General features: G+C 34.9%; 58 protein-coding genes and 8 long non-coding RNA genes across 93 annotated transcripts; 15 read left to right on the forward strand and 51 right to left on the reverse strand.

The window, feature by feature from the left end:
- Window positions 1-19,489: 19,489 nt before the first annotated feature.
- LOC135842711 (uncharacterized) lies at window positions 19,490-22,170 on the reverse strand. Its single transcript, XM_065360301.1, has 2 exons — window positions 21,943-22,170; window positions 19,490-21,827 (listed from the first exon to the last, which is right to left on the reverse strand). Exon 2 carries the CDS (start codon window positions 21,766-21,768, stop codon window positions 20,638-20,640), a length of 1,131 nt encoding a protein of 376 aa, XP_065216373.1. The 5' UTR covers window positions 21,769-21,827; window positions 21,943-22,170; the 3' UTR covers window positions 19,490-20,637.
- Window positions 22,171-29,876: 7,706 nt separating this feature from the next.
- Window positions 29,877-32,584, reverse strand: LOC135834533 (uncharacterized). The gene is made up of 2 exons (XM_065348463.1): window positions 32,358-32,584; window positions 29,877-32,248 (listed from the first exon to the last, which is right to left on the reverse strand). The coding sequence occupies exon 2, from the start codon at window positions 32,188-32,190 to the stop codon at window positions 30,124-30,126; it is 2,067 nt and encodes a 688-aa protein (XP_065204535.1). The 5' UTR covers window positions 32,191-32,248; window positions 32,358-32,584; the 3' UTR covers window positions 29,877-30,123.
- A 13,399-nt stretch (window positions 32,585-45,983) lies between these two features.
- LOC135842719 (uncharacterized) lies at window positions 45,984-47,419 on the forward strand. Its single transcript, XM_065360313.1, has 2 exons — window positions 45,984-46,258; window positions 46,861-47,419. Exons 1-2 carry the CDS (start codon window positions 46,205-46,207, stop codon window positions 47,332-47,334), a joined length of 528 nt encoding a protein of 175 aa, XP_065216385.1. The 5' UTR covers window positions 45,984-46,204; the 3' UTR covers window positions 47,335-47,419.
- Window positions 47,420-54,201: 6,782 nt separating this feature from the next.
- On the forward strand, window positions 54,202-62,958 carry LOC135834588 (uncharacterized). Its single transcript, XR_010556707.1, has 2 exons — window positions 54,202-55,538; window positions 61,684-62,958. It is a non-coding gene; the product is annotated as an uncharacterized LOC135834588 (long non-coding RNA).
- LOC135834577 (uncharacterized) lies at window positions 62,708-65,048 on the reverse strand. 2 transcript variants are annotated; one of them, XR_010556706.1, is made up of 5 exons: window positions 63,981-65,048; window positions 63,699-63,863; window positions 63,265-63,462; window positions 62,962-63,168; window positions 62,708-62,762 (listed from the first exon to the last, which is right to left on the reverse strand). It is a non-coding gene; the product is annotated as an uncharacterized LOC135834577 (long non-coding RNA). The 2 variants fall into 2 exon arrangements; XR_010556703.1 differs by having other exon boundaries at window positions 63,699-65,045.
- A 47,738-nt stretch (window positions 65,049-112,786) lies between these two features.
- Window positions 112,787-237,526, reverse strand: LOC135834932 (uncharacterized). Its single transcript, XR_010556796.1, has 3 exons — window positions 237,218-237,526; window positions 236,700-236,776; window positions 112,787-113,251 (listed from the first exon to the last, which is right to left on the reverse strand). It is a non-coding gene; the product is annotated as an uncharacterized LOC135834932 (long non-coding RNA).
- On the forward strand, window positions 120,513-124,162 carry LOC135834675 (uncharacterized). Its single transcript, XM_065348622.1, has 4 exons — window positions 120,513-120,647; window positions 120,728-121,247; window positions 121,328-121,534; window positions 121,700-124,162. The coding sequence occupies exons 1-4, from the start codon at window positions 120,645-120,647 to the stop codon at window positions 123,472-123,474; spliced, it is 2,505 nt and encodes an 834-aa protein (XP_065204694.1). The 5' UTR covers window positions 120,513-120,644; the 3' UTR covers window positions 123,475-124,162.
- LOC135834717 (sialin-like) lies at window positions 167,266-169,752 on the forward strand. Its single transcript, XM_065348679.1, has 9 exons — window positions 167,266-167,554; window positions 167,645-167,790; window positions 167,874-168,158; window positions 168,224-168,311; window positions 168,394-168,614; window positions 168,709-168,855; window positions 168,962-169,094; window positions 169,183-169,424; window positions 169,497-169,752. Exons 1-9 carry the CDS (start codon window positions 167,440-167,442, stop codon window positions 169,638-169,640), a joined length of 1,521 nt encoding a protein of 506 aa, XP_065204751.1. The 5' UTR covers window positions 167,266-167,439; the 3' UTR covers window positions 169,641-169,752.
- LOC135834779 (uncharacterized) lies at window positions 172,770-236,145 on the forward strand. The gene is made up of 4 exons (XM_065348750.1): window positions 172,770-173,114; window positions 177,331-177,437; window positions 219,326-219,496; window positions 235,786-236,145. Exons 1-4 carry the CDS (start codon window positions 173,104-173,106, stop codon window positions 235,905-235,907), a joined length of 411 nt encoding a protein of 136 aa, XP_065204822.1. The 5' UTR covers window positions 172,770-173,103; the 3' UTR covers window positions 235,908-236,145.
- A 666-nt stretch (window positions 237,527-238,192) lies between the features above and the next one.
- Window positions 238,193-239,294, reverse strand: RpL38 (ribosomal protein L38). The gene is made up of 5 exons (XM_065348861.1): window positions 239,145-239,294; window positions 238,857-238,880; window positions 238,615-238,675; window positions 238,404-238,526; window positions 238,193-238,318 (listed from the first exon to the last, which is right to left on the reverse strand). The coding sequence occupies exons 2-5, from the start codon at window positions 238,857-238,859 to the stop codon at window positions 238,269-238,271; spliced, it is 237 nt and encodes a 78-aa protein (XP_065204933.1). The 5' UTR covers window positions 238,860-238,880; window positions 239,145-239,294; the 3' UTR covers window positions 238,193-238,268.
- A 283-nt stretch (window positions 239,295-239,577) lies between these two features.
- LOC135834939 (retinoblastoma-like protein 2) lies at window positions 239,578-243,355 on the forward strand. The gene is made up of 3 exons (XM_065348938.1): window positions 239,578-239,748; window positions 239,867-240,890; window positions 241,030-243,355. The coding sequence occupies exons 2-3, from the start codon at window positions 240,137-240,139 to the stop codon at window positions 242,988-242,990; spliced, it is 2,715 nt and encodes a 904-aa protein (XP_065205010.1). The 5' UTR covers window positions 239,578-239,748; window positions 239,867-240,136; the 3' UTR covers window positions 242,991-243,355.
- A 5,699-nt stretch (window positions 243,356-249,054) lies between these two features.
- On the reverse strand, window positions 249,055-251,548 carry LOC135834982 (apyrase). The gene is made up of 5 exons (XM_065348999.1): window positions 251,307-251,548; window positions 250,677-251,248; window positions 250,395-250,598; window positions 250,160-250,317; window positions 249,055-250,084 (listed from the first exon to the last, which is right to left on the reverse strand). The coding sequence occupies exons 1-5, from the start codon at window positions 251,360-251,362 to the stop codon at window positions 249,872-249,874; spliced, it is 1,203 nt and encodes a 400-aa protein (XP_065205071.1). The 5' UTR covers window positions 251,363-251,548; the 3' UTR covers window positions 249,055-249,871.
- A 230-nt stretch (window positions 251,549-251,778) lies between these two features.
- On the forward strand, window positions 251,779-258,050 carry LOC135834971 (uncharacterized). Its single transcript, XM_065348987.1, has 10 exons — window positions 251,779-252,090; window positions 252,159-252,330; window positions 252,400-252,624; window positions 252,705-252,810; window positions 252,897-253,094; window positions 253,179-253,395; window positions 253,491-253,622; window positions 256,970-257,191; window positions 257,274-257,420; window positions 257,497-258,050. Exons 1-10 carry the CDS (start codon window positions 251,958-251,960, stop codon window positions 257,916-257,918), a joined length of 1,974 nt encoding a protein of 657 aa, XP_065205059.1. The 5' UTR covers window positions 251,779-251,957; the 3' UTR covers window positions 257,919-258,050.
- Window positions 258,051-258,315: 265 nt separating this feature from the next.
- SMC5 (structural maintenance of chromosomes 5) lies at window positions 258,316-266,300 on the reverse strand. Its single transcript, XM_065348974.1, has 4 exons — window positions 265,746-266,300; window positions 263,233-265,659; window positions 262,795-263,140; window positions 258,316-258,466 (listed from the first exon to the last, which is right to left on the reverse strand). Coding segments are annotated over exons 1-4 (3,225 nt in total). The 5' UTR covers window positions 266,197-266,300; the 3' UTR covers window positions 258,316-258,465.
- Window positions 266,301-266,773: 473 nt separating this feature from the next.
- Window positions 266,774-274,899, forward strand: Madm (MLF1-adaptor molecule). Of its 5 annotated transcripts, XM_065349023.1 has the most exons (12): window positions 266,781-267,049; window positions 267,146-267,200; window positions 267,269-267,398; window positions 267,853-268,077; window positions 268,149-268,279; window positions 268,362-268,456; window positions 268,542-268,625; window positions 268,711-269,040; window positions 273,380-273,551; window positions 273,631-273,871; window positions 273,955-274,074; window positions 274,153-274,899. In XM_065349023.1, exons 2-12 carry the CDS (start codon window positions 267,196-267,198, stop codon window positions 274,357-274,359), a joined length of 1,740 nt encoding a protein of 579 aa, XP_065205095.1. In that variant the 5' UTR covers window positions 266,781-267,049; window positions 267,146-267,195; the 3' UTR covers window positions 274,360-274,899. The 5 variants fall into 5 exon arrangements, with proteins under 5 accessions (XP_065205102.1, XP_065205095.1, XP_065205087.1 ...); XM_065349030.1 differs by lacking the exon at window positions 267,146-267,200 and having other exon boundaries at window positions 266,774-266,929; window positions 267,241-267,398; XM_065349015.1 differs by having other exon boundaries at window positions 266,781-267,200.
- On the reverse strand, window positions 274,882-281,483 carry sni (SDR family oxidoreductase sniffer). The gene is made up of 5 exons (XM_065349076.1): window positions 281,350-281,483; window positions 279,246-279,297; window positions 275,437-275,627; window positions 275,226-275,351; window positions 274,882-275,139 (listed from the first exon to the last, which is right to left on the reverse strand). Exons 1-5 carry the CDS (start codon window positions 281,470-281,472, stop codon window positions 274,915-274,917), a joined length of 717 nt encoding a protein of 238 aa, XP_065205148.1. The 5' UTR covers window positions 281,473-281,483; the 3' UTR covers window positions 274,882-274,914.
- On the forward strand, window positions 280,970-292,382 carry Trxr1 (Thioredoxin reductase 1). 2 transcript variants are annotated; one of them, XM_065349060.1, is made up of 9 exons: window positions 280,970-281,137; window positions 281,926-282,146; window positions 282,227-282,354; window positions 282,505-282,734; window positions 283,010-283,227; window positions 283,309-283,506; window positions 290,718-290,906; window positions 291,008-291,177; window positions 292,056-292,382. In XM_065349060.1, the coding sequence occupies exons 1-9, from the start codon at window positions 280,987-280,989 to the stop codon at window positions 292,183-292,185; spliced, it is 1,635 nt and encodes a 544-aa protein (XP_065205132.1). In that variant the 5' UTR covers window positions 280,970-280,986; the 3' UTR covers window positions 292,186-292,382. The 2 variants fall into 2 exon arrangements, with proteins under 2 accessions (XP_065205132.1, XP_065205139.1); XM_065349067.1 differs by lacking the exon at window positions 280,970-281,137 and adding an exon at window positions 281,710-281,851.
- On the reverse strand, window positions 291,053-292,002 carry LOC135835035 (uncharacterized). Its single transcript, XR_010556813.1, has 2 exons — window positions 291,690-292,002; window positions 291,053-291,248 (listed from the first exon to the last, which is right to left on the reverse strand). It is a non-coding gene; the product is annotated as an uncharacterized LOC135835035 (long non-coding RNA).
- Window positions 292,383-295,588: 3,206 nt separating the features above from the next.
- Window positions 295,589-300,695, reverse strand: LOC135835042 (sialin-like). The gene is made up of 9 exons (XM_065349095.1): window positions 300,412-300,695; window positions 300,189-300,331; window positions 299,808-300,092; window positions 299,590-299,677; window positions 299,281-299,501; window positions 296,508-296,654; window positions 296,278-296,410; window positions 295,932-296,173; window positions 295,589-295,800 (listed from the first exon to the last, which is right to left on the reverse strand). Exons 1-9 carry the CDS (start codon window positions 300,491-300,493, stop codon window positions 295,666-295,668), a joined length of 1,476 nt encoding a protein of 491 aa, XP_065205167.1. The 5' UTR covers window positions 300,494-300,695; the 3' UTR covers window positions 295,589-295,665.
- A 6,773-nt stretch (window positions 300,696-307,468) lies between these two features.
- Window positions 307,469-314,869, reverse strand: LOC135835099 (sialin-like). 2 transcript variants are annotated; one of them, XM_065349200.1, is made up of 9 exons: window positions 314,250-314,869; window positions 314,025-314,170; window positions 312,882-313,166; window positions 312,596-312,683; window positions 308,712-308,929; window positions 308,414-308,560; window positions 308,222-308,309; window positions 307,818-308,059; window positions 307,469-307,719 (listed from the first exon to the last, which is right to left on the reverse strand). In XM_065349200.1, exons 1-9 carry the CDS (start codon window positions 314,341-314,343, stop codon window positions 307,585-307,587), a joined length of 1,443 nt encoding a protein of 480 aa, XP_065205272.1. In that variant the 5' UTR covers window positions 314,344-314,869; the 3' UTR covers window positions 307,469-307,584. The 2 variants fall into 2 exon arrangements, with proteins under 2 accessions (XP_065205272.1, XP_065205265.1); XM_065349193.1 differs by having other exon boundaries at window positions 308,177-308,309.
- Window positions 314,870-315,012: 143 nt separating this feature from the next.
- Window positions 315,013-316,332, reverse strand: BCL7-like (chromatin remodeling complex subunit BCL7B-like protein). 2 transcript variants are annotated; one of them, XM_065349212.1, is made up of 4 exons: window positions 316,076-316,332; window positions 315,803-315,872; window positions 315,569-315,725; window positions 315,013-315,462 (listed from the first exon to the last, which is right to left on the reverse strand). In XM_065349212.1, exons 1-4 carry the CDS (start codon window positions 316,165-316,167, stop codon window positions 315,344-315,346), a joined length of 438 nt encoding a protein of 145 aa, XP_065205284.1. In that variant the 5' UTR covers window positions 316,168-316,332; the 3' UTR covers window positions 315,013-315,343. The 2 variants fall into 2 exon arrangements, with proteins under 2 accessions (XP_065205284.1, XP_065205292.1); XM_065349220.1 differs by having other exon boundaries at window positions 315,653-315,725; window positions 316,076-316,328.
- A 1,386-nt stretch (window positions 316,333-317,718) lies between these two features.
- Window positions 317,719-325,466, forward strand: LOC135835118 (uncharacterized). 3 transcript variants are annotated; one of them, XM_065349236.1, is made up of 5 exons: window positions 317,719-318,160; window positions 318,476-318,558; window positions 318,756-318,922; window positions 319,007-321,642; window positions 322,043-325,466. In XM_065349236.1, the coding sequence occupies exons 3-5, from the start codon at window positions 318,766-318,768 to the stop codon at window positions 324,683-324,685; spliced, it is 5,436 nt and encodes a 1,811-aa protein (XP_065205308.1). In that variant the 5' UTR covers window positions 317,719-318,160; window positions 318,476-318,558; window positions 318,756-318,765; the 3' UTR covers window positions 324,686-325,466. The 3 variants fall into 3 exon arrangements, with proteins under 3 accessions (XP_065205308.1, XP_065205326.1, XP_065205318.1); XM_065349254.1 differs by lacking the exon at window positions 317,719-318,160 and adding an exon at window positions 318,179-318,323; XM_065349246.1 differs by lacking the exon at window positions 317,719-318,160 and adding an exon at window positions 318,197-318,401.
- Window positions 325,467-329,239: 3,773 nt separating this feature from the next.
- LOC135835131 (RNA binding protein fox-1 homolog 2-like) lies at window positions 329,240-362,078 on the forward strand. Of its 2 annotated transcripts, XM_065349267.1 has the most exons (13): window positions 329,243-329,427; window positions 329,569-329,731; window positions 329,987-330,451; window positions 330,523-330,777; window positions 330,850-330,903; window positions 337,128-337,220; window positions 344,601-344,736; window positions 347,309-347,329; window positions 350,436-350,766; window positions 353,595-353,649; window positions 353,749-353,942; window positions 355,077-355,152; window positions 358,349-362,078. In XM_065349267.1, exons 3-13 carry the CDS (start codon window positions 330,047-330,049, stop codon window positions 358,391-358,393), a joined length of 1,665 nt encoding a protein of 554 aa, XP_065205339.1. In that variant the 5' UTR covers window positions 329,243-329,427; window positions 329,569-329,731; window positions 329,987-330,046; the 3' UTR covers window positions 358,394-362,078. The 2 variants fall into 2 exon arrangements, with proteins under 2 accessions (XP_065205346.1, XP_065205339.1); XM_065349274.1 differs by lacking the exon at window positions 337,128-337,220 and having other exon boundaries at window positions 329,240-329,427.
- LOC135835144 (NAD-dependent protein deacylase-like) lies at window positions 361,819-365,239 on the reverse strand. Of its 2 annotated transcripts, none has more exons than XM_065349294.1 (6): window positions 365,113-365,239; window positions 364,792-365,023; window positions 364,520-364,719; window positions 364,299-364,441; window positions 364,051-364,222; window positions 361,819-363,950 (listed from the first exon to the last, which is right to left on the reverse strand). In XM_065349294.1, the coding sequence occupies exons 1-6, from the start codon at window positions 365,208-365,210 to the stop codon at window positions 363,884-363,886; spliced, it is 912 nt and encodes a 303-aa protein (XP_065205366.1). In that variant the 5' UTR covers window positions 365,211-365,239; the 3' UTR covers window positions 361,819-363,883. The 2 variants fall into 2 exon arrangements, with proteins under 2 accessions (XP_065205366.1, XP_065205358.1); XM_065349286.1 differs by having other exon boundaries at window positions 364,299-364,450.
- A 4,097-nt stretch (window positions 365,240-369,336) lies between these two features.
- On the reverse strand, window positions 369,337-371,011 carry LOC135835830 (NAD-dependent protein deacylase sirtuin-5, mitochondrial-like). Its single transcript, XM_065350268.1, has 6 exons — window positions 370,832-371,011; window positions 370,519-370,750; window positions 370,231-370,445; window positions 370,023-370,147; window positions 369,782-369,932; window positions 369,337-369,628 (listed from the first exon to the last, which is right to left on the reverse strand). The coding sequence occupies exons 1-6, from the start codon at window positions 370,921-370,923 to the stop codon at window positions 369,535-369,537; spliced, it is 909 nt and encodes a 302-aa protein (XP_065206340.1). The 5' UTR covers window positions 370,924-371,011; the 3' UTR covers window positions 369,337-369,534.
- Window positions 371,012-371,207: 196 nt separating this feature from the next.
- On the reverse strand, window positions 371,208-376,308 carry LOC135835872 (NAD-dependent protein deacylase-like). Its single transcript, XM_065350338.1, has 6 exons — window positions 376,120-376,308; window positions 375,802-376,033; window positions 375,481-375,695; window positions 375,266-375,399; window positions 375,024-375,174; window positions 371,208-371,566 (listed from the first exon to the last, which is right to left on the reverse strand). Exons 1-6 carry the CDS (start codon window positions 376,212-376,214, stop codon window positions 371,380-371,382), a joined length of 1,014 nt encoding a protein of 337 aa, XP_065206410.1. The 5' UTR covers window positions 376,215-376,308; the 3' UTR covers window positions 371,208-371,379.
- LOC135835893 (uncharacterized) lies at window positions 371,283-552,261 on the forward strand. Of its 4 annotated transcripts, XM_065350391.1 has the most exons (9): window positions 375,607-375,731; window positions 376,458-376,631; window positions 376,723-376,886; window positions 377,018-377,223; window positions 377,392-377,491; window positions 474,258-474,330; window positions 497,718-497,788; window positions 512,713-512,782; window positions 552,195-552,261. In XM_065350391.1, the coding sequence occupies exons 1-4, from the start codon at window positions 375,687-375,689 to the stop codon at window positions 377,019-377,021; spliced, it is 387 nt and encodes a 128-aa protein (XP_065206463.1). In that variant the 5' UTR covers window positions 375,607-375,686; the 3' UTR covers window positions 377,022-377,223; window positions 377,392-377,491; window positions 474,258-474,330; window positions 497,718-497,788; window positions 512,713-512,782; window positions 552,195-552,261. The 4 variants fall into 4 exon arrangements, 3 of the variants coding, with proteins under 3 accessions (XP_065206472.1, XP_065206463.1, XP_065206454.1); XR_010556969.1 differs by lacking the exons at window positions 375,607-375,731; window positions 474,258-474,330; window positions 497,718-497,788; window positions 512,713-512,782; window positions 552,195-552,261 and adding exons at window positions 371,283-371,423; window positions 371,493-371,600 and having other exon boundaries at window positions 376,462-376,631; window positions 377,392-380,523; XM_065350400.1 differs by lacking the exons at window positions 375,607-375,731; window positions 474,258-474,330; window positions 497,718-497,788; window positions 512,713-512,782; window positions 552,195-552,261 and adding exons at window positions 371,392-371,423; window positions 371,493-371,600 and having other exon boundaries at window positions 377,392-380,523.
- On the reverse strand, window positions 397,860-404,700 carry LOC135835532 (glucose dehydrogenase [FAD, quinone]-like). The gene is made up of 4 exons (XM_065349799.1): window positions 404,338-404,700; window positions 403,768-404,009; window positions 403,432-403,665; window positions 397,860-399,439 (listed from the first exon to the last, which is right to left on the reverse strand). Exons 1-4 carry the CDS (start codon window positions 404,412-404,414, stop codon window positions 398,079-398,081), a joined length of 1,914 nt encoding a protein of 637 aa, XP_065205871.1. The 5' UTR covers window positions 404,415-404,700; the 3' UTR covers window positions 397,860-398,078.
- LOC135835168 (uncharacterized) lies at window positions 410,128-417,784 on the forward strand. 4 transcript variants are annotated; one of them, XR_010556833.1, is made up of 6 exons: window positions 410,128-411,071; window positions 416,489-416,621; window positions 416,693-416,845; window positions 416,927-417,104; window positions 417,180-417,392; window positions 417,459-417,783. It is a non-coding gene; the product is annotated as an uncharacterized LOC135835168 (long non-coding RNA). The 4 variants fall into 4 exon arrangements; XR_010556834.1 differs by having other exon boundaries at window positions 417,188-417,392; XR_010556832.1 differs by having other exon boundaries at window positions 415,511-416,621; window positions 416,927-417,392; window positions 417,459-417,784.
- LOC135835188 (glucose dehydrogenase [FAD, quinone]-like) lies at window positions 429,603-433,641 on the reverse strand. Its single transcript, XM_065349351.1, has 4 exons — window positions 433,256-433,641; window positions 431,698-431,936; window positions 431,384-431,617; window positions 429,603-431,250 (listed from the first exon to the last, which is right to left on the reverse strand). The coding sequence occupies exons 1-4, from the start codon at window positions 433,339-433,341 to the stop codon at window positions 429,863-429,865; spliced, it is 1,947 nt and encodes a 648-aa protein (XP_065205423.1). The 5' UTR covers window positions 433,342-433,641; the 3' UTR covers window positions 429,603-429,862.
- On the reverse strand, window positions 435,459-444,924 carry LOC135835196 (glucose dehydrogenase [FAD, quinone]-like). The gene is made up of 4 exons (XM_065349361.1): window positions 444,604-444,924; window positions 440,824-441,062; window positions 440,514-440,747; window positions 435,459-440,383 (listed from the first exon to the last, which is right to left on the reverse strand). Exons 1-4 carry the CDS (start codon window positions 444,678-444,680, stop codon window positions 438,996-438,998), a joined length of 1,938 nt encoding a protein of 645 aa, XP_065205433.1. The 5' UTR covers window positions 444,681-444,924; the 3' UTR covers window positions 435,459-438,995.
- On the reverse strand, window positions 449,952-453,988 carry LOC135835239 (glucose dehydrogenase [FAD, quinone]-like). The gene is made up of 4 exons (XM_065349410.1): window positions 453,605-453,988; window positions 452,047-452,285; window positions 451,733-451,966; window positions 449,952-451,599 (listed from the first exon to the last, which is right to left on the reverse strand). The coding sequence occupies exons 1-4, from the start codon at window positions 453,688-453,690 to the stop codon at window positions 450,212-450,214; spliced, it is 1,947 nt and encodes a 648-aa protein (XP_065205482.1). The 5' UTR covers window positions 453,691-453,988; the 3' UTR covers window positions 449,952-450,211.
- On the reverse strand, window positions 458,941-466,243 carry LOC135835223 (glucose dehydrogenase [FAD, quinone]-like). Of its 2 annotated transcripts, none has more exons than XM_065349395.1 (5): window positions 466,103-466,243; window positions 464,757-464,920; window positions 461,173-461,411; window positions 460,863-461,096; window positions 458,941-460,732 (listed from the first exon to the last, which is right to left on the reverse strand). In XM_065349395.1, the coding sequence occupies exons 2-5, from the start codon at window positions 464,846-464,848 to the stop codon at window positions 459,345-459,347; spliced, it is 1,953 nt and encodes a 650-aa protein (XP_065205467.1). In that variant the 5' UTR covers window positions 464,849-464,920; window positions 466,103-466,243; the 3' UTR covers window positions 458,941-459,344. The 2 variants fall into 2 exon arrangements, with proteins under 2 accessions (XP_065205467.1, XP_065205471.1); XM_065349399.1 differs by lacking the exon at window positions 466,103-466,243 and adding an exon at window positions 465,921-466,075.
- LOC135835248 (uncharacterized) lies at window positions 469,264-472,910 on the reverse strand. Its single transcript, XM_065349422.1, has 9 exons — window positions 472,679-472,910; window positions 472,507-472,576; window positions 471,519-471,645; window positions 471,325-471,452; window positions 470,694-470,899; window positions 470,119-470,250; window positions 469,843-470,020; window positions 469,669-469,761; window positions 469,264-469,582 (listed from the first exon to the last, which is right to left on the reverse strand). The coding sequence occupies exons 1-9, from the start codon at window positions 472,765-472,767 to the stop codon at window positions 469,403-469,405; spliced, it is 1,203 nt and encodes a 400-aa protein (XP_065205494.1). The 5' UTR covers window positions 472,768-472,910; the 3' UTR covers window positions 469,264-469,402.
- Window positions 474,324-483,493, reverse strand: LOC135835561 (maltase 2-like). Its single transcript, XM_065349886.1, has 10 exons — window positions 483,253-483,493; window positions 482,983-483,162; window positions 480,620-480,780; window positions 480,418-480,543; window positions 480,071-480,315; window positions 479,782-479,977; window positions 479,451-479,694; window positions 479,138-479,333; window positions 474,598-474,741; window positions 474,324-474,515 (listed from the first exon to the last, which is right to left on the reverse strand). Exons 1-10 carry the CDS (start codon window positions 483,410-483,412, stop codon window positions 474,419-474,421), a joined length of 1,749 nt encoding a protein of 582 aa, XP_065205958.1. The 5' UTR covers window positions 483,413-483,493; the 3' UTR covers window positions 474,324-474,418.
- LOC135835271 (uncharacterized) lies at window positions 484,030-488,300 on the reverse strand. Its single transcript, XM_065349457.1, has 9 exons — window positions 488,052-488,300; window positions 487,832-487,931; window positions 487,625-487,751; window positions 487,431-487,552; window positions 485,283-485,488; window positions 484,912-485,043; window positions 484,639-484,810; window positions 484,436-484,528; window positions 484,030-484,354 (listed from the first exon to the last, which is right to left on the reverse strand). The coding sequence occupies exons 1-9, from the start codon at window positions 488,141-488,143 to the stop codon at window positions 484,184-484,186; spliced, it is 1,215 nt and encodes a 404-aa protein (XP_065205529.1). The 5' UTR covers window positions 488,144-488,300; the 3' UTR covers window positions 484,030-484,183.
- LOC135835750 (cathepsin E-like) lies at window positions 489,306-495,789 on the reverse strand. Its single transcript, XM_065350166.1, has 9 exons — window positions 495,615-495,789; window positions 495,391-495,499; window positions 495,175-495,295; window positions 494,953-495,074; window positions 491,116-491,309; window positions 490,534-490,668; window positions 490,312-490,462; window positions 490,143-490,232; window positions 489,306-489,791 (listed from the first exon to the last, which is right to left on the reverse strand). The coding sequence occupies exons 1-9, from the start codon at window positions 495,695-495,697 to the stop codon at window positions 489,642-489,644; spliced, it is 1,155 nt and encodes a 384-aa protein (XP_065206238.1). The 5' UTR covers window positions 495,698-495,789; the 3' UTR covers window positions 489,306-489,641.
- LOC135835758 (gastricsin-like) lies at window positions 497,901-501,354 on the reverse strand. Of its 3 annotated transcripts, none has more exons than XM_065350179.1 (9): window positions 501,158-501,354; window positions 500,959-501,052; window positions 500,726-500,846; window positions 500,536-500,660; window positions 500,231-500,421; window positions 500,007-500,153; window positions 499,741-499,891; window positions 499,568-499,660; window positions 497,901-499,477 (listed from the first exon to the last, which is right to left on the reverse strand). In XM_065350179.1, the coding sequence occupies exons 1-9, from the start codon at window positions 501,238-501,240 to the stop codon at window positions 499,328-499,330; spliced, it is 1,155 nt and encodes a 384-aa protein (XP_065206251.1). In that variant the 5' UTR covers window positions 501,241-501,354; the 3' UTR covers window positions 497,901-499,327. The 3 variants fall into 3 exon arrangements, with proteins under 3 accessions (XP_065206251.1, XP_065206257.1, XP_065206266.1); XM_065350185.1 differs by having other exon boundaries at window positions 500,959-501,062; XM_065350194.1 differs by lacking the exon at window positions 500,959-501,052.
- Window positions 502,919-507,351, forward strand: LOC135835913 (uncharacterized). Its single transcript, XM_065350417.1, has 4 exons — window positions 502,919-503,054; window positions 505,802-505,951; window positions 506,016-506,141; window positions 506,223-507,351. Exons 1-4 carry the CDS (start codon window positions 503,003-503,005, stop codon window positions 506,276-506,278), a joined length of 384 nt encoding a protein of 127 aa, XP_065206489.1. The 5' UTR covers window positions 502,919-503,002; the 3' UTR covers window positions 506,279-507,351.
- Window positions 508,196-511,536, reverse strand: LOC135835709 (uncharacterized). Its single transcript, XM_065350107.1, has 9 exons — window positions 511,253-511,536; window positions 510,826-510,946; window positions 510,595-510,721; window positions 510,382-510,509; window positions 510,024-510,214; window positions 509,188-509,316; window positions 508,966-509,119; window positions 508,796-508,897; window positions 508,196-508,706 (listed from the first exon to the last, which is right to left on the reverse strand). The coding sequence occupies exons 1-9, from the start codon at window positions 511,333-511,335 to the stop codon at window positions 508,560-508,562; spliced, it is 1,182 nt and encodes a 393-aa protein (XP_065206179.1). The 5' UTR covers window positions 511,336-511,536; the 3' UTR covers window positions 508,196-508,559.
- On the reverse strand, window positions 514,611-518,252 carry LOC135835647 (pepsin-2B-like). The gene is made up of 9 exons (XM_065350009.1): window positions 517,915-518,252; window positions 517,665-517,791; window positions 517,452-517,578; window positions 517,243-517,370; window positions 515,852-516,042; window positions 515,600-515,722; window positions 515,367-515,520; window positions 515,197-515,298; window positions 514,611-515,108 (listed from the first exon to the last, which is right to left on the reverse strand). Exons 1-9 carry the CDS (start codon window positions 518,013-518,015, stop codon window positions 514,962-514,964), a joined length of 1,200 nt encoding a protein of 399 aa, XP_065206081.1. The 5' UTR covers window positions 518,016-518,252; the 3' UTR covers window positions 514,611-514,961.
- On the reverse strand, window positions 520,077-525,380 carry LOC135835685 (cathepsin D-like). The gene is made up of 9 exons (XM_065350070.1): window positions 525,159-525,380; window positions 524,775-524,889; window positions 524,540-524,660; window positions 524,327-524,457; window positions 521,094-521,284; window positions 520,847-520,990; window positions 520,614-520,767; window positions 520,447-520,545; window positions 520,077-520,372 (listed from the first exon to the last, which is right to left on the reverse strand). The coding sequence occupies exons 1-9, from the start codon at window positions 525,248-525,250 to the stop codon at window positions 520,229-520,231; spliced, it is 1,191 nt and encodes a 396-aa protein (XP_065206142.1). The 5' UTR covers window positions 525,251-525,380; the 3' UTR covers window positions 520,077-520,228.
- Window positions 544,108-551,741, reverse strand: LOC135835671 (uncharacterized). The gene is made up of 9 exons (XM_065350046.1): window positions 551,586-551,741; window positions 546,475-546,592; window positions 546,114-546,368; window positions 545,384-545,574; window positions 545,161-545,292; window positions 544,920-545,076; window positions 544,755-544,853; window positions 544,531-544,666; window positions 544,108-544,423 (listed from the first exon to the last, which is right to left on the reverse strand). The coding sequence occupies exons 1-9, from the start codon at window positions 551,681-551,683 to the stop codon at window positions 544,416-544,418; spliced, it is 1,194 nt and encodes a 397-aa protein (XP_065206118.1). The 5' UTR covers window positions 551,684-551,741; the 3' UTR covers window positions 544,108-544,415.
- Window positions 552,262-555,399: 3,138 nt separating the features above from the next.
- Window positions 555,400-563,477, reverse strand: LOC135835820 (uncharacterized). Its single transcript, XM_065350256.1, has 9 exons — window positions 563,181-563,477; window positions 562,976-563,087; window positions 562,780-562,900; window positions 562,561-562,697; window positions 556,406-556,596; window positions 556,151-556,294; window positions 555,918-556,071; window positions 555,751-555,849; window positions 555,400-555,663 (listed from the first exon to the last, which is right to left on the reverse strand). The coding sequence occupies exons 3-9, from the start codon at window positions 562,853-562,855 to the stop codon at window positions 555,526-555,528; spliced, it is 939 nt and encodes a 312-aa protein (XP_065206328.1). The 5' UTR covers window positions 562,856-562,900; window positions 562,976-563,087; window positions 563,181-563,477; the 3' UTR covers window positions 555,400-555,525.
- Window positions 563,478-566,277: 2,800 nt separating this feature from the next.
- LOC135835631 (lysosomal aspartic protease-like) lies at window positions 566,278-572,976 on the reverse strand. Its single transcript, XM_065349987.1, has 9 exons — window positions 572,722-572,976; window positions 571,200-571,317; window positions 570,964-571,084; window positions 570,751-570,881; window positions 569,727-569,917; window positions 569,464-569,607; window positions 569,232-569,385; window positions 569,065-569,163; window positions 566,278-566,555 (listed from the first exon to the last, which is right to left on the reverse strand). Exons 1-9 carry the CDS (start codon window positions 572,823-572,825, stop codon window positions 566,418-566,420), a joined length of 1,200 nt encoding a protein of 399 aa, XP_065206059.1. The 5' UTR covers window positions 572,826-572,976; the 3' UTR covers window positions 566,278-566,417.
- Window positions 572,977-578,017: 5,041 nt separating this feature from the next.
- LOC135835676 (uncharacterized) lies at window positions 578,018-585,037 on the reverse strand. Its single transcript, XM_065350058.1, has 8 exons — window positions 584,843-585,037; window positions 581,810-581,927; window positions 581,590-581,713; window positions 581,400-581,524; window positions 579,066-579,256; window positions 578,839-578,970; window positions 578,503-578,758; window positions 578,018-578,418 (listed from the first exon to the last, which is right to left on the reverse strand). The coding sequence occupies exons 1-8, from the start codon at window positions 584,941-584,943 to the stop codon at window positions 578,275-578,277; spliced, it is 1,191 nt and encodes a 396-aa protein (XP_065206130.1). The 5' UTR covers window positions 584,944-585,037; the 3' UTR covers window positions 578,018-578,274.
- Window positions 585,038-585,396: 359 nt separating this feature from the next.
- Window positions 585,397-760,075, forward strand: LOC135835928 (uncharacterized). Its single transcript, XR_010556975.1, has 4 exons — window positions 585,397-585,537; window positions 624,843-624,924; window positions 755,485-755,563; window positions 760,001-760,075. It is a non-coding gene; the product is annotated as an uncharacterized LOC135835928 (long non-coding RNA).
- On the reverse strand, window positions 588,858-592,811 carry LOC135835742 (uncharacterized). The gene is made up of 9 exons (XM_065350154.1): window positions 592,614-592,811; window positions 592,358-592,466; window positions 592,142-592,265; window positions 591,934-592,055; window positions 590,031-590,221; window positions 589,781-589,912; window positions 589,555-589,696; window positions 589,227-589,319; window positions 588,858-589,152 (listed from the first exon to the last, which is right to left on the reverse strand). Exons 1-9 carry the CDS (start codon window positions 592,694-592,696, stop codon window positions 588,994-588,996), a joined length of 1,155 nt encoding a protein of 384 aa, XP_065206226.1. The 5' UTR covers window positions 592,697-592,811; the 3' UTR covers window positions 588,858-588,993.
- On the reverse strand, window positions 597,416-603,285 carry LOC135835734 (uncharacterized). Its single transcript, XM_065350141.1, has 9 exons — window positions 603,057-603,285; window positions 602,825-602,933; window positions 602,593-602,722; window positions 602,386-602,507; window positions 598,588-598,778; window positions 598,317-598,448; window positions 598,087-598,228; window positions 597,793-597,885; window positions 597,416-597,710 (listed from the first exon to the last, which is right to left on the reverse strand). Exons 1-9 carry the CDS (start codon window positions 603,137-603,139, stop codon window positions 597,552-597,554), a joined length of 1,161 nt encoding a protein of 386 aa, XP_065206213.1. The 5' UTR covers window positions 603,140-603,285; the 3' UTR covers window positions 597,416-597,551.
- On the reverse strand, window positions 606,432-614,189 carry LOC135835718 (uncharacterized). Its single transcript, XM_065350119.1, has 9 exons — window positions 614,001-614,189; window positions 613,780-613,915; window positions 607,987-608,116; window positions 607,796-607,914; window positions 607,525-607,709; window positions 607,307-607,429; window positions 607,058-607,223; window positions 606,878-606,970; window positions 606,432-606,778 (listed from the first exon to the last, which is right to left on the reverse strand). The coding sequence occupies exons 1-9, from the start codon at window positions 614,084-614,086 to the stop codon at window positions 606,635-606,637; spliced, it is 1,182 nt and encodes a 393-aa protein (XP_065206191.1). The 5' UTR covers window positions 614,087-614,189; the 3' UTR covers window positions 606,432-606,634.
- On the reverse strand, window positions 614,961-624,325 carry LOC135835728 (pepsin-2B-like). The gene is made up of 9 exons (XM_065350127.1): window positions 624,149-624,325; window positions 622,941-623,022; window positions 622,599-622,734; window positions 622,378-622,505; window positions 622,113-622,297; window positions 615,835-615,966; window positions 615,557-615,722; window positions 615,357-615,449; window positions 614,961-615,258 (listed from the first exon to the last, which is right to left on the reverse strand). The coding sequence occupies exons 1-9, from the start codon at window positions 624,217-624,219 to the stop codon at window positions 615,076-615,078; spliced, it is 1,176 nt and encodes a 391-aa protein (XP_065206199.1). The 5' UTR covers window positions 624,220-624,325; the 3' UTR covers window positions 614,961-615,075.
- On the reverse strand, window positions 630,941-639,957 carry LOC135835539 (uncharacterized). 6 transcript variants are annotated; one of them, XM_065349824.1, is made up of 4 exons: window positions 639,741-639,957; window positions 639,583-639,657; window positions 637,174-639,496; window positions 630,941-637,060 (listed from the first exon to the last, which is right to left on the reverse strand). In XM_065349824.1, the coding sequence occupies exon 4, from the start codon at window positions 636,516-636,518 to the stop codon at window positions 634,725-634,727; it is 1,794 nt and encodes a 597-aa protein (XP_065205896.1). In that variant the 5' UTR covers window positions 636,519-637,060; window positions 637,174-639,496; window positions 639,583-639,657; window positions 639,741-639,957; the 3' UTR covers window positions 630,941-634,724. The 6 variants fall into 6 exon arrangements, with proteins under 6 accessions (XP_065205896.1, XP_065205936.1, XP_065205885.1 ...); XM_065349864.1 differs by lacking the exon at window positions 639,583-639,657 and having other exon boundaries at window positions 637,174-637,246; XM_065349813.1 differs by having other exon boundaries at window positions 630,941-639,496.
- Window positions 655,856-659,139, reverse strand: LOC135835577 (lysosomal aspartic protease-like). The gene is made up of 9 exons (XM_065349912.1): window positions 658,306-659,139; window positions 658,071-658,194; window positions 657,840-657,963; window positions 657,620-657,744; window positions 657,084-657,271; window positions 656,850-656,972; window positions 656,602-656,758; window positions 656,395-656,487; window positions 655,856-656,304 (listed from the first exon to the last, which is right to left on the reverse strand). Exons 1-9 carry the CDS (start codon window positions 658,539-658,541, stop codon window positions 656,143-656,145), a joined length of 1,332 nt encoding a protein of 443 aa, XP_065205984.1. The 5' UTR covers window positions 658,542-659,139; the 3' UTR covers window positions 655,856-656,142.
- On the reverse strand, window positions 662,622-671,168 carry LOC135835553 (uncharacterized). Its single transcript, XM_065349876.1, has 2 exons — window positions 670,931-671,168; window positions 662,622-665,906 (listed from the first exon to the last, which is right to left on the reverse strand). Exons 1-2 carry the CDS (start codon window positions 671,038-671,040, stop codon window positions 664,229-664,231), a joined length of 1,788 nt encoding a protein of 595 aa, XP_065205948.1. The 5' UTR covers window positions 671,041-671,168; the 3' UTR covers window positions 662,622-664,228.
- LOC135835788 (aspartic protease 4-like) lies at window positions 672,816-679,407 on the reverse strand. The gene is made up of 9 exons (XM_065350215.1): window positions 679,265-679,407; window positions 678,497-678,524; window positions 678,033-678,156; window positions 677,753-677,892; window positions 676,954-677,138; window positions 676,715-676,831; window positions 676,478-676,625; window positions 674,168-674,260; window positions 672,816-674,078 (listed from the first exon to the last, which is right to left on the reverse strand). Exons 1-9 carry the CDS (start codon window positions 679,345-679,347, stop codon window positions 673,890-673,892), a joined length of 1,107 nt encoding a protein of 368 aa, XP_065206287.1. The 5' UTR covers window positions 679,348-679,407; the 3' UTR covers window positions 672,816-673,889.
- Window positions 682,431-695,737, reverse strand: LOC135835798 (aspartic protease 4-like). Of its 2 annotated transcripts, none has more exons than XM_065350233.1 (9): window positions 695,589-695,737; window positions 685,975-686,005; window positions 685,513-685,636; window positions 685,236-685,366; window positions 684,468-684,652; window positions 684,229-684,345; window positions 683,992-684,139; window positions 683,585-683,680; window positions 682,431-683,495 (listed from the first exon to the last, which is right to left on the reverse strand). In XM_065350233.1, exons 1-9 carry the CDS (start codon window positions 695,669-695,671, stop codon window positions 683,319-683,321), a joined length of 1,092 nt encoding a protein of 363 aa, XP_065206305.1. In that variant the 5' UTR covers window positions 695,672-695,737; the 3' UTR covers window positions 682,431-683,318. The 2 variants fall into 2 exon arrangements, with proteins under 2 accessions (XP_065206305.1, XP_065206299.1); XM_065350227.1 differs by lacking the exon at window positions 695,589-695,737 and adding an exon at window positions 686,755-686,889.
- On the reverse strand, window positions 700,171-704,538 carry LOC135835777 (renin-like). The gene is made up of 9 exons (XM_065350204.1): window positions 704,369-704,538; window positions 704,213-704,258; window positions 703,279-703,405; window positions 703,000-703,127; window positions 702,318-702,502; window positions 702,083-702,199; window positions 701,858-702,005; window positions 701,450-701,545; window positions 700,171-701,360 (listed from the first exon to the last, which is right to left on the reverse strand). Exons 1-9 carry the CDS (start codon window positions 704,449-704,451, stop codon window positions 701,172-701,174), a joined length of 1,119 nt encoding a protein of 372 aa, XP_065206276.1. The 5' UTR covers window positions 704,452-704,538; the 3' UTR covers window positions 700,171-701,171.
- On the reverse strand, window positions 705,599-718,627 carry LOC135835701 (lysosomal aspartic protease-like). The gene is made up of 9 exons (XM_065350094.1): window positions 718,470-718,627; window positions 718,325-718,364; window positions 716,286-716,409; window positions 716,003-716,139; window positions 715,671-715,858; window positions 715,391-715,516; window positions 715,167-715,314; window positions 706,305-706,397; window positions 705,599-706,222 (listed from the first exon to the last, which is right to left on the reverse strand). The coding sequence occupies exons 1-9, from the start codon at window positions 718,577-718,579 to the stop codon at window positions 706,004-706,006; spliced, it is 1,185 nt and encodes a 394-aa protein (XP_065206166.1). The 5' UTR covers window positions 718,580-718,627; the 3' UTR covers window positions 705,599-706,003.
- LOC135835657 (cathepsin E-B-like) lies at window positions 719,716-727,156 on the reverse strand. The gene is made up of 9 exons (XM_065350020.1): window positions 726,994-727,156; window positions 726,761-726,893; window positions 721,984-722,107; window positions 721,702-721,826; window positions 721,097-721,284; window positions 720,792-720,920; window positions 720,549-720,699; window positions 720,155-720,247; window positions 719,716-720,065 (listed from the first exon to the last, which is right to left on the reverse strand). Exons 1-9 carry the CDS (start codon window positions 727,074-727,076, stop codon window positions 719,895-719,897), a joined length of 1,197 nt encoding a protein of 398 aa, XP_065206092.1. The 5' UTR covers window positions 727,077-727,156; the 3' UTR covers window positions 719,716-719,894.
- LOC135835664 (lysosomal aspartic protease-like) lies at window positions 736,792-745,005 on the reverse strand. The gene is made up of 9 exons (XM_065350033.1): window positions 744,884-745,005; window positions 744,664-744,787; window positions 739,948-740,071; window positions 739,677-739,804; window positions 739,116-739,303; window positions 738,839-738,970; window positions 738,607-738,754; window positions 737,536-737,628; window positions 736,792-737,439 (listed from the first exon to the last, which is right to left on the reverse strand). The coding sequence occupies exons 1-9, from the start codon at window positions 744,964-744,966 to the stop codon at window positions 737,263-737,265; spliced, it is 1,197 nt and encodes a 398-aa protein (XP_065206105.1). The 5' UTR covers window positions 744,967-745,005; the 3' UTR covers window positions 736,792-737,262.
- LOC135835693 (uncharacterized) lies at window positions 747,269-753,205 on the reverse strand. Its single transcript, XM_065350083.1, has 9 exons — window positions 753,048-753,205; window positions 752,830-752,953; window positions 752,161-752,284; window positions 751,884-752,014; window positions 748,714-748,901; window positions 748,426-748,551; window positions 748,183-748,330; window positions 747,753-747,845; window positions 747,269-747,659 (listed from the first exon to the last, which is right to left on the reverse strand). The coding sequence occupies exons 1-9, from the start codon at window positions 753,128-753,130 to the stop codon at window positions 747,486-747,488; spliced, it is 1,191 nt and encodes a 396-aa protein (XP_065206155.1). The 5' UTR covers window positions 753,131-753,205; the 3' UTR covers window positions 747,269-747,485.
- Window positions 755,865-760,259, reverse strand: LOC135835919 (uncharacterized). Its single transcript, XR_010556972.1, has 6 exons — window positions 760,033-760,259; window positions 759,689-759,880; window positions 756,791-756,919; window positions 756,522-756,678; window positions 756,318-756,416; window positions 755,865-756,233 (listed from the first exon to the last, which is right to left on the reverse strand). It is a non-coding gene; the product is annotated as an uncharacterized LOC135835919 (long non-coding RNA).
- Window positions 760,260-762,319: 2,060 nt separating this feature from the next.
- LOC135835921 (uncharacterized) lies at window positions 762,320-762,993 on the reverse strand. The gene is made up of 3 exons (XR_010556973.1): window positions 762,857-762,993; window positions 762,646-762,769; window positions 762,320-762,452 (listed from the first exon to the last, which is right to left on the reverse strand). It is a non-coding gene; the product is annotated as an uncharacterized LOC135835921 (long non-coding RNA).
- Window positions 762,994-763,992: 999 nt separating this feature from the next.
- LOC135835621 (uncharacterized) lies at window positions 763,993-768,547 on the reverse strand. The gene is made up of 9 exons (XM_065349975.1): window positions 768,399-768,547; window positions 768,174-768,303; window positions 767,597-767,720; window positions 767,321-767,451; window positions 766,240-766,442; window positions 765,075-765,203; window positions 764,808-764,958; window positions 764,345-764,437; window positions 763,993-764,253 (listed from the first exon to the last, which is right to left on the reverse strand). Exons 1-9 carry the CDS (start codon window positions 768,479-768,481, stop codon window positions 764,089-764,091), a joined length of 1,209 nt encoding a protein of 402 aa, XP_065206047.1. The 5' UTR covers window positions 768,482-768,547; the 3' UTR covers window positions 763,993-764,088.
- A 3,602-nt stretch (window positions 768,548-772,149) lies between these two features.
- LOC135835310 (uncharacterized) lies at window positions 772,150-777,106 on the reverse strand. The gene is made up of 9 exons (XM_065349501.1): window positions 776,949-777,106; window positions 776,737-776,866; window positions 775,907-776,030; window positions 775,631-775,761; window positions 773,564-773,751; window positions 773,254-773,385; window positions 773,006-773,156; window positions 772,572-772,664; window positions 772,150-772,484 (listed from the first exon to the last, which is right to left on the reverse strand). The coding sequence occupies exons 1-9, from the start codon at window positions 777,029-777,031 to the stop codon at window positions 772,311-772,313; spliced, it is 1,206 nt and encodes a 401-aa protein (XP_065205573.1). The 5' UTR covers window positions 777,032-777,106; the 3' UTR covers window positions 772,150-772,310.
- Window positions 777,107-781,057: 3,951 nt separating this feature from the next.
- On the reverse strand, window positions 781,058-785,185 carry LOC135835315 (lysosomal aspartic protease-like). Its single transcript, XM_065349510.1, has 9 exons — window positions 785,033-785,185; window positions 784,818-784,947; window positions 784,529-784,652; window positions 784,297-784,421; window positions 783,891-784,075; window positions 783,503-783,628; window positions 783,219-783,387; window positions 782,999-783,091; window positions 781,058-781,546 (listed from the first exon to the last, which is right to left on the reverse strand). The coding sequence occupies exons 1-9, from the start codon at window positions 785,113-785,115 to the stop codon at window positions 781,370-781,372; spliced, it is 1,212 nt and encodes a 403-aa protein (XP_065205582.1). The 5' UTR covers window positions 785,116-785,185; the 3' UTR covers window positions 781,058-781,369.
- Between the last annotated feature and the right edge of the window lie 190,902 nt (window positions 785,186-976,087).

Raw genomic sequence — 976,087 nt, forward strand, 5'->3', positions numbered from 1 at the left:
CCGTGGCATATGAGAGAACTTGCGAGATCCGGCAAAAGGATCTCAGGATCTCGCAATGCCCGATTTTATATAAAACGGATCTCGTAATGTATGGTTTTTACATGTATGCATTTAATCCGGGTTCACAACGCAATAAAGTGAGTACCTATAACCTACATTACATAGCTATCTTACGTATCAGCCTGCCTATTTCTTAAATTAATCCGTACTTAAAGTTAGTTTTAGTCTCCAAGATGGAATAGATATTCTACAGACTTAAAGGATACTGATGTACATTAATTTGTTGTTCAATTTTTGCAGATCACAAATCCTTGTAAGAATTCAAGCTGTAAAGGTCTATGTTTACTCCGACCATTGTTTTCTAAAAAAGCATTGGATTTTACTTGCTTGTGTAATAATGTGACATCTTCAAGCAGAAAACAGTGGTGTTATAATCCTTTTACTCACGTTGAAATCGATTCTGAAGAATACATTCGACCTTCCCCACCTGAAAAAAAATGCAAAGAAGATTCTGAGGATGAAATTCAACCTTCCCAACCTGAAGGAAGATTCAAAAAAGATTCCAAGGATGAAATTCAACCTTCCCAATCAGAAGGATGCTTCACATGGTTAAACCTGATCTCATTAGTTATAATTTGTGGTTTTCTGATTATCCTAACGAGTGTTTCGATTTACTTCATTTTTCGAAGAAGCCGGTTGTGTAGGAATAATGGAGATGATCCAAGATTGTTCATGTCCTTAACAGAATGTGAGGTTGCAAGATTATAGGCAGATGTACAAATAAAGAATTACTTACCTAAGACATTTCTTGTAAAATAATATTAAAAATATGCCATAAGTACTTCATCGGTTGTTCCTTTATTCACTTTTTATTAATCATAGGTACAGTACTTTTTCAACAACTGAGATAGTTATTGAGATATTGAGTGAAAAATAAAATCGAGTGAAAATAAATGGATCATTAGATGGGTCATTCTGCGTAAAGTGAGAATATCGTGTCCAGGTGGGATAGCTCCAAAACTGTAAGGGCAACAATAATTGTTTGGGGGTCTATGATTAGGGGACGTTGTCCCCTACATTTTAGTACAGATTGGACAGGTGGGGGGAGGGGGGTCATTTTCCCATTCCAATCAAGAATATAGCTGAAATGTCCATCGTCGTGTGTGTCCCAGGTCATGTTTCAGTTGCTTTGTTATCAGTTTATGGACCACTGATTTGAAGTTCAACTTAACCCGCCGCCCTCAACATGGTGACAATTGTCACAAACCGGTTTCTCCATGCGTTCGCTCCGCAGGAACGAGTGATAGGGTAGTAACGACTCCTGGTACATATGTGTGTATGTTCTGTCGTTCATTTGCCGTGTTCAGAAGGTTGCCTACTTTTTTATTTTAAGGGGCAGAAATTTTTGAACAATTTTTGTACAGACCAGAAGCTCGAAATTTTTTGCCCCTTAAATTAAAAGGATAGGCAAATTGCTGTGCACAAGCAAGTTGGACATGGACACACAATTGTCAGTGAGGAGTCAAAATGATTCCACCTAATTTTAACTTGAAAAAAATAAAATATCAGTAAATGTGGAAAATACGATTTTTTTTCATAAATGTTTGCCCCTTAAAATAAAAAAGTAGGCAAAATGCCCAACATGAGAAATTAATGGTGCAACCTTTACGCACCCCCTCTAGATACCACATAAGTTAAATATTCACTTAATGAATCTTTCATTTTTTTTGAGGTTCTTCAGTGTGAGTAAAACCAATTAAGAGAACTGTCACATGATTTTTATTTTAATTTGTCCATCGTCATGCTCGATTTTGTTTTGGCCATGGGTGTATTTAATACGCATTTTTGAAGTTCTAATATGGCAATCCTGATTACCTTTCAGCATAGCTACATGATCCAGGTATTTTTTAATGTCATTGGGAGAGGCAGTGTTGTCATAACAAAATTTTTTTTTCATTACATTATATCGTTTCGTTTCAGATTTGTGAAATTTTTCGTTACATTATTTTTCCGTTATTTTGTTGCACAGATAATTCCGTTAAGTTATGTTTTTCGTTTAACGTTATTACATCATTTTGTTTTTCCATTATTTTGTTATTTCGTTTCGTTTTTTGTTATAGCACAAAAATGCCCAAATTCGGGGTTTCTCTGAAAAAAAAACTGAAAAAAGTACAAGGTTGGTCAGTATACCTAAAGTGTACCTTCATTTCTCAGTAACTTTATGCAATTTCATTCCAACTTTTAAGCACTTTTCTCTATTTTTGCAACATTTTTTTAATAGGTGAACTGTTAAGTCAATTGAGCCACTTTATGCAGTTATTTTTATGAAATTTTTCCAATTGTCAGTACTTCTATTTTTTAGGATGTCTAACAAAATTATTGAAAAATGACAAAATAAGACTTTAGTACGACTTTCAAGTTTCAGCAGGTCATCTATCGAGCACTTATGGAATTTTTGGGGGGGGGGGGCAGTGGTGTCGAAATTTACGTTCAAATTCTTAACCAAACATTTGCAAAAAATGTGAAATTTTATTCGATACATGTGTATTTTTCTGCTCATAAATTTTTACATCAATTTCATTTTCAAGTACAGTATTTTTCAATTTTCAAACTAACTTTTTCAATTTTTTATTAAGGCTATTCTCTACCCCAGTGAAAACGTTCGAAATATGAAGCCGATTTGTTCGTTATTTTCATCGTTCGTTCATAAGATTGCATGTAATCGAGTGAACGAATTTAGTCGTACTTATGTCCCGCGACCCGCTCCCATCTAAACTTCAGACGGGGATTTCTCCGTGAATTTTCAAAATTCTTTCAATTTTTTTTCACCAATGCTAATAATTTATCATTAAAAGCGAGGGTATGTAGCCATATTTTCCAATTAAGCTTTTCCAATGGAGATCTGAGCATCAATAATACCTCCATTCAATTCCCAATGACGGCCACAAAATGACATAAATCAAAAATATCTCGACATACCCTCGCTTTTGAATGTTTTCTGAGTAAAATAAACCAAACCCCACGAAAATCCGTCCAGTAGTTTTCGCACAATCCCCGGCCAAAGTTCGTAGTTTTCATCAAAAATCGCTACTGATAACAAGGGTAGAGAATAGCCTTAATTAATCATTTTTTTTATCATTTTTCCCAAAAAATTGAAGAAAAAAGTGAAAAAAAAACGGAAAAAAACGGATTTTTTTCGTTTTCCATTTCGTTATAGCATTAAGATTTTTTGTAACATTATAATTTCGTTACGGTTTCTTCTGAAACAAATTTCGTTTTCGTTTATCGTTACGTTATTATAACGGAAAAAATTCCGGTTTTTTCTGTTTTTTCGTTACGTTATGAATAACGTTATGACAACACTGGGGAGAGGGACTCATGCCACAACAATAAATTTCTCTAAAACCAGAAATTCCGAACCTAAATGTCCTTCGTCATGTGTAATTTTTAACCCTTCTTCCTCAATTAGAAAATTTTGATAACTTACACCAAAAGTGTATTCAAGTATACCAAGTTGAATAAGCTATCAACTCTTGAAAAAAAAATTAATCCCCTCCCTTAATTACTGAAAAAGAGAAATTTTGTCCATAGGCATAGCCAAAGTTTTTTGTCCATCGTCGTGTTTCTGCTTTTTAAATAAGCAATTAGGCACAACAAAAGACCGATTGACACGACAGACATTTTTGACATTGACAGTCATCCATGACATTGATTGCTTGTTTTATCCGCAATCACAGGCTCTGGTTGTGTCAAACATGTACATCGTCGTGTCAAGCATGTCCATCGTCCGTTGTCGTGTAAAAAAAGTGCCCCCTCGCCACTAATAGTGGGGCTCCTGCTCAGGAAACATGCTCAGTGATCTCCACCAACCCAACATCAACAATTTTGGCCAAAAAAATTTCCAAAAAATAATTTTAAAATTTGAAAAATTTTAGATTCAATTTTCTCAGTTTACGCGGAATGACCCAGATTTGTTTTTTTTTTCACCAGGATTTTGACAGATTTAAAATCCACCAGAACCTAGAATCTGAATTCTTCTGCTAGGGTAGTACTCGTAGCTTTTGTAAATGGATTTAGGATTTTACCAAGTTTAAAAGTTTGTGTAAATAGTGTTTTAAAAAGACTAAAAGAGATTTTAAAAACGTCCGTAAACCAGATTTTTGTTCATTTCATTCAAATCAATCGTATTTCTGAAATTCTGAATCCTTACACCAATTAAATTTGTCAATTCGCATAAATAATAATTCTCTTTACGTGGCACCAGATAGCGTTGCTGTCGAAGCGTTGAAAAACTGAAAACTTAAGCGATTTTAATAGGGTTCTCCGGGTGGGGGAACCCTAAAAATATGTACAATTTTTAAACTGATTAAATCGAAAACAAATTAGAAAAAGAGAATTGAATCAAAAACTGAAAAAAATTTTAAAAATGAAATTAATTTAAAATTTGATTGCTTTTGGTAAAATTTGCATGAAACTAAAACATGATTTGTGTAAAGGATTAATTTCCTAATTCTAGGGGCTGTTTTTTTTCAGTGTAAACTCTATTTCGCTGGAAATCAATTCGGAATTCCCCAAATCTATACACTAATAACCTACCTATAAACGTATCCTATCTACCCATCTGTAACGATAATATCCACCCCTATCTTTAATACTCTCCCGGGACACCTGACGAAATTCGCAGCTTACAACTTTTTAGATATATCAAATACCCTTCAGTCGACGTCCAAGTCATATGAGATTGGCTGTCGACTATCTATGGTCGTAATCCCGCGAGCATTTATCACCCGACCGATGACACCTCGTACGTGCTATTTTGCGAACCTTTACACCGTTAAATAAGTGCACAAGGCGGCATTTATGGCCAAAGAAAAGGAGAAGGAGGAGGAGGAAAAAAGACACGAAGAAAAATGAAAAAGAAAGAACTCGTTATACAACGACGTCGCTGTCGACGACGTTATTCTGGAAATTTTAATTCAAAACTCAGCAACGTAGCAACAGTTGTTTTTATTACACAGTTTACCCCCGCCCAGGTGAGCTTTCAGTACCAAACTATACATTAAGATGAAACCAGGTTGACCGACCGGAGATGTAAAGGTGGGGAAAAGGGATTCGCGTTTTCATTATTCTCGTCTCGTTTCACTAAACGTAGGTACCTATTTTTTAATTAAGAAATTTTATCATCGTTCGGGGTACTTAGGTAAATGCTCGCATACGGCGAAATGACCTAACTCTGTGTGCTTCTTTTTCTGTGTTTGACACCTCTAGTATGTTGCAGATTTTTTTTTTTCGTATTGTACGTACTCATCTAGGATATCATAGGTTGGATTTTATGCAAGACATTCGAGATGCAGATTGGTAGACTTTTGATATCTTACTTTGGTTGACTTTTTTCCCCTACTGAATCGAAATCGAATCGGAATGAAAAAGATTTCAAAAATTGAGACATTGGGACATCTGTTTCGCGAATGATTTCAGAGGTTTTCCCCCCTTTATTTGTTTAGTTCATAAATCATAATTTTAGACATATTGGTAGGTACGTGATTCAACGATCGCGAGATTCAACAACCCACAAACACGATTTCAAGAGCACGATACCTATGTTGCAACTGTTCAAATTTTAGCTACATATAAGTAGGTATGCACGTTTCAGTGACGTATTTTTTTTACCATCTAACCCAATCGATGAGTAATTTTTTCGAACGTCTTCATTATTCTTCACCTAACCCGAATACTCGTCATTTAACCAAAAAATTCAACATGATATTATACTCCTTCGTATTGCACATAATAATGGTAAGAAAAACCACTACCACATGTTCGACAGTTGCGAGTACGTAGGCGACATATAAATCAATGATACCTATACGAATAGGTACCTATGATTCAATTTCAGACGTCGACGCTACGTCTTCGTAAACTACTCGAGCTAGTGTAAGCTCATTTGAAAAACACACGTTCCCCAGGTAGAAAATTTCGCTTAAGAAGTCGCAATTAATAATGTTACCTACTTCTTAATAGTCTGGTGCTTCAGTCAGTTTCGGTACGCCTTGAAATTGAAAATATAACGTAGTCGTAGGTTGTTGTACAGGCGACGAAAGTACTCGTAGTAAAATGCAGATCAATTTTTCTTTGGCGTTATTGTTGTGTTCACTGTGCCAGGTATGTTTTTGAACTAGAAAATTTCCACTTGAATTTACTGTGTTGTGGTGCTGAACAAATGGCAAGTGTTTGTACGTGTATTTTTCGTATCGAGAAATTTCACGTAGGTTGTGACTTTCAGCTGAGTGTGAAATTTGAAATAGAGCTATAGGTACTGTAATTTTGACGAAGTCTAATCCTTTAAACCTATGCAAATTATTCGAGAGTACCAGGTGCTAACTGCTAAAGTTTCTTCGTTTTTATTATCTGTAGTTACCTATTCGATTTTACTCGGGATCACCTGAAATATTTCATAAACAAATGAATAGGGAGGGGAGGGAGGGAGGGAGGGGAGGGAGGGAGGGAGGTAGGGAGGGAGAAATATCTAGGTGACCTTGAAATTCTGAATTCTTCTACTCCCACTGATCAGGATGGATTCAAGATCAATAATTTAAAATCCCGAAGCATGAACTCTTAGGGTGAATGGTGAAATTTTTATTAAACTATAAGGTCTAGGAGGAGGGGTATCAAGGGGTTAATTCAAAATAATAATCTAGCTCAGCAACTCAAAATTAGCAGTGATCATTTTGCCACTTCACTTTGAACGTTTCTTCATTCAAATTTCTATCAAAATTAAGGACCCATGTACTCCTTATAGGTAGGTACTAGGTACCTACTGAGATGGCATTCTAACTTGTTTTTTGAGCCAAAATCACAAATAAAATCTTTCTGTATGTAGTCAAAATTATTAAGAAGTGGTACCTTTTCGGTGCAAAAATCTGCTTTATTTAAAAATTTAAAAAAAAAACAGGTTTCTAATTAAAATTAGGTACTTAGGTACCTAAAAATGTATCAACTTGAATATTTACCTACTTTTACTTGTAATGTCAAAAAAATGCAACAAATTTTCTTTTTTTGTAAAAATTGTAAAAAAGATGCGCTTTTTGTCAAAATTTCCAAAAAAAATTGGGTTTTAAATCTTTGCCAAAAATCTTGGTTTTCAATCAAAATTGCCAAAAACCGGGTTTTTAAATAAAAATGGCCAAAAGAATCTGGTTTTTTGATAAAAGTGGTCTAAAAACCTGTCTTTTGGCATTTTAATCACTTCTAATCAAAATTTCCAAAAAAAACTGGCGTTTCAATCATTTCAATCAAAATTGCCAGAAAACTTGATTTTCTAATCAATGTTTCCAAACACCGGGTTTTTAATCAAAATTGCCAAAAAAAACTGGTTTTTTAATCAAAGTGGTCTAAAAACCTGTCTTTTCAATCATTTTTAATTAAAATTGCCAAAAATCTGTTTTTTAAATCATTTTACTAAATTAAAACTGTGTTTTTTTTTTTCTAAAATCAGAATTGCCCAAAAAACCTGATTCTTTGATATGCATAGCGGTCTAAAAACTTGCCTTTTTAATCACTTCCAATCAAAATTTCCAAAAAAAAACTGGCGTTTCAATCATTTCAATCAAAATTGCCAGAAAACTTGATTTTCTAATCAAGGTACTTCCAAACACCGGGTTTTTAATCAACATTTCCAAAAAAACTGGTTTTTCAATCAAAGTGGTCTAAAAACCTGGCTTTTAATCATTTTTAATTAAAATTGCCAAAAATCTGTTTTTTAAATCATTTTACTAAATTAAAACTGCCAAAAAAACTGTTTTTTAAAAATCAGAATTGCCAAAAAAAACTGATTTTTTGATAACATGCAGCGGTCTAAAAACTAGCCTTTTTAATCACTTCCAATCAAAATTTCCAAAAAAAAACTTCCTTTTCAATCATAGGTAATTGCTATAAAAAACCTGGTTATTCCATCAACATCGCCTAAAAACTAGATTTTTAATCAAAGTTGCCAAAACACCGAATTTTTAATCAAAACTGCGGAAAAATCCAGTTTTTCAATCAGAGTGGTCTAAAAACTTGGCTTCTTAATCATTTCAAATTAAAATTGCCAAAAAGACTGGCTTTTTAATCATTTTCAATCCAAATTGCCAACAAAAACTGGTTTTTCAATCAAAATTGCCAAAAAAAAACTTGGTTAAATAAAATTTGCCAAAAAAACTGGTTTTTGATAAAAGTGGTCCAAAAGCTGGCTTTCCAATTACTTCCAATCAAAATTTCCAAAAAAAACTGGTTTTTAATTATTTCCATCAAAATTGCTAAGAAACCGGGTTTATTCAATCAAAATTGCCAGAAAACTTGATTTTTTAATTAAAGTTGCTAAAACACTGGGTTTTTAATCAAAATTGCCAAAAAAAACTGGGTTTTTTAATCAAAATTGCCAAAAAATACAGTTTTTCAATCAAAGTGGTCTAAAACCCTGGCTTTTTCATCATCTCCAATGAACATTTCTAAAAAAAAGGCTGGCTTTTTGATAATTTTTGATTAAAATTGTCTACAAAAACTAGTTTTTCACCAAAATTGCCAAAATTCCTGTTTTTTAATCATTTTAAATCAAAACTGCCAAAAAACTTGGTTTTTCAATCAATATTGCCAAAAAAATGGTGTTTTAAATCAAAATTGCCACAAAAAGTCCCGTTTTGTTTTTTTTTTTTTTTTGCCAAAATTGTGTATGCAAACTTTTGTTTAGTCGAAATTTTTCCAGAAAGTCTTGCCTTTTTTGTCACAAAAAAGTTGTTTTTCTAAATCAAAATTGCAAAAAGAAAAACAGTTTTGTGTGCGAAATACCAAAAAAATCTTGCTTTTCAAGCAGAATTGTGAAAAATCAATCTGACGCGTATTTTTTTTTATACATCAAGCTAATAAGCCACAATTTTTTCCTCAGAATGGCCAAAAGTGAATCTACCTTTTTTTTGACCAAAATTTCAAAAATACCCACTTCTTTTTTTTGTTATAATTCGCATAAACGTGTCACTTGTTTGTCGAAATTGAAAAAAATCAATTTGTACTTCTTTAGGAAAATTGCAAAGAAGATGAGTTTTTGTCAAAATCGCCTGATGTGAGTTTTCTTTCGTCGTCACTAAAATTGTAAAGAAATTCTCACTTTTGGAAATCAAAATTAAACGTTGCGCATATTACCTATAGGTACGAAAAATGAAGATTTCATCGTGAAAGTTCAGGTCTCACCTTTTGAATCTTTCAAATTTTAATACATATAAGAGGTTTGAACCTTTTATCGATAATCTTTAAAATTTCGCACAATAATTTGCATTAAATTCAACCAATCTTGCAAATTTTAATACATATAAGAGGTTTGAACCTTTTATCGATAATCTTTAAAATTTCGCACAATAATTTGCATTAAATTCAACCAATCTTGCAATGTGACTTTTTAAATTTGTCAACTAAAAAATCACAGCTTCTACCCTCCTCTCCCCCTCCTTTGAATATTCAAATTAATCACGACATCATCTCCAACTCAAGTACACACACTTGCGAAAATATGGATTAAGCAAGGCTAATTGAGGCTACTAAAACACTTCTTTCAAACAAGTCCTCTTATTTCTCTTTCAACACAGGTTTTTCCAGCAGCAATCGACACGCAACTCAACGACGTTGATAACCCCTCAAAAGGATCATCCAGGAACATATTCAAAAGATGCTGCGATATGCTACGCTTAAGCGGTGAAAAAAGTATGTTCAAGGATCTCGTCTACAAAACTGGTACCGATTACAAACCACCTTCGAAGAGCTACGGTCAGCGTCGTCGTTGCTGTCACGGCCGGCACCATGGTCCTCCACCTTCCGGAACTACTACACAGCCCAGCGACACGACTCAAATAGGTGTCGCAGTGGCTGCCTACGACTTAGGTAGAGCCCAAGGTGAAAATGGCTCATCTGTTCCTGCTCCCAGTTTCGAGGCTGCTGGGTCTGAGAATAACGTTAGTTTGGGAGGTGTTGATTACAGTGGGGCCACTTTTAGCGCTGCTGCTCCTGTAGATGTTTCTGGAGTAGCAGGTGGTGGTGCAGGTGGAGATTGTGGAGGTTGTGCCTGTCCAGCGGACGATGCTATCGCGAATTGTCTTGTTGGGACGTTGAAATTTTGTTGTTGTGATGTTTTATGTTGTTGTTGCAAGATCTGCGAGAGTTGCGACGGTAATTGCATCCCGTGAAGTGAGGAGATTAAGAATAAAAAGTTGCATAAGATGGAGTTTAGCATTTATTGTGTATTTTTTATGTTCATTTAGAAATTGTTTTTCATTTTTTCAATCAATTGTAGGCATTTGACGAGCGAAATAAAGAAAAGGATTTCCTTTTTATTTCACTGATACTACGAGTATGTAAACCATAATTTTATGAGACCTAAACATCTTGGTACATGATTCAACGGTCCATATTAGGTATGCCATCATGTTTGGAAAGCCGAAATTCATTCTGTAAATTAATTCCAATGCGCTATAAAATCGACTTCAGGTGAATTTCAATAGTAATACATCGTACCTATGAACGTTTCTATTTCATGCACAAGCAAAGTCTGCTGGTATCACACGATGAAACGAAAAAAAAATGTTTCACCACGCATTCGATGAGTAATTTTTTTTGAACAGGTGTACCTAGCTGCTTCTCCTACAATCTATTCCCTTGTTCCCTCGATGTGTGCAAAACGAAAGTAATTTTCAAACCCATAAAATCTACGTTTAGGTAAACACAAGTGAAGAAAAATCGCACATTACAAGTCGTAAGTATGATTCAATTCACGTATATCGTCTACGTCTTTACGTCTACCTACCGCTGGATCGTAATTTAGATGTCTTGTTAACAGCACGAATGTTGGTTCAAAAAAATCAAAATCAAGGTGCGAAAATTCGCTCGAGAAGTAATCTCGTGTAATGTTCTTTCATTGAGTACCTCAAGTGTTAATAACCCAGTCGTAAGATTTTGTAATTAACGTAATTTGTAGATTATTTTGTCTTACGATACTCGACGTTTCGACGAAAATGGGTAAAATACAGCTGGGTCTTATATTAGTGATATTATTATGGTGCCAAATGTACGAGTATCAGGTAGGTTTGCAATTCAGTACCTATTCATTACTGTAGGTCTATTAATAAGTATTTTCATTGAAGGCCAATGCACTCGATGACAGGTGTTTGTGGTAATCACGTGTATTTTTCGTTGAGAGGCTGATTTTTCAGCAAAATTTGTGTGGGATACTGAAAAAATTCTCGTCAAACACTCGCCTTTTACCTACAGTGGAATAGATCACAAATAAATAGCAGAAATCAACAGAAAATTAGCTGAGGTGTTTTTTGAACAGGCCTATTTAGAACTCATGAATTGACCAGAACTAAAGAAGAGAAATTCCAAAATGATCATTTTTGATTTGTTATTGAGATTTTTGGTACTCAACGTTGCATTTATACTCGCCTTAAGAATTGAAATAGGTAAATGTTGAACTTCAAAATGTTCCATTTTCCAGTTTTGTAACTAATTTTCAACTTGGAAAATAAAGAGACGATTTTTGAAAAAATTTCGACTTTAATTTTTTAGGTTTTCAACTCATTTTTGATATTTTTTTCGAACACTTATTTCTTTTCACAGAAAAACGTTGAAAATATTCAAGTAATATTGCCTAATTGAAATTTTTGACATTGGTATTTATTAATATTACAATCTTAGTGAACCAATCTGCCATATACATAACATGTTATATTACATCACTAGGGCATGAGGCTTTTGACATTCAAGATGCCTAACCATCATACTAGTACCTACCAGTTGAATTGCCTGTGGGTTGATGTGCCTATGAAGTCATTTCTCATGCTTTGTTGCATATTCTCTAACAACTTCATCCACCCACTTTATCTCAAGATCTTTATGTAGTGCTCCATTTGTTTGAAACCATCTTGCACCTGTAATTCTACAGAGAATTTTGTTTTGAACAGTTTGGATAATTTTTCAATTTTATGGTTTAGCACATCCACATAACTGCATCCCATATGTCCATACTGGTTTAATTATCATTTGATAAATTAGCCTTTTACTCTCAATCTTCATTTTTGAATGACATCCAATCAACCAGTACATTCGGCAGAGTTTCAGGTTCATTTGATCAAGTCTTCTTCTGGCCAATATGATGCCTCCAGGCAGGCCCGGACCCACCACCGAGTTACTGAGAAAATCTCGGTGGGCCGCAATATATTTGGGCTGATGAGGTAAAAACTGGGCCGCTTAAAAAATTTCTGAATGAATTTTTATGCTCAGTGTCCTGCACTTTAAAAAGGGGGAGAAAAAATTTGGCTGATAAATTGAAGAGTCCAAAATCAGGGGGCTGAAATGGGATATCTCGGTAGACCACGTGTTCTATGGGTCTGGCCCTGCCTCCAGGTAAGACTAGAGTCAAGATGAATACCAGATACATTAAAAGCTCGTTATAATGCTTTCGGATATAACGCTGATTTCGTTATAACGCTGATTTCTTCCAGTCCCTTGACATCCCCATTTAAACCAATGTAAAATTAATCATGATATAACCAAATACTATCACCTAACAATACTGGCAACTCCATCAAAAAATGATGTTTTATCCTCCTAGCGGTCTGGCAAGTAACTAAATTTTACACAAGCATCTGATTTGCTGATTTGAATCTCACGGACCCGCGAGATTCAAACCAGTTATGAACCAACCAATCAGTGCATTTTTGATACGAGTTAGTATTTGTCCAGGCTGTTCAGATCGCGCTTTTGCTGCGACAAAAACGCTCAATGTAAGTATTTCAAATGGAGTTGCCAGTATTGTTAGTTGATAGTACTTGATATAACGCTCATAAGTGATTATAAATCGCGTTTTAACGCTCTAAAATTTAGGAAAAATCACATTTTTTTAATAATTTTAACAAGAAAAACCCAATTTTTTGCGAGAAAAAGCTTACTCATGTGTAAAAAATTATCACTTTCTGAAAATTTTGGCCGCAGCAACAGTTTTTTTTTTGTAATTTTTGTAGTTTTGATTTTTAAAAAAGCAAAAAAAACTTTTATGGCAAAATGTTGCCAAAAAATCATTTTCCACTTCCTTTATGATGTTTTTTTCGCTTTAAAATGAGAATTTGCTGTATAACGCTTATCAGCGTTAAAATGAGACTTTCGGTTATAACGCGCTTCGGCTTATAACGCTCTTTTTCTCTGGTCCCTTGAAGAGCGGTATAATGAGCTTTTACTGTATTTAGTATGGCTGGCAGCTGGAATTTCACTCTGTTTAATGTAAGAGTGAACTGAGTATTGAACATCACATTTTCTCTTGGCAAATGTAAATGTAACATGAGTTGACTGCTCATTTAGCTTGATTTTCCATTGTTCTGCCCATCTTGAGATTCCATAAAGGGCTTTTTGTAGATTCTCTGTTGCTTGGGCTTGGCATGAATGAACTGATGAAATTGTAGTGTCATCAGCAAACGTTGCAGTTTCAGTTTCTTCTGTTGTTGGTATATCAGCTGTGTAGATTAAAATACAAGATTGGTCCCAGAACACTACCCTGAGGCACTCCAGCATTAATTGAATGTTGAGTAGATATGACATCTCTGTGGAACACCCTGAATGCTTTTCCTGTGATATATGCAGGATTTCAGTAGACAAACATAATTTCCTGGTAGGATTTCAGCAAGTTGTGATTGGAGACCTTTGTGCCACACTTGGTCACATGCTTGTGCTAGGTATGTCAAGAAATCCTGCAGAACAGTACAGTGGAACCTCGATAACTCGAAATCCAAGGGAAATGGTCATTCATTCGGCTTATAGAGGTTTTTCTAGATAATCAGTTTCGAGTTATGTAGGTAAGATTTTGAGAGTGTTCGAGTTATACAGGTCTTACAAAATGAATGAATTGAGAGATGTGTAAGTGCATAAATGATAGAAGTACAAATTAAAATATTCGAGTTATAGAGGTAAACACCCAACAATGTACGACTTATAGAGGCTTTCTCGCTATTTTCAGCAAAATTTTAGCTTCGAGTTACAACTGGTTTGTGTAGTCAATTTCGACTTATCCGAGTAAAGTTGACATTGAGTGTTACTGAGATTTCAAGGGGAATGGAGGTTGGTTCAGCTGATAGAGGTTTATGAGTTGAAGAGTTTCAAGTTATTGAGGTTCCACTGTATTTCTTTTCCTCAAATGCGTTTTCAATGATGGCTGCAACCCTGTGGACCTGATCTATCATTGTGTGTTGATTACAAAACCCAAACTGATGATCTGGTATTTTGGCTATAGGTTTGAGGCATTTTAGAAGTAACTTTTCATATAATTTTGATATTGCAGGCAATATTGAAATTGGTCTATATGATTCCACTTTTTCTTCAGGCTTGTCTGGTTTTTTCAGCATGATGATTTTTGCAATTTTGAAGCACTGTGGCAAATACTCTAGGTGAAAGCATGCATTGAATATGCATGTTAGCATCACAATACCTTTTCTTGATAACTCCTTTAGTATTCTTGGTGAGATTTGATCAACACCTGCAGATTTCTTTGGATTAAAATTTCTTTCAATTTCTTTGGCAACTTCTATTGGAGTAACTGGTTTTATCAAGAGATTTGGCTTTAAACCTTCTGTTAGTGCTGTGGTGGATGGAATGTTGTGTAGTTGGAATGTTCAATACAGATGTTCTGCAATACAAAGCGCTCCGCTTTTTCTTCATCTTGGCGTATCCACTGGTTGAACTCGGTTCTGGACCACAAGACATTTTAAATGCTTTGTAGCTTTCCACAAGGAGTACCTATTCTTTATCGGCATTTGAGCTTAATTCTTCTAAACACCGACAAAAGTTGCTTTGATTGAATTCCTCTAGCATTTGACTCAGCTTATTGCTGATTTGATTGAAACTATGAGGGGAAAGTTCTAAAATGATCCGTTTTATGCAAGAATACCTACTGAAGCACCACCCCCCTCATCCCTAAAAATGGAAAATATTCAGTTTTTCAGATTGGCATCAACCGACGAGGCTAAGTTAAATTTTTTGAGTAGCCAGAGCCACTGGCCTTTTTTTTGTAGTTTTGCTTTTAATGATAATGATTCCTGGAATGGCACCGTTGTATCAAAAAATACGAGTTCCACAGTTTTAAAAATTTTCTGATTTCGTTTTATCGTTTATCCCTTTCAACATATTATGTATTTTGACAATTTTCGTAAAAATTATTTTTCAAAAATAACTTTCAGGTGTCATTCTAGGTATATTAATTTGACTATTTTTGGTCGTTTTTGGATTTCAGTCGATATATGTAGGTATGTATTTCTCTCGTGATTAAACCAGAGTTTGACAGTATTGACGATTTTTTTACGTAATGCTAGCTTTGATGTGGCTCATAGTTTTCAATTTTCTGAAATTATCAGCAAACCTGAAAATCCAACTATCCACAAGTCACACAATTTTTACGTTTTGTTTGAAATTTGAAGGCTCATGGTACAGACCAATAAGGAACATCGATCAAAAAAGGAAGCAAAAATTCGAAATCAGCACCCCAGAAAACCCAACAAACCGTACTCACTTGAATTTATCAACTTTTTCAAAACTTGGAGGACTCGTTTAGCGTCTCAAGAGGCTCCTTATCAAAAAAATAAGTTGAAATTTGAAACCAACATTTCTAAAAACCCAACAAATCATAGGTCAAACGAATTTTCATTTTTTTTGTTTTTTTTTAAAACAGGAGGCTCATTGGTACGGTTTTATTGTATGGTTTCGAGAGAGAGGAGAGGGGGGGGGTCAAATCACAAAAGTAAGTTGAAATTCGAAACCAGCTCATCTTGACACTCAACAAACCATAGGATACAAGAATTTTTCAATTTTTTTTTCAAATTAGGAAGCCTCGCTAAAAAAATCCCCAGTAAAATCGTAAGCCATCGGTCAAAAATGAATATCTAAGTACATAGAAGTAGAAATAATGTATAATTTTTACATTTCTGGTTCCGCAAACACCTGTCACTAGTGCAATTTCAACCTCAAAATCGATTCCATATCATCTCAACTGGTAATTTACAGTACATATTTTTACTTTTTGCAACCGTAGGCATTCCCTGCCAACAAGGACTCTCCGAAAGAAAAATCCTCGCTCGCAGCAGGTCTGAAAAAATTGGGCGAAAAACTGCGTTTAACCGGCGACAACAGTATTTTCAAGAAAAAACCCAGCACCGATGGTAAAGATAAACCTTCGAAAGGAGGATCTGATCAACGAAACGATAACCTGAAACCGAAACCGATTCCGACAGCTTCTTCGAACGATGCAAATTCTGAAAAAGTGGAATCGTACAAGCCTCCGATCGCTTCTCAAGTCGCTCCTGCCCCTTCCAGTATTACGACCGGTGTTCCTTCGGGAAACACATACAGGCCACCGATCCCGTCATCAGGTGGTGGATACCCTACTTCTGGGTCAAAGACCCAATCGTATCAGCCTCCAGTTCCTAATGGTCAATCTGGTTATACCAGTTCAGGCAATACTAGCAGTACTGTAGTTTTAGCCGACGTGGCTGCTCTCGATATGGCTCACGAAGCAACCAACCCTGGTTCACCTTTTCCCTATCTAGACGTTCCAGATGTAGATGTATCTGCCGGCGGTGGCGGAATTACTGCATCGGTGGATTTGCCAGGAATTTCTCTGGGGTTGGATGGAGGTGGTGGTGGGGGTGGTGGTTGTGGGGGTGGTGGTGACGTTACAGATTGCGGTTGCGGCGAAGCACTGGTGAACTGTGCACTGTGCTGTGGGTAGTGCTGTGGGTGGATGCTTGTGGGAAGGAGTGAAAGCTATTTGTGATCCTTCAAATTGGACATGTTGTTGTTGTCAGTAAGTTTCATAGTGATGAAAAATTATTACGGAAATGAATAAAAGTGGCTTGACGAGGAATTTTGATGGGTTAAATAAATAAGTACCTACTTGAAAGATTGTACTTCAATTTATGAATTACCTAATATATGTACCTATCTTGCATTAATCATAAACATTTGACTTACTTACTTATATTAAAATTATTTCAGTGCTCTTGCAACAAAAGTGGACCCTCGCCTGAAACATGAAAACAAAATAACCACTTAATTAGTGGATTAGAAATGGAATATTACTTTACAAAAATTTTCAAAATATACGAGGGGTGTTCAGTAGGGTGTTTATACATGATGGAAACCTTTTTTTCCCCCACCCAACCTATAAAGTTCTCCCCCCCCCCAACTCCACCCATTCGTAAAATAAGAATCTTTTACGAACGAATTGATTCACTTTTCGTAAATCATTTGTATAGAAATTGATCTGTTTTCAAGCGAAGCAAATCGAATCGAATCATTCACGAACGATTGTTGATTGAACAAATCGACTGATTTTCAAGTGGATCATTCGTGAATCGTGATCGTGAACGGAATTATTAATTTTTAGTGAATCATACGCGAAAGAGTTGAATAATTGTTGATGAATCGTTCGCGAACGAATTGCATAATTTTTTTGGCGAATCAATCATTCGCGAACGGATTGATTCGTACAACTAACTCGTTCGCGAACAATCAACAAATTGATTAATTAATTTAATTTTGGGTGAACCATTCACGAATGAATTGAATAATTTTTAGCGAATCGTTCGCGAACGAATTGAATCATTTTTGGTGAATCATTCACGAACGAATTGATTCATTGAAGTAATTTTGAGTGAATCGTTCGCGAACGAACTGAATCTTTTCTAGCGAATCATTTGCGAACGAATTGATTCATTCATGTAATTTTAGGTGAATCATTCGCGAACGAATTAATTCGTGTAATTGACTCGTTCGAGAACGAAATGATTCATACGAATTGATTCATTGAATTAAATCATCCGTAAAATCTTTTTGTGATAAAGTTAATACATAAAAACTGAACCAAATAAAATAAAATAGAAGTTGATTGATTGATTGATTGATTTTCAGGTGAATCAATAATCATTCACGAACGAATTGAATCATTATCAGTAATTCATTCGCGAACGAATTAAATCATTTTCAGTGAATCATTCGCGAACGAATTGATTCATTGAAGTAATTTTGGGTGAATCATTCGCGAACGAATTGAATCATTTCTAGCGAATCATTTGCGAACAAATTGAATCATTTTTGACGAATCATTCGCGACCGAATTGAATAATTTTTGGTGAATTATTCGCGAACGAATTAATTCATTGAATTAAATCATCCGTAAAATCTTTTTGTGATAAAGTAATACATAAAAGCTGAACCAAATAAAATGAAAGTTGATTGATTGATTGATTTTTAAGTGAATCATTCGCGAACGAATTGAATCATAATTCATTCGCGATCGCGAACGGATTCAACTAATTTTTAGTGAATTGTTCGCGAACGAATTGATTCTTTCAAAATGACTTGTTCGCGAATAAATCAAATCAACTGATTTAATAAACTTTAAGTGAATCATTCACGGACGAATTGATTCGTGTAAGTGACTCCTTCAGCGAGTTCGTGAACGAATTGGTTCAAAGGGTCGAACAAATTTTGATCAAACTTGGCATTTCTCATTTCACAACATACACATAAGCTATCAGCCTGACATTTCACCATCATTATCATGTTTCAAAAGTTCAAAGCCTGAAAGTTTATCGAGCAACAAAATTTATTTTTGCATTTTTTCATTATTGATAGGCAAGTACTGAGGTACCTATGAAAACGACTGAAACAATTTTGATGAAACTTGAAATCTGACAAGTCCACACTGTTCATATGTATAATCGACATCATCATTATACAATCCAAAATTTTACTGAATCGCAAACAAAATGAGGTATGTCGGAATCCTTGTGGGGTCACTCGGCACACAAAATTCTTAGAATTGCTCAGGAAGGGTTGAAGAGAGTTTTCAATTTCAGTTTCATCCTTGAATTTTATTCTTATTGATTTCAAATATCAGTTTCAGTTTAAAATTATGTATATTTTCAGTTTCCGATCTTGTTTTTCCGTTTTTCGGTCTTCCAGTTTTATTTTCAGACTTTTCTGATTTCATTTTTAGAGTTTTTTTTTTTAAAACCAATTTCATTTTTTGCTCGGAATTTTATTTTTATGGTCTCATAGTTAGTTTAATTTTATATCTTCGATTTTAATTCCTGGATTTTCAGTTTCACTTCCATTTTTCAACGTTTAATCCATTACACAAAATTCTATAGCCTATTTCGTTTTCGATTTTATTTTTTATATAATTTATCATCAGTTTTTGAATTCAGCTTCAGTTTTTTAAATTTTATTTCATCCGCTTTCAATTTCCTTTTCAGAATTTTCAGTTCAATTTTCATTTTTTAATTTCATTTTTCGTATATCAACCTCACGAATAGGTAATTTACAACATTTTCCAGCACGATGTGGCGCTACTGGATTTTCTGGAAAATTGAGTCGTCCAATTTACTACCACTTACCTACTCTATAAATAAACATGATAAATTCATCAATACGTTTATTAGGTAAGAACACTCAAGTGATACAATCGATTATCACTATTATCAGGTAGGTACCTACTTCTCAATAGGTATAATTAATATTAGGTTATCTACTCACAATTCATAAAAATATCATCAATGTATGTAGATGTACAATGTGCATAGTAAGAATAAAAACAAACGATATTAATTATTCAACAAAGCTGAATACTTAAGAATATAGTAAGTTCAGATTCGAAGAATTAGACCACAATTAGGCATACTCCATTCTTCTACGTTTTCTAGGAGCGAACGACGCCGTTTCACCATAAAATAGTTTTAAAAACTTGTCGATTTCTTCTTCGTCATTGTTAAAATACCACATTAAAAAATTATCTAGCCTCAGAGGAAATTCAGGTTTGAAATCATTGGTATCATCAACTTCTCTCGGCTCTTTTCTACGATGTTCTGGTAACAACTTACGAGAAATATCCTCAACTGATATTGATTGCTTGAATCTGATAATTTCGCCTTCGCTACCCAGCAACCAAATGAGAAATCCTTGCACATAAACACTATCTGTGTAAAAACATTTACCACTAATTAAATGATCTTTGAAACACTCAAATAAGCGTTTTTTCAGAAGCACTACTACTACTTGTTCATCTGAAAAAAAACTATCGACGAACTCCATCACGGGGCCAAAATTTCCCCCTCGAATACATACGAGTACACAGTTTTGGGTTGTAAGTGATGATGCGAGTTGGTTTCTAAATTCAACGCCAAGATCAGCAGCATCTTGAAAAGCATCGTTGACGAACTCATTCAGCAATTTATGGTTACTGATTACGTTTGTTGTCAGTACAGAATTTTGATCGACATAATTAGACCTCAATAATCGCTGTTTCAACTCGTTTCGTTTTTGCAAATCCGGGCAGCAAACGGACAAAAAGTCATTCAATTCTTTAAACGAGCCTGATTTCAGCAACGGGACGCAGTACTCGGCTATATTTTCATACCTCGCCATCGTGGCTTTATTAAATAACGCAATTTCGTTAACTGTTTGTAAGCACAATTTCATCAATTCGATGAAATCACGGTTATCTGCACCACACCAACGGATAAAATTACGCCAATGTTCTCGCCAAAATGTGTTTCTCTCTTCCACAGTAGCATCCTATAATAGAACGAAGAGAAATTTCACTTGTTTACGCTGGAATGGGTGCCCCGGACTGCTAGGATATGGACTGTTTGATAGTATATTTTGGATCGCCGATCGTTTCAAATGCTGTGGAGCACTTTTCCATATCTTGCTGAACAAATACCGTTTATTATAACTATAAAATTCTGCGCCCATGTAACACTCGCACCGAAACGATTTGTCGACATAACTGATGAAAAGACTACTACTGATTCTATTTTGAATGTACATCCAAGTTCGTAAAGCGGTACGTAGCTCTGAAGCGTCTCCAAAATACAACAGGAATCCCAAAAAAACAGCACCTTTTGCATTCAGAAACATCTCAAGATTGTGTTTGTTTAGTTTCTGTAATATAAATCTACAAAATATTAGCGACCAGGTAACATACCTTTCTATAACTATTTGTGCCTGTTTATCAAAGGGTATACGATCCCAAAAATACTTCACAAACGAATCGTTAACCGATTGTGATTTGCATTTATAAAGCATCGCCTCGTCTATAGATACATTTCGTGGATTGGGTACCTTGTCTAGTTCGTTTCTAAGAAAGCAAATCCAGTAGAACAATTGTGGAAAATGATCAAAATCGATACTACTCCAATCCATATTCGAGCTGACAGATGGCCAAATCCGTTTGATATCGTCTTCGAAGCAGTACAAACAAGCGATCTTGAATTTCTCATCTTCATCGAATTGATCGCACAATATCATCCGTTTGGCTGTGCGCGCATAGTGAATGGTGCCATTCCAGTCCCATGAAAAATCATGGAAACGGATCAAAATGTTTTTTAGACTACCATAATCACAGCTGGTGAATATATTCTCACGATGATAATTCAGCCATCGCAGGATTGACACTCTAAATATTTCGACGTACTCCTCCAGGTAATCGTAAATCGCAGATGGCAAATTGGGAATCACGTTTCTCAATCGAATGTCGTTTTCTTTCAAATTCAACTTCACATTTAATTTTCGACGTTCCTTTTCTATATGTGGGCAGATTTCTTTACGCCATAATTGCACAGCAACTACGATGGATGAGATTTCTTTCAAAGTGACAGGGCTGGGATATACCAGATCGTACACATTGGATTCGGTTTCATTCATGATGTAGGTATTCTTGAGTTGATCTATGGGTAGGTATTGATTCAATCCTGGCGATAAATCTGAAATGTAATAAAATGTTCAAAAAGTGACATTAAAGATTTGAGATTTTAATCAACTAATTGCTAGCACCAAAAATAATGATGTTGAACTTAATTCATATATGTACATACATACCATTCTAAATTCTAATTATTGATAACAATAACAAAATGAACCAAGAGAAACACTATTAATCATTGTACTGCTTCCAAGTTCCAGTTATAGACAGGGGCCTAAAATTATTAAAACATGTAGAATTTTTGCGTACTTAATCCATTTTTCATGAGAAAAATTCACATTTATAGTATCCTTCTTTTAAAATATAGATAATATGCAGAAAACAATATCATCTCTTATCAACAGATCAACGCCTAAGAACGAATAACTAAGAATAGGTACATAACGACCTGGATAAACAAAAGAAACTGGTTCAGGGTCTGCGCTACACACGAGGCTTGGGACAAGACACTCCACTACACTCTACAGGGTGTTCCAGGAATCGTCTGCCACAATTCAACACTGTACATTCGTATCCCAAGTACTCGAGCCTCGAGATAAGGAAAGGACTGGTTGCCTATCTTGTGAATTGAAGGAGCCACGCGCTCCTCAAAATTAAAAATTTACTAATTTTGAAAAATTCATCAAAAAAAAGGAAATGAATAAATCATAATCATAATCATTTTTTAAGTAAATGATGCCCATAATCCATAGTACTCGAGTAGAGAACAAACAATATTATTATGACAGATTGCTCATCTTCAAAATTGAGGGGGGGCAAACTTGATTCAAAATTTCCAAATTTGTCAACTTTCGTGTCCTAGATTTTGAAAATTTTGAATTTTCAAATTGTGTTTGCCCCTTCAATTTTGAAGATAGGCAATTTGTCATAATAACTTTTTTTGTTCGTCCATTCAAATACTACGAGTTGGTAGGGTCATTTGGATAATCCAAACATTTTCTCATTTTTGGGGAATTTTTCAAAAATGGTGTAACTTCTTCGATTCACAGATGGTAAGAAAATGTTTGCATCATTGAAAAATGACTTCAGTTGTGGAGGGAGAAATATTCGGAAAAACCCAAAAACTACCATAAAACAAAAAATTAAATTTTTCATTTTGAAGTTTTTGATTTTTCACCAAGAATTCAAAAATGAAGATTTTTGAATCTTGATTTCTTGAAGATAAGAAAATATAGACTAATTCAAATCCTCTTTGGCCATCTGGATATCGGATTCATGCACTCTTGTTCTGGTGGAATAATTGGTGATGGAAATATAAGATATCTCTCGCGATTCTATGCTAACTCATCAAGATCTCAGGATCGGACGAATCGCGGATGTAAAATGGGTTCCCTCCCCAATGTTTACATTTTTATAATACGTGGGGTTAAAGCTGGAGTTATTTGAAGATTGAGCTAAGTCAAGATGGAACTTACGACGGAATGATATATTGTTGGTAAAGTTGGAAATATTCATTGAATTCTCAAAGTCACAAAAGTTGAATAAAAGTCCAAGACAAATTCACATTTAGGACATTTATTCTTATACTTAAGGGATAAAACAAAGACAAATAAAAAGGATCGCAACCCTGGGGAATTCTGGGAATACTTAAACTAGGAGTAACAAAAAGGAAAATAAATATTAAAAAAAGAAAAAAGAAAGGAAGACACCCTGAGCGATGCGTCTGAACTTAAAACTAAAATGCACGTCCTGAGCGATACATCATTTTCAAACAAAAAAGAAAATAAAGAAAGACAATGTGAGCCAAGGTCTTGAAACTTAAGATTAAAGTTGGAATGTGAACCAAAGCAACTTGTGATTAAAACCTATCTCTAGTTTTTCAAAGAGTGATCCGAGACAGCTGAAGATACACTAATTGACCCATTGGGACTTAACTTGAGAAACAAAGTCATCGCAGATGAAGACTAAGTCTGAGGCTGCAGACGCCAAAATTCATCAAAGTCCAATAAATCATGAACTGAAGGAAGCTAAAGCTGGAAACAGTAGGAACTACAGTTGGAAATATTGAGCTAAAGATGGATTTATTGGTCTCTTCTGGCTAATGGGCTCCAGCCCATTAGCGGAGATGGAAGTAAAGTTGGAACTATACTTGGCGGCGTCGATGTCTGCAGTCCTACCTGAATTGTCTCGGATCAGCTGTTTTATAACTGCGCTTTTACGAGAAATCGGGCAGGGAAAGGCAACATAGTCAGTGGCGCATGCGCTCAATGCTTCTAGCGGCGCTAACATTCGCGGCTGGCGCTAGATTACGTCATATTCGATTATACTCGGCAATATTTGTGTTGAATTGGTTTTCTATTGGCTGTTATCGCGAGAGTGGTGGACAGCTTGGCACCACCACCTAAAAAACGATGATGTAATCGAGTATAATCGGCTGTATTCGATAATTGCTTGATTATCATTGGACGTAAGCGCCACCACCACTGAATAGGAAGTTCAGATTGTCGCGGCTTGGTCACTGACGTCATAATTGGTCACTAAAATGATCGAAAATCTGTCGCATAGGGGGTAGAAAAATATACAGCTGCTATAGCGAATGAGAATTTTCCTCCCAGTTAAGAGAATGGAAAATTTTCTCCCATTAAGGTGACTGAACTTTTCATAAATAAATTTCTCCCAGTGTAGGTGACGGATAAAAATATTTTTCTCCCACATAGGTGGCAGAACTGCGTGTATTTTTCTCCCACTACACAGTAACCCAAAAGTGCCTATCTTCGAAAATTAAAATTGAAGGCGCAAACACAATTTGAAAATTTCAATTCGAAGCATTCCAAATTTGGAAATTTTGAATCAAGTTTGCCCCTTCAATTTTTAAGATAGCCAATCTGTCATAAATGTCATAATAATAGATATTTTTTGTTCTCTACTCGAATAATTTATGGATTATGGGCATCGTTTGAATGATTCAAACATTTCCGTATATTTAATGAATCTTTAAAAATCAGTAAGTTTCTATTTTGCGTAGCACGTGGTGCCCTCAATTCACAAGATAGGCAACCAGTTCTGATAACGTTTTTTGTTCGTCTCTTCCTCTCTTCCAGTAATATCTACACTTCTACAGTTGAATTTTGGCAGACGATTCCCGGAACAAAAGTAAGTTAAAATTCGAAATTAGCTGATAGCTGTTACATAATATAAAATCCTAACAAATCAAAGGTCAACGAAATTCTCTATATTTTATTTTGAAATTTGAGCTTGTGGCGTTATTGTGTGGTCGGGGGGGGGGTCATATACCTTAAAAAGATACCTCGAAATACTCGAGTAATTTTGAAGGTTTTCTTCCCAATTTGCATTTCCCCAGCTTTTTCTAAAAATTGAATGGAAAAAATGATACCTACATTCCGCTTCTGAAAATCTCATTTCACCCTAGACTCTCAAAACAGACCACCGGCGAGGGATCGCGGAGGCCATTTTCCAATTTAACAACTTCTCGCTAAAAGGTTCCTTTTTACCTATGTATGTGTTCGTTGAAAATTTTGAGTAATCTTGATTTCAACGTCTTTTGAAGCTCAAACTGCAATTACTCAAAATTTTCATCGAACACATACATGTTTTAATACACGAGAATGTGCGAAATTTCATCCTCTTCACAATGGTTTTTTTTCCGAAGCTCTAACTATGTATCACCGTTTTCGAGTATTCAAAGTTCAAAGTTTGATCTTAGTTGATCCCTTTTACGTTTTAGCGTGCCGCGGTCTTCAACTGGGATGTAGTGTTACCACTTTTGGGATGTAGTGTTACTATTTTAGACCATATAGCCAAGAAAAAAAGGTGCTTTTTAACCATATGCGATGTTTTCATTGATGATGAATTGATGCAGTTTTCAAGTGAATGATTCGTGAACGAATTAATTCAATTTCTGTAAAAATTTTCTATACCTACTTATATGTAGGAATTGATCTGTTTTCAAGCGAATCGAATCATTCACAAACGATTGGTGATTGAACAAATTGATTGATTTCTAGGTGAATCATTCGCGAACGGATAATTAATGTTTAGTGAATCATTCATGAACGAATTGATTAATTGTTGATGAATCATTCGCGAACGAGTTGAATAATTTTCGGAGATTTGTTCGCGAACGAATTGATTCGTATAGGTGACTCGTTCGCGAACGAATCGATTCATTAATTAATTTTTAGTGAATCGTTCACGAACGAATTGAATCATTTTTGGTGGATCATTCGCGACCAAATTGATTTGTATACATGAATCTGATATAGTGAGATATGGCCTGAATACATTAGGTAGGTATTCGTACAATGACTTCTATACAGAGCTAGAAGCGTACGTAACGTGGGGACTATTAAGACTTCCGTTCATGCACCAAGTACGTACCATCTCGGTACTTGGTGTATGAGACGATCTTCACTTAGCGCGGATATCTCGAGCTCGTCGGTGCTAGGTCAGAAAACGTATCTTCGCAGACGTGTAGGGTGGCCAGGTACCCCCTGGCCCCCTCTTCCCTGATTTCACCCACTTTATCAAGTGGTTAACATGTGCAATTTAACGTAATTTGTTTGTTTTAAATAAATTATGGTACTTATTGGGTACCTATCGATCTTCCGCGGCATCGATAGTACTTCTCGTCGAAAGGGTACTTCTAGTAATCCATTCTTGCCGAAGAGCCTAGTTTTAGTGAGCTCCCCCAGAAAGAGGCAAGAAAAGCGTACAGTGTATGGGTAAGTGATCTATCATCATTTACACCAATCTTGGTACCATCAATTCGATGTAAATACTCGTGGATAATTGCAACAAGCAGTTTATTCACGAGTATTCTAGATATAGGGAATATTATGATTTCTGTGTGATACCCTTTTATTAATCACCATCGACTACGACAATATATTTTGATTTCATCAACTAAAATATTGTACCCTAATTCAGTAACGCGTGTCGTCTATTTCAGGCTGCGGCCTTTAATAAAAATATAAAATAACCTATATTATTTTATATGATAATCCACCTCTAACATGTCCTATCTTATTTTAATAAATCATATTGACACGAATGTGTTAAGTATCTTTATTTTCAATAGATAGGGACATAAGTTGCATATGGTTATTAGCATAACTTCTCGCTCTCCGACTCAATCATCTAACCAGGTACTAGGGAAATGTTCACTACCTATGTAGTGACATTTAACTTATTCTCTCAGGCAATAATTCTATTAATTTCTCCTTACCCAGTTATGCTAGAATTAACTATATCAAATCGTTCGCGAAAAAATTGACATTTTCTATCTCATTTAATATTTAATTTAATCAATCATAGCTAGGTGAATCATTCACAAACGAATTGAATAATTGTCAGTGAATCATTCGCGAACGAATCGATTTGTATAAGTGACTCGTTCACAAAAAAATCGATTCATACTATCCTATCATACTTCAATCCATCAATTCAAGGCGAATCATTCACAAACGAATTGGATAATTCATTCGCGAACGATTGAAAGAATTTATTCGTATAAGTAACTCGTTCGCGAACGATTAATCAGTTTTGATTGAACCATTCACGAATGAATTGAATATGAATAACTTTAGCGAATCATTCACGAACGAATTTAAATAGTTTATTCACAAACGAATTGAATTATTTTTAGTGACTCATTTGCAAACAAATTGAATATTGATTCGTAAGTATAAGTTACTCGCTCGGGAACAGGGGTGCTAACCGTAACCGCAAAAAACCGAAAACCCAAACCCAAACCCAAACAAGATCCATAATTTTAGCCATTTTCAAACCCAAACTGAAAACAAAAACCGAAATTTCATAGGTTTTTTAAAAACCGTAAAAAACCAGAACAAAAATGATGAAGCAGCGTGAGTGAAACCGAAACCTAAACCGATATAATTTATTTCGGTTTTTTTCGGTTTTCAGTTTGGGTTTTTTTCGGTTTTTTAAGGTTTTCTGTTGGGTTTTTTTCGGTTTTTTTCGGTTTTTAAATTTTTTTGGGGAGATTTTTTCTAATTTTTGACCTTTGAGACTCGAAAGTCGAAATCCAGGGAAATTGATAAATATAATGAACTGAACCTAACAAATTGGGTCCTTGGTTGTTGCTGTTTGGGTTGCGAAGAAATTTTTTTTAAAAATATGTGAAACCCAAAAAAACCGAAAACCGAAACCAAAACCGGAATTTTTGTGAGTAAAACCGAAACCCAAACTGGAACCGAAATTTTGAATTTCAAAACCGAAACCGAAATCAAAACCGAAAAATGTCAACAAAAAAATTGGAGTGAAACCGTAACCTTAATTAAAATAATTAAGGTTAGCACCCCTGCTCGGGAATGAATCGATTCATTCAATCAATTTTGAGTGAATCATTCGCGAACGAATTGATTTAAAATTTTAATTTTAATTCATCCGGAATGGTTGAACCCATTTCGATCGCAAAAGTTCAAAGCTTTCAAGCTTATCGAGCGACAAAATTCAATTTGACTAAACTTTGATATTTTCATAAGAAATAGACCATTGAATTTTCAAAAATATGTCAAACCAAAAAAATAAAATTCAGCGCAAGAAAATTTCACAGATAAGAGTATTTTAGTACCCTCTTTGGATTCTCTTTTTATTTGTTGGGTTTAAAAATTCTGGAGCCGGTTAGAATATTTCTCACGACAATAAGTCAGTATTTTAACTTCAACTTTTGAGTTTTCGACTTTATTCACAGATTACTAAATTTTCAGACATTCAGAGTATTTAATTCAATTTCTACATCGTATCTAGGTACAGGTAGGTAGGTACTAGGTACCGGCCTACAAACATAACGATTTTAATTTCGGGGGGTTTTGAATGATTGGGTAGGTACATTTTCTGAGTTTTCGATTTCGATTTCAGCTTTGAATTTCATTTATATGCAGTATGTACTTACATATTCCAATTGAGGAGTCGGCCTGCAAAGTGACCTAACTGCAGAAAAATGATTTTTGAGATAGCAACGCTATCTGAAAGTTTAGGACATGCCCTACAAAAGGAATATATCACCTTCATCGAGTTTCACTCGTAACACCCCTTTTCCTCCCCTTGAAAATGATAAAATTAAAAGCATGGCCTGCAAAGTAACCTTATTTTTACGATTTTCCGAAAATGTGTTTCATAGGGTACTGTATGTTGAAATCAAAATTAATTTTAACCCCTTCTGAAGAAATTCAAAAATTTTGGAGACATCAAAAATCGCACTGGAGGCTCCAGAGTGATTCAAAATGGTAAAATCGTAAGTTAAGAATAAGCCACAACTCCAGTTTTAGCTACCCAGCTTCCTGTACATAAAAAAATCTTGAATGAATGAATAAATCTTTGCTTTCATAAAAAATAACATACGTAAAGAAAAACCGGAGAAAATTGCGTACATATCACTAAAAAACTAAAAAAAAACGTATGTGCGGCCTGCAAAGTGACCTAACTGCACCATTTTTCATTTTTGTTGCACCCTGTAGCGAACCCGTGTTCATATTTTTCAGAAACGAAAAGGTGATTAAGTTGAGTGAGGGTTGACCCTTTCGATTCCCGAAAAGAGATTTCGAAAATGTGACTTCATTTCCCTAGGGTACGTTTTTCTCATTTATCTCGAAATCAATTTTTTGCAGTTAGGTCACTTTGCAGGCCGACTCCTCAATTTCATTTCATGTTTTCGATTCGATGCTCAGAATTTTCAATCTCAGTTTCAGTTTAAAATCCTTTTTTCTGTTTTTGATTTTAATTCCTGGTTTCTCAGTTCCATTTCCAGAGTTTCCCGTTTTACTTCCATTTTTCAATTTTATTTTCAATTTTTGATCCAATTCACAAAATTCTCTATTTCATTTTCAATTTTTGAATTCATCATCAGTTTTTGAGTTCGGTTTCAGTTTTTTAAATTTTATTTCACGGGTTTTCAATTTACTTTTCAAAGTTTTCAGTTCAATTTTAATTTTTTAATTTCATTTTTCGTAATAATTCCGCGCATAATTCATAACGTTTTTTCGCGATGTAGCGCAAATGGATTTTCTAGAAAGATGAGTGGTCCAATTTACTACCTCTTACTCTATTAAGTAAATGAACGAGGTAAATTCGTCAATATACGTTTATTAGGTAAGAACATTAAGTCATATATACAATCGATTATTAGGTACCTATACTTCTCAATAGGTAATTAATCAATATCTATCCACAATTCATATTTCATAATATCACCAATGTAGGTAGTAAGAATGAAAGCACAAAACCGGTACCTAAACGATACTCTGTACATATTGATTATACTATTTAACAAGCTGAATAATTTAGAATAACTTCACATTCGAAAACTCAGACCACAGCTACTCTATTCTTCTACGTTTTCTAGGAGCGAACGACGCCATTTCATCATCAAATTCCATTCTGCGATGCTTTTTAGGAGCGAACGACACCATTTCATCATAAAATGGTATCAAAAACTTGTCAATTTCTTGTTCGTCTTTGTTAAAATACCACATTAAAAAATTATCTAGGTTCTTGAAATCATTATCATAAACTACTTCTCTCGGCCAACTCCGCTCTGCTGGCAACAACTTGCGAGAAATATCCTCAACTAATCTGTCAACTTCACGTTCGCTACCCAACAACCAAATAAGAAATCCTTGCACATCAACACCATCCTTGTAGAAACAATTACCATTAATCAGATGCCCCTTGAAACATTCAAATAAGTGTTTTTTCAGAAGCACCACTGCTAGTTCATCTACAAAAAAACTATCAACGAACTCCATCAGGGCGTCTAGATCGGACCAGCGAATACATTCGAATAAACAGTTTTGGGTTATAGGTGACAATGTGAATTGGTTTCTAAATAATTCAACTCCGAAATCACCAGCATCTTGAAAAGCATCGCTGACAAACTTACTCAACAATTCTTGTTTTCTGAGTACTTCTACTGTCAGTACAGAATTATTGTCGACATACATCCACAATAATCGCTGTTTCAATTCGCTTTTTTTTCGCACATCGGGACAGCAAACAGATAAAAAGACATCCAATTCTTCAAAAGATCCTCGTTTCAGCAACGGTACGCAGTACTCGGCGATATTTTCGTACGTCGCCATCGTAGTTTTATTGAATAACGCAATTTCGTTATCTGTTTGTAAGCACAATTTCATCAATTCGATCAAATCACGGTTATCTGCACCACACCAACGGATAAAATTACGCCAATTTTCCCGCCAAAATGTGTTCCTCTCTTCAACAGTAGCATCCTGTAATAGAATGATGAAAAATTTCACTGGTCTATGCTCAGAACGGGTCCACGGCCTAAGAAGATATAATGAATTCTTCGATAGAACATTTTCGACCGCCGATCGTTTCAAATGCTGTGGAGCACTTTTCCATATCTCGCGGAACAAATACCCTCTATTAAATGCATAAAATCCGAGGCCGGCTTCATACTGAAACGATTTGTTGACGTAACTAATAAAATGACTACTACTGATTTCATTTTGAATGTACTTCCAAGTTCGCAAAGCAGTACATAGCTCTAAAGCATCTCCAAATTTGAACAGAAACCACATAAATTCAGTACCTAGCACACTCAAAAACCTCTCAAGATTGTGTTTGTTTAATTTATGTAATATAAATCTACAGAATATTTGCGACCAAATAGCATACCTTTTCCTAACCAGAACTGCCAGATTATCAGAGTCAGAGGGTATACGATCCCAAAAATACTTCAGAAATGAATGGTTAATCGATTCTGATCCGCAGTTAAAAAGCGTCGCCGCGTCCGTAGACATATAACATGGTTTGGGTACCTTGTCTAGGTTGTTTCTAAGAAAGCAAATCCAGTAGAACAATTGCGGAAATTTCCGCATTGGATCAAAACGATCAAAAGCAACTCTACTCAATCTGAAATCCATATTCCACCTGACAGTTGGCCAAATTCGTTTGATATCGTCTTCGAAGCAGTACACACAAGCGATCTTGAATTTCTCCTCTTTAGTGAATCGATCGCATAACATCATACGTTTGGCTGTGCGCGTATAATGAATGGTACCATTCCAGTCCCATGAAAAATCATGGAAACGGCTCAAAAATGTGCTCTTCGGACTACCATCACATCCAGTAAATATATTATCGTGGTGATATGTCAGCCATTGCGCGATTGACTTTCCGAATGTGTCGACATATTCCTCAAGGAAATTATAAGTCGAAGATGGCAAATCGGGAATAACATTTTTCAATCTAATGTTACTTTTTTTCAAATCCAACTCCAAATTCTGTAAACACTCACTCTCTATATGTGCGCTGATTTCTTCACTCCATAATTCCACAGCGAGTACTATAGATGAGATTTCTTTCAGGGTGACAGGGCTAGGATATATCAGGTCGTATACATTAGACTCGGTTTCATTCATGATGTATTCTTGATTTGATCTATGCGTAGGTATGATGGATTCAATCCTGGTGTGAAATCTAAAATGCAATAAAATGTTCAAAATTATATTACAGATTTTAATCAAGTATTGCTACACCAAAAATACGTAATGACTTTGAATTTAACTCATAAATAATACCTACGTACCTTTCTAATGATTGATAACCAACTGAACCGGCAAAATCACTTTATGTTAATGTAGGTAAGCTGCTTTCAGTAATAGAGAGAGACAAACTTGAAATTATTAAAAAATGATGACTTTCTCAAGCATCTACGCGTACCTACTTAATCCATTTTTCATGAGAAAAATTCACATTTGTACTGTAAAATAAAATCGAGTAACTTGAGACAACGTGCAACTTGCAACAACGACAACGTGCAACTTGGGTTGGGTTGGGATGCTTGGGACAGTTTGTTTTTACCTAGTTTGAGTGGGGGTAGAACTGGTAAAATGTTAGCTAGCGCTTGCTGTGGAAAAAATTTGAACATGTTCTGCATGGTTAAATGACCATGTTTTTAAGCAGAGCTGGGACGACTCTTTGATTTTATTTAGGAGTCCGCGACTCATTAGCGGGACTCCTGGATTTTAGGAGTCAGCGACTCTAAAAAGCGACTCCGTAAATGAAGGAGTCTGAGAGGAGTCCGACTCTTTAAGCTGCGACTCTTTTCTTGGTTCGATAAATTTATTAAGTTATAAATCTGTAACATTCCCATAGTGCTAGAGTGACTTTTTCGATTTTTGATGAATTTTCAAAAATCAAATTTTGACCAAAGTGTGGGGAAAAAATCAAAATGTTACCAAATTAACCTAGAAAGCTGAAATTTGAGATATACCCTATTTTTGACCTGCCAAATCGATTGAAAACTGTTTCAAACCGTTTTTAACAGTTCTGGAGACTCCAGAAGATTTTTAAAACTCGAAATTTCCACAAAATTTCGTGAAATGGAGTTGGTAAGCCGAAATTCATTCTGCAAACTAATTTCACTTCTCTACGAAGTCGACTGCTGGTGAATTTGAAGTCGTTTTGGAGTCTCCAGCGATTTTTTGAAAATTATTGGAGGCTCCAGTAGATTTTTGAAACTTGAAAGGCTATAGGTGGATAAGTATGGCGAATTTGCCCCCGAGAGCTTCAGGGTTGATATTTGCATGGAAGCTGGGTACCCTTGAGCACCTTCCGTCACGAAAGTTTCAGACCCCCAGACCCCCTCGTTTTTGAGAGACCCCCCCTTTTATGAAATTACAATAGAAATTTTTTTCTCAGCCCCATGTGAACAGATTTTTTCAATTTTTTGGTATGTTGTAAACATCCATAAGAGGTATCCTCACAAAAATTTTCACCCCCTCCCCCCATATTTACCCCCCAAAATGACGTTTTTTAGCTTTTCGTTTTAGCAATGATCATGATTCTGCACAAAAATGGGAATAGCATTTTTAAGTGTGTTTTTGAACCCTACAAAATATTTTTTTTTTTCAAAAAAAATTTTTTGGTGGGTCGTGGTCAAAAATTGAAAAAACTTACAGAGGGGGTAAAAATGGATTCTGGTGTAAATTCTGGTAAACGAGGTGTCGTTTCCACATGAATCGAACCCCCCGAACACGAATATGACGTCCAATTTTATGCTGCCCTCATCCACACCTCTCCAGTGCCTCTGCCCCCACCTCAATTTTTACAATTTTAAAAGTTGAGCTATTCTCGTAATATTGGTGTCGTTTTCAGATGAATCAAACACCCCGAACACGATATTTTCGTAATGTTGGTGTCGTTTCCATATGAATCGAACACCCCGAACACGAATACGAAGTCCAATTGTGCTCTGCTCTTATCCATCCTCTTCCAGGCTAAAGCCAGTTCGTCAATGTTTACTATTTAAAACGCATAAAACTATTTTTATAATGTTTGTGTCGTTTTGGCACGAATGGAAACCTCAAAACTTGAATGTTAAAGTTTGAACCTTGCGATGTCATTTTTTTACTTCTTTTTAGCGATTTTTGTATGTCGTTGAGTTTTCAACCTTCGCGAAACATAGTTTTAAAAGTAATAACAACCCAAGTAATTATTGGTAGAAGATTGGTCGGAGTTTGCAAAAACATTTATTGTTTAGATGGGGGCAGAGGCACTGGAGGGGTGTGGATGAGGGTAGCATAAAATGGAACTTCATATTCGTGTTCGGGGTATTCGAGTCATATGAAAACGACACCATTATTATGAAAATAGCTCAATTTTCAATATAATTAAGTGTGGTGGGGCAAAGGAACTGGAAGGGTATGGATGACAGTAGAGCACAATTGAACTTCGTATTCGTGTTCGTGGTGTTCGATTCATATGAAACGACACTAATATTACGAAAATGACTCAACTTTTAATACAGTAAAAATTGAGGTGGGGGCAGAGGCACTGGAGGTGTGTGGTTGAGGGTAGCATAAAATAGGACGTCATATTCGTGTTCGGAGGGATCGATTCATATGGAAACGACACCAACATTACGAAAATATCTCAATTTTTAATATAGTAAAAATTAAGATGGGGGCAGAGGCGCCGGAGGGCTGTGGAAGAGGGTAGCATAAAATTGGACGTCATATTCGTGTTTGGGGGGTTCGATTCATCTGAAAACGACACCAATATTATGAGAATAGCTCAACTTTTAAAATTGTAAAAATTGAGGTGGGGGCAGAGGCACTGGAGGGGTGTGGATGAGGGTAGCATAAAATTGGACGTCAGATTCGTGTTCGGGGGGTTCGATTCATGTGGAAACGACACCTCGTTTACCAAAAACAATAATTTACACCATGAATCCATTTTTACCCCCTGTGTAAGTTTTTTTAATTTTTGACCACCACCCACCAAAAAATTTTTTTGAAAAAAATATATATTTTTTAGGGTTCAAAAACACACTTAAAAATGCTATTCCCATTTTTGTGCAGAATCATGATCATTGCTAAAACGGGCAAACAAAGCTAAAAAACGTGATTCTGGGGGGTAAATATGGGGAGGGGGGTGAAAATTTTTGTGAGGATACCTCTTATGGATGTTTAAAACATACCAAAAAATTGAAAAAATCTGTTCACATGGGGCTGAGAAAAAAATTTCTATTGTAATTTCATAAAAGAGGGGTCTCTCAAAAACGAGGGGGTCTGGGGGTCTGAAACTTTCGTGACGGAAGGTGCTCAAGGGTACCCACCTTCCATGCAAATATCAACCCTGAAGCTCTCGGGGGCAAATTCGCCATACTTATCCACCTATAGCCTTTCCTCAAAATTTCATCAAATGGAGATGGAAAGCTAAAATTAACTCTGCACTTCAATTTTAACACCCTCTGAAGACGATTTACGCTGGGTTCAAGTTATTTCGGAGCCTGCAGCGACTTTTTGAAAATTACTGGAGCCTCCTCCGGACCGGATTTTTGAAATTTGAAATTTTCACATTTTATCAAATGGGGTAAGCAAGCTGAAATTTACTCTGCAAACTAATTTAAATACAATGAAGTCGACTGCACAGTGGTTTCAAGTGGGTTTGAAGCTTCCAGCTACTTGAGCTACTTTTTAAAAATTTCAATTCTCCTAAACACGCCATGAAACGTTTCAAAAAGTCACTGGAGGCTCCAGAATGACTTGAACCCACCTGAAGTCGTCTACAGAAGGTGTTAAAATTGGAGTGCAGAGTTAATTTTAGCTTTCCATCTCCATTTGATAAAATGTTGGGGAAATTTAAAGTTTCAAAAATCTACTGGAGGCTCCAGTAATTTTCAAAAAATCGCTGGAGACTTCAAAACGACTTCAAATTCACTTGCAGTCGACTTAGTAATGAATTGAAATTAGTTTGCGGAATGAATTTTTGCTTTTCATCTCCATTTCTGATATGTAGTGAAATTTTGTGGGAATTTCAATTTTTTTGAATCTGCTGGAGGCTCCAGAACTGCTCAAAACGGGTTAAGACAGTTTTCAATCGATTTGGCAGGTCAAAAATAGAGTATATCCCAAATTTAAGCTTTCTAGGTTGATTTGGTAAAATTTTGATTTTTTCCCCACACTTTGGTCAAAATTTGATTTTTGAACATTCGCCAAAAATCGAAAAAGTCACTTTAGCACTTGAAATTTTGACAGGTGATAAATTTTTGCCTGTTTTGTCCTGGTGGATGGGCAGGGGGTGCAATTTCTCCTTATGCTGGCCCCTGCGACTGAAATCTCGCACTTTTTTTACTCATAAGTGCCGTATGATATCACGGTCTAATAATTTTTGTGATTATTTTGGGAGTCGCAAGAGACTCTTCAAAAAAAAAGAGTTAGACTCCTCAAAATTGCGACTCATTTAATTAAAGAGTTTCAAAAGAGTCCGACTCCGAGTCGCCCCAGCTCTGTTTTTAAGGAAGGAAATCCAGGTGCTCCCCAAAACTGATTTCACAATTCGAAAGGGTATTGAATTTTAAACTTTTCAAGTATTTTGAAATTTTCAAAATCTAAAAGTTGAACTTTCAAATTGAAAGTTCAAATTTCAAAATGGCGCTGTAAGTGGGAGCTACCATTTAAAATTCTGAAAAAATTTCCATAGATGTACTTTTTGGTGCGTTTTCGAAATATTCACGTTTCGAGATGGGATCTCTTAATGGAGAGGGAGCACCCCCACCCCCAATTTGGGGCAAAACTTTCGAAAAAACATCTGGGGCGTGTGATATATCGATTTGTATGTTTTTGGTAACGCTGAATACGAATATGACGTTGGATATTTGATTGGACCCATCCACGGCCCCCAGCACCTCCCCAAATGGGGTAAAAGTTCAAAATATGTTTTTTTTTCATGCGACACATCTAATTGTATGTTTTTGGTGACGCTGAACACGAATATGACCTCAGATTTTTGATTCCACCCATCCACGGGCCCCAGTACCTCCCCAATGGGGGTAACCTGAAAAAAAATGCTTTCAAACGTGTGACATATGGCCTTAGTTTTTCAAATTGACCTCGCCCATAGCTCCCAGAACCTCCCTCAATTGGTAAAAGTCCAAAAAAATTGTTGGAGGCCGTGGATGGGGTCCAACTAGAGATGTGCAGCCTGAAAAGTGAAAAGTGAAAAGTACTTTTCTTTCAATGAAAAGTTGAAAAGAAAAGTTCCTACTTTTCACTTTACTTTTCAGTTTTTACTAAAAAAAAAAAAAGCGAGTGACCAATCAATTTACTCATCAGAGATCACTGACCTCATTGATGAAGTCAAATATCAAGTTTCACTCTCTCCACTCCTCCAGCTTCGCAATTCAGCACCCATTTTTGATATTTTTCACTACATTTTTTTCAAAACTGAAAAACCCAAAAATGTTGGAGGCGCTAGAAAGGCTCAAAACTACCACTATTTGATTATTTAGACGGAAAAAAATGATTTTGTTTTTTTGTGTGTTTTGGATAGGCAAAAAATACATCATTTTGAAACTCTTGCAGAGAGCTTTAAAATGAGACTCGCGCAATTTACTTTTGACACTTTTCACAACTTTTCACACTTTCCAATGAACTTTTCACTTTTCATTTCACCAAAATTACTTTTCTGAAAAGTGCACATCTCTAGGTCCAGTTTCAAAAATCTGCTGGAGGCTTCAGGAATTTTCAAAAAGTCGCTGGAGGATCCAAAACGACTTGAAATTCACCTGCAGTACTTCGTAGCGTATTGAAATTAGTTTTTGGAATAAATTTTAGCTTTACAACTCCAATTTGATGAAATTTTGTGGGAATTTCGAGTTTCAAAAATCTGCGGGAGGCTCCAGAACTGCTCAAAACGGGTCGAAACCGTTTCCAATCGATTTGGCATGTCGAAAATGGGGTATATTCCAAATTTCAGCTTTCTTGGTCAATTTGGTAAAATTTTGATTTTTGGCCTAAAATCGATTTTCAAAAATTCACCAAAAATCGAAAAACCCACTTTAGCACTTGAAATTTTGACAGGTGATAAATTTTTGCATGATCTTTCGATCTACCTTTGTAAAGTTCGAAAAAGTTCGTGCAAGTCCAATGTTAAAACGCAAAATCTGCGATTTCGGCTGACCTGTCAATCAAAATGGCCGCCATTTTGTAAGTAAGGCCAACTTTTTTTTAGGCAAGTTTGCTTTAAAATGTTCCTTAGGATGTCCCCTTTAAGAAAAAAGTTGTCCCGGAGGATCGGCGGGGGGGGGGGGGTGCAATTACTCCTATTGTCATATGCCGGACTACTTAGTGCGTTTTGGAAACACATGCTTCAATTTGATTTTCATATTTTCAATTTTTTAATTTCATTTTTCGTAACAATTCCACACATAATCAACAACATTTTCTCGTGAATCGTGATACAGCACTACCGGATTTTCTAGAATGATGAGTCCATGATGAATTCGCCAATAAGGTACGTTTATTAGTTAAGAACATTACAGCTAGTGATACAATCGATTATTATTACAGGTATAGGTACCTACTTCTTAATGTGTAATCAATCACTATCTATCCACAATAATTCATAATAATATTACCAAATGTACTCGTGGTAAGAATAAAAACACACAACAGGTAAACGATAATTATTCAACAAGCTCAATAAGACAGTACCTATAATAATACCTATACGTATAAATTCAGAGTCGAAGAATTAGACCACAGCTACTGCATTCTTCTACGTTTTCTAGGAGCGGACGACGCCATTTCACCATAAAATACTTTTAAAAACTTACCAATTTCTTCTTCGTCTTTGTTAAAATACCACATTAAAAAATTATTCAGCCTTTTAGGGAATTCAGGTTTGAAACCATTAGTATCATCAACTTCTCTCGACTCTGTTCTCCGTTGTGCTGGTAACAACTTACGAGAAATATCCTCAACTGATATCGATTGCTTGAATCTGATAATTTCGCCTTCGCTACCCAACAACCAATTAAGAAATTCTTGCACATCAACGCTGTCCTCGTAAAAACAATTACTATTAATCAGATGATCTTTGAAACACTCAAATAAGCGTTTTTTCAGAAGCACCACTACTTGTTCATCTGAAAAAAAACTATCGACGAACTCCATCACGGGACCTAAGTCGCATCCGCGAATACATTCGAGTAAACAGTTTTGGGTTATAGGTGATGATGCGATTTGGTTTCTAAATTCATCCCCAAGATCAGCAGCATCTTGAAAAGCATCGTTGACGAACTCATTCAGCAATTTATTGTTACTGATTACGTTTGTTGTCAGTACAGAATTTTGATCGACATAATTAGATCTCAACAATCGCTGTTTCAACTCGTTTCTTCTTCGCACATCCGGGCAGCAAACGGACAAAAAGTCATTCAATTCTTTAAACGAGCCTGATTTCAGCAATGGGACGCAGTACTCAGCGATATTTTCATATCTCGCCATCGTGGTTTTATTCAATAACGCAATTTCGTTTTCTGTTTGTAAGCACAATTTCATCAGTTTCAGCAAATCACTGTTATCTGCGCCACACCAACGGATAAAATTACGCCAATGTTCTCGCCAAAATGTGTTTCTCTCTTCCACGGTAGCATCCTCTAATACAGTGATGAGAACTCTCACTTGTTTACGCCCCTCAGACAAACCCGGACGGCGAAGATATGAATTGTTCGATAGAACATTTTCAACCGCCAATCGTTTCAAATGCTGTGGTACTTTTCCATATCTCACTGAACAAATACGGTACATTAAAATAAGCATAAAATTCTTTGCCCAGGTTAGCCTCGTATTGAAGTGATTTGTTGACATAACTGATGAAATGACTACTACTGATTCCATTTTGAATGTACATCCACGTTCGGAAAGCAGTACGTAGCGCTGAAGCATCTCCAAAATACAACAGAAACCCAACAAAATCAGCACCTTTCGCACTCAGAAACATCTCAAGATGGTGTTTGCTTAGTTTATGTAATATAAACCTACAGAATGAGTCGGACCAAGCTGAATACTGTTCTATAACTATTTGTATCTGTTTATCAGAGGGTATACGATCCATCGATCTTGATTCGCAGTTATAAAGCATCGCCTCCCGTGAGGCCTTTTACGCTGATAGGTACGCTGACGTAACAAACGCCTAAAAAACGCCATAAAAACCATGGTAAAATTGTGGTATAATAGTCGTATACACGGCAATTTTACGTTCGCTCAAAATACTGCGATATTGCGAGTAGTATTTTTGACGTAAATTTGCACTTTTTACTATTTTGCGAGTACGTCAACTTTACGCCAAAGTTGCGAGGAGTAATTTTGATGTAAATGTGTCGTACCTACATCATCATTTTTACTCTTGAAAAATGCTTTCATTAGGATGTAGTATTTTCAACGTAAACTTATGGTACATACGGCATGGTTTTGTAAGACGTATTAACGTCGAATTTGGAGACGTAATTTTGACAAGAAATTGCTGTAAATACTACATCATCAATTAGCCTAAAATACATCGAATTCGCGCGTAGTATTTTTGTGATATTTTTATGGTTGATACGTCATGAACTGAACTCTGAAAAAACGTCTGATTTTGCATGAGGTATTTTTGACGTAAATTTGGAATTTTTACTACATCGTAAGTACGTCAATTACACGTCAAAGTTGTGAGGAGTAATATTAGCGTTTTTCAAGAGTAAAAATTATGATTTAGTTACCACACATTTACGTCAAAATTACTCGTCGCAACTTTGGCGTATAATTGACGTACTCGCAATGCAGTAAAAATTGCAAATTTACCACAAAAATACTATTATGTGCAAATTCGACGTATTTTAGGCTGATTAACGATGTCACATTTACTGCAATTTTTTGTCAGAATCACCCTGACAAATTTGACCTTACTACGTCTCAAAAACCATGGCGTACATACCACAATTTTACGTTGAAAAAACTATATCTTAATGAAAGCGTTTTTCAAGAGTAAAAGTTATGATTTAGTTACCACACATGTACGTCAAAATTACTTGTCGCAACTTTGGCGTATAATTGACGTACTCGCAATGCAGTAAAAATTGCAAATTTACCACAAAAATACTATGAGTAAATTCGACGTATTTTAGTCAGATTAACAATGTCACATTTACTGCAATTTTTTGACAGAATTACCCTGACAAATTTGACGTTACTACGTCTCAAAAACCATGGCATACATACCACAATTTTACATTGACAAAAACTACATCTAATGAAAGCGTTTTTCAAGAGTAAAACTGCCGTATTTTCGACGTAAATTCGCATCACAGGTATGTCAATTATACGCCAAAGTTGTGACGAGTAGTATTGACATAAATGTGTGGTAACTAAATCATAGTTTTTACTCTTGGAAAATGCTTTCATTAAGATGTAGTTTTTGCAACGTTAAATTGTGGTACATACGCCATGGTTGGTGAGACGTAGTAACATCGAATTTGCCAGGGTAATTCTGACAAAAAATTGCAGTAAATATGACATTGTCAATCAGCCTAAAATACGTCAAATTTACGCATATGGTATTTTTGTCGTAAATTTGCAGTTTGTACTACAGTAAATTTTGAAAATCGTTTGCCCTCGCTTCGCTCGGGCCAATTTGATTTGTTTTACACTTCACAATTCCAAGAAACTATTGATAAAATTTATGTAACTTAAATACCTTCTTTTTTCACCCAGCTTGGGAATTTTCAGTCGAATAAGTTGAGAATTTTCAGTCAAATTAGTTGAAAATCTTAGGGGTTTTGCCCCCCCCCCCCAACCAGAAAAGTCACTTCGCTACGTCCCTGGCCTTAAATAAGCACTAAATCACTGCATACTGACGTTTCAAAAACATCAACTTTTGTGAATGGTGATTTTGTCGTTTGAGCATATGATGTTTCCATCATAGGATCGTAGTTGAGTGCATGGTATTCATATACCTATTCTTACATGAGTACAAGTTTAGTGTCCAAATAATAATATCCAGGTGATGGCTGCATGCACAAGATTATGGTATACTAAACCAAAGGTCCTGGGTTCGATTCCCAGCCAAGGCAAGAAATTTTCGTAAGTATTTAAATTTAGAAAATTATATAAATGTGAATTTAATATCTGGTCAGCTATCTTTGAGTGGCTTATAACTGGCGTTGAAACGACAAGTGTACACTGGTTTATACGACAAAATATACAATGGCTTATGCGACAGTTATATGATCATTCTACAGTATTGGAGATCCCTTATCAAATTACGTATGTATGACGTTTCATTGGCTCATACACCAGCATACAATGATTTATGCTGAAATATACAGTAATATGGGCAAAATTTTGATGGTTTTCTGCGTGCAATGACGCTTAATTTACGTCAAAAATACGTCAATGATACGCTTGGTTTACCACAATTATACGTCAGCGTATTATCACCCATCAATTTCGCTTTTGCACGCTGAAAATATGTGGGTGAATACGTTAGTTGAACGCCCAACTTACGCTGTCGCAAAACTGTGGCTTATAAGCTTAATATTCAAGAGTAAATCTGCAGTAAAAACGTCAAAAAAACCATTGAAATTTTGCCGATGTTACTATGAAATTTCAATGGTTTTTTTGTCGTTTTTACTGCAGATTTACTCTTGAATATTAAGCTTATAAACCACTGTTTTGCGACAGCGTAAGTTGGGCGTTCAACTAACGTATTCACCCACATATTTTCAGCGTGCAAAAGCGAAATTGATGGGCGATAATACGCTGACGTATAATTGTGGTAAACCAAACGCATCATTGACGTATTATTGACGTAAATTAAGCGTTGGTGCCTCACGGGCTCGTCCACAGATACATTACGTGGATACCGATGGGGTACATTGTATAGTTTATTTCTAAGGAAGCAAATCCAGTAGAACAACTGTGGAAATTGATAAAAAGAAACACGAGCCAAATCCATCTTTCGCCTGACAGATGGCCAAATCCGTTTGATGTCGTCTTCGAAGCAGTACAAACAAGCGATCTTGAATTTCTCATCTTGAGTGAGTCGATCGCATGACATCATACGTTTGGCTGTGCGCGGATATTGAATGTTGCCATTCCAGTCCCATGAAAAATCATGGAAACGGCTCAAAATGTTTTTCGAACTAAAATCACAGCCAGTGAATATATTCTCGCGATGATAATTCAGCCATCGCAGTATTGACACTCTGAATATATCGACGAATTCTTCCAGGAAATCGTAAATCGCAGATGGCAAATTGGGAATTACATTTCTCAATCGAATGTTATTTGCTTTCAAATCCCACTTCAATTTTTGTAAACGCTCACTTTCCTTATGTGCGCAGATTTCTTCACGCCATAATTCCACAGCAACTACTATAGATGAGATTTCTTTCAGGGTGACAGGGCTGGGATATATCAGGTCGTATACATTGGATTCGGTTTCATTCATGATGTAGGTATTCTTGATTTGATCTATGAGTAGGTATGGATTCAATCGCTGTGAGAAATCTAAAATTTAATAAAATGTTCAAAATGTTATTACAGATTTTAATCAGGTTTGGTATTGCAACACCAAAAATAATAATGACGTTGTACGAGTAGGTACTCCATTAATAATAAGTATACATATCTAATACGTACCATTCTATTGATTGATAACAAAACGAACCGACGGAATCACTTTATGGTTAATGAATGCACTGGTTTCAGTAATAGATCAGGACGTACTCCAGGACGTAAAATTATTAAAAAAATTTTACAAGCATCTACTTTTTTAATCCAATTTTCATGAGAAAAATAATTTATTGATCATTAGATCATTCAACTAGATAATGCCCAAAACATCTCTTATCAACAGCAAGACGTAGGTACACATAGCAACCTGGATAAAAAAACTGGTTCACCGTTCGTGGCTGGTTGCAGTTTTAGGTTGCAGTATGGTACTAGGCTGCACCTTGCACACACCGCACACGTCGTGAAGGACACAGGTCTAGGCCGTCTAGGGTAGGTCTAGAGTCTCTGTATGGTTATAGTGAAGCAGAGCAGAGCAGAGCACTAAAAATTGAAATTTTTACTTTTTTTACCTCTAATCCTTTGATTTGGTCCATTCCATTTTCGTCAGAAATACTGTTGAATGGAAATTTTTCCCTTTATCAAAAAAATTAAAAAATTAATACATATTATTTTTTATTTTATTTTTCAAATTTTAATCCTAAATTTTCTCCATCTTCATCAGAAAACCACTATTTTAATGTTTTCGATTTGGCCCTCCCCACACTTCCACGATGACAAAATGGAATTTGGTCCTTCCTTCACTCCCTCATGCAGTTTCCAAAAATAATTTGATTCATTGAGATATTAATTTCATAGTTTTAAGTTACTCAACTTGATTTTTCAAGTTTTATTCCACCTGGATGGGTTGAACTAACCAAAACTATTGCTTGGGTGACCAAGGTATTGATTTCAGTGGGTAATTGATCGCTTTCCAACTCATTCCAAGTAAATTATCAATTGCCATAGTGAAAATGAAACATATCAAACAAGTAAGGAAATCGGAAGGCGAAACGAAAGGGTATTCCCGCATAAGATAGGTGAAATGCCCCTGTCCTCGAATTTTTGATTTTTTGATTGAACATTGTTGGGTACCTCTAAAATAATTGTAGACCCAAAAATTTCCCCCACCCCACGCCTTGTCCACAAAGACGAAAATACACTGTTTTCGGGGAAAAAATCGCACTTCAACGAGTTTTGAATAAAAAATTTTGATTTTACCATCGACCTTTTATAAAAGGTCGATGGATTTTACCCAAAATATGTACAGGAAGCATGGGTCTATCCGTGTAGGAAAATTCCACTTATGTAGAAAATCGTACTCGAATTAATCGTACATGATTGTTGAACAAAAAAATATCAACTTTTATTTTATCAAAAAATAATAAAAATAAATAGTAAGTTCGTTGAACTTACGAGAAAAGCAAAGTACGCTCGCGATACATGAACTTTGTAAGTTACCTACATGATGACAAAATACAAACGAATGACTAGAATAATTTTTAAAACGTAAAATAACAAGTTCCTTTCAATAAATTCAAAACAACAAATAACCATTTATATTTCCGAAACTACACCAATAACGTAGCCAGTAATTTTTACTTAATTATATTTTTTATTTTTTTTATTAAAAACAAATCTAAATTTTGATAGGAAAATTAAAAACGAGTTTTTCATTTTTCCAACAATCCACATGAATTTTTTCGAAATTTTTCGCCCCCCCCGGGTGAGGGAGAGATATTGACAAAAGAAAATTTGAAACCACCGTATCTCCGAACCTAATTCTTGTGCCCAAATTTTTTTTTTTCTGAAAGAATTAGGTTCGGAGATATGGCGGTTTCAAATTTTCTTTTGTCAATATCGTGGGGTGGGGGGAAAGTTTTTGGGTCCACAATTTTTTTTTAGAGGCACCCAACAATGTTCAATCAAAAATCCGAGGACAGGGGTGTTTCACCTATCTTATCCGGGAATACCCTTTCTTCAGGTTGATCAAATGTTTTCATCTTCAAAGAAAATTAGAATAAATATTTTCAAATTAGGTACAGCAGCCTTTCATGAATAGTTTTCTAGTTACTTACTCGTTAGTTTGGTTGAAAATTGCAACGGAGGCAATTCATTTTTCGTTAATTATTTCAGAACTCACATTTCATAATTTTCCACAAACAATGTGTCATGTCAGCTGTTTTTTTGCCACTGCAAATTTTTAATTTATGGCGAAATTGAATATGTAGTTCGTTTGGTAGCATTTGTCTCGCCTAGGTATTATACATAAAAGACGTGCAGTTACAATTTCATGAGGACAGATGGCGAAAGCATATGCTTCATTTGGATAGGTAGTCTATGTCGTTAGGAAATTTTTTTTTTAATTTTAGGTACCCAGAGGATACTTGAAAATTACTGTACATTTGTGTTGGTATTCGTAGGTAACAAACGTACAGTGAATGAAACATATTGATACTTATACGCATAGGTATTAGGTACCTACTAATCTTGAAGTTGAAAAAATTACCATTTGCGAGTTGAATGATAAGTAACTACGGTAATTGTGCAAATAATGAAGTATGTGGTTTTAGCAGTTTTGATAATATTGTTGCTATCAACGAGTCAGGTAACTCAAAAAGAAATTCATTACATAACACATAAATTTTGAAGAAAAAAATTAAAAATAAATGGATAAGTCGTCATTTTTGTTTCAAGAACTCTCTCATATTTTTTAGATACCTACATCCTTACTTAGGTAATTTACCAAAAGTTATCACTAAAAAACCTATCAGTTGGAAAAAAATTAGAATTAATTTTTTCGTTTCCAACAATCATTAATACAGTACCTATCTTTTAAAATGATTTGAAATTTCTGGGTGTAAAGAAAGCTTTTAAACTGCATATTCTTATTAATGAGCTAATTTCATTAACTTATTTTGAAAAATTCCTCAAAAATTAATGCATCAATTTCAATAGTTCTGGCTTTGGTTCTTGTTAAATACGTCTTTCAGATTTACGACCTGAGCTTCCTCTCCACCCTTTTGTAATTTTCCAAGCATTTTTTAGCAACCGAAATTTCAGCAACCCAAATTGATTTTTCGATTGTTGGTAAATTTTTGAAAATTCAAACTCAATCATTTTCGCCAATTTATGCTTTTCTCAAAAAAAAAATAAATAAATAAACTCATAAAAGTAGGCTATCAATGTAATGTTACAATCTGATTGCAGGCACCTCCACCACCCGAAAGTGCCTTTGAAGATTCCAATTCTTCATTGGTACCATGCTCTGCGGAAGAATCCCGCGATACAAGTGCTGGATTAAACTACTTCACCAATTTATATCAGAAAAGTATACAGCTTTTATTCGTAAGCCCCGAAGAAACCAACTCAATAGCTCCTAGAGATGTATCCTCTGATGCTGCAGATGACAAGAAGAAATCTCCATCGAAAATATATTCTTTTGCTCTAGACGTAGCTTGCATCACTGGGGTTGTACTTCAAGAAGCCGGTTCAGCTTTCGGAGGACTTTTTAAAGGAATCTTTGGAGCTGTAGCTATAGCTTGCGAACACAAATATTACGATATTAAACGTGCATGGGGGGAAAAAACAACCAACGAGGAAAGCTCCAAAAACCAACAGAATGCAGAATTGGTTCATAGCTATAACTATAAACTCGGACCGAAGAAGTCTAGTCCGAACTAATCGAGCACACCACAGGAGATGAGAGTTTGAAATTTATACTTGGAGAACATTGAATACTTCATATCTGTACACTAGAATTTCTGCCCATGCCTACTGTATATATGTGCATTGAGTAAATATGTATTTCATTTGTATTTTTTTCATTTATCTAGTCCACTTGCAAAACAAAAGAAAACAAAAAACACAAAAAGATAAAACTTAATCTACCTACTTTTGGCAATACTCGAAGTAGGTATCTAATGGCATCGTCGTCAAGTGTCCAATTCAATTTCGCAGGATTAATTCCCCCTGATAATCTGAACTCAAATAAGTAAGTGCTTATCATTCTGAACATTGCCGCATTCACACAGGTCATTGTTAATCAAATACCATCTTCAAAGATTGTGCCTGGATCATGTTACTCCGCTCCTCAATCTGTCCAGTGTTTTCCATAACCCTTAAAATATTTTGAAATATTCCCTGCTTGGTAAGGCCTCCTGTCTATCTCTACCCTCAGCATCTGAATTCCATATGCGACATCTTTCAACGCTGGGGGTATCTTTCAGCTTTTTAACTGTTTTCATGAAACTATGCCTTGATCTGAGTCAAGCTTCTGTTAATTCTTCGTATGCATCTCAACTACTAATCAGTCATCCCAACATGGGTCGATCGTGCACCCTACACCCAGGTTAAGTCGACCTTTTTCAGGACCTTTGACCAGGACGTCACCCTGAAGGATTATGCCTATAGATTTACATAGATGGTCAGTCAGTGCCAAAGGAGGTTATTTTGGCTCAAATGATTAAGAACCTGCACATAGATGTGATCACTATTCAAGAAATCTCATTTGTATTGTTATAAGGACGATTGGAATTATTGATATAGGGGAATAAGGTTGACATTCCCTTATAAGGTGGTTAAGTTGAGAAATATTTCCTTAGTGGTGAATATTTGCTTTGTCCTGACTAGCTCAAATTGCGGACACTGGGATAACTCCAACTCTCCATATACATCATACTAGAGAGTGTAAAACTAGGGGAAGGACGCCAAATATGGAATGGGGTAAGTTTGAAAGGCTCTGTAGCGCAAACTATTGGCTCAATTTCATTGAAATAAAGTTCCACATCTAGTTTCTACCCCTGAAATTTCACCCCGTTACCTTCATCCCTCTTTTTGCAATTATTTTTTTTCTAAAAAAAGTCAAAATTTTAATTTTTTTTTTTGCTCCAAATATGGAATGGCAAGGTAACCAAATATGGAATGGTGTTGTTTTTATTTGAAAAAAATGACAAAAATTAATAAAAAAGTATTAAATTTGCAATACTAAGTTTATGAGAATGTACTTCATTGATAGCTTTCTCCATATTTTTTTATATATATTGTTTCCATTTTTAAAATGAAGAAAGAACTGTTTTATCAAGTGATAAAATAATATTGTGGCGTAGGTACCTTGATCATATACGTTCGTATATTTGATACCTACTAGTTGCTCTATAAAAAGCTATCAACAAATGCACAAATGTAATCGTACTAGATTATTACTTACCCCGGCTATGGGATTTGATGTACACGCGAAACACAATAAATTATCATACTCAAGTTGTCAAGTTCGTGTAAACGAAAGTATTATTGTCAGAAATGACACAACTAGAGCTGTGCGCCGCCGAATAAACGCCGCCACTGAGTATTTTTGTCCTGAAAAGCCGCCGCTGAGAAACGTCAGGCGTGAGCCCAACGCCACCGCCGCCGCCGCCGCCAAAAGAATTGTCGGCGGCGAACATAAAATTTACTGCCAAAAGTGCCAAATTGGCATTTTAAATTTAGTTTACAAATTCAAAATTTTCAAAATCTTTTGCCCTCGCTTCGCTCGGGCATATGGTTATCTTTTCTTTCCTCCCAGTTTGTGTTTCAAGTGTAGAAAAATTGACTTCTTATAAGAAATCCATTCACTCTCAAAACCCCGTGGAGGAGGGGGGTTACCCGATAAAACGCCGCCGCCGGTCATTTTCAGCTTTGTGGCGCGCCGAGCACGCCGCTCGCCGCCTATGAAATCGGTGCTCAACGCCGCTGCCGAAGGATTTTTTATCGGCGCACAGCACTAGACACAACACTTAAACCGACTCGGAGTAATTGAAAGGGTTCAATACAAAGATTACTCGGGGGGAATTACGTTAACACTACTTAATTAAACTAAATTATGAATATACAAGAACACTTTAAACCGAGGGCTGGAACTCTCAAGAATTAAGGACATATTAAACTTGGCACAACGAAGACTCGCGAATTTGAACTACGAGCTGGTCCAGTTGCCAAAGAAGCTGGAGGCTTATTTGGCACCTTGACCACTCAATGTTACCAACCACATCACCGAACAGTGCTGGAAGGGTTAATTTACCTATTTTACACATATGTGTTACCATTAAGGCATATCAGTCTAACACAAGTCATTCCATATTTGGCGACCTATTTTGGGTCTCTGTTTTTTGTAATTTTTTTGATAATCACGAAATTTGGTCTTAAATTCACAAAATTAAGTTTACAAGGGCATACATCATCAATAAATTTCTCCATATTCGTTTCCTCATATTGTTTCTGTTTCTAAAATGAAGAAAAAACACTTTTATCAAGTCATTCCATATTAAGAGACCTATTTTTTTCTTTATTTTTCGTGACATTTTTGATTATCACCAAAGTTGGTCAATGATATCATGAAATCTAATAACATAGCATGAAACTACATCACTTTCCGCACATTTTAATATTTTCCCCCCAATTTTACCTTGAAACCACTTCGAGAAATTTTAAAATGAAGTAAAACTCAACTTTTTGTTAAAAATGTGCATTTTTCATTCTTTTCATCAGAACTTTTTATCCTATGGAGATAACGAGCTGATTTTTGGTAACTGGGTGTTTTTTTTGATGCTCTACAAGTTAAAATCATCACCGATATGCTGCACTAGTTACCAGCCGAGAAAAATGGCCATTCTATATTAGGAACCCATTCCATATTTGGCATTTTGGCGTCCTTCACCTAGAAATAAACCGTACTCGTAAGGTGTACTGAATATGTTTAATCGTCGTAATACACAGTATTTATAAAGCAAGCATCTTTGGGCAATCACACAAATATGTGATTCCTAGGTTAAGCAGAATTAAACTAACACAAATAGATTAAATGGGAAAATAACATATTGATGTTAATCACTGGGGTCACTAATTGCAACACATTGCAATTAACTAATGGGCTATGCATATTTACTACTTACTGACACTGCCACTGTCCTGATGTCTCTCCATTGCACTCCCTAATACTAGAGGCAGTCGACATGTTGAAAGAGTTGTTCGCAATATTTAACAGAAATGATTATTAAGCATCGTTTACCAGAGATATTTAAATTACGTTAATGCGTTATTTAACAGAATTTCAGTGTTATTTATTTAGAATTCACGAGTTATTTACGAGTTATTAAAATGGATTATTATCAATACCGCGAATATCGAGAATAAAACCAATGTTATGTACCAATAATAGATATTTTAAATAGCTATTGTCATGGTTAATTACCACGCTAAAAGTGGTACAAATAATATCAAGAAAGACACAGGCAAGATGCCTGTGCATTTATATATCTGATATGCCAAAAGAGTTTAACACACCAACTGGGTGACTTAGCTCCAGAGAGCTCGAGATTCCGATGCTAAGTAGAGATCTTGGTTTTCGCGATGTACCTGGTAGCTACCAGCGAGACATCGCGTCTATAGAAACGCCCACTTTACCATACTTCCAGTATATAAGGGTTGTTCTTTTAGAAGAAGGAGAACGGATGAACGGATCGCGTTTTTCTCCTCATAGGGATGATTATCATCATTTCCCCTACTGTGATAAATACAAGAATAACTGCTAGGCAGTTGGGCCACACTTGTACCTTACAGTATTACATACATAACATCACCACCATTGTGACTACTACCTCTCAACAGGGTACTTATTGCAAAAATTGGGTAGGTACTTGGGCTAACATCGATTATGTTGGTGTTGCATCTATTGCATTGATTATGTATCTCATGGAAATTTTCAAGCTTCCTCTAGTAGTTTCTCACTTGCTCACTATGTAGTGACATCTACACAAGCACCTTGGAGCTAGTTGGGTTGTTTAGAGACCCTTAGCTCCTCAGAGTTGACTTCTATAGATGCTCACAGGGATGTTAATTCAAAATGAAACGGCAATTTTTTTCCTCTGGACACGAAACAAGACACAAAACGAAACGAATCAAAAAAATGACACGAAACGCAACGTTATAACAAAACAAATCATTTTGAACGTTTTTCTGTTTCCTCAATTTTCAGCTTTTCATGGCAAGTTTTTCCTCGATTCCAGTTCTTAAACATGTTCCAGAAACTAGAAAATGATAACTGGCGATTTTTTCATTCACAGACGATGGAACATCTTCGAGATACGAGAGAGAGAGTCTCCCAAACTCATATTTTTTTCAAACCAGTACCTACCCATGCTGGGTTTTCGTGAAAGTAATTTTTGAAAATGATGATGAAATTCAATTGTTCATCGTGTCAGCATCACCTCAAACAATTCGTAATGAGAAGTTATGATTGTATTTTACGAGAACAGATGGCATAAGCAGATGTTCCACTCGTACTCGTATCTCTGAAAAATTATAAAATGCGACTAGAATCTTCGACAACTACTGCAGTGTAGATAAACTTGTTTCGGTACTAAAAAGTAACATTGGTACTTTGTACAGTGAATGATACTTTGGTGCCTTGAAAGTGAAGAAAATTACTGTTTCAAGTCGTACAATAATTAAACCTAAGAATGAGGCTTTTTCTTTCGTTAATTTTAACGTGTTTGCCATTTTTGACGATTCAGGTAGGTAAATCGATCAATCATTTTACATACCTACCTGTACGTCTACACATTTTTAATCACTTGTAACTATCGAGAGATGTAAATCGATAAAACATGCAAAAATAAATCACCAGTGAAAATTTGATATCTGAAGAGCTTTTATCGACTTTTGGTGTATTTTTGAAAATCAAAGGGCCACAAATTCAAAAAGCAAGGCATTCATTACATAATTAACACATAAATATTGAAAGAAAAATCAAAAATAAATGGATAATACGTCATCCTTGTTTCAAGAACTCTCTCATTTTTAGATACCAACATCCTCACTCAATTAACCAAAAGTTATCACTAAAAAACCTATCAGTGGGGAAAAAATTAGAATTGATTTTTTTGCTTCCAACGTATTTTTGGTAAATTTTTGAAAATTCAAACTCGTCTATTTTTGCCGATTTATGCTTTTCGCAAAAAAAAAAAAAAAATCATAATAGGAGGCCATCAATTAATGTTGCAATCTGATTGCAGGCACCTCCATCACCCGAAAGTGCCTTTGAAGATTCCAATTCTTCATTGGTACTATGCTCTGTGGAAGAATCGCACGATACAAGTGCTGGATTAAACTACTTCACCCATTTATTCCAGAAAGGCGCACAGTTTTTATTCGGAAGCAACGAAGAAACCAACTCAATAGCTCCTAGAGATGTATCCTCTGCTGCTGCAGATGGCAAGAAGAAATCTTCATGGAAAATATGTTCTATCGCTCAAGACGTAGCTTGCGTCACTGGGATTATATGTCAACAAGCAGGCTCAGCTTTCGGAGGACTTTTTAAAGGAATCATCGGAGCTGTAGGTACAGCTTGCGAGCATATGCATGGGGGAAAAAAAGAACCAACGAGGAAAGCTCCAAAACCCAACAGAATACAAAATCTGTTCAAAGCTTCAAATCCAATCTGAAGAAGTCGAGTTCAAAGTAATCGAGCACACAGTAGATGAGCGTTATAGACACTGGACCTGCGGAATAAGACAACCAACTGCAGGCCGAGGGGAATGGAAACGGTAAAGAAAAGTTGTGTAACACCAATTTATCCCGCTGGGTGCTCTTTGCAGCGCTGCAAAGAGCACCCAGCGGGATAAATTGGCGTTACACAGGATATTTTGCCAAGATGGCTGCCAGTTGGTTGTTTTATGCGCAGGTCCAGTGTCTATAATGAGCGTTTAAAATTTATACTCGGAGAACATTGAATACTTCATACCTGTACACTAGAATTTCTGCTCATGCCTACTGTATGTGCACTAAATAAATATCTCATTCGTATTTTTTTTCCTTTATGTGGTCAACTTGCAAAACAAACACAAAAAGATAAAAATAGTTATCCTACTGTGACATGGGGGGGTGACTAGTACTTTTAGAAAGTGCAGTCTTTGACCAAATGCACATAGGTGAATACAGGAGACCTATATTCGTAGCTCTGACTAACGAGATCAGAAAGAACTTGTATCGCGATGCGACTCGAAATAAATAAATAAATCACCGGAGGTGCGCACTTGTAATAAATTGTATTTACGAGTAAAGTACAATTTAATTACTAAAACAAAGAGACGATGAAATGTACATGGCACTAGGCCTAAAACGATTTCCCTAGCACAAGATAAATAATAACTATACGCGAGTACGGCTATACTTAAACTGTTGGCTCTGCCTAAGTTGCAATGTCGGAAGTGGTCCTTGGACCAAGTCCAATAGATGTCTCTGCCTTATGGAACTTTCCACGGAACTTTCCATTGGCAGTGATACCACTTCCTCCGGAGCACAACTTCCCATTAGGTGGAAGCTGCGGGCGCATCCCCTCCCGGTACATTGCCCCGCTTCCATGAACAGCGTGGACAGAGGAGATGCTGGTGCATTGAAGCCCATTCGGACCCTCGGACGACGGACGGGAGGGCCCCTTGCCCCGCTTCCATGAACCCGCAGCTTCTCAGTTGACATCTGCTTGTACCAGGAAAACTGAATCCGGCTGAGGCCACGTACCAGAAGACTTCTACCTTTTTCGAACGCTTAAATTAAACTAAAGTGTACAAAAATATTTTTAAACATCAAAAAATACACATTAGTCAATAAACAATTCACAAAATTTACAAAAAATCTCGAAAAAGGCAAATAGTACAAAATTTCTAAGTGCTAAATTCAAACGAAACACAACAAATCAAATTACACCGTAAATACGGTAATTTACGGTACCGGGTTCCAGTAGCGCTGCTTACGTCACAAAGCCAAAAACTTGCAACACGTAAAAATCCACCGCCGCTGATAACGCTTGTTTGTCAACACGAGAGGAGGAAGACATCTACTTTTCTTCACAAAAAGGTAACTCTTGTGATGACACATGTAGGCAAAATATACGTAAAGTTAAAATCTGTTAAAAAAACGTAATATCGGCTGGCGCCACACAGCCTCACAGCCATAAAAATATGACGCGTGTCGAACGTTGGTAAACCACTGACCACCCTTCCGAGTTGCTAATGTGCAACAAACGGTTCGTAATTGCAGTATTGCACATTACGAACCGTAAGCAATTTAAGTCAAAATGTCTAAGCAATTTAAGTCAAAATGTCTTTTAGCCAACCCTTTACATGATGATTTTTCCCTACAAATACTCTGGTGAGTCCAGGGTTTGGGATGATTCGGTTTTCTATCTTGTAGACGAAAGTCTTAAGTTTAGCTTCGGTTTAAGCTTATTGTTTCTGTATATACTTGTGTTAAATTCGTGAAATAAAGTGAAAGTATTAATTATTCAGTTTGTCGACTATTTAATTGAAAAGGTCCATAAGACCCATTACAATTTGGCGCCCAACGAAAAAGAGCTTTGAAAGCTTTCGCGAATCAATTGAATTTTCGTGATTTTAAATTAAAAATCGTTTTTCTCAAAACGTAATTGAATACTTGATTTTTTTTGGCAAATTATTTGAATTTTCGTGATTTTTAGTAAAGTTTCAATTGAATTTTTCTTCTCATATCTACCGAATTCGAATTCGTGAATTTTTTTTTCCTGTCATAAACGTAATTGAATACTGGAATTTTTTTTTAAATCAAAGTTGTGAATTTTTTATCGGAGATTTTTTTGGTGAATCTCAACGAATTTTTACGAATTTTAACGAATTTTTGTGAAGTTTCTTGTGTCCGAATCTGTAAAATCAAAAAACGTGAATTTTTTTAATCAAATTTCAACGAATTTTCCCGAATTTCAACGAATTTTCCTGAAGTTTTTCGTGTCCGAATCTGTGAAGAAGTTCTTCTTGAAGGTCAACAGACGATTACTTCCTGGAAAGTGGTTTTCAAGTCAATTTTTCAATTCAATTTTCAAGGTAATTTCTCATCCTATATTATATTTTCATTTTATCTTCTCAGAATAATTGCTTTTTTTTTGGTGCTTTTTTGTGCTTTTTTTTTCCAATTTAAAAATATGTGTGCTTATTTCATATAATGAACGCTATTATTAAGTTTTTTAGAAATCTTTTTTTAAAATCAAACAAAAACAAAAACGCTCCTTCAAAATTAATTTTTGAAAATTCAGATACTGAACTGTACTTTTACGAATACAAGAGAAATCATAACACAAAACCGAACAAAATACCAAAAAAGACAACTAAAACTATTGACGTTGAATTACAGATAACAAAAAGACAAACTTTACCAAAAACTGAAAATTCTGACGACATTTATTGGTATCAGCCAAATTTGCAATTCAGATTTGATGAAACAGATCTAAATTGAATTTTTTCTGTTTCTCTCCTTTATTTTTCATGAGTGGTGGCAATTCCACAATTTTCAACCCCGAATCAGAAAAATCACCAAATAGTGCTCCATCCTCTGAAGAAAACGTATTAAATACTTCCGAATCCGACTCTGACAAATCAAAATTTGAATCCCCTGATTCGAAAGAAAATTCCCCAACCCAAGAACAAAACCAAGAAAAATCTACTCCAACTAGTCCATTATCAGTTCCCCAATCCATCAGTTGGATCTATTGTCTATCAGTAGCAGAAGCAGAATATTTGATAAAAAAATTAAATTTGACTTTTCCAAAAAAATTGACTCTAGATTCTTTTCGAAATTGTATTAAAACATTTATTAGTGAATCTGAAAAAAACAATAAGACAGCTAGGTATATTCACGCTAGTCTTGTAAAAAGACAAAACAGTTGTTATACTAGTAAAAGAGTTCAAACCGAAAATATGACAACGCAAAAAGAAAAAATTTATGATCCCGAAAAATTTTCTGGTCTCAATAATGACCTATATAAATTTATTGACAGCTTTGAATTATGCTCCAAAGCAAATAATTGGAGCGACGAGCATCAAGCTAAAGTACTTCCAATGTACCTTTCGGAATTGGCATTGGAAGTCTTTAGAAATATTCCCAATCAAAAAACAAAATATTCCGAATTAAAAACACAATTTTTAGAGGCCTTCAATGAAAAAGCTCAGAAAGAAGCTAATGAAAATATCTTAATGACCAGATTTCAAAATGATAATGAAAAATTACTACAATATTTTACTGACATTTTGAATCTCTGTAACAGTGTCAACCCTAATATGGAAGAATCAGTTAAATGTAAACACATTTTAAAAGGTTTACAATCTGACATTCATAAAGCAATTTCACTTTTGGATAATTCAACTGTCGAAAAAATTAGGGCAAACTTACAAAAGTACGAATGCACGGAAAATCTTTTAAATTATAGGAAAAATCAGGATAAGGAATCAAGGCTTAAAAAAGTAGAAAATGAGCTATTTATGCTCAAAAATTCGAATGTCGATAGTTTATGTGATTCAATAAATAACCTCAATATAAAACATGAAAATAATTATGCTACGATAGCCAAGTTTACTCCTCAACAGAATCCCACCCCCCCAAATAGGTTCCCCTTTCGCCCAGTACCTTTTTATCCTCAACGTTTTCGACCTCAACCATTTCGTCCCTTCTTTTTTGGACCACAACCTTTTCAACGTCAACCTTATCGTCCCCCACCACCTCCTCCTCGCCCATTTATGTTTCCACCTCCCCCATTTCCTCGCATCAATTTTCAAAGAAGTCAAATTGGATTTCATCCATTTAGACAAATATCTCCTGGTCCAAATCAACCTTTTCGTTTTGGGTCATATGGACCTAGACCTTATCAAAACCCAAATCAATCATATCAACTAAATCAACCACAATCAAGACCACAACGAAGAGATTTTTGTAGCCTATGCAAAAAAGTAGGCCATATCCGAGAAAAATGCAGATTAAATGACAAAAAAAAACGCCAATAATTTTTGGTCAAGATACCTCATCACAAATTTTATATTTTTTCTTGAACGAATTTCAAAAAACTGATTTCATTTTTAATCTAAATAGATATTCCGATTTAAAATATTTCAGTGATGAGGAAATATCTTCTTTTGGCTCAAATTTTTCAAAAACCAAAACAAACTGTATTCAAAAAAATCCATTTACAATAAAAAATTTTGAAATCAAAATTATTTTCAATAATAAAATATATACAGCTATAATTGATACAGGTAGTAATGTATCACTGATGTCAAATAAAATTTTAAAAGACTTCAAAAATTTATCTCCTTCTGATCTAGAAGTCTCAACAGCAGATAGTTCTTCCCTACCTATTATAGGTAAAATGAATATTTCAGTTCAAATTGAAAATATAAAATTTTCTCTTACAGTATACGTTGCTGAAAATTTGAATGCAGATTTTATTTTAGGTATCAGTTTTTTCATTGAAAATTCAGCCATAATTAACTTCAGTAAAAATACGTTTTCGTTAGGAAATTATCCAAATAAATTGATTTTGCCAATGGATCATAAATGGCTCTCGTTGATAAATAAACAAACACCCGTCATGTTGTTGCATAATAAACTTATCGCTACTGCAGATATCGCGATTGCTGGGAAACAAACTCGTACATTTACAATAACAATAACCCCAACACAACTGACTCGAGGTATTTTTATGCACACTAACATTTTTGTCAACAGAACAGGCACAAAGCTTGTAAACTATGAAATGTACGATAATACGTTGACAATGAACTTGAGAAATTTTACTCATTCTCTACAAACTATCCGAAGAAATCAAAATATTGGCACATTTACGCAAACTTTACCTGAAAATAATGTCAATGACATAGTTCAAATTAACCAAATTGATACAAATAATATGTCTAGATTATTCGATTCTGAAAAAAATGAATTACAAATTTCTCCAGATTTAAATAATGATCAGAGACAGGCTGTCCTCTCCCTTTTAAAAAAATTATTTGCACTTATTTTCGACTGACCCAACCAACATTGAAAGAGCAAATATCCCAGAATATGTCCTACAGGTCAAAGACAATACACCTGTTGTGTCAAGGGGATATAAATTATCTCCAATTGAAAGGCGCGAAATTAATAGGCAGATAAAATTAATGCTCAAACATGGCATTCTAGAGAGATCAACTTCACATTATTGTTCCCCTGCTTTTTTATTACGAAAACCAGATGGCTCATATCGTTTCCTTTGTAATTTTCAAAAAATTAATCAAAAATTGTATCCAGACCATAATTCAGTCCCTCGAATCGAAAATATTATCATGGCCTTGGAAGGATCAAAATATTTTTGTCTACTTGACTGTAATGCAGGTTTCCATCAGATACCACTTGCTAAAAAGAGCAGATATTTAACAGCAATAATTGTAGATAATCAATTATATCAATTTACTCGTTTACCTCAAGGTTTAATGCTTTCACCTGCAGCTTTTAGTAAAGCTATAAATTCTGAATTTCATGACCTCTTATATGAAATATTAGTTGCATACATGGATGACTTGTGTGTTTTTGGCAGTTCTTTTCAAATAGATTTAAAAAATTTAAAAGAAACTTTAAATAGACTAGATCGTTTAAAATTGAGATTAAAAACATCAAAATGCAAATTTTTCTTCAAAGAAGTGAACCTTTTAGGTCATAAAATTAATGGAACTTTGATCCAACCAATTGAAAAAAATATTGAAAGTATCCGAAAAATTAAACAACCAACCACAGTCACTGAATTGAGACAATTTTTAGGAATGTGTTCTCATTATCGAAAATTTATTAGAAATTTTTCAAGTATTACAAGTTGCCTATCTGATCTTACTAAAGGCAACCCAGCTAAAAAAGACAAAATTATTTGGAAAGATGAACATGAAAAAGCATTTCAATTTCTCAAAAAAGCTCTAATTAATGATCCAATTTTAGCAATTTATAATGAATCTAGAGAAACGATAGTAGAAACAGACGCTTCAAATATAGCCATTGGAGGGGTCATCTCTCAAAAAAATGAACTTGATGGAAAAATCCATCCTATTGCCTATTTCAGCAGAAAACTTCAACCACGACAGAAAAAATTGTGCACTTATGACCTGGAATTAACAGCTTTAGTTGAAACAATTTTGTACTTTCGAGAATATTTATTTGGTAAACATTTTTTCGTTTTTACTGATCATGCCCCCCTAATTCATTACAGAAAAATGAAGGAACCCAATTCTCGTATGGCGAGACTAATTTTAAAACTTTCAGAATTTGATTTTGAAATAAAACACAAACCTGGTAAAAATAATGTTGTCCCAGATTTTTTAAGCAGAATTGAAATTAACACAATTTCAACCAACCAAAATTTTGTGGCTGAGCAAATGAAAGACAATTTTTGTAAAAATTTAATTTCTTTATTGAAAAATGAAACAATTGAAATTCCATCATCTGAATTGAATAAATTCAAAAAAATTAGTCGTAGATATATTTTAAGTCCTGAAGGAATTCTCCAACTTAAACATCCCAAACAAAATCTTATCATAATACCATCCCATTTAATTAATGAAATAATTGCCTCGTATCATGACAAAGCTATAGGCGGAGGACATTTTGGAATTCGAAAAACTATTGAAAAATTGCAAAATAAATTTCACTGGCAAAATTTAACCAAAGATGTTGAAAAATTTATAAAATCATGTCATGAATGCCAGCTGAGAAAATTGAAACCAGGACCAAAACCTGGACTTTTAAAACCAATCAAAGTGTTAGAATGTGATTTATTAAGCCATATTGAAATTGATTTTGTTGGTCCCCTTCCCACAAGTGATGGAAAATCTTACATTTTAGTAGGAACGTGTAAGTCCACAAAAATGGCTTTCGCTAAACCAACAGGATCAGCAAACGCTTCAGCAGTTATTGACTTTATTTATGACCTAATTTGTCAATTTGGATGTCCACTTAAAATCACCTGTGACAATGGTAAACATTTTCATAATAAAGAATTTATGGAATTTTGCTCCAAAATTGGAATAAAATTAATTTTTAGTTCCACTTATTCCCCAACTACTCAAGGAGCAGTTGAAAAATTGAACCATTCGTTATGTAAAACCCTAGCATACTATGTAAACGATGAAAAATCAAATTGGTCAAAACTGGTCAAATTTATTGTTTTTACATACAATATCACGCCTATATCAAATTTTCATAAATTATCTCCATACTTCCTAGTGTATGGGAGACATCCCAATTTACCCATAGATAATAAATTATCCATTAATTCATCATCTATGAAAGGAAGACTGGAAGAAATTGAACAATTGGATAAAATTAGAAAAAAGGTACCATCTTTAATTGAGCAAAATCAGCTGATTAATAAGAAAAATTATGACAAAAAGCATAAGGAATTGATTTTTAAGGTAGGCGAAACAGCACTTTTACAAAATCCTATTAAAGGAAAATTCATTCCTACTTATCTAGGACCAGTTAAAATTCTACATAAATTTTCTCCATTAAATTATGAAGTTGAGTATGAAACTAAGAAAAAAATAAAACGTGAGATTGTACATGTCAGACGATTAGAAAAATATCAAAAACGAAAATAGGGGAAATATTGAGAATTCTCAAAAATTTCGTGATCAATCTGTGCAGTTTTCCACTGGGCCCAGGAAGACGTTTCCTTAAAAAAGAAACACAGTGTAGGTATCACATTTTTCCAAACATCCAATCAAAACTGAGCAGAATGAAAATTTACAAAAAAATATATCTGACCAATAATGCGATTTTTATCAATTTTCTGACCAATAATTTGTCACTGACAAATGTAATTATTTTTCTATGGCGATAATCACTTCTATTTTCAACACTGACCACTTCAGAAATTTCTTAGCAGAGAACGTACATAACTTGACAAAAAAATTACGTAAAACATTCCAACAGCAAGCTTGAAAAAAAAATCTTGCTTTGATTTTATAGTACTGTTACATGCTACGTGATTTTAACCAATATAACCTCGCAGCTATCCTTATCTCTCGCTCTTTCTCTCTCTTCACTGTTTACTAACCTTCAGTGAACATATGCACGTGATTTTCTATCTTTAACTTCACCCACTAACCAACTAACACCAAGGTGTAACAATATGAACGATTCGTCAATATTTTACTCTCCTCTCTTTCTATCCTTCAGATGATTCCTTACAATGAACCTGAACCGTTAAGTCAAGCCACCAAAGCTCAAATAATGAGACTGGTCAATCATTACGTACATAGAGAAAAACAGACCATTATTTTCTACGATGACCATGATACATGGGATCTTGCGCACCCAGACGTTGCAGGGTACCATGTACCCTTCTTTAATGTGACCTGGGATGAAATTGACGATGTTCAAAGGACAATGAACAAACTTTTCTATTATTTAGGCATTGAAGCCTATGTATTTTTCATAACTGTGCCAAATAAAATTTTCGTTTTCGATGTAATAATTTCAAACGAACGAATTCTGCCCGAATTATTATTGAAACCTGGGCAATGAAACCAAAAATGGAAAAATGAAAAATTCTACTTTTTTTGCTATGTTATTTTTTCAATATTTTTATGCTAGTTTTTTATTATATCAAGCATGTACATAGGTAGCTTTTAATTATAAGTAGGGCAACCCAAAATATGCTCTCATTCAAGGTAAAGTACCTATTGAATAGGAATTATATTCGATTTTTCTTTGGAATGAAACATTTCCAAAATATTCATATACCCTACTTGAAAATTTGAATACAAATGGGTATCGTTTTCACTCGTTTTGATGAGCACAATTCATAATCATTAATTTTAAATTCGTCATTCCATCAATCAGCAAATCATAATCATCAAAAAACGACTGTGAACATGACATTTGCGATCTTCCGATCCTAAAACTGCTCAAAATATTCAATAAATTGTGAAATATGACGATTTTCAGCAGAAAATATTCAGAAATCTTTAAATTGAGCTCATTACAAAAAAAAAAAAACATTCAAAAAATATATTGGGTTGTCCCCATGAATAACAAACAGTAGTTTTTCTTATTGTATAATTTATTCTATAAAAATACGTATAAAAAACAAAAAAAAAACAATTAGTTTAAATACATACATATCTAATAACTGTACAAAAATTAATATTTTACCTTTTTTTTTACAGGTTAATTAAAATTACTTTTCACAATTTTTTTTTCTCACTCTTTCTTCGGACTTGCTTGATATCAACTCAAACGTTTGAACGGTGCCTCTGAAAATTACAAAAACAAATACCTCAATAAAAATAAAACAAAACAAAAAAATTGTGATTGAAAAAATAAATAAATCAAATAAACAAATAAAAGAACCTTTTTTGGAAAAAACAAATGACAAAAAAAAAACCATAAAAACTTCGAAAACAAAATTCTAAATTTAAAAAAAAAAAAAAAAAAAAAAAGGAAAATAAATACCAATGGTGACGTTTCCAGTGATCTCGTAGGTAACCATAAGTAACATTCATCATAGGATGGCCCAAATCTAATGATATTTCTTTTGAGATCCACATAGTTTTGATAAGTAAAGGGAAATAATATCTTAAACTGCGGATGGACCTGAATTACATTAATATTCACCATACCTCCTTCGAACCGAACTTTTATTGTTTCCATTAAGTCCTTCTGAAAATACAAAAAAAAATGTTACAAAAAAGTGTCAAAAATATGATTTTTTTTTTTAGACAAAAAAATGATGAAATTTTTTTTTTCCCAACTTACATGAATAGACCAAAAGTGGCTATTATAAAACCAGCACCGTGTAGACATACATGGGCTGTTAAAGCCTAATTCGTAATCAACACACATGGCCCTAGGGTCATTATGTGTTAAGAATCCCTTCGTAACACCATCAGCTTTCAAGTATGAATGTCGTAGTGGAAATCTGAATTGATCAACAGTTCTATTTAACCTAGGAGCCTGAAAACATTTCGAAATAAAATTTAATAAATAAAATAAATAAATGAAAAAAAATAATGATAAATAAATAAAGCTAATCAAAACACAGAAAAATCCACAAATTTTGACTCCTTGCCAGAAATAAGTTAAATTTTGAGCTTGAAATTTTCAAAAAAAAAAATGTAAAAAAAAATAATAATAGTATGCCAATTTAAAAATTTTAATTACTTTTTGAAAATTCTATAATTTTTTTTTACCTCAACAAAATGATTTCCAGTTGCTTGTGGTTCAACAATTTGAGGCTCTGGTACAACATTTACATTCGATGGTCCTGCTTGGGGCTCCATCTGAGTCTCCATCTGGGGCTCCACTGTGGAATTTCTTGGTGTTTCCAACTCAAGGATCATAGCATTTAAACTTGTCTACAAACAAAACCAAAGTTATCAAAACTCAAAAATCAAAAAAAAAAAAAAAAAAAAAAACACAGACATCATGTGAATTATTCTTTCAAAAATTTAATAAAAAAACAAAAAACATACCTCATTTGGTGGTCCAGCATTTGTCACCTCCTGGATAACGTCTACAGGCTGAAATTCCTCACTGTCAAAATTGATTTCATCTAAACCTAGAAAAATTGAGAAATTCTATAATTTTTTATCAAACACAAATAGCCTAAAATCATGATCCAAATTTATTCCCCCCCTAAAATTTTTTGAAAAAAAAATATACACCAATTTAATGATAAAAATAGAATCAAAAATTCACTTACCAGCAAGAAAGTCATTGTTCTGAGAATCCATTGTAACTCAAATTAATTAAAAAGGAATAAAATAAGAAAATAAAATAAAAAAATATATCAACTTTTCACAAAAATTTTACACACAAAACTGATAAAAATCAAGATTTTTTTTTTTCTGGTTCACAATACACCTTTGAACACCTCAAACAAGCAAGCATAAGAAGTACGTACTGGACATTGACAAACCTCCAGATATGGAAACAAATCTTATCTTTTAGCAAAATTCCATATTTTTTCTACCTTCTCCAGTTATCCAGTTACTTTGTTTTGGAAAAACCTCACGCACCAATAATACATACAAGGTGTAGGCAAATACTTCGTTATCTTTCTCTGGCATAGCATGGAAACACAACATCTTGGTAAAATTACTTATACATGGTAGAACAAATTAATTAATTCAATTTTTTTTCAGATGGTACAAATTTTTGAAATCTCAAATATTGCAAAAAAAAGTGTGACAGCATTCGTTGACATTTTTATACATGACAGAAACACATTTCCAATTGTATATTGCGGAAGTAGATTCCGCTGGGATGAGTCGAAAGTAACCATAGCGCCTATTGGCCCAATTCGGATTTCAGTGAATGATCCGATCAAAACCGTCATGAAATTAATTAAAAAGATGCTGTCAATTCTAGACTACAATGTATACGTTTATTACGATGAATTGCCATACGCTTTAAATATGTATGACATAATAATTTCTAGAACAGAGATCAACATAAACGATTTGAGAGCTGATTAATTTTTTTTTGATATCTCCAAATTTTTTTTTCAAGTCTTTGAAATATTAACTTTTTTTTCAATTTTTTGTATGTAAGTTTTTTTTAACCCCCCCCCCCCACATATAACTTAATGATATTTTGAAAATCTCCCCCCTCAGGATGCTGACCTTTTTGTAAATACCCCCCCCCCCACATTTTTGTTCTTTCCAATTATTTTTATTTTCTTTCCAAACTTTTGTTTTTGAATTTTTTTTGCTGCTTAAAAACTTTTTAATATTCTTTACTTAACAATTTTTTTTTCTGTCTTTTCTTTCAATTTCCAGAATGTTGACATTTTTGGTATTCTACTCTCTTTTCAAAATTTCTTCTACTGAAAACCTATTCACTGAAATTATTCCTGGATCCTTTATATCTGAAATTGAAAATATAGTTGTCTATGAAAAATCCATTCCCTATAAATTTATCTTAAATTATACTTTTCCGAATAGTAATCCTACTAATTCTTCCTATGAATATCCTCCCAATACCAATTGTGAAATGAAAGATGAATGCACCTATACTCATGATTTCTACAAAGCACTGACAAGATTGGACTCCTTCATTGATAATCAACTTCAACAAACTCGTTTTGATGCAAAAATATTAAATGAACATTCAAGAAGAAAAAGATCATTTCTACTAGGAAAACTTTATGGTAATTTCCTAGAATTTTGTTGTGATGTAGTCACTAAAGATGATCTCTACCCATTATTTGTCAACCAGCAAGAATTAACAGCCAATTATAAAAATTTAAAAGAAGCCTTAATTGAAACACATGCAGATATTTTCAATATTTCCACAGAACTTAAATCATTCTCTAAACTAATTCATGCAAATATTGAAATGATAACTCAAACAATAGACACACTCTCTACCACTTTGGAAAAATTTGCAGACCTTTTTGCAGCAGATAGATCCACATATCCAGTACTAATATCAATTCTAGAGAAAACATTCTATAATTCGTTTTTCTCATCCATTATTGAACATTGTAAAGAGCACAAGCTTCCATCATCAATTATCTCTCCAGAAAGCTTGAAATATTACATTGAAGTTTTGAAAACCAATATTGAAAAATTTAATTACACCATAGCCATACCTACTTCAGAAATTTTGGAATACTATACCAGAAGTATCACACATTGTCAAATTTCAGAACAGCAGATTTTATTAGAAATTCGAGTGCCTTTGAAAAAAATTAATTCAGACTGGAAATTATTCAAATATACTCCAATCTACTTCAGAAATAAAGAAGAGCTCTGTATTCTGAACACTGAGCAAATGCTAATTGCTTTTGATTCTGGAAAACAAATCATCAGAGAAATTACAGGAACAGCATTAAAAAAATGTGATCTTTCAAGACAGTTATGTTTTTTGGACTACTTTGATTCCACCTATGAATCACCAGAATGTGCAAAATCATTAATCCTTGGAAAACAACTTCAAGAATTAAATACAGTGTGCAATTTTAAATGTGAGCACATGCATTCAAAAACAATAATTAGAAAAATTCAAGAAAATATTTACATCATTTCCAATCCTCAAAAATTTCTTTTCCTTCACAACTCTTCAAAATCAGATACTATTCCTTTAGAGATAAATTATAATCAATCTGGTGCAATAAAAATTCAACTCCCTTGTGATTTTGAATTACTTTTAAAAACTGATGAGGAAACCCAAATTCTGATCCCACAAGGATTTCCTTGCATAAAAACTTCTGAAAATATCTTACATCTAAACAGACTGCTTCCCTTGCAATGGACTAAATTAGATAATAGCAAAATAGATTTTCACCCCTTTAGTCCCTTAAAATTTAAAAATATTACAAAAATTGTTAATGAAAATTGGAAGGAACAAACCCCCTCTTTTAATATTAAAGAAAACCCCCAAATATTTGAAAACAAATTAAGAGATATAATTTTAAATGATATTCAGACTCCCTTGTATGGAGGACATACTATTAGCAGTATTATTTTTACAATATGGTTAATTGTTTTAAGTGTATTAGTTTTAAAAAAATATTGTTAAAATAATTTTACTTATCTTTTTAGAAAAAATTTTACGTATAAATAACAAAAAAAAAAAAGGAGAAAAAAATGCATAAAACAAAAAAACAATGAAAAAAAAAAAAAGAAAAAAAAAGGAGAAAAAAAAAAGAAAAAAAAATGAAAAAAAAAAAAAAAAAAGAAAAAAAAGAGAATAAATAGATTAATAAATATATGAAATTTGAATTAAGATTGATCTGAGTGTCTCTAGTCATTATTTTAAGTATTTTCATGTGTATTTTTTTTTAAATACTCATTTTTTGAAAAAAAAATCTCTACTCATAATACCTCATATTTACATTCCATTTGATATTTTTTATAATTAGATTTTTCATAATTAGATTTTTTATATTTAGATTTTTTATGTTTAGATTTCTCATACTTCGATTTATTATAATTTGATTTTTATAATACTATTTTTCATAATACCATTTTTTATAATAACATTTTCTATGTGTAATACTTATACTAACCAAAAAAAAAAAAATATTTTTGTTTTTTAGATGTATACCTCTAGTACTTGTATATTATAAATTTAGAGAAAAAACAAAAAGCAAACAGACTCTGGACTCATAATCAAGTATCTTGTCCCATTTTTAATTTTTTTTTGGGAAAATATATTTATTTATTAATTTTTTTTGGGTAAAACACAAAATTGAAAAAATGATAATAAACCGAATGGAAACTTTCTAAAATTGAAAATTAAACCCCCCCCCCCTTGTCCCCTTTCACAATCTATTCCATAGTCAAATTTTTTTTCAAGTGTGGCAAATTTTGGGAAATTAAATTTCTATTTGAATTTTGGGAAAAGTGTGGTCACTTTTTTGGGAGAAAGGAAATATTGTGATGACACATGTAGGCAAAATATACGTAAAGTTAAAATCTGTTAAAAAAACGTAATATCGGCTGGCGCCACACAGCCTCACAGCCATAAAAATATGACGCGTGTCGAACGTTGGTAAACCACTGACCACCCTTCCGAGTTGCTAATGTGCAACAAACGGTTCGTAATTGCAGTATTGCACATTACGAACCGTAAGCAATTTAAGTCAAAATGTCTAAGCAATTTAAGTCAAAATGTCTTTTAGCCAACCCTTTACATGATGATTTTTCCCTACAAATACTCTGGTGAGTCCAGGGTTTGGGATGATTCGGTTTTCTATCTTGTAGACGAAAGTCTTAAGTTTAGCTTCGGTTTAAGCTTATTGTTTCTGTATATACTTGTGTTAAATTCGTGAAATAAAGTGAAAGTATTAATTATTCAGTTTGTCGACTATTTAATTGAAAAGGTCCATAAGACCCATTACACTCTTTTAATTAGTACTCGTTCCTAATTACTGCTGGAAGATGTGTAAGCTAATCGGAAACTGTTCTTTTCTCTGTTGCAGGTTATCCAAACAAAATCGGCGAAGAAATGACCGAGTACCGAACGTTCGAAGACAGCTACTTTCATCTCACCGGAACCGAACATGTAAGTATTCAAATCTAATTAATTTCGTGATTAATTAGTGACCGGAGATGAAACAATCTCTTCTTTGACGTTCACTGATGCTTCTTTTTCATATTTCAGGTCCAGAAAACATCTACCCAGTACCTGTTCAACTTGATTATTTCAACACACATACACGTAAGTCAAAAATTCTAAGCTATATACAAAATAAATTAACAAATACCAAGTGCAACTTTAGATAATTTAATTAGTAATTATCTACAACTTCGAATACAACCTAAACAAGACAGTCAATATCTATTTCTTCGTTCGTAATGCTGTCTCCTCCTTTCGGCTGCCGTTTTCCCAAGTAATTCTATAACCATCTCATAATGCTGCTGTTCATAGAGAAAAGGAATTCTTGATTCTTCCTCTTTTGGAGGGCAACGTCGAATTATCCTTTCCACTTCATAGGCATAGTTGAAACTTCCATAAAATTCTCTGTCTGCTCGTTCTTTCAGAAAATTATTAAACTGTATCTTTTCAATATTACAGGTATCGTAGAAAGCAACCGGTAACATGATCAAATAACGCACTCCCATCCGATGCAGAAACCGAAGAAAAGATGAAAATCGTTCGATCGTCAATTCGTGGGACTTATAGCTCGTATCGAAAGTACCCAGCACCAGGATAACGTGAGATGGAAGTACCGGCAAATCCTGTAAGTTTTCTTTCATCATCTTGATAGACATCCTTGATCCATTTAACAGTGATGTCTTGAGCTTCTGTACTCGCAATTTATCCTTGTAAATTGTATCTTTTATTAATCCATAGACGACGCCGTCGCCCAGCAGCGCATAACCGTTCAAAAAATACCAATTCTCGTCGACACCGTGCATTGAGAAGCACTGAAGCGGTATATACTGGCGTTGGAAATCGAATCGGTCAACAATTGCATCCGAGAGGCCAAAATTTTGCGGCATCTTTTCTCTAGTAATCTTCTGCCTGTACTCGTGTGTACCAATGGGAAAATAAGCTCGTGTATTAGCCGCTAGCACCGTTGGAACCGTCACAATATACTCTGCCGGAGGAACCGGATATGGCAACGCATCGTAGGTCCTCAGCTCCCATGGAGTCCTTCTCGATGGCTCAACTATGGGCTGTCGAACCGGAACCTGACGCCTCTCCTCCTCCTGACGTGACCGCTCTTGAGGATGAGGACGAAAACACTGATTAAGCGACAAACCAGTTCTCTGACCATTCGACGATTGGTGCCGAAAATCCGAAGAGGCCACCGACGCCGCACTTGAAGAACTCGACGACATCACAGGTACGTTGACTCTACGAATTGCAGTTTCCTCTACCTTCTTCTTTTCTTCAAATTTTGAACTTTCTTTTAGGTCACGTTGCTGCTTTTTTGGATCGATGATCACTGATTTCAGAGCGTCGGAGATTTGGGTCATCGGAGATGGCTCTTTTTTAACCATACTCGGTCCTGGATCCGAAACCTTCTTTTTTGAAATCCTCGGCAGTTCTGACAGCTTCGTTAAAACGACTGTGGCAACTTTAACGACTTTCTCTTTGACCTTCTCCGGTAGCTGCTTCTGCTTGGCTGCGAGCCTTTTTATTGGCTTTTTCGGTGTCACTTTCTTTTTCGATGGCACCTTAGTTGACTCTACTTTGGGCTCCGCTCGACGACGACGAGTCTTGATAACCTTATCGATCGGAATAGCATTCGAAGCAGATGACCGTTCTTCCTTTATAGGTGAGTTTTTCGATTTACTCTGCCTCGATTTTTCAAACTTTACACTATCATCACCATTTTTCTTCTTTTTTAGGATTGATTTTGGTGGTGACTTGGTACCAGGCGCGAACTCGACTCTTTTCCGATCACACGGCACCAAAGAGACTGCCACCTGGTCAAACAGTTTAAGGTCAGGCAAAGGTTTTCTTTTCCAGTCGTCGGAGTTCATCTCATCATCTGACGACACCGAAATTACTTCCATCTCCATATCCAGTTCCTTGGAAGCTTCAGTTAAATCAATGGAGAGGTCTTTCAAACCTTGACTGACCTTGGCCACTCGTTCACTTGTCAAGTTGGCATCTACCTCGATCCTGCAGGTGCGGTATTCTTTGATAAATAGAACATGCTTGCAACCCTCAACAAAACACGTCGCTGGGTCCATCTTACGATTGATGTTTTCAAAGCATAATTTATGATAATAATGTTCGCAGGAGAGGGTGTAGATTACTGGCTGCTGGTCTTCACCATACAAATCCCTGGAGCATACCGGACATTTTTCGCTATTGGAATTCACCGTGATCGTGAGAGAAGACATCTTCCTACCTAAATAAGCGAATCAAAAAGCAGACCAAACCAACTGGCTGTAGTGACTTTTCCAAATTCTATCGTAAGTCTAAATTCTTCACTATCTACACATCTTATTATGAATTTAAAACTACTTACGTATTTATACAGCTACTAATTAATATAATTTTAATTACAGGAGCCAAATCTCAAGGAAGAAATAAATTCAACACGAAAATTCGCGCAAAAGTACACCAAAAAATTTTACTCTACTAGCTAAATGAACAGCAAAGTACTCTAACAGCATTAGAACAACGAATGAACCAGCTCACAGATTGAAAACGCAAAAAGCTGCTAATGATGGTGAGTGGAAAAACCTAATCTCCAAATATCTGATAACTAGGTAACTAGGCTATTGTTAAAGATAAGGAATATGCATGTTGCATGTACAAAGTAATACTCGTTGCACTTGGATTTGGGAAAGATAGAAAAAAATATCATTACGTTCTTATCAATAAAAGTAGAATAAGTTAAAACTAGGTCTAAAAACCAGCTAAAATTAGCCTGTACTGCTCGTAACTCGGCCTTGAACGTATATTCGGCCTTGAAATTGCCTACTCTGTTGCGTCCAGATTATCTTCTTGGTCCAAGCTTTGGTCCAATTTATCTTCATCATAGCAGTAAAAAACCTGAACAAAGTGGGCTCTTTCATCCTTGTTGAGTGATTCTAATTGAATAAAGTTGACTGATTTTTTTCTCTTCTTTTTATTCCTGGCATTTTCTACACCATCAGCCGCATTTTTTGGAATTTCTTGAGCTTTTTTTCGGGAATTTGATCGTAGTTGTAGCTTCCTATCAAAAATCTCTTGCGCATCAGCTCTTCTTTTTTTATAGTTGCGCCTACCTGGAATTGATCTTTCCAGACATTCTTCCAGTTTTTGTTCTTCTTCCAGTGAGAGATTTTTTCTGAGTCGCTTTTTTATCTTTCTGAATTCCTCTTCTTCCTGAGGTAGGTTTCGAGTTGACCTTTTTTCAGCACTAACTTCTTGGCGAATTTTTTCAAGGCTTTTTTCCGGTTGTTTTCGATTTTGGCGAGGTACATACTCTGGATCGGTGGGATCGTCGACCTCTTCCTCATCTACCTCTTCTTCCTCCTCAAATTCCTCAGAATTTTGGATTTTTTTCTGCTGTGAATAATCCTTGATTTTTTGAACAAGATCTCTCTTGTCAAATTTGGATTTTTGTTTGAGGTCATTTTTCAGTTCTTCAAGTTGATTTTTGTTCAAATAAGAAGTCATCTGCCTAGTGTTAACAATTTGTTCATCTGTGGGGTCAGCTACATTTTTGACCATGTAACAATTGCTACCTACGTGTTGTTCCACAGTGTAGGGACCATATCGCTTCTGAAACAGCTTTTTAGATAGGCCCTTTTCATACGATGAAAGTCTGTGTGAAGTCAGCATTACCAATTCACCATTTTCATAAATAGTGGGGGGTCCGTGAAGCTTATTGAATGCAACTTCGTTGTTGATTCGTTGCTGCATTCGCTTCTCGCGTATAAAATTAATTAACGCTTGCTGATCAGACATATTTTCAATGTTGTCATCTACCATTTCTTGAGTATAAACAGCTTTTCTCGCTAACTTATCAGCAACAAAATTGTTGTGATCATAACGACGAGCACGAACGTGTTTGAGTTCAAATTCCTCAAATTTTTTTGAAAGTTCAATGACCTCTTGGAAAACCTTCTTGTGGTGGACAGGTTTCTTATTCGAATTCTTCCAATTATTTTCAATCCAACGTTTTGAATTATGATTCACAGCTGTAACGAGGTAGTTTGAGTCAGAGAAAACTTTGAGCTTCTTTATCTCATTTTTCAGAGCAATCTTCATAGCTCTAATCAGGGCAATGATTTCAGCCAAGTTGTTGGAATTTTGGTAGGCTTCGTGCACAACTCTTTCAGATACATTGAACTCAGCACTGGGTGTCCAACTGATTCCGATACCCGCGATTGCTTCTTCTGTACCATTTAAGGAACAGGCACCATCTACTGCTACCCATACAAATCCTTTTTTATCGACAATGAGTTTTTTAGGGTCCATTTTTAATTTCTCGGCCTCTTCTGAAGTAATTGAAGGAACATTATTGGCTCTCTGCTCCTCTCTGAGTTTTCGCAATTCGAATTTGGCATTTATGCCATGCATAGGTGCTGGTAAATCAGTTAAGATGTCATCTGCTATTTTCCAGACCTCGTTGGGTTTTACTCCAAATTCAGTAGGCGTGTTGTTGATTTCATTCTCTACCTGTTTGGCATATTTATGCCACCCATGATGAGTGTAGTCGCATTCTACCGCATTTTGATTGATTTTGACTCTGAGCCTGTCACCAATCATTCTCATTGTCCTCTCCACTAAACTGGATTGTGGATTGTATTTTGTAGTATGGCCAATTTTGATATCGAATGATCGCAGTAAATGATTCCAAGCTTCGCTGACGAATTGGGTACCATTGTCAGTTATGACTTTGCGCACTTTGTGACCAAATTTCTTGATTTCTTCAAGTACCTGTTTCATTGCTTTGACGACTTCTTCTTTAGTAGCTACTACCAGAGGTTTCATCCAAACCTTAGATGTGAACACGCACTTGACTACCAACATGTACTTAGGATCTTTGGCTTTATTGGCAATCGAACCAATCAAATCTGCCGATAAAACATCTGCCACGCCATAGGACTCTATTTGAGCATATTCCAACTTCTTCTTTTGCCCAAAATTCTTGTTATGACGACAATCGAGACATTCGCTTGTGGCAGTTCTGGCAGCTTTAGGAACAGCAGGTGAATAATACATACGTTTAAAGATGGCATCTACCTTGGCAGCACCAACATGTCCGTACTCTTCGTGAATGTACATAATGGTATCTTTGAATAATTCATCTGGAATATATGGCACCAGCGATCCATCTTCACGAATTCGATAAAGTACTTCAATGTTGTCTTCTTCTTGTACCATAGTGTACTTTCTTTCAAGCACTCTTTTGGCTTTTCTTTGCCTGGCATTCATTATCGTTTCCTCTGCCTGTAATCTTTTGATAATCTTGATACAATTTTCATCTCTGCCTTGGTAAATATCCAATCTTTTGAGACAATCGACCAGCTGTTCTTTTACCAAGTCTTTGTAATTTTCACCAGGTGGCACCATTCTTGTCCAATTTGTTTCGTACAGAGTTAATTCTGGCGCTTGCAGGTCCCACCATTTGCCTTTCTTCTTGTTAAGATCATATACCAAATCATGGCAGTTGAAATGAGTGATCCATGCCGCAGCTTTTCTATGAATTTGTGCTAAGGTGTTAAAACGGTGCACAACTGACAGCAAATCTTTACGAAGATGGATTTTGTGACCAAAAATCCAAATTTCCAGCTTCTTTAAGGCGTTGGCTACCACATACATTTCCTTTTCGATAATGGTATAGTTCTTCTGGTGTGGTTTGAAAGTATTACTGACGAACGTCACAACTTGATCGTGGCCATCTTCCCCTTTTTGGTATAATACTGCATTCATCGCATCCATTGTGACTTTTGTTTCCAAATAAAAGTCTTGCCCCTCGACAGGGGTCATTAATTTAAAATCTTTCCGGTACTGTTTCTCCAGCTCTTCCAGTGCTGCTTGCTGATCTTCTCCCCATTTGAAGTTTTCTTTACGAATCACATCATAGAGAGGTTTAGCAATTTGTTGATAATCAGCAATAAAGCGCTTGTAGTAACCAATAATTCCCAGAAATGCCATAACTTCCTTTTCGTTCTTAAGTTGAAAACTACCTTTTTTTGAAGTGTGAGCTTTTTTGAATTCGTCTAATTTTTCAATTTTCTTACTTTGCTTCTTGAGTACACCAGGTTCGATTGTGAATCCAAGATGAGGTGTAGATTTCTTGAAAAATCTTGATTTTCGAGGATTGAGCTTCAGGCCATTATCTCTAAGAATCTCTAACACTTCTACCAGTAATACCATCATTTCTTCGAACGTCATCGCTTTCAAAAGTATATCATCAACATACTTGGTTATGCCTTTCTTGGTTTTGATGAGTTTGTTGATAAGTGCCACAAATAGAGCAGTAGAAACTTTTAAGCCATATGGCACTCTGATGAACTGCAGGACTTCTCCATCTACAATGAAAGCACAGTACTTTCTGAATGCTTCATGTAAGACCATCTGCCAGAAACTAGCAACGAAATCCAAACAACAATGCATCTTGGCTCTACCATCAGTTGTAACAATGCGATCCAACAGCCCAGTCTCATTGTAGTCATTTTCCAAGATCTGGTTCAATTCCATTGGATTTAGGCATAACCTCACCTCGCCATTCTTCTTTATATTGACTACTATGGCATTTATGTAAGGTGATTTAGATGGCTCTACTATTTTTTTCGCTAACATCACTCTGACTGCTTCTCTCACGAGTGGCATCTGCTTGTTAGATGGTGTATACTTTGGTCCATGGAATTTCTTGATATTCTTAGGATCCTTGAATGTCAGTTTCATCTTAGGTCCAGTATACTTCCCAGGATACTTGCTAAATACACAAGCAAACTCCTGTAATACTTCAAAAGCTTTCAAAGATTGCTTTTTTGTGATAATGCCTTCAGCTACAGCTTGTTTCAAATCCTCTGCCAAAGTCTCCAAGAATATTTTAGGTCCATCGTCGAAATCTTCAGGCTCCATGCCATCATATTCATCAGCTAAACTTGCTTTATTTGAAATATGAGCAATTTCTTCCTCTGAACCTTCTACTATTCTCATCTGCCTTATTGTCAGCTTTTTACGATATTCTTCTTGATTCATAAATTCGAGGACTTCTACCTGGCTGTCTTTTGTTGGTTGACAAGTAGCTCTTTTATTCTCCACATCAGGGTACATTTTCAGCGTTTCCATTGTGTTGGTGCCAATGATAAACACCTGATTACAACCTTGTAGAACATAAAAAGGTATCATCAGCTCATGATTTCCAAAATTAATTTTTGGCACTATGGCATAATAGAGTGTTTCAACCTTGGCATCGTCTGCCAAGTGACATATTAGTGGCTTTTTCAATCTAATGTATTCCACACTGTCATAGTGATCTCTGAGCAAGATGTTGGCTGTTTCTTCTGAGATAATATTTGGCGTCGCTCCTGTGTTAAGCTGTGCCGGATAGGTGACGTCATCTATCTTCAATGGAATTACACACGAGAATGTTTTCTTCTTACCTCCAAGGAGTTGATTGCTGACACTCTCTTGAATTTGATCTTCTCTTAGGGCAGGTTTAGGTGTTGACTGATTCGCCCTGACTGCATTCAACAAATTCTCATTAGTCGGTTGTGCACCCAGTGAACTTTCAGGCTGTTGTTCTGCCCCTGTCAGCTGATTAACGTGTACTTCAGTCGACTCTACTTCTATTGATGATTCTTCAGCTTGTTTCTGGTTCTTTTCTGCCCCAGGAGGAACAGGAATTCCAATTTTGTACCAGGAGAATTTAAGGGAAGATCTTTCGTAATTACGAATAATTTCGGAAAATACCAAAAATCATGGTTTTTGGTTTTTGAAATGTGGATCTATGAAAATATGGAAACGTAGATTAGACTAATCCATATTAACTTTGTTGTCTGGATATCTTTTTAAGCGCTGGGTTGGTTAATTATAGATGTGGTTAATTATAAGTTGATATCTCTCGCGATCTGGTTGTTAGCTCAGGGAATCTTTAGGGTCGTGATAGATCGCGGACGATTATAGGGGTTCCCTCCTGGAACATAATTCAGTTATGACGAATCATAACAGTTTAAATTTAACGTGAGGACGTATAAGACGAATCTATTATACATTCGAGCGCAAATCCCTTCGGAATATAAGATGAGGCGTGAATTTATTTTCTGGAACAGCTATAAGATGAAAGGTTAAATCGATTCTTTGATCGATATGTTGATTTTGATGTCGAAAATGGGACTTTTCGACGATATTTATTAGATGACATATTATTAGATGACAATACTTCGGCGATTCAATGGTCTATATGCATGGGACCATTACATTGACTCGACTTATACACTGGAACTATTATAGAGCGAAATAAATCGAGAACACACAAATAACTTCGTAACACGTTTATATTGGATTGAAACGCATCGCAATACCAATAATCAGTCTCCATTTAAGGGATGAAAATTGAAGGTTATTTGACTATTATTCCGAGGAAAAAATAGATTTTAGGATACTTAGGTCAATAACGCGAGGGTACTTATCAGAATAAACCTAGGACTGTTGGATATGCGGGTTGCTTAGGTCAATAAAGGATTCACGGGTTGCTTAGGTCAATAAACTTAGGTCAATAACACGAGGATGCTTAGGTCAATAAGGAAATAATAAGGAACACTTAGGATACAAAACGGAAATAATAAATCGATCTCCACGATAAACTTACAGAAGGCGATCCGAGGTCGATGAGCAATCTCCAACTGTCCACTAAGGGACGCGAAATACGTAATTATTCAATTACGGACTCTCTCTAGTTCTGGGGGTTATTTCGCTGGTCCATATGAGATGATTATAAGATGAAAGGTCGCCAAGTTGACCTAGACTGGAAACATTACTAGTCCAGAAGTAAAAATATTTCTAAGTCAAAAAAGGCGATACTTAGAAAAATACGGCATCGAAACGAACTTAGAAAGAACGGCCACTGGGTTGGGAGCGAGTCCCAAGCCCATCAACGAACATCGATCTCATACTTAACACAGGAACCGAACCAGAACTTGCACTTTACCGAACAGTACGAGCAGAAAAAGAAGAGTGCCGAGAGAGTTGTTGCTCGGATCGCTTCTTATAAAATTGTGATTTTTAGGAAAAAGAGAGGGTAAGTTGTGCGCGCGCCATGGATTATGATTGGCTAAGCGTTACCCCCGGAAGTATTAAGGAACGAATAGGATGTCGAGAATATGACGTAATATTTAGTCGATTGCATCATCTCGGAAGTAATATTTCCGGAAGTTGCGTCATATTTGAGAATAAATAGGTAAAATCGATTAGGTAGGTATACGGGGCAGCAGGTAGGGTCGATCTATAGATGAGTGGTCATTAAAGTCGCATGATTTCAGTGATGGGAAAATTCGACGTCAATCAAATGAGAAAAATGCTAAGTATTTTTCTCCCATTTATTAGTTGATGGATTGTGTCGTAATATTTCTCCCACTTAGGTGGGACGAAATCGGTGTAATTACACACGATGTAGGTCGATTTTTTCTCCCAGTATAGACGCAAGAAAAATGATATTTTTCTCCCAGTATAAGATGGTATAAAATGTTTTCTCCCAGTATAGACGGCTGGTTTCTAACAGCTTTCTGTCACTATAAGTGGGAGAAATCGATTAGTTTTCTCCCAGTATAGATGACATAAATGTGATCATTTTCTCCCATTACAAATGCCCCGATTTATGGTGACATATGAGTGTAGAAAATATGGTATCGTAAATCCAATCAAATAACAGCGGGAAAATGTCCAGGTCGGTTTGGGTATCAATGTCTATACTGGATTGATAATTATAAGTTGAAATTGATTATTTATAAGTTGAATTCGGTTGTTTTATAAGATGAAATGTCGAATATAAATGACCATAATGACCCGATGTATGACCCCCTGCCCCGATTTTCGTACCAGGATTTTAGGAACGAAGAGTGACCTTTAACGTGAAATGCCGAAGGATGATGAATATATCGGATGTCAATAACCTTCGTACATAGTAAGTTAATAATATTTTACAATCTTAATTCTAAGTTCTTCGAGTGTATAAAAATGAAATTCTTGACTGTATGATTAAAATACCAAAAAATCAAAAGAGAGAATTGAAAAGACAAAATGAAAATTCTTCTCTGTGTAATGACATTTATTTCAGAGGTTTTATTCTTTTCTTAGTAGTTTTTTTTTTTTTTTTTTTTTTTTTTAACTTTGGGTGGGGTCAGAGACTCCCATATATACTGAATCGTAATCTCCATCGGTTAAGTCGTATGACTTTAAAATGAGTGTCGATAATGAGTCTGTAAAGTCGGAAGTATAATAATCCAATTTCTTTCGGTGTCGAGTGAGTCCAACGACGATATGAGGTAAGCTTTCAAATATAGCGGCTTTGTCCTTGATGAATCGAACAACAATGATATGACCATTTTGTTTTCCCTGGAACTCATGTATTGTATTGGTCGGGAGTCCGTGTTTTGCCAGAAATGCTTTTTCTTGTTGGGTAAAGGTCAGGTAATGTGCCTCTTTGACGTGTGGAAGCTGTTCAATGCTTACGTATTGATGGAGTTTCATTTCCCGCCGAACTGTCGAAGTAGTGAACATTCCATGTTTGTAGAGATGACACAATAGAAATGATGAAGTTGTAGTACATCGATATGAGGTCGATAGGTATTCAGTTTCGTTTATAAGTGCATCTGGAATGGAGCTATGAAATATCGCTGGTATGGGAGATCGATTGATATAGGGAATTTGGTGTGTATCCCCAATCATGATGACAATCCTGGCTGAACTTTTGCAAATCGCGTACACAATCTGACCAAAGTGTAGCATTGATGCCTCGTCGATAAATAGCCGTTTATAGATGTTTTTGTCGGTGCCCATTAGGTATGAGTCGATAGTACGGAAGCGGTATTTTAACCAGGCGGTATCGATGGGTACTCCAAATTGTACACAGTATCGGGAACGGAAATCTATTGCCGCTTCTCGTGTTGGGAACAACACCAAATCCAAGCTCAGGTAATGGAGATTATTCAGGATATAAGTAGTTTTTCCGCAACCAGGTACTCCTTGAACCATTTTGAAGTATGGTATATGATGGAAATCTAATACGAAACTTTTACAGGTGAAATATAATTCGTAGTCGCTTAATACTTGAGTTTCCTTGGTCACAATGACTATCTGTGAATTCGGTCGAAATGAATCTTCATGGATTTGGTCGAACGGGATCAGGTTTATTCCATCATGTACGTATTTATGGTCATAGCTATTAGGTGGTATAATAAATTTTCGAGTATTTGTGTCGTAAATTCCGATATTGATGCTTGAACATATCTCGGGGATCGATGACGACAACTCTGGGTTTTTGACTATTGATGAATGTATTATTCCAGCTTTCCAGATTGCAATGGCAGAATTTTGATGCCAAATGTATAGTTGTTCATTAGCAGCAGCAATCAATAAATTATTCGCAATCGTATGATATGAGATGAAGTTCATGATCGAAACAGAATTCAAACACAACGGATAGAAATAAATTATAATACTGTTTTGAATTATAAGGTGAAAACTAAAATCAGACTTATTTAAATAAAATAATAATAATAAAAATAAAATAATTCTTTATCGATGGTCTGATTGGATGCGACCGATGTGACGTTGTCGGTAGATAGAAGAAGAAGAATTGTCGATGTAGAGGCTGATTATTAATCCGTTATTCGTGTTTTTGTTTTCTTGTTTCAGGACCGCGTAGTTATGAGATGTTTACAGTATGACTGCTGAAATACGAATGGCCGATGATATAACGGGAAGTATACATTATTAGTTGTGAATTTCCAATTGCTTGTCGATACGTGATACTTTGTGAATTAATATCTTCTTTCTCTTTTTGCAGGTCGGTCTGATGATGAATAAGACAATCGTTTAGCCGGTGTTCGGGCTGGAGTTCGTCGACTATTCCGAGAAGATGATGTTGAAGCTGGAGTTCGATGTCGATGTTCATATGTTCTTCGCGTTGGAGCTGAATTACGCTGTCGTTTTACCATCAAGTTTGAAGCTAATCGTGTAATTAACCCCAATGCCGTTTCTAATACAATATTTAATGGGTGTTTCGGTGTTTTCACAGAAGTGTCATCCGGATTATATCTGTCAAGGATTTCTTCTACTTCTTCGACATAAGTTATTTCTCCGGAGTTGCTCAATGTCGGAAGATTATTCTGGAGGAAATCGCGGAACATTCGGCATCGTTCATAATGCTCTGGAATCGTCGACGGTGGCAGAATCACAATATTCTTTACCTTGGAATCGAGAAGATATTTGACCAGTCGTATTGTTTCAATTTTCATCATTGATACGGGAGTTGTGGTCGTAAGATCAATATCTCCAATGGATAATAGGACACAGGTAGGAAACTTAACGACGTACTTCTTGAGATTTTCTAATATCGTTGCAGCCGTGTGTGTTCGTCCAAGGAATAAGTTTTGCCTTTTTCTGTTATCTAGAGACAATACCGAGTTTGCTAAGTCGTAGCATATTCCGTCGCCGATTACCATATACTGCTGGAAGAAAAATGTCAGCTCTCTTAATTTATCAACATCTTTGGTCTGGTAAAATGTCGCAGTCATCATATATTCCATTTCCTGAACATCTTTCAAGTCTCTGGATAGGATATCTGGTACAGTTCGATCGATATAAGTTGGTAAGTACTGCAATAAATCGTGATAGTCTCTAAAACCCAGAATCGCATTATTTACAGGTCCACAGTGTGAACTAAATGGACTATTGGTCCCTAAACCTAACTAATAGTAAGTCGCAGAGCGACGAAACACGAAAATATTCACAAAACACGAAAAATAAAGCTTAAGTCTTATAGGTATACAAAAATTCACGAACAAAAAATTATTAGATGTCTTCTTTTTGGACCTCTCGTCGATGTTATTGTGGATTCCGGTTAGGATCGAAATCTAGTCGAGGATTCAATTATAAGATGGATCGACACTTACAGGCAGCTTTCGATGTGCCAAGGTCGATTTATTTGATGGACGAGAGGTCGATGGTCGTGGAGTTTGACTAGATAGGTCGATTTGAAAGATCGCTGGTCGATTAATTTTCATCTTCGTCGAAGTTGATCTGGTCTTCATCTTCGTCGGGGTCGATTTCAGGTTGGGGTAGCGGTTGACCATGGAGAAACGGAGCAAGGAACTGAATAACGTCGTAATTAATGAAGGGATGGACGAACAAATTTCCCGGGCGATCGGTGCGGTACGGTTCCATGCGGTCGATGACTGGTTCAAGTTCATGGATATAGCGAATGAGGCGGGTGTTCAGTTCGGTTACCGGTCCTCGTCGTAGCCATTGTCGATAATTCAATCGTCTAGTCAATTCCTCTCTGGCGGTTCGTCGAGGGGCGATTGGCGTCGGTAGGATGAAAATCTGTCGTGTATTAGGGCCGAGGAGTCGTCGCAGGACGTCGATGGTGTGTCCTCGAATGGATGTTTCCGTCTCATCTGGTTTCATGATATTGTGACCGCCAAAAGACACCAAGAGGAATTCCGGAATGTGAGTAATATGAGTGACGAAATTATATAAGCATCTTTGATCGGATAAGAATGCACCGCCGACTTCGCTACTATCCCATTTTCCTTTTAAATAAGTATCGTGTCGTAGTGGCTCACCGGCGACACTGTGGGCGACTCCGTCGCCGATGACCATCCAGTTATTGATGAATAAACAAAAAATTTCCTCGTCCGTTTTCTTCGAGATTGCCTTAAAAATTGACACGTAGTCAATTTGCCGATCAAATTCGTAGTACCGAGCTTCTTCGCGGTTGAGGGGGGTCGTAAAAAAGAAACCTCGTCGATGTAAGATGTCGGTGTTATTGGTCATGCGGTTGGGGAAGACTCCGTATTGATACAGGTGACCTTCGAATGCCTCGTAGCGCGGAATTGGTCGAATGTCGGTGATTCTCTCCATTGGGTAGTCGTCGTCGATGCGGAAATTTCGTAGATTCCATCCTCTCCACATATGGTCATTTCCGATCACCGCTACTCGGTCGTTCGCTCGTGCGACCACTGCAGGATGGATGTTTCCGATGTCTTCAACGTGATCAACCGGGTGTATTTGGAGAGGTTCTCCGGCGGCTTCTCCGTTTTCGGCGTTTTCTTCATTTGCACCGATTTCTCCGATACCCTCGTCAATTGGTTCATCGGCAGCGACGTTTTCATTATCCACATTTTCGATCTCGGTGGCTGGTTGATTATGCGGTTCATTGGCAGGTGGTTGATTCGATTCTTCTACAGCAGGATTTTGGTCGACTTGATGTACCGGCGCGTGGCTCACTACGTTGGAGATAACTAATTGTGGATTATTATCGCCGTTAATCGGGACTTCCACTACGTCGTCGTCGGACATCGGTTCTTCGCCTATAATCATTACGTCTGAGTCGGTACTTTCCGCGTCATCGAATTGGCCGTTATCGTCGTTGTTCTGATCGATGTTTTCCTGATGACTATTTTCGATTGCCATCCTAGCCGCGTCGTTTTCTCGGTTAATTCCACCAATCCGCCGCAAGTCCTCTCGGTTGAGTACGACCGGTTGTTGTTCCGCTGAGTGATTATGGTGACGTCGGGATGTTCCTCGTCTCGCCACCTGGTACGGTCTTTCAGCGTTGGCATTTGCAAACTGGCGATCGTTGACGTTGACTAAAGGTAATACTACCGCAAAACCGTTTCCAATGTCGACATTAATTTGTCGATTTAAACGAGGGTCTCGTCGTGATGTTATCGGAGCGGCTTCTCCCAAATTCGGTTCGACAAGGACTGGAACCGCTGCTGGAGGATCGTCATTTAATCTCCAATTTGGCTCGGGTACGTGTCGTTGGGAGATTGGTCCCTGTAATCTTCGTGCCATTTCCCGCAATCGCTCGTTAACCCGTTCGTCGACCTGTCGTTCTTCATGCAACATGCGTATAAGATGGTTAGCGATATAAGTTGGAAAATTAATGTATTTATTATTAGTTGTTACGAGTGTCTTACCCATTTCTCCGTTGAGTTCGTCGATAGTACGGCGGGCAGTATCTATATCTTCCTCCAGGCGACGGTTTGCTCCACGGATTTGGTTCATAGCGATGTTTTCTTCGGTTAACCGGGCTATCTCTCTTTGAGCGTTGTCGAGTTGCGTCCTTCGCAGATCATGGTCGTTAAGTCGGGTCGATAAAGTTTCGAGTTCGGTTTGAAGGTCGGTGATTCTCTGCTGATACGTTGAAATATCTTGATCCATTGCCGCGTTCTCGGCTCGGGCGTTGGTGATAATATCGTTGAGGTTAGCGATCTGTTGGTCGCGTCTTGTCTGTTCTTCAGTGATATGCTCTACATGAGCTTCCAAGACTCGTATCCGTTGTTGGTACTCATGGTTGTTGTCATTACCAGCAGGGAGATTGATTACACCGAAACGGAAACTTAATGGATGTTGTTCAGAATACGTAAGTCGAGCATTACAATCGCGATGTTGGCAGTAGATCTCGGGTTCGACAATGTTCCCGCGGAAGTCAGTATTTTGGGTTAAACCCCTCAGACAGCCAAGATGATAAACATGATCGCAGTTTGGATTTTTCACGACGACGTGGTCTGGCGTAAAAGTGAAGCCGCATAATTGGCAAACTGCCCGAATCTCCTGCCGTGGATTGTCGATCTCCATGATACTATCAACATATAAGATGGCACTATGGTTAGAATTAGAAGATATAGAATTGTTTTGATTAATAGAGATATTATGGGGATTTATGAGTTGCCACCTCTCGTCTGGACCGCCTTCAATTAGCGAACAATGAGTTTGTTCGTCAGTGTCGGAGATTCCGTCGAAGTTGTGCGTATTGGAATGGAAACTGATCGTATCTTCGATCATTTGTCGCTGAGCGACGGCGATATCGTCTAAATAGGTTTGAACAGGATAAATGGGTCGATTATTGTTGATATTAGGTGATTGATTTGATAGTTCCAAACTATCGGACGGAAAATTATTAGCTGTAGTCATACCGATATCGTCGGTATGAGTTGAGTTATTAGTTGGTTCAATATGAACGGTCGATTGAGTAGATGATTCCGCTGAATCGGAGGGAAATAGTCGATTTCTAACTGCGATGATGTCCTCGATAGATGATTTCTCACTTGTCAAAATGTCGGCTTCAGTTCGGAGACGTATATTCTTTTCGTATTCTTGAATGATCACTTCACAAGTTTTTCGATGTCGCTTCTCTATTTCGTAGAGTTCTTTGATGGCGTCTCGACATAACAGCGAAAAATCAATCAATTCGTTAGGCATCTTGAATGGATGATCTGTGAAGAAATCTACGTTATCGTTACCAGTATCTGAATTGTCATTTATATAATTATTAGATGATATCGGTATAGGTTGTTTAAGGGGAATATTTTCGATTCCGTGTTCTTCAATTTTGTCAACTGTAGCTTGTATCTGTGATCGATATACGTCTCGAATCTTGTTTACTACATTATAACGTTCGTCGTTCATGTTACTAAAACTATTCTTTGCTTCTTGACAAAACCGTATCATATATGAATTGCGTTTGATTGTCGGGTTTTTGTCGTAGTATTCATCTATATTGTTCATTAATCGATCGTAGGTCATTAATCCATCGAGAAATTTCTTTCGATTGGTCGTACGTATGGTATAAAATAGCGAATCAGCCTCTCTATATGCGTCAAGTAATTCTTCCTTGATTTTATGCTCCTTTCGCTTTTGTTTATTTTCCTCATATCTTACAGCGGTATCTTCTCGTATGAAATTCCATTTGCATCTAGATTTTTCCATCTTTCGTAGTACTATGTGGCAGATGAATGTGAAGTCGATAAAATCATAAGGTGTCATGTTCCTGACGTCGATCAAAAGTCTTTTTTCAGGATTTCTGTATTTGATTGGATTGTCGATCGGCGTATCGAGTAAATTGGCTGATTTTAGAGCGAGTAGTTTCGGTAGAATATTGGAATCGTATACCACTAGTGCGTTTTCGAACAATCGTCGATATTTGGTATATGCTTCATCAATTATAGTCATCATTCTTTTTGTATCTTTCTTGAGGTTTAATCCGCAATGATCACTGAAACTAGGATCTTTCGTGGATATAATACTGACGTCTAAATCTTCGTATATTTTTTCCAATTTATCGATTACGGTCATCCATTCATAGTGGAATTGTTCGAAAGTCGATTTCATCTTGATATAATCAGCACTCGCGTTCGTTGCCGCTTCGATCAGTTTTTCTTTTGATAACATATTCGATGGCGATATTAGCTCTTCGGTTGGCTTTCGCATTGATTCGAATTCCTTTACTGCTTTCTTTCCGATACATTTCGATGCTTTTTCATTACCTTCGAGTTTCCGTTCAAAGTTCTCCCAAATTCCTTCGCAGAATTCATTTCGTCGAGCTATAGCTTCATTGAAAATACTTGTTGCATTATTGCATATGGATTCGAGCGGTTCGAAGTTCTTCTTGATCTGATTACAAAATTCATCTCGTCGATCGACTGTTTCCTTGAAGTCGTTGATAGTATCATTACAGATGGATTTGAGTGAATATGTCGTTTTGGAAAGATCGACTACTGGTAATTCGTGGTATGAACTGGGTTCCATCACAACTTCGCCTGGGTCTGATGAAACTTCAGAAATTGATCGATATCGTTTCTGTCCGCGTGGAATATTGGTCGATTGATCGGTATTATGAGATGAATCATTAGTCGATTGAGTCGACGTAATTGGAATTGAATCATTTGTTGAGGCTTCGATGAGGGCTCGTTCATAAGGCTCGAAAAATCGGTTTACTCGTTCGTCGATTTTCTCTCGTCGTAATTCAGATTCTGACTTTGAATTTTCTTCATTGATGGTTTTTTCTTTTGAATTATTGGCTGACTTAGGCGAGTTGATATGATGGTAATTTATGTCCCATACTGTTCCAGTTTGACGATGATGCTCTTCGATGGTTTCAAATATTTCATTCCACAAATGTTTATGTCCAGGATAAAAAGCGATGTCGATTTCACAACCAAAAACCGGGCAATTGATCCATCTTCTTCGTGATGATCTTGGGATTCGAAATGGGTCTTCCTTTCGTGGCTCTGGATCAACCGTCGGTCGTTGTTTGCGTTCGGCTCGAAGTTTTCTCATCATTATGTTGTGCTTTTCCATCATTGACATAGGAGCTCCCTGTCGTCGATCGTCTTCCGTTCGTTTCTCGTAAGCAGTCCACGCTCGTTTGTATTCTAGGTGTTGGTCCTGGGTCATGACGATGAATTCAGCATATCTCATGTGGTATCTTGGACAGCAATGATCATCGTCTTCGCACTCCGGAAATGGGCATGTTGTAGGAACGGGAGTTTTCTTCTCAGCCAGTCGTCGTTTTGCTAATATTTTGAGTTGATCCATTAGGCGGGAGCGTCGGCTTTCTTCTCGCTGTTCTTTTTCGTGTGTGTACATTTTCGGATTTCGAATTTCATGATGTTCGTAGAATTGGTCGATGTCGTATTCTCGATCCCAGCCTAATTGCTTCCATCGATACATTAAATTATCGTAGGTATGTTCGCTGGGCATACATCCTTCGTCGAGATTGAAATCAACTGAATTCGGCGATACTGGTCGGTCTCGTGGCGGTTTGTCGATGTCGTTGGGTCCATATAGCGCTAATTCTTGATTATAAATCTTCGCAAAGTTACCTCGAGTTAAATCTCCGGATCTATCGAGCTTTTGGAAAACTCTATCGTGGATGAATTTCGTTGGAAAGTTCCAGGAACCGTGTTCCAGAATATCATCGGTGACTGGCGAATTGGGTCGGCTTAACACTTTTCTATTGTCGGTTTGATATTTCAAGTTGTAATCGCGTCGATAATCCTCATAACTATAGCTTGTATCGAGACCGGCATGAAATAATTCATTTAGAATTCCATCATATTGATGAATAGTCGGTATATTTCGTTCGGTCTTCGGAAAATCCATGATCTTCTCGTATTCAGAGATTTCGTCGGTTGAATCCTTCTTCTTTCCGTAGTATCGTCGACAATAATCATAACAGTATCGATCAAAGGAATATGGTCGATGATGTCCAGCGTCGTCGAGTCGTTGTTTGATTTCTTTGTAATGATCAGCATTTGGTTTTCCATACGAGTTTTCAGAAAAGGTAACTGAGTTATCAGATGAGCTATCGGTGTCGGATTCTGGATCTTTCGCTGATTGATGAATACCGATGTCTTCGCATGATGATGAGCACGAGGATACAAGCGTGTATTCAGACGAGAGTGGCAGACGAGGTGATTTGGGGCGTTTATCGGTCATAATGGGTAAATATGGTAAGCTACTTAATGCAGTTTGATATGGCAATCGTTTATACGAATAAACAATACCATTAATCATGCAAAATTATAAGATGAAATAGTATAAGATGAATATTTACCAAAATTATTCCGGATATTTTCGCCGACGAATGACAAAAATTAACGCCTCGTATTACGAAAAATTCGTTCAACTTAGAAAATTTCACAAACGTCTGATCGCCAAACTATTAGATGTGAAAAACACGTCGTTAATACAGGAAAATTATTATTATTAGCTGATACTAGCGAACGATATTTATTACCTCATTAATTGGCTATGAGATGACGAAAAAACTTCTTTACACAGCTGGAGGCGGTCTGATAGGCACTTTTCGACGTAAACGCAGATACTCAAATAAGACCTCGACTGAATGGTTAATCTAAATCGTTGGATCAATCTTGACGAACTATAAGACAGATTTGTCGATTATTTATCTAGTATTATCACTGAATTAAAATATGGAACAGAGCGTCGATGGAGATTATACGACTCTAAAAAAAAAATATCTACAGCAAATTATAAGGTGTTTTCTTCGATCATTTTCTATCGAAACACAGGGTGTTTCATAAATGTCGTAACATAGTCGTAATAAAATCTCCACCGAACCACAGCATGCTTTGTGTAAAATCACCGAAAATTCACTTTTGGTTGATATAAAAATAATCACTCGTAAATATGAATAATTATTCGTTGCATTACTTACTCAGATCGAACCGCTGAAGTCGACAAAAACCAAAAATCTTGAAAATTGACACCAATTAAAGATGGCGTAAGGACGCACAAAACGTAGGCTAACGAACAAAACTTTCGAATTAGAATAATTGACTTATTAGATGAAATGCAGTCGTCGTAAAATATAAGTTGAAAACCGATTGACTCACCTTTGACAATAAACCACAATTAATTCAAATAACGCAAAATTAAATCCAAATATGGACGCATAAAAATTCGAAAGAAGGCAAACGTAGTATACACTTTAAAAGGCACATTAATAATGAGCGCTGAGTGCTGGTGGTGTAATCGGTTCGATCGACAAAATCTGCGCAGTCAGTTCCAGGAATCGATAAGGAGCTCGTCTTTGTATGAGTTGGCATATGGGCGGGCGGGGGTGAAATGTGTTTCCCCTCTCCGCGCGGGTGCGTTTCGAATTCGGTTTCTCTGTCAGCAGCGTTGATGGTAGTTCGATTGAGTAAATAACAACAACTTTTTCAGAGTGAAATCTTTATTTTCAAATACGCAATGGAAATAATTACACGATTAAGATCTTCCTTAATGGGTAAGTCAATTGGTAATAAGAATTGGTCGATGAAGATATAGGTCGGTGTGACAGGATGATGCTGCGATTTATTTCTTCTATTTGTTTCAGGTTATCAGTTGTATCGGTCTGGTGAAAAATCTTGAGTATGGCGAACGAGTCGGTAGGCTAATTCAGCGTGGATCAACGGATGACAATAGTAATTTCCTTTCGAATCTCGATAACAAGGATCTGCCTTGTCCATTACTTCACAAAAAGTATGTCCATATTCAATCGTAGTAGGGCTTATTCGAGGTAATTCGTACTGTAGGAAATTTCGGTATCTTTTATGTAGTGCTCTGTCTGGAATTATCGGCGAGTTGATATTAGGAAGTATAAGGATCTCTTCGGCTCCTTCGGTAATTAAATACGATATTAATTCCTTGGTATTGTAACAAGCTCGTTGAAATGATTCCTTCAATAAATCATGACTTCCTTCTGTAATGATGATCTTCGGTGGAATAACGATCTTGTGTCGGCGTAGATTGAACAATAATTGTTTAGCTGAGAGATTGTTTCCGGATATTTTCGATAAATCCCAAGCTTTTCTGAGTCGAGCGTCGGTATTAAATATTTCGCGTATTACTCCATGAGCTACTCCGTCTCCGATTATCCACCATCCGTTGATGAATGCATGTACGATGTTGGTTCCATCATAACGAGAGATCGATCGATATCGACTGATAAATAGGTGTTGATGGACGAAATGGTAATAATCTGGCATATTGATCGGCAGCATTGGACCCCATCGACACCCATCCTCTCTCAGTTTATCTTCGAGGTTCTCAAAATTAATCGGTAAAATAACGTCCTGATAGGTACCATCAAATCGACGTATTCGCACTAAATTTTGCTCTTCATCGACAATTCGTGCATCGTGAACTTCCGGTAAATCCATATTAGGTGCAATTCGGTGAAACATCGTTGTTATTAAGTGAACGAATTTCGGTAAGTGCTTCTATGTACACTAGACGGGGCTCCCAATCAGTGAAATTCGTTGAAAAATTGTGAAATTCTTATAAGTTGAAAATGAAATTATAAGTTGAAAATTAAAATCTTCTAATTACAAATCGGTAATTAAATAATAAAATCTGGTAGAAAAATAAAAAGTCGTATTCTTTCCGGTTGATATTGTCTAAGTTGAACTTTCGAACTCAGTGATTGTTGTATTATTAGGTGTTGTCGAAGGAGATGTCTGGTCAGAAGTAGCTTCAAAAAACGATTGAACTCCTTTTGCAATATCCTTTGAATAGTCCCGGTGAATAGACTCTTCGGTAGTGGGGAGGACTGAACCCCAATCTGGCAGCGCAGAAAAAATGTATGTAAAACGCATCCTTTGTTCACGATTCAACAGGTTTAGTATAATAAAATTGACGCTTTTATATTTCTTCTTCGGAATATTCGTTGTATCCTCCGGTAAATCTGTATTTTCGTTATAATCGATTCTTTTGGTACGTTTTCGCATCCTCATTCGATTTTCGGCTTCCTTCCTTAGGTTTTCTCTCTCTGGCTGATCTGGGATTACTCGTGTTAGGACGATATTGAATTGTTTGCATCCTTCTGGAGTTGGATCCTTTCGAAACTTCTTCCGTATATGGTCGAATTCTTCCAGCTTCTCTCCTTCGTTCATCTCATCAAACGTACGTGCATTTTTCTTCTTAGGCGTTTCAATTTCTTTGATGTATTTTTCCAGGAGGTCCTTGTGTTCAGCAAATTGATATATCCGCTTACGCAAAGATCTATCGTCAAATTTAGATCGTAATTTTGGCTCTTTGCGTAAAATCTTCAGGTGGTAGAGATTTAAATAAGTCGATATTTGGCGAACGTTGATGAGGCGCCTATCATCTTTGTCTCCAATTTTCTGCACTTCGTAACAATTTCTACCGACGTGTGATACGACCACAAATGGCCCATAACGTTTCGGATACAATTTCGTTGATGTTCCTTTATCGCTTGATGATTGTGCATGATTAGTTATCATAACTAATTCTCCTGGTTGAAATATACGTGGATCGCCGTATCGTTTGTTATGTCTTTGCTCATTGGTTTGATGTTTTATTTCTTTTCGTTCTTTTATTAGTCGAATAAGTGCCTGGTGATTAGTCAGCGAGTCGATTCGAGTAATATCTAATTCTTCGGTGTATACAGCTTTCCTTGCCAATGCGTCAGCAGTAAAATTTCCAAAGTCGGTCTGTCGGGCATATACGTGTACTAGTTGGAATTCCTCGAATTGGTTTTTTAGATTAAGTATTTCTTCGAAAATATCCTTATGGTGTACAGGTTTATTAGCTGAATTTTTCCATTTGTTTTCAGACCATTTGACGAAGGTGTCGTTGACAGCTGAGGTGAGATAATACGAATCCGAAATTACCCGCAGTTTTCTGACGTCGTTGAACAGCATGATCTTCATAGCGGTGAGTAGCGCCATTGCTTCGGCGAGATTATTGGTCAACGAGTAATTAGAATTCGTGATTCTTTGTGATATGTTCTTTTTTCCTTCAGGATGCCAGCATATACCGATTCCTGCTATCGCCTTCGGTGATCCATTATCAGCGCAAGCTCCGTCGATTGAAATCCATGCGAATCCGTCTGATGCAATTAAAACGTCATTTGGAATGTCTAATTTGTTGATGAATAACTCGTCGCTGGTAATTGACGGTGGATTTCGTTTGTCTTTTTGTTCTTGAAGTCGTTTGAGATGATATTTGGCATTAATCGTGTATTTTTCCGCAGGAAGTTAGTTGTCGAAATCGTCTATGCCCCAGGCTTCGTTTGGAGGAATGTCGACGTCATTAGGCGTGTTGTTGATTTCAGCTTCGATTTCAGCAATAAATGCACTCCATCCGTGATGGGAATAAGCTCCATCTGAACAGGTATTCATTTTGATTCTCAATCGCTGACCAATATCTCTCATCGCCCTTTCGACTAAATTCGACTGTGGGTTATAAGCTGTAGAATGGCTGAGTTTAATTTTGTATTTCCTCATTAGGTCCTTCCACAGGGTATTCGTGAATTGAGTCGCATTGTCGGTTACGATTCTGGCTATTTTCAATCCTTTTTGTTCTATATGGTTGATGACGGGTTCCATCGCTTCGACTACTGTTTCTTGTTTTATGTCTAGCAGTGTACGAATCCATGTTTTTCCAGTCAGGACGTCCTTTGAAACAAGTAGGTATCTCGGCTGGTCCGAATAATTGGCAATTGGTCCCAGTATATCGACAGAAACGACATTTCCTAATCAGTGTGAAATAATCCGGGCATATTCGATTGGTTTCTTCTCGGAATAAATCTTATTCGCTTTGCAGTGTAAACACTCTCCAGTTATGAATCGAATATAATATTTCGCATTTGCTGAATAATATAGACGTCGAAAAATCGCCTCGAGTTTATTAGCACCGACGTGTCCGTATATTTCGTGTAGGAATAGGATTAAGTCCCTGAATAATTTGTCTGGAATTACAGGTACTCTGACGTCATCTGGGTATTGATACATTAATATTTCTCTTCCTTGGAAGTTGTCGATCGAAAATTTCTTCGCTAAATTGCTCTTGATCGTTCGTCCGGTGATCGTTAATTCATTATTAGGTGTTTTTAGTCGACGAATGATGTTTGAGCATTTCATATCTCGACATTGTATCTGGTCTAATCTCTGTAAATATTCGTGTAGCTGTCGCTTGATGCGTGTTGGTAAGTCGTCATCATTTTTTGTAAAGTTTGCCCAGCTCATCGAATTTAGCGTCAATTCAGGTGCCTGTACTCCAAACCATTTCTTATGTCGTTTTCGAAGATCGTAGATAAGGTCGTAACAGTTGAATAATGTTATCCATCCAGCTGCCTTTCTGTGTATTTCGGCGATCGTTTCAAATTTATTTACAACCGATAACAAGTCGCTGCGTACATGTATCGTTCTTCCGTGTACCCATAGCTGAAGTTTTTTAAGACTCTTCGCGAGATTGTACATTTCTCTCTCAACTAAGGTGTATTTCTTCTGATGCGGTTTGAAACTATGGCTGGTGTACATAATTATTTCATCGTTGTTTTCGTAATTCTGATACAATACCGCATTCATGGCATCCGTCGAGGTATAGGTGTATAAATATAGGTCGATATGGTGTCGTGGTGAAACTAGTGAAAAATCTCTCGTGTATTCACTGATCAATAATTCGACTGCTTCATCTTGTCTAGGACCCCATTCGAAAGGTACATTCTCGCAGGTCAGTTCATATAGCGGTGCGACAATTTGTTGGTATGATGGAATAAAACGGCGGTATAATCCGGTAAGTCCGATGAGTTCCAATATTTGGATTCGATCTTTTAATTGGAATTTTCCTTTCTTCGTGTGTTTCGCAATATAGTTGTTGAATTTTTCGATTTTACATGATTGCTTCGAAATTGTGTGAGGACCAAGGTCGAATCCAAGATGTTCAGTTTTATTCTTGAAAAACATGGTCTTTTTGGCGTTCAATCGCAAATTGTGTTTGCGTAAAATCGTCAATACGATGATAATTAATTCCAACATTCTTTCAAAAGTTGCCGCCCGTAACAGCAGATCGTCGACGTATTTGGTAATTCCTGGAATATCTGGTATGATCTCATTGATCATGTTGACGAAATAGGCCGATGAAATCTTCAGTCCATACGGTAATCGAATAAATTGGAAGACTCGTCCGTCAACCTGGAAGGCACAATATTTTCTCGAGGTTTCCGCCAAAACTAGCTGCCAGAATCCAGCTACAAAATCCAAACTGCTGAATAAAATCGCATCTGGCTCGTCGGTGATAATTCGATCCAAAAGTCCCGCTTCGTTATAGTTATTATCGAGTATTGGATTGAGATCAGCCACTGGGTTTAAGCAAACTCGTATTTCTCCCGATTTCTTGACGTTTACGACGATCGGATTGATATAGGTGCTATTAGATGGTTCTATGACATTGGTCGCTAGCATTACTTGGAGTTCTTTTCTTAGATCGTCAATAAGTTTTCTTGAAGGATTGTATTTTGCCCCTCGAAACTTTATTTCTTTTTCAGGAATGTTGAATAGTAATTTCACCTTGCCTCCGGTGTACTTTCCTGGAAATTTTGAGAAAACGTCTTGAAATACCCATAGTTTTTCGTAGGCCTCTTGTGCCTGTTCTTTGGTAATCCTTTTTCCGGTGACGGCATCGTCTAAATCTTCTTTTAATCGTTGAATGAAAATTTCCGGTCCGTCGTCGTAGACTCCTTCGGGTAGTTTATTGTAATTTATCCAGGTATTGGTCTGTCTTAATATATCGTCCATTTCGTCGGCGTATTCATTTTTCATATGTGCATACGATAATACCAGTCGATCCTTATATTGTTCCGGTTTCATGAATTCCAATATTTCCACTTCTGCATCCTTACTCGGTTGACACATAGCAAAATTCTCTGTCATTCGTAGGTCAATACCCAAATATCGCATCGATTGTGTTCCGATTAAAAATGTTTGGTTGCAATCTTCCAGGACATAAAACGGGATCTTCAAGGCATGTTTTCCGAAATGGAGAGTCGGTACGATGACGTAATTTGCTGTCCGAGCTTCGATGTTATTTGCCAGTACACATACGGCTGGGTGTTCGAGTTCAATATAGTCGACGTCATCAGAATGTTTCTCAATTATAAGAAATGCTGTTTCTTCGGATATCACGTTCGGAATTGCCCCAGAGTCGAGTTGGGTTGGATATTGAGTATTACCAAGTCGTAATGGAACGACGCAGGTGAATGACTCCAATTCCGGCTGGAATAGCTGTGATTTTATGTTGATGTCTGCTTCTGACTCTTTCGTTGGTATTTTAGGGAGCGTCGAGATGTCGATTTTATCTTCCGAATCTATGGTCGATACGGCAATTCTATTTACAATTCCAATAGTGTTGATGGTCATTGGTTGATGAGAACTGTCAATATGGTCGTCGAGTGACTCAGGATCGTCAGACGAAATTTCTTCAATGGCAATATATTCGGTTTCGGATTCATATGTGTATTCGTTATTTTCGATCGGTGGTATTAATTTTATTAGCTGATCACGAGACGTCTGATTTAGTTCTTTCATATATTGCAGCGCAGTTTCCTTATCTGGAGATGACAACACATCGTGGATCATCCTTAAAGAATTGACTGGTATTCGATGAATTTGTCCATGGGGAATCGACACGTATGCATCGAGTTCCTTTTCCATAATCTCCGGTATACTGATGACATCTCGTTTAACAATAATTCGATGTTCTGGACCACAATATACGTATAATAAGTCACCAATTAAATCTCTCACATATGTAGTAAATGTGGGAGTACCTGTTGGATCGTTCATGTCAAAGCAGTCCATATTAGGTAATATCATATCGTCGGTATCCCTTGCAATTATTAGTTGATGGTTGTTTTCGAAATTTGTATCGTAATACAGGAGTTTCAATGCAGCATCGATCAGTAGTCGGACCTGATATTTATCGCAAATCGTCTTGAAGATGCACAAAAATTCATACCAGCGATTAATAGTGATTGTTGATGCTGACGGAATTTTCGGTATTGTGGCCGGAAATAGGACGAGTATGTCATCGAAATTTTTACTGGCAATTGTACCAAGTATTTTATCGAGTAGTTTTTCCACAAATTTCGCGCTCATATATTCGTTGTTTAATTCGAAATGAGCCAACGAGATTAACGCGTTTCTCTTGGTAGAATCGACGTTTTCGATATTTTCAGCGATATCTCGGAGAGTCAGTCCACAGTTGAGGTATATTGGGTAATCGTCGTCAATATCGGTGAAAATGTTTTTGATGAAATATGCCAAATCGTCGCCAATGAATTCGTAATCGTCGAGCGGGGTCTTTCTTACAACATTATTATACTCCACTGTATCTATATTTACAGAGAGGTTCCCTCCGCATTCGCAGAGGGGTTCATCAAGTTTTTTGAAGCCTCGGTAGGTTGAATTCGATATTCCTCTCCGTGTCTATTCTGCAATTCGTCGAACATTCTTGCTGCTTCTTCGAAACTGGTCGTTGAAGGATCGAAAGTTATTGTGTTGACGGTTGGTTTAGTTGCAGGTCGTGTATTGCGGGTAGTATCTTGAGTTACGTTCTCCTTAGATATATTGTTCGAATTGGATGCCCCGGTGGACTGAGTATTTGGGTTACGAATTGGCCGCGCATTATGAGATGGATTTTCGAATCGTCCGGTGATTGGATTCCTTGCCCAGTTCGACATCATCGGTGGATCTTTAACTTGGAATGGATTATCGGCGTATTCTTCATGACGTGTTAGGTCCAATAATTTCTTCTCAAATAACGCTCGGTTTTCCTTGATCTCTGTTGTAAAATGATATTTTAGGCTATTCGGCAGTTTCATGAGAATTCCGTTGACTATGGTGTCATCTGGAAGATCAGTATCGCATAAAATCTGGAACCATTTTAACAATTCTAATCCAAGTTGAATTGACGATCGGTTGTCGATATTTAGGTTGAGGAAATGGTTATAGGCGTTGGCTTGTTGAACTCCATCCCAGACTCGTCGAATGAATGCATCTCTGTAGGCGTAATATCCTTCATCGAAATTGGCTGAATTCTTCCAGGTTAATCCAATATCGCTTTGAATTATTTGTTCAAGCTGTAGGCAAAATTCGTATTCGCTGGCCTGATGCATTTCCATATATCGTTCGAATTTCTGGAGAAAATTCATGACTTCGTATTTGTTGCTGTTGTTATAACAAATTCCATAATCCATTAAGTGTTTCGGTTTCACTTGACTTTGGGTATTGGCAAATCGAATATTGTATCGAAGTCTTCTTTGACGAAAGGTCCTTTGCGGCGCAATTGGCGGTTGCATGTCAGGCATCATTCTTGGGTTTTCGTGTCGAATTGTCGGTGGTGGTATATTCATCGTATTAGATGGTCGAAAGTGTCCATTATTTCTCGGTATTACTGGCTCTTCGTATGTATTTTCCGGATGTCGGGTTGGATTATTCACCATATTTCCATTTCTGCGTTCATGTTCCCGTAGTCGAATGTCATCCAAACAGGTAATGATTTGGTTCATAGTATCCCGGAGACTTCTTTGTTCCATGATGATCATAGCGTCGTTGCGGTTTAATGATTTTAACATATTCGCATTTGCTGAAAATTTTGCGGTAACTTTTCCAAAATTTTCTCGCAGATTATTGGTGATTGATTCATGGTCTTTAAGTCGGTCTTCCTGGAATGATTGACAGAAATCACGGAAATCAGCGCGGGTCACAGTGAGTCCGGATTCAGTCCCTCTGATCCTTTCTTGGATGTTGTGAAACCTCATATCTGTCGCATTTTTCTCCGCTTTCATCCATTTGATCACTCCAGCTGTGTGGTCGAGTCTCGGTGAGAAATCATCCATTGGAAGAATGTATTCGACGGTTGATGGATTCGGAAACTCCGCTTCGTGATTGAGTGGATCGAAACAGTAATTTCGTCTTGGTCTTGGCTCATTTGGCAAATCTGATATCTCCTGGCTACCTGAATTTCCATTATTCGACGAACTTCTCGTATCGTTGGAGTTGGTTCTGAATCGTCATAAATGTGGCGGTGGAAGTGGTACATCGAAAGTTGGAGATGTTTCGTAGATATTGTTCCAATATTCAACTTCGGGTACTCCGCGTTCAAATTCGTAATTTCTCGGCGGTAAGGCTTGTCCTTCGGCCGTCTGCTCTCTTCTTAATTGATATTCGTGATAATTGGCAGCATTTTCGATTTGCGGGTCCATTACATGTCTTGGAAGTGGCTGGAAATCGTTCATCCTTCTGGCTGGTAAGCGAACTCGTCCATTCTCGGCTGGACTGCGCATATTAGCTGTCTGGTTGGTCGATGGTCCATTATGTTGATACGTATTTGGAAACATTTTTCAAAATCGTCGATGTACCAGAAAATACCAAATTATCGTCAGCTTTAGGATTATTAATGTAACTAAACAGCTTTTTTCGAATGATAAATTGTAATTTTCCACAGGTTGTTGCAGGGAGTCGTAATAATCCTCTAATAACTGGAAAATGTAATCGAGATAGAAATAAAGCGTCAAATTGAAAAATATCAGTTGACAAAATAGCAATGAATTTGTCCAGAGGAAAATCCACATACAATTATAAGTTGTGAATTATCGATGTTTCCTTGGGAAGAGGTAATCTATCTCAAATATCGTCCGTTATAAGTTGGAGCATAAGCTGAGTAATAATACGAGCCTTATTTTACAGATGCGAAATGACCAGTTCGATTATAAGGTGAATAATCAAGTTGTCCGAAGGAGCGCAAGAAATATAATGAAATCTATAAATGGAACGCTTCAGATTTTCGTCGAAATGTGTTGAAAATAGTGGCTGGGACAGTGTGCGCGGAGGGGAGGGTATTGATGCGCGAGCACATAACCTTCAATCCGGTCGTAGCAGCGGTGTTGCGGTATGGTGGGGGGAGGTGTAACGGGTGTTCGTGTCGTTGACGCTGGTGACTCATACCCCTCTCCACCCGCTGCTTTATCCATCACAATGAATCTTGTCGAAGTGTGAAAGTTCGTCGAATCGTGAAAATTTGTCAAATCGTGAAATATTGGTTTATCTTTGTCGATCAACTTAGAAAATTTTCGCTCAAAAAAATACTAGATCGTGTTTATAAGTTGAAAGAATACGAGTTTTCCATGTAACAAATTCTCATTCGTGCTAATCGTACAGATCGAACGGTGTATTTATAAGATGATCGAGCTGATTTATGTCTCTCCCAATTCGGCAAAATGGATATAAGCTGCCCCAAAATCGAGTATTTTCAAGGAATCGGCGAAAAAATCTCCTCTTGGGTGGACAATTCGGTTTTGAGTGAGTACTAATTTCGATAGATGCGTTTAGATACATCAAATATGGGACTCATATCAGTGAAATTAGTTTAAATTGAATTCTGTTTGATTCGTGTTATAAGTTGAACAGAATTATCGTTTTCTTTTCCACGTTCGAAAACATTCGGTAGTCGTTTCGTCAAAATTAAACGTTCTGGATTCGTATTTTTCGGCTACAGAATTTTGAATATTCGTAGTTTCATCAGTTGAAGCATCGATGTATACGGTCGACGTGATTAAATACAAATATTGTTGTTTCGGTTTTGAACGTTATTCATCTATTCTGATTTGCAAATTGGTATTGGTATTGGGATAGTTTATCAGGTCGTATTTCCGAAATATTCGTATAAGTTGAAAATAAACTATCAGTATTCCGTGTAGTGTTGATCTTCACAAATCGTGGTGGTTATTACATGAATCCTTTCGTGTTTATCGCTGAAATATGGAATATTTTTCCATGCGCGGTGTTAAAAAAAATACATGTGACTCGATCCAAATTTTCCCAATTATTTCGTATTCGTGTATATCAACGTAGTCGCGTACTTACGTCAATAGGTCGAAACTGAAATATATTAATTGGTACTAATGAGGAGAATCGATTATGTTTTTATGAAGAGATGTATCGATGGAAGCTAATGATATGCGTAGATTTTCTCCACAATGGCCATAGGAAAGAAATCTGTAAAATATGATTGCTTTTTCGATCTTCTCCACACCTAATACGTATCTTAGTGTAATAGGATTTTTTAGTATTCGATCACTCCTAACACAGAGATCGACTACTCGTGTTCTCATCATATAAAGTTCTTCGTGCTCCACTTGACTTTCACCCGATATCGTCGAAGTAAATTCATAAGCAAATAATATATCGATGAATAAATGAATTTTCTCGAGTTGTAATTTATTTTGAGGGTCGTAATCATCATCCCACGAACGTTCTGCTACGTAATTCATGATGTTATGAGCTGAATATGTGTGGTTCGAGATCTCCATGATAAGGCAATTAACGTCGTTTATAAGATGATTGAAAATTTCGGGAGCCGTTCTAGGAATGATCGCGTTGAAGAAATATTCTCATCTTGATCGTGAATTTAGTTGGAACTATTCACGGATATCGGCTTGGATTAAATTCAGAAATATTCGTACAGAATTAAAGATGTAATTATCAGGAATAATTATAAGTTGAATTATCCGTTATCTCCGAACGTTCTGAATTTCGTTATTAATGATCGATTTTAATTAAAGTCGCAATTAACCGAACTAATGATCGAATAAATTAGTCGTTATAATCGATCTTCCAAGCGCCAGCTTTCATTATAAGATGTATCGTGATTTTTTCATTATAAGATGCTATAAGATGAAAACAAATCCTCATGCCCCATTGATATCTTATCAAATATGGGGTCCTGGGCCCAAATGTGGTTCATAGGTTCGAGCAAATCGAGCCCCACGTTGGGCGCCAAAATTTCTGTACCAGGAGAATTTAAGGGAAGATCTTTCGTAATTACGAATAATTTCGGAAAATACCAAAAATCATGGTTTTTGGTTTTTGAAATGTGGATCTATGAAAATATGGAAACGTAGATTAGACTAATCCATATTAACTTTGTTGTCTGGATATCTTTTTAAGCGCTGGGTTGGTTAATTATAGATGTGGTTAATTATAAGTTGATATCTCTCGCGATCTGGTTGTTAGCTCAGGGAATCTTTAGGGTCGTGATAGATCGCGGACGATTATAGGGGTTCCCTCCTGGAACATAATTCAGTTATGACGAATCATAACAGTTTAAATTTAACGTGAGGACGTATAAGACGAATCTATTATACATTCGAGCGCAAATCCCTTCGGAATATAAGATGAGGCGTGAATTTATTTTCTGGAACAGCTATAAGATGAAAGGTTAAATCGATTCTTTGATCGATATGTTGATTTTGATGTCGAAAATGGGACTTCTCGACGATATTTATTAGATGACATATTATTAGATGACAATACTTCGGCGATTCAATGGTCTATATGCATGGGACCATTACATTGACTCGACTTATACACTGGAACTATTATAGAGCGAAATAAATCGAGAACACACAAATAACTTCGTAACACGTTTATATTGGATTGAAACGCATCGCAATACCAATAATCAGTCTCCATTTAAGGGATGAAAATTGAAGGTTATTTGACTATTATTCCGAGGAAAAAATAGATTTTAGGATACTTAGGTCAATAACGCGAGGGTACTTATCAGAATAAACCTAGGACTGTTGGATACGCGGGTTGCTTAGGTCAATAAAGGATTCACGGGTTGCTTAGGTCAATAAACTTAGGTCAATAACACGAGGATGCTTAGGTCAATAAGGAAATAATAAGGAACACTTAGGATACAAAACGGAAATAATAAATCGATCTCCACGATAAACTTACAGAAGGCGATCCGAGGTCGATGAGCAATCTCCAACTGTCCACTAAGGGACGCGAAATACGTAATTATTCAATTACGGACTCTCTCTAGTTCTGGGGGTTATTTCGCTGGTCCATATGAGATGATTATAAGATGAAAGGTCGCCAAGTTGACCTAGACTGGAAACATTACTAGTCCAGAAGTAAAAATATTTCTAAGTCAAAAAAGGCGATACTTAGAAAAATACGGCATCGAAACGAACTTAGAAAGAACGGCCACTGGGTTGGGAGCGAGTCCCAAGCCCATCAACGAACATCGATCTCATACTTAACACAGGAACCGAACCAGAACTTGCACTTTACCGAACAGTACGAGCAGAAAAAGAAGAGTGCCGAGAGAGTTGTTGCTCGGATCGCTTCTTATAAAATTGTGATTTTTAGGAAAAAGAGAGGGTAAGTTGTGCGCGCGCCATGGATTATGATTGGCTAAGCGTTACCCCCGGAAGTATTAAGGAACGAATAGGATGTCGAGAATATGACGTAATATTTAGTCGATTGCATCATCTCGGAAGTAATATTTCCGGAAGTTGCGTCATATTTGAGAATAAATAGGTAAAATCGATTAGGTAGGTATACGGGGCAGCAGGTAGGGTCGATCTATAGATGAGTGGTCATTAAAGTCGCATGATTTCAGTGATGGGAAAATTCGACGTCAATCAAATGAGAAAAATGCTAAGTATTTTTCTCCCATTTATTAGTTGATGGATTGTGTCGTAATATTTCTCCCACTTAGGTGGGACGAAATCGGTGTAATTACACACGATGTAGGTCGATTTTTTCTCCCAGTATAGACGCAAGAAAAATGATATTTTTCTCCCAGTATAAGATGGTATAAAATGTTTTCTCCCAGTATAGACGGCTGGTTTCTAACAGCTTTCTGTCACTATAAGTGGGAGAAATCGATTAGTTTTCTCCCAGTATAGATGACATAAATGTGATCATTTTCTCCCATTACAATTTTATCGAGTAGTTTTTGGAGAGCTTTTGGTTTCATAAATTTTTTAAGATTAGCTACCTTTTTCAAAATTTCATCGACTTCCTTGTTGACACTACCTGTTAGATCTTTCTTGGTTTTTTCAATCAATGACTTGGTGTTGGTGACCTCTACCTGAACGCCATCTTCAATCACAATTTGTTCAGTTGCTTCTTCTTCAACTGAATATTCACTGGTCTTCTGCTGTCTTGGAATTTTGTAATAATCATGGTTGTACATTTTATCCAATTCATTCAAAAACTCAGTTTTGCGACTAAAGCTCGGAAAATATCTGCCATTCTTCTTATTCTGATGGAATTTATGCTGAATAGGAATCATGTTGAAATCCTTATCAACTCGAAATTGCCGCATTTCATGATTTCTGTAATCTCTTTTAAGATCCAAAAACACAGCTGCTGGCGTCCACCAAAATGAAACGATGTCATCTTCCAGTGTTTGCAAAGCTCTTCTGTATGCATAATACGTGTCCATTTGCACTGGTTTTCTACCTGGGGTTTTGGGCTTTATGACCGGAAATAATAAAATTATTCTAGTAAACCCTTTTTCCTTCAGGAGCTCGATAATTTCCGCTGCTATTCTCTTCAGGATTCTTGAGTCTAGACCACCATAATTGATTTCATATTGGCCCAACGAAAGAATGGCCTTTTTTCGTGTAAAGTTGGTAACACTGATTATTTTGTGCAAATCAGAGACACTGATCTGTTCCTTGAGGTAAGGATGCGTTATATCAGGTTTTCTTCTTGTAACAATATTTGCTAAAAAATAAGCTAAGGAATCGCCGATGATATCGAATTCTTCGAATGGTAGCTCTTGAAAAGCTTCCACTTGTGCTAAGTTGCACGCGTCAACTACTTGTTTCCCGACGGCTGATTGATTGAATCATCCGAAGCTTCTGAGCGTGCTGGAGATTGCACTTCCTCAGTTTCAATATCAGAAGCTGACTCTTCCTCCCCTGTTGCAATATTGACTTTGTAAGTCTTTTCAGGCTTTTTGAACTTCTTTTCACCTTTGTTGTCTTTCTGGGAATTTTTGGAGTCATCTACCTTGGTATACTGCTTCGATTTCTCATAATTCGGTTTTTTATACTCGCCAGTTGTGCGCCTACCTTCGTTGTTGGCTGCACTGTTTCGTGATTCGGATGCCCCAGACTGCCTGTCTTTCTGATAATTTGAACGTTTATCATTATATTTATCACGATACTCATTTTGTTGCAACCTTCGAGATTGTTGCTGTTGAACTTGCTGAGTAGGTGTCGGAGTTTGAGGGAATTCTTCAATTTTTGTCATATTGTTGAGTCTCCTCTCGAATACATCAATGTTTTGAAGCTCTACCTCCGTGAATCTAGGTCTCAAACTTGTTGATAATTTACCATAGATTCTCATAATGATTTCATCTTCCGGAGTACTGGTTGTTTTGAATATTTTTAACCACATGAGAAGCTCCGCTGCCTGGGTCGTTGAACTCTTCCTGTCAACAGCCAATGCTTGGAAGCAATTCCTTGCTTCTGTCTGCTTCTGCGGACTCCATGCACAGTTTAGGAAATCTTGTCTGAGTTTGTAATAATCAGTTGCACTTTCTTGCAATTCTTTCCAAGCTGCCATGTGTACCAGTTTAGTTTCATCAATAAGTGCTGTGAAAGTATCACAATATTGACTCTCAGATACTCCATATTGATCCATACGACGTTCAAACTTCTGAATATACTGATAAGGTTGATATTTATTATGACTAGTATATTCAACTCGAAATTCGCGCAATCTGTCCAAACGAATCACCATCTGCGAGTTGCCAAATCTGATATTGCGCTTCATTCTGCGCTCAGGCGGTACCCCTTCATCTGGGTCGACGCCGCCACCGCTACCGCCGCCGCTACTGCCGCCGCCGCCGCTGTTGCTGCGTCTATCGCCGCTGTCTCTTCGATCGTCGCGCCAATCGTTGTTACGTTGATCATTGTTACGTTGATCGTTGTTACGTTGATCGTTGCGTCGGTCATCGCGTTGATCATTATATTGATCATTTCTTCGGTCATGGCTATCACGTCTATCGCGATTATTATCGTTATCAGATCGATATTCTCGGCTGTCATCGCGTCGATCACGGTTATTCTGATTATTGTAGCCACTACCTTGTTGATCATCATTGCGTCCGCCGCCGCTGTAGCTATTGCGTCTACCTTGATTGTTGTAATCGCCGCCACCGCAGCTGTTGCGCCTACCTTGATCATTAAAACGGTCGTTGCTACCTTGGTTGTTGCGCCAGTCGTTGTTGTTGTTGCGACTGTTGCTGTTGCCACCTTGACTATCACGCCTGTGATCATTTCGCGGTGAGTCTCTTCTTTGAGGTGAGCCACGCCTTTGGTCATTATTACGATTATAATTATTACAATAATTGTTGTTGTTATTATTGTAATTGCCCCTGTCACTTGACGACTGGGAATTAGGTCTATTTTGGTGCGGAGGTGACCTCCTTCTGCTTCTAGAACGACTTCGTGAACGTCTACCTTGATTTCCAGGGTTGCCACTTTCATTGTTGTGCACAACTGGTGTATCTTCTGAGTAGTATTCATGAAAGAAGTCTTCTACCTTGCCGTCGAGGTCGTTGAACTTGGTTTTAAGCTCACTGGTTTCCTCCTCCGTCTGCTTTTGAGCATCGTGCATAAGTTCACTCATAGCTAAATTTCTTTCTTTCAGCTTGTTGATTTGAACTGCACATATTTTTAAATTATGATCGTAAGTCTGTTTGTAAGCTTCAAACATTTCGAGTATTTCATTTTTCTGAGCTTGTAGCACTTCTTCGAATTCTTTTCTTAATTTTTGTTTTGCTACGGTTGCTTGAGCTCTTAATTCCAAATAAATTTTACCCAAATCGTTTCTTGTTCGAGTAAGGGCCATTTCGATACTCAATGATCTATCGCTAGCTGTTTTACCATTTGCATCATGGTTATCCATTCGAGTATACACCCAATTCCTGAATGCAGTCTCTTCCTCCACTGAGAATTCTGTTGGATACAGGACTTCTGGCTTAGGTGTAGTTTGCCATGGAAAAACTTTAGCAGGATTTATAGGCTTGAAATCACATACATCGTTCATTTTCGAATCAGAAATTTTTTTGATGTGTTTTATGGTGGTATTGAGCCTATTTTCCACTTCCGAGTCAATTTCCTCATTTTCTTCCTTTGCTTGCTGAGTAGGCTGTTGCTGCTCTTGTTGAGCACCCGAAAAACTTGCTACACTAAGTGTAGGTTTAGGGTTGCCATCTACCTCCTCAGTTCCAAATTTGAGAAATGACAAATCACCATTTTCCAATGCTCGTCTGTATTCTTCGTCAGTGAATTGCGATGCTGGCACTCTAGCTTCTTTACGTTGTTGTTCGATATTTAATTTCATTTTTTGTAACGTGGTGTTCTTTTTTATTTCAGCTTTCTTCGGAGTTTTCGGAGCAACTTTTATACCGCACTGTTCACGTCGACGCTCGTCAGCTATCTTCGCAGCATCCCTGTTCGATCTTCGAGGATTTTCAACGTACTCGTCGTCATCTACCTGGTCAGTATCTGATAATCGATTTTCAGTTGAAAAATTTGTAACTAAATTTTTATTTTCATTTTCAGAATTGTTCCTGCTTCGATTGGTGAAAGCACACATACGGAGGTCATTCTGCAACTTGTCAAGTCCGGTATTGGAGAATCTACGATCGCCAGATGCCATCTTCGAAAATCTCCGTCGAAATAAGTCAGGTAATAATTTCAGGAAAAAACAGAAAACGTCTACCAGTACTCTAGGTACTAACCAGCTTTCGTGTTTTTCACAGGTAAGCGTGTCGTAGTTGGTTTGACACTTCGACCTTGAACCTTGGTTACAGGCAGGTCCAACTGTGCTCGGATTTTCCAAACTGATTCTTGCACAGTTTTGCACAGATTTTCAAAATTACGCGATTTTGATGATTTTTTCGCGAATTACGCACTTTTACACGATTTACGATTATTTTAACGAATGCGTACCTTTGAAATAAGTCACCAAGTTGACTTTTTTTGACACGTTGGGGTCTCCAAGTTGACCACGTTGTAGGCTGGAATTCGATGAAATTCGCCGATTTTTTGACAGATGAAACTCCCTTTTTCGAGATTTTTCTTCTTTTCTCAGCTTCAGATGATTTTCCAACCGGAAGTCTGAACTTAGCGATTTTTTCGCCGATTTCTTCACGATGAAATGAAGAGTCTACCGAATTTTTTTCGGAAAGTTGAATATACCTGCACTTCTGCAGCTCAAAATAATTCCCTGGGATCGATATCCGCGTTTGGGCGCCAAATGTGACATGTGGGGGTGACTAGTACTTTTAGAAAGTGCAGTCTTTGACCAAATGCACATAGGTGAATACAGGAGACCTATATTCGTAGCTCTGACTAACGAGATCAGAAAGAACTTGTATCGCGATGCGACTCGAAATAAATAAATAAATCACCGGAGGTGCGCACTTGTAATAAATTGTATTTACGAGTAAAGTACAATTTAATTACTAAAACAAAGAGACGATGAAATGTACATGGCACTAGGCCTAAAACGATTTCCCTAGCACAAGATAAATAATAACTATACGCGAGTACGGCTATACTTAAACTGTTGGCTCTGCCTAAGTTGCAATGTCGGAAGTGGTCCTTGGACCAAGTCCAATAGATGTCTCTGCCTTATGGAACTTTCCACAGAACTTTCCATTGGCAGTGATACCACTTCCTCCGGAGCACAACTTCCCATTAGGTGGAAGCTGCGGGCGCATCCCCTCCCGGTACACTACTTTTGCCAATACTTGAGGTAGGTACCTATCTAATCTCATCGTCGTCAAGTGTCCCATTCAATTTCGCAGGATCAATTTCCCCTGATAATTCAAACTCAAATAAGTAAGTAAGTGCTTATCAGTCTGAACATCTTTCGGTTCTTTAACTGTTTTCATAAAACTATGCCTTGATCTGAGTCAAATTTCTGTTAATTCTTCATATCCATCTCAACTACTAGTCAATCATCCCAACACTGGTCGAGCGTGAACACTATAACTGGGTTAAATCACCATTTAACCAGGACATCCCCCTTAAGGATTATGCCCATAAATAAGTATAGATGGTGTCTCAAGGCCCATGTAAGTGATCTTGGCTCAAATGACCAAGAATCTGAACATATGTAGATGTGATCACCATTCAAGAAATCTCATTTGTGTATTACACGTACCTACCTTACCAACTGCAAATCAGTAAAAATAATGGCATAGGATACATTAAGAAAAAAAAAAAAATGTCAGATGGCTACTGAAGATACGGCTTGTAAATGCACTGGTTTTCTCAGTTTTTCTCCAAGTGTCAGAAACATGGACAGTATGCAAGGAGATAGAAGAAAAATTGATGCACTTGAGATTATAGAAATATGTAATACAAGCCGAAATGATTTAAAATATGCATTCCATAATAAAATATACAAAAACGACATGATACATTTTATACCATAAGTAAAGTTAAAAGAAAAACGACAGAATGAATAAACGGTTTAGTAAAAAGTTACAAAGTCACATTCAGGTATTGTTAGCTTTCATTAACAAAATATACAACCGGTTCAGTTCGACGAATTACAGTAAATCACAGATAAAATAAAATTACTATTCAATAACAAGTTTTTAAATTTTATTTTCAATAAGGGTAAGGAGCCCCAAAACCGACCACTTTTAGTAAAACCGCTACTGATCGAAGACAATTTCACTTCAAAACATGGGAAATGGCTTAAAAGATAGGTTGAACCTTCCCCTAACCCATATCAAAATCTTGGCGTAAACGAATAATTCTTAATATTTTTTTTTTTGAATTTTTTCCCGCAAGATCTCAAAAATTATTTTTCAAATTTTGGTACCCTAATCCCAATCACCTCCCTGTGGTAGAGGAACACACTTATATCATTGTTCAACAGGCAGCGCTGATAACAGATGAGATATAAAGGGTTGTCGGGATTAGGCACTGGTCAGTTTTGGGTGTCCTTACCCTTGGAGATGTGAAATTGGAGGATAATGCTTTGGGTCCCATGGGTGGTAAAGAATAGTAATGTGCCCATCCTGGGGAAGTCAATGTCCATAAGAGGCTGTCTTTGGCAGTACTCAGCCAAATCCTTAAATACCTACATCAAGTCCATGGACTTTTTAGATATGGACTGTTAGTGGCCCATAAGCCTAACATATAGCCATTGTCTTGAACATAAGTAATAAGTGTTGTGGTTTGCAATATGTGCATGCACCAGCTCTGTCATGATGGTATACCTTCATCATATGGTTACACAGAGGTACATAATAATGTCATCTGGTACAATGTCAATCCTGTAATCATTTTTCAGATTTGGGCATGTGCAGAAGCCAAACCTCGGCCAACTAATGAACTATTTTCAAAACTATTGGCTTATGGTAGCAGTCCATATCTAAAAAGTCAATGATTGATTCGAGTCTCTTGCAATTAAAATTGAGGATAATTGAATAATTCAGTTGATGGAATGAAATGTGCTGGGACAGAACATTCGTATCTTCTTGAATGCAAATTTTATCACTTATTAGAATAGAAAAGAATATTTCATTTGGTTAATAGAAATGGCTAGAGTCTGTGCAATGAATTGGGTGGCTGAGCATAAGCAATCGCTTAAGCAGCAACTTTGGCAGCTGACTTTAGGCCCTAGTTGATTTTGGCTTACGAAATTGCTCATGCATACCCGCCTAACTAAATTACACAGATTTCAATCTTTAAAAGTGAGAAAAAAATCACAAATTTCAGCAAAATTCAACAAAAATTGGATGAAAAAGTTTTGAAAACATGTTTAAATCGCATAAAAACCACAAAATAAAGATTTGACATTTGCAAGAATTGGCAAAAGACGATGAAATTTTAGTAAAATTCTGTAAAAATTAAACAAAGAAGTGTTCAAAACATATTAAAAGACTGAACGTAACTACAAAAACGGAATAATCGTTTCAAGATCAACTTGAAAAAATATCAAAAAGTGATGAAATTTCAACAAAATTTGGATTTGTATGTTTCTTCATCCTTCCACTCTTTAGAATACTCGAGGTTTTTAGAATCAAATATATACGTGGTCCCAGCTAAGGGCAAATGTGATAGTCCCTATTCATTCAAGGCAAGGATGGAGGAAGTAAGAGGGTGCAGATGCTCTTCCATAAGATGAACAGATTCCATCTGAAAGGTCAATGGATGCAGCTTCCCAGGGTGTGTTGGAAGTGCCCAAAACGGAGACACATGGAGTCCAACTAATTAGTATTGAGCTGATTACAAATGTTAATACCTGATCACCCTATTGACAAAATGATGCTTAAAAGCATGCATAACAATGCGTGATTTTGGACTGGTGTAAAAGCGTGCATTATCGCGTTAAAAATGTGCATTATTGCATGCTAAACCAGGGGTGCTAACCTTAATTATTTTAATTACAATTACACTTTCACTCCAATTTTAATTTTTCCTTGAAATTTTTCAGTTTTCGGTTTGGATTTGGTTTTGAAATTCAAAATTTCAGTTTTTGGTTTCAATTTTGATCTTACTTACAAAAATTTTGGTTTCAGTTTCGGTTTTCGGTTTTTTTTTTGATTTTACATAATTTTTTTTTTTTAAATATCTTCAATTAGAAATTTCTCAATCTCAGGAAACAAAGTATAGTATTTTCATAATAATTCTAAAAAAGTATATATTTTTCAAGAACAATAATTATATTATTTTTTTAATACATAAATTTGTAATCAAAAGTCAAAAAAGTGAAAAAATTGCAAAAAATGAATGGCAAAAAAATATACCTAATAAAAAAAAAACTGAAGAAAACCCAAACCAAAATAAATTATATCGGTTTAGGTTTCAGTTTCACTCATGCTGCTTCATTATGCTTGTTATGATTTTTTATGGTTTTTAAAAAACCTATGAAATTTTGGTTTTTGTTTTCAGTTAGGGTTTGAAAATGGCTAAAATTATGGATCTTGTTCGGGTTTCAGTTATGGTTTTCGGTTTTTTTGCAGTTACGGTTGGCACCCCTGTGCTAAACAGAAGCAATCTAGCAACCAAGTGTTTTCTAAAATGCAACCAGTGAGTAAAAATTTTTCCAAGTCCAAAAATTGATAACATTCATGCAAAAATAACCTCTAGTCTGATAAGCTTCGAAGTGGTCGAGTGGGTTAAGTGGCTGCACAACTCGATAACCAGGAATCAATCCCCGCACATGGAAATTTTTCAATTTTTTTTCATTTTTTTGAAAAAATTATCTATTGAGATTGAGCATGTCTTGAAATTCACAATTAATTGGTAGATAGTATTACCTGTGAGTTATGAGCAATTTTTCTGCTAAAATTTCCGCACTTTTTGTACATACCTACTTTTAGTTTACTTTTAAGCATGCTATTCACTGGCTGAGTAGCATGCGATTTTTTGAAAAAGTCCAAATTCACGCATGCGTGCGATATGCAAAAAAGCATGCATTTCAGCATGTTGCACGTACAATTTTTGTCAATAGGGCAGATCTAATTGTCACTTTAAAGGCAACGGTGTGTAAGTACCTATGTCCATTTTAAAAAATCGTCTTTGTGCATTACTGATAAGACCAGAGAATGCCCTGAAATGGAAAATTTGCATCTGTGCACAAAGCTAACAGATGTTCAATCAGAACTCAATGAACCCTTCCGAGCATATCCGAACCTTATCAGCGATGCATAAAATCATACCAACTTTTTTAAATGGACATAAACGCCACTACTTTTAAGGTGACGCAACATAGAAAACCTGACCCGATCTGATCAGATCCAATTCAAATCAAAGGTGATTAGGCAATTCGTGATATGGCCGGATCTAATAAGATCGAAGTTTTGATCGAATTGGTTAAATGAAAGTAAGAAGTAAGCACCAAAAAAAAAATATATGAGAATGTATTTCTTAATTTCCACTGAAAAATTGCCAGCTCAGGCGGCATATGCGCTACACACGATTTATTTCACTAATTTGACGATGTGTTCGTCAAAATTGCGCATTACGTTGCAAAAAAAGTTAAACCTACCTCGTTGACGCAGGTTGCGTCTAGATTCGGATTCTATATCACTTTTGTGACAGGTGCCTCTTCCAAAAAAAAATGAACAGAAAACAATGAAAACGTTGAATATTGGAAATATGCAGGTAACCAACTTATTTGCGTTTGATAAGTTAATGACTTTAAAAAAAAATAATAATACGTAATAACATTCAATTTTTAAGCATGTCTACTCTCAATTTTTTTTGTAAATTTTCACGTAAATGAGACTTGTACTTGGAAAATTTACCTTCGACAGCAACACATGTATTTGAAAATTATTGTACCACCATTAGGCTACCTGTAAATGAGATAAAGGGAACAGATGATGAAGCAATGTCTACTCTCAATTTTTTTTGTAAATTTTCACGTAAACAAGTTTGAAAATTTTGTATCACCATTATCTGTAAATGAGATAAAGGCAACAGATGAGAACAGCAAAGTGTTCATTTGTTTGATTTGTGTTATTGCTATGATGAATTATCACACTGAAAGTATGCAATGAGTTTTGGATTGGGAGTAGAGTAGATAAATTTTAAATTGAACAGTAAAAACTCGAGTTTGAAATTTTTTGCTCAAGATGAGACGTGTTTTTGTGTTATTCGTGTTGTGCTCAATTCTTCAGGTACAGTTGCAAGTTGCATATCTACTTGCTTGAGATTGTTTCATATAGCTCTGAAGTTGCCTAAATATTACACCAGGCTTGTCTTGATATTAAAATTTTGCTTTCTCAATTTCTCATGTTCTCACTTCTTGAAATAGTTGGGATTTAAGGGAGAGGAAGGACATATTCCCTATATAGTTATTTTCCCTTCGCCCTTCGGTTAGAAAAAAAACAGGTGTTTCATTCCTGGAACATCCCAAAATTGAAACAAGATAAAACTAAGAAATGAAGCATAAAAATTGACTTCAACAATGTTTTTGAGATAACTTCTTTTTTTTTAATTTTTCTCCTTAGATACCTGAAACAAAAGATGTCAACACTGAGAATCTCAATCAAGCGTTGATAGAGTGTACCGATGATGATTCCGAAAAAAGCACAGGTCTGAGTTGGTTTTACCAAAAAAGTCGCAACTTGTTGGTGGGAAATTCACGCTGCCAATGTTGCTGTACCAGACAATTAGATGGAAAAACCACAAGAGATATTTCCAACGAGAATAGTCAAGATGAAACGACAGCATGCAATAAATGTCTCAGCCGCTCCAAAGATGTGGGGAAATGTTTCGCTTTAGCTGGGTGTAAATGTATCAGCATACCATTTTAGAGTATAGCAGCATTTGGTAAAGTTATCGCGGCGTTGATTTGGAAAGCAGGTGTAACATTACAAAATGCAAAGGACAGTTGTTTTGGAAAATGCTGTGGGAAGGATCCTTGAACTTCTTTGTTCCCTTTAATTTCATTTACGCTATTTTATGAAAACGTTGACGATTATAATTATTATACATATGTTTGTATTTTACAATGACCCTGTCTTTATTACCTATATGTACCTATTATAATATTTTTTTGTTTCTTTATTTTGATCATTTATTGTTTTATTCCACTCAGTAAACTGCTGTGTATCAATAAAATTCAGAATCCCATTACCTGAATAGTGTGTCTAGTTGGTGTGAAAATGGAGATGAATCTGGCATGATTCCACATGAATATGGGTGATTGATCTGTAACAAGCAATAAACAAATCATAATGATCAATATGACAGAATACAATGTAACAGAATATAAAATCATCTCAGAACATTAACAACAATAACCTCAAACCAAAGGAGAAGTCGAGTTCAAACTCCAAGAGCTCACAGGAGACGAGATTTGTACTTTGTATTATCAACACCCTATTCATTGTCAACTGAAATGTTGGTTCAGTGCTTCAGTACTTGGAAAATCTCAGTGGGGCGCCATATTTTTATTTTTTTTAATGTATTTTCATTTTTCAACAAAGTACCATGTTATTTTGTTTTAAATATATATGTGACATGGAATGGTGAAAGGGACCTGAGCCGTAAAAAAATTGTTTTTCACTTTTTGACCGATTCTTATAGGAAATTTAACGCTCTTTTCAATGACGCAAACCGCAAGTTTCCATCTTCTTAATTTTTTGTACAAATCGCATTTTAAGTAGGTACCTACAGTTGTTTGAAACTTATTCAAAACTGTAGCAAAATCACGAAATTACATCGTTTTTCAAAACCTCCCTGCAACAATACCACTAACAATTTTGAAAAAAATAATTATAGTGGGTGAAAGCCCTATCCTTCTAGAAAATTTTGATGTGTTTGAAACAACAAAGAACATTTTCCTAAAGCTCACAAAAGCTCATAAAAGATCACTGAAAAAAACAATGAGAAAATTTTCAGTCTTTTAGTTTTCCGCATTTACCGGACGAACCGTACGTCCTAGTGAAAATCTGATGAGAGTGATCTCAAAGAGAATTCAATTCTCTACAATTTCGTTTACGTGAAATTTTCGTAGGATGCTCGATTTCAAAACTGGACGCCTTTGAAGTTTTGCAGAAACTGAAAGATCAGATCTTTCAGTTTCTGCAAAACTTCAAAGGCGTCCAGTTTTGAAATCGAGCATCCTACGAAAATTTCACGTAAACGAAATTGTAGAGAATTGAATTCTCTTTGAGATCACTCTCATCAGATTTTCACTAGGACGTACGGTTCGTCCGGTAAATGCGGAAAACTAAAAGACTGAAAATTTTCTCATTGTTTTTTTCAGTGATCTTTTATGAGCTTTTGTGAGCTTTAGGAAAATGTTCTTTGTTGTTTCAAACACATCAAAATTTTCTAGAAGGATAGGGCTTTCACCCACTATAATTATTTTTTTCAAAATTGTTAGTGGTATTGTTGCAGGGAGGTTTTGAAAAACGATGTAGTAAAAATAAACATTACAGTTTTACCTTTGATTCGTGACGTAAAAAGTTGCTATAAGCGGGAAAGGGTATTCCCGGTTAAGATAGGTGAAATGGCCCTAATCCCAGATTTGGAAAATCATAATGGATTATTGTTGGGTACCTCCAATAAAAATTTTCGAGCGGAATTTCCGCCCCCCAACCCACCCCCCTTGGTCAGTATAGCCAAAAAACGCGTTTTTTGCGCGAAAAATTCGGTATCCATGAGTGGTGGGGATAAAATTCTGGTACCACGCGGAATGTGTAGGGAAAGCCTGGGCCTTTCAACACGATTTTTTTCAAAAAATTTTATCGTAGTGGTGGGGGTAAAATTGACAAAAGAAAACTTTGAAGCGCCACAGCTCCGAACTGAAGGGTGCTACACAAAAACTGTTTTCGCCAAAATGTGTCTTTTTACAAATACTTTCTTCCTACTAATCCATGAAATTGAAATTTTGTCTGCAAAAGGCTCATATTTGCAAAAAAACCAGAAAAATACGCGTTTTTCGCGTTTTTTTGCAAAATTATGCGAAATATGCGAAAAATGTATAGAACAAAAAATGTTGAGCGTCGAATTTCACCCTAGAAAACGTGTTCATAAGGTTGTCAAAACGCTCATCTACTGAAGTTAGCTTAGATTGTAATCATGAGCTCGGTGAATAAAAAAAAAAAAAAAAACCAAAAATATTCAAATTGAGGAAAGAGCGATTCAGTTATAATTTGCACAGTCTTCTCATTTCAAACTTGTTTCTACAATGTTTGGTCAAAAAAATCCGTAAAAATGAAAATATCGCAAGTCAAACTTACAAAAAGTTACCAAGAATGGGCAAATTACCCAAAAATTGTTCAGAAATCTAACTCAAAATCAGTATTTGCAGAAAATACGAGTACAAATTTCGATCTTACCAAAATTCCAAAACTTTGAAAAAAATCCAAAAATTGTACTAAAAGGTCATCTAAAATGGATTGGTTCAAAATCAAATTGATGTCCTAAAATCAAGGGGTAACTATTACAAACCATAAAAAAATTGACAAACTTAATCCAGGCTTGATAATGAGAGGAAAACAAATTGACCCATCATGAGGGACAAATCGTTTGAAAAATCAATTTTTTAGCATTTTTGAAGATCCTTTACCCATACTACATACCTATCCTGAAAAAAAATATACGTTGTGTATCTTACCCATGAATTGATGTGATAAACATAGGTACCTATCATTTTATTTACAAGTATAAATTGAATATTTTTTTTGGGTCAGAATTTTTCTATTTTAAAGAGAACTAGAAAAAATGAATAGAAAAGTAAAACAAGAAAAGAAATATAAAATTACAAAATATTGATTTTAAAAATGGAAAAAGGTTTTTTTTTACAACACCTAGGCATGTAATTTACCTATTTATTTTGAACTAACTAGAAAAAAATTAAATTTTGACAATGGTTTGGCAAAAAACAGGATTTTTTTAGGATAATTTTGGGAAAATCAAGAATTCTTGCCAATTTAGGCAACAAGATTTTTTGAACATTTCGGCAAAAAGCAGGAGTTTTCTTTTGGCAATTTTTACAAAAGTTGGGAGTTTTTTTTTTAATAATTTTGACAAAAAAGGAACTTATTTACGATTCTGACGCAAACGAGATTTTTTTGATTGAAATTTTGGCTACTAACAAAGTTTTTTGGTCATTTCTGCAAAAATATTAGAACTTTCTTAATAACGTCAAAAAAGGTATATTTTTTTTTTTTTAACAATTTTGGCAAAAAACGGAACTTTTTTTGGAAATTTTGACAAAAGTTGGGATTTTTTATGTAATTGTTTTTACAATTTTGGCGAAAATGAGACTTTTTTTACAATTATTCTGGTGATAAGATTTTTTGAACATTTTGGCATAAAACATGTACTTTCTTGACAATTTTTACAAAAAGTCACGATTTTTTGATAATTATGACAAAAAATTGGAATTTTGAAATTTTGCACAACAACAGGTCTTTTTGTTCATTTTTTACAAAAAATATTAGGATTTTTTGATAACGTCATTCAGAAGAAAACGTATTTTTCAACAATTATGACCAAAAACAGTGCTTTTTTGATAATGTTGATAAAAGTTAGGATTTTTTTATTTCACCAAAAAGTGACTTTTTTGATAATTTTGACAAAAGTAGGAATTTTTGAAAAGTTAGCAGTAGCGATTTTTCGCCCCATACTATGTAGCGACATGACCAACGTGACATGCTGCAAAGATCTGATATGTGTGCGCGCGCTTAGCTCAGTAGATGAGCGTTTTGACAACCTTATGAACACGTTTTCTAGGGTGAAATTCGACGCTCAACATTTTTTGTTCTATACATTTTTCGCATATTTCGCATAATTTTGCAAAAAAACGCGAAAAACGCGTATTTTTCTGGTTTTTTTGCAAATATGAGCCTTTTGCAGACAAAATTTCAATTTCATGGATTAGTAGGAAAAAAGTATTTGTAAAAAGACACATTTTGGCGAAAACAGTTTTTGTGTAGCACCCTTCAGTTCGGAGCTGTGGCGCTTCAAAGTTTTCTTTTGTCAATTTTACCCCCACCACTACGATAAAAATTTTTGAAAAAAATCTTGTTGAAAGGCCCAGGCTTTCCCTACACATTCCGCGTGGTACCAGAATTTTATCCCCACCACTCATGGATACCGAATTTTTCGCGCAAAAAACGCGTTTTTTGGCTATACTGACCAAGGGGGGTGGGTTGGGGGGCGGAAATTCCGCTCGAAAATTTTTATTGGAGGTACCCAACAATAATCCATCATGATTTTCCAAATCTGGGATTAGGGCCATTTCACCTATCTTAACCGGGAATACCCTTTGAATGATTCAGCTGATGTAGTATCCTTCAAAAAGGCAACACTGCATGTGGAAGTGAACCACCAGACCTTAGCGAATCAGAATACAGAATAATTTGACAATACCGTTGCTATGGAAACGCATAAATGCTACTTTATGCGTCACAAACTTTAAACGCGATTATCTCGAAAACAGGTTTTTACGGATCAGGTCCCTTTCACCATTCCACGCCACATATATAAATATTTGTACCAACCTGCCCAAATTCACCACCCCACCGCCCACCAAGATTTTCTAGGTACCTCAACACTTGAGCCCGACACTGCTCGAGTTTAATACATTTTCAATTTCTTTCAAAGTTGTATTCAAGTTTTCAAAATTGAGCATGCAAGAGACTACATTTCTGCAGTGACAATATTGAACGTTTGTAGACACCTACCATCTGAGGAGCATTCTCAGGAATAAACTTCCATTTGATATTGTTTTAGAGCAGGAAGGCACCAAATTTGTTGTTCCTTCTTGAATTTTCTCTTAATGAGATTTAAATTTTTTAACCCTTTTGTACTTTCGTGTCTTGAAGAAAGAAAACATTTCATTTCATATTGAGCAATTTTTGGATATAAGACATATTCTATGATTGCAATTGATTGAGAAGATGCGCTTCAGCATAGAAATCAAGGTCTCAGATCCAGATTTTCATCTCAAGATTCGCCTGTGTAATCTCTTTGTTCCAATCATCGATCCTTATGTTATCAAAAATTCATTAAAAACAAAAAAAATCCACTTCTGTTGCTCAAAATTTGGTTCTTTTCAACGCGAGTCGAATTTCAGTTCCTTTGGAGTTCCATTTCTTAAACATGTTCCAGAAACTAGAAAATGAGAACTGGCGATTTTTTCATTCACAGACGAGGGAACATCTTCGAGATACGAGAGAGAAGTCTCCCAACATCATATTTTTTTCAAACAAGTACCTACGCATGCTGGGTTTTTTCGCGAACATACTTTTTGAAAATGATGATGAAATTCAATTGTTCATCTGTCAGCATCACCTCAAACAATTCGTAATGAGAAGTTATGATATTTTACGAGAACAGATGGCATAAGCAGATGTTCCACTCCTACTCGTATCTCTGAAAAATTATAAAATGCGACTAGAATCTTCGAAAACTGCTGCAGTGTAGATAAACTTGTTTCGGTACTAAAAAGTAACACAGGTACTTTGTACAGTGAATGATACTTTGGTGCTTTGAAACTGAAGAAAATTATTGTTTCAAGTCGAACGATAATTATAAACCTAAGAATGAGACTTTTTCTTTCGTTAATTTTGACGTGTTTGCTATTTTCGACGATTCAGGTAGGTGAATTGATCAATCATAATACATACATATCTAATTATCTATACACATTTTTCATCATATTTTGTAAATCCAGAACTGTAAAGTGTAAATCGATACAGCATGCAAAAATAAATCACTAGTGAAAATTTCATACTTATCTGAAGAGCTTTTATCGACTTTTGGTGAATTTTGGAAAATCAAATTTGGGCCAGAAATGCAAAAAGCATTAAATCTTACCAAATTGATCTAGAAGCTGATTGAAAATCCCTACCAAAAATAAAAAGATTCAGAAACTGAAAATGGGATGTTTTTGTGGTGGGTGGGAGGGAGGGAGAAGGGAAATGCTGAAACGTAACAAATGTACCAAAAGCGTTCTAATCAAGCTTTTACATGATTTCCACTCCAGGCTCCTCGACCTCCAGAGTTGCAGCCAAAGCGCACCATCTTTGTGACTGAATCTGCGGACGCAGGAACTGAAAAACCTGGAATTTATAATGCGTTTCGTCGCTTCTGTAAATGTATCGGAAACGCGTTATGGGGAGATGAAGGAATTTTCCACCATTTTTACTACAGTACGGGAGTAAAATCACCAAAACCGCCAGGAAGTTCTTGTTTGATGTGTTTGTGTTGCTGTTGCTGCCCAAGTGAAAGGACACGAGAGCAATTGACTGCTCCGAGCAGTGATCCGTGTTCAGGGATCTTGCGGGGGATCATGTGTGCTCAGTTGTGCGATAGTTGCTCTAGCGGAAGTGGTGGTGGGGGTGGTGGTGGTGGGGGTGGTGGTGGTGGGGGTGGTGGAGATTGTAGTGGTGCCACTTGCACGTGTTAGAGTACGTCTCATTGTTGTTATCACTATACAAGATCTGTAATTATTTTAATTACACCCATCAATATATTCGTATTTCAATAAACTGAGGCACAAAATGTATAAATCCTCCAAAAAAACTCTTCAAAAAAGAATTACACCCCGCCCTCTCCACGATTCCTAATGAACCTACTCCATGAACAAAAATTAAAAATTTCAGTAAGAAAATGTTATGATATCATGGTGGAATCCGCCCCTAAGAAAAACAACCTACCACTTCACCATTTATTGTATAAGACAATCTATGAAACAGCTAATGAGCCAAAAATTTGGGGGCTGACAAATCTTCCACACTCCAGAGTCAAGTTAGATTACTAAACTTATTTGAGGGATCTGTCCGCCCAAATTTTTGGCTCATTAGCTGTTTCATAGATTGTCTTATACAATAAATGGTGAAGTGGTAGGTTGTTTTTCTTAGGGGCGGATTCCACCATGATATCATAACATTTTCTTACTGAAATTTTTAATTTTTGTTCATGGAGTAGGTTCATTAGGAATCGTGGAGAGGGCGGGGTGTAATTCTTTTTTGAAGAGTTTTTTTGGAGGATATCAGTACTTTTTTTTCTATATTATTGTGATGAAGTGTTCAATCTAATAAATGAAAATAGCATTGGTGGCAGGAGCATGCAGAGAGTGGACAGATTACTGGACATTTGTCATTAAACTGACTGGAATAAAAACAGTGGGTTTTCAAGGGTGATGGGGGAAGGGGTTGACCAAAAATTCGCCGATCAGTAAAAAAAGACTTTCAATTTTGTCAAATAAAATGACAAATAGCGAATATAAATTTCTAGAATGAAATGAGAGATGAAATGACAAGTTTACCAATAATTGAAGAGTGATATTCCAAAACTCGCTTTGTCCATTTTTGGCGAAGTGCGTTTTTTTGCGCCATCTGGTGGATGACATAGTAACTCACGATCCTACATCATTTACCTACCGAAATAAGATGTGAAACACGCCGAAAACGTCATTTCCCCAAAAACTCAAAAAAAAAATGTTCTTCCATAACTGGCTTTATCCAGTAAAAATTTTAAAATTTCATACTCGTGGTTTAATAGTTTCTTATAACCGTCACTCAGATAAATTGAAAAAAATAGTAATGTTCTGTTCGTTGTTTTTCGAGCATTGAAGAACACAATGGTAAGTTCACTCATTTATACACTTTACAATAATTACAGTTTGTTCATAATGAAAGTAACGTAAAATTTTTCATTTCACAGCCGAAGCCGAAACGTAAAGATTCTTCAGATTATGATCCCGCTACCGACTCTAGTTCATCATCCGACTCTGATACATCAGATACATCATCTAATACTGATCAGGAATCGGATTCAGGGATTGGGACTAAGAATTCCAGTACAACTACAAATGCCAGCATCAATATAAGTACAATTTCGAGAACAGATTCGTGTTCAAATTTGAGTACAACGAGTTCCAGTAAAAGTATAATTTCGAGAACCGGTTCGAGTTTGAATTTGAGTACTCCGAGTTTGAGTAAAAGTATAATTTCGAGAACAGATTCGAGTTCAAATTTGAGTACAACGAGTTCGAGTAATACCAGTACTGCAACGGAAACAAGTAGAGGTTCTAGAGTTCGAGAGAATCGCGATAGCTGGTTGAAAAACATTAAACGTAACATCAGAAACAGCAAAGATTCCCGAGTAGGACCGCACATTGCGTGTGACCATGTAGACTTGACTTGGTGTGAGGCAGACAAACTCACAACTGCAGATATCGATGGTACGTATTTTTCAGAATGGTGTAACATACTAATTATCTTTCTACGTATTTATTAATTACTCAAAATTATTGTGAAACAGCATTTCATGCAAGTTTGTACGAAAATGTCACGTATGGAGATCAGAATAAATTCATAACACCGTATTTAGTAACTTGTCCCGGAGTTCGTCAACGTACTGAGAGTGAAACACCAAGAAAGAAAATTGTGACTCAATATCTGGTTAGGACATTGGATTGCAAAGTACTTGTTGTTTGTGCTAAAACTTTTCGTTCGATTACAGGCTTAAGTAAGTTTCACTGTTTCCATTAGCATACCTACTTTAATCCAAGGCTGTTTGCAACGAAACTGAAAATTTTCGTTTCATTTTGTTTTGTTTCCTTTCCGCAGCCTTGATTTAATCTAGAAAAATGAAATTGATAGTAATTTACCCTTGTTATTTGGTTTTCTGCAGCACGCGGACGTTTAAACGGCGTATCTAAGCATTTTTTTACGACTGGAAACAGCAAACCAGAACAGCGAGGAGGAAGCAGAATCACACCGCAACAGATAGAGATAACAGAATCGATCGTTGAATTCATCAAAAAGTTCAAAGTTGAAGAAAGCCATTACGGTCGCGGTAAATCAGCAAGAGAATATTTACCTCCGGAATTGAACGTCTCGATTATGTTTAATATGTGGCTAAACGAACGTAATGCCTGTGATTTACCAATTGCATCGCTCAAGAAATTCACCAAAGTTTTTAAAAAACGTTTTAATTTAGCGTTTCTATCCCCAAAAGTTGGCGTTTGCTCTCATTGCGAGCAGTTGAAAGGTAAACTCAAGTCGAATATCAATGTGGAAGAAAACAGGGCTCTGTTGGATCTCCATAAAGCTCAAGCGAAGCAGTTTTATGATATTTTGCGCGAATCTGCCGCGGAAGATTCTACTCTAACCATTACCTTTGATATGCAACAAGTGCAGCCACTTCCGAAGACAAATATTGGAGAAGCATATTATTCTCGCCAACTAGGACTGTATAACTTGACGTTCGTAATTCACACATCAAATGAAACTCCGTTATCAAACGTTCATATTTACACTTGGACAGATACAGACAGCGGCAAAGGAAGTAACGAGGTTGTTTCTGCTTTTGATCACTTTTTCGAAAAAATTATTCATCCAAGAATCGCTAATGGTCGTTATAATAAAATCCAACTCTTCTCCGACTGTTGTCCTGCTCAGAACAAAAATACAACGATGCTTGGCTATCTAATGAGAAAAATCGAAGATCCTGTCATGAAAAAAATTGCAAAAGTCGAGTACATCTTTCCGATCCGCGGACACTCGTATCTTCCGGCAGACCGTGTATTCGCTCGAATTGAAAAAAAATTACGTAAGATTGCAGTCTTGAAATCTCCTTCAGATTACCATTCAGTTTTTGAAGAACATGGGAAATACCATGTATTTGGTGATGATTGGCGAGTATACGATTATAAAACACTGGCTGAAACATCCCTGAAGTCAACCGCTCAGTTACAGATGCAACAAAATCGAAGGTGGCTATTTTGTCGTCGTAAACCTGGAGTTATACAAGTCAGCAACTCTTATACAGAACCTTACAAAGAGTTCTCCATGTTGAAACCTGCGATAACCAAACTGTTTCCTCGTAAACCAGAACTTGTAACCAACCCAAAAGGAATTTCCACGAGTAAACGAGATGATGTTCGAAAACTTATCGCTCTGATGGATTTGTCAGAAATGGAAAAGCAGTATTACGAAACCGAATTGAGCAAACCATGTTCTACGAAGAAAGATGTTTTGAAGCGTGCAAAAGAAAAGCCGGCAAAATCCAGAACTTCAACAAAACGTAAAATCGATTCTGATGATGATAATTTGCGAGAAAATATTCCAAAACCGAGGAGGGGAAGGCCGAAAAAAAATGTCGTAGTTGAAAACGTAATGAGTGAACCATCAACATCAGCTGAAATTGAAAAACCGAAACGAGGAAGGCCCAAGAAAGATGCTACTGTTGAAATCGTAAACAGTGGATCGTCAAAAGAAGATTTAATTGAAAAACCAAAACGAGGAAGGCCAAAGAAAGATGCTCCTGTTGAAATCGTAAATAGTGGATTGTCAAACGAAGATTTAATTGAAAAACCAAAACGAGGAAGGCCAAAGAAAGTCGATGAGCAGCCGAAACAAGATGAATTAGACAAGCCAAAACGAGGAAGGCCGAAAAAATTGTGATTTTTCGTAATTTTCGTTGTACTAGGTACCTGAAACTTTTTTTTCATATTTTTTTTATTCTTATAATTTCTAATTTTCGTTGTAATATTGTAATTTTTTGCAAAATGTAGTTCAATTTTGTATGTGTTACTCTCAAATCAAAACTAGGAAGGCCAAAAATTGTTATTTTTCTTAATTTTCGTTGTACTAAGTACTTCTTTGTGAAAGTTATTTTTCCATATTTTTTTTTATTCTTATAATTTCTAATTTTCGTTGTACTATTGTAATTTTTTGCAAAATGTAGTTCGATTTTGTATGTGTTACTTGTTAATCAAAACTAGGAATGCCAAAAAATTGTGATTTCTAAGATAATTTTTGTTTTACTTCTTGTTCGCGAAATTCATTTTTAATTTTTTTAATAATTTTCTCATAATTTCTAATTTTTATCCTACTATTGTAATTTTTTGCAAAATGCAGTTTGATTTTGTAATTTGTATGTGTTACTCGTTAATCAAAACTAGAAAAGCCAAAAAATTGTGATTTTTAAGATAAGATAATTTTTGTTTTACTTCTTGTTTGCGAAATTCATTTTTAATTTTTTTAATAATTTTCTCATAATTTCTCATTTTTATCCTACTATTGTAATTTTTTGCAAAATGCAGTTTGATTTTGTAATTTGTACCTATGTGTTACTCGCATATTTATTAAAAAGTTCCAAAACAGACTTTGTGCAGTATTATTCGTCATGATAAAGCTTAAAAACGGACTTTTGTAAATTATACATCGTGAAAATGACGTGTTCCAAAACGCGCTTTATCCAGGTACTCCTGTTTGCAGCTATGTTTCACACCGAATACGTATGGTAAAAAATTTTTTTATGAAGGGGTTCCTTCCAGAGAATGGTGTACTAGAGAAGTACACCATCGCTGATTTCTCACATTCAACACGTTAGAAGGGGAAATGTTTTTAGTCCCTCCTGAAAAGTTGCAAAAATGGACAAAGCGAGTTTTGGAATATCACTCTTCAATTGATAAAAATACCTATTAAAAAATTATTATTTTCCTTTTTGAATTTTTTGAAGTTTCAAAATGGAATTTTTTAGTTTAGGAAAAGGATAGAAAAAATAACTGAGTGATGCGAGTGAAAAAACGTTCAAAAATTCAAGAGGTGAAAAACAATGTGTTTTTCAGGTTCCATTTTTTGGCTTCAAAATTTTGGAATTTAAATGTCAACTTTTTAAAAATTTAAATTTTGAAAATGAGAACCAAACAAACCTGAACAAAGTAAAGCAAAACGTCATTTCAAGAAGTAAAAAAAAACATGTTTTTTCAGGTGAAAAAGTGTATCTTGTTTGTTTTAAATAAATTTGCATAATGAAATTTTTTCCATGTTTACTTTTTTAAAAAAAACAAGGGCAAAAGAAAATTTGTACTTTAGGAAGTGAAAAACGTTTTTTTACAATGTATTTTTAAAAATTGAACATGTTAAATAAAAATCATATTGAAAAAAATCAGCTTACAAAATTAAAAATTAAAAAAAAATTTTGATTCTGATGGGGTTCGAACCGGAGTCTACTGCGTGGCGAGCGGAAGCTTAAATCATTCAGCCACTAGGCTGCTCAACGTTTTAGCGCATTTCAACTGCATACAACGCCGGGCGAGCGGAAGCTTAAATCATTCAGCCACTAGGCTGCTCAACGTTTTAGCGCATTTCAACTGCATACAACGCCGCCAACACGTGTTGTGCTTTAAATTTAACGGACATTTTGATATTGAACGTGTATGTGCAATAATAATAATTATTGCACATAAATTAAAGCTCACATTAATTTGAAAATATTAAAAGGCACTTCTACGATGTTCAAAGTATATTTGAACAAAATTTCAACGTAATTCGTGCCGTATTCGAAGCTGTAGCTTTGTCTAAAGAATCAATAATGGCGAATATTAGTATTACAAATTAACTGTTTCTTTAGACAAAGCTACAGCCTCGAATAGGGCACAAATCACGCTGAAATTTTGTTCAAATGTACTTTGAACATCGTAGATGTGCCTTTTGATGTACATACATCTATCCCAGCTTTGGTTTGATTGTACTTTGGATAAATATACTGCTCGTTTTTTCAACATTTGTCATTTTTCAGCATCTTTAGACTCCACTCAAGCTTGATGTAATTGGGCTACAAAGCTCAATTTTTGCATGAACATCAAGTTTGTGGTGGAGAAGTGCCTTTTGATATTTTGGGTTAATTTTGAGAATTTTTGGGGCCCAAAAAGGGGGGGTGCAGGGTCAATTTTGAAAAAATTTACAATTTTTTTACCTTAGTCAGTAATGGTTGACAAATCAAAGCTATATTCCAAATTTCATCAAAATTGGTTCGGCCAATCCTTCAAACTTTGAGTAAGTGTTGAACAAGAATTTCGCCAAAATGACAAAAAACTGGGTATTTGGAACTTCGCGAATTTTTATCGTACAAAAATTATTCTTATATATTCTGAAAGGTATTTGAAAAATAAGAATAAAATTATCTATGCGTTTTTTGAATAAACGCATAGTTTTTGAGAAAATTGCGTTTGAAACTCGGGGAAATTGCATTACGAAATAGTTACAGAATATAACTCCGTCTGGCGTTGCGCCGCCTACGGTTGAACGCGTTTCATTACGCGCTTGAAACCGTGGGAGGGCGGGGTGGCAACGCTACCGCGTCGCCTGATATTCTTGTAAATTTAAACTAAAATTCCAACTTGAAAAATCTGGAGTTCTGTGACCAGTAATGTTGCAGTAGCCTCGATAAGAGTTTGATAAACATGAGCAGAATATTTTATAGCGACCGGATTCTCGATTTGGGACATGTGTTCGATTTCTCGAGTCTCCCTTTTCTAATTTTAATGAATGTGAAGGACTGGTGGACACCGAGGGGCCACACACGAAAAATAATTGGGTATTCGGAATCAGCGACTTCGAATTATTGAGAATCGATCATATACCATAATTGCTACGTAGGTAAAGTACTAATGTTCTAAGAAATTTGTGCGAAAATAACAAAGAAACAATTCACTGCAAGTTGAACGTTAATTTTTGAAAATCCTTCAATTAAGTCGCGAATTCTAAATGATTCTCAAAATGTCACAAAATCCACCTAGGTATAGGAAATAGCCAATTACGCTTGGCTGTATCTATTCATTTTTTCCACAGGGCTATTACATAGATTTCTTCAAGAATTTGTTTTTTTATGACGAAAAAATTGAGAAAAATAATTTTTCATCAAAAACATTCGATTCAAGTTTAAATTTTCAATTTTGGCTAAAAAAATTCTAATTATGAACCTTTTGATCTGGCCCTTCCAGAGCGATCTGGAATTTCTGCAGTTTAAAAACTCGCTGAAGGGTACATTTAATAGTCAATTTTAGCTTAAAATCATACAAAAAAAAAAGATTTTAACAAGGCAACCTTTTGAAATGGCTCTTCTAGAGAGATCTGTAATTTCTGGAGAAATTTAAGAATTCACTGGAGGCTCCATCAGATTATCAATTTTGGCTCAAAATCTTTCGGGAAAAAATTCTAACAAGGAAACCTTAATCTGGCCCTTCTAGAGCGATCTGGAATTTCTGGAGAAATTTAAGAATTCACTGGAGGCTCCATCAAATTTTCAATTTCGGATCATAAATCTTTCAAAAAAAATATTATAACCAGGAAACTTTTTGAACTGGCCCTTCCAGAGAGATCTGGAATTTCTGGAGAAATTTAAGAATTCACTGGAGGTTCTATTAAATTTTCAATAATTGGCTCAAAATCTTTGGGGAAAAATATTTTAACAAGGAAAATGTTTGAAATGGCCCTTCCAGAATGATCTGGAATTTTTGAAGTAATTTAAAAATTTTCTGGAGGCTCCAGTATGTTTTCAATTTTAGCTCAAAACCTTTCGAAAAAAATATCTAACAATGAACCTTTTGAACTGGCCTTTCCAGAACGATCTGGAATTGCTGGAGAAATTTAAGAACTCGCTGGAGAAAATAACTTCTGCTGGAGGCTCCAGATCGTCTCGAAAGTGGTCGCAATCGATTCGGGAGGTCGATTTTCATATTTAAACAAAATTTCTGATTTATATTTCGATGGTTTATCATTTTTATGAAAACCTTGTCAGTAAATAGGCCATTTCAGCCATTTTCAAAAATTTGCCAAAATTCAAAAAATGTGATCTGTCACGAGAAAACCAGGTTAGTGTCCAAAACGTAAATTTTACAGGACGGGCATTTGAAGGTTTGAATCTTTGTGTTCGGCGATCTATGATTCGTAGGTCCGTGAAACATGGACCACTTTTGACCACAAGGGGTGCCAACATAACCTGACATTTTTTTTCAAAATCAGGGTTGCCAAAGGCCAATAATCGAAATTTCCCCAAATCGATTTTTTCGTTTTTTAAAAATTTTGCGCCAAAAATTTCGCGAAAACTACTAAGAATTAATAATTAATATAAAATAAAGTTATTTATTGAGTTTTTCAATGTTTTCAAAAATTTTGTTCAAGGTGAAAAGAGTTGATTTTTCCAGCTTAAGCCTCATTCAAATTTTAATAAAATGGCACTAATTCTCCAAATGTGGGCCGATTGCCCCAAAAATTTGCATATTGACTCCTCAAAACATACTTTTTAAGAAAATCACAAAAAAAAAATTTTTCAAACTTTTTTTGTAGTTGCTCTATTTTTTTAACCTTGAATTTAGGGTCAAAAGAATCGTTCGCGAACGTTTTAACCACCACAGGCGGATTCTGCACGCTGAGTACTACCAATATCCATAAAAAAAACCAAATCGATTTTTTGGACACTAACCTGGTTTTCTCGTGACAGATCACAAATGGACTTTGGCTTTTGATATTTTGGTTTCAGGGGTTTTAATACGTGTTCCTTTCGATTCAGTTGATATTTTTTTTACATCAGGAAGATTTCTTATCAATTCATTGGCATTTTGTGTGACAAAAAACACGTTTTCAACTGAGTTTATGATGATGAAGCAGCAAACATGGCTCGAAAAATTCTGGAAAATTTATCAGTGGTAGAAAACATATTGAAGAAAGCAAAAATGATTTTGTTAGCCTTTTTCCAAAATTTGGACCACCCTCGCAGGGGTTCAAACTTTTCATTGGTGATTTTAAAATCGTCATAAACGTAAAAAAAAAGTGGAAAAAATTCGAGGTCATTGCCCCACAGTGACTCAACCTTTCTATCAAATTTCAACTCAATCAGTTTGATAATAACAGCCTGAAATAGGTAACGTAATACTCACGAAAAAAAAAAATTGGAAGGTATCATCCTTTAAGCTGCGGATGAGAAACTACTTCTGATCATTGTTTAAAGTACTATAAACAAGAAAATGGCTCAACAATATTATAATTATCCAACTCGAATCGTTAAATCATGCTTAAGATAGGATCCATTGTTGTTCTTTATCCTCACGTGTCTCATCACTGAAAAAAAAAAATTCGTATTTAACTCTCTTTTATTACCTATCGTAAAATTGTTCAAATTTTTCGCAAAGTTTAAAAGTTTGCCAGGCAATGTACTTACTCGGTTTATATGAACAGACTACATACTTAGTCGTACCTACCTATACATTCGTCTTGAAAGTGCAGGTGGCCAGACCAGACATTATTTTTACTTGCATTGTATTAAAACATTTCTGCTGGCGTGTTACATTCGACACAGTGCGGTTGGACTTGTAACTGGCGGTTTTTTTTTTGTTTTTTTTTTCAAAACGAATAGATAAGACAGAGTTACTGAGTCCCAAGAATCACACGATAAATACAGAAATGATGCGCATTATGTGGATGTATCTGTGTTTATTAATTTCGACGTGCCAGGTAAACAAAAATATTTACATTGTTATAATTTTATGAATTTTATGAATTTTTTCGTGTGCCTTTGAGCCACTTGTTTCTCTTTTCCGTCACTGACGAAGACAAAAATGACACTTTTATTTGCTTACTTAAAAGACGCCTTTGAGCGCACAGCCTTTCTTTTATTACCTTTAATTAGTAGCCTTCTCTCTTTTTTCGACCCTGTTAGTGTTGCTGTCGTTGTTGTAGCATTTTATTATCATTCTCAGTGGTAAATTGTTCACTGATTTGCTCACTCAACCTTTGCTGTTGCAGTGATTATGCCAACTACTTTCAGCACACTTTGTAATTGCCTGCCTTTTAATTTCTCTTTTTTGGACTTTCTTTTTTGCGTCACCTCAAAAACGCCTGTAGCCATCGCTGCAGACTAGGGAGGGGCAGGTGGTATCCCTCAGTGGATACAGATAGGACAGGGGAGCAGAGGGGGGTTTTAGTTAGGCATTCCACTCTCATTCCTTTTTCCTCTTCCTTTTCCATACTCTCCCCCGATGGCTTGGCTCATTGAGCGAGACTATGGGGGGCATATGTGAGGAGCAGGAATGCCTTAACCGCGTATCGTGGGTATTCTTATACCCACTATATTCGCGGGTATTAACGTATCCTTTCGTTATAGTACATAATATTTTCATGTATTGTTCTACCATGGTGTGTGTGTGTGTGTGAGTCTTGACGTCAGTCAAGGACTTTTCCGAATTCGCATAGGGCTCGTCTCTAGGCGATTCGCGCTCGATTCTCACTTGATCTTTTACGTCTGGCCAGGGTAGAACTTCTCGTCACCAAAACGATTGTTCATATTGTTCAATGGGTTACACAGTATCCTTCTTGCAATTTATTCTAAGTATTACCCGCTTGTTCGGTGTGAATTTGAATGTATATTTAAACGTAATGTAAATCGTGAGATACATCGTCTCGTTATATCGTTTTTATGGTATTTATGGATCACGTCCCATAATCCGGAACTTGGGGCTGTGATCTCGTGTCAAAATGTATTCCTCAGACTTAACAGAATTATCGATCGGACCTATTATTGGTGAGTCCACAGGAGAGATAATTTAACGCGAATAGTTCTGGGTAAGTAATGCAAAAAGCTTACTCGTGGAGTCTGGCACTCCGCTGCGGTTAACTCCTTTTATTAATTAATCATAGTTAATATTACGACTAACCAATAGTGAGTAGACATAATTTTATCGTGTCTATGTTCATCCCTATATTATTACCTTAATTGACAACTAAGTATCTACGTGTTGTCAAATGTTGCTTATTTAGCTGCATAATCGAATATTTGTTCATTCGATATGTATTTCTATGTAAATCTTCTTGTAGCTACTATGATTTACGTATTTTCCGTGTATAGATGTACAAAACGAATATAGGCTATCTGTACATATTCTTTCGAGTTTTATTTAATGGCGTATAAAGCTCAACTTTTATGAAATGTAGTGGGTCGCTAATAGAAAGAGCCTGCCTCCAGAGCTAGTTAGGTATCAGGTAATTATTCCCCTCCAAGGGAATAATTATTTGATTCCCTTTTTATGAGCTGCTAGACAAAACTTCTTACCGTCAAAAGTAATTAGTTACTTTCTACCATTGCCCTCTATTACAATCCCCACTATTACATTTTATTGGCGTCCAACTTTGGGGGCTTACTCTTCGATGTACGTAATTATGGTGCACGAAAATTATCGGATATTTTCTGACTGATATAGAAGACCTCGAGTGACGGCATCTATGGGTCAGAAAACCTCTATGTTTCGCATCATCATATTTACGGAAATTGGAGATAGGTCTCAAAAACGAATTCACTAATAATTCCTTTTCTTCAAATTTTTTCGTAAAATTTGAAATTGCCTAAGTTCGGGGATTTATTCTTAAACTCATGTAATATAGTGCACGAAAATTATCGGATATTTTCTGGTTGATATAGAAGACCTCTATTGATGGTATCTATGGGTCAGAAAACCTCTATGTTTCGAATCATCATATTTACGTGAGTCCAAAGATGAATCAAAAACACGAATTTGCCTAATTTTCAATGAATTCTTTCTTATTTCTAAAAATTGGAGTCGTTCATAAGCTCTGTTCTATTCGCTACTCCGAGTAGCTCTGTGTACTCTCGTGATTTTCTCCGGAACCGATAAAAGAGTAGAGAGAGTAGGGGAAATGAGTCTTCGAAAAGAACACAAATCCAAGAACACCTTGTAAAACAACTAAATTTCAACAAAAAAAAGAAAATAAACACTCGTAAAACGGAATGTCGGAATACTGATTCAACTGATTGTAAAAAAAAAAAAATGTCGCCTTAAAAAATCTGCTCTTTTTACTCTACTCCTTCTGCACTTCCTTTTCAGCAGGTGTAGAAAAACCTGCTCTAGAGCAGCTCTTTTGACTCTACTCCTTGCGAAAAGAACGATTAGACGGATTACTCCGAGTAAAAATGTGCCAATAGAACACAGTATTGCTGCTCGAAGCTACTCGGAGTTGCTCGGAGCAGCGAATAGAACAGAGCTATAAATACCAAAAAGCTACCTATAAGCACTATTTATGACGAACTTTTGAATTTTTCGTCGAATTTGAGATTTCTTCCTCAAATTTCGACACCCATAAATTATATCTTTATAATCCCATCTTCTTATTGAACGGAAAAAGCTAAGAACAAAGCATAGTTCAAATCTAAATTTATGCTTTTCATTTAATTTTAGTTAGATCTTCGAGTGTAGAATGACTCGGTGGAATATACTCTTTTTCTCAATATCATGCTCTTCTCACTTCTCAGATTTCTTCGGAAAATGAAAAGTGAGAAACTCTCGTGAAAAATTGTTGCTATCGAATTAACGATGTGTGAAACAATCACGATTCAAGTTGTGTCCAATTGAGATAAGACCCTATCTGTGAGCAAGGCCTTGAGTCTGACGAGTATCACAGTGGGGTGGTCATCTCTAAACACAGGAGAATCGTGAGGATATATACCACTTCAAATTTGAGAAACAGCAAAAATTCACTGGATTACGAAAACTGGAATAAATTGAGTGTTTTTATCGAGGCATTTATATTCGAAAACGAGTCATGGTAAGTTCTTTTTCTCTCTTCAAACAGAGAAAATTAACTGCAAAAATTGACTCATGTCTCCTCTTCCTAGTCATATTAGAGTTAGGTTACCTATGTAAAATTAAGCTTTTTTCAAAAATAGATACCAAATACTTCAAGACGGAATTTTATTCATTTTCAAAGTCACGAAATATTTTGAATCTATATCTTGAGATTATCATGGCCAACAATTTTTTGATTAAAGAAAAATTCTTGCTGGGTAATTTCACGAAAATTTAATCTGTTAAAATTAAGAAAATTCACCAAATATCAAATGGCTTGAACTTTCGTAACTGAGGAACGGAAGTTCAACTCGTTTTATAATTGGAGAATAATTATTTTGAAGATCATTTTGGTTTCATAAAAAATGATACTCTCAAAATAATTCGCTATAGAATTAGATATAATGACCATACCCACAGAGTAAAAGAATCTCGTAATTCGAAAAATGAGATTTCTAAATACTTGGTGATAACTTTGAATTCGCCCTGAGGATCATTTTAGTTTCGTAAAAAATGATACTATCAGGGGAATTCTAAGTAGAAATGTACCTAAAAACGCTTTATTTCTAAGTATCAAAATTAAGGTTTCTCATTTTTGGATTTTTGCAAATAATCGGAAAGTTCAAAAATGATGAAACACCAAAACCAGGCATTGTTCAAAAATCTGTTTCGAATACTTTGAGACGAATTTGAACAATACCAAATCATGTTCCTTATACCACAAATTAAGTATAATCTTCTCTCTTCTGAAACGCATTTTGTATCAAAATCCAAACCTCAAAATTCTAAAAATGAAAATTTTTTCGTATCTCCGTAATATTTGGCAGAGATTTACGAAAAACGAGATGGTTTAGGCTAGAAAAGACCACGTTTTCGATCGTTTTTTCGTCCTCATAGACGACACAGACGATCTTAGAGGTGACTTTAAGCCTAAAATTTTCAAGGATAGACACGACGCCATCTTTCCACACGAGTCTGGAAATGTCATCCTGACCATCTAGAATATTCTCTAGGCTCTTCCATCAAAGAGAGCCGGCAATATGATGCAATTTTTTACGATTTCTCTTCACTTGAAGTAAGAAGAGAGACACACTATTTTTAGACTAGATGTGGCTTGACAATTTTTCGTCCCATATGCTTTAGTATAATAAAAAATAGTAATTAAGCTCCAAAACCATGTACTTGACACTGGTACTAGTTTTTCAAGGTCCGGTCAGTAATTAATGCTTGCGGTAAAAATCAAAGCAAGCATAGAGATCTCCGCTTTTCTGGAAATTACAGGCGGTGAAACTGACCAATCTCAAAGAAAAACCATTACCTATGTCAACCACATATACGTTGAGTGTAATAAAATTATTCTTCTTCTCTCTTGTTTCGTTCAGACGAAACCATGATTCCTAATCTCGTAATAATACACTCAGCGCCATACCACCGCTTACCCCTACCTTCCACCCATTATATTCTTTTGTTCCATGCCGAAAAAATTGTACTAATTGATTTTGTCAAAGCATAGGTAAAGATGTCAAACAGCATGCCGCCAGGAGATGCTATAGTTCTCTAGGTAAAAATGACATAAAACTGCTAATAATTTTACGAGCAGGTACACGAAGATGAGAACAGCCGCCGACCTAGCAAGGCCATGCAAATCGCGAACTTTTCATGGTCAAGTTCATCGTTAAAATCTGGCCCACTGACACAGTCACGATGCCGACATCGTCCTGCATTGAACTGGTGACATAAAATCGTACTAGTTAGTCAAGGACATCTGTACCATCGTTTCGATTCCTTGGTCAAGTTCAGCTTCCAATTCGATACGAAAATCATTCTGTGCTTTGATCTTGAGCTCTTCGGATCTCTTCAGTCTTCTCTCTCTCGACTCGAGTATATGAATACTCCTCCGGCATTCAACACTAGAAGTAGGGTAAGTCAGTCGCAAATTTTACCAGCTTTGAACTTTGATAAATTGCTTCAAAGTCTCCCTTGCAATAATCCTCTCGCGAATATGGATAAAACTACTAAAATTATCGATTCAGATACTTCATCTTTTAGTGATCATTCTCGTATCATAGATAAAGAAAATTCATCCGATGATGAAAATGCTTTTATTTTTGTAACCGATGAAGGCGTTGATACTCAAATCGTTACTCTGCCTTTTGATTACGATAAATTACGTGATACTACCAATGACGAAGTCTATAGAATTTTTCGAAAAACTTGGAAGTGGAACGAAAATATCCACAAGGAAGTTCGTAAAAATCACGCCAAGCTTAAAGAAGAAATTTCGAAAAACGCGACTACGATTTCGGAAAATAAAGATGACGTCGACAATTTGAAAAAGAAAATTTCGGATATTAAAACCTCGAATGACGCGAATCATCAAACCTCTACAATGCGTTATACCGAATTAATCTCGAAATTTAATGATACGCAAATTACAATTGACGACGCGCATGAAAAAATCTTTGAAAATAAAATGGATATAAAATCGATTTCGGATTCGATAAATAAAATCGAAAATGATAATACGATTCGTGACGAAGGAAGCAGTAATCTAGTAAACGAAGTTAACGTGTTAAAACGAGCTATTCGTCATCCGATCACAGCATCTGCGAAAGCTAAATCTTTGGCTATCGATGCAGGATCTATAAAGAATGCAGGAATCGCATTTGCTGATGAGCAATTGCATTTTCCTCACGAATTCCTTCAAGAATTCGATGACTATTTTGCTGAAACGAAAGCTCTCGAAAAACATAAAATTTTCGCGTTTAAAGGTGTCATCACCACAAAAGATCGTAAAGCTTTTTTGGAAACGGTTCGCAATGTTAATAATTATCGCGAATTGAAGCAGAAATTCCTTGATTTCTATTGGGATCGTCGTGCTCAAAACGAAGCCATGAAATTTTGCCGATATGACTTTGTCATTTCTGAAAATGTCAAAGACATGGCGAATCAAATGACTCGTTGGGCTAGATCACTAAAACATCATCGTCATGGCAATGACGAAGAAATCATAGAAATTCTGCTCGGAAAAGCACCTGAGCAATATCAGTGGATGTTGTCCGATGACAATCAAACGTTGGACCAATTTATTTCGAAACTTAATAAATTATCTCGTATGCAACGTGATCCGGATAATGAAGTTCCGATTGTTTTTCGTAGAAATCAAAAACGCCTCGACGACTATACTGCTAAAGCTCCTTCGAAACCGTGATATACTTCCACGCAAGCACTGGACAATAATCAGTTGCAGTCTTTACTCGAAACCATTGCTAAAAAACTTAAACCTACCGCGACAAATTCGAATTACAATCGTGGTACCTATCAGAATAACAATGCTACGTCAAATTCGAGTTATAATCGCGGTAATTATCAAAATGCTAGTAATAATTCACAATCCGCAAATAAGAATCAGAGTACGTACTCACAAAAAGATAAATCTGATTCAAAATCTATATCTCAAAATCCTATTCAAACATCTAAGAATACGTCAAATTCTACTCCAACTACGTATGCGAAGCCTTTTGACGTCGATAAAGGTGGCAATCTCGTAATGAAACGCTTTACTCCAAAAACACCATCCGCCAGCATTCCCCTTCCTGTCAAAACTATTCAAGTCGACGAAGAGGATGATGACGACGTGATTATTCAAACTTCTCACGAAGATTCCACCGATTTAACTGCTGTTTGCAATATGCTCAATACTCTTTTTGAAAATTCTGACGATATTGATTCCCAACAGATCATAGCCGCGGTTCAAATGCTTACGACGAAAGTCACAGACTCTATTACCGAAGATGAATCGTCTTCGGGAAACGAGAGTCACTAGGCAGCCGAGGGGCACCTCCTAGTGTCACGAACGCCCCTATTGAACCCCCATTAGACAGATACATATGGATAGGCGATGGAATCTCTCACTTTATGGCTCGCGGTGAAGTGGCCTTTGCAACGCAACTTCCTCGTTACCTACGCGATCAAATAGCTCTTGAAGAATTGCAATATCAAATTTCCATCTCGAAATTCCCGAAAAACGCAGATTTTATACTTTCTGCCGCCCAGCTAGAGCTGAATTATTCGAAGAAACCTTATCGCATAATAGAACGACAACTTCGCGCAGTCATAGTTACTCTACTTGAAAAAGAGCCAAACAGCATAATTTTACTTTTCCCATTAATCAAACCAAGAACTCCAGGTGATCCTGAGGTGCGCCTACATCGCTATATTGATTTCAAAAACATCTTTTTAAGAATCGCTACTCACGATAGAATCATGTTATGGCGCAACCCGTCGATGAAATTTCTAGAAACAGAACGAGCACAAAATCATAATAAACCATTCATGAGACCAAGAATTGGCCCAAAAACCGAATTAATTCCTCTTGTGCATAAATTTCATTACATCCCTGGACTCAAACGTTATTTTCCTTCCATCACAGAATATCGAGATGTTCGTAATTCATTAATTTCATCCATTCGTACACTTGATAGGCTGAATGAAGAAAATTTAAAGCTACAGAATGTTGACATAAATCCGGAATTGAGCATTGAATCTTCCAAAAATGAAAAATTAAAAGACGATTTGCAAGCAACAAAAATAATAATTCCATCTGTTTTTATTGCAAAGGAAACTCAAACCGACGATACTTCGTTAGATAATACGCCTCTAGATTGTGATTTTGGCAACCTGTTGCTTACTAGAATAAACGATCATCAATATCAGCCAAAATCCACTATCTTGAAAGCTCACAAGTTTGAAAAAAGACACGAAATCGGCTACATTGACGCGATTGACAATATACCGATCGATTTAGAGGAACCGGATCCGTCGACAGCCTACCAACTAGTCTCAGAAAATACCAATGACCCTGCCTGCGTTATTCCCGTTATAATAGGTGCTCGCAAAGTTGCATTGCAACTGGATTCAGGGGCACTTCCGAACGTTCTAACCCGACAAATGATCAAAACCTTTCTAGAAGAAGCGCCTAGTTGGATAAAATTTATAAAAATCACGAAGAATATTCAACTGAAATTAGCTGACAACTCGCTAATTCGTGCGGCGACTCACATTGTCGAAGTACAAATGATTTTAGGTACACAGGAAATTAAAGTTCCTTTTTACATACTTGACGCACCAGGTCAAACGTTTATCATGGGTCGTGTATCCATGGACTATCTGAAAATATCACAGAACGTGCATAACCGAATGGCAAAATGTCAACCTCCATTTTGCGATAAATTTTATATTCCCTTTATGCACCCTGAAGAATTTCAAAATGCTCTGACTGTTTTCTCTCTCGTATTGAATATAGAAGAAGATGAACAACTTTACAATGACATTTCTGACGATATGTCAGAAACCACATACAGTGCTGAAGAACAAGAAATTTTTGAAGAACGTCGATTCGCACGCAGCACTTTTATTCAAAATTTACGAAACGACTTACGAGAAACAGCAGAAAATGGGTTAATTACACCTGAACAAGCGAATGCAGGATTCGATCGTCTGAGTATATTCGAAGACATTTTTGACTTAAACCCAGGTAGATATACAGGCGAACGCGTAAACTTCAATTTTGAAGGAGAAGAACACCTTCAACCTTGGAGAGGTGAAAAATTTCGTCCGAGTAAAAAACTTCTACCAGCATTACGAAAAGCCATAAATAAAATGCTCGCGCTCGGTATTATTCGATACTCACATTCGTGCTATATAAATACACTAGCTCCTGTAGTCAAAAAGAATGGTGATATTCGCCTGTGTCTTGACGCAGATGAGCTCAATAAATACTTAATTAATGTCCTAACCGAACCGAATACTATTGCAAGCATGTTGTATGACAATGCTGGTGACAAGTTCTTTTGTACACTTGACTTTACTGCTGGCTTTTGGCAACTCGTTCTCTCATTGGAATCGAGAAAATTTACTGCCTTCCAAGTTGAGGGTCAAGTGTATGAATTTACTAGATTACCATATGGTCTCAAAATCTCATCAGGAGAATTTGTCCATATGATTAATCAAGTCATCCCGAATGAAGACCGTATTACCAAATACGTAGATGACGTAAAAATTTCTGGTACAACTTTCGAAGAAACTCTTGCCCGTTTAGAGAAAGTTTTCACTCTCATCAGAAATCATGGTTTAAAATTAAATCCTACAAAAACGCAATTTTTTAAGAATCGTGCTGATCACCTTGGTTTCATTATCTCGAGCCAAGGAGTAGGCGAACAAAGTGAAAAGATTAAAAAATTAGATGAGTTTGAGAAGAAACACACGAAACGTGGTAAATTTTCGATTAATAATAAGAATGACATTTTAGCTTTAATTGGTAATACTGGACTTTATCGTGACTTTATTCCCGAGTATTCGCAAATCGTTAATCCTATTTACCATCTTACTAAAGGTGATGTTCCTGTAGAATGGACCGAAGTCCAACAGAAGGCTTTCGAAAAATTGAAATCTGAATTTCGAAAAGATTTCAAACTTCAACAAGCTCCCAAAACTGGAGACTTGTATCTCGATACGAAACTATCTGATTATGCAATGAATGGAGTTCTATTTTACATGGAAGGTGACGAAAAACGGATAATTTTGTTCGTATCCATAGCCTTCAAAGAACACCAAACGAACTTTACTCTTTTCGATCGAGAAACAATGTGCCTCGTAAAATGCGTACAAAAGCTTCAAATGTGGCTCCATGGACGTCGCATTCACGTTAGATCTAATCTTTTACCTATAATTAATCGCTTTCGAGAAATTGCGCAAACACATCGAAAAGCTGCGCATTGGATCACTGTCTTAAATTGCTACGACCTGATTTATGACATGACCCACTCAAATAATGCTTTATATCGAATTAAAGCTCCTGAACTCGAGATTAGCTATCTTGGCCATCTTAGAACAGAAGCTACAGAGCAAATGGAACAAGATTCCTCGTCCGATTCAGATAATATTTCGTCTGAAAAAGAGGAAATCGAGTTCGAAACCGCTATTGAACCTTACGAGTTGAAATTTTTGACAGAAAACATACCTACACTTCATCAGAATCTCAGGAATATTTCGTCATTTCAAAAAGACGACGAGATGTGTAAACGCCTCGTAGAAATTCTTGAAGAACGTGTTCCACCGAACAATAAGAAGCAACGTGACATTCAAAAAATAAAGCTCACGAAATTTCAAATAATCAAGAATGCTATAAGGCTTTTGACGTATTGCGGGTTGCATATTGGTTTGCCTGAACTTTATCGGTTTGGTGGGCATTCTTATCAGTGAGTATCAAAATTTCATATTTTGAGCAATTTTCACAAGGTGTTTTTGAAATTTAGAGCTTTTATTTAGTTTTTCCTTCAATTTTAAACACTGTTAAATCCTGTGATGGAAAAAGATCCGCTCTTTGTCGAGGTTCAAAGACGTTTTGTCAAGTTCTTTAAAACTCGACGAAGAGAGGATCTTTTTCCATTACAGGGTTTAACAGTGCTTAAAATTGAAGAAAAAACTAAATAAAAGCTATACATTTCAAAAACACCTTGCGAAAATTGCTCAAAATATGAAATTTTGATACTCACTGATAAGAATGCCCACCAAACCGATAAAGTTCAGGCAAACCGATATGCAACCCGCAATACGTCAAAAGCCTTATAGGTGAAAAAATCCTATATAGAAAGCTCGAAAATGGTTCAAAAGTACCTTGCCTACCCAACGTTTTATTTTTCGATACGGTTGATTATCTCCATTGTGCATATGGACACATAGGAGCAGCAAAACTTGACGTAGTTTTTCGACGCATTTACTATCACAACAACTCGCTCGCATACATCCGCGATATTTGTAACATGTGTATCGTTTGTAAAGTAAATAAAAATTACGCGACGCACAAAACGCTTGAATATGCACAAATCGAAGCATATTCTCTTGCTGATGTCTTATCTGTCGACCTATTTGGGCCTTTACCAGCGCTCAAAAATGACCCTAAGTATCTTTTAGTCGTAAAAGATGTCTTTACCAACCGTACATGGCTTCGAACCCTCTTTAATATTAAGAAGAGGTCAGTTTGTCAACAAATGCAAACTGTAATTCTCGATATCGAAAGCCATAAAGTCAAAATTAAAAAGGTCATCACAGATAATGGCACTCAATTTATTTCGAACGCTTGGCATGACCTACTCGATTCGTTTCAAATTCAAATCGCTCATACAAACGCCTACAATCCTCAATCCTCATCAGTTGAACGGACGATGAGATGTATAGGCGATAAACTTCGAGTCAAAATAAATAAAACTTACGATCCATTTCGTTCGCATCGCGATTGGCAAGATCTTATAATCGAAATTGAGAACGAGCTCAATAATTCTCCAACATCATTTGGTTTTAAGCCTAATGAGGCCTGGGGCATTGCAGATACTATCAGTTTGCAGCTCCCTCATGAAAGCTCAAAGTTCAATTTTGAGAAGGAACTTACTAAAATCCAAGAGAAAATGTCACAACGCGATCTACCATCGGTTACCTCTGCAAGATGCCTGGAAGAGAAATTAAATCCAGACATTGACCTCGTAATTGACACCGATGGTTACGCTCGAGTCACCGCCGATGGTGCTTGTTCCAAAAATGGAGATGCGAACGCAATTGCGGGTATAGGTATTTGCTTTGCACCGGACTCAGTTTTGAATATTTCAGAACGCATCACCCATGATAAATATCCAAGTTCTAATAATCTCGCCGAATTGATTGCGATTCGAGTTGCTCTTGAGATACTTCGAGCAAACGAGATTAAGAAAGTTAAACTGCTTAGCGACTCGAATTACGCGATTTAAGCTTTGACCAATACCTGCTCATTCTGGCAAACTAATAATTGGAAAAACTCGCGTAATAAACCTGTACATCACGAAGATCTATTTAAAGAAATTCTAAAGCTATGTAAAGAATTCGACAAAGTTGAATTTATTCATGTATTCGCAAGGAAACATGAATTCACGAATATCATTGCGGATTCTTTAGCCAAAAAAGCGGTTTATACTATTGAACATACTGAAACAAGAATTAATGAAATGACTCCTCGCCAAGTAATTGAAACTTTCATCCGCGAAAAACGTAGACTCAAAAGGATCGAAGACGAATATGCCTTCAATAAATGTCATCCTGATCCTACCTTTTTCAAACAAGGCGACTGGGTACTTATGGCGAATCACCGCCAATCTTCCTATGCAAAACGTACTTCTGGAAAATTATACCAGAAAAAGACAGGACCCTTCATTGTGGTTCAACGAAACGGCCACAATTGCTATCTTTTGAAACCCACCAATGACTCAGACATCGATCGCGTCGCCAACATTCGCCAACTTACATTATTCATCACGAAAGAAAACCTTGAGAAACTCAAAACAGAATCGTGTCTAAAATCCAGTCTTGATCTCAGATCACTTGAGCAACGAATCAAAAAATTCCTCACCGACTACCAAAATGAAGAATACGAAGAAGAGAGTGAGGAAGAAGTACAGGACTCAGATTCCGATTATGATAACCCTCCAGAAATCGTTATTAGTAGAAAAGATTTCAAACGTGCATCGCAAGTTGTACTGAAAGAAGTCGTCGAAACAGCTCGTGATCGACGCAGTAATGTTCGAAACGAGCGTGAAAAACAAGTCACCTTAGACAAACGACTTCCAGGAGGATCTACTTTATACCAACCCTCAGCCTCAACTTCGAGTGGGGCATCCGAATCACCTCAAACCCTTCCAAAGAGAAGAGGAAGACCTAGAAAAAATCAATCAGAATTAGAATCTCAAAATTCTCAAAACAGCCTTGACCTTGATCCAGACAATCCTACTGAAACTGGCGATTCAATAAATTCACAAAATACACCCGAATTTGATTCCCAAAATTCTACATTGTCTCAGAATTCAATGCTTGATTCTGGATACATCGATTCTCAACCGGATTCTCAACAGCTTATTGTCATAAAACGTACAACTCGATCGCAAGCAAAGCGCTCTACTTCTTTACCTTCGGGAACACGTGCAGAGCGAATTACGACGAGGCAAATGCGTTCAGGCCCTGATAAAGGAAAGAAACAGCTCGAGTTAAAATTTATAAACTACGTTTCTGACGACGACCAAGAACCTTATGCAAGATTTTATGACATGGCTCCCGATGAAAAATCGGACGACGAGGACTACACCCCTTGATAAATAAGCAAAAGTACTTGGATACCAATTTCGAATACATATGTCTCGTATTCAAGTACTTCTTATTTTTTTTTCCCATCAAAAATAGATAATCAGATTATTCAGATGTTCCATTCATATGCCCTACATTTAAATGAGTTAACTTGCTGTTAACACTATATACCTCACAGCTACCTACATCTACGAATTAACTTGCGAAATACCTCTCTCTTGTTCACTATACGAATGACCTATGCTGAAATAGGCCATATAATGATTATCTACTTCAAATATAATTCAAGTCGTTTCCCAATGCTGAACAAATTGCGGTGGTATTTTTTCACATTTTTTCTGTATCGGAAAAAATCACCTAACTTGTAATACTTGCGAGCTATGCTTATTCAAATAAAAATACCATCTCACTCGTGTAATATTTAGCACGATAAAGCGAGGTTACACCCTTGCCATATGTTACGAAGAAATTCATCGCGTCTACACAAAACAAACCACATAGGTAAACAACCCCTATGTAAACAGTAGCTATAATCACCCGACGCGACGACTTTTACGACTTTGAACCCGTTGCTACGATTACGAAGACAGAGACGCTGCGCGGTCTTTTTTCAAACACCTTCTGCCGCCTGTACCTGTCCATTCATCAACGAAAATACTACGCGACGGTAAGTACTGTGTATGTACACTGTATGTCGCGTAATGCCTTGGTAATATTTAGCCGAGATGACATGTAAATGTTCTACTGATATATTTTACAAGCTATGTACTTTATTCTTCCATCCCTCAATCCATCAAATAATCACTTCTTCACTCGATTAGCTCTCTGCTAAAATATTATCCAGCAGATACCTGATTCAATCTTTATCCCTTTTCGTATTTCAAATCTCCATACATCATAATACTAGTTATGCACGAAGATGTTTTGCTATGAAAGCTACCTTCCTAAGTATACATACTCGTTTATACTTTGTGCTTTACCAAAACAACTTTGTACTTCCAAAACCAGATCTTGTTGCCTACGTGAGATCGTATTCATCGTATGTATTGGTATTTCATTGTTTTCACGCGATGTTTATTAACCAATACAACAACAAATCTCGTCAATCCTCTGGTAATTCATTAGCCAAGAGAACCTTGAGCGACGAAACTACGACTTACGCACACATACGCATCGCGGTCTCCTATTACAAAGTTGTTAATCACTACTTCGCGCTTCAGCTAACCTTTTTGCCCAAAATCCACGAATGTAAACACATTCGACACGCTCGTAAAAAAGCGCTGATACAAGCATAAGCCTACCTCGCGATACCTTCAACGAGCGATTTATATAACATTTGTCAACTACGCGAATGAAAATAATACGATGAATTAACAATTCGCCCACGTATTATGCAGTTTTTGGTACCATTCATGAATGCAATCTCTTCCACGATACCTCTACGACATTTCACATGCAATTTTTCTGCAAATTAATCATTTTTTCGATTAATTTACCTCGTCGAGATGGTAACATCCAGACGAACGTTGCCAGTTCTCTAAAATTCCATATTTTAGAAGGAGGCGGCGTAGCTATTAAAACTCAAAAACATATTTCTCTCTCACTCGCACACTTATTTCTCTCTTTCTTCTCATAAAAAGTCACGACGATTTTTTCGAAATACCCCTTCGTTCCTCTTCACTAAAGCACACCAGCGTCCGTTTTCGACATTGGTCGCTTGAAATTTTTATATGTGCTAAAGGTGGGGACATTTTTTCGATCCTCTATATTTCTTCGTCTGAAAAATTAAGACGAAGCAATTCCAATCGTCACCCACAGCTTATTATGTGCGACGACGAGTTCCAGTAAAGAGGTATCTGGTAAGCATTCAACGCCTTTTTTACCCGAATATCGCGAATAATATACTCATTGCTTAATATATGTACTTTCGATACTTGAGTGTGACTTTTATTACGTACGTAATTTAACACACTACCAAATTGCAAATTTTCTCTCGTAAACCGCGTAAATGATGTCGATCTCCTATCGTGAAATTCTTTGTGAAGCCTGTGATAGGTCCCTGGCTCTGCCAGGCATCGATCCTCCTCCGATAGGCGACTTCCTAGTGATCACCATATGCCATCATCTTTTTCATCATTCATATTTGATTGCGTATTATCGTAATTCTCGTCAAATTGACGAAAACGAGAATCGTATTTTCCAATGTCCGGCAGAAGACTGCCATCGTCCCTTGAATTCGAATGGATATTACCGTGTCAATCATCGTACTCGATTATTCCGAGTACAAACCGTTATCGACGCTCATATTTCACAATTATCGAGCCAGATAACAGCCCAACACGATTATCTTACCCGTTTGGAGAATACCTTTGTTCGTGAAAATGCAATCTTGAGAAATCAAGCAGAGCATTTTCAACGAGAGTATACGACGCTCTTCGCTCGATATAACTCAGTAATGGAACCCCACCACGGGAACCATTTATCCACCTTTCGACCTCCGATTCAAAGCTCGACATGTTCGAGTTCGCAACCCAGGATGCCTGCACCTTTTCCGCAGCCACCTTATAATCCCTCGATTCCTTCTACTTCGGGCATAACCTCAAACACGTCCTATTTGAGCATGCGCCCACCTGCTTACGAGCATCCACCTCCTTATTCAAGGATACCCCCTAATGCCGAATATTTTCCAAATCAACCCCGAATGAACCGCGTACCTACTTCAATGGTACCCCCGATTATTCGACCTGAGCCACCTAGAACTCCGGTTCCAGCTATGGTTTCAATTCGTAATGTACCCCCGACACCCTCTTCTCATTCGGCTTCCGTTATTATTTCAAACCCTCCAGTTTCAGTACCTGCTCCAGCTCCTACTCAGACTGGAAGTACACCGAAAAGACCACATAGTGCAATTTCTACTGACGATTCTTCGGTGAAGATTTCTCCTCCACCACCTCCACCATCAGTAGCTCAAAATCAGCCGAGTACTTCTACCTATCCGAATCCTACTCCACCGGCAAAACGCCCGCGAGGACGTCCGCCTAAGAGAAGGACTTTTGCGAATAAAAGTGCTCATCATCGTCGTTATCTCCGACGATTCGGTACTAATGTGCATGAATTACATCCTTATTACCCGATTGACTCGTATCCTCATTACTTTACAGCGGTAGGATACGAGCTTGACGTCGATACCTATATCATAGCCTACTTCGCGTACAACATCCTCTTGATGGGGGACGGACACGCTGAAGGACTGGCTCGATACTTAAGTAACAGTCGCGTATATGAGAGCCGTTTAGACACGGACTTATATAGACGAGACTTATACTTGGCTGAACTCCTCCAATATATTATGACCTTTGAACATTTACCTAGACGAATTATGTTGTCGATAGGCAATTTTGACGTCTATAAAGGTACCACTTACGAAGTCTTTTATCGAGATTTCAAGCTCTTGATGGAACTTTTTAAGAATCTAGGTGTTCGAGAAGTCATTCTTTTACCTCTCATTCCCCAACCCTCGAACCATCGCACTCCATATGTGGTAATTTCCGAAATTCTGTCCCTTAATTGGGCTGGTGTTTTAGAAGGCACCATTACCCGAATTCCTGAAGATTTCATGACTATACACGAACAACGTAGTGGATGTAATGAATTAGGCCCCTTCTTCCCCACTCATTACTACCATGAGACAGCTCGTCTCATACGACGTCGTTTTATTCCCCCTATTGTTCGTAGGGCCCAGGCTAACATCGATTCCGACTCCGAAGATGACAATCCTCCTCCTCTTGCTGTCGCTCCTATTACACCTCCTCAATCAACTCGCTCAAATAACTCGAATAATAATGATAATAATGTTAATAAGAATTCTTCTGAGCTACAGAGACTCCTAGAAGCACAGCCGTCAACGTCACGAGCAGCCCTAATGGCTGATAAACGTCCAGAGAAAACAGCCGATGATTATCGTCATGTGGGTAAAATCGGAAAAATCAGACGTAACTCACAAGAACCCATGACGATCGACGTAGAAGATCCTGAGGCGAGAGCAGAGCTATTTCGTACCATCATGCACAAAGCTCTGCATAAGGAGCAAACTACACCAGGCACTGTGCCTACGCTCAACGAAATGTCACAACGTCAGGTTCGAAGTTTAAACTTATTTACAATTAACATTTCTCAACCCTCCACCTCTAGAAACGCAGCTACAACACGTTCTGCGACATGGCGAGAGGATGTTTCCGATGAAGAGGCAGCACAGGATGCGATCACTGAGGCAATCGAAGTCCTCACGAATACGACCATTCATGACCCTACACCTCCGGAAAATGAGGAGTAATGTATAGAAGTATCGCCGAAAGGCAAAACATTCGTTCAATTTCGCTTAGCTTGTAACTTGTATATAGTTGTACATTTGCGTGTATTTTGTTTAATCATTTCTATTTCAGGAATCATTAATTTTTTTTTGCTATTTTTGCATGATTTCCTTATTTTTAGGTTATTTTTTACTTTTTTCTAATGCTCTTTTTGTTTGCTGTACGTGAAATAGCTACACCATACGCGACGATATAATATGTCCAGCGCTTAACGATTCGAACGGTACTCTGTAGAGAGTGATAATATTGACGACGATTCGAAATAACACCATCGTTCACCTGCTGCATTGTTATTTTTTCTTTGCACTTCTTGATTTTATTTCATATACTGTATATGCGTGTATGTATGTTCTTTTTCTGTTTTCCACAGCATTTCTTAAATTTTAAGTTAGAATAGCCTATGCTTACGGTTAAAACGTATGCCCATTAAAAGTTGTTAACTCCAAAGCCACTAGTAAATAAGCTAAATTTCAAACATTGTGAAAACTTTGGCTCAAAAACTTAGATTTAGTCCAAATTTCTTGCCACCAGGGTGACGTAAAGCTTCTTGATCATGTACATATATTTTTAAGTGCTTTTTAAAATTCTTTCTTTTTCTATTAATCCCCTTCAAATCGTCACACCTGATACAGGTTATTATTTTTTTTTACGTAAAATAGTCCCAGTAAAGCAAGATGACGTTAAAACAAATTTATAAGTTCATAAAAAAGACTCCGGATTTTGGAAAATCGTCATACTTGTAATTGAGAAATTCTCATAAAAAACAAAAAATCAAAAATTAGACATATATTCAAATCATCGAACAAGCGAGAAATTTTATTAACCGAAAATCTACCAAAGGCCAAAGATTACTTACTTGCATAACTACGATTCGACATTGAATTCGTCGAATTCTTCTCAGCTACAGAGATTAGATTCCTTTTTGACTGCTTCGTTACTGATATCTTTACGATATTGGTTGGATTTTTTCGCGGTACTTTTCACTTGTTTTTTGACTTCAAATGATTCGGTACTTTTGCAGTTGGTATCAGTTTTCTGCTGATGCGGCTGTAAAATCTTTCGCCCACTTCTTCAATGGTCAGCGAATCTAGCAAGTCGTCCAAAACGCACAAACTGGATTTGGCTTTCCCTTCTTGTCGAATTTGGCTCTTTAACTGTCAATAAATTTGCAGGTCATGCAATATGAATAAGCGCTCTTTTGCTGTTCATTGCTGAACGTTTTCTCCGCGAAAAAATTTCATAATCTTTTCTTATACTTCTTTTTCCTTTCTGCGACCAAAATTTCAATATATTTCATTACATGGACAGAAGATGTACTTCAAAAATTCTTCGTCTTTTTTCGCGAATTTGCCACCCGGCACTGATTTTTCCAGTTCAGATAAAAGGCGCAGATAAAGGTTAAGAAACACTTTTTCAGTTCTTCGTCATTCATTTCTAGGAATCTAAATGACATTTTTTCATAATTACCCGTCGTTGTGATCAATCAAAATATTCTTCGATCTCAGACGGAGATTTCGATGATGATTTCATTTCATCATCAATTACCACAATTCTCAAATTTCGTTGTCTTCATCATATTCATCACGATGAAGTGTTATGCAACTGATGCAAATCAGTCATCAGTCATGCATTTGGCGCATTTATGACCCCTTATGAGAATCATTAATATTCTTTCATTTAACCGAGAAACGTTTTCTTCTTCTTCAATAATAAATGAATAAAAAAAAAAAATATTGACAAAAGAATAAAATACGAGTTAGAATTTTCAATATGATCGAATAATCGAAAAGAAAAAATTGAATTTACGTTTTAAATACTTGACAACTGTTGAAAAATATTAGGAATTTGGAATGGATTTGCGTTTCTGATTTCTCTTAATTTTCGAAAAATATCCTTCTTCGTCAATTAAATCAAATAGGTTCTTCTATTTTTGGAAATATGACGAATGAATAAAAATCTACATCCCTTAAATAACGCGAGGATATTCGAACCTTTTTAGAATTTTTGTGCATATTGGTTCGTTTAAATTTTTCGAAAAAAGATTAAAGTTAAAGTTGTCAAGAATTCGTAAACTCGACAAAATAAAATATAGTAATTGCATAAAAATTGAAAATTTTAACGTAAAATTAAAAGAAAAATTAACTTTCTCTGCATTTTCTGAGAAGGAAGCTCATGCTTAGATGGAAACAAATTTGGCTAATTCCAGATGGAGCTTTGCGAAAATGTAGACATTATTATTAAAAAATGAAAAGAAGAAGAAAATCCTTTTCTCTTAAATACTTTTAAAAATCAAACACACACTAAAGATTGCTTACTTTGCTCGTATACATGATACAAAGGCGCTCCAGTCACGTTCGAAATATTTACGTAACATTTTCATTCTGCGAATTTCTTCACAGTTCTTTCCTCTTTTTCCATGTGTCTTCGTAAATTCATTCCGTCCTTTTGACCGTTTTCTCAACTCGGTTCTAACTCAAATGTTAGATTAGTGTATTCTGCTACACGTGCTTAGGAATCCACATAAAATTTACTTGAATTCTGGATTCATTATCGCTTTCATTTTATTATTCAGATCGTTCTGATTGCGACGCAATTTTTGTTGTAATTCGCTTACTATGCACCATTGCATTCCTTTAAATATTCCTTTTTTAGTTTTTCTTTGATTAACGTAATTGATTACTGCAGTCATGCTAAAAATTTTTGAAGAAGCTGATGTAACGGATGCTTCGAGATGAACTCGCAAAAGTCAGGCATAAATCGCTTGTACCTTTTTGCTGTGCCAGATCACATCCCAAGTATTCCTTCATTGTGTTTACTTTCTGTTTGGATGTTGATTTCGATGCTGGTTCACGTTTAATGTTGCTATCGTTTTCTTCTAGGCAACCTTTATCTTTATTTGACCCTTTAATTCACTGCAGTATTCAAAAATATTTACATTGTTATAATTTTATGAATTTTATGAATTTTTTTGTGTGCCTTTGAGCCACTTGTTTCTCTTTTCCGTCACTGATGAAGACAAAAATGACACTTTTATTTGCTTACTTAAAAGACGCCTTTGAGCGCACAGCCTTTCTTTTATTACCTTTAATTAGTAGCCTTCTCTCTTTTTTCGACCCTGTTAGTGTTGCTGTCGTTGTTGTAGCATTTTATTATCATTCTCAGTGGTAAATTGTTCACTGATTTGCTCACTCAACCTTTGCTGTTGCAGTGATTATGCCAACTACTTTCAGCACACTTTGTAATTGCCTGCCTTTTAATTTCTCTTTTTTGGACTTTCTTTTTTGCGTCACCTCAAAAACGCCTGTAGCCATCGCTGCAGACTAGGGAGGGGCAGGTGGTATCCCTCAGTGGATACAGATAGGACAGGGGAGCAGAGGGGGGTTTTAGTTAGGCATTCCACTCTCATTCCTTTTTCCTCTTCCTTTTCCATACTCTCCCCCGATGGCTTGGCTCATTGAGCGAGACTATGGGGGGCATATGTGAGGAGCAGGAATGCCTTAACCGCGTATCGTGGGTATTCTTATACCCACTATATTCGCGGGTATTAACGTATCCTTTCGTTATAGTACATAATATTTTCATGTATTGTTCTACCATGGTGTGTGTGTGTGTGTGAGTCTTGACGTCAGTCAAGGACTTTTCCGAATTCGCATAGGGCTCGTCTCTAGGCGATTCGCGCTCGATTCTCACTTGATCTTTTACGTCTGGCCAGGGTAGAACTTCTCGTCACCAAAACGATTGTTCATATCGTTCAATGGGTTACACAGTATCCTTCTTGCAATTTATTCTAAGTATTACCCGCTTGTTCGGTGTGAATTTGAATGTATATTTAAACGTAATGTAAATCGTGAGATACATCGTCTCGTTATATCGTTTTTATGGTATTTATGGATCACGTCCCATAATCCGGAACTTGGGGCTGTGATCTCGTGTCAAAATGTATTCCTCAGACTTAACAGAATTATCGATCGGACCTATTATTGGTGAGTCCACAGGAGAGATAATTTAACGCGAATAGTTCTGGGTAAGTAATGCAAAAAGCTTACTCGTGGAGTCTGGCACTCCGCTGCGGTTAACTCCTTTTATTAATTAATCATAGTTAATATTACGACTAACCAATAGTGAGTAGACATAATTTTATCGTGTCTATGTTCATCCCTATATTATTACCTTAATTGACAACTAAGTATCTACGTGTTGTCAAATGTTGCTTATTTAGCTGCATAATCGAATATTTGTTCATTCGATATGTATTTCTATGTAAATCTTCTTGTAGCTACTATGATTTACGTATTTTCCGTGTATAGATGTACAAAACGAATATAGGCTATCTGTACATATTCTTTCGAGTTTTATTTAATGGCGTATAAAGCTCAACTTTTATGAAATGTAGTGGGTCGCTAATAGAAAGAGCCTGCCTCCAGAGCTAGTTAGGTATCAGGTAATTATTCCCCTCCAAGGGAATAATTATTTGATTCCCTTTTTATGAGCTGCTAGACAAAACTTCTTACCGTCAAAAGTAATTAGTTACTTTCTACCATTGCCCTCTATTACAATCCCCACTATTACATATGTATTAACCAAAAATAAAGAAATGTTCCTGCACGAAACGGTTTTTTCAAGTGTTTCATTTTTCGAGAAAGTCGATGCCGACAAGCTTTAAAATTTTTTTTTTTACGAATTGTCGGTAAAATTTAATTCTTTACCTGGCGGTAGGTATAGGTATTTAATAAAAACCTGGTTCACCTACTCTATGAAAACTCATAATAACTCTTTTCATAAAAGCACATGATTTTAATGAGAACATTTGTCAGACACAAAGTTTCGTTTGCGCGTTTCAAAAATTGAGAAATGTGGTGCGAATTTTTGAAAATATGTATTTGTTTTAGCTCTCGTAGGTAACTTACGTAAGCTACGATACATTGGTGCTTTGAAATAAGAAAAAATATTTTTTCAAATCGAATGATAGGTAGTTGAGCATTATGATTATGAGACCTAATCTTTTAGTAGCAGTCGTATTAGTATTTTTGTCATTTTTGACGAGTCAGGTAAATCAATGAATCATTACTAACGATAAGGTGCAGATTTGTATAGAACTGGTATATCTACGTACGCTATAAACCCTGATTGCAGGCTTCTCCAATACCAAGCAATGATCTTTCGAATGTCAATTGTACCTCGTGCATCGAATCATCCAAATGCAAAAGTGAAGAAACTCGCGAAAAAAGTGTTGGAATAGGATTGAACTACGTAGCACATTTATACCAGAAAGGTAGAGAATTTTTATTCGGGAAACCACGTTGTCATTGCTGTTGTTCGGACACAACAACAACCGAGTCAATAGGAGTCAGAGATATTTCCACCGAAAACGACAAGCGGTCTTTATGTAAAACAGGTTCCAAAATAATCAGAAATGTGAAGAGGGGTGGTATTGGTACGGCTGCTGTTTGTTGGGTGGTAGGTGAAGGATTTGGTAAAGTGGTCAAAGATTTCGTTCTAGGATTCATCGGGGTAGTAGGGTCAGCCTGTGAGCGAGGGTATTACAACTGTCAAGATGTGATAGAGAAAATCAATAAAAAGAAAAATTCAAAAACCACTGAAGAGAGGTAGGTGAAAATAAAATTACTCGTACCTATATACCTACTTCGAAAGACATCGAATACCTATTTTATACATTTGTTAAAGAATTGAATTTTTGAACAATGTAGGTAAATCTTATACCTATTTAATGAAATGTTTATTACGTTACGTAAAACTACTTTTTAAATCATTCCTGAATTGAACTTTTTTTCTTTTAAAATAAAAAAAAGTACCTAAAGCATAGTATCATCTCTGATTTTTTTTGGTCAGGAATTTGGGAAGAAAATTCTAAAAATATTCTAAAAAATCGAAGCAAAGTATTCCAATTGTATTCTGTGTACACCAGGATCTTGTGATTGCGTGTTGAGAGGGAGGGATGAATGTAGTACCAACTGAAATTTTGGAAAATTATGTGGTAGGCTCTTTGGTGAACCTCAGAGGGTAATTTTAACCTCACGAGACTCAATCGAAATGATTCATAATGTGCATCAAATTTTTTTAAAAATAGGTAATTCGAAGATTTTTCCGACAAAAAAATTCAAGTGAATAATCTGCAAGCAGTAGGTAAGTTGGGACCTATGATGAATTAGAGGGAAAGAGGGAGGGGCTTGAAGTTTAGTTGTCGCATACTTTTTCAGCTGCAAGGTTTTTATTTCACACTTACACCATAAACATAACTGAAGTAGATATTTATTCCATCTCCTTTTTCACTGGATTTGATTTAACGGTGGTTCAGTCGTTCGCGAATGATTTGCGGATTCTGTGCGAATCGTTCGCGAACGAATTGAGTCCGATTTTTGACAACGGGATTAAAACTGCCCAGTTTTGCCATCATCTATACCTCATTTCATTTTTTCAGTGATTCATTCGTTCGCGAACGATTCGTCTCCTTCGAGCAAATCGTTCGCGAACGAAACATTTGCGTTTTTTTTCAACAGATTCGAGAATGTTCCATTTTCTCTTGCCATGCTTCATATTCAGCCGTTCTCGAATGATTCGTCGTTTCTGAGAGAATCGTTCGCGAACGAATCAACTCCAATTTTCATCGATCAACTCCTAATATCAAGTTTTATGGCATAAACTTTTGACTGATTCAATCTATAGATGATTTTTCAGTGATCAATTCATTCGTTCGCGAACGATTTGTCTCCTTTGAGCAAATCGTTCGCGAACGAACCCTGCACAATTTTAATTAATAGATTTGAAAAAGTTCCATTTTCTCTTGCCACGCATTACGCGAGTCAATTACCAATTTCTGAAAGAATCGTTCGCGAACGAATCAACTCCAATTTTTATCGATCAGCTCCTAGTATCAAGTTTTATGGCATAATCATTCGTCTGATTCAATCTCCAGATGATTTTTTAGTGATCAATTCATTCGTTCGCGAACGATTTGTCTCCTTTGAGCAAATCGTTCGCGAACGAATCATTTGCAATTTTTATTGATGAATTTGAAACTGTTCTATTTTCTTTCTCTTAGCATCTTGCCATAATTATACATTCTGCAGCCATTCTCGAATGATTTATCGTTTCTGAGAGAATCGTTCGCGAACGAATCAACTCCAATTTTCATCTATCAACTCCTGATGTCAATTTTTATGTCATACTTAAACTTTCATCTGATTCAATTTCTAGGTGATTTTTCTGTGATTCATTCGTTCACGAACAATTTTTCACCTTTGAGGAAATCGTTCGCAATTTTTACTGCCACTGAAAGATTCAGAAAAATTTTTTGTCTGTACTTGTAGGTGTAGGTATCATGTGAGCCGATTCCTAGATAATTCAGTCGTTCTCAAATGATTCATCGTTTCTGATAAAATCGTTCACGAACGAATCAATTCCAATTTTCATCGATCAGCTTCCAATATCAAGTTTCATGCCATAATCGTTCATTTGATTCAGTTTCTAGGTGATTTTTTCAGTGATTCATTCGTTCGCGAACGATTTTTCAATTCCGAACAAATCATTCGCGAACGAAACACGCACAATTTTAATTAATAGATTTGAAAAAGTTCCGTTTTCTCTTGCCACGCATTAAGCGAGTCAATTTCCAGTTCCTGAGAGAATCGTTCGCGAACGAATCAATTCCAATTTTTATCGATCAACTCCCAATGCCACGTTTCATGGCATAATCATTCATCTGATTCAATTCCTTGGTGATTTTTTAGTGATTCGTTCGTTTGACGAACAATTTTTCTTTTTTGAGAAAATCGTTCGCGAACGAATCGTTTGAAATTTTTATCGATTCTGATAGATTTAGAAATGTTTTGTTTTATCTGGTCGTGTGTATCTTAATGAGCGGATTTCCATGTGATTCGGTCGTTCTCGAATGATTCATCCTTTCTGAGCGAATCATTCGCAAACGAAACAACTCCATTTTCATCGATAATTTAATTTACGAATGCCAAGTCTTATCATATAATCTTTAATCTGGCTTGGTGATTCATTCGTTCGCGATCAATTTTTCGCTCATGATTAAAACGTTCGCAAACAAATCATCTATGATTGTCAATAATTAATTTGAAAATGCCACGATTCGGAATGAAAACAACGAAAAATTTTATGAAAAGCTCGAAAATAATATAAAATAGTGATCAAATTTTTCTAAAATTAATAGTGAGCGAATCAATAAACTGAACTGACAATTAACAGTAGGTAATCGAAATACATATGTCTTTGTCAAATATACCTTACCTATTTATTTCATTTTTTTTTGTCTATTTTTGCTACATTTCAATAGAACTGGCTTCTTTAGGTACTTATAATTACTTATGGCAGCACTAGATAAGATTTTTTAGCATTAAATCTTCGACATGTGTTTCAAAATCTATTTAAAATGGAAAGAAAAAAACTTCGTTTCCGTTACCACCAACAACTGAGCTAGAAATACCTGATCAGTACTTTCAATTATCCAACAAACACGATGAAAATAGAACCCCACATGTTTGAAATAGAACCAAACAGCGACGAAAATACGAAAATTTCAATTCACTAGGTAGGTGTTTGCTTTGTCGTTGTTCTTGAAACTTGAGTTCATAAAACGTGAGACAAAGCAGACTACATATTCAAGTACACAGATGAAACGCATGCTGGTGACATTCTTACTGATTTCGACTTATCAGGTAAAATAACTTTTTTTTATGCACAGTGTCTTCTGTCTTTCATAAAAAATACACAAGAATATATGAGAAATCCACTCTACAATTTAATTGCAGGCCTTTCCAACCCCCAACGATGGCAATCCAGACACCAATCTCCCTCAAATTGAGTGCACTGAAGAAGCAAGTCGTGAAAAAAATAATGGATCTAATTACATGTGGAATATTTACCAGAAAGGCGTGACTCTCTTATTTGGAAAACCACGTTGCGAATGTAGTTGTCCGAACGAAACCAACTCAATAGCTGCCAGAGATATACCCGACAGTAAATCAAAACTATTTTCATGCAAACTATGTTCCAAAGCTGTTGGAATGGCGAAAACATGCGCCATACGTACAGCTTGCACTTGTACTGAAGTTGGCAAAGGATTAGGTAGAGTGTTCGCAGATTTTTTTCTAGGAGGTGTAGGAATATTGGTAACATCTTGTGAGTATAGATATCACCAATTTCGTCGCAAATTGGGAATAAAGGAGAAGCCACGAAAGTATAAATATCCACCTGATGACGGACCTCTTCACGAATACTGAACTGGTCGAATCGTCCTTGTGTGACAAAATGTATCTTTAGCCCATACACGTAATAAAATATTTTCACAATAAATAATTTAATTCATTAAACACAAAAATGTATTCTTTCGATGTCAAAAGTCAATGTTTGAGAATTCTAAAGAAATTTTCAAAAAAATTCGGGTCGAAAGTGGAGATGAAAAGTTTACTCATCTGAGCCAAAATGCTTGAACCCCCCTCCCCTTCTGGACAGCAGTTTTAAGACGTTTTGAGCACTTCCGGAGTCTCTAGAAGATGTTTCAAGGACAGAGACTTCTTTTGCAGTTTAAAATAACTATTTTGTTTTCTTGGAATATCTCTTGGGACTTCAGGTTGATTTCAGAATTAAAAAACATTGATGAGGAGAGTTAGATGTAAAGACGACTATACACCTGCATGGTTATAATTGAATCTTTTGAAAATTGCCTCAAAATACGACCCTGGACCCTACGAAAAAAAAGCTTTTGAATTCGCTTTCCGATTTAGAGTTCAAATTTTTTTACAAAAAACTTCGACTTGAAACAATTCTACCTCTTCCCAGCGTTCAAGTTTATTTTTAGCGAATGTTCTCCATACCATTGTCAACATTTATGATGAATTACCAACGAGCTAACGATGCATGCACGTCACATCATCAACATGCACATTATGTACACTTGGAACAAATGGTGGAAACGTATGCAGAGTTTTTAAAAATGGAAATAACTTGGTACTTAATGGTGAAAATTTTATTTTAGAATGTACACATATGCAATTGGTAGTTGGTACTGTGCATGAAAATAGTCACTGAAATGGCAATTCGACAAATGTGTAGTGTTCTGATGACAATCGTGGTATTTTTACCATGTCAGGTAAAATTTCACATTACCTATTGTTATTGAATATTAAGAATAGTGGTAAGTGAGTCAAATTTAGTTCGATTTCAAAAATATTCTTTGGTGGTTTCATAGGCAGCTCCATCGCCCAAAGAAAAATTAAAGAAATGTCCAACGATCTCTGATGTAGCCACCGACGTATCAAGCGTAGTAAAAGAATCTGGACAATGGATGTGGCGTAAGGTTAAAAAATGGTACAATTCGTGCGAAGATTTTTTTGTAGGAGAAGATGGATTTTTCACCACGTTTTACTACAGCACAGGCGACCAAAATAAACCACCAAAAGCTGAAAATCCTGCGCGTAAATGCTGTGTTTGTCGTTGCAAACATCATCCACATCAGCAAAATGCTGATGCGTCTCACCCATCTGGTCGTTCAACACAAACGGGCGATAAACCCGCAGGGACTACGCCAGATACACGAAATTCTGCGGGTAAAGCTTGTGGCATTTCCGTAGTAGGATGCGCCTGTGTCAATAACATTGGATATTCTGATTCGGCCAAAGGATTAGACTCAGCATCGTCTAAAAATAATTGTAACTGTAGTGAATCGTGCAAGGCTGCTGGTAACGCTTGTGAAAAAGTAACTGTGAAATGTCTTAGGGCAACAGCTTTAGGCTGTATAGGAGTATTGGAAAAAGGTGAGAGATTGGTCAGAGACTGTTGGGAAGATTTTGATGGTGAAGAATGTGCCAAATGCTGCCTGAAATGGTACTGTAGAATTGGTTGTTGTTGTTGTATATGTGAGTTGTTTACCGCTACTGGTGGTTCAGGTGGTAGCGGTACTGTTGCTGGAGGAGGAGGTACTCAATGCCCAGGTGGCTGTTACTAGCTAGACTGATGTGCACTTTAACCTGCAATAAATTTCACTTGTGGAAGAGATACGTGGTAGCTCTAGTAATGTATTGATTTGATAATGGTTCATAAATATACACATTTCATCCTGTTTGCCCAAGTAGGTATATTTCTGACCCAATTTTATGCTGACCTGTACACAACTGAGGAAACATTCGAGGCAGACTTGAAGGTTTCCACAGTGAAACCAGTCATCTTGTAAAAAATGAGAAGCTGGTTGTGTACCTTCGATGTAAGAGCCCATATCGTTCATTCCAAATTCCACAAAAAATGATTTAAAATTTTCTATTTGAAGGCCATGCGAGTTCCAAAAATTGATTTTACATTTTAGTAATTTGGAGGCCATGATAGCTCCAAAAATTAAACCGAAATTTTTCAAATTTTCATATTGCAGAGGTCGTGCAAAATTCAAAATTTAATTTGCTTGTCCTTATCTGCCCGTCGATCTTCAAACACACCCTTCAGAAAAAGTTCATTTTTAATCACGAAGTAGAAATAGTTTCGGTTTCAAAACCTAGGCAAAGTTGCAGAAATTTTGGGAAATGGATTTTTGATGGTTTTGAAACAGATGTGAATCCTGAAAAATAATTTCCCGGCTGCGCATGACACTGTTTAAAACTAGTGGTGGTGAAAGACACTGTTTGAAACAAGTGGTAGTGACATACACTCTTTAAAACCAGTAGTAGTGACAGACACTGCTTGAAACTAGTGTTTGTGACAGACACTTAATTTAAACCAGTGTCTGTGTAACAGAAATTGCTCAAAACCAGTGGTAGTGACAGACATGGTTTAAAACCAGTGGTAGTGACAGACACGGTTTAAAACCAGTGGTAGTGACAGACACTGTTTAAAACCAATGGTAGTGACAGACACTGTTTAAAACCAGTGGTAGTGACAGACACTGATTAAAACCAGTGGTAGTGACAGACACTGTTTGAAACCAGTGGTAGTGACTGACACTGTTTAAAACCAGTGTTTGTGACAGACACTGTTTGAAACCAGTGGTAGTGACAGAAACTGATTAAAAGAGATGGTGGTGACAGACACTGTTTAAAAGCAATGGTAGTGACAGACACTGTTTAAAACCAGTTGTAGTGACGGACACTGATTAAAACCAGTGGCAGTGACAGACACTGATTAAAACCAGTGGCAGTGACAGACACTGTTTGAAACCAGTGGTAGTGATAAACACTGTTTAAAACCAATGGTAGTGACAAACACGGTTTAAAACCAGTGGTAGAGACAGGTGCTGTTTGAAACCAGTGGTAGAGACAGACACTGTTTGAAACCAGTGGTACTGAGGGACACTGTTTGAAACCAGTAGTAGTGACAGACACTGCTTGAAACTAGTGTTTGTGACAGACACTTAATTTAAACCAGTGTCTGTTTGTGACAGAAATTGCTCAAAACCAGTGGTAGTGACAGACACTGTTTAAAACCAGTGTTTGTGACAGACACTGTTTGAAACCAGTGGTAGTGACAGAAACTGATTAAAAGAGATGGTGGTGACAGACACTGTTTAAAAGCAATGGTAGTGACAGACACTGTTTAAAACCAGTTGTAGTGACGGACACTGATTAAAACCAGTGGCAGTGACAGACACTGATTAAAACCAGTGGCAGTGACAGACACTGTTTGAAACCAGTGGTAGTGATAAACACTGTTTAAAACCAATGGTAGTGACAAACACGGTTTAAAACCAGTGGTAGAGACAGGTGCTGTTTGAAACCAGTGGTAGAGACAGACACTGTTTGAAACCAGTGGTACTGAGGGACACTGTTTGAAACCAGTAGTAGTGACAGACACTGCTTGAAACTAGTGTTTGTGACAGACACTTAATTTAAACCAGTGTCTGTTTGTGACAGAAATTGCTCAAAACCAGTGGTAGTGACAGACACTGTTTAAAACCAATGGTAGTGACAGACACTGTTTAAAACCAGTTGTAGTGACGGACACTGATTAAAACCAGTGGCTGTGACAGACACTGTTTGAAACCAGTGGTAGTGATAAACACTGTTTAAAACCAATGGTATTGACAAACACGGTTTAAAACCAGTGGTAGAGACAGGTACTGTTTGAAACCAGTGGTAGTGACAGACACTGTTTAAAACCAATGGTAGTGACAGACACTGTTTGAAACCAGTGGTACTGAGGGACACTGTTTGAAACCAGTAGTAGTGACAGACACTGCTTGAAACTAGTGTTTGTGACAGACACTTAATTTAAACCAGTGTCTGTTTGTGACAGAAATTGCTCAAAACCAGTGGTAGTGACAGACAAGGTTTAAAACCAGTGGTAGTGACAGACACTGATTGAAACCAGTGGTAGTGACAGACACTGTTTAAAACCAATGGTAGTGACAGACACTGTTCAAAACCAGTTGTAGTGACAGACACTGATTAAAACCAGTGGTAGTGACAGACACTGTTTGAAACCAGTGGTAGTGACAAACACTGTTTGAAAACAATGGTAGTGAGAGACACTGTTCAAAACCAAGACATTGTTTGAAACCAGTGGTAGTGGTAGACACTGTTTAAAACCAGTGTTTGTGACAGACACATTTTGAAACCAGTGGTAGTGACAGACACTGTTTAAAACCTGTGGTAGTGACATACACTGGTTAACACCAGTGGTAGTGACAGACACTGTTTGAAACCAGTGGTAGTGACATACTCTGGTTAACACCAGTGGTAGTGACAGACACTGTTTGAAACCAATGTTGTCCGTCTGTCCGTTTGTCCATTTGTCTGTCTGTCTGTCTGTCTGTCTGTCTGTCTGTCTGTCTGTCTGTCTGTCTGTCTGTCTGTATGTATGCCAGGCTGGCTTATTCAGGTCGTTGAGTCATCTGTCTGACCTTTAAAAGTCACCTGTCTGTATATCTAGATTCTTAAGGTCACTGACCCGTCTGTCAGGCTTCACAAGGTAGTCTGTGCGCCTGTCTGGCTTCTTAAAGTCATTGAGCCGTCTGTCAGTATGGCTTCTTAAGTTCATCAGTCTGCATATTTGGCTTATTGGGGACCAATGACCCACATTTGTGAACATCCAAGGTCATCTGTCTCACTGTTGGGTGTCTTGAGGTCTTTGACCCTACTGTCTGGCCTTCCAAGGCCATCTTTCTGCATGTTTTCGCCTCTTGAGGTCACATGACTCTGCTGTATAGCTTCCCAAGGTCGTCTACCTGAACCCGTGGTTAGTTAACCCAAAATGACCATTTTCTGGGCTCCAGGGGTTCCCAAAGTTGTGAATAAAAAAAGAATTTTAGGAACCACTGAGTATTATTTTCAAAAACTTTTTCAGCGTAAAATATCCGTTTGAACCCGATAAACGTTACGCGTGGTGATTTTCTCATTTTCAACCCTCGAGGGCAAAAATGGGAGGGTTATTTTTCGAAAATTTTTGGAACCACCATTTTGAACCTACCCCTTCGTACCCCGCTAAAAAGCTTTTTACAGTTTATTAGTATCTGAATGATCTCCATCCTACCAAATTTTGAGCTCAATAAAATTTTCCGCTGGTACTAAAAAATCTAATTTTCCAATTTTTCGTAATTTCGATAAGTTTGGGAACCCCTGGAAAACTAGGAACCTGCGATTTGCGCCAAACGTAACGTTTTGAGGTACATACCTACATATATATTCGATTATCTAGATAAAAAATTTAATCAAGCTCCACCTATATTCGTAATTTTGTACTCTTTTTTTAGAGCCCCCCCCCCCACACACACACTTTAGGTACCCCTAAAAAAGGTGTTTATGCATATTTTTTCAAATAAATTGAAGAATTCGCATTTGAAACACACTAGCAAGAGCTCGATCCTATAACTTTCAAAATTGAGCTATTTTGGGTCAAATTCCTAGATTTTACGTACTCTTCGAAAAAACGTTAAAATCACGTTTTCACAATTTCAACAAAATGAAGTCTCGGCTTTTGATGTATTTCGAGCAAAAATTAGAAAACTGTACTTTACAATGTGAATTTTTTAATGCCTTTTTGAATCTGCCACTCTGTATTTTTATGAATACTACTGCACATGATTTCAAAATTACTGCAAACGATTCAACCCAAAGATAACTCTAAATAAATTAAAAAATTAAGTCACTTCTTAATTAGCTACTCTACGAGAACATTTCGCAAAAACTCGAATTAGGTACCAAATTCGACCACAACTCGCACCATATTCGACGAATTCATCCAATTACCTATCTCAACTTCGTACGAAAAAAAAGTCTCACCTCCTGGACCACAGCCAACGTTGGTAAAATCCGTATTTAAACTTGTAAGCTTTAATCTCAGTTAGAAGTTTGTCATTTGAAATTTAGCCATGGTCTGCCATTCACGAGACACCGGAGAAGGGTGGCTAAAAATTAGATGAAAAAAGTTTTCGCATTAAAATTTCAAATCTGTGGAAATCCCTTAAATCAGTCGGAAAATAAGACAGGGCAGGGCAGGGCAGGTTGAAAGAGATGTAAGTAAGAAAGAAAAAAAGGCGAATTCATCGGCGTTTTAATGCCGATTCACACCGAGCTTATAGTAGGTGTTTTTTAAATTCTCGCGTAATTTGTCAACGTGAGCTGACGCTTGCAAAAACTTACAAAATATGTTGAAAATCTTCTCCGGTTTTATTCTTATCGTCGTCGTCGTCGGCATTTCCACTCGAATAACTTTCCATCTAATATTTCGCACGAGCGAGCGGAGAATACGTGATAATTTTTTCAACCGTTTCTTTTCACCTGTCACTTCAAAAAGCTCGAAAAAATCAGCAAAGATTTAACGTTTTAGTAGCGCTGCTGTGTAGATAGGTAGGTATCTACTCGTATCTCGATGACATGGCAGGATGAACCTACTACTCGCGCACACACTCTGCTGCTGCGAGGACAGAACAAAGGTTGAAAATTAATTACCATTTGATGCGGGTTGACCACGTTAAAATGTGTACGCGTTTATGACAAGGCCTTTTATCGTCTGCTTGGAAAATCCTTTAGAGTCGTCGGATCGAATGTACCTTTTTTCTGCAGCTGTCCTGTCTCCTTCGTCGACACGAACGAATGGAGAACGCGAACGAAACGCAACCTCGGTAATACAAAAAGGGCATAAAAGAGAGCAACAGAAAAACACAATGGTAGACATGGCGTTCGATAATTGCTTTATCCTCGATACCATCTCGAAGGTGTATTTTTCCTCACCCCAGCTGCGAATATTTTACGGCTCCATTGAAAATACATTTGGGCCAGTGCGATGCTTTTTTTCCCACCCATTCTTCTGTAGCTGAAATATCGATACCTATACTTCGCTTTTCGTGGAAAATTACCACATGGTGATGCTATTTCGTTACATTTAGTCTCCCATATACTTGTACATAAGAAAACATGAGAGGGAGCAGGGGAGGGAAAAGGAAAAGATTCCAAAAATCGAGTAAATTTTTCGCGGTTTTCCGCACACCGGAAATTACTTTTTTGCGCCCAGTCTCCCTAGAGAAAAGAATGAAAAAAATTCCACCTACGTCGAATACTTTCCCTACCTTTGAGACTCTTACAATTAAGGGGGAAGAAAAAAGAGAACATCGTGTACCTATTGTGCTATTGTTACAAACCAATACCTTCGACGACGACGTTCGGTATTGAGATTTTCCGAATCGCGTATCACACACAACACCGAATTCAATTTCCCACCTTTGTGAAAATAAATAACCCTCAATTAACATGCCGCGCCGCTCCTCACCTGTACCATCTGCGGTGTAAGTTTTCTTGTTTGCAACAATATGAAATTTTCTTCAACTTTAATAACAATAAGTCGAGCAAGGTGGAGGAGGAGGAGGAGGAGGAGGAGGGGAGCAATTGGCCAAAAGCACACGTCGGGAGCAAAGATGCGACCCGACACAATACGTGCCTTATAATGCTTTTCCCATTTTACACCCTCCTCGCCTCATTCGTTGCTAGGTTACATTCGACTATTTACCTATATACGAGTATATGGCGCTGGAGCTACAGCATACAATACTCTATCGTAGGTACTCGTATGTATTTTCTTATACATTTCTCTCCCTTTAGCATTGAAATAATTTATAAAGTTAGGCGAGATTACTCGATAACGAAATAGCTCCGGTGGTTTTTGTATACCTACTTCTTGTATATTCTTCCTCAAATTATATGTATAGGTACTTGTGCTAGGTGCCCTTGTATGTATTACGTGTAAGTTATACGTATCCGCAGAAACCAATATGGGAGAAACGTCGTGTACAAATATGTCGCAGTTCCAGTAACTTTACCCGAACCCTACGGAGAATTTGTCGATTTCGAGGTTATACCTGGTTATTTACGCGTTTCTTGAAGAGTGGCTTTGCTGAACTGGGTACCTAATTACTTACTTTATTGCTACATAGCTCTGTTTTAAATAATGATCATATAAGTTGTCGAATAGGAAATGTGGGAGGGTTCCAGAGGGGGACTTGTATGAAACGCTGGATGGCCACGAAGCTAATCCTTGAACAAAAAAATTACCAATTTTCCTGACAAGGGAGCCCCTCGATCAGTCGATCGATTTGGTGTCAAGCACACCCCCTTCGGCTAAAATTACTGCTGCTCAAGTACATACCTATGGTGGGGAGAGATGACAATTTTTTCAATTCACAGATGACATGATAAAAAACTAATGGCAGATGTTGGGCAGATTCGTTTCATGACCGGAATCTCAGATCCGGCCGAACAGGGTATCAGTCGTTCTGGTATCGAGCACTCACGGATATCGATGTGCTTCATAAGACCTGGAAATTCTAATTCTTTCACTAATAATTTGAGTTCAATTTGACTATGAAAGTTTTATTTATATCTAATTTGAATTTAAAGTGATTTATTCGTTCACGAACGATTTTCTCTCCTAAACAAATCATTCGCGAACGAATCAACCGCAATTTTCATATGTAGATTATTGAATGTTTCGCTTCGTCTGGTTGTGTTTGATTTGAATTCCAAGTGATTCAGACGTTCTCGACTGATTTATTGATTCCGAGCAAATCGTTCGCGAACGACTTGAGCTCAGTTTTTCATGATGATATTGAAAATTAAAATTGTAACTGTTTCATCGCGTCATTTGCAGTTTGAAGTGATTCATTCGTTCGCGAACGATTTTTTTCTTCTGAACGATAAATCGTTCGCGAACGAATTATTCACAATTTTCACAGTAGGTTAAAAAGTATTTCGCTTTGTCTTATCGTGTGTGATTTCATTTCCAAGTGATTCAGACGTTCTCGACTGATTTGGTGATTCCGAGCAAATCGTTCGCGAACGACTTGAGCTCGGTTTTTGATGATGATATTGAAAATTAAAATTGTAACTGTTTCATCTCGTCATTTGAAGTTTGAAGTGATTCATTCGTTCACGAACGATTTTTTTCTTCTGAACAAATCGTTCGCGAACGAATTATTCACAATTTTCACAGTAGGTTAAAAAGTATTTCGCTTTGTTTTGTCGGGTTTGGTTTGATTTTCAAGTGATTCAGAGACGTTCTCGACTGATTTAGCGATTCCGAGCTAATCGTTCGCGAACGACTTGAGCTCAGTTTGTGATGATTATATTAAAATTGTAACTGTTTCATCGCGTCATTTTTATAAAATTTGAAGTTTGAAGTGATTCATTCGTTCGCGAACTATTTTTTTCTTCCGCACAAATCGTTTTGCGAACGAATTATTCACAATTTTCATTGGTGGATTAAAGAATGTTTTGCTATGTCTTGTCTTGTCTGATTTCATTTCCAAATGATTTAGTCGTTCTCAACTGATCTATTGATTCTGAGAAAATCGTTCGCGAACGATTTGTTCGGAAGAAAAAAATCATTCACGAACGAATTATTCACAAATTTCTCAGCAGGTTAAAGAATGTTTCACTTTGTCTTGTCGTGTGTGATTTTGATTTTCAAGTGAATTCAATCGTTCTTGAGTAATTCTTTGCTTTTGAAAAAATCGTTCGCGAACGACTTGATCCTAGTTTTTGATAATGAAATTAAAACTATCTAGGTAATAATGATTGGCCTATAGTTAGTGACTTTTTCACATGCCTCTTTTTTAGGAACAGGAATGACTTTTAACCATTTCCATCCAATTGGGAATTTATTCTTCTTGAGTATCAGATTAAATACATATAAAGGTAAGGGGTATAATCAAGAATTCTCCCACACCCTTGTAGACATAAGAGTGTGTACATCATCTAGCCCCAGTGTGCACTTAGCCTTCAGCTTTGAGACAGCAAACTTGACCTCTTTTTCACTAACCTGTCTGATGAATATTGTGGAACTTACACCTGAGAGGGTTGAGATACTCATTGTGTTATCACTATTGGTTTAATCATATTTTGCATTAAACTGACTGGAACAAAAACTCTGCAAATGAATTAGCAGTATCATCCCCTTGTCTCTCTGTCCCATACATATCATACATTCTATCACCAGGGTCATTTTTAGCTAATCTCTGTCCACTCATTTCTCTCCAAAAATTCATAAAAATATAGAGTGGCAGATTCAAAGAAAAAAAACATAAAAAAATCACTGCGTAGGGTCGTTTTTAGCTAATCTATTTGCATTCAGTTCTCTCCAAAAATTCATAAAAACACGGAGTGGAAGATTCAAAAAGGCATTTTTTTAAAAAACTACTCTGTAAAGTACAGTTTTCTAATTTGTGCTCAAAATACAGATCAACTCCATTTTATAGAGAAAAAAAAAACTTTTATAATGGCAGAAAATTATATGCTCTTCAAACAGTTTTATCCTTCAATTTTTTCCTACCTTTGCTCAAAGAATTTAAAGTAAGTACGAGTACAAAGAAGCATTAAGCACTAGAAAAAAATGAATGGGAATTTTTACGCTCCTCTATGGAATGAAAGTAAATTGTATGTAGATAAAACAAACGTTCATTTTCAAATTGTCATTCTATTTGCAGCATTTTTCATACCTAGGTAATAGGTATTATGCAATATTCATTTTTTACAATTTCAATTTTTTTTTAGAAGACCAAGATTGAGTCAATTGCATGAAGAATCACTTCTTGAATATTCACCATACTGCATCTGTGCATTGCTTTGGCAAAATGAAATTTGTAGGTAAATAACACATGTTGGATAAAAATTGAAATGGCTTAAGAAAATCCCTATTATATCTTACTATACCTACGTATATGTACTTTAAAAATGTTATCTTCTATTGACTTGAGTAGGTACATAAGATAGATTGGGCTAATAATTATCAACACAGCTAATCAAGGCTTATACATGTTAGCAGCCTTGGGTATTTATAGGCAAATAATTATCAAGAGTGCATGTGAATGAAGCTTAAGGTACAGGTACCAACCTTGCCGTAGGTACTTAAAATTTGCACAGTACATACATAAGTACGCATTGTATGTACTTCATTATTGGCAATATCGGTACCTAACAAAGATCATCTCTGAGAACTTGAAGAAAGGAATTTTCTTGCCCATGTTATTCGAAGAAAATAATCAGTTCATCGAGATGAAATCTGCTGAGCAAAAGGTTGTGGACAGTACAGTAGGAGCTGAAAATGGGTTGAATGAAACAAAGCGTCCGAATCCAGGTAAGGAAATGCAAACTGACCTGTTGTAATTACCTGTTTTTGAAAAACTTTATCACGGGATTAACTTTCAAAATACTTAATTTATTTTAGGGATCGGTAAACGGCATTTGCAGAGTTTATTATTAGCATTATGCGTCTTTTGCGGGTATCTTCAAAGAGTAAATCTATCGGTAACTATCGTGGCTATGACAAAGTTTAAAAATGCAGTCGATGAAAAACAAATCCATGGATTTCCTGTAAGATATCATTAAATGCGACGAGAAGAAATTGGCGAATGCGATACCTAAACCAAGAATTAAATACCGAATTCATATTCCAGACTTACGATTGGGGTAATGACATACGCAGTTATCTGCACGCTGCTTTTTTCCTCGGTTACTTTGTCATGAATCTCCCTGCAGCTTGGCTGGGGGTACATTTCAATTTGAAGATGCTTCTGATGGTGACATTCTTGATAAATGGCGTGTTGTCCTGTTGTACTCCATTTTTAATCAATTTCACATACACTGGAACTAATGACATCTTACTACAAATCAAGTCATGGGCTGGAATTGGAAACTGGAGAGCTTTGGTTGTGCTTCGAGCTATACAAGGAATCCTTCAAGTCGGTGCTAATATTTGTTTTGCATATTGTTTGAACACCACACACATTCAAATTCTTCTTCGCAGGCATTTATGCTACCAACAATTCACGCCATTAGCGCCAAATGGGCTCCTCCAAATGAACGTGGTCGTTTAGTAGGATTCATAATGGGTGGTAGGTTAACTTTTTTAGGTGAAAAACCGCTTGTTGATGCTGATGAGAATTTTATGTATCAACGATCTGTGTTCCAATTCAGGTATACCTTTTGGAACAATGGTCACTTTAGCAGGTTCTGGTCTCTTGGCGGGTAATTCGTACCTGGGTTGGCCTTCGGTATTCTATGTTAGTGGTGCTTTCGGGTTAATATGGTCACTGTTCTGGGCATGGTTTGGTTCAAGTAGTCCAGCAACACATTCGACCATTTCATCTCAAGAGTATAATTATATTACCAGTGAATTACCGATTGACAAAACTAAGGTAAGTACGATTAGATCAGGCGTTTTTAATCCGATAATCATCATTATATTATTTTAATGCTTGATTGTTCTATTACATACTTATTAAATTATAGAAGAAAGTACCCTGGTTTGAGATTCTAACAAGTCTTCACGTTTGGGCCATTATTGTTGCCCATACCACACACAACTGGGGCTTCTGGTTACTCTTATCTGAAATGCCAACATTTTTACACGTGGTTTCAGGCTTCAACATTAAATCAGTGAGTGTTTGATCATGCAAGTCATGAAATAGATTTTATTATGGTGTAGTACGTACTTATAACGAGATTCAAATTAAAAAATAATGCATTTGTCTATTTCTCATAGGATGGGTTACTCTCTTCCACACCTTATGCAACCATGTGGTTATTACAATTTCCTGTAATGTGGATCGCTGATGGACTAAATAAAAAAGGTATTACATCGATAACAGCTTCAAGAAAAATTTGGACATCCATTGGTACCTACTTTCAATATACCTATTCACTGCATTTTCATTCAACACCTAACCATTATCACTGTGAATTCTAAGTACTCTCATGAAACAGGTCAATGGGGAGGAGCTATCGGTTTAATAGCACTAGGATACCTGAATAACAATACAGCAGCAGCTGTGGCTTTTTACATAGCTGTCATAGGCATTGGATGCTGCTGCAATGTCGGCTTCCATTTAAATCATATGGATTTAACACCAAACTACAGCGGTATTCTGATGGGATTATCTAACGCTTTTGCAGCTACCGGAGGCCTCGGAGCTCCTCTACTTTTTAGCTATTTTGTGCACGATGTTGTAAGATCTGCTGTCTCGTTTTCATTACCACACATTCTATCTCAATGATACTATCTACTGGTTTTCTTTTAGTCTTCAGTTGGCGAATGGCGGATTGTTTTTTATCTCGGAGCAGGCATTTTATTTTTTGGTAATTTATTCTTCGTGATATTCGCATCTAGCAAAACTCAGCAGTGGAATAATAAGTATACTTGCACACCCAGCCATGAATCTTGAATCTTAGATAAGTACATACACGAACACGAGTAGCTTTAATATTGCGAGTTGATTATACTTGGATTTTTTTTTAGTAAAATAATGCTGAATAAAAAAGATTTCAAGTGGATAATTTTCAATTTCAATGCATTCGAAAGAACTCGAAAAGTTCATCAATTTTCTGAAGTGAATACCTACTGAAGTAATATTTTGAGACCCCCTCCCCTAAAATAACTTGAGTAACCAGACCATAACCGAAAAATGTAAACAAAAAAACAGATGTTCCGATTTTTAATTTTGAAAAGTTAACCTATTTTGCGACGTTTTAGTTTAAAACAGCGACCCTTTTTGGCAATTTTTGCCAACAAAGTTGGAATTTTTTCAATTTCTGGTAAAGAAGTAAATTTTTATCAACAAGAGGGGCCTTGACTATTTCAGCAAAAGAAATGACTTTCCACCAATTCTGGGGGGTGGGGGGGGGGTGAGACCATAGACAATATTTGAAAAATTGTGATTATTTGGGATTTTTTGCTGCGATAATTTTTGCAACTTGCAAGAGGCCAGACTTTGATATTCAACAATTTTAGCAAAAATCAGTAGGTACCTTGTAACAGAGTGTGCGAAAAGTCACTTGAAAATGCGTCAGGAAAATAGCCATTACAAACCACACGACTATTTATTAATTATTAAACATAAGCAATTGTCAGGTAAATTAAAACCGTCATCAAAAGAATATGCAAATTATCTAAATTGATATCGTAAACCAATCAATCAATTGAGGTTGTCAGGTCCGGAGTTCTGGCTTGGCTAGAACTTGGATGGATGATAAGCGATCTGTAATAAAAAATAATTGCTTTTGAGTACACACACGTACTGCTCATAGATCATGCGAGGCTTGTAAATAACTTGTAGATAACTCATAAATATCTCAATCTCAATCATTTCTAAAAGACCTCCGTCTCAGGCCATGCAGTCTCAGCCACAGCCAACTGTGGGGATGCTTCGGACCCGAGTACCAATAATTTAACCTGTGGTTCACCCATCAGTGTCATTATAATGGAATGATCTTCAATGGCCAACTAGCAGCATCATTCAGCGACACCCTAGGCACCAACACAGATTTATCTGAGAGACCACATCATCGTCTGTATGGCTCATCACACATAATGCATAGTGGTACCTCTTTGAGTCCCCTGCAGGGTCCTGACTCACTGACAAGATGTACAATGCGCGTATCAAATGGTAACCACTGTACTGATCACAATCACTATCTCAATTAGAATCACATCTAGGAACATTGTATGTGCAATGCACCACGATATCATTCAACAACTAAAGCAAGGCATATTCTAACAAGTATTCATGTATCAGTGTACTCAGTAAGATAACTTACGTATTCGTGTAATACTTGGTATCGTATTCGTAATCATCAATACAGCAATGGAGCAGGTATCTCTTAGGCAACCAAGGAAAATAGCAGCAATGAGCACAACACTTTACTTCAACACAGTCTTGTAACCAACATGACAATTGACGATACGAAAAGTAGAAATTGTCATTAAACAAAATCATTTAGGAAAGAAAACATGAAAAGTACATGAACAAATAGACATTTTATAAATTGCGCGAATTCGCGTACATAAATAATTATAAGAAAAAATTAAAGAACATTGACGTACAATGAATTGGAAAGGAATGAGAAACGCGAGCAATTTTAGCGAGTACATAAACAAAAATCAAAAAACCGAGCGCGGCCAAATATTATTGAAAACGTTCACGAACGCCTCGAAGAATTGGAAAATTTATCGGATAAATTTGGAATCACAATTTTGGCAGTTGCAGTCTTATAACAACATGAGATCTCTGTGCTCAGCCCAACTCTTTGCTGGTATATTTGTACTCAATAGTGAGAGAACCCTTGTCCCCCATCGCCCATGGTCGCTAAGATAACCCCTCATAATAAACGCTACTCAATGCAGCTGCCAATAAGGCGTATTGGTGCATCATAAAAATCTATTATGCGTATCTGTGTATCGTAAAAATGTATAGCAAACACACAGCCACTAATTGCTCTGCGAGCCGACACTCCAGGAGGTATTGGAAATGCCAAACGCACCAAGACAACGAAAATAGCGTGAGAAACACACAAAATATACTCATTACAAAAATGACTTCTTACAACCTACTTTTTGAAAATACCGAAACTTTTGGGTAATTTTTGAAAAAAAGTAAAATTTTTAGCAATTTTGCTAAAAAGTGAGAATGCTTATCAAAAAACAAGATTTTGATGATTTCAGCAAAAAGTAGAACTTTTTGGTATTAGGTTAAGTAATAATTAACGATAAAAAAAAAAATAATTTTTCAAAATTTTTGTGGAATAAACCAGCCTTTTTGCAACGTTCCGTTTTGATAAAAAAAAAAAAAAAAAAAAAAAACAGGAGACTTTTGGGTTAAGTATTCTATTATTTGAACCTTCAGCAAGGCACAAACTAATTTAATTTTAATCATCGAATGAAATTTTTCATCAGTTCGGCAACATTAATTTGCCTTTCTTTCTACTCTTCCAGCCAACTCATGGCTCGCCACGAGGAAAAACAAATCAACAGCCATAGGCAGCTTATTACTTATACACACAAGAAAGCTTTCTCTTCTAATGAAAGCGAATTGGAAAAACTTGTTGCTATCAGAATAAACAGAAATTAAATAATCCGAAGGGATTCGAACACCGAAACCATCCCAATGAAAGTCAGGACAGCGGTCGAACAGGTGATAAATAAAATAAAAAGTGTAAACGTATACGGCAGGTATCGGGTATCGAATACGATAGGAATTTTCTCGGGATTTAATACCATTCGTAGGTCTAGGTAGGTGTATAACTGTATATCTATAGCACACTTCGTCGATGGTTTATGGATTTGGATACCTAGTGTATTTCTATGTACTTGTACCTACATGTATACGAGGAATTATACGACTACGAGACTACGACGACGACTACGACGATAGTAGAGCATGTGTAAAACGCGTAAAACGATGGCATGTGAGGAAGAGAGAGTACGAATACGAAAAACGAGAGACTTAAAAATACACGCCACGCCAACGTCAGGCTGCGGCATCGCATTCGGCAAAGCAGGCAAACATGCCACGTCCGTGTAATGTACGTAATACCATCGTGGGGAAGGTTTTTGCCGTCGTCGTCGACGGTCCAAATCCACAGGTAGTATGGTTGGAGGCTGCGAAGTGCGAATTCTCGTTGCCGTGTTCACGTTTACGAGTAAAAGCAGCCGAGCCAAGCAGTTGTCTCGTGAAAATGAACGTGATCGTTTTTCCGACGAATTTCAGCCGTACAAAGTGTTCCATTTATGTGTCGTGAATCGTGAATGACGTAGGCTAATATGACGGAGGTGATTGGCGTTTCAAGGAGGGGGTTTTAATTACAAGGTACCTACTCTGGTGCTGTGTGTCGTGAGCGGATTTTTTATATATGGGATACAGGTAGGCTTACTTATGATGTGTGTATTTTTTTTTTTTACTAAATGTGTAGGGATTTTTATTGGCACCTAGGAGGTAATTATGGGTGTTTCCCAGGTAGAATATTTGAGATGAGGTTAGGGGATTTTTTTTTTGACTTGATTTTAGTTGATTTTATTCCAAAGTTATTAAAATTTACAAATTACATTATGACTTTTTTTTTCGTTTTATGACTTGATTTATATTTTGATTGTTTACTTCCTGAGTACCTTATGATAAAATCAAAGTAACGATTGAAGCAAAAATTGACGTTATTCAGATTTTTGGCATCCAATTCCTGATTTACCCATTTTTGCAATACAGGTCCCTCTCTGACCAGTGCTGAGTTACCTTGCCCAGCAAAAATTGAAAAAAATATTCTGCAAGGTGATTCTCGAATTTTTTTCGATGACGTGAAAATTAATTAAACCTAGCTGAAAGACTTGGTTTCCATTTTGAGTGATTTTCAAAATTTTCAACCCAAAAATTCTCCATTTCAATCAAGGGTGTAAGTAGCAGCTAATTAAGGTAGTCGAATTCGGCCCCTGGAAACTTTTCAAACAAAATTTAGCTCAAAAGGTCGACCAGAATGAGAAAAAAATGTTGACAAAAATATTGGACGATGAGGCTGAAATGTGGTCTTTATATAAGTCAATTTTTTCATTCTTTGCCAAATTGAGAAAAAAAAGTCCATGTTCTGTGGAATGTGTTCTTAGTGAGAAAGGAAACTTAAGCATAATTTTTTCGAATATTTTTCAGTGATTTTTCGGTTTAACTTTGATATAGGTGATTTTTATAAAATTTTTCACACCGAACTAGAAAAATGATGAAAAAATTCGATCACGTCAGAATTTTTTATATTTGAATTGACGATTTTATTATTTCTGAAATTGTATCAATTTTTGGTGATTTTAAACTGATTTCTATGATTATGTATTTTCGATTTATTATCATGCTATGGGTGATTTTTTTCACAATTTCATATTTTCATCTCGATACTCGATCAATTTTTCGTATTTTTTCATAATTTTTATTCATAACTGAGCATTTTTGCGATATTTTGATCAATTTTCAGTCAATTTAAACTATTTTTACGATATTTCAATTTTTTAAGGAATCTTTTTGCAAAATTTTGCCTAAAATTATGGTAATTTTTCACCAATTTATGGTATCTTTCAGTAGGTAACTGAGAGACCAATTCAACTATAATTTTTATAATACATTCAGCACTTTTGACAAATTATCATTTTATTATCATTTTATAGTTTTTAGAAAACTGAGTTTGATCTTTTTTCCGATTTAAGCGAGAAAAAAAAGGTCACCAACATTGAAAATTTTACAAGTTGGTAGGCATCTAAATTTTTTCGATTTTGATTACTTTTTGCCAATGTTGTACTTTTTGGAAACTTTCATTTCTTTGAACTATTTCAAAATGAATTATGCCCATTGAGTGAAAAAAATTGCAGTTGTGGGTAGTTCTGAAACTTCATTACAAAATAACACCTTGAAAATTTCAAAAATCCATAAGTTAGCGAAAAACCACAAAAAAAATCGAAAAAAATTACATAAATTTAGGTTTCACTCCCCACTAGGAAAAAATACGAACTTTTCATTTCTGTTTGATATACTTAGATTGAAAAAATTGACTATCCATAAAAAAAATACATCTTGCCCTCCCATTCTCAAAATAATAACGCTGGGAGTCCAAAATTTTTATTTTCTCATCCTGGGCGACCTTTTGAGCCCAGTTTTGTTTGAAAACCCACTAGATATCGATTCGACCACCTTAATCTGCTATAGTTACATATACTCGTACTTGGGATGGGTCATTTCTCAAATTTTTATTGAAATTTGATACAACTTGGCAAAAAATTGTAGCCAAAGTGACCTCAAAAAGACGTGGGAAAAATCAAAAATTTTCAGGTTCGTGTTCAGTCTCTCTCCTCTTTTCCATTCGAGCCCAAAGTTGGAAAAATTTGAAACTTTCCTGAAAATCTTGTGTCAAAAAATAGAGAATTTTCAATTTCTATTCAAGTTCATGTGATTTATTGGAGTCAATTTTGTTCAATTCTAATTTTACCAATTCAAAGAAGACAAGACAAGACATTTATTTTTAAAGTGCTTACAACACAATAATATTTTGGTTTAAAAGCACTTATACTATTTTTTGAAAAAATTAAACTAGATATGGAGTAAATTATCATTTTTGAGTAACTTAATTATATTATTAAAATTTAATTTATTATCAATGAATTTGTTTAAATCATCTTTTAGATTTTGAAGGTTTAAAAAGGGGCAAACAATCAAGTGGTTGTTATCAAAAATTACGTTACAATTACAACATAGAGGGGGATTAATTTTTTTCAAAATATAATTATGAGTTAATCTAGTGTGACCAATTAAAAGTCTAGTAATTTTTGTTTGAGATCGACGATTAATACTTTTAATTTTCTTGAAGTTTCTGGGTTTGTGTGTGATGGATCTTAGCCAATTTGTTTGAGGAGTATCATTCCATTCTTGAGACCATAAAATTTTTATATTGTTCTTCACTGATGATTTAAAGTCTGATAACGGAATATGAATTAAGTACAAAATTATCAAATTTTCGAAAGCTTGAAAGGGAACTTCTAGAGAGGTCTACTTCCGATTTGAATGGGATCGAAATTTTCGAAAAGAGCAAGATCTGAAACCCTCGTAACCAAAATTTCAGTTGCCCAAATCTATTTTTCGATTTTTGGCGAATTTTTGAAAATTCAAAATCAACTGCATATTTTTGGCCAATTATTTTGTGTGTTTAGTTATCCAATAAAAATGATGTAAATTCTAGTCCTAAAACTAATGTCTACTTTCAAGAACTGAATTTCGTGATTTCTGGCCATTCTGGAGCCTCCAGCTCGATTTTCGTTTCCTCCAGAATTCTTCAAAAAGGTCGAAAATAAGCTAAAACTCGATTTTTAGCTGCCAAATTTATTTCCACGCCTTCTGGAGAAATTTAAAAACTTTGGAAAAATTCAAAATCGCACTGGAGGCTCCAGAATGACCAGAAATGGTGAAATTCAGTTCGAGTAAATTGAAATAAGTTTCAGGACTGATTTTCATCATTTTTATTGGATAACTAAACATTTAAAAAAAATACACAATAATTCTCCAAAAATCGATTTGAGCAGCTGAAATTTTGGTAACGGGGGTTCAGGTCATGCTCTTTCCAAAAATCGTGATCCAGTTCAAATCGAAGGCGGACATCTTGAGAGGTTCCCTCATAATATTTCAACTTCTGAACTTTACAGAAATAAACGTTGAGCTTTTTTATTGGCCTAAAAGCAATGATATTCTAGTATTAAAGACATCGAGAGACCACCTAAACTTGATTACACATTTTTTTTTTTTTTTTGAAAATCGAAATACGTATTTGAAAATGTTTTGTATTTTTCAAACGTTGACCTCAAAACGAGAAACTTGGCCTGAAAATTTGAAAGTTTTCCTGCATTTTATTGAAGTCATTTGGCCATATATGATTTTTTACTAAGCTTTCATCAAAGTAGGTATCAAAAAAAAAGTTGAAACCCAATCGACCCTCGACTCCTTTCATGAGAATACTCACAAAAGTAATTTTTTGAATAAATTAAAAATTAAAAATTGTGAATTCTGAGTCCGACGAGTGATCAGTTACAGTTAATACTGAATGATTATTACAATTTTTAAAATGAACATCCCACAAGCAGGAGTAACAGAAACCAGATTTTAAACTTATCTAATAAATTTTCATATTTTTGAAACGACCATTTTTTTCCTTTTGAAAAATTATAGTAACTGAAATTTGGACTGCAGCTGTTTTGAACATTACTTACCTTTCAAAATAAATGCAATTCTTCTTTAAATCGAAACCAAGCATTTGAAATAGTTCATTGAATCAGGAAGAGAGGAGGTCGATTAAAAAGTCAAAAAAAAATCAAAGAACCTTTCGCATATTCGTGATTATCGAAGTGGAATTGTCTTCCTCCTTCCTTCCCCCTTGAACTTCATTTTGAAGACACGAATTTCACCTCTTCATACAAATCGATCATTTTGAGCTCAATTCTGGGCATTTTTTTTTTGCTCAACTTCGATCATTTTTTCCACATATACATTTTGCTAATAAAAATCCTCAAAATTCTGTTCCATTTCGTTTTACAAACTAATCGTGGTTTTTTTTCTTGTTCAGAAATGTTACCAACAGCAGCAGCATTAAACATGGCTACGGATTCACGAACACATTCGGCATGTCGAAAAAGCTCGTATTCGTGGTGATTTTCATCGCAGCCGAATTAGGTAACGTACTTACTCGTAATTTCACTTTAAAAATCCCTCCCAACTCGAACATCTGCACCATTTAATATACTCGAATAGGTAGCGGTACTCGTAGTTAGAGAAGCTTTTGAAATCCGTATACGAGCGAGAGAGCGACGACGTTTCGTCGACCTTTATAGAATGACACGACAAGCCTTATAAACGCAGGTACCTACGAGTACTTTCAGTTTTCACCACTCACTTAAAGGTACTGTACTACTTACCTAAACTGGAAAAGAGCTATACGTAAACGTACCTATCTATTTTTCTGTAATATCGCATCGCTCGTAGGGTACTGATTTGTAATCTGGTTCTAAGAAAAGGATTACAAATCGGGAGAAAGATTGTTGGAGAATTATAAAAGTGTACCTACCTTTACCTATATAACATTCTGACTATGAATACGGAAGGGTATTAATGAGAAAAGCGTAGTTACTTTGTTGATTGCCTCTAGAACGTATTTAATATTACGTTTTGATTATTAATTGCGCGAGCTTCGTATATTAACGCTACGGTACAAGTTCGCCGAAAAGCCCTACGTAGGTAAAGGTTGTAAGCGTAGCGTAGGTAAGCTGTGTGTTATGCTGAGATTAGCTCTTTTTTTGAACGAGCCGTTTACGGAGGTTGTGATGATGAAGATATGATTGATCGGATTATCTACACGGTTTAATGGGTTTGAAAAGCAGTTGTCACGTGGAATAAGGGTGACTGGTAAGGGCTCTGTTTACGTAGATTTTAGGGGTTTATAGCTGAAATTAACAGGGTATATACCTAGTTTGTAAGTCCTTCTGTATAGAATTTGCTCGAAATTTTTTGAACTGGACAAAACTAGACCAAAAGAGCATGCAAAAATTTATCCCCAGCTGACATTTCAAGTGCTAAAGTGTATTTTTCGATTTTTGGTGAATTTTTGAAAATCAAATTTATGCCAAAAATGAGAAAAAAATCGAAATTTTATCAAACTGATATAATGTAGATAGCTGAACTTTAGGGTATACCCTATTTTCGATCTGTCAAATCGATAGGGAACAGTTTCGAACAGTTTGAAGCAGTTCTGGAGCCTCCAGCAGCAATTTCGAGCTTAAAAATCTGATGGAGGCTACAAAAAATTCCAAAAAGTCGCTGCAGGCTCCAAAATTACTTTTGAACCCACCAGCAGTTGACTTAATAGCGTGTCCAAGTTGGGGTTCAGCGTGAATTTCGGATTTCCAAATCCATTGGGTGAAATTTTGTGGAAATTTCCAGTTTCAAAAACCTGCTGGAGGCTCCGGAACTGCTCAAAACGGTTTGAAACTGTTTCCAATCGATTTGGCATGTTGAAAATAGGATATAGGGTAAATGTGCCTAAGTTTGCGCGCTTCCTAAGATTGCGCAGTAACGATTTCTCAGAACCAGTGAGAGTTACAACATTTAATACTGCCTTTACTTGAAAGAAGAATCAAAATGACCATACTTCACGATTTTTGGTGATGGTAGCACCAAGTGTTGCAAATTGACAAGCAAAAAACTTTTTTCTCAAATTTTTTTATAATTTTTCCAATAAAAGCGACACGCCACAATTTTTATAGAAATGGCTGTAGAAATCTAAATAAGCTATTTTTAGATTCGTCATTGTCTGGGGATTATAACAAGCACATATTTCAAGTATTTTCTGCTTTAATTAAGTTTCAATTTTTCAATTTTTTAATAAAGCACCCCTGTGCCTAAGATTGCGATTTTCAGTTTTTGTTACTTTTCTAGACTAATAATGATACTTTTCGAAATTTTCATTAAGAATTCAATTTATTTGAATGAAATGACACCTTCTATATGTGTATCGAGTTTACTCCTTGTCAAAAGCTAGGGAGAAATGGGTGTAATGCTGTAAATACCAGATATGAGCGCATTTCCAGTGTGATTCACTCAGAAGTTTCAAATGCACGTTCACGTGTGACATTTTGTTTGCTTTCATCATTAATTAAACAATATTGACGAATTTCTATGTTTTTCACTGGTGCACAATCTTGGGAAGGTGAATGCGCAATCTTAGGAAGGCATATTCCTAAGTTTGCGCATTTGACTTTTTTTGGTTTTTGGTCAAAATATCAAAAACTAAATCGATTAAAAATTTCATTTCTGGGGCAAATCATAGCCAAATGTTTGAAGAACCTTCTGTACAAATTTCAATATTCTAGCTCCTTTTCATAAAAAGTAGTGACTGTTTGAAAATTAGGTGCGCAAACTTAGGCACATTTACCCTATACCAAATTTCAGCTTTCTTGGTCAATTTGGTAAAATTTTGATTTTTTCCCCTCATTTTTGGCCTAAATTTGTTTTTCAAGAATTTACCCAAAATCAAAAATTACATTTCAGCACTCAGAATTTTGAGTTTGACTGCTAATGAATTTTTGCATACCCTTTCAATCTATGCTTTGTCCAATTCAAAAAATATTGTGCGAGTCTTCTGTGGGAAAGTAAAATCTGCGATTTTGGCTGACCTGCCAGACTTTTTTTTTCGGCTCACCATAGTAACGCACCTTGTTTTATTTTCAATCGTTAACTATGGATCATTGCCACTCTTCTTATTTACAACTTAACTTTAACAACATAAATGTAACAATCTTCTTCATAATTTAACACTACTAAAAAGTAACTTTTCTGTCCGGTAGTTGGCAGCTTGGTTTCCTCTTCGTCCACTCTGCTGCCTGCATCCTCTTCGCTGGTATTTGGTATTTGACATGTCCAGTGGTGTTGTCATGTTCGGTGTTTCTGCAAGCTCTGCTTCCTCTTTGTCCGCTTTGCTGCTTGATGTCTTCTTCAGATTCGGTGTTGTTGACTGCTACTACCTTGGCTTTGTTGGGGGTATTTCCAACCTTTCCCTCCCTGGAGTGCCCTCCACGCTCTCACACTCTCGAGGGCCTCACTAGAATTGGGGACTAAACAGCCTAAGCTGTGAAGGAAACCAACAAAGTGCTATATAACAACCAATAAGGAACAATCCAGTTGCTTATTAACGTTTATTATATAAAGCACAAATGGTCAGACAGTCATACGTCTGACACAATACAATAGCAAGTATTGTTCTGCTGAGTGTTCCTTTACAGACAGATAGTGGCCAGAGTTAAAACTGCTACGTCAAGAGATATAAAAGAACTGCACAGAGGCAGGAGCTTTCGGCAGGGTCTACCTCTGGATGGAACGAATCCACCAGAGGGCGCTAATCTAGTTAGCTTACCCCCAGCCTGGGCATAATTACCCAACTAGGTAGGTAACCAGGAGTCCCTAGTCCCCACTACAGCTTCCTATGCATCCGCTTCGCTGTAAGGTTCTTCTTCGCTGGTTCAATGATTTGCAAGTCAGGGGTAGCATGCCTGGCCCACACACCTGTAGACACTATGTGTAATTGATAGGCTAGATCTCACTACTAGCTGGCTCCTACTGCATTTGGATGCTTGATCATGCAGCATCGCTTACGCTTTGCTGGTGTGGTGTCAATCGAAATAGCCCGCCTTTTTGTTACAAAGGTGAACTAGGTGAACTTTTTTATGGCAAAGTTGGCTTTGAGCAGCGATGCCCAAAGTTACCAATGCTCTTTCAAACACAACCAACAGCAAATTAAGAGCCGACTTTTAGTTAAAAGTTACCAGAAATTGGGACTTGATTCAAAGACTCGTAATAACGCTAAAATAACAATGAAAAAAATTAACTTACTTATGGTCATTCTATCTTAATCTTTATGAAAAGAAATTAAACTCACCTGAAACAGAAAAATGACAAAATGATCACTTTGCTAATTAAATGAACTGACTCAATTGACGTACATTTCATAACAGAAAATATGTATAATATTCCACTGGACAAAATTCAAAATGTTTTGTGTTTTAAAAAAAGAATAATATTTCAATTTTTTATACAGAAAAAAAATAGATTGTATTGCATCGAATACACTCAAAATGATTTGTAATTTTTTGAGCGGGAAGGGGGACTCGCACTACAATCAAAAATGTCCCCATTAAAAAATTCTCCGCTCCCCCCCCCGATCTATGCATTTCTTATCAGTTATCAATGTGGACATTCTTCAAGAGGCTTGGTAATCTTTCAACGGGTAGCAGAAGGGGGATGGGGCGCTAACATTCAAAAATCAATTCATAACTTGGCTAAAAAAAATTTTAAAAATATGATCCAGGGAAAAAAGGTGATTCGGCTCCCGAAAAGTTTTTGAATGCACTGATGGATTCTGAAAACAGTTCGACCAAGACTCCAAAATCAAAACTCGAGTCTTTAAAGCACAGGAGCAGGGCTGTTAAATTACCATAATTTATTCGCTGGTAAAATACAGCAGTAAAATATGGTATTTTACGGTATTTATGGTATTTTACCAATTTGGATATGAAGAGTTATTCTTATTTGTAGTTTGACTTCGAAGTTCTGAACTTCTGACCTGTTTCTGAAGTAAATTTTCATCTGTTTTAGGTGTTATTAGAGATTATAGGAAATTTTCCATGGACATTTTTTGGAAATTTATGGGGAAAATTTTTGGTAACTAAATTTATGAAAGAAAGATGGAAAAAAGGTGTTCAGTTTGGCTTTTTGGTAAATTATGGTAAAATATGGTAAAAACTTTTGGTAAAATATGGTAAAATACCGCCGTAATTTACCAACATAAATTACCTTACAGCCCTGCACAGGAGTGAAGGGAGGGTTGAATCCCGATATTTTCTTCTCGTTTTGATAGTTCACTCTCAAAACTGAAATTCAATCCTTCAAAGAAGGAATTGGAGTCGAAAATTTTGAGAAATGCAGTATGAGTGTTGCGAATTAGCTCATCTGGAGAGCCCAATATTACAATTTCGAGGTCAAACGGTTTTCAGAATCAGAATCAGCGCTCTCCAGAGCCCTAAATTTGATACTAGTGTCATTTTGTTCAACATTTTGACAAATTTTTTTCACTCACCTCTTTTTTAGTGGTCAATTTCTTGAAAACACTCAGAAAATTGGGAACTGTGATACAGATGACCTTGAGAGGACATACTTTGGGGACGCCACATGGCTATATTTCTTCCAAAATTTCTATCTAAAACAGGGAGCATTACAAATTTCCACTTTTTTTTCATTTCTTGAAGCACAAATTTTTTCAGAATAGTTATAATTTTTATACAAATTAGGGCGGTTTTCATTCATATATAGGTACTTGCAAACAGTTTTTTTCTTTTCTGGCATTTTTTTTTTTTTTTCATCTCACCTTCTGAAGTCATTTTCAGAGGGCAAAGAACCCCCAAAAATTTTAGACTCACTTGAGTGAAAATTAATTTATGCTGCAAACCCTTGATTCCGTCACCCTTCGAAAAAATGTACCTATAAAAAAATAATCACAGAAAATTCTCAATGTCCGTGTCAGAATTTTTCTTAATAAGAATAACAGTTTTTCAGAATAAAAGCATCAACCGGTCCTCCAAGCAATGTTGGCTCAAAATGTTGGAAAAATAAAATCAAGTAATTAAAAAATTTCAATTTATGGCTCACAAAACTTTCTAAATAGGTAATTCCATTTTAAAGAAAAATTAAAAATATAAGTTAAGGTGAAAGTTTTTTCAAAAAATGTTTCAATTTCTGAGTTAAAATCAGTCTAAAACATTCCTTTTTCAAAAACGTATCTCTAGCCCTCTAAACAATGCTGATCCTCCAATTCGCGAAGCCCCAGAATTTTAAAAAAGTCAGAAGCACGTGAAATTAACGAAAAATAGGGTTAGTTGAAGCATAGAGGCAATTTTGAAACAAAATGAATATTTTTGGAAAATTTTGTTCATTTCTTTCCTTGATTTCTGTTTTTTTTCTGGTTTTTTTTTTTTGCAACTTTGTAGAACTCTACACAAAGAGGCCAAAACTATTAAAAAAAAAAAAACTGAAAAAATATGTTCACGAATAACATAACTCCCCCCCCCCAAAAAAAGAAAAATTTGAATGAAAAACAAACACGTTCCACTCTTCAAAAATTGATATACTATGGTAATGCTTGAATATGAAATTTCCAAGAAAATGCAACATCCTTTTCAAGTTTTAGTGTTGATAATTTTTTAAATCTCAGTGTCAGGAAAAAAGTTGTCAAATCGTAAGTAATAGGTACGATCCCTATTCCCTTTTCTTGATCATTTTTCAAATGATTTTTTTTCAAAAATCTGTTCGTGGCTTTTTTGATGGCAACAACCTTGGGCAAAAGTTCATTTGATCGAATTTTGCTCACTTTTCGATGTAGTGCTCTTCATGGTCAGAATTTCCTTCCAAGTTTTTCCAACGAGTCTGGTCTTTAAAACAGGCAATTCACTCAAAAATCTCAAGTTTGATGCCCCCCCCCCCCCACCACCGGTACAACACTTTGATGATGTCTACTAAAAAAGTTCTGAAAAAATTGTACATGTGGGGAAAAAATCACTCCGACGAAAAATGTAATGAAAATTTTCATACTTGGTACGGTGAATGGACAAAATCCTCGACGATGTTTCGTTTGCTCATTTTCGGCATTTTCAACCTTCCCTCCTTCCCTCAACTCGTTCATCATCTTTCATTGTGGGAAAAAAATCAATCTTTAATTTATATACCGAAATAGCTACGCAAAAAAATATTTCATTTCCATTTCGAAAGGATTTCAAATCACGCTGGTAATATGTATGTTCACATCTACCCTGCTAACCCTTCGTTATAATACAGATGGAAAGAAGAACTCGTATTTTAAACATAGAATTTACATTTCTTACATTTACATCGGTGGTAGTTCGTAGTTCGTACTTTGTACGTATCTTTCTAAATATAATAATATTTTCTATCTCTCGTATATAAATTCATTTCATAACCGACAGGTCTGTTTCGGACATGAATACGAAAAAGATACATCAACTGAAGACAATTTTCACCATCTCGAGGGGTTGTTTTTGTTTTTTTTTTTTTTTTCGTGAATTTCAAAAACGTCGCTACCTAATATTTATTTGTTAATGCGTCAATTTTAATCAAATTACGTATCCTTCGTACCATATTAAATATTGTACAAGAAAACGAGTCGAAGAAGAAAAAAAAGGCGCCATAGCACGGGACACAAAAACGCGATATCGGTGTGAACTTGGTTGGTTAGTTCGTTCATTTATTAATGGATAAAATATACTTTCGATATATCTTAATAAAAACTCGTCGTCGAAAAGTACACGATAATAATTCTTCGGTTGGAATTCCGCGCACATTTATCGATCGTCTAGAGAAGCAGATACCTAAGTATAAGTATTCCTCATGTTGAAAAAAAAAATAATAATAAAAGCGGAGGAAAATTAACCTGACTGGTTTGCGCAATTTTCTGGTCACCTTGTGGCGTATGAAGGGATGGTAAGGCAGGGTAAGGCAAGGCAGATTTTATGACGAAGAGTTACACTACACATATCAAAATGAAAAGAAGAAAAATTTCCATGTTATATTCGAGTTACACGAGGATAAGGCCGATAAAAAATGGAACGTTGGTTCGGTATCCGGATGGTTTTTATTTATGGACGAATCGAGCTTCGAGCCGTATAGAAAAGAGCGCCAAAATTCGGTGAGAAAAATGCCGATTGTGTAAAATTCCGCTCTACCGCGCCGCCTTTCGCGGAGTTATTTTATTGAGCGTGAAATTTGACGCGAATAACGAATACCTACCTCATCGCCTTATTAATTGTGATTAATCGTATGTGTACGTGAAAAGCTTTATACTTCCTAAAGAGCTGCTTCTGAAAAGGTACACAGTATACGAGTACACAGGATCCATTAACGTTTAACACACGTCTGTATGGGATTTTATAAGGGTGAAAGGGTAGGGTGCAGGGAGCAGAGGAGGCTGTAGAAATTAATGTAGAAGATTGATAAGTTTTTATACGATATGATCGAAAGAAGAAAAACAATGGATTCTTAATTAAGATAGTTTTTTTTATGGGTTTTAATTGGGGAAGTAGAAGGAAGAGAAAAATACTTTTAAAAAAATCCAAATCTTCTATCTATGTCGAGGGACTCACAAAAACAAAAACTTGTTGAAACTGTCCAGAATCCATTTCAACAAATAATTCTCAAAACACACGCCTATTTCTCGTACCTACACACGTGTAGATGGAAATATTCTCAACAGAGTCCTTAACATCGATACTTTATTGGGACCATCTCCAACACCTCGAGAGAATCGTTCTGTTCATACTTTATTCAAAGACATATATCGATAGTATTTCCACCAGGCAAAGCCACGACGAGCCCAAATGAAAGGGTTACTAGGCAGGGCACATCTTTAAACTACGACCATAACGTCTTCGTCGAGGTTTTCGAAGCAATCTATACTCGTAGGTATACTTATTCCAGCAACATGTTGGTATTTTTTTTTTATTTTTTAGGCTGGGTTGATTTTAGTAATTCAACGAAGTGAAATACCTGTTTGTAATCTGGCTCGAGGCAATATTTAATCCATCGAGCTTTCTGCTCTCGAATATACGGTTTGAATTATTTAATACGATGTAAAACTGACCATAGGTATAAGGGCAGCTTGATTTATACTACTCGAAGAACCATATCGAAAAGTTATTTCGGGAGAGTTGTGAAAAATTTCAAGGTTTGTTTATTTTAGGCTGATTTATTTATTTACCTACGTTTTTTTTAGAGTGCGTAGCACACTATTGGTCTCGGTATAGGATTTGTTATTCCTTTAATGGACAGAATATGAGAATCATTCCGGCGGAGGGAATAGATCAGTTTTTATTTAATTTTGAAGTGCAGATAATTGCTGAGTTATTGCAATTTTAGTTCATTAAAAAAGGGGGCATTGGATCAAGGTAAGGAATTTCTACCAGTCGTGTAACTCAAAAAGATAAGATAGGTAGAGGTACCTTTGGGTTGTAAATTTTGAAATAGATAAATGAAAAAAAGATGAAGATTTAGAAATTACATTCTGACATCTCACAGCAGGTGGTTGAAAAATACATCACATATAGTTTGTTGCTGATGACAAATTTAAAATTAGTCAAGATAAGGATTTAGAAATGTTCCAAAATCACACATAAGGGTGGTTTGGTAAAGCATTATCTTCCAATTTTTTGGTTACCTTGAACAAGATTGAAATTTTGCCTGCCAGGGTTTGAGAAAAAACTGCTCTTGACTTTTCTTGGAGGAATGGCTCGGTTTATCGATCTGCTTACTCTCAGGAATTTATTGATCTAAAGTTCTGTGTCGACTTCTCCTTCATGAGATAACTCGCATCCGAGATATTTAAAGCTTCTAACTTGTTCCACTGGCAGTCCATTTACAACAATTATACTGCGTATTGGCTCTTTCCCCTCAAAGGCCATCATCTTTGTTTTTGACCACAAGATTCTCATTCTGTATTTATCTGCTACTTCCTGGAGGTTGAGCATTGCTCTCTGCAAGTCATCTTCATTGTCAGCAAAGATCACCTGATCATCAGCAAATAACAGGGTATTGACATGGGGTCATTGATGTCTAGCCCTTTTGGCTTGGTTTTCAGCCATTCTTTAATCATGTCGTCGAAGTAGATGTTGAACAGGCTACATGACATTGGGCATCCCTGTCTTACTCCTCTTCCTATCTTCTTTGCTTCCAATTGGCTCTGGCTGTTGGAGAGACCAAAATTGTTTAAATAAATAAATAAACATGTTTGGGGATCTTACTCTTATTACATTATCCATGTACAGTCGGCCCCGCTTATTATGGTCGCATTTGTCCGAGGCAAATTGATTTTATTAAGCGGGTGATTTTATAAAGCGAACCTTTGAAAAAACACAATTTTCACATAAAAAAATTTACTACGACTTCACAATGTACATGCATACTAAAAAGATGGATTAAAATTACGATATAGGTACTCCCGAATTCGCGATTTAGGTACATAACATATCTATTTTTCAAATGTTTAGACCTTTTTCCCTTTATCATCACTTGAGAGAAAGTTGTTAGAAATCAAAATTTAAAAATAAGAGAATAATAAGTAAAAAATTCTAAAATTTTTGATTTAAAGTATGAAAAAACAAGCCATTTTCCCAAAAATACCTCAATATTTTCACAAAATGATTCTGCTAAGCGGGGAGTTTGATTACATTAAACGAGTGATTTTCTGTGTAATTAAGTACAAAAAATCGGGACCAAGCCATTTGATTACATTAAACGGGTGATTTTATTGAGCGGATCCATAATAAGCGGGGCCGACTGTATAATATATTTCTTCAATTGCTTAAGCGTACTATTAGTTTGTTCACTTTGATTTTCCTCAGGATTTCAAACTTCTTCCTTCATACTCTCCAGATCAACAAAGCACATGTGGGTTTCTAGGTTATATTCTCATCTCTTCTCCATCAGCAGCTTTGTTGCATATGCCCCACCTATACACGATCTTCCCTTTTGAAATCCATTTTGAAAACGTTGCATCAATTTTTTGTCATTTTCAAGCATTTTCATGACATTTTTAGAAATTTTCAGCCAATTTTCGTATACCTAATTTAGTTCAATTTTGCAGGTACTTCACCAATTTATAATTAATTAATAGGGCAGAAGAGCATATTCTTTGGCATATTTTTTTCTGTGCTATTAGGTAGGGAATATCCAACACATCTTTGCGAATCAAGAGATTTTGAGTCGAATAATGTTATTTTACATATTTTAGCATATTTCGACTATAAATGCGTGTTTTAGCATATTTTTACCTGTTTTAGCGCTTATTTCTCCCTATTCAATCATTTTTCAGAGGTTTTCCCTAATTTTAGCAAATATTTTCAAAGATATTTAAAATTTCACTTCTTCGTAATTTGGATGAATTTTTGTAATTTTCTTTTTTGGAACACAAATTTGTATTTTTTGTAATTTTTTGAACGCACATTTTTTTGAATGGAAAACGTCAACACTGTATAACAAACTGTCTCCAGATATTAGATTCATCACTTTATCAAATTATTAATGTTACCATTGAATTCACTTTGTTTTTACCTGTAAAATGAGACTCATATTGTGTGGGGAATGATGGGAATATTTTGGCATATTTTGACTTTTTAGGGAATTTTTTTGCATATTTTTGACAAAAATAGAGCATAAAATATGCGCATATTTTCTGTTTTTTAGAGCATATATTCTTCTGCCCTATTAATTAATGACCATGCTAATTTTGATGTAGGTAAATGTCGTTCCATCCACATCAGTCACTTTTGGGTACCACATGTCGATGTAATTGTCGACCAATGTTGATCGACATTCATGTCGACAATTGGTCCTAGGGACAAAATTTGTATCGACATGTGGGATCCAAATGTGCCTGATGTGGATGGATCCACATTTGCATTGACATGTTTGTCAATACCCTGCTACAAAAAAGTTGAAAAATTAATTTCAAAAATGATCTTCTTAAAGGTGGCCATTGCTCATGCTGAAAGCAGCATCAACATGGAGGCCAATACATTTTCATGTCAACAACATGTCGATGTTAATGCCGATTTGAAATTTGACATCAACAAATACATCCACAATTACAACGTCATTTTCAAAATTTGAGAAATCTTTGAAGATTTGGTCGAGGTTGGTGTTGATGTATTTGTGGACCATCAACTTTCACATTGACATATCATTGACAACTTCAAACTATGAAAAAATGAATAATTTTGGAAGTACAGTGGAACCGTGATAACTCGAAACTCTTTAACTCAAAAACCTCTATTAGCAGAACCAACCCCCATTCCCCTTGAAATCTCCATAACACTCAATGTTAACTTTACTCGGGATAAGTCGAAATTGACTACACAAACCAGTCGTAACTCGAAGCCAAAATTTTGCCAAAAATGGCGAGAAAGCCTCTATAAGTCATACGTTGTCAGGCATTTACCTCTATAACTCGATTATTTTCAATTCATACTTTCATCTTTTATGCACTTACTTATCTCAGTTGTAACTGGAAGCTAAATTTTTGCAAAAAAAATACTGAGAAAGCCTCCATAAGTCGTACGTTGTCTGGTGTTTACCTCTATAACTTGAATATTTCAATTCATACTTCTATCTTTTATGCACTTACATATCTCTAAATTCATTCATTTTGTAAGACCTCTATAACTCGAACACTCTCAAAATCTTACCAGCATAACTCAAAACTGATTATCTCGAAAACCTCTATAAGCTGAATGAATGACCATTCTCCTTGGATTTCGAGTTATTGAGGTTCCACTGTACCATCAAAAATTTGTTCTTTTCTTCAAACAAGATGATATTTTAAAATGTTTACTGACCCTATTGACAAAATTATGCTTAAAAGCATGCGTAACAATACGTGATTTTGGACTGGTGTAAAAGCGTGCATTATCGCGTTAAAAATGTGCATTTTTGCATGCTAAACAGAAGCAATCTAGCAACCAAGTACTTATTTTCTAAAATGCAACCAGTGAGTATAAATTTTTCCAAGTCCAAAAATTGATAACATTTATCCAAAAATAACCTCCAGTCTGGTAAGCTGCGAGGTGGCCGAGTGAGTAAAGCGGCAGCACAACGCAGTAACTGGAGATCAATCCCCGCATGCGGAAATTTTTCAATTTTTTTTTTTCATTTTTTTGAAAAAATCTATTGAGAATGCTTTAAAATTCACAATTAATCAGTAGATAGTATTGCCTGTGAGTTATGAGCAATTTTTCTGCTAAAATTTCCGCACTTTTTGTACATACTTTTAGTTTACTTTTAAGCATGCTATTCATTGGCTGAATAGCATGCAATTTTTTGACAAATTCCAAATTCACACATGTGTGTGATATGCAAAAAAGCATGCATTTCAGCATGTTGTACGCACAATTTTTGTCAATAGGGGAACTTGTAAATGCTAGAACAAAATTTTGATTCTGAAAAATTGGTCGACGTAGTTGTGGATGTAAATTTCAAGCATCAAATTTTACATCAACATGTCGACATCACATGTCGAGATATCAGAAAAAATGAGAAAATTTCAAAAATGTTAACTAACCTGGCTTATTTTAAGTACAGACAGAAAATTCCTACTAAATAACTAATTGAAGTAATTGATCACTTTTCTATCATTATATTGGAAAAAAAACAAAGTCGATGCAAATGTCAACGTCGACAATAATTATTATTGTTGTGCAGGAAGCAATAAAACTTGCTTCTAAAAAGATGCAAACGTTCTGTTCCCACACAATTCAGCTCTATTAAGCGAATGTCTATCAACTGATAACACATTGAGCAGGACCTATTGTAATATTACTTGAAAATAAAATATTTTTTTTTTTAAATTGACTTTTTAAGTTAATTGGAATTTCCTATTAAAATGGGTTAAAATCTGAACAGAAAATCAAAATTTTCCATTAAAACTTTTTTTAAGCACATTTAAAGAGATTTTGAGCTCAAACTTAAATTGTGATTTTGTTTTTGTTTTTTTGAACAAAAACGTTACACTATACCTTAGGACCAATTAAAAAGGGGTTACCGTTTTGCAAAAAATTCAAATATTTCAACGAAAATGTTTTTTGAGTATTTCAAGAAAGATCTTCAGTTCAAAATTGCCGTGTAATTTTTGGTGGTTTTGAAGAAGTGATCTCAAAAAGGCTCAAAATATCGGTAGAAAATCTATCAAAACGTTTTTTTGATCACTTTCGAAGAATTGTGAGCCCAAAACTGGATTATGATTTTTGGGATTTTTATGATCAGTCACTCATCCACTTCACTCCACAATCCACATTATTAAAAATACAGCTCTGAAATTTGTGCCTAAAAAATAAACTCTCCGTAGTGTAAGTACGTATTTCCTTCATACATAACATAAAATTCGCCATGCAACCCTTCCAGTCCCAATCCAGTCTCTCTACCCCCCCCCCCACCTCTCTCGATATTCATAAAAATAGTACTCGTATAAACCACGATGAGATAATCCCGGACAAAATCTGCTGTGGTGAAAAAAAAATGAAAATCATTACAAGGGTCGTTACACATGAATTATATTTATTACACGCGCGAAAATAAACTACATTTATTCCATCTCGGTCGTTTATCCGCTTCACCGAATTTGCGGTGCGATGCGACCACTATACTAGCAAGCGCAAAAAAAAATGAAAACTTAATTAAAAATTCAGCGAAAATAATCCTTTGTTATTGAAAATACCACGCAATTAGGGGTATGCGCGTTGACAAAACCGTACACTACTCGATTCGGCGGATACAGAAAAACAGAGATAGAGGATTACTTACTCGAGGTGTAAGCTTTGTTATCAGAATTTAATAATTGTTTCGAATTAAGCTGCCAAGTATTCGGCGAGAAAGTTGCAGTTCTAATTCGGGCGATAATTATTATTCTTTTGTCGGCGCCATTAAGAATTTAAACTTTTCTATGTTTTTCGAGTGCTAGGTTCGAAAGTACCTATATAAAGGATTTGCATTTATGATTGCGAAAAGAGTTCTTATTTTAGGAGGAAGTACGGATTGTGATTTTGCTCGCTCCTTATCGCAACTAAAGCTGAAGCTGTGCAGGTTGAAAGGAAGTGGGTTTTTGTTTCGACTAAATCAGGTTTCCGGAGCTGGGTGAGAAAAAAATTGCCAATTACGTAGACGACTTGCAGAAACAATGGTGCTGGTTTGAATGGCGTTCGAATGTGTAAAAGGGTACGATACGATGGTTGTTTAGCAGTGACGTAGATTGACGTATTTGATATATACGTGTCGTGTACTCCCAGTTTCCCATTTTGGGAATTTCAATTCTAAGAATACCTACCTATATTCGCCATTGTTTAGATTTATGCCGCATACACGTACATACTTAGATAGGTAAGGTAAACTCTCGATTATTTGACATTCGAGATATAAAATCGTGATGTAAGATGGATCGATAGAAAAGACCTGTGACCTTTCTGAAGTCTACTACGTAATCCGAGTTGTATTAGTTTTGGCTCTGCAAGGAAATACGTACTAGTTGGTAATTGAACCAGTGGTTGATTTATTACCCCACGAAGCCGTCTAATTGTCGAATAGTTGAAGCAAAACGAAAAAATATGTTTCGCTGTATGACTCCTCGAAATACTCGCCAACATTATAGTTACCTAAGGTGCAGTACTCCGGCGAGGAAAACTTTCCGACCTCGTCTCATTAACGACTTCCCTTTTTCAACGACCGCGATGCTAGAAAATGTTTTCGAAATACGTAAAAGATAAGAAAATTTGGCGCTTTTTTTCACTCTCTCTCTCTCTCGTGATGATTTTGCAAAGCAATATGGTTTTGGTGTGTCGTCGATTCGTTCAAAAGTGTAGCCAATAATTTATCATATTAACGTATTCAAAATGGTTGTCCTATTCGAGGACACGAGTCAAATGGTTCAGAGTGATTATGAAAATGTAAACATGCTAGCCTGTGTTAGCTTTTCGCAGATACGGAAATATGCTAATTTAAAACCATCCACCCGATTATACGCGGATAAAACGATAGACATTAAAACTTGGAAATGAGTACCTCGTACCATAGTACCTACGAAACATATCGTCGTACTACTATTAATGTCCGCAACAAATGTACATATGCATATTTATTCGCGAGTACACGAGCTTTGGCATGGGATTATCTAAGGTGGTGAAACACCAATGGCATGAAATCTCGCAAGTGGTTCGATTAAATGAATTACTACCGTACAAATGGGAAATCTGCGATGAGATAGGATGAAGTTTGAAGCTATGAAAAAAAAATGATAAAAAAGAGGTACCAGGAAAATATTGTTAAAAAGGGTATTTTTAAACTCGTGTTTTTCCATTCTGTTGGTTCTTTTGTTACCAGGGTGTCTGACGGTACTACTTATTAAAAATTGCTGATCCAATTACAAAATGTGGTGGTGGGAGGGGGGGTGGTGGCAACATTTTTAGGAAGTCTTGCTTTTTTGTCAAAATTGCAAAAATTGTGAAAAATCCTACTTATTTTGACAAAAAATGTAAAAATGAACTCATTTTCTGTCAAAATTGTCAAAAAAAATTTCATTTATAGACAATTGGCATGACACAGAGTTGAAATTCACATTGACATGTGGGATCCAAAAGTGATGGATGTGGATGCGTTGACAATTACACCAAAATTAGCATGGACATTGTTGTATGGGTTATTTTGCAAAAACAGTACAATTTTACACATCACTGATGAAGTTGGGATGTGCTTGGAAGGGTTTGTTGAGTCCTGATTGAACACTGGTGTTTTTTTTTTTTTAAGGGTTTATTTTTGAATATTATGTACATCTTATAATTACTTATGCCTGCTGTGAGGGGGCGGGGCCTAAGCCCGCCCCTTCCACAGGAATAATACCAGTACAATCTTAAGTTTAAGGGGAGGGTGATGTAAATTCTAATACTAAATGACAAACTTAATACTAAAATTTAGCTAAGTATAAAAACTACATATGTACAACTTAAACTAAGCCAAGATTGAGGGTGTTTCAATTTTGCTTAAAACTAGGAGGGGGAGGGGACGGTTCGGCCACCCAGTGGTCCTGGAGCCGCGGTGAGTGGGGGCCCAGTTTTGGTTGGGACTGCGGACCCCCCCCCCCCCAGAACCAGGCCAAAGGCCCGGAGCTTCTAGGCAGTATCCCAGAATTGCTCCCACCACTTCTGGTTAGATTCATACATCTTTCATGGTTCACTTTTACTGCACCCAGATACAAATTTTCCATTTCAGACCATCTGAGAGTTTTATCAGTGACACATAAAGACAATTTTTTTTTGGACATTGATGGAATTGCCTTTAAGGTAATGATTGCATCTATAGAGGTCAACACTGCTAGTAAGCAGGCAGGAAACTACTAGTGAAAGCTCGAAAATAAATTTCCATGAGATAAAATGTGATAGAGGCAACACCAACACATAAAGGATGTTAGCCCAAATACCCAATTTGGCATAAGGGTACACGGTACACGTTCATTTGTATGTGATACCACCTCGAGCGGTGACAACTCTATGTGTTTTTATTTGTAAACAATTTAAATACCGGGCATCGAGAATGTAAAGAGTGCAGTGTAAATTCTATGAACTTCCATTAAAGTACATGTGTAACCAGCTAATAACTATGTACAGTGACATTGTGAAACAGATTAAACTTTAACAAAGTCAAAAAGAGGAAAGTTGAGGCCAAAAATGGCTGATTATTTGAAATGTTGTGCTCAAGGGTCTTGACTGCAACATATCAAAAAATCAGCCAATTTGGGACATTTCTACGTTTCCAAATTGTACTAAGTATCATGAATTTCTTATCCATATTTTTTTGGACTTTGTGCGTTTTGGAAACGTACGCTTCATATGTGAGGGCGCATACGGAAAGGGACCTTACAACCAAAAGTAGAATTTCACAAGAGGAGGGTTCAAAGTTTTGCGTTATTTCCCTTGTTTTAAGGTACGATTACATATGGCTATTTCAACTTCGAAGGTCCTATACATTATCACACATTCACACACCCCCTGCAACGACCTGTACTGGCCAAATTAGGCACTACAAAGTTGATAAAGTGAGCAATTCTGTTGATATTATCAAGAATTTTAGGGTATTAGTTTTGATAAAAATAGTTTGCTGCTGATTGTGGCAGTGTTTTTTGGTTCGACTTATGTTTTTTATATAGTTTCACATTAAAGTTAGTTATATATTGTTAAAAAATACATTTCGTAAGTCTATACCAGTGACTAGGTGTATGTACCTTGCCGAAAGTCTTCGATTCGAGTTCCGCTATCGGAAAATTTTTTAATGATTTTTTCCACTCATGTCTTATTGAAGTCACGAGCTTTTGTAAAATTTTCATTTTTACGCGTTTTTACACCTTTTTTCAAATTTTTTGCGTCATTTTTCAACTTTTATGAATGATGTATGCATGCTTCGCTTAAAAGTAAAAAAAAATCGATGAAATAATAAAAATTGGGGCCTATGGAGGGTTCTGCTCGATTTTTAAAGAGTCCCTACAAAAATTTGGCGAAGAAATGAAAAATTGATATTTTGGTCATAAGGTCCCTTTCCGTATGCGCCCTCACATATCGCACCTCGGGAGTAATAAGGTCACATCTCAAAGAAGTGAAATTTTACAGGAGAGTGATTTTCTTTTTTTTAAAAACTTGATTCATTATTTTTATCAACTTATACTCAATTGTGAGGAATGAATAGCACCTCATTTTAAAGATCTGGTATCCTACTTTCATTTAGCATAAGAACACATTGAAAAATACAATCTTGAAGAGGAAATATTTCAATGTTTGAAAAAAGTTTTGAGTTATAACCTTTCATTAAAGTTGATGTGGAGGTGAAAGGAAGCGTCCAAAAAAAATTTCACGATATCAAAGTTGTACAGAATTAAATTTCCAATCGACAAAATGTTGTTAGTTTTTTTCTAGAGTGCTTAGTTTTTGAGTTTTTCTCAAAAAACTAAAATTTCATAATATGTGCAAATTCATTTTTCTGAAAAGTGATCAATTTAAAAAATTTTTCCATTTGGTACAAACCAATACAAAATGCACTCCTTGTGACTATTTCTAACTAACAAACATTCAAAACAATCAAAACTATTTGTTAACACTTTGTATGTATGTACAAAATTTGCTCAAAAAAGGTGGAGTTTTTTGAGATGTGACCTTATAACTCCAAACAACTTGCAATGTTGTTGAGATTTTGAGTTAGGCCATTTGCGTTTTTCACAAGATCTAGATAATGTACCCAACTCAAAGTGTAATTTTTGGATGAGGGGGGTCATACAAACCCCAAAAATGCAAAAACATCAAAATCAATTTTTTTTGAGATGTGACCTTATTACTCCCGAGGTGCGATATATTTCCATCTATATTAGCTGGTTTCAAGGGTATCTGATTGTTTCTTTCAGGGTCTTACAGGGAGAGTTAGCCGGTGAGTTTGTTGTTAACAGCTCCGATCATTTCGATGGCTTGGTATGTATAAATACCACGTAAGTTCAGAATCCTAAATTTTTCAGGAGAGCAAAAAAAATGTTTAAAACATTTATATCTTGTTATTTGCAGTTTTAGATTGCATTATTATATTTTAGAGGTCTTAATAGTATGGCCTGATGATATTTTATAGGTTGATCAAATATAATTAGTTGGTTAAAGCGCTTTGAAAGGACATACGAGGTTTCTAGAGATGGCATACAAGATTTTCATCGTACTTACGTACAACTTACATATTTTTTAACAAGGACTTACGAGGTTTTCAAATTTGCAATTGATGAAATTCTTGTACTTACCTTGTATGACAGACTTACATGTTTTTTAATGTTGGATTTTTGCCGATTAGAGCGCTAGGATGCGTTTTAGACTTACGAGGTTTTTAAATTCGGATTCCTCATTTTTTCTTACTAATGAAACCACAAAAAAAGCATTTTCAAAAAAAACTGGACTTACAAGGTTTTTATACCAAGCCATCGATTTCCTCCCTCAAATCATTCTTCCTTGGATTTTCCCCATGTACCATTAGCATGAAAATACCATTTTCTTGTATTTTAGGAGCTAAATACTTCAACTTTCTATTTTTGATGTCTTCAACTATGATTTTCCACTCCTCTCCTATTCTTGCTAATACTTCCTTGTTGGTAATGAAGTCCTTCCATGAGCTCCATAGTAGCCTTCGATAACACTAGATCTTGAAAGCGGATACTTTCTTCTCACATTCTGCACCCATGGTTCATGTTTCGCAGGAATACTTCAGAACTGTCCATATGGAGCATCTCATAATTCTCTTCCTCAGGTGTATACTCATCATTCAATTTCCCAGCACATTGGCTAGGTTGTTGAAAGCGCTTTTTGCCATTCCAATCCATGACTTAATTTCTTTATGATGTCTACCATCGTTGTTTATCAGCGCTCCAAAGTATCTGAATTGGTTTACATTTTCAATTTCTTGTGTTCCAATGTTGATTTTGACCTCTTTATCATCTCCTTTTGTAAATCTCATCACCTTGGTCTTGCCTGTGTTTATTTTCATTCCATATTTTAACCCTGCTCTGTTAATTTGGTCGATCATCTTCTGCATCTGCACTTCTGTCCCAGCAAGGGTCACTTTGTCATCTGCGTAACTTATTTTGTTTAATCTCTTGCCATTGATCCTGAATCCCATTTGTTCGATTCGCGTTTCTCTCATTATTTCGTAAACACATTGAACAGCCTGGGTGAGAGGGGGCATCCTTGCCTCACTCCTCTCTTTATACCACATCCGTTCTCTTGAGTACTCCGCTCCAATCTTGATGTTTGCAGTTGCACTCTGCTCCCAGTACAGGTTCTTGATTATTCGCAGGTCTTTGTCATCAATATTGTATTTCTTCAGGATCCCCAACATCTTCTCGTGGTTGACACGATCGAATGCGTTCTCATAATTGACGAAGCAAACAATGATTTCCCTAATTGCATCCAGTGCTCTTTGAATGATCACTTTCAGCAGGGCGATTGCATCTCTCGTCCCTTTTTAGTTTTTTTCGCTACAAAGCCATATTGTGTTTCACTTGGATTTTCATCTATGGTATCTTCTTTTCAATTCTGGCATTTACTCATATGATGGAGAATAGTAGCTTCAGTGCATGGCTCATTAATGCAATGATTCTATATTGTATATTCAGAGCATTTTTGCCAGTTGTTCTTTTTTGGTATTGGTACAAAATTTACAGCTTTGAAGTCCTTAGGCAGCATACCTTCATCTTATATTTTGTTTATTATCTTCAGCAGCTCCTTTTCATACTGTGGTATTATGTTTAATCAAGTCTACTGGTATGAGATTTTCCCCCACTACTTTGTGGTTTCTGGCTCTCTTCACTGTGTTCCTCAGCTCCCACATTTCAATTTGTGGTGCCTCCTCTGTGGATGAAACTTCCATTTGAGCCGGACATGTGTCATTTCCATACAATTCTTGTATGTAGCTGATCCAGACCTCTTCAGCTTCTTGATTGTTAACACAGTACTTTCTGTCTTTTCCTTGTACGTATATATGCTATTCCATTTCTCCTTTTCTTGTGGACAGCCATCATCTGCTTCACTTTGGTATGCATTTCTCTAGAATTGTGGCTTTTCTCCAGATCTTCTATTTCTTGGCACTTCTCCTCAAACCACTTGTTTTTGGCCATTCTGCACATTCCCATGATCTCATTAGTCCAAGATAAAACAATAAGACCATTTATGAAATGGGGTTCTAGTTGCACGCTAAAGTGAAGGTAGAACTTCCAGCAAAAAAGAGAGAGAGCTACCTCAATGTAAAATCTGTCAGCAAGTTGGTCATACCAAAACATACTAGGTATGCAAGGAAACCCAGATGTGTCAAGTATGGATCAGACCATGAAACAAAGCAATATAAGGAGAAGAAGACCCGTCCACGTGTGCTAACGCATTTTGATCAGTTAAATTGCAATTTTTCACAAATTAAGAATATCACTCTCAATTTAGGGCCCATGGTGAAAAAACATTTCCCTAAAAATACTTGAATTTTCTGCAAAACTCTTGACCACTTTGATATTTTGAAAATGGGTGTTTTTAGACTCCAGTAGGTTTTTGCAACTAGGAAAATCCAAAATATTCTTTTCTTGCATTTTAGATCGACCCCCTATCTACATAATGTAGGTACCTACAAAAAGGAAACCAAATTTTTCGCGCTGCAAAAATTTCATCCAAAATAATTCTGAGAACTATTTCACCTTCGAAAAACCTCCTCCATCGCCTTCTTCTTTTGTCACAACTGAGATACGATAAATTAGGAACTCGGTACCCGGCTGAAAATTTAATCATAATAGGTGCGAAAGCCTAAAAAAATTACAAATGTGCGAAGCGTACCAACGTTTCGGCGAATCAGTTCATTTATTATTTACAAATGCTTTTAGAAAAGAGGTGACGTATTAAATTTTTTCTCAACCGTTCGAAATACTGGCAAAGAAAACGAAAACACGGTTTTTCCACTACTCGGGCCAATATTGTTTCCAAACTTTCATATTTTTTCAATTCGTATACTTACCAAAACCGCAGCGTACAATATTTAGGTTGGAGGAAGGGGTGTTTTTGATTTTGTATAAACGATGTCGACATTACCGAACCGGAGATAAATCTTTGGAAGTAGTTTTTCGACGTGTAACTGGAAATAATTTCTTAAGAGTTTCTACTCATTGAAAAAAAAACAAGCGGTATTGATAATCGATTTTTTTTAGTATGAAAACGTACCTAAATTGAAAATTAACCTATTTCGTCTCATTTATAAATTGTAATCAGACTCTCCCCCCCCCCCAAAAAAACTAGACAGCTAGGTAGGTAACACATTGTCTACAAGTCACATTTAAATAACCCTACAATTGTTCATTTTTACACCTTGGTACTTGAAATTGGATGAGAGCACGACTTTAAAATTCGACTACGCGAAGGCAATTCGTTGTGAATTTTGTATCAGGTGCCCCACTGCGCAACTAGGGTCAGCTAAAGTGAACCATTCATGAGAAATATACTTGTAAAGGCAATCTGCATGATTACAGAACACCCTGTATTTGAATTGAAAATTCAATGTAACCAATAACACAACCCTATAAATACCCATAAACTATAGAATCACACACTAATAAAAGCAAATCCGTAATCTTCGTCGCCTCGGTGGACTCGAGCAACGACAAAAACACCTTTTTATACAGTCTCAGTCACCTTGGTTTCGGTACGAGACTTGGAATTTCAGACTTAATCAGTTCTCAGCACCGAAGTCTTCGGGGTAGAGGGAATCGAAGAAAGATCTCCGAGTATAAAGTTGGCTTTCGCAAATCGAACAATTTTAATTAATTTCCGTATTTGCGAGAACTCGCCGTGAACAGATAGGCTTCGGAAAACACCGATAAGCTTTCGGGAAGCGAGAGAAAGTTGCGAATTACGATATCGAGTTTAAAAACGGAAATGGAAAACGGGTCCGACAGACTGGGGTAGGATTAACAACGTTATAATTTGCCCTAGCGTGACTTTTACTCTACTCGTCGAGCAACCGAAGCTTCGATATTTAAAGAGTGTTCGGCGTTTCACGCGGTGATAAAAAAGGTAAGCTAGAAAGGTGATGAGGAAAAAAATACCCTAAGAGATAGTTTATGGGATGGCGATGAGAAGAAGAACGTAGCTCGGTTTAATTCTTCTTGGCCTTTTTTTTTCATCATCTACCCACGTTGGTAATTTTTTTAAATTTTGAATAAACATTAAAGCGTAGAGAATTGGGCTACATTATGAAAATAAGATACCCTCTTTTCTCTTCCACCGAATGCACGTAGGTAGGTATTTCGGCTACTAACGAATATTTTATAATTTTCGCTTCGAATATATAGGTATAGGTAGTAGGTACGCCGCATAATCGAAATTGTAAACATAATATAGCAGGGGTGTTCCTTTTTTAAGTGAATTAATGGCTACGGTTTTCCAAACATAGGACCTATTTCTCGCGGCAGTTTTCAGTTTTCATTGCATGTTTACGAGTATATTATAATTATTCGAAAATAATTATTTGGGTCATGGGAGGTAAAAATGAAGTTACCTGAGTAGATAGATTCGCAAATGTGAAAATTGTTGCTTTTTTTAGCTATAGATTTGTGATAAATAATGTGCAGTTGTTTAGTAAAATGTCCCCAAAAAGTCGTGAAATTATTTATCAATTCGTGTTTCAGCCGGAAAATTACCAGAAATTGAACTTTTTGCACTCATAGTCTCCGATTTAGATGAAACCAAGCTAGATCGAAAGAACATGGTCTAAAATTCCAGCAACCAAAATTTCATGAGCTGAAGTTCATTTTTGACCCTTCCAGAATAATTTGAAGATTCTGAAAAAAATTGAAAAATCGCTGGAGGCTCCAGAACGGCCCAAAGCCGGTAGTGGTTGATGTGTGAAGGTTTAATTTAAGGAATTATTCTCATTATAGTCCACTCAGCTCAAAAAATTTAAAAATTGACCAAAATAGTTTTTTTTTAATTTTTAAAAATTCACCAAAAATGAACTTCATCGTTTGAAATTTTGATGGGTAGGGGGGAGGGGGTGTTGGGATAAGCTATTTCGATCTAGCTTGGTTTCGTTCAAATCGAAAAATATAAGTTCAAAATGCCTCTTTAGAAAGTTTCCAATCGTTTTAGCAGCAATTTTTTTGAAACTGGAGGAGAGATAGATTATCAGATTTTAATCACCCACTGGTTTCACATTTCCCATAAATTCCCTTTGAATTTTCCCTGAACAGATTCGCATCAAGTTCGAGCATTTTCGAGATATGACTCTCCGAAGTTTGGCAGTTTCTCGAAGATTCACGAATGTGTGATAATTAGATACGAACGCTCCCTACCTCGACCTCACCTAACATGTAGATAATGTTAATAGAATTGCATACTCAGTTTGCCGTAAATACGACGTATTATTTTACGACTCATTCCATGTCAATTCTGACAGGATTCGGGTTCAGGTATTTACTCTGAGTTTGCTCAAAATTTTTTTGTACTCGTAGGTTCTTTAATACATTAAGGAAGATGGAAAATCGCCAACATTGGCACCTCAACCCCCTTTGGAATGGATGGGACGGGGTGCGTTTTTTTTTTTTCAGCAATTAAAATTCTCGTCATAACGTCCAAGTTTGGAGATTGATTGCTCGACACTACTGCAACTTGGAGAAAATATATTTTCGGTGTTTTTGAAGTAATTTGAGAGAAATTTCGAAAACATTTTCCAGAAATTTCCGAATTTGGAAAATTGTGCTTTTTTGAAAGTTGAATTTACACAATTTTGTCAAATTTCGCTTTTCGGAGCTGCAATTAACGTAATTTTGAACGCATTTCACGATATTCGCAAATTATGAACTTTTTGCAATGGGATTTTGAAAACCATGGTGGGTAGGCAGCACCAAAATTTCGGTCAAAATGTAGAAAATTGTCAAATATCGTGTGACGTGTCGTTTCAGACGTTTTCGAAAGTGCTGAGCACGAATATCGGCTTATTTTTTTAATTCCACCCCTCCAAACCCCTCCATTAGTCCTCTAAATTTTCCGAAGGTTGAAAAAATCTGGCTAACTTATGGTTTATTGTAGGTTTTTGGAGGCGTTGAATACGAATACCGACTCATTTTTCTGATTAGATTCATCCAACGCCCTCTTACTCCCTTTTCCCCTCCCCCTCAAATACACAGGTTCTTAGGTATTTAGCGGTATAGGTCAATAATTCCATAAGTAGGTACGTTGCATTCTTCAACATTTTAAGCACCATCTGAATGGTAAACAAAACTACGAATCAGAGGCTCAATTTTTTTGAAATTTTTTGAACAAATATGAGCACTAATATGTACTTACATAATAGTTTAAATCGCAGCTCGGGTCAAAAAAAGGTTATCAAAACGAAATTTGTTCATTTTTCATCAATTTTGTCGTGTAAGAGGGAGGGCAAGGAGAACAGAGGGAACCCCGATTTTTGAAAAGAGTAGTATTTGAACCTTCCATAACCAAAATTTTAGCCGTCCCAATTTATTTTTTAATTTTTGACGATTTTTGGAAACTCAAAATTGTCTAATAAAATTCACTCTTGACCTTGATCAGCACTTACTCCTCTTTGAACCCCCTGTCATTTTGAAAACTGATCTAAATTAGTTCGCCAAAAAATTCCCAAGGCCTCGGATATCTTTTCATCCCAACAAAAAGAATTTTCTCACGTACTTACTCGCATTTCCAATGCTGAAATATTGCAAGGTTCGTCGCATCAAAGACTACAAAAAATACGGCGTTGCATTATTCAAAGTACTATAAAGCATTATAAGTCGAAAGAATATTAGGTAGGTAGTAGGTACACATATCTTGCAGATACGAGAGCTATAACAAAATCCACCAGAGCTACTCATATACTTCAACATATCCCAACTAAGCTTCCATTCACGCAGCTAAATCATACCAGAGGTACGTACAAGAATTATTGCCCAAACCAAAACAAGGCGATGTAAAAGTCGCTCGTTTTTCATTCGTAGCTTTATTCTTCTCCTCCTGCGTGACTTTTGCAAGATATTCGAACGACATCGCAAAAGAACCTTTGTACATGAAGAAAAAATAAAAATCATATATGTATAAACTTCCTCACCCCTTCTTCTACCTTTTCTACACCTGCTCGCCGGGTTAAGGTAACCTCATTTTACGTCGTTACAAAAGTGAAAATTTGGTATTCCAGTGTTCTTGAAAAGGGATGGCAAGTAAAAGACGAGGAAAAGGTGTAACATTACGCGTATTGTAAGACGACGTAGTAGGTAAGGTACCTACTGTAGGTAGCTATACGCGTTATGCGCCAAGATAAAAGAAAGCTTTAAAAGATTAAAGCCTTAACGCTCTAATGGTTTAGACTTGGCACCAATGAAATATATATTAGTTCAACGAATTGGCAGCGTTAGCTTGCCTCAAAAACCGTCTGCCAATTTGCAGATAGTTTTTAAGGGTCGAAGTGGCAAAAAAATCAACCTACGTTCACGTATACTCTAATAGAATTCGCCTAAACGAGTTAATTACCGCAAACAAAAGAACTTATGTTGAATGTATTATTTCGATTAAATAGGTATTTGTCTAAAAAGAGAAAGGACTGTCGATTATGCTGAAAGGGTTCTCGAGTGGTTTCTTCTTCACGCTTATCCGGAGTAAAAGTTAGTCATGGATTGACTGCTGGGTTGAGTTCCTTGAAGAGACGGAGTAAAATTAAAACGATTTGGAAGAAGTTATTAAATCGAATTTAAATGATCGCGTATAATTTCATTTGGAAAAATGGGAAATTTAATTTATTGAAAAATGAGTTGGGCTTTTATCTTTCCGTTAGAAGAATTTTGAGTTTTTAAGAACCAGGCAGCATTTTTATCCCGACTCAACACAAATCAATCATGTATTTACGGCGAACAGAGTAGGCAACTTATTTCACACCGTTTTTTAAAATATTCGGAATTTTTTATTCGGATCGATTAATCTTTCCTCTAAATTTGGTATTTCTTGGTTTTCGGGTCCAGGAAGTCAGAGCGATGCTAACATTTCCAAAATAACGAAATACTGATTTTCGAAATTTTCAGGCTATGTAACCTCCCCTCTTCACAACTCCAAATAAGTATAATACTCCGACATATGACAACAGGAATAATTCCACCGCAAGCCCCCCCCCCATCGTTCCTCTCGGGAAACATTTTTTTTAGAGGGGATATCATAAGGAGCATTTTAAAGCCGACTTTCCAAAAAAAAAGTTAGCCTTACTAATAAAATGGCGGCCATATTGATTAATGGAACATCCGAAATCGAAGATTTTGCTTTCCAATACATTACTCGCTCGAAATTTTTTGCGCTGAACAAAATTAGATTGAAAGAGTACGCAAAAATTCATCACCAGCCAAAATTTCAAGAGCTGAAGTGCATTTTTCGATTTTTGGTGAATTTTTAAAAACCAAATTTAGGCCAAAAATGAGGAAAAAATCGAAATTTTATCAAATCGATCTAAAAAGTTTCAAATCGTTTTGAGTAGTTCTGGAGCCTCCAGCAAATGATTGAAACTCGAAATTTTCACAATATTTCATCAAATGAAGTTGAAAATCCGAAATTCATATCGCAAAATAATATTCTGTGGAAATTTCAACTTTCAAAAATGTACTGGAGGCTCCAGTAGTTTCCAAAAAGTCGCCGGAGGCTTCAAAACTACTGGAAATTCACTTACATTCGACTTCAGAGCGTATTGAAAGGAGTTTGCAGAGTGAATTTTGGCTTTATGAGTCCATTTGATGAAATTTTATGGATATTCTAAGTTTCAAAAATCTACTGGAGGCTCCAAAAATTTTTAAAGAAGTCGCTGCAAGCTGCGAAAAAACTTGAACCTACCAGAAGTCGACTTAATAACGTGTTCAGGTTGAATTGCTGTGTGAATTTCGGATTTCCAACTTCGTTTTTGATGAAATTTTGTGGAAATTTCATGTTTCAAGAATCTGCTGGAGGGTCCAGAACAGAGATGGAACGATTACCGATTATAATCGATTATAGTCGATTATAATAGGTCCGATTAAATGACCGGGACATCGTCGATTAATCGGATCTTTTATTTCAGGCTTTTTGATTGGTCAATGGTACCGAACGCCCCGCATGACGTCATGTTTTTTGGCTGATTTAATCTAATTTAATCGGCCGATTATTTTGGCGATTATGCTCCGATTATTTTGAGAAAAATAATCGATGTAGCATCGATTATAATCGATTCCATCTCTGGTCCAGAACTGCTCAAAACGGTTTGAAATTGTTTCCAATCGATTTGGCAGGTCGAAAACAGAGTACACAATCTCAAGTTTTAGCTGTCCAGGTAAATTTGGTTAAATTTTGATATTCTTCTCATTTCAGTCTTTTTTTGATTTTCAAAAATTCATCATTAAAGTAGAAAAAAAATGGGTACTAATTTGTTTGATTTTTTAATTTTTTTCAACTTTGGAGATCTTTATGTAGATTATCAACATTATTGGAGAGTGGTGGGCTGAGGGAAGGTATTTGTACAACAGACATCAATTTTTCATATTTTTCAACTTCACGAGTTTTGTGCAAGGGGATCCCTGTGGCCACGTTTGGCACTTTAATGCCACAATTTGGCTTTGCGTCAAAGTGAGACTGAGACGCAATGCCAATTTTCAGTGCCAGTGTCACAGTGTCAGAGTGCCAGTGTCAGTGCCACTGGCACCAAGAATTAATACATTGCGTCAAAGTGAGACTGGGACGCAAGTGTCAATTATCAGTGCCAGTGCCAGTACCAGTGCCAGTGTGGAAAAATTTGAAAAGAGCGCGCGATTTCGATCTCTTTGCATCATATCCAATCATCGTATCAATATCATTTGGAGAATCAAGGGAAAGTTTTTCTTGAAAATGTGATTATTCAGAAAAATCCTGTCTGATGAATCGAAAATTTTCAAAAAATTTCCACAAACATCAATTTTTATAAGTATTTTTATCATTTTTTTCCAAATTTGGGGAGCTCTATACAAGAGAGCGAACTTCATTTTAGGGGTCCAACGAAGGGTTTTTCTTGAAAAAAATGGCTTATTTAGAACAATTTCTAATGTGGAAATGAGATACATACTTTCAAATATTTTTCTCTTATTTTGAATTCTTATTTACTTATTCTGATTTTTTCTAATTTTTCAACTTTGTAGGACTCTTCTCTAGAGGGTTAGTATCGTTTGAAAGGCGAAGGAAAGTTTTTCCTTGAAAAGGGGATTGCTTAGAAAAGTTCTGAATCAAAAACCGAGAATTTCGATAAATTAATTTTTTTTTAATTGATTGGATGGGGGGGTTATAGACACCACTAACTGCAGATAGGGAAAAATAAAAAATAGGGAATTATTTTCTCACCCGAGGTGACAACTTGGGTGGAGGGGGGTGTAAAATAAGGTCCACCCTACTTTTGTATAAGTATACTAAGTATACTCGTATTCACGGCAAACTGAGTAGGCAACTTATTTCACATAATTTTTAAAATCGGTGATTTTCGTTCGGATGGATTCAACACGTACTTTTCCTTTCAATTTAACTTCCCCTTCCTTTCAACCACAAATATAAAGAATTCTTGAAAATGAACGATTCAACTGAAGGGACGATAAAAGAACTTACAAATTAAAAACCAACTTAACCTCATTCCCAAATCTTCGTATCATAAACACCCGATAAAAATTGGCGAATTAATTGATACAATTCGCCATTAATAAGTTTCGATTTTAAATTATTACATCGCTGTAAGCAAAATAATCACTTTGCCCAACTCGTAATAATTAAAAGACCAAAAGAACAATCACCCTAATTCCTTCAAATAGCCGAAATATCGACTCAATTGAAAAACTAAAAGTTGTATATTACCCTCTAACAGCCTTTAACGTAATCCGCGGAAGTAATTCGAAAAAGTGGACAATTCGAGCGAAAGAAAAATTAAAAATTAATAAAACTCAAACGCTTTTGCCAAAGTATTTCGCCAATTCCAAGAACAAGAAGAGGTGTAAAGAATGTCAATTTCGAAAAAAAAAAAAGTTCGACTCTAAGTTGATTTGAGAACTGTAAGAGAAGAGAAAAAAGTTTCAAGCGTTCGTTGTTCATCGTTCGCCAATGAAACGACGACGACGAGTAGATGTTTATAACGAAGCGTTATTTTACTTTTATTACTTTTTGTTTCTGGTCGAAGGAGACACACCGGTGTGGCAGAAAGAGGCAAATAGAGGAGGCGAGGAGCAGCAGGAAAGTAAAGAACGAATGAAAAATAACGAGTAAAGTTATCATCGTGTGGCATTTTTGCGAAGTTTTAAATGGCTTTATTAACGTTACCAAACGTTTGTGAGCTCGACACACAGGACGAGACGAGTCGAGTCGAGCTTAATGGAAAATAAATACAGAGTGTAAAATATTGTAATCTTTCGATGCGATAGAGTACGTAATTCACTCGACTACCAAAGCTGTAAACCTTTCCGTCGTAGTCGTCGTCAGCGTCAATTTCACGGACGTTTAAAGGTGAGCGAAAAATTACCCTTTACGTTTTACGAGCCACGTCGACTGACGACTGACGACGTATTACAGCATTAGGAACATTTCTATGTACACATTTCGAATAGGAAAGTAAACCAAACCAGAATGAGATAAGAAAATGAATTACTCGCTAAAGCACAGAACTAAGGAGGGAAAAGGGTCATCTCCGATAACACTATTTCGCGTGTCTCTCTCTGCGGTCTCATCTATCACAAATGTTTTATCAACGCGTATTTTAAAATTATTCGCCACCAAAAGTGGCGCTATGTAAGTTGAATTTAGATTTTTTTCCACCAGCCAAGGTTTCCGTTCTACTACCTATATGGTCTTGGTTCACTTCGTATAATATTTTCATACGATACGAGCCGAGTATGCGGTAATATAAATGGAAAAGAGAACTCTCAAGAGTGAGAATTTTTTCGAATGCGAAATGGTTTATCGATGATGATTGATGTGACGTGTCGGATTCGCCCTTTGTCACACCGAAATACCGTAAGAGCTCAGGGCTGCTTATTTCATTCTTTTTCCTATAAAAAATGCACATATATTGCTTAAATGAAGTTGATCTTTGTTTCGAATAAATGAAGATTCGTAAAGGTGGCTGCATAGGTACTTTAAAAGTTCCCTTAAAAACTCTAATCCCCCAAGTGGTCACCTCGGGTGAGAAAATAATTTTTTATTATTCTCCTGTCTGCAAACAAAACAGGTTCCGGTAGCCCCCCCCCCCCCTGAAAAAAATTTCAAAGTTTCAATTGATCAAAATTCTTTGCTTTTATGTCAGAATTTTCCACAGCAATTTCCTTTTCAAGAAAAAAATAACCCACAGCCCTTCAAACCAAGTTGTTCTTCTAGAAAGGACACTCCCCCAAAGTTGAAAAAATTCAAATAAATAAGAATGCATAAATCAAAATCAGGGAATTTTTTAGGAAATATCTCATTTCCACATTAGAACTGTTCTACATATAGTCAGGTCTCAATTGCATATCCGGTCGCTATTCGTGCTAAAAGCAATTTTATGATTGATTCTTGTTCTACACACTAAAGCGAATAAATTTAGCTTGTATGCCTATTTTTCCCACTCCCCCTTTTCCGAGGGTCCACCCCCCCCCCCAACATTTGAAATTCGTGTATCTCCTAATCTATGGGTTGTACAAAAAAAATTATAGAACAAAAATTGTTCCTTGACATCAGATCTTTAATTTGAGTTCATCAAAATTTGTTTTGGAGCAACCCTTCCCCCTCAAATTTTGTAAATACCCCTCCAGAAAACATCAATATATTACGTTTTTCACATTTTTAATGAAAAGTTTCAAAATTGAAGAAAAATCTGTAATAACTAACAAAAATTGTTCAGAATTGAATTTCTTTTCCAACTACATAATTATATTACGACCATTTCCACCCGGCCCCGCCACCATGGTGAACCCACCTGCCCCGGTTACAAATACCAGACAACAAAGGGAAAAATCCAAAGCAAGTTATTTTGGGTTGAAATTTGCTCGGTAGGTGGGTCTGGGTAGTGGGTACCATCGAGAGACTTACGCGTGGAAAGTTTTGGACCCCCAGACCCCTCCCTTTTTGAGAAACCTCCCCTTTACTGAAATCACAGTAAAAATAATAAAATGAGAATTTTGAGAAAAGTAACCAGGTTCGCAGGTTCGCAACTTGCGAACTTGAAATTACTGTTGCTGTGCTCGCATGTTCGTAACTTGGACTTGTAAAAATTTTTTGGACTTGCAACAATTTTTACTTGCCAATTTGCAAACCTGTGAGCGCTTCATATACTGGTTCGCAGGTTTGCAACTTGCGAACCTACGAATACTACCATGCTTTGTTCTCAGGTTCGTAACTTGCGAACTTAAAATTACACTGTTGCTGTGTTCGCATTATCGTACTTTGGACTTGTGAAAATTTGCGCTCGCCGATTTGCAAACATGCGAACGCTTCGTAATTGGTTCGCAGGTTTGCAAGTTACGAACCTGCGAACAAGGTATGGTAGTATTCGTATGTTCACAAGTTGCAAAACTGCGAACCAGTATATGAAGCGTTTGCAAGTTCGCAAATTGGCCAGTAAAAATTTTTACTGCGTAACTTGGTGCCAATTTGCGAACCTGCAAACGCTTCATATACTTGGTTCGCAGGTTCGCAACTTGCGAACCTACGAATACTACCATACCTTGTTCGCAGGTTCGTAGCTTACGAACTTGAAATTACACCGGTGTTGTGTTCGCATTATCGTACTTTGGTACTAGTAAAAATTTTCATTCGCCAATTTGCAAATCTGCGAGCGCTTCATATACTGGTTCGCAGGTTTGCAACTTGCGAATCTACGAATACTACCATGCCTTGTTCTCAGGTTCGTAACTTGCGAACTTAAAATTACTTTGCGCTCGCCGATTTGCAAACATGCGAACGCTTCGTAATTGGTTCGCAGGTTTGCAAGTTACGAACCTGCGAACAAGGTATGGTAGTATTCGTATGTTCACAAGTTGCAAAACTGCGAACCAGTATATGAAGCGTTTGCAAGTTCGCAAATTGGCCAGTAAAAATTTTTACTGCGTAACTTGGTGCCAATTTGCGAACCTGCAAACGCTTCATATACCTACTTGGTTCGCAGGTTCGCAACTTGCGAACCTACGAATACTACCATACCTTGTTCGCAGGTTCGTAACTTGCAAACCTGCGAACCAATTACGAAGCGTTCGCATGTTTGCAAATCGGCGAGCGCAAAGTAATTTTAAGTTCGCAAGTTACGAACCTGAGAACAAGGCATGGTAGTATTCGTAGATTCGCAAGTTGCAAACCTGCGAACCAGTATATGAAGCGCTCGCAGATTTGCAAATTGGCGAATGAAAATTTTTACTAGTACCAAAGTACGATAATGCGAACACAACACCGGTGTAATTTCAAGTTCGTAAGCTACGAACCTGCGAACAAGGTATGGTAGTATTCGTAGGTTCGCAAGTTGCGAACCTGCGAACCAAGTATATGAAGCGTTTGCAGGTTCGCAAATTGGCACCAAGTTACGCAGTAAAAATTTTTACTGGCCAATTTGCGAACTTGCAAACGCTTCATATACTGGTTCGCAGTTTTGCAACTTGTGAACATACGAATACTACCATACCTTGTTCGCAGGTTCGTAACTTGCAAACCTGCGAACCAATTACGAAGCGTTCGCATGTTTGCAAATCGGCGAGCGCAAAGTAATTTTAAGTTCGCAAGTTACGAACCTGAGAACAAGGCATGGTAGTATTCGTAGATTCGCAAGTTGCAAACCTGCGAACCAGTATATGAAGCGCTCGCAGATTTGCAAATTGGCGAATGAAAATTTTTACTAGTACCAAAGTACGATAATGCGAACACAACACCGGTGTAATTTCAAGTACAAAAAGTAGGCCATGAGATTCTTGTTGCCAAGTGGCTGTGAGGAAATGTCCTCTGAGGTGAGTAAAAAATAATTTTCAAAGGAGATTGACCTCATAAGTCATTAGTGTTCTCTTCCTTCAACTCAGTGCATCATATTTTTACTCAATGCTCCCATTTAAAAAACAATTTTGCGTCTCTCAGAGGTGATTTCCTCAAAATTTGAGTGGAGGTTTTTGAGTCCTCCTCAAAAATGGAATGGGTGTTGATTCTCAGGTAAAAACCAACTGACAAGGGAGGTGCCCCAGGTGACATGCACCGATTTTAATGATTCTTGCACCATTGGATAGAGGACATCGAACATAGTCTACCACAAAATTTTCAGCTGCTGAAGTTGATATTTCGATTTTTCAGAGCAAATTTTCGATTTTCACATAGCAAATTGTGAAAATAGAAAAATCGCCCTGGAGGGCTCAAATATCAACTTCAGCAGCTGAAAATTTCACCGTGGGCTAGTCTAATCATATGTATTGAAATGCCCAATTAATGAGGGAGGTTTCGGTATGCGACCTCTGCCGACTATTTTTGGCCAATTTTTCAAAATTGCAATGTGAAAATCAAAAAATCTCCCTGGAGGGCTCAAATATTAACTTCAGCAGCTGAAAATGTCACGGTGGGCTAGTCTCATCATATGTATTGAAATGCCCAAATAATATGGGAGGTTTCGGTATGCGACCTCCACCGACTATTTTTGGCCAATTTTTCCAAATTGCTATGTGAAAATCGAAAATTTGCTCTGAAAAATCGAAATATCAACTTCAGCAGCTGAAAATTTTGTGGTAGACTATGTTCGATGTCCTCTACCCAATGGTGCAAGAATCATTTAAATCAGTGCATGTCACCTGGGGCACCTCCCTTGTGAGAATGAAGTAAAGGTCCCTAGAAATCAAATCTGGGGTGCAGAAATAGTGAGGAGACACTAAGATGTCTTGGGGAGGTGACCATTCCTCCAAGAAGTAATTTGCAAAACTCATTTTCACGACGTCGTACCAAAAGTTACGTTCGAAAAATACACACAAAAAAAAATGGAACAACCTACGGCTTTGAAACTTCAAACATTACTTAAGGAAGGTCCAGGCTACTGGACAATGTGTTCGCGAACACTCCAGTGTTGCGTCTTCCCCCTCTCAGGAGGGCTTCCTAGAACTTGATTGCCACACCTCGTACAAACGATAGGTATCAAAGCATAACTCCTCCCACTTACATATTATCAAATTTTGGGGTTTGTGCGCAGACTTTAGCGCAGACTAAGTGTGAAAACGATCGGGTTGTGCTCGCTATATGCTACTATCTGTACCCAAATCAACTCAATACATCCACTAGCGGGTTTAGCTGGTATTTTAACCAGATACCAATAAGCGGGTAGTGCAACCGTTTTCAGCTCTGATAGGTATGGAACTATACTTTTTTTGACTTGTTTATTAATATTACAATCTTAAGATACCTACTTCTTAAATAAGTGATACATTTAACTTTAATTTTATTCAGTAACATGTCCAGATTTGTTTCAGTGAACCACTCTGCTATATATATATATATATATATATATATATATATATAGCCTATACATAACATGTTATATTACATCACTAGGTCATAAGGCTTTTGACATTTAAGACACCTAACCATCATACTAGTATCTGCTAGTTGAAAAGCTTCTGGGTTGATGTGCCCATGAAGTCGTTTCTCATGCTTTGTTGCATATTCTCTTAGGACTTCATCCACCCACTTTATCTTAAGATCTTTAAGTAGTGCTTCGTTGGTCTGAAACCATCTTGCACCCGTGATTGTTCAGAGAGTTTTGTTTTGAACTGTTTGGATGATTTTTTGATTTGATGGTTTCGCACATCCCCATAACTGTATCCCATATGTCCATACTGGTTTAATTATCATTTGATAAATTAGCCTTTTACTCTCAATCTTCATTTTTGAATGATCTAGTACATTTGGCGGAGTTTCAGGTTGATTTGTATTTTCTTCTGGTCAAAAATTTGTGAAAATGTTCAATTTCTGAGCAGAGTAGGTACTTGAAAGTGACCTCCTTGAACTTAAGAACATGTCAGGTACTAGGTAATGACAAAAAAAAAAAAACAACAACAACAAAACAAAAGGAAACTTTAAAAACTTTAAAATATCCGATTCCAAAGATTACCGAAACTATTTAAAAATACATTTTATGTCCCATAGAAAAATAACCCTGACAATAACCATTATGAATTTATTCTTCGCCATCAACTTCTTGCTTTACCATCCAGAAAGTATAGTATCAATAAATGACGTCACGTTTATTCGGACGTCTACGACTATAAAAACACACACCTCACGTACAAATTTGACGCCGCTCATAAAACGAATCGGGTCGATGTGAAATGTACGTACATCTACGTACATACTATAAAAATACTCATCTTTGGCATTTGAACATGGTATGTGTAGGTTCTTAATACAAAATAAATATCCTAAGTAGGTATGGAAAGCCGTAATACGTACATATATAGCAAAATAGTGGAAAACTTTTCGCCCAAGCCTGAACCGAAATACAGCTTTAGGCATCGTTTACGCGATATTAACAACTTCGAACGGACGTTGAGTTTATTTAACGAGGCAAGAACGTAGACGTACGTACGAGTTTTCGAATTAGAAATGTGAGAAAAAATATGGGAGAAATTAAATAGCACGAGCATTCGGACATTGTTTACCTTTTGGGCGAGAGAAGTTCCATACCCTAGAGAAGTTAATTTCGGACCTTAGAGCCGTAGAACGTGTACTATTGGCTACGTTAATCAAAAAGTTTAGCACCACGATGACAATAAAAATCAACTTTTGTACTCGTTAATGGAATTATAGCGACCAAAACGTGATACGTCATTATAGGAAAGTACCAACGCCGATTAAATTACAATACATTCAAGCGTCGTCGATTCAATCGACAATTGAGTTTTTTCCCACCATGAAATGAGATACCTATGAGTTTGAAAAGTTGGCAGAAAGTTCCATCCAGTACATAATGTGCTTCTCAGCTTTCAACGAACGATGTTAGCTTTACTTGCGTGTGGTTTTTGTTACAAAACCACAATTCAACCAACTTTTTTTTTAAGCGTTTCTTGTACGACGTAAACAATGTAAAAGTACGCCTTTTACATTCATTTTAATAACCCGAATGAAAAATTTTACGGCGCAATGGTGTCCTTTTCGCCAAGTTGTAAAAATATTGACTCCGGTAGTCTTGGGGAAAAAATTACATGTTTGTCGCTGGTGAAAGCGAAGGCGAAGGCGAAGCATTTTATGATCGAATTTAAGAGCTCGACGGTTTAGGTACCTACTTTTACTCGTGTATATGTGATTTGCTTTCGGCGAATTTTAAGGTGTGATTTGAACGTGAATGAATTTATGGTGGAAGAGGGGAGGGAGCGGAGGGAGGAGAATTGAAAGTAATTCAAATTCATATCAATTTTTTACTACGTAGCAGTTTGTACTGAATGACTTTCTTCGAAGCAGTTTCATGCTGATGGATTTGTTTCATTTCGTTATTATTCGGAATTCTCGAAATAAGGACCACTGAATGATAAAAGTAACATTGGAATCGGATTTTGGATACTATAGAACATATAAATCGATATGTCACACGACTACATTTACTTCATTTTTAAAAATGACCTTGAACCATACAAAACAATAAAAAGAAGTACAAAATTATTCATAGTTGAGAAAAACAATCTAAACCTAATCCAAACAAAATAAATCAGTCAAAAACAACAAGAAACATAAAATGCACCTTAAAAGCACTTTGAAACGATGAAAAAAAAAGTAAAAAACTTGAAAAAAATCAACAAAACATTGGCAGATTGCATAAATTATGATTTCTCATTAACTTGATAACGCTTTTACGTCATTGAAAATACATTTTAAGAAAAAATAACGCTAGATTTGTATCCAGCTGGTCAAAATACCCCGATTACCATGCTTTTAACAATTACTTCAATCAAACTCCGAATTCAGTTTTTCCCCTTGATTTTTCAATTTTTTCACACTTCCTAAAAATGAGTGAAAAAATATGAATACCAAAATTTCTTGAAGGCTTAGTATGGGATTAAAAGTGGTCTTGAATTTTAAATCTACTTTTAAAAATGATCTTGAACATAGAACACTAAACAAAAAGTACAAAATTATTCACAAAAATAAAATTTTTCAAAATTTAATCGAACAAAATGAATTAATCAAAGACAACAATAAATAAACAATAACTGCACTTCAAAAACACTTCAAAACAGAAAAAAAAAACATGGAAAAAATTCAATAAAACAACCTTCAAAATTTTACTACTCATCTCACAAACACATTACATGATCTGGAATACAACAAAAAGAATATCCCCCCCCCCACCGAGATCCTCTGGGCCAACTTTTTTTTGAAGAGGATATCCTAAGGAATATTCTAGAGCAAACTTGCTAAAAAAGGGTAGGTTTTTTTCTACATATTTTTGGGGAATTTTTTTAAACTACATAATTTTGACCTTCCAAATCAATTGGATATGGTTTTGAACTGCTTGGGGCAGTTCTGGAGCCTCCAGCAGATGAATGGCTAAAAACCAGGCCAAAAGCCCAAAAGGCCTAGACATCAATGACACCCACGCCAATACCCTGCTATTTGCTGATGATCAGGTGGTCTTAGCTGACAACAAAGATGACTTGCAGAGAGCGATGTACAATCTTCAGAAAGTAGCAGATAAATATGGAATGAAAATCTCATTGTCAAAAACAAAGGTAATGGCCTTTGAGGGAAAAGAGCCAATACGCGGTAAAATTGTTGTAAACATCAACATTTTAGTTTAACCAAGACGGCTACGCTACTCATACGCAAAATAACTCCACTGGTTTTGTTACCAACTCCAAGTAATAAACAAAAATGTTGATAGTTGTAAATGGACTAGGTACCAGTAGAACACGCCAGAAGCTTTAAGTATCTATCTCTAGTCACTAGTGCAAACTATCTTATGAAGGAGAGGTCGACTCACAACTTATGATCAACAAATTCCTGCGAGTAAGCGGGGCAATAAACCGAGCCATTCCCGTGCAAAAAGTCAAAGCCGAAACTCAAATAAGAATCTACAATATGCTAGCAAGACCAATTCTGCTATCATCATCAAGTTGTATCTATAACTGCTTGAGGTGGTATTGCAATTGCGTACAAATCAATGCGCACCCTTATGCCAAATTGGGTATTTAGGCTAACATCGTTTATGTTGGTGTTGCCTCTATCATGTTGATGACGTATCTCGTGGAAATTTATTTTCAAGCTTCCACTAGTAGTTTCCCACTTGCTTACTAGTGACATCTACACAAGCACCTTGGAGCTAGCCTGGTAGTTTAGAGACCCTGAGCTCCTCAGTGTTGACCTCTATAGATGCTCGAACCAGTTTCAGCTTTTTGATTCTTCTAACAGATGGTGTGCATGATCTGTTAGCTCGGCTAATAACTGGTAGTCCCCCAGTACTTGGCGTGTAATGTTGATAATTGCACGTACAATTTTTAATTACACTCACCAGCTTGCCTCTGTAGCTGGGTTTGAACCAGGTACCTCATGAATGGGGGTCTGCGTCTCTAACTACTATGCCACCGAGGGACTCTCAACAATGAGAAAGGATATAAAAAGCAGAGTTACTGTAGCGGAAATGAGATTTGTGTGAGCCATGGCAAGATATACCAGATGTGATAGGAAAACGCAGGGCTGTATACTGTTGAACATGAACAGTATTGATATCAGGTATTGGTATTTCGGTATTTTTCAATACAGATGTTATTTTGGTATTGGTATTTCGGTATTTTGTGGATTTTTTTTCAGTATCTGGTATTGGTATTGGTATTGTACCAATATAATACAAAAGTGTGTTTTTAGGCCAAAATTGACCATATCGCCTACCACGGTTCAATACTTAAGGAAATGAAGGATGAAAATTCAATACAAAATAATAAAGAAATCAAAAACTTCCAAATTTTTTTAATTTTTTTGGGACTTACAATTTTTTTTATTTACAAACACCTCAATTTTGGAGTTACATTACAAGTTTTTCCATATGAAAATTCAAAATCGGTACCAAAATAATACCATTGAAAATTATTTCTGTATTGGTATTTTGGTATTAATACCGTTTCAACAAGTTTATTGGTATTTTGTAAATTGGTACTTCATCTGTCTGCTAATTGGTATTGGTAAAACGGTATTTGTAAATTTTTTTAAAATTTGTCGGTATTCCTGGCATTGGTATTTTGCTACTTTTATTGGTATACAGCCCTAGGAAAAGGAATGAAGACATTCTAAACAAGTAAGGAGCAGAGCTAATCATGGGATGGGTGAAAGATTACAGAAAGATGGTGAAAACATGTTGATAGAATGCCTGACAAACGGTCCCCTCCAAAAGTCAAAGCATACACTCCAACTGGCAGGAGGAGCAGAGGAAGACAAAAGAAAAAACTTGATGACACATTGGCAAGCAATTATTCTACGGTTTCTCTGACGGGCTGAACAGCTCACTGGGTCGAAGTTCAATGATGATGATGACCAAAATTCACACTGCACTCCCAACTTAAACACATTAACAACTAGACTGCTGGATGGGTTCAAGTCATTTTGGAGCCTCCAGCAACTTTTTGAAATTAATTTCATAGTTTGGCGGAAGAGTAATTTTACAAAATTTCAAAGAAGTATGAAATCAATGAACAAAAATATATTTCAAACCGGAATACACCGATTTTGAAAGAAATTACTGGTACTTTATCAGCCATGAAGTCTCAAAAAGTAGATATTGCCTATTAGACGCTTCAAAACGACTTGAAATCTACCTGCAGTTGATTTTAACTCCATTTGATGGACTTTTGTGGAAATTTCAAGTTTCAAAAATCTGCTGGAGGCTCCAGAACTGCTCAAAATGGTTTGAAACCGCGTCCAATCGACTTGGCATAGGTAAAAAAGAGGAAATTTCTCAAATTTAAGCTTTTCAGTTTTCAGGCCAACTTGGTAAAATTTTAATTTTTATCTCATTTTTGGGCAAAATTTTATTTTTGAAAATGCACTTCAGTACTTGAAATTTTAGCTGATGATAAACTTTTGCATGCTTTTTCAGTCTAGCATTATCCAGTTAAAAAAATTGTGTGGGAGTCCTAAAGCAAATACTGCAATTTCGTCTGAACTGTCAATCAAAATGACCGCCATTTTGTTAGTACAGCCAACTTTTTGAAAGTAAGTTGGCTTTGAGCAGCGATGCTCAACAGTACCCAACACTCTTGACTTTAAAATGCTCCTTGTCCTTAGGATGTTTTTTTTTATTACGTTTCAATTTACGTTTTCAAAATTAGGACCATTAAATATTGAAAATAACATCAAAATCGGATTTGGTACACGTCAAAACATCTAAATCGATATGTCACACAACCACATTTGCTTCACTTTTAAAAATGACCTTGAACCGAACAAAACTATAAAAGAAAGTAGAAAATTATTCATAATCACGAAAATTTTTCTAAAATTCATCTCAACAAAACAAATCAATCAAAAACAACTAGAAACACAAACTGCACTTCAAAAACACTTTGAAACAGTAAAAAAAGTTTGAAAAAATACGACAAAACGACTTTTAAAATTTTAATAGGTACCAATCTAACAAACACACTGTATACGTGCAAGTTTCAAATTCACACCACTTCCACAACTTCCCCCATCCCAAACCAGCTTCAGAAAAAAAAGAATTTATACTCGAAATTGCATCTCACAAATATGTCAGTTGCAGAAAAAATACTGATTCAATAAACGATAGAAGCAAAAAAAACTTCCCTTATGAAATGCTAATAACGCTTTGTAGGTGTTTATGAAAAATGTTCGACGAAGAGTTTTCTTTTGCTTTTCGCGCTAAAAAATAACCCTATCACGGTATTCTTTTAAAACAATATTTCTTTCGGTTGATTTCAGGTTTGCTGAATGCCAACACCAATCATAGCGACTCGATAACGGAAAGCACCCTGTATAATTTTTCCGAATTTAGCACGACGGCCGAAATCAGACGAAATAGATTATATCGCGAATGGCGTCGAGGCGATCCCAGCGTTCATAAGAGTATGTGGAATAGCAAAGCACCCTTAGGTGAGTAATAACATATATCGATAGAAGAATATACTCGGTCGTTGCACTAAAAGGAAGAGAAAATAAGCCCGGAGATATTAGTATACCCACTCGCATATTTATTCGGGGTAATAAGAAAGTGATTTCATTAAATATTAACATCTCACAAAGAAGCTGCAAGTCTGCGTATACGGAGTGGGAGTAGGTATATGTCTAAGGATGCTGAAGATGTGTGTTTAACCTTTGGGCTGTATATTTTGAAACGACGCTGGCTGCAGTGATGGTTGCGGGGGTGGAGGCGGATCCATTATGGTAATTTCAGAAGGCCTGTTATGGTACTTTGTGAACTCTACTTGCATAAAATCTCGATTAAAATTGATCGGAGGATGCGAGAAAAGTTTCCTTAATGATGGGTATTCCGTATGATGTTTTGTAGCCAATGTACATACTCGTACCTACCTAGTCGACTCGTACATCGATTATTTTCATTTTGCAACGTTTAGTTCGAGGAAATACGAGGGCCGTTGGGAGAGATCTGGATGGAGGAGAATGGTGGGGAAAAATAAATGGATAGTGGACAAATTAATAGCTCCGTTCAGAGTGACTCGTATAATTACTTATTGTAAATTAGGTGTTTTTTTTTTCTTCAACAACGAACAACTTGACAGATACAGACAATAAAATTGCGAAGGATAAATAAATTTAAAAGTCGTTTGTATTTCTAACTTTTTTGATGACTTTTAGTCTTCTCGTTATTAAATTAGCTGTTGTTTTAGAAACAAACGGCGAAATAAGATTTCTGAGAAGGAATAGGTTACTGGTCGATATTTACATTAATGTTTTTTTTTTTGCACCCTTGGTCTTGGTTCATCGCTCTTTTCTCGTTAAAATATGACCGAGAAAGGAAAATGAAGGAAAATATAGGCAGGTATAGCGACACACTTGGTGCACAATTCCTTGAAAGAGTCAACCATCAATCTCAAAATATGAGTTCAGATTCATTTTTTTTTTTTTTTTTAAGTTATTGCAGTTTATGTTATCATTTCAGGGGGCAGGGGGGAGGGTCGAGAAAAAAGAGTCGAAAGATTCTGACCCAAATCCTGCAGAGACCTTTACATTGAGTTGAGACCATTGCAGGAGGAACTTTTCAAGGTGTCTGGCTCTGATTTGAACGAGACCACAGAGCTCCAAAAGAGGGAGGTACAATTCACAATTTTCAAAAAAATTCTATTTGAGTATCGAAATTTGGATGTTTAAGAGCACAGAGCTCATTTTTGATGACAATTCAACATCAAACTCTAAAAAATAGACTTCAAAATAGGGGTACAAAATTAACAATTTTCAAAAAAAACGTAGTTAATTTTAGAAAAAACAGACTTTTCTTTACAATTTTAGCAACCGAGCAGGGCTTTCTTTACAATTTTCATCGAAACATAGCTTTGTAAAAATTTTGAAAAGAATAAAGGTCAAAAAAACCGGACTTTTCTGACAATCTTGCCACAAAATGACTTGATTGACAATTTTGGAAAAAAAACAAGACTTTCTTACAATATTTTTGTTTAGAAATTTTGACCAAAAAAAAACAGGAATTTTCTGACAATCTTGGGGAAAAAATGACCTTGTAGATAATTTTGTAAAAGAACACGATTTATGATAATTTTGAAAAAAATAAACTTTTATGAAGATTTTAGCAAAAAAAAAACACATTTTAAAAAAAAATAATGTTATAGCATAACACAGGACTGTTTTTACCATTTTGGTGAAAAAACAGATCTTTTTCGAGCATTTAGGCAAAAAAAGACAGACTTTTTTTGAAAATTTTAGCAAATAAAACAATACACTTTCAGAAATTTTGATAGTGTTGACAAAAAACAAGGGTTTTTGAAAATTTGACAGAAGCAGGACTTTTTCGACTACCGACTTGTACGAAATTTTCTAAAGTGTACATAGGTGGATCGAAAGATTAAGGGAAAAATGCATCACTTGTCAAAATTTCAAGTGCTAAAGTGCCTTTCTCGATTCAAATTTAGGCCAAAAATGAAGGAAAAAATCAAAATTTTACCAAATTGACCAAGAAAGCTGAAATTTGGGATATATCCTATTTTCGACATGCCAACTCGATTGAAAACTGTTTCAAGCCGTTTTGAGCAGTTCTAGAGCCTCCAGCAGATTTTTGAAAATTGAAATTTCCACAAAATTTTATTAAAATGTAGTTGTAATGTCGAAATTCACTCTGAAAACTAATTCCAATACACTATGAAGTCGACTGCAAGAAGATTTCAAGTCGTTTTGGAGTCTCCAGTGACTTTTTGAAAATTTATGGTGCCTCCAGTAGATTTTTGAACTCGAAATTTCCCAAAATTTTATCAAATGGAGGTGGAACGCCGAAATTCATTCTGCAAACTAATTTCAATACGCTACGAAGTCGACTGCTGGTGGGTTTAAGGTCGTTTTGGAGCCTCCAGCGACTTTTTAAAAGGTTGTATGGCGTTTTTTGGGAAATTGAAATTTCCAAAACGTAGCTGGAAGTTTTAAAACAATTCGAAACTACCATGCAGTCGACTTCATATCGTCTTGAAGTTAGTTTACGAAGTACATTTCAGCTTGCTAACTCCATTTGATAAAATGTTGTGGGAATTTTCAAGTTTCTAAAATCTGGTGAAGACTTCAGTCATTTTCGAAAAGTCGCTGGAGGCTCCCCTCCAAAACGACTTGAAATCCACCTGCAGTTGACTTCGTAGCGTATTGAAATTAGTTTGCAGAATGAATTTCGACTTTCCATCTTCATTTGATGAAATTTTGGGAAAATTCAATTTTCAAAGATCTGCTGGAGGCTCCAGAATTGCTTAAAACTGTTTAAAATAGTTTTCAATCGATTTGACATGTCGAAAATAGGATGTATCCCAAATTTCACCTTTTTTGGTCAATTTGGTAAAATTTTGATTTTTTCCCTCATTTTTGTCCAAATACAAATTTGATTTTCAAAAATTCACCAAAAATCGAAAAAAGCACTTTGGCACTTGAAATTTTGACAGGTGATAAATTTTTGCCTGATCTGTCGACCTACCTTCGTACGTTTTAAAAAATTTCGTGTAAGTCCTATGTTGGAACGCAAGGGTTGCTTTTTTTGAGGACAAGGGCTAAAAATGTTCCTATGGACTCCTCCTGTAAGAAAAAAGAGGTTCCAGAGGATCAACGGGGGGGGGGATCTTTAATCTAAATTTTTAACCATAACCTTGACCAAATTTTTTTCATTCGGTTAACAAGCCTGGCCAAAACACCCACAGAAACATTCCCCAGCAAAAAAGAAGGAATTTCGCAAGATTTCAAATTATTTTTTGTAATAGGTATTTTTCATGTTTTTTTTTTATCTTCTTTTCTCTATATTTACCTACCCATAATGATTTTGAATTTTACTTTTTTACTCAGTTCAAAATTTTTCTGCGATTTCAAATACATTTTTTCATTGTGTGTTTTTTTTTTTAGCTAATTTTGGATTTAAATGAAATTTTAGCGTTGAATTCTATTTGCAGGCAGCTAATTGATTTTTCGGAGTTCATTACAACAAATGAAATTCTTCGCATTTTGAAATATTTTTTACCAGCAGTGATCTATCGAATGAATCTTGGGTGGCGATTTTTTATTTCATTTCTGATAAATTGTTTTGTAGCGATTTTTAATGATTTTTTTTTCAATGCAACACACACTGTTACAGCTGCACCTGGCTTAGCTGTCTATAGTTACCTATATTTCATTTTCAGAGACTAAACGCCTAAAAAAATTGCAATAGAACAATTCAAATTTTTTGTAACTATGGACATGGAGGCATCGTTTTTAACAATAATTTTGAGTTATCACACATTTTTGTTTCCAACTTCCTTTCCAAAATTTGTTCAAATCACATCTGACTAATTAGCTGAAAAAATCCTGGAGGGGGATTTGGGGTAAAAACTTGAGAAAATCAGGCGAAAAAAAATTGGAGAAATTTCAGTCTTACTTCCCCACTCCACGACACATCACTTCAGTCACGCATCTACTTCCTTCTGCTATTTTGAGTGTTGCTAATCTCGACACCGTCCTTAAATTATTCTCATCGATATAATCATTAATCAACTTAGCACCTTTACCCTTTCATACCTCTGCCCTGTACCCATCTCATTAGAAATTCTCGAAGGTAAATCGCACCATACATCTTCAGACAGCAGGTACGTTAGGTTAGAATTATCATAGACGTAAAGGTAAACCTATCATCGAATACAGCTCGTTAAAATCGACAAAATACGACTACATAGCAGCTGAGCTGACTCACGTTCGCGTAACTAGGTACACGATCATGAATCTTAATCTACCCAACGGGCTGCGTTTCTCAAAGGACATCTGGTCCTCGGCTGGCGCTTACGCCGAGGTATTCGCATGAAATATCGACTTTTCCACAGATCCGGCTTTAGCAGAGGTACACCTTTGAACACTTTTCCAGCAACCGAAACCCATATTTCAACTAAACAAATAAAGATGAATATCGGCCCCCTCGTACGCCATCGCTATATCGCCTTCCATCCGTATGATGCCTATATTAAAGAGCTCTTACAAATGTAATTTATCTTTTAAACTTTGTCTATTCGTTTATACGTATTACGTACGCTACGCATTGTAGAGCCTACAATTTTGAACGTTCATTCGTATATGTAGGTATAAATTTGCTAGTTTGAATTTTGCATGTTGCACGAGTAGATAGGTATAGAGGTACGTAAAGTAAAGGAAATACGCCAGTTATCAACGGTGAAAAATTCAATTACCTCGATATTGTGTTGTATTTTATCCAGTTAAACGTACCTAGTCGTACGTGTACAAATATGTATACAGTATTCGGATCGTTTAACCCTAGCACAATAAAAGGGTTAGGTACTTTTTATACGCCGCTTGTTCCATTTCGCCACCGGAACGAGGCTATATCTACGGGCGACGTCGAGTTGTGAAAAATCGAAAATTTACATTTGTAATTTACCGCGATTTATAAGAAAAAAATATCTTTTCAACGTTACTTTTTTTTTCAATTTTTTCCTCCATCAATTTGATTAATAAGTACGACTACGTATACCTACGTATATACATATGAAGAGTGATATTCCAAAACTCGCTTTGTCCATTTTTATCAAAGTTGGGTTTTCAGTGGTACCTGGTAGATGAAGTATTAACTCACATTCCTACATCATCAACCTACCAAAATGAGGTGTTAAACTCACCTAAATAGCCAATTCACTAAAAATTTAAAAAAAAAATAATGTTCCAAAACGCGCTTTGTCCATTTTTATTGAAATTTTTTTCAGCAGTATTTAGTGGATGAAATGTATACCTACACTCCTACATCATATATCCACCCAAATAAAGTGCTAAACTCGCCTAAAAAGCCAATTTACCCGTTTAAAGGGATCCTGTTTTTCCTCTCTCCTGAAAAGTTGTGAAAATGGACAAAGCGAGTTTTGGAATATCACTCTTCATATGTAGTTTGATGCAAACGAAGCTGTATGACGTACATGTAGATTTTCTTGCTTTTGCAAAACGAAACGAGTTGACTTCGTTATCGCCGTCGTCGTCGCGTATGTAAAAATACATTTATATGTGTACATATGTACAGGGTGTGCTGTAAAGCTCTACGAAGCCTGCCTTTTAAATAGAGGTTATGCAACATTAGCTACGTCGACGGGAAGATTTCACGATTGGTGCACGTTTGAAGGCAATATTCGTATTGTTTTTTCGTCGAATTATACGTACATAGAACGTGATTTCGATTTCATCAAACAAATAGGGGAATATTTTGTTTAAATTGAATGAATAGGTAACAATATTCGCATCAACAACCGAACAATTTTTTCAACCGACAAGAAAGAAATTTCTTTTGCTATAATAAGCTTAAAAAAAATTTCAAAAATGTTATGCCTCGCTTTGCGTTTTGAAGTAATTTTCAATGAATTAATTTGCATTTTTTAAAACAATAATTATGTACAAAATAATATGTAGCTTCGTTCAAAAAGTATGATAATCATTTAAAAACACTCAAAACAAGTTGACGAATTCTAAAAACGAAAAATTCAGATGGTAAAGATATTGTTAACTTTCGCCCACCCCCTCCCACCACGGAAAAAATATTGGAAAATTGACATTTTCGAAAACCACTCGAGGCAAATTCTTTAAAAATGAAAAATAAACGCAAATGTAATGAAAAATTATAAATGCTGAAATTCAAAATTCAAAGTAGTCCTGAAAAAATCAGATTCGCAATAAAAAATTGAAAATTTGGAAAATTAATAGTTCGGGATTTTTAAAATCGGGATAAAAACATTTGGGAAAGTGGTCATTCGGGATTTTGGGTTCGGGATTTGGGTTTCAGGAAAATGGATTCGGGAAATATCCCATTTGGGAAATGTCCGTTTGGGAATTCGGATTCAGGATTTTGGCAGGTAACTCATTTGGTAAGTGGAGCCACTTTTTTTTAGAGGACAAGGGCTAAAAATGTTCCTTAAGACGCCTCCTCTAAGAAAAAAGTTGTCCCGGAGGATCGACCGAGGGGGTGCAATAGATCCTTATGTGGACTCCCCGACTATTGAGGTTATTCATTTCCTAAAATTACAGTTAAGGATCAGGTTATAGTTATTTATTGGTGATCATGTTTTATATGTACATTGACACTGAAAGTTAAGCTTTAATAATAAGAAAATTGCTGTTAGATGTGTTTTTTTTTTTTGGCAGATTTTGTAGAAATTTTGTTTGTGAATACAGGACCTGTCCTTCAACATACTCTCCTCACAACTTTATTTCTTTACAGAAAAAAAAAAAAACAATTTGGAAATGGAAGTGGTACATTTTGGGTACATTATTTTCGCTCCCATGAACAGTTAGGCCCATGTTGCTAGTAACTTTTTTGCTCGTTGTAGTGACAGATTATACATTTTAAAAAAACACCAACACTAAAAAAAACTTCAATAAAAACGTAAAATTTTGGAGCAGGGGCACAAAAATTCCACTCTCAGACCTTATGGCACCAAATATGTAGGATGTAATTTTGGATTTATAAACAGTAGACATATTATGTCACTGTGTACAAAAAAGGATCTTCTGAAAACTGTGAGAACTACAGACCAAACTGACCAAACTCTGAATCTCTCTGATAAGTCACGCCAGCAAAGTACTATGGAAGATTGTATATGACAGGTTATACTCAGTCATGCACAGTCAAATCCCTCCAGAACAAGCATGCGAGGAAGAGGAACTAGGGAGCAGATCCTCAACCTCAGATTGCTGATTGAGAAAGTACAATAATATGTACAATGTGTGTACTGTGCTGTGTTTTGTAGATACAGGAAAGTGTTTGACTGCGTACAATGGCAAAAACTGTGGAGAATTCTACTTGAGATGGGCGCCCCAATACATCTGGTGTGGCTGATAAAACAACTGTATGAGGGGAGCATGGCAAATGTTTGAATTGACATAGAAACAATGTTGGAGAAATTCCACCCAGAGACCCAGAGAGAGGAGTACGACAGGGCTGCAATGCTGCATTCTGTCCCCACTCCTGTTTAATCTATGTGGAGAATATATAATTCATGAGAATCTACAGCACAGCTACTTGTATCAGAAAGCACCAATGATGATGGCTCAGGCAAATGGCAGGGAGGAGTGTCGATCCCAGGTGTATGAATGTCAAACCTCCATTGTGCTAATGACACAACCCTCATTGCCTCAAGTGTCAGAAATATCAGAAATATGACAGCTTTTCTGAAATACCTTTTTTTTACCTTTTTTTTTTTTTTTTTTTTTTTTTTTATTGGGTGAATATTGGGATACAGTTGTGCACACCCTCACCGCCTCAACATGCCACAAGGCTTTTATGAGGGGATTTTATGAGGGGTTTCTGAAATACCTGGAAGAGGTCAGTGCAAAATATGGCCTACTGATGAATAAAGCAAAGACAAAGATTATGATTGTGAATCAGCCTGAGAACAACTCGCCTGAATTCCAGGAAATTGAGGGAATTGAAGTGGTGAACCAATTTGTATACCTGGGATCCATTGTGGAGAACAACCCATACAACAGTTGTCGACGTCGACATTTACATCCACTACGTTTTTTTTTTTCAACATGATGATGGAAAAGTGACCAATAAGTTATTTAATAGGAATCTTCTGTCCGTAAAGAAGCCAGGTTAATGAAAATTTTTGAAATTTTCTCATTATTTCTGATACCTCGACATGCGATGTCGACATGTTGATGTAAAATTTGATGCTCAAAATTTACATCCATAACTATGTTGACCAATTTTTCAGAATTAAAATTTCTGCTTCAGTGTTTAAAAGCTCAGTAAACATTTGAAAAGATGATCTTTGTTTGAAGGAAGAAAAATTTTTTAATGGCCTTGATAAAATTATTCACTTTTCCATAGTTTGGAGGTTGTTGATGTTATGTCGCTGTGAAAGTCAATCGTTCACAAATACATCGACACTAACATCAACCAAATTTTCAAAGATTTCTCAAATGTGAAAAATTAAGTTGATATTGTGGATGTATTTGTTGATGTTGAATTTCACATCAACATTAACATCGACATGTCATCGACATGAAAATGTATTAGTTTAGCACTCTTAGATAACCTATTGCACCTTTCAGTATAAAGAGTTTAATGTTCAACTAGGTATACTGAATATGGACTTTCTGTCTGTACTTCTCAGAGGTGGCCTCCGCGTCGATGCTGCTTTCGCTTTCAGCATAAGCAATGGCCACCTAAATGTGTAAGAGAAAATTGGAAAAAAATTTCTATTTTGAAACTAAAATTCGACAATTTTGTGTAGCTGGAGGTCGATGTAAATTTCGATGCCAATGTAGATCCATCCACATCCGTCACATTTGGACTCCACATGTCGATGTAAATTCTGACCCTGTGTCAAGCCAATTGTCAACATAAATGCTGATCAACATTGGTCGACAATTACATCAACAATTGGCTCGACACAGAGTCGAAATTCACATCGACATGTGGCATCCAAAAGTGACGGTCTGACGGATGTGGATGGGTCGACATTCACATTGAAATTAGCATGGTCATTGTTGTATGGGAAAGGAGGCAGTGAAGCTGAGATAAGACACAGAGCGCAAACACAAATCACGAGAACCGCCATGTCTCACCCTCTCGCCTAAAGAAGATTTGGTCAGATGCAGAGGTGAGCAAGACACTAAAGATAAGATAAGGCTTGTAAATGCTCTTGTTCTCTCAGTGTTTCTCTATGTGTCAGAATCCTGGACAGTATGCGAGAGAGACAGAAGAAAAATTGATTCATGCTCGAGATGTGGTGTTGGAGAAGAATGCTCCGGATCCCATGGATGGCGAGAAAAGGACCAACGTTTCCGTCCTGAGGGAAATTGGTGTCCAGGAAAGGCTGTTGACAGTAGTTCTCAGCAGAATCCTCAAATACTCTGGGCTTGTCACAAGGGCTGATGCGATTGAGTCCCTGTTCATATCCAACGCAAGGTGGAGGGAACAAGAGGGCGTGGATGCTCCTCCACGAGATGAACAGACTCTATTTGTAAGGTCGTTGGGCTCAGCTTCCTAGCATGCGTCAGGAACGCCCCAAAGAGGGACTGTTGGGGGGAGCTGGTGTATCGGGTCACGGAAACTGCGATCTGTGCATCATAATCACGATACCCCCGGAGGGGTGATACTGCACCAAGAAGGAAACACCAAGAAGGAAAAAAGTTGAAATGCCTAGGAAAAAAACTCAAATTTTTTGTCAATTTTAGGTTTTCTTCCTCCAATAAGGGACCCTTAATATAAAAAGGGCCCGATTTGAAAAAAAAAATCAGTTTTCTACTTATCTTTAGAGGGCAAATGAAAATTTGTACAACTTTTTCGCCTTCGCCTTTATTTATGTAGGCTATGCCTAGGTAATAAAAAAGACGACCATATTCGTTCGTTCGCAAATGAATCATACGTAAAATTACGCTGTGTAGGTAATTTTAATTCACTCATTCTTGAATGATGTTCAAACACGTGTTGACATCTTCAAAACCCTCGGCGTACCTTTTCTCTCGAATTAACTTCGTTTCACCGCAAAACTACACAATTTACCAACTACTCGTACCTATATACGTACGTGCAATTCAACACGTGAATCGTGATACAATAATTCATGCATTTCCCAAGATCATTACCCATATTATTTGAGTACCTACCCAGTACACAGTTCACAGTCTGCACACACCATTGGGGTAATTTTTCATACAAAAAGTTAGCTAGCTACTTCATTCGTACGTAATTCGGTGCCGTTGAAAGACCTGCGGGACTGAGAGTTACTGTACGCGACAATTCCCTCGACCATTTCTTCTCGTCTTCGGTGCACTTTTACATCTACTAATTCGCTAATACGACGGCACACGAGGACAATAACTCGTCGTCGTACTTATTTGCTATACTACTTATTATTTCGAGTACTTTTTCCATTATTGCTACCTAATAAAATCTTTCTTCTGTATACTGTCCCTGCATATCGTTGTGCCAGTTGTTCCATCTTTGCAACTTTGTATGGACAGTTTTATGGGTTTGAATAAGTACATTCGAAATGCGCAATTCGTTTGAATTATTTATGTATCTAGTATCTGTATCTACTTATCATGCGTGAGTGTGTGTGTGTGGTTTGAAACGTGTGCTGAAGTTCTCGTGTATTTTTCATTTTATTTAAGTAATTGAAGTTGTAAATGTAGGTATGAGTTCTATGGCTTGTATTGGACGTGTGTAGGAGTGAAATTTTTCACGTGTCTTGATGGCTGGAAATTAATGAAATAATTACTAATTTTACAAATTTTGGATCTTTCAACTGCTCTCCCCTCTCTTTTAATGTAATGTGGGTTCCAAATGTCTACTCAGTTTTCAGATTAAAATTATGGAAAAACAGAATGAAATTCAGTCTCCGAAGCATACCTAATTATTATTATCATTTTGCGAGTCAACAAAACCCTAAGGCATATTTTTAAAAACCACGAATATCCATTTTAAACAATTATCGAAATTTTATCTTTTATTTACCATTTCTTCTACCCCTCCGCCATTTCAATATCAATACAGATGACTCTCGAGCAGTTTTTTCCCCTATTTAGAAAAATATATCGCGAAAGTCTCATAACAGGGGGTTGAAGAAAGGGGGAAAAAATTTAAAAACCAAGTAAAATAACATAAAAATAACACGATGCGGTGGTAACGTAAACAAAAAAATAATCCCATAGAAATCTTTTTCCATGTAGTTGACAGAGTCGTTGTGAGAATAGAGAAAAAAGAGGCAAAGGGGGGAGAAAGGACGACGGACGCCGCACTATGGTCCGAGTAAACATTCCATGGCGTATTATTTTCCATTTTTTTTCCTCTTTTTTATTTTTAGCTGGCATAGACCTCTTATATTCGGTAGTAGGCTACAAATTATTTATCACGTTGTACTCGTGTTTTCATTCTTAGTGGTTTTCCCGTTTCCTTTGCGTTTTGAAAATCTGGCAAAAATGAATTTAACCTTCGAGTAAGGCTCTCGCCTCTCTCTCTCGATTTCGCAAATTACGTATAGCTGGATTAATTTAAACGCTAGCCGGGGTTTTTCGGTCTCATCCGCTCCGGGAACTAGAATGTAATACGATACGAAAGAGTTGCAAATATATGTAATCTGGTGAAAAAAGTGCTAAAGGGGAAAAAAACTCGGGTCAAATTGAATTATTGTTTAATCAAAGTAACGAACGATTACGTCGTTGTCGTCTGGCGAAAAAAAATACCAGCGGTGCACCGATCATAATTATAATTTATTGTACGAGAATATACGAGTAGATATATCTCTTCTGTATGTAATGCAAAAGCATGTCTTTGATGCTGGTTGAACTTTGTATTTATAAGAAGAAGAATTAATTATTCGTAGATTTAAGCTCATTTGTACCTAATCTCGCTTAAGGGGGAGGTGATGGGTCGGGTGAGCTCGGGCCCACATGCTGACTCACCTGGAAATTTTTGGCCAAGTTTGCTGAAAAGTGTATGTATGTACCTAAATTTGTAGTGATAATTTCATGTTTTCAATAAACTTTTGAAAGTTAATTTTCGAAAAATTTTTGACTTCGTTTCGCTCTCGAGCAAGAATGTGAATTCTGCTGAAATTTTGAGATGCTTGGCTTTGTATGTTCATGTTCTGCACAAGAAAATATACTTTCCTACCTACTAAAAATAATTATATGTAGTTTGATAATAAAAAAATCGCTCATGAACGTGTTCTTTCTGACAGATTTCGTTGAAATTTTGTGTATAGGTAAACACAATACATTGCTTACTTTTTGGCTAAGTTGATTATTTTAGGCGAAATTGTTCATTTTTGAAAACAATATTGCTCATATATTAGTTAATTTTTTGAAATAATATCTAATTGCTCACTTTGGGGGAAAATTGCTCATTTTTTTGATTAAATTTCATCTCCTTTGGCCAAATGGAAAAAATTGGTCATTTCACAACAAATTGTTAATTTTGGAGAAAAGAAAAGATCGCTTATTTCGTGGCAGAATTTCACATTTCTGGCAACATTGCTCATTTGTTGGCCTGTTTAGCATGATCATCAATTGAGAGATTGTTCTGCTTTTTTTTTCATTAAGGTAAAAAAAAATTGCTCGTTTTTGGGCAAATTTTTCATTTTGGCCAAATTTCTCATTTTTGGTTTATTTGCTCATTTTGGGAAAAATTGCACATTTTTTTTGGTTGAATTGCTGTTTTTTTAAACTAGGTAAATTTCATCTGTTTTGGCCAAATTGTTTTTTTTTTTTTTTGAAAAAATTGATCATTTTTGACCAAATTGTTTATTTTGAAGAAAAGAAAAGATCGCTTATTTTGTGGCAGAATTTCACATTTCTGGCAACATTGCTCATTCTTGGCCTTCTTAACATGCTCATTAATTGAGAAATTGTTCAGCATTTATTTCATTTTTTTTTAAAAATGCACGCGTTTTGGAAAATTTTTCATTTTTGGCAAAATTTTTCATTTTTGGCGAAATTTTTCATTTTTGGATAAATTTTTCATTTTTGGATAAATTTTTCATTGTTGGAAAAACTTCTCATTTTTGGTTTATTTGCTCATTTTGGGAAAAATTGCACATTTTTTTGATTAAATTTTATCTGCTTTGGCCAAATTGCTTATTTTTGAAAAAATTGGTCATTTCCTCATTTCTCACCAAATTGTTAATTTTGGAGAAAAGAAAAGATCGCATATTTCGTGGCAGAATTTCACATTTCTGGCCAAATTGCTCATTTTTCAGCCTGTTTAACATGATCATCAATTGAGAAATTGTTCAGCATTTTTTTTTCTTTTAGGTAAAAAAAAAATTGCTCGTTTTTGGGCAAATTTTTCATTTTTGGCTAATTTTTTAATTTTCGGCCAAATTTCTCATTTTTGGTTTAATTTGCTCATTTTGGGAAAAATTGCACGTTTTTTTGGTTGAATTGCTCTTTTTTTTAACTAGGTAAATTTCATCTGTTTTGACCAAATTGCTTTTTTTGAAAAAATTGATCATTTTTGACCAAATTGTTCATTTTGAAAAAAGGAAAAGATCGCTTGTTTTTTGGCAGAACTTCACAATATTTCTGGCAAAATTGCTCATTTTTAGGCCTCTTTAACATGCTCATTAATTGAAAAATTGTTCAACATTTTTTTCATTAAAAAAAAAAATTCTCGTGTTTTGAAAAAATTTTTATTTTTGGTTTATTTGCTCATTTTGGGAAAAATTACACATTTTTTTTGGTTGAATTGCTCTTTTTTTAAACTACATAGGTAAATTTCATCTGTTTTGGCCAAATTTGCTTTTTTTTTGAAAAAATTGATCATTTCTGACCAAATTGTTCATTTTGAAGAAAAGAAAAGATCGCTTATTTTGTGGCAGAACTTCACATTTCTGGCAACATTGCTCATTTTTAGGCCTCTTTAACATGCTCATTAATTGAAAAATCTTTCAGCATTTTTTTCATTAAAAAAAAAAATTCTCACGTTTTGGAAAAGTTTTTGTTTTTGCCTAAATTTTTCATTGTTGGAAAAATTTCTCATTTTTGGTTCATTTGCTCATTTTGGGAAAAATTGCACATTTTTTTGGTTGAATTTCTCTTTTTTTAAACTAGGTAAATTTCATCTGTTTTGGCCAAATTGTTGTTTTTTTTAATTGATCATTTTTGACTAAATTGTTCATTTTGAAGAAAGGAAAAGATCGCTTATTTTGTGGCAGAAATTCACATTTTTGGCTAAATTGCTCATTTTTTGAATTGCTGAGGAGTGAGGTGACATGCTCATTAATTGAGAAATTTTTCATTTTTTGAAGCAATTTTTTCATTTTAAAGAAAAATTGCTCTTTTTTGGCTAAATTTCTCATTTGTGGAAAAATTTCTCATTTTGATGAGAAAAGATTTCCAAACTGCTCATTTTTGACCAAATTGTTCACTTTGAAGAAAAAAAAGAAGATCGCTTATTTCGTGTCAGAATTTTACATTTTTGGCAACATTGCTCATTATTTGACCTGCTTAACATGCTCTTTAATTGAGAAATTGTTCAGCATTTTTTGAGGCTATATTTTTTCATTTTAAGAAAAATTTGCTCATTTTTAGTAAAATAACTGCTCTTTTTTTACCCAACTACTGCACATTTTTGGAGAAATTGCTCATTTCTAAGTCTGCTCAACTGCACATTTCAGGAAAAATTTTCGTTTTTTGGCCAAAATGGTCATTTCAATTTTTGAAAGTCTTGCTCTCGCATCGTTCGGACACGTTTTCTTTTTTTTCAAAATTTAAAATTTCTTTTTTAAAAAAAACACAAAAAATTCTTTTAATCAAATTTTAAACTTTTTAAAGCCAAAAAATAAACTCCTCGCGTGTAAAAACATCGTTTTTACGCTTCCCGAAGTGCAAATTTTCAAAAGATTTTGCCCTCGCTTCGTTTAGACTAATTTGGTTTTCATTTTAAAGCAAAAAAAATTCACATTTGAGACCTCCAAAAATCCAAAAAGGAAAATTGAAAATGTTTATAAACCATACCTAACCTATTACCCATATCAATCGGAAAAATTGACACTTTTTAAAGTTTTCCCCCATATCAGTCGGAAAATTTTCAGTCGACCCCTCCCCCATCCCTCTCCTTCAAAAAAACTATTACTTTCACTTTTCATCCCTAGAGGTTTGAGCCAAATAATATACCTACTTAGACCCCTCCTTCCATCTCTTTGGGTTTTCATCAGAATGCACCTTTTTTTTCTTTTTTGAAATTATTGAATCTTACCTACTTATTCGAGCCCCTGCAAAAATCAAAATCTTTCTGCGCCAAACCTCCCCCCTCCCCGCCACCTCCATCACCAAAATATACAAAAAAATTACCCAGTAAGCTCACGTGCAATTTTCTTTATCCCTGCGTTTATTATAATTTGAAAAAATCCACCGCATATTATGCCTGCCTGGTTGCCATCCATTTGTACCTATACCAACGTTACTACGAGTACATAACTCGTCATTACAATTAATATTTCATAAATGGAATATGCGTCTTGAGTCTTAAGAGGCCTATGGAACGGATGCTATTGCTATACTATATAGGAAGAGCATAGTAATGTATTCATGACGTCTTATCTTCTATACAAAACAAAAAATTCCATGAATAAATTTCGCTAACCTTATTGTTGATGACTGCTAACTCGAGGGATTTAAGCTGAGTTCCTGGACGGATTTTGAGAGTATTTTTCAAAGTATCGTGAAATATATAGGTAGCTGGTGTTTTAGCGGTAGTGAATTCTATAATGTTACCAGATTGCCTTGTTTTCAAACATAAGTTATAAGATCAAAGAAGGTATTCCAACTGGTACAGAAATGTCTAAAGTGGACTGAGCTAGATCGAAAAATCATGTAAAAATATATCACCAGGTTAAATTTCAGAAGCTGGAGTGAATACTTTTTTCACGAACCGCAATTCTGCTTTCTGGGTCAATCAATTTGAATTAGATTTTTATTCTTAAAAAATTTATCAAAAATCGAAAAATGGACTTGACTCTTGAAACTTTGGCTGGTGATATTTTTTTATACTCTTTCAGTTTACATTTTATCCAGTTCGAACATTTTTGTAAAAAAAAAAAAAAAAAAAAAAAAAACAGAAGACCACTATAAAGTTGAGCCTCTGATCGCAAGTTTTGACATTTTCCCCCCTACAATTTCATAATTTTTTGGTAATTTTTGAATAGTTTTAAAGTTATTTTAATTATTTTTCGTTTTGTTTTTTTTTCTTGCAGGAAAAGCACAGCTGTACATAATTTTGGCACTGCTGATAGGATTCTGCACGGTTGTGATCGGATGCTGGTTATCAGATAATTGTTGGTCTCCTGAACCCGAGCACGTGGTCATGATTGCATAAAAATGATTACCTAATTTTTAATAATTATTTACCCACATTTACCATTTTTTTTTTGTAAATAATTAAAAACCCCTACCGATTTACCTACCTATTTATGAAAATGTTGAATGCTACGTAGTTGATGATTTGTTAAGTATTTTGTTGATTATTCAATTATTTATATACCTATAATATTTTGTAGTTTAACTATGCAGTGTATAGCTTGTGTATAATACAAATACATATACACCCCTGGAGATTTATTTTGTTTCATTTCATTCTTTCATCCCTCGTAGGTAAATAAAAAATCTCTGTGAGATATTTAAAAAAAAAAAAAAAAAAAAAAAAAAATGTTTCAAAACGTTGAAATTTTACAGATTGCAATTCAAGATGAAAAATGAAGACAAAAGACAACCAAAAATGAAAAATACATTTTGAGGTCAGCGATTTCGAATGAAACAAGACAAAAACATTTCGTTCGATTTTTTAAAACTTGAAAAAACTCATCTGGGTTCAATTTTTTGCAAGCTCTAGCTGTCTCGGTAGGAGCTGTTGAAGGTTATTTTTTCGTTCATCTATTGCCCAATTTCATTTTTCAGATTTTCAAGTAGGTAGGTCTACAGTTTCCATCGAGATTATTCACCACGAATACAGTTTACTTTCATGGTCTTAATTCTGATTCCATTACCCTTTAACAGGAAATTATCTGCATTCTTGGAGTCAACATTACATAAAATTGGTCAACAGCGACTCAGTAATCAGAAATAATCGACTAATGGTGAAAATAAAATAAATTCAGTTCATTCAACTCACCCTTTTTACTTTCCATGATAGATGGAAGCTGCAGGGTCCTTCTCAACAGTTTATGACGAAGATTAGGCATTGATGAGCTGAAAAATAAATCAAGAAGATTAATTTTTGAGAAATCATTAACTAGGTACCTATTCCTAAAAACTGGGTAAAGCTACAATAACATGTAAGTATGATTTGAAATTGACGGACATGAACTTCAAAAACAGAAAACTGTACAAAACCGTATATTTAGGTAAGTATTTGACAAAATTCCAAATTCAGTTAGAAAGATTTTCAATAAATCAATCGTTGATTAACAGACTTGTATTGGTCTATGAGAGACAATATAATAATTGAAAGAATTCTGTTCCCATTCAGCTAATTTGTCCGGTAACCGGTGAAAAAAATACATAACACTGGAATCCATTATTGAATTGTACTTCTACATTCGTACATTATTTTAGTATTCCCATTTTCATTAGAATTCCTAGATTACAGGTTATTATTAAGTATAATTAAATTAACTCTTTTCTACGTACTTCAGTTCAGCAATGTTTTCAATTGATCTTTCTTCGACTTCTTGATGGAACTCAATGCAACCGGTTCAACCCTAGCAAGTGAGTGTATTTCGATCACCGGACTAAGAAAAGAAGATTATAAATATACCTAATATTAATTGACCACAACATCTTACAATTCTGACGAGACCGAATTAAAAATTAGAATCATTACGAGAACAGAACACAAGACACATCTGCAAACATGATCAACTATATCAACAGTAACGAATATAACAATGAACAATCAAAATGGCCATCGATTGAACGCTCCATAATATGAGTCATCAATAAGCGATAACCAGCGACAGAAACTCACCCCATTTCCATTGTTCAGTTCAAAATTCGAAGATAAGAAAAGATTAGGAATCGAATGTTCAAAATTCAAATCACCATACACTTTCTTCGAAGAACGTAACCTTAAAAGCTTGACCAAAGACCAAAGAGCGTTCATCAGATTTTTCAACCCTTCACTTTAGCAACGAATGCACCATTTTGATACAGCTCAATAGCTGTGTATATATTTTATTGTTACTGATCATTCGAGTCATTTTATTCCCATTCAACTTCACATCTTTGTATGAAAATGGACCTCAGAACGCCAATTGACTTAGAGTAATTCATTACGATGATACGATGGCATTTGAAATTACGAAATAGAGCATCTAGTTCGCAGCTTCGCACTCTTCTTTCATACGATACATTTCCGAGAGATCAAAATTTGTATCACTTGAACAGATTTCAATAATGCTAAAGCTCAATATTCAACAATTCCGAACAGATAAAATTCAACTTCATATTCCAAGAAAACGAGTCTCAACTCCCAAAGATACAAAAACCAAACCAAATTACGAGTACACTTCTAACCCTACAGAAATATTCATCCAAGAACACAGTAATTTAAAATAAATAATAATACGAACACCGTAATTAAAAAACAAATTTAATAAACGTAGACAAGTTTTTGAATGCATTTATTAAAAAAACACCGTCTTACATCTATAAACAAGTCCTTTAAAGTTGAAATACGAATTTATGGTGTGGTTTTCGATTTTCTGCATTTAATCTCTTTGACTTGTAAACCTACGGAACACAATTTACATCAAAAACACATTCTAACAAGTGCAAATACCATAGTTGAGTTAACATTCAGCCAAATTGTACTCACCAGGAGGTAAAGATTGCTTTAATTTTTCGGCTTTCTCCTTATCGGTGATAACTAAGGTGTACAAGAATCGAGAACAGCGGACCTTGAATTTCACATTCGTGGGGTTTTTCTTTATTTTAACGGCTGTAATTACAAAACAACGTTAATTAAATATGCGACAGATGTAAATACTATTACGTAAACCATACTCGAAAGTCGAATAATAACTTACATTTCGCGTCTTTCCTTCTGGCTTTGATAAGGAATTCTTTAATTTCTTTAATTTCTCTAGGCTGTAAACGAAACAAAAACGTACGATTAGAATAAATCAAGCTCAGTGTTTTCGTCTTGGTTCACGTCAAATTGATAGAAAAAGGAATGACAAAACATGATGAAATTCAATTCGACGGACAGAACGATAACACGCTATATTCAAGCTATCACTATTTTGACAGATAGTAAAGATCAACTTACCATATTTTAGCCGAGTCCTTACACCTGAAACAGACCAACGAACAGAAATTAGTCGTAATATGTTCAAAAAATACGTAAAACAGAATAAATTCGATGAGAAAATTAATATTTAACGAGTGCTTATGTGGATTACAGCCGAGAAACACATGGGTACCTTACGCCGATCAATCGGCGACATGTACTCCAAATATACACATTATTGTGAGAGTGTAGCACCACATAAGAATAAAATAGAAGCTCGGGAATAACTACCGAATGTATCTACTAATTATAATTAATTAATCTTACCTTAAATTCGTAAAAAATCCGAAGAATTCGTACAAAAATTGACGGAAAGTGTTGTAGATGTTGAAAATGCCATCAATCCATTATTTTGGAAATTTGTTGGATTGCGGAGTTCGACGATTTTGATTATTTTTTTCTGACGTCATCGATCATATGTTTTGATAAGGTATCGCAGTAAAAATACCTCGTGTGAAATTCTGAGGAAAATTTTTATTTTTTTTACGGTTTATAAATCACGTAGACAATAATTTCGTGTAAAAATGTCAAATTTACGTTCAATTTATTGTATTGAATTTATTTCAGAATCATAATTAATTTTTCTTTACTCGATGAATGAAAAAATTGCAAAACAAAACTCAATTTTGCGTTTTTCTCAGACGTCAATCGAACAAAACAAGCATCACAATATCGCGATACTCGTTCGAAAAAATTTTTTTCCTGCTAAAAAATTTGCGAGAGCAAAGTGCTTTGTGTTTGTTGAAAAAAAGCGGTCTTCGAGATTATAAAATGTTATTATTCGATAATTTGTGCATAATTTCTTCCAAAAATGAACAATAATCAATCCTCCAGCGTTGAGAAATTACTAGACTTCGATTGGAACATCAAGGTAAGTTCATCAGTAATTTACCTATCGATATTCTAACTACATAGTAATCAAATCTTCTCTAGCTAAGTATAGTCCTTTCATTGTTTCTATTCTCTAATCTTCGTCGTTATTTTTACAGCAAGTTATCGGTAGCAGTTCGTGCAGATCGATCGAAGACACCTTGACTCAAATCACTTTCCATACAATCGCCCAATCAGCTTCATCTGACACCATTGAGAAGAAGAATACGACGATTGAATTCGACAAAAACGAATTGAAAAACCTGATTACAACTCTTCAGAGCATGAAACAGAATTAACCAGCTTTGGTACGTTGTTGAACGTTATACCATTACTACTATAATCAGTACAGTACGTTGTAATCTGTATAAAAAACAAACCCACCCAAAATGGTTCTATCGGAAACCGAAGAGATCTACAAAAAACACCAACAACTATGCGCCGATTTGAACTTAGACAAAGAGTCGAACAACATATCGTGGAATAGTTACGTAGCCACGAAACGTAACTATACATTGGAAGGTAACCAGTTACACTGGCTCGCTTGTTCTATTTACGTCGCTTGCAGAAAATCATCGGTACCTGCTATCGGCCGTACGAATACGCTGATCGAAGGTAATCTCGTTAGTCTTACAAGACTCCTTCGTATCTGCGACTTGACGCTGATCCAATTCATCGAGAAATGTCGCAAGTGGGCGAACATGGGCGGACTTTCGGCCGATTTCCGAAGCAAGATTAACTGCTTGGAGAGAAAATTCGCCGTATCTGCTTTGGTGTTCAAGAAATTCCGGTCTATATTTTACGATATGTTTAACCAAGAACAGTCGACTGATCCGGATAAAATGAAAGTGGCCAAGAAGGGTAAAGGTATTACGTGCACGACGACTAGACTGATGGAGTTTGCTTGGACTCTGTACCTTGTGGTGAAGTCGGAATATCCGGATATTAGCGAAGATTTAGTTAATTCGTTCCATCTTTTGTTGGCTTGCTGCGATATGATTTACGCGAACGCTATTTCTTCAGATAGAAGGGATATATTGAACGAAAAATTCATCGGGTTACCTGAACACTCGTTCGATGAAGATTACGATCCTCCCGTCGAACCTATTTGCATTATAGACGAGCTGTGTAAAATACACGAAGGTAAATATAGATAAAATATTTAGAAATCATCGACTGGTTTCGGGTGTATTTTGTCGATGAGAATTCGTCCATTTTTGTTTACTTATAGTGGAGATACTTTCAGCTGGAGATTGTTTCTAATTTATTATTCGTTTCGCAGGGATTGTTATCGACGCCAAAGGTGTACGCGAGTATAACTGGAAGCCGCAGATTCGCAAGCTATTCGAACGAGGTGTTTTGAAAGGAGATTCGTCCAATTTCACCGAGATCTTTCATCCTGACGTCTTCGACCTGAACTACCGTTCGGTGAACAAGTGTTACGAACAATATGTTCTGAGCGTAGGTGATTTCGACGAACGAGTCATGGTTCTAGACCAAGCCGACGAATCCAGCGAACATCCAGCCATCAAAGGGGAATCTGCCGCCAGTGGAGGTACCGATGAGAAATTCGACAGCGACAGGGCTTCGATAATTTACCCCAACACGCTCACTCCTCTGACCGGACGCCAGTATTTGAAGAATCGAGACAGCTTGGCCAACGTGGCCGGTAATACACCGATGATCAACGCTAGCGAGAACGTGATACGATTGCAGACTATTCTGAATAGTCGAAGAACACCTCTGAGTCAATCTCTACGCGATGTAGGTAAACTGAGCGAACAGACCGTCGTTGAAATAGAAACCGAGATCAAGAGATGTGTGGCCGAAATGCGCGAATTGATTATTCAGTATGGCGATTCCAGAAGCACCGATTTTATTCGAAGACGAGTCGACATGGCGGAGAAATTCTTCTTCAAATTGCTAGACGATATCGCTCAAGAAGAGATCAAGATGAATAAACCAGATATAGGTAAATCTCTCAAACAAGACTTGTTCCTTCGTTCGTTGTTCGGTTGCGCTATGGAAGTAGTCGTGTTCGCTCATACTTCATCGAACGATTTTTCTTGGATCTTGGAGGCGTTACATCTAGAAGCCTACCATTATTACAAAATAATCGAGCTCGTGGTCCGAACCGAAATACAATTATCTCGCGATATGGTCAAACATTTGAACATGGTCGAAGAGAAGATCCTGGAAACGATGTCGTGGGAAAGCAGCAGTCCATTGTGGACCGTCATCGACGAATCAAATCTGCCCATTCCTGCTTGCGAAGAGGTCTGCCTGCCTCATCAATTGAGCTCGTTCGAGGCAGCTCAGCAACGTAACAGTTACTCGATCCAGACGGTGAAATCGGGCAAACTGGGCGAATTCAAATCGGTCTCTAGAACTAGCGAAGGTATTGGCAAAAATGGCGTATTATCGAAACCCAAACGAGGCGGATCGTTGGGACTGTTCTTTAGAAAATTCTACCATCTTGCTTCGGTCCGAATGCAAGACCTTTGCGAAAAGCTCAACATAAACGATAAAGAGGTGCGGCTTAAAATATGGACGTGTTTCGAATACGTCATCAAGAACCATATAAGCTTGATGAAGAACCGCCACCTCGATCAGATCCTAATGTGTACCTTGTACGTGGTCTGCAAAGTGTTAGATATGAATCTGACGTTTCACGAGATCATGAAATGTTACCGTAGTCAGCCGCAGGCGGTGAGCAGTATTTACCGGAACGTATTAGTAGATGTGCCTTCGTCGTCGTCGTCGACCACCAACGACTCATCTACAGATAATCCAACCCCCCAAGACACATCTCCCGGACGAGGCGACCTGATTAAATTCTACAACAAGGTGTACGTCAAAGTAACTCAAAGCTTCGCGTGGAAATTATCTACGAAATCGAACCAAAAAGGAGATATCAATTTAACTCCTATACCGATGGGTAAATCGTCCAAGACCAACTCGCCCTACAGAAGGGTATCGGATAAACATCCCATATTTATAAGGTGTTTAGATAACACCGAACAAATCCCCCCTTCTCCGATAAAACCGCTTAGTTACTATTTCAGTCGCAGTCCGGCTAAAGATTTGCACGCCATAAATAACATGATGTCGTTGGGCTTGGGATCGGTTAAACGAAATTTAAACAGAGAGGATGACGATGAAGTGCCTCAAATTAAACGATTTGTTCCTCGAAACGGGTCTGCGAAATTACAAGATCTCATAGAAGATCGCAATAAGTTCTAGATTTAATCGCGTATGTATTTTGTATCGTTTAAGTATAATATGAATTTTTATACTTACTTTTTTTTCGTGGTTCTCGCAGTTACGTTTATTTTTATTTGTTTTTTTTTCTCTCTCTCTATCTCTCTATCTGTCTTCGAAATTGTTTCCTTTTTGCTAATTATTATTTTAGTTTGTAGTGGTTATAGAGTTATCCTATGTTCGTATTTTATCGTGTTTTATGAATTGTGTTTTTTTTTCTCTTTTTTTCTTTCTTGATAAGTACCTCCTCTCCTATCATTGATAGAATTTGTAGTATTTTTGTGCAAGACTTGTAAATACTTATTGTGTGTTGTCCGAATATATTTTTGGATTTTTCCGCCATTTTATTCGTGTACGAGAATTCTGCTTATTGTTTTGGATAAAAGCGCGTCTGGAAATGGTCGTTTTTTCGAAGGAATTCGCATTTATTGAAAAAAAAATGCTCGAGTTTTGAAGAAATGAAATTGGGCTCGTATTTTGGTAGGATGATCACTTTTTTGAGAAAAAAATCCTCATTTTTAGCAAAACTGCTGTTCCTGGAAAAAGGTGCTCGTTTTTTTTTTCTAAAAAAAGCGCTTTTTGGCAAAAAAAATTATTATATTTTGAAAAAATACAACTTTTTGCCAAAAATTCTCTTTTATGGAGAAAACTGGACTAATATTTGTAAGGAAAAACAACTTATTGGTAGGGAAATCTTTTTTTCTTTTTTTTTTTTTTTTGAAAAATTGACAGTTTTTCTCACATTATTCATTTTTTTTTTTGTTGAAAAAATACCATGTTTTTCAAGCCAAAAAAATTGTTACGTTGCATAACTCAGTTTTAGGCAATTAACCTACGTTCATTTTTAGAGAAGTTATTTTTTGGTATAGATGATCATCCCATGGAAACTATAGGTAAATATGCTCACATCTTTGGAAAAATTTCTCATCAAAAATGTTCATTATTCATTGATATAAGAAAATAAAAATTAATACAGTTTTTTAAACAAAAAAAATCTCATTTGTGTAAAATATGACACTAAAAAATGCTAATTTTTTTCGGCAACTTTTTTGGTAAAGAACTGAAAATGATTGGTCCTATTTTCCAAAATAATAAAATTCATGATTTGGAAAAAATAATGTGCCCATTTTGTCAAAAAAAATTAGAAATTTTTTCAAAGCGAAAATGTTCAATGTTTTTGAAAAAAGTGCTCATTTTTGATTTTTTTGAAAGAAATATGCTTGCTGTTTTTATTTATTACAATGCTCGTTTTTGGCAAATTTGCTCATTTTGGGAAAAAATTGCTTATTTTTTGGCCAACTTAGGTACTACTCATTTTTGATCAGACCGTTAATCATTTTTGGGCAAATTGTTCATTTTTAAAAACATACAGCTCATTTTGAGGAAATTGCTCATTTTTTAAAATAATTATTCACTTTGGGAAAAAATTGATCGTTTTTTGGCTCTATATTGATCATTTTTGGTCGAATTTCAAATTTCTTGAAGAATTGATTATTTTTTGAATAAATTGTTTTACCCTAATTTGCTAATTTTTGATGAACTTCCTCGTTTTTGACAAATTTGCTCATTTTGGGAGAAAATTTCTCATTTTTTGGCTAAATTAGGTACCTACTTGTTTTTGGTCAGATCGCTGATCATTTCTGGGCAAATTGTTCATTCTTGAAAACATTGCTTATTTTTTAAAATAATTATTCACTTTGGAACAAAATTGATCATTTTTTGGCTCAATCGATCATTCTTGGTCAAATTCTAAATTTTTTTGAAAAAAGTGATCATTTTATGGCTAAAATGACTCTTTTCTGGCTAAATTGATCCATTTTACCCAAATTGCTCATTTTTGAAAAACTTCCTCGTTTTTGACAAATTTGCTCATTTTGGGAGTAATTTTTCTCATTTTTTGGCTAAATTACCTAGGTACTTACTCATTATTGATCAAACCATTAATCATTTTTGGGCAAATTGTTCATTTTTGAAAACATTGCTTATTTCGAGAAAATTGCTCATTTTTTAAATAATTATTCACTTTGAGAAAAAATTGATCGTTTTTTGGCTCAATCGATCATTTTTGGTCAAATTCCAAATTTTGTTGAAAAATTGATCATTTTTTGGCTAAATTGATCCATTTCACCCAAATTTGCTAATTTTTGAAAAACTTCCTCGTTTTTGACTTCGCTCATTTTGGAAGAAAATTTCTCAGCTTTTGGCAAAATTAGGTAGGTACCTACTTACTCATTTTTGACCAGATTCATTAATTATTTTTGGGCAAATTGTTCATTTTTGTAAACATTGCTCATTTTTTAAAATAATTATTCGCTTTGGAAAAAAATTGATTATTTTCTGGATAAATTGATCCATTTTACTCAAATTGCTAATTTTTGAAAAACTTCTTCGTTTTTGACAAATTTGCTCATTTTGGGAGAAAATTTCTCATTTTTTGGCAAAATTAGGTGCTTAACTCAATCTTTATCAGGTAATTAATCATTTTTGGGCAAATTGTTCGTTTTTGAAAATATTGCTTATTTTGAGAAAATTGCTCATTTTTAAAATAATTATTCACTTTGGAAAATAATTGATCTTTTTTTGACTAAATCGATCATTTTTTGGCCAAATGTCTCATTTTTGGAAAATTTGCACATTTTTTTGCTAAATTGTTAATTTTTTGGCTAAGTTGTTTATCCCTTTTGAATATGTACCCACATTGGTTTTTTTTTTGGTAAATTGCTCATTTTTTGACTTTAGTGCTAATTTTTGGGCAAAGTGTTCATTTTTGTGCTAAATTGCTAATTTTTTGAGAAATTCATTATCCAAATTGCTTATTTTGTAAAAAGTTACTCATTTTGAGGGAAAACTGCTCATTCTTTGACTTTATTGATAATTTTTGGGCAAATTGTTCATTTTTGGAAAAAATTGCTCATTTTTTTTGCTAAATTAAAATTGATCATCCAAATTCTAAAATGCTTATTTAAAAAATTGCTCATACAGGAAAAATTGCTCATTTTTCGCTAATTTTTGGGCAAATTCCTCATTTTTAACATAATTATTCACTTTGGAAAAATAGTAGTGATCGTTTTTTGACTCAATCGATCATTTTTTGGCCAAATTCCTCCTCATTTTTGGAAAATTTGGACATTTTTTTGCTAAATTGTTAATTTTTTGTCTAAATTTATTTATCCCTTTTACCCACGTTGATTTTTTTTTTTAAATTGCTCATTTTTTGACTTCAGTGCTAATTTTTGGGCAAATTATTGTTCTTTTTTGGAAAGAATTGCTCATTTTTGTGCTAATTGCTAATTTATCGACGATAGATTTATCATCCAAATTGCTTATTTTTAAAAAAGTTGCTCATTTTGAAGGAAAACTGCTCATTTTGTTGACTTTATTGATAAATTTTGGGCAAATTGTTAATTTTTGGAATAAATTGCTCATTTTTTGAAAGTTTTCCCGAAATTTATACACATATTAGTCCGGCATATGACAATAGGAGTAATTGCACCCCCCCCCCCCCCCGCCGATCCTCCGGGACAACATTTTTCTTAAAGGGGACATCCTAAGGAACATTTTAATGCGAAGTTGCCAAAAAAAAAGTTGGCCTTACTTACAAAATGGCGGCCATTTTGATTGACAGGTCAGCCGAAATCGCAGATTTTGCGTTTTAACATAGGACTTGCACAAACTTTTTCAAACTTTACAAAGGTAGATCGAAAGATCATGCAAAAATTTATCACCTGTCCAAATTTCAAGTGCTAAAGTGCGTTTTTCGATTTTTGGTGAATTTTTGAAAATCGAATTCAGGCCAAAAATGAGGGGGGGAAATCAAAATTTTACCAAATTGACCAAGAAAGCTGAAATTTGGGATATAGCCTATTTTCGACATGCCAAATCGATTGGAAACGGTTTCAACCCGTTTTGAGAAGTTCTGGAGCCTCCAGCAGATTTTTGAAACTCGAAATTCCCACAAAATTCCATCAAATTGGAGTTGTAAAGCTAAAATTCATTCTAAAAACTAGTTTCAATACGCTACGAAGTACTGCAGGTGAATTTCAAGTTGTTTTGGAGCATCCGGCGACTTTTTACCAGCAGATTTTTGAAACTTTAAATTTTCACAAAATGTTATCAAATAGAGATGGAAAGCTGACATTTACTCTATACTCCAATTTTAACACCCTCTGAAAACGACTTCTGGTGGATTTCAAGTCATTTTAGAGCCTTCAACGACTTTTTTGAGAATTACTGGAGCCTCCAGTAGATTTTTGAAACTTGAAATTTCCCCAAAATGTTATTAAACCAAGATGGAGAGTCGAAATTCATTCTGCACACTAATTTCAATATGCTACAAAGTTGACTGCTGGTGAATTTCAAGTCTTTTTGGAGCCTCCAGCCACTTTTTGAAAGGTTGTATGACGTTTTTTTGGAAAATTGAAATTTCCTAAAAGTAGCTGGAAGCTTCAAAACCATTTGAAACCACCATGTAGTCTGCGAAGTAAATTTCAGCTTGCAAACTCCATTTGATAAATTAATGTTGGGGAAATTTCAAGTTTCAAAAATCTACTGGAGGCTCCAGTAATTTTCAAAAAAGTCGCTGGAGGCCCTAAAATGACTTGAACCCACCTGAAATCGTCTTCAGAGGGTGTTAAAATTGAAGTGTGGAATAAATTTCAGCTTTCCATCTCCATTTGATGAAATTTTGTGAAAATTTAAAGTTCCAAAAATCTGCTAGAGGCTCCAGTAATTTTCAAAAAAAGTCGCTGGTGGCAGTGGTGGCCCTAAAATTACTTGAACCCACCTAAAGTCGTCTTCCGAGGGTGTTAAAATTGGAGTGTAGAGTAAATTTCAGCTTTCCATCTCCATTTGATAAAATTTTGTGAAAATTTAAAAGATTCAAAAATCTGATGGAGGTTTCAGGGATTTTCAAAAAGTCGCTGGAGCCTCCAAAACGACTTGAAATTCACCTGCAGTACTTCGTAGCGTATTGAAACTAGTTTTTAGAATGAATTTTAGCTTTACAACTCCAATTTGATGGAATTTTGTGGGAATTTCGAGTTTCAAAAATCTGCTGGAGGCTCCAGAACTTCTCAAAACGGGTTGAAACCGTTTCCAATCGATTTGGCATGTCGAAAATAGGCTATATCCCAAATTTCAGCTTTCTTGGTCAATTTGGTAAAATTTTGATTTCCCCCCCTCATTTTTGGGCTGAATTCGATTTTCAAAAATTCACCAAAAATCGAAAAACGCACTTTAGCACTTGAAATTTGGACAGGTGATAAATTTTTGCATGATCTTTCGATCTACCTTTGTAAAGTTTGAAAAAGTTTGTGCAAGTCCTATGTAACGCAAAATCTGCGATTTCGGCTGACCTGTCAATCAAAATGGCCGCCATTTTGTAAGTAAGGCCAACCTTTTTTTTGGCAACTTCGCATTAAAATGTTCCTTAGGATGTCCCCTTTAAGAAAAATGTTGTCCCGGAGGATCGGCGGGGGGGGGGGGGCGCAATTATTCCTATTGTCATATGCCGGACTATTATTTTTCGCCTAAATTGCTCATTTTGGTCAGAACTGCTCATTTTTGACAAAATTATTGCTCTTTTTTGGTGAAATTGCTTGTTTTTGGCGAAATCACTCAACTTTGACATATTGCTCATTTTTAACTCAATTGCTTAAATTTTGGGCAAAATTGCTCATTTTTTTGACAAAATCGCTCTTTTTTTTTGGCAAAGTTGCTCTTATTTTCAGTGCAATATACCTCGTTTTTGCAACAAAAAAAAGTTCATCAAGAAGTGTGCCTAGTTCCGCAGGTGCTTTCGCAATATTTTTTATGGAATTTTCCAAAAACTTGAAATTCCGAATTTTTTTCAAAACTAGAGAAGGCCTAACGATTCGAGAAATCTAAAATGCAGGTCAGCAAAAATTCATCCTTTCATTCATTCATAACTCATCAAATTTTAATTCTTTTCACTAGTTTTTGAATTTTTGAAAATCAAAAAATAAAACTCGATCCCCTAATTTTTGTACGTTGAAGTGTTACAAAAAAAAAAAAAAAAAAGGCGAACTGAGATGTTAACAAATTTATTTTCACGAAACAACAAAAAAATAACAAACTTAGGGATAATTTCAGACCAATTAGCTATAAACGAAAAGGAGATAAATAATCGATAGAAACACGTAGGTATAAAAAATACGCAATAAATTACAAAAATTAATCACGATGATTGTTGGTAATGATAACAATAATTCACACCTGTTCCTTTCATTTTCAATTCAACTTACCAACATTTCCGTTCATCAATTCATCATAAATCTTGCTATTTGTAACAAAAAAAAATCTCTAGGAGATTTCAAACAGATGAAAACAATTTTTTGAAATTCTGGGGGTAATTTCTCCAAATTTCATCACTGGGTTTACGAACAATTTTTCATCTTCGTAAGCGGTTTTGAAGCGAAAAATCAATCCTTGCACAAAAGCCTTCTCTTTGGTAATATCAAAATCAAGCATCATTCATTACGCAATAAAATACTCGTACCTCTCTTGAGAAAAGATCACTACAGAATGCATACCTAGTCCATTCGTTCATAATTCAACCATCAACAGTAAAAAAAAAATAAAGACACATCTCAGCATCGATCGAGCATAACCCTAAATCCTTCAAGGACCAACATAAGTACGTTTCTTCAACTTTCACAATATTATTAGGTTCAACCGATGAAATATGAAGTGAAATTCGACCAAAAACGTTTCACGTTTCGTAAATAATATTTTCAAGATGTAATCAGCACTGCGAACAGTACGACGATAAAGGTATTGGACGGAAGAACGGTATCGAGATGACGGTCTCAAAAGGTACGTATCCGGTGAAAATACTAGATGAATTAGACGAACTCCAGTCCCTCGTATTTCAAATCAGCTATTTTCTTATCCGGTAGAAGTATTTCACCGTCAATGGTAAACACCGTAATGTACGTGGCACACGTACCATTATATTCTTCAGATTTTAAAGCAGCTATAACATAATCGTTGGTAACTGGAAGGAATTTGAACGTTGAGAATCCTCTCGTAGGATTCAAGATGCCGATATTTTTAACCTAGAGACGAAAAAATAATATGAAAATAGAGTAAAATTGCAGATATGAACGTTGAACGAGAATTGGAACACTTACACTTATTCTATCGAAATTTTCATCAGCTATTAGTAGAATATTGGTCCCTTTGTATTCGTCAGCTGTCTCTTCGTACGGTGATTGGGAACTTCGACGAGGTAAAAAGAACCATTTCTTATGAATATCACTCCAGACACCGGATTCGTGGATCATGTAACCTATTTCCAAAGCATAAGTAGGGTTAATTTTTTTTTACTAATACGTTTATAGAAAAGAGAGCGTATTTTATTTATACCTGGGAAATCAATATCGACGGTTTGTCTTAATTTTCTATAGTTATTATTCCAATCAATATGTTTGACTTGGCCATCGGAAGTAATCGTTTTAATCCACATTGGATTATGGTTAACGTAATCACCTTTCGGAGTAGTCCATTCTTTACCCATGCTGCCGACATGTAGTTTATTATTCTTCACCGTAGCCCATTCGGACTTGAAACCTAGAAAAAAGAGAACGTCCAACGATTACCCAACAATAAAAACACACCCTTAATGTGAATTTATCGATTTCTGAATACCTTTGGCAGATTTTCCATTTCCATCCATCAGTATAACCCAAGGTATAACACCATCGTCTATGACTTGGTAAACGATACCGGTTCTATCATCGAACGTCAGCAATTTCCCATCAAAAACAACCAATTCTGATAACTCCATTCCTCGGCCACCAGCACCGTACGAAGACTGGAGCGTAGTAGGATTCTTATCCCAATAAACTGATACCGTTTTACGATCCGAATCCCATATTAGATTACCTTTGAGGTAATAACTAATCCACGAGTATTGATTTTTCTCGACTTTAGAACGAGTATCCAAATCGGTAACTATTCCAATTCGGTACTCTAGACCGTTGACTACTATTTTAGGATGGGTCAGTGGGTAAGTGTAATTATAATCCGAAGATTTACGTTGTTGGTATTCTTTTAAATACGTCATGTTTCCGTTGTATTCGCTGTAGGCGTAGAACAGGACGAATAATCCCAAGATGGTGATAAAGGTAACGAATTTGACTTGAAATCGTAACGTTCCATTGGACATACGATATGTCGGCGATGAATTCAAAGCTTGTCTCCAATCTCGTAACGACATCCTGTAAAATAACTCGATTAGAATTGGAAATTTGGCGAGAAAAATTCGGCTTTTCTTACCTAAAGTTGAATACGTTCTTACACCCATATACTTTCTTGTTGTACCTGCTCTTCATATTGATATGGTTTTAAAACTACGAGGTGCGGCATTTTTACAAGAGTTCGGGATGAATTATGACCTCACATAACTGACTAATTATCTATCTTAAGTTTACAATAAGATTAAACGTTTAGCAAACGTGTAATTAAGAAATTTTCTAAGGATTTCCCATCATTTGGAGATTATTTTTATCACTATCTGCGAATTTTTGGCGAATCTTGCTATTTTCACAACTAACGAACGAATGAACGAACGAGATTGGTGATTCGTTCTCGTTCGTTCAAAATTCACGGACGTTTGAGAGTCAAAAACGGTGAAAGAACGAGAATGCGCATTCTCAAATTGAAAACGAGTAGGTTAAATAAGTAGGTAACGAGAAATTTGCGTTTCGCGCATGCGCACTGGTTTGTTTTTCTGTGGTTTGCGATTTTGACGCTCTATCATTTTGTTATTGAATCTTTTTGTAAAATTTAAAATGGAAAAAATGACGTGTGATGGAATTTGTGTTTGTTTCGAACGTTCGTCGTATTATTAAAACCGCCAAATAATTCGAATTTATAAATTTTTCAAAAATATCTATCGCCGGAACCGTCGAATAAATCGGATGGAAGATGCCCGTCGATATAATTATATCGGTAACGGGCGTTAAATACACCAACGGAGACGGATATTATTTCCGTTTATCGCAAAAACTCCATAACAAATTGTACTTGAACTGTCAAGTAAGAAGTTGCCGAGTCAGAGGTACGATTTTTTGAATATTTTTTCACCTGAAATGTATCTGTATCGACTCATCTTCGTTTAAATTACAGGAAATGTTTGCGCCAATTTCACTAAAAATGACAGGATCAAGTACAAAGGAACCCATAACCATCCACCGGATCATTTCGAAGCTGAATTTTGCGAATTGGAAAGACGTATTTTGGAAAGAAGTGCTAACGAAGTCGTCCCTCTGAGGAGAATATTTCTCGAAGAAACGACTGGGTAAATATTACCTCAAACTTGCAATTCGATTCTCCATCGGTATTAATAATAATATTGCTGTTGTTTCAGAGCATCCCCTCGAGCAGTGACTCGATTAAATTATCCTAGTTTTTTAAGACGTATGCAGAGAAGAAGGCAGTTCACTAAACGAAAAATACCCAAGTCTTTGGCTGATTTCTCTAAATTGATGCAATCGCCGGATTTTTCCGAATTTTCTAACATCAATGGTCAACCTTTTTTCATCGATGCGATCGGAAATCATTCTATTTTGTATTTATCGCCGATTATGAGAGAGTATGTTGTATTTTTGCTGATTTTTCAAGTCGATTTGATCCTATACTTGGAGTTTAACTATTGATTTCCTTATTCTGCAGATTATTGAGTTCGGATGATCAGACATTTTCTATTTACCAGTTCAAAAAATTCGTTTGCCAGACTCTGAAGCAGATACTCATCGTGGTGAAAATTATTAGCAATGTGGTAAGTAGGCTAACAGGTGTTGAAAATACCTAGATCATTCGGTTTTATTTTTCAACTTTTAATTTCGAGAATTTAATTGTTTTTAGGCGTACCCTATTGCTTACGTTGGCATGCAATTGAAATCAAAAACAGCCTACAGCGAAGTTTTCCAAAAAATCCACGAAGAAGAACCTCTGTGGAACCCTACCACTTTATACACCGGTACCGATGAAGGTCTAGTGTCTGCTATACAAGATGTTTTTCCTAATTGCGACATCGTCAATTGTTGGTTCCATTTCGCTCAGGTAATTTTTTTTAGACGATTTTCTTTTCACAACTTTGGATCTAACATTATTTAATGAGTCGTCAATTTTTTGTATTCATTTTAGGAAATGAGAAAGGAGATGAGAAATTTAGACTTGATTAACCTGCTTCACGCCGAGTTACCGTTTTACTCTTGTATTCAAATGATACAAGTTTTACCTTTGTTACCCCCTGAGAAGCTTATAGATGGATTGGATGCTGTGAAAGATAGGCTGGCTCCGTATATGGGTGTTCCAGGAGTGGTACCGTTGCTAGAATATATTCAAAATTGTTGGTTCAGTGGTAAGCTTCGTCGTGTAAAATATGCTCTTCGGAGTTCGATAGCTTTATTGTGACGATACGAGGGATTAATTGAATTATTCTTGGTCTTTTTATAGGACCTATAGCTGAGCAGGTTTCCCTCGACAGTGATCCGAGCCGGTCCAACATCGAATTGAAGCTGCTCAATAAACAATTGATGCATTCTATTCGTGGTAACACTCGTCAAGATGCTATCTGGTCTTTCACGAGTACGTATCCAAATCGTGTCTTCCTCACAGGAAGAGTTCTTCAACACAGGCTCCTATTTGAACGAAACTAAGCTAGATGGAAAGAGTATGCCCTATAAAACCCTTGTAACCAAAATTTTAGATGCTAAGATTCATTTTTTGGGTTATTTTTGAAAATTTAAAAATATTCAAGAGCAATTTTTAAACTTTTTTAACAAATTGACAAAACAACAATTTTTACTCGTAAAAATTTTCAATTTGAAAAAAAATACCAATTTTAGCAAAAAGTTGGACCTTTTTTTGGATCTTTGACGAAAAGCAGGGCATTTAAGCAAGTTTTGCAAATTTAATTCTGAAGTAAAAAGCCATTAACTTATAAAGAATGCATGATTTTTTAAAATTTTGGCAAAGCAATTTTTGCACAAAAATAGTTTTTTGGCAAAAACATCTTTTTTGGGATTTTTGCTTAAAAAACAACAATTTTGGCAAAATAGAACTTTTTTTTTCAACTTTGACAAAAAAACCTGGTTTTTTAGCTCTTCACTAATTTTTATGCAAATCTTTAAAAAATCAAATTATTTAGTAGATATTTTTTTGCAGTTTTAGCAAAGTTTTAGCAAAAAATTGATTTTTTTGCATTTTTGATAAAATTGGACATTTTAGCGATTTCTTTAAAAAAAAATCATGTCATGTTGAAGAAAAAAACGAAAAATTCCAGGAAATACAATTTTGGCACAAAAATGTTTTTTTTGACAATTTTGACAAAAGACAAAACTTTTGAAACTTTTGCAAAAAACAGAACCTATTTACAATTTTATAGCAGAATAGGACTTTCTGACAAAAAATGCTAATTATTACTAATTTTCAAAAACATAAAAAATTGTTTTCAATTTTTTCTACAAAAAAAAAATATTTATTCAATTTTTAAAAAACAAAGAAACAGAAAATTTTGAAAAAAGCTTTTTTTTCAATTTTGAGAATTGCAATTTTGCCACAAAATAATTTTTTTGGCAATTTTGACAAAAAACAAAACTTTTTTGAAACTTTTACAAAAAACTTGATATTTACTTTTTAGTAATTTTTTATGTAAATTTGTAAAAACATCAAAATTTTTTCAATTCGAAAAAAAAAGTATTTTTTGCAACTTTAGCAAAAATTTGAACCTCATTTTTGACAAGTAGTTGGATGTTTCAGCAATTTTTAAACTAAAAAAGGTTTTATTCAATTTAAAAAAAAAATTATAGAAATAATTTATGTTTTTTTCAAAAAGAAATTCTGTAAATTGCAATTTTGGCACAAAAATGCTGTTTTGAAAATTTTGACGAAAAACTAAACTTTCTTGTAACTTTTGCAAAAAACAGAACCTATTTACAATTTTATGGCAGATTAGGACTTTCTGACAAAAAAATCTAGTTATAACTAATTTTAAAAAACATGAAAAAAATTTTCAATTTAAAGAAAATGATTTTTTTTGCAATTTTAGCAGAAATTTAAATCTTTTTGGCATCTGTGGCAGAAATTGGACATCTTAGCAATTTCTACAAAAAAAAACAACAAAGAAACAGAAAATTTTGAAAAAAGCTAATTTTTTTAATTTTAAGAATTGCAATTTTGCAACAAAAATTTATTTTTTTTTGCAATTTTGACAAAAAACAAAACTTTTTGGAACTTCTGCAAAAAAAATTCTTTTTTTGTAATTTTTATGCAAATTTGTGAAAACATTAAAATTCTTTCAATTTAAAAAAAGAGTATTTTTTTGCAATTTGAGCAAAAATTTGAACCTCATGTTTGACAAAAAGTAGGACATTTCAGCAATTCCTACACTATAAAAGTCTTTATTTAATTCTGAGAAAACAAAACATTTTTTTTTCAATTTTGAAAATTGCAATTCTGGCTCAGAAATGCAGTTTTGATAATTTTGACAAAAAACAGAACTCATTTTAAAACGTTTGCAAAAAACAACTTTTTTACAATTTTGCAAAATAAGACTATGCCAAAAAAACAGGTTTTTATGAAATTTAAAACAGAGCTTTTTTCAAGCAAAAATGGATTATTTTTAACAATTTTGGCAAAAAATGGAACCGTTTTTACAACTCTAATAAAAAATAAGACCTTTTGCTAAAAATGGACGAAAATTTTCGTTTTTTATCAAGTCTCCTCTCTTCTTTTGCAAGAAATTGCCAAAAAGTATTTTGCTTGTAATGCTTAAAAAGTCCTGGTGTTTGACAAAATTGTAAATCTTGTTTTTTGGACAAAATTGTAAAAAATTCTCGTTTTTTCAAAAATTAGCAGAACTAAAAATTTCAAAAAGTCTTGCTTTTTGAAGTAAATTCTCGATTTGAAGCAAAATATTGTTAATGTAATTTTCATTTCCAAAAATTATCTCAAAATTTCGTTTTCTTGCAAGAAATTGCCAATAACAAAAAGTATTACATTTTGCCAATAGGTAATTTGTAAAACGTTCTGTTTTTTCTTAAAATGAACAAAGTTTTGCTTTTTGCAAAAAATTGTCAGAAATTCTCGGTTTTTAGCAACATTTTTAGTCGTTTGCAAAAAATTCTAAGAAATTTCACTTTTTTCGAAAATTGTCCAAAAAATTTGACCTTTTTTGCCAAAAATAACCAAAATCTCGCTTTTTTCCAAAAATTGTTTTTTTTTGTTGTAAAATGAAATTGCAAAAAATCTCAATTGGTTGCCAAAATTTTAATTCTCCATCAGTATATTGTAGTTGGTTTTTTTGATTTTTTTTCAAAATGTGCATTGCAATGTTTTATTTTCTTTTTGTTACTTTTCTGTTTACTTTTTCGATATTTTTTTAGCTAAAATTACTTTTTTTTTTTAATTGAGTAAAGGTCTTATTTTTCATGAAATACACAAATAAGTAAGTAAGTCAAAAATTCACTGTTGAACTCACACCCCTGTAATTTGCCGGTGACCCCCCCCCCCCCAATCAAAAAACTGTCGAGGGGGTGCCCAATAAGCTTCCACCAACGTTTTTTCTAGCCATTCCAGAATGATTGAAAATTTCTGGAAATAATCAAAAAATCGCTGGAGGTTCCAGAATGACCCAAAGGTTTGATGTGGAAGCCAAAAGAAATTATTCACATTGGTTCACTTTGCTCAAAAAAATTTCCTTTCGTGAAAAAACTTGAAAATCCCCTTGGAGCAATTTTTTTGAATTTTCAAAATTTTCAAAAAATCCAAAAATAAATTCCAGCCTCTGAAATTTTGGTTACGAGGGTTTTAAAACGCGCTCTTTCGATCTATAGCTTGGTTTCATTCAAATCTGCGACTGCCTGTTCGGAAAGTTTTCTTTTTCCGTTCATTTATTTGCCTTTTTCATTTTGCTAACTCGTTTTAATTTACAGGAAGTTTGATAATCATCGAGAAAAAATACTCGGACGCATTTATGGAACTGCAGCAACGTGGAGCACCTCCCAAATGGACCGGTAACTGCTCGTTTAAAAATCACGAGAAAAAAATACGTAATTCTGTGGCACGATACAGTACCAATAAATACGCTTTCGATAAATACCTCGAAGAAATCACTCGTACAACGATGACTGCTGCTTTGGATTTCAACGACGATGGTACATATTTTCAAAATATCTGATATATTTCTGTTTTAATAAAAATAAAATACTCATTAATTTAAAATTTTGTACTTTTCAGGTGATATCGAATTCGCCGACGATAATTCGGATCAGTACGAAATGCATGATATCGAATACGACGAAGACGATCCGCAAGCTTATGATCTCGATTACGGCGATAATTCAGAAGTGAAATCGGAATACGTTCATAATGACGATTCTATCGGTACATTTCATCTCCTTCTCTATCCTATGAACTTCATCTGGCCTTCGCAATTGCTAATACTCCTTTTTTATTACAGATTTCGACGACTTCATTGTCGAAGAAGTAGAAGAACAAGAGTACTCGGAAACTGAAAGCGTCGAAGAATCATTGGAACCCGATTTATCGCCAGACTTCGTACAATGTGAATCAATCGAGAACGTTATAAAAGAAGAAAAACCTGATGAAAAAACCAACGAGCCAATCTCCAAACCGAAAGTATTACTGGTATTCAGTTCAGATACTTCGGCTCCAGTAGAAATCGAAGATACAGAATCAGAACCTCCTCTGCATTGTTGTCTCACCTGTAAGAAAAAAGTCTACACTCACGCGTGCCAACCTTGCGGTCACATGTGTTTATGCGAGTCCTGTGGTAGTCATTTTGTAAATAAAAAATGCCCCGTATGTAGCAAGACCACGATGTGGGTCCAACGGATATTTTTATCGCATCCTTTGAAATGAACCAACTCGATATTCCTCCCCCTTGTGTTTTTTTTTCGAAGTTTCGCAACACTGCTGTTTTCAATTTTTAAGTTATTGAATAATTATATTATGAAATGTTTTTTTGTAAATACATTTGTCTTGTTAAAGAAATGTTTTCTTTGAATTTTTTTGTTTTTTGTATCATTTTTGAATCTCGCATCGTGAAAAATCAATCTGAAATTCGGTAAATCTTAGAAAATGATTACGAAATTTTGTGTAAAAAATATATCTACATACGACTAGATCTCCAAGTTCATCATGAAATGAAAATCGATCTTGCTTCGGGAAATTTTCCACCAAATGTTCTCATGGACTTGAATAATTTTTCTAAACCAGATTCGTATTGTAAAAAAATAAAAAATACTGAAAGAAAGAATTCTAAAAATAGGTAGGTTTACTTCTACGAATAAAAAACATAATGAACAACGTCCAATATTAAAAATGAAAGAATACGAAAACAAAACTAAATTTAAAACAAACAAAAATATCAATACACTTCGAATCTACTTCGGTGCATAACTCAGCATCTGCAACAAAAAAAAATTCAAACCGATAAATAAATCGAATGAAGTACATGTATAACTTAAAAACTATTGTCATTTAGGATCTCATTGAAAAATGTTTAAATTTTTGGTATCGGTGTGAAATTCGAGCCCACTTTGATATGTCACAATCTGTAAGTTTGTAAACAAAATTGCAAGGTAAGTTTTTTTGGGGGGGGGAGGGGGAGGGAGGAGCTAAAACAAAGGAGTGCGATTTGAACTCTGTCGCGCTTTTTTGGTTTCCACGCGAAATTCTATTCTGCTTTAAAGGGGGTCATAAGGGTCTCTTGAAAAAAATTTTCAAAATTTGTGCGGAGGGCTATAAAAAATAGAGAGATGTAACATGAAAACTAAAGCTATCTTTGGCCTCAGCATTGAATTCTATCCCACTTGACTACCTCACATCTCCCCTGGCTCTGTTCTTCTTCTCCTGCTCCTCCCCCCCCCCCCCCCCCATTCGAAAGAAAACATGCAATTGGATATTTTGAGAGGCCAAAATCGAGCTCGCACTCATTTTTTCCAACTAAAAAAAAAACAAAATTAGCCAAAAAGGAAAAGTTACAAAACTTGAGCAAAACATATTTTACTGGCAAAAAATGATATACTATTTCCAAATTTTTATCAGAAAAAAGAGACTATTTCGCAATTTTTGACTTGATAATGAAAACTTTTCGCAATTTCAGTAAAATGCAGAGCTTTTCTGGCATTTTTTGGCAAACTTGGCGACATTTTCAAGCTATTTTTGGAACAAAATAAGACTTTTTGAGATTTTTTGGCAGAAACCAAAAATTTATTTTTGGCAAAATAGTGAAACTTTTAAACAACTTGTTGCGAAAAGTAAGACTCTTTAACCATTTTTGACATTTTCAAGACAAAAAGCAAATTTAAGTGAAAAACAATAATTTTTAACAAGATATTGAGGCTTGGCATTTTTGGAAAACAATTAAAATTTTTGGAGATTCTTCGCAAACAACCAACAATTTTTAGCGATTTTTTGACGAAGTGAAATTTGTTGGAAAATTGTTGTAACAACAAAGTGAGACTTTTTTTTCTTGGCAATTATTGACATTTTTAGATGTGAAAGCAAGATTTTTCAAATATTTGATAGAAAGTGAGAATTTTATTCAATTTTTGTCAAAAAGAAATTTTTTTTGGAAATTACTGACAAAAAAGTGATATTTTTTACAATTTTTGTCGAATAAGTGAGACTTTGACTTTTTGGAGGGAGGGAGGGAGGGGGAGGGGGTATTCGCACTTGACAGCAAAGTAGTCGCCATCTAGCGGTCGAAACAGAACTACAACGAAACTAGGATATAATTTTTCGTTACATGTATTCTTATGGGAGATTTGCGATTTTCAAAAATTAATTAAAAATCGTGTAATTATCGTAGGAGTGTAATTTTTACTTCAAATGAATGTTTAATTCTTCTACTTTTTGAGAAAATTTATTACAATCTCTTAAACATGGTTTTTCTTGCAAAAAAATTGCACCGCATTTACAACGTATTTGCATTGTTTATTGTATCCTGAAATGCTGAAAAACATAGGAAGTGCAAAGCAATTTTTTCACAAGAAAAACAATGTTTAAGAAATTGTAATAAATTTTCTCAAAAAGTAGAAGAATTAAACATTCATTTGAAGTAAAAATTACACTCCTACAATAATTACACGATTTTTAATTAATTTTTGAAAATCGCAAATCTCCCATAAGAATACATGTAATGAAAAATGTTATCCTAGTTTCATTGCTCGTAGCAGCGCGTAGCAGCGCTATCTATTGGGACTGTCAACTGCGAATTGACAGAAAACGAGATTTTGATAATTTTAGAAGAAAAAAAAAACAAGATTTTCCGACGTAATTTATGGCAACAAAGCAAAATTTTTAAGCTATTTTTGGCAACACAGCAATACTTGATTTTGGGAAAAGAAGTGAGACATTTGTAATTTTATAACGAGCGACTATTTTCAGTATTTTTTTGGCAAGAAATAACACTTTATAGCAATTCTTAGCAAAAAATGAGGCTTTCGAAAATTTTTGACATTTTAATATTTTTTTTTGGGGGGGGGGGGGGAGAGGACGGAAACAGACGGCGCAGACCAAACTCAAAAATTGTTACTATTTCTCATCTCCTCGCAAAATTCTACCCCATTTTAACAGGCCACACTCCCAAAATCCCAAAAAAAGCATACAAGTCAGATTGAAAGGAGAGAGTTACATAACTCAGGGAGAAAGCAGGAATTGAAACAAGAAAATTGGCTGCATTTTTGGATTCAGCGTAAAATTCAGACCCTCTTTAATGACTTACACTTCACACAGCTAGTTTCTAGATACATAGTCAAGTTTTGAAGGCGCCAAAACAGTGGGAGAGGGATTAATATGAAAACTTTCATCATTTTTGGCCTCAGCGTGAAATTCCAGCCAATTTAGTTGAGTCACACGACTAGTTCCCAGAAAACACCATAATGTAAATTTGGTGGCGAGATGAGGGGGGAGGGTCAATATAAGGTCAATCAAGGAAGTCAAAACGGAAGGGAGGGGGTGCAACATGAAAAATGTCACCTTTATCGGCCTCAGCGTGAAATTCTATCCTTTTTTGATGGGTCACACGACTAGTTTCCAGACAACACCATAAAGTCAACTGGTGTAGAGGTCAAAATGGAGGGGAGGGGTACAATATAAAAACTGACGCTTTTTTTGGCCTCAGTGTGAAATTCTAACCTATTTTGATAGGTCACACGGATAATTTCGAAATAAAATCACAAAACTCAATTTGGCAGGTGGATGAGATGGGTAGAGCTACAGCAGGGGGAGGAGGGAGTACAACAGGAAAACTGTTTTCACTTTTGGTCAGAGCATGAAATTCTGACCTTTTTTGATGAGTCACACGACTAGTTTCCAGAAAATACTATATTATAAGGTCAATGAGGGGGGGTCAAGGTCAAAATGGAGGGGAGGGGTGCAATATGAAAACTGCCACTATTTTCGGTCTCAGCATGAAATTCCAGTCCACTTTGATGGGTAACACGAGTAGTTTCCAGAAAATACCAAGTAAGGTCAATAGGTGTAGAGGTCAAAATGGAGGGGAGGGGTGCAATATAAAAACTGACGCCTTTTTTGGCCTCAGCGTGAAATTCTAACCTATTTTGATAGGTCACACGGATAATTTTGAAAAAAATCACAAAACTCAATTTGGCAGATGGATTCGAAAGGTAGAGCTAAAACGGGGGGAGGGGGTGCAACATGAAAACTGTTTTTACTTTTGGCCTCAGCATGAAATTCCAGCTTTTTTTGATGGGTCACGCGACTAGTTTCCAGAAAATACCAAGTAAGGTCGATGGGGGTTAAGGTCAAAATGGTGGGGAGGGGTGCAACATGAAAACTGTCACTATTTTTCGGCCTAAACCTCAACATGAAATTCCAGTCTACTTTATTGATGGGTCACGCGACTAGTTTCCAGAAAATACCAAGTAAGGTCGATGGGGGTTAAGGTTAAAATGGTGGGGAGGGGTGCAACATGAAAACTGTCGCCTTTTTCGACGTCAGCGTGAAATTCTACCCCATTTCGATACGTCACAAGGATGATTTCGAAACAAATCACAAAATTCATTTGGGCAGGGAAATAAGGGCAGAGCTAAAACAGGGAGAGGGGGTGCAACAGGAAAACTGTTTTCACTTTTGAACTCAGCATGAAATTCTGGCCTTTTTTGATGGGTCACGCGACTAGTTTCCAGAAAATACCAAGTAAGGTCGATGGGGGTTAAGGTCAAAATGGTGGGGAGGGGTGCAACATGAAAACTGTCGATATTTTCGGTCTCAACATGAAATTCCAGTCCACTTTGATGGGTCACACGAATAGTTTTCAAAAAATACCAAGTAAGATCCATTGGGGGGGGGGGGGGGGGTTAAGGTTAAATTGTTAAAACGGAGTGGAGGGGTGCAATTTGAAAACTGTCGCCTTTTATGGCCTCAGCGTGAACTTATAGCCCACTTTAATGGGTCGCAAGGCTAATTTACCCCAAAAAAATCACGAAATATAATTTCGAATATGATGGGGGGGGGGGGTGGGAGTCAAAAACACGTGTAGTATGCCAAGTTTTTTTCAATCTCAAAAAAAGTTCGATAAAAAGAATTACATATCTACATCAGACAGCAGAATTTCGGCCTCGAAATCTTACAATATTATTCGTAATTGTAATTCGATCACGATAACTGGGGATAATCATTTTAATGGAAGCTGAACCAGAATTTTTCAATTTAGAATACGAGGCAGACGGTGAAATTTGACTGATCAATGTAGTAAAATCAAACTCACCAATACGCTTGACTGGACGTAGACGGTTGCGGTGAATGGGACCTCTTCTGAGTGCTTCTTTGCGAAGACATCTGAGACCTTTGAGACATCTGCGACATTTGAGACATTTGTGACATCTGAGACATTTGTTCAGACGAGGACGTTTCATCGCCACCGTATCTAACAGGTAACTGAGAATGAGGAATGCTTCCAACGCCGTTGAATGGACAAAGAATTTGCATCGAAGGTGTAAACTGCAGATTCGGTAATAATTTCGGCGTTAATAGGAAATATTGCGTATTACACTGGTCTTCGGTAGCTTGAGTGAGCAAATTGAATATTCTTCTTTCGTTATCCGCATCCATACCTGTGTAAAATAAATTCGAAAATTAGTCAAATTCTGAATTGAGACGTTTCAGATCAGATGTACATAAATAAAAAGCCAGAACGTATACGAACCTTGATTAATTTCATCGATGCATCGAAAAGGTACCGAAGTAAGTTCTTGTAAAGAGAGCAAATAGATAGCGACAGAAACAGCTCGTTCACCTCCGCTCTGGGTTTGAGCGTTTAAAATCTGAAGACTGGCTTCTTCGCGAAACTTGACTCGAATATGGATACCGTATTTATTATAATCTTCTCCCGTTTCGCCTCGATCGAACGATACTTCTCCGGCGCATTTCATGTTGGCGAAGAACTTGCTGAAGTTCTCGTTTATCGTTGAAGTCAACCGTTCGACTTCTTCGATCCATTTACCTTTAACTTCTTCGATATGCTGGAAGTAGTTACGAAGGTTTTCTTCCTTTTTATCGATTTTCTTCTGGAGTTGATCAGCTTCCTTAGTGTATCTACGATACTCGACGAATGTCTGCATACCTTTATTCGAACCGGTCAAGCAATTTATCCTAGCTTGTAGTTTATTTATCAGACGATACAATACGATCACGTTCGAGTCGAGTCGTTGGAAGTATTTCTTTTTCGCGAACTGATTAGTAGCCGGATCGACGCCTCGAGTCGCTTGTAAAGCCCACTGATGAACGATTTCGGCGAACTTGAGCATTTTTCTTTTCTTTAACTCGAGAGCACGTAGAGATTTCGCTTCTTGTTTGATAGCCGATACGAAATCATTAGTGACTTGCAGACTTTTATAATATACACGTTCTTGCTGCTCTTTTTCGAGTTTTTCGATCTGCAGTCGACTGTATCCTTCGATTAGCTTGTTGAAAACGGCGCCAACTTCGATAAACTGGTTGCAAACTTGAGTCAGCGTTAGTTTAATGGTTAAATTACATTTATTACGAATCACATTTATGTCGTCGGTGTTACGCTCTAAACGTTGAAGATCTCGCATTTTCGCCTTCAGTTGTTCTTTGAACTGACTTTGCGCTCTTTGTCGTTCTTTCAATTTTTGGCACTCGTCTTTTAATTTGTTCGAATCGGCGTCGCCTTCGTCGACGTTGCGTTTCAATTCATCGTACGCGGCTCGAATACGTTCTAAATCTCTCTGCACGGCTTCTCTTTGACGGTTCAGGTCTTCGGTATCGGTACGATTGGTGTTCGCTTTGAGCAATCTGGCTTCGACGATTTCCGCACTGCTCTGTATAGGTAGTCTGGTTATCGAAGCTATTTGAGTAGAGATTCTCAATCTGTCGGTGAAAAATAATCGGATATCGTTGGGTATTTGGTCGCTGACTTGATACGTGTGGTTATTACCGACAGGAATATTATGCAGATTGTAGACATTGGCTAAATATATCAGAACAGGATCAGGTCCGGTGATGAAATCGAAAACGTACGAATGGAAACCGTACTGTTTGAGTTGTTCCATCGAATACCTCGATCGAATATCTTCCAGAGACATATTCGGAGCAGTGACGACGTTTATTTTGAAATTCTGCCTTTCCGCGAGTTCTACCAACAGCGTATTAGTATCTTGACTATTTTCGCACAGAAAAGCTGCCAGATCGCGATTACCAATGCTCATTTCGACGTACTTGGCATTCGCCACATCTTTCACGTTCAAATCCAAAAAAATAGGACCGTAAACGCGTCCGCTAAACCGCTGGCGATTCTGACTGATCCATTTCAGAGCTTTACACGAATCCGGATACGTACATTCGAGCATAGTCATCTTGTAATCGCTAACGCTGTTCAGTCGATTCAGACGATTCTGTAGAGCGTTCAGTTCTTCGATTTTACGTCTTTCCTGGTAATCGAACTGGTTCTTCTTTTCGAATAATCTGCGAGTTTTCTCTTCTTGATCGGTTATTCGAACTTGCATTTGTTCGATACGATGGGTAAGCTCGTCTACGTCGCAGATCTGTTCCTTGATCCGGTCGATAGTGTGTTTCAACTTTTGCACATCCGACTGATGCGAATTGATTCGTTTCTTATCGCGAACATATTGCGCTTTGATTTCGGCTATTTTATCGGTATTCCTGGCGATTTCGTTTTGTTTAGTTCTAATTTGAACTATCAACTGGTGCAATTCGTTGCTGATTTGAACAATTTCAGCATCTTGATCGCGCACGTCGCGACGTAAACTTAGCATACTTGTTCGGCACTTTCGTAACATGGTGACCATATTGTGACATATTTCCTTCTTATCATTCAAAGCTTGCTCGATTCGCTGTGATGTTTCTTTCAAATGATAATAAAACGTCCAACGTCGACGTTGCTGTAATAGTTTCAAGCTCTCGATCAGGAATTCTTTCTCTTTGATGATGCGAGCTTCGACAGCTAATTCGTCTTTTTTTCTAATCGCTACGGCTAGTTCTTGCCTCAATCCGTCGAGTTTCTTTTTAACCGTAGCCTCCTTCGATTTACTATCTTTCAACTCGGCCAGCCAATCTGCTAGGTTTTTGTTACCAACAGTCTTTATAGTACCTGCGAAAAACACAAAAAAATGAGATAACCAGTGAAAAAACATCTCTATAAATAATAATCATCGTACAAACATCAACAATGCGTACCTTCGAGTCTTTCGTGATGATTCATTTTAGCGAATTCTTCGAGTTTCTCTTGAGGTAGAATTTGACACAGATTGTTGATTTGAATGTTGTACTTTCGCATCAGCTTTTGAATCTTTTCGACTGGGATATCGCGTCCGTTGAGTATAAATCGAGAATTGTTCTTCACGCTATATTTGCGAACAATGATGTCGTTTCCATCGGGATGGTAGAGCTCGATTTCGATCATGGCGTTGGTGCAGCCAATTTTAACATATTTCTTGAGTTCGGTGGCTCGTCCGACGACGGCTGGATTGCCTCCTAGGCCGAGGATTATGGCGCATATCAGGGTTGATTTTCCGCTACCGTTAGCACCGATGATCAAGTTCAATTTTTCGCAGGGACGTATCTCTACCTCGTCGTAGGTGAGAACGTTGACGCACTTGATACGTACTATTTGACCTACACTGTACATTTTAACCGATTATTTAAACATTAACTCACCATTATTTTGTATAAAATTTCGTCAGGAAATTAGAAGGAATAGACGTACTTGCTCGAAATGAACTTTTAGCGCCATTTTCTGATGAAAATACTCTGGAAGATTTTTCAACATGTTCGGTGAAAACTCATCTAGCGGTGTGGAAATTTCGTGAGGGTTCCGATGCAAAATTCTTCATCAAATCAGCTCTGAAATAGAATTTGAAACGAGACACGGAGCATATTACCGGTTAAGTAATTAATATTACGAGAATAAATTAATTTAAACGTTGATTAATTCTCGAAATTGATTGAAAGTAATGGAAATGAAATTTGTACACACACAGCAACACATTTCCGGTCGCCGGAATGACTTAAAGTGTGTTTTTCCAGATCGAGATGTTCGTTTTTTGGCTTTATGAATTTCGTTTTTCGGCAGTACTGCGTTCTGATTGGCTAATTTTAATTTCAACCAATCACGTGATCGTGAATTAGAAAAATCATCGTAATTACGTACGTAATTACCGTTTTATTTACGAAAAAAACACCTTTCCCCCCTTCTACGATTATTTTTATCTTTTTTGCGCATGTAAACAAAAACCGAACGAGGTGTAATCATTTTTTTCTGAATTTTTAACTCATCGTTAATTAAAAATGTCATTAATTAATGTACTATTATCGTCAGTGTACGTACGGTGATCGAAATTAAAGGATAAATAATTCATTATGTAAGTGAAGTTATCGAGTATCCGTCAGGATAAGTTGTTTTTCTAAGACGTTGATAACAATCTAGAGGTTAATCTATAGTCTCTGCCATACCCCTATAATCCCAGTGCTATATCCTACGAGTAAGATTTTTCAAAGGAACCATAATCTAAACGCGAAATTATACCACCCATATGTACCATTTATTATACTAACTGGTTTGTTTATGACCGCTTTAGTATTGAAACATGTACAACGGTGTATTGTAGAAATTGGCAGCGGAGCGAAAATGAGGTAAGTATACGAGATAGATTGATTCACATTTTCTTTTTAGTTTGTCGTAATTTCCCATTTTACTTGAGTATGGTCGATTGTAAGAATACCATCGATCATGAATTGAACAGTTCAAAAGAGGTTGTCGATGATTCGGAAGATGAGAGCGAAATTGTGGAAGAAAGCCCTTGTGGTAGATGGCTAAAACGTCGCGAAGAGGTAAGCAAACTTCAATTAAATTGAGTTTAATAATGGTAAATGTACCTAAATGCACCGAAGGTCGTCTTATCGAAATGGTATTTTGTTAGTATTTTCTTTATGAATTTAAAAAACCGAATGTTCTTTTTCTCTAAACTTTTTTGTATTGTACTATTGATAAGCGGTGTGTGATATCCATGTAGTATTGAGTGAGAGAAATGTATCTTATTTTGTAATTCGATTTGTTTCAATTGATCTTATTTTTTGTTGTAAATTTTTTATAAGAATCCTTTGTAATAGCTTAATAAGATTGTAATGAAATTGATTGATTTTTTTTTTTATGTGAAATGTCTAATGTGTTACATTCTATTGGCCTAATTCTCGTATGTAAATTTGATTTCTCTGTGAAAAATGTGACTTGTACGTTGTCTTACATTTCTAGTACTTGATCTAACCCCATTTTGATTGGTTTCAGGTGGACCAACGCGATGTACCGGGTATCGACAACGCGTTCCTGGCTATGGACACCGAAGAGGGCGTCGAAGTAGTCTGGAACGAAGTGCAATTCTCCGAAAGAAAGAACTTCAAAGCTCAAGAAGACAAGATTAGATTAGTTTTCGAAAATCTTACCAAGTTAACCCATCCAAATATTGTTAAATTTCATCGTTATTGGACTGATACGCATAATGATCAACCACGAGTAAGTTGAGCCATTCGATTCCCTCGTCTGAGTGATATTAACACGTGAAACTTACCGGAGAATTATTTCAGGTGATATTTATTACGGAGTATATGTCATCGGGTTGTTTGAAACAGTTTTTAAAACGTACTAAAAGAAATGTTAAAAAGTTACCGCTACATTCGTGGAGACGATGGTGTCGTCAGATACTTTCAGCTTTGAGGTATTCGATACGATACGATACAAGTGGAACCTTTTTTTGTGAGAAATACTAATTAAATTATATTTATGTGTGTGTCTTTTAGTTACTTGCATTCGTGTAATCCGCCAATTGTGCACGGGTATTTGACTTGTGATACTATATTTATTCAACATAACGGTCTAGTGAAAATAGGATCAGGTATTTGACTCACAATCAGAAATTATTCCAACAATATGGAGAAATAACTTCAATTTACTCATAACGATTAATGATTTATTCGCAGTGGCTCCTGATACTATACACCATCACGTTAAAACTTGCCGAGATAAGATCAAAAACGTACATTTTATAGCTCCTGAATACGGAGGTACTGGAAATATAAAATATTTGTTTCGGATTAACTGGTAGTGTACAGATTGACTCGAGCAAGGATGTGTGTTTTATTGTTTCAGTTGGCTCAGGAGGTGGTATAGGCCCTCCTATCGATATATATTCCTTTGGTATGTGCGCTTTGGAGATGGCTGCGCTTGAAATTCACGGATATCAGACTGATTCGAGTGGAAATGAGTTAAGTTGCGGTGCTGTGACCGAAGAAAACATCGATAAGACTATAGAGTCGCTGGAAGAGGACTCTTTGAAGGATTTTATACGAAAATGCTTATCGTACGATCCGGCTGTTCGACCGACAGCACGTCAATTATTGTTCCATCCGCTTCTGTTCGAAGTTCATTCGCTCAAATTGCTGGCTGCCCATGCGTTGGTACAGCATTCGCCTCCTACTGGTGAGAATGGTTCATGAGCATATTTTTTGGAGAATTTTGAGCCCAAAATTAGGTTGTGATTTTTAGGATTTTTTAAAAATGGTCATGTGACCTGTCAAAAATTTAAATATTTCGTCAAAAATGTTTTTTGAGCATTTTTTGAAAAATTTTGAGCCCAAAATTAGGTCGTGATTTTTGGGTGTGTTTTCAGCCTTTTTAAGAATTTTGAGCCAAAATTGGGTCATGATTTTTGGTATTTTTGAAAAAAAGAATCCCCACTTTACCAAACAAAATGGGTTTAAATTTCGACAGAAAATCAGAATTTTTCATCAAAACTTTTTTGAGCTTTTTCGAATTTTTGAAGAATTTGAAACCCTAACTTATGATTATGATTTTCGGTTTTTGTGAATCAGGTGCCAGGTGACCAACAAAAATGGGTTAAAATGTCTACAGAAAATCAAAATTTTCCCGTGAAACGTTTTTTAAGCCCATTTTAGGAATTTTGAGCACAAAATCAAAAAAAATTTTCAAAACTTTTTTGAGGTTTTTGGAACTTTTGAAGAATTTAAAACCCTAACTTATGATTTTCGGTTTTTGTGAATTAGGTGCCAGGTGGCCAATATAAATGGGTTAAAATGTCTACAGAAAATCAAAATTTTCCAGGGAAACGTTTTGTAAGCACATTTTAGGAATTTTGAGCACAAAATTAAGGAATGATTTTCAGTATTTTTGAAAAAAGTCCCATACTGCGTATCAAAATAGGTTCAAATTTTTGGCAGGAAATCGAAAATTTCTATCAAATTTTTTAAAAACAATTTTTTCCTCAAAATTGAGTCATGATTTTTAGTATTTTCGGAACAGGTGTCAGAAGACTAATCAGAAATGGGTTCATATTTCCAAAAATAAATCAGAAATCTGAAATCTCTACAAAAACTTTTTCAAAAAAATTTTGAGCCCGAAATTGGGTCATTATTTTTGGTACTTTCAGAACAGGTGTCAGGCAGCCAATCAAAAAGGGGTACAAATTTCCAAAAATGAATCAGGAATAAGAAATTTCTACAAAAAAAAATTTCAAAGAATTTGAAGCCTATAATTGGGTTATGATTTTTGGTGCTTTTCAAAAAAAAAATCACGCAACGGATCAAAATGAGTTCAAATTTTGCCAGAAATTCAAAAATTTTTATCGAAAATTTTTGAGGAATTTTGGGCCCGAAATTTGGTCATAATTTCTGTTTTTCTTTTTTTTTTCTGGAAAAGTGTTAAAATTTTATTAAAAATTGAATACTTATTTCAACAACAACAAAAATTTTTAAGATTTTTTTGGAAAATCCCGAGTCTAAAATTAGATTCCGATTTTTGGGATTATTGAAAAAGTTGCATGCGACATATAAAAATAAGTTGAAATTTCATGAGAAACTCAATTATTTTAAAGAAAATGGTTTTCGAACATTTTCGAAGAAATGTTGCCCCAAAAAATGGGTTATGAATTTCAGGATTTTCACACAACTTATCAAAATTGTATTAAAATTTTGCAAAAAAATTCAAATGTTTCCACTTTTGAAAAATTTTGAGTTCAAAATTAGGCTCTGATGCTCAAATTTTTGGGATTGTTGAAAAACTAGCATGTGACCTATCAAAACTTATTAGGTAAAATTTCATGAAAAAATAAAATTTCGCCAAATATGTTTTTTGTGAAAATTTTTTAGAGAATTTTAAGCTTAAAATTTCGTAATGGATTATGAGATTGTTAAAACATGAGTATAAATTTCACGAAAAAATGCTCTCAGTTCGACGTGAAATTTTCTGAGCATTTTTATTTTGTTGAAAATTTTGAGCTCATTTAATTTGGCTTTGATTTTTAAGATTTTTGGAAAAGTGTCATGCGACTTATCAAAATGAATTAAAATTTCACGAAACAGTACAATATTTCAACGAAAATGTCTTTTGAGCGTTCCTTGGAAAATTTTGAGCCCAAAATTAGGTCTTGATTTTTCGGATTTTCGAAGAATAGTCAAATAATGACGTATCAAAAAAATCAAAAATTCAAATATTTCCACGAAAATGTTTTTTGAGCATTTCTTGAAAAATTTTGAACTCGAAATTAGGTGATGATTTTTGGGATCCTTGAAAAGTGTCATGCAATTTCTATTAAAATAGATCAAAGTTTTACTAGAAAGTTTAATATTTCAACGAAAATGTGTTTTCAGCATTTTTAAGAATTTTGAGCCTAAACTTGGGTCATGATTTTTGGTATTTTTGAAAAAAGTGCCATTCGGCCTGTCAAGATGGGTTCAAATTTTAGCAGGAATTCAAAAATTTCTATCAAATTTTTGGGAAAATGTTTTGATACATACCAAAATTGGATCATGATTTTTGGAACAAGTATCGGGCGACAAATTAAACATATTGGTTCAAATTTCCAAAAATGAATCAGAAATCTGAAATTTTTACAAAAACTTTTCAAACGAATTTTGAGCCCGTTTCGTCATTATTTTTGGTTGAAGAATTTCGAGCCCAAAATTCGGTAATGATTTCTGTTTTTTAGGGGGGGGGGGGGAGGGGGTATACATGTAGTTCATGAAATTTCATAAAAAAATTAATATTTCAGCAACAAAAATTTTTGAGATTTTTTTTGTAAAATCCTGAGTCTAAAATTAGACTCTGATTTTTGAGACTGTTGAAAAAGTGACATGCGACGTATAAAAATAAGTTGAAATTTCATGAGAAACTCAATTATTTCAAAGAAAATGATTTTCGAACATTTTTGAAGAAAAGTTGCCCCATAAAAATGGGTTATGAATTTCAATTAAATTTAAAATTCAAAAATATTTCAATTTTTGAAAAATGTCAAGTCCAAAATTAGGCTCTGATGCTCGAATTTTTGGGATTGTTGAAGAACTGGCATTGTGACCTATCAAAATTTGTTAGGTAAAATTTCGTGAAAAAATAAAATTTCGCCGAAAATATTTTTTGTGAAATTTTTTTTGGAGAATTTTAAGCTCAAAATTTCGTAATGGATTGTGGAATTGTTTTTAAAAAAATGAGTCCAAATTTCACAAAAAAATCAAATATTTCAAAAAAAAATGAAATGAAAATGGGTCTGATCAGTCTCATGAATTTCACGAATTTTGAAAAGGGAGTCATGAGACCCGACTTATTAAAATCGGTTAAAATTTCACAAAAAATTTAAATATTGAAAATCTTTGTTTTGAGAATCAATTTTGAGCTCTCTGATTAAGCCATTTTTGAAAAAATACTTATTGACTTCGAAAAGAGTCACGAATTTCAGAATTTTTGGAAAAGTTGTCAAAACGAGTTGAAAAAATTTGCAAAAAGCTCACATTTTTGTCATAAAATTTTCTGAGAAATTTTTTTTTGAGAATTTTTGATCTCATAATTTGACTTTGATTTTTAAGATTTTTGGAAAAGTGTCACGTGACTTATCAAAGTGAATTAAAATTTCATGAAACATTACAATATTTCAACGAAAATGTCTTTTGAGCATTTCTTGAAAAATTTTGAGCCCGAAATTCGAATTTGATTTTTGAGATTTTCAGAAAAGTCTCGTTCAACTTGAGCAAACTCAAAGATTTCCACGAAAATATTTTTTGAACATTTTCGAAAAAATATTGATTTTGAAAATGAGTCATGAATTTTACGATTTTTGAAAAACGTGTCTTGCGATATTTCAACCTATCAAAACGGAGCATTTTCGCGAAAAACTCAAATTTCAACTGAAATGTTTTTTTGAAATTTTTTAAGTGAAAGGTTTCGACTTTTGGGTATTTTGAAAAAAGTGTCACGCAATCTTTCAAAATGGATGAATATTTCACAAAAAGTTGACGTGTTTCGACAAAAATGTTTTTTTTGGCATTTTTGAAAAATTTCCAAGTCTAGCCAAATGGATTATAATTTTTGAAATTTTCCAAAAAATTCTGTGCAATCGATCAAATAAGTTGAAAAATCAAACCGAATTTTTTGGACCCCAAAAATACCAGCCAAATTCAATTTCCAGAGCACTTTTTCCCAATCGGACTTCTGACAATGTTGCTAAAACAAATTAAAAAATTCTTCAAAAAAATCAACGCTAAAATATTTTTACATTCGAACTCGATTCGATGTACTCGTAATTCAATACGCACCAGGGCCTTTTCACAGTTTTCACTCGTACTTTCGTCAACGCTACCAAGTCCACCTAATTTATTTACCCTTCCCACCCGTACCCATTCGCTCGTAATACGCGATATTTGGCACCTCTACGGTTTCTTTTAACCTTGCCTATATGTTCAATATTATTGTATTCGAATGCGATAGCGATTGAATGACTCATTCGACATGTGATTTTTTTTATTTTTCGTAGCGAATCTTTCGGAAATAATTACCGAACGAATGCAGAAATGGTGTTCAGATTCTGATAACGTGTTAGCTGTGATGATACACGATGAGGAGACCAACGGTACTCCGAACACAATCGTCTCTATTGCCGAATTACCAGTGCCTGAGAAATTGGAGAAATTCGTCGAAGATGTCAAGTGAGTAATTTTATCAACTACGATGACTAAATCACGATGAGTCGAATCCTACATACTTACGTTCAACTCGATGTTACAGAAATGGAGTATATCCTTTGACAGCTCACGATACCGGTGGTAATAATCCGATACCTGTGGCTACCTCTTCGACTCCAGATTCGCGTACCCTGTCACCAGAACGTATCAGCCATAAAAACCCTACCACCGAAACCCAGAATGCAAATAGTCCTTCTACTTCGCCAGACAGAGAGACTAGAAAAGTAATCAATATGATGTGTAACGTCAAACCTAAAGAAACAAATGGAGAGACTGAGTTTTCTGTAAGAGTTGATTTTTTTCATACTGTTTTTTTTTCTCTCTTTCGTAGATTTAAAATATTAATTCGATGTATTTTTACGTTTAGATGACTATTTTACTCCGAATGGAGGATAAAATGAATCGACAATTGACTTGTACTTTGTCTGAAATCGATACTGCGGATACCTTGGTACAGGAACTTATTTATTACGGATTTATCAACGAAGTACGTAGAATCAAACAATGTAAAAACTCGAATACCAACCTTTTTTTTTGATTAATAAAATGAATTATTTTTCCGCAGACTGATAAAGACAGAGTATCGTTATTAATAGAAGAAACCCTCAAAGGGTATGCTTCGACTGGAGACCGAGACGAAACCGAAGAAGAACTCGAGTTAGAACGAGTAACGTCTTTGACAGCTCCATCGTCATCATCGAGTACTCCTTCTTCGGTAGCATCGTCTTCAATCCTGGTCTCAGAAAGTGCTACAGTTACATCAATCGGTTAAGCTCGATAGCTTGTTGAGAGTGTTTTGTATTACGGATGTCTTCCTGTGTGCTCTTCGTTAAAGATGAAAATTATCTAGTCAGAAGATTTATAATACGCTGTTATTTCCAATCGCTTTGAAATCATGTGTGTCTTTCTCTCTTCTCAAAAACACGTTATTATTACCTTTTTTTTAATGAAACAAATATTCTTATAAACGATAATGTATTACTCAGCCATCAGTGATGATATTTTTTTTTAAATAGACGTTCGTTTTCCTTTTATATATGTATTGCTCAGGGTGTGAGAATGTATTATCGATGTAAAGTGATCGTCTTATATACCTAATATATTGATATATTTATTTATATTACGAATAAATATTTTTTTTATTCATTTTCCCTTTTGATATACAAACGTATATAACATAGAAATGTTACTTTTATAATATTGTACGGCTGTTATGGTTGATTTTTTTTTCTTTTTTTTAACAGTTGAGTCTTTCATTGCTTTAATTTTAATGCTACCTACGTGAATAAACGGATTTTTTAATGAAAGAGTATTTATTCGTTTATCTCTACCAAGGTAATTCTTTTCCGTCGTAGCTGTAAAAAGAGCCACTCTTATCGGGAGTTAGTGTTTCGATGAACTTGATTATATCTGGAACGGCTTCGTCGACGCTGAGAGGAGCTTGTGGACCACCCATGCTGGTTTTTAACCATCCTGGATGTAAACTGACGACGATGATGTTGTTGTCTTTGAGATCACAGCTCATTGATTTGGTGGCTGCGTTTAAAGCTGCCTGTTAGTAAAATGGGTAGATTATAGAATGATGAACTAAAAAGGGTAGGTAGGTATAAATGAAGTTGAAATGGGTATAAGTATTACTTTGCTAGTTCTGTAAGGGTAGAATCCTCCGGTGGTGTTTTGTTGTATTGAGGCCATTATTGAAGATACATTGATGATGATTCCTCCTGCTAACGAGTCGCTTTTTTTGATCAGTGGGGCGATAGCCTGATAAAAAAAATTGAAATATTTTGTAACAACTAATGAAATGACTGAAAAATAATACATGATGATGGTGATGGATTCGGGTTACCTTTGATACGAGTATTGGAGCTATTGTGTTGACTTTGAGGTTTTCTTCGAGATCTGATCGTTTTACCATACCAAGCCTGCAGTATTTGGAAGATACGCCGGCATTGTTTATTAAAACGTTCAACCCATCTGATCCAATATGAGATTTCACTTCTGATGCTAGGTTTTTTATATCTGTATCGTTTGTTGTATCTGAAAATTTAGTTAAAATACTTAAAGTGTTTGAATATCTACAAATCTTATGAAAACAGCTGATTTTGATTATAGGTAATTTGATGAAATGTACTCGAATAGGATCAATTGATTCAGATACTTATTACTGATTCAAAGTTCATTAAATTTGATATAATTTTTTACAATTTGTTCTATTCACTACCAATGGAATCTTTTGAACTCACACTCTCCAATTTGAACAAAACCGAGCTAAATCGAAAGAGGATGTCCTAAAACCCCCTCAACCCAAATTTCAGAAGCTAAAGATATTTTTTGGATTTTTAGCGAATTTTTCAAAAATTACCTACCTAAAAAGTAACTTCAAAAAAAAAAAAAAAAAAAGTTTCGAGAGTGATTTTAAATTTTAAAACTTTTTCATGAAGTAGATATAAATTCTTTCGTACAAAAAACCAATACTTTATGAAAAATTGCTTCAACTCAACTCTCACACAGCAACCAACAACTTCAACTTTTAGGCCATTTTGAAACCTCTCCAGAGATTTTAAAATTTTCTCCAGAAATTTCAAATAGCTCTGGAAAGGTCAAGTCAAAAATGAATTTTGGGACTTATAACTTTGGTACGTTGGTGCATTTTGATCATTCTCTAGACCGTCTTAGACAATTGATGCGAAATTCTAGGGGAATGTGCGCTCAAAAGTGAATTTTTGACCAATTTGTAAATTCCATAATAAGTGAAAAAAAATCAAATTTTCGAAGAAAGTGTCTATGTATTGAGAACAGTCGAGAGGGTGCCCAGCCGAATAACACAGACCAAACTTAGTTAATTTCTGTCCTCTGTTCCTTCCGGAGTGATTTGAAATTTTTGGAGAAATTTAAAAATTCGCTGGAGGCTCCAAAAAAGTCAAAATAAGATTGTTTTCAAGACAAGCGATATTTTACCTACACCAGACGTTATCTTGGCTAAAAACTCGCTCCTTATACACCTTTTTTGAAAATTTAATTGTTTCAAACTTTTTCTGGAATTTTCAAAATTTGTCAAAAATTTGCTTTTGATCTCACGTTTGGCTGGAATTTCACTGTAACCTACTGAAACGATCGAAAGGTACCCAATACGCATCGACCAAAGTTACAGATGCTAAATGTTCATTTTTGACCTTTTTTGAGCGATTTAAGAAGCCGCTGGAGGCTCCAGAATGATCCAAAACTGATATTATGTAGATGCGTTAAAACTTAAGCGTCATTTTTTTGAATTTTCAAAAATTAACCAAAAATCCAAAAAAAAAACAACTTGGTAGGTACCTACCTGAATTTTGACCTTTCGTAAGCGATTTAAGAAGCCGCTGGAGGCTCCAGAATGGTCCAAAACTGATATGTAGGCGCGTTAAAATTTATGCATCATTTTTTTAAACTTTTAAAAATTCACCAAAATATTCAAAAAATCAACTTGGTAGGTACCTACTTGAAATTTGTGGCGTGTAGGGGAAGAGGGTACAGCAGGCCAATCGAGGGCCCAATGGACATGGAAAGTTCTTACCCAAGAAGAAGGGGAAGAGGGTACAGCAGCCCAATACGAGGTCCAACAGGCTAAAAAAAAAAGGAAGGGGAAGGAGTACAACAGCCCAATCGAGGATTCTTGCATTTCATAATTTCCCTTTTTTTAATCATGAGCCCAATGGAATAAAATTTTGAAGGAATGTGCAGACACCTTGAGAGGCTAGACAGGTAGGTCAGTGACCTTGAGAGAACAACAGGCGGACAGAAGACCTTCAGTAGCCAGACAGACGGATCAATGACTAAGAGGCCAGATATGCAGACAGACGACTTTGGAAAGTTATACTGACGGGTCAATGGCCTTGAGAAGCCAGACGCATGGGCCAATGATCTAAAGAGGCCAGACATGCAGATAGACGACCTTGAAAAGCCAGCCTGACAGGTCAATGACTTTAAGAGGTCAGATCGACAAACGACCTTGCGAAGCCACCTTTAAGCGGTCAGACAGACAGACATCCAAACGACCTTGACAAGTCAGACAGACAGGTCAACGACCTTAAAAAATCGACAGATGCGCCAATGACTTTCAAAAAGTCAGACAATATACGACCTTGGGAAGCCAGACAGGCGGGTCAACAACCTTGAGACACCAGACAGATCGGTCAATCACCTTAAGAGGCCAGACAGGCAAATAGACGACCTTGAAAAGCCAGACCGACGGGTCATTGACCTTAAGAGGCCATATCGACAGATTGATGACCTTGAGAAGTCACCTTTAAGCGGACAGGCAGACAGCCAGACAACCTTGACAAGTCAGACAGACAGGTCAACGACCTTAAAAAATCGACAGATGCGCCAATGACTCTCAAAAAGTCAGACAATATACGACCTTGGGAAGCCAGACAGGCGGGTCAACAACCTTGAGACACCAGACAGATCGGTCAATCATCTTAAGAGGCCAGACATGTAAATAGACAACCGTGAAAAGCCAGACAGATGGGTCACTGACCTTAAGATGCCAGATCGACATATTGATGACCTTGAGAAGTCACCTTTAAGCGGTCAGATAGACAGACAGACAGACAGACAGCCAGACAGACAGCCGGACGACCTTGACAAGTCAGACAGACAGTTCAACGACATTAAAAAATCGACAGATACACCAATGACTTTTAAAAAGTCAGACAATATACGTCCTTGGGAAGCCAGACAGATGGGTCAGCAGCCTTAAGACACCAGACAGATCGGCCAATCACCTCAAGAGGCCAAACATGCAAATAGACGACCATGAAAAGCCAGACAGACGGGTCGATGACCTTAAGAGGACATATCAACAGTAATGACCAAGAGAAGTCAGATAGAAGAGTCAATGACCTTGAGAAGCCACCTTTGAGCGGTCAGACAGACAAACGACCTTGACAAGTTGGACAAATAGGCCAACGACCTTAAAAAGATCGACATATACATCAATGACCTTTAAAAAGTCTGACAGTATACGACCTTGGGAAGACAGACAGATGGGTCAACAACCTTGAGACTCCAGACAGATAGGTCAATGACCTTAAGATGCCATACATGCAGTTAGACTACCTTGAGAAGTCATACCGATGGATCAATGACCTTAAGGATGCTGCCTTGAGAGACTAGACAGGTAGGCCAGTGAACTCGAGAAGCCCTAAAAGAAGACAGACGGCCTTGAGAAGCCGGACAGACAGGTCAGTGACCTAAATAGGGCAGACGAGCAGACAGACAGGCGACCTTGGGAAGCTGGGCAGGTAGGTCAGTGACCTCAAGAGTCCAGACACGTGGGTCAATGACCATAAGAGGCTATACAAGAAGACAGACAGACAGACGACCTTGGGAAGACAGACCGATGTGAGGGGGCTGCTCTAACGTCCGGAATGCGTGCTCTAACTTGCTCTATAACGATGCTATATCCCTTCAATTGGGCCCCCTCTCCCTAAAAGTGGCAGATAGGGCGAAATCTACATATCTGAAATTTTTGCTCAAACCCCAGGACACTAGGTACCTACTTAAGTATACCTATTTCGTACTCGAATTTCATCAAAAAATATAATCGAATAGTTTTATGAATAATTTTAGAATTCCTATCTCAAGTCATCGTTATGTAATGAGCTTTCTTACCTGCTTTGAGAATTTTAACGTTAGAATGTTTATTTGAGATCTCTTGTAGTTCCTGTGGCACAAACAAAAGTACAATTGAATTAATACGAGCTATAATAATATAATGTTAATTAAACAATACAATAGAAAATTGCAAAAAAGAAATGTCAAAGAATCACACGAAAAATGTAAATTTGATCCTCAGGCTTGTCAAACCTCAACTTTGAGCTCAACTTGCGTGCTCAATGCCTAAAGATTAATAGGCTCAATTTTTTTGAACTGTTATTAACAGAGCTCATCAAAGGAATGCAATACTGCTACTGCTCATCCTATCAAATTGATAAAATTGTAAAAACAGGGAATGTGTCAGCCTCAATTCGAGTTTTAGTTTTGGAAGTATATTCTGATTTTCGACTACCTACATAAAACTGAGTACTAGTCCTATCTTCGATACCCTCTTTCAATGCTATCATTTTTAATAATAATTCTCCTTCGATCACCATAAGGTAAACATCGTAGGTATAGCTAAAAACTGAAAACCTAATAATTTAATTTATCTTCACACAAACTATTCGTAAAAAGTTTTTACATTTGTACGAAAAACAACCTATCAAGATTGGGAACCTGTTCCATTAAATATACACCTATCTGCTAGGAAATGACCTAATGGCACGTTTTCGATCTTCTCGATAAACATTATTTTATTATTAGAAGTATCACTGGACCGTAATAAGCAAAACAGATAATTCGTATAAGATACTCGTTGCAATAAAAGCATCGTGAATTTATCGGGGAAAAAACTCAACAACAAATTTATCCTCAATATTCCTCATTCATCTAAACCCAAACGCCCACACCTAAACACACGAGATAAATTCGCAAGCAATTGAAGATTAACTGATGATTGTATAAAAAGATGCACCAACTCATGTACATTACCTAGTTCAAGTAATTCAATGTCAACTTGTTCATTACAATCATATGATAAAAATCGCTCTCAGCAGTTTCGAATTTCTGTTTTCTGTTTTACCGTTCGACGACAAGAGTCGACCAACCAAATACAATTACATTATTGCATAACATCGTCGGTGAAAGCAAGAAAATAATTCTAAACGTTCGTTCGTATTTATATCGAAAATAGGTAGGTAGGTATATCAACTCGACTCATATCAGAATTCTTAATACTCATGAAATTCTAAATTTTCGCTAGAATTAAGCTACAGTTAGCCCAACTGAAGTAATGTTAAGGAAATAATTACAGTTTATGAGACATGAGCTTGATAAATAATTCATAATAGGTAATTTGATGTGTGCGTGAACTTGATGTGTACGAGTAGTACGTACTTGGGCAAAATTTCAAATTGTCATCGATAATATTCTAGCTGTTATAATATTTAATACCGGGTATTTGTTTTGTATAACAAAACAGTATCCACGAATAATAATTTTAGTCTTTGAAAGTTTCATAAACGTGGTGCAATTTCGTAAAAATATTCGTGAAAGGTTTGATTTTGAAAAAACCCTATTGGGAAAGATAAAGGAATCGAATAATTATTCTAGAAAAAAAATAGACTCGTGTAATTTCATCAAGCGATGACAACTTAATCGAAGAATAAATATTAATTATTCGTCATCGCTAATTTAATTAAAATTTTCCATTTTTTCGAACTATTTCTTGGAAAAATTTACCAAATAGGTTACGGCGAGATGGGAAAGTAGGTAAATTGGCAACAGTGTAGCCTCATGAGTAATCAAAGTTTAGATGAGTTTTGACGACGAAAGCAGTGCCGGTAGCTTTTGTAATCCTTCTTGTTTCAAGCTGAAATTCTTGCTGTTTGATCGTAAAACTTTGCAGAATAAGTCCAGTATCGAAAGTCATTCAACAATGGCACCCACAGTACCAGCTGGAGATGGTAAATATGCTTTTATTTTGCGGTTTTTAATTTCTCTCGTCATTTCCTCTCCTTCGACGTGTAATTCAATATACTAAACATTGTGTTAGAAAAATACACCTCGAACGATTCGCGAATGCAATTTACACGCCTAATGTTAACGTAATCTTTGTATTTTTCTAGTCGTCTAAACGATTTATTCGCTAAAGCAAACCGTACGATTAAATAATTACTTGGGCTTGATCCGGATTTCGACATGTGGCGAAAATAAATTTCAAGTCGCGATTCTCCGATAAGTATTTCACTAGTCCGAAACCGATTCCTCGATTGCAACCGGTGATTAATACCGAATTCATCGTGATACTTCTATTTAATTAAATAACTCACACCGAAGTTCGATTTTTCACTAATTAGAAAGAAAGTTCGGTTCACGATCTGGAAACTTGCAACTTTTGGTGACCCCTTTCTCTTTCTTTTGTTTACCTGATTGGCTATTCGATAACAGTGATAAGGTTACCGCAAGTTTCAAATTGCGAGATTTTTAGTTTTATTGCAGGGTTTTTTTTTCTAAAAAAATGTATTTTATTTAGCTTATGTTTTTCTTCGTTACGTTTGCGATGTACGTATTGTATAATAAGTGTACCTTCGTACACCATTTCTCTAAAAAGTTACCTTCGAGGTTCGGTTCTTTCGTATTCAACTCGAACACTATACGATTGATAAGTATTGCTAAATGTAAGTGATAATAACGTAGACGAATAGTGTTATCTGTACGTTGATTAATTACCCTACTTTGTGTGTATTTTCAGCTGATAAATACGACTACGATTTAGTAGTAATTGGAGGTGGTTCCGGTGGATTAGCTTGTGCCAAAGAAGCCGCCGCTCATGGCAAAAAAGTCATCTGTTACGATTACGTCACTCCGAGCCCTTTGGGTACCACTTGGGGTCTAGGAGGTACCTGCGTAAATGTCGGATGTATACCTAAAAAATTAATGCACCAGGCTGCCTTATTGGGTGAAGCTGTGAAAGTACGTATTTGAATTCAAGGACTTTTGAATATTAATACGAATATCGATACGACTAAACCTAACCTAACGTTTCATTTCAGCACGCCGAAGCTTTCGGTTGGCAAATTGATTCATCCAATATTAAAATCGATTGGGGCAAGCTCGTTCAAGCTGTTCAAGATCATATTAAATCGGTCAACTGGACTACGAAAGTTTCGCTTAAAGAAAAGTACGTCGAGTCGAACGAGTGTACAATAAATTTAACTGTGATTTCATCGCGACGAAACGTTATCTGTTAACATTCGTGTTGTTCATTGATAAGAGCACGAATTCGTCATGCGAATATAATACTGATGATTGTTGTTTTTCAATATTGCAGTAAAGTGAAGTACGAGAATGCTCAAGCTAAGTTTAAAGATGAACATACGATCGTGGCTAGAAAAAAGAATGGGTCCGAGAGCACGGTTACTGCTGAAAATATAGTTATTGCTGTCGGAGGTAGACCTATTTACCCAGAATTCCCCGGTGCTATCGAATATTGTATTACTAGCGATGATATCTTCTCGCTGCAAACACCTCCTGGTAAAACCATGGTCATCGGTGCTGGATGTATCCTTTTCAACGAATACGGATTCGAAATGCATTGTATTGATTATGGAAAGTCACACACACGTATTGGTATTGGTTTCGAAATGTTTTGAATTTTGATTTTATTGACAAACGAACCGAATTGTTTACTTAGCATTTCGTACTTTGTAACCCGATCAAGGCTATTGGTATTTTTTTTCCCTGGGTAAAACGAAGTTTTCGCAATTCGTAGTTATTTTTAAATTTCTACTTTTACGATCGAAAGTACTCGTATTTCCTTAACGAATATCGTATAGATATCGGTTTAGAATGCGGAGGCTTTCTACAAAGCTTAGGCTACGACGCGACAGTAATGGTGAGATCGGTAGCCCTGCGAGGATTCGATCAACAAATGGCTAACTTGGTAGTCGACGAGATGAAAGAGAAAAATATTAAATTCCTATTCAAATGCATTCCGGTATCGGTGACGAAATTACCCAGTGGTAAATTACTGGTGCGATGGAGGCATTTAGATGTAAGTCGACGACGATTCTTTATGAGAGTGAAATGATGAAACTGAGGAGAATATTGGGTAATTTATGTGGATGAATTTCAGTTGGAAGAAAACGACGTCGAAGCTTTCAAAGAAGAAGAATACGATACTGTGTTAATAGCTACCGGAAGACAAGCGCTGACTGCTGAATTGGGCTTGAAAGAAGCCGGAGTGCATTTTAATCCGCGAAATCATAAGATATTCTCCGAAAACGAGCAAACCAACGTTCCGAATATCTACGCTGTCGGTGATGTTTTGGAGGTATATTTTGATGTTTCGAGGTTATGGAGTCATTTCGTTTCGATTCGATTGGAAAATGCCAGTTTTGTTTTCGATTTTGTTTTTTTTTTACAAATCGACGACATTAGTTCGTCGTAAGCTGTTTAAGGGAGGGAAGGGGGTGTTCTTTTTTTCTTCAGGAGGTGGAACTCCGTCTCTGTGATAGGTACTTGGCTTTTTAAACTAATTTCACCGTTCGAAAGCGCATTAGAATCTGGTGCACAAAATTTTCACCCCCCCCCCCCTCCACCCAGTGACCCTTCCATTCGGGCTAATGCCTCAAAAAAATGACCAACTCTGACGATATTTCAAATCGTACGTATTTGAAGGTGTTAAACAGAGATTTGATTTCGTTATTTTCAAATTCGATTCCTTCAACCTCTAATTCGTATATTGAAGGATACCAAATGAAGGTTCTTCAGCATATGTTAGAGTCATGCTGATCTTATTTTTGATCTTTTTTTGCTTTTATGTCCTGCTATCCTTTTGTAGTGTATTTTTTCACACAAAAGCCTAAAAGCTTTGTCTTTTACTATTTTTTTTTCACACTTTGAAATTTTCACCAATTCTTTCTTTAGAAATAGGATCATTTTAGCCTAGAAATTTTTTAATCTGCGAAAGTTTTGACTAATCTACTCTTTGGAAATTTAAATATGTATCTGACAAATTGGTATTATTCTAAAAATCTTGTTTTTCCCTACTTTTTCATGCTGTCTTGCTTGATTGTCAGCTTGTAAATTTTTCAATCATTAAAATTTTTATTCATTAAAAAAATTTTCTCGAATGGTGAAAAATTGAAGGAAAAGAATCAAAAATCCCCCCCCCAAGAAAAATTTCAATTATATTTTATTTTTCTATGGAACTATGAAACTTTAAAAATAAATTTTTTGATCTGAAAAAATTGAGGGGTTCCATGGAAAAGGGGCCTTAGTCATTTAGAATTTTGAATGTATTAAATTTTTTAAAAAATAATTTCACCATATTCAGTGAAATTTTCAAGTCCATTTGAACTTGTAAAAATCAGTGAAAAAGAATTGCTCAAGGCCCTTTTTCCATGAAGCCCCCCAATTCCTACCCGCTCCCCCACTCCTCAAAAATTAGAATATTTGAAAAATGTCTTTCTTGAAATCCTACTTTTTTCTATTTTCTTTTTTTTTTTTAGTCTGTTTTGTAAATTTATTTTACCCTTGTATTTTCCATTTTTCAATTAGAATTGAGGAGCTTGGAATCAAAACTCACTTTTGCCACCAAAAATCGATATGCGTTTTTTTGCGGATTCTGATACTTCTTCAATTTCTCTATCACCCTACAGAATCCATTTTTCCGAATTCGGCCCCAGTTCTTCACAATTTCGTGTTAAAAAGTGCCCTTGGAGTCAAAACTCACTTTTGCCAGTGGCAAAAGTGAGTTTTGACTCCAAGCTATAAAAAAAAACTGTATTTTGAAGGTCGCATGGAAGTCTACAAAGCCAAAATAATTCAGTTGCAACTTCGGAAGCATTTTCTGATAGTGAAAATACCGAAAATGGTAGTTTTGAATTTGGAAGTGATGCAACTGAGGAGGTAAAAAATTGGATGTAGTATTGAGCGCTCAAAACTTTTAAAGCTCTCTGGAGGCGGAACAAAATACTCTACAGAAAAATGAGGTCGAAGAAAATTGTAGAAAATTAAATTTCCAATCGACATAATGTCGTTAGTTTTTTTCTAGAGTGCTTAGTTTTTGATATATTTGCAAAAGAAAGTATAATTTTTGGAAAAATTCAGCGCTCAAAACTTTTAAAGCTGTCTGGAGACTGAACGAAGCATTCTACGGAAAAATCAAATCGAGGAGAATTGTAGAGAATTAAATTTCCAATCGACATAATGTCGTTAGTTTTTTTCTAGGAGGCTTATTTTTCGATATATTCGCAAAAGAAAGTAAAATTACCCCACCTTGGAATCAAAACTCACTTTTGCCAAACTTGATAGCCATACTGCAACGATATGGCAACTTGAAAAAAAAAATTTTCTCATGGAATCCTATTTAGTAGTCTTACTCAAGAGTTTGACACACTTTGCGGCGTTTTTTTCATCAACGCACTAGGCGAAATCAGTTATTGTCGATTTTCTCAAAACTTTGTCCGATGGCAAAAGTGAGTTTTGATTCCAAGCTCCTCAATTTTCTATTCATCTTCTTTATTCAGAATTTTGATTTTTTAAAACACTTCTCATAATTATGATGAAATCGAAAGAAAAAAAAACAAAAAAATTTAGCCCCCCTGCCCTCTTTCCTAAGAAATTGAAATTCCCCCAAAAATTGAAATATGTATTTCCAGATGTTCTGTTGTTTCATCTTTTGAGTAAAAAAGAAATACCCTCTTTTCCAAAAAAGTAAATTCTTGTATTTTTTAATTTTTCAACCAAACTTTGTAATCTTCCATTTCACTTACCTACTCTTTGCTTTCGTAATTTGAGTTTTTTTGTTTATTTTTTTCTTCGATTATGTGGGATGTTGAACTAAAACGACCGGAAAAATTTCAACCCTCCCTCTAGCCCCCCCCCCCCATGAAGTACATACTTGGAAAAACACATTCCATTTTATTCTCTCTTTTCGGAATTTTGATTTTTTTGTTTTATTTTTTTCTTCGATTATGTAGAATTTTGAACAAAAATGTTTTAACCTCTCCCTCTTTCCTTCCCACCCTCCCACTTTTACGTCTTAGTTCTCAATTTTTCAACCAAACTTGATGATCTTCTGTTTATTATTCTCTCTTTTCGTTTTTTTGTTTCATTTTCTCTTTAATTATATAGAATAATGTTGGACGAGAATGATCGAAATCTGTTTTGATCTCCCCGTACTTCCCTCTAAAAATTTAAATATCTACAAAGTCGCGATTTTCTATTTTTTTTTTTTTTTTTTTTCAATCAAATTGTAATTTTTTTATTTGGAATCCTGTTTTTTTTAAATGTTGGACGAAAATGATCCAATTTTTTTTGATCTCCCCCCCCTTCCCTCCCCCTAAAAATTTTAATATCTAAAAAGTCATGATTTTCTTCTTTTTCAATCAAACTGTAATTTTTTTATTTGAAATTCTGTTTTTTGTTTATTTTTTCTTTGATGATGTAGACTATTGAACGAAAATGATCAAAAAAATGTTGGTTCCCCCTTTCCTATAGCAATAGTTGAAGTACCTATCTAAAAAAGACGCGCACACTGGACCGGCCTAATAAAATATGCGCGCATGTCAATTTTTTGAGAAATAATGACCCACAACATTAAAAATATGACCTTCTCTTATGTAATTTTTCACGATAAATTCGATTTTGGTATCAATTTTACCCCTAACCCCACTGGGGGGGGGGTGGTACTCGCTCAAAATTTTTGAAATTTTCAAAAAAATGATCATACATATCGATATGAAGGTTTTCGAAGACGTAGAATTCGAATTTCACACTATTTTTATGCTCCTAGGTTCAGGGTTCAAGGGGTGGGGGGTGGGGGTGTTGAAATTTGAAAATTTTCAAAAAAATGATCATACATATCAAAATGTAGGTTTTCGAAGGCGTAGAATTCGAATTTGACACTATTTTTACGCTCCAAGGTTCAGGGTTCGAGGGGTGGGGGTGGGGGTGTCAAAATTTGAAAATTTTCAAAAAAATGATCATACATATCGATATGTAGGTTTTCGAAGGTGTAGAATTCGAATTTCACACTATTTTTACGCTCCGAGGATCAGGGTTCGAGAAGTGGGGGTGGGGGGTCAAAATTTGAAAATTTTCAAAAAAATGATCATATTTCTTGCAATTAACTACATACCTATTTCAGACAATACTATTGAAAATTCAAAGCTGATAATAGTGAATTGTAATTTATAATTTCTTCTAATTTTCAGCTGTTTAAATTTTTCGTTTCTTTAACCAGGTTTTCTTAATTTTTTTGATGGCCTAAATTTAAAATGAGATTTTAGCTATTTTCCTCAAAAATTCATACAAGTAGTGAAGTACTTAAGTATACTATATGTGCATTTTCAGCAAATAACTAGGCACCTACCTACTTAAGATACCTAATAATATTGAAAACTCAAAGTCAATATCATGAATTTTAATATTAATTTTTCATCAGTTTTTTTGGATGACCTAGTTTCAAATGCGATTTTTTTTTAAATTCTAAAATCATTTCCATTTTTTAAACATTATTTCGAATAGTTACATTTATATCATTTTTAATTTCAATGTTCTTTCAAGTTTTTTAGTCCTCTCCTATTCATTTACTTCGGTACCTAATATTTTTCATGATAAAAAATCAAAAAGGAAACAATCAAATGTTTCATCCAAATAAAAAATTTGCATATTTTTATTGAGTCTCATGGAAATATCAAGGGTTAGGGTGAATTTTCCAAAAAAAAAAGTCAGCGGATTTTGACCAAATTCAGCAGAGACCTTCATTTTGAATTGAAAGCCACTCAGAAAACATTTTGGCTCCAGAGGTGCTCCCTGGAAGACAGAAATTGGCCGGAAGGATTTTCGAAAAATTCGTGGTTTTTTCCCTCCTATCGCTACCCAACATGTTTTTGAACTTTCAAGGTTCTACGGAGCAGTTAAAAATTTGCAAATCTATTGCATGTTTTTATAAATTCGTGTTTTGAAATTTTGTTCTTCAATATTTCGCACCAATTAAGCCAAAACATTAAAATGTATCATCATTTCTGAAACTGGGGAGATATTTTGAAACGCAATTGTACCAAATGATTCAGGGACGTAAAAAACCATATATTTTGATACCAAACACAACTTTTTTGCGAATTTTGGATTTCGACCCCCTCTCCCCTGATCCACCTTTGGGTAATTTCACAAAAATTATGTCGGAAATGAATTCAGGAAGGTAAAAAACATATTTTGATACCAAACACGACTTTTTTGCGAATTTTAATTTTCGACCCCCTCTCCCCTGGTCCACCTTTAGGAAATTTCACAAAAATGATGCCAAAAATGGATTCATCGCATTCGAAACACCCTAGATTACACGTTTTAGATTTTGGGACACGTATTCAAACACGAAAATTAGATACCAAACTGTTCCAAATTCTGCAACTTGCAGATAAACCAAAGAAAACCACCCAACAATATAGGTACTACCTCAAGTATACCTAACTAGTCGTACAATATCATAAAAAACTTTAAAAAGTTTTAAAGCACGAAAAAATGACCTAAAGATACACAAAAGATTCCATAAAGTTCGATTTCAGTGAAAATTCGCAAATTTTACACGTTTAAACTTGAAAAAAACGACAATAAATCAAAAATCCGCAAGTTTCCGCAGCTACAACTACCATAACCTTAAAAAACACATTCAAATTAATAGATTTTCACGAAAAATTTTTTGATCCACCTTGATTCGAACAAGTAATAGTACAACAAACAGGTAAAAACAGCTTAAAAGTACCTCTTCCTTTGCTGTCAGTTTTCTTAAAAACAGTATCACATTCGAAAATCGTATTCAAACAAATGAAAAAAGTACACTTTTCACTTCATAATCACGTTTTTTCCATAAATTTTCACGCGTTTTTACCCGCTAATTAAGAGCAAGCAATTACCTGCATAAGTGTCAACGTGCTGGGTGGCGCGACGCGCGCAACGATTGGTAGCGTTAGGGGAGGGACGGGGCATATGGAAATTTTGTTTTGAGTGTTGTCGGATTCGGGGAAGCATGTACCTTCTACAGAACCAAAAAAAAAACATATTTATTTGGTATTTTTTTTTGGGTCCATGCGCGCACTTTTCATTAGGCCGGTCCAGTGTGAGACGTCTTGGTCTTCTATTTTCAACTAATTTCGGTAATTTTCCATTTATTCTCATTTTTTTCTCGAATTTTTCTTTTTTTGTTTCATTTTTCTTCGGTTACGTGAAATATTGAACGAAAACGATAAAAAAATTACCCCCCCCCCCCCCCCGCAAAACAGAAATATGTTTTAAAATGTTGTTTTTTTTTCAATTTTTTTAATGATGAAAATATATGAAATATTTTTTTCATCAACTTAAATTTTTGAACATTTTGTTTTGGGTGGCCAATGAATTAAATTGAAAAAAAAACGAAAACGAAAATATAAAAAGAATGTGCTATTGAAAGTCTCGCTAGACAACTTGAGTACCTATTTTCAAATTTTAACCCTCATGAAGAAAAAAATAAGGTCATATGTTCAGTATTTTTAGATAAAAAAATGTTACTTGATATAAATCGCATGATTTTGACATTTTTTCTTTAAATTTGGCGCCAAATTGAGGCGAAGGGGATGCTTCCTTTGATTGAGAGTTCCCATTTGGATAATTTTATGTTTCAAATTTGAACTGAAAAAATTATGGATCGCACTTGTGGTGCCATTTTATAATTTTTGAGCTTTCCTTTGAAAACTTCAGCTCTCAACTTTTGGAAATTTTGATGAATGTTTTGTGAGTTGGAAGTTGTAGCTCCAAGATATTGCGTATATAAAATGAGAAAAGTTTTCCTCCCCTCCCCCTCTCAAACCTTTCAGCGACTGAGGACAAACTCAACTAAACTATACTAAAACAGACCTAGTGATTTTCTCAGTTGTAATCGCTTCAGAAATAAAGCTGACAATCAAAGATCCACCATGATTGAAAATCGATCAATCGATCCTAGAAATTGATTCATTTCTGATTTTCGATTTCATATGATCGGTCATGGTGAAAATAAAAAATTAATCTTTGCATAAAAAATAACCCCCCTCCCCTCCAACACCACTATTAAAAATAGATCACGATCAAAAATCGATTGCTCCATCATTAAAAATTGCAAATGAATTAATTTTTGATTGGGAGGTCTACTTTTGAGATGAAGATTGATTTTTTATTTTGAACATGACCGATCATATGAGATCGAAAATCACAAATGAATCGAATTCTGGAGTTTGATTAATTAATTCTGATCAATTTGTGATCAGAAAGCCTATTTTTGCAGCTAAATTCATTTTTTTCTCTTCAAACATAGTCAAGATTGAGGTTTTATTAATCATTTTTCCGTCGTGATCGATTTTTAATAGAGTGATCGAGCGTAAAATTTGTAAAAAAAAATTTCGAACGAAATCGAAATACATGATTTTGAAATCTTGGTCGAATTTAAAATGGAATTATTACCTTCTCGATTTATTTTTGTTTCCTCAATTTACTCGCATTTTAATATTTTGATATATTTTTCAGGGTAAACCGGAACTCACTCCTGTAGCCATCCAGGCTGGAAAATTATTAGCGGCTAGATTGTATAACAATGAAAAAACCATGATGGATTACGATAACGTAGCTACTACAGTATTCACACCTTTAGAATATGGTTGTGTCGGTCTCAGTGAAGAAACCGCCATCAAACGCTTCGGCGAAGAGAATATTGAAGTAAGTTATTCACTTTTGAGCAAAAATTTAAATTCTCAAAAAAAAACTGAGTTCGATGTCGTATGATATATTAATTAATTTTGTGTTCTTTTTTTCCCCAGGTTTATCATACGTATTACAAGCCAACGGAATTTTTCGTGCCTCAGAAACCAGTGACTAATTGTTACATGAAAGTTATTTGTATGCGGGAATTACCACGTATCATTCTTGGTATGCATTTTGTTGGGCCCAGTGCCGGAGAAGTAATTCAAGGATATGCGGCTGCCATCAAGTGAGTAAATAAATAAGAAATGAGCTGAGTATAGTCATCGTAATTTGAAACTTCAGATTTGATCCCAGCAGCTGGAATAAGATCGTTTCTTCATTAACCCCTTCAACTATTTAAATTTAAATATTCTCGCATTCATTCTTTGGCAAATTTCATCAATGTCAACCGAATTAAAATTAACAATGAATGGAGATAAAATATTCGCATTCACGTTATTCGAGAATGATTGATTAAAGACACACGATAGCATTACTCGAAATGCATTTTAAAATTAAAAATCATCGCACTCGAACACCCAGCTATCGATTTCGTGTCAGTTTAATCCCTGATCTGGAGTGATGAAATACTCGACAATTCACACCCTAGATTAGAATAAATTATATTCGAGTGCTCGAGGTGGCGTGAGTTCGAGTTGCATAGCTTCATTATCGAAATGATTTGGCTAATTATATACTATAGGTATTTCAAGTGGTTGAGGTGTGGAATAGGGATAAAATAAATTTCGGAATACGTACCTAGGTTTGTGATATTTCGCGGAAATGTCTAATTTTTTTTTTGAAGTATTGTTGTTTTCTCGGTAATTGCGATGTTTAAAAAGAAACAACGTTTAGTACACGCGGAAACAAATCAACATCGTTATGTTTTCGAATTTCTTGCTATCTTGTCTGTTGAAAAGGTAATAAAAAAATTATGAAATTATTTTACGACTAGCTTTGGAGTATTTGAAGCTTTCAAATCTCTTGTGTACTAGAATACGTACGTCTACGTATTATGAATGGTAATATAACTGAGAACTTTCGATTTACGCAGAGTTTAATTCTACGTCAAAGTTCGATTTTCCATGAAGCACGTTGTAAGGGATGAATTTTTTTACTTTCTAGGGCCGGTATCACGTACGATAAATTAGAAAGCACCGTCGGTATACATCCTACCGTCTCGGAAGAATTTACCAGGCTCTCGATCACCAAGAGATCAGGACTGGATCCCCATCCGAAGGCGTGCTGCAGTTAATACCCCAGTGAACTGGTTCCAGCCGGGGTTTCTGTCTTTATTCGATACACTCATCAATACGTAATGGCGAGAGCAGTAACCAATCCACATATACGCACACCACGAACAACTTTTTACTATACATGTGTTGTTACGAACCGTGATGATTATATTTTATACGGTATTAATTTTTAAATAAATGAATTTATGAAAGAATATTTCGGTTTTGGGTTTGTTAATGAAGAGGTTGATTGATTGATAGGTGTGTCTTTTGCGAGGGTCGTGTGGATTTTGTTTTATTATATTACCGTCGTCGTCTACTGTCGTGCGTCAGAAGTTTTCGAGTTTTATGGCCCTGTAAATTTTCAGAAACTTGTACGAATTTATTCGAAGAAAATAATAAGTAGTTGATAACGAAATTTAAGTAGGTGGGCTGGGTACCTGAGTCATTTATTTGAGGGGATCTTGTTTTCAAAATGTATATTGTGAAAAAGTCCCAATTTCAGTCGAGTTTTCAAAAAAGTCGAGATTTTTTATCAGAAATTTTAAAGAGCCCTGGATTTTTGTCAGAGTTGAGAAAGTCCTGACTTTTTTTCAGGATCTGAAAACAGTCGTGATTTTTGTCAGAAAGAACAAAACTCGATTTTTTAGACAGAGTTCGAAAAAGGTCCTGACGTTTGTCAGAAATACTTGGCCAAAAATTGACCACAATCTTGATTCTAGCCGAGAAACAATTTTTATCAAAAACTTTGGAAAATTTTGCTTTTTAAGCAAGAGATTGCAAAAAGTCCCTATTTTTTGCCAAAATTTTAAAAAGTTCCGAGTTTTTGTCAGAAATTTTAAAAAGTTCCTATGTTTTTCATGATTTCAAAAAAAATCATAATTTTTGTTAGAAATTTGAAAATGTCCCAATTTTGTAGCCAAAATTGGAGAAAAGTCCTCATTCCTTTTATAGAAATTTAAAAAAAGTCTCCGGTCTCGATTCTGAAATCTACCTGATTTTTTTCAAAAGTTTGAAAAAATAGGCTAATCTAGGTTAATATTAATCAAAGTTTGAAAAAATAACTGATTTTTTTCAGGATGTTAATGAATAAGTCACAATTTTTATCAGAAATTTGAAAAAGCTACGATTTTTCAGACAACTTTGGAAAATATCCTAATAAATTCCTAATTTTTTTCAGTAATTCAAAAATTCTTGATTTTCCAACCGTTGTGATTTTTGTCAGAATTTTTTCTACAAGGTCTCAATTTTATTTTTGGTCAAGATTTCAAAAAAAAAATTAATTTTTTCCAAAAATTTACAAAAATTCCAATTTTTTTCAGAAATTTGAAAAATTTTTGGTTTGGTTTTTTGGTAAGAAATTCAAAATATGTCGTTCTGTTTTTTAAATATTGGAACAGTAACAGCCTATTTTAACTGTCTGATGTAAATCCCCTCCTCAAAGAATCTATTAAGTAATTTTTGTGTCTCAAAAAATTCTATTTTATGCAATTTTTGTGGCCAAAATGCTGTTTTATGCAGTTTTTGTGACCTGGAAAATGCAATTTTATGCAGTTTTTGTGACTAAAAAATTCATTTTGTGACCAACAAATGTAATTTTACCCAATTTTTTGTGACCAAAAATGCAAGTTTTGTGACCAAAAAAATGCACTTTGAAGCAATTTTAGTGACTAAAAAATTCAAGTGGATGACATTTTTGTGACCATAAATGCAAATTTTGTGACCAAAAAATACAATTTGATGCAATTGTTATGACCAATAACCTGCAATCTTATGGAATTTTTTTCAATTATTGAAAAAAATTCCATAAGATTGCATTTCTTTTGGTCACAAAAATTGCATTTTAGGGTCACAATCTTACAAAAATTCCATATTCTGGTCACAAAATTTCATAAAATTAGGGTCACAATCTTACAAAAATTGCATATTCTGGTCACAAATTTTCATAAAATTCAATTTTTTGAAATTTTGTGACCAGAATATGCAATTTTTGTGACCAAAAAAAATGCAATTTGATGCAATTTTTATGACCAATAAAATGCAATCTTATGGAATTTTTTTGAATTCTTGTGACCAGAAAATGCAATTTTATGCAATCAGAAAATACAATTTTATGCGCTCAAAAAATGTTAATATTCAGCTGCAATTTTTATGACCAAAAAATGCAATTTGATGCAATTTTTGTGACCAAAAAATAAAACTGTGCAATTTTTGTGAGATTGTGACCAAAAATGCAATTTCTGTGATTAATAAAATGCAATCTAATGGAATTTTTGAGAAAAAATTCAATTTTATGCGATTTTGTGACCAAAAAAATGTAATCCCATGCAATTTTTGTGAGATTGTGACCAAAACTGCAATTTTTATTTTTTATGATTGATTTAATGCAATTTAAATGACATTCTTGTGACCAAAAAATACAATTTTATGAAATTTTGTGACCAGAATATGCAATTTTTGGTGACCAGAAAAATGCAGTTTTGTGCAATTTTTGTAAGATTGTGACCAAAAATGCAACTTTTGTGACTAATAAAATGCAATTTGATGAATTTTTGAGGAATATTTTATGCCACTTTTTGACCAAAAAAATGTAATCTCATGCAATTTTTGTGAGATTGTGGCCAAAAATGCAATTTTGATGATTAATAAATTGATTTCATGACATCCTTGTGACCAAAAAATACAATTTTATGGAATTTTGTGACCAGAATATGCAATTTTTGTGGCCAGAAAAATGCAATTTTGTGCAATTTGATGACCAAAAAAATGCAATTTTATGCAATTTGATGACCAAAAAAATGCAATTTTATGCAATTTTTGTGATCAACAAAATGCAGTCTTATGCAATTTTTTGAATTCTAGTAACCAAAAAATGCAATTTTATGCGATCAAAAAATTCAATTTTCTGTTGCAATTTTTGTGACCAAGAAATGAAACTTTGTGCAATTTTTGTGAGATTGTGACCAAAAATGCAATTTTTGTGATTAATAAAATGCAATCTGATGAAATTTTTAAGAAAAAATTCAATTTTATGCAATTTTGTGAACGAAAAAAATGCAATTTCATGCATTTTTTGAGAGATTGTGACCAAAAATGCAATTTTTATGATCAAAAAATGCAATTTGAGGCAATATTCTTGTACGACCAATAAAATGCAATCTTATGGAATTTTTCAACCAAAAAAAATGCAATTTTATGCAATAAGTTTGTTTTTAAAGACTTTACCAGAGATACCACTACTTAAAAGAATCACCCCCCAAAAAATCTTAGAAATAGCCCTCTCTCGAGAAAATGAAAACCTCATGAAGGGAGAGGACCTGAATGTAAATCACAAAGCAGGCCAAATTTACAAACTCGAAACACCAGACCAAATAAATCTGAAAAAGCACTAGCAAGTATAGGTAATAGTAACTTGATACAGAATTTGACTAAAAATGAGAATTTTTATTCAATACGAAATAAGATACAAAATGAACACAGCAATACTTAAACTAAAAGATTCATGTTTGGATATTTGTGTATTTATTATTCCACGATTGAGTCTTGCCGGAGGCAAATATCGCGAAGAATAAATTGCCAAAGAATAAAATACCTGCTCCGATGTAAAAGACAATTCGCCATTCGCTGACTGAGCTCTAAAAGTACACAGAAGTATGTACATAAAGGTATTATTATTTAAAACAGAATGAGAATTTAGCTAAAGCTATAGCCTAAGTTAGTTTAATCATCAAATTGTTCAGCTCAAAGAAGAGAAAATAGAACTTACAACATCCTCTACAAAAATGCTGACAATAAGTGGAGCTCCGAAACCACCTGTGGCTCCGAAGGCGTTAGATAAGCCCATCAGGATACCAGCGTAGTTTGAAGTTAGATCCATATGATTGACGTTGAAGCCTACATTACAGCAGCATCCAATTCCAACAGAAACTACGTAAAGAGCTACAGCTGCAGTTGTGTTGCTGTCCAAGTATCCTAAAGCTACTAAACTGATTGCTCCTCCCCATTGACCTGTTGCAAATAGTTCAGAAGTATAGGATTTTTAAAATGATTGAATATGTTCCTAATTGAAATTTTAACATGGATGCGAATGCGAATAGTAGATAGGTACCTACCTATGGAAGTCCAAATTTTTCTCGAAGCTGTTATCGATGTAACGCCTCTTTTATTCAGTCTGTCTGCGATCCACATGACGGGGAATTGTAATAACCACATGGTTACGTAAGGCATAGAAGAGAGTAATCCATCCTGTGAGTGATAAAATGTTGAAATTATTAATGTTGAAATGCCAAAATACCTACTTGGAAGTTCATTAATTTGATCAATTAGATAGGTAGGTACTCACTGATTTTATGTTGAAGCCGGAAACTGCGTGTAAGAAGGTTGGCATTTCGGATAAAAGTAACCAAAAGCCCCAATTGTGAGCGGTATGGGCGACAATGATGGCCCACACGTGGACACTTGTCAGAATATTGAACCATGGGACTTTTTTCTGTAAGTTTTCAGTTCAATTAACAATCGAGGATTTATTTGATGTTGAAAACTAACTATGTAGGTAGCTAGGTACCTACCTAAACCCTTCAATTTTGGTAGGTAGATATTCAGGCTGAAAAAGGTCTACCTATCAAAATTATTAAAATTTTGCAAGAATTTTAAATATCTCGAGAAAAATGTTCTTTGGGCATTTTTTGAAGAATTTTGATCGCAAAATTAGACCATACAATGCGACCAATCAAAACGGATTAAAAGGCTAGAAAGTGAAATATTTCGAAAAAATGTTTTTTTTTTTTACTCTGAGCATTTCTTGGAAATTTTGAGCTCAAAATTTGGTCATGAGTTTGACATTATTGAGGAAAGTATACATAATGCAACCAATCCAAATGAGTTAAAATTTTGACAGAAAATCAAAAATTTCGATCAGAATTATTTCGAGCAGTTTTTGAGGATTTTTAGCTCAAAGTGGAGTCAATTTTCCAAGTAGGTACCTAGCTTTGAAAACAATCATGATTTCATCAAAACTGATTAAAATTACTGAAAAAAGGAAATACTTTGACCAAAATGTTTTTTGAGCACTTTTTGAAAAATTCCGAGTTCAAAATTATGATTTTAATTTTTTGCATTGTTGTGTAAAAGTGGCATGCGATCTATCCAAATGAGTTCAAATTTCACGAGAATCTCAAATATTTCAACGAAATGTTTTTTTTTTGAACACTTCTGAAGAATTTTGGATTTTCCAGGTTTTTGAAAAAAATGGCCATGCAACCTTCCAAAATGGATTGAAATTTTGCAAGAAACTGAAATATTTCAACGAATATGTTTTTTGGTCATTTTTGAAGGATTTCAAGTCCAAAATTGGATCCCAATTCCATGGAATTTTGAAAAAAGTGACAAGCGACTAACAAAAGGTTACAATTTCAGTAGGAGATCCAAAAATTCCCATCGAAACTTTTTTTGATCACTTTTTGTAAAATTTTGAGACTAAATAGGTACCTATGTGTCAATTTTTCAGATGATTTTGAAAAACTGACCTCGCAGCACGCAAAAATGATTAAAAATTTTTTGAGAAATTTATAATGTTGAAACGAAAATATTTTTTTGAGAATTATTGAAGAATTTTCAGTCCCAAATTGGAGCACGATTTTCAGGATTCTTGAAAAAGCATCTTGCAACTCATCAAAATGAGTTGAAATTTCACGAGAAACCCGAAAATTTCAACTAAAATGTTTTCTGCGCATTTTTCGAAAAGATTTTGAGCTCAAAATTGGGTCATGATTTTTGGAGTTTTTGATAAAGGTGTCCTGCAACTTTTGAAAATGGGTTAAAATTTTGGTGGGAAATGAAAAATTTCTACATCAAAACTTTTTGAAACACTTTTGGAGAATTGTGAGAGAATTTCAACAAAAACATTTTTGAGCATATTTTGAAAAATTTCGAGCCCAAAATTAGATTTTGACTTTTTTGATTTTTCAAAAAGTGTCCTTCGACCTGTCAAAATGGGTAGGTAGAAATTACTTAAGAAACTCAAATATTAACTAAGATGTTTTTTGAGAATTTTTGAAGAATTTTGAGTTTGAAATCGAGTCATGTTTTTGAGGATTTCTGAAAAAAGGTGTCAGGCGACCTGTCAAAATGAGTGGGAATTTCGGCACAAAAACACAAATTTCTGTCGAAAATGTTTTTGGTTAATCTTGATTGAAGAATTTTGAGATCAAACTTGGGTCATGATTTTTTCAAAGAAGCTAAAAAAATAATTTCTGATTGATTTTTTCAGAAATCCTGAGAATTATGACCCATCTTACAAAAAAGAATCTAATGAAAAGTTTTGTTGTTCTGCTGAGCATTCAACTCATTCAACACCAAAAAATTAGGACCCAATTCAGGGCTCAAAATACTCTAAATAATTCTCAAAAAACTTCGTAAAAGTACTCAATTAATGTCTTGCAAAATTTCAACTCATTCTGATAGATTCTCATGACACTTTTTCAGGAGAATCAAAAATCATGCCCCCATTTTGGTCTTAAAAAATAGTTTTGCTTCAATATTTCAAGTTCTCGCGAAATTTCAACCCATTTTGATGAGTTGCAAGGTCATTTTTTTTCAGAAATATCTGGAAAATTGACTCAAATTTAGACTCAAAATTCTGCAAAAGGCTTAAAAATAGTTTAGGTGGAAATTTTTGATTTTCTCTTGAAATTTTAACCCATTTTTATTACTGACATGACACCCTCTCTCAAAAATCCCCAAATTACGATTAAATTTCCACCTCAAAATTTTTCAAAAGTGCTCAAAAAGCATTTCTGTTGAGATATTTGAATTTTTCGTGAAATTTTAACCTATTTTGATAGGTCACAAAGGTACCTTTAAATAATTCCTTCACAGTTCATTTTTGCTGCAAAGTGAAGGAGTGCACGACTTATTCGACCGCGCCCTATTGATTTGTAAAAAAAATCAGACCTGGGGCATTTCGAAAATTGACGATTTTTAGACTCCACCTCTTACCCCTTCCCTTCTCTTCCCTTCCCTTCTCCTTCATTGTTCGTTGTTTTGTCTTGAATTTATGATTAATTAAAACTAGGTGGGTAGGTAGGTACCTACTAAAAACATGTTAATAACATTACCTCTGTTTTTTCCGGCGGCAGTTTACTGGTAATGTAATTATACTCTTCAGATGAAATAGCCGAATGCGTTGCCGGACTACTGGAACCAAACCATGCCCAAAACAGTGACCATATAAGCCCAGAAGCTCCACTAACGTAGAATACCGAAGGCCACCCCAAATATGGATTACTAGCCAAGAGTCCAGAACCAGCCAATGTGACCATTGTTCCAAATGGAATACCTGTCTTGGACACAGGTCACGGGTAAGATTCACATAACCCTTATATGTAATGTTGTGAGAAAGAAAATTTACTTAAAAATCAACCTACCACTCAAGATGAATCCTACTAATCGACTACGTTCGTTGGGAGGAGCCCATTTAGCACTTATGGCGTGAATTGTCGGAAACATGAATGCCTGCAGGAATCATAAATTTTTAAATCTAAAAATTTTTTTTGAACACCATTTTTTGAAAAAATGGATTCTAAAATGTGTATTTTTCAACATCTGAATCCAATACATTTTATTATTTTAATTTGGTACTAACTTGAAGTATTCCTTGTACAGCTCGAAGCACGATCAAAGCTCTCCAGTTTCCAATCCCAGCCCAAGACTTGAATTGTAACAACATTTCATTCGATCCAGTGTAATGGAAATTAATCAGAAGTGGAGTAAGACAAGATAGAACTCCATTCACCACGAATGTTACCAAAAGTAGCCTTTTCACGTTGAAATGCACCCCCAAACAAGCCGCAGGAAAATTCATAACGAAGTAACCGAGGAAAAAAGCAGCATGCAAATAACTGCAGATATCATTATCCCATTCGTAAGTCTACAGAAAAATTCGAATTTTAATTAGGTATTCCAGATAAAAAATTCATTCGTTTAAATTCTCGTAACAAAATGGAATAGGTAATTTCTTTCTTACAGGAAATCCACGAATTTGTTTCTCTTCTGTATCTTTGAACTTGGTCATAGCTACGATGGTAACAGACAGATTTACTCTTTGAAGATATCCGCAAAAGACACATAAAAATAACAGTAAACTCTGCAAATGTCGTATACCAAGACCTGAAAATTCAAAATGAAGAAAAAGTTTTAATAATTTATCCATATCGATGAATTTTTATTTTTTTAATCGATGAACCTACCTGGATTTGGAAAATTTTTTTCATTCGATCCATTCTCGATTTCATTCGCACTGCTGGCAACTTTTGGCACGACGTACTTCATGATGGCGATCAATTGGAAGAATTAGGTGATTACAAGTTACTGCTACCTATATTTTATACCCTATATATACTTTTTCACTCGTTATTATTTTCGTCAAAATTAACGATGACTGAAGAAGAAAATTTCTCGTAGGTAGTCTTTAATCTTTATTATACTGTATTAACGACAAAATGTCAATAATACAGTACGGAGCAGCGGTATATATTTGTATCATACCCACCCTGCCTCTCACGTTCTCTTATATTAAACAGATATCGACATAATCCAATCTTTTTATTATATTTTAACCACCGATAAAAGATAATGTTTTTTTGAAGTATATTTTAAGATAATGAGAATAATTTTTTTTTGTAAGCTATTATCGATGTTTATCTAACACGTATTGGTAATTTGATTGTATAGTGTGAAGCAATGCGCTCGTCTGGCGAATGTCTGCAAAGTGATTGGCCATGCGTTTACTAAGTAACATATCTGAATTAAGCTGATTTTGGCTTTTAATCTGTCTGCCTGATAATGTAATAAATTCGAGCTGAAATGAACACCTATAACCTAGACGATGACATAATGTTAATTTTTGGAAATTTTTCATCCTTTTGTTTGTTTATGGGTAGGTGGATATTTCGATGGAAGATTCCGAGCTCTTTTTGTGGAAAGTTTTAAAATGAGAGAAGAGCTTTCGTCGTGGAGAGAATTTTCTGGGTAACTTTCAGTTGGGTTATTTGATGAATTTATTTTCATTATAGAAATTGTCATTCATTTGGAACGAGGTACTCGATGTGAAATTTTTAAATGTCAAAATGTCATGTTAGTTGGTAGGTATGTGTAATGTAGATGATCACGGTACCTACCTATTTTTAAATTTCAAAATTTTACATCGATGTCGATTATGTCGTGTTATTTAATATTCTTTATCTACGTATTTTATTTATAACACCACAATGTGTCTTTCATCAGGTGGGTATTTTGGTGACCATAATTAAAATTCACAAAATTCATAGTACATAGGTAGGTACATGTATAGGTGTGTAAATTTACCCACTTGAATCTTGATGAATTATTGAAGTTATTGTAACCTTCAAAGATGCTTGAATCGAGAGTTTAATTCCTTTAATCAGTATCTCACTGGTCATAATTTTTAAACTACTTACTTTCAGCTTATCAATAAGTTGAATGTGAATAAAGCAGCAGTATCATTTTGCACGAAAAACTATTGGATCTCGATTAGATCTGCAGAGCATTTTATGGATGCATTAATCTGACCAGAAGTTCAAATAGGATTGGATCTGTTCAGTCCTAATCAGATCCCGTGGGAAGGAGACATTTTTTGTTGTTGTTTTAATTGTGCCCATTCCCCACGAGGGGGTGCGGGACCCGGTGCATATCTAAATAGACCTGATTGGTCAGATCTCAAAGGGTCCCTTTCTCCCCCTCTTGAAGTCATCACTTATCAGTATTAAAGAATTTTTCATGAAATGTCTGGAAATTAATGTATACCTGAAAATGAATTTCAGAGAAACAAGATCTTTGGATGCCGAATGCAAAATAATTGGATATGATCAGGTCTGATCAGATGTGGTGAAAAATAACCAGATTTGCCCCATTGGATCTGATCAGGTCTTACAAGATCTAATCAGATCAAAACGTTGATCTGACCAGGTCTGATTAGATCAGCTCATGTCTGATGAGTTCAACTTGGATCCAAAAAGTATGCGGATCTGATTAGCTCTGACCAGATCTGTAGCTCAAGATCTAATCAGATCTCACTATTTTGAATCATGATCAGGTCTGAATAGATCTAATCTGATCAAAACTTTGATCTGGCCCGTTCTGATTAGATTAGCTCATGTCTGATGAGTTCAACTTGGATCCAAAAAGAATGCGGATCTGATTAGCTCTGATCAGATCTGAAACTTTAATATGTAGGTACATATCTTATCAGTCTCACTATTTTGAATCATAATCAGGTCTGAGGGGAATGGGGACAATTTTTTAAAAAATTCATGATTGCACAAATGCACAATTGCACAAACAGTTAAACATGCAATTGCACACACATGCGATCGCACAAACACACGATTGCACAAATGCATGATTGCTCAACTGCACAATTGCACTAATGCATGATTGCGTCGATTGTGCAAAAGCACGATTAGGTGAAAGCATGATTGCACAAACACACAATTGCACGACTGCACGCTCACATAAATGCATGATTGCTCAAACGCAAAATTGCACAAACGCATGATTGCAGAAACACCCGATTGCACAAACCCATGATTGCACAAAGACACCATTGCACAAAGCCACAAACACACGATGCACAAGCACAAACACATGATTGCACAATTGCAAAATCATGTGATTTGCACAAATGAATGATTGCACAAACACACAATTTCACAATTGCACAAACTCAAGATTGCACAAAATTTTACATAACCAAGGGGAAGGCAAGGGTTTGAGATTTTACAGAACGAAGGGGGAGGCAAGGGTTTCAGCTTTTACATAACCAAAGGGGAGGCAAGGGATTGATATTTTACATAACCAAGGGGGAGGCAAGGGTTTGAGATTTTTTTGTTGAGTCAGTCTAATAAGGGTTGAACAATTTCACATGACCAAGGGGGAGTCAAAGGTTTGAGATACATAACCAAGGGGGAGGCAAGTGCTTGAGATTCTACATAACCAAGGGGGAAGCAAAGGTTTGAGATTTTACATAACCAAGGGGGAAGATTGGGTTTGAGATTTAACTTAACCAAGGGGGAAGCAAAGGTTTGAGATTTTACAAAACCAAGGGGGATGCAAGGGTTTGAGCTTATACATAACGAAGGGGGAAGCAAGGGTTCAAGATCTTACATATTCAAGGGGGAGGCAAGGGTTTGAGATTTTTTTGTTGAGTTGTTCTAATGAGGGTTGAAAAATTTCACATGACCGAGGGAGAGGCAAAGGTTTGAGATTTTTCTGATGAGTCGTTCTATTGAGGGTTGAAACATTTTACATAAGCAAAGGGGAGGCAAGGGTTTGACGTTTCACATAACCATGGGAGAAGATTTGGTTAGAGATTTTTTTGTTGAGTCGTTCTATCAAGAGTTGAAACATTTTACATAACCAAGAGGGAAGATTGGGTTTGAGATTTAACTTAATCAAGGGGGATGCAAGGGTTTGAGCTTATACATAACGAAGGGTGAAGCAAGGGTTTGAGATTTTTCTGTTGAGTCGTTCTAATGTGGTTTGAAAAATTTTACATAACCAAGGGGGAGGGAAGGGTTTTAGATTTCACATAACCAAGGGGGAAGATTGGGTTTGAGATTTTACATAACAAAGGGGGAGGCAAGGGTTTGAGATTTTACAGAACGAAGGTGGAGGCAAGGGTTTCAGCTTTTACATAACCAAAGGGGAGGCAAGGGCTTGAGATTCTACATAACCAAGTGGGAAGTAAAGGTTTGAGATTTTACATAACGAAGGGGGAAGATTGGGTTTGAGATTTAACTTAACCAAGGGGGAGGCAAGGGTTTGAGATTTTTCTGTTGAGTCGTTCTAATGAGGGTTGAAAATATTCACATGACCAAGGGGGAGGGAAGGCTTTTAGATTTCACATAACCAAGGGGGAAGATTGGGTTTGAGATTTTACATAACTAAGAGGGAGTCAAGGGTTTGATATTCCACATAACCAAGGGGGATGCAAGGGTTTGAGATTCTACATAACCAAGGGGGAGGCAAGCGTTTGAGATTTTACATAACCAAGGGGGAGGCAAGGGTTTGAGATTTTACAGAACGAAGGTGGAGGCAAGGGTTTCAGCTTTTACATAACCAAAGGGGAGGCAAGGGATTGATATTTTACATAACCAAAGGGGAGGCAAGGGTTTGAGATCTTACATTACCAGAGGGGAGGCAAGGGCTTGAGATTCTACATAACTAGAGTGCGGATTTTTATTTTTTGCATATTTTGATATGTACGAGATAATTGCGCATATCGCATTGATCTTTGTGATTTGGAACATTTTGAGTAAAATGAGCCCAATTTGATTGTGCATATTTTGCATATTTTGGCTGTAAATGCATAAAACGTCATAATTCTAGCATTAAATGTGCATAAAACGACATATTTTGGCCATTTTCAGCATATTTCAAAAATTTTGACCAAAATTTTCATTTTTTACGTTTTTGTTAAAATTAAAATGACTGCCAAAACAAAACAAAAATAAAAATAAAAATTTTTTACAACTGATTTTGTGATTTTTCGATTTATGACGATTTTCAACACATGCTGTTTGTATTTTTTTCCCCTTTTTTTGTGTGTTTTATAGAATTTAATTGGAAAATAACAAAAAATGAGTCCTACCATTGTACTCAGATTGAAAAATGCTTTCCAACAACACCCATCTCAATTGTGCATATTTTGCATTTTTCAGCATTTAAATGCATAAAAATGACATATTTCAGGCTTTTACAATGCATAAATTATGTGCATAATTTGAGATTTTTCGTGCATAAAAATCCGCACTCTATACATAACCAAGGGGGAAGTAAAGGTTTGAGATTTTACATAACGAAGGGGGAAGATTGGGTTTGAGATTTAACTTAACCAAGGGGGAGGTAAGGGTTTGAGATTTTTCTGTTGAGTCTTTCTAATGAGGGTTGAAAAATTTCACATGACCAAGGGGGAGGGAAGGGTTTTAGATTTCACATAACCAAGGGGGAAGATTGGGTTTGAGATTTTACATAACTAAGAGGGAGTCAAGGGTTTGATATTCCACATAACCAAGGGGGATGCAAGGGTTTGAGATTTTACGTAACGAAGGGGGAGGCAAGGGTTGAAAAATTTTACATAACCAAGGGGGTGGGAAGGGTTTTAGATTTCACATAACCAAGGGGGAAGATAGGGTTTGAGATTTAACATAACAAAGGGGGAGGCAAGGGTTTGAGATTTTACATAACCAAGGGGGAGGCAAGGGTTTGAGATTTTTTTTTGAGTCGTTCTATTGAGGGTTGAAAAATTTTACATGACCCAGGGGGAGGCGAGGGTTCGAGATTTATTTGTGGAGTTGTTCTATTGTGGGTTAATACATTTTACATAACCAAGGGGGAGGCAAGGGTTTTAGATTTCAAATAATCAGGGGGGAAGATTGGGTTTGAGATTTTACATAACTAAGAGGGAGTCAAGGGTTTGATATTCCACATAACCAAGGGGGATGCAAGGGTTTGAGATTCTGCATAACCAAGGGGGAGGCAAGCGTTTGAGATTTTATTTTACACAAACACATGATAGCACAAATGCACGATTGTACAACTGCACAAACACATGACTGCACAAACCCACATTTGCACAAACTCACAATTGTAGAAGTGCATGACTGCACAAATGCAGGACTGCACAAATGCACAACCGCACAAACCCACTATTGCACAAATGCACGATTGCACAAACACACAAATGCCAGTGTTGCAAGAGTGTAGTAGGAGTAAGGAGTGCCAGTAGTGAGTTTTTTTGAGGAGTATATGCTTGGAGTAAGAGCAATCTATGCTGTAATATGGAGTCACACTCCTATGATGGAGTACTCCCACTGTTTAAAAAATGAGTATGAGTGGAGTTGGAGTGTTGCCAAATCAAAACTCCTTAGTTCTTACTCCTCCTTTTTTCCTAATTTTGTGACTAATTACATCAAAATGTTGCTGTTACTCGCATATTTTTAATTCTTTTATTTGTTTGTTTTACTGTTTTTCTCATTTGTTATCGCCAATGATATTATTTTATCAATTATTGATATACTTTTACCATCTTACACCTTTAATTCATGGATATAATCAATCACTCAATTCAATATCTGCAGAGTCAAAATTCCTGAAAAATAATGAGAGTAAGGACTAAGGAGTGGAGTAGGAGTGAAGTAAGAGTGTTGACAGTTCCTTTGGAGTGAGTAAGGAGTGAGTATAATGAGTAAATTCCAAAACTAAGAGTGGAGAGTGGAGTTTGGAGTATGATGAAAATGCCTGGAGTAAAAAGCACTCCTCCAGAGTGCTGAAACCAGCACTCTTGCAACACGGGTTTTGTGTAATCTTGAGTTTGTGCAATTGTGTGTTTGTGCAATCATGCATTTGTGCAATTGTGTGCTTGTGCAATCATGTGTTTGTGCAATCATGCATTTGTGCAATTGCACGTTTGAGGAATCATGCATTTGTGCAAGCGTGCATTTGTGTAATCATGTGTTTGTGCTTGTGCAATAGTGTGTTTGTGCTTATTGTGCAATAGTGTGTTTGTGCACGTGCTTGGTTGTGCTTGTGCAATCGTGTGTTTTTGTGCAACCATGGACTTGTGCAAACTGCAATCATGCGTTTGTGCGAGCATGCATTTGTGCAATTGTGGGTTTGTGTGATTGTGCAATTGTGTGTTTGTGCAATCATGCTTGTGCACCCGTGCATTTGTGCAATCGTGCTTTTGCGCAATCGACGCAATCATGCATTTGTGTGATTAATGCATTTGTGCAATCGTCTTACTTCATGGATATAATCAACCACTCAATATCTTCAAGTCATAATTCCTGAAAAATAATGACAGCAAGTGAAACAATTGGCCCCGGCCCCCAAGGCAGTTTTTTCAAAAAATTGTAAACTTCATTTTACTCATAACAAAAAAAAAATGCAAATTTTATTTTGAAAAGAAAATGCAACATAGGTGCATTTTTGTAGAAAAAAAATGTAAAAACTGCATTTTAAGGGGGAAATGGGAAGTTCTTTGTTCTTTGTGAAACACCTGGATTGGATTCCAAACGGATGTTTTGAGGTTTTGAGGGATGGAATTAGATGCTTGCACCTATCCTATCACAGTAGGTATCTCAAAACCTTGATACATATTGGATATCCATCTGTTTTCGAATAGGTACCTACCTACTTTTTGCTTACCCACCCAGTTGGTGTTCTAAACGCTGCACAAGCTATTGAAATTGTGTAGGTATATGTTTTTGATTGTGATAGAGAATGTGTCACAAAATAAAATAAATTTTATTTTAAAATTCACACAAATAGGTACCTACCTACCTAGGTAACAAGAAAAACCCTAGCATATAATAAATATGTACAGATATAAAAATATCAATTCAGCATCTAGTATCCTTATGCTTATTATTCCAGGATTGGGTTTCACCAGAACCAAAAAGTACAAAGAACAAGTTGCCAAGGAAGAGGATACCTGCTCCTGCATAAAAAACTGTACGCCATTGACTTACTGAAGTCTATGAAAACAAACCAAAAAAATTAAGATTGAGTATCGAGATCCTTTCATTTCAAAATTATTATAATAAAACGATATGCATTTGTATGATGAGCTTACAATATCCTGCACTAAAACGCTGACCATAAGTGGAGCCCCAAAACCACCCGTGGCTGCGATACCATTCGACAGACCCATAGCGATACCGGCGTAGTTCGATGTTAAATCCATATGGTTGACGTTGAAGCCTACATTACAGCAGCATCCAATACCAACAGAAACAATGTATAAACTTACAGCAGCTAGTGTGTTATTATCTAAATGCCCAAGTACCAAAAGACCAGCTGCTGATCCCCAAAGACCTAAATGGGATCGGATTTGAATTAACTGATGAGATATGAAATGTAAATATGTAATAAGAAGAATAAGATTCAAGTATTGGTATTAGGAGGTACATGATAGTAGTAAGTACTACGAACCAATAGAAGTCCATATCTTTCGCGAGATTGTTAATGATGTTATACCTCGTTTATTTAGTGTATCAGCTACCCACATGACGGGGAATTGTAATAACCACATGGTTACGTAAGGTGTGGAAGAAAGTAATCCGTCCTGTAAATGCGAGATTTAGATTAAAATACATATTACGAATATGTAGGTACCTACCTACAATCATCTTGTAATGGATTTAGATATTCGCAAAAGAGCTTACTTACTGATTTTATATTGAAGCCTGAAACTGCATGTAAAAAGGTTGGCATTTCGGATAAAAGTAACCAGAATCCCCAATTGTGGGTTGTATGAGCGATAACAATGGCCCAGACGGGAAGACTCGTGAACAGATCAATCCATGGTACTTTTTTCTGTAAAGGAATTGTGAGAAATTTTATAGTTGAATGATAAATCATTTCATTTAACATTAGTTAGGTAGTTAGATAGGTAGGTATAGGTATGAGCCAAAGTGAAGCTGCATGACATAACTGAGTCTATGCTGTAATGTTGAGGGCTACTTACTTCAGATTTCGGTGGTAATTCACTACAAATGTAATTATATTCTTCGGATGAAATAGTTGGATGCGCTGAAGGGCTACTGAAACCAAACCATCCCCAGAACAGAGCCCATAATATGCTACAAACACCACTAATATAGAATACCGAAGGCCAACCCAAGTTGGCATTACTGGTCAACTCTCCAGAACCTGCCAATGCGACCATTGTGCCAAATGGTATACCTGATAAAGATTGTTAGGTTGTAGTCCAAAATAATTGCCCCCCCCCCATCCTCTGGGACAACTTTTTTCTTAAAAGGGACATTCTAAGGAGCATTCTGAAGTAAACTTGCCACAGAAAGATGGCTTTACTAGCAAAATGGCAGCCATTTTGATTGACGGGTCAGTCGAAATCGTAGATTTTCCTTTTCAACATGGGACTCGCACGACATTTTTTAAACTGGACGAAGCTAGATCGAAAGAGCATGTAAAAATTAATCATCAGCCAAAATTTCAATTTTCAAGTGTCAAAGCACATTTTTCGATTTTGGGCAAATTTTTGAAAATCAGGCCAATGAGAAAAAAAATCAAAATCTTACCAAATTGACCTAAAAAGCTGAAATTTGGGATATACTCTATTTTCGACTTGCAAACTCGATTGGAAATGGTTTCAAACCATTTTGAGGAGTTCTGGAGGTTCCAGTAGATTTTTGAAAATTGAAATTTCTTCAAAATTTCATCAAATGAGAATATAAATCCGAAATTCACGCTGCACTCCCACTAAAACACGTTATCAAGTCTACTCCAGGTAAGTTTAAGAATTTTGGAGCCTCCAGTGACTTTTTGAAAATTTTTGAAGCCTCCAGCAGAATTTTGAAATTTGAAATTTCCAAAAATTACATCAAATTGAGTTAGAAAGCTAAAATTCTCTCTTCAAACTAATTTCAATGCGCTATGAAGTCAACTGCAGATGGGTTCGAGCAGTTCTGGAGCCTCCAGCAGATTTTTGAAACTAGAAGTTTCCTCAAAATTTCATCAAATGAAGTTGGAAATCCGAAATTCACGCTGCACTCCGACTAAAACACGTTATTAAGTCAACTCCAGATGGGATTAAGAATTTTGGAGCCTCCAGCAGAATTTTGAAATTTGAAATTTCCAAAAATTACATCAAATTCAGTTAGAAAGCCAAAATTCTTTCTTCAAACTAATTTCAATACGCTGTGAAGTCAACTGCAGGTGGTTTCGAGCTGTTCTGGAGCCTCCAGCAGATTTTTGAAACTAGAAGTTTCCTCAAAATTTCATCAAATGAAGTTGGAAATCCGAAATTCACGCTGCACTCCCACTAAAACACGTTATCAAGTCTACTCCAGGTAAGTTTAAGAATTTTGGAGCCTCCAGTGACTTTTTGAAAATTTTTGAAGCCTCCAGCAGAATTTTGAAATTTGAAATTTCCAAAAATTACATCAAATTGAGTTAGAAAGCTAAAATTCTCTCTTCAAACTAATTTCAATGCGCTATGAAGTCAACTGCAGATGGGTTCGAGCAGTTCTGGAGCCTCCAGCAGATTTTTGAAACTAGAAGTTTCCTCAAAATTTCATCAAATGAAGTTGGAAATCCGAAATTCACGCTGCACTCCGACTAAAACACGTTATTAAGTCAACTCCAGGTGGGATTAAGAATTTTGGAGCCTCCAGTGACTTTTTGACAATTTTTGGAGCCTCCAGCAGAATTTTGAAATTTGAAATTTCCAAAAATTACATCAAATTGAGTTAGAAAGCTAAAATTCTTTCTTCAAACTAATTTCAATACGCTGTGAAGTCAACTGCAGGTGGTTTCGAGCTGTTCTGGAGCCTCCAGCAGATTTTTGAAACTTGAAGAAATTTCCATCAAATGGATGTAGGTAAATCCGAAATTCAAGCTGCACTCTGACTAAAACACGTTATTAAGTCAGCTCCAGGCGAGTTTAAGAATTTTGGCGCCTCCAGCAGAATTTTGAAATTTGAAATTCTCAATAATTTCATCGAATGGAGTTCGAAAGCCAAAATTTATTCTTCAAACCAATTTCAATACGCTATGAAGTTAACTGCAGGTGGTTTCGAGCTGTTCTGGAGCCTCCAGCAGGATTTTTTGAAACTTGACATTTTCTTAAAATTTCATCAAATGAAGTTGTAATTCCGTAATTCAAGCTGCACTCCGACTAAAACCCGTTATTAAGTCAGCTGCAGGTGAGTTTAAAAATTTTGGAGCCTCCAGCGGAATTTTGAAATTTGAAATTTCTAAAAATTACACCAAATGGAGTTAGAAAGTCATAATTTACTCTTCAAACTGATTTCAATACGCTACAAAGTCAATTGCAGGTGTTTTCGAGTAGTTCTGGAGCCTCCAGCAGATTTTTGAAACTTGACATTTCCACAAAATTTCATCAAATGAAGTTGGAAATCGGAAATTTACAAGTCAACTCCAGGTGAATTTAAGAATTTTGGAGCCTCCAGTGATTTTTTGAAAATTTTTGGAGCCTCCAGCAGAATTTTGAAACTTAAAATATTCAAAAATTTCATGAAATTGACTTGGAAAGTCAAAATTTACTCTTCAAAAACTAATTTCAATACGTTATGAAATTACTGCAGGTGGTTTCGAGCCATTCTGGAGCCTCCAGCAGATTTTAAAAAATTGAAAATTCCACAAAATTTCACCAAATGGAGTTCGAAAGTTGAAATTTACTCTTAAAACTAATTTCAATTTGCTATGAAGTCAACTGCAAGTGGTTTTAAATGGTTCTGGAGCCTTCAGCAGATTTTTGAAACTTGAATTTTCACAAAATTTCATCAAATAGAGGTGTAATAGCGAAATTCACTCTGAAAACTAATTCCAACCTGCCATGAAGTCAACTTCAGGAAGATTTTAAGTCGTTTTGGAGCCTCCAGCGGCTTTTTGGAAATTACTGGAGCCTCCAGTTGATTTTTCAAACTTGAAATTTCTACAAAATTTCATCAAAAAATGGAGTTGGAAAGCCGAAATGATTTACTCTGCACAGTACGTGCTGAAGTTATAATTCCGACAGATTTTGCGACATTTTAAAAAGCTGCTGGAGGCTCCAAAATAGATTGAAGCTGCCTGCAATCCATCTCGGGATTTATGTCAAAAATAAGATGCATAGAAATTATTTTACAGAGTGACTTTTGGATATCCCACTTAATTTGATGAAATTTTGTGGAAATTTCAAGTTTCAAAAATCCGCTGGAGGCTCCAGAACTATTCAAAACCACCTGCGGTTGACTTCATAGCGTATTGAAATTTGTTTGAAGAGTGAATTTTTGGGTTATTAACTCGATTTGATGAAATTTTGTGGAAATTTCAAGTTTCAAAAATCTGCTGGAGGCTCCAGTACTGCTCAAAACGGGTTGAAACCGGTTTCAATCGATTTGGCTGGTCGAAAAAAGGATATATTTCAAATTTCAGCTTTCTAGATCATTTTGGTAAGATTTTGATTTTTTTTCTCACTTTTGGCTTAAATTTGATTTTCAAAAATTCACCAAAAATCGAAAAATGCATTTTAGCACTTGAAATTTGGGCTGGTGATAAATTTTTGCCTGCTTTCTCGATCTAGCTCCATCCAGTCTCAAAAAATTTCGGGCGAGTCCAATGTTGGGAAGCAAAATCTGCGATTTCGAATGACCTTTCAATCAAAATAACCAAAGCCAACTTTTTTTTGAAGAAGTTGGCTTTAAAATATTCCTTAGAATGTCCTCTTTTAGAAAAAAAATGTCCCAGAGGATCGGGAGGGGGGGTGCAATAATTCCTATTCTTATTTGCTGAACTACATAAGTATATGTATTGTTGAACACATTGAATAAGTAACTCGCTCAACGTAAAAATGAAGCTGTTTGATCTCATCAGAATTCAACTCACCGGTCATGATGAATCCTACCAATCGACCTCGTTCATTGGGAGGAGCCCATTGGGCAATTATGGCGTGAATTGTCGGTATCATAAACGCCTGCCAAATGAAAACTTGATATTATTATAAGTTCAACGCTGGGCTTTTTTTATGGGAATATAGGAGAAAATATCAAAAATATTGGAAAATTGCCTTAAAAACTGTAGAACAATAATAAAAGGTTGCTTCCTCCCCCCCCCCCCCCACAAAAGCGATGGTTCAGTTTCTTATATCAAAAAATCATCTATGCTATTTTACTTGAATCATTCCTTGCATGGTTCGAAGCACAGCAAAAACTCTCCAATTTCCCTCGCCGAGAATTTCTTTTATTTGTAACAAAAATTCATTTGTTCCATTGTAATCCATGTTGATCAGAATTGGAGTCATACAGTCCAACATTCCATTTACAATGGTTGAAATCAACAGTAACATTTTCAAGTTGAAATACACTCCTAAGCAAGCTGCAGGAAAGTTCATAACAAGGTAACCAAGAAAGAAGGACGCGTGTAGCCAACCTTGCACATCTTCATCCCAGTAATATGCCTAAAAAAATGAACAGGTTTTAGATTACCTATTTAATCATTCCTAAAATTTTACAGTCCAAATGGTAAAAAGAGAAATCCAATTTAACAGGTACTTGAACCTCAAAAATTACAATTGACTTTTTGTAGATACGAATCAAAAATCTCGAAAAATGAGGAAAGTTCTTTTGGAACAGGCCCAAAAAATGAGTTAACATTTTTCGTTTTTAACCCATTTTGACTGGTCGAATTACACATTTAAAAAATAAAAAACAAAAATCATTACACAATTTTAGACTTAAAATGCTTCAAGTGCCCAAAAAACATTTTTGTCAAAATTTTTAACCCATTTTGACAGGTCGCATAACACCTTTACAAAAATTCTAAAAATCATGGTCTGATTTTGGAGTCAAACTTTTACAAAAATGCTCAAAAAACATTTTCGTCGAAATATTTGCGTTTCTCGCGAAATTTTAACTCATTTTGATAGGTCGCAAGGCCATTTAAAAATAATTGTATAAAAGTTAATTTTTTATTTAAAATTGGGGGGGGGGGTCACGACTTCTAAATTCGACTGTGTCCCTCAGCAAAAGCCGTTTTCCATGAATTTTGGTGAAAAAATTTCTGGGTTGAAGTTATTTATTTGGAAATTTATTTAAAAAATTTCAGGCTGGTAATTTATTTGAAAATTTGTGATTTTGATCCCCCCCCCCTTCTTCTGCACCTTCAAAAATCCGAAATATTTGTTTGTTGACATTTTAGACTCATATCTACTGAAACCCAATTGAATTTTTGGGTCTCAGAAGTACCAGCCAACTCAACACTTTTCGCCAGTTGGACTGCAGACTAAAATAAATCCGAGCTTTGCAATTTTTCTTACAGGAAATCCATAATCTTGTTTCGACTCGGTTGGTTCTTCAGGTTTGGTCATAGCAAGGATTGTCACTGATAAGTTGACCCTTATGAGATATCCACAGAAAACGCATAATGCTAATAATAAACTTTGCAAATGTCGCACACCGATACCTTAGAATAGTAATTGAAAAAAAAAATTTTAAAAATGTTTTCTCAATAGCTAAGGTGAAGAAAGAGGTGCAAAATTTACCTGGATTTTTAACCTTCGTTTCGTTTAACCCACTCTTGCTCGTTTCAGTTTCATCATAGGTGATTATTTGCATCACATCGTATTTTTTCTTCATGATGATCACAAGTGTCACAAAACCAAATGTCTAGGTGTAGGTATACCTGAACCTGCTTACGCTTAGCTTCGCATAGTTATAATTGTTTTAAAATTTATACGTTTTGCTTCTGTAATTATTCTCACCAAAGTGGACGATGACAGAAAAAAAATCGTCTTCATTGTAATAATTATAGAGACGAAAAGCATATCCAATTCGATTCTCTTCAGGTATTTAGCGATATCAATTCTTTCACTTAATGATCCTTTTGTTCGGAGGAAGGTCGGTTTTAAAAATAAATCTCAGAAGGGAATGAAACACTATTTCTGGTTTGTTTTGAGCATATTTATCACACTTTTTTACGTCACGTTAGAAGAGACAATCAAAGTGAAATGGGTATGAAAATAAAATAACGTTAGCTTTTCAACATTTTACGTAGAAAATTTATGAAGGCGGGAAAGATATTGTTATCATTATCCAAAATTTAGAAATAAAATCCTCGAATTTATTGCCACGTTATAATAATGATAATTTCTAGAAATGCGACAGAATTATTTTTTTTCCTTTCATATAGTGGAATTATTTGAAATCATATTTCAATATAGATAATAAAAAAATAATCTTAACGAATAACGAATCACCGACGAATTTCGATCGATAATAAAATACATAAAACTTCGAACAACGAAATTCTCATTTGATAAAAATAATTGTAATTTTAAATTCACGGAATCAATACAAATAAAAATAACATAAATTACACAATGGAATCAAGAATGATATTCAAATCGATCAAATAAATAATAAAAAAAAAAATACTTATGCGAAATCAATATTCGTCGATGTACACGTGATCTCCACTCACCGCATATAAACAGAATTAAATAAAGAGAAAAAAAAATTGGGGGGAAAAAATAAATAGCATTCAAACATTCAAAAAGCAAAAAAACTCAATCATTTCAAGTGACTAGTAACAAGAATGGAAATGTCGAAATCCGCTGTTAACATTCGTCCGAATCGATCACTCTGTTCGAGGCTTTTTTGACGGAATTGGTTCGCCTTCTTGAGAATTCGAATCTTCTGAAAATTCCAAAGGGTTTTCCGTAAACTCAGATATTTCAGCGCCATTTGCCGGAAATCCTGTTTTGAAAAAAAAAAAAAAAGTACAATTAGATGACTGAATTTTGTACAATTTCAAGCGACTAATTAAAACTACAGCGTGAATCATTCTGTATTAGTTTCTAACGCGAATTTATATCGTCCGTGTTACTATCTTCGGAATGATCTTTTTTCAACAAATTATTTTCCTTATCAGAATAATTTTCTCTACCTCCGGCTATAGTGGATGAATTGTGATGGTGATGATGGTGGTGGTGATGATGATGGTCTTTATTTTTCTTTTTCTGCGAACAATTTCAAATTACAGAGTAAGATTGAAAATTTTCAATTTGAGATTTAGTTATTTTTTGAGATGTATTACTTGTTCCATTGTTGGTACCCATTTAAAAATTCTCATCGTTGTGTCTCCTATTGTAACCCATTTCTTCTCCCTGTTGAATAACATCAATATTTTAGTATACTGTAGTGATAATTTGTTCGAAAATTATCAAACGAAATCGGTTTCAGAATTTTTCCAGGGTTGGTGGCTTGAAAATTGAACATTTTCAGCAGTTGTGATTGAAAAATTAGTAATTTTCGTACGTATTTAAGCATACTATCATAATAAATCGTATATTAAAATGAAAAAACTAACCATGATCGAACTTTATCAATATTTTGCATTCCCCTTTTTCCATCATCTTTGGCTCGACTTCTAGTTTCTGCACGAAATGAGCGCGACATCATTTTCTATTTGGATAACACGTTGAGCAGAGGTTTTTTCAATGATGGCGCATTGATCTGAGTTTAATAATTATCGAAATACATAATAAAATTATTAAAAATTTAAATTTAAAAACTCAGAAAATCATGAAAGTTAACGTTTTCAAACTCTGAGATGGTCTATACTCACCACGTTCATGGAACATAACAATGAAGTATCAGTGCAGATTCGTTCTTTTTTGCTAGTTGCGAGCGCGTACGCGTACATGTATACGCGCGCGTGGGGGGGTAGTTTTCGTCGCTGTTTGCCAGCTTGTATACCGAACGAAAACGCTATCCGGCAAGCAGCGTCGATGGCTGAGTGGTGAAAGAAATGGATAACAGCGCGGAAGGTCTAGAGATCGATCCCCGCCAGATCCTGAAAATTTTTTTAAATTTTTTTTCGATTCAAATTTTTTTCAAATTGATTATTGAACGATCATGTGAATTTATTTTATTTTTTCCTTCGCTTTCGTCACGAATACTGTTTTTTTGGATAGTGCGCGCATTAGGCGAGGCGAAGCCGAGCCGTTTAAAATTTATATTTCACTCGATGAGCATTACTCCCCTTGGTGAGTTCAGACGGAGGCTGGACATTTACCGTGTATGTAGCACTTGCGGTTGTTTATAAAAAAACTGTACTCACCGAGGCCGAAGGCCGAGGGAAGTTAACAGACATAGCATGAACAACAAAGCGACCCGCGCAACCGAGGCGAAGCCGAGGTGAGCGGACACAACGCCCCCCAACACTGAAGTGAAAACAGCTATTTTACCAAAATACAAAAATTGCAATGAAAAAATTTTAAATCGAAATAAAATACGCGAAAGGATGCTCGTAAAGCAGTGCCGTATGAGTGTTGAGTGATGGATCAGATCAGATCGGAAATCGAACATATGATTCAGTCAGTCGTTCACTTGTGTTCCATGAACGTGGTGAGTATAGACCATCTCCAAACGTCTTCATATTGTTTACTTTTTTTTTGTTTCCGGGTAACAATGTTGTTACAAATGAGAACGAAAAAGTAACACTGATAATGATAAAAATACGATCACCTCCTTTTTTAATTGATTAACGAATTAATTTGCATATTTATGTCAATTTTAATACTGTTCTAGAATTTTAAAAATAATTTAACAAAGCTATATTCATTTTAAAAAATGATTTTAATAATTTAATTTTCGTTTTTCTGGTAATTTTGCGACGAAAACAGGGTTGTGGTAATTTTGATTTGGAGCAAGGTTTCAAAATGACTGGTGGGTTGAATATTTTCGAAATATTGGTAGTTTTGAAAAAATGTCGTGTGTACAAAAATTCATTCCAAATTTTTAAAATTATAAAAAATGTTTAAATTCCACAAGTTTTGATTAAAAAAGGATAAATTTGATAAGCTTCATTACTTGAAATTGAATTTTTGCATATTTGATCTCATTATTCGACTCATTGACTGAAAAAATACGAAATTAAAAAGGTGTTCAAAAAATGGTCGTCCATTTCCGTTGAACACACCTTGCTGATAAAACTACAATGGCGGATGCAACGGAATAAAAAAGAAACGTAATTTTTTAGCGAAATGCGTGCATTTTTCGAATAATTTTCAAAATTTGAGCTAAATTTGCAATTTGATCACGAAATGAGATGAAAAATTCGATACTTTGCACGCAGGAATCATCTATAATCATTCCCAAACCGTTGGAAGTTTCTATGAAAATAATCAGCTGGGTCACTTCCTTTTGCTAGCCCGTTTTATCGGTGTAATTTATCCCGTACATTGCATGATATTCCATTAAAATATTTATTATTTCCTTCGCTAACTAATATATCACGTAACGTCGACGAAAACTCGATGAAAATCAAAGTTTTGATGGAAAAATTGTAATTAGTTGATACGGTTTTGTTTGTCATGAAAATTAACTTATTGACGCCATTTTTATCCATCAAGGTGGGGAATTTGAAATAAAGAAGAAATTATAATGAATGGTGAGTTATTTTCGCTAAATATGCATCTTTAAAGTACCTACATCTGTATGAGAAATCGTACTAAATATCAGCTTCGTAAGTCAACTCTTACGAGAGCTACGAATATGTGTAGTTCGTGAGTTGTAAATTTTCATTGTTTATCGAACTATGCCCAGAGTTACGCGTACGTTAACTAGCTTAAAATATTCAGTTTAGTCGTACTAGAGTTATTTTAGTGTAATTTAACGTGCTATCTGAAAAAGTAATCGTTTAAAGCTACCATATTTCGTTGATTCTGTAGAAAATATTTGACGGTTATGTTTATTTTGTTTACAGTTGTACGAAGCAGTAACAACTTTTCATCAAATACTCATATCGCTTGATTAATCGTCGAGGAATGTAGAATTATACAATTCCAGGTAAATTTACGTATTCGAATCACTTTTACGATGGCTAATTCAAATTTGTGTAGTTGATTATGTGTTGAATCGAGAGTACTTCGATGTAAACGAAGAGTCGGACTAGATTGCCGCGTAAATTAGCTTTTATCAAATCGTTACGATTATGATGTTTTAGTAAACTGTCGCAGTGATTAATACGTTGATTGTTTTTGTAGATTTGTAAAGATGTTAGCGAATGCGAAAAGAAATGAAGAAGATGAAATGCTCGACAATGAGATGGCTACATCGCAAAATGGATCTAGCCAAGTTGACATGAACAATGAAACGGATTGTAAATCGTTGAAACTCGATATTACGTCAGCAATAAATGAAAACGTATTCGGTAAGTGTTATTTATCGCTTGTGCTAGAAACGAATACACGAGTAATAATCATTCTAAAATCGGATCATTCGTTGATTTGTGCAGATGTGAAAGATGTTTCGTACGATGTACGTAGAGTGAACGGTGATTCGGATCCGAATGATTGGTTATCAACGTCATCGTCGTCGTCGTCGTCTTCGTCATCAGACTCGGAATCCGATCATAATGTAATCGATCACATTAAAACACCACCACCTCCGCATCATCAATCCGAGCCGCAGCGACGTTTATCTAACGAATCTAGTCATTTCGACGACGTAGAAAGTCCGAAAGATACGAACGGTTCGTTGAATGGTTCGATGACTCGTGTACCTGTGACTAAAGCTCCGTTTACGAAAAAAGTACGCCCTCTGAAGATCTGCTTCGGTGTGAAGAACTCGGTAAACGGGTTAAAAGTGAAGAATTCCAAACTATCGAACGATTCCGGCTCCAAAGTGCATTATATTGAACGACCACCTCAAGCTAGCGACGAAAGCGACGATGGTAATTTAAGCGAACCGGAGCCGGAACCTGAACCAGAGTACGCTCAGTATTTAGGACTAAAACCGTCGGTGAAGTTCAAATGTTCTCGCTGTGGTGTGAAGAATTTCGCTTCGATGGCTTTGCTGAACGAGCATATGGCCAGCTGCGACGGTCAAACGCCTCTAACCGTGTCGACGGCGGTACCTTCGTCGTCGATGATGAACGGAGGCGGCGACGAGATGTCGACTAATTTAAGAATAACGCGTAAAGTATACCTGTGTTCGTCGTGTGGCACGTATTATCAAAGCTACGATTTATTTATCCATATGCGCGAGAAACATCAAAAGCAAATATGTCTAGTTTGTTTCAATATGTTCGCCAAATCGCAGCAGCTTTGTGATCATCTCATCTCGGCGCATAATCTTAAACTGGGCGAGTACACGAATGTTTTGCAGATACGTAACGCGTACAAAGGCTCGTTTTATATTACATGCTGCACTTGTAACCGATTATTCTCCGAAGACGAACCGTTCGATCAACATATCTGCGAACCGAATGTGGTCGCTCCGTTGATGCCTCCGGCCGCTCCGGTAGTCCGCGAGAATGCCAGTGTTACCACCCGTGATAATATTACCGATAGTAAGTTACCGTACAAGAGCCACACTCCGCTCAGAGTACCTCCTACGTCGAATTATGATTTGTCACCTCGTCTTTCTTCACCGGAATCTGTATCGTCGCCGACTCGGTCACCAGATCCAACAGTCAATCTACCCCAGGAACACGAACAAATCGCAGACGATACTGTGCCTTCCGAGCCTGATCGCGAGATGCACGAAGAACCTGCTCAGTCACCTATGCAAGTTGCACAATCTACTTCACCGGTTCAGCGACCAGATTATTTCGTACCTGATGAACCTGCTTCGCACGTTGAACCAGAACTGAGACCTGATTCAGAACCGGAGCAAGATTCGGAACCACTTCTAAACGATACAATCACTCCTACACCGTATGAAAACAGCGCTGATCCCGAATACTGCGAACCAGTAGCGCCGGAAACGTATCCGGAAGAACCCGAAGCAGCTGAACGTGTCGATGCCATCGAAGAAGCTGCCCAGTCGAAGACTACCTTATCAGATGACGATTCGCTCAACGCGTCGTCACCGAATCGTCTCGCTGATCTAGACGAGCCTGCGGTTGCCGATACTGTAGATCCTGCCACAGCTGCTGGAGCTCCAGAAGAGGAAAAAATTGCTCAACCATTACCGATGGCGTTAATGTTAGACGAAGCGATAGCTTCTTTAGACGTTGAAACGCTGATGAAAGAATGCATCCGAACGTCTTGTACGACTTGCGCGTATTGTTACAACGCTACGTTAATCTCAGTCAATGCCCAACAACTGGGTACGCATTTATTAACCGAGCACCGCTATAAACCTACTAAGAACGAAGACGATAGCGAACAAGTCGAACAAAAGATCCGATCCAGCTTACCGGATCTACAAGACGTCTTTCTCAGCGCATCTTCGTCCAGTCTGTTCGACGGCACGTTTTCCTGTTTCCAGTGCTCGTTCACCGGCTCATTGCTCAAAGAACTAGGCGCCCATAATCGCAAAGCTCACCAAATGACTATTTTTCTATGCTGTATATGTAAATGTAGCTTCATCTATTACAGCGAAATACTGTGCCACGAGTGCCCCGGCGAGTATTCCTACGACGTGCATTCGCTAAAGTACAGATGTTGTTTTTGTCCTCGTAATCATCTCCCTTCTGCGTTTCGTCTCATGATTCATCTTCGTAAACATCATAAATCGTGTAATTTCTGCCTGCAGCAGTACAACGACCAGTACGAATTATTTGCTCATATGACCAAACAACATAAAATGCCTCATCTTTGCTACAAGTGTAATATAGCTTATCGCAGTCGAAACGATATCAATAAACATTTATTCTGGAAACATGGAACCGAAAGCGTCCTGTGCCAGAGATGCCTGCAGAAGAAATGGCCCCACACGTATCATTTTTGTATGCCTGGTACGACGTATACTTGCGACGAATGTAGTCGTGTGTTCTCCAAAGCTGTAGCGTTGACTGTTCATAGAAGAGCTCACAATGGAGAGTTTCCGTTCGCTTGCGAAACTTGCGATCAGAGGTTTATATCGAAGAAATTGGTCAATGCTCATCGTCGATTTGCTCATCCTGAACTGTGTAAACCTGAAGAGGTATTTTTCATTTTTTTCCATCTATGAATAGATTAATAGAGATGTTGAGGGCATCGATGGGTTGGAAAAATCCGAATTCTTCTAGATTAAATTCAGAATTTGGAAAATATTTGCTTCAAAATTTAATTTTTTTTAGAGATTTGTATCATTTTGCCCAAAATTGAGCTCAGAATCCAAGATTAGCTCCATTTTACGATTTGGAAGGTTTAAAAATACGTATTTCGATGCTTAGCTCTTCAGCTGGCGATTTTTGAAACGAATTTAATGATATTCAAATGCCAAAAATGTTGAATTTTTCGTACATTTCCCAACCTTTGAATCTATTTTTAAATTATTCCATAATCTACGATTAATTTCCAAGTATTCTAACCGAATTGAATTTTTTCTGTCCACTTTCTAGCTCCTAGATCCCTCGACGACGCATCCGGACGCGATCGAGCCATCGAAACCGGACGAAAACAGCGACGGAGGCGGCCTCGACACCAGCGCAGCTGCAGAGCGACAATCAGACGACGCGACGAATGGTAAAAAACGTCGAAAAAAGAAACGCTCGAAGAAAGAAGAAAAGCTGAACGAGAAACCTCTTCTGGATGAACTACCTCCGCTAAATCTATCATCCGAGAGCGACGACGAATCAGGCGCCGATGAAGAATCGCCTCCCAAGTCAGCGGTGGTAACAGCTGCATCTACACCTAAACCAGATCCACCTTTATCGCCTCAGCCAACGGTAGAGAACGAGGAGGCGCAGTCACAACCTCAGTCAGAACCTGCGTTGCCTCCGGTGGCCGAAACCGAACCAGTCAACGAAGCTGTGGAAGAGAAAGCTGCCGAAGAGTCCGATATTCCTAAAGAGGCTGAACTTCCAGTCGTCACAGATCCGGTGGCAGATCCGGTCGTCGAAGCTGCTCCTGTATTACCGCCCGAACCTGCTAAATCACCATCGCCATCGAAAGAACAGCTAGATAAAGAATTGCTGGAGAAAACGTTGAATTGCGTTCTGATCGAGCATTCGTATTGTATACCAGAATCTATTTTCCATTCAGCCAACGTCGATTTGAACAACTCTGTAGACGACGACTCGACAACGACGGCGAAACATCATCGACACGAAGGCTCCGTCACGCCGGAACGCTCCCAGCACCGACACGACGATTCGGCCAAAACGGCGGACGACTCGTGCTGTAAATCAGCCTCATCCGCCGTCAATACGCCTCGTAAACGTAAACACGCTGCTAAAAATAAAACCTCTTCGGCCGAATCCGCCTCCAGCAGCTCGTCCAGTGACTCGGATTCATCCAGCAGCTCGTGCGGTTCGAATTGCAGCTGTAACCGTAGCAATAGCGGTTGCTCTTCGAGCTCCTCAGCTGCTTCTGACTGCTCAACGACCCCAGAAAAGAAGAAACCTAAGAAAAGCAAACGAGAACGAGACGAAGAAGAAGAGAAACGAACGCAGCAGCAAAGAGAACAGATGTTTTTGCTGGATGCGCGCGAATCTGATCTAGATACCGAGATCTCATCGGCCGGCGAGGAGTTCTACGAAGAAAGACCGTGCTACGTGCCTCCTCCACCGCCTCCTTCAGCCACGCCTCCGGTGCAACAGCAGCAGCAAACCGATACGAAAATGGATCACGTGGACGAATCGATCGAACAGGTAGTCTACCAATACGATAACCAGCAATCGCCTGCATCTAAGAAGACATCGACCAAGAGTCGTAGTAAAGATAAGAAGAAGAAAAAGAAACGAATCAAGCTCAGTCTAGCCGGCCGAATACCGCCGAATTGCGCTCCACTTCGAACGCTTCAGCAGCAGCAACATCATCATCAACACCATCATCGTGGTGTGGCTACTTCGCCTCAATCAGTTCCTAATAACGAATTCACCAATCCGGAGTTATTAAGGCAGATGGCAGCATCCCAACGACCGCCTCAATTAGCCCAGCAATACCATCAGTATCATCCGTACTCGGAGGAGAAACCTCTAAGGCAGATTATGTCGGCCGGTGGAGTCGTCTCGGCTTACAACAGCGTCAACTCTTCGTTAGCTGAAAACTGCGTCTCGAATTCAGACGGTGGACTACTTTCCGGCGGTGGCAGCACCGGAGGGATGGCCGACGACTCGAATTCGCGTCTATCGAAACGAAAACGCGTCAAGAATAAATTCTACGGTTACAGTACCGACGACGAAGCCGGTAGAGACTCCTCGGCCCCGAAAAGCGTACCGAAGAAACGTGTACTAACCAAGAAACCCAGCCAGACGGGTAAAAGCCGACAACCATTCATCGGTATCCGAGCCAAGCTAACACCTATGAATAAACGTCTCTCCATTTCACTTCCTTTTACTCCGGTTCAATACCAGGTACCGGAAACGCCGCCGGTATCTTCCGTCAACAATTACAGATCACCTCAGACCCAGGCTTCGGCGGCTCTTTCGTCGTCAGTTTCATCGGATACTTATAATCCATACCGGAACCGATACTCGAGCAGCGAAGATAGCGATTCGGACGAGAAAAGGCATACGTTAGTTATAAATTTACCCAACCCGATGAAGAAAAAGAATCGTTCACGTGTGAATAACTCGTCACCATATAACCAACCTCCGCCAGCTCCGTCGCCGTCGCCTCCTCCGGCCAACTACTCGGATGACTCGATGTCTTCGAACAGTTACGTATCATCACCGCCTCATCAACATCAACCCCAGCCCGAAATACGTGTACCATCTCAATACAACGCAGCGGCCGCCCAACAGGCCGCAGCTGCCGCAGCGATGCGTCAGCAGCAGCTGTACAGAGCGAAATTAGCGTCGACCAGTGGCGCGATGGGTGTAGCCGCCTCTACCAATTCGCCGCTGAAAAATAGCGAAAAACTGTATTGCTATTGCCAATGCCCGTACGACGAGGTATCCGAGATGATCGGCTGCGATGCGCCGAATTGTAAAATCGAATGGTTCCATTTCGAATGCGTCGGTATCATGGTGCCGCCGAAAGGTAAGTGGTACTGTCCGAGTTGTCGACGTAATCGCGAAAACGTATCGAAATTTGTGTGAGAATACGAAAGAGAAAAAGTTCCATCTTGGATCGTTTTTTGTATTTTCGTGTGTGAAAAGGTCTCTCGAGTTAAACTATTAACGTGTGTAGCTATCGAAACGGAAAAATATTCGTAATCGTTTGAACGAAATTATTATATCGATTGTTTTCGTTGTTATTGTTATTTCTTTTTTCCAATGTACCTATTTAAGTAATTTATTTCGGCGGGTTTTTCTCCTCCTTTTATACATTTTGTTTTTACGAGGGTTTTACTTCAAAACGTAATTACTTTTTTCAACGTTGTTTATTACTCTTCTTACTTTACAGTATTGAAATCTGTGCATTTATCAGTACAAGAAAATATACGATTTCTCGATGATTTATTCATATTTTTTTTTTCGTTGCAATTTTTATTTATCCGTAACGCTGACTCTAGATCGTCGTTCCTTGTTCTACATATGTACTTTCACGATTGTGGCAATAAGTAATCATTTATTTGTTTGATTTTTCTTTTTTCTCAGAAGAAATTAATAACGTTGTATTGTTTAATTCGAGTAGAGTTTAACGTCGAGGGTTTTAGCATCCTGTGACTTTTGATGGTAAAAATGAGATTGTGTTTGTTTTTCTTTTTCTTTTCTCTTTTTTTCCCCCTTTTTTTTATATGTAGTTGGTAATTTATATAAATTATTTATATAGTGTATTGTTTAGTACCTGTTTCTAAAAAAATGACTGTTCCTGAATGTTCGAAAAGTTTAGTGATTTTCAAATTAATTGTACAAAATATGTAATTTTGTTTGTTTTTTTTCCTCTCTCTATCTCTCTCTCCAGTTCGTGTAAAATGTATATTGAATAATATATTTTTTATTGTGTAAGAAATTTCGTGTAAATATTGTAAATATCCATGTATAATTTTGAACAGTACTAAATATAATTGAAATTTAAATCGAATCGAAGGTTTTTTTAATGATAGAATTTAGAAATGCAGGGCTCGTGCTTCTTTTTTCTTTCTTTATTAATTTTCAAAAATTAGTTTCGTTCTTGTTCCAAGGTTGTGATCTTTTTGCGAAAAATTCCAAAAATGCTTCATATTTTACTATGGCAAAGACTGCTTATTACTAAACTTTCCCAAAAACTTTAGCTATTTAACAATTCATGGTAACCTGAAATCGCCAAAAGTTACAAGGAAGTGTCGTTCTTTTAACTATATATAAAAAAAAAGCCTCACTTCTTGTGAGAAATTGCAATTTGCCAATACTTCCCCAAGATTGATGACTAAATTTGTTTTGCAATTTTTGCAAAAATAACAAAACCTTATGGCGATTTTGAGGAAAAAGAACCAGTCATCTTGAAAATTCTGACAGTAAATAGATCTTATGATTCAACAAAAGTAGGTTTTTTCTCAATTTTGGAAAAAAATTTACATTTCTTTGGTAATTTTGATGAAAAATTTTGAGCTGACAAAAAGCAAAGCTATCTGAACATTTTGACCAAAACAAAGATTTTCTTGAAAAAAAAAAATTTTCTGTAGAAAAAACAAGAAATTTTGGAAATTTTGATCGAATAAGAAAACAGTTTTTTTTTTTTACTATAAGATGATTTTTTCAGTTTTTATTGGAAAGTAGGCTTTTTGGAATTGAAAAATGTAAGATTTTTTGGGTACCTAATGTTGATCAGTTGATGAAAAATTCTGAGCTAATAAAAGGTACGACTTTCTGAATATTTTGATCAAAATGAATTTTTTCTGCAAAAAAAGGGATTTTCTGTGAAGAAAAAACAAAAAATTATTCCAAAAAAAAACTTTTTGGAAATTTCGAATTTTGATTGAATAAAAAAAAAAGTTTTTTTTACTCAAGATGATTTTTTTCAGTTTTTATTGAAAAGTAGGCTTCTTAGAATAGTAAGACTTTCTGAATATTTTGACCAAAAAAAGTTGTTTCTTGAAAAAAAAAATATATATATTTTCTGTAAGTAAAAAAAAAAAAACAAGAAATTTTGGCGAAAAACGAGATTTACGGAAATTTTGATTGAATAAGAAAACAGTTTTTTTTCTTACTAAAAGATGATTTTTTCAGTTTTTATTGAAAAGTAGGCTTTTTGGAACTTAAAAAAATTAAGATTTTGTGGATAATATTGATCAGTTGATGAAAAATTCTGAGCTAACAAAAAGTAAGACTTTCTGAACATTTTGATCAAAATAAATTTTTTCTGCAAAAAAAGGGATTTTCTGTGAAGAAAAAACAAAAAATTATTCCAAAAAAAACTTTGGAAATTTCAAATTTTGATTAAATAAAAAAAAAAACATTTTTTTTTTACTCAAGATGATTTTTTTTCAGTTTTTGTTGAAAAGTAGGCTTCTTAGAATAGTAAGTAAGACTTTCTGAATATTTTGACCAAAAAAAGTTGTTTCTTGAAAAAAAAAAATTTCTGTAAAAAAAAACAAGAAATTTTGGCAAAAAACGAAGGTTTTTTTGGAAATTTTGATCGAATAATTTTACTAGAAGATGTTTTTTTTCAGTTTTTATACTTTTTATTGAAAAGTAGGGTTTTTGGAATTGAAAAAACTTGAGATTTTTTGGATAATGTTGATCAGTTGATGAAAAATTCTGAGCTAACAAAAAATAGCATTTTCTGAACATTTTGATCAAAGTAAATTTTTTCTGCAAAAAAAGGGATTTTCTGTAAAAAAAAAAAAAAAAAAAAACAGAAATAATTCCAAAAAAATACTTTTTACTTTTAGTTCTTGGAAATGAAGGAAATTTAGAATTTTGTTGATTAAATTATAAAAATCAGGTTTTTTTTTATTCAAGATGATCTTTTTTTCAGTTTTTGTTGAAAAGCAGGCTTCTTAAAATTTAGTAAGATTTTTTGGGAAATGTTGATGAAAAATTTTGAGCTTGACAAAAACCAAGACTTTCTGAATATTTTGACCAAAAAAAATTCTCCAAAAAAAAGGATTTTCTGTGAAAAAAATAAGAAATTTTGCCTAAGAAACAACTTTTTGGAAATTTTGAATTTTTATTAAATAAAATTCACTCAAGATGATTTTTTTCAGTTATTATTGAAAAGAGTAGGCTTTTTAAGTTTTTAAAGTTTTAGAAAAAAAGTATGATTTTTTGGTCATTTTGATGAACACTTTTTTTTTGCAATACTAGACAAAAAAATGCAAAACTTTTTGGAAATTTTGACCAAAACTGTATTTTTTCTAACAATTTTGTTGGAAAATACGACTTTTTAGCAATTTTGGTGGAAAAGAACCAATCATTTTAATAATTCTGGCAACAGATAGATTTTTAAAAATTAAATTTTGATTCGAAAATAGTAGAATTCTTTGTAATTTTGGCAAGAATATATGATTTTATTGGTATTTTTGATGAAGAAGTATTTTTTGGCAATGTCAAGTTGACGAAAACAAAAAAACAAGACTTTCTGAACATTTTGACCAAGAAAAGGCGGGGTTTCTGCAAAAAAACAAATTTTTTTTTGATATAGATAATTTTGGTCAAGTAACAAAAAAAGGCCTTTTGTTTTTTGACAGAAGATTAATTTTTTTTACAGGCTTTTTGGCAATTTTGAGAAGAAGGAATTTTTTATTTTCAAGTCTCTGTATTTCAATTCCAAAATTTCGACATTTTAGTTTTAGTTACAGTTTTCCAGAATCCAGACCCGTTTTTTCTTTTAAAAAATTGTAAAAAGGCTCATTTTTTTCAAAAATTGAAAAATTGTCCAAAACTCTAGAAGTCTTGCTTTTTAGTTTTTTTTTGTCAAATTATGAAAATGTTGTCAAAATTGTCAAAGTTTCGCTTTATTTTGTCCAAAATTGCAAAACTTGTCATTTTGTTGCCAAAATTTGCCAAAAAGTCTCGCTTTCTCAATTCTCATCAAATAGTTTCTAATCAAATTTCAGCTTTCTAAATTTGAAAACCAGAACAATTCAATTCTGTAATGTTGAAGTTTTGTTTTCTGTTTGCTCTGGTGGTTTTTTCTGAATGTTTTGCTCACATTTTGTCACTTTTTGGTACTTTTTCAAGCTTTTTTCATTAGTTTTTTATTTGCTCATCAAAATTCAAAGTTAGTTGTATTTTGGACAAAATTGAGCTCGAAGCTACGAGTGCGAGTCCTGGAGTTGTGTTCTGATTTTGTAATATGGCTGGCGATATATGTAGTGATATGAGGGATCACGGATCAGGGATCTAGATTGATGGAAGAAAACTTTGAGATTAGCGATTTCGGAATTGAAAAAGAAAGTGGGAAGCTAGGAAGTAGGAACTAGGAACCTTGCTTGAGAAATTTGAATCATGGAGTAATAACTATTAACTAATAATAATAATTCGTCGAAAAAAAAACCAATCGAGTGGTAGAAATAATTGAAATTAATTCATAAATCAAACAAAATTAAATTAAATTAAAAATTAAAAAGAACAAGAACAAGGTAACAACAACTAAAGAACATCCGTGAGTAAATTTTAAACCAATCAGAGACATCGAACTGAATTCGCCACCTTGACGAACGATTCACACGACGAACGAAAACGCTCCAACAACGCCCCAAGTGGAATTAACTGCGCATTATTTATGAATGAAAAGAGTTCAACCAATTAAACACAAACTAAGATGGCGTTTTTTGTGTTGTAGTTTTAAAAACAATTTACAATATTGTGCATTTATTATTCGAGAACGCTTCACATTCTTTCGTACGTAATTAATTAATGTTCGACATTCTTTTCGTGTAGTTTTTCATTCCCTTCGATCGTAGATTTCATAGGTAAGTTGATTCTGTATTCTTCATTGTGTTTCGATTCGTACGTGAAAAAAAAACACAAGAGAAAGCTGGAAGTGTCGTAAAAAAGGCGCTTATTTTTAGCTGATGCATATTGTAATATTCGTTTGGTTATTTTTTTCATAGCATATGCATACATGCGGCGTAATTAGAAGTATATAAATGCGTTTATGTTGCACATCGGTGATCTTATTAGAGGAGCGGATTTTATTATAACGTATACTGTGACAGCATCAAACTGTGGGGTACAGGAGCTTTCTTCCTCCCGTCTCAGGGAGTTTATTATCCTGTAAGTATTCACGTTCGTGATGTAAATATTATTACTGTGTGTTTAGAATTTCAACTCGTGGTTTGACTAGATAAATATGTGTTTATTGTGCACATTGCACATGTTGTGTTGTTTATATGTCAGATTGGTGGCAGTTGTATTATGACTCGTGATGATTGTATACCTCGTGTTGATTACATAAGAATACATTCCAGTATCACATTAGTCGAACTCGTTAGTAAAATACACGTTTTGTTTTTTTTTCTATGTTCACAGCAAGTCGTTCAAACTGGTGTTTTGAATTCTCCGTATGGAGGAGCGACAGCAACAGCTGCTATGTCACCGACTGTACCCGCTTGCGCTTTCGCATCGTTGTCGAACGGTATTAATAATTCGGCAGCGGCTCAAATGCTGATGACATCAAATGGACAAGTATTCCCATCGCTGGCGAGCGGATTCGCCGCTGCCGATAACGTATCTAATTTCAAAGCTGCTATTACCAACGAACAAAATTGCGCGAATAACCTGATGATCAACACGAGTCCGACGTTGATGAAAGACGAATTACAAGCTTTTCAAATGACACCTCTAGTATCCTTAGCTCCTACGCAAACTTCTTCCGTTCTGGTCAACGGTACTGCTAAAATCACATCCAACGACGATAGTACTAATCTTGTATTGAAAAGTGATCAAAATAACGATACCACGACTACCGAAAATACGACTGTATCGTCTCCTGAGGTAAAGAACGTCGATTTTGTGTACTTGTAGAGTTTCGAGTATGGATTAACAATGGTTTTTTTGTATTTTAGACGAAGAAAGACGAAGATAGTCCATCGCCGGACTTACAAAAGACAAACGAATCCGATAAACAGGCTAGCTCGAGTAACAATAGCGTTAATGGAATCTCATCACCTTCTCCTTCACTACCTCCGTGGTCATCTACCACTCAAACTAAATCCGAAGACAGTGATAGTTCCAGCAACGATAACAGTAGACCTAAAAGACTGTACATATCGAATATACCATTTCGTTATAGAGATCCTGATCTCAGGAATATGTGTAGCGTATGTATTATTTACCTTATCTTATCACTAAACACACACCGAAAGGTTATTAATTTTTATTTCGTGTTGCAGTCTTTTGGACCTATTCTAGATGTGGAAATCATATTCAACATGAGAGGGTCGAAGGTAAGCTTTTGGCATTATCTATTTTTACGTTTCTTTGTTATCGTACCAATGAGTTATTTTGAGGCGTTTATTGGCAGCTATAGTTTCCGACGCATTGGTTTCATATTTCGATTTATTTTTCTCTTTTTATTATTTTTTTTGTGACCTTTTCGTGGCGTACTTGTGTAGTCAAATTAGTAAGTAAAGAATGGAAAAAAAAAATATCAAATCGAAGCGTTCCCAATTTCTAAATTTTTTTGATTTCGTGTTTGGATCGTCTGGAATAATTTGTGAAGGAAACGAGACTGATTAGATCAGGGTTACCAACGTATTAGTGAAATGTGTGATTTTCGAGGTGAGATAGAAGAATGTGAACTTTGATCTGGCGACGACCTCTTTCTATAAAATCTCGATAGTCGAGTGAAAGTATCAAATGTTATCGATTACATTGGTAAATATTTCCAGTTTTCGAGTATTTTTTTCAAACTAATCGATTCATCTACGTCTATTTATTTAACGCATTCAATGAAAGTACTGTTCGTTAGCAACGTGATAAAACTACGTTGAACGTTGTTCGTCAATTAGTAATTAACCTCGTCGTCGTACGAATAGTTCATTCACATACAGAAGTGCTAACAGAAGCTGATTTTCTAGCCTTCGGATTATTTGAAATTTTCACGCCGAGTTATCGCTTCGAAAACGCGATAAATTTTATCATCGGTGGACTGGCGAGCAGTAGTGAGCCATGTGTGAGACTGTGGATCAGATACGGTCGACGTATAATGATAATCATAAAAGCAAACTCAGCCAGAACCTACGTTTTGATGTTTTTCAATTTAAAATAACGAGATAGTGTTCCTAATTCCCTCTGTACTGATATTTGGTATATTTTTCGTTCCTAATGAGATTATTTTTTAATGAAATTGCTGGCGTGAGGAAGATACGGATAATTTGTAAAAAGTTACAAAGTATTTTTGGTGTGTAAATTGTACATATTTTTGTAGATTAATCGAGATGTGTGGTTATTTGGAGAGATTTCAGGTGGTCTGAGATGTTGATCGGGTTAGATCATTGTTCGTAATTTTTTCTCCAATATTTATACCTTCGAAGACTGATAGTTTGAAAGGAGAAAGCTGCTTTGGAGCTATGATCAGAATCGAGATAAAATTTGGATATTTGAATGATGATGATGAAAGAAGTGACTTCGAGAAAAATGAAAAATTTGCTATTCGAGTGATTTCCAAATTATTTTGCGAGCCCCTCAAAAAAATCACAAATTATTCCAGATCTCCCCGAACCGAATACATCTATCTAGACCTCCACATATACTTCAAATTAGGGATTAATTTGTCATGTACATACGTGCACGTGTGTGTTGTTCATTGTTTTACCTTTAGCGACAACTATATACTATTTCACGTAGTGCATTGAATATATTATATAATATATTTTACTATAAATATTTTTTTTTCGAAATTAATCTTTCATCGCTTCGTTTTTTTTTCTTAAACGTAAAAAAAAGTACTGGATTGTTTGGTAGCTTTTTAGTATAACTAATTTAGGATTTACGCTTTTCTCTCCCCTGGCCATGGCCTGTTCCTTTTTACCTCGAATGTAATTTTTACAATCGAAATCGTTTTTCTAAAATGAACGGGAAAAAAATTTAGTCGGACGCGTCTCGATTCTCGAGCGCGTGTCCAAGTCGTAAAAAAAGTTATTTGGGATCGAAAGACGAAAGGAATTTTGCATAGTCGGATGGCGTGCCAATGAGTTTGAATTTTTTTTTTTAGTAGACTCCCTTCTCTGTTCTCTCGCCCGATCGTATTCCGCTGCGCGTATTTGTGTATGTGGTGCGAATTGATTATGCTCTATAGAGCGATTATTTACCGCTACGAGTTGTGCTGAATTATTAGACTACTACTGGGTGATTCGTAAAGAGCTCTGTTGACGAGTTATTGCTGCCGTGATTCGGATTGATGATGTGGTTTTCGGTTTTTACTCGTATTGGAGTTGAGAACGAAAAATTGAGGAAAAATTTGAATAAAATACGCTTAAGACCACGTCTCCTTTCTTAAGCATTTTCTTCAAAATTCTGGGGCATGAAAAAGGGCTTCCAAAATTTAGATTGAAATTCCAAAAAATTCTCAACGTTTAGTATAACATTTCGATTGTGACTAATTTTGAAGGTGAGAGTTCTAATATTTGTGACCTCTGCTCTCACCCCTCCGCCCTCATCTTCCAGTTTTCTTAAACGTGACCGAAAAAATTGAAAATTACGAGTGACGAATCATTTGTTGGGTTTCCAAGAGAGCGAAGTTCGAATATTCGAGTATTATCTGGATACAATCCCTCAGTGCTCTTCCACACACACGCACACACCCCTCCCTCCCCGAATTCGAAAAATACCTTTTTAATACCTATCATCTCTGCTGTCTACTGAAGAAAATTTTCAAACAAAAATCGTACATTTTTGTTGAAAAAAAATTAGTAATTGTTTGCAAAAAAAAAAAAAGAAATGTTGACTTATTAAAAAAATGGGATTTTTTGGCAAAATATTTTTTTCAGTTTTTACAAAGAAAGTAAGTTTTTTTTTGCAAATTTTAGATTAAAACTAAAATTTCTGGTAATCTTGATATAAAATTTTTTTTTGCAATTTTGACAAAGAAGCAAGATTTTTTGGAAATCTTCATTTAAAAAAAGTGTTTATTTTTTCCATGTTTTCACGATGAGTTTTACATAAAGTTTAGTTGGTACCTATAAAGGTGCTTACTGCTTATTACTTAATTAGCGGCGAACAATGTTCTTGGTGACCCTGCATTTATGTAGTGTTTCGCAGTTTTGTTACAAAACACGACTTTTTGGCAATTTAGAGAAAAAAGAACCAGTCCTTCAGATAACCTTGATTACAAACAGATTTTTCTTGGAAATTTTGATTTAAAAAAGGTAGGGTTTTCTGCAATTTTGGCAAATGGCAAGTTTTCCTAGGAATTTGACCAAAAAAAAGAGCTTCTGCAATTCTGGAAAAAACTAAGAGAAACTTTTGTTTCTTCGCTCGATTTGAGAAATTGTACATCAAAAGGATGTCAAAACGAGGGTTTTCCATTTGGGGAAATGTTTCGGAGGACTTTCTGGAAACTCGAAATTGTCATTTTTTTCAGGGATGGAAAAACAAAAGAAAAGTTTCATTTTTTAAATTTCAATTTTCAATTTTTTTAGTTTTCAGTTTTAGTTTTGTCATTCTCAGAAAATAGATAAAAATAAACAAAGAGACACAATTTTTCAATTTTGATTTTGCAATCATTTTTTAGCGATTGAAAAAATTTCGATTTGAGCCCTCCCCCCCTCCAATTTGTAAAATTATTGAAAGATGAATTTGTGTTTTTGTCAGAACTTTTCTAAATCGAATCTCATCCAAGCGATTGAAAGTTGTCTGGAATTTAAAAATAGGAATACTGACGTCGAGTTCAGTTCTTCCCCCCCCCCCAAATTGGAAAAAATCCACCCTCTTTCAGAAAAATGTGGTCTCTATTGACAAATTTTTTGAACTGAAATGGAACATTGAGATATTGCGAACATTTTCAATTGTTAAGAAAATTTTGATCTAACACCCCCCCATTCGCTCCACCCTCCATCAAAGTCCAAAAATTGCATAGGTACACATTAAGCCTTTGGATCTAAGTTATTTGTAATTTTTAAACAAATTGTGCAAAATCAAACCTCGTTTAAGAGAATGAAAATTTGAAAAAAATTGAAAAACAAAGAATGCATGCATGCATACCTCTGGTTTATCCCAACCTCCGTTTCTGGAGGGTCCACTCCTCTCCCTCCCTCCCTCCCTCCCTCCCTCCCTCCCTCCCTCATTTCGAAAGAAATTTCCATCTCTATTGAAGAATTTTTCAAACAGAAAATATGCAAAGAAGTCTTGCGAATAATTTTAGCCATTAACCCTTCTTCTCCACCGATTTCAAAAATTGAATACACAGAAAGCTTTTAAGCTTATTTTTTTGTGATTTTCTTCAACATTTTGTGAAATCAAGCCTCATTTGAGAGGATAAAATTTGTTCAAAACTGAAAAAATATCTTAGTAATTCTAGTTTACCCCCCCCCCCCCCCTTCCAAAAGATTCGCCCCTCACTCATCTTCAAACATTTCTATCACAATATCTGTGGCCTTGATTGAAAAATTGCTTAAACCAAAATTGCACATTGAGATTTTGCTATCATTTTCATTATAGGAAAATTCTAATTTGACCCCCCCCCCCCTAAAAAAAAATCAAAAATTAATCTCGCTGATGAAAACTTTTAAATTCAGTTTCTTGTGATTCAAAATTACGTCAAATCAAACGTCATTGAAATTGAACCTAATTCAATACGTGAAAAAAACTGTTTTAAATTTGAAAAGAACACAACTATCTGAAATTCATCCCCCCCTCCACCTTCCACCTCTTTCATGAGGGGATTTTTTAAAATCAATTTATCAAAGTATTCCGTTGATACTCAGAAAATATTTCTATCCAACTGATTTGAAATTTTCGACTCGTCGTCCTCTCCCTCCCCCCTCCCCATCCCCATATGACAAAAATTCAGATTCATCATTGAATTCAATCGAATTTTTTGTGTTTTAATCATAAAGTCGAGATTGTTGATTTTGTTGGCATTCTAAATGATAGGAATGCTGTATTTTAATGGACCGAACAATCAGCTTCAGTTATTTTTTGAGCATTTTAATGAACTTTGGAGATTTTAAACGCTCTCAAAAGAAATATCAGAAGTTGGATTTAATTATCGAAGTGCTTGTTTGCTTTCAATTCCTAATCCCTTGTGCAAAGGAAGAGAGGGGAGGGTTCGACTCGTTCAGAAGGCTCAAATAGATTTTCGAGCTTCTCCAATTTTTGAAATGTCGAACACCATAAAAATTTCCGACCACAATTCATCAGGTTTATTATTTCTTTATTTGCTTTAGAGAATAACTTTTTGAGAAAGACGAAAAATTTGCCTTTTTGCTGTCGTCAAATATCAAAAGAATTTCAGATCTTTTTTCAATTTTTTAAAGTCGACTTTTAAAACTTGAGACGGCGCAGTAATAAATGTTTTTTCGATTTTTTCTGTGTCTTGGTTCATCAAAAATTGATTACTTTTTTTTTTAATTTTTATAATTTTTTTTTCAAAATGAATCAATTTTCTGAACGCGAAAAATGGAATTCAATTAGGCTTTTTGTAAAATTGTAGGAGGAAGGGGGTCAGATCAATTTTTGTTGTATGTATATAATCAAAATATATGTATTATGCTAGTCATTCGAGTACAACTTCAGCCACAAACATTTCTTGTGGGAGGGGGAGGAGGAGGATGAGTTTTTTTTGGATGAGGCTGATGAACCCTCTGGAAATGAGAGTGAACTCTACTTTTTTCTTGATTCTGAACGATTCTTATTCTTTCAATTACTTAGGGTTCGATTTCGCGTAGTTTCAAAGAATGGTACAGTAAAACTAATTCTGAAGGGCTGGTGTCGAATTTTTGGAATTGGAGCAAAAAAGGTCTTGAATCAAAATTTTCCTGATAACCTGAAATGTTCGTATGGTTTCAATGCACAACTCTTGTTTGATAAGTTTTTCAACGAAAGCCACCGATGCAAAAAGACAATTTCTTTTGATGATTGGAGGGGGAGGGTGAACCTAGAAAAAGAAAAATTACACTTCAGACTAAAACCATGAGCTAGAAGCTAGGGAGAATGCTAAAAAAAAAAAAGAGGTCTGCTCCACTCATCATAGCGTGAATATGAAAGCACGTTTTATTATGTATGCCTGATATCTCTACGAATCACCCTGTAGTCTCTAGAGTATCCTTGTAATGGTCGCTTAGTACATATATGTAATTGAATGTAAGTATAGCTACGCGGAACACGATCAACGAGAGAGAAAAATCAGAAAGGGTCTCATTAAACTCGTATTATACGAATAGAATATCTACGTACTCGTATTTAATAATTATTATTGTATCGGTTGATAAAACGACTATCGCTAACTGCAGGTATAGGCCCTGTTTGTGTCTATCCAGCATCTCGCGTTAGCTGACCCTTTGATAGAGAAAAACAACTGAAAATTAACCGCGATGCAATTTTTATAGGGACGATTTAATTAGTACACAACTAGCAGCCTATTATAGTACCTATTTTTGTTTCTTTTTTTGTTATTATTACATTTAAGAAAACTTTGCGCATGTTTTTTTTTTGTCTATGTTGCATGCAGGGATTTGGTTTTGTAACATTTGCAAATAGCGCAGACGCTGATGCCGCACGCGAAAAACTACACGGATCAATGGTTGAGGGAAGAAAAATAGAGGTGTGCATGTTCGCCTTATTCTCGTTTTTTTAATTTTTTTTTTATACATCATTAAAACAAGATAACCGTTGCGATAATTTTCACTCGTTTATTAAGAATACTACATACCTACTCTTGATAGTAATTTAGTCCATACTTGATAATTGATTTTATTTTCGAGCGTTCTCTCGCGGACTCTCTCTCTCTATTTCTCTCTCGCTCTCTGTTTCTCACTCTTATATCTATTTTCTATCTTTTGTCTTTGTTTTTCTCTCTTTTTTTTCTCGCTCTACTTTTTTTTTCAATTTTTTATTTTGTCTTCAATTTAACAGTAACAATAGTAACAACAACGATAATAACACGAATCACTATATATAATACATAATATCAGCGCTATATTATCCTCTTTTTTTTTTTTTTTTTTTTTTTTTTTTTTTAATGACCATGGTCGCTGAGTTTACACAGTGGTGTTATGTACCTACCTAGACCTATGTAGTATTAATAGGTGAATTGTTGGCTCGAGTATACACGACGTGTAGTATGTGGCGTTTTTCCCTTCTGGTCTCGGTAAGGTTGATGGGAGGGGAGGGGAGAGGAGGTTCGTAGTAGTGGGTTAAATAAAACGTTCAGAGGTTAGTCGAATTTTCTGCGATAGGAAGAAATTGCCAATGACGTGGTCAAGTCTCGAAAATGCGAATGCAACAGGGTGTCGGGTGATTTGTCAAAATCTGGCTAAAATTGCCTCGAAAAAGGGCTTAGAAATTGTAATCACTCGTGGGAGGGAAAGAAATGCTGAGAATGAACGTTTTTGAGTAATTTTGACGAAATTTCGACCTGTTTTTTTACGAATTCAGAGAGTACTTTGATTCTGTGATCAAAAGCTTCAATTTTATCTTATATTTTGATGTTCGTATTTTTTTTTTTTTTGGGTCAGTTGAGTAAAAATGAGGGGACGAGATTCCTGTCCTTTTTTGGAATTTTTTTTCTTCTGCATTCAGAAAATTCGACTATTCTCGTCAGTCAACGTTACCATCCCCTTTGTAATTTTTCAAAGACCCAAAAACACAGCACATAATAAATATCAAATTCTAATCAAAAAGTACCTACCCACTCGATACAATAAATATAGCACATTTTTAAACACAAGTAGAGTATTGAACATGATACAATACGCTGTAGTTGGCACTTGATTTGAGTTTTCAATAGTTTTTTTTTTTTTTACATTACCTATTATTTTTTTAATATTTTTGGTTTACAAGTACATACTACAATTTTTTTTTTGGATATGCCAATGCAAAATACATTATTACACGTTAGAACTTATCGTAATACGAATATACGAGTATATTTTTTTTTTACCTGTTGATATTGTTGTTAGTTTTTATTATTATTTTTTTTTACTGGGTGCTGGATTGTTTTTTTTTTACCTGTAGAATGACAGAAATGATAACTAAGTTTATAATTATTAATGCCTACATTATATAACATGTTGTTTGCTTTCGATTGTGTACGATATAAGCAATTTTGTTTCTATAATTTTTTTTTTCATTATTTTTATTTTCACGAAGTACTTACTTACTCATTTTCTTTGTTATGTTTATTATTTTTTTTTTTATCTTCACACTTTTTATTTTTCGTTCGTTTCACACACCGCAACAATGTTCGGATATTGTATCTAATAACGCTACATTGACATTGGCTTTCGTAGGGTGATTTGTGATACATTTGATATTGCGCTCGATGTTTGATACCTACATGTGTACCTATTTTTTTTTTAATGCTAGCTTTAAGGTGTTTTCGTAGTAATTAACCCGCGCAAATTGTTGGTTTTATTGTATGTACTTAGCTACTTACTTACGATCACCTTACTATAGATATGTAAGATTTCATAGAGGTAGATGATTTAGGAGGGAATGAAGGGGGGAGGGGTCGAGTGGAAAATAATTTCGAGAACGTGTTTATCGAGCTGTCTATGGCAATATGAAATGGTTTAGGTGTATAAATCATTGATAGGGTGGAGTATTTTTCCATCCCCTTCCCCCTTTTGATGTGATAGGGTGTCAATGAACGAGAATGAATGTGTCAAAAATTTGAAAATGAGCGATTTTTCACACTTTTTCTATTTTTTGAAACCCAGATTTGGGTTTAAAGATTTGAAAACCAACCTGCGAGCCTCGAAAGATTGAAGAAAATCGAATAAATTGAGAAAAAAAAGTGTGATTTAAATACATAATTCGCGTGTTTTTGGAACTAGGTACCTGTATCTATTTTCTAGCATTTTGAAGCATCGGGGGGGGGGGGGTGTTGGAAATTTTCTGCAAGTTTACTTGAGCTCATCTGTTCATCTTTTTGGGACCTCTGCGTCTTTAAAATGGCGAATTCAAATTCAAAAACGAAAATAAAATTGAAATTTCGGAAAGCTCTGAATTAAGCTCTCAACGTGGAAGCTAAACTTTGCACTGTGATTATGAAAAAGTTGAAGGGTACGTTTTAAAGTGTCGAAAAAATCACAACAAAGACAAGTTTTTATTTTATTTTCAAAATTTTTTTTTTTAAATTGATATTTCAACATCCCATGGGAAGTACAAGGGCTGGCCTGCAAGTGCCGATAGACAGTTATTTATTTTTTAAAAATGTGGTGAAATATTGATTGTTGAATATTATAAAGGCGCTGAGAGTTCACATTTTGGTCAATTTTTACGATGTGGCTCCTCCGGGTTCTCGGACATTCCCCCAGTTTAATGATTCGGCAAAATTGGGCCCGGGGGGAGGGGGGTAATTTGGCAAGGGAATTTTACTCTTGTGCCAAAATTGCAAAAATTCCTTTTTTAAAAAAATTAGAATTGCCAAAAAAAACCTGTTTGTTGTCGGATTTATCAGAATGATTGGTTCTTTTTTATCATAATTAATTACCGAAAAATCTTGTTCATTTTGGACAAAATTGTTGAAAATTATTTTTTGGTCAACATTTTTGAAGAGTTTTACTTTGTTTGTCAAAATTGCAGGAAAATTGTTTTTAGAATTGAAATTACCAAAAATTGTTATTTTTTTGTTAGAATTACGAAAAATCTTACTTTTTTTGTAAAAAAATGTAAAAATGACCTATGTTTCTTCAAAATTTAGAATCATCAAAATAACTGGTTCTTTTTTTGAATCAAAATTACTAAAAAATCTTGTTTTTTGGCGAAAATTGCTAAAAAAATTTTTAGTTGTCATTTTTGGAAAGTTCCGTTTTTTGAAATTGAAATTACCTAAAAATACGATTTTTTGTTAAAATTATTACGAAAAATTCTACTTACTTGAAAAAAAAAATGAAAATTTCCTATGTTTTGTAAGAATTGTCAAATCTCAAAATAGTTAAAAAGCTCATCCTCCTGCTAAAAAATTGGGATTTTCTTGCCATAATTTGCCATAAAGTCTTGAGTACTTCATGTTCGCCCAAAAGTGGAAAAAAACACGCATTCCTTTATCAGAATTGCAGGAAAACTTATTAGAAATGGTCGTTTGAGGAATTCAATTAGGGAAATTTGATTCGAGAACTACATTTATTCAGTTGTGAAAAAAAACTGTAAGTAATGGAAAAAATTTTCATTTGAAATGATGACATTTGAAAATGATGAATTCGGAGGATTATCACAGAATCCTCTTCTGACACCCCCTTCTCCCTTCCTTGATTGATAATGATATGCAGTTTTCAAGAGTACTGAGTTTTCGATATCCAAATTTTTTGGAACACAACCTCTCAAGGCCTCTCTAACCCCCCCCCCTCCCACTCTTCAATTTTAGAAAGTCACGAAGATATTGTGCGACCTGTCGATTCTCTCAAATTCGAAATTTCGAAGTTCGAATATTTATCCATTTTTCAAATTTGATTGCTGGGTACCCTTTGAGTGTTCAATTTTTTTCAATCTTATATGGAGCTGAGAAAAACACTGAAGGATCTAATCAAAAAAATGAATGGATGTTTGGATTCAGTTGTATCAGATTATTTGAAATGGGAGGGTTGGGGCAAAAATAATGGCAGTTATTTTAATCTGGGGTTATTTGGAGCAATTATGAGAAAGTAGGAAATTTTTGAAAAAGTTCTTTTCATTTTTCATTGGGTGGGGGGGGGGCTGAGAAACAATTTTTTTCGGAAAGGATGCCAATAAAATTGGAAATTGCTTGAAAAGTGATCGTAGATTTTTGTTTTATTCTTTTGATATTTCCTATTTTTTGTTTTTTGAAGTTGGGAGGGGGGTTGCTAGGTGGCAACAATTTTTTCTGTACCTAAAAGACCCCCCCCCTCCCCAAATTGTAGACAGGAAATTATTTTCTTGTACAATTTTTCAACTTTGGAGAGTGGGAGCTTGGAAAAGCAAAAATTTGAGATTGAGGACCACTTTCCGTCCTTTTCATCCAGTTTCACAATCATTCCTCGTTCTTTCTCAGTTCCTTAGCTTGCTAACAGCTTCTTAATACTGTTTCTAATTCGAACTGGTTGTTAATTGCTGAATTAATGAGGTAGATATTTCTTTCCCCCTCTGACCGACCCATAAAAAATGATCTAAGTGCTCTCGTTCGTATCAGTGTAAATCTGTGCCATTGCCATTAGTGAATGCATTCTCTTTTTCATTTTTTTTCTTCCAATTTTTTGGTTTGTTTGTGATGTGGCTTTGACGAATTTGCTCCCCCTCCCCCCCTCTTAATAGAGACAGTAGAATTTTCTGCCTGAATTGTAAACTTATCGAAATTCATGGAATGATGTTTTGCTCTGATGATATGATTTTGAAAACTTGCGCGCGCTTGCAAAATGTGTTTTTTGGGCACGAATTTTTTTCTTGAGAGAATTTTTTCATTTTTATGTTAACTGTGTATAAAATCACGTTTAGAAATTTGTTTTCCTAGTCATATACTCGTACGTATTTACATAGTTGCTGTATACATACTTGATATTTTTGTCTATATACTCGATATACTGCATATTATTCGTTTGTGGCATGTGGAACTCAACAATTCACTATTACAAGATTAACTTGTATATGTATGTACTTATGCGTGTGCGTGTGTGTTTGTGGTTTTTTTTTCATTGATGATTTTTTTTTTCTCTCAATACGTTATGAAGTGATACATAATTTACCGCGAGCTTTACCGCAATACTGATTTTGTGATGTGGTATTTGTTTATTCTTCGTTCGCTATTCTTAGCTATGTTTTTCTTAACCATTTTTCAAAGTAGTGTTCATTGGATTTTTTAGATGATTGATATACATAAATTCATATTTTACTTATTATAATCTTACGAATAATAATTTTTACCAAAGAGACACTACACAAATTCATGCTATTTAAGGTGTTTGATATGTAATACTTTTTAATAACGCGGATTGTGTATGGTGAAGTAGCCTATACTTTTTTTTTTTTTTACTTAGAGCAATGCATAATATCATAGTTTTTTTTTCTCTTACTCTTCGTAAGGACGCAATATGTATTTTGAAACGCACGCAGCGTCCGGGCTACTCTACGTCACTTAATGACGCTTGTTTTGTGTTTTTTTTTCTACCCTCCTCATATTGTAAATTACGTATATACTTACTTTTTTCTCTCCAAATTTCATATTGTATGGTTGGCACCTACGTACGTATGTGTAAAAAAAAATTTTGAAAAAAAAAATCGACCGAGGTAGAGGTTAAATTTACTATTATATTCGTGAATTATTTGTTATTTTTTAGCCGACGCGAACGTAGAGACATCGAAAAACAAGCTGATGTGTGGATTCTTCTCATTAGCTAGCGTGGAACGACGATCGAGCATTTTTTTGGACTTGTGTTGTGATTACTGATTACTATTCTATATGGGCGACGATTTTAATTTAGGTAGATTTTTGTTGAATCGACCCGATTTAGCGATAAGAAATTTTCGAATTATGGTAGGATATAAGTTTTTAGATTCTAAGTGAGGAAATATCGCGAGCTATATAAGAACGACTTTAGGTATTTGTACTGTTGTTGTTATTGTTGTTGTTGTTGCGTTTTTTTTCTTACGATTTCTGTAGGAGTCAGGTGGTCGAAGATGTTTCATTTGCTAGTGTTGATTTTGGCTGGATATGAAAAGTTTTGATTTGAAAATACGGTACGTTCAAAGCGTTGCGATGAAACATCTTCAACTACGGGTTTCCTTCTATTAGAAAAATTATCGAAGTTTAAATTTAGAATTAAGTTTTTATTATTTTTAATTTCTTTCCCTAATTTCGAAATAATATTCAAGACGAGTAAGTAACACCAAAATCATAGAGATATTATCGCGACGTATTTTTGAACGACGCAGAAGAAGTGAAATAAGTGGGATCTTTTGGTAATGCTCGACATGGGTTTGTATTTTCAATTTCGAAGCTCAAATCCTCGTTTGTGAGCCTCAAAAGGCTGGGAAAATTATTGTTTGTCTTGAAAGCCACTATTGAAGTCCTCTGACACGAGTTCAGAAGGAGAAAACATGTCATGTGCGCGCGCAGAACGCCAAGACGTCTATGTCTTGCGCACGCGCGATGATGAAACGTTGGTTTCGCGCAAGTGTGTGACTGCTATGTCTTGCGCATGCGCGATGATACAACGTTGAGTTCTGCGCAGGCGCGTGACTGCTGCGTTTAAGTTTTGCGCAGGCGTATGATTGCGCATGTGCAGTGGAAACTTTGATTCTCGAAGAGAAAAAGTCTAAGCATTCGAAATTTTTTATTTTGTTCGCCTTCGTTTATTGCGAAGTTTTCTGCGTCGTTCACTTTATAGTATTAGCTAAAATTAGTGAGTTATTTAATTGATAGAATATAATATGAAAGAACGAGCATTGAGCTTTTGAAAAAAATGTGTTTGTAATTATGATTGGGTGGGGGTCTAAATTATGTCTGGGCAAAATTTGATCGATGAATCTCAGTCACATCATTTCTTTTGAGCTCGTTCATTCGAATGGTATTTTTTGATGATGGGGTTGATGTCTTATTTTTTAGCTTGAGAATTAGTTTTGAATTTTTTCTCTGCATATTTGGTGGTGAAAATGGGAGGGGGAGAGGGGTCGTTTGCCATCTAGGCTAAACTTATCTGAAATAAAACTTACTGGTTTTGGGGGGGGGGGGAGGACAAAAAGGTTCACGTGAATTACTCTTCTGATTTTTATACAAGTGAAATAATTTCAAAATTCAAATCAAATGTCTCTTTGATGAAAAAGAATTGCTGTTGCAATGATTTTTTTCCTGTTTTTAATTTTAAACTGGTTTAATTTATCGTATTTCGACTAAAAGCTGATAAAATAGGCAATTAGTGCAAAAAATACCTTCGAATGATAGTTAAGTATTTTTTTAAATAGATAGTAATCGATTATGCACCTTCTAAGAACCATTTAAATTAAACTCTTGCCTTTGAATTGCCTATAGGTTAATAATGCCACCGCTCGTATACAAAGTAAGAAATTCAACCAACAAAATCAAAATGGTCAAGTGAGCACGTCTCCGTCGATTATTACACCTCAGATAGTCACTTCTGTACCTACCTCGTCAGTTTCACCGAATGGTAAGCGAAAATTGTTTTAATTCGTGTTTGGATAATAGTCTGGCTCATGGCGATAGAGATAATTGCACCCCCTCCCTCGTCCATCCTCTGGGACATCCTGAGGAACATTTTAAAACCAACTTGCCCAAAAAAAGTTGGCCTTACTAATAAAATGGCGGCCATTTTGATTGACAGGTCAGCCAAAATTGTAGATATTGCATTTTGTGAAAATTTCAAGTTTCAAAAATCTACTGGAGGCTTAACAATTTTCAAAAAGTCGCTGGAGACTCCAAAATGACTGTAACCCACCAGCAGTCGACTGTTTTAAGTTGATGTGTTGCGTGCATTTCGGATTTCCAACTTCATTTGATGAAGTTTTGTGTGAATTTAGAGTTAAGAAAATCTGTTGGAGGCTCCAGAGCTGCTCAAAACGATTTGAGACCGTTTTCAATCGATTTGGCTGGTCGAAAATGGGGTGTATCCAAAATTTTAGCTTTCTAGATCAATTTGATAAAATTTTGATTTAAATTTAATTTTCAAAAATTCATCAAAAATCAAAAAACATCTTGCGCAGTTCGCAAGATCAACCGACTTTGCTCTAAATAACCCCTAGCAATTTACCAACATTTACCTCAGTAATTTACCAAACATTACCTCAAAATTTACCAATTTACCAAAATTTACAGAACTACCAAAATTTACCAATTTACCCAAATTTACCCAAATTTACCAATTTACCCAAATTTACCGATTTACCCAAATTTACCAAAATTTACCAATTTACCCAAATTTACCAAAATTTACCAATTTACCAAAAATAACCCCCAGCAATTTACCAACATTTACCACAGTAATTTACCAGACATTACCTCATAATTTACCAATTTACCGGAATTTACCAATTTGCCGAAATTTACCAATTTACCGAAATTTACCAATTTACCAAAATTTACGGAACTACCAAAATTTACTTATTTACCAAAATTTACCAAAATTTACCAATTTACCAAAATTTATCAATTTACCAAAATTTATCAATTACCAAAATTTACCAATTTACCAAAAATTACCAATTTACCAAAAATAACCCCTGCAATTTACCAACATTTACCTCAGTAATTTACCAGACATTACCCATTAATTTACCAACATTTACCTCATTAATTTACCAGACATTACCCCACTAATTTACCAATTTTTTATTACCCAAGTAATTTACTTCCAAAGGTTGACACAAATTCAACAAAATAAATTACCCCACTAATTTAACAATACTAAAAATTACCACAGCAATTTACTAAAATTTACCAATTTACCAAAAATTACCCCAGTAATTTACCAAAATTTTCTACCAGCTTTATTGAAAAACTGAAAATTACCCCAGCAATTTACGAAAATTTACCAATTGGAATACAAACTTATCAAAAATTACGCCATTAATTTACCAAAACAAAAATTACCCAAGCAATTTACCAAAATTTTCGACCAACCTTAATTATTACGAGTAATTCACCAAAAATAACTAATCATTTTATTTACTAAAAATTACTATTAATTCACCAAAAAAAAAAATTATCAAAAGTTACTGGCTATTATTACCAAAAACTTAATGTTTTTTTGTTAAAACAAAAATTACACTAGAAATTTTTGAAAAATTTTGATTTTTCGTGGCAAAAAAATTTTGGAGGAATAAAATTAACAAAAAATAACAAAAAAATTGACAAAAAAATTTCACCTCTTGACTCGCGCGGGATTCGAACACCCGACCTCCGGCGCACCAATCCGCTACCTACACACCCTAACCACCCCGTCTGTTTGTTGGGGGTGAGCCGTTTGCGAGATATAAGGGTTTACACAAATTTTAGCTTATCCATAACGTTGAAACACACTTAAACGTTCATATCTCGTAAACGGCTGAATCGATTTCGACCAAATTAAAAATTTCTCTAGTTCAGTATCAAAGCAATATTTTGCCATCATCAGTTTCGACTTAAAGTTCGGAGCTTTTGAGTTCAGCGTGACACAAATTTATACATAAATTGATATACCTATATATAAATAAATAAATAAATATAAATATATATATATAAACTTATCTCGTTTGGCGCCATAGGTCTTATCGTGATCAGCACACTTCAATTCGTCAAGAAAACCCACCCCCATCCAAATCCTCAACCATCATGACAAATACAATACCTCACTTTTCCGTTTCACGGCAAAGTCGGTAAAAAATGCACTAATTTTGACTGGTGATAAATTTTTGCATACTCTTTCGATCTAGCTTTGTCCAGTTCTGAAAGTTTCATGCGAGTCCAATGTTGAAAAGCAAAATCTGAGATTTAAGCTGACCTGTCAATCAAAATGGCCGCCATTTTGTCAGTGAGGCCAACTTTTTTTTCAGCAATTTTGCTTAAAAATATTTCTCAGGTTGTTCCCTTTGAGAAAAAATTTCGTCTCAGGTGATCGCCCCGGGGGGAGGGGGGGGGTGTTGCAAATTATTCCTATTGTCATATGCCAGACAACAAAATGCTATGTGTATTGTGTTCCAATTTAACCTAAATTCGTTTTTTCTCTTTTTTGTTTTGTTTTGTAGTGTGTATCCAATGGCCAGATGGTAAGTACCGATTCAAAGATGGTATATTTTTCAAAATTTATCGGTGTTTTTCAAAAGTGATCGATCGACTGGATGAGTTCTAAGTAAATTCACTCCGTTGCTTGCCGGGAGAGAAATTGATTTTTTGGAATCTTATTTTACGAGTAATGATTTGATGTGAGAATTTCAACTCTTTTCGATAGATCACTTTTGCAGCACCTTCTTTTCGTACTATAAAATTTGGATTAGTTTTTTTTTTTTTTTGGATTCGTAATGAGCATAGGTATACAAATTAGAGTGTATTCGAAGTACGCATTTTTTTTTTATATCTGCATGTTGTTGATTTTAATGTGTGGTGATCGGGCTTTATGAAATCGTTACCTACGTATTTTTTCCCTAATCGTTACAATTTTACGATCATTAATTTTTTTATATTTTTTTTTTCTTTAAATGTGTGTTTTTTTTATTACTCGGTATTATCATTCTTTTTTTTCACATATCATCGTCGCTTGTTTTCTGTCGCTAATAGTTATAAAAATAACAGTTCCGTTGAGTCGTTTTTTTTATTATCACGATACCTGCACCGCAATTTTAGATTGGGTTTGTTTTATTTTTCGTGTGGAAATTATCGAGGGTTTGTGGGCAATTGAATAGCTTCTGTCGAGTTGAAAAATATTTTGAATGCTAAAAATGTGTTGTTTTTTGTACGTTACTCGGTTACTTTCGAAAAAAGACTGCGGTTGGGAAGAGGGGGGGGGTTGATCTGAGATTATTTTGAAAATATTTTTGTTTGTTCGTAATGTTTTTTTTCGAAAAAAAAATTATTGGTTGGTGATCGCGCATTACTATACTTCGTGCTCCCATTTGGTTGAAATTTGAACGATAATAGCCAACTCCAACAGATTGAATCGTTCGCGAACGATTCATTTTTGAAATATTTCGTAAAGGAGCATGGCGAATTCCATTATGATTTTAAAGGAAATCCGAAATCATTTCGTTCTTTGGAACAAAAGTCAGTAATTTTTTAGACCATAGGTTCGTTCGCGAACGACGTGATTTTGTTCATATTTTTTGATAACAATTTCCGTACATTTTCATTTTAATCGTGCCCTTGAAAACGATTTTCTTTCATGAATGCGTTTAGTGGTGTTTCAACTCTCAGAGATTTATTCGTTCGCGAACGATTTTTTCCTTTTTCCAGAAAAGAATGATTTCAATTTTTTCAGTTTGTGTATTCCTGAAAATAGATTTCATTCATGTTCAACTCTGAACGATTCACTTCGTTCACAACTGATTCAATCCTTTGCGCGATTCGTTCGCGAATGATTTGTATTTTTTTCAAAGTCTTTGCTTTTCCCCTACTTCTCAAATATGAATTTTCAGTCATGTATGATTTCAACGAACGGAATTTTTAGTTCGCGAACGATTCGCTCATAAGAGTACATGTTCGTTCGCGAACTATTTGCTTGTGAAAAATATTTCGTTCACGAATGATTTCAAATTTTTCCTAGTAGTTTTACGTATCTTTCTAGGTCCCGTTCGTTTTTGAAAAATAGATTCAGTCATGTCATGTTCAACTTTGAACGATTCATTTCGTTCGCGAATGATTCAATCGTTTGCGTGATTTGTTTACGAATGATTTTCATCGTTTTCAAGTTTTCTATTTTTTTCGTACTCTTTGAATATGATTTTCAGTTATAATTCGATTTCAACGAATCGTATGGGTCGCGAACGATTTGCTCAAAGAGTAAAAGTTCGTTCGCGAATGATTTTGAAAATTTTCCTAGTTCAAAATTTATTTCCGTTTCTCGAAGGCGAAGAATTTAATGATATTGTCCTAATGAATCTTTCGTTCGTGAACGATTTGCTCGTGAAGGAAAGTTCGTTCGCGAATGATTCGCCCACATGAGTGAGTCAGTTGTCAAAGAAGTTCAATTTTTTTCGAATGGGATTTTTTTTGTCTTTTTCGAGTATGAATCCAATCATGTCCCTGATGTTCTAATTTAAATTTGAACGAATCATTCAGTTCGCGAACGATTTGCTCGTATGAGTTGATTCGTTCGCGAACGATTTCAATTTTTTTCAAGTCGAATATGTTTTCCTCCTGCTAGAATGGATTTCAGTAATTTCTAAAATGAATGATTAGTTCGCGAATGATTCGCTCGCATGAATGAATTCGTTCGCGAACGACGTCGACCGTTCTGTTTTTTGATGATTATGTATCTATTTTACTAGTTTCTCTAAATTGGGTTTTAGTGATTCTCAACGTTCGCGAACGATTCGCTTGTCAAAATTTCACGAACGTGCTCGGAATCGTCGTTCGGTTGGTTTGATGATTCTTTTGAGAAATAAAATTATCAAAATGATGAGGGAGGCTTTGTTCATGCAACAGGTTTTTTGATGAGACGAATGTTGAGTTTACGTATATAAATTCAGTAGCGTAATTGGGTCTTGGGTGTATTAATATTATTATTGTTCTTTGCGAAGCGTTTCACACTTTTTTTCTTTTAAAAAAACGTACTATTTGATTGTTGATTGTAAATACAAAAGCAAAAGCGATCACACGACTTTTTTGTTGTTGTTTGGAATGCGTCGAATTAGAAAGAAGAAAAAAAACGTGCATGTTACGTATCTGCGGCCCGTGTTGGTTTTCGCTTGTTGTAATTTTTCAATCAGGTATTCTAATCGTATTTAACGTGTGATGGGAATACAGCGCAGTTGAAGTCTTCTTCGGTAGAATTTTCTCGGTTTGCATTATGATTGGCTGAAAGTGGCGGTAATTCTCTTAGATAAAGAAAGTAGTAACGGCAATTTACTTAACGTAGGTTTTAGGTATACGGGGACTCTTTACTCATAGTGGCGTAGAGCATGGATAGATCAACTCTTTTATGTTCGTTTCGTCATCGAAATGAAAATTCGGGTTGAAAATATTCACTAGAAGGGCGAATAGTGATTAGGATTATGGAAAAATCAATTCAATTACGTGTTAGGGGGTTTCCTCCATTGTTTTTTTTTTTTTTTCTATAATGATGATTTTTTTTGACAATGTGTTTATACGTGTGTACCAATATGTTTTTGGCGACATGTGCGTGTGATTTTTTTTTTTGAAACAATCTGTTTTATATAGCGGCTACTGCTCTGCGTGGGGTTGCGATTCAACGTGCCGCGGTGGCGGCGAGCCGTGCCAAGATGATAGCTGCGGCGGCAGTAGCGGCGGCCGGTCAAGCTGGACCGAATCATCATCTGAGTGCCGCGGCGGCAGCCTCTCCGGCGGCGGTCGCAGCGTCCGCTACATCACCACCTGGTGCGGCGGCTGTCGCGATGGCCGCCAATAACGCGGCGGCGGCGGCATCCGCCTCGGCTGCGGCCGCATACGCTCGACAGTCTGCGGCGGCAGCGGTATTCGTGTCATCGCCTCAGTCATCCTTTACAACGGCGCCGGCGTCATATTCGACTACGTAAGTATCCAAAACAGTGTTCCGGTACAAGATGATGATGAAGAATCATTGCAAAAAACAAAAAAAAAACAAACGAATCAACATGTCCTACCCTTTTGCCCCATATTTATTTTTTATCAAGTCGTATTGTCTGGGGAACGATCTAAAGGGGGAGGGGGTGACGCGTAAAGAAGGGTGGGAAAACGCGATCGTGTTAGGGATTTTAATAATTAATGCATTACTTATGGTGGGAAGGATCATATAATAATGATGAATGATGATGCTGCTTGATGTATTTTTTTGAACGCTGCTTTTTTATTCTTTTTTCTCACCACAGTCTTGTAGTTTACTAACATGTTGCTATATACTATACTATATAATTAACCATTTTATTTATTTTACGAAAACTTTTTTTTTTTTTTCGATCTTATACTTTTTGTGGTAGGCACACACGTGATGTCTTGTGTATATACATATCGGTGCGCGCATTTTTTTTTATTGTACGGTAACCGTCTGTAGCAGCATGTAAAAGCCTCAGGTATTATGTTGTGGTTTGGTTGGAAAGCAATATTCGCGATTTTTTGTACTTTCTGTTTTTTTTCTCAGTCTTTTTTTCCAAAGTGGCTCCGGAGATCGATGATCATGGGTGTTTTTTTTTTTTTTTTTTTTTTTTTTTTTTGTTACAATTTCATATCTTTCTCTAAACTGATTGATTTTTCTTCAAATTTGAACGTATTAGGTTATGGGGTGGGGTGTGGGTGGTCTCAGATGGGTCCAATTGAAAAACTGAGCTCATATTCGTGTTCAGCACATCCAAAAACATGTCATTCGATATGTCACAGGCCTATTTGTTTTTGACATTTTTACCAGATTGGGTGTTGAGGGGGGGGGGTCACTAGGAACCCTCACTTTTCTTAAAAATCTCCAAAAGTAACGAATTTCTCAATTTTTTCGAAGTTCGAAGGCTGATTGTGGGGCTCAGAGGGTTCGTATCCTGAAACTGAGTCGAAATTCGTAATCAGCACCTCTGAAAACCCAACAAACCATAGGTCACACGAATTTTTCGATTTTTTCAAATTTTGGGGCATGTCATGGGCCCTGAGGGGTCTTAAATCGAAAAAGTGAGTTAAAATTTGAAATCACTGCCATCAAAAACGTAACAAAGGATATGTCTCATGATTTTCATTTTTTTCAATTCCGACCACCAAATAGAAGGAGGAGGGGGGGGGGTCACAGTGCACTAGATTGACATTTGGAGGGAAATGGGTCCTAAAAAAAACAGCCGTTATACTTTCAGTTTTTTTTCATGCATTTTAAAAATAATTTCAAACAGTCGAGCCTCCGAAAAGAGAAGGAATGATAATAAAACCAAAATTGGGTCCTTCCAGGGCCTCAGAAGGTGACTTGGGGCTCAAAATTAAAAAAAATTCAATGTGGTTATCGAATTTCAGGGTTTTGAAGACGCTGATTCTGAAATTAGTTTTACCTCGAAATTAAAGTTGATCCTCCACGAACCTCTAGAACAAGCTTGGTCATGGATTTTTTTGAGAGGGGGGAGGGGCGAGAGGGTTCTAATAAAAATTTACCGACTGATATGGGGAGAAAAGAATACCAATTTTGCTGAATGATATCATCTTGAAAATTTTCATTTTCTGTTTTGGATTTTTGGAGGTCCCAAATATGAATTTTAAAATTTTAAAATATGAAAGTAATTGGCCCGAGCGAAGCAAGGTCGAATGTTTTTGAAAATTTGATTTCGAGAGACCTAAAAACGGATACTTTTTTTTTTAGAAAGTTGTTTTCTTTCATCACAGGCACTTGCTTGGCCCTTCAGAAAGTGCGGGCCTGGGACAGACTGCCACTTTTTCCCTCTCTCTCGACGATCCTGTTCCCTTGTCCCAAAGAGCTTCAGAAGGTACCTTGGGCTCAAAATTTTGAAAAATTGGTTCTGATTCTGGACGATGTTTGACTCTGAATCCTTGATTGGGCCTCTTTGGAGAGGAATTTAAGGTCCAAAATTGAGAAATAAAATATACGAGTGTTGAAATTTAAGTTTTCAGAGACGCTGATTTTTATTTTGAAATCCGTTGGACCCTAAAATCCAAATTGTTTTCATTTTTTTGAAATTTTAAGCCCAAGTCTGCCTTTCTGAAGCTGTTTGAGCCTTCTTGACTTCCCCTCTTGAAAGAGGCTGAAATCCAAAAGGGCGTTCTTTTGGTGTTAGAATGTTTGAACAGTTATGGAAGGATTATTCGCTCATCGATCTCGTCCAGCTGCTATTTGGGGAAAAAGGAGTCAACCTTTCCATTTACTTACGATTTGGTTTGATCGTGGCGTCACACGGTGAAGAAATTTACGCAAAATTTTCACTTTTTAATCATTTTATAATTATTCTATCACCTGTAATAATTATGCATGGGGTGTATCGCGACGCTTTATTATTTTCATGGAATAGCGTAGTACGTACATAAAACGTTATGCGGTATAATTTGACAAAACCGTTGAATTTTTTCTCAAATTTTGTGGTACGCAGCAACATTGGCAGCGCTCAATCAGCAGCAGCGCACAAGTATACTGTATTTTTTTTGATAAATTATCTGCTGTTGAAGCGAGGACTTGCGAAAGACTATAATAATGCAAAAATAATTCGTAAAGAATTGAAGTGCTGTCAACACGAGTCCTCTCTTCAGCCGTTTCTATAAGCAGAACGTGTATGCGATTGAAAATTTTCTCACCGTACACGTGTCTGATTAATTTATACAAAAATAATGATATTTCGTTTTAATTTATTTCGTAAAATTTGTCAAAGTATTCAATAATGTAACGATATTGTTTTTTGTTTTGCTTAGTGGAATGTATTACGATCCGTTCTTAGCGGCTGCGGACAATTCGTACAAGTTACAGGTGAGCTATTTGTACTAGTGTAAATATTACCTACGAACGAAATGACCTGTTTGAAAAAAAATTTCAAAAAAATTAACGCGATCGTGTGATTCTCTACAGATGGCAGCAGCTACGAATCCTTTATTGAAAATGACTCAGGCGAACGGAGCGATAAACGCGGTTGCGAATAACCCTCAACAGGTATCGTTTGCGGCGGCGGCAGCGGCGGCTGCGGCTAGAGCGTACAATATGGCGGCGGTTACCGGGCAAAATGTTCTACCTTCACCGGCTGCGTCTTATGGACTTCCTGCAGGGTAGGATTTTTTTACTATTGTGTGTGCTGCTTACATGTGCAAGGTGATGGGTTATTGTTTATTTGCGGCTGATTGCTCGAATGCGTATGGTTTCGTTCGCGATTCGTTCACTGACCGAAGTGGATGTGACTTTCGTTCGAATGCCTTTGGAAGTATCGAGCTCCGGATTTTTGTATGCATGATGTCGAATTTATGGAGTTTCGGTCGCGAACGATTTAGTGACCGATTCATCCGATTCGTTCGCGAACGACTTTGGAGCGATTTCGGTCATATTTTGAAAATTATTCATGCATGGTTACATTTATGAACAATCTATGAACGAGACGTGATTCTCTAGCTCACTGAGTCGTATTGATGTGAAACGCAGATTTTTTTTTTGATTCGTGATGTCGAATTTATAGCGTTTCGGTCGTGAAAGATTCACTGACCGATTCGTTCGCGAACGACTTTGGAGCGATTTTAGTCATATTTTAAAATTTATTCATGCATGCTACATTTATGTAAGACAATCTATAATGGAGACGTGATTCTGAACTGAAGCTCATACGAATCGTTCGTGAACGATCGTATAGGCATAGCTCGTTGGTGATGTGCCAATCACTCGGACTTTTTTCGCGACTGATTCGATATTACGAGTTGAATAATTTGCGAACTGTATAAATCATCGTGTAGACGTTTCCATTAGGTATGTGTCAACGTGTACTTATTCTATCCTATTCTATGGTCTAAAAACGATCGCAATTCTCGCTATGTGGTTAAAATAGACGAACGTAAATTCCTTCTTATACCGCGATATAGTCCTACGTCCTACCGAGACCGACTACACGACTGTATAGGCCTCTCCGATTGATTAATTCATCCGGTGGCTGGGGAATTGATGTCTGTAATCGTGATACGCGTCGAGCTTTTCCTCTCTCCCCTCCCTCCTGTCCCCATACTCCCATTCGCCACGACGACGTACGAGTAATTCGACGCAATTAAGCATAATTATCATTTCGTTGGCCTGCCATGTATAAGCATATTAAGAATATGCAATGCATGGTACGGCACAAAGCACACTACTTATGGATTAATACTCTACCACGACAATGGGATGGCAATTTACTCATACTATGCGTTACGCGTATTTTACAGTTACACGGCGGCGACTTCGGCAGATCCTTATCTTGCCGCTGCTGCGGCGGCTGCGGTGGGACCCATTACGTACGGGGTAAGTTGTCCAGTTGATGTCCTGCCCTGATTACGGAGGATATGGAATAAAAGCTTTGTCCTGGATTGGGTAGTTTGCACGTTCCTTTTTTTCATGAATCGAAACTGAACCAAGTTTAACGAATGTGTAAGATCAGATGGATGCTTTTTCAATCCTTTGAAAGTACGCCAGGAGTAGCTGAATTGTTTCGAATACGAAATCGGCTCGAAAATCCCCCTTCCCCACTCTCCAGGAATGATATGTCTCCAAGTTTTTGGGGCAGAAATTAATTTGCACGAAATTCTGATGGAAGTTAATCCACACGTTGGAAAATTTGGAACTTCTGGACGATTTTGCTATTCACTTTGGTGAGAAATTTTTTCAGAATTTCATGACTTCCAGTTGCTGAATTGATTATTTTCGCTGAAAAATGAAAATTTTGATTCTAAAGTTGATTATTCATGATGAGGAAAACGACAGGGCTCGTAATCAGTAAATTTTCAAGTTGCTAAGTTACTTGTATAAATTTTTTCAAAAGTTTTGGTTACCAAAGTTACTTTTTTGATACAAATTTCCCAATATTTAATTTTGAAATCGGCGCTTTTTGCCCCCTGCCCCCCCCCACCTCAAAAAAAGGCAAAAAAGTCTCGCTATTTTACCAAAAAATTAGATAAGTCTCTCATTTTCAACAAAAATTGCAAAGAAATGTTATCATTTTCTTGTCAATTACTTCAAAACAGTGCTGATTTTTCATAAATTTTCAGCGAGCTTTCTTTTCTTCAAAAATTGACAACAATTTTCGTTTTTGCAAAAAAACTTCCTTACTTTTGCTTTTTGTCAAAAATTGTAGTTTTTTAGTAATTAGAAAGTCTCGCTTTACTACCAATTTTTTACTTAAAAAATCAAAGAAAGCCTCACTTTCGAAAAAAAATTGCAAATAATTTAATTTGATTGCCAGTGATTCCAAAAATCGCTAATTTTTGCAGAAATTGTCAAATTTTTGTTTTTTAAATAATTGCTTTTTAGCAAAATTGTGAAAGATTTTTACTTTTTTTCAAAAATTATTCAAAAGCTTCGCGTTTTCTAAATAAGTAATGTTACTTTTTTACCAAAAATTATGCAAAAATCTTACTTTCTTTGCCAGAATTTCCGAAAATTCTCATTTCGTTGACTAAAATTGGCTTGAAAGTTTCAAAATATGTTTTTCGCCTTTAAATATGGAAAACCTAAATTTCATTTTGCCATGTTCTGTTTTTTTTTTATGACTGGTTTTTTGGATACTTTTTGGTTCCTTTTACTAAAGTTACTTTTTTTTTTTTTTTTTTTGAAAAAACCGAATGTAAGTACTTTAATTGTTTTTGAGGTACAATACTCTAGGAAACTGACTGATTGAGGCGGGGTGGATGCTCCTAAATCATGCGAATGACTCGTTTTGATGGATTTAAAATTCACAAGAAATTCTAATGTCGTCACGAACATAGTTTTTGGAGGATTTTAATGTGTTTTGAATCCCAAAATTGGGTTGTAATTTTGGAATTTTTGAAAAAGGGTCGTTTAGTTTATCGAATGACCTGGAACTTTGCAAAAATATAATTTGAATATTTGAACGAAAATGTCTTTTGAGAATTTTTGAAGAATTTTGAGCTCAAATTGGATCAAGATTTTTGGAATTTTGTCAAAGCGACCCGTGACTTATCAAAATGGGTTAAAATTTTGCGAGAAATTAAAAATTTTTACCAAAGTGGTTTTTGGTTTTCGGGCAATTTCGAAGAATTTTTAGCCTCAAATTTTGGGATAGTATTTGAATTGGGTTTAAAATTTCTAATGTACTTTTTTGAGCATTTCTCAAGAATTTTGAGGCCTAAATTGAGACAGTTTTTTGGGTAATTATGATAATTTCTAAAACTCAACCAGAAAAAGGTTCTAAATTTCAACCTGCTTTAGTTTGTTGCTTGATACTTTTTCAAAAATGCCTAAAATACGAAGTGATCCGAATTTGGCTCAAAAATTTTTCAAAATTTCTCAAAAAAAGATTTTTGTCGAAATATTTGAATTTTTATCCATTTTGATCGGTTATGTATGACTTTATTAAAATCACAAAAATCATGACCTGACCCATCAAAAGCTCAAAACAAATATTTGTCGAAATATTTGAATTTCTTGCAAAATTTTAAACCGTTTTGATAAGTCGCATGACACTTTTTTCAAAAATGCCAGAACCATTACCCAGTTTTGGGCTTTAAATTCTTCTATGTATTTTGAATACAAAAAAAATTGTCGTAGTATTCGAATTTCTTGGCAAATTTTAAACCATTTTGATGTCGCATGACACTTTTTTCGAAAATGCCAAAACCATTACCCAATTTTGGGGTTTAAATTCTTCAACTTTAAGATCAAAATTCTGCATCTGCAACGAGTTTTCAAAAAAAATTGTTAAAATATTCGAGTTTATAGCAAAATTTCAAATCATTTTGATGAGTCGCATGACACTTTTTCAAAAATGCCAAAAACATGACCCATTTTTGGGCTTGAAGTTCTTCAAAATTGCTCAAAAAAGATTTCTATCGAAGTATTAATTTTTGTCACGAATTTTTGAGCTATTTTGATGGAGGATTTTCCAAATTTTGGAGCCTTCCTCCCCCACGTGTTCTCAAGAGTGTTATACATCCCCTAACACGATTGTAGTATTTATCACAATTTTTTGATCGCCAAATTTTTCAAGCAGAGGAAGCTCGTTGTCTTTAAAAATTTTGGAGAATATCACCTCCTTTCAAAATATTATCCTCCGAAGTTCCCTTTTGGTGTATTTTTTGGTTTTTGAATTTTGAGTCAAAGAAGTTGATATAATTCGCATTAGTTGATATTTGAACGGTCTAGAAAACTCAAAAATTCAATGTAAAAAACCGAGAAAAATCATTTCTCTGGAGAACTGAACGCTCCGAATCAATTTGTGAAACTTTGTGTTTGTCGCGGTCTTAGGCCTTTTGTCCTAAAAAAAAAATAACGAAAACAGGAAGTTCATTTCAATTCATTCGCGTGTTCCTTTTTATGTATCATTGAACAATATGGTTCAGTTTCGATTTTCAAGATGAAGTGCAAACAAACCACTCCTCGACATTTCTTAGCTTCCTCCCTCCCCCCATCCCACTTCCCTTAAACGTATTAAGCAAACGAACAAGTGTTAATCTGACATCTCCATCTGGGATTTATTTTTCAGGGAGCTATATACAGAGGAGGATATAACAGATTTAGCCCATACTGAGAAGTTCTCATCGTTTCGTGTTTGATGGTTTGGCATGATACACAAAATACAAATATAATATATAGGAGAAGAGCATTTTCAACGGGTGCATCGACAATGAAAATACCCGGAGATGACTGAAGATTATTTTTTAGTTTTTAATTTACCTGCGGCAGCTGCTACATAAGAGTAGTACTTGATAATATGGTTTCACCTTTTCCCTGCCTATGTGTTTTTCGTACAATTTTTCTCTCTCTATTACGTTTAGAATTTACTTGAAGTTTTTTTTTTTTTAATTTTAACGTGTATTATTTTTAGGCATTCTGCAGTGTTTTCTTTTTCCTTCTCATGTTCTGTTCTCATCTTTCCTTTTGTGGGTTTTTTCATGATGGATGTTGTATTATGATTGTGTGATGATGATTATGGAGTATGTGCTGCGTGTGCCTGGATATGTGAGCCCAGTTCCCCTTATACGAGTTGTCATTTTTTTCTTTTAGTCTACGCTATGTTACCGTGTGTTTTTAATTAATATGTTTTATTCTTCCATAGAGAGTCTATCGTGTCTCTCGTCCTATCGTCATTCAATTGGTATGTGTGTTCTTTTGATTTTTATTACGTGCTCACTAGATTTTTTTTAAAATTTTGGTTCCCTTGTTTTCCTATCCGAGTTTGTCAAATTGTCGAGTATTTTTTTTTTTTTTCGAAATGAACCATTTTCGCTTTTTTTCTACATTTTTTCTTTTTTTTATAAGTTTTAATTTATTTTAACTTATTCAGTCGATTCGAAATCTGTGTACATATCAGATCGCAATATCAACCTTTTTTTTTACTTTCACCTGAAAGTACAGATCTACCCACCACTAAATCGTTGAATTTTACCGAAAATAACGATATATATTTTTTTTTTTGAATGACGATGAAGTGTTCTGCTTGAAAGTTATCATCGGAGTGAGCTGATTTTGGGAAAAACTTTCGATTTATTTTGTAGCGTTTTATTTTTTTTTATATCTTAATATTCTCTTCTTTTATATTTAGAATCTCGATATCATATTTAGCTTATTTTTTTTTTACATTACTTCTACTTAGTTCCTGACTTGAAAAAGAAAGCAATTATGCCTGTTTCTTTTCTTTTAGACGAAGCTTTATATGGTGGGTTTTTCGAAAGTGTCGTAATTACGTATCCATGACCTTGTTTTTCGTCTGGCTGCCTTTTTCACTTTTTTTTCACGTAGTATCGATTTCCAGTCATATTTTTTTTCCTCATTCCAATTTAGTAGCATTCCGCAGTCAGTGACCCCCTCACACTCTCTAAAAAAAGCTATTGCTTTGTTTTCTTCTTCATCTGTCAACCTATTATTTCTTTGTGTGTATGTCTCCGAGTAATATACAGAGCACCTTTGCATTCCATTTTTATGTGGTTTCCCATTTTCAGTCTTGACCCTTTGCACGTGATGTTTTACCCGATCAAGGTATACACGTTTTTTTTTTACGTCATACCTATTTGAATCGAAAATCTGTCATAGCCACTGATGAATTTGGTCAGTTACGTCAATATCTGTAGATGAAAGTGGTGAGCTTTGGTTTAGATGGATGAAATATGTGTTTTGGTATTGACAGATACGTTGCCTAGTCATCAACTAATTTTTATCATTGTCTGTGGCAAATTTACCTTATTTATTTTTGGGAACAAGTTTTTTTTCTTTTTTTTTTCAAGTGCGCAGTTTTTAGAAGTTAATGATATGGTTTTATTGGATTTTTATCAAGCCCTCATATATTCTCCCCTCCTCCTCATTTTATTGTATCTTGATATTGTTTATTACGGAGTCATATCGAATGTGTTATCATGGCATATATATTATTTAACTACATATAATGTTATTATTATATGTATTCGACGAATTGACATTTTTAAATTTTTTATATACTCCTGAGATATTAGGCTGTGCAGTGTTTTACTTTTTTTTTCTTTTTTCCCATTTTATTACGTATTTAAATGTATAATGTATGTTTAAATGATTTTTTTTTCTCTCTAATTTTTAATCGATGCTTCAATACTTACGTATGCGTGTGTGTTGTCTGCTGAAGGTGTTGAAAAAGATTCGAGGGCTTTTGGTTCTTTTTTTTAAACTCTATTTCGCTCCTTTGATAGGAGATCTGTATCGTACAAATTTTACTCTATCGATAAGGTGTATTAAGCTTTTTATTCCTCGTTTGAACGCAGATCTGAGCTTTGTGATTGGTGTGTTTTGTTTTCGGTTCGAAAATATCTTCCCCCTTTTGCCCCCCCCCATTTTTTCCCCGTTTATGTGTATTTTACGAATACTTTATTATTATTATTTTTTTCTTTCGAAAACGTAAGCTGTGAATGACATAATATTGTATAGGTAACTAACGAGTTAAATTTTGGCTCTCTGTTCGAATCTCTGTTTTTATTTTTTATTATTTCGAAGAAATCTAAAAAGACGTTTATTTTTTCGTTGGAATTTTAATACTTACGCACAAATTGATCTGCGATCGTATAATCTGAAGCTCAAAAAGTATACAATGTATGCGGCCTTTAAAAGACATAATTATTGTTAAGAGATTTTATCATTATTTTAATAGTATTTTTTTCTACGTGGTTGGAAAAGATGGAATGTGTTGTGTTTGATGATGGGCATAGTGATGTATTTTGTCTATATACAGAGAAACGTAGGGGTTATTTTGAGTGATACGTGCAGGTTGAATAGTCTATATTATTATGTATTAGCTAGAGTGGAAAAAATACCGCAATATAGTCATTGTAAATGTTGAAACATAGGTCGATTAGATCTTTCGTCTGATTACCCGTGTCTCGTACAACTGTATACATTACATACCATACCAACTATGATAACTGCATTCATATCAAGTATGTGGTTTTATATTTATAATAAATTAGTTATTATCGTTACTATTTTATGTATTTGTTTTTATCTTTCCCTTTTACATATATTTTTCCCCCTTTTTTTTTTCGTTCTGTCAACAAATTTTAACCGCGAGGGTTTTCCTTTGTAATTTTTTTTTATTTTTTGAATTTTAAACCTCCGTTGGAGATGTTGTGGTAGAGCACACTCTTATGTATACACAATTTATCTGGTATGACGAATTGAGGTTCGTCATCGTTACAAGAACAATCTGTTTTATTTTTTTACATATCTTTTATTATATAATGATTATATCGTACGTATTGTATTTGAATGGTTATTTATTTTAGTGGATTTTTGATTATTATACTATTACGATTAAAGTTTATTATGTATTAGGTTTTAATAGAAATGACATTTTATTTACTTTTATTAAACGAGTAAAAGTCGAATGCTCTCTTCCGTAATTTCTAAGTTTTTCCAATGAAAATTTTTTAATGTGTTTTTTTGTTTTTCTTTATTTTTTTTCTCTCTCTATATTATTTTGTCTTATATCCTGTATTTTTATTTTATTCTTTTTTTTTTCTTTTGTTTTTTATCTTCTCCTTTTACTGTTTACTTTCCCTTATTATATCTATCTGTCTGTTTCGATGTATCTCTTCTCCTTCTTTATCTCACTGTCTCATTTTAAAGTTATTATAAATTACGTTTCGAATATTTCGTCAATTTTCTTTTATTTATTATTATCATTTTTTTTTAATTTTTATTTTCATACCGCATTTTGTGTTGTTCTATTTTAAAATATATACCTTTTTATGGTGCGATGTTTTTGTTGTTTTGGGGGGTGTTGAATGGGTGGGGGTTTTTACGAAGATTTATATAGGTGGGGATGTTGATAGTTTTGCATGAAGTAATATAGATCTATATTACTTTAGTTTTGCATGTTTTTGTGTGCTTAGTTGTTTTTTTGGGAGGGGGAGTGCTATTGGGAATTATTATTTAATCAATTTTATTTTATTTTAGGTCTTTCTCTTGCTTCTTGTTTTACTCATTTTTTTGAAACAGTCCTCCCTCCTCCTCCCAGAAACCCACATGGTCTTGAAGCCCCCTTGACCGAAAATTTCAGCTGCACAAATTGATTTTTAGATTTTCCTGAAAATTGATGCTTTTCATTTTTTAAATTTATAAAAACTTTGTGTGAAAGAAAATGATGAAAAAGAAATTTTTGAAGGTGATATTGACTCTGTCAAATCAAATTCTCGCCTTTCCCCAGCGCGATTTTCTGTTTTCAGGGATTTTTGAATTTTTTTCAGAACTTATTTTGGATGTGTTTAATAAGGTCAATTCACTACTGGGGAGATTTTCAGGCTGACACCACGAGTGATTTTTTTAATCGGACTTATTTTGGTACGTTTTAAAGAATTCTAAAAAAATTGAAAATTTTCTATTAGAAAAGAAAGTCTTTTTCGAAATAGGCCCCCGTACCCGAATTTTCACCGTTGCGAGCCATTCTGTAGCCTCCAATGCAATTTACGATTTTTTGAAGGGTTTCGAATTTCTCCAAAGGAGATGGAAATTTACAAGGTTAGCTAAAAATTGAGTTCTAGCATTTTATCTTGTCCTGTTTAACGAACTCATACTTATTTGAGGTGATTTTCAAGCGGACACATCTGACGTGTTGATTTTCACGACTTCTGGAGAAAATCAAAAATCAAGCTGGGGGCTCCAGAATGTCTGAAAATTATGGAAATTTGATTTGAAGAAGTCGATAGATATGAACTTCTGAACTGATTTTCATAATTTTTACTAAAGAATTGAGTACAAAGTTCTTTTGTAGCAAAATGGCTGAAAATTTTTGTTTTTTTTTTTTGGTAAGAAATTTCATAAAGTCAAATTTTTTTCAATGACAAAAAAAATCGTTTTTTGGCCTAAAAACTCTACTTCTTGCTAAAATTATCAAAGTATTGTGTTTTGAAAAAAATCTCATTATTCACCCAGCCTGCTAAAAAGTCTCTTTTTTGTTCAATAATTACTCAAAAGTCGCTCCTTTTTGCTCAAAAGTACTATTTTTTGGTCAATTATTCAGTGTTGCTTCTTCTTAAAAAGAAATTTAAAAGCTCTTGCTTCTTTAAAAATTGACCAAAATTTTTACTTTTAGCAAGATGACTAAAAGTGGTCATTTTTTGTAAAAATTCCAAAACAATCCCACTTTTTAAAAATGTTGTCCAAAATCTCACATTTTGAAGAAGTGTAATTTCATCAATTATAGCAAAAAATTCCTGCTCTTCGCTAAAATGGTCAAATATTTCAACCTTTTTCTTCAGGTGCACATTTTTATTCCATTTTGTCAATTTTGGTACTATTTTATGAATTTTTGATATTTTCAATGGCCAGTATGGTATTTCTTGTGAAAGTGTTAGTCATATTTTCTTAATTGAAAAAACTTGAAGATTTAATGTTTGATGTACTTAGTGTTATTAAGAAAAGAATCTTGAAAAACAGCTTTTTCAATGGTTAAATTGTTTTAGGTGTAATTTTTCGAGTGGATTTGAAAATTCACAATTTTTGAAACAATAGATTATTCATTTGCCCAATTTTTTATCATTTTGCCTGCGTTTCTGATCAATCATTCATCTTTAGATAACTCGAACGCCGGAGGAACCGATTTTTCGCAGAAGTCTTGAAATTTGAACCTAAAAAAACGTCGAATTGAATAATTTGATTGGGATTTGAGAGAACAGAGAAGTCTCAGTTCAAGTTGAATGAGATTTCTGCAATAATGTCTCGACGTACATGAATGAAGGAGCGAATTCGTCGTTCATCATCAAATGATGATCTTGTGGAGGACCAAATTCAGCTGTTGGGATTTGTTTCTGGGACATAGTATCGAAAAAAGTACGAATTGGTGGTGATAGTGAAGAAACTCCCATAGTTATGTAGAAGTCTACATTGTCGATGACTCGTTCTGTGAATCATACCATTGGTTATTGCCACGTGTTCAGCTGATTGAAATATGCTTACATTGCATTTTAAATGTTTACCATATGTATCCCATACGTTTTCATGCTGAGGATCTCCATGCCACCAAACATAGGGTCTCAGGATACCTCCACATTTGGGTTTCTTACAATGTGGCAACGTATCCTTGGAGGATTCTTCATATTTTTCTGGCTCACCTCTCGAACTTGGGTTGCTAATTACTTAAAGTTTGTTTAAATGGGTACAATAATGAGCAATTTGTGTTTGGGGTAAGATGGCATACCATTTTGTGATCGGATTATCATAATTGGATGTTATCTCAGAACACCTCAGACATCTTGTTTTGAAAATAGATCCTTTTAGTTCGATGACATCCTGTACTCCGGCTTTTTGCAGTAGTTCATCTGTCTGCAAAGTGGCCACAGTGAAATTCAATCCTCTGTCGAGGTATTTCTTTTGAACATTTGCTATAGCTTTGTGAACCTACGGGATGTTTTAGCAAATCAATGTGGTGTAATTTTGAAGTAATGGAGTTGAAGTATTTTACCTAAAGACCTTTTTTGGTTGGGTATTCAAAGTGCAATTCCTTCTGTGCTGGTACAATTCCCAGAATGTGGAAGGGTTTTCCATGAAATCCATTTCAGTTTGTAAATCAATGCCTGCGTATTGTCTCCAGTCATCAGATGGGTAGCATTCGAAGTATCCACTTTTGTGCGTGAGACCTTCTCCTATCAGGACCACTGTATTCTTGGATTTTGATAGCAAAGTCTGGAAATCTGATAGTTTGCTGTGCAAAATTAAGAACTTGTTTGTAAAAACAAAGAGAATACCATTTTTAACAACTGTTTTGTTAGGTTTCTTATCAGAATGGATTACTTTTGGATGTCGATGTCTTTTGAATGGGTTTGTGAAGTGGTTTTTGAAGGAAAAAAGCTCAAATATGCCAAAGTTGAGAGATATTTGTATAAGAACATGATTAAGATGTATTGAAAGATGTGTGACTGATGTTTAAACTGAATTTTGATCCATTCGTAGTATGTTTGATGATAAAATTGATTAGGTATTAGCTAATCTTGATAATTATCTGCTATCTCATCTTTTTTCTGATGTTCCTCTCATTTAAATTCATGAAATTATAGTTCAATTTCGTTGATTTTAGACATCAAACAACCATTTTGTACGCGTTTTCATGTGAAAAGTGTGTCAAATCATGTTTAAGTAATCCAACACCTCAAATAAACTATGTACACGCATAAAAAAAACCAAAATATCATTTCGTTTTTTTGCTTTACAACAAATATTTGCAGTGTTATGCTCATTAGCATTGAAACCCAACTTTCATGTATAGCATGCTTTGACTTATAATGCTCTTTTTAGTCCAGTCATTAAAGACATTTTTACAGGAAAAATTATTATCAAACAGATCTTTCGCAAATATTGTTCACAGAGGTCCCCTCAACAACATACTAAAAGTCCTGGCCCGTACGGGGTCCGGAACCCCCTCAAAGGGGGGTGGAACCTCCCCTAAAATCAGTTTTTCGCCATTTTCTCCCCCGCATTGCATTTTAGCGAAAAATGTGTAATAAATAAAAGAATCTACGTCAAATTTCCGATCTAATGATGTATCAACTTTCCTTGTATGTTCAAGGGGGGCGGAACTGCAACCATTTAAATGAGGGGGGTTTTCTGAAAAATAGATAAAGGCTATAGGCGCCTAAGAGGGGTGAAATGGTCCCCGAAAACGTTCGAATTGATATTAGTATGGAAGGTAGGTACCATTGAGAAACTTCCGCGTAGAAAGTTTCAGATCCACACCCCCTCCTCTTTTTGGGGAACCCCCCTTTTCTGAAACTTCAATAACATTTTTCTCAGCCCCATTTCAACCGATTTTGAAAATTTTTCAGTATGTTATGTATATCCTTAGTAGGTATCCCCACAAAAATTTTCAACCCCCTCCCCTCATATTTACCCCTCAAAATAGTGTTTCTCAACTTATTTTATGCTTTTTAACAATAAAAAAAATTGAGAGGGCCAAATGCCCTGGAGAGGGCTAGATGAGTCCAGCAAAAAATCTGACGTCATATTCGTGCTCAGCGGTATCGAATCATAAGAAAACGACACCCTATTCATTAATAATTAGTTATTTTCCCCAATATTCCCATTTCACCCCCAACCCTCTCTAAGACTCATTTTTACATCATTTTGAGGGGTAAATGTGAGGGGAGGGTGTTGAAAATTTTTGTGGGGATACCTACTAAGGATATACATAACATACTGAAAAATTTTCAAAATCGGTTGAAATGGGGCTGAGAAAAATGTTATTGAAGTTTCAGAAAAGGGGGGTTCCCCAAAAAGAGGAGGGGGTGTGGATCTGAAACTTTCTACGCGGAAGTTTCTCAATGGTACCTACCTTCCATACTAATATCAATTCGAACGTTTTCGGGGACCATTTCACCCCTCTTAGGCGCCTATAGCCTTTATCTATTTTTCAGAAAACCCCCCTCATTTAAATGGTTGCAGTTCCGCCCCCCTTGAACATACAAGGAAAGTTGATACATCATTAGATCGGAAATTTGACGTAGATTCTTTTATTTATTACACATTTTTCGCTAAAATGCAATGCGGGGGAGAAAATGGCGAAAAACTGATTTTAGGGGAGGTTCCACCCCCCTTTGAGGGGGTTCCGGACCCCGTACGGGCCAGGACTTTTAGTATGTTGTTGAGGGGACCTCTGTGAACAATATTTGCGAAAGATCTGTTTGATAATAATTTTTCCCGTAGATGGGACATAATTGGTCTTTAATGACTGGACTATTTTTCTGGCCCCTTGAAAAGATGTGTTATTGAGCTTTCAAGTAAGGTATGACAAAAAATTTGCGTTATAATGCATAAATTATGATGATGAACTATCAGATGGGTAATTTATTTAGGCGTCTATATCTTATAAAGGGGTTTGTTAAAAAAATTCATATCATAAAGTAGGTCATAGCAGTTCAAAACAGTGATCCAATGAGCTGCCTTTCTATGAGTTTGAGCTATCTCACAAAAATTATTGATGCGGTTGGTTGAAGGTTTCATCTTACATGTACTTGGTGTCCATGTTGCCACATTTGAAGTTTCCGAACACACTTCACCAAACACATGATTTCGCAATCAAAAAGGGTAAAATTCTTCTGATGGTCTTTGAATTCTTACGAATGAAACCATATCTGGTGTATGAAGCAGAAATTTGGAACCATCAGTAAAGCATAAATTTGTATTCTATGTAGTTTTTTTTTTTTGGTAAACTCCGCGGACGCACTAGGAGCGGAGGGTTTAATTTATTTATAAAGAAAAAACAATCTTAATCCTAGGGTTACTAATATTAGCTATTCTATAATATAATCTATACCTTCACCCCAAGATTAAGACGAGGGACAGGAAGGGGAATGGGGGGGGGGGAGAGTGAGACGGATCGTCCACCCTGACCCAAGCCCCTAGGCGGTTGCCTAAGGTTCGATCTCTGCCAAGTTCCAGGAGTCGTTACTCACGCGTACCTGTCTGACAGAAGACCGGGCCCCCGGCCCATCTCTGGGGGAAGTTTGAAGGAGGAGTGATTTCGCCTAGGGGTGGTCCCAACAAGTTGGGGCCCCTAGTTAAAAGACCGAGAGTACATTGGGATATTTGTGGTGCAGTCAGCGCACTTGCTACTGGCTTCTCGCCGACCACCCACATTAGAGATTGTTATGTTTTTCTATACTATTCTAAGGCTACTATTATACATTTTACATATCTTGATCCAGGACTGTCTTCAAAATCTAGACTTCTGGATGTTTGGATAACTTCATTTTATTTTTGAGTATAATTATTAGTTTGGGGATTAAGAAAGAATATATAAAAAATGAAAAAATGAAAATTATTATAGTTATTTACATTAAAGTTGATACGAGTTCCAAATACGTAGCAAGTTGAAAGTCGATTTGTACAGGTTTAGGTGAGCAAGGAGGGTGGGTTATAGATTTTTGAATAATATTTTTCATTTTTGGATAGACTGTGTATAAATGGACTAGTATTTAAAATCTGCGTTTTTGAATCCGACTTTTTGGGTGCAGGGCGCAGAATCCAGGAATCCAGGAAACCTGCGCATGCACCAATTTACCTGAGTTGGTTGTGTTACAAATGATTGTTGACCATGTAGCGTTACTCTTGAAAAGTATTTATCAATCTCTGCTGCTGTTTCTACCAGCCTCTGACCAATCAGGTTGCTGTAAACATTACTTTTGGCGCATGCGCAGAAAGTTTCTCAGATTCTGAGTCCAAAAAAATCTGCTTCAACTTTGACCGATTTTTCAGTGTTATAATATCAGTCTACTTATATACAGTCTATAGATTTTTGAGATCAATATTTGGAAGTTTTTCAATGTTGAGATGAACTCAGCAATCAGATTTTCAGTTTGTTGAAAATTATGTAGGTAAGCTGTACATTGAGATGAGTTTTTGGAAGGAATACAATGGATTAGCTGAAGCTGATGTAATGATTTATTTGTTACGAGTGATTTTCTGAATTTTTGGGGTAGTACTGCAGCTTCACAGTAGATACTGTCAAGGGGTGAGGAGTAAAGATCTCCAATGCATTTGCACAGTTTTCAAGATATTGGCTGTTCTATTTGATATTTTTGTAAAGCACGGGTTTCCATAGTCAAATTTTGTTGCATAATTATGAGGGATTTATGTAGATGGAGTAATTATTTACAAGAAGGATTATATGTATTTAGGATTTTCAATTGTTTTTAGTAAATTGATACGTTTGATGAGTTCTGCTCTTACATTGAGAAAGTAAGGGGTCCAAGTTGGTTTTTTATCAATAGTAAGTCTCAGAAATTGACTAGGTAGAAGATTTAAACTCCAAGGAGGGACTTTTGAATTTTAAAATAGATTGTGGGTTAATTTGGTTTTTCTGGTAAAGATTATGCAATGTGTTTAATAGATTCTTTAAAGCTTAAACCATTTGATTCAGGGTTTCTTGCATCATTTCTATGATGAGATTGATGATTCAAAATCTTGAAGAGCCATTAGGTAGTCCCAGAAAATTGCTTGAAACTCTTGAGAAAAAAAATTGACAAGAATGTACAAAAGTTTATTAATTAAATTTCAGTCATCGAAGTGAGGAATGCATTTCAAATCAGTCGCAATTTTTCAAAATATCTGAGAATTACACCCTGTACCAAAAAGTTGACTAAAATTCAGTATCCTGGGGCTCCTGGGTGCAGCCGAGCTGGGTTTTAATCTCGAATTCGAATGACTTTGGCTCTAGACGAGTTAGTCGTAAATGATAAGCTCTCCAATGAGGGATCTGTTCCAATATGCTGTTATATCTTCTACAGTAACTGCCAAAGGTCCAGTGAACACAAACCTGAAACAAAAACATATTTGAAATTTGTCATCAAAATGTATATCTTCCTCTGTAATCATTTTCTTCGAGCTTGGGTAATGAAAAGAGTTATAAAAATTTCTCAAGTCCAGTGGTCTGAATTCAAAAAAAAAAAAATCAATTGATAAAACTTACGTGAAATCTTGCGAATTTGGTGTCGTTTTTGCATTGAATTCAGCACAAGGGATCTTCCTTTTTCGAATAATTGGGAAGTAACTCTTGGATGGGAATATGGTCGGGGTAACACCCAGTTCGATGTATAGATCAGCCTGTTGAGCTAGTTCTTCTGCAGAAATGAGATAAAATGGTTTTTAGTGAGCCCATAGACTACAAGATTTCATGAAAATTTGATCATGTGGCTATGAATTCTATTTACCTATTTGTTTATCGATGGTTTCGTTCATCTTTTCATCATACCATATCGTATCCGGTCTCATTAACCCATCGCAGCGTGGACAATGCGGTAATGCATCTTTAGGATTTTTCCCCGTTGTAATCCTCCTATAGTAAATGAAACATCAATTGTGTACCTATCCCTAAACTATTGTGTGAAAATTCTAATCATATGGAGTAAATCAGCTTACTTCTCTGCGACAATTTCATCCCAAGTAGTCGTCGAACGATTCTCTTTGGCGAATCCGCATTTCACGCATTTAGTCCTGAACCTCGATCCGAACATCTCGATGACATTCTTAGTATGAGCTCGTTGATGTAAATCGTCATCATTATGGGTAGCCACATTGAACACTTTGCCAGCCCTCAGATACCTTTTTTGCAACCTGGTTACTGCTTTGTGACCCTAAATTATCCAAAAACATTGAGAATTTTATCCTGGAGGCTGGAATTTCAAATTGCTGGATTTGTTCACTTACCTCGTGAGGATCCGACCATAAAGCCACCTCTTGCAAGTACCCGTAGAATTGCCACGCTATTTCAGGATTTTTATCGAACGTCTTGTGTGTACAGATATCTTTGACAAAACGACGTCTGAATTTTTGATCGGCTGCACGATACGTGACACCTCCTGTTTCCATAGTCATCCCATGACCCGATATCACCAACAGGTTCTTGGATTTCTCCAATAAATCTTTGAATTTATTTACGCTGAAGAATGAATTCACAATGAGACAGATCTGGTTTTAGAATTTGTCACTGTAAATGGTTTTGGACTTATTAGGTGCTTACCTTTCTTCAGTGTATGGTTGATTGCCTCCTAGAACCGACGAACCACTGCAGATGAGAAGGATCCAGATGGAATAATGGTGCACAGATGTCATATTTGGTTTGGTAAAATCATTCGCGAATGAATTCCAACGTAGGTGAGTTAGAATATTGCATAAAATACCTTGAAATAGCTATTAGAAGTAATCAGTTTTTTTTTATCTTGATTAGAATTTTATTTATCGGTGCGAATTATTTTCATTAATCGATACACTAGAGTATGATCAATCGATTTTTTGTGTATCGTGATCGATCAATCGCATTACTTGATATCGTTTCTTATGCTTTTGTAATGGTGTAAGAAGTATCAACTTGCGTACATACAAACAAACTAAGGGTGTGAAGACGTAGTATTTATTGATTAAAATGATAAGTATACTATGTATTGTGATAACCATTAAAGCGATTTTGGAATTGGATTCGACGGCTGGGATGTTATCTTTGGACTTGGATTTCGAATCGCTGACTTGTTTTGACCATTTTTGAACCATGATACTGGTTGTAATCCGCGATCATTCAGTCGAAATGTTGGTTTCCATGTCATCGAGCCAGTCAGGTTCGTCGTGTTTATAATCATCCTTATCGTCTTTATAATTGATAATCATATCGTCGATGTTTTCCATAGGAGTGGTCGTTGTTGGCGCAACATGCTGTAAGAATTTTGGCACTGTTTCGTTCAGTGGTCCTATAAAGCTATACCTGGAAGCGTAAGGAGAACATTTGTATTATTATGGTGAGTTGAAATTTTTTATTAATGTTAATCGTAGTTAATTTATGAATGGGATGAGACTGTTACAAATCGAATTGTTTTTAGAATTCTGAGATGATTTTCTCATTCTTTGTACCTTAAGAGTAATTTTTACTATTTTTTTTTTAAATTTATATTTTATTTCACAATTAAGGTTTCTAAAATGTTCATCTCACTCAAATTTTTAAGTTTCAAGATTGGAAAATTGTATTTTCCAAGCCCAAGTGATCCGAGAAGGTTGCATCTTTGGGAACAATAAGGGTCTGAAGGAGGGGCAAATTTTGAAAATTTTCAATTGATTATTTGATGATTCAAATTTTAGCTATGAGCCGAAGCTACTTTATGTTGATCGAAATTAGAGGAAAATTTGGCAAAAGTTGCAATGATTATAAAAATTAATTCAATATTTTCAAAATGCATGAAAATTTATCTAAATTGGGCAAAAGTGTTGATATAATTTTGTCAAAATATCTTTCCAGTTCTTAAAAATTACTATACATTGAAAAAAGAAAACAGTACAATTGCAAACTTCGCAAAAATTGCTCAAAAATCTGTTGATAAAACACTATGAAAATTCTTGGAAAGTTCTGAAATTTGTAACGTGCTCGAATATCGAACGAATTTGTAGAAAATAACAATAGGTACATTTACTCAATGTGTATCATCTTGACTGATTGCAATTTTACGAAAATTTCATAAGGTGCCACAAAAAAAGTATAAAATTTGTATTACGAGTAATTCATAAAACTGATTGAAATATTCATGAAATAATTTTGACAACTTCAAACCTGGAAAAGTCAGGGAATTTGGTCGGTCTGGAAAAGTCAGGGAATTTTGTAATTTTCACGCAAAATCCCTGGAATTTTGAAAAAACGATCAATTGCAAATTTTGGATAAGGACCTGCGATGAAAGAAAAACGTTATTTTTTACTTCTCAAAAGACACATTTCCAAAAGCTTTTGCCCTCGCTTCGCTCAGGTTTATTTTTTTTTCTTTTTCGACGGCAACATGAACATTTCTAGATATTAAAAATCAAGTTTTGAAACTAAAAAATGAACTCCTCAGAAAAAAACATCGTTTTTAATTATGCATCTCGAAATACAAATTTTCAAGAGCTTTCGCCCTTGCTTGGGCCTGCTTCCTTCGAAAAAAACATTCAAATTCTAAAATTTTAAAAGCCCAAAAAAACTACTTGTCCTTACATGAAAAAACGTTGTTTTTATGCCTCTCGAAATGAAAATTTTCAGAAGCTTTCGCTCGAGCCTGTTTCCTTTTTTTTCCAAAGTAACTTCTTTCAAAAAAACATCATTCCAATATTGAAATTTAAAAAACCAAAAAATCAACTCTGCATTAAAAAAACCTCGTTTTTAGGCATCTTGAAATGAAAATTATCATAAGTTCTAACCCTCGCTTCGCTCGGGCCAATTTGTTTCTCATTTTAAAATGAACAAAATTTCATATTTTCAACCCTCTAAAAATCCGAAAAATTTTTACAAGTCATATGAATATTGTAGGTATAAATTGGCCAAAATTGATGCATGTTTTATTTATTTATTTTTAATTTAAAAAGTTGAAAATCGAAGTTTTGCTGTTTTTTATATCCGAAAAAAATCCAGTTTGAAGAGAAGCTTATGAAATAAAATTACACCCCCCCCCCAATTCCTCTTTGATTGAAATGTGGGGTAAGCATGAAAAAAAATTGTCTGGAAAAATGGAAAAATTGGTCTGGAAAACCTGGAAAAGTCAGGGAAAATCATTTCCAGAAATGAGTGGACACCCTGCGAAAGTTGCATAAAACAACAGAAAACATGTTAAAATGACATTAACACGAGGTAAAATGATGAAACATTGATGAAATACCTCAAAATTTGAACAAAATTTCTTGAAAATCGCATAGAATATGAATTATTGCATCAATAAAAATTGATCAAATACCATTAAATTAGATTAAAATATGGCGAGAATTACGTGACAGATCGTAAAAATTATGAGATGGGCATGGGAATGACTGAAAATAATTGCCAAAAATTAGCCAAGTCTCAATAATATTGAAGTGAACATGGCAACAATTCTTGAAGAAACATTTCAAAGTTGAGTTGCAAAAATCAAAAATTAAATCGCCCATTGAAGAGAACCGTTTCTAAAAGTAAACAAATGTTATTTTTCAAAAAAATTTTAGTTACTCAAGTTGAGTGTTTTTTTTTTTCAAAAAAAGTTTTCAAAATCCAATTTTTCAATTTTCTCAGATCTCGTCCCTAGTTTGTGAGGTTTACATGAAAAAACGTCGTTTTTTGCCAAAAATTGACGAAACATTTCGTTTTTTTTTTTTAGCAAAATTATTTTCTAAAAATCACTCTGACCCCCCCCCCCTCTCCACTCCCTCTCCCAAAAACCAGCAAAAACGTCAAAGTTGAGCTTTTTTTCAAAAATTATCAAAACGTCTTGCTTTTTACAAAAAAGTTGCAAAATACCCCAAAAATGTTTTTTTTTAAATATTTGCCAAAAGTCTTGTTTTCTGCTGCAATAATTATCAAAGTTTTGTTTTTAGCAAAAATTCTCGATTTCTTGTCAAAAATTTCCTAGAAGAATCACTTTTTGCCAATAATTCCTCAAAAGCCCTGCTTTTTGGAAATGCATTTTGCAAGCGTAAGTACTGTAAAAAAATTTCACTTTTGAGCGAAATTGCCAAAAATTGTCAAGTAACCCTGCCTTTGCTGAAATTATTGTCGAAGTCTTGTTTTCTGGCAAAAGTAGGAAGAAGTCTCGTCTTTTGCGTAAATTAGCATGAAGTTCAAGTTTTTGCCAAAAGTTGGTAAAAGTTGTGTTTTTTTGCAAAAAATTCCAAAAAAGTGTCCTTTTCCAAAAATTTGTACTAATGGGTTGCTTTTTACCAGAAATAACTTAGAACTCTCTTTTTCCTGAAATTGTCAAATATGTTTTGTTTTTTGCCGGAAACAGAGAAATTCTCACTTTGTTGCATCAAATTGCGAAAAAATCTCGAGTTTTTTATTCAAAACGTCACAAAATCAATCGTTTTGGCAAAAATTTCGAAAAAGTATCGTTTTTTGGCATTAATTGCCAAATAGTCCTGTTTTTTGCCAAAGTCATGCAGATTTCTATCGAGATCCATTTTTAAAAATTTTAATTGAAAACAAAAAGTTGAAATGTTTTTGATTCAAGGAAATTGAACTGTGATTGGATTTCATTCTCATATCAACTCTCAGTGCTCCCTCCCCCTCACCAGAGTTATATTTTAAAAAAAATATGTACCAAGCTTATTGACTTTTTATTTTTTGAAAGAAAAACTGAGATAATGCAACTTTCTCCAGTAATGTTGGAATTGATGTGAGGAATCATTATGGGATGCTCGAATCAATGTGAATAGTGTTCTTATCAATTATTACTTACGTGTATGTAAACGATCTTTCTGACTCGACAGGATTGAATTCGATGCAAGGAATGTCTTCATCTTCGAATTGTGGCTGATAAGCCCTGGCATAACCTCTGTCAGTTGGGCTCCCAATTACTATAAACAGGTCTGCTTCGTTGACCACACGCACTGCGGATATTTTTCATTTGAACAAGAGCTTGTATTATTGATCACATTGTAAAAAATGAACATGTAATTTTTTGAGAGTGAAAATACAAACCGAGATTTTTGTAAGTTATTTTATCCAACGAAGAATGATACCAAACCATATCTGGGCCTAGTAAAGAATGACATCCGCGTCGTTTACAGTGTGGCAGATCTTCTCTAGATATGACGTGAGGTAATCCAGCGTTCCTACAAAATCATATTCTTCAGTAATGCAAATTCAAAATGGAGAAACAACACCACATCGTGAGCAAACTACCTAGTACCTACTGGTATCCTTTCAATGCCTCGCAAATGGGATCATCTCTGTTATACTCTTTTTCACCGCATCGTATACATTTCGTTCTAAAAATACAGCCGTTCAAATCGATCACATTCTGCATACCAGCTTGTCTATGCAGATCGTCTTCGCATTGGGTGACCACAGTTAGCTGTCGACTTTCCTCCCTGAAACGTTGTTGTAAAGCTGCCAAAGTATGATGAACCTATATTTGTATGATTGTAATCATACAGAACAAAAGGTGCAAACGATAATTTAGTTTAAATGTTCTTCGAATCGATAGTTGCTAGTCGAATGATTATACCTAACACCTGATTTGGTTCAAATGGTAAAGCCAACGATCTGAGGTAGCTGTAGAATTCCCATACTTTGTCCGGTGTACGTTCGAAGGCATCGGAAGTAGCCAAATCTGAAGATATCGTGTCCCTCCACATGTAACTGTCGTCTCTGTAGTTGGGATATTTCAACTCTGGTATGATGGCTGGTCCGGTCAGAACGAGGATGTGTTTAGCATTCGATATGAGGTTTTTGACGTCGTCGATGCTACAGTTTGGAGGGGAAAAACAAGATTTTTTGGTGTAGGTGAATTTTGATGGTACCAGTAGAAAGAGAGAAAGAGGGTTGATTACCTGGATTGATTGTAACAGTGAATTTGTACCATCGATATTAAAATGATGTATAAAAAAATAATGCCTTGAAATGTGATTCCATTGGGGATTATCATTTCGAAAAAAAAAACAGTTTTACAAAATGGTTGTAGAAAATTTCCAACTTGAAGATGGTTACGCGGAAGTGCCCGATGAACTAGCGTTTGAAACGAATCGAAATTTTATCATCGTTTCACGTTTCAATCGTTTTGATAAGCAAATCTCTCTATGGATGTAGATAATTATATTTGATGTGATAATGAACTCGGAATTCTGATTTACTCAGTATTAGTTTATTCTTTTTCTTGTGTTTTTGATAGGAAGAAGTTGCTGGAGTTGCTTTGGAGAGCATTAGATACGGGTATAGGATGATGTGGTGCCCAATTTATCTCAATCTGTACCAACTCCAACGTGGAACCAATTTGAAGATTGTTCTTGGAAAAGAGAAAACGATTGATTATCACCTGATTGAAGTAATTCTACAATATTACGAGGTAAATTATCATCTCAGTTTTTTTGGGACTGATGAAAAAATGTATTAGCTGTAACAAGTAACCTAATTGTTTTTGCTTTTATTGTGGATAGGAAGAGAAATTAGCTTGTATAGTTTTGACGAGTAATGTGACATATTGTCCAATTTTCAATTCCTATGAACTCCAACGTGAAACAAATTCAAGATCGCCCTCGGAGAGTCAGAATGGAGAAAACGATTGGCTATTGCCAAACTTAAGTCATTTAACGTTCACAAGGTAAATATCATCGCTATTTTACATGATGTATGTATTGTATGTGTATGGAAAGTCTTTTAATATGATGAAAAAATGTATTAGCTGTTTGTGAGTAACTACTAACTAGATTGTTATTTTTCTGATGATTTTAGATAGGAAGAGAAATTCGCTTGTATGGTTTTGGCAAACAGTGTACCATATTGTCCAATTCTTAGTTCCTATGAACTCCGGACGTGAAACAAATTTGAAGATCTATCTCATGATGGAGAAAATAATTGGTTTTTACAAGTATTATCAACAAAGTGGTGTACCCAACTAAAGTCATTTTTCTGGATTGAAGTCATTCTTTGTTTATGAGGTAAATACGATCATAGCTTTGTATAATTCATGCATGTGAGGATGAGGAGGTTTTTTTTTGCATAACAATGAAAAAATGTATTACTTTGACAAACTCTGCATTGGTACATTGTAATAAGTACTTGTCTCATCTCATGTTCATATCTTTCCATTTTTGTTTGCTTCTTAGATCTTACTTTGGTTGTAATTGTTGAGAGGAATATCTACATACTCACCTACCCTGCACTGTAAGAAATCCTGAGAATTTTCAATTTGAAGTTGCATAAAAGGTAGGAATGGAGCAGAAAGACTTCTACATCCAGGTTGTTTTTAAATTAGGTACTGGAGGGTTAAGAATGTAATTTATAAGACTGTCACTAGTTTTTAAGCCAAGTGTTGAGATATGGGAGATTGGTAATTTAAAATGAATACACAATACGCTTACACAGTCTAAAACAACACTTCTGGTGTGCTAATCATCTGCCAGTTGAAGAAAATTACAGCCTGAATAAGTACTCAAATTATTGTTTAATCCAATGCCAACCCATATTTAAAATGAATTTGATTGAATTTTTTGTTGATGTATTGAACATAAATCAATATGATACTTGATAATTGGTCAAAGGCTAATAGCATAAGTTGAAAATTTAGCAGAATTGCTTTGTAATGAGGGAGGCAGGATTTTAATGCTATTGCAGATGTCCTTGTAATGTAGTGGACTACTTACTTCTTGGAATCAATATGGAGTTGATTTTATCATAATAGTCCAATAATTTTGTCGTATAGTTCTTCAATTTCACTGAATTGGTCTGGTAGTAATGGCAAGACCATTAATTGTTTGGCAATGTTTTTAGCCAAGAGATACTCTCTTATTATATATGTAAGGCCCAAACTTCTTGCTTGTTTTTTCCACTGCCTAAGTAATTAATGAAAATAATACATACAAATATACATAAACCAGCAGCGCTGCTGATGACAATGTGGAAAAACTGCATTAATTACACACATTGACTCTGTATCATAATCTAAGATTGAGCAAGCTGTCAAATGTCAGGCCCAAATAGCAGACAGTATTGCTGAAATTCAGCTGATTCCATTAATTGAAAGTTTAGGCTGTTTATAGTCTCTTCTGAGCATTTCTGGCGAAAATCCAGGCACGTTGTTTTTTCAGTACAGAAATATTGTGGATTTCATCCTAGGTGTTCCAGGAAGGTCCTCAATATCCATTCATAGTTTTGTTTGTCTCATTTTGAGATTAGGACATATAAGATTGGGATAAACTAAAAATTCTGAATTAACAACAATCTAACTCAAATTATTCTTAGAAAACAAAAAAAAAGCAATAGAAAAAATTATTTTACAGCTAAAATGATTTATTATACTCACGCATTGTCAATGTACACAGTTCCTTCTCCATCAGATAGTAATACACTGCAACTTTCATTTCTGTAAAAACAACTAGTATTAGTATACAGTAGTTGCCGCTTAATGTGATCGGGTTGGGACGGAGTGGTTGCTATTCTATTAACCGAATCATTCCAATAAACGAAAAATTAAAAAAAGATGATTTATTGAACTTGTATACTGTACTACAATAATGGTACCTAAAAACGTACAAAAAGTGGAAATTTTTTGGTGAAAAGCAAGAATGACAATTTTAGCAAAAAACAGAACTTAATTGGCAAAAAAATGGTACTTTTTGATAATTTCTGAAAAATACGCAAGGCTTTTGATAATTTTTGGAAAAAGTGAAATTCTTTAGCAATTGCGAGAATTTATTCAAAAAGCAAAAATGTGGCAATTTTGGGAACTATTGGCAAAGAAATGACACTTTTTCATAACTGTTTTCAAAAAATGAGAATTTTTTTGCAATTTTTGGCGATTTTAAATTTAAAAAAGAGCTAAAAAGATGGACTTCTTGACAATTTTTGGCAAAATGCAAGATCTTTGAATAATTTCACCAAAAAACAAGAGGTTTTTGCAATCTTTGTTGAAAATGGGAGATTTTTTTTCAATTATTTGGTTAAAAAACGAGACTTTTTGTTTGTTTGTTTTCTTTTTTGACAAAAAATATTTCTATTTCATTGATTTTTCCTACTTTTTGAAAAATTTTCCATTCCATTAACCGAATTTATTCACCTTTGATTACCACATAAAGCGAAATTCTTTCAATGTAAAAAGATACAACCGTTCCGTCCCAACGACTTCCCATTCTATTAAGCGAATTATTCTAATAACCGCAATGATAATAAGCGGCAACTACTGTATTTTCAAACTATCTAGTTAGGCCTATCAGAAATCATATTTTACAGCTAAAATGATTTACACTCTTAAGTAAAAATGTGATGCAAGGGAAGAAGGAACATGATACATATAATATATCAAATCAAATCAAATGACTTAATCATATATTTAAAGAAATGAATCGAAGACATAATACTTTCAAGATGAATGATTTCTATTAACAAGTAATTTATATAGAGACTATATTATGCATTCAACACAACAAGCACAATGAGTACATAATAAACTAAAAAGTAAAACATAATAAGTAGAAGCAGTGTTACCACCACTTGACTACTTGAAAGTATAATGGAGTATTATATACATCTTAACACTTGTAAAACTTCTTCTCTGTGAAGTAATTTTTTTTAATGCAATGGTAAACTTTAAACAACTTTCCCAGGCTTGAGAAGTGAGTTTTTCAAACTTTTTTTTACATTTTATAGTAGTATATGGGGCGCTATAGCACACGCCAGAGCCATAGTGTTTTTTCCCACATGCTGTTGCGGAGATTGCAAAGTGTTTGGACCCATATACCACTACTGCATTTTTTTAAAATTAAAAATTTTTTTAAATGTTTTTTTTTGAAAAAACACGACACACATTTACTTGGGAAAAAATTTATTTGAATAAAAAAAAGTACAAAAAAATTAATTTTATAAATTTTGAAAAAGTTTTAAAAAATTGACAAAAATGTCATTCAAATAATTTCTTTTGAATGTTATCGCTTCTGCGACACAATGGTGTACTTGGTTGCCTCTGAGCCCACAGTGTCTTTGGTGGAACAGGGGTCGAAGTTGCAAAGGATATGCTTCAAAAAACAAATGAAAAAAACCAATGGTATACTTCGTTGTCTAGGAGTCCATGGTGTCTTTGGTGGAACAGGGGTCGAAGTTGCAAAGGATATGCTTTGAAAAACAAACAAAAAAACACAAGAAAATTAATTGTTCAAAAAAAAAATGAACTGAGGGGATTGCAAAAATTAAAAAAAAAATCAACTTACTCTCCGAAATTTCTGCTCATGTTGTTCAGCCTTACAGATATCTTGTGGACCCCAAATTGGATTTGGGTTGCGTGAGATTGATATAGCAGCGCCAAAAGCGCCACAATCACAACAAAAATAGTGAAAATTTCAAATTGTCCCAAACAAAATTTGGAAATTGGGTACTTGTGATAACACACTGAAAATTGAAATATTTAATCATTAGGTACCTCTCCAATGTTCCTAGATTGTTTTCCATTTCATCGTTAGTTATTATTTCCAAGGTTTCCTCATATTTTTATTGAAGCAGGTAGGTGCTTCATCAATGATATCAATGATGTGGTTCTTCAAGAAGGCCATCTGTTCAATAAATCTCCATGGCTTAAATTTTTTGGCTCTAGACCCGCTAGTCTCATATTTTACTGCTCTTTTTAGGGCATTTTTATAACCTTGCTGAAGATTCCTCAACTTATATTAATCGGACCTGGTACATGAGCATTTGAGATAAAGCAGTGCAAATGCTAGGACTGACTGGGATTTTCTTCAGAATTTTTAGCGCTTTAGCAATTATCATACTTTGAATCTTTATTAAAATATGCATTTATCTGACATAAATTCTAAAACAAAAATTTACACAATACATTTAAAATCGAAATAAAGTATACAAGTAATCAAAAGTAGAAACAGAGGAATGTTGTAAAATTAAAATAACTACAATGAGATAAATTCTAAAACAAAAACTTACATGAGTAACTATTAAAAACATAAAAAATATAGATTGAGATAATTTTAAAACAAAAATTTACACAAGACTAATCATCAGAGGGTGCATGAGTATTTCATGTTTATTTGTTACATTTTTATGTGTGAGGCCCAAACTTCTTGCTTGTTTTTCCCCTATCAAAGTAATTAATGAAAATAATACATACAAATTATATTTACATGTAGGCAAATTAAAACAGAATGCTAAGCTTAGCAAAAAAACATACTGGAGAGTAATGAAACTAGTAGCCCTGCTGATGACAATGTGGTAAACCTGCACTAATCACACACATTGACCCATCTTAAAATCTGAGATGAAATATTGTGGATTCCATCTCAGGAAGTGTTCTAGGATGGTTCTCAATATCCACTCATAGTTTTGTTAGTCTTTTTTTGACATTTTTTCTTATTCCACATGTAAATCAGGAAAAATATCAAGATAGACTACTAAGAAATCTACAATTCTTACACATTTTCTACACCAGGTGTACACCAAATCTAAAACAACATGGATAATGTGTACACCTAGTCTACACTTATATACCTAGCTGTTCTAGCATTGTTTCTCATCCCTGGATTCGATTCAGGGAGAATCACTGAATTCTGTAAATTAAATGCATCTCTAAAGGGATACCTATAGTCCGTTCCAAATAAGAAATGCAAACTTTTTTAAGGAGCAAAACATAGGGTATACATGAACAAGCAAGGTTGAGCGCTATGCTAAACCAACAAAATTGATAACCGGTTTGCTTTTCATTGCTGCATTAAGTGGTTTACCTCCCCGTCAGTTCCCTGAAACATCACACCTCTTAGTGTATTGTGTGATTTCAGTTTGTGTTGCTTATTTGGAGCAAACTATAAATATCTACATAAGTTTTAAAACTGTTCAACCACATACAGAATTCCATTTATAAGGTCAACTTTACTGGAGTGACTTTACCCTATGAAAATGATCTAAATTCTGAAAAATATTACTATTACTATTATTCATAGTCAATGAGGATTCAATGAATAAAATAACAAACTATTGAAAGCCACGTGCTTTGCATTACTTACATTAGCTACACTTACAACAAATTACAATTTTCTATAAATAGGGCTGAGCTGCCAGGTTAAAACAAGACAGCATTTGAACAAAAAATTATTTGTAGATCAATATTAGTGTGAAATTTATGGAATATAAAATATACTTGAAAATGGGTTTATTTACCAGTAAGTATTTAAATTAAGGTATTTCCATTCATCAATAGATTTTACTACCAAGCAATGAGGACATTTCACCTCTAAGACTCCTTTTCCACAACACTTGTATTGAGCCATGCTATCAGGACTGGCTCCTAAAAATGGGTTTTCTATGCGGGGTTATATGTGTCCACAGATGTGGAAATGCCTGAATGTGTCATGGGCATTTGGAGATGCATGTTCGATTTGCCGGATGCGCGAGCACGTGAGGCAAGGCTGTTCTACAATACGTATATTCGCATATACACACGATGACAAGTATATTAGAACTAACTTACAGCTAGAAGGATCAATGTGTCATGTATCTCCACATATGAGGATAGGCGAGCAACGGTACAAGGAGTGTGGAGACTACGATGGCAAGAAGCAGGGCGAGGTGCAAATGTTAAAGGCAGGATAATAGGACAATGACGAGAACTAGTTTCAGGAGAAGGAAGCAGGAATGTCAGCAGAGGCGCGGGTATGTGATGACCATCAGTATGGTCGCTGCAAGTATGTGCGCTGGGTCGATAAGGAGATTGTAGTGTTTGAGTAGATCAATACCTATTATCAGCTGATCTACGTCAGCGAGAATGAAATTCCACCTAAGTGGTCTTTGTAACCCCACATTCAATGTGAGTGTATGTTGACCATACGTTCGAATTACCAAATCAGTTGCCGTGTACAGAAGTGTATCTGTTTGGGGCAAATTCTTCGGGGCCGGATAAACAGAGATTATTACACTGGAGTCAATAAAGAACGAGGTATGCATGTATCGATCAAATACGAGAAGGCGGCCTAAATTCAGTTATCCTTCTCCTTGCTTTAAGGTGAGCCAGGATTGCTGGGTCCAACTTGCTGATCACACACTTTAAAGGGACCCAGTAAGTGGAGGGTTTCCTCCACAGTCCAAACTTTCTTATCATAGTGTCTAGCTTGAGATCCTTCTTCATTTTTAAATTGGCCAATTGGCCATGCAAGGGTGGAGGTCCAGATAGTGCACCTGATTGTGTACTAGTTGATGGAATTTCTACAACAAATAAAATTATCATGCTAAATGATCATCTGCAGTCTGCACTAATACTTTTATAAATTGGTCAAATTTTTGATTTTTGAATACTTACTTATCTGAAGTTCATCTGCCTCATTCCATACACAGGGATAATATGTAATTTTCTGAGCTGTTGAAAAATGAAAGCTCACACAAATTTGAAAAAAAAAAAGCTGGCAGAAATATACATAAAAAGTAAATTATGTGTTATACTCTACTTACTTTCTTTGTTTTGTACTAGGACATCTCTGTCTTTATCAAAAATAAACTCCCCATTTCCATCTAAAATGGGTGTATAGTTAGGTTATGGCTCGCCATTTCAACTTGAGTTGAAATAAATTTATAAAACTCAACACAATAAAAAAAATTAGAAAAATTCAACTTAAACCACTAACTAGCAGCAAACAAATAAATTTAAACACTAATAATAGTTCATATCATTGATTAAAATATCAAATAACTCACAATAGACCTGGAAAACAGCAAAAAAAAAGGTATAAGAAATGTAAATCACACATGTGGTTTTGTCAGTTTTGTGTGATAATAATCATGAAGTTACAGAAGTTGCCAAATACCATTTGGGCACCCTATCTGCAGTTTTCTACAACCTACAGTTTCTTGGTTACAGTTTTCTGTAACCCTGAAGTTATAGTGAGTAGCCTAAAAACAACTAAATACTGAAAATTGAAATTATAGGATGGTGAAAGTTGAAATAAAGATGAACAAATAATTGCAAAAATTTGTTCTACATATATTCAAGTAGGGTAATAAAGATACATCAACATGTAAAATTTAATAAAATTAATGACTTATTGGAACAAACAGAGAGAACATTATGAAAGGTGTGAGTATACTTTGGTAATACCTTTTTCAGCTCTTGTAGATGATCAAATTTTTTTTCTTAATCAGCTTGGGCCTCAGAAAAAGATTTGGTGATGGTGTGTTGTTGAATTTAAATGATAAATTCAGCAAAGTTCATATAGATTGCATAGTCTTTATGTCAGCCCAATTATCTGGATGACTCAGTTTGATAAATATTTTTCAGTTGGCACTATACTTCAATGCGCTGAGATCAGGTTCACCAACTAGTGAGTAAGGTTGGTGGATTTCTCAATGCCAGATTTGATTTTCAATTGCACTGTGAACAGAATCACATTCCATTTGTGTATGCCTATCTACTTCAGGTCTGTTATGTGACCAGAAACGAAAGAATTATGCAATTCCTAGGACTGGTTTGTGTAAAAACTTATTGCAGAAACAAGATATCTGTGGATTTATGTCACAGATATGTTTGGAGCATTGCTCAAATCACTGTCTGGAGTTTTCCATTTTAACTTTGAAATAATTTTAAAGCATAGGGATCAAAACCACTTATGCATTCAATTTTTTTCACATATCTTGCCTGGATGTCAGGCTCCAACAACTTAGCATAATTACTCAACATATTTTGATTTCTTTCAAGGTTCAAAGTTCAAATTCGAAATTTTATACTCAATTTAACTTGTGTTTGTATGGACTGATAACAAACTTGACCTTCACCAAAGCAAAGCAGACAGTATGCAAGCTTGCCAAATGATTTGTAATTGCCTAATGCAGTATTTAAATAACCTGATATTAAAAAAACATATGCAGTTTTACATAAATAGTGTGATGTGACATATGATATAAAAATAAGAAACATACCACTTCATTCATACATATTTTGAGATGGTGTTGAGGGGACTTGCTAAACACCTATGAGAGTAAAAAGCTCAAATGTACTTTTTAATGTAGAAGTTCCAATCAAACAGATTTAAACTTACTATTATTGTACTAACACTAGAGTTCATGTATGTTCATTCTCATCTGATTAGTTCAATGAAGTTTTCATCAGTGGTAGACACATTGTATTATTTGTAGGTAGTCCATCGCCTTATGCCTTGTGTTTTATAACTGTCTTTTCTAGGAAATTCAAATCTAAATGGATCATTGCTGGCCATTTCCTAGGCTGAGTGGCAGATCTAGATAGTGTGTATTTGGACCTTTATTTCATCTACCTCACTTTCATTGCTTTCCTCTGTTTCTCACTGTCATTGGCTAAAACATGAGTATTCATTTCTTTGCCTACATATAATATGTCAAGTATTTTCCTTGTGTGGTAGGTATAGCTTTAGAAAAATGTGGTGAATTTCCCTGGAAGGATTGGTGAGATTCTAAACAAAGAGAGTAACTAAGAAAAATTGAGCATGAGGTGAGTATGTAGGTGTGGACATAGGATAGGAAAGAATACAAGACAGGGATGGGATCAATAGGTAGGTAGGAAAAAGGTAACTTACTATTTTTTTAATAAAATAATAACAAATACGAAATGCATAAATATTCATTTTGAATGAAAACATGATTTTATGTATTTCATAAACTTTACAATTGAACATTAGTCAAAATTGAAAGCATTATAAAATTACCTGAAGATTATGAGATATTATTGAATCAAGCATAATTACTAAATGGAAATTCATTGAATTTTATTTATTTGTAAATTGTAGAAATGTTCACTTACTCTGGAGAGATTCGAGAGAACAACATAGTGATCATTAATTACTACCCACATCAGCTCTATAACCTGACCAGATACTACAAAGTTGTAAGAATCCAAACCCTTGTAACATCTGAACTCTGTTTTGGTGTAGAAACTTCTGGTGTGAACAAAATATTTTATAATAATACCACCTTTCCCCACTTTTGGGATATTATTTTCATTCTCATTCTCCACTGTTTTCCATTTTATTTTCATTTTCGTATAATTCCGAAGGTAGTATAGATCTTGTATCTCTTGAGCACACCTGGCTCCAACATCCTCGCATAATTACTCAAAATTTTTGGAAACATCTGCAATAAAGTAGAATCACAATTCACAATTACACAATAATAAATTTATTATTAAAAATTGGTTAATGAAGCGAAATATAAACTGATGAAATAAAGAGATAACAGTCTGAAATCCGCGCTCTCGCGATGCCCTACCAAAGGCAGGGGCCAGTGTGATACCACCTGCAACACCCGATTTTGTAAATGCCCTATCACAAACCATTTTTAGTTCATAGGAGTGCCACCAGATGGTGTTGAGTAACGAGTGAGGCAACTTTCAAAGTCACCTTGTTGTTTCAAAGCCACCCCAGAATACGGTACTAAAGAAGTACATCTTTATAAAAAAAAATCTACCACTACTAAGAAAACAAATTCATACTATATACTGTATACTACTACTAACTATATATTACTCCTCATTCAAAGTTAGGAACTATGTTTTCCAAATAAAAAACTAGACTATACAACTTAACCTGTGTGCCAACTCAAATGTACTATAAAGGTGAGAAAAAAGGCTGATACAATATGCATTGGCATTGCAAACAGCTGACTAAAGGTAGGGAACTAGGTAGGTTGTTGGCATGCAGCCGGACTAAAAACTAGAGGAAACACCTAGTACTAATAATATCTACCTCAGAAGCAACATCTGATTGATGCCGCCAAGATGCACCCTAGAGATGTTGGCGAGCAACATACTGCATTAATGGGGATTGATTTTGTGTCAATTCACCAGCTTTATGTTCAACTCTGCTTTTGTGGTCATTCCAATACTAGATAAAATTTTTATAAAATCAGTTTTTCACATTGAAATGGTAATGGTAACAATGTATTCACCATCTGTATTGTACCTTACCTTCATTATTCATTTTTCTCTTGCCTTGGGTAGCCCTAGAGAATTCAACTTTGCAGTGACAACATCCCACAATTTCAGCTGATCAGCATAGGTGAATTTGCTGTGGCCTTCAACTTTTTTGGTCGCAATTTTGGGATGATCAGTAACATATGGTGATAGATAATCTTATTGGATGCCACTAACTTTTACTCCTTGTTTATTTCTATAAATATAATAATCAAAGATGTAATACAAATCACAAGTTGAAAATTGTGGTGGAATTACTTTCCATCACATGCATTTAGATGAATTGAGAATGTACTTACTGACTTGTCATTCAATCAAGTAGATAATAATAAATGAAATGAAAATATTAATCATAATTTCTATAAGAGACATAATTCAACCATTATAAGATGATTAGGTTGATCATATTATTGGATTATATTTTATTCTATGAATTCTTAGCTTAATTATCTAGATATTGAATAAGTAAAATATTGTTGAACCATTGAATTAGTCACATTTCAACCTTGTATTCTTCTATGAGCTATTTACTTAGCTATTTTGATATACTCCAGTTGAAAACTAGTGGATTGCTAGCTGCTATGCCTAGGTAGCATACTTCACGCTTGAGGGTTCAAGCTTCCACAATTGTGTCGAAATCTTACTCAAATAAAAATCAAAAAATTGTGAAATCATAAGTAAAAAAGTTCAGTTGATCTCAAAGTCACTCTATTAGTGTGAAATATCACACTTCAAAAAATTACTTACTTCTTGAAAGTTTCATGTATGTACCAATATATCGTCACATTGTAGTTGCGGTAGATCTCTCACTTCTATGGTTACCTTGAGCTAGAAACTATCCCTTTTTTTTTACCATCAGTTGATGTTGTGTGCCAATTGACTCCAATATAGCTGCTCTAGCTTCATTTCTCATCTTTGGATTTGATTCAGGGATAATCACTGGATTCTGTAAATTAAATGCATCCCTAAAGGGATACCTAAATACACAAGTTTTAAAACTGTCCAACCACATACAGAATTCCATTTATAAGGTCAACTTTACTAGAGTGATCTTTACCCTATGAAAATGATCTAAATTCTGAAAAATATTACTATTACTATTACTCATGGTCAATGAGGATTCAATGAATAAAATAACAAAATATTGGAAGCCATGTGCTTTGCATTACTTACATTAGCTACACTTATATACAACAAATTACGATTTTCTATAACTAGGGCTAAGCTGCCATATTAAAACAAGACTGAGAATTTAAACTAAAAATGACTTGTAGATCAATATTATTGTGAAATTTATGGAATACAAAATATACTTAAAAATTTTGAAAATGAGTTTATTTACCAGTATTTAAATCTAGGTATTTCCATTCATCAATAGATTTTACTACTAAGCAATGAGGACATTTCCCCTCTAAGACTCGTTTTTCCACAACACTTGTATTGAACTATGCTATCAGGACTGGCACCTGAAAGTGGATTTTCTACACTTATGTAGAATCCACTTGGAATAACAGCAACATGTTTATGGTGTTTTTTTCTGCATTGAATGTATTTAGCAATTGCTTTTTTTTCATAATTACACCCATATACTTGAGAGTGATGAAACTAGCAGCCCTGCTGATGACAATGAGGAAAAACTGCATTAATTGCACACATAGACTCTGTCTCAAAATCTTAAATAAAATATTGTAGACTCCATCCTGGGTGTTCTAGGAATGTCTGCAGTAGTGTTATTGTCTGCAGTTGAAGATAAGCAGGGTTTTCACTAGCTCGTAATACAAGCTACAAGCTGCTTTTTTTACAAGCCTGCTTGTGGCTTGTAGTTCTATCTGTGTACACACTGCTTGTTGCTTGTAAATGGATTAACACTGATAAGAGTGATAATTACTTGGGAAAGTATTGTAATTTGTGGCTCAAGAATCATGGCAAAACGATTATTACTTCAATTAAGCATTTGTCGTTTGAAATGTGAACTGTACAAGAAAATTCAAACACTTAAGAAAAATCAACGTCGTAAAAAGAAACGGATATGGACACGGAAGTGGATTTTGCGTCGAGATGAACTTGGTATGTCAAATGCTTTGATGAAAGAATTGGCGGTGGAAGAACCTGAAGATTTCAGAAACGTAATTCGAATGACAGAAGCGCAATTTGATGAACTCCTGTCATTAGTAACACCTTCTATCCAACGTAAGGATACTAAACTACGAGCAGCTATCCCAGCAAGACAAACTTGAAATTGCATTACATTATTTAGCCAGTGGAGAATCATTTCAATTTCTTTCAAAAGCTTTCCGAGTACCCGTCACTAGTATCAGTCTTTTCCTACCAGAAGTGTTATCATCAATCTCTAATCTTCATATTTGAAAGTAAACATTTAGCAGTAGAAGTTTTGTTTGAGTGTTAAGATATTATTTTATATCATGTATTTCAAATTTCAGGCACCTATAACTGTTGATGAGTGGAAATTGGTAGCAAAATGATTCAAAACACAGTGGAACTTTCCAGCATGTTGTGGGGCTATAGATGGCAAACACATATTGATCAAACGACCACCAAAAAGTGGATCGCAATTCTTCAATTATAAGGGCACCTATAGCATCATTCTCCTAGCATTAGTTGATGCTGATTATTGTTTTCTGTACATAAATGTTGGCGCAAATGGGCGTGCAGGTGATGCGGGTGTTTTCCGCGATTCGTTGTTATGTACTGGGTTAGAAAATGGTACACTGGGCATACCGCAAGATCACGTTATTGTTGGCGATGATGCTTTCCCTCTGAAAACTCATCTCATGAAACCATACCCTCACAACTCAACTGCGATCAAGAAAAAAGTATTCAATTATCGTCTCTCAACAGCTCGCAACAATGTAGAAAACGCATTTGGCATTTTAGCATCTCGTTTCCGAGTATTTTTGAAACCAATTGAGGTGAAACCTAGCACAGTTGATCTTGTAATTTGGGCTGCATGTACTCTACATAACTGGTTGCGACGGACGAGTGGAAAAAATTACCTACCTCCTTCAGCAGTTGACAGAGAGAATCTTGAAACAGGTGAAATTACTCCTGGTTTCTGGCGTACTATGACAGGGGGTTTACCTTCGGTTTCAAATTTGGGTAGCAATAATTTTAGGAAAGATGCGGAGTGTGTCAGAGAAAGTTATGCTAACTGCTTCATAGATGCAGATTCAGTTCCATGGCAATGGGCACGTGTAGGTTTATCTGAACCACCAGCTGTAGATGATATATTAGCTGGGCGATTAGAAGAGGAAGACGTTGATGGTGACTTACAAGAATATTGAAATACCAAATTACAAACTTCTTGTGTGGTACTTGCGATGCATATGTATTTATTTAATTTACAGATGTATGTACTTACACCTTTCAAAGTCCGAAACATATAACTTGTGTGGTACTTAGATGCTTATTTATTTTATTTATTGTACAGATGTTTGTACTTTTGAAGTCACAAGTATTTATTGATCACATGTACCTACTTTTAACCTATGCATTTTTATTTAATTTATTTACAGATGTACTTTCAATGTTTCGAAGTTCAGAGTATTTATTTATTCATAGGTATTTATTTATTTATTCACGGATGTGCTTTCAAAGTCCAATCCGTTTGTTTATTAATTTACAACTTTAATTGCCATGTTCAGTAGACAAGTATTTCAAATACAGCACATTTATGAATTCATTACTCTGTTCAAAATTAATATTTTATTACACAAACTTTTTTTTGCACAGACAGAAAAACCAGTAGAAGTACTTATAAAACTCTAAACAGTATCCAACTGTGAAATGCTACACAGTAAAACTTAAATGTATCAAAATTCAACTAATAATAATATAAAAATAATAATGTTGAAAATAGAGATCATAGACAGAAAAACAATATGAAATACACTGCAATATCCAAGTAGAACATTAAAAAAGTAACAGTTTGAAAATGCAATTATTTAACAACTATAAGCCTACAACAGACAAATTTCAAATTATTTACAAATTTTCTGAAATATTCTTCATTCCAGCACTACTTAACTAGCACTAGCAGAAATACTTATAAAATACTAATGGACAGAAAAGTATCAAAATTCAACTAACTCCCATTCTCAGTCATCGTCATGATGAACGAAGTGGGATCAGCAGCAGCTAAATTCTGAATCCTGTGATCTTCGATTAAGTTTGAGATTTCTTTACGGAGCACTGCCTGCTGCAATGCACTGAATTTTTTAAGCGATGCTGCAACATACTCCCCATACGCATCATTTTCGTCTGCTGCTTCCAATTTCTCCTGCATCTCTTTCAGTTTTTTCACCTGGTTATCTATATCGATTTCTTCTTCTGATTTTTTTTTCCTGTTTGTTCTCTGTATGTGTACAGTTTGTTGTGTACCTGAAGGTCCTGAAGTCGGAGTATCAGACTCTGTTGTTAAACCGGAATCATTCTACAGTGAACAACAATATTGATTGATAATTGTTAAATTTATATGTATATAGGTATGCATATTCAGTTAGGTATTCATTGAAACTCACCAAGTTACAGGACATAGTTCTGGTGATGCAGTGCTCTAGTAAGTAATCAGCAGTCTTAAACCACTGCAACTTTGGAGTATACACTGAAGTAGCAGAGCTGCCTGTGCTCTTACTTTTTTCAACTTTCTGTACCTCATTTTTAAATACATCCATCAGAGATTTAATTTTTTTCTTAAGTATTATTTCATCCGGCAGCTGTTCATCTGTCAACATAAGAACTATTAACACCAAACATAAACCTGGAGAGATATGTAATAATCAAATGATACTTACTTGGACAAACGGTTGCATTTACTTCCTTCAGCAGCTCCTCTAGCTTTGTCATCTTTATCAATCTCGAATTTGAGTATTCATTTGAGGATGTATTCCACAATATCTCGTATTTCTGGTACACCTCAAAAAACAGACTGACCTGTTCCGCAGTCCACTTCGGAAGCGGAACCTTCACTACTTTCAATTTATTCATTTTATCTGCCATAATTTATTATTTGTTAGTTGAAATAAATAAAATTCTTTGAGATTGAAACACATTCACTGGAATTTGATTGGAATTAGGAAAAAAATGTACTCAAAACAATTCACTGATAACACTAACATCACAATCTGCTTGCAACTTGCAAGTGTTTACATTTGCTTTTTATTAGCTTGTTACAAGCAGCTTGTAAAAAAAAGCAGCTTGTGCAAGCCACAAGTAGAAATACATCCTACTTCTTTTTACAAGCTGCTTGTAAAAAGCAGCTTGTAACTTTCTCCTGTTTACATTGGCTTTTAGGTATGTGGCTTGTGAAAAAAGCAGCTTGTGGCTTGTAAATACAAGCTAGTGAAAACGGCCCTATAGGCCTGAATGTGTCACAGGCATTTAAATACATCATCATAATCATTGAGAGTGAGAGAGAAAAATGTGAGGCTGTTCTAGGAAACATTTGTCAGATGAGATTCCATGTCCAAGGAATGTGAGAGTTGACCAAAAACTGATTTCATTGCATTAATTGTAATGACAAATTTTTGCAATCGCTCCAGGACAATACAAAGATGCCAGATATGTTCCTCTTCCGATGTGCTAGCAATTAGCACATTGTCAAGGTATGAGTAGAAAAATTGTAGGCCTCTCAGGACCTAGCTAATAAAATGTTGAAATGTCTGAGGTGCATTACATAGGCCAAATGGCATACTCAGAAATTCAAAAAGGCCAAACGGTGTGCTGATAGCTGTTTTTTGGACATCCTCTTTGGCTACCAAAATTTGGTAAAATGTGCAAATGAGTTCTAGTCGAATGAAGATTTTGGCATTTGCCAACAAAAGTGTGAAGTCATGTATGTGAGGAATCAGATATGAGTCTGGTATGGTTTTCGAGTTGAGTATACAATCATTGCCAGTCATTTAATGAGTATGATCAGATTTTTTGACTGGGTGGAGAGGGCTAGCCCAAGGGCTGGAAGATGGGCAGCAGATGCCAAGTTGCATAAGCAGCTCAAATTCCTTTTTAGCCTGAGCTAGGAGATGATGTGCCAATCTCTGAGGTCGACACAAAACAGGTGGACCATTAGTTTCAATATGATTTTTTGTGCTGTGATTTACTGGAGGAAGTGTGATCAATTCAGCTGGGTTTGTTAGAGACAAAAATTCATGTAGTAATTTGGAGTATTTGTCTGAAGTAGGAGGAATTGATGATATACTGTAAGTGGGTATATTTTCAGAGCAACAACAAATTTTGATGCCAGTTACACCATCATTAAGTTTATGGTGTACTGGATCAATCAGAAGGTTATAATGCTTCAGTAGATTGGTGCCTTTGATAGGACAATCTACTTCCGCTAAGATAAAGTTCCATGTGAGTGGTCTTCGTAACCCCAGATTGAGAGTGAGGGTACATTGACCGAAAGTGCAAATAACTGAATCATTTGCCATGTAAAGTAGTGTTTCCAATTGTGGCAAATTTTTTGGTGCTGGATAGACTGAGATAATTGTGCTGGAGTCTATTAAAAATGAAATTCTGGAATTCCGATCAAAGACTAGTAGGTGGCCTAAGTCAAATTCTTCAGGTGCATGGAAGGGTTGAGTTGGGCTTGGATGTAGATAAACTTCAGAGGTTCATCTTTGTTGCTGTTGATTTCAAAAATTGCCTTGAGCTGATGAAACCAACTGGCTAGGTCTTTTCTGGAGAATGGAGAAGGCAAAATAGACTTTTTTCCCCCCATAGATCTTCACAAGCTCTAAAAAAGCACACAAATAAATTGAAATTTAATGAACTTATTTGAATTTAGAATATTTCTGAAGATGAGAAGAACAACTTACTTTACAATAACTTCAAGCTCGTCCATTCTCATCCTATTCCTTCCAGTCTGTTTGTTGTGGTCTGTTACTCTCTTGTATGCCCTTTCAAGAATACAAACTTTATTTGCGACCTGCTTAGTCGTAACACTGTATCCTTCTCCTTGCTTTGAGGTGAGCAAGGATTTTACTCCTTCCCTCATAGCCTTTTTAGATTTAAATTTTTTGGTGGGTCCAACATGCTGATCACACACATTAAAGTGATCCAGTAAGTGTTGGGTTTCCTTCACAGTCCAAACTTTCTTATCATAGTGTCTAGCTTGAGATCCTTCTTCGTTTTCAAATTGGCCATGCAAGGGTGGAGGTCCAGATAGTGCACCTAATTGTATACCAGTTGATGGAATTTCTACAACAGAATGAAATTATCATGCTAAGTAATCATCTGCAGTCTGCACTAATACTTTTATGTGTATGCTTATTGACTTCAGGTCTGTTATGTGACCAGAAACCAAAAAATTATACAACTCCGAGGACTAGTTTGTGTAAAAACTTTTTGCAGAAACAAAATATCTGTGAATTTATGCCATACATATGTTTGGAGCATTGCTTAAATCACTGTCTGGAGTTTTCCATTTCAACTTTGAAACAATTTCCAAAGCATAAGGATCAAAACCACTTATGCATTCAATTTTTTTAATATATCTTGCCTGGATGTCAGGCTCCAACAACTTGGCATAATTACCCAACATATTTTAATTTCTTTCAAGGTTCAAACTCAAGTTTGTATGGACTGATAACAAACTTAACCTCCACTAAACCAAAGCAGACAGTCTGCAAGCTTACTAAGTGATTTGTAAATGCCTAATGCAGTATTCAAATAACCTGATATTAAAAAACACACATGCAATTTTACATAAATAGTGTGATGTGCCATGATATAAAAATTAGAATAGTTTAAACATACCACTTTCATTCATACATAATTTGAGATGATGTTGAGGGAACTTGCTGAACACCTTTTTTTTAAAAAAAAAAATTTGACCGCAATCCCAAAGGGTACAGTTAGTTTATTGGCATTTGGGACACAAACTTATTTCACCGGAAGGTCTTAAATAAGCCTACATCTTAATTGCAATACCAATAACAGAAGACAATAATAAGAATTAAAAAAAGTAATTATACATAACAATTATTCTGAGATTTCTACAATTGAGGATGGGTGAGCCTGGCTCATTCTTGTTCCCATAGTTTGGCAACATGCAAGTAAAAAGCTCAAATATACTTTTTAATGTAGAAGTTCCAATCAAACAGATTTAAACTTACTATTATTGTACTAACACTAGAGTTGGTATATGACATTCTCATCTGATAAGTTCAATGAAGTTATCATCTGTGGTAGACACATTGTATTATTTGTAGGTAGTCCATCGCCTTATGCCTTGTGTTTTATAACTGTCTTTTCTAGGAAATTCAAATCTAAATGGATCATTGCTGGCCATTTCCTAGGCTGAGTGGCAGATCTAGATAGTGTGTATTTGGACCTTTATTTCATCTACCTCACCTTCATTACTTTCCTCTGTTTCTCACAGTCATTGGCTAAAACATGAGTATTCATTTCTTTGCCTACATATAATATGTCAAGTATTTTCCTTGTGTGGTAGGAGAAAAATGTGGTGAATTTCCCTGGAAGGATTAGTGAGATTCTAAACAAAGAGAGTAACTAAGAAAAATTGAGCATGAGGTGAGTGTTTAGGTGTGGACATGGGATAGGAAAGAATACAAGACAGGGATGGGTTCATTGGTAGGTAGGTAGGTAGGTAGGAAAAAGGTAACTTACTATTTTTTGAATAAAATATAAGATAACTTACATGAAATGTTCATTTTAAATAAAAAAATTATTTTATTTCATAAACTTATAATTGAACAACGTTAGTCAGAATTGAAAGCAGTATAACATGAAAACATGATGCAAATCTTAAAAAACAATTAAACCTTATAAGCTATAAAAAACAAGTAAGAAAATGGTCAGAATTTTAACCGTGAAGGAAAAGGAGACTTGTCTTTAGCACCACGTGCTTTTAAAATGAAAAAAATATTAGAAATTAAAACGGAAAAAATAGATTTAAATTTGTAACTAAACACCACAAATTAAATCTAATCATAATTTCTATGAGAGATGTAGTTTAACTATCATTAGATGAGTAAATTGATGATTTTGGATTATATTTTATTCTATGGATTCTTACCTGAATTATCTAAATTGAAAAATTGAATATTGTTGTACCATTAGGCATTAAATTAGCTATATTTCTTGTATTCTTTTACAAGCCATTTACATTAGCTATTTCGAAATACTCTAGTTGAAAATTAGTGAATTTCTAGCTGCCTGCCATGATGAGGTAGCATACTTCACAAAATTGATGGTTCAAGCTGCCATAATTGTAAGAAACATCGCGTGGTGAGGTATTAAGAGTGTCTTACTAATGCACATAATATGCAACTCTACATACCTAGACCTACCCTATGTCATACTTGACGCTTCTATTATTATAATTTCCATTCTTTGCTACCTAAATAAGTGAAAATTTTGCCACCAGATTGAAGTATATTTTTTATTTTCAGATTTTGATTTTTTGGGTTTCTCAATTAGGTTTTGAGTTTATTTTCAGAGATTTTGATTTCATTTTCACTTGATTTTTTTACCCAATATCCCACTAACTATCTCAGTTGGCACTTTTTATGAAAAATTTTTGTCAAGAAACTTAAAAAAATACTTATTGCCTATGCTATTTAAAGTATAGATACATCTTATTCCTGCGAGGTCTCATTTTCCAACACCATTAATGGCGTATCTTCAAGATCTTGATTTTTCCTGTAAAATGACTTTTTTGAACAATGGCTAGTTTTATGTATTTGTACTAGATCTAGCCATTCCTAAAAAGGACAAATTTTCACTAAAAAATTACAAAAATTTTTTTAAAATGATTTACTATTTTTAATGATGTACCTATACTTATCCTATACTGAAGTAAATTTTGCAACATGAAAGATTAGTCGTTGTGAACGTTAATAGATGGAAATATTTATTACAAATGGAATTAATTCATAAGTAATTCTGACAGAGTAAAAATATTTATTTCATAATCTGCGTTTATGTAGGTAATCTTGCTTATGGTGACAAAGTGAATATGTGTAATGTAAAGTTTATTAATTCATCTATTAAGGGAACCTACTCTTATTTTATCCACTGAATGTTGAAAAAAAAAAATTCATTTTAAGTGATTGGTAAAATTGACTACACATAAGACAGATATTTAAAGTAAATAATTAATAGTTTTTAATTATTCTAAGCCTGTTTCACAAAATAAACTTTCATAAAAATGTACATGAAATTTTTTGATTTTGTTGTTGCAAAGTACCTATTACAGAGCAGGATTATGCATTCGAAGCGAGATTTTCCTCCATTTTGTGCTCCAATTATTGAAACTTCAATTTGGTTGCTGGAATAGCACTAATGGAAGTTTTTTTTCAGAATTTGTGCTAAATCAGTTTTTTACTGGAAGACGAGATTTTTAAATTTCGAAACTTGAAAAGACGTGTGATATGAATATGTTGGGAAAACTTTGTTTCCATGGGATCAATTTGAAGGGTACATTATGTGCTCAAAAGCCCTTTCCTGATTTTGGAACGTGAGAGATTTGTATTTGGAATTGTTTCACAAATCCCATCATGAAATGTTCAAATTACAGCTCTGAAATTTGGATAGCTTTTAAAAACTAAGCTTTTGATTTTTCGAACTTCTGAAATGGTTTAACAAATATTTTAGAATCATTTGTGAATGAACTTTCAGAGAAAATAGTTTTATTGATCCAATTTACTAACATAATGAAATTTTTTACAAACTTACTCAATACTTAATCTAAAAAACATGAGTCATTTTCTCATTTCTTTTTAATACTGCGAGATTAAATTCATCAAACCGAAAGATTTTCTATTGCTTTGGTTTGCTACGATGGATATCCCATTTTTGGTTTTCTTTATGGAAAAATCGCCTCAAACTGGCCTATTTTGGGGCGGGGCCAGGATTCAAGATCATATCAGCGGCCTTTTCAGCAATCATTAAAACAGGAGCAATGGTGTTGCAATTGATAGGTGTTGGCATAATGGATGCGTCAGCAACTCTCAGGCCTTGTATACCTTTCACCCTGAGTTGAGGATCTACCACCGTACTGTTATCATTCAACGGACCCATTTTACAACTTCCAGCGTGATGGTTTTCACCCAACGTATTCATTCTGGTTTGGCATCTCCAATATTCGGAAGGATTTTTAGTGAAATTTGTGCATAAAGATTCATCAGGAGCACCGAATCCCAGGTAATAGTCTTTAAACGCGGTCGTGTTGAGGATCTGTTGAAGTTTTAAAATTCCTTCGACCGTAGCCTCCTCGTCTTTCTTATCACATAAGTAATTAGCATAGATTTTCGGGTAATCGAAGGGATTGTTCGAACTGAGTTCTATTTTTCCTCGGCAGTCGGTAATAAGGTAAATGGATCTCATCCCAGCCACGGTTTGATTTTCCCATTTCTTATAGAATTTATGGCATTCATCCGGAGAGCAGTAAGGATCGAGGAAGAATTGAATATCAGGGATATTGGGTTTAGCTTTGGAGGAACTCCAGAATCCGCTGACTTGTGTCAGACCTGTGCTGGAAAACGGTCCGGTTTGATTGGTCAAGTATAACTTGAGCGAATCAGGGTTGAAGTAGTTTTCTTGTATGTTTTTAAATCGAGCTGTGCCTTCGACGCCGACATGATGGTGTACATTTTTACCCACTGGTAGGTCTTTGATGACGGGTATTTTCAGTTTCTCCAAGTGCTCTTTGGGTCCTATCCCAGATAACATGAGTAATTGAGCGGACCCGATAGTTCCACCGGATAAAATGATCTCTCGATTGGCCAACGCTTTATGAGTTTTGTTGAATTTATCCACAAATTCGACGGCTACGGCTCGATCTTTGTCGAATATGATTTTCGTCGCGTAAGACTCGATGAAAACTCGCAAATTTTGACGTTTTAGAATCGGTCGTAAATACATTCGGTTCGGGCTGGCACGTACGCCGTTGTCGACCATTACAGATGCGGCGGCGAATCCGGTCTGATTTTTACCGCTCAGATCGGTGATTCCGAATCCGGCCTGTTTGGCTGCTTCCAACATGATTGTGGCTATTTTTGGTATATGGGGGAAGTTGCCAACGGGCATTGGGCCATCGAAACCGTGATATTCGGGGTCGATTTTATCCTTCGATTGGGTATTTCTTTCGGATAGTTTGAAATATTTCAAGACTTCGGTGAAATTCCATCCGACGTTTCCCTGCTTCGACCACGAGTTGTAGATTTCTGGGCTGCCTCTGGTGTACATCATACCTGTGAAAATTAATACCAAAATGAAATAAAGTAATCGAATTGGTACTAAAATGGATTTTCTGGAGGGGAGGGGAGAGGGGGAGGTCAATTAGACAAATTTTATGACACTTTCTGCAGTTTTGACAAATCATTATTCAATTTTTAAAATTTTCGATTAATTCTTGGTATTTTTCAATAATCTAAGCAGTTGCAAAATTTAACCCAAATCAGACAGTTTCTCAAATTTTGATCGTTGTTTGATGGCCCATCAATTTTTGATGATTTTGAGTGATTTTCACAATAAATTTTACAATTTTTGTGATACTTTATTTGCGAATATTCATTTTTGCTCTTTATTATACGTCGAGATCGTCAGAATTTTTACTTTAACATTCGATCGTTATTACATATAAATTTGTTGATTGATCATATAATTTTATAACTAACTAATCCATTTTAATTTTTCTTTGTTTCAGGTGAGTACAAATTTCCTTCTAAAAATGATAGAATACGAACTCGCGTATGAGAATAAGTGAGTAATTTTATAATCTTTATGAGAAAAGTTACGTAAGTCACTTCTACACTTGTGACCTTTTAATTTCAATGGCAAATAGAAAAAAAAAATTCTAAAATCATGGAATTTGAAAATCTGCTGAAATAATTGTCTTTTAGGTTTGAATCGAGGTGATCTGATTTTCCGAATACGCATTTGGAAACAGTATAGATCAAATTTTTGAGTTCACAAACGATTTTGATTTTTAATGAATTTTTTGAAAAATCAAACTTGGGTCAAAAATGAAAAAAAAAATCAAAATTTCATCAAATAGACCAAGAGAGCTGAAATTTGGTGTGTGTCCTGTTTTCGACCCTCCAAATCGATTGGAAACGGTTTCGAAGCATTTTGAGTGGTAGTTCTTGGAGCACCTTAGCAGATTTTTAAAAATTTTAATTTTCATAACATTTTACCCAATTGAGTTGTTGAAGTAGAATTTACTTAGTACCACATTTTTAATATGCTGGGTCGATTGAAGGTGGTTTCATGCTGTTCTGCACGAAAAAAAAATTAATAAAAACTCCTATTTCAGTACAGTAACTGGACCCATTCAAAAATAATAGTGATTTTTACTCAGCCAAAAAATACATTTTATCTAGAATTAGGTAAAAATGTATTACTCTCATAGTAAAATTTACTATTCTCATAGTAAAAATCACATTATTTTTGAATGGGATTCGGTTACTGTATGAAATAGTAAAAATTATCCATACTTTTTTTTCCCGTGTGGAGCCTTCGGGTGTATTTTGGAAATTTAAGATGTTCTAAAAAGTGGTCTGAAAACCGTCCAAATTAACTGTAGCGTCATTTTTTTTTCAACATGCAGAGTATCCAACAGGTAGTGAAAGTAGTGAAAAAGTAGTGATTTCAAAAATGGGTAGTAAAAAAATGAAAAAATTCAAACGCGTAACAAAAACCTTCAAATTATTGAAAAATTTGATTGAAATTAAGAAATAATTTGTGCACAAATTTTCTTTCAATTTCAACTTGTTAGACTCCTTGAAACTTTTTAAAATTTCTAGTTATGAAAGTTGCTCTTTAAAAAAAGTTGTTCGAAAGTTTAAATCGTTCAAATCTTGCTTTCCATCAAAAATTGCAAAACGTTTCGCCGAATGTCAAATAATTATGCTAGAAAGTCTCGTTTCTCACTAAAAAATTCAAAAATTGTTTTTTTTGGCGAATTTTTATGAAATGCTCACCTTTTTTTTTTACCAAAAACTGTCTATAAATCTCGTTTTTTTGGTTTTCTTTTTACAAAAAATTGAAAGAGTTCCTTTTTTGAATAGAATTTGCCAACAAGTATCACTTGTTTGTCAACAATTTGTTGAAAAGTTTTGCTGTTTGGCCAAAAATTAGGAAAATTTTCCTTTGTTTCAGAATTGCTAAAAAGTTTTGCTTTTTTTAAATTTAAAATTACGAAATATTTTCATTTTTTTCATAAATTGCCGAGGTCCCACTTTTTTTCTGAAAGTGTTTCTTGTCAAAAAATTTAAAAATTGCTTTTTTGGCGAAATTTTTTGAAAATTCTCACTTTTTTACCACAAATTGTCTGAAAATCTCGTTTTTTTTTTTATAGAAAATTGAAACAGTAGGTACCTATTGCTTTTTTGAATGAAATTTGCTAACAACCTTTTGCAAAAATTTTCATTATCTCGCGTTCAACCCTAAATAACAAAAAGTTCTGTCGTTCAAGTCTCGCTTTTTTCGTTGTTTTGCGAAAAATCACAAAAAGTTTGTTTTTTTCTCTCTAAAATTGCCAAAAATTCTGAAATAGTCTCAGTTTTTGGGGAAAATTATTGTAAAAAAGTATGTAGCCCTATCACTTTTTCGACAATAATTGACCAAAGACAAAAAATTTCACTTTTTACTAATTGCCAGACCCAGATATGTAGTTCCGATAATTCGGTTGAAAAGTTGTTGGGGGGGGGGGGGATTTTCCCACAGTGAAATAATTAATGTTCCGCACACGCTTTACAAATTTTTTAGTTGCTTCTTTTTTGGTCAGCAAAGTTGCATTTTTTTTTTTTTTTTTTAATCAATTGAGTCCGAAAAATCTGTTGGAAGTTCTATAAACATGCATGAAAATGGAGTAGAAATCAATTGAATGGTGTAAAAATGAAATATTGCTTAAAATTTCATACTTAAATGTTGTTTTGTGCATAAAATTTGTTAATTTGGGATTAAGAATTGTTGAAAACAGTGAAAAAAGCGATCAAACATAACAAAAGTAGGCTGAAATTTTCCTGAAAATGCTTCAAAATCGAAGAGATTTGGTCAAAGCCAAGAAAGGGAGTGAAAAAAATCAAAATTTTGTTGAAATTGGCGCCACATTTTTTGAAAATTGTTCGAAATACCAAAATAATTTCTTGAAAAATCATGTAACTTAAACATTTCTTAAAATGTAATTTAAATCATGTGAAATTGTGTAAAAAATTTTAAAAATTGCCCAAAAATGCTTTGAAATATTTGAAAAAAGTTCTCACTCTAATAAATTATTTCAAGTTGTAAAATTTACCAAGTAGGTAAAACTATGAAAGTAGTGTTGAGATATTTCGAAAAATTAGATAGCTGGAAAACATTATCAAATCTGATAAAAGTCGTCAAAATTAAATAAAAAACATGGCAAAAGTCGCTTAAAATACGAAATGAATGTGTAAATTAACACGAAAATACATTTATTCAACTACCTAGTGAAATAGAGTGATTTTCGACGATTTTTAAATTATGTACTTCTCTCGCTCTGCTCGGGAAATAAACCTCAAAACTCGTCAAAAATCACTTTATTTTACTAGTAGAATAAAATACCATTAAGTAGTATTAAAATTGTTGAAATATCGCATTAGTTGATTTAAAAAATTGATAAATAGAATTTCAAAAAATGTAAATTAGAACAGTAATTTTTACTTTGTTGAGCTATCGTTCGAACAATTTTTTCGAATCTGTTTCTGACAGGTTTGCAAACTTTCAAACCATTTGTTTATAAATTTAATGTTTTAATATTATGTATTTTGAACATTTTGTAATAGTTTTTTTTTGCAGCTTTTATTGCATTTTTGGAAACAGCTTGTTCTAAAACCTCCGTTACTAAAATTTTTGCTGACCACAAATATTTTTTAATTTTTGGGCAATGTTTGAAAATTAGATATTGATTTTTTATTTGAACCTGTCAAAATGTTGAGATGTTTTTTGAAATTACATTTTTTTGTGCAGTTGGGGAAAATCTTTTCCTAACAATAAAAAAAAACACAGGCAAAATACAAATGAAAAATTCTTCACCTTTAAAAATTAAAAAATATGGCTAAATTTTGATTTTTAATCAACGAGAAATGCACATCTGCCTTCAGTGGATTTTCTTCACATTTAATGAGAATGTCGTTACAACATTAAATTGAGGATTTTTTGGAATGTTGAAGGGGATGAGGGGGGGTTAAATTATTAGAATTCGCCATAATATGCATACCTGACATGCAGAAAGTGCCGCAGACCATTTTACCACGAGGCCAGTCGCAGACTCCCTTTGTTTTTAGGCACGCATTCGCCTCAGGTTGGGTTTGATACTTCCAATCTACCGAAGTATTGACCGCAGAATTAGAGAAATAAGGCACAGATGCCCCGACAGGTTCTTCCGGACCGGCTTCTAGTAGTAAAACTTTGTATTTGTCAACACTGCTCAGTCTGTTCGCTAAAACTGGACCTACAAATACATGGAGAATAATTGAAAAGTTCAAACGACTGGTTCTTCAGTGTTCACCTGTTCATGTATGGGGTTTGTATGAGCTGATCTTTTCCATCTTACCTGCGACACCTGCACCGACGATTATGAAATCGTATTTATTGTCTTCGAATACTTTCTCATCCGATGCCTTCATGCTGCGTACTCGACGACATGGGTCTGCTATTTTGCAATTATTTCTCATCTCATTGTCGACGGTTTTCAAGTAATCTTTATCCTCTTTGCTCAATTTGTTAGTGGATGAGCATTGACGTGCATCTAGTATCGTTGGTGTGTCATCGAAAGTACATCCGGAGCAACTGTCGCTGTAATCGTATCGAAATTAGCGTGATTAATTATGATTATGTAGAGAAGTGAGACATCTCCCTTTTTCTGTTAAAAATTCACTGCATACTTTTTTTCAGGGGAAGAGGGCGAAAATAAATGGAAATAGATAATTATTTTTTGATAACAGTATAAATGTATATTAATAATGTTGAAAAAAATATGAGAACCACTCAAGTTTAACGAAATAATTAATATTCGCGATATAAAATAGTTGTTTAGTTAGTTGATTTGAATGAGTCGAAATTAGCTTTAAACTTTTCTTCACCATTTTATTTGAAATTAAAAAAAAAATTATTCGATACTTACGGTGGGTTGTCTAAAGCGTGACCCCGATGACACAGATGAATGTAACAGATAAAAAGAACGCATCCTAAAAACTTCATCGCTTGGAAATTTTTGAAACGCGAGTTGCGAAAAAATACGAAATTCAATTAGGTACAAAACGTCTGAATAATTGAAACAATTTTCCGAGAATCAAATCACCGCATAAATCAGTCACTTCACATATTTTTCAACGATGAAAACCGCGATTCTATTACTCCAGGTTGACGAATCTGAATCATAAATTTTTCTAGAACGACAGAGAAATCAAAAAATGTATCACAAACAGATTTCGTACATTACTGGTAAATTGTGGTTTTCAAACCAGCTTTATATGGTTTAGCCAAAGGATTATCTATACCTCTGTGAGATAATTTTATGTATAATTTGTATTTGATCAGATCCGTTTCATTTTCCGGGAGATGGGGGATTTGAAAAATAATCTGTTTTTTGGTGGAAATGAGAATTTTTTGAACGATAACGTTTTGAAGCTGTGGTTGTGATATAATTGCTATATTGGGATCGCAATTTACTGATGACGAATTTTTGTTATCGAATTCGTAGAGAAAATGAATTAGTTCGGTATGATTTCTTTTTTACGAAAAGACAACTTGAAAGGCGCCGATTTTTCCTAGACAGAAATTCATTGAGTTAGTATAATTAGTTTGTGCAGTTTATCTGGCATTTTTTCCCGCTAGGTTTAGTTAAATAGATACACGTTGCAAACATATTTTTAATTGGGTTTTTAAGGAAAATGAGTGAGTTTGCTCGTAAATTACTTACGGTGTTTTTTTTCTCGTATATGCATCATCAGTTGGGAATATTGGTTATGGGAAATTTCGAGGGCCGATTTTAAATAAAGCTGTTGGGAATCGTTAGTTTCGAGAATAATAGGATTCTTTGAAGCATTATTTGATGACTCGACGTTTGACTCATGTGAAATTGATTACGTTTAAGCGAGAGTATTGCTCTTTCGATTGGTGACTAATTCTCTTACTACTCCCTCGACTTTTTTTTTTTGCTAAAAGTGATGATCCGATGAACCAATAACTGGTCCAAAAAAATACCTATAATGAAAAATTGACGCCAAGACATCAACTTCAGTTCAAAAGGAACATCAACAAGGCTCAATGAAAAAAGCAAATTATCAAACGAGTCTTGAAATGAAAAAATGCCTTCGGTCTTCTCGTTCCTTTTTTTTTTTTTTTTTTTTAACTGCATTTTATTTAAAAAGAGTATTTCCGAGTAAGATAGGTGAAATGCCCCTATCCTCGGATTTTTGACATTTTTATTGAACATTATCGGGTACCTCTAAAAAAATTTTAGACCCAAAAAATCCCCCCCCCCCTCACTTCCCTTGCCCACATTGACGAGAAAACTTGATATCACCCAAAGCGTTACTTTCGGTTATGTGTAGTTCTGAAAAACAACTTCCTGAAACTCGCATTTTGGGCCCATGAGCACCCCCTCCCCTGATATTGGGGCAAAAGGAGATTGGAAATTTGGGTATCGTTATCATATGAATTGAACCCCCTGAACACAAACACGAAGTTAGTTCACAAACTCAATTTTAGTGACCCTTAGAGATGTCCAAAATACCCATATTGCCAAACCTCTATTGTCCCAAAAGTGAGGGAGGAGGTGCCCAATGCCCATGGACCCAAAATTGGGATTTCAAGAAGTTGTTTCGATTTTGGCTGCTTTTAGAGACCTACATGCAAAATTTTAGAACTACGTAACCTGACGTAGCGTTTTTTTCACATTTTTGTAAGTTTTATTTTGAGTTTTTAAAGATGACTCACCTGAAGGAAAAATTTGAAACAATCTTCAAAAATAGTACTCATCTAAACGTATTTTTAGATTGAGAAAAATTTTTGGTCGGGAATATGGTTTGAAAACATGGCGGTTTCAAAATTTCATTGATCAATGTCTCCCATTGGCGGGGGGAGGGGGAAGGAGGAGGAGGAGACAAAAATATGTATTTGAAAAAATTCACGTTACGAAACTTAGATATGTCTCTTTCTATATATTTTAGGTGTTATCAAAATTTTTCATTCAAAACCCATTAAAATATGATTTTTTTCCTTTAAAAAAAACTTTTATTGTAAGCAAGGGAGGTGGGGAGTCATTTTTTTGTGTCCAACATTTTTTTGAGATACCCAACAATGTTCAATCGAAATTTCAGAAATCCCAGGATAGGGTCATTTCATTGATCTTTAAATCATCTGAGCTTTTTCTTCAGCGAACATTATTACGAGATCAATTCCTACTTTTCTATCTCAATTAGTCAAAAAGATGAATTTTTGAATCCGTTATAAGGTACCTAGACCTACTCCGAAATAGATAAAAGTACAAAAATACATATTCAGTCAAAATTACTGCTAAAGTGAATTTTTGAAAATCTTGAGTCAAAATTATGGAAAAACCAAAATTTTACTTGATGGGTATATAGAACCTAAATTATTGGTTTGTACCTTATTTTTGAGCCCCCTTCCCCAAATCGATTTGAAACGATTTCGAACAGTTTTAAGAAATGTTAAAGCTTCTGAGCAGAATTTTGAACGTAAAAATTTCTACAAATTTTCATCCAATAAAGTTGAAAAGTCGAAACTTCCCTTAGATTCTGTTCCTCTTATTTCAATATGCTGAGTCGATTGAAAAACACTTGAACTTGATTACTTTGCAGGCCCAAACAGGCCGACAGATGACCTTGGGAAGCCACATTGACTGGTCCATGACCTTTTGAGGCCATGACCTTGGAAGACTAGACAGACAGGTCAATGACCATAAAAGTCCAGACACACGAGTCACTGACCTTAGGAGGTCAGACAAACAGGCCACCTTGAGCAATCAGGCATACGGGTCAATGACCTAAAGAGGCTAGACAGACGACCTTGGGAAGCTAATCTATGCAGTAGGATGGATCGGAAAAAATTCAGGATTGAAGTATGTTGAGGATTTTGAGTTGAAATGACCCCCAAAAAATTTCAGCGTCCCACGGGCCCCTGCGGAGGAACGCACCCCCCTCCAAAGTCGGGTCATTTTGGGAAAACTGCTGTGTTCTGAATTTGAAAGCACCAGTCTCAATTTTTTTCCGAAAACTGGTAACACTGAAAAAGTGCAATTTATTTGAGATAACGAATGGAATGGCGTAATTGATTTTTGAATTAATCCCCCCCCCCCCTGCTTGAAAATTCGCTAATTGGCACCTTTTTTGCTATTTAAATTGTGAAAATACGTCCAATTCAGATTTCGAACTCGATTTTATGACTGATTATTATTTTTTACATCGAAACAAGTAAATTTGACATTGATAAAAATACTTATCAAGTATTTTGTTAGTTTAAAAATTCAAAAAAGTGATATCCATAGGTGCCGAATTTGAATTTTTTTCTTCCATCAACTTTCTTTCGGTTCCCGTTCGATTTTTTTTTAAAATTGATCGATTATATTATAGGAAAATTATTCATTTGATGCCAAACATGAATACAATTTTTCATGAGAATTGTGGTTAAATGTAAACTTTTTTCTAGTTACCTATCAGTGTGATATTGTAATCAACGTAATCATAGTGGAATAAATTATTCACCTGATACGAATTTTATAGGAAGTAGATAAGACATCGTTTTTCTCGCCGATAAAAAACTATCAGCTCGCTTCTCTTCCTGTATTCGCTTTGTAGTCTTCCTGTTACGTATCGTTTGAAATATTTTCATTTTTTTTATCTCTAAAAAAAAAAAATCGTGTCACTGAAATCATTTTTTGTTTACGTAAATCGGTCATCAGTACCATCACTCATCAGTTAAGAATTTCCGATTTTGTGAAAGCAAGTAGCTGGGAACTCTTTTAGTTGACATTTAGAGAGTTGGAGTGGTAGAAAAATACAACATTGTGTTCAAAAATATATAGGGTTGATATAGTTAATTCTGGCATAACTATGGGAGAGAATATTATTAGAAATATTACTGAGGGGAGAAGGCTAAATATTACTACGTAAGTAGTTAATATTTCCCTATACCTGGCTAGTCTATGGGTGTCGGAGAGCTCAGAAATCATGCAGAAATACTATATGCATTTATGATCCGATGTAATAATAATAACACCAAAACGATACAACGTGTCTAATTGATTTATTATTATAATTCGATCATGTTAGGTGAATCAAGATATAAAAGAATTTACATAATTTTACATCATTAATATGGACACCGGTCCATATTATGCGTCTCGCGCTAATGAATTAAGATATAATACGCTAAAGTATTATTGTAATCGAAGGTGATGAATTATGCAGGGATGACAATAAACCCTAATTTTGCATACTTACGAAGAAAGAGATTACTTCTCAATACTCGTAAGTATGGGAAAAATTACCTTATTAAATAAATGATGAGGTTACTCACCAAGGTCCACATAATGTCCGCTTCTACTGTCTCTTTCAAGGTGGCTCACTCATACTAGGCCAGGCGACAGCAATGTATTACACGAGGTACCTATTCTACTAGCAGTAGGAGTGATGCCCGGGAAGATCTACTCCATACCCAATAATATCGCGATCGGATAGTTAACTTACTCGAATCACGACTTAATTTCATTTTAACCACTATATGTAGTGGGCAATGCCTGGATAAATAGGGGATAGGTACCCTTACGGGATACCTTACCTGCCTGTCACATCTACTAAGTTTCATATCTGAGGAAATGCGCGTTACGACGAAGCACCGGCGAGCTCGAGATACCTATGCTAAGTAATTTTGGTGCGTTCGCGATGCATTATATACGCATCGCGATCGATGCGTTGCTCGATGCGTTGCCTACGTCACGACCTTTGCGGAGTTAACACGTTCCCACCACTTACGTTCACGCTACCTAGTTATGCTTCGAATAACTACCTACGTAGTTGTGCTTCTAATAACTACTTACGTAGTTGGGCCATATCTCACCATATCATATGCCCCCCGTGGGGTTAACTCAATTGAGTAACAATCGAGGAAAGTCACGGTTATGACTTAAAAAAGCTATGGGAGATAGGCCTCAACTTCCCCCCTCTTCCCCTCCTATCCAGAAGCTAGACTGATGAGGCTATAGCTCACCCCTGCCCCCCGTTACTTGCTGCGATTGCAGACTATTTTGAGTTGACAAGAGAGGTCGAAAGATGGGTGGGGGCAGGCATTGTGGGAACAAGGGTCACCATATGATTCCTGCACCCCTCGATTACTTGATGTCAGTGAGCAAATTCGAAAATTTAGAACACAAACGAGCAATCGATCCAGGGGATACATTGGAAAGGTCAGTGACCCTAAACATATCCACTAGAGAGAGTAGTAGAGGTGGTGTGTTAACGTGTTGTTGTGGGGTGTATTTAGAATTTAAAGTTCAAAAAAATTTTGTTGAAGACACCTAAAGTGTAGAATACTGTGACAGAATCTAACTATTTGTATTGTTTTTTACAACTTCAAAATGGGGTCAGTCAAAAGAGGAGCTTACTTAGCACGGTATCTCCTATTTTAAGTACATGAGTACAGCAGGTAGGTGCATCGGTAAGTACATATGAAACTGATGTGTAGGTCATTTTTTGAAAATTGTAATGAATTTTTTGTATGTTTTTTCTTTTTGTTGCAGGTTTTTTGGTTTTTCAGAAATCCGGGATCTTTTATTGTTAGACTATGCGTTTCAATTTTAGTATAATTTTTTATAGGAAGCTTCCTGCAACCTTATTAATTCATGTTTCTTTTATGTGTGTTTCAGATTCGAAGAATTCCAGAAATTGTTGAAAATGGTGAAAGTCGAAAAAGAAAATGATACCAAGGGTCAGTGCTCATCGATATCATAAAAGGTAAGAGAATGGAAAATTTTTCATTATCCCTACTTTGATGCCAAAATTGTAGCTGTCTGTATTTTATACTATTTTCTCCTAATTGTATTTTGGTTTATAAACAGCAGACTGACCAAAGGTTGTTGACCTATTCACAAAGTGGCCTGCACGAAGGAGACGAAATCAACGGACAGTTGGACCAGTGTGCCTCCTCACCATTATTGAAAGGTAATTAGATAGTTTCGTACTGAGATAATTAATATTACTAAATACAACTAAATAAATAATTAGGTACTTTAGAGTAGAATTAGTATGGAGAGAGGAAAAGAAAAGAAAGATAGAGATAAAAATAATATGTAAGATTTAGATTGATTTGAAGGAGAGAGGTTGTTAACGGTTCTCAAAAAAAAAGAGAAAAAAAAATATTGAGGTACATAGTTCAATTATTGAGAAAGAGAGAAAGAAAGATAGAGAAAGAATAATAATCATTCGAAAAAGAGAAAAGAAGTGAAAATAAAGAAGGGTCAAGAGACATTATATGAGAGAAAGATGAAGAAAGCGAGAAGTATTTATGCTAGGTTTACATTGTTGCCTATCTTATATTTATAAGGTACAATTGACACGTCAGTTTTTCATATAGAGTAGTTTTGCAGCTTATAGTTTAATATTAGTATTTATATTTTAAAATAGATAGGAATATGTTGATCGTCCGCATATAATTGATTCAAATACTTTATTGCTTTTATGTTTCACGCTGGAGGAAATACATGGTTCATTGTGTCAATTTTCATCGGAGGAGGTAGATGGATCATTGTGCTACGTCTCACTGGAGTCAGTTCAGTCGCATGTAGCATTGCAGTCAATTGGTCAAAATGTCATGGCGCTATGGGAGTGAAAACATAAGGTAAGTTTTGTATATTTTAACATATTACATACTTGTCTTTTTTGGGGTATATAATTTTGGAAAGAGAAAATTATTCAAAAAAAAAAAAAATCTAATTTTGTTTGTTTTGGATGCTAAATGTATGAAGAGAAAAGTAAACTTTTGAGATTTCGATGCAAAATCAAACTTGATCAAACTATAAAATTCGCTAGAGAGATTGATTTTTTGGGGTAAATTGGTTAGGACGTATCGAAAGATTTTAGTAATTATTGGAGCTTTATTACTTGTTTTTCCGATGAGTGGCTTTTAGTCTCTAGAGACTAAAACCATTACCGTTTTTCTGGACTGGCATATTTCTTGTTTTGGCTGTAATTTGTATCTAAAAAGAAAAGACTTGATTATCTTGCAGTATAGCGATGGTATAATTGTAGTCAAAAAACACAAGTACAAAACAAAACGTAATATTTCAAAAAATAATAAAGATCAATAAATTAGCCGATATCTGTAAGGTAAATACGTTGATATTTAAAGGGACAATCAATATATCGCTAAACGTCTATAAATAAATAAATTATAACACTAATTATCCTACAAAATTCACGATTATCGTCATAAGTACAAAATTAAATAATTGAGAAAAAATAACAGGGGTACAAAATACTAAATTTTTGTACAAAATAACTTAGTTATTTTAAAGTAAATTGTTCCTAATGGTTTCTAGATACGAGAGAATAATCAAACAATGTCTTTTTCGAAAATAAATTAAAGATGATACGAAAATTAAAAAAAATAATACGGATAGGGTATTAAATTCCATCATAAATGACATAGGGAGTATATTGTGAAAGCACGAAAGGGAAACATAAAATGAAGGGTTCGTTTTCGTCGATTTTCATAAGTTATCATTTTTTCGCTGGTAGCCAGCGTCTTCAGGATATTCGTCATCGGATTTTTCGCTTTCTGAACCATATTCTACCGCTGTTTCAGCATAAAATTGCGCGTATCGTTCTTCATCTTCCTCTTTTACTGCTTCATCGAGAAATCGATCGTTATTGGATTCTGTATCGACGTTTTCGCATTTTATAAATGCAATGTCTTCGAAGTATGGGAAGGGATTTGTGGTATCGCTGGGTGAATGTTGGTTCGTATGTGAAGTCGAAGGTGTTTCTGGCTGTAGAGCTGGGAATTCGGCTTTGTGCGATGGTGACGTTATCGCTAACTTTGCAATCTTCGCTTGAACTTGTTTTTCTTCAGATTTTCGCTTATCAGCCAGTTTTTTCTCTGTAAGCTGTAGATGCGCTATTTGATTTGAAAATTTTGCAGCGTTTCTTCGTTTAATTTTGTCAGACGTAGACGTAGAACTACGTTCTGTATTTTTAGGTTCGAAATTATCCGTCGTATCCATATCCTCGATCGATGAAGTCGCAGACTTAGAGCTTGAATTATTGATTGTCGCTTCGGAGTGTTCGGAATCGTTCGTCGATGTAGAACTTTGTTCGGTAATCATCTGTTCACTCGTCTCTGTTGTGACCGTAGACGTAGAACTCGGTTTTGGATTATTTTCGACAGATTCTGACGATGATGGAATTGGGGAAGTATTGTTCGGCGTTTCAGTAGTTTCTTCGGTTGCAGATCCATGTTGAAATTTAGAATTCAATACTTGATCTTTATCGGACAATGTTTGCGATGACGAAACCGTAGACGTAGAACTCGTTTCGTTGGTTTTTTCTTCGTTAGGCGATGGGGGTTGGGATTGTGAATTGCGGAATTCTTCTACTATCGCTTGAATCGTCTGCTCTTGGGTTTCCATTGGCGTATCTTTCACCTTCTTTTTTAATTCGGGAATAAAACGGTTCTTTAGGGTTCCAAATATTGGGGTATATTCTGAATTATCGTAGTAAGGTCCCATCTCATCGAAGTGGGCTTGACGTGAGTGTAGCTCGGAGAAATGATCGTCTATTCGGATCACAAGACCATTAAAATTTTCTATCCAATGACGATCAAGAGCAGCACGGATACGGTGGAAAGTTGCTCGATCAAACGACGGGTGGGGGATGAGAGGGACGATGATTGCTTCTCGCACCTTCAATTTGTTCAAGACGCTTCCTAATAATCGTAGGGTCTCCTTGAATTCCTCCTCCGGCGTTCTCTGTAAAATATTAGCGTGACCGATGCTTATCATTATACGTCTTGGTAGGATTGTCCAAGAATCTAAGTATTCCATCAGGTCCTCGAGCAACAGGTCCCTTCGGTATAGGTCGCGATCCAGTATACCAGCGAACGGTCGATTAATTTCTAGAATTCTGGCTAGCGCTTCAACATGCCCATCTCCGACCATCAGTATATCAAAAGTGAAGTATACGCTTCGGTAAATTTTTGGCTCGTGCTCGTATCCCGCTGCGGTGAAATACTTGGGGTAGGAATTAAGGGGGTAAAAGGGCTGGATTTCATTGGAGCTGGTATGCCATCTCAGCCAATATCTACGGTGGTGACTCGCTTTGTTGGCGCTCGTACCCTTAAGCTGTTCAAGCGGTAGAGATCGTTCTTCGGCTTGAGTGTGTTTTAAGATTGAAGGTCCTTTTTTGGGAAATCTCGGTTCACTTGATGACCGGTGTACGTGTGGTTGGTTGTACGTAGCTGAGTTGTTCGTGGTCATAGCACCTGAGCGACGATGGTTTATATGATTTCGTAGATCGAACGTAGGGTTGCCGGTATGTTGGTTCCTAAACGATATCGTTCTAGAACGATTATCGATATCCGTGATGATCGGAGCTGGTGGAAAAATGCTTGATTGGACCATAAATGGTCTTCCATCTGTAGTATATTCAACGTGGAACGTAGAGGCCGTGCGTATCGGGAAGTACGTTGGATTTCGCGGTGCCGGAAAATAGTTACCATTTACAGGTACGAAGTCGTTTGTTAGGTTGGAACGGGGTTTGTATAGTGTCGCTGGGTTTCGCTCTTGATAAGGTTCAGCCACGTCACCTCGATGCTGTAGCACTAATTTATATCGTGCCTTAATTTCTTTATTTTCGACCGCTAACAATGCCATGCGATGTTTGAAAATCGCCATCTCGTCTTCTCGCTTGCGTGTCTCGTAGTCTTCGAGTTTAGGATTCGAGGATGAGGAAGGGCTTCTTCTTACTTGGGCCACATCGCTCATGGACAACTTCTTAACGCAGCAGGGATGTGCGCAGGGAGTCACTGTTTGATTTCGCTTATTTCTTTCCGTTCTCCCTCTCATCATAGCTGCTAGGCAGCGGTGATGATAGAGGTGCTGGCATTGCGAAATGTAAGTCGTGTTTTCTTCATTAAACGGTACTACTGTCAAATGACAGTAGTCACATCTTTCTGCAGCCATAGTGCCGGAAAAAACCTGTATTTGTCGGAAAATGAAAAAGAAAGGAAAATGAAATTTAAACGTGATGTACTCTAGAGTATCTATTTTACATCATTAATATGGTAATTTTTATGTAATGGGGAAATCTCTGAAGTGTTCATACCTCTTTTTGTCGCTATATTACGCCGGTAATTTTCGTAGAGTTACATTCAATATTATAAAATCGTACACCATTCAAGTCTTCTAAATTCGAAAGGAACACTCTTTTAGAACGGTTATCAGTGAATGTGTTTTGAAAAATTTTGAAATGAGATTTTGTTTATGTTTTTTGGTTTGGTAGGATTGTGCAGTATAGCCAATCCGTGCGCGCGTGTGTCCTATGAACCGTAACCGTAACGTAACAAGTTGCTCATGCAACAAGTATCTGTGCATCAACAGCTGATTAGTTTTGGTTGGAAAAATGCCGAATTCGAATTTTTTACATTAATCATGGCCGAAAGTATTATTTTTGCTGTTTGTAGTGTTGTTACTTTTTTATTTTTGTGTAGCCGAATGAATGATTGTGTACGAACTTTAATAATATTACGCAGAGATGTTACAGTATACTTGTGTTTTGTATGTGTTAACGAAATAATACTAGGAGTCAGTGATAATCTCGTCTATATTTTCAAGTATCACGAGTGAAAGATACACAAACGTAACAACAATAGAAAAAATGTCATGTGTAAGTAAAGTATTATCACATATTGTAACATGCCTAAATTAAATCACAATCGAATAAGGGTATTCTTTTACGTAACTAAATTTACACAGTCGTTCTGTATACCATTTTTGTTATTCATTTCTTATGCTCTATGGCTACATACAAAAAAATTTACAAAACTAAAACAAAATGCAAGAAACAAAAAAAAATTATAAGAAAAGGTATGGCTTAGTTCTATAACATGAACACAGAATGTATGGTTGAATCGATATACAGCGTCAAGTTCGTAATACGAGATAAAATACAGGAAGTCATATGATGCGTGTGATGAGTTTTTTACTTCGACACTTTCGATTCTCATTCTTTTCGAAACTGGTAGCTTTCATTGTTATTGTGCCGGATTTTCTGCTTCGACAGGTGGTTCGTACGGCCTTACGTTTGCTGCCGCAGCCGGAGGCATCCCCAGCGAGATTAGGAACGAGATTATGTGCTGGCGCTCCTGCCAGGTAGCATATAAAACGCCATCATTGACGGTATGGATACGGTAATACCTTATGCGTAAGACGTGCTCGTCTCGTGCAAGACGCTGTACCGCGATGCCTGCAAACGTCAGGAGTGGAGGAGTGTCGTTATTCAAACCGGCGGCTACCATTTCCGGGTCCTCAAGTAAAGGTTCTTGATGTTGGATTACCTGGACGTTGTTATGCGCCAGGTTAAGGAGCAAATCCGCGGCTTGGTGCACATCCATGATCATCCCGTTTTCTCCAATGTCGCCTTCCATATCTTGTGCTAAGTTGTTCTGGTCGTTCGGTAGGAAATTCGGTGGTAGAGGATCGAGTGGCGGCATTCTGGTTGTGTGTGGTGTAATCGAGTACTTGCAGGCAAATTTTTCGTATCACGTTAACCGCACTTGTCGCGAATGTTTATTACAAAGAAAATGATCCGCACTCTATATCGCGAATGTATATGTTAACGAAAAAATCCGCAGTCTATATTGCGAATTTGACTAAGGTCGGTTCTAGTACCGGTGTTATGAACTCGAATTGAAAATAAGAAAAAATTAACGCAAAAAAATGGCAAATTATAAGCGAGGCTTTCTAACACGGATTGGTTTATACCAATGTACAACTGCTACTGAGCTGAGTTTAGACAAAGTCGGCCACAAAATCACGACAAAGTCGAGACAAGAAGTCGCTTGATAAAAAAGAAAAAAAAATAAAATATCAAAAGATAGGTCCTTATCGCGAATTTCCTAGAATCGTATCCGTTCGGCTGGAGACGATCAAACGGGGGTGACGTAATTTTGGTACAATAATATTTTATTGCTTTGTTCGATGTTTTAACGATCGCCAAATTACTGCCTAGTTAACAATGTGTAATTTTTTGAATGTGCAGGTGTTCGATTTTTGGGGAAGAAAAATGCTTGTCGAAGATTTATGGTCATCCATCAAACAGTGGTCAAGTTTTCAGTGATGATCTTGGCGACATAGATCGCAACATTTTCGACGTGGGATCAACCAGTTTTTTCGTGAGTAGATTTTTGAGTATTATTTTTATCATGGATTATGAATATTTTAATTGATTTTTTCAATCCTACAGGGTGTCCAGAAATTATGGTTACAATCGATAAGGAGGAGAAAAAGAAATTCGGCTGATATAAAGAGCGGTCATCATTCTAGAATTTTGAGTTCGTGGGATAGGTTCGGAATGATTGGTACGAATGTATTCGTGGTTGCCGAAAAACAGTGATAGGTGGGTTGTAATTTTTGTTAACATTATATGATTATTTCTATTTTATTTCGATCATTTTTGTTATCTCTTTACTTATTTCAGGTACGATGTTGAAAGTCGACTCGCGAAAGGAATGACCTAAATCAATCGTACTTTCAAGATTTATTTGAGGCTACGGGAGCTTCCCATTATCCTAGAATTTTGGGAAAGTGAAATGGAATTGACGACTAGGAATGTGTTTTGTAACCATCATCGAAGGAAATTCTTGAATAACAAACAAGTGAGCTATAAATTTGGATTTTACGTGTGAATACTATTCCTATCTATTTTTCGAATGGTGTGTAATTTTGTACAGGTTTTCAGAATTTGAAATTTCGACGATATTTTGGGAAGCTGTGTTGATTTGAAATTCCTTATCTTATGGTCATCAACGTACTGCAAATTTTGGCGAAAACGTGTGATGTTGAACCGGATCTAGATCCTAATTTGTAGATTCATTCATCGTGTACAAGGAATAAAATACTTCAGCGATGTATTTTATCGTTCCTGAATGCTACTTCTAATACAGGTAAGAAGTATTCAAATGATTTTTAAGTAAATTTTTTGTGTACTAAAATTCTTTGGTACTTCTTAGATTTTTTGAAAAAATATATGATCGTTTTGAGTGCACAAAAGGAGCGACGTGGGACCGAAGAATTTAGCGACCGGATTCATGCTTCAATATTGGGTGAGAGTTGATTGATTTATTTATTTAGACGCTGTTAATTTGGGTTATGATCGAGAAGAATTTTTTGAAGAAATGTGGACACGGATAATGAGTATTCGAATCGAAGAAAATGAAGATTTCAAATTTCACGACGTGGTACAGCTTGGGGTAATGGTGACGGGTAACAAACGAAGGCTACATGTGTTTTTGAAGTATCCAGCGTTTATTATCCGTAGCTGTTATTTCCTCACACGTTCGCCAAATATGGGTCTTACTTTATTTTCTTGTTTCTCATAATTTTAATTTAATAAATTAATTTTATTATGGGGTAGTGGTTATGAGTAAGGAGTATTGGCTACCTATGATGAAAGAGTATCCAGTACTCCTTATCCGTAGCTAATATTCCTTCAGGATCTTCCAAGTATGGTATGTGGATTTTGCTTAGCCGAAAATCAAAAACTTCCGAAGATTTGTCGTGCTATTTCTCTGACTTGCGGTCATTCTAGCGGATATCGTCCAGCGGTAAAGAATGACGTACACTTATGTTTACGTGTGTACAGCATTCTTTACTGTTTGTCGCTATTTTGCGCAATCAATGATCAGAAAAGTTATGAAATGCTTTCGTCTAGGTATTAGTTGGGGGTATTGGAGGTAAGAAAATGGTAGTTGCGTATTTTAAAAGCAACTCGCATTTTCTTCCCTTTAATAAATCTTCAAGGGAACCAAAGTACCAACGGGATCACGAATTTTTAGAAAATTGATTATCGCGACAGGTGGCAAAGAAGGAGAAGATCCAGTTTTATGTCGATAAACTGCCGCTGTTCCTCCCCTACCAATTTTGTGAACTAATAAAGATGGAATTATGGGAAAGAACAACGAAATGACCTATAGCTTGTTTGAAGCAACGAGGGACAAAGATGATCCACTGAGTCAGTGGGTGCTCTCTGTCCTTCGTAGTTTTGGATAAATATACTACTTGTATTTCATCGTTAACAGGAATGATTTGAGAAAAATGAAGTTTTTCTGACCTGAATATTGCGGCGAGAAAAGAAGGTGAAATTCTTATAATTTTGTGCAATCCTAATTATTAAGCTCTGTAATCACTACCGTAAGGTGTCGTATTTTTATCTATTTTCTTAGATTATTTTAGGCAAATTAGTTTTATTATGAAATGATCGGGGGTGTTTGTGTAAGAAAACGGTAGCCACGTGTTTTACGAAGTCGCTACTGATTTCTTATTCAACGCACACTCCTGATTAATATCAACGATTATTCTGCCATTTTTACTATGGGGCCTTTGAGGGTGTTTGCTGAAGGAAAGTGGCGGTCGCGAGTTTGTGAGTCGCCACCACTTTCTTATTTAGCAAATACTCCTAAGAAATGTCAACTATTTTGAGATTTTTGCGTGGAAAGAAGAAAGAAGAAAATTGAAATTTTCAACAGGATAATTAATTTTGTTTTACGTGAAATGAATTATGGTAATGATTTAAGCTTGAATTAGGTTGTGATCTTTGAATAATTTGTATTAATTTTGTCATGATATCTAATGAAGGTGGGGAGGATTTTTTCATAACAATATTGGTCAATATATCCCCTCATGTGGTTTTCGAATAGGGTATTTGGGACAAATGCTATGGTAATTTTTTGTAAAATAGTAATGCACATAAGAGGCGATTTGAATCTAAGCGGATTTTAATTTACGTAGGATTGAGCTGAATGAAATGGATTCCTTAGAGACATTTCATGCAGTAAAAGAAAAATTTACCACCAATGAGTCGTAGAACTTATTGGGTGCATTTTGAATTAGTTTATGAGGGAGAATGAAGCATATGGTTGCAGGGTATGGTTACATTATTATCGCATTCCTTGTAATTTTTGGGACTAATTTTGTCACTTGTTGAGTAATAATTAAGTCAGAAAAGAACCACGTATTTTTTATCCTTAACGGAGATGCGAGAGCCGTATGAAGAGGGTCTATATTTTTACCTATGCAGGTAAATAATCGTATAGGAATGGGTTATTATAACAACACAGGTATAAAAAGGTGAACGACCGACCGCGGTGTAGTGTGTCAAGGTGAGCGTGGAAGTGTTTGTTTGTACCGCGTAATAAAGCGAGGTATGAACGGTTTCTTTTTACTGTATCTTTTTATACAGGGAATGATGGGGGTATAACGATACGTGAATTCTATAATTATTATGATTCTAAAGGATATAATTATTAACTAAAATTAGTACCCAACACCTAAGTTTCATTAACTACTACTTGTCATCCTGGGGTCGTATTATTGGTTGCTGGAGTGGAGCCTTTTTCTGGTGTTTTTCTTATCTTTTGTGTACGGTCCACTCTCTGCCTCCATTTTCAAAATTTCTAATGCGTCCGCGAGTTGATGTAACTGTTCTAGGGTGCCTAGGGTAGTACTGACGGGAGGAGTAGTGGGAGGGGTGTCAAAAACTGAAGCTCGTGCCCCTGAATATCGCATGGTCGATTGTTTTCTGAAAAAATAATTCTTGCGACGTATCGCACGTTGTTCGTGTGCTATTTTGCAATTATTAATTTTATTTCTCATAAAAGTATCTAGTAAGTAATTAGGTACTTTAGTATATGAATTATAGCGATAGGGGAAAGTTTTGAACTCATAAATTTTACTATTATTGACCGATTTTTTCGTACAATTAGGCTCGATATCGATATTTTCAAATGAGGATGGTAGATCTAGTTCCCATATCCCTTCTTGAAAATTTTTTATAGTGAAAAATTCTTGGTCTGTTTCCATACTTTGTATCCTTTCAAAAATATTTAGTTCGGCTTCCTCAACTGTTGCTATGGTTTCATTCAAGTTTTCGATCTGTAAGTTGGTTTTAGCTGAACATAGAGTTGGCTTAAACATCCCTTCTGTGGAAATAAAGCAAATTTCCATGGGATGTTCGGGATCAAAATTACAAATTAATTTTCTTTCATGCAAATTGAGCGATATTTTCCAATAATCCATAGAGAGTCTACCCAAAATAAATACTTTTTCCGCGGAATCGATTATATAAAATGGGATATTTATTTCTCGATTTCCCAACATCAATCGTATTTCTATGCAATGCTTTGCTATCGCGATTGTCTTGCTATCAGCCAAAGTCAAGGAGATTTGTTGTTTCAATTCTATGTAAGAAAGATCTTTGGGTGCGTAAGTTGTGAGGATATCGATTACTGGTTGAGAAATTATGCTGAGGATTGCCCCAGTGTCCAATTGTAGGGATATAAACTTTGGGCCAACTGCCACTCCTACTATGCACGCTGGGTCTATTGTGGCTGGACGTAAGAGCTGTGCCATGGTAGATTCCTTAAGATTTTCAGGATCTTGTAAGTGGCGGAAGGGTTTAGGAGGTGAAGCAGGGGGTATTGGGGTTTTTGAACGTTTTTCTCGCCTTCTTTTTCGTTTGCGAGCACTCCTTGATGTAGTGGGTTCTTCAATTTGTTCCTCAATATTCCCTGCCATTAATGAACTGAGGGTGTTATCCATGGTTAGTTCTGCTGTGGTTAATGGGTCGAGTTGGATGTTTTGATAAATTTGTGGTGGAGAAGGTGTTTCTGAAGCCAGTGACATGAGTGGTGGAATTTGAGCCGTGATGAGTTCAACTTCCGGTGTGATCGACTCGGGATTTGAAGTTGATACCATCATGGGTGGTGGGGGTTTATCTCCAAGCTCGATTTCTGGTTCCTTATCCCCAGGGTGAATATAGGGTGCTGTCTTTGGTTCAAATAATCGTTTCGTATCTCCTTCTATATTCCTATCTTGATGATCAGTCTTGAACAAGGCAGCTTTTTCAATTCGTTTGAGTTCAGCTTCGATTAATTTTTCGGTTTCCTTATATTGCGAAATTGATGGAAAAAATCTTCGTAAAATTGGGACGAAATGGAATCTCTGACGTACGGGCAGAATTTCTCCATGGGGTCCTATTTTTGGTCTAAGAAACTGTTTTCCACCACGGCTAATAAGCTCAGTTTCTAGAAACTGCATAGATGGGCTCTGTACAAATTTAATTCTAGGATCAGCTGTAGCGCGGGTAAACATTTCCTTAAAGTCAATGTACCTAGAAATTTTGACTAACGGCTCTGATGATATGCGAGGTTTGAGCAGTGGGAATAGCAAAATAATACTTTCTGCTTTCTTTTGAAAAAGTAGATCGAGTACGTCAATTAATTGATCTTCAATGATTTTGTACGGTTTTCGAGAATAATTAAATTCAATTTGGCAAGCCGAGAGTATTATTTTTGAATTTTGAGGAATATCGAGTTGAGATATCCTGTTATGCAATTCCTCTAGAGTGATCTGGTCTCTGAGGTGCTCGGGTAAATGTGTCACTAAGACATTCTCGCCTCGCATCATATAATGCGCTAATCCATCGCCTATCCAGACATATTTTGAAAAAATATCCTCAATTGGGGCTGATTCTTCACTAGGAGCTGCCCCTGGAGCATCTAGTGTGACTCGTTTCCCGAAAGCGTGGATTCATCGTCGTCAGAGTCTTGCATAATTTCGGTGGTCATTAAATTCAAAGCAGCAGTTGTAGCTTGAGATTCTAATTCCTGAGGTGATTCCTGAATTTGAGCAATTGTTTTCTCGATTGTTTCCTCATCGATTAATTGACCAGCCATAGGTTTCGGTGACTCAATTTTTATCTTAATTTCGTCTTTAATCACGGGAATTTCAAAAATTTTGTTTTTGTCAAGTTGAGTTTCTTGAATTTCCATTTTTTCATCGATTGAATCAGCTTTATTTTCTTTCTTTAAGGGAATTTCCTGCATTTCAATATTTTCACTAGCTGATTCAGTTGAGGGAATTTGTGAATCCAAATTATTATTGAAAGTCAAAAAGGTTTGGGTTGCTACATTTTTGAACGATTCACCAAATGGTGGAAGTTTTTCCGAATTTTCCACTTTTTCTGCGCATTTGGCTAATTTTTCCTCAAAAGATAGGGTCTCATTTTTGGCTTTTGAGTCCAAATAGCGACTTATTCTCTCGTCGAGAGTTTCAATGGGTATATCCGGGTGCAAAATTTCTTGAAAACTTTGAGATTGATCTTTCACTTCGACATATTTGTCCAAATTTTCATCAAATTTATCAGTTTTTTCGTCATTAGCGTCAAATCTTTCCAATTTAGGTGGCTTTTCATCAGAAGGCTTGTCAATTTCTTTCTTATCCAAGTCATATATCGAAAAAGGTTCAGATTCATCAAACATTTTCCCTATTTCCTCCTCAGTTTCTTTTTCCAAAACTGTGTTTTTCATGTGATCTATTTCTGCCTCAGTTTTGTTCTCTAAAACTACAACTTTTGCAGGTCCTAAATTTGGATCATATTGAGGCGATTTTGGGGTCAATATTTCGATCCTAGGTTCAAAAATAGATGTTGGGGGTTCCGATTCAGGTTTTTTAGTCGGTTCCATCGCGAAAAATAATGTTTTGGGTAACGAATTGCTTTCGAAATCCAAAAAAAAACTTGTGCAATATTACCTTAAGTAAGCAGAAGTTCGCTGGATTCTCGAACAGATGAGTTGAGTAGGTAGCTGGATGCGTGAAGGAAGAAATCAAATAGGTAGCCGAGTACTTGAAAGAAGAGCTCCGCACACGTTGATACTTGTAACACGAATGATTTTTGTGTGTAATGTGGCGGAGCTTTTATTTGTCTAAGGTTCCGGCCAAAATGCACTATGATTTTTGAAAATCTTTCCCACACTCTAAGATGTGAAAAAGATGACATATTTATGGGCTTGGGTACAATGTAAATAAATATAGGATACCTATGTAATAATAGTTCCTAGACTAGATTACTCTATATATTCTTATATTAATTATGTACATATGCATATAATAAATTGATTCTCTCTTAGCATCTCCGAGTATTTTAATTTGGAAAAAAGAGGCTATTGAGGTGATAAAAGTGTCTTTGTATTCTAGAATACTCATGACAGTTTTATCACCACGATAAAAAGGTAAACGAATTCTTATCTTGACGTTTTTATCACCTGTATAAAAGCGGCAAGATAATAGGTGATAATTTTCGTTACCTATATGATTATTTGACAGTTTTATAGCCCTAATTATTTTACTTTACTTAAGGCTAATACCTTTTGGCGCGAGCCTTTAATATGATTAGCATATTAAAGGTATTTTTACGTGTGATTTTTAAATGGGTTTGTTAAAAAAAAACATTGAACATATTAGGTGACATTTATTGCTTCTCATTTTCGGATTAGTTTATGTTTATTTATTTTGAGAAAAATACGGTAGCTGAATATTTTATTGGACATTAGTGTCATCCAAAAAGGTGCATTTTTGTTAATTGGAGGTTGGTTGCTTTTGATTAAATCGTTTTTATAGGCATAAACAAAGCATATACTCGCGTGTATAAAAAGACTGATTTTTAATAGAAATCTACAGATCATAAAAATGTCAAAATATTTTTTCAATTATTCAGAACGAAATCTTTGAGTGACAGTTTTATTATTTCGAAATCTCATAAATTTACTCTGTCTACTTAATACACACATTATGCGCCTAAGCAGTATAGCTTATTAGTGCATAATGTGTATGTTTTTAAATAGACAGAATTATTTATTGATTTCTTATGCTCGGAATAATTTTCCCATGGAAGACAAAGATTTTTATAACTTGGTTCTCACGGACCATCTCTTTGTTCATTGCAAAGGCAAAAAGGTCTTTGGAATGTGACTAAGGAAAGTGTTTCGAAACGAAAACGAGAGTGTTGGTATATGAAATAATCTGATAGTTTGGAGTTTTACTATTTTTTCGAGAAGAAATCTATGTAACAAAGAACTTTATAGGGGTAGATTTTGGTTTAGAAAGATTTAGAAAAGAATGTGAAATTTGGTTTTTTCAGATCTGTTGGGGATTTTTAGATTCTTTTCTGGTCCACTGTGTAATTTTACCAGCAAATACTCCGAGCATAAGTTTCATATTTTTTCATTTACGACACTTAAAACCTCAAAATATTGTCTGGCATTTTTCCAGTACACAGGAAACGAATTCGTGAGACATAGAATTGTGTATAAGGATCCTATGTAGTGTATGAAATACTTTTTGGGATTTTCAAAATGAGAATTTTGAAATATTTGATCGGAAGTTTTATATGGTTTGTTTTCCCTTCACTGGACACATCCTAGAATGTGTTTCAGTGAGTAGAAGAAACCATGATTTTTGGAAAATATAATTATACTTGTGCTGACCTATTTTTCACTTAGTGAATATTACGGCATTTTTACTATAACCTGGGCTCTGTTGCACTCCAGATTGACACTTTTTCTTATTCAAAATAATCAAACTCATTACGTAGTCTGAAAAATACAGAAAAATGTGTCGTCTGTATAAGCACAGGTAGAGTCCGGATTTCCATATTTTCGAGTATTAAAACTCCTAAAATATGTGATAGTCTAGTCATTTTGCAATTCGTAGGTGATGAATTGATTCAACTTTCAATGCCATTTTATTCACTTAGCAAATTGTCGGTCAATACATTGAAACCATTTGCCCCCTGAACCCCTGAATTTCTTCAAAGGAACAATGGACAAATTAGTTCATTTTATATTTCCAAAAGACTGAATTGAGAAATTGAATTTTTCTATTGTTCTAACTATCCTGCATACGAATCCGGAGTTATTCGAAACGAAATCATTATTTCAGAATTTTTATGGAAAAATGAGGGTTATTTTAGAAATTTTTAATTAGGGAATTTTGTCCAAAATTCAGTAAATTTGAATAGTTATGATTTTATAGTCATTCTTTGACTCCTATCCTGTACCTTTGCAAAGGCTTTTTGGCATGTATAGTTATCATATACGAGACTATAGAACACCAAAATTCCAGCTGATATATTCTAGCAGACAAAGAATGGCGTGTTTTTAGTATCCGAAAACGTAATTTTTATTTAGTTAATTTGCATAAAACGGACTTAGAATTGTTTTTTATTTTAGATCAAAACTGTTTGAGACATTTTAAGTTTCCTATTATTACATTTTTGAGTATTTTTAGCTTATTAAATGTGATTTATTTTGGTTTAGAAACGGATTTTTTAGTTTTCAAAAAGTTAAGAATTTTGTCAAAAAATTGGTTTATATTTATTGAATCTGAATTTTCTGTTAGAAATTTCACGGATGTGCTGGGACGTATGAATTTAGCACTTGCATATCTTTGAATTTTGGTAAATTTTATTTTCAGAAAATGGTTTTCGGAAATACGTTGGGACATATGCAGGAATTTTAGAATTTTGCATATTTCCGAATTTATGGAAAAGGAGTATTTTTTCTGTTTTGAGAGTATAGCAGAGTATCTGAAATTCGAAGATACGTGGCATGTATGACTTTTTCCAAAAGAGGTTCAATCCACGTCAGGCGCCAGACTACATGAATAGTCAATTTAGACAGGCCACCTATCTTGGAAGATCGTATTTAAGATTTTGCATATTTTCAAAAATCAAAAAAAAAAAATCTTGTTAGGAATGTTAGAGATTTACATTGGATTTAGGATTGTTTCGAATCATGTATTTTGAAATACATTGAAACATCTGAGACTTTTGAGACCTTTGCCAGCCTTTGCGCTATGAACAAAGAACCTAACAAAAAGATACATTTTGAGACTATTTTATGATTTAGAGCATAAAATAGACTATTTTTGTTCATTTTTACAGTTTTCAGACATGTATTTAGTGAGATTTTTAACACGAAATAGTTCGATTAAATCATTTTCAAAGTTATCTTCGGATCTAATTTTGACTATTTTTACATGAATTTTGCTCAAAAGTTGATTTTAGATGGATTTTATTAATTTTTTAGTTAAAAAGACTGCATAATTTTTTGCCCCTTTTCTGACCTTTGCGACCTTTTAGAAGCAAACACTATGATTTTTGAGTGATTTCCGAGTTAAATAATTTGTCTATTTTCTGCAGTAAATGGGACATACGATTTTGGTAAAAAGAAATTTGTTATACTCGGAAATTTTTTAGAAGAAGTTGTTAAGAAAATTTTCATGCAATATTAGTATGTTAGTAAAAAAAAAAAAAATCGCGAATTAGTATACTTTAACTCGTCATTATTTTTAATTTTAGAGGCAATTTAGATATCTTTTGAGTCAGATGAATTGCATACTTTGCCATTTCGTGGTGTTTTTACGAAAAATCATGAATGCAACTATCTCAGTCAAAAGAAGGTTATTTGCAATTTTTCAAAAAAGAAGTAGAAATTTATCTATCTCCTACAGAACTATCATTTGAGTACGGCTCGCTATGTTCTAATATTTGAATTTGTCACCATATTTAGTTTAAAAAAAAAATTTGAAAAAATTTGAAAATTTTGAAATTAATTATTTTAAATTTATGGATTTTTTACGAGTATTTTAGCGAGTTTACTGAAGGTATTAGATTAATTTTTTCACTTGAATTGTGCTCTTGAAGAGAGCTTTTTGGAATTCAAGTTTCGGAAAAATTGAAAAAATTGAAAATTTTGAAAATTTTGAAAAAATTTAAAATTTTAAGGGTGGGTTTTTTAGTAAGTCGGACTGAAAATTTTGCAATTTTCAGGAGAATTACGCGGAAGGTGGGCGCCAAAATGATATAGTTAATTCTGGCATAACTATGGGAGAGAATATTATTAGAAATATTACTGAGGGGAGAAGGCTAAATATTACTACGTAAGTAGTTAATATTTCCCTATACCTGGCTAGTCTATGGGTGTCGGAGAGCTCAGAAATCATGCAGAAATACTATATGCATTTATGATCCGATGTAATAATAATAACACCAAAACGATACAACGTGTCTAATTGATTTATTATTATAATTCGATCATGTTAGGTGAATCAAGATATAAAAGAATTTACATAATTTTACATCATTAATATGGACACCGGTCCATATTATGCGTCTCGCGCTAATGAATTAAGATATAATACGCTAAAGTATTATTGTAATCGAAGGTGATGAATTATGCAGGGATGACAATAAACCCTAATTTTGCATACTTACGAAGAAAGAGATTACTTCTCAATACTCGTAAGTATGGGAAAAATTACCTTATTAAATAAATGATGAGGTTACTCACCAAGGTCCACATAATGTCCGCTTCTACTGTCTCTTTCAAGGTGGCTCACTCATACTAGGCCAGGCGACAGCAATGTATTACACGAGGTACCTATTCTACTAGCAGTAGGAGTGATGCCCGGGAAGATCTACTCCATACCCAATAATATCGCGATCGGATAGTTAACTTACTCGAATCACGACTTAATTTCATTTTAACCACTATATGTAGTGGGCAATGCCTGGATAAATAGGGGATAGGTACCCTTACGGGATACCTTACCTGCCTGTCACATCTACTAAGTTTCATATCTGAGGAAATGCGCGTTACGACGAAGCACCGGCGAGCTCGAGATACCTATGCTAAGTAATTTTGGTGCGTTCGCGATGCATTATATACGCATCGCGATCGATGCGTTGCTCGATGCGTTGCCTACGTCACGACCTTTGCGGAGTTAACACGTTCCCACCACTTACGTTCACGCTACCTAGTTATGCTTCGAATAACTACCTACGTAGTTGTGCTTCTAATAACTACTTACGTAGTTGGGCCATATCTCACCATATCAGGGTTACGATACAATGTAAGAATTTTCAATTTCCAATAGTTGTATTTTATATAGCCTGAAATTGAGTCGTGACTTTCAAGAATTTTTTTCATTTTTTAAGAGGTGTCATGTGACCTGTCAAAATGGGGTAAAATTTCGTCAGAAATCCAAGTATTTCGACGAAAATATTTTTCAAGCATTTTTGAAAAATTTTGAGCCCAAAATTGAGTCATGATTTACAGTTTTTTTGAAGAGGTGTCATGCGACCTATCAAAATAGGTTAAAATTTCACGAAAAATTCAAATATTTTGAAGAAAATGTATTTGGAGCTTTTTCGAAGTACATGAGTGTATTTTGAGCCCAAAATTGAGTCATGATTTACAGTATTTTCGAAGAGGTGTCATGCGACCTATCAAAATAGGCTAAAATTTCGCGAAAAATTCAAATACTTTGACGAAAATGCATTTCGAGTTTTTTCAAAGTATTTTTAGCTCAAAATTGAGTGTTGATTTTCATCAATTTTTTATTTTTGAAGAGGTGTCATGCGACCCATCAAAATGAGTTAAAATTTCGTCAGGAATCCAAATATTTAGACGAAAATATTTTTCAAGCATTTTTGAAAAATGTTGAGCCTAAAATTGAGTCATGATTTACGGTATTTTGTAAGAAGTGTCATGCGACCTATCAAGACAAAACACGTTAAAATCTCGCGAAAAATACAAAAATTTAGACGAAAACGTTTTTCAAACAGTTGTGAAGAATTTTGAGTTTATGATTAGGCGATACTTACTGTTGATTTTTGAGAATTTTGAACAGGGGTCATGCGACCTATCAAAGTGGGTTAAAATTTCGCGAGAAATCCGAATATTTCGATGAAAATATTTTTTGAGCATTTTCGAAGTATTTTCAGCCCACAATTGCGTGTTGATTTTCGGAATTTTCGATAAATGTCATGCGACTTATCAAAATGGGTTAAAATTTCGCGAGAAATACAAACATTTTGACGAAAATGTTTTTCAAATATTTGTGAAGAAGTTTGAGTCTATGACTGTGTGCTGATGATTCTCGAGATTTTTGAAGAGGTGTCATGCGACTTATCAAAACGGGTTAAAATTTCACGAGAAATTCAAATATTTCAACGAAAATGTTTTTCGAGTATTTCTGAAGAATTTTTGCCCCAAAATTGGCTTACTGGTATTGGAATTTTTGTGAAAGTTTCATACACCGCCCCATCAAAATGGCCAGAACGACTCCCATAATTATGATGAAAATGAAATGAATCCACTCGATATAATTTTATTGATTTACTGCCGATAAAGACTTATCAGCGCTTATCATTTCCTTTCTATTCACTTTACAGTCTTCCTGTCAGATATCGATAAAAATATTTCAATTATTTATCTAGGTACTGTAGAACTGTCATCAGGGACATTAAAATCATCTTTATTTTCAAAAAATTATTCATCTGATCGAAATTTTTGATTTAATAAAAATATTAAAACAATTTTTCATGATATTTTCTAGATTTTACTAAACAATTTGTAATTTCTACTTGAGCGTACAACGTTCTCAATTTAATCATTTTATTAAATTCCCTAAAAATTGACATATGTATTTGGCGAGGGTTAGCGATATGTCTTCTGCCTTCTGAAATGTCAGCTTGCAGATTTTATTCCAAAATGGGGGAGGGGTGGAGGGAGCGTTAAGGTTCATCCGAAATGGGTCTGCCATCATCCGAATCGTTCCATTGATCTTTGATCATCTGAGCACCTTTTTCTCCGAACATTATCACAGGTCCTACGGTATTACAGTTAATAGGTGTTGGCATAATTGACGCATCTACCACTCTAAGATTAGGTATACCGAGTACTCGAAGTTGGGGATCAACGACGGTGGTACTGTCATCAGGCGAGCCCATTTTACAACTTCCGGCGTGATGATTTTCACCCAAAGTATTGGTTTGTATTTGACATCTCCAGTAATCGTCCGAATCTTTGGGGTACGATTCACAAGAAGACTCATTCGATGCATCGTATTCGATGTAATACTTCGAAAAAGCTTTAGATTTCATGATCTGTTGCATTTTTCGTATTCCTTCTATAATCGCGTTTTCGTCATCTTCATCGCATAGATAATTGGCGTCGATGATCGGTTTATCGAAAGGGTTCTTTGATCGTAGTCTAATCGTTCCTCGACATTTAGTAATAAGGTAAATTACTCTCAGACCCAACACGGTGGGATTATTCGGTTCGCTGGTGTATCTTCTGCACTTGAAGCTATCCGCATGAGCGTCCAAAAAGAATTGTATATCTGGGATATCCTCCGCAGCTTTGGAAGTACCGAAGAAACCGGTTACTTGAGTCAAACCGGTGCTGGAAAACGGACCCCTGAGCTCGTTCAAGTACTCATCGAGTGCTCTGTAGTTGAATTCGGATTCTTTCAAGCCTTTCAATGTGGATGTAGTTTCGATACCGACGTGATGATGTACATTGAGCCCTACAGGTAAATCTTTCACTACTGGTATGCCTAATTGTTGCAAATGTTTCTTGGGTCCTATACCGGATAACATTAGGAGTTGTGGAGATCCGATTACTCCTCCGGATAGCACGACTTCTTTTTTAGCGAATACTTTTCGAGTTCGGTTGAACTTATCCAGGTATTCGATCCCTATAGCTCGATTATTTTTTATAATGATTTTCGTGGCGAAAGATTCGATGAAAATTTTGAGGTTTTCACGATGCAGAACTGGTCGTAAATACGCTCTGCTTGGACTATCACGTACACCGTTGTCTACCATTACTGATGAAGCGCTGAATCCGGTTTGATTCTTGCCACTGAGATCGTGTACGTCGAATCCGACCTCTTGAGCTGCCTCCAGCATGAGTTGGGCTACTTTTGGGAGATATGGGAAATTTCCAACGTGCATTGGGCCATCGAAACCGTGATATTCGGGGTCGATTTTATCCTGCGATTGGGTATTGTTTTCAGCTCTTTTGTGGTATTCTAGGATATCATCGTAGCTCCATCCGGTGTTTCCTTGCTGTGCCCAGCTGTCGTATATTTGTCGACTGCCTCTGGTGTACATGAGACCTGTGCATGGGAGAATTCGGGTTGATTAAAATACACGGTGAAAATGTCAATCGAAGTGTATAAAAATGTAATTACATATGTGATTTGAGAAATTAAGTGATATGATAAGAAATATGTACTTAGTTCAATGTACCTGTCATGCAAGCAGTGCCGCATATCATTTTACCCCGAGGCCATTTGCAAATTCCGCCAGTTTTTAGGCAAGCTTTTTTCTGTGGCACTGTTTCGAATTTCCAGTCAACCGATGTGTCTAGTGCAGAATTAGAGAAGTATGGCACAGAAGGACCTAGAGGCTCTTCAGGACCTGCCTCCAGGAGTAGGACTTTATGATTTGGGTTTTCGCTCAGTCTTCCTGCTAGAATTGAACCTGGAAATGGGAAATCGAGTTGAGTAAAAGGTCGTATCGGGTTAGATTATGTGATCGTAAGTGTTTTACTTATTTTGTACCTGAGACGCCTGCTCCGACTATTATGAAATCGAAACTTTCATCGGTGGTTTTGGTTTCGTGTGGTGATTTGATAGGGCTATGAACTCGACGACATGGATCTGATATAAAGCAGTTAGTTTTCAGGCCGTATTCGATGATGCGTAGTAAACGTTCATCTTTTTCGTTCAGATTTGACGAGCATTGGTTGACATCGGGCAGTGTGGATGTGTCTTTGAATGAGCAATCGTAGCAATTCTCGCTAGAAAAAGATAAATAATAGTGTGAGTTTGATTTTTCTTAGATATGCAAAGATTAGAATTATGAGATTTCAATTGTGTGGAGAATCAGTTGATGGGATTTCTTCCTAGCTTACTGTTGAGGGTGCTCGAAATGATTTTCTTTAGTTTATGGAAAACTCTTGAAAATTGGTGATCTGATTTCCTTTCTTGGTATATTGGGGGGGGGGGGTGATTTATGACTATATTCAAGATATTTCTGAAGCTCCTTCGGCGAAATTTTCACTTTTTTGAATTTCTTGAATTTTTAGTGGGGTATAGTTTGGTTGAAGATTTATTTCAGCAACTGATTAAGAGAACAATTTTGAAGAAAATTGGCCCAAAACGTTCAAAATTCGTGAAAATCGTTGTCAAAGATTGCGTGGATGACTTGAAAGATACTGGATCTGATGGAAGAACGAAGAAAAGAAAACAGACCAAATAGTGAACAGCTGAACACACAGCATTAAATAACGAGATCATGGGAATGTGCAGAATGGCCAAAAATGAATGGTATGAGGAGAAGTGCTGAGAAACAGAAGAACTGGAGAAAAGGCACAACTCTAGGGAAATGCATACCAAAGTGAAGCAGATGATGGCCGCCCACAAAAAAAAGAGACGTGGAATAGCATATATGCGAAGAAAAGATGAAAAGTATTGTGTTAACAATCAAAAAACAGAAGTGGTCTGGATCACTCAGCTACATACAAGAACTGTATGGAGATGACACACGTCCAGCTCAAATAGAATTTTCATCCACAGAGAATGCACCACAAATTGAAATGTGGGAGCTGAGTGAGGAATGTGGTGAAGAGAGCCAAAAACCACACAGCAGTGGGAGAAGATCTCATCCCAGTAGACTTAATTGAACATCTAATACCGAAGTACGAAAAGGAGCTGTTGAAGATAATAAATGAAATATACAATAAAGGTACACTGCCTAAGGACTTCGAAGAGGTAAATTTTGTACCAATACCAAAGAAGAACAACTCGCAAAAATGCTCCGAATATAGAACCATCACATTAATGAGCCACACACTGAAGCTACTACTCACCATCATAAATGCCAGAATTGAAAAGAAGAAGATAGATGAAAATCTCAGCAAAACACAATATGGCTTTATAGTGAAAAAAGGGATGAGAGATGGAATTATCCTGCTGAAAGTGATCATTCAAAGAGCACTGAATGCAAACAGGTCAGGGAAATCATTGCTTGCTTTGTCAATGGAATATGAAATTATTGTCAATTTCGAGCGTTCAAAATATTTCGCTAATTTAAAAAAAAAAGAAAGAATTTTCTTACTTGACAGCGTTATTTTGGCTGGAAACTTGTTGCAGATGGCATACTTTGATGAAAAAGATTAAAAATAACGCGCAGAACGACTTCATTTTCAAACAATTTTGATTTTTTGAAAACACTCGAACACAGAATAATGTTTTGAATCAGCTATACTTAACGCACATTCTGATTCTTACTGTTTCTGATTTTTTCACGTTTGAAGTATTTATAGGTGATGCGTAGCGGTAGTTAAGTTATCAATTTCCTATAAATAATTTTTATAGAAGCGATGCTTCTTTATCATTTGTACATGAATATGATCAGTATCCTGTATAATTCTAGGCAATTCCGTGTAATTTTTCGAAATGAATAATTATGTATCTTAAGTCATCAGCATCCTGTGTGCGTGAAGTGTCCCTCATTTGTATAATAGTGTAGATATTTTAAATTCCATCGACGTTTCACTGTGGAATTTGCAACATGATTTATCATCCTGTAGGTACAGTTTCTATTTTAATACATTTAGAACAGTATTCTATTCGTAAATTTGATGAAAATTTGTTCTCCAACACTTGACTTAATCAGTCGGAATGATGTTTTTGTTGCATCTTACATTATTAGTGTGCTACGCACACTATTGGTTTCGCTTTGAGAAATTGAAATTTCAATTTCAATGAATGTTCTCTTAAGCTATCCAACCGTTTTTTGTACCTATTGGACACCATTTGAGAATCATTAAGGCGGAGGGAATAGATTAATTTTCATTCAATTCGGATGGGTAATTGCTGAGTAATTGCAATTTTAGTTCATCATTTTAATGCATTAAATCCTAAAAAAGGGGAAAGGGGACTTGTAGAACACCTGCCGCTCATTGTACCCTGCTATACCCCCACTCTATTCCATCACCAGCTGTGTTTCATTGTACCCTGTTACACCCCCAGTCTGTTAGCTGTAAATTCCAAGTGGGAGTGGTTTGGTGGGGCGTTTACCAAACAAATATATTATTTTAATGCCCTAACCCTCGTAGTGAATTCGTGGCTGAGTGGTTAGGACATGTAGGTAGGAATAGGAAATTTAGGGACCCAGGTTCGAATCCCCGTGAGGTAAGTAGGTAGGTGACGGATTTTTCGTAGGATAATTGGATAGGTAAATGCTTTGGAGTTACCTATGTATGTAGTACATGATAATGGGGCAAAAATAATGCTGAAATTGAGTCATGAATTATGATATCACTTGCTAACTAAAAATTCATTTCATTAATTTTTTGTCTACCTATAACCATAAGTATAGTAAGAATTACCTTGACATGAATAATTTTTAACTTTTTGTAAGGTACAGGTATGGCCCAACAGCGTAAGGGGAAATTGCTAGAAGTTTCTCTATACCGGGAAACTACTAGAAGGTTCTCCATACCAGTTCTAATGTATTCTTCTCGAAAGAGGAGAAATAAGATCCACCTCTTTATGGTCAAGGTCTACGTGTTAACTCCCACGATGATCCGGGCGAGCGCCTCGACGGATCATCGGATGAGAAAGAAAGATGAGTTCGTTCAAGTCTTCCGAAGTGGTAACATCTTCTTAAGAGCCTTCTCGCGTCGTCATTATGCACAGGACCAGAGGTCCAGTGTGGTGTCGCCAGTTGTGGAATCTCCATCTTAATAGACAAGTTCTTATTATTCGCGATGATAGGATCTAGTCAAGTGACATTCAATCCATATAATTTAGGTTGTGCCGTACATTCTTCCCCCGTTGTAACCCCCTTGAGGGTTGATATAATTGTTATTAACTTGTCCCCCGTTATGTCGTTGCTGGGACAAGCTATTTTCGACTCGCGGTTAATGATTCCGGACATTACACCGCGTGATCCGGTAAAAGTGCAGAGTAGGATATGTACACACCAATAAGGCCTAGTATTTGTGAGCCGTTCAGTAGGGGCAATACCACCTATAGTAAAAGGCCTGAGCGCTGAATCGTTATCACCTTCTGACGTCACACCTTAAGGGGACTCGATTGTGTTTACCATTTGAATTTTAACGTATGATTAAATGGCGAATTCGTACGTATGATTAAATGGCGAATTCGTGAAATTGAGTAAAACTTTCGTTGAAAAAGTTATTAAAATGATGACTAATTAATTAAATTCGTTCTAAAATGTGGTACAGTGATGAAATATTGTTGTTTTCATCTACTGGTGGTGTTGGATTATCATTTATTTTTGTACAAAAGTGAATTTTTCGCGATCTGTTTGTGTTGTGACTGTTGTGTGATTTGGATGTGTAGATATCTTGTGAAGTGAATAAAAATGAAAACTGATGTGTACTAGTGCCTGTGTTTTACTTGAATAACGTTGCAGTGAAATGAATAGTGCACCATAAAATCTTCAATGAGTTTTAAACCTGCATAGTGAATACAAGAATACAACCATCCAACTACAATGGATATCTGATCAAGAAACCATCAAAATCTCAAACCAATTTGCTGAAAGTGTTCGAATCATCAATTTTATCACTCAAGTTGGTCAGCAAAATCAGAGAAATTGTTTTTATCGATCATATCACTGCTGAAGAAACTAAACAGTTATCTGTCCTGTGGTTTTTTACCTGTAGTTGAAAATGGAAATGGAATACACACATTGGAATTAGAGTTGATATCATTTTAATTTAGTGGGATTTGGACAAATTCGACAATTATTCATTATATTTCACCAGTGAGTTTTGTAATATCTTCCAAAAGGTATAATTTTGTCATGTGTATGCATAACTTTCATCTTTAATGTTGAAAAACAGTGTTGTTTATCACCTCATTTTTTCATTTTGTTCATTTAAATCATTCCTTAGTGATCTTAAATTAATTATTAAATATCAGAATGTGATTTAAAACGCAAAATAAAATGTTCTTGGGATTTATTTCGTTCTAGTGCATTAATATTGCATTCATTTCTATAGTGTTATCGGAGTATGTACTCCCCAATAGTGATGACGTCACAAAGCAGCGCTCAGGCCTTTTACTATAGGTGGTATTGGTAGGGGTGTGAAAGTGTGCAGTGTTTTGCCGTAATTATCGTAAGATAATTGCTGCCCATTCTTTTCTGGGTTTTATGACGTGATCGTCATAAAATCATGTGCAGTAAGCCTAACCAGCTTACACAGACGCAAGGAATGATTTATCGCTCCTTCAATAGGGTAAGTATATAAATATTCTTACGCACCAGGCCTACGCCTCTTTAGTGACATAATGTAGCTATTTCTCTAACACTAGCGTATAATAAATTGCCTAGTTGTACATTGTACGTTAAATAGCACCTAATAACCTTAACTCTCGGAGTATAAATTTGTATAATATGTAGAAATCAGAATAAACAGAATGTACATAATTATTATTCTAGAGGTGTTCTTTATTTAAACCTCTCCTTTTTAATGATGTATAGTCAATTAGGATTCATAGACACTCATTCTCTCGAGCTAGCAACGACCAGGGAAAATCTCCTTTCCCTGGGAGTAATTTTAAACATATTCCCACGAACAAATTAGTCTATCCTATGCTAAAACGATGTATTTCACTATTACATTATTTAGCAATGGCTCCTAATGTCCCTATAACATTTTTACTTATAATTTAAAAATTACTTCAAAATGAGTAATTAAACTAATTTTTGTACAATTGAAACATGTAATTTTTATTATCATGATTTAGTAAAAATTATTAAAACAAAATGATTTTTACTATTGGTACCTATAGCAAAATTTATTAAAATGATAATTCTTACCATACGATTACAGTAAAAATTATTGAATGGGATCTGTTAAATTTTTTTGTAAAAATTACCCATATTTTTTTCATGTAATTTAGAGGCAATGCAAATTCTTAACATATTTTATAAGATTTAATTCTTAATTTAGAATAAAAAGCAAGTTCTGAAAATTGGTTTGAAAATTTATAAATTTGAAGACAATGGAAATTCTAAAAAAAATAATATGAAATTTTGTATTTAGAGACGCTGAGAATTCCAAAAATTGATTAAAAGTTCTGTAAGTTGCAGATAATGTGAACTTGAAAATTATATGAAATCAGTATTGTAATATTTATGAAGAAGATGAGAATTCTGAAAAATTGGAGGCAATGTGAATTCCAAAAATTGAGTAAACGTTTTACAATTTGTGGACAACATGAACTTGAAAATTGAATTTGAAATTTTTTAATTTAAAGACGATAAGAATTCTGAAAAATTATTCAAAATTGACTATTTAGAGGCAATGTGAATTCTAAAAATTGATTGCAAATTTCCTAACTCAGCAGCAATGCAAAATTCTGAAAATTTATTGAAAACTTGATGAAATTGTAGCGATGGGGAATTAGGGAAATTGATTTGAAATTTTGTAAATTTTAAAACAATGCCAACTATGAAAAACAACTAGAAATTTTTTAATTTAGAAGCAATACAAGCTTATAAATTATTCTGAAATACCTACTTGTATTGTAATTTGGAAAATATGAAAACACTGAAAAACAATTATTATTTTGAAGCAGTGAGAGTTTCAAAAATTCTCATCACTGTGACATGGTTGATTCACTTATGCACTACCTAGATGTAATAACGGTTATACTTGGACTTGAATTTTTTTCCAACATTTGTGAAGAATTTTGAGTCTATGATTAGGTGATACTGATGATGTTCGAGATTTTGAAAGGGTGTCATGCGACCTATCAAAATGAGTTAAAATTTCGCGAGAAATTTAAGTATGTTTTCAGTCCAAAATTGTGTGCTGATTTTGGGAATTTTTTAAAATGGGTTAAATTTTGCGAGAAATACAAAAACTTGGACGAAAATGTTTTTCAAACATTTTTGAAGAATTTTGAGTCTATGATGAGGCGATACTTACTGTTGATTTTTGAGATTTCTGAAGAGGTGGCATGCGACCTATCAAAGTGGGTTAAAATTTCGTGAAAAATTCAAATATTTTGACGAAAATGTTTTTTGAACATTTACGAAGCGTTTTCAGTCCAAAATTGTGTGTTGATTTTGGGAATTATTTAAAATGGGTTAAATTTTGCGAGAAGTACAAAAATTTGGACTTGAATTTTTTTCCAACATTTGTGAAGAATTTTGAATCTATGATCAGGTGATACTGATGATGTTCGAGATTTTTGAAAAGGTGTCATGCAACCTATCAAAATGGGTTAAAATTTCCCGAGAAATTCAAATATTTCAACGAAAATGTTGTTCGAGTATTTCTGAAGAATTTTTACCCCAAAATTTGCTTACTATATTATCGGGATTATTGTGAAAGTTTCACATAACCCATCAAAATGGGTACAGCCTGATTCCCATAATTATGATAAAAATAAAATAAATCCACTCGATATGATTTTATAAATTTACTGTCGATAAAAACTCATCAGCGCTTATCATTTCCTTTCTATTCACTTCACAGTCTTCCTGTCAGATATTGATGAACATTTTTCAATTTTTTATCTACTGAAAAATTGTCATCAAGAGCATTAAATTAAAGTCATCTTTATTTTCAAAAAATGATTCATCTGATCGAAATTTCTGATTAAATAAAATATTGAAATAATATGTTTCGTGATATTTTCTAGATTTTTCTAAACAATGTGTAATTTCTACATAATTGTGCAAATTTCTCAATTCAATCATTATTGAATTCCTTGAAAATTGACATACTGGCGAGGATTGACGATATGTCTTCTGCATTCTGAAATGTCAGCTTGCAGATTTCATTCAAAAATTGGGGCAAGAGGGCGTGTTACAGTTCATCAGAAATAGGTCTGCCATTATCCGAATCGTTCCATTGATCTTTGATCATCTGAGCTCCTTTTTCTCCGAACATTATTACAGGTCCTATGGTATTACAGTTGATAGGTGTTGGCATAATTGACGCATCTACCACTCTAAGATTAGGTATACCGAGTACTCGAAGTTGAGGATCAACGACGGTGGTACTGTCATCAGGCGAGCCCATTTTACAACTTCCGGCGTGATGATTTTCACCCAAAGTATTGGTTTGTATTTGACATCTCCAATAATCGTCCGAATCTTTGGGGTACGATTCACAAGAAGACTCATTCGATGCACCGTATCCGATGTAATACTTCGAAAAAGCCTTAGATTTCATGATCTGTTGCATTTTTCGTATTCCTTCTATAATCGCGTTTTCGTCATCTTCATCGCATAGATAATTAGCGTCGATGATCGGTTTATCGAAAGGGTTCTTTGATCGTAGTCTAATCGTTCCTCGACATTTAGTAATAAGGTAAATTACTCTCAGACCCAACACGGTGGGATTATTCGGTTCGCTGGTGTATCTTCTGCACTTGAATCTATCCCCATGAGCGTCCAAAAAGAATTGTATATCTGGGATATCCTCAGAAGCTTTGGAAGTGCCGAAGAAACCGGTTACTTGAGTCAAACCGGTGCTGGAAAAAGGGCCCTTCAGTTCGTTCAAGTACTCCTCGAGTGCTCTGTAGTTGAATTCGGATTCCTGCAAGTCTTTCAATGTGGATGTAGTTTCGATACCGACGTGATGATGTACATTGAGCCCTACTGGTAAATCTTTCACTACTGGTATGCCCAATTTTCGCAAATTTTCCTTGGGTCCTATACCGGATAACATGAGCAGTTGTGGAGATCCGATTACTCCTCCGGATAGTACGACTTCTTTTTTAGCAAATACTTTTCGAGTTCGGTTGAACTTATCCAGGTATTCGATCCCTATAGCTCGATTATTTTTTATAATTATTTTGGTGGCAAACGATTCGATGAAAATTTTGAGATTTTCGCGATGCAGAACTGGTCGTAAATACGCTCTGCTTGGACTATCACGTACACCGTTGTCTACCATTACTGATGAGGCGCCGAATCCAGTTTGATTCTTGCCACTGAGATCGTGTACGTCGAATCCGACCTCTTGAGCTGCCTCCAGCATGAGTTGGGCTACTTTGGGAAGATAGGGGAAATTTCCAATATGCATTGGGCCATCGAAACCGTGATATTCGGGATCGATCTTATCCTTCGATTGGGTGTTGTTTTCAGCTCTTTTGTGGTATTCTAGGATATCATCGTAGCCCCATCCGGTGTTTCCTTGCTGTGCCCAGCTGTCGTATATTTGTCGACTGCCTCTGGTGTACATGAGACCTGCGTATGAAGGAATTCGGGTTCATTAAAATACACGATGAGAATGTCGATTGAAGTGCATAAAAATGTAATTAGGTTTGTGATTTGAGAAATTGAAGTGATATGATAAGAAATATGTAGTTCAAAGTACCTGTCATACAAGCAGTACCGCATATCATTTTACCCCGAGGCCATTTGCAAATTCCGCCGGTTTTTAAGCAAGCTTTTTTCTGAGGCACTGTTTCGAATTTCCAATCAACCGATGTGTCTAGTGCAGAATTAGAGAAGTATGGCACAGAAGGACCTAATGGCTCTTCAGGACCTGCCTCCAGGAGTAGGACTTTATGATTTGGGTTTTCGCTCAGTCTTCCTGCTAGAATTAAACCTGGAAATGGGAAATCGAGTTGAGTAAAAGGTCGTATTGACTTAGATTGATAGACTCGTGGTGTTTTATTCTGTACCTGACACTCCTGCTCCGACTATTATGAAGTCGAAACTTTCATCGGTGATTTTGGTTTCGTGTGGTGATTCGAAGGGGCTGTGAACTCGACGGCATGGATCTGATATAAAGCAGTTAGTTTTCAGGCCGTATTCGATGATGCGTAGTAAACGTTCATCTTTTTCGTTCAGACTCGATGAGCATTGGTTGACATCGGGCAGTGTGGATGTGTCCTTGAATGAGCAATCGTAACAGTTCTCGCTGGAAAAAATTATTATAGTGTGAGTTTGATTTATCTAAGATATGCAGAGATTAGAATGAGATTTTTATTGTATAATGGAATCAGTTGATTGGATTTCTTGCTAGCTCAAGCTCACTGTTAACCGTGTTCAAAATATTTTCTATAATTTTCGGCGAAATTATTCGACAAAAAGAAGAGCTACTTGATTGTAGTTGCATATCTAATTATTTAAAATATACAATGTATTAAGGTCAAATATCATCTTCTTCACCATGTGGGAAAATGGTACAAGAAGTGCGCTTTGGTCTTAATGAAAAACCATTCAATTCTGTAAAAATGATGAAAATACAATATTAATTTTTGACAATTTTTCACCCCACTTTTCCTTAGGGGTAAATAGTCTGGCATATGACAATAGGAGTAATTGCACCCCCCTCCCCCGCCGATCCTCCGGGACAACTTTTTTCTTAAAGGGGACATCCTAAGGAACATTTTGAAGCAAACTTGCCCAAAAAAAATTTGGCCTTACTTACAAAATGGCGGTCATTTTGATTGACAGGTCAGCCGAAATCGCAGATTTTGCGTTTCAACATAGGACTTGCACGAAATTTTTCAAATTTTACAAAGTTAGATCGAAAGATCATGCAAAAATTCATCACCTATCAAAATTTCAAGTGCTAAAGTGCGTTCTTCGACTTTTGGTGAATTTTTAAAAATCGAATTTAGGCCAAAAATGAGGGAAAAAATCAAAATTTTACCAAATTGACCGAGAAAGCTGAAATTTGGGATATACCCTATTTTCGACATGCCAAATCGATTGGAAACGGTTTCAACCCATTTTGAGCAGTTCTGGAGCCTCCAGCAGATTTTTGAAACTCTAAATTCCCACAAAATTCCATAAAATTGGAGTTGTAAAGCTGAAATTTATTCTAACAACTAATTTCAATACGCTACGAAGTACTGAAAATGAATTTCGAGTCGTTTTGGAGCCTCCAACGACTTTTTGAAAATTTCTGAAGCCTCCAGCAGATTTTTGAAACTTTAAATTTTCACAAAATTTCATCAAATGGAGATGGAAAGCTTAAATTTACTCTACACTCCAATTTTAACACCCTCTGAAGACGACTTCAGGTGGGTTCAAGTCATTTTAGAGCCTCCAGCGACTTTTTTGAAAATTACTGGAGCCTCCAGTGGATTTTTGAAATTGAAATTTCCCCAACATTAATTTATCTGATGGAGTTGGCAAGCTGAAATTTACTTCGCGGACTACATGGTGGTTTCAAATGGTTTTGAAGCTTCCAGCAATTTCAATTTTCCAAAAAAACGCCATGCAACCTTTCAAAAAGTCGCTGGACGCTCCAAAACGACTTGAAATCCGCCAGCAGTCAACTTCGTAAAGTATTGAAATTAGTTTGCAGAATGAATTTCGACTCTCCATCTCAGTTTGATGAAATTTTGGTAAATTTCAATTTTCAAAAATCTACTGGAGGCTCCAGTAATTTTCAAAAAAGTCGCTGGGGGCTCTAAAATGACTTGAACCCACCGGAAGTCGTCTTCAGAGGGTGTTAAAATTGGAGTGTAGAGTAAATTTCAGCTTTCCATCTCCATTTGATGAAATTTTCAAGTTTCAAAAATCTGCTAGAGGCTTCAGGAATTTTCAAAAAGGCGCTGGAGGCTCCAAAACGACTCGAAATTCACCTGCAGTACTTCGTAGCGTATTGAAATTAGTTGTTGGAGGCTCCAGAACTGCTCAAAACGGGTTGAAACCGTTTCCAATCGATTTGGCATGTCGAAAATAGGGTATATCCAAAATTTCAGCTTTCTTGGTCAATTTGGTAAAATTTTGATTTTTTCCCTCATTTTTGGCCTAAACTCGATTTTCAAAAATTCACCAAAAATCGAAAAACGCACTTAAGCACTTGAAATTTTGACAGGTGATGAATTTTTGCATGATCTTTCGATCTACCTTTGTAAAATTTGAAAAATTTCGTGCAAGTCCTATGTTGAAACGCAAAATCTGCGATTTCGGCTGACCTGTTAATCAAAATGACCACCATTTTGTGAGTGAGGCCAAATTTTTTTTTGGGTAAGTTTGCTTTAAAATGTTCCTTAGGATGTCTCCTTTCAGAAAAAAGTTGTCCCGGAGGATCGGCGAGGGGGGGAGGTGCAATTACTCCTATTGTCATATGTCATACTAAAAGAATTGGATGGTTGCAATGGGTCCCAAACTCACAATACATGCATCAAACTTGAAAAATGTTTGGACCACCTCCTCCGGAGAACGAGAATTTTAAATTTTGAACACATACGGGGACATTTCTCGGGTTGGGGGGGGCGGCTCAAAAAATTTTTTGGGATGGTTTTACATCCATACTAACATTTTGGGTGAGTTTCGTGAAAATTGACGGATTTCACCATCTTATCCTGAAAGGCTCTTTCTTGGAATTTAAGTACAGTTTGATTGAAAATTTACTCTAGCAACTGATAAAGAAAAGAATTTTGAAGTAAATGGGGACAACATTTTCTAAAATTCGTGAAAATCGTTGTCAAAGGTTACGGAAGTTATCTGTACTTTTTCACTCAAAATGTTTCATCTTATTTTTCATTGTAATATGTATTTCCATTTTTGAGCCCTTCAATTGAAAGAAATTACAGGCAGTTCATGAATTTTGTATTTTGGAAACATTTCCCAGTCATTTTTGACCAAAATTTTGGAGCTCTTCTTTTTCTCCCTCCCCTTTCCATGATTTTGTCACGGATAGTTGTTTATGGTCTAAAATATCATATAAATTGTATGCTTCCAGGATTTTCTTTTCAAATTTGTCTAAATAAATAATAATAGATAATAATAATTCTTTCTCCAAAATGAGGCAAGCTTTTTAAAATTGAGGTTTCAAGAAGAGCTCAACTTTGAATTTTTTGAAATTTTTGGAAAATGTTTTTGAACCTGTTCTCAAATAGGTACCTACTTTTAAAACGTACAAAACAGATTTTTTCTAAATTGCAGCAGTTTACAGCAATGAGGATTCCAAAGTTGGGCATTTTATGACCAACAATTTCAACGCTTTTCCTTATTTCCTCGTTTCCTGATGCGAAGACTGTACTAAGAGAGGTTAATTTTGAAGTAGGTTGATGTAACATTTCAGGATTCGTGGAAATTGTTAGTGGATGAGCATTGACGTGCATCTAGTATCGTTGGTGTGTCATCGAAAGTACATCCGGAGCAACTGTCGCTGTAATCGTATCGAAATTAGCGTGATTAATTATGATTATGTAGAGAAGTGAGACATCTCCCTTTTTCTGTTAAAAATTCACTGCATACTTTTTTTCAGGGGAAGAGGGCGAAAATAAATGGAAATAGATAATTATTTTTTGATAACAGTATAAATGTATATTAATAATGTTGAAAAAAATATGAGAACCACTCAAGTTTAACGAAATAATTAATATTCGCGATATAAAATAGTTGTTTAGTTAGTTGATTTGAATGAGTCGAAATTAGCTTTAAACTTTTCTTCACCATTTTATTTGAAATTAAAAAAAAAATTATTCGATACTTACGGTGGGTTGTCTAAAGCGTGACCCCGATGACACAGATGAATGTAACAGATAAAAAGAACGCATCCTAAAAACTTCATCGCTTGGAAATTTTTGAAACGCGAGTTGCGAAAAAATACGAAATTCAATTAGGTACAAAACGTCTGAATAATTGAAACAATTTTCCGAGAATCAAATCACCGCATAAATCAGTCACTTCACATATTTTTCAACGATGAAAACCGCGATTCTATTACTCCAGGTTGACGAATCTGAATCATAAATTTTTCTAGAACGACAGAGAAATCAAAAAATGTATCACAAACAGATTTCGTACATTACTGGTAAATTGTGGTTTTCAAACCAGCTTTATATGGTTTAGCCAAAGGATTATCTATACCTCTGTGAGATAATTTTATGTATAATTTGTATTTGATCAGATCCGTTTCATTTTCCGGGAGATGGGGGATTTGAAAAATAATCTGTTTTTTGGTGGAAATGAGAATTTTTTGAACGATAACGTTTTGAAGCTGTGGTTGTGATATAATTGCTATATTGGGATCGCAATTTACTGATGACGAATTTTTGTTATCGAATTCGTAGAGAAAATGAATTAGTTCGGTATGATTTCTTTTTTACGAAAAGACAACTTGAAAGGCGCCGATTTTTCCTAGACAGAAATTCATTGAGTTAGTATAATTAGTTTGTGCAGTTTATCTGGCATTTTTTCCCGCTAGGTTTAGTTAAATAGATACACGTTGCAAACATATTTTTAATTGGGTTTTTAAGGAAAATGAGTGAGTTTGCTCGTAAATTACTTACGGTGTTTTTTTTCTCGTATATGCATCATCAGTTGGGAATATTGGTTATGGGAAATTTCGAGGGCCGATTTTAAATAAAGCTGTTGGGAATCGTTAGTTTCGAGAATAATAGGATTCTTTGAAGCATTATTTGATGACTCGACGTTTGACTCATGTGAAATTGATTACGTTTAAGCGAGAGTATTGCTCTTTCGATTGGTGACTAATTCTCTTACTACTCCCTCGACTTTTTTTTTTTGCTAAAAGTGATGATCCGATGAACCAATAACTGGTCCAAAAAAATACCTATAATGAAAAATTGACGCCAAGACATCAACTTCAGTTCAAAAGGAACATCAACAAGGCTCAATGAAAAAAGCAAATTATCAAACGAGTCTTGAAATGAAAAAATGCCTTCGGTCTTCTCGTTCCTTTTTTTTTTTTTTTTTTTTTAACTGCATTTTATTTAAAAAGAGTATTTCCGAGTAAGATAGGTGAAATGCCCCTATCCTCGGATTTTTGACATTTTTATTGAACATTATCGGGTACCTCTAAAAAAATTTTAGACCCAAAAAATCCCCCCCCCCCCTCACTTCCCTTGCCCACATTGACGAGAAAACTTGATATCACCCAAAGCGTTACTTTCGGTTATGTGTAGTTCTGAAAAACAACTTCCTGAAACTCGCATTTTGGGCCCATGAGCACCCCCTCCCCTGATATTGGGGCAAAAGGAGATTGGAAATTTGGGTATCGTTATCATATGAATTGAACCCCCTGAACACAAACACGAAGTTAGTTCACAAACTCAATTTTAGTGACCCTTAGAGATGTCCAAAATACCCATATTGCCAAACCTCTATTGTCCCAAAAGTGAGGGAGGAGGTGCCCAATGCCCATGGACCCAAAATTGGGATTTCAAGAAGTTGTTTCGATTTTGGCTGCTTTTAGAGACCTACATGCAAAATTTTAGAACTACGTAACCTGACGTAGCGTTTTTTTCACATTTTTGTAAGTTTTATTTTGAGTTTTTAAAGATGACTCACCTGAAGGAAAAATTTGAAACAATCTTCAAAAATAGTACTCATCTAAACGTATTTTTAGATTGAGAAAAATTTTTGGTCGGGAATATGGTTTGAAAACATGGCGGTTTCAAAATTTCATTGATCAATGTCTCCCATTGGCGGGGGGAGGGGGAAGGAGGAGGAGGAGACAAAAATATGTATTTGAAAAAATTCACGTTACGAAACTTAGATATGTCTCTTTCTATATATTTTAGGTGTTATCAAAATTTTTCATTCAAAACCCATTAAAATATGATTTTTTTCCTTTAAAAAAAACTTTTATTGTAAGCAAGGGAGGTGGGGAGTCATTTTTTTGTGTCCAACATTTTTTTGAGATACCCAACAATGTTCAATCGAAATTTCAGAAATCCCAGGATAGGGTCATTTCATTGATCTTTAAATCATCTGAGCTTTTTCTTCAGCGAACATTATTACGAGATCAATTCCTACTTTTCTATCTCAATTAGTCAAAAAGATGAATTTTTGAATCCGTTATAAGGTACCTAGACCTACTCCGAAATAGATAAAAGTACAAAAATACATATTCAGTCAAAATTACTGCTAAAGTGAATTTTTGAAAATCTTGAGTCAAAATTATGGAAAAACCAAAATTTTACTTGATGGGTATATAGAACCTAAATTATTGGTTTGTACCTTATTTTTGAGCCCCCTTCCCCAAATCGATTTGAAACGATTTCGAACAGTTTTAAGAAATGTTAAAGCTTCTGAGCAGAATTTTGAACGTAAAAATTTCTACAAATTTTCATCCAATAAAGTTGAAAAGTCGAAACTTCCCTTAGATTCTGTTCCTCTTATTTCAATATGCTGAGTCGATTGAAAAACACTTGAACTTGATTACTTTGCAGGCCCAAACAGGCCGACAGATGACCTTGGGAAGCCACATTGACTGGTCCATGACCTTTTGAGGCCATGACCTTGGAAGACTAGACAGACAGGTCAATGACCATAAAAGTCCAGACACACGAGTCACTGACCTTAGGAGGTCAGACAAACAGGCCACCTTGAGCAATCAGGCATACGGGTCAATGACCTAAAGAGGCTAGACAGACGACCTTGGGAAGCTAATCTATGCAGTAGGATGGATCGGAAAAAATTCAGGATTGAAGTATGTTGAGGATTTTGAGTTGAAATGACCCCCAAAAAATTTCAGCGTCCCACGGGCCCCTGCGGAGGAACGCACCCCCCTCCAAAGTCGGGTCATTTTGGGAAAACTGCTGTGTTCTGAATTTGAAAGCACCAGTCTCAATTTTTTTCCGAAAACTGGTAACACTGAAAAAGTGCAATTTATTTGAGATAACGAATGGAATGGCGTAATTGATTTTTGAATTAATCCCCCCCCCCCCCTGCTTGAAAATTCGCTAATTGGCACCTTTTTTGCTATTTAAATTGTGAAAATACGTCCAATTCAGATTTCGAACTCGATTTTATGACTGATTATTATTTTTTACATCGAAACAAGTAAATTTGACATTGATAAAAATACTTATCAAGTATTTTGTTAGTTTAAAAATTCAAAAAAGTGATATCCATAGGTGCCGAATTTGAATTTTTTTCTTCCATCAACTTTCTTTCGGTTCCCGTTCGATTTTTTTTTAAAATTGATCGATTATATTATAGGAAAATTATTCATTTGATGCCAAACATGAATACAATTTTTCATGAGAATTGTGGTTAAATGTAAACTTTTTTCTAGTTACCTATCAGTGTGATATTGTAATCAACGTAATCATAGTGGAATAAATTATTCACCTGATACGAATTTTATAGGAAGTAGATAAGACATCGTTTTTCTCGCCGATAAAAAACTATCAGCTCGCTTCTCTTCCTGTATTCGCTTTGTAGTCTTCCTGTTACGTATCGTTTGAAATATTTTCATTTTTTTTATCTCTAAAAAAAAAAAAATCGTGTCACTGAAATCATTTTTTGTTTACGTAAATCGGTCATCAGTACCATCACTCATCAGTTAAGAATTTCCGATTTTGTGAAAGCAAGTAGCTGGGAACTCTTTTAGTTGACATTTAGAGAGTTGGAGTGGTAGAAAAATACAACATTGTGTTCAAAAATATATAGGGTTACGATACAATGTAAGAATTTTCAATTTCCAATAGTTGTATTTTATATAGCCTGAAATTGAGTCGTGACTTTCAAGAATTTTTTTCATTTTTTAAGAGGTGTCATGTGACCTGTCAAAATGGGGTAAAATTTCGTCAGAAATCCAAGTATTTCGACGAAAATATTTTTCAAGCATTTTTGAAAAATTTTGAGCCCAAAATTGAGTCATGATTTACAGTTTTTTTGAAGAGGTGTCATGCGACCTATCAAAATAGGTTAAAATTTCACGAAAAATTCAAATATTTTGAAGAAAATGTATTTGGAGCTTTTTCGAAGTACATGAGTGTATTTTGAGCCCAAAATTGAGTCATGATTTACAGTATTTTCGAAGAGGTGTCATGCGACCTATCAAAATAGGCTAAAATTTCGCGAAAAATTCAAATACTTTGACGAAAATGCATTTCGAGTTTTTTCAAAGTATTTTTAGCTCAAAATTGAGTGTTGATTTTCATCAATTTTTTATTTTTGAAGAGGTGTCATGCGACCCATCAAAATGAGTTAAAATTTCGTCAGGAATCCAAATATTTAGACGAAAATATTTTTCAAGCATTTTTGAAAAATGTTGAGCCTAAAATTGAGTCATGATTTACGGTATTTTGTAAGAAGTGTCATGCGACCTATCAAGACAAAACACGTTAAAATCTCGCGAAAAATACAAAAATTTAGACGAAAACGTTTTTCAAACAGTTGTGAAGAATTTTGAGTTTATGATTAGGCGATACTTACTGTTGATTTTTGAGAATTTTGAACAGGGGTCATGCGACCTATCAAAGTGGGTTAAAATTTCGCGAGAAATCCGAATATTTCGATGAAAATATTTTTTGAGCATTTTCGAAGTATTTTCAGCCCACAATTGCGTGTTGATTTTCGGAATTTTCGATAAATGTCATGCGACTTATCAAAATGGGTTAAAATTTCGCGAGAAATACAAACATTTTGACGAAAATGTTTTTCAAATATTTGTGAAGAAGTTTGAGTCTATGACTGTGTGCTGATGATTCTCGAGATTTTTGAAGAGGTGTCATGCGACTTATCAAAACGGGTTAAAATTTCACGAGAAATTCAAATATTTCAACGAAAATGTTTTTCGAGTATTTCTGAAGAATTTTTGCCCCAAAATTGGCTTACTGGTATTGGAATTTTTGTGAAAGTTTCATACACCGCCCCATCAAAATGGCCAGAACGACTCCCATAATTATGATGAAAATGAAATGAATCCACTCGATATAATTTTATTGATTTACTGCCGATAAAGACTTATCAGCGCTTATCATTTCCTTTCTATTCACTTTACAGTCTTCCTGTCAGATATCGATAAAAATATTTCAATTATTTATCTAGGTACTGTAGAACTGTCATCAGGGACATTAAAATCATCTTTATTTTCAAAAAATTATTCATCTGATCGAAATTTTTGATTTAATAAAAATATTAAAACAATTTTTCATGATATTTTCTAGATTTTACTAAACAATTTGTAATTTCTACTTGAGCGTACAACGTTCTCAATTTAATCATTTTATTAAATTCCCTAAAAATTGACATATGTATTTGGCGAGGGTTAGCGATATGTCTTCTGCCTTCTGAAATGTCAGCTTGCAGATTTTATTCCAAAATGGGGGAGGGGTGGAGGGAGCGTTAAGGTTCATCCGAAATGGGTCTGCCATCATCCGAATCGTTCCATTGATCTTTGATCATCTGAGCACCTTTTTCTCCGAACATTATCACAGGTCCTACGGTATTACAGTTAATAGGTGTTGGCATAATTGACGCATCTACCACTCTAAGATTAGGTATACCGAGTACTCGAAGTTGGGGATCAACGACGGTGGTACTGTCATCAGGCGAGCCCATTTTACAACTTCCGGCGTGATGATTTTCACCCAAAGTATTGGTTTGTATTTGACATCTCCAGTAATCGTCCGAATCTTTGGGGTACGATTCACAAGAAGACTCATTCGATGCATCGTATTCGATGTAATACTTCGAAAAAGCTTTAGATTTCATGATCTGTTGCATTTTTCGTATTCCTTCTATAATCGCGTTTTCGTCATCTTCATCGCATAGATAATTGGCGTCGATGATCGGTTTATCGAAAGGGTTCTTTGATCGTAGTCTAATCGTTCCTCGACATTTAGTAATAAGGTAAATTACTCTCAGACCCAACACGGTGGGATTATTCGGTTCGCTGGTGTATCTTCTGCACTTGAAGCTATCCGCATGAGCGTCCAAAAAGAATTGTATATCTGGGATATCCTCCGCAGCTTTGGAAGTACCGAAGAAACCGGTTACTTGAGTCAAACCGGTGCTGGAAAACGGACCCCTGAGCTCGTTCAAGTACTCATCGAGTGCTCTGTAGTTGAATTCGGATTCTTTCAAGCCTTTCAATGTGGATGTAGTTTCGATACCGACGTGATGATGTACATTGAGCCCTACAGGTAAATCTTTCACTACTGGTATGCCTAATTGTTGCAAATGTTTCTTGGGTCCTATACCGGATAACATTAGGAGTTGTGGAGATCCGATTACTCCTCCGGATAGCACGACTTCTTTTTTAGCGAATACTTTTCGAGTTCGGTTGAACTTATCCAGGTATTCGATCCCTATAGCTCGATTATTTTTTATAATGATTTTCGTGGCGAAAGATTCGATGAAAATTTTGAGGTTTTCACGATGCAGAACTGGTCGTAAATACGCTCTGCTTGGACTATCACGTACACCGTTGTCTACCATTACTGATGAAGCGCTGAATCCGGTTTGATTCTTGCCACTGAGATCGTGTACGTCGAATCCGACCTCTTGAGCTGCCTCCAGCATGAGTTGGGCTACTTTTGGGAGATATGGGAAATTTCCAACGTGCATTGGGCCATCGAAACCGTGATATTCGGGGTCGATTTTATCCTGCGATTGGGTATTGTTTTCAGCTCTTTTGTGGTATTCTAGGATATCATCGTAGCTCCATCCGGTGTTTCCTTGCTGTGCCCAGCTGTCGTATATTTGTCGACTGCCTCTGGTGTACATGAGACCTGTGCATGGGAGAATTCGGGTTGATTAAAATACACGGTGAAAATGTCAATCGAAGTGTATAAAAATGTAATTACATATGTGATTTGAGAAATTAAGTGATATGATAAGAAATATGTACTTAGTTCAATGTACCTGTCATGCAAGCAGTGCCGCATATCATTTTACCCCGAGGCCATTTGCAAATTCCGCCAGTTTTTAGGCAAGCTTTTTTCTGTGGCACTGTTTCGAATTTCCAGTCAACCGATGTGTCTAGTGCAGAATTAGAGAAGTATGGCACAGAAGGACCTAGAGGCTCTTCAGGACCTGCCTCCAGGAGTAGGACTTTATGATTTGGGTTTTCGCTCAGTCTTCCTGCTAGAATTGAACCTGGAAATGGGAAATCGAGTTGAGTAAAAGGTCGTATCGGGTTAGATTATGTGATCGTAAGTGTTTTACTTATTTTGTACCTGAGACGCCTGCTCCGACTATTATGAAATCGAAACTTTCATCGGTGGTTTTGGTTTCGTGTGGTGATTTGATAGGGCTATGAACTCGACGACATGGATCTGATATAAAGCAGTTAGTTTTCAGGCCGTATTCGATGATGCGTAGTAAACGTTCATCTTTTTCGTTCAGATTTGACGAGCATTGGTTGACATCGGGCAGTGTGGATGTGTCTTTGAATGAGCAATCGTAGCAATTCTCGCTAGAAAAAGATAAATAATAGTGTGAGTTTGATTTTTCTTAGATATGCAAAGATTAGAATTATGAGATTTCAATTGTGTGGAGAATCAGTTGATGGGATTTCTTCCTAGCTTACTGTTGAGGGTGCTCGAAATGATTTTCTTTAGTTTATGGAAAACTCTTGAAAATTGGTGATCTGATTTCCTTTCTTGGTATATTGGGGGGGGGGGGTGATTTATGACTATATTCAAGATATTTCTGAAGCTCCTTCGGCGAAATTTTCACTTTTTTGAATTTCTTGAATTTTTAGTGGGGTATAGTTTGGTTGAAGATTTATTTCAGCAACTGATTAAGAGAACAATTTTGAAGAAAATTGGCCCAAAACGTTCAAAATTCGTGAAAATCGTTGTCAAAGATTGCGTGGATGACTTGAAAGATACTGGATCTGATGGAAGAACGAAGAAAAGAAAACAGACCAAATAGTGAACAGCTGAACACACAGCATTAAATAACGAGATCATGGGAATGTGCAGAATGGCCAAAAATGAATGGTATGAGGAGAAGTGCTGAGAAACAGAAGAACTGGAGAAAAGGCACAACTCTAGGGAAATGCATACCAAAGTGAAGCAGATGATGGCCGCCCACAAAAAAAAGAGACGTGGAATAGCATATATGCGAAGAAAAGATGAAAAGTATTGTGTTAACAATCAAAAAACAGAAGTGGTCTGGATCACTCAGCTACATACAAGAACTGTATGGAGATGACACACGTCCAGCTCAAATAGAATTTTCATCCACAGAGAATGCACCACAAATTGAAATGTGGGAGCTGAGTGAGGAATGTGGTGAAGAGAGCCAAAAACCACACAGCAGTGGGAGAAGATCTCATCCCAGTAGACTTAATTGAACATCTAATACCGAAGTACGAAAAGGAGCTGTTGAAGATAATAAATGAAATATACAATAAAGGTACACTGCCTAAGGACTTCGAAGAGGTAAATTTTGTACCAATACCAAAGAAGAACAACTCGCAAAAATGCTCCGAATATAGAACCATCACATTAATGAGCCACACACTGAAGCTACTACTCACCATCATAAATGCCAGAATTGAAAAGAAGAAGATAGATGAAAATCTCAGCAAAACACAATATGGCTTTATAGTGAAAAAAGGGATGAGAGATGGAATTATCCTGCTGAAAGTGATCATTCAAAGAGCACTGAATGCAAACAGGTCAGGGAAATCATTGCTTGCTTTGTCAATGGAATATGAAATTATTGTCAATTTCGAGCGTTCAAAATATTTCGCTAATTTAAAAAAAAAAGAAAGAATTTTCTTACTTGACAGCGTTATTTTGGCTGGAAACTTGTTGCAGATGGCATACTTTGATGAAAAAGATTAAAAATAACGCGCAGAACGACTTCATTTTCAAACAATTTTGATTTTTTGAAAACACTCGAACACAGAATAATGTTTTGAATCAGCTATACTTAACGCACATTCTGATTCTTACTGTTTCTGATTTTTTCACGTTTGAAGTATTTATAGGTGATGCGTAGCGGTAGTTAAGTTATCAATTTCCTATAAATAATTTTTATAGAAGCGATGCTTCTTTATCATTTGTACATGAATATGATCAGTATCCTGTATAATTCTAGGCAATTCCGTGTAATTTTTCGAAATGAATAATTATGTATCTTAAGTCATCAGCATCCTGTGTGCGTGAAGTGTCCCTCATTTGTATAATAGTGTAGATATTTTAAATTCCATCGACGTTTCACTGTGGAATTTGCAACATGATTTATCATCCTGTAGGTACAGTTTCTATTTTAATACATTTAGAACAGTATTCTATTCGTAAATTTGATGAAAATTTGTTCTCCAACACTTGACTTAATCAGTCGGAATGATGTTTTTGTTGCATCTTACATTATTAGTGTGCTACGCACACTATTGGTTTCGCTTTGAGAAATTGAAATTTCAATTTCAATGAATGTTCTCTTAAGCTATCCAACCGTTTTTTGTACCTATTGGACACCATTTGAGAATCATTAAGGCGGAGGGAATAGATTAATTTTCATTCAATTCGGATGGGTAATTGCTGAGTAATTGCAATTTTAGTTCATCATTTTAATGCATTAAATCCTAAAAAAGGGGAAAGGGGACTTGTAGAACACCTGCCGCTCATTGTACCCTGCTATACCCCCACTCTATTCCATCACCAGCTGTGTTTCATTGTACCCTGTTACACCCCCAGTCTGTTAGCTGTAAATTCCAAGTGGGAGTGGTTTGGTGGGGCGTTTACCAAACAAATATATTATTTTAATGCCCTAACCCTCGTAGTGAATTCGTGGCTGAGTGGTTAGGACATGTAGGTAGGAATAGGAAATTTAGGGACCCAGGTTCGAATCCCCGTGAGGTAAGTAGGTAGGTGACGGATTTTTCGTAGGATAATTGGATAGGTAAATGCTTTGGAGTTACCTATGTATGTAGTACATGATAATGGGGCAAAAATAATGCTGAAATTGAGTCATGAATTATGATATCACTTGCTAACTAAAAATTCATTTCATTAATTTTTTGTCTACCTATAACCATAAGTATAGTAAGAATTACCTTGACATGAATAATTTTTAACTTTTTGTAAGGTACAGGTATGGCCCAACAGCGTAAGGGGAAATTGCTAGAAGTTTCTCTATACCGGGAAACTACTAGAAGGTTCTCCATACCAGTTCTAATGTATTCTTCTCGAAAGAGGAGAAATAAGATCCACCTCTTTATGGTCAAGGTCTACGTGTTAACTCCCACGATGATCCGGGCGAGCGCCTCGACGGATCATCGGATGAGAAAGAAAGATGAGTTCGTTCAAGTCTTCCGAAGTGGTAACATCTTCTTAAGAGCCTTCTCGCGTCGTCATTATGCACAGGACCAGAGGTCCAGTGTGGTGTCGCCAGTTGTGGAATCTCCATCTTAATAGACAAGTTCTTATTATTCGCGATGATAGGATCTAGTCAAGTGACATTCAATCCATATAATTTAGGTTGTGCCGTACATTCTTCCCCCGTTGTAACCCCCTTGAGGGTTGATATAATTGTTATTAACTTGTCCCCCGTTATGTCGTTGCTGGGACAAGCTATTTTCGACTCGCGGTTAATGATTCCGGACATTACACCGCGTGATCCGGTAAAAGTGCAGAGTAGGATATGTACACACCAATAAGGCCTAGTATTTGTGAGCCGTTCAGTAGGGGCAATACCACCTATAGTAAAAGGCCTGAGCGCTGAATCGTTATCACCTTCTGACGTCACACCTTAAGGGGACTCGATTGTGTTTACCATTTGAATTTTAACGTATGATTAAATGGCGAATTCGTACGTATGATTAAATGGCGAATTCGTGAAATTGAGTAAAACTTTCGTTGAAAAAGTTATTAAAATGATGACTAATTAATTAAATTCGTTCTAAAATGTGGTACAGTGATGAAATATTGTTGTTTTCATCTACTGGTGGTGTTGGATTATCATTTATTTTTGTACAAAAGTGAATTTTTCGCGATCTGTTTGTGTTGTGACTGTTGTGTGATTTGGATGTGTAGATATCTTGTGAAGTGAATAAAAATGAAAACTGATGTGTACTAGTGCCTGTGTTTTACTTGAATAACGTTGCAGTGAAATGAATAGTGCACCATAAAATCTTCAATGAGTTTTAAACCTGCATAGTGAATACAAGAATACAACCATCCAACTACAATGGATATCTGATCAAGAAACCATCAAAATCTCAAACCAATTTGCTGAAAGTGTTCGAATCATCAATTTTATCACTCAAGTTGGTCAGCAAAATCAGAGAAATTGTTTTTATCGATCATATCACTGCTGAAGAAACTAAACAGTTATCTGTCCTGTGGTTTTTTACCTGTAGTTGAAAATGGAAATGGAATACACACATTGGAATTAGAGTTGATATCATTTTAATTTAGTGGGATTTGGACAAATTCGACAATTATTCATTATATTTCACCAGTGAGTTTTGTAATATCTTCCAAAAGGTATAATTTTGTCATGTGTATGCATAACTTTCATCTTTAATGTTGAAAAACAGTGTTGTTTATCACCTCATTTTTTCATTTTGTTCATTTAAATCATTCCTTAGTGATCTTAAATTAATTATTAAATATCAGAATGTGATTTAAAACGCAAAATAAAATGTTCTTGGGATTTATTTCGTTCTAGTGCATTAATATTGCATTCATTTCTATAGTGTTATCGGAGTATGTACTCCCCAATAGTGATGACGTCACAAAGCAGCGCTCAGGCCTTTTACTATAGGTGGTATTGGTAGGGGTGTGAAAGTGTGCAGTGTTTTGCCGTAATTATCGTAAGATAATTGCTGCCCATTCTTTTCTGGGTTTTATGACGTGATCGTCATAAAATCATGTGCAGTAAGCCTAACCAGCTTACACAGACGCAAGGAATGATTTATCGCTCCTTCAATAGGGTAAGTATATAAATATTCTTACGCACCAGGCCTACGCCTCTTTAGTGACATAATGTAGCTATTTCTCTAACACTAGCGTATAATAAATTGCCTAGTTGTACATTGTACGTTAAATAGCACCTAATAACCTTAACTCTCGGAGTATAAATTTGTATAATATGTAGAAATCAGAATAAACAGAATGTACATAATTATTATTCTAGAGGTGTTCTTTATTTAAACCTCTCCTTTTTAATGATGTATAGTCAATTAGGATTCATAGACACTCATTCTCTCGAGCTAGCAACGACCAGGGAAAATCTCCTTTCCCTGGGAGTAATTTTAAACATATTCCCACGAACAAATTAGTCTATCCTATGCTAAAACGATGTATTTCACTATTACATTATTTAGCAATGGCTCCTAATGTCCCTATAACATTTTTACTTATAATTTAAAAATTACTTCAAAATGAGTAATTAAACTAATTTTTGTACAATTGAAACATGTAATTTTTATTATCATGATTTAGTAAAAATTATTAAAACAAAATGATTTTTACTATTGGTACCTATAGCAAAATTTATTAAAATGATAATTCTTACCATACGATTACAGTAAAAATTATTGAATGGGATCTGTTAAATTTTTTTGTAAAAATTACCCATATTTTTTTCATGTAATTTAGAGGCAATGCAAATTCTTAACATATTTTATAAGATTTAATTCTTAATTTAGAATAAAAAGCAAGTTCTGAAAATTGGTTTGAAAATTTATAAATTTGAAGACAATGGAAATTCTAAAAAAAATAATATGAAATTTTGTATTTAGAGACGCTGAGAATTCCAAAAATTGATTAAAAGTTCTGTAAGTTGCAGATAATGTGAACTTGAAAATTATATGAAATCAGTATTGTAATATTTATGAAGAAGATGAGAATTCTGAAAAATTGGAGGCAATGTGAATTCCAAAAATTGAGTAAACGTTTTACAATTTGTGGACAACATGAACTTGAAAATTGAATTTGAAATTTTTTAATTTAAAGACGATAAGAATTCTGAAAAATTATTCAAAATTGACTATTTAGAGGCAATGTGAATTCTAAAAATTGATTGCAAATTTCCTAACTCAGCAGCAATGCAAAATTCTGAAAATTTATTGAAAACTTGATGAAATTGTAGCGATGGGGAATTAGGGAAATTGATTTGAAATTTTGTAAATTTTAAAACAATGCCAACTATGAAAAACAACTAGAAATTTTTTAATTTAGAAGCAATACAAGCTTATAAATTATTCTGAAATACCTACTTGTATTGTAATTTGGAAAATATGAAAACACTGAAAAACAATTATTATTTTGAAGCAGTGAGAGTTTCAAAAATTCTCATCACTGTGACATGGTTGATTCACTTATGCACTACCTAGATGTAATAACGGTTATACTTGGACTTGAATTTTTTTCCAACATTTGTGAAGAATTTTGAGTCTATGATTAGGTGATACTGATGATGTTCGAGATTTTGAAAGGGTGTCATGCGACCTATCAAAATGAGTTAAAATTTCGCGAGAAATTTAAGTATGTTTTCAGTCCAAAATTGTGTGCTGATTTTGGGAATTTTTTAAAATGGGTTAAATTTTGCGAGAAATACAAAAACTTGGACGAAAATGTTTTTCAAACATTTTTGAAGAATTTTGAGTCTATGATGAGGCGATACTTACTGTTGATTTTTGAGATTTCTGAAGAGGTGGCATGCGACCTATCAAAGTGGGTTAAAATTTCGTGAAAAATTCAAATATTTTGACGAAAATGTTTTTTGAACATTTACGAAGCGTTTTCAGTCCAAAATTGTGTGTTGATTTTGGGAATTATTTAAAATGGGTTAAATTTTGCGAGAAGTACAAAAATTTGGACTTGAATTTTTTTCCAACATTTGTGAAGAATTTTGAATCTATGATCAGGTGATACTGATGATGTTCGAGATTTTTGAAAAGGTGTCATGCAACCTATCAAAATGGGTTAAAATTTCCCGAGAAATTCAAATATTTCAACAAAAATGTTGTTCGAGTATTTCTGAAGAATTTTTACCCCAAAATTTGCTTACTATATTATCGGGATTATTGTGAAAGTTTCACATAACCCATCAAAATGGGTACAGCCTGATTCCCATAATTATGATAAAAATAAAATAAATCCACTCGATATGATTTTATAAATTTACTGTCGATAAAAACTCATCAGCGCTTATCATTTCCTTTCTATTCACTTCACAGTCTTCCTGTCAGATATTGATGAACATTTTTCAATTTTTTATCTACTGAAAAATTGTCATCAAGAGCATTAAATTAAAGTCATCTTTATTTTCAAAAAATGATTCATCTGATCGAAATTTCTGATTAAATAAAATATTGAAATAATATGTTTCGTGATATTTTCTAGATTTTTCTAAACAATGTGTAATTTCTACATAATTGTGCAAATTTCTCAATTCAATCATTATTGAATTCCTTGAAAATTGACATACTGGCGAGGATTGACGATATGTCTTCTGCATTCTGAAATGTCAGCTTGCAGATTTCATTCAAAAATTGGGGCAAGAGGGCGTGTTACAGTTCATCAGAAATAGGTCTGCCATTATCCGAATCGTTCCATTGATCTTTGATCATCTGAGCTCCTTTTTCTCCGAACATTATTACAGGTCCTATGGTATTACAGTTGATAGGTGTTGGCATAATTGACGCATCTACCACTCTAAGATTAGGTATACCGAGTACTCGAAGTTGAGGATCAACGACGGTGGTACTGTCATCAGGCGAGCCCATTTTACAACTTCCGGCGTGATGATTTTCACCCAAAGTATTGGTTTGTATTTGACATCTCCAATAATCGTCCGAATCTTTGGGGTACGATTCACAAGAAGACTCATTCGATGCACCGTATCCGATGTAATACTTCGAAAAAGCCTTAGATTTCATGATCTGTTGCATTTTTCGTATTCCTTCTATAATCGCGTTTTCGTCATCTTCATCGCATAGATAATTAGCGTCGATGATCGGTTTATCGAAAGGGTTCTTTGATCGTAGTCTAATCGTTCCTCGACATTTAGTAATAAGGTAAATTACTCTCAGACCCAACACGGTGGGATTATTCGGTTCGCTGGTGTATCTTCTGCACTTGAATCTATCCGCATGAGCGTCCAAAAAGAATTGTATATCTGGGATATCCTCAGAAGCTTTGGAAGTGCCGAAGAAACCGGTTACTTGAGTCAAACCGGTGCTGGAAAAAGGGCCCTTCAGTTCGTTCAAGTACTCCTCGAGTGCTCTGTAGTTGAATTCGGATTCCTGCAAGTCTTTCAATGTGGATGTAGTTTCGATACCGACGTGATGATGTACATTGAGCCCTACTGGTAAATCTTTCACTACTGGTATGCCCAATTTTCGCAAATTTTCCTTGGGTCCTATACCGGATAACATGAGCAGTTGTGGAGATCCGATTACTCCTCCGGATAGTACGACTTCTTTTTTAGCAAATACTTTTCGAGTTCGGTTGAACTTATCCAGGTATTCGATCCCTATAGCTCGATTATTTTTTATAATTATTTTGGTGGCAAACGATTCGATGAAAATTTTGAGATTTTCGCGATGCAGAACTGGTCGTAAATACGCTCTGCTTGGACTATCACGTACACCGTTGTCTACCATTACTGATGAGGCGCCGAATCCAGTTTGATTCTTGCCACTGAGATCGTGTACGTCGAATCCGACCTCTTGAGCTGCCTCCAGCATGAGTTGGGCTACTTTGGGAAGATAGGGGAAATTTCCAATATGCATTGGGCCATCGAAACCGTGATATTCGGGATCGATCTTATCCTTCGATTGGGTGTTGTTTTCAGCTCTTTTGTGGTATTCTAGGATATCATCGTAGCCCCATCCGGTGTTTCCTTGCTGTGCCCAGCTGTCGTATATTTGTCGACTGCCTCTGGTGTACATGAGACCTGCGTATGAAGGAATTCGGGTTCATTAAAATACACGATGAGAATGTCGATTGAAGTGCATAAAAATGTAATTAGGTTTGTGATTTGAGAAATTGAAGTGATATGATAAGAAATATGTAGTTCAAAGTACCTGTCATACAAGCAGTACCGCATATCATTTTACCCCGAGGCCATTTGCAAATTCCGCCGGTTTTTAAGCAAGCTTTTTTCTGAGGCACTGTTTCGAATTTCCAATCAACCGATGTGTCTAGTGCAGAATTAGAGAAGTATGGCACAGAAGGACCTAATGGCTCTTCAGGACCTGCCTCCAGGAGTAGGACTTTATGATTTGGGTTTTCGCTCAGTCTTCCTGCTAGAATTAAACCTGGAAATGGGAAATCGAGTTGAGTAAAAGGTCGTATTGACTTAGATTGATAGACTCGTGGTGTTTTATTCTGTACCTGACACTCCTGCTCCGACTATTATGAAGTCGAAACTTTCATCGGTGATTTTGGTTTCGTGTGGTGATTCGAAGGGGCTGTGAACTCGACGGCATGGATCTGATATAAAGCAGTTAGTTTTCAGGCCGTATTCGATGATGCGTAGTAAACGTTCATCTTTTTCGTTCAGACTCGATGAGCATTGGTTGACATCGGGCAGTGTGGATGTGTCCTTGAATGAGCAATCGTAACAGTTCTCGCTGGAAAAAATTATTATAGTGTGAGTTTGATTTATCTAAGATATGCAGAGATTAGAATGAGATTTTTATTGTATAATGGAATCAGTTGATTGGATTTCTTGCTAGCTCAAGCTCACTGTTAACCGTGTTCAAAATATTTTCTATAATTTTCGGCGAAATTATTCGACAAAAAGAAGAGCTACTTGATTGTAGTTGCATATCTAATTATTTAAAATATACAATGTATTAAGGTCAAATATCATCTTCTTCACCATGTGGGAAAATGGTACAAGAAGTGCGCTTTGGTCTTAATGAAAAACCATTCAATTCTGTAAAAATGATGAAAATACAATATTAATTTTTGACAATTTTTCACCCCACTTTTCCTTAGGGGTAAATAGTCTGGCATATGACAATAGGAGTAATTGCACCCCCCTCCCCCGCCGATCCTCCGGGACAACTTTTTTCTTAAAGGGGACATCCTAAGGAACATTTTGAAGCAAACTTGCCCAAAAAAAATTTGGCCTTACTTACAAAATGGCGGTCATTTTGATTGACAGGTCAGCCGAAATCGCAGATTTTGCGTTTCAACATAGGACTTGCACGAAATTTTTCAAATTTTACAAAGTTAGATCGAAAGATCATGCAAAAATTCATCACCTATCAAAATTTCAAGTGCTAAAGTGCGTTCTTCGACTTTTGGTGAATTTTTAAAAATCGAATTCAGGCCAAAAATGAGGGAAAAAATCAAAATTTTACCAAATTGACCGAGAAAGCTGAAATTTGGGATATACCCTATTTTCGACATGCCAAATCGATTGGAAACGGTTTCAACCCATTTTGAGCAGTTCTGGAGCCTCCAGCAGATTTTTGAAACTCTAAATTCCCACAAAATTCCATAAAATTGGAGTTGTAAAGCTGAAATTTATTCTAACAACTAATTTCAATACGCTACGAAGTACTGAAAATGAATTTCGAGTCGTTTTGGAGCCTCCAACGACTTTTTGAAAATTTCTGAAGCCTCCAGCAGATTTTTGAAACTTTAAATTTTCACAAAATTTCATCAAATGGAGATGGAAAGCTTAAATTTACTCTACACTCCAATTTTAACACCCTCTGAAGACGACTTCAGGTGGGTTCAAGTCATTTTAGAGCCTCCAGCGACTTTTTTGAAAATTACTGGAGCCTCCAGTGGATTTTTGAAATTGAAATTTCCCCAACATTAATTTATCTGATGGAGTTGGCAAGCTGAAATTTACTTCGCGGACTACATGGTGGTTTCAAATGGTTTTGAAGCTTCCAGCAATTTCAATTTTCCAAAAAAACGCCATGCAACCTTTCAAAAAGTCGCTGGACGCTCCAAAACGACTTGAAATCCGCCAGCAGTCAACTTCGTAAAGTATTGAAATTAGTTTGCAGAATGAATTTCGACTCTCCATCTCAGTTTGATGAAATTTTGGTAAATTTCAATTTTCAAAAATCTACTGGAGGCTCCAGTAATTTTCAAAAAAGTCGCTGGGGGCTCTAAAATGACTTGAACCCACCGGAAGTCGTCTTCAGAGGGTGTTAAAATTGGAGTGTAGAGTAAATTTCAGCTTTCCATCTCCATTTGATGAAATTTTCAAGTTTCAAAAATCTGCTAGAGGCTTCAGGAATTTTCAAAAAGGCGCTGGAGGCTCCAAAACGACTCGAAATTCACCTGCAGTACTTCGTAGCGTATTGAAATTAGTTGTTGGAGGCTCCAGAACTGCTCAAAACGGGTTGAAACCGTTTCCAATCGATTTGGCATGTCGAAAATAGGGTATATCCAAAATTTCAGCTTTCTTGGTCAATTTGGTAAAATTTTGATTTTTTCCCTCATTTTTGGCCTAAACTCGATTTTCAAAAATTCACCAAAAATCGAAAAACGCACTTAAGCACTTGAAATTTTGACAGGTGATGAATTTTTGCATGATCTTTCGATCTACCTTTGTAAAATTTGAAAAATTTCGTGCAAGTCCTATGTTGAAACGCAAAATCTGCGATTTCGGCTGACCTGTTAATCAAAATGACCACCATTTTGTGAGTGAGGCCAAATTTTTTTTTGGGTAAGTTTGCTTTAAAATGTTCCTTAGGATGTCTCCTTTCAGAAAAAAGTTGTCCCGGAGGATCGGCGAGGGGGGGAGGTGCAATTACTCCTATTGTCATATGTCATACTAAAAGAATTGGATGGTTGCAATGGGTCCCAAACTCACAATACATGCATCAAACTTGAAAAATGTTTGGACCACCTCCTCCGGAGAACGAGAATTTTAAATTTTGAACACATACGGGGACATTTCTCGGGTTGGGGGGGGGCGGCTCAAAAAATTTTTTGGGATGGTTTTACATCCATACTAACATTTTGGGTGAGTTTCGTGAAAATTGACGGATTTCACCATCTTATCCTGAAAGGCTCTTTCTTGGAATTTAAGTACAGTTTGATTGAAAATTTACTCTAGCAACTGATAAAGAAAAGAATTTTGAAGTAAATGGGGACAACATTTTCTAAAATTCGTGAAAATCGTTGTCAAAGGTTACGGAAGTTATCTGTACTTTTTCACTCAAAATGTTTCATCTTATTTTTCATTGTAATATGTATTTCCATTTTTGAGCCCTTCAATTGAAAGAAATTACAGGCAGTTCATGAATTTTGTATTTTGGAAACATTTCCCAGTCATTTTTGACCAAAATTTTGGAGCTCTTCTTTTTCTCCCTCCCCTTTCCATGATTTTGTCACGGATAGTTGTTTATGGTCTAAAATATCATATAAATTGTATGCTTCCAGGATTTTCTTTTCAAATTTGTCTAAATAAATAATAATAGATAATAATAATTCTTTCTCCAAAATGAGGCAAGCTTTTTAAAATTGAGGTTTCAAGAAGAGCTCAACTTTGAATTTTTTGAAATTTTTGGAAAATGTTTTTGAACCTGTTCTCAAATAGGTACCTACTTTTAAAACGTACAAAACAGATTTTTTCTAAATTGCAGCAGTTTACAGCAATGAGGATTCCAAAGTTGGGCATTTTATGACCAACAATTTCAACGCTTTTCCTTATTTCCTCGTTTCCTGATGCGAAGACTGTACTAAGAGAGGTTAATTTTGAAGTAGGTTGATGTAACATTTCAGGATTCGTGGAAATCCTTGTCTAAGGGTGCAAAAGTTATCTGCATTTTTTCACTCGAGAGTTTTTTTTCATTCTCATATCCATTTTCGAGTCCTTCATTTGAAAGAAATCAAAGGTATTCATGAATTTCGAATTTCGAAAAACACATTCCTCACCAATAATCAAAACATTTTGATTAGATTAGTTTATTGGAAATGGAAAAATATTTTATATTACTCACGTGGGTGCGTTATTTTCCTCTTCTGAAGCAAGGCAATAATGAAATGTTGTACTGATGATTGTCAATGACAGAATACAGCTGAGTAGCTGCATTTTGTCAACAAGTAGCACAGTCACAATAAACAAAAAATAATGAATTGATAACGCACGAAATGATAGATTAATCTGAAATATTTAATTGAAAAAAAAAAATTTAATTTAGAACATGTGAAATACGAAATTGCAATCGATTTTATACATTTGCTTGATACACGCTACGAAACTGTAGAATATCTTCTGTCGTTCGATAACGACGCGAAACTCATTGATATTACGCGACTGTTTCTTTTCATCTCAGTGAGACGAAAAAGCGTTCTTTTGGTCTCACTGAGATGAAAAGAACGCACGAATGCATCAAGTACGAGTACGTCGAGTACGAAAACGAACGTTATCAGTTTCATCGAGAAACGGAGAGACTCAGACTCGAAATTTGTCTAAATAATCTAAATATAACACCCATTATGATTAATTAGTGTGTTATTCGTGATAATTATTCTTTTCCGTGTTCTTTTTGCTTTATTTGAAATTACTTTAAACTTATTTTAATAGCTAATTGTATGTAGGCCTATCATGGGTGAAACGAAGACTTCGGATGTTGAATTAAAAAAATTTGTCTAAATAATCTAAATATAACACCCATTATGATTAATTACCTAGTGTGTTGTTCGTGATTATTATTCTTTTCCGTGCTCTTTTTGCTTTATTTGAAATTACTTCAAACTTATTTTATGCGGTGATCGAGTTCATTTGAATTTGATTTAACCAATTCATTGTTTGTGAAGATCGATAGCCAATATGTATCATGGGTGAAACGAAGACTTCGGATGTTGAATTGAAAATTTCTCCAACATACATAATTCTTTCAAGAATAAGACGTAGGCAAGAATTGTTTTGTATTGTGATATTGATAAAGATTGTATAATGTATAACTATACAAAAACTCGAATAAGGTAAGTCTAAGTACGTACATTAGTTCGCCTTGAACTGAAGAAAGCTTCATAAAATGAAAGGATATAAGTAATCTAGCTGTCATCCTTATTTTATTTTATTTCAAATTGATCTCCGCAGCCGAAGTTTTCGTTTCATCATGATACAAATACTTAGTTACTTATACCTACATACTTACTTCAGAAATACGGCGAAAAAAACACCAAAAAGATTACAATTATCTTGAACAACACATCAAATCAATCAGTCAAAGTTCTGTCTGTTCAATATTACTTTTAATAATTCCTAATTTCGTATGAAAATATGAATTTCAACGTTTATATTCTACTTTCGTAGCGTATATCAAGAAAAATATCTTACAATGTAGGAGGCGAGTGTGAACACCCTTCGCAGAACTTTTTTTTTCAGGAATTGCGAACTTTAAGCAGAACCGAACGATAAGTACATATTTTTTGTTTGTAGCGGTATTCGACTTGATTCTCATCACACATCGTATCACCTGAGTTTTAATTTGATAACGTATATTTTCGACTTCCTTATCTGCTCGCAATTGCACCTTTACGAATAATTAACTCGCCGCAAAATCGTCGAAGTTGATGCCATGACCTTATATGAAAACGAAGTGTTATCGATGATCGGTTCATACATAATTACATATTAGGTCTTTTTCCGATATTATACGACGAGTAATTATTACGAAAAATGAAGTTTATCGCGATTTTAAAATGTGCATCAGCGTGAACATGGTTTTGTTACAAGAAAAGGAAACAAAATTATGCGGAATTGGAATGAGAAATCGTACAGTAATTAATGACTCAAGTATAACGAACGTGAGAAAATTTCTATTTAAAATCAAAGTTGGGCGTGATTCGAATCGTGGTTTGATCTGAATCATAATTTGAATCGAAATGTGATTTTTTGATTGGTGATTCGAATCATTTTTTCAGTCATAACGCGTGATTCAAATCATGTTTGTTTTCACTGCAGCTTATGATTCTGCATGAAATTATGAATATCTAGCAAGGCCTTCGAGAAGGGGAAGGGGCAAAGGGGCCTAAAAAAGTGTTTCAAATTCTAAAATTTCAGAAGCCAAAAAATAAACTCGTATCAAGGAAAAACATAGTTTTTAGTTTTCTCAAAATACAAAGGCTATAGGTGGATAAGTATGGTGAATTTGCCCCCGAGAGCTTCAGGGTTGATATTTGAATGGAAGGTTGGTACCCTTGAGCACCTTCCGTCACGAAAGTTTCAGACCCCCAGACCCCCCCCCGTTTTTGAGAAACCCCCCCTTTTCTAAAATTACAATAAAAAAATTTTTCTCAGCCCCATGTGAACCGATTTTTTTAATTTTTTGGTATGTTGCAAACATTCATAAGAGGCATCCCCACAAAAAATGTCAACCCCCTCCCCCCGTATTTTCCCCTCAAAATGGCGTTTTTTAGTTTTGTTTGCCCGTTTTAGCAATGATCATGATTCGGCACAAAAATGCGAATAGCATTTTTAAATGTATTTTTGACTCCTACAAAACATATATTTTTTTCAAAAAAAATTTTTTGGTGGGCCGTGGTCAAAAATTGAAAAAATCAACAGAGGGGGTTAAAAATGGATTCTGGTGTAAATCATTGTTTTTGGTAAACAAGGTGTCGTTTCCATATGAATCGAACCCCCCGAACACGAATATGACGCCCAATCTTATGCTACCCTCATCCACACCCCTCCAGCGCCTCTGCCCCCTTCTCAATTTTTACTATATCAAAAGTTCAGCTATTTTAGTAGTATTGGTGTTGTTTCCAAATGAATCGAACCCCTCGAACACGAATATGACGTCCAATTTTTTGCAACCCTCATCCACACCCCTCCCCAGTGCGTCTGCCCCCAACTCAATTTTCACTATATTGAAAGTTGAGCTGTTTTCGTAATGTTGGTATTGTTTCCATATGAGTCGAACACCCCGAACACGAATATGAGGTCAAATTTAGCTCTACTCTCATCCATCGCCTTTCAGGCTGCAGCCAGCTCGACAATTTTTATTATTTGAAATGCTAAACCTATTTTCATAATGCTGGGTGTCATTTTGGCACGAATGGAAACCTCGAAACTTGAATGTTAAAGTTTGAACCTTGCGATGGTCATTGTTTTACGAGTTTTCAACCTTCGCGAAACATACTTTTAAAAGTAATAACAACCCGAGTAATTATTTGTAGAAGATGATCAGAGTTGGTGAAAACATTTATGGTTTAGGCGGGGGCGGCATAAAATTGGACTTCATATTCGTATTCGGGGTGTTAGATTCATATGGAAACGACACCAACATTTTGAAAATATCTGAACTTTCAATATATAGTGAAAATTGAGTTGGGGCAGAGGCACTCGAGGGGTGTGGATGAGAGTAGCATAAAATTGGACGTCATATTCGTGTTTGGAGTGTTCGACTCATATGGAACCAATACCAACATTACGAAAATATCTGAACTTTCAATATAGTGAAAATTGAGTTGGGGGCAGACGCACTGGGGAGGGGTGTGGATGAGGGTAGCAAAAAATTGGAATTCATGTTCGTGTTCGGAGGGTTCGATCCATATGGAAACAATACCAATATCACGAAAATAGCTCAACTTTTAATACTCGTATAGTAAAAATTGAGAAGGGGGCAGAGGCGCTGGAGGGGTGTGGATGAGAGTAGCATAAGATTGGGCGTCATATTCGTGTTCGGGGGGTTCGATTCATATGGAAACGACACCTTGTTTACCAAAAACAATGATTTACACCAGAATCCATTTTTAACCCCCTCTGTTGGTTTTTTCAATTTTTTGACCAAGGCCCACCAAAAAACTTTTTTTGAAAAAAATATATGTTTTGTAGGAGTCAAAAATACATTTTAAAATGCTATTCGCATTTTTGTGCCGAATCATGATCATTGCTAAAACGGGCAAACAAAACTAAAAAACGCCATTTTGAGGGGAAAATATGGGGGGAGGGGGTTGACATTTTTTGTGGGGATGCCTCTTATGAATGTTTGCAACATACCAAAAAATTAAAAAAATCGGTTCACATGGGGCTGAGAAAAAAATTGTTATTGTAATTTTAGAAAAGGGGGGGTTTCTCAAAAACGGGGGGGGGGTCTGAAACTTTCGTGACGGAAGGTGCTCAAGGGTACCAACCTTCCATGCAAATATCAACCCTGAAGCTCTCGGGGGCAAATTCACCATACTTATCCACCTATAGCCTTTTCAAAAGTTCTTGGCCTCGCTTCACTCCAGCCTGTCCTATTTTTTTTTTTTTTTTTCAAAATCAACTTCCTAAAAAAACATTATTTTTAGGCCTTTCGAGATAAAATTTTCAAAAACTTTCGCCCTTTCTTCGCTCGGGCCAAGTTGTTTCTTGTTTTAAAATGAAAAAATTCACTTCGGGGCTCTAAAAATTCAAAACATGAAATGAAAATTTTCATGAGTCATACGAATATGATATTAATTGAGCAGTAATCAGGTTTGAAGTGAAAATAAATGAATTGTAAACTGAACTTGATTGTAAAATTTTAATAATGCGATTTAAAATCGCTCGCTTAAACAAAGACATCAAACTGCTTAGTCTGTCAATGATTTATGAATAATGATTTGTATTTATCTATTAATAATATTATGATAAAATAATTCAGAAAACTCAGTTTTTGATACTTTCAGCAAATCCAATTCTGCCTTTTTTCAGATCAAACACGCTGTAAAATTTTCGTAGGAAAACGTTTCCTATAAACCAAAATTTACCCTTTTCTTTATTCTGGTTTGGATTTGGCGCATCTCCGAAACCAACTATGCAAATCATTTCATGGTTTTGTTGTTTACTCTGTAAAAATAAAATCGATCAAATTCGGTCCTTGTTAAAATGTACATACCTACCTACTCAAATCAAAATTCCAAGTAAACTGATACCTTTATGATGTAATCATTTCCGGTGAGTGTGAAATTGTGATCACCAAGAGTAAAAGTGACATTAGGCAATTTATCAATGTTTCCGCAATCAACCTGCGAACAAGAGTGCAGTATGAAAAATACCGTTGATTAGTTTTTCTGAAAAACAAATTGTACTTCAAGAATCTGCCTTACCGTTTTTATTTCGCCGTTTCTTCCCTTAGACGAAGAGTTCGCGTTTATAACTTTGTAAATCTCTCTCATGTATCTTTTTGGGCCCAAAATGAACGGTTTACTAGTATCGATTAGAGCGCCATGTTGAATCGATGGATCCAATACTGCGTTGCGTCCGTTTTCAAAATTCATTGTGATGCTGTTTCAAAATATAAGGACAGAAAACGTTGTAACTTATATTATGTATTGAGTATATACGAGTGAGTAGGTATATCGAATAAGTGAAATAACAATTACGTTTTTATTTGAAGTTCCCAGATGATTGCGGTTGGAAATTGTGACGTATTGACGTACTTTAATTCACCTCTGAACTTGGTCTTGTCTATCCCACATAACATTAATTCGCCTGCGTTGGTATCCGATATGTTGCTATTTTTAACAGTAATCAAAATATCAATTAGGTACTATTCTAACAGTTGACCCTGTTTTCGTGTTGTGTCATTGCTGGAGCCACCCCCCCCCCCGCTTACTAACTTAGCAGACTGAAAATTGACATTCATCTCTTCAAAATGTACCCTGGCGTAGATGGGTATTTCAAGTTTAACTTTTCAGTGGATTTTTGCTCATTTTCATGGGTGTTTTTTAATGCAGGCGAGCCTCGAGGGGATGAATAGTTCCTCAAACGAAATTGGGGGCTTTCCAAACGAAACGAGAATCGATCATATAGTTGAACTACATTAGGGAAATAAAAGCAAGCCTCATAGGTCTTAGAGTGAGCCACCAGAATAAAGCTACCGCGATGAAAAAGTGCGAAGAATGTAAGGTTTACTCTACACATATTTGGAGTATAATTCATCTGTATTTTTACCTACCTGTTTAAATAGAATGAAAATTTAATATCTCCATTTGGATGTGGCGTTGCTGCGTTACAAAGCTGTGATATGATGTTGGACTGATTAAATTTTGGGCCCCAATAAGGCTGTAATCCAAAAACACCATCGAATGGCTTAGCCTCGAACTCTCGAGTTACATCTGTCGCTTCGATAAATTCTTGATTTGCAACGTTAAGACCTGCCACCTGTCGTAAAACACCAAATATATGTAATTATATTTTTTTACTTGATTTTTGACCAAGTATTGGACGTAGAGATGTTGCTGATTTTATCTACAATAGGTACGTACCTATTTATATATTTAATAGTGTAGTAGGAAAAAGCACACGTAATATTTATAAACAGATATAATACTATGTACTATATTAAGCACGCACCTACAAGTGCTAACAGCAAAGTGGCGCCCCACTTGGGCGCCACTTGTAATAAGGAAAAACCAACTTGTTAGATTATCACTGTATTCAATCAAAAATCATTATCTATACAAGTAGGTGCATGCCTAACATAGTACCTATATCGGTTTTTAAATATTACGTGTGCTTATTCCTTCCCACTACAATAGCTATAATGCAGTATAATGAAAAAATTTCACAGGATTCGTATTACTTACAGAAACTGTATCATTTGATGTAAATCCATTCACCCATCCTTCTATATGTGCCAGTTTATTATGACTGAAACTCTCCGAGCTTCCAAGATACGTTTTTGAATTACGATGGTCGTAGTGGTGATGACCCTCTGCAACAAAAAGGTACATATAATCCATCTGATTTTCTTTCAATGAGAGAAAAAAAATTTACGTACGTTTGGGACAAGGTTCTGAAATGTTGCAAAAAGCTGAGGGCACCCATAACCAAGATGATCTTGTATCAAAAACCACTTGGAATGGTTGAGGTGGGGTTCCGATTGAAATGGCACCGTAATAAGCCAACTGAAAAAAAAAAAAAATGCAGTGAATGTGAAGTTTTCTGATGAGTGCAGGCAGGGTTTATTTTATTCCTTGAAAAAATGTAGATTTGGAAACCTTGTACTTACTTACTCCTCATGACATTTTCAGAATTTGTACAATGCAAGTAATTTTTTATGAAAGCGTTTCTATGTTTTTTTTTGTGAGGTCGCTAAAATGTAGGTACGTAGTTACTGATGAGTTTTTTTTTTTTAAATATATGTTTTATGCCCCGGAGGGGGGAGATCAATATTACTTTAGATTTTTCCACATTACTCAAGAAGAAAACATTTTGGTAGGTACCTACTTAAAACATTGTTTTTATACCAATTTTTTTTTGAATTTTCATTTTTTTTTTGTTCATTTATTATTACCTATGTACTTGATAGAAAAATTTTAAAAAAGTCAAATTTCACAAAATAATGAAAAATTGTCAACTTACGAGGGAACCTCTCGAATTAGCACTCTCCAATTTGAACGAAACCGAGCTATATCGAAAGAACAAATTTCAAAACTCATTTGACCAAAATTTCAGATTCTAAAGTTCATTTTTGGACCTCTGGGAAATGTTGAAAATTCAAAAAAATTCAAAAAAGTTGTTTTCGAAGGCAATTTTTCAACTTCCCGAATGTTCAAGTACTTTAAAAATAATGGAAAGGAGGGCCACAATTTTTGTTTGATTGTTTTTTTTTTTCAATTTCTACATCAACATCGCCAAAGAGAAAAAAATCAAAGAAAAATTGCAAAGGTTGATCGAAAAATAGGAAACAAGGCAACCTTTATTTTTGAAATAAAATTAGGTACCGATATTTTGATTTTTTATGTTTCATGTTATGCAATACTCACGTTAGCGCTGCGCTTGAGATGTATTATGTGTTTGTTCTGGGTATGGTATGATTTCAACTCTCCCATAGTCCTGTTGAAAATAAAACATACTTAATGAATAGCAGATACACTTGGTAGGTACTTCGAACAACTTGATGGAGTTTTTTTAAAAATGAGTAATCAATTTTCTTACCTTATACCGTTTTGCGGAGTTGGAAGTTGTCTCGTGTGGCACATACTTATATACAATAAGAGCAATGGACCCAACAATAAGAACTTCATGATCACTGATCAGTTAGTTGATTTTTACGTATGTGAATTAAAAAGCTCTTAACGTTCAGATGTATGTAAATGACGATTTTTCACGAAAAAATGTCGACACAACTTATTTCGGTATCAGATATTTTATACTGCTATTTTTTTGGTATACCGTACGTTATTTATAGTGAATTTAATTTCGATTATTCCATATTATTTCGTTGTGAGCGGATATTAATTTCCTCGTTACTCATCCATTTTCAGTTTTTGTGTGCTGAATTATAACGAATCGTTGTGAAAAATTCTCAATTTTTAAATCGATATCAGAATATATGGTTCTGATTTTTTCATGTGTGTACTTCTTTTTGGGTAAATATGAGCATATTTCATGGAAAATATGGATGTTTTTAATCTATTTGACCGACGAACGGAAATTACATAGTTTACTGGTTATCCAGCATCCACAATCATTCGTCTCCGTTTTGAAAATTTTTGCTATGATGGCTTGTTATCTGAGCAGGTACCTACATTACATTTAAAATATTTTTTTTCTGATTCAACGCGGTAGCTACGTAGCTGTGATTTTCCTCTTTTATCAACATCCGAAATTCCACGGATGGCACTGTACTGTTGATGAGAATTTTTCTTTGAACTAATCTACATATCTGTAGGTTCGTTTAAAATTACAATTTTCGAAAACTCGTTGACAACTAAACTGAATTAATCTGGAAATTCTATTACTAAACGTCGTCCTACTCACAACGTCACTCCTAACTTTTAATGTAAAATGGTCATCAGTTTTTTCGAAAAATACTTATTTCCTTTTGAAATATTGGTATGTGGGTTTTCTTTGAATAAGTACCTAATTGTAATTTATATATTCGCTGGGGTTACCAGTAAATTTTTAGGTAGGTAATCCGATTACTGTGCGTCTACTAGTAACGTCTCATCACTCCTAATTTTCAATGTAACTTTATGACATAATTTTCAGGAACTCGAAACGAATTCTCCATAATGAAATAAAAATCACGTTTACAGAAAAAACGGCCGTCGCAGTTTTCGCAATAATAAATGCAGTGTTTTTTTTTTGTAAACGTGATTTTTATTTCATTATAATGCAAAGCACTAAAAGTGATAACTTCCTCCATACACGAATTCTCCAATTTTCAAAGGCTTGAAAAATTATTCCTCCACACAAAATCATCATTTTTGGGAAAATGAGAAATTTGGATAAAATAAGAGTCAGTTTTCAGAGAAACAGTTTGCTATTGAAAAAATTACATGTGTTTGATTCTAGCAACTAACTATACAAATGTAAGATTGAAGCAGTTGGCATTGATTCTGATCGTTTTTAATTCTGCTTGACCATCAACCATTAACTTATCTATTGAAGTTCAGATATTTTAGAATACGTATTTCATTAATTTCTCAATTAATATTTCACTGTTCTTTAAAGTTGTAAATTTTATTCTTTTTCACTAATTATGAAGTTTTTTTTCTTTATTTGATTTCAGTAGATACACGGAGCATACAACGTTCCTCAGCCAAATACTGCATGGAAAGAGTTACTGATGCTGGCACGTTTTGGTAAGTTTTTTCAAAGTTTAAGTACATCTTGAATTTATTCCGATAAGTTTTTATTTATTCTTGGGTCAATTGGTTGCGTTCTGAACATCTAAGGTTTGGAATGAACTCTGGAGGTTAGAACGATAGCGGATAATGGCCTCATTGAGAAAATACTCGGAAACTTGGGTATACTTTGAATTTGATCTCTGTAAATATTGCAAAATAAGAGCAAGTTTTAAATACGCATGCATTGAAACGTTCGTCTTAAAAACTATAACTCTAACGTACCCTTTTACATAGCCTGCATTGACACTAGCTGTAACCACTTGTAAAGTTGATGGCAAGTTGCTGATGACGTCGTGTAAATTGATCAATTCGATTTCACTGCCCAAATTCAAAACCGTTATGTATGTTTCGTGGCGGCGATACGATCTATAAAAATTGTCAGAGAAGTATAGTGAAGTGATTTTGTAAAGTGTTCTGGCAATGTGGTTGGTGGAATCCGGTGCATTGATTAGGTCACATATCCGGGTACCCATTAGGGTGAATTGTGAAAAAAAACGAAGGATTTTGACCAAATTTAGCGGAGACCTTGATTTTGAGACGAAAGTTTCTCAAAAAAATTTTCAACTCAGGGGGTGCTTCCGGGGAGGGGAATAGGGGGTCCTCAAAGGAGGAATTTTTGAAAAAATCGTGGTTTTTCCGTTGTAACCTCTACTCAACCTGTTTTTGGAAAAATTATACCCAGTTTCAAAATCTAGTTTTTGAGATTTTGCATTAATCTAGGCCATTTCCATCAAAATCCGGGACTATTTTTATGGTTCAACTGAGCGGTTGAAAATGTGCAAATCGCTCATTTTTGGCTAATTTTGTTCTTTGGAAATTTTTTCCATCCCAATTATTTCGCATTAATTATAGTTCGCCATATGACTATAGGAATAATTGCACCTCCCCCCCTCCCAGATCCTCAGGGACAACTTTCTTCTGGGAGGGTACATTCTGATGAACTGAGAAACAGTTTGCAACAAATTTTTCAAAAAAAAACGTCGGCCTTACTAACAAAATGTCGGCCATTTTAACTAACAAATCAGTCGAAATCGCAGATTTTGCTTTCCCACATAGCACTCACACGAATTTTTTTGAACTGGGCCAAGATAGATCGAAAGAGCATGCGAAAATTTATCACCAGACAAAATTTCAAGTGCTAAAGTGTATTTTTTGATTTTTGGTGAATTTTTGAAAATCAAATTAAGGCCAAAAATGAGGAAAAAAACATCAAAATTTCATCAAATTTACCTAGAAAACTGAAATTTGCGAAATATCCTATTTTCGACCTGCCAAATGAATTGGAAACGATTTCAAACCATTCTGAGCAGCTCTGTGGCCTCCAGCAGATCTTATAAAGTTGAAATTTTACAACAGTACATCAAAAAAATGTATCTCGAAAGTATATTAGAAAAATTACTGATTAAAAGAATGCTTCCTTTGGTAGGTGAAAATCTACTCCTCCACCAGTTTGGATTCAGGAAAAGACATTAGACCATTGATCACGTTCATCGGGTAGTTACCATTGTCCAAAACGCGTTGGAGGAGAAAAAGTTTTGCTCGGCTGTGTTTTTGGATGTTGTAAAGGCATTTGATACAGTCTGGCACCAAGGACTGATTTACAAGTTATCAAAAATTCTTCCAGGCAACCTCTGTCGACTGATTGAGTCATACTTGTAGGAGAGACAATTTAAGTCATGAAGAGGCCTTGTCACAATTTGATGAGATCCAGGTGGGAGTACCACAAGGTAGTGTACTTTGCCCCCTCCTATACCGGCTATATACTCAAGATCTCCCTACTGATGATACTACAGTGGAGTCTTGATAACTCGAAGCTGAAGGGAGAAGGAGTTGACTTTGAGTTATCGGAGTTTGAGTTATAGAGGTTAATTTTTGGTATACTTATTTTGAGTTAGCAAAGTTTTGAATTAGATGAGTGTCAGATGAATATGTATTCTTACAATGGCTAGGTACCTATCACAAACCTGCGTGAATAGACCGAAAAAATTAAAGTATGGAATGAGATTGTAGGTACATTAGTTACCATTGAAGATAACCAATATGTGAATGTGAAAGAGTTTTGTATCAATGAGATTCAAATTTACAAGTGTTTTCAACCAGAAATTCGAGTTATAGAGGCAAAACGTTGGCAACGCGTTCAGGGCTGTAAGGTAATTTATGTTGCTAAATTACGGCGGTATTTTACCATATTTTACGGTATTTTACCAAAAGTTTATTACCGTATTTTACCATAATTTACCAAAAAGCCAAATTAACACCTTTTTTCCATTCTTTCCTTCATAAATTTCCAAATTTCCATGGAAATTTATGATTTGAAAATTACCAAAAACTTTCCCCATAAATTTCCAAAAAATGTCCATGGAAAATTTTCTATAATCTTAAATAACACCTAAGACAGATGAAAATTTACTTCAGAGGCAGGTCAAAAGTTCAGAACTTTGAAGTCAAACTACAAAAAATAACTTCATATCCAAATTAGTAAAATACCATAAATACGGCAAGAGAATAAATGAAATAAGTTACGCAGACGACAAAGTGATCCTTGCTGAAACAAAGATGCAGATGCAGAAAATGATCGACCAAATCAACAGTGCTGGATTAAATAATGGAATGAAAATAAATGCAGGCAAGACCAAGGTGATGAGATTTACCAAAGGAGACTTCAAGGAGGTCAAAATCAACATTGGAACTCAAGAAATTGAAAATGTAAATCAATTCAGATACCTTGGAGCGCTGATAAATAATGATGGTAGAGATCATAAAGAAATTAAATCACAGATTGGAATGGCAAAAAGCGCCTTCAACAACCTAGCCAATGTGCTGGGAAATCGAACAATGAGTCTGGCTCTGAGGAAGAGAATTATGCGATGCTACGTATGGACCGTTCTGAAGTATTCCTGTGAAACATGGACTATATATACTTATATATGAGTGCAGAATGCGAGAAGAAAATATCTGCTTTTGAGATGTGGTGCTATCGAAGGCTACTACAGATCTCATGGAAGGACTTCATTACCAACCAGGAAGTATTAGCAAGAATAGGAGAGGAGCGGAAAGTCATAGTAGAAGATATAAAGAATAGAAAGCTAAAGTATCTAGCTCATAAAATATGAGAAAACGGTATTTTCATGCTAGCAGTACAGGGGAAAATTCGAGGAAGAACTACAGGAGGGAGGAAACGATCGGAGATGTTAACAACAAACTCACCGGCCAACTCTCCCTGTAAGACCCTGAAAGAAACTATCAGATATGCTAGAAACTGGCTGATATAGATGGAAGTATACGCTATCTCCTGTAAAGGAGTGCGACTACAACAACAACAACCGTAAAATACCGTATTTTACCGCCGTATTTTACCAGCGAATAAATTACCGTAATTTAACAGCCCTGAACACGTTTGATTTAAAGAGGTTTTTTCTTGTCTTTTTCAAAAATTTTACTTTGAGTTATCAGAGTTTTTGGACTTTTTATTTCGAGTTAAAGAAGTGAATTTTACATCAAGTCTTATGGAGAGTTGAAGGGAAACAGACTTTGCTTCAAGTTTTCAGAGTTTTCGAGTTTGAACAGAGTTTGAGTTATCGAGACTCCACTGTACTACCACAGCAACATTTGCAGATGACATCGCAGTCTTGGCTGTGAGCAGAGACCAGAACAGAACAGTGCCAACAGCGTGCTACAAAAGTCACTAGAAAAAATTTACAATTGGACAAGAAAGTGGAGGATTGCCCTGAATCATCAAAAGTCAAGGCATGTGCTCTTCACTCTTTGTCATGCCAACTGTTCTATGAGGGTTTATCTTGCAGATGAGCCAATACCACAGGCTGACTCTGCTAAATACCTGGGAATGCACTTGAACTCCAGATTATCATGGAACATCTATGTGAAAATGAAGTCCAATCAGATGAAGAAAAAAGTGCGGCAACTATATTAGCTAATTGGAAGGCACTTGGAACTGGACCTGAGCTGCAAAATCCTAGTCTACAAGCAGATTATCCGACTTATCTGGACATATAGCTTGGTGCTATGGGGCTATGCATAAAGGTCTAATGGCCAGGTGATACAGAGAAGGCGAAATGTCATACTGAGAATGATTGTGAATGCATGCAGATTCTCACATAATGACGATATCCATGCAGATTTGAGTATTCCATATGTCGATGAGGTATGCGAATGTTATGCGGATGCCCATGAGAAGCGCCTACCCAGCCATATCAACACTGAAGCAATCCAGCTGCTGCACCCTCATGGCCTTCGGAGGCTTTGCGGAAGCAAGCCTTTGGATTATAGTTAGAACTACTTGTATTAGGGATCCAGTCAATGGGCTGTGACAGTTCATCAAAATATGGATCTATAAAGCCGAAACTCGCTCTGCAAACTAATTTCAATACGCTATGAAACGGATTGTAGGTGGATTTCATCAAAACACGAAATTACAATTCACCCGAAAATATGTAAGGGATTTGCAAATTTTCAGCCTCTCAGTATAGAATCCTAAAAGAGGTTTTGGATTTTGATGTCAGTGACCTAGATTGACGCAGAATTTCAAACACCTATTATCATTCAAAACTGGGTAATTTTTTCCAAAATAGGTTGAGTGGAGTCTAAAGCCAAAAAAAATCATGATTTTATGGACCCATACCGCACTCTCATGGGCGTCGCTGGAACTGAAAATATTCTTGAGCGACTTTCAACACTCAAAACGAAGGTCTTCAGTAATAAATTTGGTCGAAATTCTCTGAAATTTTTTCCATATCTACTTTACCTAGTAAACGCGTAGACCCAATCAGAAACAACGTATGATTCGAAATGTCCAATTTTCATGGTTTTTCTTTTTCTAATCTGCGACAATGCTTTGAATATATTATATCTGCTGACTTGTTGGGATTTTTGTTTTTCAACGTTGACTTGCCAATAATTCGGGTGCACTGGGAGCCACGGTTTGTACTTTGATGTGAACCCTGAAAGTGCAGGAATTTGGCTGATTTAGAATGACGAAGCTCTTCTCTCCATTTTTCGAGGAAGGTATTTGAGTATATAAAAATTGATCAAAATTGAGTGTACACTACTATTTTTACCCGAATTCATCGTATCGTCCCATTGCATCGGCAATCGTTCACCATCCCTGCTCCTAGCTTTGGGCGTAGCATCATGATTCGGATCTTTCCTTTGGTCAGGTCGAACGTAACCGTTGGTCATACCGATTTCTTGCCCATAGTAAACGCATGCTATACCAGGCAGCGTCATTATTGTGATGGTTACAATATCCATGTACTCTTCGCATAATCTGCTACCGATTCTCAAATCATCGTGATTTTCTGTCTGTTTATTTGAAGCTATATTTAACTACGAACTGCATAATTACCAGTAAAATGTATTATAATACAGTTTCTTATACGTAGAACTCACCACCCAATTTGGAGTTGCATCTTTCGGCATGTTTTTCAACCATTCTAATATACGATCGTTGTATATGGTAGCATTCGCGAAATCGTACAGAGTGGCGAATTTAAAATTGAAAGGAAAGTGCGTTATGCCATAATCGTCTGTGCCGTAATAAGCCATCGTGTGATTCAGATTTGTGTACGCTTCGGGTGCCAAAATCCTGTAAAAATGAACATTTTCAACTTTTTAAAATATTTTTTCCAAGAAAAGCTTAGTAGAGTGAAACAAACCCATGAACTAAATGACTTTTTACCTTTCAAGTTGTTGTCCTTTCCTCATAGTGTATTGATCCATAAAATCTCTGAGTTCATGTATAAATTCGTAAGTTTCCCACAAGTCAGCCGTATATGGGTGTTTCAAGTCGTTGTATATGGTAGTTTTCGTTTTGTGTGGATCTACAAATGGTTCATCCCTGAAATATATATCTTCGATATAATGTCTCGTGGCATCCAGTCGGAAACCAGCCACGCCTAAGTCCAACCAAAATTTCATGATTTTCTGAAATAATTACATCATTTGAAAGGATTTTTTTTTAAGGGAGGGGGAGGATTATGGATCATTATATGCTCTTTTGTCTCTCTCGATGTGCTCTACTTATACCTTTATTTCCTTTTTCAATTCGGCATCACGTAAATTGAAATCAGGTTGTTTAATGGCGAACTGATGTAGATAAAATTGGCCTCTTTTCTCATTCCATTCCCAAGCACAGTCATCAAATAAACTCAACTGTGTGATTTAAAAGGAAAGGAATTAGCAATATACATGATATGTGCATATATGAGATGAGATACCGAGCACGTACCCAGTTATTTGGCGGAATGGGCTGTCCCTTTGAATCATATCCTTTAGGATCGAGCCATACGTAGAAATTTGTATATGGATATATTCTATCGACGGATTTTCCAAACCAAGGATGTTCGTCACTGCTGTGGTTGATGACAAGGTCGGTCATCAGTTTTAAGCCTAAGTACAAATTATCCGTAATACTTACTCATTTTTTAAAAAATTTGTTAGTTTTTTTTTTTTTTTTTTTTAAATACTCACAAGGGAAACTCTTGAGGTGTCCGCCTCCGATTTGAACGGGACCGCGATTTTTGGAAAGAGCATGTTCTAAAACCTCTGAATCCAAATTTTCTGATGCCCAAGTTCATTTTTCGATTTTTGGCGAATTTTTGAAAATCCAAAATTGACTATTTTGATTATTTATGCTTTTTTTAAAAAAAAAGTACGTACTTGATCAGTAAAAAAGTTCAAAATAAATCCTAAAACTGATATTACCCCCCCCCCTCATCCAAATTTCGCCATTTTCAGCAATTCTGGAGCCTCCAGCGCTATTTTACGATTTCTACATAAGTTTGAATTTGCTCCAGAAGGCGTGAATATGAAGTTGGGCAGCTAAAAATCGAGTTGTGTGTTATACTCGATCTGTTTAACAAGTTTATCCACATTTGAGTCGGTTTTGGGAGGGACACCTCAAGAGTGGTTTTTTGACCAGTTTTGAAAATAGATGGTCAAAAAACCACTCTTGAGGTGTCCCTCCCAAAACCGACTCAAATGCGTGGATAAACTTGTTGAACACATCGAGTACAACACACAACTCGATTTTTAACTACCCAATTTCATTCATACTCACGCCTTCTGGAGAAATTTAAAAATCGCGCTGGAGGCTCCAGCATGACTGGAAATGGCGAATTTCAAAAATGTCCTCATAACCGGTAAAATTTTGATTTTTTTTATTTCTCTGATTATGAAAAAAGCTGGTCAAAAAACCACTCTTGAGGTGTCCCTCTCAAAATCGACTCTAATGTGGATAAACTTGTTAAACAGATCGATTATAACACACAACTCGATTTTTAGCTGCCCAACTTCATATTCACGCCTTCTGGAGCAAATTAAAAATTCTGGAGAAATTTAAAAATCGCGCTGGAGGCTCCAGATCGGTGGAAAATGGCGGAATTCAGTTTCGGGAGGTTAGTTATGGAAAAAATACAGCGATTTGCGCAAATTTCAAAAATTTCCTCGCAAACGGGAATTTTTTGATTTTTTTGGATTATTAATTTGAAAAAAACTGGTCAAAAAACCACTCTTGAGGTGTTCCTCCCAAAATCGACTCTAATGTGGATAAACTTGTTAAACAGATCGATTTTAAAACACAACTCGATTTTTAGCTGCCCAACTTCATATTCACGCCTTCTGGAGAAATTTAAAAATCGCGCTGGAGGCTCCAGATCGGTGGGAAATGGCAGAACTCGGACTCAAAGGGGTTGTTTTGCACGAAATACAGCGATTGGCGCAAATTTCAAAAATTTCCTCAGAACCGGTAAAATTTTGATTTTTTTGGATTTCTTATTATGAAAAGGCTGGTCAAAAAACCACTCTTGAGGTGTTCCTCCCAAAATCGACTGAAATGTGGATAAACTCGTTAAACAGATCGAGTATAACACACAACTCGATTTTTAGCTGCCCAATTTCATATTAATGCCTTCTGGAGCAAATTCAAAATTCTGGAGTTTAAAAATCGCGCTGGAGGCTCCAGAATGGCGGGAAATGGCGGAATTTGGTCTCGGGAGGTTAGTTGTGGACGAAATACAGCGATTCGCGCAAATTTCAAAAATTTCCTCGCAAACGGGTAACTTTTGATTTTTTTGGATTTTTTATTTGAAAAAAACTGGTCAAAAAACCATTCTTGAGGTGTTCCTCTCAAAATCGACTCAAATGTGGATAAATTTGTTAAACAGATCAAGTATAACACACAACTCAATTTTTATCTGCCCAACTTCATATTCACGCCTTCTGGGGCAAATTCAAAATTCTGGAGAAATTGTAAAATAGCGATGGAGGCTCCAGATTGGCTGGAAATAGCGAAATTTGGATTTAGGGGGTTGATATCAGTTTTAGGATTTATTTTGAACATTTTTACTGATCAAGTACGTACTTTTTTAAAAAAAGCATAAATCACCAAAATAGTCAATTTTGGATTTTCAAAAATTCGCCAAAAATCGAAAAATGAACTTGGGCAGCTGAAAATTTGTATTTGGGGGTTTTAGAACATGCTCTTTCCAAAAATCGCGGTCCCGTTCAAATCGGAGGCGGACACTTCAAGAGGTTCCCTTGTCAGAGAAATGACTTATTATGCTGAATAGACTAATTAGTTTCAGTGCTCACCTCGACGTTTCATCTCGCTCATTAATTCGTTAAAATCTTCCATTGTTCCGAATAATGGATCAATTTCAGTAAAGTTAGATACATCATATCCAGCATCTATCATCGGCGAGAGAAAAAATGGTGTCAAATAAAGCGTTTCGACTCCCAAATCGACGAAGTGATCGAGTTTGTTCGTAATTCCTGAAAAAATAATATTTAAACGTTACGAAATAATTCACCAAAAAATAATGGAGAAATCGCTGTTTTGTACCTCTATCTGCATTACCATACCTTTAATATCGCCCATACCATCTCCATTGCTATCTTTGAACGACTGTACGTAAATTTGGTATATAATTGTGTGTTTCCACCAATCAGTATTCAATGAGAAACTATTACCGGCGGTAATCAGTAATGAAATTGTTAGCAGTTTGGAACGAACGATGAACATTTTTGGCTTTTCTTTTCACACTTGGCACTGAAATTGAAACTGAGTATTGATGACTTTATGCGACTTGAAGCGATCGTTGAATCGATTTAATGCAAGTGAATGCTTTCATCAAATTGTTTATATAATTGATTAGTCACTTGCATAGTGGATATTAGAAATATTAACTAGAGATAAAATAAAAGATAACATTCGGATTCATTTAATCCGATCGAATATCCACGTTTGAGTATCTGGATCACGTCATTTACCGCTTAGTACGACCATTCTTTGTCTGCATGATTTTATTGGTGTTATATATAACGTTGATAATTATCTGAATAAGTATTTACGAGGTTGTAAATAGTTTGAGGATTTACTTCGAGTATTATTCTTGGTACAAACAAATTATTTATAGATTGAATGATGAACCACTTCTCTACCGAAAAGTCACGTTTTCGTTATTAATACCTTTCGTATAATCCACGAGCAGTCGTTTTAGATGCATATTTTGTACAAAAAATTTGCAACCAAGCTCGAGATTCACACCAGGAGTCTCTGGAGGTCCAGTATAGGTAGAGATTTAATTAGGTTCGTGCTCAAGTAATGAGAATGACCAATTGCAACGTAAAGCCATAGAATATAATCGATAGTAACTATATTTTTTTATTTTCACACAAAAAACATTCAAAAGGTTTTCACAAAACGATGTTATATTTACATGACTCGAATCTCTACTGTTTCTACCATGATCAATGTTTCAAGGGTCTATTATGAATAATCACCGGAGTGAACTCAGTTTTGAATACTTTCAGCAAATCCAATTCTGCCTTCTTTCACGTCAAACACAGTGTAAAATTTCCTTTGGAAAACGTTTCCTAAATACCACAACACGTTTTTTTCACCAAGTGATCTTGGTGATTCTCCAAATCCAACGGTGCATACAACTTCGTTATTTTCTTTACTCTGTGAATAAATCAAACTGGTCGTGTTAGTTTTCTGTCAACGTATGAACTTTCATGCGTAAAAATTCCGATTGCAAGTTACCTTGATGATGTAATCATTTCCTGTTAGTGTGTAATCTTGGTCTCCAATTTTGAAGGTCACTTCGGGCAGTTTATCAATGGTTCCGCAATCAACCTGAAAACAAATTTATTTAGTATGCCCATTTTACGTATTATGAAAACAAGAACTACGAGCTGGTTGATTTGTTCTCCTGAAAAACGACCAAAAGAAGACGTTCACCTTACCTGTTTTCTTTCAACATTTATTCCCGGTGAAGAAGCTTTTATAGCGTTGTAAATTTCATCGATGCATTCCTTTGGTCCCAAAATGAAAGGATTGCCTGTGTCGACAAAAGCGGCTTGTTTAACGGATGGATTTAATGCTGTGTTGTTCCCGTCGCGAGAATTCAAAGACGCCCTGTTTCCAAATACGACACGAAAGGTGTAAGAAATATGTAGGAAAACTAATTCAGGCATAACTACGAGATAGTATGGAATATTTTGCCGAATGGTAGGTACTTTTGAATGTGAATCATCCAGTCTTTGATTAGTTGAAAACTTATCGCTTTGACATATTTTATTTCACCTCGATACTTGGTATTGTCTTCTCCACATAATGTCAATTCACCTTCATTGGTGTCTTCTGTTACTCTGTTTCAAACATGACAATAAAAATAATTAATTCACTTAAGTACTTTCATACATGGTTGATTGGTTGTAAACACATCGGTGTTTTATGGTACAATTATCTTTTTCTTTCCTTCCATCTGCATAGTGCTCGTTTTAAAGTTCAAAAATACCTTTATTATCATTTTTGAAAGTAGTAGGATACCTATCTGTACAGTCTACATAGTATAGCTCTGAGGCGAGTTACCGAGATTACGACTCACTTCTTGAAGTAAAACGAAAATTTAACGTCTCCATTTCCTTGTGGTGTTGTTGCATTACAAAGCCGATGTAGGATGCTGTGCTCATAAATTTCGGAGTCAATGGGTGGTTTTAATCCAAATAAACCATCGAATGGCTTGTCTCTGAAATCCTGAGTTACTTGTGTAGCTTCGATAAATTGTTGATTTTTAAATGTAAGATCTGCTACCTGCAATATGTAAAATTATCAACAATTATTACGGTTATTATTATTTTTTTAGCTTCAGGGCCTGAGGAGTGGTAGATTTATGCTATCAGTGGGTATTATTATAATTATTGCAATTTCAAAGAAATTAAAAAAATATATCGAGTATTATCATCTCTGGTGAGTGGTGATTGCACATTTTCAGATGGGAAAAAAGCATTTCTTTTGGTTTTGATTTTGAGTCATTCCATGTCAAATCAGCCAAAATTTGCGCAAAAGGCCATCGATTTTTTAAAAATATTTTTCATATCGGTAGAGGTCATAAAACGATGAGAAATGGCGCAAACCGAAGGTCCCTGAGATTTTTGAGAGGAGGGGGTGGCAGGAGAGGAATTTGAAAATTTTCAAAATTACTGGTCAAATAATAATAAATGTCAGCCAAAAAAATACATTTTACCTAAAATTAGGTAACATTTATTACTCTCATAGTAAAATTTAGCAATCTCATATAGTATAAATCACTCAACGTGTGGTTCAATTCGTGATGAAAGTAAAAATCACTTTTCTGTATGGTATTTTTTTTCACAAAACTCAATGTAATTTTTACTATTGGCATAGTAAAATTTATCAAAACGGGATAATTTTTACTATTCAATTACAGTAAAAATTATTGTAATTGAACAGTGAGAAATACTGAAAAGGGAACCTCTTGAGGTGTCACACTCCGATTTGAACGGGACTGCGGTTTTTGGAAAGAGTATAGTTTAAAACCCCCAAAACCAAATTTTCAGCTGCCCAAGTTCATTTTTCAAATTTTGGCGAATTTTTGAAAATTCAAAATTGACTGTTTTTGGCGATTTATGCTTTCATTTAAAAGTACGTACTTGATCAGTAAAAGTGGTCAAAATTTGTACCAAAACTAATATTAATTACCCAAATTCAAATTTCACAATTTCCAGCCATTCTGGAGCCTCCAGCGCGATTCTTCAATTTCTCCAGAATTTTGAATTTGAAACTGAGCAGCTAAAAATCGAGTTGTGTATTACACTCGACCTGTTTAACGAGTTTATCCACATTTGAGCCGATTTTGAGAGTGACACCTCAAGAGTGGTTTTTTGAGGTGTCACTCTCGCTCCAAATTTTTAATTTTGAAGAAAAAACCTGTTCAAAAAGCCACTTTTGTGGTGTCACTCTCGGCTCAAATGTGGATAAACTCGTTAAACAGGTCGAGTATAATACACAACTCGATTTTTAGCTGCCCAACTTCATATTCACGCCTTCTGGAGAAAATTCAAAATTCTGGAGAAATTGAAAAATCGCGCTGGAGGCTCCAGAATGGCTGGAAATTGTGAAATTTGGGTTTGGGTAATTAATAGGTATTAGTTTTGGGACTATTTTTGACCATTTTTACTGATCAAGTACGTAGTTTTAAAAAAGACATAAATCGCCAAAAACAGTCAATTTTGAATTTTCAAAAATTCTCCAAAAATCTAAAAATGAACTTGGGCAGCTGAAAGTTTGGTTTTGGGGGTTTTAGACTATGCTCTTTCCAAAAATCGCAGTCCCGTTCAAATTGGAGTGGGACACCTAAAGAGGTTCCCTTGTGAGCTTTGAAACAAATTTTACACATATTTTTGAATGGGATCCGGTTGCTATGCTGAAATATTAAAAATTACCCATTCTTACTTTTTCTTTTCGTATGTCAAATGAAAATTTTAAAATGACTCTGGCTTTTCAAAATTTGTTTCTCATTTTATTTTACATTCCAAGAGGGGGCTGGGGGGCCTATTTGTTCATGATGCCAAAATCAGTGTTGCTACTTTTGGTGACGTATAAAAATCAGTTTAAAAACTTGCAATTGAAACAAAGGTGTGAAATCATGAAAGCACTTCAAATTTTATCCGTCAATTTGTCACGATGTCCAAAGGGTTAACATACGAGGAAAATATCATAAAAGTTCACTTACGTTAACTGTATCAGTTGACGTATATCCAGTTTCCCATCCACTTTTATCATCATTTTCAATAACATTTTTCGAGCTACCGTCGTATGTTTTTGAAATGCCGTGGTTATAATAATTATGAAACACTAAAAAAGAGAAAAAAAATGTGAATTTTATTTATTTTTTGGTAGATATATTGAAAGAAATTTTGTGCATACTGTTGGAATTAGCGGTCGAGGTATTGCAAACAATTGAGGGTATCCATAACTTGGTTGAAACTGTGTCAAAAACCACTCTGAACTCTTGAGGTGGGCTTCCGATTGAAATCGAACCGTAATAAGGCGACTGGAAAGCGTTTTGAAGAAAAATCAGATTCAGATATTCGTAATAATAATTGTTTTTTTCTCTCGATATGCAACACTTACGTTATTGCTTTGCGTGAGGTGTATTTTTGGGTTTCCTATTCCTTGTTGTAATTTTAAGTCTGCCATAGCTGTAGTCAATTTTTCCTGAGCCAAGGGCATCCTTATTATACGCAAAAAAAAACATTATGATTATTGGGTATATACTATATAGGTATAGTACCTATTTCATCGACTTTTTTAATACCTACCTATCTACGTACAAAAAATCCAATTTTCTTACCTCGAACCATTTTGCGGATTAGGAAGTTTTCTGGCATGATACACATTCAAGAATGATGATACGAGTAATAATAACGACCAAAAGAACTTCATTTTTTTTTTAGTCGTAGAATTCTTATAGTTGTAAACTAAAAAACACTATGAGGTTTGAAAAAGTTACGTTTTCGATGATTAATTTTTTACCCATACACGATTTAATACCGACACATAAATATGATTATTTCAGTACCAGATAATACTGATGTTTTTTTCAGTCATTTGGTGTTATTTATAGTAAACTATGTTGCGTTTATTATATTTTCATTTCCCCGTGAACGGATACGAATATCCTTTCTACTCATTTAGTTTTAATTATTTATGTGCATCATTTTGATAAAATTTCTGAAAAATTCGTTAATTTTCATACTGAGATCGAGATCTACGCCATGGTATTTCCATACGAATATACATATTTTCGAATAAATGCGACCGTTGATCTCGAAAAATAATACATTTTTTTGATTAAATGTTGAAAAAAAACGGAAATTTGTTTCCTTGTTGTATCCATCATCGATTATTTGTCACGGATTTAGAGGATTATCTGCATCCTGTAGGGTGCTTATCTGTTGATTTTATTTCATAGAAACACATGATGTGAATTTCCACTTTAACCTCTGCAATTCCATTTTCATAATGAAAAATTCTGTGCATTGTTGATTCATTTTGAAAGAATCTTCTTGCTCTTATTTTCCATTATTGAAATGGAGGGGGAGGGGGTTGAAACGGCGTTCTCGTTTCTGGATTTTCAAACGGGCTCTTTCTAATAATCGCTGACAGTTTTTCTAACCTGGTAATATCGGTGCTTTATAGAACGGAAATTCATTTCTTCCTTTTTTTCGTTGATGCATTGTCTCATTTTTTATTTTTTTAAAACATCGTTTATAATGCGTTCATTTGTATTTTTTGTTTTATTTTATTTTTTATTTTTTGTATAATTTAGATTGAAATTAAAAAATACTTTGTGTACAAATTTTCTTTCAATTTAAATTTGTTTGAAAATTCTCCTTTGAAAAATTGGACTACGTTAATTTTTTTGTATGCGAGGAGGGAGGGTGAGGGGATTGAGTGAAAAGCTTTCTCAAAATTTGGTTGAAAAAAAGGTAGGTAGGCAGTGAAAAAGTAGTGATTTTTTCAAGAAAAAAAATTTTTGGAAGTTTTTTCGCGAAAGATGAAAATAATTATAAGAAAAAGAAATAACCATATCGATTAAAAATTTTAATTTAATTCGCAGGTAAATGAATCAAATGAACTAATTTACAGAAGAAACATTAAACTAAATTATGAAAGAAAATCTCATTTTAAAATATATGTGTAGGTTATACTTAGGTATTATAGGTATACGTAGGTACAGTCAACTTATGCAAAAAATACAAGTAAAAATGGAAATAATTTATGAATTTTCAATTCTAATTGATTGTTAACAAGAGAATTACAGTGTTTAACTCTAACAACCAGTCATAAATACACATTAAGATTTCACTTTTAAAACTAACTCACCTAAACAAATTGAGCGATACCTTCTCTTATATTAACCGAAGCAAATTGAAACCATTTAATTATGTTTGCTTTTGGCGAAACCGATTCGGCGGTTTTGAATGTCAAATACAGAGTAGTACTTTCTGAGGAAGGCATCACCCAAGAGCCATTCAATTTCGTCGTTATTCCATTTGTATATACCTTTTTCGCAGTCTCCTTCTCCATGCTACATCACAGACATAATAACAAATGAGTTTAGCTTTATGAAAAATTGAAGCCAGGGGAAAAAATATTACTAAGGGGAAATTATTGAGTCAAATTAGGTATTTTTGTATAAAGGTATGATCTGACCAAATTAAATCTAGCGAATGTCCACCGCTCACTGTGTAGATCTGATCATATTTATTCATATATGATTGAATTCTTTCAAAAAAATGGGTCCAAAAACGAAAGAAAACGTCTGCTTTTGCATATGTATTTTATTTTAAATGTTTATTCGGGGGGGGGAGCACCCTTTCGCCCTCCACCCTTTGCTAGGTCACTACTTAATCTTGACCCCTTGGACTGAAATACTTACCTGTATCATGTAATCTTGTCCTGTAAGTATGTAATCTTCGCTACCAATCTTGAATGTTATGTTTGGTAATTTGCGGAAGTCGCATTTATCCTACAAACAAGCGCTTCTTATCAGTAAAGTTGTACATTCTAAGAAAATTGAGAAGACAAGAAGTTCACCATTTTCTTACTTCTTGTTCTTGATTGTCATTTAGTAAAGGTATGCGATCTACGATTTCCTCTGGCCCGTAAATATACGGGGATCCAGTGTCGACTACAGCTCTATAGGGTACACTTACATGGAATGATTTAGGGTATGGTCCAGGAAAATCCACTGAAACACTGTCAAAGAAATTCGGCGATTGAATAATAATAATATAAAGCAGAGGTATGAGAAATAGGTTCCTATGTACTTTTGTATTGGAATTGTCCAAGAGTGGTGTAGCCCATCATTCGCGATTTCATCAACATACTTCAAGCTACCTTCGTACTTGGATTCGTCTGTTCCACATAACATTAATTCGCCACCATTCTCATCTGACACGTTGCTGAAAGTTTAGAATGATTAAATTTTGAAAGCATTTGAAGAGTGATATTCCAAAACTCGCTTTGTCCATTTTTATCAAAGTTGGGTTTTCAGTGGTACCTGGTAGATGAAGTATTAACTCACATTCCTACATCATCAACCTACCAAAATGAGGTGTTAAACTCACCTAAATAGCCAATTCACTAAAAATTTAAAAAAAAAATAATGTTCCAAAACGCGCTTTGTCCATTTTTATTGAAATTTTTTTCAGCAGTATTTAGTGGATGAAATGTATACCTACACTAAATTCGCCTAAAAAGCCAATTTACCCGTTTAAAGGGAAACTGTTTTTCCTCTCTCCTGAAAAGTTGTGAAAATGGACAAAGCGAGTTTTGGAATATCACTCTTCATTTTATCAATATGATGTTACGTACTACGTTAAACGAGTTGCATTAAAATCCAGACATACTTGCTCAAATAAAACGAAAATTCAGCGCTGTTTTCTTTACTATTAGTTTGATTGCAAAATTTCGATATTATGGTGATGGAATCCCGTACACGGTAATTTAATCCCATAACGCCACTAAATGGAACCGCTGCAATTTTCTCACTCATGGATGTGGATTCGAGAAATCGTTGATTTTCCACGCTGACACCATCTATCTGCAATAAAAAATTTAATAATGAAATAGCATGCGCAAATATGGAGAGCTACTCTGTGTATCTTATCTACTAGAATGACCCTTAACTACTTACATGACTAAAAAAAATTGAGATTTCTTCTGCTACCAACCCTCAAAGTAGTGACTTCTGGTGAGCGCTATTGATAATTATGTTTTTTGAATAATTTTGTTTTTGAAATTTAATTATTTAATGTAGAATATTTCATATTTCTTTTTTCTGTTACATTTTAAAATTTGATATAGTTGGAAACGGATAAATTACTTAAGGGAGAGAAGGAAATGTTTGATTTTGTACTCAGTGAAGATAAGAATTATTCCTTACGAGGGGAATAATTGCCTATTGCCAGCTAGCTCAGAAGGCTGTAACCTATCTATTCAACCATACACATTCAATGTTTATAGTCATAAATAAAAACGCTGTTTTACTTATACTATATATTTACACTATTTACAAATCGTCATAAACATACATCGTGTGCAATTATGTTTTCACATAGCATTTGAATGGATGATATTTGGAGACTTAAATGACTTAACTCTACCTATAGTGAGAAAGCCTGCAGAGAGATATGTAATTTTACGAGTATTACTACTTCATCCATGCCACTCGCAGGTGGAATAGGATGTGCAAATTATATACCTATTGGGTACTTGATAATATAACTAGGTATTCATCTAATTAAGATCGTAGCACTACACATTTTAGTCAGACGTACTACGACGAAAAACTTATAATTAAATAGTATACACATTTTATTACTTACAGAACACTATATGCTTTTTTCCATCTCTATCGTTGGCCTCCCCAATACTAAAGGCATCGATGGAACTTGACTAAACGAGATAGCACGTAAGAATTTGCATAATCCGAATATGCCGTGGAACATAACGAACTACCAAAAAAGATACTATTTATTGATCACGGGATCGATCAATATAATAAAACAAATTGAATTACCTCGCTAGAAGAGAGTGCAAATAACCATCACTCGATCATGGCCTCCCCTGGGGGCGCATCCACGATCCGTTATATTAACAGGCGACAAGAAACCAGCTAACACGTATTTGCCGAAACCAAGTGAGGATTTTTCTCAAGAAATCTCTAATATAAAGACGTACATAGCAGCAAAATCCCAACCCCTAAAGAGTGGTGGTATATGCGCAATGCGTGAGAATTGCTATGTACAAGTACAGAGCTAATCAATAATTTTCTTAAACCCTATCTTCGATCATAAATGTCATCACAACGCGAGCCGCGAGATCATTAATTAATTGACCTGTCACAAGGGGTGGATGCCGCCACATACGTTGCTAAAATGGAAATCTCATAAATCTGTCATTCTATCGTCCTTGTCGCGAACACTTTAATAAGGAGGGTTTGGACAACGACCTGACGTCATGTACGTAATGTACAGAAGAATGCGAGATTTTTACATTTCTTAATAATTTCACACGTTCCCAATATTTTCAATATAAGGGGTTAGTAAAATATGCACTACCTTCGGCAGTGGGGCCAATCTGCCCTATATGTCAAATTACGTTTCCAATTTTGAATGACATTTTTACTCTGCGATGAACGATGTTTTAATGTTTTTACGATGATAACAGGACTACGTCCAGGGGGGGGGGGCAGGGAAGCTCAGCCTGTTCACCATTGCTGAAAATTTGACAAATGAGTTGGGAAAAATTGTAATGTTTTGATAGATTACGGAACTGGTTAGTAATTTTTAAATAGGTAATACGTATTATATGTAGCTAAAAAATTTCAATCTAAATTGGAATATTTTGTATCGAACTAGTTAAAGTTGCACGATTTATACTCGACAAATCGGCTAAGAGATAACTTTTTTTGGAACTTGAATTACGCAATTTTCAAGGCTTCTGCCCCGGCCCCGCTTCGATCAAGTCTGCTAAATATAGTTGTCTAATTTAGAATTTTTGCATTGAGAACATACCAGCTGTTTTGACTTTTGAAAATGTCAAAGGCAGAAAAATTGACCTATTCTTATAATAAAAGTACATAATAGGTACATAATTCATTTCTTTTTCTTGATGAGTGAAATTTTCAAAAACTTCAGCCCTCGCGCCTCGCTTTGTTTGGGTCTTTTTGTTTTTTTCTTTTACAAAATATGTATCCATAAAAATATTTAAACCAATAAACTCCTCTTATAAAAAACATTTTTTCCCTTCAAAATACAAATTTTTCGAAGCTTTTGCCCCAAAAATTTATTAAAATTCTAAACCCCCCTCCCAAATACTTTTTGATTGAAAACGTTGTCTTAAACACTGTTTTTTCACTCCTCAAAATAATAAGTTTCGAAGGTTTTAGCCCTCGCATCGATCAAGCTTGTTAATTCTTTCTTTTTGAAAATTGAAATTTCTAAAAAAAAAACATCTGAATATGCAATAAATGCAACGAACATTTTTAGACATTTATTCCATGAAAGTTCGAACAATAATAACGGATAACGAATTCGAAAACTGACAAATCCGAAGAAAAAATATCAACAAACTGTTGAAAATAACATAGCCGCGTATATCCGAAAACGTACATAAACAGAGGCGTAATTACGCCGTAATGACGCGATCTACACGCGACGCAAATTTTGCTTATTTTTATTTGATGCAAAATACTCGTTTACAACATCTTTCAAGCTTCCGAAAATTCAAAAAAGAAAAATGAGAAATTTTTGAAAGTGGAAAAAAATGACTTTTTATCACATATTTCACTTAAAATTCCACAAAATCGACAATCTCTCTCCCCCTCCCCCCTTTTACTCATCCCAAAAATGATCTCGAGTAGTTTTGTTAGTCAACTGGGAGGGGACAGTTGGGAAGTTCATGATACTTAGTTGGAAATTTCTGATCCTCTGTCCCCTCCTCCTCTAATGAGGTAGCATTCACCGCGACTACTCCGAGTGATGAGTAGGAGCTATTGAACTTTAAATAAACCAGATTAAATTTAATCTAGTCATTATTTTTCAGGTAAATTTTTTTTAAAAATTTAACTTGCGCTAATAATCATTTTTGAAAAAATTCTATTAAAAGGACCATTAAATCATTACCGGGGGGGGGGGGGGGGAGAAGGGGCTCGTGCGGCGTTATAATTCATAGCAAGTATGAAAGTGAACAATATCAAAATACAGTAATGACCAAAAACATCTAATTTTAGGATTTCCTACATGAAATACCTACAATAAATTTCAGCTATTTTAGGGGGCCAGCTTGATTTTCAAGGGAGGGGGCTATTATCGTCATGAAGGTTTATTTTACTCAAAAGAGACTTTTTACAGTTGATAGAACTTGAAATTTTAAAATTTTAAAAATTTTACAGCGAATTTGTATTTTTAAAAATTTTTGAAAATTGAGGGGCCCACCGCAGCCCGAGGCCGAGTTTTACGAAAATGGAAAAAATGATGAATAATTAATTATTTTCTCATCAGAGGTCACCATTTTGGGGGTGGGGGGATCCCAACTTCAAAAATAAGAGCTACCCTAATAATGTAATTGGAGAATATGATGCCATGAACGGAAAATCTTCTAAAGCGATACGTTTAATTTTTTTGGAATGAGTCTTGCTGTACAGTGTCTCTATGGATGATCATAATTATGTTTGTACTTACTGAAATGGTTTCACGACCCCAATATCCTGACACATATCCAATACCGTACCGAATGTAATCAAGTCTATCGTTCTGCTCTTGGTACGATTTCGAAGAGTTATGATCGTATCGAATACGGTTTTCTGTAATGTGATCAAACAAACAGGTTTTAGATGATTGCAGAAATACTGTTTTACGTACAATAGCTATAGGTATCATTGATGCGACTTATGTAGGCCTTACTGGGACATACTGGATCATTACACAGTGTAGAGAGTACCCATAGACTAACCGATCCTGTATCAAAAAGAACGTCCATCTGTACAGGTGGCGTTCCAACTGAAATAGGTCCGTAATACCACATCTGAAAATATTTTGCTCGTTAATTTTTACACACGTTCTAAGTGTTGTGGACATCGAAGGAAAGATATCAAGTTTCTCTCGGTTGGTTTTACTCACATTTCCGCTGTTTTCAAGAGGAATCGATTTGTTGTTTTTTTGATTTGGATTGAAAATTGAAGCGAAACTGAATGTTTCTTTCTTTGGAAACATTCTTTTCAATGGTATCCTTAAAAACATCCAAATATTATTGATTCTTATTGCTCAAAGAATCCAATGAATGAATATAAACGCCTAGTGCCTAATTTACTTTTTAAAATTTTTTTACAATAACAGTGGCTTACCTAAGTCCATTTTTCGGATCAGAAACATGTCTCGTATGATACGATTGTATGAAAAATATCAACAAAAAATACGATAACTTCATTTCGAATCGATTAGAAATAGGTAACTGACAATATTTAATTGTTCAAGTTTTAAAAACCGAATGGGAAACGATAGTACCACTGATAATTTTTGGATAGTTTGGCCCATATTTATATGCAGAAATTGGTACGTTTCTCCCATTTTTTCGAAATTAGCGGATGTACCGTTTCCTTTTCGTTATTTTTCGCAACCCAATCGATTTTCAGCTATATCTGAGCATATCCCGGGTCCAAAATTTTCCGGAAATCCGGTTTGTCCGTACTCCGGACCATGAGAAATTACCTGCATCCTGCTGCAACTGATGTCCTATTTTCGTATTGATGCTTTATTCTGCTCGTTGATGTACGTATTATTATCAATATTTTCAGGTTATAATTCGTGATTTTTGTGTTGAAATATGAGATCACCATCCTGTTTAATGTTATTTTATTTTTTTGATAAATGATTGCTAGACGGATGTGTAGATATGATTTTGAAGTTTCCTGTTATGATCACTGATTAGTTGACAGGCTACAGGAATAACATAACGTAACCAACTGTTTCATTATCGCTTTCATTTCCTTTTGCGGTTTCAGAATTTGCGTCGTTAATAGATTAGTGCCTTTTCGATTGAAATTGAATAGAGATGTCAAATTTTCTAGAATAATCTGGTTGTTGTACAAATGTGAGTATGGAATGGGGTTGGGGGGGAGGGTGCTTCTCGGTACGACTTAAGTTATTTTTATTAGAATGGCTGGAGAAATTTCTGACATGAAACCTGACAATATTCAGAGCGTTTAAGCTGCTATAGGTACCTAGTAAAAATTCGAATGCAAAATCTTGAAAGACTCTGTTTAAAGATCAATTTTGCAGATGAGAAATTTGAAGAAAAATAATAATTCCTGGTCACTTTTTTCCTACCTTAGGATCGATTGCATGCATTTCTCCCCCTCCCTCCCAGGAAAAGATCGACGGATTTTGACCAAATTTAGCATAGACTTTCATTCTGAGTTGAAAAATAGTCGGAAAAAAACTTCAACTTCGGAGATGCCCTTAAAGGGGAGATATGAAGCTATCAAAAAAGAGGGGAATTTTCGAAAAAATGGTGACTTTTTCACTCCTGTTGCCCAACCTAATTTTTAAAAAATGTTCCGGTCCCAAATGATGAAAGTATTTTTTGATATTCTGCGAAAATCCAGTACCACTTTTTGGGTTCTACTGACTTAGCAATTGAAAATTTTCAAATCGTTCATTTTTGGATAAATTTGTGTCTTGATGATTTTTCTTGGCAAATATTTCGTATTAATTGTGCCAAAATATTGAAAGGTATTCCTGAAACAAACTGAGGAAATGTTTTCTTAGAACATTTAGAATTAACATCTAAATGTTCTAAGAATGTTTTGAAACGCAGCGGTGCCAATTTTTCAGTCATGATTGCCAATTTCAAAAAATCAAGGAAAGTAGCCGAAAACTTATCTTTTTTTTTGACAAATGAGCAGCTTTCAACTCAAAATAAAGGGCTTTGCTGAATTTGATCGACATTTGCCGACCTTTTTTTTTTTTGGAGATCAACCTTAATTTATCTGTAAGGTACCTACCCAACATGAAAACTCATATTTTTTGTTGAAAAACGTACTTACCTTCTCAGATACCTACATATTTTTTAGATGCAAATTTTCAGTGAAATGTGAGAATTACCTTAATTTATCTGTAAGGTACCTACCCAACATGAAAACTCATATTTTTTGTTGAAAAACGTACTTACCTTCTCAGATACCTACATATTTTTTAGATGCAAATTTTCAGTGAAATGTGAGAATTAAATGAAAAAAATCGGAAACAATTTTTTAAATTCTTTGAAGAAGGAAGATAATGAACAACGGAAAGTTGAGCATTTCTATTGGTTAATTCGTATGCAGTTCTTGGAAACTCTTCTCCAATTAGAGGATTTTTTTCCAAATTTTATGAAAGTATTTTTTTACTGTTTTCAGACTTAAGAATATTCTCTCTTTAATTATGAGTTTTTTTTTGCTTTATTTCAGTACACGAAGCTTACATCAACGTTAATCAGTAGAATATTGCACCGAAAGAGTTCGTGATGCTCGCATATTTGGTAAGTTTTTACTAATTAAACGAATTAAAGAATGTACGAGTAAATTCGCCTGAATGAATTGAATTATTTTCTCATCGATTCGCAGTTGAATGTTTACATAGTTACGACGAGGTGAAGTATGGAAATAATTTTTATTAACGTGATCACGTCATTTCAACGTTCAAAACGACAAAATAGATCACATGAAGCTTGAAAATATGCACATACGATACAACGCTTACTGAAAATTACAATCGAGATATTGGTAAAAATTGGTAACAAGCTTATGACTTATGATGAGGGTGGGTCGTGAAAAAAACAAACAGGAAGATCTTGACCAAATTCAACGGAAACCTTTATTTTGAATCGAAAGTCACCCCGATAAATTCTTAGCTTCCGAGACGCTCCTGGAAGAAAGATGTGGGTTCTCAAACAGAGGAATTTTTGAGAAAATTGTGGCTTTTTTCTCTCCAGCCCTGTTTTGTAAAAAATGGTCTAGTTCCAGAAGACATAATTTGAGATTCCTGTATCGACTTCAGCTATCTCTAATCAAAATCCAAGACCACTTTTAGGGTTCGATTATTTTCGAGGGAAATCGTGTTTTGAAGATTTTTTCTTCTCAAATATTATTGCGCCAAAATTTCGTGGGATATCATTTCTGAATCTGGAGAAATATTTTGGAACACAACTGTGCTAATTTTTCTGAAGCAAGAAAACCACGATTTTTTCGAAAATGCTTCGGTGGTGAAATTTTTCTTTATAAGGAAACTATCCTAACCTAACCCAAAATTTCATTTTTCGATTTTTGGCAAATTTTTGAAAATTTTAGTCAACATTTTTTTCTTTCTTTTTTTTTATTCAAAAATGAGAAAAAAATCAAAATTTTATGAAATTGACGTACAGAGCTGAAATTTGATTTGTGCTCCATGTTTGACCTCTCAAGTCGATTGGTGATGATTTCAAATCGTTCTGGAGCCTCCTACGGATTTTCTGATTCTCCAGGTTTTGAAAATACGCTTCAAGTTGGGTAAAAAATGAACTTGATCGTCAATGAATTTGGATTTTTACCATCTTAGTGACCGATTTGATCGATTTACATGCATATTTTCAAAATAGGTATGTATTTTTCTCCAGCATTAATTTTGAAATGAAATTTCTAAATCCGCTGGAGGCTCCAGAGTAGTTCGAAACCTTCACCAATCGACTCGGTAGGTCAAAAATAGGATTATCGTTAAATTTCTGCTTTCTACGTCAATTTGATAAAATTTTGATTTTTTTCAAATTTCTTACTCTTTGAATTTCCAAAAATTCGCCTAAAATCGAAAAAATGAATTTCAGCACCTGAAATATTGGCTGGTGGTGTATTTTGAGGTTCTCTTTCCATAGACTTCTGTTTGGTACAAAAATTTTTGTTAGTACCTATGTAACTTTCATCTCAAATTAAAAGTCTCCACTGAATTTGATCAACACCCTTTCGACATTTTTTTACGATACTTTTTAATTCTAATGGAGCATAAAATTATGCAGGTATTGCTTGAACTGAAAGCAGGTTGAAAATATTTAATTGTGTATGCTTTCGGCGAACCCAACTCGGTGATTTTCCGCGTCAAACACAGAATAATACTTCCTGAGGAAAACGTCTCCCAAAATCCATTCAAACTGAGGTGTTTCAATGTGAGCCAAACCAATCACGCAGTGTCCCACTTCAAGCTACGTCAAAGGCATAAAATGTTTTAAAAAGTTATCAAGAAAAGTTATGCCAGGTAGGAGGGGGGGGGGGGCGTGGAAAAATGGACAAACCTGTATTAAGTAATCTTTCCCTGTAAGTACGTAATCTTCGCTGCCAATCTTGAACGTTATGTTTGGAAATTTGTGGAAATCTTCGCATTTAACCTTTAAACAAATATTTTTATCAGTATCGCTGTGCACATATATCCTAAAAAAGTTGTGATCTGTTGGGTTCAATTTATAACCTTTTTGCCTGGGGGTATTATAGCTTTGCGTATGGGATCAATGTACTGCCTTGGTCCATAAATATGGGATACTCCGGTATCAACTAAAGCTCTGATAGGTATACGTGAAGGTAATTTTGTGTGACGTTTGTCAGCATAATTGATAGAAATACTGTTCAAAAAAAAAAAAAAACAGATTGAAGTGATTAGAATGGAAAATAATCACAAAGATGTATGAAATGGGTTGCACGAATATTGGGTACTGGGTACTTGTTAAGTATACCTACTTTTGTACTGGAATTATCCATGAGAGTTGTTGCTTAGTTCTACTTCCTTTTTCGACGACTTCATTGACATAATTCAATTGACCTCGGTATTTGGATTCATCTGTCCCGCATAGAATCAATTCACCTCCATTTTTACCCGACACATTACTGAAAGTTTTAAGAAATGAAAATATTAAACCGTTTATCTCGTTGTAGTAAAGAAATGTGATAAAATTCTAGCATACTGGGTAAAGTAAAACGAAAATTGACTGCTTTTGATTTCACTTTGTTGGCAAAATTTTGATATTACGTTTATGGAATCCCTATACGGTTTGTAACCTAATCCCATTATACCATCATATGGATGCTTTGTGTCTACCGCCGATACGTTCGTGGCTTCGAGGAAACGTTGATTAGCAATCTTGACACCGTTTATCTGGAAAAAGAAAAATTCAACGAGGCCTCCAATGAAGTGTGATAGACTTCGAAAAAATATGATATTTTGATCCCTCTCTAGAGGTCTAATTAAGAAGTAGGTAGGTCTGCTTACTGTGATCGTATCGTGTGACCAAAATCCTTTCGTCCATCCTTTTCCATACAGGATTGTATGAGTTTTTCGTGATTTTTGCTTTTGATACGTTTTTGAGGAGGTATGGTTATATCGAGTGTTGTTGACTATTATAAAAATGACACATCAATATTGGGTCATTAGAGGAATGTGGTGATTTGAAAAATTTTACCAGGGCAGGTTGGACTGTTACAAAGTGCTGAAAGAACCCATAGGTAAGGCGATCCTGTATCAAAGTCAACTTTCATCTTCACAGGTGGAATTCCGATTGAAATAGTTGCGTAATAGATCATCTGAAATTTATAATAATTCTTTTTAATTTATTTTCACATTCGATCAAATTCATCGAGGACATAATTATGATGAGATTTTTTCGCTTGTCTGCCTTGTTTATACAAAACTCACATTTCTGTTGTTTTCAAGCGGAATTATGGAGTTTTTGTTTACTGTGTGTGAGCTTAGGATTTCCATTGTTGGAGGAATTCTTGTCAACGGTATCCTTGAAAACACTCAGCGTGAATCATACGAGTATTATTTGTCAAGGTTGGTTGAAATATGCCTACTTGATCTCGTTTTCAAAATTTTTATAATAATTCTGGCTTACCTGATGGCCCTTCCAAGTGCTGAAACATGTTTTGTGTGATACGTCTGAATGAAAAATATTAATAAAAAACACGTCAATTTCATTTCAGAGTTTATTCACTTCCGGAAAATCCAATTAGAAAATATGATTTTACTTGTATTTATATTAACATTCGCGTACTTTTTTTGTATCATGCTTCTGTGTGACTGATATTTACTAAGTAGATGTATTTTATTTATTTAAAATTTTTTTAAATTATTTGGCTTTATTTATACAGAAATTCGTCTATATTTCTTTCGTATCTCTTATAATAGCCGGATGAATTGTTTCCTTTTTCGATAACTAACTCGAACGACGTGTTTTAATACTATTTTCTGTTTCCATGATTATCAAATAATCCCCTTTTTAAAAAGAAATTGTCCCAGTTTTCCACGTTAATGGTACCTTTGTGTGGAGCTCCCTTTCTCGAAAGTCATGAAAAAAATCAAGAAAAGGGGAGTGAATCTGAATCGATAAAATATTATGAAAATTTCCCATTGTTGTGTGGGAATTTTTTAAAATATTCAAGTAAGCCATCTTTCCAGATGAAGAAATTTCCCTCAGTTCCTCAAACAATATTCTAGGTATGTTTGGGGAGGGGGGTGTATGTTGCGGCTGGGTGATGTAACTAGAAAGTTCTGGCGAGTGTTTGGATAGCATAATAACTGAATTCTTGAAAAGTCCTCGCATTTCTGAAGACCGCCCTTCGCGATGATCTCTGAATGCCGAATCATGACGTGCCAAATAAAAGGTTACATCTACATATATCAGCTGTTCTGCTGCTATACGATTCATAAAATATTTGTTGATTTCTTTTCTGAGGGGGGAGAGAATTAATAAACCGTGGGTATTATTTGGAAAATGTTTCTGGAGATCTAAGAGCTTCAAAAAATGGGTAATTTTTTTCCATGTTCTATTTCAATATTTTTTTAATTTTTAAAATTTATTTTTTTTCTTTTCTTTATTTTTTTTCAATTTTTAATTCATTTTTTTATCAATTTTTAATTTTTTTTTCTTTTATTTAAAATAATTTAAAAAAAATTGTTTTTGCATTTTTTTATTTTATTTTATTTTTCATGAGTCATTCAGAAATTATATTAGGTAATTTTGAAGTGGTTAGATGAGCGATTTTGATTACGTAATCCTCATGGTTTATATGTACTGGGGTTATAACCTTTCCGATAATTACCCATCCATACAGTACCAGATCACGAGATAACCTTACGACTCCCCACCACCGCACAAAACTTCTCCACTGTAGCACTCTGTATCATCTGCAGCAAAAGTATACAATCAGATTCCACAGAGTGTAAAAAACCAGCCTACTGCTAAAAAATTTTAAAATCCCCTCAAAGAATGGCTGAATGTCGTTTTATATTGCTGCCACATATATCTCAAAATAAATAAAGAAATTGAAATTGAATTTTAATATTACGAGTAAAATACGATATTCCTCGTAGAATAAAACTGATTAATATCGAAATAATATAAATACAAAAATGTAATATTTATTTCTAGAATCCTTGAAAACTTTCAGATTGTGCCAATAAAAAAAAGATAGGTATCATAAAATGTCTAAATAAATACACAATCATAGCAATATACCTACACCTAGTACCTACCAACATGTTTTACTTTTTCATAATGTGATAAGAAATAATTACATGATTTGAGTTGGAGATTAAGTCAACTCAACCTATGATAGAGCTTTGAGTTAATTTCAGAAATACTTTTCTCCATCCGTTCATCTATAACAGATGTAGGTATACGTGTTAATACATACAATAGCTACATAATTATATTTTGTGTCAGTGTTAAATTTTTACAATGGTTTCAAAAACCCAAATTATTTTACACACGTTATTGGCTGTTTACTTTAGTAAGTATCGATAATATAATTATATCAACATCTTATACTAGTGCAGCAGAATAATTACACTCTGAGGTCAGCCAAATTGCTACAAAAAGTCTACTTCATCATTTATTAAAATTCTGCTCTGTTCCGCACCCCAAGTAACTTTTTTCAGGGTATCTAACAGGTAGTGCAAGTAGTGAAAGTAGTGAAAAAGTAGTGAATTTTGTTAAGAAGGTAGTGAAAAAATGAAAAAATTCACATTCGTTCCTTTTTCTCGATCTTTATTCCGTAGAAAAGAGCTCATTTGTCGACTTTTTCAGAGCTTGAATTGCACATTTTTGAGAGCTTTTTCCCTCGCTTCGCTCGGGCTATTTACTCTTTTTCCCCGTGCAAAACTATTGTTCAAATTCAAGAAATGTTCAAAGCTTGAATCAGAAAAATAAACTCCTCCCTGCATGAAGAAATTTTTTTTTCACTTCTCAAAACATCAATTTTTGAAAACTTCTGCCTTCGCTTCGCTCGGGCTCGTTTGCTTTTTTTTCAATTTTAAATTTTTCAAAAAAAAAATCATTTGAATTTCAAAATTTTGAAGCAAAATAATAAACTTCTTATAATTAACCAATTCATCACACTAAAAATCATCGTTTTTTGTACCTCCCTCTCGAAATTAAAAATTTGGTTTGTTTTTTATTCGCCCAATTTCATTACATGAGCAAGAATTGAACCTTTAACGTGAAAAAAATTGAAATGATAAAATTATTTATTTTCGACATCCGCTTGCTTGAAAAAAATCTTGGGATGTTGAAGACATTGGAAAACTAAAAGCGAAAAGTTCTAATGCAGGGTGTCTAACACTCCTATTTATCCTATATATCCTATAAAAGTCCTTTTATTTGCCTATGACACCTTTTTGTCCTTTTAGTGTCCTATTTTTCAACAATTTTATCCAAAAGTCCTATTTTTTTCCAATATGACTTTTTCAAATTTTCAATATTTCCCACTTTCTTTCCGGAATTTTGAACTTGTAGAAAAGAGCTGATTTGTCGGCTTTTGTAGAACTTGAATCACACATTTTTGAGAGCTTCTGCCCTCGCTTCGCTCGGGCTATTTACTTTTACTTTTCCCAATATGTGAATTATTGTTCAAATTCAAGAAATGTTCAAAGTTTGAATCAGAAAGATAAACTCCTCCTTCTTTACCAAATTACCGATTTCTTTTTACTTCTCAGCAAAACATGAATTTTTGAAAACTTTTATCCTTGCTTCACTCGGGTTTGTTTGCTTTTCTTTTATTTTTGTTGAATTGGGGTGTTGAATCATCATTTTTAAATTTTAAGATTTTGTAGCAAAATATAGGTAACTTATCACTCAAAAAAACATCGTTTTTATACCTCTCAAAATACTGAATTTCTAAAGCTTTTGCCCTCGCTTCGCTCGGGCCCGTTAGCTTTACATTTTCAAAAAAAATCATAATTCAAATTTTAAAATTTTGAAGCAAAACATTCGAAAAATTTGTGCTTTTTTCCAAATTTTCCATTAATTTTTTTACATTTTTTAAAAATTTGTTAGTTTGAAACAAGTTTTTTATTCACCAAATTTCATTACATTGACAAGAACCTAAATATGTACATCAAAAATTGTAATGATAAAATTACCTTTTCGACGTACGCTTGCTTGAAAATAATCTTGGGATGTTTGAAGGCATTGGATAAGCGAAAAATTTGAATGTAAAGTTTTGCCTCGCCCACTGCATGCCTCCCCCTCTTGAAAAATACCAAGTGTTCAAAAACTGTCCTGTTAAAAGTCCCGCTAAAATTCCTGTCGCTAAAAACTTGAATAAAAATTTTGACCCCCCCCCCCCCCAATACATTACAAAATTCCACAGTAATGCTGGAAAAATGACCTGCTGAAAGTCCTGCTAAAAGTCCTATAAAAGTCCTATTTTTTCATTTTGGAATTTTGTTAGACACCCTGTAATGTAAAATTTTGCCTCCCCCTGCTCCTTTTTTTAAAATAAAATCTCTAGTGTTTAAAAATGTCCTGCTAAAGTCCTGATTTTGTATTTTGAAATTTTGTTTGACACCTTGTCTTATAACGAATGTAATAAGCTCGTTTATTTGTATTGTTTTTTTCAATAATTTTGATTGAAATTACAAATTTTCTTCCAGTTTCAATTTTTAAAAAAATTTCCATGTGCAAAATTTGACTTTGTAAATTTTGTGTGTGTGTGTGTGGGGGGGGGGGGTGGTCGAGTGGATGGCATTCTGAAAATTCGGTTGAAAAAAGTAGTGAAAAAGTAGTGATTTTTAAAAAGAAAAATCCGTTAGATACCCTGTTTTTTGACGCCTCGCCCCTTTCAAAATCAGTTTTTTCCATTTTAACAGGCTATGGTTCGATTTTACTGAAGAAATCGTAAAACAATAAAAAAACACACCATTCTGTCGGAAATTTCATGACGAATAACTTTAATTTGTTGTGAATTATGATGGTTTCTTCTGTAAAGTGGGACCCTGGCATGACCTGTTGAATTCAAATAACTGATTTTGATAGACGGAGGCGAGATAACAAAAAAATTACCTATGGGGGGGGTACAGAGCGGAATTTTAAGAACTGATACAGGAGACTTTCTATTATACAAATAAGACAACAAAAAAAACTTCTGTAGCGATTTTATTCCAGGTAAGGGTACTTTTTTACCTATTTCTACTGCACTACATAAGTACATAAAGAGTTTGCAAAATGTCAAGCTCATTCCATAAAGCTGTTTCACAGTTGATGAAGTTAATTGTAAACGAATAACGCAGTCCCCATACCAGCATATTGCAAAACAGAACTGGGCAATTTTAAATAGAAACGAGCCTATTTCAGAGAAACCTGATGTAATTGAAAAAATCAAAGAAATACTCGATTTCATATTTAAAAGTAAGCATTGTTTTTTTAATTTATTATCTTGGTTTACTTACCTAAATTAACCCTGTGATTTTAGAACAAAATAGGGTATACGAAGAACGGGAAAAAGAATGGGAAAAAAGATACGAAGAAATAAGGAAAAAATACGAAAAACTGGTGAAAGAAAACGAAGAATTGGAGAAAGAAATATTCGGAAGTAAAAGTAAGCATCCATTAAAGAGGCTACTCGTATCTGGCGATTTTTAACACCATCCGTCACTCATCAGTACTTTTATGTTTTTAGGTTCGGGAAATGATTCAAGTTTGCCTGTGCAAGTGTACAACAACACCATACCATAGCAGTTGAATTGCAGTGACGATGTGCCAATGCCAATGATGAAGAAAAAATTAAAACGTAGAGGTCTATGTACAACGATGCCGGTGGTGATTTTCGTGTACGAAACATAGATGGCTTGGGCCCCATAATCGGAAATTTTTATTGTCAATTTTTTTCATCAAGTCGAGGGTTTAAGTTGGGGACCCATCATTTACCTCGAGGACTTACGAATTTGCGTACCTGCTTATCTGCTGAAATCCATTGTTTTCGAGGTCGTAGAATTCGAATCTGGAGTTATTTTTTTGTAGAGGTGGGAGGTGAGGCGTGGGGAGGGGAAAATTTCAAATTTCGCTTGATCATGAAAGAAACCTCCCGATCTTGTGGTCTCTCAAGCTATTTTAATCTTCTTCTATTGAGCCTTTCCCAAGTTGGAAAAAACTTTTAAAAATGGAATAAGTAGATTAAAGTCAAAGATTTTTTTGTTGAAGTTTTCACATTTCTGTTCAAAATTCGTCTGGATGCGAGGATTTTAAAAAAAATATCTTCCTTGCCCTGCCCTGCCTTCCCCCTCCTCAAAAAAAAAATAATATCAGTTTATTTGTACGGAGTCCAACAGCATTTTTTTTGAAGGGAAATCATTGGATTTTCAAAATTTTCATGGTATTGAATACCCAGTAAAATGGTTGAATTTTCGATGACCTTGAAATGCTTTACTAAAAATGATATTTTTCATGATGGATCTTAGAACGACCTCGAAACTCAATTTCCAAAATAATTTTTTTTTTCGAATAAAAATCCCATCCTAATAATTGATTTACTTTTTAATACTGGCGTTAGCAGGGCCAGTCACTCAATCAGAGCTCGTATGTATTTGTTTGGAAAACAAACGAACGTGGAAAAACGAAAAGATGTGAGGTTATGTGAGGACAAATTGTACGTAGCTGTCTAAAAAAATGTAAACAATTTATTTAGGTTAAATATTGGACTATTTTTGTTATTACGATTCAATTACGAACCGTTGATTATAGTATTACATAATTATGTGTTATCTATGTGTATGTACTTATTCGTTCTCATATGACAGACGTTCTAGTGAAAACCAACCGTGTACGAATTATTTAATTTTATGACAAAAATCCATGACGCAGAATAATTTCACATTCACTCTCATACTACGTTTGTTAATACGCGTACGCGTCAACACAGAATTTATTTTCGTTTTCCGCAATAAGCCTGGTCAACTTTTGCTGTACATATAAGGCTTCAGATCGGCTCGATTATGGTGGCAATCGATTCGTGAATTGAATTTAGCACTTGGGAGAATTATTTTTTAGCAATTTGTTGTAAAATCGACGATTTTGGATTTTTTTTAAAATCCGAGATTTTGTAAAAGAATAAAATTTTTACTTCGTCTGCTAGGATTTGCGATTTACCAGCCCTCATCAATTCGGTGGGTTGAACTTATGACATGATTGAATTTTCAGTTGCCGAAGTTGACTGCAAACCTCTTCTGAAACGATTCGAAATAGTTGGAGAAAAGTCAACTTTTGATGGATGCTCCAGATCGGTCCAAATATAGTGAAAATCGATTCGAGGGATCGATATATTATGTATTTTTTTTTTTTTTTTTTGTGGAAAATTAATACTCCAGTAGGCTATTTTTGTAATTTTCCAAAATTCGTCAAAAATCGAAAAATCAACTTCGGCTGCTGTAAATTTGGTTCTGAAATCTGGGTGACGTGCTGTTTCAGTGAGCTATGTATTATTAGACTGAGTTTAATCCATCTCGGAACACCTTGTATTATCTCGATCAACAGGCTGTGCATTTGATTCTTCCTCTTCCGATTTTGTTTCTTTATATTTTACCTGTTGCTGTTCAATTTATGGAATTTCCAGGTTTTATTGTATGTAAGTTTTGTAATGCGAAATAACGATTGCAGTCTAGGAAAATTCGTTTAATTATTAGTATTCAATTAAAATAATAGTACAGACAATCTCTTGGTGAGAAAAAACTGACAAAAGAAAGATCAAGGATATGGTTTTCAGATAATAATGACCACCACATCAATGGTATAAAATATAAATATACCTAACTTAATACATAGACCTATTATGAAGTCTTAAAATACCTTACACTTGATTATTCATTAGAAAATTTGGTGCAGTATTTTCTTTACCATTACTTATCCATCTAAATACACGATTCAGAATTTACTGTATCACTCTTCTCAAAAATTGAAAATGAGAAACTTACTTGTGGAGCTCAGAAAGAGCTCATCAACTGAAGCAATTGAAAACATTCATTCAATTGTGTATGCTTTCGGCGAAACCTATTCGGTGATTTTTCATGTCGAATACAGAGTAGTATTTGCGAAGAAAAACACCTCCCAAAACCCATTCAGATGTAGATGGAGTATTCGTTTCATCTAAACCGACTATGACGTTGTCATGCTGCGAAATACATAACAGAAGTTATTAAATTAATCATTCATGTAGGTAGGTATTTCAAGAATTTGTGATGGAAAAAAATCTTCACTTACGTCTATTATAATATAATCTTGTCCTGTAAGGACATAATCTTCTCCACCAATCGTGAATGTTATGTTTGGCAGTTTGTGTAAGTTTGCTCTCGGGTCTTGTATCTGTAAACAAGCATTTTTCCATGAAAAAATCGTTAGTGAGGACTCCAATTCTAGACTCGTTATCTAACCGTTGAGAGGATTGACTCAATAGATCTTTTAATTGCAGTAACGTGTTCCTCTGGCCCATGAATAAATGATGATCCGGTAGCAACTAGAGCTGTATTACTCGTGGCGATTATTTCAGTATATCTTTTGTCGGTGTAATCACTCGTAATTGAAACTCTGTTCAAATGAGAATGAAAAATTTGAAGAATCGTATGAAATACTTGTATAGGTAGATAGATACCAACTTTTCTACAGGTATTGTCCATGAGATACCTAAGGAGCTTTTTTCCACTTCATTCACGTATTTCAGTTTTTCCTGGTACTTGTACTTGGATCTATCTGTACCGCATAATATTATCTCGCCACCATTGTTCCTAAAAGTATAGAATGATGGAATTATGAAAGCATTTTCCCAACGTAAGTACAATGATGCATTGATGTGGTATAATATGTATTGTCATGAAAGAAGCAAGCTTGTAATAAATGGAAAAATCATCGAACAGGTCAATAATTTCAAATACCTGGGAAACACGATATCATACCAGGGAGAAGTAGATGTTGATGGAAAGATTACAAAGTTCCTGAGAGTCACCGGACTGATAAACAGGACCCTGAGAAGCAGTAAGGTGCGGAAAGAAACAAGATTGAAGGTGTACAATACTCTCACAATACTGATGACATGACTTATGGAAGCGAGGTATGGGCGCTGAAGAAATCAGATGAAAGAAGAATAACGGCAGCGGAGATGAAATTCATGAGGAGAACGGGGGGGGGGGGTGACTCTCAGAGACAGAGTCCCATCTGAGAAGATAACAGTAGATCTCGGAGTGAAGCCAGTCATGAAGAGGATAAAAAAATACCGATAGAAAAGGTTGGAGAAATCATATCAAGAGGATTGAGGAAACAAGATCGCCAAAACAGATCCTCCAATACACACCAATGGGGAAAAGATGCAGAGGGAGACCAAGGAGGAAACTCACAGATACCTCAAACTCATCCTCGGCAAGTTCCACACCATAGCAGACAGGCCAACAGACTTACCGGTTATAAGGAAATTACGACGATGAAATTCTGAACGTACTTGGTTAAATAAAATGAAAATACAGTGTCGTTGACTCCTAGTTGTTCACAATATTTTGATATTATGTTGATTGAATCCCTCTCTCGTTTGTAATTTAATCCCATGATCCCATCGTATGCTCTGTTCGCGATTTGCTCAGACATGTCTGTGGGTTCAAGAAATCGTTGATTATTCACTTTGTAGCCATTTATCTGCAATAAAAAGTTGAATGAGTAGGATAAAAATTGAAAAGTTTTTGGGTATTTTTCTCGATTTTTAATTGGCAACGATTGCTAAAAAAATAGGTAAAATTCCTGTAGACACCTTGTGGAGGGGAAAAGGAGTGATCCTGCACCCTCATGTAAATGTAAGCACTTACTGAAATCGTATCACGAGACCAAAATCCGTTTACAGATCCTGAACCATACCATAAGGTAGATGATTCGTCCTCTTTCTCATATTTTTGGTACGTTTCTGAGGAGCGGTGATCATATCGAGTACGATTTTCTGTAATGAGATTGCACATTTATAGGTTTTGGGCGATCGTATAAAAAATAATGTTCCGCATTAGTAATCACATCTTTGATCTTACGAGTACTTGGGCATGCCGGACTATCACAACGAGTTGAATGAACCCACAACGAAGACGATCCTGTATCAAACTGAACATTCATCTGCACAGGTGGCGTTCCAATTGAAATAGCTCCGTAATATTCAATCTGAAAAATAATTTCAAGTTTTTGAATTTTTACTCACCGCGGTTTATTTTGCTGGTGAAGGATTTTTCAAATTTTCCTCGCGTAGTAGTGTTTGATATACCTACTTTATTTTTATAGTACGAGTATTTGAGCGGAATTTTAAATCTGTTTTGGGGTTGGTATAATGTGCATATGTATGGCGCGAAGATCCAACCTATTTTTGGATTAATTCCTGCCAATGGGACACTGGAAAAGGAGAGAATTTGAATTACTTATATATCAATTGGTGAGAAGCCGGGACGCGATGTAGCGAAAAAATAGAGAGCGGGATCACCGAACTCCTAAAAACAATTGCGAACTCCCAAAAACAATTTATGGCTGGAGGTTGTCTGATCAGAAAAATGAAATCACAATATTTACATAATATATCACTGCAACACTTTCAAAAATGCACAAATCGATGTATTGTGTGACTTTTTTTTTTAGCATCAACCTCAATAGAGGGTGCATGAAAGGGGTCCAATAAAAAAAAAATTGATAACGCTGGCTTACCCATTAATTTCCAGACCACAAAAATGATATCCTGCGTGGTACTTTATGAAAAATATAGCCAGTAAATATAATAACTTCATCATCGCGATTAATTTTTTGAAATGCGTCAGACACTCGGAGATACAAATGTATACTGACTACCTTGATTTATTAATCCACTTTTTAAAACCGTCTACATAAAGGTACTGCGGAGCTCGTGTCTTCGCGTCGCGATTCTGTTACTTTTAAGATCAAACCTTTTCTTAGGTATCCATTGTCCTTTCTGTTTTCTTCGTATCTGCTCTCCAGTGGTCCTGTTCTGCCTTCGTTTCTCTTTCTCTTCTCCTTCACTTACGACGTACAAAAATAGCGGTACATTGTACATTTTAACCTTTTTGAGAAATCTTAAGACGAAACGATCTATTTTATCAATGATCTAAATGCGAAGCCATGGCCGTTTAATACTGTGTATAGGCGACAGTGCAGTTTATTCGTAAAACAAGCATACCTATTAAGTGAGAAAATGAAAATGACATGAGGTTGGACGAGGACAAATGAAAAAAAATAAACAATTCATTTGCGTTAGATTGAACGACTATTGCGAATTCGCGATTACGATTGGATCTAGAATTTTTTTTACTATTCACTAGTTGAGTACCTTAGAGTCAAACCCAGAATTCTCCAAATTTTTGAAAAATGAGGTTATGATCGTTTTGGGTACAGTTAGTCGGTATGCATCGATTGCCATTCTCCGTTTTTATCAATCTGACATAATGACGCAGTCAGCGAGGTCCAAAGTACCGGGCCCGAGTCCAATTCCGAAAAGAGTCCAAAATTTTCAAAAATGAGATTATGGTTGTTTTGGGTACAGTTAGTAGGTACGCATCAATTGCCATTCTACATTTTACCCCATTCGATGCCATGATGGTGAGGGGGTCCAAAGTCCCGGGTTCGAGTCAAACTTTGAAAAAAATACTTCAAAAAAATTTTTTTTTTATTCCAGTCGACTGTAAACAACCTTGAGATACTTTCAACAGACTTGAATCTAGAATTATCCCTCATTTTATTATGTATTTTTGACATTTTTTTGATTTTTTTACAGACTTGGAGTCAAAACCAGAATTCTCCAAAGTGGTATCGTGAATTACTGCTATGGAAAGACTTGAAAAAAATTTTTTTTTCGTCAATTCGATTGTTACCCAAAGCACTATTTATAGACGAGATTAGAAACCTGCTACTACTGATACCAACCTTCTAGCAGTTTTTTGTGTTTTTCTCAAAATGACGAAAAGTGGAGAATTCTGGGTTTGACTCTAAAGTACTCAGTTGTTGTACCTACTTATTAGTAATATGTAACTAATAACTAGTCCTTCTACTTACTAATTCATTGAAAAATCCAGATGTTTTTAAATTGTATTAATTTTTCAGTTTTACTATTCTTGACTAATTTTGAGGCTTATCTATTATTTGCATTGTTTCAGAACATGGAGCTCACGAAGTCAATTAGTGAAATTCTGCGATGAAAAAGTCATTTGCACTGGTATAATGTCGGTAAGTTATTTGCGTTGTATTAATGATATTTTTATTATGTTTGTAGATTCTCTGTTGATTAATTGAACCATGGGTCATTCCATGTCAATTCGACCAAAAAAATGTGATTTTGAAAGTTATGTCTTTAGATTTAGCTCAATTTTTTAAAAAAAATATGTACTCATCCCAATAAGTCAGAAACCCGCGATGAGTTTGATCCCAGCCCCCTCAGGGGGCGGGTAGGGGGCTTTCATTATTTTTACATTGTCTCGAGGTACTCAACTTCTGCGGCGCATTCCTCCAAATCTATGATAGTTTGATCCAAACTGATTTCACAGTTCGAGAAGGCTTTGCATTTTGAATTTTCTAAGAATTTTGAAAATTTCAAAAGTAGTAATCTGGAGCATGTGATACATCGAATTGTATGTTTTCGGTGACGCTGAATACGAATATTACGTCAGATTTTTGATTGGTCCCCATCCACGGCCCCCAACAACTTATTTGAACCCTTTGGGGGAGTTTCTGGGAGCCACGGGTGAGGTCAATTTGAAAAACTAAGGGGTCATTCCACGTCAATTGGACCAAGAAGTGGTAGGGGGGTTCGGCGATTTTTTTGAAATTTTCCCTGTGGAAAGACCTTCCGAAGGGATGACCAATGGCGCAAATCGCAGCCCTCTAGCCCATTTTTAAAGGCAGCCAGGGGGTGTCAAAGTTTTCAGTGAACCTAAAATATCGTCCATTTCAGCAGTGGATTACTCGATAACCGCGATACCTACCAAAATGGAACATTTTCCCATAGTTAGGGGTTTTGAAAGGCTTTTTGGTGATATGTATCATAAAAATCAGTGTTGCCACTTTTTTTCGTAGAAAAAATTAGCTCAAAAAGTTTCGAAACGTAGTTTTTATATCGTCCAGACTCTCAAAAATTCTGAAAAAAAAAATATTATGGACAACTTTTCATGCTGAACAACATATTAAAAAGTGGGGATGGTAACATGTTGCAAAGTTGATTTTAAAAAATTCAAAGTTTGCGAAAAAAAATGCGATTTTTCGATTTAAAACATGAAAAAAGGTTTTGATAGGTGAAGTTGACCTATTTGACCCCTCTTTTTACGTATCTGTTGAAAAAATTGAAAAACCCGTTCACTCAATGAAATGAACTCCTCACAAAAAAAAATCAAAATTGGAAAAGATTCAAAAAATGAACGAATTTTTATTTTTTTGTTGTGAGTGTAATTTTTATCAGCTGTTTCATGAAATACGTCAGAAAGAGGTCAAAATAAGACAACTGAATAAATTTAAACTTTTTTTGATGTTTGAAACTGAAAATTGAATTTTTTTGAATTTTGATTTTTTTGTGAGGAGTTCATTTCAACGAGTGAAAGAATTTTTTCAACTTTTTCAACAGATAAGTAAAAATAGGGATCAAATGGGTCAACTTCACCTATCAAAACTTTTTTTCATGTTTTAAATCAAAAAAATCACATTTTTTCGCAAACTTTAAATTTTTTGAAATCAATTTTGCAACATGTTAACATCTCAACTTTTTAATAAGTAAGTATGTTGTTCAGCATAAAAAGTTGTCCATAATATATTTTTTTCAGAATTTTTGAGAGTCGGAACGATATGAAAACTACGTTTCGAAACTTTTTGAGCTAATTTTTTCTACGAAAAAAAGTGGAAAGACTGATTTTTATATCACCAAAAAGCCTTGGGAAAGTGTTCCATTTTGGGCTGTGCATTTGATTCTACCTCTTCCGATTTTGTTTCTTTGGAATATTTTATGTGTTGCTGTCCAATTTATGGAATTTCCAGGTTTTATTGTAGGTTTTGTAATGAGAAATAACGATTGCAATCTAGGAAAATTCATTTAATTATTAGTATTCAATTAAAATAATAGTACAGACCATCTCTTGGTAGGAAAAAACCGACAAAAAGGAATATCAAGGATATGGTTTTCAGAACGACCATCACATCAATGGTATACAAGATAAATATACCTATATACTTAATATGTACATAGACCTTACACTTGATTAATCATTAGAAAATTTGGTGCAGTATTTTCTTTACCACGACTTATCCATCTAAATACACGATTCAGAATTTACTGTATTACTCTTCTCAAAAATTGAAAATGAGAAACTTACTTGTGGAGCTCAGAAAGAACTCATCAACTGAAGCAATTGGAAACATTCATTCAATTGTGTATGCTTTCGGCGAAACCTATTCGGTGATTTTTCATGTCGAATACAGAGTAGTATTTGCGAAGAAAAACAGCTCCCAAAACCCATTCAGATGTAGATGGAGTATTCGTTTCATCTAAACCAACTATGACGTCGTCATGCTGCAAAATACATTACAGAAGTTATCAATTAATCATATATGTAGGTAGATATTTCAAGAATTTATGATGGAAAAAACTCTTCACTTACATCTATTATAATATAATCTTGTCCTGTGAGGACATAATCTTCTCCACCAATTGTGAATGTTATGTTTGGCAGTTTGTGTAAGTTTGCTCTCGGGTCTGGTATCTGTAAACAAGTACTTTTCTATGAGAAAATCATTAGTGAGGACTTCGATTCTAGACTCGTTATCTAACCATTGAGAGGATTGATTCTATAGATCTTTTGATTGCATTAACGTGTTCTTCTGGTCCATGAATAAACGATGATCCAGTAGCAACTAAAGCTGTATTATTCGTGGCGATTATTTCAGTATATCTTTTGTCAGCGTAATCACTTGTAATTGAAACTCTGCTCAAATGAGAATGAAAAATTTTAAAAATAGTATGAAATATTTTCTGTAAGTTATATTAGGCAGAGAGATACCGACTTTTCTACGGGTATTGTCCATGAGAGGCTTGTGGAGCTTTTTTCCACTTCATTCACATATTTTAGTTTTCTGCGGTACCTGTATACATATGAACCGCATAACAGTAACTCGCCACCATTGTTCCTATACAATCATATAAACGTTTAGAATGATGGAATCATACATAAATGTACACATAATCATTTTTCCATCTTAAGTATGTACAACGTTGTGGTGTAATAATTATGTATTGTCATGAAATTCTGAACATACTTGGTTAAATAAAATGAAAATGTGGTGTCGTTGACTCCTCGTTGTTCACAATATTTTGATATTATGTTGATGGAATCCGTTTGTGGTTTGTAATTTAATCCTATGATCCCATCGTATGCTCTGCTCACGATTGGCCCAGACATGTCCGTGGGTTCAAGAAATCGTTCATTATTCATTTTATAGCCTCGTATCTGCAGTAAAAATTTGAACGAGAATGACAAAAATACCATCTTGCATATTTTTCTTGATTTTTTTGAAATTAGCAATGAATAGTCCTAATATTCTTTGCAGAAATGACCAAAAAACTTTGTTAGTAGCTAAAATTTCGAAAATTCTCGCTTTTGCCAAAATTACTATCCTAAGAAATCCTGGTTATGTTTTTTGCCTGAATTGTCTGCAACGTTCTGTTTTTCCCTAAATTGTTAAAAAAATCCCATTCATGTTAAAATTGTAGAGAAGTTCATTTTTTGTCAAAATTATAAAAAAAAACTCCCAACTGTTGTAAAAATTGTCAGAAAAAACTCCTGCTTTTATTTGCCAAAATGTTCAAAAAATCCTGTTGCAAAAAAATGGCAAAAATTTTTGCTTTTGCCAAAATTAACCTGAAAAAGTCCTTTTTTAAATCATTGTCAATTTATTTTGTATTTATCACAAAAAAAAACAAACAATTTTTTGCTAAAATAAGTTAATAAATTATTGTAAAAAAAAACTTTGCTTTTAACCAAAATTTTCAAATCTCTTGCTTTTTGTCAAAATTCTCAGCAAGTTCTGTTTTTGACGAAATATTGTTCGCAAAGACTTTTTTTTGACAAGTTCTTCAGAAAATTTTGTTTTATGCCAAAATGGTCAATAAAATCATGTTGTTAGTCGAAATGGTCTGAATGTACAGCTTTGGCAAAAATTGTCAAAAAGTCTCAACGTTTGTAAAAATTTCTCTAAAAAGTGCTACTCTTTCCATTTTTAAAATCAATCTTCGTAATTTTATATTTTTCCTCTCGATTTTCTTTTCTATTCATTTTTTCTAGTTCTCTTTAAAAATTGAAAAATTCTGACGCGATAAAAATGTACAATTTTATTGTAAATAAAAATGGTACGTCTTGTTTATCACATCTATAAGATAAGATACATACATAACGTACACTTTTTTCAGAATATTTGGTCTGGGTGTAAGGACCTTCAAAAATGCTAAAAAAATTGATTTTTCAAAAGATTTTTGGCTCTTGATGGGTCAATTTTGTTCAACATTTTTGTTCCTCTCCCTGTCAGGCTGTCAAGCCAAATTTGGATCAAGTTAGCCAATTTTTTTATGGTTTGTAATTTCCAATTCCTGTCGACACCCTGTGGGGGGCCGAGGGGGTTTGATCCACTCTCACGTAAATGTAAGTACTTACTGAAATCGTATCACGAGACCAAAATCCGTCAACAGATCCTGAACCATACCATAAGGTAGACGATTCGTCCTCTTTTTCATATTTTTGGTACGTTTCTGAGGAGTGGTGATCATATCGAGTACGATTTTCTGTAATGAGATTGCGCATTTATACGTTTTAGGCGATCGTATAAAAAATAATGTTTCGCATCATCACATCTTTGATCTTACGAGTACTAGGACATGCCGGACTATCACAACGAGTTGAATGAACCCACAACGAAGACGATCCCGTATCAAACTGAACATTCATCTGCGTTGGTGGCGTTCCAATTGAAATAGCTCCATAATATTCAATCTGAAAAATAATTTCGAGTTCGTAAATTTTTATTCACTACGATGGATTTTTCGAAGTTCCCTCGCGTCGTGCTTTTATGTACCTACTTTATTTTTGTAGTACGAGTATTTGAGCGGAATTATAAATCTGGACGATCCATTGAAAAATGCGCATAAGGATTTCGAATAGGTCCAATCTTGTGTTGTTGGAGGAAATCTTATCAATGGGAAAATACTGGAAAACGTGAGAAACGCACAAATCGATGTATTGTGAGACTTTTTTTTAAAAAAAACAAAAACTTCAATGGAGGGTGCTTGAAAGGGGTCCAGTAAAAAACAATTGATAACGATGGCTTACCCAAAATACTCTAATTCCGGAGTACAAGTAAGATGTACTGCGTGGTACGTCTTTATGTAAAATATAACCAATATAGCCGGTAAATATAATAACTTCATCATCGATTAATTTTTTGAAATCCGTCAGACACTCGGAGATACAAATGTATACTGCTATGTTCGACTATCTTGATTTGTTAATCCACTTTTTAAAACGGTCTTACATAAAGGTACGAGTACTGCGGAGCTCTGCCTTCGCGTCGCGATTCTGGTACTTTTAAGATCAAACCTTTACTTAGGTATAGGTACCCATTGTCCTTTCTGCTTTCTTCTTACCTGCTCTCCAGTGGTCCTGTTCTTCCTTCGTTTCTCTTTCTCTTCTCCTCCTCTCACGACGTACAAAAATAGCGGTACATATTGTACATTATAACCTTTTTAAGAAACGATAAAACGAAACGATGTATTTTTTCAATGATCTAAATGAGAAGCCAAGGTACACAGTGGGCCAGGGGAGCGAAAAACGCGCGCATGACCTGTTTTAATGATATAATGAGATTCTCCAAGTCCAAGAATCACCATTTCAAGGTACATATTTTTCATCGCAGAATTCAAATTTTTAGTCATTTTTTTCCATAACCCACTGAAGAAGGGGTAGTACACGCAGTTTGTGAAAAAATTGAAAATTTCGAGTGAGGTGTCAAAATCTTGAGGTTTTGAGCTGAAAAATTCAAAAATGTCCTTTTTTCATTTCGACCCACAGGGAAGGGGATAGTACTAGGAGATTTTGAAAAAAATCGAAAATTTCAAGTAAGGTGTCGAAATCTTGAGGTTTTGACCAGAAAAATTCAAAAATGAAGTTCTTTTTTCATTTCGACCTGCAGGGGAGGGGGTAGTACTCATAGATTTCGAAAAAAGTGAAAATTTCAAGTGTGGTGTCGAATTCTTGAGGTTTTGAGCTGAGAAACTCAAAAATGAAGTTCTTTTTTCATTTCGACCTGCAGGGGAGGGGGTAGTACTAGGAGATTTTGAAAAAATCGAAAATTTCAAGTAAGGTGTCGAAATCTTGAGGTTTTGACCTGAAAAATTCAAAAATGAAGTTCTTTTTTCATTTCGACCTGCAGGGGAGGGGGTAGTACTCATAGATTTCGAAAAAATTGAAAATTTCAAGTGTGGTGTCGAATTCTTGAGGTTTTGAGCTGAGAAACTCAAAAATGAAGTCCTTATTCCATTTTGAGCCACAAGATAGGGGTGCCATGTAAGAGATTTTGAAAAAAATTGAAAAATTTCAAGTGAGGTGTCAAAATCTTGGTTTTTTTGAGATAAAAAACTAAAAAATAGAACAATTTTCTGATTTTGACCCATAGAGAGCAGTACCGGGAATTGAGAATTTTGAGAAAAATTTATAAAATTTCCGAGTAGCGTATCAAAATTTAGATTTTTTGGTTAGAAAAACTCTAAAATACAGATATTTTTTCATTTTGATCCATTATGAGCAGGAGGTATTGAATGAAAATTTTTTATTAGGTTGTCACAATCTATGTTATTTGACTGAAAAATAGAATAGAATATTAATACCTATAAACATAGTACACATAAGTTGGTATGTACTCTCCTCCAGTTTTTAAATTTTAAACTCGTTGAGTTTCTTGGGATTTTGTCCAAATTTTGAATCTGCACAGAGTAGAGAAAGTTTTCGTAATTAATTTTTTCAAGATTTGGAGCTCAAACCCTTTTCAGAATTATTCAAGTGTTGAAGTTTTTTCAAAAACATCACTACGAAGAAAAAATGTCATCAAAATAATTTTCATTTGAATTGTTCAACTTCCAAGTTCGTTTGTAATTGGGTTTTAAAATTCGAAAAGCTTGAAACAGAAATTCCGTGCTGGTGAAAAATGGAAAATTAAAAAATAAACAGAAGTCCTGCTTTGCTTACAAAATATCTCAATTTTGCATTTCGGGAGCCATGGGTGAGGTCAATTTGAAAAACTGAGGCTTTATTCGTGTTCAGCGATATCGAAAACGTAGTATTTCATGTGTCACATGAATGAAACCATTTTTTTTTAGGTTACCACCATTGGGGAGGTGCCGGGGACCGAGGAAAATTTCGTTTATTCTTTGATATTGGTTCATAATGCGAAGTACCTTACTATTGCAGTATAGAAAATCTCATTCAGTTATTCATTATCCTCTCGAGCACTCATGGTTTATTGTGATGAGACAAATCAAGGATATGGTTTTCAGAACGACCACATCAATCTACAAAATCTTACAGATACTAAATATAAAAATACCTAATACATAAACCTATATCACAAAGTCTAATAATACCTTAAACCCTAAATTTCGGCGAATCCTATTCGGTGAAAGTACGTGTCGAATACAGTGTAGTACTTGCGAAGAAAAACTGCTCCCAAAACCCATTCAGATGGAGATGGAGTATTCGTTTTAGATAAACCGATTGTGACGTCGGCGTCGTCATACTGCAAGTTATAAATTAATCATGTAGGTAGGTAAATATTTCAAGAATTTATGATGGAAAAAACTCTTCACTTACTTCAGTTATATAATCTTGTGCTGTGAGTACATAATCTTCGCCGCCCATTGTGAATGTTATGTTTGGAAGTTGGTGTAAGTTTGATCTCGGGTCTTGCATCTGTAAACAAGCACTTTTCTGTGAGAAAATTATTATTAAGGACTGCAATTCTAGACTCGTTATCTAACCGTTGAGAGGATTGACTCTATAGATCTTTTAATTGCAGTAACGTGTTCCTCTGGCCCATGAATAAATGATGATCCGGTAGCAACTAAAGCTGTATTATTCGTGGCGATTATTTCAGTGTATCTTTTGTCGCCGTAACCACTCGTAATTGAAACTCTGTTCAAATAAGAATGAAAGATTTTAAGAATCGTACGAAATACTTCATGTAAGTTATATTGGGCAGATAGATACGGACTTTTCTACGGGTATTGTCCATGAGAGGCCTGTGGAACTTTTTACTTCGTTCACATATTTCATTTTTCCCTCGAGCTGGTAGTTGTAGTCATATTTATCTGAACCGCATAACCATAACTCGCCACCATTCTCATCTGACTCGTTTCTAAAAGTTTAGAATGATGGAATTATACATAAATAATCATTTTTCCGTCTTAAGTACGATGATTGTTGTGGTATAATGTATTGTTATGAAATTCTGTACATACTTGGTTAAATAAAAAGAAAATCCATTGCCGTGCATTTCTTGTTCTTCGCAATATTTTGACAAAATGTTGAATGAATCCCTCTCTGGGTTGTAATTTAATCCCATGATCCCATCGTATGCTCCGTTCGAGATTTGCTCAGACATGTCCGTGGGTTCAAGAAAGCGTTGATTATTCACTTTGTAGCCATTCATCTGCAACAATAAAAAGTTGAATGAGATGGACAATAATTGACAAGTTTTTGGGTATTTTTCTCAATTTTTTTGAAATTGGCAAAAATTACTAATAAATTGGCACTGCTGCGTTCGAAATTTTCTCCCCAGTTTCAAGAATTACCTACATCTTTCATTTTTCTGGCATACTTAATTAGTGCAAAATATTAATTTGTCGAGATGAAATTTTCAAAATACAAATTTATTCAAAAATAAGTGATTTGCGAATTCGAATTTTCAATCGCTCAGTAGAATATTGTAGGTAAGTGGTCTCGGATTTTGACGAAAATGGCATTGATCGATGCAGAATCACAAATATGTACTTTCATTTGCAACTGGGTCATTTCTCCCTAAACAAATTGGGTAAAAATTAGAGCGAAAAAACCTGCATTTTTTCGAAAACGACCTTCTTGTAGGGCCCATATTTCTTCTCCAGAAGCACCTCTGGTGCTAAAAAAGTTTTGAGTGGCTTTCAACTTATAACATGAAGGTCTCTGCCGGATTTGATCAAAACCTGACAACTTTTTTATGCGGTAGGGTGTCTACACTCTACAGGTAGTAAAAGTAGTGAAAAAATATTGAGCGTTTTCGCAATTACCCTGGAACAAAATCGATTTGGGGTAGTCACAAACACAAAATTTTTTCATTTTTGTAGTCATCCTACATACATTTTTTTTTGCCCTAAACAACTTAAAAATCGGTCGACATTACAAAAAAAAAAAGAAAGAAAGAAAGAAAGAAACCTTTACAGTTCACGATTATTTTTAAAAATCAGATCATTTGTAGAGGTCATCAAACGACGCGATGACGAATGATGCAAACCGGACATGTTTTCTATTTTTTGTGGCTCAGCTATGGGGCTTCAAATTCTCCAAAATGGCCTAAAATGGAAAAGGACGAGTATCGATAAGACCATTTTTTGGCCCCAGACAGTTATCGACTGAACCACTCTTAAACTGTTGTAATAAATGCCCCAAATACGAATCCGTGGTTAGTTGACCCAAAATGACCATTTTTTGGGGTCCAGGGGTCCCCAAAGTTGCGAATAAAAAATAATTTTAGGAACCACTGAGTATTATTTTCAAAAACTTTTTTAGCATAAAATGTCTTGTTTGAACTCCATAAACGTTATGCGAGGAGATTTTTTTTATTTTCGCCCCTTGGGGGCAGAAATGGAAGGGTTTCAAATTTTTGAAAATTTTGGAATCACCATTTTGGACCTACCCCTTCGAACCCCGCTAAAAAGCTTTTTAAAGTTTATTAGGATCTTAAAGACCTCTATCCTACCAAGTTTTGAGCTCAATAAAAATTTTCGCTGGTACTCAAAAATCCAATTTTCCAATTTTTCGTAATTTCGATATTTTGGGAACCCCTGGAAAACTAGAAACCTGCAATTTGCGCCAAACGTAACGTTTTGAAGTATATATTCAATAACCTGGATGAAAAAGTTATTAAGCTCCCTGTATATTTGTAATTTTGAACACTTTTTTTAGAGCCCCCCAATTTGGGCACCCCTTAAAAAAGCAAATATGCATATTTTTTCAAATAAATTGAAGAATTTACATTTGAAACACACTAGCAAGAGCTCGATAATTTTTCACTAGATTTTACCAGTAATTTTCAAAATTGAGCTATTTTGGGCCAAATTCTGAGATTTTACTTCGCTGAAAACATGAAAACGTGATTTTAACGTTTTTTCGAAGAGTAAAATCTCAGAATTTGACCCAAAATAGCTCAATTTCGAAAAAATCTAGTGAAAAATTTTCGAGCTCTTGCTAGTGTGTTCCAAATGTGAATTCTTCATTTTATTTGAAAAAATATGCATAATCGCCTTTTTTAGGGGTGTCTAAAGTGGGAGGCTCCAAAAAAAGGGTTCAAAATTACGAACATACACAGAGCTTAATTAAACTTTTTCACCTAGGTAATTGAATATATGCCTCAAAACGTTACGTTTGGCGCAAATCGCAGGTTTCTAGCTATCCAGGGGTTCCCAAAAAATCCAAATTACAAAAAATTGGAAATTTGGATTTTTGAGTACCAGCGCAAAATTCTATTAAGCTCAAAATTTGGTAGGATGGAGGTCTTCCAGATACTAATAAACTGTAAAACGCTTTTTAGCGGGGTTCAAAGGGGTAGGTTCTAAATGGTGGTTCCAAAATTTTTCAATTATTAAAACTCCCCCAATTTCTGCCCTCGAGGGTCGAAAATGGAAAAATTGCCTCGTATAATATTTGACGGGTTCAAACAGGTATTTTACGTTGAAAAAGTTTTTGAAAATAATACTCAGTGGTTCCAAAAATTATTTTTTTATTCAGCATGGATTCGTATTTGGGGAATTTATTACAACAATTCAAGAGTGGTTCAGTCGATAACTGTATGGGGCCAAAAAATGGCCTTATCGATACTCCTCCTTTCAGTTGCAAATTGCTCCGGTTGTACGTGGTATAGAATTTTGAACTTTTTTAAAAATATAGTACTTCAAGAGGGTAACTGACAAATGGTGTCAAAATCAGTGTTGCCACTTTCACAAAACTAAAAAAATATAACCACGATGTCCACGAGTTGGAATTCTAAAAAATTCTAAGTTTTAGTCCTTTTTATGTAGAATAACGGATCAAGAAATCGGACAGACATTTTTTTTCATTTTTGAGAAAAAAAATTACAATTTTGGTACTTCTTACAAAAATATGTATACCTGTACCATCAGAAACCCGAATAATATTTTTTTTACATTTGTTGAGATATTTTACCAGTGTTCAGACGTAAACAAACATGTGAAAAAATCCCCCTCCCCCCTCAATTCGAATCGATTTTAAATTGATGAAAATTTATACTCCAATGTATAAAATTGAAAATCCCAAAATGGAAAAATTGATGGGTGGGGGCTACAAATATTTTGAAAGATGGTGATTTTTTTCCAAAGGTGATGAAAAAGGTGGTGATTTTCAGCCAAAAAATTCCTGTAGGCATCCTGTTGAGGGGGGGGGATGATCTATCCTCATGTACATAAATGTAAGTACTTACTGAAATCGTATCACGAGACCAAATTCCGTTTACAGATCCTGAACCATACCATAAGGTAGACGATTCGTTCTCTTTTTCATATTTTTGGTACGTTTCTGAGGAGTTGTGATCATAATATCGAGTACGATTTTCTGTAATGAAATTGCGCATTTATAGGTTTTTTCTAGACGATTGTACATATAAAAAATAATGTTTCGCATCATCACAGCTTACTTGGGCATGCCGGACTATCACAAAGAGTTGAATGCACCCACAACGAAGACGATCCTGTATCAAACTGAACATTCATCTGCACTGGTGGCGTTCCAATTGAAATAGCTCCGTAATATGCATTCTGAAAAATAATTTCGAGCTTGTAATTTTTATGCGCTGCGATTTATTTTGCGGGTGGAGGATTTTTCAAATTTCCCCCGCGTCGTCGTGCTTTTATGTATGTACCTAGACCTACTTCATTTTTGTTGTATTTGAGAGGAATTTTGAATTTGTCTGGACTAATGTAATATCTGCAACGGATTTCCGGGGCGGGTAACGGGCCTTTTATTGGAAAAAGTGTCCATGGGATCCTGGAAAAATAAAGAATTTGAATTACTTATCTATGAATTGGTGAGAAGCAGAGTCACGAGGTCACGATGTAGCGTGAAAATACAGAGCGGGATCATCGAACTCCCAAAAACTTGATGACTATAAAAGTTGTCTGATCAGAAAAATGAGATTCTACTCGTATTATATGTATCACTTCAACACTTTTGAAAACTTTTTTTTTAGCATCAACTTCAGTAGAGGGTGTTTGAAAGGGGTTCAGTAATAAAAAAAATTGATAACGCTGGCTTACATAATTTCTGGATTACAAATAAAATATTGTCTTGCGTGGTACGTCTTTATGAAAAATATAGCCAATATAGCCAGTAAATGTAATAACTTCATGATCGAATTATTTTTTGCAATCCGTCAAACACTCTAAGATACAAAATGTATACTGATTATCTTGATTTGTTAATTCACTTTTCAAACTGTCGTACATAACGGTACTGCGGAGCTCGTGCCTTCGCGTCGCGATTCCGTTACTTTTGAGAATCAAGCCTTTACTTTGGAACCTACCCGTTGTCCTTTCTGCTTTCTTCAAACCTGTTTTCCAGTGGTCCTGTTCTGCCTTCGTTTCTTTGTCTCTTCTCCTCCTCTCACGACGTACAGAAATAGCGGTACATTGTACATTATAACCTTTTTAAGAAACGATAAAACGAAACGATCTATTTTTTCAATGATCTAAATGAGAAGCCCTCTAGCACTTTAATACTGTTTAGTGTTTATAGGCGACAGTGCAGTTTGTTCGTAAAACAAGCATGCCTACCTAACAAGGGAACCTCTTGAGGTGTCCGCCTCCGATTTGAACGGAAGCGCGATTTTTGGAAAGATCATGTTCTAAACCCCCAAATCCAAATTTTCAGCAGCCCAAGTTCATTTTTCGATTTTTGGCGAATTTTTGAAAATCCAAAATTGACTATTTCGGTTATTTATGCTTTTTTTAAAAAAAAGTACGTACTTGATCATTAAAAATGTTCAAAATAAGTCCCACAACTGATATTAACCACCTAAATCCAAATTTCGCCATTTCCAGTCATTCTGGAGCCTCCAGCGCTATTTTCAATTTCTCCAGAATTATCTATTAATTTGGTTCAGAAGGCGTGAATATGAAATTGGGCAGCTAAAAATCGAGTTGTGTGCTATACTCGATCTGTTTAACAAGTTTATCCTCATTTGAGTCGGTTTTGTGAGGGACACTTCAAGAGTGGTTTTTCGACCAGTTTTTTTCAAATAAAAAATCCAAAAAAATCAAAAGTTTCCCGTTTGCGAGGAAATTTTTGAAATTTGCGCGAATCGCAGTATTTTTGTCATGAACGAACCCCACGAGTGCGAATCTCGCCAATTCCAGCCATTCCGGAGCCTCCAGAACCATTTTTTAATTTCTCCAGCATTTTTAATTTGCTCCAGAAGGCGTTAATATGATGTTGGGCAGCTAAAAATCGAGTTGTGTGTTGTACTCGACCTGTTTAACGAATTTATTCACATTTGCGCCGATTCTGGAGGGGTCACCTCAAGAGTGGTTTTTTGACCAACATTTTTTTCAAAATAAAAATATCTAAACATCAAAAATTTTCTCACAAACAGGAAATTTTAGGAATTTGCGCGAATCGCTGTATTTCGTCATTAATTAAGACCACGGGGGTGAATCTCCCCATTTCCAGTCTTTCTGGAGTCCCTGGAGAAATTGAAAAATTGCGCTGGAGGCTCCAGAATTGCTGGAAATGGCGACATTCGCCCTCGTGGGGTTAGTTCATGACAAAATACTGCGATTCGCACAAATTTTGAAAATTTTCTCGTAAACGGGAAATTTTTGGTTTTTGTATGTATATTTTTATTTTGAAAAAAAGCTGGTCAAAAAACCACTCTTGAGGTCTCCTCCAGAATCGGCTGAAATGTGGATAAATTCGTTAAACAGGTCGAGTATGACACACAACTCGATTTTCAGCTGCCCAGCAACTTCATATTCACGTCTTCTGGAGCAAATTTAAAATTCTGGAAAAATTGAAAAATCGCGCTGGAAACTCCAGAATGGCTGGAAATGTGCGAAATTTGGATTTGGGGGGTTAATATCAGTTTTGGGACTTATTTTGAACATTTTTACTAATCAAATACGTACTTTTCAAAATAGAGCATAAATCACCAAAATAGTCAATTTTGGATTTTCAAAAATTCGCCAAAAATCGAAAAATGAACTTGGGCAGCTGAAAATTTGGTTTTGAGGATTTTAGAACATGCTCTTTCCAAAAATCCTGGTTACGTTCAAATTAGAGACGGACACCTCAGGAGGTTCCCTTGTAAGTGAGAAAATGAGAATGACATGAGGCTTGATACTGGCACCGAAACGAAAATTCCAAAAAGTGTGCAACCGGAAAGATATAAAATTTTTGTGTATAGTCAAATGTAGAGCTTTCCTCGATCCCGAAACCACCATTACATTTTTGAGATCGACTTGCAAAACTGGTTCAGGAGTGCTCAAAGTTATGAAAATTGCCTATTTTTTTCCTACCTATTTGTGCTTATAAGTCTTCACAGAAGATAGATAGGGAAACGATTCTGAGCTTAAAACACTCGTAAAGGACCACTCTTTAAATAGCTACTCATAAAAAATCTCGCTCATCCAGTGATTCTTCACCCTTCAGTGGTTCCCAAAGTGGAAATTTTCAAATTTCTTTTTTTCAAGTCGCGCAATCAATCGAGTATTTACTCGGAGGGTAATTTCGTAGCTGGAAAATGATCTAAGTAAAAAAGTTTGAGCATTTCATGAGAATTTTAAATATATGTCAGTTTTTACCCTAGCATTGATATGGATTGAGATGAGAGGGATTGAAGGAAAAAAACATGGTTTTACACAATCACAAAAAATTTCTAATTTCGTTTTATACAAGCTTATATTGTTTATTATTAGGGCTAGGATTGTTATGATAATGCTTTTTTTTTGTAGCAACACCCTATACGGCATAAATATATTTTCTTTGCGTTTCATTCCATTCTGAGACGAATGGTGAAAGTTGATAGTGCTTTTTTTTTGCTTTTTTTGGGTGTAAATGCTTCAAAATGCTTATTTTGGGCCAAAAAGGCGGTTTGGCTTTTATGGGGCTTTTTTCATAATTAGCGCCTTTTTTGGTCAAAAAATTGGTAAAATTGAAGAAATGAGTTCCAAAAATACAAAAATTTATCAACTTTTTGCACATTTTTGAAAAAAACATAATTGTTGAAAAAAAAGATCAGTTCAAAAAAACAAGGGAGGAAAAACTGAAAAATAACAGATTCAGTTTTCATTTTTAAATTTTTATTTTATTTTGTTTTTTTTATTAAATTTTTAGTTTCAGTTTTTTTCATTTTTTTTTCATTTTCTTCTTCTCGTTCATTTTGGTTCAATTTGTACATATATTTAAGGGAGGTATCTTGCTGGGTTTGAAAAAACCTTCTTTTTGATACGTAACATGGTAGGATTTGATAGCGCTTTTTTTTCTTTTTTCTTACATTTTTATTGCTTTTTTATAGCGCTTAAAACTTGTTTGATAGCGCTTAAAAATCCTAGCCCTATTTATTATACTTAATATTTCGTAATTTCTTTCCCCTGTGAGTGATTTCGTCACTTTCATCCCCTAAATTCAGTGAAACATGAAACTTTTTAAATTGAAAAAAAAGCTAAAAATTGAAATCAGCACCAATTATTTTTTTTCTCACTTTGACCAAAATTCAGATCCTTTGAACCCCTACCCCCTCCTCACCAATTACGATTTTTTATCATCTGTATTGCACTTCTTCGTAATTTATGTGTTCATCAGGTCAAAATACCCTCATTATTACACTCTTCGTGACCATTTCGATCAAACTGTCCAGATTGAATGTTTTACTTGAATTTTTTCCAACGCCTGCTAAAATGAATGAAAAATATGAATTTTTGAAATCTGAGCGAAATGATCGTAAAAAGTGTATCTAGTAATCGGTGTATTTTGACCTGCTCATCACGAATCCGACGCGACGTTAGTTTTTTGCGAAAAGAATTTTAAAAAGTGGTATCGAATTTTGAATTCAACAGGTTTGGGATGTTCAGAAACTCAAATCGCAACTTTTGATAGAGGCGACCGAGAGATTACACAAGTTGTACTACTTATCCAAAAAATGCAAAAACCACCATACCTACCTTTCAAACTGGAGTACACAGATTTTTTTTTAAAATAACGGATACTTTACCGGCCATCAAGGTCGTTAACGAGCACCAATCTTGAGCACGCGTGCTTATGATTATTTGAACAAGTTTTATGGTTTTTTTTTTTTGGAAAATTGAAATTTTCAAAAAATAGCTTTAGGCTTGTGACGGTAGGGGATGCGCCCGCAGCTTCCACCTAAAGGGAAGATGTGTTCCTGCGGAGTGGCTGCACTGCTTAAGTAGTGCACTCTGTCGGTTTAGTTCGAGTATAGCCACTCCGCCATTAGAGACGTTACAAACGTTAAGTATTTTTTCACTGGTGTTCCGGTACGGATGCATTTCAGAGCTTCCACTTGCAATCGTCATTGCAAGTGTCTTTTTATAATGATTAGTGTGTCTTTTTTGTATTTAATCGATTCGGTTTTATATCAGAGATATGTACAAATAAAGCATAACACTTCATTTGCGGTCCATGATCATTTATGCGGTGTTTCGTCACCTTTGCTGTTCGATGTACTTTCGTAAGGTCATCAGTAGAGTTTGGGTTCCCTGGGCTTAACTATATGCTGAATAGCACTGGGCTTTCCCTCTGTAAACCAAGGAGAGTCCCAGCTATCACATATTTGGCGCCCTAAACGTGGTAAACTGTACCCAGGGCTTTTCAGTGCACTTTTTGTGTCACAAAATAGGGCAAAGTCACGAGGTATCGCGACCTCTAGCCTAACCTCTAGCCTAACCGCTATTACTGCTCTCGAGAGAGGCAAACTGTACCTAGTACAGGCGGAATCGCGTATTCCAACCAGAGTTTTTTACTTATCAGAGTTTTTACAAACCCCAGAATTCCGGTCAAATTTGGTCAACCAGGCGACTACGGCGAAAATTGGTCAACCAGGCGACCACATTGTTTCAATCAGTCAACTAGGCGACTGCAACGTTCGTTAAAAAGGTACGTGAGAGTTTATTTCTCGAAAGAATCGCGAAAAAGTGCCGAAAAATCGCGTTATTAGAGCTTTCGTTCCAAGTTCGACAAGCTTTGGTTTGGAAAAACCCGAGCACAGTTGAACAAGCTCGTACCAAAGTTCAAGGTCAAGCGTTGAAAGCTCGTTGCAAGCTTGTACCACGTTACGTACCCAACAGAGACAATACAAAGCTTCGACATGCCGATGCGGTTACCGGAATATTTATCAGAGGAATTTTTGGATCACTTACCTGATCGAATGCGACGATTATTTGAGATGACGGCTGATCGAAATTCTCCGAATCCTGGAATTGACAATGCACGTAGATCCAGCTTTCCATTGGTCAGTCAGGATGCACGTGTTACCGAATTGAGACCTGAAATAAATAACAGAGATTACGATAGCGATGGTTTCCAAAATCAGAGTAATACAAACCATGAAAGCTGTAAAAATCAAAATACTCACAATCAGCAGTTACGACGTTCGAGTAGAAATGCTGCAAAAAATGCTGATATTCAACGCCGGAATCAATTGGGAATTCAAGCCACGCCGAAAATCAAGCCTAAAATGAAGGATCGAAAATTATTGCGCAGATTGCACGAGAATATTTTAGATCAGAGAAGAGAATGGCGCAGTGCTGAAATAAAAATTGATTCGATCGAGTATCAAGAAGCACTCGAAGAAGGCGATTTATTTTTCCTGAATAATGATCAAGATGAGATCGACGCAAGCGGTGCTGATGAAGCGAAAGCTGGAAACGGTGCACAACTGTCAGGTGAAGAAATCCCTGAGGCGTCGATTTTACGATATGAACCTGATTATGAACTTGAAGGTGAACTTTCCCGGTCGGATAAGTACATGAAAAATATAGCAGAGTCCAAAATGGCTCAAATTTGCAATTTTGATCCGGTAAATTTTGATAAAAAAATTGAAATAAAAATTGAAAAAAGGCCAGAAGAATTGTTTCCGAAAACTTTAACAGAGGAGGAACTAATTTTCCATAAATGGGCCTATTCATCTGCTGATAATCACGATAGCAATGATAAAATTATCGCTCAACGAGTCATTGATTCTGAGAAAGCCATCTCAAAAACCAGAGAGGATGTAGGTAACTTATATCTTGAGTTGCGTGCTCAAATGGCGATTATGAAATCAGAGTTGAAAAGAGAAAATGATAAAAAAATCGAAGATTTGAAATCAGAGATGAAATCAATTTTTAAAGCTTACAAAGAAACCACCGATAGAGTACTCACATCTCACGTCCTTATCATGAATAAAATGAAGGAAAGAAATATGTACCAAGGTGGCTTATTATACCAGATGCAGTTACAACATGTTGAGTTTATTGAAAATATGGAAGAAGAACGTGCTGCTTATTTTGAATGGAAAGAACACGTGGATGGATTTATCGAAAATCTCCATGAACCGGATGAACCACCCTACCAGCCCCCTGTTGTGCCACCAGTTGTGCACAACGTGAATAGTAATATCGTTGGTAACACTGCCAGTCGCAGCGGTGCAAATACCAGTAAAGGAGCGGGTCTCTTCCGAGGAAGGAGGGACTCAAATGATCGATCCAGATCCCCCACCCCCTCCAGGGGCAACTCGAATTTGAACAATAATAACTTCGATAACAACAGACATCGCACTCCGAGTAACGGTAACCGAAATAGATCGTCATCGAGAGATTCTAGATCCCGTAGATCGCGTTCGCGAAGTAACACACCGCGACGCGACAGCCGAGGTAGCAGCGATCGACGCGAAAGCAGAGACAGCCGCGATAGGCGAGACGGCAACGGCAGCAGTAATCACAGTGATCGTCGTGATCGACGCGACAGCTACAACAGTCGCGATCGCGATAACAGAGATGATCGAAATAATCGTAGTGGCGATGATAGAAGAAGTAGCGATTATAATAACAACAGTAATCGCAATTACAATGCCAATAACAACAATGGCAACAGAGATGATCGAAACAGTCGACGCAACGATGATCGAGAGCCTGAAATTGATCCAAGATGGCTTCAGGCTGAGCGTGAGCAGCAAAACCACCCCCCAGAGCGTAGGCTGAATTATCGAATCCAGTTTGGCGGTACCAATACCAGCATTAGGCCTGATAGATTGCGCGAATTTGGTGTCAGTTATTCAGAGGAAAATAAGTACCAAGTTTACAACTTCATTCACCGCTTTGAGAGACGTATGCAGCCATATCAGGTATCTCAAAGTCAATATTGCGATGCTCTGATGGTGCTTATCGATGATAAGCTGATACATATGGCACCCTGGAAAGATCTTCAGGAAAACAGCACTGATTATTATCAACTCAGAAAGGATTTCATTGATTGCGCTTGGAGTCCACAGAGGCAGAATGAGGCAAGAAATCACTTCAGGAATATGTCAGTGTGCAAAACGTCATCCACCACTCAGTGCTCTGAGTTAATGATTTGGTTGAAAGTTCTGAAAACCACCAACTCGCCATTCGAAGACATAATAATGATGATTTATTACAAGCTAACATCCAGTCTCAGACCTCGCTTTACTGAGATTGAACTTCAAGATATCAACATTTTTGAGAAAAGGCTGAACGCGATGACTCGAGTGGAGGAGTTTGCTCAGAGACCAGCTGAACCTGAAAGACCTACTCAGGCTCGAAACACTCAACAGAGATCTGAAAATCGTCGAGCTAGTTTTGGTGGCAATGATAGGCGCTCTAATTCGTACAATTCTCGCAACAACAACAGTGAGAGCAAAAATGAGCGCACAACTGATCAGCAGAAAAAATCGTATGACAAGTATAGAAACCAGTCCAAATCAGAGACGATGAAAAATGGTCAGAAAGAGAAGAAAGATGAGCCTAGGTATAAAAAGCCTAACAAAGAAAACGCTCATCAAGTGAATTCAGTCACTGGAAAAGAAGAAACCCAATCAGAGACTGAAGTTTCAGACGAACAGACCCCCCCTACATCACCAGAGGGGTCCATCGATTCAACAGGTATGCCGTCGGGAAACGAGTAGCTGACGCGTGCAATTTAGCACAAGTGGAGAATTTCCATGAGCTACCGCAGGATGAATTTGAGTTAATTGGAGACTCACTCGCTGTATTTTTAGCGAATGTAATACCACGACGAAGGCCTGAAATTTCTCAGCCCTACCTTAAGGAACAACTCAACATCAGTGACCTGTTAAAAGCTGCCAAAGCTGCCAACTTTACGAAGAAAAAAGCTATTGTATCGTTGGCTCAATACGAGCTGAACTACTCTGACATGAGTTCACAAGCTATGAAGAATTATGCGTCGCAGATATTAGAGATGTTAAAAAAGAAAGGCTTCACGAAGATTATTTTATTGTTTCCACTGGTTAAGCCAAAAGTTGCTGCAAGTAATCCAGTTTCGCTGGACAGATACTTTGCATATAGAAGAGCGCTGGAGTCACTTGAAGATGATATTGTGTCGTTTTGGTGGACACCTGCTGCGGTATTTTTGGACTTAAAAAGAGACCAACAAAATCAAGCTATGCGTCAGTTCAGAGTGGATGAACATTACAACATGATACCAGTGATGCACAAATTCCATTTAAGCAAGAAAAATGGTAGATATTATCCAAGATTTGCACGCAAAACAGAGTTGATTCAGGAAATGGATAAAATGTACAACTATGATTGGCATAAGAAGACACCTCCTGAAATCATCACTGATCAAGATGGCGCTGAAACTCAGGAGAGTAGAGAAGTTATAACAGAAGAAGATGGATTGCAATACGAAATTATCAGAAAAAAGACCCTGATAGAGAAGAAAAAAGCAGAGAATCCTAAAAATATTGAAAAAGAAGTCGCTGATGCTGTTAAAAAAATAGAGAAGCTCAAAAAATTCATCAAACCTCAGACACTCCACAAGCTACTCAACAAGATAGGAATCCCCTCTCCTCCCGGTGAGGAACGAAACTTATCAGAGGCGCTAGAAACACCTGTAGGCCCTGCTGGGGCATCAGAGACGATTAAAATCAATGTTAATCACGTGAATGGGGCAACGCATAACCCCGAAGACGCGCAGGGTGCGCAACCGACTCTCGAAAGTTCGTTGAACTCGCTCAGAACACCTGTTACGCCGAAACCACCGCTGCGCAGAGAAGAAATTGAAGCTCGAGTCAGAGAGCAGATTCTCAGAGAAAAAGATAAATTCGATACATGTGTAGTGCCACTAACTGTAAATGGCACCGCCTATTCGGCTCAACTCGACACAGGTGCCACTCCCAACGTAGTATCAGAGGAAACAGCCAACATCCTACTCAGAGACCACTATGACAATGTTGAATACATCATGCTGAAAAGACCTATAGTGTGTAACTTGGCAGATGATTCAAAAGTAGAGTCATATCGTTATGTCATTGTGCTGAAGCTCAAATTTGGAGATTGCGAGCTCAAAATTCCATTTTACATCTTGAAAGGATGCAACCAAATATTCATCATTGGCACAAAAACCATGAAAGTGCTTGGAATAAAACCAGATGTGGAAAACCAACAAGCCACCTGCTGCCCTCCAGGAGAGGAGAAAACAGAGACGTTGAAATTTATGTCAGAGCAGGAGTACAGAGAAAAAATTACACTCAGGCGAATCAGAGTAAAGAAAAAGAATGTTGAGCAAATTGATCGCATCTCGAAAAAAGCCAACACTGCTGATAAGTACCAGGCAGAAGAGCCTGAGGATGTTGATGATGGACCAGAGATATTTTTGGAAACACTGCGAGCAGATTTGGAGCAAGCTGTTAATGAAGAAACCATTACGAAGAAACAGGCTAAAAAAGCTTTTGACATACTTAAAGAGTTTGCTTGTATATTCAGCAAGTACCCAGGAAAATGGGTAGGACCACCTATGAAGCTGAGATTTAAAGATCCTAAAAACATCAAGAGATTTCATGGTCCTAAGTACACTCCTTCGAATAAGCAGATGCCACTTGTGAGAGAAGCTCTCAGAGTGATGGTTGCAAAAAAGATTGTCGAACCTTCCAGTTCACCATACATCAATGCATTGGTTGTCAATATTAAGAAAAATGGCGACGTGAGATTATGCCTCAATCCAATGGAATTAAATCCAATACTCGAAAATGATTACAATGAGGCTGGGTTGCTTGATAGAATTATAACGACAGATGGACGTGCCAAAATTTACTGCTGCTTGGATTTTGTGGCAGGATTTTGGCAGATGGTGTTACATGAAGCATGTAGGAAGTATTGTGCTTTCATTGTTGACGGGGAAGTCCACCAATTTATCAGAGTGCCATATGGATTGAAGGTATCATCTGCATTGTTTGTGAAAATGATGAACACAATTATGCCAGCAAAAAAAGGCAGGACTAAGTACGTGGACGATGTGCTACTTAAAGCTGCAACCTTCGAAGAGATGATGGAACTACTTGTTGACACACTCAAGATTATCAGAGACAATGGACTTAGGCTTAATCCAAGGAAGTCAAAGTTTTTCAAGAGTAAGATGAACCATCTGGGATTCCAGCTCCAGCCTGGCAGAATATTGAAGCAGAATAAAAAACTCGAAAAGCTTGATCAATTCAAAGCCAAGCACACCAATAAGAAAGGTGAATTCAAACTCAAAAATGAAAAAGATGTTATGGCATTTTTGGGCATTGTTGGATTTTATAAGCGCTTCATAGCCGATTACCAGCAGTTAGCAGTGCCACTTTATGAAGTCACACGAAAAGAAAACTTCAAGTGGGGAGAAGAGCAGCAGAATGCATTAGAGAAGTTGGAAACTGAGTACCGGAAGAAGTTTGAGCTGGCATCTCCGATCGAGGGGCAAGATTTTCATCTTGAGACCAGTTTTACACATGATGCCATGAATGCGGTAGTTTACCAGAAAGGAGAAGATGGCACTGATCATGTGATCTTATTTGTGAGCAATACATTCAAAGACCATCAGAAGAAGTATACCATAATAGAGAAAGAAATGTACTCGTTGGCGAATGCATTAAAAAAACTCGAAATGTGGCTTCATGGTTACAAAGTGCATATCAGAAAGGATATCATGTCAATTGTGCACAGATTTAATACTTTGGCTCAAATACACCGCAAAGCAGCAGCATGGATTACCCATTTTGGAAATGCAGGCACCGGAGCTGACCCTATATGAGACGAACTGGACCAGAATGGTGCCACTTGGCGTTGTTTACAAAGACCTAGTAAAAGAACAGTTGGTAGACTGTCTGAAGAGGCTGGACTTGTACCAAAACAGAGATGAAAATTGGTCCAAGGTCATACGAAGACTTCAAGCTGAAGAACTGGACATGACTTCAAAGCAGAGAAAAGCGAAGAGACAGCTTGAGAAAAAATATGTCATTTTGGAAGAAGAAGAAGGTGTCAGAGTACTTCATCGAATCAGAGAAGATGGCTCAAAAGTGCCATGTATGCCAGATGAGCTGTACAAAGATACCATAATGTACCTACATGAGGAATACGGCCATGTAGGAGTTGCCAAAATCGATGCTATTTTTCGACGCATGTACTATTCGCCAAATGTACCAAAATCTGCCAAATTGGCCACAAGCGAATGCCTCGATTGTAAACATAACAAGAACTTTGGGCAGAAAAAGAAGCTAGAGTATGCTCAAATTGAAGCTTATGGCATAGCAGATGTACTATCAGCTGACTTAATTGGACAAATTGCTAACAAGGCCAGTGATCCAAAATACATGTTAGTTGTGAAATGTGTATTCACTGCCAAAGTTTGGCTAAAAACCCTGATTGTGGCTACCAAAGAAGAGGTTTCTAAAGCGATGAAAGAAATCCTCGAAGAAATCAAGAAACTGGGGCACAAAGTGCGTAAAGTCATTACTGATAATGGTACTCAATTCGTGAGCGATGCTTGGAATGACCTACTCAAATCCTACGGTGTGAAAGTTGGTCACACTACCAAATATAATCCACAATCAAGCTTAGTGGAAAGAACAATGAGAATAATTGGCGATAGACTGAGAGTCAAGATAAATCAGTCAGCAGAGAACTTCGACTACACTCACCATGGCTGGCATAAATATGCCAAGCAAGTTGAAAATGAGATCAACAATACGCCAACGGAGTTTGGAGTGAAGCCAAATGAAGCTTGGGGAATCAGAGATGATTTAGCTCAGGATTTGCCAGTGCCAAGTGTTGGCATAAATGCCAAATTCGAGTTGAGAAAGTTACGAGAAGAGCAACGTGCCAACAATGTTCCATCAATAACATCAGAAGAAGCTCTAAAAATAAAAATGGACCCCAAAAAGCTCATTGTTGATAAGAAAGGATTTGTATGGGTAGCAGTAGACGGTGCCTGTTCTCAAAATGGCACTGATGAAGCAATCGCGGGTATTGGAATCAGTTGGACACCCAGTGGAGATTTCAATATTTCCGAACGAGTCGTGCACCCTGATTATAAAAATTCCAACAATTTGGCTGAAATCATTGCGTTGATCAAAGCGATGGAAATTGCCTTAAAAAATGAAGTAGAGAAGCTCAAAGTATTTTCCGATTCCAACTACTTGGTCACAGCTGTCAACCATAACTCGAAAAGATGGATTGAAAATAACTGGAAAAATTCGAACAAAAAACCAGTTCATCATAAAGCAGCTTTCCAGCAGGTCATTGAACTGTCTAAAAAATTCAAGGAGTTCGAGTTAAGACATGTCAGAGCGAGAAAATATGACCATAATAATTTCGTAGCAGACAAGCTGGCCAGAAAAGCAGTCTATACTCAAGAAGTCATTGATGAAAATATTGACAATATGACTGACCAGCAGGCGTTGGTGAATTTTATTCGTGAGAAAAGAATGCAACAGAGAATCAACAACGAAGTCGCATTCAACAAGCTACATGGGCCCCCCACTATTTTTGAAAATGGTGAATTGGTCATGTTAACATCACACCGCCTGTCATCTTATGAAAAAGGCCTGTCTAAAAAGCTATTTCAAAAACGCTATGGTCCTTATACAGTAGAACAGCACGTTGGCAGCAATTGTTACATGGTCAAAAATGTGGCTGACCCTACTGACGAGCAAATTGTCAACACTCGCCAAATGACGTCATATCTTAACAAAAGCCAGCTGGAAGAGTTGAAAAATGATTTAAAGCAGAGATCCAAATTCGATAACAGAGACTTGGTGGAAAAAATCAGAGATTATTCAAAGCAGAAAACCATCGAGCAAACAGAGAAGTTGGAAGAGGAAAGCGAGGACGAGGAGGAGGTCGACGACCCCAAGGATCCAGAGTATTTGCCCAGAGGTTCGCGAAAACAACCTGAAAAAACCCTGGAAAAAATTCGCCAAACTTGCCAATCAGAGATGCCTAAAAAAGAGATTTCAAAGCATGATGCAGCGTTCCGAGAAATAAAGAAGAGATTACGCAGAAAGCTCCCCCCCTCCGAAGAGCGAAAGCTCGAAGATTGCCTCGAACAAACATTTCCTGATAAGAAAATGTACAAGGAGAAGAGAGAGGCGGCGCGGGAGAGGTACGAAACGCGTTCTAAAGCTAAGCAGGTAACTACTAATCTCGAAAGCTCGAACTTGCATACTCAAAATGCACCGGATGATCTTGGAAATCAGAGAAATAGAAAACGTAAAAAGACCTTGAATTTTATTCAGCTAGAGATGCTTGATGATTTCGAGAGAGCATATTTTGTTCAAGCTTTCAATTGTTATCGTTTCAACGACGAAGTAAGCGAGCATTGAGGCTTTGAAAACTTTCAAGGCCAACTACTTTTATGTAGACCAGTGTAATTATATTCTAACATCCGAGTGCAACGTTAGAGATAAGATTGTAAATTAGATAACCGTAGCTACGTAAAAGTTTATCTCTAAAAACGCCATTTTGTGCAAACTTATCTATTGCCAGAACTTTCGATGCACAACAGTTGGAACTTTCATTCGTTAACTTGAAAGCATAGTGAATAGATCGATTCATATTACTGTATTGCGTTTAGCTTCTAATTAGTGGTACAATTTTTTTTTAAGTTCCTGAATGTTTTCGTTTTAATAAGTTTTAAATCAGAGAAAACGAAAAATGTTGGTTATTTTTTTATATTGTTGATTTATTTATGAAAAATTGCACTCGGAGCAAATTTTTTATGGTTAATTTATGACTAATTTATTTTTAGTGTAATTTTAGACTAATTTTGATCGTAACAATTACTTAGTTGACTTAGTTTTAGAATTATTTTATTTATCAAACAGAGAAGCTGAAAGCCGTGTGAGTGAGTTCCGGAAATCAGAGAAACTTGAAACTTTGTTCGATAGAAGATCAAAACAGGCGAGAGAAGTTTTTTGGTTGCAGAAAAATCAGAGAAAATGCGACTCGAAAATGCGCAAAAAGTCAGTTCCGGCCAGCTGTCTGGGAAAATAGCATCGTCCCAGCTGTCAGTGGAATAACGTAAACATTCCCAGCTGTGTGTGAACATAGCGACATGTGGCTAGCTGTCTGGGACAGTAACGCGACTCCAATAAGAAACTACACGAGAGCAGAGTTCGCGAAAACGATTTAGTCAACGGAGAACTTACTGTAGTAGAGATGAAATAAAGCAGTTTCCAGCTCCAGTATCGTCCAACTTCCAACTTGGCGAAAATATCAGCTTGCTGATAACAGAGAAAAATGAAAATTTGTTCGAGTATGAAAAAGAAGCAAACTCAACACAAATCAATGTACCTGTTATTATTCTCGAGTACTGGAGTTTCATACTGGAATCTTCAACCATCGCTGATAGTTTCATTCGTCGTGGGATTTTCAATCATGCGGATTTCGGTTTATATTTGAAATTTATGTGTATTTTCTCTGCTATTTATGTAAATATTTATGGTTTGTGAATTTATGTTGCACTTAGCGACTAAGATGTGAATGTAATTAATTTATTTTTCAAAAATGTTCGCATCTAAGGTAATTTTAAGTCGCCAGTGCAGTGAAAAATAGCAGAGACGTTTTAAAATCAGCGGATGGAGGCTGAGATGAGATTCCGAAGGACCCAACAGTTCAACATCTGGAAGCTGCGGGTTCATATGAAGCGGGGCAGATGGGCCCTCCCGTCCGTTGTCCGTTGGCCAGTTTTTGGCTTCAATGTTCCAGCATCTCCGATGTCCACGCTGTTCAATGGAAGCGGGGCATATGTGACGGTAGGGGATGCGCCCGCAGCTTCCACCTAAAGGGAAGATGTGTTCCTGCGGAGTGGCTGCACTGCTTAAGTAGTGCACTCTGTCGGTTTAGTTCGAGTATAGCCACTCCGCCATTAGAGACGTTACAAACGTTAAGTATTTTTTCACTGGTGTTCCGGTACGGATGCATTTCAGAGCTTCCACTTGCAATCGTCATTGCAAGTGTCTTTTTATAATGATTAGTGTGTCTTTTTTGTATTTAATCGATTCGGTTTTATATCAGAGATATGTACAAATAAAGCATAACACTTCATTTGCGGTCCATGATCATTTATGCGGTGTTTCGTCACCTTTGCTGTTCGATGTACTTTCGTAAGGTCATCAGTAGAGTTTGGGTTCCCTGGGCTTAACTATATGCTGAATAGCACTGGGCTTTCCCTCTGTAAACCAAGGAGAGTCCCAGCTATCACAGGCTCCAAAATAACTTGAACCCATCTGAAGTCGTCTTCAGAGGGTGTTAAAATTGGAATGTAAAGTAAATTTCAGCTTTCCATCTACATTTGATAAAATTTTGTGGAAATTTAAAGCTTCAAAAATCTTCTGAAGGGTCCAGGTATTTTCAAAAAGTCGCTGGAGGCTCCAAAATGACTTTAAATGAGGAGCTGAGAATCAAAACTCACATTTGCCAAAAAAAAAAATACCATTTTATGGCAGATTTGGATATACCGTTTTACACTCTATAATGTGACATATTCAGTTTTTTTGGATCAAAGTCATTTTGGTGTGAAATTCACCTTCAAAACCAAGGGTTAGAATCAAAACTCACATTTGCCATTGGCAAATGTGAGTTTTGATGAAAACTTAGTTTTGTTTGCAAAATTCCATAGGGAAAAGTTTGATAACAAGCTGAATTTTGGTACACGGGGGTTTTTTGATACGCTGAACACGAATTTGGGGTGTCCAGGTGAATCCGGTGTACGCTTCCCCCTTTTTTGTGGACCTTAAGCCCCCAAATTTGTTTTTTTGCGTTTAAGTCCGAAAATATGCAATTTTATGCAAGATTTATGTTTTTTGGGTCGCAGAATACGAATTTGACAATATTTTTTTTGTAGGGGTGGGGGATGAGGGGGTTAGGGGGACGAGAAACTCAAAATTTGACTATAATGATGTGTGATATGTCGAAATGTATGTTTTTGAGGGTGTAGATCACGAATTTGACAATATTTTTTTTCGTAGGGGTCAATGGTGGGGGCTGAGGGGTGAAAATGTTTAAAAATTCAAAATTTGACTATAATGATGTGTGACATGTCGAAATGTATGTTTTCGTGGTTGTAGATCACGAATTTGACAATATTTTTTTCGTAAGGGTTGATGGTGGGGGATGAAGGGGGTGAAAAATTCAAAATTTGACCATAATGATGTGTGATATGTCGAAATGTATGTTTTTGAGGGTGTAGATCACGAATTTGACAATATTTTTTTCGTAGGGGTGAATTGTGGGGGATGAAGGGGGTGAAAACGGTGAAAAATTCAAAATTTGACCATAATGATGTGTGATATGTCAAAATGTATGTATTTGAAGGTGTAGAAAAGGTGAAGGGTGGGGGATGGAGAATTTTCTATTGGAGAGCCGTCAAAGTCCCTGGAAGAAAAAATTTGTAACATTTAAACAAAATTCACCATGATTTTTCACTATAATTGACTGTTGTCGTCGCCGGGGCATTCGGGGGCAAAAATGGCAAATGACATCTTGAAATACACTATCTGAAGTACTAGCCCCTGGGATTTCCCGTGCATCTACGTGCAAAAATTTGTTCTATTCCTATTTATGTAGGAGAATAGGCAAAACACGGAGTTTTAACGTAAATTAAACCTCTATAATGACTTTATAACAAACTAAAATCGAGTAAATTGATGAAAATTACTCATTTTCAGTTGAATTATTCATACTTGGTACATTTCGACATATTACACATCATTATAGTCAAATTTTGAATTGTTCACCGTTTTCACCCCCTTCATCCCCCACAATTCACCCCTACGAAAAAAATATTGTCAAATTCGTGATCTACACGCTCAAAAACATACATTTCGACATATCACACATCATTATGGTCAAATTTTGAATTTTTCACCCCCTTCATCCCCCACCATCAACCCTTACGAAAAAAATATTGTCAAATTCGTGATCTACAACCACGAAAACATACATTTCGACATATCACACATCATTATAGTCAAATTTTGAGTTTCTCGTCCCCCTAACCCCCTCATCCCCCACCCCTACAAAAAAAATATTGTCAAATTCGTATTCTGCGACCCAAAAAACATAAATCTTGCATAAAATTGCATATTTTCGGACTTAAACGCAAAAAAACAAATTTGGGGGCTTAAGGTCCACAAAAAAGGGGGAAGCGTACACCGGATTCACCTGGACACCCCAAATTCGTGTTCAGCGTATCAAAAAACCCCCGTGTACCAAAATTCAGCTTGTTATCAAACTTTTCCCTATCGTCGTAATTAAAACAGTGAAAAAAAATTTGATTGCAAATCTTGTAGTCAAAACTCACATTTGCCATTCTTTGTCTGGATATTAAAGCAGAAGGGAGCTAGGTGAAAATCAGTCAACACAGGGAATCGTGTTCTAGTAGCGCTATCTAATGATTCATTTTGGTATTATAAGTTTTTTCAACTGGCAACACTACTAACTCAGTTTTTCGCGTTTTTCTCAAAATCGTTTATGGTGGCAAATGTGAGTTTTGATTCTCAGCTCCTCAAATCCACCTGCAGTCGACTCCGTAGCGTATTGAAATTGGTTTGCAGGTTGAATTTCGTCTTTCTTACTCCATTGAAGTTTCAAAAATCTGCTGGAGGTTCCAGAACTACTCTCAACGGTTTGAAACAGTTTCCAATCGATTTGGCAGGTCGAAAATAAGCAGAAAAAAGTTCATATTCGGGTTCAGCTAGCGACCTCAAAAACATATACCATCCGATATATCACACAACTTTTTCGTGATTTTTCGAAATTTTGGCCCTGTTTGGAGCATAGCGGGACATTGAAGGGTTGGATCAAAAAAATAAGTTCATATTCGTACTCAGCGACCTCGAAAACATAATTATTATGTTTTCGAGATGTTTTCGAGGTCGCTGAGTAAGAATATGAACGTATTTTTTGAGCCCAACCCCGCAAAGTTCATACCTGCCCCAAGAAAGGGTCAAAATTTTGAAAAATTTTGAAAAGTTGTGTGATATATCGAATGGTATGTTTCCGAGATTTTATTTTGAAATATTTGACCAATTTATGAGTATTTCAAGCCTAAAAAAACATGAAAATTTTAATTAATTTGAAGATTTTTCGTTCTGTATTATCAAAAACTAAGTTTTTTTTTTCAAGTGATTTCTTGATTAGTAGGTAAACGATGAGTGTCTTTTACCAGGTCTTGAGACTTTTATTTTATTTTATTTTTTTTCGGAAAGGAGATGGAGTCTTATAAAGAAATTATGTCTTCCTAAAAAAATAATTGCAGTGGCAGAGTACCTTGGCAAAATTGAAAAATATACTTAATTTTTGATGGTTATACATCTCATTTCGATGAAATTCAACAAAATGGTGTTATTCTACGTGAAAAGAACTGAAACTGAGAATTTTTTCAGAATTTTTACTCGCCGAGATCATGGTTATATTTAAATTATAAGTTTTTTTAAATCATTTTTTTTTAGGTTTTTAAATGTGACAACACTGATTTTAACATCATTCGTCGATTACCTTTTCAAAGTATATACTACAATTTGAAAAAAGTTCAAAATTTTACACCACGTACAACCGGAGCAATTTGCAACTAAAATTTTCCATTTTTGGCCATTTTGGAGACTATTGCAGTCTAGAAAAATTCGTTTAAATATTCATTATCGAACTACAAAAATAAATGATTTCTCTTTCAACATCGAACTTTAAAGTACTCATAGTTTATTGTGATGAGACAAAACAAGGATATGGTACATCAATGTACAAAATATTACAGATAAATACTTAATAAAAAGGTACCTACATAAACCTATATTACATTACAAAGTCTAAAAATACCTTAAGCTATAGTTCTTACACTCTAAATTTATTCATTACAAAATTTTGTACAATACATATTTTCTTTACTACTATTTACCCATCTAAATACATAAATAAAGATGATTCAAGATATATTGTAGGCTACTTTTGGAAGAAACTTTTCAACGAAGCGATTGAGCTGAATTATCTCAAAAACGAGTTCAAAAATTAAGTACCTATAAAAACGATGTAGATGAAAATTAGAAACTTGCTTGTGAAGCTTCAAAGTACATATCTTATCAACTAAAGCGATTAGAAATTATTCATTCAATTGTGTACGTACCTATGCTTTTGGCGAATCCTACTCGGTGATTTTGTACATCGAAAACCGAATAGAATTTTCGCAGGAAAACGTTTCCTAACACCCATTCTAGTGAATATGGAGTACCAGTGTCATTGAAACCGATTACGTGGCTGTCCTGCATAATGCATAATAGAAGTTACATATAAATTAATCAAGTAGATTTTTCGAGAGAAATTCATGATGGAAAAAATCTTTGTACTTACTCCTATTAGATAGTCTTGACTTGTAAGTACGTAATCTTCGCCAGCAATCGTGAAAGTTACGTTTGGCAATAGGTGTACTTTTTCTTTCGAGTATCCTATCTGTAAACGAGCACTGTTATTAGAAAATCATTAATAAAGGCTTCTATTCTAGACTAGTTATCTTACCATTGTGAGGACTGAATTTAAAGATCGTTCCATTGCGAGAAAGTATCCCCTTGGCGCATGAATTAACGAACTTCCTGTGTCAACTATAGCAACAATATTCGTGGCGATTACTTCGAAGGATAGGAAGCCGTCGGCGTAATCAGTCGTTATTGAAACTCTGAATAACAAATGGGGATGAAACATTATAAGAATTGTACATATGACATACTGTATGTAAGGTTATTATTACATAGATACTTACTGCTCAATAGGTATGGTCCAGGAGTGGTCTAAGGAACTCTCCACTTCGTTTACGAATTTCAGTTCTCCTTGGTACTTGGATCTATCTGAACCGCATAACATCAACTCGCCACCATTTTTATCGAACATGTTCCTATAAGTTTAGAATGATGGTATTAAGAAAAGCGTTTTTCCATCTTGAGTACAATTTTGTATAATATGTGTTCATGAAATTCTTAACGTACTTGTTGAAATAGAATGAGAATGTAGTGTCGTTGATTCCTTTTATTTCACAAACTTTTGATACTATGTTGATTGAATCCATTTTTGGTTTGTAATTTAATCCCACGATCCCATCGTATGGCATATGCAGAACTGGCCCATATCCGGAATGCAGCTCGAGGAATCTTTGATTATTCACTTGGACGCCTCCTATCTGCAGAAAAAAGTTAAATGAGAATGACAACAATTTTTTCGAAATTGGCAGAAATTAGTTTAGAATAGGCCCCATTATTACGTTCCAAAATTTCTCCCCGGTTTCAAGAATGATATCTATCTTTAAATATTCTGGAATACTCAATGCAAAATATTAATTAGCGAAGATGAATTTATCAAAAAAAATAAGCGATTTGCGAATTTAAAATTTTCAATCGCTCAGTATAGAACGGATTTTGATGATGGAAATAGCATAAATCGATGCAGAATCACAAATACTTTCATATACATAGGACTGGTTCATTTTTTCCTTAACAGATTGGGTAAAAATTAGAGCAAAAAAAACTAATTTTTTTCGAAAATGACCTCTCTTTGAGGGCCCATATCTATCCTCCAGGAGCACCTCTAATGCTAAAAAAGTTTTTTGAGTTACTTTCAACTCATAATGAAGATCTCTGCTGGATTTGGTCAAAACCGACAACTTTTTTTGGAGGTGATGGGTGATCCACCTACATGTAAAATACATAATTAAGTCTTTACCGAAATTGTATCCCGAGCCCAATATCCATGTACTGCTGCTCCTGAACCATACAAGATAATAAATGATATATCCATTTTTTCATATGGTTGGTACGTTGTTGAGATCCTGTGATCGTATACAGTACGATTTTCTGTTGGGCAGTATGAACTAATACAAAGAGGTGAACGGACCCATTGGTAAGCCGATCCTGTATCAAACTGAACTTTCATCTTAAGAGGTGGCGTTCCAATTGAAATATCTCCATAATATCCAAACTGAAAAATAATTTAAAGATTGTAATAATGTTTTATCGCTGCGATTTACTTATCTTAGAGGCGAAGGATTTTTCAAATTTCCCTCGCGAAGTTTGTTTTTGCGTACTTCATATTGGCTGTAACCGTCGAGAGGAATTGTGATTTTGTTCATTCCATTGCTTGATCTGTATTCGAATGTTGAGTTAATTTCTTCTTTCGTTAGAGGAATTCTTGTTAGCGGGATCCTAGATAATATGAAAATTTGAATTATTTATCTGTGTATTAATTGTATTAAGTAATTGCTGGGAAGCAGAGACGAGATGTCGCGAAAAAATGAAGAGGGGGATCATCGAACTCATCCCAAAAACTCGATGATGGCTAGAAGTGGAAGTTTGGAAGTTGTTTGATCAGAAAAATGAGATCATGCGTATTTTGTATGAATATATATATATATTTTTTTAGCATCAAACACAATTCTTAATCCAGCATGATTCCTTAAACTCATTGATTTCTATACAAAACCTATTTTCTGATCACCCTGTTATACAAAATATCCATAAAAGTCTGTTTAAGCTACAAAATTCCTACTTTACCCAAATCCAAATTTCACCACTGGTACGTTTTCGAGGTCGCCGAGTGCGAATATGAACTTATTTTTTGGGTCCCACCCCCCAATGTCTCTATGTGCCCCAAAATGGGGGTGAAAATTTTGAAAATATCGTGAAAAGTCGAGTGATATATCGACTTGTATGTTTTCGAAGTCGCTGAGTACGAATCTGGCCTTATTTTGTGGGCCCAACCCCTCACAGCTTCCAACTGCCTCAAAAAAGGCCGAAATTTTGAAAAAATGTAAAAAGTCGAGTGGCATATTGAATGGTATGTTTTCGAAATCGCTGAGTACGAATATGAACTTATTTTTTACGATAATGTTTAAAAAAATCATCAAAAAATCAAGTATTACAAAACTCCTCAAAGCCCCTCTGTGCCCCAAAATGAGGGTCAAAATTTTGAAAAATTGTGAAAAGTCGAGTGATTTATCGACTTGTATGTTTTTGAGACACTGAACTGGAATATGCACTTTTTTTCTGCTGTACTTACGATTCCTCAAAATCCCCTTACGCCCCCTAAATAGGATAAAATTTCGAAAAGTCGTCAAAAAACGTGTAATACGTTGAATAGTATGTTTTCAAGATCGCTGAATATGACTATGGACTCATTTTTATCATTTCACTCATTTTACTATTCAAACGTCCTACTAACGCTCCAAAATTATCTTCAATGTCTTTAGTAGGTAAGATGTCAATCTTCTTGCCTATTTCAGTGTTTTCATTTTGATTGTTTTCCTGTAAAGTTTTTGATTTCATTTATTATGTGCTACCAATCGAAAACAAAAAAATTAAATAATTTTTTTTTGATGGAAGAAAACATCGAAAATTTATAGTTCGTAGTTCGTGTTTTTTAAATCGATATATCACTCGACTTTTCACAATTTTTCAAAATTTTGACCCTCATTTTGGGGCACAGAGGGGCTTTGAGGGGTTGCAGGTGAAAAGTAAGTTCATATTCGTACTCAGCGATTTTGAAAACATACCATTCAATATGCCACTCGACTTTTTACATTTTTTTAAAATTTTGGCCTTTTTTTGGGGCAGTTGGAAGCTGTGAGGGGTTGGGCCCATTAAATAAGGCCAGATTCGTACTCAGCGACTTCGAAAACATACAAGTCGATATATATCACTCGACTTTTCACGATATTTTCAAAATTTTCACCCCCATTTTGGGGCACAGAGAAACATTGGGAGGTGGGACCCAAAAAATAAGTTCATATTCGCACTCGGCGACCTCGAAAACGTACCATTCGATATATCGCTCGACTTTTCACGATTTTTCAAAATTTTGACCCCCATTGTGGGGCACGGAGGGGTTTTGAGGGGCTTTGAGGAGTTGTATGCAAAAAATAAGTTCATATTCGTATTCAGCGACCTCGAAAACATACTATTCGGTATATCGCACGTCCAGATTTGTTTTTCAAATATACGTATGATTTAGTAGTGTGTTACTTGAAAAATCAAGCAACCCTCACGAACCCCCGAGGAGGGTTGAAGATAAACCAATGGTAATTTGATTTGTAGTTGGGTGAGTAGACTTTGTAAAAAAAATTTGAGCGAAAACGAATGATTTTAAGTGGTAATTTTGATCAATTTATTGGACTGACCTTTTTTGAAACACCTACTCTTTCCATCCCTTTTTTTGGACACCCCCCTTGAGCAATGGGTATCGAGCGTAGTATCAAATTGTCGAGAAATTGAAGGGGAACATTTTTCGTCATGGTAGTTTTTCTCAAATACCTAATATTTACGGAGTAAAACGCAAAAAACGTGAATCGGAACCGGTTTCAGCCCCCTAAAAAATTTTCCTCCAGGTGTAGGAGAGTCGGTTTTTTTGGTGGTTCAGAGGGTCCATCCGAACACATTCCCGAAGAAAAAATTTATGTGCCAATTTTTTCCTTTTTAAAACCCCTATTTGCCCGCTCTACCTGTTTAACGAGTTTATCCACATTAGGTCGAGTATAATACACATATCGATTTTTAGCTGTCCAACTTCGTATTCACGCCTTCTGGAGCAAGTTCAAAATTCTGATTGAAATTGAAAATCGCGCTGGAGGCTCCAGAATGGCTGGAAATGGTGAAATTTGGATTTGTGTAATTAATGTTAGTTTTGGGACTTATTTTGACCATTTTTACTGATCAAGTACGTACTTTTTAAAAAAAAGCATAAATCGCCAAAAACAGTCAATTTTGAATTTTCAAACATTCGCCAAAAATCGAAAAATGAACTTAGGCAGCTGAAAATTTGGTTTTGGGGGTTTTAGACTATGCTCTTTTCAAAAATCGCGGTCCCGTTCAAATCGGAGTGTGACATCTCAAAAGGTTCCCTTTGTCAGACTAGATTTTTTTTGAAAATTTGAAAAAACCTAAATTTGATCTACGCTACCTAGAGGGCTGAAATTTCGCACAGCTGCTCTTGAGGATCTGAGCAGACGACTTGATTTTTTTCGATCTCAAAATTCAAATTTTACCCTTCCATCGGTGGTACTTAAAATTTGGACCCCTCCTTCCACCAGGAGTCGACTAGGGGTTTGAAATTGAACAGGGCTAAATACTCGTATGAATGAAAAATGAGCTCTGGAGAACAATTTTGAACTCCATGGTACCCATGATAGGGAGTCCCATGGGTATCAGGGAGGTCAGAATTGTTCTTCGAGTCTCGTATTTCTTATTCACATGATCTATGAAGTCAATGTCGTACATAAATTACAAATATTCCCAATTTCGAAATTTGGTAGCATTTAACGTTTTACCCCTCCCACAGTGATGCTATGAGCATGCGCGGGGAAAAAAGCTAGGTCGTATTAACGAATAGGTACACTAATAAATTTTCGAAATTTTGGGGCAATAAGCCCACCTCCTTCTGTTTCATGTTCGTCTCGACTATTTCGTATCCGAAATACATGTATCTACAATCCGAGAAGGTGTTTATTTAAATTCAGTCAAAAAAATCCTCGAATCTGGAAAATTTTCATAATTAAAAAAAATTGGGGCACATGAAGCCCATTCTTCTAAAAAAAAGGGGTCCCACGGGGTCAGAATTATTCTTCAGGGCTCGTATCTCTTAATCATATGGTCTAAGAAGTCAACGTGATGACAAAACTTACTGAAATCTCAAAAAAAAAAGATTTTCAAAATTTTGGGGCATTTATAACCCCTTTTCTCCTCCCGCTCATTAGTCTTTCTCGAGTTCTTCGTATCCCAAGTACAATTATTTGAGTATTTACTTCGATTTTTAAGTCAGAAAAATTCTCATATTCGGCAAACTTTCATAATTAAACAAAACTTTGGACACATGATACCCCTTCTCCCCAGGAGCCACTTTGAGTAGAAATTTTTCTGCGATGTTCACCTTCACCCCAGGCGGTTTTTCCAGTATTATGATGAAAAAAGACGACGATACCAAAATTTACTCGTAATCAAATTTTTCCCCGTTTTAACCTCAATTCTAGGGGCTTAGTTTCCCTCCTCCCACTCATTTTTTCCGTATCCAAAATGCATCGTAATGATGCAAGTACACATACTATACATGGGATTCTCAAGTAAACATAACATTTTGTTTCGAATTATAATTCTGAAAAAATACACCGTGTTTTTCTACATACCTACGTTAATTTCCATTGAAGAAACGGGGGCCTTTGGACCCGGGTCAAAATTAAATTTTGGAGCTGAAATTTTTAGGATCTTATTTTTTGGAGATAAATCTAGCTACTAGGGAGCGATGAAATTCGAAAAAAATTAATCGGGCGTATAATTTAGGACCATTGGGTGGCCGGGGGGGGGGGGGGGGGGGTTATCTTATTTTCTCTTTTTCGATCTGCCTGTCCGTCTCAAGATGTCTCTGATATAATGAAGATTCGCTTACATTTTTCAGGTCACAAAAATCTTTGAATTCAGCAAATATTCATTACATCTTGGAAAAGTTTTAGGACTGGACCACTTACTTGACACCCCCCCCCCCCCCCGTCCCTCCGCCACCTAACACGAAAGTTGGAGTTTTATGATCAGATCAAAAAACCCCCACTAAGAAAGATATCTCTAGGTACAGAATGCATGGCAACGGAACGAGTACAATTTCATGAATATTGTAGCTGGGCTTTTAAAAAGAAAACAGTCTTTTTGGATTTAGAATAATACTGAATAAAAGAAAACGACTGGTTTTTAATACCATGAGTCTTTGTGTTAATTTCCATTAGAAAAAGGGGAGCTTGGGGCACGGGTTAGGTAAATCCATGTTTTGAGTTACAATTTTAACAAATGAACCATTTTAGGAGTTGAAAGCGATTAAATTAGAATAAAAAAATAGAAAAATCGGACAAGTAAGTACATAGGTAATTGAGTATACGTATAAAAGAGGTAACCTAATCCTAATAAAATATGGTGAAAAGCCCTATTTTCAGAAAGGGAGGGGTTAGAGGGTTACGGGTGGCAGCACAAACCAGCGCAAACGAAACACAATAGATTAGATATGTACATCCATTGTTCTCTTTTCAAACTTTCGTCTAACGCCTTTTTTAAAATTCATGTCTACCCCTCCCCCCACAAATAACTCTTCGATACCACAACAAGGGGAGCAGCACAAACCAGCACAAATGAATTGCATCAAGAAAAATTAATAACGCTGACTCACCTGATGCCATTTTCCGGAGGAGAAACCTGTCTAGCGTGGTACGTCTCTATCGAAAATATACACAGTAAAGAAGAGTATGTTACGAGTAACTTCATCATCGCGATTAATTTTTTACACTCAGTCAAACAGTTTGAGACACAAATGTATACTGACTATGTTGATTCGTTAATTCACTTTTAAAAACTCTCGCATATATAACGGGATTATAAATGAAAATGATAGTGCAATTTGTTTGTAAAACAAGCGTAATACGTGCATAGATACCTACAGGTGACCTACGTGAAAAAATGAAAATGACGCGAGGTTGGACGAAAACAAATGGAAAAAAATAAACAACCTTTTTTGGTTAAATTGGGCGATTATCGCGTATTTACGATAACGATTGGATCTCGAATTTTTTATACTATTCAGCCTTGCCATACCTGTCTATGTACTTAGTAGGTAATAAGGTACAGTTATTGAAGCATCCTCAACTTTGATTTTGATCGCCTTCAATTCTGCTTGCCCATCTGCTTACTAATTCATAAAAAATCCAGATGTTCATTAATTTTTCAGTTGTATACTATTGTTGATTAATTTTGAGACTTATCTATTTGAATTTTGTTTCAGAACATAGAGCCCACAAAGTCAATAATTAGTGAAATTCTGCGATGAAAAAGCCATTGATGCTGGTATACGTGTGTCGGTAAGTTATTTGCGTATATTAATGATATTTTTATTATTGTTATAGATTCTCAGCTGTTGATTAATTGAATTCTAATCATCGAGTTACAAAATATCAACGAGCTGAATTGATACTTTCTTTGTGGAGGAAAATTTACGGCCATGTTTGGAACAAATTTTAATCTTTTGATACATCTATTTCTTTTGGAAAGAGCAGCGCATTCCTGAGTAAAATGGTGAAATTCTCCTGTCTTCGGATTTTTGAAATTTTGATGAAACTTTGTTGGGTAGGCACCTTTAAAAAAATGTTGAAGTCAAAAACATTTGAAAAATGAATCAGACGTGCGTTATATCGAGTTATAAAAAGAACTTGATATTATGTTTTCGAGGTCGCTGAATACGAATATGAACTTATTTTCTTGGTCAGCCCCTCAAAGCCTCTTTGTGCCCCAAAAAGGGGCTAAAAATGTTGAAAAATCGTGAAAAGTCGAGTGAGCGTTCAAACTTTCTGAATATCGATTCCGATAAAACGTGATAATTCCTCTATCTCTCCCCTTCTCCCTTCAAGAGTAACTCCAATCAGCGTTTTTGAGACGAAATTTTCTGGATTGTTTCTAAAATAATGGCGTAAATCTGTAGAGAATTCTTTGACCTTGTTGGGGGACAAAAAATTCGACCGGGGATGGATATGCTGATATCTTGGGATGCTGAAAATAGAAACTTTTCCATCGGCCTCCTGCACAATCACAAGTTATGCAAACCTAAACGCAATTTTCGCAGATTTTTTGAGGTTTTTCCGTTTTAGATGGTGTTGTATTCGGAGGGGACAATTTTTGCGTTCCAACATATGACTTGCACGAAATTTTCTAAACCTTACAAAGTTAGATCGAGAGAGCAGACAAAAATTGATGATCTGACAAAATTTTAAATACTTACGTGTCTTTTTTGATTTTTGGTGAATTTCTGAAAATCAAATTTGGGCCAAAAATGAGGGGAAAAAACCTAAATCTCACCAAATTGACTTGAAAAGCTGAAATTTGGGATCTCTCATATTTTCGACCTGCCAAATCGATTGGAAACTGTTTCGGACCGTTTAGCGTTGTTCTGGAACCTCCAGCAGGTTTTTGAAACCTGAAATTCCCACAAAATTTCATCTAATGGAGTTGGAAAGCCGAAATTCATTCTGCAAACTAATTTCAATACGCTATGAAGTCGACTGCAGATGGATTTCAAGTCATTTTGCGATGAAGCCTCCAGCGACTTTATGAAAATTCCTAGAGGCTCCAGCAGATTTTTGAAACTTGAAATTCCTACAAAATGTCATCAAAGGGAGATGAAAAGCGAAACTTTACTCTGCACTCCAATTTTAAATCTCTCTGAAGACGACTTTAGGTGGGTTCAAGTCATTTTGGGGCCTCCAGCGACTTTTTGAAAATTCCTAGAGTCTCCAGGAGATTTTTGAAACTTGAAAATCCAACAAAACTTTATCAAAGGAGTTGGAAGGCTGAAATTCACTATTCACAGCACGTGCTAGAATTTATTCGGACAGATTTTGTGGCATTTTTTAAAAAACTGAAGTTTCAAAAAAGGCGTGTGGGAGGCTCCAAAATGGATTGAAACTGCGTGCAATCCACAACGGAATAATGCTAAGGGTGTCAACTGAATCGCATCCTTCTTCCTCAAATGGAGGTGAAAGGGTGAACTTTTTAAATTTTCAATTATTATTATTAAGTGTGAAATCGATGTACAAAAATATATTTTGAACTAGAATATGGAACCCTGTCTTAAGACGGCGCACTTTTTTTCCGGAAGCTTGATACTTGTAATCTTTCCAACCAAAATGGGCAAAAATTTGATGGAAATCACTCAGACTATCTACTACTTATGTACCTACCACCAAAATCTTATGCCATTTGGTTTTAAACGCTTGTCTTAATCGCAAGAATTGTAAATAAGGTCAAATGCGCCGTCTCGTCTTAGGAATGGGAAGGTGTTAAAATTGGAATGCATTGTAAATTTTGGTTTTCTAAATCCATTTTGAGTTTCAAAAATCTGCTGGAGACTCCAGGAATTTTCACAAAGTCGCTGGAGGCTCCAAAATGACTTGAACTCACCTGAAGTCGTCTTCAGAAAGGGTCATTCCACCTCAATCCCCACGTTTGTCAATGTTTTCTCACCAAAAAGGGGTGAGATGTTCTTTGGAATTAATGCTTTCACTTATTCATTACATCTAATGAAACTATATCATTCAGTTCCAAGATTGACCCAATTGGGTTTTTTGCTTCTTCAGTTTTGGAGGATAACTAAATAAATAAGTCTTATCATTTCCGAAGTGGCTTCAAGGGGCTGGGGAGGGGAGGTTAACTGTGAGTAAAAGTGATATCTTATTCAGGAAATTAAAAGCATTTTTTCATAACGTCTCAGGATTTGCGTGGGCCTTTAAGGAGAAAAATAGCCCAAAGGGTCATTCAATGTCAACTCAAGCAAAAAAATGCGATTTTGAAAGTCAGTCTTTCGATTCCGCTCAAATTTTTTTTTACAATATCTACCCACTCAATATGTAAAAAAACCCGCAATCAGTTTGGTCCCAGCCCCCCTCCTAAGGGGTGGGTGAGGGGCTTCCATTAATTTTCACGTTGTCTCGAGGTACTCAACTTCAGCAGCGCATTCCTCCAATGCTATGATACTTTGATCAAAACTGATATCACAGTTGAAAAAAAGACATTTCATTCTTTACTTTTTAAGCATTTTAAAATTTTCAGAAGTTGAAAGTTGAACTTTCAAATTTCAAAATGGCGCTGTAAGTGGGAGCTACCCTTTGAAATTCTGAAAAAATTTCCAAAGATGTACCTACTGATGCTTTTTTGAAACATTTAATTTTCGAGATGGGATCTCTTAATTTAATTTGGGGGGCACCCTCTCCCCCAAATTTGGATGAAACTTTCAAAAAAAGATCTGGGGCATGTGATATATTGAATTGTATGTTTTTGGAGACGTTGAATACGAATATGACATCCAATTTTTGATTGGACCCCATCCACGGCCCCCAGCACCTCCCCAAACGGGGTGAAAGTTCAAAAAAGTGTTTTGTTCGTGCGACACATAGCATATATAGTACGTTTTTGGTGACGCTGAACACGAATATGGCGGAATGGTTTATTGTGATGAGAAAAATCAAGTATACCACATCAATGTACAAAATATTATAAAAAACTAAATATTAAAATACCTAATACATAAACCTATATTATTACGAAATCTAAAAATACCTTACACCCTAAATTTCGGCGAATCCTATTCGGTGACCGTACATGTCGAATTCAGTGTAGTACTTGCGAAGAAAAACAGCTCCCAAAACCCATTCAGATGAAGATGGAGTATTGGTTTTAGCTAAACCGATTGTGACGTTGTCATACTGCGTAATATGTAAATAACAGAAGTTATAAATTAATCATGTACATAGGTAAATATTTCAAGAATTTATGTTGGAATCTTCACTTACTTCTGTTATATAATCTTGTCCTGTAAGTACATAATCTTCGCCACCCATTGTGAATGTTATGTTTGGCAGTTTGTGTAAGTTTGCTCTCAGGTCTGGTATCTGTAAACAAGTACTTTTCTATGAGAAAATCATTAATAAGGACTCCGATTCTAGACTCGTTATCTAACCGTTGAGAGGATTGACTGTATAGATCTTTTAATCGCATTAACTTGTTCCTCTGGCCCATGAATAAACGATGATCCTGTAGCAACTAAAGCTGTATTATTCGTGGCGATTATTTCAGTGGATCTTTTGTCGTCGTAACCACTCGTAATTGAAACTCTGTTCAAATGAGAATAAAAATTGAAAAATTTTAAGAATCGTATGAAATACATACTTTATGTAAGAGATAGATACCGACTTTTCTACGCGTATTGTCCATGAAAGGCCTGTGGAACTTTCTACTTCTTGCACATATTTCATTTTCCCCTGGTACTGGTACATGTTGTCGAATTTATCTGAACCGCATAACCATAACTCGCCACCATTCTCATCCGACTCGTTCCTAAAAGTTCAGAATCATGGAATTATAGAGCTACATAAATAATCATTTTTCCATCTTAGTTAGGATGATTGTTGTGGAATAATATGTATTGTCATGAAATTCTGAACATACTTGGTTAAATAAAAACGAAATCTCTTGTCGCGCATTCCTCGTTCTTCGCAATATTTTAACATAATGTTGATTGAATCGCTCTCTGGTTTGTAATTTAATCCCATGATCCCATCGTATGCTCTGTTCGCGATTTGCTCAGACATGTTCGTGGGTTGAAGAAATCGTTGATTATTCACTTTGTAGCCATTTATCTGCAGTAAAAAGTTGAATGAGAAGGACACAAATTGAAAAGTTACTGGATGTTTTTCTCACTTTTTTCGAAATTGGCAAAAATTTCTAATAAATTGGCACCGCCGCGTTCGAAAATTTCTTTCCAATTTCAAGAATTATATCTTTCATTTTTCTGGCATTATTAGTGCAAAATATTAATTATTCAAGATGAAATTTTTTAAAACACAGATCCATTCAAAAATAAGTAATTTGCGAATTCGTATTTTTAATCGCTCAGTAGAATATTGTAAGGGGTCTCGGATTTTGACGAAAATGGCATACATCAATGCAGAATTACAAATACTTTCGTTTGGAACTTGGTCATTTCTCCTTAAACAAATTTGGTGAAAATTGGAGCGAAAAAACCTAAATTTTTTTGAAAATGACTCCTCTTTTAGGGTCGATATTTTTAAAGATCAGATCATGTGTCGGTAGACGTCTCAAACGATGACGAATGATGCAAACCGGACATTTTTTCTATTTTTTTTTTGGTCGAGCTATGGGGCTTCAAAGTTCTCCAAAATGGCCGAAAATGGGAAAGGCTATAGGTGGATAAGTATGGTGAATTTGCCCCCGAGAGCTTCAGGGTTGATATTTGCATGGAAGGTTGGTACCCTTGAGCACCTACCGTCACGAAAGTTTCAGACCCCCAGACCCCCCCCGTTTTTGAGAACCCCCCCCCCCCCACCTTTTCTAAAATTACAATAAAAAATTTTTTCTCAGCCCCGTGAGAACCGATTTTTTTAATTTTTTGGTATGTTGTAAACATCCATAAGAGGCATCCCCACAAAAAATTTCAACCCCCTCCCCTCATATTTTCCCCTCAAAATGGCGTTTTTTAGTTTTGTTTGCCCGTTTTAGCAATGATCATGATTCGGCACAAAAATGCGAATAGCATTTTTAAATGTGTTTTTGAACCCTACAAAACATATATTTTTTTTCAAAAAAAATTTTTTGGTGGGTCGTGGTCAAAAATTGAAAAAACCAACAGAGGGGGTTAAAAATGGATTCTGGTGTAAATCATTGTTTTTGGTAAACAAGGTGTCGTTTCCATATGAATCGAACCCCCCGAACACGAATATGACGCCCAATCTTATGCTACCCTCATCCACACCCCTCCAGTGCCTTAGCCCCCACCTCAATTCCTACTATATTAAATATTGAGCTATTTTCATAATGTTGGTGTCGGTTCTATATGAGTCGAACACCCCGAACACGAATATGAAGTCCAATTTAGCTCTACTCTCATCCATCGCCTTTCAGGCTACAGCCAGCTCGACAATTTTTATTATTTGAAATGCTAAACCTATTTTCATAATGCTGGGTGTCATTTTGGCACGAATGGAAACCTCAAAACTTGAATGTTAAAGTTTGAACCTTGCGATGGTCATTGTGTTACGAGTTTTCAACCTTCGCGAAACATACTTTTAAAAGTAATAACAACCCGAGTAATTATTTGTAGAAGATTGATCAGAGTTGGTGAAAACATTTATGGTTTAGGTGGGGGCGGAGGCACTGTATAGGGTTGTGGTTGAGGTTAGCATAAAATTGGACTTCATATTCGTATTCGGGGTGTTAGATTCATATGGAAACGACACCAACATTTTGAAAATATCTGAACTTTCAATATATAGTGAAAATTGAGTTGGGGCAGAGACACTCGAGGGGTGTGGATGAGAGTAGCATAAAATTGGACGTCATATTCGTGTTCGGAGTGTTCGACTCATATGGAACCAATACCAACATTACGAAAATATCTGAAATTTCAATAAAGTGAAAATTGAGTTGGGAGCAGACGCACTGGGGAGGGGTGTGGATGAGGGTAGCAAAAAATTGGAATTCATATTCGTGTTCGGAGGGTTCGATTCATATGGAAACGACACCAATATTACGAAAATAGCTCAACTTTTGATTGTAGTAAAAATTGAGAAGGGGACAGAGGCGCGGGAGGGGTGTGGATGAGGGTAGCATAAGATTGGGCGTCATATTCGTGTTCGGGGGGTTCGATTCATATGGAAACGACACCTTGTTTACCAAAAACAATGATTTACACCAGAATCCATTTTTAACCCCCTCTGTTGGTTTTTTCAATTTTTGACCACGGCCCACCAAAAATTTTTTTTTGAAAAAAATATATGTTTTGTAGGAGTCAAAAATACATTTTAAAATGCTATTCGCATTTTTGTGCCGAATCATGATCATTGCTAAAACGGGCAAACAAAACTAAAAAACGCCATTTTGAAGGGAAACTATGGGGGGAGGGGGTTGAAATTTTTTGTGGGGATGCCTCTTATAGATGTTTACAACATACCAAAAAATTGAAAAAATCGGTTCACATGGGACTGAGAAAAAAATGTTTATTGTAATTTTAGAAAAGGGGGGGTTTCTCAAAAACGGGGGGGTCTGGGGGTCTGAAACTTTCGTGACGGAAGGTGCTCAAGGGTACCAACCTTCCATGCAAATATCAACCCTGAAGCTCTCGGGGGCAAAGACACCATACTTATCCACCTATAGCCTTTTTTTGAAAATGACTCCTCTTTTATGGTCGATATCTATCTCTTCTTCAAGAGCACCTCTCAACATGTAATGAAGGCCTCTGCGGATTTGGTCAAAATCTGACAACTTTTTTTGTACTGCAGGGTGTCTACAGGTTGTGAAAGTAGTGATTTTCAGCAATTTTGCTTAAAAGGTAGTAAAAAATCAAAAGAAGCGGAAAATCCGATTTTCCACACATAAAAAACATAAAAATCACTGCTAAAAATTTCTTTTATTTGGGCCGTTGAGTGCGTTTTTGCAATTACCTCGGAACAAAATCGATTTGGGGTAGTCACGGATAAATATATTTTTTTTTTGCCCTAAACAGTTTGAAAATGGGTCGAAATTTAAAAAAAAAAAAAATAAAGTAGGAAAGGGACCTTCACAGTCACACGAGGGTTATTTCATGCCAGATCGGCGGATTTTTTGCAGGATGGGTCATCGATTATTTTTAAAGATCAGATCATGTGTCGGTAGACGTCATCAAACGATGACGAATGATGCAAACCGGACATTTTTTTCTATTTTTTTTTTGATCGAGCTATGGGTCTTCAAAGTTCTCCAAAATGGCCGAAAATGGGAAATTTCAGTTGCAAATTGCTGCGGTTGTACGTGATATACTTAGAATTTTGAACTTTTTTCAAATTGTGATGCATTGAGAGGGGTATCGACAAACCTTGTCAAAAATCAAAATCAGTGTTGCCACTTTCAAAAAACTTAAAAAAAATCGATTTAAAAACATTTAAATAATAACCACAACGTCCACGAGTTGAAATTCTGAAAAATGCTCAGTTTTAGTCCTTTTTATGTAGAATAACGTATCAAAAAATTGAGCAGACATTTTTTTTTATTTCATTTTCGAAGAAAAAAATTAGAATTTTGGCACTTATTGCAGGGATGCTACACGGTTACTTTTTAAGTAACCAAGTTACTAAAGTTACTAATAGTAACTTTTGATTACTTTTTAAAAATTTTGGTTACTAAAAGTTACTTTTTCCGTGTTTTTTCACAAATATCCTTTTTTTCTTCAAAATTTTACCTAGAACTCTTTTTCTTTTCATAAAAAATGATGTTGTTTTACCTCTCAGGAATTGTGAATTTTCGAAAGCTTTTGCCCTCGCTTCGCTCGGGCTTTTCTTCATATTTCTATAAATATACACATAATAATTTCCTGAAAAATTAAAAATTTTGAAGCCAAGAAAATCAACTTTTTACTTACATCATCAGGAATGACGTTGTTCAGGGTGTCTACAGCACGAAAAAAGTACGAATTTACCAAAAAAGCACGAATTTGGAAAATGACCCAAAAAAGTACGAAAAAACGCCAAAAATGTACGAAATTTACGAAATTTGTACGAAATTTTGAAAGGATTCCATTGTTAATTTTCCGACAAAGTCACCAATATATCCTCAGAATTCTTATTTTTTCAAAAATTTTTTCCCTCGCTTCGCTCGGGCCAATTTGGTGCCTTTTCCCCGCAAACAATTTCAAAAACCATTGATAAAATTTAAAAAAATTGAGATGAAAAAAAAAATGTTTCTTAAATTAAAATTGATATTGTTCTACTTTTCGAACTACATTTTTCTAAAGCTTTTGCCATCGCTTCGCTTGGGATTCTTTTCTTTTTCAAAATTGAAATTCTTGAAAAAAATATATCAACTTAGTATTCAATTTTTATAGTTTCAAAATGAAGAAATAAAATTCTCGCATATTTCTCAAAATACATTTTTTCAATAGTTTTCACTTTCACTGGGGCCTGTTCTCTGACTTTTTAAACAAAATCAAAATTCACATCCTAAAAAATCTTTCCAATTCGAAAATTTTAAAAACCAAAAAACGAACTCTTTGCATTATAAAACATTGTTTTTTATAGCTCTTTCAAAATACGAATTTTTCAAAGTTTTTGCCCTCGCTTCGCTCGGGCCTTTAATCTTTCTTTTTTCGGGTATTTTGAAATCAAATTTTCAAAAACTTTCGCCCTTGCTTCGCTCGGGCAATTTTTTTTCTTCTTTTCAAATTGGAAAAAAAATCACATTTGAGCCCCCAAAAATTCAAAACAGAAAGTGAAAATTTTTGTAAGTCTTATGATTATGAGTGACATCAATCAGCAAAATGGGTATTTTTTCCCTATTTCTGTTGACCAATTTTCAATTAAACCCCCTCCCCCTCTCAAAAGACCTCTATGGGCAAATTATATTATTCGTTCCGGTCTCGTATTGGCTCTTGACGGCCCAGACCTGCTCAGCACGTTCAAATTTTGATTTTTGTGGCCGAAATGACATGACACACCCCCTCCCCTCCATGTAGATTCAAAGTATGACTATTAATAATATATTGTACGAAAAAAATACGAAAAAGGTACGAAATTTTGTTTTTTAGATTTAGTAGACACCCTGTTGTTTTACGTCTCATATCATCAATTTTCGCAGCTTTCGCCCTCGCTTCGCTCGGGCTTTTACTCATATTTTACAAATGACAAATGGGTACCTAGGTATATGTAACTTTCTGAAAACTTTTAAAATTTGAAGCTTTTGAAGCCACGAAAATCAACTTCTTGCATAAAAAATGAGGTTGTTTTATGTTTCGAATCATACATTTTTCGCAGCTTTCGCCCTCGCTTCGCTCGGGCAGATATGAATTCTACTGCTGCAATTTTCAAACATTTCCTAAAATGGAAAAATCAACTCGACTAATTCCAAAAACATAATCTCATCAATATCTGACCAATTATTTGAAAAATCTTGTTGTTGGGTGGGGGGGTGTGGTGGTAGAGTAAAAGTTGGGAAAATCTAGCGTGAAAAGTTGGGAGAATTTCAGTCTCCCCCCCCCTCCAACACATCGCTTCATCACACCTCTGAAAATAAAATGCAGTAGTTTTGTATGGATCAGAGTTTTTCGGTCACCTCACCTATATTTTTTGCATTGAAAATTTTTTTGGTCACTTTTTGGTTACTTTTTGGTTACTTTTTCCAGCTTTTTTGGTTACTAAAGTTACTTTTTTTGAGAAAAATTTGAGTAGCATCCCTGTTATTGCGAAAACATGTACCTGTACCATCAGAAACCTAAAAAATATTCTTTTTGCATTTCTGAGATATTTCACCAGTGTGCAGACGTAAACAACATGTGGAAAAAATCCTCCTCCCCCCCTCTTTTGAATCAATTTCAAATTGATGAAAACTTATACTGCAATGTAAAGAATTGCAAATCCCAAGCTTGAAAAAAAAAGAAAAAAATGAAGAAATTGATTGGTGGGGGGTACAAAAATATTTGGAAAGGTGTTGATTTTTTTTCTGAAAGGTGATGAAAAAGTAGTAAAAAAGTGGCGATTTTCAGCCAAAAAGTTCCTGTAGACCCCCTGGTGGGGGGGGGGGTGTGATCCATCCTCATGTAAATGAAAGTATGTACTTACTGAAATCGTATCACGAGACCAAAATCCGTTTACAGATCCTGGACCTGGACCATACCATAAGGTAGACGATTCGTTCTCTTTTTCATATTTTTGGTACGTTTCTGAGGAGTTGTGATCGTAATATCGAGTACGATTTTCTGTAATGAGATTACACATTGTAGGTTTTAGACGATCGTACTTATAAAAAATAATATATTGTTTCTCATCATCACAGCTTACTTGGGCATGCCGGACTATCACAAAGATTTGAATGCACCCACAACGAAGACGATCCTGTATCAAACTGAACATTCATCTGCACAGGTGGCGTTCCAATTGAAATAGCTCCATAATATCCAGTCTGAAAAATAAATCCGAGCTTGTGAATTTTTGTACGTTGCGATTCCCCGCGTCGTGCTTTTATGTAGGTACCTACTTCGTTTTTGTGGTATTTGAGAGGAATTCTATATATGTTTGATCCATTTAATTTTCTGCATCCGACAGTCAGAAATTTTGTCCATTTTTTTTCAGAACGTATATATTTGATACTGGAAAAAGTGAGAATTTGAATTACTTATCTATCAATTGGAGAGAAGCAGGGCCGCGATGTAGCGAAAAAATAGAGAGCGGGATCACTCAACTCTCAAAAACTTGATGGCTAGAAGTTGTTTGATCAGAAGAATGAAATCATATTTATGTCACTGCAACGCTTTCGAAAACGCACAAATCGATGTATTGTGTGCCTTTTTTTTTTAAAAGCAACAATAACTTCATCATCGATTAATTCTTTGCAATTCGTCGAACACTCGAAGATACAAATGTATACTGACTACGTATGTTGATTTGTTAATTCACTTTTCAAACTGTCCTGCATAAAGAGCTCGTGAATTCGCGTCGCGATTCCGTTACTTTTGAGAACCAAACCTTTACTACTTAGGTACGCATTGTCCTTACTGCTTTCTTCGAACCTGCTCTCCATTGTTCCTATTCTTCATTCGGTTCTCTTTCTCTTCTCCTCCTCTCATGACATACAGAAATAGCGGTACATTGTACGGTAATTATAACCTTTTAAAGAAACGTTAAAACGAAACGATGTATTTTTTTTAATGTTCTAAAATATGAGAAACCACGACACTGTCAGGCATCTCAATTGATCTTTTTTATAAGTAACTTGTCCTTTTTTGCAATCATGGTCTTTAAAAGCCCTTTTTTCTCAGAAAGTCCTTTTCAGGTCATTATTTTTATGATTTTCCCTCGTCTTGAAAAAAATTATATTGTACCTATAAAAAAGAGAAAAAATTGCGTAAAAGTTGGGGAAAAATGCAGTAAAACAGTGATTTTTTTTATTCCATCAATTTTTTTCTATTTTCATAATCTTTATCAGAATTGATAGTGAAAATTTGAAAATATATTTTCAACGTTGAATCTGAACCCTTTCTTTTTATACAAATTAGACGGATGAATTTTCAAAAACTTTCGCCCTCGCTTCGCACGTGCATCATTTATTTATTTATTTTTTTAGGTATTTGAAGTACTTTCTTGAAATATGAGATGTTATGACTTGACTTTCAGAATTATCAAAGATGGTCAAAAAAGTGATTTTTCTTGTAAAAATAACGTCGTTTTACATCTCGAATCCCACCCCACGTTTTTCAAAGCTTCTGCCTCGCTTCGCTCCGGTCAATTTTATTCTATATTCTAGAATTAAAATTTCTGAAAAATTATTGTTCCAATTTGAAAAAATGTCACAGCTGAGAAAAATGATTTTTTTATATTAAAAGTGATCTTACAAGGGAAGCCCCCCACATGAGAATCTCCGATTTGAATGAAACTTGGACTGTTGGAAAGAGGACCTCAAAAAACACCCATCCCCCAATTTTCAGCTGCTCGAGTTGATTTTTCGATTTTTGGCGAATTTTTGAAGTTTTGTGTACACAGGAAAAGCTGTTTAACTCACAAAATGGGAAAAAAATACAAATATCCATCTCTCCCGCGTATAAACTTCCGGAGCTCAAATTTGGGCCAAAGGTAGTCTTTTAGATACCCGATCGACTCATACCATCACTGGCCGGATCCGGCCTTCCGGTCAGAAAAGAACAGAATTTTTTACTTTTTTTCTCATATTTTCGGCGAATTCGAAAAATGGCCGTTTCTCCCCACTACATGAATTTGAGCAGCTAAAATTTTGGCCGAAGGGTTTATGCTTGATACCTAATCGATTAATACTGCCGTCGGCCGGATCTGGAATCATCATCAGAAATCATATTTTTTGTCCATCTGGTTTTTTATGCCTGTCATTGAAAAAATTGAAAAACCTGTTAAAGCAGCTCATCAAATGCACGTGCAGTGCTCAAATTTTGGTCAAACGGTCTGTGCTAGATATACCAAATCGACCCATACTACCATTTTCTGGATCCGGCCTTCCAGGCAGAAAACAGAATTTTTTACTTTTTTTATCATATTTTCGGTGAATTTGAAAAATCAACTTGAGCAGCTGAAAATTGGGGGATGGGTGTTTTTTGAGGTCCTCTTTCCAACAGTCCAATTTTCATTCAAATCGGAGATTATCATGTGGAGGGCTTCCCTTGTAAGTTTTTTTGTTTTTTTTTCCGAAACAAGCTTATCAAATTTGTGAAAAAACGCTCTGGTCCACCCTGCACACACCTTTCTTGATTTCATTTTGTGAAAGCTCAACCATCAATATGTTCATCCAAAAATGGAGCATTGGTCCCTGTATTTTATCCCCACTTTTGTCAATGTTTGCTCCTCGAAAAGGGGTGAGGAGTTCTTTGCAATTATGCTTTCACTTATTCATTACATCTAATGAAACTACGAGTATATCATTCAGTTCCAAGATTAACCCAATTGGGTTTTTTGCTTCTTCGGTTTTGGAGGATAATTAAATAAATAAGTCTTATCATTTCCGAAATGGCTTCAAGGGGCTGGGGGGTGAACTGTGAGTAAAAGTGATACCTGTGATTATCTTATTCAGGAAATTGAAAGCATTTGTTCATAACGTCTCAGGATTTGCGTGGGCCTTTAAGGAGAAAAATAGCCCAAAGGGTCGTTCAATGTCAACTCAAGCAAAAAAATGCGATTTTAAAAGTTATGTCTTTCGATTCCGCTCAAATTTTTTTTTACAATATCTACCCACTCAATATGTAAAAAACCCGCAATCAGTTTGGTCCCAGCCCCCCTCCTAAGGGGTGGGTGAGGGGCTTCCATTAATTTTCACGTTGTCTCGAAGTACTCAACTTCAGCAGCGCATTCCTGCAAAGCTATCATACTTTGATCAAAACTGATATCACAGTTGAAAAAAAGTCATTTCATTCTGAACTTTTTAAGCATTTTAAAATTTTCATAAGTTGAAAGTTGAACTTTCAAATTTTAAAATGGCGCTGTAAGTGGGAGCTACCCTTTGAAATTCTGAAAAAATTTCCAAAGATGTACCTTTTGATGCTTTTTCGAAACATTTAATTTTCGAGATGGGATCTCTTAATTGGGTAAGGGAGAACCGGAGCACCCTCTCCCCCAAATTTGGATGAAACTTTCAAAAAAAGATCTGAGGCATGTGATATATTGAATTGTATGTTTTTGGTGACACTGAACACGAATATGACGTCAGATGTTTGATAGGGCGCTATCCACAGCTTCCAGCACCTCCCCAAATAGGGTAACAGTTAAAAAAAAAATTTGGTCGTGTGACACATAAAATAGTATGTTTTTGGTGACACTGAACACGATTATGACGGCATGGTTTATTGTGATGAGACAAATCAAGAATACCACAACAATGTACAAAATATTACAGATACTAAATATTAAAATACCTAATACATAAACCTATATTATTACGAAGTCTAAAAATACCGTACACCCTAAATTTCGAGGAATCCTATTTGGTGATTGTGCATGTCGAATTCAGTGTAGTACTTGCGAAGAAAAACAGCTCCCAAAACCCATTCAGATGGAGATGGAGTATTCGTTTTAGCTAAACCGATTGTGACGTCGTCATACTGCATAATACATAACAGAAGTTATAAATTAATCAATAATAATGTAAGGTGCACCGGGGGAAGTCAGAATTTGGGGTAAGTTAGAAAAACTGCTCTAGCTCTTAGAGGCTTATATCTCCCGAAGCGCTACCCAGGGGTAACTTGAGGGTACTACCCCTACTTCATCAAAGAATAAAAATTTTCGCGACCCAGTTTCATTTTACAGGCTTTTGATTGGATCTTTTTTAGTTGCTGTTTTGAATTTGATTTCAAATTGTAACCAGTATTTTTCAAACTGCTTTTTACCTCAGAAGAAATGATCAGTAAAAGTGATACATATTATAGGTGAAAGTATTCCTAAAACAATAATGTAAAACCCCAAGTATTCAATTTTATTTAATTTTCAATCATTCAGTATTCCTAAAACAGTAATGTAAAACCCCAAGTATACCACTTATACCAAAAAGAACCAAAACCCTCATGCCAATTTTGCAGAAACGAACCCATAGCACATACTTTTCAACTGTCCCCAACTGAAAAAAAAACAGACTTACACTACAGATAAAAGAAAACCCACCTACTATCCCTGACGAACCCTCAGAAATACAAAAATTCATCTCCCTAGTAGAAAACATCGGCCTCACAAACCAAATCTAGCCCCCCCCCCTTACGGGTGTAATAATCTTGTAATTATAAACACCCCAAAAAAAAAAAATTTAATTATCAATCATTCATTATTTATATCGCTTGTTCTGACTTACTTACCCCCTAAATTAGTGCTATGGGGTAAGTCAGAAAAGTGAACATTGATAATCATGATTCGACTTCATCGATGTGTAATATGTAGAATGATATGTTTTCGAGGTCTTAGAATCTGAATCTAGAGTTTTTTTTTGTACGAGTGGAGGGTGAGGCGTGGGGAGAGGTGAATTACAAATTTTTCGTACATTATTGTGTAATATGTCAAATAATATGTTTTCGAGGTCGTAGAGTCCGAATGTGGAGTTATTATTTTTTTGTAGAAGTGGGGGATGAGGCGCGGGGAGAGGGAAAATTACAAAATTTTCCTACATTATTGTGTAATAATGTTGATTGATATGTTTTCGAAGTCGCAGAATCCGAATTCAGAGTCATTTTTTTGTACGAGTGGAGGGTGAGGCGTGGGGAGAGGGAATATTTCAAATTTTCCCTACATTATTGTGTAATATGTTGAATAATATGTTCTCGAGGTCGTAGAATTTGAATCCGGAGTCATTTTTTGTAGTGAAGGTGGAAGGTGAGTCGTAGGTTCGTATGGGTGGGGATTTCAAATTTTGCTTATATTATTATGGTGTAATACGTCGATTGGTGTTTTTGAGGTTGTAGAGTTTGAATCTGGAGTTCGTTTTTTGGTAGAATGAGGAAAGTAAAAAATTCCAAATTTGGTTTTTATTTATCTCAATGTTTTCTTATACCACTGATGTTCAATGTTGACAGTTTTTTATATAAAATCAGAATTCAGATTACAAGTACATTTTGTACTCTACAATGAATTGTCAGATGAATTGTTTTTCTGAAGTTACCACAAAGACAGCCAAAATGCCACTATGGAGGAATTAATAGGCAGGAGGGGGAGATTTCCACAACTCGCCATTTTCATACACATCCGTGTTTTCGAGCGGAAGGTATTTCAAATAATCATTAGTTAGCTCATTTCATTACTGCTCCACTTCCACGGGGCACAGTGGGCCACAACCCCTCCTCCCTAAATGGTGATACTTAAATAGCACTCGACCCTAAAAACTAGCTCAAGAATCAAGATTCGAATTCTGCGACCTTGAAAACATATCAATCGACATATTGCACATTAATATAGGCAAAATTTGAAATTTCCTCTCTCTCCCCTTGACTCACTTCCCACCCCTACAAAAAAAATAACTCCAGATTCGAATTCTACGACCTCGAGAACATATTATTCAACATATTACACAATAATGTAGGAAAAATTTGAAATTTTCCCACTCCCCACGCCTCACCTCCCTCTCCTACAAAAAAAATTACTCCAGATTTGAATTCTACGACCTCGAAAATAATATATTTCGACATATTACACAATAATGTAGGAAAAATTTGAAATTTTCCCACTCCCCACGCCTCACCTCCCACTCCTACAAAAAAATAACTCCAGATTCGGATTCTACGACCTCGAAAACATATTATTCGACATACTGCACATCGATGAGGGTCGAATCCTAATATCACCAATCAATTTTGTAGATATTCTGACTTACCCCAAAGCGAAGTAAGTCAGAACAAGTTACATTTTATTCCATTGTACGAAAGCTACTGTGACAATCGCGCTCAAATTTTTACAATAGGTAAAGAACCCTTATGGGAACCTACATAACAAATTTGAGCCATATTGGTTCATTAGGTAGTAAGAGAGTAACAGCTGATCAAAGTTGAAATAGCGAAAAACCGTTCTGACTTCCCCCGGGGCACCTTAGGTAAATATTTCAAGAATTTATGATGGAAAAAACTCTTCACTTACTTCTGTTATATAATCTTGTCCTGTGAGTACAAAATCGTCGCCACCCATCGTGAATGTTATGTTTGGCAGTTTGTGTAAGTTTGCTCTCGGGTCTTGTATCTGTAAACAAGTACTTTTCTATGAGAAAATCATTAATGAGGATTCCGATTCTAGACTCGTTATCTAACCGTTGAGAGGATTGACTGTATAGATCTTTTAATCGCATTAACTTGTTCCTCTGGCCCATGAATAAACGATGATCCTGTAGCAACTAGAGCTGTATTATTCGTGGCGATTATTTCAGTGGATCTTTTGCCGGCGTAATCACTCGTAATTGAAACTCTATTCAAATGAGAATGATAAATTTGAAGAATTGTATGAAATACTTTATGTAAGCTATATTAGGTGATAGATACCGACTTTTCTACGGGTATTGTCCATGAGAGGCCTTTGGAACTTTTTACTTCGTTCACAAACTTCATTTCTCCCTGGTTGTGGAACCAGTGATGGTATTTATCTGAACCGCATAACCATAACTCGCCACCATTTTCATCCGACTCGTTCCTAAAAGTTTAGAATGGTGGAATTATATATATACATAAATAATCATTTTTCCATCTTAAGTACGATGCTTGTTGTGGTACCTATAATATGTATGTATTGTCATGGAATTCTGAACCTACTTGGTTAAATAAAAAGAAAATCTACTGTTGAGCATTCCTCGTTCTTCGCAATATTTTGATATAATATTGAATGAATCCCTCTCTGAGTTGTAATTTAATCCCATGATCCCATCGTATGCTCTGTTCGCGATTTGCTCAGACATGTTCGTGGATTGAAGAAATCGTTGATTATTCACTTTGTAGCCATTTATCTGCAATAAAAATTTGAATGAGTAGGATAAAAATTAAGAAGTTTTTGGGTATTTTTCTCAATTTTTTTGAAATTGGCAAAAGTTATCTACCTTACTAGATAATAAATCGGTACCGCTGCGTTCGAAAATTATAATTGGTACAAAATATCAATTAGCCAAGATGAAATTTTCAAATCACGAATTTATTCAAATTTTTTTCATTTTTGCAATTACCCAAGGTAAATATTCTTTAGCCCTGAACAGTTTGAAAATGGGTCGAAATTACAAAAAAAAAAAAAAAAAAACCCTCACAGTTCACAGTCGCATGAGGTCAAAAAACTGAATTTTTTTTTTTGAAAAACTTATAGGTAATTTAAATATTTAAACACGATGTCCACGAGTTGAAATTCTGTAAAATTCTCAGTTTTAGCCCTTTTTATGTAGAATAACGTATCAAAAAATTGAAAAAAAATTTTTTCATTTCCGAGAAAAAAAATAACAATTTTGGCACTTATTGCAGACGTATGTATGTACTTGTACCATCAGAAACCTAAAAAATGATTTTTTTTGCATTTTTGAGATATTTTACCAGTGTGTAGACATAGAGGAACATGTGAAAAAAATCCCCCTCCCCCATTTTGAATCCATTTGATGAAAACATTTATACTCCAATGTAAAAAACTGCAAATCCCGAACTTGAAGAAAAAAATGAAGAAATCAATGGGTGGGGAGTTCAAATATTTTGAAAGGTGGTGATTTTTTCCCCAAAAGGTACTGAAAAAGTAGTAAAATAGTTGACACCCTGTAGAGAGGGGGGTGAGGTGATGCATCCTCATGTAAATGTAAGTACTTACTGAAATCGTATCACGAGACCAAAATCCGCTTACAGATCCTGAACCATACCATAAGGTAGACGATTCGTTCTCTTTTTCATATTTTTGGTACGTTTCTGAGGAGTTGTGATCATAATATCGAGTACGATTTTCTGTAATGAGATTGCGCATTTATAGGGTTTAGACGATCGTACAATATATAAAAAAATAATGTTTCGCATCATCACAGCTTACTTGGGCATGCCGGACTATCACAAAGAGTTGAATGGACCCACAACGAAGACGATCCTGTATCAAACTTAACATTCATCTGCACTGGTGGCGTTCCAATTGAAATAGCGCCGTAATATCCATTCTGAAAAATAATTCCGAGCTTGTGAATTTTTATTCGCTGCGATTTACATATTTTGCAGGTGGAGGACTTTTTCAAATTTTCACCGCGTTGCGCCGTGCTTTTATGTAATACCTACTTCATTTTTGTAGTATTTGAGAGGAATTTTATGTATTTTTGTTCCATTAATTAAATGTCTGCATCTGACGGTCGGGTTGGGTATCTGTTTTTGTTTTGGATAAATTCTCCATCGATAACTGGAAAAAGTGAGGATTGGAATTACTTATCTATCAATTGGTGAGAAGCAGTGTTGCGACGATCGATGTAGCGTAAAAATAAAGAGCGAGATCACCGAACTCCCAAAAACTTGATTAAGGTAGAGTGGGGTAATTGCAAAAACGGGGTAATTGCAAAATTGTCACCTCATGCTAAAAAATATCAATTTTCTGGTTGTGCCAACTAGGGGGTGTCGAAGCAACAACCTTTACCGACATATTCACTTGGTCACAACTCGCCGGGTTCAACTTGTCGCTCCGTAGCAAACACTTTCATCAATGCATGTTAAAATCACTCATAAGTAAAGTGAGAGGTGTTTTTTAAAAAAATGCAAGTGAAATAGAAAAAACTGGCGATTTATCTGGAATTTTCACGATTTAGGGTCATGAAGGATTAAAGTTTAAGGTAAGATATCGGAATTTGAAATTTTTTTTTTATTTTGGCCGTAAATTGCGTTTTTGCAATCACCCCAGAAAAAATCGACTCGGGGTAATTGCAAAAACGATTTTTTTTTTTCATTTTTGCACTTACCACAAATATTTTTTTGCCCTAAATAACTTGAAAATGGTTCAAAATTACAAAAAAAAAAATAAACTTCCACGGTCACATGATGAGTTACACGTTAGAGAAGTGATTAACAGTTTTACTGAATTTCAAAATTACTGCTCCTATTTAACGTTTTACTAATATATTTGACGAAAAATGTACTTCTATGACAAGTTTTTTACATAAAAAACATCAGAAATGATCAATAGTTGATTTTTTGTTAATTTTAGCGAGTTTTATAAAAAATAATTTTTCAACATTTTTTCACTCCCCTGAAAATTTTTTTGGGAAGTGGAAAAGTTATCGAATTTTTCACCGAATCAAGACCACGAATACATCAAAAGTTAGCAAATGACACGTACAATACAGTCAGTGTGTTGAAAATGCAAAAAAATAAAAAAAATAAAAAAAAAATATTTTCCATTTTTGCATTTACCCTAACATGGGGTAAATGCAAAAGTCCATTTTCAAATTTTCAAATTGCAATTTTCCCCACGATTTGTAGACCAAATTGTACCAAAATTTTACCATTGATAGAGAACCCCCTGAAGTACATACATATATGTGGTACAAATTTCAGCTTCATCCGTGCAATAGTCTTCTCACAGCGCCCTCTCAAAGTGTCACTAATCAAAAAGTGCTTTGCAATTACCCCACTCTACCTTACTATAAAAGTTTTCTGATCAGAAAAACTAAATCATACTCGTATAATATCACTTCAACACTTTCGAAAACGCACAAACCGATGTATTGTGTGACTTTTTTTTTTTAGCATCAACTTCAATAGAGTGCTTGAAAGGGGTCCAGTAAAAAAAAAAAAATTGATAACGCTGGCTTACCCAATATATTCCGTAGTACAAATAATACTCGTTTTAAGTTCTGCGTCGTACGTCTTTATGAAAAATATAGCCAATATAACCAGTAAATATAATAGCTTCATCATCGATTAATTTTTTGAAATTCGTCAGACACTTGGAGATACAAATGTACTCGTACTTATACTGACTATCTTGATTTTTAAATTCAGTTTTCAAACTGTCGTACATAACGGTGCTGCGGGGCTCGTGCGTTCGCGTTGCGATTCCGTTACTTTTGCGAATCAAGCCTTTACTTGTCCTTCCAGTGTTCCTGTTCTTCCTTCGTTTCTCTTTCTCTTCTCCTCCTCTCACGACGTACAAAAATAGCGGTACATTGTACATTATATTATAACCTTTTCAAGAAACGATCAAACGAAACGATGTATTTTTTCAATGATCTAAATGAGAAACCACGGTACTTTAAGCGACGGTGGAATTTGGTTGTAAAACAGGCATACACAGTTAACCCTTAAAAGCACGCTCCTAGGAAAAAGTTGTGAAAATTTTTTTTTTGTGATAAACTGTGTTCCATGAGTCTAAGGAACACCAAAAAACCCCCAAAAAAATTTTCGAGCCCATAGGGCAGATTTTATGGAATGTACACTATAGTGTACACTGCGCACGATGCTGAAACTTACTATTGAAGAGTTGTGTACACTAAAGTGTACATTGCGAACGTTGGTATGCGCTATTCAGTTCACAAAAACCTGTTTATTTCATATTTTTCTCCTGAAATACGTACGTACGGCATGTGGTATGGTATATGAGTACATATAAAGTGAAGTTGGTGGCGCGACGAAATGATCAATTAGGGGGGGGGGGGTCTGAAATTTTGTCAACTTTCTAGTTTCATCAAACACCCCTCCCCCTACCACACCCCTCCACAGATTTTTCCAGCCGATTGGTCAGGTGTGGTTTTAATAAATTTTTTAAGGAAAGTTGGAAGTTAATTTTTATACTCGTATTGTATTCTTGAAAATTTTTGAAAATTTGCACAGTAGAATGAATATTTGTTGTCGCTTCTCTCGGTCAAAAACTGTGAAAAATTTATTAGGTACTCGAAGTACAAAATAACATCATTGAATGCAAATTTGATTTTCATGGCTTCAAATTTTTAGTTTACAGGAAATTATAACATTAAAAAAAATAAGAATAAGACCCGAGCCAGACAACGGCAAAAGCTCTCAAAAATTCACGATTCTTCAGTTTTTAGGACAGCATTTCATGTTTTCAAAAAGAACCAATTTTGGTGAAAATTGAAAATTGTTTACGAATTTTAGATGAAAAATAGGACCTTTTTTTTAGTATTTTAGAAAAAGTTAGAAACTATGGCAGTTTTGAATGGAATGAAGAGACTTTATTTTGGGAAATTTCAGTAAAACAATATTATTTTTGATATTGTGAGAAGTCAATTTTTCTACTGTTGAACCTTGGTCTGCGAATCAAATTTATAATTCAAAAAGTAAAAACTCAGGGTTTTTGAAAATTATTCTTTGATTTTTCCAACTTACACAAATTTTTCCCAACTTTTTCTAATTCACTCAATTACTGCTCCCCCTCTTTGGCAGGCCTCTGATAATTTCATCTTCTAATTCATCCGAAGACAAATTTTCTATGTTGGATTCTCATGGTAAAATAAATGCCAAATCCCATTTTCTTTTCAAATTTTTGAGCTAAAGCAGTTCTTGGGATTTCCTAAGTTCTACTCTACTTGACACTACTCACTATCAGAATATCAAAATACAACTCGTAAATAATCTAGATTGGTTCTCTTCAAAAATACGCAGTCTATAGCTATCAAATGTCCTATGAGTAGATACTGACCGCGTCATTTTTTTCCAAATGGGATAAAAATAACTGTTTCTTTAAGAATTCGGCTCTCTACTCATTCTATTCCAAACATGGGGTAATAAAATTGGTTTTATTGTTCACAAATACTAGCGCCAGAGTCGTAGACGAACGTGACAAATACAATGTACAACAGATTTCAAGGATACCATCGTGCGCGGTGTACACTATAATGCACATTCAATTCCGGTTGTAATATACTCTGTCATTCGCAACGTACACTATAGTGTACATCAACTTTCAGCTTCAATTATGAAAAGCTGGAGTGATCAAATAAAAAGTTGACTTCTTCCTAGTAAATAGGAGACCTTTCTTTAATAAATCCACACTTTGAAAAATTTCAGAAGTTTTTCTCATTTTGTCAGATTATAATTTAAAAATGTCTATTTTGATGCAATAGAAAAAACTGAAACACACAAACTTTGAACTTGCATAAAAAGTTTATATTTCAAAAAAATGGTTTGAAATTTCAATTCTAGGCGTGGAAAGGTTTGTAATAATTATTAGTGAAATGAAAATTCGAAACCGGCCCATAGAAAAAATTACAAAAATTCCCAAAGTGTGTGTACACTATAGTGTACGTTGCGACGTTTAGGGTTAAGTAGTCTACTATCTATTCACGAGGCAAAAAGTTTTCACTTACCGGGATTTTGTTGGTGAAAAAAAGTTTATTTGGCATTACGTCAGTACCGCTTCATCATTTACGAGAATGTCAACATTTTTTTTTTGAATTGCACGGGGGTATTTTTTGATCTAGTTGGGGGACAAAAAATTTGACCGAGAATGGATAAGCTGGTATCTTGGGATGCTGAGAATAGAAAATTTTCTATCGGCGTCCTGCGCAATCAAAAGTTATTCAAACCTAACCGCAATTTTCGCAGATTTGTTGAGGTTTTTCCGTTCTTGATGGTGTTGCATACTCAGAGGGAATAATTTTTGTGTTCCAACATATGACTTGCACGAAATTTTTTAAGCCTTACAAAGGTAGATAGAAAGAGCAGGCAAAAATTGATGATCTGACAAAATTTTAAGTGCTTAAGTGTCTTTTTCGATTTTTGGCGAATTTCTGAAAATCAAATTTGGGCCAAAAATGAGAGAAAAAATCAAGATCTTACCAAATTGACTTGAAAAACTGAAATTTGGGACGTACCATCGTTTTGACCTGCCAAATCGATTGGAAACTGTTTCGGACCGTTTAGAGTTGTTCTGGAACCTCTAGCAGATTTTTGAAACCTTAAAATTCCCACAAAATTTCATCAATGGAGTTAGTCCGGCATATGACAATAGGAATACTCGCACCCCCCCCCCCCGCCGATCCTCCGGGACAACTTTTTTCTTAATGGGGACATCCTAAGGAACATTTTAAAGCAAACTTGCCCAAAAAAAAGTTGGCTTCACTTACAAAATGGCGGCCATTTTGATTGACAGGTCAGCCGAAATAGCAGATTTTGCGTTTCAACATAGGACTTGCACGAAATTTTTCAAACCTTACAAAAGTAGATCGAAAGATCATGCAAAAATCTATCACCTGTCAAAATTTCAAGTGCTAAAGTGCGTTTTTTGATTTTTGGTGAATTTTTGAAAATCCAATTTAGGCTAAAAATGAGGGAAAAATTCAAAATTTTACCAAATTGACCAAGTAAGCTGAAAGTTGGGATATACCCTATTTTCGACATGCCAAATCGATTGGAAACGATTTCAACCAGTTTTGAGCAGTTCTGGAGCCTCCAGCAGATTTTTGAAACTCGAAATTCCCACAAAATTCCATCAAATTGGAGTTGTAAAGCTGAAATTTATTCTAAAAACTAATTTAAATACGCTACGAAGTACTGCAGGTGAATTTCAAGTCGTTTTGGAGCCTCCAGCGATTTTTCGAAAATTCCTGAAGCCTCCAGCAGATTTTTGAAACTTTGAATTTTTACAAAATTTCATCAAATGGAGATGGAAATATGAAATTTACTCTGCATTTCCAATTTTGAACCCTCTGAAGACTTCAGGTGGGTTCAAGTCATTTTAGAGCCTCCGGCGACTTTTTTGAAAATTGCCGGAGCCTTCAGTAGATTTTTGAAACTTGAAATTCCCGCAACATTAATTTATCAAATGGAGTTAACAAGCTGAAATTTACTTCGCAGACTACATGGTGGTTTCAAATAGTTTTGAAGCTTCCAGCTACTTTTAGGAAATTTCAATTTTCCAAAAAAACGCCATACAACCTTTCAAAAAGTAGCTGAAGGCTCCAAAACGACTCCACCAGCAGTCCACTTCGTAGCGTATTGAGCTTAGTTTGCAGAATAAATTTCGACTATCCATCTCAGTTTGATGAAATTTTGAGGAAATTTCAAGTTTCAAAAATCTACTGGAGGCTCCAGTAATTTTCAAAAAAGTCGTTGGAGGCTCTAAAATGACTTGAACCCACCTGACGTCGTCTTCAGAGGGTGTTAAAATTGGAGTGTAGAGTAAATTTCAGTTTTCCTTCTCCATTTGATGAAATTTTGCGAAAATTCGAAGTTTCAAACTCCTGCTGGATGCTTCAGGAATTTTCAAAAAGTCGCTGGAGGCTCTAAAACGACTTGAAATTCACCTACAGTACATTGTTTTTTTCATTTTTCATCAACATGGGTATAAATATGGACCCCTAAATTTTTTTCCATCTAATATAGAATACCGAGAAAAGAAGACAAGTCCAAAGCATCGAAAAACATCTTTAAATAAATTTTTGTACAATTTTCTGAAATTTTTATTCATTTTTTGAGGGGGTCCATGTTTGTACCCGAGTCCATATTTGTACCATTTTATGTCACTTTTCTAAATTTCAAATTTCTCCGTGAGTTTTCAACAAAAAAATTTTTTTACACAATTGTACTAGAGTCTTTGGCCTTTTGAATGGTATATTCGAATAAAAATTTTGATAATTTTTTCTATTCTTTGAAGCCAAAAAGCTAGCTGGGGTCCATATTTGTACCTTCTCCTCTATAAAACCGATTTAAAAAAATTGAAAGTTTGCGAAAAAATGTGATTTTTTTAATTTAAAACATGAAAAAAGTTTTGATTGGTGAAGTTGACCCTTTTGACCCCTATTTTTATGTATCCGTTGAACAAGTTGAGAAAACTTTTCACTCGATAAAATATAAACTCATCACAAAATTATCAAAATTCGAAAAAATTCAAAAAATAAACCTATTTCTATTTATTTTTTGCTATGAGTGTGATTTTTATCAACTTTTTCAATGAAATACTTCAGAAAGAGGTCAAAATAAGACAACCGAATAAATTTAAACTTTTTTTGATGTTTGGAATTGAAAATTGAATGTTTTCGAATTTTGATTTTTTTTGTGATGAGTTTTCTCAACTTTTTCAACGGAGGTTCATAATGCGAAGTACCTTACTATTGTACTCTAGAAAAATTCGTTTAAATAATTATCAAAATAAATGATCAAGTACTCATGGTTTATTGTGATGAGACAAAACAAGGATATGGTTTTCAGAACGACTACCACACCAATGTATAAAAGATTACAAATAAATAATATGTATCTAATATGTACATTAACCTATAAATTACAAAGTCTAAAAATACCTTACATCCTAAATTATTCACTAGAATCGATTCAAGATTTATTGTGTACTATTAGAAGATACTTTTCAACGAAGTGATTGACAACTGAAGCGATTGGAAAATATATTCATTCAAGTCTGCACGCTTTTGGCTAATCCTATTCGACGTCTCTCCATATCGAACACCGAATAGTAGTTCCGGAGAAAAACTTCTCCTAAAACCCATTCATCGGAAAATGGCGTATCCGTTTCAGTTATACCGAGCATGACCGTGTGCTGCATAATACATAATAGAAGTTTACCTATAAATTAATCGAGTAGATTTCTAAAGAAATTATGATGGCAAAAATCTTCACTTACCCCTAATCGTACCATATAATCTGGTCCTGTGATTACATAATCTTCGCCGCCAATCCTAAACGTTACGTTTGGCAGCCTGTGCAGGTTTGAGAGAAAGTCGTCGATCGAGAAGAATGGCTCCAATTGTCTGAAAAATGCATTGAAGTGGTCTTTTTTCCCATGAACCGACGACGTACCGGTGTCAACAATGGCTGCAATATTCGCGGCGATGATTTCTGTGGATTTTTTACCGCCGTAATCACTCGTAACTGAAATTCTGATCAAATAGGAATGAAAAACGTTAATGATCGTATACAATGCTACATATATATGCAAGGTTATTACATGAATACCTACTTCTCAATCGGTATGGTCCATGAGTGGCCGAGGGAACTTTCCACTTCACTTATATAATTTAGTTTTCCTTGGTACTTGGATCTATCTGAACCGCATAGCATTAACTCGCCACCTTTCATTTCCGTAACATTCCTAAAAGTTTAAAATGATGGAAATGTTCCATCTTAAGTACAATGATTGTTGTGGTAGGTATAATAATTATGTATTGTGTGAAATTCTGAACATACTTGGTTAAATAAAATGAGAATGTACTGTCGTTCATTCCTTTTAGTTCACAAAATTTTGATATTATGTTGACAGAATCCCTTTCTGGTTTGTAATTTAATCCCATGAACCCATCGTTTGTTCTACTCCCGATTTTCTCTTCCATGGAGTAGGCTGAGAGGAAGCTTTGATTTTTCACTTGGACGCCTTCTATCTGCAGAAAAAAGTTGAATGAGAATTGAGAATGACGAAAATAAAGTTTTGGGATATTTTTCTCAATTTTTTGGAATTGGCAAAAATTAAGAATGATATCTATCAATACTCTGGCATAATTAATGCAAAATATTAATTAGTGAAGATGAAATTTTCAAAACACAGAAGTCGTCAATCGATGACGAATGACCCAAACCGGACATTTTTCCGATTTTTTTTGGCAAAGCCGCCGTGGGGCTACAAAGTTCTCCAAAATGGCCGAAAATGGAAAATTTCAGTTGCAAATTGCACCGGTTGCATGTGGTATCGAATTTTGAACTTTTTTTCAAATTGTAGTATGTAGTACTTTGAGAGGGTAATCGACGAATGATGTCAAAATCAGTGTTTCCAATTTAAAAAACCTAAAGAACTCGATTTAAAAACTTATAATTTAAATATAACCAAGATGTCCAAGAGTAAAAATTCTGAAAAAATTCTCAGTTTTAGCCCTTTTCATGTAGAATGACACATCAAAAAATTGGACTGGCAGTTTTTTTCATTTTGGAGAAAAAAAAATTACAAGCTTGTCACTTATTGAAAAAATGCTATCAGAAACCTAAAAAACGAAAATTTTTACATTTGTGAGATATTTCACCAATGTGTAAAAGAACATTTGAAAAGATTTCCCTCCCTCGCAATTTGTCAACGAATTGACGAGAAATGCCATTTTTCGTGCTATAATTTTAAGAGTGAAACATATTGAAAAAATGTTACCGCTGTTTTAAACAAAAGCAGAAACCTAAAAAATGAATATTTTTGCATTTTAAAAATATTACACTAATTTGTGGATGGGCATGTGAAAAATCCCCCCTTCCCCTAATTTGTCAGTGAATTTACGAGAAATACAATTTTCCTGGCTATTTAAACAAATGAAAAGAACACCATTTTCATAAATCTCTTTATTAAGGGTGAAACCGGGTCAAGTGGAACGATTTTCACTGGACCCCTGCTTCAACTTTGAGACCCCCTTAAATATTTTGTTGTGTAGTCCCATCTTTTGGTTACAAAATGACTCCTCATTTTTCAAAGGTCCAGAAACTTGAGCTCCAGTGCAAGCTTTCTACAGTGAAAAATAATGTAGACAGGAAGATCCGAAATTAGCATTTTGAGGCAATTTTTTAAATTACAAATGTTCATGTCAAGAGATAACTATTGAACCATGGAGAGGCAGTAGCCTTGTCAACGGAAATTTCAGCATGAAAATTCATAATCAATTCGTTGACAAATTGCGAGGGAGGGAAATTTTTCCGAATGTTCGTCTACATTGCATATTGGTAAAATATCTCACAAATGCAAAAATTTTCGTTTTTTAGGTTTCTGATAGTATTTTTGCAATAAGTGCCAAGCTTGTAATTTTTTTTTCTCAAAAGTGGAAAAAAATGCCAGTCCAATTTTTTGATGTGTCATTCTACATAAAAAGGGCTAAAACTGAGAATTTTTTCAGAATTTTTACTCTTGGACATCTTGGTTATATTTAAATTATAAGTTTTTAAATCGAGTTCTTTAGGTTTTCTAAATTGGCAACACTGATTTTGACATCATTCGTCGATTACCCTCTCAAAGTACATACTACTACAATTTGAAAAAAAGTTCAAAATTCGATACCACGTACAACCGGAGCAATTAGCAACTGAAATTTTCTATTTTCGGCCATTTTGGAAAACTTTAGAGCCCCACAGCTTCGTCAAAAAAAATCGGAAAATGTCTGGATTGCGTCATTCGTCATCGTTTGATGACTTCTTAGCATGATTTGATTTTGAAACAAATCGAAGACCCCTCTTGTAAAAATTCGCCGATTTGGCGTGGAATGGGCCAGCAGAAATCGATGCAGAATCGCAAATACAATACTATCATTTAGAACTGGTTCATTTTTCCCTTAAAAAATCGGGTAAAAATTAGAGCGAAAAAACCTAAATTTTTTTGAAAATGACCCTTCTTACAAGGCTTATATCTCTCCTCCAGGAGCGTACCTCTGATGCTGAAAAAAAGTTTTTTGAGTAACTTTCAACTCATAATGAAGATTTCTGCTGGAATTGGTCAAAACCCGAAAACTTTTTATGGAGGGGATAAGTGATCCACCCATACGTAAAATGTGTTGTACTTACTGTAATTATGTCACTAGACCAAGACCCGATTAGCGTTCCTAAAGGACCCGTGATAATGGATTCAGCAGATTCTCCATACTTTTGGAACGTTTTTGAGGAAAAACGATCATATCGATTATGCTTTTCTGTAATTAAATTGCGTTAGTTGATAGTACGTATAAAAATAATGTTTTGCATAATCACAGCTTACGTGGATGACATTCCGCATGATTACAAAGACTTGAATGGACCCATAGGTGATGCCATCCTGTACCAAACATAATTTTCATCTTCTGAGGTGGCGTTCCAATTGAAATATTTCCATAATATCCAAGCTGAAAAATAATTTAAAGATTGTAAATTTTTTATCGCTGCGATTTATTTTAGAGGCGAAGGATTTTTCAAATTTTCCTCGCGATGTTTGTTCTTACTTCAGATCTGTAGCTACTGAGCGGAATGTGGATTTCGGTTAATCCATTGCTCGATCTGAATGCGACTGTTGAGTTCACTTCTTCTTCTTTCGTTGGAGAAATTCTTGTCAGCGGGATCCTAGATAATATGAAAATTTGAATTATTCATCTATGTACTATTTGCTGAGAAGCATGAGACGAGTTGTCGCGAAAAAATAAAGAGGGGGATCATCGAACTCACAGAAACTCGATGGCTAGAAGTAGAAGTTGGCCGATCAAAAATATGAGATCATATGATTCAGCCGCCCTAGTTCATTTTTCGATTTTTGGCGAATTTTTGAAAATTCAAAATTGACTGTTTTTGGCGATTTGTGCCTTTTAAAAAAAAGTACGTACTTGATCAATAAAAATGGTCAAAATAAGTCCCAAAACTAATATTAATTACCCAAATCCAAATTTCACAAATTCCAGCCATTCGGGAGCCTCCAGCACGATTTTTCAATTTCTCCAGAATTTTGAATTTGCTCCAGAAGGCGTGAATATGAAGTTGGACAGCTAAAAATCGAGTTGTACGTAGGTATGTTACACTCGACCTGTTTAACGAGTTTATCCACGTTTGAGCCGATTTTGAGAGTGACACCTCAAAAGTGGTTTTTTGAGGTGTCACTCTCGCTCCAAAACGGCTAGAAATGGTAGAATTTGCGCTTCGGGGGTTAGTTCTTGAAGAAATACAGCGATTCGCGCAAATTTTAAAAATTTTCTCACAAACGATTATCTGTTGATTTTTTAGGTTTTTCAAATTTTGAAAAAAGCTGGTCAAAAAACCACTCTTGAGGTGTCACTCCCAAAATCGGCTCAAATGTAGATTAACTCGTTAAACAGGTCGAGTATAATACACAACTCGATTTTTTGCTGCCCAACTGCATATTCACGCCTTCTGGAGCAGATTCAAAATTCTGGAGAAATTGAAAAATCGTGCTGGAGGCTCCAGAATGGGTGGAAATTGTGAAATTTGGATTAGGGGGATTAGTTTTGGAAAAAATACAGCGATTCGCGCAAAAATCAAAAAAATTTTCACAAACGGTCATCTTTTGATTTTTTAATTTTGAAAATAGCTGGTCAAAAATCACTCTTGAGGTGTGACTCCTAAAATCGGCTCAAATGTAGATAAACTTCTTATACATGTCGAGTATAATACACAACTCGATTTCTAGCTGCCCAACTGCGTATTCACACCTTCTGTAGCAAATTCAAAATTCTGGAGAAATTGAAAAATCGTGCTGGAGGCTCCAGAATGGCTGGAAATTGTGAAATTTGGATTTGGGGGGTTAGTTTTGGACAAAATACAGCGATTCGCGTGAATTTCGAAAATTTCCACACAAACGGGAAACTTTGGATTTTTTGGATTTTTTAATTTTAAAAAAAGCTGGTCAAAAAGCAACTTTTGAGGTGTCACTCTCAAAATCGGCTCAAATTTAGATAAACTCGTTAAACAGGTCGAGTATAATACACAACTCGATTTTTAGATGCCCAACTGCATATTCACGCCTTCTGGAGCAAATTCAAAATTCTGGAGAAATTGAAAAATCGCGCTGGAGGCTCCAGAATGGTTGGAAATTGTGAAATTTGGATTTGGGTAATTAATATTAGTTTTGGGACTTATTTTGATCATTTTTATTGATCAAGTACGTATTTTTTTTTTAAAAAAAGCATAAATCGCCAAAAACAGTCAATTTTGAATTTTCAAAAATTCGCCAAAAATCGAAAAATGAACTTAGGCAGCTGAAAATTGGGTTTTGGGGGTTTTAAACTATGCTCTTTCCAAAAAACGCGGTCTCGTTCAAATCGGACTGTGACACCTCAAGAGGTTCCCTTGTCTGACTAGATTTTTTTGAAAATTTGAAAAAACCTAAATTTGATCTACGTCTTTTAGAGGGGTGAAATTTCGCACAGCTGTGCTTGAGGATCTGAACTGACGACTTGATTTTTTTTCGACCTAAAAATTCAAATTTTACCCCTCCATCACTTCGACTTTCAAGTCAGAAAAATTCTCAAATTTGCAAAACTTTCATAATTAAAAAAAACTTGGGATACATGACACCCCCTCCCCCCAGGAGCCACTTTGAGTAGAAATTTTTCTGCGATGTTCACCTTCACCCCAGGCGGTTTTTCCAGTATTATGATGAAAAAAGACGACGATACCGAAATTCACTCATGATCAAATTTTTCCCGTTTTGACTCAATTTTTGGGGCTTAGTTTCCCTCCTCCCCCTCATTTCTTGCGCATCCAAAATGCATCGTAATTAAGCAAGTACACATACTAATATACTATACATACATGGAATTTACAAGTAGAAAATTTTTTTCGAATTACTGATAATTCTGAAAAAAATGCACCGTGTTTCACTACGTATCTATAGTATACAGCTACAAGCAAAAAAAGTTCATCAGGCTCTCATTCGGCCCCAATTACTCCTAGGAAGCTAATTTTTTTTTAATAGAAAGCCCTCGTCGAGTACTTGATTGGATAAAAAGTAAACCACAGATTTGGAAAAGAAATGAATACCTCATTTTCGAAAAGAGACGAGAGATAATTTTTCCTCTACGTATATGAACGAAACTCATTTTTTAAAGGAATTTCTCAGCTCTGCTAACTGAAATGAACCATTTTAGGTGTTAAAAGCGATTAAATTCGAAAAAAAAAACAGAAAAATCGGGCAAGTAAGTACCTACATAGGTACAATTAGGTATACATATAAAAGAGGCAACCTACATATAATCTTAATAAATTAATGGTGAAAAGCCCTATTTTAGAGAGGTGAGGGGTTAGAGGGTTACTAATGACAGCACAAACCAGCATCAAACGAAGCACAATAGATAGGCTACATCCATTTTTCTCTTTTCCGCAACTTTCGTCTAACGCCTTTTTTAAAATTTATGTCTACGCCCCCACACACAAATAACCCCTCGATACCACAGGAAGGGGAGCAGCACAAACGTATAGCACAAACGAATTGCATCAAAAAAAAAAAAAAAATAATAACGCTGACTCACCTGATGCCATTTTCTTCCGGAGCAGTAACATGCCTAGCGTGGTACGTCTCTATCAAAAATATACACTGTAAAGACGCGTATGTTACGAGTAACTTCATCATCGCGATTAATTTTTTACACTAACGTAAGTCAAACAGTATAAGACACAAATGTATACTGACTATGTTGATTCGTTAATTCACTTTTAAAAACTCTCGTATATATAACGGGATTATAAATGAAAATGATAGTGCAATTTGTTTGTAAAACAAGCGTAATACGTGCATAGATACCTAGGTACCTACGTGAAAAAATGAAAATGACGTGAGGTTGGACGAAAACAAATGGAAAAAAATAAACAATCTATTTGGGTTAAATTAGACGATTATCGCGTATTTACGATAACGATTTTGGATCTCGAATTTTTCATACTATTCAAGTATTCAGCCTTGACATACCTATCTACGTATTAGTAGGTAATAAGGTGCAGTTATTGAAGCATCTTCAACTTTGATTTTGATCGCCTTCAATTCTACTTACCCATCTCCTTACTAATTCATTAAAAAATCCAGATGTGTATTAATTTTTCTGTTTTACTATTCTTGACTTATTTTGAGACTTATCTATTTGAATTTTGTTTCAGAACATGGAGCCCACAAAGTCAATAAGTGAAATTCTGCGATGAAAAAGCCATTGATGCTGGAATACGTGTGTCGGTAAGTTATTTGCGTATATTAATGATATTTTCATTATTTTTGTTGATTCTCAACCGTTGATTAATTCAATTCTAAGCATCGAGTTAGACCATATCAACGAGCTGAATTGATACTTTCTTTGAGGAGGAAAATTTACCCCCATTTTTTGAACAAATTATACTCGTTTGACACATCATTCTATTTATTGTGGAAAGGCAGCGCATTCCTGAGTAAAATAGGTGAAATTTCCCTGTCTTCGAATTTTTTAAATTTTGATGAAAAAAAAATGTTGAAGTCAAAAACATTTGAAAAATGAATCTGGAAATTCGATATATCGAATAGTATGTTTTCGAGGTCGCTGAATACGAATATGAACTTGTTTTCGGGTTCCAGCCCCACAAAGCCCCTCTGTGCCCCCAAAAAAGGGGTCAAAGTTTTGAAAAATCGTGAAAAGTCGAGTTATACATCGAATGGTATGTTTATGAGGTCGCTGAGTACAAATATGAACTTATTTTTTGAGTCTAATTCCTCAATGTCCTTCTATGCCTCAAAAAATGGGCCAAAATTTTAAAAAATGGTGAAAATAAGTCGACTGATGTATCAAATGGTATGTTTTCGATTTCGAGGTCGCTGATTACGAATATGAATGTATGTTTTGGGACCAACCCCGCGAAGCTCATAACTGCCCCAAAGAAGGGCCAAAATTTTGAAAAATTGTGAAAAGTTGTGTGATATATCAAGTGGTATGTTTTCGAGATTTTATTTTGAAATATTTGACCAATTCATGACTATTTCAAGCAAAAAAAAAACATTACTAATAGGTAATTATGTAATTAACTTTTTGGAAATTTCAATTGATTCGAAGTTTTTTCGTTCTTTATTATGAAAGACTAAGTTTTTTTTTCAAGTGATTTCTTGATTAGTAGATAGGTAAATGATAAGTATCTTTTACCAGGTCTTGAGACTATTTTTTTTTTTTTTTTCGGAAAGGAGATGGAATCTTATAAAGAAATTATGTATCCTTAAAAAAATAATTCCAGTGGCGCAGTATCTTGGCAAAATTTAAAAATATAATCGTTTTGATGATTGTACATCTTATTTCGATGAAATTCGACAAAATGGTAAAAATCCTACCTCTCCCCTTCCCCCTTCAAAAGTAACTCCAATCAGCGTTTTTGAGATGAAATTTTCAGAATTTTCTCTAAAATAATGGTGTAAATCTTTAGAGAAAAAGATCACACTGCATTTTGTCGTCAACTTTTTTGGAGAAAAGAACCATTGTGCTTTGGATTCTGAACGTTTTTGTTCAGCGATCTTGAAAACATACTAGGGTTTTCGATGTAGGTACATATTATATTACACGATTTTCGGCGACTTTTCAAAATGTTATCCTATTTGGAGGGCGTATGGGGGCTTTGAGCGATCGTAAGCAGAAAAAAGTTCATATTCGGGTTCAGCTAGCGATCTTAAAAACATACCATTAGGTATATCACTCAATTTTTTCGTGATTTTTCGAAATTTTGGCCCTCTTTTTGGGGCACAGCAGGGCATTGAGAGGTTGGATCCAAAAAATAAGTTTATATTCGTACTCAGCGACCTCAAAAACATACCATTCGATATATCACTCGACTTTTCACGATTTTTCAAAATTTTGAACCCCTTTTTGGGGCACAGAGGGGATTTGAGAGGCTGGACCCAGAAAATAAGTTCATATTCGTACTCAGCGACCTCAAAAACATACCATTCGATATATCACTCGACTTTTCACGATTTTTCAAAATTTTGAACTCCTTTTTGGGGCACAGAGGGGATTTGAGGGGCTGGACCCAGAAAATAAGTTCATATTCGTATTCAGTGACCTCGAAAACATACTACATATCGCACGTCCAGATTCGCTTTTCAAATACACAATTCAGTTGTGTGTTACTTGAAAAATCAGGCACACCCTTCCCCCTTCCCCCTCCCCCATCAACCCCTGGGAAGGATTTAGCTTAAAGGAAATGTGTTATGATTTATGACAATCAAAATTTCTTTCGAATCATCCCAATAAAAATACAAAACGCAAGTGAAGCAGTTTACTTTCGAAAATCTAATATTTATTTTATAATCCAACAAGGGAGCCACTTGAGGTGTCACTCTACGATTTGAACGGGACCGCGATTTTTGGAAAGAGCATAGTCTAAAACCCACAAAACCAAATTTTCAGCTGTCCAAGTTCATTTTTTGATTTTTGGCGAAATTTTGAAAATTCAAAATTGACTGTTTTTGGCGATTTATGTTTTTTTTTAAAAGTACGTACTTGATCAGTAAAAATGGTTAAAATAAGTCCCAAAATTAATATTAATTACCCAAATCCAAATTTTACCATTTCCAGCTATTCTGGAGCCTCAAGCGCGATTTTTCAATTTCTCCAGAATTTTGAATTTGCTCCAGAAGGCGTGAATATGCAGTTGGGCAGCTAAAAATCGAGTTGTGTATTATACTCGACCTATTTAACGAGTTAAAATCTACATTTGAGCCAATTTCGAGAGTGACACCTTAAAAGTGGTTTTTTGACCAGCTTCTTTCAAAATTGAAAAATCCAAAAAATCAAATGTTTCCTGTTTGCTTGGAAGTTTTTGAAATTCGCGCGAATCGCTGTATTTTGTCCAGAACTAACTCCCCAAATCCAAATTTCACGATTTCCAGGCGTTCTGGAGCCTCCAGCGCGATTTTTCAATTTCTCCAGAATTTTGAATTTGCTCCAGAAGGAGTGAATATGAAGTTAGGGAGCTAAAAATCGAGTTGTGCATTATATTCGACCTATATTTAACGTCTTTATCCACATTTGAACCGATTTTGAGAGTGACACCTCAAGAGTGGTTTTTTGACCAGCTTTTTTCAAAATTAAAAATCCAAAAAATCAAGTTTACTCCCAAAATCGTCTCAAATGTGTGTAAACTCGTTAAACAGGTCGAGTATAATACACAACTCGATTTTTAGCTTCCCAACTTCATATTCACGCCTTCTGGAGCAAATTCAAAATTCTGGAGAAATTGAAAATCGCGCTGGAGGCTCCAGAATGGCTGGAAATGGTGAAATTTGGATTTGGGCGAGTAATATTGGTTTTAGGATTCATTTCGACATTTTTACTGATCAAGTACGTACTTTTTAAAAAAAGCATAAATTGCCAAAAACAATCAATTTCGAATTTTCAAACGTTCGCCAAAAATCACGGTCCCGTTCAAATCGGAGTGTGACACCTGAAGAGGTTCCCTTGTAAGCAATAGAAATAAATAGAGGAAACTTGAAACACGTTATCACGTTCTTGTTCATTATTAAAGAAAATGAATGCTAGAATGTTTGATATGCCATTGAAAATTATTTTATTTACTTAATAAAGCTGACTCATTATCCCTAGTTAGAATAATGCGAGTCCAAAAATCTTATTCTTAAATAACCACGTGGGATTGAAAATGGTAAAATGATTTCAAAACTTCAATTATGAATACTTTCTGCGAATCCAATTTGTTGTTTTTCCAAGTCGAATACAGTGTAGTACTTCCTGAGAAAAACATCTCCCAAAATCCAGTCAGTAGGAGAACCGTTTTGACGTTTCTTAGGCAGTAAAGCAACGATACAGCCTCCGTCAGGAAACTATTTAACATAGAGAACAAATCGATTGAATTTTCTTTAAATTATTTGATATACTAGGAAAAATCTTGACGTACTTTTATTGTGTAGTCCTTTCCTGTAATTATGTAATCAACTTTATCAATAACCAATGTTATGTTCGGAAACTTGGGGATGTTTTCGCAATCAACCTAAAAATAATAGGTAAGTAAAGTTAAGGAAGAGTGTAATTAATGCTGAAAATCAGTAGCTTCATCGATTCCACTGATTTTTCTATAGATCATTCGTAAAACTCAAACGTAAATTAAAATTCATTTAATAGAAAATTTCAAATCGTTCCCTGTGATGGATTGACTCAAACTTCCTAAAGAAAAAATGAAGGTGTTATAGGTAATTTTATGTATTATTGTGGATTTTTTATCTAACCTGCAGGTTATTAGCATTTACAGCTGTATATATGGCGGAGATATGATCTGGTGGCCCTAGAATGGCTGCTGTACCCGTATCAACTAGAGCTGTGGTGAATGATCCTTCTGTAGAACGGTTTCCAGCGTATCTGATCGAAAATCTATTCAAAAAAAAAAAAAATGAAGCAATAAAAATTGAAAATTTCAAAACAAGATACATCATGTATCAGTACATAGATGATTACTCTGTTATGAAAATCGTCCATGATTTTCCGTAAAACTCTCCAAAATCGGAAGTGTACTTCAATTCGCCTTTAAACTTTGACTGATCCACGCCACATAACGTCAACTCGCCTCCATTTGTATCTAATGCGTTGCTGTAGGAGGTAAGTACGGTTAGTATCAGAAAAATAAAATTACACGAGTATTTTTCAATTACATTCGAAAGTTATGATGAAGTTTGTGAGTTATAAATATGGTAAAATTCAGCCATACTTGGTCAAATAGAACGAAAATTTACTATCTTTGATTCCACTTTGTTTGCAAAATTTTGATATTATGTTTTCTGATGTATTTTTGGCGTCGTAACTTAATCCCATAAGACCGTCGTATGGCTTATTCGCGTCCGTGGCGGCCATGTTTGTGGCTTCAATGAATCGTTGGTCTTTAATGGTTACATCATCTATCTGCAGTGAAAAAAAATAGTTAGAAGGGAGAGGTGAATGCCTAAGCTGAACCTACCTTTCTGCTTACACAATTTCTCCCCAAATTTCCTTGCTTTTTCCAATTCACACAATTTTGCTCAAAAATTTCACAACTTTTTGCCTACAGTTGTTTGTATTGGGTGGGAGGGAGGGAGGGGGGAGGGGTGAACCACCTCCTTCCGCTGTCTGGAAAATTTTTGAACCGAACGCAGCTAAATAGAAAATGCGTGAAAAAATAAATCACCTGGAAAAATTTCAATTGCTGACCTATATTTTTCGATTTTTGGGGAATTTTTGAAAATCAAATTCGGTACGGGCCAAAAATGGGAAAATATCAGAATTTTGCCAAATTACCAGAATACGTCTAAAACCCCCAAAACCAAATTTTCAGCAGCCCAAGTTCATTTTTCGATTTTTGGCGAAATTTTGAAAACTCAAAATTGACTGTTTTTGGCGATTTATGTTTTTTTTTAAAAGTACGAACTTGATCAATAAAAATGGTCAAAATAAGTCCCAAAACTAATATTAATTATCCAAATCCAAATTTCACCATTTCCAGCCATTCTGGAGCCTCCAGCGCGATTTTTCAATTTCTCCAGAATTTTGAATTTGCTCCAGAAGGCGTGAATATGAAGTTGGGCAGCTAAAAATCGAGTTGTGTGTTATACTCGACCTGTTTAACGAGTTAATCTACATTTGAGCCAATTTCGAGAGTGACACTTCAAGAGTGGTTTTTTGACCAGTTTTTTTCAAAATTAAAAAATCAAAAAAATCAAAAGTTTCCCGTTTGTGTGGAAATTTTCAAAATTCACGCGAATTGCTGTATTTTGTCCAAAACTAACTCCCCAAACCCAAATTTTACAATTTCCAGCCATTCTGGAGCCTCCAGCAATTTCTCCAGAATTTTGAATTTGCTCCAGAAGGTGTGAATATGAAGTTGGGCAGCTAAAAATCGAGTTGTGTATTGTACTCGAAATAAAAAAATCCAAAAAATCGAAAGATCCAAAAAATCGAAAGATAACCGTTCGTGAGGAAATATTTGATATTTGTGAGAAATCGTTGTATTTCTTCAAGAACTAACCCCCGGAGCATAAATTTTACCATTTCCAGCCGTTTTGGAGCGAGAGTGGCACCTCAAAAAACTACTCTTGAGGTGTCACTCTCAAAATCGGCTCAAATGTGGATTAACTCGTTAAACAGGTCGAGTATAATACACAACTCGATTTTTGGCTGCCCAACTTCATATTCACGCCTACGGGAGCAAATTAAAAATTTTGGGGAAATTGAAAAATCGCGCTGGAGGCTCCAGAATGGCTGGAAATGGTGAAATTTGGATTTGGGTAATTAATATTTATTTGGGGACTTATTTTAATCACTTTTACTGATCAAGTACGTACTTTTTTAAAAAAAGCATAAATCGCCAAAAACCGTCAATTTTGAATTTTCAAAAATTCGCTAAAAATCGAAAAATGAACTTGGGCAGCTGAAAATTTGGTTTTGGGGGTTCTGGACTATTCTCTTTCCATCAAGCTTCGGTAGTACCTGGGAGATTCCAAATTTTCAAAAAGAGTCGTAAAAACTGTCCAAATTGAATTCAGCTCAAATAAACGTGAGATTGCGATGTTTTTTGGTAATTCGCTTAATCAATTTGACAGCATTTTTCTAAAACCGGTTTCTTACGAGTAGGTACTTACTGAAATTGTATCACGTGACCAAATTCCATATGTCCATCCGGATACGTATGTGAGATTTTGAGGTGTTGCTTTTTGTTCCTGGTACGTTTTTGAATTGGTGTGGTCATATCGAGCATGGTCTCCTGGTATATTGAAAAAAAAACAGCTGACTGAGTCTGCTTTATGGCGGAAAATGCCAGTGATAAATTCTGATGAAAAGTTCACTTACCCACTGGACAGCTTGGAGTGTTGCATAATTTTGAAAGTACCCATAGATAAGAAGATCCTGTATCAAAATCGATATTCATCTGCACCGGCGGTGTACCAAAGGAAACTGGTCCGTAATATAGCACCTGTAGCATAATATTTAGTCCACGAATTCTTGATCATGTTAACGAGAGATTTTAAGTATAGCATGTCCAATTTTTGTTTTTTAAATCCTTACATTATCAGAGTTTTCGAGAGGAATTCCAGATTGAATGTTTGTTTCGTACGATTCCAACAACGCTGACTTCAGTGTTTCCACTGTCGGAGGTATTCTTGTTAGCGGTATCCTGGAAAACACATTGTTACCCATAAATTACTGTTTTATTACGCTGGTGAGTAGCCTGAGTACTTGCTATATTCTTGAGAACACTTATGATCTACAATCTAAATACAGGGTACTTTATGAAATGTTCGTGATAAAAACGTAAGCTTACCTGATGCCGTTTCCTGGAGTTGGAGCATGTCGTGTATGATATGCCCTGATGAAAAATATCACTAGAAAGTACGATAACTTCATTTCGAATCGAACAATTTTTCACCTTTTTTTAAAATTACAATTACAGTGATGTGAAAAAAATTATGGTTTTGTTTGATTTCCACGTCTAAAACTATAGTTATCTTTTTTTCAAAATATGCAGCTCTTTTATAGAGATTACTGAAAATTGAAGCTGCGTAGTTTTCTCATTGTTTTAAATCAGCGGATATGCAATTTCCTTTTACTCGATATTAATTTATTCGTCGCAATAAGTTTTTCAGAAATGATCATTCATAGGTATCCGGTCACTGGCTGCGATTAACGTTAATCTGCATCCTGTAGCATTTTATTTACAGGAAAAACAACAGGATTATAGTTTCCCGCTTCTATGGCTATCTTCAGTTTATGACGTAGAAGCAGTATAAGTAATCACTAATCAGTAGTTGCAAACAGGATGCTTGTGATTTTCGCATCCTGCGGGATGTTATTTCATTTTTTTTAAAAATTATCTAAATACGATTGTCAATTATACGAGTACATGACGTAGCAGCATCCTCACGAGATTTCCTTTTTCGATTCGAGCCATTGTGTGTGAGATAACCGAGGTTTTTGCGTTTGGGATTGGGTACCTATTTTTTTATGTAGATCTGGATAGATCTGGCCTTGATGAAGATGATGAAGATTGTGCAAATATGCTTCTTTAATTGTTTTTGGGGAAGGGACATTTTAAATTACTTCTTTCCAAAATATACTGGTTTTAGATTTTCTGATCCATTCTAACGGAAGTTGAAGTGCTCAGATGTGGTCACCTACCCTGAAGTGGCCACGTGATGTTCAACTGAAAAAATTAAATTAAGATCCAAGTAGGGATTTTCATGAGTTTGAAAATTTGCAAGGGAAGGTTCAATAATACAATTCGGCGGAATTTTTGCACGAGGGGTCTTCGATTTTTTTTCAAAATCAGATCATGTTTAGAGGTTATCAAACGATGACCTATGACGCAAACCGGACATTTTTTCGATTTTTTTTTGTCCGAACTGTGGGGCTTCAAAGTTCTCCGAAATGACCGAAAATGGAAAATTTCAGTTGCAAATAGCTCCGGTTTTACGTGGTATAGAATTTTGAGCTTTTTTTTTCAAATTTTTGTAGTACTTTGAGAGGGTAATCGAAGAATAGGGTTAAAAAGTACTTTTTTTTTCTTGGCTATATGGTCTAAAATGGTAACACTACATTCCAAAAGTGGTAACACTTCTGTGCTCTTAGGTGTTTACATCTCAAAACAGGACTTTTCTTATCACTCAAGAACTTCGGCGATTATTTCACTTTATTTCATAGTTTTAACAAATATTTCATTTACATGATAGCAAGAATGCAAAACAACTCACCACAGGTAAATTTAGTTCTATTTAATGTGAAATTAGTGGAAATATAGCATCGAATAAGAAAGTCCTGTTTTGAAAATGTAAACGTGCCGCGGTCTTCAACTGGAATGTAGTGTTACCACTTTAGACTATATAGCCAAGAAAAAAAAAGTACTTTTTAACCCTATGATGTCAAAATCAGTGTTGCCAATTTAAAAAACCCAAAGAACTCGATTTAAAAACTTATAATTTAAATATAACCAAGATGTCCGCGAGTAAAAATTCTGAAAAAATTCTCAGTTTTAGCCCTTTTCATGTAGAATGACACATCAAAAAATTGGACTGGCATTTTTTTCATTTTCGAGAAAAAAAATTACAAGCTTGGCACTTATTGCAAAAATACATGCTATCAGAAACCTAAAAAACGAAAATTTTGGAATTTGTGAGATATTTTACCAATATGCAATGTAGACGAACATTTTAAAAAAATTTCCCTTGCTCGCAATTTGTCAACAACGTGCTATAATTTTAAGAGTGAAACATATTGAAAAAATTTTATTGCTGTTTTGAGCAGAAATCTAAAAAATGAATATTTTTGCATTCTTGAAATATTTCACCAATATGTAGACGGAAATGTGAAAAATCCCTCCTTCCCCTAATTTGTCAGTGACATTTTTTTAAATCGCGTGTCAAGAGAAAACTATTGAACTGATATGAGTCCAATTTTGTACACTGATGTAAATTAGCGTGTTATTTCAGAATATAGTGCCTTTTTTTGAAAAAAAATCATTTTTGACCTCCTTTTTCTTAATTTGAAAATCTCTTTCCCCCTTAAAACCCTTTCCAAGTAAAAATGTTTCGTTGTACCATAGAAAAGGGTCATTTACATCTTATTTGCTATTACTGTGCAAAATCTCAAGCAAATTGGTTCATGTGGAGAGACTGTAGCCTTGTCAACGGAAATTTTAGCATGAAAATTCATTGTCAATTTGTTGGCAAATTGCAGGAGTGAGAATTTTTTTCAAATGTTCGTCTACACATTGGTAAAATATCTCAAAAATGCAAAAATTTCCATTTTTTAGATTTCTGATGGCATTTTTGCAATACCTAGTGCTAAACTTGTAATTTTTTTTCTCATAAAATTGAAAAAAAATGCCAGTCTGATATGAGGAAATATGCCTCAATTGCCTTAGCAGTTGAATGATGAATTAATATGTATAACCCTATGTACTGAAAGTATGGTAACATAGAAAACTATTTATAGATCCGTGGCTTGTAGCTCGAAGGCTTGTGCATCAAATCTCTAACCAGCAACTTTACTTGGTTTTGGCTACTTGCGATGGCTGGTTCTTTGTCAACTTACTTTCCTGTCTTAGCCCACTTTCCTAAGCGAATAATTTGTGCTGACAACGTGATTTCTATTCAAATTATAGACACTGGACCTGCGGAATAAGACAACCAACTGCAGGCCGAGGGGAACTGAAACGGTAAAGAAAAATTGAGTAAATGCCAATTTATCCCCCTGGGTGCTCTTGGCTGCGCTGTACTTCAATCTGTAGGCAACGGGGAAAAGGGACGGTAGTGATATTTTGTGTAGTGTCAATTTCTCCCGCTGTATGCTCTTGGCTGTGCTCTATTTTGCATGTAATTTATTCAAGAATTCGACAACAGCACAGCCTAGAGCACCCAGCGGGATAAATTGGCGTTACTCAGGATATTTTGCCAAGATGGCTGCCAGTTGGTTGTCTTATACGCAGGTTCAGTGTCTATAATTTAAATTAAGTCTATTATGGTACAATGGGCACTTTACTGATCTTCCGTGGCATGGATGGTACTTATCGACGAAAAGAAGCTTCGTGTAAGACATTTCTGTGAAAGTGTCTGGAATTAGTGACACCTGCTAAAGAGGCAGAAAATGCATACAGTGTCATTAGTAAGTAATTACTCTCTATTTCTATTAATGTAACATTACTTCAACACTAATTGATAATTAATAAGCTTATACTTAACATTATTATTAAGATTATTCTAGTTAGTAATGCGAGTTGTATGGTGCAATCCAGAGCTTGTATCCATTATAAAATAATCTCATAACTATTTTATATTAACTAACCCTAAAAGTGTATTTTTTCTAGTTGTTCTTTAATACTAATAAATCACAATCATAATTAATACTATTTGTCGAATGTGTGTATTTATTTGGTATTTTCAAATAGGTAACTTTAAGAGTAGGGTAGATGGTATTCATTGAACCTCTTCACTAATCTAAGCTGTCGAGGACGAGGTAATTATTCCTTCCCTAAGGAATAGTTATTGGCTTAACCACCATAAATAGGAATTAAGATAATTTCCCTCAATCCCAGTAATTATCAGTCTCACTCCATCAAGTCCAATTTTTTTATTTGTTATTCTGCATAAAAAGGACTAAAACTGGGAATTTTTTCTGAATTTTTACTCAAGGGCGTCGTGGTTATGAACACTACCTTACTATGTGTGTCGTACGACATTGCTCCATTTTTATAACCATCTAAATTTCTTTCGAATGATCCCAAATGAAAATACAGAACGTAATTGCAGCAAAATGGTTTACTTTTGAAAATCATTAACCATATAAATTCATTATCTAACGTAAGCAGTAGAAATACAGGGTCATCCAAAAAAGACTTTACCATTTCAAACGCGCGTATATAAGACAACAGTACATTTTTGCGCTGATCTCTCGGCAGCACTGAATTCTTTGATGAATTACATTTTTAAAACACTCCCCACAATGTCAGTTTGGTAAAAACGTTCGACTGCCAGAACGATTTTTGTGAAAAAGTACATTTTTACGGAAAAACTCATTTTTATCATATCACAACTTTTGAAAATCAAAAGCTTGGGTACTGGGCAAGAAATTTTTATGAAAAAGTTCAACTGTCCGCATGGATAGAAGCCAGAGAGACCCAAAATAAACACCCTCTCCATAAAATTCAACAAAAAATGAATTTTGGTGACGTGCTTGACAATCAGTTCAGTGCGGTAAAGTTGGACTGAAAAAAAACTCGTGCACAACTTGCACGATTTGAAACTTGTAATGAAACAAGAGGAATATCGGTGATGTTCTGCGCAGCACAGCATTCTATGAAGAAATTCATTTCCAAAACACTCCCCAGTCTACTACATATCACAGATATTCCTTTGTTTTCTCACAAATTTCAAATCGTGCAAGTTGTGCACGAGTTTTTTTTTCAGTCCGACTTTACCGCCCTGAACTGATTATCGAGCACGTTACCAAAATTCATTTTTTGTTTAATTTTATGGAGAGGGTGTTTATTTTGGGTCTCTCTGGAAGGAAACTTGAAACACATTATCACGTTCTTGTTCATTTAAAGAAAAATAGAAAATGAATGCTAGAATGTTTGATGTGCCATTAAAAATTATTTTATTTACTTAATAAAGCCAACTTATACCTATAGTTAATATAATGTTTACCCCAAAAATATTATTTTTAAATAACCACGTGAGATTGAAAATAATAAAGTGATTTCAAAAATTCAAATATGAATGCTTTCGGCGAATCCAATTTTTTGGTTTTTCATGTCGAATACAGTGTAGTACTTTCTGAGAAAAACATCTCCCAAAATCCAGTCAGTAGGAGAACCGGTTTGACGTTTCTGAGGCAGCAAAGCAATGAGGCAGGTTCCGTTAGCAAACTATTCAACATAGAGAACAAATCGATTGAGTTTTCTTAAAATTATTTGATACTACCCTGCATAGGTGAAAATCTTGACGTACTTTTATTGTGTAGTCCTTTCCTGTAATTATATACTCAGTGGTATCAATAACCAATGTTATGTTTGGAAACTTGGGGATGTTTTCGCAATCAACCTATAAACAATAGGTAAGTAAAGTTATGGAAGGGTTTTAATTAATGCTGAAAATCAGTAGCTTCATCGATTTCACTAATTTTTCTAGATTATTCGTAAATAAGCTCAAACATAAATTAAAATTCATTTGATTGAAAATTTCAAATGGTTCTCTATGATGGATGTGTTATGTAATTTGATTATTGTGGATTTCTAATCTAACCTGCAGGTTAACAGCATTTACAGCTGTATATATGGCGGAGATTTGATTTGGTGGCCCTAGAATGGCTGCTGTACCCGTATCAATTTGAGCTGTGGTGACTGATCCTTCTGTGGTACGGTTGTCAGCGTATCTGATCGAAAATCTATTAAAAAAAAAAAAAAAAAAATGAAGCGATAAAAACGAAAAATTTCAAAACAAGATCCATCACGTATCAGTACATAAATGATTACTTTCTGAAATAAATCGTCCATGCTTTTCCGTTATACTCCACGTACTCGAGAACGTACTTCAATTCGCCTTTAAACTTTGTCTGATCCACGCCACATAACGTCAACTCGCCTCCATTTGTATCTAATGCGTTGCTGTAGGTATTAGGTAGGTATGGTTAGTACTTATTAGAAAAATTAAAATTACACGAGTATTTTCCAATTATGTACATTCGAAGTTGTGATAAAGTTTGTGAGTTATAAATTTAAAATAAATGATAAAATTCAGCCATACTTGGTCAAATAGAAGGAAAATTTACTCTCTTTCTTTCCGTTTAGTTTGCACAATTTTGATATGATGTTTTCTGATTGATTGTTGGAGTGGTAACCTAATCCCATAATACCGTCGTATGGCTTCTTCGCGTCCGCGGCGGCCATGTTTGTGGCTTCAAGGAATCGTTGGTCTTGAATCATTAGTTGATCTATCTGCAGTGAAAAAATCAGTTAGAAGGGAGGGATGAGTGTCTAAGCTAAGCCTAGCATCCGAAAAGTGAAGATAGTATAGTTTCAGTGGCGCGGCCAAGTGATGTGTCGTGGAGAGGGGGAGAGGGGACTGAAATTTTTCAGGTTTTTTCACTTAATTTCCACAATTTTTACCCTAACCCCTTCTCACCGGTATTTTTTATGCTAATTAGCCAGCTAAAAAAATTGAATTTTTATATTGCAAGGTTGGTAGTTGGTACGAAGCGTACGTTGAAGCTTCAGAGAATTTACAATTTGCGAGGCACAAAAAATCATTTTTTAATACGATAAGTTTCAACTCCAAAATTCTGTGCTTTTGAAATTTTTGAATGAAATTTCGCACCTTTTTTCGTTGTTTTGCACTTTTTTGCTCCGGTACCATCCCATTAGGTGTTGATTCGGTTATGTTTCTTAAATTTCTGAAATTGATTTTTCATTCTTGAAAATTTTTGAGAAATTTCACAGTAGAATCAAAATCTGCCCGAGCAAAGCGAGAGCAAAACCGGTTTCTTACGAGTTAGTCCGGCATATGACAATAGGAGTAATCGCACCCCCCCCCCCGCCGATCCTCCGGGACAACTTTTTTCTTGAAGGGGACATCCTAAGGAACATTTTAAAGCAAACTTGCTGAAAAAAAATTTGGCCTTACTTACAAAATGGCGGCCATTTTGATTGACAGGTCAGCCGAAATCGCAGATTTCGCGTTTTAACATAGGACTTTGTAGTGGAAAGAAAACGAACACACGAAATGTTTTCAAAGTTTTTATTATATTTTGAAACACGAAATACGAAATTTATTCGCGGGTTACACTTTACCAAACTTGCGCGTCTTATACTTAATTGCGAATGCAGGTAAGGTTAGGTTAGGTTAACTTAACCTTTGCACGTTCAGACAAACCAAAGATCTCCAATGGTACTAGGTATCCACTGGGAGGATCAATGAGATCCCTATAAGACTAAACCAAAGATCTCCAATGGTACTAGGTATCCACTGGGAGGATCAATGAGATCCCTATTCGACAAACCAAAGATCTCAGATGGTACTAAGTATCCACACTGAGGATCAATGAGATCCCTATAAGGCTAACCAAAGATCTCAAATGGTACCGAAGCAGCCACTATGAGAATCAATGAAGTGCGGCCTACACATAAGTGAAGTTCTACACCTATGTTAAGGTAGGCCTCCCTAGCTCTTCTAGCTAAAGAAGATTAGACTTCAATAGCCCGAAGAGAACTGATTTTACCAGCAAATTGGCTGAGTTTATATACTCTGAAAAAGGTGGGTGCACTAGCTTCTCAGCTGATGAGGAATCTATCTCAGCTGTTTGAGAATTGGTATCAGCTGATTAAGATGTGTCTCAGCTGATTAAGTTCATCATAAAAATGTATGGTTAAATAAGACCTATCAGCTGACTGAGTATGCTCCTTGAAGGTCAAATGAAACAGCTGACTAATCATATTGAAATTAGTTATAATAGACTTCCCATAGGATCGCTAAGTAGATTAAATATCTGACAGTTTGTTTATTTTGATAAATCAGCTGATTGTTATGATGAATAGTTTCATTACATGTCCTATAGGATCGCTAATGGTATTTAAAGTCAAACAGCTGATTGTTTGAAAAATAGATTAGGTAGAATTTATACCTATAGGATCGCTAAAGTATTTATTTGGTTTTCTTCCACTACAGACTTGCACGAACTTTTTCAAACTTTATAAAAATAGATCGAAAGCTCATGCAAAAATTTATCACCTCTCAAAATTTCAAGTGCTAAAGTGCGTTTTTCGATTTTTGGTGAATTTTTGAAAATCAACTTTAGGCCAAAAATGAAGGAAAAAATCAAAATTTTACCAAATTGACCGAGAAAGCTGAAATTTGGGATGTACCCTATTTTCGACATGCTAAATCGATTGGAAACGGTTTCAACCCGTTTTGAGCAGTTCTGGAGCCTCCAGCAGGTTTTTGAAACTCGAAATTCCCACAAAATTCCACCAAATTGGAGTTGTAAAGCTGAAATTTACTCTAAAAACTAATTTCAATACGCTACGAAGTAATGCAGATGAATTTCAAGTCGTTTTGGAGCCTCCAGCGACTTTTTGAAAATTCCTGAAACCTCCAGCAGGTTTTTGAAACTTTAAATTTTCACAAAATTTCATCTAATGGAGATGGAAAGCTGAAATTTACTCTACACTCCAATTTTAACACCCTCTGAAAACGACTTTAGGTGTGTTTCAAGTCATTTTAGAGCCTCCAACGACTTTTTTGAAAATTACTGAAGCCGCCAGTAGATTTTTGAAACTTGAAATTTCCCCAAAATTTCATCAAACTAAGATGGAAAGTCGAAATTCATTCTGCAAACTAATTTCAATACGCTACGAAGTTGACTGCTGGTGAATTTCAAGTCGTTTTGGAGCCTCCAGCAACTTTTTGAAAGGTTGTATGATGTGTTTTTGGAAAATTGAAATTTCCTAAAAGTAGCTGGAAGCTTCAAAACTACGTATTTGAAACCACCACGTAGTCTGCGAAGTAAATTTCAGCTTGCCAACTCCATTTGATAAATTAATGTTGGGGAAGTTTCAAGTTTCAAAAATCTACTGGAGGCTCCACTCCAGTAATTTTCAAAAAAGTCGCTGGAGGCCCTAAAATGACTTGAAACCACCTGAAGTCGTCTTCAAGAGGGTGTTAAAATTGGAGTGTAGAGTAAATTTCAGCTTTACATCTCAATTGATGAAATTTTGTGAAAATCTAAAGTTACAAAAATCTGCTGGAGGCTCCAGTAATTTTCAAAAAAGTCGTTGGAGGCTCTAAAATGACTTGAACCCACCTGAAGTCGTTTTCAGAGGGTGTTAAAATTGGTATGTAGAATAAATTTCAGCTTTCCATCTCCATTAGATGAAATTTTGTGAAAATTTAAAGTTTCAAAAATCTGCTGGAGGTTTCAGGAATTTTCAAAAAGTCGCTGGAGGCTCCAAAACGACTTGAAATTCACCTGCAGTACTTTGTAGCGTATTGAAATTAGTTTTTAGAGTAAATTTCAGCTTTACAACTCCAATTTGGTGGAATTTTGTGGGAATTTCGAGTTTCAAAAACCTGCTGGAGGCTCCAGAACTGCTCAAAACGGGTTGAAACCGTTTCCAATCGATTTAGCAAGTCGAAAATAGGGTATATCCCAAATTTCAGCTTTCTCGGTCAATTTGCTAAAATTTTGATTTTTTTCTTTCATTTTTGGCCTAAATTTGATTTTCAAAAATTCACCAAAAATCGAAAAACGCACTTTAGCACTTGAAATTTAGACAGGTGATAAATTTTTGCATGAGCTTTCGATCTACCATTATAAAGTTTGAAAAAGTTCGTGCAAGTCCTATGTTAAAACGCAAAATCTGCGATTTCGGCTGACCTGTCAATCAAAATGGCCGCCATTTTGTAAGTAGGGCCAACTTTTTTTTTTAGCAAGTTTGCTTTAAAATGTTCCTTAGGATGTCCCCTTTAAGAAAAAAGTTGTCCCGGAGGATCGCCGGGGGGGGGGGGGTGCAATTACTCCTATTGTCATATGCCGGGCTAAGTACTTACTGTAATTGTATCACGTGACCAAAATCCATATGCCCATCCGGATACGTATGTGATATTTTGTGGTGTTGCTTCTTGTTCTCGGTACGTTTTTGAATTGGTGTGGTCATATCGAGCATGGTCTCCTGTAATTGAAAAAAAAAAACAGTTGACTGAGTCTGGTTTATGGCGAAACATGCCAATGACAAATTCTGATGGTATTTTACTTACCCACGGGACAGGTTGAAGTGTTGCATAATTTTGAAAGTACCCATAGATACGAGAAAGAAGATCCTGTATCAAAATTGATATTCATCTGCACCGGCGGTGTACCAAAGGAAACGGGTCCGTAATATAGCACCTGTAGTATAATACGTATTTAGTCCACGAATTCTTGATCATGTTAACGAGAGATTTCAAGTACAGTATATCCATTTTTTGTTTTTTATTCGTAAATCCTTACGTTATCAAAATTTTCAAGAGGAATTCCATATTGAATGTTTGTTTCGTACGATTCCAACAATGCTGACTTCAGTGTTTCCGCTGTCGGAGGTATTCTTGTTAGCGGTATCCTGGAAAACATAAATGATTTTTATCTATATAAGTTACTGTTTTATTCCAGTGATGAGTGGAAAAAACATGATCTATATAAATACAGTGCTTTTTGAAATGTTTATGGTATAAAGTCAGCTTACCTGATGCCGTTTCCTGGAGTTGGAGCATGTCGTGTATGATACGCCTTGATGAAAAATATCAATAGAAAGTAGGATAACTTCATTTCGAATCGAACAATTTTTCACTTTTTGTAAAAAATGACAATGGATGAGGATGTGAAAAAAATTATACTTTGGTTAGATTTCCTCGTCTAAAACTATACTTATCTTTTTTTGAAAATATGCAGCTCTTTTATACCTAGATTACAGAAAATGAAAGCAATGTATTATTCTCATTGTTTTAAATCAGCGGATATATAATTTCCTTTCACTCGATATTAATTTATTCGACGCAATACGTATTTCAGAAATGATCGTGTAGGTATCCGGTCAGTGGCTGCGATTGACGTTAATCTGCATCCTGTAGCCTTGTATTTACAGGAAAAACAACAGGATTATGGTTTCCCGCTTCTATGACTATTCTCATTTTACGTCGTAGAAGCATTGCAATGCTATTTTATTTATTTTTTAAAATTATCTGAATACGATTATTTAACGTAGCAGCATCCTCACGAAATTTCCTTTTTCGATTTGGGTCATTCTGTGTAGGATAACCAAGGTTTTTGCGTTTGGGATTGGGTATTTACTTATTTTTTGTGTAGATCTGGATAGATCTGGCCTTGATGAAATGCTTCTTTTGGGGAAGGGAAATTTTTAATTTTTTTTTCTCCAAAATACTGGTTTTAGATTTTCTGATCCATTTTAATGGAAGTTAAAGTGCTCTAATGTGGTCACCTACCCTGAAGTGGCCACTTTGATGTTCAACTGAAAAAATTAAATTAAGATCCAAGCAGGGATGTTTATACTGCGCTCATCAAAAATAGAACTTGCAAATCCGGTCTCCGAAAGTGAGACTAAAATGAAACTGAAAATGAAACTAATTTTTGGCAACAAATTGGAAACTGTTTCAAAACATTTTTTTCTGGAGTTCTAGATACAGACTACCTTGTGAGGTTCAGACAGAACGACATTGGAAAGCCACACTAATATGGCAATGACCTCAAGAGGACAGACAGACAGACAGACGACCTTGAAAATGTATGCTGACAGATCAGTGACCTGAAGAGGTCGGTCAGATGGGTCACTGACCTTAGTTAGTGACTTGAAGAGGTCAATCAGACAGGTCAATGGCTTTTGAAAGGCTAAACAGGCAGATAGATGACCTTGGGAAGCCAGACAAACATTCAGACAACCTCGATAAGCCAGAAAGGTAGGCAGACGACTATGAGAAGCTTAGGCCAGCGGCCTTGAAAAGCCATTCCAAAGTGGCAATGACTTTCAAGAGGCCACATAGGCCGGCAGACGGCTTTGGGTGAGATGCCGACAGGTCAATGGCCTCAAGAGGCCAGACTGGTGGATATACGACCTTGGGAAGCTACACCGGTAGGTCAGTGACCTTTAGAGTACGAACACAAAGGTCAATGACCTAAGACGGCACCACACATGTGCCTTTGGGGAAACACACAAACGGGTCAGTGACCATAAAATGTCAGACGACCTTGAGTGGCATAGCCATTTGTCTTTGCTGAGAAGCCAAACAGACGGGTCAATGACCTTGAGAACTTTGGGATGTTATATAGACAGAGAACATGTTCTTGAGAGGCCAGGCACACGAGTCAATGACCTTGAGCGATTGAAGAGGCAGGTTAGTGACTTTAAAAGGCCAACCATACAAGTCAATGGCTTTGAAAGGCTAAAGAGGCAGATAGATGACCTTTGGAAGCCAGAAAGACACTCAGAAAACCCAGATAAACCAGACAAGTAGGCAGACGACTACGAGAGGCTGAGGTCAGTCACCTTGAAAAGCCAATCCAAAGGGACAATGACTTTAAGAGGCCATATAGACCGGCAGACGGCTTTGTATGTGACCTACTGGCAGGTCAATGACCTTAAGATGCTACATAGGTGGATATACGACCTTGGGAAGTTAGACAGGTAGGTCAGTGACCTTGAAAGTACAAACGCACGGGTCAATGACCTGAGTTGGCCAGACAGACGACTTTGAGGAAACACACAGTCGGGTCAATGACCTTAAAGTGTCAGACGACCTTGAGTGGTGTAACAATTTTGTCTTCGCTAAGCGGGTCAATGACCTTGAGAAGCAGACACGCAGATAGACAACTTTGAGATGCCATACCGACGGAGAGTATGTTCTTGAGAGGCTAGGCACACGGGTCAATGACCTTAAGAGGCCAGACAGGCAGACAGAGAGGCGGCCACAACAAATGTACAGGCGCCCAAAGATGTGGAAAAATCAAAATTTCACCCAATGAATCTAGGAATTCTAAATTTGGTTTGCACCTTATTTTTTAACTCCCTCCCCCTCCAAAAACCCGATTTGAACGGTTTTGAAAAATTTTGAGAGAATTGAAACCTAGAAGCAGAACTTTGAACTTTGAACTTTGACATTCATACAAAAAGTTTACCTCATGATCTTGGAAAGTTGAAATTTTCATTATAATATTCTCTTACTCTAATTTCAACATATTGAGTCGATTGAATAGGGCTCGAATTCAGTTACGTTCTAGGACCAAACCTTAAGATGTCAGAGGGCCTTGAGAGGCATTGCAGGGTATCCAACGGTCATAACAAGTCATGTGAAAAAGTTATGAATTTACCTCGAAACACACTTGAAAATTTTTTTAAAAGTCCATAAAATGAAAAAAAATTGAAAAATTTGTTTAAAAAATCAAATAAAAATAAAAAAACCTGAAATATGTTATTTTTGATGCTGTAAAGAATGGCAACCCTGTTCGACAAGTAAATAGGCTATAAAAAGCTCATGAAAAAAACATGATTTTTTGTCTGATTTTTCAACAGTCTTCAATCTTCATAGTTATTTCTCCATGTTGAGAGGCCACACAGACGGGTCAATGACCTTGAGCAGGCAGACAGAAGACCATGAGAGGTTAACTCAGGCAAGTCAGTGACCTTAATAGACCAGACAGGCAGAGAGACGACTACGACAAATGGTTTGTAATCGTTGATTCCATAAAAATGTATCCATCCTGCATTTTTTTCAACTTTTAAAAATATTTGTACAGCTCTGAAATTTGGCAAGCATTTGATCTTTTTTCATTTTTCTGGAATTTGCGAATCGGTCACAAATTCACGTTTGAAGGGTATATTCAATAATCACCGATCAGAGTTATAGGTGCTAAAGTTCATTTTTGGCTTTTCCAGAGCGATTTAAAATTTTTGGAGAATATTATGAAATCGCTGGAGGCTTCAGAATTACCGAAAACTACTAGTCGTTGATGTGTGAGAGTTGATTTATTAAGGAATTAATCATATGGGTTCACTTTGCTCAAAAAAATGAGGGAGAGAAGCTTGAAGTTGAGATGAATAAAATACATATAAAGTAAAATCATTTATTACAAATTACTGAACAACTCAAAAGTTCACCGTTGAGGTAAACATTTTTAATTGTTATGATTACTGGTACCCTAATCAAGTAGGTACCTATAATACTGTACAAAAATGTAACGGTTGCTTGATAATGCACGTGGTCTCCATATTCAAGTAAATGAAAACGATTTAAATCGATAGAATGCGCAACTTCACTCTTCGTGTATACTTTCAGCCAATCCAATTCTATGTTGGGCCATATCGAATTCGGCGTAAAACTTTCTGAAGAAAATGTCTCCCAATGTCCATTCTTGATCTCCGGAGAAATCAAATCCCACAATGCAAATGCCAGCGAGCTAAATAAACGTGTAAAACAAGACGTTGGTAAATTACAAGTTGTTATATCTAAGTTATCTTGGCTAAATTCGGGTGATCCTCAAAACGTTATCTCGTACCTTTATAATGTAATCTTTTCCCGAAAGTGTGAACTCTTCGCCGTCAAAATTGAACGATATTTCTGGAAGATCGTCGACACCTTTGCAATCAACCTGTAAAAACGAATACATATTTCCAGTAGTAGATACCTTCCTAGAAAATGGAGAAAGGATGAATAAAAACTATGTAGAGTATCCGACCTCTCTCATGTAACTAAATTGTTTCGATGGTTTAGAATTCAGCAGTACATAAATGAAGTTAATGGCCCTGCTTGGCCCCAGGATGAATGATGTGCCAGTATCCATCAAAGCGGCCGATTTCGGAGATACTTCTGTAATATGTTTGCGTCCAATTGGTGTCGTGACCCTGGTAAAATAGATCGTGGGGGTTAAAAATATGTACATACAGTATCGGTGTGAATTTTTTAATCTGGTTGTTGGCAAACTTACTTCTGAAGTGGGATCCTCCACGCACCTGGCTTGGTTTCGTAAACGTAGTGCAATTTACCTTTGAACTTGGATTTATCTTTACCACATAATGTTAATTCTCCAGCTGTAGGGCTCGTTAAATTGCTATAATTTGAGGGAAGAATATGTATAATCAAGAAAGTTAAATACGTTGAGATTTTGCTGTGATGCGAGTCAAGTGCAATTGCATTCAAACTTACGGAGTGAAATAGAAGGAAAATTTATTATCGTCTTTTATTTGTTTGCAAAGTTTCGGAACAAACATATTGGGACTTGTGTAGTTGTAACCTAGTCCCAGGATACCGTCGTATGCAATTTGCTTATCCGCTTCTGATATGGCGGTGGCTTCGACAAAAATTTGCTTCGCTACAGGAATTTTACCAAGCTGAAATCAAGTACGAAAAAATAAGTAGGTACACTGAAAAGTTATACTTTATATGCTTAATTGAAGCAAATTGCACTTTGACTTACTGTAACGGTCTCATATGCCCATTTTCCATAGGTCCATCCGATTACATAGGTGAGGTTTATAGATTTTTCGGTTTTTTCATACGTCTTGGACTTTTTATGGTCGTATTTTGTGTGATTTACTGTAATGAAATGATGAAAGTTTAATGTGAAGATGTTCAGTAAGCTTGTTTTATTTTGTTGCGATCACCAACCTTTTTTATTGACGCAGGCTGAAGTACTGCATTTTTCCGTCATAACCCATAGTATAGGTGATCCGGTGTCGAAAAGTACGTTCAGTTTTTTAGGCGGAGTTCCGATAGATATAGGGCCATAGTATACGAGCTGTTGAGAGAATATTTTCATTAAATTTATGATTAGTGCATAAATGGTGGGAAGTTGAGCGGAAAATCATTTCCAGGGTGTCTTAACAGTCCTGCAAGTCCTGCAGTTATCCTGCGTTTCATCAATTTCATCAAAAAGCTCTGTTTTTTTCAGACTCTGAATTTTTAATTAATTTCCCCTTTTTGTGGAATTTTTAAAAGTGATCGAAAAAATTTCTAACTTATAAAAATATTTAGTCTTTAGTAGATGAAAAAATTCAAAAATTTTCAAATTAAAAAAATTTCTCTTACTCTCTCCTTTGTTGTAAGTTATTTTTGAAAAACAGGAAAGAGTTTGAAAATTTAATGGGGCCTACGAGGTTGCTGAAGTCGCTAAAATTGCGAAAAAGTCTACATTTTTACCAGAAATCGTCTAAAATTCGCTGAAAAAGTGCAACATTTCAGTATCATCCAAAAACACGAAAATTTTGCGTTGAAACTTCTCATGTTGAAAATTATTATTTTGGTACCTCTCATGATGTAAACTTTCAAAAGCTTTTATCTTCGCTTCGCTCGGGTAAAATTGGAAAAATATCCCAGGGTATCTAACAGGTAGTACAAGTAGTGTAGGTAGTGAAAAAGTAGTGAATTTTGTTGAAAAGGCAGTGAAAAAATGAAAAAATTCAAATTTTCTCGATCTTATTCCGTAGAAATGAGCTCGTTTGTCGACTTTCTTAGAGCTTGAATTACACATTTTTGAGAGCTTTTGCCCTCGCTTCGCTCGGGCTGTTTACTCTTTTTCCCTGTGAGAAACTATTGTTCAAATTCAAGAAATGTTCAAAGTTTGAATCAGAAAAATCAACTCTCCCTGCATAAAGAAATGAAAGCGTCTGCCCTCGCTTCGTTTGGGCTCGTTCGCTTTTTTTTTGTTTTTTACATATATGTACCTCCCTCTCGAAATTAAAAATTTGATTTGTTGAAAGAAGTTTTTTATTCGCCCAATTTCATTAAGTACATGAGCAAGAACCTTTAACGTGAAAAAAAAACAAAAATTGAAGTGATGAAGTATATTTTCGACATCCATGCACTTGCTTGAAAAAAATCTTGGGATGTTGAAGACATTGGAAAACTAAAAGCGAAAAATTCTAATGTAAAATTTTGCCTCTCCCCGGCTTCTTTTTTTTATAAAATCCCTAGTGTTTAAAAAATGTCCTGCCAAAGTCCTGATTTTTTATTTTGAAATTTTGTGTGACAATTTGTCTTATAACGAATGTAATAAGCTCGTTTATTTGAGGAGCTGAGAATCAAAACTCACATTTGCCACCATAAACGATTTTGAGAAAAACGCGAAAAACTGAGTTAGTAGTGTTGCCAGTTGAAAAAACTTATAATACCAAAATGAATCATTAGATAGCGCTACTAGCACACGATTCCGGGTGTTGGCTGATTTTCACCTAGCTCCCTTCTGCTTTAATATCCAGACAAAGAATGGCAAATGTGAGTTTTGACTCCAAGATTTGCAATCAAATTTTTTTTCACTGTTTTAATTACGGCGATAGGGAAAAGTTTGATAACAAGCTGAATTTTGGTACTCGGGGGTTTTTTGATACGCTGAACACGAATTTGGAGTGTCCAGGTAAATCCGGTGTACGCTTCCCCCTTTTTTGTGGACCTTAAGCCCCCAAATTTGTTTTTTTGCGTTCAAGTCCGAAAATATGCAATTTTATGCAAAATGTATGTTTTTTGGGTCGCAGAATACGAATTTGACAATATTTTTTTTGTAGGGGTGGGGGATGAGGGGGTGAGGGGGTGAGGGGGGCGAGAAATTCAAAATTTGACTCTAATGATGTGTGATATGTCGAAATGTATGTTTTTGAGGGTGTAGATCACGAATTTGACAATATTTTTTTCGTAGGGGTCAATGGTGGGGGCTGAAGGGTGAAAATGGATGAAAATTCAAAATTTAACTATGATGATGTGTGATATGTCGAAATGTATGTTTTCGAGGTTGTAGATCGCGAATTTGACAATATTTTTTTCGTAAGGGTTAATGGTGGGGGATGAAGAGGGTGAAAAATACAAAATTTGACCATAATGATGTGTGATATGTCGAAATGTATGTTTTTGAAGGTGTAGATCACGAATTTGACAATATTTTTTTCGTAGGGGTGAATTGTGGGGGATGAAGGGGGTGAAAACGGTGAAAAATTCAAAGTTTGATCATAATGATGTGTGATATGTCCAAATATATGTTATCGAGGTTGTAGATCACGAATTTGACAATATTTTTCTCGTAGGGGTTAATGGTGGGGGATGAAGGGGGTGAAAAATTCAAAATTTGACCATAATGATGTGTGATATGTCAAAATGTATGTTTTTGAAGGTGTAGAAAAGGTGAAGGGTGGGGGATGGAGAATTTTCTATTGGAGAGCCCGAGTAAATTGATGAAAATTACTCACTTTCAGTTGAATTATTCATACTTGGTACATTTCGACATATCACACATCATTAAAGTCAAATTTTGAATTGTTCACCGTTTTCACCCCCTTCATCCCCCACAATTCACCCCTACGAAAAAAATATTGTCAAATTTGTGATCTACACCTTCAAAAACATACATTTCGACATATCACACATCATTATGGTCAAATTTTGTATTTTTCACCCCCTTCATCCCCCACCATTAACCCTTACGAAAAAAATATTGTCAAATTCGTGATCTACAACCTCGAAAACATACATTTCGACATATCACACATCATTATAGTCAAATTTTGAATTTTTAACCATTTTCACCCCTCAGCCCCCACCATTGCCCCCCACGAAAAAAATATTGTCAAATTCGTGATCTACACCCTCAAAAACATACATTTCGACATATCACACATCATTATAGTCAAATTTTGAATTTCTCGCCCCCCTCACCCCCTCACCCCCTCATCCCCCACCCCTACAAAAAAAATATTGTCAAATTCGTATTCTGCGACCCAAAAAACATAAATTTTGCATAAAATTGCATATTTTCGGACTTAAACGCATAAAAACAAATTTGGGGGCTTAAGGTCCACAAAAAAGGGGGAAGCGTACACCGGATTCACCTGGACACCCCAAATTCGTGTTCAGCGTATCAAAAAACCCCCGTGTACCAAAATTCAGCTTGTTATCAAACTTTTCCCTATGGAATTTTGCAAACAAAACTAAGTTTTCATCAAAACTCACATTTGCCAAGTGAGTTTTGATTCTAACCCTTGGTTTTGAAAGTGAATTTCACACCAAAATGACTTTGATCCAAAAAAACCGAATATGTCACATTATAGAGTGTAAAACGGTATATCCAAATCTGCCATAAAACGGTATTTTTTTTTTTTGGAAAATGTGAGTTTTGATTCTCAGCTCCTCATTTGTATTGTTTTTTGCAATAATTTTCATAAAAATTACAAATTTTCTTCCAGTTTCAATTTTTTTTTTAAATTTTCATGTGAAAAATTTGACTTTGTTAATTTTTGTTTGTGTGGGGGGGGGGGGGAGTCGAGAGTGGATGGCATTCTGAAAATTTGTTTGAAAAAAGGTAGTGAAAAAGTAGTGATTTTTTCAAAAAAAAAATCCGTTAGATACCCTGTATCCGATAATTTTAGCCTTTCGCTTCACTCGGCAATAAAATGTTGTTTTTTCTTTTTTAATTTAATTTTCAATGATTAAAAACTGAAAAAGAGCTCGAAAAAACATAAAAAAATGATCAAAAAACATGCAAATTGTTGATTTCAGATTACGAATTCTGACGAATAATTGCCTTGTAAATTCAATTGACACCTTCTCCTCCCTCCCACCCTCCCTCCCTCACTCCCTCCCTCCCCCTACCGAAGTCGTAGGGTGATTGAAAAATGACCTGCCAAAAGTCTTGTTAAAGTCCTGCTTTTTCATTTTAAAATTTTCTTAGACACCTTCTATTTTTATTTTTTTCAACATTTCATTTTATATTTTTCTGCATGTACATATGTACTGTATATATAGGTAGGTACATCTTAACTGAAGAGGTTTCAACAAAATCCGTTCAAATTTGATGTTTAGGCTCGGTTTGGTGTACAAATTAAGGGGTTTGAGTGGGGATGACCTTGGGTCAAAAATAGCAATCTGGTTGGGGAGAAAACAGTTGTTTTCGTGTTTTTTGACCTTGAAAAATATTGTCTCACACCCCCCATCTTTTCAAATTGACCCAGGAAATTTAAATTTGGCAAGTTATTGGAGGGGGGGGGGGGGGTAACTTGAATGTGCCTTTGGAAGTCTCGACTTTTCAACCTTTCCTTACTCCTCTTCAAAGCTGCAAAAAAGTGCATTTTTTATAGGTTTTTTTGATTTTGTGTCATCGGAGCCTCCCCAAATTTAGAATTTACAGGAAGTGTACATTTTTTGATTAAACTGGCAGAAAGTAAGTGTGAACCAAAATTTTAGTTGCCCAAGTTAATGTCTAAACGTTCTGGAGATGTTCGAAATTTCTGGAGAAAACATGATTGTGCACTGGAGGCTCCAGAATGTGAAGAATTCGTAAAAAACGAATTAGGGAGGTTCAATTCATGTAAGCTACGAGTTCTAACTGAAATGTCCGATTTTCGACTGGATTACGTCGCAATAAAATCAACTTTTGGGCAACTAAACTTTTATTTTATTTTCATCTTTTATCTTTTCAACAGTGCAGTTGGGAAAAAGTTTTAAAAAATTGAATTCAACTGCCCAACTGGCATTTTTGTGTCCCATAAAATTCAGTTAGAATTTCAGGGAACTCAAGTTGATGAAAATGGCCGGAACATTATGGTGCAGTTGAAGTCAAAAGTTTAGGTCCTCTTTAATTTTGAGTAAAATGAATTTCTGTTGGAATTATTTTTAAATGAACTTGCGACCTATCAAAATAGGTTAAAATTTTACAAATAATTCAAATATTTCGGCAAAAATGTTTTTAAAAAATTTCAAAAAAAGTTTTGAACTGAAAATTTGCTTATGATTTTTAGCATTTTTGAAAAAAAAAGTCATACAAGGTATCAAAATGAGTAAAAATTTTGCAGAACATTGAGATAGTTTGACAAAAATGATTCTTTAGCATTTTTGAAAAATTATAAGGCCCAAAATTGAGTCACGATTTTTTGGTGCAATTTTTTTCAAAAAATTCGAATATTTCAACGTGAATGTTTCTTGAGTATTTTTATGTATCTTAAGCTCTGAAACTCGCTCACGATTTTCTGATTTTTTGATAAAGGTGTTACGCAACGTATCGAGATGAGTTAAAATTCTGCGAAAAGTTCGAATATTTCTAAGGGCATGTTTTTGAGAAGTTTTAAAGAATTTTAAGCCCAAAAATGAGTCAATTTTTCCAGCTAGTAAATGTACCTACAATAATATCCAAAAAACAGCCAAATTTCAAGTTGCAATTTTTCAAACGCGCTTACTCAAGAAGTATGGCTGTAAAGGTTTCGATGGTGCTGAGTTCGAGTATTCAATCGTTTTTAATTTGAGGTAGCCAAGTTTCTAACATCTATTTTTTTTTCGCATTTGACCCCTCAGCTGTCCCAATTTTGAAAGAAAGTAAAAATACTGAGAAGGATTAAATCCGAAAATAAAATCCACGTTAGAACTGAATTTAAACTTAGAAGCAACGAAGATGAAAAAAATCAATAAATTCTTGGCAATACTCACGTTCAGGCGATTTCGAAGAGGAATTTCTGGTTCTTTAGATTTTTTTTTGAGTGTTTTTTGCTGTCGTTGTACGTTCAATTCCCATGCAAAATCATTCAGCATTTCTGGCGTTAGAGGATTTCTTGATATTGGTATCCTTCGAAATGAATATTAAAATTATTGTCGAATTCAATCGTTCGAAATATTTCGCTGATTTAAAAAAAAAAGAAGATTTTTCTTACTTGATAGCATTTGTTTGGCTGGAAACTTGTTCCAGATGGCATACTTTGATGAAAAATATTAAAAATAACGCGCAGAACGACTTCATTTTTAAACAGTTATGATTTTTTGAAAGTACTCGAACACGGAATAATGTTTTGAATCAGCTAACGCGTATTCTGATTCTTACTGTATCTGATTTTTTTCAGGTTTGAAGTACCTATTTATATAGGATGCGTGTACTATGTGGTTATCAATTTCCTATTAATAATTTTTATAGAAGTGATGCTTCTTTATCATTTGTATGAATATGATCAGCATCCTGTATAATTCTAGGCAATTCTGTGTAATTTTTCGAAATGAATAACTCTGTATCTTAAGTCATCAGCATCCTGTGTGCTTGAAATGTCCCCCATTTGTTATTTTTTTTCGCAGAAAATTGTGTAGATATTTTAAATTCCATCGACGTAAAAAATATTTCCGTTAGGATGATTCCTCACTGTGGAATTTACAACATTTATGATCATACTGTAGGCACAGTTTCTATTTTGATATACCTACACTGAGAGAACTGTTTAGTAGAAGTTACTGTAAAATTTAGTAAAGAGGCCCTCTGGTAATCCTTTTTGTAGAATTTACTACATTTTGTAGTACATAATACTAAGAAATGCAGTAGAAAAAGTACATTTTACTACGTTTCTTAGTAGTTTGTACTAAGAAATGTAGTAAATACTACAAAAAAGTGACCAGAGGTCCTCTTTACTAAACTTTTCAGTAATTTTTACTGAAGTGATTTTTCTCAGTGTACTTGGAACAGTATTCTATTGGTTTTGATGAAAATTTGTTCTCCAACACCTTGACTTCTTCAGTTGAGAAGAGAAAATCATTCAGTCGTAATGATGTTTTTTTTTTTGCATCTTACGTTACTTTTCTGTGATTAAAATGGTACACCTTGTGGTATTTCTATTAAGGAAGAAAAACGCTTGAAGTTTCGATTCCGTATATTTTTTCATAAAGTATCTTATTATAGTAGTTTAAAGATAGGATTAATTTGTGTTGACTGGGATGATATTTTACATTATACTCGTATTTTACATTTTACGGTACCACTATAATTTTTTGTATGCTTTTAGCTAATCCGATTTGTTTATTTTTCGCGTCGAATATAGTGTAATACTTCCTGATGAAAACAGATCCGAAAACCCAATCCGAAACATCGTTTTTGGGCAGTATTTTGATACCGAGTATGCAGGCTTTCGGATCTTTTTTAGCGTCCAGTGGCTACACAAATCGAATGGTTTATTCGTAGATACTTTCTTATATTGTAATTATTTTTTAAAAAAGAACGATTTGAAAAGAACCAAAATAATATGCCTTACCTCTATGACGAAATCCGGTGCCCAGAGTGGATAATCAATACCACCTATTCTGAATGTAAAACCTGACAATTCGTGAATTTTTTCGCAATCAACCTACGAATGAGGTAACAGGTTGAGACATGGATTTAACGAAGAGAAAATATTCATTTTTTTTCTCTCATCAGAAAATACACATGTGGGATGTGTGTGTATGAATTTACCTTTCGTAAACCAGTCGCTTCATCGTATTCACTCTTTGTGTCCGCGAAGATTGTCCGAACTAAACCTTCTGGTCCAGCAATGTAAGGCTCGGCAGTAACAAATAAAGCTTTAGTATTCTCTCGCCTTTCTTTAACATAACTGTTTTGATCACCATACCATAGAACCCTTTTTGAATAAAGATGCAAATGCGATTAAGATAAAAAAAAAACTGTTTGATTAACTTCGTGTTTTTTATGTAGTATAAACACGTGTTTCTAATCGATATGAGAATACTTACGTTTCGACTTTAATTCTCCAAAACCATCCATCGTCAACGGGAATGTACCGTGGATTACCCTCGAATTTGGCTCTATCTTCCCCGCATAACGCCACTTCGCCTTTGCCATGTCTTTCTACTGGGCTCTTATTCCTTTGAAAGAAATAGCAAAAAATTCGGTATAGATGGTACATATTTTTTCACATTTTCAGCTTTTTTTGTACTCAAAGTCTACATGGTTTTTCAACTGGCATCATAGAAAGTTCACTATTGTAAATATTATGATGATGCATGTTTTTTGGATTTTTTTTTTCAAAAGGTAAGGTCCCCGGTAAGAGAGGCAGAATGAGCCTGTTCCAGATTTGGAAAATTATAATGAATTATTGTTGGGTACCTTCAAAAAAAATGTTGAGTGGAATTTTAGAGCGTGAAAATTTTAATTATTTTTGCTGATCGGATTTTGAAACCGGTTTATTAATTCGCAGCCAGTTATCGAAAATTATCCAAAAATTTTAGATACAGAAAAAAGCTTGAACAAAGGTTATAGAATCACCTAAAAATTGAAGATAGGAAAAAAGCTTGAAACAAAAGTTATAGAGCGTGAAAAATTACACAATTCTGTCTATAATCACATTTTGAAACCGGTTCATTGGTTCGCATTCAGCAACCAGTTTTTGACAATCACCTAAAAATTGAAGATAGGAAAAAAGCTTGAAACAAAAGTTGTAGAGCGTGAAAAATTGGACCGTTTTCGCTGATCTGATTTTGAAACCGGTTCATTTTGTTGCAACCAGTTATCAAAAATAACCTAAAAATTGAAAATTGAGAAAAAATCTTGTAACAAAGTTGTAGGGCGTGAAAAATTACACAATTCTGTCTATAATCACATTTTGAAACCGGTTCATTGGTTCGCATTTAGCAACCAGTTTTTGACAATCACCTAAAAATTGAAGATGGAGAAAAAAACTTGAAACTGAAGTTGTTGAGCGTGGAAAATTGAACCACTTTTGATGATGGGAGTTTGAAAATGGCTGATTAATTTGGAACCAGGTATTTTTCGATGGCTTGCTGAGAATTAATGAACTGGTTTCAAAATCTGATTAGCGAAAATGGTTCAATTTTTCACACTCTACAACTCATGTTTCAAATTTTTTTAGTTTTTTATCTATCCTCAATTTTTAGGTGATTGTCAAAAACTGATTGCTAAATGCGAACCAATGAACCGGTTTCAAAATGTTGTAAGACAGAATGTGTACTTTTTCACGTTCTACACAACTATTTGTTTCAAGCTTTTTTCGCTATCTTCAATTTTTGGTGAATGTCAAAAACTGGTTGCTAAATGCGAACCAATGAACCAGTTTCAAAACGTGATCATAGACAGATTTGTGTAATAATTTTTCACGCCCTACAACTTTTGTTTCAAGCTTTTTTCATTATCTATAATTTTTGGATAATTTTTGATAACTGGCTGCAAATTAATAAACTGGTTTCAAAATCTGAACAGCAAAAATAATTCAATTTTTCACCCTCTACAACTTCTGTTTCAAGTTTTTTCCCCTATCTCCAATTTTTAGATGATTGTCTTTGTCAAAAACTGGTTGCTGAATGCGAACCAATGAACCGGTTTCAAAATGTGATTCCCAGGATTGTGTTATTTTTCATGCTATAACTTTTGTTTCAAACTTTTTTCACTACATATCTACAATTCTTGGATAATTTTCAATAACTGGCTGCGAATTAACAATGGTTTCAAAATCCGATCAGCAAAAATAATTCAATTTTTCACGCTTTACAACTTTTGTTTCAATCTTTTTTCGCTATCTTCAATTTTTAGATGATTGCCAAAAACTGGTGGCTGAATATGGACCAATGAACTGGTTTCAAAATGTGGTTAAACAGAATTGTGTAATTTTTCACACTCTACAACTTTTGTTTAAAGCTTTTTTTCTATCTACAATTTTTGAGTATTTTTTGTAAATTGGTTGCAAATTAGTGAACTGGTTCCAAAAAATTCATACCAAGTTTTTATTGCCGTAATGTGTAGAATACATTACGCCAATAATAACCAGTTTGAATTTGTTGACCAACCCGGTTTTTGAATTTGTAGATACCCTGTGTATGGGCCTGAAATTTTCAAGGTCACAAATCTTTATTTTTCTCAATTCCTGCTTTTGCTTGCAAAATAAAAATGATACTTATGTTCATCACATCTATAGATGAAATACACAACGTAAGTATACTTTTTTTCAGAATATTTAGTAGGGGTTAAGGACCTTCAAAAATGCTAAAAAATTAATTTTTCAAACGATTTGTCCCTCTTGATAGATCAGTTTTGGTCGAAAAATTTTTTCCTCTCGATGTCAAGCCAAATTTGGATTAAGTTGGCCAATTTTTTGATGGTTTGTAATTTCCAATGAAAAATATAAATTGTATAATTTATCATTCAGCTATTTTTGAAATCACTTTTTTCATTCATTTCACCGGATTTTGAACCTATCCATGATCTAGAACGAATAAGGTTACTAAATGACTTTTTAGTATCTACAATTTTGGAATTTTTTTCATAGCTTTTGAATTTTATAGTAAAGCTGGGTCCAGACGGTCCAATATATTTGACAAATCTGATTTGTCAAATATTTCGATCAAATCTGTATTTGATGATTTGAACGCCTGTCAGAGCATCCACAAGTTCAAATCTCTGAATGACGAGACTTCCAATCGTCTGCTGTGATAACGTGATAAGAGAGTGATATAGCTGCAATTTTGAGTGATTTTCTTAATTTCCCATTCAAATTGCTATTGTGATTGTTTTTTATTTTTCCCAATGAATAATAAACTTTAATGATGTTAGGGATCTTTCTAATGTAATTTAAACACTCGACAGTTATGGGAATCAACTGAATCAAGAAATGCGTGAGGAAAGTTGTCTGACAAAAGTTGAATTATTTCAGTATTAATTCTCAATTATTTCTCATTCAAAAAAGAAGAAGGTACGTAAGCTATTCTGGAAAACGATTGTACTCATAAAATGATATAATTCTAATCTCAAACCACACTTCAACTGATTTTCTCATCAAATGTTGAAAAATTATCAAGTAATGATGTTCCGAGCCGGTGCAGTTTGACTCATTTGTTGGAAATATTGGATGGTTTTCAGAATGAACTTGAAAATCATCAATGAAGTTAATTGGTTTTCAAATCACTTCAAATTTATTTGATGAGTAATCAGTGTGTCCACACGTTCCAATATATTTGGCAAATCTAGAGATTTGTCAAACATATTGGATTGTGTGGACTATAGACACTGGACCTGCGTATAAGACAAACAACTGCAGGCCGAGGGGAATGGAAACAGTAAAGAAGAGTTGTGTAACGCCAATTTATCTCGCTGGGTGCTCTTTGCAGCGTTGTAGTCGATTTTGCAGGCAACAGGGAAAAGGGAGGGTTGTGTAGTCCGCAAGCAACTCCTAACTGCGCGCGCAGTCAGGAGTTCCTTGCGGACTACACAACCCTCCCTTTTCCCTGTTGCCTGCAAAATCGACTACAACGCTGCAAAGAGCACCCAGCAGGATGAATTGGTGTTACACAGGATATTTTGTCAAGATGGCTGCCAGTTGGTTGTCTTATACGCAGGTGCAGTGTCTATAGTGTGGACGAAGCTCAAGATTTGATGAACACCATTTGTACACGCACAACAATTGTTGACATCGATATTTGCATCGACCTTTTTTTTCCCATGAATATAATGATAGAATAGTGATCAATCAGTTATTTAGTAGGAATTTTCTGTCTGTAAATAAGCCAAGTTGGTAAACATTTTTGAAATTTTCTCATTATTTCTGATTTTGTTTTAGTTTTAGCATTTAATAAAGTTCAGTAAACATTTTAAAATATCATCTTGTTTGACTCATCATCAACGTCATAGTTGCAAGCGACTAGTGTGCCCCCAACAACGACCACCACTCCTCTCTGTCTTGAGCTAGTGTGGCCGCATTCGCAACTGAGCCAGCTATTTTCCAGACCGTATCGGTCCACCTTGTTGGAGATCTTCCTCTCCCTCGTGTTCCGCGGACCTTGCCAAAAAGAATTTCCTTTTCAATGTTTTCCAGTCCTCTTCTGGCTATGTGTCCAAAATAACTCATTATCCTGGTCTCACATATTTTATTCAGCCTGGTTGGTTCTTGCAGTTGTTCCACAATTGACGCATTTGTTCGGTGCGTAGTGTATGGTATCCTCAGCATCCTGCGCCATACCCACATTTCAAAAGCATCAATTCTTCTTCAATCATCTTGCTTCAATGTCCAGGTCTCCGCTCCATATAAGAAAACTGGGAAAACTAGCGTCCTGATTAGTCTCTTCCTTGTTTTTATGGAGATTTTCCGGTTGGTGGTGACTTTTCTCAACCGAGATATCGCTGCTTTCCCAAGAGCAATTCTTCTTCTAATTTCCTTGGTTGATCCTCCATCAGCATCTACCAGTGAACCCAAGTAAATAAATGAGTTCACTTTTTCGAATTCGTTCAAGGCTTCAGATTCTGGTAGGTGTCCAGCTCTATCAACTACCATGACCTTGGTTTTCCCCACATTTATGAGGAGTCCCATGTCTTCACTAACCATCCTGACTCGCTTGGTCAGTTCTGCCAGTTCCTCTTCACTTGCGGCTATTAAGGTGGTATCATCAGCGTAGCGGAGATTGGAGATTCTTCTTCCTCCTATCTTGATGCCACCTTCCCAATTCTCCAAGGCTTTCCTCATGATGTACTCGCCGTAGATGTTGAACAACAGAGGCAAGAGTATGCAGCCCTGCCTTACTCATCGTTCTGACTGAAACGTGTTTGACTCTTCTCCGCCTACTCTCACCATCATCTCGTTCTAGTCATACAGCGATTTGATCAGCTCAATTAGGTGCTCTGGAACTCCCATCTTGTGTAGTATCTCATATAGCTATATCCAGTTGACACAGTCAAAGGCCTTTGCATAATCAATGAAGCATAGTACCGCAGGGATGTTGAATTCGCGGAACTTTTCGATTATTTGTCTGATGTTCAAGATCTGCTCTCTTGTGCCTCTTCCAGGCATAAATCCTGCTTGTTCAGGTGGAATCTGCCTATGTAAGTATGCCTTGACTCTGTTGTTGATTATTCGGAGCATCACTTTACTGGCATGTGGAATTAGGGCTATTGTGCGATAGTTGGCACAATTTTTTGTATCCCCTTTCTTGTGTAGTGGGATTAACACTGATTTGCACCAATCTTCTGGCCATTCTCTTTTGTGCCATATGTTGTTGCATATCTTCCAGATCACCTTCTCTGCTTTCTTACCCATGGACTGTAGTATCTCAGCCTCAATACCATCACATCCAGGCGCTTTACGTTTTCTCAACGCCTTGATGGCATCTCTCACTTCGTCAAGTAAGATTTCTGGCTCTTCTACACTATCTACTACAATTCCTGGTACTTCATTGTTGTTTGGGTTCTGTGGTTCACTCTGATATAGCTTGCTACAATACAATCTCCAGTTCTCTAAAATCTTTTTAGAGTCCCATGCAACTGTACCATCCTCGGCTGTGATTTCACGTGACTGTGGTTTAAAATCTCTTAAAGACAAACAAATTTTTGATGGCATTTACAAAATTATTCATTTTTTCATAGTTTGGAGTTGTCAATGATATGTCGATGTGAAAGTTGATGATCCACAAATACATCAACACCAACCTCAACTAAATTTTCAATGATTTCTCAAACTTTGAAAATTACGTTGATATTGTGGATGTATTTGTTGATGTCTTTCACATTGACATGTTGTCGACATGAAAATGTATTAGTTCAGTACTCTTAGATAAAGTATTGTACCTCTTCAATATAAGGAGGTTATCTTCAACTTCTTATCTTGTTCAGACCTTCCGTCTCTGTAGTTCTCGAAGGTGGCCTCTGCATCGATGCTGCTTTCAGCATGAGCACTAGCCACCTTTTGAGAAAATCATTTTTGGAAGAAATTTTTCAATTTTTGAAATTGATTTTTCAACTTTTTCAGAGCAGGGTATTGACAAACATGTCGATCCATCCACACCCAGCACATTTGGATCCCACATGTCGATGCAAATTTTGGCCCTATATTGTCGGCTATGTCGCACCAATTGTCGACATGAATGTCTATCAACATTGGTCGACATTTTGGATCGAGTTAGCCAATAATAATCCATTATAATTTTCTAAATCTGGGAACCGGGCCATTTCGCCTACCTTACCTGGGAATAGCCTTTTCTGGCTGGTTCAGAGTTATCATGTGACTTGTACTTACCTTTCTAAATAAAAGGAGACTTTTTTATCATTTGAAAATTCGCAAAGTCTGTTTATAAAACTGTCACTTGCTTTCTGGGGGTCGTATCCAAATCCCATTACACCGTCGAATACTTCTTTTTTATAATTCTCGGATACTTCCCTAGCTTCGAGAAACAGGATCTGTTTAAGCGTGACATCGCCTACCTGCGTAAAATTTTTATGCATCGGGTAAGACTTGTCAATAAATGAACTGGAAGTGATCGCAAAATAGTTATGTGATTTACAAAAACATCATCCATCGTCCAAAATCCGGCCGCCCACTCGCCCCGTACATGCACTTCATTATCGATAGACTTAATTCCTGGAATCTTGGTAGTTATTGATCTATAATTATAATACCGATTATGAGTTTCTGTAAAAGAAAAAAAAACGCCATTTTGAAATTTTCTCAGCATTTTAATGCTGATTGTAAGGTGAAGATGTCCATGTAGGTCCATGTACCTACTTTGTTCGCAGATTGGATCAGCACATTTCGAGGAAAGTACCCAAAATGCGCCTGTGCCTGTATCGAAAAGTATTTTAAAGGTTTGATGCGATCCGTCAAGCGAAGTTCCGATTGAAACGTTACCATAATACGTCATCTGTAAAACACAATAAGTATTAACGATTGTGTAGTTTTTTAATTAATTTTTTACGCCGAATACTAAAAATTACTGTCGAAGTACTTGTTCAATGACGTTTCATTGTATGTGGCATGTTTATCGAAATTATTTATCAGGAATTTCTTTATTCGTGTATTTTGTAGTCTATTCGTATTTTCGAGAAAAAAAATTGACAATTTACTCACCCTGTTGTCGCTTTCTAGAGGAATTTTATTGAGGACTGCTTGCCTTTTGACTCGTTGAAAGTGTCCGCTCGACAAGGGTGACCTTGAAAATAATCACAATTATACGGTATAGATACCAGATGGCTCCGTTCCTCAGTTTGAGTGCCTCTACCATTGTGGGGGAGGGGGTCATAGGGGGTTCAAATTTCCATCAAACATAGGGTAAAATATGTTGTGGTAGTGTTCAAATTTTTTCAAAATTGTAAGGGAAAAAGGTCGCCAAAATTTGTTTTTTGGGGCATATCTCAGTCTTTATGGAACCAAGTTGGGTTTTAAACATGTTTTGAGGTCGAAAAACAATTTCAAAATGAATATGCCCCCCTCCTCAAATTTGAAGACTCTTAAAATCTAAAGTGAGGGCATTGTATGTTGTTTTTTTTTCAAAATTTTGTGTAAGGGGTCCAAAAATTGGTTTTATGGGGCACATCTCGACCACCTCTAGCTCTCGAATTCGGGGCCCTCAAAATTGAAATTGGTCCTTCGCCACGTTGTTGATGCGAAGTTATTTTAGTTTTTATAAATTTTAGGGGGGGGGGGTCGGAGCATATCTCGGCCCTTCTTGAAGCACATCGGTTCAAATTTTGGTTTCAAGGTTAAACGATAAACGCAATTTAGAAAATAGGTACCTGATATTTTTTTCAAAAAAAAAAATGTACGTTGATTTTAGGGCCCAGGCCCTTAAAATGAAATTGGTTCTTCGCTGCATTTTTTCAGTAAAGTATTCGTGAGAAAAATCAATATTCCAACCATATTAAAGTACGTCGGAGTTGTATTTTAGTTTTTTCAGAATTTTGGAGGAGGGGTCCAAAAATTGCAAAAAAGCTGTGAACCCAAATTTCTTTAAATTGTGGATTTGAGCTTAAAATGCAATTTAGAAAACGATTTTTATCCAAAAAAATTTACGGTAATTTTAGGACCCTTTTCCCCATACTTGATAAAAAAAAAGAGAATTGGCCCCTCGCTGTATTTTTTCTGTGAAGTAGGTACTTTGTGAGATATTACGATTAAAAAAAAAAAAACAAACAGCTTTGAAACTTTGATAGAGGTCGAATGAAAATTCGTACGACTCTTTTGTCTTTACTTTAGTGGCTACGTACAATAATGAATTTAATTTGATCCAAGCTTCTGTAGAAGTTTAAATTAAAAATCTGGCAATACTGTTTTCTTACCTTGGAAGAGCAGAAACGCATATTGTCTGATAGACACTTATAAAAAGCACCAGGGAACCGAATAGCTTCATATTTCAGTTCGGTATCTTTTCTTTGAAATACAACGCAAGTGTACGCAGGTATATGTACTGTGCAAGTATACTAAGTAGCTGAATAGGAATAGGCGACGATCCCGAAAATATTAATTGGTATTTGAATTGCGAAATATAATGAAAAAATTAATTGCAATTCAGGTAGGTTATAATTTTTTTCTCATTTTGCTAATTGTAATGTATTTATAGCGTCCTTCGCTCTTTTCGAATTAATCGTATACTAAATCGAAATCCATCTTCGGCCAAAATAATAGGTACCGTTTTGTAATTCGTGAATTTTAATTAGCATCTGCATTGATTATTTTTTTGGGAGGGAGGGAGGGAGGGGGGTGCCAGTGCAGATTTTTTTGGGCGTTGTGTTGAGGAATTCTCTCACAGTCCCATCTGAATTATGTAAATGTTTTTCAAAAATATGATTCGTTGAAAAATGCTTAATAATGATTTGTCTGCAATGCCCGGTTGAATATTATCAACTTCCATCTCCTTCCTCAATAATCAATTATGAGAACTATGTACCTATACCGTAGAAATTTATGAGAAAACATTTTTCACTTGTACTTTTCAGTGATTTAATAATTTGGAAATTTTTGGCTTTGTTTCAGAATCTGTTGTTCTTGAATAACGTTGAAAGACGAATGTGCGAATGAATGAAGAGTTTCCAACGATGACATCATGTACTGTGGGGTAAGTTATTTAAGATTATTTTCAAATGAGGATTTGTATCGGTTGAAAGATTCTCGAATTTTATTTCTTTTCGAGAAATGTTTTTCAAGTGTGTTCTTTCTTAATGAATGTACTTGACTTGATAATTTCTTTTCGAATTTGATATCTTTTTACACACACACCTCTCCCCACCCATTCTTCGCTACCCCCTCCCCTCGCCCCAAGCCAAAATTTTAAGTGTTGAAGTTCATTTTTGAAGCTAAAGAAAATCTATAAGATACTCGTATTAAAATAATTAGAAATCCACCTGATTGAGGTAGGTCTAGGTACATTACTGAAATCTGATACAAATTCATTTTTCAACTGCCCAGAGTTGATTGAAAATGGCACTCGAGTCTAGCAGATTTTTAAAAAAAAATTAAATTTCTATGAAATATCCAATAATTATTGTGACGCATTACATACTGTTGACGTGATTTTGATCTGATAGATATTAATTATTTCCTCGGTACTTGAAAATATTTTTCTATAATCACGCTTCGTTCACTGAAAACTGCTATGTATCAACATCCTTTTTTAGAATTTATCTACTTGTGATGATTATAACGCTTCTACAAAGAGTATTATTATTTTAAATTATTTGAGTCATTTTTTTTCAAAATTAAACTCGATTTTTTCGATGTTTTTTTATTTGATTTTTGTTTTGTTTTTTGCTTCAAGTGGCCCCAACGTTTAAGTCATTAGAAATTGAAACTTACCTAAAATGTGAGTGGGGATGTGAAACCATCCCAATAATTTTGTTGGGTAGACCCTCCCTCCCCCCATCCAGGACTCGAGAAATGTGCTCATACGTGCTCAAAATTGAAAATTTCCGTTCTCATGAGGGGGTGCGGCAGCCCAAAAATTTTGAAACTTTCGCAGAGAATCAGTCACTGGGTAGATGCATGTGTGAAATTTTTTTCAAAAAAAAATGTTCATATCAAGGGGTGTGAGGCGAGAGGAGGGGAGGGGGTTTAAAATGTTGCAAATTCGTAAAAAAAAAACGAGGAGGGCACCCTCTGCGAAATTTTTTCAGAAATTTAGTCACACCCCAAGGTATAACGTATTTTTTGTGGTGCTCAAAAATCGGTGCAACATGCAGTAGGGGAGGAATCAAAGAGAAGGGTGGTCAGCCCACCAATTTTTCAAAATTTTCTTACCTGTACGTTTTTGGGATTATTTTCATATAAGTATGTACTTCAACCCCGCCAGAAAATTTTTTGAAAAATCAGAGGTTCTGCTCAGAAAGGATGAAAAATTTGAATTTTTCTTATTATATTTTTAGTATGATGAGTATTTCTGAAATTTTTCTGTTTACTTAGTTTTCATATTCTTAAAATTTCTGAAAGAAGCATTTTCGCGAGGGCAAAAGTTTTTTTGAAAAGTTCTGATTTGAAAGTAGATCAACTTCAGTTTTTCTGGTCTCAACTTTTTGAAAATTTTATGAATGGTTTCTTGAAATTTTCAGGGTGAAGGAGACAACCAAATTGGCCCGAGCAAAGCCAGGGCAAAAGCTTTTCAAAATTTGTATTTTCAAGAAGAAAAAAACATAAAAAGTTGAATTTTCCACCACTGTTATTTTTAGGGTTCGAACAAAAATACATTCCAAGTACAAAATTGTTAAATAATGAATATTGAACAAAAGTGTTTATCATTGTAAAAATCACTCAGATCATGATTGCCAGACAGGTCTCTATCATGTTGATCACTCAGATATTGTTTACCAGGTAGGTCATTCTCATTACAACACAAATGATTACCAGGCAGAAACATTAGTTGCGTTGTGATGTAGTGCATGGACTATGTACTACAGCTGAAAACAGTTATGCTACCCGCTAACTGGTATCTGGTTAAAATACCGGCTAAACCTGCTAGTGGTTGTATTGGGTTGATTCGGATATAGATAGTAACGTATAGCGAGTACAAAGTACAACCCAAATGTTTTCGCACTTGGTCTGCGCACACACCTCAAAATTTGATAATGTGTAAGTGGGAGGAGTTATGCTTCGACACCTGTCGTTCGTATGTGTGATTGACGTTTGACATGATTGATGACAATGATGATGTCATGCTGGTACACCGGCTACGCATTCAACGCGCTGCTAGTTATATCGTGAACTGGTGCGACATTTTTTCAACTTGCTACCCGCTACTAGCAAGAAGCAAGAATTTATGATTCGGGTACAGTAGTTACCCGCTGTCAGTGAGTACCGTTTTCAGCTCTACTATGTACATTGTATACTAGTAGAAAAAGCACTGTTTTACTACTCATAGATAACTTGTGTAGCCAGATGGTACATAACCCAAATGCTAACTAAGATATTCTAAATCGAATCTAACCATATACTGTAAATGTTTTGCGTACAATACAGATCATATGAAACAACTCAGGTGTTTTTGTTAGCCAAAGTCTTCCCTCTTGATGCTTGGCGGATTTACCTTGCTCAGACGCTCAGAGGGTTCTAGGTAGGAAATAGAGCTGTACCACTCAGCTATTAGGCTAGTACTGTACTGGGAGAATTTAAGGGAATAATCCATCGTAATTACGAAATATAATTTCGAAGATTGCCAAAAATCACAGATTTATGGTTATTGAAATTTGGATTAATGAAAATATGGAAACGTAGATTAGACTAATCCATATTAACTTTGTGGTCTGGATATCTTTTTATGCACTGGGTTTAGATGTGATTAATTATAAGGTGATATCTCTCGCGATCTGGTTGTTAGCTCAGGGAATCTTCAGGGTCGTGATAGATCGCGGACGAAATTAGGGGTTCCCTCCTGGAACAAAATTCAGTTATGATATTCCATAACAGTTTAATTTTAACGCGGGGATCGCATACTTATGAACTCACTGGTGTTTGGGCACGACATCCCGATGATTTATAAGGTGAGGCAGACCTATTAGTTGAAACGGTTATAAGATGAATGGTGGATCGATCAATGATCGATAGGTCGAAATGGAGTCGAAAATCAGAGTTTTCGACTGGAATACTTACGAGTCAGCATATTATAAGATGAAAATACTTCGGCGATTCAATGATCAAAATAGAATTTTGACCATTATGTAGACTCGACTTATACACTGGAACTAATATCGATCGGAAATAAATTGAGAATTGAGAACACACAAATAACTTCGTAGCACACGTTTATATCCATGACTATTATTTCGAGGAAAGAATAGATTTAAGAAAACTTAGGTCAATAACACGAGGGTACTTATCAGAATAAACCTAGGACTGTTGGATACACGGGTTGCTTAGGTCAATAAAGGATTCACGGGTTACTTATCAGAATAAAACTTAGGTCAATAAACTCGAGGATACTTAGGTCAATAAGGAAATAATAAGGAACGAAAAGGATACGAAACAGGAAATAATAAGTCGAACTCCATGGTAAACTTACAGAAGGCGATCCGAGAACGATGAGAAATCTCCAACTGTCCCCTAGGGGATGCGAAATAAGGAATACGTAATTACATAATTACGATCCCGAGTGGGTTCTGGGGGTCATTTCGCTGGTCCATATGAGATGATTATAAGATGAAAGGTCGACAAATTGACATAGACTGGAAACATAACTTAGTCCAGCATTTGAAAATATTTCTAAGTCCAAAAGGCGACACTTAGAAAAATCAGGCATCGAAATGAACTGGAACAGAACAGCCACTGGGTTGCGAGCAAGTCCCAAGCCCATAAACGAACGTCAATCTCGTACTTAACACAGGAACCACACCAGAACACCAACAAACGATCACCAGTGTTATTAGAACATCACCGGGCCGCTGTTGAATAATCACTGACGAACGAGATGTTGTTCGGATTGCTTCTCTAGAAATTATGATTTTTTAGGGAAAAGAGAGGGTAAGTTGTGCGCGCGCCATGAATTATGATTGGCTAAGCGTTACCCCCGGAAGTATTAAGGAACGAATAGGAAGTCGAGAATATGACGTAATATTTAGTCGATTGCATCATACACGGAAGTAATATTTCCGGAAGTTGCGTCATATTCGATAATAAATAGGTAAGACCGATTAGGTAGGTATGCTGGGCGACAGGTAGGGTCGATGTACATACGAGTGGTCATTAAAGTCGCTCGATTTCAGTGATTGAAAAAATTCTCATCAATCCAATGAGAAAAATACCAAGTATTTTTCTCCCATTTATAAGCTGACGGATCGATTGTAATGTTTCTCCCACTTAGGTGGTATAAAATCACGGTAATTACGTATAATTCAGGTCAATTTTTTCTCCCAGTATAGACGCAAGAAAAATGATATTTTTCTCCCAGTATAAGATGGCACAAAATGTTTTCTCCCAGTATAGATGACTGGTTTCTAACAGCTTTCTGTCACTATACGTGGGAGAAATTGGTTAGTTTTCTCCCAGTATAGGCGACATAAATGTGATTATTTTCTCCCGTTACAGTACACATTAGTACTGTACATGTTTTTTTTTTTTTTTTTTTTTTTTGTTAAACCCCGGTCGCACTAGGCGCCGAGGGTTTATTTTTATTTAAAAAGAAAAACAATCTTAATCTTAAGGTTACTAATATTAACTACTATTAATTATCCTAGGTTATAGTTATACCTTCACCCCAAGATTAAGATGAGGGACGGGAAGGGGAATGGGGGGGAGAGTGAGACGGATCGTCCACCCTGACCCAAACCCCTAGGCAGTTGCCTAGGGCTCAATCTCTGCCAAGCTCCAGGAGTCGTTATTCACGCGTACCTGTCTGACAGCAGACCGGGCCCCCGACCCGTCTCTGGGGGAAGTTTGAAAGGGGAATGATTTCGCCTAGGGGTGATCCCAACAAGTTGGGGCCCCTAGTTATAAGGCCGTGAGTACATTGGGATATTTGTGGGGCGGTCAGCGCACTTGCTGCTTGCTTCTCACCGACCGCCCACAATAAAGATTGTTAAATTTTCTATACTAAATTAGAGTTATTATATACAATATTACATATCTTGATCCAGGACTGTCTTGAATCTCGACTTCCGGATGTTTGGATACTTTTTGTATTTGGGTAATGGAATTTTGGGGATTTATAAAAAGAAAGTTATTGTAAAATAATAAAAAGGTAAAAATGCATAAAAGGTACAATATTTACAGTTATTTACTAAATCTTTACGTTACGTATTTTTGTTTTTTGTTTATAGGGCCATATCTATACAAACTAAATTACATCTGAAACCCTAATTACAAACATTTACATGACACATATATATAAGGTGGAGGGTGTCTATTTATAATTTATCGGCACCAACCACCTCTGACAAATTTAAATATATAAAGTGAAACTGAAAAATAAAATAAGAACTGAAAAAATAAAAAAAAAAACATAAAAGTAAAAGGTATATAGGTATATATATATTTACATCTTAAATCTAGAGACTAATTTGGGATTCGTTTCATCGCTTGGTACTGGCTACACTATCTTCGCGATTGGGTGCAGACTCTGACTGTGATATGGGATTTCTTGAAGAACTCAATAATTGAGTGTCTTACCAGATCCCAGTTCAGCTTATCTCGTCCGCACCCCAACCTGGGTATAGCCAGTTTTCTAATATCCAGTTCTTCACATTTTACTACTAAATTTTTGAGAGTAATTAAGAAATCTCTCTCTGTTGGTTTATGTTTGTAGAGTTCTTTTGTAACCATATATAGTATGTAATTTTCGACTTTATTACCATTGATTTTGCCTGTCTTTTTGATTTCAACTATTTCCCAGACCGATGCCCCCTTGCCCTTTAGATCGTCTTTTGAGCCAAATTTACGAGTAATCTGTTTTGCGACGCCTGCGGACATTTCGAAATCCGCACTGACACAATGTGCCAGCGCGTATTCAGGGAAACATCTTAGAAGGTCTTCTTCTATTTCCTCCAGAGTGAAGACTCCGTTGGAGGTCGTTACTAACTCCCCCCAGCTTCCCCTCTGGAGTTTCTCGTTCAGGTCCTTTTCTTTCCTATCTAGCAAGATCTTGACTTCGGCTGGAGTTGACGGGGCAGCTTCCATGTACTCCTTGTACGGGAGAAGGGTGGCCACGGCCGCCGGTCCAGCTGGTCTAAAAAACCTCTCTTTAACTGCCCTAAGGACTAGGTATTGCATTGGTTCGAAAAGCTTGTGGTGATAGAAGAGTAGAGTGAAAGGGTGTCCTAACTGCCCACTAACTAGTAGCTGCTCCAGGGCCCTATCCACTATCCTACTGGCATCGTTTTGATGGTCAATATCGTCAAAATATTTTCCTAATATTGATTGGGGGCTAATAGGGTTGTCAGTTTTGGTTGGTTTTCTAGCGTGGTCATAGGTGTTTTTGACTGTTGATATCCTATGGAAGATGTCCTCCAGCGTTTCGGTGTTTTCGTGCGGTCCTTGAGGCGTGTATATTTTTCCGGCAACCAGCTCCCTTGAGCCCCCGGCCTCCAGTGGATTTTCTCTGACCACCGGTCGCAAAGCATCATGCCTTTCGGCACTTATCAACACGGCGGTCGTCATGGCGCCATTGGATTCCGGGTTGGTATCTCGGTCATATTCAGAGGCCCAAGCTGCATCTTCGTATGTGCTTGATATAAGGGGGATAGGAATTAATGATATAAGGGAAATTGGTAATAACCCCTAAATCGGTGGGTAAACCCAGTTATATTCCCTAAGTGGGGAACATTGGCGCAGTGTCCTGGCTAGCTCTAATTGAGGACATGAGATAAATTCCAATCCGCCTTGTATCGTATATAGAAAGTGAGTAAAATACTAGAAATAAGTCAAACTCGTATTTTACACTGAATATGTCTAATTCGAGGTATTTTACATCACAAGGTGAAAATCATGGCAATCACACATTCATGTGATTCCAGAGAAAATATACATAAAGTAGCACAATAGTTATAAGGGTTCGAATCATAAAATAATCATGCTAGTTCTAAGGGATTTTATGCATATTTGGTTACTTACTGACACTGTTACCAGTTATATCGTCTCTCCGTTCACAATTATACGCGACGATATGTAAAGAGTTATTCGCGATGTTATTCCGGTTACGTTAAAGAGTTATATAAAAAAGTTAAAGAGTTATTGGCACTATTTTTTAGAGTTATTCGAGTCATTATGTAGTGTAATTTAAACCGTTTAAGAGAGTTAATAAAAGTAATATTCATTCTACCGCCATATAAGCTACTTTGGTATAAAAGAATACACTGTAAATTTCCACGCTTATAAGTGGTACAATCAGAAATAGAAAGACACAGACATAGGCCTGTGCGTTTATTATTTGATCATGACGATGAGATCGACACATCACTTGGACGTAGCACCAGAGAGCTCGAGATTCCGACGCTAAGTAAGGAGCTTGGATTTCGCGAGATGCTTGGTTGATGCCAGCATCTCTCGCGAACATAGCAGTCCCCACTACCCTATAAATAAGGGAGGATCTAACGGATAGGGTTGTAGACGAGGTGTAAAGGGGTAACTGGCTATCCTAACATGCGCGATGCGCAACCGATTACCAATATATGACGTCATGTTTTTATAATGATCGTCTGTGTGTGTGTGTGTGTGTGCACATATGCATACGATCATATAGCAGTTAACACGTAATCGAAGGGATTCGGCTCAGCCATCCCTATAGGAAGACAGCTCATAGTACACCCTATGGTGGTACATATGGAAATAACTGCTAGGCAGTTGGGCCACGCTTGTCCCTGACATATGCCCCTTCGTACTTTGCTCCTGATGAGCAGCTAAGGAAGTGAAGAACGGATCATGAAAAAAGGATGCTGCGTGGTCCAACTCCCTGCACCCCTCCTATCCTATCTGATCTAATGATAAGCATCCTACCACTGCCCCTCCGTACTTTGCTGCATTAAGCTGCAGACTAATTTGGAGTAAAGGAATTTTATACCAAAAAAAAAATTGCCAAATGTGGGTCGGAGGCGTGAAATTTAAATGGTGAAGTGATTACGACATTTGAGTTCATGAACATTCATTAACCCAACGTGCACAACTTATAAGCTGGAACACTGTTGAGCAACCAATGCCCAAGAAGGATCAAATGGAATAATCAAAACACGACAGGATCGAAAAGATAGACTTTGGAGGTAATATGCAAAAGATGGAACTTGCTTAGTTTTTTGAGAGAAAAATTTTAAAAGTTGGAAAAATTTGGAAAAATTGAAGAAGGGTATTTTGAAAAAGAAAATTGATGATGCTCTTATAATGGGTGAATCGTGCGAAGCTCTTTACCTAGGTGTAATTAATCACTTTAGGTCAGTGTTCGCACTGCAAACTGGGTAAGTCATGTAGTGATGTGTGATCTTTAAACTATTGTTCTTTTTGTGTTTTTTAGAAAATTTAGGGTTCCTGAAGAATGAAGAAAATTGATGGTATGTTTTACGTTACAATTTTAGTATAGTTATTGCTTTTGTTTGAATTTTGTTACTAATCGAAAATTATTTTGCTTTTTTGTTTCAGATGTGAAGATAAAAGAAGAATGAAAAAAATGAAAAATGATCGCGGAAAAAATGAAAATTTTGAAGATGTTTTGCAGGTGAGAGAAAAAAAATTTTACGTTAAGTGTGCTATTGAGCGAATATTTGAGTGAGCGATGTCAACGAGAGAGACAACTTAAGTACACAATATTTGTAAATAAGTAGATGTACAACTTAAGAAATAAAATCATTGATTTAAATTAGGTTTTGAGATTTGAATAAGTAGCATTTTGTAAGCACATGCTTGTAGATGCTTTTTTTTTTTTTTTTTTTTAAAAATGTAGAAAATTCACAAAAAAAATCAAAAAAAAAAAATGATAAAATTTTTTTTTTAAAAGGTTTGTGAAGATTTTGGGGAAAATCGTTACAAATTTTATCACGGTTGTTTGAATGGATTGGGAAAGTTTTGGATCAAAAAAAATTAGAAAATATCAAAAAAATTATAAAATAAAGTGGTATGTAAATAAAACACTTAATTTTTATGAAATTATTTGATAGTTTGTACATCTTACATACGGTGCAGTGTCAGTAGTAAAAAAAAATTAAAAAAAGGTGTTTTTCTATGACATATCTATACATTTATGTAGATATACAATCAGTGCATTTTTTATGCTTATGTAGTAGTTTTGTATAAAAATAATTGAAGAATCGATGTTGAATATTAATTTTTTATTTGTTTCAGGATGCAGATTTGGAGATTGAATCGTATGAGTCATAACGTTGAGCCTGCTGCGGTCGTGTTACAAGCATGTACTTGTATGAATAATTGGTTTTGATCTGCGAAAATACTCAAGGTTAGTACATTGTATTATTTCTATTTTAGTTTATCGTAGATTAATTTAGAATTAGATTTAGAATTTTGACTGAGACGTATCTGTCTCTGTTGAAAGCTGTAAGAACAATTATTCTTAAAGTTTGTCAAAATGCTAAAAATTTGAAAAGGAAAAATTCCAAAAAATATTCAAAATTTTGCTTTTGCATATACAAAAGGTTCTATTGAAAAATTCAAAATGTGTTCGATAAGCTGGTGAGGTGATAAAATGAAATAATGGAATCCGGTTCCTTCTAATACTGCTTTGCTGTTTATTAAAAAACAAAATACATTTATTATTAACAAAAAGGTCCTGTATAAAGGAAAAAATATTAACACAAACATCAATTCTTTGGCTAAAAAATTAATTCAACTAAAAATATAATTCGTTACAAACGAAAATGAAATTATAAAAGATAAAAAATTGTCCTAATTAGACATTAAAATACACTAAATTAGAAAAAATTCGATACGATACAACTTGTTTTAGTCGAGGGATTTTTGCTTTTCAGCGTCATCGTCGGGTTTTTTATTTTCATCGATATCAACATGGGGGGTCTCAGGTGGATTTTCGATCAAATCGAGAACGTGACTGGCAGCTTCCTCGAATTCATCGCCTTCGTTGATCGACTCCAGCCATGTTGATGCTGTGCTGGGTTCGGAGATGTTTTCATCTGTTTGAGAAGTATCGGACGCATCTTGCGTCTGCTGCTTTGGCTGTTCGGAAGAAGCTTTGCCAGGTGAATTTACCGATAAGTTGGACACGTCTGGGATGGTGGGTGACGGTTGAGGTGTCGAGCAGGTTGGTCGAGGATTTTTCGCCATGTTCTTCTTGCAAAGTTGATCGAAGACCTCTGTTTGAAGATAAATGTCGTTGACATCTCCCTTGTTGACAGAATCGACGAAAGCTTCGATATCAGCTGTATGCTGTTGTAGTCGCTGATTTTCTTCTCGCTCTATTTCAGCTTCTTTTTGCTGCTGCGATTGGCGGTTTTTGATGAATTCCTCGCGCTTTTTCTCTTCTTCGTTGGTTTTGATTGATTTTACCACGGTGATGATGGCGTTGCCAACTTGCTGCGACGAAAAGATGTGAGTCGGGGTTGTGGTGATTGAGGAATTGCCTGCAGTTGTATTTGTGGCATCGTTGGTAGAAGTGGAGGCTGGCTCTTCTTCTCGCATTCGTTCGGCTCCTGCAACCTGGGCATTTTGTTCTTGGTTTGTGGCGTTCTCTGCGGCTTGTGCTGCGGCCTGCGCTGCACGAAGGACAGAGGGACGAGGTTGCAGTGGTGGAATAAACCGTTCGTGAATTCGATTCGCTATTTCTTGGTAATCGTCGATGTCGTAATACGGTCCGGATTCGTCATAATAGGCATGACCAGTGTGCATGTCTTCGAATAGGTTTGCGATATTCGTCATTGTTATATTGAACTCCGCTTCCCAGTTGGTGTCTAAGGCCCTCGTGATATTTTCATGCGTATGCAGGTAATTTGATCGAGGGGGCAGGGGCAGGAGTGGTACGAGGATTATTTCAGTGACTCCAAGATTTTGAAGAGTCGTTGTCAGCTGGCTGAGTAGATTCTTGAATTCTTGGAATCCTGTTCCTCTACGAACATCATAATTCCCGATGGATAACATGACTCTTTTCGGGAAACCTTCTTCTTTGTCGAATTCACCGAGGTAGGCAACCAGATCTTCCAGAAGCAGGTCTCTTCTATACATATCGTTGTCGAGATATTTTTTGTATTTTTTGTCTTTTCCCAAGAATCGAACCAAGGAAGCCATGTGTCCGTCGCCCATTAATAGGATGTTGTACGCAAACCAAGCGCCGACGTATTTATCTTCACCCATTTGGTATCTGGCCGCTGTAAAATCGCAAGGGTAGGAATTCATCGGGTAGTAGGGTTTCAATTCGGTGGACTCGGTACCCCAACGCTTGCGGTAGCGGTTGTGGTAGTTTCCTTTGTTTCCCGGCGTCCCCTTGATCTGTTTCGGTTGTGGTTGCGGTGATTTATTTGACTTTGACTTCTTTTTTGACCGGCGGGGGGCGGGTGGCTGTTGGGTATTGTCGGTGCTGTCTGTGGATGGACTTTCTCTCCCTCGTTTGCTGCCTGCGTTGTCGCTTGAACAGTCGCGACTTGATGATTCTCGGCGAGGCTGCGGTTGCGGGGGGGGGGTGGTCGAAATTGAGTTGACATTCCAGCGGGACCGGATGTTTCGAAAGGTGGCTGGTCTCTGTCGAAATGGAAACTGTGTCGAATCGGCATTTGGATGGTATTCCATCTAGATGGATGCTGGATTGGAGCCATGCCAGGTGGACAGAATTTTTTGAAGAAATCGGACGGGGTTAGTCGATCGATTCGTTGGTTCAACAGACGGTTGTATTTTTTGGTTGTCCTTGCGGTTTCGTCTACAGCGTTGAATAATCGAGTTTTTAGGCTGTTTATTTCTTCATCCATTGACACGATTCTCGCCTCCAGTTGTCGGTTCATATCATTTATGATGTCGAATTCGGTTTGGTCGACTTGGGGTCGAATTTGTCGTTCAGGCGGGGGCGGCGCTGGTTGCATTGGTTCGTACGTATTATATGCAAAATCGATTTTCGAAAAATCGCTAGCCGCTAGGGAACGAGTACAGCCCGGATGCGAACAACGGTCCATTCGAGGGTTTCGGTGCGGAGCTGCCTGAATGAATTTACTGACACATTGTTGGTGGTAGACATGGTGACAAACCGATATATGGAGCTGGTTGAATTGTGTGAATGGGAACAATGGTTCGCCACATTTTGCACAAATCGTCTTATATCGACTCATCTTGTCTTCTTTCTGAAACATTTTGGTTAGCACACACAAAAAACACACACAAAAATACACACGACAAAATTAGTGAAATATTCTAAAAAAAAATTTTGGATTTTACTTTTTGGATCTTTTCTTACTCGTCTTGAATTAAAGCTGATATTTCCTCGAATTCTCGTTACCTAATATCACCTGGATATTATACGTATTAAACTGTAAACAGAAATCAGAGAGAATTACCATCTTTTATTAGTGTGATTTCAAAAAGAATTATTTTTCTCGGAAAATTGACCTTCCTTTTGTTATGCCAAAGTGGGGGTAAGGAGGGTATGGGGGGAAGGGAAAAAAGTGAGAAAGTTGGAGAAAATCATTTTTGTTAGTTGTTTCATTTTGCCAAAAGAGTACAACTATGTATTATTGGCAACGTTGCAATTGAGTGCTTGTTGACGTTGCTAATTTTGTGTAGTTTTGAATCAAAAGTACAAAATTTTGAGTTTTTTTTTTTTTTTTTGGTTTATTTTTAGGGACAATTTTTGACATAGTTGATAATTTTAGTTATTTATTTGTATGTGTATTTTGCAGTCTTTTTTATGTATAACTAATTTTTTGTGGTATTTTTATTTTGTTTCAGAAATGATTTTTGACAGATTTTTGGTTTCGATGGAGTTTTGACAGAGTTCCAAAAAATGTGTATCAAAAGTATCCTTTTGTTAGTTATCCTAGTTATTTAGTTATTAGTTAGTTATTTCTTTATTTTTCCTATTTTTAGAGAAAATAAATGTTAGTTATTAGTTTGTTAATTAATTAATCAAGTTTCCTTAATTAATTAATTTTAGTTATTTTGTTTCTGTTTTTAGCAGCTGGAAATTCTAAGCTAAGTATTGATTTTCCTCATATTTTACTCCGAACTCAGAGTTATTTCTTTTCTCATTTGCTTTTTCTATCTGTTCACAGGTTGCATTCGTTCGAACTTTCATTCTTAATTACTCATTTTTGCTTCAATTCAATCTATTTTGAGTTCTATTTTTTGTGATTATTTTGTAGTGATCGAGGCTGTCACTTTTGAATTCAAACAGATCGATGATATTGGCATTGAGCAGTTTTGGTTTATTCATACTTGAAGATTTTTCCTCATTTCTCCTTCCTTTCGTTTTTAATTTTGATTTTTTATGCCAAAAATAAAGAAGTAAATTGAATTTTGAGTCATGAATGGTTTTGTTGAGTTTTGAGTTGGTGAAATAAAAACAGATGGTTGAGAAAAAAAAATTAATGATATAATTAGAAGTCTTTTCACCGGAACACAAGAAAATTTTCACGTTTGTTGTGATGCAAGAGATATAGAAGTATAGTAAAAAAAAATCACTCTGAATATTTTTCCAACGACACCATCGTCAAGAAGAATATCAAAAAATGTATGAAAAGTAAAAAAAAACTAACTATAGTACACGCGGCGCAATGGATTGAATTTTTTAAAAAAAATTATACGTCACAAAGAACATTTTCAAATTTGACACCGTCATATTTGATACAATTACATCGCGGCGAGTACAATCGTTGAATTATCTAACGGGAATTTTGAACAAAAATAATAGAAAAAAATAAAAAAAAATGTTTGTTTTGTCGGAGTGCACTTAACATCGATCAAATTTTGATATTTATTATTGAGAATTTAGCCAAAGTGCCCAGAATAAGCCGATTGGATCGATGTAAGTTTTTTGAGCAGAATCGGTTTTTAAGTATTTCGTTTCTAGATCACTAGGCCAAGAATTAAAAAAAAATTTGACTGAAAACTGAAAAAGATGGAGAAATTAGGTGATCGAATTGTTTTATTTTCAGTCAGTCGTTTTGTGATCTAGAAATTTTATTTGAATCAAAGTAAAAAAAATAGAAAAAAAAATTACTTTTGAAGAAGGTTGCTACGATCGTAGAGTAGCTTCCTTCGTTTAAGATCTACGTGAGGTCACCAACCATCACGTAGATCGCTTTAATCAATTTCCTCACTCAGTGACACGCCCGTTCGTGTATGAGTATATTTTGATGAGAAGAAAAAAATTTTTACGTTTGGGAAATACCTCCCAGCCAGTTACTCAGGAGTGACACCGTCATTCACTGAGTTTGTAGCTTTTCAGTTTTTGCTGAAAAGCTACCTGACTGGGAAGTGGATCCCAAAGGTAAATTTAACAATCTACATACAATGAGTTTGAAAAAGAAAAAAAAAATGAATACTTCAAAGCTTAAGGTTAAATGATACGCGAACGAAGAACAAGGAAATAATAAGCGAAAATGTAGCTATAGAATCGAAGAGAGGAGAAGCATAATACTCGACGATCTCTTTTTCATCCTCTCATCACTGGAGTTTTTTTTTTGTCTAACGTCGAGGTATGAGCACTGACTCGATACCGTGGGTTTTGAAAATTACTCTTCGCGAATTACTTGAACGTTCTGAGATTATTTTTGATTTACCTAGTTACAAAAACAGATATAGATATGATTATAGGCTGATGATTATTTATTCACTCCTTCTTTTCAGCTTTCCACTTTTCACTCACTTTCAAAATCTTTCTCGAACTCGTACTTCGTTGACAACCTCTCGATTACATCCTTTGGTATTATTTCCATTTTTTCTAAGAAACAAGTAAAACATTCCTTGAAATGTCTGAGATTTTTTTGTTAACCTAAATTACCTATAATGGATTGAGTGATGTACTTGTACTTATGGAAAAAACGTTTGCAGTAGATCTCCTGGTCGACTTTCGCTTGAGCTTTCGATATTAGAGACATTTTTACTGGTTTTCTTAATAATTCCGATTAAAATAATACTCAAAACATTCAGTTTATCGTAAGAAATTTGTAAAAATCATGGAACAATTCGCAAGTGATGAAATTATGAAGTGTGTTTTGATAAAAAAGTTTTATCAGTTTTGTTTTTGCGAAACTGGTTCTATTGGGGGTGCGCGAAGTTCAAGCTTTTGATTGGCCGTGATCGTTTCGGATCAGTGACGTTGCACTGCCGGAAATGCATTTTTTGCAAAAAATTTTATTTTTTAATTTTTTCAATTTTGAGTTTTCGAAAAATGATTTTTGGGTTTTTCTAGGGTCACTAAATGATTGGGGATGATCGAAAGAATTATTTCACGCGACTTTATAATTTTTTGGGGTGTTCATTTTAGATTATTTCGAAGAAATCTTCTAAAAAATGAACACCTTAGGGGCTTATTTCTAAATCAAATTTTGGAAATGGATTTTTATGACGAAAAAAGTGTTTGAAAGATTTTGATTACTTAATTTGGAATTTTTAACGTTACCAAATAATTGTTTCATCGACAGAGTTGAATTTTGACATGACCAAAGTGGTTTTTAGTTTGATTTTTGAGCAAATGATCTGGAAATGGGCTGATTTAGAATTTTGAAAAATGGATTTCTGTCATTTAAATTTTGGAAATAGATATTTACGATGAAAGCAATTGTTTTTATTTTTTAAGAACTGAATTTTGGGAGTTTGAAAGTTGCCAAATAGTTTTCTCTTCGAAGGATCTTAGTATTGAGCCGAAAAATGAATTTTGAGTTGATTTTTGAGAAAATGTTTCGAAGAGAAGTAATTTTTAAAAAATGAAAAGTTTAGAATTGAGATTTGAAATCACTTTTTGAATCATTCTGCTTTGGTTTTGTCCGTTTCTTACGAGTAGGTTGTATTTTGAGTATTCTATTTTGGATTTAGATGAGTTTGAGGGTAGTATGCATTTGCATACTAACTCTCACCTGATTGAAAAAATGAATTTTTCAAGCAGAACCTACGTGACAAATAAACTCAGACGGAAAAATGCATCGAAGCTAATCTAATTATCATTGCTGAAAATATTTCCTCGCAAGGTTTTTGAACTTTTAACCTATAATTGAGAGGTGAATGCCTTTTTTCTACGCTCGTATCCAGTTCTCTCTACCTCATTCAGCTGAAAGGTCAATGTACATATGTGTGTACACTAACTACCGTATGAAAAGAGGGTGAACGTTTCATTCATAAAAACTAGTTTTATGAATGAACCTTGAATTCCAGCTGCTTGTTATGTGTTCTTGTTAGGTGGTCTGTTTAGTTATAGTTAGGGTAGGTCGACGTTGTTGTTACGAGTATTCGTTTTGAAAAAGGCTGAATATTTTCTTAGAAATGGTTCGTTGAGCATTTTTAAACTGAATGGTTGTCACTAATGCAATGAAATCTCAATGTTCGGCTATTTGGAATGATGCCATTTAGTTAGAACCTGAGTTCACTGCATTAATGTTTTGCAACCATTCTACTTTTATGTTTTTTGAGAAAAAAAAAATTCAGCATGAGTTTGACTTCATGTAGTGTTAGATCGGATGGGTGATTGAAACTATTGAATTCTCTGATTATTATGAACTCGTAGCAACTGGATCTCAGTGATTCAAAACAAGGGTGGAATTTTTTAGTGATTTCAAATTTTTACTTTTTTGAAAAGGGGTACCAGTGTTGGGATCAAGGCATATGTAAAGTGAAATTTAGAATTTTTCAACACTGGTATGATGTTTTCTAATTTATATAGTACCAGTGTTGAGGTTAGGGCATATGTGAGGCGAAATTTTTTGAATTTTGCAACACTGGTATAGAGAATTTTGGATTCGGAAGAGAGAAGGGGGGGAGACTAAAAGAAAGAAAAAGGGTACCAGTATTGAAATTAGGACATTTGCAAGGTGAATTTTGGGTATTCAATACTGGTATTGATTTTTAGGTTTTGGAAGAGGGTTGATACTAACATTGCATTAACTTAGGGCATATGGTGGTAAAATTTTGGTTTTTGCAATGTCAGTATTGAGGGAAAAAAAAATTTTGGTCAGGATTTTCATGAAATTTTTGGATATTGGGGGAATTTTTATTCAAAAAAAAAGAAAGTGGTACTATCAATGTTGTAATTTTTAGGGCATATGTGATTTGGATTTTTTCAACATTGATAGTTTATTTAAAAAAATTGATTCCTTAAGATTTTGGGGATTTTTCCAAAAAAAATTTGGTTTTTATTTCAGTAAAAATTTTGGTTTTTAATTCCAGTAGCTCCGAAGACAAGTGACATGTATGACTTTTTCTCGAAAAGGTTTTTGTAACCCACGTCAGGCGCCAGACGAAGTGCATCGTCAATTTGGACATGTAACGTGTCTTTTGAGCCTTATATATAAAAAAAAATTTTTGAAATTTTTCCAAAGAGATTATGTTTTTGAAAAATGAATTTTGGGTTTTTTCAAAAAGAAATTCCTTTCTCAGTTTTGTGTTTTTTGTGGGATTTTTGATTTCACAACATTGAGTTTGGACTTTTATTTTGAAATTTTTGTTTTTGAATTTTTTATCCAAAAGAAGAAATTTGAAAAAAGGTATCAGTGTTATGATTTTTAGGACATACGTAACTGAAGTTTGGGTTTTTATCATACTGGTATATCAGTGTTGCTGGTTTTTAGGGCATATGTAAGGCAAAATTTGGGTTTTGCAACACTGATTTAGTAAAAAAAAATTTTCAAATCATGGGATCACATGAATTTTGATTTTTGGATTTTTATACAAATAAATTTTGGATGATTTGGGACATAATCAGGTGTTTAGGGAAGAATTTTTCCGGATAAGATTTTTTGGAAAACATGGAAATAAATTTTGATTTGGAATACATTTTTTGCCGAAAATGTGTCGTAGCAGTTGTTGATTTTTTGGGACATGTGTAGATTGAAAAAGTTTTTTAATTACGACACCTGTTTTTTGAAATTTTGTAGAAAAAAAAAATTTGTTATTTTTGAAAGATGTCATGAATCTATGAGGCATATGCGTGCTACGAGTGGTCTATTGGGCTATGGGTTTGGATTATGGATTTGTTCTACATTTGTGAGGCATTGCCAGGTTTGAGTGCAATAGTTTTTTATTTTTTTGATATTTTAGTGAATTTTTTCAAACTATTGAACAGAGATTTTCTAGTTTTTTAATAAAATAATACTCGATTTTGTTGGTTAAGGATACTTTTGAACACTTGGATACATCTCTTTTTTTTTTTTTTTGTTATTTTTTAGATTTTATGTTTTTTATGGGTTTTTTATCGTACCGATTTTTTTAACGAGAAAAAAAAATAAAAATAGAGGAATAAGTCTAGATTAATTTTAGGGTTCTAAAAAATACCAAATTAGTGCTAGAACATAATACTGTCGAAAAGCTTGTATACGTAATTAATTTATGAAGTAAAAAAAAAATTAATCTCACCTGTAAATGTATCCATTTAAGAATCGATTGTTTATCGATTTCTTGGAATTCTCTGTCTCCTAAACCTACAAAATTTACATATTATCTAATTTTGGGTAGTTTTGAAAATTAAGCATCTTGCTTAATTTTTACCCAGAGTAAACAGGGAATACACAAAGTGCCCCATTTAGGCCTTCTTTAACAAGGAAGTCTGATCTGTTGGGATGATTGAGGTATGGATCACGCAATTGACGTGCCATTTTGTCCGCAAATTCTTTATCCTTCATCATTTCTTCCACTATTTTATCTGCTATGTAATTTGGGCGTGTATAGCGATATTCCAATCTCTCAAAACTATAAATTTTTCCATCAAACATGGGCTTTGTTCTATGTAGGGGTTCTTCGAGTGGAATAGGGTATTCCCATCTTGGGTCAAAATCTAGAGGGGTCTCAGGAGGGTCTTGCCCCATTTCCTCAATTAATGAGTAAGCTGGGTTTCCTATATCTTTTGAAGTTTTTTGAGGCTCCAGGGTGTTTATGTATCCTACAGTTGCAATTTTGGCATCAGAAGGGGGGTTGAAATAAATGAAAAATGGTCTATAGTATTCGGATTCGTGAGTTAGGAGTCTCTCAGGAAAGTCTATCTTCATTCTGTAGTATTCCATGGTTAGCCTACCCAGAATGAAGGTACTTTCACTGGATTTTATTATGTAAAATGGGATTCTAAAGAATTCAGTGCCTAGGTACATTTGAACTTCGAGGCACTGTTCAGAGGTAATTTTGGTTTCATTGTCAGCCAAACGGAGTTGAATTTTTTCGGATAGAGTAAATAATTGGATGTTATTGGGGGCTACCTGTTGCAAAATTTCAACTGTGGGTACCGAAATTATATTGGGTAAGGCTCCTGTATCAAGTTGGAGTGTGACGAAGCTGTTCCCTATAATTACTGTAATCATACACCCTGGGTCCTTGGTATGTTTATTTATCATTTGATAATAGGTAGACTTTTCTACATCCTTGAGATCGATTGTTCTAATTTTTTCCCATTCTGGAGATTTCACGATTTTGGAATTTTTGTTTTTTCTCAGTTTTCTTTTTTGACTTTTTGAATATTTTTTCTCTAATTCTTTTTGAAATTCTGGATCAGCGAGTAGCTCAGGGGCTCTATAAAGATCGTCTTGTTCTCGTTTTTTCTTTTTTGACAAGACTGGTGGTTTTATTACTTCCTCCACTATGAATCCTTTGTTCTCAATACTCTCTATTTGTCTCTCCTGCAAGCCCCAAGCTATTTCAACTTTCTCTACTTTTTCTTGGTTTATTAATTTTGGATTTTTATTTTGAGAAATTTGAAAGAGGTCTAATTCAGGCTCAGGATAGCCTGGGTCTATGTAGGGAGCTATACGATGATCATAAATTTGTTTTAGTTCTCCATTTATCTTTTTACGTTCACTATATACGCATGTTTTTTGATATTGTTCTTCTACGTATATAATTCCTGTAGCGATTAAATCCTGAATGAATTCAAATTCTTCAATTTTGGGAAAATATCGACGTAATGTGTATACGTAGTGGAATTTATCTTCAATTGGGATTAACTCATTTTTTCCTCCTAACATTGGCCTAACGTATGGTTTTTTGTTTCGAGAAATAATTTCAGTTTCCAAAAATGTTAGCGATGGGCTTCGCCATAGAATGACCCTGGGATCCAAACTCACTCTGGTGAACATGTCTTTGAAACTTAAATATCTGTCAATTTTGACATCTGAATCTCTCGCGGTTCTGGGTTTTAGGAGGGGAAAGAGTAAAATTACCATTTCAGCATCTTTCTGGAATAGTAAGTTTACCACATCTCTTAGCTGATCTTCAATAATTTTATATGGCTTTTTCGAAAAGTTAAGTTCCATTTGAGCGGCCGAAAGAATAAATTTTGATTTAGGTGGAAAATTTGCCGAAAGTATTTTACCATATAATTCTTCGAGAGAAATTTGATCTCTTAAGTATTCAGGTAAATTTTTATTTAATCGAACTTTACCGCGAGCCAAGAAATATGCTAAACTATCGCCAACAAGGATATATTTTTTCAAAATTGAATCTGGGTTTGGGGCTACATCCTCACTAGTAGATGCCCCATGGTCACCTAGTGATTTAGAGTTTTCCGAATTATTTTCACCATCAGAATTTTCCAAAACTTCGGTAGTCATTAGATAGAAAGCTGCATTTGCTGTTTTTTTTTCTAGGCTATAGGGAGGTTTTTCCATTAATTCTTGTAAAGTTTTTGACCCAACCACCGCATCAATCGGCGATTTTTGCTCGAGTTCTATTTTTGTGAGATAAGTCTCTTTTTTATCGGTTTTTTCCTCGTCAATATAGGTGCCAGATTTTTCATCAAAAATTATGGTTTTTTCCTCGCTATCGAATTTTACAGATTTCTTTTTTGGTTTTTTATGTGATTTTTCAATTATCGGAATACCCTTATCATCGAAAGTGATAGTTGTGTCTGCATAATTGACCATGTTTTTTATGATTTTATCGATTTTCTTATGGGCAATACTGCATTCACAACTATAAAACGAATCATCGGACGATTGAGAATTTTGCGAAAATAAAGAATTTTGAGAGGATTGCGAATTAGAAGACTGAGAGTTTGAAGGTTGAGAATTTTGAGAATTAGAAGACTGAGAATTTTGATAGCTACTTTCAAGTTTACGCATTTCATCGTAATCCTGAGAGTTCAAATTCTTATCTGGTGAGATTTCATAGTCCGAAATATTTGATGTACGTCTAGGGGTTTGAGAATTTAAGGAACCATTTTCATGATTTTGCACATCCTCGTAATTTTGAGAGTTGGGTAAGATTCTACTATCAAAAATATACGGTGATTGCCTCGGGGGTTGAGAATTCTGGGAATTATTTTCAGAATTACGCATGTCGTCGTAATTCTGAGAGTTATCACTGGTGGACATCTTATAAATTAATTCACAAAGGGGATTAATATAAGCACGATGGGTATTCTTAGGTTCCATAAACTGATCTATTATGGTCAGAGAATATTTGTTGCAATTGTAAGTCAGTACCTTGTAATGAATATTAAAGGTGAGTACTCCAGCTGCTGCTTTCTTGATGTCTCGAAACCAGTTGCATTCCACTAGACAAATCTTCGAAGTATGAGAATCTATCTGTATAAACAGGGTTAATATATCTATCGTAAAAAGATCCTAATTGGGGTGGGATGCTGGTATGTGCCAACTCCTCCTCCAAAAGGGGTGGTTATGGTGGGAGATTTTGTCGTGTGTCGGCAATTATTTTCTCACGCATATAATCGTAAGAAAAAGGAGACAAATGTCTAGACCAACATCAATTAAATTTAAAAAAAAAATAATCTAAAAAAAAAATACGCTAAGTGGTTTTTAATTGAATTAAATATAAAGGGGTGAGAAATCTATTGTTCTCTTATGTACACGTATGTGTATATCTTCCCTGGTGGTGGCGGGGTGTTGGGGGGGTGTATACTAGGAACGCGGGGTATGTATTTGCATCATTGTTGTGTGCAAAAACATCGTCTCTAACCTGTATCTATTTATTTTTATTTATCGAGAAGAAAGGCCGAAAAAAGAGAGAAAGAAAATAGATTTAAATGTAAAAAAAAATAATTTTGATAGAGGGATTAAATTTTAAGTGGTTTGTTATTGTGGTGGTATCTTTATTCATGTATATGTGTCTGTGCACTTACACACACACACAAATAGATCGCCTATTTTTTATTCCATTGTATAATTAAAAGGTTCTCGAAGATGCACCACTTAACTACCTGTCAAAATTGATTTGCATACAAAAGAAAGGTGAAATTGGCTGGCTGGCGCCAATCCTTTTATCGTTGTCTAGGTCAGGGTTTGATTGACAGATTAAAAGTAAATCAAAAAAAAATACTGTCTGTGAATTTTATATTGTGTATGTGTGTGTAATATAATTTAATTCAAATCTCTCCGATTCGAGAAGAATAGACACCATAACACACACACACACACACATATAAGGTTTTTTATAGACCTATCTAACTGGAATTTAGAGATGGTAAGATTTGGAATGGTTTTAATTTTACGACTCGAAATGTATAGAAAGTGAAATTTAGATGTAATGGGATTTATTTTTTAAGAAAGGAAAAAAGGTGTACTGTGGTGTCCCTGTATTCTTACGAGTTTTAAAATGTTCTGTAAAATAAAACATCTTGTTTTATTCACATGACTTGATGTATTCGCGAGTTAAAATACACCACAGTATTTTTGGGTATTGAGGGAATTTCCAAAAAGTATGAATTTTGAAAAAGGGGTAGAATTTTGAATGGCTATAGTGTACTCATTTTCCCAAGACAGATGTGTGTTTTTTAGATAATTTAATGGAAAAATATCGTGAATAAGGTCCTTTGAGTCTTATTTCTTAACTTTATTTCTCCAAAAAATCTGATTTTTAAACACACAGTCACGAAAAAATGGTACACTATATTTTGGTTAAATACATACAAATTTAGAGGGTTTTGTGATGCGTTTTTCTTTTCAGGATTTAGGTTGCTAGTACGAAATTGATTATTCAGTGAATTAGGTGGTTTTCATTCTGTAATTCATTTCGAACTGAATTCCAGAGTGAATCTATCTATCTATTTAGTAGATTTCCCACTATTAAAATTTCTAATCTCAGGCACGGTTAGGCAGAAAATTTTACTTTGCTTTTCAATTCTTCTGAACTTTATCTAATTAAGACCCACACCACCTTAGAAGAAATGCATCGTGGTTCCTAGGTTGGGAAGTTTTTAGTGACCTGTAATTTTTGACATCGAAATAATTAGGCAGTATTTTCACTCATTAATTTCGCTTCTACGCTCCTGATAACCACACATACGCCGAGAGGTGTTGGTTATCACACATACGCCGAGAGGTGTTTGGAGAATGGAAACAAATTTCAGAGTGAGTTTTCTATCTAATTAGTCACTTCTCGGAATATGTCCGAGAATAATTGAAGTGTTATTCATGATAAATTACGAATCACTTAACTGGGGATTATTTGCCCCACAACCCCTGACACATATCAGAGGATGTGTTTTGGCAAATAATGTAATGGGTTTAGAGAAGATCAATCAGACTGAAATTTCTAATCTCAGGCTCGGTTAGGCATAGAATTTCACCAATGATTTTTTCCTCTCTATTTATTTATCACCTTGTGTCTTTAAAACATATCGTTCACCTCGCCCACATTTATTTTTTATGTGGTACCTGAAAGTCACACAAGGTAGAATTTTAACTCGTTTTTCTCCATAAAAAGATCACGTGAGATGAGAATTGATGAAATTTCAGTTCCTCAACTTAACCACACATACGCCGAGAGGTGTCGGTTACCACACATACGCTGAGAGGTGTTGGTGTTGATAAAACTGAAACTCACCACCCCTCACGCACGCAACTATTCCACGGAGATCGCGAATTTTTTCCAAAAAGTATGAATCCCAAACCCTTACATAATTCATGTCAGTGAGATGAAAAATATGCTCGGCGCTAACTATTGCAATGGGGATCAAATTTAGACTAAAATTTTGAAAGAGTGAAGAGTGACGATTTCTAACTTTTATTTTTGGGCTTAAAATTTCTCAAGATCAGTTTTGATTAATTTTAAGTGTTTTTTATGTAGTCACTTACACCTTCATATTCTCATACTTATGTGTTATATCTGATCCGAAAAATGCACAAATAGGAATCACATCTTTCAACCAGGTATACGAAACCTTTGAGAAAGTTCGAGCTTCCCTTGTGTTATATTTTTCAGACTTCAACATAACCATATGAGTTTTCTGAAAACATAAGTGAATATTTTTTCCGAAAGAAAATGAGATCACTCTTCTTGAAATTTTTATTTTCCCTAACTTGCCACTTATACATCATGTATAAGTTGCTTAAGGAGAACACTTTCCTGACTTAATCGAAATTATTGCCTACCCTCATTGGACATGTCCTATTGGGTATTCATAATTTTTATACAAAGAGAAAAAAAAATCTCGGAAAGAAAAATTTCATGAAATGCTTTCTAAGAAATTTTTGGAATTTTTCAAACAAGAAAAAAAATTCAAATTTAGTCTAGATGTTTTTCTCGGAATTTTTAAATAGAAAATATTAATTTTGAACGGATTTTTATCGAAATATTTTTGTCTTAAAAAAATTGAACTAAGAAATTTTTTGGAAATATTTATTTTTTAGAAAGAGGCTTTTATCAAAATATTTTTTATCTAGGATTTCGGAAATGTGCCCCTATTCGAATGATTGTAGGATTGGTACTTAGAAAAAATCTAACTTTTCAACATAGCCATACTTTCCTCAAGAGGTGTTGGTGTGTTGATGGAACTGACTTTCCTGGCCTAGGCTCAAGATTTCCAACTCAGTTCCCTAAAATTAGACTTAACCAAGCCAATCTTACGTGTGTCATTTTATAGGGGTTAAAATTCTGATTCCAAAAAAAAATTAATTTGGTTCCTTCAATTCGCGAATTTTTGTTCACGAATTGTTGGATTTTTGTTTGTTTATTTCTATGAGACCTCTGTGTGAAGTGAACTTTGAAAAAATTTTGATTTTTAACTAAAGGTCACCATTTGTTTTAATTAAGATTTCCTGGTGTTCGTATGCAATTTGTCAATTTTTTCGTTGAGGAAAAAATCAATGACTCTCAGGATAATAAATTACTCACATTATGAGATAGACCATTACTTCAGATCAGCCAGGGAGAGTGCCCTGTTTCTCTATGAGTAAAATGATTTTCCTGAGAGGCAATCTTATTGCAGACTATACCAAAAAAAAATTCAATTAAAATTACTTAACTTGGATTGTTACTTAAGCATAAATTTCCGTGAATATAAATTATCCACATTAAGAGATAGATCATTACTTCAGATCAGCCAGGGAGAGTGCCCTGTTTCTCTGTTGGATAAAATGATTTTCACGAAAATTTATGAAAAGCAGCAATTTTTAGTTAAAATATTTTTTGGTTGACTTTAGCTAATTTTGCTGAGACTGAATTTTCAAGCCTTTAGTGAAGTTTGAAAACGATGTCAAGTAGGCGGACAGGCCACCATACCTGATAGTCCTCTCGCTATCTGAGACTTTTCAATTCAGTTCATTTTAGGCCAAAATAAATTATTTCACATTCACGAATTTCTCACAGAAATGCACAAATTTTCAAAAAAGATGGAATTTATAAAAGTTTAAATTTAGACCAGAAATTTTAATTTTGAACTTAGGATTCTTTAAGACGATTTTAGGTTAATTTTAGAGATTAACATTAGATAAAGAAATTTAGATTTTTAGAAAAATTAATTTTGAGGTATAAAAAGGTTTTTAGACACGAAATATTTTTATTTAGACGAAGATGAAAATTTAGATTTCACAAAAAAAAATTAATTTAGAGGTGTTAGAAAGATTTCTCTGAAACTTTTCTCGAGTGTTTGAAAATAATTTTGTTCCCAAATTTGTGAGTTTGTTATTCACGAATTGTGGGATTTTAAGTTGTTCATCTTTTCTGACACATAGTGCAAAATTGGGCTTGGGGAATTCCAGTCTTTTCAGGCTAAATTTCACCAATCCGCATTCACGTAAATATATGCCAAAGAAGATGTTCAACTTTTCCAAAAAAATTTTAATTTTAAGTCACGAAATATTTTCCTTTAAAGTAGGCGAGAACAAAAAATGAGATTTCAAAAAAATTTGAGGTATGAAAAAGATTTTTCTGATATTTTTCTCGAGCACTTAGAAGAATTTTGTTCCCTAATTCATGAGTTTGTTATTCATGAATTATGGGGTTTTTCACTTGTTCATTTTTCATGAAATGTAGGGTGAAATTGGACTTGGAGAATTCCAACCTTTTCAGGCTCGAATTCACCATTCCGCATTCGCGTAAATATATTCCACAAAAAATGCCCAAATTTTTCCAAAACTTGTCTCGAAAAAAATTTTTCATCGAAATATTTTAAAATACCTAAATGGGTCATGGGTAGTTGCACTTTTTTATGCACTTAAGCATATGCTTAAGTGATAAAAAATCGCGTTTGGGCGCCAATATTATGATATAAGGGGGATAGGAATTAATGATATAAGGGAAATTGGTAATAACCCCTAAATCGGTGGGTAAACCCAGTTATATTCCCTAAGTGGGGAACATTGGCGCAGTGTCCTGGCTAGCTCTAATTGAGGACATGAGATAAATTCCAATCCGCCTTGTATCGTATATAGAAAGTGAGTAAAATACTAGAAATAAGTCAAACTCGTATTTTACACTGAATATGTCTAATTCGAGGTATTTTACATCACAAGGTGAAAATCATGGCAATCACACATTCATGTGATTCCAGAGAAAATATACATAAAGTAGCACAATAGTTATAAGGGTTCGAATCATAAAATAATCATGCTAGTTCTAAGGGATTTTATGCATATTTGGTTACTTACTGACACTGTTACCAGTTATATCGTCTCTCCGTTCACAATTATACGCGACGATATGTAAAGAGTTATTCGCGATGTTATTCCGGTTACGTTAAAGAGTTATATAAAAAAGTTAAAGAGTTATTGGCACTATTTTTTAGAGTTATTCGAGTCATTATGTAGTGTAATTTAAACCGTTTAAGAGAGTTAATAAAAGTAATATTCATTCTACCGCCATATAAGCTACTTTGGTATAAAAGAATACACTGTAAATTTCCACGCTTATAAGTGGTACAATCAGAAATAGAAAGACACAGACATAGGCCTGTGCGTTTATTATTTGATCATGACGATGAGATCGACACATCACTTGGACGTAGCACCAGAGAGCTCGAGATTCCGACGCTAAGTAAGGAGCTTGGATTTCGCGAGATGCTTGGTTGATGCCAGCATCTCTCGCGAACATAGCAGTCCCCACTACCCTATAAATAAGGGAGGATCTAACGGATAGGGTTGTAGACGAGGTGTAAAGGGGTAACTGGCTATCCTAACATGCGCGATGCGCAACCGATTACCAATATATGACGTCATGTTTTTATAATGATCGTCTGTGTGTGTGTGTGTGTGTGCACATATGCATACGATCATATAGCAGTTAACACGTAATCGAAGGGATTCGGCTCAGCCATCCCTATAGGAAGACAGCTCATAGTACACCCTATGGTGGTACATATGGAAATAACTGCTAGGCAGTTGGGCCACGCTTGTCCCTGACATGCTCTGGATTCCATCTTCCGTTAGGGTCAGGTTTCCAACGTTCGGGGTATGTTGTGTGGATTTGATGATTGTTTGTTGTGGGGTTGCTTCTCTGCTGTCAGTGATTCCTTGGTCCACTGTGGTACTTTGCTGCTCTACTTTCTTTTTTGTCAGCCTTAGCGCCCTCAAGGTGCTTGAGGCGCATTGAGACAAACTTGGTTCATTGGATCTGGTTTCTTGGCTATCGTTTTTGGTTATTGGTTGTTGATTTGTTGGTGTCGCTGGGAATAGTTGATAGTTTGGTAATGGTCCGCTTGGTATAAGGTATTTCCTATTTGCGTCGCTGGAGTTGATAAAATTTACCAGCGGATTCACGTAGTTGAAACCTATCGGGGTTGGTTTGTATGTATTTTGGGATGTTGTAACATTTATACTTGTTTCGTTGGTTTTGGTAGGGTTTATGGGGGGGTTTATTGTGGGCGCCGGGTTTTGCACTGGGGTCCCTGTACTCCAGGGGCCCCTGTATTCTTGGAAGGTTTGATTGAGAATTTCGGGAGACGATTCGGATGACTGGAACGACGATGTGCTGCTTTGCAGATCTTCCTTTCGAAAGCGCAGTCTCCTTGCGGGCTTAGGAGTTATGGTGATTTCATTGTTTGTGTTGTTTAGCCATTCAGGTCGAAGGTTACTTTGTTCTTCTTGTTCTTCTGCCACCTCCTCGACGGACTCTTCTTGTTCCTCGATTTCTGTTTCAGGTTCAGCGACAGATACCCCTTCTTTCCACCTCAGTTCCTCCCTGAGTCGGAACAATTCGGCGGTGAACTGGGATATCTGCTTCATGTTTTCTTCTTCGGTGTTATAGATTTCGATATCGTAATTTCTTCTTATTCTGGTTACTTGGTTGTTTTTACACTTTTCACCAAGGTGTATAAACGTCTGCTCTCTGCCACAGTGACAGCATTTCTCCTTGATGACGAAGAACCTTTTGAGATACGAGGAAAAGAATCCGTGCTCCGTGAGAGCTTGAGTGGTGTAGAAGTTTATGTTAAGGTTGGACTCGAGTCGTTTTTGAATGTTCGGAATCCACTTATGGGTCACCCGTCCAGTCTTTTCTTCGTCCCAGCGCCTCTGCCAGATTTCCGTGATTACTTCATCCAGCTTGGCGCTTAGTTGTTTTTTAGTTAAGACATCGCCATGGTAGTTGTAAATGTTCTTATTGTTGTCTGTGGGATGCTTGTATATCAGTGATACTATGCCGTACAAATTCGTGAGTGCGGCATGAGGTCTCACTTCAATATCTAGAGTTCTTTTGATCGCAGTTTTCTTTATGGCCAGATCAAGTGGCGGCAGCCCGGCCAAAACCGAAGCTGCCGCTCCTGACACTGTAGAATATGCTGATATGATCTTCAGACAATACAGTCTTTGGACCTTTATGAGTAGATCCTGGTTTTTCTTCAGGGTAAGGCCGGAATGATGGGCAGCAGCCCCATAGTAGAACAAGGAATTGATCAGGCCCATCGACATTATCCTACGAGCTTCATAGCCATAGCCGAAGGTTCTGCCGAATAGTCTATTTATGACGTTTATTGCTTTCATCGCTTTGCTATGCATCGCTGCATAGTGGGCTACGAAGTTTAGCTTTATATCGAATACTATGCCGAGGTACTTCATCTCATTTAACGGCCTCACTACCTGATTGTTAACCAGGATCTCGATGTTTGGTACGTTTTTTCTTGTGAACACTGTAAGTTGGGTTTTTGCTTCGTTCAGCTTTAGCCCGAGGGTTTCAAGCTTCCCGATCAGCTGCTTTATGGCTTTGTTCATAACTTCCTTCAGATATTGGGTGTTTTGGCTTCTAAACACAAACAACAAGTCGTCCGCAAAGGCTATTGCCTTCGCGGCTCTGTATTGGTATTTCAGAATCGTGTTATACACGCATATCCAGAAAAGGGGCCCCAGGACGGAGCCTTGAGGACACCCTTTGGTGGCTGTAGTGCTGTATTTATTGTTGTTGTAGGTGTAGCTGATTTCCCTGTCTACCAGGTAGTCAGCTACAATTCTTATTAAATCACCGTTCACTCCTAGTGTTGCCAACGATTCGATGATGATGTTGTGAGGGATGGAGTCGAAGGCAGCCGATACGTCAAAGCTGACTGCTGCGACGTATTCGCCTTTCTCCCATCCCTTCTCGATTTCCGTTATCATGTCAAGCAAAGCATGGTCGGTCGATAAACCCGACCTGAAACCGTACTGATTGGGAGTTAGAAGTTTGTTTGTTTCCAGGAATGAGGAGATTCTTCTGTGTATGTTAGCCCACTGTAGATACACTTGCCACTACCTACAGTGACTTCATCTTAGACATCATTGTAACAATCACTCAGATTATGATAACCACACAGGTCTCCATCATGTTGATCACTAAGATCTTGTTTACCTTGTACCTATAGGTCATTACCACACAAATCATTACCATGGAGATCATGTTGGTCACTCAGGCCATTTTTATTGGTGAACAAACGATTTAAACTGCGAGTTCACAAAATTAGCATAAAACCCTTGAGGTGCAAGGTAATGACCAGCTCTAGCACAAGTAGCTACAATTTTATCATGAATGCCATGGATTAGGCAGGATACCGCATACTTGCATTCAATTCTGCGCTTGCAAATTAGTTGTAACTTACCGAAATAATCGGGTTTTGACAAGACAACTGTCACGCTCTAGGAAATAGTAGTCAAAAATGCCAGAACTAACAAAAGGTCCTGTTATTATCAGCAATTTTGACAATATTATACATTCCCATGTATATGCCCGGGACCTTTCATCAGGCAATCAGAAACAAGGCGACACTAGCGTGGCGCACCTCTGTCAAGTTGCTATGTTGATCTCAAGTTTTATTATCTAATTTCTTATACAATTCAACATATTTTGAAGGTGAGTGGCAAAATCTTTGGTGTCTGGGAACATGGCTATTAATTCGAGTTTCCATACTTTCCATGATAAATCATATGATGGAAGAGTAGCATACCAGTCCTTAGCATAACTATCTAACTTTGTTGAAAAACGTATGTATTTCTTCTCACACTCAGACTAATCATATTATACTGCTGCCAACTCCTTGAGTTTATACTCAATAGTCAATATATAACCATTTAATGGAACTAACACCAACTTTACCTGGTTTTAATTTGGGAAGACAATTCGCACCCAACAGAGCACCGCATCTTCCTTTACATTGACAACGATGGGACTTACAATCAGTCAAAGCACAAGATGAGCAAGTAGGTAGTTGAACTACAGGTTGAACATGACAAACTCGAACTCGAATAGCGCCTTCTACTGCGTTTTCTCAGGGCTTATATCCCACTTCTGAATTGTTAAATAATAAATATTGAACGAAAGTATTTTATATTTCAATTTATACCTACGTAACAAAATTATGAATAACAAGTAACAACAACTCAAACCAAGCTAAACGAGGGCAAAAGCTCTTGAAAAAAAATGAACATTTTGAGGAAATTACGAATTTTCAAAATAATGGAGGGGGGTATACCTTGGTCAATTTGAATCCAAAGAAGAAATGGCACAAAAAAGAACAAAAATCGCGAAGCGTTGATCGAGTTTATTTTCTTGATAATGGCAAGCAAAGAAGTGTATGTCTAAATTCTAGTTCGTTCTAATTATGTATACTTTCGGCTAATCCTATTCTGCGTTTATTCAAATCGTACACGGTGTAGTACTTCCTGAGGAAAACGTCTCCTAAAATCCATTGTTTCTGTGATGCAACATTGGATGCAAATCCAACTATGCAGTGCAGTTTTCCATCATTTGCAGTTATCTGTAGAAATACGTTTGATTAAGTTTTTATTTTCTCTCATTTGACTGGTATAAATTTGTGGTGATTGAATTTTGATCACATGAGACTTACTTTAAGGATATAATCCCTTCCCGCGAGTGTGTAATCTTGTGCTTGAATCCTGAATGTGATGTTTGGTAATTTATGAATGGTTTCACAGTTGACCTATTCAAAGCAAATGATGGTGATATTTTTGAGAAAATACTATTATGTCTACAAGTAGCTGAATTATTATTTTTTTTTTTTAATGAAAAAGGTATTTTAAAAAGTTATTTGAACCTCCATGTCTCCTTCAAGTGCGGTGCTGTTTAACGCTTTATAGATAGCTTTGACGTATTTTCCTGGTCCTATAACGAATGACGAGCCTGTATCGAAGAATCCCGAACCGTCGGTTGCTAATTCCTGAACACGTTCGTTTCCATACCGTAAGGAAATTCTATTCAAAAATAGGTTAGTACACGATTTAGATGAGAAATAATCCAACAAAAAATATTATAGAATGAAGATTTCAGGTCGGAAGAGATTACTTTTTCATTACAACTGCCCAACTTCCTGAAAGATATTCGCTAGCGTAATTCAATTCACCCCGATACTTGGTCTTGTCTTCGTCACATAACATTAATTCACCACCGTTGGTGTTCTTCGGATCGCTAAATTTTTTAACACAGATACATTTTTTGATTGAATTGAATGATGTGTAATTACGAATAAATCACAAAAATGTGTCGCTTGTAATGTATTAAAATGAACAACGAACGTACTTGGTCAAGTAGACTGAAAATTTACTGACTACGTAATTAAGTTGTTTGCAGATTTGCGTTACAATGTGGTTTGATACTGTGTTTTTGTAACGTAATCCCATGATACCGTCGTATGGTTCACCTACGAATCCATCTGCTTCTTGCATAGCTTCCAAAAATTGTCGATTTTTGATCTGGACGTTATCTATCTGCAATGAGAATTATAGTCTAAAAAGAAGTTGACTGCAAACTGCAATATTTTAAAAAATATTGAATTCGTTATCTTGAATCTACACAAGAAAAGGGAGAAAATTAATATTGAATTTTCCCCAATTTTCATCCATATGAATTTGAAAAATAAAATTTGAGGAGACGAAAATGTGACAAAAAAGGAGAGGAGAGTGCAACTACATTTCAAAACTTTTGTATCCCCTCTGCGTTTCTTTTGCACCTGTATAATGGAAAACTGATTTGGAAAAGGGAGTATGAAATTAAAGAAACATTGGTGAAAAGATTGGCCCTTATAAAGTTAAAATTTTCCAAGATGCTATGCTTACTGTAAGTGTATCGGTTGACCGAACCCCACTCATCCAACCAGTTCCATATTTGATTTTTTCCTCAGATTTGCATTCTTTGCATTGACGTGTTTTTGAGGTGGTACGATTATAAAGACGACGACCCGCTGTAACCGTGATGTTTTATTTTTAAAAATTTTTCATCGTGATGCAGAATAATTCAAGTTACTATTAAGTAATGAAAGAGATATTCTTCGCTTACGATCTAGGCAAGCTTGGCTTTTACAAAGAGTTGAAGGTACCCATAGATCATACGATCCTGTGTCAAAAACAACGTTGAAGTTCTGTGGTGGAGTTCCAATTGAAATAGGTCCATAATAAGATAACTGTAAAAAATGTAGTTTATTAGTTATTAATTCAAAGGTAATGTTTTCTCATTTATGAAATTATAATATGAACTACTTAATGAATTGTCAGTATACTCAGTACTCACAAGTTTGTTGTCTCGAAGAGGGATCTCTACATCTTGGTTCAATTGTTGAGTGTAAAAAGATCTTGATTTCGCCTTGGCTGATTTTAGTCGATCCACGGTCAATGGATTTCTTGTCAAGGGTATCCTGTCAATATACGAATTGGTACGTACGTAAGTAGGCCATTATGGGGGCAATTGAGACTGCTTGGAATTGACTTATTAAAATAATAAGAAATTTGGTGTACGAGTATCTTACCTTATACCACTTTGAGTGATGGAAGCACATTTAGCATGGTACGCGTATATGAAAAATAAGAATAAAAAACACGATACCTTCATTTTTTTTGAAAATGAAAACACACCCGTTGAAAATTTCAAATAAAGAACAATTTTGAAGTTCTTCAGCATGAAAAATGAAATCCACGCCTGTTTCTGTGAACTCGAGATGAAAATTTGAACGTTTATCGACAAATTCATCGGATTATATTTCATTCAAAGCGGATGTCGAAGCTTGCGATTATTTCCAAAATGACGATTAGTTGATTTAAAACTGCCATCAAAATCCTTTGTTGAGATTCTATCGAGGGATTATCTTGATATTTGTTGATAATCACTTCCTGAAAAATTATTATAATCTTTCATTTAATTTTCGCATACCATATTTATGTACGTTTTTTTATCTTCAACCTTATCTTTGTCATAAGCGTTTCCTGAAAAACAGCTCGTCCTGTAGGAAATGCCTTTGTGCGATAAGATATAAAATCGAGAGTGAAATAGGATGTACCTATCATTTTCCGGGATGTGATTATCAAACAGAGGAAAAATTCCAATAACCTGATTTTCAAAGCATGATACCTATTTGGTGATATTTTTGTGGAAAATTTTCGAAAGATTTCTGCTTTGAGGACACCACGTATTTTGTTTTGATACACGACAGCATTTTTCTGTAGTAACATAAAACACAAAACTTTTATATTGGGCTCAGCTTTTTTAAAGGAATACTCTAAAATTCCAAAATGTTTTATTGGGAGCTGCAAATCCAAAAATTTTCCTCTTTTTTTTTGATCATATTCAAACTATTAAAGGCGATTTGATAGTTACTTTTGACACGAGTGAGAAATAATGTATTTTTGGGGGGGAGGGGGGGTCTGAATTTTTTAAAAGAAGTGTCCCGAAATCTAAAATACGCGCGATTGAAGTCTGTTAGAACCTGCTTTTGATATGAGCCAATAAAAGTGCATTTTTTTCCATTTTATAATTTTTTTTTTTGCTGAAAATTTGAGCCTTCAAAATATTATTTTTCTCTCAAAGTTCCTCCAAGGGACATTTAAAAACAGCTGAAAAAATTAAAGAATTGAGGTGGGATGGAATTTGACAAAAGAAGAATTTTGTAAAAAACTGAACTTTTGTTTTGCAAACTTTGAAACAGAAAGCAGACTTTTTAAGCAGGCAGGACAAAAATCAGTGCTTTTTGGACGTTTTGGCAAAAAAATCATTTTATTAGCAATTTTGGTAAAAATTACGACCATTTGACTATTTTATCGAAAAACTACTTCCTGGAAATTACATACAATTTTTCGCCAACTCGCCAAAAATTAACACTCTCTGATAATTTTGATGAAAAAAAACGTTAATTTTTTGACAATTTTAGCAAAAACAGGATTTTTTAAGCAATTTTGGCAAGAACAGGACGGTTTGAGGTTTTTAGCAAAAAATTAGTCCCTTTTAAAAAGACCAACAATGGGTATTTCTTGAAAATTGTGCCAATAATGGACACTCCTTGATTATTTTGCCAAAAAATGACGCTTTTTGACATTTTCCCCTCTAAAATTGACTTTTTTGAATCAAACAAAGTTTTCTTTAGCAAAAAAAAAAAAAAAAAAAAAAAACCAGAACCTTATAAGCAATGGCAAAAAATAGGCTTTTGTTTGGCGATTTTGGAACAAATAAGGTGAAAATCAATTCTCTCTGATTGATTGGACTTTGGAGGGGGTACAACAAATGATGGACTTACAACTTGGACTTGACTGTCTTCGAGAAATTGCAATGTTGCCAATTGTAAAATACCAATATCGCTTCGTTTCACATTTTTTCCTAAATTTTTTAGATTCGGGTGGATTTTAATTATCAGACAGTTTGAAAATTGAGGATTTCTTCGAAGAAATTATGGAGACAAAGAATGAATTCTGCCTCAAAACACAGCATTTCATTGTTTTTTTTTTCAATTTAATAAATGTGGTCCAAAGCTGAAATTTGGAAGAATCGTTAAAATTTTAAGCAACTACGGGATGGTTCAAGTTTAAATTTGAAAGTTTTCATTTTGCTTGAATTGAAATTATTTGTGAGCTAAAGTGGCAAAATTTCCGTTGGCTCGATTCCTTGGGAGTACCTACTTCGTTGAAGCCGCTGAATTCGAATATTTTATTCATTTTCAATTTAGGACCCCCCCCCCTCCCTAACACTATTTCTGTTCCCTCCCAGTTTTCTCATTTTATATAATAAAGTATGAAATATTGAAAAATAGTGAGTGAGATGTTGATTCCAGCGGAGTTGAGGAAGATGATGAGTGCTCGTTTGAGATTTAGGACGAAATGTCTGAAAATTCAATTTAATTTCGGAGTCATCTCCCAAAGTTAGTAGAAATTAGTGACGTTTTATTGAACTTTTTCCTGAAGTTACTTTTTTTTGAAAAAAATTGAGCGCGAGCACTCATGGAAAAAATTAATTTTGACTGCTGAGAAATTTGTTTTAACAGGGTAGGTGTCTTACAGGTAGTGAAAGTAGTGGAAAAGTAGTGAGTTCAGTCAAAAAGGCTGTGAAAAAATTAGAAAAATTCACTGATGCGTTCATTTGTATTGTTTTTTTTTCATTGTGCTGATTGAAATTGAAAAATACTTAATGCAGGAACAAATTTTCTTCTAATTTCAATTTTTTTGAAAATTTTCCTGGGAAAAATTTGATTTTGTTGATTTTTTTGTGTGTGAGGGGGTTGAGTGGAGATCTTTCTGAAAATTTGGTTGAAAAAAGGATTGATTTTTTCAACAACAAAAAAAAATCCGTTACTGGTTCTAGGTGTACCACAATCAACTTGGTAATTCTCAATTTTTTTTGGGGGGGAGGGTCATTTTGATTTATGACACTTTCTGCAGTTTTGACAAATCATCATTCTACTCGTATTTTGAGAATTTCCGATTAATTCTTGATATTTTTCAATAAAATCTAAGCAGTCGGTGCAAAATTTTACCGAAATGAGACATTTTCTCAAATTTTTGTCGTTTTCCGATGGTTCATCAATTTTTAATATTTTTTACAATCGATTTTACAATTTTTATGATACTTACTACATTTGTGAATATTAATTTCTGGCTCTTTTTTGAACGTTCAGATCGCCAGAATTAATTTTTACTTTGGCCGTCGACCATTATCATTTCATAATATCTGTTGATTGATCAATAATTTTATAACTAACTAATCCACCTTAATTTTTCTTTGTTTCAGGTGAGTACAAATTTCCTTCGAAAAATGATAAAATATGAACTCGCGTATGCGTAAGTAATTTTATAACCCTTATGAGAAAAGTTACGTTAGTCACTTTTACACCTGTGACCTTTTATTTAATGGTAAATCGAAAAAAAAAAATCTAAAATTACGGAATTTGAAAATCAGCTGAAATAATTGTCCATCAGGTTTGAATCGAGATGATCTGATTTTCCGAGTACGAATTTGGAAGCAATAGATCAAATTTTTGAGTTCGCAAACGATTTTGATTTTTAATGAATTTTTGAAAAATCAAACTTGGGTCTAAAATGAAAAAAAAAGTCAAAATCTTACCAAATAGACCAAGAAAGCCGAAATTTGGTATGTGCCCTGTTTTCAACTTTCCAAATCGATTGGAAACGGGTTGAACAATTTTTAGTGGTAGTTCTGGAGCACCCTTACAGATTTTTGAAAATTGAAATTTCCAAAACATTTTACACAATTGATTTGTTGAAATGAAATTTATTTGGTACCCCATTTTTAATATGCTGAGTCGATTGGAAGTGGTTTCAGGCTGTTCTGGAGCCTTTGGGTGTGTTTTGAAAATTTCAGATTTTCTGAAAAATGGTCTGAAAGCCGTCCAAATTAGCTTTAGCGTCATTTTTTTTCAAAATACAGATGAAAAAGTAGTGGTTTTAAAAATGGGTAGTGAGTCAAAAAACTTTCAAATTATTGAAAAAATTGATTGAAATAAAAAAATACTTATCATACAAATTTTCATCCAATTTGAATGGTTTTGGAAATTTTTATGTGAAAAATTGATTTTGGTTTTGTGTGTGTGTGTGTGTGTGTGTGTGTGTGGAGGGGGGGGGAGTCGAGTGGAGAGCTTTCTAAAAATTTGTTTGAAGAGTTAGGTAGTGAAAAAAGTATTGATTTTTTATTAAAAAAAATTATGTTAGATACCATGTATGGTATGGGAGACATGATCTTTTATGTCAAAACAGCCGGATTCGAATGGACGAGTTTGTAAAAATTCTTTTTCAAGTACTTTAAATAATAATTATCTAATTCATTTGACAAAAAAAACTTACAAAATAAAGATGAATAATTTAATAAAAATTCTTAAAATGTAACTGTGTATGCTTAAAATAATGTGCAGGGTGATCAGAACACGCATGTATTGGTACCTAATAATAGTGCAAAAAAGCACAAAATAAGTCGAAAGTTTACGACATCGACACATCTTTCAAAAAGAAAGATCGGTTTCAAATTTTCTTTGGTCAATATCCCCCCCCCCTGGAAGGCCAAAAATTTTTGAAAAAATTCACGTGGTGAGACTCGTGTTTCTTCTATAATATACCTATTATTTTGAGTAGTATCAAGTTTTTTTATTCAAAGCTGGGGTGGGGTAAACTTTTTTTGGGTCCAACATTTTTGGAGGTATCCAACAATGCCCCTAATTATTTTCGGATGCAGCGGTGCTGCTCATGTCAGCGTTCGATACAAACGTCGAAAGAGTAAAGCTTACAAATTTATTATCTCTATGAAGTTGTAATAAACCTTTAGCAGTTTTTCTTTTGAAAGTGACTCCGAAAAATATGTAAATACCTTGCGACATGTTGAAAACATTGAATAAGAGGCTGATAATTTCGCTGCTCGTGACAGTAACGAAAAATCCTAAAGTCCACGTTAGACCTATTAGCAATCCTAACCTGATGCACAATAGGAATTCACTTCGTGTATTCGGATTAACAGTGTTACGTTGAGTTAGATAAATCATATACCGTAAACTGGGGTAACATTGAAGGATTTTTCAGTATTTTTTATGTTTAGAGGTATGAATGGCGGAGGTAGGGGAAATGTGTGTGGTGCTTTTGATAAAGCTATGTCAGCACTACGTTTTGGCGGTTACAGAAGTTGCCTACCTTTTTCCTGTCAAGCGCAAGAGCCAAAAGAAGTGCCCTTCAAAGTTACCCAGCGTTTGGGGTAACTTTGAAGACCCCTTGAAATGTGCTTCAATCAAGGTCAAAAATTATCAAAAACATGAGTATTCACTTTTTGGTCACTTTATACGCGTCAAGTACTTACAAAATGATCCATATTCACAATTGAATTTATGAAAGAGTGCTCCAAAATGATAATTTGGAATTTTTCTAGTTTTCAGGCGTTTTTCATGCATTTTGGCCAATTTGATCCAATTTTATGATTTTTTAATGATTTTAGAGCTGTTTTTCAAGTTTTCACATCGTTTTTAACAAGTTTACAAGCATTTTCATGCATTTTCGTCCAATTTTACCAAAATTTCATGATTTTTTTATAGACTTCAAAGTTACCCCAGTTTGAATATTATTTTTTTACTCCTCAGGGAACAACTTTCGCACATGAACAAATGCGCTAATTTATAGTCGGGAGATGTACCAACACATCTATAATGTCACTTGACTCGTTCTTTGAATATTCAAAATTCCAGACACCAAGCTTTTCATGTTAATTAAAATTGATAAAAACAGCACTTTTTTTCGCTTGCTTTTTCACTGGTGTTGGAACCACTAGTTGAAAATGATAAAATAGGAAAAATAATCGCCAAAGTGTACTCTATCCATTCCCGGTGTCAGAATTGTTCCATACTTCATAGTTCCACCGCCATGGAGCATAATATGATGAAAAACCGCACCCTTCAATGTTACCCCGCGATTTCAATGTTACCCCAGTTTACGGTAAGCTGTATGCGCGAAGAAACAAATATTTATGAAAAATATCGTCGTCGCTGGTATGAAAAAAAAATAAATGAAAGGCATTTTTTGCGCGATGAAGCATTGGTCAAATTTACCATAGGCTGGTTTAAGGTCGCAACTTACAACGTTGCTGGGAGCAAATTCTACGTAAACAGCGGGTCCAACTACGCATAAGGGTAAGGTCCAAGCAAGTATCGAGTAAATGAGAAAGGTTATTCGATGATTTCCAGCTGATGTGCGAGATTGGGAGGTCGCTCTGTATAAAGTGAACCAAACATCGTAAGACATTATCAGCATCCAAGCGAAACAGCTTAAAAAACTGTAATGCGTTAGGATAGCGAGTGTTTCGCATGATGGTAGCCAGGGTCCGATATCGTACGATAAAAAAGCCGCTAATAAGGCTACGCAAAAGGAGGCCAAGTTTTTACCCGATAAATTTCGCAATTCGGGTAATTGCCAGAATGCCAGCAAGTGGAGAACGACGCAGACGATGGATATTTTGATGAGTATTTCGGTGATTAGATCGTTTATGTAGTCCATGATGCGTTGATACCGAGTCTTTGGAATTTGTCGACCGCAAACGTATATTGTAGTATTGTTTAAGGCTGCCCATTCGTACTCGGGAAATTCCCAATCGTATTCTTTAACGAAAACGGTCTCGTTATTCACGTAATAGAATTCCTGGTTTGTTAGATGGTAAAATTTATTGATGTAGCAGAATGGTTTCTTTGATTTTTGCAGAAAGTAGCATTCTTCTGTTGAAGTCTCTTCAGGTGTGTGGTCTTGTTTCTTGCAAATCAGGTTTTGAGCTGGGGTGTCCACTGGAAAATCATCGCAATGAGGAACTTTTGGTACAGATGAATCCGTTATGAGGATTTCAGTCACATTTTCGTCGGATATTTTTGTAGTTTGAGAACAGCCTTTTAATTCGTTCGACTTTATGTCGTTGCATTCAGCACATTCCGAATTTTTGTAAACTGTGTCGCCGATATAAACATATGAAGAATACCCTTCGCATATGGTACCATTTGCACACGATCGAATCACATCTGGCACGCAATACCGAAGAGAAGTTATTCTAGATGGTAATTTTGCTTGTAAATTGCATCGATAGAATGATTCTTTCACTTGTGAACTCCAAATCATCTCTCCTGTTTCGTTGAAACTTAGATTATCGAGTATATCTTTAACATCGATGGATCTATCGTCGCTATTGAGTGAGGTGGAAGAAACATTAATGAACTCATATGTGAAACCAACGTTCCAAAAATCATATTTGGTTTCTTCGTGGCAAATAGCGCAAAACACATTACCGTACGTGACTCCATTTGATGTGCTGGTTACTGGTAGTTTAAGGAGAATGTCGTAGGACAGAGTTACAGGATTTTGAGCCAAGCAGTTCTCTTTGATAGACGTGACGTTCCATTCTTTGGGGCATGATTGAATCATGTAGACATCTCCATCGAACGGAGTCTTGGTGCAGAGAAATTGTACCCCTATGTCATCTTCGGTTCGATTTGTGTCACGACAGCAATCTTTGTAGTAATGGCATTTGTCATCGCACATGCAATTTCTCGTTCTTAAATCTTGAAGCGTTGGTGGGATTTCTTTTATAACATCGCATGTATCCTTTAGCTGACATATTCTGTAAAAATAATAAAAACAAACTTGTTGGATTATAATTTTAGGTTAATAAACAGGGGGGGGATTGGATTTTGAATTTTCAAAATATGGGAGGGTGTGATACCCTCTATCCCTCCTTAAAACTGTCTCTGAGCCTATGTATCTATACAGATTGAATCCATGAGGAATCGTGAAATATTTTTAAAAAGTTGATAGCAACCAATAACTACCGACCACGTTATATCGAGTCATGTTCATTTGGGGGAATAGTTATAAGTTTCAGCACAATGATGATTTTTACATTTTATAACCTGGAACCGGTTCTAATTGATCACATAAAGTCAAACTTGGGGAATGGGGTTCTTTTGGGAGCTAGAGTTGACCCCTGTAGTTGGGAGGTCCAAAGTTGAAAATTACAGAAAGGTCTTTTTTTTGGAGAAGCATAATTTGGCCCCAAATTGATGAGAAGGGCCCAAATTCATACCATGGTGAATACCGCCATTGTGAACAGCATACCCAAATTTCAGATTCCTAGGTCATCCCCACCCCATTTAACCATTTCTCGCCAAATATTGGTTTTACATCCCACCTCCAATTTTTTTACATTAAATCGTTCCATAGGCATCTCTAAGCCACATAAGTTTGTTACAGATTTTTTCTTCAACTCACACTCAATAGTCAAGATATTGAGGTGGGAACACGTATGTATATCCCAGCCGTGGACTTTGAACATTTGTCCCGGGACAGCATATGTCCCATCAGTGTTTAAAATTTGCAAAAGTTGCTGGGACAAGTGGGACAATACCAAGTTATCACGATAAATAAGTATTCACGATGAAAAAGAGGATTGCACGATAAAAAAGTGTATTTCACAATAAAAAAATGTATTGCACGATTTCTTAAAAAACGAACGAGAAATTAGGTGGTATCCACGTACATATGATAGCAAAAACAATAAAAAATAAACAATTTCCACGAGAAGTTTTTGACAGAATGAACGATAATTAATAAGTGCCCTTTTGACAAAATTGATCAAAAAATCGCCTAGTCGCTAACGACTAGCCACTTTTTTGTATCAACTAACGATTTATAGGCTAACAACTAAAGATTTTTTGCATAAATCTTTAGTGGTTAGGATGAATAGCGATTTTTGGTGTCATTTGTCGTCAGTCGTCCAAGCAACTGCAGATTTTTACAGTCATTTGTTGTGAGTTGTTTACACCACAAACGACTGATCTGAAAATCTCCAGTTGAAAGTAATTCACTAGGCAACGACTAGCAACTTAACCCTAGCAACTGACGATTTTTTTTATGTAATCTTTGTGTGAGACTGACACGTCATCAGCCTCATATGCACTTCTTTTCCCCTCGGCCCACTATGAGTATTTTTTTGAATTTTTAACGGATTTCGATTTCCGTTGTCCGTTCTCATTGTTAGTATGTGATGTGAATGTTACTCGGGCACACGGCATGTTTAGTTGTTTATCTGTAGTTTGTGTGGTTATAAGAAATTGTTTTCTTTTAAAATGTGTATTTGTATTCCAATATGATCGAAATATGTGCGTCGTTTTTTTCTATAGCCAAATTAGATATTTTTCAATAATATAGTATTGTATTTCAGTGCTTATTCATTCGATTTATGTGTCGTACGTAGTACCTAATTATGTGATGTGTGGGAATGACATATCTCATCAATAAACATGGTGATATACTCGTATATGAGTAGCAGACGCAAATATCGAGGAAATTCAGTGACATAGCCCACGAGAGGACATAGGGAGGTGATCACCTTTTTCTCAAGCTCAAAGTAGATGAAAATTATGTGATCCAACAGGTACAAAAATAGGCATCTTAAACTTTCTGAACGTTTTTTTAACTTTTTTTTGCTCTTATTTTGCTTCAGCTGTGATTATATCTTCCATTTTCATAAAATAATCGTGTAGATGATGACGAATTTTTAGCAAATTACGAGTATTTTACATTTTATTTTATTACCAAAAGAGCTTGTTTTCTCCTTCCCTTGAAAAATCGGGGCTATGTCACTGAGCATGTATGTGGTGTTCTTTGTTACAAATATCGCTCGAAATGCTACGTGGACTTTATTGAAATCGTGTTTGTGGTGTGTGTTATACGATTTTGAAATAATTGCTAGATGATCGTCAGGCAGTCGTTAGCAACTATTTGGGATAAAATCGGCCGACCAAAATTGTGGTGAGTCGTTAGCAACTGACGAGTCTGCAGTCGGTAGTTACCTAGCAACTAGCAACTCTCAGCTAATCGCTAGTTGCTAGTTAACTACCGACTGCAGACTCGTCAGTTGCTAACGACTCACCACAATTTTGGTCGGCCGATTTTATCTCAAATAGTTGCTAGCGACTGCCTGACGATTTTTTCTAGCGATTCTGAAAAATTTTGTCAACAGGGTGCTGTCCACGATAAATAAGGATAAATGAACGATAAATAAGTGATGCCCACGATAAATAAGGATAAATGAACGACAAAAAGTATAAGATTTTTGCGAGTCAATAAAAAATGAAATGTTCTAGTAGGTACCTATTTCAATAAAGCTTTACGAGATAACGCCGGACGACCTCGTTCATGTTTTTGACCCAATGGGATGGATTTTTCTGCCAAGGGAGAATTGAAAGTTGGTAATTTTCACCTGAGCCTAATACTTTTTCTCGAAATGTCCCGATTCTCCTCTAATTGAACTTGAAAAAAATCACAGATTTTTAATGAAATTACAAAAAATTCTATTTTTTTACCTATTCGATGGCATCTGCACCCCCCTTCTGGGCCCCATTTGGGGTTCGAACCAAAATAACGTCAAAAATGAATTCAGGAGCCCAAAAAACGTACATATCAATACCCTGCCACTCAACTCTTCCAAAATGTTTACTCCTTTGCACCCTCCTCCAGGGGCCCTCATTTGACGTTCGAACCAAAATAATGACAAAAATGAATTCAGCGCCTCACAATACTGGTGTATCAAAAAGATTGACATCCAAATTTGAATTCATTTCTGAAATATGATTTTTGACACCCTAAAAAATGAATCTGTCCTACTGTGTGTCAGCGTTTTCTTTTGTCAATGGAAAATATCGTGATAATCAATGAAAAATATCGTGTTTATCAATCTTATTCTATCTATTTTCAAATTATTATAAATTTGTTGCCTGGCACAATCACTCCCTGTGCTTGAAAAAAAAATTTAATTACTACCAACATAGTTGCTCAGATTTCACATTTTTACTGAAAACATGTTTTTGCGGAAAAAATAATTCACAGTGTTGCTATAACACTAGCAAAAAAATTGCGAGTGGTCTCAATCGATTCCTGACACTTCATTCTGCAGCTGTGATTCCATCTGTGGATAAAAAGTGTCCCTGAAGTTCCCTGCAGATTTATTCAAAGTTGCTAGGACATATGCTGTCCCAGCTGGCGTGAAAAGGTTAAGGTGGAAAAACTTGATTTTGGCCCTATTTTTGGCTCCACCCACTCTTAAAATTTACCTTAGGAGCCCCAATGTCCAACATACAATGGGATGGTGCTACTTGAGTGCCTTTTGCAGGTTTCAACCTTCTAACTCATAGATTTTTTTTTGACGTTTAGGAAAGCCTACAGCCTCCCCAAATTGACCTAGAGGGTCCCAATTTTCACAGTACATTAGTAGAATGTGCCCGAAGTGCCTTTTGCAGGTTTGAACCTTATTTGACCCCTCTCCAGGGTGAGAAAAGTGGATTTTTCAGCTATTTTCAAGTTTTTTTAAAGACTTTTAGAACACTTTGTAGCTCCTCCAAATTGACCTAGAGAGCCAAAATTTTCACAGTACATTGGGAGGATATGTAGATGTACCCAAAGTGCCTTTTGCAGGTTTCAACCTTCCAAACATATTTGACTTCTTTTCAGAGTCAAAAAAGTGGATTTCCTGCCAAATTTTGGTACAAAATGGGGCTATTTGCGGTAGGCCAGACATTTATTTGGGTATTTATGAATATATTGGCACGACAGAAAAAGTGTTTTGAGAGACAGGGCATTCGAATGACAAAATAGGGTATTTCAATGATTGTTCAGCACGACAATTTAGGGAGTACGAACAACTCGATTTTCATTATTGTATGACGACAAAAGAAATGTAATCCAAGTCCAAATAAAATTTTGACCGCCAAAAAAGAATATTGCCCGTAAAAATGAATGATTCCCCACCAAAAAAAATTTTTCCAGAAAATAACTTAGCAAGAAAAAACTTTTATTAATTGCTTTCCAAAAAAATTTGATTTTTTGCAAAAATTGCCAAAAATTATGAAAAAGTTCTGTTTTTTATTGTTGCTAAAATTGTGATAAACTTTTGTTTTGGGTCAAAATTTTCAAACAATTTCAAAAAGTCTTTCTTTTTTCCAGAATTACTAAATACATTTTTCTTTTTACAAAACTGCCAAAAATCCTGGTTTTTTTTTCAAAAAAAAGTTTTCTATTTTTCAAAAAATTGTTCTAGCCCTACTTTTTTTTGCCAAAATCTATCAAAAAATCGTACTTTTCGTTAAACTGACTAAAAGCGTGTTTAAAAACTCACTGGTGAAATTTTTAATCTTCCCATCTCCTCCTGTTGTCCTAATAAGCACTCTTACTTGTGTTGTAGACGAACTGTTTTCTTTTGACGTGTTATTTATCAATTTTAGTTTGTGTAATTCGTGTTTTTGATGTCGTCCATTATTTCATTTCTTTGACGTGCACAATTCGTCGTTAAACGAATTATATAAACGTGCATTAAATTATTTTGTCGGGCAATATCATATATCGACATCGCCGTTCAAATTCATTAACTGTCGTTCAAAAACTTTTTTCGTTGTGAGATGATTCTTTTCCCCTGCAAATCTTTTTTTCGTCGTGAAAACGCCTATTTCTGTCGTGTCAATAAATCACACCCATTTATTTGAAATTGAACAACGTCTCATGAATTATATTCTAGTGCACTTTGAACAGATCGATAATTGCACTTAGGTATTTATTTATGAAACTTATGTATGTAGTGATGTAATTACTTACTCCTGTTTGTACTTTTGAATGAGCTCGGTATTAGTGGCGGGAACATTGGAGGATTCTCCTGCGGTAACTGAGGAAATAAATAGGAAGAAAATCGCGTAGGTCCAATACATACTCGTCAGTTATAAAAAAAAAGAATAGGTACTAGAAAATCCTATTACTTCATTTTCGATCAATGATTACTTTCTATTTCGAAGTATAAAATACACAAACGACTGAAAAAATATAAACGGATAATCCGATTTACATGCTGTATTAAAATTATGTTATCGATGAATTTGCGTATCTTTTTGATGAAAGTTATTTATGTATTTCAACGTCCGGTTGATGATTATTTCTCTGTGTTGGAATTTTAATTGACGTCGTATTGCATATCTAGCTGTTGAAATTTTCTGATTAATGTAAATACAGAAAGTTCCGCTTATCTATTATGTTCACGGTTAATACAGAGAAATTCGCTTAATGAAGTTGAAATTGGTTGGACCGGTACTTTAGATCATTTTGCGCGAAAACGGGCATTAAGTATACTCGGTTTAATAGAGTCGACTTTTCTTTGCAAGTTGAAGTAAACCCGTAAAAAATTTCAAATGTTTTGCTATCATTTCCAAAAAATATTCAAACAGTCTCACTTTTTCGCTAAAATTGTTATTAGGTGGAACTTTATTACCAAAAATTACTAAAAATTAACGTTTTTCTTTTTGCAAAAAATTCCAAAAAAATCTCATAATTTTTTTTACCAAAAATTGATTGAGAATTTTGTTTATTTTTGTCAAAAATTATCAAAAAAAACTTCTCTTTGCTAAAATGGTCAAAATTTCGCTTTTTGGCCAAAAATTGCCAAAAATCCTGCTATATAACCAAAAAGTTGCGAAATTATCTCACTACTGTGACAGTACCAGAGTACCTACTTACCAAATGTCTTTTTTTTTTAATTTTACAAATGGCAAAAACAGGATTTTTTGAGCAATCTTGAGAAGAATAGGACTTTTTGACAATTTTGACGAAAATGAGCCCCTTCTGACAATTTTACCGGAAATTGGCACTTTTTGACAATTTTGACAAAAATGAACACTTTTAATAATCGAGTCTGGAATGTGCACTTCTCGACTATTTTGCCAAAAATGAACGCTTTTTGGCATTTCCTCCTCGAAAGTTGACATTTTTTGACTTGGGTAAATTTGGCAAAAAAAAAAAAATAACGAAACCTATAATCAAATTTGGCAAAAATAGTACTGTTGTTTGACAATTTTGAAACAAAACGAGGACCTTTTAAACACGAAAATCAATTTTCGCATATTTGGGGAGGGAGGGGGTTCAAAAAATTATGGAATTAGCGTGCCTCCAAAAATGAAGTGGCCAAATAATCCCCCTACCATTCGAATTATTATCGTGCAAACCACATTTTTTATCGTTCAATTATTATATTTTTCTAAAATAATCATCAGAGTATCCGTCCTTATCATTTAAGTGAGGGGAGAAGTTGGCATTAATTTTTCAAATATTTCTATTATGTATTTGAAAAAATTTTAAATGACGTATGATTTGTAGATATTTCATTAGATTTTTAACGATATGCAACTCTTCAGTATAGAGAGGCCCTTCTTCCACAACACCATCGACTTGATGTGACATGTCGATTATTTATTACTAATTTGAAAGTGTCGAATTCGAATATTTTATTCATCTTCGATTTACGACCTCCCTCCCTTCTTCCATCTGTTTCTTCCTAGGTGTCACATTTTACAAAATGTGCGGAATGTTGCTTTACATGAAAATAGTGAGTGATAAGTACGACATGTTGGTTTTAAGGCATGAGTGACGTGCTCTTTTGAGTCAAAATTTCAGCCAAATCAGAGTGGACGGGTTTGTAATAATTCTTTTGCAAGCATTTGAAAAAAGTATCAAATTTATTTGACAAAAAAAAAGCTTACAGGATAAAGATGAATAATTGAATAAAAAAAATGAAAATATTTAAAATGTAGCTAGGTATGTATGCTTAATATGTAAATAATAATTAAAAAAGTAAAACAAATTATGTATGAATTTGATGTTGATTTCACACTACTTATTAATGCTCTTTGAGTCATGTGATGTTTAATCAGTGTTGAGTAGAGCGGTCCTTATTTTTCAAACATGATATTTTCATCGGGGTACCCCCCTAAAATATTCATTTGGATGAAATAAAAATACCCTGAATGTTTCAAAATGTAAAAATAATTTTAACCCGTGCCTCAAAGCGATTGAAGGTGCACAGTATCGTGAGTACGTCGACGTGGAATAAATCCGATGCAAAGCGGAAACTATAACTTTGCCAGTCTTCAATACTTACTAGACCTACTAATGAATATCAGGCATCAATGTTCAATCAATTCAAGCTCGTAAAATTTATGGAAAACTTCAATATTTTGATAAAATGATCAACGTAGGCAAAAAATATCAATAAATGTGGAATCGCATGCTTCTTATTCGAATAAGAAAGCGCTCGTCGTTTTTTTTTTTGTTAGTATGGTCGAATATTTCTTTCTGAAATTTTACACTGCCTGCAACAAACTAGGTACATTCTTGGACGATTTAAAAGACTAGGTACATTGCGTGTTCTCCTCAATTCCCCCCCCCCCTTCACAGGCCATTCTTTTTCTGTTAATGCTGAGTACTAAGAAATGAGCAGAAATACAGCTATATGTACCTTTCCCCTTTGGACACGTAAAATAACGTGTCTATTTACAACTGCAGCAGTAACAAATTGGTAGCTCCTTCTATTCTAATGGGCAATGCTGTGGAAAATGTATCAAAGTTTCCCGAGTTGCGTCGAAACGTATTACACCGTGTGGCCTTGGGAGAGAACATAGACACGCTGATGGTGTTACGCAACCTTAATCGCTTAGAGACGTGAGTTTGGGACTTCATTATTTTATCGGAAAGAATATTTTTAGGGGGTCCCTCCCATAAAAACGTTGATTTTTTAAAAAAGATGAACAATAATGGCCGCCCTATGCATGCTTTCGGCAAATCCAATCGCGTGGCTATCCAGGTCAAAAACGGAGTAATACTTCCGGAGGAAAACATTTCCTAAATACCATGACGTGTCATCGTCGACGATATTTTCGATAATACCCATCATGCATTCTGCTGTAGAATAATCGTTTTCAACCTGTAGAAGATACAGAATCATTACAAATTCCTTACGTTTTATATAAAATATCAATACTTATTGAATAAATATTCTCACATTAGGCCTACCTTAAACGTGTAATCTTCTCCTTCAAGTGTGTATTTTTTTCCACCGATTTCGAATGTGACACTGGGAAACTTCGGGATATCTTTGCAATCGACCTGTGCGCATAAACAGCATAGTTTTAATAGGGTTTCATAGGGTGGTTCAAATATAACCCGGAATTTTTTCATAAAAAATTTTGCTATCCACCTACAGAGCTACAATTTTGTACAGTTATTCTTGGTAGTCTCTCTCATATGGTGTGTGCATTTGCCACCTCTTTGGGAGCTTTGTAATTTTTTTTTTGCAAAAAGTTCGCGGCGTTTCAAGTGGCCATTTGGGCAAAAATGATTTTTCTCAATTATTACCTTTGAAGTAATGTTTACTCAGTGCCTCTATCGATGGTCCAATTTAATAATTATCAACAAGGAGTCGAATCTAGACTATAAGGAAGGTGTTCTGGTGTTTCTCATCCAAATTCGTTCAATTTTTCAGTCATAAGCCGAGCTGTATGCGCCCTGGCACTGTTTTGCAGCAATTTCACACAAAGAATCGTGATTTCTCGTCGTTTTGATCAGTGTGGGAGGATTTTATTGTGCTTCTTAGAAGGCTACTATATTACAGTGAGTTCATAGTTGGTTTTTAAGGCAGAAAATCACATGAGATTACCCCCTTATGTCCCAACACACTGTATACACCACCTTCCCAGCTGATGCCCTGACCATTTCTTCAATGGCGCTCCCTTCATCGTCACTTTTCCGCTATTTCCGAAAATGGAACACCATTCATACGCTTGGTTCTCATAAAGGCACTCAAAATGATGCTAGTTTGATTCGTACACGATTGATTTATACGATGACCACATGAGAAAGTGTAGTTTTTACATCCACGAACTATTCGCGTAATTTTCAATAACTTTCCGCGGATTTTACGTGATTTTTGACCAAAAAACCAAAAATGATGCGTTGCGCAACGAAAATTAGATCGTCATTTTTGCTCATGGCTAAAAATACACTAAAAAGTGAGATTTTGCGGTTTCAGCTGTTCTTTACGTTTCATAACACTCCAGTCTATCATCCAGTGCAGCAACTTTTTCCAAACTCAATTTCTCACATGTCTGTGGGAAACTTCCGGGTTATATTTGAACCACCCTTGTAAAAAGACAGCGAGTCCAGAAGAAAAAAATGTTGAAGAATACGACTTTTTTTTTATTTTTATGGTTTTGGATTTTCATCAAGTTCCAAAAAAAGTGCATATTTAACCTATTCTGAATAGGGTAAATGTGCCTAAGTTTGCGCGCTTCCTAAGATTGCGCAGTAACGATTTCTCAGAACCAGTGAGAGTTACAACATTGATACCGCCTTTACTTGAAAGAAGAATCAAAATGACCATACTTCACGTTATTTGGTGATGGTAGCACCAAGTGTCGCGAAATGACAAGCGAAAAACTTTTTTTTCAATTTTTTTTATAACTTTTCCAATAAAAGTCGCACGTGACAATTTTTATGGAAATGGCAGTAGAAATCTAAATAAGCTATTTTTAGATTCTTCATTGTCTCGGGATTATAAAAAGCACATATTTCAAGTACTTTCTGCTTTAATTAGGTTTCAATTTTTCAATTTTTTAAAAAAACACCCCTGTGCCTAAGATTGCGATTTTTATTTTTTGCTACTTTTCTAAGACTAATAATGATACTTTTCAAAATTATCATTAAGAATCCAATTTATTTGAATGAAATGACACCTTATACACGTATATCGAGTTTACTCCTTGTCAAAAGCTAGGGAGAAATGGGGGTAATGCTGGAAATACCAGATATGAGCGCATTTCCAGTGTGGTTCACTCAAAAGTTTCAAATGCACGTTCGTGTGAGACATTTTGTTTGCTTTCATCATTAATTAAACAATATTGACGAATTTCTATGTTTTTCACTGGTGCACAATCTTGAGAAGGTGAATGCGCAATCTTAGGAAGGCATTTGCCTAAGTTTGCGCATTTGACTTTTTTTGGTTTTTGGTCAAAATATCAAAAACTAAATCGATTAAAAATTTTATTTCTGGGGCAAATCATAGCCAAATGTTTGAGGAACCTTCTGTACAAATTTCAATATTCTAGCTGCTTTTCATAAAAAGTAGTGACTGTTTGAAAATTAGGTGCGCAAACTTAGGCACATTTACCCTAAGCCTAATGTCATGCGGTCCTGTCTCGCATCTCTTTTTCTCCATATTCGATTTCTTTCAGTTATTATGCCTCATTGAAGTAGGTAAGGATGAAGAATTTTATGTGTATTTGACGTATTGAATTAGGGTTAACGTAGGTAATTATTTGCAATTACTTTTGTAGTTCTCATGTCAGCGTTTGTAACGTTATATATTGCCTTGATACTTTTTAATGGTCCACTGATGAAATGAGCGCTGCTGTCAACTCTGGCTGTCGTCTCTGAATCCACATTGGTATGATTTGGGCCAAGTTGAAATGAAACGCTATAGGTATGTAAAAGAGAGTACAGTACCTATTGTAGTTTTGAAGTTGTATTAACGAATACTTTTGATCGGCACTATGAGTTACCTACTTTTCAATTGAAATGCACCATCTACCGAATGGTTGAGTTTCATTCACGTAATTCAAAGGACCCCGAAACTTTGATTCGTCTACACCACATAACGTTAATTCACCACCATCAGTATTCCTAATTTTAAAATTAACAAATCAGACATTTTTAAACTGTCTATGGCAGCTTCATTTTCAGCTGTTATTGATTTCAGGTGTGCTATTGTGATATACTCGTACCTATTATTTGTAATTATTTACCTATTAAAATAGAATGAAAATTTATTCTCTCGATTAATCGTCCGGCAAAGTTGTGTGATGATGTTATCGGATGGTCTGGAGTACTCATATCCTAATCCAAAAACACTTTGGCATGCATCTAATTCGAACCGTGTGTTGTTAATGACTTCGAGAAATTCTGTGTTGTTGAGTTCAACTCCGGCAAACTGTAATGTGGTCGTAATTTTTATTTTTGAATAGATAACACTACGCAACTCGTACATATTTTTGTTCGGATGGAAAATAGGCCTAATCGATACTTTGGAACTTAGAAAAAAAAACAGGATGGGATTTTTCAATTTGAGTCGTTTTTTTGGTCAGGAGAGGTGATCAGAGTTGCAAAAATGATCGTTTTTGTTCTACTTCAAGAGTCTGTAGCGACATCAGTATTATTTTTTTTAAAAAAACCAAGGCATTTTCGGATTTACGTACTTTTTTAAGCCTTTGGAGGTACTCTAGGTTGCAGGGTTTGCAAACTGAATTGCTTTGATGAGCGTGAGCGAGGAATTTCCATCAATAATTGTTTGCTAATCGTTTAATTGTGATTTAATGCAAAATGGAAACACGAACAGTTGAAAATTTTGCAAAATAGCAAAATTAGGATCAGTATTTATATCTGAGATGAGTACATATTGAAAAAATCAATATGAAACAGCTCGTGAATTCATGATTGTTTTGGGGTCGGTATTAGTCTAACTCACATCGATCTAAGTACGTAGTTTGGGTTACCTGTCTCAGAACATGCAGAGCAAATTCTACTATATCATGTGCTTTGACTTACTTTTATTGTATCACTTGAACAAAATCCAGCTACCTCTGTAAAGCCAGGAAAGCCACCATATTCAATTTTTTTTTGACAATTAGGCTTTGGTGGTTGTTTGTATGTTGTTGACTTCTCGTGGTCATACAGGTTAAGGCCATCTGTTGAAGAAATGGCAAAATTTCAATCATTTTTTCATCCACCGTGTACTACAGTTTTGCAAAATTGCTGCAGTGTTGCATCGAAAAATACGAGAAAGGAAGCAGTATTCATCGACTTTTTCAAGATCATTTTTTCTTACCTTTTTGGCATACCAAATCCTGGCAGCTTTTCGAGAGTACCCATAGTTGGGAGGATCCTGTATGAAAATGCGTTTTAAACTCTCGAGGTGGCGTTCCAATTGAGAAAGAACCGTAATACCCATCCTGAAAAGTAAATATAACTTGAGAATCTATTTCATGTGTGCTGATGTGATCAGTCAGCAGAAAATCTATAATGCACTAGGTGTTGCCGGAATCGTGTGTCAAAATTGGCGCGGCGGCGAATTAACGGCGGGCGCCGACTATAAGATTTTTCCGAATAAGCATAAGCCCATAGTTTTGGTCTTAAAAAAAGCGAAAATTTGGTAGCAGAGGTTTTTGAAGGCACCACTTTCATCTGTGATCACTATTTGACGCAAAAATATAAAAACATAAAAGGGACTTCAATTCGAGGGAACCGCTTTTTTTAATCGTTCTATGTATTTTCCTATGGATAATTACTCACCGATTCCGACGTCCTTGTCAATGGTATCCTGAAAAAATCGTGGAAAACTGTGTAGTTTTGCGGTTTTCACGAAAACCAAGCTTTTATAAATAATTGAATCGGTGAGGACAGAAAGGGATCAAGTCACAATTTCGGAATTTTTTTTTCACTGATATGTGGGTTTTGAAATACGGCGGATTGACTGATGTCAGATTTCCGCAAAACTGCAGGGAAAGTGGCGTTTGGGTGCAGAAAAGATCCGGATTCGTATTGATGACTTTTTTGTTAAATTTTTTGAATTCCTCGAAAAATTACCTACATTCTCGAGAAGATCATTTTTTAAAATTTAAGTTCATCTCTGTACTGAAAAAAGACGAAAAAATTAACATCTCCGCCAGAAAGTTTTATACCTTGAGGGGTTTATTGTAAATTTAAACGAGATAGCAGTCTAAGTGATGTACTTAGATGTAGAATCAAGCCCCATTCGTGCCCGAGCAATTTCAAGAGAAATTTTGGCGATTGAGTGCAGAAAGGATCCAAGTCCCATTTGTTTAGGCATCAACAGCGCCGGCGCACGTGAATATTTTTTTTTTCGAAACTGTGCTAAAAATTGTGTCTTGGGGTCGTCTTTTAATGACCTTAAGCACGTTTACCAAAAATTTTTGACTTTCGAACAAATCAGTTTTTTGTTATTCCTGAAAAATGCGAAAATGTGACTTAGCCGTCCCCTTTCCGTTCCCACCGATTCAATTATAATAAATTTATACTTGAAAAATTGATTTCATTTACCGTAGACTACTTCCAGAAGTAGATACATTTCTTGCCTGATATAGTTGTGAAAAAACGAACACTAGAAAATACTGTAACTTCATTTTCGACTAATGATTAGTTTTTATCTTGAACTATAAAATACACGAACGACTGAAAAAATACGAATTGGTTCAAATTTTCCTGGGGTACTTTATTTATATCGACTCTCTAATCTTTTTTTAAAAATCAGATGGAAAATAATCAGCTTCGTTTCCTCGTTTCGGAAAAGTTCATGGTGTGCATATTCACGATAATACGATTTACATCCTGTATGAAAATTAAATTATCGATGCATTTGTGAATCATATCGGTGAAAGTTACCACTGTTTCAATGTCCGGTTGATGATTATTCCTCGCGTTGAAATTTTCAGCGACATCGTATCAGTATTCACCTGTTGAAATTTTATGATTAATGCAAATTGTACGTACATATTTTTACTTCGATGTTCAAAAAATATCTACGCTTAGGCCGCACAGAAATCCTGTTTTGAATGTTTTAACTGGATACTGGCAAAATATGACTGGAGGTTTTAAAACTGTTTAAAACCACCTCCAGTGGACTTCGCATGTTGACATCAGGGTATATGAACTATGAAGTTTTCATCTTGACATCTTGATTGGGTGTAATTTTGTGGAATTTTCAAGTTTCAAAAATTCTGCCGGAGGATCGAGAACTACTCAGAAAGGTTCGAATCCGTTTCCAATGTGTTCGGAGGTTAATAAAAGGTTACATACCAAATTTTAGCTTTCTATGTCAATTCGGATGAATTTTGAATTTTTTTTGCATTTTTGATCTGAATTTGATTTTTTTAATTTCATCTACTTGAAACGAACTACAAAATTTCATATTTTTTTGGTCTACTTACTTAATTCCTAAAATTTCGTGAAAACTATAATTTTCAAAAATTTTCTGCATTCTCCAAAACGATGCAAATTTGCTCGAGCGTGTGTTTTTTTTATTTATGATGTTACAAGATGTAATATCCATTTCCTATTTCACGGAGATGAGCTCTTCGCAAAGTACAGTTAGTATCCTGTTACGTATTATTTTCTAGCGATATGATTATTTTATAATTACCGTTTTCTCGCTATACAGGATGCTCTACCTCAATCATTCATCCAACGTTAGATGCGCATTTGCGAATATGGATCTCGCGAACCATGACTAGCAATGTTTTTTTATCATTTTTCTGAAATAAACTTTTCCGAAATGTAACTGAAAGTTCATCTTTGGTAACATTTTTTATTATTTATTATTTATTTATTCATTTTTTTTTGAGAAGAGAAATGATGATAATTTCCTCGCTGTTCGGTATACCTACGCTAAATCATTTATGAGATAAACACTTCCTGAATGCGAATTCCAATTTTACGAACATCCCGTAACTGGTACTCGTTTGACGTTTGAGGTGATATCCGAAATGAAATAATAACAGTTTCCTTGTTAAGCAGGATGCCCTACATCAATAGTGTAGGTAACTAGGTATGTAAAATCGGATGGATCGCGAAAGAAAAAAAATGGTGGAGGATTTTGGAAAATCCAGCGAAGACCTTCATTTTGAATTGAAAGTCACTCGGAAAATTTTTTGGCTCCGGAAGTGTCCCTGAAAGAAAGATGAGGGTCCTCGGAGCATTTTTTAACAAAATTCGTGGTTTTTTCGCTCTAGTCTCATACACAAGCTGTGAATGGCTTTTCTTAATTTTTAAGACTTGGCTCGAAAATTTTTTTGCCAGTGATGGTTCACACGTGTGTTTAGTTAGATTCCATTTTGTTCATTTTTTTTTTTTTTTTTTTTTGATAATTTAAGTAAGTATTGTAGAGGATTCTAAAGCTAAAAAAATCAAATTTTCTTGCATGTGGAATACATGAGTGGAATGTGAAATAGTCAGCTCATAATCTTGAAAATTCTCAGCTTAGGAATCGAAAATTTAAAAAAATGCAATGGAAAATATATTTTCATTCTGAGATAAGTAGTAGGATTTATTCGCAGTTGAGTCGATTTCCAGACGGACGCGTCTGGTGGGTTTTTTTGACATGACTTTTTAGAGGAATAAAATGTAAAAAAATTGAGCTCGTCGAAGGAAAATTTTTGAAATTTATACTAACGGCTGTGACTTAGTTACAGTCTGACCCCCCACCACCTCCAGAATTTTAAAATTTCTCCAGAAAGCGCGAAAATCAATTTGGACAGCTAAACATCAATTCGTAGCTTATTCTCAAACTGCTTACAGAATTTATCTACATTTAAATTGATTTAGAGGCTGACATTTCGCGTAAGTTTTGTTTTGCTAGCGAACTAATTATTTTAAGGGGTGCTTCGATTTCGCTCATTTTTTCTTACGAATTCCCCTCGATGGTCTAGTAAAATAATCATAATTATTTCCAATTCCCATCCTTATCATCGAAGGGAAGGGAGGGGTTGTCATTGATATTCTAAACATTTTTACGATTCGAAAAAACTCAAAATGACGCGTGACGCGTCATTTGTTCAGTTTTCAACGATGCCGGCTTCGAACGTTCGTTTATTTTTTGGTACAACTCCTCAACATTAACCCCCCCCCCTCCCCTCCGCCTAAGCAATTCTGAAAACGAACGAGATATAGAAAAGGTGACCAAAGCTTGATGTTATATGTTGGTTTATTACTAATTTGAAGTCACCAATTCGAATTTTTTGCACATTTTCGACTTACGATCTTCCTCCCTCCCTTTCTTCTGTTCCCATCGAGTTTTCAGTTTTCACATTTCACAAAATGCACGAAATATTGCACGATATAAAAATAGTGAGTGATGTGACATATCAATTCCAAGTTCCAATTGAGTAGAGGGAGATGAGTGCTCGTTTGAGACGGAAGATGGAGTATCTGGAAAATTCAAGTGTTTTTAGAATCATCTATCAAAATTGGTACAACTTGGTCACGTTTTATGAATTTTTTTTTCTGAAGTAACTTTTTTTTTGGAAAAAATTGAGTACGAGCCGTAATCGTGAAATTAATTTTGACTGCTCAGAAATTTGTTTTGAGGCATGAGTGACGTGCTCTTTTAAGTCAAATTTCAGCCAAATTTGAGTGGACGGGTTTGTAATAATTCTTTTGCAAGTATTTGAAAAAAGTATGCAATTTATTTGACAAAAAAAAAACTTACAGAATAAAGATTAATAATTGAATAATAAAAAATAAAAATGCTTAAAATGTAGATGTGTATGCGTATTAATGTAAACGATAATGTAAAAAGTGAAACAAATTAGTATGTACGACTTTGATGTTGATTTTACACTACTGATTATGCTCTTTTTGAGTAATGTGATATTTAATCAGTGTTGAGCACAGCGGTCGTTATTTTTCAAACATTATTGTTTCATCGGAGTACCCCCTTGAAATATTAATTCGGATGAAATAAAAATACCCTGAATGTTTCAAAATGTAAAAATAATTTTAACCCGCGCCTCAATGCGATTGAAGGTGCATAATATCATGAGTGCGTCGACGTGGAATAAATCCGATGCAACGTGGAAACTACTTTGCCAGTCTTCAAAACCTAGACCTTCTCACGAATATAAGGCATCAATGTTCAATCAATTCAAGCTCGTAAAATTTATGGAAAACTTCAATATTTTGATAAATTGATTAACATAGGCAAAAAATATGTAAATAAATGTGGGGTCGCATGCTTCTTATTCGAATAAGGAAGCCTCATCGTTTTTTTGTTAGTATGGTCGGATATTTATTTCTGAAATTTTAAACTAGGTACATACTTGGACGATTTAAAACGTAAAATAACCTGTCTATTTACAACTACAGCAGTAAAAAATTGGTAGCTCGATCTATTCTAATAGACAATGCTGTGGAAAATTTACATATCAAAGTTTTTCGAGTTGCGTGGAAACGTATTCCACCGTGTGGCTTTGGGCGAGAACATAGACACGCTTAAGGTGTAACGCAACCTTGATCGCTTTGAGACGCGAGTTTGGGACTTCATTATATTTTATCGAGAAGAATATTTTTAGGGGGTCCCTCCCATAAAAACGTTGATTTTTTAAAAAAGATGAACAATAATGGCCGCCCTATGCATGCTTTCGGCAAATCCAATCGCGTGGCTATCCATGTCAAAAACGGAGTAATATTTCCGGAGGAAAGGACGTCCTAAAGTCCATGACGTGTCACCGTCGAAGATACCCATCCGGCATTCTGTTGTAGAATAATCGTTTTTAGACTGTAAGAGATACAGAAACATTATGAATTCCTCACATTTTGAATAAAATATTAATACTTGTTGAATAAATATTCTCACATTAGGCCTACCTCCATATAAGTGTAATCTTCTCCTTCAAGTGTGTATTTTTTTCCAGCGATTTCGAATGTTACACTGGGCAACTTCGGGATATCTTTGCAATCGACCTGTGCGCATAAATAGCATAGTTTTAATAGGGTTTCACATAAAAAGACAGCGGGTCCAGAAGAAAAAAAATGTCGAAGAATATGAATTTTTTTTTTGTGTTTATGGTTTTGGATTTTCATCAAGTTCCAAAAAAAGGATTTAACCTATTCTGAATAAGCCTAATGTCATGCGGTCCTGTCTCTCATCTCTTTTTCTCCATATTCGATTTCTTTCAGTTATTATGCCTCATTGAAGTAGGTAAGGATGAAGAATTTTTATGTGTATTTGACGTATTGAATTAGGGTTAACGTAGGTAATTATTTGCAATTACTTTTGTAGTTCTCATGTCAGCGTTTGTAACGTTATATATTGCCTCAATACGTTTTAACGGTCCCGCGATGCCAGGAAAGCTGCTGTCAACTATGGCTGTCGTCTCTGAATCCACATTGGTATGATTTGGGCCAAGTTGTAATGAAACGCTATAGATATGTAAAAGAGAGTACAGTACCTATTGTAGTCTTGAATTTGTATTAACGAATACTTTTGATGGGCATTATGAGCTACCTACTTTTCAATTGGAATGTACCATCTACCGAATGGTTGAGTTTCATTCACGTAATTCAAAGGACCCCGAAACTTTGATTCGTCTATACCACATAACGTTAATTCACCACCACCAGTATTCCTAATTTTAAAATGAACAAATCAGATATTTTTAAACTGTCCATGGCAGCTTCATTTTCAGCTGTTATTGATTTCAGATGTGCTGTTGTGATATACTCGTACCTATTATTTGTAATTATTTACCTATTGAAATAGAATGAAAATTTATTGTCTCGATTAACCATCCGGCAAAGTTGTGTGATAATGTTATCGGATGGTCTGGAGTACTCATATCCTAATCCAAAAACACTTTGGCATTCATTTATTGGGAACCGTGTGATGTTAGTGACTTCAAGAAATTCTGTGTTGTTGAGTTCAACTCCGGCAAACTGTAATATGGTCGTAATTTTTATTTTTGAATAGATAACACTACGCAACTACGTATTTGTGTTCGGATGGAAAATGGGCTTAATCGATACTTTGGAACCAAAAAAAAAAAACAGGATGGGGTTTTTCAATTTGAGTTTTTTTTTTTTTTTTGGTTGGGAGAGATGATCAGAGTTGCAAAAATTACCGTTTTCTCCCTACTTCAAGAGTTTGTAGCGACATCAGTATTATTTTTCGAAAAAAAACCAAGGCATTTTCGGATTTACGTGCTTTTTCAAGCCATTGGAGGTACTCTAGGTTGCAGGGTTTGCAAACTGAATTGCTTTGATGAGCGTGAGCAAGGAATTGCCATCAATAATTGTTTCCTAATCGTTTAATTGTGATTTAATGCGAAGTGCAAACATGAACAGTTGAATCTGTGATGAGTAGGTACATACTTATTGAAAAAATCAATATGAAATAGCTCGTGAATTCATGATTGTTTTGGGGTCGGTATTGGTCTAACTCACATCGATCTACGTAGTTTGGGTTACCCGTCTCGGAACATGCAGAACATATTCTACTGTATCATTTGCTTTGACTTACTGTTATTGTATCACTTGAACAAAATCCAGCTACCTCTAATTCTTCATCATGTACAACTTCTTTTTGACATTTAGGCTTTGTTGGTTGTTTGTATGTTTTTGACTTTTCGTGGTCATACAGATGAACGCCACCTGTTGAAGAAATGGCAAAATTTCAATCATTTTTTCATGCACCGTGTGTATGTACAACAGTTAATGTAAAATTTCTGCTGTGTTGCATCGAAAAACACGAGAAAGGAAGCAGAATTCATTGCCTTCTGAAGATTATTTTTTCTTACCTTTTTTACATTCTGAATACTGGCAGCTTTTCGAGAATACCCATAGTTGGGAGGATCCTGTATGAAAATGCGTTTTAAACTCTTGAGGTGGCGTTCCAATTGAGAAAGAACCGTAATACGGATACTGAAAAGTAAATTTAAGTTGAGAATCTATTTCATGTGTGCTGATGTGATCAGTCAGCAGAAAGTCTACATATAATGCACTAGGTGTTGCCCGGAAAAGTGTGTCAAAATTGGCGCGACGGCGTATCAACGGCGTGCGCCGAATGTAAGATTTTTCCGAATAAGAATAAGCTCATAGTTTTGCTTTTAAAAAAGCGAAAATTTGGTAGCAGAGGTTTTTGAGGGCACCACTTTCATCATTTGACGCAAAATATAAAAACATAAAAGGGACTTCAATTGGAGGGAATCGTTTTTTTTAAATCGTTCTATGTATGTATTTTCCTATGGATAATTACTCACCCATTCCGACGACGCCCTTGTCAATGGAATCCTAAAAAAAATCGTGGAAAACTGTGTATTATAGTTTTTCGGTTTGCACGAAAACCAAGCTTTTATAAATAATTGAATCGGTGAGAACTGAAAGGGACCAAATCACAATTTCGGAATTTTTTTTTCACGGGCATGTGGGTTTTGAAATACGGCGGATCGACTGGTGATGTCAGATTTCCGCAAAACTGCCGGGAAAGTGGTATTTGGGTGCAGAAAAGAGCCGGATCCGCATTGATGACTTTTTTGTTAAATTTTTTGAATTCCTTGAAAAATAACAAATATTTTCGAGAAGATCATTATTTTTTTTTAAATTCAAGTTCATCTCTGTACTGAAAAAAGACGAAAAAATTAACAACTTCGGCAAAAAGTTTTATACCTCGAGGGGGTTTTTGGTCAATTTAAACGTGATAGCAGTCTAAGTGATGTACTTAGATGTAGAATCAAGCCCCATTCGTGCCCGAGCAATATTTCAAGAGAAATTTTGGCGATTGAGTGCAGAAAGGGTCCAAGTCCCATTTGTTTAGGCATCAACAGCGCCGGCGCACGTGAATTTTTTTTTTCGAAACTGCGCTAAAAATTGTGTCTTGGGTCCTCTTTCAACGACTTTAAGCATGTTTACCAAAAATTTTTGATTTTCGAATAAATCATTTTTTGTTATTCTTGAAAAATGCGAAAATGTGACTTAGCCCATTTCTGTTCTCACTGATTCAATTATAATAAATTTATAGTTGAAAAATTGATTTCATTTACCGTAGACTACTTCCAGAAGTAGAAACATTTCTTGCGTGATATAGTTGTGAAAAAAAGAACACTAGAAAATACTGTAACTTCATTTTAGACTAATGATTAGTTTTTATCTTGAACTACCTATAAAATACACGAACGACTGAAAAAATACAAATTGGTTCAATTTTTCATGGGGTACTTTATTTATATCGACTCTCCAATCTTTTTCAAAAATCAGCTCGAAAATAATCAGTTTCGTTTCGCCGTTTTCGAAAAGCTCGTACGATTCACATCCTGTATGAAAATTATATTATCGATGCTTTTGCGAATTACTTTGATGAAAATTATCTATTTCAACGTCCGGTTGATGATTATCTCTCAGTTTTGGAATTTCGAGCGACATTGTGTTATCTAGCTGTTGATGAAATTTTCTGACTAATGCAAATATTTTTATTGCGTTGTAAGAAAAAAAGTATCTACCTACATAGTGGGGTGCTCACATAAGGATCTATTGCACCCCTTTCCCATACTTCAATCCTCCGCGGCAACTTTTTTCTTAAGGTGGAGTCCTACAAAACATTTCTAGCTCTTGTACTCAAAAAAAAAAAAAAAAAAAAATTGGTTTACCTACAAAATTGTGTTCATTTTGGTTGACCCCCTGCCACAAAGCAACATTTGGTCAACTTTTTACGCTTGAGCGATGCAACTTGCTCAAATGCTCATAGATCGTTTGAAAGTATGCCATCCAAATTAATTGTCACTGCAGAATTCAGATTTTGGGCCAATTTTGGTGTCGAGCCTGCGGGGAGGGGGCTGGTAACTTACTAAAATTCGGCGGAAATGTGACGAAAGCGGAATGTGGTATCGAAATCAAGGTATTTAGTGTGAAAATTACGATTTTGATGTTAATTTAGTAGTCTAACCTCCAGTATGACTCCAAAAGGACGTGGTTCTGAATTCAAATCTGTGGAAAAATTTTGGTAAAATCGAATACGGTGTCATGTGAAAATCTACCTAGGTTTCTATACGAGTGAAAAACACGATTTTGAGATATATTCGTTTAGCAGTTCGATCTATGAAAACTACCAAAAGATCTATTCCGAACACAAAATTCTAAATCGTTTATTTTAACATGAAAAAAAGTTGTACGTACTTGAAATTCGAACTATTTTGGAGCGGGTGTTACCCCCCCTTCCAGGACAAACATTCAGTCTGAGTCTATAGTCAGTCGTCCAAGTTGTCTTAGTCGTGCACCGGTAGCTCGAACTAATTTTTTTCAGAGCACATCATTGTAAGAATTTTTTTCATAAAAAATGTCGACAAATTAGTTTTGGCCTAAATCTCAGCCGGATTTGAGTGAACGTGTTTGTAAAGATTCTTTTGCAGGTCTTCAAAAAAGTATCCAATTTATTCAATAAAAAAAACTTACAGAATAAAGATGAATAATAGAATAAATTAATATCTTTGAAATGTAGCTATGAATGCTTAATAATAGGTACATATAAAAAGGAAAGAGTTTATGTACGAATTTGATGTTGATTTTATACGTCATTGATATCCATCATTATACCTATGAATTTTTGTACTGTTCGAGTCCTGTGACGTTTAATCAGTTTTGATGGGCGCATGAATGCAATGACAAATCAAAAAGAAATTCTAAAGTCAGCGTATTTGAAAATCAGCTGAAAATGAGTAATTGTCCATCAGGATTGAATTCAGATGATCTGATTTTCCGAATACGAATTTGGAAACACTAGATAAAATTTTTTAGTTCACAAACGATTCCGATTTTCAATGAATTTTTGAAAAATCAAACTGAGGTCAAAAATGACAAAAAAATCAAAATTTTACCAAATCGACCTAGAAAGCTGAAATTTGGTTTATGTCCTGTTTTCGACCCTCCGAATCGATTGGAAACGGTTTCGAACCATTTTGAGTGGTAGTTCTGGAGTACCCCAGCAGGGTTTCGAAGATTGAAATTTCCACAATATTTTACCCAATTGAGTTGTTGAAATGAAATTTACTTATTACCCAGTTTTTAACAATATACTGAGTCAATTGGTAGCGACAGCAGCGGAAAAACCATAATTTTTCAAAAATCCTTCTCTTCGGGCGCCCAAATCTTCCCTCCTCTCTTTTCCAGTGGCACCTCCATAACGGAAATTTTTTGTGAATAACGATCAACTCAAAATGAAGGTTTTTGCTGATTTTGGTCAAAATCCGCCGACTTTATCTTTTGCGATCAACACTAATGTAAATAGTGAATAAAAACATTCTGACTGGTTGTCTATTTGGTGATTTAAAGGATAAAAATCTGCCAATCTTATTTTGAAAAGTTGGTCAAAAAATTCGAATATGTTTAGATCAACTATCTAAATGACGGTGTTGATCGATAGCACTCGAATGAGAGAATGAATAACAAAAATCTTTCGAGAGGTCATTTTATTAAAAGTGATTCAGCCGTTGCCGAAATCTCTCGGCGACAAAAAACCAACTTAATTTTAATATAATAATAGATAATTACTCACGAATTGTAGACTCTCGTTGAATCGAAGTGGAATAACCGATTCATTGTTACTTTTCCTATTGTACATTGATTCAATTTTGGTTGCAGCTAAATCTAATTTTTCCAATGTCAACGGAGTCCTTTTCAGTCGAATCCTAATGAAAATTTTGGAATAGTATGTAAGTACATACATAGTTTTGTCATTCGCTCAAAAAACCAAGCTTTTACATAAATTTATACGTTGTTGAAAATCATGAATTTCATTTACCGTATACCACTTCCAGGAGTAGAAACATGTCTTGCGTGATAGAGTGGTAGAAAAAACAACACTAGAAAATACATACTGTAACATCATTTTTTCGATCAATGAGTATTTTTTAAACTTTGAACTGCTAAAACTGCTAAAAATTTCAGCCAGATTTGAGTGGACGGGTTTGTAATAATTCTTTTGCAAGTAAGTATTTGAAAAAAGTATCCAATTTATTTGACAAAAAAAAAACTTACAGAATAAAGATGAATAATTGAATAATAAAAAATGAAAATGCTTAAAATGTAGCTATGTATGCTTAATATGTAAATAATAATGTAAAAAGTAAAACAAATTATGTATAAATTTGATGTTGATTTCACACTACCAATTATTCTCTTTTTGAGTCATGTGATATTAAATCAGTGTTGAGTAGGGCGGTCCTTTTTTTCAAACATGATTTTTCATCGGGGTACCCTCTTAAAATATTCATTTGGATAAAATAAAAATACCTTGAATGTTCCAAAATGTAAAAATAATTTTAACTTGCACCTCAAAGCGAGTGAAGGTGCACAATGTCGTGAGTGCGTCGACGTGGAATAAATCCGATGCAACGTGGAAACTACTTTGCCAGTCTTCAATACCTAGACCTTCTCATGAATATCAGGCATCAATGTTCAATCAATTCAAGATCGTAAAATTAATGGAAAACTTCAATATTTTGATAAATTGATCAAGATAGGCAAAAAATATTAATAAATGTGGAATCGCATGCTTCTTATTCGAATAAGGAAGCGCTCGTCGTTTTTTTTGTTTTTTGTTTTTTTTTTTGTTAGTATGGTTGGATATTTATTTCTGCAATTTTGCACTGCCTATGCAACAAACTAGGTACATTGTGTGTTCACCTGAATTCCTCCCCGCAGCCCATTCTTTTTTTGTTAATGCTGAGTAGGGGTAGCGCCATCTATTCTAATAGACAATGCTGTGAAAAATGTACATAAGTGTTAGAGTTTTCCGAGTTGCGTCGAAACAAAATCCACCGTGTGGCCTTGGGCGAGAACATAGGCACGCTGAAGGTGTTACGCAACATTTCCTTATTTTATCGGAGAGAATGTTTTTAGGGGGGTCCCTCCCGTAAAAACGTTGATTTTTTTAAAAAAGATGAACAATAATGGCCGCCCTATGCATGCTTTCGGCAAATCCAATCGCGTGGCTATCCATGTCAAAAACGGAGTAATACGTCTTCTGGAGGAAAAGACCTCCTAAATGCCATGACGTGTCACCGACAGAACTGTAGGTAATACCAATCATGCAATCCTCCTTTCCAAACTATAGGAGATACAGAACCATTACAAATTCCTCACATTTTGAATAAAATATCAATACTTATTGAATAAATATTCTCACATTAGGCCTACCTTGAACGTGTAATCTTCTCCTTCAAGTGTGTATTTTTTTCCACCGATTTCAAATGTTACACTGGGAAACTTCGGGATATCTTTGCAATCAACCTGTGCGTATAAACAGCATAGTTTTAATAAGGTTTCATATAAAAAGACAGCGAGTCCAGAAGAGAAAAAAATGTCGAAGAATATGACTTTTTGTTTTGTTTTTATGGTTTTGGATTTGCATTAAGTTCCAAAAAAAGTATTTAACCTGCATATTCTGAATAAGCCTAATGTCATGTGGTCCTGTCTCTCATCTCGTTTTCTCCATATTCGATTCCTTTCAGTTATATGCCTCATTGAAATAGGTAAGGATGAAGAATTTTTATGTGTAATTGAAGCATTGAATTAGGGTTAACGTAGGTAATTATTTGCAATTACTTTAAAGGATGTCTTTTCAGCGTTTGTAACGTTATGTATAGCCTCAATACTTTTTGACGGTCCCGTGATGAAAACAGTTGTGGTGTCAACTCTGGCTGTCGTCTCTGAATCTACATTGGTATGATTTGGGCCAAGTTGTAATGAAACGCTATAGGTATGTAAAAGAGAGTACAGTACCTATTGTAGTCTTGAATTTGTATTAACGAATACTTTTGATGGGCATTATGAGTAACCTACATACTTTTCAATTGGAATGTACCATTTACCGAATGGTTGAGTTTCATTCACGTAATTCAAAGGACCCCGAAACTTTGATTCGTCTACACCACATAACGTTAATTCACCACCATCAGTATTCCTAATTTTAAAATGAACAAATCAGACATTTTTAAACTGTCTATGGCAGCTTCATTTTCAGCTGTTATTGATTTCAGATGTGCTATTGTGATATACTCGTATTATTTGTAATTATTTACCGATTAAAATAGAATGAAAATTTATTCTCTCGATTAACCGTCCGGCAAAGTTGTGTGATGATATTATCGGATGGTCTGGAGTACTCATATCCTAATCCAAAAACACTTTGGCTTTCTTGTGTGTCGAACTTATCGGCGTCAGTGACTTCAAGAAATTCTGTGTTGTTGAGTTCAACTCCGGCCAACTGTAATATGGTCGTAATTTTTATTTTTGAATAGATAACACTAGCAACTGCATATTTGTGTTCGGGTTGAAAATGGGCTTAATCGATACCTACTTTAGACCCTAAAAAAACAAAACAGGATGGGGTTTTTCAATTCGAGTTGTTTTTTTTGGTCGGGAGAGATGATCAGAGTTGCAAAAATGGCCGTTTTTGCCCTACTTCAAGAGTTTTCAGCGACATCAGTATTATTTTGCGAAAAAAACCAAGGTATTTTCGGATTTACTTACTTTTTTAAGCCTTTGGGAGGTACCCTAGGTTGTAGGGTTTGCAAACTGAATTGCTTAGATGAGCGTGAGCGAGGAATTTCCATCAATTATTGTTTGCTAATAGTTTAATTGTGATCTATGTAATAGTTTGGGTTACAGCTGTCTCGGAACATGCAGAACATATTCTACTGTATCATGTGTTTTGACTTACTGTTATTGCATCACTTGAACAAAATCCAGCTACCTCTTCCATTCTATTATATACAATTTTTTGTTAGAGGGTAAATTGACTTAAAGCATGATAGGTAAAGGTACCTATGCTGTTGTGTTGTTTCCTGGAAATATCCCTTAGAGTATTTCTGCTAAATACTCACCAGAATATCTCACATGCTCGGCTAGGGCGTGAGTAGGAAAGGTTGCTTTTACACTCTAAACAGATGTTCACGCACACATAAATAATAACAAGTTATACACAAGTAAAATGTATTGTGTGCATCATTAACAACACGTTACATGTATAATATATTCGCGTCTATTACACGATCATATTCGTTAACAAGTACACTTTCTTAAACTAAATATACACACGTTGGTGTAGGTTTAGGTAAGTGGTCTCCTCTAGCAAGGAGACCTAATAGTGCATACTAGCATATGCTCCATTTCTTACCTAAGTGGCAGTGAGTAGATCATCACTCCTTCTCACCTTAATAATAATTAAACTTACCTTAATAGAAATAGGAAGGAAGGTATATTCACTAATTAAACACTAAATACTTAACTCGAGGATAAAACTTATACTTAAATGCAAACAGCCGGAGCTGCATTAACCCATTAACCGTGAATAACCTACCCGCGTCGACTCGGACAAGTTACTGGCGTTCTGTACTCTCGTCGCTCGGCTCGTCTGGCTAGCTGACGAGAATACAACGCAGTGTTGCCTCAGTGCAACGCAGGGTTACCATGTGGGCGCGCCCTAAACATATAACGTACGGCATAGTAGTATATCACATTTTTTTTGACAATTAGGCTTTGTTGGTTGTTTGTATGTATGTTTTTGACTTTTCGTGGTCATACAGGTTGAGGTCATCTGTTGAAGAAATGGCAAAATTTCAATCATTTTTTCATGCACCGTGTGTTTGTACTACAGTTATTGTAGAATTTCTGCAGTGTTGCATCGAAAAACACGAGAAAGGAAGCAGTTTTCATTGCCTTCTTCGAGATTATTTTTTCTTACCGTTTTTACATTCCGGATCCTGGCAGCTTTTCGAGAGTACCCATAGTTGGGAGGATGCTGTATAAAAAATCGTTTTAAACGTTTGAGGTGGCGTTCCAATTGAGAAAGAACCGTAATACCCATTCTGAAAAGTAAATGTAAGTTGAGAATCTATTTCATGTGTGCTGATGTGATCTGTCAGCAAAAAGTCTATAATGCACCAGGTGTTGCCGGAACCGTGTGTCAAAATTGGCGCGGCGGCGTCTCAACGGCGCGGCGTGCGCCGAATGTAAGATTTTTCCGAATAAGAATAAGCCCATAGTTTTGCTCTTAAAAAAGCGAAAACTTGGTAGCAGGGGTGTTTGAGGGCACCACTTTCATCTGTGATCACTATTTGACGTAAAATATAAAAACATAAAAGGGACTTCAATATTGAAGGGAACCTTTTTCTTTTAATCGTTCTATGTATTTTCCTATGGATAATTACTCACAAAAAGCGACGTCCTTGTCAATGGTATCCTAAAAAAAATCATGGAAAACTGTGTAGTTTTGCCGTTTGCACGAAAACCAAGCTTTTACATAAATGTAATTAAATCGGTGAGAACAGAAAGGGACCAAGTCGCACAATTTCGGAATTTTTTTGTTACGGATATGTGGGTTTTGCAATGCGGCGGATCGACTAGTGATGTCAGATTTCCACAAAACTGCCGGGAAAGTGGTATTTGGGTGTAGAAAAGAGCCGGATCCGCATTGATGACTTTTTTTCATTAAATTTTGTAAATTCCTTGAAAAGTAACTAAGATTTTCGAGAAGATCGTTTTTTTTTTAAATTTACGTTCATCTTTGTACTGAAAAAAAGACGAAAAAATTAACAACTTCGGCAAAAAGTTTTATACCTCGAGGTGTTTTTGGTCAATTTAAACGAGATAGCAGTCTAAGTGATGTACTTAGATGTAGAATCAAGCCCCATTCGTGCCCGAGCAATCTCGAGAGAGATTTTGGCGATTGAGTGCAAAAAAGGTCTAACAAGGGAACTACCTGAACCGGCAGAAACGAAAATGAACGAATCAAAGCTAGATTGAAAGGGGACTACCTCAGGACCCCAAATCCAAAATTTCAAGTGCTGAAGTTGATTTCTCGATTTTTGGTGAATTTTTGAAAATTGAAAAATCCAAAAAATTATCAATTAAACCAAAAATAGAAAATATTGATGAAAATTGAAATTTTCTCGGGAAGTAGTTCAGATGGCGTCCCTAACTCATTTACAACCATCGAAATTCGCAAAACCTCAATTCCAGTCATTCTGGAGCCTCCAGCGATTTTTTATCATTTCTCCAGAAACTTGAAATAGCTCTGGAAGGGCTAAAAATCAACTTCAGCACAAATCACTTTATTTGGGGCCTATGTGGGTTGCCTTCAACCGTTTTTTGGAGTTGTCGCGAAAATCGGGGTCTGCCGGTTCAGATGCGTATTTTGCCCATTGACTTGCACTTGTGCAGTACCAAGCAGGCACACATGTACTTTCTTTGGAAGAACCACATGTTGGAGCTTGAATCAGGATAGGTAGCATCACAATAGTTGGAATATTGAACAATTAAACATTTTCAAATTTTGCTGTTTATTCATTGCGCAAGTCAATGGACAAAATACACATCTGAACTGGCAGACGCCGATTTTCGCGACAACCCCAAAAATTGGTTAAAGGCAACCCACATAGGCCCCAAATAAAGTGATTTGTGCTGAAGTTGATTTTTAGCCCTTCCAGAGCTATTTCAAGTTTCTGGAGAAATGATAAAAAATCGCTGGAGGCTCCAGAATGACTGGAATTGAGGTTTTGCGAATTTCGATGGTTGTAAATGAGTTAGGGACGCCATCTGAACTACTTCCCGAGAAAATTTCAATTTTCATCAATATTTTCTATTTTTGGTTTAATTGATAATTTTTTGGATTTTTCAATTTTCAAAAATTCACCAAAAATCGAGAAATCAACTTCAGCACTTGAAATTTTGGATTTGGGGTCCTGAGGTAGTCCCCTTTCAATCTAGCTTTGATTCGTTCATTTTCGTTTCTGCCGGTTCAGGTAGTTCCCTTGTTAGCCCCTTTCTGTTCTCACCGATTCAATTATAATAAATTTATAGTTGAAAAATTGATTTCATTTACCGTAAACTACTTCCAGAAGTAGAAACATTTCTTGCGTGGTATAGTTGTGAAAAAACGAACACTAGTAAATACTGTAACTTCATTTTAGACTAATGTTTAGTTTTTATCTTGAACTATAAAATACACGAACGACTGAAAAAATACGAATTGGTTCAAATTTTCCTGGGGTACTTTATTTATATCGACTCTCCAATCTTTTTTTAAAATCAGCTTCGTTTCCTCGTTTCCGAAAAGATTATGGTGTGCATATTCACGATAATACGATTTACATCCTGTATGAAAATTAAATTATCGATGCATTTGTGAATCATATTGGTGAAAGTTATCTGTTTCAATGTCCCGTTGATGATTATTCCTCGCGTTGAAATTTTCCGCGAAATCGTATTAGTATCTACTTGTTGAAATTTTATGATTAATGCAAATTGTACGTACATATTTTTAATTCGATGTACAAAAAATATCTACACTTAGGCCACACAGAAATCCTGTTTTGAATGTTTTAACTGGATACTGGAAAAATATGACTGGAGGTTTTAAAACGGTTTAAAACCACCTCCAGTGGACTTCGCATGTTGACATCAGGGTATATGAACTATGAAGTTTTCATCTTGACCTCTTGATTGGGTGTAATTTTGTGGAATTTTCAAGTTTCAAAAGTTCTGCTGGTGGGTCGAGAACTATTCAGAAAGGTTCGAATCCGTTTCCAATGGATTCGGAGGTTAATAAAAGGTGCATACCAAATTTCAGCTTTCTATGTCAATTCGGATGAATTTTGAATTTTTTTGCATTTTTGATCTGAATTTGATTTTTTTAATTTCATCTACCCAAAACGAACTACGGAATTTCATATGTTTCTGGTCTACTTACTTAATTCCCAAAATTTCGTGAAAACTATAATTTTCAAAAATTTTCTGGATTTTCCAAAACGATGCAAATTTGCTCGAGCGTGTGTGTTTTTTTTATGACGTTACAAGAAGTGATATCCATTTCCTATTTCACGGAGATAAGCTCTTCGCAAAGTACAGCTAGTATCCTGTTACGTATTATTTTCTAGCGATATGATTATTTTATAATTATCGTTTTCTCGCTATACAGGGTGCTCTACCTCAATCATTCCTCTTACGCTAGATTCGCATTTGCGAATATGGATCTCGCGAACCATGACTAGCAATGTTTTTTATCATTTTTCTGAGATAAACTTTTTGAAATGTAACTGAAAGTTCATCTTTGGTAACATTTTTTATTATTTATTAGTCTTATTATTTTTTTTTTGAGAAGAAAAATGATGATAATTTCCTTGCTGTTCGGTATACCTATATGAGAGGCAGGATGCCCGTAACCGCCTTAGCGATTATTAGTATAACTCCCTTTTTGCACAATATTACTCGATCTATTTATAGGGAGATACTTCGTTACTTGCTCTCTCTATAATTATACCTATACTGGAAGTAAGGGGAACGTGGGGGATTCTCGGCTCGTGGATCCGGCAGCAACTGTTGCAAGATCACGAGCAAGGCTCTTCACTTAGCACCGGAATCTCGAGCTCTCTGGAGCTAAGTCAACGTTGTAAATATGTATTCTCGCTTCGGCACCGGAAAATGTGAAAGTGCTTGGTACTTAATTCCAAGTACCATTTATTGTATTTGATCCACTTCTAGCGTGGTAATTAGTGTTTCTCTGAACATATTGATTAATTCGACGTAATCAATATGGACCTTTTGGATGCACATTTGATCACCCCGGGCATCAATGGCATTTCTCGCATTACATCGAACCTCGTGTAGTACGTACCTATCAAAGTACCTAGTATTAGTGGATACACGGATTGGATAGGTAATATGTACAGTGTCTTTGGTAAGTATTGAAAAATACTTAATTGGACCCGATGGTTCCCTCAATTAATTATAATTAGTTTTAGTTAATTGAGTTAGTCGAAGTAGGAATATATTATTTGTGACACCTACCCAAATTAACTCATAGTGATTGTAACTTCATCGCAGTCATTGGTGACATTCTGATTAATTATGTATTAGGTACTCACTTAATACGTAATTATTCAGGATTCTTTCCTTATCTAGGTCGTAATGGCAGGTAACGCACTTGACCATTTCATTATGTTCATAAATGTGTAGTTTGTAATTGCTTTCTACGTACTTTCTCATATGTAACTAATGTGTAATAAAACATTTTAGTAGTCATCACGAATGTCTTTTATTACGATTAGAGTACATACGTGATTGGTTTAGGCTGAATTATCTACCCCATATCATCTCTCGAGCTATCCAGGTAACTAGTAATTATTCCCCACGTAAGGAATAATTTCTATCTCGCTCCAGTAGGAATTAAATACAACGATTCCCACCATCTAGATAATTACACCCCTAACTATATCACCTACGCTAAATAATTTATGAGATAAACACTTCCTGAATGTGAATTCCAATTTTGCGAACATCCCGTAACTGGTACTCGTTTGACGTTTGTGGTGATATCCGAAATGAAAATGATAACAGTTTCCTTGTTAAGCAGGATGCCCTAAATCAATAGTGTAGGTAACTAGGTATGTAAAATCGGATGGATCGCGAAAGAAAAAAATGGTGGAGGATTTTGGAAAATCCAGCGAAGACCTTCATTTTGAATTGATAGTCACTCGGAAAAATTTTTTGGCTTCGGAGGTGTCCCTGAAGGAAAGATAAGGGTCCTCGGAGCATTTTAAAAAAAATACGTGGTTTTTTTCGCTCTAGCCTCATACACAAGCTGTGAATGGCTTTTTTTGATTTTTAAGACTTGGCTCGAAAATTTTTTTGCCAGTGATGGTTCACACGTGTGTTTAGTTAGATTCCATTTTGTTCATATTTTTTTTTTTGTTGATAATTTAAGTAAGTATTGTAAGGGATTCTAAAGCTAAAAAAATCAACTTTTCTTGCACGTAGAATACCTACATAAGTGGAATGTGAGAAAATAGTCAGCTAATAATCTTGAAAATCCTCAGCTTGGGAATCGAAAATTTAAAAAAATGCAATGGAAAATGTATTTTCATTCTGAGATAGGCGGTAGGATTTATTCGCAGTTGAGTCGATTTCCACACGGACGCGTCTGGTGGGTTTTTTTGACATGACTTTTTTAAGGAATAAAATGTAAAAAAATTGAACTCGTCGAAGGAAAATTTTCGAAATTTATACCAACGGCTGTGACTTACAGTCTGACCCCCCCCCCCACCGGCCTCCAGAATTTTAAAATTTCTCCAGAAAGCGCGAAAATCAATTTGGGCAGCTAAACATCAATTCGTAGCTTATTCTCAAACTTCTTACAGAATTTATCTACATTTAAATTAAATCGCACAACCATGCTTGAACACCACCCTATTCTCCAATTTTGAGTCAAAAAATTGCTCACAGTGAAGGACCAATGTGCTGGTGCATTGTCATGGTGAAGAATCCATGACTTATCTTTCCACAATTGGCGTCGTCACGCGGCACAATGGTCACTTCAATGAATAATACGCCAAAATTCGAGAACGCAACGTATCGACTTGAAACTTCGTATACAACTACTAGATAGATGTAGGAACATGGGACATACCTCGATAGCACGCCAGTGTTACCACACAGCGCGCAAAAAATGTCGTCCGGGAACTTATTTGACAGACCTCGTAGAGGCTGACATTTCGCGTAAGTTTTGTTTTGCTAGCGAACTAATTATTTTAAGGGGTGCTTCGATTTCGCTCATTTTTTCTTACGAATTCCCCTCGATGGTCTAGTAAAATAATCATAATCATTTCCAATTCCCATCCTTATCATCGAAGGGAAGGGAGGGGTTGTCATTCATATTCCAAACATTTTTACGATTCGAAAAAACTCAAAATGACGGGTGACGTGTCATTTGTTCAGTTTTCAACGATGCCGGCTTCGAACGTTCGTTTATTTTTTAGGTACAACTCCTCAGCATTAACCCCCCCCCCTCCCCTCCCCCTTAGCAATTCTGAAAACGAACGAGATATAGAAAAAGTGACCAACGCTTGATGTTACATGTCGATTTATTACTAATTTGAAGGCACAAATTCGAATTTTTTGCACATTTTCGACTTATGACCTTCCTCCCCCCTTTCTTCTGTTCCCATCCAGTTTTCAGATTTCACAAAATGTACGAAATATTGCACGATATGAAAATAGTGAGTGATGTGACATATCAATTCCAAGTTCCAATTGAATAGAGGGAGATGAGTGCTCGTTTGAGACGGAAGATGGAGTATCTGGAAAATTCAAGTGCTTTTAGAATCATCTATCAAAATTGGTAGGTAGAACTTGGTCACGTTTTATGATTTTTTTTTCTGAAGTAACTTTTTTTTTTGGAAAAAATTGAGTTCGAGCCGTAATCGAGAAATTAATTTTGACTGCTCAGAAATTTATTTTAAGGCATGAGTGACGTGCTCTTTCAAGTCAAAATTTCAGCCAAATTTGAGTGGACGGGTTTGTAATAATTCTTTTGCAAGTATTTGAAAAAAGTATGCAATTTATTTGACAAAAAAAACTTACAGAATAAAGATTAATAATTGAATAATAAAAAATAAAAATGCTTAAAATGTAGCTGTGTATGCTTAATAATGTAAATGATAATGTAAAAAGTAATAGTACATTACATTACTAGATTAATAAATGATAATGTAAAAAGTAAAACAAATTATGTACGACTTTGATGTTGATTTCATACTACTGATTATGCTCTTTTTGAGTCATGTGATATTTAACATTTAACCAGTGTTGAGCAGAGCGGTCGTTATTTTTCAAACTTTATTGTTTCATCGGAGTACCCCCTTAAAATATTCATTTGGATGAAATAAAAATACACTGAATGTTTCAATATGAAAGAGTAATTTTAACCCGCGTCTCAAAGCGATTGAAGATGCACAATATCGTGAGTGCGTCGACGTGGAATAAATCCGATGCAACGCGGAAACTACTTTGCCAGAGACCTACTCATGAATATCAGGTATCAATGTACAATCAATTCAAGCTCGTAAAATTAATGGAAAACTTCAATATTTTGATAAATTGATCAACATAGGCAAAAAATATGTAAATAAATGTGGAATTGCATGCTTCTTATTCGAGTAAGGAAGCCTCATCATTTTTTTGTTAGTATGTTCGGGTATTTCTTTCTGAAATTTTAAATTAGGTACATACTTGGACGATTTAAAGGACTAGGTACATTGTGTGTTCACCTCAATCCCCCCCCCCACACACCATTCTTTTTCTGTTAATGCTGAGTACTAAGAAATGATCAGAAAAACAACTACCTATGTACCTTTCCCCTTGGACACGTAAAATAACCTGTCTATTTACAACTACTGCAGTAAAAAATTGGTAGCTCCGCCTGTTCTAATAGACAATGCTGTGGAAAATGTACATATCAAAGTTTTACGAGTTGCGACGAAACGTATTCCACTGTGTGGACTTGGGCGAGAACATAGACACGCTGAAGGCGTTACGCAACCTTAATCGCTTTGAGACGCGAGTTTGGGACTTCATTATTTTATCGAAAAGAATATTTTTAGGGGGTCCCTCCCATAAAAACGTTGATTTTTTAAAAAAGATGAACAATAATGGCCGCCCTATGCATGCTTTCGGCAAATCCAATCGCGTGGCTATCCATGTCAAAAACGGAGTAATACTTCCGGAGGAAAACATTTCCTAAAGTCCATGACGTGTCACCTTCGACGAAATTGTCGATAATACCCATCCTGCATTTTGCTGTAGAATAATCGTCTTCAAACTGTAGGAGATACAGGACCATTACAAATTCCTCACATTTTGAATAAAATATCAATACTTATTGAATAAATATTCTCACTTTAGGCCTACCTCCATATAAGTGTAATCTTCTCCTTCAAGTGTGTATTTTTTTCCACCGATTTCGAATGTTAGACTGGGCAACTTCGGGATATCTTTGCAGTCGACCTGTGCGCATAAACAGCATAGTTTTAATAGGGTTTCATATAAAAAGACAGCGAGTCCAGAAGAAAAAAAATGACGAAGAATATGACTTTTTTTTTTGTTTTTATGGTTTTGGATTTTCATTAAGTTCCAAAAAAAAGTATTTAACCTATTCCGAATAAGCCTAATGTCATGTGGTCCTGTCTTTCTCTTTTTATCCATATTCGATTCCTTTCAGTTATATGTCTCATTGAAGTAGGTAAGGATGAAGAATTTTTATGTGTATTTGACGTATTGAATTAAGGATAACGTAAGTAGGTAATTATTTGCAATTACTTTACTAGTTGATATGTCACCGTTTGTAACGTTATGTATTGCCTCAATACTTTTTGACGGTCCCGCGATGAAATTAGTGCCGCTGTCAACTTTGGCTGTCGTCTCTGAATCCATATTGGTATGATTTGGGCCAAGTTGTAATGAAACGCTATATGTGAAAGAGAGTATTGTAGTCTTGAATCTGTATTAACGAATACTTTTGATGGGCATTATTGTGTTACCTACTTTTCAATTGGAATGTACCATCTACCGAATGGTTGAGTTTCATTCACGTAATTCAAAGGACCCCGAAACTTTGATTCGTCTATACCACATAACGTTAATTCACCACCACGAGTATTCCTAATTTTAAAACAAACAAATCAGACATTTTTAAACTGGCTATGGAAGTTTCATTTTCAGCTGTTATTGATTTCAGATGTGCTCTTGCGATATACTCGTATTATTTGTAATTATTTACCTATTAAAATAGAATGAAAATTTATTCTCTCGATTAACCGTCCGGCAAAGTTGTGTGATGATGTTATCGGATGGTCTGGAGTAATCATATCCTAATCCAATAATACTATGGTATGTATCTGTTGGGAACAGTGTGACGTTGGTGACTTCAAGAAATTCTGAGTTGTTGAGTTCAACTCCGGCCAACTGTAATATGGTCATAATTTTTATTTTTGAATGGACAACACTAGGCAACTGCGTATTTGTGTTCTAGTTGAAAATGGGCATAATCGATACTTTATACCCTAAAAAAAAACAGGATGTGGCTTTTCAATTTGAGTTGTTTTTTTTTGGTCAGGAGAGATGATCAGAGTTGCAAAAATGGCCGTTTTTGCCCTACTTCAAGAGTTTATAGCTACATCAGTATTATTTTGCGAAAAAAACCAAGGCATTTTTTGATTTACGTACTTTTTTTGCAAACTGAATTGCTTTGATGAGCGTGAGCGAGGAATTTCCATCAATTATTGCTTGCTAATCGTTTAATTGCATGAGTTGGTACATATTGAAAAAATCAATATGAAACAGCTCATGAATTTATGATTGTTTTTGGGTCGGTAGTCTAACTCACATCGATCTACGTAGTTTGGGTTACCTGTCTCGGAACATCCAGAACATATTCTATTGTATCATCTGCTTTGACTTACCATTATTGTATCATTTGAACAAAATCCAGCTACCTTTCCGATTATGTATGTACTTCTTTTTTGACAATTAGGCTTTGTTGGTTGTTTGTATGTTGTTGACATCTCGTGGTCATACAGATGAACGCCACCTGTTGAAGAAATGGCAAAATTTCAATCATTTTTTCATGCACCGTGTATACTACAGACACTACAGTTATTGCAAAATTTCTGCGGCGTTGCATCGAAATACACAAGAAAGGAAGCTGGATTCATTGACTTCTTAAAGATTTTTTTTCTTACTTCTTTGACAAAGTATCAAATCTTGACATTTTTTCGAGAGTACCCATAGTTTGGTGGATTGTGTATTAAAAATCGTTTTAAACTCTTGAGGTGGCGTTCCAATTGAAAAAGAACCGTAATACGTATCCTGAAAAGTAAATGTAAGTTGAGAATCTATGTCATATATGCTGATGTGATCAGTCAGCAGAAAGTCTATAATGCACATGGTGTTGCCGGAATCGTGTGTCAAATTTGGCGACGGCATACGCCGAATGTAAGATTTTGCCGAATAAGAATAAACCTGTAGTTTTGCTAGTAAAAAAGAGAAAATTTGGTAGCAGAGGTTTTTGAGGGCACCACTTTCATCTGTGATCACTATTTGACGCAAAATATATAAACATTAAGGGGACTTCAATTGGAGGGAATTGAAAATTTTTCGACATTGGTACCAAAATTTGGGGTTTAAAGGGCCCAAAATTCATTTTAAACACCATTCTCCGCGCCGTTTCACGTCGATAAGGTAATGGCGCGTCGAAATTCTAATTATCGGCGGCGCACATGTCTAGATTTCAGCTCCCAAAGAAGGAGCATTTTCTAAAAAATCGTGGTTTTCTTGCTCCTGTCGCTACACAACCTGTCTTGGAGATCTATTTTGCGTACTCCTGAAATTTATAAATCCACTTCATAAACTGTCACTCCTCGAACTAAAACCTTTTCATCCTCATTGTCCCCACTTCAAGAATCACATCACACCAGCTAACTGCTTGATTGGTTAGAAAATAATCAGATGACATGGCTACTTGATGGTTTTGATTTTTAGTTGTGGTAAGTTCTCGTAGTATCGCTAATTGAAATTTATTTGATTTCTTTCCACTACAGTTGTTAAAATGACCATCGTGTGAACCGCCTTTTTTAAGTCGTTCTATGTATTTTCCTATGGATAATTATTACTCACCGCTGAAGTTATAGTCGTAATCGTCGACGTCCTTGTCAATGGTATCCTAAAAAAAAATCGTGGAAAATTATGTAGTTTTGCCGTTAGCACGAAAACCAAGCTTTTACGTTATTATTATAATAAATTTATAGTTGTTGAAAAATTGATTTCACTTACCGTATACTACTTCCAGAAGTAGAAACATTTCTTGCGTGATATAGTTGTGAAAAAAAGAACACTAAAAAATACTGTAACTTCATTTTTGACTAATGAGTTTTTATCTTGAGCTATAAAATACACGAACGACTAAAAAAATACAATTTGGTTCAATTTTTCATGGGATACTTTACGAGTATTTATATCGACTCTCCAATCTTTTTTTTTAAATCAGCTCGAAAATAATCAGTTTAGTTTCCTCGTTTTCGAAAAGCTCATACGATTTACATCCTGTATGAAAATTATATTATCGGCGCTTTTGCGAATTACTTTGATGAAAATTATCTATTTCAACGTCCGGTTTATGATTACATCTCTCAGTTTTGGAATTTTGAGCGACATTGTGTTATCTAGCTGTTGATGAAATTTTCTGACTAATGCAAATATTTTTATTGCGTTGTGCAAAAAAAAAGTATCTACATAGTGGGCCCACATAAGGATCTATTGCACACCATTCCCATCCGCCAATCCTCTGCGGCAAGCTTTTTCTTAAGGTGGAGTCCCATACAAAACATATCTAGCTCTTGTACTAAAAAAACAAAAAATAGGTTTCACCTACAAATTGGTGTTCATTTTGGTTGACCGCCCTGTCACAAAGCAACATTGTCAACTTTTTACCCTTGAGCGATGCAGCTTGCTTAAATGCTCATAGATCGTTTGAAAGTATGCTTTAATTTTCATTGCAGAATTCAAATTTTGGGCCAATTTTGGTGTCCGAACTGCAGGGAGGGGGATGGCAACTGACTTAAATTCGGCGGAAATGAGTCGAAAGTGGAGTGTATCTAAATCAGGGTATTTTGGGGTGAAAATCACGATTTTAATGTTAATTTAGTAGTCTATATCCCACCAGTGACTCCAAAGGGGCGTGGTCCAAAATTCAAATATGTGGAAAAATTTTGGCAAAATTGAATGCGGTGTCATATGAAAATCTAAGTTTCTGCGAGTGAAAAACACGATTTTGAGATTCGTTTAGCAGTTTGATCTATGAAAACTCCAAAAGATCTAGTCCAAACACAAAATTCTAAATCGTATATTTTGATATAAGAAAAAGTTCTACGTACCATTTTTTTTTTTCAGAGCGCATCTTTGTAGACTTTTTTGCGTGAAAGATGTCGACAAATTAATCTTGGCCAAAATCTCAGCCGGATTTGAATGAGCGTGAGAGTGTTTGTAAAGATTCTTTTGCAAGTCTTTAAAAAAGTATCCAATTTATTTAACGAAAAAAAACTTACAGAATAAAGATGAATAATTGAATAAAAATACTTGAAATGTAGCTATGTATGCATAATAACATGTACATCCCTGGAAAAAATACTTTTAAGAAGCAGAAAACCCACCAAGTTAGAAAAAATAACTGCAAAAGAGATGTACCTACTTTACAAAATAATATCAAAGTAAAAAGTGCTTGAAAATCATTGTATGAGTATGTACATGTACCTAGGATAGAAACACTCAAATCCATTATGGGTATGAAAATGAATTTGAAAACCGGGCTGATAAGTTCCCGCCAAGCTTTTGGCTCGGTTTTCAAATGGGCGTTATTATTTCATTAGAAAGAATATTTTTATAAGATTCCTCCGATAAAAACATTGATTTTTAAAAAAAATAGATAATAACGGCCGCCCTGGTGATGGGCGCATGAACGCTTTCGGCAAATCCAATTGCGTGGTTATCTATGTCATAAACGGAGTAATACTTCTGGAGGAAAACATTTCCTAGAATCCATAGCCCTTCATCGTAAAAACGATCATGGGCAAAACCAATCGTGCATTTCATTGTAGGTATTGTAGAATCATCGTTTTCGAACAGTGGGATCTATACAGAACCATTATAAATTGCTCACATTTTTAATAAAATATTAATACTTATTGGATAAATATTCTCACATTAGGCCTACCTTAAAAGTGTAATCTTCTCCTTCAAGCGTGTATTTTTTTCCACCGATTTCGAATGTTACACTGGGCAACTTCGGGATATCTTTGCAATCGACCTGTGCGCATAAACAGTAGAGTCGTAGTATGTTTTCAGAAAAAAAAACAGCAGCGAGCTCAAAAGAAAAAAAAATGTTGAAGAAAATCCAAAATATTCCCATTATGACTTCTTTATGTTTTTATGGTTTTGGATTCTCATTAAGTTCCCAAAAAAGTACTTATCTAACTTATTCTGAATAAGCCTGATGTGGCCCTGTCTCTCTCTTTTTCTCCATATTCTCGATTACTTTCAGTTATACATATGTCACACTGAAGTTAGGTATGTGATTGACGAATTGAATAATAGAGCGGAAAAAAAGAGCCTCAACTTCAACAAATTGTGAAAAGTCGTACCTGAACCTGACCAGTAGTTGACCCTAGTAGTGGAAGTCTAGTAAAAAAGTAGGTAGCTATCATTTTTTGAAACAAAAAAACTTGGGGTGGTGAACAAAGCACCATACGATCACTTTGCCATTATATTATCCATAGCCACGCCTGAATAACTTATTTTGTTGTTTCTTCTTATTATTTTTTCAATTTCACGGTCAAAAAGTAAAATAGCTAGTAGTTGATCACAAAAATCCAGTAGTTGATCATGATTTTGTCCAGTAGTTGATCACTTGATAAATGTTATTTAAATAAGAGAAAAGGGCGGATATGCACTGAGAGTGAAATACAATGAATGTGAATAACTGGAGTCGAAGTTGTTTTTGTGAATTCGTGGGATGTTTTAATGAATTTAAGTTGTTAAATCACAATGATCAACTACTGGCTAAGAACGATTTATCCACGAATTTTGTGATTTTTAAAATTTCAAATGCACAGTTAGTATCGCTGATCTCTTCTCTTTTGAAACATAATAAAGTTTTTTCGAATTTTTTTTTTTTTTACTATGTGGTAAAACAATTATTTTGATAGCACTTCACTAAAAAAAATGTCTATCTTTGAAATGCCTTGAACATGGACATTTAAGCACTCTAAAATTCAGGATACATGATATGAAAAACAATCGAATAAGTTGGTGAAACTAGTAAGAACATGGTTTAGAATAAATGAATCGGTGGGAACGGAAAGGTAACAAGTCACATTTTTGGAAACATTTTTTTTCACGGATATAGGGGTTTCAAAGTACGGCGGATCGACTGGTGATGTCAGATTTCCGCAAAACTGCCGGGAAAGTGGTATTTGGGCGCAGAAAAAGGGCGGACCCGCATTTATGACTTTTTAGTGTGCGTAGCACACTATTGGTTTCGCTTTGAGAAATTTAAATTTCAATTGCAATGAATGTTCTCTTAAGCTATCCAACCGTTTTTTGTACCTATTGGACACCATTTGAGAATCATTAAGGCGGAGGGTATAGATTTATTTTCATTCAATTCGGATGGGTAATTGCTGAGTAATTGCAATTTTAGTTCATTATTTTAATGCATAAATTCCTAAAAAAAAAAATGGTAAAAGGGGACTTGCAAAACACCTGCCGCTCCTTGTACCCTGCTATACCCCCAGTCTATTCCATCACCAGCTGTGTTTCATTTCATTGTACCCTGTTACACCCCCAGGCTGTTAGCTGTAAATTCCAAGTGGGAGTGGTTTGGTGGGGCGTTTACCAAACAAATATATTATTTTAATGTCCTAACCCCCGAAGTGAATTCGTGGCTTAGTGGTTAGGGCATGTAGGTAGGAATAGGAAATTTAGGGACCCAGGTTCGAATCCCTTTGAGGTAAGTAGGTAGGTGGCGGATTTTTCGTAGGAAATATTGGATAGGTAAATGCTGCGGAGTAAGTACATGATGATGGTGCAAAAAAACGGATTTTGAACCCTGTAACCCCCTAATTTTAATTTATAAAAATCAAATTATGAAATATGATGATACAGTACACTCTCGATAACTCGAAATCCAAGGGGAATGGTCGTTCATTCGGCTTATAGAGGTTTTCGAGATAATCAGTTTCGAGTTATGCAGGTAAGATTTTGAGAGCGTTCGAGTTATAGAGGTCTTACGAAATGAATGACTCAAGAGATATGTAAGTGCATAAAAGATAGAAGTATGAATTGAAATATTCGAGTTATAGAGGTAAACGCCAGACAACGTACGACTTATAGAGGCTTTCTCACTATTTTTGGCAAAAGTTTAGCTTGGAGTTACAACTGAGATATTCAAGTGCATGAAAGATAGTCGTAAGAATTGAAAAATATTCAAGTTATAGAGGTAAACACCCGACAACGTACGAGTTATAGAGGCTTTCTTGCTATTTTCGGCAAAATTTTAGCTTCGAGTTACGACTGGTTTGTATAGTCAATTTCGACTTATCCGAGTAAAGTTAACATTGAGTGTTACGGAGATTTCAAGGGGAACGGAGGTTGATTCGGCTAATAGAGGTTTTTGAGTTAAAGAGTTTCGAGTTATCGAGAGTGTACTGTATTATTTTGCTAAATGAATTTTAATTTCACTTATTCCAATACTTTTTACCACCTATAGTGCCATAAGTATAGTAAAATTTAAAATTTACCTTAAGATAAGTAATTTTTACTTTTTTATGATATAAAAATTACCTTAAAATGAGTAATTTTTACACAACTTGGTTTATGTAATTTTTATTATCATGATTTAGTAAAAATTATTAAAACAAAATGATTTTTACTATTAGTATAGCAAAATTTATTAAAATGATACCTAATTTGTACTATAAGATACAGTAAAAATTATTATTGTAACTGAACAGTTGGAAATATTGAGTTTTAAAACAAATTTTATCATAGGTACTTATATTATGTATTTTTGAATGGGATCCAGTTATTGTGCTAAATATGTACCTAGTTAAAATTTTTTGTAAAAATTACTCAATTTTTTTCATGTAATTTAGAGGCAATGCGAATCCTGAACATATTTTATTAGATTTAACAATTTAAAATCAAAGGAAAATTCTGAAAATTGGTTTGAAATTTTATAAATTTGAAGACAATGGAAATTCTAAAAAAATAATATGAAAATTTGTCATTTAAATTAAGAGACACTGAGAATTCCAGAAATTAATTAAAAGTTCTGTAAGTTGTAGATAATGTGAACTTGAAAATGATATGAGTTATTGTATGTAAATTGTAATATTTATTAAGATAATGAGAATTCTGAAAAATTAGAGCCAATGTGAATTCCAAAAATTAACTTAAGTATACGTTTTGCAATTTATGGACATGAACTTGAAAATTGAATTTGAAATTTTATAATTTGAAGACAATAAGAATTCTGAAAAATTATTCAAAATTTGGTCATTTAGAGGCAATGTGAATCCTAAAAATTGATTGGAAGTTTCCTAACTCAGCAGCAATGCAAAATTCTGAAAATTTATTGAAAACTTCATGAAATTGTAGCAATGGGGAATTTGGGAAATTAATTTAAAATTTTGTAAACTAGAAATTTCTTAATTTAGAAGCAATGCAAGCCTAGAAATTATTCTGAAATATTGTAATTTGGAAGATATGAAAACACTGAAAAACAATAAAATTATTATTTTGAAGCAATCAGAGTTTCGAAAATATTATTATTTCTCATCACTGTGACATGGTTGAGTCACTTATGCACTACCTAAATATGTAATAGCGGTTATAGCTGTACAAAAGACAGCTAGCTACGCACACTTTGCAGCTTAGCTGTCTAGTTTGTAAATTTTTTTTGATTCCTTGAAAAATAACTAACATTTTTGAGAAGACCATTTTTTGAGACTTTCGGCAAAAAGTCTTAGAACTCAAGGGGTTTTTGGTCAATTTAAACGAGATAGCAGTCTAATTAATGATGTACTTAGATGTAGAATCAAGCCCCATTCGTGCCCGAGCAATTTCAAAAGAAATTTTGTCGATTGGGTGCAGAAAGGGTCTAAGTCCCATTTGTTTAGGCAGCAACAGCGCCGGCGCACGTGAATATTTTTTTTTCTAAACAGAGCTAAAAATCCTTAAGCATGTTTACCAAAAATTTTTGATTTTCAAATAAATCAGTTTTTTGTTATTCCTGAAAAGTGTGAAAATGGACTTAGCCCCTTTCCGTTCCCACCGATTCAAATCTGTCAACATATTTTTGTGAAGCTAGTTTCCAAATATTTTCAATACTGGACATTTTTCATGCAATGTGATCAACTACTGGCCGCTGATCATCTACTGGTCAGGTTACCTTATATTGAATGGTATGTCTTCGAAGACACAGAACCTGAGTATGAACTTTTTTCTAGACACCTCTCTTGAGGGATGGCTGATGGGTAAGTATCGAGTGTAGGTCGAGTTATCGAGAATTTCAAGGGGAACATTTTCAGTCGTGTAAGTTTTTCTGGTAAATATAATACTTGCAAAGTTAATTGCAAAAAATGTGAATCAGAACTGGTTACAGCTCCCATAGAATTAGCTCCGGCTGCTGGGGTAGGAGGGTTGGTTTTTTTTTGGTAGTTCAGAGGGTCAGTTTGAACACATTCCTGAAGCCTTACAGACTGGAAGTATGGTAATGCGGGGAACTACATATTAATAGATCTATGTATTGTAGCTCAAAGGCTTGTGCATTGGTTCTCCTGCCAGCAACTTTACTTGGTTTTGTTCACTCGCGAAGGCTGGCGCTGGTCCCTTCTCAATATACAGAAGTGAAGGCACCGGAGCTTTTCCCCTCTGTCCCTCTTTTCTGGTTTAGCCCACTGTCTAAGTGGATAATTTGTGCAATTTGATGTGATTAATATTATTTTTATTAATTATGGAACAATGGATATTTCTCTGATCTTACTGGTCATTGCCTGGAGGTATATCTTGAATAATAAGGACTTTGTGTAATTGATTTCTGACAATACTCTTAGCTTGAGTAGAGCCCGCGAAAGAGACGGAAAATAAATAGGGTAAGGTTGCCAAAAACGTACCACTTCCTAAATCCTACCACTGCTACTTTTCTAGAAGTAGAACTCCTGTGTTGCCACTTACTATACAAAAATAATCAGCCAAATTGACTAATGTTTGGGTAACTTATCAGTTTATCACGATTTAAAGAAAATATGTGGTTCTGATCTATATTTTTTTTGGTGTATATAAGGTGTTGGAGCCCTGATAGGATTAAGCAAGTGGAATTTTTTTCAATGGATCACATGAAACACATATTTATACTCATTTCATCGCGCACAGATGTAATTTATGAGTATATTTTATGGCAGTGCTGCCAGTTATTCAAAAAAGGCCCAAGTTGTCTAAATTGTACCACGTGAGGTTTCCTAAATCATACCATTACATTTTGCATAACATGCAATGAGTTACCTAAAATGTACCAGGTAAAAACTATACAAAAACCGAATAAAAAGCTTCAAGGCAAACATGTAGTATTTTTTTCATTTTACAAATCAAAATATGTGTTATAATGGATACAAATGAAAACCTTATGCTTTTTCTTGAATTTTTTTCACCTCATTTCATCTACTTCCTTCAAAATAGGTATGACTAAAATGACTGAGTAGTACAACTTGGGGAACTAGTGGTATGATTTAGGAGACTAGTTTCCCAAATTGTACCATTTGAAGACCACTGAAATATCTCCAATCGTTGACAAATAAATTACTCAATTGATACCTACGTCATTTAATAGACAAGGTTTCAAGCTACAATTTTAAAAAAAATCAGTCAAAAAGAATGAAAATTGGGCTCTCTGGGTCCTAAAAACCAAACAGTGGTACGATTTAGGCAACCTTACCCTGCAGTGTCAGTAAGTAGTGAAATATGCTTATTTAGTTTAATTAATGCACTTTTTCCCTATGGGTGTAGATTAGGGTGGTTCAAAGAACAATAGAAAAAATTTTATGTTTCAATTTTTTGAGCTTACCCCCGAGAAGTGTTCCATTTGGTTTGGTCTGAAAACACTTCACAAAAAATTTCAGGTCAAAAAAATAATATTTAGAGGTCGCACATGAGAGTTAAATGTTGAGAAGGTATGAGCACGTCAAGCAAAAACTTCCCACAGTTGTGCGCCGGGGAACGCAGCGTTGCATCCCCTCATTGGATTGAAGCAGATTACAACATGTTATCCCCTCTACAATGCATGACAAGTAAATCTAGTCCTTGGTGAGCTTTTTAAGATGTTATTAATGATGAGTCAACGACAATTTTTCAATTCCAAAGATCACTGAAGGTGAAAATATAACATACTTACAAAAGATTTGAAAAGTAAAGAAAAAAGTAGGAGTATGAATTTGAGGTTGTATTATTCTATTCCACTTTGAAACCAAAGGGAAACAATTTATAGGATAAATTTACGTTGAAATATGAATATTTTATAAGATTCAGCACTTCTAGTTGAATAGTTGATGTTTTATCAACTACATATTATCAATGTAAGAGCTATTACCTACTTAGTAAAAATGGAATTTTTTTATTTCTAAATTCCATAATTTGGATTCAAATGAATTCTACAGCAGAAAAATCATAATCAATACTTTGGAATAGTTGTTTTAAAAACCCCAAAAAAATTGGTATCACTTAATAAGTTGTAGTGGGGATGCCACTCTCAGTACTGTTGCATAGAATCAACCCCATTGAGCTTCATTGCGTTTCCCCCTGCACCATCATGGGAAGTATTGGGCTTTCACGTGCTTGTAGCTCTCAACATTCAACGCTTGTGCGCGACCAAGAAAAATAATTCGCAAAAATGCTCTGAATATAGAACCATCGCATTAATGAGCCATGCTCTAAAGCTACTACTATCCATCATAAATGCCAGAATTGAAAAGAAGATAGATGAAAATCTAAGCGAAACACAATATGGCTTTGTAGCAAAAAAAGGGACTAGAGACGCAATCGCCCTGCTGAAAGTGATCATCCAAAGAGCACTGAATGCAAACAGGGAAATTATTGCTTGCTTCGTCGACTATGAAAAAGCATTTGATCGTGTCAACCATGAGAGGATGTTGGAGATCCTGAAGAAATACAATATCGATGACAAAGACCTGCGGATAATCAAGAACTTGTACTGGGAGCAGAGCGCAAACATCAAGTTTGGAACTGAGTACTTGGAGAATAGATGTGGTATAAAGAGAGGTGTGAGACAAGGATGTCCCCTCTCACCTAGGCTGTTCAACGTGTACGCAGAAGAAATAATGAGAGAAGCGCGAATCAAACAAACTGGATTCAAGATCAACGGCCGCGGCAAGAGAATAAATGAAATAAGCTACGCAGATGACAAAGTGATCCTTGCTGAAACAGAAGCGCAGATGCAGAAAATGATCAACCAAATCAACAGTGCTGGATTAAAATATGGAATGAAGATAAATGCAGGCAAGACCAAGGTGATGAGATTTACAAAAGCAGACTTCAAGGAGGTCAAAATCAACATTGGAACTCAGGAAATTGAAAATGTAAATCAGTTCAGATACCTTGGAGCGCTGATAAATAATGATGGTAGAGATCATAAAGAAATTAAATCACGGATTGGAATGGCAAAAAGCGCCTTTAACAACCTAGCCAATGTGCTGGGAAATCGAACGATGAGTCTAGCTCTGAGAAAGAGAATTATGAGATGCTACGTATGGACCGTTCTGAAGTATTCCTGTGAAACATGGACCATGAGTGCAGAATGCGAGAAGAAAATATCTGCTTTTGAGATGTGGTGCTATCGAAGGCTACTACGGATCTCATGGAAGGACTTCATCACCAACCAGGAAGTATTAGTAAGAATAGAAGAGGAGCGGAAAGTCGTAGTAGAAGATATAAAGAACAGAAAGCTAAAGTATATAGCTCATAAAATACAAGAAAACGGTATTTTCATGCTAGCGGTACAGGGGAAAATTCAAGGAAGAACTACAAGAGGGAGGAAACGATCGGAGATGCTAACAACAAACTCACCGGCCAACTCTCCCTGTAAGACCCTGAAAGAAACTATCAGATACGCTAGAAACCGGCTGATATAGATGGAAGTATACGCTATCTCCTGTAAAGGAGCGCGACTACGACAACGACGGCGCGACCTCTAAATATTATTATTTTTCAACAAAATTTTTATGGTGTCATTTTTTCATCAAAAGGAACAAAAATAGGAGGTAAGACCTTAAGATTTCAAAAAAAATGTTACATGAACCACCCTAGTGTAGATCATAATATCTATACATAAAGCTTAAGACTTGTACAAAAGGCATAACCTAACCATGTCTTATTATTTTCACGTTACTTCATCGCTAATTAATAATAATTAAGCTTAAAAACCTAACATTATTATTAAGATTATTATATTCACTAAGGCGAGTCCTAAGATGCGAGCAAAGGATTGTGTCCATTATAAAATAATTCTATGGTATGTGTATTTATTTAGTAGGTATTTTTGAATGATTCTGTGTATAGGGTGACAGGTTTTATCGTATTACTCTACCTACAGGGTGCCCTGAAATACCGAGCACCCCTAAGAAAGTTTTCTACTAAAATACTTTGGTTGGTCACAGTGAATGATAATAATAATAGCACATGATTGGTTGTTGGACTGGAGAGATAACATTCCACCAATCATATGCATCTATTTCACGTTGCCAACCTATATTTTTAATGAAAAACTTTCTTAGGGGTGCTCGATATTTCTGGGCACCCTGTACTCCGAGGTATCCAGGACAAGGTAATTATTCCTTCCCTAAGGAATAATTATTGACTAAACCACCAAACTAAAGAATTAAAATAATTAACTACTCCCCATCCAATAATCCCAAGTCTCACTCTATCATGCTATTTTTTTCCTTCTTAAAACCGCTATTTTCCCGCTCTATAAAGGTAAACATACCTATTTAATTATTGCACTTACTGTACGACGTGTCTCATCAGCCTTTATAGCTTTATATATTGCGCTTATACTTTCTTTCGGTCCATGAATGTGAGGAATGCCAGTTTGAACTGAGGCTTTCGTTTCTGAATCCACGTTGGTTTGATTTGGGCCAATTTGTAATGAAACGCTATGTGTGAAAGAGAGTATTGTAGTCTTGAATTTGTATTATCGAATAATTTAGATGGACATTATGAGTTACCTACTTTTCAATTGGAATGAACCATCTACCCCATGGTTCAATTTCCTTCACGTAATTCAACGGGCCCCGAAACTTTGACTCGTCTACACCACATAACGTTAATTCACCACCATTGGTATCCGATGTATTCCTAATTATTTGGAAATGAACAAATTAGGCATTTCTTCAAGATCAATGTTAATAATTAGGAAATTGAATAAACTGTCTATGCCAGCTTCATCTTCAGCGGTGCTTGATTGTGGTGTACTCGTATTATTAATTAAATAAATAAAACTTAATTTTACCTGGTAAAATAAAATGCAAATTTATTCTCTCGATTGAGCTTCTGGCAAAGTTGTGTGATGATGTTATCGGACGGTCTCGAGTAATCATATTTTAATCCGAAATGACCTAAGTGTGGATTGTGCAGATAAATTGTTCTGACGTCAACAATTTCAAGAAATTCTGTGTTCTTGAGTTTAACTCCATGCAACTGTAACGTCGTCGTAATTTTTGTTTTTTAATAATCAAACCAAAGCTGTTCATAATGTGATTTTGAGTTTCGTGATTAAAACACGGAATTTCCATCAACTATTGCTCGCTAATCGTTGAACTTGTGAATTTATGCTTGACTTACTGTTATTGTATCATATGAACAAAATCCAGTTAACTCTCCTGATCCTTGATATACTTGTTCTATTTCTTCTTGACAATTTGGCTTTGTTGGTTGTTTGTACGTTGTTGAGATCTTGTGGTCATATAAATGAATGCTCTCTGTCGAACACATGGCAAAATTTCTATCATTTTCTCATGCGCTTTGCAGAATGCAGTTATTGCAAAATTGCTGCAGCGTTGCATTGGAAAACATTAGAAAGAAAGCTTGATTTGCTATTCACTACTTGAAGATTATTTTTTCTTACCATTTTCACATACCGAAGCATTGCAGCTTTTTGAGAGTACCCATAGCTGGGAGGATTCTGTTTCGAAAATCATTTGAAACTCTTGAGGTGGCGTTCCAATTGAAACAGTACCGTAATACACATACTGAAAAGTAAATGTACATAATGTTCAGAATCTATTTCATATGTGCGGATGTTATCATTTGATCAGTAAGCAGAAAGTCTATTATGCAGAGGGTGTTGGGGAGAATCGTCTGGCAAAATTGAAGGATATCTATGTATTGTAGATTAGGGTGGATCGCGAAAAATTCAGTAGAGATCTTCATCTTGAGTTGAAAATTACCCAAAAGAAAATGTAAGATCCGGAGGTGCTCGTGGAGGAGAGATTTGAGCCCCCAAGAGGAAGCGTTTTCATAAGAAACCGTGATGCTAACTTCAAAAAATCAAAAAAAGTTGTAAGTTTTTTTCTGTTTTTTTTGTTTTTTGTTTTGTTTTTCGCTTACTTTTGTACGATTGTTTAATATACCGTTTGCTTAGTTTTCAGTGCATTGCAACGTTTGATTAAAATTACTTTGAAAACTAAATTAAGGTTTCAAACTTTCGAGAATACTGTATTTCGGAATGTTTATTTAGATTTTTTTCCCACCTTGATCGAAAAATTGGCGGGGTTTTCAATTTTTCATTTTTAAACAGGTTTTGAAATTCAGAATTTTTGGTTAAAACGTGAAAAATTTCATTTAATCATGAATCTGATGCATTATTTTTGTAAAATTAGCGAGAGACAGAGAGGCAAGAGATTATTTTCGAATTTCGATTTCATTTTTAGTTTTCAATTCTTCCAAAGGTGTAAATTTTATTCTCAGTTTTTGATTTTTGTTTTCATAGTTTTCGGTTTCATTTTTTTAAGCTTTTTAATTTTATTTTAGAGTTTTTATTTTTACTTTCATTTATTGATTTTATATGTTTTGTTTTTCATTTACTTTTCAAAATTTTCAATTACATACCTACTTTTTCGCGGGTTCGTATTTTTTTAAAAGTTTTCTATTCAATTTTGAATTTCAATATTTATCTACTTTTTAAAATGCGATTCGAACGGGGCTGCGATTTTTGGAAAGAGCATTGTTTAAAACCCCAAAAAACAAATTTTCGGTTGCCCAAGTTCATTTTTCGATTTTTGGCGAATTTTTGAAAATTCAAAATTGACTGTTTTTGGTGATTATGCTTTTTTTCAAAAGTTCGTACTGATCAATAAAAATGGTCAAAATACGAGTAAGTCCCAAAACTAATAATAATTTCCCAAATCCAAATTTCATCATTTCCAGCCATTCTGGAGCCTCCAGCGCGATTTTTCAATTTCTCCAGAATTTTGAATTTGCTCCAGAAGGCGTGAATATGAAGTTGGGCAGCTAAAAATCGAGTTGTATATTACACTCGACCTGTTTAACGAGTTTATCTACATTTGAGCCGATTTTGGGAGTGACACCTCAAGAGTGGTTTTTTGAGGTGTTACTCTCAAATTCAAAATTTCGCCAAAAATCGAAAAATGAACTTGGGCAGCTGAAAATGTGGTTTTGGGGGTTTTAGACTATGCTCTTTCCAAAAATCGCGGTCCCCTTCAAATCGGAGTGTGACACCTCAAGAGGTTCCCTTGTAAGCTATGAGATACGTAGCGGACTATCTATAGGTATATGAAATACGAGTATCAGTGGTTTGAGTCAATCCCTTTTGTAAATAATCAATGTGATTTAAATATTAATTAATCGATTTGTTGATTCATTTATTTGAAATATGACAATGTTTTGGTTTAGAATGGTTTCTACCTGACAAGTAATTAAAGTCCCTTTACTTTTGTGTTTTGTCCTTAGAAGATCGTTTTTATTTCTAAGTAGGAAATGGAATTTTCAATTGGCCTGATTGAGCTACTTAGTTTTATATGTGATTGATTCTAATGTTTCGTTGTAAATTAATCCTATTCTATCCCATCTTACCTACCCACTTACGTAAGTATTCCTATCTATTTTTCTTACTCCTGAAATCTCTAAATCCAGATAATTACTCACCAATCTTCTCAATGACAACGGCTCCCTTGTCAATGATATCCTAAAAAAAATTGTGGAAAACTATGTATAGTTTTGCCATTTGCACGAAAACTAAGCTTTCACATAAATTTATAGCCTACGTAGTTTAAAAATGAATTTCATTTACCGTATACCACTTCCAGAAGTTGAAACATTTCTCGCGTTAAATAGTTGTAAAAAAAAGAAAACAATATAAAAATACTGTGACATCATTTTCGACCAATGATTATTTTTCATCGTAAACTTACGCGAACGACTGAAAACATTTAAACTGGTTCAATTTTTCCTGGAGTACTTTATTTATATCGACTCTCTAATCTTTTTTTAAAATCAGTTTGAAAATAATCAATTTCCATACTCGTTTTCCGAGAAGCTCGTATGTACGATTCACATCCTGTATATGAAAATTATATTTATCATCGATGCTTCTGCGAATTATTTTGGTGAAAATCATATATGTATTTCAACGCTCGGTTGATGATTATTTCTCAGTGTTGGAATTTTCAGCGTCGTTGTGTTATCTAGCTGTTGAAATTTTCTGAATAATGGAAATATTTTTATTGCGTTGTACAAAAAGTATCTACATAGTGGGGGCTCACATAAGGATCAATTGCACCCCCTCCCCATCTGTTGGTCCTCTGCGGAAACTTTTTTCTTGAAGGTGGAGTCCCAAGAAACATTTCTAGCTCTTGTGCTCAAAAAATAATAAAAATAGGTTTTACCTTCTTACAAAATGGTAGCATTTTGGTTGAACCCCTCCCCCTGTCTTAAAATCAATATTGTCTCCTTTTTACGCGTGAGCGATGCAATTTGCTCGAAGATCGTTTGAAAGTATGCTGTCCAAACTAATGTTCACTGTAGAATTCAGATTTTGGGCCAATTTTAGTGTCCAGAACGCAGGGACGGGGATGGTCACTGACTTAAATTCGGCAGAAATAGGATAAAAGAGGAGTGTGGTATCGAAATCAAGGTATTTGGGGGTGAAAATTACGATTTTGATGTTAATTTAGTAGTCTAACCCTCCGTGACTCCAAAGGGGCGTGGTCACTGGTCCTAAATTAAAATCTGTTAAAACATTTTGGAAAAGTCGAATGTGGTGTCAAAATCATAGGTTTCTACAAGTGAAAAACACGATTTTGAGACTCAGTTAGCTGTACATCGATCCCTGAAAACTCCAAAATATCTATTCCAAATACAAAATTCTAAATCGTTCATTTTGACAAAAAAAAAAAAAATGTTGTCCTAAGTACTTACCTAAAATTTGTTGGCCAAAATCTCAGCCGTATTTGAGTGAACGTGTTTGTAAAGATTCTTTTGCAAGTCTTTAAAAAAGTATCCAATTTATTTAAAAAAAAAAAAAAAAACTTACAGAATAAAGATGAATAATTTAATAAAAATATTTGAAATGTATATATGCTCAATAATAGGTACTACATACATAATATATAAAGTAATGGGATTATGTACGAATTTGATGTTGATTTATACGCCATTGATAACCAGCATTACTTATGAATTATAGGTAGGAGGTACTGTTCGAATCTGGTGATATTTAATCAGTTTTGAGCGGGTGAATGCTTTCGGCAAATCCAATTGCGTGGTGATCCATGTCATAAACAGAGTAATACTTCCTTAAGAAAATATCTCCTAAAATCCATGTGTCACCGTCTGAACCCGGCGAGATAGTAAAAGCAACTCTGCATTCATTCTTTTTATATAAAAACTGTACGAGATACAGAACCATGATAAATGTCTCACATTTTAAATAAAATGTTCATTCATATTGAAGAAATATTTTCACATTAGGCCTACCTTGAAAGTGTAGTCTTTTCCTTCAAGTGTGTATTTTTCCCCACCGATTGTAAACGTTATGTTGGGTAACTTGGGGATTTCTTTGCAATTGACCTATGCGCAGAGAACAGTATTGTTTTAATAGGTGTTCAGAACAAATAATATGTCGAAGAAAATCCAAAATATTCGTATTCTGACTTTTTCATGTCTATACCTATGGTTTTGAATAATTTTCATCAAGTTCCAAAAAAAAAAAAAAAATATCCAACTTATTCTGAATAAGCCTGTAATGTGGTCCCGTCTTTCCCTTTTTCATCATATTCTCGATTCCTTTCAGTTATAAGTCTCATAATTTTCATGTGAAATTGACAAATTCAATAAGGGTAAATCTACGTAGGTAATTATTTGCACTTACATCATGATAATCCAGCTCAGCCTTTGTAGCATTATATATTTCGAGAATTTTTTCATACGGTCCTTGAATGTGAGTAACGCCGGGGTTAACTAAGGCTTTCGTATTTGAAGCCAAATGCATGATTTCACCGGAGCCAAGTTGTAATGAAATGCTATATATACATTATAAGAAAATATCGTAGTTGATTAAAATTCTTGAATTTGTATTACCGAATACTTTTGATGGGCATTACGAGTTACTTACTTTTCAATTGGAATGGTCCATCTACCGAATGGTTCAGTTTCATTCACGTAATTCAACGAACCCGGCCGAAACTTTGAGCTGTCTATACCACATAACGTTAATTCACCGCCATCGGTATCCGATAAATTCCTAATTTTAAAATGAACGAGAATTAGATATTTCATTGAGACCAGTGTATTGGTTAGGAAATTGAGAACTGTCTATGGCAGCTTCATTTTCAGCTGTGATTGATTTCTGATACGCTATCTATTGCCATATTGGAGTATACTCGTATTATTAATAAAATAAATAAAAATTAAGTTTACCTATTAAAATAGAATGAAAATCTATTCTTTCGATTAACCAGCTGGCAAAGTTTTTTCATGATGTTATCGGATGATCCGTCGTGATTATAACTTAATCCGAAAACTCCTTGGCATGGACCGTGTAGGAATATTGTTTTGATGTTAACAACTTCAAGAAATTGTGTATTATTGAGTTCAACCCCATCCAACTGTAACATGGTCGTAATTTTTGCTTTTGAATAATCAAATATCCAAAGCTGTTCATATTTTGGAGTTTCGCGATATAAAACAATGTTCTTCTTCCGTTAGGATGAGAAATTTCGATGAATTATTGCTCGCTCATCGTTTAATTTTCAATTAAGGCAAACATGAACAGACAGTTGAAAATTTTGCAAATTAGCAAAATTATATTCAAAATTTATCTGTGATGAGCATTCAAGGAATTATGCAACTTATAAAGTTTAAAATATTAATATGAAACAGCTTAAGATTGTACCCCTTAAGTTGTTTGCAGTCGGCAGCTCAACTCACACCTAGGTATCTACGTGGTTTGGGTTACGTTTCTCGTAACATCCAGAACATATAATATGACGTATTATTCTGCTGTATCATGTGCTTAGACTTACTGTTATTGTATCGTTTGAGCAAAGTCCATCGTATTCGTCTCTATTTACTTCTTGTGTGCGGTTTTCACAATTTGTTGAGTTTTTGTACGTTGCTGAGTTCGTGTGGTCATATGAATCAAGCCCAACTGTTGAAAAAGTTGCAAAATTTATATCATTTTCTCATGCGCAGTATGTATAGGTAGGTACCTATTGCAGTTATTGCAAAATTGCTGCAGCGTTGCATTGAAAAGCACAAAAAAGAATGCTTGATTCATTCACTTCTTTAAGGTTATCTTTTCTTACTTTTGTTACATCTCGGATCATTGCAGCGTTTTGAGAGTACCCATAGCTGGGAGGATCTTGTATCAAATATCATTTGAAAGTTTTGAGGTGGCGTTCCAATTGAAACATTACCGTAATACTCGGTCTGAAAAGTAAATATATGTTGAGAATATATTTCATATGTACGGATGTGATCACTTGATCAGTAAGCAGAAAGTCAATAATGCACATGTGTGTTGCACTGTTACAGTAATAGTCTGCCAAAAATTGAAGTTTGTGGAAAATTACCCAGTCTCAATTGAAAGTACATATGTACCTATTTGAGATGCTAATTCGATCTTGTTAATCACTAATTTTTGAATAAATACATTGGTACGTGTTTTGAAAATTTTTTTTGGAAAACATTTTGCATTATTCGTGTCAAAATATTGAAAGATATCATTCCTAGAACTGAGGAAATATTTTGCAACGCAACAGTGTCAATTTTTAGATCATTTTTGCCAACTTCAAAAAATTGAAAAAATTCATAAGTTTTTGGCAGGGTATCTAACAGCTAGTGGAGATAGTGAAAGTAGTGAAAAATGAGTGAGATTAGTCAAAAAGGTAATAAAAAAATTAAAAAATCAAATTTTGGCGATTTTGTGATGGTCCATCAATTTTTGATATTTTTGAGTAGGTAATTTTCACAATCAATATTACTATTTTTTTTGTTACTTACCTAGATTTATGAATATTCATTTCTGGCTCTTAATTGTATGGTACAGGGTGCCCAGAAATATTGAGTAGGTACCCCTAAAAATGTTTTCTATCAAATACTTTAGTTGGGCACATGATTGGTTGTTGGACTGGAGAGATAACATTCCACCAATCATATGCATCTATTTCACGTTGTCAACCTATATTTTTAATGAAAAACTTTTTTAGGGGTACTCGATATTTCTGGGCACCCTGTGTAGATACCTAGGTATCAACCAGATAGATAGGATTTCTATAGGTTAAGAAAATGGAAACTAGAGCTTGTTGTAGGTCTTGTCTGTTGAATCTTTGAAGTTTGAATACGTTGAAGCAGAGTTCAATGGTTACCTGGATTGCCTGGTTTCCGGGTTCAACCCGGAAAGCAACCCAGTTACCCAGGTACGGAACCAGGTAGTGAAAAAATATGAAAAATGCAACGTTGCCAAATCAAAGTGATGGAAAAAGTTCATCTTTATATAGCGATCCTAGCGATATAAAGATGAACTGCTCAAAATTATGTCATTTTCCAAGAATTTCACTACCCGGATAGGAACGGGGTAATTTTCAGATCCGGGTAAGAACCACAGATCCGGGTACTCGTTGATCTCTGCGTTGAAGACGGGCCTATTAACTTGTATGATTTCCCTAGAAGTAACTAGACCTATGTTTATGTGCGTTATTCGCGTTTATTGATTTACCTTGAATTTTCTAAAATGATTTATTTTGTAATGTCATGATTATCAAGATATTACAATGATTTGAACATGAACTAACTATTTTTTATTCGAATTACCGAGAAGTGGCTTGTGTGTTTCGATACCTACGATATGTCTACAAAGATGGCCGCCTAAGCCAAGCACAGAGGTGTGGGTTGGTTGAGATGTGGTGAGAAACTCAGGTCCCTTAATTAGGTAGGATATGCTATAATTATTTAGCGACATGAATTACCTATAACCTATAACTAATTGTAAATATGATATAATCCAATAGCCCAGGCAAATAGCAGAAAAAAAATGGGCGAACCCAAACATAATTCCAAACAAAGGTTTTTTTGGTGAATATTGTATAGGGTGGTGTGCTGAACAACATACTAAAAGTCCCCGCCCCTACCCCACGAGCTAACCCCCCACAGTGGATCAAAGCCCCCCAAAATCAGTTTTTCATCAAGAACTCCTGAAATATTGAATTTTGAGTAAAATGAGCCCAGTGATCATTTCATCTCCTCCCCAATACCTATCAAATGAGCTATCGACCAACACCCCAGCCGCAAGGGGGTGGCGCTACAACCCCTCAAAGTGATGTGATTCCAATAATTTTACATTTTATGATTTGGGACTTGTAACCTGTTCTAATTGATAAAATGAAGTCAAACTTGGGGAATGGGATTCTTTTGGGAGCTACAGTTGATCTCTGGAGTGGGGAGGGTCAAAGTTGAAAATTACAGAAAGGACATTTTTTTGGAGAGGCATAACATGACCCCAAATAGATGAAAATGGTCCAAAATCATACAATCGGACAGTACCCTATCTGTGATCAACATATCCAAATTTCAGCTTCTTAGGTCATCCCCACCCCATTTAAAGCGGAATTAAGCTAAAAATCCCCTTATTTTGCCCCTATTTTCGGGGTTTTCCATCTTAAAAGGAGTGGGGATGACCTAGGAAGCTAAAATTTGGATATGTTGATCACAGATAAGGTACTGTCCAATGGTATGATTTTGGACTCTTTTCATCTATTTGGGGTCATGTTATGCCCCTCCAAAAAAATGACTTTTCTGTAATTTTCAACTTTGACCCTCCCCACTCCAGAGGTCAACTCTAGCTCCCAAAAGAATCCCATTCCCCAAGTTTGACTTCATTTTATCAATTAGGACAGGTTACAAGTCCCAAATCATAAAATGTAAAATTATTGAAATCACATCACTTTGAGGGGTCGGGTCGTAGCGCCACCCCCTTGCGGCTAGGGTGTTGGTCGATAGCTCATTTGATAGGTATTGGGGAGGAGATGAAATGATCACTGGGCTCATTTTACTCAAAATTCAATATTTCGGGAGTTCTTGATGAAAAACTGATTTTGGGGAGCTTTGATCCACTGTGGGGGGGGGGTAGCTCGTGGGGTAGGAGCGGGGACTTTTAGTATGTTATTCAGCACACCACCCTAGACAATATTCACCAAAAAAACCTTTGTTTGTAATTATGTTTGGGTCAAATTGCATATTGACTGGGCTATATAGTGGGTACAATTATGGATTCTACTTAGAATTAGTTATCTTGATATGGCTTAGTTACAAGTCGTAAGTAGGTTTTACCTACTTCCTAAATTCAAATGATATATCTCGATTATGAGATTCTAGAAACCCTTTTGGAACTAACAAAATGTAATTATGTCATACGTTGTATGTCTTTTTGAGATACTTAAATTTATTCACAAGTGAAAACTTGTAACTTTTGGCTTACTCAAAACTTTTCCTTTTTTATCATGTGAAGAAGATTATTTAGTTCGTAGATGAAACTTGAAATACATAGTCAGATATGTGATGTCTAGAAGGTTTAAAAGATCCTATACTTCGATTCCTATTTTCCCTTGTCTCATCCTACTTCATATACCTATCTTTTTCCTACAGGGTGCCTAGAAATATCGAGCACCCCTAAAAACGTTTTCAACTAAAATACTTTGGTTGGTCACAGTGAATGATAATAATGATAGCACATGATTCGTTGTTGAACTGGAGAGATAACATTCCACCAATCATATGCATCTATTTCACGTTGCCAACCTATATTTTTAATGAAAAACTTTCTTTGGGGTGCTTGATATTTCTGGGCACCCTGTATATGAATTTTCCTACTCAAACTTGAAACTGTCATCCCTTGTCCCAAAAATTCTTACCAATTTTTATTCTCTATAGACACCACAATTGAACGTCGAGATTTTCAGAATTTATTTTACCGTTACCTTCGACCATTAAGTATTATTTCCTATATTTGTTGATTGATCTATAATTTTATAACTAACTAATCCACCTTATTTTTTCTTTGTTTCAGGTGAGTACAAATTTCCTTCCAAAAATGATAGAATAAATGAACTCGCGTATGAGAATAAGTGAGTAATTTTGTAATCTTTATTAGAAAAGTTACATAAGTCAGTTCTACATCTGTATCCCTTTTTATTTTCAATGACTAATCGATAAAAAAATTCTAAAATCACGGAATTTGAAATACGAGTAATTGTCCATCAGTGTTGAATTGAGGTGATCTGATTTTCCGAATACGAATTCGGAAACAGTAGATCAAACAATTTTTGAGTTCATCAAACGATTTTAATTTCCAATGAATTTTTAAAAAATCAAACTTGGGTCAAAAAATCAAATTTTTACCAAATCGACCTACTTGTACATAGAAAGCTGAAATTTGGTTTATGTCTTGTTATCGACCCTCCGAATCGACTGGAAACGGTTTCGAACCATTTTGAGTGGTGGTTCTGGAGCACCCTGGCAGATTTTCGAAAATCGAAATTTCCACAATATTTTACTTCACCTAGATGCAATTGAGTTGTTGAAATGAAATTTACTTATGCCCCATTTGGTAGCGACAGCAGGGGAAAAACCATAATTTTTTCAAAAGTCGCTCTATTTGGGAGCCCAAATCTTCCCTCCTCTCTCCTCCACTAGCACCTCCGAAGCTGAAATTTTTTGTGCATCACTTTCGCAACTCAAAATGAAGGTTTTTGCTGATTTTAGTCAAAATCCACCGATTTTTTTCTTTTGCGATCCACACTGATGTAGATAGTGAATAAAAACATTCTGACTAGTTGTCTATTTTGATGATTTAAAGGATAAGAATCTGTTATTTTTATTTTGAAAAGTTTGTCAAAAAATTCGAAAATGTTTAGATTGTACTTATGAGTACCTATTTAAATGACGGTTTTAATCGATAGCACTCGAATGAGAGAACAACAAAATCTTTTGAGAGGTCATTTTATCGAAAGTGGTTCAGCCGTTGCCGAAATCTCGCGGCGACAAAAAACCGACTTAATTTTAGTATAATGATAAATAATTACTCACGAATTGTTGAGTTTCGTCGTATCGAAGTGGAATAACCGATTCATTGATACTTTTCCTATTGTACATTGATTGAATTTTGGTTGCAGCTAAATCCAACTTTTTCAATGTCAACGGGGTCCTTTTCAGTGGTACCCTAAAGAAAATTTTGGAATAGTATGTAGTTTTGTCATTAGCATGAAAACCAAGCTTTTATACATAAATGTATAGGTAGTTTAAAAATGAATTTCATTTACCGTATACCACTTCCAGGAGTAGAAACATGTCTTGCGTGATATAGTTGTAAAAAAAACAACACTAGAAAATACTGTAACTTCATTTTCTATACCAATGATTTTTTTTCACCTTGAACTACATGTAAAATAAACGAACGACTGAAAAAATATAAATTGGTTCAATTTTTTCTGGCGTACTATATTTATAACGACTCTCTAATCTTTTTTTAAAAATCAGTTTGAAAATAATCAGCTTCGTTTCCTCGTTTCCGAAAAGATCATGGTGCTATTCACGATAATACGATTTATGTACGTACGAGTAGATAGATCCCATATGAAAATTAAATTATCTATGCATTTACGAATCACTTTGGCGAAAGTTATCTATTTCAACGTCCGGTTGATGATTATTCCTCGTGTTGAAATTTTCAGCGACATCGTATTATCTACCTGTTAAAATTTTCTGATTAATGAAAATACTTTTATTCTGTGGTACAAAAAATAACTAGGTACACTTTCGCTGCATAGAAATACGGTTTTGAATATTTTAACTGTGTATTGACAAAATATGACTGGAGGTTATAAAACGGGTTTAAAACCACCTCCAATGGTCTTGGCATGTTGACATCATGGTATAAAGTAAATTTCAGCTTTATACATCTTGATTGCATGGGTGAAATTTCGTGGAATTTTCAACTTTCAAAAATCTGTTGAAGGTTTCAAAATTACTCAAAAATATTCGAATCCGTTTCCAATAGATTCGGAGGGTCAAAAATAGGGCACATCAATTTTCAGCTTTCTATGTCAATTCGGATAAATTTTTAATTTTATTGCATTTTTGGTCTAAATTTGAGTTTTTAAAATTCATCTAAAAAACTGACTACCAAATTTCATAATTTTCCAGTCTACTTACTTAATTTCTAAAATTTCGTGAAAACTATAATATTTTCTGGATTCTTTAAAACGATGCAAATTTGCTTGAGCGTGTGGTTTTTTTTTATGATGTTACAAGAAGTGATATCCATTTCCTATTTCACGTAGATAAGCTCGTCGCAAAGTACAGCGAGTATCCTGTTACGTATATCCTTTTCTTGCGATATAATTATTTTATGATGATCGTTTTCTTGCTATACAGGATGCTCTTAACCATTCCTCTTACGTTAGATTCGCATTTGCGATTATGAATCTGGCAAATCATGACTAGCAATGTTTTTTATCATTTTTCTGAGATAAACGTTTCCGAATATAACTAAAAGTTCACCTTTGGTGACTTTTTTTTTTTTTTTTTTTTTTTTTTTTTTTGAGAAGAAAAATGATAACTTCCCTGCTGTTTGGTATACCTACTCTAAATCATTTATATGAGATAATCATTTCCTGAATGTGAATTTCAATTTTGCGAACATCCCGTACCTGGTACTCGTTTGACGTTTGTGGTGATATTCGAAATGGAAATGATAACAGTTTCCTTGTTAAGCAGGATGTTCCAAATCAATTGTGTAGGTAACTGGTAACTGAGGTATGTAAACTCTGGTGGATTGCGAAAAAAAAAATATTGTAGAATGTTGAAAAATCCAGCTGAGACTTCCATTTTGAATTGGGCTTATTTCTGAGCGTTTGTGTTTTAAAATTTTTACCTCCGATACATATTTGTGAGGTACTATCATGCCTTGTAACCTTTAGGTGTTGCTTATAATATAATATGAATCTCTGTCTGTGTCTATGTGATGACTCTCCCTATATGTGGTATACTTACCCATCTATGCACTCAAAGTAGATACAAGGCCCCTTGCATTGTACTGAGAATAGCTCTAATCACTGCGAAAGTTAGCTTCAACTGATCAACTTTGTTTGAGTCATCGTACTTGTGTACATTCTTGTTGACTTATGTAATCAGACTTTGAGTAAAAGTCAGAGTACTCACTTGGCTGATCACCTCTTGAGCCCTAAATTGGTTGTGTCATAATTGTATGTTTGATGTTAATTTGATTTAATCCTACGCGATTGTTGTTTTGTAATTACCAGCTAATTGTAGATTCTGAACTGATTAATTAATTCTATCGCAAACACAGAGAATTGGTTCAACCTTTGGTGCTTTCAAATGTATAGCCCTTGACATATAAGGTACCTGCTGGTAGTGCGGGTATTAACGCCACATGTTTGGAGAATTGCTCCGATGGCTCCCCACCACTCCCCACGGCCAAAGTAGGTGATAGAAGTGGTAGTTGTATGTGTGTACCACCATATTCTATGGTCATGAGTGGAGGGAGGGGTCTCACTGGGTCTGACAATAACGATTTCTCCACAAAGTATATATTGGCGATGTTACCCAACCTAGTAGGGTAATATGTAACGCCATGTCATTATTTTCTTATGCAAAAAAACTCATTTTTATGAACCTATTTTTCTGTGCAAATCGACAATTATTTTGTGTGTAAATTTTTGTAATTTTTTCCAACTTTTTTCACAAAATGTATTTATAGGGCCCAAAACACAAAGCGGAAGTTAATGCTCAGTGATTTAGTTGGGAAATTGAGTTTCCAATGAGATTTTCCTCATACTCATTGAAAATTGTCTCATAAACCTGTAATTTTCTTGCATTGACGTACCTAACACGTCTTTTTTTTAAGCAATTTTGGAAAAAACATCAACTTTCTATAAGTTTTTGTGTCTTGAATACGGGTCTGACATAAAATGTAATTATATGGTTTGAAAGCTGGTGAAATGTGCTTTCCAACAATGTGTAACAACCTGTATTTAGCATTACTTGAACATCCTTTTTTTAAAAAAATTAAAGTGAAACAGTTACATTATTCCAAAATAATATTAGGGGGTGAAAAATTGAGACAGAATTTTCTTTTTTTTTGTACACCCTGTATAAATGAAAACTTTGTGATGCAATTTGGTCAGGGTACTATTTTCAATTTCATCATTAGGAACAAGTAACCAGTGCTGCTTGATGGATACATTATGTCATAACTTGATTTTTGGGTGACTGGTGTAGTTACCTTCACTTGTGGTAATACCCGCGCAAGTACCTTAGTAAGGTACAGTTTGTTATATTATTACATCTGCAATCTGTGTGTTAGTTCTAAGGTGTATATTTGTAAATATACTGCAAATATATGAATGTAGTGTTGGGGGATAGGATACTTAGCTCAAATCCCAAGGGGGAACCACTAGATTCAGGGACTTGACAGACAATAAGTTGACTACGTCTTATGTATCCACCTAACCAAGGGAAACTACGTCAACATACAAAAGAAGGGTGTACTGTTCAAAGTATATTGACAGTAGTGCACACGTCTGACAGATGTTCCTACAATAAGTCACATACAGTCTACTAGAGACTATTCTGCTGAGCGTTGGATAAAGAGCTGATATCCAGCATAAAAGATGCTTTGTCTATTATGATAAATCCAACTGCCAAGAGGCAGACATCTGCGGCTCTGGCTATCTCTCTGTGGAACTAATCCACCATAGGTGGGTAACTTGGAGTCCCTAGTCCCCACTACATAGTGATGCCCCTCCCCGCTTCTCCACAATTTTGAAAACAAACAAAATACAGTAAAATATCGTTATAACACTGATTTCCTCTGGTCCCTAGACAACCCCATTTAAACCGATGTAAAATTAATTGCGATGTAACGCTTGTGAGCGATTATAAATTGCGTTTTAACACTAAAACTCAGAAAAAATAAAAACTTTTTTTTATAATTTTGACAATCAAAAACCAATTTTTGGGCCAAAAAAGCTTACTTTCATGTAAAAAATTCTCACTTTCTGAAAATTTTGGCTGCAACAACAGTTTTTTTTTGCAATTTTTGCAGTTTTGATTTTGAAAAAAGTAAGTATAAAAAAACTTTATGGCAAAATTTTGCAAAAAGTCTATTTTTCTCCATTTTGGCCAAAAAAAGTAAGATTTTTTGATAACGTTATCAAACGTTAATATGTAGATGCTTGATTACAAATCTTACAAAAAAGGCAGGTCCAGAGCTGAAAACAGTTACACTACTCGCTTATCGGTATCTGGTTAAAATACCGGCTAAACCCGCTAGGTAGTGGATGTATTGAGTTGATTTGGGTATAGATAGTAGCATATAGCGAGCACAACCCGATCGTTTTCACACTTAGTCTGCACATGCACCCCAAAATTTGATAATGCGTAAGTGGGAGGAGTTATGCTTTGATACCTGTCATTCGTATGTGTGATTGACATCTGACAGTGATTGTTGGCAATGATGATGTAATGCCAGTACACCCATGCTACCAGTTACTATGTGAACTGGTGTGCCATTTTTTTAAATCGATACCAGCTGCACCAGCTACTGGCGAGTACCGAGAATTTACAGTACGGGTACAGTAATTACTCGCTGTTAGCGAGTACCGTTTTCAGCTCTAGTACATAGGTATCTGAAGCTCTTACAAGAGAGTAGAGTTCTAGATTTTTCATCATAATCTTGAGAAGAAAACTGAAAAGTGAAATTTGTTTTAAGGCATGAGTGACATGTTGTTTCAAGTCAAAATTTCAGCCAGATTTGACACGGGTTTGTAATAATCTTTTATTTGAAAAAGGTATCCAATTTATTTGACAAAAAAAAAAAACTTACAGAATAAAAGTGAATAGGTATTTGAATGAAAATGCTTCAAATGTAGCTAGCATGCTTCATAATGTAAAAAGTAGAGCACCCGCCGTGCAAAGCAGGAGTGTCGAGTGACACTTTTTTGACGTGATAATTTTGACAGTGCATTTGACACTATTTTGACAATTTCCAACCAATCAGGAAGAGGCTGAAAGTGTCGAAAACGCGTCAATACCATGCCACCAAACCGGTTTTGCGTTAGGGTATTTGACAACGTATCAACTCCGCTTCACAATGTGGCGTTGTTTTGGCAATCTCTTGGCAAATACTTGACGATATTTTGACTACTTTTTGACTACATTTTGACAAATTTAAATAAATAAAATTAATTTTTAAAAATCGAGTAATTAATTGGCGAATTTAATTCAACTTTCATTGGCCTTCTGCTATACATAGGAATCGATAATCATCATCAAATTTTTATTCCAACTTCGAAAATTCCTTACCTAACAGGGGATTCGAACCTACGACCCTATACATGTCTATCTACCCTACAACCTACACCTAACGCATCGGCTACTCCGACATATCTGTATTGTAGGCATTAAAAGCAATACATGTGTGTGTGATGATAGATAGTTAATTAGGTACCTATAATTTTTTTGTGTGCTTTTTAAAAACTCTGCCAAGCAGATACCTAAGTAAATTTAATCTACCAATAATAAATTTAAATAATTTAATTGCCATAGGTATTCATTTTTGATTTTGAAAGTAGTTTGCTCAAAAAATAAATAAATGCACGTGAGTAGAAATTTTAATTTGTTTTTAGGCCGCATGTACCTGATTAAATACTTGGAAATTACATATTTTATTGATTCCGAGAAATTGCTCTATTGAAGTAATTGCCTAGGTATTAATTTTTGATTTTGAAAGAAGTTTACTTAAAAAAACGATAAACTCAAATTTAGAATAAATGCACGTAAGTAAAATTTGAATTTGTTTTTAGGCCTAATTAATGTAGGTGCCTAATTAAATACATGGAAATGAAATATTCACCAATTCCAAGAAAATAATTCATCCATTACTTTATAAATTGTGCATATAAAAAATTAATTTTATTTCTTGCATTCGCGTTTTAAACGTTGAAGTGTGAACAACTAAAAATTGCTAAGAAAAATGAAATTCTTCAACTCCAAAGAGCAACAGCCGGAAATACCTACGAAGAACCGTTTTCAAAAATTGCATAATGAATCTGCTGACGAAATTAAAGAACCTAAACCACCACCAATTTACATCGATAAGGTGGATGACATCAAGAGCTTACTAAGCAAATTACAAAGCCTACTGAAAAAAGACGAATTTATCTTGAAAACTTACAATGCAAACGATATCAGGATTAATATCAAGTCCATCGAAGGCTATCGAAAAATCGTGAATTTGCTTGTAACTGAAAAAACGCCATTCCACTCTTTCCAACTGAAACAAGAGAAACCATTTCGAGTTGTCATACGTAATCTACATGCGTCAACCCCTGTCGAAGATATTGCCAATGAATTGTCCTCATTAGGCTACAAAATCCGTAATGTTACCAATATCAAACATCATAGTACAAAAATCGATCTTCCTCTGTTTTTCGTGGATCTTGAACAAGATGAAAAGAATGGCCAGATTTTCGAATTAGATAATCTACTACATATGAAAATTAAAGTTGAATCCCCAAGGAAACCAAAGCATGTTCCGCAATGTATCAACTGTCAAATGTATGGTCACACAAAACATTATTGTCATCGCCTACCTCAATGTGTTAAATGTGGACAACAGCACAAGAGCATTGATTGCAAACTGAAAAAAGATGAATCTGCTAAATGCGCTCTGTGTGGTGAAGGTCATACAGCTAGCTATAAAGGATGCATCGTTTATAAAGACATCCAAAGAAGGAAGCGCCAAAAACTAACTGGTCATCAACAAAAAAGTGACAAAACCAATGATGGAAATGCTATTAAAGAACCTGTATCGTCACCAATACCAGTAAAGCTCCCACAGCGTAAACAAATGACATTCACAAAAACTGCAAATAACTCTAAGTCGTACGCCGATGTTACAAAAAATTCACATATTACCACAAATGATGAAAATATTCAGAGAATGCAAGAAATGATGAAAGAGCAATCCAAACAAATCGATATGCTTTTCCAACAAATGAGTAACACGATCTCGCTCCTCAACAAAATCCTCGCCAAACTTATTTAGTCTGCATGACAACTAAAATATGCCTATGGAACGCAAATGGCGTAATCCAGCGAATCCAAGAACTTAAACTCTTCTTGAAAATGAACGACATTGATATAATGCTGATCACCGAGACCCACTTCAAAGACAGAAACTTTTTGAAGATACAAAATTACTCGATCTATGCTACGAACCATCCAGATGGCAATGCTCGTGGAGGTACTATGATCATCATAAAAAAGGACCTAAAACACTTTGAGGCTGAAAAAGTTACTGAAAAATATCTTCAAGCTACTACGGTTGTTTTACAAACTTCAAGAGGCAACATTACAATTGCTGCTGCGTATTGCCCTCCTCGATATAAAATTAATTCTGTACAATTTGAAGACTTCTTTACAAAACTTGGAAATCGATTCATAATTGGCGGAGATTTCAACTCGAAACACCTTTACTGGGGTAGTCGGCTGAATACAACTAGAGGCAAACGCTTATTAGAAGCAATCAACAAACAAAACATCAATGTGATGACGTCTGGAAACCCAACTTATTGGCCATCAGACTTATTTCGTATTCCTGATGTAATAGACCTGTTCCTTTGTAAAAATATTGGATCAAATGCTCAAATTATTGCAAATCACGAGCTGAGTACAGATCATGATGCATTGCTGCTATTGCTGGATGTTCCACAAACTAAGAAAATTAGATCAATCAAGCCATACAACAAACACACCAACTGGAATAACTTTCAAGACTGGCTGAATAACAACATCGTAACTCCAGTCTTAGATACTCCAAATGACATTGATGAAGCGGTAGAATATCTCAATCTATTGATTCACAAATCCATTGAATATTGCACACCACCTCTAAGCCAAGCAAAACCCGTTTCAAAAATTCCAATCTTTATCCGGCAAAAAATACTTGAAAAAAGAGCTCAACGGAAACTATGGCAACAAAGTCGAAACCCCATAGAAAAACGCAAACTTAATCGCATGACTCGTGCTTTGAAGAAAACTCTGATTGATCTTCAAAATGAAAATTTCCAAGAAAATCTTCTTCGACTCACACCGACTGAAAGCACAGACTATTCGTTATGGAAAATTACCAAAAATATGAAAAGACCTCAACTAAATGTACCTCCGATTCGAAAATGTGATAACACCTGGGCAAGAAACAGTTACGAAAAAGCGTCTATATTTGCGTCACATTTTGAAGAACAATTCACTCCACATCCATCAAATTCATCTTATAGTGATTCTGAATGCAACTGCGAGCCAAATATTGAAAGCGTCATATCACCAATAAGAACCTCTGAAATTCAAAATATTCTTCGCAAACTCAAAATAAGAAAATCGCCTGGATATGATGATATTGACGGAGCAATGCTGAAAAACCTTCCACTAAAAATCGTCGAATTTCTAACTGAGATTTTCAATCGCTGTCTAAACCTAGGCCATTTCCCTAATCAATGGAAGTATGCCGAAGTCATCGTCGTGCCAAAACCTGGAAAGCCACCAAATGAAGTTTCTTCATATCGACCAATCAGCCTCCTTCCAACATTATCAAAAGTCTTTGAAAAGTTAATTCTTTCTCGTTTAATGCTGATTATCAATCAAAGGAAATTGATACCAAATCATCAATTTGGTTTTCGCCAAAAACATAGCACTACAGAACAACTGCATCGAGTAACTAGCATTGTAAACAATACCCTTGAGAACAAGCAAACGTGTGCTGCTGCCTTCCTAGATGTGTCTCAAGCATTCGACCGAGTATGGCATCAAGGCCTATTAATGAAGCTCAAATCATACCTACCTACCAAACTATTCAACTTATTACAATCGTATTTATCTGGAAGAAGATTTCATGTTAAATATGATGATGAATACTCTGAATTCAAGAATATTGAAGCTGGCGTACCTCAGGGAAGTGTACTAGCACCGATCCTCTACAGCTTATACACTAATGATATTCCTCACAATCCGGCAAATTCAACATTAGCTACATTTGCAGACGATACCGCCATCTTAGTCCAAAGAGGAAATGCACATGAAGCTTCAGAAATACTGCAAAGCGAACTGAACAAAATTCAAGACTGGTGCAACAAGTGGCGTGTTAAAATAAACGAAGGTAAATCTTCACATATCACATTCACTCTGAAAAAAGAGAACTCGCCAACAGTCAGACTGAATAATGTTCCTTTGCCGCAAATGACTGAAGTAAAATATCTTGGATTACACTTCGATAAACACATGACATGGAAAAAACACTTATCAACAAAAAGAATTCAACTTGATCTGAAACTAAGGCAACTCTACTGGCTAATTGGACCTCGTTCAAAATTAAACCTACAAAACAAACTGTTGATTTATAAAATCATGCTGAAACCCATCTGGACCTATGGCTGTCCTATTTGGGGAACGTCAAGTACTTCCAATATCGAAGTCTTAGAAAGATTCCAGTCCAAAGTACTTCGTAAAATAACAAGCGCTCCCTGGTACATTCGAAACGAGACGTTGCGTAATGACCTTAATTTAAATACTGTTAAAAAAGAAATATCAATTTACAGTACAAATTACCAAAAAAGAATGGCAAAGCACCCGAATAGCCTAATTCTAGAACTAGTTAATCCTAATGACACATATAGACTAAATAGATATCATATAAGTGACCTAAAATCTAGATTTACTTAGTTTTATTCAATTTGTAGAGGTTGAAAATCCTCAATTCCTGTAAAGCTAAATGTTACTATGTAACAGATTGCAGTAAATATACCACTACTACTATTTCTTGCACATGTAATACCTACTCGTACCTATTCAATTTCTGGTAGGTATTTCAAACTTAAATCATTAGGTAAGTACTTATTTTTTAAAAATAATAATCAAAAAATTTTAATTATTATTTTTTTTTACAGAGTACCTACCTACTTGCAATTATTGAAATAATTTTTCAAAATACATATTGATAAGAGGTGTAACATTTTTTATACCAGACTATTTTTGACAAAAAAAAAAAAAAAAAAAAGATTTGCAATAGAATTTAAAAATTATCTCATCACAAATCAGGAAATTGCTCAACAAACATCAATTTTTGGAATATGTCACAAAAGTGTCACATAAGCGTCAAAATCACGTCAAAGACCTGTTGTAGTTTCACTACATTAAATGAATCAATTCAGTGTCCTTGAAAAATTGTCAATAATATGTCATATTCGTGCCAATTTTGTGTCATGGATTTCATGACACGAATTTGACACAAATTTGACCGTTTATTGACTGCGTCAAATCTTCGTCAAACCTGAAACTGGAAAGTAGGCGGAGCCACCTCCATTCTGATTGGTCGAAATTCCTTGACACAAAATTGACGATGTTTTGGCGCACAGTTGACAGTAAAATGACACCAAATGTTCGGCGGGCAGTTATGTATGAATTTGATGTTGAGTTTACACATCATTGATATCGCTCTTTGAGTCATGTGATGTTTAATCGGTGTTGATGTGGGTGTGAATGCTTTCGGCAAATCCAACTCTGTGGTTTTCTATGTCATAAACGGAGTAGTACTTCCTGAAGAAAACATCTCCTAAAATCCATTTGTCAGAAAAAAATGAAGTACCAAATCCAAAGCCAATCGCGCACACTATTGTGGAATGTTCTTTAATCTATTCAAGATATTATAGAATGGTAATAAATTGCTCACATTTTAAATAAAATTCATATTACCTAATATTGAAGAAATATTCTCACATTGGACCTACCTCAAAAGTGTAATCTTTTCCTTCCAGTGTGTATTTTTTCTCACCGATTGCAAATGTTACATTGGGAAACTTGGGGATATCTTTGCAATTGACCTGTGCGCATGAATATGTAATTTTAATAGATTTTTGAGAAAAAACGGGGAATACCGATGGAGAAAAAATGTTGAAGAAAATACATTTTTTTTTAGTTTTGAATTTTCAATAATCCTTTGGAGGTTCTCTATGTTCCAATGTTGGGGAAGTAAATTGCTTGAATATAGAAAAAGAAATATTTGGCCGCAATGTCTCAAAAATATAACTTTGATGATATCACATAGACATCACTAAAAGATATTACAGTGACATTTGTGCCTCAAACTATACCATTTTTACTTCTCGCACATACAGTATGTTGACAATTAGTATATAAGGAAGATACGAAAATACATCTTATTATTTTATTACATCACTCTCAATTTGCTGAACTAAAAGGTACCCTATCACTTTATGATTTTAATTTTTTTTTCTTCAAATATTTCAGTGTAATATTTATGTGACATTGCAAAAATGTCCCTACACTGGTGTGAGTGATGTCTTGGTGGCCATTTTGCTGGGTACATTTTATATCACCAGTAAGTCACAGGATATCACAATGCATTATTACATATCTCCTCAGTGACATTGCATGATGTCATAGTGACATTGCAATGCTCACTGGGGGGTGTAATAGGGTACCATGTCCAATTGACCAAGTCACAAAAATGTTGAGCTTTTAAAGAAAAATGCAACATGAGTTTTCTTTGAAGGCTCAACTTTTTTTTGTGATTTGGTCAATTGGACAGGGTACCCTATTACACCCATTGAAGCAATTTGTTTCCCCAACATGGGAACCTAGAGAACCTACAAAAGGTTAAGTTCTAAAAAAAAGTATCCAACCTTTTCTTAATTAGCTTAACGTGGCCCAGTACTTCTCTTTTTCTACATATTCTCGATTCCTTTCAGTTTTATATCACATTGAAGTAGGTGAGGTATTTTTATGTGAAATTGAGTAATTCAATTGTGGCAAGCTTAGGTAATTATTTTTGCACTTACTATACCATATGAGTCAGCGTTTGTAACGTTATATATTGCGCGAATACTTTTTGGCGGTCCAACAATGTGACTAGTGCCAGTGTCCACCAAGGCAAGCGTCTTTGAACCCACATCCATGATATGATCCCGACCAAGTTGTAATGAAGTGCTATAAACGTAAAACAGTATCGTAGATGATTAAAATTGTTTAATTTGTATTACAGAATACTTTCAATAGGCATGAAGTAATCACTTTTTAATTGGAATTAACCATGTACCGAACGGAAACTGCTTAGTTTCATTCACGTAATTCAACGGGCCTCGAAATTTCGATTCGTCTATACCACATAACGTTAATTCCCCACCATCGGTATTCGATATATTCCTAATTTTGAAACGAGAACAGGATTAGATATTTCTTCGAGATCAATGTTAGTTAGGAAATCGAAAACTGTATGTTGGCAGCTTCATTTCCAGTTGTGCTTGATTTCTGATAAGCTATTGTGGTAAACTCGTATTGTTAATTTTACTTGGTAAAATAGAATGAAAATTTATTCTCTCGATTAACCGTCTGGCAAAATTGTGTGATGGCGTTATCGGATGGTCTGTCGTAATTATAAGCTAATCCGACAAGACCTTCGTATGGACCCTGTGGAAATTCTTTTGTGATCTCAACAACTTCAAGAAATTCTGTGTTCTTGAGTTTAACTCCGTCCAACTGTAACATCGTCGTAATTTTTGTTTATGAATACCTAATCAGATTTCTAAAGCAGTTCGTATTTATTTTCGAGTTTTGTGATTAAAACAATTGAAATTTCGATGAATCATTTCCAGCTCAACGTTGTATGTCGAATTTAGGCGATAGGCGAACATTTTGCAAAATAGCTAAATCAGATTCTATTTATCTGTGGTAAGTATTTAAGAAATTATACAACTTTAAAAAATTGAAAAATCAATATTTAACAGCTCATGATTTTACCCCTTTGGTTTCTGGGGTTGGCAGCTCAATTCACGCCGATTTATGTATATTTTGGGTTACCTGACAGGGAACGTCCTGAAGATATTCTACTTTATCATGTGCTTTGACTTACTGTTATTGTATCCTTTGAACAAAATCCAGATACCTCTCCCGTTCCATATGTTATGTTTGTATCACAATGAGGCTTTGTTGGTTGTTCGTACGTTGTTGACTTCTTGTGGTCATATAGATCAAGCCCATCTGTTGAAGAAATTGCAATTTTTTAATCATTTTCTCACACGCAGTGTAAACTGCAGTTGCCGCAAAATTGCTGCAGCGTTGCGTTAAAAAACATTAGAAAGAAAGCTTGATTCATTCACTTCTTAAAGGTTATTTTCTCTTACTTTTTTCACATCTCGAAGCATGGCACCTTTTCGAGAGTACCCAGAGTTGGGAGGATCCTGTATCAAAAATCATTTGAAACTCTCGAGATGGCGTTCCAATTGAAACAGGACCGTAGTACTCGCTCTGAAAATAGAACGTATTGAGAATCTATTTCATATGTATAAGAATGTTTATTTATTTAACAAATTAGGTCTCTCCAACAGCTGGAAGCCGGTTACAGGAGAGACCGCTAATAGCTAAGGGGATGATAAAAACTAAAACATGTCCATCCTGAGGCTGTATGGAGGAAAATACAAAATTACAAAAAAAAACTAAAAAAAGTAAAAAACAAAAAATATATCATAGGTTTAGGTAAACATTAATAAATGATAGAAATTCCACCTACCTCCCCCCCTCTCCCCCCAAGAAAAATTATATTTCTGAGACGAGAAATAATCGAGATGTCTTCTCCAACTTGAATGGGACTGCAACTTATGGAAAAAATATGATCTCAAACTCCCATCACCAATGATCCATCAGGAGATTAAACAAAAATCAAAAGGAAAAGAAAACTAGACAGCTAAGCAAAGCTTAGCTGCAAAGTGTGCGTAGCTAGCTGCCTTTTCTACAGCTATAACCGTTATTACATCTAGGTAGTGCATAAGTGAATCAACCATGTCACAGTGATGAGAATTTTTGAAACTCTCACTGCTTCAAAATAATAATTGTTTTTCAGTGTTTTCATATTTTCCAAATTACAATAGGTATTTCAGAATAATTTATAAGCTTGTATTGCTTCTAAATTAAGAAATTTCTAGTTGCTTTTCATAGTAGTTTGCATTGTTTTAAAATTTACAAAATTTCAAATCAATTTCCCGAATTCCCCATCGCTACAATTTCATAAAGTTTTCAATAAATTTTCAGAATTTTGCATTGCTGCTGAGTTAGGAAATTTGCAATCAATTTTTAGAATTCACATTGCCTCTAAATAGTCAAATTTTGAATAATTTTTCAGAATTCTTATTGTCTTTAAATTAAAAAATTTCAAATTCAATTTTCAAGTTCATATTGTCCACAAATTGTAAAACGTTTACTCAATTTTTGGAATTCACATTGCCTCCAATTTTTCAGAATTCTCATCTTCTTCATAAATATTACAATACTTATTTCATATAATTTTCAAGTTCACATTATCTGCAACTTACAGAACTTTTAATCAATTTTTGGAATTCTCAGCGTCTCTAAATACAAATTTTCATATTATTTTTTTTAGAATTTGTATTGTCTTCAAATTTATATATTTTCAAACCAATTTTCAGAACTTGCTTTTTATTCTAAATTAAGAATTAAATCTTATAAAATATGTTAAGAATTTGAATTGCCTCTAAATTACACGAAAAAAAATATGGGTAATTTTTACAAAAAAATTTAACTAAATACTGGTATTTAGCACAATTAAGTACCAGATCTCATTCAATAATTTTTACTGTAATCATATAGTAAAAATTATCATTTTAATAAATTTTGCTATAGGTACCAATAGTAAAAATCATTTTGTTTTAATAATTTTTACTGAATCATGATAATAAAAATTACATGTTTCAATTGTACAAAAATTAGTTTAGTTACTCATTTTGAAGTAATTTTTAAATTATAAGTAAAAAGTTAAAAATTATTCATGTCTAGGTAGTTCTTACTATACTTATGGCTATAGGTAGACAAAAAATTAATGAAATGAATTTTTAGTTAGCAAATGATATCATAAATTCATAACTCAATTTCAGCATTATTTTTGCCCCATTATCATGTACTACATAGGTAACTCCAAAGCATTTATCTATCCAATTTTCCTACGAAAAATCTGCCACCTACCTACTTACCTCATGGGGATTCGAACCTGGGTCCCTAAATTTCCTATTCCTACCTACATGCCCTAACCACTCAGCCACAAATTCACTACGAGGGTTAGGGCATTAAAATAATATATTTGTTTGGTAAACGCCCCACCAAACCACTCCCACTTGGAATTTACAGCTAACAGACCGGGGGTGTAACAGGGTACAATGAAACACAGCTGGTGATGGAATAGACTGGGGGTATAGCAGGGTACAATGAGCGGCAGGTGTTCTACAAGTCCCCTTTTCCCTTTTTTAGGATTTAATGCATTAAAATAATGAACTAAAATTGCAATTACTCAGCAATTACCCATCCGAATTGAAGGAAAATTAATCTATTCCCTCGGCCTTAATGATTCTCAAATGGTGTCCAATAGGTACAAAAAATGGTTGGATAGCTTAAGAGAACATTCATTGTAATTGAAATTTCAATTTCTCAAAGTGAAACCAATAGTGTGCTACGCACACTAAAAAGAGAAAACACAAAACAAAATACTATTATAAACTTGAGAAAAACTGGTAAGTATATAGATTGCTCATAAGCAACTCCCACTGCACCCATGTCCCTACTCCCACGCCATCCTCTCCACACGCCTGAAGGCCGACCTACTCATACTGAAGGTATTGGCATCGGTGCACCTCTACAGAGAATAGCATCTGAGATACTCATGATGTTATTGATGGGAGACACTTTCATCCTTTTTTTTTTTTTTTTTGTATAGAATGGATCTTTGGGGCCCAGAAATCAATTTTTCCCAGAAGATTACCGTCAATCATGTTACAGTGGATGAGATCATATAGGAACATTACTGCAATTGCTTCTCTTCACTTTTCTAACAAGTCAATTTCAAATCATTCTAAAAGTTCTTTTTGTGAAAGGTCATAAGGATAATACTCAAAAGTCTTCAAATACCTTAGAGGTATTTTAGAAATCTATCTTGGATTTTTTCAAGTTCTTTTATGAATTTTTTAGTATGAGGGAACCAGATTAGTATCCCAAACTCTAAGATTGATCTTATGAATGAAAAGTATAACAGAATTTGTGACCACAAAATATGCCATTCTTCTTGCCTTAGCTAACACAGTATTGACATGATCCTTGAAGGTAAGCCCTACATCAAGATTTACACCCAGGTCCCAAACCCTAGTTAAGCGACAAAGTTCTTCTCCACTAACCGTGTACACACCTTCTAGATAGCCTTTTTTCTGAATAAAGGTCATTGGTGCACATATGGAAACGTTAAAGGACAGTTTGTTAACAATACTCCACCATATAAACCTATCCAAATCAGCTTGAAGTTTTTGGATATCCTTTATATCTTGAATTTTTTTTTGTACATCTTTACATCACTGCAAAGAGCAGCATTTCTGAATCTCTTATCACAAATGGGAGGTCATTTACAAGCAAAAGGAAGAAAAGTGGATCCAAATTGGAACCCTGAGGGACACCAGATGGACAGGGGTATATCCTGGATGTTTTGCTTTTATAAGAAACATATTGCATCCTTCCATCAAGATAAATCAGGACAAAAGCTACACAGGTTGTGAGAGAAACCAAGTTTACCAAGTTTTTGTATTAGTATCCTATGATTGACACTATCAAACACCTTTTTTAAAATCAGTATATTATATTGTATCTACTTAATCACCACATTCAAGGGAGCTTAGACAATACTAAACAAAGTGTGTTAGATTTGTGTTTACTGATCTACCCTCAACAAAGCCATGCTAGTTTGATGAAATAAGATTTTTTATTTTAGGATATTATAATCTGATATATAGGCCTAATCATTTCAAACAGTTTTGCAGGGATCGGGATTAATGATATTGGCCTGTAGTTAGTAACTTTTTCCAGTGCTTCTTTTTTTGGAACAGGAATAACTTTTGAACATTTCCATCCAGTTGGGAATTTATTCTTCTGAATTATTAAATTAAATAAAAAAGTTAGGGGGTCAATCAAGAATCCTCCCACACCCTTGTAAACATAAGAGGGTATGTTATTTGGCCCTAGTGTACGCTTAGCCTTGAGCTTTGAGATGGCACACTTAACCTCTTTTTCACTAATCTGTTTAATGGATATTGTGGAAATTGAAATTGGATTGGAGAGGGCTGAACTCCCCATTGTGTTATCCCTAGATATTAATTGTAGTTTGATCGTGTATTGAATAAACTGACTGGAAGAACTCTGCAAATGAATCAGCAATATCACTCCCCGTTCTCTCTGTTCCATGCATGACATACTTACATAATATCACCAGGATCATTTTTAGCTAATCTTTTTGCATTCATTTCTCTCCAAAAAACCTGGAGGGTTAGTGTTATAATCTTGTTCTGATCTAGAATTGTAGTCGTCAAGGGCAATGGGGGGGTGGGAGGTTAAGGTGGTCATCAACGTCATCAACGCCAGTGCTTAAGCAGGCCTCCCTAATTCAGGTAGGCTTGACAGAAAGAAGAGGAGTCCAGCTCAACTCAATATTCTTTATGTTAAGGTAGCGGAACCTACTCCCTAAGGCGCTTACCAGCTATGCCAAGAGCATATCAACTCTTGGATAGCCAGAAGAGCGATCTGACTAGTCAGATTTATATACCCTGAAAAACTGGATGCAATTCTCTCTCGTCTGATGAGGAAACTTGTTTTTTTTTGTAATCGGCTGATGTTGATTCTCCTAATTCTATAGTGACCTTCACTCGTCAGCTGTCTGATTGTTTTAGATTTACAAGTTGGCCAAAGAGTGAACGAACCCGGTGACTCTAAGGTTACTCAAATGACCATCGAGCAAACCACATTTTTTATCCTCCAATTAGGTATACCTACTTCCTTATAGATAGGTAATTACTCACAATTGGATGGAATCGAAGAGGAATAACCGATTCATTGATACTTTTCCCATTGTACATTGATTCGATTTTGGTTGCAGGTAAAGCCAACTTTTCCAATGTCAACGGCGTCCTTGTCAATGGTATCCTAAAAAAAATATTATGTAAAACTATTTAGTTTTGTCATTTGTACACAAACCGAGCGTTTACACGAATTTATAGTTGGAAAATAAATTTAATATACCGTATACCACTTCCAGGAGTAGAAACATGTCTTGCGTGATGTTGTTCTATAAAAAACAATACCAAAAAATACTGTAACTTCATTTTTGATCAATGATTATTATTTATCTTGAAGTATAAAATACACGAACAACTGAATTCAATTTTTCTGGGGTTCTTTATTTATAGCGATTCCCTTATCTTCTTTTCAAATCAGCTTGAAAATAATTAGGTACCTAGTTTCATTTCCTGGGCGTTCGTTTCCAAAAGAATGACGTAGTGATCGTGAATATTCAGGACAATACTATGAAAATTATATTATCGATAAATTTGCAATTTTTTTTGGCGAAAGTTATCAGTTTCAACGTCCGGTTGATGATTATTTCTCATAAAATTTTCAGTGACATCGTATTTTCCACCAGTTGAAATTTTCTGATTAATGCAAATATTTTCATTATGTTGTACTCGTACATACAAAAAATACCTACACTTTATGCAGTGTGGGTAGATATTCTGTTTTGAATATTTTAACTGGTTATTGGCAAAATATGGCCGTAGGTTATTAAACGGTTTAAAACCACGTCTAGAGGACTTCGCATGTTGACATCAGGGTACAAAGTAAATTTCAGCTTCACATCTTGATTGCATGGGTAAAATTTTGTGGAATTTTCAACTTTCAAAAATTCTGCTAGAGGGTCTAGCTAGAACTACTCAAAAAGGTTCGAATCCGTTTCCAATCGATTCGGAGGTTAAAAAAATGTTACATACTTACCAAATTTCAGCTTTCTCTATGTCAATTCATGATAAATTTTGAATTTTTTTGCATTTTTGGTCTGAATATAATTGTCTAAAATTCATCAAAAACTATTACCAAATTTCATATTTTTCTAGTCCACTTAGTTCCTAAAATTTCGTGAGAACTATAATTTTCAAAAATGTTCTGGATTTTCCAAAACGATGGAAATTTACTTGAGCGTGTGGTTTTTTTTATGATGATACAAAAAGTGATAGCCGTATTCCTATTTCACGGAGAGAAGCTCTTCTCAGAGTACAGCCAGTATCCTGTTACGTGTCCTTTTCTTGCGATATGATTATTTTATGATTACCGTTTTCTTGCTATGCAGGATGCTCTACCTAAATCATTCCTTTTACGTTAGATTCGCATTTGCGAATATGGATTTGGGAAACCGTGACTAACAACGTTTTTCATCATTTTTCTGAGATGAACGCTAAAAGTTAACCTAAGTACATTTTTTTTTAGAAGAAAAATGATGATAATTTCCTTGCTTTTCGGTACACCTACTATAAATGATTTATACGATATGTATAATCATTTTCTGAATGTGAATTTCAATTTTGCGAACATCCCGTAACTGGTACTCGTTTGACGTTTGTGGTGATGACCGAAATGAAATGATAACAGTTCCCTTATGAACAGGATGCTCCAAATCAATAGTATAGGTAGGTAAGGTATGTAAAATAATGTGGATCGCAAAAAAAAAAGGTACTCGTATATATATATTAGAGTATTTTGAAAAATTCAGCGAAGACCTTCATTTCATTTTGAATTGAAAGTCAGTCAGAATAAGTTTTGGCTTCGGAGCTGAGGTGTCCCTGGAGGAGAGATAAGGGTCCTCGCCTCCTCGGAGCATTCATTTTTTCGCTCTATAGCCTAATACCACTGTTGGGATTCTACTGAGCGATTAATAATTTTCGAGTACCTATTTCTAATCAACTTCGTGTTTTAAAATTTTTCCCCCCAATATTTCGCAGTGAATGGCTTTTCTAGAATTTTATAAGATTCAGCTCGAAAAATTTTCTGCCACTAATGGTTCATACGTGTGTTTAATTAGTTGAGACTAATTTCATTTTGTAAATTTTTTTCTGATAATTTAAGTACCTTATTGTAGGTAGGTGACGATGAAAATTCTCTAAAGCGAAAAGAACATGTTTTTTGCATGTGGAATAAGTGGAATGTGAGAAAATCGTCTGCTATTAATTTTGAAAATCCGCAGCTTGGAAATTTGAAATTTGAAACAATGCAATGGAAAATGTAGTATTTTCGTTCTCAGATATTTAGTGTGATTTATTCTCAGTTGAGTCGATTTCCAGGCGGACCTGACTGATGGGGGTTTTTTGACCTGAAGATTTTCATGGATGAAATGTAAAGAAATTTAACTCGTCGAAGGGAAAATTTTTGAAATTTGTACCAACGGTTGTGTCTTGTCTAACCCTCTCCCTCCCTCCCTTCCTCTCCCTCTTCCCTCCCAATCAATGTCGATTCCAATCGAAAAATTAATTTTGGCTGCTCAGAAATTGATTTTAAGGTATGGGTGCAGATATGTTTTTTCAAGTCAGAATTTCAGGCAGATTTGAGTGGACGGGTTAGTAATAATTCTTTTGCAAATATTTGAAAGAAGTATTCAATATATTTGACGAAATAAACTTACATAATAAATATGAATAATAGAATGAAATTCCTTAAAATGTAGCTATAAGTATGCCGAATAATGTAAAAAGTGAAGCAACTATGTATGAATTTGATATGACGTAGATTTTACACGCCATTGATATTCATCATTATCAAAATGTCTGTAGATTTGTACTTTTTGATCGTGTGATGTTTAATCAGTTTTGATGGGCGCATGAATGCTTTCGGCAAATCCAACTCTGTGGTTTTCTATGTCATAAACCGAGTAATATTTCCTGAAGAAAACATCTCCAAAAATCCATAAATTGCCAAAACCCGGTAACTCGCCAAAACCCATCTTGCATTCTGTTGCAGAATTGTTTTCAAACTGTACGAAATACAGAACCATGATAAATTGCTCGCATTTTTAATAAAATATTAATATGAAGTTATTGAATAAATATTCTCACATTAGACCTACCTTAAAAGTGTAATCTTTTCCTTCAAGTGTGTAATTTTTTTCACCGATTGCAAATGTTACATTGGGAAAATTGGGGATATCTGTGCAATTGACCTGTGTGCATAAACAGCATATAGTTTTAATAGGGTTTCATAAAAAGACAACGAGTCCAGAAGTAAAAAAATGTTGAAGGAAATCCAAAATATTCTCATTATGACCTTTTATTAAAATAATGTTTTTATGGTTTCGAATTTTCCTCAAGTTCCAAAAAAAAAACAACTATCAAATCTATTCTGAATAAGCCAAATGGTACTTTGTGTCTCTCTTTTTCTCCATTTATTTTCCATCCCTTTCAGTTTTATGTCACGTGGACGACTGGACGTAGAGGTATTTTTATGTGTAATTGACGAATTAAATTAGGGTAAACGTAGGTATAATTATTAGCACTTACACTACTAGTTTTGAGGTCAGCATTTGTAAGTTTGTATATTGCCAGAATAATTTCTCCCGGGCCTACAATATGAGTAGTGCCAGTGTCAACTAAGGCAATCGCCTGTGAACTCACTCCTTCAATACGATCGCCAAGTTGTAATGAAATTCTGTAAGTATGTAAAAGAGAGTATGGTAGTTGATTGAAATTCTTGAATTTGTATTATCGAATGCTTCTGATGGGTATTATGAGTTATGTACTTACTTTTTAACCGGAATGTACCAGTTACCCAATGGTTTAGTTTCATTGACGTAATTCAACGGTCCCCGAAACTTTGATTCGTCTACGCCACATAACGTTAATTCACCACCATCGGTATCCGATGTATTTCTATAATTTTGAAATGAACAAATTAGACATTTCTTTAAGATCAATGGTAATTAGAAAATTGACAACTGTCTATGGCAGCTTCATTTTCAGCTGTGCTCGATTTCTGGTAAGCTATTGTGGTGTACTCGTATTATTAATTAAAGAAATAAAACTTAAATTTACCTAGTAAAATAGAATGAAAATTTATTCTCTCGATTAATCTTCCGGCAAAGTTGTGTGATGCTGTTATCGGATGGTCTGGAGCATTTATAAGACAATCCGAAAAGACCTTCGTATGGACCTGGTGGGAATTGGTCTGTCATGTTGACAACTTCTAGAAATTCTGTGTTCTTGAGTTCAACTCCGTCCAACTGTAACATCGTTGTAATTTTTTTTTTTTTTTTTTTGATTAATCAAATTTCCAAAGTTTTTCATATTTCTGAGTTTCGTCATTAATAGGTAGTATATTACGTGACAGGAGCGGAAAGTTAATCGCGTTACTGTCCAATCCTGTCGCGTATACTATTTTAATTCCATATGAGAGGAAAATAAACGCTGAAATTTTAAAAAATTGTTAATTTAGAATTTGTAAACATGTGCAGAAAACAGTTACTTTCCTCCCTAGGGAGGAAAATAACTACTTTCCGCACTTGTTTAGATAGACGCGTTAAAGACGTATTTTCCACCAACAAAACTATCTAGGAAACTACTCATTTTCCGATCATATGAAATTAAAACAATTTTCTTCCTCCGTTAGGATGAGAAATTTTATTGTAATCAAGCATTCCTTGCTTATCGTTCAATTTTGAATTTAGGGAAACATGAGCAGTTCAAAATATTTCAAAATATCAAAATTAGAATCGGTTTATATCTGTGATGACTGGATGAGTGTTTTAGAAAGTATGCAACTTTTGGTAGTGTTAAAAGCAAGAAAATTATTTGTAATCAAGCTGAGGAAGTGAATAACTTTTCATCACCATTCACATGCTCTGAGGTCACAGCAGCTATACGTTCAGGCAAAAATCGAAAAGCAGCAGGTGTTGATAAAATGTATATGGAGCAGATAAAGCATTTTGGGCCAAAACCTGTTATGTGGATCCAGGAATTGTACAACACCTGTGTAGAAACATCAAAAATACCTCGATTGTGGAGTCAGGCCCATGTCATTGCTATCCAGAAGCCAGGTAGGCAAGGACCCAAATGATGCTTAAAGTTACCACCCTATATCATTACTATGTCACCTGTGTAAGATATTTGAGCAAGTGGTCCTAAATCGAGTAGCTGAGCATAGACAAGAACCTAATCAGTCAGCAGACAGGTTTCAGACCTGAGAAATTGTGTACTGGTCAGGTCCTGAGTTTAACACAGCACATAGAGGAAGGTTTTGAACAGTTCAAGGTCACTGGTGCTGTGTTTGTGGACCTCACTGCTGTGTCTGACACAGTGTGTCATTGGTTTGTCGTCGTCATCGTGGTTCCTTGTCCTTTACAGGACATTGGAAATCGCATTTATGTGGTACCCTAACAGGGTGACGCAAATGCCTATTGCCACTGCAATTATTCTAGGGAATCAACGTTGTTTTGAGCTTTCACGTAGTAGTTTCCCGTTCCTTTCTATGCTATCTACAAAGTAGCTCATATATCACTAGCTAAGTTTTTACAACCCTGAGTTCCGTAATCACCGCTACCTATAGTTGCTCAACCAGTTACAGCTTTTTGATACTGGCAACAGATTGCATGCATTTCTGTTGCCTCTGCTGTTCTGGTGCTCGGAGCTTAATGTGTAATAGATGTTAAATGCACTATAATGTTACATTACACGTTAACGCCTGCATCTCTAGCAGGATTTGAACCCACAACCTCTTGTTTAGAAAGCCGTTGCTCAGCCCACTACGCCACCGAGTGTAGCCATTGGTTACTTTGGTGCAAGATTTATGAACTGACCAGGGACTACAAATTTATAGAAATCATCACGACACTGCTTGAAGACCGGAGATTTTATGTGAGGTTCTATGTGACTTTAGATGGAAAGAATAGCACTTGGAGAAGGCAAAAGAATGGCTTGCCACAGGGAAGTGTCCTGACACCCTTTTCAATATCTACACCTATGACCAACCAATTGGAGGACCTGCATGGCGCTTCCTCTATGCAGACAACTTGATGCTCACAGCACAGTGTGATACATTTGTAGAGGTGGAAGACACACTGAATCAGGCAATAGAAGAATCGACAAATACTATAAAGCCAACCACCTTAGGCCAAATCCATCCAAGATAGAAACCTGTTTGTTCCACCTGCAAAAGTCTGAGGCCAAGAGACAGCTCAACATCCAATGGGGAAACACTGCACTGAATCACAATGACCACCCCAAATATCTAGAAGTGACACTGGATGGATCACTCACCTACAGGCAAAACTGTGAAAAAACTAAAATGAAAGTGGCTGCTAGGGCAAATCTGATCCGAAAGCTGGTAGGTAGCAGATGGGGAGCTAAACCACAGGTCCTCCACATATCAGCACTAGTGCTGTGTTACTCAGTTGCAGAATATGCTTGCCCAGCATGGGGACGATCAGCACATGCTAAAAAAGTAGATGTGTCCCTGAATAAAGCCTGTTGATTGGTGACAGGATGCCTCAGACCAACTCCACTCACAGCTCTGCATTGTCTCGCAGGGATTGTACCACCAGAAGTGTGTAGGGAGGTGGCTGCCAGAGCAGAAAAAACTAAAGCAACACACAACACCCTACACCCCATGCATGGCTACAATGAATTACCAGAGGGCAGACTAAAATCTAGACACAGTTTCCTGAGAACAGTGAATGAATTGAGTGCTCCTGCCAAAGTTGAACATTGTCAAATCTGGAACACAGCATCAAGTAGCAATACTATGAGCGAATCATTGCCCCAATGCAACCAACTGAAGTATAGCCTCTGGAAAACGCTGAATAGAATTAGAAGCGGAACAACACACTCGAAATCCAACCTACACAGATGGCATTTGGCTGATGACAATCTGTGCGAATGTGGCGAGGTACAAGATGACAGACACCTTTTCAGATGTCGATTATATAGTGACTTCGACGCAGATAAACTGGACCGTACAATTGATGACAAGGGGGTGAAGTTCCTCAAATATTGGGACAAGAAGGGAATTTAGATACTTAGTATTGCCGACTGTACAAGAGGGAAAAAAAGCTCATGATTTTGCTCCTTCAGTTTCTGAGGTCGGCAGCTCAACTCACACCGATCTACGTAGTTTGAGTTAGTTAGGTCTAGGTATCTATCTTGAATCAGTTGAATCATCCAGAACATATTCTACTGTATTTCATGTGTGCTTCTACATATGTACTTACTGTTATTGTATCATTTGAACAAAATCCAGCTACCTCTCCAGTTCCATATATTATTCTTTTTGTACAAGTAGGCTTTGTTGGCAGCTTGTACGTTGTTGAGTTCTCGTGGTCGTATAAATCAAGACTGCTATCTGTTTAAGGAAATTGCAAAATTTTTATAATTTTCTCATGCGCAGTGCAGACTGCAGTTATATTGCTGAATTGGTGCAGCTTTGCATTAATAAACAGTAGAAAGAAGGCTTCATTCGTTCACTTTTTAAAGACTACTTTTTCTTACTTTTTTTACATCTCGAATCATTGCAGCTTTTTGAGAGTACCCATAATTGGGACGATCCTGTATCAAAAATCATTTGAAACTCTCGAAGTGGCGTTCCCACTGACACAGGTCCGTAATACTCGCTCTGAAAAGTAAATGTACACACGTTGAGAATCTAAGTACATACCTATTTCATATGTGCAGATATGATCATTAAGTCTAAAAAAAATTTTCACGTTGAAAAAGGAGAACGAAAAAAAGTTTTTGCTTTCTTTCGACAAAAAATATGTGCAATGGAATGAAAAAAAGTGCCTGTGTAAATTATGAAGTAATGGCAACTAAAAATAGTAATCAAGCGGGACTTTTTTTTAAATTTTAGACGAAAAAATGAACTTTATGTGCAATATTAGTCAAAACGATTAACATTATCAGTAATTATTGTGGTAAACAATTCGATTTTGTTCATCAATGTTGCCAAATAAATTGTGCATTCTTGAAAATTTTTTCCGAAAACGAGACGTGTCAATTTTGGTGTAAATACAACTTTTTTGGCCATTGTTGTGCCAAAGGCCAGCTTCATTGCTGAAAAATGTCGTTCTAACACCCTTGGCCTTTTCTTTCCTTGAAAAAATTTCGTTCTAACTAGCACAGTTGTTATCTAAATAGCCATTAGGTACACCACTTATTCACCCTGGGATAGTATTGAAGATGAATATCCGATTCATTGGTACTTTTCCTATAGTACATTGATTCAATATTGGTTGCAGGTAATGCCAACTTTTTCAATGTCAACGGCGTCCTTGTCAATGGTATCCTAAAAGAAGTTATGGAAAACTATTTAGTTTTGACGTTTGCTCGAAAACTAAACGTTTACCTAAATTTATAGATAGAAAATAAATTTTATTTACCGTATACCATTTCCAGGAGTAGAAACATGTCTGGCGCGATATAGTTGTAAAAAAAACAATGCTAGAAAATACTGTAACTTCATTTTCGATCAACGATTATTTTTTAAGCTTGAACTACTGAAATACACGAACGAATGAATTCAATTTTTTCTGGGATACTTTAGTTATAACGACTGCCTTATCTTTTTTTAAAAATCAGCTTGAAAATAATCTATTCAGTTTCCTGATGCGCGTTTCCTGAAAGATTATCTTTTGATTGTGAATATTCAGGATAATACGATTTACATCCTGTATAAAAATCATGCTATCGATGAAATTGCGTATTTTTTTTGGTGAAAGTTATTTATTTCTACGTCCGGATGATGATTATTTCTCGGTGTTGGAATTTTAAGCGACATCGCATTATCTGGCTGTTGATATTTTATTTTTATGATTAAAGCAAATTACGCAGCATAGATGTTCTGTTTTGAATATTCTAACTGGATATTTGCAAAATATGCCTGGAGGTTTTAAAACGGTTTAAAATCACATCCAGTGGACTTGGCATGTTGACATTAGGTTGTTAAGTTAATTTCAGCTTTATACATCTTGATTGGGTGAAATTTTGTGGAATTTTCAACTTTCAAATATCTGCTGGAGGGTTCAGAGCTACTCAAAACGGTTGGAATCTGTTTCCAATCGATTTACCTACTTACCAAATTTTAGATTTTTAGGTCAATTTGATTAAATTTCGATTTTTTTGCATTTTTGTATTTGATTGTCTAAAATTCATCAAAAACTACTAAATTTCATGAAAAAAAATTATTTCCAATCCGGAAGCTCAAAACTGCTTGAACTGCTTCTAATCGATTAGAGGTTGAATTAAATGGGGAGGGGGTTGAATTTGGAGCTTACTTACGTATCAAATTTCAGCTTTCCTTTTCAATATATGTAATAGAGTTTCATTTTTTTGAAAAATATACTTGGTGTCCAAAATTTGAATTCTGAAATCGCTGAAATTCAAAAAATATCTACTCAAGGACCTAAAATTCTGACTAATAGATTGATTACTTTATCATACTGTTTTGTTGAGTTATGTGGTTTTGTTTGGATCCCACATTATTTTGAGTTCAGGTGCCTTACATTGCGTTGGTGCCTTAAATGCTGGCCAAAAAATTGAGGACTTTGCAAAAAAACACACGCAATTCTCAGATTTGGCAATGTTGTTACTATCATGTCAAGACAAGTAAATGAGGAGCTTGGAATCAAAACTCACTTTTGCCACCAAAAATCGATATGCGTTTTTTTGCGGATCCTGATACTTCTTCAATTTCTCTATCACCCTACAGAATCCATTTTTCCGAATTCGGCCCCAGTTCTTCACAATTTCGTGTTAAAAAGTGCCCTTGGAGTCAAAACTCACTTTTGCCAGTGGCAAAAGTGAGTTTTGACTCCAAGCTATAAAAAAAACTGTATTTTGAAGGTCGCATGGAAGTCTACAAAGCCAAAATAATTCAGTTGCAACTTCGGAAGCATTTTCTGATAGTGAAAATACCGAAAATGGTAGTTTTGAATTTGGAAGTGATGCAACTGAGGAGGTAAAAAATTGGATGTATTGAGCGCTCAAAACTTTTAAAGCTCTCTGGAGGCGGAACAAAATACTCTACAGAAAAATGAGGTCAAAGAAAATTGTAGAAAATTAAATTTCCAATCGACATAATGTCGTTAGTTTTTTTCTAGAGTGCTTAGTTTTCGATATATTTGCAAAAGAAAGTATAATTTTTGGAAAAATTCAGCGCTCAAAACTTTTAAAGCTGTCTGGAGACTGAACGAAGCATTCTACGGAAAAATAAAATCGAGGAGAATTGTAGAGAATTAAATTTCCAATCGACATAAAGTCGTTAGTTTTTTTCTAGGAGGCTTATTTTTCGATATATTCGCAAAAGAAAGTAAAATTACCCCACCTTGGAATCAAAACTCACTTTTGCCAAACTTGATAGCCATACTGCAACGATATGGCAACTTGAAAAAAAAAATTTTCTCATGGAATCCTATTTAGTAGTCTTACTCAAGAGTTTGACACACTTTGCGGCGTTTTTTTCATCAACGCACTAGGCGAAATGAGTTATTGTCGATTTTCTCGAAACTTTGTCCGATGGCAAAAGTGAGTTTTGATTCCAAGCTCCTCAAATAGCTGAGGTGTATCTGTATCAATAAATTACCTCGTCATTTATTCGTGTTCTCTTTTTTATAATTTTCAAAAATTTTTCATTAGTGATTTTTCGTTAAGTAGGTAGAGGTACAAAAAAAAGCTTCAGTTGCATTCGACTATTTGTTTTGTCGTGCATTTGTGCTCAATTCACACGTATGTAAATAACAAACGTGTGCCCTATTTTACATTTGTTCTAGTTCTCATCCTTCAATTATTAATTACTCGTACTTTTTGGTATTGTTTCAGGACTCTGAATTTGAAAAATAGACCTGCCCAATGGTTCGTGCAATTATGACATCTACCAACTGTGCATTCTGATATTTTGGTAAGTTATTTATGAGATTTTTTTAAATTGAAAACTTTTATCTGAGCATAACTCAATTTCAAACCTACCTATGTTTTATTCAAGCATTTGAAATGAAACTGATGCTGGAACACTTCGTTTTCACTGTCTCTCGATACAGCAGAAAATCAGTAGCGAAGTAGAAAAACTCTTAAAATATTATTGAAATAATTTTATTCCCTAGAAGGGAGCCAACGATAGTGGTTTTCTTTCTTTCCCTGCACAAAGAACTTACAAACAAATTATAAACTAAATCGGAGTAGGTACCTATTCCAAAACAGTACTGCTTTTGATTTGACATTGAATTCTTAAAATATTCACTTAAATATTAGAAAAAACTTGAGCAGTAAGCTTAGTTTTTTTTTTCAATACTTTTTGCTCATTCAGGCGACCGTGCTTATTGTGCTCATGTCTGCATTCGAAGAAACTATGCCGGCTGCACTGCTTTCCTTATGATGAGTGTATTATTTGCCAGACAATAAGCGACGATCAGTTACATTGAATCATGTTTGCTTTCGGCCAGTCCAATTCGATGATTGTCTATGTCATATGTGCTGTAGAATTTTCTGAGGAAAACATCGCCAAAAATCCAAACTGATCGACTATTAGTGAAATACCCGTCAATGCCAATCTCACATTTCTGACCCGTTTCCTACGCATGATCGTATACAATTAATTTTTAATAGGCTAAAAAATCAATAAGTACCGAAAGAAAAAGCTGGTATTATGTCTGTACTTTTGATTGTAAAATGTAGTCGCGTCCTGTGAGTACGAAATTTTTTTCACCAATCGTGAACGTTATGTTGGGCAGCTCATCAATGGTTTGACAGTCCACCTACAAATAAAAATCGTTTTTTTTCATATTTTTTCAAAGTAGGTAAAGTATGGGTAACAACAAGTAGGTAGGTAATTTAATTAGATATAGCCAGCTTTATCTTACCCAAGCCGTGCCGTTTTCTACAATGGCACTTGTAACTTCATAAATGATCGCAGCATGCTTTGGCGGTGCAATGATGACGGATGTGCCAGTGTCAATTAATGCGGTATCGTTTGAAGTTGGCAATTCAATGGTCTTTGCACCAAGTTGCATCGAAATTCTATATTAGCGTAGTACATAAGTATTTAGACAAATTACAAATCACTATTAATTGGCAAAATTGATACTTACGAGTATGTATTTTAAACTATACAAAATGATTAAGTACATACTTTTTCACTGGTATTGTCCACGGCCATGGTGAGGATTCTTCAACATTAGTATAATGCAACTGACCGGTAAACTTCGATTCATCCACCCCGCATAACACTAATTCACCTCCATTGGTATTTGTTATATCCCTGGTTTTCAAACAAAAAATTACACCGGATCATTGGTACCTAGTACCTTACCTACCCATTTAATGTATGTGTGTATCTCTACCTTATAGACAGTACTGTCTATACTCTACCTAGACCTAACATCCAACGAGGGAACCGTTTGAGCTTACACGCCTCAATTTGAACAAAACCGAGCTAGATTGAAAGCGCACGTCCTAAAACCCTCAATCATCAAAATTTCAAGTGCTGAGTTCATTTATGGATTTTTGGCGAATTTTTGACAATTTGAAAATTCAAAAAACGTGTTTTGAAGATAACTTTTATTAAGCATAAAAGTAGACCGGTGGGAATGATTTTTTAAAATCCAGCTTTCACACATCAACGACTGCTATATAGTTTTAAGGTGTTCTGGAGCCTAAAAAATCGGACGTCATATTTGTGTTCAGCGTCACCAAAAACATACTGTTTCATGTGTCGCACGAACAAAACCATTTTTTCAACTTTCACCCCATTTGGGGAGGTGCTGGAGGCCGTGAATGGGGTCCAATCAAAAAACTGACGTCATATTCGTGTTCAGCGTCGCCAAAAACATACAATTCGATATATCACATGTTCCAGATTTCTTTTTGAAAGTTTTGCCCAAATTTGGGGGAGAGGGTGCTCCCCTACACATTGGAAGATCCCATCTTGAAAATTAAATATTTCGAAAAAGCATCAAAAGGTACATTTAGGGAAATTTTTTCAGAATTTTAAATGGCAGCCCCCACTTACAGCGCCATTTTAGAATTTGAACTTTTAATTTGAAAGTTCAACTTTCAACTCATGAAAACTTCAAAACGTTTAAACAGTTCGAAATGCAATGCCCTTTCGAACTATGAAATCAGTTTTGATCAAAATATCATAGCTTTGGAGGAATGCGCTGCTGAAGTTCAGTACCTCGAGACAATGTGAAAATAATGGAAGCCCCCTCCCCACCCACAAACTGTTGTGGGTTTCTCACTTATTGGGTGGGTAGATATTGTAAAAAAAAATGAGCGAAATCGAAAGAAATGACTGAAAAACGTTGGTCGAATTGACATGGAATGACCCAATTAAAATTTAAAAAAAAATAATCATTTGAATTTTAAAATTTTTAAACAAAAATAATGAACTTCTTCATATACCTATATGTACGTATCACACAAGTTTTTATTCCCCTTAAATTTCGGGAGCTTTTGCCCTCGCTTCGCTTGGGTCCGGTTGCAATTCTTTTTTAAATTTTAAATTTTCCAGAAAAAATCATCAATACTTAATTAGATTTTAAAATTTTGAAGCAAAATAATAAATTTTTTATAAGTAATAAAATTAATCATACAAAAAAGGTCGTTTTTATACCTCTCGAAATACTGCTTTTTGTGAGCTTTTTCCCTCTCTTAGCTCGAGTCTGTTTTCTTTTCTCTTTTAATTTCGAATTTTTCTTTTAAAAAAATTACTATTCGAATTTAAAAATTTCTAAGCAAATGATAATATGAAAATATTTACAATCGAAATTGCAGAATTCGAGTTAAATTTGATTTTAAGCGAACATAATGTGATATTCATTAATTTTAAAAATTGATAAGGAGAAATTGAAACGAAAAATTGAAGTGAAACGTTATCTCAGGCATCGTAGCAGGTCACTTTTTTCACGAAAAGTCACTTTTGGTTACTTTTTTCATCAAAAGGTCACTAGGTATTGGTTACTTTTCTTCCAAAAAAGTCACTTTTTATCGTTTTTCATCAAATTTTTTTTTTCACCAATTTTCAAAAGATTGTATGCGAATTTTCTTCATTAAACAAATTTTAGAATTTTATAAAAAACACAAATTTTTACTTTTCGAAACATCATTTTTCCAAAGCTTTTGCCCTCGCTTCATTCGGGCTTGTTTTCTTTTCTTTTTCAAAATCAAGATGAATTTTTTTTTTAAAATTAAGTTTTAAAGCCAAAAAATAAACTTGCAAAACAACATTGTTTTTATGCCTCCCGAAATTCAAAATATAAAATTTTAAAAGTGAGAAAATAAACTACGTACTCGTTCTCACATTAAAAAAAAAAAAAAAAAAAAAAAACGGATTTTCCTGTAGAGCTGGGGAAAAGAAAGTAAGGTTTTCAGGTGAGATATGTATTATGTCGGTTCGTGATTTGATTGAATGTAATACCGACTTCTTATTGAACGTTTTTTACTTTTGTTTTTCGATTTTTTGCTCTCCTGAATGCTGGAATACAGAAAAAATTGGTCACTTTTTTCGCTGCTGAAAGTCACTAAAGTCACTTTTTTTTAGAAAAATTTTGCTACGATGCCTGCGTTATCTTTTTGGCGTCTACTTGTTTAAATAAAATCATAAGGTGTTTAAAGACATCAGATAAGCAAGCATTTCTTACAAAAATTTGGCTCAAAAAACTTGAATGTAAATTTTGACCCCCCCCCCCCCCACCCCCATTCGTCTTATGTTTGAAAACCAGATAAAACAGCCACAACACATTTTTGAATGCACTAAGCAACATTGTAAACATTATGTTTTTCGTCAATTCGTTGACAAATTGGGGTGTAGGAGGGGAGTGGAATTTTTTTCACATGTTTGTCTACACACTGGGTAAAATATCTCAAAAAGACCAAAATTTTAATTTTTCAGGTTTCTGATGGTATTTTTGCATCAAGTGCCAAACTTGGGATTTTATTCTCGAAAGTGAAAAAAATTTCCGTCCAATTACTTTCTGATACAAAAATATTAAGCGTGTGTTGCATTGTTACGTAAAAGATGTAGGCTCACTTGTTCAAGTAGAATGAAAATGTACTACTTATTTTGATTTAGTTTTCTGCAAAATTGTGATACGATGTGTTCAGATTCCTTTCCTCTTGCGTAATCCAATCCCAATATACCATCGTATTCATCTGTTGCGAAGTCTTCGGATGCTACAACAGCTTCAATGAGTGGTCTGTTTTCAATCTCAACTCCGTTAAACTATAATTTTAAAACACGTTCATGTTCATTGTTCAGTAATGTTTTTGTAGCTATAAAAGTTGTGATGAATCCAGGTACTAAGTGTACGAGTAGAACGTAACGTGCGTTTTATTTCTGCAGATTGTTTCACGAGTAAGTAAGTATGTACTTACTGAAACAGTGTCAGTTGCAAAGCATCCCAGTACCCATCCTTTACCATATGAAAGGTACGTCTTACACGCTTCATTATCCACTTTTTTGTAAGTTGATGACTTATGATGATTATACACATTATGCTGACCTAGCACGGAAGAAAATTACCCATACAAAATATCGTTTTCACGCCTGCATGGCGATCACAAATACTAATAAAGTACCGTATTTTATTTACACACTTATAGTCCGGCATATGACAATAAGAGTAATTGCACCCCCCCCCCCCCCCCGCCGATCCTCCGGGACAACATTTTCCTTAAAGGGGACATCCTGAGGAACATTTTAATGCAAAGTTGCCATAAAAAAGTTGGCCTTACTTACAAAATGGCGGCCATTTTGATTGACAGGTGAGCCGAAATCGCAGATTTTGCGTTTTAACATAGGACTTGCACAAACTTTTTCAAACTTTACAAAGGTAGATCGAAAGATCATGCAAAAATTTATCACCTGTCCAAATTTCAAGTGCTAAAGTGCGTTTTTCGATTGTTGGTGAATTTTTGAAAATCGAATTTAGGCCAAAAATGAGAGAAAAAATCAAAATTTTACCAAATTGACCAAGAAAGCTGAAATTTGGGATATACCCTATTTTCGACATGCCAAATCGATTGGAAACGGTTTCAACCCGTTTTGAGCAGTTCTGGAGCCTCCAGCAGATTTTTGAAACTCAAAATTCCCACAAAATTCCATCAAATTGGAGTCGTAAAGCTAAAATTCATTCTAAAAACTAATTTCAATACGCTACGAAGTACTGCAGGTGAATTTCAAGTCGTTTTGGAGGCTCCAGCGACTTTTTGAAAATTCCTGAAACCTCCATCAGATTTTTGAATCTTTTAAATTTTTACAAAATTTCATCAACTGGAGATGGAAAGCTGAAATTTACTCTACACTCCAATTTTAACACCCTCGGAAGACGACTTTAGGTGGGTTCAAGTCATTTTAGAGCCTTCAACGACTTTTTTGAAAATTACTGGAGCCTCCAGTAGATTTTTGAAACTTGAAATTTCCCCAAAATGTTATCAAAATCAAACCAAGATGGAGAGTCGAAATTCATTCTGCACACTAATTTCAATACGCTACGAAGTTGACTGCTGGTGAATTTCAAGTCTTTTTGGAGCCTCCAGCAACTTTTTGAAAGGTTGTATGACGTTTTTTTTGGAAAATTGAAATTTCCTAAAAGTAGCTGGAAGCTTCAAAACCATTTGAAACCACCATGTAGTCTGCGAAGTAAATTTCAGCTTGCAAACTCCATTTGATAAATTGATGATGGAGAAATTTCAAGTTTCAAAAATCTACTGGAGGCTCCAGTAATTTTCAAAAAAGTCGCTGGAGGCCCTAAAATGACTTGAACCCACCTGAAATCGTCTTCAGAGGGTGTTAAAATTGAAGTGTGGAGTAAATTTCAGCTTTCCATCGTCATTTGATGAAATTTTGTGAAAATTTAAAGTTCCAAAAATCTGCTAAAGGCTCCAGTAATTTTCAAAAAAAGTCGCTGGTGGCCCTAAAATTACTTGAACCCACCTAAAGTTGTCTTCCGAGGGTGTTAAAATTGGAGTGTAGAGTAAATTTCAGCTTTCCATCTCCAGTTGATGAAATTTTGTAAAAATTTAAAAGATTCAAAAATCTGATGGAGGTTTCAGGAATTTTCAAAAAGTCGCTGGAGCCTCCAAAACGACTTGAAATTCACCTGCAGGACTTCGTAGCGTATTGAAATTAGTTTTTAGAATGAATTTTAGCTTTACAACTCCAATTTGATGGAATTTTGTGGGAATTTTGAGTTTCAAAAATCTGCTGGAGGCTCCAGAACTGCTCAAAACGGGTTGAAACCGTTTCCAATCGATTTGGCATGTCGAAAATAGGGTATATCCCAAATTTCAGCTTTCTTGGTCAATTTGGTAAAATTTTGATTTTTTCTCTCATTTTTGGCCTAAATTCGATTTTCAAAAATTCACCAAAAATCGAAAAACGCACTTTAGCACTTGAAATTTGGACAGGTGATAAATTTTTGCATGATCTTTCGATCTACCTTTGTAAAGTTTGAAAAAGTTTGTGCAAGTCCTATGTTGAAACGCAAAATCTGCGATTTCGGCTCACCTGTCAATCAAAATGGCCGCCATTTTGTAAGTAAGGCCAACTTTTTTATGGCAACTTTGCATTAAAATGTTCCTCAGGATGTCCCCTTTAAGAAAAATGTTGTCCCGGGGGATCGGCGGGGGGGGGGGGTGCAATTACTCCTATTGTCATATGCCGGACTATTACTTTTATTACAACTATATTGGCAGTCATCAGAGACGACCCACAGCGCAGAAGATCCTGTATCAAAAATTACATTGAAGTTCTGAGGGGGTGTTCCAATTGAAAGAGGACCGTAATACCTCAGCTGTAAGATAAATGTTTTTATTTATTAGGTTTTTCTTTTTTGAAGTTTTGTAAATAGCATTGAATAGGTACTACAGTATTAGGTAGGTATCTACATTTACATACTAGCTGCTACGTAGAGCTAGGTCTAGGTAGTATACGCTGGAAATGGGCACACCGTACTACTTAATAATTAATAAAGTATACATACTTACACCTTCGTTTTGTTCAAGAGAAATGTTCGTTTCACTGTTCATCATTTTCTTATTGAATGTTTTGAAATTCGTCACAATGGTACTAAGTTCGTCCGAAGTTCGCGTTGTTCTTGTCAGCGGTATTCTTTAGAGTAAAGCAAAACACAGAATTAATACCCTTGGCTCGTAGGACAAGATTCATTTTTCAAGAATTAATAAGAGATTTTCTTACTTGAACATATTTTGAGGCGCAGGAATATGCCTGGCATGGTACACGTTAAAAAATAAAAACACCAAAAAAATATATAACTTCATTTTTAGTTGATTATTTTTCATACGAATTTGAAACCAACTTGTTCACAGAATGACTCTTTCTAAGTATATATTTTAAATTTGTTCGGATCAACCTTATTTATATTGAGTCCTCGTATGTTTTTTTTTTTACGATGATAAAAGAAGTGAAGCCATTTCCTATTACACGGAGATAAGCACTTCTCAACGTTCAGCCAGTAGGCCCATTACCTGTCCATTTTTTTTAGTATATAGGTATAGTCCAAAATAAAAATGATTTTTTTATGATAACCGTATCCTGCTATACAGCACGCTCTTACAATTAGAGATTATCATTCGTCTTAGGTTCGCATTTTCGAATTTAGATTTGGCAAACCATGACTAACAAGAGCTGCCATTTCCATCAAAATCCAATACCACTTTTACGATTCTACTGACCTTTTAAAAATTTTCAAGTACCTACTTGGCTTATTTTTGAACTAGTTCGTGTTTTAAAATTTTTTCCTTACTTTGTGGTTAGTTAGTTGAATAATTCCATTTTGTTCATTTCAATCTATTACTTTTATAATTTCCGTTTTCTTGTGATTTTTTGTACTTTTTGCAAGAGATTTTCTCTCATATTTTTTAGACATCCTATTTCAGGAACAAAAAATAAGGTCGAAAGCGACTTATATAAATTGAAAAATTTTCCAATTTTTTTCAAAACGTAGCATTTATGCCAGAAAAATGAGATTTTTATTTAAAAATTTTCTTCGTTGTCTTTCTTGATAAAAATTTCAAAAATAAGATGCCCGATTCCCCGATTTCAAAATTTTTGATGGTTTAGGTATTGTACGGTAGTTGATGATAAAAATCATATTTTTTGAAAAATGTTCAAAATTTCAAGTACTCAACATATGGGATGGTTAAAGTTTGAATTTGAAAATTTTCATTTTGGTCGAAATTTCAGCCAGATTTGAGTACAGACGGGTTTGTGAAGATGTTTTTGCAAGTACATATTTAAAAACAGCATGCAATTTATTTGACGAAAAAAACTTACAGAATAAAACTGAATAGGTGATAGAATAAAAATAAACATGCTTGAAATGTAGCTATAATTAAATTGATATTAATTTTACACGCTATTGATATCCATCATTATCTATGGATTATACCCTTTGAGGCGTGAGATTTTTAATCAGTGTTGAGCGCATGAATGCTTTCGGCCAATCCAATTCTGTGGTTTTCTATGTCAAAAACGGTGTAATATTTCCTGAAGAAAACATCTCCAAAGACCCAAAAATTAAATCCCCCTGCAGCAAAACGGATCGTGCATTCTATTGCGGAATTGTTTTCAATCTGTAAGAGATGCAGATACAGAACGCTGATAAATGGATCGCATTTTGAATAAAATGTTAGTATTGAGGAAATATTTTTACATCAGGCTTACCTTGAGAGTGTAGTCTTCTCCTGTAAGTGTGTATTTTTTCTCACCGATTGCGAATGTTAAATTGGGAAACTTGGGGATTTCTTTGCAATCGACCTGTCGCATAAACAGTATAATTATGTAGTTTTAAAATAGGGTTTCACACACACACACAAAACAAATAGAAAATAGTGAATCCGGAAGGAAAAAAATATTGAAGAAAATCCAAAATATTCCAATCGTGACTTTTTAAAAATGTTTTTATGGTTTTGGATTTTTATAAGGTTCCAAAAAAAAAAAAAAATTACAATAATATCAAATATATTCCGAATAAGTCTAATGTTATCTTGTCCCTCTTTTTTTCTCCATATTCTCGAACCCTTTCAGTTTTATGTTACATTTTGAAGTAGGTAAGTAAAAGGTACCTATTCCGATTTGTAATTTACTAACTGAATTAGGGTTAACGTAAGGAATTATTTGCAATTACTTCACTAGTTATCTCGTCAGCGTTTGTAGCGTTATATATTGCCTGAATACTTTTTTGCGGTCCTAAAATATAAGTAGAGCCAGTGTCAAGTAAGGCAATCGTCTCTGAACCCATATCCATGATATGATCCCGACCAAGTTGTAATGAAGCGCTATAATAAGTATGTAAAAGAGAGTTTCGTGGATGATTAAATTTCTCCAATTTGTATTACCGAATATAATATGTATATATATTATGTACTTTTGATGAACATTATGAATCAATTACTTTTTTATTGGAATGTACCATTGTGTACCCAATGGTTGAATTTCATTCACGTAGTTCAACGGGCCTCGAAACTTTGATTCGTCTATACCGCATAACGTTAATTCACCGCCATCGGTGTCCAATGTATTCCTAATTTTAGAATGAACAAATTAGACATTTAGACTATAATCCATACTTACATGAAAAAGTGCTCTAGAAGTTGATTTTGTATTTTTTTTTTCGGGGACCAAAAAAATGCGTTGTCAAAATGAAGGTACTACCTGCCCCATTCAGAAAAGTGCAATTTTGACATTTTTACCCCGCACAATGGGGGGGGGGGCTGGACCCTCAAAAAGGTGATTTTGGGGACATGGCTGGGACCAAAAAAACTCGACGAGGTTGTGTTGGGGGACTTCTCCCGTCTTTAAAGAGAAGGAGAGGGGGTGGAGATTGAATGAAAAATTTTGAAGCAAAAATATTCTTAAGCAACGAGTATGAGAATCATTCTGATTGCGTACACATAAATCCTCAGTATCGACGTGTAATGTGCAAAATTTGTTTAATATCATTGTTACATTCAGTTTGGAGGACAAAACTCCAACGGGGGGGGGGGTCAGAATTAAAAATTATTGCAATTTTTGAGTTCAGCGCGAAATTTTATACCATTTTGATGGGTCGCATCGATATTATCGAATAGACAATGAATTATTGAATTCTGGGGGTGGGGGAGTGGTAACAAGCCTATTAATGCACATAAAATCGCGTTGTGATCGTATTTTTTCGCCGTTTTTGCGTAGTTGGGCTTCAAATAGCCCCGTTTAACTAACGCCCAAGAATCGTTCGGTCCCCAGCCATATTCTGGACATTTGAGCCATTTTACCATCAAAAATGGCCAAAAAATAAAAATACATAAAAATCGCATTCAAAGCGCCATAGAATGCAGTTGTGCAGGGTTTCACGAAAAAAAATTACATATTTGGCATCGGGAGAAGTCCCCCAACACAACCTCGTCGAGTTTTTTTGGTCCCGGCCATGTCCCCAAAATCAACTTTTTGAGGGTCCAGCCCCCCCATTGTGCGGGGTAAAAATGTCAAAATTACACTTTTCTGAATGGGGCAGGTTGATTTTGGTTAAGCTATTGGGATATACTCGTATTATTACTTAAATAAATGAAACTAAATTTTACCTGGTAAAATAGAATGAAAATTTATTCTCTCGATTAACCTTCCGGCAAAGTTGTGTGATGATGTTATCGGATAGTTCGGGGTAATTATATTTATAAGCTAATCCGAAAGTACCCTCGTATGGACCTTGTGAAAAACGTGGGAATGGGTCTGTGATGTTGACAACTTCTAGAAATTCTGTGTTCTTGAGTTCGACTCCGTCCAACTGTAACATCGTCGTAATTTTTGTTTTTGAATACCTAATCGAATTCCGACAGCGTTTCATATTTTTGTGTTTGGTGATTAAAACAATTTTTCCTCCATTATGATGAAAAATTTTAATCTCTATCATCGTTTGATTTTGACCTTAGGCAAACATGAAGAGTGCGGATTTTTATTTTTTGCATATTTTGATATGTACGAGATAATTGAGCATATCGCATTGATCTTTGTGATTCGGAACATTTGGAGTAAAATGAGCCCAATTTGATTGTGCATATTTTGCATATTTTGGCTGTAAATGCATAAAACGTCATAATTCTAGCATTAAATGTGCATAAAACGACATATTTTGGCCATTTTCAGCATATTTCAAAAATTTTGACCAAAATTTTCGTTTTCCAAGTTTTTTTTAAAAAATTAAAATGACTGCCAAAACAAAAAAAAATAAAAATAAAAATTTTTTACAACAAATTTTGTGATTTTTCAATTTATGACGATTTTCAATACATGCTGTTTGTATTTTTTCCTTTTTTTGTGTGTTTTATATAATTTAATTGGAGAATAACAAAAAATGAGTCCTACCATTGTACTCAGATTGAAAAATGCTTTCCAACAACACTCATCTCAATTGTGCATATTTTGCATTTTTCAGCATTTTAATGCATAAAAATGACATAGGTATTTCAGGCTTTTACAATGCATAAATTATGTGCATAATTTGAGATTTTTCGTGCATAAAAATCCGCACTCTACATGATGAGTAGTTGAAATATGAATTTACTCCTTCAGTTTTTGGAGTCGGCAGCTCAACTCACACCTATCTTGGTTTACATTCAGAATGATATTGTAGGTCTAGGTACTGTATCATGGGCTTCGACTTACTGTTATTGTATCATTTGAACAAAATCCAGTCATCACCCAAGTTCCATGTCTTATATAATCTTGACAAGTAGGCTTTGTCGGTTGTTTGTACGTTGTTGAGTTCTCGTGGTCATATAAATCAAGACTGCTATCTGTTTAAAGAAATTGCAAAATTTCTATAATTTTCTCATGTATAGTGCATACCGCAGTTATTGCTGAATTGATGTAGCGTTGCTTTGGAAAATATTAGAATGAAAGCTTGATTCAATCACTTTTTAAAGATTATTTTTTTCTTACCTTTTCTACATCTCGAAGCATTGCAAAATTTCGAGAGTACCCATAGTTGGTCGGATGATGTATCAAAAATCATTTGAAACTCTCGAGGTGGCGTTCCAATTGAAATAGGACCGTAATACTCGCTCTGAAAAGTTAATGTATGTTGAGAATCTATTTCATATTATGTTGTGTGGATATGATCATTAAGTCTAAAAAGTTTTTTCACGTTGGAAAAGAGGCAAGAAAAAAAGTTTTTACTTATTTTGCGACTAAAAAATGTGCGATGGAATGAATGAAAGTGTGTAGGTAAATTATCAAGTGATGACAACTGAAAAGAATTTTTTTCGCATTTTTCAAAAAAAAGCAAGCCTTTTTCGACATTTTAGGCAAAAAAATAAACTTTTCTTACAATTTTATTCAAAAAGATGAACTGTATCATCAATTATGGCAAACAACACAATTTGTTGATCAATGTTGCCAAACAAATTGGACATTCTTGGAAAATGTTTCCAAAAATGTGACAATTTTTGGCGCCAGCAGAACTTTTTTGGCCATTGTTGTGTCAAACGCCAGCTTCATCTTATAGATAAATACTAACCTTTGGATAGTAGTGAAGACGAATATCCGTTTCATTGATACGAGTACTTTTCCTATTGTACATTGATTCAATCTTGGATGCAGATAAAGACAACTTTTCCGATGTCAACGGCGTCCTTGTCAATGGTATCCTACATAAAAATTATGGAAAACTATATAGTTTTGCTATTTGCACGAACACCAAGCTTTTACATAAATTCGTAGTTGAAAAATGAATTTTATTTACCGTATACCATTTCCAGGAGTAGAAACATGTCTTGCGTGGTATAGGTGTAAAAAAAACAACGCTAGAAAATACTGTAACTTCATTTTCGGTCAAAGATTATTTTTTAACTTGAACTAATAATATACACGAACGACTGAATTCAATTTTTTCCGAGGTACTTGATTTATAGCGACTCCTTTATCATTTTTCAAATCAGCTTGAAAATAATCAGTTCCGTTTACTCGATGCGCATTTCCGAAAGGATCATGTTGCGATTGTGAATATTCGGGATAATCCGACATACATACATCCTGTATAAAAATTATGCTATCGATGAAATTGCGTTTTTTTTTGGTGAAAGATATTTTATTTAAACGTCCGGTTGTTGATTATTTCTCGATGTTGGAATTTCAAAGGACATCGTATATCTATCCGTTGGAATTTTCTGATTAAAGAAAATATTTTTGTATCCTGTTTTACAAAAAATATCTAGAATTGCGCAGCATAGATATTCTGTTTTGAATATTTCAACTGGATGTTGGCGAAATATGTTTGGGGGGGGGGGGAAGGTACATAGGTAGATGAGATTTTTTCACATGTCCGTCTACCTCTACATGTTGGTGAAATATTTAAAAAGTGCAAAAATATTCATTTTTTTGGTTGCTGCTTTTGTTTAAAACGGTGTCGAAATTTTTTCAGTACGTTTCACTCTTAAAATTGTAGCATGAAAAATGACATTTCTCGTCAATTCGTTGACAAATTGGGGGGGAGGGATTTTTTCACATGTTCTTGTACACATTGGTAAAATATCGCAAAAGTGCAAAAATTTTCATTTTTTAGGTCTCTGGTGGTATTTTTGCAATAATTGTCAACTTGTGATTTTTTTTCTCGAAAATTAAAAAAAAAATTCCAGTTCAATTTTTTTGATATGTTATTCTACATAAAAAGGACTAGAACTGAAAATTTTTTTAGAATTTTCATTCGACAAAATCATGGTTATATTTAAATTATAAGTTTTTAAATCGATTTTTTTAGGTTTTTGAAAGTGGCAACACTGATTTTGACATCATTCGTCGATTATCTTCTCAAAGTACTACAATTTGAAAAAATAAAGTTCAAAATTCTATACCCACGTAGTTACAACCGGAGCAATTTTCAACTGAAATTTTCCATTTTCGGTTATTTTGGAGAACTTTGAAGCCCCACAGCACCGCCAAAAAAATTCAAAAAATGTCCGGTTTGCGTCATTCGTCATCGTTTGATGACCTCTACGCATGATCTGATTTTCGAAGACCTCTCGTGCAAAAATCCGCTGATTTGGCACGAAATGACCCTCTATCATTTCCGTATTCGTCATTGATGGGTGTAAGGGGGGGTGTCAATAATATACCATACATTTTTATTGTTCTACATACTTCAAAGTGACGTGTGGCGCGTCATATCATAGGTTTTCAAAGATACTGGGTTCGACGTTTAATTTTTAGGTGCAACTTTTCAGCAGTGACCTTCTCCTGGGGTTAATATTGCGAATTTCTGAAAAATGACGCCAGAAATGAATTTGGGAGCCCAAAAACCTACATTTTGATACGTCACATGAAAATTTCCGAAATTTTGAGTTTTTACTCCCGCCCCCTGGGGTTAATATAGCGGGTTTTTGAAAACTGACGCCAGAAATGAATTTGGGAGCCCAAAAAACCTACATTTTGATATCTACATAATCTGAAAATTTTCAAAATTTTGAATTTTTACCCCCTCCCTCTGTAGTAAATATTGCGAATTTTTGAAAAATGATGCCAGAAATGAATTCTGGAGCCCAAAAAACCAACATTTTGATACGTCACCTGAAAATTTCCAAAATTTTGAGTTTTTACCCCCTCTATCGTTGGTCAATATTGCAAATTTTTGAAAAATGATGCCAGAAATGAATCCGTGAGCCCAAAAAACCTACATTTTGATACGTCACATGAAAATTTGACATAGTTAATACATGCGGCCCTCGTAAGAGGGAGAGGAGGAATATTATTTGTTTTCCTATGCTAGTGAGTTCTAGAAATACCACCTTAGGGGTGAATATTTCCCTATTTGCCTGGATAGCTCAAGACTCTCTATCTAACCAAAAACGTGACTTGACTACGCAAAAACTATGTAATGAACGTTGAAATGAAAACAACCTACACTACAATTTAAAGAATTTATTATAACGTATTTATACATAGGACATCGGTTCTACCTATTGGTAGCCTAAGTCTACTACGATCCGTCATAAGGAAGTAAAATGCATAATTTATAACACTAGTACTAGATGCACTTAATTAATTTCCTCGTAGCAATCCTCCTATTTAGGGATTGCTCACCAGTAGAAAAATAAGAAACCTATACACAAAATACACGATGAAATCATGCAAAACACCATTGATAAAATATTAGGTAGACATAGAATTCTCCGATTCCATATACCTACCTATAACAATAATTAGTAATAAGCCAATTACCTTGATGATAAATGCGCTTTAACATTTACCTGAAAACTGTCCACATTGACCATCTCTATCAGTTGTCCTACCAATACTAAGGACTTTGATGGCACCTTAACTAAACGAGATTTCACGTAACACTTCGCATAATTTACAGGTGTCCGGATATACCTCAAACTACCGAAAAGAACTCCAATATAATTGATCATCGGATCAATTAATTGTCTAAATCAAATTATATAATTTCACACGCGAGGTGTTAACAAATAAAAACTTATTACTAGAATGATGAAGAACCATCGTAATGCAGGAAACGGAACTAAGTGGAGAAAATGCCGCGGACTACTTGTATATATAATTTTTTAAGATAGTCACGTGACCAAAGGCTAAGATCTTTGTCGATATTTTTCCCTATTTAAATAATCGACTCGCGGCTGCGAGCTCGATACAAAGACCAAACTGTCATCATAAATCTGTCATTTCAATTGATGACAAATTGCTAACTATTTACCCTTCGTAAAGAACATGTTACCAAACTTTTCAGTTTAAGGGGTTCATAAAATCATCCCCCTGTAGGCGATGGAGGCAGTATGCCCTATATCATATTCTTCACCTGCAAATTTCCAAAATTCTGAGTTTTGCCCTTCCCTGGAGGGGGAGGGGGGTCGAGTTGGGGTCTGGAGTCAAAATTTTGTCAAAAATGAAATCAGCACCTTTGAAAACCCCCATACATCAACTTTCAGATTTTTGATGTACTAGAAATTCTGAGGGACCACTTTGCCCCCCCCCCCCCACAATTCGGCAAACAAACAAAAAATGCAAAAAGTTACCAAAATTTGATGTTTCAGGTCGATTATTACTGATTCGAAGGCGTTGAATTCGAATATTTTATTCATTTTCAGTTTACTACCTTCCCCCTCCCCCTTTATTCCCGCTGTTCCTTCTCAGTTATTTTGGAAAATGTATGAAACATAGCAAAATATGAAAATATATAGTGTCTGGAGTCTGGAAAATTCAATTGATTTTGGAATCATCTGCCAATGCTAGTAGAAATTTAGTCACGTTTTATGAAATTTGTTTCCAGAAGTTTCTCTTTTCAAATTCAAATTCTTTATTTGAGATACATACGGCAGCATTGCTGCCATCGTTAAGGAAAAGAATTGAGCGCGAGCCCTAATCGAAGAATTAAATTTGGCTGCTCGTAAATTGGTTGTAAAGTATGGGTGATATGCTCTTTCAAGTCGAAATGTCAGCAGGATTTGAGTGGACGTGTTTGTAAAGAATTTTTCGCTAGTATGTAAAGAGAGTATGCAATTTATTTGACAAAAAGAAACTTACAGAATAAAGATGAATAATTATTGAATAAGAATTCTTAAAATGTAGGTAGCACGATTAATAATGTAAAAAGTAAAGCATGTATGAATTTTTATAATATGTACTCTTTTGAGTCGTGTGATGTTCAATTAGTGTTGATGGGCGCATGAATGCTTTCGGCAAATCCAACTCTGTGATTTTCTATGTCAAAAACGGTGTAATACTTCCTGAAGAAAACGTCTCCTAAAACCCATAAATTGTTGAAAAACCCCGCTGAAGCGAAACCAATCGCGCATTCTATCACGGAATTGTTTTCAAACTGTAAGAGATACAGAACGGTGATAAATTGATCACATAATTAAATAAAATGTTTAGTATTGAGGAAATATTTTCACATTAGGCTTACTTTGAAAGTGTAGTCTTCTCCTTTAAGTGTGTATTTTTTCCCACCGATTGCTAATGTGAAATTGGGAAACTTGGGGATATCTTCGCAATCGACCTGTGTGCATAAAAAACATACTTAGTATTATGAGTTTTCAAAAAAAGAGAGTTACCTAGTCCAGAAAAAAAATGTTGAAGGAAATCCAAAATATTCCCATTGGGACCTTTTTTATATTTTTACGGTTTCTAAATTTTCTTTAGGGTCCCAAAAAAGTATCAAGTCCTTCTACCTACTACCTATATTCTGAATAAGCCTAATATGGCCATGTCTTTTTTTTTTTCTCCACATTCTTGAATTTTTTCAGTTTTATATCATATTTTGAAGTGGGCACTTGAGGTATTTTTATTTGTAATTGACCGATTGAATTAGGGTTTGCATAGGTAATTATTTGCAATTACTTTACTAGTTGTCAGGTTAGCCTTTGTGACGTTATATATTGCTCGAATACTTGCTGCCGGTGCAAGAATGTGAGAAGTGCCAGTGTCAACCAAGGCAAACGCCTCTGAACCCACATCCATGATACGATCCCGACCAAATTGTAATGAAGCGCTATACCAGTAAAACAGAGTATCGTAGATGATTAAAATTTTTGAATTTGTATTACTCAATGAGTACTTTTGATGGGCATTACGAATTAAGTAATTACTTTTGAATTGGAATGAACCATGTACCGAACGGCAACTGCTCAGTTTCATTCACGTAATTCAACGGGCCCCGAAACTTCGATTCGTCTACACCACATAACGTTAATTCACCACCATCGGTATCCGAAATATTCCTAATTTTAAAACGAACGAATTAGACATTTCTTCTACATAGGTATATCAATATTGATTAGGAATAAATTATTGAAAACTGTCCGTGGCACCTTCATTTTCAGCTGTGCTTGATTTCTGGTAAGCTATTGGGGTGGACTCGTGTTATTAATTAAATAAATACAACCTAATTTTACCTACCTAGTAAAATAGAATGAAAATTTATTCTCTCTATTAACCTTCCGGCAAAGTTGTGTGATGATGTTATCGGATAGTTTGGAGTTATTATAACTTAATCCGACAAGACCTTCGTATGGACCTTTGGGAAATCGGTCTGTGATATTGACAACTTCTAGAAATTCGGTGTTGTTGAGTTCAACTCCGTCCAACTGTAACATCGTCGTAATTTTGGTTTTTGAATACATATGTACTTAATCAGGGGAATAGGTATTCCCAGGTAAAGTAGGAGAAATGGCTCTGTTCACAGATTTGGAAAATTATAATGGATTATTGTTGGGTACCTCCAAAAAAAATTTCGAACGGAATTTTCGCCCCCCCCCCTAACCCACCTTCGTTGGACAGTATAGGGTCATTTCACGTTAATTCGACCAAGAAGTGGAAGGGGGGTTTGGCGATTTTTTTGAAATTTTTCCTGTGGAAAGACCTTCCGAAGAGATGACCAATGGCGCAAATCGCAGCCCTTTAGCCCATTTTTAAAGGCAGCCAGGGGGTGTCAAAGTTTTCAGTGAAACTAAAATATAATCCATTTCAGCAGTGGATTACTCGATAACCGCGATACCTACCAAAATGGAACTTTTTCTCATAGTTAGGGGTTTTGAAAGGCTTTTTGATGTTATTATAAAAATCAGTGTTGCCACTTTTTTTCGTACAAAAAATTAGCGCAAAAAGTTTCAAAACGTAGTTTTCATATCGTTCCGACTTTCAAAAATTCTGAAAAAAATATATTACAGACAACTTTTTATGCTGAACATCATATTAAAAAATTGAGATGGCATTATGTCGCAAAGTCGATTTAAAAAAATTTTAAATTTGCGAAAAAATGTGATTTTTTGATTTAAAACTTGAAAAATTGTTTTGATTGGTGAAGTTGACCCATTTGACCCCTATTTTTACGTATCTGTTGAAAAAGTTGAAAAAACCCCTTCACTGGATGAAATGAACTTATCACAAAAAAATTAAATTTCGAAAAGATTCAAAAAAGAAACGAATTTTTAATTTTTTTGATGTAAGTGTAATTTTTATCAACTTTTTCATGAAATACGTCAGGAAAAGGTGAAAATAAGACAACTGAATAAATTTCACATTTTTTTGATGTTTGAAATTGAAAATTGAATTTTTTTGAATTTTTATTTTTTTGGTGAGGAGTTTATCTCATCGAGTGAAAGGTTTTTTTTTCAACTTTTTCAACAGATACGTATAAATAGCGGGCAAATGGGCCAGTTTCACCAATCAAAACTTTTTTTCATGTTTTAAATCAAAAAATCGCATTTTTTCGCAAATTTAAAATTTTTTTGAATCGACTTTGCGACATAATGTCATCCCAATTTTTTAATACATATGTTTTTCAGCATGAAAATTGAAAAGTTGTCCATAATGCCTATTTTTCAGAATATTTGAGTGGGAACGATATGAAAACTACGTTTTGAAACTTTTTGAGCTAATTTTTCGTATGAAAAAAAGTGGCAACACTGATTTTTATGATAACACCAAAAAGCCTTTCAAAACCCCTAAAAAAATCGCCGAATCCCCCTACCACTTTTTGGTCGAATTGACGTGGAATGACCCTAAAGCCAAAAAACGTATTTTTACGAAAAAATTCTGGTACCACGTTGAACGTATAGGGACAGCCTGAGCCTTTCAATACCATTTTTTAAAAAAATTTTATCATTGTGGTGGGGGTAAAATTAACAAAAGAATATTTTTGCAGCAGTTTCTTTTTATTTAAAAATCCCAACTTTTGTCAAAATTGCCAAAAAAGTACTGTTTTTTTTCTTTAACATTGTGGTAAAACACCCTTTTTTTTGACGTTATCAAAGAAGTCCTAATATTTTTCATTTTTTTCGTACCTTGTTATAAAAAAAACAGTTGTTTGCCAAAAATGTGAAAAATCAATATGAAACAGCTGATGTTTGTCCCCTTCAGTTTTGGGGGTCTGCAGCTCAACTCACGCCGATCTACGTAGTTTGGGTTGGGCCTCTTCTGGAACATCCAGAACATTATTCTATTGTATCGTGTACGTGGACTTACTGTTATTGTATCATTTGAACAAAATCCAGCTACTTCTCCCGTTCCATATGTTATTTCTTTTAGACAACTAGTCTTTGTTGGCAGTTTGTACGTTTTTGAGTTCTCGTGGTCATATAAATCAAGACTGCTATCTGTTAAAAAGAAATTTGAAAATTTTTATCATTTTCTCACGCACAGTGTAGACTGCAGTTATTACAAAAACGCTGCAGCTTTGCATTGGAAAACATTAGAAAGAAAGCTCGATTCAGTCGCTTCTTAAAGATTATTTTTTCTTACTTTTTTTACATCTCGAATCATTGCAGCTTTTTGAGAGTACCCATAGCTGGGAGGATCCTGTATCAAAAATCATTTGAAACTCTCGAGGTGGCGTTCCAATTGAAACAGGGCCGTAATACTCGCTCTGAAAAATAAATCCATCTTGAGAATCTATTTCATGTGATCAGTAAGCAGAAAGTTAACCATGCACAGGGGGCTAAAAGAATCGTCTGCCAAAATTGAAGGGTATGTAGATTAGGGTGAATAGCCCTAAAAAGAAGTCGGCGAATTTTGATCGAATTCGGTACAGATCTTCATTTTAAATTGGAAATTACCCCAAAAAATTTCTCAGCTTTGGAAGTACCGCTGGAGGGGAGATTTGAGCCCCCAAAGAGATAGTATTTTTAAAATATCGTGAAAATGGCCCAGTCTAGAATGACATCCAAGACCTGAGCGGTTAAAAATTAGAAAATGAGGAAAAAACGTCCCCAAGTCAAAATTGAATAATTGAATAACAAACCCAAAAAATGTGCTTTTGTGTTATTGTATTAATGCAAAATAAAAGATTATTTCGTGTTTCCATTTTTAAAATTATTATTCAATTTTCCAAGTTTTGAGCAAGGAATTTTCTCTCCTTTTTGATAACATCAAAATCCCTTAATCTTGGACACCCGGTAGGGAAGATAGGTAACAACTGTAGATAGATAAGACATTTTTAACATGTTTTTATCTCGTTGTGTTTGCTTATTTGCAATGCCACATTTGATAAACTCGGTAAATTTGAAAGGCTGGCAAATTATACATAATTATACTTCCCTATACGTAGAATATACCTAGAGGTAATTACTCACGATTGGATAGTATCGAAGATGAATAACCGATTCATTGGAACTTTTCATATTGTACTCGTACATTGATTCAATCTTGGTTGCAGGTAAAGCCATCTTTTTCAATGTTAACGGCGTCCTTGTCAATGGTATCCTAATATGTAAAAATTATGGAAAACTATTTGTTTTAGCTTCTACTTACATAAATTCATAGTTGAAAAATGAATTTAATTTACCGTAGACCACTCCCAGGAGAAGAAACATGTCTTGCGTGATATAATTGTAGAAAAAAGAACAATAGAAAATACTGTAACTTCATTTTCGATCAATGATTATTTTTTAAAACTTGAACGATAAAATACACGAACGACTGAATTCAATTTTTTCTGGGGTACTTTATTTATAAGGACTCTCTAATCTTTTTTTTTTTTTTTTTTTTTTTTTTCAAATCAGCTTGAAAATAATCGGTTTTGTTTCCTCGATGCGCATTTCCGAAAGGATAATGTTGCGATTGTGAATATTCAGGACAATACGATTTACTTACATCCTGTATTAAAATTAACGCTATCGAGGAATTTGCGCATTTTTTTTGGTAAAATTTATTTATTTCAACGTCCGGTTCAAGATTATTTGTCGGTGTTGGAATTTAGAGCGACATTCCATTATCTAGTTGTGGAAATTTTCTGATTAATGCAAACTTTCATCCTGTTTTACATACCGAAGATATCTATCTATCTACTATTGCGCAGCATGGATATTCTGTTTTGGATATTTTGACTGGACATTGGGAATGGGAAAATATGGCTAGAGGTCTTAAAACGGTTTAAAACCATCTCCAGTGGACCTGACAAGAAATGTTGACATTAGGTAGATATAAAGTATATTTCAGCTTTACTTCTTGATTGGCTGAAATTTCGTGGAATTTTCATCTTTCAAAAATCTGTTGGAAGGTCTAGAACAATTCAAAACGGTTCGAATTTGTTTTCAATCGATTCGGAGGTCAAAAATACCGAATACGTGACGTGCCAAATTTCAGCTTTCTAGGTCAACTGAGTCTGAATTTTGATTTTTTTTTTGCATACCTATTTAGTTTGAATTTGATTTCTTAAAATTCACCAAAAACTGTCTAATTTCATATTTTTAGTCCACTTAGTTCCTAAAATTTATTCGTGGAAACTGTAACTTTCAAAAATTTTCTAGATGCTCCAAAACGATCCAAAACTGCTTGAACTGCTTCTTTGATCGATTGAAGGTTGAATTAAATTTGTGGTGTGGGGGGGGGAGTAAATGGTTGTGAATTTGGAGTATAATCGGATATATTTTTATTTTTTTAAAAATATTTTGTCCAAAATTGATTTCTTAAATCCGCGAAATTCAAAAAAAGCACTCGAGGATCGAAAAATTTTGACTGATTGATTACTTTTTCATGCTCTTTTGTTGAATAGGTTTTGTTTGGATCCCACGTTATTTCGAGTTCGAATTCCTCACTTGTCAGGTGCCTTCAATGGTGCCCAAAAAATTGGGGACTTTGAAAAGAAAACTACCCATAATTCTTAGCAATGGCAATGTTATTACACAAGTTGTCGAGCCAAGTCAATAACTAATTGATATCTGTTGGTATCAAAAAAATTATCTAGTCATTTCCTGTTCTACTAAGTTTTCCAATTTTCAAAATGTTTTCATTGATTTTTCGTCAAGTACATACAAAAAAAGCTTATAATCATTGTAGCATCTGACCATTCGTTTTGTGCTTTTGGGCTCACTGCTCAATTTAAATGTACATAAAAAGCGAAACTGTGCCTTATTTTACATTTCTCTACCTACTTCTCATGTTTAATCATTTATTGTTGTTTGTTTTGTTTCAGGACTCCGAACATGAAAAATCTACCTACTTGTCGAATGGTTCGTGCAATCGCTATAACATACCAGCTACACACTACGCATTGTGATATTTTGGTAAGTTGTTTATGAGATTACGAGTATTTTTAAAAACAAATACTTACTTTCCATCCGAGCGTGACCGGAGAGATTATAATATGTACCTACTTGAGAGTGGTGAAGTGGCTCCCGAGAGCTTTCGGCTTGATATTCCTCAGCCCAATATTGTGAACTTAATTTACCTATTTTTCAGTATGTTGTTATACACACTCATAAGAGAACTTCCCATTAAAAATTGTCATTTCCCCCTCCCCTCGTATTTTCCTTTCAAAATGGCGTTTTTCAACTGTTCTTTGGATTCATTTTTGACTCCTAAACATCATATTTTTTTCGAAATTTTTGCTTTGTGACGTGGTGAAAAATTGGCGAAAACTTCTCGCAGGTGGGGTGGAATAAGAATTTTGGGAGTCTATAGAGCATTCAGCCACCCCTCCCCCACCTAAATTTTTATTATTTTCGAAACGAAGTTAGTTTAATGATATTTTGGTGTCGATGTCGTTTTCCTATGATTCGAACCCCCTGAGCACAAATACTGGGTCAGGTTTTATTGTACACTTACCCATACCCAAGCCCTCCAGATCCTCAGCCCCCCCTCAATTTCCATTATTTTTGAATTTGAGGTACTTTTACAATATTGGAGTCATTTTCAAATGAACCGAACCACACCTGATGAACGCAAATATCCCTATCGACCAAACTTGACGTTTTTATGCCACATAGATATCTGAATAGCATTTCACGATTTGCAAACGATTTATGCTATTCAGTTTCATATAATGATATCGTATGTATGTCTGACTATATCAACTATGTCACAGGTATATCTAGCGATATCTGCAACAATGTATTTCTCATCATAACTTTTCTAGATATTGTTTGGATATCGTGAAAAGGATATAGGTTTGGCGATATCTCTGGAATATCGTTTCTATATGAGGTGATTTTATGTAACAGAAACGATATCCTACAGATATCTGAGATATCCTAAGATATAGAACGATTTCTTCAACACGTTTTTTTTTTTGTATTCAGTAACTCATGCAATGTGTGTAGAGTATCATTCAAATCAAGATGGCTGAAAAGTGAAATTAATGGTTTGTTATATCTAAAGTGTTCTCGGAGGTGTTTCATAACTGTGTTCATTTTTTGTTCTTTATGGATCGTGAAATTGTTTTTAAAACATTTTATAAATCAGTGTATGTGTTTGTGTTGGATGATATATCCAAAATCATGAAAATTGTGCATTTTTGAATGGAATGAATGAAGCTACCAATACAAATTCCATTAGACTGTGATTTCATTTTCATTGAGGTACTTTGTTTAAATTGAACTCATTTTTTAAAGATATGTAGGTATGTGCCTCCTTTTTTTTTTAAAAAAATTAAAATTATAAACATGAGTGGTTCAAAACATTTAAACTCTCCTCTAAAGTTTTTTTTTTCGAAACGTGATTTTAAAAATTTGAATTATTTTCCAAACTTAGTTGTGACCAATTTTACTATCAAAACTCCAAAAATAACGCGTCATAATCATTCTTTTGTTATATGTATGTACTTAATGCGATCATTAGGCCAAATATTGTGATTGGTACCATACAAGAAATAAAAATAAATAAATGATTCGCCCCGGCACCCCCTCCCAGGGCCGGTGGTGCCCCTGCGTGAGGTTCTCTGGTTATTAGTGGCTTTTAGCGGTTTGAGAGTGAGGCATTCTTCATGTTTGAGCAAGATTTCAATATTTAAATCTTTCCCATAATTTTGTTCTTTATCGATTTAAAAAAATTGTGTCAGTACCTACCTATTAGTATTATACCTATACCTTTTTTGAAACAATTTCTGTGTAGTTTTCTAAATTTGTGTTTGTATTTATGTATAATTTCAACACAAACTATAAATGACGAATTTTTAAAATAATTCAGTTTTTAAAAACGCGTCATTACCTATAGCTGTTTTGAAATGTACATCGATATCTACACGATTTTGGAAATACTATTCAGGAATTACCTCGAAAAAAGATATAGCTACGATATCAATATCCAGCGATATCTATCAATATCCAGCGATATCCTCAGATGTAGACTGGATATCTCCAGATATAGAAAAACGATATAGGCTGGATATCTTAAAGATATTTGTGAGATATCTATGTGGTATATCCAAAGCAATACAATATCCCATGGATATATTTTATCAGATTTCACGATATCGTTGGAAATCGTTCAGATATACAAAGATTTACAACAATTTAGCGATATAGGCGGACATTTTCGCCATTGTATAGATATAGGAGCGACATGATATCGCTCTGCATAAGAGATGGAACGATATCGTTTGGTTGTTAGGGTATGACGTCAGATTTCGTTTCATTCTCACACTGCCCCTCCAGAGCTAAGTAAAAAACTTTGAAATATCGTTGAAATAATTTTATTAGCTGTAAAAGATATACCTTTAGATACTAGCTTAAATTACAAAGTGGTTTTATCAAGTTTATACTTAGTCTAATATAAAATTCTGAATGACTAGCTAGTTCATACATAAAACAACAAAAAACTTGTTCACGAATTGAATTGAATTAAAGTATACCTACACGCGTTACTATGTACTTTTTAAACTACCTAGTGAAACTCAGTTGAAGCTTTGAAAAAATTCTAGTGATTGTAGAAATTGAAAAAATGAACAATTTGAAGCTTCAAAGAGTTTGAAAAATGAATTTATGCTACTCAATTATTTTTACGAGTGAAACTGCTTTCTGCAAATCCAATTCTGTGATTTTCCAAATCATATACCGAGTAATATTTTCTGAGGAAAACATCTCCTAGGATCCATTTTACACTCCCTGTGCTGCGGAGTGGTGTCAAGGCCACAAGACATAGTATACCACCGGAATCATCTACAACCTGTTGGCAATTTTTAAAAAACGTTATGAATTGCTCACATTTTCAGTAAAACTCTGTACCATAGATAATGAGAAAAAATTAGACTACTGTTTTTTTTTTTTTGCAACTTCGTGGGAAAAAAATATTGAATGTGATCAGGTTTGGTCGGATACAAACTTTGATCTGGGTGATCTGATCAAATTGGATCCAGAAAATGTCCGGATTTGATTAGATCTGATCTGATCTGATCAAATGGGACTAAACAGCTGTGATCATGGTTGTGTTTATCCACATCCAAATTTTGAGCTAAGTGACACGACCAAATGGAATCTATAAAATGACAGGATCTTTTCTGATCCAATCTGATGTGATTGATCAGGTTTAATCCCATCCAAACTTTAATCTGGGTGACTCGATCAAATTGAATTCATGGAATGTCCGGATCTGATCTGATCTAATCAAATCTGATCAAAGAGGTTTGAACAGTTCTACTGATCATGATCAGTTCTGGTCACATCTCATTTTCAACCTTGATATTGTGATCTAATTCAGGGTATCTAACAGGTAGTGAAAGTAGTGAAAAAATCTAGTTCCTTATGAAAAGTAGTAAAACTTTGGAAAATATAATTTCGTGAATTTTCAAAAAATTTCACCCTCGCTTCGCTCGGCCATTATTATTTTTCTATTCAGGTCACTTTGGGTGTAATTTGAAAATAAGGCTTTCATATTTCAAAAATATCAAAAATCGGCCAAAAAAACAGATTTTTCTCATAAAAATAACATCGTTTTACTTTTCGAATCCCACATTTTCCCAAATTTCTGCCTCGTTGGGTTCAGTTCGATTTTTTTTTTCATTCCAGAATTTAAATGAAATTTCTAAAAAATGTCGCTCCCATTTAAAAAATACCAGAGCTCAAGAAAACGAACTATCACATCAAAAATTATCTTAAATAATTTGTCGAATAATGAATTTTCAAAAATTCTTTCTTTCGCTTCGCTGAGGCCAATTTTTTTTCTTGTTCAAAATTGAAATTTATAAAAAAAATATTTTCAAATTTGAAACATGCCAGTGCCAACAAAATCAACTTCTGCCATCAAAAGTGTGAATTCTGGACCCTTCGTTCGGCGTTCTTCATTGCTTTGAAATTTTATTATAAAATGCTACATTCGTATTCAAAGATGACATTCTCTGAAAGATACCAAAAAAGTTGGAAAAAGTTCTGGGGGGGGGGGGGCAAAGATTGTTTGGAAATGTTTTATATTTTTTAAAATGATAGGTAGTGAAAAAGTAGTGATTTTCGTCTGATAAATTCCGTTAGATACCCTGTAATTTGATCACTTCTATTTAGTTTTGATCAGATTTCATTACTGTCTTCTAGATTGGTATGATTTACATACATTTATATGTTCAGATCAGATTATTTTCCTGATCTGTTCAAACCTCTTTTTTCCAAGGTTTTCTTGGTGGTTTACCTTCAAAATGTAGTCTTCTCCTTCAAGAATGTAGTTCGTCTGGCCAATTTTGAGCATTATCTTGGGCAATTCACGAATGACGTTGCAATCAACCTGAAAGTTCGCATCTTGTATTAATTTTCAATAGATTTTCAAGGCAAATGAGGGAAGAGGGAGAGTTTAGAGAAATCGAAGGACTCATATTCCTGAATATAATTAATGAACAAAACAACTCCATTACCTGCAATGCACCTTTCAAGGTCGGTATTGATTTTGCATTTGCAGCTTTATAAATAGCCTGGATACTGGCTTCTGGACCCGAAATGTAGGATGCTCCAGAGTCAACAAGGGCTGCATCTGAACTCGAACTAACGATTTGCTCTTTAGCTTTACCATTTTGTAACGAAACACTGTGTAAAGTAAATGAGAGCATCGCGATGAATGAAAACTGATTAAATATTAGTCATAAAATAGGTACCTAACCTATACATTTGATGAGTATCGAGATGGAGTTACAAAACTTACGTTTCAATTCTGACGTTCCATTTACCTAATGGTTCTATTTCATTAACGTAAGTCAAAGAGCCTGTAAATTTTGATTCGTCTGCACCACATAACGTTATTTCTCCTCCATTGGCATCCGACGTATTTCTAGTGTGAAAATGAAAACAATAATAAAAAACCATTCATTCGATATTCGATAACGTAGGCTCACAACTGATTAAATATCACGAGTCATTTCATCCAAAAGTACATAAAAGCAACACCGTGCAAATTTTACAAAACGAAACAATTTCTTGAACCATTGTTTGTAAATTTGAAGTGTTTCTTGCTAATTTTATTTTATCCGAGTGTGATTTCAAGAAAGGGAATGTGGATATTGTATTACCTTTGTCATAACATTTGACCTTACCTATTTAAATAGATCGAAAATTTGTTCTCTTGTTTCGTAACTTTGCAAAGTTGTGTGATTATGTTATCCGCTGGTCTTTTAGGGTCATAACTTAATCCAATTAAACCATCGTATGGTCCTTTTGGTGTACCGGATATATTGGTGACTTCGAGAAATTGTGCGTTGTCCAGTTTCACTCCATCCATCTACAAAAATCATAAGTACCTAATTCGGTTTGTTCACAACTGGTATTTTTTTTTCAAATTGAAAGCTACATATTTTGATTGGCCCAACTTCAAATAGTGCTCTAGGTGCAATAGTTATTTATCTGATCAATGATCATGGCCAATATTTTTTCTTTGAAACGCGCGAGCTTTTATATTTTTGTTGCGATTTTTTATTATTTCATCATTTATGCTGCACTTACTGAAACTGTATCTGTTGAACAAAATCCAGCTACCTGCCCTCTCACGTACGTTATGTTTCTACATACGGATTCTGCTGCACGTTTATATGTTTTGGACAAATCGTGGTCGTATGGCTTGTGTTCATCTGTTGAAAAAATTACAAAATTGTGTACTATTTTCATCTGTTTTATGATTATTTGTGAGAATGAGCTGCAGTGTGTTGCAGTGAAAGTGCAGATATTCTTTGCTTACTTATTTTGCAAGTCGATGCTTTGCAGAGGTTTGAAAGTAGCCATGACTGAGAGGAGCCTGTATCAAAGAGCATTTGAAACTCTCGAGAAGGCGTTCCAATTGAAACTGGACCGAAGTATCGGAGCTGCAAAATATTTTCATGTATATTATCATCAATGAACTAAATAATTTGATCACTTGGTGTGCATAGATCTAAGTTTGTAACACTGAAGAACTCATCGGGCACCTCTCCTCTCCCCTATACCATCACTTTAGAGTTGATTAATTAATAAATTCGTCAATTACTTACGCCTCGCTGACTTTGTAAAAGAATATCCGTCTCACTAATCATCTTCTTCTCACGGGTGTACAATGATTTCATTTCCATCGAAGCTGAAGTCGACTTTTGCAGTGTTGAAGGCGCTTTTGTCAAAGATATCCTGATTTTAAAAAATTACAAAATAATTTTTTGAGATTTTTGCATTTATAATAAATTTTTAAAATATTCATATTTTGTATACTTACCTTATGCCATTTCCAGGAGTAGAAACATGTCTCATATGGTACATTTTGACAAAAAATAACAACAGGAAACACGATAACTTCATTTTTAAAGAGATTATTTTCAAAATGCGAAGTATTTGCTTAGATAAATCGACTATGTTGAATATTTTTTTCACAGTGATGGAATATTTTTCATGATTGCATATTTATAGTGCTCTCGTAATCTTTTTTTTAAATCCATTTTAAAATTATCTGCGAGTTTCCGAAATGACGATTTGGGTAAAGTTTCATTATTGCGTATTTTTTTTCTAAAATGAAAATTAATTAATACATTTCCTATTTCAACATCCGATTGATACGAGCTATTTCCTGTGATTATCTGCAATATTTTTGCGTTTAAAATTTGCTAGATTGGTAGATATGTGTCCTGTTGTTGTGAAAATGTACAGGATGGACGTTTGTTGTAATCCGGGTTCATGATCATGAAGTTGAGCGGGATATTGACTCATGTGATTGTGTTTTTGCGATGTAACCAATTTCAGCAGTCTGTCTTCCATACTTTATCAAGTATATTTTGTAGGTAGGTATCTAAAATGTACCTACCCTGTAGGAGTCCCCATTTCTTAAGATTTTTCAAAGACTCTGGAATTGTTCAAAATGGCTCGAAGCAGCTTCCAATCGTTTTTGGATGTTAAAATAATATTGAGTATAGGTACCTGCACATCAATTTTCAATTTTCGAGCTCAGAATTCAAATGGATAAAATAATTTCTTCACTTCAACTTGAATTTTGTTTCAACTCTTCAAAATTCAAGAGAACTTTTGCCCTTGCTTCTTTTGGATCCCATTTTACATTTTTTTTCAAGATTGAATTTCCTGTAAAAAACTATTGTTCGAATCTGAAAAATCCCTTGACTAAAAAATCAGTTCTATTACGTCAAAAAAAATGGGGTTAAGAATGAATTTTCGAACGTTTTTGTGCTCACTTCGCTGGGGTGGCTTTGTTTCTTCAAACTTGAATTTTTTGTCGTATTATAGTCATAGTAGGCGGGGAACCGCTTATAAGGATCTAATGCACCCCGCCCCCCGTCGATCCTCCAGGACAACTTTTTTCTTAAAGGAGGAGCCCTAAGGAACATTTCTAGCCCTTATACTAAAAAAAAGTAACCCTACTTACAAAATGGCGGTCATTTCGATTGACAGGTCAGCCGAAATCGCAGATTCTGCGTTCCAACATAGCACTTGCACGAAATTTTTTAAACCGTACAACGGTAGATCGAAAGATCATGCAAAAATTTATCACCTATCAAAATTTCAAATGCTAAAGTGCGTTTTTCGATTTTTGGTGAATTTTTGAAAATCAAATTTAGGCCAAAAATGAGGGAAAAAATCAAAATCTTACCAAATTGACCAAGAAAGCTGAAATTTGGGATATACCCTATTTTCGACATGCCAAATCGATTGGAAACTGTTTCAAACCGTTTTCAGCAGTTCTGGAGCCTCCAGCAGATTTTTGGAACTCGAAATTTCCACAAAATTTCATCTAAATGGAGCTGGGAAGCTGAAATTTATTCTGCAAACTTATTTCAATGCTCTACGAAGTACTACAGATAAATTTCAAGTCGTTTTGGAGCCTCCAGCGACTTTTTGAAAATTACTAGAGCCTCCAGCCTTTCTGAAAGTTTAAATTTTCACAAAATTTCATAAAATGGGGATGGAAAGCTGATATTTACTCTACGCTCCAATTTTAACACCCTCTGAAGACGACTTCAGGTGGGTTCAAGTCATTTTGGAGCCTCCAGCGACTTTTTGAAAATTACTGGAGCCTCTAGTAGATTTTTGGAACTTGAAATTTCTCCAAAATTTCATCAAATGGAGTTGGTAAGCTGAAATTTACTTCGCAAACTAATTTCAATACATTATTGAAGTCGACTACATGGTGGTTTCAAATGGTTTTGAAACTTCCAGCTACTTTTTGGAGATTTCAATTTTCCAAAAAATGCCATACGACCTCTCAAAAAGTCACTGGAGGCTCCAAAACGACTTGAAATCCACCAGCAGTCGACTTTGTAGCGTATTGAAATTAGTTTGCACAATGAATTTCGACTTTCTATCTCCGTTTGATGAAATTTTGGGGAAATTTCAAGTTTCAAAAATCTACTGGAGGCTTCAGTAATTTTCAAAAAAATCGCTGGAGGATCCAAAACGACTTGAATCCTCCTGGAGTGGATTTCGTAGCGTATTGATATTAGTTTGCAGAGTAAATTTCGGCTATCCAACTCCATTTGATAAAATTTTGTGGAAATTTCGAGTTCCATAAATCTGCTGGGGGCTCCAGAACTGCTCAAAACGATTGAAACAGTTTCCAATCGATTTGGCATGTCGAAAATAGGGTATATCCCAAATTTCAGCTTTCTTGGTCAATTTGGTAAAATTTTGATTTTTTCCCTCATTTTTAACCTAAATTTGATTTTCAAAAATTCACCAAAAATCGAAAAACGCACTTTAGCACTTGAAATTTTGACAGGTGATAAGTTTTTGCCTTATCTTTCGATCTACCTTTGTACGGTTTAAAAAATTTCGTGCAAGTCCTATGTTGGAACGCAAAATCTGCGATTTCGGCTGACCTGTCAATCAAAATGGCCGCCATTTTGTAAGTAGGGCAACTTTTTTTTGAGTACAAAAGTTAGAAATGTTCTTTAAGACTCTCCCTTTAAGAAAAAAGTTGTCCTGGAGGATCGAAGGGGGCTTCCCGACTATAATAAAAAAAAGTTTAGAAATTGAGTGAAAATCCGCAATTTCAGATGAATTTTTTTGGGCTGCAGTTTTTTTCAGAGGTAACCTTGCCGAACAATGTTTAGGTAATTAAAAGTTTCTAAAATTCGAGGACAAGAACCACTCCTTCATTTTTAATAGGCGAAATACCGTCGGTTAGTTTCGCCTAGTTTCGTGGATTTTCGGTTTGAAGAGATATGCGAGTGAATGTTCTTTGAAAACTCTTAACCGTAAGAAAGTGGTTGCTTGGAATCGAAAAGTCGTGTTAAGATTATTGCGTGGTGAACAATTTGTTTCGTGTTTAGTTTTATTTCTAATGTAAAAAACTGCTCTCGGTCATGGACACCTTCTGCTCCAATTTTCGTCATCATGTTTTTCATGAAAAAGGAAAAAAAAAGGTGGTAAGTGATCAGGGCGTAGCCAGAATTTTGCCAATGAGGGAGTAAAACCAGGTTTTTATGGTATGAAAAATCAAAATTCGTGGTGATTTTCTGAAAACCGTTCATAATTTTATGATTGTATCGTGAAAATGAGGGCAAAATTACTGCTCGTGCAGATCGAGAGAAAACAGTTTTCGGAAAATTTGTTTAAAAAACGATTAAACACCCATTTTTGCGTATTTAATTTCCAATTTTCGTCCGCGAGGAGGAAGGGGGGCAATCGTCCCAAATGCCTTCCTTGGCTACGCCACTGAAAGTAGTATAGATTAGATACGTTATATTTGAATATTTTATTTAAGGTCAAGTGCTTCGTAACGTTTTGATCGCCACGTCTCCGTCGTAGTCCGTTTTATCAGAAATTTCGAGATGATTTTCATGATTCCATCATCAGATATACTTACATATTATGTACTTTGCATCAATGAACTCGAAATTAGATCCGACGTAAGTGTTTTACGTATTCCGCTACAAGTTGAGAAAAAATTGCTTGAGAAATCCTTAATTTCTAAAATTTACTTACTCATGAAGGTGAATCAAAAAATGAAAAAATTATTTGGCATTGGAAGTTTCTGGTTGAGTTTAAACTCGCCCATCATTTTTTTCAGGCTCTTATGCGCAACTGTGTGATTTTGTAGGCCAATTACATGAAATTGTATTCCTTATTTTTAAAGTGACCACTTTAGAGCGCATTATGGGTGTTTGGCGCAGCTTTATAACAGAATATATTTACAACGTATACGTATTATATATTAAACCAGTACATACATATATGGAGTTTTCAAGATTAATCGGTCTTATTTTGGGTTATGTCTGGTTTGGTAAGCTCCAAGTACTTAATTTCGATTTCAGGGTAGTTGCAAAAATTTCAGAAAGCTAACCTGGTGTATTTTAGTCATTGTTATCGCATCGGAGAAACACTACTCCAGATTTATGTACCTTGGGTATTATTTTTGACTGTGTATTTAAGAACGTTTGGAATGTACTCTAAAACATCCGCAATTTATATTGCATCCTGTATGCTATTGCGCACCTATGTTGCATCATCATTCATCAATGAAAGGTAGCGCAATCCATCTGTGAATACAATTTGTGAACACAAATCACGGAAAACATGAATAAAGAAATAGTCGAATGATTAATAAGCCTACGTATTAGGTAATTGTGAAAATAAAGAGTACGATATACTTACAAAAATATTATAACATGTTATGCACATATCCGTCCACGCATATTAATATTGTATAAATAGCTGTAAATGGAAAGATACAACAACATTTACTAAACACTGTCAACAATGTCCTGAGGCCCCATAGACTCTTCTTTACTCGTTACCACCATTCTTCCATACTTAGATCATTTTTATTTTCTTCTTGATCTGAAATTATTATCATCTAAATTAGAACAGAGTAAATGTAAACAGAAGTTTTCCTACTTATATGCACTAATAACTATGTGCTGCCAGCACTACCCAAGTTCCTCTTCTGGGGGGAGGGGGGGTGCAGGTGTGCACCAACGAAGCACCAACAATTGGTGCATAATATGTATAGTCTAGGAATTGTCGATGAAATAAGAGGATTTTATTCAAACTAATTCCTACAAAAAGTTTTTTGCGGGATCTTGTAGTGAAAGGGGGTCCTATTCAACATACTAAAAGTCTCACCCTGTACCCTGCATGCATCGCGTGCTAGAGAGTGAAAAGTGTCCCGCTGCTGGTTTTTTTTTTTTGCAAAGTACTTAACGCGTTTTTCAAAAAATCAAGTGAGCAATTTTATCATAAAAAAATACCTGGTCAAATGAAATTTTGCTCAAAAAAATTCTACTGATCACATGAAAATTTGTTCAAAAAAAATTCATTCACACTAGTTAGGTAGATTTTTTTGTAAAAATTTCAAGAAAAAAAAATTAGTTCATGAGAATAATGAGAAATAAATTCTATTTTGGGGGGGGGGGGGAATGCGCAGTCAAATTATTAAAATGTACCTACTTAGGTAGAATTTATCTAAGAAAAAAATTATCTTCAGCTTATGACCGATTTCAGTGAAGGTCGTGCTACTTGAAGAATTCATATCTAATGAAATTGACTCTTAAAACTTGATAATTATGAGGCTAAACGTACATATGTGAGTGATGAACTAACTGAATAAAACAAATTACCAAAACTTAACTATTGAACAAAACGATTCAAATAAACAATACAAGTCTGCCAAATAAAGCAAATCGATATATTTTCTAATCACACTCGGCAGATTTTCATATCCTTTATAATTTAAATGACTTCTAATCAGAAGTCATAAAAAAAGGGACAACATTTGAGACCAAGGATGATGAGAATACTGGGGGGAAAAACCCTACACTGCCGATAGGAAAAAATCATGTATCACATTACCCTACCATTGATAATAAATTATCAATTTATTGAATCAGCAACTATTCGGCTACCTACTCATAATTTTTCATGGGAAAATACTTTGACGGTTTCCTATTGCCTGTTGAAGGATTTTAAGTTTCTTAACTCTGTATTCAAGTTAACAAACAGAGGTAATGAACAATAGATATTGTATACGAGTATCTAGGTAAGAAACAGTAGATGTGGGTATTAACAGTAATTTTTTAAAAATATAATAGGTAAAAATTATCAAGCATGTACATTGTACATTGTATATTCATCAATTGAGGGGTTGGTTCAAAAAAACAGCCACAGTTAGAAGTTGTAAGTTACTGCTGATTTATTATAACTTACACATGCATATTGAAAGCTACACTCAATAAACATAAAAACAGGCAGTCATATTCGTGAATAACACCTTAAAATTTAAAAAAACAACAACAATAGGTAATATTGAAGGCTGTATCCAATAAAATTGATTATGTTATCAAACAAAGTAATTGAAGCAGTAGATTAAAATATCGAATGATCAAATTTGACTAGAAAGTACTTACTCAAGATTGAATATTACACTGTACTTAAGAAGGTCAAAAAAACTCACAGTTATAGAAAAAGCTTGAATCAAACATTTATATGTAAGGTGCACCGGGGCAAGTCAGAATGATTTTTCGCAATTTCAACTTTGACCAGCTGTTACTCCCCTTCTAATGAACCAATATGGATCAAATTTATTATGTAGGTTCCCATAAGGGTTCTTAACCTATGGTAAAAATTTGAGCGCGATTGACACAGTAGCTTTTGCTCAGTGGAATAAAATATAAACAGTCCTGACTTACCCCAATTGGGGGAAGTCAGAACAGGCTAAACTTTGCAGAGGCGTAGATCACAAACGGAGCGTCCTAGAAAAATTGCATAATCACAAAATTGTAGAGAATTTAATTCTCTTTGAGATTACTCCCATCAGATTTTCACTAGGACGCACGGTTCGTCCGCTATATGCGAAAAACTAAGAAATAGAAAGTCTGTATTTTAGACCAAATTCAAAATAAGTTCAAAACAACAACAAAATACAATTGAACCAAAGACATCTAAAATGAAACTGAATCGCGAAAATTCTTATGCCGTGATGAAGTAGGGGTAGTACCCTCAAGACACCTTTAGTGGCACTTCGCCAGATATAAACCTCTAGGCGCTAGAGCAAGTTTTCTAACTTACCCCAAATTCCAACTTCCCCCGGTGCACCTTACATATTTAACAAACAACAAAATGTAAATTTAAAGTACCAATGTTTATTTACCTATATTAAAATAACATAATGTTCTAACTTACATACTAACGTATTTTTGTGTAATTAGGCCTTTTTTTTTGGGGGGGGGGGGTACCCCAGTCCCACAAGGGGTGGGGGAAATTTATTGTACAATATAGGTTGACCAATCGCTTTTACCTTAGGTTTTCAAGCAACTAAACAACTTAAATATATTGACAATAAGATATGAGGAACACAAATCAGTACTGTATGTAACACGTGGTGCTAGGACCCGCTCACCGGTTCAAGGACCCTCACATAAGTGCTGGGAAAGTATTGTTTGACATTGATTACACAATATTTACAAAACAGATAAAAAAACCCAGTGGGGGAAAACCTTAGGAATACAACGTATAAAGTAGAATCTCGACATTCGAGAATGGTAATACAATAATGCTTGAAGTACAACAATTAAGGAAACAGGAAGTAATGCAATAAAAATAATATCTACATAATATGATGTAAGATAAACAATACATACAAATATAACAATTACAGAGGGCAACTACCATAATTGGAAGTAATGAGATGAGCAACATACCTTTATTTTGAGAAAAATAAGGTTTTGATTATGTATAAAACATAATAGAAATCAGTGCTTGGTATCAATTCAGAGATAAATAATAATGCGACTTGAAAACGGAGCTTACATAACAATGGGTAGTGATTGATTGATCAATTAAAGGCAAGGATGCGACTGCCTGGACTTCTCCAGATCCCACAGGTTTTTAACGGTATTACGGAGCTATTTACAGTGACTTTCGTCTAAAATTTCGATTGGAAATGGTCTATTATGTGAATGATTTTTGCAAAAAAAGGAAGATATGCTCGACTGTTTCTGGGTTACACAGAAATTGCCTGAACACTCCATACCCAGTGAGGGCCTGGCAGAGATAAAAATCAATTTGGTCGAGGGGAGGAACTTTTTGTATATCATGGATAAGACGGTGAGTCCATCTACCACTGGTAGAGGCGGTCCAAGAATTTTGCCAACGTAAATGGGTAGAAAGAGAAAAACTATTACGGAGAGAAGTACCTCAATCTCCTGGCCACGGCAGAGCTGGGAGGTGTTGGTAATTTGCAACAGGTCGATTATTTTTCAAGAGCCAGAAGACACTTTGTTCAGCTATAAGTAGATGCAGAGGCGGTACTTTGGCTAATACTCCTGCAGAGTCTGTGGTGTAGGAATTAGGAAATAAGGAGATTTTAAGAACTAGGGATAATTTAATGAGAAGATAGGTATTTGGAAAATTCACGATTAGGAAATAATGGGATGGGTTTTGGATTAGGATAAGAGAAACCTACCTAACCACATAATATAAAAATGCTCTAAATTTAGTAAAACTCACGAAGATAAATTTCAATCAATATTTTACCAAAAGGAAGGGAATTTATGTACAAAGTAGGTAGAACCTACATCAAAAACAATCATAGTTGGAACGTATCCCAGTAGTTAATTAATTCAAATAGTAATTATGGAAATTACATACATTTCTAAACTTTGAAGAATCAAGTTGAAATAGTTGGAAATCTTATAAATCTTTACATAGATTATTTGATTAGAATCACTGTTACGAATCCATACCTAGATCATTGAGAGAAATTCTACTACCTAAACTACTAACCTAATCATTACCTTGATCATTTTAATTTAGGTTGGACTAAATCTTTACATAGATTATATCTTAGCCCGGTGCTTTGAAAGAAAGAACCTAAATGCTGACCAACATATTCGGCTTGAGGATTTACCTCAGCCTAGCCGGTAACTCGATCAAGGAAACTTACTCCATTAGAATTATCGTCCAATTATCATTGAAATAAATTCATAACAACACAAATAACACTCGCGTTACTGGAGAAATTATATCATTTTAATTAGTTCAAATGTTTATGCAAAAAACTCGAATTTTGCCATGAAATGACAAGAAAATTCAAATATAAAAATATGGAAAAAATACGAACGCACGTTCATTAATCGAGTGGAAAAAACATACTGAATAATAGGTAGGTTATACCTATCGTCGTAAACACTCGAGTTTCCCACCATAGATTTTAACCTTGAAATGGGCTCATTGAATTTATGTACCAAGTTTTGCCTAACTATTTCTATTTAGGCTCGTCTATAGCACAAGTTAACACCAACGGTTTTATGAGATGTAATTATACATTTTGACATTAATCGACGAAGATTTTGTAGTTTTACAATATTGGCTTTTTTAAAAAGGGCAGTGTAGAAAACCGAGGAACAGTATTTCAGTAGAGCAACTACAGTTCCATAAAACATTATTCTCCTAGCTACTATAGCCAAATACATTGGCGCAAATTGGTTGAAGAAGAGAAACGTACCTTAAACCTTTATCGATTATGTAATCAATGTGTTCGTTCCATGCAAAAGAACGATCAACGATGATACCTAGGTATTTAAATAAGGTGGAGACTAGAATTGTAATATTATCAACTTCGATATTAGAAATATCTTTATGTTTAGGGTAGCGCCTATTAATAACAATAATTTGGGTTTTATTCATATTTAGTTTCAAAAGTTTTGGGATTCTAGAAAGGCTAAAATAGCTCCTATAAGTTTGGCAACTCTTTGTCTCAGAAGATTGGAAGAGTTAGCAGCAACAACTGCGAGGGAATCATCGGCGTAACAAAACATATCTGTCCAAATTTCATCCAGTAGGCGCATAACGTCATCAAAAATGAGATTCCACAATAGAGGGCCGATTGATGATCCCTGAGGGCAGCCTCTCTCAAGATTTCTAGAGAATGTTTTAAAGAATACTATGTACATGGTCTTTAAAGTAGGAGTCTAATAGTGCGACTAGGAAGTGGGGGGCTCCTCTGTCACTGAGGATTTGAAGAACATCGCGCCACCTAGCGTAATCGAATCATCGAATGCACCGTGTATGTCGAGGCTCACAAGGGCTGTATAGACGAATTTCTTGAAATCCTCGCATTTAGCTAACCTTTTTATTGATTGCTTGTTGCAAGAGTGATACTTGCGGAAACCAAACTGTCTGGGATGTAAAGGCGAAAAGTCGTTTAGGAATAGCTCTAATTGTAATTTAATTAACCGCTCAAACGTTTTACCTATGGTACTTGAAAGTGTAATAGGACGATACCCTTCAAAACTTTCGGGATTTTTGTGAGGCTTGGGAATAAAACAAACGTTTCCAGTTTTCCAAGGTTTCGGGAAATGTGATAGTTTCATGCAGTGATTGGACAAGGTTGTAAGAATATTTGGTTTACCGATATGTAGAGCTTTAACCGCTTTATATCCCAGGCCGTCAGGGCTGGTCGAGCTTCGGTTACTGGAGTGTTTCAGTACAGAAGTGATGTCTGTATGTAAGAGAAGGGGAGGAGGTCCTTCAGAACCAAGGAAGTTTCGTTCGGCGTTAAATTCTGGATCGCTTGGAAATTTAGAGTTCATTAATTCAGGTAAGTATATGGTCTGCAACATGCTGGGACATGGTTATACGATGAGGGCGCTTAACGATGGAGTTGTAAGCACGACCCCATTGTTTGTTATTTGAAACAAAATTTCTCCAAGAGTGTACTTTAGAATCATTAATAGCGTTACGATAAAATTTACGAAATTGACGGTGGAAGGATTTAAATACAAGTCTTTCGACTGGGGTTTTAGCATTTCGAAATTGTCGATCAATTTTACGAAAGATGCGTTTTAAATTTTGCAAATCATCGTTCCACCAATAGATGAGAGGGGTGGGTGGCAGTAAGGTGGAGGCCTGATTGACGAGGTCTGAAAAATTATTAGCGAAATTGGTGCAGTATGTATTGATTTCGTCGTTTGAAGCATCGTTGTTAATTGAATCTAAGTCCGACTCAGTAATGAGAGATACGAGTAACTCGCAGTCAATTTTATATCGCGGATTGACTTCAGGTAAATAGTTAGGATTACTTTTACTGGTCAAGATAGGCGACGTGTAAAAAGACGAATTCGAGCCCGTAGTATTGTCATTTGTTGTAGAAATAATTGGCAATTTTTTTGTAACTAAAATCTCTGCCGACGAGTTGAAGTTGTTGCTCAAGTTGTATGCAGCGATATTCGTTGGCGAGCTTGCGAATCGATCAGCAGTAGACGAAACGGTGTTTTCAGTATGAACAATGGCTTGAAATGTTAACTGAGTGTTATCGAGTTCAGAATTATATGGCAGAGAGGTTTGTGAAATCCTGTCCACTTCGTTGGGTAATGGGAGATCGAAGGCATGAGTAACTTTGTTGGTGGGATAATTATAGATGATATTTTCATCGATTGAGGTAATTTGATCGTTGTTAGACGAAAGATTTGGTGATTTATAAATATATTCATCAATTTTGAAGAGAGATTAGGTAGTCCGGTTGGAGTGTTATCAGTATGTTTTGTTGATATCTTCGAATGCGTGACCGGAGTGGAAGGTATTGAACGTGACTTGGGTCCGGAACTGAAACGATAACGTTTTGGCGAGTCACCTCGTTTGTATCTTCTTCGTTGGTGATGGTATTATCGTCATCAGAGTTGTAAAAGATATCATCGGCAAAATATTCGTTGAAAGTAGCATTATTAGAAGCGTCCCAATTATCCGCTTCGAAAGAAACTGGCTTACCGTTTAGTAAATTATTTAAAAATTCGTCATCCGAACATTTGTTCATCAATTCCTGCATATTACATCCCTCGGAAATACGTCGATTTCAAAAAGAATTGGCGTCTTCGCCATCAAGTATAGAGAAATTAACATTAAATGGAAAATGCTGTAATTCGATTCCAAGAGTTTGCATCTTCTTAAGTTGTTTTTTAACGCATCTGGTGTGACCTCTTTGCAAGAGGAGCGAGGCGACTGACGGTAATGAATCGGAAGATTTGCGAGGTTCATCTAAGTAATCAGACATAACGATCATGTATGCGTTGAAACTAATAATATATCGACAAAACAATTAAGATTTCGTAAAAACGAACGAAAAGAGCATCTATGTCGCTGTATTGAACACGTGTGTGATAACACTACACTGCACAGTCAATCAACTATCCCGGAGCTAATAAAAATGCGTCGCGTTTAATATAAAGCAACATAGTGCGATCATATATGCGAACAACCAGATTAATCGACAATAATAATTATAACAATTATAAAATAATAATAAATCAACGGACGTGTTGATTACGCCTCGGCGGCTAGAACGAAAACCGGTGTAATTAGGCCTGATTTACAGTTGATTTTACATCAAATTAAACTTTTTATCTTATATACTTATTTGGTTGAAAGTTTTGATAAAACCTAATCTAGATATATGGATATCAAAAATTTGCTGTAATTCCTAAACATTGTCATCATTCTTATAGTCCAAATAAGCAGAACAAAAAATGATCACTTCTACATTACTTGAAGAACATAAAACAGGCAGCTGTATTCATTAATTAACACCTTAAAATGTAAAAACAACAACAATAGGTAATATTGAAAACTATATCCAATAAAATAAGTTAATCTTATACTTTGTCAAAAGTTTTGATAAAAACTAATCTGTATCTATGTATTTCAAAAATTTGCTGGAATTCCTGAACATTGTCAGCATCCTCGTTTTCTAAATAAGGAGAAGTATCTCTTACATTTGCTGATGAAGGAATGGAGTTATAAAATTCTGAATAATATCTTAAGATTACTTCTTTGTTGAGTAATGAAATCAAATCGTTCTTCCTTGTGATAGAAATCGGTAATGTCTGAATTATTTACTTAGGTTATGGTTTAACTTACCTACATAAATCAATTGGAGTTACTGGAATTTTTTTGCGAGCTGGTTCTTCACCTGGCCATACACTGTGAAAACCGTTCATAATTTATGATTTTATCGTGAAAATGTGAGCAAAATTACTGCTTGTGCAGATTGAGAGTGACAATTTTTCAAAAAATTTGTTTAAAAAACGATGAAACTGTTAATTTTATTCAGGTAAATTGATCCAATTGGAGTATGTATGATAACGTGCTAACACAGAGCTTTGAGTTTTCACAGCCATCAAGATTCAATGATAACAAACTAATGTTCAAACACAGGAACTTGAATAAATACTCAAATAATTCGAATAACAAACAGCGCTTTTAATTACGTTCATTTAAAACAATTAAAATACTTATATAAAACAAATAAGGTGCACCGGGGCAAGTCAGAATGATTTTTCGCAATTTCAACTTTGACCAGCTGTTACTCCCCTTCTAAAGAACCAATATGGATCATATTTATTATGTAGGTTCCCATAAGGGTTCTTAACCTACGGTGAAAATTTGAGCGCGATTGACACAGTAGCTTTCGTTCAGTGGAATAAAATGTAAACTGTTCTGACTTTCCCCAATTGGGGGAAGTCAGAACAGGCTAAACTTTGCAGAGGCGTAGATCACAAACTGAGCGTCCTAGAAAAATTGCATAATCACAAAATTGTAGAGAATTTAATTCTCTTTGAGATAATTCTCAACAGATTTTCACTAGGACGCACGGTTCGTCCGCTATATGCGAAAAACTAAGAAATAGAAAGTCTGTATTTTAGAACAAATTCAAAACAAGTTCAAAACAACAACAAAATACAATTGAACCAAAAACATCTAAAATGAAACTGAATCGCGAAAATTTTTATGCCGTGATGAAGTAGGGGTAGTACCCTCAAGTCACCTTTAGTGGCACTTCGCCAGATATAAACCTCTAGGTGCTAGAGCAAGTTTTCTAACTTACCCCGAATTCCAACTTCCCCCAGTGCACCTTAACAAATTAAAACAAATTAAAATTAACGAGTAAATATAAAAAGTTACCCGGCCATGATTACGAATATGAAGAATATTTTCCTTCTCACAGAGAAGAGAAGAAAAACGAACGTAGTTTTCTGGTTTTCCACTAGATGGAGTCTACAAAAAACAACAGAAACACCTGTTTTTGTGTATTTTATTTAAAATTTTCACCCGCAAGTGAAGAGGGGGGACAAGCATCTCAATTGCCCTCTTTTGCTATGTCACTGAAAGAATAGTATAGATTACATATGTTATTCAAATATTTTATTTACATTACATTACCTTAAAAAACATTACAACAGGCAGCCATATTTGTGAATAACACCTCAGAATGTAAAAAAAACAACAACAATGTGGTGTCTTTAGAGAATAATATTTGGATAAAATTTTTTGGGACAAGGAATATAGGTTTCGAAGATATAGGAAATTGAGTGGATTTAACGAATAGGTAAAAGAGATATAGAAGATAGGTAGATGAAAAAGTATGAGACAAGGGAAATAGAAAACGAGTAGGATAAGACAAAACCTTCAAGACACACATATACGACTATCAATATCAAATCTCATCTAACTAAAAGATTCTTCTACATTTTAAATAAAAAGAATTTTGGTAGGTATAACCAAGAAGGTACGAGTTAAACTCGTAAGCAATTTAGAATATCAAAGATATCACACAACGCATGATTCATTACAATTCTCTTTCAGTTCCGAAGGGTTTCTAAAGATCTCATAATCGAGATATATCAAGTTAAATTTAGAAGGTAGGTAATCTACCTGAGATTTGTAATTAAACCATATCGAGCTAAATAAATATTATAAGTCCTGAATTAGACTATCTCATATTATATAAATAGGTAAATCATGTCGCATATAAATAAATGCATATCAAACCTAATGAAGGGATTTGGGGGTTCTCAACTACATACCGAATACCATTGGCACCTCTGTGCTAGGCTTCAAGCTGCCATCATGATATTCATCTCAAGATAGGAATTATCCACACAAATCACTTCGCGTAAATGGAAATAAATAAAGAGTTAATTCAACTAAATCATTGTAATAAATTCTTCACTTTACAATGATCACAAAATTCATATTCAACATTTTAAATCAAAAATATTAAACGAAAAATAGGAACGCATAAACAGACGTTATTTCATTACAATGGAAAATCAAAAGTTAGTTGATCTGGTTTCTGATGTATGAGAATTAAAATAGAAAATTTAACCAGAATCAACTAATGAACTCTGGTATCGTTTTTATTTACCTATAGGAATCCTATATAGGTAGATTAGATAGGTATCTATACTACAACAATAGGTAATATAAGTTAATCTTACATATACTTTGTTGAAAGTTTTGATGGAACCTAATCTATATTGATTTTGAAAATTTGCTGGAATTCCTGAACGTAGTCAGCATCCTCATTGTCTAAATAATGATAAGTATATTTTACACTTCCTGATGAAGGAAGAGAGTTGAAACATTCTGAATAATATCTTGGGATTACTTCTTTATTAAATAATGAAATCAAATCGTTCTTCTCCGAAATAGAAATCAGTAATCTCCGAAAGTATAGCTTGGTAGGTTTCAAATGACCATCTGCAATTCGTTTTAAAGCATCACCAGAAGACAAATTTGACTTCCTTCTTTCCACAATGAATTGATAGAAAATCAATGGCAAGAAAATCACCATTATATAATCATACTTGTACAAAATCTGATTGCTATCTTTAATAAAACAAAACCATTTTATTTTAAGGTATTGCACATTCCAACTAAATGTTTTTTGAATGATAAGAAATCACACTTTTAGCAAAATTCTTCACAAAAAAAAATTGATGGTACTTTACCTAATTTACAGCATTACCTTTGCTCCCTATACGACTATTCCTACTTGCTCTTTGGTCTTAGATTCATCATACACTCTTACTAAGGAATGCATAGAATCCCATTCAAGGTAATAGGAATGTCCACTTTCCAAATATTTCATATCAATGGTATGGACATTTGTGGAATTCACCATTATAAATCATAGCAGCTGCTGAAAACTGATTTCTGTTCTAAGAGCTGCATATGTCAGACCATGAAGTAAGATGATTGGTGTTCTGCAGCAATTTCTGGATATAGGTAACCCATTAAACACGACGTGATTTCCGAGCACCCTTCAGTACCATAGGTCTCATCCCTCAAGTAGCAAGTTCCAGTGGCATCGTTTTCATATAAAGTGAAATTTTATGTACAAGTGCAATTTCCGCTTATAGTAAAGATCTTTGTTGTTTGCTTTAGGAATATTTGAGATACCTTCCACATCAAATGTTACACATCGTTGTGTTCTGCAAATTCATGTCCTGCTTCTTAATTTTCAAGGGAGACATATTCCCTTTCTTTATGTTCATGGTATAAATTGCAGTCATTCTGGGTAAATTGAGTTCCCATAGTCTTGTAATTGAGACGTAATGTACAGTGACCTTTTTTTGGCTCATAAACTCTCAAAAATTACCCAAACTTTTCAGAATGCTGCGAATTTGTACGTTTCTGCTCGATTTTTACAATATGTACTCTTTATCATTGAAACAAAGGCGCGCTGATTTGTGAAAAAATCTTTCAGACATTACAGCTTGATAAAAATCAGAGCCGAAGCTGGTACGCCATAGCTCTTTTTATGACATTTTTGCAAGGCCATGTACACCTTTGACCTTGCAATTATGTACAACTGCCCACAGTACGCATATAACTCTTCCTCTGTCAGTAAGTGCTGTTTTCTATGGACGTTGATAACATAGTTCTTTGTATTCCTGCTGCACACTGCAAAAACACAAATTTTAGTATAAAACTGCCGTATTTTTACTAACAACTTACATAAATCCCGAGGCTTTGTTGGGATTTTCGGAGGCTTGGGCACTGCTGGTCTGTCTTAGTGTTGATCTGAAACAGAACAAATAAAACAAGATTTTCATACAGCACATGAAATGGATTACTTAGTCAGAAATCTGTCATTAAAATTCAATTTATACGTATGTAGCTAATAAAAAATAGACATCGGATGATTTCCATTTTCACCAGATGAATATTTTTCATGGTTGAGATTAGGTTAGGTTAGCCTTTATGTCTGGTTTATTTGTGTTCCTCTTGTTTACTGCAAAATACAAATTTTAGTATAAAACTGGGGAATTTTTAGTTACTTACTTATTGGTTTTCTTTCGAGGCATTCCGACAATGTTGAAAGATTTCAGGTCTGGTTTCCGACTCAACGTCAGTTAAGAACTCATGTTTTGCCTGATAATTTTATTCAAACGACAGCAGAGTTTTGGACTCAGAAATCACCAGATAAATTACAATTTTTCAATTTTTCATATCTAAATAATTGAATTGAGTAAGTAGGTAAGGTAGTACTTACACTATGGCCGTAGTAGGAATTTGTCTCGTCCTTGTGGGGGGTATCAGTCAAACACGTACAATGCATAGTTCTAAAATACGGAACAGTTTGAGTTGCGTCTTGTGTGTAAAAAATGAAAAAGACACACACACACACACAAAATTTTAAAATTTACTAATTCAAAAATTTCGAAATCAGAAATTTTGTAATGTATAGAGATTACTCAAAGTTTTATACAAAGAAAAAAATCTTGAAATCTGGAGACCAAAATTCTTGAGATCAAAATAGGTACCTATTTTGGAATCTCGAGCGTACAACAGATTTGAAAATCTTAAGATATCATGAGCTCATGAGGTCAATAAGATCATAAGTCTCAAAACCTTGAAACTGGAGATAGAAGATTTTTTGATTTCAAGAAATCATGATTAGTCCCAAAATATTGTGATTTTTATTCTTTGGAGACTTTTAGATTTTTTGACCATAAGATTTGAAAAATTTTCATTACAAAAAACATTAATCTATTTTTTTTAATCAATCTCAATAATTTGGAAAAAATGAGAAAAGTTTTTGGGAAAATGGTACCTACTACGAGATGAATGAAAAACAATTAAGCATTCCGTCAATAAAAAAAAAAATACTTACCTGTGATGTGGACTGACGAGAAAAACTCGTGAAAGAGACAAAGTGAAAGATGCCTTCTGTTTTCAATCTCAATGAGTAATTTTTTCTTTTTTCGAGTAGAAAATACATCAAAAAATAATAATTATGTATTTCATTTTTGCAACTGTTGAAGCTGGATTTAGAAAAAATTTGATATGTACCTATGAATATGATAGGTACTAGAAGGCGAAATCATTGCTGTCTGTTTCATTGCTTTTTGTTACGAAATTACTCATTTATAGTGTGAAAAATACAAAAAAAAATCACTGAGACAACTATTCGTGGGAAGAAACTACGGGTGTCTAAAGTCTACAACAAATGAGCAAAACCAAAAAATGAGAATTTGTCAAAATGAAAAATTAGATCAAGGGAACTTGTAGAACTTTTTTTTAGCTGAAAATTACAATTTTTGGGATTGGCCTACCTTTATTTTTGAAGGATCTATGCAACCTTGAAGTTTTGAAACTGGTCAATTTCTGAAAAATTTCAAATTTACACAAATTAATGTTTCAAAATTTCAAAATTTAACAGATCCTTCAAAAATGAAGGTAGGTCAATCCCAAAAATTGCAATTTTCAGCAAAAAAAAAAAGCTCTACAAGTTCCCTTGATGATCAAATTTTTTATTTTGAAAAAGTTTCAGTTTTTTGGTTTTGCTCATTTGGTAGACTTTAGACGCCCGTAGTTTCTTCTCATGAATAGATAGAGGGGCTTGTAGGTAGCGCACCGTGTTCGTCTCAACGAGAGCTACAAGATGGTATTACTCCCATATAGTTGAATCCCCCATGTCACCTATGTCAGGATAATGACCTTTTCATGTAAAAAAGCCCTGACAGTATACACTGAGAAAAATCACTTTCGTAAAAATTACTGAAAAGTTTAGTAAAGAGGACCTCTGGTCACCTTTTTGTAGTATTTACTACATTTCTTAGTACAAACTACTAAGAAACGTAGTAAAATGTACTTTTTCTACTACATTTCTTAGTATTATGTACTACAAAATGTAGTAAATTCTACAAAAAGGGTTACCAGAGGGCCTCTTTACTAAATTTTACAGTAACTTCTACTAAACAGTTCTCTCAGTGTACCTATACATACAAGCATAGATACGTTATAGGATAGGTAGGTATAATTAGTTACATACCTATATACAAACATTCAAACAGAATTACCTATGAACAAAAAAAATCTACACAGAAATAATAATAATCCTTATAATTATGCTATAAAAATTTAGAGAAATCAGGCTTATTATATTACTTGCAAGTCGGGGGGGGGGGCTTTTTTCAATAAAAATGGCGCGGTTGCGTAATAAGTCCGTTCTCTGCTGTTCTGTAAATATATATAAGTAACAGTGTTATGATAAAATCATTCAGAGCGAGTCAAGGGTTTCTTACATTAAGCTTTGTGATGTAGATTTTTTTTGGGATCTCATTTTGTTGTTCGCTCACCACCTACAAATCAACATTTTTTTGAGAAAGGGAACATGACGTTTTCATTTTACTGGATTTAGTCTACGCCAGCCCCACCACAGTTGTATCCTACAAAAAATGATACCACTGAGATACCAGATCTTATATTACCGATATTTAAAGTGTTACTTTACTTACTACATACCTAATTGATTATTTTCCATCATCTTCTAGCGTTTTTTTCACTCCGTCGCAGATGGTTTTGATCGTCAGGACACTACCATTATCCTCAACCACCAATACCACAATGTTGAATGGCCGGAATGTTCTGTAAATTTGTTGTTTACTTATGAATAAAAAAAAATTATTAGGTACTCATTGATATGTATTATACAGGGTGTTCCAGAATAACCTTTCACATTTGTTTTTTTTATTACTCTGAGAGAAAAATGTTTACAAAAATTCTTTTACAACCAAAATGAAGTAGAAATATGCCGTTTTTAGACCGTATATTTGAGTTTTCATTAAAAATGAAGTTTTAAAAATTTTTCCATCGAGATATTTTCCTTCATTTTTGACACATTCAACCAAACATTTTTTCAAATTATTGAACACTTCTCTTCCAATCAGTTGCGACTCATGAACCTAGAAGCTGTTTCAGAGTCCTAGATTTATCTCGATACACTTTTGACTTGGAATAACTCCATAAAAAAAAATCGCAGGCTGAAAAGTCAGGGGATCAAGGTGGCCATTAAATTTCTGGTTCAACACGTCGACCATAACAAAATTATTTGATGACCGAAGTGCTCACGCGCTAAACATATGTGTACATCCCTGGTAGTTCCAACATGTTGGAAGGAAGTAAGTAACTCTATTACATCGCGTCTGTCTTTTAGTTTGGAACAAGAAACTCGTTTAACATTTTGCCTTACCCCTCACCGTTACTGTTTCGTTAAACACACATGGTCCCACTATACCGAATTTAGCCACGCCCAACCAAACAGTCAACTTGGCGGAGGTTTAGATGTTTCTCAAGTATTATCAACTGATTCTTTGTACACTAGAAGCGCACATTCCAATTATTCACTTCACCATTTAGATAAAAATGAGCTTCGTTACTGATGAGTAAGGAGTAAAGAGTTACAGGAACCTTTATTTTTAAAAAAGGCCTTCACAGTAAAAGCACACTGTACAGCCATCTACTTCTCCAGGGCAAAAAATAACTATTGAAACATAATTCGGCATGCTTTGGCTACCTAGAACCGCCTTTACCATTCCCCTAGCTCCACTTGAACACAGATCAGTGGTTACCAAAATGTGAAAGGTTATTCTGGAACACCCTGTACTTGGGGTTTGATTTGCTTACCTGTTATCCAACAGTGGACACAGGCCGACTAATCCAAAAAACTCGATGACATCGAGGTAATTATTACCATTGCCGGTGTCGTCTCATGTTGGTTTCCATATTTTCTATGTATTTAATCCTGCATGCTATTGCAAAACTATGTTGCATCATTAATGAAAGTTACTTTACTCTTCTACTGTTGGTGTATTTTCTTCTCGATCTGTAATTATCATCACCTAAATTAGAACCAGGAAGGTAAATGTAAACAGAAGTTTGCCCTCTTACATGGACTAATGGTGTGCTGCCAGCACTACCCAATTTCCTCCTTTGGGGGGGGGGGTTAAAAACCGTCTGTATAAAGCTAACGATTAATAACAAGTTGTTTTCTTTTGCGTGTAGGTACCTATACATAAATAAACTGAATCAAGTCAGCATCCTCGTTGTCTGAATATGTAGAAGTATCTCATACAACTTCCTGATGAAGGAAGGGAGTTGAAAAGTTCTGAATAATATCTTGGGATTACTTCTTTATTGAGAGTAATCAAATCAAATTGTTCTTCTTTGCAATAGAAATCAGTAATCTCTGAAAGTATTGAGGGGTAGGTTTCAAACAACCATCTGCAGTTCGTTGATTGGCGATCACACTTTTAGCTAAATTCTTCACAATAAAACATTGATTGTACTTTACCAAATTCACAGCATGACCTTTGCTCCCTTTTCTATTGTTCCTAGCTGTTTGTTCATTTCTACTGTATTGTAAGTGAATTCATCTCGGATTCGTCATACAACACTCTTACTGAGGAATGCATCGAATCCCATTCAAGGTAATAGGAATGTCCACTTTCCAAATATTTCATATCAATGGTATGGACATTTGTGAATTTCACCATATATATCATAGCAGCTATTGAAAACTGATTTCTGTTTTAAGTGCCGCATGTGTTTGACCATGTAGTAAGATGATTGGTTTTCTGTGGCAATTTCTGGGTGTAGGTAACCCATTAAACATGACGTGATTTCGGAGCACCCTTCAGTACCATCTGTCTCATCCCTCAAGTAGCAAGTTCCAGTGGCATCATTTTCATATAATGTGAAATTATATGTAAGTACATACCAGTGCAATTTCCACTTATAGTAAAGATCTTTGTTGTTTGCTTTAGGAATATTTGAGGTACCTTCCACATCAAATGTTACACATCGTTGTGTTTTGCAAATTCATGTCCTGCTTTCCAATTTTAAGGGAGATGTTTTCCCTTTCTTTATGTTCATGGTATAATTGCAGTTGCTCTGGGTAAATTGAGTTCCCATAGTCTCATAATTGAGACATAATGTACAGCGACCTTTTTTTGGTACATTAACTCTCAAAATATAACCCTAACCTTTCAGAATGCGGCAAATTTGTCCGTTTCTGCTTGATTTTTACAATATGTACTCACTTTATCATCGAAACAAAGGCACGCTGATTTGTGATAAAATATTCTTTCAGACATTACTACAGCTTGATAAAAATCAGAGCCGAATCTGGTATTCCACAGCTCTTTTTGTGACATTTTTGCAAGGCCATGTACACCTTTGGCCTTGCAAATACAACAGCCCAAAGTACGCATATAACTCTTCCTCTGTCAGTAAGTACTGTTTTCTATGGACGTTGATAACTTAGTTCTTTGCATTCCTGCGGCACACTGCAGAAACACAAATTTTAGTATAAAACTGCCATATTTTTACTAGCAACTTACATAAATCCCGCGGCTTTGTTGGGATCTCCGGAGGCTTGGGAGAGGCTGGTCTGTCTTAGTGTTGATCTGAAACAGAACAAATAAAACAAGATTTTCATACAGCACATGAAATGGATTACTTAGTCAGAAAACTGTCATTAAAATTCAATTTATATGTATGTAGCTAATAAAAAATAGACATTGGATGATTTCCATTTTCACCAGATGAATATTTTTCATGGTTGAGATTAGGTTAGTTTAGCCTTTATGTCTGGTTTCCGACTCAATGTCAGTTATGAACTCATGTTTTGTCTGAAAATTTTATTCTAACGACAGCAGAGTTTTGGCCTCAGAAATCACCAGATGAATTACCATTTTTTTGTACTTGGATTTTTCATTTCTACATAATTGAATTGAATACTTACATAATCTGTCAAAATGTAAAAACAAAGTGTTTACATAAACGAACAATTCAAAAATTTTAAAATATACACTCAAGTGAGGCACATTTTCTTCACCTTTTGCCGTAGTTTTCGATCCACACATCAGAGGTCCTGAGGCCCCATTGGAATTTTTCGGGGCCTTGTACGAACCCTCCTCAAGTATTCCTCCATAGGATTTACTTGGTTTGCAGCGTTATCTAAAATTATTAACACTTAAATTAGAACAGAATAAAGGCAACAATGCACCAACAATTGGTGCATAATATGTATATTCCAGCTGCAAAAAGGTTTTTGTGGGATCCTGTAGTGGAAGGGGTCCTATTCAACATACTAAAAGTCTCACCTTGTACCTCGCGTGCGTCGCGTTCTAGATAGTGAAAAGTGTCCCGCCTCCGTGTTTAGTGCAATTCTCTCGCGAAATGACACGTTTTTTTGAAAGAGTTTTGTTTGCATAAATAATGTTCCCCATAAAATTCTCAGTCAGAATGGTTATTATCAAGGGACCCCTCCTGGCCTTTAAAAATGAAAAATGAATTTAAAAATCCTGTTTCAGTTTCATATTAAGTGGTACCATATTTTATATGTAGATAGATAAGCGCACCTGAAATTTTTAGTGAAATGAAATCATTCAGCTGTAAAATAAAACAAAAACTTTTCGATTAAAGCATTATGATGAGTTACCAATGATGGTCTATTAAACTTACATAATTAATTGAAAATTGAAATAAAAAAGTTGTTTCATTAGATGCACAGATAGTATACAGACACTTGTCGAATTTCTTTTCGAAGGCTAACATCTCCATGAGGGATTACGGATTACTGTTATTTGCGTTCCTCTTGTTTACTGCAAAATACAAATTTTAGTATAAAACTAGGAATTTTTAGTTACTTACTTACGGGTCTTCTTTTGAGGCATTCCGACAATGTTGAAAGATAATTTACAGGGATTTCCAGCCAGCCAAAATAGCTAAAAGCCAATATCCAAAAGCTAGCTTAATGAAAATTTTCCAGCCAATAGCTAATAGCCAAAAGCCAATGAACTTGAAATAATTTTCAAATTTTTCAATTAAAAATTTTTTTTTCATATTTTATTTTTTTTTACTTACAACTCACGTCTTACATTCACTGATACCAAAGAAATGAAATTGTCCCTTCTAACAATCATCTACGCATCATAATTAGTATTTTGAGGGGTCACATGCATTTTTGTTTTTGTAAGCCAAAAGCCAGCCAATCATCAGCCAAAGAAATTTTGCCAGCCAATAGCCAGCTTTATTTAAGCCAATGAAAATCAAGCTAAAAGCTGATAGCCAAAAGCCAATCTATGATTGGCTGGAAATCCCTAATAATTTGTGGTAGCTAATGAAAAATAGGCAATGAGTGATTTCCATTTTCACCAGACGAATATTTTTTCAAACATAGGTATTAAATACGTAATTACAAAAAAAAAAAAAAAATGGTTGAGATTTAGTTAGATTAGACTTCATGTCTGGTTTCCAACTCAAGGACAGTTATGAACTCATGTTTTGTTTGAAAATTTTATTCAAACGACAGCAGAGTTTTGGCCTCAGGAATCACCAGATAAATTACAATTTTTTAATTTCTAATTTCTAATAACTAATTGAATTGAGTAGGTAGAGTTACCAGAAATGTTTTTGGAGGATTTCTGATGAGATTTTTCAACGCATGGGAAAAATCTCTTTTGGCGACATTAAATTCACATTTCATTTGTTCAACAGGGTGTCTGGTGAAGTTCACTCAAAAAAAAATCGCTCGCGTCAATTTGGTACTTTTTGCGGCTATAAAAAAACATGTACAATTCCGCAAGGCATATTTATGCGCATTTTTTTGTTGCAAAAAATCTTTCATACCTAATATGTAAAATTACGCCCTGCAGAATTATACTTACGTGTATTTCCATTACCACGAAAAGTACCAAATTGATTGATGCGGGCAATTTTTCCTGCGTAAATTATTGAGTATTTTCTTCCAACCAGCTCAAAATGTTGTACTTCGAAGTCAATTTTGTCTATTTTTGTTCAAAATATACAGTTGAACCCTTCTGAAAGCCACATTCCAGGCTTTGGGTTCCCTTAAAATTGGATTTTTCGTGAAACACGCTTCATCATAGCGCTATTTATGCCATGCAACTTCCCAATCATCATCGTGTAATATTGCTGCAATGAAGCAATTTTCACGAAAAATCCAATTTCTGGGCGACTCCCTTCCCCAATGTTATTCTTAGGAGAGTCCAACTGCAAATCCAACTGAATAGTCGTGTTCTATGGCTCATGGTTATGAGAATGTTGTCTGTATTTTAACTACACAATTGGAAAAAAGATTGTTTCCCGTTTCCTGTCCGTGTTTTTGACCTTGGAAATGGGCAGTGCTTTGGAACATAAACAAATTTTTGTCATGAATTTTTGCCCAACATTGAAATTGAAGGGGGCAGAAAAAAGTCAATATTCATTTTCAATAAAGTTCGCTGAACTTGAATTGTATAAACAAGTTGAAAATATGTCGTAAGTACATTTTGAAAGCTATATCCAATAAATTAAGTTAACTATATTTATTTTGAAAATTTGCTGGAATTCCTAAACATTATCAGCATCCGGAGAAGTATCTCTTACACTTCCTGATGAAGGAAGGGAGTTGAAAAATTCTGAATAATATCTTGGGATTACTTCTTTATTGAGTAATGAAATCAAATCATTCTTCTTTGCAATAGAAATTAGTACTCTGAAAGTATAGTGGGGTAGGTTTCAAACGACCATCTGCAGTTCGATTCAAAGCATTACTGGAAGGCAAATTTGACTTCTTCTTTCCACATATGAATTGGCAGAAAATCAGTGGTGAGAAAATCACCATTATAATCGTACTTGTACAAAATATGATTGCTATCTTTAACATAACAAAACCATTCCATTTTGGGTATTGCACATTCCAACTAAGTGTTTTTTGAATGATTGGCGATCACACTCTTTGCTAAATTCTTCACAATAAAACATTGACTGTACTTTACCAAATTCACAGCATGACCTTTGCTCCCTTTTCTTGACTCTCTTACTAAGGAATGCATAGAATCCTATTCAAGGTAATAGGAATGTCCACTTTCCAAATATTTCATATCAATGGAATGGATGTTTGTGGAGTTCACTGTTCAGTGTTCACCATAATTGTACGTCATAGCAGCTATCAAAAACTGATTTCTGTTCTGAGAGTGAGAGCTGCATGTATCAGACCATGACATAGTAAGATGATTGATATTTTGTGCCAATTTCTGGATATAATCTATTAAACATAACATGATTTCCGAGCACCTTTTAGTACTGTTTGTCTCTTCCCACAATTACTTTGCATTCCTGCTGCACACTGCAAGAACACAAATTTTAGTATAAAACAAGTTATTGTTTAACATTTATGTACATTAAATCTCCGGTCTTTGTTTGGATTTTTTGTGACCTGTTTTTTTGCCTGGCCAAACACACGGTCCTTTTCATGACATTTTTGCAAGGCCATCTACACCTTAAATACGTACAACTGCCCATAGTACCTACGCATATAACTCTTCCTCTGTCAGTAAGTGCTGTTTTCTATGGACGTTGATAACGTAGTTCTTTGCATTCCTGATGCACACTGCAAAAACACAAATTTTTGTATAAAACTAACGTATTTTTATTAACAACTTACATAAATCCCCCCCGTCTTGGTTGGGATTTCTGGAGGCTTGGACACATGTCATCAGATTTCTGTTGTTTTCGTCTGCATTTTCTCTTGGCACCGCTGGTCTGTTCTCGGGTTGATCTGAAAGGAAACAAATCAAACAAGATTCTCAGACAGCACATGAAATGGATTACTTATTCAGAAATCCGGCATTAAAATCCAATTTGTCGATCATTGAGTGGGAAAATGAGTCTGGAAAGCGAACCAATCTCATAAAATAGCACCTTTATTGCATTTTAAATTAAATTTGATGTTTGTAGTTTCAAGTTTGTAAACTCCTTCAGGTAACTCGTGAAATGTGAATATTTTTTGAAGTCCTTATCAAAACAACACAAAAACACAAGCATTACAAAAATCAGACACTCTGTGACATCCGAAATATCACCGCCATATTGGAACCAGAAACTGTGATGACCGTCACCTGTGGAAATTGTTATCAGCGCAGCTAATCTCGGCAACATTTCATTGCAGAACCCAAGGCGTTGTGCTTTATAATCTGCATGTAATTCTTGCATCTTGTGCACCTTATACATATGACTTCATCTTATGTCTAAATTTGAAAAGTAAAATATAGTTGAAAAAAAGATTAGGTAGATGAAAAATCAAACAAAACAAAGTTGATAGCTTACTCAATTACTCAAGGATCACAAAATGTACCGGTACCGTGATATTAATTGCATGGTTGTAGCAATTTGCCTCAAAGATATTATCCGGATTTTCCTGGGCAGACTGTAGTACCATTTGATGAAAAATTTGGTTTTTTGAACGTCCAGTATTAAAACGATGTCCGTTGTCAAAGGAACCATAAGTTTTTGTAGCAATCAATCTTTTTCTTTATAAAACCCAAGGATTGTGGTGGTATGTTTGGGTTAGCCTATGCCATTGCTCATCAGATTGATTTGTAGCTTAAATGTTGTTCTTTTCTAAGATTTATGACGAATTTACATCTCATATTATTGGCAGGCGTCTACATTAATAAACTTTGAAATTAAATTTAATCAAAAAAAAAAATGAAAATTAAAACATACCATTCACTTCCACTCCAATTTTCTTTAATTCTTCACAGAATCGGACGATTACAGCGATTATAATTTAAAACAAACAAATAATTAAAAACTTCACAGTTATTTAATTTAATAAATTGATAAAAGTTGTCCTCAATGACTAAAACCCGCATTATTTTCAATTTTCATTTTTAAAAACCAACAATTCCGCGTTTAAATAAAAATCAAAATAAGCATCACATTCAGTGCTGCCAAACCTATATTTGCAAACTGAAAATTCTCACAAGGGTTCCCCTCATAAAAAATCACTACTAGCGTCATTACTAAAAAAAAACACTAGTAACTTTTTCGGCAAGTAGCGTCACTACTACTGACAGACGTTACTAATGACTAGTAACGTTTGTCACTAGTAGTGACACGCGCAAATTTGCGCATTTTGCACTGAAAATCATGACAAAAACATGTTAATGGCAGCTATTTACTCGTAGACCCTCCTAGAACAACGAATTCTTCCCAAAAAAATTTTGAAAATCAAAAAAAATTTCATGCCTGGGGTGGGGTTTGAACCTGCAACCCCTCACTCTCTAGTTACCTGCCTAACCAACTAGGCCACTGAGGACGTTGGAAGATGAGGTGTTTGAAACATTTATATGCACTTTTTAGCACTCTGGACTTTAAAAAATTTCAAGTTTGATGATTTTTTACAAAACTAAAACTGAGTTTTTGGTGTGTTAATATTTCTAGATAAACATTAAATGGGTATCATACACTTGTATTCGATATTTCTTTGCGAAAATGGACCCTTCCTTATCCCCTTCCCCTCGTTCCCCCCTCCGAGGGGGCTGGTACCTCGAAATTTTTTTTTTCATTTTTCGACTGCAATTTCGGCTTTATTCGCAAAAATGGACTTTTTTCCGTTCCTCTCCCCTCCTCTCACCCCCCGAGGGGGCTGGTACCTCGATTTTTTTTTAATTTTTCGACTGGAATTTAGGCTTTATTCGCAAAATTCATGAATTTTTTTCCGTTCCTTTCCCCTCCCCTCCCCCTCCGAATATTGAAAATATAAATGGGGCCAGAGCAACTGAGCAAGCCACAACAAAAGTTCTTGACAATTGACAATTCTTCATTTTTTTCAGGATATAATTTCTATATTTTCACAAATAACCAATTTGGCAAAAAATTGAAATGTTAAATGATTATTTCCAGATATTCGGCGAAAAAAAGGGAGTTTTAGATTGAGGATTTCTGGTAGTTTGACTGAAATGCAGCAGAGGATCTTTTTTTGAAAAAATCCTAAAAACATCACATTATTTTGTGATGTGAGAAGTCAATTTTGCTACTATCTAATTTTGGTCGGAGATAGAAAAAGGAAAATGATCTGGCCCAAGCGGAAAATTTTCAAAATTATGGTTTTTGGTAATTCTTTAATTTTCACTCGTTACTAGTGTCGGCTCGGTCATTAGTAGCGTTAAATCATTCACTAGTAACGTTGAGACAGTCGCTAGTATCGCCAAACTGATCGCTAGTAGCGTTGAGCTGATCGCTAGTAGCGTCAAGTCAGTCGCTAGTAGCGTCGAGCTGGTCGCTAGTAGTGTTGAGCTAGTCGCTAGTAGTGACGAGTTGGTCACTAGTAGTGACGAGTTGGTCGCTAGTAGTGTCAAGTTGGTCGCTAGTAGCGTCAGTACAAGCGCTAGTAACGTTTTCGGTATCACTAGTAACTTTTTCAGAAACGCTAGTAATGTTTTGAAGTCACTAGTAGTGATTTTCTATGAGGGTCACGATATTTCTGGGCACCCTGTATGGTGTTTTCAGGCTAATCAGTCTTCTTTTGGGTTATGTCGGGTTTGGTAGGCTCGGAGTACTTAATTTTGGTTGCAGGGTAGTTGCAAACATTAAAACCAATTTCTGTTCTGAGAGCTGCATGTGTCACAGACCATGTAGTAAGATGATTGATATTTTGTGGCAATTTCTGGATGTAGGTAACCCATTAAACACGATGTGATTTCCGAGCACCCTTCAGTACCGTCTGTCTCATCCCTCAATTAGCAAGCTCCAGTGGCATTGTTTTCATATAATATGAAATTATATGTACAAGTGCAATTTCCGGGGTACATTTCCCCCTACCCACCCATTCACGGAAGGGGGTTAAAAACCACCTAGAAGGTTAGTGCTAGGTTAGTGCTGGTTAGTGCACGCATCCTCGACGTTAGTGCACGCCCCCTTCACCCTCATTTTTTAAAAAACATGTGGGGGGGTACAGGGAAACGTGGTACCCACCCATTCACGGAAGGGGGTTAAAAACCACCTAGAAGGTTAGTGCTAGGTTAGTGCTGGATAGTGCACGCATTCCCGACGTTAGTGCACGCCCCCTTCACCCCCATTTTTTAAAAAATATGTGGGGGGGTACGGAGAAATGATTTACGAAAAAAGGGGAAGAACGTCGTTGAAATGGTTAAAACCCACATAGTTCGACTCAGTTTCGTTAGTGCTGGTTAGTGCACACACCTACACAATCACTCCTCCCCCTCTCCTCTAACTTCCCCTCACCCTCACTATTACACGAAATGTTGGCATCTGGAAAAATGTGTGCTGTGTAAATATCGATGCTTCATTGTCTGTAAAACCACATACTTACGAGTAGGTACACCATAAGTTTCAATCAGTACAGATTCAATTTTGACTTCTTTATTATAGATACCCTATAAGAGGGCTAAAATCATTTTTTCGGCAAAAAGTTCAACTGGGATATTCTGAAACATCACTCAAAAAAAACTTTTCACCTTTCAAGCCGAATCACATTCTCGTACGTACCTACCTACCCGACAACTCATTTTTTGAAATAAGTTCAAAACTAGATTTTTTACCAGAGACTAAGAGAGAGGAAACATTAAAAAAAAAAAGTTCAATTTGGAAAAGTCATGCATCATTCAACCACTAAAAACAGTAGAAAATTAAACAACTTCTTGAAAATCCCATTTCGAGCCAATGGGCAGTGGGCGCGCACCCCGCACCCTCCCTTATGGGGCGAATAAATTGACAATATGAGTATCGTTTTCATATGGATTCAGCTTCACTAACCTGCGCTAACGTGGACAATCAATCTATGTGGGTTTCATTCAGTTTCATGTCATGAGTGGGGGAGCCATTTCAGGGGACCCACCCAATGATTCTTTCATTTAGTGTATTTGGCATCATTAATGCAAAATATTTGCGAAGAATCCCACTGAACACGAATATGAAGTCATTTTTAACCCTTCTATAAAAGCTACATTCGAAGAAACTCCTTAGGGGGATGCAACTACAATTCCAATTTCATATTCGTGTTTAGCAGGTTCAATCCATATGAAAACGATACTCATATTGTCAATTTATTCGCCTCATAAGGGAGGGTGGGGGGTGGGGGGGTGCGCGCCCACTGCCCATTGGCTCGAAATGGGATTTTCAAGAAGTTGTTTAATTTTCTACTGTTTTTAGTGGTTGAATGATGCATGACTTTTCCAAATTGAACTTTTTTTTTTTTAATGTTTCCTCTCTCTTAGTCTCTGGTAAAAAATCTAGTTTTGAACTTATTTCAAAAAATGAGTTGTCGGGTAGGTAGGTACGTACGAGAATGTGATTCGGCTTGAAAGGTGAAAAGTTTTTTTTGAGTGATGTTTCAGAATATCCCAGTTGAACTTTTTGCCGAAAAAATAATTTTAGCCCTCTTATAGGGTATCTGTAATAAAGAAGTCAAAATTGAATCTGTACTGATTGAAACTTATGGTGTACCTACTCGTAAGTATGTGGTTTTACAGACAATGAAGCATCGATATTTACACAGCACACATTTTTCCAGATGCCAACATTTCGTGTAATAGTGAGGGTGAGGGGAAGTTAGAGGAGAGGGGGAGGAGTGATTGTGTAGGTGTGTGCACTAACCCGCACTAACGAAACTTAGTCGAACTATGTGGGTTTTAACCATTTCAACGACGTTCTTCCCCTTTTTTCGTAAATCATTTCTCCGTACCCCCCCCCACATATTTTTTAAAAAATGGGGGTGAAGGGGGCGTGCACTAACGTCGGGAATGCGTGCACTATCCAGCACTAACCTAGCACTAACCTTCTAGGTGGTTTTTAACCCCCTTCCGTGAATGGTTGGGTACCACGTTTCCCTGTACCCCCCCCACATGTTTTTTAAAAAATGAGGGTGAAGGGGGCGGGCACTAACGTCGAGGATGCGTGCACTAACCAGCAGTAACCTAGCACTAACCTTCTAGGTGGTTTTTAACCCCCTTCCGTGAATGGGGGGGTACCACGTTTCCCTGTACCCCTCCACATATTTTTTAAAAAATGGGGGTGAAGGGGGCGTGCACTAACGTCGGGGATGCGTGCACTAACCAGCACTAACCTAGCACTATCCTTCTAGATGCTTTTTACCGCCCCTCTCAAAATGGGTGGGTAGGGGGAAATGTACCCCAATTTCCGCTTATAGTAAAGATCTTTGTTGTTTATTTTAGGAATATTCAAGGTAGTACATACCTTCCACATCAAATGTTACACATCGTTGTGTTTTGCAGATTCATGTCCTGCTTCTTAATTTCAAGGGAGACGTATTCCCTTTCTTTATGTTCATGGTATAATTGCAGTTGTTCTGGGTAAATTGAGTTCTCATAGTCTTGTAATTGAGACATGATGTACAGTGACCTTTCTTTTGGCACATAAACTCTGAAAAGATAACCCAAACTTTTCAGAATGCGGAAAATTTGCCCGTTTCTGCTCGATTTTTACAATATGTACTCTTTATCATTGAAACAAAGGCGCGCTGATTTGTGAGAAAATCTTCTTTCAGACGTTACAGCAGGATTAAAAATCAGAGCCGAATCTGGTACTCCATAGCTCTTTTCATGACATTTTTGCAAGGCCAATTGTACATTGTACACCTTTGGCCTTGCAAATACAACAGCCCAAAGTACGCATAACTCTTCCTTTATCATCAGTAAGTACTGTTTTCTATGGACGTTGATAACTTATGTTAGTTCTTTGCATTCCTGCTGCACACTGCAAAAACACAAATTTTAGTATAAAACTGCCATATTTTTATTTACTAACTTACATAAATCCCTCGGCTTTGTTGGGATTCTTTGCAGGTACGACTCACATCAGCAATCTTCTCTTGCCACCGCCTCTTGTCTCTCACATTGATCCGAAACAGAACAAATAAAACAAGATTTTCAGACAGCACATGAAATGGATTACTTATTCAGAAATCCGGCATTAAAATCCAATTTATGTGTAGCTAATGAAAAATAGACAATGGATGATTTCCATTTTCACCAGATGAATATTTTTCATGGTTGAGATTAAGTTAGATTAGACATGTCTGGTTTTCGAGGCCAATCCACGAGCACTTCTGCACCACTTCCTGAAGCTGGCAATTTGGATCTCTCTTTCTCATAAGGACATCTGATCGCGGCCCACCGCTTCTCACAATCATCAACTTCAATCAATGAAGAAATCCGTGATACATTATAAGTAGTTATAGTCAACAAGATATTATTATTAATATTTATATTCATTCACTTTACCTGGAATTTTCATTCCTTGGCTAATTATTAGCCTCAACCAACACAGATAATTTAATATCATATGCGTAAACTTTAGATAAACTCATTCCGATTAATGGTTAATTAAATACACAATGACACATAAAATGGTTAATTAACAATGTGAAATAAGAAGTACACTGATGAACAATGCATGCGCTTACCAAAACACACCACAACTCGCGAAAACACGCGAAAATCATACCACAGATCAAATTCCCTAAACTTAACCCTAGAAGTTGAAAATAAACTCGATTGCGTATGGTTGTGGTTAAGTTCAGTATAAACCACGCTAAATAGTATAAGTTATGGGAATACGTATACCCTTAAATTCAGTATAGCCCTTAAATTCAGTAGGTATAGCCCATCCTTAACAAATCATAAAAATCTGAGCTCTATACATCACTTAAAAAACATGAAACAGGCAGCTGTATCCATTAATAACACCTTAAAATGTAAAAACAACAACAATAACAAAAACAACAACATCAACAATAATAGGTAATATTGAAAACTGAGTAAATCTTATACTTTGCTGAAAGTTTTGATAAAAACTAATCTGTATTTTATTGAAGTCAAAAATTTGCTGGAATTCCTGTACACTGTCAGCATCCTCGGTGTCTAAATAAGGAGAAGTATCTCTTACATTTTGCTGATGAAGGAAGAGAGTTATAAAATTCTGAATTATATCTTTGGATTACTTCTTTGTTGAGTAATGAAATCAAATCGTTCTTCCTCGCAATAGAAATCGGTAATTTCTGAATTATTTACTTGTTCAACTTAAGTACATTACCAAATAAATCATTTGGCTTTGTGGGAATTTTTTGTGGTTCTCCTGGCCAAACATTGTATCATTGTCCACATCAGCAGATTTCTGTTTCTATCATAATTTTCTCTCGGTGCCGGTCTGTTCTCCTGTCGATCTGAAATGGAACTATAATAAAACAAGATTTTCAGACAGCATGTGGAATGGACTACTTGGTCGGTAATCAGGCATTAAAATCCAATTTATATGTAGCTAATGAACAATAGACAAGGGATGATTTCCGTTTTCACCTGATGAATATTTTTTCATGGTTGAGATTTAGTTAGATTAGACTTCACATCTGATTTCCGCGACTCAACGTCAGTTATGAACTCATGTTTTGTCTGAAAGTTTTATTCAAACAAAAACAGAATTTTGGCCTCCTAAATGACCACATAAATTACAATTTTTTAATTTTTAATGTCTAAATAATTGAATTGAGTTAGGTACCAAAAATGTTTTTGGAGGATTTTTGATGAGATTTTTCAACGCATGGGAAAAATCTCTCTTGGCGACATTAAATTCACATTTCATTTATTCAACTGGGTGTCTGGTGAAAGGATGTGAAAACTTCATATTCAGATATTCAGATGTAACCGCGTACAACTTGAAAAAAAAAACGTTATATGTACAAGTTGCCTATCTTCAAAATTTAAGGGGTGACTGAGCTTTGAAAAAAAATTGAGGAAAATGTATTTTTGACCTTGGGAATGGGTAGTGCTTTGGAAAATGAATAAATTTTGTCATTATGGAGTTTTGCTCAACTTTGAAATTGAAGGGGCCAGAAACATTTTAAAAGAAAAAAATTGAGAAAAACTTATTTTTTACTTTGGGAGTTGGTAGTAGGTACACTGGAGAATAAACAAATTTTTTCATTATGAATTTTTGCCCAACTTTGAAATTGAAGGAGCCAAGAATATTTGTTTCTTTTGAAATACATAAGTACCTATTTTCTTTTGAAATATTTCTGACCCCTTCAATTTCAAAGTTGAGGAAAACTTCATAATGACAAAATTTGTTCATTTTCCAAAGTACCACCCGTTCCCAAAGTGAATAATACGTTTTTCTCAATTTTTTTTTCATACGCAACTTGTCTATTTAAAACGTTTTTCTCAAGTTGGATCCAGTTACATCCAAATCTGTAGTTTTGACATACTCTCATCAGACACCCTGTATTTATACTAATAAAAGAAAAAATAGGTAATTGTTCTTGGATGATCAGGAATAATTTTCTAGTGGTATTCACTGAGCATTTAGAGAATCATTTCAAAATAAATAGTATAGCAGCAAAAACCTTTAAAAAAAGGTTCCGAGAAGAGAAAGTGTAGGACATCGTGAATGACTAAGAATACGTTATAGGTACATCTCTCTCGCTAATTTGTGTTCCTTTTGTTTACTACAAAATAAAAATTTTAGTATCAAACTGGGGAATTCTTATTTACTAGTACTTAGGTTACTTACTTATTGTTCTACTTTACATAGGTTACTTACTTATTGTTCTACTTTACATTGCTCCTCCGGCCTCGTTGGTATTTTCTCAGGCCGCGTAGGCTTTCTTTTTAAGCATTCTTGGAGAAGATTATTCTCTCTTGTTCTTGCCGCCCTTGCCGCCGCCGCCGCCGCCTCCTCTTGTCTCTCAGCACGTTGATCTGAAACGGAACAAATAAAACAAGATTTTCAGACAGCATGTTGTAGCTAATGAAAAAAAGACAATGGATGATTTTACATTTTCACCAGACAAATATTTTTTCGAAATTAGATTAGACTTCATGTCTTGTGTCCGCGACTCAACGAATTACAATTTTTTAATTTTTAATTTCTAAATAATTGAATTGAGTAGGTAGGTACCAAAAATGTTTTTGGAGGATTTCTGACGAGATTTTTCAACTCATGGGAAAAATCTCTTTTGGCGACATTAAATTCACATTTCATCCATTCGACACTGCCTGGTAGGAATTTTTTGCGACCGGGTTGGTTCCTCGTCAGGCATTCTGTCAATTTCGGGACTGCAATTTTGAGAAAAAACTAATCGTTTCTATGATCGATATATGTACTATCGAGTGAGTTAGATGAGCATAAAAAATAGGGAACTTCGATGGCGAACTCTGATGCAACCAAGGGTGGTGAGTAAATATGGGATCTTCGGATAAATCGGCACATACTCGTATGTCCAGATTAATGGAATTATTTTTTCTTGGTTCTCTTCTGGTTCATCAGACAATGTACACGATTCTCCCATACGATTGCTTCAGTAGCGATATGGGGAATCTCATAGGTTTGGCGTTTTTCATATGCCTTGATTATTGGTATCACCGTCTTGAAGTCCTGGTGCCGTACGATTCAGTGCGTTCCAAAGCTCAACGTATGATCGGTGGAAATTCTGGGCTGAGCGTTTAAAATGGATGTGGGACGGAGTTATTTCCTCAACATTCTCAGTTCTCCGTAAAAGGTGATTAAAAAGAGCTGCATAGCTCGGGAGTTACGCTTCACCATCGAGATATTTCACCTCACTCATCCCTAGTCCAGGATACGAATGTCGAGCTTCTGCAGGTGGTACTGGGAATGATGCCGAATTCGCAGATGTACGTGATGGCAAAACTGAAAGAACAAGAGAGCTTAATTTTATGTTTTGCGTGATTTTTACCATTGCTTTTATGATTTTTCAATTCATTTTCAATCACCTTCACATAAATTGGCGCAAAATTATTGAAAACAAAATAAAAGTAGGTACCTAGCTAAAATAACATAAAAAAGTGTAAATTTATGAATAGCACTTGATAAAATCATGAAAAATTAACTGGATTTGTGTTTGGTTTTAAAACGTCTGTATGAAAAGTGAAAAAAGACAGATAGAGAGAGAAATGAAACGGAACGAATTTGTAGTCGATTTATTTTAAGGTATTGCACATTCCGACTAAATGTTTTTTGAATGATAAGAAATCACACTTTTAGCAAAATTCTTCACATAAAAAAATTGATGGTACGTACTTTACCTAATTTACAGCATTACCTTTGCTATCTTTGCTACTCTTCCTACTCGCTCTTGCTCATTTCTGCTGTATTGTAGGTAAATTTGGTCTTAGATTCATCATACACTCTTACTAAGGAATGCACCGAATCCCATTCAAGGTGATGGGAATGCCCACTTTCCAAATATTTCATATCAATGGTATGGTCATTTGTGGAGTTCACCATATAAATTCATAGCAGCTATTTAAAACTGATTTCTGTTCTAACCCATTAAACACGGCGTGATTTCCGAGCACCCTTTAGTACCATCTGTCGCATCCCTCAAGTAGCAAGTTCCAGTGGCATCGTTTTCATATAATGTGAAATTATAATACACAGTACAAGTGCAATTTCCGGTTATAGTAAAGATCTTTGTTGTTTATTTTAGGAATATTCAAGGTAGCACCTTCCACATCAAATGTTACAGATCGTTGTGTTTTGCAAATTCATGTCCTGCTTCTTAATTTCAAGGGAGATGTTTTCCCTTTCTTTATGTCCATTGGACATATAATTGCAGTTGTTCTGGGTAAATTGAGTTCCCATAGTCTTGTAATTGAGACGTAATGTACAGTGACCTTTTTTTGGTACATGCTGCACACTGCAAAAAAACACAAATTTTAGTGTAAAACTACTGTATTTTTATTTACCAACTTACTGATCTCACAGCTGTTTTGGCATTTTTTTTGTCTCGTAAGGTCAATACCTAAGTACTAAAGCTGATCTGAAACAAAACAAATAAAACAAGATTTTCAGACAGCACGTGGAATGGACTAGGCATTAAAATCCAATTTATATGTAGCTAATGAAAAATAGACTTTGGATGATTTCCGTTTTCACCAGATGAATATTTTTTCATGGCTGAGATTTAGTTAGATTAGACTTCATGTCTGGTTTCCGACTCAACGTCAATTATGAACTCATGTTTTGTTTGAAAATTTTTCCACTACAAAAAAATTGTTCTTATACACAGAGGATTAAGTCAATTATTACAATTTAAAACAAATAAATAAAAACTTCACAATTATCAAATTTAATAAATTAATAAAAGTCATCCTCAATTACTAAAACCAGCATTATTTTCAATTTTCATTTTCAAAAACCATTATCATTCCACCTTTAAAAAAAAATTAAAATCACATTCAATGCTGCCAAACCTATATCTGCAAACTGAAAATTCTCACAGGGGTTCACAATATTGCTGGGCTCCCTGTATGGCATTTTCAGGTTAATCAGTCCTCTTTTGGGTTATGTGGGGTTTGGTAGGCTCGGAGTACTTAATTTTAGTTGCAGGGTAGTTGCAAACATTTCAGAAAGCTAACCTGCAGAAACACTAATGTAGATTTACCTTGGTATTATTTTTGATCACGTATAAGAACATTTGGAAGTACTTACTCTAAAACATCAGATTTATATTGCATCCTAGCTGTATGTTATTGTGAACCTATGTTGTGTCATCAATGAATTTTACTTACCTACAATCCATCTGTGAATACAATTTCTGAAAACAAATCGCAGAAAACATGTAAAGGAATAGTCGAATAATTAATTTCAATTGCGAAAATAGAGTACAATATACTTACAAAAATAGAGCATTTTAAACCTAACGTGCAAGAAACAAGTTACATCGTTCTTTCCCTGTGCTCCTCAAATATTCTTCCATAGAATCTTCTTGATTTGCTTCTTGGTCTGAAATTATTATCACCTAAATTAGAACACAAAGAAAAGTTTGCCTACTCAAGCTTGCCTACTTATGCCCTAATGATGTGCTGCTAGCACTACCCGAGTTCCTCTTCTGGAGGGAGGTAGGGAGAGGGGGGAGATGCTGATGTGCACCAATGATGCACCAATACTTCTCACTGTGGTGAAATATTTATAGATACCTACATACATGTAATAAGTTGGTACCTAGTAATTATCTCTGGTGTTACCGTAGTACATAATATGTAGCCTACCTATGTATAATTCATTTTTGTCATATGTACATAGGTACAGAATCACCATTGTTGAAAAAATTAGTCATTCTTTATTCTTCAAATTTCATAAATCTGTAATCAAGTGAACAAACAAAGGTAATGAACTATAGATGTGCGAATACCTAGGTAAGAAACAGTGGATATGGGTGCATATAATTTATTAAAAATAGAATAGATAAAAATTATCAAGCATGTACATACTTACATTCATCAACTGAGGGGTGGGTTTGAAAAAACAGCCACTGTTAGAAGTTGTAAGTTACTGCCGATTTGTCACATATACCTACATTACATAAATTAAAAGCTATATCCAATAAAATAAATCAAAATTTTTATACTTTGTCTGAAGTTTTGATAAAACTTACATCAATATAGATTTCGAAAGATTTGCTGTAAGTTGTGAACAATGTGGACATTGTTAGCATTCGTGTAGTCTAAATATAGAGAACAAAAAATGACTTCTACATCACTTGAAAAACATAAAAACAGGCAGTCATATTTGTGAATAATACCTTGAAATGTAAAAAAACAACAACAACAACAACAACAGGTAATATTGAAAGCCATATCTAATTACACAAGTTAATCTTGTATTATACTTCATTGAAAGTGTTGATAAAACCTAATCTACATAATTATATTATTTCAAAAATTTGCTGGAATTCCTGAAAATTGTCAGCATCCTTGTTGTCTAATTAATAAGGAGAAGTATCTCTTACACTTTCTGATGAAGGAAGGGATTGAAAAATTCTGAATAATATCTTGGGATTACTTCTTTATTGAGTAATGAAATCAAATCGTTCTTCTTCGCAATGGAAACAGTAATCTCTGAAAGTATAGCTGGGTAGGTTTCAAAGGACCATCTTCAATTCGTTTTATAGTATCACTGGAAGGCAAATTTGATTTCTTCTTTCCATGATAAATTGATAGAAACTGAATGGCGAGAAAATCACCATTATATTGGTACTTGTACAAAATCTGATTGCTATCTTTAAGTAACAAAACAAAACCATTTTATTTTAAGGTATTGCACATTCCGACTAAGTGTTTTTTGAATGATTATCAATCACACTCTTACTAATAGAATCACATTCAAGATAGAAATGTCCACTTTCAAAATATTTCATATCAATGGTATGGACATTTGTGGAGTTCACCATATAAATCATTGTAGTTATTGAAAACTGATTTCTGTTCTAAGAGCTGCATGTGTCAGACCATGTAGTAAGATGATTGGTGTTCTGCGGCAATTTCTGGATATAGGTAACCCATTAAACACGATGTGATATCCAAGCACCCTTCAGTACCATCTGTCTCATCCCTCAAGTAGCAAGTTCCAGTCATCGACTTTTATTAACGCGAAAAAAAACAATTGGTTATGTCGCCAACTCTGTGTAATAAACAAACGCAACTGCACATGCGTCAACAACTGATGATGTGAATGTGTGTGTATATGTGTGTATATTGCTGTTAGTAGTTCAGTTGAGTTTACAGTAGCCGTTTTCTTTTCGCATACTCCGAGTAACTCCGAGTAAAAACGAGGTATTGATTCCTGACATTTTCACACTTACGCTACAGTGCAAGTGCAAAAATGTCAGGAATCGACACCTCGTTTTTACTCGGAGTTACTCGGAGTATGCGAAAAGAAAACAGCTAGTAATGGTAAACCAGGGTAAACTCAACTCAACTACTAACAGCAATATACACACATATACACACACACTCACATCATCAATTGTTGACGCATGTGCAGTTGCGTTTGTTTATTACACAGAGTTGGCGACATCACCAATTGTTTTTTTTTTCGTATGATTAGCGGTCTAGGTTAATAAAAGTCGATAGTTCCAGTGGCATCGTTTTCATATAATGTGAAATTATATGTACAAGTGCAATTTCTGCTTAATATAGTAAAGATCTTTGTTGTTCATTTTAGGAATGTTCAAGGTAGTACCTTCCACATCAAATGTTACAGATTGTTGTGTTTTGTAAATTCATGTCCTGCTTCTTAATTTCAAGGGAGATGTTTTCCCTTTCTTTATGTTCATGGTATAATTGCAGTTGTTCTGGGTAAATTGAGTTCCCATAGTCTCTCGTAAATTGAGACATAATATACAGCAACCTTTTTTTGGGTACATAAACTCTCAAAAGATAACCCAAACTTTTCAGAATGCGGCAAATTTGTCCGTTTTTGCTAGATTTATACAATATGTACTCTTTATCATCAAAACAAAAGCGCACTGATTTGTGATAAAATCTTCTTTCAGACATTACAACTTGATAAAAGTCACAGCCGAATCATGTACTCCATAGCTCTTTTTGTGACATTTTTGCAAGGCCATGTACACCTTTGGCCTTGCAAATACAACAGCCCAAAGTACACATAACTCTTCCTCTATCATCAGTAAGTACTGTTTTCTATGGACTTTGATAACTTATGTTAGTTCTTTGCATTCCTGCAGCACACTGCAAAAACACAAATTTTAGTATAAAACTGCCGTATTTTTATTTACCAACTTACATAAATCCCTCGGCTTTGTTGGGATTCTTTGCATCTACGACTCAAGTCGCCAATCTTCTCTTGCCACCACCTCTTGTCTCTCACATTGATCTGAAACGGAACAAATAAAACAAGATTTTCAGACAGCACATGAAATGGATTACTTATTTGGAAATCAGGCATTAAAATCCAATTTGTATGTAGCTAATGAAAAATAGACAATGGATGATTTCCATTTTCACCAGATGAATATTTTTCATGGTTGAGATTAAGTTAGATTAGACATGTCTGGTTTTCGAGGCCAATCCACGAGCACTTCTGCACCACTTCCTGAAGCTGGCAATTTGGATCTCTCTTTCTCATAATGACTTCTGGTTGTGGGCCACTGCTTCTCATAATCGTCAACTTCAATCAATGAAGAAATCCGTGATACATTATATAAGTAGTTATAGTCAACAAGATATTGTTATTAATATTTATATTCATTCACTTTACTTGGAATTTTCATTTCTTGGCTAATCATTAGCCAAGCATTTTGTTAAGCCGCTTTATTTTTATAGTCTCCATTTTTTTGGTCATAGAGATGAGGAAATTTTTCAACCAACAAAGATAATTTATTATCATATGCGTAAACTTTAGATAAACTCATTCTGATTAATAGTTAATTAAATACACAACGACACATGAAATGGTTAATTAACAATGTGAAATAAAAAGTACACAGATGAACAATGCATGCGCTTACCAAAACACACCACAACGTGCGAAAACATGCGAAAATCATACCACAGATCAAATTCCCTAAACTTAACCCTAGAAGTTGAAAATAAACTCGATTGCGTATGGTTGCGGTTAAGTTCAGTATAAACCACGTTAAAGTATAAGTTACGGGAATAAGTATACCCTTAAATTCAGTGTAGCCTGTCCTTAACAAATCATAAAAATCTGAGCTCTATACATCACTTAAAAAACATGAAACAGTCAGCTGTATTCATTAATAACACCTTAAAATGTAAAAACAACAACAACAACAACAACAACAATAATAATAGGTAATATTGAAAACTAAGTTAATCTTATACTTTGTTGAAAGTTTTGATAAAAACTAATCTGTATTTTATTGAAGTCAAAAATTAGCTGGAATTCCTGAACATTGTCAGCATCCTCAGTGTCTAAATAAGGAGAAGTATCTCTTACATTTGCTGATGAAAGAAGGGAGTTATAAAATTCTGAATTATATCTTTGGATTACTTCTTTGTTGAGTAATGAAATCAAATCTTTCTTCCTCACAATAGAAATCAGTAATCTTTGAATTATTTACTTGGGTTATTGTTTAACTTAAATGCCCAAATCGTTTGGCGTTGTTGGAATTTTTTGTGGTTCTCCTGGCCAAACACTCTATCATCGTCCACATCGGCAGATTTCTGTTTCTATCATCATTTTCTCTCGGTGCCAGTCTGTTCTCCTGTCGATCTGAAATGGAACTAATAAAACAAGATTTTCAGACTGCATGTGGAATGGACTACTTGGTCGGAAGTCAGGCATTAAAATCCAATTTATATGTAGCTGATGAACAATAGACATGGGATGATTTTCCTTTTCACCAGATGAATATTTTTTCATGGTTGAGTTTAGTTAGATTAGACTTCACATCTGGTTTCTGCGACTCAACGTCAGTTATTAACTCATGTTTTGTCTGAAAGTTTTATTCAAACACAAAAACAGAGTTTTGGCTTCCTAAATGACCAGATAAATTATAATTTTTTAATTTTTAATGTCTATAAATAATTGAATTGAGAAGGTACTAAAAATGTTTTTGGATGATTTCTGATGAGATTTTTCAACCCATGGGAAAAATCTCTGTTGGCGACATTAAATTCATATTTCATTTATTCAACTGGGTGTCTGGTGAAAGGATGTGAAAACTTCATATTCAGATATTTAGATGTAACCGCGTACAACTTGAAAAAAAAAAACGTTATATGGACAAGTTGCCCATCTTCAAAATTTAAGGGGTGTCTGAGCTTTGAAAAAAAATTAAGGAAAACGTATTTTTGACCTTGGGAATGGGTAGTGCTTTGGAAAATGAATAAATTTTGTCATTTTGGAGTTTTGCTCAACGTTGAAATTGAAGGGGCCAGAAACATTTTAAAAGAAAAAAATTGAGAAAAACGTATTATTAACTTTGGGAATGGGTGGTACTTTGGAAAATGAACAAATTTTGTCATTATGAATTTTTGCCCAACTTTGAAATTGAAGGAGCCAGGAATATTTGTTTCTTTTGAAATACATAAGTACCTATTTTCTTTTGAAATATTTCTGACCCCTTCAATTTCAAAGTTGAGGAAAACTTCATAATGACAAAATTTGTTCATTTTCCAAAGTACCACCCATTCCCAAAGTCAATAATACGTTTTTCTCAATTTTTTTCATGTGCAACTTGTCTATTTAAAACGTTTTTCTCAATTTGGATCCAGTTACATCCAAATCTGTAGTTTTGACATACTCTCATCAGACACCCTGTATTTATACTAATAAAAGAAAAAATAGGTAAATGTTCTTGGATGATCAGGAATAATTTTCTAGTGGTATTCACTGAGCATTTAGAGAATCATTTCAAAATAAATAGTATACCAGTAAAAACCTTAAAAAAAGGTTCTGAGAAGAGAAAGTGTAGGGCATCGTGAATGACTAAGAATACGTTATAGGTACATCTCTCTTGCTAATTTGTGTTCCTTTTGTTTACTACAAAACACAAATTTTAGTATCAAACTGGGGAATTTGTATTTACTAGTACTTAGATTACTTATTTATTGTTCTACTTTACATTGCTCCTCCGGCCTCGTTGGTATTTTCTCAGGCCGCGTAGGCCTTCTTTTTAAGCATTCTTGGAGAAGATTATTCTCTCTTGGTCTTGCCGCCCTTGCCGCCGCCGCCGCCTCCTCTTGTCTCTTCTATTACCTATAAATGTATAATAAACTCAAATATCTTCATATACGGTAGAGTTAATGATCTTATGAATGATATGTTCTTTGAGGTACGTGACAGTTTGTGCTTAATTGTACCCATACACGTTTTTAGTGAAATTATCACTGAAAATAAATGATTTTTTAGTGTTCATCCTACCACCATTTCATCGTCTTCGTGTTGTTGTTGGAATTGAAAAATTCACTGCTTGTGATGTGTTTGTTGACGATGTTTCCAGTAACGATGAATTCAATGTTATCGGAGAAGCCGTAAAATTTGGGACTGCTGGGAAATGAAATGTTGACGATAAGGCATCGAATCATTACCGAAGGAATAAATTGTAGAAATTCGGAAAATTGGATCAGTTGTATCATTGACGATGGTGTTGCTGGTGGTGGAGGAGGTTATCTGACTCACGTTGAAAAATGATAATGTTGACGATGTAATTGAATTAACCAAAGAAGAAAATATTGATTTATTTGTAGGTCTTGACGGGAGAACCATTTCTGAAGTTGAAGAAGTTGTGTGGGTTGGGGTGGCAGAGGTTGTAGGTGACGATGTAATCGACTTATCTGGTGATGAAACGGTTGATTTGCTGATAGTTTTTGATGGGGTCATTTCCGGATTTGAAAAATTTGAATGGGTTGATATGGTGGAGATTATTAGTTGAGTTAAGATCATCCTACCAATGCATTGGAAAAATCTCTCTTGGCGACATATGAAGTCATACTTCATTTAGTCAGCGGGGTGTCTGGTAAAAGGATGTGAAAACTTCATATTTATAACTTGGTACGACTTGAAAGAAACGTTATATGGACAAGTTGTCTATCTTTAAAATTTAAGGAACGACCAAGCCTTGAAAAAAAAATTGAGAGAATCGTATTTTTGACCTTGGGAATGGGTAGTACATACTTTGGAAAATGAACAAATTTTGTCATTATGAATTTTCGTCCAACTTTGAAATTGAAAAGCCAGAAATATTTTGTTTTTTCTAAAATAAGTACATACATGCATATTTTCTTTTATAACATTTCTGACCTCTTCAATTTCAATGCTATGCAAAAATTCATAATGACAAAATTTGTTTATTTTCTGATGTACTACCGATTCCCAAATTCAAAAACACGTTTTTCTCAATTTTTTCTGTTAAAATGTTTTTTGCCCTTTCAAATTTCAAAGTTGAGCAAAAATTCATAATGACAAAACGTATTTATTTTCCGAAGAACCACCCATTCCCAAGGTCAAAAATGTCTTCTTCACAAATTTTTTTTCATAAGCAACTTGTCTATTGTACATATTCAAGTTGTACCCGGTTACATCCTAATCTGATGTTTTGACATTCTCTCACCAGACACCCTGTATTTATATGTATACCTAATGAAAGAAAAAAAAATTGGTAATTGTTCTGGGATGATCAAAAATAATTTTCTAGTGGTATTCACTGAGCATTTAGAGAATCATTTTGAAATAAATATCAAGAATGATTACACAACACATGAAAACGTCAATTTAATTTACATAATGAAAAGAGATGCACAAAAACCTAATATGCTATCACAAGGTGAACCCGAACCTACTCAAATGCATAGTAGATGCTACATGCTTTTTACATACCTACATTTTACTATATATTGCATAGTAGGTACTAGGTATGTACCTACTAAATGTTTTGTAATATTTACCTCATTGTAATTTTGTACTAAACTGTTTAGTAATTTATGAAGAAGTTGATAGTAGGTAAGGGTACATTATACTGTTATTAGTCACTTTTCCTGAACCTTTAGTACTGATTGCTCAACAACGTAGTTGAATGTACTTTTTAGTTCTCTTGTTGATAAGTAACTATGTACTTACTGTTTACAATTTCTCGTCAATTTTCTTCGCCATTTTGCCTGATGTGGTGGAGAGACTTAGATTTTAATAAACCGCGCTTCATTATAAGATTTCTAGTTTGTTCAGAATTACAACATATTGTCCAATAATATTAAAATCATACTCTATAGGTACCTAGCCTACCAACTCTTAAGTACCAAGTTTTCCATCAGGTTGACCTTCATTGTAACTGGGGAGGGGAGATTAAATTCAAGCTGAAACGTTTTCTATAGTTTGTTGTGGTATGATTCTTGAGCAATTCTTAGATTATATACCTAAGGAAAGAAAAAATGGTGCAGGTCGAATTATGTTTTTCTCCAGTTTCGGGTTGATACGTAATGATTTTTTGGGTGGCTTTTGGTGCAAATTCTCCATTTTCCTTCCGCCTTTTTCATTTTGAGAGAAAAAAAAAGAGAAGATGACATCATCCACAAAATAAATAGGTACATATTCAGTGTGTCTTAATTTGGTATAAATTCTATTACTGGTTTTCATAATTAGAAAGGTTTCCATGCCTCGGTGAGGAAACCCTTTGATCATTCTAGGTACAACATTAGCTGGATCAGCAGATTTGCAAAGTTTAATTTTATCAATTAACTTGGCTACTTCTAGAAAATGGCGAGAATAAGTTTGCCTTGTCTAGGTCACTTCTGGCCCATGATCCATCTGGGTTTTTCAGAGGTGAGTTGTACTGGGTGGGCCTCCGAATATTTTTAGCTGCTTTGTACAGTGAGTAGCCTGCTTCCTTAGTAGGAGCCAGGGACACTAGGTATGTGGAGAAGGTATGGTCTCTTCATTCCTGAAGGGCAAGCTTAACTTCTTTATTAGTTGCTGTGTAATATGACTGCCATATCAACCTTAGGCTGGCTAGGGTTTGAATAACTGGTACACTGGCTCACACCATCAAGCAGGGTCTGATTAAAGCACTCGACTTGCTCATCCAGTTCGTACTTTGAGTTTGGACAATCTCTGAGATTAACATTCTTATCTATGTAGTTGCGATACTGGTCCCAATTTGTGGATTTATTGATCAGTGGACTGCTTCTAGCTGCACAAACAGGAGTACTGGCCACTGTTGCAACAACTGGTAGGTGGTCAGAGCTTAAATCTTTGATGCAGTTAACTTTGGTGTTTTGTTGAGGTAAATTTTTTGTGATGAAAAAGTCTTATCACATCTGGGAGCTTTTCACGGTCACTGTTTAGTAATTTATGAAGAAGTTGATAGGTACATATGTAGTAGGTACATTATACATACTTTTTTTTAGTCACTTTTACTAAACGATTAGTACTGATTGCTCAACAACATAGTTGAATGTACTTTTTAGTTCTCTCACTGTGGTAAATAACTACCTACACCTGGTTAAGTACATCTCTCTTGCTAATTTGTGTGCTTTCTTTTTTTGTACTGCAAAATACAAATTCTAGTATAAAACTGGGGAATTTTTAGTTACATATACTTGTACTTAGGTTACCTATTGTTCTACTTACATAACTCGTCTGGCCTGGTCGGTATCTTTTCAGACCGCGTAGGCCTTCTTTTTAAGTATTCTTCGAGCAGATTATTTTCTCTTGCTCTGGCGGCCGCCCTTGCCGCCGCCGTGGCCTCCTCTTGTCTTTCAGCATGTTGATCTGAAACGGAACAAATAAAACAAGATTTTCAGACAGCACATGATAGCTAATGAAAAATAGACAATGGATGATTTCAATTTTCACCAGACGAATATTTTTTCAAAGTTAGATTAGACTTCATGTCTAGTGTCCGCGACTCAACGAATTACAATTTTTTAATTTTTAATTTCTAAATAATTGAATTGAGTAGGTACCAAAAATGTTTTTGGAGGATTTTTAACGAGATTTTTCAACGCATGGAAAAAATCTCTTATGGCAACAATAAATTCACATTTCATCTATTCGACAAGGTGTCTGGTTCAACTTTCTCCTTCAATTAGCAGGACCAGCAAACCAATTTACATTTGCATAGTTGAAAGGATGTGAAAACTTCATAATTACGACTTGAAAATATGTACGTTACATAGGCAAGTTGCATATCTTTAAAATTTAAGGGGTGACCGAGCTTTGAAAGAAAAATTGAAAAAAACGTATTTTTTACCTTGAGAATGGATAGTACTTTGGAAAATGAACAAATTCTGTCATTATGAATTTTTGCTCAACTTTGAAATTGAAGGGCCGAAAACATTTTAAAAGAAAAAAATAGAGAAAAACGTGTTTTTGACTTTGGGAATGGATAATAAGTTCATGGGACAATAAATAAATTTTGTCATCAAGAATTTTTGCCCAACTTTAAAATTGAAGGGGCCAGAAATATTTTTGTTCCTCTTGAAATATTTCTAACCTCTTCAATTTCAAAGTTAGGCACACATTCATAATGACAAAATTTGTTTATTATCCGATGTATGTACTACCCTACTATCCATTCCCAAAGTCAAAAATACTTACGTTTTTCTCAATTTTTTCTTTTATAAAGTTTCTAACCGCTTCAAATTTCAAAGTTGTTCATAGTTGAGCAGAAAGTCATTATGACAAAATTAAGCAATTCGGTCAGATTGCCCCACCAAGCTAAAAAAAAAATATCCTTAACAAGCGACAACAAAAAACTATACAAAAAACATAATGAATGATGCCGATGACAGTGCGGACCACTTACTGCTTATGTCTCTAAGAGAGCATAGATAGCATTACTGTCTTTGTCTCAAGCTACCTATGTACATAACGTTTTTATGGACCGGGTTGGTTTCCTGGCCAAGCATTCCGTCAATGTCGGGAGATTGTTGTTCTCACGTTGATCTGAAATGGAACAAATAAAACAAGATTTTCAGACAGCACGTGGTAACTAATGAAAAATAGACAATGGATGATTTCCATTTTCACCAGACAAATATTTTTTCAAACATATTAAATGATTACAAAAAAAAAAAAAAAAAAAAAAAAATATGGTTGAGATTTGATTTAGTTAGATTAGACTTCATGTTTGGTTTCCAACTCAATGTCAATTATGAACTCATGTTTTGTCTGAAAATTTTCTCACTACAAGAAAATTTTTTTCTTAATCGTATAAAACTACACTATTTTTATTTACCTAAATTATTGCTTAACTCACACAAATCTTGGTGGAGTGTAGGTATCTTTGCAAAAATAAAGTAAAAACTGATGATGAAGGTGAAAATTTGCCACTGCCAAAGTGCCGCTTTCTATTCACATATAGTGTGGGGCAAATTCGCGAATTTTATGTTTTTGCTTGCGCATGCGCAAGAATATGCACACATTCTTGCCCATATTCCACAGATTCTTTTTTTTCATAAATAATTAAAGAATTAAAGGTGCTAACTGCCTTTGTAGCACCTACAATGTGGAAATAAACACTATATAACGTGTAAATATTCATTCATCTTGTTCAATTATCTTCATCGGATCTAACTACCTTTGTAGCACCTACATAAAATGTGGAAATAAACACTGTATAACATGCAAATAAATACTTATTCATTTATCTTGATCAATCGTCATTTTTTTTTTATCAGTCAATCTTTATTTTAATCTAAGAGTAAATGAACAAAATCGTCTACTATTCTATATTAATATCTATAACAACATCTTTGCTGTCTGATTCTGATTCATCTGACGAAATATCAGCATATGACACGGAGTCTTCTTCTGACTCACCGGACGAGTACTCCGACTCTTCTGATTCTATTGGAGATAAGGACGACTTCATTGCTACTTTTTTGCCATTCTTCAAAGTAGAGGCTTCTATAATAATTCAAATGAAACTGTATCAGTAAGTAAATCTCCATAGAATTACACAAGAAGCATAAAATAAAGAAAGAAAGAAGATTACTTACATCAAACCATTAAAAATTAAAACACACCATTAGCTTTCATGCCAATTTTCGGTAGTTCTTGACAGACACAGATGAATATGTCGATTACAATTTAAAACAAACAAATATTTAAAAACTTCACAATTATTTAATTTAATGAATTAATAAAAGTCATCCTCAATGACTAAAACCGGCATTATTTTCAACTTTCATTTTTAAAAACAGTTATCATTCCGCCTTAATAAACATCACATTCAGTGCTGCCAACCTTTATTCGCAAACTGAAAATTCTCACAGAGGTTCACGATATTTCTGGGCACCCTGTATAACGTTTTCAGGTTAATCAGCCTTCTTTTGGGTTATGTCGGGTTTGGTAGGCTCGGAGTACTTAATTTTGGTTGCAGGGTTGTTGCAAAGATTTCAGAAAGCTAACCCGGAGAAACACTACTGTAGATTTACCTTGGGTATTATTTTTTTGACTACATCTAAGAACATTTTGTAAGTACATACTCTAAAACATCAGATTTATATTGCATCCTGTATGCTATTGCGACCCTATGTTGCATCATCATTCATCAATGAATGTTACTTACTTACGTTCAATCTGTGAATACAATTTGTGAACGCAAATCACAGAAAACATGTAAAGGAATAGTCGAATGATTAATTTCAATTGCGAAAATAGAGTATAATATACTTGCAAAAATATTATAGGCCAGGAGTCCAATTTAAGGATCGGGTTTCATTCAACTGAATTTACTTGGTTTCAAAAGGAAACAAAGCCCCTAAGAAAATGAGTATGGTTCAGGCGCCCCCAAGAGCTTGGGAGGTGAAACTTATGTGATGCATAAGTACCCCCAACATAAGTATTTCCCCCAAATTTTGACCTCAACTCTGAGTGGTTCTTGAGTGATTCCTCAAAAATTGAAAGAAAAGCTCTCTTGGCGACATAAATTCACATATTTCACTTATTCAACAGGGTGTCTTGGTTAAAGGATGTTGAAACTTCATATTTAGCTTTGAAAAAAAAATTAAGAAAAACATATTTTTGACCTTGGGAATGGGCAGTAACTAATTTGGAAAATGAACAAGTTTTGTCATTATTATGAATTTTTGCTCAACTTTGAAATTGAGGGGGCTAGAAACATCTTGAAAGAAAAAATTGAGAAATGCGTGTTTTCGACTTGGGGAATGGGTAGGTAGTACATTGGAAAATAAACAAATTTTGTCATTGGTATGAATTTTTGCCCAACTTTGAAATTGAAGGAGCCATGAAATATTTGTTTCTTTTAAAATACATATTTCTGACCTTCAATTTCAAAGTCAGGCAAAAATTCATAATGACAAAATTTGTTTATTTTCCAAGGTACTCGTACTACCCATTCCCAAAGTCAAAAATACGATTTTCTCAATTTTTTATTTTTAAATGTTTCTAGCCCCTTCAATTTTAAAGTTGAGCAAAAATTCATAATAACAAAATTTGTTCATTTTCCAAAGTACTACCCATTACCAAGGTCAAAAATACGGTTTTCTCAATTTTTTTTCATAAACAACTTGTCTATTATATACTTGTATGTAAGTATATAACGGTTTTTTTTTCAAGTGGTACCCGGTTACATCCAAATCTGAAGTTTTGACATACTCTCACCAGACACCCTGTATTTATTTAGAATAGAGAATATTACATTCCATCAACGAATTTTTTAACGGAATCGGCCATGGATTGCATGACTGTGATCGCGGCATCTTGCCGCTGAATAAGTTCATCGTGTCTCCTTTGCCTCGCCTCCTCCTTAAAGAGAATCAGTTCGAAATAAAAATAAATAGTACTAATAATTATTCCTAAACAGTTAAAGAATGATTACACAACACATAAAAACTTCAATTTGATTTACTTACGAGTACATAACGAAACGAGATGAACAAAAACCTAAAATGCTATCACAAGGTGAACCTGAACCTACTCGAGTGCATTATAGTATTAGCTACTATGCTTTTTAGTACATTTTACTACATTGCATATAGTACATATTATGTGATAAAATGTTTTGTAATTGTATGTAAGGGTATTCCCGGGTATGATAGATAAAATAGCCCTGTTCCCAGATTTGGAAAATCGTAAAAATAGAAATAGCAGCACTTTTTAGAGAAATTCTGACAAAAGTTGGAACTTTTTGACAATTTTTGCAAAAGCTGTACCTACTTTCAGTTCGGCATAAAACTGAATTTTTTGGATAACTTGTCATAAAAAGGCCTTTGCCTACAATATTTCGTCAAAAAAGTAGAACCTGCAGACAATTTTGACAAAAAGCAGTTTTTTACAATAATTTATTTATTTTGGCAAAAAAAAAAAAAAAAATTTTGTTGATCACTACGACAAAATGAATTTTGAAAATGATTTGGCAAAAAACAGGACTTTTTATAGGATAATTTTGGCAAAAGCATGAGTTTTTTTTGGGCAATTTTTACAAAAGTTAGAAGTTTTTTTTTTTTGTAATTTTGACAAAAAAAGGAACTTCTTTACAATTTTGGCAAAAACGAGATTTTTTTGACAACTTTGGCAAAAACAGAACTTTGCAGACAATTCTGGCAAAAAACATAACAAGGATGGGCTTGATTCTGCAAAAAATATTAGGACTTTTGTGATGACGTCAAAAAAAAGGTTTCTCGACAATTTTGCAAAAAACAGGACCTTTTTTTGGCAATTTTTATGACAAAAAGGTAAGACTTTGACAATTTGGGCAAGTTCGTAGTACCTAGCGACTTTGCGCCCCATAGGTACTCATTTATCGTAGAATTGTAGCGACACTTCCAACTTGACAATTATCAGAAAGTGCAGGTGCCATAATACCTCATCTGATGACTTTGCTGCAATGACGCGGATTGTGCGCGCGCTTAGCTCAATTGACAACCTTTTGAACACGTTTTCTAGGGTGAAATTCGACGCTCAACATTTTTTGTTCAATACATTTTTCGCATTTCGCATAATTTTGCGAAAAAACGCGTATTTTTCAGGGTTTTTTGCAAATACGAGCCTTTTGCGGACAAAATTTCAATTTTATGGATTGGTAGGAAGAAAGTACTAGTAAAAAGACATTTTGGCGAAAACAGTTTTTGTGTTCCACCCTTCAGTCCGGAGCTGTGGCGGTTCAAAGTTTTCTTTTGTCAATTTTACCCCCACCACTGCGATAAAATTTTTTGAAAAAAAATCGTGTTGAAAAGCCCAGGCTTCCCCTACACATTTCGCGTGGTACCAGAATTTTCTCCACACTACTCACGGATACAGAATTTTTCTCGCAAAAAAGGCCATACCGACCAAGGGGGGTGGGTTGGGGGATGGAAATTCCGCTCGAAAATTTTTATTGAAGGTACCCAACAATAATCCATCATGATTTTCCAAATCTGGTACCTGGGAATACCCTTTATAAAGAAGTTGATGGTTGGTACTAGCCACTAGGTACATTCTGTTTTTTTTTTTTTTAAGTAACTTCTACTAAACGATTGGTATCTACTGATTGCTCAACAACATTAGTTGAATGTACTTTTTAGTTCTCTCGCACTCATTGTGATAAGTACATAACTACTTACTGTTTGCAATTTCTCGTCTATTTTTTCTAGTGTTGTTTTTGTTTCATCATTCTTTTCCAAAAAATGATAAGATTATAAATAAGATATTAGGTGGACCCCGCTAATATACCTACCCAGCTGGGGGAAATACGCGATAATGGCGATTTTTGTTGTGTGAATTATCCGGTATTTTCTTTCAACCATGCTCAAAATTTTATACTTCAAAAGTCAATTTCGTCTATTTTTGTTTAAAATATACAGTTGAACCTTTCTAAAAACCACATTCGAGGCTTTGAGTTCCCCAAAAATTGAATTTTTCGTGAAACATGGTTCATCATAGCGCTATTTATGCCATGCAACTTCCTAATGATCGTGTAATATTGCTGCAATGAAGCATTTTTCACGAAAAATCCGATTTCTGGGCGACCCCTTCCCTCTATGTTACTCTTAGGAGGGTCCAACTGCAAATCCAACTGGATATTCGTGCAGTAACAATACCGCGGCCGTATTGTCAATTTACTTTCACCCCAAAATTGAGGGAGGGGATGCTTATGGCCCCTAAATGGGGTTTTCAAGAAGCTAGTTGATTTTCTACTTTGTTTAGAGGCTCGCATGCAAATGAATTTTAGGATATAGGAATTCGACATGATGCAAATTTTTATGTATAATGGCTACTATGGCATATGGTTGTGAGAATGTTGTCTGCATTTCAACTACACAATTAGAAAAAAGATTGGTTTCCCCGTTTCCTGTTCTGTGGATGGTCGAATAATGAAATGAGGGGAAAATAAAATAAAAGGTCGAATAATAAAACAAAACACAATAGGAACATATACCTACATACCTATTTCACCAGTGTGTGTCAAGTCATGCTTTTAAAACAAAAAAACCAGTTTCATTTAAAAGTGAGTCTGATCTCTGGGTCTGTTATTCTGCATTTTATCCTCGTTTCCGTTTCTATTTTTACGGGTATCTCTCTGGGTCTGTTATCAGCACGTAGATCTGAAACAGAACAAATAAAACATGATTTTCAGATAACGCCTGGAATGGATTATACTTAACGTTAGTCTGAAATATCAGGCATTAATCAAATCCAATTTAGATAATGAAAAATAGATTATTGATAATAGACAAAGGATGATTTCCATTTTCGCCTGACGAATATTTTTTCAAACATATTAAATGATTACAAAACAAAAAATGGTTGAGATTTAGTTAGATTAGACGTTATGTCTGGTTTCCGACTCAACGACAGTTATGAACTCATTTTTTATCTGAAAATTTTATTCAACCAACAGCAGAGTTTTGGCCTCAAAAATCACCAGATAAATTACAATTTTTTAGTTTTTAATTTCTAAATAATTAAATTGAGTAGGCACTATAGACACTGGACCTGCGGAATAAGACAACCAACTGCAGGCCGAGGGGAACGGAAACGGTAAAGAAAACTTGTGTAACGCAAATTTATCCCGCTGGGTGCTCTTGGCAGCGCTGTACTTCAATTTTGCAGGCAACAGGGAAAAGGGAGGGCTGTGTAGTCCGCGAGGCGCGAGGTACTCCTGACTGCGCGCGCAGCCAAGAGTTCCTTCCGGACTACACTACCCTCCCTTTTATACGGGTTGCCTGCAAAATTGAAGTACAGCGCTGCCAAGAGCACCCAGCGGGATAAATTGGCCTTACACAGGATATTTTGCCAAGATGGCTGCCAGTCGGTTGTCTAAAGGAGCGTACACACGATCCAATATATTTGACAGTGTTTTACTTGTACATTTTTTGTTGTTTTACCCATAAGTTAACGTAAATCGTGATTTATCATATTTTTGTCTTAAACTAAAACAGATACTTACTTGACATTTCGTCGGTTTCCAATACAAGGGTGATGTGTCCATCATTTTTTCCCTCCCGGTTTTAAACGTTTTGGGTACGGTTATAGTAGGTCTTAGAGTAGGTACTCATAAAAAAATTAAAAAAAGTTGTTTGTAAAACCACTTTTTTTTTTGATGAGTAGGTACCTACTTGAAGACCTACTATAACCATACCCAACACACTTAAAACCTGAGGGAAAAAAATGATGGACATATCACCCTTGTATTGGAAACCGACGATTTTGTATTTATTCATTATTTAACCCTTAAACACCCAAGCAAATCCTGAGATGTTATGAAAAAATGCTTTCAATTTCCTGAATAAGATCATCACAATAAGTATCACTTTTACTCACAGTTCACACGCCAGCCCTTTGAAGCCACCTCAATAATGATAGACTTATTTATTTGATTATTGTCAAAAATCGAGGAAGCAAAAAACCCGATTGGGTCAATCTTGGAACTGAATGATATAGTTTCAATAGATGCAATGAATGAATGAAAGCATAACTCCAAAGAACACCTCACCCCTTTTTGGGGGACAAACATTGATAAAAGTTGGGATAAAATACAGGGACCCATGTCCAATTTTTGGATGAACATATTGATGGTTGAACTTTCACAAAATGAAATCAAGAAAGGTGTGCGCAGGGTGGACCAGAGCGTTTTTTTACAAATTTGATACGCTTGTCTCGATAAAACCCCGAAAAAACAGAGCATGAATATGCACAGTACATAATACGGAAATATTCTCAAGTAGGCTTGAAATGACAGAAACAAGAATTGAAAGGAACACAAATGCTCTTAATGGCACATAAGTTCAGAAAATCTACAATCCACCCATCAAATCTGTTTTTCACACCGTGGATATTCTTTCTCGATATTTGTCACCAAATAGTTACATCCCGCAAAGGTTGGTGGTACAATTGTTTTTCTGCAGAAGTATTGAAATAGGCTTATCTACCACATTGAAAAGCTTTACACTGTCAAATTGAAGCTGTCTCTGACATTTCATAATGTTGAAGCATTCATGAAGACATCACTATCCCTCCTCAATCATACATAGTGTAGTTCAACATCATGAAATATCATGATTGGAAACAACAACTTCTGCTCATGCAATTTTCATGATGTTGAACTACACTATGTATGATCGAGGAGGGATAGTGACATCTTTATGAATGCTTGAACATTATGAAATGCCAGAGACAGCTTCAATTTGACAGTGTAAAGCTTTTCAATGTGGTAGATAAGCCTATTTCAATACTTCTGCAGAAAAACAATTGTACCACTAACCTTTGTGGAATGTAACTATTTGTTGACAAATATCGAGAAAGAATATCGACTTCAGCAGGAATTTCTCAAAACTTTCAAAAGTTCAGAGTTGTGGTTGAACAGCAGTTGAAAGCTTTTTACTGAATCTCAAATCCCCTGAATCCAGTAGTCATAAGCTAGATGCAATCTCATGATTGTAAACAACGGCTTCTGCGCATGCAATTTTCATGATGTAGAACTACATTATCTATGATTGAGGAGGGATAGTGACCTCTTCATGAATGCTTGAACATTATGAAATGCCAGGGAGTGCTGCAATTTGACTGTGTAAAGCTTTTCAAAGTGGTAGATTAACCTATTTTGATATTTCTGCAGAAAAACAATCGTACTGCTAACCTTTGTGGGATGTGACTATTTGGTGACAAATATCGAGAAAGAATAATTATCCACAGTGTGAAAAACAGATTTGATGGGTGGATTGTAGATTTTCTGAACTTATGTGCCATTAAGAGCATTTGTGTTCCTTTCAATTCTTGTTTCTGTCATTTCAAGCCTACTTGAGAATATTTCCGTATTATGTACTGTGCATATTCATGCTCTGTTTTTTCGGGTTTTTATCGAGACAAGCGTATCAAATTTGTAAAAAAAACCCTCTGGTCCACCCTGCACACACCTTTCTTGATTTCATTTTGTGAAAGCTCAACCATCAATATGTTCATCCAAAAATTGGACATGGGTCCCTGTATTTTATCCCAACTTTTATCAATGTTTGTCTCCCAAAAAGGGGTGAGGTGTTCTTTGGAGTTATGCTTTCATTCATTCATTGCATCTATTGAAACTATTTATCATTCAGTTCCAAGATTGACCCAATCGGGTTTTTTGCTTCCTCGATTTTTGACAATAATCAAATAAATAAGTCTATCATTATCGAGGTGGCTTCAAAGGGCTTGTGGGTGAACTGTGAGTAAAAGTGATACTTGTGATGATCTTATTCAGGAAATTGAAAGCATTTTTTCATAACATCTCAGGATTTGCTTGTGTGTTTAAGGGTTAATTACTCATCCGCGTATGTTGTGATTAAGTACCTGAACCTATTCTTGGAATATATGTACAGATCTTCTAACTTCATTGGTATTGTGAGTATTTATATGATATATATTTTGTAATTACACCTCAAATATATGGAGTGTAGAAATATCATGTACGACGTACGTGTTACTTACCTATTTAATTATGTAGTGGTTTCTATTAATTAAATAGATAACTGGTAGATGATATTAGAATTACATACGAAGTATTTAATCACTGATTTGTGATCAAAATACTAATTGAATAATGCAACTTATGGTTAATAAACATGTCCGTCATCATTTGCCAAAAATATAAATTCCCTTCGGGGTCAAATCCCAGTTTGATTTGAAAACGAACAAAACTGTACTTATCCATATGCAGGCAGTGACTCCTGCAGCACGCAGAATCTGAAATCGAATAAAAATTAATTTCTTTAATCATATTTTCTTATATTTTCCCTGACTATCCTGGAAATCAAAAGGGAAGACTGATGCTCTAAGAGAGTATATTCTGAACTCATTTACGTACCTAACCATTTTGGAACTCCCCAATTCCTCTTTATCGTTTATTACCATACAGTCTATGTCATTGCCTATCTTTAAAATTTAAGGAGTGACCAAGCTTTGAAAAAAAATTGAGAGAAACGTATTTTTGACCTTGGGAATGGGTATAGTACGTACTTTGGAAAATGAACAAATTTTGTCATTGATGAATTCTTGCCTAACTTTGAAATTGAAAGAGCTAGAAATATTTGTTTCTTTTAAAATAAGTGGGTACATATTTTCTTTTAAAATATTTCTGATCTCTTCAATTTCAAAGTTAGGCAAAAATTCATAATGATAAAATTTGTTTATTTTCCAATGTACTACCTATTCCCAAAGTCAAAAACACATTTTTCTCAATTGTTTCTTTCAAAATGTTTCTAGCCCCTTCAATTTTAAAGTTGGGCAAAAATTCATAATGACAAAATTTGTTCATTTTCCAAAGTATGTACTACCCATTCCCAAGGTCAATAATACGTTTTTCTCAATTTTGTTTAGTAATTTATGAAGAAGTTGATAGTAGGTACATTCTACTTTCTTTTAGTCACTTCTACTAAACGATTAGTACTGATTGCTCAACAACATTGTAGTTGAATGTACTTTCTAGTTCTCTCTGTGATAAGTAACTACATACTTACTTACTGCTCGAAATTTTAAAATTTCAAATATTTCTTTGAATTAGTTTTTTTTTTCAAATTTTTGAAAATTGAGGGGCCCACCGCAGCCCGAATTTTTTGAAAATGGAAAAAATAAAAAATAGGGAATTATTTTCTCACCCGAGGTCACCACTTTAGGGGGTGGGAACAGAAAAAATCGCACTTTTTTTTGCCATGTAGTTAAGGACCACCGCTACCTACATAAAGGTTTAAAAGAATTATTCAATTATTTCTTTATTTTGAATGTACAGTAAGCTCTTTTAATTTATTGAAGGTAATAGGCGGGGTTTATCAGTGTAAGATACATTTTTTACAATATATCCAGTGAAAAATTATTGTTGTAATTTTTGTCCAATACATTTTTAGCTCCAAATGGCACATGGTTATGAGAATGTTGTCTGTATTTTAACTACACAATTACCTAGAAAAAAGATTGTTTCCCGTTTCTTGTTTTGTGGATGGTCGATAAGGAAGTGAGGGAAAAATAAAATAAAAGGTCGAATGATAAAACAAAACACAATAGGAAGGAACGAATAGGTATCTACATACCTACTTCACCAGTGTGTGTCAAGTCATGCTTTCGAAACAAAAAACCAGTTTCATTTAAAAGGGAGTCTGCTCTCTGGGTCTGTTACTGCATATTACCCTCGTTTCCGTTTCTATTTTTACTGGCATCTCTCTGGGTCTGTTTATTAGCGCGTTGATCTGAAACAGAACAAAATATAAAACATGATTTTCAGACTGCACGTGGAATGGACTGCATTACGTTACTCGGAAAATCAGGCATTTAAAATCCAATTTAGATAACAAAAAATAGATTATTGATAATTTCCATTTCCAGCAGATTGGTATTTTTTTATGGTTGAGATTTAGATTAGATTGCATATCTGATTTCTGATTCATACATCAGTATTATGCTAATGGTTACAGGGTAGGTATTCTGTTGCATTCCTCAATTCATTGTTTTCACTCACGACGACATCGTGCTTCTTTTCCAAACTATGGTATTTGTCGGTCAACTTATTATAGGCGTAGTTATTACTACTCCTTTGTTCTGCATTTGCTTACTTTTAGACTTAAGTTCATTTTTAAGGTTACCTACTCTCATTTCATCCGATTTTGCTTTTAGTAACTCCGATTTGTATTTATACCTAATTGAATCTTAAAATTAGTGCAAATTCATTTTTTCAAACTACGTACTAAAAAAAATAGGTATAGAAGGTAAGGAAAGTTTCAGACCCTCAGACCCCCCCCCAATTTTGATACCCCCGTTTTCTGAAATTACAGTAAAGAAAATTTTCTCGGCCCCATGTGAACCAATTTTTAAAATTTTTTAGTATGTTGTAAACATCCATAAGAGGTATCTCCACAAAAATTTTCACCCCCCTCCCCTCATATTTTCCCCTCAAAATGGCGTTTTTTAGCTTTGTTTACCTGTTTTAGCGATGACCATGATTCGGCACAAAAATGGGAATAGCATTTTCAAGTGTGTTTTTGACCCCTACAAAACATATTTTTTTCAAAAAAAATTTGAGGTGGGCGGTGGTCAAAAATTGAAAATACTTACAGAGGGGGTACGTAAAAATGGATTCTGGTGTAAATTATTGTTTTTGGTAAACGAGGTGTCGTTTCCATATGAATCGAACACCCCAAACACGAATATGAAGTCCAACTTAATGCTACCCTCATCTACACCCCTCCAGTGCCTCTGCCCCCAATTCAATTTTCACTAATTATATTGAAAGTTGAGATTTCTTAATGTAGGTGTCATTTCCATTAGTGGATGAGGTTAGCATAAAATTGGACTTCATATATTCGTATTCGGGGTGTTCGATACATATGGGAACGAGACCAACATTATGAAAATAGCTCAACTTTCAATATCGCGGAAATTGATTGGGGGCAGAGGCACTGAAGGGGTGTGGATGAGAGTAGCATTATATTGGACTTCATATTCGTGTTTTGAGGTGTTCGATTCATATGGAAACGACACCTACATTAAGAAAATATCTCAACTTTCAATATAGTGAAAATTGAAGTGGGGCAGAGGCACTGGAGGGGTGTGGATTAGGGTAATATAAAATTGGACGTCATATTGTAAGGTATAAGTATGGCCCAACTGCCTAGCAGTTATTCTTGTAATAATCACAGTAGGGGAAATGATGATAATCATCCCTGAGAGGAGAAAGTGCGATCTGTTCTCCTTCTTCTAAAAGAACAACCCTTAAACTGGAAGTGTGGTAAAGTGGGCGTTTCTAATAGACGCGATGTTTTCTGGTAGCTACCAGGTACATCGCGAAAAATAAGATCTTTACTTAGCATCGGAATCCCGAGCTCACCGGAGTTAAGTCACCCTCGATTGATGTGTCGATCCGTTGGCATGTCAGATGCACAAACGCACAGGCATCTTGCCTGTGTCTTTCTTTTATCTGTCTGTACCACTTCTAGCGTGGGAATTTAACCATGACAATAGCTGTTTAAAATATCTATTATTGGTTCGATCATTGGTTTTATTCTCGATATTCGCGGTATTGATTGTAAAATCATCTAAATAACTCTCTATAAATAACTCGTGAATTCGTGAAAATAACGCATAAATAACTCGTGAAAACTAAATAAATAACTCTGAAATTCTCAAATAACGCATTAACGTAATTTAAATATCTCTGCTAAACGATGCTGAATTCATTTGAATATCTCTGCTAAACGAAACTGAAATAAATTATCATTTTGTCAAATATTGCGAACAACTCTTAATTGTCGTCGAATGCCTCAAGTATTGGGAGTGCAACGGAGAGATGGCTGGACAGTGGCAGTGTCAGTAAATATCGCATATCGCTACTTAATTGCAATGAGTTGCAATTAGCATATCTCAGTAAGTCTGCATGAATATGTTCTTTTTAATGTATTTTTGTTGATTTAATAATATTGCTTTGACCCCAGTGAATAACATGAATATGTTATGTTTCCCAATTTAATGTGTTCACGCTATTCTTAAATAATACTTAAATCTCGGAATCACACACATATGTGTGTGATTGCCGAAAGACTCTGCTTTATAAACATTGTATATTACGACGATTAAACATATTGCGTACACCTTACAAATATGACTCGTTTTATTTGTTGTTTTATACTCTCTATTATGATGTATAAGGAAGGGTTGGAGTTATCCAGTGTCCGAATTGAGCTAGTCTGGACCAAGTAATTATTCCCCACGTAAGGAATAATTCTTAACCTAAACACTTTATAGAGGGATGTCAGCCCTATTCCTCTATAGCAGTAATTCCAATCCTCCTTATAACATTATTCGTGTTCGGGGGGGTTCGATTCATATGGAAACGACACCTCGTTTACCAAAAACAATAATTTACACCAAAATCCATTTTTATCCCCTCTGTAAGTTTTTTCAATTTTTGACCACCGCCCACCTCAAATTTTTTTTGAAAAAAATGTTTTGTAGGTGTCAAAAACACACTTGAAAATGCTATTCCCATTTTTGTGCCGAATCATGGTCATCGCTAAAACAGGTAAACAAAGATAAAAAACGCCATTTTGAAGGGAAAATATGGTGGGAGGGGGTCGAAAATTTTTGTGGAGATATCTCTTATGGATGTTTACAACATACTGAAAAATTTTAAAAATCGGTTTGCATCGGGCTGAGAAAAATTTTTTATATTGTATAATTTCAGGAAATGGGAGGGGGTTCAAAAAGGGGGGTCTGGGGTGTCTGATTGACGGAAGGTGCTCAAGAGTACCCACCTTCCATGTTGCAAATATCAACCCTGAAGCTCTCCGGGGCAAATTCACCATACTTATCCACCTGTAGCCATTTTATCATTATGAATTTCTGCTTAACTTTGAAATTGAAGGGGTTAGGTTCATATTGAAAGAAAAAATTGAGCAAACGTGGTTTTGACTTTGGGAATGGGTTGTATGTACTTACATTGGAAAATAAACAAATTTTGTCATTAATATCAACTTTTGCTTATCGACATTGATAGTGCAATAAAAAGGTCAATATTTATTTTCGAGAAAGTTCGCTGAACTTGAATTGTATAAACAAGTTGAAAATAGTATTTCTCATTTTCTTTAAATAATGAAAGGTACTGGTTTCGTTAATTGAAAGTCGTTCTATTTCGTAACAGTTTTACTTTGAATCTCCCAAAAGAAGGTCATTTCAGTCAAAACTGCTAAAAAGTACCAACGTTTGCGAAAATACCAAAAACATCATATCTACCTATTTTTCGTCAAAAATTCGTAAAACGATTTCTAATTTTGCCCAAAATTAAATTAATACAAAAATTATTCACATGGGCAGACTCGTGTCTTCTCTAGGTATAGACATTGTATTTTGCATGGAATCAGAAGTTTTTATGCAAAACTCGTGAAGCTTAATTTTTCTTCTAAAAAAAAAGAAAGATTTTTCGTCATTGTATGCAGGAGGGGTGGGCGGGGGAGAATTTTTTGGTCTGACATTTTTTCCAGGGATACCCAACAATCATTAATTACAATTTCTAAAATACAAGGGTTAGGGTAGCTAGGATCATTCCGCCATTTTGAATACGAAACACCCACCGTCGGTTAGTTTCGCTTAGTTTCGTGCATCTTCGGTTTGCGGATATGCGAGTGAACGTTCTTCGAGAACTCTTAACCATAAGAAAGTGGTTGCTCGCAGTCGAAAAGTGTAAAGATTCTTGCGTGGTGAACAATTTGTGTCGTGTCGGTAGTTTTATTTTTAATGTAAAAAACTGCTCTAGTGCTCTCGGTCATGGATACTTCCCGCTTCAATTTTGGTCGTATGGTTTTTCATGAAAAAGAAAAAAAGGTGGTAAGTGATCTGGGCGTAGCCAGAATTTTTCCAAAAAGAGGGGTATATAGTAAAACTAGGTTTTTATGGTATTAAAAATCAAAATTCGTGGCGATTATCTGAAAACTGTTCATAATTTATGATTGTATCGTGAAAATGTGAGCAAAATCACTGTTTAAGTGGAGGAAGAGTGAAAATTTTTCGAAAAATTTGTTTATAAAAAATGAAAAAACACTCGCTTTTGCGGGTTATATTTTCCATTTTCATCCGCAACGGGGGAGGAGGGCGATCATCCCCATTGCCTTTCTTGGCTACGTCACTGATAGTATCTAGTATTAAGTAAATACGTTATTTGAATATTTTAAGGTCAAGTGCTTCGTAACGTTTTGATTGCCACGTCGCGTCTACGTTCTAGTCGTTTTGATGAGGAACTTCGAGATGATTTTCATGATTCTGTCATTAGATATACATATTTGTACTTTGCATCAATGAACTCGAAATTAGATCTGACGTAAGTGTTTTACATTTTCTGCCACGAGTTGAAAAAAAAAAATCGATGAAGAAATAAACTTTCGTTTCTGAATTTACAATAATTCACGAGTGACCACTTTAGTAGGGCGCTTTTTAATGATCGTTGTTGGAATTTCGCAATTTCAAAATGGTCGCATTTTTGAGGAAAGAATTGCAATTTTCAAAAATTTTATTTCGTCGGCAAATTTGATTTATTTTTTGAAAATAAGGTCGAAATAATAACACTTGTACGAGCAGTATAAGCTTACATTACACGCAGTTTAATATTTTTTGCAATCCTGATACGTTCTCACATTCCTCATCATGAAGGCAAAAATACTCGCATCCTCAACATACAGGCCAGCAGTGTTGTGGTGGAGGTTGGACCTCGCAAAATGACTTTCGCAGCAGTCTACTGCAGTTTAATATATAAGTTTTTTTACTATCAATGCTGGGGCTCTTAAGTCCGTAAGTGTAACCTATACAGGGTGTCTTAGGGTGACAATGGAAAGCACGAGTACCATAATTATTATTTTTTTCAAATTTCCAAAACAGCTCACCCCCTAAAAATGTTTATTCGGGTATTAAATAAAAATTCCCAAAGTTTCATCCCGATAGGTTAATATTAACACGTGGCGCATGAGGCCCAAAGTTGCAAACATAGCATTTTTCTCAAGGAGCCTGTACCTCGTCCTACATGGGTCATTCCACGTCAATTGGACCAAGAAGTGGTAGGTGGGTTCGGCGATTTTTTTGAAATTTTTCCTGTGGAAAGACCATCCGAAGGGATGACCAATGGCGCAAATCGCAGCCCTCTAGCTCATTTTTAACGGCTGACAGGGCGTGTCAAAGTTTTCAGTGAACCTAAAATATCATCCATTTCAGCAGTGGATTGCTCGATAACCGCGATACCTACAAAAATGGAACTTTTCCCGCAGTTAGAGGTTTTGAAAGGCTTTTTGGTGATATCATAAAAATCAGTGTTGCTACTTTTTTTCGTACAAAAAATTAGCTCAAAAAGTTTCAAAACGTAATTTTCATATCGTTCCGACTCTCAAAAATTCTGAAAAAAATATATTATGGACAACTTTTCATGCTGAACAACATATAAAAAAATTGGGATGGTAACTTGTAACAAAGTCGATTTTAAAAAATTTAAACTTTTCGAAAAAATACGATTTTTTGATTTAAAACATGAAAAAAAGTTTTGATTGGTAAAGTTGACCCATTTGACCCCTATTTTCACGTATCTGTTGAAAAAGTTGAAAAAACCCTTCACTCGGTGAAATTAACTCATCACAAAAAAATCAAAATTTGAAAAAATTCAATTTTCAATTTCAAGCACTAAAAAAAGTTTAAATTTATTCAGTTGTCTTATTTTGACCACTTTCTGACGTACCTATTTCATGAAAAAGTTGATAAAAATCTCACTCACAGCAAAAAAAATAAAATTTGTTTTTTTTGGATTTTTTTGAATTTTGATTTTTTTGTGATGGAGTTAATTTCACTGAGTGAAGGGGTTTTTTCAACTTTTTCAACAGATACGTAAAAATAGAGATCAAATGGGTCAACTTTACCAATCAAAACTTTTTTTCATGTTTTAAATCAAAAAATCGCATTTTTTCGAAAAGTTTAAATTTTTTAAAATCGACTTTGTTACAAGTTACCATCCCAATTTTTTATATGTTGTTCAGCATGAACAGTTGTCCATAATATATTTTTTTCAGAATTTTTGAGAGTCGGAACGATATGAAAATTACGTTTTGAAACTTTTTGAGCTAATTTTTTGTACGAAAAAAAGTGGCAACACTGATTTTTATGATATCACCAAAAAGCCTTTCAAAACCTCTAACTATGGGGAAAAGTTCCGTTTTTGTAGGCATCGCGGTTATCGAGAAATCCACTGCTGAAATGGATGATATTTTAGGTTCACTGAAAACTTTGACACGACCTGTCAGCCATTAAAAATGAGCTAGAGGGCTGCGATTTGCGCCATTGGTCATCCCTTCGGAAGGTCTTTCCACAGGAAAAATTTCAAAAAAATCGCCGAACCCACCTACCACTTCTTGGTCCAATTGACGTGGAATGACCCACATGTCCACGGCGCGTCGTGGCACATAAATGACTCATACCGCGCTAAATAACTAAACTAAACAAGTCACATAACCAAGAAATTGATCCTTTCCCATGATTATTTATTCTTGCAGGGTATTGTGATTAATGCATTGAGTCCAATTTTCACCAATCAAAGCAATAAGCAAACCTGATTGTTATATTTACTTGTGAAATCCAAAGTTCATCCACCATTTTTATCTAATCAGAGTGATGCTAGTTGTTATTTTACATGCGAGTTCAAAGTCCACTGGAGGGTTGAATGCTTATAAATATACATACTTCTGCTTGAATTTTCAAACATTTATATTAGTTGGTTTGTATATCTACAGATTCAGTGTTTGCATCGTAAATTTGAATTTTGTGGTGAATGTGCTTTGTGACGTTCAATTATGTACAAATACTACATATATCAAGTTGATACTCATTCGTGAAAATGCTCAGATCGGAATCGATAATTTATAATTAATATTGATGTAATTAACAACGAACTTCTCGGTAGTAAATTGCCCTCTGGGAGGGAATGCATGAGTGTTCTGATTTATAATATGAGACGAGAAAATTTTTTTTATTAGAGACGAGTAGGTATATATAGATGAAGTGGCCATATATTTATGGTATAGGGTGGCCAAAGATGTACTTTTCTGATTAGTTTTTACTCAATGTCCAAAATGAAGGTGTATTTCGAATCAAGAAAGTCCACTGAATCAGAAAAATACAAAACTAAACTTTATACTTAGGTATTTACTCCTGGGTATGGAAACGAATACACATCAAAGTTGAGAATAAGATTAAAAAAAAAAAAAAAGCGCCTTAAAATTAGTTACCTACTTACCTTCTTTTTTCGTATCTTCTAGACCTGTTTTTGTAATTTTTTGTTGAATTCATGCATTTTGACATCAATGTTGAGTTTCTGGACAAACAGTACATCCTACCATAAAAATAGTTATGAACAAAATTGTAGAGGCTAAAATTTTCTTTTAGTAGAGTGTAATTAACTTTCCCTAGGATGCTTGGTTCTTGAGACACACGCACGTAAACAGTTTTTCATTTTTTGGCATTTGTATGTTTTGGCATAAAAGTTGAATTTCTGATGGAACAGTACATCCAAAGATGGAAAATGTTATGAACAAAATTGTAGAGGATTGAATTTACTTTCAGATCAATGTCATCAGGCGACTGTTTGGTTTCATGAATAATTATAATTATATAAACACTAAGTATGGAAATTGAAAATTTTCTGCATTTTTATGTGCTTACGTAGTTATGTGTGAGTACGTTTTATCTAGAGAACATTTAGTGTACTTATCGTATTATCAAATAAACAGGTAGCTTTCTGAAATTTTACCTTAACATATGCCTTGGTATTATTGTATTATGTATAATTTCAACAAAGAAATTTTACACGATTGTTTACAAATGTCAGCGAGTTACTGGTCGAGCTATTCACGCATGAGTGATAAATTGATAATATAAGTTCACAGTTGTTGAACACTAAATATTGCCAAATTTATAGTCGTCATTATCATCAACCATCACGTACAATAAATTATTGAGTATGATACATATTATTTACCAGTCCAATTTTGAAGAAGATATACATTCCTATTTCTAGTTTTACAAAATTTACATTAGGAGTAATGCGTTGGAGTCGATGGACTGGGGTTATATTATGGTAGTAATTTCTGGTATTTTGATAATTATTTTTAAACGATGTAGAATTTTATTGCATCGGATTCAAAATGGTTGAATTGAATTGCTCCAATCCAACTCAAATGATTTCGAGATCGAGGACTAAAAATGGTGGTTCATGAATAATAATACTGATGGTCAAGTATTCCCTTAGTGTAATCTAATCTCTGACTATCTTCTGAAAGACAACGACCGGGTGAATACTTTACCCTTAAAACCGCAACTCGTGGACGATGACATTCTGAAGTGTATGTAATATATTTCACCTATTACAATAAAGTGAAATGAAAATTACATAAGTATAAAAAATTAATAAAAATAAATCAATTATAAATACGGTAAATGGAAGAGTAGATTTAAAAAGAATAAAAGAAGAAAAATTGTAATATGAATTTAAAACGACAAAGAAAAACATTAGAAATAAAATGAGAAAAAAAATGATGAAATGGAAAAAAATTAAGTAATTTCTGTAGCGAAAATGAGGACTTTTTGAATTAAATCGAAAATACCGAACCTCAAAAATTTATAACTTCAACGGGAAAAAAATGAAAAATAATTTGACAAAGTTCAATGAACTTTTCAAATTTGTATTTACATTTTTACAGCTTATACCTACTCGTAGTAACAAGGTTAAAGTGCGAGTGCCAATGATCACACAAGAATAATATTTACGATCGAAATACGATTAAAAAACAAACAAAATTTAGGGGCCATTGATGGTCAATTGGTGGCTTACCAACGATAAATAGATGTCGCCTATATAATCGGGTCATATGGTTCCCTAACTGAAAAACCTGAAACATATACGTATAACTTAATTAATGACATTTTATTGCAGCTTCCTTGAAACTTGAAGGGTCAGTTTTTCAGTACCACTCTAACAGGCACACTACTGGGAAAAGTCTGCTCATTTTATCCCTCATCGGTAATCAGATAAATAGGTAAAAATACTCGAAAATACGTAACAATTTTTTATATAAATTATTGCAATCAAAATGAAAATGGAAACTAAAATTCAAAAAATGACTAAAAACAATCACCCCGAGTATTAAGCGAAAGTCTTCAATATGAAATTGATCGCCAAAAAACTGGCATTGAAACAAAAAATAATGAAAAAATGAACAACATACAATAATAATATCCGTCAGGAAAGTTTCAGACCCCCAGAACCCCCCCCCCCCACCAAATTTTGATAAACCTCCCCTCTTCTGAAATTACAATAAAAAAATTTTCTCACCCCCATGTGAACCGATTTTTAAATTTTTTTTAGTATGTTGTATACATCCATAAGAGGTATCCTTAAAAAAAATTTCACCCCCCTCCCACCATATTTTCCCCTCAAAATGGAGTCTTTTAGCTTTCTTTACCTGTTTTAGCGATGACCATGATTCGGCACAAAAATGGGAATAGCATTTTTAAGTGTGTTTTTGACCCCTAAAACACATATATTTTTTTTTTTTTTTAATTTGAGGTGGGCCGTGGTCAAAAATTGAAAATACTTACAGGGGGGAGGGTAAAAAATGGATTCCGGTGTAAATTATTGTTTTTGGTAAACGAGGTGTCGTTTCCATATGAATCGAACCTCTCGAACACGAATATGACGTCCAATTTTATATTACCCTCATCCACACCCCTCCTGTGCCTCTGCCCCTGTTTCAATTTTCACTATATTGAAAGTTGAGATATTTTCATAATATTTGTGTCGTTTCCATATGAATAGAACACCCCGAGCACGAATATGGAGTCCAATTTTATGCTACTCTCATTCACGCCCTTCCAGTGCCTCTGCCCCCTAACCAATTTTCACTATATTGAAAGTTGAGATATTTTCATGATATTAGTATCGTTTCCATATGAATCGAACACCCCGAACACGAATATAAAGTCCAATTTAACTCTACTCTCATCCATATTCCCTTCAAGGTTACAGCCAGCTCATAAAATTTTACTGTTTAAAAGGCGTAAACCTATTTTTATAATGTTGGTAACAATAATTTACACCAGAGTTCATTTTTACCCCCTCTGTAAGTATTTTCAATTTTTGACCACAACCCACCTTAAGTTTTTGTTTAAAAAAAATATACCTATGTTTTTTAGGGGTCAAAAACACACTTAAAAATGCGATTCCCATTTTTGTGCCGAATCATGGTCAATGGTCATCGCTAAAACAGGTAAACGAAGCTAAAAAACTCCATTTTGAGGAGAAAATATGGGGGGAGGGGGTGAAAATTATTGTGGGTTACCTCTTATGGATGTTTACAACATACTAAAAAATTTAAAAAATCGGTTCACATTGGGATAAGAAAATTTTTTCTATTGTAATTTCAGAAATGGTGGAGTTTATTAAAAATTGGGAGGTCTGGGGTTCTGAAACTTTCCTGACGGTAGGTGCTCGAGGGTACCCACCTTCTATGCAAATATCAACCCTGAAGCTCTCGGGGGCAAATTCACCGTACTTATCCACGTATATGTAGCCTTCATTAAAAAACAGAAGTAAAATTAAAAACATTAATAAGTAGGTAAGTTCTCCAGAAAAATGATTACTAAAACAAATACAATATCCACTCAACGAAGTTTTAGGTTTTGAAACCGAATTACAAGAGGCTTCCTTTAGAATTTCTTGCTCCGTTGACAGATTTAATTGACCGAAATCTCTCAAAAACGCTTGAAAAATTATTCATTATGAATCCCATACAGAAAGTTTTTAAATGTAGGTGTGCCTACCTAATTTGAGAAAAATTGTGCAAACAGGCTAAAAAAATGGGGAAAATAAAAGAATAATACTATTGTGTACTTTATGCAGGGGTATTCATTGAAATTCAGTAGGTGTACCCAATTAGACTAAAATCGAGAAATCAGTCTAAAAAAAAAAGGAAAAAATAGGTAGAAGAAGAATACTATTACTTTATGCAGGCGTATCTAGGTACCTTAATGTACGTATATTTATGAACAAATTGTGTAATTTTGTTCATTCATTTATTTTTTGGTTTTTCAACTTCACTTTGGAAAAATCCTCCCTCCCCCTGTGGATGAGTCACTCCCACTTGTTGTATACTTATGAGTATTTACATGTAACTACACATCGCTTTTTACAAGACTTTGGCTTATAGAATCAAACTTACCGGGGAGCTATGTATTGTGTAAACAAATTCTTGAGATTGGATCATTGTATATGAAGTGCACCTTTGCCGAATGATTTTTTTGGTAAGCAAAAATTCCAGTAAAATCGATTTCTACGTAGTTTTTGCTCCGTGGATTGTAGACTATTGTAAATTTTCAATAATACTGACAATAAAATTTTCAAAAATACTGAAATACTGACTAAACAAAAATTTAAAAAAATAAAATAAAATAAAATTTTATATTGTCCAGTTAAACACATTACACAATACAGTTTTTTCTTCTCAAAAAAGCGATTTTGAAAATTTCTCTATTCTTTAGATTAGGGGCGAGGCAAGTAGATAGACGGGGATTGCCGGATTTGGAGAGAAAGAGACTTAATTAAATATTGAAAAACGAAGGAGAAATTTTAAAAGTTGGTCTACATATTTTCACAAAACAATACTTTTAAGGTATACTTACTTACTCAAAGCGGAACAAAATAGCTTATGATAATCAATGTCAAAGATGTACAACCAAAATGTAAACGGAAACTAAAATTCAAAAAATAACTAAAAACGATCACCGAGAACTAGGCTAAGCGAAAGTCTTCATATATGAAAATTAAAAACTATCGTGTTTTATGTTAATGATGATGTCATAATTGTGATATTTAATCGGAATGAATGATCACGTCTGATCAAAAAAGAATTTACTTTTCAAATTTTCTGAGAAATGTGATATCCGAAATTGGGAGAATACACTCGTTTATTTTAAAAGAAAGCAGAATCTGCCCAAAAAACGAAACGATTATATTTTCTTACTTACACTTGGCAGCTTCTCATATCATTACAATTCAAAACTGACTTCCAATCAGAAGTCGTCATAAAAAAAACCTTGACTGCCGATTTTGAAAAATTCATGTGTCTCACCGCCCTGTTATCGAAATAAAATTATCAATCTGCCACATCAGCATAATTTTCATAATCTCATTCTCATTATTTTCAACATTTTCAAACAGTTTTTCGCTAGCTGTTTTCGTTGACGAGAAAGAAGGCTTCAAAGTTGGCCATTTTTGTTGAAATTGAATTCGTAATTTTTTTACAATTCAAGGCTTTAGTTTTGATCGCCGGCCTCGCTCCGCCAAGAAACTGATCACATGAAGTTGTACATCAGAATGTATACTAAACAGTAATCATCAATTTGTGTCCGCCTACGTCTGCCTAGCCGATATTTTTATGGTTTTTTCATTACCCATACCTCATAAAATACCTATAAATTGGCCTTTATCACTATTTGACAAAATTGTAGTCATGTTGTAAAGAAATAAATATAAGTAGACTCTAACCTCAATCCTAATATAGTTAGTTTTGATCTTATAGTCAGATAGGTATCGAATTAACCAAATTACAAGAGACTCCTAAACAACCTATCTCCTTATTCTTCACACTAAATGTTACCACGAGTACGAAAAGATACACTATTGCTCGAAATAACTGACTCACAAGTTACATGTCACATAAGTTTATTAACACATACTTACCTTGAACAGTCAATTTAGATCTTAGAACAATAATAAAAAAGTCGTAGCAGTCTGCCGCTACGTAAGAGCCAAATTTTTGTGCAAGAAACATGGAGGGCTCTTGAACTACTCGCACCCTCGCTTCGCTCCTGTGCTTCGCCTGCATTTGTACACCCCCATGGGCTTCGCCCAAATCACTCCTTCCACGATTTTTCTTTCTTATGTTAGCGGGGGGACTCTGTACCCCCTGCACTACCTTGGGCTTCGCCCAACTCTCTCCTTCCGCTGTTTCCTTCCTATAATCGCGGGGGACTCCGTCCCCCCTGCACCCCCCTCGGGCTTCGCCCAACTCTCTTCTTCCTCCTTCAAAAAATGTGGTAACAAACCTGTCTTGACCCTGAAACAGGTGAAATGGGGGTGGAAGGTTGAAGCTGGCAAAAGGCACTTCGGGTACATCCTCCAACTGTACTGTGAAAATTTAAGCCATCTAGGTCAATTTGGAGGGGCTATAGGCTTTCCTAAACGTCAAAAAACACATTTGACCCTAGAAAGAGGTCAAATGGGGTTGGAAGGTTGAAACCTGCAAAAGGCACTTCAGATACCTCTTCCCATTGTACTGTGAAAATTCGGACCCTCTAGGTCAATTTGGAGAGGCTGTAGGCTTGGCTAAATGTCAAAATTTTCAAAAAACACGTAAAATCGATGAAAAAAATCCACTTTTTTGACCCTGGAGAGGGGTCAAATGGGGTTGGAAGGTTGAAACCTGCAAAAGGCACTTCGGGTACACCCTTCCAATGTACTGTGAAAATTTGGACCCTCTAGGTCAATTTGGAGGGGCTGTAGGTCTGGCTAAATGTCAAAAAACACGCAAAAATCCACTTTTTTGACCCTGGCGAGGGGTCAAATGGGGTTGGAAGGTTGAATCCTGCAAAAAGCATTCAAGGGGCACCCTCTTATTGTATGTTGAGAATTTGGAACCCCCAACCAAATTTTAGGGGTGAGGGGGTCAAAAATAGGGGTAAAATGTGGTTTTTCCCAACTAAAATGGAGTGGGGATGACCTAGGAAGCTGAAATTTGGTTGATCACAATAGGGGTACTGACCAATGGTATGAATTTTTGGACCCTTTTCATTCATTTGGGGTCATATTATGCCCCTCCAAAAAAATTACCTTTCTGTAAAAATGGGGTTGGAAGGTTGAAACATGCAAAAGGCACTTCGGGTACATCCTCCCATTGTACTGTAAAAATTTGGACCCTCTAGGTCAATTTGGAGGGGCTGTAGGCTTGGCTAAATGTTGAAATTTTCAAAAAAAAAACATGTAAAATCGATGAAAAAATCCACTTTTTTGACCCTGGAGAGGGGTCAAATGGGGTTGGAAGGTTGAAACCTGCAAAAGGCACTTCGGGTACATCCTCCCAATGTACTGTGAAAATTTGGACCCTCTAGGTCAATTTGGAGGGGCTGTAGGCTTGGCTAAACGTCAAAAAACACGCAAAAATCCACTTTTTTGACCCTGGAGAGGGGTCAAATGGGGTTGGAAGGATGAAACCTGCAAAAAGCCCTCAAGGGGCACCCTCACATTGTATGCTGAAAATTTGGACTCCTAAGGTCAACTTTAGGGGTGAAGGGGTCAAAAATAGAGGTAAAATGTGGTTTTTCTCACCTAAAATGGGGTGGGGATGACCTAGGAAGCTGAACTTTGGATATGTTGATCAGAATGGAGGTACTGACCTATGGTATGATTTTGGACCTTTTTTGTTCATTTGGGGCCATATTATGCCCCTCCAAAAAAATGACCTTTCTGTAATTTTGAACTTTGACCCTCCCCACTCTAGAGGTCAACTCTAGCTCTCAAAAGAACCCTATTCTCCAAGTTTCATCCCGTTTCATTCATTAGAATGTCTCCGGATTGATAAAGTTGAAAATTCAAGTTTCCGTGAAACTTCTATAATTATATAAACCTATATATATCTATCAATACCTACTTTTGTAACGTTATGGCACCATTTAGTTGAACGTTGTTGTAGCACCAAGTAGCAAGTGAAGAACACTTAGTGATTTACGCGAGCGTTTTTCTGGCAACGGCTTATTCATTAATAAAAACCAACTGGTGCCTCTATATTATATGAGTATAGACTATAGAGTGATGATTAAGGGTATAAGCAACAGCGCCATGTAATCGAAACATTTTACAACAAATTTTTACAAAAGAATACATCGAAAACCAATGAGACCTGAAAATGGTGCCACAACGTCTGTTGACTATATAATTTTTCCAATATATTAAAAGGAACTTTTAAATGTCGTTGTGGCACCATTACAAAAATTTGCCTGACGACCCCTGGCAGTGCCCTGATGACATTCCACACGATTTTAAATAAAATACGTTGTGGCACCATTTGGTGATGCCACAACGTAAATTTTGGTGCCTGAACGTGTGTAAAGTATATAAAATGGTGCCAACAAGTACATCAATTATGAGTATCTATATGTATATGTAAAAACTGACACACCTGGAATCGTCTAGTTTGAGCTCAAAACGTCGAGAACTATCAAAATTTTTGACCCCTAACCTTTTTATCCAAAGTTGGGCCTACCGCAATAGCCATCATTTTTTACAAAAATTTGGCTAAAAAGAATAAACGCGAATTCGCACTAACAAATACGATATTAACCAATTATAATCAAGCATTGGACAATATTAAAACATTCCTATCTATCATGTTACCGATGAAATACTAGAACAAGCCAATGTTACATATTTCCCACGATACTTGGACCTATAATAGGCTATTCTTGCGTGGTACTTCTTTTCCCCCCTACCTATAATAGGTAACATGGACTCAGAACGCTCGTATGCGTGTAGATATTCAATGTATTTCTCCTTGGAATAATCCTGAAGATTATTCCTATGGCTAAGGGCCATATCTATCATTACAATGTATATGTGACTAAAATTGTATAGATCTGGGTAAGTGACTTTCAATGAGTTTTCAGTGTTGTTTGGCAACTTTTATAGGCACCATTGAAAAACATGATTTGACGAGTTGTACAGCTAGCGGAGTGCCACTGGACCCGGTTTGACATGTGAAAGGTAGGGAGATTAATCCCTCACAAGGACAACAAAAGTAAAAATTTTTTTTTTAAATTTTGATTTTTTTTCCCAAGTTGAATTTTGATCAATAATGTAAATTATTCTCTATTATGTCCATGTAAATTAAGATGAATGTTTCTCTGTCAGTTTCCTATTAACTTTTCCTCAAAATTGCATACCTGATGGTTTCAAAAAAAATCACAATTCGAAAATTCAGTCATTTTTTGAAAAAAGGGGTCAAAAATTCGTTTTTTAACCAGAGGTGTGAGCAATGATTCGTGATCGGTGATTTGATTTTGAAGCAGAATCTCAATATTATAAATAAATGGAAAAGTAGATTTAAAAAGAACAAAAGAAGAAAAATTATAATAGGTATAAATTCGAAACGACAAAGAAAAAAATCATTAGTTAAATAAAATTTTAAAAAAATGATGAAATGAAAAAAAATTGAGTAATTTTTGTAGCGAAAATGAGGACTTTATGATTCAGTTTGTTCGAAAAAGCCTGAAGGAGGCCGAAGTCAAGTTTATGAAGTGTTTACCTACCTTATGTAGCCAATGGCTGCAGAGTTTATCTGTGAGTAGTTCACTACTCGCAGTTGTTTTGACGCAACTCGCATATGGCACGTTCCCCTGTCACTTCAGGTACTTTGTATCAATCACATCAAAATATACATACCTACCTATACGCGTAGGAGTAATTTTTAAAAAGTTAACTAAGGTTTTTTGGAAACTACATGAAATTTCCTTTTGTTTGGTATATTTTCGCTAAAGTTTTATGACAGTAGACTTAATTACTTACTTTGTAAGCTCATCTAATGAAATGGTCATCACTCGCACATGCAAAAGCTATTGATTTCTTCTCCAGCTGTTATGTAGGTAAACAAATTCTCGAGATGGATCATTATAATATGTATGAGAAAAGCAGCACGTTTAAAGTGGAATTTAATTATAGAACGCCAATTAAACTGCTCTTTAGGATGTATTTATTGGCAGAAGGGCAGATTTTTACTCAACTGGGCATTTACAATTTGCCGAATGATTTTTTTTCGATCAGCAAAAATTTCAGTAACGTATGTATGTACTTTTTGCTCTGTGGATTGTAGACTATTGTAAATTTTCAATAATACTGACGATAAAATTTTCAAAAATACTGAAATAGGTACTGACTAAACAAAAATTTAGAAAAAAATAAAATTTCATACTTAATTACTTACTGTCCAGTTAAACATATATCTTCGTACACTGTTGTATTAATAATATTGTTATTATGAAATTCTTTTAAATAAGTTATCATTCGTTGTGTATCGTAACCAAAAATTTGTTTTGTAAAATTATTTTGGAATATGAACGATTTTTTTGTTGATTTTCTTCGTTTCTTAGAGGAGCAGAATTAAAGCGAAATAATTAAATCTTGAAAAACGAAGGAGAAATTTTAAAAGTAGATATAGTTTCACGAAACAATACTTTTAAAGTATTTACTCAAAAGAGGACCGAAATACGTTGCCTACGATAATCAACGTCAAATACAACCAAAATCAAAACGGAAACTCAAATTCAAAAAATGATTAAAAACGATGACCGAAAACTAGGCTAAGCGAAAGTCTTCAATATGAAAATAAAAAACTATCCTCACAACTTAGAATTCAGAAATGAAATTGGTCACCAAAAAATTATCTTTGAAACAAAAAACAATGAAAAAATGAACACCATATTAATTTAAAACTTTTTAATTATATTTATTGAAATTTAGTAGGTGACTAGGTGTACCCAATTAGACAAAAATTGAGAAATCAGGATTTTAAAAAAAGGTAAAAATATAAGAAGAATACTATTACTTTATGCAGGGGAATCTAGGCACCTATTGTATACACATATTTATGAACATATTCATTGATTTATTTTTAGATTTTTAAACTTAACTTTGTAAAAATCCCCCTCCCCTTGCGGATGAGTCACTCCCACTTGTTATACATATGTGTACTTATGAGTATTTACAATCATGTAACTACACATTGCTTTTTACAAGACTTTGGCTTATAGAATCAAACTTACCGGACCCCAACTCGATTCTAATCAGGACTTACTGCATAATTATGTAGTGATCCTGAGACCCTTCTTCCATATCCTATTGGACCTTATTGTCTTGGTTTTCTGGAGGTACATAATATTCCAGGGTTTTCATCTCCTCGTCGTTTGATTTTTCTGATGTGGTGATTAATTATCAAATCAATTGGAAATTTGCCGATCCTTACTGTGTGTCTGGGGAGTGGTGGTACAAACTTCAGATTTGGATATAACCATGTACCAGTAAAAAAAAACACGTTAGATAAATAATTTGCCCATTTTGAAAATTGAAGGGACAAAATACGTTTTCAAAAATATCGAAGAGCGAAAATCCAATTTTGATTATGGAGGTGGGTAGTACAACTTTGAAAAATGAACGAAATTACCTACAATGACTTTTTGCCCGACTTGCAAATTAAAGGGGCTACGAATGATTTTTAATTTCAAAAAATCGCGATGAAAGAAATGAATGTGGAAAATACAAATACTAAGTACTTACATATGTCAGAAAATAAACAAATTTGTTACGATTAACAATTTCTGATTTGGTAAAAGTTTCATTAAATTTACCATTTGCAAGCTTCGAAAACTTTTTAAATTTTAGAGTAAGAAAAAAAAAGTGATCTTGACAGAATATGTTTATTTCTTGACGTAGTATTCATTTCCTTACCTTATTTTTATCATGTAGATTTTTTAAAATTTTAAATCACTTGTAGCCTGTTCAATTTGCAAGTTGGGCAAAAAGTCATAATATAGGTAATTTTGCTCATTTTTCAAAGTACTACCAACCCCCATGGTCAAGATGGGATTTGGACTCTTGGATTTCTAAAACGTATTTTGCCCCACCATTTTTGAAGATAGGCCACACCTTCATATACCTAACCGTTTTTCTTAGTCATACCCGATTTTATCCAAAATCTGAAGTTTGTACCACCACTCTCCAGACACCAGTATGTATGAGAGATAATAAAAACATACAGCTGAGCTGCCATAAAACGAAAACGTTTATTGTTAGGTACATATATGTATAAAACAGCTACCAAACAGTAAAACGGTTACTTACTCTGATCGAACTTGAATTTTAATTATAGGTATGTCTTAATCCTTATTACTTATGTTCTGATGGTTTATATATCAAAACTCCGATATAAAAAAAAACTACTAGTGATCTCAACTTTAGAAAGAAATTAGTCAAAAGTGCATGAATAAGTGGAAAAGTAGATATTAAAAACAAAATTGAAACGATGAGAATCAAAAGTAAAAAGAAAAATTAATATCATGTGAGTAAATACTAAACATGTAAAATGAAAAGCAATTGAAAAATGAAAGATGAAAAATTATAAAAATGAAAAGAAAAGCTGAAAAAATTAAAAATACGCGGATATGTTGAGAAAAATGGTGTAAAATACTGTAAAAGGTGAAGAAAACTTACCTTTACAATTAAAATTGAAATATGAGATAAAAAAAAGAATAAAAACTGAATTTGGAAATAGCCTTTTCTTCATCTCAAAAAAACGTAATCAAATCAATTTGAAATGAAAGTAAAAATTTAATAAAAATGAATCAATTATAAATGAAAAAGTTGATTTTTAAAAAAAGAACAAAACTAGAAAAATTGTAGTATAAATTTAAAACGACTAAGAAAAAAATTATAAATAAAATAATTATGAAAAAAAATCAAATTTTAAAAAAATGAAGTAATTTTTTATATAGAAATTAACGTAACCAAAACGAAAACGTGGAAACTAAAAACCAAAAAATAACTGAAAACAAAAGCTTAAAACTAAGTGAAAGACCTCAATATGAAAATTAAAAATTATCCTCACAACTTGTAGAATTCGGAAATGAAATTAATCTCCATAAAAGTGATTCCGAATCGAAAAACGATGAAAAAATTTACAACAATTAATGGAAAACTTTTTGATTCTATTTATTGAAATTCAGTAGATAAGGTAGGTACATAATTTGGCAAAAGATCGGGCAATGGGGCTAGAAAAAAAATGGGAAGAACATAAGAATAATAGGTACTAAATTATCAAAAACTTTTTGCAGAGGTATCTATGTTTATTTATGAACAAATTGCGTAAGTACTATCACTTTATGCAGGGGTATCTAGGCACCTATTGTACATATACTTATGAACAAATTGTCATTGATTTATTTTTAGTTTTTTCAACTTCACTTTGAAAAAATCCCCCCTCCCCCTGCGGACGGATCACTCCCGCTTGTTACACGTATAAGTACCTATAATATGTACCTAAGCTACACATTGCTTTTTACAAGAGTTTGGCTTCTAAAATCAAACTTACCAGACCCCAACTCGATTCTAATCGGAACAATTTTTGATTTAGTGAACGTTTCATTAAATTTACCATTTCCAAGCTTCGAAAACTTTTTAAATATTTGAGTAAGAAAAAAATGATCATGAAAAATTTGTTCATTTTTTGACATGGTACTCATTTCCACATTCATTTTTTTATCTAGATTTTTTGAAATTTGAATTCATTTGTAGCCTGTTCAATTTGCAAGTTGGGAAAAATTCATAATACATATGTAATTTTGTTCATTTTTCAAAGTATGTACTACCAACCTCCATGGTCAAAATGGAATTTGGCCTTTCGGATTTTGAAAATGTATTTTGCCTCTTCAATTTTGAAAATAGGCTACACCTTCACATGACGCTTTTTCTTAGTCATATGGTACCCGATTGTATCAAAATCTGAAGTTTGTACCACCACTCCTCAGATACCCTGTATGTATGAGAAATAATAAAAACATGCAGCTCGGTTACCATAAAACAACTACGTTTATTGTTATAAAAATAGCTGTAAAACGGTTACTTACTCCGATCGAAATTGAATTTTAAATATATTTTTAAGCCCTTTTTTAAGCATGCTCCGAGTAAAAAAAAACCTGCTCCGAGTAAAATAGAGCGTTCTTTTCGTAAACAATCACTTCCTTTTTACTCCCTGCTGGTGTTCTATTCGTCTGCTCCGAGTAAAAAGAACATGTTATTTTTACTCGTTCTGAAAAGTAATAGTAAAGGAGTAAACTAGCAACGCAACGTTTTGTTTTGTTTGGATTCAAATTGAAATGGCGGGTATTTTGAAATTATAGTGGTTTTATGTAAAAAATGTACAAATAAATTTAGAAAAATAGACATTTGAAAAGAAAATGATTTTGAAAAGGACATTAATTTGTGATGACAGATGATTTTTATTTCACTAAATAAAGTTCAAATGTGCTGTGTTGTGCACAATATTATCGTTTCCAAATGTTGGAATAACAATTTTTTGTATTAAAATCAGTCTTTCCTTGGATTTTACAATTTATTTTATGTTTTCAACTCGCAATAATCAGAAAAAAGTCAACTGAATGCATTATAAATTTTAAATTCTAATTTTTAAAAGCAATTTTCATCTAGCCTGAACTGTTTAAAAAAACAAGATTAAAAAACACATTAAGTATTTACAAAAAAATGACTAGAATAACATGTTTTTGGAGAATTTTGCGCGAACGAATACATTATCGTGTATAAACGCCTTTAAAACGCACCTTGCACTTTGGACAACCTATCTCTCTTTCAGGCTGCTGAGTAGGCTCTGGTCCAGGGGTGCTAACCTTAATTATTTTAATTACAATTACAGTTTCACTCCAATTTTTCATTGAAATTTTTCGGTTTTTGGTTCAGTTTTGGTTTTGAAATTCAAAATTTCGGTTTTCGGTTTCGGTTTTGATCTTATTTACAAAAATTTCGGTTTCAGTTTCGGTTTTCAGTTTTTTTCGGTTTTACATATTTTTTTTTCTAATATCTTACATTCAAAATTTCTCAAATCTCAGGAAACAAAGTATAATAATTTTATAATAATTCTAAAAAAGTAGGTATATGTGACGTGCTCTATGAGAATCGACCTTAGTGAAAAAAATGTGTTTTGAGAAACATGCATTTAAAGTTTTGAAGTGTGTTTTCACCTTCTTTTAGGGTATGTAGGCAACAGAAACGTCTCCAATAGTTTCGTTTAGGTCCCCTTCAGCTCTGTGACCGTTTGTGTAAACTAGTCATAGCCGGGTGTTCCTATGCTGCCACGCTAGCCACGTGGCGCAGCTGTTGGACGCTAGACACGTGGCGCAGCTGTTGGACTATCATGCGGGAGGTACTGAGTTCAAATCCTACCTAGGACAACAATTTTTTAAAAAATTTTTTCAATTGTTTTTTTTTATTTTACTTAATATTTTTTCAAGCAGATTTTTCACTGAAAATGTAATTTATTCTACTTTTTCTTCTTTTAAAAAATTAATGAATTAACAAGTTTTTATGAAGTGAAATACACGAATGGGGCTTGAAAAGTGTTTGTATGCAAATTAGGTTATTTTTTACTGCCAAAATAATAAAAAATGAAAAAAATGAATTTTGAGTTGATTTTGGCCCTACCCCTCAACTTTGCGGTCGATTTCCGAGGAAAGTAAAAGAGATAGGAAGTTGCGGTTTGCGCCATTGGAAAGAGCGTCTTTTTTTCTATAAGAATCACTCATTAACTTGAAAACCCTTTTTTTGAACTAAGGTCGATTCTCGTAGAGCATGTCACATATAGGTATTTTTCAAGAACAATAATTATATAATATATTTTTAATACATGAATTTTGTAATCAAAAGTCAAAAAAGTGAAAAAATCGCTAAAAATGAATGGGAAAAAAATGTACCTAATAAAAAAAAATGGAAAAAACCCAAACTGAAAACTGAAATAAATTATATCGGTTTAGGTTTTGTTTTCACTCACGCTGCTTCATTTTTTTTGTTATGGTTTTTTACAGTTTTTCAAAAAACCAGTGAAATTTCAGTTTTTGTTTTCAGTTAGGGTTTGAAAATGGCTAAAATTATGGATCTTGTTTGGGTTTCGGTTACGGTTTTTGGTTTTTTGCGGTTATTGTTAGCACCCCTGCTCTGGTCTCACTGTATTCGGCATTGAAATCTCGTGGTGGCACCACCATTGACTTGCTGACAGGGGGACATTTCATTGAGAATCATATCTTGACAAGTCGAGTGTGCGCATTTGGAAGCAGGTGTGTGAGTATGGAAATGTCCCCCTTTCAGCATGATAACATGTATTTCATGCATCTCACCGCCAGAGTGCAACACTTGTTTGTCAACTCTGAATCCTTGGTTTGACTCATTGGTTTGACGATGTCCGATGCAGGTGCTAAATATGCTCAATGCTGGCTTTAAGTGGTCCTCTGACACCAATACTGCTCGTCCGTTGACTTCGATCTCAATCGCCCTTTCTTTTTGGCAAATTACATGATGCTGTCTGGTGTAAGGTGGTATGAGTGAAGCACGTTGAATTTCTACATGCAGAAAAACATGTGTGCATGTATCCAACACTTTTGGAACAAAAACAGGCTCATCTCCATGTCATCTGAATGCTTTTCCGACGCTGTGCAACGCTGATTGGAGCTTCTTGACAAAAAATTAAGTGTGTACTGAAATAATACATTGGGCGTTTGGTACCAGTAACACGCGCGTTTGGCGCTAGTTGGCTTATAGTATTAAACTCCGTAAGAGTCGAACTCAAGTCTCAACCCAAACGCCACACCTACCCAAGGAAAGAAATTAGTCAAAAGTGCATGAATAAGTGGAAAAGTAGATTATATTAAAAACAAAATTGCAATGATGAGAATCAAAAATTTTTAAAAAAATCTAAAGTTACTACATATTACAAAAATTAATACATATTATGTGCATAAATATTAAATAAAATGAAAAACAATTGAAAAATGAACGATAAAAAATTATGAAAATAAAAAGAAAAGTTGAAAAAGTTGAAAATACGCGGATAAGTTGAGAAAATGGTGTAAAAATACTGTAACAGATGAAGAAAACTTACCTTTGCAAATGAAATTGAAATATGAGAAAAAATCAGTTACGAGGTTTGGATTTGTAATATTATTCATCTTGAAAAAACGTAATCAAATCAATTTGAAATGAAAATAAAAATTTAATAAAAATGAATCAATTATAAATGAAAAAGTTGATTTTTAAAAAAAGAACAAAACTAGAAAAATTGTAGTATAAATTTAAAACGACTAAGAAAAAAACTTATAAATAAAATAAGAAAAAAAAATCAAATGAAAAAAATGAAGTAATTTTTTATAGAAATTAACGTAACCAAAACGAAAACGGAAACTAAAAACCAAAAAATAGCTGAAAACAAACGCTGAAAATTAAGTGAAAGACCTGAATATGAAAATTAAAAATTATCCTCACAACTTGTAGAATTCGGAAATGCCAAAATTATCTTCAAAAAAGTGATTCCGAATAGAAAAACGATGAAAAAATGAACAACAATTAATGGAAAACTTTTCGATTCTAATTATTGAAATTTAGTAGATACCTAATTTTGCTAGAAATCGGGCAATGGGGCTAGAAAAAAATGGAAGAAACAGAAGAATGATACTAAATTATCAACAACTTTTCGCAGGGGTATCTATATTTATTTATGAACAAATTGTGTAATTATTAGATTTTCAAACTTCACTTTGGAAAATCCCCCTCACCCTTGGACGGGTCACTCCCGCTTGCTGTACAGTGTACGTATATGTACATATTCTGTTTAAATAAAAATCATGTTTCTCACGATTTTTTATACTTACGTACTTCCGCTTTTTACAAGACTCCGGTTTATAGAATCAAACTTACCTATCTGATCACAACTCGAGTGTACTTCTGGTTTAATTGTATTGTTGCTTACTCTATTAGGTCCTGAGGCCGCATGGGTATTTTATGAGACTTCGTCTTTGTTCTCTGAAGGCACTCTTTCAAGGTCATTTCGTTTTCATTGCCTTATTGTTGAATATTATCATCTAAATTAGTACAGAGATTTGGTGTGGATGAGTGGACACTTCTTGTAAACATAAATTTGCCTATACAAGGTGTCCGGGGAGTGGTGGTACTAGCTTAAGATTTGGATATAACCGCAGGTACGAGTAAAAAAAAACACGTTAAATAAACAAATTGCCAATTTTGAAAACTGAAGGGGCAAAATTCGTTTTCAAAATCCAAGAGCCAAAATCCAATTTTGACCATGAGGGTTGGTATGTACTTCGAAAAATGAACAAAATCACCTATCGTTACTTTTTGGCTAACTTGCAAATTGAAGTAGAAATGATTTTTAATTTCAAAAATTAACGATGAAAAAAATAAATATGGAAATGAATAATTACTACGTCAAAAAATAAACAAATTTTGTTACGATCATTTTTTTTTCTAACTCGAAAATTTAAAAAGTTTTTGAAGCTCGACAATTTTTGATTTGTTAAAAATTTCATTAAATTTACAATTTTTGAGCATCAAAAACTTTTTAAATTATTAAGAGTCAGAAAAAATGGAAAAGTTGATTTTTTAAAAAAGAACAAAAGAAGAAAAATTGTAGTATAAATTTAAAACGACTAAGAAAAAAATTATAAATAAAATAAGAAAAAAAAATAAAATTAAAAAAAATGAAGTAATTTTTTATAGAAATTAACGTAACCAAAACGAAAACGGAAACTAAAAACCAAAAAATAGCTGAAAACAAACGCTGAAAACTAAGTGAAAGACCTGAATATGAAAATTAAAAATTATCCTCGCAACTTGTAGAATTCGGAAATGCCAAAATTATCTTCAAAAAAGTGATTCCGAATAGAAAAACGATGAAAAAATAAACAACAATTAATGGAAAACTTTTCGATTCTAATTATTGAAATTTAGTAGATACCTAATTTGGCTAGAAATCGGGCAATGGGGCTAGAAAAAAATGGAAGAAACAGAAGAATGATACTAAATTATCAACAACTTTTCGCAGGGGTATCTATATTTATTTACGAACAAATTGTGTAATTATGTTCTTTCATTTATTTATATTTTAGATTTTCAAACTTCACTTTGGAAAATCCCCCTCACCCTTGGACGGGTCACTCCCGCTTGCTGTACAGTGTACGTATATGTACATATTCTGTTTAAATAAAAATCATGTTCTTCACGATTTTTTATATACTTACTTCCGCTTTTTACAAGACTCCGGTTTATAGAATCAAACTTACCTATCTGATCACAACTCGAGTGTACTTCTGTTTTGAATGAATGGTTTGTTTTCATCACAATTTTTTGAAATCAAAAGTAATTTGTAGCCTCTTCAATTGGCAATTTGGGCGAAATGTCATTATACTTAGATATTTCGTTCATTTTTCAAAGTACTTACTTTACCCCCCCCCCTCCCTAATGGTAAAATTGGATTTTTACGCTTGATTTTGAAAACGTATTTTGCCCCTTCAATTTTTAAGATAGATTGTATATGCAAATCTGAAGTATTGACATTCACTCGCCGGACACCCTGTATAAGAAAATATAATGTAACCATACAGCTCAACTGTCATAAAACGAATACCTACGAGAAATTAGCTTTTCTGCTGCCCACTACAAAATCACAAATTTTATTGTAATTTTTAAAACTGTAACGTTGAGTTGATTCACTTACTCAGGTAATTGTTCAACTTACATACCTATGTAAATCTTCGAACACAGCTGGTGTATTACGGTGCCTGGTTCTACAGCGTGTTATTTATTTGATCATCAGTTCGTTTTCGTTTAGGAACATTTTCTAGACCTTGGTAATACTAAAAAAGTGGCCTTACTTACAAAATGGCACTCCGTCTCCAAGGTTAATCATATGGGAAAATAATTTGAAGTTTTCACTTATTTGCAACTAGAAAAAAAGTATAGCTAAGTAATGGAATGATAAAAAGTGAGTAAATTATTCACTCAGTAATGACAACTAAAAATAGAAATTATCAGATGATTTGAAAACAGAATGCTATAATAATAAATTATTTTAAGGGTAAAAAATGAATAAAACGGCAAAAAAAAAATGGGTACCCAAGCCATATTTCCTGAAGTTACCATTATCCAGAGAACGTGGAATGGGCATCTGGTGAAAAATGAATGTATGAAAAATGTGAATTTATGTCGCCAAGAGAGCTTTTTTCAATGATTTACATAATCACATCAGAAGAAATACAGAAATGTTTTTTTTTTTTTTTTTGTAATCCTCGTCTTAAATCACAAAATGGGAAACATCGTATTCGATTCAGTGTTTTCTGAGGTCAATACATTACTGTTGTTTCAATGAGATTTTCTTACAGTAAGTACATGGAAATTTAAGGAAACATATCTTTTAAGTAACAACTTAACAGAGCTGGTGCATTGAAATTTTTTTCGGAAACGATTTTTCTTTAGTCTGCTCTGTGGATCTATTAATCTGCAGATTATCATCGTTTTCGTTTTGATTTATGAGTATCTCTCTGGGTCTTATTATTAATTTCATATGTTTATAAAAGTATCGATAAGGTGCTAAAAAACCTGATAGAAGTCTTTAAAATTGCTGTGAAATTAGGAAAAATGACGCCATTTATTACGATTACGAATTGAAAAAAAAAAATGAAAAAGTAATCGAAACAGTGTTTTAAAAATGAAATCAATTAAATGTTGAAAAATTGCTCAAATTGTTTATTAAATTTCTCAAAATTGCTGAAAAAATCGTTGAAATAACAGAAACCCAAATTGAAAGTGTAAAATGATAGAAAATTATAAAATCGAAAAATTTCTAAAATTTGACGGAAAAGCAGTAAAACTACACTGAGATAAATTCGTATAGTAAAGAATATTATAAAAGCGTAGTAAAAGCTGCCCTAGTTTTTTTAATCATTAAGATCTGAAGTTGGAAGACGAAAAAAGAATCCATGGTATTTGGCAAACATTTTTTCGTAATAATATTTTTTAACTTCGCAAAACTGTTTGTTTTCTTTTTTAATTTTCTAAAAACTTGAAACTATTTTATGTTCATTCATTTATTTTTAGATTTTTAAACTTTTGATATATTCTGATAGTTTTTATCTCAAAACTCCAACGTAAAAAAAAAAAACTACTAGTGATCTCGACAACAGAAATAAATTAATCAAAAGTGCATAAAATAGTGGAAAAGTAGGTATTAAAAACAAATTGAAACGAATGGGGATAAAACTTTTTTTAAAATTCCAACATCGCCCACTACATACTACAAAAATTAATTATCTGTGTAAATATTAAATACGAGTGAGAAACAATTGAAAAATGAAAGATGAAAAATTATGAAAATAAGTAAGAAAAGTTGAAAAAATTGAAAATACGCGGATAAGTTGAGAAAAATGGTGTAAAAATACTGTAAAGTGATGAAGAAAACTTACCTTTGCAAATAAAATTGAAATATGAGAAAAAATTAGTTGAGTTGTGCATTGAGTTGTGCATTTGTAGTATTCTTCATCTCGAAAAAACGTAATCAAATCAATTTGAAATGAAATTGAAAATTTAATAAAAATGAATCAATTATAAATGGAAAAGTTGATTTTTAAAAAAAGAACAAAACAAGAAAAATTGTAGTATAAATTTGAAACGACTAAGAAAAAAATTATAAATAAAATAAGAAAAAAAAAATCAAATGAAAAGAAACTGAAGTAGGTAAGTAATTTTTTATAGAAATTAACGTTTTAACCAAAACGAAAACGGAAACTCAAAACCAAAAAATAACTGAAAACAGACGCTGAAAACTAAGTGAAAGACCTCAATATGAAAATTAAAAATTATCCTCACAACTTGTAGAATTCGGAAATGAAATTAATCTCCAAAAAAGTGATTCCGAATCGAAAAACGATAAAAAATGAACAACAATTAATGGAAAACTTTTCGATTTTATTTATTGAAATTTTTTTAGGTACTAATTTGGCAAAAAATCGGGGAACGGTGCTAGAAAAAAAAAGTGGAAGAAACAGCTGATGAATAATACTAAATTATCAACAACTCTATGCAGAGGTATCTATATTTATTCATGAACAAATTGTGTAATTATGCTCTTTCATTTATTTATTTTAGATTTTTAAACTTGACTTAGGAAAATCCCCCCACCCCCTCACGGACAGGTCACTCACGCTTGTTATACGTATTTATGTACACATTTTGTTAGAATAAAAATCATGTTTTCGCGATTTTTTTATATTTCCGCTTTTTACAAGACTCCGGTTTACAGAATCAAACTTACCTATCTGGTTCCAAACCAACCCCGTTTGGTCTTCCGGATTTCTTCTGTTTTTGTTTTCTTGTTGATCATTATCATCTGAATTAGAACAGAGAAAATGGTGTGGATGAGTGGATACTTCTTGTAAACATAAATTTGCCTATACAGGGTGTCCGGGGAGTGGTGGGGATATAACCAGGTACGAGTAAAAAAAAGTTAGATAAACAAATTGTTAATTTTGAAAATTGAAGGGGCAAAATACGTTTTCAAAATCCAAGAGCCAAAATCCAATTTTGACCATGGGGGTTGGTAGTAAGTACTTACTTTGAAAAATGAACAAAATCACCTATTGTTACTTTTTGGCTAACTTGAAAATTGAAGGGGCTACAAATGATTTTTAATTTCAAAAAATAGCGACGAGAAAAATAAATGTGGAAATGAATAATAGATCAAAAAATAAACAAATTTTGTTAATATGATTATTTTTTCTCTTATTTGCTTATTTCAAAATTTAAATAGTTTTTGAAGCTCGACAATTTTCGATTTGTTAAAAGTTTCATTAAATTTACAATTTTTGATCGTCAAAACCTTTTTAAATTTAAGAGTCAGAAAAAAAATCATAACACAATTAATTTTTTGACGTTGTATCTATTCATTTCCGCGTATTTGATTTTTTTCATCACCATTTTTTGAAATTAAAATTCATTTGTAGCCCCTTCAATTTGCAATTTTGGCAAAATGTCATAATAGATATTTTGTTCATTTTTCAAAGTACCAACTACCGACCCCATGGTCAAAATTGGATTTTGAAGACGTATTTTGCCCCTTCAATTTTCAAGATAGATTGTACGCAAATATTAAGTATTGATATCCACTCACCGGACACCCTGTATAAGAAAATGTGTATAAGGAAACCATACAGCTCAGCTGTCATAAAACGAATACGTATAATATTGGTATAGCAAACAATTGAATACAATATCTGATGACATTGATGTTGCTTCGCGTATTCTAATAACATCTTCAACGCCTCGAGAAACTAGCTCTTCTGCTGCCCACTACAAAATCACAAATTTTATTGTAACTTTCAAAACTCTAATGTTAAATTGATTTACTTACTCGGGTAATTGTTCAACGTACATATGTACCACTCGAAGTTTCATTAAAATCGGAGATTATCATATGGGAGGGTTCCCTGTTTCGTAGTTACGAAATGGTGGTCATTTTGGCTGACCACTTCTGTCTCAAAATCAATGCGCCCCTCTGCACTAAGTGGACTACTCTTAACCCTTGCAACGTGTTCATAGTTTGAGTGAAATCAAATTGAGGATCTCGTGATTCCATCATATTTAAAACGACAAAGAAAAATATAATGAAATGAAAAAATCAATTAATTTTTAATGGAAATTAATGGCAACCAAAACGAAAACGGAAACAAAAATCAAAAAATTACTAAAAACAAAACACTGAAAACTGAACGAAAAAGCTGAGAATGAAAATTGAAAATTATCCTCACAACTTGGAATTTGGAAATGAAATTGATCGCCCAGAAACTAACTCCGAATCAAAAAACAATGAACATTTTAAAGTTTAGTGTTGGTACCTTACCTATCAATGTAGGCTACATATTTTAATGTCACATACTTATGCCGGTACGTTCGATTTTATTAAACTTCAATTTTCAAATGAAGATTTGTAAGTTATTTGTGTATAAAAAAAAATTAATTGGTCGGCATTTTTCATTCAACCCCTCCCCCACCCCCCTCCCCAAGTCGTCTGATTCGCTCCGTCTTTGCTCGATTCTACTGGGGGAAAGACTGTATCAAGTCCTGTGATCATTAAAAGAGGAAAAATTGTACTAAACATTTTCTGTTTTGGTGAGATTAGCCGACATTTCAAAAAGCAAGAAAAAGTTTTATGAAGATAAAATGAAGTGAAAACGCTCAAAAGAACATTGAAATTATTGAACATTACTAAACAGCAATAAAACAAAAAAATTCAATAAAATTGAGCGAGAATTGCAAAAAACATCGTTGAAACTTTTCAAACACTGTGTAAGGTATCTTTAAATAAAAAATTGATTAAATCTTATTAAAGTTCCTACAGTAGGCCACCAAATTTCTTTTCAAGTAAATTGAAGTAACCGAATAATTAATAGGTGAAAAAGAAACATGACGGTATAAAAAATCTGCCATCTTTGGCAATGTGTTCGCAGATACTCCTCCAAATTGTAAGAGTGAGGGCTTCCGTGGCCCATGACAGAAAATCATAGATGTTTGTGTTGGAACTTTAGAAACTTGTCAAAATGGTGTAAAAAGACTCAAAAAGCAATTTGTAAAATTTTTGAAGATTTCGGAAGAAATGATTTAACAGTAGGTAAATTATAATTATAAAATAAAATTCAATCGTATCACCTATTGTGACTTTTTGGCTAACTTGCAAATTGAAGTAGAAAATATGATTTTTAATTTCAAAAATTAGCGATGAAAAAAATAAATGTGGAAATGAATACTACGTCAAAAAATTGCAAAAAATGTCATTAAATTTATAATTTTCAAGCTTCAAAAACTTTTCAAATTTTAGAGTAAGAAAAAAATGATTGTGACGAAATTTGTTCATTTTTTGACGTAGTACTCATTTCTGCGAGAATCACTTGTAGCCTCATCATCAATTTGCAAGTTGGGCAAAAAGACATATTATAGGTACCTAATAAAAAACCATCCTCAATCTCTCCTAGGTAAGTCTTTAAGTGCCCACTACAAAATCAAAAATAAAACTGCCATGTTAAATTTATTTACTGAGGTAATTGTTCATCTTACATAAATCACTCGGTCCCATAGGAATTTTTCCGGTTCTGGTTTTCCTGGTTACCAGGCATTTGATCATGAGATCATTTTCATCATGTTGGGTTTGGATTGGATTTTCTCTAGCCCTATTAATATTGTAATTATTGCATTGATCTGAATCTAAAATAGAACAATAGATTGCTCTTACTACTTTTTCTTTGATTACGGCTTCGACTATGACTGCGATTCTGACTGCGGATGCATTGGAATTTTTGTAGAGCGTGTTTTTTTTTCTGGTGAGGTATGGTTCCATATCAGTATTCAGTATTATACTGCTCTCTGTGCCCTCGCTGTCTGCCTCTTTCCTGCTGGTTATTGGCATTTCTATCACGTTGATCTGAAACATGATTTTGGAATTTTTGTGGCACGTATTTTTTTTTTCTGGTGAGGTATTCTTCCACTGTCTGCTCTGTGCATATGTTATTCTGTAGATTATCTGATGTTCTTTTACTCGGAAATCACTTGAACTCGAAATACCGAATTAAAACTCGTATTAAAAGTTAAAACTCCATTTAAAATTGACTAGAAAAAACATACAGGACTCGAATAATGTATAACCATATTTATTAACGTACAAAACAATATTAACAATGTAGTAACAATTTACAAAGTTCAACTTACAAAGTAAAAGCTGTAGTCGATCTTATTTTAACAATTAACGATATACATAGTAACCGTAACAATAAATAACATTACCTATACCTAGTTAACCATAAGCTTACCTATCAACTACTTTGGGTAATTACCCCATAAATTACTCTAAAGCTACAACACGCCTCCAAAAAATTTAATTTGAATAATTTGGAGTCAACGAATATGTGTTGCACTCTGGCGGTGAAATGCATGAAACACATGTTATCATGCTGAAAGGGGGACATTTCCATACTCACGCACGCTTACACACACACACACACACATGACTTGTCCAGATGCAAATGAATGGACGGGAATCGTGGTCTTTGGACATCTTCCAAAATAACTATAACAAATCAACTTATATAATGTTTTTATTATATTAAAATGTTTTATTATATTAAAGGAACTAATATTAATCGTTCTGCTCAAACCGATTTCACATTGGTGCATTTGAACACACAAAAAAAAGAAAATCCGATCGTTGAAATTCTCTGCCTTAATAAGGTGAAACGCAACCCGCATCGGCGATCAAAATTAATTAGAATTTTTACAAGAAACTCATTTAGACCATTTACATTTAGTCAAGATTTCAAGAATTCACTAAACGTATTCAAAATGGATATCATTTCAATGTATATTTTCTTGAGGCGGACAAATCGGCTAAATGTGTCATTATGGACTGCACTGAGTATGAGGAGAAAATGGGGGCTCTCATCAGTGACACTGAGACATACCTACTGGCTAACGAAAATCCCACTGAACAAATTCAAAGAAAAGTTACTAAAATCTTGAGTGGTTTAAAAAAGGCTGGAGCTATCACGGATAATCAATACAAATTTGTTACCACAACCAACGCCGCGCTGTGGCTTCAAAAATTTATGGACCGCCTAAAATCCATAAACACCATTGCAGGACAAATATCTCATTCAAACATAAAAAACAACTCAATTAATACTAATGCACAAAAATATAATACATAGGTTCAACAATTTACCCACACGTGACACAATAAAAATACAACCAAAATATTTTAATACCTAATTAATTAGGTCTATAGGGCCTCTCATCAGAAAAAGTCATCATGTTATTTAAAATTATAATTAAATTATTTTCTTTCAAATTATTCAATAATAAAATGTTAGACCGACAATACTATAGGTGGTGCCTCATTTCCCAACAAATTTTCCTTTTCTAAACATTGTTCGTAGGATGGTGGATCATCCAGTGGTGATTCAGCCGGTGGTGAATCAGCTCCACTAAACTTGCAAGTGGAACTCTCAGAATTGGATTTGGGATTCGTAGATCAGTGTTGATTAGCAATCTTGTAACCATATGATCAATTTTTACCGGTTTCATCAGTTTTTGGTCCATAGGTCCCAGTTCTTTCTTCTCAGGCTTTGGTGCCTTGGCATCGTCTCTGGGGTTACACAGGTTCAGGTTTTTCGACGAATTTTTGCAACGGAGTTACCCCACTGGTTGGCAATGGTTTGGTGAACTTCTTCGACAATTCGGGTACTTCTTTTACCTCTGCTTTTGTTGCGGTACGACCTTTTTGTAAGTCGTGTTGTTGAGGATCATTTGGGTGCATTTGGCTTCTGCCTCTGGCTTTTGACAATGATACTCGGGCAATTAAATTTGCAGCATCTCGGGTTCTGGTGGATTTTACAATTGAAGATTTGGGTGGTCCACATGCTACAGTATGCGTTGTGGTTTCTACTCTCGTTGTTGTCTGTTGATACTCTGGAGGCCCAATGGCTAGTTGACTGCTGATTGTGCTGGGTTTTACTGGTGTTCTAATGGGCTGGTATTCAATCGCTGGAAACGATGATGCAGGCTCCAATGCTCAGGGTTTGGACTCTTCATAACAGATTTGCAGCTTCTTTTACCACGAATCTCAGCATTAGTGTATTCATTGTGTTTGGCTACTTTAATATGCAATCTGATCACTACGATAATCACTTCTTTACATTTTCTTGTTCTGTTTTACTCCGGATCAGTTGAGTTACCACGTTTGGATTCTGGACCATTGAATCTCTTTTATTCATCTTTTCTATTCAAATTCTCCTTAGGATAGCACTATTGCTCTATCAGGAACTCTTTTCGAATTTCATCACCTCCATTTATAACGTGGTAACTCGGGTAACCGATTCACTAGCCAGCCATGTGACTACCTTTGGTACGACGTATTTTTCACCAGATTTCTCACAATTTATACACTTGGCATCTTTTTATACTGGGGTACGGTACTCGGTAATTAAGCATTTGTTACTTAAAGCAAATAAAGAGTGAAAAATTGAAGAAACAGAATGCCGGCAACATGTGTGCCGGCGGCGGCTGCTCACGTTCCCACACTATGCTTACCATGACAGCAACCAAAATAATTCAATATAATCAAAGAATAACAGAACACATTTAAGAGAATAAATGACAATTTATTCTCAATGAAATAAAACAATAATCACTCTTAATTAATGCAAATAAAACAAAACGCAATAATTAAGACAAGGAGTACAACGTACACATTCAACGATGTAACAGCAAGTGTGCAGAGAGGTCACGCTACATTCAGGTACTTGGGAACTAAACGACTAAGGGCTGGGTTACATGGGTAGAGGGATGTAGCGTTGGTAACTAGTGCAGCTACGTGGTAGCTGTCGACAATTGCTCTGAGTATTAATTGAGAATAATTATTTGTAATTCGACAATAAAACTTTAAAATGTATGTTCTTTCGTTATTTAATGATGTTTAGAACAAATATCGCGTGTGCCGATGATTGATTCCGACCAAAACCAAATAGTAAACATTTTCCTGATATGTTTACTACATTTAACTAGAAAAATTACATTTTTTCACATAGCTTCGGTGGGTGGCAACACTGATGCAAAATGTGCAGATCTCACCAAAAAGCGAATAAAATTCAGCAAAACATAAATAACGTGTAGAAAGTGAAAGTTCAAACTTTTTCTTAATTAAAATAATTAAAATTCATTTAAAAGTGATTAAAAGATACAATAAAATAATAAAATATAAAAACGCGATAAAACACAGTGAATAAATACAATTAAAAATATAAAAGTGCATTGTAGCACATAAAACGGTGATCAACAATCAGTACGTTGATAATATAATACATAGATTCACCGGAAAATTTTACACAAGAACAAGATCAATGTATAAAGTAAGAACATTAATTAACAGATTAACACAGATAAATAATTTAATAAAATAATAAAACACAGAGACTTGATCGGTGGATAAAGAGCTAAGTCGACAAAAAAAATTTCAATTAAATAGGAAGAACACAAAATTCACTCAATTTGGCGACCAAATCACCGAACAAACGCGACTACCGATCAAATATATGCTGAAAGCAATTGAAGAGCTTTTTTTCAATCAAAGACTTTGTAAAGCTGTCAGCCAAATTGAGCTTTAACAATTGTAGTCAATCTTATTTTAACAATTGATGATATAAGTAACCATGACAATAAATAATGTTACCTATACCTAGTGAACCATAAGCTTACCTATCAACTACTTTGGGTAATTACCATGTAAGTTGAAAAGTTTTTTCGTATATACATAATGTACTTAAAATAATACATTTCAAAAAAATTCCGTTAAAATTTTTTTAAATCTCAAAAAATCAAAAAATTGATTTCATTCCATCACATCTACCATACAATTACACGTAACTGCCACAGCTCCTTTGCGAGTCTATGACAACTAGCGCCCTCTGTGAGCCGGAGCATTGTCCTGTACGTTTCCTAAACGTGTAGATGTTGGTCTTCCTCTACACTGTCTATAAACAGAACAAATAGCGGAAATTGGGAATAAAATCCAATTTAGCTGATAAAAATAGACCTCAATTTTTCGCTGCCTTCTACGAATACTTTTTATTTACTTAAATTAATGTTCAACTTATACAAATCTTGGGGGTGATTTGGTATCTTCGCGGACCGAGTTCTTTTTCTCTTGCTGTCCTCTTCTTTTCTATTACATTGTTGATCTGAAACAGAACAAATAAAACATGATTTTCAGACAGCATATGGAATGGGATGGGCTACCTAGTCGGAAATCAGGCATTAAAAACCAATTTAGCTGATGAAAAATAGACTATAGGTTATTCCCATTTTCAGCAGATGGACATTTTTTCATCTATGTGTGACAACTGACAAGTGACAGTTCACATTTCTCCTGTCCACTAGAAAGTCACAAATATGTAAAACAGCTGTCGTATTAAATTTATTTACTTAGGTATAGGTACCTAATTGTATAACTTACATAGGTCTTCTGGCTGTGTTGATATTCTCTTTGGGCAAGTTCTTTGCCTGGTCAAGTTCTGCTCCAGCAGCTCATTCTGATTATTCTGACGGTTCGTCTTGAAGGATTAGTTCTTTGCATTCCTGCTGCACACTGCAAAAACACAAATTCTAGTATAAAACCGCCGCATTTTTATTCAACTTACTTACTGTTGAGTTTTATTTCATTATTTCGTTTAATATTCAAGTACGTTACCATATAAACAATTATAACAATTGCGAGGCGGTGGTCTGGGCAGCAACGTGGCATTCCACGGAGGTAACAGTCTGGGTCCCTGGTTATTACATACTTGGTTACTCAAATAGTTGGCTTCCTAAGGACCATTCAGATTCCATCTGTAACAATAGCATTTTAAGGTCAGCAAAGCTAAAACGCATAAGCCACTCAAAATAAAGCAATAATGCTAATAAATCAAACACAAGGTGAATTCAGAGTTCTGGCAACATGTGCTGGTTACCCACAAATACTCTTGTTCTGCTTACCATGACAGTGTACAGCTTTCAGACACGAGAATAATTAACACAGAACGAACCACGGCTTGGAATAATCAATTAATATATTCGGCAAATATAACAAAAACAATAAACTCGGATAGTGAGCAATTCAACTTCAACAGCTTTAATGGACATCAACTCAGTATAAAGTAATAACAGAAAGTGCGAGGCTACTCTACACTTAACCACAGAACTCGGTGTACATTGGCTGCGTACTTACACAGGTGAAGTTGTAAAGGGTTACAGAGTGCAGCCTAGTGGCAAACAATTATAAAATCGAGATAGATCACTCTTTCATGATGTATCTATTAATGTACCTAGGTAATTAATGTAAAAAGAAATCAATTTCAACTCACATGTTTATCCAGCATGTTATTACTGGAATGGTAAAGTTCTTTAATAATTCTATACCTATTCAAGTATGTGACTACTACAGTACTACATATGTATGTGCATATTACAACTCATTCTTTGTATTCAAAATAGTTTTGCAACAAATTGTCTCCTTGAAAACGTCATTACAATCATCAATAACATAAATGTTAATATTTCAGAAAATATTATGGTAAGAGTATTATGGTAAGAGTAAGTAATACTCTTACATCAATTTCATCATCACATATCTTGGAATTTTTATCCAAAAGACTGGAAACAAATTTTAATTATCCTAAATTCGCTGACTTTAACACAAAAAAACTATTCACATGGAGTTTTTATTCAGCCTCAGAAATTTGAGTGAATATGATACTCGTAGGTACGTTGTTATGAACCCCACAGAAGTGAGAACCACCAAGCAATACATACAGTATAGAATTTTAAGCTCCATTAATAGAAAATTTGGCGAACTCGATCATCATTTTTATTGAAGTTAGTAGCATGATGTCAATTGAGGTGTTGAAGTTTTAATAGTCGAGTTTAATGAAGGATGTGTCATCAACAGAACATTTTGCATTGTGTGTGAAATAATTTCCAAGTTGGATTAATCAATTCTCAACAATATGATGTTTGTTAATATTATTCCTTTCAATGTTGCCAATATGGGTTTTAAAATGCGCCTGATTGGGTGTTTGAATTTCCCCCTGCTCCCCCCACCCACTTTAACGGTATTGATTCTTTCTTTGACTGCTGTGAATGCTTCGCCGAGCAATATAGTCCTATTCTTGAATTTATAGAAAAAAATGGTGTTAATTTTAAAAAAATGACCAACGGTTTCTTCACTACCATACATTTTATGAGAGGGACGATAGCAATGGTAGTGGTAGTGGTAACTATTACTTCTACAATCACTACAACCACTTCTATTAGTAATCAATAATGGAGAAAATATTATTAGTCGTTTTATGGTTATTGTGGATACCTATATGTACTTACAAAGTGAAGTAGATGGTATCAGCATAATTAACATTATTACACATAAACTTACAATCTTATGATAACAAAAGCTAACAATGATTTTCAATTCAAAATTATATGTATTACTTTTAAGTATACCTAGACGTTTAGATAATCTGTTTATGAGTATACACAGGATATTTTTTGTAATTTGATCTCAAAAACTAAGGATGATGGATATACATAGATGGTCGACAGAAACTCCAATTACTTTGGACATGGAAGGGGGAAGGAACTGTGAAAATTCACACTCACAATATCACCATTGAAACGATATTTGACATTACTATACTCAAGTACATACATACAAAAGGACGATTTGAAGATTTATTACTTTTACAATGTACTTAGACAGTGTAGACACATTAGATCGACATTTTCAAGTATTATTTGCCTCCATATTTTGAGGTCAATAATGATAACATTTGCAGTTGACTAATTACTAGAGACTAAGGATACTTTTCGGCATCCTGTGCTGTCGAGTGCTTTCGGCTACGCTCGTTTGACTTGTCTCCATGAAAATGAAATATTCTCCTTATCAAAGATGAAACTCCGGTTTCCTTTTTGTTCAAATCTTTCTTTTTCATAATCATATTATTTCATACGAATATTGTAGGTACGTATTTTAATGATGAAACGCGTGTTAGTCCTGTTTCTTTTGAATTTTAATCTGTTTCATAATTTCGTCGACAGTCTTGTACTCTTGTTAGACAACTTGGTTTCCGATCCGAACATTACCAAATGGCAAATATAAAGAAAAAACAGCTGTGATGATACTAGTCTTTCGAATTCAATTTGAAGAAAATGTAAAACTTTAACAGAAGTGACGTTGTTGTACAAACATTTGGAACTTGGAAGTTTTTCAAAAGAAGATTGATATCACATCAGTCAAAGTCAAAATCGAAAAAATCTTATCAGCAGGGCTCGGATTTTTATGCTGGAGCATATTTTTTGTATGCATAGGGGATAGGGAATTTTTCAATTATCTCCACGATTCATGAAATTTCAAGTCAAATGAGCCTAATTTGTTAGAGCATATTTTGGCATATTTCACCATAAAAGCATAATTAAAGCATATTTTGGCATTTATTAGGGAATATTTTGCGTTTTTAGAGCATATTTTACGTTTTTAGCGGTTTTTAGGGAATATTTTGCCCAATTTCAAATTTTTGCATCAAATTACTATATTTTTGTGAAACTGGCAATAGTTTACTCGTACCTACTTATTTTTTTGTTCATTTTATTTGTTTTTTATTCCTTTAATAATGGAACTAGAATTACCTTTTCGTGATTTTAAAACGCTCTGTTTTGCATTTTTGTTTGTGAATTCTTGGTATTACACAACAATATTACTAAAATCGTATAGGAATTGATTTTTCCTGTAAAACAATACCCATATCGTTAGGGAATATTTTTACTTTTTAGAGCATATTTTGGCATTTTTTAGGGAATATTTAAGCGCATATTTTGGGTTTTTTAGGGAAAGAATATCCGAGCCCTGCTTATCAGATTTCCAACTGCTCACAAGGCATTTAACCCAAAGTATATTATTGAGCAACAAAAAATTGCTTTCTACAAGAAGAAATACAATGAAGAATACGTAAAAGACAATATAATATTCGAATATTATAATTAATTTTTAATTAAAATTAAAAATCTCATCAACACTATCAACAGGAACAGGGAACTTGAATCATTACCAATCATTACAAAGAATGAAGTCAAACGAGCGTAGCCGAAAGCACTCGACAGCACACGATGCCGAAAAGTATCCTTAGTCTCTAGTAATTAGTTTGCAGTTGAGTGCTACTTTTTCAGCACTGAGAGAAAAAGGGCAGTATTATTTTCAAAATGATATATTCAAAAACTGTGTTAACACCACACAAAACTGCGGCATAATCAAATTGAACAAAACTTTGAAAAATTTGTCAGTTGCATCTGACCTTTGTCAAATAAACAGACAAAATGGCATCAAAGGCATCGAAATATATCCGAAGTTTTGAAAATCAAAATGATGAATTGAGAAAGGGTATATTTACATTTTATTATAACTTTGAAACAGAACTTATATCAGAACTTATACTTATACGAGTATTAAATCACGATTTGCTTGGTACAATTTTGGAAACACGTTTTTTGGATGTATTTTTGCCCAACATCATATATACTTTTTTCGAAATTTTCGCTTTGTTGCGCCGCGCTAAAAAGTTGGAAAAATGTGTGGGGGGGGGTTGAAATGTGGAAATTTTGGGAAACATGAATATCAATGAGTAGCGTGTCGTTTTCTTATGATTCGGTACCGCTGAACACGAATATGAGGTCAGATTTTGTTTTACACCCACACAGCCCCTCCGAAGCTCTCAGCCCCCTCCTGAATTTCAATGGGTTGTAGTTCTGCTCCCCTTGAACATAGAAGGAAAGTTTACATCATTAGATCGGAAATTCGATGTAGATTGTTTTATCTAAGTAAATATTTTTCGCTAAAATGCGATGCGGGGGCGAAAATGGCGAAAAACTGATTTTGAGTGAGGTCCCACTCCCCTTTAAGGGGGTTCCGAACTCCGTAAGGGCGGGCACTTTTAGTATATAGGGGCCCACTGTGAGCAATATCTGCGAACTATCTGTTTTTCCCGTAGATGGGACAAAATTTGTCTTCAATGACTGGACGTATACAATCATTGAAAACATGAAAAATATGTAAAAAATTGAAAATTCGTCCCTTTAAATAACATGTTCTCAATTTTTTTTTTCTTTTCTCAAAGTTCAAAACCTATTTTCTGCATTTTTGATCACTAATTAGTATTTCTGGCGTTCGAAAAAAAAAATGTGATAACGAAAAAACAAAATCCATTTCGTTTAACAAAAAAACCTCCATAGTTAACTTATTTCAAGTCGTCGTTTATACTGTTCAGGATACACCAGAAAGTTACTGAATTTATTTCCAAACAATTTTTTTTCTGGAATGATGAGTAGTCGAATTGATTTTCGCGTCGTTTTTACCCAACTATAGTCTGGGGCCCGTATAAGGATCTATTGCACCATCCCCATCGATTCCTCGCGGAAACTTTTTTCTTGGAGGTGGAGCTCCTATGAGGAATATTTTTAGCCCTTGTACCGAAAAAAAAAAGGTTGACTTTTGGTTGACCACTTGTCTCAAAATCAATATGTTTTTATTTTTACGCGGGAATGGTAGGTACATACAACCCACTTATAGAAAATTTTACTTACTGGAAAATATGATCGAAAAATTATGAATCAGAATTTCGATTATGCTATTTTTTTACAACAGTGAAAACGTTTGCAATACATATTTTGAATCAATGACCTTCATCTCATATAAATTATGTAAAAATAATATTATACAAAAACGAATAATTTATACCTATATTGAACAATTTGAAAAAAAGATTATTTATATGTGCACAAAATTTTTTGTCCATCCTTCTGATTTTATCCATTATAAAATTGAACGATTCTGAGTTTGAAAAGTTCATGTTGCCTATTCTTATTCTGCTGAAATCTTTTCTGAAATCATAAGGGATTCTCTTGAAATAATTGTTTGTTTACTCACAATTATTTTCCAGTTTTCTAGGATTCCAGTTCCATCTCAGTGCCAATTTCTAGTATATGAACTTCCATTAAACTCCATCAGTGGATCAGCACAATTGCATGATGTGAATTTGTCAGGAGTTAACCATTGCTTTATATGTTCTTTTTAACAGTTGAAGCAATAAATACCTGTATGAAAAAATACCTATATAAAATTCCATAAGAAAACTTGGAACTTGGGGGAAAAAATCAATACTGAAATAAATATGAAATATTTTATGTTGAAAGTAACTTTGGCTTTGTCACCTTTGGTTCAAAATGATGAACTGAGAAAAGGTATATTTACATTTTATTAGAACTAGGGAAAAACAATTCATACACATATACTTGTGTTCATCATGTGCATGTATGGATTGAATCTTTTGGTTTTATTTTACGTTAAAATTGAGTTTTTGTCAAGTACATTTTATTATAACTTTGAAACAGAACAACTAATAAAACAATTGTATCAAAGGCATTCATCATGTGGATGTATTTTTATAGAATATGACCGATTTCAGTGATCTTAAAGGAAATCTGATAGTCCAGTCATTAAAGACATTTTTACAGGAAAAGCAATAAAATATAAGGTTACGTATAAAATTCTGTAAGAAAACTTGGAACTTACGGGAAAAAATCAATACTGAAATAAAAATAAAATATTTTATGTTGAAAGTTACGATACGTTGGCTTTGTCACCTTTGGTTCGAGAAAAATTGATTATACCTACTCTTATTCTGTGAAATATTTCTCGATCAACTCTATACTTAGATAAGCTTGTCTAGCGTCATTTCACTCTCACTCAAAACTAGACTACTTGTGTAAATGTAGCTATTTTCTTGGTGCCATGTATTGAGAAAAAATGGCGTGAAATTCTTGAAGAGTATACTTACATATTATCAACTCTCATTAGCCCTACTCGTAAACAACTAAACCTTTGACTTGTGTTTGTACATATGTACTTACTATACAGTAGGATGAAGTTGGTGAAAGAAAAAGAGAAATTGCTCCACTACTGAAGCTTTGGGAATATACTTAATGTGTGGTGGGAATATTTTTCAGATTATTCCCCTTACAGAAATCTGACCACCTTTTTGGTATTAATTGAGGACCATTGTCACTTTGAACATGCGCCATTTTATATTTCAGACTTGTCTCACTGACTCATTTAATAAGAAGCTGAAGCTTATTTGTTGTGGTTTGTCAATTATGATAAAACTTTTTTTTTCAGGGGTTTTGAAGTTGCTTCAAAGTTTACTTCATGTACCCATTTATCAATTATTATATTATGTAATTTGTCCGATGACTTGGAAATACCTGTTACTCAACAAAATTTTTTCCACACCACAGTGCCTAATCACATCTGGATAACGAATTTAAATTTTTTATGCTGCAGATACTTTCACACCTGATAAAGTGGTTAAAAGCATCACAGGCAACAATAACTCCAATTACTTTGGACACAGACGGGGGAAGGGACTGTACAAATTCACACTCATATTATCACCTTTGAAACGAGGTTTGACCTTATACTATACTTATAAGTACATACAAGAGGATGGTTTGAATACAATGTAGACACATTACTTAGATTGACATTTTCAAGTATTGTTTGCCTCCTTGTGAGGTGAATAATGATAACATTTGCGGATGAGTGCTACATTTTCAGCACTGAGAGAAATAGGGTAGTATTATTTTCAAAATGATATATTCAAAAACTGAGTTAACACCACACAAACTGTGGCGTAATCAAATTTAACAAAACTTTGAACAATTTGTCAGTTGCATCTGACCTTTGTCAAATAAACAGAAAAAATGGCTAAAAGGCTCCAAAAAATATCCAAAGTATAGAAAATAAAAATGATGAACTGAGAAAAGGTATACTCACATATGTATTATAACTTTGTAACCGAACTAATAAGTATATGTATTAACCACTAAGAGTTAAGAAAATGGCTTAAAAGGCACCAAAAAATATTCAAAGTTTAGAAAATCAAAATGATGAACTGAGAAAAGGTATATTTACATTTTAATAACTTTGAAAAGAACTGAAGTTAAAAGCCTGCTAGTTGTTCTACTGTTTTCTTTCGTTATTCATTATTTACCTAAAATTTGATTGATTTCGGTGATTTTAAAAGAAATTTGAAGAGAAAAGAAACATTAAAACAATTGAATACATGAAAAATATGTAAAAAGTTGATCATTTATCCCTTAAAATTACAACGTTCTCAATTTTTTTTTGTTTTCTCACAGTTCAAAACTCATTTTCTGCATTTTTGACCACTAGGTACTTGTGGCGATGGGGTTTGAAGAAAAAAACATGATAACGATAAAACCAAATCCATTTCGCTGTAACAAAAAAAAAAAAAAAAATCCTTACTCATTTTAAGTCTTCGTATAATGTTATGTTTTGATACTGTTCAGGAAACAGCTGTAAGTGACTGAGTTTATTCCCAAACAATTTTTTTTTGGAATGATGAGTAGTCGAATTGATTCTCTCGTCGTTTTTACCAAACTACATATAGTCAGGGGCCCGCATAAGGGTCTATTGAACCCCATCCCCATCGATTCTTCGCGTCAACTTTTTAGAAAACGAATGATATCATGTGGTAACTTGGATTAATTTATTGGACTGGTCTTTTTTGGAACACCTAATCTTTCCACCCCTTTTTTAGACACCTCAGTTGAGGGATATGTATCGAGCGTATAATAAAATTATTGAGAATTGGAAGGGGAACATTTTTAGTTATGGTAGTTTTTCTCATAAACCTAATATTTTCTGAGTAAATCGCAAAAAACGTGAATCTGAACCGATTGTAGCCCCCTAAAAAAATTAGCTCCAGGGGTAGGAGAGTCGGGGTTTTTTTAGTAGTTCAGAAGATTCATCTAAACACATTCCCGAGGAAAAAATGTATATTGTGCCAATTTTTTCCTTTTTAAAATCGCTATTTGCTCGCTCTAAATGTAGAAACAGAAAAACTAAAAAGTGCTAAATTATTAAGTACCTAAGTACAGTAGGTACTTTTTTCTTTTTTCAGTTCATCTGGGCATGTTGGTATTTTATGTGGTTTAGTCTTACATATTTGTTTCAAGACATTGCTCCAGAATTCTGGTTTTGTATTCGGCTTGTTGCCTTTTACTTGACTTGTTGGAGAATCACATTTTCTCCTGCATTTCTATTATGATTTTGATCTGAAACAGAACGAATATACATACTTACTAGGTACATTCTTTTTTCAAATCCAGCATTTCAGTAGAAATCTTCCGAGGCCTTGTCTTCATATCGTAATTTGATATTTTCTTTTAGTAGTTCCATTTTTACATGAGCCTCTTCTTTAGTTCTTGCCTTTTCTGTTGATCTGAAACAGAACAAATGAAACATTGTTCATTTGTCCTTTTTTCTATATTTCCATAAATATTTTTTTAAACAATGAAAAAATAATTTAGGTACTTCGATTTTTTTCAAAACACAGTGGCAAGAGGGGGGGGGTATGAGAATTAGGTACTTGCAACTTCAATTTAGCGTCTCCCCCTCCCCTCCAATGGAAGGAAATATAAAAAAAGACTTGATTATACGTGTGTGTAGCCTTCAACATATGACTTCAAAAGATGCTGGAATATTTAACAAAATAGCAAATTTTTAAAAACTTGATTTGAATTAAAATATTTCTCGAGGTGTTAAGCTTCAGAAAATGATGACATTTTTCAAGTTTGATACTTGAAGATTTTATGAAATTAAATTGGTGGCAGAATAAGGGAATCTAAAATTTACCATTCTTCTGTGTCTATAGCCACTTGTTAAATTTTACGTACTTTTTTACAAATTTTATTCATTTTTATTATTTAAAAAAAATAAATAAATAAATCGAGTAATGAGTAAAATTATATCCTCATTACATTTCTAGTTGAATTTCTGTTTTTCAAAGTCTCGCATCTGCTTAAAGCTATTGCTTTCAAACGTGATATGTGTTTTTATTTATATTTTTTAAACATTGGTAGCCTATCGGCTATTTGTGATACACTTTCCCGGTACCCTAATTTAAAAATATAATGCATATGAGGATAATTTTTTCGTTTTAGCTTTCTCATTTACCACCTAGCTGTTTTCTAAAAATACATTTCAAAGTATGGGTAGTCATAGATGCGGGTGGAGATGGAGTGGTCATGTATGGTGGAAGGTGGCCAAAGATGTACTTTTCTGACCAGGTCATAAATACCCCGTTTTTATTTGATTAGTTTTTACTCACGCTTAAAATTAAGATTTATTAGTACCTAAGAAGAGAACGTCCACTAAATTAGAAAAATACAAAACTGAAATTTACTTACTGATTTATTTTGTTTCTCTGGATACATTTCTAAATTGCTCTCAACTTATTTGACTTTTTTGCTTGTATCTAGTACATAAGTATTTATACTAATGAGTTTCACTTGAAACAAAACAAATGAAATGCAGTTTTGAAAATAATGAGCTTGTTAGAATTTTGACAAAAATATTGATTTAATAAATATATTCAAAATAAGACAGACGAAAGTTCAACTGACTCCTATTATCGAAATTTATTCACAACAGGTACTCATTCCTTACTCACTCCAACCAAACTTCAACATTCCTACTCCACTCCTTACTCGTATTATTTTTCAGGAATTTGACTCTATACCAATATTGACTATTGACTGATTGATTATATCCATGACGTGAAGGTGTAAAATGGTAAAAGTATATATAAATAATTAATAAAGTAACATCATTGTCAATCTAATGAGAAAACTGGTAAAACAAACAAATGAAAGAATTATTAAAAATACACGAAAAACAGCAACATTATTTGATGTAATTAGTCACAAAATTAGAGAAAAAAAGAGGAGTTGGGAGTTTTGATTTGGCAACGTTCCAGCTCCACTCCAACTCAATGGTCTTGCTACATTCCATATCATAGATGGTTGAAAACATTATCTTTTACCCTATTCATAATTTCCCCATTGTTGAGAATATGTATGTTCATTTATCAATGAACTACTAGCTTGAGATCATTCCTTCAATCATCAAGTTGGATAACACAACTGACATTATACCTACCACATTATTACAATAACAAAATGAAAAATGGATCCAGATTCGTGAAATTACGAAAAAATCATGTTAATAATCATCAAATAAAAAAGGTTTCTTTAAAAATATACCCAAAATACCTCAAATTCTTATAATTAGGATAATACCTATCATAATATCTCATTCAACAGGTAAAAATGAAAAGTCTCATAACATATCTACATGGCATAAGGAAGATTTTGAAAGTCTCCCCTAATACTATATTCAGCCAGTGAAATATTTTCTTAATGTTAATCACTAAAAAATAAAAATTTCTTACTTCATTTGTAATACATACATGGCTCCTTTTTAGAGTTATCCGTAGTTTATGCCACATTATTCCTCTTATAGAAGGGTTCTAGAGGTTCTTGGATTGCTGCATAGACACCAAATGAAAGTAGAAAACAGACCAAAAAAATACTTGATACAATAAATCCAATAGTTGTGTGGGGTCTTGCGTTGCTGAAGTTTCAACATACCACATGAAATCATAATGATGCTATTGGCTTCTGTCACTACTTGACTTACAGATGTCATGAGCACCACGATCATTAAGTTGTTAGTTGTGGAGGTATACAGAGATGAAACAGTACAACAAGTCTAAGAGAGTGTGACTAAAAAGTATGTTAGGAAATCGCATGATGAGGATCACCACCTTTCAGCATGGTGATGAAGATTTTGATGATGTATAACATAACGGGGCTATCACATTTTAAGAATGCGGAAGTGTCATTTTTAGATCTCTAGATAATTCAATCCATAATAGTGCCTTGTTTTTAAATCAGTTTTGAAAATTTTCAAAAATCGATGCCAATAAATCAAATTTGTTTTCTAAAGCTTACCTATTAGTCGATAAAAAACGATAACAGCTTCGCTTTTAATATGATCAAAAGTAAAATATAGGGTACAAATATTTTCAAAAATATTAACAGATTACATTAAAAATTTCAGAAACAATACATAAACAACTTATGGCATAATTTGCAAAAATTGCACATAAGTACAATCGAATATTGCAATGTGAACTAAAATATATAATTTTGTTGAAAATTCATGAAAAAGTGTTTTTAATAATGTAACAAGGAGCAGAAAATCATCGCTGAACAGGTACATTTCAGCATAAAATATTATTGGAAATCATTGAAAAAAACTTTAGTATCTTACCACTTCAATTAGCGAGCTGAACTGCACTTAAATGGGCTGCTGTATACCTACCACTTTTATGAAAGCTGTAGGTAGAGTGATCGTCGATTAATGAAATCCATAAAACATAACATATTCAAACAAAATAAAAGCAAAATTTATTAAAAAAAAATAAAGTACACTAATATACGTAGGTCAAAAGCATGGCATATCAACACCATTTTTTTTCAAAATCATTAAGATGATGAAATTTAATTAATTCTTCCAAACGAAGTAAAATACTGAGACAAGGTTAAATCTGACCCCAAATAAAACGAGATATTATACAAAGATAAATGCGAATGAAATCTGAAAAAAAAAAACACAAATCATTGTAAAATGAAGTAATGCAAAATTAGGCAGACAAATGAGCAAAGTAAGATTACTGTAAAATGAATGAAAACATTCGAAAAACAATAAAGCTAAAAATTGAGTATGCTGTTGGCTACATGACTACTGCATATCAAAGTAGGCTTAACAATTTTAAAAAAGATTGAAAAACGAAATTTTTTGAGCCCAGACCAAAGCAGACTTTTTTGATAAATTATCTGTTGGGTGGTCAGCTCTCCCTTCCACTTCGAAAGTGAGTCCAGGCTGCAGAGGAGAAGGTGGAAAAGATGCAATGACTGGATCTATAACTGGAGATGGAGGTATAAAGGTATATTTTACAGATTTGATTTAAAAATGTGGTAGATTCGCTTCCAATCACAAATGTCCACATAGAAGAACAGTGATGGCGTTTGATAATGGAATTTGTGAACCATTCGTCAAATATTTTGAACAAATTTTACTTTTCATCCTCCATAATTACAAGAGGTCTCTCCTGCAATTAGCTTTTGCTATTGGAGATACCAAAATTGTAAAATATAATGAACAAAATAATAGGTAATGAATAAAAAAAAAAGAAATTGAAAAACTACAAACTTTTACTTACTTAACCTATGAAGGATGAATTAAAAATTAATTTATGTAATATGACAATTCTGGAGTGTTTGGTAATCTATACTCTGCTTGAATGATCTTCTCTGGCGTCAGTCACCTTACTCAAAACTGAATTAATTAGGTACCCATGTAAATGTAGCAAATTTCTCTGTGTGCCATGCATCGAGAAAAAATTACTCAAAATTCTGAAGTTATTGTCCAAGTGCAAGAAACTTTTCAAATCATACTGTACTATCTCTCTAAAACAACACTTGTCTCATTACATGAAGTGGGTAATGTGCCAAAAATATGAAAAATACAAATACTTAGGTATATACTGTTTTGAAAAAAAAAATATTATTACTTACTTCCATTTAGTGAAATTGATTTGAAAATTGGAAATGTTGGTGTGATTTCTCTTTTTCCTCAAAGTTTCATAGCTCTCTAAAATTGATTTTGAAAATTGGAAACGGTAATGTGATTTCTGTTTTTCCTCAAGGGTTTCTAATCATGTCTGTAAATGTGATAAAATTTTTTGAATCTTCAAATCAATTCTTTTTTCAAGAACAAATAAAAATATTGTGGGTTGATTTTTTTTGGTACAAATTCTCTATTTTCCTCCTGCCTTTTTATTTTGACTGAATGAGAAAAAATGTAGAAGATGGCATCAGCCACAAATAGGTACATATTCAATGTTGAAAAAAAAAGGAAAATAATGTGATTTTTTAATAAACAAAAGTTTATACGTGTTTTGGTCCAAGATGGAATTTTTTTTGATGAATTTTGTGTTTCTAGTTGTGCTACTATTTCAGCAGCTGGGAAGGTGCTGTTTCAGTGGTCCAAATTTGAAAATGTACTTATAACTTTGAAATGCAGGTATTTGAAATACTGCTTGTTGAAGAATTTTGCTGATTTGATGATTGTCTAGTTCAGCATGTAATATGGTCGAGATTATTTCATATAATCAGTTGCTAATTGTGTAATACACATTCAACTTGTGTCACACGTAATTCGTATTCTAATGTTGTTAATGAAGTCAGATGTACACTGCAGTGATTGACTTCTCTTGTGTACATTTATGTACAAACAGCTTATGTCGTACTCAGCTTTATAAAATGCTGATAAAGAATTCCAAAGTAGGTACTGGTGATTGATGCATTCAATAATAGGTATGCATCAACATGTACAGAATAGTATTAATTTTCAATTCTTGGTTCCCTGAAACGCACCCATTCCCAGTGATTGGATTAATATGTATGCAAACTAGTAGGGGAGAAAACAGGGTTAATAAAAGAGACATATGTATTTTCTCCTAAAATATTTAATAACTACAGATAATTGGAATTCTGTCTAGCCTGCTGGATTGAAAAAATGATATCAGTAGATAAGAGCTGTTAAAAAAATATGTTTGAAAACTGATGAAAATTCATAGGAAGAAAATAATAAAAGTGGCAAAAGTTGCATTACATTTTTCCATTTGCTGTTGAATTCTTTGTTTATATTATCGCAGGAGGAAAAATGGAGAAAAAAATTATTTTGGAAGGTAGAGGAAAATTCAAATTCGTGCTTTTTTGGTCACTTGTTGATTTCAATATTAGAAAAGAAGGCAAATGCTCAACTTTTTGACTAATGAATGCTAAAAATGTAAATGAATCATTCCAATAAAGATAAGAGGGAAGAATTGAATTAGAAAAGATAGAAAAGATGGCAACTGTCCCAAATTTATAAATAGGTAATGAGAATTGCTAAAAAAAAAAAAAAAAAAGTGCTGAGAAAGAACACTTTTTAAGAAAAGTCAATTAAAAGCTCCCTCAAAATTTTAATTTTTGTGAAGATCGGCAAAGCTGGGATTTTTGCAATAACACTAATCGCCAAAGAATTCAAGAATTCTCATGTGGAAAACAGTAATAATACTTAATTGATGAAAAGTCTTTTGATAACTTACTTTTGTAGATAAATATGCCAAGAGCTATAATATCATAATATGTAAAATTGTAAATAGCTGAATAACATGCAGCATTTTCATGAAAAAAAAAATATTTAAAAAATGAATTATAATAAATAGTAATTTATGATTGAAAGGTCTCTTGAAAATTTACTTTTTTTTTTAAAGATGGCAACAGCCATGACTTTCTTGCAGCTGTGCATGAATTCCATGAATTTTTTGGGAAAAGAAAAAGATACCTAATTTGTAAGTATTGCTTGGAGAGGAAAAAGAGAAAACCATTGATGGTAATTAAAAGCAGAAAAATTGCGAGTTAAAGAAGTTAAGTTGGTCAAAGACCCACTGTTTCTGATATTATTTTTTTTCTTTTTCATCGCTGAAAAAAAGTAGATGTAAAGTAGGTACATACAAATTGAAGCCATATTTTCAGCCATAAACTGTTGGAATCCGTGTGTCTGGAATCTGTAAATTAATACATAAATGTTTTCAATCAATATTTTTTAAAAAGTAAAAGTGTATTTTCTGATGTCATGCGCACATATCCTACTTTACTGGGGCTCATATAAAAAAATAGGTTTACATATCCGCCATTTTGTTCCCTGAGCGACATGGATCTGATTAATTAACGCGATGGACCAGGCGGATTTTTGAATGTGATCATTATATGAAAATCACAATTTGTATGTTACATCTTCTTGAACTTAGGAGAAACAATCATACAATCCGGTGTGTTTGTAGTTGGCATAGTCTATTTATTTTGCATGTAAAATATAGATATGATGATCCAGTTAGTCTAACATTGTGGGAAATATCATCAACATCATCATTGTCACAATCTGATTCTAAATTAATAGTAAAATTAAATAGGTATATAGAAAAAAAAATCTATTGTGTAGAGGAAGAAGGATTTTTTTGGCAGAAGGATAGGGGCATTGTGAAGACAATTCGCTTATTGGTACGTGATACACTGCTGGAAAGAGCTCGACAAGTTGATGGTTTAGCGCAAAAACAATTTTGAAAAGCTTTTTTCCTAAGCTATAGGGGAAGTTGTCCAAAGTTTTAAAAAAAAAACCTACCTGAGGGATGAATCTACATGATAGAAGTTAAGTAAATTTGTTGTGGTGCGGATGAGAATATTTTAGATAGAGAATAGGGTTCGAATTTATCCTCTATCATTGCGACTTAGAATTATTCCTTTAGTGGGGAATAATTGCTGACTGACTCGTATCCCTGACTAGCTCAATGAGGGAGAGTTTAGCGTTTCTCACTCGACCACAACTATTTATTCCTGATCCTACCTTAAATAAAAACACCTTTAAACGCCTTTCAATGACATTTTTATTAAAAGATAGCACAGGTAATAGAGACATTTCTGTAACCTAATCTTATGTGCGAGTATGTGCTCGCATATAAAGACATAGATGGATAAACTTGAACTACATTAATTCGCGATTAGGATATCTAGGGTGTAAACATAATAAAATAATATAAAAACGCGACGTCACTTCGTTTCGACACAATAATATTAAATTTACGTTAAGTTTAATTAATCTGGATGGGCGAACGCATGCCCAGGGATTTAAATGAAAGCTACTTACGAAATCCGAATGTATTTCGATCACTCATATCAACATGACCAAATCGATTTATGAAAACTACATTCGCGTATGTTGAACTCATAGTGGGCATTGAATGTATCATTTTTAGCATTATTTTTAGAAGTATTTCGAAAGCAATTTTGTACAACAAATTAAACTGATTTAAGCTACATTCGCGATATTAAACTGGATTAATCCCCGATGTCCGGAATATCGGAGATTAATCCCAAAAAGGGTTAAACGAAAAAGATAGAATCAATCGCGTAAACCGATATTTCCACGCTAGAAGTGGTTTAGACAAAAAGGGATGACTTGAACAAGATGTTCAAGCGATCATTCAATTTAGGCATAACGCCGAAGCGCTACCCTTCCGGGTATGGACGAGAACTCACTATCGCGAAATCATAAGATCAAAGACGAACTATCTAACATCCAACAACAAGATTTCATCCAACAACCAGATTTATTCGCGTGCATCGCTATTTATTGACCATTGTCTTAGACGGGGGTGAAATTAGGTAGAGACAACCCTTATTCACGATGCGCGCGCTGGTCAGCCGGATATAACCGATTAATATCGATTATATTTGTATAAAATACACTCGGACGATCGTCTGTGTGCGTGTGTGCGTACATAGACGATTCAACCCTATCCTTTCCCCTATAAAATACATACGGAGATTGTTTGTGTGTGTGAACGAGCTCCACCCTCGCATTAAATAAACATGACAGGTAGCTTGATTGACGTTTCTCCTACAAAACACTTAAGAATCGTATTTATGTGTCTAAGTATTGGTGACACCTAATACGTCAATCATCAAATACAGAAAATGATCGTCTTTGCGTGTGTATGTGTGAGTGGGTACTCACACAGACACACGATGATCTAATTAACAGACGATCATGTACCTAACCTAGCAGCGAACACATTACCAAACCTTCCGGTATTAGGGAGTAAGAAAAGTGTACTATAAAGGTACACCTCGCTAGTATACGTATCTTGCGGCTTTTTCCTAAGAAAGGCTGCTACGAATCACTAGCTGAGCGTGTAGGGCAATCCTTCCCATATCAAATTTATAATTATTATTATATCAATTTTAATCCGAATTTGACAAACTGAATAAGTAATTTTTGTTGAGTTTTATAAAGAGTGGGAATAAAGCACAGTTTTTCATTCAAAAGTTCAAAAAGTTGCACTATTAGCTCAAAAAACTTCACTATAGATTTTTCCAATTTTTAAAAATGTTTGTACAAGTTTTCCTATAGGTATACCTATTTTTGATAGTTCAAACGTTATTCTACAAAATTAAAAAGATCATTGATGGATTATTCCAATTTTTAAAAATGCCTTGATGAAGTTTTCCTATATTTTTTTGGGTTGGTAAATTTTTTCAAGGTGGTACATAAAATTTTTCAGCCAACTCAACTGGTGAACTTTTCAGGGGGTTATGCGAGATTTTTCAGACAACAAATCAAAAAGTACAATAAAATATGCATTGTCATGTAGATACAAAAAATAGGTAAAAAAGTTTTCAAGACATTTTCCATAATCTTGGGTATACCTTGCGAAAAACTGAATAAATTTAAGACATGAAAGTCATGAATTACCTTTTCGTAAATTACTCAACTCTTTCAAATTTCCTTGATGAAGATTTCCTATATTATTTTTTTGAGTGGGTAAATTTTTTCAAGGAGACATATGAAATTTTTCAATGAAAATGGTGTTCTGTTTTCAAGTAACATTTGTAATAAAAAAACAAAAAAAAAGACAGAGATTTGAATAAATCCATTTAATTTCCAGAAAATAAGAAATTCATTGTACCTACTCTACAAAATTTTAAAAAAAGGTACGAGTAAAGTAATATAGAATTGATTACTTTATGATTCACCAATGCAAGAATCAGTAAATTACATCCTTAAAAGTCTTGAAAAAACTTGGTAAATTTTCTAATGAAATTCGGATACATCTCTTGACAATTTTTAGCCATTCAAAACGAAATCAAAATTTTACTGTACAAATTTCCTCGGAGACGAATATGATAAAAAGTACATACCACAGTGAAATTAAATCTTTGAATTGGAACTTGGAAGTGTACAACTTGAATTTGTTAATAGAAAATGAAATGAAAAATGGGTATACCGGTACCTCAGAATTTGATTTAAAACCAATAGAATAGTAAGAATTTTCTCAGTAGGTAACTCTATTTATCCCTCAAAATTGTGAGAAAATGTTTAAGGATAGAAATTTAATATCCACTAATGCAGAATTGCTCGTTCTAAGTATGAAAATGAGTAGGCAAGAAATATCAACAAATCTCAAAGTATACCTCATAAAGTCGGGGAAAATTTTTATCACTCACTTCTAAACCATTTTCTTTTTGCCATGACTAAAATGTTTCTAATTCATTCTTAATTTTGCATACAGTTACAATACGATTCAACTGAAGTTTAATTACTACTTACAAATACATACAAATTATTTGGACCCTTCTTGAAGGGCGAGACCAAATCTTTGAAATTTGCTCTTCTTTACCGTTATAAATTTGACAGGGACGATTCAGGACAACATTTGTGATATTGCGCTTACTGCTGCGCTCACTTGCGCAAACTCTGATAACCTGGAGGGCGTTTGCGCAGGCGCGTTATTATACGTGGAATTATCCGAGCGGTAGTTACAATTACCGAAATATTCAGAGTTTAGTCCCAAATTGTCAGCCGGTGAATTTATTGGCGTGTACTCCTAGGCAAGAAAGATTAACAAATCTCAAATATGCCCCATAAAGCAGAGGAAAATTTTTATATGTAACTTACTTCTAAACCATTTTTTCTTTTGACTAGGTAAATTAATGTTTCTTGGACCCTGCTTGTAGTGTACTCGTATGCAGAACAAAAAGTAACGCCTCCCTGGTTGCTTGGCCCAAATCATAAATGTGGGGGTATTTCTCACACCTCAGACACCAAAACATACCAAAATATGTCAGAATCAGTCTTAAAAGAAAACTTATGAAACCAACAACTACTATTGTCAGAATATACATAGTGCCTTCCCTAAGTTAGTACTCGCTGTGTATATCTTTATTTGGTTCAGACGATGCGGAAGATGCTCCAGGTCCAGCGACATGGATCTGATTAATTAACGATGGACCAGGAGGATTTTTGAATGTGATCATTTTATGAAAATCACAATTTCCATGTTAAATCTTCTTGAACTTAGGAGAAACAATAATACAATCCGGTGTGTTTGTAGTTGGCATAGTCTATTTGAATTGTTGGCAGGTCATTGTTGGATTCACAAACCTCTGGCACGATGTCATATGTCATTCCGGGTCCCTGCAGACATACATTACATACATTCACTTTTCATGTACCTAGGTACATCTATTTTTCATAGGTTAGATTAAGTATACAATGTTGAACATTTTCTTTAAAATTTTACTGCTTATTTTTCTGTTTTTGAATCATATTTTTTATCGATCAAAAAGTCTTATTTTAATTTTTTTAATTTAAAAATTACTCATTCAAATTTTTTGCATCGATTCTTTTTAACAGCTTTATAAAAAGTTTAGGTAGATATTGTTCATGACTATATATGAGAATATGGAAGACAAATGAAAATTTTGTTTTTAAAAATAAATCACATCCTTGACTTTTAATTTTTGAAATGAAATTTTTAAAAATTGTCACTTTTTGGGTGGGCATTTTTTAAAAATCTAATCTAATTAGAATTTAGAATTTTTCCACATTTTTAAATTGATTTTTTAGTTTTTATCACTGATTTTTTCAGTCGCTGGGTGCCAAACTCAAATTTCAAAAAAAAAAAAAATTGAAAATCAAAAAACGAAAAAAAAACAATGAAAAATAAAAGTTGTAGGTGATTTTAAATTCTCCACAGTCATCTCAAATTTTAAATATGAAAAATTCAATGGAAAAATTAATCTTAATACTTACTGTTACAGTTAGATGCAGATGCGTTTTAAAATATTCCAAATCAAGCCACAACTTGATTTGCAGCAGGGCTATTTAATTTTCTAGCCTCGTGTAAAAATTTAAAATTTTTTGGGAAATCAAAAATTGCACTGGAGGCTTCAGGATGCCTTAAAATAATGAAATTTGGATTTCCAAGGTTCGTTCTACATAAGATACAATCATTTGAAAAAAATTTCAAAAGTGTCCTAGGTTACCTGTGTAGAAAAAACCAGGTATATACCACAAGTTTACTACAAAGTAGGTGGTATATCACTGGTTTACTCTTGATATACTATTAAATTGTGGTATACCACTAGTAAATGTGAATAGTAAAATTTACTACTGGTATACAATTTTCTGAAAGTGTAGATGCAAAAGTTTACTCCTGGTTTACCACATAGTAAATTTAACAACATGGTACACCAATGGTAAATTAAGGATGTAAAATTTACCACTGGTTTACTATCTTTTGATAATGTTTTACTATCTAAAAAATAAAACCATGTGGTAATACCACTGGTAAATATGACGAAATAAATTTTACTACTGGTTATACTGTGCAAATCAATGTTTGCTTTTCTAAAGGATAAAGTTATTCATGCCCAAACTTTGTAGGTTATTTACAATTTTTTGAGCTTTTTTCATCAACTCTTTAATTTTTTAAGCACGATTAACGTTTTAGATATCAGTTTTGAATGATTTATGGTACCTATATTATTGGAAAAAATAATGAAAAGCACTCAAAAACAAAATCTGATGTCATATTCGTGTTCATGCGTCACCAAAAACATAATATTTGATGTGTCGCATAAAAAAACCCCTTATTTTAAACTTTTACCCCGTTTGGCCGGAGATGCTGGGGGCCGTGGTTGGGGCCCAATCAAAAATCTAACGTCATATTCGTGTTTAGCGTTACCGAAAACATACAATTCGATGTATCACATGCCCTAGATTTTCTTTTGAAAGTTTTGCCCAAAATTGGGGGTGGGGGTGCTCCCCTTCCATCAAGAGATCCCATCTTGAAACTTGAATATTTCGAAAAAGCTCCAAAAGGTGTATCTATGGTCATTTTTACAGAATTTTAAATGGTATAGCTTCCACTTACAGCGCCATTTTGAAATTTGAACTTTCAATTTGAAAGTTCAACTTTCTAATTTTGAAAATTTCAAAATGCTCAATAAAAAGTTGAAAATTCAATACCCTTTTGAACTGTGAAATCAGTTTTTTGATCAAAGTATCATAGTTTGTGAAGTGGAGTAACTCAATGCAATGTGAAATAATGGAAGCCCCCCCCCTACCGGCCTCTGAGGGGGCTGGGACCAAACTGACTACGGATTGCTTCTTACTGGGTAAGTAGATATTGTAAAAAAAATTTGAGCGAAATCGAAAGACATGACTTTCAAAATCGCACTTTTTTAGTCGAATTGGCATGGAATGACCCAGTAAACAAAGTGTACAATCTAGTATCATCTTTAAAATATCACCCCACAAAATATTTTTATAAAAAATACAATAAAAAAATGAAAATAAAAATATTACATTTTCAAAATTTGACAAAGTCCAAATTTTCTAAACATATAAACCCATTATAACGCCCCTATCATCACCGATCGCAGTAGCCTAGTTATCAGCGCAGTACAGAATTGAGCGGAGATATGGAGGTCCCAGGTTCGAACCCCACCCAGGTCACAAATTTTTTTATTTTAAAAATTTTTTTTGGTGACATTTTGACATCAACTCTTGCTATTCTGTACATGGAATGTGCATTTCAAGCCTTATAAAACAATACAAAGGGCTAGACTTGCATTTCCAACCCAGTTGTAATTTTCATGGTATACCAGTGGTTTACGTGTTTCAATTGATGACTTGTATACAACATAGTATTCAACGTAGTATATCCACCCAGTTAACTATGTGGTATACATCTGGTTTTTTTTACGCGGGATATGATCTGGGAATTTTTGATTTTTTGATTTTTTTCCAAATACCCTGAGTAGTGGTCAAAAAATAACACACTTGAAGTATCCACCTGGAAATTGCACCAAATGTGAATGAACTCGTTAGCTGCCATGTCATGAATAACGAAATCCACAATAATCCATGGTAGCTTAGAAATACCTGAAAATATATGATTATGGAACATACATTTAAAACAATCGAATTCTAGGTAATCATTAATCAAATTTTCAATATATTTATCAATAAAAGAGGAATAAATGAAGTTACCTCTACTATAAAAGCCAGTTAAACTTAAGAGATTCGTGTGGTTAACCATTCTCATGCATTCAACTTCTCGTATCGCACATTTTACTGAGTCCGAATCATATTCACGTTTGATTTCTTTCAGTACTACTGTACTAGTTCTGTCCTCCTCTGAATGTAGCTCACCTAACATACATATCAAAAATGATTTATAATTATTCTAGACATTTCTAGAAGATTATTGTAAAAATTGGGAAGGAAATTTACTAGTACTGGAAGGTAAGCACCTAACTCTCATGGAGCAAAAAAAAAAGCAAAACACTTGTTATAATGCTCTTACCTATAAGGACATTGCTAAAATGTCCTGACGACATTTTTTTAATATTCGTGATGATGGAAGATGACAAGTCTGTAATCTGCGATACCCTCAAAAATGATATGAACACTCGTCACATTTGAAGCAATAATTGCTTCACGAACCGTCGTCATTTCCTCTCTGCTTAGGATATCATCAAATAGAGAGGCGACTCCTTCAGCATTCCGAGTGGGCAATTCCATAGCCTGATCGCCCTCCACAAACTATAGGAAAAAATCGAGTAAAAAAATTATTGACATGAGTAATAGTGAGGTCAGTTCAAAAGTAGCTATATTTACTCACCCTCTTACAATTCAAGTTTTTCGAAAAATAATACCGGTATGAGACTAATAAGGCCGCATTTACTGTAATGGTCACGATTACAGCTATAATCGCGATGATAATAACCTGGTAGAAAATAGCACACATTCGAAAACATTAGGTAAGCATAATACACAACTAATGACAATCGAGCAATAACATGTAGGTTCCTAGATAACATACCAATAATTGAAAGCTTTATTATGAACTGATTTTGTGAAAAGTCGTTTTACCATGAGTAGATAGGTACTTACACTATAAGTATACAATCTGCATTTTATTACCTACGGTTGATAACAGTTTCATATCAAAATTTCAAAGAAAAGCAGATGGTATTCAATAACACATACAATATATCGTACGTACTTTCAAGTCGCCAATTTCAAGATTTGAGATAGTGAAAAACAAGTTTTTGCTTCTTGTACTAGTATGTACATATATATCAATTTTAAGAGCTCAGAAATGACATATTTCTAAAATTTTTGTTGGTACTTGTGCATTAGAAAACATATAGCAGTGTGAGAGTGGAATAATATTTCGTTTAAACTTAGAGGCGTTGCGATGTATTGACCAAATGTATTCAATGAGATAAATCTTGAATATACTCCTCGGAGCTTTCTCTAGCTTTGAACTTTACCCACACTCCACAGAAATATACCATAGAAGTCAATAATAACACAAACACTTACTGCCACGCAGTGTTGGCCATAACGATATTTTTTTTCGTTCCGTTATTTCGTTACGTTACAAAATTGATATTTTTTTAGTTACGTTTTTCGTTATGGTATTTTGTAACGAAAAAATTGCTGTAACAGTATTTTTCGTTACACCGGTATTTATATTTTTTCGTTACGTTATTTTCGTTATTTCTGTTACAATTTTTTCGTTACAGAAGTGTTTTTTTAACGTATATTTTGATGTAAAATGCATTTGTGGCGGAAAAAATGCGATAAAAATAACGAAAATAACGAAACTCAAAGGTTCAAATACCAGTGTAACGAAAAATATAGCGTTACAGCACTCAAAATCAGACAAATGAAAGCACTGAAAACTCATTTTTTTGACTTCACTTCAAATTTTCATAGCTACAGCTAAAATTACTCACAAATCAGAGTTTTTTTCAAGGGCTTCTTTAGCAATTTGTAACTAAAAAAATAACAATTTTTCCGTTTTTCGTTACGTTACTTTCAGAAAAATATCGTTACGTTACGTTTCAGTTACACAACATCACATGATCAAAATAACGTTTTCGTTACAGTTCCGTTACCTGTAACGGAAAAAATTTCGATATTTTCGTTTTTCGTTACAGTTACCGTTACGGGACGCCAACACTGCTGCCACGAATATATTTCTTCTTCTTAACAAGTTGACGATTAACTTAAAATAACTGCTTGAATACGAACATCAATTTAACTACAAAATTATCACGTTATACTATCACTTTGACTACTGAAAGTTAATATCCAACCGAATGGACAAGCTAAGTAAACACGTTATATTAACAATTTAACTATGAGAGACTATAAGAAGCGTAAACCCATCTATAGCGACTAAAGATACATCCACAGCATCCAGGTATAGATCCCTGGATTCTGTGGATGTATCAGTGTTACCAACGTTGACACACCAGAATTCTCCGGATAAGTACATCGGGCATGGTAGTATATCACATATGCCCCCCGTGGGTTTACCCTTAGGCATTCCCAACGGAGAAACGCACGGTCGTGTATACTAAACCTACCCCAATGTACCTACCCAGAGTAGATATCTCAACTGCCCCCCGTACGTTTCACGGAGAATGACGGTTAGAGTTTAAGAATATCCAATTTTTGAAATGATCTAATTGAGATTTTGTTAACTGAGCATGCAGTATCCACTATCCATTGGTTGCCCAATGTACAGTGAACACCTGCATGAGCGGTTAACTTGAAATACTCAAAAGATTTTGCAACAGGATCGAAATGGTGGTGGTCAATTCGTTGTACACTTTGTGTGATGTTGATATTCAATCTGAACCAAGGTCACAGATGAATTTAGCGTGGGTGATACTTTTGACATTTGAAGGAATGTAAAAATAAAATAAAAAAAAATAAAAATAAAAAAAAATATTAAAAAAAATTATATCTATGGTTGCGTATAGAAAAAGATGAAACTGAGTAGTACAAATGTGAAATGATAAAACGAAAACTATACTCTAAATGCTGCTCGGGTATGAAATTAGTGAAGAAAGATTAAACTAAGATAAATGTAGAGCTAATGAACGAAAATTCAGACTTATGGTCTAGTACTGCTAGTGATACAAAATAATAGTAAAAAAAATTTAAAAAAAATATATAATATAACACATGGTGGAACTACAATCTATAATATGAGACAGCTATACATAAAGCAAATTTTCTTCTCTGTATGTACATTGCAATTATACAACATTGGTAATTTTGCTTTTTTAGCTTATACATTTGCATACTGCTATACGACGTTGGTGGTGTATAATAAGCTGTTGTATGTTGATGTATTGGTTTGGCTGCGCGCTGTGACGTATGTGTCTGGGTGTCGGATGGACGATGAATCGTGTTAATAGCGGTTGTCTTCGACGTGTTGGGAGAGAGGTGTGCTGGAGAGGAGGCTGGTGAATTATTCCTTGCTTGGATCTTCTGGATCTTTATCCTTGAGGAGCTCATCTTCATCCTCTGCTGTTACTTCTCAGTCGTCGTCTTTGCAATTACTCCAGTCGTCGTCGACTAAGGTATCGTCGTTTACTGAAGCCGTTTTTGCCGGCTCAGCTTGCTGTACTACCTTCTCTGGTCCAAGGAGTAGTTTTCGTCTTGATGATAAGGCTGAGCCTTGAGATTGCGAACGTGGCCTGGTTTTTGGAGGTGTTACTCGTGCATCGGATCGGTTTAATCCTACTGTAAAATCATCTAGGTGGTAACCTCCGAGTCCGGAGTGTTCCATGACCGCTTGGTCATCGATAGCCTTTTTGGGCTCCGATTTATTCTTTTTTTGTTTGTATAGGACGCTGCCTGACGGTTCGCCTTCTTGTTTACTGAATAGATTAAAGGTCGAGTGGCTTAAGTTTTGTGCCACGTTATGAGTTGCCTTTGTAGGTGTGCTCGTGTGCGACTGATTTGTTTGTGTTGTTAACGGAGTGCTTTGGTAAGTACCCGTTTGGCCTGTGTGTTGCAGAGCTGGCACTACGCTTTGTGGATTTTACTTACGCCATTTCGATGGTTTTGGAGAGTTGAAAAGTAATTCGACGATAAAATGAAAAAAATTACACGTACGATGTACACTAAACTTGCAAGGGAATATAGTTCTTTAATTCTGATCAGCTTCGCTTCTATCTTAGCTAAAAAATGCTTCGCACGAACTTTTTCACTTAGAGAACACACTACGCATTTGACAGTATTGTGAAATATTCATCAGCTGTCATGGAGCTGATTTGTCAAAGGTATCTGTTGGCGCCATGTGCTTCGGAATGCCTCTCCGCTTAGTGCTGACGTCACGGTATTTGTGTTTTTTACCTGTTGCAGTTTTTTAGCGTTGTAATTAGTTAATGAGATGAATTGCGTGTTTTATCGTGTACTGACTGCCTGGTTTTAGCATTGAGATGCTTTACTTGTGTATTTTTATTTTCTTGTTTTCTTAAAAAATCTAGTTTTTAGTTGTTTGTTTTTGTAACGTTACCGGATACCGCATCGGTACCGTATTAAACGCGTCCTCTGTTATCACTTAGTGATTTTTGATTTTTATTAAATTTCTAAAATGTGATTAAAATTGTTCTATTTTATTCGCGCTGGTCATATGTTATTTATTTGATATTTCGTGTTTAATGTGTTTTAATTAATAATTCTGAGGTTGCCGATCAATTCTAGTCATTTTCGTTCGATTTTTATGTGCGCAGCGCGTTTTGTTTTGGCGTGATTTTTATCTTTGTTATTTATTTGTAGGTGTATTTTCTAATCAACTGCACCACACTAAGGGTATCTTTTACCGTTGGACTTTGGCACCAGGTTTCTATGCTCCTACATGTATACAAGAAGTATCACGTTTTCGTCTATCTTTTTTATTTGTATTGCTACAAATTCGTGATTTTTCAACCTTTTAATAGGTGAAAATTTGCAATATTGAGTTGAATTTCCGTATTTGATACGAGAAATTGCAGGCGTTTTAGTTCTAACTACTTAAAGTTGAGCTTTAACACGTTTGGGCGCCAATGTGAGAGTGGAATAATATTTCGTATAAACTTAGAGGCGTTGCGATGTATTGACCAAATGTATTCAATGAGATAAATCTTGAATATACTCCTCGGAGTTATTCTTAGATCACTTACCTGAGAGTATACACAATGATTATAAGCTTTCTCTAGCTTTGAACTTTACCCACACTCCACAGAAATATACCATAGAAGTCAATAATAACACAAACACTTACTGCCACGAATATATTTCTTCTTCTTAACAAGTTGACGATTAACTTAAAATAACTGCTTGAATACGAACATCAATTTAACTACAAAATCATCACGTTATACTATCACTTTGACTACTGAAAGTTAATATCCAACCGAATGGACAAGCTAAGTAAACACGTTATATTAACAATTTAACTATGAGAGACTATAAGAAGCGTAAACCCATCTATAGCGACTAAAGATACATCCACAGCATCCAGGTATAGATCCCTGGATTCTGTGGATGTATCAGTGTTACCAACGTTGACACACCAGAATTCTCCGGATAAGTACATCAGGCATGGTAGTATATCACAGCAGTATAGAAATAAAGAACATTAATTAAAAATAAAAAATTATGAAGAATGAAAAAATTGAAATTTGAACATTTCATGTTTGGCATGGTATCAGCTTAAAATGTGTGATATACAGGGTGCTCAGAAATATTGAGCACCTCTAAAAAAGTTTTCTACTAAAATATTTTGGTTGGTCACAGTGAATGATAATAATGATAGCACATGATTGATTGTTGGACTGGAGAGATAACATTCCACCAATCAGATGCATCTATTTCACGTTGCCAACCTATATTTTTAATGAAACACTTTCTTTGGGGTGCTCGATATTTCTGGGCACCCTATATACTTACCTAATAAAGTACCTATTTTGAAAGTTGAAACCCCTTTCTCAGTGTTTCTGCAAATTTGCAAAACAAAAGGGTGAGTAATTTTGAATAACAAAGGAGTCTCCTCTTATATTTACAATAATTTACCTACTATATAAAACTCAATTATACAGAAAATCTCAAAAATTAAACAACATGGAGACATGTAACCTGTATAAGCATAGATATTTTCTTCAGCTTTAGAAAAATGTAACCTATAAGCAAAATTTTTGCACCAAACTGTATCTAAAGTCGAGTAGGTATAGGCAGTATCCCAGAATCGCTCCCACCACTTTAGGGTTGGGGGAGTGGTCACCCTAGGATGTGGCCCATTCCCCCTTCCGCGGATTTGGAGCGATCCTGGACCCGTCTTCCATTTAGGGGTAGGCCTAGGAGGTCTCCGGGCACCACTGCACCCTTAACTACCTCAGAAAGAGATCTCCTAGAGCAGGATTGTATCATTATGATTGATATGTTTTGTATGAGGTTTACTGTACTTATGCATAGCCATGTTATCATAATCAACACCAGATAAGAATTACATTTTCTACTTAACTAAATTTAGGTTACACAATGTATTACAAATATTTGCACAAAGACTATTTTTACCATGTCTATTGAGATGACATCCTTGACGCATGTAATCACTTGTTTTGGGTTTGTAGCACTTCCAAGTGAGGTGATTAAGGCTACTTACTGAAATTGCACTTTTTATGTGGGAGTTGAACACGTTTTAAACAACCAACACTAGCTTGCTAATCGGTGTTCCTTCTGTCTACTGCAAAAAAAAAAAAAAAAAAAAAAAATACAAATGTTAGTACTTAGGTATAAAACTAGGGAATTATTAGTTACTCATACTTAGGTTACCTATTGTTCTACTTACATAGATGTTTCAGCCTCGTTGGTATTTTCCAATGCCGGGTTGGCTTTCTCTTAAGGCACTCATGTAGAAGATGACTTTACTTTGAATTGTTCCATTCATTCATCCAAAAAAATATTCATTTAGGAGTCAAAAAGTGGGTTGCAAACCTATCAACTACTACAGGGTGGCCAGAAATATCGGGTACCCCTAAGAAAGTTTTTCATTAAAAATATAGGTTGGCAACGCGAAATAGATGCATATGATTGGTGGAATGTTATCTCTCCAGTCAAACAACCAATCATGTGCTATCATTATTATCATTCACTGTGACCAACCGAAGTATTTTAGCAGAAAACTTTTGTAGGGGTACCCGATATTTCTGGCCACCCTGTATGCACATCCAAACTCACTGAAATTTTGATAATCCAACAAAAGTGACCATTTGGGAATAAATGAATTTTTCATAGTGAAAATATCATTTTTAGGAAGATAGTTTATCATCAAAATGTGCCCAAAGCTTCGGTCCAACAAAGGCTACCATCTGAATTTAATTAGGATGAAGATAATTTATAGTCAAAATGTGACCAATGCCTTGGTCCAACAAAGACTACTGTCCAAATTTAATTGATAATTAAAAGTGTCCAAACTATCCCCAGCGTCCCCTCATATTACATTCAGCCAGTAAAATAATTTCTTAATGTTAATCACTAAAAAATAAAAATTTCTTACTCCAGAATGATTAAGGCTCCCATGTTGGTTACTCCAGAGTTTTTTTTGTTCCTGCATATACCTTCCCAAGTTGATAGGAAGTAGGTACAATTAAGCAAAAAAGATCGCCATCACATTTTATTGAGTACCTAAACCTATCTACCATAAATTATTGATGAACGATTGTAGTGCTGTAAATTAATGTTTAAAAAAGTACTTGGGTAACTTACATCAACGTTTCGGCCGAGTTCACTTCGACTTGTGGTATTCATTCCTAATTCGAGATGAAACACTTTGAAATATAACAATGAGTAACTAGTAAAAATGTTTTAATAGTTGTAATTTGGAACAAAAAAAATTAAACTTAGAAAATATGATTTGGTAACTCTAAATAGAAAAAAATTAAACAGGATTTTAAGTACGTGTGGTTTTTGCTGTAAAGTCGAAACAATAATGAAGACTGATGTACTCGTATTGAGGGTGTGTGCTGTTGGGTGCCCAGAAGAATTGGTAAATTTATATCTTACTTATTTGTCAAGCTATTTGATGAAGCTGCGATAAGATAAGGTATCATCTTGCACGCCTCTTCTTATTCTTTGATGTTTGCAAGTTTGACATTGGTGAAAATAATATGTAAGCATCTTGAAAGCCTTTGATGTAAAATACCAACGTTATTTCTCCTCTATTACTTTTAGAAATTGGAAAATCAAGAGTTGTAATATTGTATGACCTACTGACGTAGTGTCTAATTCCTCCTAGTTGGTTTTTAAAACAGAAAAAAAAATCTAGAACTTTTCAAAACATACTGAAGCTGTGTTTTATAGAATACTGGGATACATAATATCTAATTTTTTACCTCTTTGTGGTTGATTGTAACACAAGTCTTATCCATTTGAATGGTGGAAATGCAAATAAGTGCCTTTTTTTGCGTGTTTTCTCACCTTGAAAGCAATGTATATCATGTGTTGTAGTACATGCACTAATTGTGTCACATTTTGAAGAAATGTTTAACCATGTACTATCAGTAAAAGCGAAAGGATGGCGCTTTCCATGTATTACCCAAACTCGTTTTTACCCTCTTCTGTAAAAAAACCATTTTTGGCACTTAGCATATTACATTGCATTTCCACCATTCATTTGTAAAAGTTGCACTGATCAAAATTTGAAGAATCGTGTAAGATTTCACCAATATTTGACTGGCATTTATTTGCAATATTTAGTATGAGTTCAAAAGTGTCAAAATTGAATGAAAAACATGATGTTGGTTTTTACAAAATGAAAATTTCATCTCATAGGTATACATCCAGTCCTATTGTAACAGAGTATGGGAACTGGCATACATGAAGGCTAAACTGTGGAAAATCTTTCCTCATTATGAAATTTAAATTTCTGGCGGATATGTCATGCCAGGTAGCCAAAAATATTGTTTTTTTTTTTGTGAACATCCATTCTCCACACTAAAAATTTAATTTAATTGATGAATGCATCTCATTTTATAATTAAACCCCATAATATTATTATGAAAATAAATGGTTACTTACTAATTGATAACGAGGTGAAGATAACTGCAGTTTCGCCTATGTCGATAATGGAAGCTTAAGGCAAGTGCAACCAAAGCCGGTGAAGGCACTTTCTTGAGTAGCAACTCCTCGTTGACGATTTGGGGGGGGCTTTTTTCCCCCTGATAAATGCGTGAATACTTGATAATTGCACACAGCAAAAAAAGTAGGTAGATGGCCCCCTAATCTTCACAACCCCCATTATCCCTTATATTTTTAAACACTTTTTAAAAAAATTATAATACCTACCAAAAAATAACAACTATTTCCCTATTTTTTCAACATTTTTAAAAAAGGGAAAAAATGGTCAACTTTTTTCATTCCCCATAGACATAGTGTTGTAAATGCCCCCCCCCCCCCAAATTTGAACAACCTCCTAAATTGGAGTGCCCCCAGCACCCTAATCAAAATAATCCTCGTATTTCGTAAAAATTGATTAATTCAAAAAATGAAATTAAAAATATTTATTTTTTGAATAACTTTTCAAAATACACCACAATCAGTTATGTATTAGAAAAAATAAAAATAAACAAATAAAATTGAAATCAAAAATCATTTTCCTAACAATCTTCAACTGTACACACTCGATGATCCTTCGAACATTTCAATTATCTCATCATTGGATATTTCATTAAAAATGTCGCTTTTGGAAGCATTACATAAAGGAAGAAGGATTTTTTGGCAAAAGGATAGGCATTGTGAAGACAAATCGCTTATTGGTACGTGACACACTGCTGGAAAGGGCTCAACGAGTAGATGGTTTGGCGCAAAAACAATTTTGAAAAACCTTTTCCTCAGCTTAGGACAGTTGTCTAAAGTTTTTTTTTTTTTAAAAAAAAAACCTACCTAAGGGACGAATCTACATGCCGAAAGTTTGATTTTGGCAATCCTTATGGGAAGTGTACAACTTAAATTCATAATAGAAAAGAAATAACTAATTAAAGAATGGGTATTGGTACCTCAGAATTTTAATTCAAACCCTATAAATTAGTATAGTTGACAATTTTCTCAGTACCTAGGTACCTATTATGTTATGTATTTACCCATCCCTCAAAATGTCGACAAAAGAATTAAGGTTAGAAACTTAATATCCACTAAAATGCAGAATCGCTCATTCTAAATATGGAAGTTGAAGTCTTAACAATTCTCAAATATGTATCATAAAGCTGAGGAAAATTTTTATTACTTACTTCTGAATCATTTTAATTTTGCAATGATGGTAAATTGTTTCCAACTCAATCTTAATTTTGCATGTAAGATAATTCAACTGAACTTTAATTGCTACTTATAAATTATTTACTCAAGGCCTATTTTAAAAGTTTAAAATCCTTTTCCAGTGTTTCCTCCAATTTACAAAAGTAAAGGGTGAGTGATTTTGAATAACAAAGGAAGAATGCTCAGTTCAATTCATAAATTATATTTACAATAATTTACCTATGTACAATAAAACTCAATAATTAAGTAATATACTGAAAATCGCTAAAATCAAATGACATGGAGACACATTACCTGTATAAATATGTTTTTCCGCTTCAGAAAAATGTATCTTATGACCAAAATTTTTGCACCAAAATGTTGCTAATGTTGAGTACTTTGAACTGTTCCATTCATTCTTTTGAAAAATCATTTAGGAGTCAAAAAGTGGGTTGCCAACCTATCAACCATGCGTGTCCAAAATATCCCTAAAATTTTGATAGTTTGACAAAAATGACCATTTTGGAATAAATGAATTTTTCAGAGTGAAAATATTATTTTTTAGAAGATAGTTTATAGTCAAAATGTGCGCAAAGCATTGGTCCAACAAAGGCTACCATCCGAATTTAAATAATAATAAAAAGTGTATAAACTATCCCTAATACTACATTCAGCCAGTAAAATATTTTCTTAATGTTAATCACTAAAAAATAAAAATTTCTTACTCCATTTGTGTTTTTCCAAATAATGCGTAGGTATATTATTATAAAGGCATAATTAAAATTCAATAGCTACCTTTTTTATAGAGGTTGTAGGTAGAGTATAAGTAAGTAGAGGTAAATAAGTAAGAGTTTATCGCACCTCGGGAGTAATAAGGTGACATCTCAAAAAAGTGAAATTTTACAGGAGATTGATTTTCTTTTTTTTTTTAAACTTGATTCATTATTTTTATCAACTTATAATTTATTGTGAGGAATGAATAGCACCTCATTTTAAAGATCTGGTATCCTACCTGCATTTAGCATAAGAATACTTTGAAAAATAAAATCTTAAAGAGGAAATATTTCAATGGTTGGAAAACATTTTGAGTTAGAACCTTTCAGTAAAGTTGATGTGGAGGCGAAAGGAAGCGTCCAAAAATACTTTCATGCCATCAAAGTTGTAGAGAATTAAATTTCCAATCGACACAATGTCGTTAGTTTTTCTCTAGAGTGCTTAGTTTTTGAGTTTTTCTCAAAAAACTAAAATTTCATTATATGTGCAAATTCATTTTTCTGAAAAGTGATTAATTTAAAAAAAAATTTCCATTTGGTACAAACCAATAAAAAATGCACTCCGTGTGACTATTTCCAACTGACAAACATTCAAAACAATCAAAACTGTTTGTTAACACTTTGTATGAACAAAATTTGGTGCGAGTTTTTTGAGATGTCACCTTATAACTCCAAACAACTTGCAATGTTGTTGGGATTTTGAGTTAGGCCATTTGGGTTTTTTACATGATCTAGATAATGTACCCAACTCAAAGTGTTATTTTTGGTTGAGGGGGGTCATACAAGCCCCAAAAATGCAAAAACATCAAAATCAATTTTTTTTCGAGGTGCTATATTTGCTTGACGCGATGGGTACTACTACATATTCCTTCTCCAGTCCGAAGGTTATTTTCCATTTGTTTGTTTTTGTCATTTGATGGACCTCCTGAAACATGTATGTGGGTCATTCCATGCCAAATCGGCGGATTTTTGCACGAGGGTTCTTCGATTTTTTTCAAAATCAGATCTTGTGTAGAGGTCATCAAACGATGACGAATGACGCAAACCGGACATTTTTTCGATTTTTTTTGACGGAACTGTGGCCCTTCAAAGTTCTCCAAACTGGCCGAAAATGGAAAATTTCAGTTGCGAATTGCTCCAGTTGTACGTGGTATAGAATTTTGAACTTTTTTTCAAATTGTAGTACTTTGAGAGGGTAATTGACGAATTATGTCAAAATCAGTGTTGCCACTTTCTGAAACCTAAAAAACTCGATTTGAAAACTTATAATTTAAATATAACCACGATGTCCACCAGTAAAAATTCTGAAAAAATTCTCAGTTTTAGTCCTTTTTATGTAGAATAACATATCAAAAAATTGGAGGGGCATTTGTTTTCATTTTCGAGAAAAAAAAAATTACAAGTTTTATTTTCATTGCAAAAGTACCATCAGAAACCTAAAAAATGTAAATTTTTGCATTTTTGAAATATTTTATCAATGTGTAGACGAATATGTGAAAAAAATCCCCCTCACCCCAATTTGTGAACGAATTGACATTTTTCGTGCTATAATTTTATTTTAAGAGTGAAATGTATTGAAAAAATGTCGTCGCCGTTAAAAAATTGGGGTGACGGGGATTTTTTTCACACATTCGTCCACACATTGATAAAATATTTCAAAAATGCAAAAATTTTCATTGGCGTTACTCAGGTTATTTTGCCAAGATGGCTGCCAGTTGGTTGTCTTATACGCAGGTCCAGTGTCTATAGATTCAACTGAAGTTTAATTGCTACTTACAAATACAAATTATTTGGACCCTTCCTGAAGTGCTTGCCCGATCTCTTTAATTATTAGTGATGGGATATTATCGATATTTCGGGATATCGATATCGTCAAAATATCGGAGGTCTGATATCGATAATATCGATATATATCGGATGTTTTTGATGTTCATAAAAAGACCATAAAACAGCTGATTTTTGATGAAAAGAGAAACTGAATCATCTCCAAGCTGTTTCTATTCCTTATTTTTTTGCTTTTTCAGTATCTAGCTACCTATTTGGCGCTTTTTAAAATAATGATGACATTGATGACGTAATTGTCAACATTTCATCATTCTACAGATATGGCCCATGGCTATCATTAATAGCTGTGATACATGATAATCACTATTTTACTCTATAAAGAGTCTGAAAATGCTCAAAAACAGCAAAAAAATACCTCGCACAAGTTATTTGCGGGATTTTTGCATAATTTTTAAAAATTTTCCGATAATCGATTATCGGCTTCAAAATATCGATATATATCGACGGCGGCAAATATCGATATATATCGATAAATATCGATAATATCCCACCACTATTAATTATGGGGTATACTTCTCATACCTCAGATACCAAAACATAACAAAATATGTAAACCAACAACTACCTACTACTTTCAGAGCATACCATAGTAGGTACTAGGTACCTTCCCCAAGTTAAGCACTTGCTGTGTATATCTTTATTTGGTTCAGACGACGCGGAAGATGCTCCCTAATCTAATCAGAATTTAGAATTTTTCAACATCTTTAAATTGATTTTTTAATTTTTATTAATGCTTTTTTCAGTAGCTGGGTAGGTGGGTACCAAACTCAAATTTCAAAAAAAAAAAACAGTTTTAAAATGCCACTGTGCATATAATACTTACTGGTTAGATCATTTTGTGTATAGAATCCTCTGGCTATCAGACAGTTTAAACTTTTTTATGAGATCTGAAGATCATATTAAAATTTTCTTCTTCCAATATTTCATAATAAATGTGATGCGTTATTTTTTGTTTTTTTTATGGAACCAAAAAAGTGAATTTAAAGAAAATGATAATGAAAAAAAATTAAAACCAGAACAATTGGAAAACAATTAGGTAGGTACTTAAGCATTAAGAATTAATAAAATACTGCAAAAAGCACAACAATTATTATTCACCTATCAAAACATGTGGATACATAATTAAAAATATCCGTACCCGTTTCATTAGTTCATCAAAGAAACCAAAATATGTCTTACTCGTGTGTCGAGTGATATAAAATTCACGCCATTCATCACAGATGTTAAAATATGCTTCTGATGAACCTCAACTTTGTCAAGTAATTGTGTGCTTCGGAGTGCTGAATACAGTATTTTGGCCAGCAGCCAAAACTATCTTGTACACCTCCTCTTGTTCATTTGATGTTGGCAAGTTTGACATTAGTGAAGGTAATATGTAAGCGTCTTGAAAGCCTTTGATGTAAAATACCAATGTTATTTTTCTCCTGTGTTAGTTTTAGAAATTGGAAAATAAGAGTGTTGTAATATTGTATGACCTACTGTCCTAGTGTCTAATTCTTCGCAGTTGGTTTTTAAAACTGAAAAAAAACTAGAGGTTTTCAAAACATACTGAAGCTGGGTTTTATAGAGTACAGGGATACGTAATACCTATTCTTTTTACCTCTTTCTGGTTGATTGTAGCATGAGTCATATCCATTTGTAAAAGTCACACTGGTTAAATTTTGAAGAATTGTGTGAGCTTTCACCAACATTTGATTACATATTTTATTTTTATATTTAGTATGAGTTCAAAAGTGTCAAAATTGAATGAAATAAAAATTAATAACAAAATAAAAAGACCATGTACAGCAATCTAGAGCTATAGGTACATAAGGAAACATTAGCACACATATTTAATTATTAGGTATAGAATATAGATATATAAAACGAATGAATAATGAAATAAAAAGGCCATTTACAGCATTTTAGAGGTAAGTACCTATGTATAAGGAAGGATTCCATTGTTTTCCTATTTTTGTTTTTTTTTATGACATACATTATCCTTGCTAACAATTTAATTGATGAATGCATCTCATTTTATAATTAAACCCCATAATATTATTATGAAAATAAATGGTTACTTACTAATTGATAACAACGTGAAGATACCTGCTGCTTCGCCTATGTCAATAACGCTAGTGCAACCATTGGTCATAAAAATTGAAGTTAAGGCCACATTTTGTTGTTGTAGAAACCAACGCAAAAGCAAGTATCCAGCCAAACAATACACTGCATCAAAATGCATGTAAAGAGAACATTGACACAATTAATTAACCACATAATAAATCAAAATATATTCTCAATGAGATATAACATTGAATAAACACAATACAACATATTTATGAGAGAGTGAGCAAAATACCTGAAGTCTCTAGATACAAAATAGAACAAAGTAAGTCACACATACTTATCCATTAGGTAAGTACATCCCTTGGGTTTATGTGGGTGGGCGAGTAGACTGTGTGTACTGTATGTATACCTACATTCTTAACACTTTTCTCTGAGGCAGTGACTATCCTTCAACTGAAAAATGAATTTAAAATTGATAAAATATTACAAAAAAAAAAACAGAACATGATGTAAATAATTTTTAAAAAAATGAGAAATAGAAATACATATTTACAAAATGAAAAAATATGCATTAGAAAATGCATAGCAGCATGGAAATAAAGAACATCAACAAAACATGTATGAAGAAATGAAAAAAAGTCGTAGCAGTCTGCCGCTACGTAAGAGCCAAATTTTTGTGCCAGAAACATTGAGGTCTCTTGAACTACTCGCACCCTCGCTTCGCTCCTGTGCTTCGCCTGTATTGGGGGGGGGATGTTGTCCCCCCTACACCCCCCTTGGGCTTCGCCCAATTACCTCCTACTGATGTCTTTTTCTCGTGTTCTGCGCTTCGCTTGAACTACTCGCACCTTCGCTTCGCTCATGTGCTTCACCTGTGTTTGGGGAGACTTCGTATCCCCTGCAGCCCCTTGGGCTTTGCCCAATTACGTCCTACAAACATCTTATTTTCATGTTCTGCGTTTCTCTTGAGCTACTCGCACCCTCGCTTCGCTCCTGTGCTTCGCCTACCTTTGGGGGGACATTGTCCCCCCTACACCCCCATGGGCTTCGCCCAAATTACTCCTTCCGCAATTTCTTTCTTATGTTAGCGGGGGGAATCTGTCCCCCCTGCACCCCCCTTGGGCTTCGCCCAACTCCCTCCTTCCGCTATTTCCTTCCTATATTCGTGGGGGGACTCCGTCCCCCCTGCACCCCCCTCGGGCTTCGCCCAACTCTCTTCTTCCTCCTTCAAAAAATGTGGTAACAAACTTGTCTTGACCCTTGCACCCCCCTTGGGCTTCGCCCAACTCCCTCCTTCCGCTATTTCCTTCCTATATTCGTGGGGGACTCCGTCCCCCTGCACCCCCCTCGGGCTTCGCCCAACTCTCTTCTTCCTCCTTCAAAAAATGTGGTAACAAACCTGTCTTGACCCTGAAACAGGTCAAATGGGGATGGAAGGTTGAAACTGGCAAAAGGCACTTCGGGTACACCCTCCAACTGTACTGTGAAAATCTGAGCCCTCTAGGTCAATTTGGAGGGGCTATAGGCTTTCCTAAACGTCAAAAAAACACGTTTGACCCTAGAAATAGGTCAAATAAGGTTGGAAGGTTGAAACCTGCAAAAGGCACTTTCGATACATCCCCCCAATGTACTGTGAAAATTTGGACCCTCTAGGTCAATTTGGAGGGACTGTAGGTTTGGCTAAATGTCAAAATTTTCAAAGAACATGTAAAATTGATGAAAAAATCCACGTTTTTGACCCTGGAGAGGGGTCAAATGGGGTTGGAAGGTTGAAACCTGCAAAAGGTACTTCGGGTACACCCTCCCAATATACTGTGAAAATTTGGACCCTCTAGGTCAATTTGGAGGGGCTGTAGGTCTGGCTAAACGTCAAAAAACACGCAAAAATCCACGTTTTTGACCCTGGAGAGGGGTAAAATGGGGTTGGAAGGTTGAAACCTTCAAAAGGCACTTCGGGTACACCCTCCCAATGTACTGTGAAAATTTGGACCCTCTAGGTTAATTTGGAGGGGCTGTAGGCTTGGCTAAATATCAAAATTTTCAAAAAACACGTAAAATCAATGAAAAAATCCACTTTTTTGACCTTGGAGAGGGGTCAAATGGGGTTGGAAGGTTGAAACCTGCAAAAGGCACTTCGGGTACACCCTCCCAATGTACTGTGAAAGTTTGGACCCTCTAGGTCAATTTGGAGGGGCTGTAGGTCTGGCTAAACGTAAAAAAACACGCAAAAATCCACTTTTTTGACCTTGGAGAGGGGTCAAATGGGGTTGGTAGGTTGAATCCTGCAAAAAGCATTCAAGGGGCATCCTTTTATTGTATGCTGAAAATTTGGACCCCCTAGCTCAATTTTAGGGGTGAGGGGGTCAAAAATAGGGGTAAAATGTGGTTTTTCCCAACTAAAATGGAGTGGGGATGACCTAGGAAGCTGAAATTTGGATATGTGGATCACAATGGAGGTACTGACCTATGGTATGATTTTGGACCTTTTTCGTTCTTTTGGGGCCTTTTTATGCCTCTCCAAAAAAATGACCTTTCTGTAATTTTCAACTTTGACCCTTGAAACTTCGGGGGTCAATTCTAGGTCCTAAATAAACCCCATTTCCCAAGTTTGACCTTATTTGATCAATCAGAACAGGTTCCAGGTCATAAAATGTAAAAATTCAAGTTTCGGTGAAACTTATATCTATCTATATATATAAAAACTGACACACCGGGAATCGTCTAGTTTGAGCTCAAAACGTCGAGAACTATCAAAATTTTTGACCCCCGACCTTTTTATCCAAAGTTGGGCCTACCGCAATAGCCATCATTTATCACAAAAATTTGGCTAAAAATGGCAAAATTTATGAGAACTAAATGACATTTTTTTTTATTTTCTGAAAATTGTAAGTTTTTAATAGTACGAGCTAATGACCTTACAATGTGGCCAAGATTGTGATAGGTACATAAGTACTTACTAGAGGCCTATTTTAAACGTTTAAACTCCTTTCCCAGTGTTTCCTCCAATTTACAAAAGTAAAGGGTGAGTGATTTTGAATAACAAAGAAGACTCATCAGTTCAATTCATAAATTATACTTACCATAATTTACTTTCTATAAAACTCAATTAAGTACCTATACTGAAAATCACTAAAATCAAATGACATGGAGACACATTACCTTTATATTTTTTTCCGCTTCAGAAAAATGTACATATCTTATGACCAAAATTTTTGCACCAAAATGTAGCTAATGTTGAGTACTTTGAACTGTTCCATTCATTCTTTTAAAAAATCATTTAGGAGTCAAAAAGTGGGTTGCCAACCAATCAACCATGTGTGTCCAAACTATCCCTAAAATTTTGATAGTTTGACAAAAATGACGATTTTAGAATAGATGAATTTTTCAGAGTGAAAATATTATTTTTTAGAAGATAGTTTATAGTCAAAATGTGCGCAAAGCTTTGGTCCAACAAAGGCTACCATCCGAATTTAATTAATAATAAGAAGTGTACAAACTATACCTAATACTATATTCAGCCAGTGAGATATTTTCTTAATGTTAATCACTAAAAAATAAAAATTTCTTACTCCATTTGTGTTTTTCCATTTTGAATACAAGCTTTGTTTAATAGGTAGTTTTGTATAATGTACGTCACATTAATCCTCTTATAGAAGGGTTCTGGTTCTAGAGGTATTGGTTTGCTGCACAGACACCAATAAAAGTAGAAAACGGACCAAAAAAATAATTTATACAATAAATTCAATAGTTGTGTGAGGTCTTGTGCTGCTGAAGTTTCAGCTCGCCATATGAATTTTAAGAAAAAAATCATGACACTTTTGGCTTCCAGGACTACTTGATTATTACAGATGCCATGGGCTCCACAATCGTCAAGTTGTTAATTGTGTAGGTATACTGCAATAAAGCATTACACTAAAGAGAGAGTGTGACTAAAAGGTATGTTAGAAAATGTCATGAAGGTTTTTATTGAGGATCACCTCTCAGCATCGTGATGAAGGTTTCAATGATGTATAAAATAAGGAGGCTATCAGATTTTAAAAATATGGAATATAATTTTAATTTAAATCAATTATCCAGAAACATTTACTAGGACAAGTTTTATTGTTCATGTCCTACTGTTGAAAGAAACCATTTACAATGCCACTAATGCCAGCTTATGGATTGAGTCCTCGAATTGCCATCCAGCGTTGCATACATAATACATTTCAAGGTTGGTTCAAAGTTTGCCAATGTTTTCTGGCACAGTGGAAAGCATTATATGTATACAGCAGCCTGGGGTTGCAGTAGATCCCATCTGTTATTGATTCATTAAAATTTGTGAATGTGCAGGTGGCAAATTCACAGTCACTCGGCATGCACTTTGCCCAATGGCTGTTTTGAGTTCCTAAGTTCTATCAAAGTTTCTTTCATGTTGTGATTTCCATCCAATCTTGGTGGAATGGTGAAATCACATTCCTGGATTCCCATGAAAGGGCAATTATATTTATTTATATTTTGCTGTTCCCGTGAATGAAAATCTCACATAACCGTGGCTGCTTTTCCAAGATGAATGGAGTTCAACAGAAATCTGTCTACCCAAGATGAGCACTGAAACACAAATGCCAATTGTATGACCTAATATCTAATTCCTCACAGTTGGTTTTTAAGACTGAAAAAAAACCTAAAGGTTTTCAAAACATACTGAAGCTGTGTTTTATAGAATACACAAATACATGCTGTTGGTTTTTAGAACTGAAAAAAAATACTTGGGGTTTTCAAAACATACTGAAGTGAAGCAGTGTTTTATGGAACACACTGATACATAATATCTATTTTTTTAACCTCTTTCTGGTTGATTGTATCAAAGTTTTCACTAACATTTGACTAACATTCATTTTCAATATTTAGTATGAGTTCAAAAGCATCAAAATTGAATGAAAAACATGATGTTGGTTTTTATGGAATGAAGAGTTCAGCTCATATATGCCGAGTCGTATTGTTACAGAGTATCTGAACTGATGTACATGAAGGAGAACCCAATGAAAATCTTTTGCCATTATTAAATTAAAATGTCTGGCAGATATCCCAAGAATCAGTCAATTAGGTATATCCTTAAAAACCTTGAATAGGTATGCCTATAATAAAGTTGCAGAAAAAGATAATATTTATAGGTAAATATGGAAGAGGAAAACTTGGTAAATTTTCTAATAAAATTCGGATGCATCTCTTGAAAATTTTTAGCCATTCAAAACGAAATCAAAATTTTTCTGTACAAATTCCCTGTAAAATGAATGATAAAAAGTACCACAGTGAAATGAAATCTTCGAGTTGGAACTTGGAAGTGTACAAACTTAAACTCATGATAGAAAAGGAAATGAAGAATGGGTATACCTGTACCTCAGAATTTAATTAAAAACCAATAGAATAAGTAGTAAGAATTTCTTAGTACCTCTATTATATCCCTCAAAATTTTGACAAAAGGTTTAAGGATAGAAATTTAATATCCACTAATGCAGTATTGCTCATTCTAAATATGGAAATGAATAGACAAGAAAGATTAACAAATCTCAAATATGACTCATAAAGCTAAGGAAAATTTTTATTACTTACTTCTGAACCATTTTCTTTAGCCATGACTAAATGTTTCTAACTGATTCTTAATTTTGAGTACAGTTACAATATGATTCCACCGAAGTTTAATTACTACTTACAAGTACGATCCGGCATGCTCAGTTGGCATAGTCTAGGTATTTTGAATTTTAGGCAGGTCATTGATCATTTCACATTCTTTGGGCATGGTCTCATTTGACATCCCCGGTCCCCGCAGACATACATGAATTTACTTTTCATGTACCTACCCAGGTACATTATATTTTTCATAAGTTAGATTGTGCCAGTTATACAATGATTCCAGATTTTTTCATTCATTTGCAAATTGCAAGTTCTACTCTCACCCTTCTAATAATCTATCATTTCTGATTTTTTTTTTCAGAATCTGATGCTTTAAAGAACAGTTTGCCAACTGCTTGATGGAGTCCTACCAGAGGCAGCTGTGTGATTTACTTTGGTGAGTTATTATTTGTAATATTTTTCCCTCGACAATATCTCACTCATTATCAGACCAATTAGAGCAACATAAGATTTGCCTATTATAACGCCTTCGCTTTGCGTTGGTTTTTGAAGAGACTTGAGTGTGAAGTACTGAAGCTAGACAAATTTTTGACAAAAAGGAAGCTCTGGAGTATCGATTAGGTACCTAATTAGGTACTTCGCTGTCAAGTTTAAAATATTTGTATCATTATTCGGTTTATGTAGGTATGAAGCCATTTATCAGTGAAATGGCAAAATATTTTTTAAAAATTGCCAATCTTTTGAAAATTGAAAACCTTTGTCTATTTGCGATGTTGCAACACATGATTTGTAATCTCACAAGAATGCTTCTCCCCAAAGTCTGTGCGCTGAGTTTCAATTTTTTAATTAGCAGGTTTTTTCTTCAATTAAAACAAACTTTGGGATGAATAATCACTTCATTTTTGAACCCTTCAACTCGAAAACAATCAGTTTTAGGATGTTCTAGAATTTCTCAGTTTTAAATTAGGTAGGTACCTACTCCGGAAAGGACAAAAATCAAACACATACACCTGTACTGATCCTCATTGTAAGCTGTGTGGGCAGGGATTGTTTCAAAAAATCTAGGATATCGGCTCATCCAATTACCTAGTTACATATTTAATTTGTTAAACTGATATGTAATCATTGATAACTGCAGATTGACGAATTTCAAAACAAATCGCAGCTAGGATCAATTTAACGAAGAATGCATTCTTTTATTTCATCAGTTCTTTTTTTAATTTTTTATAAATGCATACCTATATGAGGAGCTGAGAATCAAAACTCACATTTGCCACCATAAACGATTTTGAGAAAAACGCGAAAAACTGATTTAGTAGTGTTGCCAGTTGAAAAAACTTATAATACCAAAATGAATCATTAGATAGCGCTACTAGCACACGATTCCGTGTGTTGGCTGATTTTCACCTAGCTCCCTTCTGCTTTAATATCCTGACAAAGAATGGCAAATGTGAGTTTTGACTCCAAGATTTGCAATCAAATTTTTTTTCACTGTTTTAATTACGATGAAGGTAGAAGTTCGCAACTGTTTCATTTGTTAAGTGTTTTCAAACAAAATATACACAAATTATTCCTGTTTAAGTTGCATTGAAGGTTATAGAAGTTTGCGATTATTTCATAGTGTAGAAAAATTAGCTCAAAAATAGGGTCATAGGGAAAAGTTTGATAACAAGCTGAATTTTGGTACTCGGGGTTTTTTTGATACGCTGAACACGAATTTGGAGTGTCCAGGTGAATCCGGTGTACGCTTCCCCTTTTTTTGTGGACCTTAAGCCCCCAAATTTGTTTTTTTTGTGTTTAAGTCCGAAAATATGCAATTTTATGCAAAATTTATGTTTTTTGGGTCGCAGAATACGAATTTGACAATATTTTTTTGTAGGGGTGGAGGATGCGGGGGTGAGGGGGGCGATAAATTCAAAATTTGACTATAATGATGTGTGATATGTTGAAATATATGTTTTTGAGGGTGTAGATCGCGAATTTGACAATATTTTTTTCGTAGGGGTGAATTGTGGGGGATGAAGGGGGTGAAAACGGTGAAAAATTCAAAATTTGACCATAATGATGTGTGATATGTCAAAATGTATGTTTTTGAAGGTGTAGAAAAGGTGAAGGGTGGGGGATGGAGAATTTTCTATTGGAGACCCGTCAAAGTCCCTGGAAGAAAAAATTTGTAACATTTAAACAAAATTCACCATGATTTTTCACTAATATAATTGACTGTTGTGGTCGCCGGGGCATTCGGAGGCAAAAATGGCAAATGACATCTTGAAATACACTATCTCAAGTATTACTAGCCCCTGATATTTTCCGTGCATCTACGTGCAAAAATTTGTTCTATTCCTATTTATGTAGCAGAGTAGGCAAAAAACGGAGTTTTAACGTAAATTAAACCTCTATAATGACTTTATAACAACTAAAATCGAGTAAATTGATGAAAATTACTCACTTTCAGTTGAATTTTTCATACTTGGTACATTTCGACGTATTACACATCATTATAGTCAAATTTTGAATTGTTTACCGTTTTCACCCCCTTCATCCCCCACAATTCACCCCTACGAAAAAAATATTGTCAAATTCGTGATCTACACCCTCAAAAACATACATTTCGACATATCACACATCATTATGGTCAAATTTTGAATTTTTCACCCCCTTCATCCCCCACTATTAACCCCTACGAAAAAAATATTGTCAAATTCGTGATCTACAACCTCGAAAACATACATTTTGACATATCACACATCATTATGGTCAAATTTTGAATTTTTCACCGTTTTCACCCCCTTCATCCCTCACAATTCACCCCTACGAAAAAAATATTGTCAAATTCGTGATCTACACTCTCAAAAACATATATTTCGACATATGAGTACCTTAGAGTCAAACCCAGAATTCTCCAAATTTTTGAAAAATGAGGTTACGATCGTTTTGGGTACAGTTAGTCGGTATGCATCGATTGCCATTCTCCGTTTTTACCAATCTGACATAATGACGCAGTCAGCGAGGTCCAAGTACCGGGTCCGAGTCCAATTCCGAAAAAAGTCCAAAATTTTCAAAAATGAGATTATGGTTGTTTTGGGTACAGTTAGTAGGTACGCATCAATTGCCATTCTACATTTTACCCCATTCGATGTCATGATGGTGAGGGGGTCCAAAGTCCTGGGTTCGAGTCAAACTTTGAAAAAAATACTTCAAAAAAATTTTTTTTTTTATTCCAGTCGACTGTAAACAACCTTGAGATACTTTCAACAGACTTGAATCTAGAATTATCCCTCATTTTATTATGCATTTTCGTGTATTTTCGATATTTTTTACAGACTTGGAGTCAAAACCAGAATTCTCCAAAATGGTATCGTGAATTACTGCCATGGAAAGACTTGAAAAAAATTTTTTTTTTCGTCAATTCGATTGTTACCCAAAGCACTATTTATAGACGAGATTAGAAACCTGCTACTACTGATACCAACCTTCTAGCAGTTTTTTGTGTTTTTCTCAAAATGACGAAAAGTGGAGAATTCTGGGTTTGACTCTAAGGTACTCATATCACACATCATTATGGTCAAATTTTGAATTTTTCACCGTTTTCACCCCCTTCATCCCTCACAATTCACCCCTACGAAAAAAATATTGTCAAATTCGTGATCTACACCCTCAAAAACATACATTTCGACATATCACACATCATTATGGTCAAATTTTGAATTTTTCACCCCCTTCATCCCCCACTATCAACCCTTACGAAAAAAATATTGTCAAATTCGTGATCTACAACCACGAAAACATACATTTCGACATATCACACATCATTATAGTCAAATTTTGAATTTCTCGCCCCTCTCACCCCCTCACCCCCCACCCCAACAAAAAATATATTGTCAAATTCGTATTCTGCGACCCAAAAAACATAAGGGATGATACCATTGTACCATTTTTTTAGGGTTCATTGTATGTTTTTGAATTACGCCCGTTTTGAGGGTGCTCACAGTCCACTGTGCACCCCTACTTTGAGTGACCATAGGTCCACCCCCTTTGGGGTGGGAAACTTCGCTGACTCTTCATTCGACGTGGAATAGTAAAACGAAATCGATGAGAAGCATTTTGCATAAAATTGCATATTTTCGGACTTGAACGCAAAAAAAAACAAATTTGGGGGCTTAAGGTCCACAAAAAAAGGGGGAAGCGTACACCGGATTCACCTGGACACCCCAAATTCGTGTTCAGCGTATCAAAAAAACCCCGTGTACCAAAATTCAGCTTGTTATCAAACTTTTCCCTATGGAATTTTGCAAACAAAACTAAGTTTTGATTCTAACCCTTGGTTTTGAAAGTGAATTTCACACCAAAATGACTTTGATCCAAAAAAACCGAATATGTCACATCATAGAGTGTAAAACGGTATATCCAAATCTGCCATAAAACGGTATTTTTTTTTGGCAAATGTGAGTTTTGATTCTCAGCTCCTCATATACTTTTTGTGTTAAGTTTTGACTATTTTCAATTAATCAAAAAATCGATGAAAAATTGATTCAAATTTTTAAATTTAAAAAAACTAGGTATTGATTACAACAGCCACCCGAAATTGTATACTTCAAAAGTCAATTTTGTCTATTTTTGTTTCAATTATACAGTCGAACCCTTCTAAAAGCCACATTCGAGGCTTTGGGTTCTTCAAAAATTGGATTTTTCGTGAAACATGGTTCATCATTGCACCATTTAAGTATGCCATGCAACTTCCTAACCATCGTGTAATATTGCTGCAATGAAGCATTTTTCAGGAAAAATCCAATTTCTGGTCGACCACCTCCCCCAATGTTACTCTTAGGAGGGTGCAACTGCAAATCCAACTGAATATTCGTGTTCAGCGAGTTTTATTCGTGTAATAACATTCAACAATACAGCAGCCATATTGTCAATTTTCTTTCACCTCGAAATTGAGGGAGGGGGTGCCCATATGGCCCCTAAATGGGGTTTTCAAGAAGCTAGTTGATTTTCTACCTTGTTTAATAGAGGCTCGCATGCAAATAAATTTTAGGTTACAGGAATTCGACATACACATAATCCAACAGTTTATGTATGTATAATGGCTGTTATGGCACACGGTTATGAGAATCTTGTCTGTATTTTAACAACACAATTTAAAAAAAGATAGTTTCCTGTTTCCTGTCCTGTGGATTGTCGAATAATGAAGTGAGGGAAAAATAAAATAAAAGGTCGAATAATAAAACAAAACACAATAGGATCGAATACCTACATAACTACCTGCTTCACCAATGTGTGTCAAGTCATGCTTTCAAAACAAAAAACCAGTTTCAGTTAAAATGGAGTCTGCTCTCTGAGTTTGTTATTCTGCATATTATCCTCGTTTCCGTTTCTATTTTTAGGGGTATCTCGCTGGGTCTGTTATCAGCACGTAGATCAGAAACAGAACAACTAAAACATGATTTTCAGATAACGCCTGGAATGGATTATACTTAACGTTAGTCTGAAATATCAGGCATTAATAAAATCCAATTTAGATAATGAAAAATAGATTATTGATAATTTCCATTTTCAGCAGATTGATATTTTTTTATGGTTGTAAAAAATACATCAAAAAAATGAAAAATAACAGTTCTCAACAGAAATTCGAATAGAAAGAAGCGCTCTAATTTCTTCGGATGCAACTGATTCTTCATCTTGTTCTAATAACAAAAAATAGTGGCGATGATTAAAAATCGATTTAATCGAACATCGATAAAATCAGCCCAAAACGTTGTTTTTGGATTTCCGAGGCGATTTCTTTAACGCACGCTCAACTTTGAAATTGAAGGGAAAAGTTGAGAAAAACGTGTTTTTGACTTTGGGAATGGGTAATACATACATTCGAAAATGAACCAATTTTTGTCATAACGAATTTTTGCCTCACTTTGGAATAAAATTGGTCAGAAAAAAGTCAGTATTCATTTTCGATAGTGTTCGCTGAACTTAGATTGTAAACAAGTTAAAAATACTATTTCTCATTTTCTTTAAATAATGAAGGTTATACTGTTTTCGTTAATTGTAAGTCGTTCTATTTTGTAATAGTTTTACTTTTGAAATTACCCAAAAGAAGGTCATTCCAGTCAAAACTGCCACAAAGTACCAACTTTTGCTAAAATACCAAAAAAAAAAGTAATTTTTCGTCAAAAATATTCGTTAACGATTTCCAATTTTTGCCAAAATTAGTTCTTTTTGAAAACATAAAATTCTGTCCTGAAAAAATAAAGAATTATGAATTCTCGAGAGCTTTTGCGCTCAGGCCTTATTCATATCATTTTATATGTAAAATGTTGGGTATTAATTTCCTGAAATAAAAATGTTGAAGTCATGAAAATCAACTTTTTGTATCAAGAAATCAGTTCAGCATTTCGAATTATGAATTTTTCACAGCTTTCTCTCTCGTTTCACTCATACTAGACAATTTTTCTTTTCTTTTCCCTGAACGAAGTTAGATTTTTTTAAAAACATTGTAATTTTCTGAAACTATAAGGTTGCAAGATGTTATTTTGGGCTTCGCAGAATTTATTTTTCACAGTTTTTGTGTCGCGCAAATTCTTCAAAAATTTCCAAGAACAGAAAAATTTATTCAAAAAAGTTTGGAAACACAACCAAATTAATACAAATATTATTCACGTGCGCAGACTCCTGTCTTCTCTAGGTTTATATAGGCATATTTTGGATGGAATCAACATTTTCTACACATTCAAAACTCGTAAAACTTCATTTTCCTAATCATAAAAAAAAAAGAAAGATTTTTCGTCATTAGGTATAAGCCGGAGAGGTGGTGGGGGGGGGAGAATTTGATGCCAATGCTTAATTACAATTTTACAATTTCTAAAATCCATAGGGTAGCTAGGAACATTCCGCCATTTTGAATACGAAATACCTACCGTCGTCGGCTAGTTTCGACTAGTTTCGTGCATCTTCGGTTTGCGGATATGCGAGTGAACGTCCTTCGAGAACTCTTAACCATAAGAAAGTGGTTGCTTGCAGTCGAAAAGTATCGAGATTCTTGCGCGGTGAACAATTTGTTTCGTGTTTAGTTTTATTTTTAGTGTAAAAAGCTGCTCTCGGTCATGGATACTTTCTGCTTCAAGTCTCATCGTATGTTTTTCGTGAAAATAAAGAAAGAAACGGTGGTAAGTGATCAGGGCGTAGCCAGAATTTTGCCAATGAGAGGGTAAAACCAGGTTCTTATATGGTATGAAAAATCAAAATGATGGTGATTTTTTCTGAAAACTGTTCATAATTTATGATTGTATCGTAAAAATGGGGGCAAAATTACTCCTCGTGCAGAGCGAGAGTGAAGATTTTTCTGAAAATTTGTTTAAAAAACGATGAAACAGCCATTTTTGTGTACTTCATTTTAAATCTTAATACGCAAGAAGGAAGGGGGACATGCATCCCCAATTGCCTTTCTTGGCTACGCCACTGATAGTTGTATTAAATACGTTATTTGAATATTTTAAGGTCAAGTTTAGGTCAAGTGCTTCGTAACGTGTTGATTGCCACGTCTCCGTTCTAGTCGTTTTGATGAGGAACTTCGAGATGATTTTCATGATTCCGTCTGATAATCGATTGAGTCGAACGAAACGAAAAGTTTAAGTTTGAAACTTTTATTATATAAACGCAAAACAGATTTACAGAGGTTTTAACATCGCTACAAAGTAGCGCGAACGCGACTGAGACTTAGTCTCAAAGAAGGATATTGTATATGGCTTAATTTCTAAAAAGATCTAGAATAAAAAGCTATTAAAAGGAATAATCTCGATTGATCTCGTAACATATGGTACATTAACCCTTTTGATGTGCCGCTAAACGTACATAACGTAATTACTCGTAATTACACAGTCTTAAGATAGGTCGATTAATAGGTAGTTATTTTACACAGTCAACACCGTCATCAGATAGGTACTCAGAACTTACATCAATAAACTCGAAATAAGATCTGACGTATGTGTTTTACATTTTCTGCCACGAGTTGAAAAAAAAATCGCTGAAGAAAAAAACTTCGTTCCTGAATTTACAATAATTCACGAGTGACCACTTTAGTAAGGCGCTTTTTAATGATCATTGTGGGAATTTCGCAATTATTTTAAAATGGTCGCATTTTGAGGAAGAATTGAAATTTTCTAAAATTTTATTTCGTCGGCAAATTTGATTTATTTTTTGAAAATAAGATCGAAATAAAAACACTTGTACGAGCAGTATAAGCTTACATTACACGCAGTTTAATATGTATTTATAAATTTCTTCTGGTAAGATGACACATGGAAAGCACGAGTAATAATAATAATGAGCCTTTATTTATGAAAAACAAGCAAAATTACCCGCCCTTCGGGCAGAGAATAGAATTTAATGCATATGTACAGACTAAAGTAACTTTCAAATTTTTATGAAGATATGTAGTAGGTAAGGTATATAATAACTCAAAAAAATCTCGCAAAATTCCACATACATAATATGTAGTTAGGTACATACTGAGAAATTATAAAAAATTGATAATTTTTGACATTTTTGTCATTTTTTGGTTATAATTGTTAAATTTGTGATTTCACCCTAAGGCCCATTTCTCCTGGACAAATCCCAAATTTGGATGGCATTTTTGAAAATCCTAAGTCCAGCCGACTATATCTACCTTCCAACTTGAATCTATGGTCAAAATTGGAAATTGTGCGATTCGAATCGCAGAAATGAATCGCGAATCAATTTTAGATCGAATTCAGAATCAGACACTGAATATCGTATTCAAATCAAAAGAGAATCGCTGCAGTTTTCCAATAGGTGGGTTCAAGTGATTTTGTAGCATCCATCGATTTTTAAAAAAATTTTAAATCTTCCTGCAGATTTTTGAAATTTGAAATTTCTACAAAATTTTGTAACAGTGATAGCGGGAGGGACTGCTAGAAGAAGGAATTATGATAATTTTCTCCTAAGGTGGTTTTCTGAGAAATATTCCATAGAAATGAAACATTTTCCAAATAAATACCTGGCTAGCTCTAGAATAGGCAATCCTTTCTACTTCAATGTACACAGTGAGAAGTTACTATACTATAAATAAAGAAAGCCTTCTCGTACCAATTACTTATGGTTTTTATTTACAGATGTTAGTGTAAAACAAGTAATTGAGCATATTATACCAACTAATTACAAGTAAACTTATAATTAATCTGTTCGTGAGATAGGTACTGATACATAAAATTACTTATCTTCTAACTCTGTCGAGTAGGTGCCTTAAAATACACATGGGTATAGCCCAAGACATTTACAAATAAGCGAGTATAATAGGAAAGAATACGATGTAGTTGCATTCTTTCTATATCAAATGCTGAGGTGATTAACACATCATCACCTAGCATTCGTTATAATGGGTTAATATAAAATGCAAGGTAAGCAATGCACAAGTGCAAGATTCGTGACATATAAAATAGCAAGCACTCAGATGACATTTATGACGTCATCTCAATAATTACTAAAAGGGCACTATGTAAGGGCGAACGCAACCCCAGTAAAAGAATTAAACAGTTACCTTAGATAAGTAAGTACGCATTGTCAATGTACAAGTTACCTGCCTCTCCTGTGCTGACCCCAAATATTAGTCGCATCGGCAGGACGCGTCGAAGACCCATTTTTGTAGAGACAAAGGCTCAAGTGTCCGGAGTAACTTGGCCAGTTACTAAGAAAGTACCGCGAACTTACGCAGGATTTAACGAAGTAAGCGTTATAAAAGGAAATCAAAAGAACTATCCAAAGATAGGTATATCGCGAATCGCAAGCTGTATAAGCCTTGTACATATTTACTGAGAGCGACATTGATCTAGAGAGCTCGAGTGTCGTAGACCAAGTGATTTTTCTAGCATCACGATCCCAGCAGCGAGGCTCGGATCGCGAGTACATTAGTAGCTTATGGCTCCTCCCATCGGATTTATTACCATAAGCCACACTCATGAAAGAATTACACTAATAACTACATAGGCGAGCAGGGCATATCCGCTCATCACAATTTTATTAAATAGATTTAGAAAGCCAAAATTCAATCTGCAAACTAATTTCAATACCCTATGAAATCTAGTGCAAGTGCTTCCAACTCGTTTTGAAGGATAAGCTATTGATTAGATAGACTATTTTTATTTACAAAATGAAAATGAAAACTTTTTATAAGTCAAAATCGGCTAGTTAGCCTGGGTTTAAACTGATTTCACACCGGACATTCAAAAAAATGAAACCATTCTGGATATATTTATCTTTCTTCTATTTAAACTGATTTTATGCAAGGTGTAAAAATTCTGAGTTGACAATAAAAAAAATTTAACCATTTGGATATACCATCAAATTTCCTGTTTTTAAACTGATTTTTATGCAAGGAGTAAAAATTCCAAATTGACTAAGTGAAAAAAAATTGAAGTTGAAGAGATATGATTGGCCAATGAGTTCACCCATACTTTTCTAGTTTCTTCAGGAATACATAGATCCACCATCGATCTCCTATTCTCTAAGTATGTTAAAAATTGATGCTTTAATGATTTTGTAAAATGCTTAGCAAATCGGAAAGATTCGGCGCGAACTGAAAGCTCTTGATGACGTCATCAAAACTTTGAAGCTTAATTACAGGTTTTTAAGGCCTGTAATCGCGAAAATAATTTCAGTACAACCATCTACGCATCACGCTGAACATTTTGACTATTTTGAGTATTTTTTCACAATTTTCCGTCCAGCCGATTTGCAGTGATGGCGTTACAAAGAAAACACCACTTCAATTTATTAAGTAGATGCAGGTACAATTACATGAGGTAAATACAGTACATACAAAAAACGTGGCCCTAAAAAAGAGCATAGGCCTCCCCCAACCGAATCCATTCCCGCCTATCTGGGGCTATTCTCTGAAAGTGCTTGTGTGTTAGGAGATGATCAAAATCATCCCTCCATCTAGTCCGCTGCCTACCCTTCTTCCGAATCCCAAGTGGTTGCCAAAAGGTTGTCCGATATGCCCAACGATTTGGATTTGCTCGAGAGATATGACCTGCCCATCCCCATTTCTTTAGTTTGATTTCTATCTTGACAGGTTTTTGTTGTATTTTGGACTGTTTTTGATTAGGGATATTTTTACGCGATCTTTTTGTTTTATACCAAGCATTGACCTCTCTATTTTGTTCTGGGTGGTTTTTATGTAATTTAAGTTTTTTTTTGTTAGTGACCAAGTCTGTGCGCCATATGACAACACAGGCTCAATAAATACAAGCGTTGAATATTTTGCTTTTTTGGGAATTCTTAAATGGTCCCTTAAAAATATGTCTCAAAGACCAGAGTTTTGCCCATGTCAGAGATACTCTTCTTTGAACTTCACGATCTGTGATGACTCCATTTGCGCCAATCAACTGACCCACATAGACAATTTCTTCTGAGATTTCAATTTCTTGACCAGCGATTGTAATGCCATTTTTTTCATTGGTGTTTGAGAGTAGTTTTGTTTTTCCAAAATTAATTTCAAGGCCCGCTTCTTTGCCTTGAGAGTGAAGTTCCTCCACCATTAATTCTAGCTCCTTCAGACCATTTGCCACTACTACAATGTCATTGGCAAAACGCAAGTTACTGAGGAAGGTGCCGTTGATATTAAGGCCTTTTTTCCCCAATTTACTTTTCTAAAAATTTCCTCCAATGCGGCTATAAAAAGTAGAGAGGAGAGGGGGTCACCTTGTTTCACACCCTTACAAACTTTGAAAAATGTTCCCACTCTTTCAGTCACTACTCTTGCTTCTAGGTCTCTGTACAAATTCTCAATGATTTTTATGTATAACTCAGGGACACCCTGGTTCCTCAAAACGCTGAGCATGAATTTATGATTTAAACTATCAAATGCCTTGGTGTAGTCTATACATAACAAGAAAACATCGAGCTTGAATTCGTAACATTTTTCAACTACATACTTGGTTTATGGCCTGAAGGTGATCAATGGTGGAAAATCCTTTTCAAAATCCTACCTGCTCCTATGGTTGTTGAAAGTCTATAAAGTGTTTTAATCTATTGTTAAGAAGAGTTGAGAAAATTTTGCCAATGGTGTCACCTATACTTATTGGCCTATAATTTGCAATTTTATGTTTATCCCCTTTTTTAAAGATGAGAATTATATCCGATTTTTTCCATGAAGTAGGTATTTTTTGGGTCTGCAGTACTTTGTTGAATAGGGTTGTTAAACATGTTATTAGCTTCCCCCCCCCCAATTTTATCTGCTCGTTTGTGATCCCATCTGGGTCAGGAGATTTGCGCAATTTCAAATTTTTTACTACAAAACTGATTTCTGAGGGCAGGAAGGCAGGGATATCCTCATGGTTTGCTGGGAAAATGGGTGCCTCACATGATTCGCCACTATCTGTGTATAGGTCAGAGTAAAATTTTGAGGTGATTTTGTTAATTTCCACCCGATCATGTATTTTTGCTCCCATTTCATCCAGTAGGTATGTTGTCCAACTTTTGCCCAAAGCTAATTTCTTTCGAATCATTTTTGTGCTTTTTGTTGTTTCTAAAATTTCTTCTATCATGGCATTGTTTTTCTCTTGAACAAATTTATGTATTTTTGCTCTAACTAAATTACACAAAAGATTTAGCTCAGTTTTTTCATTCCTTGTTTTTTGGCTTTATTTTTCAGTTTTTTACGTTCCATTATCATACATTTCAGTTCTTCTGGGAAGAGACTATTTTTCTCAGATTTTAGGTTGGGGTTTGGGAGTCGTTTTGTAGCAAGATGCAGATTACTTTTTATGAGATTGTAAATATGTTATTTGAATATTTTAAGGTCAAGTGCTTCGTAACGTTTTGATTGCCACGTCTCCGTTCTACTCGTTTTGATGAGGAACTTCGAGATGATTTTCATGATTCCGTCATCACTCTCATCAGATAGGTACTCAGGACTTACATCAATAAACCTGAAATAAGATCTGACGTATGTGTTTTACATTTTCTGCCACGAGTTGAAAAAAAAAATCGCTGAAGAAAAAACTTCGTTCCTGAATTTACAATAATTCACGAGTAACCACTTTAGTAGGGCGTTTTTTAATGATCATTGTTGAAATTTCGCAATTATTTTAAAATGGTCGCATTTTGGGGGAAGAATTGCAATTTTTAAAAATTTCATTTCGTCAGCAAAGATTTATTTTTTGAAAATAAGGTTGAAATAAGAACACTTGTACGAGCAGTATAAGCTTACATTACACGTAGTTTATTATAATTACATTTGGATGTTATAAGTTTTTGCAGATTGTCACAAAATGCTGGGCCTCGAAGTCCGTAAGTGTAACCTATACAGGGTGTCTTGAAGTGACAATAGAAAGCATGAGTAATTATTTATTTTTCAAATTTCAAAAAAGCTCACCCCCTAAAAATGTTTATTCGGGTATTAAATAAAAATTCCCAAAGCTTGATCCTGATAGCTTAATATTAACACATGGCGCATGATTCCCAAAGTTGCAAACACAGCATTTTTCCCAAGGAGCCCGTACCTCGTCCTACATGTCCACGGCGCGTCGTGGAAAATGCCTCATACGTACAGCGCTAAATAACTAAACTAAACAAGTCACATAACCAAGAAATTGATCCTTTTCCATGATTCTTTATTCTAGCAGAGTATTGTTATTGACACATTGAGTCCAATTTTCACCAATCAAAGAAATAAGCAAAACTGATTGTGTTATCTGATCAGAGTGATATTACTTGTTATTTTACACGCGAGTTCAAAGCCCACTCGAGGGTTGAATGCTTATAAATAAAATACTTATGTACATACTTCTGCTTGAATTTTCAAACATTTATATTAGTTGATTTGTATCTACAGATTCAATGTTTGCATCGTAATTTTGAATTTTGTGGCGAATGTGCTTTGTGTGTTCAATTAAGTATGTACAAATAGTGCAGGAGATTTGAGCCAAAAATTGGACGAACCGGGAAAAAATTGTAATAGAAAATTTTTTTTGCTCAATGTATCAAAGAAGGTGCCCTAAAAAACATATCCAAAATCCGCTGGAATCCGCGCAGGCCTTCCCCCATTTTTTGAAGCTTTTTGGGACGCCCCCCCCCCCCATGAGTTGCGGGAAAATTGCAAACGAGGTGTCAAAAAGCATTAAAATTTCACGCTGAACACGAATATCTACTTTGTTTTTTCATATTTTGATTTGCGCTTTATAGTCCGGCATATGACAATAGGAGTAATTGCACCCCCCCCGCCGATCCTCCGGGACAACTTTTTTCTTAAAGGGGACATCCTAAGGAACATTTTAAAGCAAACTTGCCAAAAAAAAGTTGGCCTTACTTACAAAATGGCGGCCATTTTGATTGACAGGTCAGACGAAATCGCAGATTATGCGTTTCAACATAGGACTTGCACGAACTTTTTCAAACTTTACGAAGGTAGATCGAAAGATCATGCAAAAATTTATCACCTGTCAAAATTTCAAGTGCTAAAGTGCGTTTTTCGATTTTTGGTGAATTTTTGAAAATCGAATTTAGGCCAAAAATGAGGGAAAAAATCAAAATTTTACCAAATTGACCAAGAAAGCTGAAATTTGGGATATACCCTATTTTCGACATGCCAAATCGATTGGGAACGGTTTCAACCCGTTTTGAGCAGTTCTTGGGCCTCCAGCAGATTTTTAAAACTCGGAATTCCCACAAAATTCCATCAAATTGGAGTTGTAAAGCTAAAATTTATTCTAAAAACTAATTTCAATACGCTACGAAGTACTGCAGGTGAATTTCAAGTCGTTTTGGATCGTCCGGCAACTTTTTGAAAATTACCGAAGCCTCCAGCAGATTTTTGAAACTTTAAATTTTCACAAAATTTCATCAAATGGAGATGGAAAGCTGAAATTTACTCTACACTCCAATTCTAACACCCTCTGAAAACGACTTCTGGTGAATTTCAAGTCATTTTAGAGCCTCCAACGACTTTTTTTTGAAAATTACTGGAGCCTCCAGTAGATTTTTGAAACTTGAAATTTCCCCAAAATTTCATGAAACTAAGATGGAGAGTCGAAATTCATTCTGCAAACTAATTTCAATACGCTACGAAGTTGACTGCTGGTGAATTTCAAGTCGTTTTGGAGCCTCCAGCAACTTTTTGAAAGGTTGTATGACGTTTTTTTGGAAAATTGAAATTTCCTAAAAGTAGCTGGAAGCTTTAAAACCATTTGAAACCACCATGTAGTCTGCGAAGTAAATTTCAGCTTGCCAACTCCATTTGATAAATTAATGTTGGGGAAATTTCAAGTTTCAAAAATCTACTGGAGGCTCCAGTAATTTTCAAAAAAGTCGCTGAAGGCCCTTAAGTGACTTGAACCCACTCGAAGTCGTCTTCAGAGGGTGTTAAAATTGGAGTGTAGAGTAAATTTCAGCTTTCCATCTCCATTTGATGAAATTTTGGGGAAATTTCAAGTTTCAAAAATCTACTGGAGGCTCCAGTAATTTTCAAAAAAGTCGCTGAAGGCCCTTAAGTGACTTGAACCCACTCGAAGTCGTCTTCAGAGGGTGTTAAAATTGGAGTGTAGAGTAAATTTCAGCTTTCCATCTCCATTTGATGAAATTTTGGGGAAATTTCAAGTTTCAAAAATCTACTGGAGGCTCCAGTAATTTTCAAAAAAAAGTCGTTGGTGGCTCTAAAATGACTTGAAATTCACCAGAAGTCGTTTTTAGAGGGTGTTAGAATTGGAGTGTAGAGTAAATTTCAGCTTTCCATCTCCATTTGCCACTTTGAGCTTTTATGGAGCCTCTGAATAAGTTCAATGATAAAAGCACATCAATATAAAAGTTCGTTGTATTATTAAAGTTCAATCAACAGAATACAGAAACGATCTTTCTAGCTTTACGTGTATACAGAGACTCATGGGGGGAGATCTTATGTGTTAAATAAAAATTGACCTATTTTTGTAGTTCTTCCCACTGACGAATAGAGCGCTGTTCTCAGGGGCAATGTGACGTTACATATCACTAAGGCTACAGCCGCCATTGCACATCCAAGAAATGGGTAAACATGTTATCTTATCATATGTACGTATGCATAAAATTATTCATGTATAAAATGCAACTTTTTCGATTGTTCGCGGGTTCGGATGAACTTTCATGAGGTCTCAAATTAAAGACGATGAAATTCCCTATCGATTGGTGTTAAATTTTTATCATTTCGCGTAAAAATAACGATTTTATGAATACTTTTATTTTACCTACTGATTTTTGCATACTAAAATCGTCATTTTTACACGAAATGATATAGATATGTACATCGCGATTGATAACAATAGTAGATTACTCAATGAGGGAGAAAATGTGATTTTTAACGAACTTTGAAGTGTATTTCCTGAGTGAAGGGAGGGAAGTGTCTCAAAAATTGTTGAAAATCATTCATCTCATCGGTTTGAGTAGTAAGATAGTGAACTTTTTGAAATAGAAAACTGAACCAAGAAAATTGAATAATCCCGACTGTAGCGCTCGTTCATTTTGGCGTCAGTGGGAAGAACTAACTCCGTAAAACAAGTTTTCATCTTACCATAAGTAACCATAAGATTCCCATCTATATGGCTAGTACGAAAGTTGCACGCGAAAAACAGTGTAACCACATTACGGCACTGCTTTACGAGCATCCTTTCGCGTATTTTATTTCGATTTAAAATTTTTTTCATTGCAATTTTTGTATTTTGGTAAAATAGCTGTTTTCAGTGTTGGGGGGCGTTGTGTCCGCTCACCTCGGCTTCGCCTAGCTCGGTTGCGCGGGTCGCTTTGTTGTTCATACTATGTCTGTTAACTTCCCTCGGCCTTCGGCCTCGGTGAGTACAGTTTTTTTATAAACAACCGCAAGTGCTACATACATGATAAATGTCTAGCCTCCGTCTGAACTCACCAAGGGGAGTAATGCTCATCGAGTGAAATATAAATTTTAAACGGCTCGGCTTCGCGTCGCCTAATGCGCACTCTTTCCAAAAAAACAGTATTCGTGACGAAAAAGAAGGAAAAAATAAAATAAATTCACATGATCGTTCAATAATCAATTTGAAAAAAATTTGAATCGAAAAAAATTTTTACTAATTCAAGCACACAAAATTTGTTTTCATCTAAAAATACGTTCAGGTGAGTACTATTTTTTGAGAATTTTTACAATTAGGTAATAAGATAAAGAATAAAATTTCGTAACTCATTCTAAGCACATTATGTGAATATGTGCATACAAAAAGTTGAAAAAACCTTCAAACTAAATTCAAAGCTAAATATTGAAATCATCAGAAAGGAATAAGGATTTTAAAAAACAACTTGATGAAAAACAAAAATTTTTGCTTCCAATTTTTTTTTAATTTCTAAAAATTTTAAAAATACCTATTTCTAAAACGTTGCACAATATTATGCATTGTTCGCGTGAACTTTTCATGCAAGTAGGTATGTACTACTTATTTTGAAATAAGGAAAAAGTCTACGAACACTTTAGTTTTAAAACTTTGCTGAGTTTTTTTAGCAAAAATTTCCCAAGTAGGTACAAGACTACAAGAGCCTAGAGGGTATGAATACAGGCGCAGAGCAGAATCATAGGATAAATACGTTTTCCCCACTTTCTTGGAATTGAAGGAATTCGGAAAAATTTTTGTTTGGACAATTGGACATTAACTAAAGAAAGTAGAATTTACTATCGATTGGTGTACATTTTTTTCTATTTCGTGAAGAAATGGTCATTTTTAACAGACAGATTTTTATGCATGTCAACCTTGAATTGAAATTACGCAAAATTTTCAATAAACACTTAAATAAAATAGGTATGAATTTTAATTTGTAATAAACCAAAAAATGTGCACAATTCACTAAAAATTTCCATCAATTTCACTTTTCAGTTCGAAGTTGAATTTTTACTGTGTGTGATGACTTTTTACAACTTTGAGCTTCAAAAAGTTTAGAACATGAAGTTCGTAATAATCTCTTCTCTGAAGATTTTGTGTACTGGATCAACCCTTTTTCCTAATCTGAATTATTGATTATTGTTCTTCAAAAGATTTTGGTGTTGATCATACATAAGTTATTTTTATTCAATTTAATCTGTAAGAGATAGGTATTATGAACAATGAACATGCGTTTTTATAGCCTTGAAAAAATATTAAACGATCATGCAAGTACCATAAATAAAATGAAAAAAATGACCAATTTTAAATTTTTAAGCACGAATAAAATAAATTTTCCCAATGTTACTAAGTTTCATTTTTCATTTTTCATTTTTCATTTGTATTGTAAATAAACTGTGAGTGGATTTCATGATTACATTATACATTGATGTTCTGCACATCTGTTTTCATTCATATCCAGTTGATTTATTGAAAAATTTACTGGTAAAAAATGTAAAAATGAAAAAAATGATCGCGCATTCATATAACTCGCATTGTTATTATGGTGTTTCTTGACCTACGTTGCAGGGGCGCGTTATACTACACGCGTCCGTGTGTTTCACACGGAGTTCGTCATCTATACTCTGTTCCAAATAAGAAACGCAAACTTTTCTAGGAGCAAAAACATAGGGTCCAAACGAATAAGCAAGGTTGAGCACTACGCTAAACCAACAAAATTGATAACCGGTTTGCTTTTCGTTGCTGTGTAATATTGTTTACCTCCCCGTCAGTTCCCCGAACATCACGCCTCGTCGTGTGTTGCGGGTTGTCAGTTTGCGTTTCTTATTTGGAACAGACTATAGTTTATACATAGAAGTCTGTGTTCTTATCTTAGTACTGGGTCTGACCTTGAAATATACCAATCTTGGACGATGCGAACTATTTATACAGTTTACAGATAGGTTATTGTATAATTAGGTAGGTCGTCAATATGTACAAAATCATTCAAACAAAACTCTAAATAATACTTATTTCTTAGATGAAATTTTGTGAAAATTTAAAGTTTCAAAAATCTGCTGGAGGCTTCGGTAATTTTCAAACAGTTGCCGAAGGATCCAAAACGACTTGAAATTCACCTGCAGTACTTCGTAGCGTATTGAAATTAGTTTTTAGAATAAATTTTAGCTTTACAACTCCAATTTGATGGAATTTTGTGGGAATTTCGAGTTTCAAAAATCTGCTGGAGGCCCCAGAACTGCTCAAAACGGGTTGAAACCGTTTCCAATCGATTTGGCATGTCGAATATAGGGTATATCCCAAATTTCAGCTTTCTTGGTCAATTTGGTAAAATTTTGATTTTTCCCCTCATTTTTGGCCTAAATTCGATTTTCAAAAATTCACCAAAAATCGAAAAACGCACTTTAGCACTTGAAATTTTGACAGGTGATAAATTTTTGCATGATCTTTCGATTTATCTTTGTAAAGTTTGAAAAAGATCGTGCAAGTCCTATAAGTATTATAACGCAAAATCTGAGATTTCGGCTGATCTGTCAATTAAAATGGCCACCATTTTGTAAGTAAGGCCAACTTTTTTTTTGGCAAGTTTGCTTTGAAATGTTCCTTAGGATGTCCCCTTTAAGAAAAAAGTTGTCCCGGAGGATCGGCGGGGGGGGTGCAATTATTCCTATTGTCATATGCCGGACTATTAGTTTTGAGCCTCAAAAGTTAAAAAAACATCATTTTTCAAAATTTTGCTAAAAATAATTCAATTTTCACAGAATTTTAAGGTGAAAATTGATTTAAATTGCTACATTACACGATATAATACCTTATAATGAGTTTTTAGGGGGAGGGTGAAAGGAAGCCCATGTCAGATTTCAAAAGTTGACGTCAAAAATCGAAATAAAAACCACATACTACATGCTCAGGTTGCTCACCTATTCACCTATTTTCATTTATTGCCTATAGGTATATCTGATATCAAATAAATCATCATTATTATTATTCTCTGAAATTCGATAGCATTATTCAGGGACGAAGTGAAGATGGGGCTAGGGGAGCAGTCTACCCTCCCCCCACCCAGTATTCTGCGAAAGTTGGAAAAGTTGGGAAATTGTGAGAAATTTAAGAAAGTTGCGAAAATACAATTCCAACAATACTCGTACATACTTTAATTTTAGAGTTTTCAAAAATTAAAATTTTTACAATCATCAAAGTAACAACTTTCCAAAACTTTTGAAGCCAAATGTGTTTCTAAATCTGCATATGATTTTCCCAACTAAAATTCATATTTTTTTCAAAAACTTTTGCCCTCTCGCTTTGATCGGGCTAAACTGTTGTAATTTTTCACATCAAAATTACAGCTGTTTTGCTTCTTGAAATGACAAATTATTTTGAAAAATTTTGCCCTCGCTTCGCTCGGGCTAATTTGTTTTTTTTACACTTGAAAATTTCAAGAAACTATTGATAAAATTTTTAAAAATTTGAGACTAGAAAACCCAAATTTTTACCTACATTTTTGATGTTGTTCTACTTTTTGAATTACAAATTTTCCGAAACTTTTACCCTCGCTTAATCACTCGGGCCAATTTGATTCTGTTCTAGTGAGTTGCAATTTCAAAAAAACTTATGATTGAATTTGAAAAATATGGAGACCAGAAAAACTGAATTCTTTTATTAAAATTGATGTTCTACTTTTCAGTTTCTAGTCACATATTTTCCAAAGCTTTTGCCTTCACTTCACTCGGGCCAATTTGGTTCTTTTTTTCACACTAGAGATTTCACGAAACCATTAATAAAATTAAAAGAAAGTCGAGATCAGAAATACTGAATTCTTACATTAAAATCGATATTGTTCTATACATATTTTGCGAAATTCAAACTTTTCAACGCAAGGATTCCATTGTTTTCCTATTTTTTTTTTTTTTTTTTTTTTTTTAGATCATACATTATCCATGCTAAAAATTTAATTTAATTGATGAATGCATCTCATTTTATAATTAAACCTCATAATATTATTATGAAAACAGATGGCTACTTACTAATTGATAACAACGTGAAGATAACTGATGCCTCTTGTAAATATATAGATAGAAGTACCACTAGGATGATACTGCATAAGCTGAATACCTTACGATATGAACTTACCCCGGCTAAAAGGCTGTACCATATATTTCACACACTAATAAGTAAAACGCAAACACGTGTAAATACTGTTGTATTATACATGAAAAGAAACATCAAATAATAACACTCAAAATACCTCTTAAGGAGGATTTACGTATCGACACGATACTTTCCGGTTAATACTAATTAAACAATAAAACACTTAAATATAATATAATACGCAAACTTGCCAATAATGGCTATAATACACCAACGAGATTATAAAGCTTCGACACGTCTGATCACTACGTACCTCAACAATATAACAATCGGCCGCAGCGCCGCTCCTTGGGCTTGTAGCCCCGTATCGCGACGCTGTCAGTGTTACCAACACTAATTTATATCCCTATAATACCCTTACAGGTCCGGCATATCTCCCCTTTATCACTCTCCAATATCGATTATGCTACAATTGCTACAGGGTTACAATTTAAAAAAAATCTATGATTGAATTTGAAAAATGTTGAGATCAGAAAAACCGAATTCTTTCATTAAAATTGATGTTACATATTTTACTTTTCTAATCATGAAAATTGAACAGAAAAATTCTAGAAAAACTCACAATATTCAAAGCATAGGTATATTTAAAAAATGCAAATTTTTCATGTCTTTCCGAACAGAACCACTAGCTTTATGAAATGTTTTGATACCACTTTCCCAACATTCCAACTGGGGGGGGAGGCAGACTGCCCCCTAGCCCCCTCTTCACTTCGTCCCTGAATAATGCTATCGAATTTCAGAGAATAATGATGATTTATGTTGAATTTTGATACCAGATACCTAGGTAATAAATGGAAATAGGTGAATAGGTGAACATGTACTTAGTATGTGGTTTTAATTTCGATTTTTAACGTCAACTTTTGAAATCTGACATGGGCTTCCCTTCACCCTCCCCCTAACCATTTATAAGGTATTACAGCGTGTAATGTAGCAATTTAAATCAATTTTCACCTTAAAATTCTGTAAAAATTGAATTATTTTTAGCAAAATTTTGAAAAATGACGTTTTTTCAATTTTTGAGGCTCAAAACTAGAGCGCAAATCAAAATATGAAAAAACAAAGTAGATATTCGTGTTCAGCGTGAAATTGTAATGCTTTTTGACACCTCGTTTGCAATTTTCCCCGCAACTGATTTTATGGGGGGGGTGAGGCGTCCCAAAAAGCTTCAAAAAAGGGGGGAAGGCCTGCGCGGATTTCAGCGGATTTTGGATATGTTTTTTAGGGCACCTTCTTTGATACATTAAGCAAAAAAAATTTTCTATTACAATTTTTTCCCGGTGTCATGCCAAATCTCCTGCACGAACTTCTCGGTAGTAAATTGTCCGCTGGGAGGGAATGCATTAGTGTTCTGATTTATAATATGAGACGAGAAAATTTTTTTTATTTGAGACGAGTAGGTATTGGAACTTTTGATCATATAAGGGGGTCTGTGGCCCGGGGGGAGGGGGTTAAATTCATTGTAGTGCCTGAAAATGTTAGATGGGGACAACTTTTATTGACAAAACCATTCACCATTACTTTTCATGTGCATACTGTAAGTGAAATTTTACACGGACACAAAAAGTGTAAAATTGGTAGAACTACCCTAATAGAATCGCCGCAGAATTTGCCATTTTCTAGGCAATATAAAAATAGCTCTCGACAGTATGACGTTCAGCACGCGAATGAGCTACTATTAAACAAGAGTATGTTCTTTTCAAATCTTCCATACTTACTTATTAGTATTTTATGGTGCTTATTCTTGTTTCTCTGGAGACATTTCTCTAATATTTTATTTTTCGCTTTAGCTTGTTGCCCTTTATGATAAAAAGTGCATGTAATATTATGGGGTTTAAATTTATAAATGGTTACTTACATTCCCTACACATATATCCCTCTCACAGATTGCATAAGCAATATTTCAAAGATGTACCTCGTGAAGGTGATCTCATTTTGTTCTTTCTAGATCTTTCGATCATACGATCCCCCTGGGCATCTCTCTACCCTAACAGTAAATGACAATGTGTGAACTATATGACGTCACAGACGATTCGCGAACTCGAGGTGTCTCTCTGAGAACATCGAGCTCGCCTCCTTACTTGATTTCTGCTACTCGCGATGGCAAGGTCTTGTCTTCGATCTTACCCAATTTAATATAGAATGTGTCGTGCTAGTTCTTTATTTATTTTGAAGCACCTTTGGTGGGTAAATCAAATTTATTTCAAATGCTTAACGTAACCCCCAATGGGGATCCTTTATTTATCCCTATATTTCAGTGTTTCTAAAACTAGAATCTACGCTCGGGCCTAGTATTAGGGGACCCACAGGTGAGTAGATTAATGCGTACATTTTATAATAGGATTTTACCCAGATCAAATACCTCTTTTAGATTAACTTCTTTATTATTATGTTGATCAAAATATCTGCCTGCGGACGTGGGGATTTAGCGTGAACCATGCACGTAGGTAGAACGACGAAGGGCGCAATCTCATCAGGCGTTCCTATTAATTTTAATTATTTCCTTGATTATGCTTATTGTAGACAAATGTGTAATTTGTAACTTAGGTTATGCAACCAAGCCTACTTGGATGCAGGAGTAATGTCTAGGTAGCTTGTATTATTAAGTTGCACTGTTTAAAGCTATTTTCTACTGTATCATAGAAAGTATTGACTTATCTGTAATATTTCATGAATACATCAACTTTTGGGACATGAAATGTTCACCTGAGTGTTTTCTTCAACATTCTTTATTATTTAAATGAATAGTAAGATTAGGAAGGGTAGCTACTCTCTGTATTTTGAGCTAGTTTGGAAGAGGAAATTATTCCTTCTTTAAGGAATAATTCTTGCAATGATTCCCTTGATGTATTTACCATAATACCACCTATAATCAATCCTGCCTATCAATACTATTACAGTAGGTACTTAATCTTTGATTCGTTTATTTATTGTTAGCTTATTGTAATTACCGCAGATACGAATAGATTCATCATGTTTTTCACGATATACATATGTTCTGTTGGAGTTCCCCATTCTGAGGTTTCTACTGGTTCAAAAATACCACGTTTCACAAATTTGTCGATTTTCTGGTCAATTTTGGGTAAAAGTGCATAAGGTACTTTCTTGGCTGGTATGTACACAGATGTACTTCGTTAAGTTGATACGATGCAGTGAAATCAGGAATTTTACTGATACCATCTTGAAATACCTCCGGAAATTTTTCTTTCAGCTCGGAGATTATAGCCACTTTTTCAGCTTCCTCACCAATAGATACAACCTTGATGTATGGGACCAAATCAGTTCAAATTTTGGAATTTGATTCAAAATGAGATTTAAAGAAAACATTTTTCCAAACATTCAGGCAGTAGCATATTTTCTTAATGTTAATCACTAAAAAATAAAAATTTCTTACTCCACTTACCAAACCAGACCAAAAAAATAATTTGTCGAATAAATTCGTGTGGGGTCTCGCGCTGCTGGTGTTCAACATACCACATGAAATCATAATGATGCTTTTATGGCTTCTGTTACTACTTGATTTACTGATGTCATGGGCACCACGATCATTAAGTTGTTAGTTGTGTAGGTATACAGAGATGAAACAGTACAACAAGTCTGAGAGAGTGTGACTAAAAAGTATGTTAGGAAATCGCATGATGAGAATCACCTTTCAGCATGGTGATGAAGATTTTGATGATGTATAACATAACGGGGCTATCAGATTTTGAGAATGCGGAAGTGTCATTTTCAGATCTCTAGATAATTCAATCCATAATGGTGCCTTATTTTTAAATCAGCTTTGAAAATTTTCGAAAATTGATGCCAATAAATCAAATTTGTTTTCTAAAGCTTATACCTGTCAGTTGATAAAAACGATAACAGCTTCGCTTTTAATATGATCAAAAGTAAAATATAAGGTAAAAATATTTTCAAAAATATTAACAAATTACGTTAAAAATTTCAGAAACAATACATAAACAACTTATGACATAATTTACAAAAATGGCACATTAGTACCCTACAATAGAATATTGCAATGTGAACTAAAATAAAGTATGTTAGGAAATGGCATGATGAGGATCACCTTTCAGCTTGGTAATGAAGATTTTGATGATGTATAACATAACAGGGCTATCAGATTTTAAGAATATGGAATATATAATTTTTATTCAAATCAATCATCCAGAAACATTTACTGGGACAGGTTTTATTGTTGATGGGTATAGTTTCATTATGTTTGATGATGGAATTATAACCAGTGTTGAAAAAAACTATATAGTTAATCACCAAGAAAAGGATTAAAACAAGAAATTCAGATAAATATTTGCATACATTTATGACAAATATTTCTATGATACCTTACCTACTAAATATTTTGGAGATCAGATCTAAACTTGAAAATGTACTTGACTTATATTTTTACCATTTCGATACCTATTGAATGATTTGGGGATCAACCCAGTACTAAACAGAACCCAATGAGTAATTCAATGATTGTTGCTGAGTACTATTTTTTAAAAGAGTGGAAATACATTATGAAATGAAAAAAGAATCCCTTACACATTCCTAAATTGCCCAAATTCATGAAGTTATAAAAAGAAAAAATATACCTACATTTCTTCAAAAAATAAAAATACCAATAAAATTAACAAAGTATTTAGATTCAGGTTTACTTAAAAATAAATCTCAATCCATAAAGGTGCCTTATTTTTAAATCAGCTTTGAAAATTATCGAAAATCGATGGGAATAAATAGATATAATTTGTTTTCTAAAGCTGGTAAAGCTTACCTATTAGTCAATAAAAACAATGACAGCTTTGCTTTTAATATGATTAAAGGTAAAAATATAGGGTAAAAATATTTTTAAAAATATTAACAAATTACATAAAAATTTCAGAAACAATACAATATAAACAACTTATGGCATAATTTACAGAAATGGCACATAAGTACACTAGAATATTACAATGTGAACTAAAATACTGTAGGTACCTAAATGAAATCCATAAAACATAATATATTCACACAAAATAAAAGAAAAATGAAAAAAAGAATAAAGTACACTAATATAGGCCAAAAGCATGGCATATCAACACCAATTTTTGTTCAAAATGAATAGGAAAATAAAATGTCATTAATTCAAAACAAAGTAAAATACTGAAATAAGGTCAAATCTGACTCCAAATAATATGAGATATTATACGGAGAATAAATGCCAATAAAATTCAAAAAAAAAATCATTTGTAAGTAAAATAAAATAATGCAAAATTAGGCAGACAAATGAGCAAAATAAGACTACTGTAAAATTAATGAAAACATTTTTAAAAACGATGAAGCTCAAAATTGAGTAGGCTCCAGGCTACATGACTACTGCACATCGAAATAGACTGAAAAATTCAATAAAAAGATTGAAAAAAAGAAATTTTTTGAGCATACACCAAAGCATAATTTTTTAAAAAGTCACCTGTTGGGTGGCCAGCACTCCCTGGATCTATAACTGGAGATGGAGGTATAAAGGTATATTTTACAGATTTGATTTTAAAATCTGGTAGATTCTCTTCCAATCACAAATGTCCCTGTAGAAGAACATGATGGCGTTTGATGATGGAATCTGTGAACCATTCATCAAAAAATATTTTGAACAAATTTTACTTTTCATCCCCCTCAATTGTAAGAGTTCTCTCCTGTAATTGGCTTTTGAAAATTGTAAAATAAAATGAAGAACAAAACAATAGTTAGTATGTTATAAAAAAAAAAATTGGATAACTAAAAATATTTACTTACTTAACCTAAGCTATGAAGTATAAATAATATTTTTTTCATTTCTGCGCTTGTTTGAATGATTTTCTTTGGCCTCACCTTACTCAAAACTGAATTAAATTACCTATGTAAATGTAGCAATTTTCTCTGTGTGCCATGCATTGAAAAAAAATAAGTGCAAGAAACTTTTCAAATCATACTACTTTTCTAAAACAACAATTTGTCTCATTACATAAAGTGGTTAATGTGCTAAATATGAAAAATACATAATACTGTTTTGAAAAAAAAAATTATCTAATACTTCCATTTTGTAAAATTGATTCGAAAATTGGAAACGTTGGTGTGATTTCTCTTTTTCCTCGAGGTTTTCTTGTACGTAGCTCCCTAAAATTGATTTTGAAAATTGGAAACGCTATTGTGATTTCTCTTTTTCCTCAAGGTCTTCTAATCATGTCTGTAAATGTGATAGAATTTTTTGAATCTTCAAGTCAATTCTTTAAATGGTATCATAAGGGAAGAAAATGACGCGGGTTGAACTATGTGTTTTTCATTTTCAAGAACAAACAAAAATATTGTGGGTTGATTTCTTTGGTACAAATTCTCTGTTTTCCTCCTGCCTTTTTATTTTGAGTGAGAAAAAAAGGAGAAGATGGCATCAGCCACAAATAGGTACACATTCAATGTTGACAAAAAAGAGGAAAATAATATGATTTTTTAATAAACAAAAGTTTATACGTATTTTGGTCCAAGATGGAATTTGTTTGATGAATTTTATGTTTCTAGTTGTGCTACTATTTCAGCAGCTGGGAAGGTGCTGTTTCAGTGGTTCAAATTTGAAAATGTATTTATGACTTCGAAATGCAGGTATATTTTAAAACACTGCTTGTTGAAGAATTTTGCTGATTAGATGATTGTCTATTTCAGCATGTAATACGATCGAGATTATTTCATATAATCAGTTGCTGATTATGTAATGCACATTTAACTGGTGTCACATGTAATTCGTATTCTAATGTTGTAAACGAAGTCAGATGTACACTGCAGTGATTGACTTCTCTTGTGTACATTTATGTACAAACAGCTTATGTCGTACTCAGCTTTATGAATGCTGATGAAGAATTCCGAAGTACTGGTGATTGATGCATTCTATAATATAGTACATCAACAGTATCAACACGAACAGAATAGATAGTATTAATTTTCAATTCTTGGTTCCCTGAAACGCACCCATTCCCAGCGATTGGATTAATATGCAAAGTGGTACTTAGTGGGAGAAAAAAAGGGTTAATGAAAGAGACATATTTTTTTATCTAAAATACCTATTTTATAACTACAGGTAATTGGAATTCTGTCCAGTCTGCTGAATTGAGAAAATGATATCAGTAGATAGGAGCTGTTGAAAAAATATGTCTGAAAACTGATGAAAATTCATACGAAGAAAATAATGAAAAGTGGCAAAAGTTGCATTACTTTTTTCCATCGGCTATTGAATTCTTGGTTTGTATTATTGCAGGAGGAAAAATGGAGAAAAAAATATTTTGGAAGGTAGAGGAAAATTCAAGTTTATGCTTTTTTGGCAACTTGTTGATTTAAAAATTTGAAAAGAAGGCAAATGCCCAACTTTTTGACCAATGAACCCTAAAAATAAAATGGATCATTTCAATAAAGAGAAGAGGAAAGAATTAAATTAGAAAAGATGGCAACTGTCCCAAGCTTCTTTCTAATGAATTGCTAAAAAAAAAAGGCTGAAAAATAACACACTTTTTTGAGAAAAATCAATTCGGTACCTACCTAAAAGCTCCCTCAAAATTTTACTTTTTGTGAAGATCAGCAAGGGCATGTTTTCAATAACTAATCGCCAAAGAATTCAAGAATTCTTATGGGGGAAAAGCAGTGATGATTGATGAAAAATTTTTTGATAACTTACTTTTGTAAAGATGCCGAGAGTCATATTGCCTTTAGTAACTTAATGTTTCTTGAATTTTCATGAAAAATATAAATATAAATATTAAAAAAATAAATTATAATAATAATTTAATTATGATTGAAAGATTTCTTGAAAATTTACTTTTGTGAAGATGGCAAAAGCCATGATTTTTTATGTAGTTGTGCATGAATTCCATGAATTTTTTGGGAAAAGAAAAATATGCTTAAATTGTAAGTATTGTTAGGGGAGGAAAAAGAGAAAACCATTGATGGTAATTATAAAAGCAAAAAAATTGCGAGTTAAAGAAGTAAAGATGGTCAAAGACCCACTGTTTCTGATATTATTTTTTTTCCTTTTCATCACTGGAAAATAGTACCTAGATATAAAGTACAAATTGAAGCCATATTTTCAGCCATAAATTGTTGGAATCCGTTAGTCTAGAATCTGTAAATTGATGCATATGGTTTCAATGAATATTTTTTTAAAAGTAAAAGTGTATTTTTTCTGATGTCATGCGCACATATCCTACTCAACTGGGGATCATATAAAAAAAATAGGTTCACACATCCACCATTTTGTTTCCTAAAGTGGTAACCGATTAGTGAATATGCATACAATTTTGCATGTAAAATATAGATATGATGATCCAGTCAGTCTAACATTGCGTTCACTTGATGACAGATGGGAAATATCATCATCACCATCATTGTCATAATCTTATTCTAATTGATAGTAAAATTAAATAGGTAATGGAAAAAGGAATCTATTGTAGTATTGTATAAAGGAAGAAGGTTTTTTTTGCAAAAGGATAGGCATTGTGAAGACAAATCGCTTATTGGTACGTGATACACTGCTGGAAAGAGCTCGACGAGTAGATAGTAGGAATAGCGCAAAAATAATTTTGAAAAACCTTTTCCTAAGCTTGGGAAAGTTGTCTGAAGTTTTAAAAAAAACCTACCTAAGAGACGAATCTATGTACATGCCGAAAGTTTAAATTTGCAAACCATTATATTGTGAAGTGTACAACTTAAAATTCATAATAGAAAAGGAATAACTAATTAAAGAATGGGTATCAGTAACTCAAAATTTTAATTCAGACCCAATAAATTAGTATAGGTAACAATTTTTTCAATACCTAAGTACCTATTATGTTATGTAGTTACCCATCCCTCAAAATGCTGACAAAAGAATCAAGGTTAGAATATTTAATATCCACTAATGCAGAATCGCTCATTCTAAATATGGAAAATATGAATAAGCAAGAAAGATGAAGTCTTAACAATTCTCAAATATGTCTCATAAAGCTGAGGAAAATTTTTATTACTTACATCTGAATCATTTTCATTTTGCAATGATGGTAAATTGTTTCTAACTCAATCTTAATTTTGCATGTAAGATAATTCAACTGAACTTTAATTGCTACTTACAAATTATTTGGCCCCGGCATGACCAATTCAGACAGTTCGCGTGCATGTCATTATGTGGTTTAGAAGACGCAGAAGATGCTCTAGGACCGCGCAGCGACATGGATCTGATTAATAAAGGATGGACCCGGCAGTTTTTAGAAAAATTATTTTATGTAGTAACAGATCAAAAAGCCTTATTTTCATTTTTCATGACATAAATAATTTTTCACCTATCAAAAAATACATATATGATTGAAAATATCCATACCAGTTTCATTGGTTCATCAAAGAAACCAAAATATGTCTTACTCATAAGTATAAGTAGACTGGAAAAGCTGGGTTTTGTCTTTTCAGAACATTCATTTTTTGTGCTATTTCTCACTCGAATGATTCTATCCGAACATACATTGGTGTAAAATTCACGCCATTCATCTGACATTAAAATATCCTCCTGATGATGAACTTCAACATTGTGAAGTAATCGTGTCCTTCGGAGTGCCGAATACATATTTTGGGGTGAAAGTAAAAGGTATGTGTCTTGAAAGTCTTTGATGTATAAATACCAATGTTATTTCTCCTCTATTACTTTTAGAAATTGGAAAATAAGCATTGTAAAATTGTATGACCTACTGACGTAGTGTTGTAATTCCTCGCAGTTGGTTTTTAAAACTGAAAAAAAAAGAGGTTTTCCAAACATACTGAAGCTATGTTTTATAGAATACACCAATACATAATATCTATTTATTTACCTTTTTCTGGTTGATTGTAGCACGAGTCTTATCCATTTGTGAAAGTCACATTGAAAGAAGTGTAAGCTTTCACTAACATTTGACTGACATTTATTTTCAATATTTAGGTATAAAAAATGAAATTTTTAAATGAAATAGTACATAGCTAAATAGCATACTTTACACAAACATCCAGAGTATTTCTTTCAATAGTGAAAATATTTTTGTTATAAAATGAAAAAAACATTCCCTTGAACATTCCCAGAATGTCCTAAATTATGAAACAATGAAAAAATATGCATATAAATATTCTTAACAAAGCTTAGAAATAACTTACATATTTCTAAAAATTATGTTACTACCCTACCTATGCATTAGAAAACATATAGCAGTCTGCAGTATAGAAATAAAGAACATGAATTGAAAATGAAAAATATTTTTGAGCCAAAATGTAGCTAAAGATGTAGTACTTTGAACTGTTCCATTCATTCTTTCAAAAAATAAGTCATATAGGAGTCAAAAAGTGGGATGCCAACCTATAAACCATGCATATTTAAACTATCCCTAAAATTTTGATAGTTTGACAAAAATGGCCATATTGGAAAAATAAAGTTTTTATAGTGAAAATATTATTTTTTGAAAGGTAATTATAGTCAAAATGTGCCCAAAGCGTTGGTCCAACAACGACTGCCATCAGAATTTGATTTAACAATAAAAAATGTCCAAACTATCCCCTAGCCTCCCCCAATATAACATTCAGCTATAGTAAAATATTGTTTTAATGTTAATCACTAAAAATTGAAAATTACTTCCTCCATTCATCATGATGTTGGTTTTTATAGAAAGAAGAGTTAAGCTCATTATATATGGAGTTGTGTTGTTACAGAGTACCTATCTGAACTGGCATACATGTGAAAGATAATCCAATGGAAATGTTTCATCATTATTAAATTTAAATTTCTGGACAGAAATGTCTTTTACCTCAGATTGACAAAAATATTGTACTTTTTGGAAACAGTTATTATGCATCTGACAATTCTCTAAGAAACAGAACCTAACTAGGGAAGTTCCTCAACTGTTGGTTGCCAATCAGAACAAAACTTTGCCTATCTGTTATAATACTCACAGGGTGAAAATTGTTACATGAATATTTAATTTGTTAATTAGAAATTATCAAAATTCAATTAACACAAAGAACATTTATTGAAAAATGAAAATTACTTACGATTTTCTAAAATATTAACCTATCAATTCATCTGTCCTGTGTTCACAAAATACAAGATTATTATAGAAAAATACATTGGAAAAAAACAACAAAAAACAAACAACCAAAAACCAGATAATCTGGAATGAAATAATTAGCTCTGTTTCATTTGTGATGGAGACATAATATTCCTCTTTGTCCACTCGTGCTATATGTTCACAGAAGGCTCATAGGCATCATTTTTTCCCTTTTTGTTTGCGACGCTTCTTATGAGATAAGTAGGTGATCACTACACAAAAAATAATATGTACATTATTATAAATATAATTCAATTGCTACCTATTTTATAGAGGTTGTAGGTATAGTATTTGTAGGTAGAGGTGCATATTGGTAAGAGTATACTTACTTGACACGATGAGTATAATTAGAACTATTATGTCTCCCATATATGCTACACCACAGGTTATTGTCCAATCATGGGTTGTCATAATTTGATGGTTCTCCCAAAACACATAGGTATACGTGATTATTTCTTCCTACGTATACCTTCCCAAGTTGATGGGAAATAGGTACAATTAAGCAAAAAAGATCGTCACCACGTTTTATTGAGTACCTATCTACTGTAAATTACTCATGAACGATTGTAGTGCTGTAAATTAATGTATAAAAAAGTACTTAGGTAACTTACATCAACATTTCTGTGTCAACGTTTCCGCCAATTTCACTTTGACTTGTGGCATTCATTCCTGATTCGCGATGAAACACTTCATAATGAAACAATAAGTACCTATCCAGTAAAAATGTTTGAAAAATAAAAATTTGTAATGAAAAAATTTGAAATGAAAAAAATACAATTAGGTAAGGTGCACCGGGGGAAGTTGGAATTCGGGGTAAGTTAGAAAACTTGCTCTAGCGCCTAGAGGTTTATATCTGGCGAAGTGCCACTAAAGGTGACTTGAGGGTACTACCCCTACTTCATCACGGCATAAAAATTTTCGTGATTCAGTTTCATTTTAGATGTCTTTGGTTCAATTGTATTTTGTTGTTGTTTTGAACTTATTTTGAATTTGGTCTAAAATACAGACTTTCTATTTCTTAGTTTTTCGCATATAGCGGACGAGCCGTGCGTCCTAGTGAAAATCTGACGAGAGTAATCTCAAAGAGAATTAAATTCTCTACAATTTTGTGATTATGCAATTTTTCTAGGACGCTCGGTTTGTGATCTACGCCTCTGCAAAGTTTAGCCTGTTCTGACTTACCCCAATTGGGGTAAGTCAGGACAGTTTATATTTTATACCACTGAGCAAAAGCTACTGTGTCAATCGCGCTCAAATTTTTACCATAGGTTAAGAACCCTTATGGGAACCTACATAATAAATTTGATCCATTTTGGTTCATTAGAAGGGGAGTAACAGCTGGTCAAAGTTGAAATTGCGAAAAATCATTCTGACTTGCCCCAGTGCACCTTAACTATAAATTAAAAAAATGAAACAGGCTGTTAAGTACACGCGGTTTTTGCTGTAAAGTCAAAACAATAATGAAGACTGATGTACCTTACTTGTAAGTATTGAGGGTGTGTGCTGAAATTTTCATCTTATTTGTCAAACTATGAAGCTGCGATAAGATAAGGTGTTGAATTTCTACAAACTCTACAGGCGCCTTTGGCTTTGTATAATGATGTAGGTAATGCAAAAGTAATTGAAAAGCCTAGATAGGATGATTCACCAGGGAAGGGGAAGGGGGAAGATTTCAAAACAGCTCCATCTTGTAGAGCATTTAACGTGGATCATTTTCCTTAATGTGCATAATACTTACTGGTTAGATCGTTTTGTGTATTAAATCCTCTGGCTATCTGACAGTTTGAATTTTTTTTTATGAGATCTGAAAAGATCTTTTTAAAATTTTCTTCCTCCAATAGGTATTTCTTAATAAGTGGGATGTGTTTTTTTTTCATGGAACAAAAAAAGTGAATTTGAAGAATAAATGATGGTGAAAAAAAATTAAGACTAGAACACTTGGAGAACAATTACTTAGGTAGGTACGTACTTGAGCATTAAAAATTAATAAAATACTGCAAAAAGTACAACACATGACACAAATAATTATTCACCAATCAGAAAATCTACATAATTAAAAATATCCATACCTGCAGGTTCATTGGTTCATCAAAGAAACCAAAATATGTCTTACTTGTAAGGATAGGTACTGGAAAAACCGTGTTAAACATGATGTTGGTTTGGTTTTTATGGAAAGAAGAGGTAAGCACATATATGCTGAATCATATTGTTACTGAGTATCTGAAGTTCTGAACTGGCATATATGAATGATAATCCAATGAAAATGTTTCATCATTATTCATTATTAAATTTAAATTTCCAGGCAGAAATGTCATTTACCTCAGATCGCCAAAAATATTGTACTTTTTGGAAACAGTTTCTATGCATCTGACAATTCTCTAAGAAACAGAACCTAACTAGGGAAGTTTCTCAGCTGTTGGTTGCCATTCAGAACAAAACTTTGCCTACCTGTTATAATACTCACTGGGGTGAAAATTGTTACACGAATGTTTAATTTGTTAAGTTAGAAATTATCAAAATTCAATCGACACAAAAAACATTTATTGAAAAATGAAAATTACTTACTTATGTATAAAAAGGAGTACTTATAGCTTACTTACAATAACGGTTCCTGCGATTTCACTTTGACTTGTGGCATTCGTTCTTGATTTGCAATTAAACACTTCGAAATAAAACAATCTTTATAAATCAAAATTTGCAATGAAAAGATCTGTAAAAAAAAAATTTTAAAATAGAAGATTGGAATTAAGTGTACGGATTGGCACACCGAAACAATTTAACAAAATCAGTATTCGATTAAAACATATATTAAAATATGTATTGAAAAACCCAACAACAACCACCACCAAAAAACCAGATAATATGGAATGCGATTCTTACTACATTTGTGTTCTGGTGGTATTCTGTTTTGTCTATAGGCCTAATTCTTGCTCTTCCTCTCTATGTATATTATCGCAAATTGGCATTCTTGGTCATCTTTATTTTCATGACGCTTCTTCAAACACATGTATGTTATCTATTTATATGTACCTAACAAAGCATAATATATTGTTTACCTTAGTATAAATATAATTAAGTATATCTACCTATGTATTATGTTGGTTGTAGGAGGTACAGGGTGCTCAGAAATATCAAGCACCCTCAAGAAAGTTTTCTGCTGAAATACTTTGGTTGGTCACAGTGAATGATAATAATAATAGCACATGATTGGTTGTTGGACTGGAGAGATAACATTCCACCAATCATATGCATCTATTTCACGTTGCCAACCTATATTTTTAATGAAAAACTTTCTTAGGGGTGCTCAATATTTCTGAGCACCCTGTACATAGGTACCTACGAGTACTCAAATTTCCTTGATGAAGTTTTCCTATATTATTTTTTTGAGCGGGTAAATTTTTTCAAGGAGGCATACAAAATTTTTCAATGAAAATGGTGTTGAGTTTTCAAGTATCTAGTATTTGTAAAAAAAAAAATAAGAAAAAGGACAAAGAATTGAATAAATCCATTTAATTTCCAGAAAATAAGAAATTCATTGTACTCTACAAAATTTTAAAAAAAGGTATCTATAACTTTATGATTCACCAATGCAAGAATCAGTAAATTATATCCTTAAAAACCTTGAATAGGTATGCCTAATAAAGTTGCAGAAAAAGATAATATTTATAAAAAAATATGAAAATGAAATCTTTGAGTTGGAATTTGGAAGTGTACAACTTAAATTTGTTAATAGAAAAAGAAATAAACAATGGGTAAACCAGGAACCTCAGAATTTGATTTAAAACCAATAGAATAGTAAGAATTTTCACCAACTCTATTTATCCCTCAACATTTTGACAAAAGGTTTAAGGATAGAAATTTAATATCCACTAATGCGGAATTGCTCATTCTAAGTATGGAAATGAGTAGGCAAGAAAGATTAACAAATCTTGAATAGGTATGCCTCGCATAAAGCCGAGGAAAATTGTTATTACTTACTTCTAAACCATTTTCTTTTTGCCATGAGTAAATGTTTCTAAATCATTCTTAATTTTGAGTACAGTTACAATATGATTCCACTGAAGTTTAATTATTACTTACAAAAACATTTGGACCCTTCCTGCATAGCTTCTCTGGTCTCTATCACTTTAATTCTGGCGTATCCCTATTGACAATTTCAAGTGGCAGAATGCTAGCAACAGTGCTAGCATGAACATGCTAGCACTGGTTGCACCATTTTGAACACCTTTCCTAGCATATCTGCTAGCATACTGTTGCCAGCACAATGCTAGGAAAATGGTACTAGCACCATGCTAGCAGCATTTTTCTAGCATTATGCTAGCGATGGTTTGCTAGCAGATATGCTAGTAAAGGTGTTCAAAATGGTGCCATTGGTGCTTGCATAGTCATGCTAGCATATTTCCAGCATATGCTGGCATACAACTGGCATAATTCTAGCAGGGGGACTAGCATTATACTAGCATTATACTAGCGTCAGTTTGCTAGCAGATACGCTAGTGCAGGTGTTCAAAATGGTGCTAATGGTGCTAGCATGATCTTGCTAGCTTTTTGCTAGCATATGCTAGCATGTGTATAATATGTAGAATGCTAGAAGTTTATTAATTTCCTTATAAAAGAATAGGGTATATTTTTAATTATGGTACGTTTCCCAAGAATATCCAAAAATGGGCAATTGCCCTACAATGCTAGTTTAGAACTAGCACTGCACTAGCATCTTGTGCTAGTATAAGCTGAGTGATTAGTTTGCCAACTTCACTCTTCTTAATTTAAACAGGAAACTGTATTGAGCTTATATTCGACTTGACTACATACTTCATCTAAGAGAAGTTAAGTGTATCATATTAAAGAACAACGCTAGCAATTTGCTAGCATTATGCTAGCACTTGACTGCTAGCACCTGGATAAGAAGTCTTTTAACGAAAATCCAGCACCATGCTAGTACTTTGACTGCTAGCTTTACCAAGGTTAGAATAGCGCTAGCAGTAGACTAGTGCAAGTTTACCTGTGATTGTATTTCTAGCATGTAACTAGCAGATTGCTAGCATGCCTTTTGCTAGTTCACCTCATGCTAGCACCATTACAGGGTGCTAGCAATGCACTAGCAATATGCTAGTAGTGACTGCTAGCTTTACTCGGTGGTTATGCTGCTAGCATGTAACCAGCAAATTGCTGGCCTGTCTTTTGCTAGTTCACCGCATGCTAGCATCATACCAGTTCAATGCTAGGATGAATTTTCCAATAAAATGTCTGCTGGCAAAGTGCTAAGTGCTAACACCATTCTAACTGGTAATCTGCTAGTTGATTCCATGCTAGCACCGTGCTAGTATTCTGCTACTAATGCTAGCATTCTGCTAGTAAAATTGTTAATAAGATAATTATTCTCCTAGGATTAATTAGTGCATGGCTAGTGTACTTTTTACTAGATCATATCATGCTAGCAACATGGTAGCTTTATGCTAGGAGAAACTACCAGCATCGCTCGGTAATTATGATGCTAGGATATAACTAGCATGTTGCTAGCATACATTGTGCTAGCTAATCTCAGGCTAGTATTATGCTAGCAGGAACTGCTGGGATCACTCGATAATTATGGTGCTGGGTTTTAACTAGCATATCCCTAGCATACATTTTGCTAGATAATCTCGCATTAGCAATATGATAGCATCGTGCTAGCAGGGACAACTGGCATTTCTAGGCAATTATGAGGCAAGGGGTTGACTAGCACATTGCTCGCATACATTTTTCTAGCTCACCCCATGCTAGCGATATGATAGCATCATGCTAGTATGAACTGCTAGCATCACTTGGTAATTAAGGGGCAAGGTTTTAACTAGCATATTGCTAGCATGCATTGTGCTAGCTCATCTCATACTAGATATATGATAGCATTTTGCTAGCGTGAAATGCTAGCTTCATTCGGTAGTTATGTTGCTAGCATGTAGCTAGCTCATTGCTAACATACTTCTTGCTAGTTTGTATCATGCTAGTAATAAGCTGGCATTTTGCTAGCATGTTATGCTAGTTCATTTCATGCTAGCATAACGCTAGTATCATGCTAGTTTCCTGCTACTCATGCTAGGTGGGTGCTACTAATGCTAGCATTCTGCTAGTAAAATTGTCAATAGGGATAGTTCTCACACCTCAGACACTAAAACATAACAAAATAAATGTCAGAATCAGTATTAAAACAAAACTTATGAAACCAACAACTACTACTTTCAGAGGACACCATATTAGGTACCTTCCTCAAGTTAAGCACTTGCTGTGTGTATCGTTATTTGGTTCAGACGAGGCGGAAGCCGCTCCAGGACTTAATTAATGATGGACCAGGCGGATTTTTGAATGTGATCATTTTAGAAAATCACAATTTCCATGGTACATCTTCTTGAACCTAGGAGAAACAATAATACAATCCGGCATGTTTGTAAATAGCATATTCCATTTGAGTTGTTGGTAAATCATTGCTGGCTTCAAAATTCTCAGGTACTATATTATTCGACACCCCCATCCCTGCAGACATACATACATTTACTTTTCATGTACCTAAGTACATCTTCTATTTTTCATAGGTTAGATTAAGTATACAATGTTGAACATTTTCTTTAAAATTTTACTGTTTATTTTTCTGTTTTTGAATCATACTACTTTTTATCAATTAAAAAGTCTTATTTTCATTTTTTTTAATTCAAAAATTACCTACCCATTAAAATTTTTTGCATTGATTTTTTTTCACAGTTTTATAAAAAGTTTAGGTAAATAATGTTCATGAAAATATGAGAATATGAAAGACATGAAAATTTTGTTTTTAAAAATAAATCACATCCTTGATTTTCAATTTTTGAAATGAAATTTAAATTGTTATTTTTTGAGTGGGCATTTTTTTTACAAGTTATAGGAATGATTTTAAATTCTACTCAGTCATCTCAAATTTAAAATAGGAAAAATTCAATGCAAAAATCAATTTTAAAACTTACTGTTACAGTTACATGCGTTTTGAAATACTTCAAAACAAGCCACAACTCGATTTGCAGCTGGGATATTCAATTTTTCCAGTCTTGTGGCAAAAAGTACAACACATGACATAAATAATTATTCACCTATCAAAACATGTACATAATTAAAAATATCCGTACCAGTTTCATTGGTTCATTAAAGAAACCAAAATAATGTCTTACTGAAGAAACCAAAATATGTCTTAAGGGTAAGGTGCCCGAATGTCGACCACCTAGTTTATTTTTGGAATAAAAAGACCTGTAATTGACCTAGGTTCGCGCACAATGGCTCAAATGATAGCCACATGCCTCTAGTTTAATGCCCTAAAGTCACTAAACCTAAAACCCCCCCGCTGATTTTTCATGGCGTTTTTTCCAAAAAGTGAGAAAATTGAAAATTGCAAAAATGGTGTCCTAATTCCGACCACCCCAAAAAAATTGAAAAAAAGAAGGTAAATAATACCTCAACATCGTTGATTATGAATTAAAATGACACCAATAGAAAGGAAATTAATTATTTAAGCAAAAGGGGAACAAATATTCAATTTTTTTTACATTTTTCTGGCGTCGTATCACAAATCTCATGTCCCCATTTAAAACACTTGAAAATTGTTTGGACGCCTTTAGATACCCACATTCTCAGTTTCTTACAGCTTTTACAGCTTTGTTCATTGCATCAGCACACCATTTATTACGTTTTGACGTTTTTTTCGAAAATCCAGGAAAATAAAAATTTTAAGTATACAGCCAAATCATTGGTGGTCGGAATTAGGACACCCTATAAAATTAAATTTGATGGGAAACTTTTCAAACTTGCCTGTAATTTATCCAAAAAATAATTATCAGCTTTTATTCGTCGAACTTTGTACTTTAAAAAATAATTAAAACTTTTTTCACGAGAAATCACACATTTGCGCAACAGGCGATTGAAGTTGCGGGAAAAGTTAATTTTGACTTTTTGAATTTCGTTTTTTAGCTATATTTTCGCGAGTTTTGGCTTTTGGGTTGTGATTTTGGTCTTAATCGTTTTTTCTGTGAAAAATACATACGAAAATATTTTTTTCCGAATTTTCAAGGCATTAGTGGGCGAGATAGGCTTGTGGTCGGATTTAGGGTACTGGTCGACATTCGGGCACCTTACCCTTACTCGTGAAGATTTGGACTGATTTCTCACTATCGTCAAGTAATCGTGTCCTTCGGAGTGCTGAATACATTTGGCCAGCACCCAAAACTATCTTGTACACCTTTTCTTGTTCCTTTGGTGTTGGCAAGTTTAACGTTGGCAAAAGTGATATGTAAGTTTCTTGATATCCTTTGATGTAAAATACCATCGTTATTTCTCCTGTGTTACTTTTAGAATTGGAAAATAAGAGTTTTAATATTGCATGACCTACTGACCAAGTGTCTAATTCCTCGCAGTTGGTTTTTAAAACTAAAAAAAAAACTAGAGGTTTTCAAAACATAATAAAGCTGTGAAATGACTTATTTTTAACAATCATGTACTACCTATGTATTAGAAAAAATATAGCAGTATCGGCATGGATATAAAGAACATTAATTAAACATGAAAAATATGAAGCATTTGATTGAACATGGTGCATTTATGCGCGTTATTAACAAGTGTCTAGTATTCCCTACTAATTAAAAATATTTTGTCAAGTTAAGATTAATTTTTATTAGCAATTGAAAATTTATAAAATTTCAATGTTAAAATTAACCAAAAGAATAACGAATAAATTCAGTTATTTAAATTAATTAATAAAATTGAATTAAAACTTACAGTTATTGGCTCTTATTGCTAGTTGTGACACCTGGTAAAAATTCAGCTTTAAACTGAAATTGCTTGAAATTGTAAAACACATTTTTGTACAACCCTGAAAATTGCTGACACAGAAAACATTTGATGAAAAATGAAAATTACTTACAATTTTCTGAAATAATAACGTATTAAATGGAACTAAATGTATTTTGGCCACCACCCAAAACTATCCCTTACACCTTTTGTTGTTCCTTTGATGTTGGCAAATTTTAACGTTGGCAAAAGTAATGAGTAAGCATCTTGAAAGCCCTTGATGTAAAATATGTACTAATGTTATTTCTGTTCTGTTACTTTTAGAAATCAGGAAATAAGAGTTGTAATTGTATGACATAGTGTCTAATTCCTCTCAGTTGGTTTTTAAAACTGAAAAAAAAACTACGAGGTTTTCATAACATACTGAAGCTGTGTTTTATAGAATACACAGATACATAATATCTAATTTTTTGCCTCTTTCTGGTTGATTGTAGCACAAGTTGTATCCACTTATAAAAGTCACATTGATTAAAATTTGAAGAATCGTGTAAGATTTCACCAACATTTGACTGACATTTATTTTCAATATTTAGTATGATTCACCAATGCAAGAATCGGTGAATTACAACCTTAAAAGTCTTGAATAGGTACGCCTAATAAAGTTACAGAAAAAGATAAATATTTATAAATATTTGTACGAAAGAGGAAAACTTGGTAAACTTTCTAATAAAATTTGAATGCATCTCTTGAAAATTTTTAGCTATTTAAAACGAAATCAAAATCTTACTGCACAAATTTCCTGTGAAATGAATATGATGAAAAGTACCACAGTGAAATGAAATCTTTGAGTTGGAACTTGAAAGTGTACAGCTTAAATTTGTTAATAGAAAAGGAAATAAACAATGGGTATATCGGTACCTCAGAATTTGATTTAAAACCAATAGAATAGTAAGAATTTTCTCAGTAACTCTATTTATCCCTCAAAATTTTGACAAAAGGTTTAAGGATAGAAATTTAATATCCACTAATGCAGAATTGCTCATTTTAAGTATGGAAATGAGTAGGCAAGAAAGATTAACAAATCTCAAATATGCCTCATAAAGCCGAGGATGATTTTTATTATTGACTTCTAAACCATTTTCTTTTTGCCATGACTAAATGTTTCTAACTCATTCTTAATTTCAACTGAAGTTTAATTGCTACTTACAAATAGGTACAAATTATTTGGACGGGTCCAGTATTTTGGGGGTATCTCAGACAGACATAACATAACAAAATATGTAGTATGACAGAATTACTGCCCATTTTTCTGTTTTTGAATCATAGGTACTACATCAATCAAAAAGGTCTTATTTATTTTCATTTTTTTAATTTAAAAATTACCCATTCAAATTTTTTGCATAGATTTTTTTCACAGTTTTATAAAAAGTTTAAGTAGATATTGTTCATGACTATAAGAATATGAAAGACATAAGGAAATTTTGTTTTTAAAAATAAATCACATCCTTGATTTTTAATTTTTAAAATGAAATTTTAAAAAAATTTCACTTTTTGAGTGGACATTTTTTTTTTTTTACTTGATCCATTCAAAAGTATGAATTTTGTAACATTTTTAAATTGATTTTTCAACTTTTATTACTGTTTTTTTCAGTGGCTGGGTACCAAACACAAATTTCAAAAAAAATTTGAAAATCAAAAAACGAAAAAAAGAAACAACAAAATAATGCAAAATAATTTGCGAGGTACTATTTTAAGATATTCAAATTCACCTCAGTCGCTCTTTAAAAAAAAAAAAAAACAATGAAAAATAAAATTTATAGGAACAATTTAAATTCTCCACAGTGATCATCCCAAATTTCAAATAAGTAGGAAAAATTCAATGCAAAAATTAATTTTAATACTTACTTTTTGTTGCAGTTAGATGCGTTTTAAAATATTTTCAAAACAAGCCACTACTTGCTTTGCAGCTGAGCAATTCAATTTTCTAGCCTCGTGTAAAAATTTAATTTTTTTGGGAAATCAAAAATTGCACTGGAGGCTTCAGGATTCCCTAAAATAATTAAATTTGGATTTCCAAGGTTGGTTGTACATAATAAGATACAATCATTTGAAAAAAAATTTCAAAATTGTCCTTATGATCTGACAATTTTCGATTTCTTGAATTTTTTCCAAATTACATTGAGTAGTGGTTAAAGAATAACAAACTTGAAGACGTATCCACCTGGAAATTGCACCAAATGTGAATGAACTCGTTAAAAAGATCCATAATAACCCAAAACTTAATTTTTAGCTCACAAACCAATCTCCAAACTCCCGGAGAAATTCTATTCTAGATGGGTGGAATTTGCTCATCATTTCCCCTATAAATTGGCTGGCAACAATTTGAGACAAAACATGTGACATTTCGCTTATTGCTACGCGCACTTGTGCAAACGCTGATAATCTGAAGGACGTTTGCACAGGTGCGATATTATTACACACAAAATTATCCGCGCAGTAATTAGCGAAATATTCAGAATTTAGTCCCAAATTGTCGCCAGTGAATTTATTGGCGAATCCGAATATGAGCGAAAAATTGTACTCAATCGGCCGGATACATGAATATGCAAAATATGCACCTTCATCCCCTCGCCCTCAACCACGAATTCTTTTTACTTACTCGTGTCAGATCAACTTAGGACTCTGTGGATGGGATGAATCTCTCCCACATTTGGTTTCAATGTTGTAACATTTTTCTGATATTTTTTAGAGTACTATGGTGAACCAGTGAAGATATATTAAATTTAAAAAAATCAAAAATGAAGGGTGGCAAAAAAACAGTTTTAAATTACTACTGTGCATAATACTTACTGGTTAGATCATTTTGGGTATTAAATCCTCTGGCTATAAGATGGTTTAAATTTTTTTTATGAGATCTGAAGATCTTTTTAAAATTTATTCATTCAATATTTCTAATAAGAGGGATGTCTTCTTTTTGTTTCTTTTTACTGAACAAAAAAAGTGAATTTGAAGAAAATGATAATGAAAAAAAAATTTAAACTAGAACAATTGGAAAACAATTAAGTAGGTAGATACTCAAGCTTTAAAAATTGATAAAATACTGCAAAAAGTACAACACATGACATAAATAATTATTCACTTATCAAAACATGTGGGTACATAATTCAAAATATTTGTACCAGTTTCATTGGTTCATTAAAGAAACCAAAATATGTCTTACCCGAAGAAACCAAAATATGCTGTCCGAAGATACGTTTATATAAAATTCACGCCACACATCAGACACTAAAACGTTCTCCTGGTGATGAACCTCAACATTGTCATGTAATCGTGCCATTTGGAGTGCTGAATACATATTTTGGCTAGCACCAAAAACTATCTTGCACACCTTGTCTTCTTCCTTTGATGTTGGTAAGTTTGACATTGGTGAAAGTAATATGTAAGCATCTTGAAAGCCTTTGATGTAAAATACCAATGTTATTCTCCTTTATTACTTTTAGAAATTGGAAAATAAGAGTTGTAAAATTGTATGACCTACTGACCTAGTGTTGTAATTCCTCGCAGTTGGTTTTTAAAACTGAAAAAAAAATACATAGGTATAGGTTTTCAAAACATACTGAAGCTATGTTTTATAGAATACACCAATACATAATATCTATTTGTTTACCTCTTTCCGGTTGATTGTAGCACGAGTCTTATCCATTTGTGAAAGTCACACTGATTAAAATTTAAAGTTGACTAACATTCATTTTCAATATTTAGTATGAGTTCAAGAGCATCAAAATTGAATGAAAAACATGATGTTGGTTTTTATGGAATGAAGAGTTCAGCTCATATATGCCGAGTCATATTGTTACAGAGTATCTGAACTGGCATACATGAAGGAGAACTCAATAAAAAAATTTCGTCACTATTAAATTTAAATGTCCGGCAGATATGTCATTTACTGCAGATAGCCAAAAATATTGTACTTTTTGGAAATAGTTCCTATGCATCTGACAATTTTCTAAGAAACAGAACCAAACTAAGGAAGTTCCTCAACTGTTGGTTGGCAACCAGAACAAAACTTCTCCTACCTGTTATAATACTCACCGGGGTGAAAATTGTTACATGAATGTTTAATTTGTCAAGTTAGAAATTATCAAAATTCAATTGACACAAAAAACATTTATTGAAAAAAGAAAATTACTTACATATAAAAAAGAGTACTTATAGCTTACTTACAGGCAAGGTTCCGGTGATTTTTATTTCATTTTTTGATTTAGGTATTGGTATTTTACCAACATAACACCAAATTGAAAATGTCAAAATACATGTTAATTACTACAGAACACTTTGGTAGTGGCTTAAAATTCAAAAATTGACAGAGTAAGTAGTATAAAAGCTAAAATGAGAATGAAATCAGAGGGTAAATCACTAAGAAAAGTGATCATTGAAATAAATGAAGTCATTTTGTTTCATGTAGGAATTGTTTCATTTTACAGAAATCTGAAAAAATGGGTACCAAAATACAGATTCTAAGATGATTTTGGTATTGGTTTTCGTTGTACCGATTTTGAAAATTAGATCGGTATTTTTTAAATCGGTTTTTCATTTGTCAACTTATCGGTATCGGTTTTCGGTTTTTTCAAATTTTTTTAAAAAATAAGTGGTGTTGCCGGTATTGGTTTTTTGGTATTAGTATCGTTCCGCAAACCTGTTCGCAATTAAACACTTCGAAATAAAACAATGTGTATAAATCAAAATTTGCCATGAAATAATCTGTAAAAAAAAATTGAAAATATACGATTAGAATTAAGTGTATGGATTGGCACACTGAAACAATTCAACAAAATCCAAATGTGATCATGAATAAACTAGCTGTTAATGGCGAGTATTAGCGAAAAATGTTACTCAATTGGCCGGATGAATGAATATGCAAAATATGCACTTTTCTCCCCTCGTCCTCAACCATGAATTTACTTACTTATGTCATAGATCAACTATCACCACAAATCAGTTTCATCTCTGACTTTTGGTTTCAACATTGTAACGTTTTTCTGATATTTTTTAGATTACCATGGTGAACCAGTGAAGATTGGATTTAAAGAAATCAAAAATGAAGGGGGGCAAAAAAAACTGTTTCAAATTGCCACTGTGCATAATACTTACTGGTTATATCATTTTGGGTATAAAATCCTCTGGCTATCAGACAGTTTAAAATTTTTTCATGAGATCTGAAGATCTTATTAAAATTTTCTTCCTCCATTATTTCTTAATAAATGTGATGTTATTTATTTATTTTTTTTATGGAACCAGAAAAGTGAATTTCAAGAAAATTATAATGAAAAAAAATTAAAACCAGAACAATTGGAAAACAATTAGGTAGGTACTTAAACATGAAAAACTAATAAAATACTTACTGCAAAAAGCACAACACTTATTATTCACCTATAAAAACATGTGGGTACATAATTAAAAATATCTGTACCCGTTTCATTGGTTCATCAAAGAAACCAAAATAATGTCTTACCGAAGAAACAATATGTCTTACTCGTGTGTTGATGGGATGTGGACTCGAAATGCCCTAATACTTGATCAGAAGCGGGTCCAGATTTTTTTTTCAAAACAAGAAAGCTCTATGTTTTGTACTATTTCTCACTCAAATGATTTTGTCCGTAGATACGTTGATATAAAATTCACGCCATTCATCACAGATGTTAAAATATCCTCCTGATGAACCTCAACATTGTCAAGTAATTGTGTGCTTCGGAGTGCTGAATACAGTATTTTGGCCAGCACCCAAAACTATCTTGTACACCCTTTCTTGTTCCTTTGATGTTGACAAGTTTGACATTGGTGAAAGCAATATGTAAGCATCTTGAAAGCCTTTGATGTAAAATACCAATGTTATTTCTCCTGCGTTAGTTTTAGAAATTGGAAAATAAGAGTGGTAATATTGTATGACCTACTGACCTAGTGTCTAATTCTTCGCAGGTGGTTTTTAAAACTGCAAAAAAACTAGAGGTTTTCAAAACATACTGAAGCTGGGTTTTATAGAGTACAGGGATACATAATATCTATTTTTTTTTACCTCTTTCCGGTTGATTGTAGCATGAGTCATATCCATTTGTAAAAGTCACACTGATTAAAATTTGAAGAATTATGTAAGGTTTCACCAACATTTGATTACATATTTTATTTTTAATATTTAGTATGAGTTCAAAAGTGTCAGAATTGAATGAAATGAAAATTAATAACAAAATAAAAAGGCCATGTACAGCAATCTAGAGCTATAGGTACATAAGGAAGCATTAGCACACATATTTAATTATTATAGAATATAGATATAAATAAAAAGAATGAATAATGAAATAAAAAGGCCATTTACAGCATTTTAGGATTCCATTGTTTTCCTATTTTTGTTTTTTTTTTTATGACATACATTATCCTTGCTAAAAATTTAATTTAATGGATGAATGCATCTCATTTTATAATTAAACCCCATAATATTATTATGAAAATAAATGGTTACTTACTAATTGATAACAACGTGAAAATACCTGCCGCTTCGCCAATGTCGATTATGCTAGTGCAACCATTGGTAATAAATTGAAGTTGAGGCCACATTTTGTTGTTGTAGAAACCAACGCAAAAGCAAGTATCCAGCCAAACAAATGTATTGCATCAAAATGCATGTAAAGAGAACATTGACACAATTAATTAACCACATAATAAATTAAAATATATTCTCAATGAGATATAACATTGAATAAACACAATACAACATATTCATGAGAGCGTGAGCAAAATACCTGAAGTCTCTAGATACAAAATATAACAAAGTAAGTCACAAATACTTATCCATTAGGTAAGTACATCTCTTGGGTTTACATGGGTGGGCAAGTAGACTGTGTGTACTGTATACCTACATTCTCAACACTTTTCTCTGAGGCAGTGACTATCCTTCAACTGAAAAATGAATTTAAAATTGATAAAATATTACAAAAAAAAACGGAACATGACAAAAAATTTGAAGAACAAAAACGAGGATAAAAATGCAAAATAATTTGTGAGGTATCTATTTTCAGATACCTACCTATTTAAATTCACCTCATCAGTCGTTCAAATTTAAAAAAAAAAACAAAACAAAAAAGAACAGTGAAAAATAAAAGTTGTAGGAATCATTTTAAATTCTCCACAATCATCTCAAATTTCAAATAGGTAGGAAAAATTCGGTGCAAAAATTAATCTAAATACTTTCTGTTACAGTTAGGTGCGTTTTAAAATATTTCAAAACAACCACAACCTCATTTGCAGTTGGGCAATTCAATTTTCCAGCCTTGTGTAAAAATTGGAAATCTTTTGGGAAATCAAAAATTGCACTGCGGGCTTCAGGGCGCCCCAAAATGCTGAAATTTGGTTTTCCAAGGTTGGGTCTACACAAGATACAATCACTAAGAAAAATTTCAAAAGTGCCCTTATGATCTGACAATTTCTGATTTTTCAAATTTTTCCCAATAGGTACATTGAGGTGGCTGATCAAAAAAACACACTTGAAGTGTCCAGCTGGAAATTGGCTCAAATGTGATCGTGAATAAACTAGTTAATGGCGAGTATGAGCGAAAAATTTTACTCAATCAACCAGATGCATGAATATGCAAAATATGCACCTTCCTCCCCTCGTCCTCAACCACTAATTTTTTTTACTTACTTGTGTCATAGATTAACTATCTCCACAAATCAGATCGATCATCACCGAGTTATGGATTCAACATTGTCAGGTTTTTCTGATATTTTTTAGATTACTGGTGAACTAGTGAAGATTGGATTTAAAGAAATCAAAAATGAAGAGGGCAAAAAAACAGTTTTGAATTGCCACTGTGCATAATACTTACTGGTTAGATCATATTGTGTATAAAATCCTCTGGCTATCAGACAGTTTAATTTTTTTTTTATGAGATCTGAAGATCTTTTTAAAATTTTCTTCCTTTAAAATTTCTAATGAGTGGGATGTCTTCTTTTTGTTTCTTTTTATGGAACCAAAAAATTGAATTTGAAGAAAATGATAATGAAAAAAAAATTAAAACTAGAACAATTGGAAAACAATTAGGTAGATACTTAAGCATTAAAAATTGATAAAACACTGCAAAAAGTACAACAATTATTATTCACCTATCAAAACATGTGGGTACATAATTAAAAATATCCTTACCCGTTTCATTGGTTCATCAAAGAAACCAAAATAATGTCTTACCGAAGAAACCAAAATATGTCTTACTCGTGTGGATATGGACTCGAAATGTTGTAATACTTGATCAGAAGCGGGTCCAGGTCTTTTTCAAAACAAGAAAGCTCGATGTATTGTACTATTTCTCACTCAAATGATTCTGTCCGTAGATACGTTGATACAAAATTCACGCCATTCATCACAGATGTTAAAATATCCTCCTGATGAACCTCAACATTGTCAAGTAATTGTGTGCTTCGGAGTGCTGAATACAGTATTTTGGCCAGCATCCAAAACTATCTTGTACACCTTTTCTTGTTCCTTTGATGTTGGCAAGTTTGACATTGGTGAAGGTAATATGTAAGCGTCTTGAAAGCCTTTGATGTAAAATACCAATGTTATTTCTCCTGTGTTAGTTTTAGAAATTGGAAAATAAGAGTTGTAATATTGTATGACCTACTGACCTAGTGCCTAATTCTTTGCAGTTGGTTTTTAAAACTGAAAAAAAACGATAGGTTTTCAAAACATACTGAAGCTGTGTTTTACAAAATAGAATACACAGATACATAATACCTTACCTCTTCCTAGTTGATTGTAGCACAAGTGTTTGTTTTTGAAATTGGAAACTAAGAGTTGTAATATTGTATGGCCTACTGACCTAGTGTCTAATTCTTCCCAGTTGGTTTTTAAAACTGAAAAAAAAACTAGAGGTTTTCAAAACATACTGAAGCTGGGTTTTATATAGTACAGGGATACATAATATCTCATTTTGTACCTCTTTCTGGTTGATTGTAGCATGAGTCATATCCATTTGTAAAAGTCACACTGATTAAAATTTGAAGAATTGTGTAGGATTTCACCAACATTTGACTGACATTTATTTTTAATACATATTTAGTATGAGTTCAAAATTGTCAAAATTGAATGAAAAACTAAAATGATGTTGGTTTTTATGGAATGAAGAGTTCAGCTCATGTCGAGTTGTATTATTAATTATAGAGTATCTGAACTGGCATACATGAAGGATAACCCTGAGGAAATCTTTCGTCATTCAAATTTAAATTTCTGGCAGTTATGCCCTATACCACAGATAGCCAAAAATATTGTTCTTCTGATGATTCTCTAAGAAACAGAACTCAATTAGGAAAGTTCCTCAACTGTTGGTAGCAAAACTTCTCCTACCTGTTGGACATACTTGCCAGGGTGAGAATTGTTATATGAAAGTTGAATTTGTTGTGTTAGAAATTATCAAAATTCAATTTAAATGTTAAAATTGACCAAAAGAATACAGAATAAATTCAGTTAAATTAATTAATAGGTAAAATTAAATTAAAACTTACAGTTGGCTCTTGTTGCTAGTTGTCCCATGTGCTAAAAATTCTGCTTTAAACAGAAATTGCTTGATATTTTGAAACACATTTTTGTACAATCCTGAAAATTGATGACACAGAAAAAATTCAATGAAAAATGAAGATTACTTACTGTAATGGGCAGGGATATGGCCACACTAGTAGTCTAACTTACGATTTCTCCCCTCCCCCCTTCGGTCCATGAGATTGTACACTACGTTGCAATCGAATGCAACTTGTATCTTCATTCTGTTTGAAACCCTCGCGTGGGATCCGTGTGATACTCGCGATGTGTTGAATCGTCGGTTAATTTGTTTATTTCCTTGTTTGAATTTGTTCTAGTTTCGTTAAATTAAAAGTTAAAGTGTTCGCGACGTGATTCGGCTTTTATTACTTTCGTGAGTGAGTGTAGTGGCTACGAAATGATAATCAACTGCCTGGTATCCCTTAGGTAATGATTGAAATTTGAATAAAAGGTGAATACAAATCGTAAGATAGTAATTGCTATTTCGGCTTATTAGTCAACCAACTTCATAGGTTTACCACATTATACCCCCTCTAAGCCTGTGTATATTTTTGTATTAAATCGTACGTTGTCACCACACTAATTAAAATTTATAGAATCACATAAGATTTCACCAACATTTATTTTCAATGTTTCCTTATTATGAGTTCAAAAGCATCAAAATTGTATGAAAATGATGATTTTGGTTTTTATGGAATGAATAGTTCAGCTCATATGTGTTGAGTCCTATTACATATTACAGAGTATCTGAACTGGTGTACATGAAGGATAACCCAATGGAAATCTTTCGTCATTATTAAATTTAAATTTCTGGTGGATGTGTCGATTGTGTCGTATACAGCTAATAGCCAAAAATATTGTTCGTTTTGGAAATAATGTTTCTATACATCTGATGATTCTCTAAGAAACTGAACCTAACTAGGGAAGTTCCTCAACTGTTGGTTGCTGTTCAGAATGAAACTTTGCCTCCCTATTGTACATACTTGCTGGGGTGGTAATCCTCAACTGTTGGTTGCTGTTCAGAATGAAACTTTGCCTCCCTATTGTACATACTTGCTGGGGTGGTAATAAAATTGTTGCATGAAAATTGAATTTGTCACCTTTTAAAAATTATCAAAATTCAATTTTTCTAAATACCTACCAACAAAAATATAATTTTCAT

The sequence above is a fragment of the Planococcus citri genome, chromosome 1 (genome assembly GCF_950023065.1).
Source record: "Planococcus citri chromosome 1, ihPlaCitr1.1, whole genome shotgun sequence".
Classification (NCBI taxonomy): Eukaryota; Metazoa; Arthropoda; class Insecta; order Hemiptera; family Pseudococcidae; genus Planococcus; species Planococcus citri.

Coding starts and splice junctions, on each gene's coding strand:
- LOC135842711 (XM_065360301.1), bottom strand. CDS start 21,768: ATGAATGAAACCGAATCCAATGTGTACGATCTGGTATATCCCAGCCCT.
- LOC135834533 (XM_065348463.1), bottom strand. CDS start 32,190: ATGAATGAAACCGAGTCTAATGTATACGACCTGATATATCCTAGCCCT.
- LOC135842719 (XM_065360313.1), top strand. CDS start 46,205: ATGAAGTATGTGGTTTTAGCAGTTTTGATAATATTGTTGCTATCAACG. Junction 46,259..46,860: donor TGTTGCTATCAACGAGTCAG/GTAACTCAAAAA, acceptor ATCTGATTGCAG/GCACCTCCACCACCCGAAAG.
- LOC135834675 (XM_065348622.1), top strand. Junction 121,248..121,327: donor CACAACTGCAGATATCGATG/GTACGTATTTTT, acceptor ATTGTGAAACAG/CATTTCATGCAAGTTTGTAC. Junction 121,535..121,699: donor TCGTTCGATTACAGGCTTAA/GTAAGTTTCACT, acceptor GGTTTTCTGCAG/CACGCGGACGTTTAAACGGC.
- LOC135834717 (XM_065348679.1), top strand. CDS start 167,440: ATGTTATTCGAAGAAAATAATCAGTTCATCGAGATGAAATCTGCTGAG. Junction 167,791..167,873: donor AACAAATCCATGGATTTCCT/GTAAGATATCAT, acceptor TTCATATTCCAG/ACTTACGATTGGGGTAATGA. Junction 168,312..168,393: donor AGTAGGATTCATAATGGGTG/GTAGGTTAACTT, acceptor GTTCCAATTCAG/GTATACCTTTTGGAACAATG.
- LOC135834779 (XM_065348750.1), top strand. Junction 177,438..219,325: donor TTTCATCGCAGCCGAATTAG/GTAACGTACTTA, acceptor GGTTGATTTCAG/GTTTGCTGAATGCCAACACC. Junction 219,497..235,785: donor GAATAGCAAAGCACCCTTAG/GTGAGTAATAAC, acceptor TTTTTCTTGCAG/GAAAAGCACAGCTGTACATA.
- RpL38 (XM_065348861.1), bottom strand. Junction 238,527..238,614: donor CAGAAGGAAAGACGCGAAAT/GTAAGTTATTAT, acceptor TTGTAATTACAG/CCGTTAAAATAAAGAAAAAC. Junction 238,319..238,403: donor AAAGCAATCTTTACCTCCTG/GTGAGTACAATT, acceptor TGTGTTCCGTAG/GTTTACAAGTCAAAGAGATT.
- LOC135834939 (XM_065348938.1), top strand. CDS start 240,137: ATGGTTCTATCGGAAACCGAAGAGATCTACAAAAAACACCAACAACTA. Junction 240,891..241,029: donor GCTGTGTAAAATACACGAAG/GTAAATATAGAT, acceptor TTCGTTTCGCAG/GGATTGTTATCGACGCCAAA.
- LOC135834982 (XM_065348999.1), bottom strand. CDS start 251,362: ATGAAGAGCAGGTACAACAAGAAAGTATATGGGTGTAAGAACGTATTC. Junction 250,318..250,394: donor CGTCGATATTGATTTCCCAG/GTATAAATAAAA, acceptor CTTTGGAAATAG/GTTACATGATCCACGAATCC. Junction 250,085..250,159: donor AAAATTTCGATAGAATAAGT/GTAAGTGTTCCA, acceptor TTTCGTCTCTAG/GTTAAAAATATCGGCATCTT.
- LOC135834971 (XM_065348987.1), top strand. CDS start 251,958: ATGCCCGTCGATATAATTATATCGGTAACGGGCGTTAAATACACCAAC. Junction 253,396..253,490: donor TCAAAATTGTTGGTTCAGTG/GTAAGCTTCGTC, acceptor GTCTTTTTATAG/GACCTATAGCTGAGCAGGTT. Junction 257,421..257,496: donor TCATAATGACGATTCTATCG/GTACATTTCATC, acceptor TTTTTATTACAG/ATTTCGACGACTTCATTGTC.
- SMC5 (XM_065348974.1), bottom strand. CDS start 266,196: ATGTACAGTGTAGGTCAAATAGTACGTATCAAGTGCGTCAACGTTCTC. Junction 265,660..265,745: donor TCATCACGAAAGACTCGAAG/GTACGCATTGTT, acceptor TGTTTTTCGCAG/GTACTATAAAGACTGTTGGT. Junction 263,141..263,232: donor CATCGATGAAATTAATCAAG/GTTCGTATACGT, acceptor TATTTTACACAG/GTATGGATGCGGATAACGAA.
- Madm (XM_065349015.1), top strand. CDS start 267,133: ATGACCGCTTTAGTATTGAAACATGTACAACGGTGTATTGTAGAAATT. Junction 268,457..268,541: donor TCTAGTGAAAATAGGATCAG/GTATTTGACTCA, acceptor ATTTATTCGCAG/TGGCTCCTGATACTATACAC. Junction 273,552..273,630: donor AAATTCGTCGAAGATGTCAA/GTGAGTAATTTT, acceptor TCGATGTTACAG/AAATGGAGTATATCCTTTGA.
- Trxr1 (XM_065349060.1), top strand. CDS start 280,987: ATGAGTTTTGACGACGAAAGCAGTGCCGGTAGCTTTTGTAATCCTTCT. Junction 281,138..281,925: donor CACAGTACCAGCTGGAGATG/GTAAATATGCTT, acceptor GTGTATTTTCAG/CTGATAAATACGACTACGAT. Junction 283,228..283,308: donor TGCGATGGAGGCATTTAGAT/GTAAGTCGACGA, acceptor GATGAATTTCAG/TTGGAAGAAAACGACGTCGA.
- sni (XM_065349076.1), bottom strand. CDS start 281,472: ATGAATTCGGTATTAATCACCGGTTGCAATCGAGGAATCGGTTTCGGA. Junction 275,352..275,436: donor CTCCAATACTCGTATCAAAG/GTAACCCGAATC, acceptor TTTTTTTATCAG/GCTATCGCCCCACTGATCAA. Junction 275,140..275,225: donor ACCCTTACAGAACTAGCAAA/GTAATACTTATA, acceptor TTTTACTAACAG/GCAGCTTTAAACGCAGCCAC.
- LOC135835042 (XM_065349095.1), bottom strand. CDS start 300,493: ATGAAGTACGTCGTGCCAAAAGTTGCCAGCAGTGCGAATGAAATCGAG. Junction 300,093..300,188: donor AACAAATTCGTGGATTTCCT/GTAAGAAAGAAA, acceptor ATTTTTCTGTAG/ACTTACGAATGGGATAATGA. Junction 296,174..296,277: donor AAAAATTTGGACTTCCATAG/GTAGGTACCTAT, acceptor TATTTGCAACAG/GTCAATGGGGAGGAGCAATC.
- LOC135835099 (XM_065349193.1), bottom strand. CDS start 314,343: ATGAAGAAAAAATACGATGTGATGCAAATAATCACCTATGATGAAACT. Junction 312,684..312,881: donor CCATGCAAGGAATGATTCAA/GTAAAATAGCAT, acceptor TTCATTTGGCAG/GCGTTTATGATACCGACAAT. Junction 308,930..312,595: donor GGTAGGATTCATCATGACCG/GTGAGTTGAATT, acceptor AATCTTTATCAG/GTATACCATTTGGCACAATG.
- BCL7-like (XM_065349212.1), bottom strand. CDS start 316,167: ATGATGTCGCGCTCATTTCGTGCAGAAACTAGAAGTCGAGCCAAAGAT. Junction 315,873..316,075: donor ATTGATAAAGTTCGATCATG/GTTAGTTTTTTC, acceptor GTTATTCAACAG/GGAGAAGAAATGGGTTACAA. Junction 315,463..315,568: donor CACGGACGATATAAATTCGC/GTTAGAAACTAA, acceptor TTTTCAAAACAG/GATTTCCGGCAAATGGCGCT.
- LOC135835118 (XM_065349236.1), top strand. CDS start 318,766: ATGTTAGCGAATGCGAAAAGAAATGAAGAAGATGAAATGCTCGACAAT. Junction 318,923..319,006: donor AATAAATGAAAACGTATTCG/GTAAGTGTTATT, acceptor TGATTTGTGCAG/ATGTGAAAGATGTTTCGTAC. Junction 321,643..322,042: donor AACTGTGTAAACCTGAAGAG/GTATTTTTCATT, acceptor TCCACTTTCTAG/CTCCTAGATCCCTCGACGAC.
- LOC135835131 (XM_065349267.1), top strand. CDS start 330,047: ATGTCACCGACTGTACCCGCTTGCGCTTTCGCATCGTTGTCGAACGGT. Junction 330,778..330,849: donor ATCTCAGGAATATGTGTAGC/GTATGTATTATT, acceptor TTCGTGTTGCAG/TCTTTTGGACCTATTCTAGA. Junction 353,650..353,748: donor ACAATTCGTACAAGTTACAG/GTGAGCTATTTG, acceptor GATTCTCTACAG/ATGGCAGCAGCTACGAATCC.
- LOC135835144 (XM_065349286.1), bottom strand. CDS start 365,210: ATGTTCTTATACAAATATCTCTCAACTTTGGCATATTTGAGCTTTTTT. Junction 365,024..365,112: donor AAAGACATCGACATCCAAAA/GTAATCCATTCT, acceptor AATTTTGCACAG/CAAACTATCAGATTTCCAGA. Junction 364,223..364,298: donor AAACGTATGGGATACATATG/GTAAACATTTAA, acceptor TATGATTCACAG/AACGAGTCATCGACAATGTA.
- LOC135835830 (XM_065350268.1), bottom strand. CDS start 370,923: ATGACATCTGTGCACCATTATTCCATCTGGATCCTTCTCATCTGCAGT. Junction 370,446..370,518: donor TATGGTCGGATCCTCACGAG/GTAAGTGAACAA, acceptor TGGATAATTTAG/GGTCACAAAGCAGTAACCAG. Junction 370,148..370,230: donor GATGAAATTGTCGCAGAGAA/GTAAGCTGATTT, acceptor CATTTACTATAG/GAGGATTACAACGGGGAAAA.
- LOC135835893 (XM_065350391.1), top strand. CDS start 375,687: ATGATGAACCTATATTTGTATGATTGTAATCATACAGAACAAAAG. Junction 375,732..376,457: donor GTAATCATACAGAACAAAAG/GTGCAAACGATA, acceptor TGTTTTTGATAG/GAAGAAGTTGCTGGAGTTGC. Junction 376,632..376,722: donor TAATTCTACAATATTACGAG/GTAAATTATCAT, acceptor TATTGTGGATAG/GAAGAGAAATTAGCTTGTAT.
- LOC135835872 (XM_065350338.1), bottom strand. CDS start 376,214: ATGATAATCCCCAATGGAATCACATTTCAAGGCATTATTTTTTTATAC. Junction 375,175..375,265: donor AATAACTTACAAAAATCTCG/GTTTGTATTTTC, acceptor AAATATCCGCAG/TGCGTGTGGTCAACGAAGCA. Junction 371,567..375,023: donor GAAAGATCGTTTACATACAC/GTAAGTAATAAT, acceptor TTACGCTTCCAG/GTATAGCTTTATAGGACCAC.
- LOC135835532 (XM_065349799.1), bottom strand. CDS start 404,414: ATGAAGTTTTTAGGATGCGTTCTTTTTATCTGTTACATTCATCTGTGT. Junction 404,010..404,337: donor CACGCTTTAGACAACCCACC/GTAAGTATCGAA, acceptor ATACGATTACAG/CGACAGTTGCTCCGGATGTA. Junction 403,666..403,767: donor CGTCGGTGCAGGTGTCGCAG/GTAAGATGGAAA, acceptor ATGTATTTGTAG/GTCCAGTTTTAGCGAACAGA.
- LOC135835188 (XM_065349351.1), bottom strand. CDS start 433,341: ATGAAGTCGTTCTGCGCGTTATTTTTAATCTTTTTCATCAAAGTATGC. Junction 431,618..431,697: donor AGTCGGAGCAGGCGTCTCAG/GTACAAAATAAG, acceptor TCCCATTTCCAG/GTTCAATTCTAGCAGGAAGA. Junction 431,251..431,383: donor CGGCACTGCTTGCATGACAG/GTACATTGAACT, acceptor TCCCATGCACAG/GTCTCATGTACACCAGAGGC.
- LOC135835196 (XM_065349361.1), bottom strand. CDS start 444,680: ATGAAGTTTTTAGGATGCGTTCTTTTTATCTGTTACATTCATCTGTGT. Junction 441,063..444,603: donor CACGCTTTAGACAACCCACC/GTAAGTATCGAA, acceptor AATTTTTTCCAG/CGAGAACTGTTACGATTGCT. Junction 440,384..440,513: donor CGGTACTGCTTGTATGACAG/GTACTTTGAACT, acceptor CTTCATACGCAG/GTCTCATGTACACCAGAGGC.
- LOC135835239 (XM_065349410.1), bottom strand. CDS start 453,690: ATGAAGTCGTTCTGCGCGTTATTTTTAATCTTTTTCATCAAAGTATGC. Junction 452,286..453,604: donor AGCCAAAATAACGCTGTCAA/GTAAGAAAATTC, acceptor ATCTTTTTCTAG/CGAGAATTGCTACGATTGCT. Junction 451,967..452,046: donor AGTCGGAGCAGGCGTCTCAG/GTACAAAATAAG, acceptor TCCCATTTCCAG/GTTCAATTCTAGCAGGAAGA.
- LOC135835223 (XM_065349395.1), bottom strand. CDS start 464,848: ATGCAGCTACTCAGCTGTATTCTGTCATTGACAATCATCAGTACAACA. Junction 461,412..464,756: donor GAGGAAAATAACGCACCCAC/GTGAGTAATATA, acceptor AATTTTTTCCAG/CGAGAACTGTTACGATTGCT. Junction 461,097..461,172: donor AGTCGGAGCAGGAGTGTCAG/GTACAGAATAAA, acceptor TCCCATTTCCAG/GTTTAATTCTAGCAGGAAGA.
- LOC135835248 (XM_065349422.1), bottom strand. CDS start 472,767: ATGAAGTTCTTATTGTTGGGTCCATTGCTCTTATTGTATATAAGTATG. Junction 471,646..472,506: donor ATCTCAAGCGCAGCGCTAAC/GTGAGTATTGCA, acceptor TTTTTTTTTCAG/TTGGCTTATTACGGTGCCAT. Junction 471,453..471,518: donor TTCAGAACCTTGTCCCAAAC/GTACGTAAATTT, acceptor TTTTTGTTGCAG/AGGGTCATCACCACTACGAC.
- LOC135835561 (XM_065349886.1), bottom strand. CDS start 483,412: ATGTTCATCGTTCGTTCCAAACTGCTAACAATTTCATTACTGATTACC. Junction 483,163..483,252: donor TGGTATGGGCGATATTAAAG/GTATGGTAATGC, acceptor TTATTTTTTCAG/GAATTACGAACAAACTCGAT. Junction 474,516..474,597: donor AATGCAGGCTATGTAAAAGG/GTACGTTAGAGT, acceptor CAATATTTACAG/AGATCAAATTCAAAGTATAC.
- LOC135835271 (XM_065349457.1), bottom strand. CDS start 488,143: ATGAAGTTCTTTTGGTCGTTATTATTACTCGTATCATCATTCTTGAAT. Junction 487,752..487,831: donor ACCTCACGCAAAGCAATAAC/GTAAGTGTTGCA, acceptor AACGCTTTCCAG/TCGCCTTATTACGGTTCGAT. Junction 485,489..487,430: donor CGTCAACTGATACAGTTAAC/GTAAGTGAACTT, acceptor TACATATTGCAG/GTAGCAGATCTTACATTTAA.
- LOC135835750 (XM_065350166.1), bottom strand. CDS start 495,697: ATGAAGTTATCGTATTTTTTGTTGATATTTTTCATACAATCGTATCAT. Junction 490,233..490,311: donor ATGACAATCAAGAACAAGAA/GTAAGAAAATGG, acceptor GCTTGTTTGTAG/GATAAATGCGACTTCCGCAA. Junction 489,792..490,142: donor GACAAGATTACATGATACAG/GTAAGTATTTCA, acceptor TCTGTGATGTAG/CATGGAGAAGGAGACTGCGA.
- LOC135835758 (XM_065350179.1), bottom strand. CDS start 501,240: ATGAAATTGACGTGTTTTTTATTAATATTTTTCATTCAGACGTATCAC. Junction 500,847..500,958: donor CGCTTGAAAACAACAGAAAT/GTGAGTTTTGTA, acceptor TATAAATTTCAG/ATGATCTATTACGCAACTAT. Junction 499,478..499,567: donor GGAAAGATTACTTAATACAG/GTTTGTCCATTT, acceptor CCTTTGACGTAG/CTTGAAGTGGGACACTGCGT.
- LOC135835913 (XM_065350417.1), top strand. CDS start 503,003: ATGGTTTCAAAAACCCAAATTATTTTACACACGTTATTGGCTGTTTAC. Junction 503,055..505,801: donor GTTATTGGCTGTTTACTTTA/GTAAGTATCGAT, acceptor GCTGTTTCACAG/TTGATGAAGTTAATTGTAAA. Junction 506,142..506,222: donor AGAAATATTCGGAAGTAAAA/GTAAGCATCCAT, acceptor TTATGTTTTTAG/GTTCGGGAAATGATTCAAGT.
- LOC135835709 (XM_065350107.1), bottom strand. CDS start 511,335: ATGATGAAGTTATTATATTTACTGGCTATATTTTTCATAAAGTACCAC. Junction 510,215..510,381: donor GGTCTCGTGATACGATTTCA/GTAAGTGCTTAC, acceptor TTTTTATTGCAG/ATAAATGGCTACAAAGTGAA. Junction 509,120..509,187: donor TGGACAATACCTGTAGAAAA/GTTGGTATCTAT, acceptor TCATTTGAACAG/AGTTTCAATTACGAGTGATT.
- LOC135835647 (XM_065350009.1), bottom strand. CDS start 518,015: ATGATGAAGTTATTATATTTACCGGCTATATTGGTTATATTTTACATA. Junction 517,579..517,664: donor ACTCGTACTACAAAAATAAA/GTAGGTACATAA, acceptor ATTATTTTTCAG/ATTGAATATTATGGAGCTAT. Junction 515,723..515,851: donor TTTTCATTTTATTTAACCAA/GTATGTTCAGAA, acceptor ATGATTGTATAG/GAACAATGGTGGCGAGTTAC.
- LOC135835685 (XM_065350070.1), bottom strand. CDS start 525,250: ATGAAGTTATTACATTTACTGGCTATATTGGCTATATTTTTCATAAAG. Junction 524,661..524,774: donor TCAAATACAACAAAAATGAA/GTAGGTCTAGGT, acceptor ATTATTTTTCAG/AATGCATATTACGGAGCTAT. Junction 521,285..524,326: donor GGTCTCGTGATACGATTTCA/GTAAGTACTTAC, acceptor TTATTGTTGCAG/ATGAATGGCTACAAAGTGAA.
- LOC135835671 (XM_065350046.1), bottom strand. CDS start 551,683: ATGATGAAGTTACTCGTAACATACTCTTCTTTACTGTGTATATTTTCG. Junction 545,575..546,113: donor GGGCTCGGGATACAATTTCG/GTAAAGACTTAA, acceptor TTTTTTCTGCAG/ATAGGAGGCGTCCAAGTGAA. Junction 544,854..544,919: donor TAAATTCAGTCCTCACAATG/GTAAGATAACTA, acceptor GCTCGTTTACAG/ATAGGATACTCGAAAGAAAA.
- LOC135835820 (XM_065350256.1), bottom strand. CDS start 562,855: ATGAATGTTCAGTTTGATACAGGATCGTCTTCGTTGTGGGTGCATTCA. Junction 562,698..562,779: donor TGATAGTCCGGCATGCCCAA/GTAAGCTGTGAT, acceptor ATCTCATTACAG/AAAATCGTACTCGATATTAC. Junction 556,295..556,405: donor TTTCGTTTTTATTTAACCAA/GTATGTTCAGAA, acceptor CTGAACTTTTAG/GAACGAGTCGGATGAGAATG.
- LOC135835631 (XM_065349987.1), bottom strand. CDS start 572,825: ATGATGAAGCTATTATATTTACTGGTTATATTGGCTATATTTTTCATA. Junction 569,918..570,750: donor GGTCTCGTGATACGATTTCA/GTAAGTACTTAC, acceptor TTTTTATTGCAG/ATAAATGGCTACAAAGTGAA. Junction 569,386..569,463: donor TGGACAATACCCGTAGAAAA/GTCGGTATCTAT, acceptor TCATTTGAATAG/AGTTTCAATTACGAGTGATT.
- LOC135835676 (XM_065350058.1), bottom strand. CDS start 584,943: ATGATGAAGTTACTCGTAACATACGCGTCTTTACAGTGTATATTTTTG. Junction 579,257..581,399: donor GGTCTAGTGACATAATTACA/GTAAGTACAACA, acceptor TTTTTTCTGCAG/ATAGAAGGCGTCCAAGTGAA. Junction 578,759..578,838: donor TGGACCATACCGATTGAGAA/GTAGGTATTCAT, acceptor CTATTTGATCAG/AATTTCAGTTACGAGTGATT.
- LOC135835742 (XM_065350154.1), bottom strand. CDS start 592,696: ATGAAGTTATCGTACTTTCTAGTGATATTTTTCATCAGGGCATATCAT. Junction 589,320..589,554: donor TAAATGCTAATAACCTGCAG/GTTAGATAAAAA, acceptor TATTATTTTTAG/GTTGATTGCGAAAACATCCC. Junction 589,153..589,226: donor GAAAGGACTACACAATAAAA/GTACGTCAAGAT, acceptor TATGTTAAATAG/TTTCCTGACGGAGGCTGTAT.
- LOC135835734 (XM_065350141.1), bottom strand. CDS start 603,139: ATGAAGTTATCCTACTTTCTATTGATATTTTTCATCAAGGCGTATCAT. Junction 602,934..603,056: donor ACTCCAGGAAACGGCATCAG/GTAAGCTGACTT, acceptor TATGTTTTCCAG/GATACCGCTAACAAGAATAC. Junction 598,229..598,316: donor TGGACGATTTATTTCAGAAA/GTAATCATTTAT, acceptor TTTTTTTAATAG/ATTTTCGATCAGATACGCTG.
- LOC135835718 (XM_065350119.1), bottom strand. CDS start 614,086: ATGAAGTCGTTCTGCGCGTTATTTTTAATATTTTTCATCAAAGTATGC. Junction 607,710..607,795: donor GGGCATATGAGACCGTTACA/GTAAGTCAAAGT, acceptor ACTTGATTTCAG/CTTGGTAAAATTCCTGTAGC. Junction 607,224..607,306: donor TGGAGGATCCCACTTCAGAA/GTAAGTTTGCCA, acceptor CTATTTTACCAG/GGTCACGACACCAATTGGAC.
- LOC135835728 (XM_065350127.1), bottom strand. CDS start 624,219: ATGAAGCTATTCGGTTCCCTGGTGCTTTTTATAAGTGTCTATCAGACA. Junction 622,735..622,940: donor CTCTAGAAAGCGACAACAGG/GTGAGTAAATTG, acceptor TGTGTTTTACAG/ATGACGTATTATGGTAACGT. Junction 615,723..615,834: donor TGGAGAATTAAAGTCGAAAC/GTAAGTATTCTC, acceptor TTATTCAAAAAG/GGTTCTATGGTATGGTGATC.
- LOC135835539 (XM_065349864.1), bottom strand. CDS start 636,518: ATGGAATACCATCCAAATGCCGATTCGACACAGTTTCCATTTCGACAG.
- LOC135835577 (XM_065349912.1), bottom strand. CDS start 658,541: ATGAAATATAATCCGATGAATTTGTCGATAAACGTTCAAATTTTCATC. Junction 656,759..656,849: donor TGGGCAGTTGTAATGAAAAA/GTAATCTCTTCC, acceptor ATTTTTGAATAG/AATTTCCTTACGGTATGGAA. Junction 656,305..656,394: donor GAAGGGATTATATCCTTAAA/GTAAGTCTCATG, acceptor GTATTTCTACAG/ATAACTGCAAATGATGGAAA.
- LOC135835553 (XM_065349876.1), bottom strand. CDS start 671,040: ATGTATTGGACCTACGCGATTTTCTTCCTATTTATTTCCTCAGTTACC. Junction 665,907..670,930: donor ATTCAAAAGTACAAACAGGA/GTAAGTAATTAC, acceptor TTATTTTTACAG/AATATGTCAGCTAAAGGATA.
- LOC135835788 (XM_065350215.1), bottom strand. CDS start 679,347: ATGAAGTTACAGTATTTTCTAGTGTTCGTTTTTTCACAACTATATCAG. Junction 676,626..676,714: donor TGGTGCATTTCAATTGAAAA/GTAGGTAACTCA, acceptor ACATACCTATAG/CGTTTCATTTCAACTTGGCC. Junction 674,079..674,167: donor GAGAAGATTACACGTTTAAG/GTAGGCCTAATG, acceptor TATCTTCTACAG/GTTGAAAACGATTATTCTAC.
- LOC135835798 (XM_065350233.1), bottom strand. CDS start 695,671: ATGAAGTTACAGTATTTACTAGTGTTCGTTTTTTCACAACTATACCAC. Junction 685,637..685,974: donor CAAGGGCGTCGTCGGAATGG/GTGAGTAATTAT, acceptor TTTACTTTTCAG/TATCCGTATTACGGTTCTTT. Junction 683,681..683,991: donor CTGACATGAGAACTACAAAA/GTAATTGCAAAT, acceptor TTATGCGCACAG/GTCGATTGCAAAGATATCCC.
- LOC135835777 (XM_065350204.1), bottom strand. CDS start 704,451: ATGAAGTTACAGTATTTTTTAGTGTTCTTTTTTTCACAACTATATCAC. Junction 704,259..704,368: donor ACTTCTGGAAGTAGTATACG/GTAAGTGAAATC, acceptor ATTTTTTTTTAG/GATACCATTGACAAGGACGT. Junction 702,200..702,317: donor TTTTCATTCTATTTTAATAG/GTAAATAATTAC, acceptor TTTTAAAATTAG/GAATACTCGTGGTGGTGAAT.
- LOC135835701 (XM_065350094.1), bottom strand. CDS start 718,579: ATGAAAAATAATCATTGGTCGAAAATGATGTCACAGTATTTTTATATT. Junction 715,859..716,002: donor GTTCATATGATACAATAACA/GTAAGTCAAGCA, acceptor ACGACGTTACAG/TTGCATGGAGTTAAACTCAA. Junction 706,223..706,304: donor GAGAAGATTACACTTTTAAG/GTAGGCCTAATG, acceptor GGTTCTGTATAG/ATCCCACTGTTCGAAAACGA.
- LOC135835657 (XM_065350020.1), bottom strand. CDS start 727,076: ATGAAGTTACAGTATTTTCTAGTGTTGTTTTTTTTACAACTATATCAC. Junction 721,285..721,701: donor GCTCAAACGATACAATAACA/GTAAGTCTAAGC, acceptor ACCATGTTACAG/TTGGATGGGGTTGAACTCAA. Junction 720,248..720,548: donor CTGAGCTGGATTATCATGAT/GTAAGTGCAAAT, acceptor CTCTGCGCATAG/GTCAATTGCAAAGAAATCCC.
- LOC135835664 (XM_065350033.1), bottom strand. CDS start 744,966: ATGAAGTTACAGTATTTTTTGGTATTGTTTTTTATAGAACAACATCAC. Junction 739,805..739,947: donor TGCTTCGAGATGTGAAAAAA/GTAAGAGAAAAT, acceptor TTTCTTCAACAG/ATGGGCTTGATCTATATGAC. Junction 739,304..739,676: donor GTTCAAAGGATACAATAACA/GTAAGTCAAAGC, acceptor ACGATGTTACAG/TTGGACGGAGTTAAACTCAA.
- LOC135835693 (XM_065350083.1), bottom strand. CDS start 753,130: ATGAAGTTACAGTATTTTCTAGCATTGTTTTTTTTACAACTATATCGC. Junction 748,902..751,883: donor GTTCAAATGATACAATAACA/GTAAGTACATAT, acceptor ACGATGTTACAG/TTGGACGGAGTTGAACTCAA. Junction 747,846..748,182: donor CTGACCTCAAAACTAGTAGT/GTAAGTGCTAAT, acceptor TTATGCACACAG/GTCAATTGCACAGATATCCC.
- LOC135835621 (XM_065349975.1), bottom strand. CDS start 768,481: ATGAAGTTACAGTATTTTCTAGCGTTGTTTTTTTTACACCTATACCAC. Junction 767,721..768,173: donor GTCTTCACTACTATCCAAAG/GTTAGTATTTAT, acceptor TTAACTTTTCAG/AGCGAGTATTACGGTCCTAT. Junction 764,438..764,807: donor CTGACGAGATAACTAGTGAA/GTAATTGCAAAT, acceptor TTTATGCGACAG/GTCGATTGCAAAGAAATCCC.
- LOC135835310 (XM_065349501.1), bottom strand. CDS start 777,031: ATGAAGTTACAGTATTTTCTATTGTTCTTTTTTCTACAATTATATCAC. Junction 773,752..775,630: donor GTTCAAATGATACAATAACA/GTAAGTCCACGT, acceptor ACGATGTTACAG/TTGGACGGAGTTGAACTCAA. Junction 773,386..773,563: donor TTTTCATTCTATTTTACTAG/GTAGGTAAAATT, acceptor TTTTAAAATTAG/GAATATTTCGGATACCGATG.
- LOC135835315 (XM_065349510.1), bottom strand. CDS start 785,115: ATGAAGTTATCGTGTTTCCTGTTGTTATTTTTTGTCAAAATGTACCAT. Junction 784,653..784,817: donor TTTTACAAAGTCAGCGAGGC/GTAAGTAATTGA, acceptor AATATTTTGCAG/CTCCGATACTTCGGTCCAGT. Junction 783,092..783,218: donor CCTTGAAAGGTGCATTGCAG/GTAATGGAGTTG, acceptor GCGAACTTTCAG/GTTGATTGCAACGTCATTCG.